We start from the raw sequence: 1,149,456 nt of genomic DNA on the forward strand, positions 1-1,149,456 counted from the left end.
CGTTATGGAAACTGCATTTACTCGTGTAACGAATATTAATATTCGATATATCATTTAGTAATTAGTAATTAATGTTTCGATCAAATTTTAAAAATCAATATTTAAGCTAAGAATTGCGATTATTACGTTTCGTTTGTTTCGATATTGTTGCGTTCCCTTCGTTAATATTTCAATGATTTTAATAAAACGAAACGGCTTAGCTACGCGAAATATCGACTGATAAATCGAAGAGAGCCTCTCCTCGCTTCCTTCTATAAATTCAAGATCACCTGAACTTCCATTTCCGGACTTCGCGCGAGTGAGAACGTCGGATTTTACGAGCGCAGGCATCCGACTGCTATACCATCGATGTACAAACCCATATCATAGCGTTGTATTTGTCAGCGCCATGGTTTAGCGTCGGTGGCAGCTGCATTGTACACGAAACAGATACATATTTACAAGCATTATGTACTCGATGTAGAACGACAGCCTTGTTTCTTTCCCTGTACAATTTCTCATGCTCTGTGCTCTGTCCGACATGTTATACGTTCTCCGATAGTTTCGAATCTCTGGAAAATAGGTCCGCGAAAAGAACTGCTGGAATTGGTGAATGGATTTACCAGTGTAATATCTAGGAAATTTTGCGACTGAAATGTTCGTTAGTTTCAAACGAATATACATCGTGCTTCTAAATTCGCAGCACAATTGAAATCAGGGAGATTCTATGGCAACAATAACAAAATTGCGCTGGAAGCTTCATTCTTGAGAAAATCGAGCTTGAGGACTGTTGAAGTAATTACTTCAAGAAAAACTCTACATCTTTTCCTTTGTATACTCGTGACCTGGACACCGTTGTTACGAAGAAAATAGAATTTAGTGAAGCGAAAAATTAAAAGGAAAGAGAGGTCCATAGTATTGTGCCCTTGAATATGAATGTTGTTTTGCGTTACAAGGACTAGAAACAAAAGAGTTATAAGTAGATTTTTTGCTGTTTCTTGTAGCTTTTAGCTAAAGTTGCACACCAAGATAACTATTTTGGTAATGTCCTTTGCTATATAATGTATGAACGTACTCCATATCCTATTCTATTGTATTGTAACACTGAGAGAGTGAGGATCTGGATCAACATACGCTATATCTGTACTTATACCTATACTTGCTTCAATACATTTCTCTATTACAAATTCATCCACGCGTTCCTCTAGTAGTCAACCTCAAAAAAGACTTATTATGAATTTGTCTAATTCTAATTAGGAAAATTATTCGTCGAAAATGTAGAATACAGCTTTCTCGTTTTAAGACCTCGTTTTAGTGCAAACAGTTTGAAAATACGTACTTGACAAATTTTCAAACCCGATTTTTTCAGAAACGAGGCCTTAAACGAAAAAGCTTTATTCTACATTTTTCATTTATCTCTGCATGCGGAATAATCTCTTGTCACTTGTCTACTCTTGGCTAACATAGATTGGACAAATTCACATATATTTGATAAGTTTGCTTCAGTATATTAGAAAGTAATGTAGATTAGAAAGTAATCGTCGAATTCTATTAAAAGTCGCAAGAAAATAGTACGTAGAAAATAGGTTTCAATATTGCGGCTAACTTTCTAGGAAAATAGATTAAGGAACGTGGAACTAGGTACATTGAAAAGAAAAAGAATTGCTCTTGAGATATTTCTTTCTGAAGTGTTGTCGTGAATTTGGTCCTTTATTAAAAAGTTTTTGAGTACTTGAGAAGTCAGCTGGAAAACGGTGGGAAGCTAACAGCTGCATTGTTGTAACCAGAATCTTCGCCACATGTCACTAGCAATCTGAAAAATTTTAGCGAAAATATTTTTGCCGTGCCACTACCGATACGTTCGCGTGATTGATTGTGCGACTTCGTTGTTTTGCGACAGTAAGTCCATAAATTGAGAGCAATGTAATGGCATCTCATCGATCAACTTTTATAGTGAAGTATTTGCAAAGTCGATTTTCATCAAACACGACTGAAAATGCTTGCAAGCATTAGAAACAATCTGTATGATAGTTAATCTATATTCTATGGGGATAACGTATCTACACTTCGTTAATTCTACCAGGAGCAAAAAGAGAAAAAGGATGAGAACTTTCATGAATCTAATTAAAGTACTAACTAGTAGATTTTGTCCTTATGAATATTCAAATCAATCGAGCAGACGCTCAACTCGATTCAATCCCATTCAATCTTCAAATTAGAATAACTTTTCTAATTTATCCAACGTAATTTATATAAAAGCGTTGTTGTAATCTCATCGCTGAATATCTGTCTTGCAATTAGCTGTAGTAGTATACTATTCATATTTTCGTTTCATAACAAACAACGAGATGTACACAGGAAAATCGAACAGTAATTAACAGCTTGTGATTTAAACGTTAAAATACGATAGTCTCGATTGTTATTAAAATGCTGATTAATGGGACGATTGATTATCGGAATGTGGATTAATACAAAATTACCTGATATGTATAATATCCGTAGAAGAAGAAATCATAAGAGAAAAAAATACTGAGAAAATTCATGCAATTCCTTATTACGACCACAATATGAATGTAATAGAATGCAACAGAAATGACTAATAACACGTCGCGTTATCGTAATCTTGATCTTTAATAGGTTAATAGTCTCAATTTTTTCACCACTTTCTGATCAAATATAGACAAAGAGGTAAGGATTTATTTGGAAGATTCTACTAAAGCACGACTGATGGTACAAACGTTATTTCGATATTCGAGATCGTTATCCCCATGTGCAGCTGCAAGATTTACAGACGCTTCTATCTGTTCTGTGCCATTTTTTCCACTTACTCCTTAATGATCGCCTGGCGCGTGCTAAAGCTGAAAGCAACATAAAACACGAATTTCCCGTTTCCTCCCTTCCTGGTTCTCGCTTTTTTTCCTCCTCTTGAAAATGTTGAAGGGAAAGAGAGCGAGACGGATAGGGAAGAACGCGCGAAAGAGTCGAAATTATGATCAACGGACATGACGCATCTATTTATGATTCATATAAATCGCATTGTACATAGCCACCGGCATAGGTTATACGCGTTCCGGTCCATTATCTCGCGTGTAACACGAACATGGGGTCCCGTAGTGCATTATAACCGTTGCGGCTGTGAGAATAAACCGTGCTGTGAATATTTATCTACGGCTATCGCAAAATAAACGCGCTCCTCGTAACGCAGCTCCCGCTCGGCCGAAAAGCTCGTGGGGTATACGTAACACGCGCCGTATCGTAATTTCTGCTCTTTTCGAAGCTTCCACGTGACATTTACACACGCCGATCCCGAGCAATTTTCGGCGGCCATTATCGGTTTGACGTAGAGGACGGTCATATTTTTCTAACCCGGTGAAAAACGTTTGCTGCCCCCTCCTTCGAAATATCACTCTCCACATTTTTTATTTTTATAAATTCTCCCTCCGCGTCGTTCTATCGCGTCGGTGATATATCAAAAGAATGATGAAAAAATATCGTTATAATACAATACCTATAATACTAATAATACCTAAAGTATATACTATAATAGCTAACGATAGTAGTAGAGCATCATTAACCTTTAATCTGATATCAAACCGATGAAATTTCATCATCCCGTGCGGCAGCAACGCGCGCTAGAAACGCGCACACCTCTTTTAGTGAAGGAAGGATTATATCCATAGCCTGAATTTCAAAATTCATTACTACGCCGAAACATTAGGTATCCACGACAGAGTAAGGCAATGTAGAAACTACTGGTATCTATTGGATTCCGTTTGCATGGGAATACGACAGCAGTTTGCAGCGTTTGATGCCTGCGAAATTATAATTCACTTCTCGGAATAGTGTCGTGAGTTTCGTGGATTATAACCAGAAACCCCTAATCGTTGCCATGCCGTGAAAGCAAAATCCGTTACAGGAAACGAGGGGGCAGTGTAGAAGTGTGAGCGAGAAAGGCTGGTCGAATCTAATATCCCAAACTCATAAAGCTCTGTTTTAAAAACAAGAAAAAGAAAAGTTATGAGAAAGGGGATGAAAAGCTTTGCAACCAAGAATGATATATGATCACTACGAGTTAAGCTTTCAACAGGCAAGGTCTCATTGTAACGCATATATACTGTTTTCGGCTCGCCACGACCCTAAAATAAATCAGTCCAACAAAAAAGTAAAATTATGCAATTTCCATTGATATTATCTAAAATTGAGGAAATCTCCACTTGCGCTCCGAGTATAAACTACAATTTTATATTAATTATTTTACCACGTGGTACTGTAATTTTTTAAATAAATAAATAACATGGATACGTAATACTATGGACCACTGAGTGAAAGAAGTAGAATCGGTGCATCCAAGCATTCCGAAAAGCATTGATATTGAGAGAGAAATGATTTGCGATTCTAATCGAAGATAAATCACATTGGAGACAATGTCGAGTAATGTTTTAATCATTAACATGTGCGTGACAACTACTGAACTCGAAGTTTCTGGAGTAAACTTCTCCAGTAAACACGAGACGAGGAATGGTGAAGGTATTGTCCGTGCAGACGGTGTTGGAATTTGGCAAACAACCACCGTGGAACGTACGAAATTTGAGGTTGACAGATGGCTCATCGGTGAGGTCGCATTAATAGCGAAAGCATGCACTAGGTACTTGAATAGATTCAGTCGCTTTGTCTGGACCGATAAACAGGGTCTCACCTTAGAAACGGACAGAACTGCCCAAATTTCCGTTGGACATGACCGATCACCATTGTATTCACAATCAGAGTCGATGACAAAGATCAATGTTATTGACGACAATGATTTATAATACGAAATTCGCATTTGGTAATTCATAATTATTTCGTATCGTAAACAGTTAACAATATCTGTTTACTATAGACCTTTCTAAAGTTCAAAATATTTGTTACTTGTGGGGGTTTAAATATTTATCTCGTATATAATATTAACCTTATTATCAAAGCAAATGTAAAAAAAAAAGTGAGCGATATAATACACGCTTCCCTGAACAGCAGATAGAAAAATACACCCTCCAAAATTCAGAAATTTTTAGATTCGACTGGACTTCCTCCTCACTAGAACGAAAATTTTTCTCGATAAATAAAAGTTCTAATTAGACGTTCGTTATTCTAAGGATCTTTATATTCTAAGGATTTACCGGCAGGCAGACAAATCTTAATTTAGAAACATTTAGACTTTCAAAACTTTAAAGATTATCAGAATTAATAGGAGTTTGTAGAATTTTTAAAATTTCAGAAACTTTGCAAACTTCTATAGCTTTTGTATCAAATCATTACCATTATTGCTATTAAATGTAGATACAGTGGTATGCGAAAGTCTTGAACCTGGTATATTCTTAACTTCGTATTGCAAAAGCGATATTTTAAGGGATTTTAACTAATCTTATGTAAATGAAGTGTTTCCCTTTATTTATACCGAACATTAATTAAACTTCTTTTACATATGAAAAATATTTACTTTTGAAAAATAAAACGAAGAACCTATCTATCTGAAGACCTGTATATCCCAATGTATACCTAGTGTTTGGAAATAAATGTTAAATTATTTGCTAAATAGTCAACTTCGCAATATGTGAGAAATCATGATTAATAATATCCGACAGATAAGACATTCTACACCGAATCTAAAAAATGAATCGAAATCGGTCACAATGTTGAAAAGTCGTTCTGCTCGATGAAGCAATTCGCCGAGAAAATGGAACCGTAGGGTTGCTGCCAAGAACGAAATGCACCGGATATCGCGAGGACGAATAAAGCTGTATACAGGTTTTGAAAGGTACATACAAGTATATACGAATGGAACCGTGGATGGCTAGCGGAATGATGATGTGCTTCGCAAAAAAAAGCTCGACGTATTTGTCGCCGTCGACGATGGCGTAGGATACGAATAGAGTTGAATGTTAGTTGGCGCTAGAACTCTCCTGTACTCGTACAATCCACTCGGAAAATACAACTGTCCCTATATAGCGACTTACACTGTTTGTTTCAAAAGGCATCTACACATACAACTTTCATTTGCGACAAAACTCTGCAATTTTGCTTCGCGTAACGATAGTATGTAATATCCAGGTCATTTTTCCGTAACACTTTTTACTTTACATTCTTTGTGTAATTAAAAAAGTAGGATAATAATAAAATATGTTGAAAAGCTAATTTTCCTTCGCGATATTATAAAAGATATTTTATCCAAATGTCCTGCTATATTTTCTTACGTTAATAATTTCTGTTGTGAACATGTTATTTTGAAGTAAGTAATGGTAGAGAAAAAAGGCTCAACGATGAGAAATCAGACACGCCAAGCTGAAGAAGCTTTTGAACGTACTTGTACTCGTTTCCACGTTTCTTCCATTTGTACATAAGCGTACAGCGCAAGATGTAGGTGGAAAAAGGATGTCCGCGAAGCATGACAATGACGTTCCGCCCGGAATTTTTCGACAGAGATGAAACAACGCGAGGCGAAAAAGAGTTGATTTAAGAAAGGCGAAAAGGAAAAAAAAAGTGGCGGAGATGAAAAGACTGGACGACGATCGCATCGCATCTGGGATACGCCTCAGCTTCCTAATTTCATCACGTTCGTAGGATGAGCGACATCGAGCGCTGTTTCACGACATACTTTCACTTCAAGTCGCGGACTTGGAGTTAGAAAAATGTTAAAGAAGTGTTTCTTACGACGTCGCCTCGGTCCAATGTAAGAACCTTCTTTTTACTTGGAACAACATTAAAGAATTAATGGTGCCGAGGAACCATTTGCTTCCGTGATAGCTAAGAGAAACGTTAGTGCGCTAATTAGGAAACGCGATGTAAACGTTGCGAAATTATTTACAATTTATTATTTGTAACGTACAATTAGACTATATTTCTCGCTTAAAAGAAGAAAAGGAGAAATCCATATTTTTAATGTAGCGAATTTTAAGTCAGATTTGATAAATGACTTTCGGAAGATATTACCTGTCGCAAAAATATCATAGTCATTTTGTAGACGATCGTTAACCGTCGTTCTTCACACATTCTTGACAAACCTATTTAACTTCTTAAACCCATCTTTATAAGTACTTTTTAATAGATATTAGCATAAAACTACATCAGAGTTATTAATACTATGGCTAAGTATTCCACGCGGTTGCATTGAACCAAGATCGATATGCAAATATCGAGCTACGTTGATCCCACTTGTGCATCCATTGTTCATGATGGCCCTTATCCGAATAAAAACTTTCGACTATCTGGAATTAAGGCGGATAATGGCTATCGATCGAGTCATCGATCAGCCGCCTATCAGTTGCAAAACTTCGAGGACGCGCTCGCCCTATGCAAGAATAGATCTATGGCCGATATGTGCCGTGTCAAAATCCAATAGTATTATTCCCACATCCATTCGGTACATGAAATGATACTATCAGACATCTCCATTCGTTGTGCTCAATCGTGAGGTTGACAGTGACGGATGATAGTTATTAGCATTAGTTATTCGTAATAGTTGTGAATAAAAACTGATGGCAAGATAATTGCAGAGTGTTAAATATAAAAATGGCAATGTTGTTTAGCAATAGTGGTAACTCATATGCGTAAAATGTTATATGTGTTAATGAATTTTGAAAGCAGGAAAGAAGATGGATGATTTGTTGAATTGACAGACACGATATTACAGATGATTAAACAGAACAATGCAAATACTACGAATTGTTCAGTAATTTACTTGATGCAAATTAATTAGCCCCGTTATGTTGAACTATTTCATGCTACGCGTTTGAATGTATCAAATGGTTATTATCATAAATATCCAAGTGATATAAATTGTTGATATAGGAATTGTAAAATCGCCGAAACTGAACGCCGAAAATCGCATGAAATTTATTAGCAAATATGTGAATTACAGCGTTAATGATAATATAATATTGCTTATTTAAATATACGTGTGTATATATCTGTATCCTGTTTGGAAAAATTTTAATAAAACCTTACATCGACAAAATGCTACTATACATTTAATGTACATTTATTCATATATGTATTACAGTATGTCGTTTTCCAACTAAAAAATATGCAAACGCAGAGCAACAAAACAGTTTACATTTAAAACGCTCGAACAATCTCTGGATCAATACTTTTTAATATTTTCACTTTAGGAATTTTACTAACTCTAATACACGCAAACTCTATTTAAACATATGAATAAACAAAATTATCTACAATATCTAGGATACGAGACAAAAGATCGTACAGACTGGTTTGGGATAATTAAGCCACTGAGAAAGAGATGCAAAGCAGAATTCCTCACCAGCTATAGCAATAATCTATTTTCCTAAACCAACAATATTCGGTCTTCAGCCATTCATTCCCACATAATCCCACGCAGAAACCATAAACTAGCGTCCTCCGATGTATTTCGAACTATTTGGTATTATTTCGCATACGATATATCGATGATCTTCAACGACCCCATACGCAAACATCGTCCCAGAAATAATGTAATTCGATATATGTATTCCCTTCACCTATTAGATCTGTTGCGATTCGAATAGATCCACCCTATGTGCATACATGCACATTCGCATATGTAACCACTATTGTTTGACAGTTTCCAATCAAATTATATACGTACGTTTCAAGCGTAGCGGATTGAGTGCATAAAATAGTGCAAAAACTAGACGCACTAATAATAACTAAAAATCAAGCAGCCGTGTTGTTTGCAAAAATACCCAGAAATAATCATTGTCTGTAAAAAAAAAAAAAAAAAAAAAACTACACAAACGTAACAGCGAAACTAATTTTACGAATAAATCGTATAGAGCCAGGTATACTTAAATGTTCCGCAACATACAAGGTATACATACAACCGATAAAGCTACATCGAAAATCGACGCACTGTAAAAATATTGTCACATGAAATACTTCTCGTTTAATATTCTTTAATATTTCACTCATCCATAACATATGCAATATCCGTTTATTAATAGTAGAATTGCCGGAGCAAAATGACCAACTCGGAATTTTTTATCTTTATACATAATTTACGCCGGTACAGTTTTTGGGAATTTAAACGATTTCTATTTTGACAACATATGAGCAGAAGTTTGTTTTCCTTCTTGCATTATATATTTATTCGTGTTTTTTTTTCATTTTAATCGTTTTTTGGTACATGTTTTACGCTTTTATCGTCAATCATTTCCAGTATTAAAATTGAATACTATCTACAGTTCCGGGTTATTGAATTAGAATCATTCAAAACTTTCAATATTTTCCACCTTTTCGAATCACAAAATGATTCACTTCTGTCAAAACATTTATTAATATTGTTTGAAATAACAAGTTTCTATTTTATAAAGGATTTGAAGAGTTTCAATTCTTCCAATATGATGTTTATATATTCTTTTTGGGGAAAAAATATCATAGACGAGCGATATCAAACAATTTTTCGTCGAATTTGAAGAACACGGTAAAGAGAAATAACAGTTTGATTGGTGGATTGAAAGATTATAGAACTGTTTGTTAGCGAAGATTTCAAACGTTCGAAGTTCTCTCGTGGAACAAACAATGTGAAGGTCATCAATCATAGGAAACGAGTGTGTAAATTTTTCAACACCATTGGTGACACAGAAACTTTTCTCACGAAGAATTTACTAAGTGGTTGAAAACGGACACTAAATCAAGGAAAGATAAGCCGCTTAATTTCGAACGAGATTAGTCTGGACGTTCAATCTCCTGTATCACCTTCTCTTTGGCACGTAACGGTACCAGTATCTCCAGATGAAGTTAATCTCGGGATTAATCCAGAAACGAACTTTCATAGTACTACCATTTTTCCATGTTCATATTTCCAATTTACACATATCGCCGATTACATGGATTCTTCTTTACATTCAAAATTCTTGTTACCTTTCTATCTCATACTAGGAACGAAAAGGATATAAAAGAAAAAAAAATACGTGCATAAGAAGCAAAACATGAATATGTAATTCCAGAGCGGAGCATCTTGATAATTAGACTAAATTAAATTTCGTACGCCACGTTGGATTCTTGTTATTTTCGTATATCTTAGCAACAGTGTTACGCCTCGAAGCTCACTATAGGCCGTGTTGCTAAACGTCTCCCTTGGTACTACAGATCGTCTTACATGACCGGCGAAATATACACAATGTAGCGATAAGCGTACAGTTGTCGTCAAGCAGCGAGTTCTAAAAAACATCGATTCGCCTTTGGTCGGTTATTTTACCTAAACAAAAACGGTGGCATACGTGATCATAGGCGCGAACGGTCGCGAGACCCGGGCGCGGTGGGGGTCGTCTCCAAGAAAAGACAAAGGAAAAAATCAAAGGGCAATCAGTATCATGCGAGGAGTCAAACCGAATGCATCGAGAGGTTTAGAGAAATAAAATCATGGTCGCTTAGTCAAACGAATACGTCAAGAAATACTATAAAGTCGAGTCGAATTATAATAATAAACAAGTTGTATCATCGTTAAATCATTTGTAACGTGCTAAGTATAATTTTAAATATTGTTAAGAATAGAAGCTTATATTAATTAATTAATTATATTAATTAATTCAGTGTTACAATCATTTGAACCACCTCTGTTATCCTAATCGAAACAGGGGAACGACTGATCCGCAGCGTCGACTATCAAAATCATAGCGAGAATTCACGCCTCTCGCTGACACGCTTCCTCGCGATCGCGTCTCTCCGGACAGCCCTAACAAACAGAAAGGATTAGATTTGTGTAGAAACATCAAACAACAATGAATTGTCAATATGCCGTAATGAGGAAACCGATTTTGCGTTTACACGATACAATTGGATCTTTCGTAGTCGAATAATTTCCTATGCAATTCTATGCTGCTTTCGGTAAGCTGATATCAGCATGGTTCGCTGAGTCCATAAATTAGGCAACGAATTCGATTTGTGCTCTTTAGTAATCCCTTCATTGCCATACGACAGACTTGGTCATTATAACTTTACCGTGCATTTGCGTATCGCACCAAACACATTATACCATATTGCGATGCAGAGATACGTTGTTATTTCTTTAAATGTAGCAAGCTTATGGTTAATGGAAACGTTCACCCATATATTCCCATTTCTGCATATATTGGACAATTTAATCACAGGTAAAATGCTTAATTAGCATCTAATAATTACAAAATGTGCAATGTAATACTTGTTAAACATCTAATTCAACATCGAAACTAAGTGTAACATATGCAAACAATACACTAAACGGTCGTTAAAGCGCATATTTATTTACGAATTGCTGTATATAACGTATCCAATCAACAGGATGATTGAAAGCATTCGTCGATAGGAAATAATTTTCTGTTCAAAGAGAGAGAGAGATCAATTCATTCGAAACTCTGCTGTTTCCCTTGGGTTTTTCTCGAGAAAGATGTTACAGAATAACAAATGTTCCCACGAGCTGAATCAACCCACCTAGCCGCGTTTCTTTGTCATCTCAGGTAAGCACAATTCAACCACAGAAAAGTGAGAACAGCTGACAAGTGTCGCGAGTTTACAAACGCATTCTTCACACTTTTTCATTCTGGAAAAACAACCAAAACGACTGAGAACGACTCTCTCATTGCTCTTTTACGAGCAAATAAATTTCTCACTTTATATCGAACTTGTCCCTTCGTCCCTATTGAATACCTTCGATCCTAACCGACAGGAAACTGCAGGAGAAACACCTACTACTGGAAATATGACGTTCAATGCCTGATCTCGGATTAAACAAAAATTCAAATAGTATCTATTATCATGAAAAAAGTGTTAAAAGAAATTTAATTCTTCGCGTTTTTCCCTTTTGTAACTCTTAGAAAAGATCTTTTGAGATGAATTTTTTTATAGAAATAAATTAGTAGAATTACGTAAAAACATACACATAGTAGCTACAAAACGTATTTGCAGATTTCTTTATTTTCAAATAAAATGTCCTTCTGGTAGATTCTGTAAATTTCATTTTCATAGTATCAAATTTTCGCAATCGTATGAAAGCACTATTAAATGATACGAAATTCAATGTACTTGGACCTAATTAAGCAGTATGTAAAATAATAAATACATAATAAATACAATGTGTGCAAGTAGACATATACATCGGAAATAAGCGTATAAAATATTGTCTCAACTGAATAGTGTGTTCTACACACAGCGTTGCTTTACACACTGCGTTGCTTTTCAAAATTATATTCGCTCTTCTCTCATGCAAGCATTTTCCTCGGTAAATATAAAACGTATTAACTAACAAAAATTATAACAGTTCATATTTTGTTCGTGAGCCCAGAAAAAGCAATTTCAACGAAACGGTTTGAAAATTTCGTGCGTTTCGTTTACGAGATTTTCAACGATTATTTCCAGCTTCCCTTTTTTAATGTCTAGTGTCTTCATTGAAATATATGATTCAAAAGAGCATAAACAACGAGCCTTTTCACAGTTCTCGCCCCTTTCTTATACTCGCGTTACGTGTTATTTAACGTATGTTCTTTAGACCTTTTTCTCGGCTCTCGCCCTTTAGAATTCATGAAACCGCCGGACAGCGAAGCCGCATTTTCATGCACATGCATATTTTCCGTATTTCGCTTCGGTGCGACGATCTTTCGCGTTATCGCGACTATAACACATCATCACGATCGCGAAAAACTGGATTTACACCTGAAGGGAAGGAATCATCCATGGTCGACAAGGGTTTCAAGGGTCGACGATAATAAAAGCAGGAGAAAAAGCTCTAAACATGAGAAGGTGTTTCGAGCTGAAAGCTATTTCGATAAATTCACGATAAACTATCTGCCACGAGGCGTTCACATTCCCGCACCCTTCTCACTCCGCAATTTCCCGAAACTGCCGGCAGTATTTTTCTGTATATCCATATTCTTTTTTTACAGGAATTGCAAAGCAGACGTAAAACCGTCGCCGACGGGTTATGGCTTAATAGGGCCGCTTTGTACTTGTCGCGAGGGGAAGTAAAAAAAGGAGAAAACAGCTATTCTACTTCCAGAGTGACAAGCAAAAACGAGAACGAACAGTTGGGCGGTGTGGGGGGGGGGGGGGAGATCGATAGCTGGTTATCGCATCGCGAACAAGTGTTAGTAAAAAAGGATCTGGCATAAGAAGAATCAAAGTCTAAGAGTAAAATATAATTGTCTATGATATGTATAACATATGCATACAATGGTAGGTAATTCCATAAGTAATATTGTGATTATATATATGATTTTAAGATGTCAAAGGTAGTAAAAAATTTGACATTGGATCTACAAAACATTTAATATAGATAACATAGTAATTTTTCCAATTATTGCAATATATTATTCTACTTCCAGCTAGAAATTGCAGTACTTTCTCGTTTGATCTTACTATGCAAATTGAACATGTAAAATAAAAGCCAACATCACTTATGGAATGGCTTTTGGTAAAATACTCTGTATATATTTAGTAAAATATCATGTTGTAAAATAAAAGTAAGATAAAGTAGATAATGAGTTATGAACATGATAAAAGGATATTCTTCTGACTTATGCCGTTAAGATGGATGGCATAATCGAGTAAAGTGGTTTTAGCTCGATAATCGGATTAGCACATTCTTTTTTCGCTTATATAAGTAATAGAACATGGCGTGCATGTTTAAGGGAATAAAACAAACGCCAAGAAGCTTTAGATTACCTACAAGTACATAAGAAAATAAATTTAACGAGACTTAACGGACTATATCTATATTTTAGGATGGAGTGTGTAAACACAGAACGTGTTTTCTGAATAAACAAAGTACTAAGCATCTCGCTTCTAGTCCATTTCGATAGCTTTTGCTTTCGTACACAGCCGAAAGTTGCTTTGAAGCATATATTTTTCCCCCTCAATTTCAGATTCCATTTAAAACGCACAAAGTGATTTTGAAATAACTTTAGGAGTATGAGGAAACGTTTCCCTCTACCAATGTTAAATTCTAAGAAACAGTATGTGAGAAAATATTATTTTTCCCGTATATTATAACTACGATTATTATCGCATAACGAATCAAAAAGTTAAATCAACCTTTAACTACAGACGTTTGTATTTTTATTATTGCCATGAATATTTGAACCATCTAAAATTCAAGCTCTCCCTCTCTCTCTCTCTCCCTTTCACTCTCTTACATTAACTCAATCGGGAGTAATCGCTTCATTTCTGAAGTATTCAAATACTTATGGTCATCATGCAGCTTAATATTAAAATTAAGAAACTTTAAATTAGATGCAATTGATCAATTCGACTTCTGAGTAGATCATTTACTAGTTATTTATAGTCATCATAAATATCATACATATTTTGTAACTTTATTAATTAATTCTGCGCCATAAAAGTTCATTTTGATATAACTATTTTGTTCAAGAAAGAAAGGTAATAATATTTCATACATATAATTCAAATAATTTTATATCTTTATCAATATAATTAAAGAAATGTAAATAAATTCTTAATTTAACTAAATACTGACTTCGAAAATTCATCACTAGATTGTGATAATGAAATAAAAATTGATACCCTTCTGAGAGTCAAGTAGTTTCTAGTTAAAGATTAAGTATATTATAACATTTTAAACATAACTTTTATGAAAAGAATAACTTACTCATTGGAGGATATTGTCGATTATTTTCGTCGGGTATTTGCTCTCAATTACTTTTGCCGCCTTCTCATCCAATGTGAAAACTTTCCTGTCAGGGATCGTAATCCTAACGGAAGTAGATCCCCGTGCAAAGTAAGAAGCAGGGAGAGATGGAATGGAATTTCAAATAGCCACATCCACCTACACACGCGAACTATGCTATGTTCGCGATAGTGTTAGTGCAGAGAGAGCCAATCGATGCCGAGACTCGTCACCAATCAGCTATCAGTGTATAAGAGTCCGGGTTACTGGGGCATGGCGTAACGTTACGAGCAGGGTGAAGCCAAAAAACTAGCGTTTACGATCACGAAGCTCGCGAACAATGACGCTCTAACGTTCCGTGCACCGATGCGACGTCTAGTTATCCCCGTTTCTAGTTACGAAACGACCAGTCACGAGGCAGGTTAAAACAATTACTTTCTCTGGGCGAAACGGGCGAAACGGGCGAAACGGTTTCTTTAATCCACTTACACTGTCGTCAACTTTCCAAATTTGCCATCGTGCTACTCTCTTTAGGGATTACGAGTGACCCGAAACATCCTCCATAACGTTCTACGCACTAATTTTTTAAATGGGTTAATGGTCGTCGTAAAACAAAACCGAGAATACTTTTTACAATAAACACAGTAATATCCTTATTGTTTGTCGTCGGAGAATTCGCGGGAAACTAAACTGCTACAGCAACGCCACCTTCGTTGTCTGCGAATTCCATTTAAAATATCTTCGTGACTGGCACCGCCAGCAAACAACACTATTATACACAAGACACGAGAAAATGATAAAGTTATACAGAAACACAGTGTACTGGAATGTCATCGTACGTTGCACGTTGCGATTCATACGAAGTATACGAAACTCCATAATATATTACGGTCAACGAGACGTGTGAAGATACATATATACATATATATTATACGCAACAGATACACAATCGTAGACCGATAAAGCAAAATACGACTGAGTTTGTTTTGATGAACTTGAACACTTCACTAGGGAACGTTTAAGTCGACTGAGCGGTAAATTAAACGTGTGTATGTTGATCGCAGCAACGAAAATCGACGAATTTGCACGAGCGCTGTGATTCCTTCGAAATTCGTAACGATACCTGCGACAGTGGCACCTAGTGGCCGCTTGCGGAAAGTGATTGTTTCGATTGTCGAAGGGTATCGATAGCTCTAACGCCAGTCACAAGGCTTAATAACATGTGATTTGTTGAAAGATCCTTTCATGGCGTTTTTGTGATATTTTGTGGTATTTTCGTGGATAATTGTGTGTGTTTTGTTATGAAGGAGTGCTGTAGAAAAAAGGAGGATGTTCTTCAATCAATTTCTTCAGTCTTTTTATCAAGTAAGTAATATTTTTGTGAATTACCTTAATCTCTTGCAATTAGTACATCACTTGTGCATGCACAATATTTGTAGTGTCATGTAAGTCCTATCTTGCAATGTATCCAGTTTACAGAATTATTAGGCACGAACTTTGTATTTAAAAATATTCTAACATCATCAGTTCATATATGTATCGTGAGTATTATATTTGGGTAGGAGTAAAACATCAAATACATATGTATACATATGTATGTATATAAAAATGATATAATGACAAGGACTCGTCTTGATATTTTCAATGAACATTTTGTTGTCGAAAGAATTTTTTCTCATGATTACTCTTTAAAATGTAATTCAGACAATTGTTTATAAATAATATAATGTTTTAAAATGTGATAAATAATATGATATAGTAATACATATATAAATGATAAAAGTTAATACTTCTTACCATAACAAATATTACTAAAGCAAATTTGTTTCGTAAGTACTTCTGATTATCAAGTTGATGGAAAGAGATATTTCAATGTTTTCTGAGTGCAAAAGATTAAGATCATTTTTTACAAAAATGAGACACAATCAATTATAAAACTCAGTGTAACGTAATAATTTCAGTTTATTAATAAGATACAAAAATTAGAAAAAGAAAATGCTTTTTAATCCAAACAATGTAATCAGAATTCATTTTCAACAATTAGAATGTACGAAGAACAATCTTTATTCTATTTTTTGTTAGAATTTCTTTATTTGAAACGTTATGTCTGTTCAAAACGTTAAGTCTATGATATGTATATCTATCTAAGTTCGATGTAATACAACCGATTAAAAATTCGAGGGATCCGGTGCTAACAGACTTGGTTGCATAGGACTCAATATTGGCGATCCTACTCTAGAACCTAATACAGATCATCTTAAACACTTGCAATCTGATACAGGCTCACACAATCGACTATATAGAACTCGATGCACTAAACCCTGTACTTAATACGATACAGACTAGCTCCTCAGTGATCAAATACCAACGTTAAACTCGATGCATTCAAATCTACACTCATGGAACTCGAATAGGACATGAAATTCACCCGATTTGATACTTGTGAAATATGATACACCTAACTCGTTCTTAGAACTTTTAGAATTTTCTAGAAATAATCGCGATTGTTATAATCCTGTGAATTTCGCAAAATTAAGTATTAAGAATATGACCATGAATATGTAAAATTAAAAAGATATTCCTAAAACATTCGCAATTTTTCAGATATTTAGCTTCTCATAATTTAAAGAAATTGGAAAATTTTTCAAATTTTCAAATGAAAGATCATAAAGATACCTTTGAAACACTCGCAACTTTCTAAATATTAGTTTCTTGTAATTCTCAAGAATTATAGAATTTTTCAAATTCTCGAGATTCGTATAATCTTTAGGCTATCTAGATTTCAAAATTAAATTTTGCTACCGATAATTTCTACAAATTAGGATGATAAAAGGAAATCATCACGTTTCATTGAACTAGATTCTACTATTCATGATTTGAATAATGTAACAGTTATTATCAAATCACATTTTGTTTTTTTATATTTTATTAAATTATCTGTTATTGATTCCTAATTCAACTTACACGGCTTTTGTTTTTGATTAAATAATACACTTTAATGATATCGATGAAATGAGATTATTTCGCACATTTAAATTGGAGAGTGCTCAGTCAATTTTCCAGATTGTTTTACTTTTAAATACATACGCCGTTCGTACACTTTTATTTGTTCATTACATTATTCCATGCAATAATTACAGAGAATGAAAGTATAATTTCCATATAAATTAAATTTATTCACATTGATATACATTTGCACGTCACTTCCAAAAGCTTTATGTTTTTATCAGAGTAAATACTGAATTTTACTTTATAAGAAAAATAGAAAACTATTAAACTCGATGCTCAAATGGCAGTTATATCTCTGTGTATGTCTCAATTAAGCGCCCGTAATCACGCCTAAATCAATTTTTTAAATCAGAAAAAACAGTTATGTTTCGAAATGCTAGGAGATCTGGCAAAATATACATACAGATTAAACAATTATTAAGCTCAAGAAATACGTCGAACCCTTGAGTATACGCATAAATATGCATGTGTGTACATATGTTTGCGCATGTCTGAATCTGTATACTCTCGAAGGTATAGTGATAGATCTGTGCATAACCATAAATACGTATACCTATATAGACACTTTACATAGCTTATTCATTTCCATGATTGCAAAATATTCTATTAATTCGCAGAATTACCAAAATATTATAGCAAATGTGCATTATGCATAATAAATGTAATAGTATCTTTCTTTACCTTAGTCTGTACCTCTCTACCTAATTAATCTATCGATCCTTGTCACCTGCTACGTCAGAGGATTTGTAACGTGGTGAGGATTCTGGTCTCTCGAGGAATCGATGCTATATCCACGCTGACTAACACACATCCCTCGACAAATGTATACACACGACTTGTGTGTACACCGCATATCGAAACGAATGAAACACCGTCAACACGTCGGAAATAGGGAGCATATTCCGTATTGGTAGCAATATTGCCAATCGATATCCACGTAGATGCAGTTCATTGAAAAAATCCGAAGTATGATAGACATGTATATATGTATTGAAAATTGAGTCACGTTCAAAGTCGATCACCTTTAGGGTGGGCATAGAAAAGTTGGAAAATTGTAAAGGGATTAATGGATGGTTGGTACGTGGATAAAAGACAGCTTACGTATTTCCAGCTAAATTTGTCCGTTTGATTAGAAAAATTTGATTGATAATTGCAAAGTAAATCTTTATTCAAAGATTAGAATCTTTTTGAATAGAACGAATTTGGTGTTAGGTATACTTTATACAAGATGTCCCATCTAACTCTACCATCCTTAATTACTCTCATATTTGTCACGATACAAAAAGATGTTTCGAGAGAAAGGCAGTGTAACTAAAAATCCTGGCTGTAGGATTCGTCAATTATCTTTTTCCGTTATCGATAAAAATATTCCATATCGTATCTGACAATCCACTCGAAATATAAAACAAAATTTTACGTGATTGTATGTTTCCGTTTACATGTATTTTTTCAGTCTACAACTGGGTACTGGCAAATTCTTCGCTAACGAACATGAACAAAATAAACGATGCCCTCGTGTTTACAAGTTGAGTGGCGTTGTCAGAATTTCATATAATAACAATGTACTAATGAATCAAAGCTATCTTCTGTTTCTGAAAAAAGCCAGTAGTCAACTAGTAAAATTTCGTAATTCTGACTGCGTAAAAATATTACATTTTCTTATTTGCAATAACGTTTCTATGAAAAACAACAGAATTTTATCACGCGACTCCTTATATTTACTGTATATTCATGCATTCGAAAGCAAAAAGGGAAACGAAACAGAAATGGGAAGTTGTTCCACGATACAGATATGCAACGAACTATGCATAAAATACGAATAACTCGTGAACTTCTTAAAAATACTAAAATACGATAACGAACTTTATTCGTATTCTTCGAAAGAGGTATATTATAAGAAAAATGAAAGATCAAGTACAATCAACTTATTCGCTGCCTCTTCTGTTTATACCATCTTTAAGTCGTTCAAACAGCCCTTATACATCGACACAGGGGAGATGGTACATAGGACGACCTAGATGCACCGTGCGAGATGCACTTTGCCGTGTGTCAAGCTCTCCTTCCTGATCGACAACGGCAACGATAGCTAGTAACTACTTGGAGCCACTCGATGAAACGTATACAAGGACGCGCTTGCGGATACATCTGCGGATACAGGGTAAACCGAGTGAATACACTGCACAGGTGGCGAACAGTAAGAGCATACGCTACGCTGCACGCCTATAAACATGGAAGCCCGATCTGCCGATCCGTTTTGGTTACGCATGGAACACCAGTGGAATTGTGCAGGAGACGATACCGCACCGATCCTGAATCCTCGTGGGAACGCTTAAACGCTCTTAACGATCATCCTGTCCTCCCTATTTTGAGATCGATAGAAATCGCGGGTGCAGTCGGAAAAGTAAGCCATTGTCAGCTCATTCATCGTCGATTATTCTTACTGATTATCCTTCTGATTTATAAACACCATCAAAAAACGGTACAAATAATTTTTAATTTGTTTTTTAACAAGCGTTTATATCGAACGCTTCAATTATTGCCCTAGTATATTTTCGTATCTGGAGTTTCTATCGTTTCTATTAATACCACATAGGTGAGGTGCGTTTGGAACAATTATCTTGTTCAAACTGTATTTTTTAAATTAATCAGAATATTCATATGAAGATTTGATGATGTGTTAACTATTTCCGATCCTATACTATGCGGACTTGATATTCTGCTTTATTCGATTCCTTTGAGTTTTACATACATGAAGCACAGTCTTTTACATTATAAGTTAATTTAATAGCAATATACCAACGTACATATGTTATTAATTCCAAAATTATGTAAAAGCAATTGGGTCAAGGGTTTTTGGTTATTACTTTTACATGAATTTCTTATTGCAATATGATCGTTTCACATAGTATGTCAATTGCTCATTGAAATATTAATTAAAGCCGTTGAATGTAAATTGCGCAAAAAGTTTCGAAGAATATAAACTTCGAAAGGGTTAACGATAACTTTATGCGAATACATTAAAAGTATCGGTGCATATTGACATTCCGCCTTGAAATGCATGCATCTTTAAGTAAATTGCAGAAGTGACAATCGAATCGTCGGAAGTCAACGAAGACTGAAATAGACAGACATGTAGAAAGAAAGTACGAATCATGAATTTAATCGGGTGGAAATTCATCAGAAGTGCGACGATCGATGAATATTTAAAGCATCAACGGTTAAACTAAGCCACCATCGATGCAGCCGAACAAGAGCTCGGTCGTTGGCTATGGATAGGTGCAACAAAACGATGAACACCTCTGTGAAAATCCTCTTTCTATGCCTAGCACGTTCGTCCACTTGTTTGCAGCTTTACCGCTCTCTTGGAACGAAGAATCGACAGCGGTACGGTTTTGGTGTTTTCTTCTTCTGTGTTTCTATTCAGGGACAACCAAACTAAGAAACCAGGAAGTCGAGCCGAAACAGAGGAAGGATTTGAATAAATTATTTGTCGTCGTAAATCTAAATCCTCTGTGACCAGTTTCTTCTTCTTCGCGCCGTTGAACTCGAAACGTCTGTACGTTCGGTAGGTACAAAGTCTGGCGATTCCGTACAATGTCGTGCTTTTTGATAGGAAACGATTCGTTTTACTCAACGGATACATCATTCCCTGTTGACGAGAAAGCCAAATCGTTGAAACAGCATATGTTTGACGGATCGACGTAAGCCGTGATATATCGCGATGGAACATGCGTCAAAAATGGATAGGTGGAATAAATGTGAACTTTCCTTGACAGTTTAAAAACAACAAGAAAGTTTCATCCTATTTTGTTCGGGTATAGCGTAATCGATGAAAAATACCGGCGCTACCGAGTAGTTACTATACGCAACATGGGAAAAGTTTACAGAGAAATCTATGCAAACGCTTCAAAGTGTTCCCTGGTAAATATTACACGCGACTTGGGGAACGGTTCTTCAACTTCTGCAAGCGAAAATAAGAAAATCTTCGAGAACAACTTCTTCCAAAAATAAACGTCCGTTCTTGAGTAAATCGTACCAGCCAAACTTGAAGAGATGGTTCGAGCAATCGAAATGTATAGTACACTCGTACATACGTGTGTGTACGTATACGTATGTAGTAGCTAGCAAACCCGTCGACTCATCGATTTCTTGGTCGTCCAAAAGCATCGACAGCTTCTTCCTCCAGAACATACAGGAAGGGTTCGAACATAGAGACGAAGATCAAATAGAGCTCCTTCCTTCTTAGGATCGCTCCGCTCTTGGCTCATCTTAAACCATTTCGACCGACCACTTTCATCGCTATAAACAACGTAACCTCTAGCCTTGCGCTGCAGAAGAGCCTTCCGCCGTCCCACAGTTAATTGTCCGATAATATACTCTTGTGCAAGCGATTTAATCGAGCTGGTGAAATGTCTTAGGCATTAAATTTCATTCCACACTCGTTGATAAAGAATTAACCAATGTACGTGGTATGCATAAAACGTACACGTAAGAAACTGATAATAAAAGGACGCGTAGAGGAGGAAAGCAAGCAAAGAGAAGACGTAATTCTGGTCCTATCGGTGAAACGATCGTGGACGGCAGAGAGAGATATCGGTAGCAGACCAATTTCATGGCGACGCCAGCCGTGAATCACTGACCGTTTGGGGACACTTAAACAGCTATATCGAGACGCACAGGAAGGTATGTAGGCCGCGATCAGGTGCGAATATCGTACACAGGCTGCCTAGACGATTGTATATACATCGCGAAATCTAGCAATCCGCTGAATAATTGCTCAATTCAATACGTAATCATGCTACTTCCTGTTCGCTACCCTCCGTTCATACTGTCTGCCTTGCACGATCGCTTGCCTACCTCCCAATAGGGATATAATCCCGTTTAAGCCGGTTATAAGCATACCCTAGTACGAGGTGGAAGTACATTATGTTCATAGACCTGCTACACGTACGAAGACTGTACGCCCTTTAAGCTAGTGGTACTACGTCTTCCGGAATTTCTCACTAACAGAGAGTTTCATTAATCAAGCTTTCTGGTATCGATACATCCTCTGGTAAATTAATTTTCACCGTTGAGTATTCTGTGATTTTGAGCGTTTAGATGCAGCGAATATTTTACGTGGAACTAGTTTCGTATTTGGTTCATTGACTAATATTTACCTAGAATCTACCTACAAAGTCAAATTGAACCATGGTTGTGTATAAGTCTTGCTCATTAATAGAAATTCTCATTAAAGTCGTTATTCAAATATTCCTGAATATTTCCTAATTGCATCCTTAATTACACAATTAATTCTAGATACGTCGAATTGTTTTACAATATAGCGTAATCGTTGTTGTTCTTGCTGCATCTACACCACATCTTTCTTTTTCTTTTATTGGTAAAATTTCTTTTTTCTGAAACGTTATTCCCCTGCGTTATTTTCTTCCCTTCTAGAATTTCTTTCCTTGTGCATTTGCATTGTTTTCTCTATCTTTGAAATTCCTCCTTTCTTTAAACGCTCGAGGTTGGTTCTCTCGTTTCAGAATTTTTGTTAAATATTCCAATATCATATAATATCTTTCTTCAAATGAAAAAGTTTTTTAAGTCTCAATCTTATCATAGTAAAGTGTACTTCAAAAAAATAGTGCTAAGAAAAAGTCTTTATTACAATTGACTGAAGAACTTCATAGAATGAATATTGCTCATATGTTAGATAGTTGGCAACATAGGCTAGTATCTAATATCCTGGTACTTGTAAAAATCGAAAACACAGAAATAGATTGAGACTTCTACGAAGAGTAATATTGGCTACCCACGTCCTTTCCTTCAACGAATCCCAAAGAAGGATGGTTAACCTGGGAATAGCACTATTTATTGGCAATTCTAATTTATACAGATGATATACGCTAATCACTGAAAATGATGTATCATATAATTTCCTTAATATTAAAGAAATATATAATAAATTAATTATTAAATAGTAATAATTATTAAAAAAAGAACAGATATAATTCAACAAAGAAGTCAAAAGAAATTTTGTATCAAAAACCTACAAAGATAAGAATCCTAAGCCCTAGAACTACATAAATTTAAACTATATCTTAACACTGATCGAGTTCCGAGTAAAAGATGTAGAATACTATATGTAACCTGAATGTCGCTACATAAATTAGTGTCCGTATTTGACGCTTTAATTTAGAACCTTATAATAAGCTAACTCTCATATTTTATTATAAGTTTAACTGAATAGTTAACGAAATTTCGTGGAGATTTTTAATAGAATGTACCGATGATACGTGACAATACATATGTAGAATCGACGATTGGCCTAATTTTCGTTATCCTTTCATGGTACATATTACGGTACAGTTGCTGATCAAAGAAGCGGTATTATACAGTTACTTGCTCAGTTCGATTATCGATTACGCTTTTTTGTCACTTTCACGTACTCCGAATAGTATGAACGCTTGAGCAAGCTAACCGTGACTCACAGCATTGTTTCCAAAGCACTTTATCACCTACTTATCAGAACTTCAAATAAATCACATTAACGACAAATTGAATCGCTCTCTACGCATGAGAGATGATTAATCGGATGATTAATCCGCCGAAGAAGCAAGGTAGGTTTAATCTTTTCAGATAATTCTTCGAAACTTTTTATCATAAAAATAAAGGAGATCGAAAAAGAAATATAAAATCGCGCTCGAATTCATACAAGATATTTCTTGTTGTAACCCGAAAGGTAGAAGCGTTTCTATTTTCAACAAGATGATCCAAAATGCGGTTGTTTACAACATTGAGAAACGATATTACAAGCGAGTTTAATATTTGCAGTTTCAGCTGGGAAATATGTAATTCGCGTTGAATACGATGCAACATCGTTTGAACGCAACGTTATCGTTTTATTACCGAGAAGGAAAGCGTTGTCGGCAGTCTCGGGCCTTTTCGATTTATCGACGCCGCACCACGGATGGTCATACCGATTCAATCGTAAGTCGAGGCAAAATTATACAATGGACCGTACACGTCGAACAAGAGAGGTCAACGGGACGATATTGGAAGTTGGAAGTTCGCGCACTGTTGAAACCGTAACTCGATTCACGACGACGTTTCCCTGTTCGTTTCGGTTTCACGATGTTACCGCGAACTTTCCTGGCAAATTTCCGATATTTACATGCAAACGGAGATTTAATAAAACATCGAGCGCGACGAATTTCGAGGAATCGACATCTTGAAAACATACGTAGTCACACGTGTCGCGTGAATCGATAATATACGACCAGGTCGGAAACATGTAAATGCGGTGAACAGCCAAAACTCCAACTAGTTTCGACCAACTGAAAATTCTATTACTAGGATATTTCGTAATGTCTGCTTCAGCAAAACTTCTGTTGGAAATGGAACATATTCCGCTATTGAATGATTAGTATTTCTTGCATTGCTACACTCTGACACAGCATATTGTTAATACAGCCGAGGGGAAAAACGATAGATGAAACTGTTGAAGCATGCACGATGCATGATGAACTTTTTAACTGCAGAATATAGACAAACAGTTCGGATAATTTTCTAAACACAAAGCTTTCACTCAAACTGTTTGGTCCAGAGTTTTCACAACTGGAGCAGTTTATCTATGTTTGCAACTTTTATTTATGATTTCATTATTTACAAAATGTAACAATTTAAAATTACTGATAGTTAACAAAACGCTATGTCTCCGACTGTCAGATGACTATGCACGCAGACAAGTTAACCAATTGTTACAATAAGCTCATGGAAATCTTCGCTTAACCTATTCGTCTTTCGGCGAATATTATCCTCTTTCGGAATTCTATGGAGTTTCATACACGTTGGCTGCCAGAATTGACAGAAAACAATATACAGACAAAGACATGTGTAAGCATCATACGAGCAGAAGTTACGAGATTTGGTTTTACGGTCTTACTCAGATAACTTAGCACAGTATCAACGCTTGATGGTCCGTTCGAACATCCCTTACAGTGGTTACGGCTAACAACCGATGCATTCGATTTACAAACAGGCACAACGTACCGTGTTATTGGACACGTTCCTATCTGTACCCATTATTCGTCACGTGCGCACGCGGTGTCCAAGCTGTAAATTATGCCGGCCGTATAATGTCAGCTTGAATCCCTAAATCGAATCAAAATCTCACGTACCGACGATTGGTGGGTTCCATCTACAAATATTTGTCTATGCTAGTAACGAGAATGCTATCTGACGTAGAACAATGCTTATCTCACTGGTTTGACATGGCCGTACATGGAAAAGTTAGCGACAAGCTATTAATACATTTCCAAAGGTTTTTAATTTTCCTGTCTATTATATTGGGTGGTCCGAAAAGTTTTTTTCCTTTTATAAGGAAATAATAGACGCACAATGTTTTTTGTTTTATATTAGTTTATTGAATTATGCACGAACGTAATAATAGAAATAGAACGAAATGGATACCTAATTCATACCTAATTCAATAAAATAATATAAAAGAGAAATTGTTGTTCATCTATTATCACCTTATGAAACGAAAGAAACTTTTCAGACAACCTAATATATTATTATATCTGTAAATATCTATGTATTATATATTCTATTTGGGAGACACATTATATATATATATATATGTATTTATTTATTTATTTATTTATTAACATAAGATATGTATAATTAATTTTATGTTAGTAATATGTATAATTATGTATAATATGTATAATTAATTTTATGTTATAAAATATAAATTTTCTTTGTAAAATTATGGTTTTCTTCCGTGCCGCTTATTTCCTCAATTTTCTAATCCGCTACTATAATTTGTAACTTAATAAAGTCAGATTATCTTCCTTTATTAAATTTCCTATCCATATTTTCAATATAAAAATTCATATCTGAGGACCTTGAATTCTGCAGATTCACACACAAAGTCCAAAGTCTTATTCATCACGAATGTCCTTCTCCATTTCATAAAGAAATAGAACAGACGTTATATTAAACTAATTCTTATAATATTTAAAGAATGAAACCGATTCCTATTCAGTTTCCATTCTTTTAGTTGTATTTGTACAAATATCAATTTCTATAGACATTCGCGGTGTATTAATGAGTTGTCATATTTTAATTTCGTTATCGTTATTCGAATTGGGAGAATTTTTTCTCAAAGAGGCCAAGAGAATAAACGAGAGCAGGGCACGATCGCTAAGGGACCGACAGGAAATCGGGCGACCTTTTCTTACCGAGCACTCCCAGTCCATTAGCCAATAGTTGACTTAATGCCCGATCATTCGATTACAGGGCGTCGAGACTTTTCCGTCGTTTTCATCGTGGAAGTTTCAAGTTCCGCTCTGCGATTAAGTTAAAATGCAATTTTCTTTTCTGACCCTCGCTCTGCCTCTTCTTTTCTCCTGCATGGGTGTTTCTGCCTTTTATTTCTACGTTGGTTCTTTATTTTATCCCGGTGCTCTGATTCAAAGAGAGAAAAAGAAAAAAGATGGAAAAAGAAAAGAAGACGGAGAAGACGTGAAAGAAAGAAAAGGAAGGATTAAGCCAGGAACTTTGGTTACGACCGGTAATCCGCGCCGATGTGACGCTTATTATTCTTTTATTTGACGGAACCAGAGCACGAGGGGACTTCGTGGTTGCAAGTAGATGAGGGTAATCAGGCCTCGTGGTCGCGTCGAATGAAAAAGTTGCGTCAGTACCGGAGGAAGGGACAAACGAGATGAAAATTGCGTTGTTGGCCATGAATATCTATACAAATTCAATTCTTTGCTCGGATTCGTCAGCGGTTTCTTTAATGCTAACCAAGAATTTATGTATCTCAAACACGTTCTACATTAAAAAATCAACGATATATCGTCAAAAGATAAAGATAAATATTATTTCGTCATCACTGGATAACAACACTATCACATTTTAAAAGATATCACCTGCGCTACAGATCCCTGACACAACATTTACTAAGACGAATAAAATGAGTCTGAGAAGTAAATATGACGTGAAAAGACGACGAAACAGAATTCAAAGGGAAGATTCTATTCTCGCAAGGTGGCGAGATGAAATAGTCTCGAAAGACCAAGGACAAGCGACAGGATAAGGATTTATGAGCGAGATATTAATATGGACAGCTGGTGTTGTCTCTCGGGCCGAAAATGTAATAGAGAACTAAGAAACTCGCTCGACGAAGGAAAGAAATGAAGGGAAAGAAACGACAGACACGAAGAATACCCCTGATGCAGGAAGAAGAGTGGTGGTGAGTTGCGAGACTTTTTTACTTGATGCACTCACGTGAAATAAAATAATGAGGATGTGAAAGAGGAGGGGAAAAAATGAAAGCTATTTGGAAGAATGATGCAGTTCGCGTTGAGATGCACGCATTGGGATACATTATATTCTTATTACCCGTGGTGATAGCCAGGTGGCTAGGTAGATGAACATTGTTGTTATTTTCTGACCAACGTCAATGCCGGGGTCACGGCTAAATACCTACTAAAGATTTCCCTGGAAGTTAGTCAGACGTGAAACCGGTAAATAATGCAATATGCCGAGAGTGTATCCTCTCGGTAGTTATTTACACTCGTTCCAATCGCAAACAATGAATATTCAACGTAGCGCGAGCGAATTAGCGAAGATTCCGATACGTAACGTTAATGAGAGCACGTAGACACGCGCCGGTGGTCGAGGAAAAAAGAGGACAAGGCAGTGAGACGAAGCCGAATTGGAAGTACACGGTTCGGCTGACAAATAGCTTCCATGCCGCTCGTGGAAACAACGTTCGACAAAATTCGGCAAGTAACGGTGGAAGGTCGAGAAACTACTGCAACTACTCGACGCGACGCGACGTTTCAATTGCTTCCGCGCGTTCGATAACCTTCCGGTTCTGTTGCATTTAGCTTCCACGTTTAATCGAACTCTCTGCTCTATCTCTATGGATTCGAAAAGGGAGCAGTTTAAAATATGGCAACTTACGAAAGTAGATACAAATCCATAATGCGCTACGTTGGCAAAAGTCCATGTTCGGTGCTGTACACTGTGCGTTTACGAAGTTTTAGAGGGAAAAATTGATACAAAATTATATTCTCGAGGAAATAATTTCGTTCTTTTGTTTTTAACATAATTTTTAATTCGTGCATCAAGTAGCTGAAAATTGAAGTTTCTTAGGTGAAAACTATTTGTAGACTTATTGTTTAGTTCATGTTACACCAGTTTACGTGTCAAGAGCTAAACCTCTAAAGTGCAATTTCCTAATGCAGATTCTAATTCTGAATAAGAAGATAGTTCAAATTATTGCAAGATATGAAAAGAAAAATTTAGTTGACAATCCAAAGCAATAGTATTGAAATATTACTTCAACAAAGATTATATAGACACTGCCAAACACATCTAATCACACAGATAAAACTTTGCACAGCACGAATTCATATATTTCAATGACTAATTTTTATGAACTTGCTGAAATATTTCGATGACCAATCATTAACAAGTATTATCAGAAGGCTTAAGTGGCGCTATCTGAAATAGATCAAACTATAAAATTTCATAGACACATTGTGTACATTGTGTGTCTTTTCATTGGTGGTATACGTGGAAATTAATCAACTTCCACACACCGTTATAACTCACTGCGTCAAAATCACTAACCAATCATTCCATCCGACCTAGCAGCGTGCTTATTTAATCGTGAAAGCAGTAACATGCGTATCAATAGAACCAGCGTGATCGTTCGTTTGTCCAACGTTTCAATGCTCTCAAAGTTCAATAACATCGGTTCTGTCGTTGTATATTAGCCACGCTCGACTAACATCTGTAAAAGTTGCGTTCAATTTTTTTCTCCCGCTAATCAGCCGTTGCGTTTTCCATCGAAACAAGCGGTCGTGCATCGATAGTGGAAAGACCCAGTGGCAGTGGTCGTGGGCCAAGTGGAAATTCAATATATCGAGTGCACCGCTTCTGTTCAATCCCTCTACCTTTCTCTCTCAATCCACATCCCCTGCACACCTTTTCATTCTTTTGCCCTCGTCCACTTCTATTGGGATGAGTGCCCTATGGTACGATGTGTACAGTATCTACGCACCGGCATTGTGCAGAAGTCACGCTTCGCTTTATTGAAAAGCCGCCTTCTCTCTCGCGAATGGGCCGTGCCACAACGGAAATTGCAGGTGAATTCTTTGTGAACAGTTGCCTCGATCCACGGTTCGGTATTCGGGCGAGAACTTTTTGAAGGGCATGTGAAAGGATAAATGAATGGACTTGGTAGGCGTGCACGTTGATTGAAACAAGTGTGCGCTGTTGTAACGAAATGTTTTGTATAGGGGAATTCGTGTAGAGGTAATAAGAGAAGAAGGGAAAAAATGGGCGAATAAGAAAATATTGATGGGGAATACCAAACGGGTCGTAATTCAATGATGAAACGGAAAAATTACATGGTAACCTGTAGTTTAATTAAATTGTGATATACAGTATATCATAGAAGTATGTGAACATTCAATTGTCCATTATTTTAACGAGCCTCGATATTCAATGAGATCATCTTTAACACTTACATGCTCAAGATGGCTATTAACGCTGTATAGTAATTTTTTAAGCATCTTGTAACATTTACATACATTTTCAGATGTTTCAAATTTTGTTAATGTAACGATAGTCGTGTCTCGTTAGAATGCTGATAAAATTTCAGAATGTTTCGTATAACACACATAATATATTTATTAAAGGTTTGTACAAATGTTCAGATATTTTCGTGGGCTGCTACATATTGTATATGTGTTGATTTTACGCTAGAAAAATGGATACTTTTTAATTCGAAGAAAGAAAAATGATATTTCGATAAAATGAAAATGGAAACAATCTCGTTAGAAAGAAAAAGAAAAATGATATTTAATAGAGGAACGGTGAGTAGAAAAATGAGTCGATAGCGAAAAAATCTAATAAAAGCCACGGAACACGATGCTGATAATAAAACGAAACGCATGAAGTTTAAATAAAATGCTGGTGTTTCTTTTAAAACCGGTTGTTCCGGTTTTCTAGCGACCCTAGGTAAAAAATACAACGTAGTTACTTGAATTCGATTCATCCTACATGCAAAACGCTTTAATTAATCCGTGAAATATGCAGTTCGGAAAGTGAATGTCGGTCCTGGCCTGCGTAGCGACCATTTATCGAGGACGCCTAATGAAAATGGAATTTCAATTGCATTTTTTATACGTGACTGTGGAAATGAATGCGACGGTGTATCCATGCCGACTGTCAAAGGAAAGCGCAACGATATTTAATTAAATTTTCTTTCCGTAAAAATCGGTAGGAAAAAACTTATTGACCCATACAACTACCAGTTATCTCTGTAAGGAAAATGAAATTATAATCTCGAGGAAAATTGGGCCGTGTTTATTTTCAAGTTTGTCCACTTAAAATTGGATATTTCAATTCGAATAAAATCCTCGCGATATGAGAATGAATTTTCATTAAGGGATCTTTTTAAATCCCGTAGAGTTTAAATAGAAAAGATGCGTTGCGGGAATATGATTAATGAATAGAAGCGAGCTGTATTTTTTGGAATTTTGAAAAATGAAGTTTCATTCCTATGTTTGCTTCATAACTTCGGTGAAGTTTTAGTTATAAAAATTTATGAAGATACGTTTCGTATTTGTGTTAGCGGTAGTTTATGTATGCAAAAAGATTATGTCGTCATTAAATTTTAAACAAATTATCTGTTGCAAAAAATTTCTTGTAAAAAATTATGCTGAAGTGAAATTCCAGTATTTGATACTTCTGCATACACGTTTCCGTTAATTAATTTGATAAATATAAAACATTTGATACTGCTTTCAAAAGTAAAATTATAGTGTTATCCGCTTTGATTTAATATATAAATAAGTATGTGTAACATATATTTGCATGTATAAAGCCGAATCAATGTTATAATATCGGATGTATTTTGATATCGGGAACAATTTTTCCATCAAGTACCTATACATAAAACAAACTTTTATCCATGTTAAACCACTAACATAAACCACCAAAATCACTAACAACTCAACAAATTCAAAGTGCTGGATCTCTTTCCAAAAATACCAATAACTTTTAACAGGAGAAATGGATAATAAAAAAATCCTCCTTATCAATTTTTAAATAAACAACAGTGTAAAACATGCATGAAATATTTCTATAAAGAGCTATTAGCAAATAATTAACAATTATTTTGGAAAGAAATTCTTTCTGCATTGAAACGGAATAAATTTAGAATTTTATAAATATACGATATATTTTCATTCTTTTTATCGACAAACGCAGACTAAATTAAGGATAATACGAAACGTATACATATATAATCTAGCATATGAAATTTGTGAAACACAGGAATCAATAAAATCTATATCGAAACGGACTCATTAAAACACTCCCGCTCAAATCATTACTTTAATAACGTTGAAACAATGGTGCATTTACTGGTGATAAAAGTTCTTCGATCGTTGAAACGCAAATGCCCGTCAGAAATATTGAACTGTAGCAAACTTATCGATAATAATGATCGAAGATATATGTATATGGTATTTGTATATGTTTTATCGTGTGAAATTCAAACGACCGATTGTTAAGTACGACCGGCATCAAAATTTCGTCAAATTTCAATAATCGGCCGCTAATTCGTCATCGATATCAATGCTTCTAGTTACTCGATTAATTATCATTGATTGTGCATATAAATTACATTGGATAGGATTTAATAATTATGTATCTACGTGTACATATCATCAAGTAGCTCTTCAAGGATTAGTATACCAATAATTATAACATTGAGGAGTAAAACAATTATGAAATCTTGTTTAAATTCTGTATTAATTAAAAGTATAGAGATTCGTTCAGTTCCAACATGCTTTTAATTAAATGTAAAAGAAACGTTTTGTCATATGGAATTAAATTATACGTTCTCTGTTTATTTCGACGTCTGAAATACGATTTTTCGTTTTCTGTAAAAACATGCTTTACCCGGTTTTGATATACGGTATTACAAAGGAAAGTGATACATTCTCACAATTTTTCTAAAACTTTTGATGGATTACATTATGATAAATATTTAGCAAGAAAACGCTGTATCGTTGGCAAAAATATGATAACGAACGTAGCATATTCGGTAGATTGGCTTATGAAAAATTTAGTCGCCGCGACGATGGGAAGGTATTGATGACAGTGAATGACAAATTGAAATTGTAGCCTGAAGGTTCACGTTTTCGAGATACCGACGTTTATTCTCTCCCGGTAGGTTGCTTACGTATTCCATATCCATCCACTTTGAATATATGTACTTTTTAATGTATCCAAACCGCGTTTCCGCGAACACATTTTTTCATGTTAAACGTGGCAACATTTTTAACGAAATATTAAGCGCATTACAATTCTCGGTGCCGTTCGCGATACGGCGACTCATTTGTGCATTTCTCTACCATTATTTCGAAACAAGCAGCTTGATGACGCTGATCAACGGAAGTTTCAACGGGTCGAATAAAAATATCAGAGAACATGAAACGGTTTGTGACGTAGAAAAATCACGTTCCACAGAACTATTTTACAATGAAGCAATACGAGAAACGGCACACGGCTACCTGAAACTTTGCCTTTCTGCACAATCATGCGAATGCTTTGTTAAAAAAAAGAGAGAGAAAGAGAGAGAGAGACCGCTCTTCGATCCGACGAAAACATTTGAAACGAACAATCAAAATAAATTCAGCTTAAAAAACGGAAGGAAAAGAAGGAAAAAGAGGAAAATAGAGGACAGTCGGGGTGCGAGTAATCGTTTAATCGTTTCGCCTCCGCTCAATTAAAAGGATTGCCTGATTTATTTCACGCCCTCGGTACTTCGAATTCAGAAAAATACAGTTCAAAGGCTGCATGGGATGACTTGGATCTTAATTAGCAGACGCGCGCCGCGTGCACCGGTCAGACAGAGTTTACGGGTCTTTATCCAGTTTAGACATTCAAACGAACCCATTTGTTTCCTACTGATTATTTTCGAGACGATATACGAAGTACAGTTAACAACGCTTTTATGGGCGAGCGACGCGACGCGTTGATTACCTACCAGTTTATATCACTGCCGCTCACACTTGGTCCGAACGCGTTCCATACGCGTTCCACCGACATTTCCCGTTGATATCGACTACTAGCGTCAGTTTTACCATCTAACGACACTAATTTCCCAATGGAAATGTAACCCAGACCGGCTGTCGCGTAATTATAGATGGAACAGTAAAAGTACGCGAGCGTGCAATCGTTTCGGCTGGGTCGTAGGATTATTCGTGCGCTCGTACAAGCGGATACTTGAAAAATTGTTAGCGACGCGTTTTAATGGCAATTTCGACGAACTCCATCGACGTTTAAATGAAAAGAGAATGAATGGGGAAACACGAACTTGTGGGCCCAGTTAAATTCATGTTCCATCCCAATCGACCATTGCTGATGACTCTCCGCATCGATTAATCTACGTTATCAACGTCTTTTCTACGCCGTGGTCGAAGTCTTTCAAGTTTCTTCAACCGATCATCTACATCACCGTGTGAAAAAGCTTTGGATAACTAAGAAAAATGACAGCAATGGGAAAATCTGGCGTACACTGGGTGTCATGACTATGTAAAATTATCACAAAATTGTCAATTCTTATATGAATATGGCAGTGACTCGTGGAAGTAGGCGAACACTTACTGCAAAAAGTTTGTATGCATCATATTAATATTTCTTCGCAGTAACAAAGAGGAAATTCTATACCACGTTTTAACAAATTTTCTTATTGCTCCGTTGCGCGCCATAACTCTGCAACCCGCTGAAGTCGGACCCTATTATTATTAAATAATTGCAAATTGCAGCTTCCACAAATTTTACAAAAAAAGAAATAAACAGCGCTGAAAGACACCTTCTTTCAGTTAGAGTCGACCACTTCCCGGTCCAGAATTTCTTTATGTGTATATCCTACTTGCGTCTTTCAGGATTAGGTTTGGATTTTTCACATCCGCAGGCTGAAAAATCTGAATCTAACATAGGAAAATGCATTTTCAAGCCGAAAACTCTGAACATTACTCATAATAACACGTTTGGAGTGATTTGGTTTGGATTTTTCCTTTCCCAAGTACATGTTGAAGAATTAGAATTGGAGTTTTCGCATCTGAAGTCCAAAAAATTGAAACATAATCCAGACAAGTGCATCTACCACCCAAAATCTTTAAATTTTATTTAGTTTTTCCATTCTATTCATAATTTTAAAAATATTGTATTGTAAATATTAAACTATCAAAGGTATTCAAATATTAATTCTTAATAGTCTTCTTTTTTTAATTTTATCAATCAGTTGTTTTTAAGAAGAATCATCTTTATTCATCTTCAGTCGACTATATCATATTATCAATATTATCTTTTATCCATGGAGTGATATTAATATAAATAAATAAGAATATCGACAAAAATATACTTATTCGGTTTTCTTCGTTTGATCTTCATACTAAAGTTTTCTAGTGGTTTAATAATTATGAGACGCGTAGTATACAGAATCCTCGTTTTCTCTTCGTTATTCAATGATAAAAGTAATTAATCAGAATTTTATTAAGTTTCACTGAAATTATTTTCTTATAGTAGCATCCTTTTTTGTAAAACTAGTACGCATAGTAGTACGCATAGTATAAAATACGTTTTTACACTATGCGTTCTACTGTCTTTATGCTATTGTCTTCCGTGAATATCCAAACATACGACGACTTTCTTTGCTTTGTCGCGCAACTAGTTATGCAATGCAATCCTCCCGAAACTCGAAGCAGCATTTAGCAGACAACGGACGAACGCGGTGCATACAACCATCCTGTCAGAGTTTCTAGAAATAGGCAAAGTCACCGAGCGAGAATAGTTTCGCATTTTTTCGTTCCAGTTACGTACCGCACAATTCCTGCGGTCCCATAAATCTCTCGTTCCATGTCGACTATACAGCACTCGGTGTAATCGTCCATTTCGTACTAGACTCTCGTCGAATGCGATGGTTCCTTTATTCGTTCTCTCGTGAAAGTATATCGAGTATAACGTGCAGCCTTTCGTTTCTTCCCCTCGAGTTTCATTCGACTCCCCGCAAAATATATGATCGGACTTTTTCCTTGGCGTCAGGAAACTAGTCACCGTGTACCGGTGATAAAGCTGTTTACACGTCCTAGTATATCTCATCATTTCGCTCATTCTATTTACCCACTAACAGCACAAACTATTAATTTAGCCATATTTACCTATTTATTCACCTCCTGAATCCTTAAATGGTGGTTTTGAATGCTCCTGGCTAAATTGGATGAATAAACTGTTAATTTTTATTCATTTATGAGAAATTTGAAGACACAAACATACACAGAATACATGTAATATTCAAAGGTATAAAAAGTATTCAAACTATAGTGCTCTGTATAACATTTAGTAGACAAAACAAATTTCTATCTAGTTTTCATCTGTTTAATTATACATGTAAATAAATGATGTTATCATGGGAATTTTTAAGAAATATAAGTACAACTATTTGAATTTCTTCCTCATCATCCTTATTTTTTAGACAACTCGACTATCATTATTTCCTTTTAAATTAAAAATTATTTGAATAGAATACTAATAGAACACTATAAATCTTTTAGAATGTTTCGCGTAATGCTTAAATTATGATTTGATCATCGCAAAGTCGTAAAATATCTATGAAATCGACGCAAAGTGATTTAAGAAGCTTACGATAAACCGGAGACAATCCTTGAACGTTTCGTCAAAAATTTAATCTGCTTGCCTGCCGAGGGTCTAGAACGCCAGGACTACATTAATTAGACCCACAATTACGGTAATGGGAGAGTTCGTGCATTGCAATTATCGTAGCGCCGCGAAAGCAGTTAATTAAGAGAAATTCAATTAAGCTCTTTCGGCGTGCGCCACGCTCTACAATAGTAAAGGGCAGGTAAAGTCGGCCTGCACGCACCAGACCGATTTCGTAATCGATAAAATTCATTTTGTTTTCCCTTTTCACGATAATATTAATTTTTATCATTTCCTTATTCCCCTCGAATAATTAAGAACCGACAACGGTTCGTGATTAAGAACTCTAATTTATAGTTCTTTTCAAGAGTTCTTCTCGAAATACTTTTCTAGTAATTCTAGAGATCCTCCATAGCTTAACGTAATTGAAACTGTCTACCTTGCGGAGCACGTAACAACGCATTACAAAATAATTTCTAAAAATGAGAAAACGAGCTGAAGGATCGTGTAAATTGCTGGAATTCGGACGGAAAATCGATATGATACACAGAATTATGGCAATCGACCACTGCTTTAGCTGCTTATTTCTCAAATGAACGTTCCATTATCAAAGGATTTAGTCCTAAGATGTCTCGATCAGCGCATGAACATGTACCAACGAAATTAGTTTTGAAAAAAAATCCTAAATCTAAAATCAGTGAGTTCATTATCGACTAGATGTAACAAACGATGCATCGAAATATTCTTTGTACACTTTTCATAGTACGCTTTTTATAAGTATAAGGTAGTCCGTACAACTAGGATGAGCCATTTCCTTTTTAATTGCAATTCGAATAAAATATTAGAAGAAAAAGATAATTTCCTTTAATTTTATTATATAATAATATTCTTTTTAGAGAAATATCATTCTCACTTATTCTTTAATTATTTACAAAGCTTTAAAATTGCACAAACATTAATAGTAGGATATTAAATAGTAGGATATTTTTCATGTGTTCCGTACAATATTTTTATGACTCGATCAAAGTAAAAGAAAATATTGAATTGTATTAAAAAAAATATTACGCAATTCCATAATGCATGTACGCTATTATTCCCACAAAAGAAATACATTTTCCGCTATCATGTTTTTCTAATTGCAACGAAAGAAGGAACAGATCCCAATTGCACGGACCACTCTATATATCCATTATCGACGATAGAAATCGGTATGACATCGATGGAAAAACAAGCGCGATGCCTCCCGGTGGAAAAACAAGCCTCCAAATTGAGCCGCGACAAGCAACTGTAGAACGATGCTATTCGCTCGACGCTTTTGCTACAAAAACAATTTCCGTGGCTGCGTATCAACGAGACAGGAGCGGTGGAAACGTCAGCACGGTCAGAAATTGCCAGAAAAGGCCGATGAAATCGAGGAGAGCCACAAATGGCTTGTTAATATCACGACTGACACGAAATAAACAGCGTAGTAGTGAGATAGGGTGTCTCTTTCGCAATCAGGCAATTCACGGGGATGGCGCAAGCCATGGGGAATTTTGGAATTAAATATCTCGCTGGAATACTAATTTCGCCGACGTACACTCGTAATTTCCGGGGTCTGGACCGAATATTCCTTTTCTCACGATACACATCGCCGTTTACTTATCATTCCACGCGTGTCAGAACCGTCAATGAAACCTTTTTCCTCGATAAATGGCGGCGAAACGCGGCAATTTCCATTCCAGCCTCGAAATTACTCCGATTATCGAGGTCAGGAAGGTATGAACTCTCGCCCTAAAACGAGACCGGGCGAAACTATCAAGCACAATAGCGCGTGAAATTCATTAAAGCTCGGCCAGGACCGCGTTTGATTCGCACTCCTCTGTGCCATTGAAATCGTTGCGGTTCCCTTCGCGTGGACGGCGGCGAGATTGAAAGTTGAACATCGCTTGTTTCGACTGGTGTTCTCTTCAATTTGTACAGGAATCACAGATCCTCCAAACAGTGACTTATCGTTTACTCGACAAAAAGGTTTCTCGTAGTTAATGTTGAAGAACAACACTGTTTCTTCTAACTCTTTTCAACGCCATGATCATGCGCATAATTTGCGGCACGATTCCGTTTAATCGACCAGTATTTTCTTGATTTTTAGTTAAATATCACATACACGTTTGTAATTGAATAATATCAACTCCGGTTTACTGATATCCGTGTATCCGTGATATCGAATGATTAATCTGATTGGCCAGTTAATGCGCCAGCTGCGATGATAAGCCCATTGAAATCCAGGTAAATTATGTATTGAAATTGTGAGTTGATGGCTTTAAACTGTCGTTCAGATAGGAGCCGACAGGTGTGGCTAATCGACCGACACTCTTTAGGTATTAAGCAAAACTGAAAGTAGAAAGTGACGTTCGATAAAGTAAAAATGGATCGTTGATACCTCCAAGTAATTTCTTACAATTCGTTCTCACATTATCGACAGCAGGGTTCGAGTAATTATAGCCAGCTTGTATAGGTGAGACATTTTCGTATTAAATTACGAAATTTCTTATAATATAACCACCAGCAAAGCGAATTTATCAAGTTATTCCTTCGATCCACGTTACGTACATTATCGTCCCGCAAAACGACTTCCAAATTATTTCGTCGAACGTTAAAACATTAATCTTGGAAATAAACGCACGAAATTGTCGTTCATAAACCCGTCGATTGATACTTGTTGATTGGAAAATACAATCGTGACAAATACATCCGACGAACGAACATTAATCGATCTTCGAATACAACCGCCATTCGTCCAGCTAAATTTTCGATGAACAACGCCGATGCAGTGTTTCACAGAGGAAAGGGGGAACAATTAGGAGAACCGTAAAGAAGTAAGGATTTCCTCATTCGGGACACGTAGGCACGGAAGTTCAGCTGTAAAGAACAGCTTGAGAGTGTATTCCCTACGAGGTAACTTCGTCACCGATCTAGAAAATCCTATCGAGACTCACGAAGTTAGTCTGGAAGTAGTTGGTAAAGCGTACAAACGGATTTGCAAAGCGAATTTATATGCGGAAATGAATATGTAGGAATGAGCGGAGTATTGGCGGCTCGAAAATTCTGCAAAAGTTACGAACAGGGCGTTAAAACAGCAGTTGTTTCAGTTCCAATTTACGTTCAATAATTGCATCCTGTTAATATTCATTGAAATGCATAATGGTCCTGTAAAACCATAAGTCCAGCATTGGTGACTGACCTGTGTATATATGTGCCGGCTTATACGCGGGAAGAAAGTAGAAATTTTTTATCCCACTTCCATCTAAAGCCGCGCTTTTTACCGGCCAACTGGAATCGTTCGTCGAGAATGCATAATATCCTGATAATGGATATCCTGATTCTTCCTACTTGCGTTTAGTTTTTGCAAAGTCTAATGGATTTCAACCATCCATTTGGATACTCCATGTGATTTATTCATAGCGATATATCGAGAATATAACAGAATGACAATTTTTAGTTCAAGGATGTCTCATTGAATGAATAGAGTTTCTTTCAGGAACAATTAAAAGTGTCCCAATATATCGTATATCGCGTAGACAGCTAGAATTGTCAGTCGACGTCAGATCAGTGTATCAACGTTCGATTAGTAGGATCGTACACCATCCATCATATTCCCCGCGTTGGATTTACTCAGTGGGATATAAATGTTTGCCCCTGACAGCTTTCTTCGGTACACACAGAACACGGGAAGCTTTTAGTAAAATACGTCGGAAGGTTGTGTCAACTTTGATGTTTTCGTTCGACTTTTCAAACGGATAACGAAACGAAAAAAGAAGCACACGATAAGAAACTCGTGGACTGGCGTATTTCGACTTGCGCTATTTCGTACTACTCTCTATTAGAGTCTTTTCATTTGCAAAACAAATATTTTACAATGTTCAGAACAATTGCGGTGGAACGAAACACCTGAAAGCAGATACCGCGACAGCACGGAAACTTGGAACATAAACTTCCACCGCATCAGTTTTGCGAAAATCAAGGTAAGCCATTCTGTGTGGGACAGAAAGCAATTGAGAAATACTGAATCAGCCGGTGAATTCTATAGATTCGCAACTGCGATGCACGCGAGAAAGAAAACCTCTTATCCGTCAATACGTTACTGCGACGATTGTTCTTCAGTTCGCGAGCCCTTCGTATAGATATTTTTTGCAACGATGACGTTGAAACAATAAAAGAAGAAACATCATTTTTCCTTTATCGAAGAAAGACTAAAACCTAAAAAAAAAAAAAAAAAAAAAAAAAAAAAAAAAAAAAAAAAAATAGACGTCGCAACACAGAGAAACAGATAATTTATGACAAAATAAATCACGTCGCAACGAAAGTAGACCGCGATCACGACAGTAAAAAATCTTATTATAATGAAGTCCTGTACCTGTATGAATCACGTTGACCAGGAACTACTGACGTGTATGAACCTCAAAGATTCCGCAGCTCACGCGGACCACGCTGATTCTTTCAACGAACAACTAGGTATGAGAGAAGGAACAAGTTCGAACAAAATCACCCTTGTCGAAGAAACGACAACTTTCTTTCACACGATTATCCACCAGCGCGAGATTGTTTCCGAATCGTATTAGTTCTACGCGAGCTATCCATTTGACCGGCTCCGATTAGGTGGAATAGAAAACGGAAACGAGAACGATATGACGCGGTACGACACGATACGATACGAGGTTACGATATCTAGTCGCTGACGGACAGCATGAAACGCGACGACCTCGCTGACGGTACTATGCCAAACGAGAGCGGAAGGCAAACTGGACCGAGCGGCGGAGTCTGCCTTTGGCAGCTGCGTGTTCGGTCTGGTGCCGCTTTCGCCGGCAACGAGGACGGCCACGACTACGACGCCGACGCCGACGCCGACGCCGCTCGTAGCAACGATGGCGCGACGTAGAAACCGCCGGCTAAAGCGCCCTCATCTCGCCCGATCCTGCACCAATATTCCCTCCCAACCTGTTCTCCTATATTCCTCTAGTTTCACCCCTCTCGTTTTCCCTCTCCCTCTTGATCGTTCTTTCCCACTTTCAGCTCTCTTCCAGCATCGTTCCCGTTCTCCCTATATCGTTCTCTGTCCAATCTATCGCGTTGATCCCACGCTTTTCCTCTCTCCCTCTCCTGTAGTTTCTGGCTCTCCCCACTACTCTATCGATCCTACAGGAAAGGCCCTGTGCCGCGTTCCATTTGCTTCGGCCGAGCGGAGGCTACGAATCGCTCTCGTAGTCGCTCGACTATCTGTTGGTGAAAAGAGTCGACCTGTCGGTATCCGATGCCCGTTTCAATGGCTTCTCATTCCCCAGTGACCAACGGGATGTTTCCCGTGGTTCGGTGGCTGAATTTTAATCGTTGCACGATTCAGTTCCCTCTCTTTCGCGACGAGACCACAAGACTTCTTTATAGGTGACGATGAAGAACTGCCTTATGTAGGTTTTGTTCTATTGGAACGATTTTATAGGAAGAAAAGTGGAAGACGATGATTTGGAATGATGGAACGGTCAAACGATCGAAGTAGTATTCACCAGAGAAGGAGTCCTGCGAAGAACAACAATTCCACCACCAAAGGAACACTCGGGGGTTTCTTTAGGGCCGTTCCACGAGTACGTGACGGTCAAAGATTGCGAGGGATCCTGATCTTTGCTTGAAAATGTATTGAAATAAGACGACGAGAAAGCAGAGCGCAGCTATTTCTTAGGAGATTGTCATCAATGGAAGAGGAAAGGATAGGATTACATTAATTCCGAGGATGATCCAGTTTCAGCAGTTCTCAGCTCCCCGTTGGCCACGGAACTACTCCATTGGATCGACATCTGAATCTTAATCGAAGTTTGCCTCGAAACGCATCTCCGTGACAACTCGCCGAGTCGTTTTCTTCCGCGAGCGTCTCTGGAATATTGTCTCTCGAGTAGAAGGTGTCGAAAGTTCGTCGAAGAAGTGGTACAAACGACTCAAGAATCCGGAAGTAAACTTTGATCATCCTCGATACACGTATTTGCTTTTACGTTGGTGTACAAACGCGGCGGGGATACGCGCTTTTCATTTTAAACCTTGCGAACGCCAGAACCAGAAAGGGCGAAGTAAAGAAGAAAACGTAGCAGAAAATGACTGGAGCGGGGGTTAGCTTCCCGACAAACTATCGCGAGGAATTAGGAGGAATTAAACGAAAAGTTATCTTTAATGGAACACGAGCTCGTTTTACAACGTTCTTCTTCTGATAATGCTATTATCGTGGATCGTTCTGGTTACACTGCCGAAGATTACGAGCTCGTAACGCAATTAGAGGGCGATATTTTTTTTCTAGCCGGTGAAGCATTCCGTTTCACCGTGATGCCTCTACTAGGGTGGATGGAAGCGTTTCAAGCAGAAATTCGAGTGTGCCGAATGAATCTGTTCTTTCGAGTGCCGGCGTTTCGTCAACGAGCGAAAATAGACGAAAGATTTGAAGCATTCCACTTCCTGGCACGGAAATGAGAAAAATAATCCGTGCGGATGAACAGAGCTTACGAATTGCTCTGGCGGCGTTGCACAAAGTCGAAAGGAATAGTCCAGGCCGAAACGCAATGCACTTTACGCTCTCCTATTCTTGCTAGTGCTACGCATCATTGTACAATGGGCAAGGAAAGGTTATTTACGCGTTTGTAACGCTGTCTTACGATGGACGTGGTTATTGTCGGCATTAATCTTTCGGGAAATAGGAAAAGTGATTAACTATTGAGTTTGGTATGTGGAATGAAGAAGTTAGGAAGAAGCAACAATCGTAGTAAAGTATTTTGTTAATTATTTAGACGTTTATTGTTCTTTGAATCATATGAGATACACGATAGCTGAATCATCCTCATATTTTTATTTTTTGCATCACATGTGATGCATGGGATTTATCGCGTTATATCTAAAACTGATTAAAATTCATGCCAACAAATATAATGCAAACATGGCAATACATAGAATAGACAATAGGGGAAGATAGATAGTTTGATCAACATTAGAACTTCACATAAGTGTAAAGAATACTCTGAAAAAAAAAAGAAAAAACAGATAAAATTCGAGATGTGACAACGTGAATATATAAAAGTAGACATGAATGAACCAAGAGACTGATTCGTTAAACTGGAAAAGCCTTTAAAGGGATAAAATCGTCGTGAGCTCTTGAAACAGGTAGCTGTCTTAAAATAAATCTTCGCAAAAATTGCGACGAAGTCAGTATAGAATTGTTCAAAGCTTCTGGAGATCGCGCATCGTAAAGTAAAAGGGGAAAGAACGATTGGAAGGGAAAAGATCCTCGGGCAAAGTCGAGGATCTGTTTCCTCTGAAAAAGAATCGGATGCTTCGGTAGGCAACGACCAATGAAATTCAGCTGCTTCGTGAAATTTGGGGGAAAAGATCGGACGAAAGCGTCGAAGAAAATCGAGAAACTTTAGCAACGTTGGCGACGCGATGTTTAGAAAGTTCTATAGTTTTATTTTTCAGAAACAGTTCGTTTCTTTTGTAAATCTAAAAAAAATGTCATGAAACATCTTTATTTTTAGCTGTCTACAGTTACGAAAACTGTTTACAATAAGCATGTTTAACGCTGAAATAGGACTTTTTCTTGCTCTGTCTACACGTACAAAACATTCAGAATGTGTTACGTCACGTACAACCTATTAATCAACGCGAATGCACGCTCTAATTATTGCCCTTATATTAACCAGCTTCTTCTATCAATCGCTTTTTCCGAAGCCTGGTGACGTACGAGAAAAACCCATAGTTCGAACAACAAAAGGTGAATAATCGCCGAAGGGAAAAAGGACATCATATTGAGACCACTCAACCATTGTTCTCGAAACAAGCCAGAATTCATCACGCGTACTTATCTTCCTATCAGTCTGTATCCCGGTCGCAAAAAAGTGACAGTCAAGAGGAAGATTACATTTTACAGCCATTGTTATCGATAATAGTCAGATCGATATACTATATTAAATCAAAACGTAAAATACATTATTTAAAACAATCACAGGATCGTTTTCCGCGTTACTGTAATTTTCATATTGAATATTATGTTTTAATATTTTGTATTTGTTATATTTTTGATGCTTATTTTAAAGACAATTTTCATTAGAGTGCCATGTAAGTAATATCTCAATTTATCACCGTATATTTTATTAACGATTGTCTCAATTTTTATTTGTATTATTAGCATTATGTGAATAACATCAATCTGACTTCAACTGCATTAGGAATTTAGAAACGATATATTATTTAAACACTCACGAAAGTAAATAGTAATTTCAAAATAGATATTTCACGTATCTTTTTATTTTTCGTCCAAATTTTGAAAATTTTCAACATTTTCTCCTCTTACGAACACGCATATATTGCTGAAAGTTGTTTATTCGGGAAATGATCCTCATGGTCCGAAATTCGATTCCGTGGCATCCGCCATCTTCGAGGGCCTTGGTTTGGTGCGATGGATAAACCAAAAGTTGGATGCACCAGATCCAGAAATTTCTGATGCTTCGCCCGCAATGTTTCCGGGCCAAACCGATTCGGTGGCGATTCAATTCTGCGGAAAGAAAGTTCGAATGGCACGGTCGCCGCATCGCCTGTGTCGTTGGTTAGATGGCATCGTGGGGAGAGAGAAAGAGAGTGAGATAGAGCGAGAAAGACAGATGAGCAGGAAGAGAGGGTTGACGACAGGAGAACTCCGTGGAGGGGTCGAAGTTTCGCGAGAGTAGAAAGTTCGATGATCGTGGCTCGAGAACTACCGTAAGATCGTCGAGAGCTTGGGCCTATTCCCGACAATTTGATTCCGGAAGAGACACTTCTCTCCGTTGAGTACTCTGGTGTCGGGGTGATTGCACCGCAACGCCCCGAGAATCTGACGTCGATGCCTGGCGACTATTTAATGTCGAAAATTGATCGGATATGCTAGAGTAGAGATCTCTGAAGGAGCAAATCGCTCTCTCCTTGCGCCCAGTCTGATAATATTCGGCCTCCACCTCAGGATATCGCGTGAAAAATCTACAGTAATTCGATTTCATCGTAGCCAGCGATTTTATTGTAAGATTTAATTAAATTTGCTTTAACTCTAACGACCTTGTGTCCTTGATGGATGCTGCTAACGATCGCTCGATCTTAATTAGAATCTTGGGCAAACGCGTTACGCTCTTCGTCTTTACATGATTTATCCATATCGCGTATATTTTATAGTAATTCCGACACACTCAAACATTCGTTCGAATGCCTTCAGTACTTAACAGTAATTAATCTGTACGAGTAACCTGATAACATTTTACCCTTGATGGGATTTCATCATGCTCGAAAATTGAAAGAACCAGAAATGATGGAGGAAAGGGATAAACACGAAGGCGGAATTAATCAGGATCCTTATTTGAAGGGGAGCTTGAAAGTATTCCTTGATAGTTTCCAAAGTCACGATAAACAGCGATGTCGCCATGCGCGCGGAAAATTTCAGAGGAAAATTGTGTTGCGACAAAGTCCACGATCTGGTAACAGGCTGACCCGGAGAACACTCCAGTAACTCCTGTAGAGTTTCGGCGGATCGAAGAAGTTCGGAGGTTCTTTGGAAGTTGCCCCCAGTCCTGAGAATACGACCACTTGCTGCTCCAGTCTGGCTTTTCTGGCTGAGAACTTTTGCTTTCCTGCCAACGGCATTACCTTATCTTCTGTCCACTGTCCTCCATTTATCTCTCTTTCTTTGGTCGCTAACTCGCTGGACCCCAATCTTAATGAGGCAATTAACACGCCGGAAACAGCAGACTCGTGCATATCGTTCGAAAAAATTTGATAAGGAGACAAGATAAAAAATAATTAATCGCAATGGGTATAACTGATCGAAAACTCAATTTTGAAAGCGATTTGTATTTTTATATATATATGTATAGTTTATTCCTTCCGGAAGAAATGAAACAGGACGATAGTATCGAGATCGGTGTTACGTTACGTTAATGGTCAATTTCCTCCGATTTGCCTGCGGTGTTGTGTTTGATTAGAAAATTCCTGTAGTCGATTAACTGGCTCGTCTGTAGCAGCCTCATTAATAGTTAAAGCGATTGGACCTCAGGCGCAGACATCAAACGGAGCTTGAATTCTGCTTCCTTGTAACAGATTCGTTGAGCGGTTCGTGTACTTGCTGATGAACTTCGACCGAAATCCTTGATTTTGAAGTATATGTATACATATATACATACACCTTAAATCAACTAGTCGAACTAACTGTCTACCGCAGAGTATCTTTGATCTCGAAAAGGTGAACGTAAGATTTGATATCTTCGTCGATATATATATGGAAACTGTAGATAAACAAAAAAAAAAAAAAAAAGAAAATCTTAGATCTACAGTAAAATTCTATATCAAAGGAGGAAAATAACGTCGAATTTATTACAATTAGAATTTTTTGTCGCAGTAGTATTTCTGGTCTCAGCATCGTTCATTTAATCACGAGCTACTCGTTTTCTCTTGATATTTATGTTGAACTTTCAGCAATATTTTCAGAAAACGATATGCGTTAACGAACACGAAATACGATATTTTGGGATATTCTGGGATCTTTTAACGCATTTCATAAAAATTTGATTAATACATACTTCTTCTATTAATTAGAGATTGTACGTGTCTCAAATTTAAATTATTTAAGCTCTCTATTTCATTCACTCTCTATTCTTCAATAGAAAAGAAATGTAAGAATAGAAAATTTGAATAAAGGGAACAATAATTTGCGAAATCGTGAACAACACTCAAAAGAATATATCGTTAGAATGGCCGAGACAAGAATCTCCGTGAGTCATTGAGAAATCGATCGTTGGTTCATTACCACACAGAACGAGAACGTCTCGCATCTTCAGCGGCCTTTCGTAATTTCACTGGAAACTTTTCGACGGTATCCGCACTAAATACATTTAGAGAAAGCTCAATCACGCTAATTGAGGACTTCTTTCTCTTCTTTGGATGTCCTGCACTCTCAAGACCGGCCAAAGATCCTCTGCCTGTTAAGTGTCAAATTGTTAGCGTTGATTGGCGAGGATGAGATGCGGAAAAGCTGTCAAAGCGACAGGAGCGAGTGAAAATTAAAACTTCGTTAGAGAATGTCGATTAAGTACAGGATACCGGCAGAGCTGACATTACGAAACAGAACAGAGTACCTTTATGTTAACGAGGGATAATTAAAGCTGCGATCGAATAAACGACCCGACATGATTAATCGTTCTAATTAAGACAATGATAAATCGATCTTAATGGCATTTTCTTAGCGTACGACCCTTCTCTTTTCGTGTTTATAGACGTTGTGCGTTTATTGTTAAAACCGTTACCCGATAAAAACGTCTCCTGATGCCACAAAGCGATGTTTAATATCGTAATAATCTATTTTTACATTTCTCGTTATCATCTTCTTAAATCCACTTTAATCGTGGATTTTGTATAAATTACTATCTTTTTCGATTTTCCTCATCTTTGCTAATATTCATACTTTTCTACAATAATCTCGTTTATCGTGGGAATTTCAACTTAACTCTACCATTCTTATAGGTTTCGAAAGTTGGAGAACTTCCGGGGCCATCGAAAGTTCCAAGGCTGAAAGAACTCGCAGACTTTCAAGGTTTCAAAGGGTGCTCGTCTCGTCTGAAATTTCTCGTCGAGTAAGTACGAAATACTTATATGTACGGTGCTTTAAAAATATTTAATATCTTATGAACTTCACGTCACAGTTTTCTAGTTCTACGTCAAATGAGATTTTAATACTAGCCTTGTCATAATTACGCAAGAATATTTATTAATACTAATAGTCCGTAACTTCTGACTTGTGCAATCTTATCAGTAATGTTAGTTCAATTTTGTTGACGGGACCATAAATGTATGCAGTTACATAAATGTTGTAGTTTACCGATCGATTTTCATAATTCAAATTTGATCTTATATATCAATCTATATATATAAATTTTAAATATTTCAAATATATAAATATAGATAAAATATTCGAACGTGCCAGCATATATATATATATATAAAGTATTCGAACATGTGATTATATATGAATATATATTCAAGTTCGCACGTTCGAATATTTTTTCTGCCTGATTAACTTTCCAAAAATAACGATACGAAGGAGAAAGAAAAAGGAAATCGTTGTCGGATATCCCATAAATCTATCTCATTGATTTTTCCGAATTGAAACAAATGATCCCGTAATTACGTTTCGTGTTCAACCTTCCAAGCGTGATGTAGCAACGGTCACCTTGGCCACTGCAATACTGCACAAAGTCATTTCATCATATTTGGTATAAAATCTGAAACAATCTTTCAAAAACTTCATTTCATTCATAAAACAAAACATGCAGTCTATAATATTTAAATTGAACGTCGGAATAAATGGAATTTCAGGGAGGAAAATAGAACTTTACGAATCTGCTTTACACGCACATTGTGTTTAATAATCGTTTCGTGAAAAAAAGAATTATCTCTTACAATCGAACGAAACTTCCTATCGCAGGAGAATTGTGTGTGACGTAATCGACGTAATAGGATTTCTGAAACTATTTTGAAACTGTAAAATACGCGGTCCATGGAAAATCGGCTTTTACACGCGAATTAAACCGCAGATGCTATTAGGGCACGCAGAATTTTGCTGTGGATTTGTCGAAGTTCCTCCACCAGCCCGTTTTACTACGAAGCTGGCGCTCGCCCGGGAGCGACGTACAGACTTGCTTGCTTTATCTGCTCTTTCACTTCGGCGACGACTATCAAGAAAAAGCAAAAAGGTTTTAACAGTCTGAAGACACTCGACTTTCTGTCGATACGAGTCGTTTAACCGACGAAGAGTGGTCACAGTGAAATGTCAATTTTGCATAGCCGCCAAGTGTGTGCTTTGCGAAGTGATAAATCGTGTATAAAAGTTACCAAAATTAAGGAGCACATTCAAGCAATGAAACGAACAACAGAACTTAGTATAGTGGCTCACGGAAGTATTTGAACATTTGCAGAAACTTTTTAGTGCAACATATTGTACAAAATATATATTATGAAATTTCATAAAAATTAATTTTCATAATTTGAACAGATATGAAGCCCCTGTCGTGAAATGGAATTTGTTCAGAAAGGTTAATGGGTAAATTACTTTATTACCTGTGTTAATCGGATCTTTTTTTTTTTTTTTTTTTTTTTTTATCGTGGGGAAATCCTCATGGACACTCGGCGCTGCGTAGCAACGACCGTGTAGTGTCGGACTCCTACCGACTAAAACCCCACGGTGGTCATCCCGACGTTCGGAGGTGCACCCGGGGTCTCTTGCGAATCACTACCGAGTGCAGCCTCGTCGTCTATCTCCCTGCCGTTGTAGTTGTCTAGGGAGGCATCCCGGCTTGAGTTGGGAAGCTAGGGGGAACCACTCCTCCTAGCGCCACGTCCCCTAATCTGGCGCACCCGGGGCAGCGACGGCGGCGCCGCGCCCCTGCGTCGTACGGAGCCCCTGCGACGTTGATGCGATGATCTACTGGGATCGGCTCTTCTCTTCCGGTCCCTCTCTGCCCGCTCCTTTCTCTGCATAACCTCCTCGCAGTAGGCGCGGACAGCGTTAAACTCCCGGGGCCCTCGGAGCATGGCCTCAACGACCGCTTCCGGAGCCAACCTCTCGCCGATGTCGAGCTGCAGGACGCGCCGCGGTTCCGCCCACGCTGGACAGAACTCCAGCGTGTGCTGTGCCGTGTCCTCCTCTTCCCCGCAGTGGTGACAGGTGGACGTCACCTCCCGCCCGATCTTCAGCAGGTACTCACCGAAGACCCCGTGTCCGGCGAGCATCTGTGTCGTCCTGAAGGTGAGCGGAACCCCGCCTTGATCTCCCCAAGCCTCCCAATTGGGAAGCACGGCGCGGACGGCTCGGTGTGGCCGTCTGGCGTCCTCCTCCATCAGCTGGGAGCGCCACCGCTCCCAGATCTCCAGCTTTGCCTCTTCCCGGACGTTCGAGGCCGAGAGGCCGCCCAGCGACAGCGCCACCGTCGAAGGCGGTGCCCTCAGGTGTTCATGCACCCGACAGAGCTCGAGGGCCCGCAGCTCGAACGGGGGGGACGCCGCCAGCACTGTCGCCGACTCGTAGGATATTGTTCGATATCCTCTGGCTATTCGGATAGCGATCGTCCTTTGCAGTCTCCTCACCAGGGTACGACTGCGGCGGTTGGCCATCAGGTCTTGGGCCCACACCGGTGCCCCATAGAGGACCCGGGACCGGATCACTCCCTCGTAGAGTCGGCGGACTCGCGACCCTGCTCCGCCTATATTCGGAAGAAGGCCGCACAAGGCGTTGGCTGCAGCCGTCACCCTCGGGACCAGGAGCTCGAAATGTGGTCCGAACGTCCACCGACTGTCGATGGTGAGGCCCAGGTACCTCATACGACACTTCACCGGCACCGCTTCGCCATTTATGGCCACGGACAAACCATCGGGAGGGGATCCCCTGCGGCGGCGGTCGAAGAACCATAGGGCCTCCGACTTGGCCGGCGACACGTTCAATCCCAGTCGCTGAATAGCGTGCACCGCGCATGCCACAGCGTCTTCCGCGAGAATCACGGTCTCACTCCACCACCGTCCCCCGGCTAGTACCAAGGTATCGTCGGCGTAACAGACCAAGCCCGTGCCCGGGGGCATCGGGCATCGAAGGACGGAGTCGTAGGCCGTGATCCACAAGATTGGTCCCAACACCGAACCCTGCGGGACGCCGCGCTCCACGCGCCTTCTCTCTTCCCCGTTCTTCCCAGTGAAGGTGATCCACCTATCGTTTAGGTAGGCTCCGATGACCTCAACCAGGTACGCCGGCACCTCGAAATGTCGCAGAGCCTCCATTATCCTCGCCCAGGGGATAGAGTTGAAGGCATTGCTGACGTCCAGGGAGACCGCTACCGCCGTTCCGTAGCGGGAAACCATGTCCTCCGCCATGCTCCTAACCCGCTTCACAGCATCCACCGTGGAGCGACCCCGGCGAAAGCCGTACTGACTGTCGTGCCATCCGGGAACCCGCCCCGAGATATGGGCCTCCAGACGGGCGGCGATCACCCTCTCGAGGAGCTTCCCGATCTCGTCCAGCAGGCATATCGGCCTGTACGCTGACGGCGACTCCGGCGGACGACCCTCCTTTCGCAGCAGGACCAATCTCGCCATCCGCCATATCCGCGGGTAGATGCCCTCCCTCAGGCATCGGGTAAACAGGTGCCGCACGCGAGGGGCCACCACCTCCATCGTCTCCGCCCAGACTCGGCCCGGAACTCCGTCCGGACCCGGTGCCACATCCCGGGACGCCATCTTCTTAGTCGCCGCGAGAAGCTCCTCCTGAGTGACCTGCAGCTCCTCGCTCCGCTCCGTCGACGTCGTCGCCACCGCTGCTGTTGACGACGTCTCGCCCCCGCCGGAGGAGAGGGACGATCCCGACCGCCCCGCGTCGCTGTCCTGCCGCGGAAACAGCGTCCCGATGACCCTGGCCAGCAGTACCGGATCCATGTTGGCGGTCAGCGAGGGGGCCGCGGGTCGCAACTTCTTCGTTACCACCTTGTACGGCCGCCCCCACGGGTCTGACTCAACCGCCTCGATCAGCTCCTTCCAAGACCGAGCCTTCGCGATCTTGATCTCCCGCTGCAGAGTTCGTCTCGCCTCTCTGTAGACCCCGTAGCAGCGGGAGATCTCCTCCTCGTCGCGCGTCCTTCTACGGCGACGGGCCCTCAGGAATCTTCTGCGTGCCCGTACGCAGCTCGCCCGCAATTCCGCTATCTCCGGCGTCCACCAGTGAACGCTGCGGTTGCGTCCACCGCCCGGGACGGAGCGCGGCATCGAGGCGTCGCACGCCGCGTTCATGTATTCTTGGAGGATCTCCGCCTCTTCGTCGACGCTTCCCAGACTGGTCGTCCCTTGGGCGTCCCAGCTCCACGCCGAGACGATGGCTGCCGCCCGCAGCATCTCCCTGTCCCGCTCCTTCAGGCGCCATCTGGGTGGTTGCGGGCCGGAGCGGCTCGCACCACCTCGGGCGACTTGGTTGTTATTTTCGTCCACGTCCTCCGAGACCACCTCCATAAGTATGTAGAGGTGATCGGACAAGGTCTCGACTCCCTCGGCCACTCTCCAGTCACGGATCCTCGGGTACAGCTTCGAGGTGGCCCACGTGATGTCGACCACGGAGGACCCCCTCCACGCCACGCAGGTGCTCGCCGTACCCTTGTTTACCAGCAGGAGTCCGAGTCCCGCAGCCCAGTCTGTCAGCCATCTTCCTCTGGCGTTCGTCGCGGAGTTCCCCCACTGCGTCGAGTGAGCGTTGAAGTCCCCGAGGACCAGCACCTGACGGGGAAAGCACCTTTTGACGCATTCCCCGACATCGTCCAGAAAATCCCCGAACGCGGCCAGGCCGCTGTTGGGGGAGACGTAGACCGCCACCACCGCTATTCCTGCCCATTCGACCGCGACGTAGCCGCTGCCACGGTCAAGCAGGGCGCCAAAGGCGCCCAGGGTCGGCGTCCAAGTTATGGCCGTCAGTCCGTCCAAATCCCCGATCCAGTTGGGAGCGTCAGGGACGCGATACGGCTCGGCCACTGTCGCGAGGGCGACCTCTCCCTCCCGGATAGTCTGGAGGAGCAGGTCATGCGCCCTTCTCGATCTGCCCAGGTTGCATTGGAGGAGACGGTTAAAATCCCTCAATCACCTCCATGGCCTCCTCCCGGCCATCTGCCGCTGAATGTTCGACGGTGCTCCCCTCTTGCGTTACCTCCGCGGTCGGTTCACGGATCGGTGGCTTCCTCTTAGTTCTCGGCGGAGCACATGCCGCCCCGCACATCCTGTGGTTGGCTGGCGCCCCCAGCGACTCGCATAACGGGCACTTGGGCGCGGAGGCGGGACACCCCCTGGCACGATGCCCGCTACCGCCACACCTGTAGCACAGATGCCCGCGATCCACGTTGGACGTGCAGGTTGCCCGCATGTGCCCCAGCTCCAGGCATTTAAAGCACTGCAAGGGTCTCTTCGGGATAGCCGTGACCTTCGCCGTGGACCATCCCAGAGCTACTTTCCCGTCCCGGGCTAATTTCCGGGCTCCAGCCACTGGGCACCTTACCCATGCAGTCCCAAGGCCGTATCTGGTGGTGCGGATCTCTCCGACCCGCACTTCCGCACTGCCGCATCCCGCCGCTGAGGCCAGCGCCTGCCGCAGCTCCTCCTTAGCGATCGAGATGTCTATCCCGGCTACCCTCAGCTCCGCCGTCCTGTTCGGGGCCGCTACTCTCACCGCGGCCGGATCCAGCACCTCGGCCAGACGCGTCGCCAATCGCGACGCCTTTCCTCTGTCTCTGTCGCCTAGGAGCCGGATAATTATACCCCCGGTCATCGACTTCCTCATTCCGAGGGATTCGACGCCGATCTCCGCAAGCGGGACCTTCTGTCGCGCCGTCGCGAGAACATCGGCGTATGAAGTCTTAACCCCCTCGTTGATAGTCAACGTCACCGCGGACGTACGCGGTGCGCGGGGGAGCCCGGCCGTTTTTGTCGCCTGCGCCGTTCCTTTTTTAGCCACCAGTGCGTCGCCCGTCTTCCGTACGCCCGTTACTCGCGACGAAGGAGCAGCGGGCATTCTCTCTTTTTCCTCCTCCTTCCTTGCGGCCCTTTTCTTCCGCTGCCGTCTTTCCACCACCCTCCATTCGCCACCCTCCTGCTCCCTCGGGAGCATTGTGGCTTGGGTGACGCGTGGGACAGCGGGTTGGTCCGCCTTGCGCCGAGGTTCGGGGCTGCGCGGTCTTCGGCCCCCGAACCGTTCCTCGATGGCCCTCATGATGGAGGGACCGAGTTCGCCCATCTTTTTCTCTAGGGCGTCCAGACGCGCGCCTTCTTGCTTCCCCTCCCGCGGAGGGTGGCCGGGCTCAATAGCCCGACCGTTGCACCGCGGGCACTCGTGGGTGCGAGCGGCCAGCCTCGTTTTCTCTTTACGCAAGGCCGCGTTTTCCTCCTCCAACGCGGTCAGCCTTGCTTCCGCGAGCTTGGCGGCCGTGGAGCTACCGCTGTGGACCACCTCAGCCCTCTGTAGGTTAAGCTCCCTCCATGCGGCGGCGACGTAGGCCGCCGCATTTTTTAGGTCCTTGACACTTGTTCCCTTCAGGTTCGGCGCTGTCGTCGCCACCCGCAAGATCTTAGACACCTGCCTGGTGAACTCGGCGCTCATGTCGGCCGCCGAGCTCATCCGTATGTCCAGCGCCAAATCCACAGAAATCTCCGGGGTCAGCGTCGTCATGCGCCTTCTCTTCCCCCCGGAGACGATCGATCCCAGGGATGACCGAGACGCGGAAGAGGCGACCGAATCCCCGTCATCGGACCTCGTCCGCGCTCTTAGCTCCCTTACCGGCGCGAGGCCCGTTACCGCGGCCGGTGCGAGGAAGACGCCGTCCGCCCCGCCCGTGGTTCTCCGCGATGCTCTTGTTATTCTTCTCGGAGGTTCCTTATGAATCTCCGTACTATTGCCTCCCGCCTCACCAGACGTGAAAACACATCCGGGGGCCTGGCGGTCCACCCCCGAACAGCCGTGGTCGTGAGATGACGACGCAGGTGAGCCCACTTGACTACCCACCGCTGCGCCGGTACTGGGGTATCCCTCCCCTGCACCGTAAACCATTTTCGCTTTTTGGTCGCAATCCATGTTTGTCATTGTTGTCGCCGCGGTCATCAACAAAGTCCGTCCTGGTGCCACTCACTCTTTCGCACCCTGTCCCGGTCAAAGCCGGTGCAGGGTGTCGGGGGGCCCCACAAGAAGGTGAGGTGAGTGGTCTTGACAGGCATGGGCCCACCAACTTCTCCGAAACTCTCCGCATCGGATCGGCAAAATTGACGGGCGCCAGAGGCACCGACCAGCTGCCACCCGACTGTAAGAGAGCATCAGATCTATCGGGGTTTCCCGGGACGTGGTCCTACGGCCCGAAAACCCATGCCCGCCTCATGCTCCCCAAAAAAAAAAACATGGTAAGTGCCGCCCCGAAAGGCGACTGTGCCTTACCATTTATGTGTGTTCCATCCTTGTCTAGGGGAGTGCTAAACGTCTCTCCTTTCATACAACACGTGTTAATCGGATCTAACGGAGACGTCGAATCGAACTTGTTGTTGCAGGTAAAAAATGAAGTAAGGTAATGGAAGGTCATTAGAAATGAGATGAATGTGTTCGAAACTCATGAGAAATTGAGTGTTATTGTTGAAAGACATGAAAAGACAAAGATGCGAAAGAAAGGTTATAGAAAGAAATATACTGAGTTTACAGAACAAAATTTCAACTGATTGTGCTTTAATAAAAATTATAAAATTCTGGCATGAGAAGGACGTAGATAGATCTGCGGAGTCTGAAATTAAAAATACACCTTAAAACTGCTGACGCCTACATTATCTCAGCAATAGTTTTTTAAATTAACGTAGAACGATGATTTTTTGTTAAATTAAAGGTATCGTAATCGATTGTATAAAAAATTACATTCAAGCCCAAAATTTTCAATTTTTTAATTTCATATTATGTATATTATCGTGATCCGAGTTTCTAAATTGTAGCAAATTGCTCTTCGTTTTCTATTTTGAAACGACATGCTGAGGTTAAAGATTCTAGAAAATTATAGGGATACGGATCGATATGTTAAAAAAAGCATCTAATAATTGTATATTTATTTTAACGAGAAGCAACAATTGATATCTGACACTGGCGTATCAAGAACAAAGACTATATATTCTGTCTGTATACTGTTATAAAATGTTGCGAGGACAAGAAGTGTGGAGCAAGACAAATGAAAAAGATCATTTAGTTCAAACGGTGAGCGAATGAGAGTAGTCTCACTATAACTCAATATATAAGATGACATCCACTCTCTATATAAGGGCGATCCGAGTTCCGGCAAATCCAGAGTGTCGTCTCACCTCGAGAAGTGACTAGGCGAATCAGCATAGCAAAACACTGATATTCGAAATTTTTGACGAGACTTTCGGAAGATGGAGATCTTGCAACGTACGAATGATCGGTTCCGAGAAAGGATTCGTGTCGGGATGGTGCGAGTCGAGATACTTACTACCATCTGGGTGTGCATAGCAGGATGGTCCAAAATAACCGAAACGCTCAATTGGGAGATACTCGTGCAACCCGCGGCGTACTGGCCGAAGACCAAAAGTTTGAGACCAGGCATGCTCATCGCCGTGCTAGCAAATTTTGATGATGCTAGCTTTTGGGACACAGCTATTCTTTTGCAACAAAAGTTCGGTTCGATTCGGTTGTTGCCACGAAAATTTGCGAGGATGGCATCATGGGCCAGGAAAATCCGCCTGCCAGGCGTGCGCGAGCAAGCGAACCAAGCGCTGAGACACCGTGTGGCCCAACTTACTATGTTGAGACGGTCAGGATGTCTGGTGAACATTGACCCTTTCCTAGAAGAAGCAATGACCGCAAGGTTGCTGTTGGACCGGGAGCCGGGAGAATCCCCGAGAGACATGGGAGCACACTAGTTGGAGCTGGGTTACCTCGATCCTGAATAATCGCTACTCTTGCGAGACTCTTTTTTTGTTATATGTATTATTTTATGTATATATTTGTATTTTTGTATATATATTAGTAGTATTATTGAATAAAAACTAATACAAATTTCTTTCCCATTCATACAAGTCTCATAATATTAAATTTCAGATATCTTTTAAACTAATCATTTTTCGAATTACGTACCTGTATACTCTTCTGTAGGGAATAAAAAACTGCATCGACTGACGTCGAAAAAATGTATTGTACTATTTAGAAAAACAAAGACCACTCTGAAGTCTCGGAGGTACATCCACCTAGATAAGATCTGCGACCATCGCCAAATGTCTCTCTCAAAATAGGACAAGTTCTATTTAAAACAATTTTCGAAAATGTATAGTTTGTGTTACGACCGTTACAAGATCATCATTACATTAATTAATTAATTTACGAATTAAATAATGAGTACTAAGTTATAAATTTGAAAGTCTATATAAAAATTACAAGATATTTATTGCATATACTTTGCAAAATCACTGAGGTATTTCAATATTCAATTGTTTAATATATCAGCAAGCCATAATATTTAGTGAGATCGTTTTTAACTTTAATTAGTATATGTTCATGATCATTATTCTATAATAATCTTTTACTACGTGTATATTTGCAAGGAATGTTTTATATCTTCTATATAAATTCTCAGATTGCTTTACAATTTCAATAATGTAATTGAACATAATCGCAGGCGTACCTCATCACAGTACCAATGAAACTGTGGAATGTTTCGTATAACGCACATAATATAATCATAAAAATTTTCTGTGATGAGTATTCGAATATTTCTGTGAATTACTGTCGTAGTTCTTCCTATAGGAGGGACGATATTCGATGCGGAATTAAACGTGGGAGATAAAAAGGTTCGTTTTTCTACAACTGGGAGTTCGTTATTATGTAATTTATTGCAAACGACTGCCTCATGAATTTGCAGCTTTACTAAATTACAACGAGATAATTGCTTCTTTTTGTCGAGGAAACTTTCGAAAAATATTTTGCAATTAGAGTTGAAAACGAAGCAATTATGCAAAAGGTTACAGACTGAAATGAATGACATTTAATAACACTAGTTGGAAACTTGTTTGATGAACATTTCCGTTTGCTTGACGGAACACGAAAATAAGGTGCAGCAATGTACGTGATTTTCACGGTATTGTACACGGGTGTATTCAACGGATACAATCGAGTGTTTTGATCGAGAATATGATCTACGCCGTTGGAAAATATTCCGAATATCTTTCATTTCAAGAATTTATGGTCGATACGTGGCCAATAAGTAAATTCACTTTATTGCCTTATTTGCACCTATCAAAAGGGAAACATATTTCAACATGACTTTCACAAGCAAGATAATAACCATGTTAATGATTATGATATTAGATTGATCGGAATATTGCTTGTATGCTTAGAACCTCATTTGAAAATTTTTACATATCACAGGAAGTTGAAATGTACTCTATCTGCTCAAAATTTTTTACAATCTGCTCGTTTCATACAAAATTAATAAATTCTACTTCTAATTAATAATTCATCACCAATTTGTACAAATTTTGGTCAAATTTAAATAACGTTATTACAAATGCACTAAAGCGTACAGATTATTATGAACATTAAAACGTATATGTATATATATATCTTAATTGTCAAAATATGAATTATTGAAAGGAGATTGTGAAAAGAAGAAAATATTGCTGGAGAAATTTTCTCATTGAAAATTAGATCAATAAATTGTTCTATAATAAATGATATCTTAGCTCATTGTATTATGTGCTACAGATGATTTAAGAAGAGCTTCATTCGGATAGATTGGTACCTTATTTATATCTTTGTAGAACTTTTTGATAGAAACAATGTTCGGTATTCTGGATTTAGTTGTTTGAATATTTTATCAATGAAAAGAAAGAATTCTGCAGTGACGAAATAAATTAATTGCTATATAGAAAGTTGCCACATAGCGATGTTATATTGAAGTTTAATTGATTTCTTTCAAAAAAAAAAAAAAAAAAAAAAAAAAAGAACTCGATGAAATAACAGAACCTTCTATTAATCCAATTATCATTACATTCTATACAAATTTCTTCTATTTCTAAATTATCCTATAGATATTCAGTATATCAATATGTCTTTAGAATGCCGTTTATTTTAAAAACAATTTCTTAATGCACATCATGATCGTTATTAAGTTTATAAAATTTGTTCGTATAATCCCTAAATGGAAACCATAATGGGTTAATACGTTCATACAAAATACATAAGCTTTTGACCAAACGTGAAAAAAAATAACAAAATTTTTCTGTATAATCCCCAAATGAAAACTGTAATGGGTTAATACGATCACACAGACTGCGTAAACGTTTGACCAATCGGAAAAAAAATATTTTCGTTCAACGTCTCCGACAGGGAAAAGACAAATATGTATTTTCCGCAAAAAACTTCAAGAACTACCGAAGAAAAAGCTCTCTCTTTTAGTGCCACGTTTGCAAGAAATCCCTATAGGCGTGTGTCATCGTTACAAGCAGAAGTAACACGTCGACACATCGGGAATCACCCCAGTTGAAAGAAACGCCGCAGTGTGTACAACTTTGGCAGTTGACGGAAAGGTTTGTCGCATCTCCGGACAGAAGAGACACGCTGCGAGCGTTCTATTGCGCGAATCCAGTGTCCCAGGCTCTGCTCTCTCCGGTGGATACCGTCTAGGTTATCGCGCTTCATAAATCTTGGCGAGGCGTGGAACCGATGCGAGGCCGGAGTGCCAGAGACTGCATCGCGCAAACTGCGACGCGCGGAATGGCCTGCAAGTTCAGCTGACTCTCCCGACGAACTATCGCCTGGTGACGCGAATAACTTCCTGGATAGGAGAACGCCCCCGCGCGCGCGGTCGACGACTTATCTCCGACTGTAAATCCGTTTCGTTACGGCCATATCGGGTGGTGCGCGGTCGAAGAGATTGCATAAATATCAAGAGGAAAATAGGAAGCCTAGAAGAAGGATGTGTTCGCTGTCAACTGTATAGGTAGGCTCCACGTAATTTGCAGGTACCGGATATATGCGGCTGAGATGTATTATCGGTAACGAGGAGAACGAATCTTTCGTTCACATATATCCATCACGCGACACGGTTCGATCGCGAAATACACGGTGGAAAAAGCTAAGCAGAATTCATACTGTTAAAAGTTATTTAAAAACAAAAGCATGTTCCTTTCTTATAATATATGGAGATTGTAGGGATATCTAGTACATTATGGATAGTATGCTATGAAATTGTTTACAAGCGTGAAAAAAGCATTTTTCGCGCACATTAATATTTTATTAAATATAAAATCATTTTAAAATTAACAGTAAAATATTTTCTCTTTTTTTTTTTTTAGTATGAAAATTACATATTAGAAAAAATACGAATAATATATATGGTAATAAATAATAAATTATTTCTTCACTTTTGAAATTTTCTGAACGTTCTTGTGCAAAATTGTATTATGTTTTATATTTATGTTTCTTTTATATTTACATTTTACGTGTATATCTAATTATGTTGGAAACCAAGTAAAAAATTTTACTCCGCATTTTGGGCTTAATACTCCACGGTGCGACGATCCTCCGCGTTAAAATTCCATCCGGATGCAGATGGCGAATATAATCGTACGAGAGAAGAAATAAGGCTAGGCTTTTTTTTATTTCTCTATACGGGGGATGCGTATGTATTCGGTGAAGGCTGCGAGCTGTGAGTTGTAAAAAAACTCGGATGTCGAGTATCATCGATAACGAGATCCACGATGCGCGTGGTTTTCAACATACGCGCTTGTTGCCCCGCAAATATTATGACGATCTCACGTTTGATTCTTCGAAGGTATTTGATGATACAGCGAATCGAATGGTTAAGCGTGGTAAAATCATAAGATAGGAAAATAAGATAAGGTAATTTTAAACGAAAGGTCATAACAAATAATATAGGTCTAGTTTCAGGGTTTAAAAAAGAATGATCCAATATGTGGTTAACGTAGGATTTTTATAAGCCATGTCGTTGCTACCCGACTTTAAATCTGTTCCATTCTCAGTTCCAATTAACTTCTATCCCGCACACATAGTTTCTACAGGATATAAACTTTTACTCACACATTCTTCCTTTCTTTCTATTTTACAATCTCTTTTACTCAATCCAGATAAACTTCCACATTGTCAAGATATATCTGTTCGCCCAGAAACCTTTGGTATCTATAAATTCTTCTTTCACATTTCGATTTATAATCTCAACTAGTCGATGCTTCCTCACATCTCTAAATCTCGGAATTCAGTTTCTAGAGACAAACATTGCACCAAATTTTTATTTCCATAGCGCCGTAAATAACATCTGCGGAAAATGAAATTCGCCAATCGATGTTCAAAATTTTTTGTAATGTACAAAGCCGATTTGCGTATAAATATATTTTTAGTTATCACGATGAAACATAAAATGCAAACTGCATTAAACCAATGCGCTTTACGATTGCTATAGCGTTCAGTTAAAAACGTAAATTCTCGCTTAGAAGCATATAGGCTTTTCATGTTTTCGTGGCGGCACAACATTTATAACTTCCATAAATTGCAGCGTGGGTAATCGTGCGAAGCGGAAGTTGACCAGCTGTTTCACACAGCGATAAAAATTGTACCCTGGTTAAGATCGGTGCCGGCCACGAGAACGGTTTCTACAATGAAATCTCAAAGCGAACGTTTAATTCCGTCTCGTGGAAAATCAATCCGCCCTCTGATCTTTGACGTGGTGTTTGATTTTATATTTTTAAGTCCAGAACTTAACCTTCACATTTAGTACATTTTTTACTTCTTAGTACATTTTAGTTTCTATTAAATATTCTAGAAATTTATATATCACGTTCTATTAGCAACTCTGATCGGTTTATCGGTGAAAACGAGTAGAGAAAGGATCATTTAAAACGTTCAATATCTTTTACTTTTTTAATCAAATTAGGAGACGTGAGCACGCTGTATTATTGAAATTTATTAATTCCTAAGATACTAAATATATAAACGATATTAATAATTGATGGTGTTTCTCATTTTGGCTCGATTGTAACTCGTGTCCTTCTGATATGATCTCTATGTACCATACTTTATATTCTTATTCTTTTAGACTTTTTCGTCTTCTCGGTGTAATAAAAAATAGGTACTTTGAGCAAGTACTACACATTCTTAATGGCATTATATAAATATATAATATATAAATGGTATTATTGGGTTGGCAACTAAGTGGTAATTAGGTGGTAATGACAGAATCCACAATTACTTAGTTACCAACCCAATATATAATTGTTGAGAATTGTGGATCTTAGTCGCCAAAATAAATGTACAGAAACACTTAGATTACAGTTAGAATTGATATCAAAATAGTTTCAGATTTATTTGATATGTGATTTACAAGATATTCGTCGATACATTTGCACGCGTCTCAGCACTCTCTTTGTCTCACTATCTTCTTTATAACACTACCAACGGAACAGTTGCATTCTTCTGTTTTGTGAGACGCTGTGCACGCACATACTCCCACATACTCATACTCATATATGTGTGTCACTATTACGCGACTAATCTAGTGTAACAAGATTACACATATCTCAATAATAATTATATGTTATATAAATATATAATATTGTTATGTTAAGAAAGTGACGTTCTGAATGTGGTTCTGATTCGATAGACTGCGGCTATTTCATCTTACCTTCCTTGTGACTCAAAGGTAGAAATATCAAGCTCTAAACATTTACGATAAATCGTAACGATTAAAACGGAAATTTTATTGCTCACATATGTTACAGTACTAAACGTATCAACCTCGACAGTTTGACGCTGCGCTAGCGAGCTTTCGATCAATAGGTCCATCATAAGTCCTTGCCTGATAGATCCAACTGTATAGATTAGTTTAGCGTTATCTAAAGCCGTTTCTATGGCACACAACATAAACAATCCATAACCGATCGTCATAGAAACACATCTAATTCAATTCCTACATGTCACGTAGATCAGAATAAACCTGTATATATAGAAACATAGGTAAATAGTTCACCTACAATGCAAATGCTTTATCCTAACATCGAGTACACGTACATTTATCTGAACTACAATCTCCAAATAGACTTATTAAGATAATTACTAACTAGCTTAAGAACAAAGGTACCTACCGTTCTTCTTTCTTTCAAACCGTCCATTGCTCAAACGCTTCCGTAGCCAATAAATTGGCAATCTCGAAGAGCAAGGAACAAGAAGCGGACTAGATTTCTTTGTAGCTAGACGTGCTTTCCTTTGCAATGCAATGGGGATCTTCACTCGGGCGTATCTTTTATCTCGGAGAAATTTTCCGTCTTAAGGAACTTAAGTAAAAAATACTGAATCTTATAAAAAGAGAAGATTCGCAGGTTCAAAGGGCCAGTGGATTTACAAAGGAATTCTTGACCTCGAACAATAAGTTCTTTCATGTCCTGTGACGTTTCTTATACTAGTTTTTCTTCGATTTCTATTGTAAAGTGAAGTCGGGTTATTTGAGTCAAGCTAATTGTAAGTAATTTGCCTTGATTCCCAACAATTGTTAAGCCATCTACGTTTGAGCCTCTCAACTGACCAGTGGCGTAAATTTAGTGAAGTAGGACTTAATTGACTTGTCAAATAATATAAAGGGCTTATTTGAAAACAGACTACATGTTCAGCTTCGTATTAGTGGCGTTGTAAGCAGTGAAATACGTTGTATTAATTGACAACTCGTCGGTCACAGTTTTCTACGAGAATGCAACTTTTACCCATTAAAAAAAAGGAATATGTTCGGCTAATATTAGCGTGTAATGTTAATGTTTTCAGCTGTAATTGTCATAACTTAGTACTCTATATACTTTTTTTTTTCTTTTTTCCTTTTACGTGGAGAAATCTTCATGGACACCCCGCCGCTCTTCTGGGGGAAACAGCGGGGTAGCGTCGGGCTCTTACCGATTAAAACACCAGGGTGGCCGTACCTAGCGCGTCGCGGGGAGACCGTGGAACCGCTATAGCATACTCACGAGCTCCTCCACACTACCTTATATACCTACCGTACGATTATCCAAATCGAAATCATCCGTTTTTGACTTTTTCTCTTGCTGCACAACTAAAGTATACGATATTTCTTCATTCTTCCGTTAATACATTAAAAGTCAATAAGTGTAATTAAAAGTGTGTAATAGTGTAAATGTAATTAATACCACACAACAAGTTTGATTATTATGAGCAAAGCTCAATACTGAAGTTAAGATGTTGAAGTTTAGGTGACGCAAAGAACCTTACCTTACAACCTTATTAGAAATATTACAATGTAGCGCAGTTCGTGTATCAGGGCGATTTCAATACGATTTAGTGCTGAGAAATGCTAATGAAACGCTTCGCGTATGAAGCTGTTAACGGAGCGATAATTTCGCGACCAGAACGCAGAATTTCCACGCGCAAGATCCAACATTGTTCGTGGATCAGAGGCACGCTGAACGTAAATATACGGCCAGGCCACGAAGATTAACCGCGTTCGGACGATTTCCGCACACGTGCCACTCCCCGCTTGACTGAGTTTAACGCGCGCTTTAGCTTATTCACTGCGACTATATCACTTGCGCTGCTAAAGCCAAGCCTGGACATACGTGACATTTCGGTGTAATGAAAACAAACATGCGCATCCATTTTGGCGCGTTTCCATCGCGCGAGGTCTTGTCACGCTTCTCTTTTTAAGGAAATAAACAACGTTGAACCACCGTATTAAATAATTGTAAGATCGAATGTTCATACTAAACTTGTCTGTTTTATTTATGTGATCTATTTTCGTTTAAGGAAATTCGTTGTTAGTTGAACGGCTGAGAACTGATGTACGAGATGAGGCATATGCATCTTAGGACGTTTCGATTCGAAAATGCCTCCGACGTGCAACCAACAACCGGCGACAAGTTCAAACCTTCCGGTAACCCCCCCCCCCCCCCCGACCAGTATAAATAGACGACCATGTTCTCCAGACATTGTCAGTCAGTCGTGCGAATCAATATCAGTATCGAGTTATCGAGATCATCAGTCGAACGAATAAGTATAACAAATCAGTCTAGTGAATCAGCATAACAATTAGTATCACTACCGCAGTATCGCACAATCTTATAACGAATATCATCGAGTGAACAACGCTTGCGATTAACTTTGTATTCTACATTTTAGAATATCTGTAAATATAGTTAACTAAATCAACTCGTTTCGTTATTAATTTAACCAACAACGCGTTCCATTGTCCACCACACAACCATTTTGGGATAGTTCAGAAAGCCATGGTTTTTGTTTATTCAAATGAATGTTGCATAAGGTTTGAAGAAGATCACTTAGTGCACTATCTGACATTTTTCTATTGATTTCTCGAATTTCGAGATTAGTTGCAATTTTTTAAATGAGTGCTAAATTCTTCTTTTATCATCTTTATCTTTAATGTTTACCTTTTTTATTAAATAGTTACTTTTGATTTAATAACTCGAAGTAAATAAAAATAAAACCAACCTAATCATTCTTTGAGAAGTTATTCTGTTTGGAATATAAGCACAAAAATTTGGTGGAAGATGTGTTCAATTCACCACTGTAGAACTCCGCAAACAAGCCGAAAAGCCGGTATAATGTTCTTATTTGAGAAGGACACCGAAAGACACTTCCGCATTAAATACAGGAGGAAATTCTTTAAATCATGTTCCGATGATAGCGCTTATATCCGAGTTGGTAAGTATTAAGAACTGCATGAGTCACCGACATGGTAACTGACAATGAGTAATAGGAAGGGCGTGCTGAATGAAACGTTGAAAGCTTGAAACAGTAAGAAAGAGTGGCTGTTTCGTGAACAAAATGGAAACGTAATCGTATGGTATGATAAATCTTGTCAAGATGGCAGAAACTGGAACAAGCTTTTAACAAAATTCTTGGTAAATTATCAAACGTAGCTTGAAAATTATGAATGTAATTATTACAAAATTTAATCAGTTAGAAGTTATCGTTACTTAAATAATTAGATGTTAATATTAATCGTAATTTGATTTGACGTTTTATTGTAAGGACGAATTAACTTATCGGACGTAATTAGATTCGTAGCTAATTAACTGCACCCTTTATTGGTAATATTAGATAATTTGTCCGTCATTAATGCACAGGTGTACAAATTTAATTAACCCGGTAATTTCGAGTTTTCGCTTCGAACATCGCTAATTCCACGACAAATTATTCAGACTCGCTAATGCGACGTTCTTGCAAAACAATGAGATTGAAATCGTCGAGGAACCCCCGAATATAGTTTGTTGCTTTCGACATCGTACTTTATTACATTCCGTACCTCTCGGGCGGGAAACAACCCCTGAGACGGTTGTCCGTCAGTATAACGCTACTGAAATTCCTTCGCACCCGTGTTTCCTCGCGAAAAATCAGATTTCATTTTACGCAGGGAGCAAGTTTGATATTTCAATCCACTGCGAATACTATGTCATAGGCGATAATGTTATTTGAAGAAATGAGATATTTTGATTACATTATATGTACAAAAGTAATTTATTATATAATTCGCCGAACTTAATTATGAACAACTTCGCGCGACCTATATTTGAAAGCAGACTGTTTAACTCATTGTTAATGAGTTTTTATGGTTGATGCGAGTAATTTTGACAGACAATAAAGTGTATTGTGTACACTCGACAGCACGTTATAGTTTTTTTTCAGAATATAATTTTTATTTATCAAGTAGTAAAAAGTTTCCTCGACTAATGTTAATATTTTAAATTGTAATTATTTTAATTTAAGAATGTGTGTATATTACTTTATCCCTAAGCCTCTTTGTACAATAAATTTTACCAATAATCCTCTATTAATAATCTCTACACTTCAATTTTGTATTCTGGGATGTAACAAAATTTTTAATAAGAGAAGGATGTTTCTCATTTTTTGATTTTTGCACCTTGTGATCTGTAAAAAGGGTTTTATCTCGTGACGTAATGAAATCACTCATGCTATCTTCGTAGCCGGTTCGTGGCGTTTCCTAGTACGTGTTTCATGGTTGGCGAAAGGGATGTAGCAGAACGGAAGTCGTATTTTTGATCGCTTTCGTGCTCCACTTTCGGAAAACTTATTGCACCTTCAGTTGTTATCGCAGTCTTGTAATTCTGTCAAGATTCTACAAAACTATCCGTTCGTTCCTTTCAACGACGATACAAATGTATCATCGATGATATCTGATATTACACGAATTCAATTTTTACTGGACCTCATAGTAAATCATTCGAATATTGTTCGCCAATAAGCATGATGCATGTAGAAATAAACAAGGTAAAAGATTTTGAAGGAGCATCAAATCAACTTTCTATGTTTATCAGAAGCTTGAAAATCGAGGTTACAATCGACAACTAATTTTTATTCAAAAAGCTATGAAATAATTTGGAATTACAATGAATAAATTCCATTCCACGTAGGAATGAACCTACTCTTCATCACCCATCAATAGAATTAATTTCTTGCATCTATGAAAAGTTTGGAATTTCACTTTGTACCGATGACATAAGGAAATAAATAAAACGACAAACTAGAAAATCGGTGTTAAAGTTGCCACCCATTTCTTATTCAATCTGCGAAATAAGTGAGAATGACGATGAATAATTTCTACACGTAGGGATGAATCATATTCTCCATCAGTTGGCCCATGTATCTCATGATCTTGCGGAACTCATGTCGGGAGCACGTGTCAAGAAATATGTAAGTTACGTCACGCGTTGCTCGTCGTCGACTCCCTTGCACTAGGAATTCGTCGACGTGTAGCGCGAAAACCAGACGCAGGGGTTTAATATTCGGGTGCTCGCCTCATGGTAGTTGCAGTGAATTCGACGGTAGTTTGGCCGGTGGACGGAGAAATTTATCGTTCGCAAGTAAAACCGTTGTGGCGTGACTAACGAAAACGACGATGATGTATTCGTTCCTGGATGGGATCGTCGATTATTACATTTCATATCCCGGCCAGAAGCACTTGAAGATATTGGCTTTCAATTTGCCGGGGCGAGCTTGTTCGTTTTCGCGGCCGCGGCTATCCCTGCAGAAGTGCATTCCTCGACTTCCTGGCAAGTCAAATAGGCCGGAATCCGCGCTGGAATGCGACCAGGTATTTTAAAGATGGGCACCCCTCCTTTCAACCCCGAATAGACGCCAACTAGATACTCAGCTTGCCGAGATTAATTGAAGCGCCGAACCCTGTTACAGGTATTTTAAGTCTCCTCCCCTCGTTAACACCATGAATTCCTTCGTGATACTCGTCTTCTTATTACACGTCACCTTGATTGGAGATTTTTACGCGAAAATTGGGTTTCTTGGTTAGCTCGTACCGCTGCATAGGTTGATTAGAGTAATATTAATGCGGCGAAATCGTTATGTGTAGCAAGTAATCAATAATTTATTTGATATTCTATTAATTATACGTTATAATATTATATAATATTATATAATAAATTTCATTATTTAATGCAATTCATTATCTTCTCCATATAATTTACTTCTGTTCGATGCAGCTACTTTTCCTTCGCAGTTGTCTTTCGACACCCTTTTACTTTTCTTCTTCTCTGGTTCAGGGTCAATATCAAATTCTTCATAAATTGAAAAATAAATCTGGGACGATATCTTCGTACATGAACTTTTTCCCTATTACCTTGATGTCTAGAGCCACATCTTATAAATATCGCCCACTTGTTTTTTTAACTCCATGGTGTATAACGTTATTTGTAGCAGAAAAATTGAGGTCCATCGATCATTTCCAAGATATATGACACCACCTCGGGGAAACCGGTACACCGGAGGTAGTAGCGGGACGTGATTTCACAGCGATTCAGTAAAATCTTGGGAAGAACCATGCTATTTGTGTAACGATACCCAACAGCTTTGTTGGAATACTCAGTGTTGTATCAGCGTCAGTTGACAACGGTCTCAAGGGGTAACGGAAGGCGAGTCTGAGTGCAACATTAATATTCCCGCTCAAAAGAAACTTTGTTCGAGTTTTTCGACGATTTTGTTGGAAACTGTACGGACACGAGGACTTTTATTCGGGATCGCCGTTACGACCGAACAATAACTCAGTACATGGGCCACTCAATGGTTAAAAACGTTGAGAAATAATAGTCTCATCCGAGGCATCGAGAGTAGAAAATCGCGAACAAAACGGTCAGGGAACAGAAAGAGAGTGATGAACGTTACGAGCGACAACTACTTAGACTTTGAAAGCCGACGTTACTCACGCTTTTCTATTCGATCCCCAGCTAGTCCCTGGGTCGTTCGATATTGGGCGTATTCGCAATTTTCATTTGTTCATCGAGCGAACTCCGCGCAAACATCGAACTTGTCGAAAATGCGTACTAATGTAACGATATGGCCGGATAAGAGGATTGTGGAACAAGAGAATTCGATGCAGTTGGAATTTTTAACTTACGTTGAAATGGGATTACCTGCGACGTACAATTTAATCTGCGTATAAAACTTTGCGCGAACTTGCGATTCCGACTGCGAGTTCCCCTTCGTTCGTTGCCTTCGTCGCGGATTGCGCGATAAAGAATATGCTACGTGTCGTTTCTATAGAAGTTCGAAACGTTCACAAGGATTTGTGTTTTTTCTTTTTCTGATTCTTGAACGAAATTTTTAAGGAATCTAATTTAATCTAAATCGAATTGAGACTTAAGATCGAAGGTTTCGACGATAATCGAATGAATATCGGAAGTCAGAGGAAGGGTAAATCGAATTCAATGAAATTTTAAACGACCAGTGCTCTTTAATCTCGTTAGACAATGACCGGTTGGATCGCGATTTGTTCCTACAGAAGCGTAGACAAAATTGAATTGGATGCATTTTCATTGAATAATTTACGTTTAAATATAGCCTGACATTGTGATAAAATATATGAATATTGCGTTTGCTTGTTGAAAAAAGGTGAAGGGGTACGGAACAGCGTATGACCATCGATCTTAAATTCGACACTTATATAAAGACAAACCGTAAAAAGGTAGAAGGTCTAAAGATAAATCGTCGAAGCTTGTCCGCGAGAAACACGTATATCAAAAGGCGCAATTTACTTCCACCTGTAATCTTTCAACTCGCAACACTTTATTCGGGTAACAGGAACCGGGTGAACTCGTGGCAATTTATTTCGAAAAAACAAAATAACAGTTTAAGTCGTCTGTACCTAAAGAATTATTAGACGTCTTGAAATTTTCCATAACACTTTTTTATGTCTTCTACGCGATTACCGAATAATAAGCCACGGAAAGCGTTCTCAACTTATTATTAATCGAGTCGTTTAATTAGAATCGTGTGAAATTAAAAGTTAATGGAAAAGAATCGACTTCAATTCTAGCAAATATAAATATGATATAATTTCATTTTTTTAAAAATGTACACGTAAAAAAATAGAAAAAAATGGAAATATTAATAAATAAAAATGTTATTATACAGTAAATTACCGCAAAAGATAGCATTGATTGAAATATCAGTTACAAATATATTATAGTTACATTATTTTCAATAAATTGCCTTCCAACATTACAAACTACGAAACTTTTAAAACATCTCTAACTTTTATCCTTAATAGGTACCTCGCAAAATATTTCATTTTACATATCCGTCAGGTGAATTTAAAAGACACGTGCGAATGTTTAAATTGGCCACGAAATATTGGAATGCGTTTTTACGAGTTTCAGCAAGTCCGTAACGAGAAAGAATAACGCGGTTTTAATTTGAAAACGGGTCGAGCGTCGGTTTTACGTGTTGCTAACTTTTCTCAGCCAGCGAGACTTCTATAATCCAGCAGCGACATATGTATACACACAGAATCGTTTCGACTATTATGAGCTGGCGGCACACAATTCTCGTCATGATTTGTCGCCCCTCGATTTTTAGCTTTCGTAATTTAAAAACTTCTCTCGAAACTTACCATGTAAAGGGATATTTGCCAGAAAATACTTTCAAACGAATTTCGTTTCGAATTTCTTTAGGCGCCACCTTCTACCACTTGGTGATAAGGTTAACCAGGGCTACGGTTAACGTTATTCCCAGGAATAAAGGAAACCTTTTGGAACGAATCATTGAACAGAAAAATAAACTGAATCGTCTTTTGATGAACCGCTGCCATGCCGTCCTGACACAATCGACGCTTATAAATCCGACGTATTCGTTTGGGGCGCAAAGTCGAAAATAGAACAATTTTCCATTCCGCCTTCGAATCCGTAGTAAATTCGTTTCGTTCCACTCAGATATAACGATGGAAACGTCTCTGATCGATACATGCTGCGTGAAATGATATTTATTGGATCATCCTGAAAGCTCCTGAATTTCTATAATTCTTTATGTTGAATAAATAAATCTCTATTGAAAATCAATATCGTTCTCTCCTTAAATAATACAAAAAAATTGAATATACAACGCCTACCATTTATATAAATATGAGGGTTATTTTCACTGTTATTTGGAAATAGGAAAACATAGATAAAATGAGATTACGTTATTTGAGGACCTTTAATTGATGGTAAGAAAGGAAGAACTTTCCTTTTTTTCTTCCTTCATAGTAATCCTAAAAGTCACTTGAAAATCATCAACTTTTTTGAACTGAATATATCATTTATTTTTTCAATATTGAAACTAGTTCAACGACTTATAGCATCGTAATCTTGAAATGACCTTGAAATGAATGCCATTGAAATGACATTCCCGATGGATTTCTTTACAATTAAATGCAAATTAATTATAGAATTTTTCTCAGTTGTTTTTCTTTATTTTTAAGCTTCTACCTTCAACAAAAATAGAAATAATATAGATGACTATAGTTAGCAAAAGACTTGTTGAGAATTGTGGATCTTAATTGCCGAAATAAAAGTAAAGGAACACTAAAGTTACACTTAGAATTCATATTAAAATAGTTTTAGATTTATTTAATAAACGATTTCCAGGATCTTCGTCGATATACATTTGCACGCGTCTCAGCACTCCCTTTGTCTCACTATCTTCTACACCTCACTAGTAATGGAACAGTTACATTCATCTGTTTTTCGAGAGCCCACGCATAGACATACTTCCACACACTTATATTTACATACGTGTGTCACTATTACGCGGCTAATCTAGTCTAGTGTCGCGTCGGTTTGAGATTATTTCACGTTCCGCACGTTCCGTAAGGTGAGAGATTCGTACTCCAATTAATAACAATTGATAGTTATTTTAAAATTTATTATAAAACTGAGAGTAACGGTACGGAATGTCACAATAACACAACAGGAATAGGAATGGAATGTCGAGTGCTGACTTGGGAGGATTTTTATATTAAGCTTTTGGCTTCTGTGGAGGGGTTATCGCTGGATGCCGACACACGAGTGTGCCGTTACTACTTAATTGTAAGTTTGATGGCCATGATATGCGAACTGGTATGTAAAATATGATTATTCTACATTCCAAGATCACCGTGACACTAGCAAACAAAACTATACATATCTCAATAAGACTCACACTACACATTTCTATATATTCTGTAATGTCTAACATCGAGAGCACATATTTACTGTATCATGAACTAGTTGCACGATGTCGATGGAGCGGTTAGGTTCCCCCCGATGACCCAACCAAATCGAGTCTCTTGTAGATACAAGTCGGTATCGTTTGATTGATTGATGATTTTTCCGCTGCATAGTGATCCTAGGGTTGCTCCCACGCCCAACAAGATGTCGATCGGGCCAGGTATATAGAATCTTGGATCAGTTAATTGAAGATTTGTAGGCATTTGGATAGGTGAAGGATCTATGCGTTGATACGGGGCCAATTTCGATATTGTCGGTATTACCAAAAACGTCATTGTACGTTTGTATGTGCCTTCCATGGAGGTTATCGTTGCCGTGATACAGTGCTCTGCAACCGTCTTTACGGTATCAAGGGCTCCGATTGATATCAAACATCTCTCCTGCTTTAAGCCGAGTGATTCGGCCAACTTTTCGGTCACGAGGTTCACGGAAGAGCCGGTGTCTAGCAGAGCTCTACATTGAATTGGATGTGCCTCGTGATTAAGAATGTTAATTTGAGCTGTGAGTGCTAGGTCGTGACACCATGGGTCAGATGGAGACGTAACCGTTGAGTTGATCTCTTTCGAAGTCGTAGGCTTTCGTTGCCATTGTTTCCTCTGTCCTTGAGTGTTAGATGTGGGACTTGGTGTAAATTTCCGACCTCTCTGCGGAGACGAGGGTGGTGTTTAATTATATGGTGGTGTTGATATCGGTCCGGAACCAGTGCCTGATTTGCATTTTGGCGGTATCAACGACGATGCTTGTTCTAATTTTAGTATTTTGTGTTGGTTGACTTCTGTCCAAACTTCTTTCAGCCGTTTCTCAATGGCTATTAAATCAGACTCTCCGTATTCGTCCAGTTGTTTCGATAAACTTGTGAATATATCGATATAATAGCCTCGGATTCGACGCAAGGCGGTGAGTCTGTCTACGCTTGCCATTGTTGCCACGGATTTCACTGATTATATAAATATTCGGAAATGCTCGTGGGTTAGGCTACGATGTCGAATTATGTCTTTGACAATCGGGTTCAAAGTGTTCGACTCGTATAGATATTGTCGAGTGGTGACTAAGTTTTGTCTCTTTTCGAGTTGGTGCTTGACTCTTCTCTCACTGAGATTTGACTGACTGTTCGCTCTCATGAATTTACAGAGGAAAGATGTGATTTCTGAACGAAGAGAGCGGATTCGTTGTTCACACTTTTCGTTGGGAAAAGTGATGGTAATGATACGTGATGCCCATTGGTTCTGGCCAATGTTAATGAACGAAGATAGGAGGAGCTTCCTACCAACATGGCTCGTGGGTGACTTGTTCATGGGAGAAGTCCGCTTTTCCCGTTAAGTTTGTAAAAGCACACAATAAACCTAAGTATTACTCTAAGGACCATCCATAAACCGGAAATGCTTAGAGGATTAAGTTAAAATATTCAGTTTCTGGTGGGGCCTTAGGTTTATTGAGGGTCTGAATGACGGTACGCTGACCCTTGGCGGCCAGACCACGAGGGACGTCGCACGGACCTTGTTACATGACGTAACACCCATATTGTTTTTCATATTTCCCTTGCTTTATTTATCGCGCAAGCGCTTCGTGGTTGAATTGCAAAATATACAATAAAACATGGCCAATTACTTACCAGTTTTATTCGCGGAAACTACGTAAACTAAATCATCGTGAAAAAATATATTTGCAAATTAGGACGAAGACTCAGAAATGGATTCATAGGTTGAATTTAAAAAATTTCTTTTTTAAATTATGTTATGTTTCACGAAAAAAAGTTAATATGTATTGTTTACGTTAGAGCTCGCTCTTTACTTATATACTTATGACTTTTTAATTAAACGCTTATGAATCACACAAATAGTAAACGAAATGTAATTTGATAAACATAGTGCCACTGTAATTAACTAATAGATTTACGTTCGAACAAACATAGACACGCGGGCATGTAACGTACAAGAGACATTTGTTGCAACTGCAGCGTGTACATTAATTGCTTCACGGTTTAGTTCGCTTTACATAATTATTCCTGCAATAAAATATCAGAGTAATTGTTACCAGCACAATAATACGGTTCCCATTGCGCGATCGTTAACGAACTGCAAAGCGTTCACGGCTGTAAGTACTGTCTTCCATAAATTCTGAATGACAAAGATACTGGATACATTTCGATACAAACTGATCGTATTGTAATTTGTAGAATTGTTACGATAGCAACGATTTAAACAAACCGTTCTATAAATTACATTCAACGATCGTTTTATATTCAACCATTTTTCATGATTCGTTTTGCACATACAGTTTTATCAACGATTATTATCAGAGTTTATCTAACGTTTATTATTTTCGAACGGGATGAAGGGAAATTTTTTCTCAGGGTGAAACTAATCGAAGAATTCCATGAATTCTATGAGTCTTGATATGACGACGTGGTGCTAAAAATACGGCTGAAAATTTTATTTTACAAATTTCATATATAACTCTATATAGAGCCAGTGACGAAAGTTTATATACGCTTCTTAAATTTGCTTTGTTTGGATCATCTTCGAGTTGTATCTTTTTATCATTATATCATTTCTTAACTTTGAAGAGAACAAAGAATTGTTATTGATACGCATGATTTTTCGGTGAGCGTGAGATGTTTGTAACTGGCTGTAAATATTACGTTATCGTGCAAGAAGGAAAATTATCATAAATGAAAGAAGGAAGAAGGCAAAGCTTCAAAGTAAAGAAAGTTCAATCAAATAGAAGAACATTTTCGTTTGTTCGCCGGTGATTTGAGAATTGTTCACCTTACGATCCGAATAAACACTTGTATTGCATTCCCTCCTTCCTTCCTTTCTTACTATGCACAAAACTTCTGATTTTTCCCTGCTTTATGCGCTTAGCTTTCGCTTCACAATCCAAACATCTTCCAATGAGATGTTTTCCGATTATGAATAACACGGAGCGATCGTTATAGCCATCCGATTTATCGTCGGGAAATAACACAATATTCAAAATATGAATGTAGCATTCAGGCAATTGATTATTCTGTCGACCAGTCGATTTGTACACAGGAATATTTAATTTGGTTATAAATGCTTAAATAACGCGAATCCCACGGCAACGTGTATATTTCGTTTGCGTTAATAATTATCCCCCGATGTTGTTCGTGAAACGAACGTAATAGGTATTGGGTTGGCAACTAAGTGATTGCGTATTTTATCATCAGGTGGTAATGACAATATCCGCAATCACTTAGTTGCCAACTCAATACAATGGCTCACGGAAGTATTCGAATGCCTACAGAAATATTTGATGCTACCTTTGATGTATTATACGTATACGTATACACACGTACTAAATACGTAAAAGTAATTTATGATAAATGAGATACTTTCGTGAGCCAGTTCAATGTTCCCACCTAAACTTTCCACATTGAGAACAGAAAAAAATTCACGTAAACAACTTTCACTGCCTGCAGCGCAAAAATGATAGAAATTCTTTACATTATTCGACAAATGCCCTATAATTTCGCGTCCAATTTCTCGTTAATTCATCGGATCGTTCAGTCCCGTTTCATACTGTTCTTCATGTATACGAATAATTGAGATCCGTGGAACGCGCCGATCTTCACCTACCCCCTCGAGAAATTATGCCATTATCGTGCAATTTTTTACTTCGCAAGATATTTCACAAAACGTTTAAGATGACGCGTTGCGTCGAATTTGTCGGTTTGACAATTCGACGAGCGAACCCCGTCGGGGAAACGATTTTAAAGAAGCCGCGCGTCGGATAAGATTAAAAGACACAGGATAAAGAAGAAAAGAAAGAAGCGATGGACAGAATGGGCGAAAAGAGCGCGAGACATCGCAGGAAGAGAAGGAAGGGAAAATGATTGTTATTAAAAGCCACGAAAGCGCAAGCTACGAGTCAATCTCTCCCTGGCCGGACTTTTGCCCAGCGACACGGAAAAATTTTGCTGCTCTTTCGGTCTCGCGCTTAAGTCGTGCTCCGGGCACGTACATCAAGAGCTACGACTATTAAGGAACAAAAGGCGGAAAAGGAACGAGAGCAGAGGCGTACTCAGAGATATGGAGACGAGGAGACTGGATAGAGAGAGAGAGAGAGAGAGAGAGAGAGAGAGAGAGAAAGAGGGAGAAAGACGGACGAAAATTAAAGAAACGGCGAAAGAAACTCATTGTTAGAGCGAAGAAAATGAGAAAAACACGGAGAATCGAGAAGGGGGCGGCTGTAAGGATAAATATTAAATGGAACTGTAAAGGGGGAGAGTGCACGGTGAAAAGTTGATAGAGATGGAGATTCAGAACGATAAAGTAAAATGTTCCCCGAAAAAAAGGGGAAGAATGAAGAAAGAAAGACATGGTCGTGTACCGGAAAATAAAGAAAGAAGAGGATGGATAAAAACTCCGAGATGGTTAGTATGAAGAAACAGATATACACGCGGGGGAAAAAATGAAATGGGTAACATTGGTGTTAGCGGGAGAAACGAAGACATTCGATGAAATAATAGTATAAGCGAGACAGGAGAAACGAAAAGGGCGAGAAGAGAGTGTAGAAGCCATAAAGTCTGGCTACGAGAATTTCATATTCTCCTTCTTTAACGCGTTTCCTCCAGCAAGGGGGAAACTTGGGAGCCAGAGCGAGGATCTTAAACTCGAAAGTTTACCCGCTGAAGTGGCTAGCTCGCTACGACCTATGCCCTTGCTCAGAATTTACAAGTCCTTAAATCCTGCCACCACCGAGAGGGTTGTTCGAAGGTGTTAAATTCTTCGCGAATACAAGTTTTATTTCTCGTATCGTCGATGACAGCGGTAACTTCTCTTGAGATCGCTCAAAACGTTCCTTCTCTAAATAAAATTGCAGTCGATAAAAGAACTCGTTACAGAAACTGATCTATTGCAAACGACACGCGAATATGTATGCGTTTATGGAAAATTTAAGCGTGCATAAAAATTCGTAGAGCTCACGTAATATAGAAAATGTACGAAAAGAATATCTAAAAAGATCTTGTTTACTTACGTTGGTAAAAATATTCAAAAATTTGCAGAAACATCAGCAGTCTAATAGTCATGAAAGTGATAAACGTTTCAAGTTTGAGCCTAGCGCACTATTTATGAACTTCAATCTGCGAAGCAAAATTAGACGTATAGCAACAGACAACGTAAGGTCTAGCATTTCTGATAGATGACGACGTTGGGCGATGCAGAACTGGGAAGAAGAGCATTGGCCGATGATTGATAGTGAAAAATACGAACGTGTTTGCACGTGGCAAAGCCATTAAGGCGGCCAGTTAAACGAGCGTGTCTGTTTTACGAAACAAAAAAAAATTCGCCAGCTTCGGCCATCAATAAGACGTTACATCCAATATGCGCGCGTTTTTCAATAGACGTTTAAGATTATTTTGTCATTTTGTCCCGTGGTGTGAAACAGGATAAAAGTCGACAGAAAAATGAACGGTGGTTCACACGAATCTGGCATTTAAAAATGCTTCTACTGTTCGATGTATGGAGTTTCAATTAAGATAAACAAACCGACGATGACGCGAAAAAGCCGTCGACTAAATGTTTTCTGTTTCAAAGTTCACTTTTCGCTCGTTGCGAATTCATTAATCGCGAATTATTAGTGGATAAACGATGCTTTCGGGTTCTGAAACGCGTAGATTTGGTAGCATGATCGATCGATGAATTATCGCTTTCGCGGGCGCAGTCAGATAATCGAATAAATTTGTAACTCGTCGAGGCTTTGAAACGTTTACCATTAATAGTATATAACGGAACGATTCATAGAATGATTACTAGACTTCAAATGCACATGCAAATTGTAATTTTTATAGATGAAAGCGAATAAATAAGATCATTTCGCCTACTAAATATTATAATGAATATCATACTTTGGACTTATGTATTTCTGTATATTATTGTATCGTAATCTTTTTTGTCCTGGCTTCATGCGTATTAGAAGATGTTCACAATTTTGTACGATGTCTTTGCCTTTCGAAAATGCTCTTTATTTTCTGGTACGCTTAAAATTTCGTAGTTTTTCAAGCTTAGAAAAAGGGACAAACATTACAATTTGATATATGCATTCTGTGTTTTGGATTTTTCAACTTTTCATAAATTTATAACAATTTGAATTTTACTTATTTGTACATCCTCACAGAATATTTTCAGGTAGCCTAAGGACCCGCTATAAATCTAAGGATTTAATTAGCTAAGGTTGTCCAATGGAACAAATAGTCTTTGTCCTAACAGTCCCTATATTACCTACTACGGGAAGATACGGGAAATCTGCTTTTCTCACATACAATGCTTCCCGCTAGCAACTTTCTCTCAAGGACGGTTTCCGAATGAAGGCTTTCCCCAACGAATCCAATGATCTCGTATCCTTAGACACACCCCATCATAGTTTTCCTCTGGAGCATCACGTGACGGAAAGTCAGTCGTTAGACGCCTGTCCGAGTCGATAGTTGGTAGTTAGCAGTAATAGTTGATCCGAGTTTCTAGACATCTTAAGCCATCATCATCCGAACTTGTATCGTGCATCGAAACGCATCGATCAGAAGTCGAACTTGTAATCGCGAATCGCGAACCACTAATTGTAATTGCGAGTTCTACGCAAGGTGTACATGTAGAGTATATGTTAATAAATATATATTGTTAAATATACTCAAGTGCTTCTTCCACACATATCACGACCTATCCACCTCGGATTATATACGAATCTCGTACTTTTTTCCTAATTCGACTATATTTCTCATTGTAGCACATTTTCTATTAACTGTTGTTGACGAAGTGAAGTTGTTATTAATTATTCTGGTTGATTAAAACGGAAGAAAGCAAGATGCCGTTTTGATTTCGGTGCGACGTAAATCGTTCTCACACTGAAGTTCCAGAAACAGATAAGGAAAATTTAGTTAGCTCTCATCTGGTATCAGATCGAAGAAATAGTATATATAGTTCGTATAACTAAATACGTGACTGCACATTATAATAAATTCAACTTACTGTCGTTGGGAATTCAACTGTTTTCCACTTCTCACGAAGTTCAACGGAAGATAAAGGATAGAGTACATAAAGTTTCAGACAAACGACGCTACTACCAACCAGATACATTTTGAAACAACCACGCGTGTTATCTTGACACTGGTCCAAATGTAAAATATGTATAATAAGAAATATTTAAAACCGCATAAAAAGAAAGATACATCTACGTGCTATAACAAATATAGTACAAAATTTCAATAAATTATATTTATTGTAGAATTCGTATAATTTTCAAGTAATTGTTTCATATTCATTGAAAAGCTGAAGTATTTTAGCTTTCAGTCATGCCTCCACATAAATAATTACACTCTATACATATTGTTACGTCGGCCGACTCTCTACCTGGACGGGGCCTTGCATCGCATATGGCAACCATATGTCTGCACCTCCTTATTGCGTACTCTAAAGAATCTCAAGGACCTTTTCTACGAAAGCATTTTCTAAGATCTCTGGTTTGTGTCCGGAAAACACTTTAAATTAGTTCTTTTTCACACGTGCGATGCTTCCCACCACCAACTTTCTATCGAGGGCGGTAAGCCCCCTCCTAGTCCACCAACAATCGTAATAGCCAATAGAAACAATATCTATTGCCCTCACTTTCCTGGCCAAAAACTGTCATCAACAAATCGGATGATCCCGTGTGCTACACACACCCTTTCCTAGCTCTCCTCTGACTTAGCATCGTCACACTCAACACAGTTCATCTTCGTCATCCGAACAGTCAATAAGTCTACCACGGTTCTACCTTCAAATCAATTCGTTTGCAAGTCTAACTATCGCATCGAGACATATCGTCAAATCGGGTCATATTTCTGTAACGCATAAGCTGTACTCATCGTCAAATACTTGTGACGCTCATAATATTGTGTAATCCATTGTTGAATATATATCACATTAACCTGTTAACACACAGTTAATTTCAATTAACCACCCCTGTTATCCTAACCGAAACACGGGGAACGACTATTTCGCGGCGTCGATTAGCCGAATCGTAGCGAGAATTTACGCCTCTCGCTGACGCGTTTTCCTCGCGACCGCGTCTCTCCGCGAACGGTCGTAACACATATCGTTGATTCGCTACAAGATCGCCTATTTTAAAATATCTGTAAGTATCAACTCTAAAAGTGAACAATTTCATTATTTTATCTAAAACAAAATTATATTATTTAATAAACAGAATTTCACAATTCAAAAATTATTTCAGCCCTGTTTTTAATAGTAAGATTATTAGATACTTTCAAAACTCGAAGATTATTAACTAAATCGTAATAAAAAGATTAATTTTTACCATTAAATGGTCGTATCCGTAATTTCCTGAAAAATGTATTCTTTCTAACTACATCACTCTTCTATCAAACCAACAACGAATAATAGGTCGTTTATCCTGATTTACTAATGTTACACATAACAAGTAATGTTTAATTCCACAAGATTTCCAACCTTAAATAAATGACAAAAGAAACTTCAAAATTATTTGGCAGACGGTAACAGGTTTTTATCGTGCTCGTTGCGCGCCCATTGAACTCCAAATGATTAATTGACGATTGATTAACGCGACGTGGAATACAATATTCACACGGGAGTGTGACTTCATTTATTTTGTCGTTCTCGGTTATTAAGCAATTAGTTCTTTTGCTGCACTACTTCTCGTGTTTAATTTCCTTCTCCTACTATTGGCTGTACTTAATCGAATATTTCTATGTATACATTTATCTTTTTTCTGCTTTCTTTCGCCGTTTTCTTCCTCATATGGCCCTTGGCGCACGAAATTACACAACACACAGAGGAAAACTTCTCGTTGGTTCCCGCAAACTTCCGCGGCCACGGAATACGCCACAAAAACTTTCGCACAAGAATTCTGAGCCAGTCGGTGATATAGTACAACGGACTTTAATTTTCCTAGGGCGCGGCGGTACTCAAAATTTCTATCCAAGTTTTACAATTCAACGGGGCCGCCCCTTCGGCCAGTAACCAATGTGAATCACGGTGAAACAATCGGAAAGTTAGCGCTGGTAACTACCCCAACCGAGAAAATTACGTTCGTAGCGAAACTTCTCTCGGAACGGCAGTATGGAAAAACGTCGTTGTTGCTGCAAATTGAACCATACTGCTGTGCGACAACGTGCCGCGGATTACGTGTCACTTTGATAAGGTTTTAAAACTACGCATAAGTATTTGGACATTTGGTGCAATTCGATTAAAATGTTGATATTTTTATTACGTTTCCAACTTTGTTATGACAAAATAATCTCGCCCTACAGTTAATTCTTTATTTTTCGCTATCACTGGGATCAAATGTTCTACTAAATTTAAACTGAAACAATTACATCTCCGTCATTTAAATTAGACGTTTATCTCCAATATTTCTTTATTTGTAGTAATTAATGTTAATTATCTTTTTTATCAATATCTCCTAACTGTACATAGTCCTTTATGATAACATCAGAGATGAAAATTAAATTTGAATATTTTATATATTTAGATACTCGGCATATTAAAAACAGCATCTAATAATCGTATATTTATTTTAACGAAAAACAACAATTGATATCTGACACTGGCGTATTAAAAACAAAGACTATATATTCTGTCTGTATATTATTAACACTGTTATAAAATATTGCGAGGACAAGAAAAGTGTGAAGCAAGACAAACGAAAAAGATCATTTAGTTCAAACGGTGAGCGAATACTCATTCGCTCATATTTATAGTAGAGTAAGCCACTGTTTTATGTATATATTTGTATTTTTGTATACATATATTAGTATTATTACTGAATAAAAACTAATACAAATTTCCTTGCCATTCATACGACAAATCTTATAATATTAAATTTTAGATATCTTTTAAACTAATCAATTTTCGAATCAAGTACCTGGATACTCTTCTGTAGGGAATAAAAAACTGCATCGATTGGCGTCTAAAAAATGTATCGTACTATTTAGAAAAACAAAAACCACCCTGAAGTCTCGGAGGTGCATCTACCTAAATAAGAACTGCGACCATCGTCAGATATCCCTCTTGAAATAGGACAAGTTCTATCTGAAACTCTTTTTTCGAATAATGTACAGTTTAGATTTTATGACCGATTAAAATGAGACATCCAATGTATGTATGACTTATGTATATATGGAGATCTGCGACCATCGCCAGATGTCTCTCTCAAAATAGGACAAGTTCTATTTAAAACAATTTTCGAAAATGTATAGTTTAGATTTTGTGTTACGACCGTTACAAGATCATCATTACATTATTCAATTAATTTATGAATTAAATAATGAATACTATGTTATGAATCTGAAAATGTATATAGAAGTTACAAGATATTTATTGCATATACTTTGCAAAATCACTAACCCTTTTTTTTATTTTTTTCTTTTCTTTTTCTGTGGAGGAAATCCGCACGGACACGCGCCGCTTCTAGGGGGAAGAGCGGCGTGGTAGTGTCGGACTCTAACCGACCAAAACCTCCACAGTGACCATCCCTCTTGCGATCGAGGAACCGCTGAGGCGAAACACCAGGCTTCCCCTGCGGACAACAATCTGTCCGCAAATAGCGTGGTGTATTGCCATGTCACGTCGCGTCCCCTCCCCGGGAGCCATCCGGATCCCCAATCGGACTGCTTGGTGGCCCCCGGGTGCTGGAGAATCCAGCACCTAATTTCAATCCCCATCGGAGGTAGCGGTGGCCCTCGCGCGTCCCGTGTAAGCGCATCCACGGGCACCGCTGCGCCCTCGTCGGCCGACCCTCTCAGGATGGGAATCCCGCTCCCTCACCTGCTCCGCTGCCTCCTTCCGCAGTATAACTAGCTCGCAGAAGGAGTCTACGGCCTTCCTGCCCCTCTCGCTCGTCAGCAATGCCTCAAGAATCGCCGGCGGCGAAAGGTCGTATCCTATTTCCACGGTGAGAGAATAGCGCGGCGCCGCCCACTCCGGGCAATATTCCAGCGTGTGCTGCGCCGAGTCTACACCTGCATCGCAGTGGTGGCAACGCGCGGTCGCCTCTTTCCCGATTCGGTACAGATACTCACCGAAGCACTCGTGTCCCGTGAGCACCTGCGTCACACTGTAGGTCAGGGGAGATGCGCTTCCGTCCAACCAAACGTCCCAGTTTGGAAAGACGGCCTCGAGGACCCTTAGCCTCGGCGCGCTATCTGTCGAGCAGCTCTTGCCGAGCCCGCACTCCAGTATCAGCGTCCACCGCGCCGACCCCGCCCGGCAGACCCTGAGTGCGGAGATAAATCTCGCGACACCTCAGGGCCTGCAGCTCGAACGGGGGAAGCCCGGCGAGCACCGCCGCTGCCGCCGCCGAAATGGTGCGAAAAACCCTCGTTATTCTGATGGCCACCGCCCTGTGCAACCTCCTGATCGCCCGGAGATTGCGACTGTTGGTCACCAGGTCCTCTGCCCAGATCGGAGCTCCGTAGAGGAACTTTGCCAGTGTACAGCCGACGCACTCCGACACCGGGCCCACTCAGCCGAAGCAGCAGACGTCCTAAGGCGTTCGCCGTCGCCTCGACCGACGGTGTTAGACGCTCGAAGTGAGCGCTGAAGGTCCAGTGACTGTCGAGAGTCAGGCCCAAATACTTCATACTGGCCCCGACCCCGATCTCCGCCCCCCACCAAAAAATCACTAACCCTAATCATAACAAAAAATCACCGTTAACTTGGCTACGTTCCGGTAAGTCTGTCAGTTATTGCTGTACAGGCACGTCTTTGCAAGCCTTCCTGGTGTCCGTAGAACAACCACACACTATGGCAAACCTGTCAGTTTAGTTGACAGCGGGACATCTTAGCGTTACTAGACTTATTATTAGCTACAAAAAGGCGTGTTAAACGTAAAATAAAACGAGATACAGTGAGTGTAGAAAGTATTCATACCCGCTTTAAAACAGAATAAATTTTCCAAAATTGGTTCAAACGACTTGATTCTTTTTTTTTTTTTTTTTTTTTAGCGAAGTTGGAAGAAGTAGTTTACAGCATGACGCGCAACGAAAATTTTGAAAAAGTTGCAATTGGTCAGAGTCGAGAAGAAAAAAGTAAAAGTCGTGTTTTACAACTTTTTTATCTGCGCCTGTAGAAAACTTGAGAAAATAACCCGAAGAAAACTTAAACAAGAAATTTTGAAGATTTATGTCAGTTATATGTATAATGAAAATTTTATGTATCACCGTATATGGTGTAAAGAATGACTGAAGAAGAGAAAACCTTATTCACATCTTGTTAAATGAATTACGGTTTCCACCTAAAGATTGGCATAGTTATTTACGCACGAATGAAAGAACCTATGTAATATTCCCCTCTTTAGTTATTCCATTAATTAAAAAAATAGGTACCGTTATGAGAACGTCATTTCATCGCACGACAGATTAACTACGACTCTAGGATTTCTTGTTACTGGAAGAAGTTAGCTCAAAATTTTCAAGAGTAGTTGTTACGTCGGCCGACTCTCTACCTGGACGGGGCCTTGCATCGCACATGGCAGCCATGTGTCTGCACCTCCTTACGGCATACTCTAAAGAATCTGATGTTACGTCGGCCGACTCTCTACCTGGACCAGGCGTCGCATCGCGAGCGGGATGGCAACCATATGTCTGCACATCCTTATTGCGTACTCTAAAGAACCTCAAGGACCGACCATAAATCTTAGAAAATTTGAACTAAAGACTCTCAGGTCGAACAAGGATCTTTTCTATGAAAGTATTTTCTAAGATCTCTGGTTTGTGTCCGGAAAACACTTAAAAATTAGTTATTTTCACACGTGCGATGCTTCCCACCACAAACCTTCTATCGAGGGCGGCTAAGACCCCTCCTAGTCCACCAACAATCGTAATGGCCAATAGAAACAATGTCTAGTACCCTCACTTTCCTGGCCAAAAAACTGTCATCTACGAATCCGATGATCCCGTGCGTTAGACACACCCTTTCCTAGCTCTCCTCTGACACAGCATCGTCACTCTCAGGGTAGTCTATTTTTCGTCGTCCGAACAGTCAGTAAGTCTACCACGGTTCTACCTAACCCCAATCAATTCGTTTGCAAAGTCCAACTATCTCATCGAGAGATATCGTCAAATCGGGTCATATTTCTGTAACGCATAAGCTGTACTCATCGTCAAATACTTGTGACGCTCATAAGATTGTATAATCCATTGTTGAATATATCTATCATATTAACCTGTTAACACAGTGTTAATTTCAATTAACCACCCCTGTTATCCTAACCGAAACACGGGGAACGACTACTTCGCGGCGTCGATTAGCCGAATCGTAGCGAGAATTTACGCCTCTCGCTGACGCGTTTTCCTCGCGACCGCGTCTCTCCGCGAACGGTCGTAACAGTAGTATCACCTGAGACTTTCAGCTATATTATACCTGAAACATACGATGCTTTATATAAGATGCTGAATAAAGATTATTTAAAGATATGAAAAAAAATAATTTTCTTTTTACTAAGATTTATTGCTTTACATATCAGTATTAAAATTAGATACAAACGAGCTTGCGGAATTTTCCGAAGTGGAAGGATGTACTGACATGGCAGTTGCAAAGTACACTTGTTGTTGGTAATATTGCATTGGTCTGAGTGTGGGAGTTACTGTTGGTCCTGACAAATTAATTGGTGGGACATATTTAAATTGCTCATTTCAGCTTGAAACAAATGTTCTCTGATATAAGTCTTTGTTGTTTAGACAGACCGTGTAATTTCACGACAAGGTTTTCCCCACAGATATCAAAATGAACTTCTTCATTTGGTGGACGCTTAAAATGACTTTTAACAGCTAGTAGTACTTTATTTGCTAGTCGTTACGTTGATATCTATAAACTCCTGTTTGGTGGAGTTGGATGATTGTATTCAGGTGTAGATGCAGAAGTTAATGGAACTGATTCTGATAAATTATACGGATAAAGTAATTGGCCGACATCCGCGATGCTGCATCAGAAATACTCGTGCTATATTTTTACAGTATGTATATTTCGTCCTTTTTAGTTTCTACGCACAGAAGGAGAATGGCAGAATGAAGCCAAATTTGTTTAAGGAAGGTGGAACTTTTTGCTTTGTTTTGGAGTAATCGATGGGAAACATGTTGAGATCATTCCTCCAAATAGTAACGGGTTGGAATCTTATAATTATAAAGTTCGACAAAATTAATATATAATTGTAGATCTAAAAAACATCGATATTGTTGTAATGGTAAATTTGTATTATACAATTTTTTAATTAAATCGGTGCAGAATTCACCTTCAGAATGGTTTAACCGAGAAAATAAGAAAGATGGATTTACTGCATCAGAGTTTCACACAAGAGACTAATATGGAAACGAAGAAATCTATGAAATACAGCTAATACTGCTGAAAAAGAGAATATTTTGTTAGTGATTATTGTAAATTACTTCGTAAATAAAGGGAACATTCCTTGTTTCGACCGTTCGCGAAGAGACGTGATCTCGAAGAAGCGCGTCAAAAGGAGCCGTAAATTTTCATTACGATTCGAATAATCAACGCCACGAATAGATCGATCCCCTATTTCGATTAGGATAATAGGCATGGTTTAGTGAGTATAATGCTGATTTTAACAGGTTATAATATATATATTTCCAACAATTAATGTTGGTTTCCAACTTCAATATTGGATACCGTTGTATGTATGTTGAATGCCAAACTACGAGTGAGTACTGCCTGAAACTCCTTTCGTGATGGCGACTGTGATGACTGTTACTTCTGTGAATTGACTGTTTGTTACTCTGTCGATTGACTGTCTTCGACTTGGCGACTGTGATGACTTGACTCCTTATTGTTACTCGATCTGTTACTCGATCTGTTACTACTCTTCCCTCTCGTGTCATTATGGAGGAAAGCTCGGAGTGGGTGTGTTTTAGGTACGAAGAAAGCGGATTCATTGCTCACACTTTTCGTTAGGAAAGTGAGGGTAATAATCCGCGATACCCATTGCTTATGACCAACGTTAATGAATGAAGATAGGAGAAGGAAGCCTCCTGTCAACGTGGCTCGTGAATGACTTGTTCATGGAAAAAACCCGCTTTTGCTGTTAGGTAATACTCGCTTTTCCCGTTAGATTTGTAAGAGCGTACAATAAACCTAAAGATTGCTCTAAGGACCATTATATCTAATTCAATTCCTCCTCCAATTTCTTTAAATATAGTTAGAGAAATTTTTTTACTAATAAGATTAATTTATTGATGTAAACATTTATTTATATTTTTAATTATTTATTGTTTATTTAGATTTATTTATTCAATTTATTTATTTAGATTTATTCAATATGGAAAAATTTATAATTCAATAATTAATATTAATAATTGTTTATTATTAAATTATTTAACTTTAATTTTACATTTATTACCTTTAAATTTTTTTATTTTTAATTTATTTTTTTATTTAAATAGTTTAATAAAAAATATTGAATTGTGATTTCAATGATATAATAATTTATTTTAAATTATTATAAAAATATTAATTTCAAGAATTATATTATTTATTATAAGATTATTTTTTATTTATATAAGAATATTTATATTATTAATAAATAAAATATATATTTTTGAATGATTAATTTTTAGGTTTAATTCAATAAAATTAAATTTTATTTTAATAATTAATTTTAAATTATTATTATTTTCATTTTTAGTTATATTAATTAGATCATTAATTTTAATATATAGAACAAGATATATAGATTTAAGAGATAATTTTTTTATTAATCGTTTTTATTATTTAATATTATTATTTTTAATATCAATAATTTTTTTAATTATAAGACCTAATATATTAACATTATTATTAGGATGAGATGGTTTAGGATTAATTTCTTATTGTTTAATTATTTATTATCAAAAAATTTTATCATTTAATTCAGGAATAATAACTGTAATTTTAAATCGATTAGGGGATTCTAGATTATTAATAATTATTTCTTTTATAATAATATTTGGTAGATGAAACTTATTTTTTTATAAAATAAATTTATATGTATTATTAATATTTTTAATAATAGTTTTTACTAAAAGAGCTCAATTAATATTTATAATTTGATTGCCTGCAGCAATAATAGCTCCTACACCTGTTTCTTCTTTAGTTCATTCATCAACTTTAGTCACAGCTGGAATTTATTTATTCATTAATTATGAAATAATAATTGAAATCAAATATAAAAGATTAGTTTTATTAATTTCAAGTTTAACTATATTAATTTCTGGAATTATGGCTAATTTTGAAATAGATTTTAAAAAAATTATTGCTTTATCAACTTTAAGACAATTAGGGTTTATAATAAGAATTTATTCTTTAGGAATAACAGATTTAACATTTTTATATTTATTTATTCATGCTTTTTTTAAATCTATAATATTTATATGTGCTGGAAGATTTATTCATTATATAATTGGTATTCAAAATTTTCGTTTTTATTATGGAATATTTTATTTATGTCCAATAAATGGTATACAATTACATCCATAAACCGAAAATGCTTACAGGATTAAGCTGAAGGATTCAGTTTATGGTGGGGCCTTAGGTTTATCGAGGGTCTGAATAACGGTACGCGGATCCTTGGCGCCCAGACAACGAAGGACATCGCATGGACCATCTTACGCGACGTAACATCCTCCCCCCGTTGAGAGGACACCGATCAAAACTCTGTAAAAGTATAATTAATTAAATCTACCATCCAACTCCTTGTGGATTGTTGGTTGCCCGTGTTCCTCTGGATGGGGTTGGATCGGTAGTGGGAAAATCCTCTTGGCACCTCGGTCCAAGATGCTCGTTGCCGCGTGAGCTGTAGTCTGGATGGTGCCGTCGGCACCAGGGTAAAATTGATGGCAGGGCCTAAGGACCCACAACAACAAAGGGAGAGGACGACGAAGGAGTGTTGCGGTAGCAAATCTAAAGAAAGGAACCGGGACACTCCTGACAAGCGTCATGAAGACCACCGTGGGGTTTTAGTCGGTAAGAGTCCGACACTACCCAGGCGTCCATGAGGATTTCCCTACGACAAAAAAAAAAAAAAAAAAGGCCTAAGGACCGTTGCGTTGAGGGCACGTTGTCTACTTCGAAGTCTGGATCGCCGTCGTTCTCGTTGTTTTCAAGACATTTCCAGTTGAAATTCACGATCCAAGAACTGTCGTGGAACGCCTCGATCCAGAAAGTGTCGTTGAACATGTCATGTAAAATTAATGATAAAAAAAATGGAGTAGCTGAGCAGTTACTTAACTTGACTGTGCTTTTATAATTTTGTAGGTTTTTATTCGCAAAAATGATTAAGTATGATATTATTGAGGTGAATAGGCCGTGATAGTTGTAGTCGTTGGATGTAGATGTCGCTGCTGGGTTACTGCTGTATTTTCTTCTAATTTAGAAACGTAGAAGAAAAATCGGACTCCGGTCGCCGGGATTCGAAAACCCGGGTTCGTAACCTAAGGCGCTAACCATTGCGCCGCTATCGTCCAACACTAGTTAGTGTCGAGTGGTGGTATTTTGCTGTCGAGTGCCGCCACATTACAATGAAGTAGCGAAGTTAAAATAGTTGTTCAAATCAGGGTCAAAACTGTACACAAGACTAGTCTCGTGATCGAATGCTTGCAGTTTTTATATGTTGCGTTTGTGTTTTTTGTGTGTTGTGCAGTTTTTATGTGTTGAGGGGCGAGGAAAGGATCCTGATTGCCCTACCTAATGGTGAAAATGTAATGTTGGGCCATGTCCAAAGGTCAGGTCAAAGCCTAACAGTTCACTGTCAGGCAGCATGGAATAATGTGGATTTGTGTATGGTCATTGTCGCAAACACTTCGTCTGTTTCACCAATGCAAGTGAGGTCCCTATGTAGATCCGTTGTGATTGCGTGATGCCGATGAGGCGGTTAGGCTCCTTCCGATGATCCAACCGAATCGAGTCTTTTGCAGACACAAGTCGGTATTGTTTAATTGATTGATAATTTGTTCGTCGCGTAATGATGCTAGTGTTGGTGCCGCGCTCAATAAGATGTCGATCGGGCCAGGTATATGGAATCTTGGATCGGCTAATTGGAGATTTGTAGGTATTTGGATAAGTGAGCGATCTATGGGTTGATCCGGGACCGATGCCGCTATTGTCGGTATTACCAAAAACGTCATTGTACGTTTGTATGTGCCTTCCATGGAGGTTATCGTTGCCGTGATATAGCGCTTTGCAGTCGTCTTTATGGTATCAAGGGCTTTGATTGGTATCGAACAGCTCCCCTGCTTTAAGCCGAGTGATTCGGCCAACTTTTCGGTCATGAAGTTCATGCTGGAGCCGGTGTCTAGCAGAGCTCTACATCGAATTGGATGTGCCTTGTGATTAAAAATGTTGATTTGAGCTGTGACTAACAGATCGTGATGCCCTGGGTCAGATGGAGACGTAACCGTTGAGTCGATCTCTTTCGAAGTCGTAGGCTTTCGTTGCCATTGTTTGCTCTGTCCTTGAGTGTTAGATGTGGGACTTGGTGTAAATTTTCGACCTCTCTGTGGAGACGAGGGTGGTGTTTGATTATATGGTGGTGTTGATATCGGTCCGGAACCAGTGCCTAATTTGCATTTTGGCGGTATCGACGACGATGCTTGTTGTACGCTACTTAGATGACGGCTTACCCGCATTACTAAATTGTCATACTGATCCGCTATATCGAGATTGTGCGTATGTTCCCCTTCGTCTAATTCTAGTATTTCGTTTTTGGTGGCTTCTGTCCAAACTTCTTTCAGCCGTTTCTCAATGACTATTAAATCAGACTCTCCGTGATGACTGGATGCTTCGTATTCGTCCAGCTGTTTCGATAAACTTGTGAATATATCGATATAATAGCCTCGGGTTCGACGCAAGGCGGTGAGTTTGTCTACGCTTGCCATTGTTGCCACGGATTTCACTGATTATATAAATATTCGGAAATGCTTGTGGGTTAGGTTACAATGTCGAATTATGTCTTTGACAATTAGGTTCAAAGTATTCGACTCGTATAGATATTAGCAACTTGTCGAGTGGTGACTAAGTTTTGTCTCTTTTCGAGTTGGTGCTTGACTCTTCTCTCACTGAGATTTAACTGACTGTTCGCTCTTATGAATCTACGAAGGAAAGCTCGGTGTAGGTGTGAGTTCTGAACGAAGAAAGCGGATTCGTTGTTCACACTTTTCGTTAGGAAAATGTCCATTGGTTAGAGCCAACGTTAATGAATGAAGATAAGAAGAGGAACAATAAACCAATAAACCTAAGGATTGCTCTAAGGGCCATCCATAAATCGAATATTCTTGCAGGATTAGAGATTCCTGCAAATGAATAAGATTAAGTTATAAGCATTACGTTGAAAAGATTCCGTTTATTGTGGTTCCTTAGGTTTATTAAAGATCTCACGCGACGTAATATTCCTCATTCAGCAAAATAATTTCATTAATTAAACTCGATATATTTGCTATAATATTTTATTGAACTTACCTAAATTATGTTTTTATCGTCATCGCTTTCAATATTTCATCGAGAGTTTCGAAGAATGACTTGATCATTCGAGAAATTCAGCAGTTTAAAATAGTATGATCTTGGTTCGTACATGTAATCTGTATCCCCACTTCGATAATGCTTTCACATTTTGTAATCCTTTTCGACAGCAGCTTCAAATGTTATTTATTTTCTTTACTGCGCTTCTTCTAATCACAGAAACGTCAAGCTCTTTTAATTTGATTATGAATTTCAAGTACGCTTTTTTTCACACGATTTTAGCAATCTTTGCGCTTCATATTCCATAAGTACGATTCGCTTTTGTAAATTTCGTCGAATTCTTCCACCCATTCTTGATGGGTGGGGAACATAATTTCGTACATTTATTATTATTTCGTATCTTGTTGCATATTTTGATTACGCGTAAATTGTGAACTTTAATTTACAGCGTCCCAACAATTAACAAACGTTGATACACACGCTCCGGTGTATCTATACAGGCTATTTTGGCACAGTCATATCGAATGATTTTTCATATTTGCTCCGGTTGCCTTCACAGGCCAAAATAACTGCACAGTTTTATCATACACACGTACTTGCGCAACCGTGTCTGTGCAGTCATAACTGACAGACTTACCAGGATGTTTGTAGCTGGCTTTATAGAATGAATGGCGTATCCACGAAATTTCGCGACATCTTCCGGCTTCGTTTCCTCATCGCAACGATTCAACGTGCAACGGAGAAATTATATTCACCGAATAATTTTAACGTCGTTTTCCACGTAGCAAATAAAGCCACCGCACTAGTCTAGAAAAATAATTTACATTGTAGCGACAAATAGGCACCTTTGAGAATACTTCTTTTCCTTTCCGGCCGTTATGAAAGTTTTCGCTCTTAAAATCGACGCGCGAACCTCTGTCACGTGTAATTCCAGCAGGCTCTTTTCCGCAGACTTGGACGAGTTTGAATTTTCTACTCGAAGGTGTGACGCCTTTTTAAAAAAATCGTAATCCTCGTTAAATTACTTCCTACATATGCGGACCTATTAAAGGGCCATAGTTACTTTAACTTTGACACTGCATGACTGCGGAGTCCGCAACTCACTCTGGAGCAATTAACTTGAGACTGCATCGATAGAAACGCGTCGTACCGCGTACGAACGTGTTTGTTTTTGCAGTTAACCAATTAACGCGTATCGAACATCCCAGCCGAGGGGACAATGAAATTGCAATTAACCGTCGCGTGGTATAAGTAGATAATACCCAGGTGCAACTCCAGAGGCTCGCGAGAGGAATAGATGAAACATATTATCGGCAATCCTTCGTAATCGCCACTTAATTGCTCTCCGTAGGTGCTTCCAACAACGCGAAAACACTTCGGTGCTTGCTGTATTCCTCATGTTTCCAGGTTCGCTGAATTTCCCTGGACTAGTCGTATAAATTCTTGCGTACGGTTTTGTAAAATATCGTTGATAAATTAAGTTACGATTTCGATTGTGAATTGTCCTGAATTGATTGAATTCGTCCTGTTTTTATAAACATATCGTGTTACGTCGGCCGACTCTCTACCTAGACCAGGACACACGTCGTAGGCAAAATGGCAATCAGATATCTTCACATCCTTACTGCGTACCCTCAATAGTCTTAAGTACCCATAAATCTCAGGAATTTTCTAGCTAAGGTCCTTTAGACCAAACAAATATTTTTTCTAAAGTTTATTATGTACTACGGGAAGATACGGGAAAGTTGGTTTTCACCTTCATTATCTTCTTTTAGCGACTTTCTCTCGAGGCTAAGATCCTTCCTAGTCCACCAACCGTCTTATTATCCAATCGTCACCGAACTTCACTCACTTTCCATCTTTCGAACGGTCAACACCTTTGATCGGGTATCCATAATAAAATTAATTACCTACTTAACTTATATATACGCACCAGCGTAACTATCTTCATTACAAGTTGTTGGAATAAACTGTAACTTATAACTTGTTATATCAGTGTCATCTACAATTTAACTACCTCTATTATCCTAACCGAAATAGGGGATCGATCATTTCGCGGCGTCGATTGTCTAATCGTAACGGGAATTTACGACTCCCGTTGACGTGCTTCCTCGCGATCGCGTCTCTCCGCGAGTGAACGAAACATATCGCATATATTATTGTTAAGGTTATACGATGGATGTGGAATTAAAGAAACGCGTGGGTAAATTGTAAGGTATTGTAAATATATAATTTATTGTGAATGTAAAGTACAAAGTGTGGAATATATGTAAGCTGGTCCAGATCCGCACGCTAGCAATGTTACCCTGAGACTAAAAGAACGCCGAAGCCAACGTCGCACGTGTGCCGCTTATGGTCTGTCGTCGACGCATTCTTTTGTCTATGCGCTATCGATGACATCGGCGCTTGTGAAAGCTGAAGACCAGATGTAGAGTTTTCTTAGAAGTATCGATCACTTCAACAATTATACTGGACGAATTTATGTCACAACCCGATATTATTATTAAGTCATTTCATTTATACGATGTTACATTATAAGTCATATTTCTTTTTTATATGAAAAGAATTTAAAATTCCAATTCATTTTTATGCCTTCCTCGCGTGATCTTCATTTTGAGATCGATACTGCCCGAACGACTGCTTTTTGACCTGATTAGCGATAAAAATTTTATTTTCACACACCGGTGAAGTGTCAGGATTTTGAGTTGAAAGCTCGGTTTATCGAGCGTCGGGAGGTTTGAACGTAAGAATAGATGGTAAAATGTAAAATCCTTTTTAGGTTATGCACTCTTGAGAAGCACATACGTTTAGATGCATTGCTTGATATACGGGGTGTTCATAATGAAATTCTCGGCCACATTTCATTCTTATGTTTATTACGGTATTACTATATGCCATTTTTCAAACATTTTATAGATTCGTTGGAAAGGCCTCCATTTTTCCTACAGTTTTTCATTTTCCTCGTTCTGCCCTCCCCGCGTTTGTGACACATTCGAGCTACATTTTATGAGTCCGGCTTTCTACTTTCAATTTCATATTCTTTCTACGCCCGATGAATGTAGTGCACAACATTCAAGGATGAAATACTACCATTTTTCTTTCACAGTATAACATTTCAACACCTTAAATCGATTGAGCAAAATACACACCTATTCATTCTCGAGCCTCATTATCAAGATTCAGTTCACACGTCTTATTATTCCTATCATTTTCCAAAATTTATCTGCATTCGTTCGTCACGTTTCTCTCGTCTTACTTAGCCGACCCAATGAATGCGCTCTTAGTCTCACTCTACGAAACCGGTGAATTTGACGAAAATAAATATGTGTCGTAACACATCCACGTGGCGTCCAATTAATTTCCCGCTTCTCGCGGTTTCTTGCGTATCTGTAGTTTCGCAGCTGCGCAAAAAGCCCCGGCGCAGTTTATAATTCAATGACTCGGTAATTTTACGTTCAACAACTAAAAGCATTTCGACCGCATAATAGTTTCATAATTGGAGTGCCTCCGGCAAGGGAATTTTTAATCGAATTTTGCAATTCCCCTCTGTAATTCGGTGCCTTGTTAATTCGATCGAGACGCCCGCGAACCCGAACGTTAATCGAACAACGAAAAGAAAATCGAACGAATGAATAAACTCGGATGCGCACGAGGAGAATCGCAACGCGTGTTGAGGTATTTCTCGGGGCGAGTCGAAACGGTCGACGTCGGTCGCTGTGTATTTAGGCTGGTCCATGCTAAATTTAAATCAGTTCGTAGCGAGGCCACCGAACGCGATACTCCACCATCCCATTGATTTCCCGTAGCTGTCCGAGGTGTCTCGCTGTTCGAGAATCTTCTGGGGCTGAAATCGAGACGCAGTGAATATTCTTGGTTCGTTCATATTCGAATTGAACATACGGTCAGAAATGGAAAGATGAAAGGAGCCGCGTGTTCCGCGGTGTATGAATGACTGCAAGTAATTAGGTAAGTGTCTCTTTTGCTTTCTGGTTTCGTGTTTGGAATTCGTGTTTGGAATTCGTATTTGGATATATTCGTGGGGTAATTGAAGTGAGCTTCGAGTTCTATGTAACGGAAAATACATATTTCTTGTTATTTTATTAGTTTTATCGAATGAAATAAAAAATTGTTCGTTTCAATCTACTCGAAGTTCATTTGATGTGTAAAATTTGATACTGTGATATGTAGCTACGCATTTGTGGTATAGCTAGAATATTAAGCAATTATATAATAATATAATGATATTAAGAATAAAGAAATAATATTTCTTATTGTTTTATTAGTTATATTGAGTGTAACAGAATAATGTTCGTTGGGTGGAATATGTGAATACAGTTTCATTCGGGTAGAAACGAAATTTCATTGGACCGCGATTATATTGTTTGCGATTTATCATGCAGAAAATCTGGTCTCGATGTTGGCGCAGATTAAAAGAACAGATCGGACAAAACGATTTCACTTGATCGCTGATACAGTTGGTGAAATTTCGCTTGAAAAGAATAACGTTTTGTGCAAAAAGTTTCATTCGATGTAAAAGCGAGATACACCAACGCTTTGTTAACAAAAAAATGCTCGTGGCAGATTCATGACACGCGATATTTAACGAAAAATTTTTCAATACAAATTTCATCTAACAACGAATAAACGATTCACCCTCAGATTACTTTTATTTGGCACAATCATTAACAAGCATTTGAAATATTTCTTCCTTTCATTCTTCGGAATAAAATTTAGGATGAGGAGTATTTAACACTTTCGAAATAAACAAACTAGAAATGATAAAATAGAATAGCATTGAAGAAACAGGAAAAATCGTGGCAGATACTCGTGAAGATTCATCGAAAGGCGCCAGATCACCAGTCTGTCGATAACTGCGAGTTTTCACTCGATCGCGCCGATCGTATCGAAACGAGGCCGTCAGTACGTCTTTAACAACACCGACACTCGACATCTGCCTTTTTAACGATCGTGATCCACGTAATTCTGGGGAAATATCCGAGCCCCGTTCTCCGTACTCGTTCAGCCGAGCTTCTCCTCGCTCGTTCCTTCGACTCGGCAATTATGTTGGGTTCAGCTGCAATTAAGCTCTAGTTCGGCCCGTAAGTGGCGCATCTAGAGCTACTATTACCGATAAATTTATAGCCTATCGATATCTTATAAGCACGGGGAAGCTAGTTACGGATCGGGTAAATGTAAATTGTCGACGAAAGGACTCGTAATAACGTATCTATTGATCAAAAAACGAATGGGAAAGAGCGATCGAATCGATCGGACTTGGTGAGAATTTGTTGTGAAATTTATGAAACCAACAGTTTTCTTTGTTAATGGAAATTATTGGAGGTCTGTACAAATTTCTGGTGTTAGCAGTGTGGAATGCAGAGGCATGAGCGTGATTAAAACGACAGATTTCGAAGCTACGATGAATCGGTATTTATCAAAGTTTTTTTGAAAAATAATGCTTTATAGAATTGACAGATTCAATGAAAAGAGCACATCTGCGTCAATTTTAGGTTTCTTGTATCATCGATTAATTCTTGCAATTGATTCTCCGTCTTTTAGTATTTGTGGTATCATATACGTTTTATTGAACACGATTATATAAAATCGATTGTATAAGATCTTCATGAAAACGCAAAACAAATTTTACGTTGCCCAGTTATGAATCATTAAAGCGATGAAAGAAGAGAGAAACAAGAACTTGAACAAACCGAAAATATTTGTTAATTATTTAGAAGAAGAATAAGATCCCTCGAAGTGTATCATGCTGATTTTAGATTTTTCTAATTGGAAAGGAACTTGGAACAGTTAATACCAACGAAACAATGAACTTATAAAAGATCAGTTTCAGAAAACTTACAGAAGAGATCAAGCTTTAGACTTAAAATTACTTTTCAAAAATTAGCTTGATCTTTGAATTTACAGGCCATATACATAACTTGCGCGGTATCTAGCTGCTCAGCAGAATCCGAATTACGTATTTCTAACACAAATAAGAAAAAATTTTCCGCGAATTGCTCATTCTTCCGTAGGAACTGAAAATTCATATAAGCGGAGAACTCTTCCCCTATTCCAATTATTTTCGACTTTATCCGCGTTAGAAACCAGTTTCCGTGCGTTGCGCCCCGGCTAATTGGAACATTCTAATTTCTCGCGTTCTGTTGTTTTCATGTTCGCTGACATCGCTAATTCCAATTTCCCTCGTTGCATTGTAACAATTCACTCGGCGTAGCTGGCGGTAACCGTAAAGATCGAAAGCTTCTAGAAATTCTCTGTGAACTCATGCCCCCTTGCCATTTCACTCTTTCGAATCGGCAGCATTCGAGACGCTCTCGTACGTTCTCTCGTCGTACGACCGGTGTTTTTCCTCTGATTTTGCGGCCACGAGAAATCGTGATATTCATAATCCAGGCAATGCGAAAGGGGAGGACTTGAAATTCCGGTGAAGGTTGCTCGACGAACCTAAAGTCCGATATTCGATTCAATTTCTGCGAAGGGTTGCAGTGGTCAGAAGGGCTCGAATCGAGACCAATGGCTTGCTGTACTGTGTTGGCCGTTTCTAGTCCAGTGCTCGAATCGAGCCTCGATCGAACGCGAGTATCTCACGCTAGCTGAACTCTCTGCTGTGTAAAAAGAAGAGTCGACTTTATGGTCGTGAGCGTATCGGCCACCTGTTTTTAACCGGCAGTTCCCATGGCTGGGATATTTTCTTGTTCCACCCTTTTTTCCTTTTCCTTTTTGTAATCTTCTCTGCAGTTTAATTTTTATAGGTGAAAAGTAAATTAGGCAGTGTATTGTTTACTGGGACTACTATTCTTTTTACACCCTCACGAATATATTGGAAGAAGATAATCAAGAAAGTTTAAGAGGTGCTAGATATATCTACTATCATACACTGGCTCGCGAAAGTAAATTTATTATTTAGCGTAGACAATTTTTATGTTCACGTTGTATGTGTCATATAAAACATTTTGAAATTTCGATAGCACCGTAATGGGGGACGATTACCATGATTATACTGGTTACAAGGTTTACTTCAAACATATACTTAGAATTAGTAATTTATAAAAATTCACAGTATGAACAGTTGCCTTAAACTTTTTATTATAAAATAGATAATTGGCTGTTTAAATAATTTTGTGAATTTAATTTAAGCGTACGTTTGCAATAAATGCTTTTGTTGCGACCTTTCAACTAGTAGTTGGCTATCAGTTAAATTGTAACTGTTTGGTTGGTATCGCGAACCTTGAACGATATTATCGCCCAAGGTGGAAGGTTCATTAAGACTTCTGATATGATTATGATTTTTTTGGATCTTTATTTTGAAGTATTAGTATCATTGTGACTTTGAAGTCTTCTAGAATGATTGCGATTTTGAAGTCTCCTAGTATGATTGTGATTTCAAAGCAGTGTCTATTTCGAAGTCTCTTTTGAAGTGTCTCTTGAAGTGCGTCTTTTGAAGTATTGTTTGATCTAGGGATGTGTTTTCGTCAACGTGTCCTGACTGTCGAAATGTCGTGGGTGTCTCGCAAGTGGTGCGTCTTGTGTGTACCTGGTCGAGGGTGCATAGCGCAAAGCCCCGTTAATGACATCGTCTGATTAATTTATTGTCGAATTCTCATCTGGTATTGTGAATAAGTTTACGACACGTCGTTTGCTACTGAGCGGAGCCGTCAAGCGCTTAAAATGCTAATTAAATCGTCGACGTGGTCCAAATCGTAAACTTTATACTGTGCAATGTGGAAAAATTCTAACTTCTCAAAAATAGCAGATGTGCTGTCCGTATCGTAAACTTGGATTTGTTTCAAACTTCGATCATAATAATCGTATCATGCGAAATCATATCATATCATGCAAATTTTCTCAAGTAATCGTATACTTTCGTGAACTTACGTATATCTAATCGCAACCATGCATGAATATAAAATTCTTATTAGTCGATTAGTTGTTGCAGATCTATACTTGATCATCATATCAGATTGATACTTTACGTTAATTATCACGTTTCGTATAAATGTTCTAGCACTTATGAACAGTATCGAGTATTCGTACAGAAAGATCCATCAATGTAATACTTGTATCTCTCGATTATGTAGTAGTATGCAATGTACTTAATTTGTCAATTGCGAATCGAAAGATAGTATATCTTGGTCGGTAAAGCGAATAAAAAAAATGTAATTATGGCAATATGGCTAGACTAGATTAATCACGTTGCTCCCATGTTTTGGAGTAAACAAGTAAATATTGAAAGAAAACGTTCGTTCCGTAAGAACGAAACACATTACGCGATTGTTGGCCAAAATTGCAGACATTGCTCTGACATCTTGCGAAATCTCATTTCCAAACATTGAACGTGACAAAGGACCGGCATGCGAGAACAGCAGAGAAAAGAGATTTGCCGCAATGCAACAATGCTCGTTGTAACAATGTTGCATCGCAGCCCCTATTATCGTAAATTTCGACTTGTATGAGCAAACGGTATTGTTGTAATGGCACAGCCAGTTTTCGGAACAATGCGTAAGATTTAATATCGATCGCGTGAGAAAATAGCTGGAAAGCGTAGGCAAACGTGCCGAGTAACACTCTTTGGGGCCTGACTTGACAAGAAAAATATTGCGAATGGCACTGCCAAAGGTTTGAAAACGATAGAAATTTCACGGCAATTTTAGACCTTTCACTGGCATTTTTAGGAAGTCTCTATGAAACGCAAAAATGGATCTGTGTTTGTCGTGCGCCGCCTTGTCGACGACAATAAAAGTACGATTGTTAGTTCGGTCTCGAAACGATAAAAATATCTGTAATATTCGACGAGTCGGTTGGATATCGATCTCTCTACAAGCCGTTGTATCGTTGCGCCTTTCCTGCGAAAACATTCCGATAACAATACTGTCCAGCGATTTGATTAGATTTCAAACGTAATTTCACGCTGATTCGACGTATCTCAGGTAATAAACAATATTATTTTTTAATTACTACAAAGATAGTCGGCTTACCGTTACCTTTGATTCGATGTAATGTATAAATAATTATACGTTACCAATAAACTCAGCGTCCTTTTAAATGATATTGTTTCAATACCCATGGGAGATTTTCATCATAAATTAAACTTATGAATTGGAAAATCATATCGTCATTTATTTCATTGTTTAATTAAATATCGATGTAACATTAAATCAACATTGCATTGAAACTTAATTTTTTCTTCTTGTTACTATTAATTTTGATCGAGATTATTATACGCAAAATCCGTTTTCGATAAAATTGGCCATGAATAAAACGATAATTAATTAAACGATTTTTCGAAGAATCGCATATTATTGGTTATAATTTCTTTGGAACGAGCAGTGAAGGATAGAGGATTAGTGAAAAACGAAAGAGTGGATGATATAAAGCAATTTTAACAAGTTTCTAGTCAGTCGCGCGCCGTTTCTCTACGACTGTCCTGCGACAAAGTACACAGAGCGCGAAAAGAGCGTGAAAGTAGTCCTTTGATGTCAAGCACAGTGAATATGGCAGCGTTTGCAACGCTTTATGCTCTTGGAAAGGAAAACGCTTAGTACAGATTTGTGGTTTTGTTTACAATCGAAATTCACCGAATATCCTTTTCTTTCGACACCCCCGTTTCGTTGAATCGCTCTTGAAAGAGAAAATTTTCTTCTGCGAAATATGAACTCACTTAGTGTATAATAATTAGTAGAAGTTAATAGAATTATTAATGCTAGTTTATTAAATTTCTGAATTTAATATCAGTCAAGTACGTATAATAATAAATTGCCTTTTCTCTATAGAAGTAATGCACACAATACAGAGTCATTATCTCGATGAAACTTATCGCAACTCTGTTGGCTATGCCAGGAACAATCGCGTTGTTAAACTAACATCGAATCAAAATTACCGAAAGTTTCGATCAGAAATTGAATTTTAAGTCATAATTCATAACGAATGTTTCACCGAGAACTTTCTTCACTTTCTTTTGCCATTTGTCCTTGTTTGTAGTAATACAGCTATGTTGTCTTTCCGTTAGTTTTCTCGTGTTATATCGCGTGATATATGACTGAAATCGTTATTTAAACGATAGGGGTAAGAAGTACATAATTTATGTGACGCAGCCAGTTTCAATTTCTACTTTAACATGACGATAATTACGATCAAATTTTTGAAACTTATTTGACTTTAATATGCTCAGTATAACACTAAAATCCAAAGAAAAATTCTAATAATCGAAATAGATTTCTTTATACAATGTATTTATTTATGATACGTTTGATATTTTACGATATTTCAAAGGAAACACATTATTTTTTTTATAGTCGAAATTTATGTCATCGACGTTCACGTCATCAAACACGCGATGTGGGTTTAGTTAAATAAAACCGTATTTCTTTCTTCCCCATTCCATAACTAAACCTACAACATGGAACGATAGTCATTATACCAGAATTCAAGTTTTATCAAAGGAAAGGAAGCGCACAGACATTTCGCGAATAATACTGCAATTAACTTCAGCCACTCGAACATGTCGGTGAAGCACGAAGAATGCGTTAGAAGCACAATGCTCGTTCAACCATCGACTGGCAATTTCAAGTTCCAAAACGGGAACACGTAATTGAGGAACAAGAAAAATTTCCTCTCTATAAATGCGGAAAACTTCAATTTCGTCGAGACTCTAAAATTGGAAATAAAAGGAAACGAGCAATTAAGAGAGCACAAGAGAACGAAAAAATCAACGCAATCGTAGCAATAACTGACTACATCCAGAGGGTAACATCGAATCTGTTTCTTGATATGGTTCAATTCACTTTCATTCCCATGTGTATCTTACACATCGATTTCAGTTACGTTTTCATCAAGATACATTGCTTGGTACAATGGTATTCGGTTAAAAGTATCCCTACACTCACATGTTTTGAATAAAATGTAATTTAATTACAAAATCACAAATAAAAACTATGTGTTGATAAATAATGATTACATTCCGTACATCGTTAACTGTTTGGTATCGATGCCACTGCTGGTTGCATGCAGCGGTGACCAAGTGTTATTATTCTGCTATATTATTATATTTTTATATGATTACATTTATTTTAAAAGATTAGTAGATGTAGAATGAAATACTGGCATCTGCAAGTGTGAAACACGTTATGGTGTAAAAAAAAATAATTGTTTAACAAAATTTCTATCAAAATAGCCTGACAGAATTCTTTATGAATCGCATATGCAATGTTAACATACCGTTGATCAATTTTTAAATTACAAATATTGCTTTTAACCATTAGCTAGTTATTAATTTGTATATTTTATCAACACTCATCTACTTTTGTCACCAATCGGCTAAAATATCCGGATATTTTCGAACGGTAGTATAAGTAGCGAAAGACGAATCAACGAGAATATGAGATGCAAGCATTAATTTTATCAGACTACCCCTTCACACTGTATACGTATAATGTAATAAATCAAGGGATAAAAGGCATTGAAAAATTTCAGGAATTAATCATCGATAACGAACGATGGAATTATGATTATACGCTTGCTAGATCGTTGGGTATGCATTGAAATGAATACCGTTAATTTATTTCACGTGAAAAGAATTTTTCTTGTTATTTCGATAGTGCGACGGAATAATTACGTTGTTCCTTTTAGAGAGATACATGGCTAAATTAATAAAACTCTGCCCTACTTTAATCCACGACTTGAAATATGTTGGAAAAACGTATATGTACATATACGAATAATGTGAGCGAAATTACAGAGAACAAACGTTTTTTCTCGTAATTTAGGCAAGAATTTCAATCACAATTAATTAAATGGAGTGCAGCTCGTTTTATAATACATATCATATAAGAAAAAAGAAGCAATTATTAAAAATCTTTTAATTGAATAGATGTTTAGGATTAAATTAAAGAATTACATGAAATATTCCAATAACTGCGATGTATCTTGCATCTATTGTCAACAGTTAATGCTATCCTTTCTCTATTGATCTATTCTGCCCTTTTAAATTAAGATTTTCATTAAGTTTAAGTAAGTGTTTGTTTCTCCTCGTTCAATTTTGAAATATGTGATCGCTACTCTGTAACAACCTGTATAACGTAATTTTATGTCAAAGTTAAAACGAAGAATTTGAAATATTTGAACAAATTATATTTGTTCTTCAAAAATGAATAAAGGACATTTTAGACAGGACATTTTAACTAAGGAGAACAACAATCGTAATTTTCTGAACCTATATTTTAACTAAAAAGGATAGTGTTCCTACTAGTAGATTGTGAATGTTTAGGCAATTTTATATTTTATGAACATAACTAAAGAAATAGGTTCTAAATAGAAATTTGTTTCGTCTATTACATATTACAATAAGTGTTCCTTGTATTTTGGTTATTTTATATATTCATACAATAGCATTTTGTAGATTTTTGGAACCTTCCCTAAAAATCTATAAATATCCACAGTCTAGTTATTAACAATAATTTATCAAAATTGTCTTAATTTTCGAGCTTCGTCACAAATTCTCCAATGTGTGGATTCTAGATTTGACATTTCAATTCTCCAAGCCTGCAAATCACAACTCTAGCTTCCTAATACTCCATATCCAACCTATATACATTATACATGTATCTAATCTACATGTACATAACGGATTCTCCACAATTTCACATAGAATCATTGATTCACGTTATCCGTCTCGTTCACTCGTGAATACTCGCGGATACCGAATTCGGTCGTGTCGGCAACGCAGGATTCCCATACTTGAAAACAACTATTGAAGAACAAATGTAGCCGATGATAATTACGATAAGATACGAATGGTCGATCGACGACATACTAGATGTGGCCGGCGGCATTGCAATGACCCAAAAGGAAGCAAAAGACTCGAGGAGGTTGAAAAGTGTCAATTGAATGAATTTCACCGTTCGCAGATCATTACAGTGCCCAACAACTCCCTACCGACGGAACAGCGACTTTAATGAAGGTTGACACAGATTTTCAACGAGCCAAAGGGTGACCGAGGGTGTTTCTGTATCCGATAAAAATCGCACCCAGTTCAGATCGCCTGTCGGGCTTTCTTCATCTTGACCTTCTTTCGCTCGAGCTCGAATCAATTCGCCGGTATTTTTCGCCAGAGTACAGAAAACTCGTGAATGGCCAACTTTTCTGTTAAATAAATGGCCCCTTCCGTTTCCATCGGTGAGGACAGGAAAGTTCGTTTTGAAGCATCCAATCAAAATCAAACAAATGGTTTCGAACTCCGGCATTAACTTTCACTTTGAATTTTCTTTGTAGTTTACAGTGGCTCACGAATGTATTCGAACACCTTCTGTGCAATATATTATATGCGTTATGCGAAACACTTTGAAGTTTCATTTAGATCGTAATGAGGCACGATTACCATAATTATATCGACAAAATTTGGAATGAAGACTATAAGTAGGTATAAAAATTATATGATGTTTGATGCAAGTATAGGTTTCGCAGATATCGTAAAAGTATCGAGACAGTTAATTACTCATTATATTAATAAGTCTCAATATTCTGCATTTAGTGCATATTTTTGGGAATATTGTGCAAGTACAGGTGGTATCGAATATTAATATCATATCGACATGAAATAAAATTTAGGAAAAATTGCGAAACAATTTTGCGAAACGGTTTATACGTTTTCAATTAAAGTGATGATTTTTTGTTAAATTTCCGAACACATTGTTCTGAGGGAAAACCGACCTGAATCGTATTATCGAAATGTAACTCTCATCGAAACGTAAAATGCACGATTTGTTCGGAGAAAATAAAATTTTGACTGAGTTTAACTTTCGACGAGAACACGGAAGTTGTTTTCGGCCGGCTTTCAATAATCGACAATGCAAACTCTGACGCGTTTCCCGCACATCCTTAATCTATTTCACGCACTCGGACGTTTTCTTCTTGTACGATTACAACTCGTTAATGTCAACATGATAGAAATTAAAAATATTTTTAGGAAACTTCTACACAAAATACGTAATAGCATATAACTTTAAAGTAATAATATCCTTTTCCAATTTCTTTACAAATAATCACTAAATAATCTGAAGAATGTAAAAATATGCATTATATTTTTTGATAAGTGGACGAAGACTTTGAAAGAACAGGATAAATAAGTTACTTGATCTACCTACAAAATAGTACACATATCGTTATATATTATATATATTGCGTAAATCAATGTTATAGATATGCTTTTTTAAAGAAATACGAACGAATCTATTACACAATCTAATGCATTGCAAATAAAACAAAGGAATACAGATTAAATACGAAAAGAGAAGAAAATGCTAGAAAATATGAAAGGGCGAGGTTCAACAAGCACGCAGTTCGCATTCGACCGTTTGCAATCGTTTTGATAAATTTTAAATCGATTAAAAGATTCTCTATGTTCCACGTGATTGCAGTTCCTATAATGCTTTCATTCAATAGATGCAGTTCGCTTTCAAATATCAACTCCCCTAGGAATAGCCTGGATCTGCTCTTCCGCGAACCTTTTAATCGTGGATTTCATTACTTAATTAAAAATCGCGTGAAATGTTTGGATCGGCCCGGTTCGCGCGCACTACGGATATGAATTACCTCAATTTGTTCCATTCAGACTTGTCGGACGGGACGGGTTTCCGGCTACCTGTATACGTTTCACGAACACAAACTCTAAGCGAACGGGTTTAACCAACGAGCGCACTGGTGCCATTCGTTATTTTTAAGAGGGTCAGAACGTCAGCCGCGGAGGAAACTTGTCACGCGATCTCGTCGTTAAATAACCGACATTAAAACCATTGGCCGTTTTCCACCGTGAAATGTTCGCAGTTGAAACATTCAAATTTACACTGTGCTGCAATTCCGGCAGGTTCCCCTTCAGATTACGCGTCGTTGCAGCGCACGGATCGCAAACCAAGCTTCCAGTTTGCTCGTCTTACGATTTCTGACTCTAAACTATAGATATAAAATTCGGAAGTTCCAACAATTCACAAAGTCTTAAAGTCCGAAGTTCAGAAAGTTCAACTTGTAAAGTTCTTGCTTAATTCAAAGTTCTGATTTGTACGTAGTTCAAACTTTTCGAGAGTTGTGCACAAAAATGCTAATTCTAAAGATCCGAAAGTTCGATTCCTAAGTTAGAAGTAATTTTAAAGGTTCTGTATGTGTCAAATCCTTATACTGGGGGTGTCGCATATTCTGTAAGTTAAGACGAGAGAAAAAAGTCATATGAACATATATCACTGGGAGCATTGTTAAAGAACTATAGCAAAAAGCAATATATGAAAAGAGCGGTAACGACCGTGCGTTGCTACGGTACAAAATATGAATAAGTCAGAAATATTTACATTCAGTAGTAGTCAGAAAGTATCGTAATACTTTTATGATTCCAGCTTCACGAGTAATAAATGAGAACTTCAAAGAGTAATAAATTCAATTTTTTGCTGTATGCCAATCTTGTATTGACAGTAATGCTGAACATTTTGAAATGGAATTTTAGCTGGAGTTGTAGGTGTATTATGATACCTTTTCACTGCTACTAGATGTAAATGTTTCTGGTCTATTCATACTTTGTACCGTAGTAACGCACGTTCTTATTATAACGTCACATTTCATACATAATTTTTTTGTTACAATTCTTTAACAATCCTTCCAATAATATATGTTTATATGACATTTTTTCCTTGTTTAAACTTATAAAATATACTGACAACGTTTGACGGAAAAAATTGGAGCACCCTATATAAAGGCCTTGTTTTATTTTCAAGACTTGTACCAGTGTTGAGAAAGGTTTATGCAATCTGTAAATTTCTGAATTTTCAGAGACATACCTTTCTATTGTCAAGGTCTTCGATTGTATCGGCTAACAGCGGTTTGCAAGCAATTACATCGCATGAGGTGGTCCATGCGACGTCCCTCGCTGTCTGACCGCCAAGGTTCCATGTGCCATTATTCAGACACTCAATAAACCTAAGGTCCCACCATAAACTGAATCTTTTAACTTAATCCTCTAAGCACTTTCAGTTTACGGATGGCCCTTAGAGCAGTCCTTAGGTTTATTGTGCGCCCTTACAAACCTAACGGGAAAAGCGGACTTTTACCATCAACAAATCACTCACGAGCTACGTTGACAGGAGGCTTCCTCTTCCTATCTTCATTCGTTAACGTTGGCTATAACCAATGGGCATTGCGGATCGTTATCCTCACTTTTCCTAACGAAAAGTATGAACAACGAATCCGCTTTTTTCGTTCAAAAATCACACCTACACCGAGCTTTCCTCCGTAATTTCATGAGAGCGAACAGTCAGTCAAATCTCAGCGAGAGAAGAGTCAAACATCAACTCGGAAGAAGTCAACATTCAAACACCAACTCGAAAAGAGTCAAAACTTAGTCACCACTCGACAAGTTGCTAATACCTATACGAGTGGAACACTTTGAACTTGATTGTGAAAGATATTATAATTCGACATTGTAGCCTAATCCACATGTATCTCCGAATATTTATATAATCAGTGAAATCAATGGTTGGAAATAAAATATATATTGTAACCTGTTAACCGCAGTATTATACCAACTTAATTACCCCTATTATCCCAACAGAAATAAGGCGATCGATCTGTTCATCGCGTCGATTATTATAATCGTAACGGGAATTTACGACTCCCGTTGACGCGCTTCCTCGCGATCGTGTCTCTCCGCGACTGGTCGACTTTACACAATCTTTATGCTGCTATGCCTCCCCAAAAAAGAAATTTTACTCCGCACCTCCCTACCTTTTATTCTTTTAATAGATATAATAATATAGACACGTTTTAAATAATGAAAATTTTATTACAAAAAAAAAAACTGAAAACTACTATTAAGAGAATAATAACAAGGTTTTGGTATAAATATACGCGTGTTGCGATAGGAAGTTTTATTTATTTGTACATATTATGGTATGAAAATTAATATTTCATTAAAAAATTTTGGCGCCTCTCCTGCCAATAGTCCACGTCTCCCGGGTTGGAAACCGCTCGTCTAACAAGAAAATAATGATACGTATCATAGTGAATGAGACCGTACCTCATTCTAGACTTTACATATTACAATTTGTTTCGTTGTTTTATCATGTGAATGTTTGCTCAATTGTATTGTATATATATTGTATATATTGCAAATGTGTTGCATATACGACACATTTCGTGTATTGCATACATTACAAATATTGTGTGTATGTGTGCGCGTGTGTGTGTACACATGCAATTATGCATGATTATGTATGAACCTAATAAGTAGACGTTCAAATAGAAGTGTCAGTGTAAATGCATACTACGAGTGCATAATAGAAGTAGTAAATAGTGCAAGTGCAGCTACGCAATGTATATGCTAGTCCAAATGCAAGTACAAGTTCGGGAGCAAGTGCTTCACGCATGTGCAAACATGAGTGTAAGTACAAGTGTACGATATAGGTGTAAGTGTTAGAGTAAGTTTATAGCGCCAATGCAAATGTATTCTGCAAGCACAGGTGCATAGTGCAAGTACAAGTGCAAGTACAAGTGCAAGTACAAGTGCAAGTGCAAGTGCATATTCATATTGCGAATGCAAGTGCAAATGATAATAATACAATCCAATATTGGATAAAGTTTCCTACAGTAAATTAGATAAGTTTATAGCAAATAAAGATAATTAATTTACACGGTCTATTGTTAAGAAATGAATCATAAAATTAACACAAACATAAGAAATGTAATGCGAGAGAACCGAAAGAATGATGAAAGAAATTTGGAATGTGAGATCAAGGGTTTATCCTGGAAAAGGAAGTAAACCACCGGACAAGAAGCAAACGACCGAGGGCAATGTGCGGTCACGTATTTACCCGAAATACTTCGCAATCATTCTGAGCGATCAAACAGGTTTTCACACAGAACGATTGATGCCAGGGAAATCGCGCATTCCATCGACACAAGAGTGCACCGATTTCACTCGAGTTCGAACGCAAACCGTACGTGACAAGTACTCAATGCCTCTTAAATTCGGAAATCAGAAAAATCCTCGAATCGTGAAATCGCGTGCTGTCGTCCACCAAGTCGTACCTTCTTCCGCTTTTGCCTTCGTGTGTGAAATTTTATAGACCGATTTAGAACACGAAGAAAAACTGAGATTTATTTCTGAGATTTATCAGAAACGAATTTATTAACACCAGGAGATAATTATTATTTTCTATTTCTCTTGCAGAAAGTGTAGCTATCGAATGTTAAAATTAATTATTCATGGCTTAGTAATTGTACTGAGAAATATTAATCATAATAATATTCGTTGTACCTTTACAAATCTTGCTCGAATTGAAGAAAAATTAAAATATTGAAATTAGTTCTTAAGATCTAGGAATCGTTAGTTGTATTGTATAAATTTAGATTTTTCACATATTCAAGTATTTGGACGTAGATTGTTAGAAAAATTAACAAAAAATGTTAGAAAGAAGTAGAAGTAATGGTTATATTAATAAAATAGGTATTTGCCTGACATATCAAAGATTATACTACTTAATCGCATAAATACCTTCATTTAATAAAGGTTAAGATTTAAAACTATATTTTTGAAAGTGAGTAAATAATAACTGAAATTCATTCGCATCCGTAATTAGTTCACATTGAATGACATAATTATCCACACAAAAATACAACACATAATTATCTGAAAATATAGTATTCATAACTTTATTAAAGTTTCAATAAATGGGTCAGGTACTTCTTTAATACTTTTACCACCTACCAAAAAAATTACAATTTTCAGTTCTATCTCTAAAAACTTTTGCTCAAATAGTTCGAGCAAAAAGATCGAACAAACAAGTGAGAAAACAGGATGAGAATACGTAAATCATTACAAGAATCATTATAAGATTTAAATAGCGGATATCAACTTTTACTGCAAAATCGCAATTGTACCTGACGCTATGTTTTTCTGCGGGTCCTTTCTCGCTAAAAACTCTGTTGTGACGTCGCAATGAAAAACGATTTTACGTTGAATGAAATGTAACTCTCATGACTAGTTGCAATAACTGTCTACGAAACACACATTCGTTGCATCAGACGAATCTAACCTGTCGAGAAATAGCATAGTTTTGGAAAATATTTAGTTTAACATTATATTGCACTACTAGAAAAAAAATAATACTATCTCTAATTAATTTTTCCGCTAATTATTTAATATGTTTTCTTTAGATCACAAAATGGCTGTTAGCGTGGATTCAAAATGTGCTGCTGTCATCGTCATCGCTTTGTTGACAGTAGTTCCAGGAACTCACGGTGTACCGCGTACAATTAAAATTGGTGAGTAACAAAAACAAAAATCTAAATATTAACGAACTTAATCCAATCTAATTTCTCGTCAACGTATTTTTCCATTGAAGTAATTTACCCGTATCTCGATGAGAACTATTACTGAATCTACCGAGTTCCGAGAATTCCAGTAACGGCAGCAATTTGCAAAACAGAATCTCTCAAAAGAAAGAATACGCGAAAAATCTACAACAAAATGTCACTTTCGACAAAAACACCGTGTGCTACAAATTTCGTGTCGAGCAAAAGGTAAACGAAGAAGAAAAATAGAACATGCGCGGGTGCAAATTAAATTTCTACCAGTGTCGAGACAAAGCATCCTCCCTCCGTCCTGTATGTGCTCCTAAAAAAGATGAACGAACACACTAGAAAAAACTCTCGTTTTTTCCAAAAGAACGAGGCGGTGTAAAAATATTTCTGCAATAATCGTAACCACGCGTCTACGTACTTGTATTCCGAACAAAAGACGCGACACCTTTCAATTCCAGTATAAGATCAAACAGTAAAACAGGGAAAGAGAGTTTTTTCAGTCAGTTCATTTCCATCCAATGCAAATAACTCGTCGAACGAAATGTACGTCCGATAGCGGGCGGATCGGGGAGGGGCAAAACGTAAATTGCACGTGTCCCAACGTGACCGCACACTAGAACCGCAAGCACACCGACGGTGTTTGCACTTTATAGGCGTATTACACGACTGCTCTCACGGAAGTCACGTACGTGGCCGCAGGTTACCGAAGAAGTGCGCGTTTGTCATGGCGCCGGCTTAGTAGAAACTCCCCTTATGAAAATGCCCAAATATTTAGAGAAGAACGGATGGGTTTCATAAGAGGTCTGTTCTAGCGTATGCAGTAGCTGCATTTACCATGATATGTACACACCGAGCCGCGCACACATTCGTATACACAACCACCATGGTGAATGCGATGCGGACTGGATATTTCGTTGAGTAGCCTCGCTGAAAATCCCTCGACATACGTGTAACGCTTATGTACCAGCTGATTCATACGGCTACCGTAACCAAAGAATTCTCTTCTGACAAGGAATTATTTAAAGTTTCTGGTTGAACGATCGAGCAGAATTCTCATTGCCGTCTGCTCTCGCCGGCCCGTTTCTAGAACGAAAGGATGTATGTTTAATTAAAATTGAATAGGCTCTCTAAGGTAGTATAAGGCTGTGTAATTACAGGAGTGGAAATTTGAACTAACTTTGAATTGGAGTATTTGAAAGTATTACGATAGTGTGAATATGTTAATGGAAATTGAGGAGACGTTTGTTCATTTTTAGTATTAATCATGTAATATGGAAAAGCATGAAATGTAAGACTGAATAAATTTTTTGAATTTTGAATGATTTTTTTTTTTTTGCTACGTCGACGAAACGTATTGCTGCGATCGAACATGAACTTCCGATATTTGATACGCTTCCCTTTTTCTTGTATCAGGCATTTCCGATATCCGTATGCGTAGCCTAAAAAGCTGCCTCCGAGGAAATCAATTTCGGATCGCCAACTCCCTTTTCTTATCTCGAGTTTGTATTACCCGTCTCATATTCTTTACTTGAAAAGTATTTCTCTTTCGATATAAAAATGATAAAAGGATACAGTCTCAATTTTTGTGATACCCGCTAGAGTTTCGCTTTAGCGCAGGATTATGGCAGGTTTTTAATGTTACATCTACAATGTATATAATGGAAAATAACCTCTTCGCAGAGATTAAAATTGCCTCGATAGAAGAAAAGTAAAGTCACATAGAGCACAGTTTGAATAATCTAATAAGTGAGCTTTATTAAAAAAAGTAAACATCATTGTACAATATTTAGACAGAGTACACTGACAACGCCTAATCTTTTCATTCGGTGCAACTGAGGATTTGTAGGCTTTGATTTTCAAAATTTCGTATGCAATATTCATAATCGATACAATGAAAATGTCGATGGTAATTACTTGTTAGAAGATACTTAAAAAAAATACAAGCCAATAAAAAGCTATACAGTCATTAATCATCGTCTTCTTAAAATTACGACAGCGTTTCAAACCCGCAATGACTTGACTATCTCTTTACCTGAGATTGTTCTTTGCACCGTGAACCCATCCAATAATTAATTTCAACATTTTTGAGATATTTTAACCGCAATCCGTGATCAAGATAAATAGACGGTAACCACGGACCGCAAATTCGAATAACCGTTTCAACTCCTTGCGTTAAGCGAGGCTGCATTCCGTATGGCTGACTATGAATGGGCCATTCTAGTGCCTCAAGTCGAATCCCATTCATCAATGCAACGTTATCGAGCGACTCGAGTACAAATAATGAAATATCCTTCGATGATGCACAACCGGCCGAAATGCGCCACAATAACAATTTATTTTACAACCCTAATAAGCGACACTCGAATTTACAACCAGTGGGATGCAGAAAATTAAAACAGCGATCATTTTTGTTATTATTATTGTTTTAAATTATACATTTTGTTATCTAAAATTAGACAATTCCCAGAATACATGACACATATGCATAAATAATATCGCTATTGCTCCAGATATGATTCAGTTGATTATCTGTTTCGTTAATACCAGTCATTATAATCGTCCATCATTGAATGCTCGTAGTATACTTGCTGTAGATGGCTATAGTCGCTCGTTAAAAATCATAGCAATTTATTGTATGTGCAAGCTTAATGTAAATGATAATCCTTAAAGACTAGTATTATTGTTAATAGGATTATTAGTAATACTTTATTGATTTTTTTAGTAATTATAGTCACTCATCGTTGAATCAGGACTGCGTATAGACGATTATTATTCACCTTCTAAAATTCGTAATATTTTGCTACATTTTTGTACATATTGAGATGAAATGTTAACATTTGAAAACTAATGTCGTTATTATTATCGATTATTAATAGAATAATAAAGATGTATTATCAGGAAAATGATACATTTTTCTAATTAAAAAGATTTAAGCAATTTCGATCAATAACTTGGCAAAATTCCTTAACAAAAGGGCGATATAAATACTTAAAGCAGAAGACTGGACGAAAATATAATTACATATTACATAATTCATGAAATAGATATTCGTCGGAAGATGAATAATTCTTGAATGAACTACGTGACTGGAAACATGTATGTGGCGAGTATTTATCAATATTTCTTTCGCCCTTTTGTTTTGCCTTCGAAATAATCTACAAATTGAAGCGACACGTGGCGTACGAACGAGATTGAATTATTAGCGAACAAGACACGTAAGCGTGTCCATGCGAGACTAGTTTTCATTGGTTTACGAGCCCCAAGCCAGGCAGCACACGTCTCGCCTTTTCCACTAAAGCCACCGTTGTTCACGAGAATTACTGGTCATTCGAAGGGTGTAAGAAACCCTCGTGGGCGAACCGTGAAAAGTTTCAGCGTGCCAGCGCGATGTGACTATAAATAAGGATTATATTCGCGTACGACGTGTCGCGTGTATAAAATTATACGTCCTCGCCTGCCGTTCGAACAGGCAGCTTTACGGTCTGCCGTGTGTAATTCCATTCGAAAGTAACAAACAAGCGAATCCAGGAACCCATCCACACCGTTCCAAAAGTTTAACCAGTCCTTTCTGACAACGATTTCACGATTTCGTTGTCACATTCACGATACTAGGTTAACGTAATGGGTAGAATTTATCGAATTTAGTTATAAATCTATACATAATAAATGCATGCATAATAAATTATGCCATTGATTTTGTGTAACACTTCGTGGGTATATCACTTACCCATTTAAATATAATTACATATCTTTTACCGCATAAATACATAGCTTAAAAGTACAACGAAGGAACCGTAACACACGACACAACGTTCAAAAAATTTGTGAATTTTAGAATCGATAATTCTTATAAATATGGAATAATGAAAGTAGTTAATCATCAAGAAGGTATATCGAATCATCGAATGTGGGAATTGCTTAGACTAAATGTATTATGATATTTTATAGACAGCGATTTAGTACGTTTATTAGTTATTAATAATGTCTCATAATATATAACAAATTTGAGTTTCCTATGCAAAGTTCAAGGTTGAATTTTAAAATATTGAAAGTTGACTGACTCGAATAACCCAATCTATACGACGAAAGAATTCAAAAATTCGTGGCAAAAGAAAAATTTTGCGCGTAGTGCATTTTGAAGCTCACGCTCTTCGATTTCAGTGCGATACATTTTTTATGGTTGCAACGATATTCGAATTCTATTTCGTACGCCGCTAAACAGAACTGTAAAAATACTGCACGGAGATACATACATTTGTAACGCTTTTTAACATCGAATGGATAAAGTTTTTTCAATCTCCACATACATAAATTTTGATTTATTTATTCGAAGTGGGGAATATCAAACATAGCTAATATTCGTAACTCAGATTTCTAGCGGAACCTAACCATTTCAGCTTATTCGTTGATTCAGTTGTGTTATTGTTTCACGATGTTATCGCGTGTTGCGTTCACATTTTATTGGAAAATTTAGGTCAACGTATACTTTATCGTCGTTAATATTTCAACGAGGTGAGTCTCTCGATCGATGAGCCGTCCGAAATTCGATTGAAAATAACGCTTTTTCATGTCAGTGATGATCAAATTGCGGATCTTATTCAGTATTTATATAATCAATTCTTATTAATTAGGTACATGTTGTACATATATCTTGGTATTGGTTTCAAATTTCATCCATATGATCACGATAGTCGTGTCTTGTTACAGCTAATGACACTTTTAAAAGCTGATGCATAACACATACCAGGTGTATCGAAAAAGTAATGGGATTGGTCCTATAGAAATGTTTATATGTCATTTAATGAAAAATGTACATTGTCCTCTTCAAAATAGTTCCCTTGAGAAGTTATACATCGCCGGAAGCGGTTCTCCCACTCCAGGGAACAGCGAAGGAATTCTTTTAGCGAAACTGCTTTCAGTTGGTCGGTTACAACCTTTTGGATGTTGTCCACATTTTCAAAGTGATGTCGTGTGATTAAGATTTTTGATTTTCGAAGAAGCTCAAGCGAAAAAAATAATAGTGATGTGGATTGAACTCTGAGGAGCGTGAAAGCTGTGCAACCATAAGAATACGTTTGTTGACCAAAGATTCATTTACAGAGAGTGCAGCGTCTTACACTGCACTAGACGACGCAGTTCCATTTCCGCAACGTGTTACTGAAACATACTTTTATAAAATTCGCTACGAAATCGCTCGTGTTAACTGAATCGAGTTCAGATTAACACTGAAAGCTAAAGTAGAGATACTGCGTCACAAATAGCATCGCAGTATTGATATAATCGGATTCCCGAGAGTCGAAATCTGATTACGTTTTAGATATATCTCGTATTATATGTTTGTGAAAATTTTCTATGATAAGCATTGAAACACTTTCATAAATATATGCACACGTAAATACTTAACAACAAAAGGATACAACTCTCAACAATTCCCGACAGACGATACATACGTGATCTCTATCACGACAAGGTTTGACCATCACTGCACTTTGTCACACCAAAGTTTGCTGCATCGTAAACTTTTTCACTAATACTCTATAAAATGCCACAATTCACCTTATACAGTAAGCAGTTAAAGTATATCTTGAAAACATCATTGAGCTCGTTCATGTTATCAAGCCGTCAGATGTTTATTGATATCGGTATAAAGCAAACAGAGATAGCACAAAGAAAGCACGAGGAAGGGAATCAAGTGAAAAGGAATCAGGAGAAACGATTGGAGGAGCGCGTGCGGCATGAGCCAGTCAGCCTTGTATCGTAGAGATCGTCGATTTCCTGTACTGTCGGAGGCTGTGGCTTCGGGGCTTCCACCATCCGGAAGAGACGAGCATCGCGCCAGGTAGCGACTTCCTTTGCCTTTCCACGAAGGCAGACCACTCTTTTCAAGCGCATGCCATCGCGAAAATACCCTTCCTCCCTCAGTAAGTGATTACTTCCCTTTCAAACGTGTAACCGGATCGGGTATGCGTGTGCCACTATTCAATGGAAATAGAGGGACGCCTTTTCATTGGCGTTTCCCGTAGAAAACTGCCCCACTTCCGCTCTCGTTCCTCATCCCGTTCTAACCGTGAACTTTTGATAACGTTATTAGAAGTTGTTTGCCGGTCGTGCCAACGATTCCAGCTTAGCGAAATGGTTCCTCGTGGTTCACTTGGGAGAAATAAAGTTGTCCACTGGGGACAAATAAAGAGAAGAAATCGAAGAAACGACGAGACAGAGGCAGGATGGCTTGATCGATATTCAACACTAGATAAAGGTGTGATATATCGTCGCGGTGAATGTGGAAACGGCCTGGATGCTGCTGACACCGGTGACGGACGTCGGTGTTGCTGGAATGACCTGTGAATCCCGGATGAAGAATACGTTTAGAAAAATCCGTCGACGAAGCTAATCGTTGATTTCGTCCATTGACTCTTTTGACTCGTTCTTTTTCTATCCGTTTCCTGTTCTTTCTGTAAGAGATTAATGACTTTGTACTACGAACCGAAGAACAGAATGATTTACAGATCTTGCATCTTAAAGGTTCTTCAAAATCATACAGAACCTTCGATAATGTGTGTAAAACGAGCAAAATCTCTGTTGTAGCTCTACAAACGCAATCGCTGTCTAAGCAAAAACTGTTTAACACGTCACAAAGGCAGTGTGAGACATACTGAAAACGTAGAAAATAACACACTCGCGAGACTTATATGTACAATCCCACGGGGGGTCAAAAACGTTCACCGAAACACACATATTCTAAGGTCCGAAATGTTTAAGGGAATTTCTGTTCCATTTAACTTTCCACGGTAGACTTGTTTCAAATTTTCACAACATCGATGTTCAATTTGAAATTTCAAATATCATTATGTCGTGTTAAAGGATTTTAAACATTTTCCATGTACTTATCAAAATTTTCTGAAGACTTCTTTGTACTCGAAAAAGTTGAAAATTCTTAACCGGAATACCTTCCATACTGATTACATGGCCCCCCTAAAAATTTTCCTAGCTCCAAGTCGAAACTTTCACCGCGTACAACTTGCCCCAAAGTTTCGCAAAGTTTTTGTTGCATCGTTGCAAGGAGAAAGATAGAGAATACAATTGTTTGGGAACGATACAGGCAGAATAGGAGAAGCTGCTGGGAAATATCAAATCGCGAAGCTGCCTAACCTTTGGAGACTGAAGTTCCTAATAACAGTTTGGTTCACGCCTGTACTACAATTTCTCCTCGGGAATTGTAATTGCTCCGTGGAATAATTCACAGGCATTATAGATATCCCGAGGACAAGAGTTGATCATAGCACGCCTAATGAAGGATAATGATTAGTCCAATCACCGGCTATTCATACCGATCCCCGTTACAAAGGGCCTACCTTCACGTAAATCTAACTGTGACTCTGTCTACCTATCAAAGCAGTATTTCGCGCTGCATAGCTGAAATTGTTTAACGAGAAAAGTTTCATTCAATTTCGAACCGAAACCATGTCTGTATTTACGCTGTCAGAGACTTTTTCCCTGCGCGATGGAAGCACGAAATTTGTTTCATGGAACACCGTTTCCCCGGAATGATGAAAGAGGGTGGAATGATTTATTTTTATAACCGGCTAGTTATGCGTATGCAAATGTTTAAAGCGTTTCACTTGTCTGTAACGACGAGAGATGTCGTTAAAGGCGTCCAGAAAATTCTAATAATGAGAACTGGAATTTAATTGTATTTGTTCTCCTCTGCTTCTCTTTTTCTCTCCCTCTTTTCTTCCTCCTTTTCTTTTTTTTTTTTTTTTTTTTTTTTTACAATTAAATATAACGGTTTGAGAAAAGAAGCAGGGAAGGTGGCAGGAATATGGAGTAACGTCGAAAAATAATATCGTCGCCAGCTTTCATTCTTTTTCATTATAATTCTTTCGCCGATATTATCGTCGAAGGAGATACGGAAGTTCCTCGTTTCGTCTTATATTCTTGCCGCTCTTTACTCCCTTTGCGTCACTCTATTGCGGGCCCGATAATAGCACGGCTAAGCTCGACTTTGTGGATAATAGTTATAAGTTTAATTAAACCAGTCCTTCGTAGCGCAGCCCTCCATTCTTCCTCTGGGATATCGTACCGCGCGAAGCGCAGATGATTCCCGTATCAAAGAAGAAAAATTGCAGGACGCTGGGCGTGTATTCCCTTTCTCTTCCTCTCTCTCTGCATGCTTTCCTTCCCGAGCATTTTCTTTGAAAATTCCGGCAACCATGGCGAATCTACAAAGAAATTTTAATCGCTCCCGAAGCAAAAGATACGCCCTCGATGCTTTATAAATCTTGGTAATCTATACAAAAATAAAGACCACATTGTAGAAAAAACTGTCTATAAGTACAACGAGAAGGAATTAAAGAGACGCGCTTATACCGAGATACACTAAGCTCGATCATTTTCTGTAGAAACACGCTTCCTCCATTTTAATTTCCGGCAAGCTCTTTGTTATAATCATTTTTATGTTGCTATGTGGAAAAACTACACGTTGTATATGTTGTACGTGTGAAAGTATGATTGAAAACCGAGAAAGTTCTACACGAAACGTCCAAAGATTTCAGAGACTCGTATTATCATTATTCTGTTCCTGTAGCAGCACATGCGTCACAGGACGTTTCGTTTCGAAGATGCCTCACGTAGTTGTTTTGCCACAGAGGATTAACACTGTAAGACGCATATAATGTAATAAACAAACTCTGGACAAAGCAATATCGCGGCTACGTGCAACCGTCAACCGGAGCTAAGTTCAAATCTTCCGGTACCCCCCCCCCCCTTCTCCGCTCCGACCAATATAAGTAGACAACCATGTTCTCCAGGCATAGTCAATCGCGCGAATCAATATCAGTATCGAGTCATCGAGATCATCAGTCGAGCGAATAAGTATAACGAATCGGTCTAACGAATCAGCATAACGAATATCATCGAGCGAGCAACGCTTACGATTAACTTTGTATTTTACATTTCAGAATATCTGTAAATATAGTTAACGAAATCAACTCGTCTCGTTATTAATTTAACCAGCAACACGTCTCACCGTCCACCACATTCCAATTGGCAGTTTTTCGTCCCTTCAACCACTGTCAAGTTTCATAATTTCAAGTTTCATAATAATCTAACCCCAAACGAAACTGAACTAACTGAACTGATTGGTCTGCGTCAATTTTTCACTTCACGGTCATAAAAGTCTTGGATTTGTTTAACACGTTTATTAGTCCCGTAAACGTACGTATCAAAATTAAATTCAGAACGAAAAATCCCTGTTTCTCGCCGTTAAACTCTTCTCGCAAAACCGTTTCCTCTGGTTGATCCGATAGCAAAATATCGAAAGCCTAATGAGTTGCAGAGCGCGTTACAACTGGTTCTAGAACCAGCCGTGAAACGCTACAACTTTCCAGCAAGGATGTTTCCAACAACAACAGCCTGGTAATTGTTCATCGGTGAAATTTTGCCTGTCGAAAAGAGAAAAATATTACGCTTCGCTGACACTCGTTAGATATTCATGGGAGTCAGAGTGCGATTCGCGCTTTTTGTTCGTGACAAGCACGTAAGTCGGGACCAGGACCTGTGGCTAGGAAATCGGGATAAGGGTAGAGAGAGAGGGGAGAGGGTGAGAGAAACAGATAGATAGGCAGACAGACAAACAGACAGACGGAGTGGGAGAGAAAGATAAAGAGAGAAGGAAAAAGAAAAAGGAAAATAATTCCGTGAGAAAACATTAATGAGGCTTGAACATTCGCGGACAACGTCGAACGGGCTGAACTGAATCCCTGGTCCGATTTTTCAACGGTTGGGCGTCGAAGTTTGAACGAGTGGCCGTTAAAAGGAAATATTTTTCCTCATCTGAGCTTTCCCAACCACGTCAAAGGAACCTTCAGGAAAAGTGGTAAGGGAAGAAGCGGGGAACAGCGGAAGAATCCGCGAGGGGAAGTAGAGTTTTTCCAACGAATGAAATTAAACGACTCCCGGAGAAAGAGCTCGTTTAAAAGCGTATTCGCCGTGGTATTTTCGAGCGGATGAAAAAGGGGCGGGAGTGGCGGCGAGGATTTTTTCGAGGACACGGTAAAAGGCACCACAGACAGCCGGAATGACAACCCTTCTGGTCAGGTTCAAGTTTTCTCCTTAAAATAACATCAAACCAGTGTTAAACTGCGAGAACGTGATTCGCTTGAAAAATTGTTCTTTACACAGTATAAGCGTTCGTTTTGATTAATTTTGTAAGAAAAATAATTCCACGTTTTGATCTGTTTAATTCAAGAGCTAAAAAATGCTTAGCTTGCAAACTTGAGCTTGTTCTTCATTATGAAGTTTGTATCTTAATCCTTCATCTGCATACTGATCGCTTTCGAATAAGTAATCTTAAGTAACTTTTCCATTTTTTCTATGTTTTTCCTTAAATTTTGCTCTGCTTAAATAAATTGAGGTAACGCGTGACAATAAAAAAAATTCGTTGATACTCTGGAAACTTGAAAGAGTACACAAGAATTTCGGAGGATTTTTTAGGACACAAAAACCTAAAAAGGAGACAGGACTTAAACAACCCAGTATACAGACGACGTCAGTAAAAATAAGGTTGCAGAAGGAAGGTTAAGGATCTTATTAAAAGTAAAATGGTATTCAAAAATAAAGGTGTTTTAAAGAAATTAGTTGAACGGCCTGTTTAATTGAAAATTCCAAATAAAATTCCAAAAGCCAGAATTGATCAGACTAGATTTTGAAACATTAAACATCGATGGCATATTTTGACACTGAACTTAAAACGTTTCCGAAGAAAAGAATTAGTCAGTTTGATTTCAGAATATCTCAATTGCCTTGTGAAATCAAAATTCATACCATAAAAATAATATTAGAGCCGTAAGGAATATTAAAATTTCAGACAGCTCTTCAATCAAATTATTACGTTTAATTCCTCGACAGGATATGTCATTTTGATCTTTCTTCACATTACATCATACAACGATCTGCTTCATACAGGTATATCGTTAACGAAATACTTTCATTTCTTTAACTGAATGAACATCACCGCGTTGAATTATAACGTCTTATTCTTTGCCAAGGCGAACATCGTCCGTTAAAGAGCAGCCCCTAGCGAATGCTAGTTTGTTTACCGCACTTAATTTCTCTCAGGCGATAGAAAACGAGCAATTATCCAAAACGTCCTTTTCGATCAGCGCTAGATGACGCAAACCTCACGCAGTAAATCAGCGAAAATAATTGGACGATCGACAAAAACCGAGCAACATTGCCTCTTTAAATCTATGTTACTGAATGTACTGGTCCAGCAAATGAAAGAGACCCACCTGGTATCGAATAACAGATGTTCGTTGAACACGTTGATAGGCAAGCAATAAAAATTCGAGTTACAAAAGCTGTCGAAGTTTCGCCGAGGGTATTTAATTGCTAGAGGTAAAACAAAGCTCATTTTTTTTTGCTTCGTGATTCTTCCTTTTATTCGTGCGATTCTTTCATTTATCGCTGAATGTTTTAAGCATGAAGCGAACCAATGAATAGAGCTAAGCGGAGAAAACGATCCGTCATAGAATAATGAGGATACTCTCTCGTTATTTATTCCAACACTTTGAAGCAGATCTACATTTTGCTGTCTTTTCTCTCGACTCAATGCTTTTTTGACTTTCGATACAGACAAAAATCTAGTGCATAGCTGTTAATTTTTATGCAAGCAACCAACATGGGGCTACCGTTATATGATGACAATAAATAACAAACGAATAAATTAGTTTGAAATTTTGATATTTCAAAGGTTTGCATAAATTTCGATGTAAATATGTCCGAATAATGTGAATTCAAAGTGATTTTACGCTATTTTTATTAAAAAATAACAAATTGAGATTCAGAAACAATGTAAGAATCTGTACTCGAGTACCTAGTTGTAGATATTAATATTAATACTGGGTTATTTCATAAGTGCATAATACTGTTTGCGTACGCGTAAAATGGATGTAAATTTAAATGAAAATTGTTATTATCAGAATTTTATAGAATTGGAATAGAAAACTTCAAGATAAAGAGTTACAAATAATACGGAAAGATCCTCACTTATCAATTGCCAACAGGTAATTCTTTATTTTCATTTAGTATACGTTTCATTTAGTATCAACGATAATATTATTTATGAAATGACCTGCTATGAATGATACCATCGAAAACAACGATGTCATTTGAAAATTCTTTAATCAAGTATTTCGACATCTTTTTATAAAATTTTCTTGGTAAAGGTTTCTTTCGAATGGTATAACGATCAAAGATAAAATTCTTCGAAATAGTCAACGCCGTTTTATTCGATCGTTTAAGGGGGTACGATGCTGTCCAAGATTATTTCACAAATGATAATCGAGATTATGACTGCTTTAAAAGTTTATGTTTAAAGTAACATGGCTTTTCTCGCTGATACTGCGACTTTCGTGACTTTAACGTCTCTCTCTATTTGCAACATTTCGCTAATGAGATACCGACTGGGATTACGAGATTGCGTTGATTCTTCTTCATTTCAGTAAGAAAAATATCTAAATACTTATTTTACATTCGTTTGAGCATGTTTCAAAGTTCTAAAAGTTATCTAACGATGAAATTCAGTCGAATATATGTATACTTATAAATTATATAAATTATACTAGTTATTACCAATACACTAGTTTCTTTTCTATATTTACAAAGCTTTTAACTTGCAGCATAAGTATCATAGAATTTGAATAAGTAAGTCTTCGATATTTAGAATAATTGAATCTCAGAAAATTAGTATTTCAACTTCGAAAGACAAAAGGCTATTGATTCACAGATTTTACATTTCATTAACATTTGTATACAATTGCCAAAATCGAATAAAGTGTCTTGATACTTATAAGAGGTAACGTAAAAGTACATATAGTTTGTTTTTCTTGCAGCATACATAATGCGCTCTTAGCTTTAGCTCTAAAGATCTATCACGATGTTTCTATTGCTATCACACGACAGTAAATTTTCTTCCAGAAGGAAAAGTCTCTTTAAGAGGACGCTCGTAAAAAGTCACGAGGAATTTTCACAAGCGGTCGCACACAGGACTTGCGGCTCTCTCTGTCGATGCTTGCTTATTTTTCTATTAAAAGATTCAAGGTGGACACGGGTAGTAACATTGGGTTACGAGACCACGCTCTATACCAGTCGAATACTGTTGAATTTTAATGTAGTTATAAATAAAGCAGGCACAGGGGATGATTATCATAGGCAACTGCACCCACTACCACAGCAACCGGTGCGACTATCCCACATAATAACCATCCATGTTTTACAATTTGCGCCATTGTAATGTTGTTTTAATTGATGAAACATTAAATGGATCGGTGTACTAATACGAGATTATATTATCTCGAGCTGCTAGCCACGGTTGCCAGCAACCATATCAATAACGTGCTATTTCATGGTTTTTCGTTGACGATCCGAAATGATCCCATAAAGAGGCTGTTTGAAATGTTGATGCGTCGTTAAAACGCTTTATGCAATTTTCGTCGTGGACAAATTGTAGGATTAATTAGCAATTCGAAACGGCTAAGTGGTAACGGCGAGGTCTCCAAATGTTGTGCATTAGGAGAAAAACATCGGACCAAAGTGTGCTGTTTGAATATTCGTTAAATCTTGTTAATAGTTCGTCTATATGTTTATTATTTGCTCAAAAATTTCTGTAGCGAGAGTGGGAAAACGTAAGAGAACCAAGAAAAGAAAATCGGAGTAAAGATATTTCCAGGCTGTTCCATTAATTTATCACAGAATAACTAACTCGTTATATTGTTAAAGATTTTAAGCTTAACTATTAGGTTGAAATACGTAACCAAACATTATCACTGCAAATTTATATGGATTTGTGTGAAATTAAAAAATCCCAAATTTCTTTAAGTGCATTTATGAAAGTATGATTTTACATAAATATCCGCAGTGCGATTTTCGTAGACAATAACAAACGGAACAATAGAATTAGAGTACAAGAAATCTTGAAAGCCAACGAATAAAGACGTTTCTATGTACATTTAATCTGTCTGCGTAGCCAGGCGAGATTCAATCTACGAAATGTCTGTATAAGATTTATCAAATTATACAAGCGGCCACTCTCAGCTACCCCTTTTGAATAGCACGCGAAAGGTTCCGGTCGATTGGGTACTATCGATTCGACGATCTGGGCTGAGACTAGCGGGATACGCCGCGTCGGCTTTATTTTATTTTTCATATACAAGCTCTAGAAATCCTGTGAAAGGCAACGAGAACGCCGTTAAGACCTCAAAGTAGCCCTTTTACAGACGCAACTCCCGCTTAATGCGCCGCGACACTTCGGGCTAGTTTCACTTCGTTGGCCACGGCGATGCTTTCAGCCGTCCTGGACCATTATCCGGTACTATTAACAGCTTTATGCAAATTTTGTTTGCCACCGACCGACAATATAGACGAGAGCAAGCGGGATGGGTTCGTCGTTGGTAGTTGAATGTCATCAATGCTTGTCGGAATTTCGCGGAGAATTCGAAGATTCCGTGTTTTATAGAATACTAACCAGACTACTAACCATAATACTAATAATAAAAACGTAATGTGCTTTCGTTAACAAGTTGAGATTATATTTCACGGAATAAATTGCTCTCATACCCATCTTGCACTGATAACTTTTATTTCATGGGAAAATAAAATACACCAAATTAAGCTATTATACTAGCAATTCAATAATAATTAGTTTACTGACTTCAAGTTTACCAGTGTTTATAACCAGTGTATTTGTAGATAACTGTCGGCCGATCACGTCACGTGGCATACGTAGAAAATTGTCAAACCGAACATAACAGTTAATCTGCTAATTTGTATCGTGGTGGGAGGAAATTTAATATATCGAAGGAGCGTGTGTCTCGATGCAGTAGTTTTCAGAAAAGTTTATAGTAAATTTTTAAAAGTCGCCGTCTAACCATTCTGTCCATGTAAATACATTGGTCTGGCCTGATCTTCTGTCGTAGCGCACAAGGCATGGATTTACTCCAAAGTCTTATTGATAAGACCATTAGCAAAGTATCAAATGAAATGTACTTCCCTTTCTTTTCTTACTTATCCTTATCTTATACTTCCTTTCTTTACCTCTGTTTTCTAAATCCAAGCTTCTGCATTCAACGCCACTTCTGGAAGAGAAGAACCGCAATTTTAATAAAAAGGTATCGAAGTATTGTTTTAATTAAAAAGTTTAGATAAAAGAATAGCACATGGAAGATTAAACTTGTAGTCTTTTTTTAATATCGATATTTTTCTGAAGTCACGTTTCGATGTAAAATGGGAGAATACAAGCAAAATAAGATACAAGCTTCGTGAGGGGCGGAATTGAAATGCGTATGAAAACGCTTCGACTTTTCACCGCTGTTAGATAAAATATGAAATATAAAAATTGGCAATGTATAAGTTAATACGTAGTGGAATAATTAGAAAGTTTAATGGAAGGAAATTTGCTTCCAGGAGGCAGGATGCGACAATGTTTGATAAACTTTTATTAAATGCCTTTTAAAAGCAACAAGTGCTGCCTCGTTTATTACCGGCGATTTATTTGGCCCCCTCTCCCGGTATGCGCGAAACAATTCACTTTTTGTTTGAATGAATTTCAATAAAATTTATACGCGACGTTGCTGCCAATGTTTATTGACTCATTCGCGCAACTGTTGAAAAAATTGCAATTAAAACGGGCCGAGATAACAACTTCACATATTGACATCCTCTTCCTACCCAGATTTCTTCACCGGAATAATTCTTTCGTTCTATTAACAGCTCTTTTATTAAATGAACCATATTTATTTTAATTCTTGTGAAAAACGAACAATAACTCTTGACGTTTTGTTTTATTATAATTGAACACCGTTGAGTGAGTTCGTGAATAAACAGAATTACTGTGAACAAACTTCATTAAATACGGCTATGAACTCAACTTGATTCCCTACGGCGAACGAAAGGTGCTGTAGAACTTAAGCAACTCAGCTTTACAGGGATTCAAAGACGACCGCACGGAGATGATATCAGGAAACCTGAAATGGTGAATTCCATTACAAACGATTCACTGCGTTTATAGTATCGACACATACAGATTACAACTCATAGAATTCAGCGTAGAAAATTCGTAACCGATACAGTTGCGTAGTGTAAAATAAATGATTCAAGATTTCTGAAATACGGCGTGTCTACAAAACGTGGATCTTGATATAAATGATCTGATTCCAGCGGATTTGATATAGAATATCGTAGTTCTACAGAACTCGATTTTCTCAATATCGAACTTCTAAAACTCAATATCTATGATGGCAAGAGTCAGTGTGTTACGATAGGTTTTGAATAGTACGTAGAATGCCGTAAGATAGAAGCTGAGTTATCATCCCATGTTTCCAAATGTTTACAGATTTTTAACAAATTATTATGATTTTAAGATTTGTTTGATGTACTTTAAGATTGAACAACTAATCATATAATATCGTGAATATAATAGTACATATAATAGTACTTATTTTTTTCATTGAAGTATAGCATTTTTCACTGCTCTTAACTATCCTTGAATCCCTTGCAAGACAAAGTGAAGCTTCATATTGCTTAATTTTCTTATTTATTATTCGTTCATCAACGCACTGATCGGCACTATAATCGACAATTAATCACCAGTTAGCAAATAAATAAACTCTCAAACTATAGTTCTGATCCAAATCATTATCTTCTCCATCCCTCGTTATCCGATTCGCCCTTTGTTTCTCGTCTCGCGGCGAGACAGGCGTCAGCTCGATGTTCGTCAAACCGGCGCGATTGAACCTCTCGTCTAGCGTTAACTTGCCTTGGTTCTCGATTAAATTCTGCCGTACGCGGTGGGTACGTCGACTTGGAAACTCAGTAATCTACGCCCGGATAAGGGCTTAGCGAAACAGAGGACGAGAGCTCAAAGGGGATGGAAGAAGGAGCGGTCGGCACGTCGCTTATCCGGACGTGTAATGAACTGGCCACACCGCTAGTCCGCGCTATAGTGACAAAGCAACAATTACATGCCATGGATCTAATTACTCGACCTATTATTCCAGCTGTTTCTGAAATAAGCACGATCGCGGCTTTGATCATCCTCGTCGCGACCATTCTCCTCACCGAAAAATACACCAGTGATATATTTTAAAGGTCACAATACTTTAATATTTAGGATGTATGTTACCGACGATATGTAAAATGCAGGCATTTTATATAACGTCTAGAAAATCTATAGAATACCATAAGTGAAACGACAAAGTATGAAACACTTAATATTTCACACGTTTCCTGGACATTCTACGAACTGCCAAAAGGCAAACCGGTAGAAAAATTCTCGTCTCAAAGATGTTTTTATAATTAATGAAGATTTTGAACTATTTTTCCTTATAAATGTAACCGACGCTCAGTCTTAGTTTCCGAGATATTTGCAAAAGACTGTCCGTACTATTAAAGTGAATTTTGTCTATAATTGTACTACTGTAGCAAGGTATTTGTGAGAGTTGGTAGCTGGCCGCGTTAAGGCGACCGGCAACCAATACTAACTTATAACGCATAACTGTCACGAACGTACAATTATAAGTAGAATTCACTGTAACATCGACAGTGTTTGCCGAATATCTGAGAAACTAATACCAAGCGGAGTTATATGTATAGGATGTTAGGATACAATGTTAAGTTTTACAAGATGTTTCAATTTTATCAAAATGAGTCAAGTGTATTCTTTTATGTGCACTTCTCGTCCTTTTCTGTTATTTTTTCAGTAAGAAAATCCTGTACTTTGTATTTTAATTCTTTGTACTTTACTTCTTTCATTGCCATATACTTTGTTTTTGCTACATATCTTTTCAATGAAAATTTTTCCATATCTCTCTTCCCATTTGCCTAAACATTTCTCGTCGTTCTGTATAATGCCTAGGTACATAGCGGCACATGAGCTAGAGGACAATTCAAATCATGTTGTTTTGCCTCGGAATATCAATATCGTTAGGATACACATAACGTAATAATAAATAAACTCCGGGCTAAACAATGTCGCCGATACGTGCAACCGTCAAGCAAAAACGAATTTGAATTTTCCAGTTCTCCCCCGACCAGTATAAGTAAACGGACGTAATCGTAAGCAGTTCAGTTACAACCAGTTATCTATCAGTTATCATTTAGTCGCGCGAATCAGTATCTATCGAGTATCAGTTATCAACGAGTTATTAGCGATCTTATTTTGCGACTTACACACTGTCTTAGAGAATTCGTTAGTACGAGCATCTTTACGAACAGTAACTGTATTTATTTATTTAACATTTTAAATATACTTGACGGTTTCAACAACGAGCAATCTCGTCTAATAAATCTCACAATCAACCATCCTCTACACATAAGCTTCCACAGGTATTATATACAATGCCTAAGGAAAGTATAAAATATATTAAAATAACACAGGCATTTCATGCTTTGCCTGAAAACGACATGCATTCTATGCACTTCCTAGACATTATATGTACAAAATACCAGTATTTTACACATTGCTGCTAACACGTATACTACTGACTTACGAAAGTTATACTATACTTACTATAAAAAAATTTCTATGGATATATCATACGTGTTACGTACAATATTTTACAATTCCATTAGCGCATCAAACGTCTTGAAACGTTACGAATTCATTTTATTTGTTAACACGAAATCAAGATTATAGAAATTCTAGGATCACCGCGGGGTTAGAAGACAACAGAGATCACATTTGATTTGTTTAATTCAGAGTAACCGCTATGTTTGAAAGAAACAAATAAAATTTAGCCCATTTTGTTAAGCTGAAACAAGATTTATGAGTCTATTGTTTAATAAATGAGTTTCTTTCGGGGTGATTATCATTGTTAGTGGAAATTGACGGTGACATTAATCTTTTCCTGTGACAGTTTTTCCGAGAAGTAATTAAAGTTTTTTACATATTCCCCATAAAAAATCATTGCGATATAAAATGAATTTTCACGGGTTGATGAATAAAGATGATCAAATAACGTTGTCTTATCGGATTCTAATGGTCGAAGTAGTTTCACGCGAGTCGAAAGTTCTCTCGGTTAAATTTGCTGCGACCCGTTCAGATAGCGGCACGAATTTTCATAATTTCCGTTCCCAAACAATTACACAGCAGTTATGAAGTGTGCGCGAAGCTAGAAGCACGAAAGCTTCGTGCAGAGCAATAACGTCCGCGTTCGGGGCTTTGTGTGCTTGATTTTCCATCTAACAGAAGATACCATTGGCTAGCATATGAACGAGTGCGCGGTTCAACTAGTGTCCTGCGGAAATTAACTTCCCCGCGATTTGACCGAGTTGAACTAAGCAAATCCCGCAACTATACTCCATTAGAATTACATCATACAGCTTCCTGCTTTTTGTACAGCAAGTAGTTTCTTCTCTTTCTTTTTTCAATGCAACGCATAACGAATTTCTACGAGGGAATTTTTAAGATTTAAAGTAAACATTTCTTCTTTGTTAATTCAAATTCGTTAATACTTTAGTTGCTTTAATCAATAAAAAAGAATTGTAACAAGAAAAAGCAGTAGTTGAACAGCGATATGAATAATTCTGATCTTTGGCTTTCTCCCTCGAGATCACTTTTTTCGAATTTTCTATATTGTTGATATTTGTTGAAGCAGAATTACATTTTTTTTTTTATTCACAAATCAGTGAATTTTTTTATTCGTATAAAAAGTAGTATAGAAAATGACGTAGTTGTGTCCGAGAACGATTAATTTAACAGATATTTTCTCTTTGATTCTGTAAAAATTATGATATCACAAGATTATATGTAGTAAAATTTGTTGCTATTATTATTTTAAAGTAACAGAATTTTCAACTGAGTCTGAAATGTTAACGATTTATAGAGCAATATGTAGAGGAGCATGTTCGTAAGAATAATTCTCAAGATACCAGACGTTATGATCTGAAGTACTCTCCGAAGTACGTATAGTTAAGCTTAGCAATTATTAAGCAGTTCGTACAAGTGCGAACAATTCTCCAGCGTAGAATGGAGATGACAAGCATGTTGGGCAAAATCGAGTTCGTAGTTGAAGTTTAGTTTCGAGTAAAACACGCGTGTATATAAGTTCTCATAAAATTTTACGAAGAAGTTCTAATATTAATTCTTAACGTTATTGCCTTGTTATTTACCTATGATACAAATTTTTTAATTCGTATGTTATTAACTAGTCTACTCAAATTTGACAAACAATTAAGTGCAAGTTACCGGTGCTAATAAATTTAGTTAACAGTAATATGTCAGGGGATTAAAACGAGTAAAGTTTTAACAAGAGAATTTTATGAGTTGCAAGTCGGATAATTCTTTTACTCGATGCCACGTCGTAAAATTGTAAAAAATTGTTTATCAATAAAAATGTACAATTTACGACTTGTCACTTGTCGATTGACTAATATTGTTAGTACACTGCAGATATTAATAGATTTATGGAAAACTGAAAAATATACAGAAACTGGAAAAGTACACAGAAATATGCACAACAATATGTAAAAGCATAAAAAATATTAAAAGAATAATGACAAATTTGAATTTGTATAAGCATTAAATAACAAGAAACAGATGATGCAATTCAAAATTTAAGGTGTTTGCGAACATATGTAAACCTTAAATTACCATTTTCATCAAAACGACGTCGCTCGTGAAGGCAATGGCATTTCATCAAGAAGTTTAAAGTAGTGTAAGTCGACGCCAGCAGCGACAGCTAAAAGGCGTCTCGCTTATTTTCAATTTCTTCGACCACCTCCGGCTGGAACGAAAAACGGCCAACCGTGTGAGGACGTGAGACAATTTTCTTAGAAAACTTCCGTATAGTTCTCACTATCACCAGAGGGCTGTACGTACAACTGAAACGAAGAACTATGCCATAAAGGTTGCCGTTAACTCTCTGCTCGTTCAGGAAGCGATGTAGTTGCAATTTAATGCAGTCGTAAACCCACCGGCTCCGCAAATTATTAACTTGCATCGTAGATTATGTATCAGAGGTAACAAAAGATCCGTATCCTTTGGTTGCTTTCCGCCTTTGTGACTCTGGAACTGACCTGTCTTCTATAATCTTCAGAATATATCTTCGATACTTGCGTAAAACACTTTAAAATCTTTTACAAAATAACCACTTGTAAACTGTCCTACGATACAGCAAGATTAAAACGTCTTAAATCATTTTACACTCCTTTCATCAGGCAAAATAAACTATATTAAAATAGAAATTGGAGATCAAAAAAGAAAATCTAGTATCACTTATACACGAAGTTTCTTCTTTTCATTAACACGTTTATAAAATACGGTGACACGTGTGAAGCAGTATCGTCGTTTCCACGAAACTTTATCTCCACGTGCGAACTCTTGAGCCAAGGTTGACAGCAGTTCACTTTCTTCTGTTGAAGTTTTTCTTGCACTTGAACGAAGCCAGATCCTCTTAATGACTCGTTACTTTCTCCCCTGTATACGCAACGTGACACTAGAAAAGGTATAACTTCCGCTTCTCCTGAAAGCCATTTGTCTTGTACGAAGCGCCTAAAGTAATCAAACATCGTCATCGTCTTCTTTTTTAAGCTACTATATGTACATGTTTAACACATATATTTAGACACACGAAGGAATGCAATCAGTCGATCAGAGAGTTTTGTCACTTTTGCGGAGATACCCTTCTAATAATTAAATTTTGGTCGATTTTTGCAACGAATTAAAATGAAATAATCGACAAGAGGGCGCGTTTCGAACCGCAAACGCGGACCGGATACTGACCGCAAATATTTTCATCGTAGGTTCAATCGATATAACGAGGGTCGCGCATTCACCGGAAGCTGATGACCCGCATAGAAATACATACAGATATACGTATAGACGATATATCGGATGTGGTCGATTTCCATAACAGAGATGGCGAATCACGTTGTAGATATTGATTATTCGATTTTTCGAGACGCTCCTCCGGATGGAATAATATTGTTCCATGGATGAAAAAACAGCCAGGACCTGTGTCAACCGTGACACCAAGATCCATCCGCGTTTACGCAACGTATCAACCAGGACACGGGCGAAACTAGGATGGAGAAAAAGCGCGTGATTTCGTTTCGTAGTTGGCGGTTCGTACGATGTTTGCTATCCTGTATTTATTACATACACTTCCTGAACGCGCGTCTTTCCTTTTTTGTTATTCCGTACGAATATTCCGCTTAATTAACGCGGTGAATGAAAACAATGAAAGAAGAAAAATGAAACTCATGTTTGGAATGTTTAATTACTGAATAACATTTTAATGAAGGCTGCGACTTCGTACGGACGCCTTGGCATAATAAAATTTTAATTTCTTCGTCTTATAAAGTAAGTTAGAAATTTTTATTTTCTTTCGTTTTGGTTGCTCGTGTGTGCGACGAATTATTGTCGTAAAAAGGAGAGGAAGAACAGAACTTCTTGTTCGAAAGAGAACAATAATTTAACAAAATTTACTATTTAAGGCGGTATAACCAAGTTTTTCCTCGTGTATTTTGTAGTTTCGTGGTTTGTTTTCGAAACACGATGGCGAGATGCGATTGTACATTTTCTTTAAACGAGATTGCTCTATTTTTCCTGTCCGAATGTTCGCCATATAAAAATACTCTACGAGTATAATACAAAATAATCGCAGGGAGTATTAATATATTTTACAAGAATTAAATTTTGCAAGTGCATTCATCTTAAATAACAAAGACTATTCTAACTTGTTTTAACGTATTTCCAATTAAAAGTTAATAAAATAAAATAAGAAATTTATTGTTATTTAATGTAAGCGTGATAGAAAAATTACTACTTGCAGTGATTACAAATAATAACATTATGACAATATCATTACGTAATATTAAAACAAAAATCGTATGGGTTAATTTAGACTATCGCTTTTCATATGAAATCAGTAGTTATCCTAATACAATATTTATGGACGATTTCCCGATCTCTTTCTTTGACACTCCCTCGTCAAATATCGAACTTAATTCATCTGAATTGCACTATAACCAAGGAAATATCAAGGAGATATGGAGCAACGTTCATAATTGCAAAAAAGTTTGACTGACACGGAGGATAATTTTCGCAAGACCTGTTGAACGGCGTCAGTCCTCGACAGGTGCATCGGTTGGGGTTCCTAGTCGATTTTTCCTAACCGAATACACGTCACGTTCGCAACATCGATTTTCCATATCGCCCGTCGCTGGACCGAACTTTTATCACGCGATAGGAGATGAAAGTTTCGCCCGGCAAAAGTATAGGGAAGACAAAGGGTGCAGATCGATCAGCCGCCGCTCCGTTTTCGATTACGGTGGCGGCGCTTGCAAACGCCTCGCCTTCGAATGGAAAAGTTTCGAGGTGCCACGGCTCGTTTTGCGAGCAGACGGGTCAAACGGAACAGTGAATGAAATTCACGTTTGCCTGGGGATATTGTGGTTCCAAAGACCACCATTGTTCTCCCTTTATTCTGTAAAAATCAATTTTCTGCCGATTTTTCTTTGTTATTAATGTTCAAAATAAAGATAAAAGTCGTTAATACGTTCGACGGGGGAGTTGCCCTTATTCATAAGAGGTGATGTTTTATTTTCTATATTTGCGAAGTATTCAGATTATATTGTATAAGCGGATTTCAAACTCCAGAACAAAGTACTTGCGCATTGATATTTGAAACAATCGAATCTCGAGAAGGTACTATTTCTATTTTGAAAGACAAACGACTATACGTGTAAAGACTATGTATAGTGAAAGAACACGCTGAGTCACACTTTTCAGAATAATTTCGGAATTCAATTAATTCCGCATTATCGGAATTGTCATCTTATTTTCCTTGTGAAAATACTTCCTTTTGTCCTCTTGTAAAGTTTGATATGCCGTGTAAATTAACAATTTGTTATTTAATTAACACACGGCTAAGAATCCCGGTATTTAACAATAGAATGGGAATTGTATGAATTATAATTCCGGTTCATCAAATATTTACAACAGTCTCCGGTTCGTTCGAAAATACATTAAAGAAGCTAAAATGTTAAAGCCATCAGGTTCTGGCAGTGTTTTAACGAATTAATTTAGTAAAAACATTCCGTTTTAATAAATTAAAAGCGCTCGACGGCCAACCAATCGAATTTTCTATCGCGTTTCATAAATTCGTTCATAACCGATCATTACATATTGATACTAAGAGGAGAGCAAAAAAATAACAACGTTTTAATTAAATTCACATGCTTCGTTGGCGAAATTTCACACATATTATTAACTTTCATTATTTATTGTTCTGTCTGTTTCGACGAACGATGTTTCTCCATCAGTCGATTGTATTTAATTTATCCAAGTTATCGTTTCAATTATCCATAGCGAAATTTTACACGAATTCGGCGAAATTTTATCGAGTTTCTCATTACGAAAATATCTGTACGCCCAGACAGGATATATCGCCGATTGATCCAAGGTCGAAATTAATCGATTCCAGGTCGATTCACGATTCCGGATCAATCGTAATGGAATTAAGGCGAGTGGAGCAGGTTCAGTGAAATAAAAGAGTGAGAGAAGGAAAAGCGAATGATCGATCACTAAACGATACGTTCGTTCGACTGATATCCACCCAAAGCATCGAGCACGTGTAGAATTTAACGCGAATCCATAAAAAATGATTCCATTTGATGCGCTATTCTTCTATTCGGATAGTCTTCAGGAAAATTCAATTTACTATCAAACGGAAGATATTTCGTTATCGTAAATTATTCGTAATGATTTCCCGAAGCAGTTTTTACATTTTCATTAAGGGAACCACGATAGAAATAATAGATACGAATACTTTTTGTCTATGAAACTTTAGAAATCTCAAGTTACAAGATATGAGTATTAAAGAATCTCCTTGCATTACACGGTAACAAATTGAATGATATAACAAACTGTAATTTCATAGTAAATTTTGCGAACAAAAAGTTATCTAATTATCTTATTCGAATAGAATTGTAAAATACTGACAACAAAGTCTATTACCTATGACTTGTAATTTATTAATCCACTAGTGTTCCTAGTTGAAAAATTACTGTTCAATGATGCATAATAAGAAGATGAAGAACATTTACAACTTTTTAATAGTCTTGTATCAACGCATCTTTTATTAACAACAAATGAAGCTTCCCACATAAAAAATTTGTCACTTGTCACTTGTGTTCATTGGACACCTATTGACTTTGTCCCGTCTACTTACGTTATCTTATTTACACGATACGACTACAATTACAATTCGCCTGTAGCGCTGCTCGTTCCTTGGCTGACCACAGCTGCTGGAGAACAATTTCCGAAACGTTAAGACGTTCCACTAAGTTCATATTTATCGTGGAACCAGTATGTAGCTTGGTCGTTGCGTCCCATTCCGGTCGTCGACTGTTTCTAATCGTCGAAAATCTGGATTTATCTGCAACCACGCAACCATCCTTTCTTCCGTGTAATGCCGACAGCATTTAGGTTCTAGTCGTGCGAAACAACCGACACATCGGCTCGAAATACGAGCAGTTGAATTTGCGAGAGCCTCTTCCTATGCTTTGGTCGGTCCGCGGTGTGTTTCCAACGCGCCACGCCGCACCGGTGTAAATAAATGCTAATTAACTCATTCTGACAATTAATTGGATTGCATAATAATTTCGACCGTGTTTAGATTGTAGATTTAGGGGTTGTTACTTTCATTAATCGCTCTCGCAATAAGTTTATAATATTTAACGTATTTATAAGGATGATAAAAATGTACTGTGTAATATATTTTTATCAAAAAATGGTAATACGTGCTTTGAAACGGTTAATGAATTCTCAAAAAATAGTTTCCATTAAAAATCAGTTAAAAATCGACGATTAAAAAACGAGTTAAAAATCAGACGAAGGTCCAGTATTTATTGTGAATTCAAAATAAATTGTAATAATTTGTAACACTTCGTGAAAAAAGTGTACATGGTATCTAGAAGTCATATGTACCCTTCCGCGATTATAAGCTATGTTTATCTTTACTATCTATCAATTTATTTATTTAAATGTGCACCAGAAACTATATCTAATTGAGAATAATAAACAATTACGTATATTCGTAGCTATAGCACCTAAAGGAGCGCATGAAGATTATTGTCTACATTTAAACATTTAAAAATAATCTTTATTTCGCCCATCATAATTAATTGTATTGAAAATGGATGTTGCAAAATTCAACAAATTTTTTTATAATTTCTTGAAATGAATTTTAGAAGCTACTCGAGTTATTTCTCATTGTCGATCAATCTCTGGGTTTCATTTAATTTATAATAAATTAGTCTTAAGTGATTGTGTGTCGAGGCTTCAAGTAAGGCATTGATAACGGAGAACTTCAAGAAGACATGATGCATTTAACCAGTTTGGTATGACATGTTAGTATCGCAGCTAATTGAAGTGTATGCGATCAAACAATGAGTGTAACATGCAGAAAGTCAATATCGTGTACGTAGCATCGTATACGTAAAATGACAGATTAACGTTGGAGTAGAATAATAAATTTCTCGTAATATGTAAAGACCGAAGTTGTTGAGGAAATAAGAGATTAATAATAATTTATTAGAAATGATTACGCTATTGTAATACATACAATAATTCGTGTCTATTTTCACAGCAATAGGTATTGTTGTCGGGAATTTGATGCAATTATTTATTGTAAATAATATTTTTATTGAATCTATTATTTTATTGCTTGTTCTACTGTGTTATTATACTTTTACACCTACAAATTATCGTAATGAACGATACTGATTTGGGTTGTTTAATAAATAAAATCCCTACATCATTTACTGTGAAATTTAATAAACGTTAATTAATTTTTCTCCATCTTTTTCTCTCTAACGATCGTACGGTAAATGTCTAGTTCGTTAAACGAAGAAGCATCACGTTCCATTGATTCGCAATATAGCAGGCCATTCACCATCCTCGTGTCACAGGCTCGAATTTACGGCGCCATATGACTCAGGAACGCAATGTTAACCCAGCAAATTGAGACAGATTGTATCCAGGTTTTCGATTCGTCATGCTCCTTGCAACACCTTTAATCTCATGGAAATCAGATTACATCGAACCCACGTGCCGTGGCATCACCAAAAGGAAAGAACAAACACGGCACCCTGTTTTGAATATCAACATTCATCGTTGAAATTTCTATGCATGTTAAGTACAAGATAAGAAAAAAGAAACATGGTGGTCAAAGCGGATAAGCCGGTAAAGGAAAATGCACAAAATTGTTTCAAGATGCTTGTTCTATCGCTATATATAACTACGTTCTATTGCCGCAATTTTTATTTGCGCACGTAACACAAGGTAAAGATCGAGTTATCGTAAAAATAATCGTACCAACTCTCCCTCACTTTTATCTCACATTTTTATGTAACGATCTAGCGATAACCGAAAATCATTTTCCTTTCAATTTATCTCCGTACTGTTCATCGTTCTCTCTATCGCGATCATTACAATTTTTACGAATTTCTACCGCATGATTTGCCGCATATAAATGGCCATATATTACATCGGAGAATTCTCAATCGACTGACATTCGATTCGCCTTCTATTTCGAAACCCAATAGAAAATCCAATCTTAACGATTCTTCTTGTAGAAACAATATTGCTGGAAACACTAAACGCGGCAATCCACCAGCACTTATTGATTTCACGACAATCAGGAGCCATTATTGTCGGCGTAATCCCATCATGGGCGTCGAATCACCACAGTTGGCTGGAGATTATGGAGTCTGTGTCTAAGTATCGATATGAAACTGGACATGTAGTGGGCTGCCAGTCAGTCAGGTTTGACCACTGGCTGATGGGTTCGCCGCGTAATCCTGTGTTAGCTAAATGATTGAAATTATCTTCATGACTGATGTCGAGATCCCGTTTACCAAACCTATTCTATATACTCGTGAGATCGCGCGGGCGTGCATAACAATCGAGTAACATGTCAAATATATAATTAGCATGACAAAATATGCATTAAACGTCGCGTTTATTATTAACGTCGATAGATTTCGAACGTTCCTATGGAACACAGTTTCGACCATGAAACCGACGTACACTGCTTGTTATCGATATTCTTCGTCGATGGATTTGCATAAAATTACGCGTGAAAAGTAGAAAAAATTATGCAAACGATCACATGACGTATCGTACCGATAGGTTCATGAAAATTGAACTAAATCTAGAAATTCATTAGAGGAAATATTGAAGGATTTAAGAATTTGTATCATTTCCGAAACGTTAAATTGTACAAAACCTGTATTCAATATTACAATAATAATTAATTTCATCGATTTCCGATATGATAAAATTAATCCTTTACCTATACTTGTTATCTGTTGATCATCGCTTTTAATTAATTTTAATATTCGTATTATTATGATATTTGTTGCTATTCGACTCCACACACGTTTTAAACTATTTTACACACACATTTAGATTTATTGAACAAATTCAGTTGAAACTTTCACAATGCAAATTGGGTCACAGTACTATCAGAATCGACATATAAAAATTAATCGTCGTATAAAACCAGTAAATGTTTTAATATCTGTAGACAAGACTGTGTATCAAAAATTGATCGCCTGTAAAAAATGTATCAGCGTTAAAGTATTTTCGAAATTCGTGAAACACGAATGAGCGCGTTTCGAAGACCGATATCGACGCAGTGGCGCCGTTTTTCTTTTATACAGAATTTTTCATCAAGCCTGTAGGTGCTTCGATTAAAGTTGGTATCGGTTGCGCGAAAATTTCAATCGAAACACCGTGACAATCGTAGCGAAACAACAAATAACGAAACAAAAAACGGGCTTAATAAATTCGTTTTAATCGAAAATATTTAATGAAACAAGATTTATCTGACTGTTATGCATTCAGAAGTTTGTCTGGTTCGATGTTGAAACATTAAATGATTCGAATTAACGACTGATATCTCGCCGAAAATATTTGGTCGCTACCTTTCTTTTTGACATTCCACTGTTTTTTCGTATCTCTTCAGTCTCGAATGCTTTCTACGAATTTATTTGGCGCCACTATGAAACAAAAGATACACACAGGCAATTGATCTGGTCTTTTGTGAACGTTGTTTTGTTACGAAAATTTTATACGTTTCAAACTGATCAGTCGTCGAATGTGAATGAGAGGACGATGAAAATATATCGAACTACAATACGTAATTCAGAATTCAATATCGCAATCTCGTTTTGAAACAGAAGGCATGTAACTGAGCATCTGTTTGGATTATTTCGTGAAAACTACGCGTTCTGATTTTTTACCGCGAAAATCCGCGTTGACGCGTGCTTCCACTTGTACTTGCTGATGCGTAATATTTTTAATGCGATTTACTCGCTAACGTAATAGGAGTCGCACGCTACTGGAATCTTGCTGAAATATTACAGCGTTCGAATTATCACATTTATACAATTTTTCGTAAGTTATTCCAATGTAGATATTAGAATAATCCTAGCGATGTTTAATATTCGTTGTTCTTGTCGTTCGTACACATATTCTTAAATATCGTTCAACATTTTTAGTTTCTTTTTTTCTTTATTTCTTTATGACTGAAGAAAGAGTTGAATCGTATCGATTGAGATATTACATTGTCCTGGAAGTTTATGTTTTTGTTACCTGATGTACCTGATTATCTGACAGATTATCTATTATGCTCGTTATACATTTTCATTTGACCAAATTCATAAATAGTCGTTCATCTTTAAGAATTATTCTCTCATCTGAAATTTTAAATATACTATTTTAATCCTTTCACAATTTGTACGTTTCAACTCTCGCAGCCCGAGAAAAGGATTATGGGAAGGTTAGACAAGACTGTAGCCCGGGCAAGTAGTCAGATATAGTCGTACAAATTTCACATCTTAAACATCATCATACGCGACACAATTATTCCTATAAAAAGTTAACAATACTTATTTATTTTGTATCCGATGCTAGAAACATATGAATCATCAACGTAAAGAAATGTTTTCTAAATCACTCGTTCGAAATTCTTCGTCATTTTAATACCCTGTCAAGAGACTACAATCATTCTCCTGTATTTTCACAGAAAATTTCCCAAATCCTTTTGTATCGATTACCTTTCAGTTGAAAAGAGGAAATCTCGAGACACGAGGTAATAGCAAACAACGTGATCGAAACCACGAGGAACGATTTAACACGAATTAGCCGTAGATCTCGAGCAGCCGGGCGGGATAAATTCAAACTTCTGTTTCTTTTATTGGCGTTCGCTCGCACGTCGTTGAATTTCTACCGGAAGAAAGCGATTTCACCGGCGAGAAATTGTCCAATCTCGTCGAAGCTTCTGCCTTCCATCGCGATCTCGACCAATCTTTCGCCGGCACGCTTGAGCGAGTTCGAAAGTCGTCGTCGTCGTCGTCGTCGTCGTCGTCGTCTTCCTCGGCTGAAACGATGTCGAAACGCTTGCGAGAGAAAGCGATCGTTCCCCGGTGTTTCGTCGAATGAAAATTCGTTCGCGTCGCCACGAAACGATCCCGTGTTCCACGCTGCCGGAATTTAATTAGAAACGTCGACGTCGGCTTTGTCTGACGAGGGTTGGGGACCTTTTCCTGCCTGCAACTTTCGATCAAATGTAAATGCAGGCACCTTGATTTTTCGTCGCTCTAGTTTGCTGAATTTGAACGAAGTAAAAGGACACGTTTATATGACGCGTAAAATTGTATTTACGCTACGTGACAATATTAAAGGGTTGCTAACTGTAAATTTTGTTAAGAGAATAGCCGATCTTTCAACTACCTATAACTTTGCTGCATTCTATGATTTATTGAATTCCCATAACTCACAATCAATATAGGTAATCGAAACACTTTTGATAATTGAAGAGAAATCGATCTTCCTATTCATGGAATATTAATATACCATTCACGAAACAATCAATTCGATTGTCCTTCGATTCGTATTGATCATTCTGACGTGAGTCGATTGCTCTGCCTTTGATTGAATTGTTTTCGACGTTCATCGCGTCTACTTCAAAAGTTCGTAATTGTCAGATGGCTGATATACGGATGCAAAACTGGGAATCGAATTGCAAACTGCAGAATTACGATATCGTAAAATTTGATGTTCTAGTTAACCTACTTTACGGCTACTCTACTTTTCATTTTGTTCCTCACAATTGTAAGGATATATGTTCACTGAAGAATTTCGTTCTCAGCCAGTTCTCTCACAGCGAAAATTTAATTTCTAAGAAACTCATAATTGAAATGAAACCACAATCTACCCAGTTTCCTTTATGCTATTTATAAACAACGTCCGAATAACAGTCCCTAAGACGCAACAAGATTCGCACTTCATATTCACTAAGATACCAACAGGCTGACAAACTAGAGCGGTAATCTCACAGCGATCTTAAGAAATATTAAACAGCAAACATCATTGTGAAATTATGTTATTTCTTTAAAATTTTATACTTGTCCAATCTCTCCGAAATTAAAAAAAAAAAAAAAAAGACTATAATCTGCCAGTAATGACTCCAGTAAAATGGTCGGATGGTACGTCACGTTTTCTGTTGTTGTCAGGTGCAATCTTTCATGCAGGCGATGAGGAGCACATAGCTGCGTTTCAATCGGCGATATACAAGACGAAATTCGAGCACGTCGCACCCGCATTCGAGCTGGAGTTCATCATAAAGCAGGTAGAGGTTAATACCGACAGCTTCAGGACCGCCGCTGCTGGTTTGTATGAATACTCAATACATATATATATATGTACATATATGTATATATATGCACATACTACTCATACTGCTTATAGGTATTTCCTAATCTCTGTTCACCTACGCTGTTTAAAGGGGTAGGAAATTGACGAAAAAATTAAATTAAATCAAATTAGATTAAGAATTTTCTAATAATTATGCACACGAACTGATAAGTTTTTAGCTGTTTCTTTAATAGAGTATTTGGTTTATATTGATTTATTTCAATATTAAATGTACGCTCTACGATTAAAACACGATTGAAACATAAAAATTCAAAGACTGCAGCAGGACTAATGAAACTTTGTATTTCTTGTAAGGTACAAATTTTTAATTACACTATTTAGCATCAAATATTTTCTTTATTGTCAAATAAAGTAATTAAATTTGGTACAAATACATTCGACTTATTTTTGTATATAGAACTACTTGCTATCAAATAGCCACTCCTACTCAATTGGAAATTAGTTAAATTCGCATATGCTAGAATTTGAAATTTCAAACTCGATTTTCTCACAAACTGAGTCTCCAAACGAATTTCATTACCCTCGATTTTTGTCTTAATCCAAGTCATATAGGATCTCCCTGATTTCAACCACAAATTATGAGTCACGTTTTATAGTAACTGCACCAATAGGAAGAATTTTAAATGGAAGTACATTTACTACGAATCGTTTTTAGTTTACATTCGAGATGGCTGCGTGGCAAAATCAGCTGACTAGAAAGATTCAAAGCTACTAATGAACCAATTAACAAGCGAACATATACGACCGATCGATCGCGAGAAATTTAAACGTTTAATTCTAGTTAATTGCAAAGGAAACGCGACGAGCATCGTCGATGCTAAACGAACAGAATCTAACGAGTAAGATAGTCTACGATTTTCTTGCGATCGAACTCCTCGAATCCGATCGACGCGATAAATTTCACGTTAAATCCTGTCGCGAAGAGAACTGATCGAGAGGTGGAGCGATAATAAAGCGTAATTGGACGTCTGTGCCTCGCGATGCAACTCGATATTTAAATAGTTTCTCTCTTTTTTTTTGTTGTCTCCTTGAAATTGAAGCGCGTAATAAGATTATTTTTAATACGATCGTATCTATCGAGCACCGCTCTTTCTATATCGAAGAACTTGAAGAATAAGATATTAATTAACTTTTGTTTGAAATTATACACATTTTCAAAGTCATTGAATTAGGACCAAAAGTTTCAGTGTATTTCATGTTTCTTAACAAAATTGAGTAGATTCTAATACAAAAATTCATTAATTATTAATGTATTGTATACAAAACGTCATTTATAAATGTTACGATATTAAGATAGAAAATGAATCGAGTATTAAAGATAATTAGGAACTTATTAAAATTCATATGTTCAGTATAATAATATTACCCTTATTTTGTTTTCTACCATTATTTTATTTTTTCCTTATTTTTGTGCCATGCTTACAAAACGTAACATTTCTACGCATACTCTTGAAACGACCAGGATTTAACCTGATCAAAATTTATCAAATCTCGAGCATCATGGTTATCGCGTTCCCTCGAATAGCAACTTACGTAGTGGTCTTCGTCCCGCAGCCAATTCCAAGATAGCCTCGTTCGTGCACTTTACAAGATGCAATTTGGTGAACCGGACAAGCCGAGGTAACACGCTTTAACATTGCAGCCTGTGAGCTTTTGGAGGAGGGTGTGGCAGCAATCTTCGGTCCTTCGAGTTCGTACACTTACGGAATTGTCGCAAGCATCGCGGCACGGTTCGACGTGCCGCACATGGACTATTTCTGGCGACAGAACGAGGAGCTGCAGGAAGGCCAAGAACCGAAGAACCCGACACCGATGACGATCAACGTGTTCCCTGACAGCAACATGGTTAGCAAGGTAAGCGAAAATCGAAGTGTTGGCGTCGGAAGGGCTGAAGTTAATTGCTGTCTCATGACGTGGAACATATTTTCGTCGAAGAATTAATTAAAATGAATTTGACGTCGATTATTATTTTTCATCTGAATTTGCAAGTTAAACTTCGTTCAGTTTAGTCAAATCATCTGAATTCAAGCAACTCGAACATAAATCTGTTAGTTAGTTGTCCTCAAATATCCTTCCAATTTTCTATTCTTTTTCACATTTGACATGTCACTCGATATCAAGTCATTTGGATTCAAGTAACCTGACTAATTAGACAAGGTTTTCACGACTTCAGACACGAATCTATATTCAAAGAGCGCCCTTTCTAATACATGTAACAAATATTTGTACGATGCCTGTTACACAGTGTAATTACAACATAATATGTGAGATGTTAACATAATTTGAAAAAAAAATATAAAATGTGAGTAGAATAGGAATAAAGATTCGTTAGCTGATTCATTGATTCGCACTGCTACGAGAGTGTTTCTAGTACAGAATTAACTTGTAAACTGTATCTTAAACGTATTTTGTAAAATAGGCTTCTATCGACAATCTTGTGCTCAATCTTACCTCGTCTTTTAGAACCACACGTTCTAAATTCTAACTATCACCCACATCTTTTAATACACTGTATACATATATGGAAACTTTCACCGTGTCACTTTTACCTGGCGACGCGACGCGACAGGAACGCTTTGGAAAGGAAAACCAATGAAAGAAAAACTGATGGGGTGAAGAGAAGGCAGCGAAATGGGCGAGCACCAGGGTGGAGGTGGCGTTTCGATGCATTTTAAATTACTCGTTTAATGAGGCAAATCGAGCGGGATTGAAGTAGCTGGTGCATTAAACCGGCTAGTCGAAGCTAATGAGCGCGATCAAAGACCAAACTTCGGCTAACGACGCCGGATGAGTTTTTATTCCGCCGGTCTTTTCATGGACATAGCGTCGGAAAAACAAACGAACGCGGGTTGATACGAATCGAACGGGGTTCGCCGATTAAGTCTAATTAAAATTGTCGACGAACGTGCGTGACAAGCGTAAAGGATTATTTAACGTTTCTTTATCTTTATGGAGCAATTAAAATTTTTTTAAGCGCAGTTCCTGCCCCTGTATGTATGCAAGGTTAGTTAAATTTAAATCTCATGGTAATTGATACAGTACGTTGGTGCTCATGCTTGATGCAAAAATATGCATCGATATGTCGGAAAGAAAAAACGGGAGAAAGAATTATAAAGGAAATGTTAAACGCATGAAACGTATAAAAAGTCTTGTGCCAGAGAAAAAGGCAGCAATTAATATTATACATATATCGATGAACAATAAACGGCTTACGACCATTCGTGGCTAAGAATATTACAGGCGATTAATCTTTAGGAAATAAGGGAATCGTTTAATGAATTGTACGATATGATGATATTTATGGAAGCAATAAATTTATTGCCTGCTTCTTAAATGTTTTTCCGCTTTTGAAGATACAGAAGTGTTTCAGCAGTTAGGTATAGAAACTTTTTATGAATGTTTTATATCTGCAGTATAAAACATTTTGAAATCTCGTTAGTTCTGTAATGTCTCATCGACGTCACTATCACGACCATACTCGAAAAGTTTGAAACAAATGCGAATAGAAGGTATAAAATACGTATTTATTTCAAATATATATTTTTATATTGGTTTCATATTTTACCGATATATTAACCGATATATAATTATATCTCATTACAGTTGCATAAAATGCATCGATAAAAGTTTTCTGCGGTAATTACTCAAATATTTCTATGAGTCACTGTATATAGTCATAGCAAATCGTAAATTAAAATGTTTTATAAATATAAAATATAAATATATATTTTCATATTAAATATACATTTTCATAAATTCATGTCACATTTGAACTCCATAATTACGAACTTTTAAACCATTACAAAATGCATCGGCGCTCCCTTTTTGATTCTTCTCCGAACCATATGTTGCTGATCGCAAAATATCACGGTTTTAACAGAAAATTCTTCCCTCCAGAGGCGTAAAAATATTTCAATATTCTCTCTGGCCCTTGCAACCTTTGAAGGCTTTTATTTTGTTTGATATATATTTTTTCCCTTTTTTGTTTCGTTATCGTGATGCCCCTTTTGCGGCATTTTTACACAGTTGCCACAGGAAAGAACGCCCGAATTTTCACTCGCTGGATTTTCGCTTGTTCAAACAAACTCGACGGTAGTTTCGTTAATTTATCGCAGACATTGCGACGTTCGACGTTCCCTCGACTGACAACGATCCGCATGTAACTAATACCTGACAAATTACTAGGTTTAAGCACAAATTCGAACATTTACGTTCATTTTTCACGGAAAACTAATGTTTCTGACAATTTCATTTGGAGATCACGCAGGAAAACGTGTTAAATCTATATTTGTCGATTTCCTGGTTTCTATGCGTCTGGTAGCTAAGAAATGTATTTTAATATGAAATTGTTGAAAGTGTGAATAGATAAATTCGAAGATACGAGCTTCTTGAAAATAGGCAACAAATTTGCAATATTTTATAAAAAGCTAGTAATATTAAATTAATCTAGCTTAATTAATACTAGTTCGCATAATTAGGGTTGTAAATATCATTGAAATGACCAAGAAGATGGCAGAAATATTTTATTCAAAAGTCGAACAAAAGCATAGTATCATTGATATGAGATTAATTAACAGTATACTGAAGTCTAATATTACCTCCTATATCATAAAACGTGAAACCATTTGAAGATAATTGGTCATTTCACGTGTAACAGCTTCACGATGTATTTGTTAATTATTAATGATGATATTGCCATTGAAAATATAAATAAATAATAAAAATATATATTATATGTGTACAAGCGTTTAATGATAACAATAATAATATAAATTTTCATTTTCCACAATTGGATACTTGAAACGAATCGAAATTAATTAATTACTTAAATTTATAACAATTTAGCAGCTTTGATTGCTATTTAAATAGCAAATTATAAACATCAAGCATGTTCGTACGTAATATATTCGAATCATCTGTCGTAAGATAGAAAACAAAATTATACTAAGTGAATGTAGAACAATTAACGAAGTTAAATCCAGTTTTCAAGCTTTTTCGCTATTTTAAGCCATCCAAAAAGACAATTACGGTATAATAGAAATGTGGCTTTATTTCATTTTTCTTCCGTATAATACACGAACATATTGCAACAATTTTTTTTTAACGTAGAGGTAATTAAAACGCGAGAGTTTAGCAGGTAATTAGAATAGAATGCTAAGTGACGTCAAACTCTCGTAACACTTGAATATTCAGGGTACGGAACGCAATTGCATGTTTGCTTTTCTATTTTTCTTTTTTTCTACTCGCGTATAGAATCGTATGTGTAATGAAAAAAATAGCATAGTGTTTCTTTTTACATCTGTTGCGCAAAAAGCGCACAGTTTCATTGAAAAAACAAAATGAAAAAGAGAAACAAGAATACATACTCTATCGCGATTTTACTGTATATTTTTTGCAGCTGAATCGTTATCTCTTAAATACTTATATCGTTGCATTTTCACTATTACAATTACGATATTGCATTTACTTCGTTGTTACATCACTGCACCTTCACCATTACATTTTAATCATCGCTAGGCTGCAAATATGTTTTCGGAAGATTTTTAAACGCACCAATACATTCGTTACGAAATTTAGCGAGTGAAACAAATCTCTACGCAGATTTCATCTCTTCGGTTGTGCTTCCAAAAATATAAATTTCTATAAATATCCGCACATTTGCACTGCTGTATTTGAAGCGTTATATTTCTACAATAATATCGCACTTGCACTTATAGTATTGCATTTCTACTGCTGTAATTACATCATTGCTTATATCTCGTTAAATTTGTATGATTTCACTTACACAATTGCACGTGTACTATTAAAAGTACACTATTGTGCATGCACTAGAGGATTACTATAACCGTTTAACAGCAGCATATGTGCGAAATTAACTGTTCTATCGGAAATAACACTGGCCCGAACGAAATCAAATATCATTCCCACTAAAGGATACGTAATATTGTCCCCAGGCGATCGCTGATGTGGTCGAGTCGATGAAATGGAACTCTTTTGCGGCTGTGTACGAAGACAACGACGGTTTATCGCGGATTCAAAAGGCTCTGTCACTCAAGCGAACGAAAGACAGCGCTATCACGATAAAAAAACTCTACGAAGGGATGGATAATCGACCAGTTTTGAAGGAGATTCGTGCAATGTCCATCTGCAACGTGATTATCGACGTCAAGCCGAGTAATATCATCGAGGTGCTCTATCAGGCGATGGAGGTCAAGCTAATGGCGGACTACTGTAATTTCTTAATTACTTACCTGGTATTACACCACATTCTACATTATATGCGTAGATCTTGTCGAGAAACTTGTAACTATTCTCCCTAATGATCGACCCAATCTACCTACAATTAGTCGTAGAATAACGTGGGGTTGCTGATTAGTCTTTCGTAGATCAAGTTCCGAGAGCATTTTGATTTAGAAATTTACTCATAAGCTTTTATTTATCATAAAGAAAATTAAGATTTTTCAGGATTAACAGTAAGTTTACCAAATTTATTATTTATTTATTAAATTTCTTTATAAGGTAAGTAGATTTTCTATAGTTAGTCGTAAAATAAAATAACAAGTGGAAGAAAATTTGTCCCTTGTTACATCGTCTGTTCGCTGTAACAGAGTTTAAAAACGGTCTTTAGAAGATCGATAAAAAACCATTTTTATGGTGAAAGTAATTAAAACTTCGGATTAAATGTAGAAGTTTCCAAATTGTTCTGAAATCTATGATAATATCGGTAATGATTGGTAACTATCACCAATCTTATGATCATGCTTAACATGCTTTCCTGAACATGCTTAATTACAAGTTTATTTTTAGAATAAGTTATAAAGTGTGTGCGAACGACTAAACGGAACAAACGCAAATCCATTTTGCTCTCTTCTGTTTATCCGTACAAGAAACTGTAAATACGTTTCCTACGTTTCGTGGTCTCGTTTTTTAACAACGGATATGTTTCGGAAAATTCATTTGTCCGCATTTAGAGGTAACGAAGTTTAGACGATGGAGAGAGATTTACGACTTTGAACAATGAGCGTTTTGCGAGCTTATTTTAGATTCTACAACGCCCGCGTCGGTTCCATTTGTTCAAATAATTCAACAAAATCTACAGCGTGTTAAATCAGAAACTAGGTAGACAGTGCAAAAATTGGGAACTCCGCGTTTTATGAAATTTAAAAAAATTTTAAAATTAACTTATTCAATAATTAGAAATATTTCTATTCTATTGTTACAACTCTTGTAAGATTGTATTTAATCGTTAAAACATTACACGGATCTCAGGTTCATTTCACGCGCGCGAAAATGGCTTCGTTTTACAGTCAAATTACAATCCTCAAGTTTACAATCCTTGACATATGGAATGAAAAAGAACACGCTAGACGTGCGTCCGTAGAAAGTTCGTATGACAATACTTTCGCTTCACGGACAAGATTTATCGACTAGGAATTAATCGTAGCGGACAATAAATGTGTTAACTCACTCCAACCAAGCCAATAATGCCAATAATCTCGTCTATTCATCCAAAATCGACACGTATCCAGTCAATGGTGTCCTAAAGATTTTCTGGACACCGAACCGCGGACAATTAGCAGAGATAATCGTGAATCGAACGCGGATTTTTGATGGCGGCCTTTACCAGGGAATTTCATTAATAAATCCATGAAACGCGTTGCGGTCGCGTTCACCGCCTGGCGTAGTGACTGCATTAGCTGGTTACAATCGCCAGGCTTTTTATTAAACGTAGCCATAAATCGCCGCGAGTAATTGTTTTCAGAGATACGCCGGTAATAGCGTGCCGTCTGAACATTCCATCGTTCGCCATCATTCCCGCGGAATACGCTTTTTATGAGGCATTACCATCGAGCACGTAACAATACCTCCACAAATAACGACGTTCACGTCGCGTCGAGGGTTTTCGCGCGAGGCATATCGTTTCTCCATTTTATTCTTTTTCTTCTTCTTCTTCTTTCACCCTCCTTACTTTCTTTATTCCGCGCTTTTTTTTTTTTTTTTTTTGTTCCAAAGCGGAACAACGTATCGACGTCCTCCGGGAGACGCGTAGAAACGTCCCTTTTGTCGAATTGTGCATGTATCTAAAGACAATGCGAACTTTCAGGGAAAGTTGCGAACTTCTGCGATTTACGGGGGAGTTCGACTGGAAAAGCAAACTAGCGCTGTGTCTTTTTAGAGATACGTTTGATGAAGGTGGATGGTGGGAGGTGATGTATGGGGGTTGGTTAGGCTTTCAGAGTGCGTGTTTTAGATGATTGTTTAGGTCAAAAAATGAAAGGTAATTTAGATAAAAGAATCGTTCGATACATATCACTGACACGATATATATAAGTGTCAATTTTTTAGATAATAGGAGTTCATATTTTTATTGTCTTTAAATATTCTCAAATCATTTTTCTCGTTCCCTAAAATCAATCGGTGAATCTGTACAAAATGATATAAATAATCGTAAACTGTGAAATAAACTTAAAAAGATCATCGCTATTCTCTACCTTTAAATTTATGCAGTTGGTCAATGTGACCTTTGAACAACTTGAACGTGAAAGGCATTTTATGTGATTCGCCCTATAAAATTTTTTGAGGTAAATTTTCATCCCTGAACAATAACAAATTTTTTTTCCACTCCCAATACTTCTACTCAAAACTACTCTTCTTCTACTTCAAATAAGCAAAAATTCGCCTTCCTTTTCACTTTCATTCAAACGCGTCCACCAGTTATTTTTCTCTAGTTCCTCTTTAAAATTGCCGTGTTCTAGCTTTAAGCTATAGATGAAGCACTTTGATCAGGGCGACAGTTCGACAGAAGTTGTAGGGACGCTCCTCTCTGGCGTTCGCAAATATTCGAAATTTGTCTGTGTATACAGAGGGCGAAGCACTAGGAGGAAAAAGGCGTGTCGTGTCGTATGAATTCGTGAGGAATTTCACGATGCATCTATATTTGTCCGGGCTGTCGAGAAATTCGTGGAAGACACCTCGTTGAACGGCGCTAAAGCCAAACCCGAGACACCAAGTGGACCCACATCAACGTCACTGTATCTGCCGGCCCGATGCGATGCTACGATTTCGATAACCCTGAATACCTTCTCCTCCTTCTCCGTAGGGTCGACCTTTACGAGTCAGCAAATATGTTCTAATTATAGTTTCAATGGAATGGGAAGGGTTGTACACAGCACAGAGAATGTAGTTAAACAACAACGTGTTTGTCTTCTGACCGCTTTAGATTAATGGTTTCAGAGAGAATTTATTGAAATACACGGTGCTTCATGGATGATGGTTCGTTTTATTGGATAATTATTTATTTCAGTTTAATCCTAGTTATGAATTTTAATTGAAATTATTGTTTCAGATAGAATTTGTTTAAATGGTAGCTTTTGAAAACGAGTGTTTTTTATTAGTCAGGTATTTAATTTAATTTAAATTTAATAATCTAGTTTATTTAAATTGTTTTTACGAAATGAGAGGATTGACTTGATTACTTCGGAGAAGATTACAACTTTGTAATTGTAGATAGCTTGGCGTCAGTATCAGGGAAGCTTATTACATTTCGTAACAAGAAGGTTGGTAACAACAAGATTGTAACAGTGTCAGTGCGAAGCTGACCCAAGTCGCGCTATTTCATATCGTATTTTGCCATTTCTCAATAGAACAGAAACATAACAGAATCATCTCCTGTCTAAAAATGTATTAATTTTATTACCAAAAAGTTGTAATTCGGTGAAATACGATCGTAGAGGGGTACAACTGGATTTATTTGTACATACGATATGAAAACTAATTTTCTTTATCGATGAAAGACAGTGTAAAATGGAAGGAAGGGAAGGAATGACAAGAAAGGAAACGAAAGATAAATCGAAGGCAAGAAGAAAGAAAGAAGGAAAGAAATTGCAAAAAAGAAGAGAATCGACCAATATTAAGAGAAAGGAGAGAAAGAAAAAGGAGTAGATAGGGCAGGAAAGAAAAGGAAAGCACAGAAAAGTAAAGGAGGGAAGAAGGAAATGAGGAAGGAAAGAACGAAAGAGAAGCAAAGAAATGAAAAAGGAAGAAAATGTATTTCTTTATAAATATCTTTTATTTAATAACTATAAATTGTAACTATATGTAGAATTTATTTTATTCTCTTCATCTTTTATCATAATCACCTTCTCATAATTTCTTATCTCCACCCACAGTATTGAACCCTCGATCAACATCCTTGATTACTTCGCTATACGAGAACCAGGCATCGCCTAAAGGCGTTTATCTACAGTTTCTCGACTTTCCGAACAAAAATTACTAAAAAGAAACCAGTTAGTCAACAAACCATCAGAGCACTTCCGCGATACGTCTGGCCTCCGTTTACAGACACACTTCTTATAGTTAGCACAGAGTTCCCAAGTTATTTCTCGCTTGTTGCACCGAGATAACAAGGAAGCAAGGCGAACGACCGTTCAAACGTTGGTCCGCTTAAGATTCCAGATTTCACGGTTGCTGGTGTATAGTGATCGCTCCTCGTCGAATCAGGTCGAGCCCATTGAGACGCGTGTACACTATAATGGATCGCGTTTTCAGAGGTCAGCGTGAATTGGCCGAAACGTCCGAGATAGATGACGCACAATTTGGAGGTTTGGCTCCGCCGCCAAGTAAAAATGGGGCGCGGCTGGCAATTGACACTTTTTAAAATTATGTCGCGACTAAAGCTAGGAATTATACACAATTTGCGTACAACATAGTATATAGGGTGAACCACAGGTTTTAATCACCTCCATTATTTTCGCTGTTAGTGGACTGACCGAGATTCTTTTTGTCATAAATAGACCGTGAACGTTTATGCATTTATTGGAAATTTTAATGTACTCATTACATTTAGAGAATGAAACAAATTTCTGGTTAGATTGTATTTTTTTAGTTGCGTTATAAATATATAATTAAAACGACAAACAAAATTCTTACTTTGGTATAAATTAATTTTCAATGTCATTTAATAAATGCAAATTTAGTATTAGAAATTATTGTGATTTTTGTGGTGTTCTCTGGCCCATATAAAAACGTTAATTATAATCAAATAATTGTTATATCGCATAATTGCAAAGGAAGAGTGTAACTTAAACTAAATCGTTAGACTAATTTTCGTTCTATGTCATAGTTGTTCTATGTTATAGCATATATAACTCTATATTTTCAACGCTATTGTCATATTATGTTCAATATTTCTATAAATTGTAGGACTCGACGAAATTACCCATCTGGGAAGTGCGGAATAAAACAATGACCAACATTACAGGACTCAGCTTGCAGGAGAATGACGTAGAAGGAATTAATTGGGTAAATATAAAAAGTTTGCTTTTTAAAATTTAAATATTCTTTATTTCACATAATTTAAATTTTATTTCAGAACAAATTCATTTGGTTACTTTTTATTTGAAAAATGGTTTCTTTCTTTTATTTAGTAATAGAAACCTTTAACAAAATTATTAATTTAGTGGTGTTAATATTCTTAAAACTTATTCTTAGAAATTCTTAAAAATGTATTTAGTAATCGTCGACATTTCTGATGGCGATGTTCGTATATACCAAATGAATATTTTAGGTGTTGATATTTTTGGTATTGAATGAACGTAGAGTACAAGATGGTTTTTTTACGAATTGGCAGTGTCGGGACTAAAATAACTTCATTTAAGCTCTCAAGAATGTTTCTTGAGATCGTAGAATTTTATAGCTCAGACATTTCATATAACATTTTCTTAATCAAATTAATATATGTTAAGAACTGCTTTTAAGAATTTAAGATTTGCTAAGAATGTCATCTTCAAAAATTGATAATAATATGGCGTACGTATAATCCAATATATTTTACATTAAATGAAAATTGATTTTGTCGTTCCTTAAATTTTTCTCCATTATCCTGCACTCTGTAATATTAAATTCCACGTAAAGAACTATAAAGAACAACCATGGACATAGCAGTCGATACGACAAAAAAGCAGAAGATAAATGAACGTTCGATAAAGCCTTAAATTGCGTCTCATTTTTCTTGAATGAGGGGAAGACTTTTCTTGTAATCAGCAAATTAAAAATTTCTTTATTCAAACATATTCTCTAGTCATACATCAACTTACAACAAGCTCATAAGATTTCAGTCATTAGAAGTCCCGTTCTAGTTAAAATCCATTACATTTATTTTCTGCCTTGACAAAACCATATGTATCTTACTTTGTTTATACCTATTTTTCAACAATACTGCGTTTATGCAGAAACTCCACGAGCGACATTTTGCCGTGTGATATTGTTGCGATCAAGTGTCTGTCTTTATCTTTAACAGAGTAAACAGAGAAAGGCACATGGTGAAATTATTTGACTGGTCCTTTCTAGTCTGAAAAATAAAGATATCTTCGAGAGTTTCTTCAAACAAACAATACAAATAAATCAATGTATTACTCATAATTAATGCATACGTACATATTGCAAAATATGACAAAAAACGTTGAACTAATTTTGCCCATCCTTTCCTACGATATTCTTCTTCAAAGTATTCGCTGCAATAAAACACTGCAGTAATTCTAACGTACAGTTAATATGAAATCAATAGAAAAAAAAATTAAAAAACTAGAAATAAGTCTCTACTACACCACATGGGAAAAAGTGAGTTAGAAGAAAGTTAAAAACAGCTCTTCAGTATCTTTCCCCAATTGATTGAAGAACTCAATTTTTATGTAAGTTTTTCCAAACTTTCAACCACAATGTTTTTCATACGAAAAGGGTCGCTTAAACGCTGGTCCATCGGACCTCGAGGTTTGAAGTAATTTCTTCATTAACTCCATGGTACCCTGGAGTATCGCGTGTTCCGCTTCGAGGATACAACAACGTGAGGCCTTCCGTTTTCCGGAAAATCTACCCGCGACACGGTACTTCCGAGCAGCTGACGGCCTGCCTTAATTTTCGTTTCATTAGCTCCCGCCAATTCACTTTGTATCGCGGCCCCTCGCTGAATAGAGAGGCGTTACTACACGCTCGCAATATCGTTTCCCTTTCTCCCATATGCTAACACGGGCCCCCATGAAACGATTAAGCGCGTTGTTTTATAATTTTGGGAAATTGGACGGCTTAATGTTTCATTTCTCATTACAAAGGACCGTCGTAACAGTAGAACGAAACTCGCTGAATTACAAATATTACGGTGCATGTCTGATGACTGAGATTCTTTCTTCAAGTTGTGTAAGATCGAGGTTGTTGGAATTTTCTCACAGTTCAGAGAAATTATTGTGACTGTTGGCTGCAGGTCTTCTTGGAGATATGAAGGTAATTTTAACGTTCTTGCGTTTTAGGTCAAGGAATTCCTTTATGGTGCAGATAGTTTCACAGTCATGAAGTCTTTCGTTTGAGATTTTATTGAGGTGTTTGAAAGATGGTTGTATCGTTCGTTTGTACAGTCTAAAGTTATAGAAAGGGAACGAAGAACAATTTATGAGCCTGTAATACGTTCAATGGTGTGGAGTTACTATTTTTTGAATATTTTATTTGAAAATATTAATATTTCGAAAATTCGCTAAATAATAATATTATGTCCATACAGTGAAGTAACAGCTGAAAATTTCGTATGCCAGCAATTAAATTTTATTAGAATGTACAATTAGCTTATTATAAAAGTTTATGAAACAATTGAATTAATCTAGAGGAACCTCCTTCGTTTCACTTGTCATTTAAAAATTCAATAGCCTGAAGATAAAGTGTTCTTCAAACAACAAAGCAATGCTACGATATTTTACAATTACTTATTAAAACTGGTAGTTACTAAGTGCCAATTTTATTCCGTCACGATATTCCGCAATATCATACATAATTGTAATAACCAGGAAGAATTGAATCATCGCAAACTTTATATTTTGTTAACGATAGTCAAGTGTCCTCTGATTCTACTAAACGGTATCGTGAATTTTCTCTTGGCAAAGGTGGAATCCGCTGTTCTATACGATGCCGTCTTCATGTTCTACAACACGCTGGAAACCTTAAACGCAAGGAACATGTCTGTAGATATTGACCCGCTACCGCTCTCTTGTGAAGAGGAAAAGAAATACAGCGCAGGTCTCGACATTATCAACCTGATGCGCGAGGTAAAGCCTTTCTTCCAGTACATACGAACATATTAAATTGATGCATATGAAGAGTATAGGGGAAGAGCACAATAAGTTACATCTTTTATTTTTTACAGAGAAACCTTTTTAGGACGTTTTCATTTAATACGTTTTCAATTAATTCCATGTTAACAAAATTTCCTTTTCACTTGATCTTAGATTTAAATATGCGTTCTTTTGTTACCTTCAAAATTTCCAAAATATTGCTCGAACAAAATATTACTGGCAATAATTGTACCTTTGATAACCATGAAACTTTATCAACTTATCGATTAGTTATAAAAGACCGGCATCTTTGAAAATTCTCCTGCTCAAAGTCCTTTTGATAAGATAAAGAAATCAAGAAAAACGTAATCATCATGTTTTTCTCCTGAGACATTCGTATGAAACGTCGTTCGTTTGAAATTGGAATTTAGCGCGCGTCAATGCCACTCATTAAACTTTGTTCTATCGTCGATTATCAGCCGTATTAAGGAAGAAGAAATTCACTATAAATTAGGTATGTTTAATGTTAAGAAGATTTATTAACATTGATATGTACTAATATATTAATAAAAACGAAAAATGTTCATAGTAAATGTTAATGAATTATGTCAATGTCAATAAATTTTCAAAAATTAATTTGATGGAACACACTTCCTACAGCCACTCAAGCCATATCTAATATCTAATTTTTAAAGAAAAACCGTTGTTACAAGTCATCCGAACGCTTGCTGACACTTTATGTTAATAAGAAAATAAATCATAGATTTAATGGCCACGGTTCCTACAGCTATCCGACGAAGGAAAGGTCGAAGGGAAGCTCACAGGGCCAATAACGATCGACGAAAATGGTCAACGTCAATCCTTCCAAATACAAATTATAGACGTGAGACCGGGTGAAAATGTACAAACAGGATATTGGCGGCCAGATGGTCTTCACTCGATCAAAAGCGAAAAGGAACGTGAACGTTACTTGTACAAATCCATTGAACTGAAGAAGTTCAAGATTACTACTAAATTAGTGAGTATTCTCTGACGTTCTTAGATATTTGTAATTATTAGAATATTCTTGTTGGTAGAATACCGAGACTTGAATTTGTTTGAGAAGCAATATGGTCGTTCGGCGACAAAACCACTAATTAGGAAGCTTTGTGAGAAAGAGCTCGTAGATTTCTAATATTGATATTTTTCCAACGTGCTAATTAACTGTAATTCATCAGGGACCACCGTATATCATGGAAGTGCCGGAAGGTTCAAATCGAGGTATACTGATCGACCAAAAACGGTACGAGGGCTTCTGCATTGATCTCATCGACGAGATTGCCAAGCTGTTGAAATTTAAATATGAGTTCGAATTAGTACCGGACGGAAGTTACGGCAAGTACGATAAAGAAACGAAGCAATGGAACGGTCTAATCAGACGTCTGCTGGATCATGTACGTAATTACTTGCAAGCACGTTCTATGTAATTAAAGATGATTAATGCAAAGATTTCAGAGATTTCGATTTCTTATTTCACTTTTAATTCTAGGCGTATGGTGACTAACAAATTTTCATGTATCACTAAATAAACTAAATTTTACTTTTTATTATATTTTATTATGTCTTTCAGACAATATTAAAAGACTGAAAAACAACTACTATTAATCAGATTGTTTCATATGATTGTTTCACATCCGACTCTACTGTACCAATTTTCTAAATATTACAATAAATTTGTAAATAAATATTTCTATCTTCATAGACCTATCTATCATTGCGTATAATTTTGAAGCTTCGCATCTATACATATATATTTTATATGTATGCAAGAAATTATTTTCTCTTCTTTAATAATTTAAAAGAAAGTTCAAAAATTCAAGACTTAAACTAAAAGCGCATGAAATCCTTTCAGGACGCGGATTTAGCTATTTGCGACCTGACAATCACGTACGAGCGAGAAAATGCGGTCGATTTCACGATGCCCTTCATGAATCTAGGTATGGTATCTTTAATTTCTTATCGCGTTCTATTTTCGCAATAAATCTCGTGACATTGCTATTTTATCCGATATGTCCGAGTCAGGTATCAGCATTTTGTACAGAACACCGGAGGAAAAAGAACCGGACCTGTTCTCGTTCCTGTCACCGCTGTCACTCGACGTCTGGATTTACATGGCGACTGCTTTCTTAGCTGTTTCGATAATGCTATTTGTGCAAGCTAGGTGAGATTTTAAAGAAAGATAACAAGAACTTTATACAAGAACGGTGCTCCAGGGTTTAACAGCTAAACTTTGTTACTGTATTCTATAGATAGGTGTAAACAAACAAAAAATGTTCTACATATAAATATATATCTTATCAGTTATAAATGTTTATTCATATACAACATACAAAGAGAACAGTAACAAACTTGTACTTACTATCTTATACGACAAGAATACATTTAATCAACGTAATCATTAGCTGTTAATTAGAGGTATGTGAGAACCCGAAAATATCTCGTAATTCCAGATTCCCGAGAATTTTGAAATTATACAGACTGAAATATGGGGCAGAAATAATAACAAAATATGCGAGAGATATAATATTTTATAATAAATTCTTTTATTATAAAGTACTAAAATGAAATAATAAAAATGTTTTATTATAAAATATTGTATCTATCATGCATATTTCGTTATTATCTTTGCTCCATACTCTATTTTATATAATTTTATAATTCTCGAAAATCCCGAAATTCTAGCAAATCCCGACAATCTCGCATTACGAAATACTTTCGAAACCCGACCTGACCCGTACCGACCCGATGTCTTACCGACCCATCCCGAGCATCGGGTTCCTGTTATTTTCGGATTCTCGCACATTTCTACAGTTTTAATATTCCATTTCAAAATATCCACCGTTTATATCAATGAAAAGCTGATCGCGATAAAAAGTTACATTTATTGTTTAATGAAGGTTATTTTAATTTTGCTTTGTCTGAATGAATCAACCTGTTCTTTTTGATAATTGTTTAATATATATTTCTTTTTTAAAGTTATTCACACATAAAAGTTTATGCTATTTATGTCGGAGGTCAAAATCTCTTTGTATCTCGTACTTTTATTGTAACTTTTCAGTAAAGATTTAAATAACCAATATTCGTGTAATATGTCTTGCTTGATTATATCCGTAGTATATACCGACAAAGTTTGGCTATTAAATACTGCGATATCCTACATAAACCAAGTTTTCTTTTTCTAAAAAGAAAATTTTCTCTAAAGTACGTTTTTTATGTTTCTGAAAAGTGTAACAAAATTAACTTCTAAGAGAACGATATTAAAGAAGTAGAATAGCGTGCGCTTACAGAAATCCGTGCTTAAAAAGAAGGTTTATTTACAGAATAGCGCCAGGCGAATGGGACAATCCGCATCCCTGCAATCCAGACCCGGAAGAATTGGAAAATAGTTTCGACCTAAAAAACTCTATGTGGCTCACTGTCGGCTCTATGCTGCAACAAGGCTCTGATATACTCCCCAAGTAAGTTCAAAACCGGCAAACTTAACAAAGCACCTATGCTACCGCAGCCTGTCTTACATGCATGCAAAGCCGTGCGATAATCGTGAAACACAAGCCGCAACACCACCGCAAAGAGATGCTACTGTATCTGTTTTGCCTTGTGTAACTACAACTCTGAAATTACTCGCGAGAGTTCCAGCAAACTGGACGTTTGTGGGTGTATTAATAACTATTCAACACAAAATAAATTTTTCGCAAACGGAATTTTAATATATTTCAGAAAGTATGTCGTATGTTTCTCAAAATATTCATTGTCAAACACACCACGAATGGTATTCCATGAATACTGTCATAAACTTGCTTGTTGTAATATCAATACACTGTTAAGTTTACATAAGATTTAGATTTGGTAGTCAAATTTAATAAAAACCTATTTAAAAGAATTTCTAGCTTAAGTAGCAAGAGACCGCGTTAAACGGACGAAACGAGACGAATTCCTCTGAACACAAAGACTAAAATATTCTGATAACTAAAAGAAGCTAGAAGGAAAATAAGGAAATAAAATATTGCGGATCGTTTGTAGAAAAGTGTACAGAGACGGTGCCAAAAGCAGACGCGGCCCTTTTTTTCTCTCCCCCGCAGCCGTTCCCGTGTCTCCCAGCTATCCTCTTTTTTTCACGACAATTAAGCTTAACGAGCCGCTGTTTGCCGGACATATTTGAGGCGGCTTCCCACTTATTAACGCCGGCACGGCGCTAACTCTCCGCTCGTAACGTCGCGCGTGTTTGCTCGCTACATACTGACGACGTTCCGACTAAAGACGACGACCACGACGGCGATGCTGACGGCTAACAACGGTGAATCCTCCTAACTGCCTCCTAGCCGCTTGTTTATGCTACGCGAAGGTAGCATGAATCGTCGTGATTTGCATAGAAGTAATATTTAAATGTCTTTTACAACCGACTTGGATCTAAAGGAGAAATGGTCTAAGGGTAAGATTTTTATTATTTTTGAGAAAAATCCATGACATCGATGTCAGCAAATGATTTTGTGTAGAATAATTTATGTATTATCGTCGCTATCGTTGCTAGACTACGAATGTTTATACACATATAACTGAATGCACTAAAGAAATGGAATTTAACTACAGATTTATTATACAAATATCGTAACTAACAAGGCACTATACCTTGAATATTTTATATATACATCTGCGCATTATGTGTATTCTGCAGATTTTCGTACGCTTAAATTTCGCATAAATGCTTACATAATGCATCTATAGTCTAGTCATTACATTTCAGCGGGTCGATGAGTCGCTCTCATTTATTCTACTGTACGTAACATGATTTAAAAACTGTTGCAAACTACTTTACAAATCCATTACTAACTTGTGTGTTAGATATTAAGAAAAAAGCAGCTTGAGTTTAAGAAAATTCCTTTTCATTATTGTGTGAAATAATCGCAGTAGAAACTGTTCCTTAAATTTGTAGATATACTGTTGTACGCACATTTGTTAACATTACGTATTGGAATTATAGTTATATGTAGTTAAATGCAATTACTATTCACCATAAAATTTACTTTACATTATTAAAGAGTCACGGATCAAAAGAAAAAATTCGTTTCGTGGAATATTTCTATAGAATAAATGGGAGTATCGCTTATCGATTTCGCGCGGCGGCAATTTAATCGCGATCCATTTGTCGGCGAAGGCAAGCTAGCCTCGCGAGGAAACAATGTCCTTTGTTTCTGTTTACTCGGCGTCCTGTGCACGCTCGCGTGACACAGAATATCCGCACGCGCGCCATGCTCGGCAAACAGGAGTCATTTGCATACGCGGCTCTTTAGCTCGCGCTTAATTAGGAAAACGCGATGCACGCTGTCTCTGTCGCCGCTTCTGCGCTTCTAGCGTATCGTCGAGATGCTTCATCCACTCATCTCGTAAGCACCGGACGATTTATCTAGACGACGTAGACCGCGATTGGCTGAACTGTAGACAGATTTCATGTAAAACGAAAATTCAAAGCGTGATCTTTGTAAAAGCATAAATCATGAAGCATTTTGTATTAAAGTTTATCAGGCTCAAATGTAACAGTTGGATTTTGAAATTCGATTCTATTACAGTTATAAGAAGACTATATTCTAAGCTCGTATATCTATTGTGTTTGACATTATTGAAACTATTAAAGTTTATCTTCGTGATAATATGAACTGATATTAAAAATATATACGAAAAATAGAATAACGCAACTGTAATTTTAGGAAATTAAGATATTTAGTCGACTAAACTGTAATAAATGAAAGAAGGCTAAAATATTTGTGTTTATAAATAAAAAAGAACTAAATGAAACTAACTTTACGTTTAGCTGTAATGATCTCCAATGAGCATAGATTCGATGCAACTAAGTCCAACTCGCGTCAATCCACCTCGACCCATTCTTACTCGCTTCAACCTGTTTAATTTACATCGATCAGCTTCGATCAGTTGTACTTCACGTCCATCCGCTTTGATCAGCTCCAATTCTCATCTGTTCGTTTCGACCAGCTCCAATTTCCATTGGTCAGCTTTGACCAGGCCCAATTTACGTTGATCTGCTTCAAACTGTCCCAAATCAAATCAACCAACTTGAACCAACTGCAATTTTCATCGACCTTCTTCGACCAATTCCGATTCCAGTTAGCTTCAACTAGCATAAACTCATTTTGATCAACTCCAACTCACATCGACCTATCCTATCAGTTTCAATTGGAACATCTGTAACTTCTGTCAGCCTATTTGGATCAAACACGTTCAAATTCTAATCACTCTTGTATTTCTGTTGTCTCACTTAGAACACCTTCGATTCGAATGGTGGCTGGTATGTGGTGGTTCTTCATTATGATTATGGTTTCTTCTTACACTGCCAATTTGGCCGCCTTCTTGACGTACGACAAGAAAGAAAATCCAATCCAAAGTGTCGAGGATCTTGCTAAACAGACGAAAGTTAGATACGGAGCCGTGGATGGTGGATCCACGTCCACTTTTTTCAGGGTAAATTTCTACCTTCCGACATTTCAGAATATTATAATATCTAGAATATCTGTACATTTATGGAAAATTTACTTATTTAAATGCGCAGAAATATACAGTATGCACGTGCAATATGCAAAGATATATAAAACATATAAAGAAGTGGAACGTAATTAAGAATTCATTTCTTGCAGGAAATATAATAGCGAATACTACACTTGAGATGTTTTATATATCTTTGCAAATTACGTGCATTCTATACATTTTTAAGCTTGTAAATTTAAAAAATCTACAAACATGCGCAATCTATTAAATATTTATCTCCGTTTAACAATAGTGTTATTTCGATTACAGGACTCCAATTATACGACATATCAACGCATGTGGGCGACAATGCAGGAAGCAAGACCAAGTGTGTTCACGAAAACGAACGACGAAGGCGTTGAACGAGTGTTGAAGAAACGCGACTATGCTTTTCTTATGGAGTCTACCACGATCGAGTACAGGATGGAAAGAAACTGTGAACTCGACAAGATTGGAGGTCTTATCGATAACAAAGGATATGGTATCGCCCTGCCACGGAGTATGTTCCACAATCCTTCAATGTTATTTCGAATCATATCGGCGCGAATCTTTTGAAATATGATCCTTTTTCGTTAGATTCTGAGTATAGAACGCCCATAAACGGCGCGATATTGACGCTGCAAGAGAAAGGGGTGCTCCAAGACCTGAAGAAGAAATGGTGGGTAGATCGGGGCGGTGGGATGTGCACGAAAACCGAACAAGAACCATCATCGTCAGGTGAATTAGGAATAGCCAACGTCGGTGGTGTTTTCTTAGTCCTTCTGATCGGAACTTGCGGCTCGTTCATCATCGCTGTCTTTGAATTCCTGTGGAATGTACGAAAGGTCGCCGTGAGGGAGAAGGTGAGTCTCCTCAGCCGCGTCTCCTCCTCACAAGACCGTTATCTCACCCTTGGATCTCTTTTACCCCGAAACCAGTGATAAATTTTCCTCTGCGTCGCGTGTATAAGGAAGCGAAGGAATCATTCTTTCTCATAAAAATTGTCTTTAAATTATTCTTGAAGAAGGAAATGACAAATAATAATTATTAGATTATCTTGACCGTTTTTGCACGTTTAAGTGCATTTTAAAGTATGTTGCTTCACCTAAATTGAATACTTTTATTTAACAGAATTTTGCAATAGTGTTCGATTACCATCGATTTGGAGTACTTCGTAGAAAGAGTAATTTTTAAGGAATAAAACAAAATTTGTTAATGACAATTTTAAATGAGATAAGTTATAACCAATGTATTGTATAATCATATTTGGATGACTCGCTATCTTACTTATATTATTGTAATTTCTTTCTTATCTTGGTAAATATTAATTAAAGTAGCAGCAACACTTTTAATCGGGCTTTTATTCAAATTAGATTCGAGAGTATGGAATTAAGCAATGGACCGACTCGTGACAGTTTCTCGTGTATGTTTTTGCAGGTTACACCATGGGAGGCGCTGGTAGCAGAATTGAAATTCGCCGTGAACATTTGGGCGGAGACGAAACCCGTTAAAATCTCGAAAAGCAGCGGCACGAGTTCGATGGAAGGCGGCATCGGTCGGGCGGCCTCCACGGCTCGTTCAATCGTCGGCTCGTTTCTTCGTCTCGACATCCTCGACAAATTCGATAAAGATAACAATACCAATAATCACAACGACGATCGCAAGATCAACTAAAATTCCAGCAAACTGTCGATCATTCTACCATTATACATTAAGCTGGTTATGTTGCAAATTGAGGGTGAACAATTTAAGTGCTAATTTTTGCAACATGATATTTTATTCTTCATGAAGATTATGCACACTGTAACAGATTTTAATCTTAAGATTTTTATCTTTTGTGAAATCTTTTCTAATCTCTAATTCTTCAAAATTTGTTTTCTACTTATTACTACTATTATTACTATAATTCATAGTATTAATTACTAATTTCTGTGGTTATTCATTAACAAATAAACTGTATAATTAAGTTCTATAACAATTGCTTCATTTACAACAAAATGATATAATATAGTCATTGATAATCTACAATAATAGGGACAACAGAAAGAAAACAAATTCGTCGGTAATATTTAAAGAAGCATAGAACAAAGGAGAAGATAAAAGGACACCGTCAGACCATCCTGTGCCGTCGCGCATAAAGTCGTCATTCTCTCGACTAGTCGCAGAATAGCGACGTCATGGAAGGCAGAAATCTTCGCTGTAGGTCCAGTAAGAAAGAAATTCAACAATATTTGGACTCGGCTACAATGGCATTGACAAACCGTGCTCTTGGTTTAGATTTTCATCCCTAGAAATCACCTGCAGGTTTCCTGATACCAGCACCCCCCGGGAGCAAAGCGGCATCTTTGTGTCATTATCACCAAGGGACGTAAACGTCGGTCTTTGGCAAGGGGACACTTTTAACTTTACTGACCTGACGTCGCTCGCGTCAAAGAAAAGTCGATGGACACTTGACCCCTGAAGCGTCGCCAATAATTCTTTAAAAGACTGAATTATCCTTCCAGTGTTGTATTTTCACTTATTTTGGGAAATAATGGAAACTATTTAAACTACGTTAGCACGTTGAATGAGAGTAAAAGCTTTGACGTGACTTCTTTATTTATCGAAGATTATTTGTCAAAGATTGTACTTCTTTCTCCTTTTAGTCATTTCATGAGTTAGACATTTTAATCGCTGGTTTCAAACAGCATCAATTTGGAATATGAAAAATCGTATAATTTTAAAATTATTGGCAGGAAGGAACGGGGGGAGTTTTTTTCTTTCTAGAAATACGGTCGTATTAATTTTAAGCATGTCCAATAGACACGGTACTAAAAGCTGAATAGATGAGAGATATGGGAACGACCTGAATTTAATCTGAAAATGTATCTCGAATAATTGTATTAATCCATTTCATGATTTACGTCTGGGAATCTTTAAAATCGTTAATTAGAATTATTTCAATCTTTAAATTACTAATTGAAAGAAAACTAGGATTCAGAGGTGCGTTTAAATCTTTTCTATATCCCATTCAGTACGTTGTCTACTAAGGCTCTTGAACGCGAAGCTTTTTTGCTCGAAAAATATGCCGAGGTCGATTCGATTCACTATGCCGTCAAGATGACCAGAATGCGGAAAAGCATTACGACTAATTCGTGGCGTCAGGAAGGAATGGATTCCGAAGTATGAAGTCGTATAAGCAGCAGCTACCGGCAGTTTAGTGATAAAGGTGTAAGGACATCGATTAATACTCGTTTTCATAGCTGTAGTAAAAGCGGGTAACACGATTACAGGCAACATTTACGGAAGCCGAACGAGCTGTTAACTGTACGGTATTTTTGCAACGGGACGTTCATAATCGCGAGCGTTTCATGAAACGAAACTTTCTTCTTTTTACGGTTGCACTGACGCGTCTTTTATGAGCCGCGCGTGTTTAGAGCCTGATATGGAAGTGGGTGTATTATTAACTGAACAGTTGCGTGTCACGTTTTTAGCTGAACATCGTGAATATTTCACCGAGTTTACCGACTATGAGATAAACGAGAAATCTGCGGACTGAAACATATATATATATTTATAAAGGTTGTTGCATACTTTAACATATTGCGTCAAAGGTGTATTAAATTAAGAACGTATGGTGTCTGATTTATTTAGAATAAAATCGTAATTATATTTGCTATGATCTCTTTCAAAAAAATATTTGGAAATTTTGAAAGAAAGGGTTTGTAATATTATAGAGATACGCATAAAGAAGAAGAAAATAATACAAATAATTACAACATACCACATACGTACAACGTACCACACACGTATAAATAATAAAGTTGCTTCTTTTCAATTTAGTGTAGTACAGTTGTAAAATACGCCACAACTTAATTTAGCGATGTTTAATTTCTTTTTTTTTTTTTTTTCATACCTTACATAACAATTGTTACTGCAATTCCACATTTTTCACAATTTCGCTTAGCTTACTACGACGATATTCGCATACGATTTTACATATTCCTCCATCCATTTACGAATCGTTCTCCATACGGAATCTTTCGTTTTAATAACACCATGTTGAGCTTTTCCTTAACGATGCTTTTCAGCAATAAAACACATCTCTCTCGTGGAGTATCGAGGTAAATCCAAGGATACGAACGGCTAGCGAAACCGCAGTCGGATGCGATTCAAACGACCGGGGATTTAAGCGGCTAGCGGATTCAGATTATCGAAGGAATCCCCTTAATCGACGCCAGAATAAATCGTTGCGAGGGTTTAATTAAGTTTTATAGTACGGGCATCCGAACCGCCGTTATGCATGCGTACCCGGCGTGTTATCTACGATACATCTTCATCTTGGCGACGCTAACTTGGCCGATCGAAGTATCTTGCCGATGCTACGCGCTCGCGCGCTCCTTCGCGATCTTATCGCGTCACGGCGAAAAACAACAGGTGTACGAAATCACGGCACCCTCTTCGAGATCTACCGACGACTCTTGTTCTTCTTTACGACCGCGCCGAATTTTAAATAGAATCGTACGACCGTGTCTTTGTCCGACGATGTTGCATCTGCTTGTTTTTCGTATCTCGACGAGATAATTTAACTTTGATCTCGTTAGATGCTTGTGCACTTAGAGAGATAATATCTTGTCGATCAGTAAATGATAGTTAAAATTGGGAAATTGAAATGGTAAACGATGTAGAGAGTCAGTAAATTCTATATCAAAGAAGATCATTTGAGAGCTACTTTAAGATATAGTAGTCTATGTTGTATATACGCAAAATTTTCTGGTGTGTTCAACACTTTCCTTGGTAATCCAATAATCCATTATCATGTTTCGAATGAAACTAACGGACCTTAATATCATATTTATGAACGTAATAAATGCAATTGTATTCGTGAGTGCAAGTGCTGGAAGTGGAGATTCCTGATATAAGAAGAAAAATTGATTTCTGTTAATTTTGTAATAGATGAGAAGAAATGGTGGACGTTAACATGAACTCCACTGATTTCCCAAATATGTACGTATGTATTAGTAATATAAAATCTAATCTAGTATATGTTGAAGTAATTACTTCAAGAAAAACTCTACAACTTTTCTTCTCTATGTCCGTGACCTGGAGACTGCTGTTAAGAAGAGAATAGAATTTAGTGAAAGAAATTCGAAATAAGGACAAGACCATATTCTTGTGCCCTTGAATATAAATTTTGTTTTGGATTACAAAGTCTAGAAACAAAAGAGCTATAAGTAGATTTCTATTGCTGTTACTTGTAGCCTTCAGCTAGAATTACACACCAAAGTTAACTTTTTGGTAATGTCCTTTGCTATAAATACATGAACGTGCTCCTTATCATAGCTTCCTATTATATTGTATCACTGTAATAGTGAGGATCTGGATCAACATACACTATATCTGTACTTATACTTATACCCATAATTATTTCAATATATTTTTCTATTACAAATTCATCCATTCGTTATCTATCAGTCAACCTCAACAATATATAATTATTTCTTAAATTACAATATCTACTTGCTAAGGTTCTTTTCCCCATTGAAGATACCCAAACAGTAAATCTTCCAAACTTCTGCACTGTGTCTAAGTAACCAAATTAGACAGCGTATTTAACGAGTAATGAAGTGAGGATTCAAATTCCCCTGAAAAGCCAATAGTCCGTGAAACGAATTAAAAGCGAATCTCCACTAAAAGAATCCAAGAAACATAACTGATCATACAGTTGAACCTAACGGATTCTCTTAAATCTACCCCGCTTCCTTGCCAACGAAAGCCCCATTAACCCTCTTCCCAGCACCAACGTCTCAACCCTCTCTGAGCGATAGATATCGGTAGATAAACGTTCGAAGACTCGGTATCAGTCGACTCTGTACCAAGAAGAGTTGGATTCGCGAGATTGTCGGCATACCAATCGTCCACGTACCCTACGCCCGATCGGCGAGCGAAGAGACCATCCACATAAAATCCAAAGGTGTTAAGCAAGGGGAGGCGCGCATGGAAGCTGAAACGGTGCCTCTCTCAAAGAAGGAACCGCGCACGGCGAGCGAGCGCCGGCTCGTAGGAATTGAAATTGATTTCGGTCGACTTCCATTACTCAAAGAGGACCGGGGAACGCGCACCGACAAAAGTCACAGACCGATCCTGCGTGGATAAGAGGCTTGCCCCCGTAGCCAGGACCCGGACTCCGCCAGTCGGACCAAGAGGTTTCGAGTCGGCCGTGGCCCAGGAATTCCTGGCGAGTTTTACCAGCGGGAGAGAGGGAATCCAGACTTTTCAGCTTCTTCTTCTTCTTCTTCTTCTTCTTCTCCTTCATCTTCTTCTTCTCCTCTCGTTCATACGTCGCCCCTCCATCGTGTCCCTGCGGTGGTGTGGAATCAATTTCGTAGCTGAACCGAGCTTGCCGACGATACGAGTGCTCGCTAGGGGATGAATGAAGAGACCTCGAGGGGGTGATTGTAGGATGATGGTACTGGTTTTTGAAGGGTTGGCGAGGTGATGAAGTGGGTGGAATTAGTGGACGAGGACCGTAGCGATGAATTGTTTATCTTGTTAATGGGGCTAATGGTACTGAGGTTTGATTAGGGCTTGCGCGGAAAACTGACGTTTGGTTTCTGCTTGATTGTTAATCTTTGGTGTATCGTGTTTATGTTTGGAATTGGAGGTATGGGATGAAGTTAATAGCGTAGCTAGTAGCGATTGTTAACTCAGCAGTTAGATGATTTGATGATTGGAGTTCCTTTTCTTATAGATGAGAATTTATAACGGACAGAATTATTGATTTATTTTCTTCAAAATAAAAAGAAATTGTAAGAAATAGAAAGTAACGTTTACGCCTTTTTAAATTTCAATGAAATTTTTTTTAGGGAAAATTTTTTACATATCCTAGAGCTTCTTTATATCCTAGAACTTCTAACGAATAAATCCTCGGTAAATCCTTAGCCCTCTGTGTTACGAAAAATTCCCACTTCTCGAAACTGTCCAAAAATCACTTTCATGCTGTCCTGGTAACAGCATCTTCGTAGTCGTTCACTAACCATGGAATACCCGGCGGACTCGTCAGATTTTTCCATTGTGTCACCGGCCCCGCGCCCTTTATGACAGACGGCAATCGCTAGAGAAGCAAGACCACCCGGTAGGCACCACTCCAGAACTTCCGGAATCTTTCTATACTTGGGCTTCCTGGTAAGGGAGTTGGACTTCGCTTCGAGGAAGCCTACCTGCTGGAATCGTTCAGGGATTCAAGAAACTTTCGCTCGAATTCGTGAGTACACCGCTGTTATATCGGTACACGATCTTTTCAGCGAAACGAACAACAAACGCCTGGACTATGCTGCAGGTTCACTTATTGTTTAGTTTCTTCATTAGATAGACAATGGTGCATTGCGTTCTATAACCATTATCTTGCGAAACGATTGAATACTCGAGAATTTTCGAAGAATCGTATCTTGCACGGAAATTTCTGGAATATTAATAAATAATAATAATCAATTTACTACTACTATTAATATAAACCCCCCTTATACTTTTCCTTTTTGTTGTTAAACTATTTATATGAAGGAAATTCTATTTAGTGTCTAATTATTTGAGCTACAGTTGGGCTCCTATTATTTCAACAATTTTCAACAACATTTTTATTGTTCACAATTGAATTTGATAAAATTCTAGCTTCTATAGTAACACTTTAATTTTCAATTTTCCTTGATGTTCGCTACGAACTTTTCATACTATCAGAACGCAGTGTGAAATTGACGTAAATGTAGAAATAACACGTGTCGCTCGTGTGCAACGGGTCAACAGTTCATTCTTAAGCATGCATTTATAGTCAACATACTTATGTATATGTATGTTTAAACATATTCACGTAGTTAAGTTTAACTTGAACGCTGACTAATCAGAAATTCTAAAGGCAAAGACTAATTTCCATTTACTCTCGGCAGGTTCTTCGTCGACCGTCCAAATGTCTGGGTTTAATAGCTGTCGCTCTAAATTATAAAGTAATAGTTTCAACATATTTCGTGTTCCCACTTCGCTCTGCATACTAATAGACCACCTCCCACGCTGAAATTCCTGTGATCTAAGCAAACTATGCGCGGCGTCTTTTGTTGCGAATACACACTGCGGAATAATACGTATTCGAAGGCGTCCCAGGCATCCCCCAACACCTCGACATATTCCGATTCTACGCAGAACTAAATTCTACAAGATGAATGTAACCACCTTGTCGTTGTAGCGGACAGATTATTTAAATAGAAAATTGTTTGTCATTAGACTTTGTGGGAAGTTTAACGATACAAAATCGTTGTGAATGAACATATAATGATAATACACGTGATAAGTCATATTTTCTAATTTTTATAGGAAAGCAATTTCAAAATTCAATACATTGTTCATTCAATTCTCATACTCAAATATTCTCATATTCGAATTCAATACTCATGTCCACTGCTATTGTATTATCTAAATTGTCTATTTGCGTTATTCAGTAGGTTCAATAGATAGTTCACTTAATCGAGAACTAACTAAAATTTCGTTCGGATAAATAAACCATTCAGAAACCATGAATTAAACTTTATAAATAAAAAGACAGAGAAAATTGATGTTATAAGCATCACTTTGATTTATCTAAAAATGCACCATTACTTATACCATCTTCTTGCGACAGAGGAATTTATAAAAATAAGTAGTTTGTTTTTTCAGAAATTAATATTAACATATCTCTGAACGATGAAACTGAAAAGTGTATACAGAAAATGAAGTTAATCAATGTAGAACCCAAGAAGCAAACACACTAAACTTTCTTCGTCAATTTACAAAAATCAGCGGTTCATTTTCTGAGAAGCTGAAAAATAAATAAAAAATAAAAAAGAAAATGGGAAAAATGAAGTTAGTTGATGTGGCTCCTGAAAGATTCAACTGAAGTTCAACTGTTTTTTTTCTTTCTTTTTTGCAACTATCCCAGTTCCAAAAAAGTTTCTAAAAAAAAGCGTTAAATTTTCTTCGTCAACTCCATTAATTCGCGTGTCAAGTTGAAGGGAACCAGCTTAAGAACGTAAGACGCGTAACGCAGGAAGCCATGGAAATTTCTGGGCGGCGGAAGAATGGACACGCTCATTCATAGCTGACGGTGTGCCGTCGGAATCCAAGCGTAGGAGGCGTCCCGACGCGGCGCGGCACCGCGCAGCGGTATGTAAAGCCGAGTCCCGGGGAACCAGGCTCACGATGGTATCGCCGCTTGTTAAGGGGACTCCAGACTATCGCAGCGGGGTGCTTCCCTCGGCGGCGAACCTCCAAGAGAGCGCGAGCTCCTCTTCCGAAGCACCGCGCGTCCAGACGGATCGTTAAAAAGTAAGAGAAGTAATGGCCCTGTACCGAAAGTGGCGTCACGGATTCGACCGCGCGGCGAATCGGCTCTCGTACACCGATTTCGAGACGGTGCCAGCTCCGTCGAACTTCCTCATCATCTACGGAGAATGATTAGTCGGTCTTTTTTGTAGCTATGTATACGGTAGCTCGCAAAAAATATTTGAACACTTGTAGGAAGTTTCTATAAATATACAGAAGTGTTCGTACTCTTACAAGTATTAAACAATTAATATTTTTTCATTATATTTATACTACAATATTTATCAATAATAATACATGATGTTATAATTAAGATTTTGTTCCATATATATCGTTTATTGAAAGGCGGCAGTGCGTTATAATATAGATGGAAATTCGAACAAATTATCGAATTCAATGATTTCAAGGACATGGATACTATCGCGACTCACTGTATTACAGTGAAATTTTATTAGCATTGTAATAAGACTTGGCTATCGTGATTATGTTGATGAATTTTGAAAGTGATATGGAGAGGCAATTGTTTGATTTGAAATATTATTTTCCACTGTTTTTTCTCGCAAGCCTCTATATACATAATCTAAAAGAATATTTGGCTTAAAAAAATATTCAAATACTTATGAATATATTTCATGAACATATTATGTGTGCTACACGAAGTATTTTGAAATTTCATTAGTACTGTAATAAGACTCGACTATCGTGATTATATTGGTAAAGTTTGAAACCAATCTGTAAATGTACGTAGAAGTTACAAAATATTTAGTTCAGATACGTGGTTACAGAGTACAACTGTCAAACTAAATCCATTCTGTTATAATATAAAATTGAAAATATATAGTATTCAATGTGCTCAGCATAAATATCATGCTGCATATTAATTCTTTATTAAACACACGTAAGTATATTGTAACTTGTACATGACAGGCTTTCATCCTGGAACACAAGAACAAAAATGGCGCGTACTGAATAATTTTTCAAAATTCGTATGCGGTTTCGAAATCACACTCTTATTAATATTTTCCTTAAATCTGGAAATTATATTATTGTTATTATTAACTACGTGGAAATTTTTCGTAAAATTTCTAATTCGTCGTCGGTCAAAATTGTGAAATCTAATAACAAACTACAACAAAAATAAAACAGAGATTAATATCTGTGGAATTTTGTACTCCCTTAATAAGCGCCAGAAACGTTATTAAAAATTTTCCAGTAATCTCCACTGTTAACAAGTGTCAAACCTGTCACTATTTTACAATAACTTCGTCCGAGTTCAAACAAAATCCAAGTAAAAAGTGTGAACGAAAACAAGACAAAACTTCTCAGAGAGCTCGGTTTCTTCTATTACCTCCCGTTCTCTAACAAACTCTTATTAACTTCTGGAAGAAACTTGTCTCCATAATTGAAAAGCTAAGTTGACCCAAATAGTTTTCCTGGTCGCTCGAACGAAACAAAATTATCCAATTCTTACGGCTGTTAAGAGCGAACCGATAAGCAATCCTCAATTAGCCAACCCTTCCTTTCTCCTTTCTTTCTCTCTATTCAGATTGGGTTCCTATCGGCCTCGATTATTATTTTCGTTTCTCTGCTCGTTTTAATATCGCCTCGCTATGGCGGCCAGTTAGAAGGCGGCGTATCCCCTAAAAAAGTGAAATATCGTTTTATGGTAATCCACGATGCATCGTATATCAGCCCCGTGTTCCTTTTCCCTGTGTCTTTTCTTCTTTTTTTTTTTTTTCTTCCTCCTCTCGGACATCCGCTTTTGGATACAACCGGCCCACTAGGCATATATTATATATCAGTTGTGTTTATTAGGGAGCGAAAAACGTGTCTACTGTGCTCCACCGGCCTAGAGGCGGCCAGCCACAAAGGAAGAAGCCAAGACAAGGTAGTTTGTTGGGGAGCAGCTTACAGGGAACCAACACGAGCTACTTGTTTGCACGAACGGGCCGGTCACCCACATAACGTTTACACAAGAGAACGGGAGCCTCGCGCTTATCGGCCACCATGCTGTTTATCGTTATTAAAATACGCTTAAACGTAACCTGTAAAGCCATCACGTTTTAAGGTTTCAAAGGCTTGAAACGGTTACACGACACTTGTTGGTTGACAGCATTTTTTCATGCTTTCTTTTAAGTCCCGAGGAAACAAAGTCTCTTTAATGCTGTTTGCATGATCGTTAACGAGATTAAGCGTCGAGCTGTGATACTAGAACATGAGCTGTCGTTGTGTGCTTTGTAAGTATCTCGTTCGCGGTATTATTTGCTAATCTTGCGGTGAGAAGCTGTATGAAAGTCAATTTACATCTATGTACTTTAAATATTAGTAGGTTTTAACAGGAAATGTACGATTTTCAATGGTTGATGTTTTATTGAATACTGAAAGATATTACAGAATTGAAATCACATATGGAAGAGAAAATTCTCAACTTTAAAACGATACACTAGAACATATGTATAAACATAAAAGTATTTGTTGGAAAAGAAAAATGTTTTAAATAAATGCAAGAAAAGTAAGGTTTTATATATTTCAGACTAATAATTTGTTTAATTATTAATGTAAAATATCTTTTTTATTATCGTATCAAACGTATTTAAACTATTATTTACTATCTACTGTATTACTTAAATTCTTTAAAAGACCAATTTAAAAAATAGAAGAAAGAATACACGCGTATATATGGCAAAATAAAAAGATAAACTAAAGAGGAAGAAACAATTTAAGATCGTTGGACCGGTTATACCGAACGAGACGGTGAACAATGCGAGAGGATAGGAAACGCGGAGGCTTAATTACAAAGTCGTAGAGGCATTCGACCGTCCGGTAGAGGCCGGTGGACATGCAATGCGTCGTTGGTGGATAAAAAGCGGCAGACGTGTGCAAAGCATCGAGAGATAATCACTGCCACGTGACTGCTGCCACGTTGACCCGTTTTTGCGAGCATTACGTATCCCTAATCCGGCCCAACAGGCGCCATAATTGTTTCGCTTCTGTCCAAACTTCGCCACCGGGCGTAATCCAGTGAACGTGCTTCAGGAATTTTTAAGGTAGATTTAAGCCGATCGCCGCTTCCCCTTTTTATCGTTCCCACCTGAATTCCGTCGTTCTTTCAACGATCCACGTGTTTTACTTTCGCCGCCATGCTGTAGGTTTCACTCTCGATAACGAGGGTTCCGTAAAAACGATACATATAACCCAGGACGTAAATATCGTAAACTGATAATTAATGAACTGAGACTGAATCACTTTTCTTTGTCTTTTAGTACTTATATGGATATTTATTATGACGCAATTAATGCATGGTTAATAATTATCAATCGAGAGAATAATTGTTTTCATAATCCTACATAAATGTATTACAAACTAAGTGTATCTTTAAATGTATCAGATTGATGGATTTAGATTTCTTTATATTTTTATTTAATTAATTTTCGTGTTCTAATTTCTAGCACTATAGATGATTTCACTGCAAAAATTACGAAATCGATGAATTTTATTTTCCTCATATTTGCATCCAATTAATTTTTGCAATTCGTACTTCGTGAAATTTGCAGATTACAGGATATGATCACGTCATACATAAATTATAAACGAGTCAAAATATTCATCAGCACGAGCAGCATACAAAAAACATGTATATAACCAAAGAATATTTATTTACAGAAGTTCTTCCAAGACTATTAATTTCGAATGACACCAGCCAACAGCCTACAACGAGATAAAAAGCGAAAATTAATTAAATTCTCTTCTATGCAAAAGTCCAATTCTTCTCCGATCCTATTAATAAATTTAAATAATTCACGTCGCGTAACCTTTCGCGTATTCTAAGGGAGGCTTTTGTAATCGGCCTCGCTTTTGTTTTGGAGCGGCGAGCGCCAAGCGACCTGGCCCCGGCTATCGTCTGATCTCGGTCTTTAAATCTCCTTCATTTATAAGCGCCTCTTAACGATTTCTTCTCCGCAGGATCCGCCGATTTAGTGCACGCGAATGGAAATGCCTTTCGAACGAATTTGTCGGCTCGGATCTGACGAGCCGACAAATGCCGATCACGGCGACGTGGACATTTCCTTATCGTGATGGCTTCTTAGAACCAGGTTCTTATCAATTTTACAAACCGGTCCGGTAATCTTTATTAATTGGATGTTGCTCGCGAATCATTCCATCCTTTCTTTGTTATTGCGCCGATATACGCGTCTGTATGATTATTTGCCGCGAAAACCTGGCTACTTCGAATTTAGCCTGATCTCTCGAGGCAATAAAATAGGATCCATACGATGGCGTGTAATTGAATGACGTAGAATGTTCAGTAACTAATTTTAATTTCTTATTTTTTATAATATACATTTATGTCATTTTTAATCACCTTATTTATGTTACTGCTTCTTCTCGTACAACAAAGTAGGATATAATAATATATTTATTAATAGGACGGCATCATCGATAATAAACCTTCTTTATTTCCTTATGTATACTGCAATATTTTTTAAATTACGACTTCGAATATTAAAAAAGCTATAAGAGACCGCTGAAACCGCTGGATGGATAAAATGCTGGATGCTCGTCAAAAGACGAGTTTTCGATTTATTATATGTAGAATCAGCTATTTTCGCGCAGTAAAAAATTCACAGGTAGAAAAAAGAGGAGAAACGTCGAATGCAAATAAAAAGGAAGATCCACCGATGGAATAATCCAGTCGGTGATCAAAGCACGGTTTCGAGCAGCCGACGAAGCCGTCGGCTAATTAAGCGCCGGCGGATTTCTCGATGCGGCTGTGGGACTCGCGAAAACATTACATGATCGGTCGTCGTATACGATTACGGGGTTTTTATCCGTGAAAAAAGGCGCGCACTGCCGCGTGGAAGCCCGTATTCGTGGCCGTTTCCATAGCACGTTCATGGCCATGCCGGGACATCACAGGCAGCTTCCGATCTTTTGAATATTCCCACTCGCGGACCCGCGCACACGCCGTGCCGGAAGACTCTTCTCCTTATAAGCTCCGCTCTTTTTAGCGCTTGCTCCTCCGCTTGGCAGTCAGGATTTTTAATTAGATTTTTGCTACCACTCGCGAACAAACTAGGCAGTGGATACTTAGGATCGAAAGGGAAGGGATTCTTTGATGCCCGTCCTGTTTTTTCGGACCTTAGAATATGAAGACAAAGCGTTATCCAATTTAATTTTTAACGTCAATATTAGTTATAGGAGTAGTTCATCTATCAAGGTGCAGAAATGCTTCTCTAAAAAAAACCTTTCATTTCTCACTCAAGTCTCATTCGGTAACATAACTTCTATATTGTTAAATTATTAGTATTACATAAATAGTCGTTGATACAACTACAAGATCGATACGACATTCAAATAAATAAATAAGTAATACTCATAAAAATTTATTGGAGTAATCCTCCAATAAAAATTCATACACGTTCGAAAACAAACCCAAATCCCTGGAAAAAATCCAAACTCTCTTCTGTCCAACGTCCTCCATACCAAATTCTTCATCGACTCTTCACAACTTAAACCTTAAACATTTGCCCTGCCAATTCGTCAATTTTCAATTCAAAGATTCGTTCAGTTCTAACCGCAACGCGATGGAGCTGGAAGGTCGTGCTCTTCGAAGCACGGACACAATCTGCCCTCTCTCCGAGCTCGCTTACCTCTCTCGCATTGAGCAGGCATAACCGATCGGGACCGAAATCGAGCATACGAGGTGCTCATTGGTCGTGACAGCGAACAGGGTGAGCAGTGGGGATGTGTAGTGGCGAGAGACTAGAAGAAAGAGGCCGTCGGCATAGTTCAAAGAGGATGGTGACATGTGACCGGCATTGTGAGCCACGGAGCCTCTCTATGCCGTGCGGTTATGCGCTTTTCTATTGCGATGAAACGGTCTCTCCCGCTTTGACGGCCGCCTCTGCCGACGTCTCCTCCTCGGGGCAAGGCCTGAAAACCGATTCGCATCCCTTAAGCCCTGGCGGAGTTCTCGCGCGCGTACGCCACCACGCGTTCCCTTAACACCGCGGCCACAAACGTGGTTACTTTTGCGGTGCTTCAAAGTGCACCGCGACGAACCACTTTGTAACGGTGCTACCCTTTCTCTCCAGGCTCTCTGTGCGTTTCTATGCGAGAATTGGTAGAGACTTCGTAGCTTCGCTCGGTTAGTGACACGCCTTATACGCGGTAGCGAATGTGCGCCTTTCGAACATCTTTGAAAGATCTTAGTTGTGTTTGGATAGGCGAGGATAATTGGCCAGGTGAAGTAATAAATGACGTATACTTAGATATGGAGGTTTTAGGATGTACATACTATGAAATGACTATTTTTATTCAATAGAATGCTACGAAGTTTTGGGATTTCTAGCGAGGTCTATGTGAATGTGACTAGGGGATGTTTTATTGTTATATAGTTTATTGTTGAGATATAAATATAATAAAAGATTAAAGTACATATTCGTATAGTTGGTTGAATGTAGAAATGTAAATTATATATTATACACGCTTACCGCAACGAATGATTGAAAGAAGAGTTTTATAAATTGTTGTACTTTTTAATTTTAGTTTTAAAATCTGGTTTGAGAAACTAAAGGTTTACAGCAACTATGAGCTAGAATATTAACAACATTAGTATAAATATATTATACAATTTCACAAACTGAACCACAATTCGAAAGATTTTATTGTCATGTGTATAATAATAATAAGAATGAATAAGAAAGACATTATTAGAAATAGGAAATAATCAAATCGTTTTTATTACATAAAAATCAACAATTAATATGAAATATCCTATCATAAACAAACAACAATTTTAGAAGAATCTTCTTCTGCGTGATTTGTACCATAGTAATTTCTATAACGAATCTAAAGTTTCCATATTTTTGCAAACGTCTACGTTATGTTAATGGTATACGACAGTGACTTTACTTGTTGATTGGTGATTTCGTTTTACATAAACAGTCTTAACTCGCGAGTATAAGAAGGACTTGGCAAGTGGCGTGGCTTGTTGCCTTGTTGTACGGTATCCGGGGATTGTGCGGTATTGAAATGGGTTTGCATTTCAAATTAACACGGTTCGCAGATCAAAATGAAGCATAATGACGCACTTTATACTACGACGTGTACTGTGCTGCGCATTTCGTGCTTCAGCATAAACCGTGGTAACGCGTTTGGACATCAAAGCGAGCCGCGAAATCTCGCGCCGTGTTTTCAAAGGATTCGCGTGTTTTGTGCCTATTCTGAATTCGACTTTTATTCATTTGCAGAAACAAAACCGTGTGTCGTTCGCAGCGCTTTCTTTGGAGCGCGCCACGTGCAAACAATGTACCGCCGACGTCGTTTCGAAATTATGCAACTCGCTGGCCTTCTCTTTCTACCGAAGTGCTTTTTAAAGGCACGATTCTCTGATTTCTTCAATATCGTTAGCATAAAGAAAAGCAAAATAATTGCCAGAGTTTGGATGTTTGAAAAAAAGCACATATTTTTATAGAAAGTTAGTAGCAAAGGGAATGAATTCTTTTGTTTCTACAAGGTTTCAACTATCCATGTACTGTATGTATTTTGTATATTTTAAATATTTCAAAGCTTTCGTATCCTTGTTAAAAACATCGAAATTCAAAATTGAAGCGAGTAATTGTATCATGTAAAATTTTAAATCTATTATATTTTCCTAGTACATTATAATATAAAAATATCCGTGAATTTTAAAACACTATAAATATAGAATATAATCATAAATTAAAATTAAGTTAAACTTGGTATAATTATTCAGATCACTATATCAAGTTACATATTAATTTTAACAGGTAAAAATCATATTTAATAAATCTAATCTTAATTAGACTAATATTTACAAAATCTGATTAATTGCTGCCTACATTAACCAGATGATTAACTATCATTAAATTTCAATATTATCGTATTAGAACATCGAAATATGGGTCGAAGTATGTTATTTTGGTTGGGGATCGACAAAACAACGGTACGATTTCTGCTGGTACCTAGAACAATCCCACAACCGGTCACCGGAGCAAAGGATGTTCGATCGTGGCCGCGCGGTCCAATTCGTGGAACACAGAAGACACGTATCGCGGCGATCTAAAGACGAGGCAACGATATTACGGTGGAGCCACGAAAAGGACACGTGTTCCGGACACGTGTGTCCTCCTCTTGTACTTATCTAGTGGCCTATCTAACCGCATTGTATCCTGGCCCATTGTAGGTACGTGGGCCGGCTTCCTATGCACTGTCGGCCATCACCAAAGCTCCTCCTATAAATTCAAGGAGGTTAATGAAGCGGGCTGGATTCAGTTTCAGATTTTCCAAGACTCCGCTTGCCTCCGATATCGTAAGATTTCGATGAAACTCATGATGATTTTCATATGAATTGCTAATTAACCCTGCTGCATTTTTGGGATCACTTTCATCCCAACTATGTTTTTGTTGGAGAGTCTGGGAAAGAATAGTAAAAAGGCATGTTAATATGCATGATTTCTTGTTTGAATTTCTTGCGAAGTTCTAAACGTTGAAGGTGTTTAGCAGTTAGTGATCTCTTCGGTTGTTAAAACAGAGGTAAAATTGACATATAAAAATTTCAGCAGGATTAATGTTTAAATGTTTTGGAAATTACTTTCGATTATAAATTTATTTGTAAATTGTAATTATGATCGTATACAGGCTGTTAGATCTAAGTTAATTGCAAATTCAAAATTATAATTTGTCCGTAAAAAATGTATTTCAGCTTCCCTGTTGATTAACTAGATTTTATTCCTCTTAATGAATATGTAAGCACATTAAAATGTATACTCTAATTCTTCAACATCCTGTATATATTAATATTTTAAACATCCATAAACCAGGCGGTAGAAACATATTTTCGTGATAAGACGTATTTTCATGTAATGCTTAATAGTAGGACCTTGTAATTATATCCTTTTAAATTCATACGTTCCTCTGATTCAGAAAATTAACGTAATTTAAACCGCAAATTCGTTAAAACCGGTTGCAAAATTTCCACAAGTGTAACTTCGTTCTACGAACAGACAGAATGATGTTCGAATCTTCCCAACGAAGTCCCTTAAAGTTCCACTAATAACAATCTCGCAAGAGTAGTACGGTTTGCAATCGGGGAATTACAAGTTCCTGAACTTGCAGGATTATCGCGTTATTTAGTGAATCCACTAGACCGCTGCAACCCTAGCGAATTGCAAGTTACTTACCCCGACGATTGCTTAGTAGTTTCACTAGGTGGTAATTGAAAAACCATACATGAAAATAGAATTTCACAGGTCGAGTAGAACTTGTAATTTGAAATTCAACAAACTTGCTAGGAATATCGAATTCTGTCGATACTAATTTTTATTTACACCATACCCTTCTGGATTATGTAAAATCAATTTCCTTTCGTTCCGAGATCTATATTACGATCTCTTTAAAGTACGATAGAGTTCTTCAAATCAGTGAAATATTTGTGTCGAGCTATAATATGTCGAATTATTACAATATATATAATAACCTTCTCTTACAAAATATTTGAACCATCAAATTCCTATGAATTTACTTTTGATGGATTTACCTGCAAACCTTTTCTATCGTACAAAATCAGTTCCTCGTTGAGATTACAATCTCTGTATTGAATATTCGTGTATCCCGGTCAGATTTGGAAACAGTTAAGGGAAAAGAATAAAACAGTCTACGGATTACATGATCGTGCAACAGCTCGTGGACATCGACATGCATTACGTTAACTTATCGAGTGCTTGGCAACCGCATCGGCACCGGAGTACATAGCAATAACAATAAAATAAAGGCTTATGGGGCCGCAGTCAGGATCGTTTTCGCGAAAAGGCACCGAAACGACATTATCGATATTTATTTAACCGCGTCCCCTGTAATATTCGGAACGATTGCCGGCATTTAAAAGCGTTCGACGTGACTGTAGGTGTTCGCTCCCTGTGCAACGTAATATTGTGTGCAGGCGTGCGCGAGCGACCGTCGAATAATAATTAGAGGACCCATCGGCGCTGGTGGTCGCGCTTTTACCATAACTCTTGGTCCCCTCTTGTCGTCTTAAAAATGCTTTATTCTCGATCCTGGAATCGTACCTGTGACGCAAACGACCGAAGAACGGGATAACAAGGCCAACAAGGCTACTCTTTCCTCGCGCGTTATTGCCGTGAACGGCGAGTTTAAGCTTTAAACGAGACTTGCTCGTCTGCATCGAAGCTAAATCGTCGAGGTTCGTCGTCGTAACTCGGGGACGGAGTAGTGATGCGATCGACATCGAAGCAAGATATACGATAAACAGCAATTTCGCGGTGAATGTAAAACAGAAAAAGGGAAACTATGGTGTTAATTCAATTTGGAATTTCGGCGTCGAAATTACCGCGTGCCCGCGATTATGGTAATACGGACCAGTCGGGATGGCTGGCAGCGCGCTGTCAGAGGAACGATAAATTTTCATAAATCATGTTGCATGCGAGCGTCCGCTGCGCGATATTTCATGCTAATTTCGCAAATTGCCAGCTTCGACGGCTTTTTGATTCTAGAATCGAATCAGTTTAGCTACGGAAAGCGGCGAGATGAAAGCCACCCCGATGTTTACATAATGTTGGTTCACCACGAACCTCGGCACCCATCCCTCGCTAATTCTAACTTCCCTCCTCTTACGATTTTCCTACGTACATCCACCTCGGGCTATTCTCCTCCCGCCACCGATTCCCATTTCTATTTCCATCGAAGTTTTCTTCCATGATTTTTCTTACTTGGTCCATTTTATCTGTCGTCCTACTTCTTGGAACATCCCCCTCACGATCATTGTACCATTATCCCAGCCTTATCGTCGCCTCCTTATCTGCAAACCAGATCAGATCCTCTCGTTTATTTTTCTTTCACTGATTGCAGATCTCTTGTACGTCCCCTTAAGATCCTTGTCCTTTCAGACAACTCCTTTTTTCCTTTGTTCTCGGTTTTCTCGAGCTAATCAACGACTACTTCTCCTTTCATCGCTTTCAGCTTACTATCTTTGGGTTTTCCTCTTTCTTTCTATCCTTCGTCGTTTGTTCTTTCGTATTTGCTACATTTCGTGCCTTTCTTTAGTCTAATTCTTACTTCTGTCTGATACCAACCCCTCATCCCCTCTCCACATTCATTCAATCCTCTTCTTAGACCAGAGGCGTCCCGCTTTATTCTTAGTTCTTGGTTCGAACGCGACACACGCATCCACCTTTCCTGCGTGGCGAGCTGCGTGGCGAACATCAAACGTGCCGACAGCCACGATGTGCACCTGCCTCCGTCACGCGTCCAGGTAAACGGTTCGTTCTGTCCTTTTCCCGCCCCTTATACGAGCATTCTCATTACTCCCACTCTACGGCGCCGTACTCTCGCCAGGGCCGTATATGTTGCCTGCTTGTGTACTATCCCGGATAAACAGTGTCTTTGATCTACTACGCATATAGCTACCCTTTTCAGTTGAATAAATTCTGAAAACCCAAGTCGTCTCGTTTAAAATGTACATTCTTGTTTAGTTTTATTCGATTCTTATTTTTTATTTGCGATTTATATTTGTTGAGATTCTGACATTTGTTTTGTTTGATGTTTACATCGTGTATACATATGCGTATACATTCTGTGGCAGCGTAGCAGTCCTGATAAGATTTATAGTCACGAAAACTATTATTGTATTAGAACAACGGTGCCCTTTGATCTACCGATACAGTTAAATGAGATTTCAAGAAGGAAAGTAGGAAGAGGAAGAATTTTATATAATGAAAATTCAGTCGTTGAGTAATATCGTCGGATTATAAATGATGATAAGAGTTAATTAATATTGAGTTTAATTAAATTAATTGCTAGGATAATTATGTGTTATATATAACTAAAATTAATTAAATAACTTCACTCAACTCTTGTAAGTTATTTACTATGATACAAAGGAAGATTGAGTGTGACATTTTTAATTACACGTAAGCGTCTTATCGTAGTTAAATATTTTAAAGTAACTCTCGAGTGAAAGTCGATGCGGAAGACCGCCGTGTGTTTAGGGAGAAAGATCGATGAGGTAGCAGTTCCACGAATAAACAGTTAGGTGTTAAGGAACCTGACCAGGCTCTCGTCAACCAGGTAGCACAACGAGCCCCCTAGTCCCCTTTTTTAATTAGTAAGAACATCAAACACGAGCAACGAGCAATCATTAACGACCACTCTTTTGTTATTCCCATTCTACGGGTATTTCAGAGCATTCAAAAACATTCCAAAGATTATACAACACAACGTATCGCAAGGTAATACACCTGGATAGGAAATGATTCTACTAACAAAGATAAGTCGAAAATAAAGAATAAAGCTTCTTCGTTTGCTGTCTCGTTTTTTAGAAAATAAATTTAAAAATTCCGTATGTATATGTCAATTTACAATTAATTATATAAAGTATGTACTTTGATAAGTTGTTTAAGTGGTTTAGGACGAGTGAACATTACTGGAGCAATGAATAAATACTGGTCATTTTAAAAATTAAATAAGGTTTATTATAACTAAAAACACAATCTAGGTACTTCAACAATTTGCTTTAAACTATACTAGTTGTGAAGAATTTGTTTGCACTTTGTATGTCACGAATAACAACTACTGGACGATCAAGATTCATCAGTTCGACTCTTTTTTGCTCGAATTTGGGATGTATTTATGATATTGAGCGAGGTACGCGTGACTTTACGTCTGGGCACGGTATGGCATCATTTTCGTTTAGAATAGATACATGTGCAGACTTCCACGTGCAACTTGCTCGTGGAATCCGTTTGGCCACTACACGCGTGGAGTCCGCACAAGCAGAAACATCCGTCTCGATGCAATACGTTCTGGGAAGTCACGGCACCTCTGCTTGCCAGGCTATTAATTAACTGAACGATAAATATATTTGTGCTAATTAAAACTGATTTCAAATATTAGTACATTATATCTTTTTTGTAAAATAGTAATAAAATGTAGTACATTATACCATTCAAAAAAATGAGAAATATGGCCATGGAAGGGAATTCTAATCGGTGAATATTTTTTTTTTCATCGTTACTTCTTCCATTTAAATTGTACGATTTTATGAAACTTAAAAAGAAAGCTAAGATATTGATATCGAAATACATATTTATAAGAAACCAAAGCTAAGTAAAATAGATTAATTTATTTTTGCATACAAAATAATCTTCTGCAAGGGTGTGATACACGGCAAGGCTGTTTTGAGACACCCTGTATACACGTTCGCTATCTCCATGCGGAGTTTAAGTCTCGCGAGCAGCATTCACAATGGGATTGTAAAAACGTTATTATCATTAATTTTCACCGGTATGGCGGAATGGCCGTGGCACAACAGCGAGAATTAATGGTAATAATACACGAAGCTCCGGCTGTTTGTAAAGAATCGCGGCAGACTAAGAGAACGCCCGTTGCATCCCTTTTTTTCCGACGACGAATTTTCCTTTTCCCCGAACTCCCTTTCAGTGGGGACGAGAGACACACCGATATCAGTTTCTACGAAACGACGATTCAGGCAACTCGGTGAGCAGCATCGAGAAAGAGAGCATTACCGAACAGGCCAAAGGGGGAGGATAAGCGAGAAAAAAAGAGATAAACGAGAGAAGCGACGAAGGAGAAGGGATGAAAGGTGCCGACTGCCCTCCATGAGATGCTCCCCTCCTGTGGCTCCCCTTTTCTCGATTACACCTGGTCACGACGCCATTCCCGTATCCCACTCCTGTTAGTGTCAAATCACCGTGTTACGTGTCCTACTGTGAAGTCAACGTTCCTGTCCTCGACGGAGGGACCATGATGCTCCATGGACTAAGACGTGCCCCGCTTTTGCGACGCAAACCTGACATACTTTTTAGCTTCGTTCCTTTTGATGGTTCGGTGGATGGTTGGCCAATTGTCTGTGAAGAATTGTAGAGAAAAGTTTGCAGTTTGGATCGCTCTAAGATCGTTTTATGAAGGTTTCCTACGAAGATAAAGATTCTTAAGAACATTTTTATCTCGTGCAATCGAACTATATTCGCTATGGACATAATGAAAGTATTTGCAAGAGTACATTTTATACGTATTGTAATGTATCTTTTGTTAAAAAAATATCGATATTTCGAGGAGACACTTGTCGCATAATGTAAGTATGTATATTGAGCGAGAGATACGAGTGTCGGATATCGACTGTATATTCTACTTAGATTTCTTCTATTCTATGTCTTCGCTTTTATTTCTTTCTCTTTTACATTTTCTTTCACGCGAATTTACACGGGAATTTTCTCATTTCCCCGAATTTGTTTCTCCCTACTTCCAAAACACGTTTTCATTCGCGCGTTTCGATTTCAAATCTTTCAATCTCATCTAGACCCGATCATCGATTGTAATCGAGCAATCTCATATTTGTTTCTCGATTTCTCGATTGCGTATACATGCGAAGAAGGTGATCAAATTTTAATCGAATCATTTCGTTTTCTCTCGTCGATTATCGTTTTAAAAGTCCGCCAAAGACGGAGCGGCCACAGCCACGAACGATCGTTTCGACTCCCGATCGGCCTCAATTGGTATCGACCGGTTCAGCGATGACTCACGCCATAAGATTCCTGATACGGTGGACCCGATCTTTTGCTTATCGTTTAGTCGACCACGATAACATCCTGGCGTCACGTTCTTCGTTAATAACGTCATTTCGATCGCCTCGAGCCGGTGTCTCCGTAAAGAAATCTGCTAGAGATCGGCAAAAAGTTATGCTTGTCCACTCTCTCTACGGTATATCACGTCTACGTATACGTGTCGTGTGGAAGTTTACTACATTTAGTGGTTTCCATTATAGTTTCCTTCGTCGTTTGCTGCTTTCAACCCTCATGGGGTAGTTTCAGATAAATCAATATTGAATTAACAGGTTGTTTTAATCAATTTATGACGGAGCAATATATATTGCTTTAATTAATATTAACTTAAGCTAAAGATGTTTAAAAGGGACGATTTCACTGTTTTAAAGTAAGATAAATGGAAAAGATTTGCTTAATTAAATTGAGCGAGCTGAAAAATTAAATTAATTTCTTTGCGAAGCAAATTACAAAGAAAGTAAAAAGAACTCAATGCATATTTAACTACGTACGCTAAAAGATCTAATCTACAAGTAAAATTTTATTAAGAAAGTGGTAGTATGTTCTGTTTGAAAGCATTGAATCAAACTTGACACAAATTACATCAAACTGGCGATAACATTTTACTGAAGATTAAGCGAACGATGCTTTAGAATAACACGAGAAACTTACACTTTGAAAATCAAAACTTTTCTTATACCTAAACCACCTCGATTCACTCTCGATCATAGAATAATCAGTCTTTTCAATAATCAGTGATCATTGAATAATCCGACGATCGATAATCCATTATAGTAACAGAAAATTTTTCTCAATTTCGTTGCTCCAATTACCATATTATAAAATATAAATAGAAAAACAGCATCTGCTTATATAACAAAAATGACACAAATGACATTTCTTCCCTCCTAAATTGCTACGCGACGTTTGGTTCATAGGTTCCTCGAATCGGTGCGATCACCTCGGTGGAACAAGCGGATATCTAAGCGAGTATCGTGCAGCCTTCCCGGCAGGCAGGCGGCTTCTAGCTGCTAATGATCGCGGTGTACCGTAACGTGCTACACGATTTCAACGATAAACTACAGCGCACCCGGTAGCACCCGCGGCATCGCAAACCCGTTTTTCGAGCAATAGGCTTTTTCTACCCAATACGTCTCCCCCTTCGTTCACCGGCACAACCCCCGCTGCAGCTTCGATAAGGAGATTTAACGATATATGGATCGCGTGAAAACGGCTTAGAAAGTAGGGATGATCGAGCAAAATTTATGTTAAAATAATGTGAACGAGTTTTATCACAATGTAACGATCTATTGATTGAATGAGAAGTTTCACATTGCTCTAATAGAGATAATCTGCTAAAACAAATAACAAAATAAACCACTGTTGATATTTTCGCAACTTGTTCATTTAATCAAAGGTCCACAGCACATGGCCTCTCATAATGCAACAATAAATATATCGGAATCCTTCCGAAGGGTGGACCTAATTTCTCTTACAGGATGTTTATGCGGTTTTATATTTCTGTAGTCATAACTAAAGAGAAAGAGAAAGAGAGAGAGAGAGAGAGAGAGAGAGAGAGAGAGAGAGAGAGAGATTTCGCCTAATAAATACTATATATTCTTATCCTTATTCGGGTATTTGGTTTATTTTTGTGTGCTACGGATGTCGTGTATGTTCTTTATCTTTTTTATCACTTTGCATTTATAAATTTCTATAATCTACCCATCATAAGATAATGATTGATTGTTTTATTGTATAATTAGAGTGATAAGTTTGGAAAATATAGTCTCTTCATGCCGTTATTAGATTCAATAAATTAACCCTTTACACTGGTATGTCGAGTGTGACTCGACGTCAGTTTTTATCCCAGGGACTCCTCTGTCGAATCCCACTCGACATTCTTTCCACCCTTTTTTGTAAAACGTGCGAAAGAAAACCAGGAATGCATGCTGGAAATTATTTCAAGATATATCATGCACTTAAAATTTACAAAACACAACAATAGTGTGAATAAAACTGGTATTTAAGTGAATTTGTTTCTTCCATTATTTATTTAAATTGTCTTATTTTTTAGTTAAAGTAAATTCCAAATAAAACACTTAAAAGCGTTGGGAGCTGCAGGTAACGAAATTGAAATAAAATTTGGAGTGCAAAGTGTTAATATCACGTAATCCGGTGACGCGGTTGCAGCGATATTGATAATGTGAAAATTGTTTCTTGTGTTAATTTCACCGATAAAAAGAGGAAAAAGAAAGAAGAACAAATTTTAGAAGAACTTATAAACTATCTCTTTTGAAAAGTTTCACTGTATAAAGATGTGCAGGACTGTAACAGAAAAATTTTCGCGGTACAAAGTGTCGAATAAGTGAAGATCTATCGAACTTTTCAGAAGATATTTAGAAGTACTTAAAATGCTAATGGTTAGCGGGATATTCTTTATAACGCAGATAGTTTCCTCTTCTTATAGTCTGTAATTCTGAAATATTGGATACAAGAGAGTATTCGTTAGGGAGTTTCGAAAACTTACAAGTGAAGTGATGAAAGTTTACGTAACATTACGAAGAAAGGAGGACACTCCGAGGTAAATGAAGCAATCTAAATATGTACATGTATCGAACAACTTTACACTTAAACTTTTTTATCGAAGTATAAACATATTACTCTTCAGTGAGTGACACGTTTGCTTTATAATGCTACTACGTATTACTAAATATGGTTGCAAAATGTAAATGGTCGAAAGATCAGTATAAAATCAGTATAAAATAAACTAATGTAATTCAACAAAATTTCACAAAACGCTTTGTCTAAATAATTATACATGCATACTGTAACTTTATACCAAGTCAAGACGCAAAATGTTTACGAGCATTCAAAGCTACTGTTTGTCTGCATAGTTAAATTCTAACGACGAATCTATACTATTCAAAGGGCAACAATTACCATAGCGAAATTTCCTAATCAAAACAACCCTCCACGTGAAATCGTCTCCATCGCCCCTCCCTTATCCCTCTCCAGCCGATTCTCTGTGACTCGATGCCTTCCCCTGCCCTTCCGCACCGACACTGTTGTCTGGTTACTTCGCGCGGTTTAACCTGGCCCGATTGTCAGTCAGTGCCAAGCTCCGATGGTGCAAGGAACCTCCAACCATTCGGAGTAGTATACCCGTACCTGAGAGTCACGTGAAGTCCTTGAAACTTACAATTAGATACCGCGTGGATCTTTCGATCTTCCAGTTCACGAGAGCCACCTTCGTATGTGTTATCCGAACAACGGTAAACCGAAGTAGACTTAAATTTATCTGTCAAAGAGTAAATAGTGTCATAGCAGGTATATTTAGAAAAAAAAAAAAAAAAAAAAATTGGCAACTCTTGGAAAGAAAGTATCCAGGAAGATTGAGAGTATCGAAGGTTGCGGAAGAACAGAATTTTTTACGAAAAGAATTTTGAAACTTTAAAGGGAGCAAATTATGTACACTGTGGTATGGAAGAATAAAAATTATTAACTGGTAGTAGACAACATTATATAGAATATTCATTAAGAAGTTACATGAAACAAAATTTCCCAGAATAATTCATAGTACGTATCTACAAATGAACGAACCACCCTCTGGAAATATTGTAAAATATAGAAAAAGAATCTCCAAAAATCTACTTACCAAATAATATCTCCCGCCAATAGAAATTAACAAAAATATACTAAAAGTTATCTCAAGGTAACCGTAAATTGTCATCAAAATCCTATGACATTGCGAGGAATGATAGTGTCATCATACATCTCCCATGTGTGCTGTCAATCAAATTCCCGTTTGGTGGAAAGCACGGAGGTAAAATCTGAGGAATAAAGAGTACAATAGAGGTGGCGACGCGAAGGATCAGGGGATAAAAAGAGACGTAAGGATAGATGAAAAGGGACAGAAGGTTCCTCCCCTAAAAATCCCCCGTCAATTAATCTTCCCCCGGGCTGTGGTCTTCCGGGTCTGAAAAAGAGCGGCGCGGACGCAGCCGTCAAAGAAAACACCCACAACAAACAAGCGGCAAAAGAGCAAGAAGAGGCCGGCAGCAACAAAGCGGCCGACGAACAAGAAGAGAGGCAAACGGCGAACGAGAGAAAGGGTGAAGCGCGAAGAAGAGGAGGTGTCGGTCGCTGTTCCTCGGCCGTGGCCGGCACGTGCGCGCACCGACTCTCCTCGTGACTCGGAAGAAGGGCTCGGCCCGCAGGAAGGAACGAAGAAGGAGAAGAGAAGAGGAAGCGTGTGAAGCGAAAAGTGGCGGCAGTTCGCCGCGAACCGTCAACGAGGACGTGTATCGAGCAGACCGGTTCGAGCCGGACCGAGCATTTTCACGCGTTCTGCCACCACGTGGTCTTTGCACTCCGCTTCGACAGAAAACGAGCAAGTTTTTTCTTTCATCTTTTCCAACAGTATTCTTTCGCATGGAACATATCATCGAGCGGATATACATTGACTCGTGTCGAATGTCACGTCGGACATCGATTATTATAGAGAGGAATCGAGGTTTTTGTCACGTTGATGACAGTATGACGAATTATCGTGGTGTTTTTGGCTTGTGAAGCATTGTCACGAAGAGAGATGCAGAGGGTGAAGATGATCGAAGGGTGATCAGGAAGTTGAAGTTGGTTTACTCTGGGAAGCTTCCTGAGTGGCATTGGAGTACTGACGATCGACGAACACCCGGAACTGAGCAACGAGAAGATGAGAATGGAGCTGCAGGTGAGTTTAAAGCTTTCTCTTGATGCTTTTAACGCTTGTTTGAGAAGCGTAAGACGTTTTCTTTTGACAGTTCGTTGTGTTTTTGGAGTAATACGTTTTTCTAAATCGTATAAAGATATTGTATTGTAGGATCGAGAGTTAACTGTTATTTCTTACTGTAAGTATTTGATGAAACGTTCGTGGAACTTCTTTAAAGTTAACGAGAAAGAAAAGTAAAACTCTTTGCAAAGATTTTCATTGTAACAGAAACGAGGAACAATTTGAAAATATTAACGATAATTTTAATACTAAAATATCTTCAAAAAATTCATTGGTACAGAATAATAGTATGGCAAGCAACAATTTAAAAACGTGTATTTTTCTTGTCATCTAGATTAGATACATTCGTGATAATAAATACAACACAAAAAACGTTACGTTTATATATAGATTTTCTCGTACATGCAATAAAAGAGTTGAAAAAGATAATCTTATTTATAATTAAACTATGATTATTTATACACTTATGTGAGATTGAAAGAAAACAAATTTCTATAAAATGCGCATAATATGCAAAAACATATTATATATTCAAAGTAAAGCAAAAACCATATAAATGACATGTAATCAACGAATGTTATAAAGTCCATGAATACATAAACAAATCGAAAAACGGGAGAGAGTGATGAAGAGCAATGCGCGTTGTTAAGAACCAGTAGATTCCCATGCTGTTTCTATTTTATGCCAACGAAAAGGTTGATGTGTATGTGTAAGCGTAAAACAGGTAGCGGCAAGACAACCCGATTTTCTTCTAACGCTCTTTGATCATCTCCAACTTTCACGGTCCCCTGTTATACTTCTCCCTTCATTGTACACCCCCAACCTGCTCCAACGTCTGGTCAGGTCCTTTGCCTACGCTTCCGAGTTTTAACTTTTAAGTACGATTTAACAAAAGCTTTTGAACCTCTGGCTTTCACGAAATTTCCGGTCATCCAGGGTTTATTTGACTTTTGCCAGCGTGCCCCTAACCCTCCAGATACTTCTTCTTTGTTTCGACCGCCCCCGCAATCCCTATTTTTTTTCCTTTTTTTTTTTTTTTGTTTTCTTTTCGGTTGCAATCTGTTTGAAGTTGCCACTGTTACTTGGTATCACTTAATCGGATCGAGTTCCATGTTCTCACACAATTTCTTGTGAATGATATTTAAAATAACAAAGTACTGCTGTGTTGGGAACTTAAGAGGACTGTGGTTTTAATTTTATTGTAGTTTTAATTATTGAATAAATGTTCCTTTAATTATAAATTTTTAATGATACTGTCCTTTTTAGAGGATACAATATATTATTTCAAAGGATTAATATAATTGATGAACATCATGTAGTAATATGGAAAAATATGTAAAATGTGCGAATTAAAGTGTTTGTCATGATACAATCATTTAGTAGATGAAACAGGTTTCTTAAATTATGTAATACATTAAAACATAAATTTGTATAAATATCCGTAGTGTTGTGATAAAAAAGATAAAACAGTAAAATGTATAGCAGTAGTATTGGTTAACTTGATCTCTGACACCAATGGAAAGATTGTTCCATTTTTTAAAATCCACTTCATTCACTTCTAAATCTTTCCTGCGCTCAAAATTAAAAATTTATCGACCAAACTAGAAATGTTATAAATTGACAACAATGTACTTTTTCCCGAATAAAACAATGGATAAAAGCTTGAATTTCTCTGTCCATTATATGTCTTTTCATATATCTTCCACTTCGATATGTTTGGTATACACTTTACTGGTTTAAAATTTATAGCTGATCAGTTTGGTTTCTGGCAGACTCAATTGTCAAACAGAATAAGAGCAGAATGTTGAGACCACGGTAGCCAGAGATATAAGATATCTTCGCAGCAGGCTAATTAAATTCAGAACACGCTGAAATTTCTTCCGCTAGATTTAAGAGCAAAGAGCCGTCGAGATTGTTGGACTTCCTCGAGTCCGACGTCGAAGTTCCAACCGGGGGCGGCACATGCGTCTGGAACGAGACCGCACGCGATCCTCGAACACATAATAAATCACGCTCGCGAATCGAGACGTATGCGACAAACCGCGAGAACGAACGACTCGCCTAAATTTATGGCTGTTCTTTGCCCATGCCCATGGGATGCACGCTGGTGTCTTTGGTTGCGCCATTGGATACGTGGCGCCAAAACTCTACCGTCCTCTCCACTTTCTTTCTTTTTTATCCCTCGATTAATTACGTTCAGATTCCACGAGCCGTCCGATGCTCGTGACATTTCGTTGCGCCTCAAAGGGGCAAGACATTGTAATTTATTGCGAACGTGGCTGTTGACTTGAGGAGAGAACTTTGCTACTTCCGTGAAATCTTCTCGGGAGGATTAAGTGGATAGAGGTCGCAACTTGAGGAATGGTTCGTCCCTGGTTGTTTAGAGAACTGAGTTCTCGCGCACACGTAATTTATGGGACAATAATATTAGGGGATTGAGCTGGTACATGTTGGAGTTTGTATTGTTGTAATTATGTGTCAAATATGGTAATCAGGAGACTTGCAAATTAGAAAATTCAGTGGTGAAGATTTCACCACTGATATTAGTTAAATTGTGCGCAAGAGGACCGCTGGTTTGATTTAAAATTCCCTATCTATGTATTTTGAACTTTCTACTTGTATTCGGAAAAGTAATCTTGATAATGGAATTTTATAATTATTTATATTTAAATTGTCATTGAGTCGTCCTTCTCTGTTACCAATGGCTCCAAAAGCACGTCGGGTTATTTGATCTCAAGGGAAATCGTCTGCTCAGTATCAAGTTTCGAACACTCGTTCAATGAACAGAAAAATCTGCTTTGAACGAGAAAACATGCGTCATCCGGTAAAAGAATTTCTTACCGAGCTTTGAAGTCTAATCTTCAGATCTTTGAACCGTCTTTAAAAGAAGATCGTTCGTTTAAAGCGAAAAATCCGAAACATCGTTCGTCGATAATCGTTTAAAAATTACCCGAAAGACATTAAACTTCAAAAACTCACCCCTAAATTTTATCCGATCCTCGCTGTATCGACTACTATATCTTATTTTATATGCTTTTGTATATCATACGCATCCCTGTGTATCATTACCAGACTGAGAATATTTATACTAATATTTTTATAAACATTCTCAAGGAAATAGAATCCAAGAAATCATTTTATCTGTTAAATATTATAACGAGTTCTCTATTTTCTACATTTTCTGTATTCTTGCATTTTATGTGTATTCTGTGCATTTTTGCGCCCTTAGATTTTTCATAAATTCATAAAAATCTGCACTCTAATAATTACACTTTTCAATTCTCCACATGTGCATAAAAATCCGCGCTCTAGCCATGATCTTTCCAATCGATCTCAAATCGACGAAATTCCCGCTGCATCGTATCCAAGATACCTGAAAAAGAGAATCTGTAGTCTGGTTGGTGTGCAACGCGTGTCTCCCAAAATAGGGGATCGAAAACGCTCGCGAAAAACAAAAGGAAGTCGAGAAGGAGGACTCCGCGGCACCTGCTAAAGGAGGCAAGGTTAATGGCACGCGATGTTTGCTCGGATATCCTTTGGCACTGTGTTCAAGCCCCGTTAATGAGTCTAAATTGATTTCGAGCAGTGCATGACCGACATCAAAGAGTAGACGTGCAACAAGTACAACTCCGACGAGAGAAAGAGCCGAAAGGCAGAGATTACAGTTTAAGCATGTTTACATCGAGATTCCGTTTGTGATCTCGCGCGCCATGCATAGTCTTTGCATCGATTCTCCCCTTTCTCCGACTCGCCCATTGCGACTGCTTTCTCGTTTCCTCCGCTCGTTAAGCTCTTCTATCTCTTATCTATTCGCCTTTCCACTGCATTTGCGTCGAAACGTTTTGTTTCGATTCACCAAAGCTGGATTTTCGGTTAGATTTGCGGTTGAATCTCTGTGTGTCTTTTCGGTTAGCTCGCAGAAAGATGCTCCATCGTTGTTGTAGCGTTTTGTACGTTTCGGTGAATTGTCGAGAAGTGTTTCTACTTTGAACTGATTTTCTAACAATAAGAGTCTGATTTGAAAATTTTAGTCGATCAAAGAAATTCCGGTGGCTATTTTGTTAACCCTTGACTGATATAGATTGCTTTATCAGCCGTTACAGTGAAATGGGAATGGGTTAAGTTAAATGAAACTCTAAGGTATCTCAATAAGACATTTAAACTTACAATATAACTTATGGTGTTAAGATTTGACTTAATAGAGGATTATAAGGATTATTTAATACCGCGTATTATCGAATAACATAGTTATAACAATATTTGTACTGTTAGGAGTATTCCAAAATCCTACAGTAGCAACTAAAAATAAACTTTCAATTTTTTTTAATGTAATGGGTCGAATAATCGAAAAGATCTGTCATTTTCGTCGTTTGCATAGAAATAATTATATTGTTTAACCGAAGTTTCTAGTAATTAGTCTTCAGTGTAATATTAACCGTTACCTATGATTATTTTCTATTTATCGGATAGTTCGTTTATTTCATTGCGGTTGAATTTTATAACTTTTTTATTTTTGTTAGGATATTCTTGCAACACACAGTATGGAATATTTTTTCTGTCAGGAAGTTCCATAAAGATGAAAACAAACCATCAATCTACCTAAAAAAAGGCCGTAAAAGCTGTCGTTTCGGATTTTTCTATCTGACATTTATAGAAAAATACAACGTCCAAGATACTTTGTTATTGAATGATTTATCGATCAAATTTTTGATAGTTCAAATATATTTGGTTAAGACACATAGTATACTTAATATGATTTTATTGCCAGTAATGGAAGAAAAGTGGAAAATATTAAAAGAAGCGTACGTTATAAATTACGTAGGCTTATTACATTTCATAGCAATAATTACCGATCTTAATTACGTAAAGGTACGTTTTTAACTCATTACATCAGCGTATACCTCCGTTATCTAGATCTGCTTCCATTACTATGTTTCAAATTAAAGAACACCGACGAAACAAATTACAGTCTCGCGATTGTAATCGTATGAATCACTGATTAATTCATTCGATTATATTCTCGACAGAAAACGTTCTCTCTCCTCGAGCTTTACTCCTACCGAAGAATTAACTTGTGGTCTGCGAAACTCGTAATACTCTCATTCTTAGTAGATATATTCATATTGTTCGATTGCTTGTCATAATTTATTGGGTTTAAAACATCTCCGGTTTTCGCAACAAACTCTCAGTGGTTCCGCGTGTCTTTCCACGTTCAACCGAATGTCCGGAATGTCCTGAATACCGAGTCATTGTCTAGTTGTAAGACGGTGAATTAGCGGTCGCACGTTTTTCCAAGCCGGCAGATTGCTGCAGCCGGAATGTGAACGTCAAAAATGGGAGCAGTGGTGTTAGATAGGCTCGCAAAGAATTCTAACTGTATGTTTAACGAAAATTGCGCAGGTTGTTTCCAAACAAGAGGATTTTGTATTTAATACTGGAAAAAAGGTAGAAGAAGAAACGAGTAAAAATAGTAAGGAAATAAATGGAAAGAAGAAACTTAAAAGAGATTTTTAAAAAATTGAGTAATTTGTATTAGAACTTTGTTTATGTGAGCTCTATCTATGTGAAGGAAATTTAAGTTAGTGTCTGACTAAATGAATTTCTGGTTCCTACTTGTTGATTGAAACGATTTACTCGAACAAGAATTCTTACGACGAGTTCTTATCAGGTACATAAATTACTTGACTCCTAGCAGATTCGCATAAACGGATCCATTGTAAAAATGTTACGAAACTAAAATAACCGAACTAAGAAAAAAGCAAATATTGAATTAAACTCAATTACCAATAAAATGTCGATTATGAAAATTAAGGCTTCCGGGGTACAAATCCATAAAACCTTGAAAAGGTATAGCATGTGTTTCGACGTTATTCAGTACCAACGTATATCGTTCAACCCCTAATGAAGCTACAGTTACGTCAGCGAAAAGCGGAAGTCTCCTAAGAAAACTACAAAAGTAAACAAAGAACAAAGTATACAAGAGTTTAAGACATCGCACTAAAAACTTCATTAAAATTGAAAACTCAATGCCAGAAAGCAAACCTTCAATACCACTTCTCAAATACAACTTCCAAACTTTCCAAAATCCTTAACACGATTCTATATAGCACCCCCATCCTATAGAGGCATATAGAACGTGGTCCTGGGGCAACGAGAAACCTTCTGGATCGCATCGTTTATGCTTGGCTACCGAAGCTCGTCCAACTCGAGATCTACCTGGTGTGTAGCCCCTGGCTAGGAATTAGCACACGTCCACGTTGATGTTTAGTTTAGACGGGGCAGGTTGTCTAGTTCGTTACACTTTAAGAGGACTCGACAAACCCAAATCAACAACGACCCCATGACGACTCTTCCTCAACTACGACGGCGACGGCGACGGCGACGGCGGCGGCAATGACGACAACGACAACGACGTTGGTACCTGACGTAGAATTGGACGAGGATAACGATGACGACAACGACGACGCTTCTGCCGTGGGGCGGTGAGCAATTAGCGACACAGCGCGGCGAGATCAGAGGCTGAGGGCGGGGTGGGGAGCGGCGGCCTAATTACACACGGTACCGACCGACTTCAAAGGAGCCGACAGTCTCTCTCCTCCGAGCCATCCCCTCCGAACGGCGGGCCCAAGAACAACGCTCCTCTTCCTCGTATACCCCACAGCCCAGCCAGCCGTCGGCGACGCTGACCTGACTAGCCCCCGATGCTCCCTTTCTCTTTTTTCCTTTCCGCCTTTCTCTTTCTTCCTTTCTGTCGTCTCTTCCTTGTTAGTTGCTCGCCCGTGCTTCGTTTTCCAATGATCACGTGCACTGAGATCATACACTACAGGTACTCTGTCTGCTAGATACCATTACTACCCTATCAACTATCAATTTTTGACTGGTTGATCGAGTTTATGAAGAAAACGGTGGTAAAAGGTTCTGGGTTACGTTTAGAGGGAAATTTGGAAAATATTTGCACAGTAGAATTTCATTCATACGAACCAGGTGTTAGTTAATATCCGGTTAACTGAGCTTTTGCCGATTGAATCTGCTTATTTGAACATGAGTACTTATTATGTAAACTTAATGTAATAGTTAATGAGAAAAACGAGTGGACATCGTATGAATAGTAATTATATGGACGTTTGTGAGTTCTATTTACAGTTTATCAGTTCTATTTACATACAGACTACCGCAGTATATCTGTGACTAATTAAAAAATAATCTAGTAGATCAACGAATTAAAATGAAGCAGTAAATATGAGGAATTAAAGATGAATTTTTCAGTGAAAAGAATTCGAATTTTTTAAAATTTCATATCTTTTTTTTGAACTACTGAACAGATTGTTCTATTGTATTTTCCATATCACCATTATGCTTTACAAATCTTAATTAACTTACATAGCATATTTTACAAACAACGTTTAATACGTCTCGTTTACTATTCATATAAAATCTAGATCATCACGTATTATCATATTATAGTAAACAAAAATATACACTGTGGCTACTTATTCCTTTTGGTATTGTTACTGACCTATTGACAGTCAATGTAAAATTTTCGACTAATCATTCTGTGGATCGAGTGAAACACAGAGGGTTCCGGTTTCCGGTTGGACGATGAAAAGTGTGACACGGACGGATTTTTCTGGGCCAATAGACGATTTATTCGCGTCACCGGACTCGGAGCAGAGTGCTGTTGCGTGGCGAGCGCCGCTTTATGCAAGACGTAATTGATGGTTCTCGGTTCGTTATGTAAGCACCATGGTAGCCGGGACAATGACGCCAGGATGAAATCGCGGGTCTTGCTTCCTGGTAGGATACGTCGATCCTGCGGTTGATATATATTTGCTTGGTGCTATATAGCTATACCTATACCTATATATATATATATTATATATACACATATATAGGTTGTTTTGATGATGTATATTTGTTTTATGGATGACTTGGTGATTTTTGGGGATGGTTTTGACTAAGATTGATTTGTATTCATATGAAAAATGTTGCTCCTAAATTTAATTCTTAATTCTTGTTCAGAAATGTACCGTAGCAACTATGATTGAAGAAGGGTGTTTATCTAGTAAACTCCTGATTTTTTTTTTTTTTTTTTTAATATTCCCGTCTTTGTAAAATTTCACTCCATTTCTCAAATCCTCCTAATACGATAAATATTTTTATATTTTCACGAACCTAACCCAAAGCATCTCTAAAAGAAAGTACTACTTTTTCTCGACAAATTCGTCTCACCAATAACCTTCAAAAATTCAATCTCACCGAACGAACTTCATTACAACCACCTGAAACGTAAACCGTGAAACCAACGAAGCACGATTCGAGCATGGTTGAATCGATGCGAGGGTAACCCAGTCTTGGAGTCGGAGCATCGGAGTTCCGTGTCCAGCGAGGGAATCCCAAATCTTCGTTGGACACGCGAGTAGGCACGCGTCGTTCGCAGGAAATCGGCGTTCGTCGCTAGAACAGCAAGCCGTACGTGGACCATCCTCCTCTACTTATTTGCTGCATTCGTTCGTCTTTCTCGACATGTTCCTCTCCTCTTCTCCCTTGAACTGTCGGTTTGTCCCAGCGCTGGTTCGCGGGACCAGAGCCATGCGCGCGGAGTCGTCGTGGCCGCAAGTCATCAGTCAAGTCTTTGAGGTCGGCTTGAAGCTCTCTCAGGGCCCGCAGAAAAAGGCCTTTTGCCGATCTGCCTTGGCGGTGAGATCAAACGCTCCTTCTCTGTCCTTCTTGTTCGCCTCTGTTCCTCTTTGTTCCGCGTACTCGGTGAACCGACTGTGCGCCACAGACCGATATACACGGGTGTACGAACAACGAGCGAGCCACGAATGGACGAAGAAAGAGAGTTAAGATAGGGCGGGGGTGGTAGACGGTGGTGCACAGTGACGGGCCCATCGAAGGACAAAGAGATTTGATACACTTGGAAGCAAGGGGATGGTAAATATTAGGACATCCCATAAACAGTACGGTTTTCTTGAGGATCATTGGATTGGTGCACATATGTAGATATTGCTGCTCGAATAAAGCTTTGCTGAGGATGATAAAGATTTCTCGAGGATGGAACTAAATGGGTTTTAAGGAGAAAGGAAAATTAGGAAAGGAAAGAGTGAAAGATAGGATGTGTATGTGGATATGGAAAAGGTGAATTCAGAAAGTGAAAGTTTGATGAGGCAGGAATGGATGAGAGACGAAGGTGAGATTCAGAATTGGTGAATTTAATGAGAGAGAAAGGGAGGCTGATAGAGGGCAAAGGATTGAAGGTTTGACAGAAGATGCTGAGGATTGGGAGATACAGAAAAGAAAAAGGATTAGGTGGAGGATTCGTGGATTTGATAAGGGTCGAAGGAGATACAGGATGTAACAGGTTGAAGGTTTGACAGAATAAAGAAGAGGGATAGTGGATAGATGATAGAAGGCAAAGATAAAAGTCATAAAAAGATAAAAATCAAGGAGTACTAAATCAGAAGGATTAACTTGAAACTAGAAAAAGAGCAACAGTAGGTATATTTCAGTCGATCGAATCGTTAACCAAAAAAGTAGACACAAAGGGATAACGTAGAGAACGAAGTCTTTTACTTTTTATTGTAATGGAAAAGCAGTGATATATATAATAAATGTTTTAAAGGAATGACAAAAAATTTATATCATCTTTAGAGAAGTATATATATGTACAATAACGTTAGAAAAAATTTGCGTGAAGAATTACATGTTCTATAGGTATGTACAGTATTTTATGGGAAACTTTGGTCTGTACCGATACTTTTATTCGTCACTACATATAAAGAAGGTTACAGATATACGACAAACGATAAAAAAAGGTTAAATAAAAAAAAAGAACAAAAAATGATCGAAATAGAAAGAAAATGACCCTAAGGAGGAAGTAAGAGGGAAGCGGCAAGAAGGAGACGAGTAGCGAACAAAGAAGGAAAAGGGAACCGATAGAAAGAATCAAAGGAAGCGACTGGTCAGAAAAGCGGTAGTGACGCTGTCTTTGAGGAAGTAAAAAGAGACGAACGGCTGAATAAATACGCGTGCCCTCGCTAACCGTTTGCAAATTTGTTGAGGCGCCCCCTCAAAAGCCCTTTGACTCGATGGAGCTCTGGAGAATTGCTTCTGCTTCTTTGTGACGATGAACCTGCTAAATCGAGGCGAAGATTCACTTCGAAATTCGACAAATTGTTTATCACTCTTTGAGTAAGGGCAAACGAAAAATTTTGGAAATAATTGGAACATCGCAGGACACCTGTAACTAATTATACAGAAATACAGTAATATAGAAATATTGAAAATTTAATCACAAACTTATTAAAACCACAAAGTGCTTAACATTCTATGCTAACATCTTTTAAAGAAATCATCATGCGAAGCGAAATGAATTCTATAATTTTGGATAACCATTCTCTCAAAAATTTAGCCACGAATCAATAAAAACGAAAAATCCTATAAATAAATCGGCATTCAAACTAAAATATATAATTTCACAACGCTCGTATTTACGTATATATGTAGTTGGGTGATATAGGTCGATCTACGCGAATCAAATAAGAATTTCGTTTTTGGAGAGCGGTAAAGTTGAACAGGCAGGACTATCAGGTCCCCGGAGGCTCTGTGTCCACGTTACAAAAGGCTACAGCGAAACTTCGTCACGGAGCAACTATGAATCGCATTATCGATTTGTACGGCGGAGCGCTGATCAACGCCAAGAGAACCTTTGAAGTGCGCCGAAGTTTGTAGGGGCTTCCGGAAAGCGTAAGGATGCAGCAAAAGGATCCGCGTGCGGACCGAGCACGCGTGAAGAATGTCCGTGAGCGGGGGAACGGAGAGAGAACACAAAACAAGGAGAGAGATAGATCATCGAAATAAGCCCCCGTAAAATGATTGGCCTACGCAACTGCTACTACGTTGGGTTCGATTTCATCTAACTCGCCTCATGGCCACGTTCGATGCCTCTTTGTTCCACGTCGTTTTCGTAACACGACGTTGGAAAACTGACGTGCTGTCCATTTTTCAGTAGGATATAAATTACGGCACGGTAAGTCAGGAAAGTCTTCGTATATTTTATAACAGGGCTATTTTTATTATCCTTCCTAAGGATAGCAATTCAAGTAGGATGTCGGGTCTGTATAACTTGAGACGGTAGAATTTAATAGACACTATTAAAATACGGATGGAGTTTAAATATTTGATTTAGTATAATTTTATTACCTTCTGTATATTTTGTGCTCCGTACGAATAAAGTATTCAAAGAAAAAAAGGTATTTGAAGAGATACAAACAAGAAAAAGAAGCGAGAAGAACAGCAGGGATAAAATACATTTAAACAAATTTCACTGCGAAGATATACAATGTACAAGATGTACAATGTAGAATTTTGTACTAATTTTATCGCGAAAATTTTTATTTTTTTTTTTTTTTTTTTGCTCTTCAGATGTACGAAGATATTTATGAATGACTATATATTAGTACGTATCTCGTTTATTAATAGGAATAAAACGATTGAAGAAACATGTAGAAGTCAACATCGAACAATTTCTTAACAATTGGTACTCTTCTTAGTAACAATTGATCGTACCAAACAACTTTGTTATACGTAACGAATCTTACTTATCAAGAACAGTAATAAAATTCCTATCTAAAATCTAAATTTAAATTAATATCCAAATTGAAATTGAATTTCTTCGTAGAATAAACTTCAAACGCAACTCTTCTTAGGGAAGTTTTGATTTCAAATCCGCCTGGTATTCGCACGCAAACGCGAAGAGAAGCCTATGTGTGTACTACTCGAGGAAAGAGAAGGTCCCGCGTTCGCAAAAACGTCATTTCCGCTGCGGTCGATTCCTCAAACGACCGGCGATAATCGATCCTCCGTTTCGCCTCCGAATCAAGGCCATCGTCGTCGGACGGTTCTCCTTCTGTTCGCGATTTTTCCGACTCTCGTTTATTACCGGCTACGAGCAACCGGCCGGAGGAATAACGACAGAAAAAGCAAGAAGACCGAGCTGGAGGAAGGGGTAGAGACGAGCAAAAGGATGTAAGAGTGCGAACGTGTATATACGCTAGGCTTGCCGCCAACTGGTATAAAGAGGAAGGAAGAAGGAATTGTGGAAAGTGGATGAGAAACGAAGAGGAAGACGGTGGAATATTTTTGCCAGGGAAGAAAAACAGAATCCGGCGCGGTTGGCGGCGCGAGAGTTAGCAAGAACGCGGTGTAGGCGGCACATCAAAGGCGCACCTCGGGCGTGAACGAGCGAGCGGGCACGCGGCTCAAGTAGAGAGCGGAAGACACCGCCACCAATCCTACCACCATCCAATATATTTACTCCGATGGACCACCGCTACCATTGCCATCACGGCCACTAGCACCGCTAGCAGTGGCCGAGCCAGCGCCACCAATGCCACCACCATCCTCTACCACCGTAACCGACAGTCACGACCACCGTGCAATCACCACACGCTCCCGATTACTTTGCACACTATTAGTACCCGATAGGATTCTTCTGTGCACCATAGTTTTTATATTTTTATGAACCTTATCTTGATTTTTGGCAAGCGGATGGAACACTAGTGTGGGATGTGAAGGCATTATGTTGGGGAAGTAAGAATTGTCTCGATGATGTAAAGGGGAATTCATATTATATCGACAATTATGTACAATATTGACGGTTGTATCGACGATACGTATTGATCCTTTTAGTTGAAAACTTTGAAATATTAGCGATATATTTTGATAGTTTGAGGGCACCCTAACGGTGTAATGTACTTTTCCATAATCAGCAACGTAGAAGAATTGTGTCAGAAAAGACGACACATGTATCAGTGAAATAATTAGAATACAATCGGGAATTCTATAATACGGAAGTAACAAGTGCATAGAGATAGAAGGGGAGACATTAAAAAAATCTCCATGTAGAATCAGATATGTATTATTGTAGAAAAGAAGAGATAAGATAATTCATTGTTTTCCTGCAACACAATAACATTCACAGTGAAACCTTCCAATTACTAAGGTTCAAATAAGAGTTTCCTAAAAGTATTTTATTATTCTTGTCGAAGACATATAATTCCTATTTCTGTATTTCCTAAATTAAAGATGCAATCTTATAGACTAGTATCACTCCGGTTTATGTATCGGAGACTTAATTATCGATGTTGCTCAAAGGATCGAGAAGCTGAGTATACATCTCCAAAAAGGAGAAGACAATCGATCGAATCACGAGCTAAGCCAATTAGCGCATTTAGGTCGATGGCACAATAGCACAGAGAAATCTTCGTAGAATATAAATGTCCTCGCGATTACGCGGCATAATGAACCATGAAGCGCGTTAGAGAAACGCATCGAGAATCGTGAGCGACTCAAAGACTGTCTACTTAACATACAGATCTCATCTGGAATGAGAGAGAGAAAGAGAAAAAAGGAGGACAATTCTGTGAACGCTTTATATTTCGTCCTTCTCGGGACGTTGTTGAGATTTTGGTAATTTCGGCAATTTCCTGCGGCCGGAAATCGCGACAGCCGCTGCGGTTTCGCAGCATGAAACACCCTTTGAGCTGCGGCTCGTGCAAATTGCGGCTTTAAAGCGCACCGAGTGGTCATTGCGTACAAAGTAATCATCGTCATTGCGTCCCGTAGAAAAATACTGCGATCGCAGCTTGTAATTTCGCGCGATTTCTTTGGCACATTTTTCAACTGCCACGAAATCGCGGATGGCGCTGGCTACTTTGGAGGAATCGTTTCGTCTTCATCCATTCAGAAGAACTTAATACGATCGAGAATGTAGAATTGTTCTTTACGAATCTATTTTTCTTCAGATTATATATCCACACAAATATTACACACAAATATACTACGTACTTATTGTGGTAACAACAATTTGTGTGATCGAAGACCAAGCGAATATTTACGCCACAATATCGATAGCGAATAAAGAGCGATTCGGAGAATACACGAATAAATTAATTATACAATGCACGGTGGTGCCATGAAGAAACTTGGCTGCATGTAGCAAGAATGTGTATTATGCATGTGACATCTACAATAGCATAGTATAATTAAGAAATAACAGTTTGGTGCGAATTACTGAGAGTCACACGAAACTTTTTGAAAACTGTTATTGTTACTTTATTATTAAGTACAATTTCGATTACTTCATTTTACATTCAACGAGCAAAGATCTCTCTATAACCCACTGTTTCTACAGAATTGTAAACATTTTCACAACAAAAACAAATTCCGTAACGAACACGCAGCTCTCTAATATGCCCGAACAAAAAGCCTCTTTCTCCTTAAACTTTAACTTATAAGCGTACATTTACGAAGCACCACCTGCTCTGTTGACTATCTCGTATCATTAAACCGCTGTACGCTGTATTCTTTCTTGAACACCCTCCATTTACTCCATCAGCTTCAAACGGCCGCGCCATTAAACGAACCTAAATGTCTTGCACAATCCCTTAATTGCACTGATATCCTTGCATCTTTCGAATCTGCGCTGTTCGCGATTGCGATCACAACCGGAATAGTACCGAGTTATTCCGGAAAGGGATAAAAAGAAGAGCGACATATTTTCGCGATAAATCCGAAGATTTCTTCGTTTGATATCGTTTTCAAAATATAATTAATCGTTACAATCGAATTTCGCGGAGCTCGATAATTAGCGTGTAGCTCCGATCGCGAATAGATAAAAATGCAATCGCGAATGAGCAGTTGAGTGGAACAGTGGTATTGTATCGTATTGTATTTTCGAACCATCATATTATTATTATTTATGGTAAATAGATAAACATTATTCATAATATGGTAGATATCTTTCTGACAGTCACTTGACTGGCGTGTAGGCGTAAATTATTACGAATAACCGCGTATATTCAGATCATTTATTAATACCAAGAAGTCGATCGAAGAAATATGGCACAATTAATATCCAATTTTTCTTTCATCACTAAGAGACGTCTAAAAGGTTGGTGTGCAAAGTAGGCCAAAGGGTATCACGCAAATCGAGAAAGTTCAAGGGAAGTGCGTTGATCCCAGTCTCGCTGAGAAGCAAAAGGGAAGAGCGACCGATAAATTAGTCGGCAACGGATATCTCATTCGCTTTTCCATGGTTCGTTCGAAAGGCGCACGGCGGCCAAAGACGTGGCAGGCTAAGGCGAGGCGAGGTAGGGCTGCGGCAGTCATATTTCAGCCCTTGTTAGGCCGAGGGGCCCCCGCCGAGACGGGATGGGGAGAAAATCTCTTTGACTCGCCGCTCCGCGCCTTAATCCACTGGTGTATACCCTATCTTGCCACCTGCTCCCTCTTCCTTCCTCTCTAACCCCCTCTTCGCTTCCTCTTCCTCTTCTTCGTCTTTCTCCTCGTCTCTTCTTCGAGTGCCTACAAACTGTGTGTGTTCTGTTCATGGTCTATCTGCCTCTATCCTTCCACTTTCTCTATGTGTCGTGCGTTGTGCGTCGACTTCTCTCTCGTTCAAACGTGTAGCGCAGTTGATATTGTCTTTCTTTCTTTCTATCTTCTTCTCGTCCTCGAGTCCTTCACCATAAATTACTGAGGATATCACAGCGTGCCTCATCTACCCCTTCCTACACGAGCGCACGCTTGCTCTTTCTTTCTCTGCCTTTCGATCTATGGGCATTCTGCCTTGTTCCGGATATGTATACGCGGCGACGCGTATTTACCCTCGTTTTCGAGCGACTTTTGGAACGTACTACCATAAGTGGTGTATGTTTGTGACGTCGTTCGATTAATCATAAAAAATGTCTATAAATTGGACATAAAGGTGGGCACGTAAAACATCCATAAAATTAGTCCAGTTAGAAGGTGTCAATATTTCTGAGTGTGAAAGTTAATGGTTAATGGTAAGTGGTATACAGATTTTCAGAAAATGAAGTTATGCACGTAAAATACATTAACCCTTGTGTGTTTTATTGCATACTTCCTAAGTTGTTGATTAAGTAAACAATGAATATACTTGTTTTCAGTGAAATTGACCTCAAATTTTAGTGTCTTATATCTTTACAAAACCACCGAAGAGGATTTCAAGAGGATTTAAAAAGTTACATTAAAAGATGTTTGTTCCTCAAACGGTTAACAACCAAGGTTGAAATTAAATTTTCACCCGTTTTACTTTCTCTCGAAAAATCTCGTCAAGCAATTACATAGAGCATAATAAAAACAATTCGGCAAACCTTCTCGCGGAGAGTTGAAAGATGGAGGAGGCGTTTGGCGAAAGCACCTGCCTGGTATCTCGTAGCGAGATCTCGATGCAGCGTACCGGTGCAGTGTACGCGGCTGCCGGTCGTTTCGCGTGAAAATCATCGTCGTCGTGTGCTTTCCGAGTTCTGGCGAACGTTACGAGGCAGCCGTTCTCGAAGAAGGACCGAGCGTCGTCTCGTAACCTCGGCTTAACGAGGCCATCGACATCCCTGTGAGGGCTCGAAACTCATCGTCCGGTCGAGAAGAACGCACGATCGACGCTTGAAAACGTATCTTTGGTACAGGCACGGATGACGGCGCGTTTGAGATGTTCCGCGCACATGCTTCTCTTCTTCTTCTTCTTCTTCACCGTGAGGTTGTCGGTCTCTTTAAGCGGCGCGCCGCTCTTCCGCCAGAAGATACGCGACCGACTCCATCGATTGAGCTGTCGACGAGGATAGATGTTGAACGAACTAGAGACGGACTGGATGCCTGGCCTAAACTCTCTTTGCTTAGCTACCTGTCTTCTGCTTTGCTGCTGTTGCCGTGAAAAATGTGATTCGTGCCGTGTTGCGTGTTAATAATCGAAGTTTGGATCTTGTTATTCGATCGTTGTTGAAGTAACAATTCTAGAAGAGTGAGGAGGATGATGTGAAGTCTTTTCATTATTTAAAGAAACTACAGGGAAAACTTTTTAAAAAATCATGTAGTCGATGGAAGTGTAGGAATATTTTAAGTAGTAGCATGTTTCTTAAGACATATACTAAAACATTTGTGTAAAATTCATTCCACTGTAGCACCCTTGAGAAGCATTAAATTAGAATGATAATAGTGTTAAAGATATTAAAGAGTCAGCGACAATTTAACGACTTTGAAGCTGTCAAAACAAGGTATAACGACATTTAGTGCTTTTGAATATTTATCGTTGAAGTGCATGAGACTGTAAATTCAATATAGGAGTTATATATATATACATAGACACCATAAATTCAAAAGGGAGAAAGTTTCCTAAGATGGTGCAAGAAAGCGTGAGTTAGGGGTGCGACAGCTAGTCAAGTAAGAGATACAAGATATTCCACTCTTATTTGTGGTAAGAGAATTTTGATGAAAGATATATAAAATTCTTTTTAAAATCTTTTAAATCGTATTAATAGAACGAGATAATTTGCGACAGGTATTTATGGTGTGACCCTTGGTCTAAGATAATTTTTCAGTTAATAATCTTCAAGTTATGCTCGTTTGTACATTTGGAATGAGAATTAGATGATCGGGAATCCCTATAAATTATCTTCGGTTTAGGTTGCAAATTTTCGATCCGCTGCTGCTGCAATTATCGCATCCATTCATTAATTGTAGACCGAACAGCTAAGCATGGCATGAATCATTCCACCGATACGGCTTATCTACTGCCGTGAATCAACATAGGAAATGCAACATTGTACTATACGATTATTCTTTTTCTCATTAATTCGTTCAACATTGCGACACATATATTCCCCGTAACGCTTCAAATGATTTGTGTGCCAATTTATAATCTTAAAACACGTAACAGTAGTGTACAAAATTATTCTAATACGTAAAGACCTTTCATCTTACTTGATCTTTCATAAATTCAATTAAATACGAATGAAATTTATCCAAAAAATTTACAAATTAAATATATAATTTCAATCTGCTTGCAGCCCGTCAGTTTACGGCAATTTCTGATATTTCATAATTCAACACAACAGTAGTAAAGCCAAGTTTCTAGTTAAATATTTTAATAAGCCGGAATACATAGGATGTAGAAATTGCGAGACGGCTTAATAGAAACGCGAGCAAACGACGTTAAACCTCCCCCTGGGGGAGCTGAAGTTGCGCGCCCGGCGAAAGGGGATGCTAAAGGCGGCTGACAATTGCAGTCAATCTTAGTAGAGCAGCTAACAGGTCTCCGAGCAGTAAAAGCGTTCACCAAGAGTCGCGCTGTAAGATCGTTAAACCCGCGGTAAGCTCGAAAGCACGCCACGGTGATTCGCCTCTCCCTTTCACTCTCTTTCTCTTCCTACCTTTCGCTTCTTTTCCTTCTCCTACGTTTGGTGGAAGCCCCGAAGAAGCGGCGGACGGTTCTGTGTGCACGCGGTTATGGTAATGCGAGGTTTGCGGTGCGTGTTAGCCGGCTGCGTGAGCGGCCCTCGTAATGGTAACGAGACGGTCTCTCACCATCATCATCAACATCCGGACGACGAAACACGATGCGAACGATCAACGACTGTTGCGGGTTCCGAGCCGCGGTCTCAAAGGTGCCGACCGCGATCCGCTCGCTGGCTATTTTTAACTTGTTTTCGCGTCCACCGAGTGGAGTACCGAGAGGAGAGAGGAAAGAGAAAGAGAGGCGCACCGGTGGCTCGTAAGCGTGCATTCGATGGAATGCCACGCACCACCGGCCACCGCAGCACCCGCGAAACGAATCGACCTTCTGGAAAAAATCGAGCCGCTAGGAAACGCGGACATCGTGACATATAACAAAGGGAATTGGGATTTCGAGTGTCTGAGTCCAAGTGGCTCGGTGTAGAATCTTAAGGGTTGATTTTGAGACAGAAATTTGATGATCGTTTGGATGGTAGTTTGGCCGATTTGAGGAAGAAGATTCGATTGGAAGAACGAAATTGTAAAGTTCGACATAGGGATGTTTACGTAGGCGCAGCGACTGCCAACGAAAGGAGGTGGGTAAAGAGAGGACTTTGAGAATTCGAATGTTTCTTCTTTCTTGAGACCAAGAGATTCGCTTTAAGGTTCTGAGGGAAAAAATCGTTTGGATGGTATTTGAACTGATTGGAAGAAAGTTCGATTCTGAAAAAAAAGTTGGATAGTTGAATCATTTTGAAAATAGGAAACTATAAGAATAACGAAGAGAATCGACTAAAGAGAAGATATTGGGTCTCGGAGTGTCCTTTTGAGTCAAAATGGTTCAGTGTAGACTCGTAAAAGTTGATTTTGAGAACGAAATTCGATGATTCTACGTCCCATCGGTAATTTGAATCGATTCAAGAGAAAAAACTCCATTCTGAAAATAAAAATTGAAAAGTCGAAATGGCCTCTTGAACTTGAAGAATTGAGCATGTATGGTAGAAAGTATGGAGAAATTAGATAGAAAAACTTCATGATATGAAGCGCGTTCTGAAGTGAAAGTTGGAAATCGAACAGGGGACAGTACTAAGAGTGAAATGATTATAAGATTAGAAACAAAGACTTCGATGATTTTTGTTAACACAAATGGCTTAATTATTATGAAATTTTTATTTATTTCGTATATATTAAAAATCAAAGTATTTTAAGAGCAATTGCGATTATTAGTTCGAACGTAAATAATATTAAAAAATTAGAACTAAAGTCTTATGAGCTCCTTTTCTAAACAACTTCCCAACTAGCAGGTCAATTTTTTATCTGACAAATGAAGATAATCTATTTAAAATAGTGCGATTGATTAATTTTAACGAAACGTTTATGCTAAACTTCTATGTAACTTAGTATCTATAAAATAACGCTTTCCTATATGATAAGAGAATTTTCTCAGTTTTACGATGCTCCCTTCAGAACATACAAAAATTCAATTTTGTAAATGAATTCTTTGCATACATTTATGTACGGCGTCAAAGATTCTTTATGGATAAGAAGTTGAAAGAAGAGCCACGAAAGGATAGTGAAATTGGCACGAAGGATGCAGAAGACGATAAGCGGATTGCGCGCGGCTTGTGCGTTGTGAAATTCGATGGCGATATGGATAGATGGAATCGAGGGACGAAGTAACGAAAGGGTTTCCCAGAATATCGACAGCTGTCGGTTGGCGAAGCGTACGTCTGATACGGCGCGATTATTAAATTCTTTCTATTCAAAGGAGACGTTCTGAACGCTAACCCATAGAGAAATCTTAGTTTTATAACATTTGCAGGAATAACTCTTTACTCTGCAAGCATTACGTATTAGTTCAGATTAGCTTAGACTTAGTTTTAAGCTACGAAAAAAATGAATATATAACTTATACGTTTCGTTAGAAAATAAAGAAATATCAGACAATTATTATTTATAATAAAGGTATATTTTGATATTCAAATACACGAGATAAAAATATTGGTATTTTATTTTTGACAAGAGGTTGTTTCGTTAGAAATATCCAAAATCGAGTACTCTTTATAGTATTTAATGGCTGGCATAAATATTTTTTTAGATTCCATTTCTTTGATTGCATTCGTAACGATATGCACAAACATTCGCAGTCTACTAATGTATATACTCGTAACATCTACGAAACACTTAAAAGAAATGACAAGAACATCAGCAAAAGATCTCAACTTCGAGCCGTGATTCATCTATCCGAGTTTCGGATGGCCGAAATCTTTAAACGCTTTACCTGCTACCGGAATCTTAGCAGTCTGAAGAAAGGGTGGCGGCCAGTAACAACCGTCACTTTGTCGGCCTTTGTCACGGGGATTATGCGCCGGCTGGCAAATTATGACGGACACCTTCACGCCCAGAACACCCTCTAATGCGCTGGTTGCGCAAGAGAGAAAAGGAGCAACCAGAGTAGAGTCAGAGAGAGGCAGAGAGAGTGGCGAACTAGAGGAAAAAGGGAAGGACGAGAGAGGGTTTCCATAAGCACCGGGACAAGTTCTTTGAGATGCAGGCCCGAATTATACGTAGATCCAGGGGGATTATAAATTTAAAGGGGATGGAAGTGGATTATAGGGCGACCAGTATTTCAACCCTGCAGAAATTGATCGCCGGACGACGCCTCGTTCATCTCTTCCAAAATCTGATTAATCGAAGTAATTAGAGAACAAAAAGTTTTAAGCTCCTTTAAGTAATTTTTTATTGAGAAAATATAATATTGGAGTTGGGAATTTTGCACAAAATATTTCAATCTTGGACATCAAGTTAGGATTATGTGTAAAAATTTCATTTATCTTATACAGATACTACAACAGTACCTACGTTATAAATGATAAATGGTTCTTGGTCATTCAAATTATTATGTAGTATATACGTCATAGTTGATAAATTGTTCACTCACACTTTTCAATTTTAATAAGATGTTTAAAAAACGTTTGAAACTTTAAACGGTCGTAATTCGATGGTAGTGAATTCTAGTTACTTAGATCGCAACGCGTGCATATTTGAGACTTACGAGCATTAATCTCTATTTACACGCGTTGCTATTGTAAGTCTTGTTAGATTGATAGTTACTGTATTGCATCGAGGCTCTTCATTCTGTTCCCATTAATAGACATATGTACCGACATATATTTAGAGAGCAGTATAACTATCCATAAATTCAAATAAGAAATTGATCGTATATTCATATTATTCACATTATTCATATCGAATACGTCGTATAATAAACTCTTATACACGCAACGAAAAACAGCACAAAAAGGTCTAAAAATCATAAACTGAAACCTATGTTACTGCAACATTACAACCCCTTGCGCCACCCTTTTATAAGCGTACGCTCGTAACGTTTACGGGCGGCCACGCTAAACCGTCCAAAACTAATAGTGTAGACACAGGATCAGCAAACTAAAGTGACACGACCGGAAATTTACGTGTCACTATCGTTTTTAGCGAAAAGAATGCACCATAACGGTGAAGATTTTCTCTCTTGCTCCCCTTTTTTGTTCACAAAATTTTTCAGAGACACGAGGCAAAGAGCCGTCGGTAAAAGGCGTTCGTGCGCACGGACAGCTTGATTTACAGCATAATAAAGTGGTTACGCAAAGCGTGGGAGGGTCCGGGCTCGTGAATTTTATTTACGATCTGCCCGAAAGTTCAGATTCGTCGCGGTTTCTCAGCGGCGCTTCGGGCAGAACCTGCTCGTAAAATCATCTGAAAGCGAACGGCGATCGCGTTCCAGCCTTGCAGGGATCGATTCTCCTCGCTAGAAGGGAAATTTTCCCTACAGTGAGACTGGCGAGAGTGTTTCCGCGATTTCCAGCGTCATCGAACTGTGAAACGTTGCTCAGGTCGAAGATGAACGAACCTTCCGGCTTTCCTAGTCCCGTGTAAATGATATTTACGACTTGGTTCATCCGCTTCCACGACGACACGGCACGGATTAGTCTTGGTTAACGGAACTTTGATATATTCTCCCTCGGCGAGTGGAGGCCACTTGGAGCGTAATTAACGACGCGAGGTTTGTGAACGACTAGGGTGTCCATTCGGGTTTAGCTTCGATAACGAATTTTATGAGAGAAAGATGCGATTTTGTTTGATAAGTCTTTTTCATCAATTTATCTTGTCTTTTCGAAAAAAATTCTGATTACTATAAAAATAACAATAATGGTAGTAATGAAAGAAACAAAAGTACAATTTACAACTTCATTTCCTCGGATAAGGCCGAAAGTATCTTCGAAATGTACTTCGCTTCACGGTCGTACTGAAAGGAGTTCTTTCTCGACAACGGTGTGTTTCGATACGTGCTCCAAAGCCGATCTGGTGTTCGCGGCCCATTATGCCCGATCATAATTGCGTCGCAACAACGTTTCTCCTTTCCAGCGTCCATAGCTGGGCGGCTCCCTTTCATCTGGCTCTGGCCGCCAGAACGAGCTTCTGTTTCCGAGGTGTTTCCGCCGTCGGCTACCGTTCTGCAACCTGGAACTTGATCCTAAGTAGCCGACATCGCGATAGAGTTGCTGGGCTGGGACGCTGGGACCAACAGAGAGAAAGAGCCAGACAAAGCAACTGTATACACGTGCGTGTTATACAGGGTATCCCGGTAATTATGAAACAATCAGCAAGGAGGCTATTTTACACGAGAAAATAAGTTGAAAATGTAAAATAAATCTGATACTTCGTTCTGAAGAAAATTGGGTTTGAAAAGTTGTCAAGTATACTTTAACTTTTCTCATTGCAGACAGGGCAGGAGTGAATAATTGGCAGAAGTTTATTCTACATGAGAAAATAAGTCGAAAATGTGGAATACAATATTTTCCTAGCTCGGTCTGTTCTCAAACAGATAAAATTTGAAAATTTATCAAGTAAGCACGGCTGTGCTGGGCGAATTGTAATTAAACACGCTCGAACCCTTGACTTCAAACGGACAAATTTTACCTTACATTTTTAGCTTATTTTCGCACGAAGAATAACCTCTTGCTGGTAGTTTTCTCGTACGCAGGTAGCAATTAGCCAAGTTCACGTACAGTAAACAAATCTTCATATTCAATTTCGCTGAAAACAAAGTACCGTATGAAAAAAATGTTATTCTGTACTTTCGATTTATTTCTTCCTGTAAAATCGTTACCTTGCCGAGCGTCCCATGATTACTGGGACACCCCGTATGTAAAAGAGAAAGAGAAAGAAAGATAGAGATTGAAGGAGGGGTTGTGGTGAAACGCACGAGTTATATTCTCTATAGTAATGGAGAGCAAGAGAAAGAAGGAGAAAGAGCGAGTGGCGCCGTGAAGAAACGACGTTTCCTCCTTTTAAATTATTCCTGGGGCCTGCTGCTCGTTTGTTACCGCGCCGTTCCGACGTTGTTATTGCTTTCTATGCCCTCACGGTGAAAATCCCTGTCGACGGAGAAATTACAGGCTTGTGTAAAGGAGGGGATCAAGAAAGGGGAGGGAAATTGGCCGATTTGAAATTGTTGCGCTTGGTCTCTCAGGAATGTTACGAACGAGGTAAAGATTAGTGTATAGGTGAAATTCAAGAGATGGTTGGAAATAGTCGTTATAGTTAACAGCCCGATGCAGACGACTAGACGAGCGATGGCGACGAGTCGCGACGTTACACTGCGATTTTCTACTCGTGATAGTCGTGACGCTGCGTGATTTTTATCCTTGACAGGTGCAAATTTATATTTCTAACGATCCACGAGCATAAGATTCCAGTATTTTACGCTCGTGTGCGTTCTGTCGTTAAGAATATAAACCCGTGCCGAATTGCATAGTTGCTATAGATACTAAATTGCAAGGATGTTGCATCACCGGTTTGCTTGAATCTTTAGTTTGGCTACAATCTTTGGGTTATTTCCACTTCAACCATATTTTTCCATCTATATTTTTCACTCGTATTTTTCTTCCTATAAAAAGTTTGTAAATTTGAAAAAAACGTGAAAGATTTTTTATCAATCCTTACCCAACGAAGACTGGATCATTGTCATGAGTGTCGAATTTGTTAATAACGAAGAGAAGAGCCGATTGATATGGAGTTTACATTCATGTATGATGATTAAATTTACAATGACAGTATGTAAAGACGATAGTATGTAAATGTAACTCAAAAAACACAGAATCGAAATGTTAAGAATTTTTTCATATCTTGTTCAAACTTGAGATAGTTTTTATTTAAGAAATATGGTTGAGTCAAAAGTGAGCAAAAAATGTAGCAGGGTAAAGTATCTACATGATGCTTTCTATATATGCAAGGGAGCCATGGAAGCAAAAAATATTAATGCATTACTATCAACATCATAATGAGAATCTAGTTAAGATTCATCAAGCTAACGTATTAAAGTCACTGGCATGAATTCTTCGACATGACGGCACGTCCTTCGTTCGCCAAGGGGATCAAAGTGATTGGAACAGGTAGCCTGTTTACCCCATCGTAAGATGTATTTGCCTAACAGGTTGAATAATGGTCATTTTCGAACTACGTGGGAGACCGACGATGAAGAGCTTATCTCCTTCGCTTGCAGTTTCTGCTCACTCAGCCACAGTATCTCCGTCGGCTCATTATCATAGACTATACGGTGCGGTGATTAACGTACTCAGCCGGAGTTTCCAGTTTATAACGCGGTCCCGCGAAACGGGATTCTCGTCCTTTATCTTGTTAATTTGATTTCCGACCACGTGCTCGAGATTGGAATTTTTTCAGCATAAACGTGTTAGGAATAAAATTCAAAATTGTTCAGTCCAGAAAAGAGCTTTTTATAAATTACGTGACTCTATTTTATCTTTGATAATGAAAATTTTGTACGACTGTGTTTTAACTAATTAATTCTCTTAATAACCTTCTCGTTTTAAAATCCTGCAGGATAATTCAGTGAAATTAATCAATTCCATTGAAATCAATAACTTGGGGAATTAGATGCTTTAAAAAATTTTTAAATGTTAAGTTCAAAAATTGAATGCTTGTTGTACTAAAATTAAGAAAATTTTGGGATACAGAGTTGCTCAAGCTGGCTTCTAAACGGATCAAACATGATGTAGGATTTTCCAAATGGAAATTGCAGAAAAGGATAAAGCCATCGATACATAGAAATATTTTCCAAAAAATTTCCAAAGCTCGTTTGTAGAAAACCACCATATGCTTGAACTTGTGATTGGTTACGTATACTCTAAAAAAGTATCGTGTTAACACCAAAGCAGCAAACCCACCAACTGCACAAACTTACGCCCTCATAACTCACAAATTCTTTCGCAAACTTCAACTTCACTGAAAGCATTGTAAAAAATCGCATCAGATAGTAAGATTTGTTTAAATCATAGCTACGGGTATTGAAAGTATTATACCACGAATCATTCGCATCGATTTCAGATCTCAGTGTGCCTGACGGCTCTTATGCTGACGATAGCCGCCGAAGAGAAACCGACGAACACCGTTTCCGTGTCTTCTAGTACGGCAACGATCCAGAGCAACACGATCCAGAAATTAATCAAGATTCTGGAGAAATACGGTTTAGAAGAGCAGAGAGGCTTGAAGAGGGTCTACCTGAGCAACAGGTCGATCACATGCAACGACGGATCCCAGTCAGGGTTCTACCTGAGAAAGTCGCATGGTTCCAAAAGGTGGATCATCTTTTTAGAAGGTGGCTGGTACTGCTACGACCATAAGAGCTGCAGAAACAGGTGGCTCAGGCTGAGGCATCTGATGACGTCGACTCAGTGGCCTGAGACACGCGACGGTGAGTAGCTTCCGTTGGAAAGTCGTATGTTCACCTAACTCGACACTTTCTAACGTTTGCAATGGAACGCTGCACCGTTCCGCAATCTTCTCCCTGCTGTCTGTCGGCTGTTTAACGAGTTTCGCGACACGTGATAACATGTCGTATTGCTCGAGGGGTTCGATTTCTCCCGAGCAACACACAATAAGGTTTAGTGGATGTAGTTAAAATGGGAGAGAAGTTCGAATAAGTAAGAGGGCGTCTTTTTTCAGATCGTTCGTGTACTTATAGATAGAAGAAACATTAAAATCAAAGTTATAGGATTTTAGAAACGATAACAAATTTCTCTAATTTGTTGCAGTTGGTGGCCTGTTATCAGCTAATCCGGAAGAGAATCCGTACTGGTGGAATGCGAATCACGTGTAGGTATTGTCCATCTTGACCATATTTTTGTTCTCAAATGGATTAAAATTTTCTTACGATATTGAACGATTCTTGAAGATACGTAATCATCAAATTTTCATAACTAAATTTCCTTGTATCTCTAGATTCGTCCCGTATTGCACGAGTGACAGTTGGAGCGGTACTAGAGCTTTACCGAATGACATGTTCTCCTTCATGGGTGCAGAGATTGTACTGCAAGTGGTGCGGGATCTGATTCCTCTTGGACTTGAGAATGCAAGCTCCCTTCTCTTGGCTGGTAGTAGCGCTGGTGGAACCGGTGTCATGTTGAATTTGAATCACGTGCACAGCTTAGTTCATCACAATCTGGGTGAGTTACATTTTCTCTTCTCTGTATTTTAGAATTTACTTAATGCAATATTATGATAAATACGGATCCATGTTGATTTGAAAGATCTATTAGATCATTAAATTTGCGAATAAAAATATTAAATATTATTTATATACGTTAATTAAAATTTTTTATTCAAATTTTTACTACGACGAATCGCAGGATTGAAACATATCGCGATAAGAGGTGTATCGGATTCGGGCTGGTTTCTCGACAGGGCTCCCTATTCACCAAACGGTTTGTCACCAGTTGACGTTGTCCACAAGGGGATGGAACTTTGGAAGGCTCGAATGCCGCACAATTGTGTCAACAAGTATCCAAACGAACCGTGGAGGTGCTACTTTGGCTACAGACTATATCCGACGTTGACTGGTAAAGGAACTTCCATTTTACCTGTTTATTCTATTTATTATATTTTATCATTTCGCCGCCTCAGAGGACCATTTCACATCGAACTGTATTTTGCTTTAAATTTGCTGAATCGACGATTCTAAGACGAAGACGCGATGCTTGTTTCGAGTACAATATAAAATATTTGACAAAAAGGCTAATCATTAAACAAACTTCATTGTAAACTAATTGAATGAGAAAAATATTTTTTCTCAAAAATTCAAAGGCCTCTTTTCTTCCAAATTTCTCATGTTGAAACCTTCAAAGGGAAGAAGCTGCTCGTCAAACTTAGAATGGTCAAACAAAAAGAATGATTGCTGAACAAATTTCGATGTAAAATAATTAATTGAGGAAAATGTTTGTTTTTCATTTTCAAATTCATAGCGCCGCTGTTCGTTTTCCAATGGCTATTTGATGAAGCGCAGATGTCGGCGGATAACGTGGGTGCACCGGTGACTAAGCAACAATGGGATTATATACACAAGATGGGTGACAGTCTGCGACAAACATTTGAAAACGTTAGCGCGGTCTTCGCTCCGAGCTGTATTAGTCATAGCGTTCTGACGAAGAGAGATTGGCAGTTGGTCAAGATAGATGAGATTTCCTTGGCACAGGCGTTGCACTGTTGGGAGCAAATACCGATTGGAAACCGTCGAAACGAGTGAGTATCAAGTCTTTTCCAAAAATAATTTTTCCAAGAATACAAAATACAAAAGGTAACGAAGTATTCTGTATGAATCAAATTGTACTATATTATTCGATTGTATATGTTTACGTAAGTTATTTTTATGAATATTTTTATGAATACACACATTCAAGATTTGCTTCATCTTTTAACATTATTTAGAATAATTAAGGGATCGCTATCATGAATGAACTTAGTGTATTAATTAAGCAAACAAAAGTAAAGGAGTCCTATAAGCTTGAGAGAGAAAATGATTAGCATGTTATTTAAATGAGATGAAATAGTAATAAAAATTATCTTTAAAACAATTATCAAAAATAGAATATATAGACACTAAGAATTAAAGTGATATAGAGAACGACCCTGTAGTAATTCTGAATAGTGTATTATAACGAGTATTTTAATTTGTATATTTTTTATCTTGTATCTAACTTATGTATACCCTGCATATTTTTTCATCTTTTTCTACTTATTCATAAATCCTATTTCATATAATAATTTTAAATTAATAAACAAAAGCCAAGTTGTGTAATACATGTTGTAATTTACATCATCATGTTACAAAATACTGAACAACAAAAGCCAGGTTATTGTATATTGTACTTTCTAGCAAAAGTTACACAAAGCGCTTCTTTCATTTTCCGCCGTTTCGCTTGCTTCAACGTGAAACTGGCAGCGAACTGACTTCGTCCGTGTTAATTTCAGCACTCGTTCGCCAATTGAGACGAACCAGCCGTGCGCGAAGTCATTGCGGAAGTTACTACGATCCGGTCTGACGAAGGGAAACGGAACTTCGTTTGAACCGGGAAGAAGCGGAAAGAACGACTTCATAGCAGAGTTACAAAAAGTCAGATCGTCGATGATCGGTAAATCGATCGAGAGGAAGATTTCGTCGAACGCCCTGATGCAGGACAGGGAGAACAAGAAGAGGAAGAGACGGAAGCACAAAGGCAAACGCAGGGACAGAAATAAGATATCGAAGATGAAGAAGGAGAAACACGAGCGCAGAAAATCTACAGGTAAATTATTATATAATATATACATATACATCAACTATGAATACAATCATGATTCTGTGTCTAGATGAATATATAAGAATTAATTATGGATGCAAAATATTAGATTATATCTTCGATATTTCTTTTGGTTTTATAACTTTTTATAACTTCTGCATAATTTTTTTAATAATTATTTTGAAGTAACCTCGTCTTGTAGTTCTCTACAATTGTTGAGATATTTATTTTTGTAATCCATGCTACTTTAATTAAAAGAGGTAAAATTTTTCAGTCTACAAAAGCACTTTGCCACTACTTTATTAACAAAACCCTGCTAACAAATTAATTTTTTATGGGGCAAAAATTTTACGTTTGAACAAAATTATTAACATATCTCCCCCAACAAATTAGCTCCTTACGTGGAAATTTTTTCAGATTATTTAATCCGAAGACGATTTACATTTTCTTCGTTGTCTATTTCTTTTATCGTATTCGTCGAAGAATGTACATATTTGAGAATGAAATGGACCATCTGAAATTCGTTGAAATTCTAGGTCGTCGGAAGGGTAACAAGCAGAACAACGACAGCAACCATACAGGCATGTTCAACGGTACCAGACCGCAGCGCTCGGTGATACCATCTGGCAAACGGAAGTGTGTCCAGGGCTGCCACTTCCGGTTAATCGAACGTTGCACTTGGCCGCAGTGTAATCACAGCTGCCCAAAGCTGCACAACCCGTTCACCGGCGAGGAAATGGACTTCATCGAGCTGTTGAAGAGCTTCGGCCTCGATATGAAGAGCGTGGCGAACGCGTTGGGTATCGATATACAAACGTTGAACAGTATGGATCACGACGAACTGTTAAATCTTCTTACGCAACGAGCGAACTGACTCGTCGCATTAAGAAGATACATTCCATAAGATGAACAATAGAAAATGACGATGTTGATGGAAAAGAAAATAAGACTTTAATTTGCACTTTTATCGACCGTCATTTTCTTTTATTGTTCGATGAAGATGAACATTTCCTTGGGAATCTTCTTTAGAAAAGAAGAGACTGAAAGGAAACAAGGCGTTTAATGCGTCTCTAGAAGAGAACATAGTTTTTTGTTTGAATTTTTTCAGACTTTTGAAACAATTTTAACATCATTAAATTTGAATTAAATTGTACATAAGTATTCGTTAGAGTTTCTATGAAATACTTAGAATTTTCGTTAGAGGAATCGAATCGATTATGTTTGATGGTCGAATTCATCTTCTAGCAAGTTACTTAATTCAACGACAATTTCTTTAAACAATTTTCGTCGTTCGTTCTAGCGTGTGAAGCGTGTAATTCACACCAACCTCGCGAGTAGCCGAGTAATTTAATTTATTTGATAGGTTGTAGGTAAAGTAAACGGGCATATAATCATGTTACGAATTAATTCACTCGCCTTCGCGGTGACGCGATCGCTGATCAGCCATGAGGCTTGACGTTCAATTTACCAAAACATCCTTCCCTCTTCAACGTTTGTACCTGGTCAGATAGAAAGCAGCATATTCGCAGAACGATCTTCTGAATTATAGTTTCTGGTATGATAAATTAAATAAAGTTGTTTGTATACTATTGATAGACTGATCAAGATCGAGAAACTTTTGTGAAAGCTCGAACGAACTAAGTAACGCAATTTCCGAGGAATATCGAAACAGTTACACGTATACCGAAGAAGTTCGAACTGGAGACGCTCAGTATTAATACTGCCGGCTTATGGTCGTACCGCATTCAATGTCCAGCTAGGGCTCAACTGAAAGTTAACGTTCAGCTCGATTCAATAGAATGCGCCGGAACCGAGTTTTGCGAATTGATGCCAATAACGAGCAAACCGACCGACAAAGCAGCTTCATAGACTGATTAAATTATCTACCTCAACGAATCAAATCGTATTAACGTCCTTCTCTGTACTGTAAACGCCGATTAGAAGAGTTTAACGCGACAAGAGTAATTAAGGAGTTGGGTTAACGCGTACGCGCGCGCGCGCATAAAAAGAAGCCGCGGGTTATTGTATCTAATTGTACCCAGGCACTGTAATATACATACTTCTCTGTAGGATTAACTAATTATTTATTTAGCGCGAGAGAAAGAAATGCGACGATCAAGACGAGAAGAATTCTTCTAAGCGTTTAATTTATTTTTCGCGCGTTGCAATCGATATCAATCCTCTTCGACGCTGTGTCCTCACCTTTGCGTCCGTCATACAAATCATTGTTATTTTGTACCCGCGTGAGACTGTAAATAAATTGTATATCTGTTATACTAAACGAGTTATAGAGTTTTTTTATTTTATTGCGTGTACCATTTAATCAATCGCTTCGTTTCTTTGTATGTAGAACATCGACATGGCTGAATGGTAGAAATAGAATTTTCACATGGAATCGCATTCGCGTTTTTGTTCTTTGACAAGAGTTTAAAATAGAGGCACATATATATTTTTTAGGTAACATTTCAAGCCATTTGTTGAAGATATTTTAATAAACTCTAGTATGAAAAAAGACAATAATGCATAATTGAATTATAATCAGAGTTTACGTAAAAAGTAGCAAAATACATGTACTACCTCCTAATTATTAAGGAAGAAAGAATTTCGATAAAAACGTGTCAGAGAATCTAATTCATTGACTACAATTTTAAAACACGTTTAATTTTCTAAAATTCACGGTATCGAACAAATGAATAAACTATTTAACCATTCATGTGTATATTTCTGCGAAATACTAAACCATTTACCTATAATCAGAACAGTGCAGGCAAAACATGATATTCTATCATATAACAATCTTTGTAATTCTATGTCAACCATTCTACACCAATGAATACAATCCAAAAAAAGAAATTAATTTCCACTAAATCGAATCTTCCCGTTCGTCCAAAATTATTCGAAAAACACATACCGCGAATGATAAACAGTTTCGAGAGAAGCCTATGGCTTGAATATACACACCAAGGATACATAGTCGGTGCTCGGTAAACATCATCGAACGTGGAGTAACGATAAATCGAGTCGCCTCGTTGGCTGCACCTGTACCTAATCATCATCCTGTTAGCTCTCACGACTACCGTCCCTTCCTCCCCGCTTGTTCAGCCACGAGCGAGGGTGATAATTCAATGTAGAATCAGAATCCGTCCCCAAACCCCGGTGAACCGGGATCCGTCGATGTTTGGTGCCCGGCGCGTACTCCGATCCGTTCGCCCTCCCTCCGTAGTCGTTGTCTCGAAACTATATATTCCACGGCATACGCAGGAAATGGTGTTTAATGCCGGCGGGTCAGACCGGGTCTGACCCCCGATGGTTGGATGGCAGTCGATAGGATGATCGAACGGTGGACAGAGAAAAACGGAACACGTTCCATCGGACGGGCGACGAGGACGGCCTAGTGGTCCCCACCGAGCAATTGACGTGTCCGAGGAAGTGATGGAAGGATGGCACAATGTACTTGAATGTCCCATAAGCGAGCGGGTTCTATATTAAACTGGTCCGGTTACGGGTCGTTCGGTTGTCTATCGTTCAGTCACTGGACTGTCTCCAGACGACGGGATCGGTTGGACCAGCAGGATAACGAGCGATCGATTCCTATTCTTCTCCTTCATTGTGTCGCTTCTGTACGGCGTACGGTACTCCGTGAATCGATCGTTGTTCGCTTGCCGCGCCGGACGATGAGCCGATCGAGCGGTTTGCGATCGCCTTGAAAAGCTGCAGGCCAAGAAAGCGACGCGGGAAAGCGGCGACGCTTCCGTGGGCGGGCAACGAAGCGCGACTGAATGCTCGATCGGCCATCGAGAAGCAAGGAGAACCAGGACTCGAGGGACTCCTGGCGATCGACTCGCTGCGTCGTTAGTGGCTCGCGGAGTGTGCGCGCTACGTGTAAGTGCTTTTGTTGTTGCTCTGCTGTTCGGATTCGGCTTTTTCGTATTTTCATCTCGCTTTTTATTGTCTTCTTTTTTTGTTTCGATTTTGATTATTCGAGTGATATTAGACTTCGTGGGAATCATAATTTGAAATCGATATGGTATAGTTATACTAAAAAGTAAAAAAAATTGATGAACTAGTAACAAAAATAACCCTTGTCAAACTTTTGATTCTTTTAAGTAATAAGACATTCTAGTAGTCGGTAGCTAGACTCAGAACACTGTAAAAGTTGATATTATAAAAAGAGTTTCATATTTTAAATAAAAAATCTACATGTTCGCTTATTGTTGAATTAAATTATCTAGTTCTATAGGAACCTTCGTCGAGAGGTTCATAACTTCGATCATTTTTATAATTGAATTTTCATCCTTATTTATAAATATAGGTAAATCTTTGACGCTGAACGTTGGAGTACGGTTTATACGGGAAGCTTGGATAAAATATCACTCGATGATGCTGAAGGGTGTAATATTGCTGCTTCTTCATTTATTTTGCGATATCGGTGAGCGTAAATCTAAATTTTCTGACTCCTGTGCTTCTTGAATTACACTTGCAATATTCTTAATAGCTTGGATCGTATAATTCGATCGATAAAGATTGCTGACGATAACACTCGTGATTTTAGCATTGGCAGCACAATGCGGAAAAGTATGGCTGACAGTCTCCTCATTGTGGAGACCAATCGCTGCCAGCGACAAGGTGGTCGACGCTGAGCTCGAAGTAAATTGGGATCTCGATTGTCCATCGGGCACAGGATACCCAGATACCATCAAGGTGTTCACTGCTGACCCAGCACATAGTAATAAGTTTTGTTTGCTTCTCTTGAACGTCGTAACTCGTGATTCAAGGATTAAATCCTGTCTTATCGATGCTTATTAATCTATAGTTTCGTTATGCTCCTTTCTTCATCTTCGATAACTTTTATTTTCCATTTCTATGGCAATTACTTTTTTATATACGTCATATGTCATGAATTTATTCAAAAGAAGCTACACGAACCATTCAAGCGAACAAAAGCGTGTATTTTCTTCAATTTCATCGAAGTTTAAAATTCAAAAGTAACCATTTCGATATCAGTCGACGCAACCATCGACATCGCGCTTCCAGATAAAACGGTGAAGCCTAAGCTGACTTTGACTTCGCTGCAATATCCACGCGGTTACTATCGAACGAATATCACTGTGGGTCGTCCACCACTTCCGGGTGGATGGGATACCAAGGATGGCGCGACGCTTCCTGGTCCACATTGCCTGAAACATCATGCCGCCCTTTACAAGGATGGAGTTATCCTTACCAGTTCCTGCTTACAAATCTGGCCAACATGGATGTACGACTTGAGGTAATATACTTATGTTCCATAAGTTTCCAACCATTATTCAAATTAGTTTCTTCATTTGCCAATAAACATTATTCGGAAAGAATATTTCTTCATTAAGAAAATTTATATGAAATTAAAATTAAGAATCTATTTTTTCAAATTGTACTAAAATCATTTTCTTTAATTTCAAACAAATATCATTGCGAAATTTTTTCTAATAAACATTACTGGAAGATTTTCTTCTCAATAAACCTTATTAAGAAAGAATATCTTCCTTTACGAAAATTTGTATAAAAAATATTTGCTATGTTTTTTAGGAGGCAATTAGGAAGGCTTCCGATAGGAAGTTTAATGATACCCGGGACGCATAATTCCGGATGTTACAAGCACGGTGATCTGACGAGGCGGGACGCGTTTCAAAGATACCTCTTGACACAGGATCGCGATATATGGACACAATTAGTGCATGGTATAAGGTATCTAGACATTAGAGTTGGTTATTATCCGTCAATTCCGAACGGCACTGCCATCGAAGAGGGCAATCACATAAGCAGATTCTGGATCAATCATGATGTCATCCGGATCACCCCCCTCTCGGCCATCATCAAAGACGTGAGAAACTTTCTGAACGTCGCTAGGGGAGAAGTGGTCATCATGGATTTTCATAGGTAAATTGGCGATATAATACAACATTGACGACTTACGGATCAATAATACCGAGAGAACAATTCGGTGCTCGTGATGAAAATTGATTTCAAATGGCTATGAAATTGTGTGCAGTAGGTCAATATATTTATATCTTGTATTTAACAATTGAAAGGAAATTTTTGTTCCAAAGTCATGTATGTGACCTTATTGTAGGATAAGAATTGAGAGAAAAATTGGAATAATATTTGGCGATATTTATATAGTAGAATAACTGCATATTTTATAGTTGGAGGGAAACGATGTTCAACATGGAATTGTGTTACTTTTAGATTTCCCGTGGGATTTGAGGATAGACCGAGTAGGCATCGTCGATTGGCCATGATCCTCTTGCGAGAATTCGAAGGCTTGATTCTAAAACCCGATAGAGGGGTCGAAGGTCTGGGTCCGACCTTGAATGATATTTGGACCGGAGGGAAACGCTTGATAATTTGCTACGGCGACAAGCACACCGTTAATGGTAAATTTACTATCAACCTCCGTTCAATAAAATTACCTAGGTCAATATGCAGATTCATCCAGATATAAAAATTAACTTAATGAAAGTTCTAATTTTACTTCAATTTTATACAGTTGGTCATAAAAGCACTTGACCATTTTAGATATTTAGAACATTTTATCAAAAATTATAAAATACTAAAGAAGAGAGACTACAGGAAATCTATTCTTTACGAATATTTATTACTCTTTTCAACATTAGTTGTTCAATATTTTCAAAATAAAATAGATTATATTGCGAAAAATTATACTTTAGTATAAAATATTCAGGTAATACCTTTTCAGTCATCTGTACTTAGTTTATCAGGTATTTTATTTTAACGTACACTGTATATATATTATACATATACTTTATATTATTTAAATATCCAAGAAGAGGATTTTAGAAATATAATGTGCACAGTACTCATTCTTATTTTCAATATCATTTCAATTTTATTTCGGAAATCGTATTTGTAAATCAATTTTATTCTAGAATACGACTGGCTGTGGCCAACGATGTCTCAAGCCTGGGGCAATCAACAAACAGTGGAAGGGCTGTTCAAATATCTGGAGAAAGTTATCATTGGTCCAAAGAAGTCCCGGAACAGTCAAAATCCATTGTGGGCGGTGATGGCGGAATTAACACCGTATCCGCTAGACATAATCTTCAATTTATCCGGCGGACTGCGGCAGATGGCCGACTCGGTGAACAGAAATCTCACGTACAAGTTTCAAGAGGAATGGTGGAAAGAAACGAACATCGTCGCGACGGATTTCTTCCTCGGAAATAATCTGATCGACGTGTCGATACAGGCGAACATTAAGAAGAGCAACATCGCCCAGTGGCGTTTGTAACGTGACAGTAAATTCGCATACTCTACGAAGATTTCACTTTAATTAGATGCTATTTTCTTGGTGGGAGGAAAAGTGCGGATTATGTGAAGTTTTTCGAACTTTCTTTAGAAATGATTCTAATTCTATTAGGTTGTCCGAAAAGTTTCTTTCGTTTTATAAGAAAATAATAGATGCACAATATTTTTTGTTTTATATTAATTTATTCAATTATGCACGAACATAATAATAGAAATAGAACGAAATGGATCATACCTAATTCAATAAAATAATATAAAACAGAAATTGTTGTTCATCTGTTATCACCTTATGAAACGAAAGAAACTTTTCAAACAACCGAATAATTAAAAATACGATAACTAATCGAATTATTTTTTGCAATAAGTTTCCTAAGCCATTTCTAGCGAAAAGATTTTGAAATTTATTATTCGATAGAACATTCTATGAAAATATTCAGAAAAAATATAGGTGTTTATTAAATTTATTTGAATTAATTAAACTGATAATTATCTTTGAAATGCGAAAGATCGAGAAGGATGAAGTATAAGGAAGAATAGAAATGCTTAGGGATTAAAGGGATAAAACTGGCAGTAATTTCTTTTTAAGGAATTATAAATTACTGATTAATGATTTCTTAGTAGATCGGATTCATCGATTGACCGTGATAAAGAATCTTAGGATAACTGTTGTAAGAGACATGTACATTAAAAGCTCTTAAATGGAAGTATCAATACATGTACTAACGAGAAGACATGCTTTTATCTCTCTTATAGTGGCGGTCAAAATGTTCTGGTTGAGCTAACAAACAAAATTTTATTTTCCAAAATTCAACTCAACGATATAACAAACGTACATAACAACCGGATACTTTTGATAGTTACTATCACTATATTTAATATTCTTAAGATTTCAAACAAAAAGAAAATGTAGAGTTCGCTATACGTTTGCTCAATCAACGTTTCACACTTCCAAAAATCATCAAGCCAATCTCACATAACACGAAAACTTTACAAACTCGCATTTCTCAGCATCGTGTCAGCACGAAGCTATTCAATTCAACGGCGGAAACTTGCTGCACGAACCACGTGTCCTACAATTCCCGAACTTTTTAACGCGGCCGTGTTTCCACCGAGGAAAATAAACGAGTTCGTTCGAAACAAATGCCGCGACGTTTCCGAAACGTGCTCCAACGAAGAATCAGCGTGGCGCGCATCGATTTGACTTCCAAATGGGACTGTAGAAAGCGAGATCACGTTCGGGACACCGGTTTTCGAGGTAGTCAGTCGTCTGGTAGCAGCGAACGACAACGAATCCATGCGAAGTGAATTTTAACACGGCTCCATCCGTCGATTCCTCTCGTTTAACCGACTTTCCACTCGCGTACTCGCGTTCATACTAACTTTGAAATACGCCTCGTGTTTCGATACTTTGGTACATTCTTACTCTTTCTTTTTTCTTCTTTCCTTTTTGTGTTTATTTATCTCCGTCGTTCGTTGACCGCTATTATCGTAGCTTTATCACGACACTGATAAATAGTCCCCTTCTTGCTCGTCGAGATACGGAATGGTGCACGCAATGAGATGAATGAAACGTTAAGGAAACAACGAGCTACGTCGACCATTCTTCGCGTTTTCTTTCTCGGTACGAAGCCAGCTGGACGGCTAACGTGAAACAATGGAGAACAATCTTACGAACGAGGTGAAAGAGCTGTGGGTCGTTTACGTTTGGTGGTCATGCGTTCTCATTCTGAAGATGAACGTCCTGACGTGGCTAACTGGGCGAATGCGAGCCACCAGACGGGTAAAATATCCTTATTTTCCTTATATAATCCTTATTTTGATCTAGCATTAGGTATCAATAAAAAGTCTGTCTGGTGGTTTATAATCTCTTAACCGGGAGATACGTATGTATGTGATAATTTATCATTCGACTATCAATCCCTTCGACGTAATAATTTTTTTATTCCTAATCTTCTATATGTGTGTCAAAATTAAATTATATTATGTTTACATGGATGGCTGGCTGACAATCATGGAAATAATTTTCAAGATTTTTAAAAATCAAAAAGATAATTTAATTTAGTGTTATTTTTCCTAAACCAGTATTCTACATTTATTACTGTAGGAAATTCATTATATATATTTTTCCTACATCATGAAAATATATCATGATAGAGATTAATGTTATTATAGCAATTTATGATTAAATTTAATCTCTCAAAATCATCACTTGTATACCAATACGATTTCTATTCTGCCATATGCTAAGTGTCAACTGATTAATGGATTTAAGAAATCAATAACGTTTGATCTTGAATATCGTAGCTATAACGATAAGAATTGTAGTGTAAATATTGCCCCACCTAATATCTTTTCTGCGTCTGTATGTGTATGACGAAGTATATTCAAGATACACTGCTATCTCTTGAGATTTTTCATTATCGAATGTTATAAAATACATATTTCCTGGCTTATCAAAATTACCTAACAGACAAATCAGAGTTAACATACATTCAAACATTTCAATGTTCTTAATTGACATCAATAAAAACACGAAATACTTTTGATCATACCATTATTTATATTACGCTACGTCGCTTATCGTGACGGAAGTAGTTCCGAACATAAGCACTTGTTTACATACGTATTTATGTTCTTGGCGAAAAGTGTAGTCTGATTATCGAAGGAGAGATTATTGATAATAGATTTTTTTTAACGTAATAATATTTATAAGTCCATAATTGGAACGCATCGTTTTAATCGATTTTTCACAGGTGATTCATAGCAAGGAGGACAAAATGTGGTTCGCAGGTACCGACATAATTTTATGTCCGACCGGAGGCGGTCACGAGGACGTGGTTCGCGTCAGAAATGCACATCAACACGATCTTGGAATTGTAATCCCTTATCTGCTAATTACACCGATATGGCTGACTACGTCACCGCTGTTTCCTATGGCTAGATTGATTTTACCCGCTTTTGCAGTAGTTAGCATATTACGTACGTTGCTCTACATTAAATTCGTGGGCCTGCATCGTTATTGCATAACAATTCTATCCACCTTGGAACTTTGCATTCTAACTTACATGTCCGTCGTATCTGCGTTTTACTACGCATATTGATCTCGGTATAGTAATATACGTATTTCCTGCAGTTCTAGAAACGTGATCGTTGCATTTTGATACGATAAGTAGTCTTAGCGTTCAACGTCTCTCGTGTCGCGTAAATCAATAAATGTAGACGTTATCATTAGTACGGTTTATAAAGGTCTCTTTAATAAAATTAAAATATGAAAGAAAGTTTTTGTGTCATATTTTATTTCGTATTTATTGAAGATTTTTTTTGTAAAATATTCGGGAAAGAATTTCGGGATATTTGTACCATCTATATGTGACATAATGAACAGTTTTTAATAGGCGTTTTACATACAGGCAAATAAATGAACGAAAATATTGATACAATAGGTCAAAGAGAATATTTAATTTATATAATTTAATTTATTTAACACAACAAAGATGCAGTTCAAATAATTTACAATTATTTAATCGATGTAGAAGTACAGCGCGTATTTGACCCCGTGTTCAATACGTGTCTATTAGTGTCCAATAACTCTCATTATTAACACAAGCTAGTAGCAAAAATGCAAATCTGGTCTATAAAACGTCACGAATGATAAGTAAACTTCTTAACCAATTCTTTTCACAGTCACAATTTAAGATGTTTTCTTTAGTTTCTACACAAAGAATAACGTGATTCTAGCACATTATAAAATCTCTTGAAGTATCCGGATAAGGTGCATGTTACACAATACTCGTTACAAAAACAAATCTTCAGTTCTTCTAATGATCTATCAACTTCCTGTTTTAGTCCAATTACAATGCTCTTCGTCATGCTACTTTTTCAATGCGTGAATTAACAACCGATAAACCAGAATATATATTGTCATTTATGGAACTAAAATGGTAACTTTATTTTAATTTATTTGCCAGAGAAATTAAGACAATGCATTGCGCTTCATCAGTCATATGTCGTGCACCCTTCTGATTACTAATTCGTAATTAGACATGAAAGAAACCGCAGAAGAAATTAATTATAGTTATTGTTTCACAGACAGCATGTGCACATGCAACTCCACATAAGAGCTGCGATTATCGTGCTTATTCGAGTTTCGACTGCTAACGTACTGAAAGCGAACACTGCCTCGGTGTGCAATATCTTCGTTATCATTGGATTTAATTGATAAGTATTTAGCTTGTCTAGATTATGACGTGTTCGTTATGTTACGTCTTTGAGATCAATAGTCAGTTATTAAGTTAATTTTGAGTGCAACCTGTTCAGATTCGTAGAGCAAAGCGTCATAGTCGTGACTCAACTGGCAAGAAGTACGAGTGATACTTTAAAGAATCGATCTCAGTGGAAATCGTGTAGTGCTCCTGGTAAGTTCTCTTCCTTTGTAATTTTCCATATTACACGGAAATTGTGAAGGTTGGGGTTAGTCGTCTATACTGAAATAAAATGCAAATTATAATGCAAAGCAACAATGCAAATATTTGTGTTAGACATTTTAATATTTTCATTTTTTATATACTTAAATTGTAATATATTTTTATTAATAATATATTCTTATAAATGTTCTCTTAACAGTAAATCTAGAAATTATTTGCATCTTGAATTTAATATCTTCTTAATTGGTTACATCACTACAATTTCTTGGAAAATTTAAATCTTGCTATGTTTATTCATTCAAAACCGGTATACACGTCAATCCTAGTTCTAAAAACTTGGCAAAAAAATAAATATGTATATGTATATACGGTAATTTCTAGACCTCGTTGGGACTAAAACACAAAATCAGTGTATAGAAACGGTAACATACAAATTTTTTATTTAATTTTTCTTTTAAATAGATACTTTTTATTAACCATCGATGCATGTAATTCCGTTGTCCACTCATATGATAACATTAGACGATAGTTACGCGCGCTGATAGCATAACGTCTATCAGATGTAACCTGATGTAGCGAAACGAGGGATAAGTTGAGAAGGGTCACTATGGATAGTGACAGTCGATTGTTCGCGGAGCTAGACAAAAGTTCCGTGCACAAATTGCTTCAAATGGAAGTGTTCGTCTTTGATTATATACTTTTCTTTACATTTCTATATCTATTCGTGTACTTAATCGGTCGTCAAATTTAGAGGTTAGGTATACATTGTCCTTCACCCGTTGCAAAGGACTGACTATAAAGTCGTAATTTCGGATTACGAACGGATTTGAGGTGATTCGATAAGTTTTACGCTTATTGCGCGTAAAATTCAATCATGATTCGAAGAAAAATCACGGTGCTGTGATTCGATTTCAGCGTAAAGAAATGGAGATAGAAGAGAGAATAGTTCGCAAACGGTCTTTTCGAAGCTTTCTGCAACGCATACCACAGCGTTTGTCAGAAGTGGTGGAACATTTTTTCTATAGGTAGGTCTGATAATATGCCCTCTGAATATTATAAGAATTCTTTGTTGTCACGTACTTAGTTTGTATCTTTTTTCAGACTCGGGTTGCGAATTGCTCGACGACCGTTGAAATGGATAATTGGAAGTACTGTGATAGTATTAATTTCTCTTTCTGGTTTATATTTTTTTCATCAAGAAAAAAATCCTGTGAAATTATGGGTTCCACAGGACTCTGATTTTGTTCGTGACACAGAATGGATGTTCGAACAATTTGAACAGGGTTTGAGAATGGAGAATATAATATTAACTGCTGATGATGTATTAGAACCAGAAGTTCTTGCAAGAGTACCTACTTTTACTTATATATTTTATTGTAATAAGGTTTCACTATGTGTGTAATGTACATTTTAGTTTATTTAAATTCTTTCAGCTAAATGGAATAACAAAGGAGGTCATTTCTGTACAAACTTCTGATCAAATTGCATGGACAGATGTATGTTTCAAGTAAGCATTCTTCTGTGCATGTTATTGAACAAGCTTTATTTTATGGATACTATAAGATTTACTAAAAATCAAAACTAATTTCTCTTTGTTTAATGAATAGAGTACCTGTCATATCAGGTATTGTACATAGAAAAAAGCGCAGCGATCAACTGCTAACTGATGATTTCTTTGAAATTGAACCAGACAAACAAATTAATAACACTGTATTCGAACCTGCAGTTCATGTTAATCCTGAGCTCTATTGTAATGTAGTAAACAATTTGCCAAAAGCTTGCCTTTTAAGCAGTATCTTGGATATCTGGGAATATGACACTAATGTGATTCTCCATAAAACTAAGGAGGATATTATTAAAGATATAAACACCATAAAAATTAGTCCTACATTGGGTCATCCACTAAATTTTACAGAATTATTGGGTGGTATAACGAGAGATGAAGAGGGTAAAATTATCTCAGCCACAGCAGTAAGAACACAATTGGCAGTTAATGTAAACTTTTCAAAAGTGGATATGAATAATTTTGGCAACGATGTTGGAACAGCTGATTGGGTAAGGTAAGTTTATAAAAAGGCCTAAATCATGATTTCTAAATGTTTTAAATAGTTTCGAATTTACAAAAGTCTTATAGAAATATTATTACTAAACAGTTTATAATGTGTATATTATATACCATATACTTTAAATGTTTTATATGATTTAGGCCTTGCTTTATTCTTGAAATGATTTTGTCAAGATCAACATTAAAATGTCGCTTTTTTTTGATAAAAATAGTAGATTATTTATAATATATATTTTATAACATCTTAGATCTTTGACAAAATCAATATAAATTCTATATATTTTGCTTTGTATATATTATAACAATATTTGGAATAAAAATAACATTTTATTTCTAGGCAACAGATGATGTATTACAGTGGGAGCTATCCTATTTGAATATATTGCACGAAAATGCAAAGATTTTAAATAATGAAAAAAATGTAAATAATACATTAGCTATCTGGTATGATGCTGGCAGAAGCTTTGGTGATGTTACATTTGTAACAATGTTCGGAAATATTGGTATATTATCAATAGGATTCATTTTAATGTTTTTCTACGTTCTAGTCATATTCTCGGATTACAATTGGGTGGAATGGAGAGTGAGTACTATATTAAACCTTCCTTGATATAAGAAGTTAGAATATGAATGTAGATCTTCATAAAAAGATTTTATGAGAAGCACAAATTTTAAATTTTACAAAATACAATTTTCTGCAGGTCTATCTTACAGTTGGCGGTCTTTTGTGTGTGGGTGGTGCCTTTATAGCTTCAATCAGTGTATGCTCTGCTCTTGGGATTTCGTATGGACCTGTGCATACTTCTTTACCTTTTATGTTGTTGGCTCTCGGAATAGACGATAATTTTTTAATAATGGCATCTTGGAAAGAAATACATACACACAAGTTGAATCAAAATAAGCCATTAGAAGAAAGAATAGCTTTAATGTTAGGACATGCAGGCTCGGCTATTATTATTACTTCTCTTACTGACGTTGTTGCCTTTATTATCGGTGCATCCACAGTAAGATTGAATTGACATTTAACTTATTACATAAATGAAAGGTATGTGTGTGTGTGTATATATTAAATTTTATATATAATTCTAGATATTGCCATCCCTTCAATCATTCTGTATTTACGCGGCGGTTGGAGTGCTACTGACGTTTTTATTTCAAGTCACGTTTTACGTTGCCTTTTTTACCGTCGATGCCCGACGAATCGAGAATAAAAGAAATTCGATACTACCTTGCATCGTTCATGAAAACTTTGTACAGAAATTCACTAGTCCGCAAGAAGAACTTCCCGCCAAGTTGATAAATAAATTATATTCAAATATAATTCTGACAAAACCCGGAAAGATAATGATAGTATTAATAACAATAGTTACAGTATCGGCTGGAATTATGGGTACATTAAAATTGGAACAATGGTTTGACCCAGGCTGGTTTATACCAAGCCATTCGTATCTAAGTAAATATATTGACGTACGACGCACTCAATATCCCGCACATGGTTACGAAGCAATGATTCTTATGGGAGACTTTAATTATACCGCCGAGTTTCCAAAGATAATAAATTTGGCTGAGAGATTTGGAAATTTATCAACGATACAAAGTATAAATTCTTGGCCCAGTGATTTTGCCAAATTTGTCTTGGAATATTTTCAAAAAGGTTGACAATATTTTTTATCATTGCAACAATAGTAATTCAAAAAAAAAGTATAAGAAACAAATCAATAATATATTTTATAAATATATATATACATAAAATATTTTAATTAACAGATTTAAGATATGAAATACTAGAAGACGTGGAATTCCGAAAATATCTATCCAAGTTCCTATTTAGTCGAAATGGAGGAAAATATCAACGAAATTTCCGTTTTGAAAAAAGTTTAACTTGCGGTGAAAGTACTGCACCGATTTTAGTAGCTACCATAGATCTTACCTTGAAGCGATTCTATGGTCCTCATCAATGGATCCCGGCGATGGATGAAAGTAAGCAGGTGGCACATGATGCTGGAGTCAATGGTTTCGTCACAGTCTGGAGCGAAGTATTCAGCTTGTGGGTCACTGATAAACTAATCGCTCAAGAAGTTCAGCGTAATGTTTTCTTGGCTTTGATTTGTGTCATGGGAATGACAGGGTTACTGATCGCTGAGCTGCAGACATGTTTTTGGATCTTTTTATGTGTACTTCTTACACTTTTGGATGTTTGCGGATTCATGTACTTTTGGGGTTTGACAATAGATATTGCATCTTGCATTGGTGCGTAATCAATTTCTTTGATAATTTCAACATAGCACAATTTTGTCAACACTATTATATTAATTCTTGTTTGTCAGGTTTGGAATTGGGCATTGGATTATGTGTGGATTACGCTGCTCACGTTGCACACGCATTTATAAATGCTGCGAGTGTAAGCGGAAATGAAGATCGTACAAAAAGAGCACATATCGCGGTGAGGTACATTGGTGCAGCGGTTGCATACGGTGCTGGCTCGACGTTACTTGCACTTTCCATGATGGTATTTTCGGACAGTTATGTGTTCCATGCGTTTTTAAAGATTTTTGTTTTAGTAATATTGTTTGGTCTCTGGCACGGATTATTTCTTCTGCCTGTTATATTAAGCACTATTGGACCAGGAAGTCTACGATCACACAAAGAACCAGAATCTCCAGGGAAGGTGGAGGATACAGGCGACACCGTCACTAGTCCCCTAAATAAAGAGACGGAGAGTTAAACAGAACGCCTAAGATGATTCTTTATCAATAATATTTATTTTTGGTTCAATAAACATACAAAATTATTACACTATCCGTACTATTAATCACACATTTATACAAAAATAATAATAATAAAGATCGGATAACTTAAAAACGGCATTATTTATATATATATATATTTATCTAATATATTAAGATTAAAAAAACAAGTACAAAATAATGTAGCAAGGTTGATATAGATTTATTAATAATAATTATTGATCGGAAAGGAACATGACTATTATAAACGTAACGTAATCGTGTTGCTGGATGCATTATCTTTTTTTTGTTTTGTATGTATAATCATAATTAATGTTTATGACGTAAAAATGAGCGGCGAGGGAGCGACCCCGGATTGATTGGCAAGCTCCCTCCGCTGCCTCTCTCAGTCTTACACAGTCCACAAACATTCATGCAAATCTTTCATTCGAATGATCTGTCATTCTCAGTCTTTCTTATCTGTCATCTCACTCTGTACCAATGGTCTCGCTCCTTCCTTTTATGGAGACCATTTTTTTGACGTAAGATTAATCTTACCTCCTCGAGCAGAGACAAAGCAAACAAGAAGACTTAAATATATGCTCATACGTACACGGTCATCCTTCGACAAAGACATTCGATTCGAGGCGTACGTTCTCTCTCCAAATATGATTCAGCATACACGGTAGTAGACTGCCGGGGCAGCAAGCCACGCACGAACGATACGGCGATACACATCTCCTTACTTAGTTCGAATTTTACAAATTGGGATCGTACATTCCATAATTAATGAGGAACCATCGATACAATAATAATATTTACTTAGCAAAACGTGCCGATCGGTAGTGTGGCGAAGGACGCGTGATGTGTGAGCACAGTTAAACGCGTTACGAAGGGAGGGGAATTTGATGATAATAACGATGATATTGGTGGTGGAAGGGGTGATAAAGTTGGCGCAGGAGGACGTTGGTAGAAGGGAGAGGCGGGTTCTCCTTCGTTTCAAAGGCTGATGATGACTGAGCAAAGAGGGAGGTTGATTGAACGTTTCAAGGAAATTGCACGTCTGCTTACCAGGAGTTCAAGGTACACGCACTTTATAGGGATACACCATGGGAAAGACACTCAGGGCAGACACTGATATAGAGACTAGGCTACCGACTATATGTATACCTATCTAAACGTGTAATTAGCGTACGCACCGCGTACACCCGGTACGCCCGCACCCCGCCCTTTCGGGTTGTTTTTATTTTTTGTTATTATTTCTTTTGTATTTCAATAAGTAAGCACGTGTACTTACATGTTCGTTACACGCGCTCCTGTCCCTCACTTTCTATTTGTCTTTCTTGCTCTCTCTTCTCTCGCTGTCTCCTTCCTACTCGTTTGTCTCACTTTCCCTTTTTTTTCTTTTCGATCTCCTCCCCTTTTCCTTTTGTTTAAATTATTATTATCATCGTTTTATTACAATCAGCGATCGCGTCGTAGTCGTGCTTTTATAGTAAACGCTATGTAGTCTTTATTACTCAAGCTTATGCCCAAAAATCTACCAGAGGCACTTTGGGTTTATTAGTACCATTTGAAGTCGGCGTGCGCGGGGGAGGGCGCTGCGAGTCTGTCTTTTTTTGTTAATTTTTTCATTTATTTATTTATTTTTGTCATTTGTAAGTGATACAGCGACTGAACAACGTGAGTATCTTCTCGGTTTTCTTCTCGTGTTCCTCGACTTGGCGGAGTACCCTGTCTGTGATCCATTTTTTTCTTCTTTATGTCTCACGTACGTTCGCCGCTTTTTAATTTACGCACCCATCCATTCCCCCTCCCCCGTTCCTTTCCCGTAGCCTACCAACTCCGCATTTTTTCCTGCTGCCTTTCCTTCCCACACACGGTCTTCCGATGTTTTTTGAGCAATAAATACTTTCTCCACTGACAACTGCACATTGAATTGACGCACGGGACACTCTCACACATACACAAACAACACTCATTCGCTACCAGCCGCTCGCGTTGACAGAACTCACGAAGGTTGCTCCGATTCGAACACCTTCGGCGATATGAATTCTTTTACGATAGTCTCGATATTTTATCGAAACTAACCTACGCGGAATCGAGAAGTCTTATCACGTGACGAAACACCTCATTGGGTTTCGATGTGCGTTTGTAAAAGTGGTTCGTTAATAGTACGATTAACTTGGAAGAAATGATATAGCGAAGATTATGAAGATTCCTAGCGAAGGGTTTTCGAAAACGATGATACCAGGTTTGATCCCTCTCTCTCTCTCTCTATACATATGTATATAGATTAAAACGAACGATTTATACGATTCGACTCGTTTGAAAATGGCGTACAGGTAAAATACTCCTAGAACAAAGAGGCTTTTCGAGCGCTGTCTATCGCGAACGGCTCCCGACCACTCTCATCTGCATCAATTGTTTTAAACTTTCACCCATACCAATATGGCTACATCCACAAAGTTTAATGTTACGCTTTAATTAATGATTATCAATTCATATCAATTCAATATCAATGTATTACAATCAGACAATACTCAACAGTGATCGTTATTCATTATATATTACAATAATTAAGAGTGACAACAACATGACGACGGAGGCGTTGAAGCATTACAAGGGAGAAGAGAGAGTGGCACAATGTGATTTCTTAGGAATGATGAGAAAGAGTAGAAGAGGCGCCGATAGTGGACATCTTTACTACATGTAATACAAAGAGAGGTAATTGATGACACGAGGACAATGAGGGATTTTTTTTCTGATGAACATGAATTGCGCGACAATGATCAGGTGAACATCAGGTGATGGATGCACGACGATGAGAACGAACGATTAATGATAAAATGGAACAATGAGCTGGAGACCAAGGAGGGGAAGCACGCACACTCAACACAACCGTCACATCGAGCTGGCCTCGCGCGCGGCCATAGTCCATAGATTAATACCTATCAACTAATACACAGTCTGTCTCCGATTTCGCGGATGACTCTTTCCTTTTTTTTTTCGTTTTGGATGCATGTAAGTATAAATAATACGCGTAATGCATGGCGTACGTACAGTATGGCATCCTGCTCAATCAATGACGGTCGAAGCTCACGTTTACAAATTTTGGACGAAAATTGCTATCGCGACGCCTCTGTTTCTTCATGTTCCTTTTCTTCTTGCTCATTCTTTCTCTTCTCGTGCAACGAGTAATCGCCGCGAGAGAAATATCTCGGTATCGGCGCCTATACTGTACGCGCGCTCGTTCTTCGGATACTGCATATACATACACACATACTTTTGCGCCGGTATAAAGTGTATATATGTACACATATACATACGACATATCATCCATGTATATATAATATACCCATATTGTTTAATTAATCATCGTTAATCGTTAATTATCTTATTTATTAAAATTCGTCAGTTCGTAATTCAAAAAAATTTCAGCTAGTAGCGGTGGATGGAAATGTTTCTTCGTTAAAAATCGCCGATCTCCGATAGCGGCGGCAAATATCGACCGTTCTAAACACATTTACAAGTTATCGGTTTGATCGGCTGATTCGTTCACTCACTTATAACACTAATGTTCTATTATTTTTTTCGTTCGTTTTAAAACCCTATCCGCCGGCGGTCGCGGCGTGTGAATCGTCGTCACGACGATTTCATAGCACGCGAAAAATTTTTCAGTTTTCATTTCGTATGTGGTTGCGTGGCCGCCGGGTGGTGTGGTTGCACATCGATAATTCTATTACAATTAATCGTGATTTTGGTATTTTATGTACAATTATGCGTGACAATGCGCCGTTGTGATTATTGCCACACCTGCCAACCAGCGACCAAATTCAGAAGACTTTGTCACAAAAACACTTCAGTCCTCGTAGACATTTTATATTTCTCCCGTTCGAACAGTTTAGCGGTCCGTTGTGCAATTTCTTCTTGTATTAATAATTCGCGTACTAAGCTGAGATAACTGGCTTGCACGGAAACCTGAGACGATCGATTACAACATAGGCCAGTCCTCTTGGTGCTTCATTAAGAGTAGCTAACTGCGGTAGAGTATTCAGCAGGGTAGCTCTTGGCGGGCGGGCTTTGTCATATGCTTCATAGAGTTCATGGTACATCAGGGGTTATCCGCCGCCATTATATTGTGTACTTGTTCGAGTTTGTATGCCAATCTCTGCTTCTGTGAAAACTCGTCCTCCTCCAAAGTAACTATCAGTTGTTCGTTGTATTTACCCGCGTACGTGTATAATTCGTACAGGGCACAATTCGTGTTGAACTCCGTCGTATGCAACTATAACAAGGGAACGAGAAAATGAGAAAATAAGAATTGGCAATAACTATAATTCTATTAGAATCGCAAAAAAAAAAAAGGATATATACCCTAGACTCTTCGGCAAGCATGGCGTTCATGTCTTGATCGGATATGGCTGGCATCACTTTGATATCTGCATAATAACGTTCTACCCACTCTTTGTACACTGGAATGTCCTTTGCGTAAAGTAGTTTAGAACTCGGCGAGTCCTTGCCTATAAATAAAATTAAAAAATGAAGATAGTCACATTAACATGTTCAAAATTCAAGAAAAAAATCCATAGAAGTTAAACTGTCAAACAGGTAATACATACCTAATCTATGATCTGAAGTGGAACAACTGTCCATGAACGTTTGCGCAACGACGGACAGACACGAATCCACGATGTTCGATTTGTGTATATCGAAGATGAAATTTGGATTCTTAATCAGATTCACCCAAAACCTGAGTGGGAGCGAATTGCTCTTCCATGTGTGAACGACTTCAGGATCGGATATGCCGTGTTGCAGTGCTTGGTCGTCCATAAAGTCAAACATGTATTTGATCGCGAGGGGAAGAGCTGATCCTCGATGGGCAGTGCTAAAGATTGTTTCAAACAGGTCATCAACGAATTTTTGAAGTGTACCCTTCGTGGCTAGTAGCCTCGTTAGGTAGATTTCTGACACCATTTTGTTTCCACGGTCTCCCTCCTTTCGTGCATCGGAGTCATGGTGCTTGACAAGATGCCAACATTTCAAACCACCGTCGTGATTCTGATTTAACGGCGATGTGGCACGGGAGAGCGGTGGACTGGCTGAACTGAATTTACTAAGATTCAGGGTTTCGTATTTGTGCGATTTGTCCGTCTTCTCAGAGAGGATCGATAGATTATAGATTGACGATTGTTTGGAGACTAAGTTGAGCGATGCTCCGTCTGGTACCCTGTAATGATTCAGCGTATTTCGTTTTTTCCACTCGCCTTCCGTTTTTGTTGTAGAATCTTCATCATAGAGGATCAATCTACCGGATGCTCCAGTTCGCCATTCTGTTGCAGAAATGATGTATTACATTGTCTGTTAGTAAGTGTTAGGTCACCTATTGATTATATTTATTCCAAAATTCTAACTTAAGTTACGTTAACATCTTAATACTTATGACAACGTACAATATACAACGTATAATGTTAAATTTAAAAGTTTCGAATCTTACCAAGATCAAGATCATCCTTCCTTGGTCTTTGGCTGTAAGGCGTGGCTCTGTAGATTGTATCCAACGCCTTCTCTTTCACTTGAGATATCGTATCACAGTCGAGAACTTTGACTGGAACATTTTCTGTGTTTGGATCCATACCGCCGACGAAGACCGTTTGTTGAGATATAGACACGTAGACCGTCTAAAAAATCAATTTAAAAATTATATTAAAGAGAAAGTCGTGATAGGAAAAAGAAATTATGAAGATTTATTGAAATCAACAATTTTACCATTGGTTTGAAGTCAATGGACTGTCTGATCAGCTTCTCTTCCGATAACGAATATCGTGCTTCAGATGTAATTGCATCGACGGGACCCTTATCGACTTGTTGTTTTACTGCACGAAATAGTACATACAATGGTTCTCCAGCACATTCTCGCATAAACTTGTACAGGAGGAAAGTGAACCAAGCTGACAACATCTTTTCAGCGACGCTTTCCGTTCTGAAACATAAACGAAGTAGCATTATCACTCTATAATTATTCTATAATCGTGACAAATATTAAACAATGATAAAGTATCAAAATATCTTTCCAAGCGGATACTAAACTTACCGTCTAAGGAACAGTTTCGGATGACTCTTTCCTTCCGTACACTTCTCAATCAGTTCCGCTAGGAGGGTCTTCAGAATATCTGTACAATATTCCATCTTACTCTGAAGCGTAACCATAATAAGACTAGCCACGTTCACTCTATCCCTCATCGAGAAGTATCGATTGCTCTCGAGAGTCCTTACGAAGAGGAGCAAGAACGTTTTATTCATTATCAATTGTCCAAATAGGCGTAGTCCTTTCTCTTTGCGTGCCAATTCCGGTCGATCCCATTGCAGTACCGGGCTATTGTCATCGCTTGGGAATAGTATCATCATAGCGTATGTTCTATAATCCAGGAAAGGTATACCTCCACTGGTCAAATCGCCTGTGAGATCTGTCATCTCTGTTTGCAACTCAGCGAAAGCTTCTTTGCATTCAGCCGCGACACGAAGTTCTAGAATATCCATTTGTTCTTGCATATTTTTCAGTACCCGATTGCTCTCCGTAGATTTGCGCCGATATGCAATAAGGAAGGCTATAAACACGAATACTAAGATCACAATGGCGGCGATCACTCCGATCAGAGCTGGTTTCGATAGTGGTCCATTAAGACCAGCTGGCAGTGCGTAGCTCAGTTTTCCTATATTGTAACGGAGTGTGCCTCCTACGATCACAATCACCTCAGGCAGTTCTTGCTTATTTGGAAAACCATCGGAATCGATGGCTGGTGGTTGTGTCAGAGGTGGTCTGCAAGTGAGCTGTTGCCTAGAGAGCGAAGTAACGTTACAGAACGCGTTTCCTATTTGTACTGTCACGTCCGACTCCTGGCAAGCGCGGTCTAGATGTTGGCCATTGATGGTCAAATAGTCGCTTTTGTAATACTTAATCTCCTCGTCGAACACCTCGTATATAGGATTCGGATAGAGGAGAAAATGGTTGAATCCGTGTTGCGACAAGTTCTGCACGCCTGTCACGTTGTCCATGCGAAAGCCGTATTCCAACATTAATGGTTTTTCTGCGTCTAGAACAACGTTGTCTGGTACTTCAATGGTGGGTGATTTACAGATCATGCTTTCTTGACTGTGCACTTCGCATTGCGATACGAACATCTTCTCGTCGTAGTACACGTACATCTGCGGACTCTGAATGTAGCCTAGGTTCTTGCCTGTTACAGAGATCTTTATTCCTCCTGCTGGAATACCTTTCGGAATCTTCATCTGACTAGCAACGCCACTCTCTACACTCTCGATCGTTGGATCATCAGCATATTCGAAAGTTCCGCTATAGATCCGAAATGCACCATCGAATGTCATCTTCACCGTTCCATTCCTCTTATGATCACTAGCGCTAGTCATGCATAGCGCTTCATTCATCTCTGCACTGATTATAGAGCACGGTAACTCATCGATAAAGGCTTTGATAGTACTGCCAGCGTTCATATATTTCCCGGTGATCCTTACGGTGGTGCCACCGCTCATAGGTCCGTATTTTGGTGATATGGAGAGAATCTGAGGATCCACGAACTCGAAGTTGTATTCGGATTGGCCCCTGAAATCTTCGATCCTCACGATTACTGGTCCACGTTTGCCTTCTTCTGTACCTGGGCCATCCACTCGACAGACTATTTGCTTTGTGCGTATATAGAGTTCTTTATATGGCTCGCATGGTAATCCACCAACCATCACGCCTCGGTAGATGTCCTGAAATAAATCGATTGTTATACTTTTTATACTAAAATTAAGCAAAAGATACTTTTATTGCAAAACAGATCCTTATACCTTAATTATATTCGAAACTGATCAAACCTATCAAATCTATAGGAGCTTTTCGTTTCTGTTCGCTTGGTATTCTTATAACATTAATGTATAAGTACTAAGACTTTTAAGCGAGGTTGTATATTCCATGCTATATCCTATGTATTATACTTAGTGTTTTTTGAGTATCACGAAATTATTATAGATACAAAATTTGGTTCTTATTTACTCTCGAAAAAGTCACATATGACGATATTATACAGAAATCTCCCATATGTATCAAGATATTTCCCCTTACCATGAATGTCTGGCCCAAGTTGATGCCACGTATCGTCACGTTCGTATTACCTTCCCAAGGTCCCATAACCGGCTCGAACGAATGTATTTCGGGATTCGGGCAGGTTTGGTTACTGTTCAGCCACATGCCGGTGTTGCGTTCGCAGTTGTCCTTCACTTCGCATCTGTCTGTGCTCTGACACCATCCGCAGTCGTATTTGGGCGCCAGGGTCAGGCACATTCCGCAGTTGTCGGCCATGTCGCGGCACCGGTATATTACCAGATGGATGTTGTGTGGATTATCCAAAGGTTTCGAGCCACCCCAGATCACCGCGAATGGCACGGTGATGTTGGGCGCCCGAGATGTGTACGAAAACTCGGTCTCCTCGCAATAAATCGTGTCCGCGAGCAGCCGAGCGTTCACGATCGTCACACGGCCCTCTATGTTGAACTGACAGACGAACCGGGTCTGCACGATGAATTGCTGGAAAAGATGTTTCGCATAGGTTAGCGCGTCAATCATCCTAGACGGAAACCAGTCCCGACACACAGCGATTCCCTCTTTCTCTCTGTCTGTTATGAAAGGTTCGCTAACGACACGTGAAAACGTCCGGGGAATTAATGTAACAGCATTAGACGGGATTCTACATTCGAGAAAGATGAACCATGGCATTACTTACCCCGATGATGTGCACTTTTACTCGTATCACCTTCTTCACGCCGGAAGACACCAGGATCTCTTGGGAATCGGTCGCGTTCAACGTCGGACAGAACGCTGGACCGCTTCTATAACTGGGACCCGTTCTCTGTAGATATAGAATTCGTTGATTTTAATGATTATCTAACGAAACGAATTAATACAATTGTGTGATTCAATTTTGAAGAAAACTTGATTCTTTGAATATAAGCGAACTCTATTATAAAGACTCTAACAAGTTTCTGAATTTATTCGTTTAAATCGTTTGATCCCAGATAACCCATAACCATCATTCAACGATTAGACAGAATCTCCACTTACACTAACTCCGGTGACCAATATATCGTTCCGACAGTTCTCAGCTGTGTCATGGGTGCACCTGTGTCCGTCGACGCACCAGTCACAGGGGAAGCTCGATGATACGCATTTGGTGCACGAGCTGTACGTGTTGCAATCGAAGAACGTGAAATTGGTATCCACGAGGTCAGGCCCATTCGTCATTCTGACTGAAAGCTTCGCCGTGAAATGATGTTGCCCTTGCGGAATAGATGGCAATAGATCGGTTCTGGGTGTGGTGCAGTTCACTCCAAACGACTTTCTCGAGGCATTCGTGATCAGGGTTTTGTCCAAAGTAGAGAACGCGCAAAGGAATTGGCCAGAGAGGGTTGGCAGATTTTCAATAACCAACTCCAGGGTTCTAGCGGTTGTGCGTTGCAATTGGTCCGGTGTGACGGTTGTGATGGTCGTGCATCTGCCGCTTTTATACGAGATCCAGTAGAGTGGATCTTTGGCAGCATCCTGACAGTCGCTGCGCAGATTGCATTTGTTCTCCAGTGAGCACCAGCCGCAGTACGGGTCCTTGGCACCGAGACAGTCCAGGCAGGTCTTGTACACCGAGCATTCTTGCACTTTGACCTTGGACACCGTTTTGTTCGTCATCACGTACAGGTGCATCAGCTGCGAGTCGAACAACAAGTCTGGGTTCACCGGGCAATCTGGATCGATCTCCAGGTCGCCGTACTCCAGGGCCAGGGTCGAGCTCTCCACTACCACCTGTAACAAGAAACACGTAATATCACGATTAGTCCATGTTTTCGATTGCGTAACGCTTGTGCTCGAGATCGACCTCGCAGCGAGTATGCTCGAAACTCAACAAGCTCCCCAACCTTGCGCTTTTTATCCCTTCCCAGGGAATATCGAACTGATCGATAACGGTGATTGTAAAAGTTTAAAGACCGCATTTCGCTCCAGATTCCTAATCGCGATGTAAAATCAATTACTGCGTTAAGGCTTCCTGTTCCTTTTCACTTATCGACAAGCACCATAATATATCATTTGTATCTCGCTACATATATAACCTTAGGCTAATGTTCAAGAAAAAAGTAGATAAGGGAGGATCTTCGAGCTATAAATTCGGACTACAGCCTGCGGGTAACTCGTTAAATCGATCCTGTGCGATTTAATTGCTGGGCAACGAATTCGATAAACTAAATGAAGGATAGAGGGATCGTGGCTGGCTAATTCAACCCCTTCTCTTCAACCGTTTCTTTCAGACTACTAATTCAATATGGTTTATTCATCGAAACGATGATACAGACTGACTGATGCACCCGACGCGATTAATGAAATATTTACGCTTCCACATTTACAGTTTCATGAAAACAAACGCATCTCATTTCCATTTTTGTTAAATATTAATCGCTTATCAACGCGTGTCGTTCAAATGCGTGTTTCCATTTTCCCAGTCCCTTCTTTTAGTCCACCTTTATTCCGCAGTTGAACGTTTCAATCCGTTATTTCGTCAGGAACAAACGATTAATTTGAAAACGTATAACACCAGGATGATAAAATTTTACTTTGTGAAATTTACGTTTTATCATTCGTCGGGAAATTTTCTCGTGAATTTCGTCTCTGCGCAGGTTGTAGAGGCGAGGCTCGTTCAGAGTCGCGACTAAGAGGTCGCAAATTAAATCTCGGGGACGACTAGATTTCGCTCGTCGTTGAGGCGACCACGAGGATGACGGAACGTCTCCCTGCTAGAATTACACCCGCTTGTCTAATAAAAAAGCAAGACCGTCCCGGGATCGAGCTATGAATAACAGTAATCGTCTGATGATGATAAACTGGTCTGAGTACCGTTTTTAAAGAGATTCTACGGATATCGTCGTTAAACATTATAATTTGTTACATAATCAAATTTTTCTGCAAGAAAATCTTGAAAAATAGAATTTATGTTTTTCATATAATATGTATTTAGATGATTTTTGGAATATGAATATATTAAATTACTGACTATTAGAATTTGATGCTTTCGTTAACAGTTAATTGTTTTTAAAAATCCATAAGCTTTTATCACTTTCTAATTTCATTGCTTTCTATTTTGTTCCCTACTTCTGAATTTTATTAAAACTATAAAAACAAAATGTAGGGCATTGTAGCAATAATTATTACCGGGAGCCAACTCATTTGAGCTTCAGATAATAATTAAGAGACAACGCAATACGCGTCAGTAATAACGAACATATTAAAGCCACTTTTTCTTCTGAGATCTATTTAATCCACTAAATGTTTCAATCATACACACTTTCTAATCTTTACTTATAATTTAACAGGATCAATTTTAATAAAAAGACTTGGTTGCATCGCTCCGTTTCATCAATTGCATAAAATGTGTCAATGTTTTATGAAAATAAAGGAACGCTTTAAGCGTTTTCCTCTTCCTCTAATTATTGACGGATTAATACGTGCTTGTTTATAATTATACGGATTCTGCATCCAACGGAACTCTATTTGAAATTATTAGACGACAGGTAGAAATCAAAAATTCCTTCACGTTCGTCGAATCTCTTCCATGGAGATTCGATTACATAATCGAAACGATTAAAGAGGCAAACTCTCTCACGATCGGTTCTTTTTTAACGCATAGAAAATAGCCGATCTTTCGCGACCGTCCCACGGCTCTTTCTCTTTCACGGCGATGCTTGAAATATGTTATCTCTAGTTACGTCTTTACGCTTTGAATGCTTTCTCCCTCAAGTATGCTCTCTTACTTGATTTTCTATGCACGCGTTTTCTTCTTTCTTCTCGGCTGTGCTTCATTCTATTTTAAACGCACACACCGCTTAGGCTAATGTCGCTTCAAAGCGACGGTTCAACAAATTTGGAACTGCAAGCAGCTTCATTGAACGTAGTAAACTTGTACTGTGTTTATTACTTTCGCTTATTAATTAGTATACAGCGATTTATGAAAATATTCGAACAATTGTCATAGCAAAAATTTTTATGAATATATTCGTAACAGAAATTTACCTTGCTTTTATATTTATTATAAGAAAAGGAGAATACGCGGTAGGCTTTGAATCAGCAAATATCATAAAAATTACAAGACGTTTATTGTAAATATACTTGGTAAAAGATTAGTATATGTACAGTATGGATAGTTGCTTAAAATTTTAAATAGATAGTTGAATTGAAATAGCTCTTATCTGTACGTTCGTCTTTCCCCAAGATAGCAAAAGAGTACTCCAATCTTCTGTAATTTTTGAAGAACAAATTTCTCTCGTTCCCTTGTATTCTTTTTATCTTTATATGTTTTAATATAAATTTAAAATTATACTTTTAATATAAATGCTAAAGAGTTGAGTAACAGAGGTAACTTTATTATACCAGGTAAGCACGTTAAGACAAATATTCTGCTTGTTAATTATACCGTGTAGACGACTTTTTGCCGACCACTTTTTATCGCGTTATACAATCCTGAGACACGTTGCCGTCAGCGTTGAAAAGGAGGACAAATCCGGAAGGTGAAATTAACGGGTATCACGTCAAGCGCGGCCCTTTGGAACAACGTTTTTCCAACTAACTCGGCTTTAATTCCGCTCTTTTTTAATCTTCCGAAATTTGATTCGCAACTATCTAATTACATCGCAATATTTAATTACAGCAATCTGACAGCCTATATCAACGATGTTATTTAACTTGGAAATTTTAGATTTTGTCTACTTTAGTAATTTAATAAAACCACGAAGAAGGTTTTCGTAAAATTAGTGGTGATAAAAAGCGAATCATATTATATACATAATCTATCTACTAACTAATTATAGTCGTTAGGGTATGGACGTTTATGTACTTGTGGAGAACTGAAAGATGCAAAAGTACACAGAATGCTAATATATAGAAATGCATAAAATAAGGAGCTAATCAATGTATACGTAAATGTTATAATAAATATAATACTTTTGTAACCACTGTAGACCTAATGTTAAAAGTCAAATATGCTTGATACATTAAAACCTTTAAACTTTTGATTTCCAGATTCTAAGCATGAAAAAACTCGCTCGATCATCGATATCACTGAGGAAAGCATGAAGGAAAAAGAAGCGTGGATGTTAAGAGGTTAACGAACGACGTCGACTACCCGTTGAACGTCGCGATACCGTGGAAACCAGCGTAAAAACGTCGACCTCTGGATAAAACGAAAAAAGATACAAGATTCGCTTGATCTTCGATCCATGGCCAGTCAGGACTACCAGGCAAGTGCATTATACGTTTCATATCCTTCAATCACTGTCCTCGACGTCTCTTCCCACCCACGATAGGCCACGGCGCGCCTAGTTATCGCCGCGAGCATGGAAGCCTAACGGGCAAGCCTTAACCCTTTATTTTCCAACCGTTTAATTGCACGATTCACATGCATCGGCCGCGATGAACCGCACGATAGAAAGGAGACAAAGTTCAAGACCGCGGCCACAAGCTAGGAGGAAGCAAAGAGAGGCGGAGGTAAAAGAGAAGGTAAAGAGGGAAAGGGGAACGTTCGTAGAAGGAAGTTCTCGTCCTCGGGGAACGGCCGGCACGTGACCTCTGCCCCGAATAAACGAATCGACCCGGCCAGGACAACCGTTTCTGTGCGACTATGTTGCAATCTCTGCCCGCTGTAAGCGTGCAGAAATAATAACAATAATTATCGAGCTACCGCACAGCTCCATGATGTTAATTGCATGTCTGGTTGCCAGCTAAAACGCCGGCCACATGATTTTTATGCTCCACTAGTGAAATCATCTCAGCGATGCGGCGATTCCAATCTCGGATGATGTGCGTGCACGCCTTTTTATTGTTGAGAATCTTCTTTATTCTAAAATGTTTGTGTATAGCGATGTTTTTAAATGGAGGAATTAAATGGAGATTGATGGAATTTCGTGGAATAGTTTGCGTACTACAGTTTTGTAGAGTTTCAGTGGTCTTATTCGGTTTCTTGTAAAATTAGTATAAATATTTGGAGATCACGGCCAGTCAAAATGACGAGTCGTATTCTTTGTTTTACATAGAGGAGGAATTCTCAAATTTAATTTTTTTCATTGTTAAACCTGCTTATTACAGCATATCGTCGATTAATCGATAGTTACCGTTAATACGTTATCGACTGGTCGTATATTATCAGAACTGGCCTTTTTATTTCATATCTGAATTCGACATGTGCACTTCTTCAAAAATATCGTATGTCATAATCATCAAGGAGATCTACTTTGAAAAGAATTTTATCTCTAGATCTAACAATCTTCAACTATATTATATTAAAATATTCCATTCTAATTATTAAACGTTATAAAGAGCAACAATTCAGCAAGAATTTCACTTACGTTTTTGCAGTGTGGTCCATTTGGAGTCTAGCTTAAAGCTTGTACATGTAAATTCTTGTCGCTCTAGCGTTTAATAGAATGCATGAGATATATTAGAAGGACTAAGGCTATGGAATTACACATATCCCAACTTTGACGGTGATGTTACGTCTATCAAGTGTGTCACAAGAGTGTCAGGCATCAGCACCAAGGATTTGCATCAGCTTTGTCTACACACAGTCATCCCTACAAGATAAATCACGCCTCACGTAATAACTCAGTATGTAACATCGCCGAGGTGTGTATATCTAGTGCGATTATTTCGAGGAAAATTGGTTGACTTTGAAATTTGCGTGAAATCTGTTCAGCCGTAAAAAGAAATCGATACTTGGACAAGAGCCCGTGGGAATAAGGATTGATGAAAGGCTTTCTGATAGGAAGTGCAAGCTGCACTTTCACAATGAAGATATTTTAGATGAAAGTATGAGAAAGTTAGCGAAGAAAAGAATAGACGACGAATCCCTTCTTTCAAAGATTCGTAATAAATTTGAATATGGGTGCTCTTCTAAAGCTTCCTTAGGGTTTTTGCTACTTCTTATTACTCATTTTTGTTATTCCAGTCTATTATTCCTTTGTTGAGAAAATTCTTCTTTGGCAACTGCCATATAACAAACTAATACATAGTTCACCGTAAGGATTACTTCGTCACGAGTCCTTCCAAACTTCGAATGCACATTCTTTGCATTTACCTTTGTTCCATCCATTTCTCCCTCTTATTGTTTGCGAAGATTGCTCATCAAGCCATACCTCTTGAAGTCTCTACCTTGAAGGTAAGATGTAGACTTCGACTTCATGGAGGCGGGCAGCAACTTCTGAAGTTCACGGGTCACCAAAAGCTAACAGGGTCAAGTCACATAGAAACGGGAGGCGGACGTTCGAAGAAGGCGTAAGAATATAATCAACGCGGAGGCGTTTTCGATGTTCGCGGCTGTTCGAGCGTCTCTTTTGTTCGCATAAAAATCGTTCCAATTATCAGACTACCGTGAAAACAGCCGGACATTTTAATTGCCGTTGTTCGTTGCCCCCGTGAACCCGCTAAGCTCCTCTTTCCCTTTCATCCTTTCGTTGAGAACGATCTGAGAACCGCCGACAAAGAGGCAAATGGAGCGTTGGAAAAGCTTCGGTTATCCGGGTTATCCCACTTTCCCATGATTACTCCATCGTGCGGAGAATAAAAGATTAATCTCCGCGGCTTGTTAAATATAATAAATATAATTATCACCGCGCACGAAGTCCACGGAATCTGTCGGATCGGCAGCCCTCAATTACCCGCGTATCTTCCATCTTTCGCGAATGGTAATGAAATAAGAAACCTCGTGAGTTTTCTACAGCGATTTGCCAACGCGATTACACCGAACAACTACTACACGCCGCTCTCGCTTCTTCTTTGCTGGTCAATTAACGAGCTCGTCTTTTTCTTTTAAAACACGAAAACACGTTTTTCTACCTAGTTTAACGCAAACTTGTTCATGGTAAATGATCCGATAAAACGGTATAGAAGGCAATGGATCTAAGCACTTTTTGGGTATCGTATATGAACAGAGTTTCCAAACATTGATTAAGACTAAATTAGTTTCTTATACGCAATTTGCTTAAATATAATTATTATTCTTTATTCCCATGCGCGTTCTTTCAAAGAACAACACCTGTATTATAGTTTGAGTGGTTATGACAGTTATTTACAAAGTATAATAACGCCTTAAAAATATACCGCTAAACACTCATGATAAAAAAAATCGCGTGATCGTAGTTATCGACAGAATACAGATATTAGAATGAAACTGACAAGACCAGTCGATTACAAAGGAACAATTGCCATCAGTCGCAGACAAAATAAACAAGAGAACGAACGGTGAAAAGAACAAAGAACCAGGTTAGGTTAAAGGTTATTGCAAATTTATCAATCTGTCCAATAGATTGTATCAGGCCTTTCTTTCGACCATTACTTCTCTGTCCCCTTTTTTTCGTAACCTTCGACATCGCGATTAAACAGCGTCCAATCTCCTATCGAGCGTGCGGAACCGTGAAACGCAGCTCAACTTAATAATCACGCGACTACAAAGAACAAACCGGAGGAATCAATAAAAGGAATCGGGTTGAAGGAAACAAAAAGAAATTGAAAAAAAAAGGAGAAGAAAAATGAAGGATCAAGGAAAGAAATAAAGGAACACCATCCGCCTTTTTATTCTCACGAGATCCTTCCGATCACCAGACACAAAGAAACTAATAACGCGTTCGATACAAAGCTACCAAGAACTCGGTGGACGTCTTAATTACTCGGCTCCGTCGTTCTCTCTCCTTTTTTCGTTTTCCTTCACCTTCTTCTCCCACTCTCTCTCTCTCTCTCTCTCTCTCTCTCTCTCTTCTCGGGTTCTCGTCTCTTTGTTCGCAAGTATTTTCAACCCTGTACGCTGAAAGCGTGAGCACCACGACAATATCGGTGTTCAACACGGACGAAAAAACGAATCGAGCCTCGGCATTCCTGAATCGATTTCGAGCCCGACCGTGTTCCTGCGTCCTATATAAGGCTGCATTTTCATTGGTATTTCTGCTAGGTAAATTTTGTAGGTAAATTTCGTGGATATATTCGAGGTTCGAATATTTCAGTTGAAATTGGATAGATTTCGAATGTATTTGAACTGAATTCGCAAATCATTGGAGGCTACTTCATTAAGTTTAAAAATTGTTGAGTATTATGTAGTTGTCAATCCTGTATTAGATACTTACATGATCCAAATTTATATTTCTTTGTTATAAACTTGACTTTGTCAAAAAATAATTACCTCAGGAAATTTTATTCGGAGTTCATGAAAATGTTATTAAAACTGTTGAATATTTTAATGAACATTATACATCGATAATCGCATAAGAATATTTATCTTCTAAATGAATATTAAACATACCCTGAATGAATGTTAAATGAAGCAGGATCATACTAGATTTGTAAAATAATTACGTAATATCAAGTTCGCAGCAGGAATTTATTATAATAATGATTTTGTGTAATATCTACTTAAATTATCCCGAATTTAATTACTGTATCAAAATTTCATTTCTCATTCATATTCATAAATATATATTTTATCATACAACGTGGTTACGGTAGGAACGCACCTTAACTTACTCGCACGATCAGGCGCATTAATGGCCGTTCGAAATCCGGCTTAAGCGCGTTGTACGCTCGATGTTCCGGCAATTAGTTCACCCTTGCTTCGCGGCAAGAAGGATCGAAGTACCAACTTGTTAGAAACTTCCACGATCCAACAACTTCTTTTCGAAACGTCTTAAGTTCATTGTTTCTTTCCACCCTAGCGATTCTTTTTTAGAGAAGCGAAAGTACAAAAGGCAATGAACAATTCAAAATAGTTTTTTGCGAATTTTGTTATTACGAAAAAAAAAAATTCTCTAAAATTCAATATTTTTTTATTGCTCCTAGAAAATTGATTTCAAAAGTAAATATGAGATTAACAATGGAAATGAACATTTTTAATTATGAATTTCTTTTCATAATGAAAATTCATAATTAGAAAGGCTCATAAATCTTCGTTGATAATTATTGGAACTTTCTTTAACTGAAAAATACGCGATGCAATTATAGATTGCAGTACAATATATTTCAATTAGTTACTCAATTCAGTTATTGGAACAGAAACCTCACGCAAGCGAATAGAAATTAGATTCGACCAATTTGATTTACATGTTACAATCCAAGTACAGACTAATTTTCAAGCGTGAAACAAAGACAATCACAACTAGTAGAGGAACTGAAGGAAACTGGTCAATTTCGAATATAATGCAACGTTTCAACCACGGCTGTATACATTTTTAAGCCCGTATTTTCCATGGAATATTAACAGCCGCCGCTCTTCAATCTTCGCTCGGGGCTCCGCGTCAATTTTATGCAAAAATTACATTCTGCCGGGAGCATGCGACGAAATACGACGTTTTCGTGAAAAATTTATAGAAACTGACCGGTACTCGATTCACGCCACCGGACAGAATTACGACGAAATGAAGCTCGTGCTGCGTATATTTGAATAAAATGGGGGCAGCTGCAGTGAATTTCGAAGGGGTTTGCTTAATTCGAGAAGTGTGATTAAAGCGCATATCCTAAATGCGAACGTTGGTATATTCGTGATATATATGTATAATGGACAGACGTAGAATATTCGAGTTATCGACCCGTTTCAAAATTTAATGCTTCATTCTATGAATCAGAAATTTAAACCGTCGCATCTCGAATTTACGATGTTCCGCGTAGTTGCAACATCGAACGATATTTTAATCACAATTTCAGCATTATATGACAACGTAATTCCATAGAAAAATATCCAAATTTATTAGTCCGATGTTTCATACTTTCCAATATCCATTTTTTAAATTATATTACTTTCCAACTTTCTATTATTTATAGGATCTTACGATTAACGAGCCTGTTATTTAAGGTACTATTAGTTTAATTAACAGCACGGTTCAAAATACATGTTACAACCCAATACTCTTTAGAATATCCTAACGTAAAGAACTTTCTCACACTTCGACCATAAATTTAAATCACCCACCGAGGAACAATACCGAAAACGAAGTTTCTCTGCCTTGCCCATACTCGGTTTGTTAGGTGAAAGTTCGTTTATAGCGTCGATAATTTCCAAAACTCTCAAGAAATTTATCACGAGGAATTTCGTGGCGGTAATTTTTTTTCGATTGGAAACAAATCGATTAGCATGAAAAGAACACGTAGTCTCTACACAGTTGCTAGCGTTAGGGCAGGAAGTCGTAGTATTTGACTTGTAGCCTTCTGCTCTTTGATTATGTAATTGATGTCGTGAATGAAAATTGTTCGGGTCTCAAATATCGTAAATTGTATTTGTTAGGGCCTTACAACGATTGAACCATGTACATGTTTCTGGCTATATTCTAAAATTTTTTTTACAGAAACTATGTTATGAAATTTGGTAGAATTGATTGAACTCAACGAGGCAACATGATATTTTTCAAGTTATGGGTATCGACAAGGAATAATTCATCAAGCTTTCTTACGCAAGACCAGACTAACAAATTTACCCTTACGAGTCAATAGAGATTAATATGTCAATAAAGATTATTATTGACAAAAATAGTAACGTAATATCTCGTGTCTCGCGCGTATCGTATCAAAATTGACACGTTTCAATTAGCCTGCGTTCAGTTTCGACATTGATCGATCGATATTAGCGCATAAAATAACAACGTCGTTTATGAACAGTTGATTGTAACATATTAGAATTCTTGCACTCGCAGTTCCACATGAAATTGAACGAAACATTTTCAATATTCAAGCCGTAACAGTTCATCATATACCGTGGGTAATCGTAAAATCGAGAATTCACCTATTCTATGGTTTACGAAACCACAATAACTTTCCTGACGGACATTTTCATTTATGGTTGAGAACGAACCCGCCGCTTTACGATTTCAATAGTTAAGAAGCGATATTAAACCCGAAGATACACGCGCAAATGCCGTAACGATGAAAGATTAATCGTTTTTCCTTTCTCCTTTTCATCTAAACACGATACTCACATGCATACAAACGATCCTCGCAAACGTACACTATCATTCATAAGTATCCAGACGACATTTTGCTTGATTTATTGTAGGTAACAGTATATGTGAATTTTATCAAAATGTACAAATTAATTGCTAATTAATAAATAAGCGGAACTTAGTATATATCCTATGCTATCACTGCTCTATAAATCTAATTTATATTATTTGTAACTTATGTAGAATATCTTACTATTTATCATATATATTATAATTTACTATATCGTACTATTTAAAGAATTACACGAGAAAAACATGACAACTACTTCTTTGTCTATTTTCTGATGCTATAGCATCACTTCATATAAAATATCCTAAATCTGAACGAAATTGTAACAATTTCTACTATGTCTACTGCAACTATATGTAACTTTCTTGTAATATTCCATAAGATGCAACCGTCAAAAGAGCTTGCATGTCACATAATCTAATAACTCAGAAATTAGAGAATCTGTATATGTATAAAGAATGCATCAAATAACAAAATAGTTCTGCAAGTTTGATAATTATAAATACCAGTCTTATTATTACACTTTGGCTTGGAAAAATCGATTTAATTGCGTCAGAATATCCTACTGTATAGAATCTCTGCAAAGAATAAAATCGTTATAGTTTGATTTATTCGTAATTTCGTAATTAAAACACATGTTGTCAAAGATAAGCAAGTGTTTGAATACTTTTGCGCGTTAGTGTACGCAGTGTAACGCGAGAGTGAAACGAGCGGTTGGTATTCCCGTGGAATTTTCAAACGCATTCTCGGACACGGTCGCCATGGAATTCTCGTTCATCGTGATTTTTCTGCTCGAATGCGCCCGGAGAAAACCGAAAAACTGGCTCCCAACTATTGCAGGCCAACAGCTCGCGGTATTAATATGTCTCTAGAAATCTTCGAAGAATTTTATCTCCAATTCGATGCGCGTTTCGCGCGAGTAATTCGCGAGCCTGCGAGCATAAATAACGCGAACAACCCCTCGGAACGAGCGGAGGAAGGCTTAATCTCGGTCGAATCGAGGAAACTCTTGCGAAAGGAGTTGGAGTTTCTTGATGAGGTTGGAAGTTTCTTCGTTGATTCATTGCTTGGTTTCACCTTTGAAAAATGGGCCTATATAATGGAAATAAATAGACGTGATAATTGTTACGAGGAGAAACTCGAAAGGGGTTGTGGAAGATCTAAAACTGAAAGGAAGTTTGGATTACTAATGATATCTCATTGTTCATAGTATGATTGATGTAGTCGATTTCTCGTTTTTCCTTATCTTATATTCTATATCTTTTTTATTTTTTTCTAAACGACTGAAATCTAAGTAGTGGTTTATCTCAATTCTATGTCAGAGCATACGTCCATAAGTATATACCAATGTATATATAATAATTTGATAACTTTCACGTACGTAAATATTTTGTTATGCACTATAATTACACGATTAGCTGCATAGATTACGATCTTTTAAGAAAAAGTATAAGGATATATCACAATTTTTGGTTTTGCGATTATTAATTCTATGTTCAGGAATAATTGAAATTTTACTGTACATCTCCTTTTTTATCATTATTATTTTTTTTTACTTTAACAGAAAAGGAGTTTGTTATGAGAAAATAACTACTTCGATGTTTGATTGTCTATATAAATTTTCTGTCTCACACTGATCAGCATCAAGGGATCAAATATTCAAAGTTTATATTTGATATAACAAAATTCTCCTTCCTGAATGTTAAACTACAAACATCTGTACGCATCTTATCTTAAAGAAAAATTATTATTTTCTTTTTATTTCTCCCGAAACTTCATGCAGCGGAACAATAAAAATTACTCGGCTATCGCGAAAAGGGGGGCGGTAAAAAATTGCCACGAGAGTAAACTTGGAAAGTTTCACATCCTCTTTCTCGACGAATCTTTCATCTTTCCTTTCTGCGAAGGGTGAGAAAGAGAGAGAGAGAGAGAGAGAGAGAGAGAGAGAGAGAGAGAGAGAGAGAGAGAGAGAGAGAGAGAGAGAAAGAGAGGAAAAGCTAGCTATCCAAGCGATGGTTCGCTCTTTCCTCGGCTTAAGAAACTTCTCAAAAATCGAACTCCAACGGCATTATCGGTGGAGGAAGGATGCCACGATAATACTCTCTTGCTTTTCTTGCGCAGTTTCGCGAAAGCTTTGCCACCGGCGTGATAACAACCCCGCGAATTCGCAACTGGGTCTTCCTCGAATAAAAGTTCTCGCTTCTCCTTTATCGCAGCCTAGCCGTCCAATCGAGATTAATTGCCGTCGAATGGAATCGCCATTGAAGAAAATCGTGAAAGAACGCGGGAAAATGGGGAAATTCGCGGAACAGCCTTTCTCCCTTCCGTGAAAACTAATTAAACGTTGCAACCGAGATGTAATGATTTGTAAGATCGTACGACGTTAGATTTCTCTTTCCGCTTAAATTCACTTTTTTCCCCCTATCCCTTTTTACAATTATGCATATTGCATGATTGCGTGGTGAAAGTAAAGAAGGTGCATCGAATTTTAAATTAAAATTGAAGTATAAAATGTTTCTTTTATAGATATTTATGCAGACTTGTGTGGAATCCTAAGTTAGAAATACAATAAATCATGATAAATGTAGTAATCTTCTACAGAGATAGATCTTCTGAAGGTGGTGGTGAAAGATAAAAACTGTTCCAAGTGTTAGATATTGATTTTGCACCAAGTATTGTTTGATATAGATATCAAATATACGCTAGGAAAGTCGGCGCCATCTGGGTTGTGTTACGTTTATATTGCGAATTTGTCGCATTGGTAGATTGCTCGAGTTTCGCTAGAACGTGTACAAATGTGTGCTATTGTTCTACTGTTTTCTTTAAATTGAATTTAAAGTACTTATTGTCGATATTTTAATCCTGTTTGTTTTTTTCCGGCCTATACGACTCGAAATGGATATTATTTGAATAGATACCATTACTATACAGATAGTTTTTAAGTATTTGATTTTAGTATCTAATACAATTTTACTACGTTTTGTATATTCCATACATTTTATGAATAAAGAATTTTCAAAAAAAGATAGATATCGGAAGAGATGCAAACGTGAAAAAGCGAAGAAAACAGGATATAAATATTTAGCAAATTATTTCGCGGATATAAAACTATAAAATACTTTGAAATTCTGTATAGTTTTCCGCTAAATAATTTACTGAAACTATTTCTATCGTCGCTTCAAATATATTATTATTTACAAAATTCATTTTTCCAAGCCATATTGATCTCCAGCAAATGCGAAAGCACATATGTATGAATGCGAGTTTCTGTGCGCGACGATAGAAAGATGAATCAAAACTACTGGGAAAATTTGCCAGACGAGGAGTTAATACGACGAATCATTTTTCTACGCGAATTAATTCGTCCGAGGAGAACTCTAGGATCCGTGGAATCATAAGGAAAGGGATCAAACGGTGGAACGAACTCGAAAGGCAGAGGGTTAATCGGATTTTTCCCATAAAATCGTACCTTCTCACGGGGCTTCCCTGTGCTTTCTTCGATTTTCTTCGTCTCTAACGATCTTACAATTGCTCCGGGTAAAGGAATCACAAATACGTTGCCGACAGACTGCGGATGAATCGCGAATTCGATAGAAACTTTTGGAAGATAACGATTTTCCTTGAACACTTGCAGCGCGCAACGAGCTAACTCGCCGTTTATAATAAACACGGGCCGGAGGAAAGTTCGCGGTTATTCTGGCGCAATAATGTTTCGTCGAGGGGTTCGTTAACGACTTTCTCGTCGAGTTTTCTCGTTTTTCAGTCGTGTTCGGTTGTCTCCAACGAGTACACCCATTTCGATAATGTTTCCATCTAGAGCGCCATATTTCCCAATTGTTTCGAATCATGCTGGAAATTTATCATTTATTTGTTATTATAATTTATTATATTCTTTATTTACTTTGTAAAAACTTTGCATCGTTCCCGCATTCTTTCTTGCTTGAAAACATGGTTCTTCATCTTTTTTTATACAATTCGACTTTGAACTTTATTTTCATTACTAGACTGTGGATTTCTATGCGTTTATAAGAAATTTAGAGTTACAACAATGCTCAGAATACATATAGTATCCAAGCATGTTCAAAATATGCTACACATGGTAACATTTAGTACGTGAAATAAATCTCTACTTTCATTTCTTTAATTGTACAACATTGTTCACAAAAATATAAATTTGCATAACACTTTACAATCTAACACGTTACGATTCACGAACCAGTTCTACCTCACAATGAAAGAAATTGCTTTTTAAAACGTCTGCTGATTGCGATAAATATAATAAAAGCGCGTTTTAAGCGATGGAAAATTGTAAGAATAATTACTACGTTAAACGACTAACAGCGTAAAACGTTTCTATCGTGAGGAAGTGATTTTGTAAAAACGTTCCACGTTGTAGTAAATTTTCCTCTGACGAAGTGAAGCACGAGATACCGTGAAGTAGCAAGAGGATCGCCGAGTTAACGAACTCCGAAAGGAAAGGCAAATCGCTCAGCCTCGTATTTCCGGTGTAATATCGCCATGTAATGTATTGCTGTTCACGGGTGGCGCGCATGAAGTCAGCAATTACCTATCGAACAACGTAATAGCGTAACCTTATTTATATTCCGGATTTCCAATAATGCAATTTATTAGTCTTAAGGTAAATTCAGTCGGGAGAAACAATGCCTCAAGCTCCCATGAATTATACGAACTCTTTGTTCTTGTCTTCTTTTTCACTTATTACTTGATATTTGCTTTAATTTCTTTCCAAACAATATTAATGATAAAAACCGTAAATTAGTATGCGAAACGTATTACATAGAAGACCTCTAACGAATTCATTAAAAATGTTAATGTAATTTTGTAGTAGAGATTGATAGATAATATTGGACGCGTTGGGTGAAGAACGTGTCTAACTACACACTGTTCCTTTTCACTTGGTAGCTATATTCTTTCTATTCTTTTTCGTATTTTAGTCTTCGACTATATTTTAGTAGATATTTTGGCAGTACATTAGAGTGTTATTTTTAAAGTAACGTAAGTACATAAATATTAATATCGATCCAGAAAATGGTAGATAAGTATACCAATAACTTAAGATTTCCAGGTCATACTCACGATAATACAAAGTAGCAAGATTCGAAGGGTAAATCGAAAATCGATAACTCAACGATATTTAAAGCAAAGAATCTACATCATATTTCACATTCTACACAGGCCGTCGGAACAGAGTTAGCGAAGCGCCCTGTACATACTTCGCCCATATTCCCTGCTACTTATTCTAATCCTCCTACCCCTGTTCGCGCTTCTTATCTCCGCGATTTCTTACTTATTTCCACCCGTCTTCTTTGCAATCCTCTCCATTTCGCGCAACCTACAAACACCCTACTGAGTTCAAAGAAAAAAAAAAAAAAAAAAAAAGAAAAAGAAAAAAAAGAAAAAGAAAAAAGTAGAAATAGGGAAGAATACAGAAAACAGAAAGGAGAAGAGGAAAAGGAAAACCATCCGGGCTACGTGCAGCGACACACTAATTCTCATCTGTCTCTTCGCTTCCTTTCGCGTCTCTTGCTTCTGCCTATTTTTCTCCTTTATCGTTATTATCTCCGGCCGTAGCATAGCCCGTGATTTTTCCTGTCCTGTTCATTTTTCTTTCCAGCGAGCTTATTTTCTTATAGCTGGCTCGGTTCCTTCTTTACAATGCGGCATCTATCTCCATCTTTGTGGCCGCTTTTCTCATTGAAAGCCCCGACGATGCACTGGCCCAAGACTTCTTCATTCGCTGCAGGAAATTCTCTCCACTTCTTACCCCCCTTTTCTCTTTTTATCTTTCTCTTTTTTTTAACTTGTCCGACCTTTTCCCTTTACGCCCGCTCGTCTCCTTGCCTAACCTTTTATTTATATTACTTTCTCTGCCCGTTTCACTCGTCCTGTTTTTCCTTTTTACGCCCCGTTTCCATCTTTATCCCTCCCACCTCGCTCGAAATCTTCACGTGCCCGTATTCATATGCGAGCAGATTATTTGCTGCCAGATTTTCACCAGTTGGCATCGTACACGCGCGTTCAATGGCGGATTAAACGTCGGGATCTTTGCTCCGAACGGGCAAAAGGCGAGGGTAAATGACTTCGGCCATTGTTTTACCCGGCTTAATCGCACTTCTGCGGTCTTTTATATTCAAATCAACCCCTTGTTACCGATGACAGCGCTGACACTTCGCGATAAAGAGGACGTGCATCACGACGATGAGATATGTTCCTTATACAATGGTTCGTGAAAATGTTTGAACGTTTACATGGAATATTTTTATGTGCGCATCATGTATGTTTTATTTTGAAATACCATTAGTATCATAATGAGACACGACTGCCGTGACTATACTGATTTTTTAAACCAACTTGAAGAAGTTACAAGATATTTACTGCAAACGTATATTTAATTAAAAATTAGTACGAATAGCCATCTCGCTAATGGCTAAGAGAAGTTTGCTTAAAAAAATGTTTGATATAACGCTCATAATAAAATTTCCTCTTTTTATCCAATTAAAGTACAAAATTTTTGTCGTAATTATTTCATGCTTTTATATGACACTGATTCGTTTTGAATGCATCTGTTGGTCTCACATTAAGCATATTTACGTTTTTATCAAATGCTCTCTCATTAACATGAAATTAATTATTCTCGCTCTGATTATTACCGCAAAACCTACATACACAATAATTCGACAAAAAGTTGTTGATGACCAAAATCGCTGAATAAATTGTTCCATAATTGCAGCGTACTTTAACACGTTAGTTGCTATTAAAATATGACAACTTTTTCCTCGCAGTTGCATATCTTCTTCACGGAAATGTTCAAGATCCACTAATTACAAATTCCAAAAACGTCGTCCGATTCTCTCTCAATTCACGTCGATCCAATATCTCTCGTCGACTGTCGTCTTCACGAATCGAACGTCTATCTCGTCTCACGGCGTGAGCTCGACGAACTTCACCCTCGGAGGCATTCCCTCGCGAGAACATTCACGGTTTATTCTTTCCTCGTCGACGAGCGATTCCGCGTCATTCCGGCCAGATTATTCTTAAATCTGTCGCTCAGCCATCCGTTCCTCCGCTTCTTCTCGTCCCATACCCTCGTATATTCTCTCTCGCGCCAGTTTTTTGCCCACCATGCCACCCTACCTTTTGCCCTTATTGCCCATTCTACCCTTCCACGTTTTCACGGGCTATGCAGCGTCGCGAAATGCAGAGGGTGAAACGCGCTGATGGCCCAGTGACGCAGCCCTCCATTGTTTACGAGGCAGCGAAATAATTTTATGGAACTTCGTGCTCGTTTTATTACGTTTTTATATATTTGCTAGAACGTGTTGCATCGTGAACCCTTAATCAGACCGGATGAAAATGGACGCGAATTTGGAAGATGGAATCTCTCCCATCTGCACACTTTTATGTTTTCATTAAAGGAGTTTGAGGCGTGCTCTTTGAAGATTGCTGTTTCGTTTCTTTTTAGTACTAAGTCAATCCGTTTTAAATCGTTCATTTGGCAGGAACACTAAATTCTTTTAAATATAAATGTTTTTCTTTTCTTTTTTTTTTAATAATTCTCATAGTATGGTTTTTTGAAAATTGATATATGTACGCTTTTGATATACGTGTTTAGAATGCACATATTATAAGAGCGTTAATTTCATCCAAGAGAAAATAGCTACGGAAAGGTGTTTCTCATATGCCACCGTTATTCCCCTATTATTCATATCACAATTATGTCAATGTCTGCGACGAAGCAAATTTTCTCACGCTCTAGCGATAATCCTAATTATCAATTAATTCCTTATTCTGAAAGCTATGCAGGAACAACACTTCCAAATGGAAATGCTGTTAAAAATAAGCCACGTCTGGAAATTTCAACGTTACTCGACTCGTACAGTTTACATACGCTTTACATATTCCCTGCATACGATCCTGGAAATTCCTATGCAACACGTAATCATCGACTTATTCAAAATTTAAAGTAGACATTGCCCAAACAGGGGGCGCAAATACGTTTCCGTGGCAAACGTTTCTCCCAGAAAATTGCAATGCACGCTCATTCCCTTGTAACCGCGCAACACCTAACGCCACGTCGTTCCCGTTTCTCTTACACCACAGCAACACCATTCCCCTCGAAGCACTCCCTTCGGATTCAGCACACGGCCAGCAATAATGCAGCCTCTGGGACAGAGTGCCTTGTCACCTTCGGACCTCGACCACGTATCGAAGGAAACCACCGCTGCCATTCGCTGTTTACAGTTTCGAAGCACGCGTGTCCTCTCTAGACGTTAGGCTATAGTCTTACCAAAGCAACAACAAGCAACTTTTTATTGCCTGTTATAGGAATATATCAGAACGATCAAATATATGGACTTTTGTCAGCACGTAGGGTGTTTCAGAAGGTAGGTGTCTTTTGGCACCAAAAGCAAAGAACAAACTGTGATAAACGTGGATCCAAATATTATTAGCAGACGGTGGATCTTCACGCGTTTATGGGAAATTTAAGAATACAAAAATGCACAGAATGCGTATGATATACAGAAAGATATGAAACGTCCAAAGTAGAGTGTTCGTTGTAGTTTTGAATAGATGAAAGAAATTTATATTTAAATTCTTTCTTTTGATGTAAAAATATTAATTTACATAAAAATTCCGCAATCTAATTTTTAGTTTCCACTTATGGGACATATTTCATTGTGAATCTGCAAGAGACTCTCTCGCATGAAAAAATTTTTCTAACCGCGAATATATTCAGTGCTGGTGATACTGGAGTATTAAAACATAATTTTCGAGATTATGGAAGATCGGAATTAATTCGTACTTTTAACTCTGAAGAAAAAGTACGAATAACTGTTAAACAATGGCATTCCAGGAAGCGATTAGACAGCCGTGTCATCGTGTGGAGAATCACGCATGACCAGTTGTTGCTTCCTGATCATGCAATAGTTTTAAGCGATGAGCAAAGCAATAATAACTATAATAATAACTGTACTAAACTATACTAATAATTGTAATAACCCCGAAAGCAATGATATTTAAATTCATGTTTATTACGACAATTTCGATTACGTCAACGAATGCCACATACTCTCGAAGTTTGCCATTAATTTTTTGCAACACTCTGCATCATTCCAGTCTTCAGACGTTTTATTTGTCAGAACGTGAATCTGCTTAACCATAGTCTAACACGGAACATAAAAGACATAAAGAATCCACGTCGTCAGAGAACAATGATGACTATGACAACGATGATGATGATCATCGGCGTTTTCACCTATGCAACAGTAAGTGGATAATACGTCACGTTAACGCGATAACGATAATTAAATGCCAATTCCGCGCACCGATGAATGGACACCAATCCCGTTCGGTCAGCGTAGAATGAATAATCGCTAATCGACTTGGACAATGCTAAATCACAGCATCCATTTCCTGCTGTCTAATTCGGTCCTGACGCGGACAGAACAACGAAAAGAAAACGGAACAATCGTTGCGCTTGCTCGATCCAGCTACGATTTCCCTCCATTAAAGCATCGCTTGTATTGTGTACCGAGTCAGGTCCAGGAATGTACATGGTGTTAAATAGAATGCAAGCCTCGTGTTTCAGAATTTTTTTTTTTCAAGTAGATTTGCGATACAAGGGTTTAGAACATTAGCGCTTTCATTATATTAGAGGTTGTGCTAATGGATCTATCAGAAAGTGAGAGGTTAAATGTTAGAAATTAGTTTGCCGAAGTGGAATAGTTTTCTTCCGTCGATCCCTATCGTAAGTTGTGTTAAGAATGAAATACATTTTTCATAGGAACGAGCTCTAACTGAGTTTCAGTTCCTTTTTACCCGCGTGTTTCATGAAACAATCTTTGAAACGAGGATCTTTAATCTCCAAGAAGTAGAATAAAAAGACCTACTCCATCACCCGAATCTAGACTTATCTTAAATTACGTTTCTTATCAAATTCAACATCTCTGTAGGTAGAGCATTTACTTAGAAGGACAGGGTGAATCTTTCTTAATACGTTCGCTACTTTCGCCAATATACCCTTCGCACTGTATACATGTTAGAATCATAATGGATAATAAATATTTATACAAAATATTCATTTTAATATTTCACGCACTCGTGTGGCTTTACGTGTCCAACACAATGTCATACTTGACTTCATCGCTATTAAATAATAATGATATAAACCTTACTATCTCCGCAAAAAATAATTTCGCTATTTCCCATTCCAGAAAATCATATAAACGTCTCGAATGGACAATCGGTTAAACTAGCCATAGCCGTCGACGTGTTAATCGTCAGCATCCATTTTTCCAAACTATCCATTACCGGCCATTACACACGCTTGTCTGCTCGCAGCGGGAGACAACAGTCTCTCCATTGTTTCTGCTGGTCGATTAGCGTCTCGGCGAATCGCAGATCTCGCGAACACCTGGTTCTAAATTGTACGAGGCGTATGTTAGAAGTTGTACGAGCGCGGCGGCGCGTAACCGTGCGAGAAGCGGTCAAGACCGTTCGAGTGAAAGTGAAAATCGTTGAAAAATACGAGTACGCGTGATTGCGACATGGTAAAGAGGAAGCGGAAAACGACGATGGGAGCGTGAGCTAGCAGCGCGTGTACAGTGTACGTACACGCGCGCTATCGATTCGCTTCTCTTCCCGCGAAGATTTACGATTAAAAGCGCGCTTCACGCATGCCTCGCGCGTCAATTACGCCTCGCGCGTTCCCCGGTTCACCGACGTGAGAGATTGTTGCGCAAAGAAACAGCGTAATAATTATGTAGCTCGTAAATCCCGAACGAGCCCTACGAACGCGTCTGCGCGACCCTGTCGCTTGACCCTTGGCGACGAGCATCGATTTCCGTGATTTATTTAACGAGCGCTGCCCTTCTTTTATCGGTTCTCCATAAATTAACCCCTACCCCTACTTGGCCCACGGCTATTATTTAGGGAATTTTCTCGTCCGCCTCGTGCCTCTTGACGATTTTTGGGACGTTGACGTAGCGATGTTTTAGGGAGGAACGAAATGGGGGTTAGGGTTCGAGACGATGATCGTGAGAGTGATTTAACATGTTGACTGCTGGACGAATTTTATGTCTTGTTTACGGAGCTGGAGTGCTGTTGTTTTTTCTTTTCAGTAAAATATACAGGGTGTAGCAAGGTTTAGCAGTTATTAAATCTTGCTGATATATTCTATGGGTACAGTGAAAGGGGTATAGCGTGTTTTATATAAATTGAACATTTCAATTATTTCCATTATTATCGAAGATCATGTTGGAAGTCATTTCGGAAGGTATCCGGAAATTATCATTTAAATTTGACATTAACAATTCATTACATTGTCTGTATATCGATGTCTGTACTTCATAACGCGATAATACGTATCTTGAATTATGTATATTTCCTATAATATAATAACTTTGTTTAAACACATTTACATATAGAATATGCTGTCTGAAATGTTATTGTTTAAACTAGAGAACCGATTTAATCACGTAGAGTAATCAGATTGTATTGTAACTACAATCAACTGTACGAGTCAGTACGAGTATCAAGTCTCTGCAAGATGAAGTTATTATACAATATAAAGTGACAGTTTCTGATATTAACACAAGCTACGTTGATTATGTTTGATGGTTTCAAAGGCTAAGGAAATATCATCCTACGCTAACTTTCTAATAAGCTATTATTAAACGACGTTGTTTATAATAAAACAAACACATGAAAATATGAATAAAAAGTAGCACATGAAAAGAATGTTAATAAAAGAGAGTCTAATACCACCGGTGAATTGCGTTCTTCCATACGACAACAAAGACCTACAGATTTTAATCTCGCCAAGCTTGTGAAGATACTTACGAAAGTTTCTTTCTATTTATTCAGCGACAAACGAATCAGTAGACTAATAGAACTTAATAGAAACACGCTGTTATATCGAGCGATATAAATTAATCTGGGAATTTTTTGAAATGAAAAAGAGCATAATTTATACACGAAAATAGATATTAATATTTAATGGAACAATAAAATTCCATATCGTTAATAACAATTTTGTGTTTTACACACAACATATAGTTAAGTTAGTGGAATGATTGAATAAAATATATTACTTAGGTTTCCTATTCTTTAAAACTGAACTGAATGATCCTCTTGTAAGAAACAAATGCCTCGAATTGGATGGTTTTTTGTCAACGTATTCTGCGTAACATCGCATAACGAAGTCCGTGGAAGAGTATAGTTTTATATACACAGTTGCTCCGAAAGCGTGAAGCGTCGCAACGTTAATAAATCACGCTCCCTTGCAATTTAAATGGCTTTTTTATTTACTCCCGGATCCTATTATAATTCGCCAGTTTGCGCGCCCTTAAATATGTATAACGTGCTAATCAGGGTTGCATTTACCGGATTAATTTTTCATCGGGTACACACGAATTGGCTGTTGCACGCCACGCAATGTAGTATACTTATTTAAAAATTTTCATTTATACATGAAACTCGAGGAACGAATCTTTACTAAAAGATCGAACACGCTGCTGATGAATCCGATTTTTTTCAGGAATAAATAAATAGGTTAAAGTCCTTTTGCTTTTCGTATTTTATTCCGTGAGAAACGAATTTCTATATAAATTGAACGTGCAAGCTGATGAACTAGCTTTTCCGTTGAATGAAATTAATGGTATAAATGAAGCAAATAAAGAAGGAATATTTTTTATTTTTAGATTTTGCACTCTACTCTGCGATAAAACAATTTCTATCAAAATTGAACGCACACTTGATGAATTCAGTTTTTCGTCGAACGAAATTAATGACCAAAATGAAGTAAACGAACAATGAATATTTCTTCCTCCTAGATTTTGCACGCTTTCTCTCTGAGAAACGAATTTCTATGGGGAATGTACGTGCAGCTGATGAATTCAGTTTTTCGTTGAACGAAATTAATAGCCAAAATGTAGTAAATTTTTTCGGGCTTCGAACTTTATTCTAGGAAGTAGGGTTGCTTTTAAATAAAAACGCAGAATTATCGATTTCTTTTTTAGCGTCTACGCTTTCTAAGAAGCGTGTCAAACGATAATTAAGTGGTTCGCGTGTCTAGCACTCCCGCGAGAAAAACCGAGGAATCACAAATGAACTTTGAAGGCCTCCTTCGAGGCTTACGGCCGAGTTCCAGCTCGTCCAGAAATGTGGCAGATCACGAAATTTTAATAGCAATTTGATCAATGCGACCTGATTGTTCCTATTCCATAAGGGAAATTGAATGGATGTCCGATGGAACGATGTTCGTTATGCTAAACGTATTTGACTCGATCACGAATGCTCTAACATATTAAACACTATAAATAATTCTGGGCGGTATAACTTCTGTCGTTATATCTCGTAAATTATAAATATCGAGAGATAAATATTTCAGATCGATACATTAGAATTGCAAATTACACCGGATAAACGTGATAAAACCATTTTTGTTGATTTTATGATACATTTGAGAGAGATAACCTGTTCATTCTATAGAATGAATATTTAATTAATAATCCATATTTTAGAAATACATAGATGGATAATTAATACTTTTAGATTGTAGAAGGTAATAAAGACACGAAAAAATTTCTATTACTGCTTTTATATAAAACAAGAGAAACACGTAACACGTGATATTTTTCCCTTACAACCCTCAACTACTTCCGACATTTATAATATATTAAAATTGTATTTATATTCTAGCTCGACAATTTGTGGCGTATTAGAATTTGAGACGAAATATTGACTTTTTTAGGTAAATAAATATCTTATTCGTAACATTATTCTCCTGCAGTTTTTATTGAAACTTTAATTAACTATATTTTAAAATGCAAGCTACGATAGTCTTATTTCTCAGAAAAGCACACGGAAAAGTTTCTTTTATCCAAAAAGCAAAGACTTAGTTACATAGCCACCCCAATTCTCCATCGTTTACATTGAAACTAGTTACGCTCGCAAAAGATACACACGCAATTTCCTCGAGAATTGAGGTGTGTTCTCGATATCGTAGATCAGCGAGATTCCTTAAGGGCGGTGCACGAAGCCTAAGGCAAAGAGAAAAACGTTTGGTGTAAACGCAGCAAGTCACATTGACGTCGTCGACGACGACGATCCCGGAGGGTTGCACAACTCTCCAGTGCCGGAAAGTTTGGCAGGCCTAGCTTTTTATCCCTAGACCAGACGTAAAGGGGCGTACTTACACACTCCATAGCCCCTTTTCCAAGTCTACTTCGGCCTGGCCTCTCCTTCTCAACCCTCTTCCCGTTTTCCATCTCACTCTGCCACGCTTACCACCCCCCGAAACCGATATAGATATATCCGGCCAGAGTTTCCTTTCGTCTCGTCGAGACATTAAAAATCCCTTGCGTTCGAAGCCCTCGAAAAGGGTGCGGTACCCATACACTTTCCCTCCATTCTGTTTCCCCTTCTTCTTTCGTTCGTTGATACACCCCCTTCCTTAAGTATTAGGACAATTATAGGAAATAAGATAAACTTAAAAAATCTTTAAGAAGTTACTCAAATAACTGGGATTATTGTTTGCTTTGGAACCTTGTAATATAGGATCCGTATATGAAGATTCCGTGGGAGAAATATAATAGTACAATATAACAATATGATAAGATCACTTTTGAGGACTTTTTAATTTTCATACTGGTACTCGTTTGGTAGATCGAACAGAATTGTTTAATATAAGAGGGTTGTAAGTGGCTACATAAAGAATTTTTCAAACTTAATTTTCTCGAAAATAGAAGTTATTTTATATCGTCGATTTACTTTTTCATAGGGAATCCACCTATGCTCGCTGGTACTATTCATCCTGCAACACGCTGTATTAATTATTATTTTATTATTTTCTTATAATTTTTGCAAATAACTTTCACAAATCTCTTCTATCTATTCCGAGTGGCTTTTCTTTCACCTCGTACGAATATATAATTTCTATCGTTTTCTTGGCAAGCATTCTCGGATCAGTTATAACATTTTCTATGTAATCGCTAAGTATCTTAATATTTATGAACCAAAGTGTACGTCCCGAAGAACGTTGCTACTTATCGAATAACTTCGACAAAAGTCGCGGCGAAATAGGCTGTCTTCCGCTCTTCTTGTCGCGGCGAATGTCGTTCCTTTAACGAAGAGTTTTCCTAACAGGCGAAAGCTTTTCTCGCGTCAAGATGCCAGTACCAAGAGTAGTTCCTTTTCGTTCTACTGATGCGTGATTTACCGCCGCTCCAGGGGTTTACTGTTAGGGGAATCTCGACAATGAGCGTACCTGTCCTACGGGGTGGCGTTTGTACTTTCGAATCTTCGTGTGTCTCAAAGGTTTTTTCTTTTGGGGTTGCTCGTCTCTTTTGGGAGTCTTGTGATAATTGGGAGGTGCATTGTCGAGAGGTGTTTTTTGGAGGGTAGAGAGATTGTAAGATGATAGGATTGTAAAAGATCCTTCAAAAGTATATGCATACTTGGTTATTTTTCATAAAATATGTAATTTGACTATAAAAGTACGAGTGGAAAAATCTAAGACAATTTTATTCTTTACTTGAGTTATCGTAGAATATTATAACATGATATTGATAAAACTTATTTTTAGAAATTAACTTGTTTGATTGTCAACATGATAAAATAGAGATAAAACAGAGAAAGTTTTCTCAAATTAATAGAGGGACTCTATCGTCGTTAATTCTAGCAATAACATTTAAAATTGGTTAATACTGCATAACTAAGCAAACTACGCAAATGATGTAAATATTTAAGTTTCATATATATGAGGTGGATGATAGGTACTGAAGAAGTACTAAAGTATAATTAACAGTATATTTATTTATAACACTCCCATATACACTTCATATGGGATTAGCGATTGCGCTAACGATTCCCAGTTCGCGATTACAAGTTCGGTTTCCAAATAGTGCGATACAGTGTCGGTTGAGTGTGGACGATGATTTCTCACGATCCGTCACGGAACTCTGGCCAATTTTTAACTGAACTTTCCGTCACGATGATGCTACAGAGGAAAACTATGACGAGGTGTGTCTAAGAATACAAGATCATCGGATTCGTCGAGGAGAGCCTTGGTTCGGAAGGTGAGGGAAATGGATGTTGCTGATAACTGGTTAATTTTTGTTTGGTGGTTAGAGAAGGATGCTAACCGCCCTTGAGAGAAAGTTGCTAGCGGGAAGCATCGTACGTGAGAAAAACGGACTTCCCGTATCTTCCATAGTAGGTGATAGATTTAGAGACTGTTAGGACAAAAGCTATTTCTTTCTTTGAAGAATCTTAGCTAATAAATCCTAAGATCTATAGCGGGTCCTTAGGCTAGCTGAAAATATTCTGTGAGGATGTATCGACACCTGGCAATCATCTTGTCCGAAGGATAGGGTCTTTGTGTAGCGAGCCACGGGACAGAAACCGTTGGAAAGTTTACTGTCGAGTGCCGCTACATATACAATTGACAAAGTTGTAAAATAAAGATAGTAAAAACAGCTTCTGATCATTAATTTACTGTTAATCCATATATTGTAATAAAATCCATGTATCGTTAACACAAATTGATATTTGCATGACCGGTATCCTGAATACGAAACACGGGATGTATAAAAAGCGTAGACAAATTACACCGTATTAAATGAAGTGTTTCTTATCTCTATATTTTCTTTCTCCTTTTCAATCTTTCTTGAAGGAAATTCAACGTTCTACTTCGAACGCTAACGCACTATTCCCTCTGGTAGTACAAAAGTAGAGGATTAAAGTATTAAGAGATTCATTAAAGCAACAAGAAAGATTCATGCACTCGACACTAAGCATCTCCTTTCAAAAGCAATTTACTGTCTCTTAGTACGCGACGGGAAATTTAAGTCGGACAAGGATTTAGTGATAATTCCGGGAAACGGCTTGACACCGAAAAAAAATTCACGCGCGTTAATTTAAATTTGCCAAATTACGACGCCCCGGGCGCAGATAGCAATTACACGAGTTTTTTAAAAATGTAACGTCCGTAATGATCGCGTGCATTTATAATTGTCATAAATAAGAGATGCACAATCGTCGCATTGTTGCTGCACTAATACGTTAATTATAACGAGAAATAACACAGTTTCTTCTTTCTTCTTATATCTTATAATATAATATACTTTAAAAATAATCCTTGAAGAGCATAATGCGCTATTAAATAGTTTAAACAAAACGCAGAAACACGCTTATCTTTATTTGAAAATCAAAAGCTTGTAATTATCAGTGAAAATAATAGCTTTTGTTGAGTTGTTAATTCGTTCTTCTGCCGTTAATTTGAAAATATATTCTCACAAAATTAATATTTGGTAAAATGTTTCTAGGGAATTAAAATTTATTTTTCAAACAATTTCCGTATTCGTTCTCCGCAATTCTACACATGTTACATTTTCCACGCAAGGAAACACACTTTTGAGCAGAGTATTTCCTGTTATCCTTACAACTGACACTCACGTATCACATTATATAATAAAAACTCTAGAACAGAAGAAAAGCAAGCGCGGAAGAGTTAGACATCCCAACATTGAACTTCATAATTCCATACTGCAAACCATCTAACTTGCCGATCCGAAAGCAACTCGATTCCGAGCATTCCATCATACAAAAACACGATCGTATTTCAACACAATTTCGGTTCACCACCTCGCAAGCAATTCCACGAAATTCTCTCTCTCTCTCTCTCTCTCTCTCTCTCTCTCTCTCTCTCTCTCTCTCGACCAACGTTTTCTTCAAACGATCACAAGACAGTCTGAACTTACGTGCACGGGAATTACAGGAAGTTTCAACGGTATTTCGTTTCCTGGCACGTCGAGGCGGCTTCGTGATCATAAGACTTCGTCACCAAAAGAGAGGGGAGAAAAAAAAAATTGGAAAAATATGAAAGAGAACAAAAAGTGAGCGAAAAACAAGGACAAAAAAGAAAAGAACGAGCGTAAGCGAGGAACGAGACCTGGTTCCCGGAAAACAACGGGTACCGTTACAGGTTCCCATGGCTGGAGCGCCTTAGTCGAACGTTGAACACGACGTATAAGCGAAACACAGCTTGTAATCGGTATATCGTGGTCGATCGTTATAGCCCGATAACGCAAAGCGCGGATCATCTTGCGAGCAACGCCTCGCATTCCTACGCTAATCGCGACACTGTTCCTTGGACGTTGTTCGTGCACCTCGTGCAGACGGTATTGTGTTTTTGAGGACGAGCAGAAGTCGAGTATCGATGTTGAATAGCTCTCGAGATGGATCGTTGCGCCGGGTAACGATTTAACCCCCGCGGAAAATGACAAGCACCGAGCAGATGATCCTGAGAGATTCTGGTGTCTCTTCTTCTGTGAGGTTCTGCGAAGTTCGTGGTTTCCAAGTCATTCTTCATTGTTCGGTCGACCACGTGGGAACGCCGGGAATAATATCGTCCGGTGATGTACCCCGGGAATCTCGAACATTGGTGATTGTTGTTCGCCTCTTTTTTTCTGGATGGCTTTCAGACACAGCGTTCGTTGGGAAAGATCGACAAAGGATCGATCGAGAAAGTTGTGGGAAGATTTAGATGGCTTCACGCGGTTCTTTTTGCGAGGAAATTATGTGAAGCATGTTTTTATATCGTTGAATAGCTCTTACGATATTTGTTAAAATGATTAAATTATACAATTGAACCAATATTGTTTTCATCATTATTGTTGTCAAAAAATTTCATGTCATACATTAGAAGTATTGAGAGATTCTTTTGAATAAATTTGATAACGAGATAAACGAAACTTTGCGAGTAAATTCTACGAGTTACGAGTTACCAAATTATCCTGCTCGTGGTAAAATTGTAAAATTACAAAGAGTTCTATAATTCACAGCAACTTGTTAATATTCGTATCATTAACTGGTAAGTTATTATGCAAAGGAGTTTTAAATATTCACTTTGGATTTGCATTTTTTATAATACTCTGCAAGTTTATTAAAGATTAAATTGATGAAAGCTTCAGCTAAGAAAATCCAGTTTTAGATTTCTTGTGGACAAAGTTCCTCCTATTTTTATCAGCGTCTAATTATTTTGTAGCGCTAATGAATTACGAATGTTGAACGAAATTTATAAGGATACATGTTTCTACCTACAAAGAGTAGAAAATTAAAAAGAGAAGATCGAAGCCAAGAGATAAAAATGTTAATCTGTAACGTAGAAAATAGTTACAATTTGTTTACGTTATTCACGAAATATGTAGCGTTAGCAAAACTCGCGTCAGCGCTAAATGTAACGATTTAACTGGAGCGGAAGTTAAAGTTGCCGTTCCTCTGAAACAGCGTACTGCCGCTTGCGCGCCAAAGTTATAATTATCGCACCTAGTATAATGTGCGTTAAGTGAAAGGTTCCCCAGGTTCCTAATGTTACCGAGCTTGACACTTCTGACGCGAAGAGTAAGAAGTTATCTTTGTGAAACAGCAGCGATTCGAACGCAGTTGAAGCTAATGTCCCCGGTTAAATCTAACAAATACGAGAGAAGAAAGCACTCGGTTCACTTTTAAAATACCAGTGACAAATAATCGCCGGTAAACTTATGTACGGTGAAACGTTTTGTCACTCTTCCACGAATGGCTTTGCAAAAGCACCACTTCGATTCTTCTTTCCCTTTCCAACGAGCCTTTCCAACGACCATTGCAAACTCTAGCTCTTCCTTATTGTAATCGATTTCTCAGCTCAGCGCAAGAAACTCGCACCTAACAAACAGCAATCCCTGAAGAGGTTGGGGGCGTGTCGAGAATTTAGTATTTCGATTCTGGGGATTCTAGTTACATGTTTAGTTTACGAGTGGCCATTGATATTTATAATATTCGTGGCTGTTGATAAAAGAACCTTGAAGAATTTTAGATTCTATTTATATTTATAGTATACGTATAATAGAATAGTTTTAAATATCCTAGAATTTTAATTCCACTGAATTTGCAACTAAAGATAAAGCAAGATCGTACACGAAACTTTCCTGTCTATCAATTTGTAAGTATTCGTTACAACTATGTTTTCCTCTGACAATTTCTCACTTCAGAAAATTAATGCAAGATCTCTATGTTTCCTTACCTATAAAAAAATCCTATACTAATCCTAAAATCTCTACGAAGCTTACGAAATAGTAGGCCCTAGTCATGATCGAACAATTCCCACGTAGGCAACAAATTACTCGATAATTTATGATTCACTCCGCTCGAAGTCAACGTGGTCCAACGGATATCGATCAATCAGCCCATCGTATTTATAGATACCGATCCATGGTCAACGATTTATCTTGCACCGTGTCATAATCTACCTTTCTAACACTCTTCCACAGAGTTCACGCGGACGATTTCACTGGCTATAGTCTCTCTTTCTCTATATCTCGTCCTATCCGTTTCTCTCTTTAGAGATACGCTCGTGAGAAATCCGTGGGGAGATAAGGAAGCGTAGACAGACTCCTTCGAGCTGTTACCCGGTATTGTTCGCCGCTGACAAAGCTTCTTCTATCAAGAGGTATTAACGCAATTAACTGATGTATCCTATACAGGACTGCTCTTCGGAAGCGGCCGTAAAACGTTCAGGCAAATGACGGTCGAGAGGGACAGCAGGCCGAGGATACGCTCTCTGAACGGTATCGTAATTAGTATACAAAAGCGACCTGTCGCGTAATTAACTGCCCGACCAGCCAGCGTGAATCTTTGGGCTCGATCTATTTGTCCCTTTGGATAGCTCGAATTTTGTTGCCACTTTATGGCGGTTCATTTCATCGAGGGGCAAATTGTGGAGGACCTTTGACACCGCGTCTATATGTGATGCTAAAGAGCTTCTCTATGGCGTTAAAGGCTCAACTCGCCTCGTTGGCTGATCCTGTAAATGGTCTTACTATGTAGTAACGTGCTGGATAGGTTTTGTACGTGGTATGTTTTGAGAGGATCGTTGTTTTAATAAGGGAAATATGGATGACCAGTTAATTCGAACAATGATTTAAAGTGTGAGACTTGTTATTGGATCAATCCTCTTTCCTCAGATAATGCTTCTTTCTATCATATTTATATTAATGTCGTATATTTCCATGAATTGACTAGTACATTTAATTATTTCCTACTGGACCTTGGTCGAAGTGACCAATTATCATAATGAAAAGTGATTAGACTGCGCATACTGAGTAAAATTAGTTGTGTACTCGTCCTTAATTCGATTACATTAACCGCCACATTAACCTGATTTAGAAAATTCAGAATGTTTATCGACATAACGAGGACATAAAGCATATGATGCATACAGATTGAGGTTTACAACACTAAAGAGACAACTCTAATATTTAGAACAGAAAGAAAGATGTAGGTTTCATATCCAAACATGCAAAAGTTTATCGCTATGAATATTAGCCGAATTTATGTCACGTTTTAAAAAGTGATTTAATTTGGAATTAGTTTCCGTTGGTTTACTCAAATTACTTAAACTGCCTTTTTTTCTTCATGATTTATTGCAACAATTATCCTCCAACTATCAACGCGTATATATATATATATAACGCTTTAGGAATTAATAAACTTTGCTATTAGGATTCACTTTGGATACTCACTTTTGCTAAAATTATCAATGATATTAAAAAAAGTTTTGATGCTAATTCGATAATTGGGGACTGTGGAGCTTCTCTATCGCGAGGCTGGTGGATTCTCGAAAATCTAGACAATCTCAACAATCTCGCGTATCGAAATCATGCGTCGAACGATAAATTAAATAGTAATGCCTGGGAAACGTCATTATTGCGTTGCCACGGGAATCTCGTTAATGTCGACAGTAAACACAATGACAAATTAAATAGAGATTTCGCGACCGCGATCGTTGCGTTAGAGGCACAGACCCGCGATGTTATTTAAATCCCGGAACGATAACTCGTTTCTGGACGGTGAAAAACAGAGCGTCAGGAGAAAATGGTAACGCGAGGATGATTTTTGCCTGAGCTGGTCTGTCATCCAAATTGCGTTTGATTTTTTTCAACGGGGATTTTTTCAATATCGGCTAATAGCCGATTTCTGGCGCGCTGATAGGTAAACGAGCGCACGAGTTTCTGGCTGTTATTGATTCAAATTTGCTCAGTCGGTAAAAAATACTGCACTGAACATAGTTAAATGCAAATAAATTATTTATAGTACGGAGATGTGAACGATTGCATTAAGAAATCAACGTTACTTTGAATAAAATCGTTCGATTCACGTTCGAAAGCGGCGTTGAATTTCCAAAAGTCGGGTAACACGGTGAGTCGATGACGTACTTTCTGTCCGCGAGTCGACAGGAAAATTTCTTCGTGCGCAAGAAACTTGACAGGAATTAGATTAGAAATTCTGAAGAAAAGTGTCCGGGTGATTCTTGTCGACTCGTGTCCGCCTTTCAACAAGAATCACCGTGAGAAATTGCGAGGTCTGCGATGACTCTGGACGAACGTGAGGTGTGTCGCGAAGAACGAAACGAAAGTAAAGTAAAAGAAAGAAGAAAAACGAGGTGAAGTAGTCGTGAAAGGACAGAGGAGAAGAATCGTCCGCCGCACCTTTGGAAATTGTTTTACAGTTCCTGACTAGCGAATTATGACCACGTCTTGGTAGCACTTTTCCGATATGGCAGACTGGAACTCATAGTAACGTAAGTCGAGATTTCAAGAATTTGAATCTGGTTGTGTTTCAACTTTAAAAGTATCATCTCTTTAATTTCATAATTAATTAAGTTAGAAATGTATTCGCCATCGCGATAAGTCCTCATGATAAGTCTTCATTTTTCAAATGAAAAATTATGATAAATTTTTTATGACAATAAAGGTAGAATATTATTTTATGGACATTAATAATCGACTAATTTATACCATGATTCTTGAGGTTGTGCAAATTCTTATTAGAAACGTATACAGTCATGTATAATATATAGCAATTATTTAATTTACTATATGTTAAGTAGAAAAATTGTCTTTTCTTTTTTTAAATACAGTAGTTTCGTGTTTTTGAATTAAAGCAGATTATTTGTCGTTTTCCTCTCAAAAAAGGCTTTTCAAAGAGGATATGATATTATCGTTAATTACCGAAACCGATTACCATATTACCGGACGAATTGGTTCGACGGTTTTTACGCTCGTTAGGTTCAAATTTATGGCGAAACGTACCAGACGTCGGCTAATTTATCAACGTAATCGAAGCTGAAAATAATAACATCGATGATCATCAGGTCTTATTAAACATTGACGAGCGTGGACGCTGCGATACTTTCATCTCATATTCCGCATAATTCGTTGTCGCTCGAAATCCATGGATTCGTCGATGCATGCCATTTTATATTTATGAAACATACTGTAATATTCCGAATGAATTTCGATGAAACGAAAGTCAGAAAAATACAAATTTCATTATTCAAAGGTACAAGGTCCATTATTTAAAAATGTAAGATTCTTATGAATAAAATTTTACAATAATAATATTGAACTTCCTGCGAGCAAATTTGATTGTTTATTTATTTTAAAATCGATTAGAATTGATTAACAGGTTAATTCACGTAAAAAAATATTGTAATTTAAAGCACTAAATTTTAACAATTACGAATCTGATTAATACAAATATACTCTCTGTCATCGATTTTTTACTCCATCATTGTTTATCCAATTGTTTTATTATGTTCGATGTAGTTTAAACTGTACAGCACCTATGTTCTTTTCATAGTGAATATATATTGCAGTCTGTCACAGAACTTTGTTCATATTTATTTTCATCTAATATACGTACCAATAAAAATCGTATTACGTATGAGATGACCTATTAAAAAATAATTGCCGCACTAAATAGAACATGTTCAACCATCCATCTACGATTCTTAAAATACAGCTAGACCCAGCCACAAGACCAAATAAACAATCGTACACAAACGATGCCATACACCATTGCTCCTGACAATTCATACATTTCCTCCTGATGCCATTCCATTCCCACAACACGAACAAACGACAACGAGCAGAGAATTTTTGCGAGCACCGACCGTCCCTTGACCGGTCGATTTTCCTATTTACTCCAATCGCGGGACCTCTCTTTCAACTCGGTGATTTATTCCCGAGACCCTTTTAAATCGTTCAACAGATTAACTTAAAAGCTTCTTTATAGCACGACTGTTGTATCGTACTAGCTTTTGTACTCACGATTTCCGTGACTGTACCATGACGCTGCCAGCGAAAACGAGATTTCGTCCCTGACACTCTAAGCTCTGGCTTCCCAACTCGAGGATCGCGGGCGCCTTAAAGAGGTCAGCGGTATCATTCGGGATGTTGCTACGGTTAGTTTTAGTTACGGATTTTTAGTATTTGTTTAGCTTAATATATCTACATTGACGTGTTACGTATAATAAAAATACGTTGCTATATTTTATTAAAAATGCTTCTTACTTGTCGGGCTGACAGATCATTTGACCATTATAAGAATTGCCTAGTATTATATTTGGTGCAGATGGTCATTGCCTCAGTTTTATGTAATTAAACATTACATAAGAATTATATTTCGACATTTCCATTTTTAATGTGCTTGCTTTACCTTTTTAAAAATCTCTTTCATATAGGGGCGAAGCATAGATTATTTATTTATTATGAAAGGGGCTTGTAACTCAAAAAAAAGTTGCGAAACAGCTGCTCTAAACTCACGAAACTTTTCAATATGTTTCTCGATAGTTCTTCGGTAAAGGACACAACACGAAGGAAAAAGAGCAAGAAATTTAACCACATATTAAGGACGCGAGGGGTTCTCGGGGAGTTCTCATACAAATTGGCGCGTGCTAGTTCCCAAGGACCATTTGAGTGGGACCGTTGAAAGAGCCCACCACCGCTTCTGTTGCGTGAGTTTCACGGCAGGCAAACTACTGAATTATGACGCGCTACCCCGAGGGACTCTTCCCTTCGTTCAAGAAGTCTAGACATTTTGATTTTATAACGGGACCGCCTGTGTTTCGGATATTTAACCCGTTCGAGTGCCGGTCCACCCTCTCGATGAAGAGTTTACCTTGCGAGGCCAGCCTCGTACGAGAGATTTGCTTTTTACTCGAAACGTCGTCGCTCGAGCTGCTTCTTGCGTGTTCCACGCAATTTCTACCCCTTACACGATCTTCAAACGAGGTTCTCACCACGGATTTCTGATATCTAGTGACTCTGAAGTGGGTATCGTTGTTTGTTAATGAGGTACTACGAGGATTTAGGATATGTAATCCTTATTGTGTTACAGATAACCCTCTTTAACACGAATATCCGTATTGTGTTATATCGAGGGTGCGTTATTTTAGAGCGAAATATTATTGGTTGATGAAATATACAGATACGAATACATAAATTGATATTTTGTTCCAAAAATGAGAGAAACAACTGGTGTTGTATAGATTTTTAACAACTTTAAAGGCAACCCAAGAAATAAAAATGCTATTTTAGCATTTTCTTAACGATTCAATTAAAAATAATAATAAAAATAAAATGATATAAGACGATACTAAAAATTCATGAAAATTTCCGAATTCACTAATTTTCATTTTTACTATCATACAAGAATGTTCTAACTTTCTGTCGTATTAATTATTCTTCGTTACTATACAAAGTGTAGCCCCTACATTATAATATTGGAAATATTTCTGGTTTGTTTATTTGTATTCCCAGTTTGTTTTAATCTGTTTGGTCTGCTCATTTCGTTTTCATTCTTCCTACATTTATTCACATTCACAGTTTATTTATTTCAGTTTTCAGTTTATTTATTTGTATTTTCAATCTAAACAACAAGATTGTCGTAACATACAACTCGATAATAAACTTGTTAAACGGTACATGTTGATGATTTTCATCCTATATAAATAAAATTTCGATAATATCCGATAAATCTGACACTATTATTCCGCTTAAACATATTATACATAATACATTACATGACGTTATATTAAAAAGTTTGAAAAATGAATGGAATGTAATATTTGTCGCGGGTTGACAGCCTCATCCGGTGATAAATAAGAGAACAGACATACAGGGTGGGAGGTTCCATTGTCGAAAAGAAAATTCTTCTAGCTTTCATGAATAATGGCTTAATGTCAGGTCCAGGAAGAACCGTGATTCGTATGAGAAAGAAATTGCACGGACAAGTGTTTCTAAATCGACTGTTAACATAATGCGCCATCATTTCGCGTATTTGTCGGCAACTACAGCGTCTGAGTTTTACAATTGAGGATGTAGCTCGTGCTCGTGATGGTACGACTCTTCTTTCATGGCAATCGTGCCGTTAGCTTTTATTCTAGATACGAGACTAGACTAAAGTACCAAGCAAAATGCCGTTATTTCCCTCTAAAATCTCTAATCTGTACATCCTGTGATGCTTTCTTCACCGACACTATCAAAATACTAAATTCGATGGTTTTCCAATACATAAATATAAGAGTAAACGTAATTCTAGAATATTTATCATTTTTGCATAGATGCCGGAATAAATTGATCACTTATTCACTTACTTTGACTTTGTCAAAAATGTTAGGATAACATAAAGAATTATTAAGAAATTGTTAGAATTTTTAAAATTTATTCCAAGTATTCAAAAATATAAAAAAGAGAAAAAATTTTTCATCAGGCGGAAAAACAGAGAAGCGGCGATCTATTCCGCAAAATGACAAGATTTGATTCGATGGAAATTGTCTTAATAAATATCGGAAATAAACTCTCAAACGACGCGAAAAATATCGAATGTCCAATTCACTTTGATACGCGTAAATATACCACGTCCACGTTTTAATACCAATTCTAAATCAAGATAAAACGTATCGGAAACGAGTGGACACAGTTCGTTATAAAGCTATAAACAGACAATATTCGAATTGAAGTACATAATCCCGAGCGTGTTAACGTCCATCGACGACGCGTTTATGGAACCTGTCTGCCGTTTTATTATCCGCGCGAGGACATCGAATTACATTAAGACAGACGAGAAAAAAGAAACAGCGTTTGTGACGTTTAGTAAAATTTCGCGGTGCAGCCGGATTTGCAACGGGTCTGTGCGTTCTACGCGCCGAAAGGGTGCCTCTACTTTTTCTTTTCATTTTCTTCTTCATCCACCGTCCTACCCCCGTCTGCCAATTTTTTTTCTTTTTCTCCTTTTTCCTCTTTTTTTCTTTTGTAAGTACCATTCATCGAGCGAGCTCTAATTGAAGCGAATTCGCCCTGCGAGAGAGAGAATATCGGGAAAAATTTTTTTCGTTTCGCCGGCCGACAGTGATCTCCACGTGCCGTATGATCGATATCCTGTGGAAGTGTCTGATGCTGTGATTGGACGTAAAAAAAAGGATGAAAAAAACAAGAACAAAGGAAGTTTGGTGGCAAAGAGAGAGAGAGAGACAGAGAGACAGAGACAGAGAGAAAGAAAGGGAGAGAGAGAGAGAGAGAGAGAGACGAAGACAGAGAGAAAGAAAGGGACAGAGAGAGAGAGAGAGATTCAAAGAGGGATGAGATGAAAACGGAAGAGAGACAGACTGGAGGCAGGGAGAGACTATCGCAGAACGACGAATTAAATGACGTTTTCGTATTCAGTCGCGGGGACAGCCAGCACCCCGGAGATGAAAGGGATTCCACCCTGTTTCTCGCACCCTGTCTCTACTTCCTCTTTCTTCGTTCGCGTTCGACTACATCCCCGTTACGTCGAGTTCCTCTCTTTGTTCATCGTTTCGCTTCTGTCTGCTCGTTTATCCTTCAACTGGCTGATCTATGTTACAGTTTACAGGGGATTTTGTCATTTAACCGTGGCTTCGAGAAGAGACACGCGTTTTGGAACCAAGCCACCAGCGATATACCTATGAAATATTACATACACCCGTCTTTTGCCAGTTTTCAAACTTCCACGATCGTTTCGAACCGCTTACAACCAAGTTGCCGTGTTTTCTTCGTCGTCGTTTATCTCCACGTTTTTCCTTTATTGTTTCGTTCGACGCTTAGTTCGGCGAAAATTTGATTTTATTCCTCTACGATGGTAAAAGGCCTGAGAACAGGAATGGGTGATACGAATTCGATTTTCGTTCCGCCGAAACGCTCTCGCGTAACGTCCAGGCCGTAAAGTATATTTTTGAACAGGCTGCAACGTGAAAGCCGATTTTTTAACGCCACCAAATTTCAACGCCCCGCGCACGAAACTCCTCGATATCTCATGAATGGAACGCCGAGGACAGCTTACGCTCGATATTCGCCCCGTTTTTCCGGTTCTTTATGACGTCTTATCGATCGTTTACGGCTACCAATGCAACTCGATTTGCCGGTTTGATCGCTCTCCGATCAAGCTCGCTTTCAGGGTTTTCCACGGTCGAACTACGACGTTGTGGTTGTTTATAGAACGTAGGCTTCACCTGTTAAGAGCCAAACGTAAAAGTTGCTTGAACGCAATATTACTGGAAAATCTAAAATAATTTGTTGTTTTGTCAAGTAAGTTTTATGAAATCAGAAAGACGAATAACATTATTGTGTTATAAATATTTTCGTATATTCACAACTTCGTAAAATTATAATTATCGTCTAAAGTGTGAAACAAAATTAAGCAAATCCTTGCAATTTTCTTCTACAATTATAACGTTAAGAAACAAAATTCCATAATGTAAATTATGAAAAAAAAAACATGCAAAATGCAAATAAAATGCGTTCATGCAACGTTGGTTCTCAATAGGTTGTACGTATTACGTAACGAAACATTCACGAACTTCTGCTTTTGGAAAAAGCTACTGAAACAATACTGAACCATAAGAAAGAAACATTCTATACATTGCCTCGCCAAAGTAGCATCATCCTGAACGATGCCAATGTTGAGTAAATCGGATCGAAGTTCTTAATCCTATGGATTATCGGAGTCTTAATTCCCCTCGGGCTAACCCTATTAGCAACTCTTTTATGGGATTCTGTTGCGGAAACTTAGTTATAATAATGTAGTAAAACGCTAAGTAGGTATAATAATGCAAAGACCGTTATTAACATTACGTTAATTAATATTTACAAAAATATTCTATCCAAAATATCATTGTGTCAGTTCCCATGCATATTTACAAGCATATACAGTTTTGCTGAAGCATATTCAGTTTCTTGCCATAAAAAAGATCGCGGTAACTATGTTTCACTACTGTGTTAATGAAACTTCAAAGAGTTCTATGTAATAAACACGATATAGACAAAAATATTTTCTACAAGAAGTATTTAAACACCTTCGTGACAATATACGGAACATAATAGAATAAATAAATTGTCGAAAATGCTACGTATAATCCAGTATAATAACTGTAACTAACAATAAGACTTTTGAATGTGGTTTTATATTCATACAACTGCTCACCGAATAACGAATATTGCAGGATATATGAAACCGGCTTGGTACGTATTGAAACGGGTCTGGCGGGCCGTTTAATACCAGCACGAAATTAAAATACAAAATTCGACCGCGATGGAACACAATTTCCCCGGGTACGTATACGTATCGTATTATGAATCAGCCGTGGCTGTGCGGATGTGTCCCGATATTCATCTGTTTGTCTATCCGTGCAAATTTTGCGCCTGGTCGCTCTTCCCATTTTCTCTGAACAAGCTCAGCGCGGGACTCGCCGCGCAAATAAACTACGGTCTGATAAATTAGAACCGCCCTTTATCTCTCTGTCTCTGTCTATCTGTCTGTCTGTCTCTCTCGCTCTTTTTCGCGTATTGGGACAAGTACACGCGCGTGTATATACAGTCTCTTTCGGCGTTTCACGCGTGTGTCACAGCGACCGAATTGATTCGGGAACGGCGCGTGCGGCCGCCACGAATTAACGTAATGGACGGTAGCGGGGCAGACTTTCAAAGCGGCCCTCGAAAATCCTGCCTGTCACTCGATTTCTCTGTAAACAACGATTAAAAACGTCCACAGACGAGCTACGGCCGGTTTTCAAGCTTGTCTGGAAATCAGCTCTGATTCTCTACGACTAATTTCGAATGCATGTGGTGATGAGAATGGATATTTTTATTTGTCGCTGTATACGCTATTAGGCAAAATTTCGCTTTGCTTATATAAGAGTTTAAATAATTTGAAGTCTTTCTTTTGTCAAAAGGAAATGGGATTTCTTTTGGAATTATTAATTTATTTAGCGTTTATAATTCATGTTACGAACTGATCTGAAAAATACTTGTACCTTACAGTTTTATAATCATTTAGCATTTTTTACCGTGAGATACTCTTCTGAACAAGTTTTATATATATAAATATCGTCTATATGTGTAATATCGTTTAATGTCGTCTTTCTTCTAATCTTGAAGAAACAATATAGCACGAGCGAAAGGGAATGAATCTCCAATAAAAGCGTTTTATTTTATAAATGTGTAATAATGAGTATTTTAGTTCTGCTGATTTACGTATTCTTTGAAATTTACTTCTTTGCTTGATATAAATGTGTAAGTATCTACCGTGCAGACGTCAAGATATTTATGGACACTGATTGCCGATAATAATTTAATACAAATGGTATCGAGCAATAGCCTGAAATCTAATAGCAAAGTGATTTCTATGTTTAAAAGATTATTACCCGACTTCGTGATTAATAAAAATTGTAATCTTCAAATAGGACTTGCAAAATGTTTTATGCATTTTAGACACATACTCGCATTGACGTAAGTCACACATTCGACACATACTTGTAAAAAGACTGTATCTTAATAGCGTAAAATGGGAATAAAAAGTAGATTCAGCATTTTTTATCGTAAAAATTATAACGGAAACCGATGGATGAATTATATTTTCGGAATTTATGCCAACGACTCTTATAACATGGATTTTCACGAAGATTTGTAGAAATCCTTTCGCAAGCATTAATAGAAGCTTAATTCGTATGTCGTATGTTGAGAATGTGTTGGAAGCTTGGTTTGTTACTTGGGGAGGAAAAGGGTTGAATAATTGAGTTGTTGAACTGGAGTCTGGATATTTTTATACGCTGCAATTGGCGTAGTAATTAAGTTAGCCGAGAGCTCAACGAATTTACCTTCTTCCAAGCCTTTTAATTGGAACGACTGTCAATTATAAATCATCGATAAAATAATAAAAAATAGAGAAGTACCTCTTCTATATGAAGGATTTTCAATTTCAGATAAATTATAGAATTAATTGTGCCAAATATTAATCACAAGTATATGTTAAAAATTAATTACAAACAGGCAGTCTTTTCTTTTATAACATTATTTTCCACTTTTTTCCCTCATAAAACATTATAGAAGTAATTAAAGAAAGCTACAGGGACTTGCAACAATTTTGTATAAACATATTACAAATATATTATTCGAAAATGTAATATATATAATTTGTGATTTCTACATATAATTTTCAAATTTCATATTTTTAATATAACGAAATTTCAAACAGTTTTGTATAACGCACATAAGATATTCATAAAAGTTTTCTATGATAACACTTAAAATACATTCGTGAGTTACGTGTTACATATAAAGAAAGATATATCAAACCAATTAATTATTGTTTTGCCCAATATGTTTTGAAAACGAAATTTTGTTGGAACCGGGCATACAAAGAAAACAACGGGCTGTATTCTCAGACTCGGTCGCGATATTAAATCTGCATGTACATAATGAAAGCAATAGGGAACAGCAATCTCGTTGCTAAAAGCACACGTGATATTTGATCATTCGTTGGTTGACCGTGTAAAGTGTTTGAACGATATTAATCTCGGCGTTGCATTTAATTGGAAATTGTTTATTCCATAATTTCCAGGTTCCCTCTTTTAAAAAAAGATCCTGAAATTGATTTCCTACGTATACACGATCCTTTCATTTGTAAATATAAATTTCCATGATTTTGAACAATTTTAATTTTCTGTTTGTTGCTCTTTGTATTCGTGGTTTTAATATCACGATAAATAAAACTTGTGGAAACGTTCTATTTATCGTGGTAAATAAAAATCCGAGCATAGCCAGAGAAAAACGGTAACCGTGAAAGAAAAATCCACTGAAGAAGCCTGAAACGCAAGATCCAAAGTAAAATATATACCGCGACCGTCGAGTAGACTTCCGCGGAAATCATTTCCGGAATGTTGACGGATTTCACGACGATACGACGAGTCAACGTTTAAACATACTGCAACTCTTCGACGATCGTTCGACTGTACCGCAAACATCAGTTAAAACGTTTCACTGTAAGCGAGTTTTGTTTTTCTCGGTATGGACGAACCGCTTCTTTCGGTACGATAACAGGTTCTATCCACGAAGAGAGCTTCCTTTTGGAATCGAAGGCGCGACACAACCAGGAAAACCGAATGCAGTGCCATCATCAAAGAAATGACGCAGTAACGTTCCATGCCATCTTCGTATTCTTCGAAAATTTCCCGTGATGGGTGTGAAAGTTCTATCTAGTATTTGCAGAAGTGATAAAATTTATCTTTGATCGATTTTATGTTGCTTGATAGCTCGTCTCCAGCTTTGATTTTGTTTTATATTTTTTAATTTTATCTTTAACATTCATGCTAACGTTAAATCTTAGTACGAATGTACCGTTAGTCATAAGTATTTTTTCACTTGTTATTTATTATCTTATTATCTATTTATCTTCGATTATTTCCATCTTTCTACTTTTCAAATATTCCAATTATCGTAGTTTTTATTTAACTGTCGTACAAACGTAAGAAAATCCTATTTCGTTAATCCTTGACGCGAGAGTTATGTTCCAAGCTATCCAATCACCGTAACGCTAAAATTCCCTGCGAATACTATTACACAAATTATTATTTTTCATCAAGAGAGCCAAAAATAAAGAAAAAACCAAAACCAGTAAACATCTCGTCACTTTGACAACGAAACCACTACAGGCAAACAGACTCGTGAACCAGGTCGCTCTCCTCAATTCAAAAAAGCCATTCTCCAAAAAAAGTCTGAAATGAAAATCTGTACCGATCCAATAACGTAAAGAAACAACGAATCGAAGTAAACCAAAAACCAACTAATCGGAAAGACCACCATCTGAATGGAAGAAAGGAAAAAGAACTAAGAAAGAGAGAGGATTCAATCTTCCCTCGGCTCCGAAAAATTGCATTCCAATCAACCGCAATAGACGGATCTATTTTTCCGCGGATGTCTCACGAACATACGAGCGCCTCTAGGCGCTGGATATCGAAAAGCCACGGGGATTACCTTTCGTTCGCGGCGGTGTAGACGGCGAGCTAAATAGTTCCCCGGTAAGTGCTTTTCGAGACTCTGTAATACGACTCGTTAATCGTGTCAGACGCCGATTTGTCGTTCCTCCGCGCCGCCGCGTACACGGCACGTACAAAACGGACGCGATTACGCGTGCACGGAGACCCTGGTCAGATTTATCGGTCGGACGCAGCTCGCACGAGAAACGATCCGACGAAGCGACGCCTCTGGCGTGTTTACTTCCACAGACCTCTGCCTCCTAGCCGAGAAGAGCCGGCTACCTTGCACACCTTTGGAAAAATGCACCGTTTCAACCGGCCGATTTATATCGCTGTCGCGATGTCGAGAGGGTAGTTTGCCTCCAATCGAGACGGCAAGTTGCCTCCCTCCGAACTTTACCACTGCCGAGAAGTTTTTGCTTTTTTAAGTTGCTAATACTAAGGTTAGAATTATCAAATCGGTAGAACGAGGAACCGGACATTCCTTGCTTTCATTCATTGTTTATAGGCGCGTCAACTGCTTAATGCATACGGAAAAATAAAAAGTTACGGTTACACGTTACTATAGTAATTGAGATCGTTTTAGGTAACTTTGCGTTTTAGCAATAATTTTGGGGATTCTTTTTATTGATTTATGATCTTTCAAAATGTCTTTCGTAGTAAGTTTTAACGTGGCTATAAAAGATATTGGTATTTAAGTATATTGGTATTAGGTCTTCTCGTAAACTTCTGTACATATTTATAGAAAATACAATTCTTTATTTAATTTCTTCGTAAAATGTAACTTTCGAAGGCTGAAAATAAAATTAGTGTGATCGAGATGGTACATGTTTAATATATTTTGAATTATTGTTATAAAAAGTCGAAATTTCTGTTTTGGTTACAACACACACATATATTTATATTTTGTATTGATTTCTAGTCTTTTAAAATGTTCTTTGTAGTAAACTTTACCGTGGCTACAAAAAGTATTGGTATTTTATAAATCCTCTTGTAAAATTCTGTGCAAATTTGTAGAAAATACAATTCTTTATTTAATTTCTTAGTAAAATGTAACTTTCGAAGACTAAAAATACAATAAAATTAGTATGATCGAGTTGATACATACCTAATATATTCTGAATAACTGTTACAAGGAATCGTAATTTCTGTTTTGGTCATAATTCCCATATGAGGTGTATATTATATGTTTGATTTTATATCTGCTCCGAAACAATTGTAAATTTGATATTCATACTAATTTTGCGATAATTGAAATCCTATATTTAGCTAGAAGTCTTATTAGAAAGTATTATCTTTTCCTTTATTACATAGCTGCTCAACGATAATGAATTATGATACATTGAAACATTAAAAACTCGAGCGCTATTATATATTATATTATCATACTATATTATTATATATTGTACAAAAAATCATACTATATTATTATATATTGTACAAAAAATCATGTATTCTGTAGATCTGTCTTATGCCAATGCTTTCGTTCATCATTGTGTATACATCACTTTATTTTCATCACATTAAATATAATCACATAGATAATACTCGATGGTTAAAATAGTAATTCGTTCAAAAAAGCGATTTTGGATTAAAATAGTAATAGTGTTCAGCATACTCTGATCTAAAAATTTGCTCGTTACATTTCTAACTACCCCATTGTGTCTTCGTAAAACACACAAGCAAGACCTATGACCGATCTCTTCATAAAAAATCACGGGCTTGTTTAATTCCATCGAACCTCAAGGGTAATTCAGTGGGAAAAAGATGATTCTAATCGGGAACCGGTGACCCGAACGTAGCGGATCCCACGGGAGCGGAAGAGCCGGGGAATCAATACGCCGCCACGGATCCCGGGGTTAATTAAATTTCATTTAGATTTTTCGAATTATCCAGTCGCAGCGCGGCACCGGCTGACACGATTTCCACGGTGGCCTGGCCAGGCCGTGCCATTACCGAAACACAACATGCGTCACCGTGGAATTCGTTATACTGTGCACGTTCTCGGTCGCGATATCCGTGCGCCGCAGTCCGTTTTTAATTGCGTTACGGCCACAAAGTGTTTTTCACGCGGTACTCGCTCCGCGAGAAATTCAATGACCCGGGCAAGTTTTGCGAACACGTGCCTCTTTCCCCGTTTTCATCCGTTTTTTCTTCGTCTACGTTACCCTTTTTGAACGAACGGGTTGGAACTAAAGTCGGTGAAAATTTTGTTTGGATAGCAGATAATGAATAGGAATAAAAAACAGAGTTTCATTCGCTACTAATGAATAAACATTCAATTGAATAAGAAGTTACTCGAGCACGAAATTTATTTGGATAAAAATTTATTTCTGTTACATTGTATGGTAAATGAAAGACGAAGTAAAGGCATATAGACTATATTGAATGCGAAGTATGTTATGTATAAGTAACTCATAGATTTCTTCGAATTTTAAATCAAACAGTTCGTTGGTCTCTTCTAAATTAATAGTAGGAATTGTAACCATAAAGACATTCGTATAAAATTAAATAAAACCAGAAAAAATCATCCAAAATTCCCCTTAATATTCGCTCGATCAAACATCAATCTCCCCCGCAAAATATCCATTTTCTTTTTATGGAGACCTAAAAATTGGCAGAAAAAATTCTCTAAAACGAAGAAGGAGGTAACCAACAAAGACGTCAAATGGAAAATGGGTCGGTGGCGACACACGAATTCCAAGAGCGGGTCGTAGCAAGGACGCGATATATAGTCACGTACGGATTGGTAGGAGGATTTACTTCGGAAGGAAAGCCTGGAATTCCATGCGGCGAAAACCGGTTCCTTGTGCTGCCAGGCAGGACGATCGAAATGAAAAAGGAAAGTCAATGTGGAGGTGGAGGTGGATCGAGAGACGAGGCCGTCGCTCGTTTCTTCGGCGATCGGGATTCCACCGATAAATCTGCATCTCTCGCGGCGAGCGTAATCGCGATCGTGCCGACGAAAGGACAAATCGCCTCGATTAAAACCTTCCTTCCACCGTGTGTGTGTATATATATATGTGTTCCCACGTACATGTGTTAAGCTGATCGACTGCGTTTCCACGTTTTCATCGATTATTTCAACGATTTACGTAGATCGTTTTTCTTTTTCGCCACGGGGTTCTTGCCTTTTCTCATTTTTCTCTGTCCTTTAATCCGAACGAGACACGTGCTGCCTATGGAGCAGATGAAACTGGTTTTCTTAATGGAACTTTGATTTACCGTTTAATTTTTATTCGCCAGCTGTTTGGCGTTCTAATTGACGATGAGACGATAAGTTTATTCGTCTTTTGGGCACGCCTTCTCTTTCTTCGGTAACTTCATTGTTTATTCGCCAATTGGCTTTTGCAGCCAGTAAGTTAATTCACAATTCGCTTCTACGTACGAATACGATTGCGAAACATATAATTACATTTTCCTGTAATTTATTTACATCCACTGTAAAGTGTAAATGGATTTCGACGCATAAACGCAGTGGCATTTTTCTTACGTGGCGTGCATTTTCATTACATTCGATAGTCCCTTTCGTAGCCGATTTCATCAGTGATCATAATAAATTTTAATGAACAGCCTCGTAAAAGCAACTTTTATCGAAACTATTTATATCAATGCCGATGACTTTGCGTTTTCTAAGAGTCAACAATTTAAATCTACATGAAAATTGGATCTGTACACTGAAAGGTGTAAATTAGAATCAGATCGTAGTACATACTTCGTTTAAGCAGCTCATTTTCCTTCGTTACGCGTAATAATCTCGCTGACAAACGTCGTTATTCGACATACATTGAACGACTTCTCTTGTACTATACTTACTTTCCCTGACAAATGGACACGCGTATTATCTCGCCTCGTGAACAAATCATACTTCACGGTAGAAAAATGGCAGGTACGGTAGTGTTTGATACGATTCGATCCCCGTCGATACGAACGAAGGTTACGTGCTCGCTATAAATCGCGCCATGAATCAAAGGAAACGGTCGCTGTGAGAAACTGCATCGAAGACTGCCGCGTTTGCATAATATGCTTTACCACTCCCCGGCTTCGGCTCGGTTTAATATTCCTAACGGCGAGGATTAACGAATGCTAAAAGACGGCCGCGCTGTTCGATCGCGCATTATCCCACAGATTTTCCATTGTCGCTTGGAATTCGCCGTCTTCGCTTTGTGGGAATGGGAATTTTCGGCATTTTTAACGAGCGATAGAGTTTCAACTCATGAAAGTTCAACGTTTCATGTGGAATTAGTATTAGGTGGTAAAAAAAGTGATGATGTCAAAGCCACTATTTTTTAAATTTACTGTAGAATTTACTATTTTTTATATCCTCCTTTTCTAATAAATAAATTCATAGAAAGGAATAACTTGTTTGCTAAGAATCGAACATTCTTGAATTGACTTCTAAGACGCTTACATCACTCGTACCAAATATTTTATAATTTCCATATATATTTTCAAACTTGTTTCAAACTTTATCACAAGATCATAATAATCGAGTCTCGTAACAGCGCTAATGAAATTTCAAAATGATTCTTGTAACGTATAACACGTATAATATGTTCGTGAAAGGTTCCTACAACGGTTTGGATATTATCGCGAGCCTGTGTATCTTCCTACCCTTTTAGAAGTACAAACAACATTCCTACAGCGTCGATCAAATATCCGATTACACCCTTGTGGATTTCCTTCGAACCGGTCGACGAACGTTCTTTTTATCTTTACATAAGTAGCTCGAGCCGCGAGAGAAAATGATTTCCTGCACTCCGTGACGAGACACGTGTCACGCTTTGACGAACACACGCGTACGTGGCCCGTGGCGTAACACGCCGCGCGATCACGAGCAGAGTTTCTCAGATCTTATCCGAGCTGTTCAGCGTCGAGATTTGTCACGGGACGTCGAGTTTCGCGACCGAATCGGGGATCGTTCGATCGTACCTCTTTTTTACCTTGCCTCGCGAACCCTTTCTGTTCTGAAATTGCGCACGATTCGGTTCAGTTGTGAGCAAGGTAGGCGGCCAGATAAGATTTCCACGACAAAACGGGCGCCGTTTTCTGATTTGCTCTCTTGAATACCACTGACTCACGAGCATACAAACGCGACACAGTTCATAAATGTGAGCAATGGTAAATGTTTGTCACGCGGATGGGAATTAAACGCGAGTAAGGTAACGCTATGTAACGACGTGTGAAACGGCATATATTAAGGCGAGCTTAAAGTGTCGATCTACGGGCGAGCATGCATCGCTCGCGACACTTGTCTGTCACGGATAATAATCTTTAACAACCTGTGTATACTGCTCTTGATCGTTGTATTTTCGTGCAAAATGCTTCCGTGCATGTTAGAATAAGATTACAGCAAGTGTATGTATATTAGAAGATAACGTCGTCTTTACGTTCTCTAGAAAGTAATGTCGATCTTTAGGAAACACAATCGGATGAGAATGGTCCATTAATAGGTTCACGACGTTTAATGATTTTAACGCTACAGCTATGAAATTAGTTAAAATGACAAGGCTAAGTTTCCTTCTTTTACGTAATTATTTAAAGTACGTAGCAGTTTTTGGCGGAATTAATGCAGTCTTTTATTCAGATCGTGATATAACTACATATGCTTCTTTCATTTTCAGTATATCATTTTAATTATAATAATTTAAATGTAGTATATTTCAGTACAAATGAAAGGTTGGTTACTCTAATGTTAAATAAACGCGACATGGGAGAAAGCAGACAAATTGTGAAAGTATGCAGAGGATACGTTTCAGTAATTAAAAAATGTTTTTTGATCAGCATATACGAAAAATTCCATATGCATCGTAAAGGGAAGAGATGGAATAAAGTAATTAATGTGACCAGTGAAATAATTAGTGATCAAATAAACGAATTACGAAATACTGTAAGAAAATGTGAAAATGTAGATACATAAAGAAAACGCATAAAAATGCAACTGGCATACTTGTTACAATAGCAGTACAATTGCAAACGGTAATAAACGTTGTTAAAAAACGGATGTAATTGCCTTGCCTACGAAAGCAGCCAACACAAACCGCGAAACGATCTGAAAAGTAGATTCAAGAAGAGAATAAGGACAGTTCGTATAAATGCGTTTTCAAATCGCATTGTTCTCGATTTATAATCTTTTGTGAGTCTTAACAATCGTACCCGGGAGCGGAGATAACGCGGCATATTATTCAATTGTTTATCATGCAATATTCGTCTGGTACATTGAAACGCTTCGTTTAGTTTATTCGTGTTTTATTCTACCTCTAACAATACCACGAACCGTTCCAACTCATTAGACAACTTCTGACGAGGCTGTTCAAACATTTTGAGCAGTTGCTTCATAAAAAGGGCCGTGGAATTTTAACGAAGGCTCTCAATTCACTGACGATATAAATCTTTTTCGCTTTCGTTGTGATACTTCTCGCATGATAAATATGGAGATGCACGAAAGTAGCATGCAGATAGTAAGCATACGAGAGAAGTAACTGTGAAATTGAAACTTTAAATTTTTAAATAATTCGATGTATGTATTTCACATGTCTGTTATCCAGGAAGGAAAAGAAGCTCAATCCTGATCTTGGAAGCCGTCAAATGTAAATTTTTTAATTTTCGTAGTTTAGATTTTGATAGAAATATGCATGCTTTGATCAAAGTTTCATTATATCCAAAAGAGATCCTTTTCCGAAGAAAAGCAAGTTTAATATCGCAGTGAATTGATTAGATTACTAAAATTTAAAGTATTTAATTTTACTTTATATTGTAGATTCTCCGTGATCAAAATTAATAATAAAATTGAATTGAATTAAAAAGTCCAGAATTAATTTAACCCTAAATTGATATGGTTTCCAAGGCTCAACGTGCCAGTTAGGAGTTAAGAACTGTTAGAGCCTCGAAACGAAGATCATCTCATCATTTTTAACCATTAAAACACATCGAACATAGACCATTAATCAATCTTTAAACCCTTCTCAGAAAAGCATCCAGGGGAACCTGATTACACAGCGATCTCTTGGTCGTGACTATATCCTCGGGCAACTTTCACTGGGCAAAAAATATCGATGCAACGCGAAACCTCGCGATGATCGCATAAACTACGAGCGGCTGGAAGAAAAGACAAAAAGTCTCGGCATAAAATACGGTCGTCCGGTCGGTGTTAAAAAAGCAATTTGTATGTCAACGGCGTAATGGCGGTAATTGTTTGTCGCGCCGTGAAGAATTCTGCTCGCGTGAAAGTTCGTCCTCGCCAAGTATGAGCAAAATGCGACACGATCGCACTCCGTGTGTCTCTGTCTGTCCTCTACCGCGTCCTTCCCACCTTTCCTCGTCCCTCACGCGCTTTCGGCGCACCGCGAATCGGTACTTATATGTCCATGAACGCGTGACACGGCCGATCGAAGCTGGCGAACTGGCGAACGTTTCACCGGCGTCGCCGCGCCATCGAGAATTTCTGCTATTCTTACGTCGCTCCGTTTGCCAGACCTCGTATTTTGAAAACGCGTATGTGAAACCTACTAATTATTTAGAAAGTTACAGCTATCTTGGATTTCGATGATTTTTTAACACGTTTTAGAAATCAACGTTTTCATTTGCATGTAATCGTCGCTCGGTCTTAATTTCTGAGATATTTGGGAAAATTATCGGTACCGCTACAGTGAATTCTGCCTACAATTACGCGTCCGTGACAATGTATGCGTCGGTATTGGTTGGATAAAACAGCACTTAAGCCAAACTTATATAAGCTATAAACAAAAAATAAGTTTGGGTTAGACGTCATTTTATCCAGTCGCCGAAGTTTTTTGCAAATATCTCGGGAAAGTTAGGGGACGTTATTGCTAACTAAGTCTGAGCAGCGGTTACATGTATAGGAAAAAGTTGTTCGGGATTATGTCACCGACAACGCGTTAAAAAGACATCGAAATCCGAGATGACGATGGTTTTCTAAATAATTACCAAACTATTTTCTATGTTTTCTCTTAGCATTTAGATGACTGGAAACGATCGAAAGATGAAGATTTGATTGAAATACTTGAACAAGTACCTAAGTTACAGCATTCAAATGAACAAATGGAAAGATAGAAGTTTATGACTTCAATTATCTCTCACTTCTGAAGCCAACCAATCGCTGTAAAATGATTTACGTAAAAATCTAAACAGCTGTTTATTCAGCGTAAAGACGAAAGTATATGTAACTTGTTCTCTTAGCTAGATTGAGGCTTGCGTCACTCGTAGCTCCAGGAAAATCATGAATACAAAATATAGTCACACGCCTTATAAACAAGAACAACCGTCCTGCATACCTCTTACGAACGAGACGGATAAATTCAAAGAACGCGACAATCCGGCGCTTAAATCAGTGAAATTGATTCGAGAGAATGACCGGACGTGGCAAACGCGATTCGGAAGAATCGTCGAAAACACAATCAAGCGTTGAAGGCTCGATTGGACGCGACGATATGTTTCATACCGCGGCTACTTTTAATCAAATCGATGCAACGCCGCCGCCTGTGAAACGATAAACGGAACCAGCAGTCATCGAGCCTGTTCGATCGCGACCGATCGATTCAGGTGAGATCGTATGGGTGATATGGTCCATCGTCGCATTGCTTATCCCTGGACGTCGAAAAAGCTTCGCTTAGAGACCTTGGCGATCGCATACTAGGAACGAAAGTACGTCGGAGGTAAAAACGATCGTTGGCGCCGATGTGGAAAATCGGTCGGAAAGTGTCTCAAGGAGAGTCCGTGCATCGCCTGAGGTCGTAAAACAACGACATTCAATGGAAAGAGAACGCGGTTGCTCAATATTCTCGGCGCCGTTATGTTTGTTATTTCCTCGTCCATTCTTTTCTTTTTTTTTTTTTTTTTTGCTCCCGAGTTTTATTATTGCGCTTTGTCTTCATGAAAATCTATGTGAGGAGTGGAGGAAAATCTATCTACCTTATCGAGTTTCGATATGTTGTATCGTTTGGCAGAATATCGTAAATTAATGGGAGTTTCTCTGTTATAGTTTTGTTGATACCAATTTACGTTGCAACCCATATACTTTAACGAATCACATATTTGTTTCTGATAAAAGTACGTTATTTCTTGCCTATAAAAACATCAGAAGATATGTGTTTCTGTTGTCTATTGTTGGACTACTGCAGTTCGTTCAACGAGTTCGAGTTACCAGCTGTAAACATATGCGCGTGGTGATTTAGAGGGGCATAGTCGTATCTCTCAGATATCGTATTAGGTTGTCCGAAAAGTTTCTTTCGTTTTACGAGGAAATAAATAGATGCACAGCGTTTTTTGGTTTATATTATTTTGTCGAATTACGTACGATCCATTTTGTTCTGTTGAGATAAACATCGTGACATTTCACAGATTTGGTTTCATGTTTGTATGAAGGTGCATTATTGTAAAAACACGTTTGCGAAAGAAAGACATTTTTCGGACAACCTAATATTTACCACTTTCCGTGCCAACTGTTTACGGATCTTGGAGACTGACAAACCGTCCCTGATATAAACAAGCGACTAGAGTTTGGCGATAATAGTCAACTAATAGTTGGGTCTGCTTCTTCCATCGTGTGCTTCAACACGTGAAATCAGCACGTTTTGTTTATAACTGGTATTCATTGATGGAATATTAGAAAAATATCGTATGTAAATTTTCTGTATATTTGATCAACGATTCGATATTTGATGAATCGATTTTTGCGAAAAATAAATAATATATACATTTGATATAAAAACCTCGAATTAGCTCTGAAAATTGTTGATATGCTAGGTTCCCACGTGACAATTCCCTTTCATTGCTTACCTGAAAATAAAGCGAAAAGAAAAGATTAGTTAAATGTTTCTTAAAAATTATAATTAAATTATAAATTAAATTATTAATTAAATTATAATTGTGTGTGTGTGTGTGTGTAAATTCTATAGAAGTCAAACTACCCGCCAACCAACATTTTCACTTTTGTTTTGTTTTAGCAGCAGTCATTTGCTGAATAGAATAGATCACGAGAGAAAAACGGTAATTTAAGACTTAGAAAATGGATTCTCAATTTTCCAGGTAAAATTTGTAGTAGATTTGTTATTAACTGTTATTATATTTAATTTAATTATTCCCAAAATAGACTCGATTTTCCAGAATCGATCTTCTGATTTACCCTAAGGATTTACGTTATTACATATATATATATATATATATATATATCTTAATACATATATACTAAATATAATTTATATAATAAAGTAATTTTTTAATGTCACTGTATGCATTTTTCAACTTATAGAATTGTGACCTCTAAACGAATCATATACATTTACTACCTAAATATCCGCGATGGCATAAACGTCCGAAGGCTTCCTATCATTTTCGTATATCAATCGCAATTTCAATATCGTACAAAGCGACCCGCATCTTTCACATTAAACACTCTACATGTCACGTTCGCATCCTCGATTCGAAATCGAGAAATCTCAGTTTCGACACGGTGATCCTCCAGGAGGCAGGAATAAATGTAAGCGGTTTCCCGGGGATCACCGCAAGATCCACCGAGTGGCAGCCGCCAAAAAACTAGAACAAATCCAAGGCAAGAAGCGACACGCAATTTACCTCGCCGCGATCGTCTGGCAATCTCCTCCACCCCCGTCGCGCGCACCACAAGCACGCGCGTTTCGCAAGAAGAAGAAGAAGAAGAAGAAGAAGAAGAAGAAGAAGAAGAAGCGACATTACTATTCTACGTGGCCGCGGTTCCGCCGCGAGCGACCGAGCCATTAAAAAATTCCTCCGTTGGAAACGAAAGAAGACAGAAAGCGAGAGAGATAGATAGATAAAGAGAGAGAGAGAGAGAGAGAGAAAGAGAAAGAGATACAACGTCGTCGCCGTTGCGTTCATCGCGAGAGTTGATTTCGCCTCGATAAACGACACACTCTCTAACTCGAAGACCAGCCGTGGCGAAGGAGTGATGGAGAACTCGAGGGGCGATCGCGAGTTACGCGTAAAACCTACGCGTAAAACCATCGCGCTGGTATAAATAATCGAGCTGGGCCAGGAATGTCTGGAACCGCGCAGGAGTCGCGCGGCTGTTTTTCCTCATGCATTATTCACGATCGGTATGAGTGACGCGCGATCTCCGGGGGAATCGCGCGACCGAGCACCCGCAGGCCCATTATTTCCACCCCCGTACGCCGTCCACTAGAAGTCTCTGTCGACCTGCACGCGTGCTGGACACGAATGTTGGTTCTTTTTTCAATCCCTTTTCCGCTCTCTGTCGATGTCTCGTGATCGCACGTAAACATGGAATGAACGTTGAGAAATGGAAGAACACCGGCCTAGTCAAAATGTCCTACTAAGTATCTACCATTTGGAACCTGAAGAAAACAGTGGGATTTTGTCATCTTCTTTGTGTTATCTTCGTTTTTCAATTCAATGTATTTGGCAATTAATTCAAAACAGATTGCATAACGTGATAATATTTTTTTAAATACGGTTTTCATATAGTTCTCATTTCAGTATCTCATCAAAAGACTGATCCTTTTCACACGAATATATTATATTAATTGTCAGCAATAAGTAGCAGGATATAGGTAGTAGGATCATATTTGACACTTATTATTCATACGTTTAAAATAGCTATTAATGTTACTAAATACATTCCAGTAATTAGTTTGTACCTTCTACGTACATTTTCAACCAATATATTCATGGCTGTAGCGTTTCATTATTACATTGTTGATGAAGTACGCATAATACCTACGTAAAAGTTTCCTACGACAAATATTCAACTATTTCCGTGATTCACTTGCACATGCTTTCTTACAATTAAACTCGAACGATCAACCTTCTTAAGAAAAGGAAGCAAACGATTGGAACGAAAGGTTGAAAAAGAAAGAGACACGACACAGGGTAGATAGATAAGAGCAAACAGAGAACAGGAAAATAGCTGTGCACGCGAATACTCGAACACGATCTGCGAGCAATTACGCGGATAGTTCGGTCTGCAATTATCAGTATTGCCTTCGGTATTCGTGGATACGGTCGGATCGACTTTTCATCGTCGCGCATCGTTGTTTCGATTCAGCGTGTGGACTCTGGAAACTGGTGGCTTCCCATTCCCTTTCTCTCTTTCTTTCTACAGTCGACTAGCGGTCTCTCTTTCTTCTGGTTTTTGTACGTGCCATTCAACCGCAGCAACAGCAAATTGGACTCTGTCTGCTGGCGTTGCATTCGCGATCTCTGGGGATACGCCGCGCCTACCGCCTCCTCTTTATTTCCACCGGCTCTTCCTTATTTTTCCCCTTTTTCCTTGCACCCCGTTGCTCGTATTATTTAAATTTCCACCCGCGTCCAGCACCCTGCTCTCTCAAATCTAACGCGATATCGCGGTTCCGTGGTTATCCGACCCCTCCTCATTCTGATTTCTTGAAACATCGTGATTCTTCGCTGCTTTCGTCTACTGTTGCGGTAATAGCCAAGAAATGCAAATGGAAGCTTCCGCTTTATGGTTTTTGACAGTCTCGTGGTTCCACAGTGAGCGTAAAACGGATACGCGTTACGTAAGGTATGAATTGTTCGGGAGAAGAGTGTTTAAATTTGAAAATTAGGAATAGGAGCAGGATATCGATGAATTTGACAGACGTTGTATACTTACAAGTATACAACGGTCAGACGATCAACTGAGCCTCACAGAAGACAAAGTCATATTCTACTTGTTATTTTGTTATATCGGTATGCTTGATAGAAAATTGTTTTTCGTAATTATTCTTCCTGTTTTTTTATATATTTTTCTTGAATATTTATATTCATTTTTCAAATTGTTTTGTAATAGTACAATGTGGTGCGTCTCGCAAGATACTAATTAACTATACAATTCACATTTCGGTACATATATCCTGTATATGTTTAATAAATGCATAAATACATAATATGGATCGATAAACGCAGTTTAATTTAGATGAAAAATAGAATGTATGTAGAAAAAGTAGATAAATGTATCATGTAATTGATTGGTATCTGATATTATACACTGTAACCATAGAAATGAATGTCGTACTAAATATATATTTTCATGAACACAACCTAAGAAATAGTGTCTAAATAAAAGTCAGTAAGCTGCCAATTCATTCACTAGATACTACAACAATTATCTTACTTTGAATATTTTGGATATTACTAAAATTCCTACAAATATACAAACATACCCCGCTAACGACATTTATCCAAAACAACTGCATTCTATAACTATCTCGAAAACCAAAAATTGTCGTAACAGCCTTCGATCACCGCAAAAAGTTTACAAGCCGCGCCATAAATCGGAGTTCACCGATAGAACGAGCCACAGCGAGACAACGTCCGGATGATAATTCGTAATCGTAACTCAGTCCCGGATACGATCTCGGCTCTCCGCAAAAGAGCAAACCATCGCGGAAATCGATCGAAGATGAAGATCGGCCATCCTGCACGGATCGCCACGCAAGATCGCCTGGAAGCCCCGTCGTATTTCTCTGGACGTTCAGCGGCCGTTCCTTGCGTTTCCGGCAGCGTTATTCGGCGCGATAGCAAATTGGAGTCGGCTCGTATTCACGGGCGGCGCACGGTTGACGTACGATCTCTCTCGGGGAAACCGCGTGGGTGGAGTTCAGCCGGTTGTGTTCCTTATTTTTACCACAGACAACCACCACGTTTCCACCGCGCCGCGTATCCGCCTCGCCAGGACACGCTTTCCTCTTCCGAGCGTGTCGCTGCAGAATGGCAAAGAGGAAGAAACCGAAAGAGAAAGAGAGAAAGAGAGAGAGAGAGAGAGAGAGAGAGAGTTAAAACGTCTCTGAAACACGTCAGACCCTGGTCTCAAGACCAGAGGAATTTCAAACACGCGAATTTAAAGTTTCTCTCTTCTTGCGGTAGTTGTGACGTTATTGTTAACGATGTTAAATTGGTTTTTAGGTTGGTTGATGGGATGATGAGCTTTTGCTTGGATTTTGGGAACGTTGCATGTCATTTACGAATGGAAAGGAACGTTGAAAATTGAGATTCTTAGATGACTGTAAATCATTCACATGCACTATCTTCGATTGTTCTTTATATTTCTGCACATCATGTACATTATGTATTTTATGAATTTTTACGTTTTCAAGTTTTCCATAAATGCATAAACATTCGCATTTTAGTTATATTTCTTTAACGACTATACTTGGAATTTTGTTTGTATTTTCATTATTTTGAAGAATTCGTGTGATTTGGTCTTTTATCAATTTTACTGTTACTATTAGGCAAGATGTATAGTGCAAATTCATATCTTTATATTTATTAATGTAAGTAAAGAAGTAGAATTCAAATGGTAGTTTATTTTATACATACACTTGAAATATTGTAATCCCTACTTCATTACTTCGAAAATTTTGTACATTTTCTTATGTTACGTACATTCTGTACATTTTCTTATGTTACGTACATTCTGTACATTTTTGCATATTTATATTTCTCATAAATGGATAAAAATAAAAATTCCACCTATGATTGCCCCGACAAAAACAGCGTAATGAGATTGTTAAAAGCGATCTGATAGAATGCTGGAGAGTGTCTTGCGAATTAACATTTTATGTGCTGTTAAGAGATTGCACGATCTTAAATTGCGTTTTCTAACGATCTTCTTATACACGTATTTACAAACGTGGTAGTTAAGTAGGTTTCATAATAAATGTTTTCATTGGCCGTTTAGCACATTCGTTTTATCACCAGAATTTTTGCTGTTTTTTCTTTCACCAATGCTCTACCGTCACTATCACTTTAACAAAAATACGAAAGAATGTAACAAAATATTAAATATCATCTAAATATTATTACCATAAAATTTTTTGCGGTCTCCTAAGATGCTAGACTTGTATAATCCTCTTATGAGTGTTTGAACATATAGTACCTAATCGACAATGCTCTTTAATCTTTACGTTGCGTAATTAATTTCATCAACTAATTCAGACAAGCTTGAATCTTAAAACCAGAACGAATTCTGTAATTTTAAATGTTACTACGTGTAGAAGTTCTGAATGGATACAGTGAAAGAGAATAAATCGTAATCAGAATGAATGAATGTGGACTGTAAAAGTTAATAGCTTGTCAAGCATATTCAAAATCCGAAGTAAATTTCCGTCTCTACAATTCTCTTCACGAAGCAAGTAAAGGCTCTATCCACTCCCACACCCCATACATATCCACGCGGTTTTGCAATCACCTAATCCATTTTCACGCGATGCATTTTCTCTACAACCGTTCACGTGAGTCATCCTTCTCTTAAAATTAACTATTCACCAGCCTCATAACCATTTCTACAAACAAATCTACTTTATCGCTCCACGAAACACATTCCCTATTGCAACGTCTGCAATTCATATCTACTATTCATACTATTCGCGCATCGCAACGAGCCTCGAGATCCAACACTCGCGCAATTTACAATCCTCGCCATCAAACTAGGATCGCTCGAACCTTCTGATACTTCTTATTCGTTCGATATTTATATTCGCTGCTTTTCATTTTTTTTCTTTTTTTTTTTTTTTGGATTATTTCGCGCAATTATTTCTGAACGAAGCGTTTTTTGACCAACTTTTACATTTCATTTGCACAGCATGTATCAGGCTTTCGAATTTTGAAATACTCGCACCTGGTCGCAACTACTATGCAAATGCCATAACAAATTCGATGGTGTGCCTATATTTGTTATAGCCACTGTAATACGCGTGGATGTGAGACGTACGGTAGTTGGAAAAGTTAAGTTTCTGCGTGTTTTCTCCATTCAATGGTCAGGGATTTTATGTCGTCGTATCGCTTATTCGCTTTTGACGTTCGCTTTCAGGGTCGCCGTATACGTATACGGCCGATCGAAACGAAGTGTCGTAAATTGGGAAGTAGGTCTCCGGAGAAAAAGGGGAAAGAAGCGAAGGAGAGAGAAAGAGGAAAAGAGAAAGAAAGAGTAGGTCTTCACGATATTCCCGGGCGACGAGCGCGAGGTTAAGTCAGGTCAGGCCGAGGCGTTCGACTCGCCAACAGAGTCCAGTGCCCTGAGAACCGTTCCAGCCGATAAACCACCTCCTCCCTGCGACCGGTGCGCGAGGACTCGACGCGGATACACGTCGCGGAGGTTACGTCGGGTCAACCGAAACGCCGGACACGAATCAACCGACGCACGCGAGAACCGCCATTGCTCGTTTGTTCCTTTGGCTCTTCCTCTTTGTTTACCGAATTTTTCATCTTCCACGAGTTAAAGGACGACGAAAACGAGCTTCTCGAATTTGTCCTTATTTGTTAAGATTTCTATTTGGAAAGAGATATAGCAACGTTCGTTGAAGTTTCGATAGAGCTTGTTTCATCTAAATTGGAATGATTCAGCCTCGTCAGCACTCTCCAAGCAGCGGCTGTTACAGTTGACAAAGACGTGAAATATTATGTAATTGTCGCTGGTTCTCGAGTTAGATTTATCCTCTTTCCTTATCGAGGCACTTTCCGTGGTATCTTTGAAATAAAATCTTTAACTGTTTTCTAGGTATGTACGTATTATAATGGTAATTGTAATACTTAGAAAATAAATAGCAATTTATTGGAATTTAAGCTGATGTAGTTGATTCGAGAAAGGAGATGGAAAATGATAGATATTTCGTGGGTTGGAGAAATGGAAAACTAAAAAGGAAGACGAAGGTTAGGTTGATTGACAGTTATTGGGGATATAATCGATTTCTGATGTACAATAGAATTTTATTGTTGGCGTATGGTGGGACGAAGATTAATGCAAATGTAATTGTTCGCGGAAGTAGAACGTAAATAACGAAATGTACGAAATGATGAATTAATTCTGGAGCACTGAGAGCTAAGTACATAAATCGAGTATTAAAGTACAGAATCGTATAAATTGAATAACAAACTGCGTATTCAACAACGCGATAAATTGCCTATTGAAATTATCTATACGTCATAACCGAATTAAAATATATTTCCTTTCCATAAACTACGTGTCAGCCGCTACATGTAAACTCAGTAAAAGTCAGATCAGTTTCAACATTTCACCCCTTAACAAAATTTCCTTCTCCGCCCATTTTTTCACTCGGAACTTCTTCAACATGTCATCAACGGAAGAAGCATCCGAAAATTCAGCACTTCAGCCCACAAGAGTATGTGTATACCGTTAACGTATTCACGAAGATGGTATCAGAAACACATCGAGGCACCCCGCCTCCCTATTCGAGGGAATACTTTCTCGTATCCGGCGTCTCCTCGAAAAGCTTCGCCTCGAAAATGCAGGCGGCTGTTGTCGCGCGGTTTCTCCCCCGTTTCCTATCCGAGAGAAACCGGTCGTATTATTTAATGGCGACGGGCCGACGTTGCCTACGGAGATGAATATTGCGCATTGTAGTGGCCGCGATAAAATCGAAGGAGAATGCGGAAAAACTGCGCGTTTCCATCTAGCGCGTTCCGCAAATTCCGAACCGCAATACGGCCGGCTGCGATATGCGAGCAAGAAATAAAATTGAATTTCGCGTGGGGGCGGGTCCGGGGAACACGTCAAGGAAACGATGTTACCGCTGCACGTCTCCTGCTCCTCTCTTCTCTCTTTCTCTCCCCTTTTTCTCTCCTGTTCTTTCATGAACGTTGAACACGAAGCGAATATTCGTTCGAATGAAATTCGGTTTCGAGGTAAATCCGCTTGTCCGAAATCAATCGCGACCACATCGCATTACAGGGGTCGCCGCGGAAAATGGCTTTCTAGATTTTAAGAGACTGCCGGAATTGCGTTTCACAGAGAGAGATGAAAGGGGGCGAGGAAGCAGCAGTTGCGGAGGGGAAAGGAATTTGGAAAATGCGCGACACGCCACGTTATCGAACGCTAGTATCGTGAAATTTTCTGTTCCCAGACAAAGGCGAATTTCATCGGCGAACGCCAATGGCAAGTGCGGCCTCGCGAAAATCTCCCTCTTCGGTGAAATTTGATTTTTCATGAAATCGACGTTGTAGGTTATCTTTTTTCTTTTGTTCGAGTTTCTAATGGGGAGAAATCTTGTTTTGGGGTTTAAGGAGTTTGAGTTGATGGAAATTGAAAATTTATTGCCAAATCATTTTGCACCGATTTACTTGTGAAATCTGTTTGAAAATTTGTTCCAAGAGTACGTGCACATAATTTTTATAGCCACTGTATTACTGTATGTGTAAACATATACAGTGTTCTTCGTATAATTCGTATGTTTACACTAAAGGTATTGTCAGAAACTATAAGAATCCCGAGTATACCATAAATTAAATGTATACAGTGACGGATAAAAGAAAGTTTCTAAAGTTAGAAGCATAACGAGATATCACGATTATACGAAATGGATTTGTACTTGATAAGAGCAACGAATAAATGTAACATATGCCACAGAACAGATGATTGTTATCGATATGGTAAAAAGTTTTTAGCACGAAAGTTACTAAGATTCATTGTTTTTAAGAATATCAATTTTAAACTTTCTTTTACCCGTCATTGTATTTTTAACAAATTTTGCGTATAAACGATTATTATCTGAAAATTGCTTTAACTCAAGAAAGACCTTTTAAAATGTCCACGTAATTCTTTATTATCGAAGCAATCCAGTTATTAAAATGCATTAAATGGAAGAAGAATTGTGAAGAGAAATCTGCGGAAACGATAGCCAACACTTGCCAGCTCGTAAGAAACACGAAGGGTAATGACGAGGCTTTATGTTTCCGCAAGGAATTCGCGTCGACGACGTAGAATTTTCCACGGGTTGCAGCGACCAACAGCAACGAAAACAAGAACTTTCGTGGCATTTAGCTTGCACAGAAATTGCACGCGGAATATTGCCGGAAGCTTAACCATTTAACGACACCTCCACGCTGGATGGACAATGAACAGCTTTCAGAAAGATACCTTCAACCCGCGAAAACGCTTGGGACCAACCTATGCAAATTGTTTCTCTTATTTTAATATTAAAGTTATAATCGCGCGGAAAATCGTCATGCGTTTCGTGTACCGTATGTATGAATAATACTTTTGAATTATACGTGCGGATGTTAAGAATTTAAGTTATGGTTTTTTTAAAAAGACGAATTGAGTAGTATTATATATATTGCAAAAGATAAGGAACAAGCTCAGTTGAAACATTTAAAAATCAAAATATCCATGTTTTTCGTACGATCTTTAATAAATAAATAGCTTGAAATTTATGCTGATTAACTCCGTGAATTAAAATGTAAAAATAATATCTTTTAAAAACCTTAGAATTTGTGATTATTTATGCTGTCCTGTTGTAGCGAATAAATTTGCGAAAATGAATGAGATTTTGAATACTAATATTGTTTCTGAGTTTCGTAAAAGATGACTCTGATTTATTCGATTTTTAAGAGCGACGCTTATATATTATTATAAAAATACACAAGAACAAAAATGAATAGAAATATAGAACTGAAAAGCCTATAAAAACGCGAAAGATTTGTTTTCTTCATGTTTTGAAATAATTATTTTTTAAGCTAAGAAGTGAATCAATTCAACGAAATTAACATTTTATGTTAAAAAAAAAAAAAAATGACGGTTACGTAACTGTGAATATTTCTTTTTGCGAAAATCCTTCGTTGATCTTCCAACGTATATTGAAGAATCGTCGTTTCCGTGTCGCATATGGTTCCGGAAACAGACGATCGACACGCGAAAGTGTCATACTTGAACGCATCTGACGCATTCTTAAATTCTTCACTTCCCAGGAAACTTCCACTCGGAAAAAAACATCTTGTAGCATGTGGCGCATAAATCTTCTTCTTATCGCGAATCTGTGCCTATGCTACGAAATCCTTCAGGCGAGTCGTTTGCGTGTTAAATAAATTACATATTCATAGTGTATCATAAAGCTGCTGTTCGGTAACATTTTTCAAACTCGCCGAAACGTTTCAAAGTAACATGCAATTAAAGTCACATTTTATGACAGCTATTAACATCGAACCACCATTTAAATTGTTATTTAAAAATAAAAGTCTACTTTTATATAGTTTTATATAATACATGTACGTAGAGTGTCTAATGTAGCTAGTGATTAAACGAGCGATTGGATCTACATCGAAAAAGTAAATAAAAAATTTATAATGAAAATTTTCCATTGCAGTCTTTGTTTTCGAAAAAATTTTATAAGAAAATTCAATAGCGTATATTTAACTATGTTTCGTTATGTTATAATTATCCCTATATTATGTTCAAGTAATTATATATATAATATTTTATACCTATTATGTAAATATATTTTTTAATCGTATGCAATTTTCTTCGTACAATTAATTTACACAATTTGCAAATATATTAGTTGCATTTTGAACTCTTCATTAGTACGGTGAGATAGAAATACCATATCTGTCTCATAAAATTCAAAGATTAATTAGAAATTCCGAATTCTTAACGCGATGCATTACTTAACAGCGAAACTGTATTTTAATATTCGCGCCATTTATACCATAGAATCTCATAAGGCTATTTAAATATCAAAAATTACGAGTTTGCATAAAAATTCGCAGTCTAATTATCACGGGAGCAATGAAATTCATAAACGAGGTCGATCTTCATCGCATCGATCGCGACTTCCACGAGAAATAAAGGCGTATGATCTCCCTCGGTCGACGATTCCGGTAAATGCCTTTTCCCCGGTTTCTTTTTCGACGAGCGACACCAGAGAGAAAGGGAAAGGGGAAAGGATGGAAGAAGCTTTATCTTTCCGAGTCGAGAGATTCGTTTCTCTTTCCCCGGAATGATCGTATTCGCTGTCGGAAAATTTTGCGCGATGACAGAAAATTTCTCGGCAAGAGGGAGACTCGCCTCTTCGCAAATTACGTTATTCGCTTTTGAGGCGAAGTGCTCCGCGTTGTAAGAGCTTCAACAAATATTCCAGTAGCAATATCAGTTTATTCTATCTCTCTTCTTCTGACACACCCGCTACTTCCCCGTTAATCCTGCTTGGACTCCTGAATTCCTGTATGCCGTACTCCCACTGGATCTCCCGTAGAAATTATGAACGAGACGAGAATGTTCCTCGAGCCCTCGAATGCGAGCGTGTGTGTCTTCTCCACTGTTTCTCGTTTGATTCATCCGAGTTTCTCGCGCTTATTTTTTCCCTATTTGTCAATAATTTCTACGTCTTGCTCTGTCAACAATTTTCTGATTTAATTCAATTTCGCCGATCATCTTATTTGAAAATGTTGGTAGACATTATGAATACGGCGAATTATGGCATTTATTTTGAGAGAAAATACGGGCAGAAGAGGTGGGAAATGTGATAAGCCACGTTTTCTGTTTTACAGAAGAAAGTTTATAGGAGAGGAATTTTTAAACTCAATATGCTGTCGATCAGTTCTACATCGAAATAATAATATTTTAGTATAAATAACGTGTTTGCACTTGATTTTGGAAATGCAAATTCGTGTTTTTTCATTCTTTTGAATATTTATAAAATACGCAAGATATTAATTATGCAGTAATATTAATTAAAATAAACTAATACAGTTGAACTAGTGTTACTCGTTTTTATAAACCATTGTGGATTCATCAACTATTTTGCACTTACGTGTACGAAATTATTAGATTGTTTCTAATTCTGTAAAAACAGACATATATTTTCTCACGTGATCTCCACTATTCTGTTATTTTATTTAGGTGATAATATAATTCAGTGAATAAAAATAAATATAAGTATAGCTAAATATAGGTTTCTAATTATACATATTCAATAATTCTAATTATACGAATTAGATAAAATTAAATTAAGATTTTTTAGTATAACAGAAGATTTCATACATATTTATATTAGAATTTTATTAATCAGTAACGGTGACATGAAAGCACAGAATTGTATTTTTATTAGAGGATATACCTGTCATCTTGCGAAGCTTCTGGTCACGGATATTGAAATATTGATTTTGACAAAATTGAATTCGCTGATTTTTCATCTAGGGTGATAAATGTAGGAATTGCATTTAATTTAATCTGTGTAATCCTCAAGTAGAAAAATATGTTGTGTGCTGTAAAACGATGCTTTCTTAATGAAAAGTCAAATCTTCATATTTTTTAAAGAAAATTAGTCAATATCGCTTTAAAGAGAATCAAAATTTATTAGTTCTATTAGATATACAAATTTATTGAATTATTATGAAACAGGAGTATATGTTTAGTAATTAAATAAATACCTATAAATTTCATAAAATACTACGATAGGTGTAATAAAGTTGTCCGATATACAAATCCTCTACCTGTACGCTATTAATTTTACAGGAACTCTTAATTAACGACCACGGATTAAAATTAATTATTCACTGCGCAAACTAAATTATCATACAACCGGTATGACCAACTAATTTACATTTGTAAACATCTAAAATAATATTTCATTAATAAAAGGAACATCAAATCTCGTTAAAACATGATCACACTTTAAACGAATTAAAATTACGCTTCGATCCTTTAACATCGAGGAAAAGAAGAAAATGTCTTGGCAAGAAACATCAAATCACCGGTTCGCGCAAGACACAAAGCGCGTCTTCGACTCATAGCAGCAACGTTGAGCTTCTGAAGGGAAATCGCGGCCGATTTCCGATCGGCGATGCTTCTCGTTTGCTCGTTCCGCGTCGAACATGTCGAACCTATGCACAAAAGTGTCTAACGACGGCGAGACAATGCGACGCCGAGGGGAAAGGGATCGAGCCGATGCGGAGAGCAAACCGCAACAAAAGACAGAAAAGAAGACAATGCGTCGCGGAATGGCTGGAAGAAAGCCCATAGGAGAGAGCTTTCCCCCCCTGAGAGCAAACAACTCGACCGGCCGTACGGCGAAAGAAAGAAAGAAGAGGAGCAAAACGATCGTTCTTCCCTTTCTCGCGTGTTTTCAATCATCCACCGAAATCCCGCCACTTCCGGCCGCCACGGGTTCCGTGGTCCACGAGTACCGCACGGGTCAATTCCCCTCCTCCCTTTCATTTTTCCTTCAACACGATCGTTCTACCGTACGAATAAATCGAACGGAGCCTCTGTGTATATCGAGGGAGCATCATCGTGATCGACAGAGATTCGAGGATGCTTTCTCGTTCGAATGCATCGAAGCCTATCGAGAAAGGACGAAAAAGAACGAAAAATGCCACGGGGTAGAGGGGCAGCACCGGAAACCGGAAAAAGAACCGGAAGAGCGAAAATAAGAAGGGAACGGAGAGAAGCAAAGAAAGAGAGAGGAGGTTTTCGAGCACAGAAATGGAGGCGTCTGGTTCGACACGCTGAGTGCACGGGTATTTCGAAAATCCGATAAATCTCGTCCTCTCTCCCCCGCCCCACTTTACCCTCTCTTCTCTCCTCTCCTCTCCTCTCCGCTCCTCTCTCTCTCTCTCTCTCTCTCTTCACAGCCACAGCGATGAAATTTCCTCGTCGTCCCAATCTCTCGTTATTCCCAGGACATTCTGAGTATATCCGATATCCTCGAGCTTTCCTCCTCGAATCTCTCCCTCCTCTTCTCTTCACCCTTCGCAGTCTGTCCGAATCTAAGCCTTCTCTCTATCTCCCTTCTTCCTTTTCTATACTACGGTTCTATCGCTTATTCTACCGCGATCCTCTTCGTCGTTTATTTCGTCGTTGGTCGGTGGAGGCAGACTGCTGGTTGTATGGAATGGAGAACAGGCTAATAGATATCAGGAATACCGTGAGTTCGAAGGATTCTAAGAGCCGGAAGCGGTAGGTCTCGCTCTCGAATGATGGCCGACGATCCATTTTCAAGTTGTGAAACCATTTTTCGCTTGGTTTATGGTGATCGTCGATGCTCCAATCGATTGATTCGAGTGGACTAAAGAGAGATTGAATGTTTGGAGAAAGCGTTGGCTGTTGGACAATTGACGGACGTTTTTTAATCCATTAAGGGGCAATCCTGTGGTAATGCAACATTTCCTTTGCAATCTTCTTTAGTCGATTTATATCATTAGATTCTGTTTTCTAATGTTACTTGTTTCTTGTTTCCCTTGTTATCTTGCTCAATGCTGAACATTTCATTCGTTACTTTCTTCCTTCTTCTACCTAGATTCCATGGTCTATTATGACGAACCATTCCATAAACTCAAAGTACACAAAATAAGTTTCTAATAAAAGGACCTGCTAAAAGTGAAAATGATTTTTAGCAGAATCTTTAGAAGTTATTCACAGTATGGTAATTACGTTCAAATGCAATGCTAAATCATTTAGATTTTCAATTTTGAGGTTTCCTTGCATTTATGTGAAAATTATAGGAATATGTCACCTATTATTAAGAAAGGTTATTGAAAAGATTACCGAAGAGAAAGATTCGAGGTTCAGAGTTTGTCTTTGATTGTACCAATTGAAAAAAACAAAAATATTTCGTATAATTATTAATAAGCCTTTTTGCAAAAAATGATATGACGTTGACATAACGAGATAGAAAGCAACAAAAATAACACGAAGATCCATATTACGTATTGTTTGCAGCAATGAACGACCACGTTATTGCGTCATCGATATATAGACCCTGGTGAAGCGACATCGATAACGACTACTGACGGCACGGAAGAGTATTTGTCCAAGTTTCTACGGGAAATTATTGTTTAACGAGTGCATACTTTTTCTTATTTGCAGCCATCGTTCCTAGAAAAAAACCTCTTGCCTCTGTAAAACATCTCGATAAATTACGAGTATCGTGAGATAAAGAAGAAACGACAGTTACTTGCTACGGTAAACAACTGTGCTGGTGCATCGACAATAAACAGGATCCGAGTCAATATGGATAGAAATCTCTGGAAACACATATGGGAAAAAGTAGTTCGCGTATTTCTCGCTAAAAACTCTTGCTCATCGAGTAACGTTCATTATAAAATAGAAAAAGATGAAGGAATACAAAATGTTTTTCTACGTAAATCGATAAATAATTAAAATCAAACGGACAGAATATATTTCGATCTATAATTGATTATTTACAAAACCTTCTAAAAACTCTAAATATGTAACTCTTGCCACCTTCCTTGGATCATTTCCCAGTTGTACCTTATATCGTTAAGAAATTTCTTCAAGAGTTGTTATTAATACGCGCAAATTTGTGTTTCAACGTTACGTCAGAATTTTTCTTAAAACATAAAAGAACTTTTTATTTGTTCTGACAAGATTGACACTGGGATATCGAAGATAAAAAGTACACACGGTTAAACGTAATTTATAGAATCATTGGAACCGTCATTGCAATCGGTAAAAGATTTTCAAACACGTAGAGAATAAAACACAAATCAATGCACGTCGAGAAACATGCGAAATATGAAAAGCAAATTTCCTCGAAAATTCCTAGAAATAGTCCTTTTCGAGATCATATCGTCGATCTATCTTTGCAAAACTTTGGAAGCTGCCAAAGAAGACGAAGGCTCGATTGGATCAAAGGGATCTCGTACGTTGCACGTAGAAAATATCCGTCAAAGTTTCTTCCGTAGGAAATAGCCACTTTAATCGGTTATCTCCCTGGCTGGTTCGCGAAGCTGGCGCATCCCTCTCTAAGAAAAATCGTTCATCGATAAACGTACGGCTATCGTGTCGATAAAGAACGGCCGACAGTCGTTGCAAAATGGTATAACGCGAGGATCTGCTACGTGTCCGGGGTAACAAACAATTGCGCTGTTGCATCAACGATAATAGAATCCGGGCGAAGCGACAACGATAACGATCGCGACACCGATACACCGATTTACAACGAGACACGACACGATCCTCGTTCATCGACGTGGAAGAACAGAAAAAGAGAGAAAGAGAGTGAAAGAGAGAGAGGCGGTTAATAGACGTTCGAGAATCGGACCACCGCGAGATGAAGCGGCTGCCACTGCAAGGGAAGCTACTAGAAGATCGATAACGAACGATTCGCGATCTACCAGATCACCGAGGTCACCGGTGGTCTTTGTTACCTTTCAAGATGATCGGGTCGTGATCGTTTTTCTTCGTTTTTGTTGCTTCCGTGGTCAGCCTGTTGCAATTCAATGGGCCGAAAATTTGAAAACTAATGGGCAATCTAGGCTTTCAAAATTGTTTCTCTTCGTTGTCCTTTCTGTTCGATATACTAGGGGAAGTGGTTGGATGTAGTGAAAAATGAAAAGAGAATTAAAGAAAGAGAAGAGATAAAGTGTGTCTGATTTTGTTGAGAGAAAAATTGCGAAACGTATAATTAAATCTTTAAATATAATTGTACTTAGTGACAATGCTACAAAAAATGTCATTTCTATTGAGATATAATGTTACAAAATTTTACTGTGAAGTATAATGCGTATATGCTTTACTTAAATTAAAAAATGGATCTTTTATAACATGGACGAAGATACGCGTATATGTGTGTATGTGTGAGAGAGAGAGAGAGAGAGAGAGAGAGAGAGAGAATATACATATATAAATTTATATTCTTTTGAAATGAGCAAATTGCAAGCAATTTCGTTCGTGGAGATAATAATTTTTGTCAAAGTTTTAATTAATAGGTTATTCTGACACGACTAGATCTTCTACAGTGAATTTCTTCTACAGATAAATCATATATGAAGCTTTTATTACGCGGTATATCAAATAATTACAGCGGACCAACGATATAACGATTTAAAAAGCCCAAGAGACAGAGAATAATGTTTCGAAAGTAAAAAGATAACTACAAATAATTTCACAAAGACATCTATCCAGCGAGCCAAATCACGGTTATTCAACAAAAATATCCCCTAAAACAGCCATAGAAATACGAAATAGCACACAATTATATTTTAAAAAAGAGAGAGATTGAGAGAGAGAGAATAATCTAGAAAGCAACATTCTATAAGAAAAAAATTTATACGTCGTAAATACATTTTACAAGACAGGGAACCATAAACGTTCTTATAAAGAGAGATTGCAAACCAGACTACAATTGCTTGGAAAAAATATGTCCAAAAAACGAGCAATCATAAAAACACAAAACGATAATAGTGGATCCATTAATCGTATTTCTGAATCCATTAAAATTTTATTCTACCTATCGATTCCAAATAGGGAAATAAACTCCTCTCCCTCGAAATATCCGATAAAACACGGAAGAAAAAAGCGAGCGGAGAAACTCGAGCAAACCAATGCAACCGATTCGAGCAGTCGCTTTCGATTCCACGTAATTGCGAGCGTGCATCATTTCTCGATTCGCGATTCCCTGCGAACAATGTTCAACAGCGAAACTGCTCACCGCCTCGATGTTAATCGTTTGAAATCGTTTTTCTGGATACGGTGAATAAGGAGGTAGAGCAAATGTCGGATGATTAGGTTTGGAATAATCTTGGTTACTGTATCGCAAAATAATCACAAGTGAGATGGTTCTTCAGATTTTTTGAATATTTGAGTTTTATAGTCTTAGATTACAAATATTTGTAGAATTTTGTGCGTGTTCAAAATGTGCGAAAATCACGACAAACTCTGAGTATATATTCAAAAGAGATTTTTACAAATACTTTCCTAAGCTATTGTATGTTATATGAATGTAAAAGTGTAAATGTAACTACTTGAAATTATATCTCGTCGTTTGTATTCTTTAGACGTGGCACTATCATCCGTTTTGACTATTGTGAAGTTATTTAAGTGGAATAAAGTGACAGTATAGTTCACTTTTCTCTAATCAAACTAGTTCCTACTTTCTTTTTACGAAGGTTCCGTGGAGAGGCTTTCAAAGCGGGGCGGTAATCATAAAACAAATTGAACATGGAACATAAAATAATTGATTAAACAAAATAACACGGTAGTGTAAGTTGATTCATTTCTACGTGAACGAAACTGATATTACTTTCCCGCCAACTAACTCGATAGAACGAAAGGCGAGCGAAGAAGAGAAAAAGGAAGAGAAAGCAGAGAAGAAAGATTGATAAAAGAAAAGAAAAAATAAAATGACCGTCTGTGAAGCTGAGTCGAGGAGCGAGGTAAATTAATAAGCGGCCACGGATCGGGGTAAAATTAGCTGAGAGGATTCGATCGTTCGAAAGACCAGCGTACTATGGAATTCCATTCAAGATAACGTCGACCGCTTTTTTCCAAGCATAGGTCGATTAATTAATTCGACCGCGTTATAGCGTTTCGAACGGTCCAAGGATTATCGCGTTGCTTCGACCTTTCGTTTAATACACGAAACAGACAAAAGGGACGAGAGAGAAAGAAATGTGAGATGACAAAAGAGAAAGAGGATCGTCCGTCTATCGTCGTTGAGCCACAAAACGATAAGATCATTATCGTTAATTGGAATTTTCAGATGATCGAAACACAGGATAATCCAATTGTGCCGCGGTGGGACGCGTAGCCAACGTCACGGCCGAATTATTGCGTCCCGTTATTGCGCATTAACGAAATAACAACGCGGAATCTCGTTTATGACGCTCGAATTCCTCTCCCCGGTCGTGGAATGCGGTTCCCTTTCTGTCTCGAATTTTTTCGCCCCTTTAAGCGGTTCTTTTTCGCCCGTCTCTTGATCTCTCTCTCTCTCTTTCTCACTCTCTGTCTCTTCTATTTTGGCTTCTTCGTCCATTTGTAACCGTGGAAACACGGGTTAATGGAGTTTTGTATAAAAAGAAAAAGAAAAAAAAAAAAAAGAAGGAAATGGTTAATGAACGCCGATTTCAAGAGTAGAGTGTATACTGGTTAAATTCTCGAGTTCTGCCAAACATGAGTTAACGAAACGCGGATTATGCTACTTATGGGAAACTGCGTGTTTCACAGAGGATTTTTTGAAAATCTATGTAGTATGAGATTTAAAGGTGGAGTTTGGGTTTGTTTGATATTATTATTGGACAATTAGTATTAATGCATAGAATTACTGTATTGTATAGTATTATTGAACGTTCATGTAATTTCATGTTGTTGGTAGTTTGACACATTCTGTGAATATTGTAATGAGCACTTTGCAGATGTTTTATATATTTGCATATTATACATATTTCGTATGTTTTTACTTATTTAGATTTTACATAAATGCATAGAGATCCACAGTATAGTTATCATGGAGCGAAATGTTTTAGAATGAAATATAATTCGCTGTAAATGCCAGAGTAAAATATAGAAGCACAGGAATGCTTGATAATACATTAATACATGTATAGGGCGACCTACACATATTTCGGTATACATCTTTTACTGCGTTTTTTCTATGGTTAATTTTTTTATTAAATTATTCTATGGTTAAAAATGATACAAAACTGCCACGCAGGTAAAATTCCCTGCAGTTAAAATGTTGCAAGTAAGCTATAAATGTTTATGCATTTATGGGAATTTAAATCTACAAAAATGTATAGAATGCAAATGATGTACAGGTATGTACAAGATATTTAAAGCAAAATCTCTTATATAATATTTAATGGATAAAACGAAGGTCTACATATGTTACATATTTTTAATTGTGTTCATAAAAATCTGAATTTACATAAATATAACAAAAATGTGGAACGTGAAGTAGATGAAAATAATACAGCTAAAAATAAACAAATGATATCGGTGTTGTGTGCTATTACAACATTTATAGAATTAAAATTGTCAGACAAATGCAATATATACTACAATAATCTTCTGTTTCTATCGATGAAGGTAAATAATATTTTAGCTAATACTTCAAAGCCCAGAAATATGCGCTTAAGTACAACGAAACAGTGACATATTTTTTTTTATTTAATTATTTTGTTTAATTACCTTTGATCGCTTAGGTATACTGGAAATAATTTTATTTACCACTGTATGCACACTATACAGTGGTGGACAAGAGAAAGTTTATAAAATAACAAGCTAAACAAGACAGCATAATTTTACAAAGTGAATTTATATTTAACAAGAACAATGTATAAATATAATATACATACACCACAAAACCGATGACTGTTATCAATATGGTAAACAATTTTTAACAGGAAAGTTACTAAAATCCGCAGCGTATCAATTTCAAATTTTCTCTCATCCATTACATTTATATACTCTATCTAAATATAACGTTTGGAAAAATGTGAAAAAATATACGTTCCCGACGTAACGCCGGCACATTATCGTAGAGTTTTACAAAATGAAACGAAAACGCGACTTCCTAGGAAGCAAAGCCTTCCATAAATCTTCGTGCCTCCGTTTCGCGATTCCCGATGCTCGAGCGGGCGTACACGTCGAAGGGTAAACGGTCGTTAGAGGCACGCGTCGCGATAACGGTGAAACATTAAAAAAGAACGCAATTAAAGGGAAGGTATAGGAAGAAATCGCTGGCGAAGATAAGTAAAACTCATTTATCCGGGGCTAAGTCCTGCCCACACCCCTCAAGGGATGTCCGCGAGCTAAACTGGCTGGCATTACGCTCGTTACGTTAAGAAGCTAACAATAGCGTTCATGGAGCTATGCTCGGAGAAAAGATAAATAGACAAATAGATAGATGGAACGATACGGTGAGCACGGTTAGTAGATACGAAACCCGATAGAAACCTGGCTACGAGAGGGAACAAAGAGGAACGAAGAAGTTCCTGACGCCCACCGGATTACAGATTATAGGTCGGAGGCAATCGAAAGAGGATCTCGGCGGACGAAACCGAATAAAGCATTATATATTTTCTGGGTCGATAAAAGGGGCGAGAGCCCCGGGCTTTGTCGAAGTGGCAGTTTCCGCGTAAAACGGTTTCGCGAACCTCCCCTACAGATCGCTTTGAGGTCGAAATGTTATTTCGAGCGAATTTTTTCGTAAATAAAAGTGGCCGAGGTTAGCCGTGCGCTACGAGGAATAACTTCTTTTTCGATTCACGTGTCAGAGTGGAAGAGGGAGATTTGATAGCGTTTTTGGAGAGGAAAAGCAAGTCGTTCTTCAAAGGATGTGCCAGTTCTATAAGGTTGATGGGTATTTTAAAGGGGACGACGAAGTGCGGTATTTATCGTAAGATGATTATTTGTTGCAGTTTTCAAAGCTTGAGAGAAAAGATGAAAGTAAATGATCAACATGTATAATATTTATAGTCAACAGGTATAACCATCTATACGTGCTAAACTATACTTATCTAAATTCTAGAATATTCTGGACCATATTACAGGCCGATGGCTGTAATTTTAATCCGTGCAAAAGTTAAGAAGATTTGTTAATTCCAATATCGTAATATGTAAAGAATATTTATAACTGTTTGAAATTTTCAATCCTTTTGACTATTTCAAATAGATTAAAAACGAACGTCCGACGCTTCTATTCCACCGTTTCATCATCAACTGGAAATGTAAAAATAAAAACCAACCCTCAAATAAATTCCTATTAAAAGTAATTTACGTTCAACGGGAAAACTGTATTTCATAAAAACGTCGAAGCTTCATGCAATACCATATTTTCACATACGATATGAGCAGAGACAGTCAGGCGCATTCAGCAGGCCGATTATGTATATGTTAGAAAGATGATACAGTTACACTGTACATGTGAATGTGTGTGTAAGCGTAGAGGGCGTCCAGGCCTTAGTTAGGACAATGGACGATTGGCAGTCGGTTAAGAGTCGGGTATGGAAGAAAGTGCTGAGACGCGTACAAGTATGTATCGATGAATATATGAAGAATCGTCCATGAAATAAATATGTTATTGTTTTAATATTAATCCTCAATATTAATTAAGTGTTCCTATAACATTATTTCGGCTTCAAAGATCCACAATTTTCAACAGTATACACTAAGGGTTGCGTGCAATTCGCATACATCGTTTCGCATGTTTTCACATGAGTAACTTTGTAGTTCAACTTAACTCTGTCCAAAACTGTCGTTCTCAGATTTCTAAAAGCTGCTCCGAAATTGTAGGATGTTCCAGAAAACTGAAGACATCTAAATCGAGAAATTTGAATCGACAATATTTTATGATCTATTCCATAGATTTCTATTTGTAGAAACTTCACTTTTCTTCGTGTTTTTTTACATCATTTGTTCTTCTTTTATGGTTATTTTATTTCTTCTTGCCTTTTTGTACTGTTTCTTTATTGCTGGATTTTTTCCAGTGTCCGTATTTTTTTTTTTTTTTATAGGCGGTATTTCTGTTCTGGAATTCCTACGCCCTATCTTTTATTGCGACAATTTTATTTTTTGATGTCTTTATGCTGCTCTTTTACTGTCACAATTTTTTCCTAGTGTCTTTATGTTGCATTTACGCTGCTAGAACTTTCCCTTGGTGTCCTTTTGTTTACCTTCTTATTGTTGAAATTTCTCTCTTGACGTCTTTACACTAGCTACGTATCTGTATTTTTGTAATCTTTTCTTGGCTACTTCTTTCACTATCAGAATTTTTATCTCTCATGCAGAAGTGAATCCTTGGAATTTTATTATTAGAATCTCTTTCTTGATGTCTGATTATTTGCATACTTGAAATCTTCTTCTTCGCGTTGCTTCCTTTTTAACACTGGGGCCCCTTTTTGGTGTCGCTACGACCCTCTTTTTATTCCCGGAATCTCTTTCTTTTTAGTGTCCTTTTGTTGCTTTTTTATTGATGAAATTCCGCCCTTCCCTCCCATCCTTCGCTGTTCCAGCTTTCTTAAGAATTCCCCGGGGTATGATTGCGTCCCCGAATGTGGAAATTTTTCTAAGTCTCAATTCCATCACGGTAAAATGTACCCAAGGAAGGCATTGTCGAAGGGAAGCTTGTGGAATCGCACATAATTTCCCATAACTGTGCAGAAAGCATACTACATATCTGTGGAAGTCGTTGAACTTCAAGAAATGTTTATAATAGTTATCTAATCACCGACAATGGTTTCAAAGACAACAATCGCTAATAATCATTGACTAATCACAATACGAACACTCTCCACGTTAAATAATTTGTTAATATGTAGTTGGTAGTACAAAAGCTTAAGACTCGTAAAAATCGGGCACATACGAACAATAAATAGGAAATGACGTCGTTGACGAGCAATGGATAATACTAGAAAAATCTAACAATAATCAAACTTACCGATTTGTAATTTCTCATAAAAATTGTATAGGCATCGAATAGCGCATTTATTATTACCGCCGTTATTTATTATACTTGTTAAATAAATTATGCTCCGTAATGATTAAAAAGTTGCGGAAATTATTGCTGTAAAGGAAAAACCATACTATACAAAATATTACTGTAATATCATGAACGAAAGGCCTAAGAGATATCGGGTGAACCATAAACAATGTCGCAAGAAGGCCTAAGTGCCGACAAGCCCCTCAATGTATCGTCGGTACTTCAATCGAATAGTTACGCGGAAAAAGGTCTATATGACCCTGGCCACGAACGGTTGCGGAACATGTGCGTGGTAGGGCTATGAGAAAAGGCAAAGGGATGTTAAAGGAGAAAGACGAATTAACAGTTAGTGTGAGTTATTGTTAGCGTTGTCAGAGAGTGTGGTCCGCGTGAGAGAGCGTTAGAACCGTGGTGACGAGGGTTGTAAATTAACTATTTAGTTGCCTTGGTTATAGCACATTATTGTATTTAATTCGTGTTAAATAACCATCCTTTCCTGTTTAATGCATAATAAATAAATAATAAATAAAATCTCATATTACGATATATATCACAATTATACATCGATAGACGATATTAAGAGATATTTCACGATTGTGTCTCTGTTCTAAGTAAAATATCAAATAGCTTGAGTGGAATGTCCAGCACGGTGAGGCATTCCACCGGTACCTTGGCAGCCGACTCTATTACTCCTTAATAAGCCCATAACTACATACAGCAGTACCATCCTCACATACCGTACTACCATCCGTATCGATTTCAGATCTCGGATACACGCGTGACAGGCTACCATAGCCGTTAGTACGCGCCAAAAAACCAGTCGTCGCTTAACCAACCGAATAAATTCATTTCCTGTTCTTTCATGAATTCCAAAATCACTGATTTAATTAATTCTATCCGATGCTCGTGTGCTTCGCTGTATCCATAATTTCATATTTAACCTGCTTGGCTGCGTTCCCTCTCCTAGGAAGGGTGATTATACGCGACGATTCGATCGCCAATCCATCTCCCCATAAATCCATCTTCATTTAACTGCCTCATCCTCACTCGTTGTCTCGTTAACATGCAAATTCGTGTCGGTTCTTTTTTCCCTCATGAAATCGATCGAGCTTCGCCCGAAATTCCGGATAAACTGGCCACCGAGCACTTCTAGCCCATTCCACCCCTTGTTTCCATCGCGTCACCACGTTAATACCAATTAATTAACTGGGTATCTCGGTAGCTTAAGCCATTAGGGTGCAAGCAGCGTGTTCGCGTGCGTGTTCTCTCTATCCTCAAGGTCCTTACGCACGTGCCCTTAGAACGCGTCATAATCAGCCCTTCAACGTACGCTGATCCCTCTTCATGGGTCGTTTCTCTCACCGGGACACCGGGGAAATTGAAAATCTCCTCGCGCGATCCGATTAACGTCTACGATTAACGTCTAGTTTCCTTCAGAGTTGTGAGTTCGACGATGGTTTTAGGACTCTCAGAGTTTGACGTTGCTTACATGTTGTGGATATAGGAAATTATAGCTACCGAGTATGAGAGCTTTTGGTTATAAAGGTTATTTATTAATTATTTAACGGGTAGTATTTAATCCAGTAAAAAAGGTAGTATTCTTTTTACAGCTACAAGGTGATGTACTTTGGCAAAATGCAAAATTTGTCCAAAGATTCTTTCGGTACTTTATAGAAAGAATCAAAATTCTTTGGAATAATCGTATCTTAGTCTTTTAATTTACAAGATGTACCCACTATTAAAGTAACATAAAAATCAGGCCAACTCAGACTAAAATGAAACTTTAATATTCCCTTTAAAGGATCGGAATTCTTTGGAATAATCGTATCTCAATTTCTACTCTTCTCGACAATTTGTGCTGCTAAAATACATATTAATTTGATTTCCAAGAACTCTTTCCAGTAATCCATTTAATATTCCATGCAAACGATCAAAATTCTTTCGCATAATTATCTTTCAATGTCAATTACTTCCTATAAATTTACAAAATGTACGCCTATTGAATTAAAATGACTACCAAAGAGATTTTGCAGTAATCCTAACCCAATATTCCATGTAAAAAGAGTTCAAACCGTTTAGAATAATTATATCAGAATTTCTACTATCCTCTTTAAACCTACGCGTCTATTAAAGCAAATTAAAAGTCAACTTTGAAAAGAATCCTCGCGGTAATCCCTTTAATATTTCATGCAAAGGAATCGAAATTCTTTGGAATAATATGCTTTACAAACGAGGCTATTCCAATGTACCAAAGCCACGAATAATTTAGAACAGCGACGATGATACTCTGGCGTACACACAGATACCGTTTTTCTTTGCGGCAGCATCCTGGAGCTCGCGGCGCAAGTTAACTTCGAAGGCATAGTATGCCGGGCTTCTATGGACTTTCCCACGGCACGTAGCCTCGGCCTTTAGAGAGAGAGTATGCTCGCTTACTATTCAACGGTTCCGCATTGACAGTGATGATACCGTGTTGACGGGTTAACTGTTACCCCGCTGGCGATGGTATTTCGCTCTAATGAAATTAATCGAGTGCTTTCGCTGAGGTGACAAGTACGATTCACTCAGAGGTATTTCCACTTATCGGTTCGTTTACCAAGATACTCTTGCATAGTTCCTACTGGTATAGTATTTAATGAACACTGATGGTTAGAATTACGGTGATAATACTCGTGGAATTTTATAGGAGTACTTATGTTTATGACACTCGTTTTACTGATATTGTTTGGAATACGCAGACGTGGATTTAGAACGTTAGAACATAGTTTTGTAATCGATTTAAATGTATTCCGATCTATTCCACGCTCGAGTTCGTACGATAACTGTCTTTTTCCTTTGTCCGTAAGATATGCAGAGATGAGGAAATGTGAGCTTGAAGAGAAAAGAAGTTGCGTGTATCGCATATTTCTGTAATAACGCAATTAGAAATTAATAAAAATACGCCAACGTGAGTTACGGTGCAGGTCCTTGCAAATGTAAATGCGATACAAGTATCATACTTGTGCGATACAAAGTCCTAAACAAAAATGGAACGACGGGTAAAAGAAGTAGAAGATTTCTACGTGAAGAAATTATTATGTGCAAAAAATTGGCAATTTAGTAATTTTATAACCTACTAATCTTTATCCTCTTCTTTTTTGCAATCAAAATTTTCTTATAAATACCACTGGTAAATATTACAGTTCCTATTGCACGATTAGACATATTTTGTTAAATGAATAGTCAATAAATTGGTGTTTCACCTTCCATGATTATTCGAATATGTGGTAACCCGTTTCAAAAATAGAAATATATTTTCACGCTATGCGTACACGTGACTTTAATCGAATGATAATAAAACATAAAGTTTAATGAAAGATCATTTCTACTGTTTATGAAAGGATTAAGTAAAATTCAATATTGAATTTCGACCATAAAATGGAATTAAATCTATCTATTAAATTCGATTCAAGCTAAACTCACGGTTGTGATTCTATCGCGATAATCGTTCGTCGAAACGTTTACCAGCTGTGCTCGCAATTAATTAACGAGGATTAGAATGTTCTTAGCGTACGATTACGCGACGCTGATGGAATTGGTATCGATCGAGGCGGTGACCACGCGGCTAAGTATGAATGAAAGAGGTTACTCGAAGGAACAATGAAGCTTTTCAGCTGAAAGCGAAACGGTGAAGACCTAGAAACTCACGACAAGAAGAAGTAAGAAAATCGGTGCGCCCAATGGAAACCAAAGAGGACATTGTGGGGTAGCGAAATCCAGGGATTGGACAGTGACGTTGCATTCAATTCTTCATTCTTCGATTCTACTTTGCTTCGTTTTAATATAAAGCGTCGCCCTGTAATCTTTTTTAATCCTTCCTATGGGTTCAGAGAGAGAAAGAGAGAGGGGGGGATGGAATCGATGACTAGGCATATTCGATCGGGATAGTTTCCCCTCGGTCGTATTCCGTTTCTGTTGAACATTTAAATACACCGAGCTGGACTCAACGTACTTCAAATATTAGCCTGAAACTAGGTCGGAAGATTGCATAGTAAATATCCCTCTACGAAAAAATTACGATTCTAGGAAATCCGCTACCATCTTTCGTTAGTTGCGTCCTTTACTGAGACGCAAAGAAGAAAATTAATTAAACAATGACGTGAATTCGAACAGTAAGGAATAACGTTTATGAAAAATAAATTCTCAGATTTATCTCCTCGGAATATAGTTTTGTCAATGGAAAGTCTGGTGATTGGAAATTTGATTTAAGCAAAAGTAGTTTAACGGATAAAACTATAGATATCTAACTAAGAACCAATAATTCATCCAATAGGCAATAAGTATCTACCATCTTAATCTCTCAACAAATCATTCTTCGATTTTTTAACGAGTTCATATGCATCAATGCCACGACATCCACTTTTCATAGAATATACTCAATATTAATGTACAGAAACGCTAATACTACAATATTACAATTTTAAATTTTATTAATACGAAAGTAAATTTTTTTCTGAAACAATGTTGGAACCAGAACTGTAACATAAAGCAATACCGAAAGAGAAAAGAGAGAGAGAGAGGAACTTTAGAGATTACTCTGAAAGGTTTCCGAGGTGTACAGTAATCGACTTATTACCTTGACATAAACAGCCAGACAGTTCTATTACTTCTTTTATATTACTAGAAACTGAAGCAAAAAGACTATTCCGTTAGAAAGCCTATTAAATCCGGCAAACCAATAATCCCTGGGAATCCTAATATCGAAACGAACCATCGACCGCAAATTAATCATCAATTTTCTATAATCATTTTAACCGGTAACTATAATAACCCGTTAATACATACATATTCTCTCTATGCCAGTTTAGCGAAAGCCTTGCATTAATAGCAACAAAGCGCTCACAGTAATGCTCTCTCTTCCTCTTTCTCTCTCTCTCTCTCTCTCTCTTACACACGCACACACACATACATTCAGTCGGACATCGGTATTCGATAATCAATTTCATTGGATTATTACTGTTACCATTGGGATTAGTCCCACTATCGATGCGTTGCTAATAGCGCGACGCGATCTTCTCTCATTTTTGCGACGCCGATAATACGATGACCGTTATATAACGCGCTCGTTATTATTATCGTCGTTGGGCATGATGTATCAAGCCCCAAAACGTTTATCAGTATTCGATGTATCGTCCTAATTGAAGAGCAATCGGATTGATCGAACATCGTTCCCTCGAAACGCGCTCCTTCTTTTCCGTGGATCGATCATCGGCCAAACAATTATTAATAGCGATCGACACGAGATCAGCTCCGTCGTGATTATTAATCGTAATCCCTGTGCATCGCCCCTCGTATGATGGACGTATGAATTAATCCACGATGTGCACACGCGCCATTCCTGTCGATTTTCGGCCTAACGCTGGACGGATTAATTCACCGTTACCGCCCTGCATCATTTCTATCTCGTGGATATTTTAACGAAACACGAATTTTACTTTATTCTCACGTCGTGAAGCATGTCACGAAAATATCAAATACAAATGTAGGGGAAAGAAAAGGGCGCGTGTTTCGGATACTTTGGTGTAATTAGTGACGGTTTTGGTAAATGTGGAAGAAATATATACAACATTTTGCGGATATAAAAATGTATAAGATTCTAGAACTTCATTTAGTCGAATAGAATTCTTCTGTGATATCATTATAAATACGCTTATAGCGCTTGTGTTATATGATGAATATTTTGTTTGAAAAAGATTGAAGTATCCTGGACAGAGATTAAAGATATTGGAATATTATTTCGTTTTTACAAACAGATAAGAATGGACGATAGTCCCTTTTGTTATGAGCTCTTCAAATAACCGATTAGAATTTTAAATTTATAGAAGATAATGATTTAAAATGTACAATAACATCTTTAAACAAACATATATATATAAATATTTCCAATTTGAAGTAAATATAACAATTGTCTTAACATTTTCATTTAGCTGTACATGTGAATAAGGCATTACAAATTGATCATTTTTAAGTCTATATAAATATATCCTACGCACGAAAAGAATTAATAAAATCAACTCTGAAATAAAGAATTAATAAAATTGATTTTAGAATAAAAAACCAGTAAAATTAATTTATAAATATAACTGATAACCTATTCATGAGCGACGTTCGTTCCGCTTGAATATATTGACAGACGTGAAATCTAGACAACCTATAAGGTATCGCTGAAGTTAACAAGCGTAAATCAGTATGATGGGTATACCAAAGGTAAAACACGAAGGGTTAAAGTTTACAGTTTGACTCGGCATTTTCTTTGTTTCATACGCAATAGAGAGATTCCTCTACCGTTTTATTTGTTCAGCTTGCTTCAATCTTTGGGAGTAGGTACATTCCATCTCGTGAACTTTTATACAGTCACGCGGAACGATGAAATATTCAGTCGCGCACGCTCGACTTCCAGCGGACCTCGTTAAGAATAGAATCTTTATTTCCATAAAATTCATAAGGGTCGGCGTTCAACTTTGCCGCGACGCCAGTTTCTCCCTTTGCCATTCCTCCTACGCCGACAGGAAAAAGTTCGAGCACGAACCAACCGCGAAAACAAACACTTTTCCGCCGCACGGAAGTCGAGAGACTCCGCGGGATTTTCAAGTGAACTTTCAGCTTTGATTCTATATAAGTTTATGGTAATAAGAGAAACAAAGAGAAACGTGCCGAATATTTCATCTCGCTTGACTTCGTGCCCCTTCACCGAAATATCTGTGAATTTACCGATCGGAATATTAATCTTCCTTGATCCTTTCGATTACTATTCGATCACTATTACTCACAAAGATAATTATAGTTTCTTATTTTATTAGAAATAAGCAGATGCATAAACGAAGTGTTTTACCATCACCTAATCTTTATTCTTAGATTCATCAGGATATCTTTTTTCATCCTTTCCATAATTTAACGTTTTATTCTTAAATTTTTATCATAACATCTCTTCTCGTTATAAAGTTGCAACATCCTATCACAATTGTACCTCTTTTATATAAATTGTTTTCTCAGCAAAATATGGCTATTAATTAATCATTGTTTGAACGATTCTCTGTTTAATCCGCTTAATGCGCGTCATTTTAAACGAATACAAGACATTCTCGAAGCTAATTCTCGAAACGCTGCTGCACACGAAAACATACGATACAATCCCCATCGAGTAATTTAATTTTTTATTCGAATTATTTCCATTTCAGCGTGGTTTTGTCAGGCGGCAGAAATTTCCACCTAATTAATCATCCCCTATAATAATAATTTCCCCAACAAATTTCCATATTCACCTTTCTTCTTGCCACTTTCATCCCCAAAACGAATATATCAACACAAGACACCGTGAACCATCACATTCACCGTTAGTTTCCGTCTCTTTTTCGTCCAAATTTATCAGTCCCTTCTCAAACAGGGTGAAAGGGGAGGCAGGAGTTACAGGCGTCCCCCTGTTTCCATTTCCGGAAACACGAAGCCCATTCCCGGCTGCCTTTGTGCCGCGTATCAACCACGGCTCGTCGAATTTCTCTCTCTCTATCTCTCTCTCTCTTCGTACGTTTGTTCCTATATCTTTCCTCTTTCTCGCGTGAATCCCGTCTGCAGAGGGCGGTTCAATCCGGTCGCGGAATCTCGCATTGTTCGATATCGAAACGCACGTGCGTACACACAGCGTGCCGCTTAATTATCCCCGTTAACGAAGGTCCGCGGTTTGCCGCCCGGAGAATCGATAGATCGATCGACCGATTTGCTCTTTGTTGAGCGCCGCAAACCGCCCGGGGATCGACTATAAGACGCGCATTAATTAAGAGATCGACGGAAGACGCGCCGGCAATTAGGTGATCGCGATAGACGTACGACGGAAACTGCCTTGTGCATCCTTAATTCAATAGGATTATAGCAACTAACTAAACTCTCTGCCGCCCTCTCAATGTTTCTCCCCGATACTGTATCTCTTCCTGCTTTGTTTCTTTAGATGTTATTACTTGAATTTTTCGTTTCATTCTGCATGCATAGATTTGCCAATGTTTGGGCTTCTATGAATTGGTATTTTTGTATTTAGAACTAGAAATTTTAACTTATATGTCAGATTAAATGGACTATCACGTATTATATGAAACATGATAAACTTATGATACAGGACGTTGTTTAGATATTAAGATTTTTAGAAGAAGAGTAGGAGAGTAGAAGACTTTCTATCGCGATGAAAAAATGTTAACTCGTTGATTTGTCAATTTGTTCGAATTCTCCATTTCTTACATACTACGATCTTTATCTACGAATTCTTAACGCGTCGTTTAAGCGAATATCATTATAATAAGCTTACACTTGCAACGATTAAAATCAACCCAATTTGGATCTATCTCCGTTAACTATTAGTTTCCTGATTATAGTAATATCCAATTAAAAGACGACTCACTCGAAATACTAAATTCCCACGCTCTTCGAGGATCAAATACTTTGACGAAAAATTCGTTCGTTTCTTTATTAATAAATCACACGAGCAGAATTCCCCTTCTTCAAGCGAATAAATAAAAGCAAAGAAGTATTGCAAATGCAAAAAGTCAGAATCCTAATCAACGAACAGTGCCTTACATCTCTGTCCATTCATATCTGACATTGACTTCTCAAGAAAATTATCTCCGTCACCTCGCTCTTCACCCTTAATTTCAAGGTCGTCCATTCTTCGACTCAATCCAGCGCATTAACTGACCAGGATAACGCCTCCGGCTGATTGATAAGCGTACCGCGATGGATTGTTTATCATCGCCGATCGAAAAGTAGAGAAAAGTCGAGAAACAGCCAAAGAGAAGACGCCGCCGAATGGTTCGCCATGCCGTCTGAACCGCGTTGATTCATGACTCGCCTCGTCCCGGAAGGTATTAATTAATGATCGAGCCCGTTGCACGCGTACGCGGCCGTAGCTTAGACCCGAGGTCGCGGCGAAAGGTTATCCTGGAGGTATTTAAACGTCCGTGGGCAACGTTCGGCCGCAAAGCCCCTTCCGTTTATTTCTTTGATTGTCGTGCGATCCGGCCGCGAGAACCGGTCGCTACTCGAGCGTCGTTTTGGTCCATGGCGCTCCGCGAGTAAATCAACTGGTAGTTAAAGCCTGCTGAAAGGTAGCCGGGAAATATTGAATTAAGTTAACTCCGATCGGACGAACGTATCTTCGTGGACATGTTGCGTGGTTTAGACGATACTTTGGTAAATGGCTGGAAGAATTTTAAATGACTCGTAGAGAATGGAGAGCTTGATTAGACTTGAAAGTCGGACAAGATGGATTTCATTCTAGTGAATGGTTTAATTTTGCTGCATTATTTCGATCATTTTCAACTCTATCGTGTTTCTTTTTTTTTTTTTTTTTTTTTGTCTATTGTCACAAATTGCTTAAGTTCGAAGAAAATAGAGAAGCTTCCCCAGGCTTTAGAGATTTACTAGCTTTCAAGGTATGGAGTTATCTCACAAATAACGTGGCTTTTGTGAGAGTTAAGTCGAGAACAATGGAAACTGTTACTGTTGAAATTTTATGAAGTTGGAGCAGGAAACTTGATATAGAAAGATAAAGAATTATAAAAGAAGAATGTGCTGAAGAATTCATCAATTGCCAACAAATAATTCTTATTTCTATCTAGTCATACGAAAATCTACTTGGATTTGGATCGCATTATTTATGGAATGATCTAATGTTTCAAAAAATAGATCTGTTCGATTCCAAATTTTCGCAACTAAAAGTAGTCTAAAGATGGATGATAAAAAGAAATATTAATATTTTATTAATATTTTTGATTATATTTGAATCCGTGAAGTTTTATCAAAATTCATATATTACGCTTGAATATGCATTGTAATTAAAATTTTCAAATTTATAAGGATCACGCAGAGTTCATTGTAGCAAGAGAAGATGTAAGAAAAATCTTTAGATAAGAAAATCAGCAATTCCCATTCTATAGATACTGAAACAAGGGACTGGGTATATTTAAATTAAGGCGGATACTGACAACGCTATCAGCTGTGTTTGTCATGTAAATTAACTGTACAGTGCGCGTTCAATGTTTCTCGAAGGACGAACTGGGAAATCTATATTCGTCGAAGTGTCCACGACTGGGTTGCATCGAAGGCGACGATACAATCAGGAAGAGCAATATCGATATGGGTTACGATATCGATGCGCTAGTTCGCGACGAGGCTTCAACGGGTTAGGAAACTATAACGAGATAGACGATACCGCGTCGAAAGATAATGTAACTTCGTCACGTGTTTGTCCCGTAACACGATCAAGAAGACAGTGAACCTATGTTTATAGCCGACCAGAATTTCGTTCATGTAATTTCGCAATAAAGTATTCTACCATTGGAAGCTCTGTTTCTACAATTCCGGCTCTTAAATACGTGTTTTTTCCTAAATGTAATAATACACTTAAAAAGTGCCAATTTACATACCTCGGACTATCTAATAATTTTAAAAAATTTATCTTCTCTCTGCTATTAATATAATGTATCGTATATTTAGAAAAGTTACTAATCCTTCATGCGTAACAATATAATTTCCTATTTTTATTAGCGATAGATTACGTAAATAAAAAGGAAGAAATTACAGATCTTCACAGTATAATTTTCTAGTAATCTGAAGCACAAGCACGATTGATTCATTTTCTATCAAAACTACAAAATTATTCAACCCAACGTGTGTTTCATCCTAATAACTGTACTGCAGACTTTCATGCATTTATGCAAAATTTCAAGATACAAAAAAGATACAAAATACATATAGTACACAAAAATATACAAAGTAGATGTAACTTTTACATAATTCTATATAGTTTTATATTTTTATTTATTTTATTTCCAATGGATTAAATAAATTTCTATCTAAACTCTATCTCTTCACTTACGCTCATAAAGGCATAAATTTCCATAAACAGTCACAATCTACTAATGGATAAGCAAAGTAACATATAATAAACGCGCGTCATCAGACGTCTCAGCGCTGAAAGGGTTAACCATTATACTCAGCAAGTATGCTCAAAACGCTCTTATCCAAGCGTCTCCTTTTAAGGAAACGTTACACGGTAACAGGAGAACTATCAGGATCATGCTGGTAATCGAAACTCGGCCGAGAACCGAATTACGCCTGATCATTTACGTTGTAAATATCGTTGAAATATTCATCGAGGAGCAGTTCGCCACTCTCGCCGCCGTCGATAAGCGGCTACCAGTTGTGCCATAATACTAACGGGCATCCGTTACAATAAACATCCGTTTTAAACGGTCGCTATCACGGAGCGTACTCGAATAGAATCAACCGAGAGCAACGTTAAAATCACACCTCGCGGGAATCCACCTCTAAATTTACAAAAGAACAATCGATCTCTCTAAGATTACTTAAAAATCGAGCTCGTAAATCCAACGATAAACTCGACACGTTGAAACTGAGAATCGCTGCTCACCATGGAAAACACGAATTTCGCGAGTTGAAAGAGACGCGTTTAAACGAAATATACATTCGCGATGAAACAGAACGGATTCGCGTTAATTGAACGCGGTTTGGCAACGTTAGAGCTGAATTACTCGCCACATCGACGAATTTTTGCGCACACTCTGATTGGTTAGGTAGTTTGGTGGTTGTGATAGGCTCAATGTAGATATACAATTTATGTACTAATGAATCGAGGATTGCAACCTTTTTTTTGCAATCACCAATGGTGATAGGAGAATAGTTATGATCGAATGAGTCTTTTTTTATGCGAGCCTCTAAATTCTAGAACAATTACTTTTTCAAATCTCGTGAAACCTTTACTGCTATTTAATTACCTGAGTAATGTCTTTGACGCAGACGTTGCGCTTTTATTTTTCATCTTATACTCTTTATGAACGTCACAAAGCAATAAAAATATTTTACATAAATATATGTGTTGGATGATTAACCATTTTTATCACTTTCTACATTCATGTTAACGTGTACACTAAATCAGCCTGTTTTCAAGTAACTTGTAGTATCTTTAACGATCCCCTTTCCCTTAGAGATTAGAAAGCTTAACGTCGTCATAAATTCATTTTACTAGCCTTCATATTCACGTGCACCAATTTCAACAGGGAATTTTGTTTCTTAATTTGTTTCTTTGTTGCTTACTTCCTTCTTCTTTCAGCAATTTGTTCTTAGCCCGCATTTCCTTCCTGTTTCTTATTCGCTTTGTTCCGTGCATTATTTTCTTCGTCGTTCCGCACCATTTTTTTTTTTTTTTTATTCTTTCAACCGTCTTTACCTCCCGCTCTTTCTTTTCTCGTTTACTTTACTTCTTTGTTCTCGGTATTTTATCACGGCCACGCGTACAAAATATCCGTCATCCTTTTCTCGTCTTTCTTCATTCGTAGGGCCTTTATCGTCGTCTTTCAACTTGTACCATTTTCTTCGTGCTCGAATTAATTAGAGGATCTGCTTGTTCGAATGGTCTTATCAATTACAAAGTTACAGGAGATGTTATTTATATTAACGACGGTGAAACGTTCGAGTAAAATGCTGTCGTTGCGCGATAAAGTAATAAGTAGGAAAGTTTCCGTGGAGAATGAAAATCTAATTAAAAAAGTTCCCTTCGGTCCCCGTGGAATTTATATTAAGAAGCAGCAACCACTGTTGAGATACACACACACACAAAAAAAAAAAAAAAAAGAAAAAAGGACGGAAAGGAAGAAGAAGAAGAAAATTACGCGACATCTTGATATCGAGTTTCCCTTTAATACACGCTGAATTAGTCTAATTAGGCCAAACTTATTTCTTTCGATAATAGCATGGTATAATATAGTATTCGCTAATCGCGGGTATAAGAGCGTTCTAATTAGAATGTTTATTGCAATTTTACTTGGCATCGGAGGAGAACGGGTCTTCACGCTCCGACGATCGAATTGCAACATAATTGCCCGCTTAAACGATACGAAAATCATTTCTTGTCGACGCGTTCTGTGTATTTAATAACTGACACCAATTTGCGTTTGATATTTCATGAAAATGCAGTGAGAAAACCCGAGCTTTATTATGATCGGCGTAGTAACAATTAATTACAGGAGAAAGCAAAATCAACAGACTATCAACGATTCCATGATTGGGAGCCAAATTACGCGAAAATATGTTTTTCACATTGTAATATCGTTATTTCATATAGAACGCGAATTAGCTTCTCGTAGATAATTAAAATATTAACCACCTACGTGCAAAAAAGAAGAAAAAGGGAAATGAAGAAATCAAGAAAATAAGTCCTCAGCTATTCAAACAGCAAAGGAATAATTCCAGAATATCCTTGCTATCATAAAGGGGAGGCAAATCCGCTAGCAGTTAATTGCGCGAGGCGGAGCAACGGCCAGGGATCAAAAGCGAGACGCCGAAAAGCGTTTCCACCCTCGAATCGCTTGCGTTTCCTTAGCCTCTCTCTCGCTTTCTCTCGTGGCCTTCTCTCGAAATTTAATACTCGCCTCAGACATCGGTTAACCCTGGCATCAGACATTTCACCGTGGCCGTGGATAAATTTTTAATAGCCTCGAATCACCGGGACGGTCGACCAGAAGAGGCTACCCCCGTCTAACGTGGCGCATTCTCAACGGAGCCGCGAGTGTTCCTTTCAACGAATTTACACGACGGTATTTGCGCTCATTCGCGAGGCTATTTGACTTTCACGTTTGCACACAGATAATTATAATCGAAGACCGACGATCCGCGGCCACCACCCAGAGGCGACTTTAATTAATCACGATGAATAACGACGGAGGCCACACGAAACTTCGTTAACTTGCAAATTTTCCCCGGGACCTGAAGCCTCCTCTGCAGGATAAATTCTCTTGCTCTTTCTTCTTTGCGCGCCGTCTTTGATTTTCCAGCCGTGGTTTTGCATTTTCTTTGGACGCGTTAATGAACGTAACCGCCAAAAGTCGTGAAGCGATAGCGACACCGGTTTATGATTGATTCAATGATCGTGATCTAGTCGAGCGTAGATATACAGGGTGAGTCATATTCTACAGACATTCTGGATAAAATCTGGATCGAACTTCTGCGTTGTACTGTGTGCGTAATTATTAAATAATAATATAACGCATTATATACATACAATCTGTATCGGTTCTTCGCTCAAACTTCAGTATATACTAATAGGAAATTTTGTAGCCCCTTATACATTCAGTAGAATGTTCTGCAAGTTGAAGCTGAGTTATTCGAGGTTACGAAACTTCTGTGCAAACATGACCTAATCAAAATTGATAATCGTAGTGTTAATTAATGAGAAACTAACGCTAAATTCTTAAATCCTCTGGCATATATTCGGTTGAGTGTTTGCTAACCTACCATATGAAAATGAAACAGTCAAAGTTACTGAACTTGTCAGCAAATATAATCTAATCAAAATTAACCATCACAGCGTTAATTGATTAGAAAGAAACACTAAATTTCAACATGCCCTTACACATTAAGCGAAACATTTCGCAAGTTGCCATACGAAAATTAAAACATCCAATGTTACTGAAATTCTCTGCAAATATAATTTAACCGAAACCAGCCAGTCGTCACAGTTTTAATTAATCAGAAACAGGCGAGGATTTTATTCGAAGCTAAATCGCCGACGAAACAAGCGGACAAACACGCGTAATCCAACGTGGTTATCATCGAATCTTCCAACAGAAACTCATAGAGCTCGATCATCAACCGTTCAACGCGAGGAGATTGCAGAACAAATTGAAGAAGGCTTCGGCCGGTAATTGTGATTAATTGGAAGGAATCCGCAGCGCGATTTTCCTAGAAATACAACGTGCTGGAACGATACCAAGAGAGGTAACGCCACTAGGCAGATCCATAATCTTGTGATCATTGCAAGCGTGTTTCCTTTTCCATCCCACCGTTTCGAATCATCTAACGCCGGGACAGCGTACGTTCTGACGCGAGATTGCGGAACAAATCGGCGCGAATTTAGCCCCGGCGATCGTGATTAACCTTTACGCCGCTAAGGGTGACCATAGTCGCTCGTCATTAAGCGACTGGCCTGTAACTCTCGGTGCAATCGCCTATTGCAATCGTCCAACGAGATGTTGTTGCGCGATGCGCCTCTCTTGTTTGCACACACAGTTGAAACAATTAAATTCCTCTTCGTTCGTCATGTCGAATCGGAAAGAAATATTGAAAGCTCGTATATTGCCGATGTAATCGATCGTAGGAGTTTTTGCGCGTCGTTTTGTAAATCACTTTGAAACAGATTCCTATTAAATTGTCTATCTGCCTACCGGGCATATACAACTTTATTTATTTTTCCAGTAAAAATTGTAATTTAATGGTATAGAGTATAAGGAATTAATGGTTACAATTAGGATTTGTTTGACGATGTGTAAATAATGTCTTTGTAAGGATTGAACTTTTTCTTTAGTAAGAGACAAGTCTATGATTACGAAACGATTGATAAAGATAAGAATTTCCTTAGGCGTACCGAGACAGGAATTGTTCAGTGACTCCAAGACACTGTATTTGATATGTACAGTATATAATAAATAAGCGAAGAAATTTATTTTTAAACAAATACATGCATGAAACAGGAATTTTAATGAAGATTTCTGAGAATCGCTAAAAGTGGAAAAATGTAACTTCTGCCAAAGATGTCTTGATTGTTTGAGCTTTTTTCGAACAACCGTATTTCTCTCTTGCGAAGAAATTCTTTAAATTTAAGGAAAGTATGGAATAATCATTGGAATAATCCTTGTTGTAGTTTGTAGTTTCGATCGTATACTAAACTTAAATTTAATACAGAAACTAATTAAATTTTCTCTGCTATCTTTCAACGACTAAAACAAACAGGTTTATTATCTTTCCTATAAACATACACATTTACAAGATGTACAATTTTTGTGTAAATATGTAATAACTGTGAAATATAAATGATAAAAAACTACACCACTGCCAAAGGAACAAACGCATTAAAACTCCTCTTGCGAGTTAAAACGAGTCCAAGAACGAGACATACAAATTCGAGGAACGTGCGCAACTTAAAGATCCCTCTTGGAAAAGAACGTTGATTATCCCAGCTTGATACGCTAAGGGTAAAACCTACTAAAGCTCTCATACTTTATGCCCAAAAAGCTTTTGACTGTGGCTACACATTTCTGCTGCAACGTTTTCCAGCCAGATCGTGTAACATAATTCTGAAAATAAAGCATCGGCGAGCAACGTAACGAGTTAGAGAAACCGGAAGAAATCGGAGAGGATTTAGCCAGGATAATCGTGATTAATCACGACAGATTCGAGAGGGCCAACGCGAGATATCGCGTTCCTGGAACTGCATCCACCGCGATAACGATCCAAACTACACTCCAGAATCATTTTTCCAGCTATCGTCTCGCGTAATTTCCTCTTTCCAACGTACTTTTTTCTTTTTCGGGTGTATCACCCAAGAGCCAATTACACGGCTCGCGTTACACGCGTTTGATTCACGATCTCTTGGTCGAATAATCGTGCGAATAATCACGAATAGACTGTGGAAAATTTAAAGATTTTCAGACAAAAAATATGTAAAATGTCCACAGTACAATATTTATTTATTAGAGTATATATATTTATTGGATGAAATTTCGATTTAGATCCCATTACTTATATTCATAGAGATAGAAAAATGCATAAGAATCCGCGGTTTAATCGTATTTAATTCTACGATTAAAAAGAATGTACACGATGACATACAAAAATGTATAAAATATCCAAAATAGGATAGTTCTTTTAATTAGACTGCGGATTTCATCTATAATAAATTTGAAAGTGCAAAATTGCACGGGATGCGTATCATGTGAAAAAATATATAAAATATCCAACGTATAATGTTTTCTACGATACTTGACAGGTAAACCAATTTTCTACCGAGGTAGGAATTCCACACTTTTAACTGTACCCTCAAAAATATGAATTTACGTAGAAATCCGCGGTCTAATTACAATTTTTAGTAAATGAAACGAATTTCCATCTGGCTTGCGTTACGTTCATAAAAATAGGAAAACGCAACGAGGAAAGCGCAACAATCAGGTAAGTTAGGTCGGGATATGCTAGTGTAGTTTCTATTCTGAAGTTTCGGAGCTGTTGAAGTTCGCGAGCCGGTCCACGGGACTCCATTAGGTTCGTTAAGCGTTAACGCTTCGCGTGCAACGATATTCCGTAATGGCTAACCTGCAGGCTAATGGAACGCGGGTAGAAAGCGGATTTCACTGTAACCTCAATTCTGTCGTTCGCATTAATATCTATTGTGATTACTTTTGCTGGCGCCACTGCCGTCAGTTCGATTCGGGATTAATTATTACGCCGAAAGAGAGCAAGAGGCGGCATGGAAATCCAATGAGTTCGACCACTCGTAACTCGGGACAACGCTGATTTTATTGCTTCGCTGCTTCCATTCTGACTCTGATTAGTTTTTGTGAGAGAAATGGTAGGTCGGGGTATGTGAAAATTTTGAGTGAGGAACGTATTATTCTTTTTTACTACGAAGGGCATATATTGCGGGATGAAATGAAATTTTTTGAACGTCACCAGATTTTGCGACTGTTTGTGATGTTTCTGTTTTAACGCACAGTTTCTATCTAATTTTACTGAAGGTTGATTAAATCGTTCTCAATATTGAGCAATATAGTTAAATACAAGACAGAAATATTCTCGTGTAATTATTTGTTAGGAAAATGTATAAAATAAACGTATACGTTTTCCGTAATATAGAATTACTTTTATGTATTGTGCCATAAATCGTACGATAATTAATCTTGTATGTACTATTTTTTAGTTTTTACATATTACTCCGAAGATACGAGTAGACTTAAAGAAAAATGAAAAGAAAAAAAAAAAGACAAGGATGTACACAAATTGAGAAATTAATATAAACTTATTTCCCATTAAATTATGGAACAAGAAATAGAACTTTCAATATAAAAATATTGCTTGCCATTTAAAAATTCTTAATCACTCACTACCTTTTTTTTCATCGTATTTCACGTTTCTATATTCGTATCATTATAACGATTCTCTGTATTAAAAAGGGCTTATAAAACGAGCCACTCGCGGTAGAAACATCAAGCGTACAAGGGGAAAAAATAGAACACGACGCGGAGAGCAGTGGCTTCAATATAAAGAATCGACGCATTGTCCAGGGTGAAAGGTCAAAGAGCGTTAAAAATACTGAGCCGGTCGAGGGTCATTATGGAAGAATTAGATTGTGGAAAATATGCAGCGAGCAGATAACGAACGTACAAGGTTGGCCTAATGAAACAGCTCCGGTACCGTTCGAGCGCCTCTTGCTCTTCTTCGATCGACGAGATAAAGAGTATCGTGCACTGACCTTCTTCAGGTGACCCTCGCTAGTGCCCACGAAGACGACCGTGTAGTCGCCGGTCGAGGTAGCAGCGACCGCCGTCAGATGTGTATCGAAAGTGAGCACAGGGGTTCCCTCCATCGGATCTTCGCCTCCCAGAGGTGTGTTCACGTCCAGACCGCAGAAATCCTCGCCAATCGTTTGCAGTTTCTGTAATCAGAGATAAAACGAAATCGTCGTCAGTTCGGAGTTTGTTGATTCCATGAACAGAAATTTGGAACGAGCCATATATATGTTTTTTATTATATATTGATTTCTGAAGATTTTAGTTTTGAGAGTTTCAGAGGTGTGAGTGTGAAAATATAGAAATTAAGACGTTTGGGACGTTAGAAATTGAATGTAGAATTAGAAGATTTGAGAATTTTCAAATTAGGAAATTTGAACGATAAAATTCGAAAATATGAAATAGCTTAAAAATTTGACAATTTAGTATATCGACAAATAAGAAATTTCAAAGTTTGATGATTTTTAAAATTAAAAAATTTGGGAACCGAGAAAGATCGAAGAACGCGAATATGAAAATTAAGAGATCTTCAAAGATGTTTAAATATAAGCACATGAAAATAGCAATTAATAATGATTTGAGATTTCAAAAGATATTTAACAGGAACAAAACGCTATGTTACATTAATCAGCGTATCTCTCTGTGAATCTTTTCAGCGTGAAACAAGTATATTAATAACAATTACAGCTTATTATTATACGCTGAAGATTGTAACAGGTGAAGCAATTAGCTGTAATGTACACTGTTTACATGACAAACAACGTAACTAATAGCGCTTGTTATGAGGTGCGTTCCTTATTTTATATTTACAGACTAAATGCACCGTCATTTGTGAATATTTAAAATTTATTTTATCTATATTCGCGCGGATTAACAAACTCGTGCAGTCAAAAATATCATCTTCTTCCTTCGTTAAAGTTTTCAGTAGAGGACGATAAAAATAAGCTTCTAGAGACATCGGTTATCGATTTTGCAAAGTTTTGTTTGAGTATCGACAGTCTTCTAAGTTTCTGACATGTCAACGGCTATTAAAAAGCAGCAAGAAGCTCCGGGTTTACCAAGTTTTAATTAAGATCCAAACTTTTCCTACTCATGAATGTCTAAATCAAGAAGTATCAAGGTAAATGAATATGCGAACGGAAAATCGCGAAACTGGGAAAAAAGTCACGCTTCTATCAAGAACTTTTTTATACGTTACGTTAATCTTAAGCTATTCTTAAAAAACGTTGATCTTACAGCTTAAGGATCTTCTAAGTTATATCAGATAGTAATATATGAAATACATTATTATTCGTCTGAATTCTAATATAATTATCTTCAGAGTTCATAGCAATAATAATATACTATAAGATTGAATATACAGAAGTTGTAATCATTTCATTCAAATCTAACAAAATTTACCAAAATGTTTAAAAAATGAACACTATTAAAAATACTTGTAATACCATCATTAATTATACTATTATTAAAAATAATATTATTTGAGAATTAAAGCTAAGTTTCAGTTATTAGTATAAGTGAAATTACTTAGGACATTGACTTCAGAAACATAGGTGAAGATCATTGAAATCGATATGGTATGTCCTCTTCTGTATTATTACTAAATACTCATCTCAAAGAATCCAATCTATCATAATATCCCTATAAACTAAATAATTATAATAAAATCTATATTAAAAAATAAATATAATAAATTAAAATTAAACATAAAAATTGAAAAATAAATATAATAAAATCTTTTGAGAATTAAAGCCAAGCGTCAGCTATTAGTATAAGTGAAATTACTTAGGACATTGACTTGGGAAAGATAGATGAAGATCATTGAAATCGATATGCTATGTCCTCTTCTATATTATTACTAAATATTCATCTCAAAGAATCCAATCTATCATAATATCCCTATAAACCTACTCTTACAATCTTTCAAACTTCAATTATCTGATTTTACCTCATAAGGTTATCAATTCTCCTAATCAACTCTCTCATATTAACCAAGGCCAAACCGCAAATCAAATCACGGAAATCGCGTATTAGATTCCGCGTTCCTAAGCAATAGAGACATCGTACGCATAAATAGCTTCTTCCTATCATACCTTGCACCCTCTTATCTCTAAACGTAGAGACCTTGCGGCGGCATGATTAAATCGCCAGATGATAAGTTCACAGCGACGACCGTGTGAATCCCGCGTGTACTGTTTCATAGCTGGGAAGGTATGCACATCTTGTTGATTTACGATGGCCATAAGTATTGGTACGCAATTGTACTGACAATAAAATACATCATTGTATTGACGAGGCAATGTCTTATTGAGAATTAATTTATAAATACGATACAATTCCTAATAAAAAAATGTCTGCTTGGTTATTTCTGATAGATCTAATTATATAACAATTATTAAAGCAGACACTCGTATTAGCCTAAACTGTTACCTAAACTTTATGGCATACTAATATATATGGAACAATCTATGAGCAGATGAATTTTTATGAATGAAATACCTGCGTATCTTTTGTATTAACAGTTTGGTTATTCCTCGTAGTAAAAGATAACGAACAATAAATAATAATAAAATATCAAATTATAAAAACATTCGATTTCAGAGAAAATACGACGTGAACGGTAGCCATCGTTGTTTGTCTTTTACCAAACATGAGAGCGCATGCAATTCAGATGGTATTTATCAGCTTCTGCAAAACGGATCGAGATGAAACATAACCTGTTTTCTTTCCCGGACACTAAGCTTCATAACAGAGAAAACCGTTCAAACCCGTTCAGTAGTTTTTACGTGATGTGAGTACAAACATAGAAACAAACAAGCGCAGATAAAAATATTCCAAAAATTAGTTTTTTCAACTTCATAACTTACGAGCTGTTCCTGGATGACTGTTTTATTTACTTTTTACTCGATGTACAGACATATTATTGTTTTATCGTATGTATAGATACATTGTCGTGAATAAATATGAACTCAACTCCATTTTTAGATTCTCCATAATATTAAAGCAAAAATTGATAAAACCGTTTATATAATATCATATTATAATATAATACAATAATCAAAATTTTCTTCTTATTAAGTCTAGACAAAATGAAATCTTCCTTCAAATTGTGTTTTCGGCTGTGAAAAAATATTAACTCAACGTTAGTTTTGTTACCTTTGTATTCAGTATATACTAGGTTTTTCATCCATGCAGATTTTATTCTTTTTTTAAGTTCAACAATATTTTCCAAAGGTGGCTTCTTCTGATCGTAAACATTTTTAGCTAGAATTCCCTACAGGTTTTTGATCAGGTGAGGGTCAATGCTGGCTATAGTAATAATTGTATTCCGAAATACTGGAACCACTTTTTTGTAGTGACGGTTGTATGAATGGAAGCATTGTCTTGTCGGAAAATTGTTCTTTTGTCTTCTATTTCGGTTGTAAAAGACAATAGTTCGCCATGTAACATTTCCTCATATTCTATAACGTTCTATCTGTGCTTTACAAAAACAATTTCACTTAACATATCCAGGCATGGTCAGTCATGTCTCTTGCGGATATTGAAGAAATAATACCGAAAATGTATTTGAGTCTATAATTATTCACAAGAATTGTACGTATAGATTATATTATGGTCATTTCATAGCATAAAATTATGTATACTTTAATTCGATCGAGTAACTCGTAAACAGTAAAATATCAATTCAGAAAGTCGTATCTACGTCCTAGTAATTATTTTTCCTAAAATAAGGAAATGTTTGGTGATTACGGGCGCGAGTGTACAAATAAAACCATACGAGGTGACGACGAGCGACAGAAAGGAGCATCTTCCCTTGATCACGTGCCGTTCCTCTACTCGCTTTTCCGACTCAAAGATGCTTGAAAGACAGAAGGACGTTGATTCGTTTGTGATTTCCTCTGGACGTGATTTTCACTACGGGAAAACAAGGTTATCGTGGGTTATCATTCGCGAGCGGAAACCATGAAAAGTATTCAGCTGGTGAAATATCGCCGCGAACCAAGCCACGATAAATTATCGTAGTGTCGGCAATTAATTCTTGGCGGCGTAGTGACGATTAATCGTGTCGCGCGACCAGATGCGATACTTTATTGCCCTTGGTGCCGAACCTTCCTCTCGTTGCGTTGCTTGCAGACGAGCGCAAGAAGTCTCTCGCCACCCGCGGACTTGCAGTTCCTTCCTTCCAACTCCCAACGTACCTACGCTCGGTGAAATCGTCTCCAGTTTCGCGGTGATATTCGCCGTGACAGTCTGGTTGAATGCCACGCGGCTTTTTGTTGCGGGAGGAGCACCGAGTTTTGGTCTCTTCCGGACCATGGCCGGGGACGTTGATTTAATTGCGTTGAAGTTACGATTAATTTCGCAGGTCGCGAGTTGAGCAGCTTAGGATAAAGTTGGGATGCTGACAATGTTTGTCTCTTTTTTTATGAAACAGAAAGAGAAGACGGTAAAGTGGATTGTACGGTGATTTTCTTGCTGAAGTTAATACGTCTGGAAAACTGTTGTTGTATCTTTGTTCGTAAGTGTCGTTAAATTTATATAGTTCTTCGATACTGGCGTAATACAATACAATATGTCAATTAACTAAACGATAAATGGATATATTTGTTTCTGGGATAACTGGCGTTGAACGTCTATACACTATGTCTTTTTATAAAAATATCAGAAGATATAAATTTTCATTGATAAAAGAAGATTTCTTCATCGCAGCTTCAAGAAATCATCACGTGACGAAGTAGACGCATTGACAAGTATCTCCAAAATTTTGTCAGACGTTTCGTAAATCTAAGACAGTACGAAGATGATGAAATAACTTTCAATTTTTATAAAAACAAGAAAAAGAACTAAACCGATTGCGCTAAAAAAGATCAGTACACTATTTTCGACTGCAGAAAAACCAGAAACATTTAATATGATCCTAAAGCGATTCATCAATCACCTATCTAAGTTCAATATCCTATCCAATTAAATAGAAAAGAAGAAAAACTGTCTTGAAAATCGTCGCAAATTAGCCGGCGGCTTAATGAAAGTCAAACCATCGCCGGGATTCAGTTGATTCAGCAGAAACTCTTCCATGAGTCGTTCTACGAATGCCGAGCAAACTGACAGGGGATGCTACCCTCGCCCATACCTCGCTGCACACATACATCCATATTTACACATATTTTCTCACAGACGAGCTAAAACGTTGAAATCTTCGCACACACATACACATAACCAGGAGAGGTCAATACATCGACGAGCAGAGGTGGAAAGCCCCGGTTTCGGTGAGGCCACTCTCAAGTCAGCTCTATTTACATTCCAGGGTTGCTTTCGCCACCCTGTATACACTGCACCGAACAATTATTTGCATTCCTGGTGCTAATACGCCGCCAACGTTAACGGAAGGGGCGTTGCAGTACACTTTCGCTTCGCAACACCACATTCCACTTTTCTTTCTCTTTCTTCCATCGAATTCTCCATCTTCGGCCAACTTCCTTCTTCCTTCCGTTAGAAAGAGCCAGGCTCGAACAAACAATGGTTATGGTAAAACAACGAGGCTCTCTATTGAAAATGCGCCTAATGCAGCCATCAACACAAAATGGAGGCTCGTTACTGCGCGTTCTTTGCCCTTTTTTTTTTTTTTGCTTCTGCCCTCTCCCTTTTGCCTTAACTCAGAAAATTGGAGTAACGACGCGTTAGCTGACTCGCTTCTCGCGAACTGCTGGGAAAACGAGTCGACCGAATGGTCTGGAATATATCCTTCTTTATCTTCTCCTTCTTTTTTCTTTTTATATTTTATTTCTTATTTCTTTGAGCAAACGGGTGAAAATGGCGAGTAAAGGATGCGCAGCTGTGTGCACGTGCGCGCGATACGATGATTAATTTACACGTGTCCTGTTTCAATGGGAATCGTTTGATTACGAGCACTCGCAGGATCGTTTGTCCGTGGCTTTTCATTAAATACGATGATCCGTCAGAGAACTCTCGATAGTTAACGGAGTTATCGATGTTAGGATATCCTGGCTCGTATGAATCGTTTGTGAAGCGTTTTCTATTCGTTAATGATCCACACATATGCACATGGCAAAAGTGTTCGCGATTCTAATTGGATCAATTAAAAGAGCATCGAGGTACATCGAGTTTTTGGGATTACTTTTGTGCGATGAGTTTGTTGAGGTTTCTTATTAATTAATTTGGTAATTGCTTGGTAAAGATTCATGTTTTTATGCACATATCAGAATTAATGAAATTTAAATAGAGATTTGTAGTGGAATAAGTTCATCTTATATTCTATGCATATGTATGCGCGTAATAATAAATATAAGCTTGTGAATTATTAACATTTCGGTAGTACGGCGTTTTCAAGCGAGAAATCTACTTTACGGTAACGCTTAAAAGTATATCTAAATGCGACGATATTAAATAGCATTAAATGTTGTAATGTCAATATTAACGTCGAATATTAAAGCTTGCATGCACAAAGTGTGGAAATGAAATAAATTACGTATATTTCTCTACAGTCGATGCAACGCTACAGCTTTATATTTTCTGTTAGCTTAATATTCATTAACGTAATGAATTCGTGTTTCGTGTTGCAATTAAACCCACAAGTAGCAGGGACTGATTTGCTAAATACATTAATTAGAATAATTAGAAAACTCCTGTTTTGGTCTTTCGATCTTTCTGGAAACTACATCGAACGTGACTTGGTTTCATAAAAAATCAATTTAATCTCGTTATAACGTTCTTAATCGATTGAATTTTTCAATTAGTGTTTCCTCAATCGATATTTATTAATTTTAGTAATTTACGATCTACAAAGTTTCTATGTAGTAACGCTGCCCGAATCGTGTAAAATGATCTAGTTTGTAAATATGTCGAGTTCATTTACAATTTCGTACAGTATCTCTACATTTTTCCGCCTTTTAATAAAATTGCGTAGTTTCGCTATGAACATCATTATGAGATGAGACATCAGCTGCTTATGAAAAGACGTAATTTCACGTGAACGGCCGCGTCAACGATGGAATCTCTCGTATACCACTTCTTAACTCTGTTCCAGCACAGTGAAAGAAGGAAAAACTAAAAAAAAGTTATATACAATCCCGGGATCCTCTAATTATTTTCAGCGGCGCGCTATGCCGCCGTCGAACTCCAGCGAAATCTGATTTACCTGTAACCGGCAAACAATTCAGCTTCGGCGTGCAGGGACTTCATTAAAATTTAACGAACGCCGCTCATTTGCCGGTCTCTTGGCATGCGCATGCCGCGTGAAACTGTGTCGAAATAAAAGCGGACGCGACGAATGAATCGAGCGTATGCTATGTTCCCTTGGTCCACCTCTTTCCAGCGACGACACACTTCCTACACCTTTATATCGCATCATATATTCTGTAAGCAATGGTGTGATAAAGAAAAAAAGAGCGAAAGACGATATAATCGAGAGGATATCATGAATTCTGCTAATAGTGCCGAGAAGATCACATTTCTATAATATTTTACGAACTCTATCGTTAATCCAGAGAAAGAGAAGCATAAGGAAGAAGAAATAAAAAGAAAGGAGAGAAGTAAATGAAAGAAAAGTAATCGTCACTATAACGCGTCATAAACTATGTCAGTAACCTCAGAAGAAAAAAAAGAGGAAAAAAAAGATAGAAGGAAAGGAAAAGAAATAATCGACACTTCTATAGGACAGTAAAATCTCAAGATCATCCTCCAATCAGGAACATTGAAAACGATATGACTGTAAACAATGAAGTTAAAAAACAAAGAGATATTTTTATACCGCATCGTGAACTTTGCTAGCAACGTTCAAAACAGAACGGAAAAGAAAAAAGAAATAATCGACACTCGTACAACCACATCGTGAACTCTGTCAGTAATCCCGGAAAAAAGAAGAAACTGGAACTTGGACGAGGAAGTAGTCGACATCATCGTCGTGGACTCTGCTAACAATCCCAGAAAAAAGAAAAAAGAAAGCAAAACGATACCCTGATACCACATCATGAATTCTGTCAGCATTTACGAAAAAAAAGCGAAAGGTAAGAAGAAATAATCGGCATCATTCTATCATATCGTAAACTCCGTCATCTCTGTCTGTAATCTCGAAAGAAAGAAGAAAAGGAAGTAATCGACATCTCTATACCACCATCATGAATTCTGTTAACAATCCTGAAAAAAAAAAGAAAAAAAGAGGGGGCAGAGACATCCTTATACTACGTCGTGAACCCTGCGCCAGCAATTCCGTAAAAAGAGCGAAAGGAAAGAAGAAATAATCGACGCCCCTGCATACTATGCCACGAATTCTGTTAGCAACGTCGAAAAAAAAAGAAAGGAAAAGGATTAATTGACACCCCTATGCCACGCAACGAATTTTATCAGCGACGTCGAAAAAAAGGGAAAAAAAAGAAAAAGAAAAAAAGGACGAGAACGACGAAAGGAAATACAATCGACAGGACGATAACTGAAACGAAACGTCAAAGGCATGTCGAATCGTAGAACGCGCAATTAATACTCGCATGGTAGGATGTTGTTCGATGGTCGCCTTGTGACATTTTACCCTGTCGTGTGTCTGTAGGTACGCGCGTCGGCGACTAATCAGCACGGCTAATTATCATGCGTCAACTCTGTGACATCCTATAAGCGGCGTCAATATACGGAAAACTTTCGACGCGTACTCCGATCACGGTGCTACGTCTGCTTTTTTGCGCTCGCCGCGGTAAATTCGACGAGAAACATCCAGTAAGAAGTTTCGCGGATGAAAGTTCTGTAATTGGAGGGAAGACGGGGTAGTTCGAAGTATAACGAAGTAAGTAACCAGCGTACAGGAGAAATCATCTTTTTGTGCGACTATTAGGAAGTTTAGCAAGGGAAATTTTTAAGTGTTTTTATTTCCTCGCGAGTTTAAAAAAGGGGTAATTGGGGGTAAGTTATTTATGACATAGTGTAAGGGAGCTTCGAAGCAATTTACTTTTTATGTCAGTGGTACCGATATCATGTATAGTAATTTGATAAATATGTAATATTAATTACAGCATGTTTTAGTCGGAGTTTGATAGAATTTCGTTTAAATAAATGAGATGTCGGTAGTTAAGACCGAAAGAAACCGGTTGACCGTAATTAAGGTTTAAGAAAAGTGAAAGCAATAAGTGACGGCTTAATAATTGGTTGTTAATAATTATGGGTAATACAGGTGATTTATTGTATCGTCACTTTATAACTTACACTTTTTTAGCTCTTAATTACTGACGTCCAATTCAAGACCGACAAAGTTTGTGGAACCTCAATTAAAACACGCTGGTCTTACATATTTACAAAATTAACAGCACATTCATTTTTATATGAAAATGGAACACAAGTAATAAAATACAATTTTTTTCTGGAAGGTATTTCAAACAAAAAGAGACATTCCAATTTTTTAAAATTTTAGCTTTTAGAATTTGCTGTTAGAAAAAACCTCTTGATAATTACTTAAAAAATTATATAGATAAATAGGAATATCAGCAAGTAAGTCTGAATATGTTTTGAATTTTCGGAAGTATAAATCACAAAAATGTCATTGAAAGAAGAGGATAGCATGGAGTGTTGAAAACCTACAAAGAGAAGAACACTCGACTTTTTGACTAACAATAAGCAAACACTGTCAGAAGGATTAAAATTAACCACATGTTCGCTAATTTTATCGAGAATATTCGCCATAAAGAAATGCTTACAGGGAATTATCGAGCAAGCCAGTTAAAATAATTGAACAATATCTCATGAAATTCATATCTTTCATACATGTTACGAAACTTTGATAGGTACAGATATTACTATATTAATCGGAATATTTCGTTCCTGGTAATTAATCACGAACGTGCTCCAATTATTTTGATATCCTCTTCACCGTTCTGCTAACTTATTTTTTATTCAGTCAAAAGAAGATGAACCTCTCTGATAGCAACAGCACACGAACGGTTTGGATAATGTTGTGGCGTGTAACGGAGAAGCGGCGAAAGAAAACAGAGCTCGCTATAATACATAATCTTCGTATCGAAACAATCGAAAGGGGCCGGTTCATTAATTTTCCCGCCTTCATTTCCCGTTCGCGTTCTCCGACGCAACGAGACCGCTTTTACAAATTCCCAGCAAGCGGGTAAGGGAGGGGGCAGTTTCGAGCTGTCGTTATTTCGTTTACGTCAAAAGCACGTTCAAGTGCAAATTGTGCAAAATCGACGGACGGGAGGGGCAAGTCTGGAGGGTAGAGGGAAGAGGTGAATGAAGGGGAAAACTCGTTACAAAACGCTACGAATCGTAATCAAACGGGGGATTGGAGAGAGCGGCAGCGGCGAAAATCTAAAACAGGTTCCCGGATTTTAATTCGCCGCAATTGCGTTAATTGAATTCCCGTGATACCGTAAACCGAGAAACGCGAAAAATGAAATGAAATAAAGAAATAAAAAGAGAAAAGGAAGGGAAAAGCGGAAAGTAGGGGGGAAAAATAAAAAGGAGGGAAAAGCGAAGGACAAAAAGTGGAGAAAAATTGATACCGGTACGTAGCAGCGGACCGAATGAAAACGTTGGAAATTCTGGCGAATTTATCGCCGCGTTTTTCTCTTCATTTTCTTTGCCGACTATCTTCGCCTCCACCCACGCGTGGACAGAATTTCTGCTCGTCGGAAAACGCTTCAGATTTGTTTCCATGGTGGCGGGGGTTTGTAATCGAGGATTGCGGTTTCGAGAAAAGCGTCTGTCACGCGCAACCGATCGATACGCTTTTCCTGCAATCTTCTTCTCAGCTTTTACGCTCGTTCTATCTTCCCGAGAGTTTCTCGGATCCCTCTTTTCCCGTCGTCTCGTCGTTCTTCGCTGTCATACATCGCGGCTCGTCCATCCGCATATTTCCAGCCGGATATCCCGACAAGGGGACAAATTTTATCACCACAAACATCCGGCGAATCCAATGACAATACAAAAGTCACGATAAGGAGGAAATAGAGGGGGTTGCTGGATAGCTGTATCTTGTTCAAGACGCGTCTGTTCCCTAGTCGACGTGAAATTACTTATCACTTCGTCATTCGAATATCAATGTGCTTCGTTACAATAGTCGTATAAATAGCCTGTTGAGATTTATCGAATTTGTTGTTGTAACGTGAAGTTTGAGATTAAATTGTCTGCTTGTCAGGCTACTGTGTTATCAGTTGTTGATTATTCGACTGTGGGGAAATTGGATATAGCGAGAGAGAAGAATGTAACTGACGATACCGATAACTAAAGAAAGGAGTGTTCTACGATATGTGTTGGTAACTATTGTATGGTTAAAGAAATGTCAAATAGTATACTTTGTTAAACAATTAATCATTCAGTGGATAATTTTGTGATGCAAGTATGTACATATATGACTGTACTTCGTTTACAATTTTCTGAATTCAATTATAATATGGTGTTTGTTTTATAGCTTATTTCATTAATTTACACAGATTTAGTATTATAGCGAGAAATATGTGTTATTGAGAATATACATTGCAAGATATATATGTGTTAAAAATTTATGACTCTCTAATGCCGTCTTTTGTATCGAATGGACAATGATAATTTCTAGAATTTCTGTATTACTTAAATTCTTCGTCTGTTCCTTCAACCTTTATTTTAAACGAATAGCACTGATGTATTAATATTTGTATATATGCCATTTTATTCTTTGTATCGATCAAAGTACAGAACACGTGATATAATATCATCAAAAAATTGATCATTCTCAAGGAGATAATTTAGCACATTCCTAAGCTCTTACAAAACGTCGCGTCGTGATCTCATTTAAATAAATCCGATAACGCCTAACGCAAAGGATAACGATATCGAAATCCAACTTCTGCAAACTGAACTCACCGAGAAAATCCTAATATAAAAATACTCTTACATGTGTCTGCACGACGAGATTTTTCATCCGGAAGAGAAAAAAGCCATTCGCCATTTTTCTTAGCAAATAGTTGGGAAAGAGGCTTCCAGCTTCTTCTTTTTTTTTCTTCCGTTAAATAGCATTCCTGTTTCACGTCGAAACGTTGAAATTTTGCGAGGAGAAGAAAGAGACAAATTGCGAATCGTACGTGAAATCAGCTTTACATTTTCGAAATATTTGCACTCTGTCGATCTGACAACTGAAAACTGATACAAACTCGATTCAACCCCTTAAAAAAGGTGATTCACTGTTCGTGGTTTGTTTGGCAACGAATAAATAGCTTTCACAAGAATATTTCGCGATCTCTCGAAAATTATTTTCTATCGATGAACTCTTTTCAACGAACATAAATAAAACGAAATAAACAATATTTAAATGTACAAATGCATCCAAGCGTACAAGCGCATATAAAATACGTATTTGTATGTACACATACATTTCGCTTATATACAAGTGTGTAAATGTTAATGTAAACTGAAACGCAACGCCAGACGCATACAATGTTCACTATCGTTTTCAAATTGGATCTCGTTGGGGATTAACCGAACTCGTGCAAGTTGAACATTTTTGTTGGAAATTAAGCGGCGCACAGTGCGGCATTTGAATGAGGATTCGGCACAAAAATCAAAATTCGCTGACCACGTTCGCACGTTCACAGTTCACGTTCGCACGTTCTACAGGATAGCATTTGGACGAGGATTCGGGACAAAGATCAGCAAATGCATATAATATGCAGTTTTCCTGAAATTTGATATCAGGGGATTCGGCGTGAGTCAAAGATTGTTTATCAAATGTTTGTTAATATTTTTCTTACCTCTTGCCTTAGTTTAAATATCTTGAATATTTATTTTGTTTTGTCTAACCACACACGATGACGTTTAAGTGAATAGTGTCGATCCTGGGAAAAATCTTTCCATCTTTTCGTAAATATCATGAAGAAAGGAAAGAAAAATTTTGTTTCACTTTTAAAATTTTCTTAGAATAAATGTGGTCAGAAATTCACTCTTCAACCAGATTACGAATGGACTGCACTAAAAAGATTAAGAACGTGCAGTGCAGTAGATTGCAAGCAAGGAAATTACGTGGCAATGCAATACGATATCTTCTTCACATAGAAAAATTAAAAACAGGATGGTTTGAACCGTTTTTTTTTTTATTGCTCCTTAAAGAAAGAAAGAAATTTTTAAATCTGAAATTAAAATGATACATATCTTTGCTCAAATTCTCCATATTTAACGTGAAAGAACAATATTTAACGAGAATTAACGAACAAGAATATATAATGAATGAGTGACCTGATTTTCAAATGATTAGGTTTGGATGTACAAACGATTTTTATTAATCCTTTTACAAAATCATACAGACTGATGATATCATCGAATAATAATTTAGATTTTTGTCCATTGCATGGTGCACTGGCGCGGCGTCGCGACGTGAAGTGATTATGAATTTGAGAAAAAGTAAACAGGAGAAAACGATTTCTTTCGAATTCCGTCTGATTTATTCCCTAGAAATATTCATTTCAAATTAGCCTGGCCTATTTCAATTAACATTTTCGACAATTTTATGTGCGTATGTATAATTTTTTAAGGTAATATCAAATTTTCTTGTATTTGTATTTAATTCGAATGTGAAAGTGTTCTCCATTGTGAAATATTGTGAAAAGATACAAATATTGTAATTTTTACATGGAATTTCATTTATCGTTAGAATCGTACGATATTTTATTAAATTTAAATTTAATAACTGCGAAAGTGTTACAATATTTGTACGACTGATAAAGAATATGGAAAATTTAAATTTCGTTATAGCATTGTTATATAGGTTTAATTAAATCTAAATACTCGTTTCATTATTATGTGCCGATATATCGCTTATCGATTGAATGCTTCACTTATTTCCTTTACGTACATAAAGATGGCGAAACAGAAACACTATTGTTTATGCAATTAATGTTCGTGAAAGCGTGGCCAATTTAATTTTTCTAGTTTCACCCAGAATATTTGCTCATGCGTTCTATAAATTATACAATTTTCAGTCGCTGCTATATAAATTTATCAGTCAGCTATGTACATTCGCGTCAACGCGCACAGTTTCGAAGTAGCGGATCAACAAAGCGATCGAGTTGCAAGAATGTATACTTCCGCTCGGTTTCTGCTTTCAGGATGAATATTCGTGTCTTGACCTGTCAGACCGATACAAGGCTTTGTATTTTCCTCGATACAAAGGCGGAAATAACAGGACTCGAAACGTCGAGCACTTTTCCCCAATATCTATCTTTGTCTTTCGAATAAACTTGTAGAGAACAGATATTTGATGGAAAGGAAATGGGTTATGGAAATATGATTAATCGTTTCACGATAGTACTGCTTTATTCCCCATTCTGATTTCTTTATTCGAATAATTCGCTAGCTAAACAGATATAAATTTCTCTATCGTATCAACATTCACGGAATAAAAGTTATATAAAAGTTAACCATATTAAAGTGATATAAAAGTCATCGATATTCAAATTATAAATTTTCTGTTCTAACTAACATCCAACAGTTTGATTCTATTTCCTTCTTTTTTCTCTCTCTCTCTCTCTCTCTCTCTCTCTCTCTCTCTCTCCTTTTTTTATATATGGAAATGCTTTGGACAGACTTCATGATCAAATAAAAAGCAATTTTTTTATTCAACGGATATTAAACACGATACGTTTCGATACAATTTATTTCTATAAATTTTCAGAGAAGAATAAAGTAAAATACATGGATACTTTGATGCAATTTCACGAGAATTTTCAGTACTGCTCGTGTATTTGTTTTTTGTTGAAACATGAAACGATACGAGGGTACTTGGACGCGAATCGCACAGATATTAAATCTGGTGGCTAGATGTTCGGGTGCCGATGACCCTCGGATACGGGGTTGCACGTTATTTCTTTCGTCGGCCTCGAAATTGGAATCCTCGACTTCGCAACAAACACCGACGGCAGAGTTGGTAAATATGGTTTATGAGCTTGGCCACTATTTCCTATTAACGCTTTCAAGACTGAATTATGAAACATACGTAAAGTACGGTAGATAATTGGAAATATATTACGGTAAACGTTGCCACGATCGCGCAAAAGTAACACGAGGAAATTATTTATCGCGTTATAAAATTGCACAGTCGCGCCTAGTTATACACTCGTCCCGTTATTTTTTTGCTTCTGTTATGAATAAAGTGTTTCCTTAAGTCTGGTCCGGTAGGAAATTTTTAATGCTTCGTACGATTGATATACGAATGAAATATCTGCTTAAAATATTATTTTATATTTTACTCCTCTTACGAAAATAAATAATTATCATATCTACTACATGGTAAAACGAATCAATATTAATATGCAATACGTAAATCATCTAATCAAATAGATTATCTTACTAAATAAAACCTGGGTTCTTCAGTGACGATTTTCAAGAAACGTTTAGCTTCGAGAAATATTAAAGTTAAAAGTAGAGATCATTTGCTATTTTATTTACGTCTGTGCAAAAATTTTACTTTGACTTGTGAAACTTACAGAATAATAAAAGCAAAAGAAATTGTTACTGCGAATAAAGACGTCACCCACCAAAAAGAAATATTTATGAAGTCTTAAAGACATTCTTCAATAATATTTTATACTTTCTAAAAATCTTGGACAAAGAATGAAGAAAGATTTAGCTGTTGTATTGTTAGATGACACGAACAGAGAGGCTGTGGTAATTGTCTGACGGGCGAGGATCCAGCGTAATTAACACGCGGAGACGATCGCTCAGATGCCAATAGCGATTTTGCTAGTAGAACACGAGCGACCAGTTATTAACGTCCCTCTCGATCGAGTGACAGAGTTTGGCTAAACTATGAGCAGCGAGAATAGCGAACGGTTCGCGGTTAGTCCGGTGAATGCTTGCATCAAACTTTAACCGGGAACAGTGCCGCCACTGAAGTTGCCGCAGTTTCGCATAATGTTCATGTCGGCGAACAGTAGCGTTGAAAGGTAGAAAATTGTTTCCACGTTGAGAAACCGACTATTAAAAAGAAACCGACGTTAGAATCCACTTTAAAATCAAACTCAATTCCTCTTACAAAACCCGCTACATATTTTCTTTAAATCTATTGACTTATGACGTCGAGTCACATCTGTGACGTGAATTGCAGTTTCGATTCGACAAAGACAAGTTGTACTTTTAACACAATTTCCATTGAATTCTAATTTCAGTTTCCTGAATATTAGATACAAACTACCTACGTAAGATATTGCAATATCGTCAATGAACATGATATTCAGGCATTTAGAATCTTCTCATTTGATTTCATATTTCATAAAAATAAACTCAACATACCTGTCCAATTTTTTACAATTGATTCAACTTTTCAACAACACTTACGTAGGATAGGGGAAAGTTTCAAATCCATACACTGTGAATTCTAGTAGCACTTGTACTAAAAATTGTTTACCGTGCTGGCAACAGTTATCTATTCTGTGCTATATATTATATTTATCTATTGTTCTTATCAAACATAAATCCATACACTTTTTATTCTATAAATTTTCTTTCCTTCCATTTTGTATATTATTCCATCTATCCAAAAATTAATATATTTATCTACCAGCTAAAAAATTCTATCTTCACTTTATCGGTAACTACACCGATCCAACATAACAATACACAGTAGCAACGAAGAAACGAGACAATCGTATATCGTCACGAAATGCGCTCGAGCGTGTTTCCATAACAATTACCATTTTCCCAGCTTATCAACGCTCGAACGACTTATTGTCAATCGTTTCCCGATTATTTCGCCGTAGGATTCTCCTTACCTAGTTCGATCGGCCATAAACGCTAGCTCAACTGTATTGTACAGTATAAAAGCTAGCCTGGATCGTTCGAACGACTAGCGATTCGAGCTTGTTAAATATTAATAAACGACGGAGCCGAAGGAAGAACGAAACGTTTTCGATAAGAAATTTCGCCGGGCGATCGCGGCAAGATCGCAATAAGTCGCGGCTAGTAGCGAGTCAGAAATATCGCCGGAGACAATGAAAGCGACATGATCCAACGGGAATACACCGTGGACGCGCGGTGCCGAATTACCATAACACTCTCTATAACGCAGTATCGCGTGATCTCGTGTCGCAACAAACGCGATTGTCATTACGATCGGGACCACCCCCGCCGCTCGTTGTCATTTGTATTCCGTCGCTACGGTGATTCAGCCAACGGGGGTGTTGAAAATTCCACGACACGCGCGTCGATTCGAGTTTCTTCTTTCCTTTCTGTCTCCGATCCCGATAAATGAGTTCGGCCATTTGCAGACAATGAGCTGCACGAAGCTTCATCCGAATGGATTTCTACTCGCCACGCTGTAAACGCTCCAATTCTTTGTTTGGTGCTACTTTTGGTCTGGACGTTTCTAAATTTGGTAGAGGACGAGTGGACTTGAAGTTTCCTTCTCTTTTTTTTTCTTCTTCTTCTCTCTTTTTCGGTTATATATAGCTGTGGAATGATGATGGAAAGATGTTGGGAAATGGAGGATTTGCGGAGGATCTTTAGGAGACAGGAGAGACGTGTAATTGGATTGTATAGAAGATGAAATGGGTAGGACGGTGTGTGAGTGAACGATCGCGTGGGAAAATTTGAGAGAGGATGGTTAAATTAGGTTGTAAGTGAAAAAAAGATTGGCGGAATTTAAAACGTGAAAAGTCCTTCTAAATTGCGAAAGCTTTGGGGAAATTCAGAGTTTTTGTGAATGGGGAATAATCGGAAAGCGGAACGACCAGCGAATTCCATTAGAGAATAGCTACGCTGGGAAAACACGCTTTTATACCGTTTCTCGGTTGAATAAAACAAATTTCTTTTTGATTAAAAGTTGTTCTATGCGGTTAAGTAATAATACGGGTTGCAGAATTTTATTTACAGGCATAAACGCCATTTACTGCATTCGTTGCTACTAAATATCGTTCTTTAGAAGCGATATAATATTTCATTCATTAGAAATTTCTTTGCCTAAGTAACAATTTGTATTAATTCATCGGCTTAAAGCACATGTTAGGAACAGAAAGAAAATTTCATAATTTCAAAGAAGGTGCTTCATAGCTTCATACAAATTGGACTTTATAAACTTTATAACTTTATAAAATCATAGGGTCTAAATGGAATAAAATACAGCAACGAGAAAGACGCGAAACAGATATTTGGAATTCACTCTCGCGACATGATATTAACATACACAAAACTGTTAATTTTACCAAACTTTAAACAGATAGTAACATACGTCTATGCTTCTTCAAATATTAATAAATGAGTTCGAATAGGAATTTAATACCAATTAATTAAAAGAGAATTCCAAGCGATGCACTGTGTTAATACATCATAACTTGTCTTACAACGAGTAAGCACATTACTATTATATTTTGCACTATTTTATTTTCCCATACAAAAATTACTTACAAAATTGACCGAACGCAAGATTTTTAACGCGTTAAAATTGTTCTGCTCTCATTTCAATGTACCCAACATTTTTATACGAAACCAACTAAAAGCCGATTGAACATATCGAGGAGCAAAAAGAATAGTAGAAGAAATACGAAGAAGAAGCGGCTGAGATTACGGAGTGGTTAACTTTCAAGAAAATTGCCGATATTGAGCGACCCATTAAATTCAGAACACTGGTATCCCGGTTACGAAATACCGGTCTAGTGTTCATGCGTCGTCGAAAACCACTTCAATCCACCGTCATCGCCTCTATTCGTTACCACAGCTCGCAGAAAGAAAACGAAAGAAAGAACAAAAATCAAATAGCAAAAGGAGAAAAAAAAAGAAAGAAAAAAGGATAGGAACGAGAGGAAACAAAAGGAAAACGAAACAATTAATCAACTGGCAGCTACTCGCACTGTTTGCACTTGATTTCGTTGCTCTCTTCCGGCAAAGGGCTCGTCGTCGACGACTCCGAACAAAAAACTAAAAAAAAGAAAAAAAAGAAATTCCGAACTACGATCGGCAGGAGGGGAGAGGGGGCGGCGTTCGTTGACTGTTCGCGAGTGCTTGCAAAACCCCCGTGCTTGCAAAACCCCCGTGCTTGCAAACAGCCCGTATTATTCGTCGATACGACAGCCTCGTGGCTCTCGTAACCTCGAGAGTTTTTCACCGGTAACGTTAATTTCGCGATCCATCCCCCAGTTCTCCGGATTTCCTAATTAAAGTCGAAGCTTCTGGAGTGGCGATCCCATCCTGCCGCCCCATCCTCTGTGATTAGCGAACCCTTTGAATCCTGTCGGACACAATTTCATACCCTGCTTCACGCGTAATGTCGAAACGAGCCACGAAATACGCGTCATTGTGGGCCCACGTGGCCATCGCGAACTGCAACACCCTTGCATGATGAAAGAATAGGGGAATCAGTTTACGTGATGTTTGATTATCATCGTCGATAGGCGGTGAGTTATGGTAGGCTCGTTTCGGGGTTCATACGAATGGAGTTGTATTGAAAGTTTTCTCTTTTATTTCGTGGAATTGCTAGGGCGAGGTTTAGAGATTCTAATGCTAGATAGTTGTTTTAATATGTGGAGCTTTTGAAAGGTTTCTATCTTGATCGAAGATTAGTTTAGAAAGCTATGGATGGAAATATTGAATGTGATTGATATTCATCGCGAAACGATCTCGTTTACTGACAAAGGAGACAAAGTGATTTTATTGCGTGATAATAGTATATAATAGTCCTATATTGTATCCGCAATTCGATGGATGTTAATGGAGCTGAAATAGTTGTATAACACCTGGCGTTTTTTTCCCTACATTTCATCTTTGATTTCTTTGATTTGTTTCGTGTAATATAATTTTTCTGATAAATGATTTCAGAAGAAGATGAATTATTCTGGTTTTCGTTGTTGCAAGAGTAAATTCTTCGTTCATCCAAACGACGACAAAAATGACAAAATGAGATATACAATTAAGTATAGTTCGACCAAAAAGCAGCACGGAATTTATCATAAAGCTGGTTCATACTTTTATCTTTTATCAAATACATTGTGTTTAACTCAAACATATTATACGTTTCCCAAATGAATAAAGATATGAAGAAAGTATTCTTATAAAATGTTATTAATACACAAGAGGACATTTTATACAATCTATATAGTTTTTCTACATAATTTTCTAAGTTCAGCAATTGCAGAAAATTGAAGATTATTTTCATTTTTTTACCGTACTTATCCATTTTGAATTAATTAGCGTTAAGACACCATATGAGGATTAAACAACTATGTAATAATATATAGAAGAGAAACGAATAAAACATTCTAATTGCCAAGAACAAAAACTGTAAGATTCTCAAAAGATCACCACTCGGTACAATCCTAATTTCAGAAAAGAACCTGGTATGATCCTCCCCAGCAGACTTCCGTTCGAATAATTAAACCAACCAAAACCTACTATCTCTGTTCCTGCCATTTCAAACCAAACGCTACAAGAGCCATCCGCGTTCGGTCTCTTGAATGGAGCAATGCGAGTGGCGTCGATTAAACGCGTGCAGTAGCAAGAAGAGAAGAACCTGGGCGAAAACAAAGATAAAAGGGGAAAGAAGAGTATAGGGCGGAAGGGGGAAAAATGTTTCGCGTTCGCCGGGGCGTTTTCTTGCACGGGGCTGTTTCATTTTTATTGGCCCCAGGAGAATTTACCTCGTAGATTACCTTGAAATACTCCGGGGAATTTTCAATTTATACACGGACATGGTTGGGCAAAAGAGAGAGAGAAAGAGAGAGAGAAAGAGAGAGAGAGAGACGCAAGAGGAGGTATGGCGCGGCGCGAACGCAAGCGGATATTTAACCTGGGACTTTAACGCCGGGAAATATACGTGACGATAACAATAATTCCGGAAGAAAATTCTTGTTGTGCACGGCCCGGTTGCCTGCCGGCCGGATTTTAATCGAACGCTCAGGCGCCGGAGGATTATATAGTTATTTACGACGCAAGAAGCCTGCAGTTCTACGGCCTCCAGTGGCCCCAGTGCAGGTAACACGCGAATCAATGACCGCCGATACCAATATTCCCGCGAAAACCTTCAATCTGCATGACACGTTTGGCGAAGGGACAATGGAAGTGGGTAAAATTGAAGGATGAATAATACAAAATAATACAATGTTTGTCTTTTAGGAGAAGAAGGAATATGTCAAATGTTTTTAATTCAGCTCCTTACAAATCAAACAGATCGACTTTACTTTTGTACATTTTTCGATGTCGTTACCCAGTTCTACGATTAATATCCAATAGTTGAGAAACGAATGGATTAACGTTATAATTGTATTTATCGTAAAGATGGTGGATAAACGATGCGTAGTATGTATAGTATGTGTAGTATTTACGTGTAGTAAATTTCAGAGTGGATATTTGTAAAGTCATCGCTTTTGTTACCTCTTATTTATGGAGTTTATTAATGTGGCTTCTTGACAGTTTAATTTTTGTTCCATGTACATCCTATTGGATATAAATTCAGAAAAGTGAATGGTAACAACTATGAATTTATGGAACAAATATCAAACATAACTTGGCGTACAAGACAACACGACGATAATATACTGTAGATTAATAAAATGAATTTCTTTTACAAATCGTATCCACTCGACTTGCTGAGATAAAAATTTAACAAGTTGCAAAGCCAGAATCTGTAATCCCTCTCCTGCATTCGTAACTATTTTTACCGTCATAACGAAATCAAACTCTTTGTTCTATTTTCACAGTACTTCAACCTCCACAATCTCGATACTTCAAACTGCACATCAAAAAATAATAGCAATCGATGAGCCGACCGTATAACCATTCCCATTTCCACGAACCGTGGATGAATCTCGAAAGAACGTCAAACAATCGAACAAAAAATAAAACGATACGGCGATTCCTTCAAAAAACTAGGGGATGCAGAGGCAGGCGAATTACACGGGAACGGGCAATGGAGAAAAATATTTGCCTGCAGCGGAGGATTATATGTACTCTTTCACCTCTGCTCCGGCATCAATGAACACTGACACCGAGCGCGATGGTCCACTCATTTCGAGGCTTTTAGCTGTGCATCGACGTTAACGATTAAAGCTTCTGCCCCCCTCTGCTCCACCAGAGAACATCTACATATATCTGTACACGTGTGTGCGTTCATATACATTCGCGCGTGTCAGCGAGACCAGCTTTTTCTTTCGTTTCGCGGTGTCCTTATGCCCAGTTCACACGAAACGATACCGTCGTTTCTCAAAGCAGCGTCGATAATGAGGGTAAAGGGAGAGAAAAAAAAGAGAACGTGTCATCCCACCCCCGGAAACTCTGCAGGCGATACGCCTTCCACACGTTCCTCTGTACACCTTTCCAACCCTCGTACACGTTCACAGCCACACGTAAACTCGTTCAACCCCTTTCTCTAGATGTGTTTTTCGTACGCTTGGCTCTTTAAGCGAGTCTACCCCTTTCTGTTCTTTCTCCACCCTCTGGACCTTGTGTGCCGGTCACCCGTGTGTCTGGACGTCCCACCCCTTTCACATTGCTCCTTTTCACCCTTTCTTTGCCACCAACAACGTCCAGGGAGGTATGTGGAAAAAGAAGGTTCGTGAACCTTTTTGCTCCTGATTTTTGTTATTGTGGGAGGATTTCGTGATTTGTTCGAGGCCCGTGGATTTTCTAGAATCTGGGCTGTCTAAGATACAGTAAAACATCTTTTTCTTTTTACAATTTAAGCTTCTGTTTATTACCGGTTTTTCACATATACATCATCAAGGGTTGAAAATATCGGCATGATACATTTTTTTGACATCGCTCATGCCATCGACAGGTGTGATCCATAGTCTCCTTAAAACCAGAGAAGCATTATATTATAATTGACAGTGAGGAGTACCTACTAAGCTTTCCATCGTCATGGCGTCCTCCATCCATTTACAAGCCACCGTACTCGAGGAAAATCACAAAAGCATCGCTACTTGACTGCAAAATACTCGCCAAAGTCTGCTTGTTGACAACAAGTCAAAGTTACTTCTACATGACATAATGAACGATGTGACGTTTGGTTCATTTTAGATTTTTTAACATATAAATTACTTTTATCGATACAAACATTTCTGTCAGAGCAAAATTACTGGACTAGCAAATTTTGAATGACGCACATTGTGATTCGAATGTCGTCATCGATCTTTAAATGGTTCTGCATATTTTACACCTATACACACGTTTGTTCATTCTCCATGAAAATGATGACTCGAAATATACAATAAAAGTTGACAGAAGCTATTTGCAAAAATTCTACGAAAATAATCGAGAAGTTTACCGAACATAGATGAAAAAAAAATTTAATTGAACTGTACCTCATTGATCATGCTGCTATAATACTACAATAAATACACGAATTCTTTGTGTCGTAAGATTTCAAACTCGATAACAATAATATTTGAAGGTTTCAATAATTTCTCCATGATCATATCACATCAACCTAACTCTTCGTACATCACTCCTGATGTCGTAATATACGAAACTGACCATGAGAAAATATATTTTCCATTCACCTACCATTCAACCCCTTTCATCGGCCGCTCTGCATCGAATTACGCGGGCTGTTCCGTCAATTTCAATCCCATTAATGCCACCCTAACGCTGGGTTCCTCTTCAATTTTCGGTTTACGCGCGCGTGATCCCTTTAAGTAGCTGACCAATCGGCCCATCGTGCGTTCATGGTTCGCGCGAGCGGACGATCAACAGTCGGAACGGAACGGCGGCAGTACGCGACACGCTTTTGTGGGAAAGGGGGATGGGAAAGGGCCAGAATTTAATTACAGCCCCGAGCAAAAGCTGGCAGGTATCAGAATTTAGTCGGATAGATCGTTCCTCGTTATTGCTACAGGGAGACACTGGGCTGGTTACGCGACGTCGTTTGTAATTACTCCATCGCGGTAATTAAATTACAGATACCGACTACGGAACAGTTTCTGCATTACGTCGCGACCGGCCCTATTCACAGCCTCTGTATCTAGAGGGGATGGGAGAACCTAGACACGTTTTACACGCATCGATGATGCTGCTAACGAATTCAGATACCGTCAAGCAATGTCGAACCCTTTATATTCCAGGCCCTTTGTGTTCTCTTTCTATCTGCTGTCGCAGTTAAACGTCATCGTGCAGCAGCCATTTACTTGGCTTCTGTGTTCGCGTGAAGGCCGGTGCTTCTTTGGAAACAGTTATGCTTTGGTAATCGACCGGTCTTTAGATATTATTGATCCATCTAGTGAGATCGCTGCTTTTATTCCGAATATCTTCGATATTTCAGAAATTTCTCGACGAAGGAATCAAAGGATAGAAGAGTAAATCAATTACATATTTAGTATCATCGTTGTTGATTTTCACCGTAAACGTTGTAGTTTAAATAAATATGATAATTGTTCAAATTAGTTGAATATCGTTGTTTCACAATATTCAGATGTATACGTAACACAAGAGTTAAGAAGATTCCAAGGATATCTTAAGTCGAAGAATTACAATAGGGAAACACTGGGGAAGAATTGTTTCTATAAAAGAGTAGTAGAAAAGTTTTCCTGTAATCTCCCAACTACTTATCCCTAAAAGATTTAACAAACATTCTTTCAATGCCAGATTAAAAGCCCGATTAAGAGCCCGATTAAGAGCTTAAAAAAACCCTCTCAACTGCACGAAATACCTCCCCTACCTTCCAAACTCCGAGAAAAATAGCAATTAAAGGGGGGGAAAAAAACATCGGTGCGCCTTTCACCCCGTGGCGTCGATTTACGATCGGATCCGCCCAGAAAATGCAAAAACGAGCAATGGATCCCCGGCAGCGAGAGAGCCAGCGTGTAGAGTTCCTGGGTGGAACAATAAGAAGGAGATTGGGGCAGGTAAACAGAGTGGAAAAGCGAGCTACCGAGGTAGTAGCCAGGGCACACACCGGGCGCTTGTGTAAGCGTTATGCGATTTCAGACAAATGGCGCGACCGTGAGCGGAATCGTGACGAGGAGAAGCGTCGTCCACTTGCGAGAGCCATCGCCGGAGTTTACCTTCTACTCCGCTAACTTACCATCGAGATTCGCACGAACGAAGGATGGCAGCTGTCCTCGGAAACGTTTCCGCCCCCTTCCCGCTATCGCATCCTGTGACTCGCAAGTCGCGTTGGAACGACGGGTGGTGAAGGGGAAGAGAAGGAAATACGACGTGGACGGGTACGAAAATCCGAAGGAAATCGCCATTTTCTACGTGAGGCTTCTACTTCGTCCGGGATGACTAGAAGGGGAGTAAGAGGACGCGAACGCGTGTATCACTTTGCGGACTGCTCTTTTCTGGTGTAAAAGGTGACCGGTGAAACGAACGGCCCGGGAAAATATTGCTCGCACGAGGAAATATCGTGGCGCAACGAGGGTCGCTAGTAAATCCCACCCCTTCCGGCTCTGCGAATGTGCGGTTCGGGCTTTTATTTGCTAACTGGCTGGTAAGCAGGTGTATTGCTTCGTCTTTTGTGTTGTTTGATGGAGTACCGATGGGAGACGAGGAAAGTTCGGGCTCTTTTTTTTTACGATCGTAGAGAGTGTGGTATGTGGATTGAACGAAGCTTTCTTGGCTCTTTCAAGGGTTACGTTGTGCGTAATAGATTTTGAGGTGTGGGATATTGGGCTATAAAATAGGTTTTCTCTATTATACGATAATTGCATGAATGGCGAGATTGCTGTTATTTAACGTAATCCCGAAGGGAGATAAATTTTCTTGTTTGACAATCTCCTTGGAGACCTAGAGATAGGGGTTATATATAATAAATTTAAAAAATGTGGTATAATATATCGGTGTAAAATTTCTCTATCATGACAAAATAATACGAATTTTATAAACGGCGAGGTTTTAAACATCTGAAATTTCATTCGTTATAATAACAAATACCGTGTTATCAGAAATATTACGCGTGCATATTTGATAAACATTTTTTGTTTGCTTATTAATGTTTGTGTTTAATCAAACGTAATTGCGTAAATAGAAAATTTGTATCCCTAGCTCGTATACCAGCGGTGGAATCCAATTTTATTATTGCTGTTTACAATATCGAGTTAATTAACGAAATCGAATCGACCAAATGAGAAAATTGAGGGAAACTGTGATATAGCGTTAAAAAGCAGAAGGATACTTCGTAGTTAGGTATGTATTTAAAAAGTTTCAACATCGAGAATAATGTTCGAACAAGAAAAGGAATAAAGGAGAAAAATATGAAGAACTCTTCACGTCGATTATACCAGACACTAGGTTTCCTTCTAAATCGCCCGGATACCAGTAATTCCGCATGAAATATGCTTCTCACTTTGTTCACCAATTACCTCGATGACTAGTTACGTGTTAAAAGCGTTACGAAAACGTCGGAATCGCGTGCAAACTCTTCCGAGGTGTCTTACCGACACGAAGTCAGACGATAAAATCCGTTTCTCCATGAATTTTCACGCAATCGTGCGATGTTGCACAGCATAAATACAGCAAAATCGAAGAATAGAAATTTATGTATTTCACCTATTTCTTCAAAGTCGAAAGTACGATTAAGGAAAAATTAATTAATTCGTACGAGTTGTCCAGTTTTAATGCACACGCGTTTTCTTTCAGTTAAAACTAGCTAACCGCCCGCGTTTTTGCCCACGTAGTATTTGCAAGCATATGTTTGTTTATTTTTAAACGAGGAGTTCATATGCAGAATTTAACATCTCTAACTTTAGTAGATACAAATATACGGTTATCCTGTAAAAGAAATGTTACCATGTTTCCAAAAATCCTTAGTAGTATATTCTTTATTAGTATAATTAGTATATTACTTAGTAGTATAGTAGTATAATCCTTAGAAGTATATTGTCAAAACTTTTAGGCATAGTATAATTGAGTTAGACGTTGATAAGTAGATCAGTTATTTCTACATTATAATATATACATATATATGTGATATAATGTACCAAAATCTTAAGTAAATTTATTTATCATAAGGAGGTGGCATAAATAATTTTAAATTTTAGGATATAATATAATAAATAAAATAGGACGACACGTTATAACATATTATATAATATAAATTTTGCTAATTAAATAAAATTTCCTCTTGAGACGTTGAATATCAATTTACGTGCATATGTGAAATTGATAACATTATAAAGCAAGAATTTGATCGAGACTTCTGACATGCTGAAATATAAATCCTATCAATCACAGGTTCTCTATAAAACCCACAGGTGTCTTCCTACTTGCGAAGAGTGGTATACATCGTAGTCGTTGCTCTCTACATGGATGAGTACAGAGAAAATGAAAAAGAGACGAGGAAAGTTGAAAGCAGCGAGGGACAGAAGAGAAAGGAAACGAGGGAACGATCCATGATCGGTGTCTCATTCCGAGCTGTGTCGGGCAAAGTAATTAATTAGCGTAATGATTCGTTCGCGTAAGCTCTCGTTTCGCTCGACTGTAACGAGTAGAGTTCCGCAAAGTTTCGCAGACTCCTGTGCTGTCGCTGATGTTACCTCTGCCAAAGCTGTCTCTCTCCTCCTTCTTCTCTTGCGCACCATCGTTGTCGCGCTTCCTCTTTTTCCCCTCTGAAACCCACCCTTCGTCCCTTTCCGTTCTCGTCCTTCCGAATATTCGTATCGAGTGATTTTAATGAGCGACACAAGTTGGGCAAACACGAGAAAGCAACGAGAAAAAAAGAAAGGAGACGTGGAATGGAACACGGGAAGAATACGGTTTCGCGATAATAGGGATATCGTCTCCGCCAATTACGCCACGTCTCGAGAACAATCAATTATCGACCTGAATAATTAAAATCGACACGACGATGGTACTAAAGAGATCGTGTTAAACGGCAAAGGCGTTCATGATCGTTTCCCATGCATTTCTTTTTCGCGTTTCTCCTTTTACGTTACCTCTTCCTCGACATCGAGAAGTGATGTAATATAATGGAATAGCTTCTTATAAACGATTCAGTATTACGTATTTTTAGAATATTAGATTCGAAAACTTTCATTTTGCCTAGTGAATTATTTCTCTTTTTAAACGTGTAATTATTATGATATAACAAGGTATCTGTAAATACTTGTAAAGATAAATAGAATTTAAATTATGAACCTCTGTTTTGGAATTATAGACAAGACGAATCATTCAAATAGAGAAAGTTAATGTCAAAGTTAATGTTTGTAACATCATCATTCTTTTCTACTTCTGTATTTATAGAGTTGATCATTATGCGGTGTTTGTGGTGGGTCACTTATTTTTCGCAATTGTTTACGCAACTACTGGCCGGCAAGAAAGTTAGACGCGAAGAAACTTTCTAATAAAAAGTTATAAAAATCATACAGATTTAATATAAAATTCAAATTAAATGAATTTTCTCAGTGTTCCAATCTCTTTTTCCCTTCGTTGCATAAAATCTAAACTGTTCCCCAAACATCAATAGGAGACACTAGAATAATGTGTAGACGAATTTATCGTCCGTCTGGGGTCACGAGACAAACTAAATTGCCGATCATAATACGTCGAGAGCAGGGCCCTCTATAATTCATCGTCTCAACGGTTCGCGTCGTATTAATAACCTTGTCGTCTGTATAAACTCCGCTAACTAACTTATAAGTCATTCGACTCGTTTGAGCGACAAATTCGTAACATAAATTACGACCGACCCCTGACCATCTGTCAAGTCAACGTTCCCCGAGCTCAGGCAAACGCGATTCGAAAGATATATATTTATCCTTCTACTAGCAACTCTCAGTTGCGACCTTCACGCCCGTTACTATGATTTAGAGCAACAATCTTCAACCTTTTCCATCTTATGGCACACATAAACTAATTGCTAATATTCTACAGCACGCTGAAGAATATATCGTACTTGTCTGTAGATAAGACATTCCAACAGTCAGTCCAAACATTCCAAACATTGCACGTTTTAAAGCTGTCGAGACGTCGTAATGTAAATCTTTTAAAAAAGCTGCTGAGTTGTTATAATATTTATTATATTACTGACAATCGAGACATATTCAATTCCATGATAAGCGAGATGATGTATTCTATCTAAAAAATTACGATTAACCAATCTTCTTCCAAATTTCGATGAATTACGATCCATGTTATTATATATTAGGTTGTCTGAAAAGTTTCTTTCGTTTTAGAAGCAAACATAGATGCGAAACATTTTTATATTATATTTTATTACACGTATTAATGTACTGCACGTAATGCAAAATGGATCATACGATGTAAATTGTAGGATAAAAAAAATAATGAATCAAAAGAATATAAAACAAAAAATGTTGTGCGTCTATTATTTCCTTGTGAAACGAAAGGAACTTTTCGGATAACCTAATACTACATGAATATATAACGATATATATTACGTACTATTTTACATACCATGCTGTGGCTATCGAAATAATTCGTCTTCGAAGAGTGTAAAAATTCTCGTACCGTAACACATCGGTTGAAAATGGACTTGGAGAGCAAAAGCATTCGCTCTATTTCGACACCGATCACGGAGATACGACGTAACGAATTTCTGCGACGTATCGTTATCTCGAAAATAGAGATAAAGCGATAGCGAGATAACGAGGGAACCGGACTTGAATAGTTCTGCTTCAGTCCCCGTGGGGAGTTTAATAGTATCGGTAATGGTCGATTAACCGACGTTGACTGTTGTAATAACGGCGAAATAGCTGGAATTCAGACCTTAGGACGCGATATTTTAGAAGCTGTTTGGAATTATACGATTCTTTTCCCTCATTTCGTAGAATGAGACGTGGTTCAGGCGAAAGGGCCACTAATTGTGAGTCTTGGGTTTAACACGTCCCGGTTTACTGTGGGAAAGGTAACCAAGATGGCGTGAATGAGGGAATACAGTCGGTGAAGAACGCGCATTCCATTCTTGTTGATGTTTGTGCATATATTAATCCTTCTCCTTTTCCCACGCGTGTTTATCATTTACATTAGCTGGTCTTTTAGATTCTTTAGCGCTACGTGTTTCGTGTGCTGCTTCCTGTTTACTAGAATTTCATTCATTTAATTCTTAACCGAGTCGCTCTCGATTTATATTATGTTAAGTTATGATAGAAAGAATTTCGTTTATATTAAATATGTACATTATATGTAATTATATTATACTTAGGTACCTTCAATTATTCAAATAGAAGATTAATAAATAGGAATTATATTTATACATAGAATTACAAGTTACGATATTTAATTGTGTAAGCGATACTGGAAGGAAAAATGAACAAAATAGTGTACAATGTTGAACCAACCACTGTTGTACTAAAATAAAGATCTTTCTAGACACAAAAAATATGCAGCTCCCAAACGAGCCTATTTTCCCGGCAATGCGAATGCATTAAACCAACATAGCAGAAACAGTTTTAAGTAACCAAACAACAGAACGCAAAATGCAAATTCGCAACAGTGGCCAACGAGCCAAGCTAAATATGGCAAAGAAAGAAAGAAAGAAAAAAAGAGGGAAATGAAATCAAGCTGAAATTAGGGAAAGGGCGTACGAACAATTCTTTCACGCTGATTTCATCTCCGCTCGATTCGCGTACCATCTCTTACGGACAAGTAATCATATAACATTGGGAATAAGAAAAAGGAAATCACATGAAATCGGGAAACGAATAGAAGAAACGGAGACGTTCGACGTTCATCCATCCGCAAACGATGAAATGTTAATATTTAGTCCATCAATTACGAGACATTCGTTCGTCGAGATTTTCCGCGGCAGAACATCCCTTGTATAACGTCTCGCCGGAGTATTTTTCCTTTTCTTCCCCCTTTTTTCTCCTCTTCTTTTTTTCCTTTTTTTCTCTCACATCTCATGTCCTTGTCGCCGGGAAAAAAATCACTTTTAATGGAGTCAGGAGCGAGATGGATCCGTCTCCGAGCATAAAGGGAGATCGTTTCTTCGCATTAATATCACTCCACGCGGGACTTCCCACTCTTACTCGCCACTTCCACTATTTTTCGCATTACGGGGCTTTCCATTTGCGAAGATGGACAGCGAGGAAACCGGGGAACGCAAACGCCGTCCATTAAGTTCGAATACGGAAATATTGGAATCCCTCGTTTGTATCGTTTAAACGTTTCACTTCTTCCGCCATTTGAGCCGAAGCGGCCGCTTTAATTCGCGATCGATTCGAGTTCTGCTCCACTCCTTGCTGAACGTCGCCGAAAATCTCTGTTTCGTCGATTTTATCCTTTTCTCTTTCCATGAATTACGATGTTGATTGCTATATAGTCGATCGTGAGACGACGGCTCAGTAAATTGGTGTTTTAGAGAGACGTAAAATTGATCGCAGTAGAAGATCGTTCATTTTTAAAATCACCTGAAAGCGCCGAAACTCTTCGCTCGTTCCACTAACAAAGAAGAGGAGAAAGGAGAAAAAGACCGTGAATTTTTTCTAAAAATTTCACCATCTCGTTCCCATTATACTTCTGCATTCGCAGTGATCAATCCGTTGAATAGTTGAAACGAACACACGCTCGTCATCAAAAAGAATTCTCTATTGGCAACGATGACGGTGGAACGGCGGTAACGATCTCCGCGCCGATTCGACTTTGAAAAAACATCGACTAAAACCACTGGGACACGAGAGTTCACAAAGAGGCGTACTTCTTGGAAAGCGGGACCGTTTGTACATACAAACGGCAGTGGCCGAAGTGCAGCGCTCTCGTTTCAAGATTTTCAGCTGCAGTAAACTTTTTCCAAGCGGTCGGTTCAGACCCGATACGAGCGCAACGCGCACAAATATCGCTGGACCTTTCCACTCTTTTCGTATTTCTCTCGAAATCTCTCTCTTCGAGCGTTCAAAAGACCGGGGGAGGGCACACGCGCGGCAGATGAAACGTCGCCCACACACGACCGTTTATCCCGATTTATTCGACGCAGAGAAATAGAGAGGTAGTACAGAGAAGGGTGTAACAGGGAACTACCCCCTGTGATCGAAAGAAAACCACGAGAAACGATAGAGATGCAAAGGAACGCGTACACCGGCGTTCAGAAATATTAAGATGTTTGGACATTCATTATTTACGATCTTTATTTCGTTTATTATAACGACGGTTTACAAGCTACGAATTACAAGTTACTGGTATTAACAAATGTCGTTAAGTAAACTCATTTTTTCAAGTAGCAAGTTTTCTGATCAATTTCAAAGTTTATCACTTTTGTACTATTCAATGGAAAATGATAAAACTCTAAAAAAGAAGTCTAGAATCTGTAACGTGAAGCTGTTCGCCAAAGTTATAGAGAAATGATAGAGTAATTATTACGTGTAAATTCTAATTGGAATCTGAATCTGAGAAGATTACATAAAATCTGATTTTCATTACTGATTTATAGAATCATTCATAGCATTCACAGGAACCGAATAACAATAATAGCATATATAATCGACCAAGTTACTGTACTATTGAATATACGAACCCTATTTAGTCTGAGATTTTCAACGAGATAATAATTCTAAATCATTTGGATAATTTCCTTACGATTATTCAACATTTACTTAAACTCTCGCAACTGTCCCAATGCTTGCGAACGGAGAATGTACGATCACTCATGGGCACAAGAAGAGACAGGCAGACACACACATAGCTAGAAAGAGAAATTAAGCAAGGACACGTTTAGGAAGGAATTAATGAACAGCGCAGCAAGGCGAGAGCTCATTTCGTCCTTAACCAAGAGAAAGAGAGAAAGAGAGAGAGAGAGAGAGAGAGAGAGAGAGAGAGAGAGATTCGATCGATCGCCGTACAGCAGACTATACACGCGATTTAATTAGTCGAAAGCAAATGCTACCGGATAGAGAAGCGACGAACACCGGTGACTGACGATAGAAGAGCCAGGATAAGAGAGAGAGAGAGAGAGAGAGGAATGTAGAATACAGGCAAGTGCAAGAGAGACGAGACGATGGTACAGCAAGAGAGGATCGTCTCTAGGACTGCCGGAACATAATAAAGCACCGTCTCATTGTCTCGTTCCTCTATCGTTCTCTCTGTTCTCCATTCTTCTCCCTGTGTGCCTCCGTTTCGTTCGTCCTACCGGCTTCTTTCTCTGTATCTGGGACAATACCGTGTGCCGATTCATCGGAAACTTTCCGCCAACCTACCCCTCTCTACTATTTCTCTTGCTCGTACAAAGGGGCGGAAACTTGGCTGAAGCGAATTCGCGTTTTCGAATCCACTCTCCGCAATAGTAGAGCGGATCGTGGTTATGTCTTTCCCACTTGCTCCTTAGCAACGACTATCTCATTGTCTGTTTTCCTCTTTGCCGTCGATTCTGGCCGACAGTGGCGAACGACGAATTGCGTGCGTGCACACGCCACTTTCGCCGTTTCTCTGCAGTCGTATTCTGGCTCTCATGAGCTCGGAATTCAAGCACGGAAACGAGGGAAATTGGGAAGGGGACGCAAAGAAGGTACTTCCAGTGAGATACTTGAAGAAGATTCTTAGGTGATCGAGGAGCTGAATGGTGTCTTTGAGGTTTGCGACCGGCAAGGGGGAATTTGAGATTCGTGGTTTGGCAAGTTTTGAGTTATTTTAGATTTACGTACTTCCAACGAGAAGGTATTTGGAGAAGACTCTTAGGCGATCGAGGACCTGGATCGTGTCTTTAAGATTTGTGGTTGGCAAGAGAGAATTTGGGATTTGTGGTTAAGAAAGTTTTGGGTATTTCAGATTGTATTTCGTATTATTAAGAAACGAAGAACATAGGAAAATTGGATAACAAGTTGTTCTTTTCCATTTTTATAACCAAGTGATTCAAGCTTATATTACGTTAAAAATTGTTTGAAATTCAACACGTGTTTTGTTGCTACGAAATTAGTTACGCCATTAGTATTTATAGAAAACTTCAAATGAAAATATTTTTAAGTATTGAAAGTAAAAAATTACTCCGATGAGAATGAAGAAGTAAATTGTTACACGAGATATCAGTCACTTTAAATAAATTGAAATTAATTCCATTAAATCAGGATTAAAATAGTCAATTATTTCGTTATATAAAAGTACCGAATATTACATTATAATGAATTATATTCTTCTCAGAAAGTTCAATTAAAGTATACCTACGTCAGTCATTTAATTCTCAAATCCAGGATTTTCACAACGCATCCGTATTTCTCTTCAAATACAAACTAAAACACCATTCTCCTCTCACATCCGAATGCATCCGACAAAAGCTCCGCTAAACCGAAACAAAAAGGGACAAACACATTTTCCACGAAGAATTAACAACGAAAGAATCCACAATAAAGGACAAGCATTCGAGGCAAACAAAGGGAAACGACGACTAAACTGCAAAGCGATAATCTCACGGATAAAGGGAGAACAAAAGGAAACCAGACACACGAGTGTTGGCAAAAATGATACAAAGATACCGTCGCCGAATATTTTCACTGAGAATACTAATTATGTGCTACGAATACATTATGTTAAAACAGAGTTGAAAGTATTAACCTATTATGTAAGAGTATATCTTCATAAATCGCAAAATACCTTCAAATGCAAAAAAAGCTAACAAAGTTAAGTATTCTGATCAACAGTTGGTTAACATTAGTTAACCACCGATAGTTAACACGAAGCAATTTCTACCCAAACTAGTCAAAATGACTTTAATGACAAAATGACGGTCTTTAAAAAATATGTAATAATAGAATATTTTTATATTTATTGATTTATTACTTTCTTACAGAAGGAATTCCATGTTATGCAGTAGATTTTTGGTATTATTAATCCATCTGGGATCCCTAAATGAGGGTTGACACATTTATAAAAGCCATTTTGACTGCTGTGGTATTTCTAGTGTTAGCATCTAGCAATCTAGCGATCGATCCGGAATTCTCCTGATAATTAATATGATCATATTGAGTGACACGCAATAAAAATTTTAAAAACGTGTGGAAAGTTGTACAAAACGAGGAAACTGATTAATTGTGGTTCGATAAACAGATTGCAGGATCCGTTTACACTTTGATAAGTATCGATCATTTTGGCTGGTATTGGTATAAGTAGCCTTAATACAAAATTATTTTGAGTTTGAATACATAAAAAATTCTAATTATATTATTCCTTTGGTTATCGTTGCGAAAGTCATTACATCATTGTGGAAAAAAATATAACGAAGTAGGAATTTAAAAATAAAATTGTAGAACCTGTCGATTTGACTGGTGTGGTAGTTCTAGTGTTAGATTGTTTTTCAAAAATATATATTATATTAATTAGTATACAATAAGAATCAAAATGAATATACACCTCGAAGGTGCGAAATTTATTTAATAGCTCGTGCACATAAAAGATATAAATTGTATAAGAACACAAATTACTGGTAAAAGATATACGTAAATCGATGTCAAACGAAGCTCATATTCGTAAAGCGTATATGTTCGTTTCTGACTCTCACTGTACAGCGCGAACATAAATTGCTCTATATCTTGAAAAGATAAACTAAACGACAATTATACGTACGTAAAGAAGTTACTCATAATCTTGACTATCCTAAATCCCGACAATCCATTCTGAATAACTATATTTAGTAACCAAATTTTCGTTTCGTTGTCCATTGACAACAACCATATTTAAAAGGCTGAGCGTTTCTTCAAACACATGTCAAGCGTTTTCTACGAACACGTACAATGTTGCACGAGCGAACGTTGACTTGCACTGTATAACACCGTTGCTTATTACTTTCTTCCCCCTATCCCCCTATTCCCTCGAACGTAGCCAAACACGCAATTCTACACGCGAGCGGGTGTCACTTTGTTAGAGCGTAGGCGCGTGTTCAGCATTCCTAAAGGAATTGCCAAGGACGCGTGATCCCTGCGACGATGGGATTAACAACGTCTTCCACGGCCAGCGGCTGGTTTTTCAGTTGATAGGAAGATAAAGCGAAAGCGGGATTCTTCGCGAGGCGAGCGACTGTCTCCATGCGTAGTCGCGAGGGTAAAACAGGTCCTGGATGTTGTACAGTGAAGATAAAGTACGTAATCGAGGAAAAAAGAGATAGGGTCATTAAAGATCGTTGGTAAACATTAGATGATACCGGTGAGAGTTCAGAAAGGAATTAGAAGCGAGATGTATTAGGCCGTTCGAAAAGTTTATAAGAAAATAATGGATGCATGACATTTTCCGTTTTATATTATTTTATCGAATTACGTATGACCCATTTTGTTCTATCAAGATAAAGATTATAACGTTCGACAGATTAGGTTTCATGTCTGTATAAAGATGCGTTGTTGTAAAAGACGTGTTTGTAAAAGAAAGACACTTTTTGGACAAACTAATAGATATAGTGTAAGTGAAGTAGTATAGTCTCGGAAGCCAAACTGATATCCTTCGTTTCTACGTGTATTTTACATGAATTTTCTAAAAATATATAAAATGGAATGATATAGAAGACTGCAAGTTCCAAAGTAAATATTACACAATAATATTTGCAGTATAATCAATTGTTTTAAGTTTAGGAATCATTTACATCATATATGAAGATCTTATATCATGGTGAAAATTATATCATTCTCATCTCCTATCTTTTATAGAAGAGCAATTTTTAAATGTAATTCGGTGAAAATCATGTTTGCATTTAATTTTAGAATTAAATATGCGTTTTCGTCATCTTCTTGAACATTTGAAAAATATAAATAACGTTCGAGTTAGTGCAGACTGTTATTGATTCAGTCGAACGATTATAATATATTAGCTAAACCAATGTCATTTGTTTGTTATAATACACATCGTAGCTCTATGAACAGAAGGGAATTTAAAAACGAGAATTAAAAACTCAACAACGAGCAAAACACTTTTAGAAGAAGTAAGAAAATTAGACCCACTATGTAAAATCTAGAATCACCCAAACGAGGCTTAAACGCGTTAAATTAAACTAATCCACAAAAACCTAGAAGATAGGATTAAAAAGCAACATTCAGAGCACATTCCGAACAAAATAAGACAAACCACAGACCGATACTATTATAGGACTAACACGAAGAATGCAAAAATCGCGCATGGAAGTATCACCGTAGGAACAAGGTAGAATTCTCAGAGCGGAAGAGAAGAAACAAAAAAAGTAAAGAAAAAAAAGGAAAATGTGGCAGGAAAAGCGACCAGAGAGATGTCGAGGATATAACGTGGAAAAAGGTAGACGCGAAGAAAGAGAAAGGAAATTTGGGAAACGCCAGGTTCAGTCCATTTTCGTCTATTCCAATATCCGTTCGCTAGACTCTCTTCAGAGTCTGCTAGCCGCCACCCGAAAGTAGAATAGAATCGGATCGATGTACACGCGCGACCTGCAACTTGCCTGGTAGTTATTCGTAATTATGAACGAATATCGTTGGAAAAGTTGGCCGACGCGATAAAGTCTGGAGAAACTTGAGGCCAGGCGAGATGCATGCGATTTCGCTGGGCTTTCGTCTGCTACGTTTCGAAGCATCGAGAGAAGTCGAAAGGTGTTCGAAAGCGGATAAAAAAGCTGCAGGAACACGGCCTGTTGCCGAAGCCACAATTATCCGAAGGCGATATTGCCTTCGAGAAAATATTTAAATGATCGATCGAACGATTGAGAGCGTGCGCGATTGGCTAGATAGATTGAAACACGGCGAAATTGTTCGAGGATGAGGTTCGTGGCTCGGCTTGGAAAGTATCGAACCACGGACCGTTTTGTCGTCTTGGATCGATAAGAGAGGCTGGAGTGGCTGGATAGAGACGCACGGGAACGGCCTTGATAGAAAGTACCAGGATGGCGAAGTTACTTTGAATATCAAACTTGGTGAAAGAAGAACGGTAGGTGGTGAAGTTGATGGATTATTTGATGATTATTTGACTAACAAACGAGAGGAGCGAGTATGGAACTGGCGACCTAGTAATGGTTTGATATACGAGGAAAGTCATGGAAATATATCTGGTCTGGAGTATGATAAAACGAGGTCGCGAGGTTAATCAGAACTGAAACTACATGGTATGGTAAATTAACACGATAGAATTCGTGGAAATACGAGATAATAAAGAGCTGAAATTGTGATCAGATCCATAGGAAGAAATTTTTCATGCAAAAATATCAAATGATTCATTTCTCACTCCGTTTATCTTGATCTGTACAAGTATGGTTATTTAAAAAATTTAAGTTCTACACAGGTCAAGGATTTTCTCTTTAAACAAATGCACGATAAGAACACACGCGCGCGCGCGTGTGTGTGTGTGAATTGTTTCATTACACTTTAAATTTATTATCGTATATCGTTTAAGGATGACTAAATGCGTATATCCGTAGAATAGTGTGGAAATCAACAGGAAAAGGATATGCGATTCTACTTATCGGTTGATGCTGAAGAGAATCTCTGTGAGGAACTGAAACATCCGGCGTAGATGTAATATCTATAGCATATCGTACATTCAAAAAATAACCGCGCTAACTGTTTTTAATTTGTGTAACTTTGAACGATTTCAAACCTCTGCACGATCGTAAGCTTCCATTTTATTTCCTTTTGAAAACACTATCAAAATGACGTTTGCCGTTTAGAATTTTTCAATTTTGCCTTCACGTTGAATAACCAAACGATTGGTGATTTGTCAAATTTCATTTCTTTTACTGTTAGAAAACAGGGCTTTATTAGTGTTAAATAGATAGTACATTTATATTGCACGTATGCATCTCCTCCCTAAAGTGTATGTGAGCGTCACAAGACGGCCCGGGTCTCAATTGAGACAAAAGAGCGACTAGAAGAAAAAAGAGCAAGCGAGTGAGTGTCTTCTAGCCCTTCAGAGGGTAACCCACGTGTTACAACCGTTCGCGGAAAGACGCGGTCGCGAGGAAAACGCGTCAGCGAGAGGCGTAAATTCTCGCTACGATTCGGTTAATCGACGCCGCGAAGGAGTCGTTCCCCTTGTTTCGATTAGGATAACAGAGGTGGTTAATTGAAATCAACGCTGTGTTAACAGGTTAATATGACGTAATGTTCAACAATAGATTACACGATATTATGAGCGTCACAAGTATTTAACGATGAGTACAGTTAATGCGTTACAGAAAATATGACCCGACTTGACGATATCTCTCGATGAGATAGTTAGACTGAATTAAGGGCAGAACCGTGGTAGACTTGTTGACTGTTCTGAGGACGAAAATGGACTACTTTGAGAGTGACGATGCTGTGTCAGAGGAGAGCTAGGAAAGGGTGTGTCTAGCGCACAGGATCATCGGATTCGTTGATGACAGTTTTTGGCCAGGAAAGTGAGGGTAATAGACATTGTTTCTATTGGCTATTACGATTGTTGGTGGACTAGGAGGGGCCTTACCGCCCTCGATAGAAAGTTGGTGGTGGGAAGCATCGCACGTGTGAAAAAGACTAATTTTAAAGTGTTTTCCGGACACAAACCAGAGATCTTAGAAAACGCCTTCGTAGAAAAGATCTTTGTTCGATTTGAATGACTCTAGTTGGAATTTTCTAAGATTTATGGTCGGTCCTTGAGATTCTTAAGGGTACGCAATAAGGATGTGCAGACATATAGTTGCCATCCCGCTCGCGATGCGAGGCCCGGTCCAGGTAGAGAGTCGGCCGACGTAACACCACGTGTAGAGCTAAACTTAGTCAATATGTAAATAAAGTTTAAATTTTTATTCTCTCCAAATTCTCTCCATACCTTAACAATTAGTATCTGTAACTTTTAACATTTTATAATATTAATTCAATCGCGCGCGTCAATTGTTTCACCGTATCTTCTATTTCGTTATTTCAAGCATATCAATCGAACCAGTCGATACAGTTCAACGAGGGAAGAAACTCCGACTTTTTGCCATTTATCCACGTCCGTTTTCTGTCCCTTCATCTGTCCCCAGCCAACAATACTCCCCATCGATGAACTCGTTCCGTTTAAAATACCCTTCCTCCGTAGACGAAAATAATACCTCATTACCGGCGTATCCAGCGTTCGATACGTAATTGGCAAAATGCTATCAAGCCGCGTTTAACCATTTTTATGAATACATCGTGCACATTTCCCTTCGGTCGGTGCCTTATTAAAACCTCAAGGACGGCCGTGGACGGGAAGGAAACTCGAGGAAAGAAGAAAGAGGAAGAAAAGTAGAAGAAGAAGACGTGCTGCTTCCCAAACTAAGGGACGAGAAGGATAGATGATCGCAGCGTGGCACGAAAGGGGGGAAACATCGAGCTAACGACGAGACCAACAACACAACATGGCCAGTAAACGAATAAAGGGCCTTTCTTCCATGTACACTATCGCTCAAAAGTATGTGCACACTTTTTATCAACAACAGAAGATCTAAAGGAATACTTCAAGAATAGAAGTATAAGATAGAAATTTGAAATATCTAGAAAGATTCTGCATTGAATTGTGGTACGCGTAATGTGATTACGAAATTACAAAGGAACATCACAAGAGGAAGATATAATAAGTATACTCCTACTGACTTTTTTACTTCGATGTCTCTTTATGATTAAAATGGAATAAATATAAAACAGCTAAAAAGAAGGAAAATTTCTTAAGTTTAAAAATATAGTTGATAATGTTTTATAAAAGTCAGAGGTATAATCGTTACAGTATACCATTTGTTAATATCTTTTTAGTATTTTAAATATTGATTTTGATCATAAAGATACAAAAATTGCAGTTTCTGGATGATTTTATAATCGTAAGACACAGATACACTATGTATCGATTCTATAAAAAGATAGCACACGTTGGTTTTCATTACTTTCTCACTAATTAACATCTGAGTAACATTCACGTATTGCTAACACAAATACTAAAGTATTCACATAATTATGAGCATCGGTGTACACAATGATGTCGTAGCGAAATGGCCTTGACCGTGAAACTGTCCCTTTGTTCCTCGACGAGGCAGCGGCACACATATTCCGCGAGCACGCCAGATGCGAGGAGAACCTTGAAGCGGCGTGACAAGACATCACAATGCATCGTTTCCATCCAAATAATAGGCTCGGCGTGGGTGGTTGGTGCGCTGTTCGCGTGAAACGAGTCGAAGACACCGCGATGTCGACGACGACGACAAAGAGAAAAGAAGACTCGGAGGAACAGCAAGAAAGAACAGCGAGGAGCAAAAGCAGAGGACAAAACTCGGCGAAACGGTCCTCTAATTAACGAACCAGATTACGCCGGCGTGCGCTGCGATTTATTTAATGTCACCGGTTCGATTCAATTTCCCGTCGAATTAATTCGCGTCGTTTTAAACGAACTTCAATTAAAGCTTTCGCTTGGCTATCCCGTTCCTACTCACAACTGTCTCTCGTCTAGCTCTTCTCTGGCGTGTTTTTTCTCAGATTTCGAAACGAGCGGCACAAAACTTCCAACGACAGTTCTATATAGTATCCTGTTTGTCGGATAAATTCTTAAACCTTTCCGAGGTCGCGTTCCAGCTCGGAACAGCAGAAACTCTACACGAATGGAATAACAACACCAATGGATTGCAGAGGATTATTCAACAGATATCGCCGGATATTTGGTTGAATTGTATCATTGCAAGGTGCTGGAATAAAGTTTGTAATTCATACTAGAAAAAGTTGAAGACTTATACGACGAGCCCTCGGAAGATTTTCTCACGCAACACCGGTCGAGAAGTTTCCCATTGACATTGATAAATAAATCGTTGGAAGGAGATGATCGATGGAAGCAGTTGAAATCTCAGTGAAACGTTTTGTACGCTCGACAACGGTAATCCAGAAACGTAACGATAGTTATCGATTCGCCTCTCAAAGAAACAATCATCCCCTTTCGGGTTAACTCGCACTCTAGTACAGGTGAGGAGGAAAAAGTTGTTCGTGAAAGTTCGCGAAAACGGAAGCGGAGTTTCTTTCAATCGAGTCGGCCGTCATGGTCGAGAGAAAATAAGAAGAAAAGAAGAGAGGGGGAAAAAAAGAAGAGAAAGGTAGAGAAAGATGACGAAAAAGACTCAACTCGGGATTGGAAAGCGACGAAGAGTCGGAGGAAAACAAACGAGGAGCCTTTCCCTCCTGATTCTGGTGACAGTCGGGCGAAATTGCGAATATCGAATTTCGCTCGGAAGTCCCCGCGCTGCGAATTCCTCCCGAGGGAATAGGATCCTCTCGGGCAAGTCGGATGGAAAGACGGGGAAAGCAGAGGCTGGGTTTCGTTTCGAGGGGTCGGCGAACGCGATTCGAGCACTGATTAAAAATACATATTAGGTCTCGTGTGTTTAGGGAATAAGATGCCGTCTCGGCGATAAGGTCGAACGAGAAATGGCCACCGGGGTACACTGGCGTAACATCTTTATACGCGGAAACGCGCAACCTCCCCTTTCGTTAATCTTTCATCAGGCTCTGAGTGGTAACGCGTGTTTTTCCGCCGAATCGAACGGTGAAACTTTCATGGCTGTTTCTTGGGATGGGCCGTGTTTCCCGTGTCTCGATCAAAGCGATGTGTAAGCGTGGGAATCTGGGCGAAAGTTGACGAGATCGTGGAGATAATGAGAATTTGGCGAAGCAATACCGTGTTGCAGAAGTTGTAAGTATTAGTTTGTCCGAAAAGTTTCTTTCATTTTATGAAGAAATAATAGACGCACAACGTTTTCTGTTTTATATTATTTTGCCGAATTACGTGCGATCCATTTTGTTTTGTTGAGATAAACACGGCGACATTTTACAGATTTGGTTTTACATTTGTATGAAGGTACACTGTTGTAAAAAACACGTTTGCGAAAGAAAGACACTTTTCGGACAACAATAGATTGTGTACAAATTCATATTTTTGTAGCGCAAACTTGTAGGTATATTTTTAAATAGAAATGTAGCTTGACGTACCGATAAATTGTTATGGCGAGCAATATACAATCTATTTTACGAAGTCATATTCTATGTTATTTTGTTTTGTTTAATGAATTTTGTTTAATGAATTGTTTAATGAAAAGATAAAGCTTTCAGGAAATTTATTTCGATGAGAATAATATCTGAAAAGAGAAAAGGAATGAATAAATATTGGAAAAAAGTGCAATGATAACAGCAGATGTTTTTTTATTAAGAAGGGGACGAAAAATAAAATATAGCCGAACAGTCGAAAGATCTTTGCAAGCATCAATCGGCTATTTATTTCCTGTGGACCTGATAAAACAAAACTGATAAATCTGGGAAAATTTACGCCTGACCGAAGTAAACAATACCAGTGTTTAGTTTAAATAACGTAGAGTCAAAAAACGTTGTTTGAGTTGTAAGATATTTCTAGAATAAATAAAAATAATCTAACTCCTTCGCGGGCCAATAAAATGGTGAATAACGGAAAAGGGACGATTAAAAACTATTTATTTTTCCTATCATTAAAATTTTGCATTTTCTCTGGTGAATTCATAATTTCAACTATTCATGTGGAATATATTTTAATAGTACTGTACGTTATCCGTAATCTCATATAGGAAAATCATATAACATATAATAATTATTGAACAAATATTTATATAACATATTCGTTGATCTTTTTACTTTTGCATCATTTGGAAGCTAACGTGAATATTTTAGCTTTATAAAAATACGTGATACGTTCATAAAATTTCGTAAAAGTTCAACGATAAAGCTAATATTATGATGAATCGATGATCAACAACATTTTTGAAATGTTCGAGGGAGGAGCGGAAATAATAGCACATTTTCTTCCATATCTCCTAGAAATAAAATAAAAATTCCATTTGGTGATGTAAATATAAAAGATGTAAAATATAACTTATACAGTATTGTACAATACTTTCCTTCTATAAGTTTCACCCATATTAATTGTAAAGCATTATAACGTTCAATTTTCTCGATACCCTTTCCCTGTAAACTGTACCATTTATGGGGAAGTTATATTTTTATTCTTTATAGCAATACGTTTTTTCTGATTTAAACAATATAATGAATTTTTTATAATGATGATATTTTTATAATAATTATTTATAATAATAAGCACGCTGTTTTATCAAATTCAACTGTATATTGATCGATATCAGTATGATTCCTTGCCCTCTATTTAATAGATGAGACAATTCTCTGTTTAGGTCCAGTTTAAGGATGACTTATGAGTGTTACGAAAAAACATTAGAGGTTGTTAAACCTCCTCTACATGTTTAATTAATAATTCTATCCAATAAGAACAAAAATCAAAGAAGATCAGCTGAATTGAATATTTTTATAAAATTAATAATATCTATAGATATTTGATATAAAAACCTTCAGTTAGGCCCGTTAGTTGTTGATACGATACGTTCCCTCATAATAGTATTCTTTTATTGCTTACCTGAAAATAAAATAAGAAAAAGGAATTAGTTAAATATTTGCAGAAATACCTGTGTTCTACTTATTAATATAAAGAGTTTAATATTGAAACTATCAAGCTCTAACATGTACTTAAATATGTTATAGATAGTCTGTTATTATTTAAAATAATATAAATAATTAATTTATTAAGAGTAGATAAATCTATATAATCATATTTCTATCTCACTAAAGTGATTCGTTATTAAAAGAAAAATTCAATTTAGATTACCATAGCCCCAAAAAGAAGCTAAATAACTACGAAAATAATGACCCATCGATATTCTCTGATTTTAGCAACTACCGAAGATGATTGATAAAACGAGCGCGGATGGCGTTTATTCGACGAAAGTCTCAAAAGTCGCCAGTGGAGTTTTTAGCTCCGCTTTTCTTAATCTCTCGCGGAACTCGTGCCGCGGCAGGAATAATCGATAAAGCTTCTCGAGATTGTTCGGACGTGTCTTTCATCCAGCGAGAAGTTAAGCCCCGATAGAAGAGCCGGTGAAATAATTTCATTATCCTGATAACGGATCTTTGAATATTGGCGAACTCTCTTGATTACTTCCACCGTTCAATTCTCATTTCGCTGAGTTGATAAATTTAACGATGACGGGCAAACTGGGTCGTCGTACGATCATCCCATCCCCCTGTCGCTTTTTTTCTCTCCTCTCAACAGCCGTTGTCTCTTTGCGCGCTAGCTGCCAATGAAATCGTCGCGATAGCGACCGGGAGAAACAGAGAGATAAATCTGTTTCTACGTACATGGAGATTCTACCATTGTGTCCCATTTTGCGCAAAAATCGTTCGACTTCGCCGGGACAATTGATCCTATGCCTTTTGTTCTAAACAATTCACGTTGATTACGGAACAACGATGATTACACCTGCTTCAGCCATTGTTCGCTATAAAGATATGGCGTATATCTTTCGAATGATATCAAAAAGTTTAATCTCTCTCTGTTTTCTCGTTCGAGAGAAACTCGTAGCTATGTACATTATCGTTTGTAAGTGTTCGAAAAACTTGTTAGATTTGCAGCGACGAAATTTGAGTTTGACGAAAGTGTACAAATTAGTAACGAATTAATTGTTATTGCAGTTATGCAGCAATTAGCTTATTCTTTTATGGAATCAGTAGACTATAAAATCTATATCGTGTATTGAAAAATATACCAATAATACATTTTACTACTTGCTATATGCACCACAATATACATATTTATTATCTAAATATCTAACAATATTGAAGTTTTTCTATCAGTTCAATGTAACCTGTGACTCAGAAACGGAAGAATCTGAAGATAATAAATAATAAAGATCAACAATAATAAACACCAGTTTCATTATTACATGCAGGCTTCCAAAAATCAATGTATCCAGGTTATAATAAACTACTGCACGTAGCTATGACGATTATGAGGAATAAAATCTTTGCTTTTTAATTTATCCATAATATTGTGAGTAAGAACAAATCATCTTCCTATTTTATTATCATCCTTCGTCATCGTTCACTAACACACCTATTCTTTGTCAACCTAAATATTTTTCCGTAGCTTCGTCCGCGAATTCACGACTGAAAGAACGAAAAACCTTAAAAAAAGAGGGGGAATGCGAGAAAAGAACAAACGTGAAAAAAATGCTGAATATATCACGGAGGGGCGAGGCGAGAATATTTAAACGAAGTCATCGCCGCGACGCAACGGCGAAGATTAGTCCGGCGACGCGTTACGGGGTATTTCGTTCTCGTTAAAATAATGAAACGACGCGGTCAAAGCGCGGACCGGGTCTATCTGCATAGCCGGGATTTTTCACACGGACGACGTGCCGTCGCGGCTCGAAACAGCCAGAAAACAAAATATTTTCAGAGAAAAGAGGCCCCGTCTAGAGAATTTATCCAGACCACGGGAAAAATAAAGCGACTAAATTACTGGCTGGCCCACCATTCTCTCTCTTTCCCTCTAATGCTGATTTTTCTTCCTCTATTCTATATATCCTAAAGAATAATGATGTTTCATAATGTATGCACAAGTTCGATTATTCCATATAAAGTTCGAGATTGAATTTGAAGTTGAGGTGACTCATATGGCAGTAAATCGAGTCACAAGCTCGTTCACATTTTCCTAAATAAATGTGATAAAATTTATTTAATCAAGGAGTAAATTACATTAGAATTCTACATATGTATCTGAACTCGAAGGGGCACGAACAATTTATATTTTTGTAGTTTAACAGTTTATATAATTAGAGTTCATATGATCGAAGTTCCATTATTTTCCCCGCTACTCGTTATTTTTCGTTCACATAATAAGAGCTCGCTCAAAGCCTCAGTTACTCGGACATTAACTAAAATTCCCTTTCAATAAATGGTGTTCGGATAAATGGAGTTTCACCGTAACAATTTATTTCTCCGTAAATACATATATTTGCCATCAAAACATTTAGACACGCACATACGTATCTTTACATTCTTCCAAATAATTTCCACGATATTTTTCAAAATCCATACATTAGTGAAAAACGAATTTATCGCTCAGCTCTATCTTGCTTACTTGATTTCCTTACTGGTGAAAAACTGTACTACCATCTTTCAAACGAACGAACGTGTCGTTTCGGCCCTTCTTCCGGCACGCGTAATTGATATCATTATCGTCGTTGCTAAAACGCGACTAGCCGCAGTTACCTCGGAAGAAAGAGAAGAAAGGAGTAGCTTTTCTTTCTCCGCGCCATTATGTTCGGGGATAAGGGACGCGAAACATAAAGGCGGCCTACCGACGAGCCACCCGTGGCTTATAAACCCGGCTTAACCTACCCTCCAACTCTACCCCATCTTCTTCTGTACCCTCCATCTCTGGTTCTGTGTAGAATCGGCTAGAGAATCAACGTTACCCAGGTGGCTGATCGAAAATTTCCTGCTGCCAGGAAACGCCAGCTACGATAATTCGAGGGGTAGTCTACTCTCTCGATACTGGCCAGGATTTCCAGCAATTGTTTCTTTGATGTATTTTTTCTTTTTTTAACAACCACCGTGTTTGTGTATGGTGATCGCGTTGAAAGGAATTTTCGGCTTAAGGATTACTAGTACCGAGTTGAGCTTGAAACGTATGCCGGTGATTTTGGGGGAAATTGCAAGAGATTATTTAGAAGAGACGACTCTATTGATAGTAAATTATACGAGTTGATAGATTAGATTAGATCAAGATAAAGGTACGAAAATTATTTTTTAAAATATATTTCGGAATTGTTGTATAAGCCGGAAACTTCGTCTTTTTCCTCCGAGTAGCACAGGAACTTTTAGAGAATATTAATCATCACGGTCTTGATAATTTTCTTAAACTTTCAACGGAAATATTCAGCAAGCCTTCAAGCAACGTAGTGTCCCGGGAACGATCAATGATTCAAGCATCAATATCATAGAACTTTAAAGAAACACGGAGTTCGCGGTACGGCTGAATGGTTAGCCAGCGTGAATTTGAACATGTTCAATGTAAAAAATAGAATGGAACGATTCATTCATTCTATAAGCATGGACTTACAATATGAAAGCATTAAAAATAAACGTTTGCTCGTTCAGGAATCTATCGGAGCGTACTTCCACACACAAAAGAATTCCCTTCTATTCAAAGGCGATTAATTATTCATCTAGTTCAAATTCAACTTCCTCGGCTTGACTTCCTTTACTATGTGTGCACTTCGTGAAGAAAAGAGAAGGTAAATTAGAAAATATCTTCTTATCGCTAAAAAAAAAAAAAAAAATAGAGGAAAAATTCCAAGAGAGGCCACAAGAGAGGTAATTTGCAAAGAAGAAAGTTAATTCTTTCATTAAATTTAATCTCGTTCGCTAAACTGTTAAACTTGTTACAAGTTAACTTAACCTCCACGTTGTATAACTAATTTCTAAAATTGTTCCTTAAAAAATTTTGAAAAAACAAAGTATATTGTTCAATTTTTAACAGCTCTTGCTATACTTGTACCCGTACAGTAAAGACGTTTAACGACGTCAGAAAGTTTAACGGTATGTGAACTAAAGTCCGAAATAGAACGAAGATACTTGATGTTATTCAAAATAACTGTTGCTAATTCTTAAAAAGCCTTTACTTCTAAAATTGCTGGTAATTTATTCGAGAATCTCAATTCAAAGCAGCTAATATTTAATATAATTTGTTGTCTCGATAAAAGGAATTATTTGCAGTTGCTTCGCTAATTAATTTCGCAATCTATTTGTATCTACCGTTTTAATATTTCAAGCAATCTATTTACGTTTCCGATTTCCTTTATTCTCGTAACTCGTTCTAAATCTACACGTGTTTCTCGTCACAATTATAAGACTTGCGTACAGTACTGCAGTGTACAAAATTAAAAATACCTTCGTTCTATCTCGCGGAAACAAGAAGAAGAGAAATGAAGAATATGACCGCCATTAACCAGCGAAACAAAAAAGATTGCCCGGTGGTCTGAGAACGTTCTACCAATCCCATCGTCTGTCGGGAAAGTCCAGTCGGTCTCGTCGATCAGACGAAATTTTTCGCGGGATCGATAGCAGCTTATCTTTCCTGGAGGAGGGTTGGCCGCGCATCCACCGATGTAGATGCACGCGTTTCAGATCTAGAGTCAAGTATATCGAAGGTTTCGGCTTTCAGGGGAAATTACAAGCAGAACCGACACGTTTGTCAGACGCGTAGGATACACGCCAGCAACAGCGAAGGCTAACAGCGAAATGGACGCTGGAATAACCGTCAGTTTGGTTCCATCAATTTGTCGAATAAATTCGTTCCACCGGCAATTTCATCTCTTCCATCTCTTCTCTCTCTGCTGGCTCTATACCGCCTCCCGACTCGCCCCCGTAGCCGCTGTTTCCATTACTTCACCGCGTTATCGACGCGGGGGTAAATACTGGCGGACGTAGAATTACAAAACTTGCCACGGACACTGGCGAGTCGCTGATAAAACCGTAATAAAGACGTAGTTTGACGGCGCAAATTTGACAGCGGACGCACCGCGACCGTGCCGCTTCCGCGGCTTAACGCGATTAATCAAACGCGATTCAACTTAGCAAAAGCCAAATCGCATGGTTGTCCGGACGATAACTTGCCCCGGGGATCATTATACCTCGCGTTCCGGTTGAAGACCTCTCTAATGCCGATGTTTCGCACGGTTTCGCATCGATTTTATTACTCGATAAGTGTTTCTCTCCTGACGTTTCGAATAATTCTCTTGATATTCGTCAATCTCATGAGCATTCAAAGTTGCAGTTGTCGGAGAAGTCAATTGATAAATTGAATGAGCAAATCATAATTTCTCGTAGAAATATTATATAGACTTTATTTATTTAACTTAACGTAAAACGTATGGATAAATTTAACAGATTGCGTTTTTCCCTGAACTATTCTTCGCATAGCTTATAGATTTTATAGATTTTTCGTACATTGATGTATTTACTTTTCTCTATATTTTTCGTTTTGTTTTGTTTGATACGAGTTTTATAATTTAGTCGCCCATAGCTATATTATACGGTTTTTGTAAATAAATAGTTCTACATGATTACTTTTCATTCAGTTTCGCGTAAAGTTTGTCGCTCAATGAAAGTTCCCTAATATTCTATAAAATTCTCTCGAAACGCAGTGCTTTGTTTTTAAATATTTGCATTACGATTTTCTACGAAATAAATGCAAACTAAACTAAATAAATGTTTCAATGCTATTATTTCTCACTGTTATGTTGGTGTTTCTATAACCACTTTGAAAAACTTCCTTAAAATTCCCCTGCTTTCTATAAATTCTCTACGACATTTTTTTAAACAAATACCTTCACTGCGATCATTTTACATGTTCCCGCGTAAATTTTCTCGCTTGATAGATGTTTGGTGCATTGTATACGTGAAACTCCCACAAAATCCGCATGCAATGAATTTTAAACACTCGTATCATGTTTTTTTTCCTTTCAACACGATAAATGTCGCTTTGAATGCGGTATGATATTTCGTTAGGTTAAATCGCGAGGTAACGAGCCGACGATGATGCAAATTTGATGCGCTCCCAAAAGAGGGACGATGATACTGTCTCATGCATGGAACTGGTAACATTTGTCCCCTTTCGCTGAAGCGGATGCATGAATTGAGCAAACGACAGGCAGAAGTTTTAAATTACGTATGGTAATTCAGCGCGATTTCGAGAATTCCGCGGGTCAAGCATGCAAAATTCATTCGCGTTAAATTTGATTCGGTTGACTGGTGATTCGAACGCGACATGCTCCCACTTGATTAAATGTTGTCTAATACTATTCGCGATGGGTGGATCCGCCAGACATTTTATTTCTGTCAATCTCAATTGCATTTATTGACGTTATCTAAATAAGATGGATTTAACGAGACTATCATAAAATTTACGATTTCTTTCCATACGAAATAATTTATTTATTGCAATTATCAATCATAACTGCATTGCAGTAATATAACGTATATATCTATATGATTATATTTATATATATTTATATCACACACATAACAAATATATTTATTCAAATTCCTATTTCTCTAAATATAATTTTCAAAATGGAACCTAGACGGAAAAATGTTTTATTTATTAAATACTGCAAAGGATGCCATATTTTAAATATTTTATATTTCTGTATATTACGTGGATTTTTGTGTCATTAAATTTCACCTAAATACATAAAAATCCGTAATCTAGTTATAACATCTCGAATCAATATGAGAAAATATAATCAACTTTGTAAAACTCCTACCACGGAATAAAGAGATTCCAAACTCGTAAATAACAACGTGGTTATATAGCTTGAAACAAATTGCACAATACGACCTGGTTTTTCAACAACGAAATCCTCCAACAAGAATTCATTTCTCTGTTTCCCTTTCAATTTCCAAGCACACGCTCCCATGAAATAACCGATTGGCAACAGTTCTAAAAACCGTGCTTAGCAACAGTTCTATGAATTCTCGTAAACTTCAATTAACGTGGCTAACTTCTTGCTCCATAAATTCCACCGACTTCAGACAATCGTCAGCTGAATCGATAAACCAGCATCGAACCTCGTTTCCCCTCCCGTCATCCTATTATTATACGTTCGCAGTGAATCGTGCTCGATTAAAAAAGGGAAACCACTCGAACGTGGAAAATTCAGATCAAAGCATTAGCGGAATGAAAATATCGACGCGTGCACAAACCTCTTTCTCCTGTTTCTCTCTCTCTCTCTCTCTCTCTCTCTCTCTCTCTCTCTCTTTTTCTTTCTCTTTCTAGATAGCTTCGATTGACCGATGATCGGCTCGATCCAACCGAGTATCTTTTGATAGATCCATAGATCCGATTTCTCTCTTGACGAGGGAGAATCTCCAACAACCTTTTCCTTTTCACATTTCCCTGGCGTATTGCTGCGATACGTTTTCACGTATCGATGGCCACCGTCGACGGTGTATAATTTGACTGGAAAGCACGGCGAACGATATTCGGTTTATGGTTGCGCGAGCGGCGAATGAAAGTTCGTTGAAAATGTTTTCGATGCATTGCGACTCGATCAGCCAGCGAATAATTCTGACGAACGGGGAAACGCGGAATTGTGACGCGGAAAAAAGCCCGGTTTTCTGTCTGCCACCCCTCTATTTCAGCTTAATATTTCCTGTTTTATTTACTTGTATCGCCAATGAAATACACAGAGTAAAATAAGCGAAGTGGAAAAATGGTAATACACGTGTTGGATCGATCAGCTTTTTCGGCTCGGATTATCTGACTTTGGAACAGTGTGGGAATTGAACCGATTGGCGAGATGATTATGAAAATGATCTGAACAAAGAATTTAGAAATATTACACCTATCGACTTTGTATAATTTTTTTTCTATTATTTTACTTCTTCAAGATATAAACTCGTCATTTCTTTAACAACAGTGAATTATTCAATTTTTTCCAAGGTAAAATATTTATATAATATAGGCACAGTATACTAAACATATATAAAATAATACTAACACGTATAACCTAAATAATAACAAAAATAATTACATAAAAATTATATAATATACATATAAATACATATAAAAAATTCGAAATCCTTTAGTCGACGATTATCCACCAATTTTTCATCCTGAAATCGCCTAAAAATGACATTTAAATAGGAATACTCCACCAAATAAATTTAAATAAAGCAGCAGACTTCGATACATAATCCTTAACGAAAATTCCGAACGTTCTACCAAAAAAGAATTGGAAAAATATCGCGCAATATCTGGAAGACTAATACGACAATTAGAGCACGTCAATACTCTACAAAGCACAGCTAGCTCTAAACACCACAATGTAAAAAAACTGCGCAAGACTAAGTACATCCGTCGAAGAAATCTCCCAAGAGCAGCCAAGTTACTGGCGGCATATAGCATGACGTCTCGCGTGTCAACTTTAGTCTGAATGGCCCGGAAACCGTCTCGACGAGCGTCTTCTCGTGGATCGAGTCAGAGTACGATATAGCAATTTCCTGTGCTCGTTGACGATAATTTCGCCGAGATTCTCCGCGACGTATTAATTTTCCTTAAGATAGCGGCGAACGTGGGTGGATCTACGCGAGTCTTGGTGTTCGTCCATTGTCCGGGCGCAGTGTCTCGTCTCGTTGTAACGGGCCGATTCGAGTGATAATAATCGATCGACTGGAGGCATCCCGCCAGCTGACAATGGATCCCGTCGTACGCTTCGATCGCTGCCCTCCCGCGCTTATACACGCGCGTAGACAAACGCTCGCGTACCATTCTATCTATCGTATTCTCCATTCTCCCAAAGTCTCGTGTCTCTCCCTCTGTCTCTCTCTTTCTTTCTGTGTAAGGCCGAGAGCCACGCGGGCTCTCCTATCTGCCGCACGTCGGCATAAGTAATTACGCTTCCGGCCATTAAATCACTGAGAAGAGACAGACGTGGCGCGCGTAGATACGAAAATGAAAATGAAAGAAAGAGAGGATAGGAGGAGATAGGAGGAGAACAGGCGCAAAAAAAGAAAAAACGGGAGGAGCAACGGCGGTGGTTTGAGAAAAGCAATGGGGAAAGATGTACGTACACTACCGTACACAAGTATTTGGACTGTTTTAAATTATAGAAAATGTAGTGTGAGTTGTTAACATTCGGATATCGTGGCGTTCGTGAGATTATTAGCCTGTATACTTCTTTATAAGTTCTTCTTCTTTTTCTTCTCCTTCTTCTTCTTCCATTCATTAACATGGACAATATGGTCGTTAGCGATGGTATTTTTATAATACTGTCGGTATAAAGATATTACCGATTTGTTTTATTTAACATTAAGCTATAATGTAGTTCATAGGAACATAAATTTTATTTGTTTAATGCACGTACTTTCCTATATAATAGATTTTTAATGCTGTTAGTAGAACTCATTCTGGTTAGTAGAAACATCAACTTTATTCATTTAATGTTCAATAGTTTTTTTATATAATAAGGGATAAGCTAAGTAACAGTGGTAGGTTACAGCCATCTCTTTCATGATTTCATAATTCTTCATGAAATAAAGAATAATCAGATAACTTCTCTTTTACAATTTCGTAATCTTTCGTGGAACGGAGTGCGATCAGATAATTTCTCTTTCGCAATTTCAGAATTTTTCGTGAAACAGATAATAATCAGATAACGCGTAATTTATAAAATGTACTATTTCATTTTTCTTTATTAGCAAACTTGTTAGATACTGTTGTTCGAGGGCTAGTAGCTTCCTAGTAGTTCGTGACTTGTAAAATATTACTAACAACGTCACTAACATCAATCGTGGAAGGAAGAGCAGGTGTCAACTACTTACGTATGACAATGTACATGGAGAAGGGGAAGTTGCATGAGAAAGGCAACGATATATTAAAGAAAAAAAGAAATGTTGGGAAGAACGAGAGAGAAGACAAAAAGAGGAGAAGGAACGTGACTCGAAATTAACCGCAACGTGACTATTTTCCAACAGACTCCGTACGATTGCTGTCCCTTTCCATCCACTTTTCCCTCTCTTTGCTCGGCTCTCGCCGACCAGAGCGTTCATTCAGCGGCGGAACACCGAGAAAACGGAAGAGGAGACCGAATGGCAAAGCCACGAGGGGATTTTGCTGCTGGTTATGTGTGCACACTTACACACCGTTGGAAAACGAAGCGGTGCACGCGTCTATCCAGCGAGCGGGCCAGGGTACGCCTGGCCTCGATGAAAAAAGCGTGTGGGCAAAGGGACAGAGCGGGCGTGCGCTTGACGAAAGGGAGAAAAACGAGGAACCAGGAGAACGAGGGGAGAAAAGGAGGGTGAAATAGGGTGAAACAGGGAGTAGGACGATGGAAGGAGAGAGTAAGTTGCGGGCAGGGGGCACACGTTAGCCTTGAAATTGCTCGATTCGGTTATCGAGTATCTTCGCTCGAATTGATTCGAGCGTGGAAAACCGAAACGAGACGGTCAATATATCACGTATCGCACATTGTCAGCCCTAAAAAATGTTCTAACCGCGTTTCCTTGCGTTTGCGTTCTCTTGCTTCTGCCTTCCGATCATTCTATCGTCCGCGCTAACACTTGATTACGATAGGATTTTTTCATTTATTGGCTTATTGCGTATGAAGTGCGTGATTCTACAAATGTGTAGAATCTCTTGGAATTTAATAGTGATTGGATATATTAAATAGTATTTAGTAATTTTATAGTTTGAAATAAAGATTGAATAAGCTGTTAGTGGTATTTTACCGAGTATAAAACAGTCAATTTATATTAAAATCATAAATCAGTATGACATTCGAATGCATTTCTTACGACAATGTAAAAAGATCCCGATCTTTTAACATTTTTTCGAAAATATTATACGATCTTCGAGACAGTTGTATTAAAAAAACAGACAGATTGGTGATAATATAAAAAATCAAGTAATACAGATATAAGGAATAAACCATATCGTCAACAATCATCAACTAAAGATTTTGTTTTGTAATAATTATAGCTTTGCAATATTACATATATTTTTTCATATAAATTAATAAGCAGCTGAAACGCATGTGCAACGTTGTATAACAAAATCTCTGTCTGTACTTATCGAAATTCAAGCGTCCAATACTAATAGGAAACTCCTATCAGTGTATGTATCTACTGAGTAGCAGCATGTGTCCGCGCGCGTACGTCTGACTCTTACAGGAAATTCTACTTTAACACGGTCGATCGTTGCTACATGTCGCAATAGACACGTAACGTAATGTACACGCCTGTTAATTACGTGTTAATCGAGTTATGCTTTAACCAACAATTTGAATAACCACAAAATTAAAAGTTAATAACAAATTTATTGCAATTAAATTAACTTTAATTTCTTCAAGTATAAGTATAATACACTATACTTTGAGTAAAAATGAATTTGATATTATCATATTATCATATTGAAACAACTTCGTATTATCATATTATCATGTTGAAAAACAGGGGAACAATAGATAAAACAATTATTAAATCCAAAAGATTGAAAGTTTAATGAACGAATTCATTAGCCTTTCCTGATCAAGAAGTTTGTACGTTCCAACGATTTTTATGTTCGCTTATTCTCACAGCACGATCTTACGAGCTTTAAATGATTTAATTCATGTCACAGTTCATAGCATAGTAAATCTAACATCTTCATCTTCATTTACCATTGTTCTATTCCATTGCCGATCGTGTCTTTGTATTCATTTCTGGTTTTACCGCGTTGTTCTTCTCAAAAAGATCGGTGAACTGGAGTAGAACGTTTTTTTCTCGAACGCGCGCGTACAGTCGATCGTAGTGTTTGAACAGTTCGCTTGGAAAACCCGATAACGCCGGGGAAAAATGTTTTCCCTGTGGATTAATGCTCGTTGATCCCCGCTGCCTCGCAGCTGGATGGTTGGTTCCACCTCGAAGAACGAGATTTAGAGATACCATTTAGAGGTATCGCGGTACATTGGCAATCGGTCGACCGAGTAAATTCAGGTGTTTTAAAGGTATAAGGAAACTTATGGTACACATTTTAATAATACTCATAGGGATTAACCTATTAAGTATGCTATCCATTTGGGCATCGTAAAAAGAAATTTGTGGAAATTTTATAGCATCGACCGTAATTCCCCAATGGGAAATTCTAACTTTAAATCAAAATATATACAGCGTATTCCAGCCTCTTTTTTCGTAGAACGATGTTAGTATAAAAATAAGAAGAAGAGACAACATATAAATATTGCCTAATAAATACTTTCTTCAAAAGTTATAATAAAAATACATAATAACAATAAACTTGTTTCATATCAATTTCTTGAACTTTCTCTTTTTCAATGAATATTTTCATGTTTTCATATGTCATTTCATACGTCGTTTCAAAACTTAGAATTTTCTCGAGTATTCACGTACTAATTCCACGTCCAAGTATATTCAATTTCGTACCATTTATCAGTACTTTCATACGATTAGGAAAATTTGACACTTTGAAAATGAAATACGTAGAATACAATAAAAAGAAACTGCACTAAAAATATGTGCGAATATTTCTTCTAACTAGTCTATAATATAACGGATTTAACGCTAATAAAAGATAATTACACACTGAAAATCTGAAAACGTTAATATATGAGTAATCCATGCAACGAGTTAATTCTTCATTCCAACAGTTTAAACACGTTCTTCGAACACCGAACGTTTCCAAATTCCCCTAAATCGTTTGTAGAATCAACAAGCTCTAGCCGCAAACGTTCGAAGGACGAGAAAAAGCAGCTACAATCTCGACAAACCAGCAGCCTCCAGCGGATATCCTGAGCTAATCGGCGAAAAGTTTCGCTAAACAAATTCGCCCTCTCTGAAAGCCCTCTCGTTTGTTCTCCCGCTAGCCCCAATTACCGTTTCGCCGATTCGACGTCGAGGAAAGCAAACGGCTCGAGCTACGTGCATCTGCATTTCCCCACTAGGAATTCGCCCACATACTCCATGAAGTACGGAAATCACGGTTAACCAGCGCGAAGAGAAAAAGAAATACGCACGCAAGAAGGTGACATCGTGCTACGAATAAATCTATAGAACTTCGCGATTTGTATTTAAAAGTTTCAAGCTTCAAGTTTCAATCAAGCTTCGGTCATGATTTCATGATGACAAAATTTGCGGGATATGAAAATCTATTAACACTATAGCGAATAAAATGGGCACAGCACTAATGTTTCATTACATATAGAATAACATTTGAGAGAATTTTTTCTCTTTGTTAATACACAGAGTAAGTTGTACTATGAATAAGTAGTTGGAAATAAATTCAAAGCCCATAGAAAGATGAATATTTAATTAAAAAACAAAAGTAATTCATCCAGTACACGTATGTCAAATAGATATTTAATGCAATTTATAAATTTGTATTGTACATAATTTAGTATAAAATTAATCAACAGTATAAACTTATTTTTATCAAAGATAATGAAGAAAATTCTTGATTTAAATTATTTTAAGCAGTATAATATTCATATATTGCCAGAATTTAATGTAAAGAAGAATTTAGTATAAAAGAACCATCTCTTTTATTTTAATTTATGTTCCAAATCCGGACAAATCTAACTCGGAACGATCTTTCTCGCGACTATTGCCTTCAACGCGTGTTCCTTCCATCCTACTTTTCTCTCACAGTCGATGGTGGTTTAAGTGTTCGAAACGGCTTCTCGATGCGTTCCGCGTACGAGGTACTTGTATCGTAGGTAGTATTCGGCCAAAAACTTCGCCGTAAGCACGGCCATGCGGAAAATCGAACTGGAATCCCGCGGACTCGCACAATCTACGACTCAAATGGCCCGGAACGATGGAAATTTTCGCGGTTATTGATTTCCCCGGATACAGGTGCGCGCGGGTGCTCGTATTCTGCTTTGCCAAGGGGGTCACAATGTAGACTGGTGGTGAACGAAAACAAAATGGAGAGAGAAATTTGAAAGACAAACGAAAAAAAGAAAAAAAAAGAAAAAAGAAAAAAGGAAGATTGAAGAGTTCTTAGCGAGAACAATAATTACCAAACCTCTGTTTTTGTTTTTTTTTTTTTTTTCTTAAACTGGGTGTTTTATGCATTTTTGAAAATTTTATGGACCTTACGATTAAGATTAATTTTGCAGTAAAATATCATGGAGTGAAAATCAAGTTGCTAAATAGATATAACATATCCTTGAATGAATTAAATATTTTTCATTGGCTAAGAACCACAAGCAATGGAATATTTAAAGATGTCAGTGTCCTTCGTTGCCATTGTTGTTATTAGACTGAATCATCAACGCGATGTCTAAAAGCAATGATCGATGATGGAAGGACGAAATCAACCCTACTTACGACGTTTGTTAGTTATTAGCTAATAGGAACTATTCTTGTGAGAAACAGCTTTGATGAAAACTTCTTTTGCTACAAATACCTCAATTATAATTTGTTACATTTATTACGATCTTTTATATAAGCTAATAGATTTCATACATTTTTTACGTTCAGTAGATTTCATTTATATGTTATATTATTATATAGACAGTGGAAACTTTTCATCTTTTTTCTGTTTGACTTTTTATTACTGATTATTTTCAGTAGAGAATGTCGAATCTATTGGTTGAACGATAGAATAGTTGGTTTTATTTGAGTTTTTCGTTCGATAGAGTTTAATGTGGATTTAGTGTTAGAACAGAGGGATGAATGTTGGGAATATTCCTGGAATTCGGCACGTCATAGTGGTATTCACCAATTTGCTAAAAATTCCTGTGTTTCACGTCAATTCAGTTTGACTGTCGCTGGAAACCTGAATTTTTTCTTCTTTCTGCCTCTCTCTCCCCCTCGCTCGCTCGATTTTTTTTTTTTTTTTTAAATCATTGCTGGAAATTCGCAATATTCCGCGGGATTGTTTGATCAGGGGATCAGAGGATCTCCGGTGAATTGCTGTGAATTAATTTTCATCGCGATAGCTCGTGCTCGTTGCTAGCAGATTACGCGGCCCCGATCGTGTAATTCGAATCCCCACGGAACACCCCAGTGCCCGTATTAAAATTGAAAAACCGAGAGGAAACGAAACTCGTTGCCTTAATTCCATCAATAGATCATCGTCAAATTATATCGCGTGTACTGCCAAATGTTCAAAACAAAATTTTGTAATTACTAACATTTTGTCGTTATTATTAAATTCGCGAATTAAATATTTTCAACTATTTGGGAAATTTTGGACGACAATTAACTAGATTCAGTTACGGTTAAATCAACAACATGGAAGATTTATGAAGAAAGAACATCGTGTTAAATATGTATCTTTGGAAAAAAACATTTACTCTCATTTTTCCATTTACTTATGCAGTTCTTTCTTGTCCATACAAGTATATTCAAATTAGATATTGAAATACTTAATACCTGCAATCTTTTAATTGCGTATCAACGATACGAAAGATATAAATTTTCCAAAAATAATTACTCTCTTAGTAGCCATACATGCGAAGACTAAAAACACAGAATTTTTAATCCACATATTCGCTGCTTCAGAAATAATCTTTCACTTAATTATCAGTAACTAGAACACCTTCTAACTTTCTGAAAATATCCATTCTCCTATTAATATTAAACGTAAACAAATTAAGATTCCAATTTTTTGTCCCCACAATACCATCAAATATATCATCAAACAATACTTGAAACAAAAATGTCTATCGCTTTTTCCTATTAAATGTCCTACTAAAATCGCAAACACAGAAAGAAAAACAGAAGTTAAAACCCTCATAAAACAGATCTTAAAGTCCTCTAAAAGTTCCGTCAACGGCAATCCAAGCAAGCATCCTCCAAAAAACCTCATCGAGTCGGGATTCAGGATGCCGGCGCGTCTAAACCGATCTTCCCGGAAGAGGGAAGAAAGTCGCTAGCTCGGCTGGAATTTATCCGGCCATAATCATTTAATTACCGGCATAACGGCGATGCTCCGCGGAAACGCGGACCCGTGGCAAAAACCGGCATATTGCACGACGACTTTCGTATCGGTTTAAAGCGCGGCAAAAACGCGCAAAACGATCGCGGCTCTCAAGTAGTATCGGTCGATAATTGGCACGGCGTGTAAAAGGGCATCGGGCAAAGAAAAAGCGTGTCGTGGACGCGCAGTTTCTTCTAGACGGTTCGTTGCTGAGCAAGTCGGCAGGATCGCTCGATGTGCCAATTAAACTGTCCCACGGACGTGAAAACAAAGCTCGGTCGCGCTTTATAAATTGCTTTCGTTCAAAAAGCTCGATGTGTCTATTCCGTACCATCTCGTTCCACTGTTAAGGTATTTTTCTAGCGTGACGGGTGGAAAAAATCAATCTTTCTTGTATTTTCTTCTAATCTAACACATCGAAGATACGTCCATGAAATTTTCAAGTCTAATTGGCAGAGATATTACGCCTTTAAAGGGAGCACAGATACAGGTGTTTACGAAATCGTGTTACAACCGGAAAGAAGGTTAATTCCTTACGTAAAGGTAAGTTGAAAATATAGAATAAGGTAGTTTCGTATAGCGCTCCGTTTTCGTAGAAATCGAGTTTTACAATTGTTGAAGTAATTACTTGAAGAAAAACTCTACACTTTTTCTATTGTATATTCGTGACCTGGAGACCGCTGTTACGAAGAGAATAGAATTTAGTGAAACAAAAAGAAAAAGAAAAAAAGAAAAAAGAAAAATAAGGGGAGCTCCACATAAATTTTACATATATAAATTTTCTTTTGGATTACAAGGGCTAGAAGCAAAAGAGCTACAAGGTTCACTTTTTGGTAATGTCCTTTGCTATAAATATATGGACGTGCTGCTTATCATACCTTCCTCTTATTGTATTGTAACATTGTAAGAGTGAAGATCTGGGTCAGCATACACTAATACTTATACTTATACCTGTACTTATTTTAATATATTTTTCTATTACAAATTCATCCATTAATTCCTCTATCAGTCAACCTCAACAACAATAATTCTAACCAGTAGATGGAAGCAGTACTTACTTATAACCGACGATGTACAGAGAGTCCAAAATAGTTGGAGAAATAGTTGGTTTGTGTTATGCAGTTTGGAATGTTTGTTGGTACGTTTAATTGATGAATATTGTAATGTAGAAGTTCATGTGGTAACGGGTTCGCGAATGCTTGCGAGATATGAAATATGCGATGGAATATTCGATTGCGTGAGAAGTTTGCAGAGAAATTTCGGAAAATCTGAAGCAATTCGTCTTCATAGAATTTGTTGAAAAATGTATGCGTATACGTCAGTTATTTTGTAAACTTCTTTACTATTTTTGTGGTGTATTTAATTGCTCACCATTGATGAATTTTTTAAAGGTTACAATAAATAAAGTTCCATTTATTAATTTTTTAACCAAATCATAAGCCTAAGAAAAAGATTGACTTACTTTCATACATTCATTCATTGCAAAAAGATGTTGGTGATAAATTCTAAGCAAATTTAAAAGACAATGTAACGTCATCATTTTTCTGTACTTTTCAATTTATCGAGTTATAAATAGTGATCGAACGATGTTATAATTTCTAACTGAAACAGATTGTCTTATTGAAATATGACACCTCTTTTATTCAACAATCCTGAACGCCCGTTTTTTTCAATTACTCCATTTAAAATCAACTATGAAATTTAGTATTTCATTATTTGACAGATACTCGCAATAAATAATCATCTTCCAATCCCATCAAATACGCAATAAAATGTATTGACCATCAAAAACTCTACAGGCTTTTCAGACAATCCAATAACATGCGTTATAAATTTTATAGCAATGCTGATTTTTATCTCTGATAATGAATACTCCTGAAATAAATCGGAATATTGGTATACTTGTATAAAGAAGACAAAAGAAAATGAACAGTGTCTGATGGTTTGGAAATGTGTGTTTTATATGATATAGGCTAAAGGATTTTAGGTAATATCGATAAATCGGATTGAACGGTGCAAATAAATGAACGCAGCGTATTAAACAGAGCTTAACCGGAATTAACGGGAATCGAATTTTATTTGCCGTTGTCCTTTGCGTTTCAATCGGATCTCTGTGATAATACGCTCTCAGATTCCGCGAAAAACACCGAGAAAAATGGAAACTGAATAGAGAATAAGAATGAAAAGAATCGTGTTGATCGTTATCTTTATTTATACTTACCATCAAACAACTAATTTATAAAAGAATTAATCGGAAGAAAAGGATAACGTAAAATCAACGAAAAACAAAATCACTTGCAAATTGATATTTAAAATTCCTGTATAACATGTAGAGGTATACACTGTGCAAATACCAAACACTATTTTACAGAATGTATGTTCCAAATTATATGCTATTACAAAATTTCTTTTTCGCTCGCAAATTGGTATTTAAAATTCCTGTGTAATGTATATTTTGCAAAATATTAAACTTTGGAACCTGTTCCTCCAATTATACGTTACACGAAATTTGCTCTTCATCTGCAAACTGATATTTAAAATTTCTGCATAATGTGTCCACATTATGTAAGATGACAAAGCCCATTTTCCAAATTGTATGCTATACTAATTTTCTTCAAAAATATCAATTCTAACGTGACACGATACGACCTTACATGAATCTCTTTACCTACCCTTATATGTCTCAGGATACTGTATTTCCACTCAATACATGTAAACTATAACGCTTGACCGATTTTACGACCTCACAGTATAGGCTGCACAGATTATACCCATAATCTCATCTCGCTATCTCTACAATTTCCTCCAAATACATCAACTATACGATCTCAATCATCATTCGCAACCTTAATCACCATACCGCTGCTTCGTTTTAATCGCCAATTCAAACGAGACGATCGTAAAATCATATAATCGTTGAACACGAACAAAGCGTTCCTTCTTGCAACGCTTTCAGAGAACAGAAGTTTAATATTTCCAAATCGAATTCAGAAGGATTGATTGTACTCGACGCAGGAGCGAGGCAGCTTGCCAGAATTCGTTAAAATCAAACGATCATCGTGGAGCTTCCATGAAATTGTTCAACACTTATTGTAGAAAGAAGCACAAAACAGCCATAGACACTGAGTCTCATAAAAATGAAGTCATCCAAAATCATACAATTTTTTATATGTTGCATTATGTTAATGGTAGAGGTTTGTGAGGTCCCGAAAATATGGGATTAGGTCGGGTCGGGTCGAAAATCTTTTTCAGGATCGGACCGGATTCCCGGAAGTATTTCGTAATTTGGGTTTATCGAAGAAGTTGGGATTCTCGAGAAAATCGGGACTTTTTAGACTTCCAGGATTCTCGAGAATCTTAAAATTATATGAACTAAAATATGGAGCAACAATAATAACGATATATTTTATTATAAAACATTATAATTTATTATATAATCTTATAATTCGAGAATGCAGAAATTCTTGGGAAACCCGAAAATCTCAAATTACAAAATTCTTCTGAGACCCGACAAGACCCGACCGAATTTCTTCCCGACATTTTCGAGTTCTCGCGCTCCTCTATAAATCAGATTTTCCATCTTCTATCAGAGAGCAATTTTAAAATTCAGTTCAAAATGTTAATTAATCCCATGTTACTAAAATTTTCCTTTCTCTGAGCATATATTTTCCCATTCGCTTCATACTCTTAAATATATGGCTTGTTATAATATTAAAATATCGAAGATACTATAATGTCGTTTATCAACACTTATGCCCTTAGCTTCTACAAATTAAATTTAACAGATTTTCCTCGTCTTTAGCTACTTTATATTGACGCGTTTGAAATCACATGGAGCAACAGTTTGAGAAGAAACTATTCTGCGGAAAGAAAATGATAAGAAACCTGCACAGTCTAGTTATAAGACGCAGCGTAGATGAAAACGTGGTAGGAAAAGGAATATCTCGACGTTCTTCGACTGAAGATTGGAAATCAAATTTCCAGGAAGTATAAAAGAGAATAAAAAGGGACAAGAGAGAAGAAATAGACAAGGGGAGGAACAATGAGTCGCGAGGCATCTTGCCAGGCGAGTCATTAAAATAATAAAACTATTATAGCTGGGCGGAACCGGAGGAATCTCGATGATGGAGGCGTTTCTCCTCAAGAGGAAACCGGGAATCGTTCTTGGCGATACGAATTCCGTTCTCTCTTTGTATGAATACGATATTCCACGCAGCTTCCGAGATATAGCCCGGGGCCATCCTGGATTCTGGATAATGAAAGTAGGACATTCTCGGGGCCGCGCTCCTTGAATCGACAATGTTAATTTTGTTACGTCGTCTTCGACCATCTCCCTCTGCCTGTGAACTCTGGTCCATTGTTCCGGATACTGGTGCAGCTGAAGGAACGTCTAAATTGATAAATTTCATCTTGGAAGCAACCGCTGAATCGGAATTGCAACGTTCGCTTCGTTCAAGGAACTCGAGTGAATGTGGCTCATCTGGGTCACGAGGGGTTACTTCGTCTTGTGTTTGGTATTTTACAGGAATGCTGTTTTAAATTCTCGGGTTAGTATCGCTAGCTACAGAGTGGAATTCTAGTTTTGAAGGCAGAGAATTGACTGTAGTAATTCGCGATGTAATTAGAGCTCGAAATTGCGTTGTTTAATTCATTAAGGTGGTGTAATAGCGTGTAAAAGTCAGGAACATGGTATTATTGGAAAACGTAAATAAATGTCAAATATGCTATACCTATATCGTTTCGTTGATACGAGAAATTTAGCGAAATAACTTTTTATAGTGGTATAAATACCCAAGTTTTTTTGAATTTCATGAAGCGGTAGAATTTAGCTAAACGAAGCAATAATAAAGGAAATAAAATATTAAGCAAAGTCTCAGACGCACTTTTTATAACCACAATACTAGGAAATATAATTCAATAATGTAGATTAAGTAAATTAAATTGAATTAATTTCAAATAATTAGAAGGAAAGTAGCCATTATATTGACGTAATATTGATTTTTAATGGGTTAATACGAGTTTGAAATTTTCCAAGAACTTATTCTAGATGTAAGTTATGAAATTAAAAACAGGGGAGAAGAAAAGTTCTTTACTTTTCTGGTGTATAGAAAAGATAGACGAATAACAGGAGGGCCGATGCTATGTAAAAATAATTAATCCGTTAAAGAGGCTATAGCCGGTGAACGTTAACCTGAAATTTATGGTTCATTAGAAAAGGGTTGCTGATGAGGTTGAAAGGTATAAACCGTACCGGAAAAGGGATGCTTCGACAGGCAACGAACCGATGGATTTTAAATTAAAAATATCGCTCACAGAACAACGAAGGCAAAGAATTTACAAAATAATGTAAAACATTATAACTTGAAAACTTGAGTTTCAAAACGTAATAAAATGTAATTAGAAACAAGAGAAGAAAGTAGAAAATATATACAGACGGTAGATGAGAACTTTAATATTTTCACTGACCTAATTCGGCTGATGCTTTCAGAAAATAATATGAAAGCTGGATTCTTTCGTTTTATGTAAATACTGTGTGCATTGTATTAAGAGGAGGATTACTTCTTCTCTCCGATTAGAAAAAGTCTTAATTTAACACCATTGACCTTTTTTCTGTAAAAAAAGAATCTTTTGAAATTTTGTAGACAGCTTCCACTAACCGAAGAGAATTCTCTCGGTAGGTTGGTAACTCGACAGTAAGCCGGTGATGCTGTCCTGAAATTCACGGTTCGCTTAATGGGGGTTCTTTCACCCTGTTGCCTACATAATTTATTAATTGACGTTTTCCCAAAATAACTTTGCTTGTGTCAATATTTGAGTCGCGACTTAATTAACAGCGTCGGCTACATAAAATCGTCGAAAACGTAAACATTGACCTACCAGTATCATTAGCAATAAATTCTATCTATACTTCTGTCCACAGTACAACTTTACAAAGGAAACAAAAAATTAAATTATTGATGGAAATTCAAACAGAAACATGTATATATATTTTCTAATCACGAATTTTATCTTCGTCTCAAATTTTTCTTCGGGTAGATGAAGTATAAAGTAAATTAAAAATTCAAATGACAATGTGTATCTCTTTTAATGACGAATTTTATTCTCGCCTGAAATTTCCCTTGAAGTGAACAGAGTATAAAACAAATTAAGTTTTCGAATGATTCAGTAACAACGGAAGAGGTAATCTTTTGAAGTACACAAATTTCTTTATTAAAGTTACCACCAGTCTATCCAAATTGAAAATATCACTCGTATTTCTTTTCATCTAAACCTCTATCTTGGCCTATATTCTTCCTCAAATTTCAATTTTTCAATCATGACTAATGTAGACACAGTATCAATTCTTCAAAACATATGACTCTCATCCATAATTATCCTGTTAAAAATTAAATTCCTCCAGTTTTCTAATTTGTTTTTTTTTAATTTCTAATAAAATTCAATTCACCAAAATTCATCGAAGGCCTTACGTTTATTCCTGTCTCTATTCTCCGTAGTAGTATCGCACAAGAAGAATAACGTTTTCTATCTTTGACCTTTGAAAGTTAAGGAGGATCGCGAATATCCACTCACAAGATTCAGGAAGTAAAGTTGCAAACGCTTCGAGAGATAGAACACGAGGATTTCAATTCCCCGGTCGACTATGCCGAAAAGCATCTTTAAACAAACCCTAAAACCAAGGGTGGCCGAGTTACAGACGTGGTTCTAGGAAGACTAGCGGTAATTTTGTGAAGCGAAGACTACGGGAAGTTCGGTAGGAAAAAGGGATCTCCGGAGACAAAGAAATCCTCGGGCGGTTGGAGTCCCGCATAGCCCGGCTTCCGACGATTCCTTTAAACTTTTTCTCGTTTTCGCGACGCGTGGGACCTTCTGTATCCTCGGCACGTCGCGACCTATGGAATCACGAGCGTGGCAATTGCGCTACGAGATTTGCATCGGCGCGCCGATAATACGGAACGGCTTTGTTATCTTCCTTTCCTCATTTTTTCCACCAGCGAAATGAAATAATGGAGGATCTGCCGGCAACGAAAGACATTTCATAAACGCAGAAATTTTGTTGATCAAACTGTGACAGCAGCGTGTAATGAAAGACGTGTTCAAAGTTCTTACTTTTGACTCCGAAACGTGTACCGTTTCGCTCAAAAATTTGCAGCATTTCAGATATTTATTTAATTTCGTTTATTTAAACGTGCAAAAATCTAGAAAAAATATATAAAATATCTAAAATACACTACTACGGAATATTTTTTCAAGTAATTTCTTCTAGAATATTCGACAAAATGATCATACGTTATATTTGCAGTTAAACTTTGTGTTATAATTTAACAGGTCATAAAATCAAAGAAGAGGGAAATTATTACGTTCCGTGTGAACAAATTTTTAATATAGAGTCACTATATTTTATACAGTACATTGAAATAAAAATTTATATTTCTGCTGCAATTTTTCTTTTTCGTTCTCCAATTTATCAAAATAGTAATTGATATTTGCATCTTGTATACCTTTAAATGAAATACTGTCAAGCAATACTGCGTACAATTTGTTGCTAAATGCTTCGTATATTCTATAAATAGGCCATCTTTTAATCTTAAATTTAAATTATTCAAGAAATAGTCCACCAATTATTGTTAAGTCAACTGGCATCACTGTTCAAAACTGTAATTTTTCAATTTCACTACATCTTCATCCATAATGTATAACACAATCGTAACTCGTATACACATATAATCACATTCTTTCCTATTAGTAATTTATCTTTTCAAATTTACTGATTTTCCATTACCTAAAAATTTTCAAACTACAAAATTATTCTTCGAAAGTCGGCTAGATCAATGAACGACAAGTTACTTGAACGATAACAGCGTCAGTAAACCGTGTTCCTAAACTGCTTGGCGATCAAAGCCAGCGTGAATGACGATCTCAATCGATTAGTTATCGAAATTCCCTTGTCCGGGTGCATCGAACCAACGCGTCTCAGACAACGACGAGATCTCGTCGATCAAGCCCTGTCTGTGCCGTGCGGGAATATTCCACTGGTACGCCATGTATCCGCGGCAATCCGTCTACGTAGCTAAGGACACGTCAGACGGCGAGCGCGTTTAGGATGTAACATCGAATTAAACTGATATACAGCCGGGGTAATGGGGAATTTTACGCGAGTATAAACTGGAGGATCGCGATCGCGCTTAAAGCGCGCTTTACGCGACGCGTGTCGTAAAAGCCGACGCCCGCGAGCAGGAAAGAAACGGTGATCATAAATCCGTGACTGAACGTGCTCGAATTTTTTCGAGATCGAACATCATGCGTTACTCGCCAACTCGCGACCAATTCGCGATGCTTTCGAGTGTATCGAAAGCATATGAAAGGTGTGTTCGTAAATTGGTTTAAAATACTGTAGAATCAGATACAGTGAATTCTATGGATGGCTTCATACAGGGTGTCATTGATATAATGATACAATGATATGATAAAGAAACTGGTGTACCATGTCTCACTAAATGATTTTCGTAGGATTATTAAACGAACCTCTCAAGAAGCAAATTATGTTCGTTTTTTATAAAACATCAAAAAAGAAATCCAATTCTCATAAAATTATTTATCGTAAAGAGACAGCGTGAATAATTGTAGATTGCAAGGAAAATTAAAAACAAATAGTGCTTGTAATTTTCATTCTTTCGTGCATTTTAATTAATGGAATTAATCAATATGGCTTATAAATCACATTTTTCATTCTTTACGAGAGAACAATTTTAAAATTCAATATATTAATTAATTCCGTGTTACCAAACTTTTTAATTTTCATATCTCCCTTTCATAATATAAAATGTATATGATATTATTAACAATATTAATAATTCTAATTAAGACAAGAGTAGCTATAGATGATAGAATAAAAAACATTTCTCCTCTATTTAAAAAAAAAATAACTCCAAACAAAAACCAATAGTTTTATAGTAGAAAAAGACTCGCACATATTTTTTACGCATACCTTTCATCCGAAATATTCTCTTATACCTATCCTACCACCGATACAACAAATCCTGCGCAAGCTTCTCAAATCGTATTTTACAACTCCATTCAAAATCATGGAACCCCTGTACCACTCACTCCACTGGCAACATTGTCATCTCTCAAACATCCCATAAAACGCATTCATCCGCCATTCACAATACTATCCGACCACGTGTACCCATTTACGGGTCCAAGGGAGAAAGAGTGTGAGAGCTAGCGGTACATAGCAGGCCAGTCGAAAACGAAACAAAAGGCGTCGCCGCCCCGTAGCGAAGGTTTCACCGAGGGTGATAGGGCCCCGAGACGCCGGCGTTCGTTCAGCGGGGCACTGTGCCAGCGACATTATTAAAATAGAACGCCGTACCAGCTACCGAAGACAGAGAACGAAAGAGAAAGGGTAGAGGAGAATGTTCGAAGGGCGCGCGAGACACCAACGATGATGAAGGACACGAAGATACGAGAGGAGAGGTCGAGCAGCAGCTATCAATGGGTCGACGCCTGAAGGGTTCTCGCCCTTCCGTCGTTTCCCTTCACGAGTTTCTTAGCCGGAGCACGCGCCACCCCCAGCACGCTGCCTCCGCGAGCGCAGCCGACCCTGCGCGGACCAAACGAATTTTAGCCAGGCTTAGCCCGGGGGTTGGCTGCCGCTTTGGGGATTGGTCGAGTCCTCTTTGCTCGTCTCTCTCCATCCTTCTGCTTCTTTTTCCCGACCCGCTTATTCTCTCTCTGCTCGGCCTGCCCCTGTTGCCAAGTTTCGGCTCTCACCTGTTCCCTTTTCAGCCGGAAACCACCCTTGTACTGTCTGTACAGAGTGTGGACGTAATATCTCTATGGGAAAATTAATTCTTTTTGGAGGAAGATTTATTATGGCTGGCGGAGGATGGCGGAGTTGTGAAATTGGTTAGAAGGTAAAGTTCATATTTTTGGCGGGTGGAAATAGGAATTCGAGATGTACTCGAGCTCGTATTTAGCCACTCTGAAGTCGTTGCAGGTGTATGAAATATATTTCCAATGGAAATCTTAAATCTCTTGATATATGTGTGTTCCATTTACTTTATCAAATTATTATTACATCGAAAGATATGTGTCTTCTCCTTTTTCAAACATATTTTCATGTACATCTTTTTGGACGTTTATTTACAACAAAATAAATTATCAAATATGAAAGTGAGAATGATTTACTCGTATCATCTGTCATAATTTTCTCGATAAGAAATTTAGAAGAATGTTCTACTTTAGGAAAAGATTTATCAATTTTAATGAGTTTATAGTGGAATTTAAAGGGTGAATTTCTTTTCCCAAAGCAACGTCACGTCCTCGATTCTTGTGTTGCAGATTGTGTTCATGCTCGAGGGATATCTGCCGATCCGTGATCTTGCATGAGGTTTCAATGCGGACTTTCTTTGTTCTGAGGAATTATACCGGAAATTCGAGGCAACGTGTCTGTGTTTTGCGGCAGAGAGAGAAATTCAGTACGGAATCTTGAAAAGGGATCGTTTTTGGTCGACGACGATATCAAGTCCCTGGGGTAACCACAATTTTAGAGCACGATAAATATAGTTGAAGAAGTTTTGTTCGAGGATATTGTTTCTGGTACTTTGGGGATTGTGACACCGCGACAGATCGACCTCTCCCGTTAAGGAAAACTCGAAATTGAATACACGATCGAATAAGAAAATTCGTGCAAGTATATACGTTAGTATGAAAATTATGCATATGAAATGATTCATCAAAATTTATATTTTACAGTCTAATGTACTATCCATTAAATTTTGTCTGATTGTTAATCATTAATCGGACCAAAGAAGTTCTAAAATGTAGTAAGAACTTTAATAAACATTTCAGAATTTTTCCAGATATTTTGCAAACTTGGAACAGATATAAATTGTTCGCGAAAGAGATAAAAATATGCCTGTCCACTGGTAGATAATAAAACATATTACTACAAATATTATAGCAGCAAAACCATCTTTAACGTCTGAAAATGTCTATAGAACAGATTCAATATCCCATCGATGCCCAGAGATCAATTAAAAAGACATTAAACTCTTGGCAAGCAGACAGCGTGTACTTTCATGCACGCGATATTTCACGCTTTTTCGAGACAACTGCAGTATATTTATACATGCTGGCATCGGCGACGTCTCCCTCGAGACGCAAAGAGAGAAAGTTCAGGATGTACGCGCTCAACACGCGGAAAATTCTACGACACCGGATCTGGAGCCACGCGCAAAAGCCGAAGAGAACACTCGAGCGAGCTTCAGCCCGAGCATAATGCACTCCTCGAGGATATGATGCGGCTGTTCCTTGTTCCGCCACGTTACGTGTTTTGAACCTCGTGTATGCTACTCGTGGACTCGATTAAACGGATATTATATCTAGATATCGCGACCATGTCTTCGAAGCAGGATCGTTCGATGGTTGTTACAACTTGGCAGAAACTTTCGTTGGTTAAAGCGTGAAGTGGAAGGGAAGATTTTGCGAAATTTCTTTGAATCGCTTTTTTTTTAATAACATTTTCATGAAATCCATTACGGATAAACGTTGTGTTAATGAAAGAATTGAATATTAAACTGCAGTTTATTTTCAGTCTATTTACATTATCGAATTCTATTTCGAAACATTAAAAAGTGCCTGTCTTATTTGATGTTTCTTCGAGTTATACAATTTTAAAATCCTGATGATACGCACAGAAAGTACTTTGGCCTGAATGCAAATACGCAGCTGTCATGTTGTGGAATTCCTTTTGAAAAATTCTAAGCACCTCAGAATTGATTATATTATTTTTGTCCTCAAGGATTATTTAAATACAAAAATTACTTAGACACGAAATTACGTTTCTTTCGCTATGTTTATATTTTTATAGCTTCTTCTGTTTCGCATCTATCACGGAAGTAGGTCCCTCACATGTTACGAAACATCCTATACATGCAGAATATCCTATTATTATGGAAACAGGTAAGGCACGCGATTTCTTTATCACGATAAAAGAAATTTTAAAACTCTCTTTGCTATCTTACAATATAAAGGTCCGTGTCTGAAATATAGCTTTTAAGAAACGTGGAAAATTCTCCACTATAAATTATTAAAATTTCTTATAGTTTCTCCACTATAAATTATTAAAATTTCTTATAGTTTCTCCACTATAAATTATTAAAATTTCTTATAGTTAGAAATAGAAATATAGGTTTCATGTTTCAATTTTGATTTCGAATATTATGTTAGCTTTGTTCAGTTATTAACTGTAAGACGATGTTATTGGGTTTAATTAAATTCCATATTCAATTCAATTTATTGGAGCATAGGTATGATGGGATAGTTGAACTTGGTACAAGGATTGGTACTTAACTGTTCAGAATGTAATTACATATAACCTTGTCTGGCGAGTTACTGTTGGTCTTTATGTAAATGTACTTAACACGTATACACGTACTCCAGTTCGAGGAACGAATTGATTGTGACCAAATAACGCTCGATGTAACAAATCCAACAGAACTCGTTTCCATAGGTTGTAACGCATCGAATATCTGTTTTCTTTGTATCAATTGTCTGAATCTTTTTCTTTTGAAGAAATATTGTATTTTCTTCTTTGTGCAGATAAATTTATATTATATACTATAGTATATATAAACAATATATTGCATCAATATTGGAAATTCTCTCTTTTATATTATGATTTTAACTTTTTAACAATAAAAATGTAATAATAAGAACTAGTTCAAAATTTTTAGGATATGATCTCCACTACAAGTGTTGCTGTAACGTTACTGTATCTAAGAAAAAATATCCAGGAATTATTAAATAATGCCACATCGCAGTGTAATAAATATTACTTTCTATATTTTAATTATCTTAAAATCAAAAGGCATTCGGCGATTGCTTTTACGTATGTATTATCTTGCACAGAATGTTCCAATATATTATTCTTTTCATTGGTACGATCAAGACAAGAGAAAAATAAAATTTCAGGAAACTTTATACAAGCCGAATATGAATACCACGATCTACTTTTAGTTAGTGCAACGGTACCACTTGTTAAATTACTCTTGTCACTCCATAACCTACAATTTCACAGACCATAGAATTGTCAACACTTCTAAAAAAAAAAAAAAAAAAGAAAAAAAAGAAAGAAAAAAAGCGATATATTTCCGTGCAATAACACTTCGCGATGTTTTTAGTTTTTGAGCATCATACGTTTCTACCTTTCCTCTAGTCCAGTAAACTGCAGTCTTTTTCCCTTTTTCACGACGATTTTTCACCGATCAGTCGTTCGTGTTTTCCCTTCCCTTTAATTTATCGTCCACAGCCGACTAGCCGCGCCTTTTTGCACAGTTCGACCGGGTTAGGTCACCGGATCGTGGGTTAAGAGGTTCCCCCCTAGGTCACGGGACGACAGTTTTCCCAATAGCTGAGTATCTGTCAGGGGGCTGCGAAAGTGCATTGTCGAGCACGTCGAGAGCATCGTCTTACAACGTCCACGATGAATGGCCGGAGTAATGAACCGTTGGGACGTTGTATATTCGGTTACATGTTACCCTTGGTAGATGTGAATTAATGCTAACTATCATTGAGAATTAAGACATTTCGTTCATTGAGTCATTAAGTAATTCAAAATACATTTTTAGCTACTATTACAATTTTCTTTTACTTGTTGCTGTGATGAAGCCAACATGTCCACATATACCTCAATATAAAAATATCTTTTACGCTAACCTCGGTAATTTCAACCTCAAACCTTTCCAAACCAGCTACACAGAATCACCAAAAATAACCTGCCTATTTATATCACATCAATCCGTTTCCAAAAATTGTTCTACGGTATTAATAATACCAATGTCGTTTTACAGTTATTCTGATAAAACCTATAATCTAATAATTCCTGCTATATGAATTTATCAAAAGGACATACTTCAGTAAAGAAAAAAGAATCTTCAATCCTAACCACAACAGTTTCGACCTGAAAACCCTTACAAGTGCTGCTTCTGATAAAACCAACAGCTCCATATTTTTCGTCGCACAAATTCGTCAACAGGATATGCGTCCGCAAAAAAAAACCTTTCCCCAACTCTAATCCATCAATGTGAACCTCGAACTTTCGCAAACCCAACTCCCACAATCACCAAGAACGACCACATCACACCCACCCAGCTCCGCCTCAAATCTCCAAAAACGCACTCATCTCGAAACACCACTCAGAAATCAGAAGAAAAACCTGCCACCCTTCACCTTCACCTACCCTCTATCCACCTACAACAATCGAGTCTGTGAAACTCTGTCGCGCCACAATCTTCGGAAATCTCGCTTTTGCAAAGGTGGAACAACATCGTCCGAAACGGGGGATGGTCGCTGTAAGAAACGCTGGCGGAAAGAATCGAGGATTAGAAAAAGAAGGCGAGAAAGGGGGGTATAGGAGGCAAAGGCGTGCACCCTCGTGGAGGTTCGTCGGTCGGCGAATCCCCACGTCGTCGTTCCTCAGGATCGGCGAGCTCCGTCGTGGCTCGGTCGTCCTCGGCTGGTGGCCCAGTCCGTCCCCTGTGTTCCGACCCCGTTCCACCAGGTTTCTCTCTACCCTCGGCTGCGCCCCCGAGCAGCCGTCGCGCGCGCGGACGTCCCGACCACCCACTAAACCGAGCCACGGCGCCGAGCCGCGACTACGCACTATTGATTCGCATGGGAACGAACCAAGGAGCCGGAGTCGAGTCGAGGGGCGGAGGAGGAGGGCGAGTGAAGGGTGGCGGGCGAGTTGTCGGCTGGTCCAGGGACGGCGCTTACAGCCGGGTCACCCTGCAAGAGCTCGGGGAAAAACATCGAACGGCCACGGCCCTGATCAACCTTCCTGCATCCCTTGCAGAACCAACCCCCATTCGCTCGCTTTATGTCATCCAAAATCAGGTTTCTGGCTGAATCTAGTTTACAGGGGTGGGACTTTTTTGTGTCGGTTGGTCTTTCGTGGTAAATGGTTGTTCGAAGGTTGCAGATGTTTATGCATTTATGGAGGATTTAGGTCTTCGATAATGGCTTCTATAATATTAGGTCGTCCGAAAAGTTTCTTTCGTTTTATAAGGAAATAATGGATACACAACAGTTTTCGTTTTATATTATTTTATCGAATTACGTATGAGCCATTTTGTTCTATCAAAATAAAGATCACAACGTTCGACAGATTAGGTTTCATGTTTGTATAAAGATGCCTCATTGCAAAAGACGTGTCTGTAAAAGAAAGACACTTTTCGGACAACCTAATATGATGTATTATATTATGTTGTATATTGTATTATATAATACAATATGGGTGTCGGAAAAATCGCGGTATGAGCGACAAGCTGGTGGTGATTCCACATGCAAAGATAAGCCGAAAGAAAAAGGCAATAACATCTCTTCGTCTAAGGTTCCGTTTTGTAAATAAATGAGTTTAAAAAGCCATCAGGTAGCCGTGTGTTACTTGGAAGTTTCGAGTTATGAAACTTCTGTTTCTGTTCGTGTCTGTATTATTAAACATGGACAATGTCACGATAATAAAGTGATTCTGAAAAAGTACTGATCTTATCCTTCTTTACAAAACCATACAAATTAAATATAGGATAAAGGAAAGTAATAATTGATTCGCAGAGATAAGATAACAATAATAAAAGGAAGCGAATCATCATTGTCCACGCTTAATAATACAAACACGAACAGGAACAGAAGTTTCATAATTCGAAACTTCCAGTTAATACACTGGTACTGTAAATAAAAAATGTTTTTTTTCAACTTATTTTTCACCTTGTATATGCTATACGAATTAATTTCTTTATATGTTGTTTCTTATGGTGTCTTTTTAAGTCTACATTGGCTTAGTTTTTGCGGAAGATTATTGTATTACGTTTATGTCTTTTAAAGAAATCTAATTCTCCAATGGCTTCTACAAGTTGTATGAATTATCATTTCCTTATACATGCCAAAAAGCTGCATATGACGTACGGTCTACCATTTTCAGATTTATATTCATTTAGAGATTTTTAACAAAAATTTGTTACCGTTTTGTAAGCTGTTAATAGAAGAAAAACGAAAGATCGCTAAAATCGAATGTTGTAAAAAGAATTAATAATATGAATATTTAATATAAAAACCTTCAATTAACCCTGCCAGTCAATGATACGCTACGTCTCCGTACGATAGTTTCCATTTATTGCTTACCTGAAAGTAAAAAGAAAAGAAGCGGTTAGTTAAATATTTCTTAGATTACTAACGTCCTCTTCCTTATGTCTAATGTGTCATAATTAAAGAAGAATTTTTTAAAAGCTTAATAACTGAAGTGTTTAACGATTAACTTAATTTGATGTTTAAATGCAAGATATTAAACGCAACCCCAGTTTAATTTCACACCAGTTTCTCGTGTTTTTCATTTATACATTATCCTACGTGCATCAGGAAGTCTTGGTAAATTTATAACAAGCCACAGGATGTGAAGGCCGTTTCGAGTCAGCGTTTACACGCGGATCGGTGAAGCCACTTGTCAGAATTTTCGCTAACTACGCCTCCATGAAAATTAATACGGATTAAGTCCTATTACAACGTGAAAATCATTATTCCGAAAATTCCACAATTACCGGTGCTAATCGTGGCAAGGCCTGGTTGCTATAACTAGCTGAACCAGTCGTGATAACGCTGTAAAACGCTGTTAATACGCGTGTTGTGTTCCTTGTGGCCCATTTTCTGGCGCTGTCAAGCTTAATTTTCCCGCGACGGCTACCGGGATCACCCTGACCCAAGCTAAAAAATATATACATTTATTCCGAACAGGTTTCTGGTTACTGTTATTTCTTTCATATTCGGAAGCCATACCGATCAACCTCATAAATTGAAAAAATGAAGGAACGTAATAACGATACAAATAATTTTCTTAATGTATCTTGAAATTTATGAATTATTATTATTACTAGTCTCTGGAGAAATTGGATACAAATTATTTCCATGCAATGAAATTGTCAAATTTACGCTGTAAATGAATTTCACGAAATGTTCTCGTAAATGTATAAATATTCGTAATCTATTCATTGACTGAAACGATCGTCAATAAACAATTCCATCGTAACATATTCATATTGGCAGCTTAAATTCAAATCTCAAGGAATCCAGCCAACAGTTAATCGTCTCGCTAAAAATAATTAAGCATCGTATCCTGACACGCTCGATAAATTGCCGTACCGAAAGTAAAACTTTGCACGGCGAAGATGCAAATTCGAAAGAGGGAAAACGAGACACTTGTTCGTCCACTTGTTGGATCTTCCGAATCCGGTGCGACGTCTAGACGATGAACATGACGTTGTAACGTCTATAGAACTCTATACGTATCGTCTTTCTACCCTACGAAGGCCTGAAACGCGTTCCCTGCCGAAAGATATCGTTGGGACGAGCAATCGATCGGAGCCGCTATAAATGGGCTAGCCGGCGCAAAAACGCGTCGAGTGCCCTCCAATGCCTTCCTTCTTCTTCCTCTCGATTCACTGACCGCCACACATGTCGAGCAATACGAGTTACGACCACGAACACCGCTCGAGTTACGAAAAACATTCAACACACACCGTTCGTGTGTGTCGCTTCTTATTATTCGAGCTCAATGTACTCCACTTCCGTCTACGCTCGTACCTCGATACAAGATAGACTGGTAAAACTATGCAACCTCGTAAACCGTCGCTTTCCTTCACGGTCAGCGCGTTAAAAATACAAAATACGCTACCTCAAATGAAACTCCACGAGTTTATTTCGTAAACGATTTTCTTTGAGACGATGGGAAGAAGCTTGAGCCTGGGCTTTTCAGCGAGGACGATCCTTCGGAGATGGTGGGCTTTAAAGTTCCTTGAAATTAGGGTCCATCGGAGAATAGACCGGAGAAAAGCATGGCCAACACGGTTTATTGGAAATTCACCATAGTCTTGTGTATCTTCTTTGATGTAGCAGACGAAGTCTGACTTGTTCGGGTTAAGTTCGACGATAAAAGCCGAGAATTAAGAGAATCGTTTTGCGCGTATGAATTTCTCGTCGTCTATTTTATACGTGAAAACGTTAAAAAAAAACTTTTTTATAAACGATTAAAAATTTTGTTTGCTACATATAAGAGTAATTATCCTTAATATATGGCTTGTTTGCTTGAAATTGTATTCCTATTCCTATTACATTTGACTAGTCGACAAATACCTAAAATTAAAAGAAGGTAAAAATAAATTCTCATTTCTCGTTTCTATATGTCTAAGAGTCTTAAATAAATAAATATAACAAAATAAATTGAAGTATACATTTTTCAGAATAGCCGAAGGGTCGTTACACTAAATATTTCTCATGTTTTCTTGAAATCTTAATCCTTATTAAGACCAGCAGGAAGAAAAAAGTGTAGAAACCGCAATAGAGCAAAGAATAATAATAAAGACGAGAAACCGGGCGAAAGCAAAGCAACATAAAGCGCTTGTGGTGTGGAATTAACGAGTGGCTCCTGCCGTCACAGCGGAAGTGTCGTTCCGAGGAGGACACGCAGCGAATACGTCGTTACGCTTCTGACCGCAGCTTGGCCGAGTATTCAGACGGGCTGCTGTTACGCTCGTTGCCTCGTTAAATCACACAAACAACGTCAAATATTTCAAATTTACCTGAACTTATGCTTGGCGCGCGTAGCACGTGACACCGATAGGCGATTCGTATAATTTTGAAAAAATAGCAACGATATTGCGATCGTAAAGTATAGAAAGCGATGAAAGAGTTTGGAAAACGAAAAATTTGAGGGGAAAGCTCTTTGTATTATATTCATTTCCATAACGATAAAAAATAGAACGTTCTATAAAGGAATAAAGATGTTGAATGAAAAGATGCAGGTTCGATAAAATGAAATTAAATATTTCATGCATTACGTTGTAGTATTTTTGCGTATTAAGTGTAATCTGTGCATTGTAATAAATGCATGCTGGAAGTTTAACAATCATAAATCTACGGTGAAACGAGCCAGATAGCGATACGGTTAGTATGAATATTGTATTCGTTGTATTATAGTATAACCTATTAATCTATTAATCTGTACCCTGTAATAACATTATATTATACTATATTCTGTTATACTCTGCATTGTCCGCTTATATATCTGTTACGATTATTCCATTAATATTTACTATTTTATACACAATAGCTGTAATAGTGCTGATTACACAAAGGAAATTATAATCTGAAAAATGCACATAAAACAGTATTTAAAATTCACGTATATAAGTATAAGAGTATATTCTATGGAAAATAAAAAAAAAATAAAAAAGAAAAGGAAGAAAGATATTAAGTAAACTTTAACAACTCAGGAAGAATTTTTTACGGTAAAAAGATAAAAAAGATATAAATGATGTTAAAAATAGACAGTCGATAGGTACTTGGTCGTTTTATGGTTGAATAAAGATACTTTTTATCGTCAGACTCTTCGTTTATCTACAAATCCTCTAGGATCCTGTCCAATGATTCATAAAATCTCTGTTGAAAATGTTTCTAAAACACTCCGGCTATCCAAGGCATTTCTCTAACAAAAACCGGTACACATTCCACGCACAAACTTTTCCGACCACTTTCATAACCGCGAGAGTCGTTTCACCACGCTCAGGACACATCTTTTCAGCGGAACTTGTATCTAGCAGCAGGCAGCACACCGAATTCAATTAGTCCGCCTCTCGCTCGAAAGCGCCACTGCTGTCTATTAACTTCGACCAGGGACGGTCTGAAATTTTAACGAGCCATTGTACCATGTTTCAATACGTTCCACTCTTTTTCCACGCGTTTCTTTTTTTTTTTTTTTTTTTTTCATCAAACAACGAGTTAGCTCGCTTCAAGGTGCTACATTTACAGTATCAACAAGTTCGTCGATTCTGAATTGACAATAGGAAAAAAAAACAAAAAAGGAAAAAAAGAAACGAGAAGCAAGAAGAAACGAATACATAGAATGAGAACACAAATAGAGGTGAAGGTTCTGAAATTTCAGAACGATGTCCAACGTTCAAGCCTATTAAGGGCCAACGTGGCCTTAACGCAATATTTCATTTGTAATATTTTTTTGTTATTTTTTCCTGCTCACTTTACGCTATTACGTTATATTAAATTCACATTGTGATTATGAAATATAATTATTTTCTATTAGTGGAAAGATGTTCGCCTCTTCTCTTAAGCATGCGAACATTAATTTCTGGTCAAATGAATGTTTCGAATGCCGTGAAAGTATTCTTTCAAAACAAACGAACAGTTTAAAATGTTTCATAAAAAATTGATAAAAGCTACAAAAATAATGTTTGAATAGCTGGCGGTGCCTGGACGAATTTTGGATCAAACTTGGATTTCAACAGTTTAAATATCACTACAGAAGTAAATTTTTGTTCCCGATCAGAAGTTACGAATAGCGGAAAAAATTTTACTTATATATATGTATATAGTAAAAAAATATAGTGTAGTAATAAATATAGTAAATAAATAAGTAAATATATATAAAATTAGGTTTCAATAATAGAGTAGAATATATATAGGGTAGAATAGAGTAGGTGTATATATATATATACACATCGTTCTACCCTATTATTGAAACCTAATTTTTCATAAATGTTGCAACACATACTTACGAGCAGGGACGTATCTTGACAAAACAACAATCTACACTTATCTAATAACATTGCATTTACGAACTTCTTACAAGCTATTTCATCGCTTGGTAATTAATGGATTAATTAACGAGACAAAATCAACTTTTGAAGCGTACCATTAATACCTCGTTTCCATTTTCGAGACCCAACCTTTTTCACTATTTGATGTGCACCTTCTAAGCGCAGCCACGCGATCATAATTTCCGCGCGACTCGAGTTCAGCGTACTGTCGCGATGAAACGTCAAATTTCGCAGGGAAAAACTATCCGCCGGTTAAAAAATCAGTTGAAAAAGGGGGACGCGACGACGTAAGTTCGCGTAACGATTTAGCAGAATAATTTTAGGCGAGACTTTCAGCGTACCAGAGGCGAATCAGCAACCACCAACAAGCTTCTCTCGCAATCGTGCACATTAACCTTTGATACGAGCGGTAATTACGCGCGCGCAACGTATTTAGCGAGAAAAATATTAAAAAACGAACATGTCCCGGACGTTGGTTGCACGGATGAATCGTTTGCACGTGGGATGTGATAGATACATGGTTGGCACAAATTTCGCGAATCTTTCTAACTAACGCCCACGAGATACATTTCGCTCGTTTCTCTGTGAGTTTATAATGCATCGATTAGTCAGGCTTTCTATGTTTAGCAAATGTTATTCTACTAATAGCCGCGCTTCTTTGAGCAGATAGTTTATTGACTAATAATGTTAGTAGAGTTATAGTTATCAGGTGTATGTGGAAGGTTGTAAATTTCTCTTTTAGAATATTACAATTTTTAAATTCGACTGAACAAACTTTCTCTGTTCGGTAAATGCTATTCGATTATTATCTGTGTCCGCCTGCACAATAGCTTTTGAAATGAATATCAATAAATTGAAAAGAAATTCTGTTTCGTTATGACTAGAACGCGGATTTTTACGCATTTACAGGAAATGTAAAATTGAAAGAATGCACATAATATACAAAAATATACGTAAATATATGTTTAAAGTATAGTAAGTATTTATTTATTATAATATTCAGCGGATGAAATAAATTTCTACTAGATTCTATTTGATTAGTTAGATGCATAAATATACCAATTTGCATAACAAGTAGACGACACTCGGTAGACAGAACATTTAAAAGGGAATAATTTATTATACCATCTACCCTCATTTCATTTATTTTAAACAAAATGCTCTCTAAAGAGTAAAAAAAAATATTGTCACAGGAGAGCCTCGAAATAATGACCGAATATTTTACATCAAAATCTTAACAAGCTTCCAAAAGAACTAAAAAATTAAGAAAATGTCAGGACATGCTTTTAAAAAGTAACATCGTTCACCAACAGACTCGATAAAAATTTCGTGTCGTCCAATTTCTCAACGTCGCAAAGTTACATAGGTAAACACGTATCGCTCGTAGAATGACCCACTACACCTAATTAATGTCAGGCGCAATTAATCGGTTAAGCTCCAAATTTATCAATTTCGAGCGGTCTCCGGACTCCAGAGAGGTAAAACGTATAGACACGAGTTTGCTAGAGCGCAGGGATAGGTGAAATTACTTAAAACGACTCCCCATTAAATTAATTGCAGATACGAAAATAAATTTCCAAAATTAAACAGCCGCTAAATTACTCTTTCGGGCAATACGATCGCGGGACAGACAGCTCTGTTCGAGTTAATTAATACCGGAAGCCATTAATACTGTTATGATATACATACACGGGTGTAGCCACGGGGAAAGAAAAATTAATAATGCAAACGGTCCCGTTCATCGATATTATAGCAGCGACTACAGTGTGTCCGACAGTGTTTCCGGCATGATTTGCACACGGGGTCGGAAGAATAGCAGGATTATTGCGCGTTCACGCGGTCGCGAATACGTGCACGCCGCTGACAACCGGCAGAATTCTCTGTTTCAGTACTACAGGGGTGACTCTGACAGAAGTTCAGGGGTTGAAGCGACAGACTGTGTAAGTCGCTTTGAATTTACGTTTAATGGTATTGGTTTAGGGTGACGTAGGGCTACAGTCACGGCATTCTTGTAAGCGAATGTGGTTACATTAACATTGATGAGCGTGACGTTAATTTTAACACTACACAACGTGCCTATCAAATCGTTGAATCGTGTTCCAACTTTGTATTGATATGGCGTTTCGAGGAGTTTTAGTCAGAAATTTTAGCTAGAAAATTTTCAAAATTCTGTACTGAGCTTATTGTTAGCAACGATTAAGTATGATCCAGTTAATGATCCTTTGGATAGTCAGTTGTCGATTAGTTATCAACCAGTTATCAACGAATTATCAGCGATCTAATTAACGAGTCATTAGTGATCCTACTTTATGATTTATACACTATCTTAGCGAATCGGTTAGTACGAGCATTTTTGCGAACATTACGTGTATACTAATTTATCATTTTAAATATATTCGACGGTTTCAACAACGAGCAATCTCGTCCATTAAACCTCACCGACCAACCATCCTCTACACATAAATCTCTACAAATTGGTAAAAATTCCAAAATAATCATGAAGCATATAAAGCATTATTAAAATAATATGAAAAATTCGATTAATAAACTGTGTAATATTATAACAGCTTTTTCAGATAAATCGACAGTTTATTTTAATCCTATAACAGGAAAAAAGTTCAATACTTGGAATCAGGTTACAGAGGTAATGGAAATTTTAAAAATGCAAATATGAAAGATTTAACATCGAATAGAATAAATGAATCGTAAGTAATAACGAATATTATACTGAATATTAATGGAAAATCACACTAAAAATATCAGATCTGAAAGCTGTTGAAATATGAGTTTCGTACTACTACTAACACCTAAATATCTAAATACATATAAAGAAGACGTATACGTTCATCACTCATATCGTCAACCTTTCGAAAGTAACTCTTTATCTAAGAATTTCATATGGTTTTGCATACCATCAGATTTCTATCAAGAATAAATTATCCCACGATTACACTTGCAATAACTATCTAACATCGATTTCCCCTTATTAGGTTTCTCTTCTTATTTAATGCCGTAATTATAGAACGTGCAGTTTAAAAGGCGGTTTGACTAACAGGTTGAATGATATTTACCACTCGCCCCGTGAACATTCTCAATGCTATATCTGACAAAAAGGTAACCAGTCCGTAGCCTCTACCAACATATTCTCCATCGATTCCATCTTATTAATTCAACGACAAGCGGAAACCACAAACGTGCCCCGAGATAAGTCTACTATATCGTTGCAACGTGTTGCGTACGCGAATCGATGTCCAACTCGCGAGAACGATAATGAACGAAATTCTACATGAAACGATTCGCGTCTCATTAAATCTCGCCGGTTAATGCGTTTGGGTGGGGCCGGCCAGGCTCGTTAAACCACGCCAGGCATAAATCTTATTCCGAAAACGGCGAGTTCCCGTTACGCCGGAAAACTGCATCCAACCGCGGCAAGATACTCTCGGGAGAGGGAGCCGCGTTTATCTTGATATATGCGAATAATATGGCATACATCAGCTGTATTCTTTCCTATTTTTATGGAGATGCGCGTTTATCGGTATGGCTAGGGATGCACGGGAGGGGTGGAAGGGAGAATATTAAAACACGAACGTCTCTCTTTATCATCGTGGCTTGTACCCACGCCATGAATTCCCCCGTTACATAGTACGCCCCCATCGAAAACTTGTATTTAACTTTCCTAAGCGTGTAACTATCGTACTATCGCCCCTACCGATGGAATATTCGACGAAAGCGAACCGTTCTTCATTCTTCCTTTTTTCCTTATCTCGTTACGCTTTACGACTCTCTCAGTTTTCTTCTCTTTCCTTTACATGTATAGCGCATTGTAAAATCAGTGAAAATGATCTATCGAATGGATCATTCGTAAGATTTTATGCATGGAGTTGTAATATAGCTTAGGTTAAGTTTATTCAACGCTCTAAAAATATGAACTTACATAAACATTCACCAACAAACGTTTAATCTAAAATTCAATCAGCGATAAACACATCAATTACCCGATTATAAGAAAAGTAAAAAAATTCCAACAAAAAAAGGAAGTATCCATCACCTATAAACATCGAAAACGACACCTTTCTGTTTAAGATTTCGAATCTCGTAATTAACAATCTTTTTTCTTCATTTCCGTCTTCTCGTCTTGTTTGTCTTATTTAATTTCAAACTGAACCGGCGTGGTAAACACGGTAATTACCTATCGCAAAAACGATAAAAATTGAAGAACTTAAAGTATAAAGCAGCTATAAACGACGAAAAGAACACCTCGCTCAATCTAGAGCAACGGAAAAAGGTCACCCAACTCGATTGAACGCGCAAGTCACCAGTCAGCTTTTGCCACAGAAACACTCGGCTACGTTTAACGTTTTCAGAGCGTTGAAACCTCTTCAACGTCAAACATGAGTACGAAGATCGAATGATCAGACAGGCACGAACGACGTGACGCACAGTGCGGCATTTGAATGAGGATGCGGGACAAAGATCAAAAACTGCATATAATGTGCGATTTTCCCGAAACTTAACATCAGAGCTTCCGACGTGCGAAAAAGGCTGTTTACTAAATCTTTGTTAGTATTTTCCCTACTCCTTGGCTCATTTGAGATGTCTTGAATATTTATTTCTTTGTCTAACCACACGTGATGACGTTTAAATAAATAATGTCCATATTGGGAACAATATTTCCATTTTTTCATAATTCATTTATTCTCCCTTCAGTTTCGTCAGATGTTGCGCTGACATTTATCGAAGAACGGAGTTTTCGTACAAAATTTTATGAAAATGAATATGGCCAGAATTGCACTCTTTGATCGAATCGCGATTACGAATGAATATCGTAAAAAAATGATGAAGGATGTCCTCTTGACACAGAACAATTAAAGTTACACAGCGGCTTGAACCGTCCTTTTAAACTGCTCTTTAAAGAAAGAAAGAGAAAGAAAGAAACGTTTAAATTAGAAATTACAATGATACATATCTTCGCTCAAATTCTCCATATTTAAGGTGTAACAAACGCGATTTGACGAGAATTAACAAATAATAATGTACATCGAACAAATGAGCTAATTTTCGAGAGATTAGATCTTGATATTACAAGTAATTTTTCCTGATTCCCTATCGATTTTTCGCGGAATTATCCTTTAAATTTATATTACTTACTTACAGACAGATTACATATCATCGAATGATAAAATCAAAATCGAACAGGATTGTATATTTCGATTTTTGTCCACTGCGTGCCGTACGGTACGACGCGACGTGTCGCTGACACGAAGGATCGATCGGTACGTAATCGAATTCCATCTTTGGCCAGGGACGAACGCCTCTATTCATTCAGGATCACGGTCATCAATGGAGGCACGGATTCTTGGAATCCATGTCAAATTCCTGGCAACCGGCCGAAATATCATGATCGTTATTCAAGATCATCGACGAGGATGATCGTGATCCGATCGAGGGAATTCGCGTGAACCGTGGATGGGATCTACCAAAATGATGCGACGCATGATCGGCAGGTTGAGACTCGCGACGAGAATTCTCTTGGACAAGCGACCAACGTCAACGAATTCCTCCGGATCCCCCATTTGGCCGACTAATCCAGAGGGAGAGAGAGAGAGAGAGAGAGAGAGAGAGAGAGGGAGAGAGAGAGAGAGAGAGAGAGAGGACAGAAGGGAGGAAACGTCCCGCTCGACTGACTGGAAATTAGGTCGGGGGTCGGTGTACTACCGGCCGGATCCTCAGGGACAAGCGCGAAGAGACCGAGTGACTCTTTTTCCTTTTTTTTTTTCTTTTTTTCTTTTTATATGTACATCTCCTTTTTCGTGTCTCTTGATTTAACACGTTGACTACTACACGAATTCCATATACGATATGAAGATATATATATTATAGTGGACAAAAACTGTGGTACAAAATATACCAAAAGCTTACTGAACAGATTGTATTTGACAAGAGCAATGGATAAAGAAAGTATATGCTCTAGAGTAGTTGACTGTCAGCAACGTGGTGAAAGATATCAAATATAAAGTTATTAATATGTTCATATACGAAAATAAATATATAACGTATATAGAATACAAGTTAAAACTTTTCTTTCGTTTTCGCCACTGGATCTTGTTGTCGGAATCGAAATAGATTGAAATATACTACACCGAAACGTATAATTTTTTCAAATATTATATCGTGTTCGCTGATTTTTTTCTAATAATATTATCTAAGTCATTTGCATTGCGGAATATTCTTTAGTCCATGAGATTCATCTTACTTTAATCATTTTAAAAAATTTAGTAAACTGTGTCAACGTGTTAAAGGTACGTAAGTGATATTTGTGAACAATTTGAGAATTGTTTGTTAGCAACGATGTATTTATAAGAATCGCTGCAACAATTGAAGACTTCTTATAGACTATGCTATAGGTACCAAACATCAAATATTTTAAGAGCGAGAAAAAGTTTCTCTGATTTAAAATTATTTTTAAAATTTAATTTGCTTTCATTATTATAAGATCTTAATACATTGATGACAGTATGCTTTGATAAGCATATAGTCTGAATTCCCACGTATTTTTTGAATTATTTAATAAATAATTGAAGATTCAAATAATATTTAATAATAATATAAATCTATATTATCTATATATATATCATAAATAATAAGATACAGAAAGGTGTTCACTATCTTTTTAGAGTGCTTCTATTCATAGTAAAATCAACTTCACTACCACTATCACGGATATTATTTTTACGTTCGGCATCACTTGATACATCTTACAACACATCTGCACAAATTTCTGCCTTACATTAAACAGACTGATCTTTCATTCCCAAAAAATTGTTTAAATATTGATAACGGTTTCTTATTATTCAAGCATGCAGTATAAAAACACATTGATAACATTTTCTTTATAGCATCCATTGCTTTTTTTTACTGTTTTATTTAACAGTAATTGACGCTTTTTATAGGATACTGCATGAAGTTCGTAAGACACGAATTAGCGTTTCCCATCGTCAATATGTTAAGTGTAAATAATTCAAACATTTGCACATTACAAAATTTTCTATTGTTTGTACTAATATAGTCAAAATTCATCAGAAAAACGATTGTATCCATAGAAAATTCTATATGTTCTACATCTTAGTTGTAGAGAAAACTGATTTGCTTTCATTCGTTTAAATTTGCAAGCACTGTAAATTCCAATCCTGTTTGTTCCTAGGTAACTCGTATAAAAAACAGAAAATATATGTTTTCATTTTAGTTTTATTACAAAAGTATATTTCATAACGTTCCAAGTAAGAATTATTACAAAGTTGGTGATATTTACATCGTTTTGTGCAATGTTTGTACCGGTGGATTATCACTTTTTCATACTATTTGTAATTATTTACAAATGAAAATTACTCTTAAATTCTATACTACAATATTTCCATTAGCATGTAGAACATTATACAGAAGAAAAAGGACACTTTTTAATTTTTCCATTTACACTGTCTTCTACAAGAAATTTTCAACGCATGATATATCCAGGTCCGTAAGTTTCGGAAGACGATCTGATCCTCTACAAAATGTTATCATCGATCCAGATTGTTAGAGATGTAATTAATTAATTAGAACGTTGCATTTGTACAATATAAAGATCCAAAGTACATGGCAGAAAATTGTGAAAATTATTTGCACGAATTTTAGGACAAAATAGTAAGCTAACCCTTACACGAAGACTCGTTTGAACGAAGCTTAGGTTCCAGATTGGCGCACACTTGAGAACGTCGAAGCTCTGGCTATTTGGCGTGGCTTATCTCACGTGAAGTTTGAGGGTAAATGTGGAAACATCTCGCGGGATACAGCTGGAGTATCTTGTAATAACTCGAGGCTTCGTGTGGCGGGATTGGTTGTTACGTAACCGAATGGGTTGGTAGAGGGAAGCTTGAAAAATAGGTGAAGTGTACGCGTTACGTGGGTAAATGGATGGGTGTACTTTGATTAATCGGGGATCGGCTCGTGCAGTGTGTGAGCGCGTTTCGTGTTTTAGACTTATTAGAAGATTTCGTGCAAACGACAAGGGAAAATAGCGGTTTGATAAAGAAAGAAATATCGCTAAAATCAATGTACGTGTTGCTGCGGTGCAAATAAATATGCATAAACGTATTTAAGAATTTTAAAGGAGAAGATAAAAAGATATTAATATTAATAGCAAAGGAAGTAAAATTGGACAAACGATCCATCGAATAACTTCTACCTTGCATCAGGAATATCAACGTTATACGTTGTGGATAAGACGAATAACAGTGGATGGCCACGTTATTCGATAGACATCAAGGGATATTCATTTGTCAATGCTCGAATGAACAAGCAATGGACAAGCACGACATGATGCTAGGATATTCAGATAACAGGATATCCGGATGCTCGCACGCCGGTGTCTCTGTGCGTCTCTTGAACGCTGCGAAGTCTACTACTCTGCGAGCGTTGTTCGACCATTCACTGATCAGATAGGGTGGCCATTGTACGCAATAATTCCTTCGAGAGCGAAAAACGTCCCTTGTTCTTCCAGAGCTTTCTCTGCCTGTTTCAGCTATTCTAGAATTCTCCTAAATGTCACTTCTTCATTTAGGACTAACAAGAGTATCAGTTAATATTAGGCAAACGAGCAAAACTTTCAGGTGTCTTTAGGAATGACAGTATGGGATATGAACTCACAGTTCTCACAGATATGAACTCACAAGTTCAGTAGTCGCATTGTCCAATTGCAAAAAAATTAAGACGTTAAAGAAAAACGATGATAAATATTCCTTCAACTTTTCTTCCTTTACAAGATTTTACCTCTGATTCTCAGCCATGTTTCTCAATACCAACGCGCAAGCACATCGAAAAAATCCAAACGGTACATACGGTAATCAATCTGTAAAAGAGAAGAAACGACTAAAATTGTCAAACACGACAAAATAGTCTTCTAGACTAGAGAATCTAAAATCTAAAGATCGGCGAAGTGCGAAGTTAAGTGGAATAAAAACTCCAAAATCCAAAGTTATCAAACTGATCGGCTAGAAAGATCTTCCTAACTACCCTTTAACTCTAATAGTCGCAAGAAGATGAACTCCCGTACCATTTCACGTTACGAGCCGTTGCACCGATCCACCGTAATAATCCTAAATCAATGGGAATCCAATCAAACTACCCCTGATGCGTCCACCGATCGTTCGTGCAACACCCCCGCCCGAGAACCTAATCGGCAGACGCGTCATTTTCTCCCAACCCCATCTCAGTTTCTTTCAACTCTACGACTAAACCAGCGCGGCTCTTTGGTTACGCTGATCCTGGCGGATTTGCGCGCCCCCTCCTGAATCCAATAAATTTCCAAGCACGGCTACACGTTACCCTGCCACCTCTGGCCCTCTCGCTTTCGTATCAGCGACACAGCCGGACACCCCTCTTCGAGCGTGTCCCTGGACGCGTACGCGCGCGTGCAATGCTCTCTCTCCATCGCGTTTCGCTCTCTTGGGTCGTGTTCGCATGTCAAGCCCAACCGCTCTGACACGCTTTACGCTCGAGAGGCTCCTTTGTCGCGGCTCGTCGGCGCGGCGTATAACTGGCGCGCGCGCACGCCTATGCAACACGCTTATCATCTCCGTTATCGGTACGGTAGCAACACACGCGTTCGTTCACGCTTCTGGCACCGTGTCACCGGGTCACGTCTGCCGACTTTCACCAAGAGAAGTTGCAATTTTTCGAAGAGAACCACCGATCGAGGTAGCCTCGAGCGTGTTCCGGTAATGGCACCAAGAGAGACGATAGTAATGGCTTTGGAATTGTTTCGATGGAGGAAGGGACGCTCCTGCGGAGGACCGATATCGACGTGAAATCTCCGAGGATTTTGCGGAAGTGGTAAGTCGAGCTGGAGCGGAGGGTTGGTATACTTTGCGTTGAAGAAGTGGAAACAGATTATGCGAATTGTCTGTCTGTCGGTCTAAAGTCGCTGATACGGGGAACACAGAATGTTTATTCCATTCGGGAGATAGGAAGAGGTGACTTACGTGATGGAAAAAGCAATTCGCTTTTGTGGGATCCGTTTCTTTTTCAAGTTGTGCAACAAAGGCTATATAATAATTGGTAGTCTGCTGATGTCTTTCTATCTTTACGGATATAATTAACAAAGTCTATTAAATAACAACGATCGGTATTATATTGGGTTATCCGGAAAGTGTCTTTCTTTCACAAATGTGTTTTTTACAACAGTGCGTCTTCATACATACGTGTAACCAAGTCTGTGAAATGTCGCGGTGTTTATCTCAACAGAACAAAATAGGTCGTACGTAATTCGACAAAATAATATAAAACAAAAAACATTGTGCGTCCATTATTTTCTCATAAAACGAAAGAAATTTTTCGGACAACTTAATACTTTGAGTGTTACGTATATTTTTGCGTGTTATGTGCATTTTGAAAAATTGACCATGAAATATTTGATCTTAAGAGTAAAGTATCGATCGTGTTGATTCTCAACATGCTATTTTTTTATGTTAAAGAATATTTCTGCTAGCCTAGTAAAAATTTTATTTCAAATAACCACTATGTTTAAAGGAGTTACAGAGAAAGGATGCGAAATAAAAGCAATTGGAATTGAAAGAAAAATCTGTGAATGGACAGGAAGGAACAACCACCGGTCCATCGTCATAAATCTACAACCGCGGATGGTATTGTAAAACAACTCAAGAATGCTTATTATTGTCTCGAACTGAAAGGAAGGTCTTCGACTCGAAATGCAACGAGCTGGTTGATGATAGGGTCGCCCCGTGTGGGTCCGTAAATTATGGTGCTACACGTATGGAAGTTGCCGCATAACTACGTGGAAAGCCCATCTTGGCGGATGATAGACCACACGCGCGTTTGTATTTTTGATAGAAACATCGGCTGAAGTCGAAACGCGGCGGAATAGGATTAGAGGATTTGTCGATGCAATTGCTTAGCTGAAGCTGCCTGCAAATTATTATAGGCAGGCGTGTAAGAGGCTTACGAAGCTACGAAAAGCATTTACCCTTTTTGCTAAACCATCAAATCCTTATGAAATTTCAATAACAACATTCGAAATACAATAAAAGAAATAAGCGAATAAACAACATTTTGTCATTGGTCGAAGTAACGAAAAGTATTAATTTTTCTTATCGCCGAACTACAGAAAAAAAAGCTATGAAACAAGTGATAAAAACTTTTGCCACTTAACTCTTTAAGAGGGTAATAAAACATAGGGACTTTGTTGTTATCATATCTTTCGTATTAAATTACAATTTTATTGCTGTTTCTGAAACTTCGTTCAAACTGGTCAACTATAACTTTAAAAAAAGGAACGAGACATATCTACGAATGAAAAATTTTGTTCCCCTGACTAAACAGGACCTAACAAATTTAAAATTTCTCTACGTTCGTTCCTCGCGGGAATTCAATATCCAATCTGGCAAAATCGGAACCGATGGCACCGCTGGAAATCTCCATTTTAGCGTTTCGTACAATTTAAGAGAAAAAAGGACGGGACACACGAATGGTCGAGCTATCGACGAAAGTCGCTGTCTGCTGAATCGCGTTCGACGAGAAGTTCCACTTCGTACGCGTGTCGCAGAATCGAAAGTATCGAAAGATTTTCAATCGAGGAACTGAGTTTCTCATTTCGAAACTAGTCGTTTCCTTTTTCATAGTCTAGTGTTATAGAATTTTTAGACAAAGTTATTGAGTTTCGCAAGATTACTCGTGGAACTCTTGTTTTTAAGAAAATTCGTACGGTTGTAGTTGAAACTGAAAATGTTGTAAAAAGATCATCACGTTTCTTTTATCGTAATTGATATTCTTATCGATTCTTACGATTCACTGTGTTTTGTGACGAATTTAAAAGAGAACGAGATTCGTCAAGAATATAAAATAAGATTTATAACAAGCGATCAAAAGTAAAATAATAAAAAGCTGACAAACTCCCAGAATTAAATTTTTATATTTCAACTTTACTTTCACTTTAGCAAGCAAAAAGAATTCGTGATATTTTAAAATATTTATTAATATTCTTAGAATATGAAAAAACATAAAATTAATATCAAAAATCATGCGTCATTTATCAGGAACATACATATTTTGTTCCAGCGTGTGATACACTTTTTAACATTGAGAGAACACAATTGTACCGGAATGGAGCGAACGAATGCGACGAAGTTAATATAATTTGTAACAAGGACCGGTGGCCTTGAAAGACTATGACTTTTTAGTACCGCCTATAGCAACGTTAACATTTAACAACGTGGACATAGTATTGAAACGAAGTGCCACGCGTACGTATTTAAGATGTCATGCTGTTTTATTCCGCAAATTTATAGTTAAATGAACTCGTAGAAGGAACATAAAGTCTCATTGCATTGGATGTTGGAAGAAGCCATTAATCGCCAATCTTTTTTCCCCTAGCATTCTGTACTTCGAATGGCGGTGACGTTCAAGGTAAGAATTTTACTGAAAAAGTAATTTAACGTTTACGCACGTTAGAATATCACCAAGGTCCTCGTGTTCCCCGGATGGAAACACTATTACCAAGAACCTTATACTCCTTGGGAAATTAATTAGCCTCTCCTTTATGGACGATCCGCTCACGCATTGCGTACCTTGAACTTTCTTTTTCACTGTTTCCAACAAACCGCAATGGAACCGTGCATTCAATTCTCTCCTAGTTAAACGAAGTATCGTATATCTTTCTCAATGAAAAATCACGAAGTCCTAATAGGAATTCGAATAGAAATTTGTTTTCATTCAAAGAGAAGAATGGAAGTGCTCGTAGTAAAAATAAGTTTTATTATTCTTTTTTACATTTTAGATAATAGGATATTCCAACAATCAAGAGCGAGGATCATCGTATACCAAGGGTTAATTTTTGTGAATTTAAGTGAGTAAAGTAAAGATATTGATATTGTCAGAATTATTTAAAATTATCATTCAAACGTTTCGTAACGCTAACTTAACTTTGATAAAGATTTAAATAAAATAGTATTTATTCATAAACTTGATATTGATTGTTGTAATATAATAGTGTTCAACCATTGAGTTGCTAAGCATCAATTCGAAATTATTTACAAACTTTTGTATTTTTCTTATTGCATTTCTATCACTTACTAAAACTGTAAATATGTAGAAAAAGAATAATATAAAAAATCAATAGGAAAGTTGCTTAGTAAATCTACCAGTTCCTAATTTCGTAACTTGAATAACATTGTAAATAGAACACAACGATAAACATCTCATTAAGAAAGTTGCAATACATTAAATAAGAACTAAACATATTCTCATATGATTCTCCTAAAGCAGTACAAAAGCGCTAGAAATTGACAAGGGTAGTTCTTACTATAAATCATTCAATTTTATCATATAATTTCAAATTACATACTGATAACAACTAAACATCTACATAATATTATTTTCCTATGACGTACGATCATATGCGAATTATAAAAACAGAGAACATCCACGAACCTCGTCCCAGTAAAGCCCTTCAAAACTCATACGAACGATCGTGTGCGGGCGTTCGTCATACGGCCGCCTACCATAAAGCAGAATTTTCGAAAAGGGAGCGCAAAACGATCCATTCACCGTTCCCCGACTAATAATTCCAAAACGATCCGTTTTATATTTACGACGTGTACACGTTTATAAACGATACGAGCCTGGCCCGTTTGATGTTCGCTTTATTTTATAGTTTCCCGACTAACGCCGTTCGACCTCGTCCGCCCTACGTTCCTGCTACAACCCCATTTTAGTTCCATCTCCGTCTTCTGTGTACCTGGCCCGCCTTCGAAATATGCATGTACTTTCGTGAACGTCGTAGTCTCAACAGCAGTCGTAATTTTTATCGGTTCAGATGCAAAATGAATTTTTGGTTATCGAGTGGCAGGTTTTCGAATCGATCGCGATAGTTCGTGGAACTCGACTGTAGTTCAAACATGTGCCAGCTTTACGATGTTAGGTCGACGTGGTAAAGTAGTTACAGGTTCTTCCAGTAGTTGAACAACAGGCTCCGGAAACGTTGGTTTATGGCGTTAAAAGGTAATAGATCATCGACCGAGGGAAAGGATTTTCTGATCATTTGCCATTGCAACTTTCCAATTCGCTCTTAACCCTCTAGAACCGGAGTTTCCTCCGGATTGAGATAAGTTAATTTGTAATTTCAGTGGTTTCTTGGAGGAAAAGTGGCTGTTTGGAAGTGAAAAATTGGAATTTATGACTGCTGTAAATAAATTCTACAACATCTAAATACATTTTATGGTTGCAAGTCATTAGGCACATACGCTATGTGTTATGTATGGACGATCGAATGTGTATAATTTATTCGGATAGGAGCAAGAAAACCATCGAAAAATTAATCGGAGAAATATGTTAACGTACAGATCCTTGATACTTCAACGCTGTTTTTTATACATTTTATTGGAGACTTTGGAGGTTCCATTTTTTTATTTATTATTATTACTATCAGATACTCACGTATATAAGGACGATCGTGAGTAGAGAAGTTTTAAAATCTTCTAATACAAACTTAGAACTTGTTTTAAATTGGAAAAAGGAAATAATTGCACTACGAAGAAAAGCTTTTAGCGGCGATTTGAACGCAATAAAATGTAATAGAACTTGCTGGCTTGTGAATGACGTTTGTAAGGCAAGAGATTTCAAGTTCTAGACTAACAAATAGCGTGATTTCCGGTAAGAGACAGGAAGGGAAGGGCGCAATTTCCAAGATTTCGACGTCTCGATAGGAAACGCTTAATAGAAATCCCGACAAGATAGAATCTCGATTGGTAACATTATTATTATGTGCCCGTGAAATTTCCAAGCGACGACAAGGGCCCCGATCTGCGGTTTCCAAGTGTCTAACTCGCAAACCAGCAGTAGTTAGCAGAAGCTGTTAAGGACACCATGAACATTGAGTATCGCCGCATCGATTGTCCTCGAATTCGCCACGCAAGGAGTTCGAATTACCAGTTCTACTAGCTAAACACGAGACAGCAACGAGGAACGTCGAAATTGACCACCGAAAGCAGACCTGTTTCCGTTTCAATTCCTCGTTTTGAAATTTCGAAGTACCATGTACATTACAAAATATTCGAAAATATTGCAAATATTCTTGATACTCAAAAATATTATAGATACATGTTCTTAACACTAGAACTACCGATAGTTAACACGAAGCTATTTCTACCAAAACCAGTCAAACTGATCGGTCTTTAAAAAATACGTAATAATAGCATATTTTTATATTTATGGATTTATTACTTTCTTACAGAAGGAATTCCATGTTTTGTAGTAGATTTTTGGTATTATTAATTCATCTGGGATCCCTAAATAAGGGTTGACACATTTATAAAATTGTGTAACCAGTCATTTTGACTGCTATGGTATTTCTAGTGTTAGCATCTAGCGATCTAGCGATCGATCCGGAATTTTCCTGATATCTGATATCATCATATCGAATGATACGCAGTAAAAATTTTAAAAACGTGTGGAAAGTTGTACAAAACGAGGAAACTAGTTAGTTGAGGTTCGATAAACAGATTGCAGGACCCTTTTACACTTTGACAAGTACCAAACATTTTGGCTGGTGTTGGTATAAGTAGCCTTGATACAAAATTATTTTGAGTTTGTATACATAAAAAACAAAATAAAATTCATTATATTATCCTTTTAGTTATCGTTGCGAAACTCGTTACATCATTGTGGAAAAAAATATAACATGAAGTAGGAATTTTAAAATTGTAAAAATTATAAACTAGCCAATTTGACTGGCGTCGTAGTTCTAGAGTTAAAAATCCGAAAGTATGCTACATAGGATTAGAAAATACTACGAGTATTCTCGAAACTCGAAAACGTTATATTCGAGAATATTAGGTCGTTTCGTAGCTTTGATCACTTTTCAACGAAGTGCTGTTTCTTATTTATTAAAGCTGATTAAAACTAGCCTGCTTTCATAACTGGTATTTAATCTTCAATAAATGAAAATTTCAAAAAGATTGGGAGAATAGCGAAAGAACGATAATTGAAACAGAAGAGCATTTGCGACACTGCGTACTTTATGAATAAAATAACACAACTGAAAATATTAATTCGGTTTATCCTCAAGCGGTAGATATAACACAAATCAAGAATAACTTCTACGATTGCAGGAGAGAAATTTTTCTGAAAACTATTTGTCACAGAGACAATTAGAGACCGGACACCTTGATAATTGAACTCGTATAACGTTTTCCTATAATTTTTTAAGCTTCTAACGTGAAAAATGAGATCCAACAAATTCACGCTAGACCAAAGTAAATATCGAAACAAATAAAATAAAACTTGGTAAAACAAAAACGAGCAACAACAGGTCGATCATCTCAGGGGAGATAAATCACTCGTCACACCATTCGAAGAAAGTAACCTCGAACAACCATCTAATTTTAGCTTCGTCTATTCGCGTTAAACCGTCTTCGACTTCGCCCCTCCGGCACCAAGTTTCTTTTAATCGAGAAACTTGTTCTTGGCTACTAGTTCAGGCACAACCACCGACAAAATCGCCCAGCACAGTTTCATCGATGTCCTCGTTTACCCTAATCCACGCGCGATCGATACGAGGAAAGAACGAGAGGTCGATCGGCTCGTGAGTTTCTCTCAGTTTGGCCGAGCAATTACTCGAAATCGTTCCACCGTCGAATCGGCCAATTCCACGGCGGCCCTGGTGCGAGAAAAACGACCAACATCGAGCGTTATTCCAAAGGGGTTGGGCCACGGGAATCGCGAGAAATCTTGCTGGAAACTACCGGCCAGAGCCCTGGGCCGGTCTTCGAGTTTCATTAACTTCTGAAAACGCGACGCGTCGATCGATAGCGTGGCCGCGGGAAGCTTGCTTGTAACCCGGGCAAAAAGCTGCGATGAAGCACGATAATCCGGTGCGCAGAGACGGCCGATATACAAGTATAGGAGGCTCAATGTGGTCGTTCGATGTGTGTTGTGTTCAGCAAAGAGAACCAAGAGAGAATGACAGGAGAAGGGACGATGAGGAAATGCGCGAACGCATCTAGGATGGCGATCGTGGGTTTATTGCACGTTTTACGGGTCCCTGACGCTTGTATAATTGTCGAGGGCGGAGGGTTGGCCCATTTTCGAGGGGGAAATATGGCTGCGACTCGAGCGACTCTCGCCGGTAAAAGTCGATACTTCGGCTGGAGAGTTCGTTTGCTCGTCGTCGTCGTCGTCGTCGTCTGTGTAGAGGCGGCTAAAAAGCGGCACCAGCCTCTGCTAGCTTCCACGAGCTTCTAATCAGCCTACATCTGTCTGTTGTGCATCCATCCAACGAATAAGGGGGGAGTGGAAGCAAGAGCAAGAGGGAGAGAATGGGTGCACAAGCGCTCGCGCACGCGGCCGTACGCACCCCTTTGTACGCGCACACCTGACGACGGGCCGAGGGTGTGCGGGTGGTTGGTTTCTAGCGGAGAGGGGTAGTAAGAGTGGGAGAGAAAGAGAGAGAGAGAGAGAGAGAAGCGCAGGCAGGCGAGACCGAGAGAGGGAACAGGGGAATCGAGATATCGATTCCACGCGCGATACCGCCGGGTGTTTCCGGGCCTGGTCGCTCGCTTCGAGCACCTTCGACAACTTCGACAACGCTAATTACAGGATGACGAACTAACCGTGGTCACACCGGACTTCCGTTCTCTACTTCGTGAAAATCGAGCTAGCTATCATCGAAGAGAGAAAGAGAAAGAGGAGAGATGGTTGGATTTTTCCTCTCTTCGTTCTTTCAACGATCATGACAGTCGTTTTTCCACCATCCCCCTATCACCCCGCCCACTGAAGTTGCTCGTTTATCATCGTTCGGGATAATAGTTTCCAGATCCCGCGAATGACCTATCGATAGAAACCGGTTACACAAGCCGCGTGTATCGGTAAGCACGCGAGCGTGCCTGCAGCTTTTTGAATGGCTGAAAGGAAATCCGGTTGATTAGTTTTGGATAGAAACGATCCCAACTGGTGGAAAGTTCCTTTAATTTCGCGTGGCCCGTTATTTAGAGCGGTTTGCATGTTGTTGACGGTAAAAAGCAATACACAGAAGGAGTATAAGGGGTAGAGAGAGAGGGAGAGAAATGGAAGGATAAAATGCTTGCCAATAGAGGATACGTGTACACGAAGGACAAAGAACGTTTTTTTCAATTATGCATTGAAAATAAGTCGTGATTAATCGGATTAACTTTTGCTGTTTCTCTTTTGTTGCTTTTCTTCCTTTTGCCTTTTCTGTTTCTGCGTTCCGTAAAAATAATTGTCCTCGTTTCTGACTTTCAATATCTTTTTCCAAGCTTTAGACTGACAAAGAATTGACCGTGCTGAAGAATAATTTGTCTTTACGAAATTAGATTTTTGCAAAATGTGAGTGACATCGATAATCGTCAGTGTCCCTCGTTTAGCAATGAGACAGATTCGATGAACTTCAGTGGTCTTTTGAATTATCACATCTCGACGTCTATCATCATTACATCTTCTAATTTCTTCACTAAAGATAGAAGGTGTCCTACAACTTTCAATGAATTGGAGTTTTGATCGACAAAATTGTTCCAATAATACAAAAAGGACCGTGCATAATTCAATAAAATAATATAAAACAAAGAATATTGTGCATCTATTATTTTCTTATGAAACGAAAGAAACGTCTACTGGTATTTAACATAAATTAAATACTTTCTACACTTTCTCTTTCCTGTTCTACCATTTATTTTATCGCAAATCTATTAGTAGATTAGATTCGTATCATACGTATCCCATGACACGAAGAGTAAAGTAGATTAAAATTCATTGAACTCTGCGAACGGATCTAAAGCGAGCAGGTGTCCTAACCATCGTCGTAACTCGTCTCGCGAAATAACAACGAAATCTATATTTCTATAAAACAATCTCCGTACCCATAATCCAGCTCTATCTTCCCCATCCCCACAAATCAAAACCTTGTCCACTTCGCCAAGCCCTCTAAAGCACATCGCAAGCTATGACCATCGATATCGAGATAAATCATTACGCCGACAGAGACCCTTAAGCCCAGGACCATAGCATCGTACGGTGCGACGTAAGCCGGAAAAATCGAGGCCACTTGCTAGACAAAAGCCAACAGAGGCGCGTGAGCCCCCTAACAATCGGCAGATCCAGCAGGGTACCTTGAGTCGAGTCCGCGCGAAACGTGGGAGAATCCAACTCACAGGATAACAGCCAGCCCCCTGTGTAGTAGCGGTCAACGTGACACATTCCCATCGCGTGATGGTGCAACCTCCAGTCGAGCAAACTTATACCCAACCCCCTTTTCCGCCTCTTCCTCACGATACGAGGAATTAGGAGACAGTGACTTGCTGCGAAGACGACAGCAGATACGTCTCTGTTGCGATGCTAGGCAGTGGACACGGTCACGCTTTGGTCGTTGTCGCCCAGCTCGAGAAAGACTACGTGGCTTCCTGACAGATGGAACAGAGAAAACTCGCGTCCTTGCTTCTTACGTGGTCGTGAAAAGTGGACGCTCGATGAAGCAAGGATGTGAGATATGGGAACGCTCGGTCCAAAGGGAATTTTGAAGGAGCAGGGATGAATTACGTAGGTTGGTTTTGACGAATGACGAGGTACAATTGTGGAGTTGAAATCGTGGAGAATATATCGTGTAAGTGTTAAAAGAATAAAAAATGATTTCGTTAGAGATAGGGAGAGTGAATAGGGTAAGTTTTGATGAGTGGCGGAGAGGAATAAAAAAGTTGAAATGGCGGTGTTAGTGGGGAAAAAGTAAGAAACGACTTTCTTAGTGGAAATGAATGGGGTAGGTTTTAACGAATTACGAAGCACAGTTAAGCAGTTTGAATTGGTAAATAACACGCGTTAAAACAATGAAAAATGCTCTTTTGACAAGGTGGAATGTAAAACGAATCTCTGTTGCATGGATTATTTGCTGGAATTCATCAAAAACGAAAATGATAATTGGTTTGCCTCGAGCACTGAAAATTCCCAATTTCCATATTTCTCGTGATAATACAATCATAAACCTGATTTCGATCAATTCTAGTAGATTTAACAATAATTTCTTTCGGTATTTTAATAGCTTTAATAATAATTTCTATCGCGTAATGGATTTTGAGCAGCTTGCTTCTCGCGATAATCCCATTACGTATAAATCTGGTTTTGATCAATTTTAATAGTTTCGATAATTTCTTCCTGCCTTTAAAAATGTTTTTTTTTTTTTATCATATGCCGGATTTTGAAGGTTAAGAGATTCGCGTATTTTGTCGCATTTAATCGCAAAATTAGCCGAGCAATAATTTCTCTAGAGTGAATAAAATTATTTTCTCCGTTTCGCTTAAACATTTTTACCGTGTGGGTGAAATATATGGACGAGAACAACGGACCCGCGAAATATATGCAAACGAGGATAGTAAAATGTGTTTCGTCATGCGGCCGCTGAAAAAAATTCCGCAAATATTGCATACCACTCTGTTCAGAAACACGATTACGGCCATAACGAATTCGTTATTTCCGCTTCAAAAGCGCGAACGCAATCAGGATTTGTATTCCGCGATTCATTAAAGAGAAAATCGATTTTTTACCCTCTAAAAAACTCGTCTCATGATACGCGTGTCCATTCAATATGAATTATACTAAACCCTCCTCTTTCTTCTTCCTTTTTCTTTTTTTAGTTTATTTAACAACTGTTACTGTTTGTGGGAGATCCATTGACAAACATTTCGCTGAAATTGCACTTTTGTTTACGAGATTCAACGAGAAACGACTCATAATCCGCGCATAAACTCATATCGTATAAAAAGTAGGTAATAAAGTGGCGCGATAAATTTCATAAGCCACAGTCTCTATGTACATCGTATTACGATAGACGTGTCAGCTCTTCTTTTTTTCTCATGCATTTTAAAACTTAACATTTCGCGTGATTTAACATTTATTTATCGCCGCTACACGCTTATTCGAAGTGATACGTGCCCGCTTAATTTTTCAAACGGGAACGAACGAAATTTACCGAACACGCGAATGTACGTTTCGTTTAATCATTTTCGTTGGTAGAAAAGTTTATTTTGTTAAAAGCGAACCGCGTTCCTCATTTAAAATATATACGTAACATCGGTCAGTTTGTGAGTTTAATTGCAAAAGTCGCGAACAATGTAATATTCTGAACGAAATACAATGGTGAAACAGGTACTTGCACGTTAATGAGAGTTTCGGAAATTCCGAAATGTTAAAAGGGCGAAGGCTTGCGCGATTCTACTGTGTAAAACGATAACTACTCTGCGAAAACGTACAGATAGAAAGAGTGGTTTAACATATCGGGACACTCGAACGAGTAAAAATTCCATTGTGGCTTTTGACGTATCATATTTATTACGTTTGGGATCACGATACGTTTGTATTTAAGGGATAAAACGAACAAATTATCTATTAGTATAATCAGAACTAAAAGATGATACTTTAACGATTTGAAAAGCGAAACGATAATGTTCACTTTTACCATGAGTTATCACGTTCACAAATATTTTGTGCATTGCGATATTCTAGGAAACAAAGCTAATCCAAAATTGGAATAATAATATTGACTTGTGCAATGAATTACAATGTTCAAAAATATTCTACGGGTTTATTAATAAAATTCAGCGTAGTTAATGTGTGCACTTATACATATAATCTTTTAGTAAAAGTGTCGATAAAAATGTTTCTTACTCTTGACAAGTGCATTTACTAGTGTTACAGTATAAATTAGTATAATCAGCAATTAGTATGTACATACATTGACTAGTAAGTATATTTAATTAATTATCTCAATGAATTAATGAATTTAATCAATAAACAAAGATTCAATGAATTAACTGAATAAGTACAACGTATTAATATAAAATATTTGATATATGTACAATAAATTAATATGAACAATGTCCAATAATCTACATCTAGTAATATTAGATTGTACAATAAGTTCATTCAAAGATTGTTACTTTTATTATAAAATTTATTTATAGTTAACGAGGCTTGTATTATTTTGTATTATTTCCTAACATACTTTGCAAATGAATTAAGCAATTTATCGCTGTATCGCTTCAAAAAACTTCCATCTTTTTATTAAAATATTCAAATATTAGTATTTCTACAATCTTTAAATTGCTTAATTACTATTGATAAAATAATTCCAGATATCGAAACAATTAATATTAATCATAACGTGTCTGCAGTAGAAACACCCTTCCACGTTTCACAATATTCACATCCAAAGTTACCATTCTCGTCACCCTTTTTCCCACCGTTTCTTCCTCGCAAGAAATATCTCTCACGCACACCCATGTAATAAACTATAACGAACGCCATTCCAGTTTCAAGAGACAAAAAGCGTTACAAGTCGACACACGAAAGAGCATAAACGGAACATCGGCTATGTATCCCTTTTATTAAGCGATACAGACGGAAAAATAATTAATTAAATCAATTAGGAACCAGGGTGAGTAAACGTAATGATCGAACGAATACGTGGAACAGGCCCTTACCATCTTGTTAATTTAACCAGGAAACATTCATCGACCGTCGTCCGAGGTATGCCATCGTCGAATTTAATTACAGAATCAGAGGCTCAAGGTATACGATCGCTCGTAATTATGCGCATCCATGATTAACAGGTTATCGAGCTTTGACGTGGAATATTTATTTGTGTCATCGAGAGCGCCAACCAGACGCCGCGAGATCGTGTTCGTGAATCGCGACAAAAATCAAGCTTCCCTTGGTCGTAAGGCGATCCCTAACAATCCGCCCACGTGTTACAATCCGCAGTTAACGAACCACGAAGTCGAACGATTAGAAAAGACCAGGGAAAGCACCTATTCCCGTAATTGTCCAGTGAAATTTTTCGACGGAAGTCTGGAGTTATAGCAGAGGTTCGATAATAAGCAATTGGCGAGACAGGATTATTTGTGGGGACTCGAGAATTATATTGATGCGGATTGTTAAAGTTTAGGTGCCGACGGTGATGGAAAGGTACTATTAATGTCGAGATTAGTATCGTTAATAACGATGTAACGGTGGTTTAATTATTAAGAAATTATAAAATAGAGCAAGATATCAATGATTAACGCAAGTCGCGTTCAAGCTTTCGTTTCTTAGCTACAAAATACTTTCTGATATCTAACGATATGTAATTATCAAACTGCGGATATACATGCGAGTTTATATTTTCAAAATAATTGGAAATTATTGGAGAAAGTTAGGAAATAATTAAAAGAGTATGCGCTTTTAATACTTGGGTCAGACAAAACCATTTATTGTAAGTTAAAAAAAATTTAGGAAACTGCTGTAACAGAATCATATGTTATGATCTAACAATTGGAATAAAGTAGAAAACACTATAATATTTTACAAATGTTTATCAATGATTACCAGTTGTTTACCAGTTTTACCAATGAGAACACCATAATATAAAATTTAATTGCAAATTCCCTTCCCAGATATTTATTAGTAATGCTAGAAGATGATACCAATAAACATTAATTAACTGTTTCTTAATTTTTGTCTAATCTATCTATCTAAATGAATGGAACATTGAGTTGCCTGTACAACTTTAGAAATGGCATATACACATGGTTTTCCACAGATACACTTTCCTTTTTCATGAATTTGGTCTACATTAATGCATAAATTTTCTCTTCCTTCTAAAAACAACTAGTTTCTTGCCACTTGAAGAGTTCTTTATAATCGCTTTCCGAACAACAATTAACATATAATAAATACAATTGATAAACAGCATCTTGTTCACTACGGAATGATCTGCTTGCAATTGTTATCTTGAATACGCGGAGTCCCTTTTACGGCCAAGTTTCGATTAATGGTAAAACCAAAGGGGCGAGGCTTCAGCGAAAAGGATGAATGCCACGAACGTAATTGTGCAATTGTCGATCGCGACTTTTCCCCAAGAGCATAATCGATCTACTTGAAAGGCAATTGAGTGTTCCTGCGATTGCTCTCAAGCCCCATGAATGCAGCCCTCCGCTTTCGTCCGGAATCGAATGCAACGCGATAGCGTTCCGTGCCTCTGCACAAGCGTAATGCCGCGCCAACGAGAAGAAAACGAGCGCGTGCACGCGGCCAGTCGAACGTGGAAGATTAGTTTGTGCCAGGAAAAATATGATACGATTAGTAGCCACGTGCACCCTCACTGCGAATTATTGCGAATTATGATCTCGATAGCGTAATACCAACTATACAATCTCACGAAAGTAGTCGAATACTTCTAGACATATAATAATTATGATGTACTATAATGTGTTGTATGAAACTCATTTTGAAATTTCATTAAGACCGTTATGAGGCTCGGCTATCATCATTATATCGGTAAAGTCTGAAACAAGTCTGAATATATACACTGTATTTCTAGCTACTTTGTTACAAATAGTTACAATCTTCAAATATTTCTATTCTAATAACTGGAAAATCAAATTTCATCAAGATCAAAGAAAATACTCATTGCAATAGGGATAAAAAGTATTCTTTGTTGAAATTTATATCTTTGCTATTATTTGCTTTATTTCTGCCATTGAATCTCATTTGATAAACACTTCGATACGGTCACACGAAAAATATAAAAACACCGAAACGCCAGATAGTAATTTCATCAGCCACGGAAAACGTATTCATCGAGAAGATTACTTAAAATGGAATGGACGGTAAAAGTTTGGCTTTGGACCAGCGCGAAACGCGGAAAAAAATTTCTGAACGCGGCAAGGAACTATTGATTTACCGGAGCTCCGTATTTTATTTTATTCCAGAGGTTCAGCGTTTTCAGCACGCGATTTTCCAGCGTTCGTTCGTTGTCCACGCTGTAGGACAGATGTCATTCGCGACTCGCGATAGCGTTTTAAAAAACACGCATTTTAAAGGCTTACAATACGGCCAGGGTGGACGGCTAGGAATACCGAAAAACAAGGAACAAAAAACGCAAGCGCAAAAAAAGAGAGAGAGTGGAAGGGAAAGAGAAAAAGGAAATAGGAGAAATTCGACAGAGAAAGAAAGAGAGAGAGAAAAAAATATATTCGAGCTCGCGTTACAGACGCGTGTAATACGTTCCCGTGGGGCTGATACACTCGACGAAAGCAATTTTCGAGCAATGAACGCCCGATGCTTTTACAAAGGCAAATGATGTTTGAAAAAGTTAGACCCGGTCCGGCGGCGCGAAACTTCCGGCCAGAGGAGAGGGCGAAATGAGAACGCGATAAAGCCCGCCGGTGACTTTAGAGGGAAACGTTCGGGAATAAAAATTCATGAACTATGGATTTCAATATGGAACCGCCTAGGCTTCCGATTGCTCCAGCTACGTCAACGAAAGTGAGAACCACGGGGCAAATAATCCGCTCCATGCTGCCCTGTGATTTTCCAAATCGTCGGTGGAAATCATTTCGATAGCAACACGTCGCCAATCGCTCCAACATTTATCGTCTATCGTTGCATTATTCGGAAGAAATTATGTTTTTCACTGTTGCCATTTATCCTGACAATAAGAAATTCGAAAAGAATTCTTTGAATATTTTCATCGAAGTATTGTTTCACAATATGGTTATCTTGGAAGGATACGTACATTTTTAAGTAAACGTTGAATTTGCTTATTTCGTTTCATCGGTGCAATGCGTGTTGCAATACGCGCATTTTTATATCATGTGGCCAAAGCAGATGAAAATCAACGAAGCAAAATATCATTTAGAATTATTCCAGTCAACATCAGTATTTTTAATCAGTAATTGATTAAACTTGTACTACACAATTTATCTATCACAGCGTTCGAGTTTTCCTGCCATCAAACTTTTTCGACACACCTTAGAATGTCTTATATTACTATTACTATAAAATTCTTGTAAAGTATTTTTGAAAATTGTTAAATAATGATTGGTTTAGAACGAAATGCTTATTGTGATAAAATTTTGACCAGACTATAGAAGAATAATGTCCGCAGTCTATAAAATAAATTTAGTTAAAAAAAAGAAATCTATAAAGTGAGTAAATAGCGAATATTATGTTCCATTTTATAATCCGAATTTTATACTAAAAGTCTTGCTGGAACTCGAATGGAAATACAGAAGTAAGTCGCAAAATGATGATTAATTTCAAACGAAATTCTTCCTGTGAATTTCTCCATAGAAGAATAGTGTCCGAGATCTAAAAAATAAATTTAAAAAACAAATCTGTAAAGTAAATAAGTAACGAATATTACGTTGCATTTTATAAATTAAATTTCATAGCAGAAGGGCATTTCTGTAATACCGCTGGAAGCTCATAAGCTTATATGCCGCGCAAATTGCATTAAACTTGAAATCAGTATTTTTATCGGTGCCATATCACTTATACAAGTTCCTGGTTGCAGAACAAATAGCCCTAATCCCCAGTGTCGCAAGAAAAACAGCTTTTATACTCGAACATAACGCGAGCAGAATGGAGAGAGTGGCACAATCGTAAGAACGGTTTACACGCACTACTTATACACGAACAAGTCGAATGATCCTCCTTATTGCTCTAACTACCCCATAATTACCCTGGCTGCTTCTAGCAACACGCATAAGCCTCGAGTACCAACCAAATAACAAAAAAAGAAAGAAAAAGGATCAGCAGACGGTAAAAGCGGGAGGTGGCCAATTTAAAAACGGACTTATTCCCCTTTAATGAAACCATTTCCTGCGCGTTATCAGGCAAGAAACGGCAACATATCGAGTAGCAAATTGCCGCGAATTCCCTGCGTGTGCCGTTTTTCAAGCGAGCAGGCTCGCGAGCGGGCAAAGGCTTTCCCACGAGAGGACAGGCGGGCTCGCGCTTCATTCATAGTCGATGGACCGTATCGCGGCGAGATAATCGAGCGAGAACGCTAAGTCGCTACTCGTTTGCCGATCGCGAAGCGCTAATTGCGTCGGGACGCGGCGTCGTAACGCGGCTACCGGAGAAAACGCCTCTCGCCCGATTTTCCTTCTCTTTTTCATCCATCCACTATGTTTCCTTTTTTCGTCCTTTTTACTTTACACCGCACGCTGGAAAAGTCGCTAACACGACGACTTAACGCGTGACTCCAAGGATTAACGAGCGTTCCACGAGCTGCTTTCGAATACGCCGGTACGTCGACCTGCCGCCTTCCTTCATCGTCCACTTCACTATATAACGCCGGGACTCGTCACTTATCCTCCCATTTGCCCGAAATTATACTTGATGCGCGTTCCTCCCGCTCCCGGTTTCAACCGAATGAAATTCTCACCAGCACCGAGAAGAGGCTTTAAGGTTCATTCCGGGATGTTTCTTGGATTTCGAGGGGTTGCTTCTGGGCCGAGCTTTCCTCAATTTCGGGTTGCGTTTAAGGAGGGGGTAATGGAGTATTCATGAATGAAATTTTTTGGAGAATCGGGTTCTTTGATGCGGTATTTGTTAAGTTTGGATTCGTTCTGAATCGAGTTTCTCTTTTTCGGTTTAATTTCAATGGAGACTCTACGAACGAAACTTTTTGCAAAATTTTTCGACCGATGCATAGGTAGCATTTATAATTGTCGATTCATTGAGCTTCATTGGTAAAAAGATCGTATCGCTAGATATTTATTTTGTTACTTAATTAAGTAGATTGATCGAGTATTTGCTGATCGTTTTACATTTCATATTACGTATGAGCGCAAAAATGTTCTATTAATTAAGCGATAAATGTAGTTGGTTTTATAAAAGTAGCATGGATATACGTATTAGGTTGTCCGGAAAGTGTCTTTCTTTCGCAAACGCGTTTTTTACAACAGTGCATCTTCGTATAAACGTGTAACCAAGTCTGTGAAATGTCGCTGTGTTTATCTCAACAGAACAAAATGCATCGTACGTAATTCAACAAAATAATATAATACAGAAAACACTGTGCATCTATTATTTACTCATAAAACGAAAGAAACTTTTTGGACAACCTAATACTAATTTTAATGCATTGTATCTTCCCTGTAAGATCAGGAAATGATATATTTCTATTACTTAAAAAATAATAATAATAATAATATACAATGTTACAAAAATAACACACAACTGTTATATCCACATGAAATCATAAAACTAGTAGACTTAGTATCATATTAATATTTTGCATGTTCCTGTACAACGTCCTATTTGGCGTTAAAAACATTAATCTGAAATTTCGTAATTTCCTATGCGATTTCAACCCAATACCTTTTAGAAATACCTCTTTAAAAGGCACCAGCAATAATCTTGTGATAAACAGCATCTTCAGTTTCTTTGATAAATCACATACATACAAAATTCGACACGAGCAAGTAGACTTTCGTGACTGGCTATGTATCCATAGCATAAACTCGTGTTACACCCTCTCAGCGAATGTTTCTCGAGTTTTCGGTACATACACGGGCGCTGTTAAAACGTTAAAAGCAGGAGAACTACGGTTTTATTCGCAACAAGTGAAGTTGCATCGAAGGCAAAGTTTCATGGCGAACCGTTGAACGTTCTCGGGCACGCCGCGAGCGATAAGTAACGCGACCAGAGGGGTGGCTGCCACCCGAGAAGCGGAAGGGGTCGGAAATATACGCGAGGTTCGCGGACGTCTACCGGGTCTGAGAGAAATTCGCGCACTTTGCCACGTTTCACTGAGCGCGATTACCATCTTCTCCATCTTTCCTCGCTATAAATTCCCATAGTGTCGCGCGTTAATCCACGGATTAGCCGGTGACCGGGGATTCCAGGGCGGACACGCGCGTGGAAGAACACTGCAAGAGGAGCGGAACGGAGCACGGGAACGTGGACTGAACGAACTCGTTTCACGGGATTATGGATTAGTCGTTATGTTTAAGGAAAAAACCTGCTTCTGACCGGCAAATGCTGCTCTTCTGGCGTTGTTGGCTTTTCCAAATTGGATCGTGATTGTTCCAATCTAAGGTTATTCGCTCAGTTTCCTTATTTTTTACTTAGTCTGATTATTGATTGGTTGGATCACTTGAAAGTTATACCGTTTAATTTCGCACATTAAATGCAAATGAAGATGATGCTGTTGCTGAAAATTTATGTCAAAGCTTGGGATTATTTAAACTGTCTCCTTCGTGATAATTAGATTCTTTGTCTTTTTGAGAAGAATATTAATTTCATATATCTAGTTTTCGTTGTTGAATATAATTTTGATTATTTCCTTATTTTATATAAAATGAACAGAACCCTATCGACAACATCTCTGCAATCGATTTATAACAAATACGATATAACAGGCATTTAAATGCTTGTAGACAACGGAGAATAGTACAATAGCACAATAGTACAATAGCAGGCGATCAATTAGGATTATAAATCTCTTCATTCAAAGCAAATATTTGGTAGATATTCATATATGTAATATTATGTTAACGGATTAAATCTATACCATTTCTTCCATTAACAAATTCGAGAATTAATTTCGATCAACGAATCGTAGAACAAATTTATTTATAATTTTACGATTATTTCGCTTAATGAGTATATCTTCGAAACAATTGAAAATTAAATATCTTCAGCGTGAACGATGTTAATTATTGTAAAGTTAGACATAAGAGCAAATGAACTAAATATGCATATATGTAGTCTAATCAAGTGCAAACACAGTGCGGAAAATGAAAACTTCGCGTGTACTCTCGAGTACATTGTTTAAATAGTCCTGACCCATTAACACGTGGGATTTGCTAATCTTTTAAATGAAGATTTTACTTAGCGTTGTTTCATATTTCTCTCTACCCCGAAATATCCGAAATCTTATTAAACGACTACGATTTACTTCGGCCTCAAATTTTACATTATGAATTTTCATAAAGCACACTTTCTATTGTTAATTCTATTTTACAAAAATCCCTTTAGAAGCAGTTTTTAATAGGTAACATATTCCTGCAGGCAACGTGTTAATTAACACATTCTCCGCTTATGTCTTGCCTCTGAGTTAGCATTTACTTTTACAAAATGAAACCGACTGTAATATAAAAAGCATATTAAATACCATGAAATTTTGAGGAACATTTTTACAACAATATATAGATAAAATATAAAATGCCATACAGAGAATCTCGTATTAAAAAATTTATCAAACTCTCGTATCAAAAATTTTGGCAAATTCTCGTACTAAAAATTTTACAATACAGCATGCGATTGAAAAAATCATACGAATCGGCAGAAGATGATTCGTTACGTAAAAATAAAAAAGTCCTGTAATAAAATTTTTATATATAATATTTAATTCTTGAAAAATTCATTTTATATATGGAATTTGATAGCTGTGTAATAAGTAATACTACAATAGTATACTAGTATAGTATAAATACTATAATAGTATAATAAGTATACTATATTTGCTCTAACGTCTATGCGATTAACAATTTTTTAAATCTAAATTCATTAAAGCACTACAGGCTTTTCTGTCTATTAAAAATAAATTGATCTTAAAAGAACCAACACATCATATTCCTTTCACTTAAACAAAAAGACTTTGGAATTTTTCGTACATCGCGAATCTTAAATTGCGAGTATACTTTAATAAAATTATCGACAAACACTACATATTTATCATACATATTCGTAAATTCCTATATATAGCCAATCTTTCGATTCTGAATCTAATAAGCCAAAATAACCACAGATCCTCTGATAAAGCCATGCACCCATCAAGCCCATAAACCACCCCTAAAACAACCCCCATTACCATCCACTCTCTATCCGATAAACACATCGCATCACACGCACGAGCTCTCAAACCGCAATTACAACGCTTTAACCCGGATCGTTTAAGCAATTCCGCAGTAAGCATCTGTGAAAGAAGCGCGTGTCGCGCGCAAAAGTTCACGCGGATCGATCGCTTGGTCGCGTGAATGGCGGCCGCGTAACGAGTCAGATTGTTCGGTCGTCTCGCACGATCGAGCAACAAACCGGAACAATGGAGAGGCAAACAACGGAAGGAGCGTTCTCCAACGAGTGGGACAGGGACGCCGCGCGTTACGTGCGTGTCCGTTCGATTAAGTAATACGAACGACCTTCTACGAGCGCGTGGCGTGGCCGTAAAACCCCGTGGAACGAGAGAATGCCACGAAATTGACGATAAATCTTCGCGGCGGTGGCGGCGTCGCTGTTCGCCGCTGTTTATTTCCAGGCTCGCTACTTCGCTACCCGGTCCACCGAGAGAAATAATTCCGGTGCCCGCTTCCTAAAGTCACGTCTTGTATACAGCTTGCATTAGTTGGAGAAAATCGCGCCGCGAAATATTGCGACGCGTTCCTTGAGCTACGACGTGAGCCGCGAGACAAGCGACGACCCGCTGGAAACGCCGCTACCGCGCACGGTAAAAGTAACGCTATCTACCTGTTAACGAAGTTTACACGCAGTTCACAGTGGAACGGCTGGCTTTTGACTCTGGCTTTTGCCAAAGTTACGCCGGGACTTGGAAATTTCTGCGACCGGGCGATGCTGTGCATTGGTTGACGTTGAAGCACACGAACTATCGAGAGCCAATGCACATTTCGTTCGTCGTGAATGTCTATGTATTTCGATGGAAGATGGACTGGCTTATTCCTTGAAGAATTTTGTGATACGTAAAATTCTACACATCTTTCACTGTTGGGAAATTTTCTTGAGAAACTTCTTGGGAAATTTTATGGCCCATGCGATTGCTGTACATTATATACTATAATCGGCTACCGTTCCGTAAAAGGGAAACGTTTGTTATGTTGTAGATGAGGTGTACATTTGGATGCTCAAAGCCGCTCTTGATTGGATTTAGGTGACGATGAAAGTCGTTAAGAAACATATTATCTCAATCTGTATCTTGATACTAATTAAACAGGACCCTTGGTTGTCGTGAAGTGCTTTCTGAAGAGAGGGCGCGATTATATTATCTAAAATATTCGGTACATATATTGAAATAATTGAAAGTGGAATTAAAATCATATTCTAAAGTGTCTTTTTCAAGCGTATTTTCTTTATCTTACTGAATGTGATATTTTATATACACGTAACAAATTGCAAGTTACGACAGAGAGAAAGAAACATTTTATGCATCACCCTAATACAACAACCCTCCATTCTCACAGTACGGAGTACAAAATCCACTCGCAAACCTAATCGAATCATGAAATTGCTAAGTAGCCCATAAACAACGCGACTCTATAAATCCTTTAGTCAGCTCTATATTACCGCTCCTTCTCCAACAGTATCATCCCTGTACTTCCTGTCTCACAAACGCCAAAGTAGATCAAAATTACAGAGGGACACGGAGTCGAGTCCATCCCCTTGTTAGTTTAACATTGACCATCGTCCTTTCGCGGTCGTAAACGTCGACGGGTACAAGGGTCATCGGTTACAGGAAGTGGTGGTAGACCCTAGTTTCGAAAGGTATCCCCAGGTGAATGGAAAAGCGGAGAACGACGAGCCCTTTGGGGATCTGGTGACTCTCCCTGACTTTGGTAAATGTTCGGTGAAATTACGCCTGCCAAAATTACACCTTGCAAGGTTATAATGGTGTGCATTAAAACGTTGACTGTCACATGGTGGTAATCGATAATCCACCATATGTTTAATATTTTCGATTGAATAAAATAAGATAACTTTCATGGATTACAAAATATTCAACGATGTGAGTGATCCAGATAAGATTGTGAGGAGAACGTGCAGTTTATTTCAATTTATCGCGGATTTCGAGACAAAATATATGCAGTTCGCGTGGCAATCAAAACGTTAGCGGCCGAGACCGTGCTTCACGCGCATGGACGCCTTTTTCTCCGCTTCACGACAGATTTAATCGAGCTGACCTCTCCAGGATGTTGGATTTCTTGCGTTTCCGACTCGAACGCTCGTTTAAATACCTGAATTTATACGATGCCCACGCGCCACAGCGATAACAACGTGACTTTCAGAACCGAGCAATGCAGGTTTCTTCTACGTATTAGGTTTGTTTCGATTAGACGCGTGAAAGCCGGTTTTTGTCCCACTGATTCTGAATATTTATTCGTCAAGTCGCGTGGGAGGATATCAGAGATTATTCGTGGCAGATTTTATATGGTACATATAGCCATAGTTACATATACATATAATGTTAGGCTTTTCTTGTACAGTTATTCTTAAACACTGATCCACGTCATGTGAATAACTTAGATTTTAGATACGGATGACAAAATCCATACTCCGCGAATAATTACGAACAATACTAAATGTATAGGATATTGTACAGACGTGTGTTATGTTCATTTTAATTCACTGTATTCTGAGGATCTTGGTACTAGAAACAAATTTTAGCAAGATAGTTTAACAATAAACAACTATTTTATTTCCCAACTCGACCATCCTGTATTCTTCCTCACCGCACTATGAAGAAATCGACATCAATAAAGGAAGAGTATTGTTCTCATTTTTCCTACAGATTGTAGCCTTTCTAATGGCTTTCTCTCTCTCTCTCTCTCTCTCTCTCTCTCCCTCTCTCCCTCTGCTCAAACCACTTCTCCTAACCTCACCCACGTTGCAGGTCACCACAGGCAAGTTAATCCAAACAAACGGCAGCTCGTCCAACCACCAATTAATTACACAAACACGAACTAGCATTCGCCATCAACAACGTACGTCCAAGTGCAGTGGTCTTGACGCGAACTGCGTGCACCTCTCCAGCTCTTCTTTCAACTTGCAACGCGCAACTTGCCACACTTCTGACCAAACAACAGTTTCCAATTACTCTACGTTAGTCAGCGACCGGAAGACATTCAGGTGCAACGTGTAACCGAGCACGCCTTGACAAAACAGTTATTCCATCCGATCGTCGCAGTTGCGCAATTCATGGACACAAGTATCTGCCATCTCCGATAATTTTCCTCGAGTTTCCTATCGTCAGCGAACAGATAGGATCGGGAAGGATGACCGCAATCGCGATACACGTTCTCGACCAGCATGATATCCTTTGCGCAATATTTTCATTGCTACCTTACAGGTTTCCATCTGTGCAATCCTTCCAATATGAAAGACGTTCGTGATAGGCTAAGCGCGATCAACGTGAAAACACGAAGATTGCGCCCGATCTTGAACCTTACCCTTTCCTTCGTTTCCCATTGTTTGATGTTTGGTTTGATCGTTGAGTCGAGAGAAGGATGTAAGATTTGAGAGGTCGATGGAATCTTGGAAATTCGCGGTGATATCGAATTTGATCTTGTTATAGTTGTTTGATGGAACAATAATTTAGTAAACAAATCGTAGCAACTTCAAATTTAATTTTATAATATCAAGATGTTTAGTAGACCAGTAAGGTAGCAAATTCTAAAGAATTGAAAATTTCAAAGAATTACAGTGATCTTGAATTTAATTTTATAATTATAATTTGAAAGAATAACATGTAATGGTAGTTAGGGTTAAACTTGAAGACTGGTTTTCTCATCACATGTTAACGTTGAAAAAGGGCAAGTGAGTATAAAAATTACTTAATTCTCTGAAGAGAAACTGCGGTGGAAGAAAATTTCATCCTTAAATTCGAATTTTCATCTTTACTGAAAAAAGATTCACGTACTTCTGTAAAGCAAAAATTGTATAAAAACGTTAGCCTCTGAAATCTTTTAAAAGCCAAAAATAATACAAAAGGGACGAAAAATAGGAATCTTTGTTGGTCGCGTGATAAACCTGACCTAACGCCAAGCTTTAAAAATATCTACCGGTAAAATCTCGCGAAACGAACGAAACGCGGAACGAAAGCGCGTACAGAGAGATTTTTCCGACATTTTCAGTAGAAAGCGAATGACGCAGAAGGCGTGACCCGAGGCGCAACGATCGAAGATCGAGCCATAAACGCGGTGTTACGACGATTAACGCGCTAAATGGATCGCGATCGACGAACGCCCGTGCTGTACCAAGCCCAAGGCGTTTTTTCCACGATGGAAAAGGGAAATCGACGTAGACAAGAGGCTCGAAGGCGCAATTACACTGCCCCCATCGGTGTTGGCATATCACGAAAGATGATCCAGCCGCTTCGACGGATAGATAGCTATCGAATCGTTACGAAAACGGCCAGTCGTACACAACTCTCGCGCGTTGCTTCCCTCGTTTCGGTGAAACGGTGCCTAATTGCCGATGAATCATCGCACGAAGGTATTGTGTCATCACGAAAGTTCCTGTGATTTGTAGTGATTGGATTTCCTGTCCGTTTCGAAAGAAAATTATTTGACTTTTTATTCGTGGTAAAGTAATCGGAGCTCGGTGTTTTCATTTAAAACAACCATCTGTATATGTTGGCGTGGGCGTACCTTTCTGATTTTTCCGTCTGATGTACCCTTGTTAACGTAATATGAGATTGTCATATGTCGAGAAAAATGTATACGTTTGTAGAATGTAGAGGAATTGTTGAATTTACAGAGTTTTATTTTCACACGATTCTTCAAAGGAATAAGGGATTTTTAGACTGCATTAACGTGAAATATTTAGGAAGAATAGGCCATCGTTACGTATAGTGCTGCTGGTTATAAGCGTTGGAACATCAATTCGTTACAATCATTGCAAAACTTTAATAAATATTTTGCTTTATTTAATATTTTCTTTAGTATTATTAAAATTAGTATTATACGTTAAAGGGATTTATGATAAAATAATTAAAAAAAAAAAAAAATAAAAGCAGTGAAAAGCATCAGATTTAAGTCAACAGCACGAAATCTTCAAACATAATACCTGGTCGGCAATGTAGGTATATCAATGTCGACCATGTTGATTCTCGCGAACGATGGCTCTTTTCGTTAATGACACGGTAGATCGCAAAGTTGCGCGAAATTCCGTGCGAGCAAGATTAATTTTATGTGTTGCCGGGGTAAAATTAATTTTGCAACCGGGTCGTGGAACCGGAGAAGTTTTCGTAACGGCGCGTACGTTTAGAGACGTGCGGAATTTGGTTGAAGCGTCAGTCGCAATTACCGTTGTAGGATGTAAAGGAATTATCTTGGATACGTCGGTCCTTTGTAACAGCCAGGATAACTATGCTTTGTGCACTTTTTCAGGAGAACACGCTTTTGAACCACCAAAAGGAACAATTTCCTTCTTTTTTATTTTTTTATCTCTGTTACTGTGAAACTTTTTCTGTAATTTATTTGACTCAAAAACACGTCAAGGAAAAAGCAAAAAACGTGAATCGAAGCTCAGATGAAAAACATGACAAGTCACGGTTTCTGTCTCTTACAGAGCAGCAATTTTAGAATGCAGTATGTTGTCAATCAGTTCCATATTAAGATCTTTCATTTGATTTTAGGATTTACGCGTTTCTATCTTCTTGAACATTTAAAAGGTACTATCACACTGGTTACTAGACATTAGATATTAATCAAATCAAATTACCATATCAATTGAATTAATTCATCTCCTATCAAAAGGCTTATACCTACATTTCAATCCATCTATGTTATTTTCCTTCGACTATTTCATATAAAAAGTAGAAGGGGTAAAATATAATAAGTCACATACACAGTAGAACCCTATGTGAACCCTCGGATAATCGAAAACTCGATCATAAATCGTATAACAAAATGATAAAAAACCTTTTGATAATGTAACATTGTACACATATTTAGGTTTAATTAATTATTGAATCGGTTGATAGTTTGATTAACTGCTTTCACAATATCCGTCTATTTACACTTTCGTACTTTTCGTGTTAAAATTCCGATAAAATTTGGAATCATCTTCCAAGCATCTCGGACAATACGAAACTTCGGTTAAACGGAAGTCAGATAACCGAACTTTCAAACTCCACTGTATTCTATCTTTTACAGGGAAGCAATTCTCAAATTAAATACATTCATAATGGACCAAAATCTCACGTTGTCAATTGTCTTCTTATTTCATTTTCAAGCTAAACGTGTCTTTCGGTCTCTTGAAAATTTCCAAAATAATATTTCACGCATACATATATGTATTAGGTTGTCCGTAAAGTGTCTTTCTTTTACAGATGCATCTATCAAACGATGTGATTTTTATCTTAATAGCACAAAATGTATCACACATAATTTAATAAAATAATATAAAAAGGAAAATGTTGTGCATCTATTACTTTCTTATAAAACGAAAGAAACTTTTCGGACGACCTAATACATAATGATATATTATAATGCATTATTCCAACTTCAAAATTACAAAATAAAATTGATACACACATATTGCATCTCCGTATCCAAAACACTTAATCAATCAATGATTATAATATTCTCAAATGACAACCGATCTCCAGAAAAAGGAAAGGGAACGTATTACGTTGGAGAGGGAAAGAGAGGGTCCTCGTTTCGCGAAGGTTGAATGGAAACGTCGTTGAAAGCGAAGAGAGGAGTTTCGCTGTGGAACAATCGAGGCAAACAATAAATCTCGAGCCGGTGTTTCTTTCAACGAGATTTTCATCCGTTGGAAAGCACTCCCGTTAAAACGGCCGCTAATTTGATTATTCTGGCGCCATACTTCGACGCGATTCAAAGGCTCCGGTCGCTCGTGGCGGCTCGAAGTCTTTTAATTATTATACATACTCTTGTTCCGCGAACCCGGGGAATTCTCCGGTTGCTGGCACGTTTCTTGGTTGCTCGGCTCGCTAAGACTGTTAAAAATTCATCCGGTGCCGGGGTCGACGTAATAATACAACACCTTTTCCGCTTGCCTGCTACGTTCTGGCATCGCTTTTAAGCTGCCTAGTCTTTTCCGCCCCTTTACGCTTCATCGATATTGCACATCGATCGATCTGTATAGCTGCACCCTAACCTTCTGCCTGTTTCCAGAATCGGACACACGTATCACGATTTTTACGTTAGTAACCGAAGATTATAGGGGATAAACGTGACAAATTCATTTTTCTGGATTTTTCTAGATTTTTCTGATTTTAATGGTATTCGATACGAGCCTCTCAGAAGCCGAATTAATGAACGTCGTTTCTGTGAATTTTACAATTTTAGTTATCAGAAATATATTTACTGTTTGCAGAAACCTTAGAAGATAAAAATTTTTCAGCATTTACAGCATTTAACATTGTGTTTTGTTACGCAATTTCCGTATTTATTCTTTATGCTTCGGATTACTTCATATTTTCGCTAGAAGCTTTTAATAAATTTTTTAACAAGTCTATGTTTATAACAATTTATTCTTACTTTTACTTGTACGTTACTTATATCATCATTCTGCAATGAATAAGAAATAAAAGACTTTGTGTATCAATTGTCGATTTTCACAGTAAAGAAAACTAAATTTTAACAATACGTGCATTAAATTTAAATTTCGCAGTATATAGTTAGTTACAGCGTTAGGCAACGTTAATTTCCTCGATAATCTGATGATTCGTTAAAAGCTACGACTTATCACACGTTCTATATTTAACCGATGCAGCGTGCACTAAACACACAGTTATATTAATTGCATCCCTGACACATGGTCCATTTTCTCGGATTACCCAGGAACGCGATCTCAAAACTGTTTGCCAAGGGGCGTAGAATGAATTCGCCACGAATATTGTGTTTGCGACCAGTCAGCGAAATTGCACGGGAGGTAGGAAGCGTTAATTGCAACGTCTGAATGAAATCAGTTACGCTAGCTCAACCGGTAGCGAGAGAATTATCGAAACACAAAGCCCGTTGTAACGCGATGAACGTTTCATTTTTCTCTTCTTTCTCTTTCTTTTTTCTTTTTTTCATCTGTGCACGTCAAATCCGATTTGGATAACTCTAAAAACCGAAACGCGAACTGCAGTTTCTTTTATGCGATAAATACTTTATTAACTGCTTTCAGAACTCGTTTTACCACCCGCAGCGTTTAACCGATAACCGATAACTCTGCATTTATGATGATTCGAAAAAGCAGATTCTTCGTTAGTAAGCATTTTCTCGAAAAGAATGGACGGCCATTCATTGTAACACGTTTTAAAGAAATTTGTTGTTTCAAGCTGAGTTTCAATATTAAATTAATCTGACACTCACCGATTTTAAATTAATCGAGATATTCATGTAACGACAGAATTACTTTTAATTCCTCAAACTTCTTTATTCGAATTTCATTTTACATTAATCAACATATTCGTGCAGGGACACAATTATTTTTAATTCCTTAAACTTCTTTATTCAAATCTCATTTTAAATTCATCAAGATATTCACGTAAAAATGCAATTACTTTTAATTCCTCAAACTTCTTTACTTGAATCTCAAATCCAGGTTTAAAGTCCAGATTTAAAATGCTCGAGCTTTGTGTATCACTAAGACCACTGTATTTATACAAATTTATTATTTATTATTATCTTGCTTCGAGTATTTGACAGCTACTTGAAACGTTGAAGTTATTTGATAACCTCATCGTGAAACGTTAAAACCAACGTGTATCGTGACAGACAAAATAAAAAATGCTTGACGTTAAATCGGAAAAACAATTAATAATTCATATAATACACAACTACGCAATGATATACCGCAAATAAGAAAAATATGAGTAAAGACGAAGCCCAATTTCCTAATAACGTTTATTACTGAACTAATTTTTTATTCTATTTTATTATCTGAACTGCTAAATCATAGATCTTGAAGCATCGTGCGCCTGCGGATTTCTCCAAACTCTGCTAACGATTCCAAAAGAAATAAATTCATTCAAATCAAATACACACACGACAGACCAATACCAACGTTCAAAGCATCGTACAATAAAGTAAGCAGCAAATTCGCGGGAAAATCGTGGGGAGGATACAACCGCGCAAAATTACACGCTTGACCCGAGCCTAGGCTGTCGACTGGTCACGAGCGTGTTAACTAATCGCCACTGACGTTAAACTTAACGACCCGATGACGCTTACCCCGACATGGATAGACAAAGGGAGAATCGCGGACCAGCAACGTACCAAACAGGGGGAAAGAGAGGGTGGCGAGAATCCACGCGAGCCTTTCGGAGACCCCCAGCAACAAGCAACGGCAGCAACAACAACCGGTGAGAAGCGACGCGTAGGCTGGTGCAGTGGTCAGCCGGAACGAGACGCGAGTTTAGCCGCAAATTATCGCGACGCTAGGACGATAATGGAAATCCGATTGAAGCCGTCCATTTGCGACGCGTTATGGGACTGTTTGGCATTTTAATTGGGAAATTGCAATTAACCGGCTCGCCTGTATTATCGTTCGATCGTGGAGGTACATCATGGCGCGAATTAGACCTATGCGAATAGTTTCTTTATGTTTCTTTCATCTTGGAATTCTCATCGTGATATTACTCTCTCTCTCTCTTTACTGTTTCATTTGGTTCTAGTCTTTCTTTATTCAACCGTAGAATCGTATATTGTTCTTTGTTGTTTGATAGAGAGCTGCAAGAGTATGTGAAGGGAATTTAACCTTCGCTTAGGGTGTGGTACTAATCGAATCGTTGATAAATATCCAATAAATAAACGCACGCATTCCTCGATTTCTATGTGGATTTTTTAAAGAAATATAATTCTCTCTTTAGATGATTTAATTTGATCTAACACGGTTCGAACAGTGGCCTTTTTAATTCTTGATGTCTCTTCTTCTTAATGTAAAAATTTAAACATATCTTTCTCGTTCCTCGAGAAACTGGCGAGAGATCCGCCTCGAAGGTACTACTTACCAGGATCAAATTGATTCGAACACCGAGCACGGAGGAAATATTTGAGGGGGAAATTTATCGACGACGAACGATCGTCGATGAAACGAAGCGGAATCCTAGTCGCGTCCAACCTACCATTCGTTTGATTTATTTATCACGCAGGCACGCCGTGGTTGTCGTTAAACCTGCCCAACGTTCTTCGATTTCTATTTAAGTATCTTCAAAATACCTTTAGTTAACATTTACGTTGTTCTTTCTAATTTTCATTCGATATTCCTATTAAACTGTCTTTCCAGTAAATATATTCGTATAGCATCCTAAATCCTACACCACCTATAACTTTAAACCTAACAGTATTTGGTATTTTTAACCATTTTATATTAAAATATTCCTGCTTAATCATAAAACTGATAAAATAAAAATAAAAATATCGACATAAATATACTTGTTATAATTTCTTCCTGTCACATCAAAAGCTTCTAGCTAATTTCATACATATGAAACGCTGTGTATATTTGGAAATATTAAACGAGCGCAATTCTACCGTATCACGATCATACTTTGATCACGTTAAACTTCTACCGGTTCGATCTTCCTCGTTCAATAAAGAAGCATCCCTTCGACGGACCTTTTAATTGGAAAATTGTAATTGGCGCTGTCTACTCGTCGTAGACTGCTCCTTCAAAGATATTCCCCACGACATTTTGCCTCCTCGGGGACCATCGGTTCTTGCACGTTTCCCCTCTTCCTACTCTCGAAACCCTGATTCCCTTTTTTTTTTCCTCCCTTTCTCTCTTTCTTTCAAAGTCTCTCTAAAACTCTAAACGGTCTACAGCGCACTTTTCCTATAATCGAGTTCCGTCCAGCGCGAGGCGCAGGCCTTTTCGAGGGGCCGTCCGATACACGGCTCCAACTTTTAATTGGCAAATGGTAATTGGACACGCGGATACGCGCAACTGGAGGATCCTGTGCCCGCCGGCCTTCTGCCCGAACATGGCCGCAGATTTTAATAAAAAGAAATAAAAGAACGTTCTCTAGTACCATGTTAGAGACTGATTCAAGTCGAGATATGATCCCAGTGAGTGAGTAATCGAGGGTGAAGAGATTTAACGACGATTAGCATAGCATATAGGATATACCGATATGTGCTTAAAGATACGAGCTAAAGATAAACTTCAGCCTTCAGGCTCGAGGTTGAATTTCAGCCTTTTTTTACTTTCAATCTTTTACTTGTTATGTGAAGACGAATATAATTTCTAACGAGGTTTAAAATCTCTTGGGTTTTGGTGCTTTCTAGTAACAGAACCTACTCACAGATTTCGAATTAATATTATTTACAACTATCGCTCATTAACATGTACTTCAGTATATTATAACATATATATTGGGTTGGCAACTAAATGATTGCGGGTTTTGTCAATACCACCTGACAAAATCCGCAATCATTTAGATTCCAACCCGATATATAGAATAACTTGTGAGGAAAATAGATGAGCCTATATGTATTAGGTCGTTCGAAATGTCTGTTTCGTTTTATAAGGAAATAATAGACGCGTAATGTTTTTCGTTTTATATTAGTTTATTGAATTATGCACGAACATAATAATAGAAATAGAACGAAATGGATCATACCTAATTCAATAAAATAATATAAAACAGAAATTGTTGTTCATCTGTTATCACCTTATGAAACGAAAGAAACTTTTCGGACAATCTAACATAACTATAATTATAATTCAATCTCAATAAAACTCTACATTAATGTTACGAGAAGCATATAAATATTCAAATTCTGTAACGATGAAAATAGACAAATATCTACACGAAAATAACTGTAATACCACTACAACAAAACTGCAAGAAAATCGACTGTAAATTCCCAAATCTTTAAATCAACCCAACCTCCGCCTCCATTAAGCTCATCGTGCTGTATCTCAAGATCGAAGACGAAGAAGCAGAGCAACCAACAGCGCTAACGATTCGGCCGCAAAGGGGTGAAAATTTCGTAACTCGTGTTTCACCAATACGAAACTCGCAACGTAGAAACACGAGATTCTCGTCGAAGAGACGCGCGCATGGAACGTGTATCGCGTTTCCTCGGCATTCACGAGACGAATCGTAGAGAGAACGCGGAGTCGCGAAAGTCAGGAATTACGGATGTAACACGATTTCTTGATGTCGACGCGGAGGATAATTCGCACGGAACGATTCTCTGTCTCCTGGAGGAGAGACACGACGCTGCCTGGGATCCTGCGCCGCCTTTGCCGCCTTAATTGGAAAATGCTAATTAGCATCCAGCCCCGGCGCGATATTCCCTGTCGAGCGAGACACACCGGTTCTCTCCTTCCTCATCCCCCCACCCTTTTCGCCCCTCTCCCATTGGAACGCCCTTTCGCCCTTCCGTCGATTCTCCACGACGAAATTAAAGCTCGCGAAGGGAAATTTTACTTTGCTCCCGGTGTCTCTTTCCCCATTGGGAGGAGAAAGGATAGGATCAGGGAGTTGATTTCGAACGCGCGATTGATCAGAAGTTTGGCTTGGAAAAAAAAAGAACGGCTCTGTCGGCGAGGAGAATCTTCAGGAAGAGGGAATGAGAAAGAGTGTCTATTGTTTGAGAGAATCGTCGGGACTGTTTGTCTATGAAGATATTAAAGTTCGATTGGACGCGTAGCTGCTCATTCTACTTACTTACGCCTCGAGTTATCGCTTTATTATCTTTCTCGATTCTAGTTTGGCAAGGTTTGTTTCCTCTTTCAATTATATCGTCGCCTTTGTGAATTTAGAAATGTTAATAAGCGCGGTACTTTACAAGTTATAATTAATCGCTAACGATCCGAATGTGATATTTGGTAAGTTCAGTTCAAAGACTTATGTGATTATAATTTGACTACATTTGACATACATTTTCGTAATTAGTAACGTATCTACGTTAACGTAGTTTGTGTCGAACCAAGTTTTGACGGAGGAGAAACATATGCTGCTAGAAGTAGATGCGATGAAATTCAATACGAAACGGTGAAAGACGAACAATTTGCGACAACTGCTTATCGCATTCTATATATTTATTTCAAAATCAAGGAAAAAGAATTTACTATTAATTACATGACAAAATTTTCGAAAGACGTTAACAAATTGTCAACGAGATATCAAATCAACATTACCATCGCAACCATACACAAGATCAAAACGCAGATTACCGAAAACGGAATCTCTCACATCAACCAAGTTTCTCGTTCCTGACATCTAATTTACACTTGCAGATTTGATAGAATCACAGCTCCCTTTCGTGTCAACATTTGAAATCAAACAGATCGCGGGATAGCAGAAGGCGAGAGGTGAAAGTGAAATGGTTGGATAACTTCTTAAGAGGCGCGGATCGTTCTTCGAGTAAGATAGGCGACGTACACCCTCGATCCCTCGATTCGACAGCAAGATTCGACGAGGTCGTCTTCTCGGCGTCGTCGGTTCCCTCTCGGTGACGAGCCTCGATAAAGATAACAAACGGCGTAACGATGGGACGTAACGAACGATAATAAATCAAACGATCGTTTTCCCCGTGAGTTCGCTTCTCTATCTCCGATTATCCGCCATAAAATCGAATCGATTCTGGCCGGGCACGTTCGATTCGTCCGCGTACCGTTTGCTCCAAACCCGGCACCCGGTCTCCTGAAAAATTCAACGGCGGCTGCACGTACGCGCGTATTTCAAGCGGAAATTCGAGCGTGTTCGAGAACACACCGGATCGAGTCGATCGATCGATCCGTGTAATTCAATCCTGTAGCTTGGCCGACGAACGGAAACAAGCGGAAGTGCGAAACCAGCCGTTAGACGCGTCGTTTACCCCTTTTCGTTTCTAATACCTCGATCTTAGTGGTCATCCGGGAAACAGATAGGTGTCGAAGCTGATGTTTTTTGTTATTCGAAAATGACTTGTATCGTAGATGTAGCCGATGAAAGAAATTTGAAAAAGCGTGTAAGAGAATTGAATTGAAATGAAATGTTGGTTACTCAATCTTCGGTTATATGGGAATGTAGGAAGTGGAAACAACGAATACTTCAGTGTCCTTCAATTAGATTCGCATTATCGCGTTGTGAGTCGAAGAAGAACGTTCTTCGTAGCATCAACGATGTTGATGGATGTTAAAGAAATATATCTTACTTTAGAAATATTCGAATTTTTAGTATAGCAGCGATTTGATAATTCGCTTTGCTAACTGGTCAAAGTGACGATCTTATTTAACCAGATATTGAGATACGTTGCTACCGAATCCCGAGCACATATCTGTCATCATCGATTAAGGACGAATAAAATATGAATATCTGACACATTTCCATTCATATATCCATATTATCAATATACGAACTTTATCAAGTCACTTTGAATGATTAATTAACAACCTAAATTTTAGTCTCAACGTAATATCATTATTGTATTATTTTACGTAGCTTTGCGACAGAGTTAATAATATAAATATTTAGTATAAAAACCTCCAATTAGCCCTGCGTGGTCACGTTATGTCCCCATAAATCAGTTTCATTGCTTACCTGAAAACAAAAATAGAAGAAGAAATTAGTTAAACATTTCTCGTAAATTGCAGCTATATGTATATGTCTTAATTATTGCAGATTTTTAGGTACATACATTAAATAAATATTTACAGCAAGTAGAACTCACAGTCCGCAGTCTAATGATAAGGTAAGACTGAAAGTAGTTTAGGACATGCTACTGTAGATCATAAAACAAGAATAGAAAAATATCGACCCAAATACAACGTGTTAAGACCGTTCGTTTCAACCGTGCCATTTAACAGAACAGTAGAACTGAGGTAAATGCTCCATAAAAATGGATTTAACGAGATGCAGAGTCTTTGACTTTCCATAAATTTGTCAAATTTTTTATCGCAAAGATAACAATGTAATTACACCTATTAATACTGACTACGATTATGATCTAAATTAGGTCGCTATACTTTCAACAAAAATAAGTACGTACATTTGATCACTACTTTATCAACACACGTTATCGTACTACTCGTTTTTTATGCGCCATAGTATTCATTCTATTGTTCGAATATGTAACGTTAATAATGTACACAATCGTACTATATAATTGCTACATACCATATTTAACGTATGTTACCGATGTTATCGTAGCGAAGGAATTAACTCTTTGCACTCTGACATTTCTGACACCAAGTTATTAACTAATATATACGCCGAAGATAAAGTATGAAAATTTTCAAATGATCTGGATACATTTATAGTCTGCCGGTCCGTAAAATCAGACATCGTATAACTTGATTTAAAAGATAGTTTAGGGTAAAATTAATATCTAGTTCAACAGAATTAATTACATAATTACTATTGGCTCTTGTAACAAATATTTTTAATATTTGGGAGTAATCAAAAACTTGCACATGTAAGTACATACTAATGAAGTAGTTATTTCATGATATTTACATAAACAACACTAATGTTTTCCACGTGTATATTTATCAGCTTTTCGATAAGCTGTAGAGAATATTTATTTATATACGTTTTTTTGCAAATATTGTTTAATATACATAATTATAGAATGCTTTAGTTGACGAGACACGTTATATTACTCTCTTCAACATTTATTCGCCTGGAATATTAATATAAAATCGATGATACCTATATTTACTAAAGCAAGTTATATAACAATCGATATATCATATGACATCGAAAGATGAAAATACCTACGAGAAATATTCGAAGCATAAATAGTTAAAAATAGATCTACTGAACCAAGTCGATCAATAGAAATTAGTATAACATCGTAAAATCAAAATGAAATTAAAAGCGATATTTGAAATCTAAATGCTCTGAAACAGACATCATTCACATTTATTACATCAAGTTATATAGCAATCACTGTGCTACTAAAGAATTATCAATTCATCCAAGAGGAATATTTCAAGCGAAAGAGAATTAATAAGAGATCTTTGAATTTCCTAAATCAAGTTACATAGAAATCGGTATGACAACGAAAAATGATCAAAACGCTCAAGAGAGATACTCAAAGTGCAACGGGTTAAAGCAAATCCTCTCCATCTTCACAGCGAGTAATTGCTTCCCATGTCACGAAGGAGTCGCCTGTTAATCAACAGGGCGATTGTCAGTCGATGCAAAACACGAATGAGTCGCCCATAAAGAAACGCGTTGGTTACAGCGAAGACTATACGTACGTCTGGCTAGCGACTTCCTTTTCCTCTTTGCGAAAGCGGAGAATAGTTAGACCTCGGCGATAATGCACCGTGGATCGTGCTGATGCGTACGATAATCGATCGTCGATAACTGGCGTCGAGTGCACGTACGTGTCTTGGTGCGATCGAATTAGAAGCCCTGCACTTAACCGTGGGCTTTCTAACGACCCCGGTACCTGCCGATTTATGACTTCCGTTTCAATGAATTGATGAGTATGGAGAAACGAAAAGAAGAAAAAAAAACAGAGCAAGAAGTGTGTCAGTACTTAGACCTAATAGATTTCCTCTTGCAATGGTGATTTGATGGCAAGGATGTATCGATCGGTGGCTAACTTGGGTCGAGCGCTGGTTACGCTAAGAGACGCGCGGAATAAGTTTATCGATTAGGTTGTTTCAGCGTAACGGTCATTCCTTGAGATTCTTCTAAACGGATGATAAAAACTCTTCGACGAATTGAACTACCTTATTTCCGTTAAGCAGGATGGAACTTTCGAAAGGCGGCAGAATTATAGTCCTTACTCGTATGTTCAGAAACGTAATAAGAATTTCATATATCTTGTGTCACTTTTATTATTCCTCTGCGAGAGATTCTTTACGCTTCTAATTTAATACTCGTGCAAAATTTAGAATAAACTTTCTTGCACTCAAGTATTCCACGATAAATGCGTGATCAGGAGTGAGCTATTTTGAATACGTTAACTCAACAAACCACAAGCTAGCAATTTATTATTGAAATTAATCGCCGCTGACAATGAAATCGCAATAAAAAACATTAGTCCAGTGTCATCTACCAGCTATACTTCTTCTTCTTTTAAGTATCTTTGTTCGTGCTACGGAAAATTCTTCGTTGCTACTGTACCGAAGCTGACATACTTCGTCAGAAAAAGCTTCATTCTTTCGTTACCAAACATAAACGTCACTCGAGTGCGACGTTCTTCACGCGCCAGCAAACGGGAATTAAGCCATAACGTCGCTGCGTTGGCGCAATAATCGATCGTGAGCGGTCATCGTCGCTTTATCATCCGCTTTCTTCGTCGACGAACGCAATAGGGAGATGGTAGCCTGCGCGAGCAACGTGTTTATCGTCGGGAGAGGACGCGAGCAAAGGTGGAAGCCGCGTGGTGAGAGAATAAAGAAATTAAATCACAGCTTAATCTCGTCGGACACGCGAAGCTCATCCACGCGAAAGAATAGAGGGACGAGCGAGGAAGAAAACCGCGAGAAACGCGCGCGCTTCTGTTTACGCTCGATGCATTTATGCATGCACGCTCCCACACCGCGTGTATACGAATATTTGTGTCGGAGCCGATGCGTGTCAAGGAAATTTCAGCGCCGCGTAGGAAGTACTTACCTCATATAGGTATAGTAACCAGGCGAGCGATCATGGGAGCGATCTACGCATACCTCCACGCGATGATGACTCGACTTTCATCGACGAACGTATGCTTTGATAACGTCTCGAGAGCATGCTATTCGTTAAGTACGCTAACTTTAAAATTGTATGTATACAATGTACAACACTTCCGTTCATGAATATTAAAATACATTCTTATAAATACGTATTTTGTTTAATTATTTTATTTGAATAAACCGATGAAATCAATGGAAGATTATCAAAGATTGTTTCACCGTTTGAAATGTTACGCTGTAAAGATAATCGTATACTCGATAATATAATAATAATCTCATCAATTTGACATAGGAAGTTTAATCTCTTTCTGGTCTTGTCCCAGTTTTTTCTGGTCAATCGTCGTCGGTACATTGTATAGGTAAAGATAAGAAAAAATGTTAAAAAGTGGCATAAAACACATGTGGTTGGTAGTATCGTTTAAGAGTTGTAACAACAAAATGATGTACGAAATGAGCGATAACGAACGTGTGTTACTATGGTACAATATGTGAATAGATCAGAAATATGTATATTTACATCTATGTAATAGTTGGAAGGTATCCTGGTACTTCTACAGTTCAACTTCAAAGAGTAATAAACGAGAACTTCAAAGAGTGATAAATAAGAACTTCAAAGAGTAATAAACTCAAATTTTTTGCCTCTTCCAATCTCGCATTGACAGGAATGGTGAACATTTTGAAATGGAGTTGTAGAAGGATTATGCTACCTTCTGATTATTATTGTAGATGTAAATATTCATGATTTATTCGCTCTTTGTACCATAGTAACCCATGTTCGTTATCGCTCGTTCCATATATCGTTTTTTCTTTTCTTTTTTTTTTTTCTTATAACTCTTTAACGATACTATAAATGACAGGTGCTTAGATGGCGTTTTTTTATTTTGGCTTATGGAATGCGCTGACAGCGTTTACCTGGAAAGAAAACTGGGAGGGTCTGTATAATATCTCGCGCATTTTTTAAATCATTATTTTGATTAATTTTGACACTCGTACGATTTTTATATTTGATACTATCTCCACGTATAATATAAACGATTTTACAACACAGATTCAAATTTTGAGCAGAAACTTCTTAGAGTTTCCTATCTAATTCGCCTTGAACTTTTTAAATGAGATATAAACTGTAGACACTGCACTATATAAAACTATTATAATTTCCTATATTGCCACAATTTTTTCAAAAAGTGTTAACAAATTTATAGTACTTAAATTATAACTTAGCATAAATAAGACATAAACTTCTATCAATAATTAATCGTTTCTTAAATACTTTAGATTAAATGTCGCATATCGTATGAAGTCAACAGATATACTACTACTTTTCAACAAGAATTTACATAGACGAGAAATAAAGAAAAATTTCTTTCTTCAAAAACAATTTCCTTTTGAAGAAGGCATGAAAAGGTCGAGGCACGAAAGGCAACGTGAAGCATCGTAGGAAAGACGAGCGATCGACGTTTTATTGGTTGGTCCGTGCTGATCGTGCGAAAGGCCAAATAAAATAGCGGAGTTACAAGCAGCGCGTGCGTATAACGCCGAGCGGATCGAGTATCGTCGTCGAACGTTAGAACGTTTAACGCGAGAATCGGTTTTATTCCGCTCGCCGGCTGCTCTGAATAATTCATGCCGTCCGAACTGCGCGCATTTCCAGCCGATCTCGCCGTTGCAATTCTTCACAGACAGGGGAAAAGTTGCACCCCGATCGGTTACGTTGCGAAAGATTAAACTTTATCCCTCCCCGTGATGCACTTACAAAACGATCCGACGTCTTCCACCGAGCTGATTCAAACCTCCAAGGCGCTTATATTTCCCTCTCGTTCTTCCAGAGAGAACTGTCGCTTCCCTAAGTGCTGCTTAATTCTTTTCGATAAGAAGCTGCAACTTGTTTCGAGAAGATTTCATTGGAAGTTAGTTCGTTCAAGACCAAGTAATAGCACGTCGAGATCTTATACGTTTCATAAAATTGTAAAAGAAGAAACTAATAACGAAAGGAAGAATTCTTACACTTCACTTTCACAGTCACAGTGCCAAAAAAAGAAAAAAGAAATAGATTTTGATGACTGGTCAAAAAAGATGGTAAAAATGGTTCCGTAATAAATCAAATCACTCTTAATCCCATAATTTCTCTCTGCAAACAGTTAAACAGAAAACAACTAAAAACCCTAAAAAGAGAAAGAAAAGTAAAGAAAGAACGAGAGACAATATACACACGTTGGAAACTGCTCACAAACCAGCCCTTAACGGAATCACCTATAAAAAAAAGCTGTAACTTCAGCAAACAAACAGCGGAAAATTCGAACATAGAAAGAAAAAAAAACGGACGATCTCGTTGACACGGTTAAGAGGAGAGAGTTCCCGAGATAAAGCTCGCGATTTTCAACGAGCCCCTCTATATAAAGCGGAGGCTCGCTAGGCTATCGACTTTTCGGCAACCGCCTAAGCCTTGTTTATTTCGGCTCCGGCCAGGAAAAATAAATTCAGCCTGGCTGGCGGGACGCGCCGAATCCGTTCCGCGGATGTACGCGATTTCCACGCCATGCTCGCGCGAAATTAAAGCGCAACTTCGACGCCGTTTACGAGGCCATCCATCAAGTGGCGCGAGCCACGATACGACCATTCCAAAGTTACGGCCCCTGCCGCGTGCCGCGCAATCGCTATGTCTTTATTTTTGTTTTCCTTTCTCTCTGTTTTTCTTTTTTTTCTTTTTTTTTTGCGAGGACGGGGGTGTTTTAACCCACCAACGACCCCCCTGTCTCTCGTTGACCCCGCTAGCCGTTGGTCATATCCGGCCCGGACGAAAACACCAGCTCGTTCGAACGATCGATTTCGCCCGTTCTTCTTCTCCTTTTTTTCCCCTAATTTTTTATCTATTTTCCTTTTTGCTCCCGTTTTGTCCACCCCTGAACGACTGTTAGTTTCTGGGTAAGACACGAACAGATCCGAACGAAGTGGATGCAAAGCTGATTGGCTGGTAGAGGTGAAAAAGAGGAACAGAACCGGGAAGAGTATTTGCAGGAATGGGAGGTTGGTTTTGGGTTGATTGGATTGGCTAGCAAGAGTGATTGGCCTGTTTTTTGCAACGAAAGAAAGGTTTCTTTTTCTGTTTGGCTTTTTGTGGAGGGAAGATTGGAAGAAGATGGTTGAGATAAATTTTGGATAACGTACGTGGTGGTATTGTGTGTGTGTAGAAGATTTAACAGGCGCTATTCTTATGAAGGTACGTTTTACTTGTTAAGACGCTCTTTTTTAAATCAACACTTATTCATTATTTAAATAAATAATTATCTACTTAACAGTTTGAAATTCAGCTGAAATGAGCTTAGAATCAACAGAGTAACCAATATCCTAAACCACTAAAACCTATTCAATTTCATTCTTGAATAATACACCAATTTATCAAACCACTTTATTAAATTCATAGCATAGAAGAAGCACAATATATACGACATTATAAAATAAACAGAAACTTCTACAGAATTTCTAAAGTCTACGAGAATCTAAAGCTTCTGCAACTATGTACGTCGAAAAATCCTCAGAATCACTTCGCTCTCCATCCAATCCTACCCTGATCTCTTGCCAAAAATATTACACGATTCCCAAGGAGCTCGAGCAGGAATTGCTCCCAGCTAAAAGCTCAGCTTACGATCGTACAACTATACGAGCCATGGTTCGCGAACGCAGCGGAAGGGAAAAAAAGAGAAATCGATAGGTTGAAGAGTCCTTTAGACTCTCGTACACCTAATATCCGGCGTTCGCTTCACCCTCAGACGAGGAACCCGCTTACGATTCGGTTCAAGACCTGCCAGTGCTACCAACACGAATACGCGTTTGCCAGGTGAGACACGAAGCCAACCCTCTCGCTCTTCCTCCCCCTTGTACCCCTCATTGATTACGTCCGAGTATTTCAGGGTGTAACAGATGAGACAAGAGAAGATTTGTGAGACGACGATACGAGGGAGGTGGACACACCGCGAGAGAAAGACGGGTAACACGTACACACGTACGTAAACTCGTAGACAGCCAGACGGAAGGATAGAGGAAGGGAAGAGAGTTTACAGTGTATCTATATGCAGAACGTAGCACAATCCTGGCGGTTCACGTACAGGGTGTTCGTGATTATCCGACAACCCGAACAAGCAATTTCTCATGGTCACTCGAGAACCGCTAGGTAATCTCGAGCCACTCTATGGTAACGTACGGCACCGCGACAAAGGGATTCCCGAAATTTCTCATCTTAAGGGGGTTGAATCTCGGCGATCCGCGGGTCCCACCAGACATTGACAAACAACGAAATTCGATCTCATGAGAAATTAACCGGTGGTGGAGGAAAGGCTCTATCGTCTTTAGTCTTCGGTTTGGTCGGTAACGCTAGGTTCACACGTACACCAGGTAACTACCTGTGTATCATGGTATGCATGGAATGGATACCAATGGTATAGTAGGTGCAAGCGATGAAGCTAGGTCGTGGAATCGGTCAGTGGTTAGGGTTTACAACCCTCAATAATTGTAACAATTCATTCGCAACGTATTCGTCTACATGTTTTATATAACTCGTTTATAGTCATATTCTGATTTTCTGATTCTTCTTGAACTATTAGTAGCAACTGCTTCGAAACTGATTTAAAAAGTCATCACGTACATGGGATATCGACTTCTGCAAAAGTGAAAATACGGATCGAGTAAGAGTATTTCTAAAGTATATTATATAATATATTAACGCAAGCAAGGATACTTGAAACCGCTAGATACATCGGTGAAACGTGTTTCTAATTTTGATATACCGTCGGTCAATTTTCCAACAAGTAATACGAATTTATTATTTGTTGATTCAATAGGATGACGTTATCATAAGCATGTGCATCATCTTATTAGCATTCATGCGACGTTACTGAGAATTCATCAAAGTATCCACGTACTTATGAAGCACCGTATCCCCATCTCGAACTTAACTTAATGATGATGGAAAAAGAACAAGTAGAAAAACCACGATCGTACGGTCACCAAGACGCGTCTCAGATAATTGAACGGCCAAATGAAATCTGTTTGCGCAGGCTGAGGTACATCGGCACTGCCGGTTCTAATATCGAAGCTGGATTGGCCAGCACGCGATCGATATTGGATCGAGTGAAATCTCGTCGCATCCTGGGAAACCGGTGGCGCTAGACGAGAAATCGTGGCTAGACGACACGCGTGTCTGTAACCTCCGCGCATACATGTGTGGACAACCTTCGTAAAAATGCAGATTGCGTGAGTGTAAGCGTTCGCTCGTCTGTGGAATGAACGAGACACGTCGAGGAGGCCTCGAGCGCCACTATACGATGGAATAATGTTAAACGATCGGCATAAAACATCGGCCGTGTTCGCGTCGATCGCGTAGGCATACCAGCGCGGTACTACACCATCGGCAGCCTTCGAATTATATAACAAGCTCGCGGTTTGCTCTATCGACCACCGAGGTAAGCGTACTTACTTTCCACGCGATCGGCGTTCCAGCCGATGGCTCGAGTCGTGCGGCAAATAATTCACGCGACCTAGCGCCTTCCACTCCGATTAGCTGCAACCGATGACTCGACGATCCGAGAGGATCGTTGCGGAATTTTGTGTACGTACCCGATGAAGTATCGACCACTAGAGATCGTTTGATCGTGGATAAATCGAGTTTAGAGTAGATGCGATGAAAGTTACAGTCGAGAGTAGATAGGGTGTAGCGTAATTGGGTTATAGAAGTGTTTGGTTTTGTAACGTGGATTAGTGAGAAGCGAACAGATTTACAGCGTTTCTATCCTATGTTTATGTACAGTGGCTACAAAATATACTTTGTGCACATCCTTATTTTCCAATGAAAGTTTTTTTTTTAGCAAGTCTTACATTTCGTTTTCACAGTATCGAAATACAATCGAATCTCAAACGATGCGTGTTTCAACAATGCGATTTTTTTCTCGGTCAATATTGCAGGAGTTTCCGCGAAAAGTAGCATACTATGTTATCCTTCGTGTAGTAAACCATAATAAACTAAGACGGCTAACAAAAAGCATTTGAGAAAAATTCGAATCGCTGCTGCTAAAAGACGATCGGACAGACAATGTCCATATTATCCTTGTTATCACACAGTTATGTGTCGATTATCACATTATCACAATCTAAATGTAATATATGTATAAATAATATAAGAATATATTTTGTATGTGTATACGTGCGTATATTCTGCTTTTTATATGCGGGTAATTCGCTATGTATTTTAATGACATTCTCTTTTCTCTAATTTATTTTATTATAAGAATACCGTAATAAAACATATATTTACATATATTTTCATACGTAGTATGCATAATGAATGCATAATGAACTTGAACCTGATCGATTAGTATGAAGTGCTATAATAAATACAATGATGTAAAAATAGTTTCAGTCACTATATGTTAAGCACATATATACATCTTCTGTATAAAAAAAAATAAAATAAAAATTAAAAAATAAGCAATTTAGTACCTCAATTTTTAATTACTTTATAAAATTAATTCCATTGCTGCAATTAGAATATTACTCAATATAAAAGCAAAGCCATTTACACGCTTTCGCCTTACAATTATTAATCACACCTTAGTGTGACAACGTACGTCATACCAAGGTATAAAGTAAACTACCTACAAATAAATACCACTTGATATACGAGAAAAATAATCGACCTCTGACATCCGTTCTGTCTACCATGACACGCGATATAACATCATTACGTAATATTGTAGACATAAATACAACCACCATTAAATCGATATAATAACCACAAAATGACCGCATCAAACGCGAGCTCTTTTGAAACTACATCCGATGACACACGAAAAATCTAGGATTAATTTCATCAAATAACACCTCTCTCCTCGTCTGAACCATCATTCCCAGCCTCACCTTCGTGCCACCAACGAACACTCCCAAGCAAAGGTAAACCCACCCATCGGCCAAACAAATTTCGAACAACGATCGACCAACGCGATAACAATCTCGTTATTTCCCCCGTGGTCACCCGATAGAAAGAGAGGGGAGGGGGAGAGAGAGAGAGAGAGCCGGGACTAGTGTTGGGACTGATACAAACATACGAATTTTACTTCTATGTCACATAATATCGAAGATGTACATACGAGAAAGAATCGATACTTCTTCAATACTTACGCGACAATATCGGTAATTGAGCAAAAATATCGGTAAAAATCCGAAACTTCCGTTACAAATTTACAAAATATTGATATATACCTATACTATATTAATCAAATAAGAGTCAATTAACTGGTATATATTAATTGTAAATTAAATTTATCTCACGTACATTCCTTCAAAGTATTTCTTGACATGTTACCAGTAGATGTAGCTTTATAAATTCTTAAAAATTCACAAATTTTAACTTTAAAAATTGAAGAAATTCAACGCGAGAAAATTATAGCGTAATTATGTAAAAATTGGACATACGAGCATATCTTATGGAACTTTTCTTACGTGTAATGACACATACTTTGGACTGTTCAATAAATAAAGATTGTTACATTCTTGGTATAATGTCGTCGCGAAGTATACATGTAGCTGTTCAGATTTGTTTCAAACTTTACAAATACAATCAGAACAATCGAGTTTCGTTATAGTATCCATACAAAACGTCTCGTAAGACAGACATAATTATGTTTACAAACAATTTCCACGAGTGCTCGAATATTCCCATAAACCACCATAGGTCTTGAATTGTTCGAGCATCCAATCTATGCATGGTATCAATCCCATCACTAGCGGGGGCCTCACGGATTCATAAGAGGGAAAGAGTCGACGAAGGGGGCATCACGGGACTTTGTCGTGGTCGGGCCTTTAGGATCGAGTCCCACGCGTTCCCAGACATTCCAGCTAGTAATTGCTGGCTGCCGCCTCCTATCTTGCCGACGTTCGCTCGCTTCTGAGCCAGTCTCTTCTCTTCTCTGCCGCTTTCTCGTCTCTTTATACGCCTTTCTCTATCCTCTTCTTCCTTTCGTTCTTCGTAGTTCTCTGTTCCAACTCCGGTCTTTTTCTCCTCGTAACACGGCTGCCCTCTGCTCTCCGGCAATGCCCTTTCCCTCGCGCGATTCTTTGCATCGTGATGCTGCCGTTGCTCCTCCTCGACGCTCGTTAGCGTCCCGGCAAACGTTAGCGGAGCTCGCTAAACCCGGCGCTAACTGCATCGGCAGAAATCGCTCGTCGAAGATTTCCACGACGTTGTTTCAAAGAATGCGTATTGGAATACGCCGATATATAGTGAAAGCTGAAAGAGCTGCTGATTAAGTATAGAGACATCTTTTTATCCCAGAGGATACCAGAGGGTACCAGATGATGTGGAAAAAAGAACTGTTCAATCACCGAAGCACAAGCTAAGAAGTCCAGAGGCTCGAAAAATTATGGAACTTTGTGTGCAAGTGACGTAGATTATTATGGCACAGACGTATCTTTCGTCGGTGTCATACAGAGATTTTAAGCGGCAAGATTATACTAATTGGTTATCTTTGTAGAAAATACAGAATTTTTTTTCTCGTGGGTTATTTCAAGAATAATAAGAATGATTCTCTATCTACAAAAGTGCGTCAATTTTTCTCAAAGTATCAATACTTTTGAAATAGCAATGATTTTAATCTTACTTCCACTATCAATCATTACAAAAATTTTGTACTATGTAAATTTTTGGTAAAAATATTTCTCGATAACGTCATCCACGTGTTCAAGTAATTTATGTTACATACTTCTCTAAATAAACCTTCAAGCGTGAAACCAGAATAAAGTATTAAATGTCTTGTACAGTTCTGTTGCGTACAGTTTCATATTATAGACAATTGAGAAAATCCAAGGAGATTGACGTGCAATCTTCGCCTTGTTCGTTGGCTAACGTCGTTTCTAACCAGCGACGAGTTGATATTGTCGTTGCATGGCCTTTTCTTCTGTCTTCCGCCCGCATGTAAACGATTTGCCCTGTGCCACCGTTAACACGCGCCTTTCATTCTCGTAGCATCGTATTTCTGGACCCAGCGATCCGGACCTCTGATATCTTCGTTAACGCTACACCAGTATGTATTTGCGAGTGCAGCGGCTCCGAGCCGATTCGCTGCTCGTAAAGTTCTCTAATTAGGGGAACGTGCGAGGGTGCAGAGGATGATTTGAATTTTCGTGGCTAGTTGCTGTTTTCCCTGCTTTGTCAGGAGGTTTTATACCATTACATTATACTGATGTAAATACGAGGCTTGGATGGTTTGTTGCCCTGTCTTTCCTTGGATCTTTTTATTTGATATTCATGCTGTGTAATTTGTTTTTCCCATTGATACCGAGAAGCGTTCATTTTAGAAGAGAGAAAATAAATTCTTGAAATATAGCATATGAACGTACGTGTTAAATGGATACCGAATAAAATATATGTTCTAAGATTAATTTTCAACTTTTGTATTTCTTATCGATCATCAAAATTAAAAAATGTAAATTAGATAAATTTTGGTTCGATTTTAGCTGTTAATTGAACGTAGCAGTCTAACAATGAAACATTTTTCTAAATCTTTACGTATTTCATTGATATGTAGATCAAATTTTATTTCAATTTAAAGTCCAATAAAATACCGCAGTATAAAAGTCAAAATGAAAGGTTTTTCTTTGCATTTTTATTAGATTTCATTCGTGTAGATTAAATTTTCATTCAATTACAGCAATAACGTAGAATTGAAAATGAAACAATTTTTTGAGGTATTTTTACAGATTTCATTTGACCCGAATAACTATAGCCCGTGAACGTTCAATTTTTTTTGTCTCTTATTATTCGAGATAGTTTATAAATGACGATAAATCTTAGATGTTATGACGTTACATTCCAACAAGCAAGAGATTCAACAATGTAATAGCAGGTGTAATACGCTAATTCTCGAGGCGTACGGGCTTTCGTGACCTCGTGCGTCTAATTTGCATCGCAACAAGGATATACATTCTCATTATCACCTATTTAGTGAAGATCCTGTTATGGAAACGATCCGCGTTCCACCGCGTTTCTTTCGTTCCTTTTCCTCCTATTTTTTCCCCCTCCCGACGTCGTTAATTGGTTTCCCCACCCTTTATCCCGAAAAGAAATAAACGTTTCTCATATTGGCGCTTACCTCGTGCTCTCGCGTAATTATAGTTATCCCCTATAATTTTATACCTCTATTATTACAGTAATTACTACCAGTATTATCGATATTACAGCGCCCATTATTATTACTATCGGCAACGTTACCTCTTCGCCCCGATGGCACTGCGGTTCCTAACAGTATATATCACATGTATTTTCTTCCATCTCTCCTCTTTCTGTTTCTCTTTTTCTCTTTTCTTTTTCACTTCACCGTATTTTTCAATCGTCATAAGAGAGACAGAGAAAGAGAATACGAATGAGATATTCGTACAAAATTACACTGGTTATTATACATCGATGGAAAAATAACTCAAAAACCGAACCAGTGTTTAAATCTCGATTACACCACCATAAAAGACCCGAAACGAAGAATTAAGGGACGTGTAGAAGATACGTGTATGATATTCTACGAAATAATATCACTTTGATCGTTCGCGTTTCGGAGAACGGATGCGAGAGTCTTTCTTAATGCTTCGCGATCTTTTCATGGTTTAAAATAAAACAAGAAAATTTATATTCACGTCCAGGAGTTTATTCACCACGGACAAAATTCCTCCTCAAGTTCATCTCGGGCAGAAACAAGAACCGAATCTGTCGTCTAAAATAACACTGGCTGCCTAAAATAAAGATAAATTTCGCTCGCGTAAAAGCCAGGATTAAACTCGCGGGCACCAACAACATAGTCAAAACAACGCTATCTTGAAGTCATCTTATTTTTTTTTAAAACCTCTACAATTATTCAGCGAATAATTGCCAGTTTCTAAATATCCACTTTTCATCGAAAATCTAAAAATATAAAAAATGTAATATGTAGTATGCAAATATGATTCTCGATATGATATTTAATTAGACAAATCTCCAATTCAAGTTTTATCTCTTTACTCGTATTCATAAAAATATAAATTTACATGAAAATACAGAATCTGCTTGTAACAGAATTCGTTTCTACAGTACCGTAAAACGTTAGGTAAATTATACATAATAATATCAAATCATGCTGACCAAGTATGTGTATACACTTAGTTCCACTATAGCGAAACGTATGTGATCGCACGTTTGTCCCGAGCAGAGAACGCAATGACGTTACACAGCGAGGAATGTCGCTTGGATCAGTTCCAGACGTGCTTATCGTTTGATTAACCGTCTTAGTTTCCGGTCCGTGTACTCACGTGCGTGATGGAAGGAACGCGGGATTGCTCGGACAATAATGCCCGCTCCGGACTAAATCCTTGTCAATTGCCCATCTAAATTCGGGAATTATCCTCGCGTTATTGTTATCCCGTCCCTCGTTATTGTTATCTAGTGGCTGTTACAGGAAAAGATACCTCCTGGAGGATTCGCCAGTCTGGATTCACGATCGATGTTTGCTATGTGTACACGAATGTTCCATTGAATTTTGGCTTTGAGACGATGCGAGATAGAATTAGTCGAGTGGAACGTTAAACAGTAATATAGTTTCTGTTTCATTTGTGAAATTCAAAGAATTGTACATAGTTTAGGGTTTTTAACGTATGGTATAATTCTGTGTCTGATTATGTTAGTTTAGTAATTTTTCTCAGAAAATTAAGAATTTTAGGATTTAATAAAATACTAAGAAAATACATTGGTTTCTCGAGCTTTATTGATCGGAAGATTTCTCCTTTGGAGGTAAAGCTTTGGAAAAGAAAGACTGGAATCAAGTAGCGAATATTGGAAAAAATCATTTAACCACATAATTACCAATTTCGTCAACATTAGGTTTTATGAAAGTTTTAATAAAACTGATATTCTAAAGTTGTCAGTTGAATACTTTATAAGATTCTATAAAACTATTAATACTTTGGTAGGAAATTGAATATACGTTGCGGACGATTTAGGAATATTCTAAAATAGAAAATATGTATTCATCTATAGATTCGATTAACGGTAATTACTTATTCAAATCATATTTTAGTTACAGGATATAGAATGAAATATTAAATAGACTTTGTTCAAGCGAATCCCAACTTTTCGATCAATTTCTGATATTAAATGTAATGATTAATTTAAGAAATGAGAAAAATATCCACGAATAGACAGGTGTCCGCTATTAATTTTTTATACATTTAGTACCTCTTGTCTCTTTCGTTAAACGTTAGACTAGAGCTACAAATTTCATATTTCATATATTATTAATAATATTTATATAATAACATTTTCATACTCTCATTCTTATATTCATCCACATATATCAAAATCATTCCTTCCAAATTCCTCATCAATTTATCACACTATTACACGCAACAGACAACACTCCGATATCTTCCATCATCCCCTACCAAATCCACCCCCACAAATAACTCAACATATCGCAGAAACCACACGCCTCTACCATCGGAAAGGTAACAAATTACAATAAACCCTCTATCATTCACTTCCTCGTGTCTCATACATTAAGACACCATGTCGAATCAGTCTCCAAATAGGCCGTCACGCTGGAACGAGATCATCTGATCGAATTTCCGCGGCTCGTCTCGCGATTTCTCTCACTAAGTGCTCTCCGCCCGCCTTACGAATATATGGCGTCTTGTATTGACTGTGTCTCCAGTGGACCGTTAAATTGCGTTCACCAATGGCGAAGTCAATTACTTGACACCTACGGTCGTGCGCCGTCGATCGATGCTCGGCCGATTTGTCACGCGTTTCCAATCCTCCTATAACCCCGTCCACCCTCTGCACGTACGTTTCCGCCGATTGGCGAAAAATCGTCTCGCGAATCGATCGTCGAAAATATCGAGGGGAGGGGGTAGGATTCCCACAAGCGAGATTCACAATGATTCACGAAAAAGACTGGTCGAACAAAGTTGCTCGATCCAGATAACAAATTGCTCGATGAGCCTCGCTATCGAAGAGGAAAAACTGGTCCTCCGGCGATTTCCTTGATTTTTCTTCGACGTGTCTCGTTTCTCTAATACCGCGGTTCCCAACCTATGGATCGCGACCTTTAAAGGACGAAATGGCTATGTCTTGAGGATTCACGTGATTATATTACTAGTTGAAGATTTTCCATTTTCATTTATTCAAACCTTTCGAATGCTCACTGCGATAGATAAATACTCTCGAGGAATATATTCTGCTATTTTAGGACTTGAATATATGCTAGTGGACAAAAATTCAGGAACGCTATGTGTATCGTCAAACTGAAGAACTTAGAGGAAATGTCAAGAGTTTCTTTGTAGAACTTTTTAAGGAAGAATCCATTACAGTAGAGAAAGTCAGTGTTGATATCTGTGACGTTAATTTGAAATTGGTAAAATTCCATTGGTGAAATGGTAGAAGTGATTCCAATATTTTCACCGGTTTCATGTGTGTTTTAACGTCTCTTATTTTTCGTTTCACGCATAGTTAACAATTTTTCTTAAATGTCTCATTCTCAAAGATGATGAATCTCTAAAAGGGATTGGGAAACACTGCTGTAACGCGTTTCCATGGTATTTTCCTTTCGTTATTCTTCGTTTCTCTTTCTTATTTCTTAGCGAGAGTTCAGAAGCTGGAACGTATCGTGGCCGGTGTTCCTGCGAGCATCGACCGGCTCTTTTTCCCCCTTTGGACGCGATACTCGCCCCGTGGCCTGCCTTCAACGCCTTCGGGCTAGACGTTGCCTTAAAAAGAGCGCGACGGGTCGCGAGAGAGTCGCGACTGGTTTCAACCAACAGATTCTAACGTCGCGCAGAGGATGCCTTTCGTGTGGGAGCGCCTCGGGAACGATAGATTTCCTTTCTTTTCCGTCACCTGTTTTTCGTTCTGTTTTTCCTGTTCATACTATCGCGTTGAAAGCGCGTAGAATGTAAGCAGAGAGGATGAGAATTGATATGGTTTGGAAATTGCTTGGAAATTTACCGAACAGCTCTGCATAGTACATTCGTTCGTGAAATATATTCGAATGCTTGTAGACACCTTTTATGAATGTATTATGCGTTTTACATGGAACATTCTCAAATTTCACCGGCAAATGTAGCGATTATCACGCTTATGTTGGTGAAGCTAGAAAGAAACCTGAGAACATACTTAAAATTAGGAGAAATTTAGAAAGTTACAAAAAATCAAATCGTTCATTACATTAACGAACGTTCACTTTTAATGGTTCGCTTAAACTTGGAATGTAGCATTTCACAGTCGATAATCGTTTGGAAATAATCGTTTGGAAATAACCTACTGCTGAGTCTTTCTTCTCTTAGTTTTAATAATAAAAACGAGAGAAGGTGGAAGACGAATTTCTTTACTCTTAGAGATTAAAATTCCCAAAGTGCAAGTTTCAAAGCTAATAATTCGTTCAGAAGACGATACTAAAAGGTTTCGCATATTTTCAATCGACATCGAGGAAAATGTGAAGCAATAAAGAAGGAAGAAAAATTATACGAAACCCTTCCGGTGTCTGAGCGAAGGATCGAAAGAGGCAAAGTTTGTGGCCTAATAAATTTTCGTGGATTCTCCGACGAAACGCCAAAGTGATCTCGCTTGTCAGGCTGGATTTCGCAGATGTTCCGAAGGAAGATATGAAAATTTTAATTCGAATCCCCCTGAAAGTTCTTGTACCGCGGCATACGTGAAACGCGATAGAACGCGCGTCTCGCATTTGCATACCGGCGAACTTCGCAACGGTTGGTAGAGCAAAAGAGGGGCATAGAGGTTTCTAGACTAAAAAATTAATAAAACTGGTCCGTGACACGGGCTGCACTCTCCACAGGGAGTGGATTTCTTTTCTTCTACCATTCGCTATCGGACTTTTACGCTGGCTGCTCGGCTGCTTTCCATATCTGCTTACCGTAGGCGTGTCACTAAACGTCAGCTTTTCGCGCTGGATACCAAGAAATTCGATCCACGATCGCTCGCTACCCCGTGTAACGAATACGGAACTAGTGTATTGTGAAAATTTCAAGACACGAGGGTGAAACGATGTTCCTCGTTCTGGTGGTAAAGCCTGTTCCTCTAACGTTTTTCCGTAGCATCCTTTCTACTCTGTCAGAGTTCGCAGCTCGAATATTTTTCATGCGTCCTATATTATTCGTATGATAATGTTGAACACTGTGAATAAAGATCACGTTGGAAATACGTGATAGGTCTTCTTTTATCGATTTTCTACTTTTTTTTCTTTTCTTGTTTTAATGATATTTAAAGTATCTTTAGAAACATTTCGTCAATATTTACTAGAGTTGCAAAAATATTTGTGAAACAAGTTTATGTCCATAATGGATGCTTGAACCGATGAAAAAATTTCTGAAATAGTCCTATAATATGTTTATACCGAAATGAGCTACTGTATAGAAAATTCGTTAGACGATCTCCAATCTTATAAGTCGAAACCTAATTTAAAGTTCTTTTTCCTTAAACAGCAACTGCCGCCTAATACTTTTTTCAAATGAGTCAGTTCTTCTTTCGTGCATATAATCGGCACGAGTAAGGGTGTTTTCCATAAAATGTTCCTCATCGACATTTCCAACGTGTCATTTGAAGTGAATTCTTGAATACATGATTTTCTCCTTTCTAGTCTACACAGATGTCCGCTGATTTGTAACGGCTAAAACATAATGCTTCAATATCGAGATCGTGCTATATTTTAAAACACATGTTTCATTGTATATTCTTCATTGCTTTCGTTTCTAATTTCGTTTATTTTGAGATTTGAATGTATACGATAAATTCATTAATATTATGATGCTCCAGTAACTGTGTTTTGTTCTCAAATCTTCGTAGCGCATTAAATTTATTTATAAAAGCAATATTAAACTGAAAGTTACACTTAAGTTTTATCTCGAACGTGATACACTGGTCACGTTCGGTCTACGATTCGTGGAATGGACTCGGTGTTACAAGGCGAGAGGTTAAAGAACCTCGATACGAAGAAAAATCGATACGTTAGAAGCCGCCTGATCTGTTATAAAGTGACGGGAATGGAAAGGGTACGAAATTTTTTTATGAAAAAATTGCTTCGGCGACTTTTAAGCCGTGGAAAACTGGTGGGCTTCGCTAACGAGATTCCTCGAAACGCTCGTTAGACTCGCACACATCGACAATTTGCACAAACGGTCCCGAGCAGAGCGAAATATTAATCCGCTTTGCAGATCGTAGACAGTGAACTGGTGCGCGAAACGCAACATTCCTCGGACCGAGGGTAGGCGATTAAAATACTACTTGCCAACTGTTATTACGGGCATTAGCGTCTAATCGGGACTAACGTGGAACGGTTAATTGCCGACCGTGATACCTCCGGTCATCGTCAGCGAATTTCACCGCTGGTTATCTTTAGTATTTCTTGAAACGCGATAAAATTATGTTTACGGGTATTGGTCATGCGGATATCCCTCTCAAAACGCGAGAATTTGTACTGCGTTTAGCTATATCGTAAGCGAAGTATTTTTATCCGTGAACAACAGGATTAAAATTGCATAAATATAGATGAAAGTGTTAGACCACCGTGAATTACGTGTCTTTGTGTAGGAAATATTTTGAAATTTTATTAGTACTGTAACGAGACACGACTATCATTATCATATTAGCAAAATTTGAAACCGATCTGCAAACGTATACAAAAGTATAAGATATGGTATGAAGTTTAATAGACACCTTAACACTTTGACTGCCACGTTGGTCATATACGACCTTGTTACAATTGTAAAAGTGAAAATTGACAGTTAGGGCATTTTGAATATAACCCATAAATAGAAATTTAAAATAAAAAGGGCCCTATTGAACAATTAAACATTTTTATTAGAACATCAATAAAAAAAAAAAAATGAGAACAAATCTTGCATCTAACGGTGCACTGTGTTTGCATCCATATCTTTGAGGGGTAATTTACGAATATTATTATAAAAACACCTTAGAAAATAATCGTAAATACTGCTTTATAATCATATAATTAAAGTTAGAAGTGTGCACATACCTTACTATTATATATAAAATGAGCAAATACTGTTTACTAATATCTTCTACACGTTTCAACAATATATTCTGAATGTGTTGCTTATATATAACCGATAAATAGAAGATACTTTGAAATAAAAGGTGCTCCATTGAACAATTAAACATTTTTATTAGAACATCCATTAAAAAAAATGAGAACAGATCTTGCATCTAACGGTGCACTGTGTTAAAACACTTTAAACATACATGTGGCTCATCAATACAATCTGAACAATAGGTGGTCACCTTTTTGGTTCGATTCTTAGCATTTTTGATCCTGACTGATTAACATTTTGTTTATAGCATTCTCTGCAAAATTTTCGTGTCAGGTACGCTTGCCCTTCTTTCTTCTGTATTTCGTGTCGCAATCTTTGTCGAATAAATATATTTGAGATTGGAGATTCTTCTATGTGGTGTAAAATATGCTATCATTTTATCTGATAAATCTACAGCACACTTTCCTCTGTTGTAATCTATCACTTACAACACACACAAACATAATTCTTTTTGCGGACTTCGACCATTTCAGCCGAATATTTCGTCGAAATCATAAAAATGTCGCGCTTGTCTCTTCACCTTACTATTATATATGGAATGAGCAAATACTGTTTGCTAATATCTTCTACACGTTTCAACAATATATTCTAGACGTTTTGCTTATGACGAAATAACGAATGCGAATGGTGTGTTGAAATAAACGAAGCCTTGTTATAATATGTCGCTATCAACTGTTAGCAAGGTGCCACGGTGGTTACCCGTGACCACCAATAAGATAAACGGCCCATTAGGGAAGAATGTTGTCTTACATCATCAATTTATTATTATTTTGCCATTATATGCTTTGAATAATAAAAATACTCCCTCAGCGAAATATAAATATAATAATACTCCCTGTGATTTCGATGTTGCAGTCAAAGTGTTAACTATATAATAAACGTTAAAGATGGTTTTACCGAATTAATATAATGGACGATCATTTAAATTAAAACCGCGTGACACAATTAATTATTTATTTTGAAACTAACGAGATAACGTTTAGATCGAAATTCACTAAACCTCCGCTTGTACAACAACAATTTTTGGCCCGCCAAGTGACAAAAAGCTTTACCATGTGTTCTAGAAATGAAAGTCAGAGTGAATGCGATATAAATCATTCTGATATCCAGATTAATCTGAATCATTTCAAGACAACAAGAAACACCAAGAAAAGGAATTATATCTCGCTGTCTTTGTCTCGTATCCTTTCACCCGAGGCCGAAGGAAATTCCAGTAGTTTCGTTGCGAAAATATTTATCAGTCCCTTTAAATATGCAATTACCGTTTGAAAATTCCCAATTCACTGGAAGCCGAGCGCCGTCTAAAAAGCGACACGGCAGAGACGACCAACAGAGGCAGACAAAGACCTTTCCTGTTCCGCGTGAAAAGAGGAACGCGTCCAGGGGATTAGAAATTCATGACCAGCCGACAAAGAAGCGGCTTTCCAAAAATCCTCTGGCAAAAAGCGTCCGTGTATTTCGAAGGAGAGTTCCGAGCGAGAATCCTGTCCTCTGGAGATCAACGCGGTATCTCCGCGTCAGAATGTCCATACCTTAACATAAACTCGATAAATCTCGACTGAGCCTAGTCTCTTTCGTGACCTTGCCATATTTTTCGTATTATAGGAATTACTATCAAGTAATCCGGTCTATAGTGTACAATTTTTAACTTATTAATTCGTTAATATCATCGATTGATAAATTATTGGCAAGAAGGGAATAGAACCCTGGTCCGTGTTGGTGCGTTCGTTCGCTATAATACGTTTAATATAATAAACGCAACGTAACATCGCAAACAACAGTTATTTATTAGTCTAGCAACCAGGGCTTCATAAACTATGGGTCGCGACCTCATACGGGTCATAGAATTACGGGGTCGTGGGGTTTGCAACTGCCACACACAAGTAAAATGAAAAGTGCTAATCATCCGTCATTGAAGGATCATAAAAAATTCACCGAGTTTAAATGGGTTTTGTCTGGAATCAAGACAAAATTTCCAGCAATTTCTAGAATGGCTTCGAACACACTTATACCATTTTATATTCCATATCTGTTGCAAAACGACGTATTATATCGAATATTCCGCCAAGATTTGATTCTTTGTGCGAAAGATAAAGGAAGCGTGTATCTCATCAATATGCTTGGAGTTTGTCCTAACAAGTCGCAATATGAGATAACATTATAAATATAACAGAGAATTGTTTGAAATTAAACTTCTTTGATTTATTGCCGATTAACGTTTTCTTCGTATATGTTTATTTTACGTGGTTTTTTATGTATAGAAATGGGGTCGTGAATAGAAAAAGTTTAACAAGAGCTGTACTAAATGAATCACAGTGAACTCCGAACCGATAAATCCCGACGTTTAACACAGACCCAGCAAACGTCTGGGATAATCCCGCCACGTAACGCCATCAATGTGGCGAGTTTCGCGGCAATTGGTCGCCGTAATCTTCTGCGTTGACATTTATTACGAGAGGGTCTTGCTGGATCTAATATAGCCTCTAAGAAGTCCACGAAACGACGCTAACGTTAAATCACACTGATACCATGAGCCACGCACGCTATTTAACGCACTGCTCGACACACTATCGCAAATCAGGCTAAGATTCACGCAATCGACAAGCAAATCGTTCGACGTATTCTCTCGATTTTCAGCGTAATTTTCAGGTTTTTCTACACGGAAAGTAATCGTAATGGCCTGCAGAGTGGTCAAGCATTCGCTAAGTTTCGTAATAAAGAAGAAACGGAGAAACATGGTCGGGCGGGGCACAAATTCTGGCTAAATGAAGAGAAACGATCTCCGTTAGAACGAGGCAAGTTCCTGAAAACGTTGAAATATGAATCACCATCAGGGACCGCGCAATGGCCACTTACATCGGTTTACACAGCCTCGGAACGAGTGAACGCAGTTACTGACTGTTACTTCTACGCTGCTCTTTTTATGGCTGCATATTTCTGAAGAACAAAGTTCTTTGTGTTTTCTTCGATGTTAGTCGACGTCTATAAGGTATATCTATAAGACAAAGACTTTAGAAGTGAGGAAAGAAAGTATGAAAATAATGGTCTTGAGGTGTATTTTTTTTTAGTGATTTTTCATCAACTCGCACGTTTCTATCGTTGACAAATTTTTTACATGTGAAAAATATAAAAAAGTGACTGATAGGTACCATTTTTTGCCTGAATTTTATATGGAAGATATGAAAGATATTGTGTTCATTGAAACGAAAGTCAGGTTGAGACTAATTATAAAAAAGCACACAATCTCTTGCAAGTACTTTCACAATCCTCTAACTCCGTTAAAAGATATTCAAGGAATTTAATGCAGAATTCAGAGAAATTTCGTGAAAATTTGGTTCAACATCTGGAGCTAAGTAACAATAAGCGTCATAGAAAAATTGTAACACTAAATATACGAATCCTTCCTTACTTGAGATTCTCGAATCTCTCTTTTTCTTCGTCTAATATTTCAAACGAAATAATAAATATACAACGTTTTAATAACATTCTAACAATTTCTCAGATGTAAATCATCGATCTCCATCTCCAAGGTATATTAATAACCACGGATGAAGAATACATATAAGACACGTTCAACCAACACCGAACATTATACGATCGTATGTATCATGGATTTTATCTGAAAAAGCTTCCGATAGAACCATCTTTTTCTACGATCTTGTTAACAAAAACCGACTATTGCTCAATTATCCCGTAAACCGTGCGATGGATAGCTAGCCGTTGAAAAATCAGATAGATACATGGGAAAAAACTAGTTCGATCAGCGCAGGCTGCCGGATAAACCATAAATAACGGATCGAAAGTGGAGTTTGAAAGTGGTGCTTTCGTTGCGGCCGCGTAGCACAGACTCGAGGTGTATAGAGCTCGTCGAAGCAGTAGCCGATGTTTCGCGATCCGCGTAGGAGGGTGCTTAAATCGGTTCGACTCCTCTCGTGCGTTCGCTCTGTCTACCAAGCGATATGTCGCTAATCCAGCCCAGTTCCCCTGCCCCGATCGAAATGAAAAATATCGAAAACGGATAGCTACTCGTCGAGAGACTCGAAAAATTCCGATAACCGGCTATTCTCGCGAGAAAAGAGAGGAAATTCTTCTTGATCGTCGATACTTCTGTTTCACGACTAGCCAAGTACATAGTAGTTTCCTTTTTCAGAATGGATGTATATAATAATGGACGAATCACGTGGATTTGCTTAGTAGAAAATAAACTTTAATCGTACGGTAATAAAGATAACAACAAAAACGCAAAGGGAAGAATAAATTCGGAAGATACGATAGACATAGATAAAAAGAAATTTCAACTTTCATTATATTGTGTATCATCCGTGAGATTTTCATTGCAGTATCGAACATGTAAGTTATTCGAGCTCTGGATAATTTATCAGGTTTATCTTGTTCTTCTCCAAGTTTACGAATGGAGATATGCATTTTAAGTATCGATAAAATTCGAACAATTTTCCCGTGCCCTTTCCCTCGTTCACCCAACAAACTGTAAGAAACTGTGACATTAAAAAATGTAGGAACAGTGTTTCGAGAAAAAGAAGAAAATTCGTCCCTTGAAATTTTAATAGCCACGAATATGTGTATCAAGATATATATGAATTTTACTATCCTTGAGAAGAATTTACTATACTACGATCAGTTAGGATTGTGGAGACTTATGTAGAGAATATGGTTGCTAATGGCCTTTATAAGACGAGATTGCTCGTTGTTGAAAACCGTCAAGTATATTCTAAAATAATAAATAAATACAGATAATGTCGTTAAGACGCTCGTACTAACAAATTCGCTAAGACAGTGTATAATCGCTAAAATACACACTGATAACTTGTTGGTAATTGATAGATACTGACTCGCACCGACTGACTGTTACCTGATAGATAACTGAAATCCTTACGATCGCGTCCGTTTATTTATACTAGTTGAGGGAGTACCGGAAAATTCAAATTCGTCTTCGGTTGCACGTAGCGGCGACATTGTTTTGCCCAGAGTTTATTTATTATTACATTATGTGTATCCTAACGATATTGCTACTCCGAGGCAAAACAACAACATGATTTGAATTGTCCTCTAGCTGATGTGCCGCTACAGGACAAATGCACGCAGATTTTGTTTCCTCAAGTTGAAACGACATCGAATGGAATCGGAGTATCGTCATTGCTAAAACAACGACGTGGAAAACAGGCAGGGTGGGACGCACCCTGTGCAATGGTACACCGTCCCTTTTCACCCTGGCTACACCACATGCACCCCTCGGGCAGCTGCTTGCCGCTTGTCGTGCCTTCGGGCCAGCCCTGGAGCCTAGGCTCCGAATATCGATTTGTCGGACATTACCGCGAGCTGCCGATGGAAAATGTTATCGACAGAGTGTGTCTGTTCGCTCGAAACGACAGCGAAATACGTTGGAATCTGGATACAGGTTCGTCCAAAAAACCGATGAATTGGAAATGGCAAACGTAGATTTATTCGAAATACACTTTTGGGAAATAGACGGTAATCGTAACATCGATCATATATTTTATATGTACCAACGGTTCTCAACGTTTCTACAAATGCAATATTAAAAGGTAAAAAATTCATATTTGAAAGTTTCAATAAAAATGTACAAAATATGTAAAATGTCGAAAGGAAAATATACATTGTGTTTTTAATAGACGCAACAAATCTCTATTTAGGTTATGCATATTTATTTGCTCATGCAAATTTCATTTAAAATATAACATAATTGAATTTTAGTTGTAAATAAAATTTTATAAAAATATAAATCCGTATAAACATTCGGAATCCGCAAATAGAATTCAATATCGCAGATTGGCTAAGTATGTTATACAAACTATCCATACGCGTTATTCGCGAATCGCTGTGCTCTACAATTTCATATTACACGAATCAATAATGAAACATTGCAATTTAATAAAAGAAAAGAAAAAACTAAACATGATCCGCTGATGAAAGTTGATCTGCACTAAATAAAAAACACGTTATACAAAATGTAATAAAAAGCGAGCCATAAATTAAACTCTCGCATCCTGTTATACAACGATAATAAAATAATGCTCAGTTTCATTTCGGAATATTTTATCACGTCCAATTGGAAGCTGCAATTTGTTATAAATGAAAAATAAATAAATAGATAGATGAACAATCGTGTACGAATCGTGAACGTTCCAAACCTCTTCTGAAACAGCTTGTACGTGGAATAAAACACGGGTTTGGAATGCACGGGGGTTGGTTATTCGAGCGCATCGCTGCTAATACAGTCGCAAAATTGACAAGCACGAAGCACGATGAAACGGCGAGAACGTAATACCATTCGTTTATCGAGCGCGACGCGCTATGTTCCTCCGCTCGACTGTAACTGAAAACGAGGAATAATTTCTATTGCATTAGTCGGCTCGTTCCGCCGACAGGACACAGACCACCGCCGACGCCACACCCCCGATGGGAGTTACTTTTTATTTAATTTTGATTCATCTGCCGACCCTATCCGTGCTCCGTTTTCACGCAAATTAACCTTCCCGACGCGTTAAATATTTAACCTGCGATGCTACATATATACCGCGCTTATGAATTATATGCGGAAATGCGCGAAGCGAATTTTCCTCGAAAAAGATGCTGTTATTGGATGTAGAAATGAATTCCATCTTCTATAGGAAAGAAATTGTTCGTTTAATCGACGTTGCTTTACGATCAGTCATAACGAATTAAAATTATTTTTAAGTTTCTATTCGAGATCCTTGCTTCCAAATTTGCTCGGTTGCTCGAGATGTTCCTGACCGGAAAAGTTAAAATTACCACTTGCCTGATATTTCGTTCAAAGTAAAACAAATTATTTTCATAGATTTGACAGTATTCTTTTTTATTCCTAGTTAGAGAAAGAAACATTAGTTGCATTATTTATTCTAACTGGTGGCATTTTATTAACACTGAAATTGGTACCTGAAAATGTCCAAACGCTGGGGGAACGTTCAGATCGAAAATATATTTGTAATTGTTTCTTTTGTGATTGATTAAAGACGTCGAATTAATTTCATTTCTACAGATACAGTTTTCGGTAAGCACAGATATTTTGAATATCTGTCGCATCGCATTGAGCCACGCTGTACAGATGAAAAATTAGTTTGGCCATCTTTGTAGACGAAAATTATTTTTCGACGACGGAATAACCATTTCCAGGAATTTAATTAATGATCGTTGGGTCGTTGAGCGCAGCTGGTATTATTCCAAAGCCGTTGCCACAGGAAACGGGGGATAATTTCTACTGTATTGGCTGGCTTGCTGTGCCAGCAGAATATGCCACTTACGAGATGCAATTGTTTTACATTTATCGCTCGATTGATTAATCTCAGCCAACCGAATCGAAAGACTTTATTCTTCGTTGCCTCTTCATTTCCTTCTTCTGCGATGTGGTAACACGAATGGCAATTTGCCAATATTCTACGCATGTTGTACCATCATTTACGAGGTTTAATTACCAAACGCATCCAATCGTTCGTTTAATCAACCGTTCGAACATTTTTCCGATAAAAGTAAGAATTACTTTCAAAGGAATTCATGAGCGTAATTTCAGTTGAATCGACGAATTTATCGAATGGAACATTAGTACATTTTTATTGTATCTAAATTCGTCTACTTATATCGAAGCTTTAATAGCAACAGAAACGTCATAGAAACAAAGATCGATCTAACGATAGTCATACTTTATTTATCAAGGGCACACGCACAACCAAATATATCCCATAATCTCGATACTGTCATAATTCTTTCTATCAGCTATATGTTCTACCAATATGTTCATTCGCGTTTATCTTCAAATCAAGTATTTCTACTCTAATATTAGGTTGTCCGAAAAGTTTCTTTCGTTTTATCAGGAAATAATAAACGCACAACGTATTTCGTTTTATATTATTTTGTTTGTGTTGAGATAAACACCGCAACATTTCACAGACTTGGTTTCACGTTTGTATGAAGGTGCATTGTTGTAAAAAACATGTTTGCAAAAGAAACGCTTTTCAGACAACTTAATACATATAAAATCAAGTAGCAACTTATTTATCTCATTTCTCTGTGAATGTATATCTTTTATCAAAACAGCTTAGATAGGTACGTGTATTTTTCTTTTTTGTATAAATATTCTTTCTTTATAAATATTCCTGTATTCAATATTCTTCGAAATGCACATACTAAAAGTGTATACTTACAAAATGAAAAGTGACCGAACGTGCTACTCAACCCAGTACTGACTTATGCGAGACAATTTTTATTTATTTAATTAGTCAACTACAACAACGACCGTTTATCGACTGCCTCATCGTCAAATGAGGAATTTAATCACTGAAATCGTTGAAAAGAGACAAAAGAGGAATAATTGAACGAAATAACTTGCTAAAGAAATAAAAGCTTCCACCAAATACGAAGAGACGTTTAAAGCAATATTTTTGATAAGGGTTGCACAGGACTCTCATCATTTCAGTATCTTTCATTGTCATCGTGCAGATCGAACAAGAGGGAGTCAACGCGGCGAATTCCAAGTTATCAGGGTTGCATTTATCAGTGTACATACTAGGAGGTATAATTGTTTGGCTGGCTGAGTGTCATTCCGATAGCGGACGGTCAACGAAGTTCGTGATTGCAATGCCGCGGCACTCTCCGCAGATCGAAGGGAAGATTAATTCGCTTTATTGTCAGCGTGCAAATGCGAGCGCGAACAAAAGGGACGATGAGCAAAGCAAATTGCTATGTATTGAATTACCCGGTTCCTTATTATACGGTTGAATTCGTGCGAATCTTTCGGGCGGGCCGACGCACGGGTACATCTTCAATTTACATAGCAATGACTAATTGAAAAATTTATAAACGCCATTTAAATGACAATACAAAGCGACCGGTCGTCATTTTCCTTCGTGACCGACCTATCGTCGAATGGCAACGGGCCATGGGGAGCGCGGTGAATTTTACGGGGTGTGAAATTAAGAATCGAAACTGACAACTATAATTTTATCGTAGCTTCACGCGTGAAATGATTGAGAAGTTGAAACGCTAGACGATATAATTGGAATATCTGTCGCTGGGAAATGTAACATTTCTGGCACAAATTCAATGCTTCCCAATGTTTTTATTTCCCATGCTTGTCCGTAAAGTTTTGCAAGAAGAATGTCACAAATTGCTAATAATATTAGATTATCTGAGAAAGTGATGCACAAGTATATTATTTGGCACTGCCAATGGTGAAAATGACCAATTCACGTTTCATAGAAATTTCATAGATTCTATAGATCCTCCTTGTATTGTGTATTCCTTTTCGACAAATTATCAACGATTCTAATATGAATAAAATACTAATTGTATAAAACATAGCATAAATGTTTCTACCGTGTCTGAACAGTTTTGGTCTCTATGAAATATATTGACACCAACATCATGAAATTTTCTTCGAATTTCGCTACAAACCTTTCGAACAAAACATTCTTATTTCTTTTTCTCGTACGTCGAAGCGGCAATAAACTCGACAAATCCTTTTCAAACCCTAGCCATTATAAAAACCGAAACCCGTCACCCATCGAAACGACTACACATATTCTCGACAGTACATGCAACGCGAGTCTCTCTGAACGCATCTCGAGTTCCCACGACGAAAGCTCGATAATCGAAAACCAATGCAATGGCAAGAGGCATCCGCGCTTTCCCTCAGATTATCACCGGGTTGATCCGAAGGGAGTGATCCCGCGAACAACGAATCTCAATCCGAGCATGTCCCTCCCCCTCTCAAGAATTTTTAAACCCTATTTATCCGGTGCCGCGGATTCGCGACATTTCCCAGCGGATACCTGCCGCTCTTCCTTTCGCGAACCTTCCTCGTAAACCTTCGACCACAATGGCTCGTGTCTCGGTGTGTCTTTTGCTGTTCCGTGGAACGACCCGCGAACGCACGCTGTCTGCCTCGTTCTCTCGCGAGGCTAATGGAGACACCGAAGAAGTCGAGAAGTGTCGGTTGTTGCAGGGTTAGTCGATGCTTCGAGAAATAGGAGAATAGAAGGCACAAAGAGAAGGAAGAATCGTTATTACGTCTCGTTCCGACGAGAACACCTATACACTTCGTTGCTTTTCCGGAAGATGGTTAACGTCTTGCAGCTGCCAATGTTTGTGAAGCTTCCTCCTGCTCGTTTTTTCATCCTTCTGCGAGAGTCTTCGGCTCTGAAGGTAGATTGAAGATCGAATGCCGAGATTTTTTGGGATAGAGGATTTTCCAATAGCAGTTTGCGTTGTTGTAATTGGATTTTGGAATATCGATCCGTAATCCCTCTTTCTTATTTTAAATGGTGTTAAAGCTGTTGCAATCTGATCTTTAAACATCGATTCAACGTTCTTCTCTGAAAAGGACTTAACAAATGTGGAATCTGCTGTTCGTGGCTCTTCATTTTTTATTTGAAAAGCCTTAAAATTGCTGTCATTAGACTTCTGGATGAGGATTCATGATTCTTCCTTCTCATCTTTGAGGGATATTGAAGTCAAGGCGTGATATTGAAACACAAATGTTTTACATTGCTACTTTTTATATTACATTACATACTATTATATATTGTATTAGATTGTCCGGAAAGTGTCTTTCTTTTACAAACACGTCATTTATAACAACGCATCTTTATACAAACATGAAACTTAATCTGTCGAATGTTGTGATCTTTAGTTTGATAGGACAAAATGGATCATACGTAATTCGATAAGATAATGTAAAACGAAAAATATTATGCATCCATTATTTCCTTATAACACGAAAGAAACTTTTCGGACGACCTAATATATAGTTCATCTGTTTCTTATTATTAAGAGACGAATTTTTTAAAAGAATCATGCGATGCAACTCAAGGGGAGTCAAAAAACAAATATAATAAAGTCACATATAGAAGAAAGAGATCGATGTGCAAACGAAACCTAACGTTACTCAACCGTCAATTGTGCACGAATATTAGAGAACTTTCCATTATAATTGACGTAGTCTCTGCCATTTCATCGACCCATAAATGTACTTCTGTGAATTTAACGACGCCGATCGCAGCATGTGTTTATCAGACGATGCGATCGGGACGTGTCCATCAAGTCGAACCGTTGCTAAATGCGATATAAATAACTGAATAACTAACGAATGAAAGAGCCAGAAGATCGCGCAGTTGAAAATTCTCTTATGTACTCTTACGTACATAAAAACACGGTATTATACAACTGTTTCGCGTTCTTTTCATTCGTGCTTCCGAAAGCTCGATCATTAGGCAGATAGGTTAGCACCGGTACCGTCACGAAACCTGGCGTTTCTGGTTCGCGACCGACCACTATAATTGCGCTCTACACTTTCTCGTTACGTCTCCCCGTCCTGTTATCCTATTTTCCAACGCAGACGTTATCTTTTTGGTACCGTTATCCACGTCGGCGTATCGCGCTGTATCGCCAGTCGCTGGAATCCAGGCTACCGGGTGGCTATCCCTCCAGAAGCAGATCTCGTTTCGTTAATAAATCGAAACGAGAACGAGCGAAATACGCTCTGCAGGAAGATAACGCGTTTCACGGTGTGGACAAGTATGGGAAAACCGCACGGAGCTGTATACTTAAGCATCTGCATTTATTTATGCTTTCTAATTTATGAAACAAGTTGTGCGATAAAAATTGTATCTATTAGATGAATGCAAAGCGTAAAGTCACAAGTATAGAATTCGCAAGTTTAAATATGATACTCAGATTGACGAAACAGAATTTCTTCTTTTAACGATTTTGTCCCATGGCTGCGATTATATATATGTGCCGTATGGTATAATAGTATTTATCATAGATTTGTGCTATTACTCCCTTCATTTATCGATCATCATCCAACTCGTCATCTCATATTGGATTTATATTATAATGATCAGTTTTTGTGAAATAATTTCTGCTGCATTTGAAACAAGTTAACCGCTTTCTGACTAAAGAGTAACTTGAGTAGAAAAGCAATAGTGTTATATTATTTATTGAAAATGTATAAAACGATAAAATAAAACTTAATTAGACGCGTATAAACGTTCACCTGAATTAACGTAATATTGTTCAATAATGTTAAGAATGCAGGAGAATTATAAGATCCATCTATAGCGAACATCTGAAAATGTAACTTTTACGCTTGTATTGTACTCCGATTTATCGATTGAACTAAGGATGGCGGTATACGAATGCCATTAATCCGCGAATGGTAATAAAAGTAACGACGACTGACGACTCCACGTGATAGATACTCATCGACCACGTTAGAAGCTAATAAACTTTAAATTAGAAAATACGAGAACAACGTTAACCGTCGTGTATTTGCCAAGGAACTTGCTCGCTTTCCGCGCTAACGAGCCTAATAATTATACACACTTTCTCCGAAGAGGACGGCTGTGTGTTTCTGTCATCCTACGTTCGATTGCATCGTTATCTAGCCCCGGTGTTATCTAATCGTAGCTGCCATTAATACCAACTGAAAACGCCACCGATCGCTATTACTGTCGATCCTCGAAAGAATAAATTATGAAAACCAAGTTCGACCAGATGTTCCACGCTGTCGTCTGTAATTCCTCCCTGGTATAATAACGCGCTACGATGCAATACCTAACAGTACCGTGTGTAGTACACACTCGTGTGAATCGTGCAGGATCGTGACGAAATTTTCATTACGTATACGGTTACTATACTGTCGATCTATAGTTCTTCATCCTTAAACTATCCAACCGAAAATAAGATTAATAGGTTTGATATAGATATATATTGTGTTGGCAACTAAACGGTATTGACAATTAGGTGGTATTGAGAAAATCCGTAATCACTTAGTTGCCAACTCAATAGATAGCACTACGTATAATCTAGTAGGTTGTCCAAAAAGTTTCTTTCGTTTCATAAGGAAATAATAGAGGCATAATGTTTTTTGTTTTATATTAGTTTATCGAATTATGCACGAACATAATAATAGAAATAGAACGAAATAGATCACACCTAATTCAATAAAATTATATAAAACAGAAATTGTTGTTCATTTATTATCACCTTATGAAATGAAAGAAACTTTTCGGACAACCTAATAGTAGTCCAATTTAAAATACCAATGTGTATGTGTGTGTGTTTGTATGTGTATGTTATTCAGTAACTATGAAAAGATAAAGAACACATCAATGTTAAATAACTTCTGCAAATAGGTCGTTACAGACTACGATGAACCAACCGAAATAAAATGCATTACAGAATGCTGTTTGAGCCACGAGCTGCTAAAATTGGAACCAATCTGAATATATATAGGTATATCCGATCTAAAAAAGTTCTTACATAAGTACTTCTACACGTGTACTCGTGACTTTCCAATTAACTTTCAATCCATTTCTATGTTACCATTACAAAGTGTCAAATTGGAAAGGAGGCTTAAAAGGGTAGTATCCCGTTTTCGATTATAGGGTTATCTCTGCAGGGCGTTATCTACGCACCGATATCCTGACGCATTATACTCATTGCTGTACTGCCGTACGCTTCGCTACCACTACTACGTGCCGACGCAGTTGATCTTGAGAGGGGACCGGATTCCCAGGGTGCATTAAACTATCTATCAATCTATCTCGGTACAAGAGACGCGGAGAACACGCGTGTAGCTGCGGCAGCACGTGCATCTGTGCGATCTCTCCCGTAGCTAGCGAGAATAGAGAATGCGCCACGCACGGAAACACATACATACATATATACAGGGTGTTCCAATAATCATGGTACAATCGAAGGGCAGAAACCGGGCAAGTCTAGATTTTCAAAGTTGTGGGAAATCGAATAAAAGTGAATTTTAAGCGCGACTTGTTCGACCAGTCACGCTAATATTTCGGACTCATAAAGGCATTAGCGTGACAACTTATATAAAAAATGATATTTGTTACATTTTTGTAATATTTTGTACACTTCTAGAAACATTTATCTAGGAAATTTCTTTTTCTAAATTTCTTTAAAAAAAAACTTTTTCTAAATTTCAACTTGCTTGGTTGTTGTACCCGAATGCTGGGAATTTTAAACGAAATATTTTGTTTCTTCACATCTTTATTTTTACTTGATCTTCTTTCACGTTAACCAAACAGTTTCGTGGATAAACCATTGATATCCGGCTGGTCATCTCTTGTTGGCACATATATATACTTCCCGAAGGGTATACGATTCTTGTTCGTCAGAAGACGATGTCGAGTCGAAAAGAAGAAAGACACGCGACGAGCAAAATAGGTTTACGAAACACTCGAAACACGTTGGCTGACAGATTAGAGCTACATTATCGCCATCATTAACGCTGTATTTTGGAACAACAGCCGAATAGGTCCTAGACATAGTCGATTCTCATTCCCAAAGATCACGTTGGATAAGTCGAAAAATTGTTACAATCGCATTGGACTTGTCTGAATTAAGCACCAATCAATCGACGATATATAAAAATATATAAAACGTCAACAGATACAATTTTTCTAAATGAGCTTGCCCGAATTTTGCGCCGAGGTCTTCTAATTATTGACGAGATAATTCCATATGAAAAAATAAGTGAAGATTATAAAATAATTCATTTTCCACTTATTTTTATTGATTATTCTCTCCTGTTTGGTTCAGAATCAGTCAAATTCAAGTATACTTGATAAACTTTCATTTCACATGATTTTCTCAAAAACGAAACGCCACATAGAAAATGTTATTTTATATTTCCTGTTTGTTTTTTCACATAGAATTACTACATCAACGATTGTACCATGATTATTGAAACGCTCTGTACAAAGCATGTATACGAGGAAAATCATCGCGGTATAGTTTATACGCCTTCCCGCTGCAGATGCAACCAGACACGCACTAATACACTCGGCTGCACCCGTGTTACTAATACACCCGTACGTGTGCATTCGTACGTGTCATAACGTGTGGGCGATATGCAAAGACCGTACTCTCTCGCGTAAAAGTGAAATCAGCGTTGAACATAACAATTTGATCGGGTCTTGTGAGAATATCGTGGCAACTTCGAACACAATCGAAAGGGTGAAGGTTGTACAGGAGGAAATATCGGAGGATGGTGATTAAGGGGAATTATACCACGCGTTAGATTGCTTAATCGCGATTGTGTCTGGACTAATGCGTCGTCGATAAATTTGTTTAATGGTCGGAGCAAATACAGTTCATTTGAATATCTGTGATCCGATAAGTAAAGACCGTTAATTTTGCATTCCTTCGGTCATTTGTGATCCGATTACATTTTAATTATATTTGACTTAATTTCAGTAAACTATCACGTATGATTTCTTGCTCCGCTATAAATACTTCAGTTTCGCCAGACTTGGTAAAATTGTAAAACCAAAGTGAAACGAAAGCTATTGAGCAAAATCAATAAAAAGGGTATCGAGCAAATCCTCGAAATTCCTTTCAATTACGACAGTACTTACGTTATAACCAAAAATTTAATAACAAAAATCGACGAAGAAATGAAATATTTCGTAGCCATTGTCTGCGTCAAAAATATTTAGAAAATCTTCAGAATCCCCTTCAACGATCACGATATCAAAGAAATCTAAAACCTAATAATACATAGTCATCGCCTAAGCTCGAGTCAGACCCCAATGGAAAACCTTACCCATCCCTTCCTCGTAAGCAGAGTACAAACATTTTTCCGATGGTTTGAATTAAACTCGAGGAGAAAGATCACGTGTTCTCTTATGTAGGATCGCGAGTCTTTGATCATGACACGCACCGTCAATATTGACCACGCGATTATTGGCAATCCTACAAAATATATAACTCGATCCCGTCTCCCTTCTAAGTTGATCAACGCGAACGATGCTTGGTTCATCGTTGATTCCATTACAGACAAGGCTCGAGAGGCTAGGAAAACACAAAGGCACGCTCTAAACTATACACCGATACTTTTGTCAAGGAATGTATGTACGCGAAGCTACCACCCCACCAAACAAGAAAATAGTACTCCAACAAAGGGAGGTCTCCACTCCACCATGGCACAATGCTATCTGTTCGATGTACTTCCGCCCTGTTGCGTTTTCCCGATTCTACCCGAGACTTTTTTTTCCACCCCTCGCCTATCATTCGTTCGTTTCGACTAACCCCTCGCTATGTCTCTTTCCATCGCTCTATCGTAATGTTGGCAACAGTCGCGGCAGGAAGTTTCAGCTACCCCGTTTCGCCACTCGAATCTTCGACAGACCCCTGCGAAGCCTCTGGGCAACATATGTTTTCGCGTACACTGCTGCTCCTCGAGTTTATTGAAAGGACGCGTGTAGCGTGGATGCTAACTAGCTGCCACGGAAAAAGAGGGTTTCAAGAATATTTTCGTACGATAATAGTATCGTGCTTATATAGGTTTCAGGCTAGAAGAGGTTCTATCTAATCTAATCTTTTCACTGCCACATTTCCGACAGTGAAAATATTTTCGGTGTATACCTGGATCGAGGAAGTTTCTGTTATTATGAATACGAATATCGAAGTGCTTTAATATAATTTAGTATAATAGTTAACTATAAGATTGTATATGTACAGTTTTGTGATCAACGATTTGCTCGATATCAAAGGATATATATGCACGTACAAAAAGATTCGCAGAGGAAGGATTGAATGTTTGTAACACGTTAAAAATCACTAGGTTGTACGCTGAATATATATTGAGTATTTTAATATAAAATTATTAATAAATTGTGTACGTTTATGTACAAGAACGTACAGAATGTACAAGATATATGATAAAAGCATATAAAAAGCGCCAAAGAGAAGTTGTTTTTGCCATATTCATGGAACAGGACAAACATTTATTTAGGTCCTATTACTTGAATTGCGTTCATAAAAATACAAACTTCAATACACATGTACAATCTAATTATTACCACGAAGTAGAGTAACTGCAGCTTTGCTATAAAAAGATGATAAAATTGAACGAAAGAAAATCTTTATAATTTAAAAACAAATATCCTTTGAACCCAATATTTGTCACTTTTTATTCGCTTCAACGATATAGTTAGCTATCTCTAAAGCTCTCATAAACTTCCCCAAACACCACGTACCAGTATAATATAGACAGCGAACTGGTTATTTAAGTTGTTGGAAAGAATCTCAACACTTTGTATGAACTTTGCGTACTTCGCATATCTATGTTAAATAGATGCCAGCAAGTAGATAAGCGTAGAAGACGAATTTCAAAGAGACTTCCGCGGCCAATATTTCCTCTTGCGACGAGTTGCCCACGTAACCTCGACTCAAATACCGATTTCCGTGTATCTCTTTCACGAACTTCGTGTCCTTCGCATATCCATGCTAAGTACTCGTAGCTACCTATTGTACAGGTTGCCACAGTACGAACAAGACAAATTTTGAGAAATTTCTCGCGACTAACATTCCGTGGTATAATGTAATACGCTGTTAAGACGAATCAGTTCTTTACATCTCTCTCTCGCTCTCGCTCTCTCTCTCTCTCTCTCTCTCTCTCTCTCTCTCTCTCTCTCTCTCTCTCTCTCTCTCTCTCTCTCTCTCTCTCTCTCTCTCTCTCTCTCTCTCTCTCTCTCTCTCTCTCTCTCTCTCTTTGCATTTATTTCATGTACTCAAGTTGATGTACACAGTTTATTCCGAGTGAGAAATGCCGCAAGATTTTCTGTATCTTCTTTCCACTTGGTAGAACTACTGCTTGAGGTTTCACACTCCATTAGTAACAGGAAACGATGCATTAGCAAGTCGTTGTCATTATTTTAAATACATAACTATATTAATGCATCTTCTACATTTATCTACATAGAATAGTATAAAAGAAAAGAAATAAGCAGTTCGTTCGAGCGTTCGGCAATCACAATCAGTAACGAAGGAAATTAGTCAAAGAAACCGCAATGAGTGTTCACGTGGAAACGATCGAACGTCGTTACACGAGTGTTCGAGCACGATACATGATTGCAATAGATACAGTCAACGATGATTGAAGGAGAGCTGCTGGAAACCTAACACGTTGACTGCCACGGAGATCGTCGATGACTCATGTTTTATTAAATCTTCTACAACGATTAGGTAAAATTAGATAAATTTCATGACCCAAAATATTTTCAACAATGACTTAGATAACATCGACAAAAATTGTGCAAATACAATACGATATCCTGCAAAAGTTAAATGCTATACTATGGTGTAGTATATTTTAATATCCATAGCAGTGTCCTGGGAGCAAAATATACAAAACGCAAAACATGAAATATATAAAATGCAAAAGGTAAAATATATAAAGCTCGCGTGCTAGTGATCGCGTTAACTGCCTTTTCCTTTCACGAACGTCTTGCACATTGACGGTCTGTTTCTTGATTTCTCGAACTGTGAGAGCACGTTCCATGGAACGCTTGTTTCGTAGTAACCGCGGCGAGCAAATAGGTTAATGCAACGACCTCATGCACGCCAATTTTTGCCCCGTGTCTGGTCTACGATCCACCTCCTACGTGTCCCGAGCGAGTCATTAACCCCGTGCTAATTAATTAACCGACCGAGTCTCTTTCTCTTCGTCGTGAAACGTCGTCGCTCTTCTCCTACGACTATCCTTTCCAACCTTTTCCATCTCGTCCATGTCTTTCAGGTTTACCTATCCTCCGCGCGTCTCACGGCTGAACGATATTTTTCCACCGGAGACAAGACAGTGACACGGTGCGGCAGATCCACTGAGTCGCCAGTCACTTCTTTCACAGTTTCTGCATTGTACAGCGAAGTAAAATACAGCGAGGTTGTGTAGTAAATCCTTAGAATCGACATCTACTGACCTGAACGCATTCAGAGATGTATATTGCATTTTAATGTAGAGTCCAACGTAATTTATGTAAATGGACTGTGGCTTATGGTTAGGAAAGATTTGTGAGTACACATGAGAGGAAGATTTCTAAGTCCTAATTTGGAATAGTTTGAATCTCCTCCTGTATCTAATTTTGCTTAAACGAGGAAGTTCAATTCGTTGGAAAAATTCTTGAAGATGGAGAATGTAGTCGATAGAAGAAAGAAATAAATGATAATTAAATAACTGAATATGAAATAACGAAAATTAAAGAGTACATTGAAGGTTTCATTTATTGAATATTTATGGGAGACATAAAGTACACCGCCGCCGGACTCAATATTTCAGTTAGGTTTGATTAAAGTATAAGAATTTCAGATCCTCATTTCGTATGTACTAGACATTGTGATTTCTGTCGTCGTGAAAACTTGATCGCGTAGTCATAGCATCGTAACTGGTGCTGCGATATTAATATCACGAAACCAAGCAAGATTTAGGATACAATGTAATTAAGGCTTGGAGTTAGAAATATAAATAAGACATAAAAATGAACACGAATGGCTGTCAAAACTATTTCAATAGACCTCGTGTATAAAAGTAACGTGGCAAGGTTAAAAGATTTTTCTACGACAAAAGAACGCGATTGAATGACGATTGGCCAAAGAACGTTGGCTAGCCTCGAGCAACTTTTGAAAAACAGGAAAACACGATCGTATCAAGAAAGAACCATCTAACGCAGTAAGGTCAAGAAGCTTTTTTTAACAACAACAAAAAACTCAATCAAAAATGACGCAGAGGCCAGCAAGATTGATTTCATCGCGTAATCTAAATACACCGCAAGGTTATCGGTGGTGGACCAACGTGGAAGCAAAGTTGGAGCCGTTGAAACGCTATTGATTTCGCGCGAGTAAATTCAGCATCCGTGGGATCCTCCGGTGAAACGAGTCGACTCAAACGAGTTCCCCGGCCGCAGAGTTGGACAAAGTGCTAGTTAACTCGAAATTACGGGACCACGCTCGTTTTTCGTAAGCGTAGTTCTCCCGATCAAGCTGCAGGGAGGCAGAGAGGAGAGGCCATGGTGCAGAGAACGTTCCAACTTGCCTGATTGATTATCCCGATTATTTCGACGGTAGAAGCTGATGGTGGGATCAATCGAACCGTTTCCTCGAGCTACGTTTACGGCGAGAGAGTAAATAGGATTATTCGATTCCCTATTTGCGAATCGGTCGACGCCTAGTTCCGTTTCGCGAATTAGTCTATCGGAAGGTTTATGGAGAACGCTACGACACGACGAAGTCGCGAATTATCCGAGCGGATTTATCCTTCGAGACGAGGCCCAAACACCGCAGGATTTGCTCCGTGAATCTTAAGCCTGTTCTCATTAAAATTAAACAGACCATCGTCGTTGAGACCATTGTCTCTCGTCATATAAATCAGACCAAAATATACATAAGCGTAAACTGAACCGTGAACTGAAATAATCGTGTCATGGCTTTGGATGATGCTCAGAATAATGGGAATAACTGAAATACGAATCTCATAAGAAATCATAGTATAACACCATGTTCTTTTACGTCTATTTTGACAAGATTTAGCAGCGACTGGCACAAAATAATAATACGAATGTCAAAGTTGATTAAAATAATAATCCAAATACGTGAAAGAGACGTACGCAAGGAAAGATTGAATTTGAGATTATTATGGTAAAAGGAGGTTGACGAGATTATTATTATAACGTTGAATGTATGGATTCTATATATAGCTTACTGTTTCAAATAAAGTAATAGTTCTTCAAGATTTTGACAATTTTCTAATACTTACGGACGGTGGTGTACAATGTAAAAATTCAAGGACTGCAAGCAGAGTTGATTGAGCAATTTAGAATACGTGGAAATCTTGGATGAAGGGTGGCTGAATGAAGCATGATGCATCATTCGAGCGAATTTAAAATTGATATAGGGAGGAAGAGAATTAATGTGAATGAGGGAGATGACTCGTTGTGTCACGTTGCTAGACACCTAACGCGCGCGGATTCGAGGTGACCTTACGTTCGTAATCCAACAGTCCGTGCGTTGTTACCCACTTGTGCTGCAATTGTGCAAGCGAATCCGACGGATGACATGATTATCCTACGTGAGCCGTGCATATTACGTCAACATAGAAAATGTCGATGAGTAGGTAACAGTGAAACGGAGGAATGCTCGGTGTGAAAATACCGAAACCAGAGGTTACATCTTGTACACGGTGTCTTAGAATCTTCGGAACAATTTTTGCGAAAATGTTGTGTTTTAGGAGCACGAATTGCAGACACCTGTCATTTCGACCTTTGACTTTTTTTAGACATGTTGTTTTTGCAATTGTTAAAAATATGTAGATGTGTCTGATAAACTTGCTGTCGACTTTTACTCAGATAGAAAATTAATCGAGTATGTATATCATTAAGATTAGGAATGTCAGAGTTCCTTCTTTCTGATATCTCTATTAATTATACGTTACACTAAAAATAATTAATATAGTATAATAAGAATTTGGTATTTTAAACAGAACACAGAAAAACACTTATGCTCTGTTGAAAGTAAAGAACTTGCGAACGATTAATACGGATTTCGATGAAAATAATTTCTACTAATGCATTAATGAGCCAACTGGTTTTCTCTGTTAATTTGTTCGATGACCAGCTTGTAACTGCATAGACTGACACGAAGCATGCGCATTAATTAACCCGTGACACAGGCTGATGTAACCCCTTCACGTTCCGAGAAAGATGAACATCTCCTGTCCAATAAAAAATTACCATTTCTTTCTCGTGATCTTTTTTATTATAAATGAAACTGTGCAATTAATTCGCTAAACAAATAGACAGTTTTCAAATAATAACAAGTCAGCTGAAGACTCTTAATACTTCTGATATACATATAGTCTAAAAACTAGAACATCTTCGTCGAAAAAATTTCGCGAATTCTCGAAAAGAGAACATCCTATTCCAGACTGTTTGGCCGTCATTAACGTATCCCAGAGTTAGCCTCTAATTACAGCAACGCGTAGAAACGGTAATGGAGAATGTCAAAGATAATTGCCTCTAGAAACGCAGATAGAGAGCCAAAATTCAGGTTTGCTAAAAACGCTCTGAAAACGCCACGAGGAATAACTGAAACCGTCAGGTGAGTACTTAATAAGCACCCGGCTGCTCGTCGGCTGGGAAACTGCGAAATTAAAAGCGCGACAATTATCAGTCACCGTCGACATTTATGCACACACCGCGCTAGAATATAAAACGTTTTACACGAGTATCGTGACGCGTCTCAGTAATAACGCAATTACGCATCGTTCATAAGTGTCAGGATATTTTTTGATCGAATTGTACTAACAATACATGTGTAAACGATACAACGTTGCACACGTACGTCTTATCGTTAATGGCCTGAAAGCCCAGGCACAGATTGGCAATTTTTTAGCTGGACTCGCATTGATGATTCAGATGCAGATGATGCAGTTCAACGATGTTTTAAGTAATCTCTCTTCACAATTCTGAAAAGTGAGATTATCGAGCATTTTGGTGCAGCACATGATTTACATTTTACATTTTACAGCACACAAGTGCTGCTTACGTGCTTTCAACAGCTTTGACAAACGTTTTCTTCTTACGTTGACGAATATCGTGTCAACATTTTGTGTACACGATCCGCGACACATTTATTGCGCAAGTTTTGTATCGAATCTTCGTGGAATATTTAGTCTTGGAGCCGAGAGTGCATCGTTTCGTTAGAATGGCATCCGGGCAAGAGGGAAACACGCAGCAATTTACGATGTAGTAATTGAAAGAGCTATTGCGCGAACGCGATCTCGTGGTGACGGGCAGCAAGGTCGAATCGATCGCTCGTTTGTTGCAAGCAGATCCGCATTTTACGAAATCTCTCGCAACTGGTACAGGTGGCAACAATACAGCACCTTTGGAAGAATCAATTGAACATTGTTAAAGTAACTGGGGACACGCAAATGTTGCGACAAATGATGGAGATGATGCGCGCGATGCATAGCGAACAAGAGCTTGCAGCGAGTTTGCTGCGTGATCGGAAATTGCGGTACACACCACCTTCCAAGAATACAACCAGACACGCATTTGTTGAGTTTGGTAGAAAATATTCGCCAATGGCCTGGTTAGTTTAATTTTCAAAGCGACCGCGGAAAATGAGCCGAATATTTTTCTCCCTACGTGATAATACGTGAATTTCATTGAAGTGTACGAATTAATGACGAGTTAATTATCGAAGGCAACACTTACTATTCCCTTCTCATGAAATTAAATTACACGTATACACTGCAATTCGAGTCATCTATTAAAAAACTTAACACTAATATAGCTTATTATTTTTTACGTATACTATAATGTATATTGGTTGTCCGAAAAGTGTCTTCTTTTTACAGACACGCCTTTTACAACGACGCATGTTTATACAAATAAGAAACCTAATCTGTCAAACGCTGTGATCTTTATCTTGATAGAAGAAAATGCATCATACGTAATTCGATAAAATAATATAAAACGGAAAATGTTGTGCATCCATTACTTCCTTATAAAACGAAAGAAACTTTTTGGACGACCTAATATTTATAGTTTTTAATACTGAAAGATGATTTTCTATAAATTTTCGTAAAATAACGGAATTGTAGCCGTCTTATGCTTCAAGCGCTTCGAAGATAAAACGCTTGCAGCCATTCTAGTTATATATTATCGAATTACGATACGATCTCGCTTAATGAACTACTGTTTCCTCTTCAGTGTGCCAGCAAATAAATAATAAATTTGAAGTATCACGAAGGTATCGTTAAGGCCTGGAGTACTGGGCAAAGCAGGATAGACGACGGCTATGGTCGTTTCCTTTTCGTCTTTTTCTTTTTTCTTCTTTTTTTACGACAACACAATATAGCAATTGACTGATATAAAATAACGTGACAAACTTCGAAACGTTGTCCAGTTTCGTCACACACATATGTGTGTTTCTACACAAAACCACAATTCAACGAGGTGTCCACGAATGTATTGAAAAATCATTGTAGTTTTTTAATTTATTCGTAGTTCTGTATGTAAAATCCTATCAAAAAGAAGCAAATAAGTCTGGATATTTCTGCGTAGCTGGCGAGAATTGAAACGTAATCGCTGCGAGCTCCACCAAATATAATCAACATATTTCGACGAGGTAGGGTGGAAAAAAAATAATTCCCCCATGCGGGTGGTGGGATAGAGCACGTTGTACGGTAGCATCCCTCTCGCGATTCGTATTATTCTCGCACAACCCCAATTTTCTTGCCGATGCACCCTCGCGTAGGGTGGCCACAGATTTTCAATCTGCATTTCTCTTCCGCTGATCGTGCTGCCTCTCTCCTTGGCTTCTATCTACCCTCTGTTCTTTCTGCACCCGCGAATTCTGGCATACGGTGATACGAAGAGAGCACAAATGCGTTACGAAGTGGAGAGAAAAAGAAAGTCGGTCGAAAAATACAAAGACGTTCATCACAGAGGCTCGTGCAGTTCGAAAGGGTTGCGTTTTGCTGATTGTAGATTCGAAAGAGAAGAGAGACGGTGATGTAAAATCGGTCTGGAGATTTTCAATGACAAAAGTATCACAAACTGTGAATTGTTTATGTATATGTGAACATTCATGAAAGTTTGGAAATTCAGATTTTTGTGAATACGATTAAAGAAATGGAATCTACACGAAGATTTGCTTCATCCTCTATGTATTATAGTGAATATTTTAGTTTGTATATTTTGTGTATTGTTGTACGTTACGTATACTCTACACATTTTTGCATATTACCGTTACTGTTTCGTAACTGTTTCTCTCTACCTTCCACAAAAGTACGCGTCTTAATGAAAGACTTTCGTAATTTTAAATTCAAAAGACTCCTATACAATGGGTACAATTCCGGGTAACGGTGGCAACGATAAGTGCGTCCATTTAACCCTCGAATTTACAACTTCGCCATGTTGCTTCCGCTAACTGTAACAAAATCGTGTTCCCGGTATTTTATCCCGTTTTTTTGCTCGATTTCAACGCGCAGGATATGAACAGCGGATAAAAGGTTGCAGGGACAGCAAATAAATTTCTGAGCGCAGACACGAGGAACAGGTTTAAAAGTGTATTACCGAATCTAATTCCGTTCCAAATTAAATTAGCTGGCGCGTACCGCGAGAAAATCAGCCGTGAACGCTTCTCTCCTCGTTCGACCGGATGTTTCGTGGCCCTACGTTCTCCGTCCCGGTTTCTCTAAATAAATTTAATACGCATATTCAACGACACTGCTGCACGAAACTATTCCCAAGCCAATTGTTGTTCCCTTGGTTCGTACTAGCCGCCTTCCACACGGAAACAAGACGGCACGATTAGCTTCGAATTCCTAGAAATAAAGCGAGAGATACCTACTCTACCGTTTACCTAAAACGATATCATTTAAGCTTTATTCCTCTGGGCTTCCTCCTGCGTTCGAACCGATAGAAACAAAGTCAATTTACCTGGCAGATTCGGCCTGAAACATCGCTTTTATCGAGAATCTCGATTTATATGCAATTAAACCATCCGGAAGAGATAAAAGAGGGAAAGGTTGGAAATAAAGCAACACACATAGTCAAAATGCATACACAACCAACATGCATACGTACACATAAGGATAAATGGAAATGCTACGAAATCTAGGTCTCGACCGCGAAATCATCGCGAGAGTCGATTCGTTCGATTGTGCGGCATCCGCGCGGAACGTTTCAATTTCGCGTGCATCGGCTGTATCGTGGTGTTGATTTTATGCTCGATATCTCGTTCAGCCTGCTCGAAGATAACCTTTATCCGAGCAATTAGATCTCTCCGATGGGTCCATTAACTGGCCATGTTTCTCTGGCTGGTAACAGTTCGAACCGACCGACATTAATTCGCCAAGAGTCTCTGATCCGACCCGCTGACGTAATAGCTGAACCTCGCAGCGTATCTACGCGTAGCGCCTCTGTCTTATCGCGCATTTGCATATTTACTCCGACGCGACAGACGATCGTTCACCATGGCGGACATTAAGTGCCACATCACAGGCTGCCCAACAATTTTCTCACTACCGATCTCGATAGTTTGGATCTCCGAGACGTTCGTAAACGGTCGAGACGACGTTTGAGTTTGCGTTCGTTCAACGCTGCACCACCCAGCTCGTATATCCGTAGATAATCCCGCGATTCACAGTGGCTCGCCGAAATATTACAACTATCATAGAAAATGTTTATGAATACGTTGCGTGTGTAATACAAAATTTTTTTAATTTTATTCTTACTGAAATGAGATGGGACTATCGTGATGGTATTGGTAAAGAAAATCAATCGGACAACATCGACCGCTCTAAGGTTTTCTGTTATATCTTGGACTGGAATAGGTCAAAATGCAAATTTAAAAAATAAGCTTGCAATATAAATGGAAGTTAATAAAAGGAGGGCAATTGATAATTCCCAAGATTAGAGATGTTGTGATTTTTGTTGAGATTTGTTAAAAACGAAAAATTGTCGGCCCTGTACTGACCAATTATTTAATTAGTTGATTTTAAGTAGACACAAAGTGTCTGAAATTATGTGAGGGATATTTGTCTCTAGACATCAAATTAACAAAATTGACAAGATTATTTCTAATGCGAAATTTAAGAAATGTCGACAAAAATATTTGAAGTTTATTTTTCAAGTTATCATCATCCTTTGTACAGATGTTGCGAAACGTTGCAAAAATGTCTCAGACATACACTTATTATTAACAAATTAATATACGGTATGGATATGATTATAAACATATAATTAATGTTAAATATAGTCTCAATAAATATTATGACTTAATAATGCAATCAAATAACCAACCGTTAGAATAATTTATTGATCCCTGGAAAATGTACATTTCCAATAACTATCTCGTAATTTCTACACACATTTTCAATTTCGTTTCAAATCTAACCGATTTAGTCGCGACAATCGCGTCTCGTTATAATGCCACGAAAATTTCAAAATGTTTTACACAACACACGCAATAAATTCGTTAGAAGTTCCTGCAAGTATTCGAATACTTTCATAAATCATTGCAGTTCACAGATCCAACGGTGAATTTTCTAAAATCCAGCAACGAAACACGAACGAACAGCTACCCTAGAAAATGGTAACCAGGGGATAATAAAATTTGAACGAGCAACGCGGGGCGAAAACTGACTGGCGCCCGCACGTTGTTGCATCGGCCACCGTATTTTATACTCGTGCACAAGCACGGGACTTTCGCACAGGAATAAATATTTCAAGAAAGTACAAAGCGTATAAAGCATGAAATACGGCTAGTCTCGTCCGCGGCTATCTCTCTTCTCCCCCCGTGGCATTTTTCTACGACGATACTCCGTAATATTTCAATCTGGCGGCGCTAAGAGTCGCGAGGTCGCGATTCGCGCCATTTCCATGCCGGCCAAGCCTTCGTTTTATGCGCCCGGTGAAGTTCGATTAAAGTTTGTCCGATAGATTTCGCGCGACGACTGCGATCCGCGCCGATAAGAACCTTGAGAAGGCGAAAGATCGACCACAGTCGCCTTCAACTTTGTTTCTCTCGCACCATATTGTCCACCGAACTAAACCAAAGCGTTTCTTTCGTTCCAACTCTTCTCGACACATGCGGCGCGATAAAATTTCGCCACCTGACACACGCTGATTAAACGATTTAAAGATTACGAGGAAATCCTCACGGAGGAGAAGGAGGACTATCTTACTTTGGTTACTTTCTACGTTGGAATCTAACTTTTTCCGATGGTAAATTTTTAACAGGAATTTCCCAGCCAAGAATATCGGATAAGCTTCTGAATAATTCGTTCGATAAGAAGACGTTTTAAAACGCGCTGTTTCTTTTCTTTTTGGCGATTGATAATTCGCGGTTTAAGGGAAGCAATATTCTCCGAGCTTATCGGAGACACATAAATTCCTAGACGAAGGTGGGAAGGACGTTTAAAGGTTTAGGAACCAGCCGCGAATTTCAGCCATCCGGAAAGCGCGGAGACTTTAAGGCGGAAAGAGATAGGCGGAAACTGAAGACGAGATTCCGACGGTGGCGTCTGGAGGACGATCGAGGGGACGAAGATGAGAATAAATCAACTTTCTAAAATAGAAATTCCACTCTCCTGGTACTGTTTTCCCTCGACGTATCTACGGCCGATCGAACCTGTCCTTTTTTTAGCGATCGTTTATGCTTTTCTGATCCATCGATTTCAGGATTTCGTTAGATCGTTTTACTAGATTGATGCGAATGTACCATCGATTTTTCATCGTATAAAAAGAAACAGCTTCAAGCGGATCATATTTTGCAATTTACAATAAAATTATTTTATCAGAATAATATCCTGCGTTTATGAAACACTCGGCTCTATCCAATCGATCAATTACGTTCAATTTCAAACAAATGTGAATAATGTAAACGCAACTACTTGAAGTTTTTTCTTGAAATGAAATAGAAGAATTGACAACATACTAAATTTCAAAACTGTTTTCCTATAGAAATAGAAAATTTTACTTGTGTTCCCACACTTACATAACCCACGTATCAAATACTATTAATCTTCTCTTAAATACGCAACAAATTGAACTATTCAAACGCAGATACAAATCCCGGAGATCGAATTTAAAAGTATCGAAGCTTAGGCGACCCAAGCAACCCTAACTCTACTATATCACGGAAATCGCGTGATGCACTTGCACAACGATAGCTCGCAGTTAGAATCGAGCAAAGTATCAAGCGAAATTCCTCGTTACAGTAACTCTTTTCCCGCGGTGCACCTCTTCAGGGAGACTCGTTAATTCCACGTTCTTGCTCCACCACTAAATATCCTGTTGGCGCGTAATAACAGTCCGCGTAAGGTCTGGTGCATGACTTAGCGAGCGGGTGGAACGAGTCTGGGGGCTAATCTCGGTCGATTAGAGGAAGAGAGAATCTGCCGGAACGGATGTGAAAATTCCGTACGATCCGGTGGACGTTCGTAAATCAATCGACCGTTTACTTTTTGCTCGCGAACCCTTAAGCCTCTGGTCCATAGACCACCCTGCTGCAACTCTCCCCCGAATCGCCACGTGAAAGCCTGGCCGACTTCTATAAATAAGGATTTAGCGAAAATTCTCCCACTCCACACATACAGTCGCGCCTGCAAATACACACACAGAATATGTATAAGGAAGCTTGGAGAGCACAAGGCCAATTAGAGCCGCGCTCGTAGGAAAATATGGGCTTATTATGAGGGTCGATCGATCGATCTCTATCGGAGAGAGAAGCACGTTATCACGGAGGGATGAGCCTGGTCCACTCGACTCACACGTTTTCAGCGCGGACGAGCGAATTCGATAATAGCAGGGTATTATTTACTTGGTCTTCTGTCCGTGTTGCTCTAACGAACAAGCTTAATCGTTTTAAAATATGTAACATGTGGGTTTGTAATTGGAGAAGAAGTTGGTTTCGTATTTGTAGCTGTGAAGATTTTAGGATATCTACAAGCTAGTAATCTTCTACTGGTAATTAATCGCTTAACGTAAAATTTTTTTTCGACTTGACCGCTTCAAACTGTTTTATTTTTAGTGAAATTTTTTCTTCAGAAATTCACAGAAAATGATATATTTTTAAGAGCTTTATATTTTCCAAGACTGACAGATCGTTTCCAACTATAGCGTATCAAAATACTGTTCTTTAGGAATAAAATAACGTCAACGTCGGAAAATGGCCAAACACCTACCTTAGTATTGAAACAAATTTGTTTAAGAAGAAGGAGTATTTCGAGCAACGAAGAATTCACCGATAGGATGAAATCTCCGATCTCAACTATCGCATCCATCGAGGTAAGCGCCTCGATCGACAGGTGAATTTCCTGACCGAAGAAAGCGAAAACGGACGAGGAAATCAGTCGTCGTTCGATTTGCGATAAGAGAAATTCGCGAGAACTTGGTCAGACAATCGCCTTTTGTGCGTTCTTCGGCTATGGACAACGATTGCATCGTTACATCGAGGAGCGTGGAAAAGACGAGAGATGAAAGATAGACGCTCGTCTATGAAAACAGAACGAGGAGTATGAAGAAGGCGATGCCAACAGGCAGCGTTTTCCCAAGGGCAAGAGAAAGCTGTTCCCCTGCTAACAGTAACCCAGTTAGAGCGTGCGGTTGTCCGTGCGTATCTCGACCGTGTATCTCTTGTGAAGCGAGCACTCGACCGGAAGTCGCTGCTGCCACCCAGCCCCCCACCCCCCTCTACGACGCGTTGTCCTTCGCAAAGGAACTCAAAGTCGCTGCAAGAGGACGCAAGACAAGAGAGAAGAGGAGCGCAAGGGCATCGTGCCAACGTGAAGAAGATTATTGGTTGGCAAGAAGATGAGAGCCTCGTTATTCCGGTGCATACTGCGTGCTGGGAAAATGACAAAACACCTTTTATTTTTATCATTATAGATTTTGAGCAAATTGAATATTCGGGACAGATGGAGGGTGACTTGAATTTATTTTGGAACATGTAGTCAATGAAACTACATACATAATATAGTTTCGTTAAATTTGATTAGGTTTTCGTTCATACTTCAAGATCACCTCATCGATCAGCTTCTATTTTTCCTTTCTTTTTTTTTTTTTTTTTTTTTTCTAGTATCTGCATAGTCGAATACACGTATCTGAATTTGAACATTCGATTTCGAAACTGGAAATTTGAACCTGGAAATTTGCACATTTAAAGTTGAGTTTGTACATTTGAAGTTGATCCTAGGAATCTGAATTTGAATTTGTATATTTATATCCGAATCTGAATGCGAGAATTTATATTCGAAACTGTACATATACATATGAATTTGAATTTAAATATCAGAATTTGAGTCGGAGGATTCGAATTTGAATTTGTAGATCTAAATTCGAATGTGAATTTAAAAGCTCGAAAAACGCAAAGTTCCGATATAAATTTAACAATTTAAAGTTGAATTTGAATTTGAATTGAGAATTGAAGTTTGAACGTGAACCTGCAGCGCAAAAAACAGCGAAACTCACCGAAGAAAAATATCGTCCTCTCTCATCCATAAATTTACTTCAACATGGACAAAGCGTTGTTTTCCGGCAACAGCAAAAGAGAGGAAAGAAAAACAGGAATTAAATAATCTATTCAGACGAAGATATCAGGTGTTCTAGCTCTAGCTTGCATTTGCATATATTATTCGAACGAGAGCCGGTGGATTCAAAACTTCGAGAGGAACGGATTAAAAACACTGAAACACAGGGACCGTTAATTCTCGGAGCCTCGGTCGTGATTCGACGCGAAACGAAATAGAACCGCGATGGTTGTCCTTCGAGGGGCGCAGCTTTTTCGATAAAAGCCTAAGCTTAGTCGCGAGCTTAATGGATTTGCATTTGTATAAGCCCGGACGTGGTGGTTTGATCGTCGAGGCGCGAGGTGTCGAACGAAAAACTGGACGTCCAGGATTCCGACGAACCGAACCGTGAATTTTACCCCCACGCTGCCATAATCCGACGACAGGGGTGAAAGGAACGATTGCCACTGAATTATTATTTTTGGCCAACGAAAGGTACCGGGAAAAGTATAAAATCCATAGGGGACAGAATGCGTCGTCGCGTGACTAAAATAAAATTGGGGCTTCATAGACAATCTCTGGATTTGAAGTTTTCGAAAAGTATTATCAAAAATTGAAATACAACAAACGTATAAATTGCTAGTGGAGGCTATACATTTAACTTTTTATATTAACTTTCATATATTTAACACTAGAACCACCGATAGTTAACACGAAGCTTTCTATTTCTACCAAAACCAGTCAAAGTGATTGATCTTTAACAAATACGTAATAATAGAATATTTTTATATTTATTAATTTATTACTTTCTTACGAAAGGAATTCCATGTTATGTAGTACATTTTTGGTATTATTAATCCATCTGGAGTCCCTAAATGAGGGTTGACATATTTATAAAATTGTAGAACCAGTCGTTTTCACTAGTGTGGTGTTTCTAGTGTTAGCATCTAGCGATCTAGTGATCGACCCGGAATTTTCCTGATAACTGATATCATCATATCGAATGATACGTAGTAAAAATTTTGAAAACGTGTAGGAAATTGTACAAAACGAGGAAACTGGTTAATCGGGGTTCGATAAACAGATTGCAGGATCCTTTTACACTTTGACAAATACCATTCATTTTGACTGGTATTGGTATAAGTAGAATGATACAAAATAATTTGGAGTTTGAATACATAAAAAACAAAATAAAATCCATTATATTATTCTTTTAGTTATCGTTGCGAAGGTCATTACATCATTGTGGGAAAAAATATAACATGAAGTAGGAATTTAAAAATAAAATTGTAGAACCTGTCGATTTTACTGGTGTGGTGGTTCTAATGTTAACTTGTTATTACGTTCTATATTAGGCTACTAATATATCGCATATTATTTGTTAGAATCCCCGAAGGTTCAATTAAAAGAGATAGCAATTGACAGAAAAAGATTGTCATTGTGCGCATCTTGTATATTAAGCATCATTGTGTATCAGTTGCGTCAACGTTTAGATGTTCGTTCTGACGTTCTCAATATAATTAAAGCGTGTACTAGTCAATTTGAATCTATTAATATTATCTGTTATAAGGACAATCCTAGACATTGCCCTCTGGGCGACCAAACATGATTATTAAATCAAAAACTAATTACTGGGTAACGGGTGTTCGTGCATTTATAGAAAATTTGCAAAGCGTGCAAAATACAGATGAATGTACAAAATATTCAAAATATAGTATTCTATTAGAATTTAATGAATGAAACAAATCTTTGTATAGATTCCACTTCATATTATTTCGTTTTTATAAGAATAGAAATTTGCCTAAACATCCGCAGACCACGGATAATTTCTAAACGTTACTAGACTGAATTTTGCCAAAAATAAAAAAAGATAATAATAGAAATATTTCATATATAAAAACCTCCAGTTATAACCCTGTTAGTTGCTGTATATCAGTTTCCTCTTATCGCTTACCTGAAAGCAAAATAAAAAGAACGTATTAATTAAGTATTCTTAGGAATCATAATTATCGTATGTATATCGTATATATAGAGTGTCTCCGAAATCATCGTACAAATGGTCAACTTCTGCTCGTCTTAATAATAATTTAATTAGGCGAGCAGAGCTACGACATGCAGCAACACGGTCAACATCTTACGTGAATGAAATAATTTTTTTGTTAAAGTTTTTGAAACTATGGAATCTATGGAAATAGTATAACAGTAATGATAATAAACGCGAGCAGAAAAATCGAATACCTCGAAACTTCCAAATGGTACACCTTACAATCGGCCAGCAATCGGATCCTCCAACAGATTTTTCTCAAAAACGAAGCCTTAAAAGAGAAAATGTTATTCTTTCTTTCCGACATATTTTTCCGCATACAATCCACCGTCCGATCACGTGTACCCGGATTTCAGAGACACCCTGTCTATCTTACTTACAACAACGAACACGACCCACAATAAACGAACAAATAAAGCCTCATACATATCAAATATCCACAAACCTGTCTCCATACTTCATACTACCATTAAATCACCGTTAACCATGACTCGTAACCGAAAACGTAACCAAAGGGCAAGAAGATGGACAAGATAAGACTTAAGACAAACGGCCTAACGGATCGATCGGTATACTTGCACTGGAACCGATAGGACACGGAGGCGGCAAACTTTATGACAGATGATTGGCTGGAAGCAACGCGCAGGGAGCCAGTATTCTTTCGGTACAGCAATAAATAATGGCCATCGGATAATACCTCTTTGGTCCGATGGAAGACAGGCAGAAGGTAGGTTGGAAGGTGGAGAGGAACAGTGAAATCGGCAGAGATGCCGGATATTGGTTCCGTTCGCTGCTCAGAGGCGACACTGAATAATTTCGCTGTTTATCCATGGCACCGATATGCCAATTTATCGCAGGAACGTGGTTTATCGATTTCACGAGGCGCTCTCGACGTTACACAACGCTTTTCTCATTTTATTTCGCGCACGAATAACAAAGTGCCTGCGAATAAAATACACGGAGCGCATAAACAATCGTGGATTCGACGTCGGCGGCCTAGGGAATTCAATTACTTTAAAACCGCGAAACCGAGCCGCGGCGAAAGTCGACAACGTGTTAGTTAGTTGCCGTTCACCACAGCACCCCGACCCCCCGCGAGTGTTTTAATCGAGAATCTTGGTAACGTTTGATTTTATAACGCAATTTTTCATATTCATTCGAAATCTGAAATTTTAATTTTATGTAATAATTTGTAACATATATTTGGTCGCTCAAACTTGGCCAACTGAATTTTCTCACGTTGCTCATGCGATTAAATTTAACGGCGAAACAGCGCGTTTCCTTGTATCCTATGGTGATATGGTAAATCAGATTTTTGGTACTTTATTGGGAATTTTCAACTTCTGTGTACTGTCAATCAATGCTATATTGCTGAACCTGTTTGTTTATTTAGGATTGAAATTACGGCTACGTCTGCTATCGAATGTTTTGCGAATGTCCAGTATTATATTATTTATTATAGTAGTATATATTATGTGTATATATACCGGTATTATATAAATTCATATTTTTATGAACACAAGTGAATAAATAGCACATATATATATAAAAATTGATAAGCTGATAAGCAATGTAATATGAACTTTAATTTAGATGTTTTATATATTTATCTAAATATCTCATTCATCGTTTTTTATAACATTTGACAGCTGTATTTTAAAAGGTTTATATCATTCACATCAATTGTTGTCGTATGAAACAACCACACGTAATTTCCTAACAATCTCCAGACGATTACCACTATCCAAAAGAATTAACTTCATAAGGGAAAGACATGTCCCTGGACAAATTGTGAAGTACAAATTAAATAAATGAAAAAAAAAAGAACAAGCGAAAGAACCGGATAGATGCAGCACGCAATCAGAGTTAACCACCATAGGCTCGTACGTACGAGCGGTAAACCGCGCGCGCTACTTCCGTTCGTCTTCGTTCATCGGTTCGTGCCACGATAAAGTTTTTTAATAATGTGATTCTGTGAAACGAGACCGGCGAACGTAATCACGCCTCAAAGCATTCATCGAGATTCGCGAGAAACCAGCTGATCCACCTTTACTCGCGTATTCGCCGCCCCCTACCTCGTGTTATCGCGGTTTTCAACGCTTGTTTTACAGTTTGCCAGCCACGCAAAACGAGCTACAATCTCACAAAGCGGCGGTCCAGCCTGGCACGCTCCACACCCGGCTCTATGAAGTTCCGAAAACGAATTTCGTGGCTGAACGGTCCCCCACGTAATTACAGTTTTTGACATTTAGGTTTGACGGTCAAATTAAACACCGCCATACTATAGAGACGCTTCGTGCTACGCGCTTTCGTCGCTAGAAAACATCGATTTTATCGCGCTGTTATTACTGCTGGGATCTGCACAGTTTTCCACTAATGTTAATAGTACAATTTTTCAACTCGCAACCTACGACTGGAGTATCGGTATTGTTAAATATCTCTCTATCGTATCAACAAATTTGATAAATCGATTCGTTCTATAAAAATACATATATTTAGGAATCATTGGTACCAAGTTTACCAAACAGTAAATTATTCATATGTTTGAGTAAGCCACAAAGTTTAAGCGAGGTTATTTTTACCATTAATCGTTAGCTAATGTTTAAAACCACAACCTATGTTATACACTAATTTTGTTCCTAAGTGTTTGCAACAAATATATCTTTTAACTTCTACATATCTTTAAAACAGTCGCAAATTCTACCGACCACGACAATCGTGTTTCATTACACTGCTAATAAAATTTCAAAATGTCGCGTATGACCTATACAATATACGTTTACCTAAAACTTTCTTTGTATCAACCCCATCGACGCATCCGATTCAAACGTCCCTCTGATCCAAGCAGAACAGTCATTCAGCATCTATTAATAAACACATGACACGCGCACAATACTGAAAACTGATTTCTACATTTGCCACCCACTGCAGCTCTCGATAATGAAATAAATCGTAACTAATCCGAATCGAACAATCGCATTTTATCTGGCAGTCTGGTCAGAAAGTTCTTTTCGATAACAATTTCCTCCATTTCCGTGGTTCGGCTCGCTCCCCTTTTCAACCCCTCAACGCCATCCACCGGCTCGAAACGATGCAATTACAAGCAATCTTCGTTTCGCGTGACGATTCCATCGATACCGGTTACTATATTGATTCCACGACGATACACGCAGCCGTCTACCCCGACTTTGCGTTTCCATTTTCAAGCACGGGCTCGTCGTCTACCATACGTTTCTCGTTCCTCTCCCTTTCCGGCGTTTCTCTCGCCGGATTCGACCGCGAATCGGGCGCACAGATTCCAAGAGAGGGTTGCAGAACGCTCGTTCGAGCGTAAGGGAAGCAGAAGCGATGCAGGCAACGGTTCAACCCCCCACCCCTACCGATAGCGGTAGCATTTTTCGTTGCGCGCGGAAAATTGAACTTTCATGTATCCACTTTTGCACGGCGTGCTCCGCTACTCGAGTTAATGGTAACGAGGACACGCGAGTCGAACCGCTGCGATCGTTATTTTATAATTCGCTAGTATCGTTTGCCACGATATTTTGAGAAAATATTTTTTCAAGCGGAAAGAGGGCGACGGGTGAGATGGAAAATCGCAGATTTCAACGGCCACTCGTTAACCGTCTCGCGTGTCCATTTCTTTCCATTTCAACTTCTTTCCTCATTTGAGCCTCTCAGAAATCGAACTAATCTACGTCTTTCATAATATTCTCATCTTCATTACCTCGTTACTTGATTACTTTCAATCTAACAATATTACACAAACTTTAATCTTGTCGACAAATTGATTTCCTAGAATCACAGAAGTTTGCTTGTCGAATCTTGCGATCTCGGAGAGCAGGAGAGAAGTGTAGCGGCACAGGAACAAGAGGACAATTCAAATCATGTGGTTATTTTGCCTCGGAGTATGAATATCGTTAGGACATACATAATAATAAATAAACTCCGGGCAAAACAATGTCGCCGCTACGTGCAACCATCAAACGAAGACGAATTTGAATTTTCCGGTACTCCTCGACCAATATAAATAGACGGCCATGTTCTCCAGCAATCAGTGGTGCGAATCAGTACAAGTCATCAGCAATTTTATTAGCGATTTACACACTGTGTTTAGCGAATCCGTTAGTACGAGCGTCTTAGCGAATATTGTCTGTACTTATTTATTTATTATTTTAAAATACACTTGACGGTTTCAACAGCGAGTTATCTCGTCATTTAAACAAAACGACCAAGCATCCTCTACAGAAGTATTTGACGTTTGATTGATATATAAATCACTTGCTCCGACTATTGAGAATTCTCAGCTAAATAGCGATCGGTCAGGTTCAACCGATCGGTTGATATCGCGGATCTTGAATGAGATTAACGCTCAAGGTGGAGTAAATTAAATATATCGAGCATTAGTATGGTTTGGTAATTTATTTGCACTTTTAGTATACACGTAGAGTTTGACGTTCTGATCACGATGATCTTGTTGAGACTGAATACGAACAGTATGACGCTCTGATGAAGACTGTCCTAGGATGTTGTTATTATTCCCATCAGAAGCTTCGTCTCGTCCTTACATCCTGACTTTCCACGTTTTCCCTGATTTAATTGTACTCTCGTGAGTGCATACTTTCTGGTAATGCCATTTGTTTACCTATGACCCTTCGGCACTTAAGGTGTTTTTTAGCCCCTTAATGATGTCCGCATCATAAGGTTATCATAAGTCATCATAGCTTGAGGAGGTAGGCAATTCGGACTTTCCCAAAAAAGGGAGATGTGTTGTCCGAGTCATGAACTGACGGCCACTCTAAATCCTCAACACTGACATTATAGAGAAGTTAAAATTTAATCCTTTGCACTCCTACGTCGAGTGTGACTCGACATCAGTTTTTACCTCAGGAACTCCTTTGTCGAGTCCCACTCGACATTCTTTCAGTCCCACCTTTTTTCGTGAAACGTGCGAAAGAAAACCAGGATTGCGTCTTGGAAATTGTTTCAAGATATATCATACACTTCAAAATTACAAAATACAACAATAATGTGAATAAAACTGGTATTTAAGTAAATTTTCTTCTTCCTTTATTTATTTAAATTGTCTTATTTTCTAGTTAAAGTAAATTTCAAATGAAACACTTAAAAGCGTTGAGAGCTACTGGTAACTTAAATTGAAATAAAATTCGAAGTGCAAAGGTTTAATGTTACGTTCCAAAACGTCGTTCTGAATTATTGCGAACTGAATATCATCGTAGTTTGTATGATTATTTTAACCGTTTTAATCAAATTATAAAGTATGTTAATGATGTCTCATTAATCCTTTTTATCAGTGGCCTCGCTTAAACATTTACTAAACTGTTACTAAACTAAGCTGTTTAGATCTTCTCGCTATAATTATTTACAGCTTATTCTGTATCTCAGACATAATATATTTTACCAATATGCTTCTCTTCTAAACGAGTATAAATAAATAAATAAATAAGTTATATTACAAAGAGACAATACGAAACATTTTAACTTCCTTCAAAAATGTTAAATTCAAAAATAAAAGAAAGGAAAATAATGGTCAAAACGTCATCAGCTTTTTCCACTTCGCGACGCATGGAGTTGATTTGTACGGCTTCTGAACAATTCATTTCGTGATCTTCTTTCTTTCCCTCCTCCTTTCTTAATATTGTCTTTGTTTCTCTATTCTACTTTTTCTTTTTTCGTTAAATTCCTTTACCAATGAAAGAAACTCTACGAGCTTTCAGAAGTGGAAACGCTCGCCCCCCAGCAAGTACAGAACTTTTGAAATTGAGCATAACGGGGCCAGCAACCTTCCTTCCTCTTTCCTTTTGATTCCACCTCGTGGACGACACCGGTATAAAACGGCTTTTGGCTCGCTTTCAAGCAAACTCGGTTGCACGCCTCTTCCTTCTGTGTTTCTTCCTACTTCCGTCTTTTATTACGCTTTGTCACCATCTGCCACGCCGCGTACACTCGCGCGAGTTCGTCATTATCGCGTCTTCGTCACACCTTTCCATACAGTCGAATCCAATAGTAATGCGAGTAACAAACACCCTTAGTCATGCTACTGTTCTACGAATACTTTTAGCTCCTCGAGTAGACATTTGCTGTTCCTACTTCGTATTTGCAGGATTTGATTCGAGTTATGTGTAGTTTAGAGAACTGGAATATATTTAAATTCATTATGCATTCATATCGACAATACCGAGATGCTCTGATGAAAAATTGAGCAAGAATTTCAACAAATTCCAGGAATATTGACACTTAGCCAACCGAATAGGGAGATGTTCCCTCTGTGAAGAATATCGCTGCGTGACTGAACGGGGAGATCTCCCTTTTTGACTTTTGCAACGCGTTTTCTACTTTTTTTTTTTTTATTAGTTATTGTTTACCTGGAATTGTTCCCAATTAATTACGGCACTCTTTTTGCTTTTATAAAGTACAGTATATGATAAAATATAGCAACTTAGTGGTGTTAAAATTAATCAAAAAGTTACACTATCAGTTATATGATTTAATAAAGTTATAATCGAACGATACCACACTGTAAAAAAATATTAAAACGCATTATGAATTTTTAATTTCACCTTCAAGTCGTGTTATTTATTTTTAGTCATCTTTAATGTTTTTAACTTTACCTATATTTCTTTATACTTTTAATTTGATGTTTTGTATAAACAATATGTGAAATCGTTAGATAAAATCATTACCGCAAAATATAATTAACCATTTAAATAATTTTTAGAATTCTTTGTTTTTTAATTAGTGAATATTAGTCCTTGATATTTGGAAAAATGCGCGGTGGAAACGTATAGCTCGCTGCGGCGCGAGCGGTTGGCTGAGTGTTAAAGGACTACTATCTTATCTAATGTTGGATAATATTTAACGACAGTGTTTCCAGGCATGCGTTCAAATTTGAGCTACATTCAAATTTTGAAAGCGTCATGAAGTTAATTAGATACGAAATAACGAAACACGAAGCCACTGTATCTGATAAACGTGATCAAATAAAGCGTACGTTTATATAAACTTCCTTCAGTGTTTTGAAATATCGAATCAGTCGCTTAAATATTGCCCATATTTAACTGGATATTCTATACGTCAGAAACACCAGTTTGCAGTGTAACCATTGAAATTTACTTTAAAAAAAAAAATAAAATAAAATAAAATAAAAATAAAAAAAAAAAACCGGAAAATTTCCAGCGTTCCACATCACAGCTGAGGCGTGCTCTTTTCTTTGAGGAGCCCGTAGAAAGTCGAGATCTTTTTAATTAGTGTACCTCATTAGTACGACTGTATTTCGTGGAATATAATTCCACGCTTCATCCATCTTCTCCTCCCTTCTTTCTCGGCTTCTTCCGCTTCCTTTCGCAGATTTCGCTTTCTTTCAGATTTGCGTGATATCATCGCTAACGAAGAGTTCGCCAGCGGAATCGATGAAACCGGATGTGTCATCCGTCAAATCACCGCGCCACCTCATTTTTAGATGAAACTCGACGAGAACGATGAAACGTGAAGTCATAAGGCCGGTATTAACGCGACGAACATTAGCACGGAAGACGGTTTCGTCAGATATTGCTTCGATGCAAAAATTACCTCGCTCGTCAGCGTATAACTTTTCAAAGGTTATCTTCGAAACTGCTGACAAGGAGCAACTTTTTGGAAGCGAAGCTACGAGTAACCTCGAGACCTCGCAGCAATTAGTTAAATCTTTAGCCACATCCTTTGCGCTCTTCTTCGTTTGAAGTGAATTAACTTTCAAAGATTAAGGCCTTTACATTTTCAGATGAGATGTTTCGTAAACTGATTTTTACTTGAATTTACATGACATTTATGACATATGACATATGACAAGTATACTACTACACCTTTAAAATTATCGAATAACTAGGTTTAATATTTTAGGTAGATCTGCTCCTGCTATATGCCACCACCTCGCGAATGCATATATTACAGCTCAAGCCGATAAACAAACCCTACACCCACATATTTTGCAGCTAAAGATCGATAACTCTTCGTTTAAAGTGAATTAACTTTCACATTGGATTGGCAACTAAGTGATTGCGGATTTTGTCAATACCACCTAATGACAAAATCCGCAATCACTTAGTTGCCAATCCAATAGATTAAGACCTTTACATTTTCAGATGAGATGTCTCGTAAACTGATTCTTACTTGATTTTACATACGAATAAAATAATTTGCGTCCTAACATTTCTCATAGCGAAGAAAATTCTTGTCAAACAGCTATGAGGACATATGATGAACTCACAAGATAGATGAAGTTCTACTATACCTTTAGAATTACCGAATAACTAGGTTTAATATTTTAGGTAGACCTGCTCCTGATATATGCCACCATCTCGCGAATGCATATATTACAGTTCAAGCCGATAAACATATCCTACACTCACATATTTTACAGCTAAAAACCGATAACTCGAGGAAGCAAAATTTCACAAATCGCCTTAATTCAAACTGCAACAGCTCCAACGCTCGCCGCTTTTTCCAATACGTGCAACATTCACCATTCTTTTCGACGCAGTCACGATTACAAGACAAAACCCAACCGGTACGTCGAAGCAACTTAAACGAAATAAAACGAGAAAAACCAAGACAGGGAGAAGAAAAGAGAGAGAGAGAGAGAGAGCAAAAGGGAAAAAAGAAATAGCTGAAGGTACGCAGATGTGGAACCGCCGTGTCGCCCTTTTCACCGATGCAATTTCTCGACGTGCATTCTCCCTTGACACCGTGAGACAATAACCCGGCACGGGGCCCGCATGGAATGCGACCAACGTGAAATAACGCGAACCACAAGCCGTCGATGCTCGCGTTTCCAAAGGTTCACCTCGGCTAATGCGCCGATGCACTTGCATAATTCCAGCCTCTATCGGCCGATCTACCAACGCGACCTTATTCTGTCGTCTCTCGAAAACTCGCTCTTGAAGAAGCCTTTTTTTATCGGAATACGTGGCCTGACACGTTGCCACTGACGTCAGAGGAGAACGGGAAACCGCCGTCTAAGGCACGATCCAGTGATTTCGTGAAGAGAAACAGAAAGGAATAGGAAAGGTAGACGCACTGACCAGGTGATACCGGTTTTCATGCTTTCGTCGTACATCGACTCTGATTTGCTAGATAACGAAGGTTGTGATGTTGGAGATAACGAGACGATGCAAAGTGATGCAGTTGACAAAAATCAAAATAATCGTTGCTTTCATTGCTGGATCTTATCGTCCGATGATGTCAGTCCATAAGCGAGTAATATAAATGTAAACGATTAGTAAAAATTGACTATGCATTTAAATATAATTTCAATCTGAAAATCTCAAGACAAAAAATCTGAAAACGTCGAAACTTGAAAATTAGCTCGTTCATTATATATTTCTGTTTGTTCAGTCTTGTTACATAGCGTTTGTTGCGCCTTAAATATAAAGAACATAGATATGTATCATTTAAATTTCCAAGTTTATTTCTTTCTTTAAAGAGCTATCTTTTGCAGATTTTTAGTCACGCTAGATCAACTGATATCAAGAGTCGGGAAATCTGCTCATTAAATGCATTTTTTATCTTTGTCCCGAATCCTTATTCAAATGATATACTGTGCGATATGTTATCTAAACGTACGAGACGGTATTTAATTAACGAGAATATTGCATAGCTTTTTTGTTATGTGATAAAGATCGTATTAATGAGACGTTTACTTGGCAAATTGGTTGGCTTCACAAAACAAAAAGTAGAGAAAATTAATGAAATTATACCAAATGCTTTGGCGCCAAAACTTAAAAAAATGAGAAGTAGAGTTAACTGTGAATAATCCAAATATTAATAAATAAATTAATAAACAAATTAATTAAATTGTTATGTATACGTAACAGTAATATCCAAAGTAAAAAAAAAAATATGAAGAAATTTATTGATATTTAGTGAACCAACTGCACTTCTACGGACTTTTATGGAGAATTTGAAAGTAATAAAAGTATGTAAAATGATAATTAAAATGACAAAAAGTGGAACTACATAGTATACAAAATATGCGAAGTGTAATAAGAATTCAAAAATCTTCTTCCACAAACGTTTCAAATAATCCGTAGGAGAATTGAACGACATACGACAACGCGATCCGCGTGAAAATAAAATTCATCCTGTTCATCGAACGTAGGTCAGAACCAGATCGAACTATCTAAGAATAAAGCGAAACTTCGTGGAACGGAAGACCAAAATGACTTTACCAATTGATAGCACGAAGCTAGTCACGGTGATTCAGGATCGATGCTGGTGAAACAATAACAGGTAACTTTTCTGGTTATCCAAAGTTTTAAATAAATTCCACGAAATCTGGCTATCTTTTATTGGCTGTCGTCGCGGTTCAAAGAATTTTAATCTTCTCAGAATCTTTGTCGCGGGGCAATAGATCGATCTCTCTGACGTGCAATTAATCGGCCTTGCTTCCATCTAAAAAGCAAGATTACAAGCATTTTTAACGACGCGACCGTGTCTAACGAGCGAATTGCCTCAGCCCGTCGGCACGATATTGAAGCAATGTAACAACAAAAAAAAAAAAAAAAAAAAAGAAAGGAAAGAAAAAGAAGAAAGAAAGGGAAAATAGCGACGTTTTATAATGTTTCTGCCGTAAACGAGCAAGTTTATTTAATTCTACGCTCCGGTTCTGCGATTCTTTTCGTCATTGTCGCCTACGGCGAATACGCAACACACGTTGCAATTACATCGGTCTCTTGTCGTTATCTTTTTTCTCATCAGGATTGCCGCTCGCACACTGTCCTATCGTACAGTTATTGTGCTAGGAATCGACTGGATCATCGTTATTTATAACGGGCTGGTCGCGTGAGATCGGATACAGGGACGATGATTGACGAGGAAAAACACGAGGTTTGCTAAACGAGGAAATTCACCGAGGCGTTCGTTCGTGTACGTAGTACGAGTGAAAAATAACAGGATACGGTTGTTTCTAACGCTGTTAAGTGGAACGTTTGTTGACCAGGCACTTCTGACCGCGATCATGCAATTAGAAGTTCATAAGGAAATATTGAGTTGGTTTGCTTGGTTTTCGTACTTGAGACATTTACTTAGCAAAGTTCATTTATTTTTAATAGAAATGAAACGACGCGCAAAGGATATAGGACTTTTAAGTAAAGAAATTATTACATACACAAGGCTGGAAATTTATGCCACGAGGTAATTTGTCTTTTCCGATTAATAGGCTTGGTTTCTTGTCTAAACGTTATCTACCAATATTTACCGCCTTTCTGAAAATTATGTTTAGATACATATAAACATGAATATTTCACGAACACATACATTGCTTAACTAGTGTTCTATATTACTGAAGAAAATCGTTATATTCAATCTTTATCACAATATCACCAAATAAATGAGATAGAACCATTCATACTGGTAATCCTCTAATTGTTTTCAACAGCGTGTAGGGATTTTTTATTCAGCAGTGCATAAAATGAACATACTTTACAAACTGCTATGTATTTTTTTAACCAAGACGCGCATACATTGAGTTTGATAGAATTTGGAAGTGAAATTGAGAAATACTAGGATCAATAGTTCACAAATTGTGGATTCATGAAAATATTCAACTATTGAAGATTTTATACATTTTCCCATACTTCTATTCACGATATTTTTATATTTCTCTTCAAAATGAATATTTTCCATCGACTCGTGCCAACTAAAACGTTCCTTCGATTTTCAGGATGATAGCTCACAAGGATGGCGAAATGGATAATGAACAGATCGACGAAGGTAGAAAAAATCGAGAAGGAAGGAAGCGAATCAAGAGTGGGAATTCCACCCTTCACGATTCCGAAAAATCATTTTCCACGCCGCGTGACTCGGCCCCGTTCCCTGGCTGATGATTACGCGGTCGCCCCGCTATCGCGGGCTTAATCTCCATAAATTACAAAGGAACAAGAAAAACTCGGATATCGAATTTCAATCGGGCCTTAATCACGTTTCACGCCCGACCTCGTAATGCGATTTTTCCTTCTTGTAAATCCTGTCGCTGATTAAACTCGATCATCGACAGCGGTTCGCTCGATTCTACTGTACGGCAGGGAAACGAGGCAAGCAAAAAGGGAAACGAAAGACAGAAGCCGGGCAAACGAGAAACAGAAGCGGCGGTGTTCTAAATTTTCAACGATTAGAGGAAACTTGACAGTCGAGACAGGGGGAAAAAGGATAGTTTCAAAAATCGTTATAAGCGATACCGGAAAAGCGTGATTAATGTTGCGCTCGGTCGAGTGAATTTTATAGGACCGAAGGTGACTTACACTGGAGCGAGTACACGGATGATAAATTTAATTTTCGATCAGAGTGGATCTGAACTTGAATACTGATAAACACTTTTGCATATTGGATTTCGCTCTGTGTATGTAAAAATAGAGATACGGTTTTAGGTCAGCGACCTAGTTAGAAAATTGTAAGATATTTATCGTGCCCTGAGAAAACATGGAACACAAGCAACTTCGCTATTTTTGATGATAGTAACGTTTGAGATATGATTTGTATGCTTCCGAAATAAAAACGCGATAGGAAAAGAACAAGATTACTTAACACATTGTTGACCGGCAATTTTACTGAGAATTTATCTCATGTCACCGGCTATTATTTTGTAATTTGATGTGGAAGTAAAACAATATAAATAAATTCTAATAACTTTTATTTATTATTCAACTTTTAATATTTCTTTTTCGTATGATAAACAATGCAACAATCACAAAAATGTGTAATGGTACACAACAGCTTTTGCAAATACATTTAGTTTCGTTGCGTTTTCCTTTTGAAGAACATAGTTTGTGCACTATGCTGACCAACAATTGCACTGTATTATCTCCAACAGTGCACTGAGAAAACGACGCTGATGCGAAAAAAAGGCGCATCACGAGTTTACTCGTGGCCGGTTAGCAACGTTTGGCCATGAAGTTAACTCGTCAACAATGTGTTAACATAGTAAACTTCGGAAGAAAATAATCGCGGAAGGAATTTTTTCATCGTATTTCTCTTTTTATAATCATTCTGTCCATATCTAAAACATCTTCCACTAAGCCACTAAAACCAAAGTAGGTAGACACTTAGACGTACGTATGTAAATAGAAAATTTACATACGTGCACATTTACACGTACGTATGTAAATTTTCCATTTACATACGCACGTATAAATACGCGTACAAAGTTGCATCTCAGGTGCATGTATTACTTCGTCGAACCTGCCCTAACAAACAACGCAGCAGCCAGAAAACAACTAAATACGCAACGCACAGAAATAGAAGGGACAGCAGAAATATTTCGCGCAATCTCCGTCACGTGGGAGGAGGTCGCGAGCTTCTTTCCCTGCAGTTCGAAACTTTTTAATTGCAAGGCTCTCTCCAGTCGAAGCAGTGACCATCCAATTTGCACGAATGGGATTTTCCTTGAACGTGACGCACCGATCCCCTCACCGTCGCGAAACTCCGCTCCACCCACCACCACCTCCTTCCTTCCGCAGTGTACAACCCCGTTCTAGTCGCTTCCGCGATTCTTTTGCCACGAAAAAAATTGAATTTCAGCTACAGAGACGCGTACCCATCTACACGCGCGTGGAGCCGACCCTCTTGGCTTGCGAACCTTCACGCCGTTTTCCAGCCCTTTCTCCAACGGCGCTAGTCGTTCAGTTTTTCGGGTTAGCTACAGCTCCATTGTCCTGCACTTTTTGCACATGCCAACGGCACAGGTTACAGAGCCACGATCTCCAGCAACTCCCATATCGCCTGCTCCGGGCTATTGTCACGTAGGAGACACAAGAAATTATGAAAATGATGGATCGCCGGTGATCTCCTCGCGTCGCACTTCGAACGTTTCACAAATAAGGTGAAGAAATTGAAGTTAGTATATGGTAATAGAATTTAATAATTTATTTATTTAGAATTAAATATTTATTTAAGAATTTAATAATGTATATGGTAATAAAACTTATTATGCAAATCCAACAGAATGACGGTTCAAAGTGTTACAACAGAATGATCGTGAGCGCTAATTTAGGAGGGTTTTTAGACTGAGCTTTTAATCCCTCTGGAGGGGTTATCATCGGGTGTATATCTGAGGCGACTATTCCGTTACTATTTGATTATTGTTTAGATAGCTGTAACATGCAGGATGTTTAGCCTATCCTATTACTCCTTCTGAGCGTGTGACCTTCTTGAGTGTGCGACATTAGTATAGCTTTTTCGAGGCGGTGCGAGTCGCGTAAAGACTGATAGTCCGGCTCAAAAAACGAAACTGCAAATCTGTCGATAGAAAGAATAGCTGTGGGACTCGTAATCGGTGCACGGTCCGATGCATTCCACGCAGACTTGTATAAAAATGCAATCTCGTCTCCTCCTTCTCTCTCTCTTTCTCTCTCTCTCTATATATATAGTATGTATATATATATAGTATGGGCGACGTGCTTCAACTATCCTCGCTATACTATCTAGAAAGCTCGGGCCCACGTACAAGCACGTCTCTCCTTTACGATAGGTATTTGCGGAGTAATGTTTTCATTATAGTTACGTTCTGGACAAGTGCTCGCGGATACTAGGGGTTGCTTGGCGTCCTTATGTTTCCCCTGCCAGAGTTTCACCAGAATATCGATAGGATAAGAAGGTACGTAAAATGTTTGAATGCTTGCAATAGGAGGGTATATACTTGAAGTGGGGAATGTATGGTGCTTGGTAACTGATTGTTTACGATGGACCAGGTAATCTGGTGCGTATTAAAATGGGGGAATGAGAAGGTTAAAAGGCGACGATTTACTAGCGCTAATTAAAGACTGATTACAGTTCACGTGTTTTTGCTACGTGTCTTTATCCAGCTGTTTCTATCTATTAACGATGCTGATATTCTTTTTCTACGAGAAATTTATTCCTTCGCATAATCCTGTTTTCTACTTCCCTCTCGCCTCTGCAGTCGGTTACTCGCGGGTACAATTTTATACCAGTAACGGTAATAACGTGCAAGCTGCGAGGAATTAGATTCTATTTGCAAGTAGCGAGTACACACGCAATCGAATGGGGATTTATTTCTATAAGAATTCATTGAAATAGGAACTCGTTCAGACGAAGATCTTTGCCTATGTACGATGATTATCACCAATTAATTCAAACTTCCGGATATTTACGAATGCATATACTATCATATTTCTATAGTACTTGAAATACGTACGTTCCATTTGGATGGTATTGGAGACGCGGTAAAAACCGCGGAAATTTTCAGAGTGACCTAATAAAGCTTGAAACGCAATCCACTGCTGATACTTGTACTTTATTAGAATATTTCTAACCTTCCGGTGTAATCTCTTAGTAGTATTCTGTTGGAATGTCAGTCACGCGTGTTAACGAACTAGCTTCTTTCAACTACAAGCCGAACATCCCCTATGAAGTGGACGAGAGGAAGTCTGAAGAAACGCAGCGTAACGATAATTAATGAAAGAAAAACCCCGGTGCAAGATGCGTTCGTTAACGAACGAAGAAGATCGTTTCCCGTGTTTTTCAGAATTCTACGAATCGAACATGACGGATCGTTCGAATACGAAAAGAGCCTACGGCGAACACGTCTCCTTCTATTTAGCAAGTGAACGAGCACGGCTAAAACGTGGCGATTCTAAACTTGGGAAAAACAACTTTCGATCCATTTGATTCACCTTCTTCGAATCCAGGTGCTTTTAGTGGGAAAAAGGAGAAGAAAGAAGTTGAGAAGCTTTCCAAAAGGAGTAGTATAATACACAGCGACCAAGTATTGGAGCAAAATGGATTCTTCTGTAAAATACGACGTGAATTTGTAAAATAAATGATTCTTTATATAATAATTAATAACGAATAATAAAGTTCGAGAATTGGAAGTAACAGACATATTATAATTTGTTATCATTAAACAGCTGTATAATACGAGGTACATTGGGTTGGCAACTAAGTGATTGTGGATTTTGTCAATTGGTAGTCTTGACAAAATCCGCAAACACTTAGTTGCCAATCCAATATAATAGATTGTTCTTTGCGAAACATAAAACTTTAATTATTACAAAATTGGTGCATCGATATCGCACGATTAATGAAATTATAGAATCGTTCCGCAATTATGTTTCATAATTTATAATTATACAGAGATGTATAGTGATATAGGAGTCGTAATGAGAACAGAAGTTTCAGTTTCTTGTAACAATTGTTGAAACACGACAAATATTAGCCGCGTCACAACTGTTTTCAATTCTTAAAAATTATATTTTACAAAACGATTAAGTGAAGAATCTTTTAAGAATTCGCGCAACATTTATGCGAGCTTCTCAATTACACGAAATAAAGATCGCCTTCTTGCCAAGTAGAGCGACGATCGATCGATCTTCGACTTTTCAATCTCCGATCAATCTTCCTTCCGCTGAATTACGTTCGGAGTATTTCAAACACCAAACTGTGGTTTATAAACGTACAAAGTCAAAGACGCTTTGTCGTGTAGACGGATAAAAATGTAATTCATTTAATGGCACCTTGGCCGAAGCGTTAAAAAACAAAGTTTAAGCTGGTTTGGCTCGGTATGCTTGGCGATACAGCTTTCTTTTTTGTAAGCCGATCAAGCGGGATCACGAAACTCGTCGACACGGACGGTCTTAATTGGAGCTAATCGACAGACCACCTTTTTCACGCCGCTTGATAGCCTTTTTTATGGTTCACCAAAGATCAATGAGGTGCGGCGGACGAAAAAATCATCTACCCTCTGTTAAATCTTATCTAATCCATCAGACGTGAACAATGGTTACACGAACGCGTGAAACATATCATTAATTCGTCATATTAACACGTTTAACACGGAAATTGCAGCGTAATATTCACCACAGATTATGTTCCATATATATCGTACCTTTGTACAGGAAGAAATTTTTTATTAATATTAATAAATTCTAATTCTCTAATCTCTTAATAAAATCATTGCAATAGCTGTTCCATCGATATAAATTGGTACATATATGAACGTTAAATTGATATAAAAATTCTCATATCATAATGACATAAGATGGTTGAGAAAGATATTCGGTCTACATAAAAGTTAAATTCAGCTAAATGAAATTCAACGAAAAGATCGCAACAGAATATATACGTAATGATTAAAACCGGCTTCGAAAAGCAACCACGAAGAGAGAAACCTAAGAATCCTGCCGCTTTTATCAGCAAGAATAACCTTTTTGGATGATTTGAGAAATAGATTTGACAGCGAAAGAAATCGTAAATACGAGTTTAAGCTGCTATTAAGTCAGAACCTGATACCATAATGAGGCAAAATTTCTTATCTTTTATTACCACAAAGGCTAGCGCTGTATAGGAGATAATTTCTTATCGAGTTGACTAGATAACGTAGCGTATCGTTAATTTCCTTTCTAACAGGAACACGTGCTTTTACTTGTCTATGGAATTCTCTTACAGAATAGTTCAAAGTGACTCAACTCGATATGCTCCCGATCACGTACAATCGTTTGCGTATTAAATTCCCATATTATTGTAACAAAATTAGTAGCTATCTATTTATGGCTGTTTCCACTGATGATAGACACGTCTTTCAAATTCCTCCGATTATTTCTTTTATTATTACAATCTTTATTTTATTTCATTTCACTTTATTTTATTATTCTTTTCAGCGTGCTTATCCCATTTTCTTTTCTTTCCTTTCCTTTTACTCTTGAAATTCTTCCGCAATAACACTGTATCGTTCATTTTCAATGCCATTGTGGTCTCTTTGCGTCGCCTTTTTTCTGCTAGAATACCCTCTTTGATAACCTCGTATTCTTTTTATTCTTCCAATTACTTCTTTGATATTATTTTTAAATTACTGCGTTAAAATTCCTTCCTTTTGCATTCCACTTCTCCCTGCATCTCTTACCGAACATAGTAAATGCACAAGAGAATGATTGAACTATTATAAAAAGTTTCGTAATTCTAAACATACGAAACGCTAAAAAACCTTCTCAACAAAACCTGAAACAAGATTCTACGAGAAATCGTTGGGAAAATACGAAATGATTAATCCCAGTCTCAAAGAACAAAGAATCGTTTTCTGGGGAGAAAACAGAAACTACGTACAGAAAACGGAGCGATCCATGGGTTGACCAGAAGGAACGTAGCCGAAGAAAAAGGTGAAGAAAAAGACGGTACTGTCCCACGGCAGCCCAGTTGTCGACCAGGCCAAACAAACAATCTTTATCTCCTTTATGGTCGTCCTTATCTCCGGCAGCTGACTCTTCTCTACAACTTTCCCGTAGCAGGTTCTGCCTTTTTCTCGCTCTACGTACGTGAACAGATCCTTTGTGTTCCACGCCGTATACTTTCTTACCGTGTTTCGTAAGAGGGGAACGAACAAAAAAAAAAAAGAAACAGGAAAAATAAAAAAAAGGGGGAAAGGAAAAGAAGATTAAAAAAACAAGAGACTTTAGGAAGCAACGAATGAAACAAAAGAGAAGAAAGAAGGAAAAGGACGTCTGAAAGGAAAGAAGGAGAAAAGGGATGGATCGTGCAACGTAACGTGTAGCCACGAAAATTTGAATAAATCTCTTCTCCCTCCATCATCGCAGTTCTGAATATCGTTCCGACGCTTTTCCACAAACTATACGACCAGCTTTGCCGAGTGGTTGGGGGTAACTGAAAATTCAGTAGCAAACCCGTAGTTAATTTCACTGAAGAGAACCACTTCCTCTCGTCATCCACCCCCCTTTTAGTTTTCGAAGTAATAAACCATGCAAACGTTTTATTATGACTCATTCGTGGGAACCTTTGACATTACGCCTTATGACGCGAGACCACTTGCGTGTCTGTCGCACTTCGTGCTGGAAAAACTCATCGATCCATATTCATGCGATTCTATTTTTGAAATGAAACCCTTTTTTCTCACCGTGGTGACGGAGTTAAGGAAGATAAAGGCACGAGAAGCGTGTAATAGTTTGTAGAATAGTTTTAGATGTACAGAGGCTGTATAGGGAGAAGTTTGTGTCAAATTTTAGCATGGCCACCGAATTATTGGGTTGGCATTACCACCTAATGACAAAATCCACAATCACTTAGTTGTCAACCCAATATTATATTAATTCGTTGCAATGTAATATCGAGTGATACTAACGGTGTAGATTATGGTTTGAATTCCACGACGACACAGTGTTGTGGTAGCAAAGTATACAATTTATTTATTCAGAAATATTAGAAATTAAGCTGTCATTAGGTGGTAATGACAAAATCCGCAATCACTTAGTTGCCAACCCAATATTATGTTAATTCGTTGCAATGTAATATCGAGAGATACTGGCGGTGTAGATTATGGTTCGAATTCCACGACGACACAGTGTTGTGGTAGCAAAGTATACAATGTATTTATTCAGAAATATTAGAAATTAGGCTGTCATTAAGTGATAACGACAAAATCCGCAATCACTTAGTTGTCAACCCAATAATTCGGAGGCCACGCATTAGGTGGTAATGACAAAATCCGCAATCACTTAGTTGCCAACCCAATATTACGTTAATTCGTTGTACTATAATATCGAGTGATACTGGCGATGTAGATTATGGTTCGAATTCCACGACGACACAGTGTTGTGGTAGCAAAGTGTACAATTTATTTATTCAGAAATATTAGAAATTAGGCTTTCCAATGATTTCTATCCTATATGATAAGTTTATTGATAGATGGATTTATTTACAATGGATTAAACAGGAAACGATAGTTATTTAACTTGAACTAAATACAGTAAAGTGCTATAACTAAGACAACTAAATGGATAATTTACAACTCGCAACTAATAGCTTACAACTCGTAACAGCTCGGCAACTCAACTCTCTACTCCTCACAACTCGACTCTTAGTTAACGACTGCCAATTAATTCGTCTTTCTCCCTTCAGCATCCCTTTGTCTTTTCTCATACCCTCACCATGTACATGTTCCGTAACCATCCGGGATCATGATCACGTACGCCTTCTTCCGCGTAACTATTCGACTGAAGGACCGACGACACATTGATGGACTGCTTTGGCCTATTCAAGTTTCCCGACCCTTTTGGCCTGTCGACACTTAGGCTTTCTCGCAATATTGTTTATGGTTCATCCGATATTTCCTAGGCAATCTGTTCAAGTTATTACAAAAGTTTAATATAACAGTGTTAAAAATTTGAACAGTTAGTTAGGATATCATGCCAGCCAGCTTGTGACGCTTTAGCTAGTCTCATGTTAGTCAATGCTGCGTGACACAGTGCGGTATGTAATTTTCACATTGCATACGACAATTTCCGTATTAACAAGAAAGTCATAATCATCGAGATGTTCAGGGTTTCTTCTATTGGGTTGGCAACTAAGTGATTGCGGATTTTGTCATTAGGTGTTATTGACAAAATGCACTAAACGTTTGTTTCTTAGCTATGAAAAACGCGGAATCTTGTGTTCCTCTGATGAAGCTAAGAAACCCAGTTTATCTCCTGAGAGTTGTTATATACGTTCAAACTAGAAAAAAAAAATAACACAAAATTATACACATATAAAACTGTAATTTTTCGAAGAATTGAAATTTGTGAAAATAAAACGACATGAAAAGAAGTTCAGAACACACGTAACCATAGAAAATCACAAGAGATCGTTTTCAAACGTTTGTCGAAATTTCTATCCGAAATCTAATTCGCCAAATCACTAGACTTCGATATTACCACTAGAAAAGTTTCTACACGTAGGAAAGGCGAGAGAAAAGCTGCTAGAAATCTGGAATTCGTGTCGAGAATTCACCTCAAAGACAGTGAACGAACGACGCGATTTCCGGAAGGCGTTGCGGAAGATCGTTTCGATTGTCCGTAGCTAAAGCGTGCGAAAGAAGCACATGACGCTTTAGTGCATCATTTCTTTGCCTTGCTCTTCACAGTATCATCCTCGAGGTTTCCGATATCACCACCTGTTACGTAAACACGAGAGCGCGGAACTCGGGAAGACGCGGCCAATTGATTTACGTCGTCCGATGACGAATCGCGGCCTTCTGCGAGACTCTTTCTACCTGGCAACCATTTAACAAATCATCGACTTCCGTCTTCCCACGTGAGAAATTAGATCATCTTTCGATCGCCAGATTATAATCGAGTAATTCGATTCGATCGTCTTTCGTTAGATTTTCTTGAAGCTTTTCATACCTTTTAAATCTCGTTCGTTTATTCCTCTTTTTAATCGGATTTTCTTTTATTTTTCCAAAGAGAGGCTGTGTTAGATAAGAAAATTATTGGCTATTAAAGCTATTACATAATACCTTTTAGCCGGTTCTGATAATTTCTTAATAATACTTGAAAAACTTGTTCTTCTATATAGAAGAATATTATTATCCATTAAAACAAGGATGTTGGAATAGAAGTTTTAAGATCCTTTATAGTTCCATACTGTTTTCTTTATATTTTCCTGCTGTCTCATAAAATGACGTGATCTTACAAACCGTAATTGGTTACAGTTTATGAAAATACGTGATTTCACGCCGGCGGATGTTGACGTGTTAACTGGAAGCTTCGTATAATCACAAAATTATAATGTCCTTCTGTGTTACGCCACGAGGCTCTGCAGAGATCGTATTTCCAACCGTCGCTCGCGGTCCTCCAGCGTCGCAGATACATCCTCTTATCTGCCCGACGAAAAGTATACATTGTATCGTCGAGCGCATACTTGTCACCAAGTACCGAGTTCTGGAACCGTCGATCTCGGACCGTTATTTTTTAACGAAGAAGTCGGCCTGCGTGATCATCGGCGCGTGCGATGGCGTGACCCGAGCATAGGGGGGATCGTCTCCCCGAAAGACAAAGAATCGAAATCTGTAACCGATCAGTCTCATTCGACAACTGTAACCGCACAGTCGTATCTGAACAGTCTCATTATAGAATTCACACCGCATATATAAAAAATCGAGTCGAATCTCTGTAAAACATTAACTGTACCTATCACGAAACAATTTATGACGCTTCTATTATAATTTAATTTATTGTTAAAAATACATGCTATATTAACCTGTTAACACAGTGTTAATTTCATTCAACCACCCCTGTTATCTTAATCGAAACAAGGGGAACGACTATTTCGCGGCGTCGATTATACGAATTGTAGCGAGAATTTACGCCTCTCGCTGACGCGTTTTCCTCGCGACCGCGTCTCTCCGCAAACGGTCGTAACATTCTGTAATTTTCGATACTCTGTTTCTGCGATTAGTAAAAATACGTAGACATTTTATAACGAATATCACTGTTCACTTTCATTGGGTTAGAAACATAAAAACATTTCTGTTTCATTTAACATTTCGACTGCCACGTTGGTCATTGATGATCGGAGCGCTTGATTCTTTCTTACAATTGTAAAAATTGAATGAAAATTAACAGTTAGGGCATTTTGAATATAATCGATAAATAGAAGGAATACTTTGAAATAAAAAGTGTCCCATTGAATAATTAAACATTTTTATTAAAGCATCAATGAAAAAAAATGAGAACAAATCTTGCATCTAACGGTACACTGTGTTAAAACACTGGTATCCTGAGAGAAACATATGATTGCGGCGTGGCAGTCAAAGTATTAAACTGTAATCGCCATTCTTATTTCTCTCTTCTTGCACTGTTTGTAATACTTTATTATCCCATCTCGTATATCATATACTTGCTTATCTCCGTTATACCACCTGAATTAAACTCATCGTTACGTTCTGTACAAATTAAATTTTTACGTAAAATTGCGCTAAGGAAACACTGCTTGGAACAAATGCCGCAAACTTCGCTGATGTACTGACTCCGGCAAATATATAAAAAGCTAATATCCTACCGCTTAATTATTCAAACCTAAATCCAGTGCACAAAATCGCGCAACTAGAACCAATGAACCCGTGTAAACCTCGTTTCCAAAATATCTGCTTGACGTAACATATTTACTGCAGCAACCATTCCACGTTTACCAGCCAACAACGTTATGGAATCACCAAAAACAACGAAAGCGAGAGAAAAAAGAACGGGAAATAGCATCTGGTGTTAAAAATCGCCAAGAAAATCCAGTCTATCGGTCTACGATCGCCTGGCAATCGATTTAAATCTATGCTGTAGTAGCGCTGTGAATACGTTAAGCTGGTCGTCGGTGTTGCAACAAGATACGTACGAATTGAACAACAAGGCGCGACGTGTACGGTATGTAGCCAGGGCGCTGTGCAAAACTTTACTTTATATCCGACCCTATGTAAATGAGAAACGATCATTCAGGTCGGGTTGTAACGTGGCCGCACGAACCGATCGTGGGTGCACGTGTAAAATCGAGCAAGAAAGCACGCGCCCTGTTCTCGTGTTTCTTTCCTTAGGGGTTCTTTAAGCCCCCATGCGGCGCTGTCACGCGATAACAGGCCCGATCCCGGTTTACCGATTACCCGACTGCTAGTAAAGCAAACGAACGTTGCTTGAATGCAAATCGACACCGATGGACGAAACGACCGGGACCGTTATCGTACGACCATGAAGCCCCAGCTAAGACCGCCAGGGCCCCGCAAAGAGGAAAATCCATTTACCACTGATGCTCGCGATTCGTGTAATACCACTAGCGGGCGAAAAGATAGCCAAGCGACTGATAGCGTTAAGTTCTTAATGATGGCTTCGTAATTCTATAATTTTATCGAACAGCGTGTAAATACTAGTTTCTGACAACGTGACGTGTAGTAGAATCGGTATGTGGACGATTTGCTGCTTGTAGGAAACATGTGGATGACAGTAATTGATACTGAAATTGTCGACGACTAGAGTTGCAAAGTTATACGAAAGAAATTGATATGAAAAAACATGTAACACACAAAGAAGATTGTAGTTTGCTACGTATATTTCACAAAAGTAAAGAAAAGGTAAATCACCAAATTGATATTCAGAGTACCAAACAATGTACCGTTATATATTTAGAAAATTATCTGTATTACGTTTATTCGTTGTAGGTTCGTTTTTGTAGTTTCTTAAATAAATTAGATCCATAATATTTCTATGACGATTAAACCGAGGGTTCTACCGTTACAAGAAGCTGTTTCTCTGCAAAAAAATTGAGTAGTTTCATGTAATTTTCTTGAAATGTTCGCTACCAGAGCTGCACCGATCTCTCATTTCAAGGACTGAAGAACTTCATTAACGAATAAATGAATTCTTAACAAGTTCTTATCCCACTTTCCATCCATTTTGCAGATATACTTCCAAACTTAATACAATAGACTTCTGCACAAAAACCCTTGGAAAATATGTTTTCGCTATTAATAACTAATAAAAGAACAACTTTTCTAACGAGTTAAGAGAAAGTAGCTTTTGAAAGAACTAAATAATTTGAATCATTTTCGTTATTCCAATCTCCACGCGCAGAGAATGATAAAATAAGAAAAATGTATTGTTCGATAAATAGAGCTTGCATTGTGATTCGAGCGGCAAACCAACCATGTTTATAAAAGGTAGGAAACACGCAAAGAATATTTTTTTAAGCCCGAATATTCCGCTTTTTTAACCGGTAATTTTGTTGGGCAGATTTGAATATGACACGAAACTGTTGAGGATAGACTTTATAAGCCGTTAATTAATTATTGATCTTTGTTTTAATTTTGTAGATGCGCTATCATTCAGCCGGCCCAATTTTACCAGTTATTTTAATAAATTAAAAGGCAGGCCACAGAAGCCGATTTCACGACTGCACGTTATACGTCGAATTATTAATATAGGCTTTCGAAGTAAAGCCGCGTCCAATTATCTTTATACTCCAACGTTTCACGCAGTAGTATACTACCAGTAGCGAATATCAGTACGTTTTTTATATCTCTGGTCAAGCTAGCGGTATTAATACAACTTTCGAAAATAAAAATAATCGATCACAGATTTAAATCGAAAAGATTCCGTAGATAATTCGAAGAATCCAAGCTGTAGAAATTGCAACATGATTTAGTGATAATGATGTTCATCAAAAGATTCAAGTGAAGGCCATGTACCTAAACGTTCTTTTAATTAGTAAATAATTTATTATACTCGGAAACATTTATAATAAGTAATGTCTAATACGATATTGATAATAAATGAATAAATAATTGTAGGATCTTACTATAATTAGTTTATTTACAATGGATTAAACAGATGTTGGTTAAATAGGAAACGATGGTTGTTTAACGTGAACTAAATACAATAACGTACTATAATTAAGACAACTAAATAGTAAATTTGCAACTCTCATCATTATTATACATTATTATATATATAAAACATTAACTAACATTATTATATTATTACTACATCATTAATCACTATGATACTGTATTAATGTATCATCGGATTGCTGCTAATTGTAAGCATTCTGCTGGCAACAGTTTTTCTTACACGTAAATAAAAGTTCGTCGTCATAAAGAATTATTTGATATTTTTATATTTCGAGGATGAATTTGAAGATTTTAATTGACATACGAATTGCCAGAGAAAAATACAAATTGGTATCGTTATAGGGTTTCGTGTGAAATAATTGGAAATCTCTGAATAGTGGAGCTAAAATGTAATAATAATTCAATGATATCGATGATCGGTAAAACCCTGGAAACTTTATGCGTAACTTCATTGCAAAGCAATGCGTATGTGATATTCGCTGAATTTAGAGAATCATGAGCGTATCATTAAGAACTGAATGATAGCACGTGAGCGCTACATTTTTGTCGCAGAGTATACTTCAACTCGGCTGCCTTGACTTTGATCCTGCATCTACAACGACGCGCCATGATTTCGCTTTTATCATTGAATTCGCTTTCTCTCCCTCTTTGGATCGTCTGTTCTTGACTCGGGATTTATACCGACCAACTCGAAGCTACGAGTAAAATATGCCACTCGAACATTGTGATTTATGCGGGATTTTGCTAAAAATGAAAGGAAAAGAAAGAGCGAAACGTCAATGGAACGTAACGTAGATAAGCGGCTGGAAAGTTGCCTAGAAAATGATACAAAGGCAAGTGTTCTATTTGGTCCTTCTTTGATTTGTAGATGTACAGAAACGATTTATAGACGTAGTCATTTTTCCTAATAAGAAAAATGCTGGTAGGTAGATACAATTTTTAATGTCTCAACCGGAAAAGGCAAGTTAGTTCGTCACTCATACGTCACAACGCGTGCTCCACGTGTTATATAATTTATTATACTCGGGAATATTTCTCATAACGTTGACTTCTGAATAATTTCATATACGTACATTCCGCACCGAAAGAGGAAAATTATACGACTTATCAGATATCTTAGCGCTGGAAAGATCAGCAACGTGCGAAGTTCTATTGCTTGAAATCAACGCAGCTTACGTTCTTTTCGCTACCAAACTGGCCAGTCGTAAGCAGTTAAACATTTTTCTAAACGAAAGAAACACGTCCACTCGAAAAGTCATATTCGCGCCTTATCCGACATTTCGTTCGCGGCATTTGCTATCGTAACGTTTGGCGAGCACGTGTGTTCCGCTATTACATTTTTACGATTCGTCGGAAACCTCGTTCGTAGAAAATCACTTAAGCCCACGTTTCGCCTATATATATACGATTTGAAAAGTCGACGGATGAGAGTAACGTCGATCGTAAAAGAGATCGGTGAAAGAAAAGTACAGAGAGAATCGCTCACCGTTAAGATGCACTTGTGACTCGGGGAGATGTATTCCAGCCCCCGATGACCCTCGCCGCTGAAGCACTTCTGTATATTGGTCATGAACTTCCTTCTTATGGCCTTCAACGAGTAGACACAGAGCGCGGAATGTTCCTTCGGTACGTCGCTGTGCGTGCTGTTGCTCTCCGAAAAAACCGCGAACAACACGTCGTCCTGAGCGGTGATGCCTAAATCTCCGGCTAGAACCGAGCCAGCCTTACCGACGTACGCGGCCTGCACCAGATTATAATACGTGCCATCGTTGGTGCAGTTGATCGGTATCTCTGTGTACGAGTAGTAATGCTCGTCGTCGTGACAGACTCGAACCAGCTTCGATATGAATACCGCGGTATCGGTGTTCTTCATCTGCGTGGTCATAAAATAGCTGAAGCCACCGCTGCTGAACCCGTACACATAGTTGATAGGATATCTCTCGCGCGACAACGAGTTCACGTACATCCTGGTACCAGTGGTAACGGCAGCTTCCGCGATGTTCAGCATTCTATCCTTGTCCAATGATCTGGAGCTGACCGCGGGAACCTCCGATCGGTACGGCGAGTTGCCGGTGAACGTTACACCCACGTACATCACTTGCGAAACGGGTGGATTCGGTGGTCCGGGCGCGATAAACGCCACCGTGGACGCGGTAGCGTTGTTGGCTACCACGGCCTCTTTCACTTCTTGCACCACGTCCGAGATATTGTGAAGGTTTCGTACCCTGCAGGTGCCCTGGGACAAACTTCCGCACGAGATCAACCTGGTGGTCGTGTAGTCGATCACCAACGCCTTGTTCACGTTGTCCACTAGCCTCGTTGGCGTTTCACGGGGACAGTCGATCATCGAACAAGCGGTCGAGTCGCCTTTTGGGCCGGTAACTTCCTTCACGACGAGGCTCAAGTCCGGTGAGAGCTGATACAACCGATTCACCGCGCCCACGTAAACTCGACCGGTGTTCTTGTCCACGACCAGATGGTTCATGCGTTTCACTTCTGGATCGTGGAACCTTTGTACTATGTCGGCTGGCGTCGAACGGACCGGCAGCCGGGGAGACAACAGCACCAGGATCGACAGGAGCAGGCGAAGATGGTGTTGATGCGACAGCATCGATCCCATCCTAGTCGATGACTCGCTGCTGCACCGGAAGACTAGCATCTTACTACTCTATTTTCTACTGCTACGCGGGACACGATCTGTCACTACTTCCTTCTTCGCTGCGCCCGGGAATCCTCGCAAAGGCGTCTTCCTCGAGCCTCTCCCAGACCTGTCAACAAAACCAGAGAGAAGGTTTAGTTTATGTTCATACCTTTTATTCGTCAATCAAGTAGCACACATTTTTATTGAGAAAAATCATGGTCAAACTATCACAGTATCAATTACCATTATCTATCTTAAGAATTTGTCTTTCATAAAATTTCACCAACTTATCAGCTATTTTTAGAGGATTTACATCTTCTGACTTGACAGATCTCATCTTCATTTTCAACTACGATGTATTAATATTTTGCAGTTTAGTCAAAACCAGAACACAAAAAGCAACGCATCCTTTGCTGCGATCTTTATATGATTTTACTGAAACTTTTAATCAGTAAGCCTGCTTATTTTCATCGTTCTATGAAAAATAAGTCAGCAGATCCGTGTCTCTTTGCTTAGACATATTCTGATAGGAACACGCTAAAACTCCATTTTACGTTCTGCTGCATTTAAGACTTAGCATACGAGAACCGAACTACCGATCGGTAGTTTTAGTGCCCCTGTACCCATTTGCATTTTATGGAGTAACAAGGAAACGGAGCGTGAAACGCTCGTTCCTGAAGTTTACACTGTAGTCGCGAGAAAGAAATAGGTAACGTTAAAGAAACGTGTGGTATTAATTTCAGATAGAACGTAAAGTCTAGGAATTTCTCCCTCGTTATCGCGTTTAGTACGCAAACGCGTGTAACCAAACGGGATAACAAGGCTCGTGTACTTTCTCGAATGTTAAAAAGAGTTAGTTAGGGAACTTAAACGACGCGTTGTAAAGTGAATATATCGTTTACGCGAACAGGCGGAATCGCTGAAAGCGTATAAAGACGTCTTTAACGAAGACCGGTCTTAAATCAAAGGCACCTAGCATTTTCGCGGACGCAGACGCCACGTTTAGCGTGACTATACGGCTGTTTTACATTAATTGCGAGTTAACACCGGACCAACGACACCTTGGACACGACACACCTTACAACACGGAATAATTGCTTCGATTATCTCTTCACACTCTTGACGAATCAAGCGTGTACTTGCACGCGAGTGCGTTACGAGACGATTGATATTGATAATAACGTTATTCCACCGATAAGAATGTAAACTGGAATGAGAAGTGCGTTACGACTTTTATTGCTCGTACTGCAATTCCGCATCAGATCGTTCATTAAGTTCCCGGTTAAGTGTAAGGGATATTCAATATATCTGCGTGGAAATAGCATCTTAAATGGTAGATTTTTTCAAAAATGATATTTTACCATCTATTGCTATACCAGCCTCACAACGTTATCGTAATTTACAAGCCTACGTGATTAACACTTTGACTGTCACGTTGGTCATATACGACCGGCTATGGTTTCTCCTGTGACACCACGGTGATCATTGGTGACCGCAGCGATTGAACTTCTTACAATTGTAAAAATTGAATGAAAATTGACAGTTACGGCATTTTGAATATAACCGACAAATAGAAGATACTTTGAAACAAAAAGTGCCCATTAAACAATTAAACATTTTTATTAGAATATCCATAAAAAAAAATGAGAAGAAATCTTGCATCTAACGGTGCACTGTGTTTGCATCCATATCTTTGGGGGGAAATCTACGAACATTATTATAAACACACCTTAGCAAATAATAGTAAATGCTGCTTTAGAATCATATAATTGAAGTTAGAAGTGTGAACATACCTTACTATTATATATAGAACGAGCAAATACTGATTACTAACATCTTCTACATGTTTCAACAATATATTCTGGACGTTTTGCTTATATATAACCGATAAATAGAAGATACTTTGAAAAAAAAGTGCCCCATTGAACAATTAAACATTTTTATTAGAACATCAATAAAAAAAAATGAGAAGAAATCTTGCATCTAACGGTGCACTGTATTAAAACACTTTAAACATAAATGTGGCTCATCGATACAATTTGGACAATAGGTGGTCACCTTTTTGGTTCGATTCTTAGCAATTTTTGATCCTGACTGTTTAACATTTTTTTTATAGCATTCTCTGCAAAATTTTCGTGCCAGATGCGCTTGCCCTTCTTTCTTCTGTATTTCGTATCGTAATTTTTGTCGAATAAGTATATTTGACGGCTCTGGTGAATGGCACTGTGTAAGGTGCATTGCGAGTGCCATCCTAAAAGCTGATATCTTGATTTTTGTTTTTGTTGCTTGTTTATAGAGTATCATCGCGTTTGAAATTGGTGTATTTAACAATAACTCTAAGGCTGATTTTACATACCATTCGAGGGTTCTTCTATGTGGTTTGGAATATGCTATCATTTGATCTGGTAAATCTACAGCACACTTTCCTCTGTTGTAATCTACCACTACCATTGGTTTATCACAAACATAATTCTTTTTGCGGAATTCTACCATTTCATCCGAATGTTTCGTCGAAATCATAAAAATGTTACGCTTGTCTCTCCACCTTACTATTATATATAGAATGAGCAAATACCGTTTACTAATATCTTCTACACGTTTCAACGATATATTCTGGACGTTTTGCTTACGACGAAATAACCAATGCGAATGGTTTGTTGAAATAAACGAAGCCTTGTTATAATACGTCGCTATTAACTGTTATCAAGGCGCCACGGTGATCACCCGTGACCACCACTAAGATAAACGATCCATTGGGGAAGAATGTTGTCTTACATCATCAATTTATTATTATTTTGCCATTATATGCTTCGAATAATAAAAATACTCCGGTCGCGTCCTGAGCGAAACATGTGATTTCGGCGTGGCAGTCAAAGTGTTAAGGAGGTTCAATGCGAACAAGATGGACCTAAAAGTAACAATGCTATCGACAGATAGAATACAACGGAAGATTAACAATGTCAAAATAAACGTAAAAATAAAGACCAATCTAAAACCTGAAAAATGTTTGACCAGCAGGAGGAGCTCCAACGCAAAAATTAAAATCAGACGTAAAAAAAAAAAGACAACAACTTAATCGCAGAAACGTGTAGAGATGAAAACAGGTAGAAAATTCCTTTCCCTTCGAGAAGGCCTGTGTTATCCACGATAATTACTCGAGCACGCGATCGGAACGGCTTCGTCGTTCGAAAGTTCACGTAGGACTTCCTAAAAGTCACTGCACGGAAAAGAAAAGGTGAGAACACGGAGCACAAAACCATGTAAAGAGAGAAAGAGAGATAAAGAGAGAGGGAGAGATAATAGAAAAAACGGAAAGGAAGGTATCTAACAATTTATCGACTAGGGAAACCAGGTGCCTTTGAATCGGAACCCCAATGCATATTCCTCTTAACGAAATGAAACGCCTGACTTTGTGCAGGACGCGTCGAAGTACGTGAGAAAGAAAAAAGAAAATGAAAGAAAAAATGTTGTATAGCAGGGGAGAAGGAAGAGAGTGGATGGAGAACCAGCCGGAGGAAGGGAAAGCTGTTTCTTCTGCTCGTTCCTTCTTATCGCAACGTAACGGTAACGTTCAATCGCAACAAAAACTTTCCTTATTTTCCGAACACCCATCTCAGGGCCTGTCGAGGCTCCCTTCTGCAACACGTCAATTCCAGTTTATGGGTAGAGGCGACGAAGGAAGTGGAAGTCTACCGTGTGCTCCGTGTGTCCTGCCTTCCTTACTTTACACGTACGTCTTCTCGTAATTGTAATTGACGACGTTGTAACAATGATTTGTGCTTTGATTGAAAAGTAGGTTTTACGAGTTGTTTTCAGCAACGCACCGCTAAAGTATGGAAATGGGAATTTGGCGCGGACGTTTATTACAAGCGACCAAGCTACAGAGATACGAACAGGCAATGAATATTTGAGGTTAGGGTGAGAAAGAAAGTTTCAGAGAATATGAGACTGAAGAATCTGTTCCGCGTAGTTTGGCTGAAATGGGTGGAAGAGATTGTAAAATGGAAGAAAGGAACATGCGTACGCGAAGGTGTACAGTTGCGTGAAAGACGCAAAAGAAACGGAGAGTACGTTGTTTCGCGTTGTCCAGTCATTTTCTGCTTTAAGCTTATTTTATATGATATTTTCCATTGCAATATATTTAACATCCTCGGCACGAATATCGAATGAAGTCAACGATACTTTATTCTGACTTTCGCGTTTTCTAATTTGTTATTCTATCGAATTATACGAAATTTTATTTTGTAATAAATACTATTATAATTTTTAATTAAAATATATTTCTGTAATAAATGCTATGAAAGGTCTTTTCGTTCGATTCTTCGCATTATCACCATAAGATAAGCATTCTGAGAAATACCGGCCTCTATCGAACATGATTTAATATATTGTATGTATATTTAACATTTCAATATACAGGTCTGTATTCTTGTTTGATGTCGAGCTATCTTCCCACGATATAGGGGACAGGTAACAAATGAAATTCTTACAGTTGAATTTTACCTTATATGCCAACTGTACGAGTGCGAATAATAGTGCTTATCGGATAAAAATGAGTCATTGATTGGCGAGTGACGACTAGTGATTAGCCGAGTTCGAAAATTGAAAAATCCATCGCTTCTGGGGAACCGATAAGCAGTATTCAAACGCATTCCATGAATATGACGTTAATGTGAAACAAGGTTTCCGTTATCAAGCTATATATCTAGAAAGACACGATTGCTCATTTTTGTGTTCAGATATCACGTTTCCGTTCGAAAATTAATCTGCCAATCAATACAGCAATCGACATTCTGACAAAAAGCAATGAGACAGATATCACGAGCGAAGCTTCATTTTCAATCCGTTTTTAATATGAAATCCGGATACAGACCGAAGAAGGTCAGCAATTAGAAGTTAATTTCTTAGCAACGACGTGTAAAGCATCGTTCTTTATAAAATTAAACGAACAATTGTGAAGAACTACACGTAAAACAAAGGAATTTAATTTTCCAAGGCAAGCAGCAGATGAACGTTTACAGAAAGACGAAACGGAAAATGAAAAATTTCGGTTTGGTACTTCAGCATCGATATTTTCAGAATCTAGACGTTTAATATCAAAATTTAATCCACAATTAGCAGAAATTACGAGTAATTTTGGCAAAAATTCAAACTATATTTCCGTATAATTAGTCATAATGAAGTTGTTCAAGTACGAATGACAGATGCAATTAGAAACGTCGATACCAATAATCACGAAAAACAGCTATTGTTTGATGGAAGTAACGCTGGACATTAGCGAAATTTCAGAAGCCACAAACTCTCGTGTATAACAAATCTAATTATTCTATTCGATGTAATATTATAAAAGGGAAGTCTATAGCATGTAATTTGTAACTTGTCAATTTCATGAAATTACATAACACAGAATTTTATACGAAAATCCGATGAGTGAACTATTCAGGACAAGAAACATGGTTAATTACATTAAATTATATTATAATAAGCTGAACCACTTCAAATTCCAACAACCAAATACCCATTTCTATACTTTCACTGAAAGTTATTTATTATTGTAGCAAAAATATCACAAAACTGCTCCGGATCTGCATTCCTCTTCGTCGAAATTTATAGAAAAGTTTCGAGTATTCGTGCGTTTAAGCGTTTGATTGGTAAAGAAGCGCAACAAATTTTTCCCAGGCGAACAAAATGGCAGAACGGTTCTCTTTCGCCGAAGGGTTGAACATCGTATCGAAACGCGGTAAACGATGGAACACAAACCGCGCACGCAGTTCCAATCTCGCTCACGGAACATCCTATACGGCGTCCCGTTTCGTCCTTTTCGTACGAAGAGATGAAGGTAAACGCGGTGTTTCGAGCCTCGTACGAAGAAACACGCAACGATCGAGCAACGTGGAAAGAGGATCGCGGCGGGTTATCCGACAAGCAGATAAGCATCGCGAGATATCCAGGAACGCGCGGTTCCACATAGAAGGGGAGCCAAGTAGCGGCAAGTATGCGTGCAAGAGCACTATGTTTGTTCCAGGTGCGCTCGTGCGAGCGCGAGAAAGATCGTAAGGAAAGATGGTTACGGTATAGTTGTTGGAACCGATATACCGAGATCGTAAATTAAAGCGTAAAGTGGCGATTGATGTATTTACTTGTTGAGAATTATTCATCAAGCTTTCGGTTAAACACTACCCCGATAACGTAACTTATAAGCAATGAAAATGAAAAATGGTGCAGTGTATTTATGTTTGTACTTGATTAAAGAAACACAATCTAGATAAACATCCTTCTTATCCTCTAACTATTATAAATAGTCCTTTGCTTCCGATATTTCATATATATTCTTGCACATCATACGTGTTCTACACAGTTTTGAACATTTTGATTCTTCATAAATGTATCAACATGCACAGTCTAGTAACAAATTGTTTCCCTTGGAGACGATGCTATAAGCGAGAGTTAGGTTCGTAGGAAGAGATGTACAAAATATAAAGCGAATACGAAATGACAAGGAAAGATTTTGCTGTCTGAAGATTTACGCATTTGAAAATAACACAAGAAAAGATTTGAATAAAAAAAGATTCTTGGAGAAAAATTAGCTCATTTCTTCGTCACCGGGTGAATCAGCAACCGACAATTTGGGGAAGCTACGGTACATCTTTTTCTACAAAAAAAAAAAAAAAAAGAAAAAGAAGAGAAAAAAGACAGCCCTAATCGTCTTCGACGTGCACAATTTAAAATAAAAATTCCACTCCAAAGAAATTCGTAACGCAGGGATTCGTAAAATGGGAGCTACCCATGTTTCTTCCGCCGATTGTACGCACGAGACAAGGTGCTTTTGTTCTTCTCGCGCTATCTGATAAAAGCACACGTGCCTTTCCCCCGTGTAGTCCCATTCTGTCCGGTGTGCGACACACACATATATCGTATGTAGGTTAAAACCGTAATTAACGATCGTTTCGATCGTCGACAGTTTTCACCGAGGTATTATCCGATCTAACCCCCGAGACATCGCGACACGAATGGAAAGGACGTCGTTTAGCTACCGCAGGGACTACGTATCTTCGGTTGGGAAACACAAACAACCATGAAACGACACCTTAATTAGCGTGTTTACCGGAGAACCAACCGGTTGCGAGTAGAAAAGTTTCACGGATTAATCCGGAAATGAGAAATAGCGGCATCCCCAGCTCTTGATTCCGGCAAGAATCTCTAACGTAGATTTTCATATTTGCAGAAGAGGCAGAGATTGAAGAAAAGATTAATACGATTAATCTCTTAAGGTACAAATTTCTTCGATCTGACCGGTCAAAAATTAAAAATCTTTATTTTTTAGTGGAATTTTTCCTTGGCTATATAACAATATATATATATTTATTTATGTTTCATTAAGTCATTATTTCAATTTCATTAAGCCATTATTTTTATTTTATTACGTCATCATTTTTATTTTATTAACTCGTTAACTTGATACCAGACGGTGAGCATGCAGCGAAAGCATCGTTTCTAACTACCACGGACAATTAACTCGCCCATAAAAATAGATGGAACGTCTATAAAATATCTTCCAATGTTGTGACTGTTGATTATTCACTCGTAAAATTAGCTATCCAACGATATTTTCCATTCCGCGTTTATAAAATAAATAATTTAAAATGTAGAACATCTAATATAAGATCCAATAAGAATCTAATATATCTAAAGAGAATCTATATTATCGAAGAAAAATGCCAAGTACTTGTAATAGACAGTAAACAGTGTCGTTAAACGCGCCATTAATACTTGAGATTTTCAAAACGACTCGCTGGAAAACGCTAAAAATCTCCTTTCATTTCTCCTATTCCTCGTTAAGCCATAAAATCAGCGTCGACCACGGATGGCAATTATTTTGACGAATACTTCAAACTATCAGCGGAGATTAATCGTATCCTTCCGGAAACGTAAGGAATAGAAAGCAATGGAACGAGAAACGTAATTGATTCGAGGTTCCCAGATACGATACGGTTGATTCGAACGCGAGCTACGTATAATTTCTGCGTGACGTACGCCGAAAGCGTCCAGCAGAAATAGCCGAGCGTTAATTTTAATTACAAAGTACGCGCTTTAATATGCACATTTATTTTAATGGAAAACCGACGGGTGCTTCCGTGCGATGCACCCGATAACCTTCCTACGTACCTGCTTATATTTCATCATTTTCCGTGGAAACACGCGAGGAAGGCTGGGCGCTTTACTTTCATTTACTTCGCCTTTAAACGTACAAATCTCGTTCATAAATATTAGAACACTTGCAGGTCTCATAAGAAACGCGAATATTTGCCTAAATTATCCAGTAGCATTTGCAACACGTTGAAAAACTTATTTCAAGATATTTGCAACAGTTGCTGAACTATAATAAATTCTAATTCGTTCCACATTTAATAGATTTAGCTGGATTTTTAAATTTTGTCATTACAATGCCGCACGATTAATATCGTCGAATTTCTTTTTTTAATTCTATACTAACAATAAGGTGTTTTATCGTATCCTTACACAAAGATATTAAGATATAACGATATTTATATTGAACATGTTAAGAAAACAATATTTTATTACACAACAATATACAAGCTTCGCTTAAATAGAAATGATCCTTTTACAAGACATACAAAAACTTGTACAATTATACAAACCCACAGACCGATCCTTTTTCAATTCTTAATCGAAACACGTTTCCCGAAACTACGCTAAATATTCTTAACTCGCAGCAAAGAATTCAAACGCCACGGAATTAAAGAGGCCGATGCACGGCAACGCTGATCTCGATTAAGGCCACTCGAATGAGAAACATCGGAGAGCGAAGGAAACTGTCGGGGTTCGTCGAACCGTCTGTGAAATCAAGGTCGTTCCTCGGCGAGATTCGATCCTGAAACCGGGCCAGAAACGTTCGCTTTGATCCTTCGATTGCTCGTTAGAGAATCCGCACAGATGCCAGGTGAAATGCGATCGCGTAACTAACGCCTTTGGAATTTTAAGGAGACCGCGGTAGAATGCGGTTCGGTTTTCAAGAAACGTCGGATTCTCAGGTACGAGAGAGGTTGGAGGGTGGAATTTAAATAGTCGGACGAGAAGCTACGGGTAAATTACGAGGTTGAAGTCACGTATGGTTAAAGAAGAGGCCCGTTACCAGAGAGCGAGAAACGTACCTTAAGGGGTAAACTGCTTTTCCAAGCCGCAATTCTCCGTAACAAATGCGATCATTTGGTAAACCGTAGAGTGGAGACTTTGCAGTGGGAAGGAGAAAAAGAATGAGACAAGGAAGAAGCGTGGGTGGATAACGGGAAGAGACCAAAAGGGGAGCAGCACCAATTCTTTACAGTTTCTTACTGTTCCGCTCAAGGTAACCTTCCTTTCCTGGTAAATTAAGAAATTTAAAGAAATTTGTATCCATTGTGCGTGGAGTAACGCGGTAGAGCTCCGTTTATATGAAACCATTACAGAACGAATAGCTCGTACACTATGAAAAATTTTACCGATTTTCCCCATTAGCTACGATTTTTCGCTATTCATAATAAGAATTAATTTTCGCATATGGAGCATTAAGAATCATGGTGGATTTCTATAAAATTTTTCTGAATGCATCGTTATAAAAAAATTCAATGTATTTTTCCAAGTCACGAAAACGTATCACCGCAGAAGATATAGTTATAACTTAATTAATTATGAAAGTAAGGGATATGCAGTTGACCCTCCAACAACATTCGTATAGTCGAAAATCCACGTATAATTATGAGTCTCCAAAAGCTTGGCTATGCATGTACATGTACATGTATGTACGTAGTAATCTGTTGTTGACCGAAAGCTTTATTCTGCATATTACATATGTACATGCATGTGTTATTACTGTTTTGTTATAATAAAATAAATTGGAGAAAAGAAGGTTACCTACATATAAGGAAGAGAAAATACGTACACATATACATAAACATATTCAATATTATATTCATACTGTGACGATACATGACTGATTTCACAACGCCGATAATATAAACATAGTCCGCTCGATCGTCTTTTAACAACGGCGATTTGCGTTTTTTCTTTTTCTTTTTCAAACGTCCTTCGCTAGTCGTTTAGTTTGTTGCGAAGTCACGACTTAGTATACGGACTACATACCTACATAGTATACATGTTTTCGTGGAAACTCCTACAATATTGATGGAGAAAGAAATCCGTGTGTAACCAAATCCACGTTGCTTGAAAGTCAACTGTACTTTTAAGGATTGGTATATGTACGTGATCAAATCTATGTTCTCAAAATTTTTACTTACGCTACATCTCATTGCGATAAAAAATGTGTTACGACACAGAAAAAATTAGCTCATCTTTTTCAAAAATTTCTCTATGATACCTTATACATATTTAGTATTTTTAGTATTCTGAGTGCCTAATCGGTCCACAATTTTTTACAATTCAAAAAACACAATTTTACTGTAAAAAAAATGTGTATATAGCAATTATATCATCGGTTCTATTTAGTATTTTTAGTATTCTAAGTGCCTACTCGATCTACAATCTTTTACAATTCAAAAAACGCACTTTTATTGTAAAAAAATGTATGTAGTAATTATATCATCGGTTCTATTTTGTATTTTTAGTATTCTGAAAACGTGTCTACTCGGTCCATAATTTTTTACAATTCAAGAAACGCAATTTACTATTAAAAAAAAAAAGTGAATATAGCAATTATATGATCGATTCTATCGACAATACAAATTTCCAGGAGGGTTTCCAATTTTCTCAACTCACTAATTCCCTACACTTGTACAATTTTAAGAAGCTTACAGTTTTGCTGTAAGATATTGTAATATTTAATTATATTAGCAACTCAATCTGTATTACAGGCTGCAAGTTTCTTCGGCTCTTTAATTTCCTCAACTTCTCCCATTAATCGCGCCAAACTAATTAAGTCCCTTTTAATTTCTCAGGTGCGCGCCGACAATTGAAAACGAGGAAAAATTGCAATTACTTGGTGAACCAAGTGTTCGTCCTCGATATCTCCGGAGAATGAAGGAAACGCGGGAAGCACAATGAAAAAAACCTTTCCGAAAAAGGCTCGGAAACAGATGTGCGACGTAGCGTTATGACCATGTGGCAGTTAGTCAGAACGAATTTAAAACGTTCAGATATCCAAGCGGGGAAACTACCTTGCTCCAACGTGGGAAATACCTTGAGATAAACTGCCTTCTTAAGAAAACTTCCACGTAACGAATGCGATCGCTCGGCCAACTTGAATCGACCTTTTAGTTTGCGACGAAAAAAAAAAAAGAGCAAGGAGAAAAGAAAAGTAAAGCAGAAGTAAAGAAACACGGCAAAGGAAGCAACAAAGAATGTAACGGGAGTCAGCCGAAAAAAACGATACGCGATTCCTTTAAATCTGCACAGGGTTGCTCCGCCGTGCTCTCTTCCTACGAAACTCTTCTGATTCGTCATTAAGTAAATGGCGAAAGACGAAAAAAGAAATCGCCCGGAAGAAGTTGCCGAGTAATTTAGAAAGATATACAGGGTCTTCGCTTTTCCTTCGACCCCTGCACCATGCACGATAAGACGATTAGAAGACGTACAAGTTCTATTGTCTAAAAGCTTTCTGTTGAACCCTTTGTTACCCGGGCGGATTTGGATTAGCAAAAATCTCGAACTGCCAGAAGACGGGAGCGATTTTTCATGAAAATTTAACTCGAACACGGATGAGGGAGCTAAGTGATATCTGAAGTATATCAATTATTCAAGAAGGAAGAGCTATTTCTTAATTGATACCGTTAGATTAGCGGAGGATACGATAATTGTGGATTGGTTTAAGCTTAATTTTTAACTGCTCGCTTTTATTTTTCAATGAATTGATCGACTATCTTCATTTTTACTTACCCCGTATGGCGGAATATCAAACAGTAGTACCGTTTGTCAAAAAACCTGTTTTCTTTTTTCTTCTAGTAGTCACATTGAAAGAAATCTTAAAGACACGTTACGTTAGCGAAAAACAAATATTCTTGATGTAGCGTGCAATCATTAAGACAACTTGTAGTATCAGATACTAAAAAGTACAATATAAAGTAAGGCATATCGACCTGTAACATGGCAGCTAACGTGCTAAGAAGCCTAATTTGCCGTTTCCTGACTCGAAGATCCTAAGAAAATCACACGAGTATTATTCATTTTTTAAACAGAACTATATGTTACTTTAATGGACTCGGCTGTATCGTAATTCACGTTCAAGGAAGTGATACCGAATGACCGGGAATATTAAAGGAAAATCAAGGTCGTAGGTTAAAAACCCCTCACACACGCTATCGTTAAAATAATCGCACGATATCGCGTTGAAACGCGAATTAAAGAGACATTAAGGGAAAACTTATGACTCCAGAAACCTGGAAATTCTGCGACTTCTAAACAACACGGCAAAACGTATACTTTCCCCGAGAAAAGGTCGAGAAAAGGATAAATCAACCGGTCAGACGGAAGCTGGCGAGCATTGAACACGATTGTCTGGGAAAAGTTGAATTAATTTACTGGCGATGTAGAAAAGAAAACAAAGGAAAACGAAGGAGAGGCCAGTCCGACTACGAATACAACATTTTTCTCGAGTACAGTCGGCTGGCTTGCGGACCTTAATGGCTCTTTAACGAGTTAAACAATCGTTAAGAGTTTAAACAATCTCACCGGTTCGACTAGATTTCTCTCTCTCTCTTTTTTTCTTTTTAACGACAGATTTCCACGGAGTCGCATCTCGCAATTCTAGCAAGTACAAAGAGCTGAGTTTTGGTTTGCAAACACTACGAAACTTTTCTCCGTTTCCAGCCTCTGATCCAAACCTCTGCCATCCCTTTGGTCGGTTTACTCACCGTTTCGGACAACGTACTTCTACGAACTTAAGTCGAAACTAAGTATCCAGAGGATCCAGCGCAAAGACACGCGCCCTATGGAAACGGGCTTCCTCGTTAGCCGCCATTGTTCTGATAAATTTCTCCACCGCGCTGTTATTCCAGCGTATAGCTTGTATGAAAGGGTGGAATTTCGTTCTGGTGTGCTTAGTATCGCGCGTACGCATTAACACCTTAATGTGCGCATAAATCTTATCGGCTAAAATCACATTTTTCATTCACATTACATCAGAATCGAAATAGGGATCAAATTGCTCCAGATTAATCCGATCGAAGTAAGATAAGACCAGTTTCTACATGTCCTTCCTCTTCTTCTTTTTCTATTCTATTTTCTCTGTATACAATACGATGCACAAAAATTTCCAATCGGATAGACTTCTCATTTCGTATTCCAAATCCCATTTGTATTAACAAATTTTAACGTAAGAGCAAGTCAAAGAAAATAGAAAATATATAGCTGTACGTTGGTTAATATTTTTGGGAACATCTGCGTCCGAAAATAAAGCGCAAGATCTATTTGGAAGACTTTCGTACACCGCTGCAAATATCAGAATGGGAACAGCAGCAGCACGGAAACCTAACACGAAACCACCACGAAATTGTCACAAGAGAAACATCTTTACGAAGTCACAGACATCGAACCGACAGCGGTGCTCGCAGACCGCCGATCGATTTCCTCTTTCGTCGACACTTCGATCCCATTTCTAAACGTGGCCTCCTAGACAATCGTCAAATACTATAAATCCTTTCTCTGATCCCCGATTCTGTATCTGCGAAGATGCTTACGTACGTATCTATCCGATCTACCAGAAAATCACGTTATCCGATCTGGTTCTCTATCTGGTAGCCGTCGATCAGCGTCGCGGAATGGACGCGAGAGTAGCGGAAGAAAGAAGAAAGAGCGTAAACGAGGCAGCATCGATACCAATGAGAAATAGCGGACAACGAATCGTCCTAGTGGCGTGGTTCGTAGCGATGTTTGCCGATTTTTCCGACCATGATGAGGCCTCTCTTTCTCTCTTTATAAAGGCGTTCACTCGAAGGTGTACGCAGTTGGACTACTATACGCGAAGACGAGAGAGCGATCGAAGGTGAAACGAAGAAAGAGAAAGGTGGAAGGAGAGTAGGAGAAAGACTACGAGGAGCGTCGTGCCGCTCGGCAAAGGCCATTTACCGGTGACAGAGACAAATAGAACCGGGTACGTTCTAGGGGGGTCCGTGAGAGAGAAGCCGCGTGTCGTCTAACTAACAGAAGCAGAGAGGACAAGAATAAGAGAAGTCCCTCGGTCGACGAAGATCGAGAATATGGCCATAGTAGGAGGAACGAACGACCCTCTGTACGAGCAGCGCAAGACGATGAATTCCGTCACGGCCTGGCCCTCGTGCCAGGTCCGTGACTCGATTCTTCAGCGCCCTTTTCCTTGTGTTCTCTTTTTTTTTCTCCTTCCTCCCTACCGTTGTTAAGTTCTAACAGACGAGAAACGTACGATGGAAAAGCTCGTGATTATTTTTCCATCGTGTTTCTTTGCGTTTGAGGATGGACGTTGCGACATTGAATAGACTGAGGATTGAAAGTACAGCCAATGAGACGCGACTATTGTGATAATAAATTAAAATTAAATTTACTAAATAATATATGATAATAAAATTTGAAACCAAACCGAAAGATTGTAGAGATAAGAGATGGTCTCGTTACAATTATTAATATATAGAACGAATAATTAATTATTATTCGCAAAGCGTATTACGTTTGCGATAAATATCTTGTAACTTCTTACGTACACATTTTCAAGTTCGTTTCAAATTGTACGAATATAATCGGGGCAAATTTATCTCGTTACAAGTGTTAATGAGATTTCAAAATGCTTTGTACAATGTATATGTAAAAGATTTCTAGCAGCGTTCGACTACTTGCACGAGCCATGCCATCAATTCCCCGTAAGTACACGAAGACGCACCATCTACATATCAATTATTACTCTATTATTATCAAGCCTGGCGCATATGCACGTGTTCCAACAACACCTAACACGCGTCTTCCTTTCCACTCTATCCGCCTCGCTCTTTCCTCCTTTGTCTTATTCTCGCTATCAAGAGGTTCAATAATTTCGTTGCAATTAACGCATTCATCGTACCCTTGGGCCTTGAACGGAACGCAGCATCGAGAGCAAAAACTGGAAGGTATACCTGAGCAATGGACGAGTATCGAGTAGAGGGAAGAAGAAGAGGAAGGAAGGAGAAACGAGGAAACGAGAAGGATACGAAGGGATCCGTCGAGGCACGTACACGTTCGTCGGCCTTCTCTTCCTTAACCTGAATATGGAAGAGAGGTTGTGGATGCCGTACACGGCTCGCCGGGAATGCGGCGTGTCGTTGCCCCGGCGCAAGTTTTAGGCGCAAACTGCCAGTTCTTTTATTAAAAATCGCCAGCTGCCCGAAAGTTTCTACCAAAGAACGATTTTTCTTCGCTACGTTCGTGTTTCGATGTGGCAAAACAGCAACACATGGTTAATTCGAATTAACCAGTTAATATACTTTCACCATTCGACTTCGTGAATTGAAAATATAATAAGATCGTATAAACGGTGTACATGATTAGTGCACACTAATATACATAATTAATATATATTAGTACCATAATAACTATATAACATAAACGCATATTATGTAGGTATAATTTTATGTGTATCACGAATACTTTTATTCCTATAACCTATAACAAACCTATAACAAGAAACCTATAACAAATTAGTCATAACACGTTTAGAAAATTTTGTACGTTAATCGTTAGCATGGTGCAACTGTAAGTCGTGTTTGGAAGCAGGTTTCCGCTTTGTTTAGTGAAATGGGAATTTTTTATTACGCGTATGATAGAAATTGGGAGCTCTGATGTAATTATGACTGGATTAATGCAAAATACAAAGTGGTACGTTGAAATAAATTTATGGTCCGAAATTTCGAAATTTAATCCCTCGAAATACCGATAAGCAAGTAACAAAGGTGTTCATACGAATACACTTCATAAACATTCCCAAAGTACGATCTGAAAAGAGTTTGCTGCAATATAGAACGATACGGTCCATAGTAACTTCTATTTTAATATGAAACACAGAATAACTATCAATATCGATAAATAGAAAAGTACAGAAATTGAACATCTTTAAAAAAACAACGATAATAAACAAGTACATTGCCTCTGTTTAACCTACGCATATTCTGTCGTATATATCCGTCTGTAGCCGCATCAACGAAAGGATTAAAGGTCGAAAACAAACAGAGGCGTATATACAAGCGATCGTTGAAAAATTAATTTCCCACGTAAACGGTGGAAAATGCAAACGCGGCTTGGTGAAGGTAAGAAGTTGTTGCGAAAACGATTTGTTGTCCTGTAGGAAACTGCATTAGATAAAACACACCAACGCAGGGCAAAAGGGACGTTTACTGTCCGAGCTGGCATGGACCGACGTTTCATGAAACATAAATGCCGGTGTATCCATTCGCTCGAAATCCCGGGCGGGTCGTTTTCGCCGTCTCATTTTCTATACTCCATTACTACTGTCATTAAACCCCTCGGCTGGCCATCGAAAATCCCAAACCTACCGACCGCCCCTCTGGTACGCGTTACTCCGCGACGCTTTATTACGATTAAGAGTCCCGTTAAAACACACCGTCCAAACAGATAGATAAACGAGGAGACAAGGAAAATAGAGGGTGTGGATCCTAGAGAAACGTGGCGTGGCTCGATCACCGCGCTAGCAGATGTTCCCGGGGTTGAAATGGGGCTCGAACATCGAAATTCGAAAGCAGAAACGCGCAATGCGCCGCCAGGGGATCCTGGCGCCCCGCTCTAGCCAACTTATAGTTTAAGGGTAGAAACGAACCAAGGAGAATGTGAACTCGCCGGATAGAGCGAGAAGAACGAACATGTGCGGGATACATGTATATACAGGGTGTCTTGTAATACGTGTGTTCTATGAAATTCAATGAAAGTCGAAATTACTGTGGATCGTTCATTTAATTTAATGTAATATATTTTCTGCAGCAAGATAGTATTTTATTAATATTAATTCTTCTCCTGTAAAGGATCTTAATGAAACGTTGCTAACATCATTTGAAACCACTTATTTCAGATCATACTCTGTTTCAAATCATACTTTGATATTGATTTCACTACTATAACGGGTTCTGGCGAAACACTGCTGGAATTAAAATTCTTCTGGAATTTAATCAACGATTAATTTGACGAAGATAATCAAACATCAACTAACGCGACACAAAATTCACCAATAAACAAGCTGAGATTGATAAAACGATACACCAGCAGTGGCGAAATCACATTCCTGTTTATACCGCGTATTAAATTTTCTACTAATTGTATTATTAATTGAAAATCAGTACTACCAGTGTTATCAAATACCAGACGACATAACGCAAAATTCGTTATGCCTCATAAACGAACTGAAACAAAGCATACGCCATCGACCAAAATTCTGAAATCACTTTCCTGCTTGTATCGTGTATTGGATTAATATTCTATTAATTCTATTATCAATTGAAAAATCAATATTATTAACGATTTCCTTGATTTTCGTACAAATAACAAGTTCTCTCTGAAATAACCTTACTCTAACAAATTCGGAAGCCTCTCTTTCACGTTGAATGCAATCTCAGGCATTTCTTTTCATTTCTTAAAATCCACGAGACGCATACACATGCCAAACTTTCGATCGATATTTCTACAAACTTTCTAATTGTTTCCAAATAACGGGTCGACTCTTCACGGAAATTACTGCCATACGTTACAGGACACCCTGTATGTAACACCAAAAGGGAATCTAAGTGGTACGTTGGGGCTCGTGGCGACTAGGAGAGAAGAGGCAGGGGTGTGTTGCTGTACAAGACTCTCGGTAAGCTCGATGCCTGTTAAGTTTCTCGTGTATTATATCGTGTGCCGAAGCCCCGAGGGACGTCCAAGCTTTGGGGTTCGCCAAGAGGATCGACCCGACCCGTACTGTTCAGCGACGTCCTGCTTAAACTCTGCGGAGGAAAGGGGGAGCGAAACACCCTTCCTAGTTTTCGAGGGTGTTGCAGGGGGGTTTTGGGTTGGTAGGAGACCGGGACAGGCGACGAAACCCAATGGATCGCCGAAAATGCACGACCCACAAACATGTCGCGCGAACAAAGAACATTGTCAGGCCGAAATAATTGCGCTACTGTCGGTAATAATGCGGCCAGATGCCTGCGTACGGATCTACCCCTACGTTTTCCACGGAGGCAAAAGGGGACACTAAATTCGATGAACTCCACCATTTCTACGTTTTACGCTTATTTCTCGTTACGCGTTGTACCAATTTATTATTTTATCTTGCAAAGTTAACAAAAATCGCAATGTAAATTCTGTTTCAAGGTTACCGGGCTGGAATAAAACCAATCTATCTGTTGCTTTATTTACCGTAGCGATAACTCGGTACGTGATGAGGTTGAACGAGATTTCTGTATAAAACGTGGATGACGACTAGGCAGGTTTCTTTCAGATTCTAAAACGTCAATTGCGAGCAAAGAAGGATCTTTGGTAGAATTATGCGAAGGTCACAAGAGGGAAACGAGCACATTTTCGTCGATTTTTCGATTTTAACGTCGATACGTGTTAGGAAATTCGATGAAGCGAACAAAAAATTGAATCTCACGCGTGGTATCGTTTATAGAACGCCTGAACTAAAGAATAGCAAACAAGATGACAAAATTGAATGATACAAACGTCGAAAATAATTACAGCAATCGTAAAGAAGAGTTTGAATTCCTAGTTTCTATTAATTTAATTCTCATTCTTACTGTAACACAGAACATATAGGTAGATTCATCTTAGACCACGGTTCCAAGTAAAACGACGATCATGAAGATTTCAGTAAGTCCGTAATAATCTTCCAGTCTTATCTCGCTGTCTGAAAGTGTACAGTCTGATGGACGAGCGTACTCGCGCACTCGCCTGCATGAAATTTGGAAAGTGTAAGCCCTGGTGGATAGCTGGTGGAGTTAAACAGAACGCTGGCTGTACAGGCAGAAACGAATTCATAATCTGCCGTTGCAATAACCGAAACAGAAAATTGCCCTAACAACGCTGGAACGCGAGTGATAACGGACAACGATACGTTTCAATCTGACGCGATAAGGATCGAAAAGTGGAACGCGTGTAAACTGTTCATAATATTCGATGAGACGAGACCCGTTAAAAATGCATCAATCACCGTTAACGGGCCATCGGGAAACAGTAAGCAAAAGGAGCAATAAAGTGTCCGGTCGCATTTAGGATGCACCGGTTTCAGCGACAGCTTGACAGTTTGTGATGAATCGGCGGTACGCTCGGGATGATACCCGAGGAACGCGAGCACCAGCTAGGAAAATGGGCCATTTCGTCGGCTATTTACAAAACGCTCGAGAAGAGGTAAAAAATGACGGGTTACCCTGTGCAGACGGTCAACAACGACGAAGACGAAAACGACGACGACGGCGACGATGTTGAGAAACGTCGAGATTGAGGATATGCGAAGCATCGTTATCAAGCGGATGTCACGCGAGTGGCACGCGACCTCGCGACTTTCCGTCTCGCTACGCAAACTCCGTACAACGCTTTTCCATCAGAATGAAACAGGGTTGTGTCACCAGAGCTAGACGACACCGAGGGTAACAAATCACCGCGGATATGATGCCTCGTGACGATTCTCGGCGAAGGTTTTCGTTCGAAAATTTATCACCACTCGTGTACGTTCACTCTTTCATTTTTTTTTTTCTTTTTTTTTCCTTTTTTGCTTTCGTTTGGAAACACCGTTGTTGGATGAGAGAAGGCAAAGTACAGGTAGCTTGATTATGGTACGTACGAAGTGGATACGAGAAATGTTTGCACGGATCCTTATTTTCCGATAAAGCGTTTTTTATGAAGTTTTACATTTCGTTGTTACAGCATCAAATTCTTGTAATATATGAACGTGAAAACACTATTTTGAAAATGTTACGAATATTCCTAGCAATCCGATAACATTAAAATATCCAAAGTAAAGTAATAAAATCATTGTATGGTAATATTTTGTCAAATTTCTCTGTTTAGACGTTACTTCCTCAATTCACTGTGTCCATAAAAATACGAATTCGCATAAATAATCTGTACGGTCTAAGATAATAACGTGAATATTTCATATAAAAACCTGTTGTATGCCTGGTACGTGTCGATGTCTTATACGTGTAAATTCCCTTTTACTGTGCTTACCTAAAACAAAATGAAAAGAGAAGAATTAGTTGGATATTTCTTCGAATTTATATTATATGTTAAATATGAATTTTCATAAATGTGTCCATAGTCTAGTAATCTGATTCCTACATGAAAATAAAATATAATATTGTTAAATCTTCTTCAATTTTTACATGCCAGTAGTACAAATCTGATGCGTTATAAGAACAAATCTCATTATTTAAGTTAAACTAGTTAAACACGGCAAGTAGACAGAAAATGTATCTAATAAGAAAAAAGATACAGAAACGAAAGAATCGGACTCGGTACAACTGTCGTTTACTTCGATTTTCCATGAAACTATAGAACGTTAATCATTGCGTTTATTAAAAAGATTTATACGTGACAATAAACCGATAATAAAAACATTATGGAAGAATACATCGATGAAGTAAGTACGTACTATGTAGAGATTATTCAAGGAGCAAGCAGAATGATTTCATTCGCGCGAATCCTTCGCTTCGAAATGATAAATAGCTGCCTACGGATAAATAGACATTATTCCCACGAACAACGTTCGCGTTTTTCAAGCGACCATTTATTTAATACGTTTTAAGAGACTTTTAAATCACTGGCAGGCTTCATGTTCAACGGGCCTCGGCTTGCCTCGAGTGCTCGAGCAAGTTAAGGCTTTTCCATCCACCTAATCCAGTTTTGATTATAAATCACTTAAAGCCGTCGTTCTGACAGCGAAACGAAGTTTTCGAAGGCTGTTCCGACATTGCAGCAGCTATATTTACTGACTCGCCAGCCCGTAATTGAAGGATTTATCTAAGGGAAAAAACGCTCGCCTCTCGCCGCTCAGACAGCCTTTTTTCCCTTCGGCTGCATTTTCTTCCACATCCAGGCAGCGACAAACTAGAATTAAAGCAAGCGAAGTTGCGTGTCATCGCGTTGTGTCGCGTTTACGCGGCTCTTCGAGATAAATCTACTAGTTGCCACGCAACCTATTTGCGTCGTGAAATCACGCGATATCGTCTAATTCAATGTCGTTTATTCCATCGCGAGACGACCTTCTACGATGGCTTCTCATATAAACTTTGCATTTATCTGGCCATGAATTTTAAATAGAAATGTAACATCTATAATTGAGTTTCTCTGCAAACAAGCTGATTAGCTTCAACTTTTCATCTCAATTTCATTATGTAGATACATGGGACATGCTAGAACCAATGCAACTAATTCTCCTATACCTGTTCTTATAGCATCTGTTCTTTCTATGTATTGGAATACGCGTACGTATACGTATTTTAGAAGATTCAAAGTTCGGAATAAACTCGCCGTATAATACAAATAATATAAAGATAAGATATCATCGGATATATTGATTTAACTTCTATATACACGTCAAACCACGGATGAAACTTCTTCGTAAGAAACATAACTTATCAAAGATTGGTGAGAAGAACAAACCTTGATCGTTTTAATTAGTCGTATCATATGTATTTTACGATCGTGTTAATTAATTGTATTTTACGAAAGGAAAGAAAAGAAAAAGTAATTGCTTCAGGAATATTATCAAATTAAGAAGGAGCGCAATATTAAGAGAATGATACAAACGAGAATAATAATCAAACTGACCTCGATAGAATGGACCTCGTGGAATATCGATAATAACAAACCCAAACCGTTTGCAAATTAAAGCGAAAACCTATAACCGATATAAATCTTGCAAAAAAAATCCACAAGGCGAAATGCTGAATTAAGTAAATTGCTTCAGACATTTTTTAATATTAAAATAACAAAAACCGGATCGAGCGATAGAAATCCCAGCCACGGAGGATCATAAATTTGAACAAAGATTTACTGCGCTGAAAAAGTATTTCTACGATTTAACCAAGGTCGGTTAAATCCTCTAACAAGCAGCTTACAAAGTCAAGAGAGGCGACTCGTCTTATCTGCGAATTAGAGTCAATTCGCGCGTCTGGAACGATGCATCCATGGAGAGGGCTCCTGAATGCATGGCAACGTCAAATAACAACAAGTACATTACGTCAGGTTAGCATGATTCATACGAGATAACGTCGTGGCAAGATAATTATGGTTGTTACGGGCAAACAAAGCGAAGGTACGCGCAGAGCCACGGAACCGGCGTCTATCGACCGGCCGAGTATACACCACGGTTCGACAATCGACGCGCCGCCACAATCAACGCTCGATTCACCTGCGAACGCGTCCCATCCACCGGCGCGAACTTCATTCGACGTTTAATGCCGACGAACCATTCGTGTCGAACCGATCGTTCTTATAAAAATGTCCGGAAATCGTGTTTGACGTATCGTTACTGGACACGTATATCGGATAATCGTCGTCCTCTCTGTCTCTTTCATGTGTGCGCTTCGCTCTCCCCTTGTTGATTCCCATCGACAACCCTTCCGACCATCTTTTAAATAAATTTCAACGCGGCGAACAGCTACCGGTTATCTCGACGCGTGTCACCGTCTATTTAAATCCGAATTCGAATGAAATTACACGGGCCATGGGTGCACCGGTCGGCCTAAAAATCTGATCGAAATTTAGATTTCCTAACTTTTCCGAAAACGAGATAAGTGATCCTTTTTTATAGTATTTTTTTTTTTTTTTAAGGTGAGGTATGTTGTTACGTACGATCCTAAAACGACAGCTATAACAGTTTCTATGAATAAAATAAAAATCAAATAAGGTCGAAATGATCCAACGAACGCAGAAAAGCTATTGGTGGCTTCTAGATACTGTGAATTTTTTTATATCATCTTCTTCACCATTGTAAAAGGTAAGAAAGAAGAAGCTGTTTACTTTTCGCCAATCATAATACTTTATCAACTAATGATATTCACACTTCGACTGCCACAGTGGTCATTGATGATCGGAGCGCTTGAACTTCTTACAATTGTAAAAATTGAATGAAAATTGACAGTTAGGGCATTTTCAATATAACCGATAAATAGAAGATACTTTGAAACAAAAAGTGCCCATTGAACAATTAAACATTTTTATTAGAGCATCAATAAAAAGAAAATGAGAAGAAATCTTGCATCTAACGGTGCACTGTGTTTGCATCCATATCTTTGGGGGGAAATCTACGAATATTATTATAAACACACCTTAGAAAATAATAGTAAATGCTGCTTTAGAATCATATAATTGAAGTTATAAGTGTGCACATACCTTACTATTATATACAAAATGAGCAAATACTGTTTACTAATATCTTCCACACGTTTTAACAATATATTCTGGACGTTTTGCTTATATATAACCGATAAATAGAAGATACATTGAAATAAAAGTGCCCCATTGAACAATGAAACATTTTTATTAGAACATCAATAAAAAAAAAAAAAATGAGCAAATTTTGCATCTAACGGTGTACTGTGTTAAAACACTTTAAACATAAATGTGACTCATCATACAATTTGGACAATAGGTGGTCACCTTTTTGGTTCGATTCTTAGCAATTTTTGATCCTGACTGTTTAACATTTTTTTTATAGCATTCTCTGCAAAATTTTCGTGCCAGATACGCTTGCCCTTCTTTCTTCTGCATTTCGTGTCGTAATTTTTGTCGAATAAGTATATTTGACGGCTCTGGTGAATGGCACTGTGTAAGGTGCATTGCGAGTGCCATCCTAAAAGCTGATATCTTGTTTTTTGTTTTTGTTGCTTGTTTATAGAGTATCATCGCGTTTGAAATTGGTGTATTTAACAATAACTCTAAGGCTGATTTTACATACCATTCGAGGGTTCTTCTATGTGGTTTGGAATATGCTATCATTTGATCTGGTAAATCTACAGCACACTTTTCTCTGTTGTAATCTACCACAAACATTGGTTTATCACAAACATAATTCTTTTTGCGGAATTCTATCATTTGATCCGAATGTTTCGTCGAAATCAGAAAAATGTTACGCTTGTCTCTCCACCTTACTATTATATATAGAATGAGCAAATACCGTTTACTAATATCTTCTACACGTTTCAACGATATATTCTGGACGTTTTGCTTACGACGAAATAACGAATGCGAATGGTTTGTAGAAATAAACGGAGCCTTGTTATAATATGTCGCTATCAATTGTTACTAAGGCGTCACGGTGGTCACCCCGTGACCACCAATAAAATAAATGGTCCATTGGGGAAGAATGCTGTCTTACATCATCAATGTATTTTTATTTTGCCATTATATGCTTTGAATAATAAAGATACTCCCGTGGCATCCTGAACGAAACATGTGATTTCGGCGTGGCAGTCAAAGTGTTGACGAGTTGACAAACTACGATTTTTCCTTTACGAATTTTGTAATTTCGAATACTCGAACGGCTGCAGCTCATTCAAAGTTCATTCGTAAAATTCAATTTCTCTTAATATCAGATTTTTTGCCGCAGTGGAAAAGCTTTCATTAACATTGGCGATTTGTATCTCGTGGCTTGTAAAATTTCGCTAATAATATTAGTCCGATCGCACGTGGCAGCGAAGAGGATGTTTCTGGTATGTCTTGCGATAACGTGGCAATAGAACGGCAAATATTTCTAGGCTAAACCAGAGTTGACGAGGTTAAGGGTCAGCCAAAGTCCACTGACGACCGATGTGTAATTCCGACCGGTTTTTATTACGACTTTAAGGCTTTAAGCCACTTAGGTTTAATGGCGCAACCGGCGTTATACGCTCGTACGTTCCGGCTAGCTGGAGTAGAGAAAAAAAAGGGGGGAAGAACGGAGGAAGGCGAAAAAAGAGACGTCAGAACGGAAGCATTATGCGGATTAACTTGAGAGAGAACGAAAAAACAAATGTCTTAAGTCGCCAATAAAAAAAAGGAGAGCGGATACTTACATATTCTGCAACATACGTTAGATATCGTGATATCGTTATATAAAATACTTTATTTTATTACAGAGACACAACGACGTCGCGTACAGCATACGAAACAGCGTCCCCAGTCAATAGCAAGTTGCTCTGCTACGATCATCACAACACCAAGAATTACACGTGGTATTTCAACTATGCGACTAGCCGACCGAGACCTTTGCGTTGTTCGAGAATCCGTCATATGCCTAGCAGTCAGTGAACGAAAGGATGGAAAGAAGCAAGAGAACGAAAAGGTCCAAGGTGATGGAAAAGAAAGAGCCAGACCAAAGTGAAAGAAAGATACGGATCGGCAAGGTGGAAGAACGAAGAAAGACAAACGAAGGGCACGAACGCGTAGAACGGAACGAAATTCCTGACCAACCAGCGTACCGTGGTATTAACCCAGTTCAACCTGGGCATTATTGATTTCGACGCCAACCAGACGGTGTGAACGAAGTTTCATTCTTAATACTTTTCAAGCGTTCAACGTAAGCGCGCACACGGTATTCTCGTTGCCAACGTACGACCGAATGGAGAGGATCGATTATCGGGTTGAAACCAGCAGCAAGCGAACCAACCAACCACTCGACTTGTGTATAGCGGGGCAAAGAGCGAACCTGGCCCGGATTCTGCTCCCGCCAAATCCCTCTCCTTCTCTCTCACTCCCTATCGTTATTCTCGCGACCTCGCAAGCGCGTTACTTTATTATTATTTCGTCGTTATCTCGATTGCCTGGCTTCCGGCGAACGACGCTTTTCCCGGCAACGACTGAAATCCCGGTTGCTGTTCCCGTCGTTTCCCGCCGCTTTCATTCCGCCCGTATCACCCCAGCGAAAATTACTTTTCGCCAAAGAGGCATACACACACAGCTCCAAGCGGATATCGATGTACGCGCGCCACCCTAGTGTTTCCGCGACACACCGCGAACGCTTCGAAACGATTTAATTCTGCGAATACCTGGACAATTGGCCAGGCACAACCGTCCGACGGATACATTCTTACGAAATCGTTTCGCGGGAATGTGATCCGGATCCACGGCACGCCGATATTTCAGACCGAGCCATCAGCGGTGCAGATCGCAAGGTCGTTCGGAGGAGCGGCTACGAAAAAGAAGACTTTCTTCGTGGAGGAGGATGAACAGAGGCGCTGGAGCCGAGGCGAGACAGAGAGCCAGTTATATTAGGCTTGAAAGAAATCGCCGATCGCCGGTCTCTGCCTTTCTAATTAATTATCATACTCGACTGCCACGGTCCATTTGCGTTAGTCACACGCTTCTGGAAAGCACAAAGTGGCGGCGATATAGGTGCCGAAAGAATCTTTAGCTCGAAAAATTCCTCATGTAGGATGGAATTTCACCAGAGAAAGCGTTATATATTCGCATGTTTTATTCATTCGCAATTGAGTCGTTTTAGTAGGAGATTTTGGGACTTTGTCATCGTCGATTATCGTACGCGACTACTGAGGTGTATTTCTGTTAGACACGCACTTTTGGAAAGCACAGAACGCCGATGTAAATGCCGAAAGAACGTTTCGCTTAAAAAGTTGCTTCTTTCAAAAAAGGAGCTGGAATTCTTTCAGAGAAAGCGTTCTGTTGGGTCGCTTCGTTCATTTATTAAGACGATGAAGTTGTTTTAACTCAAATGTGAAATTTTATTACGTTTCGATGAAGAATGATAACAAGAAATAGGGAGAAATATATGGATATCCTTTTGTAAGAACGAGGTATAGTGACAAATATAGAATTTAGATAGATCGAACGTTTTGATTTAGTGCCTGGTATTCTTAATGTAATTGATGTCTTTATTTCCTACGGTAAATGACAAATGAAAGTAACTTCAGTCTCGGATAAAATCCGCAACATCGGCTTATCGAACCAACCAATATTTTACTAGTGGAATTTGTATCACAGCTCTTCGTTTAATCATACTATTCGTACTCATGAGCAGCCCTCGACAAAGAAAACCTCGGAAGAAATCGAGAATTAATTCTTAAACGACGCAGAAGCAACGTATAAATTGACAAGTGACGCATACACTCGAGCTGCATCAATCTTTTAAAACTCTTGATAAACATTCAGCACCGATGACTTCCGAGACATTCCTCCACCAATGATACATCACGTTCAATCGAACGTGTCACGTTTCTTATTCATCGTTCGTTTCATTTTTCTCTTTTTTCTTTTTCCGTTTCCGTGACGTCGTTTTCCCGACGAGACAAAAATCCTTGTCCCAGAACGAACGGAAGATCGATTAATCACGAGAGAGGCGTAGTCGTATCGCGTTTCGACAAGTGCACGGCAAAAATACGCGGCTATATTCCACGTTATTAGAGAGAAAGCGCAGATCTCTCGTTCATTAAAGATTATATGCAAATCGTATGCAAATGCCATGCAAATACTGTTGCACACTTTTTCCACGGCATAATGCACACCATAACGGCTAAGCATGACTTCGATGGAGTAATCGGCCGGCTTCGTATTCGCCGGTCTCGTTGGAAGTCGCTAACGAAATTACGAGCTAACAAAGACAGTATCTCGGCGAAAAGTTCCCTAATCTGCGAAGCTTTAATCTGTAAGACTTTATTATATCGTATCGTTCGTCTTTGTTATAATTTCATTGATTATATTTTATGTCAGTTATGTTATACGTATGTAGATTTTTGTTATGGCTATTATTGACGTGTATTTCATATGACATAACAGGGGAAAAATGAGTCGTATATTTCTGGTTTTATAGAGAAATTTTAAAATTCTTCACCAAAATGCATAGCATTGCTATTTGACAATATATCCACACTTTTTTTCGATTATAGCAGATGATTATAGATTTTATATTATATTATTTATATTATAGATGATTATAAATATACAAAACCACAAATAAATTAAAATAAATTAAATAAATTAGTTCCTTTTACATTTAGAGTCATTATCGTGTTGATACACTTTAGAAATTGTTATACAATTAACGAGATAAAGTAGTTTATTGTATTGCAACAATTAATTACCTTTAAACAAAGAAAGTGCGAAAAAGTATAATTGTTCTTCTACAATTTTGTGGCATGTAATTTATTTATTTCACTGTATTCAGAGTAATATACTTCTATGGCTTTTTGATATGTAATTTTTAACACTTCACACAATCTTCACACACGGGATCGAATGTAAGGTGACTAGGATTTTTCAGAAAATTAAGATTTTTCTTTATATATCTCCGTTGTTTTATTCTTACGACGACAAGTCTACGTAACAAAACACGTAAGCGAAGGTTTGACTAACCACAAGATAGAAATCCGCCACTCGTCGTAACACAACTCTCAAGGTGAACCAACCCATGTGGCATCGCCTATGTAATCGTCTTCATGTAAAACGTCTTTCCAGTACATAACAACGCAACCGTAAGATTCCACACGGTCCGAAGATGCAATCTGTTAACCAGTCTCCAAGAATGTAATCGACAACGATTACACATTTCTAGAATCGGTTCCTTGTTGCCCTTGTTTAATATTCAACGATAATTCTACACTAAGACTATGCTGGATTTTTTATCACGAGCTTCGTTTCATCGTAGCTGGTTGGGAGGAAACGAAGCTACAAAAAATTTTCGGTGAGATATTCAAACGTCAACATATTTCCAATAATTGCGTCAGGACTTCTATCATTTAATTAATTAATTTTCATCTTCTTTTTTATTTCTTATGTTACGCACGGTTTTATCGATCCTCGGAATTCATTTTAACAGCAAATTTGCGACGATAAGGAAATAATAATTTCTATCGCCTACATGACAATGCATTATTGTACGCTTATGCTTTACGATATCTTAAAATGTGGCATCGTCTGAAGCAATTGACTGCTTGAGAGAGTAGAAAAAGAATCGCACGATAAACTGTAATTAAAAAATGATAAACTTCCTTCTAAATCGATACGATCCACGAATTTGTTATTCAAAAAATCAAGATATCTCCTAATAGTTTCCTCTCCTTGTTATCATAGCAATTTCGTATTGAATATTTTATTTCTTCGTAAATATAACATCGTAACATTCATATAAAACAAGCAGTAGTTAGCGCCTTAGGTTACGAACGTTCCGGACCCGGGTTCAAATCCCGGCGACCGGAGTCCGATTTTTCTTCCGCGACATCAAAAATGTGAAGAAAAATACAGCAGTACCCCAGCCGCGACACTGGCGACCCGCAGCAGAACCTGTCTCACCCTACACACGAACAGTAGCGCACAATCACCACAAATATACCGGCCAGACATAAAACAATATCTTCGAAACCAAAGAAAATACTTTTTAACACAAAATTCCTGCCTAATAATTTTCTTGTTACGCTGAATACATCTGTTACACTCGTATGAAAAAATTCGTTAAGATCCAATAATCTCCAATGATTCTTCCTCATTCTTAGACCGTCAAACGTGAACCTCGCTCAAACACCTAGCGTCTTAAGACCATCATCCACGTGGAAAGCAAACGTGACAACAAAGAATTGCTATGTTTTCCGCGGTCCAATGAGAACAACGAGCCGATCTTATCGATACTGGCAATACCTTGCAGTTGCGTTCACGCTAATTACACAACAAACGAAATTTTTTCTCCCACGATTGTCGGTACTGTTTCGATCATGGCCACGATAACTCGAGCATCGGCACGGAAAACGTCGATCACAGGTCTCTGTATTCCAGAGAATAAGTCGTTAGTTTCTTCTCTCGTCCAGGGAATCTTCTTCTTTCTTTGGTAATCCACGGCTTGCAGAAACGACGGCAAGAAATCACGTGGAAAACGCGTGTAAAAACCGAGCGCGATACTCGGTGCACGAGAAGGAAGGAGACACGCGGTTAGAAGGGTACAAGAAGGCCGGACAAAATTGAAAATTACACCGACAGACAGCATTTATGGTAATACGCCGTGTTATTGGCGAACGCACGGATAATTTTCAGCCGATTCGAGCGGCGAGGGACACGTGATGCGTTCGTATCACGCGCACGGCATCATTAAAATCAAAGAGCCGCGTTTAATTCAAACATCGCCTGAATGGATCGGCCTGATCTCAGAAAAATCTCCTCGTCCACATTTTTTGCCGCTACCAAACCACTACAGACGTACATGATGTTTTCAAATAAAGGGCTCGTAACAAAAATGATTCTTGTTCGCGTTCGTCTTTCTTCAGAAAAGTAAAAGTATGCTGTAATGTCTTCAATCTTTTTGTCCAATATAATACGTTGATTCTTCTCTTTTCTTTCTTTTTTCTTTTAAACAAAATATTCATCGTGTTGTACGAGGATATCTGCAATTACATTACAGGAGCGACATGGAATCAAATTATGGAGTTGTATGATCATGGAATGCATTCTTACAGAGCAGATGTATTTTCAATCGGTACATAAATCACGATTTTGACCACGTTTTTACAATTCTTTTAGTGGCTACTACAATAAAATGCGTTATATCTATACGAGTTTCCCAATGTGTCTGAACAAACTGTAAAAACAGGTAAACCTGAATTTGAAGAAAAATCTAATAGTCGAAGTTTCCCGCGAATAAAAGTGATTTTGATGACGGCATATTTATACAATTTCGGAAACCATGAAACAATTGTCAAGGATATTTCTAAGAATTCCAGCATCGTTCCTTTCGCATACGAACTTCTCCATATCGATTCAAAATTAATTCTTCGCACGTGCAAGTACCAACACGGCACATCGCCTTTTTCATTTCGACACAGAACGTCTACCCACAGTTTCATTTTTACTTCTCCATCGCGATCATCTCGTCTCGTAATTCGATCCACCTAAACGCGCAACACATCATTATTCCTCATCATGCGATATTTAAACGTAAATTGCGTATAGCTTGTAACGAATACAGCTCGATTATAAAACGGAGTAGAGATTGTTCAATGAAACGAGGTCTTGTGAACGAAACTCGTAACTACCCTTCGCTCTCAAACATCCAATTCATATCCACGGATATATCATTCACCGCCTAACGTTGATATTTCTCTACGTTGGTATGGCTGGGTCCGAGAACAGGATAGTCAAAGAATCGAGTGGATTGCGTTATCGTTGATAAATATACCGTATAAATCCCCCGGCTAATCACAGGCATACAGGCATCGATTGCACGCACGGCATCGACTTTCGCAATCGGTGTTAATTCGCGTAGCGCGTTCTTAAGCGAGGCACCAAGCAACGCCGGTGATTAATCGACGAGTACGTATGGAAGTCATAATCGCCGTTTATGTCACGCCGCTAATAAATCTCTTTTTAAAACGGAGACACCGGCGCACTTGCTCCAACGAAACCGATTAATCATCCCCCGGGAACAATCGGCCAACAATGAACGGTGGCATCGTTTATAAACATAAATTGTCCAACCGTTTCGTGAATGGCCACGGATATCTGAACGAATTCTAATAACGAGCTAATGTATTAATCAAACAAAGTTTCGCAATATCTTTCCGGTATTCTAATTTGAAAATAGTTTCGTTTGTGTAGGAAATTTGTGTGTAACTCGCAGCGAGATAAGAGTTTCAGCATGGTGAGAATGAAACTTTGAAGATTGTGTTTCATCAATGGATATGTGAATGGGGTCTAATAATTTGATAATATATAATAATTTGATTAAAACAGAAGAATTTTGCGCGTGAAATCGTAGGCGAAAAGACAAGGTTATCACCTGAATGGAAGCGACTATTCAAGGGATTTGTTCCTGAATGGAGCGAGTTTCCATGAATGCGTTTCATCAATGGCTATAGATATGAATGAATTTTAACAACGAGCCGACGATGTGATTTTTGCGAAAATTCGCTAACTGTATCTTCGAGTCTAGTAGCTTCACCTGACTTTTAGTCATTTTCTATCGAAATACACGTTCGTTTTTAATCGTAATTAAAATATTCCTTGGAATAAAATTGTCAACGAAAATTATATTTCTCGTGATTTTCCCTGTAAATTTCATTTATTCGCAATTCTTTTATCTCTGCAAACCACGTCGTTACAAAGTGGAAAACCAAAAACGTGATAACGGCATTAATATGATAATGCGACGCAACGGGTGCGTCGATAGCCTTGTATGTGTAAAGTCCTAGCACGTTAATTAAAAAAAAGAAACTAAAGAAGGCGATGGATGAAAAAGTGGAGAGAAAAGTAAAAGGAAACGGTAGTATCCCGTTGGAAATCGGAATGTGCGTCGTCAGACATTTCTATTCACTTCCTGCGTCCCAGTGCCCTTATGCTGCGTTCACAACGACTTCCGCTTGTTCGTCCCCGCGTGACGAGACACAACGACGCGCGATTCTTTCCCTAAAACGACTCCAATCAGTGTACTAAAGCTGTGTAACGCTTGTACCAAACGTCAGGATGAACAATGCGAATGGCTAGCGGATAATCGTTACACGGCGCCGATCGTAATTAAATCGGATTCCGCGTATCCAGGCGCGAGATATTATCTCTCGAGGTTTAATTGAGTGGGAATCGATTAACGGACGTCTTCGATACGACCAGAGAGAAACTTCACGCGTTGCGCTATTGGGTCACCAGGTATTCCGAACAAGTCGAGCGCGTTCTGTTCGGGTAACCAGATATCTGGGTCTTCGATTTCCTGAAAATTCCACGTTATCTAGTAATGGTATACTGTCATCGTGACGTGCGATAGTCGACAACGAAAAAATCAAATTGCAGAATTTCTTCTACGCGTTTATGGATTCTTGGTTAAACGTCGTAATCTATATTTTTTTAGAAAACAAGATTCTTCTTAGACCTGAAGATTTTATCGCGTATCTTATCTAACAGAAAAAGCAGAGGCCAGTTTTTTGATGGTGTGTTACTGTGTAGTTAAATTAACGTGATTGGCTCCTCGCAACGATGACGAATCCTATTCGTCGTATAATTATACGTAAAAAGAAACGTACGATTCTAGATTTTTTGTCCCTGTACAACGAGAAATGCACAAAAACAGTCCGAAAGAGTGCCAGAATTCTGGTGGCTAACGAAGCTCACGTATATTGTAGAAAAAAAGTTGCGAGTAATAAGGACCGGCAAAAAGTCCTTCGCTCTTTTGCTGCTATTGGTGCCATTGAAAGTTTCTTCGCTATACTGTTTGCGCCTCTGGGATTCTAACGCTTTTAGAATAAAAATTTCAAGTGGAATAAAAATCCCACGCTAGAATGACTTCTATATGTACCATCATACTTATATATGGCTCTTTGGATTTCCATCGTATTTTCATTAATATTACGATACGCTTTTTTCCGATGTTTCGCGAATATTCCAGTTTACTTCTTCAGGCTACACCTGAAGATATATTATCTACAGAAGACACGTGTAAATCGATCGAAAATATCGACCTGTAATCGATCATCGTCTGTTATTTGATATCGCCGACGCGAAAGAGATAATCGCCGATCTTTCGTTATTTACCGCGAATTTGAAAAAGAACATGCGAAACGCTGACTAAACGTGAGGCACGTTTCGTGTACAAGAACTTGCGCATACTAATTCCACGGTATTAACGTTGCCGATCTGTTCAACGGCGGGAAAACAACGTACGTAACGTTTAAACGCAAGAAAAACAGGCGCGTTGCACGAACGAACGTATCGATCGGTTAAAGATCTAATGCCAGCTTTCAGTAATCAGTGAGATTAATATGGTGATGACATCAAGGGAGCAACAATTACATCGAGTTTCTGCCCACAGTTCATTCTAATTATGCGTTCGCTGATTATAGAAAGGGAGAGAAGGTGAGAGGGAGAGAGAGGGAGATTTCACAAATAACTCCGCGCAGCCTCTGCTCGTCCTCGCTTCGGAATACATATTTTGTTACGTATGGTAAACCGGTGGAAGCGTAACGTGAGCATCAAGGCAATCTGCACGATCTCGTTCCTGTTTTCTAACCCTTTCGCTTAAGCAGAGTATGAAGAAAATATAGTAACACATTGGTGGATGTTTGATAGCTTTGGAATATTTTTTCAATCTTTAAAATTAGGGTATGTTAGAACTAAATATACCTCAACCGTGAAAAGGTTTATAAAACTTTATAAAGCTTTATAAAAATGATGGAAGATATAATTTTCTCGAATGATAGACAACGAAGAGCTGACATTTTTTTAACGAGTAGACAATATGTAGATGGAAATACCTACTCTATTAGAGTACTATGATACACAAAAGGTATTTACTGTACATTTATACAAATGTACGTAATACGCAGACATACGGACATGGAATAATGTGTTTGTTATAATATCGTTGATACTAGTACAACCAGATTACATTTCTTTAGTTATGTTCGTAAAAAGTACGTATCATATTTAAACGCGTCATTCTATTCCTGTACATTCTGCACGTTCTTCCAATTTAGACAAACAAAAATCCGCGGTCTAATAATTGCTCCTCGACTTAACCAACGCAGTTGCTGGTAAAACGGTAAAACGACCGCGATCATCCTTTGTAATTGCAAAAAAAAAAAAAAAAAAAAAAAAAAAAAAAGAAAAACAATAGTCAGAAGCTATTCGATCGACTGAAATTCCTCGGGAGATGTTATCAACAATCGTGCGAAGAATTTTTCTGGCTATATAACCAGCGAAGAGATAGTTGTAGGGGGAAAGGAAACATTTTCACGTCGTTTCTTTGGACAGAAATTAAATCCCGAGGAACAATGCTGCGCGTGCAGTTGCGCGGCAGCCGCGCGGAAAATTATTTTTTGCAGACGTCCCTCGGATTATTTTCTTCGAAGCAGAAGCACACGCTCAAAGGCACACCACCAGGGTAGGATGGAAAGAGAGAAATAAAATGAAAGTCGCGAGAACGGCTCAGAAATATAGAGAACGTTTCTTTTCGTGTGTTACAAGGGCCCTGCAGAGGCTGGAAAAAAGAAGCGAAAAATATATTTTTGCCCTTTTATCGTGGCAGCCGAGCGTAACCCGTTTTCGTTCCAAAATAATTGTAATTCATTTTACTCTCTCTCGCCCGCTGAGAGCTTTCGTTCTCTTTCGTTCTCTCTGTCCCTCTCAAAGGATCCTAAACTCGGAGAAAAAAGACAAAGCACGAAAGAGAAAATATCACGGCACGGGGAAACGGAAAAATCCTAGCGGAGTACGGTGGTTCGGAACGAAATTACAACAGCCAAGACACGAGAGAATCATTCTCTTTCCCTCGCTCTTCTGTTCTCCGAAATCGGTCAGAGAAAATAAGAAAAAATTAGAAGAAAGAATTAGTTGGAAATAAATCTTCAACCGTATGTAGTTTCCTTAAAACGACATATATTTACACAAAATAATTTCAGTCGAATTCGGTTGCGATTTTATTTCCTTACAATATTTCGTTTTTTCGACGAGATAGCGATCGATCTTGCGTATCGACAAAGAGTACGCCAAAAATATCCGATTGTAATTCGAATATTCACGTAATCGCATGATTTTTCTAAAAATTCCTCGGGCAGAATTAAACCTACTTCAACTCGAAAGAATTCCTCCTCGAAACGGACGACAAATTTCTGGGAAAAAATATACTCGTCTGTCCGATACTTGGAACAAAGTCATTGAAAGAAGCAATGAATGTATAATTTAACAAAATATTAAGTTTATCTTCAAGCAACCTTTACAACCGTGCGATGTAAAATATTAAATATAATCGAATTTGATAGAATTTTCCAAAAAAATGTATCGAAAAAATGTCCTAATTTTATAGCCGGGAAAATGCAAAAGACAACCTGTTAACGATTTCGCCGACAACTTAATATCTCGCAGCGCAAAATATTAAATCAAGTTGGATTTGTTACAATTTCCCCAAAAATGTGCAACAAGAAAACCTTCAAATTCTAATGGCCAGCAACGTAAAAAAGGAAATCCAGCGACGATTTCCACAGTTAATCAATCCACGGCACGTGGTATCACTTGCGGCATTCTTTGCCGCTAGGGATTGACTTTGGGAAGCATGGTTTTCCATTGGCGACACCGGGCGTGCTTCGTCCCTTAGTCTGACAAGTTTACCCGGGCGATAAAACGGCCTGGCCGTGGCTACACCGAGCAAATTGCAGGACGGAATGTCGTCCTCTTCTGTCGTGGAAATTCTGTCGTGCAATGGCTCCCGTATCCTCCATCCATCCACGTGGATCCTCGAATAAAGGAGTCGACCAGCTGTAAAACGGCGAACCGTTATTACGAGGGGACTCGCCGCTATACGAGCCGTCATTCTGGCCAGCGTTATGCTCTGTAACTCACTCTCAGCGACCTGCCTTTCCTTCCCTTTTCACCTATTTTTCCTCTCGTCTGTTTCTCCTTTTGCTTTTCCCACCCTTCCCATTTTCTTTTTTGTTCCGTTTCTTCCGATAGCTGGATGAAAGGGGAAAGGCAGAGACGGAGTAATTGCCGCCGAAAGATCAAACGTCGAAGAATCATTACACCTTTCGACGGAATAATGGCTTTCTGTGATCGATCCAGTTGTTGGTTTTTCCGTTTTCCTTTTTTTTTTTCTTTTTTTGCTGGAGAATTTGGTGTGAGATTACGAGCTCCGTGAATGGAGTAGAAGGTAGACGAATTTTTATGATTTGTTGGTATTTGTGTTGATTATTTAGCATGTATATTTGTAAAGATTCTTTCGTCATCGAAGGTTTACACAATTTTTCTCAACCCTTTTAGAATAGATCTCTCTTCTTAACGCTTTAACTGCCACGTCGGTCATATATGACCGCCATAGGTTTCTCCTATGACGCCACGATGATCATTGGTGACCGAAGCAGCAAAATTGACAGTTAGGATATTTTGAATATAACCGATGAATAGAAGATACTTTGAAATAAAAATTGCCCCATTAAACAATTAAACTTTTTTATTAGAACATCCATAAAAAGAAAATGAGAAGAAATCTTGCATCTAACGGTGCACTGTGTTTGCATCCATATCTTTGGAGGGTAATCTACGAATATTATTATAAACACACCTTAGAAAATAATAGTAAATACTGCTTTATAATCATATAATTGAAGTTATAAGTGTGCACATACCTTACTATTATATATAAAATGAGCAAATACTGTTTACTAATATCTTCTACACGTTTTAACAATATATTCTGGACGTTTTGCTTATATATAACCGATAAATAGAAGATACATTGAAATAAAAGTGCCCCATTGAACAATTAAACATTTTTATTAGAACATCCATAAAAAGAATGAGAACAAATCTTGCATCTAACGGTGCACTGTGTTAAAACACTTTAAACATAAATGTGGCTCATCAATACAATTTGAACAATAGGTTGTCACCTTTTTGGTTCGATTCTTAGCATTTTTGATCCTGACTGATTAACATTTTGTTTATAGCATTCTCTGCAAAATTTTCGTGTCAGGTACGCTTGCCCTTCTTTCTTCTGCATTTCGTGTTGTAATCTTTGTCGAATAAGTATATTTGATAGCTCTGATAAATGGCACTGTGTAAGGTGCATTGCGAGTGCCATTCTAAAAGCTGACACCTTGAGTTTTGTTTTTGTTGCTTGTTTATGGAGTATCATCGCGTTTGAAATTGATGTATTTAACAATAACTCTAAGGATAATTTCATATATCACTTGAAGGTTCTTCTATGTGGTGTGGAACATGCTATCATTTGATCTGGTAAATCTACAGCACACTTTTCTCTGTTGTAATCTACCACAAACATTGGTTTATCACAAACGTAATTTTTTTTGCGGACTTCTATCATTTCAGCCGAATGTTTCGTCGAAATCATAAAAATGTCACGCTTGTCTCTCCACCTTACTATTATACATAGAATGAGCAAATACCGTTTACTAATATCTTCTACACGTTTCAACGATATATTCTGGACGTTCTGCTTATGACGAAATAACGAATATGAATGATTTGTTGAAATAAACGAAACCTTGTTATAATATGTCGCTATCAACTGTTACCAGGGCGCCACGGTTGTCACCAATGACCACCAATAAAATAAACGGTCCATTGGGGAAGAATGTTATCGTACATCATCAATGTATTATTATTTTGCCATTATATGCTTTGAATAATAAAAATACTCTTGTGGTGTCCTGAGCGAAACATGTGATTTCGACGTAGCAGTCAAAGTGTTGACACTTTACCGACCGATAGCCTATTAATCGGCTTTTTGTCGCCGACAATCTTTCTCATTATTTGAGCAGTAATTTATTATTTAATACTAAGGTACCTTGCTCAGTTGCGTCAGTTGCATTGCTTTGTAAGCTCTTACAATTTTATACCAATTTGAAAAACTCACCGTTCGCGATGAACGAAAAGAATGGTATTAAAGAGTCTAAACCGAAACAGAGCCGGTGCCAGAGAGAATCTGCGCCCGAGCTGCCGGTCGGACGTGCGTATGGTGTTGAACCGCTAGCGGTCGGTAGTGTTAACTGTTTGAATCGCAGGGGCCTTTGAAAAAAAGGGTCGAAAAATCTCGAACAGCGCGATGGCGCTCGTCATATTTGTTATTTTTATGACATACATCTATATTACTATATATGCGTACTATTAGTTTATAAATATTTTAAGCTTTGTTCAATAAACATTATCGAGAAGATAAGAATGAAATACAAAATACTGTCAGTTGTCGGTAGCGTTCAAATGTACTGGGTGTCTTTTCGACACAAAATCTAAACAGCGCGATCGCGCTGCTTGCGACTCAAACGGTTAACTTCGAAAAGAAGTTATTCCTGTGAATCGTTAGCACCGGAATGACGCACCTTTTTCAGGATTAATACATTCCAACGTACATATGTTCATCATTGGTGTGCATAACGGTACGCTATTGAGAATATTACGTAATTACGCTGGTCGATCCATACGATAATGCATCGCATTTGTAGTCGATCTTTTTGTTCGATCTCTACGGTTGATCCGTATCGACGATCAGAAGACAGTAAAGCGAAAAGCGAACGTAAAAAGTTGCAAGTGTTTGTCAAGACCTCGAGACCAAAGTATACCATGTGAAGGTACACGAGTGCAACGCTATTTATGCTCGATGCAGATGAGCGATGCAAAGTTATTAAGAATTTGCATTTTTTAATATGTGATATCTGATACTTGTATTTTAATTAGTGGAATTATGTGCGTTGCGTCATTAAGCTTGACGTAGATAACGACGATAAAATATTAGTATCAAGATTTTAGCTTTTAATTAGAAAATAGAAATTGCGTGCTATTGTTGTTATTTCGTATAATTATAAAATTATCTTTTATCTTCCTATATTTAGTTTTACGAAATTACATACAAATATACGAAATTACTCGGAATTATATTTTTAATTAAATATTGAACGATCGTTACGATTATATAAGCGCGATTGATGATTCTGTAAATGTACATTTTCAATAACGAAATTATTCGCTCGTGCGCTCTATATTATTGAAAATACAAAGCTACCAAAATTACATTTTTTTTTTTAGTTAGAAATATAATACACTACATCATAAATTAATATATAAATTAATTAATAAATTAATATATCCTATAAATCTTTTAATCTTAACACAACTCGTTCACAGAATACTAATAATTCACTAGTACCAAGCTCTGTTCAATATATTGAATTGTAACATTATTGTAACATAATTTGAATTTTCCATAAATTAATATCGATAATAAAAGCATGATATAGAATATGCCAATGGTATCGACTTTTCATATTGCATTGACGATAACCGATTGACACACTATCAAAAATATCATATTTCAACCATATACTACTTCAACGAAGCTCAAGTTTTTTTACTTCTTTCAAATATCTTAGGTTTCCGTTGCAGTAATTGCGATATATATATATATATATATATATATATATATATATATATATAGTTTCCCGCTTCTTTGATTTTACGACTTATATGATACATAAAATTATAAATATGACATTTGTCTGTGATCCACGTTACATCGTACTTTAAAGGCGCTGCTGTATCAAAAACGAAAACTGTGACTTCTCACGCGATATTCGTATTACAACAAATCCAGAGCATTTCTTCCAATAATTATTAATAATCTTTCCTATTAGAATTCGCTCGGGTCTTCTAATTTCCCTTAGAAAATTATTTTTATTAAATAAATTATTATTATTAAATAATAAAAAAGAAGAAAAATATCGAGATAAAAAATAGCCACAACGTGCCAAGATCACTCGACTTGACGAACAGACGCTTCGAGATCTCTCTCTTCCAACTTTATGCGCGTGTTATCCGATCAAAATTTTCATTGTAAGTTGCATCGAAACGGGAGGAAAACAGGAGGCGCTGTGTTTCGCACGAAAGTGGAACTCCGAAGGCGAACTTGGGCGCAAGCATCGGCGGAGAAGGTGGAGAACAAAACGTCATGAACCACGATCGTTTGGAGCAGGTCTCGTCCCGATGAATCGTGCCGGCGTTGAAAGCCAATGGGGCCCCGAAACGAGTTCCAAGAAGAAAGACAAAGAGCCTCGTAATGACAGGAAAGAGATCCAAAACAGATGGCAGGGGCGACCGGAGGGATGGTGCAAAGACGTTCGCCCTCGGCGAAAGCTAATTTGACTTCGCACTTCCATTCGACGTGTTCCTGGCAAGCTGCGCGCCTCGATTACAAAGAAGACAAAGGGGGGAAACGTGTCTCTGTGTGACCGGTGAAAACGATCCTCGAAAAAGTTTGTGGAACTCGAGCCGGTGAGACCCAAGCCAACAACTACGCACCGCTTAGCTTCTATCCGCGAGATTTTTCCAGGTACTAGAACTCAGCAGCGAGGAACAGCGGAGAAGGCGAATGACGAGACGAATCTTTAGAAGTAGAAATTGGATTTCGGTAATTTGACTAGTCCGAATTGTATACTGCAGAGAACAAAAGGCCCAACTGTCGGAGAATTTAGAGAAAGAATTTCGATAACACTTTCGATAAATATTATTTATTTGTCGTTTATGACGTAGTATTTTGCGTTGTATTATATTATTAGGTTGTTCGAAGTTTCTTTCGTTTCATAAGGTGATAATAGATGAACAACAATTTCTGTTTCATATTATTTTATTGAATTAGGTATGATCCATGTTGTTATTTCTGTATTTAGAGGTAGGACCATAATAGCTATTATTTTATTCTTTGGATAAATCTATCACACCGTTCTGAGCCGAAAAGCCTATATTACACTTTCTTACATAGACTAGGGATAAAAACAAAAGAACATCTTAAACCTATCGATTATATCTAGAATTATCTTCTAGTTATTTATTGTAACTAGCGCACCTGCATATGGATAGCGAGCACGAACTCACGTTGTTATTTTCAACAATCCATTTCGTTCTATTTCTATTATTATATTCGTGCATAATTCAATAAGTTAATATAAAACAAAAAACATTGTGCGTCTATTATTTCCTTATAAAACGAAAGAAACTTTTCGGACAACCTAATACATCAGATGAATGCGCATCGTAGTGTATATATATTATATATGAATATTTATTAATTTTAAAAAAGTTTCATATCAAGAGATTTGTATTAATTTCCTAATTTATATTTATTTGAAATTTAGCTTGGTCATGTTTGGCGTTTGCTTATTGTCCTTTGAGATTTAATATTTACAATCCGTGAATATATTTTTTTCAATTCCAACTTATTGATATTGTAAGAATTGATTCCAAGTTGCAAAATTATCGCGCTTCAACCACTTGTGGCGTGTACCCTTTGGTCGAAGATTAATGGCTTCTGGCACTCCATTTTCAACCTGAGAGAAAAAAAGAACTCGAGCGACGCTACTAATTGCCGGGAAATATAGGGACAACCAATGATCTTGAAATATTATTAATTCGTTGTTCGCGCTTCGTCACGGCGGTTAAATAGCGGAGAAGTTAATGAATGGAGTTAAGGATGCCTCATTATCCGGCTCGGTGAAAAGATGAATTATTCATCGTGTCATAGGCGCGGCTGAGGAACCGTAAAAAAGGTTGGAAACAACTCTGCCAAGTATCGAAGATTTCCTCTCGCAGTCTTTCGTTCAGTACGGACGACGATGGTTTCGTAAGCATCAGGTTAATAACTAAAAAAACTAATCTAAAAAATAATTAATAAAAAGCAAAAAAGTTGCGATATATATGAAAAAAAAGAAAAAAAAATACATTGGTTTTAGAGATTCGAACAGTACACGATCCGACTCGGAACTTTCTCGAATTTGTAATAAACGTTTCACGAGAGAAACAACGCGATATTGTCACCATTGTGAATATTCATCGAGAGGAAACGAATGCGATGAGAATTCAGTGACTAAGCGGAAGAACTCGTGCTGTTATTACCTCGAGGACAAATAGGTCAGGATGAAAACGCTAATTATGGAAGCAGGTTAATTGTTAGACCACGTTGCATTATATTTTTCCAATGATGGAAACATAGAATTTCTAAAGCTTATTGATTTCAAAATAAAAGAAAAAATATACCACGGTGCAATTTCAATCGTAACCTCGATTTTCTTCGATCATGGAGCTTTTAAGAATTAATAAAAAAAAAAAAAAAAACATGCACAACAGTATACATAGAAACAATGAATCGTAATCGTTGCGGCATCTTGATTTTATTAATAAAAATTACTCGCTGTAGAAAACACAGAATTTCTAAAACTTATTGATTTCAAAATAAAAGAGAAAATATACCACGGTGCAATTTCAAACGCAAACTCGATTTTCTTCGATCATAGAGCTTTTAAGAATTAATAAAAAAAAAACATGCACAACAGTATATATAGAAGCAATGAATCGTAATCGTTGCGGCATCTTGATTTTATTAATAAAAATTACTCTCTGTAGAAAACACAGAATTTCTAAAACTTATTGATTTCAAAATAAAAGAAAAAATATACCACGGTGCAATTTCAACCGTAAACTCGATTTTCTTCGATCATGGAGCTTTTAAGAATTAATAAAAAAAAAACAACATGCACAACAGTATACGTAGAAGCAATGAATCGTAATCGTTGCGGCATCTTGATTTTATTAATAAAAATTATTCGCTGTAACATTTATATATGCCAGCATATTCCTCCGTAATTACAACGCACAATACGCATTATTTCTTGAATAGATTCTGAAACAGACAATTGCCTGCGATTTGTAAAAGACATTTCTGTAATAGACATTCCACGGATTCCTGGCCAAATTCATTTCACCGCGTCACCTGACAAATATTTGTCTAACTACCACACGCTTCAGGGTCCATTCTAGTTGCTTTGTGTCCCAGATAAAACCCAGTCGCGGAACTCCGTTTCTTTCCTCCCGTGTCGAATAGAGACCATTGCGAAACCAGTCTGTGTCGAACGCGAAGGAAAGCGAACGTCGCGTTAAGTCATCCACTGCGGGGGACTTGGACGTAACTGAAAGTTTGTCGTGATTTCGCGTTTGTCGTCATCGGCCAGCTATTATTAGAGAAGAGTCGCGCGTCAACCTGTCGCGTGAAACATCGAAAAATAGCCGCGTATTGTCCGTTTCACGTTCCCATCCTTTTGGAATGCCGTCCTCGTCCAATAGGCAAACGTGCGTATCATTGGAAATATGAAGCGATACCCAGTGACACGAACCTATAAATTTATCGCTATTCCTTTGTTACTGGGTTGTAACATACATACGTTTGTATATGAGACTTACAGGAGCCAGACAGATAAAATTTTTGTTCAACTGAATAAAATTTCATTACACGACTACACGATCAATGTTCAACGAATGTACCAATATTACATAAATAATAGTAAATTCTATGATTAATTATCTATATAGAAATATCTGAAATTGAAATATCTCCACCTCGGTTTTATTCCAAGAAACGAAGACTCGTGATATTTTAAGAAAATCTCCCTGCATAATTCAAACGATAAATTAAAATATAATAAAATTCCTTGAAACGAAGAAATGTTATAACACCAGAAAAATACGATTATATAAAAAACAACGGTTTGATATAATTGCATCCACGCGATACATACAACAGCGACAATAAATTTATTAAAATTGAAGGCTGTGATGCGATTAATCCCAATTTCTTCTTTTTCTTTTCTTTTTTTAAATTTTCATTATATATTATATTAACCATCATATTAGATAATTTCGATAGAAGCATTAAAACTGGTAATTAAAGACTAAAAATAATTAAATCCTAGATAGATGGTTAATTGCCGAAATTCGATGGAGAAATACGGCCGGATAGAAAAAAGAAACGATAGTAATTTATTGCATGGTACAGGTTTGCAAACGGTTGAAATAACGGCGGTCAGTTTATTCGATTTCCTCGCGTCCAGTCGGCTGATTCAACTAAAATAGTGGAACAATTAACGCAACTATTAAAATCCCTAGCGGCTATTAAGGGCACACTCCATTAAAAATGGATTAACGTTTTGTATTCAAATTACTGTAAATTATGTGGAATAGAGGGCACGGCTTATCGGAAAACCGATTGCAATGAGGAAACGGGCAAATAAATAGCATCGATGTTCACTGTCTTCTTCCACGTTGCTGCTGGTGATCGAGACGATCCTAACGCATTCCGTATTTATCACTTTAAGGCAAATTGTTCCTGCCGATTGCAAAGTAGCCTTGTCGCGTGACTCGAATTAATTCGATCGCTCTTTCTAATTGTGTATAAACGATCTTTTAGCGAAGAAATAGGGACTACCTAAAGCTTGAAGAATTTCGAAATAAAACTACGGATTTGTGTGCGTTTGTAGAAAATTTGAAAATACAAAATTCTACCGAATGCACGTAATATGACAAAAATACATAAATAGCCAAAATACAGAGCTTTCTATAATATTTGATAAGTAAAACTATTTCCAAGCGAGATTCCAATTTCTTAATTATATTCTTAAGGATATGAATTAGCATAAATATCCACAGTCTAATTATAATACTAAAGCATAGCTGCGATTCTTGGATTTTACTTTCTCAATCTCGCTTTCGTTTCGATCGAGAAACGACTTTTAATGTTTCGAATAAATCTTCAGCATAAAATCGAAAGGGGAAATTACATGTGTCGTTTTACGATTATGTTTCCTCTTATTAAGTTTCCTTTGGATTTTGAGAAATTTCAGTAACCATAGAAATACGTGTGTCAGTCGAAAATGACAACATTCGCAACAAAAATCAAGTCAGCAGTCACGCATACCAGTGCACATGGTTATACACATGCAACGGACTATGCAAACGCAGCCTGTGGAAGAAATGAACTGAGACCTTGCACGAGTGACTAGTCACTGAATCATTCGCACAATAATCATCCACGCGGCAGTTTACGCGAAATTCATTCGACTGCGTACATCGTGTTCGTCTTCGTTCTACATACACCTACCGTTCCTAAGTATCAGCATACTTTAGTCATCATTAATCACAACGATGAAATAACAATGAATCGATCGTTCATATTTTCTACCTTTTTGTGAAATGACAAGACTAAAAACCTAATATTATACGATCTAATATTACAAACAATATTTGATTATTACAGAGAAGAAAACCATAGCGCTTTAATTTACCCGTAACGTTCCAATTAAAAATACATCTCGTGAAGAATAAACAAGTGTCTAGGTACTTTTAAACGATAGCGTAGTTATACGTGAAAACGTTTAACATGAAAACGTCAAAGAACAAAGAACGGTATTTACGTTTTTAAATTAATCCGTGTCACGGTTTCATCTCTCTTTGTTTGAAGAAAATCTGCGACGATGCTGAAAAGAATAGAAATTCGTTGTAACTTTACGTCGTGACAATGAATCCGATAGCTTTCACGACAAAGTTTCGATTATCGAGGCAAACAGGCCGATATTTCTCCATTTACAAACGCTGCCGGCGCTGGTCGACATCATATCGTTCAACGTTCTGTATTGTTGGCGATCGCTTACTCGTCACTTGCAATTGAAAATTTATATACACCTACACGTACGCAGTATCGGCGGACATGGTTACTAGGGACACGCGTTATGCCACGATTGTGCCTGGAAATTGATTAGCCCATTCATACTTTCGGCTCACCCTGCCAACCATTCATAGTTGCTACGTGCCTCTTCGTTTAGTACCAACCGTCACGATGAATTTTCTCTCGACATGTACTCGCGTACACTACGAACTATAAGTTTACGGTTGCTAAGTATTAAGTTCGTGTAAAAAGAATATTGTACGAGGTTAATGGTGAATTAATAGGGAAAATTTGAAGTGTAAAAGGAAACTTCTAATGAAAGAAAAATAACTAACGAAGTGTACTATGCGTGTGGTTTTATTGAAAAGATTAAGCGATGGTACATATCGAAAATGTATGATCAACGACGCAAATAATACTGTACTTTGCTCCAGCTGACTCATGCAGTTTATTTTAAGAAACATTTTATCACCTGACGTATTAGCAACGATTCAGTCAACAGTTATTCATGAGTCTCTCAACTACCAATGGCAATGTGTCAAATATAACAAAGCGACAATTCTTTTGTTGCTTAGAGACACATCGAGAAACATTTTTTCCTACGTTTGACCTTGTAAGTAAGAAAAATTTTGCCCGATGTAACTATGATACGATATCGCAAAACAGATAACAACACCACGTATGCCAATGACAAATCATATTTTGATATCTTTGAAAACAGTTTCGGAAATTTGAAATTGAAAATGGAATTTTTCTATCAAGATCTTTCGATTCAAATTCATCGTTTCGTATTCAGATTCAGACGTTCAAATTCAAATTCGTATTTCCATATTTAGATTCAGACGTTTAAATTCAAATTCAAACTTCCCTAACGAAAATTCAGTTCTTTATAATCAAATTTGAAGTTTCAAACGTGACATCACATTTTTAATATCTGGTCGAAATTTAATATCTGGTCAAATTTTCAAACGCAATCTCGAATCTTCAACTTTACGTACAAATTTAATAATCGAGATTCGAACTTGCGAATCTAAATTCAAACTTCCAACTAAAATTCTCGTATTTTCCATTATTAACCGCTGTTTCGCGTGACCAAAGCTATCTTCTTACACGCACTTCTTAAAGGTTGCGAGTTCTTTAATTCGACGATGTGGAACAGGCCAGCCAGTGTTAACCCGGTGACACCGTTTTCGAATTAGTCTTATATCAATTCCGATATCTATGGGATTATATCACAGCTATTATCTCAAGTTAATCTCCTCTCTTTCAGTATCATAAGATCTGTTAGTTTTCAATTTGCACGCGCCTGGAATACACCAGCGTAAGTATGATAGATGCATGGAGGCAACTACGAATATTTATGCTAATTTCTTAAGCTCCTTGATAGACGGGTTCACGAGAGAACACGGATAAACCGTCTGAAACCGTGACAGAAGAGAAACAGCGAACACATCGATCGTTGTCCACGGATTATCGTCGTAATTCTCGCATACAAACGATTCCGTCTCGTAGTTTCACCCGCAATCACAAACTCGAAAACTGCTCTTTTGTAACACCGAATATTCAATTTATATCTGCGCTAATTACAGGTTTACTTCTCCAAACGCGAGTATTATTATCTTTATGCTAAATTTTTTATCGATGATATTAAAAACCTTCCGTATATTTTTTAACACAATTTTTGCTTCCAATTAGAAGATACTTTGTAAAGTTAACTTATAATTATTTTCTAGAAGCACCTACCTAAGTGAAAAATAAACCCATAAGCGTTTTATTGAAAAATAACGAAATAAAAAATTTCGGAATAAATGAAAAAATTGTTCATTAATAATACGCACTAGTAATCTTTTGCAAATTGGTTAATATACAAGTGTTAAAAACGTTTCGAGTAATGTAATTGGCATTCGGTATAATTCATGGATAAGACATAAATCATGACAGATAACGAAATTCGTAGAACGCAGCTAGACATACGCTTATCATTTTCTCAGAATTATCTCTCACTGAATTCTGGATCAAATAAAAAAATAAATTAAATAAGAAACTTACGCCGCACATTTGCTAGAAACTAAAAAATGACGAACAAAAAATATCATCAGATATTTCACCAAAGTTTAAAATATAATAATAAATAATTGTGTGTTTCGTGATTACTCAAAGTAAATAATCTCTGCAATCGACGTTTGAAATCAAGAAAAAAAAAAAACGTGATACACCTTTAAATCTGAAGATACAATGAAAGTCACTCACACTTGAAAAAATAGACTAGCACGGAATTATGGAGTGTCGCGCACAGTGATAATTTTCGATTATCCGCGCGAAATCAAAGGGCGAAAATTTCAAGGCGTGGTGAACGAACGAGAAACACACTCATGCACAATGATAAACGCTCAAACATTCCTGCCAAGGCAAACGGAAGCGCCACATCGCGACAAGGATAAACGCGCAATAAGAAGGTCACGTGAGGCCTCGGCCATTCAAAAACCGAATGAAAAAAAAATCAACCTTTCAATGACTATCGGCGATATTACTGCGATCCATCGCAGCAACTTTCCAACGTTTCTCCCCTCGCAAGCTATAAAATAGCTCACGCGTGCAATCGAAAGTATGTAATTTCGTATAGCACCGTTTTTAAATCGTTGAGGGTAACGTATCGTTGCATGGCTCGTTTACGCCACCCGACGTTCTAAAGAACGAGCCTATCAGACGCTCGAATAATCAGCACGAACGAAAACGAGCCACCACAAGAAAGAAGATTTCGACGAAAAATCCTAGCAAATATACAAAGAATAGGGAATTACGTATATTTGCGAGGTATACAAAAAAAGCCCACCCTCCCACTCAGTTTTTATCCCCAACAAAATTGAGGTTATGTTTTACCTGTCACGCGTTCTTGTTCTCGGTGGGTTTCGTCTTACTCCGTGCAACCTCGACGGCCTTTTCGGCGACACACTTAAACATTATCTTTTTCACCACTATCCGGTTTGTATCTCTCCGTTGGTCGACACACTAGCACTAATTTGACACACTGATTCCCTAAGTCACAAAATCGTATCGAACAGCTCTCCACTCATGTGATCACAGAAGGGCACACGCGCACGCGTCCTCCCTCATGGAGCGACGATCATTCGGCGAACTGACCCAGACTGTGATTCAGCGCGCTGGAGAGAGTCGTTCGGTCGTTCCCCGGCAGCGTAAAAGCGCGAACTCGGACGGAGAAGGACGAATGAAGTCGAATCAACACGGACGTGCACGAACGCGTCCGATCAAGCATGCGCCGCCGGCCTAATGCTTATCCGACACCACGCTGCTTTCGTGGTTCGAGGGGTGTCGCGTGACCACGAAGTCGCGAAACACTATACTGTCTGGCACGAAGGCTATTGCCGTTATCTTTTTTCTTTCGTTCTTGATCGTGAGATTTACCATAGGCCATAAGCTGTAGAGCACTGGAAAAACGAGAGCGCGAATTGTCGTCTCCCATCATTCTCGATCTTTCACGGAACTCTGATTCTTTTTTCTATCGTGAATAGCAATGAACCTGATAAACGCGAAAAATATTTCTGTAGGTCACCAATACGGCCCAAGTACTGTTATCTTGGTACTTATATGTATTGCATTCTGTTTACTTGATGTACACCATTGGTATTGATTAATCTATCTATGAAACTGCTTCCAAAATGTTTTCTTAAATCTAAACATTTTTATTTTTTGGGAAATGACGACATATTATCGTAGTCATAAATTTTCAGTTCGTCTTGTATTTATACTGTTTCTTATAATGTTTCGACCAAGCAGTATTTGTAACAATATCCTTGAGAAGTTTCACGAAAACAATTCGAATTAAAAAACAAGCCGAGCAAAAGAAACTCATATATAAGCAAAAACAGCAATGTAAAAATATATTAGCGTACTTTATCCTATTTCATCTTACCCGCCCACCAAAGGTATACCTACATATGTCATACAACGTATTGTCCTTTTTTCACGTTTGGACAACAAACGCAACTTAAAAAAAGTAAAGAAACTAAATATTTCCGTAACAATGCCGTGTAACAGGACGATAGCTACGTAGCGTAACGGAGTTTCACCGAAAGCGAGAACGTATAACCTTACATACGTGTTCTTCCTAATAGACACACCGATGCCCGTTCTCACGTATTTTTCTGTCCCCGTGCCGAGAGAGAAAGCTCTCGCGACCAGATTCCGATGGAATGCATACCGTAGGCAGTAATCCGCCCGCGCTCACCTCGTTCACGAGTCTCGTTTCAACTCGCGACGAGGAGGATACGCGTAAACGCGCGTGCCAGAGAATCGCGAACCGATACATCCTGATCCAGCAAGCCTGATCGAACGCAACTGACGTATACTATAAGTACATATGCAGGGTACACCCGGTTTATGCCCGTCGTTGTCGAGTTCGTCGTTCCAGGCCGCAAGAACTGCTCTCCTTTGTAGATCGAGGTGTTACGCGATACGAATGTGTAACATGATACATCCTTCAACACGAAGAAGCGTATACCGGAGTGCACAGGCCCAGCCTGGACATCGAGGAACTTTGTCGAGTCGCTCGCGCGTGAAGCGAAGGAATATCGCTTTTCGTCGAGCTTTCCTTCCTTCGGTTGTCTCTCTTCTCCTCCTTCGTCTTTCGTCGATGTCAAGCTTTTACTGCTAACCTGCCACACTCGATTTACTTTTGGAAAGATCCCTTCGATATGCAACACCACGACTCGATACTGCCTACTTTACATATCAGTACCATTAATTATAGATTATAGGAATACCGTCGAATTATCTCGGTAATTGACCGAGTAAAATTAATTGCGTTTATTGGCCACGCGAACGAACCATTCTCGGAAATTACGAGATGCATACACGGTCGGTTAGTAATTTTGTTTATCTTTCGCTGGTTATTTATGATACAACAATTTGGAATTACTTTCTCTTAACTTTCTTATGGATTCAAAATTAATAGGTCTCCTAGGTATCCTATTTTACTTCCAACTTTTTATTCTTATTATTAAAATATGCCACAAGTGTCTCTATAGTTTGATTCAAAGTGTCGAATATTCTACCTTCCTAGAAAGTTTCATAAAGATGCAGATAGATAAAAAAGGTAACATTTTTTTATTTAAATTATTTAATAGGTAGTAATTGTGTCCTAAATTGCAACTTTGCAATTAATTATTCCTAAACATATGTATTTTTATGTATGCTAAAACAAACTGGTACTGTTTTAAGATTTCAGAACCAATCGTAGTTCGTTCTAACATTACTCGCTGTATAATTGTTATTATATACCGACGGAATTGCAACATCGATCAGAACATCGCGGTATATGTATCCTGCAAGTTTCCCTTTCGTTTATCGGTCACGCATTTCCTTTTTAATGACACGCAGACTGATAGCGCAGACGCGATCGCGTCGCTGCCATACAGTGACGAACATATTCCAAGAGTACCATTATCGTAATATCCGTTTCGGTCGTCGCATCTGATAAGATAGGACAGGAGTGTATAACGCCGCCTACATCAACCGGATGAATGAAACCTGGACCACTCATCCTATCCTCGCCCTCTCTCTCACTCTCTCTCTTTCTACGTTTCTCTCGCATTTGATTTATTTTTGCCACTGTAAAACTTTCATCCGATAATTTATCAAGGAAAACTATGGAAGTTCAAAGTACAATATTCGCATCGTGAAAGCACGCATTACTCAAAACAATTAGGGATTTACAACGAACCGAGACACGAGGCAAACATTAAGAAGTTTTGTAATGGAGTAATATATTACCAACTTTCATATCGATACAAAAATTTCTGGACTATTTTCTAAAATAACTTCTCGAGCTTCATCGTTTTGACAAAGTATAACGATGATTAACAGTTTCGATACAGATAATCGATAAAACGATAGTGAAGACTAATATCCAATTATTCTCGAATAATATTGTATTGTATTTTAACGAGTTGACAATGACAAATATAATTTATTCTCCGTAAAACCGACGTCAAATCTTAGCACGATATCGCGCATTATTCGCAAGCGAAAAAAAAATCGAATAATCTCGAGAGGAGCGTGATTAGTTTTTTTGAAGGTCACACGAAGATCAAATACCGCGGCATAATTTTTACCACACACACCAGTGGATACAGCTCGTTATTTTCCGTAAGAAACTACGGAGTTATCTGTATAGGGGAAGCATTAATTTTACCAATTAAAGCGACTGGAAACCAAATGGCTCGATTAATGAAAACGAAGGTAGAAACGCGAAAGGGTATTTCAAGTCAACTAAATAATAGCTTCTCCCTGATAAACAGATTTCACGTTACCTGAACGAGCTCGCCTGAATTCCAGTAACTTGATGAATCCAAACATGGTTCAACACATTCTTCTCTATACTTTCCTATATAAATTCGTTGGAATAAAGCAAACGCGGAAGAAGATCAAAGTGTCAGAAAAATTCATTACACACAACCATATATATTTCCCGTGATTAAATACTCCAATGTAACTTTGTCGTTCGAATTTCACATTCCACAAAACGTTCGCCTTTGCATCCTTTACCGTGGACAACTTGTCTAATTTACCTATCCCCCTGGTAATGAGACACTGTGCGAAATCCATTTGGAAATTGGAATGGGAGGTCGCGTGTAATTGCATAAGAGAGATGAAAAAGCTGGTCGAAGAATGAATCGGCAAGGCACCACGACCAAACGTGCAAAAATTTCACTCCCCCAGTCAACAGTGGCGCGCCAAAAAGGCTCGTTTAAAGTGTCCAAGGAGCTTTATGCACGTTTCGCGTGAGTTTACCTGTACAACGGATCAAAGAGAGCTGGCTGGAAGAGCGGAGGTTGCCCGGCGAAAGAGAAAGGAGCGTGAAAGAGAGAAAGATAGAGGAGAGAGAGAAAGAGAGAGAGAAAAAGAGAGAGAGATGCAAGCGACTACAGGATAGGTAAGAGAGATACGGTCGTTGGCCGGTTCAGGCAAGGCTGCTGGCAAGGAGAACCAGGGCTGTAGTTGCAAATAAAACAGACGGGTGCATTCTCCATCGACACCGGTGTGTAATAACGGAGTAGCTTCGATAAAATATACGCGAGTACTTTCGTTGTTTTCCGAAGTAGCCGGGTGAACCGGTTCCAGAATAAAAAGGCTCGTTTGGTTACCGTTAAAAATCCTCTTACTCGAGAGCACCACAGAGAGCAACAAGAACGTGATAACAATAGGGACACGTTGCATTAGGTTTCGTTTAATTCTGGCGTGTATTATTAAATGGTATTAGGACACTTAGTTCGCGAGTCACGCAGGAGATAAACTCAGCAACCTCGTCGTGTTTAATGAACGTGATTGGTGAACTGGTCGTTTGATTGGTGAAAAATTAAATCGTTCATGCATTTCCATGCTAAAAAAAAAAAAAAAAAATTAAAACGCGTAATGGTAGAAGGACAGATTGCATTAGGTTTCGTTTAATTCTTATGCGTGTACCGCTAATTGTACGTATTAGAACAATTATTACTTTGTGAATCGCACAGAAATTTTAAACTGACCAGTTCCATCAACGAAAAATTGTACAATCACGCACATTGCCATAAAAATGAATAAATCTTGATTCGTGATCTATGATTTGTTTATTGGACTACTTTAACAAATTATATTTTATTTAGTATTTTACGTTGTACATCAACTCCACGTAGAAACAGTTCACTAGGGTAGCGGAATTTCAATCTGATTTCTGCCAGGAATTCTTATTCTACGGAACACGTAGTAGTTACAAACTCTTAGCGTTCATTTCTCAATGATGCGATTATTGGAATAAAATAACGAGAAAATGAAAACAGTGGGAAGCATCCAATTTGTACGAAACGGCGTATTTTGTCCAGACACGGTAAACGTTCTAATACGTACGCGACGTATAGTTAGGCGAGATAAAAAAGGTTTCGCACGGTGGTAATAACGTTGCATTTATTAAGAGACGGATCATAGAAGCGCGATGGTAATACTCGTCGTTTAGCCATCTAAATTATCACCATGGGCAACGAATAAGATGAAACGCATGATCGAGGCAAGTCGACGATATACATAGGTTCGAGAGGTTCGTTCGTAGATGAGGATACGAAATTAGAGCGCGTTCAGGTAAAAATAAGAAAGAAAAAATATAGTAGCGCGTATAACGATGATGCAAACTATTCCACGCTTTCACAGCAAGCGCTCCTTAACATTAATCATAGCCGCCGTTCTTAACTAGATCGAATCGATTTATTATCGATGTCTCAAGGTATTCTTCGAGATCTATTCATTACATGTAAGTTCAATGGTATTTGTAACTTTCCATTCTGCCAAATGATATAAATTTCGTATTTTGCCTCGAATATTTCGTATTTTGCCTCGAATCAAACAAGAACGGAAATTTCCATAAAAGATTGTGTAATTATTTAACCTGTCGATTGAATTATAGCTTAACCAGAGAATTTTATAATCTAGAGATTAAAAAGCGATTTAAACAAATAAATTTCAGTCTTAACCTTTGCAAATATTCATTAATACGAGAAAATATCCAAATGCTCGTGGAGACGTTTTACGAGTACTATATTGTATATTCTATGTGTTATATGACACACTTTGAAATTTCATTAGCACTTTAATGAGTCTCGACTATCATGATTATATCGGTGAAGTTTGAAGCAAATTTAATAACATACATGGAAGCTGCAAGATATTTAGTGCGAGTATATATTCTACAGAGAGCATAGAGAAGATATTTAAACAGTCAATTATCCGCTATATTAATTCACGTTCAGTGGGATCCTCTTTAAAACATTTATTCCATTCGTGCTTTATACCAATTTTATACTAAATATATATTTGCAATGACATCTATATAAATTTTCAAACTGACTTCAAATTTTATCTCCATCTTCAGTCTTATGTTTTATACGTATAATTAAGGCAGCCGCGTCTCGTGACAGCGCTAATGACATTTCAAAATGTTTATGTAGCATGGCAAACATATACAAAAATCTTTTCTATGATCAATGTTCAAACGTGTCGAAAGAAAAATAAAACGCTGGCATCGACTAGACGATCAAGGCTTCCAAACTCTCGAAACTTTTAAGACGTATCGAAATTTTAAAGACTCAAGACTGAAGATATTCTTAGGAAAACTTTGGATCGCTTCGAAGTTGACATTGAAACGCACGTCGCTAGCGATAAGTTCAACCAGTTACCAGGCCAAGAATTCGAGCTTGGCAATTCCGTTTGGGATTTGAGAAGAGACATCTCCGCTCCGTACACCTCGTGTCAAGGTACAACGACACTATCCTTTTGTCCTTGAAGTTTCTTTGTACCGATACTCTCTCCAATACTCCCGGATACTTGCGTACCAAGAATCGATCAGAAAATTCCGCGTTTCAGAATTATATGGCGAAATGGTAATAGCGAGTTGTTCTCGAGGCTGTGATACGCTTCGTTATGCGACTATCGGGACGAAATTGTTCCTTACGCTGACAAGTTATTGTCTCGCGTAGCTTATAGCGTCTTCCTTTTACGTAAGATCGAACTTATTATGGGAAATACAGGGGCTACAAAAAATATTCGCACGCCGTTGTGCTTACTTTAATATTTACGTAATACACTAGAGAGGATATTAGGTTCAAGGATATTAAATTTCTTATCAACAAATAGTACTTTTATGCGACTACGAAAAATTGTTTCTATGAAAATTGTACAAAAATTGAGTCACTGTATATCGTGCTCTTGCAACGAATCAACTTACGGAAGTGCGTCGTTTTCGAACACTTTCTCGAAAACTCGACGTCAACTGTCTATTTATATAGCGAAAAGAAGAAATTAATAAAACGTGGAGTTGATCGGTTCAGTTCTTAAGGGGCTCGCATATAACAAACTTGATTGTTCTGTACAAGGTGGAACGTTGAATCGTAAGATATTCGAAGTTCATGTGTGCCCGGAATACCTTGCTATTACACAGGTTCGAAGCGATTCCAAGTGTTAAGATTGTATCGCTAAGCGCGGTGGAAATGAAACGCGTCGCGTACAAAGTGGCACGATGTGGAGAGGAAAAACGAAGAGGGGGTTGAAACGACGTCGATGAGCAAGGAACGAAAGCCGAGTGGTGGGAGGAAAATAAATCGATAAACGCCTCCTATGCGCGCCCGCAGCACGGCGGCTCAATTAATGGAATAATAATGTAGACTAGGCGAGCCGGAGAGAAGGAGTTCCGTTACAAGATATCGGCTGGAATTTAGCAAACAACAATTATCTCCGTTCACTCGTCCGTAACTTTCTCGTTGTCGCGGCGTTGTCTCCTACCTCCGGTAACTAATTCTCATATCACAGATGGTACACCGGTTAAAACTTGGTCCGGAGGCCCGCTGCTACCGGACGAAGTTCATTCGGGCTTGACTTTCGACGATAGCACCAACAGCAACAGCAGAGAGAGGCATTCTGAAACTTAGACAAACGGTGACCGACCCAGAAGCGAACTAGTTGAGTCAACTGACCTAGAAACATCGAGAAACACAGGGGCCGTCGAAATAACTCGAACAGCGGCGGCTAGCCCAGGCTTCGCAATCGCTCGTACCAGGGCTTTTGTCCATCAAGAGATGGAATTCAGTTAGCAAGATTGCTCCATGCTGACCGTTCGATTTCCTCTGCCGGAAATTGAGAAGAATTTCGAGCTGATAACGAGGTCGAGCGCGATGTTCTCCAGCTCGACCAGTTCTCCACCTACTCTCCCGCTACGAAGTACACGTACAGCCATCCTAAGAATTGATATCTTTCGTTCAGAGATTACCAAGGACACGGGTTCCTACTTATTAAGAAGGCATCGAGCTCGAGATCGCGCTTAATTATGCGGCCAGCTATGAAACGCGGTTTAGAGAAAAACGAATCATTGGATAATGAAAGAAGTTCGTGAAACGCGGAGAAGAAAAAAAATAAAAGAAGCTTGAGGAGATTCCTCGGTTTGAAAAGGTATCGTCTGGAAAGTTCAATAACTAATCCGATAATTTCGATCAACGACATGCCTATCTAACCTAACCCCAATCACGGCCAGGAGAAAGGAGAAAATAAAAACATGGCTATCCTCATGGTCATCGAACAACAACGAGCAACGATTTTTAAAAAACGAATTCATCCATGCATGGCGAAAGATGCTAGAACGTCAAGGGGCGCGCATCTGTTCGGTATTGGTCAGAGGCTAAATTAAAAATAATTACTGTACGCCGTTTCAACCAAGCGATAACAACTCGATTACGATCCCAGAAACGATGCCGGGATTCAACCGGCGGACCTTTGCATCACGAATTTCCATTATCGAAATCTTTAATCTGGATCCGTGCTCGCTCGCACTTTCTCGCCCTTTTACGTCCCTTCTCTCCCTCTCTCTCTGTTTCTATCCAACGTGGTTGATTTCATCTTTACACCCTTCGAGCATTCCGCTCCTCCGATTTAACCCCTGATAAATTTGCCTTGTTATAAACTCGCTCGCCTCGTCAGGGGAAAATAAAAATTTCGATGTAAAAGAAGCGGAAGAGCAGAAAGTAATCCCCCCGATTTCAACGCTCGGAACAATGACGCGGGCGCGTGCACGCGCGTTTCTCTCGTCGTCGAACGCGATTTATAAAATATCCGCGTCAATTCCGTTTGCGTAAGGGATGAAAAAAGAAAAGGAAATCCTTTGTGCAAATTTAACTCTTCATCGAACGTTACGTTACCTCATAAAATCCGGTAAATATTCACCTGGCCGACTTTACAATTATCGTGTCGGTTAAAGCTGCCGCGCTACCAGATCACCTCCATTTCGATAACAAATATTTAAAGATGGAATGTAGGATAGGAGATCCTATTCTCGTAGCGATACTTTACGCGCAGATTAACTAAAGCTTCGTTCGCTGAATCTCAAACCTAGTGAAAGTCGGGGGCGTAAATATTTGAGAAAAGAAACGGCAAAAGGAATCGTTGCTTTCAAAGATTCATGCAAATCGACGTTGTTTGCAAACACCAGCAAACCAGAATGTTTTAATCGTAAAGTTAATCGTTAGCCTGGATGCTTACAAAAATTTGCAACAATTTCTACAATAATCTTGCAACATTTCGAATAAAGATTGTCGTAGAAGTTCTGACAAATTACCATTTAAATATATCGCATGATAAAATATTGGGTCGGCAACTAAGTGATTGCGGATTTTGTCATTAGGTGGTAATGGTAACGCTACGTTCCGTGTGTTTTATTGCATTGGTAACTAAGTGATTGCGGATTTTGTCATTACCACCTAATGACAAAATCCGCAATCACTTAGTTGCCAACCCAATATTTTATTATGCGATATATTTAAATGATAATTTGTCAAAACTTCTACGACAATCTGTATTCGAAATGTTGCAAGATTATCATAGAAATTGTTGCAAATTGTTTCATTTCCACCTAATGATAAAATCGGTAACCACTTAGTTACCAATCCAATAAAACACACGAAACGTAGAGATATATTCGAACTCCCTTGAACGCAAAACGCCTGTGTTTACACAATAATACTAATCTACATTTTTAAACAAGAAACATTGTTGCCTTTCCGTTCTACAAACAGATAAGAAAAAACACTCGAATCGTTTTAACTTTCAGATAGAGATTTGAATCGATTAAATAGGGGAATAGAACTAAACGAGAACTCGGAGAAATCGGATGCTGCGTTACATTCTGATCGACGATACCGTGAAACTTGGCCTGTAGAAACACCGATGCGACACGCTTGACAAAAACTTCCCTGGCGAAAGAGAAACAAGGACGTGTACCTTCACGGTGTATACAATGGTCCGTTGGAATCGTGGCAATTCCGCCTCTGCCTTCGTTTCGACGACGTCCTTTTTGCGTGTTTATACTCGAAACCCCTCTCATCCGAAGCAAACTGTTACGATTTCGAAATTCGTAATTTTCCGCGCACCAGCCTGCAGGCCCACATTTTCTTAACGACGGTAATGAAGCCACGGTGTTCTGTCGCCGCCTTCGACCACCGTTTCTCTGTTGCAATTTCCCCTTCGGCCGCGCTAAAATCGTAGCGAACAGCCTCTTCCCTGTAACGAGCCTCGACCTTACGAAAACTTCCGCCAGCGTATCATTTTCCAGCCTCGATCAATTACGATTTCTTCTTTTTAGGACGGGTAGTTTTGAGAAACTAATTCGAAATTTTCTAATTGAGTCGAGAGTTTATGCTGGATGGAAATCAGTGAGAGAATATATTTCGTAAAAGTTTGTGTAATAATTATAACCGTGTTTCCTTTAGCTCGGAGAACTTAACGTGAACATACGCATGTATGTAAAATGGACTGTGATATATATCTGTAATAGTCTATATAACTTATATAAATCTATTCTCATTAAATATGTCGTTATTATATTTCAGAATCACCATATATATTTTATTTCTAGTACACCTTCGAATTATCTTTACAGATATTTTATTATCATTATTAAACTTGGTATAATTCATGATTAATGGACTTCGACACGTGTAATTAAGTCTGTTCTTACTAAATACCTTCTTACTACATTCCAGGATCACCGTATATATTTCATTCCCTGTTTATATAATCTTTCTATCTTTATTATTATAACTGATATAATTCATATTAAATAATGCATATATCGTGCATGTATTAAAGTCATTAATAATTATAAGTCAAATCTGAATTTAAAGAAATAAATAATACATATGATTATACTCTTAATAAAAACAATATATATATATATATATATATATATATATATTAGTATATGTAAAACAGAATAAATCTTACAGTCTAATTTTAACAAAATTCGATGCAAAATGTATCCTACGTCGGACTATTATTGGGTCACAGAGATCTAACCACAGTTCAAGTATTAATGGAATAAATATAATTGCTTTTAGATTATATACTTAATAAAAATAACATGTATATATATGTAAAAAAGCATAAATCTTGCAGTCTAATTCTAACAAAATTCCATGCAAAATGTATCTTACGTCGGACTATTATTGGGTCACAGAGATCTAACAGTTCAAGTATTAATGGAATAAATATAATTGTTTTTAGATCATGCTTTTAATAAAAATAATATGTATATATGTAAAAAAGAATCGATCTTGCAGTCTAATTCTAACAAAATTCGATGCAAAATGTATCCTACGTCGGACTATTATTGGATTACAGAGATCTAACCACAGTTCAAATATTAATGGAGTAAATATAAATATTTTTAGATATAATATTTCGAAAAACGAGAAGTGACAACCACGTTTGACTCGAACAGAAAAATATCCGGAAAGTAGATGCTTCTTTTCTGGCTTGCTACAAACATGTAGCATATTCCTTTCTTTAAAGGTGTAAATATTCGTGTTAGAATAGAAGTTCTCACGACACGTGACACTCTAACCGAACGGGTCACTTTGACGTATCTATTCGTGATTTTATGATACTATTTAAGGTGCGGAGAATTTCCTGTCGCACGTTTTAATGTAGTCGCTCACGTAAATGTAATATGGTGGTTAGAACATGCAGAAAGTATTATGTTCTCTACGCTGCATTTTACGTTGTATTCGTTCGTGTAAATCGTCTCTATAATAATGTCAATATATGCTGCAATAAAATTGATTTACTTTTTAGGTCGACTGAAATATCCAGCCATTATTATTTGCTACCACATCTTTATAAGTAGCTGCATTATGGTCGTTGTCTCTGTATCATTACTTCGCTATTACGACGCTTTAATGTATATTACAAAATCGTTTGTCACAGGTAACAGATATATTACATTTTTTCAAGCGATTTAGCTTCGAATATTAAAATGAAAACTTTCACTTTGCATAATCAACGCAACGTCTAAATTTATTAATTTTTTATATGCAAACAAAGCTGACAATACGAGCGAGGTTTTACAAGTGAATTTATTCGAAATGAAATTTCATTTCTATTTAAGTACGTTTCTTTCTCTTTTTCTTTTCCTTTCTTTTTTATTTGTAGAAGTAGTGATTACAACGGTGATTTATGAAATTGATTATGTGATTAACTACAGTTATATTGATTAATATTCAATATAATCATGGTTTCTAATTAATTATAGCTTCTCGGTTTGATTCGAAAACTGGGACGCGATAATTGCCACGAGTCAATCGTTTGACAGTACCATAATGATTCAGAAATAAAATACAGTGGCTCGGTAATAGAAAAACAAGATTGAAAGTACAGTCACAAAAAAAGTAACGAACAACCGTAATCGAATCTCCTGTCTATATATTTCAGAATTGTTCGAATTCTACAAAATATTTTTAAACCAGTAAAAGTACTCTCTCGTACTGCCCAATCCGCCTACGAAATATTAAAGAATATGTTTATGTTTATTTCAACAGAGAATCGAAGAAAAAAGAAAATCTTCCCGAAATTAAAATATTTCTCAACGAAGTTATCAATTTAAAGTCGTAAATTTCAAACAGGAAACTGGATTCTTATTACGTTAGAATTTACAGAATTTTAAGTAAAACGATTGCAGCGCGTGTCTATCGATACCCAGAGGTTTATGCGAAATGAACGATAGCCGCCTGCCTGTACGATGCGTGTGACGATTACAAAGCGATCGCATTATATGCGCGGCACGTTCCCCGCGAGAAATTGTCCCAGCGAGAAAAGAAACGCGACGTTGTAACGCGGATCGCGGAAATAGTTAATAGACCACGCCTGGAACGTGAAACGATATTTTTCGTCGTTCCTTCATGGAACGAACCTGTAAACGGCAACGATTTTCAAACTGGTTGCCGACCAACTTTCAAACACCGATGCGTTCCGATTAAATAGATACCTTAGGGTGCTAGAAATTAATCCTTTTCGTCGAGGGGATGTACAGTCACTCACAAAACTCCGCGATCCATAAAATTCAAATATTACAAGTAACTCTAGCGATGTTCTTCGTTGTTTGAAATTTTTTATTAATTGAACGTAGACATTAGCGTGTTGGAAAGAACGATACAATTTATTACACGTTTTACAAAGAACAGATAAGGTGATACAAATTACAATTTCACAAAAGTATGTATATACAGACTCGTTACTCGTGCATGAAACGATAATAAAACAGGTAGATTTAATGTTACATTAATATCTCGCTTCTATCTTTTCGTCATTGATCAAATGAATAGAATCGAAGGTTGTCCGAAAAGTGTCCTTCTTTCGTGTTTTTTACAATAGTTTGCCTTTATACAAACGTGAAACCAAGTCTGTGAAAAATCGCGATGTTTACCTCAACAGAACAAAATGGTAATTCGACAAAATAATATAAAACAAAATACATTGTGCGTCTATTATTTCCTGATAAAACGAAAGAAACTTTTCAGACAACCTAATAACCTCATCTCGAGACATTTAAATGCTTCATACTTCTTAGTCGATTAAGGAGCAACCAGTGAAATGGCGTGTAAAAGTTACGTAAAAGTAACATTCTCAAGAAATGTAACTTGTATGATTGACTGTACGCCTAAGCTTCCTGTGTTATAATATGACATTAAACTGGACATAAGCGGAGAAGCGAATATATATTTATTTCGTAAATATATCGTAAGTATCGGTTTGAATTTTCCCGCGTTGCTGCAAGCAAAATTCTGCCAATCGTCCTACTATAATCATTAGAATACCAGCATCGAGTCATTCAAGGCCTATCGATAGCTATTACAATCAACTCGATTATTACGTCCTCCAATTCAAAAGAAAAAAGGATCAACGATATGAATATGAAAAATGTATAAAAACCTTCGGTTAGCTGCACTAGTTGTCGATATGTTATGTTCTCATATGTCAGTCTTCTGTTTCTTACCTGAAAATAAAACCAGAACAAATCATTAACAGGCTAATTGTTTTTCTAGTAATTGGTATCGTTTGTCGCGTTCTTCGTCGGATCGGCAGATGTTCTGATACACGTGAGCGAAACATGGTGTATGACGAGATCTATAGTACAGCAACGTAGAGTAGGAAACGGGTAGTGTTTTGAGAATCAGCAAAAACTGTTACTTTCACCGTATGAATCAGACTTTTAGCGGAAACTTTTGGCCCGCCGCCAACACAACTGGCCCGGTCTTCCCCTTGCTGGTGCAAGTAGTACAGATATTACCGTCTCAACGGTTCCACGACCTTTCTGTGTGCTCGATACACGAAAACAAGCGACTCTTTGGCAGCTAGCATTACGCTAATGTCGCTGCTTTTTCCGTGGCATAGCATGTGTCCCTCGGTGTAATCGACGATGAAAGGAATCGGTGAAAGAGCGGAGAGGAGTTGTGGGATTCGCGACTCTGCCCGCTAGGAAGAATGTGGAACGTATTACCGACCAGAACCGAGTATCCGAATTTCCGCAAGCTCGTTAGCTTCCGAATAATTGCTTTCGCGAATTTCTTCCTCGGAATATTTTCTCTGGCATTTGTTTGCTCTCTATGCTTCTTATTTCTCTTTTCGTGATTAAAGTTGGTTTAAAATTTTCAGAGACCTCGGTAGGTTCAATATTATCAGCTTTTAAAATTCAATAATAATAATAATAATAATAATAATAATTCAATAAATTAGATTTTTATTAAATTAGATATCCTCATTGTCGGTTTATAAAACGGCGAATTAGAAGGCTTTCAGTTACGTTAGGTTAAATGAAATTAACCTTGCTGCGTTCTTGTGGATATTTCTGTTGTTTTCTTTTCTTTTTTCTTTTTCATCGTTAAAGAATTTCTGAAATTCGTGGAAAATATTACAGAATTTTTATATCCATCACGTGCTGCCTCGATTTCATACCTACTTTTAACTAAAGTTTCTCTTGAAAAAGAAAAGGTAGCGGTGTATGATTTACGAAAGTGTAAGGGCCAGGAACGTTTCTCGAAATCGGTCCTAGTCGGCCAACCGTAATCGTTTCCGTAGAGGAATGTCAGACACGCTGTGATTTATTTCCAAGAGAACTGGCGAAGAGAAGTGACGAGGGAAGCGTACACACTGCGACCTGTAATTATCTGTTGGAGTCAGCAATGAATTACGCTCGTGCGTAAAAAGACATAATTACGGTGGTCGAGTTTCGGCGCTATTTCGTCTATACAGAAGACCACGAGATTGTAATGAGACACGACTATCAAAATTACATCGGCAAATTTCAAACTAATCTGAAGATTTATACAAAGAAGTACATTAGATTTAGTATATTAGATAGAGTATGTTACATTTTCCGCAAATATATCTGCGAATATAATCGAAAGAAATGAAATCCAGTTAGGAAATCGTATTATTTACAAAATTTTACAGAGACTAGCATAATTGCGATATTTTTGTATATCATTGCACGTTATATGTATTTTATGTAGGATAAACCGAATGTAACACGTTAAATGTCTCAAAATACATGTTAGATACTATTAGATACTAATTTCGAACATGTGACGAAAAATGATATTTGAGATGCACATACATATATCAGCCAATATAGGCACGCGATAATCACGTGTATGGCGCAAAGAATAATTTTTCGATATCCTGAAGTAACTTTTTCTTATTCGCTTAAAATTGTAATATAAATATCTCCTCCGCAAGTAGTTGATTTTTCTACTTTTTCATCTTTAATCTGGTCTTCGATTTAAGCAATACGGATCGTTACTTAACCCTTTGCGGACGAGTGTCGGCAAATAGTAGCCCAAGTCTTTTTACCATTGCGGATGTCACACGCTCAAGAAGGCCACCCGCTCAGAAACAGTAATAGGATAGGCTAGACATCCTGCATACCACAGGCATCGAAATAATAACCAAATAGTAACGGAATAGGCGCCTCTGAAATACAGACACTCTGAAATTAGACAACCCCCCCCCCGGGGGGGACTAAAACCTCAGTATAAAAACCCTCTAAAATAAGCGCTCGTCCCAGTCTCTTGTAACACTTAGAATTATTCTATTTTAACACTTTGAACCGTCACTCTGTTGGATTTGCGTAATATATTCTATTATTATATACAAAGTTCAATTTTTTTACTTTATTCGTGAAACGTTCGAATTGCGACGTGAGGAGATCACCGGCGATCTATCGGTTTCGTGATTTCTTCTGTCTCCTACGTGACACGAACGCGTGTCGGCATATAGCCGCCAGAATCTGTTCACAGTTCCGGATACTTATTTTGAGGTAGCTGACGTACGTCTATTTTTTTGAGCGATAATCTAATGTGTATTTACATATAGGTATAGTATAAACTAAACAGTATTATGTTTTTGATAAAAGAAAATTATAGATTTTTAGAAAGTTTATCTTCTGTTTAACGTAAACTCGCGATATAGGATAGTCAACGCGATAGGATAATAGTCAACAACCACCAAAACCCACTAGTTACTCAATTACTTGACACGTCGGATCAGATCCACAGGCTGAAAAGACATTATCCTCTAGATTTAAACATTACATTCAGCTAGAATCAAACATACGATAATCACTTATTATTCATATGGAATCCAACTATAGGGTACAGCAAGTAATTCCAATATAGAAATTCTTCAACGATTCCAATCGAAAACTCTAGGATCCTTAATAGATGCATCTTGGTATGTTACCAACGAAACATTACATCGCGACCTCAAGACACCCACAGTTAAAGAAGAAATATCCAAATTTAGTAATAGATATAACATAAGAATTAACAACCACCGAAACTCACTAGTTACTCAATTACTTGACACGTTGGATCAGATTCGCAGGCTGAAAATACACTACCCTCTAGATTTAAACATTACATTCAGCTAGAATCAAACACATGATAAACACTCATTAAACACGACACAGTACGACGCCAGAAAAGTTTACTTATAATTCTCAATGAGAATTGATTGTAAAATTCATCTAAATAAAAAAGAAACTTGTTATTCACGTTATAGTACCACGCCAGAATAATTTGCTTATAATTCTCAATGAGAATTGATTGTAAAATTCATCTAAATAAAAAAAAAACTTATTATTCACGTTATAGTACCACGCCAGAATAATTTACTTATAATTCTCAATGATAATTGATTGTAAACTACTTCCAAATAAAAAAAAAGTCCTTCATTGGCATTACCAAACGAATCAGCAAGCTTTTTTTATATGCTTTATATATTTTTTATAATACCTTATACACGATGCCTAAAATATCCAGAAAGGACATGATCGATAGTGATAGTAGTGATGACGAGCATTATTTTGAACCTGATAAGATAGAAGACGACGATAGTACTTCAGGTAGTGGAAATGAACTGCGTTCAACAAGAAATCGACTCAGGCGTTTCAATATTTCTATTAATAATGAGAATGATGATGAACTAAATATTGATGAAAGTAATACAAGCCTCGACAATGAATAACGCAAACGTTCAACGTGTATATTTTCTCAACTGTACGCGCCAGTATCTCTCGTCCACAGCGATCCCGTCCGCAAAGGTTTAACAGTATCGTGCACATCGTTAGACAAAATTTATAATTTGAACTCAGAAGCATGATCGGCGACGATAGTAACTTTCTTGTAATGCCTATACGAGAAAGAATAATACACCTAGCGACGAAGAAGATAAAGAATACTATTGTCTGATCCGCACGAAATCCTACGGCACTGGGGAACCAAACGAAAAATAGATGCAATGTATCGAGTGTAAGAATGTGACACGTGAAAAATACACCGTTCGTATGATTTTCCAAGCATAAGAATCCGCAGTTTACCTACGACACACATAATACGTTCGTAAGAAACTTCTTTATGAGTATTCACTAGAATTTCCGATTTTGAACGTGTATTGAAAATATACGTGTATACGTGTACGTGTAGTTAATACATGCGTGTTTTAATCCGTGTACTTGTTAATACACGGGTACATTGAAATACAATAGGGCTATTGAAATACACGGATAGTAACGTCTGTACGTGTTCACTGATACACATGTATAGAAATTATATAATTTCACGTGTATCAATTCGTGTACCATATTTCATTTTTACTTACATATCAGAACGTTTGCTTACGCAAATAAGTAAATAATTTCTGATAATCCGCTAGCATTTTTATTATTGCATGAATTTTCTGGCGATATTCGTTTGAAGTGCTAGGAAATTAAAAAAAAAAAAACTATAATTTCGGAAATTTCGAGACGTTTCAAACTCGAATAGAGCGATGATCACTCTTTCATTAAATTTTCATTAAAATATATCCCGTTTTTTTAGTCCAAGATACAAAAATCTGGAGCACGAAACATCTGACGTGAAAGAAACAATTCGTACAGAAGTAAAACGTTCGCTTCAAGACTCGAATATAGTAAATGCAGCAAAAGCAAATGAAAAATCTGCTCTCGAACTTTGATATAACGAGATCACCGATAACATTGATGTTTACATTCCAATTGAAACATATATGACCGAGCCACAATTACGCTTCGATTTAAACCCATTTGAATGGTGGAAGGCTGGCGCAAACAAATATCCAGCAATTTCCGAACTTGCCAAAAAACATTTAACAATACCAGCAATCTCGGCGGAACAGTGTTTTTCACGTACTGGAAATATTGTAACAGAAAAAGAAAAAAAAAGAAGAAACCATTTATTTCCACAAAATGTTAAAACTTTAGTTTTCCTATTTGAAAACAAAAAATTAATAAATTAAACTTTATTAACCAAAACCATAATGTTTCTTATTTTCACCCGCGACTCAGTAAATTAACTCTCACAAACAATTTACATATCTAAATATTCTGATATTTAATTAGAAAATAAAACATAGGCTACGGGTTAATACACGTGAAATTACACATTTCGATACGCGTATCCGTGAACCTTGGTACATGTATAGATATTATGATCCGTGTAATCATGTATTTTAATAGCCGTGTACCTATGTATTGAGAAGTACATGGACTAAAACATGAAAATATTAACTACACGTGTACACGTATGTTCCAGATACACGTAAAATCGAGATCTCCAGTGCTTACCATTACTACAACCCTCGAATCCCTGTGTTTCAATTTTACTCGTTTTAGCAAACAAAACAGCTTGCTAGTATTTTAAGAGAATATTTAGCATAAAGTTGGAACGAGGAATCGCGCATGCCAGTAACAATTTTTTCATAACTTGCTCGAACGTGAGATACTTTTGAACGTTGAAAAAGTAGCACCGGATGGAAAACTGAGTTAAATACTTTCGTGAATCCACTGTGTCGTCGAATCTTGGCATCGTTTCGTATATACAGAACGTAATAAGGAAATTCTATAGTTTCTCCGTCGGTTTATTTTAAGGCGATCGGCATACGGTTTGAAAATTTTCCAGATGTCGAGAGAGAAGCCGGTCGCCTCTTCTTCCTTTCTTTTCGTCGGCACGCGTTTCGCAGAAGGCGAAACGGCCCGGTCACGTTTCGACACCGAAATAGAAGTTCGCGTGTCCCTTAAAAACTCATATCGATCTTCCTTAGAACGCTCCAACTGGGATTTAAAGTTCGCCGACGGTGTTCGCGGCCGGGACATTCGTTTCGTTCGATAAATTATTCCGCCCACCCCGAGGCCAGCAGCCACGGGGAAATTCGAGACCGGCCACTTAAGTGGAAAACCATTCGCTCGGCGGAACAATAAATCGCGATACGCCGAAACGCGCAATCAATACGACTTCCGTATTCGACTCGTTCCACGCGTACGGATTGCGAGCAGACTATTCGTTTCCAACGAACAGATGTACATTGTCATAGAACACTTGCTAATTGAAAAAGTATTATACTCGCGTTGTCGCTTATAAACAGACTGCGAACTTTTCCATAATTTTCTATTTTCGTTAACTTCACGAAGCAAATGGAATCTATATATATACAAAGATTGATTTCACGCTTCGAATATTTTTAATGCGTTTGAATATTCTTTGTACCGTTGCATGTTATAATAGATAAGATCCTTTCCTCCTTTAAGAGATAAGATTCCTTTCTTGCAACGTTGAATATTAATTATGCACCTCGATAACGTGAAATCGATAGCTTTATAAAAAACGAAGTTGACCGATTTGGATTCTAAATTTGACTCGTGTACCTTATAGAATGGAAATTGTTCATCTGCGTTGCTTATTTAAAACCTTCTCAATAGCATGTTACAATTAAATATACTAAAACTCGTGCAAGTTCTAGCTGGTTTTAAATATTGTTGCTAGAATTACTCGCGATAGTCTCTCTATCAATCTCTTGTAAATACAATACTTGTACGAGTTACATGTACGAGGTCGAGATAAATCTTTTAAAAAACAAGAGAACTGATACTAGAAAGAGAGACATGGGTCTGTTCTATCAAAAAAAAAAAAAAAAAAAAAATAGTCATATCTACGAGACAATGTGTACTAAACAAGATAACGTTTTCCTATCGTCATAAGCCAAATGTCTTTGCTTAATCTACGTACCTACGACATTATCGTTATCCCTTGGGACAGCGTTTCACCAGGTACAGAAAATTCACTAAGGTGACAAATTGAAAAAGTCGAGAAAAGCCAGCTGTTTGGAAAACGCCTTTCGTAGGGGAATAGAGGAAGGGGAAGAGGTAGTTTCACCTTTTTGTCCACGCAGAGTGGTAGTTCGCTTCGCGTGTCCCTCGCACCGCATACGACAATGAGGAATCAATAGTCGCGACGGATACGCCCTGTACGTACGTTCGTTTCCCCTGTTTACCGGTAATTCGTTACGTCCACTGAGACAGCTTCGACAGATTCGTATCTGACTTCCGGGATGATAATTTCGTGGCAAAGGAAGAAAGCGAATTTCCAACGATGCAATTTCCTACTCTCCTCCTCCTCCTCCTCTTACTTATTCTCCACCCTTTTCTCGTTTCATCAAACGAGGAAGAAGCAACGAAGAAGCAGAGAAACCAAGGAGGAAGAAACGTGAAATGAGTCGAAAGAGAACACCGATAGAAAGGTGAAACGCGTGGAAAGAGGTAAAGTCCTTGGTTATCGAATTAGGTTCACGCGTAGAAATTTCACATTTTATAACGCGTCGTTATTATATTGTATTATACATGTACTTTCGTTCATAAATGTCAGGAATATTATCTATACAATAACAGGTTTTTTGCTGCGAGTATGCAACCGCAATTTTATTTTAGGTTCTGACTGACTAATTGTTTCTTCGTCGACGTACATTAATTTACGTTATAACGCGGATTTTTATCCGTTCATAGAAAATTTGAAGGTGTAATATGAACAAATATATATATAACATATTTGAATTATAGTGCTTTTCGTAATATTTGCTAGGTAAAACAATTTTCTACCATGATTTTATTTCTTTAATTATATTCTGAAAAATATGATACTGGGTAAATATCTGCAGTTTAATCATCACTTTCTTATCACACTATCACTGATGTCCTAATACTTGTGAACGTTAACACACACTATATATATATTTAAATACTACTAGTTATTACTATTATTATATATAGTTATTATTACTAAGTAATTGCTAAAATATATTATTATATAAATTTTACTATAATAATTAATACTATACTAAATATACACTAATTAATTATATATATATATATTTAAATACTACTAGTTATTACTATTATTATATATAGTAGCTATTATATATAGTTATTACTGCTAAGTAATTGCTAAAATATATTATTATATAAATTTTACTATAATAATTAATACTATACTAAATATACACTAATTAATTATATATATACTATACTAAATATATACTAATTAATTATACTAAATATATTATTATATAAAGTTTTAGTAATTACTTAGTAGTAATTACATATGAAAATGTAATAAAAACATTTTGTTTTTGTAATTCCCTCATGTCCATTAACATTGCTAAAAAAAAAAAACTGAAAAATATTGAAAGTTTTGAGTGGTTCTCTCGTTGAGCGTTTAAATGTAAATTTTTACATATTTCGCAGCAGAACGTTAATGGAAAACGGGGGTTAGATCGAATAACCAATCTTTTGTTAGACGAACGCGGAATAAAATGCAGTTACGCATTCGATACAGGAAGAATTGCGAGGAAAGGTCTTTACATCCCATAAAAGAGGATCATTCGACCAACTATCGTGCACAGTACGATTACTTGCTACTAAAATCTATTCGATCCTTTTTATCCGTGCCTTGAATGTGATCTCGATGAAAGATTCGCTCGACGTTCCGCGCCACGATTTCATCCATCCACCTCATACGTTTCCAACGGAATAAGCCGACGAACAAATCTTGCTGCTGGTTCGAATACGAGACAATCAATCCACCCCGCGTAACACTGAGCCGTCATTTTTTCAATTAAAGCTTCGGCCTTCGAACGATTGAAAAGCTGCAAGTTGCAGGTTTCTTATCATTTAATTTCACAATTTCGACTAAGTTTGTAACTTCGTAATTTTTTATTTTGCGTTTTCAGATTTCGTAATTTTATAATCTTTTATTTCGTAATTTTGTAATTTTGCAGTTACACAATTTTTAATTTTTATCCTTCGATTGCCACGGAACAATCCATTCATCCCGCGTAATACTGAGCCGCCATTTTTTCAATTAAAACTTTTATATCGTAATTTCGTAATCTTGTAATTTTGCAATTACGCAATTTTTAATTTTTATCCTTTGATTTCCACGAGATAATCGATCCATCCTCCGAGCCGTCATTTTTGCAATTAAAGCTTCGGCCTACGAACGATTGAAAAGCTGCAAGTTGCACGCTTCTTATCATTTAATTTCGCAATTTTGAGTAAGTTTGTAATTTTGTAATTTTTTATTTTGCATTTTCAGATTTCGTAATTTTATAATCTTTTATTTCGTAATTTCATAATCTTCTATTTCGTAATTTTGCATTCACGCAATTTTGAACTTTTATCCTTCGATCTCCACGACATCCGACACGTTTCGTAATAGATCGATCGATCGTCAAACGTGCCGACAAACAATAACCGGTCAAACGTCTTGGGAAGAAAATAGAAGGAAGGTGGCGAAACGAGAGGCCATTCGATAGATTGTAATCATTGGATAACAGTTACCGGTGTCGATACAAGCAAATAAGATGAAGATTATGTCTACGACGCTTGGGACAACAGAAACTTAATAAAAACGACCATAAAACTTGAACGATCCGCTCGCAACGATGAAACCCGTAACAGCGTAATTAAAAATGTAGGGTCGACACAAATGTAAGAATTAAACATGATTTACGATAGTTTTTACCGTTACACCGTTCATTTCGACGTTTTACGACGTCGAATTGAAATACATGCATTGCCCCGATGTTAGTTCCGTCGATTTATGACGGTTCTTAATTACTCCGCTATCTCCAATTTCATGGAATTGCATGTTTAATTAACGAATATAAGTTGATGAATAATTAAAAAATTAAAAAAGCCAGTTAATTGTAATTAGTTGGGAAGAAGAAACGAGATTCCAACGAATTACCAGCGTAGGAGGATACAATAAGCTGGTTAACTTGAAATAGACGCGTGAAATATGACAATCGAGGAAATTTTATTTGTAATGTTATTTTCCTCCTTTTGATGTTTCGTTACATATAACTGTCGTTGTAATCGCAGACTAACAAACGATGAAAAATCGCTCTGCTTAAGGGGAGTTTCTCAAGTTGCGACAATATTACCAAATGATTTTTATGAATTTCTTTAATCTAATTATTGGTTCTACGAGACTAGATCTTTTTGCGATATAAACAAATAGTCTCGAGGCACAGATGTAATTTTTAAATTTCAGCTTTTATCGTTTATTGTACATTATGCAAGTCTTGTGATCATCTTTGACTCTGTAATCATTGTTGGCGTGCAATATAGCGTTTGTCACAGTCTTCAGAATGCGATAGTTCAGAAACTTTCTTAAAGTTAAATTACGCTGCGATTGAACCTCTTTTTTTTTTTTTTTTTTTTACGAAAAGCATGAAAAATTGGTAGATTCTAACGCTTAGAAGAATATTAGAAATAAATGATCAAATAAAAATTTCAGGTTCGGTCACCGCAGAAATTTGCAACAAATGAGTCTTTTTCCGAGATCGTTCAACCGACTAGTTTTCCAGTTACCACGTACATCAGTTTAAAAAGTTGATAAACGTGACACTTTAAAAACTCAATAAACGATAAGCGGTAATTAAATTAAGAAAAATTATATTTATTCTTCGATACTACACTTACATTTCAAGAAATTCTACTACCATATAACTACTAATCAGATTAAACAGATTTCGTAAAAATCACGTACCTTTATTGTTATTACACAAGAATTCTCCCTTGGGTCGCATTTACATTGGGCAATTACCTTTTCCTGTCGACTGGAAGATTTATATTACACCGTGGTCTTACGTTTTCATCGTTCGAGATAAAATATATTGCGTAAAGCAATAATACACATTTTATTATCAGTTATTAATTATTCGCCAATATTTATCATTATTTGCAGCTATAAATAATCTGTAATAATAATCATAATTAATTATAATTATTCGATAATTGTTCGTCTCAGTCGCTCGTTAATTACAATTTCATAGTGTTTACACGATCAACTACAATTAACGCTATCAGTATACTTACACTCAATAATTTATTATATCGCCAATATTAATGAATTGAAAGGTACAAGGTAAAAGAAGAAAAATTCAAAGCTGTTCAATGTAAACGCAGCCTTATATCGCTTTTCTTCCTTTCTTTGTCATTCGTATGCCATCGTCGTATTGGCCGTTTATCACGAGTCAATAATTGTTCGCGTCGCAAACTCAAGCAACGATAAATGCATCTTGCTATTACGCTTCTTATAGTCAAGCACGATTTGGTATCAACGCTTAGCGTATTGCCAAGCGTATTTACAGAAGTAAAGATTCTTGTGCAAAGTAACGGGAAGTTAGAGACCGCATGGATAAAATATCGTGCAATCGGGAAATGTTGAAGACATAGAGACCAGGCTATAGTCAATATTGCACGTGGACAGAGAAGCGCGGCAAACGTCACGACAACTTTGCTTCCGATTCATGCGCCGCTCTGTCAATGGAACGTTGCTCGTCGACTCTCTTTCTCTTTCTCTCTCTCTTTCTTTTCCAGATTCGTTTGAAATTTTATAATTGAAATTTTGGGTTGGCAACTAAGTGATTACGGATTTTGTTATTAAGTGGTATTGATAAAATCCGCAATCACTTAGTTGCCAACTCAATAGTATCATCATCATCGTCGTGTGTCGTTGCAGTGCCAACCAAACAAGATGTTTCGTATAACGCGCATAATATATTCACGAAAGGTTTGCATAAGTGTTGGAACACTTCCTCGCGAGCCACTATATATATAAATTCTATAGAATTCAAACTACTCGCCGACCGACATTTTTTACTTTTGTTTTGTTTTACCGGCAGTCATTTTCTGAATAGAAAAGATCACGAGAGAAGAACGGTAATTTAGGTAAAATTTGTAGTACATTTGTTATTAACTGTTATCGTATTTAATTTAATTATTCCCGAAATAAACTCGATTTTCCAGAATCGATCGTCTGATTTATTCTAAGGATTTACGTTATTCCATATACAAGTGAAATATTGAGCCAAACGAACATGCGAAACAGCAGTTCGTAAAAATTGGAATTTGCGTAGATCACGAAGAACCTAAATTTTCATAAATGTCTACCTATGGGAAAATTAGATACTTCCCTGCGTCCCTTACAATCGGCCGATCATCGTTCGTCAATCGTGAAAATAGAATTTCGAAAGGAAGAGTAACGCGTGCGCGAGCAAAAATTCTATTTTGCTTTTAACCGATAATTGGCCGGATAATTGATTTAATAACCGCTTTCAGGTAGCGACGCGAATGTTATAAAATGCCAGGCTTAAAAGCGAAATGGAGCGTTAAAACCTTTCATCGAATTCGACATTTTCGCATACTAATGGCGCGCATCAAAGACGAGATTTTATACATCATTTCCGTGCACGTCACTGGCACGCCGGCCCTGTGTTGCGCAGAGTAACCGGCGGCAATGAAAACGTCAATCAAACATCGATAATCTTTCTATTCTTCCGTTTCTGGCCTCTTTCGTCGTCGCTTCGGGCTTCCTGCATTTCCCATCGATCGAAACCCGTCATTATGATTAAAACAGCCAGCTTATTATACGACTTCATTTTCTCCGTATTTTGTATATACCTGCTTCCATATAATTTTCTATCATCTGTTCTAATATCTCTTGCCATATGCCAACGGTGAAGACGTTAACACTAGAACTATCACGCCAGTCGAATTGACAGGTTTTACAATTTTATTTTCAAATTCCTACTTTGTGTTATATCTTTTTCCGCAATGATGTAACGAGTTTCGCAACGATAACTGAAAGAATAATATAATGAATTTTATTTTGTTCTTTATGTATTCAAACTGAAAATAATTTTGTATCAAAGCTACTTATATCAATATCAGTAAAAATGACTGGTACTTGTCAAAGAGTAAAAGAATCCTGCAATCAGTTTATCAAACCCCGATTAACCAGTTTCCTCGTTTTGTACAACTTCGCACATGTTTTTAAAATTTTTACTGCGTATCATTCGATATGATGATATCAGTTATCAGGAAAATTCCGGATCGATCGCTAGAATGCTAGATGCTAACACTAGAAATACCACAGCAGTTGAAACGACTGGTTCTACAATTTTATAAATGTGTCGATCCTCATTTAGGGATCCCAGATGGATTAATAATACCAAAAATGTACTACATAACATGGAATTCCTTTCGTAAGAAAGTAATAAATCAATAAATATAAAAATATTCTATTATTACGTATTTGTTAAACATCAGTCATTTTGACTGGTTTTGGTAGAAATAGCTTCGTGTTAACTATCGGTGGTTCTAGTGTTAAATATATGAAAGTTAATATAAAAAGTTAAATATATACCTTCCATTAGCAATTTATACGTTTATTGTATTTCAATTTTTGATAATACTTTTCGAGAACTTCAAATCCAGAGATTGTCTACGAAGCCCCAAGTTTATTTTACTCACGCAACGACGCGTTCTGACCCCTATGGATTTTATACTTTCCCTGGTACCTTTCGTTGGCCAAAAATAATAATTCAATGGCAATCGTTCCTTTCATCCCTGTCGTCAGATTATATATTAACTATCAGTAGTTTTAGTGTTAAACAAGTCAGAATGATCCGGCGTCGTATCTTTCGTTTTTGCAACTACTAAGAATCGTGTACGAAAGTTTTTGATAATACAGGGTGGACAATATAAAGTGTTGAAGTGGTCACCACTTCTAAGAAAACTCTACATCTGGTCTTTTTGGTTTTCTCAAGCACTGAAGCCATCGACAGCGTATAGACAAAAGACTGGGACGAAAGCAGACCATAAACAGTAGACAGGCGACGATGGCTTCAGGGCTTTCAGTCATAGAGTAACACTGCTAGCGTGTGGATCTGGATCAGCTCAAATTATATTCCTATTTGTGTTTACACTTCTATATTAAAATATATTTTCTACCTTACAATTTATCCACGCGTTCCTTTGTTCACACATCTAATAACCTCAACATAAAGCAGTTAGGGGAAAGATACCAAGCAATCAGAAATCAGAGTCTATCCAGTAAACATTATCACAATCGTATTTACGAATACTTTTGTTACTTCAATTTGTAGAAAAATCTTAGCATTTGTTTTAACATACAACGTCAGTATGTTGATGAATGTTATGTTGCGAAATTCGTAAAAATTTTCCCAATCTCTTAATGTACATACATAATCGCCAAATGTATATTGTATATATATATAAATGACTAGTATTAAAAACATCGTTGTTTTTCATTTTGTTTAAAAGTTATTGATAGTGAAGATCAGACGGTTACATAGTGTCCAGCCTGTATTTGTATTTGCCTTTATTGGGTAGGAGATTCTGCATGTTCATTCATTTTTGTCATATCGCTTTGATCGATTAACATTGTGTAATATATTAAGCGATATATTATATTAACCCTTTGCACTCCTATGTCGAGTGTGTCATTAGTTTTTATCTCAGGAGCTCCTTTGTCCAGTCTCACTCGACATTCTTTCATGTCCACCTTCTTTGTGAAACGTGCGAAAGAAAAGCAGAATTGCATCCTGGAAATTGTTCCAAGATATATCATACGCTTAAAAATCACAAAATACAACAATAGTGTGAATAAAACTGGTATTTAAGTGAATTTAATTCTTCCTTTATTTATTTAAATTGTCTTATTTTTTAGTTAAAGTAAATTTTAAATAAAACACTTAAAAGCGTTGGGGGTTGCTGGTAACGAAATTGAAATAAAATTCCGAGTGCAAAGCTTTAAAGATTTCATAATTGTCCATTCTGTAGACAGCTAATAATTTGAAGTTTTGTTATAATGACACTAAATTGTTAACGGAAGAATATTTAACGGAATTTAGGAGAATTTCTAGAAAAATGATACGTTTGAAAAATCGTCGACTTTGATAATATCGACAAAAAGTGAGTCTAAAAGTAAACTATTTATTAGGACAGAAGTGTCATAATTGTTTAATAACATTATTACTACTACACGCAAAAGCTGTTTCACTCTATTTCTTCGTAGAAAGTAAAACACACAAACCATATTTCATCGCAGACCTTTACAAGCGTATTTCGGTAAATGAGATTTTCCATATGTCTACGGTGTTCGAGCTTGCGGCTACTTTAGTTGACACGCAAGATAACCGACAACTTGAAAAAAATATTTCAGAGATATTTGAACTGTAAGAAAATTAGGATTTATACGCATCGACGACCGCAGGATTCAAAGATGCAGAAATGATGGAAGGGAAGAAAGTATGGCGGAGTTCTTTGGTAATTTCGACCCGATTTCAGCCAGCTGCCTCGTGTTCCAAGTTAAAGATCGATGAGGACGAAGAAACAGAGGGGACAAAGACAGAAGCAGGACAAGGTAGGACGAAGAAAAATGAGCGAAAGAAGGGCGGTGAAAAAAGATTCGAAAAACCGTAGGAATGATGTCATCCTTGGCAATGCAAGCCCCGGGCCAGGATTACAAGCAGGAAACATTAAAAAAAAAAGGAAAAAGAAAGAACGAGAGAGAGAGAGAAGGAAAGGAATAAAAAAAAGGACGAAAAGAATCTCGTTGATGTAACGTGTCAAGTAGCCTGAGTAATAGATTAAAACTATTTAACCCGTGGCGACGTGTCTGATATAATGATACAATTAACCGAATGACGATTGGACCAGGTCAAATACGAGGCTCCCCTGCGGATAATTAATCGACGTCGAGGATCATGTCAAGTACGCTTAACGATCCCCTATGATTGAAATATCTAACGTACCACTGTTAATTAACGATGTTCCAGTTTTTTAATCGTTAGATCTCGCTTACAAAACTCGCGTTTCCGTCTGATTTTAATCGGCCGCGACGAGGGAAGTTTCTCTTGCTAATTAAAATTCGCTTTCTCGCCGGAGTCGCTGACCGTTTCATCGAATATTCGATTGAAAGCAGCAGGGTAGATGCCCGCTGGGGCAAGAGACGAACGAAAGGAACGAAACAGAACAGCGTGAGAAAGGAAGAACAATCGTGGAAAAAATAAGAAACCAACGAGACGAAATTGCTATTCGAACGTTGGAACGTAATAAGAATACGCGTAACGATATACTGGATGGTCTAGTTTAACCGGGAAATGATTCGGGCAGAGGTTCGTTCGTATCGAACGAGAAACGAATATTTGAGTGCGTATAAACCGCTGACCGTAAGTTTCGCGACGCTTGCTCGTTACATCCGTCGAGAAACTTGAACGAATTTTACTTCGTTCGGTATTTTATATTATAAGGCGTGTATAACGCGAACAAGATAACGGGTGTGTAATGAAAGAAGTAGAAAATAAAAGCAGCGAAAAGCATCGAATCTATACCGAATATGTATCAGTTGTCCTAATTTTTATGAACGGTGGATAGAGCGTGCGTAACTAACAAGCTCTCTCTATCTTCAGATTCTTTAATTTCTAAATTACACGTCAGATCGACGAACATCCGTTGAAGTAAGAAAAACGCGTTCAACATTAATGCAAACAGTGATATTGAAATACTAATTGCATGCGTATACGTACACAGTAAATAACAAAATGTACTATTGCAATATCTTTTAAGAAATAATTTAATTTGTAGTCCGTCAAAATCGCTACTTCTGGTTACTGCTTTCCTCGTCTATTTTACGTTACTTTGATCGAACGCGGATATCGATGTTAAATGTTAGCCAGCGAAGATCTATGAACAACACGTATGCGTCCCTGTACATAGCTAAAATATAGCGAGGCGAGATAGAACGCCGTGCAAATTAAAAATTAATCGTATTCCTACGCGCGGCAATCCCGTGCTCATTTAATTTGGAATAAATAAAGGAACCGAAGCTCCGAAGCTGCAGAGCAATTAAATAAAATGTCGATTATCCGGGCCGAGGAGCGCGCGCGCACGCACGTGTGGAGCACGCTTTAACCGTGAAACCTACGAAATGCCTAAACATCAGTGGTACGGTTCATAATTTTTCCCTTCTATCCTGACTGAACTGCGTTCGCTTCAACATTATGAATTACGAATATTGCGTGCGTGAATCCACTATAGCCGCGTATAACGTGATCGTCCAACAACCGTATTTTATTTCGTTACAGAGGAAAAACACGGAGGTAGAGAGGAAGAACGGAAGAGAAAGAGCGAGAATAAAAGAGCGTGCTAGAAATTTGCTTTCCACGCGCGGGCACGCACGCTTTAGCAAACGAGGAAGCGTCGAGAAGGATTTATCGAGGCGTCGGGGCACGCGGTCTCTGTATCGTTTCCCAACGAGAAACATCGTACGCTACCACGTGCGTGCCCCGGCAAACTTTCCTCTTTTCCTGGGACAGATTTTGTTGCATTTTAATCGTCTATAAATTTACGATACCATAACGCAACAGCGGAAGGCGCGCTAGTGAACCGGAAAATAACGCAACGCATAACTTTAAAGGACGCTTTGTGAAACTTTGTAAAAGGAATATTTCTCGGGATGTTTCTCGGAAACTACGAGACTCTTCCAAAATTAAGTAAAGCTGTAACAAAGTTAATTAGTCTGCAATTTCGATGATTTTTGGTTTCGTATGTTGTAAAACTCAACATTTTAAACATGTTTTCTCTATATGTATGAGGGGTGAACTCGTTTAGCTTCCGAGATATTCACGGAAAACTGCCTGTCAGTATTCTCTCAATATTCTGCCAGCGAATTCAATTCTGCCTGTTTGTGTGTTTGTGGCAACGTATTTTGAGGATTGGTTGTCGATTATGGCTCATCTTCTGTTTCTAGATGAGCGTTGGACGAGCTTGCAGGCCACATGCATATGTCACGTCAAATTCGTGATAAAAAAGGAAGAGCTGAGCAATAACTTAACTTGACTGTCCTTTAATATTTTTATATGCTTTTATTCACCAAAGTGATTAAGTACAATACTACAATGAAGTAGCGAAGTTATAAAGTATTAAAATAGTTGTTCAAAGCACGGCCAAAACTGTACCAAGACTAGTCTCGTGGTCGAATGCTCGCAGTTTTTATATGTTAAGTTTGTAGGAGTTGAGGGGCAAGGAGAGGATCCTGAGTGCCTTACGTAATGGGGAAAATTTGGTGTTGGACCATGTGCAAAGGTAAAGTCAAAGTCTAAAGATTTATTGTCAGGTAGTGAGGAATGGCGTGGATTTGGAAATGGTCGCTGTCACACATACAACGTCATACATATGCGAGGCTGTAAGGAACGTTTGTTACAGCTTGTAATTCAATTAAAAGAGAATATTAATCGACATAAAGAGTTTGGTTTAGTTTATCCAATGCGACTGCCGCGAGACGACAGGCTATGTTTATGTAAAATAATAACAAATTGGCTATAAAAATAGTAGGCGCGATTGAAATTACTTTATGAAGAGAATAATAATAGTTATTATTATTTGACGGAAACATCGTCGACAATTTTTCGAGAATATTCAGGAAACCAAGCGAATTATATCTTAGTGCACCGCTTATATTTATAGGAGAAAAGTGATGGAAATATTGAGTTTCACACATATTGAAAAATCATCGGGATCGTAGTTAGCTTCACTGTAGTTTCACCTAAAGTTCGATTATATTCGTCATCACGAAATAATATCTTAAATTGAACGAAGAAAAACAAAGAAGGCCCAAATGAAATAATAAAAGGTGTTCAAGGTTTAAACAATTAATGAAATTAAGATTTTCATCAAATAAAAAGTCATTTGACTGTTAAAAATAAATCATATGATTGTAATTCTCATCTTATTAGTTTTGTTTAATTCAAGATCAAACTACAATTTAAATTCAAGCTTTAAAATTTAGATTCTAGTCTTGATAACAAAGAAGGCCCAAGAGAAATAATAAAACGTCTTCAGGGTTCAAACAATTAATGAAATTAAGATTTTCATTAAAAAAAAAATCATTTGACTGTTAAAAAATAAATCATGTGGTTGTAATTCTTCATCCTATTAGTTTAATTCAATTTAAGATCAAGCTAAAATTTAAATTCAAGCTTTAAAATTTAGATTCTAGTCTTGATAACAAAGAAGGCCCAAATGAAATAATAAAAGGTGTTCAAGGTTTAAACAATTAATGAAATTAAGATTTTCATCAAACAAAAAATCATTTGACTGTTAAAAATAAATCATATGATTGTAATTCTCATCTTATTAGTTTTGTTCAATTCAAGATCAAACTACAATTTAAATTCAAGCTTTAAAATTTAGATTCTAGTCTTGATAACAAAGAAGGCCCAAGAGAAATAATAAAACGTCTTCAGGGTTCAAACAATTAATGAAATTAAGATTTTCATTAAAAAAAAAATCATTTGACTGTTAAAAAATAAATCATGTGGTTGTAATTCTTCATCCTATTAGTTTAATTCAATTTAAGATCAAGCTAAAATTTAAATTCAAGCTTTAAAATTTAGATTCTAGTCTTGATAACAAAGAAGGCCCAAAAGAAGTAATAAAACGTCTTCAAGGTTTAAACAATTAATGAAATTAAGATTTTCATCAAACAAAAAATCATTTGACTGTTAAAAATAAATCATATGATTGTAATTCTCATCTTATTAGTTTTGTTCAATTCAAGATCAAACTACAATTTAAATTCAAGCTTTAAAATTTAGATTCTAGTCTTGATAACAAAGAAGGCCCAAGAGAAATAATAAAACATGTTCAAGGTTCAAACAAAAGTTTTCTTTGGTTTCGAAATATGTAGCAGATAAAAGAAGAATATATTCCTCTCTTTAATCGACTGCGTTCCGACTTTTATGATATATCGGTATGTTCCAACAGATTTTAATTAAACCTTTTTTTATGGTGAAGTCTCCAAAGTTCGATCAACCGATAATTATTCGCTATTATCGCGATACTCGAGCCCACATATCGAGACCTTAGAGAAATTAATTAAATGCTCCGTGGCTGAGTCGTGATTCAGGGAACAATTCTTCAATGCGGACTCACATTAAACGGAAACATTGGCGTGCAATCGATTCACCATCGGTTGCCTTCGATTTAATTAATTTTAATAGCTGCGCATCGTCTTTTAATTATAACGAAACGTGTCGTACAATTACGATGTGCTACGTGTCCTTCTATTATCATATTGTTTATAACTTTCTGCGATTATTATCGCCAGAGGAAACGAGAATTTGGTATGAACGTTTTGTTCATGGCGCGTGATATCTTAATCGATGTGTCAAACATGGCCAGATAAATTTGTTGTATTATTAGAAATTTGTTGGGTCAGGGCCGGCGCAAGGCAGGTTCAGCGCGTTCGCCAAAACTCGGCCCCGCGTTTTGAGAGGCCTCGCGGTCTACGAAAATTAACCAATTAAAAAACACCGATTTTGATTAACTTTTTACAGAATGATGATACCATTAACAGATGCAAGACATTTTTTTTAGTAGCGATGATTCAGTTTAAAGGAGTGACAAAAATCATCAAAGTTCAGTGTATCTTCGTAAAGTCCTTATATCCTGGAAACTACTTTAGATAAAAATCCAGGCGCTTTCGGAGAAATGTACTCTTTAAAGAAATGAAACTATATCAATAGTTTTTTGCAAAAGTCATACATGATTACAGATTTTGTACTTTCATTGAATTTTTTGAAAATCGCTTGGAAGCGAATTATGGATGCAAAACATATTACTTGAATCTGTTTAAAAAAACTGCTATTTATTTGTAAATAAATAACTCATCGTTATAAAATTTAAGTGTAGGATTTGAATGTGTATTCAACCCAGTGTATTTTGCCCCGCAAAATTTTTCAACCCGGACCCGCAAAAGGTCGCGCTGCGCTGGCCCTGTGTTGGGTGGATAAAAGCTTGAGAGAAAAGAATATTATTATAACAAAGAAGGTCACAAAGAAATAATAAAAGGTGTTCAAGGTTCAAACAATAAATGAAATTAAGATTTTCATCAAATAAAAAGTCATTTGACTGTTAAAAATAAATCATGCGATTGCAATTACAAATAATCACATAATCACAAAATAATAATAATTAAATAATAAAAGAATATAAAAGAATATTAGTTATATTGTGGATTTTTACGCAAATTCATATTTTTATGCATACAATTAAGAAGACAGCGAATTGAAATTTACCTCGTTCTTTTAAACGTTCTTACGTTTATTGCGAGTGACTGCGTCTTGAATCTTAAAAATACAAAGAGGACCTAGGATTATAGCTACAAAGGAATACAGAAGTCCTGGGAATATCTGCGTAATTTATGTGTATCAAGTGAAAGTGATTGTAAAATAGAGTATCAAGTAGACAATGTGCGCAAGGCACGTACGTAAGTAACTATATCTCATATAGATTAGTATAGAAGTTGCATTTGCATGGCAGTTATTGTGTGAATGGGATTAAAAGCAAACTTATCATACTTCGTGAAGTAGAAGAGCCTCGTTTAAGAAACCTGCTACTATATATATCTCTACTGACGCAAATAAACCTCCTCTGCCAATAAGCAATTTTTCCAACTAACACCAAACTTCTTTTATTTTATGACTTCTTACTTTCAAAAAATAATTTCTAGAAATACCCTGAAATAATTTGATAACGCAAGATCAATCGACGATGTAGCGAATACGAATCTCCGTGTAAAAAGTAAGCCCCGTAAATGTTGAAGTGGGTCTCACTTCTAGGAAAACTCTACATCTTCGCTAGTGTTTAGTTTTTGGCACAACGATTCTCTTTACAGCGGCTTCTTTCGTCTTTATTATATTAGGTTGTCTGAAAAGTTCCTTTCGTTTTAGAAGGTGTTAAGTCCGGTGACTCTTTACGTTCGAGGCGGCCACCAGCTGTGCACATAGAATTAAGTGGATAGCAATAATCCTAAGGAACTGTCATAAAACCATTACAGTCAATTGGCATAAAACATCTTCGAGTCAAGAGGTTCCTTATGGTTATTGTTCCATCAGGTCAAAATTCGGGACACGTGGATTTTCCTATGTTTCCCGGGATTCCACCTGCAAGCGACCAGTGGTGGGACGATCACCACCAAGTAAGAGTTTTCCTTTGCTACTACATCGTCACCGGACTTCACTGGTTCATCGACTTTAGAACAGTCAACATCTCTTTACCGGGTTTTCACCCTTCAACCATTCACCTACTTAACTTATACCTTGCGCAACAGCGTAACTATCTTCTCTACAAAGTTGTTGGAAATATATACCATCTTTGAACTGTTAATCAAGCATTATACTAATTAAACCATCTATATTATCTTAATCGAAATAGGATCGATCAGTTCGTACGACTCCCGTTGACGCGCTTCCTCGCGAACGCGTCTCTTCGCGACTGATCGAAAATACAGAAGGAAACAACAACATTTTTATATTATATTTTATTACACATATTGATATACTGCACGTAATGCAAAATGGATCATACTATGTAAATTGTAAGATAAAAAAAGTAATGGATCAAAAGAATATAAAACAAAAAATATTGTTTCCTTGTGAAACGAAAGAAACTTTTAGGACGACCTTAGTACCACGGAAAGATCGCCAACATACAGACAATGTCGACGATAAAGCGCAAATGCCGACAAGCCGAAAAGGTCAGAAAACTTCAATAGGCCTAACAGCCATCAAAATGTTTCGGCACCGCAATCGTTGATCATCAGTTAGCCACCGGAGAGTGAAGAGTCAAGAATCGTTAATCGAGAGTCGTCATATCACGCTACTGCATTAAGTTCGCGTTAAATAATCATCATTTTCTGTTTAATGCACTGTAATAAATCCATCTATCAATAAATTACTATATAGAATAGAAAGCATTGGAAATCCTAATTTCTAACATTTCTGAATAAAGAAATTCTACAATACATTCATGCACGTGTTTGCTCTCTCTCTATTCGAGATAAAAACCGAGATAAATACGACTTATCTCTATTTTGAACCGAACGCTATTTGCCAAAAATCGTAGAACGAGTAGGTACATAAACGATCACCGGTTAAATAAACGACAACACTGATAACTGACATGGAGAGATTGGAAAATGAGTCAGTCAGCCTGCTATTCCGAGTGCCTCTAAATTACATGCGAATATAAATGCGTCATGGATTTATCCGACGGTGATTCTACGCGTCGATTCCGCTTATTAACTAAACAGACTTATTAGGATAGCAGAACGTGGCACGGTGTCAACGGCAGACGTAACGCGAGAGACTTCTCGTTAAGCAAAGCCCGTCGCTGCCCTGGCGTTGATTGAATTCGTTAATTTTGCAAGGCGACACCAGCAGCGCCCGCTGCGAATTTTCGACCCGCGCAACGCCGTTTATTGTCAAACCACGACAACGACGACGAGTCGTTTCCTCTCTCGGTGTAACTCTGAAAACGAGGCTTAACATGCGCCGGGGGATCGAACCCCTGCCAACACACAGCCTGAAGGGTTTCCAACCCCTTTTCATGCGAGCAGATAGCGGTGACCCCTCCCCACTCTCTACATATACACATACACACGGCCGAGTATGTACTCCCAGCAAACTTCACCTGAATCATTCAATTCGAGCAGGGGCTCTTCAAGGAGAGATTAACGCGCCAGCTCGCGGCATCAGGACAAAGAAAAAGGAGCACATCGAGGCAAAGAAGCCGGCAAATCCAGATCTACCTTCGTAATTGCCCCATTCACAGGATCCAGGACGTTTGAAAGAGAACCAGCTAACGTAGAACCTGGTCGCAAAAATTCTAAATGTTCCATGAAATTTCTCTGAGACGAAGATCGTGAAGACAGGGGGCGAGTTTTCCATCTTTGAGATTTTTCCAGCAAAAGGTTAGAGAATATACGGTTTCGTATTCGTATACGTTCATTTTGCGTGAATTGCGTACGAGGCCAGATTGGCATCTATGTTTCTAAAAATATGTACTAGTTGTTCAAATTAACTGCTATGTTCTTACTCTGCTGTCCGTAAGTATTCAGACCACGCGAAAAGTATTGACGCATATCGTTGTTTTTCAGTGAAGCATTTTTCCTCTTTTATGCGACTTTAAATTTCATCTGATCGAGTTTGTGTAACCATAGGAAAGTACATAGAATGAAAACATGTAGCATATATCTACGCGTTCGCAACCTTTTTGACGACAGTGTACGTGTTTTTATTGGGAAACGAATGAATCGCAATGAGTCGGGAAAACTGAACTCGCTATGAGTCGAATGGGAAAAAATCAACAACGGAAACGATCGGAGATATTTGAAGGTCGGGTCGATGTCTTTAACGCTTCGTACCCTTTGATACGGCAGCTACTTTTAACGGCCTGAATAGTCTCGTTGTAGCAGGTCTTTCAACATCACAAGTACATAATGAAATCATGTCGAGAGTACATGTTGACTGGTTAGAGGTCGAAACTTTGAGTCTCTGCGACGAAGAACGATCACCAGAGCTGTGCTTAAAAGATCGTACGCTAGATTTCTAATTTTTGAAACATCCTTGACGTCATCGTCGACTTCCATACTCGACCTTCTTTTATCCTCGCGAGCCTCGTTCTTCTTCAAACCAACCTACTTTTTCCGAGAACACGTGTACCCGTTTATAAATTTAAACAATACAATCTGCACGTAAGAACGCTAGATACTTGCTGGCGAATAATCCGCATTGTGACAAATCGAAATTAACCTGTTTTATTACCATAGCTAGCATGGCAGCGATTCAAGTAGCTTTTCAGAGAAGTAACGGTCGTAGGAATTAAATACAATAGATCTTGTAGCATCTTTCTAATCGCTGGTTAAAACACCGTTACTCGTGATAATTTTCCACAGCGTAATATCCTCTTTTCTAATCTCAATGTAAAGAGAAACAAAGATTAAGAAATAAATTCACTGCTAATGCTGGATCTTTTCTTTCTACGAGTGAATTTTACAAGACAGTTTCCTTCAGATTCGATCTACATTTACTCGCACTTTGTTTTACTCGAAAAATTTACTTGTACACACGTAGCAATTAATTTAACGCACTAACCTTGAAATATTTACGATGATTCCCACTGATAATCTCTTTTCCATACATTTCGAATGAATTTTACAATTCCAATTACGTAGCTTGATCCGATCTATACCGAGAAATATATTCGTTTGCAAGTTAAAATACACGTATTATCGATCAATTTGAAATGTTAAACATAACTGTATAACTCACCGATTTACAACGAACCATAGATTTTCCAATTTTAAACCCAATTTGCATAGAATCGACATTTTCTTTGCTTTTTAAATTAAAGATAAAGGAGGACGACGATTTATACAACGCGTATTAATACGTCACACGTTAAATCGATATTGACTCGTCAAAGACGAACCAACGCAATTATAATATCTATATAATAAATGTATCAAACGATCTTGCGATTTAATAGCAAAAAATTACTTCACGAGATTAATCATCCCATATTAGCCAGCCACGGTGAAAAAGGAACAAGATTTAATGTAATATCGTCGTTCGAAACGACCCATCGCCCCATCCTCGACCAGATAGACTTATCCTCTCGCAACTTGTCGACTTTCCGAGTCATCAAGATGCGACAGTCCTCTTTTCCCGTAATCTTTTTCCATTGCAACCGATGTAATTTAACGGCGAGTCGTAGGCCCCGTTCCACGGATAAAGAGGTAAATATCTTGGCATTGGATGCCTGTTAACCGATTTTATGACATTCACCATTCATTATGCTAATGGTCCCGGACTTAGATAATGAAGAGCCACTACAAATATAGTAGCCTGCAGAGGGACAACGTAGCGGGCTTAAAAACAGTCTTACGACTTTCGCGTGCGAACTATCGCGATATTTATGTGTCATTGTCTACTGTTTACGACACTCGACCATCCTGTTGGCCAACGTACGATAAAATCGTACGAACATTGGGAAATGATCCTCCGACTGATCACGACGAGCACGCGTTTAACGAACCGAACGTTTCGTTCCAACTAATCGGCCAACAGTTTTTATTGAATTATTTGCTTATAGTTTAGACGGCTAATTCTTAGCTTTCGTCAATCTTATTGTTTAAAGGGAGGAAGAAGAGGGAAGGAATGTTCAAGCGGCAGAGATCTGGTATTAGTCGATGAATCTGTTTTTATATTCATGAGTCACCTTAATGTGTCCTCCCTGTTATTATTTTCGCGAGTAACGCGCTACGAACGATCGATTTCCTTTGTCTTATGTTTAATTCACGACTATGGTTATTCCTACAAGCTGGTTCTGTCATGCACGTTTTGCCTTATTTTTAACCCTTTGATACCTACCCCAGTGACGACCGCGTGTTACTCATAGAACAATATAGTTCTATGATTCTTACGAATAAACATAATTTTGTCTTGTATATATATGTATAATAATATTATATTTATATAATATATATAAAATATATAAGTACACAGGAGAATTATTATGTACAAACGGTGAACGTTTATGAAAATTTATATCTTTATGAACGCTGGTAGCACAGCGAAACCAATATGGAGGTTCGTTTCATCTATTATGTATCGTAACAAGTATATTATACTTTAAATATTCTATAAATTTTTAGCAATTATGCTTGAAAAGCTGCCTCAAATCCAATGACCTTGACCTTGAGATATGTCGCAGAGGGAAAAATCCTGAGTAACATGCACTTTATCTGTGGTATGGGACGACCGTGGTTGAAAAGTTAGGTTAGGTTAGATCTTTTGGGCTCTGTTTCCAGCTACCCAACCTAATCTAACCATACTTTGCTAGTATTAGAATCGCAGTCCCACGCAAACGCGTATGCAGTTTCATTTTTACTCTAAGTAGCATTTTCGTTTTGCCGTAACTTTCGAATTACGTTCGTCCCACGTCTCGGACGAAGTTAAAGTTGTGGCGCCCTCTTGCGCATAATTACCAAATGTTTTTATATTAAAATTTCCCATGAACGCACTAACATCGGCAACTTAATTACGCGTTTCATGAAATTCAGGGTTTTAAAAGAGTCTCCATCGTGTAGCAGTCCGAAAAAAAGACAAGGTACCCTTCCAGATCTAATTTACAAAAAGAAAAAAAGGAAAAAAAAATAGAAGAAGCTTCAGTCACCGAGAAGTTTTAAACGTAACAATACTCGACCCTCGTTAGATCCACGGATCTCTGGTAACGATCGCCTGGTAAATCCATCGCAAGCTGTCCCAACAAGGTTGCCGTAGTTGTTTTCACGCGGATCGAACTGGTATTGTCGCAGAATCCGGGCCTTTTTTGCGGGGATGGAAGCGGTTGTCCCGCACGATCGGTCCGCATGAATGAGGTGCACGTAACCAGCGTGTACGTCGGAGGGGAACGAAGAGAGGAGAGAGATACACGGGGAGTGGCGTGTGTACATGTGTCATTTGCAAGCTGCCGCCACGTGCTGCGCGCCGCTTTCCTCGAAAAATAAACAAAACGAGGCGACGCGACGTCCGGCTCGGCTCGGCTTGGCGCGGCGCAGCATCACGGATTGACGCGCGTTTACATCGCTCGAGTTGCCTCACGTTAGGCCGGGGAACGCGAGTTCCCGGACCCGCACAGTCGAGAAAAAGCTAGAAACACGCGTCCAACCCCTGCCATCGTCCACGTGCGCGCACGTGAAAACGAGATTTGCTCGCGTCGCACGGCGACAACGTGTAAAACGAGCTCGACACGACGACGCGTATGCCCGGATTAAGAAGCTTCCATGCGAGCTTGCGTTGCAATAAATTAGAAAAAAAAGGGGGGAAACAAGGATGAGAGGAACTTCAGAATGCTGAAGCTCTGCTGTGGTGAAGAATCGGCGCAATTTTAATATTTAATATCATTTAATATTAAAGAAAAAACATTTTGATTTAAGTACAGCAGAACTTCTCTTAACCGAACTAACAAGAAGACAAATCTGGTCGGATAATGGACTTTTCGAATAATAGAACAATCACTTTTTTGACATGATATTTCATTTATTTGAATATAGATTAAAATTAATTAATAGATTCTTTAAATATTTGCGGATCGCGTATCTTTCTAGCTGTTAAATCACATCATTTTTTCAACATAACTGTATATAATTACGTTCTTTTTGTGCTTCCAATTATTGAAGCTCTTTTTCGAGTGCCACGTACGCTTCGTCATGAGGAGACACCTCTGTTTTTTATTCGTATAAATTGTCATTAATATCATTTTTATTGCTACGAAACCATTTCGTTGCATCAGGTTTACTTAAAATTTTTCTACTGTAGCCAGAATCTGAAGAATCTATGTGATTTCCATAATTTTCGTTTTTGGTTTTGCGATTGCGGATCCTCTAACATCATGTACTTCGCTTCTTCTGTTACGCTTACACCACTTCCGAGTTTTATTAATTATGTATTTTATTAATTTTAATATTAATTATGTCGTGTTTTATTTCAATAGTTAGAAAGTTATTAGTTTCATACTAAATCATTCTAATTAGAATTCACTCGACCGAATAAAGGAAAGAATACATTATTATTATAATACATTATTATTAAGGAAATATTATTATGTTATAATATCTTGTTCGGATGAAAATATAAAATGTTAAGATATTATGTTACTCGGGTAAGAGCGGCTCTATTGTACTTAATTCTTTATTAAAATCATAAAAAAAACTTTCGTTTGTTCTATTGGTTCAAAATGATACTTAAAGTGATAAACTAAAGAAGGTACCCGGTCAAAGTCATCCAAAACCATCAGAAATAATAAGAGGGTCTTTCAGGCAATAATATAGAAGATATGGAAGAACTGGAGAAGGCAATGAGCTCATAATTCGCTAAAAAAAGAAAAGTGGAATTGAGGTGGTGAGAAAATTGCGAGGGCGTTCATGGAGAATTTACGGGGTTGGATTGCCATTTAATTGGCCAGTTTGAGTGGAGAACGCTTTAAATTCGATTTCTTCTTGAATCAGGTGTAAGATAAATTTTGGCTCGTACCGAAAAGCGATTTTTTGTGACATTCGATTTTATAACAAGTTCCGTTTGACGTAGCAATTTTCGTACGTGGCATAAAGAACAAAAGACAGCATTTAAGTGGCGAATATCAAATTTTCTAGGAACGAAAAAACAAATCTTAAAATTATTCTCGAAATTTGATTTCTTTTGATTATTGTAAGATCTTGAGCGTACGAAAAATAATCCAAATGCATCTGAAAAGTTTCTATAATAGCTGATACAGTGAAAATTCGTAGAAAAAAGAATTGTATTTATAGAAAAGCTGCATGTGCTACCTCTTATTCGTAGAGGAAACTGAATGTGCCATTCATTGAAATTTGCAAACACTGCAAGTGTCGATCCTGTTTGTCGCTAGATAATTTGTATAGAAGGCAAAAAATATATTTTTCAAGACGATGAATCTTTTAATTTTTATTACAAAAATATATTTGATAATGACCCGAGTGAGAATCGTTATACAATTGATGACGTTTGATGTCTATGTGTTCGAGCACTTAATGACATTTATATTGCTTTATAGAGAGGCAATTTTACATGTATTACAATATTACACGTAATTATTTACAAACAGAAACTGCTCTTAAATTCTACGCTACAGTACATTCCCACTAGTATGTAGAACACTGTACGATAAAAAAACAACACTTTTTTATATTTTTACACTTACAGTGTCGTCTACGAGTAATCTTCAATTATATAAAATTAACGATTTTCCATATTCTTTTAGGGAAATATGGACAAATTTCTTACGCAACCCAATGGAATAAATAAACCGGAAATAAATGTCTTAGACGGTATTACATCAACGTAAAAGATCTAGCTATCATGTAATCCAATTTGTTCCTGCGATCATCTAACGTTATATCTTTCCTTTAGCATAACATTTTTTACACATAATAGTTCCCGCGGTCCGCTTTTTAATCGGGTTAATATATTTAATCAAAACATACGCCCCGAATAATCACCGGTTTTCTCACCTTTATATTCACGGGTCTCATCGTTGCTTTAATTAACCGCCGTAAACAGTTACGTAAATTACTGTAATCCCGCTTTAATTCGAAGGAATGTCACGGCCACTTTGTATCCTGATTTTTCGACTTGAATCTCGCCCGACCAGTTCTCAGGCAGTCGATTAAATTTTACAAACGAAGCCGGGTCAATTTAATTGTAAACCCTGCCGTGTGGCAATAAAGAAAGACAAACGGTCGGATATATTATCGCGTGGATGAAGACGATAAAGGTAACATATGTCGACAAACGTGAATTGGGATTAAGAAACGAAGTAAGACAGGCTTACTGTTCGCTACGTGGTGAAATGGAAAAAAGAAAGAGTAGAAAGGTCGCGGGACCCGAAATCTCGTTGACAAAAGCGACGAGTCGTAAAAAGCAACCGAGAGGATTTTACGACAATATAACACGTCTAACGATCCGATTCGTGACGCTCACTGCTTGCAACTTTTCTGCAACTAATCGCGATTTTAATATAGTTAATCGCTTGATCTGCTTGGACACGCTTCTAAATCTGACGTTGACGACCGAAAAAGGCAGCTGACGCATACTTTTTAACTTTTTCTCTTAACGCGTTGTGTTAACACGAAAACATACTAAAAATATCACATTATTTCTATTGATATTACTGTTAATATCGTGAACATCGAAAAAGCTACACACGAGTAACGTCACGCGAGTGTTAACTACCATATTCTGCATTTATATTATCTTCATATTGGATTTTTCTACAAATACAAATCATATTGTTACTTACATATAAAATAAAAATTAATTTTATCGTATTGTAATATCTTACGATACATTATATGTAGTACTAGTATCAAAAAATAAAATCGTATATTGTAATTTTTTGTATATTGTATATCGTATATTGTTGTATTTTGTACATTGTAACTTGTAATTTTTTAATTGCATTAGTGGTAATACATGTAAATATTTTTTAATCTTTGTGACAGACTGATATGTATACGTATCTTCGGATGCAGAAATTTCTGTGATTCTTACGAATAAATATAATTTTATCTTGTATATATATGTATAATAATAACATATTTATATAATATATATAAAATATATAAGTACACAGGAGACTTATTATGTATAAACGGTGAACGTTTATGAAAATTTATATCTTTATGAACGCTGGTAGTACAGCGAAACCAATATGGAGGTTCGTTTCATCTATTACGTACTGTAACAAGTATATTATACTTTAAATATTCTATACATTTTTAGCAATTATGCTCAAAAAGCTGCCTCAAATCCAATGACCTTGACCTTGAGATATGTCGCAGGGGGAAAAATCCTGAGTAACATACACTTTATCCGCGGTATGGGACGATCGTGGTTGAAAAGTTAGGTTAGGTTAGATCTTTTGGGCTCTGTTTTCAGCTACCCAATCTAACTTAACCATATCTTGGCAGTATTAGAATCGCAGTCCCACGCAAACGCGTATGCAATTTCATTTTTACTCTAACAAATAGCATTTTCGTTTTGCCGTAACTTTCGAATTACGGTCGTCCCACGTCTCGGACAAAGTTAAAGTTGAGGCGCCCTCAGCGCATTTGTAAGATTTCAAATTTCAAAATTTCAAAAAATAAAATCGTATATTGTAATTTTTTATATATTGTATATCGTATATTGTTGTATTTTGTACATAGTATATTATATTTTGTACATTATAACTAGTAATTTTTTTATTGTATTAGTAGTAATACATGTAAATATTTTTTAATCTTTGTGACAAACTAATATATATATACGTATCTTCGAATGCAGAAATTTCCATTACGAGGATTTCTACACCGTTAAATACATAGAAATATATGTATCCACGCCATATGTATATGTCTATATTATCAGCCCCAAGCGACAAACATACGCAAATTCAGCGTATCATATAACAGCTACTCTACGGTCGGCAAGCTTTAGGATATGTTTGTTTAAAGATATTTCTAAAAAAAAATGTTCGACGCGTATCTCGCAATATCAAAAGTATCTTAAATCATCTCAATAATACTCAGCTATACGTAACACAAAATACAAAGAATTAAAAAAAAGTGGACCAATCTTACTTCCCTCATCTAATCGTTAAATACAATTACCGTTTAATTAATTAATCACTCATCCAAACACCATATTACGTACGTGCAAAATCGAACGTAAAAGGGTTCACTGTTTCTCTCGTAACACCCTGTATATCCCATTAGCTGGCAAGACGAATTGCGAGTCGAAAAATAAACGCGAACGCACTACTTCCGTACAGAGCATTGCAAAGAGAGAAAATATGAGAAAGAAGCGAAGATATTTAACAAAGCTGCATATAATTACTGCCCCGGTAGAGGTTTGCTGGTCGGTGATCGAAATCGGCCATTACAGGTGGAAGGTTATTACCGGGGGCGAGTTACCCGCGGCATAGGCGTTTCCCAAGAAACTGGCCGCGATAAATGTAGTGCGTTAATCTTTTGCTCAAAGAAACGAAGGACGGAACGAGGTCGAGTGCGCGTTTCGAGCTTGGTCGGAAGTGCGCTCATGAGAGACGACGTGGTTGCCTCTTTAGCGTCGAGGAGGAGACTCGCACGAGGGATGCGAAGAACAAGAAGAAGGCCGTAACACGAAGATCGTGGAAACGGAGCACGATGTCATCAGGAGACAGCCTAAGGGTAGCGAATTTTTCAGAAAACAGTCAAGAAAGCGTATGACGGGTGGGAGTAAAAAGAGAGAACGAGAGAGGCGAGTCGTTTTAGACGAGAGAATTCCGGGTTCTCTCCCTCGCGACCACAAATGAAATCCAAACAGATCAAAAGGTCTGCAGCACGGGCAAATGATACGAACAACTTGGAAATTACAGTGGAACATTGTAACTGGAAACTCGGTAAAAGCGCAATTTTGTTCATTCTCATTCGTCACACTGTAAAGATCCCTAAGAAATTAAAACGTATGTATAGTGGCTCACGAAGGTTTTCAAACACTTGTAGAAACCTTTGTAAATGTATTATGTGAAATTTTGAAAATTCACCGACGCTACAACGAGACTTGACTCGATTCGATCGTGATCGCGATCTATTCGTGAAAAATTGAGGATCGTTTTTTTTACGAGAAGACAATTTCAAAGTTTAATCCAATATTATCAAAATTTGTTTGGAATTAAACTATTGGATAAACGGACATTGCAATAAATTCGAAGATAAAGAAGAACGATGCCTTTAACCATCTTGATGTGCTAAATTCCACAAACTTTCAATTTCACGTTGATTATTTATAATAACCACTAACGAGGCTCGTATAGTTTTATTGCAAATCTTTCTGACGTTGGGCATATCTGATTTACAGGAAATTTTTCTTCTGTAATATCACTGACAATCGATGATACGGTAGAATTATTTTTTAATTAAGTAATACCGATCGATCAAATTGAAACTTCGAAAAGAAGATATTTCATATGTGCTAATACTATAAATAATACTATAAGTAATACTATATAACTATAACAATAATCCTAGTACAAAGTCCCTGTAAGTCTTTCTCGTTTGTTGATTCTCTGTTACCCGAAAAATTCGATAAGACAGAACCTCCGTAACTCGAAGATTTTAGCTGTTCCCTTGAGGTTCGTAGTTCGACTGTATAAGTAACTCGGCCGTGGAAGTTCGAAGTAAAATCTATGACGAAATATACACGAGATTCAGCTCGGCTACGTCGCCTCCATTTTAGAGGGCAACATTTCAACGCGAACTCGTATCTCATCTCAGTTCTCGCGGTAGATCACCGTTCCGCAAGATTTCCTATCCGTTGTAAAAGCGTAGGCAAACTCGAATAAATGTCTCTTTTTCGCTGCTACTTTCTTCTTCTCTCTTTACTTACTTTTTCCAATTTCTACGAAGATAAATATCGTTGTTAAAAGCGAGTCACTCGAGAGGAAATACGCGTGTACAGAATGAATTTTTCTTTCTTACTGTGAATTATGCTATGTGGGCACCTGTGGTACAGTCAGACCGCAAGGACGTTTCGTTTCAGCGAATCAAATGCAACGCAGTTAATTATAGAAACGTGCTTGAGCGTAGATTGTAAGCGCGCGTGAAATTAATCACGATCATTTTCTTCTTCTCTGCTATCGTGTGTTTTGATCGATATCAAGGATAACGTAAGCTTGACCTTCGCATAATTTTCTTTTCTTCTTCTCTTCTTTTCTTTTTTTTTTTTTTTTCGTTTGGAACAAAGATACGGTAGAATTCGCGAACAGAGAGATGTTTCACATCTCCTGTCGTTGCTCGCCTGAATTTTCCAAGTGGCAAGTTATGTAATTTCTTTTTACACGATTTTACTTTGCATGAGACAAGCAGTTGTAATTCGTAAAGTCCATTTGTACAACTTTACTTGTTAGCATGTATGTATAATATATCGTATATAGTACATAGTAAGACTTTAACTAGCTGACCTAATTAGAAGATAACCGAACAATCGTATTATGGAATGATATAATCGTGCAATATAATATAATTGAAGAATTTTAACAAGGTCAGGGTAATAGAAGAAAAGAGACAAACACGCGAACTATCACGTCCACGTTGCGATGAATTACACGAATCGATCTAAACGGTTCGTGATCTCGTGCACCGTTAACTTTCAACTTTCCGTTCCGAAAAACCTTGCGGTGAAACGAGGAAGAAAGTGGAAACGGGAAATAGCTGGATCATAAAAAATTAGATCTGGATAGTTTATCAGAACGAATAAAATTCTCTGTCCTTGTTCGTTAAATGTAACAAATATCTCTTTAAATTTATTATACAAGGTGAGGCGGTGATCGTAGCATCAACCGCGCAGGATTCTACGTGAAAAAAATAAGAAATAAATTTAAACAAAATTTAAACAAAAATAAAAAACAAAGAAAAAATACGGAAATTTTTCATTTGATATTTCGTTTTCGAGAAAATCGATTTTAAAGATTTGGCAAGTATGTTTAGCTAATTTCAAATGGAATAAAAGTAAATAGAGAAAATGTAGAGTAACATTATCTCATACGATGTTCCATTTTAGAGAAAAACGAATTTGAAAATCATGTACGTGTAATTAAACGCGTTTAAACTTCATTTTCTTGAAGACGTAAACGGTGAAATTTTATTTTACGCGTTTTACCTATTTTCACGTATAAGAGCCTCCTCTGGATCATTTACTCACACTTATCCGGTATTCGAGGTATACTTGACAAATTTTCAAACTCCACTTTCTCAGTAACGTGGTGTCGCGTGAAAACATGTCCTTCTATGTCTTCCACTTATTTTTACACGTAAAATCACCCACTGCCCAGTTGTACTATCTTATTACCTCACCCTGTATGTACCAAATTCCTCTCCAATAAGTATCCACTCGAAAGGAACACCTTGTGTATACCTAACCGCGCAAAAAGACACCTCAAATAAAAGAAACCAATGACTCGGGTTACACCCCTCAATTTCTCACACGCGTTACCCACGAAACAAGACTGTACGCTAATTTCAGCAGGTAAACGTGCCAATCTTAGCTTAGTTCCTCGCCATAGTGCATGGCTACAAGTCGTTACAGAGCAAAGGTGAGTTGTTGGTTCGCGAGATAAAGCCAGAGTGCAAAGGGGTTAAATGCCGCGCGCCTCATAGATGTAATTTCGTTAAAAGAACAATGATTTCCTTGGCCGTGTGCAGTCGACATTATCGAGAAGGCCCGATCGGTGATGAACGTCGACCAGACGGGCCAGGATCGGCCGTCTTAAGGTCAATTCCCGAGATAATAAATCAGTACGCGCGTTAAGACGATAAATCACAAGGTACCGAGAGACCGCTCATTCTTCGCCCGCTCCGTCCTCGGATCCTTCGCCTCATTCCTACAATCTAACCGCGATTAGGTTGAAACTTTCCACGGAAGATGTATACGACGACCGCCGGATACATAATCCACTTGAACAGCCTGCTCCGGATAGAAGCAAGACGGCGAAGGGAAACTTTTTCAACCGTTTCTAGGTATAGTTTCCTTTCGGAGCTCGATACACGCTTTTCCGTTTTGCGGCCGGAAACCAGAACACCCGAACGAGTCTTGCTAAGGAAATACTCGCGGAGAATACGACGAAACTTGCGCCGAGCGAAGGCAAGAGGAAGTTAGAAGCTAGGATTCGCGAGTTGTCGTGTCTGTACGTTTGTGCTTTCTTGCGTGGGCTAAGGCTTGTAATTTCGAATTGATATTGCGACTATTAGGTTGTGGGTGTTTATGGATGATTACGTGGGTGTGGTAATAACACAAGAAAATATCCAAAATAGTTCAGAGTTCTTTAGATTCGAAAGCTACGTTGTACAAAGAGATTTGGGAGAGAATATATTTGCGTCTACGATGTATCTAAAGATACGACTATTTTAATAGAATATTCTATGTCTTCCTACGATTTTATTCTAATTTCAAACGAAATATTCACATCTATTCTTATCGAAACAAAACATCGCGACCTCAAGATACCCACAGTGAAAGAAGAAATATTCAAATTCAGTAATAGATATAACATAAGAATCAACAACCACCGAAACTCACTAGTTACTCACGTCGGATCAGATTCGCAGGCTGAAAAGACATTAACCTCAAGATTTAAACATTACATTCAGCTAGAATCAAACACACGATAAACACTTATTAAACACGACATAGTACGACGCCAGAAAAGTTTACTTATAATTCTCAATGAGAATTGATTGTAAAATTCATCTAAATAAAAAAAAAACTTATTATTCACGTTATAGTACCACGCCAGAATAATTTACTTATAATTCTCAATGAGAATTGATCGTAAAATTCATCCAAATATAAAGAAAAATCTTATTATTCACGTTATAGTAGCACGCCAGAATAATTTACTTATAATTCTCAATGAGAATTGATCGTAAAATTCATCCAAATATAAAGAAAAATCTTATTATTCACGTTATAGTAGCACGCCAGAATAATTTACTTATAATTCTCAATGAGAATTGATTGTAAAATTCAAAATAAAAAAAAAACTATTTTTATAATGAAATTCGTTTTGCACATTTTTGCTGTTACTATCTTTCTCTGTACTTTGGCAAGACTCTCAATTATTCGTACGTTAACATTGCTCTGACCATAAATTATATTGCACTATTATATTTTGATACAAGATTGTAAAGTATCGACGTATATGTGAATTTTAATTCTTTGATACAAAATTTGTTGAAAGTCTAAGTTAGAAAGTTAACCATGTTGAACCAATACGCCGTCACTTACGTAAAGCATTAGACTAATAATTTACGCTAGGCGTTATACGAAATGCACAAGGTCGTAAATTCGCTCATATCCAATTTTGCATCAGTTACGAGTTTCAGTAATATAATCAATCAGTATGTAATAATAAACTGTGCTGGCGCCTAGATACGCACGACCTTATCTCTCCTATCGTATATCAGACACTCACAATTAGCTCGATTGAAAGCATTCCACGTGACTATGCTGCATTTTTATTTGACAATCTAAGAAAAAAACAGGTCAGTGCTTCCGACCAAACGGCCAGCTATCGCGAATATTAAAAATTCTTGCGTCACACAGATTGGAAAAATTGTGGATTCTTTGGAAAATGATTTCGTTTCCTGCGCGAGAGTGAAAGACAATTTTTTTTTTTTATAAAGAAAAACAGTTTTATTAAATCATTTAAATTCGCAGCAATGTTTCGTGTTGTTATGCAACGATTTGCTTCCACCTTTATTATTTGATCTTCATCAGCCTCGACTGACCTTCCAAAACGCCGTGCATCTTTGAGATTTCTATCCACACATCGCACACAATTTTCCTTTTTCTTCCTTGCACTGCGTTTTTATTAGGTTGTCCGAAAAATGTCGTTCTTTCACGGACACGTCTTTTACAATGATGCATCTTTATACAAACATGAAACCTAATTTATCAAACGTTGTGATCTTTATCTTGATAGAACAAAATGGATCATATGTAATTCGATAAAATAATATAAAACGAAAAATATTGTACATCCATTTCCTTATAAAACGAAAGAAACTTTTCGGACGACCTAATACCTTACAAGAACAATACTTTACGATCAAAGTATGACAAAAATGCACGCTTTGCTTTTCCACTTACAACAATTTTTTTTTCTAAATGAAGCTTAAAACGTTAACCGTTAAAATGTACGATATAACAATCTTATAAATTAGGATAAAGTTAGCTCTTAAAATACGACATCTAAATGAAAAAAAGAAAAAAAGAAATTTACTTTAAGAACGACCCAATGGAATAATCTACCTGGCTGTAGTCGCTCTGGAATATCCTGTATATAGTATATTACGAATATCGGAAGATTCTAAGTTCGAGCAAGTTAGTTACATCGGATCAAGCAGAAGAGCGTGGCAAGCAAAGCGTGCTCGAGTATTTCACAATCGAACGAGCACGGGGCCAAACGGGCTCGACTCTCGGTGTATCGGCATCTCGACGCAGGAAAAGAATGCTCATTAAATCCAATTACCACAAGTTTCGTCGTTAGACGGCTCGAAAGATGCGCGCCGATAGGAAAGGAAGGGAAGCTGGAAGCCGACGATTTCCACGCTTCGATGGATCCGTTGTATTTTGTCTTAATCGCGGTGCAACCGCGTTCCCCTCTCGTGAGGAGGAAAATTAAGGGGTGGAAGCGAAATGGAACGATCCACGGAAAAAGACAGATCCGTGGAATCGATGAGACGCGATCGCTATAGATAAGACCGTTTTCCATCGGAATTACGATGGAATGGTTACGATGAATTTGCAAGACGACGAGCGCCAATCGATGTTCCTTAAGAACAACAAGCGCTCGAATCGTACGTATTAGAACGCTTAGGAAAGGTTAAGAAAATCGGGGATCAGGGTGTTGAGAAATTGTTTAAAACGTTTAAAATTATTATCTTAAAAATTATTATAATATTATAAATATTATTATTAAAAATTATTATCTTATTCGGAATGTTGTACTAGAAAGAATCTGTATAATCGATATTAGAATAATAATCTCATCGATTTGGTATGATAAAGCTCATCGGTTTTTTCTCCACATTTGTTCGATTTTGATACTGATATTATCACTGTATTTGTTGTTATTCGATTCTTCGGTTGAAAAGCTCGTCCTGCGGAGGACAACACATTTGTACAATTTATCGTAACTGTGATATTACTGTAATTCTTACAAATATATGTAGCGACATATGCGTTTTGGGACGTTTCGATACGAAGATGCCTCACATAGATGTTTTTCCACAGAGGATTAACACAGTACGCACATAATGTAATAAATAAACTCTGAATAAAGCAATTTCGCTACTACGTACAACCTACAACCGGCGACGAGTTCAAACCTTTAGGTACCCCCTCGACCAGTATAGATAAACAACCAAGTTCTCCAGTCAGTCAGTCGCACGAATTAATATCAGTATCGAGTCAGTCAGTCAGTTCTGCGAATGAATATTAATATCAGTACCGCAGTATCGCGCTATCTTATAACGAGTATTATCAAGCGAGCAACGCTTGCGATTAACTTTGTATTCTACATTTTAAAATATCTGTAAATATAATTAATTAAATTAACTCGTCTCGTTATTGAATTAACCAACAACACGTTACACCGTCCACCACATATACAGATTAGATAATAACCTTGCACGAGTAGAAAATTCCAATATATCGTTCCCTTGGTAATTTGGATTAATTTTCTACGAATACGGCAGCTGTTCCGATACTTGTGTACAAGAACGTAGTACATTCTTTGATTCTGTTAAAGATATGATACAGTAACTGCTGTTAGAAAAGTTATCGTCAACATCATCGATCGTATCGAGCCTCTTAGTGAACAAAGCGAGGAACAGATCGAACAAACGAGAGTTCTCGCGATGCCTGGACGAAAAGCAGACGATCCGAGGAGTCAAGAAATCAAGGCGGAATAAGGAGAGGAAAACGAAACGAGAAAGAGTAAAAAAAAAAAGAGAAAGAAGTACAACAGGGGAGGAGATCCCTTTCCTTGCCTCCTCCTTTCAGACACGAAAGAAGATGGTGAAGTTTGGAAAGCCCGAGGCAACCTGGAAGACCGTAGAAAAGGAGAATTCCTATGGAAGGGGCAACGAGAAGTTTCAGGAGAGCTACAGGCGGCCAGAGAAGGCCCCGGGAGGACGACGAGGCGGCGAAAAAGCGAGAGAGACAGGGAGACAGACGCTGACAATGAGAAAACGAGCCACGGCGACTGGACCGAAGAAAGCAAGCTGTTGAAAAAGAAGAGAAAACGTAAGAAGGGAAAGCATCGAAAAGAGACAGGTAGATGGGAAGAGTGGGCGTAGAAGAATACCGACGGCCATCGAAGAGAACATAAGAAGACCCAAACTCTCTGTTATTCGACGAGCATTGGTGAATTTAAAGTATACTACTGGGAATAGTACTATTCTGTATCGTTAGTTTTCTTCTCCTCTTAAAAAAAACGCTCTAATAACTGTTATTAGATATTAAGGATCGATGTTAGGGATGAGATTTTTATTTTACAATAGAATTCATTTAAAAATGCGTTTGAAGTTCTTAAGGAGAACATAATAAAGCTAATGCTATGTTATTCGGCGAATATTGAAAAAAAGATATGCTGCTGGAAAATTATTATTTCGTAGCGTTTATTTCTTTCTTCTCTAAGGTAACAAATTTTGTAATCAAAATTTGTAATCAAAGAAATCAACGTTCAGTAGCCGATTTTTAATAGAACGTTCGTATAAGCCCTCGGTATAATATTTAATAGATGAAACAAATTGCTATTTAGATTGCTTTCGTCGGGTTATATTCGTAAAAAATATGAAACTGCATAAACTTTCGCAGTCCAGTTATGACTGTCATTCTATTAACCTTTACACTGCGACATTCGACTGTAATACAACTTTACTGCATATCCATTCGCTGTGGGATTTTTATTTAATTTAGGTATATCGTTAAAATCTATTTTCTTTCGCTGTAAGCTCCAGATATGATACTGCGCGTCTTGTACGAGGAAGATCGAATACTAAAGGATTTTCCTCTTCTTATAAAATTGACGCTTCTCAAAAATAATTGAAGAAGGTAATTGCACAGCGTAATTTACAAAAATCGGACTTTTTATATGTTGCAACATAATTAAACCTTCAACTGTGTTATTCTATTGTAAAAAAAATAAATTTAGAAATTAATAAAAAAAAAAAAATAGCGGAAGATTTCTGAAAACTTTAAAACACAAAATCGCGGAAATACGATAACTAGCCTGTGTGTGTCCGCTAATGCAAACGGATTAGCGTGTTACCTAATGGCGTGCGACTCGTTTCTCAACCTTTTCGGTACGGTATGCTCCGAGACACGCCTTTCTTGTCTCTCGTGCTGGCGTTTGCATGAAATTCCGTCACATGTTAAACGATTCACCTCTTGCATTATAGAGCCACGGTAAGCAAAGCAAAAGAGCTCGTGATTCGCAGATTTTATGCGCATTACACTACCATGCTGTGCTTGAAGATTGAATATGTTTCTCTTCTCCATTCACAACGAGCTAACTGCCACGACGTCGTTCAAACTAAGAAAGCAAAATTCTAATTTTAAAACCAGATATCTCGGAGTACACTTACACAGGAGACTTTAATAGGAAAACGCAGGTCCGCAAGAAAAAAAAAAAAAAATAGAGCAATTAAACGAAAGACATAGAAAACTTTCGTGGCTGATTAACTAAACTAAAGCTAACAATCTTAGAACAAACTTCTCATACATAAAACTATTCTGAAACCGATGTAGACGTACATCTGCCAATTATGAGGTAGAGCCTCAAACTCCAACGTAATGTCAGTAGAGAGATGACAAAACAAAATGTCGAGAGTCATTTTGAAAGTAGACTGGTACTTGCGGAACGAAAAAATAAACAAAGGAACCGATATATCCACGGTGAAAGAAGAAATCATCAGAAAGAGCCGGGTTATATCAATAACGTCTGAAGAATCGCCTCAACAACCTGGCCAGAAAATCGCTGAACATCTCAGAAGAACGCGGAAGATTGAAAGAACTCTTTACTTTTACAGTACAAATTTAACGGCATAAGCTAAATACGATATCATAATAATACACCAGTGGATCTACTCCCATTCGTGTCAATTTAATTCATCACGGTCTATGCTGAGTATCGCTGTGTGATAGATCGCACATAGGCGGATTACAATAAAAAAAAGAAAGAAAGCGAGAAGATTTCGAGAAACTATTCGAAAAGTCTGAAGAGAGCTTGGAGGAATATTTCGCACGTAATCGAACGGAGCGGACTTTGGTTGTTTTACGAGCATAAATCATGCCGGAGTATCAAGACCTTTAACGTGTGCAGAAACAACGAATGTCGAGCTATTGCATATTCAAGGAGCGGGCGTTGAGTGAAATCTGGCCGAACCAGCCACGATTACGTATATCCGATGCACGATCAAGACGTGCCATTGTTTCGTCATTACGTAGCCACGGAACAGCCTAGATAAGCTTCAACCTCCGTCATAGTTGACGATTCTGCGGCTGGTCGAGCCGGAATGTATCCCAACCATGCCCGCCACTCTATCCTCCACGCATCGAACCACCATTTCTGACGTTTCAACGTTCTACGTTCTACATTCGCTGGATTTTTCTTCTCTAAGCACGCGATGACGAACAAAAGTGCTAGCACGCGCCGGCTTATTTTACAAATTTCTATATAGATTCGTAATGCTATTTTTGTTTTGTCATCACTCTATTGACTTTACATTGGAGTTTGAGCCTCTACCTCCTAATTGGCAGATGTACGTCTACATCGGTTTCAGAGTAGTTTTATGTATGAGAAGTTTGTTCTAAGATTGTTAGCTGCAATTTTTTATCAATCAGCCACCAAAGTTTTCTATGTCTTTAGTTTATTCAGTCTATGCAAAAATATAAGAGGAGCTAGAAGAAGCTAGTTACGGAGGAACGATCGATTTTAACGTAAACGCGTAAACTGAAGCTAAACATGAGGAAACGGATGAACTCTCCGCTATTATGCTAGGCTTTAGACAAATTAGGATAAAATTTGAAACACTTACAATGAGAACAAAGATTCTTTTCGACGAAATTCAAGACTGAGATTTTTCTTGGATCGTCGATGATCGAGTTTAACATCTATAGAACTGTTAGGTTGTCCGAAAAGTGTCTTCCTTTTACAGACACGTCTTTTACAACGACTTTATACAAACATGGAACCTAATCTGTCGAACGTTGTAATCTTTATCTTGATAGAAGAAAATGAATTATACGTAATTCGATAAAATAATATACAACGAAAAATGTTGTGCATCCATTATTTCTTTGTGAAACAAAAGAAACTTTTCGGACGACCTAATACTTTCTCTGAAAATGCGAAATACGTTTTAAGGTAAGATATATGTATAGTAGTATATGTAGTAATATATATACTATATAATATATATTACTATATATGTAATACCATATAGATATTATCCATACAAATATTAGAATTTCCCCAGAAAATGAATAACACTGTTAATATTTCAAGTTACCCAACATCATTGCACAAAATCGACAATATTGTATTGACAAGACATATTGATCCTTTTAGTTGAGAACTTTTTGTCGAAATATGGACAATATATATAAATAGACTGAGAGTACTCTTACGCTACGTAAAAATTCAGTACACGTATGCATAGGCTTAAATAGTAAACTAAATTATTGCGAATCGCTTATGAACCAACAATAACCTACGGAATAAGTAAATAAATAGTGACGGTAAAAACGATACAGCATAGAGAGAAAATTATGGCTCCACTACTTTCCATATCAATACGAGTGCCACAGTAGTCGAAATATAACAAAAGAAAGCTGAAACTTCGCATTAAGATCGTCTCATACGCTTCGTGTGTGGACGAAAATAAAGCAGGCAAAACAGCAGTCAATGGAACGTGAAATAGTTGTCGGTACAATGATGTTTTGGAAAGATGGTGCAAAACGAAGGTAGCTGGAAAAAGAGAGGGGCCGAGGTAGCCGAAAAGGACACGGACGAAAGAGAACGAGACGTATAGTTGAAAGATGAATTCCGATGCAGAAAAGAAGAGAAAAAGAAAGATTCGAGGAAGAGGAATCGAGGGACTGACGGGGGATCTGGTGTTGGTCCACCGGCGAAGAAAGAAAAAAAACCGGTAGAAACAGGAGTACCGAATAGTCGAGCAGGTTGAGGTCAGGTCGCGAGGTATACCTTAGGTCCGGTCTCCTTTGGAATTCACCGAACACGCAGAGGATATTAAAACCAGTCGAGTAATTTCCTCTGGAACTCGTCCGCTGTCTAATTAAACTTTTCCATTTCGATCAATAAGGAACAGAAAGGCAAAAAAATGTGGCTGGCATATTGATATCGATATACAGTTCCTGGACGTTGAATTCGGAATATACGAAGGCTAGGAGAACACTTGACAAGTGACAATTAAGTGACAATTTTCATCTTTTGTAAGAGAGCAATTCTAAAATTCAGTACGTTCTTGTATGGAGGAAAGAGTATGGTGTTGGAATTGAACAGATATAGTTCCATTTTATTCGTAATTCCAGACGTATTGCTTGGCATAATACTAAAATACTTCGTAAAAATCTAAAAACATTCCAATTCGTTTGTCCTAAATGCTTTTTAGGTGGTTTTATGATGTCTTATATGTATCATCAAGTCTGATGATCCTAAGTTTAGATAAAATTCGATATTTTATTGTAGAATGCATATCACTGTGACAGCAAGTCGTTGTTCTATCCGAAGTATTTAAATAATTGCTACATGGATATATTATTATGTATTATCTATGTATATACTTGAATCTATATATTTTAAATGGGACGAATAACGACAAAGATAGCTGGAAGAAAGCGATAAAATTCCAGATTTCTCCTATCTCTCCCAATATAAAATGTCCTATTAGCATCGAAACTTGGGACCACCTAACTCGACGATACATAGGATATTGTAAGACTAATCTGTAAGAGGCGTTCCTTGCATGGTTATCGGTAGAAATGAAAATCCTTTCTCACGTTGATAACACGAACCGCCTGAGAAGAGAAAGAATCCCCAGGAAACGACGAACGCTCGTCTCATTATCGACGAAACTCGGATATACATATACATTAAAACGAGCTTCAAAGTCGTGACGAGAAGAAAGATACGCTGACAGAGGCGGAATTAAACGCGAGATTCGTAGAAAGCGATAGAAAGAGAGGGGAAAACAAGGGGGAGGAGTGGATTAGTTTTGTAATAAGGAGGAAACGATGTTCGTTGAAATGCGAAAAGGACGGGCACACGTTGTTACGGGGTAAAAAACGAACGACGTGAACGAGAAGGAAGAGGTGGGTATAACGAGATGGATGCATTCGAAAGGACTGGCCCGGAGAGAAAGGGACCGCCAGGAGAAGAGGATCGTAGAGGTGAGGCCCCCTTCTGGCCGAGATAACTGAGGACACTCCGAGAAGGCTCCGTGGGACTGGCGGAGCTGCGAGTTTCTTCCTTCTCTTCTCTCTCACGGATACGAAACCGAGAATCTAGGACTCGTCGTGTATACGCGGTATGTATATATGTATATTATATATGTATGTACGTATAACTGGCTATAGCGAAGAGGCACGTCGTGCACGAGGCATACTCTTCTCGATTCTTCCTCGTGCCCCACGTTTTCTATAAGGGCGCCGTGCCCAGTTGCATCATCGTGGTACAAGCTAGGCGGTACAGGTCGTTTCATCTGTACTTTAAACGAGACGCCTTGTTCTCCCTAACGATTTGTGTACTTTCATCGGTCCACGTTATGTTTATGTTCTACACGCTCTCTGTAATAGCTCATTGTTCGTACGTGCAATGATACCGAGGATGGATATCGCCCAAACGTGGGAAGAAGAGGATGATGGTAAACCTCTCCGTAGAAATGTACTGGTTTAACGTTTAGATATAGAATTTAGAAAAATATCTTCTTTCTGGATGGCATTGATCTATCAAATTTAAACTTCTGGAAACGTTGGATACAGTGTCTCGTGAAAATATTTGAACATTTATGTTTCTGGAATTTTATTAACACCGTAATGAGACGCGACAATCGTAATGAAATTGATAAAATTTCGAACCTAACAGAAGATGTAGAGTGAAACTGTAACTTATGTATTTAGTGTATCAGGTAAACAACGATCGAATGAACTGAGGACTTTCAAATGAATTCAAATTAATCGGAATGAGGTTTTAGTGAAGACGAGTATAGAGATACGAAAGGATATTTCAAATCAAGTGGATAAATAACATGCGATAAAGAGGTTTCAAGTTGCTTGAATCGAAATCACTTGAAATCAGGTAACATGAGTAATCTGAACGAGTTGCAATACGAATGCATGTCGAGCATGAGAGAGAATGATGTTTACAAATATTTGAAGAATTCCGTTTTTCCGATAGTTATTACGTAAGGCCACGTTGTTCGGAGAGGATCTTCTCGTCAAACAAAACTATGAGGATGGTAACAGACCCCCGCGAGCTCCAGAGAAACAATTTACGAGTGGAACCCTCTGAACAAATACATCGAGTAATCCGACGAGCCCTCCTGTTATTTCAGGTACCCTCTGACCCCAAATGACCCTGTCCATATTTTTTTTTTCTCCGATCGATCCGATTAACACGGACGGTATTTGAAAAGGATTTTCGCGAGTAACGTTTAACACGCGAGAACCAACAAATCCTTTCTTCTTGCTCGATCAAAGTATCGTAACATACATTTTTATATTAATTCGATACGAACGATCCGATTAATTAAAAGAATAAAATCAAAGAAAAGATCCGTTTCATTCTTCAAATATTGTTTACTCTCTATTAAAATTTCTTCTCTTTTCAATTACAAAGTAAACTAGAAAGAAACGATTAAAAAGCGAGCTAAATTCCTAAAAATATTTCTTCCTTCGTTTTTATTTAAATTTCTTCTCTCTTTAATGCCAAAGTAAAATACTCGTAGAAAGAAACGACGCGACGGTCAGGCGATTAAGAAGCCAAGCCTCATCCACGGCGAAACGTGGCCTGCTTTCGTTAACGACGCGCGCAACACCGTTCCTTTTCGATGCAACTGCGAAAAGAAAGAAAGTAAAAAAGGACGAGGATGCCTACGCGCGCGCCGACCTCGTTCCTCCGCTATCCTTCCTCATATTCTCCAGTGAAATTGCCCAGGGTTGCCGACGGAAGGCCCAACTATAGACTTTTTGAGGTTAACCGCATCGCCAGTACAGCTTTTAATGGTCAAAGCCACGAAAGCTGCTCGTATTTTAAGCCCGCTCATCGTGATCTCGAGCGAAATTCTTTCATCGTCGATTAACTTCAAAACGGAATACCGGGTAACCGCTAACGAACCCGTATAATTATGAATTTCTTTTGGATTCTGCACGAAAAAAGGAAAAGGAACAAAGAAAAAAAAATATGCCACCACCGACTAGCATTTCCTGAAACGATTGTAACAAAACCATCCGCCACCCCCAAGGGATTAATGGTGTGGTCCAACGACCCAGGTTACGTTTCGACGAAACGACATCCGTCACTGCGTCTGTGCCTGTTTTACTTTTTTTTTTTTTTTAACCAATGTCTGTCTCTATTCGCGAGAAACACGGCCGGAAAAACGGTCCTATTCGAATATTGATCAGAAGTCGACTGGTACTCGAGCGTTGTATCAACGGTAATTGAATTTCAGCGTTGCACGCTGTCAATCAATTATATTTGAAAGGGAAAAAAATCGAAGGCAGAGTGGGAGGGAATGTAAAATAAAAAAGAGAGAGACTGCAGGCAATCGCTAAATATGTATATAATCTGGCGAACGTGGTCGCGCAAATAGCGCGTACTATTTGACGTCAATCATTTTGAAAGTAATTGCACCGTTAACAAAAATGAATTCGCCTGGCTGCCATATTCGTTTCACCAGTGAATTTTGTTTCCTCCTATTGAAAAAAAAAAAAAAAAAAGAAAGAAAAGAACGCGGGGAAAAGGAGACTATAATGGGAGGAGGCGGTGAAAAGCGATTGGATTTTTATTCAATCGGCTCTAAAGAGCTTCCGCGTAAAAAACGTCTTCCCCGTTCGACAGAATAATCGAATCGAATCAACGTTAAACGTATGTATCACGTATAAATACAGCGGCCCTCGTACCTATAAAACAAGCCAGAAACTTCCGATTCTTATAGCGCGTCGTGGTTAACGCGAGAAGGAACGAAGTATAGCGGCTCACAAAAGTATCTGATAGTCTATAGAAACTTTTTATCCATATACTATGTGTGTTATCTAGAAAACACTTCGAAATTTCATTACAATTAGAACGAGACGACACTATCACGATTGATATTAGTGAAATTTAAACCGAATTTGTAAGCGTAAATAAAAGTTACAAAATCATGCGATGAATGAGCTTATGGAATTATTTGTTTCCTGAGAATGAAGTATTAATCTTACGTAAGTGCACTTATGTAATAAAGTTAAGAAATTAATGAGAAGCGGAGTTTGGCTTTTTGAGAAGCTCGTATAACAACCGCACATAAACGTACTACACACGTAAAGATTTTCCACGATAAGTATTTAGATAGCTTCTCCAGCCACTGTATGTAAGAAATGGAAAATTTTAGAATGGTTTTATTGCTGTGAGACGCAGCGTATTTCCGAGAAGCGAGAATTGCTCGGAATCAGGTAACCGAAATCAAGTAACTAGCTTCGTGGGCGCGAGCTAATTCAAGATTCCCCCAAAGACGCGCCGAACGCATTAAATTAACCGCGTAATTCTCGCAAAGCATACGAACGTTGAAAATGATCACCTTAAGTAATGATACGTGTTCAGACGCTATAAAATCGTTGTACTCGTGTTAAACCATGTATGACTAAGCGTAACGTAGAATTCCCTGTAACGAAGATACGTTACTACGCGCAGGATATTAGGTGCTCGTAATTACAAGAAAATATTAGGCGAGTGCAAAGGTCTGCCGGTTCTTGCATTATCTATTAATAACATTGTTTTTTCAACCCGGTGGATATTTAGTCTTACATCATTCTTACTTCGTTACATTCTACGTTTAATGGAAAAATACTTTACGGAGATGTTACCACTAAGCCAAAAAAAGGAAATCGATGAAGGCGCAATGATTTATTTATTTCGTTTTCATCGAAAAATTAAATGAACAATATGTAAACACACAAAATAGACGATGATACTGAAAACAATTTTATTTTGATTACATAAAAATGGCAAATACCTAGTATTTTTATAATTCGGAATTATAAAATTCATAATATTTAATGGACAAAACAAATATTTTTCTCTATTTCTCTTCTCCATTTCTTTGCTTATACTGATAAAAACGTAACGCAAATATCCATAATGCAGTTACTATCCATCTACAATTCTGTTATTATCGATTCCAATATTGAAACAGAAAATAAAGCCAGAGACTAGAACAAACGAAGGATCAAGAGGATAAAGACGTGTTTTCGACGAGTTCAGAAACGATCCAGGGTGTAATTAGCAAGGTCAACAACCTTACAACTCCTTGTTCGCGACTTGGAGACAGAGAGATCGAGGGTAAGTCACGGATACGTGCAACGTGGTATGCAACACGATGAAATTGGAGCCAGTGGTGTTTCGGTGGCGAATCAATGTCGTATTTTTCTCTTTTCCGGGCAGGAACAAAATCCGCCAGCCAGAGGACCGTCGACCAGAACACGACGTGGAGTGCGGATGAACGAAAACAAAGAGAACAGGGGAGGTATAGACAAAACACTTAAAGAAGAACTATTCTCTGCTCGAGCCTGTTTGTTTCTTACTCCACGCGGACAAGAGAGCAGGCCAGGAAGTGAACGCGGCCTGTTACTAAGCGTACAATGAATCCCGACGCGACATTGTACGTTATCATAATGTTCGGCCGACCTCACAGGACAAAAACCCTATCCTCCCGCCCCCTACCAATCCCAGAATTCATTTCTTTCGCAGACTCTCAATGCCACGTTTCGTTTCGTTTCGTTTCGTTTCGTTTTGCAAATATAAATGATTTGCATTCGAAGAATGAGAGATAAAGGCTGGTGAAACGCAGAGAAAAAGGATACAACGACGAAGGTCGTGGTATACAGTATACAGTATCGTTCAAAAGTATCTGAACACTTGTATATTTCTGACAATATGTATTTTAATTAGGAAATTAAATATCGCATAAATGGAGTTGCGATGATCTTATTATTTATAACCATCATAAGTATATACGTTAAATTGATTTTTGGAAATTTATATGCAATAATAAAAAAAGAAATGGCGTTCTTAATTGTCAAACTTTATATATTTTATATTCAGATTCTTTAATTTCTGTATTATAAATCATACGACTATACTTTCGAAGTTGTATTCTCTTTCGTATTAAAAATGTGCTTATTTTTAATAATAACGTTTGTTCCGGCTATACTGTCCACTGTTTTCTTTGCCTGTCTTATGTTATTTTATTGGAAGACACAGAATTTGAAATGTAACAGTTGTATCAGTAATATTACCTAAATAATTGTGTTGATGCAACATGTGCGTATATATATATGAAATAAAATACGTACATAGCAATCGTTCTTTAATAGCTAACTTGAATTTATATTCTATTGATTCAGAAAAAAAAGTTGGAAAGTGTTACTTCTACTAAATTATTAATGTTTAAATAACTCAAGTTTAAAAAATAAATAATTTGTACAAATCGATAAAAGTGTCCGGATATGTAGTTATGAACGGTAGTGTACGCAGAATTTGCGCGAAGGAAAAAGAATTCATGGAATGTGACTCACCTAAACGGCAACGTTGTAACGCCAACGAGAAATTGACTTAACGACGATGAAGTCACAGTTTCGGACGACAGACAGGGGGTAGGGGGGGCAAAATCAGTCTCACACGCCCCCCCAATGTCACTCTGGACCCCCCGTCCTCGATGCTACTCCTTTGCAACGTGCTCCGTTTAGAGCACACACTCTCTCTTGCCACGCACTACCCGACCACTCACAGTCGTCACCAATTTTCTATCCTCTTCCTTTTTAATCCTTTATCCTCTCCGTGATCTTCTTCTCTTTTATTCGCTCTCCTATTCTCCTTCTTCTCACTCGTTCTTTTTCTTCCACACCCTTCTTCCTTTCTTTCGCAAAGGCTTTACCACTTCCTCCTTCGCTGTTCTCCCGACGGTTTAATCGATAGACACTCGCGGGAGTCTGTTAATCGGTTACACCGAGAGCGAGCACTGGTCATCAGGGGTCGAAGAAACGCGCGACAAAGAACGATAACATCGTTCGTGTTCCTCCCGCTATTGAAATACGTTTCCCCCACTCTCGATCGTAGATCACCGGTTGTCACTCTATTTTTTTTTCTTTATCCACCACCGAACGCGACGAACGTAAATATATGTACGCGAGCCCTCGAACGACGTCGTGTATTCCTCTTTCCACACGTTCTATCAGTCCTATCTATCCCTATCTACGTATCTAACTATCTATCCATCTAGCTATCTTGTTCCCTCTCTCTTGCGTACACGGTACTTTCAGACGCGCAGAATCATCGTGCGCGCCTGTTCGATTCCTCCTATATACTTCCGATATGCGTCTTCCACGGGTTTAGGGTTTACGTACGCGGCCAGCAAAGTGATTCGGACGTTGTCTGTTGTGACACCACCATCGATTTCTTCCTCTTTCGGCCGGTACGAAGTGGAAAACTGGTCCGTGTCGATCGGAGAGGTGTCTGTCTGCTCGGTTCCAGCAACGAAGACGTGGCCTATCGTTGTACGTACCTAAAAACCATTTGCGATCGATCAGAAGCTTCCATGCGATATGACGGACGATCGACGAGTCATAAACCGAATCGAAGGAAGCAAGTGCGAGAGAGAAAGATCGCCTAATGTGCCACGAAAACTATGTACCGGGGAGCCAGTATGGCGCCGTCCTTCGTTTATCTCTTTCTCTAACCCCTTTCACTCTTTCACGCACACACGCATACATTCGTCCCTTCTCTTTCATCGCTTTCCATCTCACTTTTCTGTTACGTTCGTAAGTACCCGTCCGACCCTCTCTCTATACCCCGATCTTCTTCATTCGCCTCTTTTCACTATACACGTATATTCCTTCCCTGCCTCTCTTGTGTTCGTTATGTTCACATGTATGCGCCTCGCCGGTCTCACTCTCACCACCACCTTCTTCCTCACTATTTCGTGTTAACCACGCGCATACACGTTCGACACTTGACTGTCACCGGCGCGCACGAGATCGTTGAATTAGTTGAGGACTAGATTATGTTAAGATTACGACACGATTCCAAATTCCACTGACTATAAAATAATTATCAAGTCACCGACGAAAAACAACGAATACACTATTAGAGCAAGGTAATTTCACTGATTCATGCGACATGACGTCTCCTCTTTTTACGGATAACCTCAAACGACGAAATAAGAGAAACTATATATATCCAAACTAGATGAAACACCACGAAAGTGACACAAGTCGACTGAAGCGTTGGGGCCAGAGACAGAGGCGGACAAACAGCAAATGTACAATATATGTGTGTGTGTGTGTGTATGTGTGTGTGTAGCTCTCACGACACAAGATACACTGAACACATTCTGATCGACGCGCGCTTACCACTTTTCTCTTCCCCCGTTTCTATCATGTATCGCGTAGCGGTCCCTTCAATAGCCAAAACACGAGACACACTCGAGGGGAAGTCACCGAAAGAGCCACAGCCCACAAACAGCACCACCGTTCATCGTGTCAGGGCGCTCCGTTTCGTCGCCACTACCGGCGTGCATACCCGGTGGTTCTTCACCGCCTCGGCGCTAAAATGGCGATCGAAGTGACAGCTCTCGCCTCCTCCTCGCCGGGTTCGGTCGAGCAGCCGCTCTTTCCACGCATACTACCACGCATCGACTATATTCTACTTATCTTTCTCTCTCTTCTTCGATTCCCACTCGCTAATCTCTTTACATTTACTCTCTTTCTAACCTTTCTTTTTATCAGACACACGCACACTCACCTACACACTCTTACAGCACGCGGCACAACAGAATAAGGCTCTCTTTCAATGTTATCAAGGTAGAATGGAAATCAGCCACGAATCGAGCCGGTTTTTCGATGCGTACCACGCGGAACCGACGACTACACATAAACGCACCAGACACACCGTGTGGAGATGCTTCTCGATGGCGGCCTCGAATTCTCAGTCCCGGACGACGCCTACACCACCACCACGTACCACCTTAATAGCTGTGCTTTCCCGGACTCACGGGACTCGACTGGGCTCCGCCAGGCCACGATATCCCCGCCGCACTTGCGCCAACCGGCTATTGCTCCTACCCTTCGCGAAGATATACTAACCGTTCCTCGTTCTTACGCCCACCCCCAGCGCAGTTCTATTACCCGTGCAGACTAACTGAACCCCTGCGGAGCTCCCACGCCCGCGAAACAGCCAATGCTGGAGCCTCTCCGCAGGACCGTCTAACCTCGGCCAAGGGCGCCAACCTACCGAATACGTTTTCTGTTTCTTAACCAACATTATGATACACATGTATAGAAGCAATGTTTCATGGTTATTAATTATTGTTAGAAGTATCGGTAGTAGTAGAATTAAAATTCAATCTTAAGTAATAAAAACTGATCGTCGACAAAGGGTTTTTAACAGCGCAAATAAATGTAAAGTAAGTTTTGTTGAATGGAATGAAATTAAAGTAGATAAATATGTATAGATTTTCTACTTAAATGCTTTGCGTAGGATTATTGTAGGTTAAGAAATAAGTAGAATTTATTATGTAGGGAATACGTTTGTAAAACGAGGGTCCCAATTCCTCAATATACGGGTGTAGCACTCGCCCCGTTGAATCGTGTTGTGACTGGGTAAACGAACGAAATACTCTAATGGTCTACGTTCGTCTGTTTCCATTTGTTTCTTCGAACCCACGAAACAAAAGACAATCGCGTGATAATATTTTAATCATTGTTTCATCTCGATTTTATAGAATCGCGTCAAACAAAGAGTTACATATGTATAATATTACACAACTTTAATGACAAGTATAGAGGGAGAAAATAGAAGAGGAACGAGTGTATATGTAAATACGCATCCCTTCACCCAGACCCTTATGAAGAAACGCGCAACAGAGAGAAAGATGAGAAGGGTAAAAACGAGAAGTGTCCATTTTTCGTAATTTTCTATTTAACACATTTTCACAATCATAACACAAATCACAATGATTGTGATGTTCAAAATTTCTCTATATAATAACGTTAAAATTTGGTATACTTAAAAATCGTTTATTTAACCTAATCATACCTACATAAAAATACGGTTACTTCGAGATATGCCATTCTCGATAAATTCTTGTGCACGATTCCGTAACAAGATATAAGCAAATTTTTTGATATTTGTATATTATTAGTGTTTTAAGAAAATACGTCAAATGTTATTACTTTCATGTAAAATCTATCTATAGTTTTAAGAGATTTTCATTTATCCCATTTCTTTATAAATATATCTTATGTTATTTCATCAAATTTTTCTCCGTCTCTTTGAAGTTACCGGCTCCGCTGTTCGGCTTAGCTGATATCCATTCCGCGAACATCGGTCACGGCACGTAAAGGGGCCCACTTGAGCGTTGATTTCTCATTGCGGGACATTGTTCGACGACTTTAACGATGCAATTAATCCTGGAAGCTTGATCGCTAGAATACTCTGTCGACAGACGAAATGTATGCCTCGTCGAACCGGTGTCGTGCCAGCAGCTTAATTAATCATCATACGATAGAACTTAACGACTTAATCTTAAGGTAAGGTTACGAACTATTTAACACACGAGTGTCGCGTCGTCTGTGTCATGCCATCGAACAGTTGTTAAATATGAGATGACGGGTGTTAAGTTAATATTAACATATATCAATCCCGCGAATCGACCTCTCTATGTACTATGTACATACTGGCTACCGGGCATCTTCTGTTTAAGACGTATAGTAACATTCTTATTTATATACCATATAGAAAAAAAACATATTTATATTATTATATAGACAAAAATACATATTCACTTCCATGATCGAATAAAAAGATGTAGCGCTGATGAAACGAAAAATGTTACTCGTCATGTCTTTCTCCTGTTATCCCAAAATTTTAATATCTATAATAATATACATATGTACAATAAGCTTAATTATTCTGTGCAAAGTTCAACATTGAATTTCAAAACGATGAAACTTAGATGACTCATACAACTCTACCCTACAACATATCTAATTAAAAATGTAGCAGATAGAGTCGTGAGAGTGGCGACAAACGACAGACACCATTTTTGTTATTTATGCGTATAGCCAGGTTTGATTCGATTTCTCGACCACCGACGGTCGGAGATCAAAGTTCTGTCCGGCCGATTTCGGGCCGTTCAATCGGCGTCGCAAAATATCAAGCCGTGGGAGCTGTAATTGAATCTGTAACAGCAACCGAATCAGCGCGATGTCCAATCATTGCATTATACGAGTCACTCGCCGATCGACATTCGTTAGTCAATCGTTCGTATAATTGTTGGGTTACAGTTGCCCGGTTAAGCTACAGCTTTGTAGTTGAGGTACCAGATAAACGAGCAACGCTAACAGCACGAGGCGGAGTGACACGTTGAGTGAAAGAAATACGATCATTGGCTCGTTAGATAGCGCGGAACAAGACAGAATTGTCCGACAAAATGTATAAAAGGCCTTCCATTTCACTTTATAAATAAACGTGCCTGGAACAATATGCTGAGAAAGACATTGTTATATATAACATGAGAATAAAATTGGTGTCAGTTACAAAATCGGAATTGTCCGTGATATATCATCGACACTTTCGCCTGTCACTTTTCCTGTTTAATCTATTCAGAATCAACATTGCGCTGTGTAACATTTCATTTGTAATTTCTCTCTAGTCAATTTATATTATGGAATTCTGTTCTTAACGTTGCAATTGTGAAAGGAAATTCTAACAATTTACTTGGCTCAGTCACTGTTTCAAATGTATCGTAATATTTAACTTCTATAAAATATTATAAATAGTAAAATAAAAAATTTACCAAACGTCGATAACCATCAAAGCCCTGTTGCATAATAATTTAAATAGTGATATTAATGAATTGACAAGTTCAGAGTCACATATAGATAATTGATCTCTCTTTTACAGTTTGAAACAGAATAATCAAATAAGTTGTAACTTGTAAAATTTATTTGTAAAATTTCTATAAAATATTAAGTTATTTTATCACCAGACTTGTTACTGTTATACAGAGTTACTAATATCTAATTAATTCCAATAATTTGCTACTTGTCGCTTCTACAATTTCTCTAACATCGATTGAACTATGCTATACAACTGAGAGATCCAGTATAAAGAGAAACATCGTAGCAATGAATATCCTACGCCAAATTTATAATGCATCGATTTAGAAACGAAAATGAGCTCCTCGAGACCAAGGATTTACATATGTTACGTATTCGTTTGAAACAACAGCATAAAATTCTCACTAGCCCCATTCTGTTCCATGATCCAGTTAAGATGCGACGGTCTATGCGAATAAGATAGGAATACCAAAGAGACGTTGTTCTCGAAGAATGTAAGAAACGAAGAGTGCAAAACAACGACAGGTAATGATACATGTAACGCGTAGACACGCAAAGATTACGGAGATTAGAGTCGTCCCACAGGTTGGGAGCGGCGAGAATGTAAAGTTGTTGCTTTGTTACCTCGGTAAACAGTAGGAAAGCGGTGGAAATTAGTCGTTCGGCTAAAGCCAGTGGCAGGAGTGGCACCGCGATAATTAGGTTTCACTTGGTTCGCTTTAATAATCCAGACAACATGTAAAGTGCATTGCTGGGATCCTTGCATCCGTGAAAGCATAGCTACTCTGTATGAAAGTGTTTGGTGTGCGTGACCAACGTTAACGTTACCGCGGCCTGGCCACGGTAGGTGACAAATTTTGCAAGGACAGCCGGAATTATTAATGCCTTTTCCGCGGAGAGGTTGAGACGAGGCGCGAAATTAGCAAGCCCGAAAGCGGTACACGGTGCGCTACAAGCGAATTCCAATCGAGATAATGAAAATTAACGACGTTAAAGCGACGTCACGCTCGTAATTAATTATCGCGGCCCGTTTGCCCGGTTGTCGATCGGCCTCTCTTGGCACACCGGACCCTTTCCGCAAGGGAAGGGCCATAATCGCGATATCAATCCTTCATTAATTCCCTTGGCGAAGAACGAACGACTTGCATCGAAACTCTTCCACACGACGCCACGATTAATTCCTTAAGACGCTCTCTATATCTATATATGCATGAAACACCGGCTCTATGAATTATACATCACGTCGCCGGCACCCTCGCCGCGAACTTTCTTGCGGCGGATGATCGTTCTTGCACTCGCCAACAAAGATAAGACAAATAAACCCACCTCTTAATAAACGCCACTTCCAAAACTGTTACCCACCGATAATTTCATCGAAAAAAGAATACTTGAAGCACGCACGAATATTTGACGTTGATTGCTCGATAAATTTTTAAGGATTTATTTTTTGATTGACGTATACTGACGTACGTAAGTATTTGAACATCTGGTAGAATTCGATAAAAAGAGAAAGACTGGTCTATTTGTTACGTAATAGGTTCTCGCTTAACCGGCCCTTATGCGATTAAAACGTATACTTATTACTATTTATCAGTTGTAAAAAAAGATGCAAATACATGTATAAATGGTTAAAATTCCACATGTATGTATGATTTAAAAAATGCATTTATTTAGTTGGATAAGAAAGCATGATTAAAGAATGTGTCAATGAATTTTCTGTTGGTCAATTGTTCTCATCAAAAGTTAAAAAATTATCAAAAGCAAATTAAAAAGTTTCATTTGAGAAATATATTTTATATTACGTAAAATAGTTTGAAAATATTCAAATACTTATACATTATGATAGCGTAAGTAATTGCATCCCGTTTAGCTACCGTCTTTGTTAGCTATCAAGAGTCGTACATCAAACTGCAGTTAGCTAGAGTGAGCTGTACGAGTACGTATAACGAACCTCCTTATCTCGTTTACTCTTCGCCGGATTTTCGTATCTCTTTTTTTCTACGAGCCATCCTCCACGCTTGAATTCTACTCTTCGATAACACGAAATTGCATCCTCTGCAACCCACGCGTCGCGTCTGAGACCAATTTATATTAGAATGCTATGCATGATTTTAATGTGTGAACATTTGCATACGAAACCCTTGGAAACATTTCATCCAAGAATCCTATTTTTAAACATTTATTTTAAATCTGTAAAATTAGAATTTCTATTCATTTCCATTCCAAAATGTTTCTATGTTCTGTATACTATAATACTAGACAATTCAGTGTACATATACTAATCTTAATTTTCTACCTTTTTTGAAGTCGTAAAAATAAAGTAGATATCTAAGCTTGTTTTTACGTCTGGAGTTGACAGTCGTAAAGATATACGAGTACACACAATAAAGCTTTAATTCAGTTAACGAGCGCAACGAATGCTTTGGTTAAAATTTCGAGTTATGTATCATACATCTGGTATTCAGAAGCACCAACTGTAGAGAAACACGTGTGAAACACGTGTGTGGAATGGCTATCGTAAAAGGGAAAATCGACTTGAAAAAGATGACTTAATCTGGAGAGCTTTGAGGTTGGTAAGTTTCATTTAATTTTTCTAGGAAAAACGAAATATTAGTTTGAATTGTTGGATTATAGTTTCTTGCAATAGAAAATAAGACCCTAATAGTATTTTCTACTATTAAATGAAGATGGTGAATAGAATGGAACAAACTGATGAAATAAAACGAATTATATAAGCATTAGTCAATATAAATCAATTATATTACAACAAACACATGGTAGAGGAACAGATTTAAACAAATTTATTTAGATCGAGTGAGATTGAAAACTCGTTTAAATTTATAAAATATAGATACTGTCATGAATACATCCATTATTAAATATTGTGGATTATTAGGATCAGGCTCAGCGCTCAGAACTGTCGCTTCTTTGTACAACCACGATGCTTCCGTACTTCCATTTCCTACTCTAATACGCCTCTTTATTAAATTAGGTGTATTTGTAATTTCTTTTTCTATTTTCGATCGTAATAGATCGATACCTGTCAATTTAGTAGCAGAAATGGCAAACGTATCCTCTGGTATAACGCTTTCTATAACATCTTTTTCTACTATATCACATTTATTAGCAACGTTAATTATTACTTTATTTTCATCTATCATAGGCTCTATTGTTTTTTGAACATGTTGAATTTGAGCTCTAACATCAGGATGACTCGCATCAAATATATGAATTAATATATCCTACAGAAGATTAAATAAAGTTACTTTAAGTTACTAGATTTCAATATAATAAAAAAAATGAGATTGTACATACTGCACTTGTAGCATCTTCTAAAGTTACTATAAATGGCTCTATTAAAATTTCTGGTACATCTTGGATAAAGCCAATGGTATCGATATATAATACTTTTAACATATTTGGAAGTAATCCTCCATGTACTGTTGTATCTAAAGTAGCAAATAATTTGTCCTCAGGTTGCAACGAAGCATCATTTGTTAATGCTTTTATCAAAGATGTCTTGCCAGCGTTTGTGTAGCCAATAATAGCAATGCTTGGAAAACCATAATTAACTCTGTGCTGTTTTATCCTTTGTCTATGTTCTTTTAATCTTTGTAGTGCATTTTTTAACTTTTTTTCCCTAGTTTGTAGCATATTCTTCATTTTTTCCGTATAGTTTATTCGTCCAATACGATAATTGGTTAAATCCATCATTTTCTGCTTTATATATGGAAGTTCAGCCAAAGCTACCTGCAATTTTGCCTCTGGCGTCTTTGCATGTTCTCGGAAGATATGAATGACTATAGAATAACGATCATAAATTGGTAAGTGAAGAGCCTTTTGCAACTCAGCAATTTGTACAAATTTCAGTGAATTTGTACTAATAAAGATACATGTAACATGTGGACATTTTTGAATATCTTGTTTCAACATTTCAAGAGCTCCTGAACCAACTAACTTATTTTTATTCAAAGTAAGTAGCGGAACTAGTTTCTCACCAACAACGCTCCAATCATTTAAAGTATTAATGAGTGCTTTTGCCTCGGCTAATTGCAACTGAGGTGTAGTATTTCTTTTCTTATTAATACCCCATTTTATATATGGTTGTATTACAAATACTCTATTTCCACCAACAGCTGTCCCCAAGCAGTCTTGGGATACCTGTGCATAAGTGTTCTTTTCTTCTTCGTTCTCCTCACATTTAAATGTTATATCAGACACATGCTTACACTGATGAATAACATTTAGTATATTAAATTTTCTTGTTATATTTATTATATATTGTGATTTATTTAAAACCATAACAAGCTTTTTTGAACACTGCATCATTTAATAATTATGTAATATTTGCTCCTTAAATATACACTTAAAAATAAATACTCCAAAAAGCAGTTATACACATACTTTCATAACCTCAAATTTAGCATGTATGTCGATAAAATATTCAATTTAATTTTAAAGAAAAATAACATTACAGTTAAATAAGGACTTTTGTTCTTTTACATTCAATAAGTACGGGAGAAAACATATAAAAATAAAGAATAAAAACTTTTATATTTTAAAATAAAATATTTAACCTTATTTAAAATGTAACTCTTGTATCAAACTGTTCGAAAATTAAATATAATGCCGGAGTATATATCATTTTATATTAATTAATATTCACAAATAAATATAGATTTTGGTTTTAATTATACTCGTATTTGTATAAATTTGTTCTAAATAAAAGAAATTATTGCATACACTTTTCAATTAAAATTAACATTCTACTTCATTTAATACATAGTATATGTTACAAAATTATTAAATTAGCTTTTCAACGTGTGTTTGAAATATTTATCAACCTTATAATATCTTGAAATACTTAATTCCTATGTTTTCTTGTGATATATTCAGTCGCACGAGTTAAATTTGAGGATCGACGTAAATGAACAGATGTTATTACCACGTGACTAAAAATCTTATCACGACACACTACACTGACAAGGTGTCAATCTCTCCAGAATTGTGAATTGTGACTTTCCAAAATTAAAAGTAGGATTAAATTAAGTTTTATATAAAAATGGAACCAGGAATACTCACGAAAGTTTTATCCGACTTTTTAACGATTGTCGATGGAGAGTTAAGTTTACATAAAGGAGAACATTTCTTGGTATTTTTAAAAATATATGTGTACATAAACATTTATTTATAACCTTATTGTATATAGTTACATTCTTCTTTTTGTAAAATTGGAATAGGTATATAGTGTCATAGATAAGCACTGGTGTTATGGAGAATCTCGCGGCAGAACTGGAAAATTTCCTTCAAGTCACTTACATAAAGTAGAAATTCCGTCATTCCAAGATTCTGAATGTTTGTTTGTATCAATTGCTAGCTTCCCAGGACAACAAGATGGAGATCTATGTTTTTCCGAAGGTAATTTGTGTTTGTACATATATATTTTTTTAAATAACAGAACTATTCCAATGCATATGTTTCATGAATATAGGAGAAATTATTATTGGAGTACAAGATGTTGGATCTGGATGGTACTTAGGTCAAATAAACTCTAAAAAGGGTATTTTTCCACTAACACATGTATGGCAAATTGACACTAAGTTATTGAAGGTATATTATTTGTATAAATTAATTTTTTAATCTAATAATTAAATTGCACGTATTATATAAATAAGAAAACCATTAAAAAACACTAATTTCTATCATTTTCAGAAAGCTTTGGAGAAGAAGATTACAAGAAAAAAAGCTAGAATAAAAACTAATTTAAAAGCGCAGCTTGAGGAAGAACTTGATTTGGTGGAAGGTGAAATAGTCACTGTCACAGAAATTCTAGGTGATGGTTGGTGCTATGGAACAACAAATGATGGCAAAATGGGTATGTTTCCAGAAGGGTTTATATCTTATATAAATGACAGTACAGATCAATTAGATATAGCATCTGTTACGGACAATAATTCTTCTGTATCTATAAATTGCAATGAAAGTATATATAGAAACGTTGAAGAAACACCTTCTACAAGTTCCTGTGTGGAAGAACCTGCACCAAATTATTATGATTTATTTCCTGAATTCAAACCAACTTCTTCAAGTGTAACAGAAGATATAAAAAATACCAATAATCTGAATAAGTTAGATGTAAATCCATATGCTATAACTCTATACCCTTTTAGTGCTCAATTTCCAAATGAGCTTAATTTTGGAGCAGGAGAAGTGGTACATCTCATTAAACATGTAGATTCAGAATGGTTAGAAGGTACAATAGATAATCAAAAAGGCATTTTTCCTATGTCTTACGTTAACATCATAGTTGATTGTAGCGAAACAAACAATGAACAAAATTTCTGTAATCAAGAAACAAACACTATACAATATGATGAATTAGTGCCTGGAACTGAAGCAAAAGTGGATTACACTTTTAAAGCTCAAATGGATGGAGATTTGACTATTTTTGAAGCTGATACAGTTAAAGTAATTAATATGGTAAATTCAGATTGGGTTAATGTTGAAGATCACTTTGGTAAAGTTGGTTTATGTCCAAGAGGTTACTTGAGTCCATTGCCTATAGAATCATCAGATGTTAGTATTTTGGAAGATTTTGTAATAATACGACACGATGACGCAGTTTCTGAAAGAACAAAGGAAGAAAAATCAAAAAGACTTTCAGAACCTCATAGACCAGCACCACCTGTACCTGCACCGGGTAGTACTCCGCTACAGAAGGATGTAACAGAGAATAATCCAATTCTAGATAATATGAATCACCAAATCACCATTACTGATAATGATAATTTAGAAATTAAACAGAAAAGGGCAGACCAAAGACAGAATGTTATATCAGAATTAGTTCTCACCGAAAAGGAATATGTTCGCGACTTAAGGATGACATATGAAACATTTAACTTACATAATCCAAGTCAACTTGAATCTTTGGGAATAGATGTGACCACTTTATTCGGAAATCTTTTTGACGTAATTCAAGTTGCGGAAGAATTATTAGAACTGATACTAAGAGCAATGAAAGGGTGTGATGAAGAATTACAAACTATTGGTCCTTGTTTTACAAGAATGGCTGAAAAACTGAAAGGCGTCTATGTAAAGTATTGCGGAAATCATGAAGCTGCATTATTTTTATTAAAGAAGGTTATTATATTAAAATCACTTTCTTTTACCTTTTATATATTAAGTATTTTATAGATTATTATATGATTTCAGTATGAGAATAATGAGGAAATAATGAAAGTATTCAACAAGGGAATTGAAACATTACGCTATCAAGTAGCTTGCTTTGATATGAGTTCTATTCTTATAAAACCAGTACAACGAATATTGAAGTATCCCCTTATATTATATGAGTTAGTAAAGGTAAGTCATGCTAATACTTATATATGTATTGCCAGTGTATTATACGCTTCCTTAAAATTAGGCAACTATTTTATAGTGTACTGATGACAACCATCCAGATAAATCTACAGTTGAGGAAGCATGGAAGACTATGACTGCTGTTGCCAGTCATATTAACGAATATAAACGTAGAAAAGACTTAGTATCAAAATATTTGGGTAATGGCAACACATTAATAAGAAAAATGGCTAAACTTAATATGCATTCTGTGGCAAAAATGTCTACCCGATTAAGCACACGATTTTCTGCTAGTTTAGGATTAACAAATGTTGCTATTGACCCAGAATTTGAAGAACTTGTGAAACAATTTAGATCTGTCGAAAAATGTGTCTTACATTTAGCTAAAGATGCTGAACAGTGCCTTACATATTTAAGCGAAGAAGCTATTTCTGGAGAAATGATATCAGATTTCTTAATTCAATACTATCAAGGAACACCTAATATTGAAGCAATGAGACTTAGAGACATAAGGTCCACAATTTGGTCACAATTCGTACAAGAATTGAAGATATGTTTGAAAAATAGAGTTAGTGCACCAGTTAATTGTTTAGCAACCTTATTAGAGGGACCTGCTGTGTTAATAACAAAGACACATGACAAATTACTTGATTATGACGCTGCTATTTCTAAGAGTGAAAAGTATAAAGAATCAAGAATTGTGAGCTTCTATTGTATTTAGTTATTTCTTTAAATAACGCGATTAAACTGTATAGACACATCACGACATTTTATTTTTTATATAGGCACAAGATGAATTATCAACAGCAAAAAGTAATTATGAAGCTTTAACTCATCAACTAGTGGAAGAATTGCCAATTGTGATTGATGCTGGAACAAAAGTATTAGTTGACTGTGTTAGTGCTTTTGCACAAGCTAGAAAACTTTTATGTGGAAAAATTACCAAAAGATATTTGTCTCTTTGCGAGGTATTTCAAATAAAACAATCGATATGTACGATTATGTAAAGATTAAAAATTTAATCATATTTATTTATATGTGTAGACCTCAACTCAATTATCACGTCCGGACATTTTGGAGTCATTTTTAGTTAATCATAATTTATTATGGAATCAAATAACTCGTTTTGCATTTGCTGGATTAAACTCACGGATAGAAGAAACTCAATCCACATGGTGCCCACAAGGGGAAAGACAAAGAATTGCATTAAGAAAGAAATACTCTAGTGATAAATTATATGTTGTTACAGAAAATATAATAAGCACTTCTTCTTTGGATATGGGTGCAGCACATGGAACATTAGTCGCAGTGATTAAGAAGCAAGATCCTATGGGTGATGCCACTAGATGGTTTGTAGATAACGGTGTTGCTCAAGGATTTTTACCTTCAAAAAGTTTGCAACTTCAACCAGTACCACAAGCTGAATTACCGAATGAAGTTACTACTTCAGATAGATACAGTAATACATCTGTATCTTCTAATCTAATTTGCATGGATTCTCCTGAAAAAGAAATCAAAACTACATCCCAATCACATTTGAAAGAATTATTAGACCTTAATATTAATGAAGACATGAAGAAAGAGAATCACTATTATGGCAATATTGAACAAATTCCTAGAGTTCAACAATATCAGAATTTAAGCTATGAGGTAAGTAATATTAACACATTTAAGTTTTTTCATACGTGCCTTTCCCAATAACATATTATTCCAGTTTCCGTTAAATTACATTTTTATAAATTAAAATTACAAACATAAATGGCGTAAATCACCGGTGGGTCACGTCGCCTGATGGTAAAAAAGATATGATTCAGCGGTGACCTACGCCGCCAGATAGAAGTGCCGATTGTGACCCAACGGTGGGTCACGCCGATTTGAACGCGTTAAATATATTAAGGAAATTTTTTTTGTTAAACTAAATTACACTATTTTCCAGTTTTATTATGCAGAATATGATTTTTCTACAAAGATACCTGGAACATTACCTGTCGTTAAAGGACAAGCATTGAGACTCGTTAGACCTCATGATGAAAAAGGAAATGATGAATGGTGGCTTATGGAGGATCGTTACGGTAACAAAGGTTACGTACCTAAGAACTATTTACGGGATCCACCCGCGGAAAAATAATAAACTCGCAAATAAAATATCAGTTCAGTATGTTCATGTATTAAATTGTTGATATTATTGTTCCAATGCACATATATAGTTTCATTTATTATAGAATTTTAATTAGGTCATTGAATAAGGATTATATTAAATATTAGGTTTTGCTCGAGATATTATTTTTAATTTAATATTAATACATATCATTCACGTATATTTTAATTTTATAGAGAAGTATTATAACATTACTTGCTTCTAATAATAGTACTTATGCTTACATGTTTTACGCTTAAACGTACTTCCTCAGTATTTATTAATACATACATATGTGTGTGAAATATAATTAAAAGATGTATATTATAACTTTACTTATAATAATACATTACTTCTGTGATACTATAAATCTGTGTCACTTTAAATAATCTTAAAATTTTATTGTTTTATTTACAAATATATATAACTTGTCTATATATTATATACATTTGAAATATCTATATATTATATGTATGTTATACACATTTTTAATCAACTTTATAAAACATCAATACTGTTTTGCATTTTATATAAAAATATGTACATATATATTTAATATTATATATTATCTTTATTGTTCCATATTTATCAAATTATAAATATATTAATAAAATTCTTGTGTCAGTATTAGTCCATCTAAATAATTTATTAAACACAAATCAATAATACACATCAGATAATACACAAATGAATAAGAAAGGTAGATTTCTCTGCTTAAGTCTCACCATCCAAATTGAGAATACTTGCAGTATGTATTTTATGTTACCAAAGAAACCATTAATATGACCCATATTTTCATCAATAGTTAATAATTTGCACTTTGAAGTAGGATCGGCTGAAATTACTTTATAATATTTTCTCATAATCAAAATGAAGAGTATGGCAAATAAGGCATATAGAAACGATCCGTTTTATAAATAATTACCGATAAATCAATGGTATCGATAGGAGGCACAGGAGGAAGAAGCGCAACAAAGTAAAAGAAACTGAAGATATAAAATAAATTGCATACTCGAGTACAAACTAAATATTAATATTATTATATTACAGGCTGGACATATAAACGAAGAATGTGATCTCAGAAATTATTGATATTAATTATCTCATTAGCTGCATGAATTAATAATAATCTTGAGCAAAGAAAAAGATAATCTGGCACATATGACGACCCGCGACAATTTATTATAATCAAGGACAATGAATTCATTGGTAGAGAAGGTAATGGAGAGTAGTTTAAAAAGCAAATTGCAGTTTAATTAGTTAATAGTAAGTCCTTGAGCATACTCGATCTTTTCGTTATAAATTGGAACCTCTGTCTAATCGATTAACCTACTTTCGACGAATCAACGATTTTTATCGATTTCAATGTCAGTCATTCGATACACACGGATAGAAACACAAGAATTCATGTAGAGGAAGACGACAAGGATCTAAATGAAGGTGCAGTATGAAATACAAACAAGTACAATTATTTTAATAAATCTGTTGTATTATCACCATAATATAATACAATTACTGCCACAACGAACAGTCAGTAGAATAACGCGTGGTAACACGTATCCACGCCGTTAAATTATCGCCTAGGTTTACAATGAAAAATTAAAAAGAGAGAACGGAAATAAAAAGGACAAAAGTTAATTATACTTAAATAAAGAAAACAGTCTTTCAAGGTAGAAATGTAATAACTGCGATATGAGATACGATTAGTTATTTCCTTATATGCGCACAAAATGATCAACTTATCCTAAATTGCGCTATATGATAAAGGAATACTGATACCTAAGCATAATTTGCGAAAATGCCCCGAAACGTGATAACACGTTCGAAAGTAATTCTGGTGTCTCGATTACGAGACAATCGTATTTTATAAATGTTATATTATTCGTTAAATGCAAACGTTTACCAAATCTACATGTAATGGTAAAGCAACGTTTCTTTTCACGCAATGACAGTTTCGTTCGTAAAACCGCCGACCGATATGATTCATTATTTGTACCTAACGAATTAGGAGGTGTTTTCCTTCCACATTTTAATTGCTCGATTATATTCCGAGTACGTGTGCGAAATGCGTTCTGAGTATGATTTATGTCATTTAAACGATGATATTTGATGACCTGATTACAAAATCTTCCTGCATAACTTTGTCTTTCCTAATCGAATTCCTCAACGAACGATTACAGGCCGGTATTACATATTAAAAACTTGAAATCATGACGACCATTACGATTCAATTGACATTAAATATTTAACAGTACCATTAATCATCTGTTGATACATCGGACTTATACGTGTATCCGATATATATATATACCACGTAAGGTTAAAATCTACCCGAGACTTAACTTAGTTATTAGTCGATAACTCTGTTATCTCTTAAACTCTCAATGGTTGGCAAGGTATTCAGAAACGTTTCTTTAAAATTTTATCGCAGATTGTGCTTTGTTATAGTCGCAGATCATTAAAGTTCAACAAACTCGAGCGTTAAATATATTTCATATTAAAATCTTATCTTAACACATTGTTGATCGGTCACAGCTAAACTCGTGTTTTTATGTATAAAGTAGAATTGTTCGATTTTGCATAAAATAGGCGGTGGCACACGTTAATTTTTACATAAAATAATCGGTCAACAATGTGTTAACAGCTCGTTAGGTAATATTGGTAAAGTCTTTCGACGTTCGAAATGAAATATATAATTACATTCTTAAGTTAACAACTCTTAAGTGAAAGCAATACCACGATATTAGCGAAAGAGCCATAGAAAATCTCGCATGCATAACGGTGTATCCAATTCAGCGATAAAACTTTCTCTGTGGTATTCCCTACATTTACATGACATCATCGTTTCTCGAATACCTCTTTACTCTCTACTCTATGACAATACAATTTCACGATGATTTTCAACAAATTCCTGGGAAGCGTGATTAAACGCCTTCGAAACGAAAGATGCGAGTAAGTGTGCCCTTATTGGTACTGCACATAGCAACGATACAATATATGTAAGTATGTGAATCGATCCAAAGATAGTCGTTATCGTATAATACATCATTGATAGATACGCAGTGATATACGGAGGATCGTCCAACTTTTCTCGTTTCGCTTCATCCAAGGATCAACCGTATTACTTCGTATATAAATTAATCGCCCAGTGATCTAACGTTTTCCATAGGACAACTATATCATTATTCTCCTTGCTCCCTGCATTTCGTGCAGAGGAGAAACATTATTCAACGACCCATACTCTCGATTACTCTTTGAAGCTTCAGTGTCCCAAGTATCCACACTGTTCAGCCACGTTGGCCTCAATACCTAATTAACCGAAGTTGATCCGGCTACCGTCTATTCTTCAAATCTCCTCGGTCGTTTTCCGATTCGCGTTTCGTGCCGATCCGCGCGGCACAAGATGTTCAGTCCCAGAGAATCCTTTAATCCGCTGGATAGAAACGTAAAATCGCGCGACCTTGAATCTCAGAGTGACACAACTTGCGGACCACGTCGAGAACCTCTTCTGCAGGATAAACGGTATGTGGCGGGGGCTCGATTTCACCGGAAGCCACCAGCTCGACCAACTCGCGAAGTTGCTCTAGAGTACCAGCCTCCACTGATTTGATACTCTGTTGCCATTCCTCCGCGCGTCTGCTGAATTTTGGTAGCAATCGATCGGCCACTTCTTTGATCACGAACACCACGCCTCCTTTGCTCAGGCATTGCATACTGCGATGAAGACTGCGCGAGGTTGTACCGAAATCGATCACCACATCCACGTGACCTTGACAGGCATCCATAGTGCGCTCGATCAGCTGTTTCTCGTACAGATCCTCGCTCCATTGTACCACGTTCACGCTGTAGTGAGAAAGGAAACTGTTGGTGAATAAATCGAATGGACTTCGGGTAGGATGCAGATGGACTCGGTTATTTAGCTATCTACTCTAATTTCTTGCATCATATGTATAGGGGATCGAATGGAAATTAAAGCGATGTTTCGATAAAAGGGTAGAAGGATTTAAGCGATCAAGATATTGTCTGAACCAAATCGGATTTATTTGGATTTAATGAAAATATGTTTTATTGAAATATCTTTCGATAAGGGAAGTTATTTAGTTGTAAGATCGAGGTGTTGGGATAGAGTTTGAATTTTTAAATCGTTACAGGGGACTGGTTTGTCAATTCATTAACAACCAATGTTCAGTGCAGTGAATTTTGGTTTGTAATATTTCGTTACGAAAATTATTAAGGGAATTCTTTTCATCGCTGTTTCTAATTCCACAGATCTAGGTTCTATAATTTTACAACATTTTATAAATAGTATAAGCTATCTCCTTTTTAATGGAAGTTATTTTTGTATCTCTGATTTATATATATCTAGCGAATAGACTGTGGATGTTCATGTAAATTGATGTTTTTCTGAGTACGATTAGAAGAATGGAACCTGAACAGAAACTTGTTTCATCCTTTGAATGTTACAATTGTACTTCGGATATCTTGAACATTTTTTCACATATTAGGCTCACTAGTAGTATGCTACTGAGATTTCGTGAAGTATCCATTATTGTAGTATATCTCTCTTTTTCTATCTACAATATATAAATTACTTTATTCAAGTTTTCCAACAATCTTGCGTTTATGCACTATTTCACTGGTTGGTCCTCAATAAATTAATTTCTATACTTAAGTCATGGTCCTTATTCCTAAACGTGATACTGGATAACAAACAATACTACATATCAAACAATACTACTTCTACTAATCTAAACCAACTACTTACTGACAAGTGCTCAAACAGTTACCTTTAAATCACCGACAATAATTTCATCGAAAATGTCCTTATCGACATGATTTCACTGATACCTAGTTTGCCGACAATTTTTATTTACCCACACATCAATGCGCTAATACCTTTATAGATTAATATCACCGATATAAATTAAAATAATAACTTTAATCTATTTCCGTGTATGTCTATTTATATATAAATAAGATATCATTTTTCTGTTTTTCTCAATTGCAATTATTATTTGGGAATATTCACGTGGACATGTAACTTATGCTGATAACTAACTAAGTAGATAACTGTAAGTTATAGTGAGTTTCATCATTTTTCTTTTTTTCTTTATCTTTTTATGTATGGAAATGAACGTGTAGATGAAAATGAGGATGAATAGTCAACGATGACACATCACGATAGGTATAATACAATAATTGCCGGCAACGAAGAACAAGGGAGATATCGATCGTCAGTAATTTAAAAGTAATCGACTGCTCAAAGCTGTACATGCAAATGAAAGACGACAGAGTGCAGTAATTATCAGAAATAGGAATACATTATACGTGCATATAGACAACGACATGTTTTGATCTCTTTTTCAATCCTCTTTATCGGTTTATATAATATTCAAATTGGATGACGCATTGCATATATAAAAGTATGCGGAAGAGATCCAAGATACGAATTTATGTAATAGCAATCACGGAAAAGATAGATGGAATCGAGCAGAACGTCGATCTATCTAAATGACTTTATCATTGGTGTCGACACGATCAATTAGCTCGAATAACAAAAACAAAACAGCTTTGCTAATCGACCAAACATTGCCAGCTGTCTAGTTCAAAGATCAACGACGAATAATGCTCCGTTTAATACGCGTCGTTCATCTAGCAACCAATTAAAGGCGAGCCTAGCTTCAAGAGAAGGTCAATTCCCATGGTGAATTTCTAAAAAATTAATATGTGATATCACATGATTATTTGTGTTTGTGATATAAGTTTCTCAATAGATACACTAATGCTCAAGTGCATCCAGATATGTATTTGTTTATATTTGATAAGATGCAATTTAATTATGGAACTCTAGATAAAAAAGAAGAACTACTTGAGTCTTCGATGACGCACACGAATTGGATTTTTAACTGTTAGTCAACAAATACGAAACGATAGAAAATCTTTGTTCCAACTTAATGAAAATACTTGATTTTCTCGAGAATTTTTTAGCTCTAATTTATTTGAATTAAAATTCATTACTTTATCGAAAGTACTTTATCTTCAGCTTCTCCAGGCTATGAATCTAACGAAACATTACTATTGTCACTGAGTTTCTAGAGAAACGTAATGTCCGAGATCAAATGACAGGTCAAAATGTCGAGAATTCATTGTTTGAGAGCTAACAACACCAAGAATATCATTTCCCTCGAAGGATCTCGCTTCTTCGTCGCAAAGAAAACATATTGCCAATAAGAGACGTATTTGCAGTAAAAGACGTATTTGCAGTAAAAGACGTATTTGCAATAAGAGACGTATTTACAACAAGAAACATATTTACAGTTCCTATCGTCTACCATCTAACATCAACAAGATCGTACCATCCGACGCTCAAAACAACTCACCGTTGGAATTCCTGAGCCATAGTCAGTCCATCGTCTTTCAGCGAAGCGATCGTAATGGTAACTCTATCCTTCATGTTGCTGAAGTGATACGCCGCGATTCTCAGAGCCCAAAGTGCCAGACCGCCAGTGCCAACAATTAGAATCTTGCAAACGCTCTTCTCGCCTCTCTGTTTCAGCACCGCTTGAACGTGTTCATGAGCAGCAAAAACGGTATTCATGGCTAATAGAGCACCAGCTGGTAACATGGCCGCTACGCTGAGGCTGACGTTGTCTGGGATCTTTATAAGATACTTCAGATCGTGAACGACCAGGTATTCGACGTATCCATTTGGAATTCCCTCGTAAGGATAAAGAATCACTCGATCGCCAACCGTGTAGCCGCAGTCCTCGGGAACATTCGCTCCAAGGGACTCGATCACACCTGCTACCTCGTATCCAGGGAACAGAGCTGCGTCACGGACTCCGTGATGAGGCAACGATGCTGGGAAGTCACCCTCTAAAGAAACATCTGTCGCTAAACTGCTTCCACTGGAGACAGAGGTCAGGCTGGATAGGCTTGGCGAACGACGAGGATGGTAGCAAGCACCTGCACACATCACCCGGATCCGGGCTCCTTGCGCTGGAACATCGGGAACAGGAACGTCGAAACTGAACACCCATTCGCGACCCGTCACGCTCGGGCTGTCGATGGACACCTGTCTGCATAGTTTGTTCATCTTCTTCTCCCTGCAAAGAGACACCAATGAATAGGGTGAAGGGTACTTTGAATATGAGTAAATTACGTATATTTTGTGCTACGCTTTTTATTTTACCTACTAAATGTTATTACGTGGATATTATATTTTTTCATTTCTAATTTTCGTACAACGAATATTACGCGCATTGTATGCATTTTTGCAGAATTAAAATTTTATGTATGAACATCCGCAGTCTGGATACGAAGTATCGGGAGTAAAAACGGAGTAAATTATTTTTGGGATGTTCTTCAGTGTCAAACTTATATATACATATATATATATAACGCAAGCTATGTCAACCTTGATACTTTCTTTGAATTATTTTCGATTCAATCGAAAACGAAAGAATTCTCGCTTATATACGCGATTCCTCGTTTCAAGTTTATACTAAGATCTTTTCTAAAACGTCGAAGATCTCGTCCATTTCACAAAAACAAAGTTGAAGCACAACGATGTGAAGAGCGAAATTGTATCTGCCATAGGAAAAAATATGATATTGTTACATTTTATAAAAGTCTACGAGCGAGAAAATAAATTTATTACATTAATATCAATTATATTAAACGGCGTAAATTTTCCAGACAAGGCCAACAAATTAAAAGCGACGTATCGGAAATTTTGGAACAGCCGCAACCGCAAGCGGAAACACGCCGTTAGCCCCAGTTTCTACACGTCAGCTGTTGCCTCTTATACAAGACTCCACCAAGGTACGTATACGACTATATCATATATCAAGATAATCGAGGCAATTTCACACTTGCGCTGGCCTCAACTCTCTTTCAATAGACGTAATTCACTAAACCAGATTAAAACACATGCATACCCGTTGCAAGGTGAGAAGGGCTTGTGTGTGATCGGTGCCACTGACTCCAATTCGATAGGCATTCTGTATCAGGCTCTTCTTACTTCTATTTCACAGTGTTCGATTATTAGCAACAACTCCCCTCTAAATCTATTCTCGAAAAATTTCAGTCTCCTTCAAGAGGATGGAATCTCGTCAATGAATCTCACGACTCGATTCTTCGAATTCACAATAAGATCAAACGCTCGTGGAATTATCTCACTTTCGAATATATTAAGTCGAAACTTGGTTGAAGGAAAACGAATGATCGTAGCGAAAGAACGATTGGAAGGGAACGACTTAAAGTTACGAAGAAAATAAGAACTTTGGTAAAAACAGAGTACGTTGCTCTGTGAACGCGTAAAACGTACTAGTGGAGCGCGCTCACGCTCCTTCACTTTTATACCCGGACGGGCTTTCTCGTTCAAGCTGCGTTAGTCATGGTAGGCAGAAAAGGAGTCATGGTAGGGATCCGAAGAAACGGAACGTAAGCAGGTACGAGCATTCGCGTACCACGTGCAACCTCTGTTTTTCTCCTATATCGACGCCCTCACGTTCGTCCAGTGCTTCGTGATAGACGCATGAATGAGGCGGAGATAGCTCGTGTTTTTATTTCGATGACGACTGCCATCGATTTAACTCTTCGAACACGTATTTCGAGACTCCGTGCTGCAAACTCTATGATCTTCGTTGGGGTGCCCCGCGTGTTGTTCGTGGAATATGTTTCCGAACAATAGAAGTACATAAAAGCAATAGAAGAGGTGTAATTATACGTTTCTTGATAATAGTTCACGTATTATCGACATTACGTTTTACCCTGAATCGATCGCGACGTATTCGAAAATTATTTGGGAAAAACGCGATGAGATCATTCTTTTTCGTCGATTCACTGATCGTTATTTTATTTGCGAGTAAAGAGAAATATTTCAACTTCTTGTACTTATTCTACTGGATCATTCCAGTGCAACTAAAATGACGATGATCTTGATGATGTGAAAATCGTTTCTTGTATCTTCTTCGTGATGACAAATAAGAAAGAAAAAAAGGCTATCGCATAAATAAATATATAGCATTTTGACGATGTAACAAAATAAGAACCCAGAATGAATATTTTCTTATAATAAAAAAATTATTGCTCTATCAGTAATATTTCTTGCGTTTTTGGTATCGGATATAAGAGATATTCGCTTTTCGTATTTTATAAGCAAGAAGTATTAATAATTGCGTTGGAATGTTACCTAGTGGTACAGCAACAGATATCTTTGAATAATATGAGAATTTGCATGATTACATCTAATCGTAGTCTATGGAAAAAAAACATGAAATTAAAACTCAGAGGGGAAACAGTAGTCTTTGTATCTAAAGGTGTGCAGGTGGGAATTTGCTTGACTATAATTATATCTCGTTAGAGAATTTGCAAAAATATTCCCTTATTCTCGACGTATTAACAACGATGGAAATCTTCATCTGATATTGGAAATTTCTCGAAATCATATAGAAGTAATTCGGAAAATGTAAAGTATATATCGCGCGTTATTCATCGCTAAGATAAGGTAATCTTTCTATAACCGTCTTTCACGAAAAACCGTCTGACATCTCGTATTTTCGTATAACGAATAGATATTGAATACATAGACAACACGATATCAATGAATATGGGAACGCAACATGTTCTGAGACAATAAAAATACTGATATAAGTTATTAATTATTCAGATGTATGAAAGTTATATATAGTCGATATTTAATAAACATTATCTTATCGGCAAAATGTTCTATTCCTAAAGCGCAACTTTGTTGAACGAGTAATCAATATTCTTCGAAATGTGGTTATTTCTATGTCTTTACTTGTTTCAAACTCGATAAGCAAATTTAACGAATATCACGCTGCACGAAGCGATCAAAGAATTACCTTTAGTAACGTAATTAATATTTTTGAAGTCTTTTTATTAAAAAAAAAAAAAGGGGGGGAGAAATTTTTTTCATATTTAACGTTTAGTTTAAGTATTTAGAGATACTTTCTATATAAATATCCAGATTCTATATTCAATATAGAAACTTTCAATATCGAATTGGCTAATCGTTTCAAGTAGCGTAAAGGAATGATGAAAATGCAATAAGTTATATATAAAAGACTATAATTAATATAATACGATAATAAATTGATATTAAAGTGGTACGTTAAAAAGAGATAAATTAGTGAAAATAAATCGTGGCTTTGTCTTAGTAAAATTCAACGTTGATTTAAAAACGAAAAATTAAAAACTCGTGATTTTTACAAAATGGTTTAAAAAAAAAAGCTAAAGATTAATTTGGACTTTGAATATCTTGGAATAGACTCTGGACAGGCTAATTGGCTATGAACTTCGAAATTTTCTCTAATCTTTTAGTAGATTTAACTACTGAGATTCTCTTTAATGTTTGATTTAACTTTCCTGATCACTAGTGCTCTCCAACGCGATAAAATAAAATAACGATGATCGATTATTAATTTGATGTATGATATGACACGTGCACACGATTAGATATAGTTGTGCTTATAAGGAATGACATTGTTTTGTTTTGACTCAAATAATACGCATATGTATGTAGCCATGTGTTTATTATTGATCAAGTGATGACATGGATCTTATCAATTTCGCGATGACCCTTCGATGCTGTCCAATTTTCATCGTACGTCATACGAATCCGCGGGCAAATAGCTGCTGAATAATTTCAGACAAGATTCGCCTTCAGACGAAATTAATTTTTCCCCTAAGAAATTGTCGCCAATTGTTCCAAATACTTCACAATGTGCTGTATCGTGTTTTAAATTGCACGAATTTATTTTCGACAGCAACGATACTGATAACAACCGATTTACAATATTTGAATAAAAGTATCATGTGTTGTACACGTGAACGTAAATGAAAATGAAAAAGAAGAGTCTTTCAGCGGAAAAGCACACTCGATTGTGAAATATAATAAAAATACAGATAAAATAGAAAACGATAGAAATTGTGAGTTACGTGTAGGAGGAATCGTGTTGGCCCTCATACTAGTTTCAGACGAAATATCATAACGGCCAGTGTTCAGTTATCGTCAAGAAATTATCAAAATCTGAGTTAAACATTCGTTTACGAAAATAATTGCCCGAGTTTTTCAGTAGGAGATAAAATAGGCGTTGCCTCTGAAATTCGTTTCCTCTGTTTATCAGTTTCTATAACCTATTATCAAAGAAGCGACTTATTCGATAAACAACTAGCATCTTCTTGTAATATTTGCATCGTGGTACGTTTACAATTGCTTGACTCATAACCGATCGTCAGCAACGAACAAGAACTTGGGGCAAATAGAATAAATCCGGAAAGAACAGCCCTAACGTTAGATCTAGTATTACTAGATCCTTAACTCATTAAGAACCAAGCAGTGAAATAACATTTGCAAAATATGTAAATGCAATATTATTGCATAGTAACAAACTTGGAAGTCTGGAAATCTGAAGATTTAAAAGGCTGAAACTTGAAAAATTTGAAGGTGAAACATCACGTTCTAAACAATTATTTGGCCTTGTTAGAAAATACTTACATTGTAGTAAACATGATAGCAAAGATATTAAAAGGTACAAGAAAAAAATTAATTACGATGTTGTCAACAATCGTGATTGAAGAAGGTCATAGGAAATAAAAAAAAAAAAGGAGGAAACTGTGATCTTCTTTATCACGATTGTTGACAACAACGTAATTATGAGAAGGTTAATTAACGAGGTCAATTAAAAGGAGTTCACTATTTTAATAGAGAGAATAACGCAACGCAGCTGCAATCTTTTTCAACGCATTGTTTGACTCAGTCAATTCGATGATTATGACGTACGATAACGTCAACGCCTACATTTCCTCCGTTACCTAATTAATTCCGTCTATTAGCATTAATACATTGTGTTTTTGCCATTATATCTGACTGGCATCGTTATTATCGTAGGTGCGAAATTTGCAGTCACATCAAACACGCGGAAACAAACCGAGACAGACAGTTTGTCTAGATCCCGGAAATGCTTACTTCATGCTGTACTGAAATAGCATGAAACATGATAAGAAGACCATGTAGGTACTTAAGAATTATTTTAAGTTTATTCTAGAACCGTCTTTGATTGTTTCGCATAACGAACAAAGTTCTCATAGCGAATAGAAGCAGGACTCATGATAACAATACTAATGAGAGTACCATTTATTTATTCCTTACTTTACGATTCTCCAAATATTTTAAAAATAATTTTTTAAATGGTACTTTAAATTATTTTTTAGCAATCCCTTAATCGTTAACAGACTATAACAGAAAAAATTCCAGTCCACGCAAATTTTATTTTAACAGTATCATCCTATAATAATATCGTTGCAATGTTACGTAATAACCAGTGCAAATAATAATTTTGCCACTTTTCATCCACCATCGAATAATAACGAGAATAATTGAGAAATAATTGAACTGCATTTGTTTGACTTTATTCTGTAAAATAAATCTTTTTCTCTTTTAAATATTTTCAAATGATTTTTCTAAACTCATCACCTTGTAAGTAATTATTTCACTAATATTTCTAAGACGGATTTCTAAAGTAAGGAAACCTAGACGAAACTGAATTGTTTTCACATAGAGCTAAGAAACAGCAGCAAAATACAATTAGCTGCAATTACGATACTAACCTTGGCTTCGAGGAGGAGCATAGTGCCTCATGCAGCTTGCATTGTGTAAGAACGTGTTTGTCATTCGCAATAAGTAAAAAGATACTGTTATTCGTGCTTTATACCATATTTTGATCGAACATCAATCGTTTATCTTTTTGTTATCAAAAATATGATTTATTATTTTATTTTTAAGAAAACTACTTTGTCAATGCCTCCGTTATACCGAAGTTGATTATTATTGTTGACCAATGCGTTTTATTTCGTACAAACAGTAGCTGTTTGAAACTTTTTCATTACACAATATGTACTTTACAAACTGTTTATCTAATAATCTTATACAATAAAACAGCTCAACGATTTGAATAAATGATATTAGAGAATATCTGGCTAATACGTTCGCTTGGTATAGAACAGAATCGATCAATTTTCGCACGAAGTCATCCAAGCCAACTTTTACCAAACTTCTGTATGTGTTTCAATAATTTTCAGATTAGGCCACTCTCTATCTGATATTTTCAATTATTAAGTTGCTACAGTATTGAGTCAACGTGCATCCAAATCTTAATCACGTTAATTCCGACAAGTAAACGAATGTCTAACAACACTTTCATGTATTTTTTTTTTTTTTTCTTCAAATGACCAAATAATATTAATGATATTACTGATATACTAGTAAATTAAACGCTTGAAATCAAAAGCCATCATAATTAAGAAAGAATTAAGCTTCAAAATAGATACATTTTTAATTCGTTTTATGACTACAATATTCTATCACATAGATACTTTGTTGATACTCAGGATAGATTCGACCGATGATACATAATATCAAATTATTATCGTTTCTTTACGACGAAAGAACATACCAGAAATAAAATATGTCACACGAGCAACTACGATCTAATAGTATCACAATAACAGTCGTTCAAAGTACATAAAATCATGCTCGTCTATGGTTCATTATCACGATTAACGATACTTGAATTATTCCTGGAAATGGTACTGCAGAGTATCCTCTACAACAATTAGACGTAAATACTGTGTGTTATCTCATTTAACCAGGTGTCATACCATTACTCGATCAGCTCAATAGAAGACATTGATCATCATTATTCCAAGGATTTATGTATCAGAGAAATCTAGATTGAATTGAAAAGATTGTTTTGCAAGTCATTGTGATACAGATGAGTTCTTTACATCGAAAAATGGAAACTCGAACGGAAAAATGATAAATTCTCAATAATATATTCTCAATAAAATTCTCAGTAATATTCTCAAATATTTTTTTCATGGTTTCGTTTTCATTTGAACCGAGAAAAGAACGTTTAATTCTCGAGAAAAGCTATTATTAAAGGAATTAGCGTTAATGCTATCACGGATAAAATTTCAAGCCAGAGTATATTTTTATTATTTGAAAAATCAATAAAGCTAAACGAACGCGATTTTTATTATCGTTATATTTAATATTCTCTAAAAATAAAATAAAAAAGAAAGTAAAATATTGTTTATAATGGTTAAAAATAACATTGCGGTGGTATTATTATGAGTGGATAATATTACAACAAAAATAGAGAGAAATTTCACCTTCCTTAAGAATATTTTCAGCATAAAATTGAAACAAGAAATTACATATAGCAATAACAATTGTTTCATATTTTCCTCAGACGTAAATAATTTTCTAGCGATAGGAAGATACGATTTAATGGAGAATCACTCTAGGAATGCAGAAGGATTAAATAACAATACAAACTTTTTGGAAAATTATTATCTTGTACTAAAATGACTATTAGTTATACAAATATGTATACAGTCGCAATGTATGCGCTGTGAATGAACCAACAAACAGATGATCTCATCCTGTATTTCCAAAAGACAAAGAGACTCTCGCTATGCGTTCAGTGCTACTTGAAGACAAAGAAACTTCACAGTGCGATTTAGCGTTACGCAATAATAACAATAATATTTCAAAAATACCTATACTCCACAATTATCTAAAAATATTTCTACTTGTTTCTATGTTCACCGCCATATCTTAGACCACTTTACTTGTCTATTTCATAGTTCTCCTTTTCCTTTACCTATCCTTATCGTTTGAAAACATGTTTACGATGTGAGTATTTAGAGATTTTATGATTTGACAAAAATCTTTTATTTTCAAGCGCAATCTAAAGATTTCTCACATATATCTATCAATTAGACAGTTTCTTGTTAAAAATCGAGTGTAAGTCATTCTATCACGCAATCATCTTTATTATTGAAAACTTTATCACATGATACTGAGTGCTATGAAGAAAACAGTGAATCATAAACTTAAAAAATCAGTATTTCACGATAAATTCCACTATTTCCAGATGAATGCATCACGCGTATTTTCTCCGGAACAACAATTTCTAGGTATTCTTTATTAGAGTAGTGTTTACTTTTTCGTAAAATTATTTTTATTTATGCATAATTTCTCATCGCAGTTAATGTATGTTTTGTGCTCTGGAACATTGTAAATATTTTTAAATGGACACAAAACAACACGCAGTTGGCTTTCTAAATTTGCACACGATATTCTTATGCCTTCGTGATACACATACATAAATCAATCGCGCGAAAAAAAAAAAAGAAAAGAAATCGTTACACCTAACGCCTACTACTATCAAGAGATACTTTCCTACTAAAAATCGATCGTACATTTTACCAAAGGAACAAACAAAATACTTTTTTTCAACAAAATTTCGTCACCACATTACGATATGAAAAGGTTTTTATTTCCAAGCACGAATTTAGTCGCAAAATGTACGCATGTAATCCAAACCCTTTAAATTTTGTACCAGACGACCGTTTAGAAAATTTCCAGACTACACAACCGTGCACCTTCTCAAGCTTTCATTTTCGCGTGAATCCCACTGATGAAAAAATTAGTTCATCGAATGTTTCTCACTAGTTCTGCACGTGTAAGCAACGAGTTACGAGAATGTTTACAAAAATCGATCTTTAGAATGATTACAGAAATCGCATGCCATCACGATTCTATTACCACGTGAAAATCTTCCACTGAGGAGAAGGAGGGCAGTACTTTTACTCGTAAGAGCGACACGAATCGACAACATATATGGTACCTAAATCTTGAATTTAACCTTTATTTTCAAGCAGCATCTTTGTCTTTCCAAAATTTGTAACTTCTTTGTAGAAGATATCGCATTTAAGTTAAAAGGAAAGGCTTAAATCTCGTGTCATGAAACAAACAAATAAGAGGAAATAAATAGAGAAGAATCTGTGTAAATATTTACACACATATGGATTTATATTTCTTAATCGTCAATACAAAAATTCTACGTTCCGAGTGCACAATAGCTTACCGATTACAACAGACCTCCGTTTATATTGACTCCATTTATTTGAACCAAACTTTAGTTATTACCTGATTAAATGAATTCCGTGATGGTTAGATACATTTATCTGAACATGAATTTCTATTCCATAAATCAAAAAATCATTGGTGATGAGAAAAATCATACTGTATGTATTGTATGTACACCAATTATATAAATTATTTGTTTCTCGACAAGTTCGTATAAACAGAAATCTATCGTAATAATATTACTGAATTGACAAATAACAAGTTCACGAGTTTACAATTTTATATTAAATAATCGGATAACTTGTAATTTACAAACTTTACTTCAATAATTTCATTTGCTTTATCATCAAACTCAATATTTTATTATTATTTCACTTTTCCAAGCCCTTTGAAAGACAAAAATGAAAACGAGGATTTTACCATGAACCGATGTACATAAATAGCGTAGTGCGCGTGGTGTGAGACTGCATCAGTGGGATATGGGGAAGGGGAACTCGGTCGATGCCGTGGAACCGTGGCACGTTGGAATCACGTGCACATCAGCAAGCATCCGCGTGCTCAGCCGAGCCACTCCGCTCGACACGCTCTCACCTTCCCGAGTACAATGCCCGTGGTGTTTCGGATCATGTTTACTCCCCCAAATAAGCGACTGCGTCCGTTAGAAAATTTTATCGATTGCGTTGCGAATATCCGAACTTTTACGAGCATTACGAGAATTTTTGGAAAAAATACTATGTATGTATAAACCGCTTATTTGTCAAATTGGTTCACGCCATAAAACAAAGAATAGAGAATATTGATGAAATTATGTAAGATACTAAATTTTATTAATTTTATAAGGCACTTAACTTTAAAAATTGTTAAAATGTTCCGGAAAGAAAGTTGACCACTTTGACCAATGGATGGCTTATATCAATATTTATGTACAATACGTACTTTGGGCTTTCTTATCTTGTCAATAAACAAACAAATTCGTTCAAACAAAAATATGGACACGTCAAAGGAAGATTGAAAAATTGTACATCATGGGTGTGAGGCAAGCCATCGGAAACGCTGGTACATGTATACGTATAAGTAATATAAGATAGATATTTTTGGACGTTTTAAAAGCATTTATGACTGATGAGGTTCAAGCATGGATGGAAGGGAGAGTGTTTTGATGATAGGGCTCCGGTAATACTACTGGAGTGACGCAAAAGCCTTGTTTTTATCCTTGTTCTTTAAAGGGGTTTGAATAATATGATCGATGAGAACGTGGAATTTTTAGATTAATAATTGAAGGGTATGAGTTCGTATGTAAATACTTCTATTAAGATGGATGACTTTTAATTACACTATCTAATAACCTATTATCAATTTGAATCTTTATTGCAGTTAATAGCCATTTAAGCCAGCTGCGTTGTTTTGGTCTTAGATTTTGTTGAAGAGTTTCTTAAAAAATTATTACGTGAAAAATTCATGGGCCGTAGCAGGGTTAATAAAAGTACCTATTATATAATATAAAACATTCAATCATGAGAGAGTACAGCTGCTAGGGCTTATTTTGTATACATATACATGATATAATTATAGCGGAGCTCAGTTTGTTGAATATTCTTTGAGGGTCACGTTATTATAACTCGTTTCATCAAGGGTTACCTCGTTGCGTAACGCTACGCATCTGGATAATATGCGGCTCTAACTTTATAGCAGAATATCTCGAAATATTATGGAGCAATACAAACTTTATTAAACGGAAATTAATTCATATACGGTATTATATACAGTGACGAATAAAACCACATTTTTCTGCAAAATCTTGTATAAATATGTAAAATATAGTCTTCGAACCTATAGCTTATATATGCATGCTTAAATCATAATTCATTATTAGTAAGCAGTTCAATAATAAAGTTTAATAATAAATTATAAATAGTACATAATGGCTTATTTTACTAAAACGTAAAATTTCAATCACTGTAAAATTGATACATGAACTGATTGTAGGACTCTTTGATTCCTTTACAAACCTAACCTAAATTGATGTAAAACTAACAATGTATACTAAAAGCGACATAAAAACCGTTATAGGAATCGAAATAGAAACTTTGATTATAATAGTTATTCAAAATAAACATTCTGCATAAACGTTTTAAGAAATAAGATCAATATCATAATAATTCTCAACTTTTCTTATATTTTACAAGAAAATCAAAGTATCATGGTCATCATGCTGTTTCTAGTTCTCACAAAATTTTATAAAACAAGCTATAGCTTGTACCGATACTTTTATTCATCACCGTACATATACATATAAAAATATTGATATGCAAGATTTAACAAATCCATGGCTGTCAATTAAGATAGGATTAAAATTATGTGTAATTGTGTGTCTGTTTAAAAGTGAGATATCAACGCAGAGGAATAATAATTCTTGAGAAAAGACGTTTAAGAGGATTACATATTATATGCAATTAATTTGATGCATAGGCGATGCAGCATTAGTTGATGCAGCATTAGTGACATCCAAAACGTTAGCTCAATGCAAGGAGAAATAAATTATGCGTTTATCCTTGCATGCGTCCTCGAAACGTGATATTTTATCTCGTATGACGTCGATTCGCTGACAATTTCAAAATATCGTTCAAAAATCTTTATGAAAGGATGTTAACTGACAAAAGAGGCAAATATTTCTCATATTAAAACAAATTGGGAATAATGAAAATTTAATTATTTATACAAATCTATTTGGAATATTTTAATTTAGAATAGGCAAACATTTTTATGGATTACCTTCGATTTGCTTAAGTAGTAGCTTCCGTTAAATTTTTTTTGCGAAATATGATAAATATAATAGTACTGTTCTCGCATTTTAAAGGTGATATAATCTTAAATTTTTGTTATCGATTCTTGTCCTTGAAACGATGACCGTGAAACAAATTATCAGAAACATTTCAGAGATAAAAATAGTATATACTGATGTACAAACCGAAAAAGTTATCAAATAAAGGCTCAAGTCCTTTGCATTCACTAACATTTATAAGTCGACGACGTACCTTTTTAGTACGTGTTAGGAAGTTACAACCAGACCTCGAACCTCTCTGCTCATCAAAAACAAAATTAGTGATCGTTAATGAATCGATTAAAGTAAAGGTATATGAATGTACGTCCTAAGAAATGATTCATATAGTTTTCCTATTCATAGGCTTCATTTATGACAATACATCGTAAATATACATAACCTCTTTCTTAACTCTTGAGATTCTACTGTATATTTAAAAAAAGAAAATGAAAATTTCAATAAAATTCAGTTGCGTAGGTTATGAAAGATGTTTCTGCATTTAATGAGCGATAATACTTTTAGCACGCCAGTGCATCTTTTATACGCGCTGAAACAAGCAGCCGATCTCCAAATTGATTACAGCGCAAGTTCTGCTTTTGTTTACACTGTCATAGGTCGATGAATGCGCCTGATTTTAAAATATCGCTATTTTGCGAATATAGCGTAGTTATTCGTGATATCGCGCATTTCGCCTGGTATCTGTGCGAAGTGGTAACATAAATACGTATCGTGAACGATCAGTTGATAACGTGACACGTTTCTATGTTCCAATCAGCTGTTCAGGAAGCGTCATTCAGGGGCACGGAGTTGGCACGTTGTTGTCGATATCGGTTACGTGAAAACACCTACAATATCTGACGTAGAAGTCACTGGTCGATATTAACTTCTTTTTCTGATAGTTTAGTTTTACTTCTCCATTGGTAAATTAATGAATTGTGTAAGCATAAAATTTAAAATTACATGTAAATTAGCGTAACTGAATAAGATATAGTAGTATAATAATAGTAATTTATGATTACTATATTACAGCATATTGTATCCTATCATATATAAATCATTGTATCATATATTCTGATTATTAACCGCAAAAAAATTTGCAGGATGACTGATATTTTAAATTTTGCGAAATGTCAGCATATTCGAAGAACGCACTTACTATACGACCAGGTCTAAAATACAGGATATATATTTCGTCAACAGAAATTCACATACGACAGTTTTTTATCACCAACATTCATCTTTTCATTAACATTACAAGACAAATCAACTTTTTCAATATGTAAGCACTTGTGCTCCGTATAAGTGATACACATACACTAATTATAAATACAGAAACACTCGATCAGGGAATTGAAGAACTTTATATAATATCCGATGTCCTACCTAACACTTACGATCGTTCACAGGGACATTAATTTTTCCATGAACTTAGCTACAAATCCATAAACAATTATTATGAAAGACAAATCAAGGTTGATTCCTCACCTTACAAATTAACCGTTTGATAATGTCGTTGATATCAACTGCTTTCACGAAAACACGTAAAACGAACACGTAATGCTGACAGTCACACGCCAAGCCTTCGTTTTATTCTGATAGATTTACTGTGGAGGGCAGAATCGTATCCAGCGAGGGCGCTTCACGGGGAACCACCATCGCGCCGACTCCGAAAAGTCTGCAAATCCAACGTCGAACTACGACCTATGGAAGGGATGTCATCGATCGCACGTACACAAGGTCTATGGTCTGTAAGTATAGCAATCCCTTATTTTCTATTCTTTAGAACAGGACGAGTGGTACTCTTATGAGTGGAAAACTCCGAACAAGCTTCGAATCAATGAATTCATGAACCACGATTTTTATTTTTCAGAGTACATATATTGTTAGTTATTGGATATATTTTATTAAATACATCCGACTCAACGTGTCTCCTGATCCTTTTAGTTTAAGTATCATTTTATGAAACACATCTTTTCCAATAAGGTAATTATTGATAGATATGATTGAATTGGAAATTTTTAAATATTTAATCATAGATGAGATATAATATGGGCCAACCAATGTATTTTTATATTACGTAATGGTGTTAGCTATTATATATAAAAGAATATCTTTTCGAAACATCAAATAATATTGGCAAAATTTTGAATTATTTGGTACATACATTACAATGTATAACACATGTATATAAGATTTTTTAAGATACACAAAAAATTTAAAGATTAGAATGAATTCCAGATTGCATAAATGGAGTACGCAGACCTTAGGTCGATACTGTTTTCTAAAGAATAATTTTGAATAAAAAACCAACTATCAATTTTTGCCACGAATAGGTGATTACCATAAAAATACATATAAGGGATAGAGTACGCGAGGCATATGTAACCGTGTAAATGGATGTGATATGGCAATAGAAAAAGAATGCTGCATAAAAGTTCCTTGTGTCTTCGTCTAATCAGACATGTACACTGACATCGTTCGTTAATCGATATTACATATTCTTCTATATTTACTGTATGAATGTGCATGTTATACATAAATATTAGACAAAGATACAAAGGGCTTCTATACAGCGTTCTCTTTCTATTTTTATATCACTTTCCTAGCTCGATCACGCACTCTATCTTTATATCTCTATAATGATTACACAAGAGATCCCACTGTACACTAATTTCAGCCGCCTTCTAGTATACAAGTCTTATCTGTTGCTGTTAATTATTATATCTCTTGTAATAATATTCAATATTTATTAACAATTAAAATTATACGTATAAATCGTTAGAAATTCTATTTTATTTCGTTAAATTTAAGAATGTAGATATTGTGGACATTCATCTATCTATATCATTTATAGTTCAAAATACGCTGGCTATGTTTAGGATCCGCTTCGTACGAAGACAGAACGTTGAATGAACGCGAATTACGATTTCATGACTCTTATATAAATAGCAACCACTATCTCCGATAGGTCGCGGAAATCCACGGTGACTGCCGATATGATAAAATTTCTTTATAACGATAACTTTTATGTGACTCATCAATTTTTCCAATTTTATGTTAAATAATAATTAAAAATTAAATTGATTTATCGAAATACATAAATGGTTGTTCTGGTAAAAGTATAGACACCGAGAAGGAGCAAAATTTATATAAAAATTTGGAGAAGTATGGGAATTACATCTATGATTATTTTGAGTTGATGGTACGAAATAAGGAGCGTTATAGGGAAATAAAAGAATATACATATACATGAAATAAAAGGAATATGATAGTTTGATTTCTGTTCAAATATTTTCAATTATCATTAAAAAGAAATAAAATTGTATTTATTAAACATTAAACATGCAAATATTACAATAATTCGGACAATCCAAATAGATTTCCTTTTTGCAATATATTATTTTATAATGGAATTTAATTATTTACTTTCCACTTATAAACATTTTGTTCAATACTGTTTAGTGCCTATGAGAAATTCTGTTATCAACATGAATCTCATATAGACGTTAGCAAAAATCTGAAATCAATCGTTGAAAATATATTACTTGAAGGTAACATTATGATTTATAACAGTATTAATAATTTGTTGTAATTATACATACTGATTATTCTTTCTCGCCTTCAAGTTGATAATGATAGCGACGTAAAGCAGCTAAGCGTAATCTTTCAGTCTCCAGAGCTTGCTCTAATTCCAGTACATGTACTTGTGCTTCCATTTCTAATCGTTTGGCTTGATGTAAAGTTAGTCCAGAAATATCTAAGTCATCTGTAAAATATTAATAATTATTAATTTCTTATTACAATTGGAAAATATTAAAACAAATCCCAAAAAGCGTCATTACCATTTTCTTCAACAAGTTGACTACAATTTTTAGCAGTTGCAACAACACTTCCTGTTGCTTGTGTTACATCCCTTGATGCTTCAGAAAGTGCAGCTAGGTTAGAGCTATTTCTATTGGCTTTTACTCTACTTGCAACTACCAATTGCGCTGTAGACGCAGCTATTCCCTGGGATGCAACCACTAGTTGTTCAAATTTACCATTGCCAGCAACAACCTTATCTGCAGCTTCTCTGTAAACATTAAAAAATTTTGTAAACAAGCAAACATTGCAATAAACTATTTGTACTTACAGCAGGAGATTAGCACCCATTGCTACTGCTTTAGCTGCAGATATAAGTCCTTCGGACCATTGATGATTACGTTTATAAAATTCTGTTGCAGAGGCAGTGCCCTAAAATTCAAAATAGATGTTTAGACATATGTATGACAAGAGTTGGAATCCCATCCTCATCGATATACATATTGTGCCATATCAAATTAAATATTATATACATTTACCTTCCCTTGTTCTACAATTTCTGCTTGCAACAGTCGTGATTTTTTAACTAGCATTCTTATACATTTCATTAACTCTGTACAAGAGTCTAGAATTTTTCCATTCACTTCTAATTTTAATCCCGAATCTGCTGCACGAGATTTCTCTATCATATCCTGATTTAACATTATAAAATATTTCATATAAAAATAATACATTAATTATGACATAATAGAATGTAAAAGATAATTACTTGTATTCTATTTGCAGCTTCTTCTATTGCTTTATCCATACTTAATAATTCCATTTCTACTAAATTCCCAATAACTTCAACAGTGCCTTGTCCATTAGACAATGTAGCGGCAAGATCACACACTTTCTTAAATTGCTGTTTTACTTCGTTGATTTGACCCACAGTCACGGGTGATTTTTCTCTTATGTGATTAAACATAGTCAATGATTGTAATCCTAACTGTTTACACTCGTCAGTCAATTCTATGATAGAATAAAAAATCAGTATATGGTTTTTAATTTTCTATTAATTTTTTCAATTTATAACTTACTGTCGCCCAATGCAATATTAGATGTAGTATTGGACGTAGATTTGGCGTGAATAATATAAAGCCCCAAAATATATGCAACATGTATTGCACTTTTAATGAGTACTTTTCCATTCGTTGTATCACATACGTAACCGGTATATGCTGCATCTAAAGTATCTAACGATTTTAGAATAGGGTCTTCTAATTTTTCAAGATATTGAGAAGTGCAAGTTAAATCCGACATTGCTGGATTATCAATAGCACTTAATGAGTATTGCATAATATCTTCTGCTTCAGAAATACAATTTACTGAAATAAAAGTTCATAATTCCAAATAGATGAACGTAAATAATTTCTCACTCTCAAACGAATGAAACACTTACGCAATAATTCATGCAACATAGTATGTGTATACGTATTCATTTCATTGCGGCATCGTTCGGCTTCAACTTCCAACTTTTCGATTTTTAGGTCTAATTCTTCTTTCTGTGCTAATAGATCATGTAGATCCCCTTCTAAAGCCGTTTTTTCAGAAGTTATAAAATCATTTTTGGCAATCAAAGCCTAAAATATTACATCTTTACCGGAACGAAATAAAAACAAACGTAAACATAAACTGAAGAAAAGAAAGAGAAATATTAACCAAGTTTTCAGTTTTCGCGTCATTTAGTTGTTGTTTTACATCATCCAAATCATGCTGAGCTTCAACGGCTTTTCGTGCTTCTTGCTCTGTTATTGCTTGGCCTTGTATTAATTCTTCAAGACGACGTTCTGCTTCAAACGTTCGTCGTTCAGCTTGTTGTTGCGACATTTTTAACATTCCTAACTGTTTATCCACTTCAGCTTTCTATTGCATAGAAACATACCCAAATTCAACATCTAATATTCTTTATCCCTTTTTTTAAATATTTAAAAGAATCCTACCTTTCTAATTAAATTGATATGTTCGTCTCTGAACTTTGAATATGCATCTTTCAATTTTTGAAATTTCTCTTGTAAGACTTTGTACTTTTCTAGAAAGAAAACAAAGATTGTATTATGAACGTTTTTCACAATATTTTATATAATGCAAGTGAAAACAGTTCTAACCTTCGCTTTCATGAACTTTCACCATCATATCTGCTTTCTGCTTGACAAAGTCTTGATTAACTTGCTTTTCCTGTTCAATTTCATTACCCTAAAGAAATATGCGGATTAAAATATCATGTTTACAATAAGTATGCTGACAAATAATCAAGATATCCATACTTTAAGGAGCAAATCAGATTCCAACTGAGTAACACGAATTTGAAGATCCCCCACAATACGCTGATGATCAGTCAATACACGATGTAATTCTTGCCTTTGTCGATTAATTTCCTGTTGCAAATGATCGATGAGACTTTCTCTAAAACAACAAACGATTGCCTCGTGTAACTTTCAAATTTCAATTAGATTTCATATGCAACTAACTTTTAAACATACCTTTCTGCTATAGCATCGGGTGAAATCGAACCATTTCGCGTGGAATCTAGTTGATCACCTGGTAACGAACTTGTATCGGAAGTATCAATGAGATCAACTACGGTGTCAGAATCCAAAGATTCTTCTGGTGGTAATACTACTATCGGTGTAACATAAGCTCGAAACTCAGATTGTATTAAAAAGTTTGGTGGATTCTAGAACAAATATACCGTATTACAAATGTAATTTATGTTACAAATAATATTATAAATATTAAAAATATTATATGTAGATATTATTATATAAAAATTACATTAAAAATAATATTACAAGATAATAGTTCAAGATTACCTCAGGTAACGCAGGTATCGTTATAAGATGCTTAAAATACTGTCTTTGTTTAACAGTACTGTAAAATTTCTTTAGTTCTTGAAATTGTTTAGAAAATCTATCGCGATGGCCGGCTAAAGTGTCCGCAGGCAGAGCACCATGAAGTTTAAATAATATTTTTACACAATAATCGTAAAGCTGCGATGCATCTAAAACGCAGGGGATTAGTGGAGCCAGCCGACACTGTCCACTTACAGTCATCGAGTTGGAGGGTGTGTTCTTCAAAGAAGTGGTAACTGAAACGTTTCATTTATATAAATTAATATCAACACAAATCTGTAATATAATCGACATAACGAAATTTTGAGGCAGATTTTGATCCAGAAGTTACTAAAAGCGATACACTCAGCTTCCATAATACACGAGACGATAGGATAAATGTATCTGGTACGATCGGCTTAATTGTACCTATTTGCTCGTTCAAATACTGCAAAGTATCGGGTTCTCTTTTTACAATTTGTATATTCGACGTTGGATCTAATCGGAAATACGGATCTCCTTTGGTAGCTAGATTTTTCGTCGGTAATTCACGAAATAAAAAGATATTACCGTTATGTAAATTGTTCTGTTCATCCGTCAATGACGCCTCCGTTCATTTATTCAGCATGCAGATCTCGATTTAACCGGTCTGCCTTGGTTCAGTTCGATCTGGATAATCGAGATTCCAGTAGATTAATTACGTCAACGTAGCGAAACCTAAGTTGATACCGCGTTGCTTTCATTTTACAAGCACAATCGACATTTTCACGCCAAAACTACTCTAGTATAATCGGCCAAAATGATTCATCTAAGAAGGAAGAGAATGCATCGGAGGTTGAGGTACTCGTGCAAAGCGTTTGTCAGCAGAAAGTATGAGAAAGATGATCTGTTTCTCATCGATCGAAAGGAAGCCAGAAACTCGAACAATACAAAAAGCATCGTGATAGACGAGAATCTAATTCGTACCTACCTGCACGTTGTAAATTCAAAATGTCATCCATGTAATCGAACATTTCAACCGACATTTGGAAACTAAGCAGAAAAGATTAGAAGAGATTATAAAAGATCATAAAACGAGGATAAAGGGCTAAAAATACAAATACAGTAAAATTCCAATTATCTGAACTCATTGAAGGATAAACAGATAATATTAATAGGAGTTCACCAATTTCCTCTGTTACTTATTACTGTTTCTCGGTCATATAATACGTAGGATCAAATAATTATACGAACTATACGATTAGATAATTGAGAGATTAACAAAAATGATACTTGTCAAATTTTCACCTTGCCAACTTCTGTTTTAACAAATGGAATTCAAATAACTGGAGTTCCACTGTGAACTGATTAAGTTAAAAACTTACTAGACATTAATATCGTTCTCCCCTATAGATTCAAGTTCTTCCGGTGTTACTTGAAGATTTCCGGGTATGCGTGGGTTTCGTTTGTGAAAATCTAACTTGGTAATCAGCAATCTTATGTACAATTGAATTAATGGGCCATATCCTTCCCGCAAGTGTTGCCATAATTTCCCGAGATCTTCCAATCTTTTGCGATACCGTTGGGAATCTGGAATCACTTTCTCGTGACCCTCTCGTAGTATCTTGTGCAACACATGACAAAATTTCCAAGCGACGATCTGATTCTCTTGCAGTGGCTGCCGTAACATATACGTCCAAAATATCGCTCCACCCTTCTCTTGATGTGTACCTATAATCGCGCCTATATTTCTGTAAGGAACATATAACGTACTTTGAAACACAATTTTACTAACTGCAATACCTAATACGCGCTATTAATCTTTTGCTCGTTGCTTAACGTATTAAAAGGGCGATTTTACGAAGAAAGATATAGGATTATCTATTTGCTACAATTAAGAAACATTAATTTGTATCATCTATCAATTTGTTAATGTACATTTATATCTTCTGAGATAATTATTCAAACAGTAAATTCATCCTTTAAATTCCACTACAGACTTGCGAAAATTATTCAATTTTTTACTACAATGAAAGCTTCATTTGGAACTGGAACAGAAAGTTGCACGAGATCTTCATTGAAAAAATTAAGACAGTAACTGGTCGATTGAATCCTTATGGTCATCTTCATATTTGACAGTTAATTTTTATGTAAATGTAATGCACTAAAAATTTACATGTATCTTTAATACATAGAGTATTTTTTAATTCAAAGTTCGAAGTTCGTATAGAATAATTCGGGAAACATTTATAGGTGCAGAGGGTCAATAGTCTTCTCATTTTTGAAGAATCTTTTGTTAAAAAGGATACTTCGCACATGTTTCTCTTTTACGGGTGTTTCTGTAGGGTTTACAGCTTTCCCTATAGAGATACTCTAAAAGTTAGAAATCATTTATTACAATTTATTTATGATATACTGTCTTGAATTTCGTTAAACATTAAAATCATAATAGTCATAATTAGTTATACATAAATAGTTATAATTAAAGTGATATGATTAGAATAAATATTTATATATGAAGGTTACAGGGGAAAGGGGGAAACAACTTATTCAGTTTAAAGATATACGCTTATACAGCAATAAATGACAAATGAAGTCAATGTCTAATGTCTAAAATATATACATATATATTTAATCAGATAATCAATGCTTTTTACGTAAATATCTTTCAAGAAAACCCCGTAGCTATATTTAATACAAAGACAGTTTTGGTAATATGTGATTGTTTGATAAAGTATTAGAGTTCAAAATTGAATTTTTAAAAATTAAAAAAGAAATGTGACTTAACATGTCTTTCCTCTGTGATCTTCATATATAATCATGTTTTCATTTCGATAAAAGTCAGCATTAATCTTGCATCTTTATAATAATTGTAAAAGCAAAAAATCTAAAATAGTTTCAATGTTAAAGATATTCATAACATTTAAAAAGACGAAACAGGATCTTTCCATGAGATTCATTTACCAGCTGGTGGAGTTGTTTATCGGTGAGCGGAACGACACCCGTCATGATAATAGCGTACAACAGCTGCGATAGAAATTAAAGCACGTGTAAACAGGAATCCTAATGGTCAGTCCGTATGAAAAGTCATCGTTTCATCAATTCGTCAATCGTGTCGAAATGCGTTAAACAAGCACGTTCGACAACGTTACGTTGCTCCACATCGCCTGAAAAAAATATAGAAATTGCGATACTTTTTACGAAAAGTAATGATGTATCACAATATTAACTTTACAAAATTCTTATTTTTTTTTTTATTATTCTAATTATCTTTCTGCCGTTAAAAGATTTCTTAAATTTAAGGAAAATATGTGACAATTATTATTGGTACGCGTGACTTTTTATTCATAGAACGTTAAATGTCCTTCTTTCGGTTCGAACTAAAGAGAAAGATTGAAACTTCAAAAAGTCGAGAATTGCAACAGAGTTGAACTATTGCACAATGATTATCACGGTTGAATATGGTCTTATAATTTTATAAATATATTTACATTTAAAACACTTTATAAAAAAGAGATAAATGAAATTTATATGTCACTAAAGGTTCACTATTATCCATTACTTTAGAAATATCAGCAATGAAAGGTTCAAAGCCCTCGTAATTTGTATCGTCAGTTAAAGTTAAAACTGAAACACATTATATCAGTATGTTATCATTATCAGATACATGATTGAAGCTAACTTCAATGCTGATAAAACGCTGTAACAGACATTAGAAGAATGACACAATTAAGAAATGTAAATTTTTTAGGAAATTCGTTTAAAATAGACTATTTGAAGTGGAAAATTATTAATTACCATTTGACAATAACGAAATCTTCTTCTTTTAGAGTTTAGTTAATAGACCTTGAGTTTTAAGTTAAACTTTCAATAAAATATTGTTTATATGTATTGTTTACCAGTGTCAAAGGGATTAAAAGAACTTTTGAATTGTGACATTTTTCTTATTAAGTAATATAATTTACATATATGAGTTTTGCAAAAATTTGTTTCATCTACTGAATATTATAATGAGTTTGGATATTTTATATATTTTTGCATATTATGTGCAACCCATGTATTTTTCGCTCCTCTAAGTTTGCCATAAATGCATGGAAATTGACAAACTAATAATGATATGAACTATTGAAAAAAAGAAGCAGAACTATAAAATACTGCAAAATATGCTACAATAGAATTTTCTTTGAATTTTTGACTATTCTAACTTTTGCTGCGAAAATCGTTCAATATTCATAAAATACGTATTCGAAGTGTCCAATCTCGGAAGTCTAAATGATGGGTCTTTTATGTTCATTAACCCTCTGACTGGTGTCACTGCAGCGGTACGGTTAACGATGCCTTGTGCCAGAAAAAGTGCCGCTATACGGTTACGTTCATTCAGAAAGTACTGCACTGGTTGCACTTGTGTATTTAGATGAACCAAGCGAGATGTATGTATATATGTATGTAGTTCATTATAGCATAAGTCAAAGACCCTGTGTATCGTAACAGCAAAACAAAGATAACAACTGAAATAAATTTTCAATTCTGACATGCAATTACGATTCAATTACAAGTTGTAGCTAACATAAATATAAACAAGAAATTGCTAAAGTATTCTTTAAAAATATACATTGACAGAAAAGAAACATTCGTGTTTCGAGAAGATAATGATAATATGAATGATTACTTTGTGTAATGGGATAAAATATCAATTATTGTATGTATAACTATGAAGTTTGTACTAAACAAAGATGTTTGTAAATGTAGCGACGAGGTAAATAATATTGAATTCCAATTTGTGCCAGTTATTGTAACTATTTGTATCGGTATGCGATAATTGGTGCGAACATTTCCTTCGGTCGCATACATTTATTTTTTTTAGAAAATATGACATATTTTGATTAACTTGATGTTTTTTGATCCTCTGCTAAAAAAAATGATATGTAAACTATGGTCGCAACTGAACTCATTCAATTAATAATTATTATATATATGTACACATATTTTCTTTTGAAATTTTGTATAAATAATAATAATATATGTTAATATAAACAAATAAAAATAATTAGTAACTTCTACAATTCCTGTGTAAAGTATGAATATATTATCTTAAAAAATCAAGTAAGTACAATAATATATATTGTAATGTGCTTATGTATAATTCGTATAATTTTATAATATGTATCCTTTTTAAATTTGTTTACACGCCTGTCATATGATAGCATAAATATTTATAAATACCATCATAATTCAAGTATGTTTACCTAAATAAAATAATATTCATGTAAAAATTACTCCAATTTTGTTCACCGGTAAAAGAAACGGTGCATACGATAGAATGTGTGTCTGTATATACGTGAAAGAACATCAAAGAGGCGGTTTCCTGTTTGCTGATGTCAGATTTTTCTTAGAACGATGTATACAATATTATGTTATCAATATTAATGCCAAAAATGACGGATATAAATATTCCTCGTGAATACAAATTTTCGAAATTTGAAAACTGTACACAGAAATAGTACTGTCAATGACTTAAGCCTTCAAATACATACAATATCATAATAAACACATTTCCTAACCTATAAAAGGCATTGAAACGATATACGAATTGGAACGAGGTCAAGGACCGCATTTTCATCGTATACGTCTAGTTATAATAGTTTGAAACATCTGTACACTTTAGAAAGAAAATATCGCTTTTAGTATAGTTTTACTGATTTAGCAAAAATATAACCTTACGTTCGTTTTAAAAGGCATCGATACATTTAAATACTTATTTTGCAAATATATCATGCAGTTAAAAATTGAAACTCGTATTACGTACCTAAAACTAATCCAACAGTCTATGTCATTAAATCCAGATCTCCGCTTTGTTAGAAAACACAATTATATGTCAAACTCATTACACCATCAATACACGAATTGTTTCAAAAGATTACGTAGCATAGATCCGGCTATCATAAACGGAAACTTCATAAATGCGCACTAGCACTTCTTTTAAAATATTAACGCGTCTGGCTTTGAAAAGTGCGGCAAACGTCAGATCAATTTATCTAACTGATTTCTTTTAATTGAAGACCATATTAAAAATGCATCGATACGTAGTAGTACGGATTCACCGATACGATATCAGATATGATGGATAAATATTAAAGATAACAATGAGAAAGTTAAATAATATCCAGATAGCGTTATTATTATATAAATCGAAATTCGTATTAAATACGAAATAAATACGTGCTTCCCCTTCGCGAGTAAGATGGAATACAGTGAATCGCTTGGAATATAGCAATAGATGTAGCGTGCATTCAGTGTCAAACCGCTATTTCGAGCGCTCTTCCAATGGCGTAGCTGACTTGTGAAACCTGCTGGCGCGTAAACTCGCTTTTAAAGTAACATTTACTTTTACGTTTTTCGTTCACATTTCAACGAATCGTTCAATGTTACCGCTCTTATTATCTCATCCTCTTTCTTCTTTCGCTAGTATCATTATCACCTCGTTATTTGTGCATTATTTATCTCTTTCCGGTATAACGCTTGTATATAATCTTCCCTGTTTTAAGTTCTTTCAAAATACATATAGCCATAATACTTTCACCAAAATTTATTTTGAATAACATTAAAATCTCTAGTCAATAAAAAATGTAATATTTAATACAATTATCTATTTCTTTCATTTTTGTTGCTGAATATAATACAATTTCAAAAATACCATTATACATTAATTATTTGATCAACCATTTATTATTGCTTTTCATGCGCTTAAATTTTTATATGATTTTCATATCTTTTTATTATAATTGCATATTTATTTTATTATTTTTTTAAGTTAATATAATACGTAAAAATTGACATAAAATAGTTTAGAAATTATGTTAGATTATTAAATGAGGTCATACTTTGCTTTTGAAATAATTCTAATCTTAATTGTCATCATTTAATTAAAACAAAAAAAAAGCGATTGAAATGGACCTAATTAACATACATTAATAAAGTGAGGGATCTTCACAAATGATTTGCCAGGTCTTCTATCACTACGATGAATATTAATATCATAATTTATAATAGATTCGATTTGAAACATGTAGTGCTGTAAAAAGTACAAATAAAATCGTTGAACATGTATTCAGAATAAAATAAGATATATATGATATGCTCATGTATATTTCAATAAAAAAAGTAAATTAAGTTTATTATAAATAGACAATATATCATGCATTTCCTATGTTTAATAATATCATTTGATAAATAATTGTGATTCTTCAAGCTGATATACATATTTTAATTTTAAGGATACAACAGTACAATATTTTAAACGGGTGTAAAAATTGAATACTTATTGTGGTAATAAGTTTCGATTATTACATCCATTTGACATTAGATTACATACATCTATTTTTAGTATATTTTAAAACATCATAGAATATTTCGAAAAATGTATGTTGCATATTGCAGTAGGTACAAAAACCATTTATAATAAATAAATTCCTTTTTTTTTTTATAGAATATTATCTGTATTAACATTTTCTACCTAAAATTTTTCTAAATATTTAAGATATTAAAGTATATTAAACTTATAATCAAAACAAAAGTGCATGTGTACTATGTTTATTTTTACATTTAATTGGACAAAATACAGGTAGCATTAGTATTTCTCTATTTTCTTGATTGGTATTACTACTAATGGTTATAAGTAGAGAATTTATCTTTAGTAAATATTTAAATTTATTGGACATATTTACTTAAATATAAAAATTATAAAAATGTCTTAGATTATATGTTGTAATTAGAATACTATATTTCCAAGGCATACCAAAAATAACAATACCAATCACAATTAATAAAATAATATGACTTTTGGTTAGATAGGCCTCACAATAAAATTGATTTATATGTTTTTATATATTCGTCATTTCATACATTGATACATACATATACATGGTGTCGCGTTAGGTAGTCAAATGTAAATCATATTTTTGACAAATCACTTTGATTTATATATGTATATCAATTATGATTCATTATTAAATTAAATCAGATTCTAAGATCAGTGCACAATACATACAATATACAATGTGAACAAATACAAAACATTAAATATAAGTGCCTATCCTCTCCCGCTTTATCAATGTCCAATAGTAATTAATTTTTTTCTCGGTTTTTTCGTATATTACAATTAAAATTAAGTAATTTTAAATATAAATGAATAAAAATCTAATGTAGCACTGCATTAATAAAATAACGTTAACTTCTTTCTAGCACATTAAAAATAAAATTATCTGTATATGTATATGAAAAGCATCTAATATTTTATAGATGTAATTTAAGAACTAATATTACTATACTGTTACAAAGGAATTAAGTACAGAAAGCATGTAACGAACATATTTGAAACTAATAAATTTACATCAGCCAGAATCTGTAAATTAAAAGTTTATTAGGTTTCATGATGTAAGCAATATATAACATTTTCCCTTATAATATTCCTATTTAGTACGTATGTATATGTTATTTTTTTTTAAATAATAAATACACCAATAGAGTCACTTGTTACCTCATGATGCGACACGCGCAAAAAAATATACAATGTAATTGGTTGAGAATAAAATGTGGAGCAGGAGTGAAAAGATCAATTTAAATTGGAGAAGGATTAAGCGGTGGACAGGCAACCCCCAGCCCCTAGCAGCACCCACCACCTTGCGTGTTTCCTTGACCACCAGTACCCGCTAATCCACTAGGACTTGTCGGTGAATGTTGTGGTCCAATCTTGATACCATTTGCCTAAGTACATTTAAATTTTGTTTATGAAATGATAATGTCAAAAATACAGTATTATAATAAAGTTTTTGTTATTCTAACTCTTTGACTTTACCTCATTATTTATATCAAATACACCTTCTTGAATTTTTTCATAAATTACTTTTGCTGTATTGATAAATGCATCTTCTACATTGATTGCTGTCTTTGCACTGGTTTCCATAAAAACAAGTCCATGTTCTCTTGCAAAAGCTTCACCTTCTTCTCTCCTCACTTCTCTTCTATTATCCAGATCACTCTTATTACCAATTAACATGATCACCATATTAGAATTTGAATGTTGTCTTGCATCCTCTAACCAAGTGGTCAAATGATTAAATGTTTCTCTACGTGTAATATCATATACTAATAAAGCTCCTGCTGCTCCACGATAATATGATCGTGTAATAGAACGAAATGCTTCTTGACCTGCCTATAAGTTCAATTTAATTGTATAAGCAATTATTATTCCTTAAAATTCACTATTGTAAGCATTTGTGAAATTCAACGCAAAAAAACTAAATAATTACAGTATCCCAAATTTGAAGTTTAATTGGCTTCCCATCAATTGTAATCATACGGGCTCCAAACTCAACACCTATTGTTAAATCATGAACAGGCTGGAATCTCTTATCCGTAAACTGCAGAAGTAGACAAGATTTCCCAACCCCTGTTTAAAAATAAGATGTCCTTACATTAAACAATTAATGCAGATTGAAGATATTTCCATAAAATTAAAAATCAATGAATCCAACCAAAAAATTAAAAACAAGAACATATAATATTAAAATATATTTATTTATTTATCTTATTCACATTACAAAGCAAAAAGTTCAAAGATATGTTACATTTATATAATAAACAATATATATGAAAGTAAACAAGCCAATTACAATATTATAAAATATTTATAGCAAATTCATAATTACAACATCTAATATCATTTCCTAATAACACTACGTATATACATATATAGTACAAAAAATTTCATATGAAATCTGTTCTGAACATAAATAAATGAATTGGACACCTTTTAAGTTGACGAAATTATTATAAAAAAAGAAGCTATGTACAGATGTTACATTGAAAGAAATATTTAATTCGTAACATTAAATGTCGTTGTGAAATACGCGCATTATAATTCCTAGAACTGTTATAAGGTTTACGAATCAAAAATATTATCTTCGAAAGAAACGAAAACAATGGGTCCTGTCACGGTCGACATAGTGTAGGACGTAGAAATCATTCGAAATTTGTTTTAGTAGACGCATCAGATAATTACCTGTATCTCCAATAATGATGTACTTGAAAAGGTATGCGTACGACATTTTTCGAAATCACGTAGCAAACAAAGATATCTATACGAAATGCGGATATATTAGAAAACAGAACTTCACTTTTTTTGCTGTCTTATCTCTTCTGCTTCAGCATGACGTCACTGAATCAGTTCGGCAATTCTCGGGATTTTTCGTATTATTCGTAATAAGCTCGGGTTTCCGATATCGCGCTGTCGTCGCTTCAGTCATTGACGTATCTTAGAAGCGTTGGCCGTGTTCCAAAATCACGACACTTGATACCTTGCTGACCATAGATATATTAAAATATATATTATATGATTATAATATTATACAATGTAATCGTTAATCTGATATAATTCATATTCCATATAAATTCGTATCACACTATCACGCCTATTTTTTTGTATATTACGCTCCACCGTTCTTCGTATTCTCTTAACTACGCATATTATCAGAAAAGAAATTCCTTCCTTATCATCATAATATCTCTGATATTATTAACAGATGTAATCAAATTTTATAAATGATCCCTTTTTATAACATTTCTTTTACTAATAGAAAGAAAAGTAACAATGTACACGAACAAATCGAGAATAGATCTGGAATCTAAATATAGTAATTTTATAAAAGAATAATTTATATCGAGAATGATAAATAATTAAACATTTTTAAGTATATTATTATATATTGACTGTTTGTTCCAACGAATAGAAATATTTGCAAGGGAAAATAGAATAAGAAATAAATAACAAAGAACTTTGTTAGACTTCGGATGATGTTATCGGTGAACAAAGCTGTTAGCCAATGAAATCTTTGTCCGAGAAATTGATTGTCCAATGAGAATAGAGAAACGACTCCGGTGGTAAGTAAAAGTAGTAAACAGTACGATGCGAATCGAGCTATCGTCGATGTCGAAGCTGTCAAACATGGCGAGAATGTCGATCTTGAATGGTGGTCAAAAATGTGAATAGGAGGTTCGCGTTCGGTGGTGAGATTGGTGAGTCTCGGGTGTTCTCGTCGTCGGCAGAGGCCGACGAGAGATGCGATCGGGAGTTAGACTGTCAGGCCGAAAGTGAATGTGCCGAGTGAACGGCCCCGGCAGTTTTGCGGCCGGGATTAATCTAAGGGCATGCCAATTCGGGAACTATGGGTGCTCAACAAACTAAGGAGAGAATTGTTCCTGTCGGCTCTGCTGCGCGACAGACGCGCAAACAGCCTAGGAACCTCAAGGAATCCCGTCTTGTCGGCTCTAATATATTTACAGAGCACAGCGGTAATTCCTTCTCTTATTTTCCTACTCTCTCGCTTTTTATCTTCTATTCCTTTCTTACTTCCGTCCTTTTCCCACTTCTCTCCCTCACGCTTTCTTCCCCTCTACTTAGTTTTCTCTCTTGCGTTCATGCACTTTGTCTGCTTTATAACAGATTATGATTATAGAAGATCAGAAAAATATTAAATAAAGTTGTAAATAACGACAAGTACAAAAATAGGCTGTAATTTAGTTATATAATTAATATATGCACATACGTATATATATATTTTTTATGTATTTCTTTTATTAAATTTATTATTAATTGTTTTATTATAATTTTGTTATAAAGATAAAACAATTGTTAAATGACTTAATATTTTAAATTAGTTCTTAGTCATTAACACAGATGTATGATAACAGAATCTATTTGCATTGTAAGTTTTGTTTCCGTTACTCTGAATAGCATGATTTCTAATTTTGTAAATTATCTTAAACAATTTAATATCTAATTAATCATAATTGTTAATTTAATGCATCATATATGATTGTGTTCAATAAAAAGGAAAACAAGTATTTTCAGTAGATATAATGTTTTTTTAAATAAGATATTAACATTTGTATATTTTATTAGTGAAAAGAGATGCATCATAACTTTTTCGAAAAGATAAAATGCAGATGAAAATACTGATATTAAATTGTATTAATTAAGTTTCTTACATTAATTTGTAGTCATATGCATACAACAGTATTATGATGTTGTGCAGAAGCTCTTTTACAAAGCAGACCGCTACCTCACATTCCGGCATTACCAGATGGTGATCCACCAAATGGGTCCAGTATTCAGTCAATTTCACAACAAGTGAATATTCAACAACATACTGTGGTTTCTTCAGCTGGACTTCTGGAGGCTGCAAACAGGTTACTTTATAATATTTATATAATTTTATTACTTTATGAATGTTTTTCATCATACAACACATAAAAATAAATATTTCATGTTCCAATTTTCAAAAATAAAATATATTTTATATATACAAATTAATTTAATATGAATCTGAATAATATTAAAATATGTATATCACAGGTGGACAAGTAAGGAAAACCTATTGGCACAAGAAGAGGATGATCCTCAACTATTTGTGGCTTTATATGATTTTCAAGCAGGTGGAGAAAATCAACTCAGTCTTAAGAAAGGTAATTATTTTTGAAAACATACTTGGTGTTCCAGACTTTTTTACACTTTATAAGTAAAGGTAAGATTAAAATATATTATAAAAAGCCCATAGATGTCTTATTACAAATCTGGAGAAAATACCTGCGACACCTTGTATAAATATAAAGATATAAATTTATGTTGTACATTATAAATTTGAATTTAGGAGAACAAGTTCGTATTCTAAGTTATAATAAGAGTGGAGAATGGTGTGAAGCTCATTCAAGTACTGGTCAAGTAGGATGGGTTCCTTCAAATTATGTTACACCAGTAAATTCCTTGGAGAAACACTCCTGGTATCATGGAAGGATATCCAGGAACGCTGCAGAGTATCTCCTAAGCTCTGGTATAAATGGTAGCTTTCTGGTTCGTGAATCAGAAAGCAGTCCAGGTCAACGCAGTATTTCTCTGCGATATGAGGGTAGGGTATACCATTATAGGATTAACGAAGACAGTGAGGGAAAGGTATAAGTTTCATATATCTTACTAGTAATTAAATGATATACTATAAGATATAAACACAGTATTATGAAATATTAATATTTTAGATGTTTGTTACAACTGAAAGCAAATTTAATACTCTGGCAGAATTAGTACATCACCATTCAATGCTTGCTGATGGTTTAATTACACAATTACTTTATCCTGCACCAAAGCACAATAAACCTACTGTTTTCCCACTTAGCCCAGGTATGTGGAAAAAAATAACACGTATCATATCTGTGATACTCATGTAAAATTATATAATCATTGTAAAGATGAAATGTATTGAAATTATTTATTTCAGAACCTGATGAATGGGAAATTAATAGGACAGACATAGTCATGAGGCATAAATTAGGTGGGGGGCAATATGGGGATGTCTATGAAGCTGTATGGAAGAGGTATAATATGACTGTGGCTGTAAAAACCTTAAAGGTTAGTCTTTTAATATACTAGTTATAGTTACTATTTATATCATTTTTTATTTTACTTATTTTTGGTTTACTCTTATATACCTTTATTTTATAGGAGGATACAATGGCTCTAAAAGACTTTCTGGAGGAAGCTGCAATAATGAAGGAAATGAAGCATAGAAATCTAGTTCAGTTATTAGGTGTATGTACTCGGGAACCGCCTTTCTACATCATTACAGAGTTCATGAGCAAAGGAAATTTGCTAGACTATTTGCGGAATGAGAGTAAACATCAAATAAATGCCGTCGTTTTGATGCATATGGCTACGCAGATCGCGAGTGGAATGAGTTACTTGGAAAGCAGAAATTTCATTCACAGGTATTGTTTCATACTTTAGAATAAATACATGTTTCTATATGATGGTATACATGTTACTACATATTTCTAAAGAATGGAATGAAAGTATATTTATCAGTATTTTTCTATTTTATGAACAAACTAATTCTCAAATAATTTTGGTATGTATTTTAATTGTTCTTTCTTTTTATAAATGATTTAATCTTATTTATATTTATTGAAAAAACATATTTTTATATTTTTATCTTGATCTTATGCACTGTCACTATGATTCGCGCATAAAAATATTTGCATACTCATTTCAGAATTTTGACCAAATAAAAAATTTTACTGGGGATTACTTAAATTTTTGCAAAAAAGGCACTAAAAAGACCTAACAAGTAAAGTACATAAAATGTAATGTTCACTTTTTTACATATTGCATATCAAAAAGTAATTAATTTTTTCTATCTCGCAAACTATAACTACATGTCTTAAAATAGTATAGTTTCGTGATCTGTAAAAAATTAGCTTTAAGGTGGTATGTATTATGCAGAAAAGTAATCGTTGCACTTAAAGTATTTTTCTTGTAAGTAGCTGTTTTTAGGGAGCGATTTGTAGCGTCACAAGGATCACTGAAGAAAAGTAATGGCAGATTACAGTGATGATTATGATATGCATATTCTGCACAAAAAAGTACATTCAGTTAGTTAGGAGAAATTTTTTAAATTTCATCGTCCTCTCCTCTTAAGAAACGAGCTCGCGTTAACATCGCGACTTTCGAAACAGAGATCTAGCGGCTCGAAACTGCCTAGTGGGTGAAAATCATCTGGTGAAGGTCGCAGACTTCGGCTTGGCCCGGTTGATGAGAGATGATACGTACACGGCTCACGCTGGAGCGAAATTCCCTATAAAATGGACTGCTCCAGAAGGACTAGCATATAATAAATTTTCTACGAAGGTAAAACAAGTTTTCTCATAATACTGAGTTTTAGGAATTTTTACTCAAATTTGTTTTATTCATATTACATTTGTACTTTATTTGTATTATATACTTGTAGTCTGATGTGTGGGCATTTGGCATCTTACTTTGGGAAATAGCAACCTATGGAATGTCTCCCTACCCTGGTGTTGATTTGACCGATGTCTATCATATGCTGGAAAAAGGCTACAGAATGGAATGTCCACCTGGATGTCCACCGAAAGTATATGAATTGATGCGGCAATGTTGGCAGTGGTCTGCTGCTGATAGGCCCACTTTCAAAGAAATTCACCATTCTCTTGAAAATATGTTTCAAGAATCTAGTATTACAGAAGGTAAAATAATCTATCAATTCCATGCAAACCTTTATCACAGATAAAGATATGTTTTTAAATGTAAGTAATTCGTATAAACATGTATAAAAATTGTGCTTACAGAAGTTGAAAAGCAATTGCAAGGAGGAGGAGAAATTCCTTTACTTTCATACAAAAAATCTCAGACTGGTAGCACTGGAAACATCCATGGGCTTGTTCTAGTTTCTGAACCATTATCTTCTTCAGGTATACATGTATGGACTTCATAGAATATTGTTTTGTGATAATGCTATTATTGTGGGTTATACATAATGCATTAATATGTTTAGGATTAAGTCAATCCTTAATATTATTTAAAATGAGTTAACTTTTTAATATTACAGCAGTTTACGAACTTCCATTTATTTGTTGTAGATACTACCAGTTCAGTAACGAAACTGAGTACATTCACAGGTGGTATGTCGAGTAAGAACAATAGTAGTATCGTACAAATGAGACGTTCTACAAATAAAAAGGGGAAACAGGCTCCAGCTCCTCCAAAAAGAACGAGGTATGAAACTTTTTTGTTTTCGGTGTAACGAAACCTCGATTATTACATGTTTATTATAATTTTTTTAGATCTGGTTACAATAATAAGTAAATAATAAAATATTATATACACACATATGGAATATACTTTATCTACCACATTACTCGCATAAATCTGCTTTTATTAAATTTCTTTCACATAATCGAGATTTCGAACACCGACAGATATTGATTATATGGTGATACGATAACATAACGATTGGGTAACAGCTTGCTGTCGTCGTGCAGTTCGTTCCGCGACTCTGCCTATCAAGAGCAAGACTCTCAAAACACTGAAACGAACACCATGACTCTCGACGATGCCACGGATCTAAATGGTATTGATAAGATTCTCGAAGGTATTTTCATTCTACTTTAATCGAGCGTACTGATACGTGCACGTACTGCTTCAGTTTCCTACCGTAAGCTCTGTATCCAGCTTTTTATGTTCAATTCTCTCTGCGTTTATATTCTTTTTCGAATTAGATAAAAAATTAACTTTTTATAGTAAAACTGATGGTTAAAAAAGAACGAGTTCATTTTGATATTTTCATCTTTATTATGTTATAACTAATTTGTTTTTATAAATTCATTAAATAACTTATAAGAAGTACTGATATGAAGAAAATTTAATATGTACAAAGGAGACTACTTTTGATTTTTGAATATACTGTTTGTATTTCGTTATGTGAGCTTACGGAACTTGTTCGCTCCCAGCGAAAGGACTCTAAGCAGAAAGAGAATATGTACCGGTACGGTTTGTTGTTAAATGGGAACTCAGGTATTGCGCGAGATCTCGCGACGATGGCTCAAGGAACGATTGCTACAGGAGGCTGTGAAATCGAGGAGGATGGAGAGGGTTCTCAGGGTACGGCGGAACCAAACTTTATCACTCAACCTTCAACGTCTCCGGAACCTATACCTGGCTTGACCTGTTCACAAAAACAAATTAAGCCAAGACCTTATCCATCGAAAGAGCCATTACCACAAAAGGTAGTTCTCTAATGCAAAGAAATATTAAAGTAGCCTCCAAACAATTTTGAAACTTAAGTCACATCAATAAAAATTTTTTATTTAATTTTTAGTTGGTACAAGTTGGTGCATTAGAAGTACAGAACGTAAAAAGAGCCATTAATCGTTATGGTACATTGCCAAAAGGTGCTAGAATTGGCGCGTATTTGGAGTCTTTACGTCAGAGTGGCATGCCATCGAATCAGGAATCGACGACAGTGGCTTCTTCCATGACACCTGGCACAGTGGAACAACATGAAGCATCTATGGACAATTCGCAACACAGATCTCTTTCTCCTCGTCAAAGTAATTTACGAAGTCAGCCTCAAATGACTCGTAGTAATTCTTCAAGCGGTGTTGTTAATACTTATCAACCTCCAAATTCTCCCCGTACTCGAGTAGTAGCTGTAAGAAAGAATAATCAGTCTGATGCTGTCGGTTTAAGAACTTTTCGGGTTTCAAGTAACTCTAATTTTCGTACTGCGAGCCCATCGAGATCTGTTCAACCGTCGTTAGCTGACTTGGAGTTTCCTCCTCCACCCGCAGATTTGCCTCCTCCACCAGATGAAATTTTTTCTGGACAAGAACAAGCTGAACTACCACCTCCTATTTCTTGCAGCGAAATTTCTCAAATAAGAAATTCTCCTTTATCCATAAGAAAAGCAAAGAGTACAGATTGGCGTTCAAAGGAGGATGAAAATGAGCATCAAGAAGACAGGAATGATGTTAGTAACGCAGAACCCTCTGTAAAAGAAGCGTGTTCGAGGTTTGGAGTTAATTTGAGACGCAGAGAAACTCAAGATAACTCGTGTAGAACTACCGATAATAAAAGAACCGGTTTTAAGTCCAAGATAGAAACAATCGAGCCTGCTGCACCACCAGAAGAAGCACCACCACCTCCTCCACCACCTCCACCACCAGTTTCCACAAATTCACCTCCTGATAGTTTTGAACGGAAGCCTGGAATGAAAGAGATGTTGGAATTGAAGCTAATAAATGAAATTAAACAAAGTGCAGAAACTAAACATGGTACAACTACGAAAAAACCTGGAGTAATAAGCAGTACTCCATCTGCTCTTTTGGATCCAGCATCACAGTTACTTTCGGAACTCTGTGCTAGTTTTAACATGGATTCTGGACAAAGGTAAATCCCAATATATATACATACATCGTGTGTAATAGGTATTTATATATCAGTGTGTTATATGTTCGTTTCTGCTTTCCTGCATCTTAACTGTTGTTTAAAGCATGTATATATATGTTATATTTTTCTTATCATATTAGACACGCTCAAAATGAGTATGCTGTATCAACTTTAAAAACCAACGAAACAACTCAAGAACAACAACAACTTCAAATACATAATACTCATAAAGATTCATGCATATCTTCTCCAGTAACTGAGTCGATACTCTCTAGCGGAAGTGTCGGTTTTAAGTTGAAGAGAGTAGATAAGCGAAATAATCCGCAGAAGGAGGAGACATCTGATGGACAAATAATCGATTTCAAGGCCAGACTTCGAAAAGTTGAGAATGCAGAAAGGGAAAAATCGCTAGAGGAGAAAAGTACTATCACTGAACAATCTTCAGAATCAGAAGAACAACAAGATGATAAGCGCAGAAGCACTGGTAGTATCAGCAGTTTAAAGAAGCTTTGGGAAAATAAAGAATCCTGTGATAGTCAGCCTCACAGCCCAAAACTCAGTGTCAGAGGAAGTAGCGGTAAACAAGAAACTCTTGACCAGACAGAAGATTCACCTGAAGATCATAGTGGAGCCTCAACCCGTAGTCAGAGGTATATCAACGTTTATTATATTTTTTATAATACTTATATATTGCTTACTAAACGATAATTTTTTAAATCTTCAATTTATTCAATATTATATATAAATAGTCATAAAACATAAATCAATATTTTTAGTTCTGGTAGCAAAAGTGATACTAGACTATGGCCACCACCTGAACCAGAAAAACCAGTTGTTCCTGCAAAACCACTAAAACCATTGTGTTCTTCAACTAAACATTTTGGTTCTTCGATTTACGCAACACCAAACTGTACGAAATCTCAACATGCAGAAGATGATCTAAGTAAACAGAATACAGACTCAAAAACCGCAAAACAGATCGTACTGGAGCTTTCAACATTAATTGAGAACAGCGTATTAAATTTGAAAAGTAGCTCAACGATAGTAATGACTAGCTGGCTTCAACTTTCAGACAAGGTAGGGCTGTTACATGGAATGTGCGCTAATCTCGCAGACAGTGGTATCGCACCACATGCGCGGTTTCAGTTTCGCGAACTTCTTGGAAGGTTAGAGCTTCAGGCACGACAACTTCGTGCAGCTGGTACTCGAAATGTCGCAGAGAATACAAGACTTCTCACTGACCTCCAAAACACGATAAAGGATGTTGTCAATACCGTACAAAGATAAACTAGAGAAATTAACATCATTCTCTCTATCTCCACCCCTATTCTCGTCCTCATTTTCATCCGATACTATTTGCAATGTCCCTGTCTGTTACTCAATCATGAAATGTTTTGGACATCTTTGGAAATCTTTCTGAAGTCTTGTATCAGACTTATATGTTTTAACTCCTATGTTGAATGTCAAGCAACTTTATGGTTCTTATCTAATCTCAGTTGAGATCTATTTAAAATACTTCTTTTGCAATGGACATTTTATAAAGTTTCTATTGCAATGATTTTCCTAGTAATACTTTTATAATTTTGCTCCTGGAGAGAGTACGCAAACCCAAGGATATTTTAGAGTAAGGCCTCAAGTCGATCTCGGCCTCAATCAAGTACTGATTTGATGGAAAAGTAAGAAAAATCTAAAATTAAAGTACTAAATTAAAAAATATATATATATATATTTCTCTCTCAATTTTTTCATCAATACATTTCTTAATATAGACTGCGATTAGCCATTTTCCTTCGGATTTTGAGATATTATTATAATAAAAGTATTATTCTTTTGATATCAAGAAAAAAAGACCATATAGTACGTAAATGTAATTCACTTATATTTTTTATGTATTGAGTTTTGCAAAAAAAGAAAAAATGAAGAAAAGAAATATGTATTCTCAAGAGCAAAGTGAATTTAGAAGTATGATAAGTATATAAATAAGGATCAAATATACTCTGGTTCCTTAAATTTTTTTAATAATAGTTTTAAATTGATAGAAAAAGGACGAGTAATCGCAGTTTATCGAGACAAAAGAACGCATATTAATCTTATGAATACAGAAAAAAATACTTTTTGTACACTGAACACTTGGTTCTTCTTTTTGTAAATTAATTATGGTTACTTCTACGTCGATCCAACATGTATCCTGTATAAGTGAAAACTCTACGTGAATCATACTCGTCCGCTATACGATAAATGTAGTGATTATAGTTGTCGAGTAAAACATCTCGGTGTTCTTTCATCGAACTTTCTTGCGCCGTGCTTCGTAATATCGTACGCAAAGTCTTAGGCTAGATTATACATCGTAAGTGCGAAAACTTTTAAGCGAGTAAGCCATTTTAATGCGTGAGAGGATGTAACAACTTTTGTATTTGTATAGAGTAAGTCGAATAACAGGTATGCTTAATAATACAGTAAAACTTTGATTAGAGAAATTAATCAGAAAAAATATTCTTAAATTGATGGACTTTTCGATTAATCAACCCTCATTCATTTTATTTGCATATGTAATAGTATCATTTATTCCGTTTTTAACTCATTTATGATATATTGTTTTAGTGTTTTAAAAATATTGTTTGTAATATTTATAAAAATTTTATTGTTTGATGTGTTGATATCTATCGTAAATTTGTTTTCATGCAATAACTATGCTAAGCATACATTATTAAAATATGCGAATCTTAGATATATAAAAATTTATCAGCCAAAAATATAATACTTGTCAATTTAAATTGATAGTTATATTAATATTACTAATTAATATTGAATAATGGAAAGTTCGATCAAGTATTATAATAATCAAAAATCAGATTTGTATATGATCAAATAGTGTCAAGGTTTTACTGTATATATTTATGTAAATCAGCGGGTGTAATTAATCAAATTTCGAAATATTTTATTTTGTCTACGCATTGCGTAGATTTTCTTCCACAGAGCGCTAGTAAAAAATAAGGACTCCGGATACTTTTTAAAGAAATCGAGGAAAAGAAAGCAAAAACAAACTATCAACTTTAAATAAAAATTAGTATTCATTTTATTTTATTTATCATTCTCTTAGTGTAATATAATTCTACTTAATCGTGAATGAATTCATTAATCAACTTAAATGACTGCGTTTAGTATGCTGCTTGAATTCAAATTGCATTTACCATTTTGAAAGTTCTTTACACTTAAATATATCAATTTAGTAATTTTCTAACGTTTATTTCTAACTTTCATTTGATAGTCTTCCAATAACAGTTTCCGGAGTCTGAACTCATGTTTTACTTGATCATTTAAAAATAAGAAACATGCAACGAGAATGAAAATGCCACTCGATTTGCCAATCAAGACGTTTTTCCTTGTAACACTGCCTACATATGGCTACTAGAATACATCGATCGACAACGCTAGTTACGCGAACCGGAATTTCTCTTCTTTCGGTCCGATCACCCAATCATTTCTCTATATTTTTTTTTTCTTTTTTTTTTTACATCATTTGTACCTGTGATACACCGATCGACTTATCTTTTATCTTCAAATAAAAAAAGCGAGAAAGAGAGGGAGAGAGAGGGTGGGAGGGAAAGAAAGACGAGCGATAGTACGAACGAATCTTCTTGAGAAGTCCTAGATGTATAGATTTTTAATTGGAATTTAAATCAATTCTTAGTTTATTAAGGCAAAGTATTCAATAAAATGTTATCTGTAAATACATAATTATTTTCAAAGGATCACACATAACATTTTAAGTGATCTTTTAGCCTAAATATGTTTAATAATTTTAAAACAATTTTCAATTCTTTTTATAAGAATGATGCTTTACAAACAGTCTTGTCTATTATATGTTAGATAGTTGTATTATAATCTTATTGCATGTTACATTTAATTATGAAATTTCGTTTTATCAATTACTTTTAATCTCATTAATGTTAACTGATAGGAAATATAACACAATTAATATAAATAGGGAATGTTATGTGTGATTTTTTCAAAATTTTAGTAATTATAGGCAATATTTATAGACCTTAAGAAGTATTACGAACTATATATTGATAGGTATTTCATTTAAAAGGATGTACATTTAGAACTTCTCGGAATCTTATTAATCATTGGATATTTAAGTTGATGAACCGTCAAAGGATATAAAATCGATGTTTTATACGATATGTATCATAGTAATGTTTATGTCTAAGTATTTATATCTATATTTATTTTTAGTTTTTTCTCGTGTAAAGTTATTCCTAAATGATCGACCAACGTACTGATTCATTAATACGAAAATTTTAATATCGCTTTATACATTGATATAAGACCGACGATAGAAATAAAAAGGAATATTGAATCAAGAAGGTCTTTGAAAATTTTGAAAACACATATAAATTAACTTATTTTATATTTCAATTTATATTTTCTATTACTTCTTGTAATCGGAAACAATCGCATACAATTTTCCACTTATCTCCCATAGCTGCAATTAAGAAGCTTTGGTTAAATGATTTCGATGATTCACCATCATATTGTACTTGCCCTCCAACTTTTACAAGAAATGTTAATTGATCTGCCATGTCAGGACCTAATACCATAATTAAATATATTTATATATATTTAATATCCAACAGTAATTTTTGTTCAAAATATAATGAAAGAAAAACAATATTATGAAAGCATATAAATTTATAACTAAGGATAACAAAAATTTAAGATATTTAAAACATATATTGTCCAACATATAGATCTATTTACCTAATATTGGTTGAGCATCTAAAGAAAGTGCAGTATGATCTGCAGGTGGCAAATCTGTCCAAAATTTCTGTATGTTATCTTTGCCTTCAACACCATTCCCATTCCATATTAAAGTCGCAGTATCCAAATATAACCTTGATATAAGCTAAAATAAATATGATATATATTCTGTAAATTTATTTGTTTTATTTCTCTTAACTTTTTGAATTTCGTTGTTTAATTTGTATAAAATAACAATTTCAAACAGTATTAAAATTACTTACATGTCTGCGTTTATTTACACTTTCATAATAAAGTTTTGTAAATTCTTCGGCTGTTCGACAAGCCTGATCGATTTTCTCCTTCAAATCCTAAAAATAATAAATTATTATATTGTAAAATTTTCAACAATATTAGAAAAAAAATATTCCATAAAATACCTGTTCCATCCTTTATACTAATGTCAATATAACCTTATAACATAAACATGGCAAATTGATTTACGATTTAATGGTCTGTTTATTTCAAATTGCTGTAAACCAACTACAGAACATTTTTTCTTTTTGCGTTTCTAAAAGTAAAACAATAAAAACAGTATTTTTTCTCTGAAAAGACTCCTATTACTGTTTTGTAGGTATCTATCACTGGAATATGGAGCAAATAAGAAATATTCCTTGTAGAACTTATAGAATTTTATATATTATTAACTGCCAATAAATAATTTTATAAATGTTATTGTACATCAATAATGTATAAATGGTTCCTGAAAAATATTGTTATTTTAGTTTGTTTTTGGATCTTGTAACAACATATTAAAAATAAATAAAATTATACTCAAACCGCTTACTATAACCTTAGCACAATAAAAAAGCTGCTATTAAATGCTCTTTGAATTTTAAGAAAATCCCATGTTATAAAACATGCATAATATGTTTAAAAAAGTTTAAAAAAGAGATTAAATATTTTACATATGTGTCTATTTATTATAGCAATTATCTACTATCAAATGAACATAAGTCAAGCATCAAAATTAGTTCTTAAGATTTGTAGCAACTAGTTACAATCACTTAAACAAATCTCGATACTCAAATACTGAAGTATAGGGAAAACCGTCCGTAAATTGAGTCGTGAAAAATCAACTTGGAAGACAAGAAGGTTCGTGTTCTGCGCATGTGTGATATGCCACGAATGTCTCAATCAGAGGCAGAGATACTTTATTCTTCCCTGCTATCTTGCAAAAACGAGAACTCTGTTGCTTTCCATGTTGAGTTTTCATGATTCAATTTTCGGACGGCGAGACCTGTTTATATGATCATGATACTAGTTACTTTACGGGCACATCGTAAAATAGTTAGATAACAAAAATCCTAGATGATATAGTGGCTTATTGTGTAAAACATTTCTAGGAATAAAAACATTTCTAGGAATAAATTGTTTAAATAATATAGCTTTTTTTTCCTCTCTATTTAAATTCTTTTTGAATTTTAATTTAACTGACGAAAAAAGAATTCATTCGCAAAACACATTAGTAAACGTTATACATAAATGTTAAATGAAGAAAATATTTAAAAATTGCACTTATAACATAAGTTTTTATTAAATAAAGAACCGATGTTTCTTTATTTAATTCTTAATGGATTTTAACTAAAATAAAGCAATGTTTATTAGAAACATTCGTGATAACTTATTCCACAAATTCTTATTCTGCTCAGTTTCCAGAGCTTATAGTGGCTTATGGATGAAAGCAATCGTGGGATCTCACCGTGTCGCGGGGTCACGTGACTTCGCGCACAGACAGTTATTTTTTTAGGCATGATGGCGCCAAACAGCAGTATCCACATTAATGTAAATACAATATCGATTTGGTGCACCGCGCGAGGAAGAAAGCCATCGGGTGTCCTTACGGAGGCTTTTTGAGGGCGTCGAGTGAGCTCGACAGGAGCCCTCGGGCCACGAAGTGAGTAAAACCGAGCTGGTCGCGGCTGCGACTCGAATTGCTAATGAGGACATCTTGGTTAGGCTGCCGTGACAGAGGCGTACTCGGACTACTGCCATCTCGGAGCTACCGATCGAAGAATAATTCGATCATTCACGATCAGACATACCGGCTATTATTTGTCACGTGCATCATCGCGCGCGAAATCACCCTCTCTGTCGATAGATCAATAATAAGGCATTTATTGCCTTCCGACCATTTCTATCTTTTTCTGTCTCTTTCGTTCTTGCTCTCTCTTGCGCGCGCGTGCGTGTTCATGTTTACGTGTGCGTGCCGAACTTGTGCTCGCGTGTTCGTATCAACATCGTGTGCGTATATATTCACGTTCGTGCATACCTGTGTTCTTACGTCGCGTGTGCGTATTTACTTACATTTCTGTGCATGTGTATTGAAATTCGGCTGCGTGTGCGTTCAGATGTGTATACGTGTGTATCGAGATTCGTGTGCGAGTCGAGCCTGTCGCCATCTGTATTGTCAATGTTGTCGGCCAGCAGGAGCACCACCAGCCCAATGGACCCGTGAGCATTTTCGATTCTCCGCCCGATCTTCTTCTAGACGTCTATTCTCGACCGCGAACCTCGACTTCCTCGTGTCGACTCATCAAAAGTCATACAGCGATCGTTCACGGTCGAGCCTCGACGCCGCTCGAGCGTCGCCGCGGAGTAACTTCGTCGCAATGTTTACATGCCACCCGCCACGGCGATCAGTTTCACCAAGATTATTGTGTTTTTCCAACTACTCGACGCCTTGTTACGTTACGGGAAAACTATTTCATTCGAATAATAACTTTTCCTGCTGGACTGCCCCATTTATAACCTCTCCGCGGCGGCCATCGAGGATCAACGGCCGCAGACCCCCTGCAATACAATCAGTCTATACCATCAGTCCTTTTGTCCGAGTGTTATGCTCTCAAACGTGTTTGCATTATTAGAATTCTGATATAAACATCTTAATGTGCGCTAATTAGTAGAATTGTCAATTTGTGTTATCGAATAGTTCTAATCTCAAATGTTATCTTTGGAAATCCAGTTTGCGAAGGAATGCTTTGTGTCTTACAGTTATGATCTCTGTGTAATACCAATTCTTTATCTATAGTCACTTTTATATTTTCATTATATGTAATAATACATTTCTACTTAATTGATGAACATTATTGCAATATGTATCGTATAAAATATGTTTCAATGATCGTATTCTATGTATTTTTTTCTACGCAGTTACTGTTGTGTATTATAATTGTATTTATGTACTACTTTTATTGGATTTGATTCTTTTCTTCTCTTATTTCTTTGCAAACAGTTATTAATTTAAATTTATACAATGCAATGCATAATTGGTGATTTTATATATTGCTTTGTTTTCATTTTAGTGTGATATACTCCATTTGTTGCATCTAAGCATGGAAGTTTTATTTTACGTAATATTTTTATTAAAATCATGTAATATTGTTATTCCTGTATAAATATTCCCTTATTTATGAAGAACAATTAATTTTGCACAGAGAATCATATTTGGTGTTAAAACATAGTTGATAATTATTTGAAGAAGTTTTGATTAAGTTTTTTTAACTGTTCTTTTAACTAGATTAAAGCCACAATTATATTTTTGGTGTTGCAGCTCCAAGAGGAATCCGCTTTCTAGATAATAAATACATGGACGACTATGTAGTGAGTAATTAAATAAATACTTTTGTTTCAAATTTTATTTATCATTCATTTAATTTACAATAATGAAACGTTTCAGGGTGTGCGCGGCTCATCTGCACGTGCCACGTACCGCTAGCTCACTTGGTATAGTAGAATGGCACAGCGAGGCAAACGAATAAATAGAAACGACAATGATTTGGCGTCTTACCCAGGCGCAATCAAAAGGCGCAAATGTAGGCTGGTTCCAGCGTCGGGTTCGTCGTCGCTGGCAGCTACCATGGGGCCCTCAGAAGAGGAGGAGACGATGGCGTCGTCCAGTCAAGGAGGGGCATCCTGGACCCCCAGACCACTCTGTGACATTAAAATCTCTAGTATATATAATCGCTCCTCTGCTGAGGCTCCTGCAGAATTATTTCGTAAGGATTTGATTAGCGCAATGAAATTACCTGACAGTGAGCCACTAAGTCCCAATGAATATTGGGTTATTACTGATCAATGGAAGCAAGAATGGGAGAGAGGTGTTCAAGTACCTGTCAACCCAGACTCCCTTCCAGAACCAACAGTCACTATCACACAAGCTACACCTATAAAGCAGCACAGTGAATTTAAATTGTAAGTCTTATTTACGGTTTATTTTATCTTGTTTAAATATGTCTGAAAATAACTAAGTTTTGAATATGATAGATATACAATAGTTATATTGAACTTAATAAATAATTTTGATGGAAACAACAATTATTATAATGTTACTTATAATTTACAACACTATTGTTATTATCTACATGGTAATTGCTGTACTATAGCAAATACTACTGCAAGAGAAAAATCCTTTCTGCATATTAAAATATAATCTTTGAGGTTTCATAGAGTTAATAGAACGCTTTAAGAAACCAGTGATCTTATTTTTCTAAAAAGAAATGTTAATATTTTAAAAATTATTTGAAACCTAATGTCTATTCTATATTTGGTTAGAAAATGATTTATATTTAATGGAAATGTGATTTTTATTCCTGATTTTTAGTTTAATTTTAGACATGTATCACTTTACATATTAATAACTATGATTAAAATAATATAAATGAATAGAGTCTTTTAGTAATTTTCATCAATGATAAAATTTTGACAGACCTAAGAAGTTCGTAAGGATATCTCGTGATGATTATTTCAACCCTGAAGATCATCATTTAAGCACAACTCCAGCACGAGCAGAAAAAGCTTGTGCCTATGACCTTGATGATACTGATATTGCTTGGTTAGATGTATTAAATGGTGAACGTGCACAGGTAAACTTGAAATTTACTAGTTTTCATCACATAATATTTCGTTAAATAAGTCTATTTATTCAATCAAATAAGAAATTTTTATTGACTTATTATTATCTATATTTGTCATTTACTGTTTTATTTTAGTAAATTTAGTGGATATGAATAATAAAACTCTATATATGTACAATAATTTTATTTTCTACACCCAAAATATGAAAGTGAATGTTTATTCAAAATTGCATAGTTCTATTATATAATTTTATAATTTATAATTGCATTATAATTTTAGGCTGGACAATTGCCTATTACGGAATCGCAATTGGAACGTGTGATAGAAGAACTGGAAGTTCGTTGTTGGGAAAGAATACAAACTATAGTCAAGAATGAGGAAGGTCTTGGTATTGAGTATGATGAAAATGTGATCTGCGATGTTTGCAGATCTGTAAGTATCTTCTGATACAGGATTAATAATCATAAAACAGGATTAATAATACTGAATAACAATAAAAATTATTTTGTTAGCCTGATTCCGAGGAAGGAAATGAAATGGTATTTTGCGACTGCTGCAATATATGTGTACATCAAGCGTGTTATGGAATTACTTCAATACCAGATGGTTCATGGCTATGCAGAACTTGTTCTCTAAGTCAACGACCAGATTGTGTTCTTTGTCCTAACAAAGGTGGTGCTATGAAGTGTACTCGTAGTGGCCAAAAATGGGCTCATGTTTCTTGTGCTTTATGGATCCCAGAAGTCAGCATTGGTTGTGTCGAAAGAATGGAGCCTATTACTAAAATATCCAGCATTCCGGTATATGAAATATATATATACATATATGTTCAATATAAATTTTATAGAAAGAAAAGTAAAAATTTGAAGTTCATATAATAAATTTTTGTTTATAGCAAAGTCGATGGGCCTTAATATGTGTATTGTGTCGAGAGAGGGTCGGTGCTTGCATCCAGTGCAGTATAAAGACGTGTAAGACAGCGTATCACGTAACGTGTGCCTTCAAATATGGCTTAGAGATGAAGGCAATCATTGAAGATGAAATGGCAGACGATGGAGTAAAATTAAGGGTATCATTCAATAAACAATTATTTCAAACATTATGGCAAAAATAAAATGCTTTTTTGCAATATAAATGTAGAAGAAAATAGAATTTATCAAATAATCGAAAATATTAATTTAAAAAGTACTAAATTATTAATTATTATTATAATTTTTTGGTATTAAAGAATAATAATGTGAATATTAATGTAAATTTTATTTACAGTCTTACTGCCAGAAACATAGTAGAACAAATACAAAAGATAAAGTTCAAGGTACTGGAAGCACTATAGGAAGTGGAGCTGACAAAGCAGGATCAGATTCCGAAGATGCGGAGTCTAGAAGACGTAAGAGAAAAGACATGACTTCTGAAGAAAAAAATCAAGCACGTGCTGCAAAGTATGTGTTTAATCACTATTTCGTTAATTTTTCTTTATCAACTTCCTATATTTATTATAAATTTTCGTCTATTTTTCATTAGACTGCAAGAAATTGAAGCAGAATTTGACAAACATGTGAGTTTAAAGGATATCGCTTCGCAGCAATTAGATGTCGATCCTGATGGCATTGTTTATATTTATAATTATTGGAAGCTCAAAAGAAGGGTAAGTAAGATTTGAAAACATCACATATTAGTTGAAAATAATAATAATTTTTTGTTGTTTACTATGTGCTTGTTATTAATCTACGATTTTTCTATTTAAGATTATAATTATAAAAGTAATTTGACTTATTGATTTAATATATTTGAATTACTTGTTTAAATTTATTTTTTCCTACATCCTATTTAAACATTCTATTTCGTTTCACTAATTTTAGCGTTGTTTCTTTATAAAGTCAATATTTATATCGAGAATGAGCAGAAAATCATAAATGAAATAAGTGAACAGCTTTCTTATGTTAAATTTATTTTTTCTTAATTTTTTCATTTAATTTTATAGGCCGGTCATAACAAACCGCTTTTGGCACCGCGTTGTGGAGAACTTTCGGGTAGTGGATCGCGTAATCAAGGACAAGCAGCAGATCTTGAAAAGATGAGGACATTCGTGCAATTGCGCCAAGATCTGGAAAGAGTTCGAAACCTATGTTACATGGTTGGCAGAAGAGAAAAACTCTGTCGAACCTTCCTCAGATTACGAGAGCAGACTTTCCACAAACAAGCTTTAGTAATGTCTGGTCCACCTTTACCACCGTCAGCAGTTGCTGCTGTAATGGAGGCAAATCATGGACCTTCGATATACGACCGATTATATTCCCACCCTGACTCGGAGGATCACACTCACGACTTTGACACGATTATTGCCAGAATTGCTGGTATAGACTCTCCGACTAGTGAAGAGAAGAAGACTCAGCAGCAGCAACAACAGCAGCAGCAACAACAAGATTTTAATGGTGCCTCTAGTAAAAAGTTATACTTCAACGGCTCCGTCCGAAGAAAGACTCTTTATGGCAGTGATCTATCATCTGTCAGTAGTAGTGAAACGGACGCAGCTAAGGTGAAGACAACCGAAAAATCGAAAACTGAGTCGAGTACGGAAGAAGAAACTAACGTTTCGACGAAAACTAAACTATCGCGAAGAAAAACGAAAAAGACTGTTCAATCGGCTGATAAATTGCATTCGGCGCTTAGGGATAGCAGTGAAAATGAAAAGCTTGTGAATAGTAGATCGCATACGCTCGAACATATGGAGAAAGAATTAGGAAGTGCTTCTGGTAGTGAAAGCGACGAACTGTTAATGTTAAGCGGTGGCGCAACGAAGCATTTTACCGCTTCCACTATTTATTCAGATACTGACTCTGACTCCCAAGAACATGCATCTCATTCTGCGGTTTTAATCACGAAAGCAGCGGTGAAAGAGTTTTCCGCGGCAAATTTGTCAAAAAATTCACAAAAAAGTTTTGGCAAAGATCCCAGACATGTCGAATCAACGTATCATAATACAGGATCGAAGAATAAAGAGAATCAAAATAAAGCTGGCTCTAAAAAGAAAGAATATATACCTTCCGCATTAATCGTCCCACAGAGACAAGCTGCGAAGAAAGCTTCGGAAATCATGCAACGCACACAGCAAGGAAAAAAAGACAATTCGGTGCCTGAATCTACCCCAGAAATAATTAAGTCTCCTGTCGAAGAACTACCGAAATGTTCCTCGTCGAAGCAATCAAAAGACAAAACCCCTAATAAAAAACAGAGAGAAAACAAACAGTCGAAGGAAACTAAAAATAACGATGTATATGATTTCGATAAAGAAGATGGAACGGAGATTTTGGCGTATGTGCCGCAAAGACAAGCTGCCAAGAAGGCCGCCGAACACATCAAAAGTGGCATGGGTACTAAGGCTACGCAGCAAATCGAACAAGAGACGCTTGACGGAAGATCGAAAAAGGAATCTCCAGAAGCAGGAAAAAGGAAGGAAATTAAAAAGGACGATTCTTCCAGAAAAGAAGAAACATCCTCGTCATCTTCATCGTCGTCATCTTCTTCATCCTCCTCATCATCTTCATCCTCTTCTTCATCTTCTTCTTCCTTATCCTCTAGAAAAGAGGAAGTTTCATCCAGAAAGGACGAATTGATTTCTAAGAAAGAAGAATCATCCTCCAGGAAAGAGGAAATTATCTCGAAGGAGAGTCGCCCGAGAAGACCTAGAAAACCGAGCGACCAAAAATCGTCGGTGCTTTCAAGCAACAGCGATAGCAGCAGTAGTAGTAATAGTTGTAGTAGTTCCTCAGAAAGTAGCAGTGATTCCGAAAATCCAGAACGTAGGAAATTCTCAGATGAATTGATGGACGGTTCTTCTTGTTCTACTTCCTCTGAAAGTGATACTGGTAACAGAACGAAAAGTAAACCGGTTACAATTTCAAGCACAGCGAATAGAAGGCAACAGTCTAATAAAACGTCACCAGAACGACAGGATGCTGAAAGAAAACAAATTTCAGGGCGGAAACTCAAGAAGCTGCCCGAGAAGAAGCTTAAAACTTCCGACGGGCGGCGGGGACCTGAGTTTCAGCCGCCTACTGAGAGAGAGGAATCTCGTAGAACCCCTAAAGAACAACAACAGTCACAGACACAACAACAAGAAGCAACTGTCAAGAAGCAGGATCAAAGAGACAACAAACAAAAGCAACCAGCAACAGCGGGAGCCGCAACAGCAGGAACAGAGACTAATGAGGATTTGCTCACTGGGTCTGGAGATCATGATGGGCCAAGAAGTGTTTCTGGGTCCAGACCTCCCAAAAAGTCGTGTCAAGCTAGTAAGCAGCAGTCCTTGCCAAGGAAAGAAGATAAGAAGACTAAGTCCGAAAGCAGAAAGCGAAAACCGAACGAGTCTGTCACAAAGGATGAAAAGAGTGGGAAAGAAACGATCAAGAAACCGGAGAAACGGTTAACCGATAAACAATCTATCAAGATAGTAGAAAAGAAAAACGAAGAGGAGAGTAGAAAAGACGAACCAAAGATTGTTGATCAAGGAAAAACTAACGAATGCACGGACAATTCTTCGAAGAACGAAGAGAAGAAAGTTAAAAAGATTGGAGGCAAGGACGCGGTCAATATTTTGGAAGAAGAGATGAAACAGCGTAGAGCGGAAAGGGACAGTCCGAAGAAATCATTGAGGGGATTAGATAAATTGTTGGAGAAACGTGAACATCACGATAAAATGTCTAAGAATAAAAATTCGGAGGTGAAAGTTGAGAAAGTTGCTTGTGATGAGGAAAAGGAAGAGAAGGGATCCGTGGAAGAAAGTCAGCAAATGAAAGAAGCTGTGAAAAACGAAGATCGTAAAAACCATATTAACGAGAGCGATATTATTATTGAGAAACCAAAATCGGAAGAACAAGTGGAGGAAGAGATAATAAAGAAGGATATTTCCGAGGTACCAGAAGTTGACAAAGTTATAGCTGGAAAGAAGAAAACGGATCGGAATCAAACAAAGAACCTGGAGGGAATTGTCGAGCAACGAAGTGTCGAACCACCGCAGAATATCGAACCTCAGCCCGTTCCCGTGGAAGACAATGTGCAGAAAGAAAGTAACAAATATGACAACGTCAAATCTGTTTTGGAAAGAGTTGAAAATTCTGAAAAAGAACATCAAAAACGACGAAAATCTGCAAATAGATCAATTTTCTCGCCACAACATGGTAAAGATGTTTCGGAGTTGTTTGATTTTGACCAGGATATGTTAACAGAAGAAATAGTGAACGAAGATGGATTTGGTATATCAAGAGATGCAGAAGAACGGGGTGTACCGTTAAGTTTCTCGTTCAATAATGAATTGTGGTTCAAGGAAGATTCGAAAGAAGATAGCGCGAGGGAAACATTGCATCTTGTTGAGAAATTGCGTATGGAACTCTCGAAAAAATCAAATTCTAGTCAGTTCGAATTAGAGGCAGTACCTGTGGATGGCGAAATCAAAAAAGAGGAACCACCAATAGAAAAAACGTACGAACAACAGCAACAACCACCGCAACAACTCCAACCCCAACAACCACAACAATCCCCGCAACTTCAGCAGCAGCATCAGCAACTTGCTCAAACTCAAGCAGAAAAAGAGACAAAGATTCTCGAGCCTATTGCAGAACCAGTCCTGAACGTGAAAAATGTTGAAATTTCCGAAGAAGAGGTAGCTATTAATGAAACCCGTCCTAGCACTTATAATAAGAGTACGGTAGAAGAAAAGAGGAAAACATGCTACTCGAGCGGTAACGATAGGTATGCGGCCTATGAAGAGGATCGTGAGGCGAACAAAGTAAGCTTAGTGGAACGATCGAAGCTCGATCGAGCGGAGACTGACGAGAGATGGGTTCCACCAAGCATCAATAGTTTTGAACTGAGTGATGTGCAACATTTGAATGCTTTGATGGAGACGCAGAATCGCCGATACGGCAATCATCAATTTCCTAATGAAACTATTCCAGAGAATGATTCTATCGCGCGTACTCATTTGACCGCACCGAGTATACAGGAACAATATCTTTTGCAGCAATCACATTCGATTTTACATAGTCAGCAAGAGCCACACGAAAGGACGATACTCGATCAACAGATACCGGAAGAAAATCCTATGGAAATGATGAACAGACATTTGATCAATTTGCCAGCATCAGAAGAGGATCAAGCTGCTGAAATGATGGACAGGGTGCTCGATAAAGAGGACGACGTTGTCAGACAGCAGGAGTATGATCAAAATTCACCGTACAATGATATAAACGGTCGTCCAGACACCAGGTGGGCGGAAAGTCAAGTTTTGCCTTCCCGAAGATCTACATCTTCTTCGATTACTTCCGCCTCTTCTGCGGAGGATCATTCCATTCCACCTTACAAGAACGTACCGAGCATTCCGTTTCCACCATGTTCCATGGAAACAACATACTACGCGGATTCGAGTTACGGTACCGGTCCGGTCAGCCTATTTCCGCCACAATCCTGTGCAGCACCTTTACCTTACCCTTCTCCTGGACCAGCTCTCTTTCCGCCAGCATTTGGAGCTGCGTTTCCAGGAGCTCAGTCGTTATTGCCACACGTGAAACCGCTAGAAGATTCGCTTAATCTACAAGCTTCACCATGTACCGCAGCATTCACGTCTTCCTCGCACAACATGGCGCTTACCGCAGCCATGGTCTCGCCTACTAAGATAGTCACACCACCTCCACCACCACCGCCACCACCTCCACAAGTCACCGTTTCACCTGCAGAACCTATAGAGAGGACGCAACAACAATTGCAAACGCAAGTAACCGCTTCACCTTCGTTGCCAATAAATTTCTTAAATACCGTAGCACCAGAGAGTCATGCCAGCGATACCGTTGTCGAGAATCTTCAAGAAGCTCTGACGGACAGCAAGAGCCAACATTCTGGGAAAAAGTCACCTTCCAAACCTACCAGGACCTCTGCTCGTGTAACATCTTTACAAGGGAAGTCTCCGGGAAAATCTCCGAGACAGGAAACCCAGAAAAACGTTCCTGGAGCGCGAGGTCGTGGCAGAGGTGCCAAAAATTCGGCGCAACACTCCGGTTACAGGGGGCGTGGACGCGGAAGAGGCAGAGGTCGAGGTAGAAGCGGACAAAATTCAGGACTCTCTCTGGTCTCCGGCGCGGGTATCAGCCAACACGACGACTCCATTCAGAACAAACTAGTCGGCACGGTTTACGACTTCGATTCCGACGAAGATTCAGCTAGTGAGGCGAACATTGCCGATTTACGCACTATGAGAGAGCGAAAGAAGTCGACTGATGCCGCGATGGCCGGAGTCGAAAAGAGAGATTCCACGGTCATGGCTTCTGGAGAAAGCGTTCAGTCAAGACTCTCCAGTCCTGGAGGCAGTAGGAAGTATCTGGAAGACAGACGACTTTCTTGCTCTCCAAGTCATGATAATTCTGTTGTCGTGGAAAGTCAGTCAAACGCTGGACAGAGCTTCGATACCGTCCTACCACTTATTCCAGGCCCTGTCGATATGAGAACATACAATTCCACTCTTGATGCTTCAAGTTCTTCTACCTTGCATGGTCAAACGTACGAGAATCATTTCCTGGGTACGTTCACGAGCGTCTCAGCTAATGATCCTGCTCTCCCAGATATCGAAGAAGACCTCGAGAAAGAATTCGGACCCGCGCTGATCAAGCAAAGTCAAGAAGACTGTTCAAAGCCGAGTTTTGATGCGAGTATCGATGCCTCATCTTCTGGTTTTGTTGACGCCAATAAAGTCTCCTTGACGGATTCGAGAAACCAGCTGAAGGTTAAGATCAAAGGTCCTTTCCTGGATGCCAATTACGTTGCTACCTCGTCGGTACCACCGCTTGCACAGCAGGCACCCGTGATAATCACACCAGCCGCTACCAGTGCTTCCATCGCTTCCGGAACCTCAAACCTTAGACGAATGCGAAAGAAGGAATTGCTCCGGCAGTATTGCTCTCAGGATATGAATATGGACGAACCAGGTTGTGGAAACCTGGCTACGTCAGCACCAATCATCATGCCACAGATTAATCGCACAGTGATAACAATACCGAAAGCGGTTGCCTCGATGACCAGTATACCCACGAGAGAAGACTACAAGGCTGTCGTCGATGCAAACATGGAAAAGAAACGAAGAAAAGAAAGATCTGCCGGGTTCTTGGATACTAACGAGGAAGAGGGAAGCGTCGAGAGAAGGCGGGGCAGCGCTACTAACGGTGCTAGTTCCAGTGGTAACGCTTCGGTCGGAAACACGGATCGTAGAAGAGGCAGACAGAGTAGTGGCGCTAGATCGACGACTACGACCACCACAACTACTACTACGAACAGTGGTCCGCCGAAGTTGAAGATCAAGATCGGTAACAGCATAATTGGTGGCCAAGAAAGTGGCCAGGATGACAGAACGAGGATCAGACCGCCGAAAAAGCGGTTGTGCAGTATTCCTAGTAGTACACCGAGCATCGAGGAGTTAAAGAGAGAGAGTATGAAATTCAGGCGTATGATTATGGCCGGTTTCGATAACGATGAGAAATTAAGAGGGAAAAGTAAAAAGGATAGAAATGGTAAACGAAAGAAACGACAGTCGAGTAAAAAGGAAGCTAGGGTACGTATCCTCGAGGGTGGAACCGCTCCTCCGAAATTAATAATAAGACTCGGCAAAGGTAATGATTCTCCAGACGAATTACCGCTTTTACTCACGGATGAGGAAGAAGAGGAGGAAGAGGAACGACATCCGACTGATAGTAGAGTAGGTCCTCCACCTCCGGAACCGGCCAAAGACGAGCCTGTTTACCCATCGGTAGCTGCTAACATCGAAGAGAAACAACCTACCGACCCAAATACTGGTGGTAGTGCACCTAGAAACGTTCGTTCGGCGAAAGTCACTCCGATTAGGTTAAAATTGACGCGCTGTCAGGAGGGGTACGAGTTGAAGGGCCCGCCAGTCCACGGTGAAGAGTCCAGTTTAACGAGGGAGAAACCGGGAAGTCCAGAAGTTTCGAACGAGATGAGAAATCCACCGACCAAGGGCCAAGACGAGGAGGAATCTTCCAGAGAGGAAGAAGAAGAAGAAGAGGAGGAGAATAATAGTTCCGTGCAGAGGGACTCCTCCACGTGTCCTGCCGCGACAAGTATACCGCAGGGATGCCAAGTTAGGTGATAATTAATGATACTCGTGGAGTAATGAAGCAGAGGACAAGAACACATACATACGGTGCTTGTATGATTTTTACGATCGATAAAGAAAACGGACTCGATACACGCTTGCGGTGAAAGCACGTTGCCGTAATAAGGTGAAAAACTGTTTCTCCAAGTGATACGGTCCAAGAAGATCGAGGTACTGCATATTCTTACAAGACAATTTTTTACCATATTTGTTGCAGCGTATCGTTGGCTTAGTGGAAAGATCTAAGAAAGAGACAGACAACACTGATGTCGTCGTAGGCTTCAAAACTTCAAGTTTTTGGTATTTGCTTTAAATCAGGTCAAATATTTTATTAATATTATTAAACTGAATAATACTACTTCGATAAATAGATCAATATTAATAATCAAATCGTTAGTGATCAAACATTTTTTGTTTTGCAGATAGATCCGTTTAGGTTCAAGATTTTCAATAGGAGTTGTACATATAATTGATAAAGTACGGAGTATGAATTTTATCAACTGTTTTCACTAAGCCTATGATACGATAGTTCTTGATACAACATTTTTTACAAAATTGTATGTAAGAATTACTTGCATTAGTCTGTTGATGATATTTATAGACCATGTTTTTTATTTTATTATTATTATATTTTATTATTATTAATATTAATATTATTATTATTAATCATTATCATTATCTTATGTATATACGATGATTATTCTTTGTTCATATTAATGAATTTCTTTTATAAATTTCACCTTCTTACGGCAACAGAATCACGAAACAAAAACGCTCATTTTGGCGAGAGGAACAAGGTGGTCGCGCGACTTCTAAGATATACTCGTTCTGGACTCGCTTCAACGGACGTTCTCCTACGTTAAATGAGAAGAATTTATACTCCTCGAGAAAAAACAAAAATAATCCGGTTTTATTCTTAAACAATACTCGAGAGATGAAAACGGGCGTGCCATTTCGCGGCGGCGACCAGATGTCTGTTTTTCCTTGATGAAAGAGAAAGCAGATTGAAGAAACAGTCGAGGTTGTTGACGAAGATCTCCATGGAATCTACTGTGAATTCAACGGACTGATGTTGTAAAGAAGAAAAACATTTTTTGTCTTGTCTACACGAATTTTTCAAAATGAAACTGTGTATGCGTGTATGTCTGAATTATGTGTGTGTATTGTATGTGTACAGAGAACTTGAAAAAAAAAATAGGAAGAAACGATTAAAAGAACGTTGGATTAAAACGGGGATGATTCTTGAGATTACTTCGTACGCGGCCTCGTCGGAACTTTCACAGTAAGAAATAGTTAATTGTACATAACTGTAATCTACGATTGTATTTAGTCTAAGTCGAATAAGAGGAATACGTGCGATAAGAGAATGAGAGCTGTGAGTACACGAGGGAGAGAATGGAAGACCGGTGAGTTGTGCAAATGAGAAGCTGCATGAGAGATTTTGTAATCAGTGCGAAGCTTACGTGATGGCTGTGTTTTACCACGCGGTCCGATCTTCCAGGCAAATTAATCCTGGGCCGCGCAGAAACGTTCAGTATCCCCCCATAATTACTGGATCGCTCGAGTGTTCCTCCCTCTCCCCAAACAAAATGGTCGATTGACATTATAGTAGAAATAGTATATATTTAAAAAATGCAGAAAAGAACATTACAAGTAAAAGAAGTAATAAACTTTCGGGCGGAGAAAAAATTGTAATTTAGCCGAGTTATAGACGAGGACAATCTTACTGCGCAGTAGCAGTTTCTTCGATGAATTAGATCAATTAATCGTATAGTCTACCGCAATAATATGCATCGACTATAATTACGTAGTTATCTTTAGTATATGAGTCACCCAATGTCCATTGTTAGATATATCTATTCGTATCTAGCATTATAAGCGTATAATAATATACTTTTTACCAAAGTAAATTCGTAAGAACTATCAACGCGCATTTCTCATCGTTTTTATAATTCATTTGGTATTATATATAATATATATATTATATATATTATATATATAAAATATATAATATAATATAATATAATATATAATATATAATATATACAATATATATATATAAATTATACCGAGTACAATGTTAATAATTTATTGTATTTGTTATTGTAAGTAAGTTCTACATAGAATGGAAATATGTTTTTTACGCAATAGTATCGTTTATAATGCGATAGTCAATTCGTTTTCGCTCTTTCTGGTTTTTACGTTTTTACTTTGACACCGAACAATCTCATTTTTTAACTCATTTTCAGGGAACATGAATTTCCCTTTTAAGGATAACTGCGTAATTTTACGATGATAAATAAGCATCCACTCTTATGGATGTTCATTAAAAAAAAGAGGACTATATGAGAAATAGTAATCAAAAATAATCGTCCATATCCATATTGGTATTCGTTATACATTAAAAAATGTTTGTCCTCGTTGGACTTTCGCCGTGTGTGCCAGCGATAGAGGGACAATTTTCTTTTTTATGCGGAAATAGATATAAATTTTGTTTCCTTCTTTATTCTGTGACGAAGATAAAACGTAACTTCTTCGCTCGGAATCCGGGGTACGGAATTTCTCTGCGCGGACCGATGTATTTGACCCTAGATCCAGTCAATCAAATTCCCATATATCCGCTTTTCTGTACTTATTACTTTTTTTAATTGCAACAATTATTTTTATTCAACTACAATGTGAAATCGTACTAAAATCGAGTGTCGTATGCTATTTTTCGGAATACATAACGATTTCCACAGAAAAAAATTCGTATTGTCAAACGATAGTTTTGTCTATATTTTCTACTTTTTAATATTGTTTTACACGCGTACAGAGTGTCCCTTTAGAAGTACCGTATCCATGTATAAGAGATTCCTGAGCTAACAGTACTATAATTACATGTTTCTTAAATATTTTTCTTTTGTTCTTTTTAAATTATTGACGATCAATGTTGAAAAATATAAGAGCTCTAATGTATCGTACTTTCACGATATTGTACCTCTGTACGAATATTTTGTACGATTTTTGATACAATTTTGTACGACTGAATGAAGTGTCTGTAAACAAAAAAAGAAAAAGGATAAAACAAAACGTTTAAATAACGTTTTTAAATAATTCGTGACTCATGTGTCACTTTTAAATATTGTTGCTTACTATTTATCAATTTTAAGAACGATTTCATTTAATGAAATCATATCATCGTAATGATGGAATTGTGATCTATGAAAACGTGCAAATGAAATGTTTTATAAATGTCTTCTTTTTTTTCTTACTGTAACAATATTCATTTTGAACGACAACTTTTTATGACTCATAAAAAGAGTGGTCTAATCAGCATTTTTTATAAGTCGAAATAAACTATATGTAAAATGACGGTGCAATATGCTAAAAATACCTATACTTTATTATATTCGACTATCTCTTTTTCTTGCTCTTGTATGATTCTCAAAGCTGTAGAAACATTTAAAATTATGTTACCTTAGCTCAAGAATCTCCTCATTTAGAAAATGTTGTATAATATTTTATTCTGTATATTTATACAAACAATATGGGGTACAAAAGAATCATTGTAGATCGTTCTAATAAATCAAAGCTATCACGAAGATTATCTCGCTCAAAGATGACAATTTTTTGTTTTCAAGTTTTGATATGTATATTTTTTGTTATCTGTATGATTGATTTTACATAGAATATAGAGAGTTACAGTTAAATGCAATTGAATATGCGGACTCAACGAAAGAGAAGTTTAACTTCAATCAACTTGTAAATAAAATATAATCCCAACTAAAATCAGAACAATTCCAATCGTGATTTTAATCGTGATTTTAGTAAAATATAATAATCGAGTCGGCTGGTTCTAGGGTCGAACGAGATGTTAATATTAAATTATACAGTCTCCTGAATTCTGAGACGAAGAATAACGTTATACGCCGTTGGACGCCAGAGAAAAAATTCGTCGGCGATAAGCGGAGCCTTAGCGGAGCCTATTACGTTGTAGAGAGAAGAAGCAAGTCAAGCAGAATTGTTTAATTTCGAATCGTTTCTTGCTTATGCTAAGCATAGAAAGAAAATTAAAGAAGCTGATGAATTTTGTTATAATTTGTTGCACGTGTCTGCATGTAAAAATAGAAAGTGTAGACACTTACAACGATTCAAAAACACATACGTGCATATATAAATATATAAATAGTTTTATTATATTGCAAAATGAAATAATACAATATTTAGCTACTGTATATAGTGTAAAAGAAAAGCTGGTCTTGTAAGATACGGATTAAGGTGTTTTAATGTGCACATAGCCGCGTCATTGTCAATGATGAGTATATTATTACGATTAATAATAATTGCAGTTTTTTAAAAAAAAAGAGATAGATATCGTTGAATACCATCTTGTTTAATCCTTATTTTCTTGTGAAAATATCCACTAGAATTTTAAAAAGTAATTTAAAATACATACCTACCTGCTTGTGTAACTTTGTCAATTTTCTCGAGAGGGCGCTGATATAAGATTTCAAATTCTTTGGATAACATATTGTTACATGGTAGCTTGTTGTTATTAATTGTACATATATCTAGCCATAATAGCTTTGCAAAAAATTTACATAGTCCTTGTTTAATTCACATTTGTAACAAAATGAAACCTACTCTTGTAGCAGATGAGATGTTTCCAGAAGGTGCTGGATCTTACATCGAATTAGAAGAGGTACGTATCGGTTTAATAAGGTTATGTTTACGTTGAAACATTAATTTTCTATTAGTAAATGATGAGCCAAACATCGTTTTTTTTCTCCAAATTATATATATTTATAATTTTCGAAAAATTTGTAAATGATTGCTCTGAAGGGAAAAATAAACCAATACGAATATTGATAATCATGAATTTATTAAAATTATTTTAGGTTGGAGGTAGTCGTTTATTGGTTGACTTAACTGCAAGTGAAAAAGCAGTACACGCAGATTTTTTCAATGGTAATAAAGATAATATTTTCATTCAAAATTAATTAATGCTGATAGCATAACAAATACTATTGATATCTTATGAGTAATAATGCTTTTTTTCAGATTTTGATGATCTATATGACGATGATGATCTTGAATAAAAATTTATAATTTTGGTAATAACAATAGTGAGAGTAATGATAATGAAAAAGAAAAACAACTTATAAAGCATTCTGTAAATATTTGAAATGTTTTGTAATATATAGTAGAAATTGATGTAAAAAAAATGGAACAGATTTACTTTTATGATTACTTGTAGTAAATCTATTTTCATCTTTTATTTGAACTGATTCAGATAACAGTAACAAATTTTGAATTTATATAATACATATATATGATCGTTATAAATAACTATAAAAACTGAAATTAAAATAATTATTATTAATATTATATATTTATAAATTATGTTCTATTATATCAATTTATAATCAAAGTTTTAAACAAACAAATATATGTCTATTAGATGGAAAAGCAATTAAACACATACAGGTAGAGAAAATTGATATACACAGTGCAATAACATTATTACAATTTATTATTTTTAGTTCGAAATTGAATCAGATGTGCGCCCTTGTTCAGAATACCATTTATCTCGGCATATTAGCTTGGGCGATATTAATTATAAACGTGCCATAAGAAAATGAGTACTGGTCATAATGTCTCGTACACATTAATATCGATATCATTGTAAAGATTATAATTTATAATACATAGATGCTAGTCATATAAACCTGTTAAGATGATGCACAATTAAAATAGCACCCCGGGTTTCAGTCGCGCCACATAATCATGGATCCTGTCGATCGTCATGCATCGAGAGTCTCCTTTTTTCAGACGAGACGTTCTGAAGCTTTTGTGTTTTATGCCTACACGATTTGTTTCTTGTTTTTTTTTTTTTTTTGTGTGTGTTTCTCCTTGGCCCCAATCGACATTTAATTCACTTTTTGACCATCCTCATTTTTCATTAACAGACTTTTATTAACGGTGACAAGGAGGTTCCATATTTAAGAGACCCCCGACTACCGTCACTCGTTTGCATCTTGAATGCGCACAAGAATGACATTTTTAAGAGCGATATCGATGACGACCATGTCGAGTACGCTGCTAACAGTGACGAGTATCCTGTAAAATACAATTTTTACTCTATTTGTACATTAAAAAGATTTCTTTAATTCTATATATTATGAATTACTCACCCTGAGTCCAGCCCCGAGAAAATCGTTCGGAGTGCTAGTTAACTTCGAGATCACTATCGGCTTGGTCATCTTGATCACTTTCCTCTTCTTCATCTTCCTCCTCGGAATAATACTGCGAGGGTGGCGATAGAACATCCTCTGAAAGTGAAGTATGAGAAGATGAAGGAGGTCGAGAGCCTTCCAATTTTGTGTCCAGATCTTCCATTGAAGTACTTGGTCCAGGAATGGTCACTGGGATGAATTTTTCCAAATCACCAGATGCTAGTTCTAAATTAAAGCATTGAAGTATAGAATTCATATAACGATCTGAACAATTGTTTAATTATGAATCATACGTACGTTCCACGTATTTCTCCAGAGATTTTGGAACCATTAATTTGGCCTTCCGTAAATTTTCCTCTGTGCATTCACCTTTCTCTAAACCTGATCAAATATTATTTCTCTTTAATTAATCTGACTAATAGATTCAAAAAGAAATATAAAACAAATTGCTTACCGAAAGCTAAACCCATTTGCTTTAGAACTTCAATATCGTCGTGAATTTCGAACTTATCGTTAAAATTGAACAGGTACTCGGTTCTGTAACCAACATGATTTAATATTGTCAATTAAAATATAATATTGGCAGTAATAAAAAAATCACTTGTTTCTATTATCATACTTGTCATTTGAAATGCTGCAATCTATGACAGTCTTTTTGCTAGTATTCACAATCAGGAATGGCAGCTGTATGGCAGAATTTGGTTTTGGTGGGCCACGCAGACTCTCATTGGCACGATTACGTTCCACCAAATTTTTAAAAGAGATATGCGAGAGGATCAATTGATGCAATTGTTGTGTTTTTGCTTTAATCCTCTCGATTTTCTTCTTTTTATCTTTTTCAAGTGCCAAACATTCCTGAAGAGAATTAGTTGGCAAACCTAACCACCTGATTTCTTTCTTCTCTTTTGAAATAATATTCATTGCCATTAAAACGTTCAAAGCATCATAAACGCGTCTTCTAATATTTTTCTGATCATATTGCTATAAGACAAAAAATAATACGCTATTCTTTATTTGTATTACTTTAAAAATGAAAAGAAATGGCAAAAATCATACCTGATCTGTTAAAGAGTTTATATGAGCAGGATTAGTAAATTCTCCAACAAGTTCATCCGCAACCTCATTGTACGACGTCGTTCCCTTCTTTTTAACTTTCTCACAAACTTTCATTGAAAAATGACGTAATCCTTTACCTACTTTTTCCGTTTTTCTCCGTTTGCTATCAAGAAGAAAATAAAACATTAATGATAAATATATGTTACTAAAAATTTATCTTAAATATTTAAGTTCTTAATCATTGAGATTTGTTTACAAGTAATCTATAGAACGAAGACAATAGTAAATACACGTATAAAAAAATATTCCATTAAATAGATAAATCCTTACTCTGGTACAAAATCACCACCCTCAACATCTTGTCTTTTTCTAGAACCACTATGATCCAATATTGGACTAATATATGTTTTTCCACTTGCATCTTTCACAATTTGTTGATTACCAGATTGTTGTTGCTGTTGTTGTTGCTGTTGAGATACTATTGCCTGTTTTATATCACTCTGTAAAACAAAATAAACAAAACAATCAGTTCATATATTCCTACAACTTTTAATGAGTTTAGTATTAAAATTTTACCAACAGAGGTAACTATTTTGAATAAAGCATACCATTTGTGCAGATGTTAATTGTATAGTTTTGGTCAGTACAGGTTCACCAGCCTTGGTTGTTGCTAATTTTGTATTCTGTAATGGTATTGTAACCAACCCTAGAATAATTGCACACAAAAAATATTGTTTTAATATCCTTTATTTCAAAATTAAATGACAAGAAATTATATTACTGTATATGCAGGGCGTCTCATATAAACGTTTTCACATAATTATATCTTGAAATATTAGGTATTCAAACAGATATTTCAAATTAATTTGTTTCAAAGAAGGCATCTAATGATGGACATAAATTTTATCTAATTACACCTCTGAGATTGCAAGGTGGCTTTTATTTTTTAATATGAAATTATATATTTTCGTTCAATTAAGCATGTAGTTCATTACAAGAAAAAATATAAAATAGAAAATAAATTTTAAATTCCCATAAACATCTTTGAATGACATTGAAAGATCAACATGTTATAGGTAAATGAATTCATTTTATAATGAATTACATGCCTACCTAAATAAAAATATATGGACCTATCTAAAAAAACAAAGGTCACCTTGAAATCTTGGAGGTATGTTCAACTAAACAAAACTTATATTCCCCATAAGATATTTTGCTGGAAGTAGAGTAACTTATGTTTATAATATTTTTTTCAAATAACCGATAATGTGAGAAATAATTATGCAAAAAGGTTCAAATGTATAAAAAACTAATTTTTTAAATTTGTTAAGTAAAAATACATAAAGAGATAGGTGACTAGATAAAAATAATTGTTGAAAGTTACTCACTTTGGCCAGGAGTTGAGGGACTCTGCAGACTGATAGTTCTAAGAACTTGTGCGTTAGATGACAAAACCTAAACATCAGAAACAAATCACTGAATTCAATATTAAAATGAAAAACTGAATTATCCCTATATAAATATTATAATAAAAAAAGGTTCAAATGGCAAATAAAATTATTATACATATATCGTTTATTATACCTGAGATTCTTGGCTCGGAGTCTTAAAGACTTTAAGGCCACCTGCATTTGTTGTACTGACGATACCACCCAATGCCTTATTAGCAGTACTCTGCACTACTTTTATTACTTGTGGATGACCTAAAATGATATTAAATTTTCTATTACTATTTTGATAGTTAAACAAGTACAACATCAATATATGAATTTTTTTTTTAATTTAACAGAAAATACATTTTTCATCGTATGACCAACTTTATAAGTGTATTACGATAATATCAAACGATATAAAGTCAATAGTAATTAATGAAAAATTTAAATATTAGATAAACATAAACATGAAAAATTATTGAACTAAACAAAGGCTTTCCAAACTAATATACCTTAACCATGTTAGAAACACACTGAACAGGATCTTCAAACCTGAATATAAGCATTGTGAAGTAAAAGTGACCTTTTTCGATTGAACAATCAAGACAAGCAAGCAAGTACATTCCTAAACAATCTGAAGTCAAACAACTTAAAAGTAAATTGATTTTATCTGTTTAGTAATAGAAAAGAAAATAAAAACATCTTTCCATAAATTCAGTGCAGATAGTTTAGAAAGAAACAGAATATAAGACTAACATGTATGTGGAAAAAGAAGAGTCAACATGAAATTGCAATTAACAAGAATCAAACGAAAAATAACAGAAACACGAGCATGAAACCGGGAACAAGGCAACGATAGTGAAACTACGTGATTTTAAGGAAAATGAGAGAAAATCAAGGCATTATCATCGAAGCAAGGCATGCTGATAATTGGCGCGCACTCGGCATACTCACCGTTCGCGTCATGTATGAGAAAGTTCATCGTTTTGTTTTGTTGCGTCATCCTCGAGGTTAGAATTTCGTCCCGGCGTCACCGACGATCACGACGATCGACCGAATGCCGAGTGAAAATAAAAAGATCATAGGTACACTCGCTAATCTTGGCTCGGTCTATCACCAAAATGGCGACTATGATATAGAACCATTTGAGAACAGAATTCAACGATATACCGATCAAAGAACGTCTTATTGCACGCACAAAATTGAAAGCTAGCTGTTTCTTTATCGTACTATTGCAACCATTTTATAAAAACGCTCATTGGAAAAATATCACACACAACACAAATCTAGCTTCCGCGTGCACAGTACAGAATAGAGACGAGCTTGGCGGCATGACAAAGTTAAACAGCTGATTGGTTGCTTTCCCAGTCACGTGGCTCCTTCTGTTCCACGTTTATGGGCACTGTAATATCTGCAAGAAAAACCTGTTTCTAGTGTTACAAAATGCCAAACACTATTATTGGGATTTTACTTTTCAGATTGGTAATACACATTTGTCGGCTTTTGCCCAATAAATAACTTATGTTGAACACAAACGCGTAGTAAATTAAAAAGGACGCGTAGTACATTGCAATTGACTTTACTATACATAGTAAATAGTGGAAAGATTAATCCCATTCAAATATTTAATTCCATCAAATATGCTATTTTTTAAAAGAATTAAATATTTAAAAGTAATTACTACTTCCAAAGAAAAGTTTCGTAATTTATTTACTTTATTATCGATTCTAAACACACATGAATTTTAAATTAAGATAGGTATTTAAAAGTACTTCTTATTTAAGATATATTTCAAATGAAATGTAGTATTAAAATTTATGCACTATTTCACTATAGTCTTATTTGTATAAAAAATAAGTGATAAAGTATATGAAATTTTCGCGCCATGATTCAATATATAATATATTATGTACAAAGTAATCCTAAGAATATTCCTAATAATTTTAATTAATTAAAACATAATTAATTAATTAAAAAACGTTCAGAATAGTTACGTAGTTCAAAATAACATCAAATGAGACATTTTTTATGATTTCTTAGGTTAAATAATTTTCCAATACATCTCCTAAGAAAAGCTATGTAATTATACCTATAAGAAAATAGAATAAAAAATAGTTCATTTAAATAACATGATTACGTATTAATTAAGTGAATTGATGCGTGATTTTAATTTTAAAGCTTTCCAATTGGTTGAAACAAAAGTTTCTAGATAGTCAAGACCAATAATGTTTTTGCAGATTCGGCATTAGTCGCGAAAGAATTTTGATAAGAGACGTCACAGAATCGTGCAATTAGTCAAAAGTTTTCAAAGACAAATAATTCATTTGTAGCGTTCTTTAAAAGAAACTATATCACATTGCGTAGGTTCAGGATCTGTTATCAATAAAGTTGTCATAATAAAATAAATTGTGTTTTTAACACGAAATATTGAACTGAAAAGTAGTTGCCTTATATGTGTGCTTTTAAAAGAATCGTATAGAATACTTCGAACCGAGGCTGAGGGTTCGTTCAGGGTCTGACTGAATGGTAAGATTATTTTAAGGCTCGTGAGACGATTGAAACGCTCAGGTTAAATATTTATTATCTTCTTCAACAAACTCGCACCCTAACAAGTCGCAATTCGATTTCTTCTAGTTTCTTTAAATTGTTAAATTTTTATTTTATATCATTCATGTTTTTTATAAACATGTATAAATTTTATGTTGCTTTGTTGATTTCTTTCTTTTTTTTTTTTACCTGAACCTTTCTGTCGTCATTGTATCGTTGATCGACTTAATACACGACCTCCATTTTTGTTGCAACTATTTCATTCGGCATATTTCTTGCAGTGTTTGTCGGTTCAATTATTTTTTTTAAATCACTTTACGAATTTTTAAACTTGACTTCGGCGAAAGTCAAAATTTTTAGGTTAATTCGAATGTGTACTTTCGAAATAAGAAAACAGACACGATTAATATTTATAAAATCATGTTTGATGATAATAGGTCGTAGCCTGTAACAAATTTGACATTTACATCTATAGATATAACCTGAAGAAATATGTTTGGCGTAATTTATTGCAAATCTTGTAATATATGAACAAAATATTTAAGAAGAGTATATCCTACAAAAAACTCTTCGCATAAACATATATGAGGATATTATAAGTCTGGAATATGAAAAATACCATACATAGCCTCTTTTAATTCACAATTTGGAGCACGTACTATTACAGCAATTAAATCACGTAATTTTTTAACCTAAATTTGATATATTATTTTTACTTTCTTTTAATTTTATTTCATTATGTTTTTGTGCACAAAATATTAGAATGAATTTTCCAAATGCATTTTCTATGTTTGGGATTTACATAATGATTATGTACTATAGTAGTGCACATTATTTAATTGTATTAATTACAGTTTATATAAACTATTTACTAGAACAAGAGACCTAACAGTTGTTTATTGTTTCCATATATTCCGCAAGGTCTGTACATTGTGAAAAACATGCCTCTGTTCGGAAAGTCTCAAAAGAGTCCGGCGGAGGTGGTAAAAGCTCTTAAGGAAGCAGTAAATGCATTGGAGCGTGGTGATAAGAAGGTAGAAAAGGTATGTTGTGAAACTACATTTCGGTTTCTATGACGCAATACATTAATTTTTAGGCTCAAGAGGATGTCAGTAAAAATTTGGTACATATAAAAAATATGCTTTATGGAACAGCTGAAACAGAGCCTCAAGCAGATATTGTTGTTGCCCAATTGGCCCAAGAATTGTATAATAGTAATTTGTTGCTTCTACTTGTGCAAAATCTTAGTCGCATAGATTTTGAGGTATGTTTAGATGTATTTACAAAATAATATCAAATTATAAATTGTGCAACAATTTTTCAAACTTTTAATATTTCATTTATGATATACTATTTGTTTTTTTATTAATATACTCATATACTCATATATTTAATATGTTTTATAATATTTCATTAGGGAAAGAAGGATGTTGCTCAAGTATTTAATAATATATTACGGAGACAAATTGGAACTAGATCTCCAACAGTAGAGTATATATGTACTAAACCAGAAATATTGTTTACTCTCATGTCTGGGTAAATTCTCTTTCTTCCTAAAGTACAATATTCATCTTCTACTTGTTAAATATAAATATGAAATATTTTAATTTATAAATGTAATAATTACAGATATGAGCACCAAGACATTGCTTTAAACTGTGGCACTATGTTAAGAGAATGTGCAAGATACGAGGCCTTGGCAAAAATCATGATCTATTCGGACGACTTTTACAATTTTTTCAGATATGTTGAAGTGTCAACATTCGACATAGCTTCCGACGCGTTTTCTACGTTCAAAGTAAGCGATGATAAGCGCATGATATATCGTACTTAAAGTAAAGAATACTCTTGGTGCATCCGGTACGTTGGTTTTTAGGAATTACTTACCAGGCATAAAATACTGAGCGCTGAGTTTTTAGAAATTAATTACGATAAAGTTTTCTCTCATTATCAAAGGTTATTGAATTCAGAAAACTATGTTACGCGACGACAAAGTTTGAAACTGCTAGGGGAACTCTTACTCGATAGACACAATTTTACCGTATGTATAATTATTAGTAGTGAAAGAAAGTATATATATGTATACATGCATAGTGTGCGTGTGTGTGTGCGTACCTATATATATATATATATATATATATACATCTTCTTAAGAGCACGTTAATTCGACAGTTCTTAAATTTCAGGTAATGACACGATATATTTCGAATCCTGATAATTTGAAATTGATGATGAATATGCTCAAAGAAAAATCACGTAATATTCAGTTTGAAGCGTTTCATGTTTTTAAGGTATATTTACATAGTTTAGAATCATCATTATTATTTAGATTTAGAAAATAATAAGAAAAATTTGTTCGTAATTTTTTAGGTATTCGTGGCGAATCCAAATAAACCGAAACCAATCTTAGATATATTACTGCGTAATCAGGAAAAATTAATCGAATTTTTGACGCGCTTCCACACTGACCGTTCCGAAGACGAACAGTTCAATGATGAGAAGGCGTATCTTATTAAGCAGATTAAAGAACTTAAGTCTGTACATGAGAATTAAGTCCAAAATACAAGTTATTGCTACAGCTACCGTTAACTACTACTATTGAAGTCTATTCAACTGCTGTTGCTACTGTTACACCATCACAGTCACCGATGTAGCAATCTACCATTATTTTCTTCCTATCTTTCTGTCTTTTGCTGTCCCTTTCTTTCACTTGTTATAGTTATCGTTAATCGATTCATAATGATTCGATTACTATTAATTATTATTATTAATTATTACTATTATTATTATTAATTATTATTATTATTATCGCTATTACTTTTATTTGCGAGTAGTTCTGTAAATAAAGTTTTCGTTTAATTATGCATTATTGTATATTTACACAAAGCGATTCTATGCCACGTTCATATATTTCCATTTAAATATCCACTTAAAGCAAATAACATTTGAAAAGAAAATATTCCTTCTTGAAGTTAATATCAATTTCTCAATGCAATTGCATTATTTGATGCTATCATAATTATGCTGCCTAATATTTATTAAATTACGAAATTTATGTTATAAAATATTGTTCAAAAGCTAATATATGTTTAATTTTTTTATTTAAAATTTATAGGAATAAAGAAATTATGTATTTATTATTGAAACTTAATAATTGTTAGGTTATGTCCATCATGTTAAACAGCATTTCATTATTGAACATTACAATGTTAAAAAAACAAAAATATATTTTCAGTCAAGGGAAAAGATTACATTGGAGTAGTGGGGGATGTCACGTGGTATTTTATGACAGCAATATCATGGCGGTCAGTTTAGGCTAGTCAATAGTGAACAGTATTCGTCAGAAAATTTAATTGTGCTAACATTTTAACATTATTTAGTGAAATAAATCAACTGTTTGCTTATAAATACGTTCCGACTTGATATTCTAGTGCAATTATAGAATAAAAGACTTGAATTTAAATGGAATTAAGGAAGATTGAATTGAATTCGTATAATGTAAATTCAATGAAGAACGAAATTACATAAACTCGTTCTAAGTCTGTGACGATAACTGATATATTTGCTAGCAAAGAGTATGGAATAAATAAAAATGTTTGTAAAAGACCCCTGTGGGATTGTGTGTATCATAATTACATATGTTGCTGTCTTCTATGCAGATTACGTCGTCGTATGTTGGGTTATCCTGCAAAATTTGCAAAACAGGTGCATTTAATAATATTCGATGTTTGTAAACCTATTTATTTGTAGTTTTATATTTATTTGTACGAAGTTGATTTTGCATAAATTTTATATCAATATGGATATGTGTATTTTAATCTTTTAATATACTTTTAATTTAATTTAATAAAATATTGCTCATGGAATGTTTCTTTTTCTATTTTATTACATTATTGCACTTTTCTTGTAATTAGAGATGCATCTTCAGGAAATGCACTTACATTAATTATTTACTGATTTACAATTAATCTCATTTTGTATATTATTATGTACAGTTTTTGGGGTCCCTTTCATATTGTGGCTTTCAACGCTATTATATTATTATTGTTAGCATCACATTCGAAAGCAGTCTGCAGTGATCCTGGTGTTGTGCCACTACTTCAAAGTCGTATGGACTTTTCTGACATTCATACAGATAATCCAGAAACAAAAATTGAATGTGATGAGAGAGACAGTTGGACTGTTTGTACTAGATGCGAAACATATAGACCTCCCAAAGCATGTCATTGTAGAATTTGTAAACGATGTGTTAGGCGAATGGATCATCATTGTCCATGGTATGCTATAACTTATAGGAATATAAAACATGTTTACAGTTGTAGAGTAGTAAAAAATATTAAATTCAATTAAAAATTATGCAATTTATAGTAATTAATAATTGATCTTTGTTATTATTTATTTTCAATTGTAATTTTTATTTTTTAACTTTCAAATTTATGATATTTTCGTAGTATTATTTTTTAGTATTTTTACCAAACATTCATTATAATAAAAATAATAATACAGTAATAGCAGATTTATGATTTATATATTCTAATGATATTTTTTAACATTGAACTTAATTTATAACATTGCTCAAAGGATAAACAACTGTGTTGGAGAACAAAATCAAAAGTACTTTATTCAATTTCTGGTCTATGTTGGAATATTGGCCTTCTATGCACTAGGCTTGGTGATAACCTCATGGATTTTAGAATGTTCTCTGTGCAATAATGACATAGCCATCAAACAGGGTCGCATGTATGTGTGTTTCAAATATTTCACTATTGTTTGAAATTATAACTATATAATTACATTCTAACTTAAATTCAACTTCTAATAATAGAATAAGAGTACTTTGAGAGAAGATTAAATAATTAGTAATTTTTTCTGATACAATATTCAAATTTACATGTAAAGTTTATTCAAATCTAAAAATTATTTGAAGTACACACAGAAATATGTCAGAAAAAAATAAAATTAATCAAGAAGTTTTTTCTCCAGCTTACACTCTCTTATATTGGTATTGGAATCAGTACTGTTTGGCATGTTTGTCATCGCAATGCTGGTAGACCAATTTCAAGGTATCCTCGGAGAAGAAAACATAATGGAACATATGCAGAATAATCATCATTATAAAAGAAACAGTTCACGTACTCTGGTTTTACTTTCTCAGGTTTGTGGCAAGAGTCATCCAATTCTATGGATGTTTCCTTGCCAAAACCCACCACGTTATACTTTTCGAAAAGATGCGTACCTGATAGATCATGAAGTTTAGATGAATACTTAATCACATATTGAGATGTAAATGCTCTTTTATGGCTTTGCTTGCCATAAATACTTTTCTATATGTTTAAGAAAGTCTCCATTATTTAAATGCAATTTGCGAAAAAATAAGATATTATGCATTACAAAATTTAGGAGAAGGAAAAGGAAGACTTTCACATATTATACTTGTCTACTTCAAACACTTAAATATTATTAAAAACGTTTAATTATTTAAAATTAGAAAATTTACAGCATTTTAATATTTTTTAATAATTTTTAGTCTTTTAATAAAGTTTTTTTTTAAATAATCTCATATTTAGTTATAAATGTAGAAAAAGTAACACATAGGAAAGAAGATGTTTGAAGATTTAATTTTATACAAATTTTGTATCATTGCTATTGAATTATTATTTAATCCCGCATTAAATTATATCCGCTTATAGTTCAAGATAAACTCTTAAATTAATATATATTTTAGTATTTGTGAGTCATTCCATAAGATTAAATATGTCTAAATATACTTGCAAATTTAATACTCACATAATTGAATCAAGTGTTAGTAACTGTATTGAATGTAATGTCAATGAATGAATTTCAACAAAATCTTGTAATACATGTAATCAAACATTTTAGTATATCTTTCATAAAATTTCATGAATTCATATGCTTTACGAAATATTCCAGTTTATGCAAAATTCAGTACTAATTTTCAATTTTTTAAAAATATTAATGAAATTCATTTGTATTTAAATTGTGCAGAATGTATATTTTTTATATTTATATGTGTTATGAAATTATTATACATAAAAAAGTATTATACTATAAAATAAGTAAGAAATTTATTTTCTTCAAAAAATTTATTGAACATATAACTTTTAAAGACAAGCAGCCATTAAACCAGCGACATTTTCGAAGTCTATTTTTTCTGTAATATTTTTTGTTTTAATATTTTCATCCTGATTAGCTATAAAAATAATGGACTTGCTTTCTTCTTTCCATCCATATTTTTTTACCCAATGTTTTAATGTGGTATCTGAAATAAATTATTTTATTACTAAATTTGTATTCATACATATTTTAACATAGTATACTAATTTGTACTTAAAAAACAGATTTCTAAATTTGTATAAAACATTAATAAGTAAAACATATTAACAATATTAATTCAAGGAATTTAGTTTATAAATTCGCGCTTTAACGAATTTATGTTGTTTAGAATAATTATTTTTTTTTTTATATAATATTTTTTAACAAAATATTCTTTTGTGAATATTTTCATAAATCTCTTTCAAAATATTTAAAAAATGTGAAAAAAACATTACCATCAACTCCTCCAAGAAGTTGTGCTAAGAGATTTTTATCTATTGTTTGGAATGTAATTCCTACTACATGGCAAACAAATTTTCTTATAGAATCTTGAAATCCTACAATCCTATCACAAAGATCAGACATAGACAGAACTCTATCCCAAAAATGTTGGAAATTACATTGTTCTAAAATGTCTCCCAAATACATGATTTGATTAATAGGACTTTCTTGCATCTGTAAAAATAATTTTAAACTTATTGGTCAATTTATGCATTAATTATAAAAAGTAGATTAGCAACATATTTATGTAAAAAATATAAATGAGAAATTATATATATTTTGTATGAAAAAATGTTTTATTATATATATTATAAATGTGTTCTTGAATTAAGATCATGCTTAATTAATATATAAGTTATAAATCAAAATATTTTCGATGAAGATATAAGAATCAAGATGATAAATGAATAACTTACAATTCGTTCACTGAGAAGACATTTACAAAGTACAAAATCAGTATGAGGAAGATTTGTTAGAGCCTTCAACAGTATTTGACAAGTAATATCCATGTTAAACCTATGTGGATTTAATTGATACAGTTTCAAAACTGCTAAATTAGCTTCCAAGTCATATGCATTCTCTCTTGATTGTATTTCAACATATTTTTCTAGGGTTGCTAAATGATCTGGATTATATCTGAAATTTGTATAAAATATGAAAAATATACTTACAGTTATTTTATTTGCCATGCATGCTTAATGTATATGATTGTAATATGTTCTTCATGATAACAATATAAATAAAATTTTAATGAGATCAAATAAATTAATAATTAAATGTTGAAAGAAATATATTAAATTTCCATGTATTTTTTGTGTTATTAAAATAAATCATGTATAAAATATGAAGTAGATTATACTTTTGAATAATGAATAATGCACCTTTCAATGCCTTTCAACATTCCAGCCACAGTCTGACGCATTGCTTCAGCCATTATAGTAAAAAGGATTATTTCCTTAATTGCTTATTATAAGTTAAATAGTATATTGCTATTTAATTTAGAAAAAAGATATTTTGTTAGGTTAGGAAACGTAATTCCAACTACACGATGAGAGTCTTCACAAGGTTGCCAAATTTGACAACATAAACTAATAATACCAACCTACATAAATGCTTTTAGAAAAGAAAATTTAAGTATCACCAGGTATTATCTGCTATCAGCTATTTTATTTTAATTTTGAACGCAAAATAGTATATATTAGTAATAACATACAATATATAATAGTAAAGTAATTTTGTTTGCAGGTAATAATAAAAATGTAAATACGTTTGTCTTATGCACATTAAATTAAAAACAAAATAACTATTCCCGAATTGTTAATACATGATTCATAATTTATACGAAACTATCCATTTTATGTACAGTTGAAAGAAGAATTTAATGGAATTATACGAGCTATATATGCATGTTTATCATGTTGTAGTTAATGTTTTACAAAAAGTGTGAATTTAAGAAATGTTATTTAACCAATATTTTAAATGTTATAATTTATTCCGAATTTTATATATATGTTATATTTGGTATTTTTACTTGTCTCTTATCAATTTTTGTATTCTTTGTGTAATATATATTTTATCTCTGTTGCGTATTAGAAGTTTTGACGTGCTCCGTGAAATCAAAGGTAGTTCAATTCGTAAAAAAAAGATATGACCCGCAAAGTAATTCTTAACGCGGTTCCCGCGCCACTTCCCGCACATCCTCTAGTCATTGGGGATGCTCCCCTCTGCCGTGTTGACCGTTAACGAGCAATCAAACCGCATGCACGCGCGCGCTTGTAAGGTACAAAAATTAGTTACGTTAACAATTTCTTGTTTCATGCAAAAGTTTCGAACACATGGGCACCATACATCAAATTCGTTGTTTTTATAACGAAGGGTCACTTTTTTCAATTTGATCAGAGAAACTTTTACGAATACTACTTCTTTTTTTCTAAGATTAAGAATTAATCGTAAAATTTTCTAAGGAATTCAAAAAATTTTTTCAGATAGTTGCTTAATTTCATAGATCGAAGAGTGATTTCTATCTATAACAGATGCTTCGGGATTTGTGTGAGTTAATGTCGATCATCCTGATGATCTATATTACGGAGTGTACCCAGAACGGATGTAGCGATAGATCGGTGTCACGTGAACCCTCCGGATATACTAGCTTCCTAGTCTTGCTCACCTACTTTATCGCACTCTTTCATTTCGTCGGAAAGCACAAAAACTTGCTTATTTCATATACAAAAAAAGACAGTTTCGATAATAAGGATAATAACGCGAAAAATGAGATATTGTGAAGTGTTCAAAGTTGTACACTTGGAAACATGATTGACAATATTGTTTGTATAGATCAGATGATCAATTGATGTTATTTCATGAATAACAAAAATCGTCATAAATAATGTTTCTCTATTTTAAGGCTCTTTTCTTCAATTGACCAAAAAGGAACCTCCGTGGTCAATATCTATGATAGAACTTTCTAATTACATTCTTAGGAAACATTTTTTCTGTCATCCGTGTTGCAATTCCAAATACTTGAGATTGGCGCGATCGAATAATAGCGATAGAAGGTTGCAACGGTATTGCGAGCTAGAATTGGAAAGTTATCGATACATAGAAGAAAATGGATGGATATGTAGATGTACATATCTAAACATTGACAATAAAGAGCACAGCATCGTCGGGATAGCCGTCAACTTGATGATGATATACTGTTGCGATCTTGGTGACCCTCTTTCTCCTTGTTTTCCTCGTCCCCTCTTGCTTCGTGCGCGCGAGCAGGCACGAGTGAGCGCGCGCGGATTAAACGCGTGACACCGATGTAAACGGCAAGGGTGGACCGGGGGAAAAAAAGGAAAAGGGGGATCCCCCGATTTTGTACCCCTGATATTTCAGCTAGTTCGCCGTCGAAAGTGAACTCCTGATTCCAGTTCTGAGCGGGCCGGCTAACCATTCGCATCGTCCCTCAGATATAAATTGTCTTTTAGACATCGACATCGAGACGAGACGAGCGAAAGTTGAGAGAAAAAAGGGAGATCAAGGGAGGAAAAAACGAACAGTTGCAACAGTTCTCGTCGTTCATGTACATCATACGTAGTAATCGATGATCGTAACGTCGCTAGAACCGCCAGGATCAAGAGAACCCGTTAGCTCTTGATCGCCGAATATCACTTTACCGAATCGAAGTTCCGTCGAATCAAAGTGTTACATCACTCTTTTTTTGCATCGAGGATTTTGCTTGAAACACTGAGAATGCCGTCCGTTCGACCCGATCGAGCTGTTGCGTGAAAGATTAAGAGTGTGCAGTGCAGTGCATACGATCTAATTCAATTCTTGAGAAAGTTCCGTTAAATCGGCGTTTCTCTTTCGCGCGGTCCTTCCCTCATTTCCGTTCTTCTCACGAACCACCGGAAATTCACGAGGAGGAAGCACGGTGACCACGGAAGCGCAATAAACGGCTGATACAGTGTCGTGAGATCGATAACTGGCTAAAGTTAGGTTTGTATGAAACTATGTCTTGTATAAAATTTTATTTCGCAAATTATCTTATTGAAAAAGAACGAAGTAAAATATGGGGAACATGTAACACGTGCGAGCAACTTGACATTCCTAGGCGCGTCATTGACCGAGAAACGGAGATCTGATCGACGGAAGGAAAAGCCGCAAGTGGAGATTGAATTGGAAAAGCGAGAAACCAATTAATAGTAAGCGAGAAATTCAAGATCATAGCAATGTCGGTTATGCGGAACAACGCATTCTCGGCTAATTAGAATATAGCTGTTTTTTATGAGCGTGGAAGAGGAAGAGGGAGCCAGGCAATGGATCGGCCGCGAAGGGGCCGGGGAAGGATGAGCTTTGGGGGAACGCGCACGGACTCGGATATTCATTACAGGGTTCCCCAGCCGGACATTCGTATTTAACCGGATCGCATCGATATTACTTTTACGCCTTAATTTTTCCTTATTGATCTTGACGTCAGAAACCATGTTACTTTTCGTTTCACTTTTGACTCTCGCACGATTCCGCGATAGAAAGAGCGACGAGTCCTTCAAGAATCGTCGAAACATTATCTCTTTATAATACTGTTTCTGTAACTAAACTGCTCGTTTACTTCTGATTTTCAGTCATTTTGAAATACTTGTTAGTTTAATTAAATTTTCAATAACTTTCTTCAGCTTTTCTTATAAGAGAAATCTTAGAATCGGAGAAAAAATGAGTGAAATGTTAGATTCCAGTCATGTGACTCGGTATAGTCAGTGACTATAGTTTTAAACTATAGCTGGTATCCTTGAATTTCGACGCGTAATAGTTTTCCGTAGATTTTCCACACCGCAAAACACAAATCGCATCCGGTCCCGGAAACAGAACTCGGTCAAACTCGTTTTTCGCAAACTACATCCTTTCAGCGAACCTTGAAAGTCGCTTATAATCCATATAAGAGGGCTCATAATCCACTCTCGTGTGAACTTAATAAATATATTCTATAGAAAATCAATACATAGAATAGTCGAAAAATATATAATAGACGAAGAAATAAAAATTATGACACGTTTGATTGCCAACAGAAACACTGTTATGTCTTCGCGGTAGTTCCGCGGCCAATAAAGGAATACGCGAGAGAGGTCATCGAAAACGAGGGAACTCTTTTACGGTGAGCGGAATAAATCGTTCAAAATGACGGAAGCATCGAGAGAACCGGAACTCGCGGATCCTGAAAATCCTGACAAAACTGCATTGAACCTAGCATCCGCATCTAATAAAACGAAGCCACTGCCAGAACGTGGTACATGGAGTACCAAGCTAGATTTCATTTTGAGCGTGGTAACTTTATCAATTATAATATTTCTTATTTCTTATTTGCTCTTCAACGTTTATATTGTATTGATTTTATACTAATTCACTTCGATTCGAAGGTTGGTCTAGCAATCGGTCTGGGAAATGTCTGGAGATTTCCATATCTCTGTTACAAGAACGGTGGCGGTGCATTTTTAATTCCATATTTTTTAACACTGGTTCTTGCTGGGATACCAATGTTCTTTATGGAACTAGCTCTCGGCCAGATGCTTACCGTTGGTGGTCTCGGTGTCTTCAAAATAGCGCCATTGTTTAAGGGTATTGGATATGCCGCCGCTGTCATGTCTTGTTGGATGAATGTTTATTACATTGTAATTCTTGCTTGGGCTATCTTCTACTTTTTTATGTCCATGCGCAGTGGTTAGTTTAATCTAGGATATTGTATTTTATATATGGAGTAAAAATAAATTTGATAAACATATAGAAAGTTCAACGAGTTATATGGACTTTTATTTTTAATCAGAATTACCATGGGGAAGCTGTAATAACTATTGGAACACGAAGAATTGCGTAAATCCCTACGACAGAGATTCGCTAATATGTTGGAATCAAGTTACTAGACATCATAATTACGTTAAAGTATGTTCCGTCAACGACGTCAACATGACAATCACAGAGCTTACTGATCCGGTCAAAGAATTTTGGGAGTAAGCTCGACTAAGCAATTATAGTAACAATATAAAAGGTTTCTTTGAGCGTATAAAATACTATTTTGTAGACGTCGAGCACTTCAGATCAGTGAGGGCGTGGAACACGTCGGGAATATTCGTTGGGAACTAGCTGGTACTCTCCTTTTGGTTTGGATTCTCTGTTATTTTTGTATTTGGAAAGGTGTTAAATGGACTGGAAAGGTGGTATACTTTACCTCCTTGTTTCCTTATGTTTTATTGACGATCCTTCTGATTCGTGGCATTACTTTACCCGGAGCCATGGAAGGCATTCGATTTTATATCAGTCCAAATCTTTCCAAACTAAAAGAATCCGAGGTAAACAATATATAGTTATACCGCAATAATCATTTTCTTTTAATGATTGAATGAAAATAATTGTAACAATTGTTCGGTTTTAGTAATAGCTTATTAAACTTTGCAGGTATGGATAGATGCTGTTACTCAAATTTTCTTTTCGTACGGACTAGGTTTGGGTACATTAGTGGCTCTTGGTAGTTACAATAAATTTACAAATAACGTTTACAAAGACGCATTGATCGTTTGCTCGGTGAATTCTTCGACGAGCATGTTCGCCGGTTTCGTCATATTTTCCGTGGTAGGCTTCATGGCCCACGAACAACAAAAACCTGTCGCAGAAGTCGCCGCTTCTGGTCCAGGATTGGCTTTCTTAGCTTACCCTTCTGCGGTTCTTCAACTTCCTGGAGCGCCCCTTTGGTCTTGTCTCTTCTTCTTTATGCTTCTTCTCATAGGTTTAGATTCTCAGTTTTGTACTATGGAAGGGTTTATTACTGCCATGGTGAGTAAAATTCTTTAGTATATATTTAATAAACAATTTTCAATCCTTTGTAAAATATTTAACATTCAAGGTGGACGAATGGCCGCAGTTGCTTCGCCGGCGTAAGGAACTATTCATTGCAATAGTTTGCGTGCTTTCTTACATTATTGGATTATCTTGTATTTCACAAGGTGGCATGTACGTCTTTCAAATCTTGGATTCATACGCAGTGTCTGGGTTCTGTCTTCTCTTCCTAATTTTTTTCGAGTGTATCTCGATAAGTTGGGCTTTTGGTGTAAATCGGTTTTACGACGCTATAAGAGACATGATAGGATATTACCCTCTAATGTGGTGGAAGCTATGTTGGACTATTACCACCCCCATGATTTGTGTCGTAAGTAGAGTTCATCCTTTATTTTATAAGTCAAAGATTACTGAGACTACTTTCTAATTTTTTCGTCTAGCTTTAATTTATGTTTTAATTTAGATAGAATTATTACTATCCTCCATCTTTAAAAATTTTAATAGGGCGTCTTCATTTTCAATCTCGTACAATGGACACCTGTAAAATATTTAGACTATGAATATCCATGGTGGTCGCATGTGCTTGGCTGGATGACGGCTTTATCTTCGATGCTTTGTATACCTGGTTACATGATTTATGCCTGGAAGACAACACCAGGAGATACGTCTACAGTAAATAAAACTTATTTATTGTTTCGCTTAAGATTTCATAAGTTTTTTGAGTATCTAATAAAACATTAATCATTCTTTTGTATTTTTATGTTTAGAAATACAAGTTGTTAGTACGGATAGAGGATGACGTAACAGGTCTACGAATGAAAATGGGTCAGCCATCGGTCGAACTGACACCACTTTAACTGCCACGGATTCATTTTGATCCTAAAAGGGATTCATTATTTTAATCTTTAATACCTTCTGACTACCATTAATTTAACGAATTAACTATTTAATGACAACATTTGACATCATTATCTTCGTGTAATTTTTTTATAAAATTACTTTCTTCGTTCGTTCGAAAAAAAAAAACTTTTGCTGTGTTCCTGTTTACCAAAGAAATTCATGTTATTTAAATGAACATTTTTTATCGTCTAGATAATAATTTATTAGATTCTTATCAGAAGGAAGCTCGTATAAAATACAAGGCAACTAAAGTGTTCAGAATTGTATCTAGTTTTAGCTTAAGTATATTATAGAGTAATTTAAAGCACATGAAATTTTTGGCATACACGAATAGTTCGCAAGAGAAATGCATTTAGAAAATAATCTCTCGATGTTGTTTATAAGATGGATTCTAAAATAAAAAATTTCAAGTACTTGATAAGTGTTTTAAATTCCGAAACTATTCGTGTAAGTCTGATTACAAATTTAGCAGTTATAACTTATTTTAGCAATATCGGACATGTACCATAAATCAAAAATTATTGCACATTTTGAACGTAACTATATAGTACACATATCTACGCTGCCATAATTATTATATTTTGCTGCTCAATTGACCGCTAAGCCGAAATGTTTTTTGTTTATATAAAAGATATATCGATTTACGCGTGATTTTGCAGAAAATGTATGTGCAAATTTTATTCTTAATAAAAATTGTAGATTTGCATAGAAAATATGGTAGTAGATATCCATTACATTATTAATAGGAAAAAAATAATTATTAATATATATATAATTAAGTCGAAAATTATTTAAAAATTGTTTTGGCAAAATTCACGGTATATTTAGTTGAAAATTATTATAACTAGTTATTTTAATAATATCTATTGTAGTTATATATGTTACGCATGTTTCTCTCTTAGAAAATGCAACATGCTAAATAAGAACTTTATTCATATGAAGAAAGAAAAATCAAGAAAAAGAATCTGTATGGTAACATTTTTAGTAAATAAAGTTAATTATTAAAATGTTATTTAATTTTTGTTAGTATAATATATATATATATCTATAACTTTTATGTTGTTATTTTTAGCAATATATATATTATACTATATATATATTTTATGAAATATATAATTATATATGTACGCTTCCATGCAAATGAAAAAACCATGAAATATATAAAATATAGTAAGGATATATGTATAGTAATATACGAAGTTTCCTTAAGTTTCATTGCTATATACCTTCTTTTATTAATTTTCAGTGGTGTATTTTTAAAAATATTTATGTTTTATATAATAATTGTCACTTTTAACACTTTACTTCCGTTAAGGAAAAATAAGATCCTTTCAAATATCAAGATGGCAGCGCAGTTAATCTAACGAGTGCAAAATAATTAGAAGTGGAATTCCTTGTAAGTAGTTTTTAGAAATGTATTGAAGTGATGTTTTTATTAAAAAATTAACTAACTGTTCAATAACATCAATCCTTTGTGGTGTTGCTAATAAAGTTACGTTGTAAAATTATTTTAGTAAATACAATACATAAATAAATATCATGATAGAAAAAAATGAAGAAAATACTGACAATGACAATCATCTTGTCAGAATAAGATTAATAGCTAACAAAAGAACATTTTTGGAGAAACAATTTCTTCAGGTAATTTTTTCTGTATATATTTCATTTGATAATTATATTTATATAATTACTATTTTGAGGTTATGACCTCTCAACTGTTGCTATTTAAAGTAATGCATATAATTTGATAGTGTATTTTATTAATTCCTTCGTAATTTTATTTCTTTTCTTCTTATTTTTAGCTTTATTCATCATTTATGTATATACAAATATTTTTATCTTTTTAAAAACATTAATGATATTTATATAGAGTTACATCTTATTTTGTAAATATTTTACATTTTGTTAGTTAGTTGGTGTTACATGATAGGTGTCGTAATTAAAATAATGTAATTAATTTTGAGGTCCAAGAGGAAGTAAAAATATGTTTTGCTCAATTGGCACAAACACTGTATGCTAGAGAAAAGCAACTTCTACGACAATCAGAAGCAATTTATAGGCAACAAATATCTTTGGCATTATCCAGTCAGGAAATTCTTCCTCCATCTATAGCAATATTAAATGACAGACATGCTTTGGAAGAACAAATTAAACAATTTGGAAGAATAGAGCTCATAGGATCTAATAAAACAGCTGTAACTGATTTAGAACCATATAAAATAGAAGAATATCAAGATATAAATAAAGATTATGTCTGCTTTGATAAATCTATCAAAAATACAGGAGTTATTCCTTCTAATACAAAAACTGAATTTTCTTGTATGACAGAAGATGAAAATATAGATGATGGTTCTACTGAATTGAAATCGTCTAACATAATAAATTTATCAGGAAATTCCAGTCATATTTCTGATTTTCAAGAAAAGGATTCTGAAAAAAGTGTTAACCATTCTTCAGAGATAGATACAGAATCAAATAAAAATGATTTCAATCTTCAGACTACTGAAGATACTAATGACCAGGAAATTGCAAAAAATTATAGGAATTCAAGGAGTAATATCATAGAAGAACAACATAATTCTCATAGACACACAGAGCAAGTTCAACAGTGGTTGGATGAAATACTTCTAGAGACAGAGATAGAACCAACTATTCATGAAGTGGAAAAGTTACCTGAAATATCAGATGCTTATGTCTGTGCAAAGTTCCATTTAGAAACATGAAAATTGTATTTAGCTAAGCAACTTGCTCAGCGTATCGTTTTCACAATATATTTATCTTTAATTTTTCATAAGGTAGAAAATCTCAAATTGGGAACAATTTTTTACTGTACTTGATTACTTTGTATTTCACCTTATTTATTTATATGTATTAATAATAATTAATTACAGGATGTTCTCTTTAGTAGCTAAAGATCAGTAATACTATTAGTAAATAAGTTCGTACTTTCATTAATATTAAGGGGCTACTAGTTATAAATATTTTTAATTGTTAATCATAATTTTATCATTAATAAAGGAAGGAAAGGAATATTTTAATATTATTTTACATACATAAAATACATAAACAGTGATATTAAAATAATGTTAAATACGTGGGTATATTATTAATGTAACATTAATAAGAAAATAATTTTTTAGATTGATTAGTATTATTTATCAACTTATAATCAATATTTATAGTTATAATTTATATCTCTCTATCCACCAATGATTAAATATTTTATTAATTTATTATATATATAATTATATTTTTATTAAAAAATTTTCAAAACATAACGATATTTTTAGTTTAAAAATAATTAATATAAAATAAAATCATTTTTTTAGCTAGATGGTAGTTCTATGTATATTCCTTAACTTTTTATTACTGATGCATATTATACCTCATGCAGTATTTCGTGCTTTTATGTACATCTACAAAATATTATTTATTTAGTACATATCAATAAATACAAATTTAAAATTTTAAAAACATTCAAGACGTGTTAATAAAAAGTATGTTTATATATGTGTCATTAAAATTTCATGTAATTTCATCTCTGTTTTATTAAAGTTATTTGTACAGTAATGTGTTTATATTGCTTTTGAATTTATTTGTAATAAACTATTGGGTAACTTAGTTTGATTATTGACAGTTAGTAGAAAAAATAATTGAGCACCGTTGTATAGTTTATTAATTACTAAACAAACAAATAAATACAGATAACCACCACCTTTTGTATGTACAGACGCCAGCGTAGTAGTGTCAATTGGGATTTCATGTCCAGCATCAGAATCATTTCTTTCAGGAACCGATTTGTTAACAAAAGATTTGCGACTAGGGTCGAATTTGGGTCATAAGAGAGAAAATGGATTGTAAAAATACCTCACTTGAAACCTCAATACAATAGGTTTAATCCATCATTTTAACGATACTTGATAAAAGACCCAATCTTCGAAGAAAGAGGGTACAAAAGCACTATCTTTGGTAAAAGCTATGGGTACACAAAGCTGTGAAAGAACTTGTTCATACATTTCTAGTGATTCTGGACAAGATGCACCATTTCCCTGAAGAATAAAATAGATTACTTATACAAACAAGTGTTGATTTTTATTGCAGAAATGTAAATTATTTAATATGTTTATACGTACATGAGTCATAAATTTCCCTGTAGACTTTAGAACTTTCATTGAAGAGTTTAAAATCAGTCTAATAAAATCCCATGCATCCCCATGTGGGGTTGGGCTAATTGGTATGTCTGTGAGATCACCGAAAACGTAATCAAATTGTCTGCCTTCTTCAATCATGTGTGCTAAAGTTTTTACACAATCTCCAACAATAATCTACAAGTTTTCAATCTTCCATAAAAAATTCTAGTGATTTTACTTGTAGCTGAAGGAATGAATCTAGCCTGTATAAAATTTACCTCATAATTTTCTCCCTTTCTTTTATCCAAACAGTTTCCACATATGCTTCTCATGTGTTGACTGCAGGCTTTTATTACAACATCATCAATCTAATAAAAGAAAATAAATACTCTTTGGTAAAGTAATTTACTAATACATGTAATAATACAACTTCTGCAATTTTAGTCTGCCATACTTCTAGCATGGTTACGAATTTTGGTTTCTCCTTAAGCAATTCCCAAAGTAAACCACCATCTCCTCCTCCTAAAATAACTATTTCTTTCCCTGTGTAATTTTCTTTACCACGTTGCATCAAAGTTTCTGTATATATCAGATCTGCTTCAGATATATCTAAAGATTGTGAGATTTAATTTTAAGGATGTTCTGACTTTAAATATATTTTCAAATTGCTTTGAAAGTATATGATTTGTTCTTCTTACTTTGTAATTCATCAAGAACCAATAGATTTCCCAGTGATTTTGAATGAACAATTTGCACTTTTTGATAGGGAGAACGTGCTTCAAAAACCAGCTTGTCAATGTCATATTCAAGTAGTCTGTCATCTTAAAAAAGGAGATAATTTTATTACCATACTGAAAGTTTACACAATATAAGTAATTGCATGAGAAAGCATTTAATAGATGCATGCAATGCAAAGCATAAATCTTGTAGAACAAAGATTCTTATATTAAAACAAAAATTAAAAAAAAATGAAAATATTGAAGATTTAGGAGTGTCACATGTGGATTACTAAATCTATCATATTATTTATGTTTATTAGTCTCATGTATATTTGATATAGCATGTAAATCGAAGAAATAAAGAATACTATTCACTTAACATATTTATAAAAATATAAAGTCCCACAGAATTATAGCTGTTAAAATCATTTAAGATCACAAAATTGATTTTTGATATTTGCTGCCTTTTTTTAAACAACTCGTTATGTTTAGATATAAACTGTAACAAAGAAACTGATCAAGCAAAAATAAAATAGTTTAAATGTGTCTTTTTATTGAAGAAAGGAAATAAAAGATGATGTATATAGAAATGAAAATACTTGTTGGTAATAAATGAATAACAATTAAGTAATCGTTATTACTTCCGCACGATGAATAATGAAAAGAATGATTAGTATAGGAAAGTAAATTACATAGAACCGAGGAAATGAATCGAAAGCATTTTTCGTTAACGACGCATGATGAAATGAAAAATTTTGCGGACAAAATGCTCCGCTTATACCGTAAACAGAATAATAAATAAAAAACTCACCGGCGGTAGGAAAGTATCTCTCAAAAGGTCCGCCGCGTTTAATCGGTGTAAGCGAGTGCGAACGCGTAGAGGCTACTGCCGCCTGCAACGCCGTCTCCAATTCTCTGGCCAACTAAAGGTGGCCGCGACAAGCGAACCGACGAATAAAAAAAAACAGAAACTATCTTGTTACACCAATCGTAACAACTCTCTTTTTTTACGTATGAATCAAGTCATTTTCCCTTTGCAGAAAAACTAAAAAGTAATACCGAGGGGGTGGGGTGGGAGGAAAATACACGTTGACCGGAAAAAAAGTAATCGACCGAAGCTGTTGTCTTTAGAGTGCAACGGAAACGATTCGCACATTTTTAAAGTGCTATAGATAAACTAATAGGAACTAATTGGGGAGTGGTTTCTACCTGATAGTGTCAGATAGAGGTCATATATGGTTCCTCGCCTTACTGGTGGCAGGCGCTTACTGCGTTGGCTGTTCAGAGCCATCGCAACGTCCGCTTCCAGGTATCGCCACTGCTACAAGGTCTTCTTTGTTATGCGTGTTTCTTCCGCATATAGTAAAATTTTTACTTATTTCTATAATACTATTCGTCAAACGAGATGATTTTACAATACGTTTATCTTGCAATTTTAGCGTTCAGCGGCAAAAATCGGCAAACGAAAAATCACGGTTTAACGAATGCAAAAACCTTCACGTTTCTCATATTGAACAAATCTTTTTGAGGACATCTTTAGCACAATCATTTTTATAATATATCATATGTAACAAGATGTACCTTGTAATGACCCCATATTTGAGAGATACAAAAGCTGATTTTGTACTTGATATTCATGAGAGGCAATTAAATATTATGAAATTTGCAACTATGTATTGCAAAACAATTACTGTAATTAATATAAAGGACTGTACCTCAAAATCCAAAAGTGCTTCTTCTTCATCTCTCTTATAATATTCAATGTTAACAGTGATTAAGCCTTCAGTATATCCTCGAACTGTAATTAGACTACCTTTGGGACCTGTATATAAAACTAAAAAGCTTCCATCAATGCTTGATTCAGTTAATGGCTTTAGACTATCAAAGTGTTCTTGAAGGACATTAGCAATTGCTATTTTTAGATTGGATCGTTTCTCCACATCTACTATTACATTTGATGGTACTGTAAAGTCAAGAAGCACAGTGTGGGCAACCATCGTATAAAAACCTAAAATCATTTTTATTGCTTATTATTTATTTATTAATAGTTATTAATTGAATATTACACATAATTTAATATAAAATTTATTCAAGAAAGCTACGTAAATAAAATATTAAATTAAAATGAAATATTCTGTAACTTAGTATTTATTATAGAATATACTTTTATCTCCTTTAATACACAACAAATTTAATTAATACTGAATATTAGAAAAAGATTTTTTAATACCTGTATATTAATATAAAATGACTGTAAAATGAAGAAAATCACAATTCCTGTACAAATCCTTAAATTGAATAAACATAAAAGAACTTGTAGAAAATATTTTAAATCCCTCCTGGAAAATAGAGAAATTTTAAGGTTATACATCACGCGTAGTAGAAAATAGGTTAAATCGCCTTAAACCAATAGTTCAATTATAAGTAATGAAATAATTAACTTCGTTAACAATATATAAGTAGGCCAATTTTTTTTTAATAAGTTACTATTGTTATAATATTAAAATCATTAAAATTATATTTCAAATCATTTTTTGTTGAAATAAAAATTTTGTAATTACATCTAAAACTTCCTTACAACAACAAAGAGTTATATTAATAAGCAAACATTATATAAATTAATTTTTACATTTTATATTCATATTAATAATTAAATGAATGTAAGCTGCAAAAATTATGTGAAAATACTTAATATATATGAAATCACATGGTCAAGTAACCTAAGGGTAAAATTATATATGTGACACAGAAATATAATTAATAGAACTCATGCCATTACTCTATAATTTATTTGTAAAAAAATAATACTTCTTAAATGAGACTCATTAGTTTTTATATATTTATATATAGGTATTTAGAAGTGTACATTACATGATTAGATAATACCATTAATCAAAACAGGAATTATACTCACAAATTACACTCACAATAATAACTCTCAATCACAAGAGCAGTAATTCATACGATAAAAATGCTTTTGCAATACAGGTCGCTGTATTGCACTGGTTCCAATCAGTGCTACCAATTGTTTATGTAGATAAACTTTTACACCGTTTCAAATTTGCACATTGAAATTTATAATATAATTTAACGAAAAACTAAGAAGGTATTAAAACGTTTGCAATATTTTTAGTATAAATCTAATATTTTATAAAATTACGTGTTACAGTTGTAGAAATACAGATCCTAAAATAAATCAATGGTTTACTCTCACTCTGCAAATTAGAGAATTTTTAGAATTCCTCAAAATTCACCAATTGAAATTCAAATTGGCAGAATTAAAAACATTGTTTATCTTTCTATCCAATACCTGTCGATATTTTTGCATCTTTAATTTTGTAAAACCGGAATATTTATGTGGCGGATGGTGTGAGGATCGGTATTGCGAAATAACGAAAAAGATTACTGCTGCAACCGTCAAGTATATTTAGAATAAATAAAATAAATATAATTATATAAATACCGTCGATAGACGTTTGTACGACGTATTCGCAAAGATAGAGTAGCTCGTATAATAACTCGTATAACTCGGATAATAACTCGATAATCAATCGCTCGCGATCGTGTCCGTTTATTTATACTGGTCGGGGGGGAGTCGGCAGATACAAATTCGTCTTAGAACGACGGTTGCCCTCAACGGCGACATTGTTTTTGCCTAGAGATAATCTAGCGCTAATTTCGTGTGTCGAGGCGGTGTCCGTGATCCGAGGCACAACAACATGAGTCGCTTTCGCTTCGCCTCGTCCTACGACTCATGTGTCGCTACATTTACATGTTGTACTATTCTACATTGACAATCACTACCTCAGAATACTATATCTTCGTGTTATTTGGTCTTGCGTAAATTAATAAAAGGTAGATATGAAGTTAAGATAAAATATACGACACGAAGTTAAAGCTGCATGAATTATTATATATATATATGTCATTACAATAACTCGATAGTTAAATAACTTTTAACATGTTTGATTTTATTTTCAATGATTACTATTACATACTTATGATCTTATTATCTATATATTCATCATATAATATCCACTCTCTCATTGATGTTTCTTTAGTTTAATCACTTCAAATTATGAATAATAGTATCATCTCTTCATACTTAAATCAAAAAGTGAAACTTTTAAACAACAAAAAACATAAACTTATATATTTTATATATGATATGCAAAATAATAGAAGATTCGTGAGTTTTTAGATTACATGATATAAAAATATCTTGGATATTACATTTATTTATTAATTTATCTGTCGATTTATGTTATTGTACGTTAGTAGGGAAAGGTAATTGATTCTAATTCTACTATATCAAAAAAAAAAAAAATTAATTTATTCATGTATATTACAAAGTATTACATTTATATTACAAAGTATTACATTTATATTATAAAGTATATATGTATACTCTAGTAAAATAACAATACTTTAATCACTGGCATTATCAGCCTGATTATCATCTTCTCTTTCACTTTCTGAAGCACTCCTAGAATTTGATTCATCTGAATCTTTGAGAACCTTTCCTTTGATATTTTTTTTTGGTCTCAGTGTTTCAAAGTCTGAACCTTCTTCGTCTGATGAATATATATTTGATGCTGAAAATATAAAAATATACAAATACTTTTTAATCAATGTCTTTTAAGTAATTTATTTTATTTAAATAAGTCAAGTATAACTTACCTTTAACAGGAATATTCATTCCTTTCTTATATTTATTCTTAATTGCTGCAAGAGAAATAGCACCCTCATCGTCTGAACCATCATCATGATAAGCATCAGCTCCATATCCACCAACAGATCTTCCAGTAGTTCCTCTACCTGCAGTACTTTTCTTTGTTTTGCTTTGAACTCGCATTGCCATGCGCAATTTCTCTTCCTCTTTCTGTATAATAATAGACCTAAGTACTGTGTTATACACAAATTTCATGATAAAATGAAATTAAACAAACATAATTTACCTTAATCATTTCATATCTATTTTGATCTGGATTGGTTCCTACTTGAGATAATACTTTTATACCAGAAGTTTTTTGTGATCTATCTGCTAAAGACATTGTCATTTTTCTATGAGTGAAGGATTCTGTAGAATGTGGACGGAATGTCAATTTTGTTCTAAACACTGCTTGTCCTTGAAGACCAGTTCCTTGCCGAATATAGAGGTGATTATGATCACCCTGAAGTGGTTGTTTATATACATCAAAAATCTCAGAGCCAAGGTGTAGAGACATGCTACCATCAGACCACTTTACAAACCTGGCATTACTTTCTTTGATAACTTTACCCTGTTCATCAAAAGTTTCTTTCCAACGAAGAGTATTTTCTACTTTTAATTTCAACCTGGCTCGACCTTCCTCATCTAAAGTTTCTTCTTCATCAATTTCATCTTCATATGTTTCTGTATCAAATGGTCGTGTTTCCACTGAAAGGAAATTTGGAAGTTTTACAAAATGTATTTCACGACCTAAATCTGTACTGATTTTAGGGATTTCTACATCAATTCTTGTCTCTGGTGGAGGTTCTGGTTCTTCTTCTTTTTCTTTATCTATATCCTAAAAATAATAAATTGTAAATATCTTTTGCTTGTGAAGAATCTTTTAATTATAAATAACTTATTTTATACATACATCTTCAATAACAGCTTGACTAGGGCCTTCACCACCACTATCAGATCTCTCTGGGCTTCTACTTCTGCTCCTACTTTTACTTCTGCTTCTGCTTCTGCTTCTGCTTCTACTTCTACTTCTACTTCTACTTCTGCTTCTGCTTCTGCTTGTACTTCTACTTCTACTTTTGCTTTTTTCTTTCTTCTCATCTTCTTTGTCCTTTTCATCATCTGTACTAATATCACTAGCATCTCCAAAAAGGGCATCTGCTGTTGGAGCTAAAGTTTGTTTATCTCCTACCTCACTTTCTGAATCAGAATCTATTAGCGGTTTTGACTTTTTTGTTTCATTGTCTGCTTCTGAAGCAGAACCACTGTTATTTTCTTTAGGAGCTGGACTTGCTTCTCCATCACTATCACTTGATTTCACACTGTCTGCAATGTAATAATGTATATAAATTGTATATAGTTGTAAAAAAGTATATAATTTAATTTATTTATTAAATCTTGATTTTAAATACATTGATTATTTATCTTTTTGTAATTGACAAACCTCTTGTTTTCAACGATTTTTCAGATTCATTGTCATCTTTATTTTCTTCAGAACTTTCTTCGGAACTTTGCTCAGAATCTATCGGCTTATTTTTTTCAAACTCAGGAGAATTTATCATTTTAAAAATGTTAATATCACTAGCAAAGAAGGTTAGAACTATAAGTACTTCTTTACTGTTCGTTAGTCAGAAGATTCATAATGCTAATAGTATCGCATCATAGTAGGCTGTATATAGATATGTCACGAGTTTAGTAACTCTCATGATGGGGATGAGGCGCTCTAATGTCACAGATGTGCTTTACAAGTCGGCCGCTTACTATAGAACGCTGCAATCGCAATTTATGTCAAAAAATTATAAACAGTAAAGTGTTTTTATTAACATCATTTTAATAATGTAAATAATTAAAAAATGAAAAGTTCTATAATATTTTTATAAAAAAACGTAAAAAATAAATTTGTATATTTGAATAAATAAAAAAAATGTATATTTTTATATGTATTAAATATTTTTAACACAGAGATGAAACTCTACAAATGTTTGGAACTACAATTGAAATGGAAAATTGCGTTTTCCAAAAAGTAAAATGTTATTATTCTTTTTATTTTTGTTTATTACTCTTAATTATCTATGTAAAAAGTAAATAATATATTAAATATTTCAAATGATAAATTATTAATTATTGTAATTAATAACAAGTTCGTCTTTTTCCAGGAAGAATGTCTACGTTTTATGGTCAGACTAATTCTACATGTCACGGACTTAAGTAATATATATCCATACATATATTTATTTTAATTTATATAAATTGGAGTTATATAATTAAATCTTCTAATATATTAAGTATAGTATATTATATTTCTTCCAGATTCTAAAATATTGATACGTGGTCGCCCTGCATGATATAAATGCAACTTGTGGAATTGATTAATTGTACATTCATTTTTTAAAAAAAGTATCTCAATTTAGTGTAACAATATTTATTTATATATATTATTTTTATATTTCTTTATATAATATTTCTTTAGACATACTATTATTTTTCGGACCTGTCCATTTTCTGATAACTGAAATATAATATATAGAGTAAGACAGTAATCGTAGAACAACCAGGCAGAGGATGATTCTACGTGAAAAAATATGTCGAAGATATGGAGTAAAATTTTTTCATATGTCGCTTTTTTCGAAACATTTGAGTTCAAAAATCCGTCAAATATACTTTAACTTGGCTAAGTATTTACTAGGTATGAATAAACATTCAGCACGAGGTTATTAGTCAATATACATATGAAAATAAGTCAAAAATATTCAACAATATTTTCCTGTTTCTTGTAAAATCTCATTCTCAAGAAACTAAAGTTTAAACATGTTTAATTACGAAATAGTTTAATATACGCGCATGATATCTCAATCTCAATAATCATTTTCAAATCTATTTTCCTCGAAAAAACGAAAGTATCTTATGAAAAAATGTTATTTTATTTTTTTCAATTTATTTTCACATGTAGTTTAAACTTCTGTCGATTATTTATTCTTGTCCAGTCTGGAATTAGGCAAATTTATATATCCTTGTTAAATTCTTAAATTCGATTTTTTCGGAAACAAAGTCTCGGATGAAAAAATATTATACTACATCTTTTTCTTACTTCTTCATATAGACTCACGATTTTCTGATTTCACTGGGTGTAGGTTGATACTATTAGAGTGGAAATTGTAGTACTATGAAGAAGCAAAATTTTTAAGTAATGAGGCGCCACCATGCATTCATATATTCATATATACTATATATATATTTTATGACAGTACTATAACTGTTTACATTATAATATTATTTATAGTGTAAGTGTTCAATTATTGATGGTACTTGTAAGTGGTTTCTGAACTTACATATATTGTTTTTCATTGTTTATTAAAATGTTAGACGAAAATAAATTTTAAACAAATAAACTGCAAGCGTGTAAGTACAAGATAAATGTTGCCAGGTATACATTTTTTAAAACATTTCTTATTACTTTATGAAAATAAGTAAAGAAATTAAATAAATTCTATCTTTATTTTAACAAATTTATTTTGGATCTATAATTTACAGATGTTTGTAGTGATTGTACAAAGTAGAAGATTTTATTGTTCAATGTAATAGAAGTATATAAAATAAATAAATAAAATCATATATATACTATCAATTAAATTTATTCATTATTGTCATTTAAAAATGTTGGGTTATCATATACATGCCTTTTTGAATTTTTATTTTTTGGATACATTTCTTTCAAATTAGCTGCATTATTTTGAGACTGCAATTCATGTTCTGCTAAAATATTTGAACGATGTTGTTCAAATGCTTCTAGTACACCTTTTGGTATGCTTAAAGATATTGTTTTTCTAAATCCTGAAATAATACATTTAATATAAGATTATTTTAAAGCATAATTATTATTTTTGTTATATTTTATCATTACAATAATATTATATATCATAAAATATTACTATTAAATATTATTATTAAAATATAATTTTTTAAGTATATTATACTAAAATTAATTACCAGATATATCAGGGTTCCTTAATTTCGTATTGAAAAGTACTTCAAAGTTGGAAGGTCGTTTTGAAGGATTTTGAGAATCTTCTGCCAATTCTCTAACAGTTTTATGTTTTCTTGAAGAGATTTCAAACCTATTATTATGTATTGTTTGATATTCTACTGTACTTTGGAGACCATCAGCTATATTTTTTGCATGTGTACTAGTAACTAATTCATTTGGCAAATTTTCTTTCTGGAAAGAAATATGAAGATTAAATCAATTAAATTAAATTATATTTGACAATAATTCTTTTTTATAATATTACCTTGTTAAAACATGCTAAACTCAATTTCACATTAGCAAGAACATGGATAAACGTAGTGAATCTATGACTTAACATAGCTAAGAATTGGATGAACAAAATGAAAACAAATGCAATAATAAAGAGACATCCAATTGGTTCCAAATGCATATAGTTTCTGAGTATATGTATCTGAAAAAATTTTTTCATTTACAATGAGATTAAAATCAGTCAGAAATGATATTCATAGCACATTGAGAACATAAGACTTACTTCATGTGTGTCATTAATAAAAGTAATGTTATATTTAATAGCAAATGGCCATTGGACATGCAAAACATCTTTGTTTATTTGCAACAAGAATATTGCTACTATAAATAATATATTTATCATAAAAAATTTGAAAATACATTTATTACGTATATCTATTAACCCCTCTGAAATTTTTTGCTAAAACAAAATTTAATTTTCCATAAAAGTTTTTATTAATTTTTCAATTTTAATTATTTATTTTTTTGCAGAAATCATATTTACCTGCTTTTCCACATCAATTTCAATAGGATGTAAATATTTTTTAATTAATTGCCTCCAAAATTCTTCTTCTGCATATGATAGAAAATCTATTTTTCCATTTTTCAAATGTTCATCTTGTATCCAATGAGGATTTATTACATAGTTTGGATCTTCTTGATTGTTATTAGTAAAGGTGCAGTCTGAAGTTTCTGATTCTGTTTCTGTATCTGTATTTGTGTTTAAATGTTCAGACATTTCTAATTTTACTTCATCGTATATTTTACTTTGATCGTTACTTTTTTCTTCTATATTGTCTTTTAATATGTTATTGAGCTCTAAGGCACTAAAAATTTTAGTGAATTTAAATATAATATATTTATTATTTTTGAGTTTTCACTAGTTTAATACCTTTCTATGTGCTTTAAACGAATATTAATTTCATTTATAGAATTATAGATAAATTCTAAGTATTCTTCTGATTTCTTTGAATTTTTATGAGTATAAAATCTACATTTATACAAATTGTGTAAAAAAGATTTCGTGCATTTGTTAGCAACAGTTCCCTCTTGTTCAGATTTCTTTAGCTTCCTATTTTGTTGTTCTAATGCCTATAAAAATTATAATTCATAATGTATGAGAAACAATACTAAAACAATAAGATAATTTTTTTATAAAGTTATACTTGTCTGTGCAATTTGGATTCTCTGGTCCCCCATGTAATATTATGTAGATTGAAGATAGAGAAAATGATGAGTAACATGTACATAGATGGCACAGTAATATAATAAATGATTGCGTAAGGTAAACATGATAGTTCCTGAGGATGCAAAAAACCTGTTGCTATGAACTGACCGATTACAATAAGAAATAAAAGAGCATTGGGTGCAAGGAATCCATCTGCTGCTATTTGTAATACTATGCCAACTAATACAACCATCATTATTACACCATATAAGATAGAGATAGTTTCTGCTGCTATAAGCTGTAATAACATTAATAAAAACTTGTAAATTAATTCTATTAATAATTATCAGTTTTAAATTGGTTATGTTTACATTGTATATGGATAATTTAGATTATTACCTGTTTGTGTACATCACCAAAAAAACTGATTAAGACAAAAATGACAATTGGAATTGAATTACACCAGAAACTTGTCCAATTATTTAATTCAAAGGAAGTTACAAATGCCCCAACCATCATTAAGTAAATGAAAGATGGTCCTATAATTGTGCTACCTACAGGAAGTAATATAATAAATAAATAAATAATAAATATACATATATATTTCTAATACATAATATATGAATTTCTGCATTTATTAATTATACATATTTATAGAACCAAATTACCTGTTAAAATCCATTGGTAAGTTACATAAGGCCATGAAATATTGTTATTTAGTTTCCTGGTTTCCCTTGATGTACTTAGTAAATCAAAAATGTTAGCCATGGTTGATGGAATCCATCGCCGACGTTGAATATAAAACTCTTCAAATGATTCTGGAGCATGTGTATAAGCGTCACTAGCTGCACAATATTCCACCTAATTGAATGAAACAAATGAAGAAAGGTATTTATAATAAATTAATAAAGCATTTTTTAAATCTAATTCCTTATTTTTTAGAAAAATAATTAATTTTTTAAAAATTATGAGTATAATGTAGGTATAAATATACATTTTCTTACTTTACAACCAGCTTGTAAAATTAGTGTACAAAGCCATCGATCTTCTCCTTGATCATACTGAATATAATGTTTTGGTTCAGTTGACCTTATTGCATATTTAGCTATAACATTATGTTGCATTAAAGCTTTTGCTCTGAACAGAGAAAAGCAACCTGGACTGCAAAGAACAGAGCCTATTGTGTGTTCCGTTGACTTCTGAAGCCAATGCCCAATAGCATATTCAAATTTCTGCAACCAAATCATGGGACCTACATATGAAAATATATTTTTAAAACTATATTACAAAATACTTTAATTTATTAACTTTTTAATAAATTTTAAAATAAATTTATGAGAAATAAGAATATATTTCATATGTTAAATTTTTATGTCAAGCTTAGATATCTATGGAGGTACCTTTTCCTATGGGATGTATTCTTCCACAAGCTGCACCTAATTCCTTATTTTTCTTCATCAAATCTAGCAATGCTTTAACAGCTGTTGGTCGAAAATCAACATCTCCATCTAGTGTTAGAATGTAAGTATTTTCTGCTATTAATTCTTTAGTATCAAAATCTGCTGATGAGTTCATGAAACAATAACCAAGAAGATAATACATATACATGACCTAAAATATATCAGTAATTAGTACAAAATAAAAAGATATAATTTATGTATAAAAAAGAACCTATTTGAATTAAATTTATAGAAATATAATTTTGTCTCATATTAAGAATAATATGATTAAGTACACCTGACTCCATCGTTTTCTGTGTCTGATTTTATTTTTATCTTTAAGATGTACTGTTAGACGTGTTTTTCCTGGTAAATTCCAAACTAGTTGACCACCATAAGGAGTTGGATATTTAGTTGGTGGTAAATCAAGTATACCAAGATTTTTTATGTTTTCCTGCATTGATTCCACAAATGCTGCTACATATTCATTTATGCGTGCTTCACTTTGTTTATGATCACAAGATCCAATACAACCATGCATACAACAAAATGCATCATCAAACATTATATGTGCTGAAACAGTTCATATGTAATTTTTATTTAATACTTTAAAGATTTTAATTGAAATATCCTACATGTCTTGCATAATTAATTATAAGTATATTACTTACTTTCAAGTTCATAATAATCATTAATAGAAATCTTATAATACTTCTGTGTAACTTTCATGGCACAGTGATCTTTATCTAATCTTAAAATACTTCCAATCAATTCGTTCATTTCTTTTTTATTTTCGTGCCACATAGTTGCACAAACATAAATTACAGGAACATAAGCATTTCTTTTGTTACTTATAGTGTTTTGAGGAAGTGTTGAATTAGGATTACTAAAATCGTATATTTCGTTTGAATTGCTACTCTGAAATGAAAGTTTCAGCTAGAAAGCAGCAGTTAAACAAACTTTTATTTTGAAATACTAGACAAAGTAAAACCTCAAATTCTGTAATAGAGTCTGAAGATTCTTCTACTTCTTCAACAACATGATAATTTTCATGTCTCCTCTTATTTAATCCTAAGAATTGATCAATTAGGAATGCATCATAACTAGAATGATAGAAAATTTTCTCTATAGGTGCAAGTCTTCCCTTTTCACCTAACCAGATTTGTACTGTAATCCAAATCTGTGATAACCACCATATTATCCAGCACCAGATACGCCAATTTAAAAGAAACTCTGTCATACTATTATATTTAGGTGTATTTAAGAATAAATAATCTGGTATTAAATTATGAAATGCACACGAATCTTCTTCTCTTGATACACAAAATATCATTATTAATAAGATCGTCCCTGGAGTAATTAAACTTATTGGTAGGGCAAAACCAAATTTATGCATTTGAGTTTTATATGCAAATATTGCTGTAAAAGTATTAAACAATTTTTAGAATTATACAAGTTAAAATAAAAAGAATTATTACTATATATATAATTTATTATTATCATATTTATAATAAAAATGTATACCTTACCTACTTGATACATGACAAAAGCACAAAATATTTGTAATAAAAAGGTATACAGGGGTGCAGAAGTAGTATCTATAGTAGTATCTATAATATTATCTTTATTTGATAGTTTGATTAATTCTATGTTATATTCATTTTGTCCAAAAAATTCAAAAAATTCTTGTATATGGATTTCTTTAAAAGTTGAAATCACTATAGTACTTGAAATAAAAATTAAACATCTCCATAATGCTATATATCCTTGTAATACATTGCAATTATTTGATAAATCTATCTTATTTTTTGCTAATAAATTTATGAAACCTAAATAAAAAATTATATTTTTTTAAAAAGTTGTAGATTAGAAAAAACATGTCAGAAGATATAATAGATTTAAATTATGCACAAATTTTACCGCAATAACTATTGTGTGTCACATAATTATACCACCAACGAGAAGAAGATAACAGAAGTGACATAGGAAGAATCCATGTTAGAGGATCTTGTATATAATTCAGAAAGGAATATAAAACTGTTCCTGAACCTTGAGCAATTACTGCTAAAACATTGGATGCTAGAACTACTATAAATATTTTAGTTGTTCTTATGTATTTGTGATATTGTATAAATAAATCTGTAATAATAGTATAAATTTGTTAACTATATTTTTCATAACTAATTTACAAATAGATTTACTTACTTAGAATGGTAGGAATAAAACAAATACAACTACAGATTGCAGCAACATCCACAGAATTAAGCTGTGGAAGACTATAGAAAATTAATGATGTAACACCAATTGACTGAATTGTTTCCAAAACAAAAAGAATTATAATAGCTTCTTTTGCAGGGAATTTTTCTTTCTTTTTAAAAAGAAAATACCATATTGCATAAAATATTGTGAAACACTCTGGTATGAGGAACATAGAAATAATATACCATGTCCAAATTATTTTGCCTTTTTTGGAAATCCTTGCTTCCAGTTCTTCTTGATATTCTACAACATTAAATGTTACTGAAATAGTACTCTTATTTGTATAAAATGTAAAATTTATATTAAAAAAGAGTTACATGTAAATATATTATGAACATAATTGTAATGAGATTTATAATTTTAAGTAACTATAAACACAATTATAAACTTATAATGATATAAATTAATGAAGATAAATATTAAATAAATTACCTGAATAATAGTCACAGAACTGTATAGACTTTTCATCTTTGAGCTGTGATAGAGCAAAGATGACTACAAATTTAGAGATTAAACCAATACAAAGGACAATACAGAAAAATATAACATATACAAATACTTTAATAATTTGCATAGAAATATCCAACCATCTTTTATTTTGCATAGATGCACTTTCCTTTTTTATTGGAAAATATTTAAATATATCCCAAAATATATTTGATGCATTTGGAAGCCTACAATTAAGTGAGTAAATTCAGTAAGGTAACTATTAATAAATTAGACATTTTTTAAAGACATATTAAATTATGATATTATAACGTAGATTACTCGAAATTTTTTTAAACTTTTACATAACTTTTAAGCTTTTGAAAAGTTTAAGTTACATAACTTAACTTTTGAAACTTTTAAATTATGTATATAAATAAAATGATTTTAAACACCCTTACGAATTTTGCGATGTATTTTCATCTTCATATTCCGAAAAATCATCGTTAGAATATTGAAATTTATATGAAGGTTCTAAACTATTGTCTTTCGACGATGACATACTGAAAGAATAAAACTTACTAATAAGTTTAGTCATTGATGTGTCACTAATAGCCCAAATTTTCATTGGCATATCAATCAATATACCGATAAAATTGATAAGATTTCAAATTTGTCGAAGGTTTTCTACATTATCTGTGATCTAGGAGATCAAGGAGATAGAGAAACAAGTAAGTTACAGTAATGATCCACTTTTTCTAAGACGATATTTAGGTTTATTAAGAAATGAATTTTGGTCAACAGAATTCATTGTTATTTATTATTAGCCTAGTGTGTTATATGAAATGAAGTAGAATCATTTAATGATATATTTCACGCCTAAAAATAGATGAATGTAAAAATATTATTTTACTAGAAGAAACATCAGTTGATATTTTTATTTATCATTTTTTATTTAGTAGTATGTATTAAAAATATTTCAGATATGAACATAAGAATGAATAAATTAAGATCTTTACGCAACAATGAACTGTTTCAAAACTTTAGATAAAAGTATTCCAAATCTTAATAATAATTATTGTTAGACTGCGCATATTTATGCAAATTCGCGTTTTTATGAATATAAATAAAAACATAGAACATATATAGAAAAAATTGTTTTATCCATCAGATATCGTAAGAAGTAATATATATTTGATATTTTATATATTTTTTTATATTACATAAGTGTTGAGCATTTTTGCATCTTAAAATTTCCTATAAATGCATCAAAATCCGCAGTCTAGTAATTATATTCTCATATCAGTGCTATTCATTTAATAACAAATTGTAAAAATTTATAAAAATGATAGCGAAGATTGAAAGCAAGTATATGAGCAATACATTCAAACAAGATTTTAATTTTACCGCTGCCATAAAGTTGAAATCATATCGAATTCTGAGTCGTAACATTCGATAAGAAATAATCGATAATGAATGGATTTCGTAGCACTTTTCACGAGATAGGTTCCTATCTGTGAATTACGCTTTGTGCTCCATTTGTCAATAATCGGGGATAAAGTTAAATGCCGGATTAATTCCTTCGGCATAGTCTAAGCGAGTTCGAAAAGGAAAAGAGAAATCCTGAAGCGATGTGGCGTGCCCCGAAGTTGGCTCTCCGGGCCGAAGTCTTCTTTGTTCAAATGAAAGTATTAATACCGAAGGTTGAATCGGTTTAACCGCGGAATACCTTCCTCGAGTACTTTTTAAGTACTTTTCCCTGAAATTATACGTCTTCTTCAGGGGTGAATCCCCCCCCTCCCCGATATTTCGTTTTTTTTTTTTTTTAAAATGGCATCACAGAGTCAAAATGCTATGAATGTAAGTTCGAGTGTTTCACCGGCGAATGGATCATCCGGATCGTCGACAACCATCTCGGTCTGCACTACGAAGATGCAGTCTCTTACTTCTACACCATCCTCACAATCCTATCAACAACACTCGTCTCCATCGTCGTCACCATCGCCGTCGCCGTCACCGATGCAGCAACAGCATCAACAGACTCTACAACAACCTAACAATATAGAGGCAATTGATAAGAATTCCTCCAATACATTAAAAGTATGTGTACATATAGTTATATATATTTGGAAATACTTCTGTTTGAAGAAAATAATCTATCATGCAGATTATATGTTCATTGATAATAATTTTTTATATTTCTTTTATAGCGTAATCCAAAAATGGAATTAAACAAAACTGATTTATTAAAACTATTAGGGCATCTTGAAGGAGAATTACAGGCAAGAGATATTGTAATAGCAGTATTAAAGGTAATTTATTTTTCATTAATGGAAGTATTTTTATAATTAACATTAACCATTATAGTAATGATATGATATTGAATATTTGAGACATAAATAGGTTTTTTGTGTATTTTATAGTCAGAAAAATTGAAACATCTATTAAGTACTCGATATCTGAGTGGGACATCAGATCCACATGCTGCACTTGCACGTGATATTGTATTAGTAGGTAGTGTCAGTGAACATGAACCAAATCAAATAAATAAACAAGTTGCTACTTTAGAAGCACTTGTGACACAACAAAGATGCATGCAGTTTAAAATGGCCAAAGTTCTTAAAGAAGCAGAGCTTAGGCACAGAGCAGTATGTATATCATATTTGGTTACTTAAATAGTAATGAATATTGTAATTGTATATTCATACTTAGTTTATTTCAGGTTATCAAGGAATTAGAAGAAGAAAAACGAAAACACGAACATGATACTGCCCAGGGTGATGATATTACATATGGATTGGAAAAGGAAAGGACACGATTGAAAAAAGAATTAGAATTAGAGAAACAAGAAAAAAAAAGACTGGAATTAGAATTAAAAAAAGCAAATGAAACTTTAGAGGAAGAAAAAACTCGACAGAAGCAAATTGTACTTCTTCTACTTGCTGAACGCAAAAAGATAATTATGAAGTATATAGAAGAAAGGAAAAGATCAGAAGATTTGGCACAGATATTAAGCGAAGAAAAAGTTCGGATAGATTCTATGGCTGAAGGACTCGAAGAAGAAAGTAAAAAGTCATTACAAATGGAAGCAGAATTGGAGAAACAACTTGCGCAATTTGACATGGAAAGACAGCAATATAAACAAGCCTTAGCAAAAGAAGAAAAGAGGGCTAAAGATCTCGAATTAGAATTAGATAAACTTAGAACTGAAATGGATGTATGGAAAGAGTCTCAAACACGAGGTTCCCCAAGAGGTGTGGGTGCAACTCCACCACCTCCCCCAGCCAAACCAGTTAATTTAGTTGCTATGCCTACAGTTAAGCCTGCTAGTGCACCACAAACAAGTATGTTGTGCATAATAATTAAAATATTACAGTTACATACATAAATAGAACTTATTTTAGTAAACACTAATAGCAAGCAAATATTCTCAATATCTATTATGATGTTGAATACTGATATAAGATAATTGCTAAAAGAAATTGAATATTTTTATAATTATATCTTATGTGCAGTTAAAGGTACAGTACTGGGTACTGGGACTCCAATGGTTAGTAGTAAAGTTGTTCAGCCCACTGCCACGGTATCTAGTGTTCCTGTCAGCGGTCCAAGTAAGAACAGCAGTTATCCTAAAGTTGAAATAGGATATAAACAATTAAAATATTTTGGATATATTTTCTCTAAGAGAATTTTTATATTGCATGACAGTGGATGAATTAATAAATTACATTTTGACTGTTAATTGAAAAAGGAATGGTAATTATAGCTTTTGCTCATAAGTGTAATGCACCTGATATTGATACGAATTTGTTATTTCTACTTATTTGATGTTGATGCGATAATTTATAATTTAATGCTGGTTCAGACTAATACAGGGTTAATACAATAAATAATTTATATTTAAGATTTTATTCTAGAGATTATATAAAATTAAACAATTCGTGCTGATACTTTGGGAATAATATTATACATTATATTTTTAATTGTATTTCAATATTCTGAATATAGGTATTTAAAAGTAGTGAAATAACACTTATACTAATTTCTTTGTAGCTACTGGGATTGCTAGGTCAGTAACTCCTGGGCAGGCATTACGCGGCGTCACGTACACGTCCAATATTACATCTTCTAGTGGAGAAAATGCGGCGTCTTCTGAAAATCAGGTAAATTACCCCCATTTTCCTTCACATTCTACTTTAATTTGAAAATATTTACAGTACATATTTATGCATATACTTGTAAAAAATCATTTTTCATAATATAGCTTTCATAATATTAAAATCTTTCATATGTTTCATTTTAATCAATTATGTTGATTTTTAAAACATCACTATGTTTTATGCATCTAATCTGTATGAAAATTTACAGAATATACAAAAGCAACATAATAATATGTTATTAGAATAGAAACATTTGAACAGTATATTGCTTGTATGTAATTTCAAAAGAAATTATTTTAAAAGTAGAATTTATTAATAAAAATAAATTATTGATCTTTGTATGAAATTTAAAAAGAAATAATTAATTTAATACAATGCTTCATAATATAAGCATACAAGTATGATAATTTTGTATCCATAATTTATGTCAAATTTTATTTTGCTAAGAAATGAACAGAACACCAAAATACATAAATTAATTTATGAATATATAAATTATACTTATAAAAGTGACCGTACAAGCAAAAATTTAAGTGTTAAATATTGTTATTATTATTATCGTTATAATTATTAATGATCAAAAAAGTGCTTCTAAAAATAATCAAAATATGATTGAATTAATCTATTAGGTTTAATAATATTATATGATATTATTTTATATGTGTATCATAATCAAATAGGATTTTCTAGTCTTATATTTTGTTCAGGTTGAATGTTATATAGAATAATTTTATTGTATGATTCTTGCATGATAATGATAAATATAAATATGTCTTATCATCTTGTTATAGAACGCACAGTTATTGCGTATTTTTTGACTTTTTGTATTATTTCTAATGAATCAGTGTAACAAACAGAAACTGCTTTGGGGTAAAATTGGTTTATTTCTTCTTCTAACACGTACGTACGTTACTGATCGTACTTACTATAATGACATGAAAAACAATCAATATAATTGCTAAGCTAGTAAAACGAATGTATATATTTAGAATAACAATATGAACAATAGATATTTTCTATATTTTTATACAAAAAACAAATGTAAGATGTAAAATACACAAAATATTATTGCAAAGCAGAAAATAAAGATGTTCATACACGCACAGTAAGTTATAAGTATACATATGAATATTAATGTTGCATGCACACATCTTGCAGATGCGTTGCATGTTTTTTCAATTCAATAGGTATCTCTTAATTATTACAACGAAACTTCATAAACATTTTATCATTACAATTTTTTAAATTATTATGATAAATTTATATCATGTTATAGTTACACTGTTATAGTTGTAATTGAATATTCTTTTATCATATAGATGACAAAAAATTCATCTTTTTATTTTTGATTACACACACATACACATACACATGTTTGTAAACTTTAATTCACATTGAATTATATCACATTGTATTATTTTATATAAGTTACTACACCATCAAATTTTAAGTCTAACTTATGTATTATGCTATTCTTATTTTGTACATAAAATTACTACTTAGTATGTACATTGATTATTTCCTTAATTAAAACTTGTATGCAACTCACTTTTGAGCCTTATTTACAAATTTTCCCTGCTTGCCCTCCTAATTGCAACCCTGTATTTGCTATTGCTAACTTTACATGGTTTGGTTATTCACCTGTTATTTTTTCAAGTTGTGTAATGTAACTATTCTAACAAAGAAAAGTAGATCTACATACAGTTTCTATAGTAGAACGTTACAATTCTTTTTAGTTATGTTCGCAAGCAAATAAAATTCGTACTATCTTATAATAATCTCTTTTATCACTCTACCAAATGATATATTAAGTTACTAGGAATCAACTCAGTTCTGGTTGTAGTTAAAAATTAATAAACATATCTATCATGAAATTGCTTAGGTAACAAGCTGATCTCTTCTTCAAACATCTTCAATTACTATTTCTCTGGCAATTGATTTATTTCTTTGCTTTAGACTGGTGACTTGGTATAATTTCGACTGCCCCATTTTTTTTCTTTCTGTTCTTAATCATTATCTTAAATGCAGCGATCGTCTATATGTGCCCTTCTAGTGGGGGTGCTTCAAAGGGATAACCGGAACGTTAAATCGGATCTCCTGTGTATTCATTCCTCAGGCTGTAGACAAACGTGTGGTTGTACCTGCTCCTGTAAATCCTGGAGGCACGGTAAAACTTATACCGTCGACACAAGCTACAGGAAAGCTTGGTTTTCATGTTGGCTCTGGTTCGGCGATTCAAGCATCCGGTATGCTGCCCTCGAAAAAGCCACCAGTATCTCGCGGTGTTCCTCCTCCAGTGCCGCCAAATAAGCCGGTAGTACCACCTAAAAAGGAGGCTGCTTATATTAGAAGGACTGAGTCTCAAGCAACACAGGACGCCGTAAAACTTGGTAAACAAGGTGCGGCGCATCCTACTAGTGGACCTACCGCTCCGCAAGTCCAACAGGCAATAGGAGCTTTTACTCAAGCCTCCGATGAAGAGGTTAGTAATAAAGCTCCTCTGCCTTTCTCATCCGATTAATACGGATGAACAACTTCAACTTCATTTCAAGTGCCAGCATCTTAAGTGTTTCTATGTTCTTGTCTCCTGATATATTCTTTCCTCTTTGTCAATGACTTTAGAAGTCTCATCGGGTGCTCAAGAAAGCTACTTATTTGCACAGGTTGCAAACACGTTGTTATATTTTCTATTTAGGAGGAACTTTATAAATAATTAGAATTGAATGACGCTACTGAATAAAAGGTCATTATTTCTTTTATTATACTTTTACTTTTTTTTTATTATAATTTTATATCATTACGATATTTACGATATTTTACATTTTATCAAAATTTTATATATCTTGTAGAAGTTCAATTATTCTATAACATCCTATAGCATCTCATGTTAATTAAATACTTCTAAAATTATTAAATTATTTTTCCCTTATTTCGAATCATTTTCATTGCATAATTTTTTAATGAACACGTCCTATTCTTCCTGTTTTCTTATGTTACATTAATTGGTTCTTAAATAAAAGTTATTAATGTTGCCTGTAAATTATGGGAGGTTTTTGGTAACGAGAATGATCTTTTGAAACTTGCTGCACGATTAACTTCCTTGAGTATCCGATGAATCGATATTGTTCTTCTATATGATCCTTTTTATACGTGAACGCAATTCAGAACTCGTGAATATGATTTCAGACAAAGCCACGTTGATTTAACGGCGGGTACAAAAAAAAGTAAGCATTATTAACGTTTAAGAAAGTCTGAAAGCCGTGTTACACGAATAAAACTTGGGGTAGTGTGTTTGGAACTACGCAACGCGGGATTCCATTAAGCAACGTTTCTGAATCAACGAAAAGAAACGTTAGTGCTCGAACTACTTGTTCATCGATTGATTATACATCGCGTACCATAAGATATCATTACCTATATTGTTAGATCTCGCCATCGGACGGATCTATGGATCCATAGCGATACATCACCACAACCAACCACGAATCATGCTTGTAACATTGTACTATAGTCGAAATGAATCAATCGAAGAAAAGAACGGGATTATTTGAACTATTTAAGGTAGACTCTGTAGATTCTGTAGTTTATTATCCGCGATCTTTCCGAATTACACTAAAAGTCATTAGATAAAATTAGTATCGTTGTAACGTGCTATTCGTAAGAAAGAACGATACTGTTATTAACAGTGGACGTGAATAATAAATGTTTATGCAACAGGGAGCTAGACCATGTAATATGTTAATAAAAGAAATACTTTTAGGTAGGGAAAGATATGGAAGGGTTATTTCACGTTAAATCATCCAATTGCCAAATTTCCATCGAAGATATCCTTTATTTTTTTTTTTAAACATGATTACTTCATTGGATAAAAATGATTATACACTGAGAATATGAACTCATCTTTTACAGGAACAAGGAAGATTTTAACGATATTTTATTGATATTTACCACAATTTTCATAATTTTTAAAATACAAGTTAAGCAACTTTTAATAAATATATACAAGAATATTGTTAAAAATTTCTTGAAACAATTGATCGACTTGACGTGAGATGACTCAACAGTATATGCTATAATCACTGCCTTGCCTGACGTAATTGCGTGCATCGTCAATATATCGATGATGTTACGCCTTGGACGAAAGCATTTTGAACGAATTTATTCGAGACAAACAGCTAAAACAGGAATAAGTCTGGAAGTGGTTCTTATCGTGAACTTGTTGATTTGCTCCGGGACAGGTATTTGAGGAGTTACGAAGGAAAATCAACTGAACCGTTATCGTTTCGACAATACCTATATGCAAAGTAGTATTATTCGAAGTCCACGCGACCATCATATCCACGTTGAGATTTCTTCAGATATCACGACTGTCGATAATTGATCGCAAATCAAAGAAACACAGGAGGCAATTTATTTTCTATGTGTTTCTATGAACGTGATCGTTTGATTTGAGAGAAAATTTCCAATGATTCAGGCCAGTCGCGCAATCATGAATGTTGAATAATAGTAATATCAATGATCTTATTGATCCACAGTGTTCCGTAAGATGTATCTTATCAGGTGGAACGAGTGATTTCCGAATCAAAAATAAAAGCAGAAATATTTTCAGTATCCTCGTATGACGCTTGTTTATTAATTTTTCTATTTATTAAACGCGTAAATGAAATAAATTCGAATGTCTCTATTACGCGTATATACGCGTCGTTCGTCGTAAATCTTTTAAAAAGATTGCAAGCGTACGTACGAGGCTATTAAGAATAATTTTCGGCTGTAAAAATCCTTTACCTGCCGAGCTCGGTACATCTTACGAAATCTCTGTACAAATTTCGTTCCCACAATACAGAGTTTATAACAAGGACATGAATAAAATTATTCGTTTGTACACAGTTTCTCTTGTATAAATTATAAATGGATGGAATTACGTTCTCATAAATGTATGAAAGATGTACACGTATACACACGCATACACTGTTACATATTCACTTACACACTCGTTCACTCACACATCCCTGTCGATAGATACAGGCGTACACATACACACATAGAAGGAAAAAAACGATGTATCGGAGTTATTTAAAGATGTATCTCACTTTCCTTTCGTATACTTTACATGCGACCGTGATTTCATGAAACGTGTGAAAATATTCAGTGCGCGCGCGCGTCGATTGTCTTTAGTATGCGAGTTCTTTTTTTTTTTTTTTAAAGAACAGATATTTGTCCGGTGCTAACTACAATATTTCATTTTTTCTCTTTCTCCTTTCTTTTTTTCTTTTTGAGAATGTTCCAGTCAAATGCATAAATATTATGCTGCATTTCGTAAGGAACACGCGCAATCTCCCTAGTTTCTTCATACTTTGGGAATACCTAACAACGATTTATTCAAGATGAAAGATTCGTGCAAAGAGAAAGACAAAAAAAAAAGATGTTCGTCGAACAAAATGAATATTAAAGAAGCGAAAGAAACCTCTTTTAACTTCGCCCGCTCGAGTTCTGTTTAATTCGCTAAGGGAAGGATGCGAGAAATGTAAAATATTTATTCGTTTATACATTCAGAAATTCATTGCCTGTAGTTGTTGTTTCTTTCCGATGTCACTTGAGAAGTTTCCATCTGTTGCATAACCGTACCGTCGTGCATCCTATTCACTTTCTTCGGAGTTAACGAAAAGTCTGTTTAACGAGAGATGTAATCTCGATCGAAGTTTCTCGATTTCACGGGAAAAATTTCTAGAGGATCTCGATAAAAACACAGCGATATAAGCAGCTATACGGGTAACAAAAGGGGGAGAAAGAAGAAAACTTGGGTAATCTGCGATACGTTGAAATCTCGCGGGATGACGCGATTAAAAAAAACACAGAAAATGAGAAACCGGAGAGTAATTAGAACGGGTTACATTAAAACAGGTATAAATCCTTGGGGATGAAGTAGAGGATTTTTTCAGGATAAGAGAAGGTCGAGACGCGAAGGAAAACGCTTTAGAGCGGCGCGTTGCGACACGAGTCGTAATAAAGAGCGAAGCGAAAGAAGAGCGAGAGTGAAGCGTAAAAAAGAGGAGAGCGAATTAAAAAGGGGGAAGACGATGATTACACGAAGATGTAGGAGCAACTCAACAGAAGCTACACAGCCATACACGTTATACGTATACGCTTGATGTGATACCATACATCTACAAGTACTACATATCTACTTACACGCAAACGTGAGAGTTAGAATCTGTGCAAGGTGTAAATGTATCTGAGGAACGAAGAAAAGAGAAAGCATTACAGATAACATCGGGTCACATAGGAAGAAGATGACCAAGGAGCGCGCGAGGGTTACAGGAAATGCGAGCAGAAGGAGATAGAAAGAGGAAGCCGGAGGGGGACCTAGAGAGAAGGTGAGAGTGGGTGTGAGGTTGTTCTCTTCTGGTAAGGATGGTAAAAGGTAAGCAGCGCGTATAGCGCGTGCGCTCGCCGGGTAGGTTGTCCGATACAGCTAGTACACGCACACGTACACATACTGACACATATATACGTATGGGGTCGTCTATGCAAGGAAGCTAGGAGACGAAGAGAGCGCGAGAGGTTAACATCAGAGGGAGGATCGCAAACTCGAACGAGGAAGCGAGGAAGCGAGAAAGCGAGGAAGTGAGCGGGGCGAGCGTAAGCGAGATGGTATAACAGCTGGAAACGTGAATGGAAAGAGTGGAATAGAGATAGCGAGCCGTGACAGTCGATGGACAAAGAAGCGAGGATTCGCGAGATCCTTGCGCGGTATGAGGTTTGCATGCCTAGCGGACGGCTCCTCAGTATCGTCCTACGTTTCGTCCGCGACGCGCACCCTTCAACTTGGTCCTGGTCCGCGCGTCATCCAACTTGTTTGATGTACACCGATTGCTCTGGAGTACCGGTGGTACTATTGTTGCTCGTACGACTTTGTTCTTCGTTGTTGGCAGGACATCGCCGTATTTTTTATTTTCTATTTTTCATATTTCGATCAGTGATACGATTCTAAAAGCGGGAGCGAAAATATCAAACGTTTCGTCCCGTGTCACCGGGTGATGTGTGCCGTTTATCGTATCCTCGAGCCGTTTCCGTAGGAATACGAGCAAAGTGATTCGCAAGGGTGACAGAAGAGAAATATTGGATGTTACACACGTACGTACGTATGTATAATCTTGATTGACGATAAATCGTTCGGCATTGATTCTATTTGTTGTGATTCGCCGCGCGTTGCAATAAACGTGGGAGATTGTGCTTTCACACTATTTCTTGAGAAACCGTAGAAAACGTGCGATGTTGATGAATGAGACTAGCGGTATCTTTTTCTGTTTCGTCATTTCTTAGAAATGTTCTTTAGCTATATATACGTAGGATAAGGTAACTCGTTAATGTTTTACGTGTTGTTTACGTTTACGCTTCTGAATTAGGAGGTAAGAAGTGATATGATTTAGATGGTGATAATAAATGATAAGTACAATCGTAGCAAACTATTACTGATCATACCTGATACAAATAGATTGTTCTGTAATTTATGTATGTACAGCAGATGTATTTGTATAGACAATATCGAGATTGTTTTATTGAAGTATAGCGTCTACTCTGTATCGAGTTTTTATTCGTCGCATCTATGACTGGTTTTATCACCTCGTAGAATATTTTAACATTGGTTACTGTTCTCATCGATCATATCTTTTAATCGATTCGCTCCATAGACCCTTGTCCAATTTAACTTTCATTTTGCGAGAGCAGTAAATGAATATTATGTGTGTATATATATATATCATGGAGATGTTATATATATTATAAGAATCGTAAAATTGACAAAAATACGTAGCGGTGGGAAAATTAGTGCGGTATGTTCCTCGATTGTGAAACGCACAAAAAAAGAACCCTTATTTTTTGGAGTCCGAGAACGTATATCGACACGAAGGAGGTTGAATGCGTGAAAGACGATTAACAAAAAGATGTACCGCTAAAATTATAAGAATATACGATATTGATAGCATAAAAAAAGAGAAACCGAGTAAAAAAGTTTTGAAACCACCCCTTGTTCCTCTTTTATCGTTGATCCAATTCACCGGGACCTCTTTTGTTTCCCGCTTTCATTGATATTCTTCTACGGCATGGCGGGAATGAAAACTTCGTTGTTCCGCACAGGAAGATCGAAAGAAACTTTGTTAAAACTACTGAAGGATGGCAAAGGTATCTTGTGCTCCCAATGCATAGTATGCGAATATCGAGCTTGACGTTATGGTCTTGTATGCGCCATAATCTCCTCTGATTATACCAAACTTTATTCTCTCTCATAAATTTCCACGTTTAAATTTAAAGTAGTTTACTAAACATGTAATCACTGGAATAATGACTGCTTTTTATCTTTATAGAGATCTAAATATTTTAATCTTGATTTTTTCTACAGGTAAGTTAGTATTCTACGCGATAGAAAATTACATAATTCTTCGTTGATAAGCATTTATTTCCTAAGTCGAATGCAACGATATAAAATTATATATTATATACTTTTAAAATATAATGTTTTTCTCAATAATTAATTTTCGTGACACTGCGGCCTACTTTACAAATAGAATATAATAATGTGTAATTATACGTATGTTATATATTTCGAAAATTTATTATTTGCCATTAACATTGATTCATTTTATTTTTGGATATTTTCTTTTTTTTTAAATGGAATATATATATGTTTTTTTCAAATTCAACAGTTTTTTCTCAATATTGACCCATTTTCGTGACACTACAAGTATGACGTAAACAGCGGCTTAAATACTAAGCGGCTTAAAACAATATAGCTGCGTCGAACAGCATAATTATGACTGTGATTAATTAAACATAAAGAAAAGGGGTTCCCATGGTCGACATTGCGTTGTATCTCACGATGGAAGGAACACACTTCTACCAAGCTGTTTCTCGGCAACGTCATGCACGTCAGAACCTATAAATCCGCCGAATAGATTCGCTTCCGAGTTCCGGTTTCCACGGGCAAAACTAAATCCATTTTCCTCTCTTCTATTTTTTTCCTCCTCCTGTTCTATTATTACATAGCAACAATTTCGCGGAGAAAGCCGTGGTTACAGATTAATAACGTAAGACGCATTACTATACTCAGGCGCAGATAGAGATGAATTAGCATTCGAAGACGTAACATTTTACGTTCCTGAGAAATTAACTGGATTGTTACCGTATATTACATAGAAAGCATCACGTTCGTTGGGAAAATAGGATATCTAGTTTTTATAGACGAGATAGAAACCATCGAGAGTACCTGCATCCCCTTTTTACATCCCTTTCCTCTTAACAATCTTTAGATCAATACGGAAATGTACGTATTACCTTTCTTCCGTATTAAACTCAAAATGATGCACTACGCATTTCAAAAACAATGAATAATCATTGTATATTTTTAACACCTGTAACTAGAACAATGTCATAATTTGCTTAAAAGAAGAAGAAAGGACGTAAATCACGAGATAAGAGCTGTTCGTTCTTCTCCTATTTCCCTGTGGATATACCAGTTTCTTTTTTACTGAATATAATATTTCATAAGTATCCTAGAAAATCATCCTCATTATTTTATGATTACGTCCGTAATGGATAATCGCGGTAGCGCGCGCGATAGGATCACGACAGAGCCGGCGCAGAAAGTGTCTGCGTGTGTATACCGGTAGCACGTGTGTTCGTAATTTCACTTATGTCATAGTTCCACTACTAGCGCGGCCACCCTCCTTCGTCACGTTCGTATCACGCGAGAAAACGCGGAGGACAATCACTGTTTCTTAGGTGTCTGAAAGAGAGGCCGTGAGGAATCGCAATCGCATGTGTGAAGCGGGCCTAGTGTCCTGTGAGGTCGTAGGTAGCCTAACGTGTACACCGTGCACGCTACTCTGCTGGCGAAAGTGGGCTCGTCTTCCGGATCAACGTCTGCTCAATAAATCGTATAAGTCATTCGTCGCGCTTCCGTCTCTGCTAGTGATACGCAATGCTCTCGGTAACTCAGCGCATTTACACTAGAACTGCTGATCTTTAACGCGTATCTAAATGTACTATACGTATCAGGTAATTATAATTAGACGGTGGATATTTATACAAACTCATACTTTTATGAATACTATCTGCACGGAAATTCTGTTTCACTCTGTAAATGTTATAACGAGTTTCGAACTTTTGATATTTTATATGTTTCTGCATATTACCCGCATTCTGTACATTTTTGCATCTTTAAATTTCTCATAAATGCATAAAGTTTATAATTGACTTTGCTATGTTCTTCTGTTTTGCTTCCGACTTAATGGTATTTCTTTATCGTTTGCAGATTTGTGTTTGAAGAGAATATGAAGAAATTGTTAAAGTTCTTATTAAAATGTTGAAACTGTTGAAAGTTTTTTCGTCCGAACGACAGCGTTGGGATATAAAAGTTGGGAACGACGTTTTTGTACATGAACTTTCTTCATTGTCTTGATGTCTAGAACTTTGTAAATATCATCCACTTCTCTTCACAGTCTCCATAATTATGTTTCCATTCCAATAAAAATCAACGTCAATTTTATGGAAAGTACTTTCATACGTTTAATAATAAAAAAGAGGAAGGATCTGTAGCTCGTAATTTCGACAGGTTTGGCAATTCTATTATTAAACCAATTCAGAGAAGCGCTTAAGCTCCATTTCCCTTCTTTCATCGTTGGACTTTATCAATTTACGCACGATTCGATTTATATTTCCCCATTTAGTCGACGTATTTTCGATATTTAATAGGCTATTAACGCTTATTATTAACGCTTTTAAAAAAGCGATAGTTTGAAAAAAGCCTCTCCATTGTAACGATAGACATCCGCGAAGAAGCAATCTGAAACCGAGAGATCTTCTAGTTACTTCCACCTATTTATTATTGACGAAATAAGTATCGTTTCTCCAGCTGATAATCATAGCGTTTATTATTTCGACATTCTCCGTTTCGAGCGACAATTTCGTTGAAAATTATAAAGCGCCACGATTCCTCTAGTGAATATTGCCGACTGACTGAAACGACAATTGTTACTTAAACGCCGCGTTGGATTGCAATGAAAACGCATTACTAACTCAAGGAGGATCGTGCCGATTCGGTGCGGAAGATTCGCAGCTCGTCTCAACGTGACTCAATATTGGTTGCCGTGGTCGGTTCGCCGCTTTCTAAGATCTTTTGCCACGGGGACGGTAATCAGATTCGTTCTGAAGGTATCTGACGATCTTCCTCGCCGGCAAAGGCGTCGGTGAGTGGCCTGAAATGACCTTTCTTCTGCAGTTGGGATCTTAAACGCGGGCGGATTTTCCGTGGCTTAGGGTCAACAGCGACACGATAAACGCCGTTGCCAACGACGGTAGGAGGCTTGCACTTCCGCTTCTCTCCGACACGACGAGCTTGTCTCCCCGTCACCGAGAGTACAACCGAAAGTCCCGTGCCTTCTCGTATGTGTCGGACATATATTCGTGAACAGGATGTTTCATAAGGCGCCGCTCTATAACGATCTCGAGCGTTCAGCATTTCCTGAACCGAAAACACGCGCGTCCTCTCGTTCTCATGATGCTTGTGTATCACACGACTGGGATGAATCGAACAGTAGATGTCTTTTTTTGTATCTTTCCTTTCGTTTTTATCCGACAGAATTTTGTTCCATATGTTTATCGTTATGTTTCTTTTTAGTAAAAGGACGTAACGGTAGAAACGAGAAAGTTGTAAAATGTACATCGCCGGTCACAGGTATTGGAACACTTGGATTTTCTTGTACAATAATTATTAATCGATAACGTTAGTAAATTGATAAATTACAAGTTATAGATTATAGATTTCCTTTTTATAATTTTTAATTTTTTGTTAAACAGGCTGTTTAGATAATTTATAGTTTGTAAAATTTACTTGTAAATATCGATTGATACGAACAATTTGATACTCGTAAAATTTTGCTGTTAATGTTAGTTGAATTGTACAACACGATTCTGCTGATGTTTAAATAGAACGCTTTTTGCTGCTTTTATTTTCCAATCTTTTTGTTATAAATCCGTTATTTCACTCGCATTGTACGTACACATATGCTTTATTTATAATATACGATGTAGTACTACATAAAGTCAATTCTATCCGAATTTTTCGTTATGTAACTGATAGATGTCTTAGTATTTACGACAGTATAACAATTACTTTTACAATTTCTGAAATTTATTACTGCTGTACCTTAAGAAGATTATTTTCTATATATAAATCTTCGATTTCTGTTCTCCACGGAATCTTCCATGAATCTGTCATGGAAACTGAATGAAGATTGACGTAGAGTGAAATATTAATTTGGAGAAAATGAAGCCAAGATTTAAGGCTGAAAATTTCGCTGATTATCTCACTTCTGCTTCTGCAATTCAGATCTTTCACGAATATTCTCCTTCTATTTATATTCGCGAAATCTCACGTAATCGGAGGAAATACGTATTATCGGGATGAAACAAAAGAAGAAAAAGACACGAAGTCAAATACCTCGGTACGAAGGGATTATAGCACCAAAACTCAGTCACGAAAGAAACAAGCAGTTACAAGAACTCTCCCATAATGAATACAATGCTTTACGTAAGGTGGCACGCACACATGGGAAAAATTTCAAAAAACACGTCGGTTTCTTTGTTAGTGTCCAATAATAAGACATCAAATTCTTTAAAAAAGAAAAAAAGGGAACAAAAAGATGAAATCTTCATTCTTAAAAATTTGGAATGGTTTCATCAGAGAAAAAAGTTTACGAGCTAAACGACTGAATCAACACAAAGAAATACATGATTAGAGGAACAAAGTTAACGATTACTTTTACCTTCTAAATGGAAGGGAAAATTTCTTCTTTTACACTGTAACAAAATACTTCGAAAAATGTTACGGCTGATTCATGTAATTAACTTCGCTATTATTCGCCTCAACGAAGCTGAACGAATAGCAAAAGAGAAAGATCTCGTTGCCTGTTTCAATTTTACAAGTTGTTTGAACAATGAACGTGGAAGATATTTTTCTGATACTGAGAAAATCAAACAATACATACTTTTCCAACATTACTATATACGTAATTTATTAAAGGTAATAACGAAATAACTAAAACAAGCAACAGTAAATCTCTGAACGTGATATATATTTCTATGATACCGACAAAATCAATAATAACACATATTTGCTTACCGCTGTATATACGTGCAATTTAATGTAAAAATAATAAAGAAACAACTAAAACAAACATCTCATCCTATTTACCGCGACAAATTTTCTGTTGTTAGATCATACTTTAATATTGGTTTCTCCTTTGTAAAAGATAAATTGTACAATTTTAACAAACATTTCAGCCGTTGAAATTTTTAAAACGAACCAACTTTTTCAAATTTGACCTATGATCTCAACTGAGTCTCTAATGACATATTATAACGTTTGACTTGACTATAAGCAATCATATAAAGATAAAAGAAAGGAAAGAGATTTCTTCTCCAAAAATTCTCCAGTTTCAATAGTATATCCGAGAGCTATCACGAATCGTTTTAACTTAATCATTAAGCTAACGATCGAAAAGTCAATTGAATCCTGTAATCGTCTGTCCAAGTTTCTCGCAAGACAGCCATTAAATGATTTCAACATCTTGATAAGATAATAGAGTAGAACTATCCAGCCGACATGCCGAAAGACTATTAGTTATAACGTAACAGTTTAGCGTAAGATTAATGATTGTAAAGCAAACTTTGTGCCGGAGATAGGAAACAAGTAAAGGACATGAAGAAAACGTAAGAAGATCAATGTCTTCTTTCAGGTTTTGCGTAATTTAGGTTTTTCTATTATCGACTTCGTACCTTGCTCTACATAAAAGTCGACGAATAAAGATTTTCGTTTAATCAACCGGTCTTGTCTTCTAAAGCAGCCTTACGATCTTTACTTTCCCGATTCAACTTCATTGGGAAAAGTAATCTATTTCTCGTAACACGCAGCCAGTGTTTGTGATAATATCTGACAACTTGATTCGTTCATTCGATTGTTACCTTAACGCGATACTCTCCTGTATCGCCTTGTTAGATTTTGAGTGTGCAAAGGTGAACAAAATAACCGGAAACGAACGTGTGACTTAATGAAAAGAACCGCAGCTCCCCTCTGCGATTGTTTAATCACGATTATAATTCCGATAATAATACTTATTACCGTACACGTATTACCAATGTTATCTTGTCTCTTTAATTGGCAAAAACCATTCCCGCTCCGCTTATCTTGACGTATTTAAAGCAATGTTTTAATATATTTAACATCAAAAAGGAGTGGTAAAAATGGTAAATTATTGAAAATTAATATCCCGTTTAAAGAGGGATTTTATGAAAGTATCCATATTTATATTCTTGCGTATATTTAATAAGAGACATCGATTCACGATTATTATTAGATTGCAGATTTTTATACATTTACGAGACATTTACATTTGAAAAGATCCGCAGAATGCAATATAACATGCAAAGATATATAAAACATCGAAAGTGAAATGTTTGTTGTAATATTTAGTGAATGAAACAAATTTAGCTTCCATATGTCTCATTTAATTTAATTTAGTGTTATTTAATGTTATTTACGTTCCATTTCTTTATTTACCTTATTATCTTCATAGGAACTTGAATCTCCATGAACACCCCCAGTTTAATTATTAGAAATGTTTAATTAAACTTGAAAATTACATCCAGTAATATTAAAAATATAGAATATTTGATAAATATTAGAAATTGTTGAAAGTGAAGTTATATCATTTTTAAAGACAATTTCTAAATAGAGTATATATATATATATATATATATATATATATATATTCATTTATTCCTCGAATTTTCTCATTTTTCATTAAATGTTGCACATAATAACACGGTCATTTTCGCACCTATTCTTCGGTTACTAAAGATGATACTTACTGTCGTTCGAGAAACTAGAAGGTTACCAGTTACTCCTGAAATAATTGCCTCCTTTGAATTAGCATTACAAAAGAGGAAGGCGGTACGTATGCGAGTACGCGCTCGTTAAGACGCCAAGTTTTATTTCGCTATCTGCCGGCTATTGTTTCAACATCACTATCCGCCCGTGCCCTGCACTAGGCTTCCCTTCTGCTATGGCGATGCTATAGGGATCGATCGCTGAAAATTCGAAATACTCCTTTATTAGACGAAGTCAAGTCAATCAAGTCGAAGTTTCGACGAGAATTATAATAATTAGGAATTATCTAGGACGGGGGATAATAGTTGCGAGACCGTGGACTCGTCCCATAATGCAGGGAACTTTTTAATAGAGTTATGTTTGCAATAGCCATCCTTCTCCTTTCGTTAGAACACGTACAATTTTAATAATACACCGATGAGCGATGATCGTGCTCAACAGAGTTAGTCAAAAGTTTCTATCGATACTTTGTTAATTCTGCTGCGGTCCTAAAATTTCTATGTTTCAATTTTACTTTTGTTTCAACGATATTTAATATTTTAATCTACTAATCGGGGAAGTAAGTTAACTTGACACGCGAAACGCTTAATTTTTTGGAAACGATAATATTTTTATTTAATGATTCCCTATCTCTTTACGTGCCGTTCCATTTTTGGTAGAAATTAATTACACCGTACTTATACCTGCAGCGATTAAAATTAATTCAGTTGAACTTGATTTAATAACAAATAGCTTGAGTAAAGCTTTGACATAAAATTGAAACGAAAAATCGTACCAACGACGATTCCTTCGTATCTCAATTTCAAATATTTTTGTTCTAATGATAGAAAAACGTAATTGGATCGGAAATGATTGAAGGAACGCAACGGTGTTAGTGCACGTACATTACGAAGTACAAATTGATTTTTCAACTTCCGACTTCCAACGAGAAGAAAGAGAAGCAAAAATAAATTCGAGTTACTATTTGTTAACGCGATATCGTATTCGTTATTGAATATCGTGGTAATTGAAATCAAAACCATACACAACTCCTAACGCGTTACGAATGATCGTTATATATAGCTCGTTATATCGTTATATAAGTAGACTGCGGATGTTTAAGTACTTATGCGTAATTTAAATATGCAAAAATGCACAGACTGCACGTCTAAAATAAAGTAATATCTAATCTTCTGTTTAGATTCCACTTCCTTAATCTATGATCACAAAAATCTGAATTTGCATAATCATCCGCAATCTACGGTGTCTCTTATTAGTCACTGTAGTCTTGAAAAGTGAAGGAATTAAGAAATGACAGATAAAAACGTTTTAACAAAAGAAGATAACTTATCGTACGCTATAATGGAAGAGGAACGAAATTCCGTTAAAATGATCGTTCGACACGGTCGTAGGAATTCGTGGCGATCGTTAAACAGTCAATATCAATTAATGGAAAGGAAGCAATAAGCTACGAATCCGGTTATCGACGGGGTGAAACGGCAACGAGCCGGATTCATATCGAATGAGAGAGGAGTCCGCGCGTCGCAAACCGAGAGAGAGTGAAAGTACTTCGTTATAATACTCATCGCGGTTTGCCCAAAGGATTAACCATAAATTGCGCGTCGCATCAAATGCCAACCAGCAACTTAATGACTACCGTAATCATTTTGAAAGTCCGGTGAATCGGTGAACCGTGAGAATGAACAAGATATTCTCTACCGTCTTCGGGGTTGCGTCACCCGCCACGACGACAAAGACGAAGAGGAAGATGAAGAGAGGAATAAGACGAGCACGTTGGGGCTATCTGTTTCTTCCGACAACGAGGCTCGCATGTTTCATGTTCGATTGAATGTCACTGAGCCACGGCCGAAATCGTGACGTGGTGTTTCTACTCGTCGCGGATTGCGGCGTAATGGAAACCCCATTACCACGGCCAGGGATTTGATTAGGATAATCGCTTTCACGGGTAATCACGAGCTACGTTCGCGCACGAGTCCTTCGCCGATCGTATCATCGCGATCGAACGGGCCGTTTTCTTCCAGTAAATTCGAATTGGCCGTTTATCATTGATTTACGTGTAAGTGAGATGAGCGTAGAAGGATCGTGAAACGTTATCGAGGAGTTATGATAATTTATTTGCTGCTTATTTTCTGTTTTTTATTTTTGTTTCTTTTTTTTAGTTGGAGGAAAATATTTGATTGATCTTATCGGGTAGGAATTTATCGAGGAAACGATAACTGCTTTTTTAGTGTTCTGAAAAATACATAGGATGTACGTAATATATGCGGTCTGTAGGAAGTAGTTTATGCATAACAAACAGATCGTGGATATTCATGCAAATTCATGCTTTTATGAGTATAGATAAGGAAATGGAATATTATAAAGAACACTATACTTAATATCATGATGAATTGCGTATCATTGTAGTATTAATCGAAAAGCTTTGTATATCAGATAAATTTTCTATGGCGAGTATTCGAATATTTTATTCCCGGCGAGATAATAATAAATAAGAAAATTGTATCTGATATAAATAGATTATTATGTCACGTACTATGTTCATAGTTTTAGCGACTACTTAATAGAATTTTGATATTCTTATTTTATTCTTCGTTTTTAGCTGCTTTCTTCTCATACATTTTATTATTACCTTTTATTGTTATGTATATATTATTATCTGTTTCAATCGTGTTTTTTCGTAAATTTGTTTGCAAAGTAAAAGTACTTAAATCTTCTGTTAATTATAGACCTAATAAATGAATAATAATAAAATAGTAACAAAAATTATTACCATCGAAGATTTTATTAAGATAATAATAACTCCATGAGTAATTATAAAATATGTTTCTACATAAATCTTACGAGATTATTATCACGATTAAGCAAGGTTCTTGGTATTTTATTTATTCTCGTTAATAGTTCACGAGAATGTATAAGGCTTATGTATAGTATGAAATCTAAGCGATTAAATGTCATCTCTTTACTTAAAGCTTCATTTCATGAAAACCTTTGTTGTTAGAACCATATCTTATGAAATTTAATTATAATCTAAATTATTAGTTTAGATTCTAAAATAATTTTTACTTAAACATTTTTAATAGAAGGTATTGATCAAATTGCTTGTTATTAACTATAGAGAGACGTTCTTTCAGCGCCGAAATAGCTCAGTTGGGAGAGCGTTAGACTGAAGATCTAAATGTCCCTGGTTCGATCCCGGGTTTCGGCAGTTGGCTTCTTTTTTTCTTTTGAAAATTTGAGCTTTTATTATATTTTCATTTTTCTACATCATTTTTGAATATATCTAGAAATAACAGAATATTTTTAATATAATCTGTTCATTTATTTTGATTTTATAAATAACAACATTATTATTTCTTATATGTGTATATGGTGTATATTGTATATGTATTGAATTGAGTAATAAGTTCGCTTTAGCAAAAAATAGCTTTTCACCACTGTACACATTGCAAAGAATGATATAATAAATTAAGAATGTAGAAATATCTACGTGTGGATTTTTCGATGAATGACAAAATAAGATAAATTTATAAAGAAATGGGATAAACAAAATCTCTTTAACTATATAGATAGATTTCATATGAAATTAATAACACTTGACGTGTTCTCTCAAGAAATTGTGACTGAACTTATTACTCATTCTAATACTTGATATTTTTCTTACGAAGAAATTCGATTGATCTGAGATAACAAAAAGAGACATACAAGTATCAAAGAATTTGCTTATATCTTGTTACAGAATCATGCACAAGAATTTATCGAGAATGGCATATCTCGAAGTAATCATATTTTTATGTAAGTATGATTAGAGTATCTCTCGATTTCTCTCGATATGTTTTAATTTACATACGTATATATATGTATGTATAATTTTTATTACGAGGATGTTACGTTAGCGTTATTGAATGTTAAAACACGGAAAATGAAATATCATTTTTCGAGGAATTGATAATAAATTTCGTTTCTGAATATTTGAGGTTTACGTTTCACTCGGTTTTTCAGGTTCAATGGTCACTTTCATGGTCAACAATTGCGAAGCAGAGGTGACTATGATCGCTCATTAACGTTTCTAGCTTTTATCGTGTAAAATGACAATACATATTTACATTCAATGTCTTTTATTCACACTGCTATTACTGCGAAAGAAGTCATAAAAATGTGTTAAGAAAAATAGCAAAGTATTTTCAAATATTCTAAGACTACTTGTCATACAAGAATTATTATTAGACTACGGATATTTATGCGAATGCATATTTTTAAAATAATAGTTGGAGATGCTATACTTTCAAGTCTTTGAAATTCAAGATTTTTAGTTAATCAACTTTTGTTTAATTCTAAGATGGTTTAAGAGATCTGTTTCATCTATTAAGTATTATATCGAGTACTTTACTTTGGATATTCCACGTATATTATACATTTTACGAATTTTTATAAATATTGTGTTGTTTTAATTAATATAGATAATTAACTGATTCATATGCAAGTATACTAACGTAATTATAATATTTATATTGTTACAATCTTATGCAGCGTATTATTATGTACATTCAAATTTCCCATAAACAATAAATGCATAAAAATCCTCAGTCTAATTATTATACACTTAACACGCGTTAATATTTTATATAATTTCATTACGAATTGCTTTCACTTCTAGTCAGAAATTAGTAACAAAAAAGCAAATCTGCCAGAACTTTCGTCAGAGTTGGATTTATCCAGTATAGAAGCATCCATAGAGAACGAGGAATCGTTGAAAAAAATAGTGAAAAGGCTGGCATCTGAGAAGAATGGCGAGTACCAAATTTATCAAGGTTTCTAAGCCATACTCTTATTAACACCGAAAGTAACACTTCTTAACCCTCTTTCGTTCTGTCTCTAAAATACTTTTTTCGCCTTTCTTTCCCAGTCTTCTTCGGCAATGTGGATCTTCTCAAGGAATGGCTTAAAGGAGCGGGTATTATTAATAATACTGCATAAGTACACCAGCCACTTTCTCTTTCAGCTTCCTCTATCCCAATAGAATAAAGCGCATGCATCTAGTTAATATCCTTTGTAACTGACCGATGTGACAACTAATACCGTGGATCACCAAGAAATCGACCTCGATCGATGGAAGAAGAAAAGAAGATCAGATTATTAATTAATACTGACTTTCATGTCTTGTAATAGAGTCTTGTACTAATATGTATGTATATTAGGTTGTTTGAAAAATTTGTAGCAAAATTAAAGGAAAAGTTTCAAGATTATGAATTCATTAAGAAGGAAAATGTTTTATAAGAACAAGAATAAGCGATTGTGGTAGTATGCTATAGGCGGTAGAATCGTTTTGAACGACACGAAATAAAACATTTTTTGAGCAACTACAAGAAGCTTTAAATGCATGTGAAAGAATTAACTTGCATGACTTAATGGAATTCCTGCACACTTTTTTACATTTTTCATCCTATTCACGAATTATGAAGGAAAAAGAAAAAATAAATAAAGTAGAAATTTCGCTGTTGGAAATTAAAACGTCAGTGGATTTTTAAAAGGGAACGATCAACTCATACAATGAAACATGATCTTGTAATTTAGGCGTGACAGGACAACCAGGAGTGGATTTTCCAGCTCTCACGACAATTCCAGCCACTTCGTTCAGCTGTCGCGGTCTGAAAGGTGGTTACTACGCTGACTTGGAAACGAATTGTCAAGTAAGTAACAAATGGTTTAATATATATCTTGCCGCAATATAATTACTTTAATCAAACGCGGGATTCACCGTTACGACATCGCGATATCTCGTCTCGCGATAGCGTAATCGAGCAAACTGATGAATAGACCATTTAACTCGCAAAACTTGTGAAACTTTCTCCTAAAAATTGTTTTTGCCAACAACGTCAAACTGTTCGAAGTTAAAAAAAAGAAAAGATTATGAAATAGACAACCAAGTAAAAAAACATTTAGGAAGTTTAATTAAAAGTATCGACGACCTTAAACACGTTTAAAATGGAATAAAAATTCAAAACGAAAGATAATAATGACGTATGATTATGTTTGGTAATCAAATGAGTCAGGCAGTCGATGCGATTATGAGATACAAGATATTGTACATTGCGAATATATATAATTATGTATTGTGTGTCGATGTATGCTCTTTTTGAGGAATAGACAATTGAAGAAACTGGGTTTTTCACTTCCATTATCGTAGACTGCTTATTTTTTGGAAAACCTAACAATTTAAAAAAATAACGTGGTATAATTGTCATCGTAGTTCATTTGATATGGCCTTCATACTAAATTTTATTTCTTAAAAGAGAGATTAAGAAAATTGTTAGTTCTTATATTCTCATTCATATTCTCATATTTTTTGGCTGCCGAACTACACAGACTCCGTTGATATAAATGATTCCGTAATGGTACATGTTAGAATTTAATCTTGAAGTTAAGATTAATAATCTGTGGAAGGCACAATGTTTATGTTGAAATAATATTCAGTGATGTTTATTAAACAGAACTACAGAACCTGATGTATATAAGCGAGTGATATAATTAACAATATATACAAGAATTGTTGATTGTTAGCCAGTTACTCTCAGACTAGACGTAGGTAGTGACCCATGACCCCTTAAATACTTTGAACCCCACTCTCTATACAGTAATGAGTATGACCTGTGTAAGTGACCTGTTCAAATGCTTGTGTGATGTTTATTAAACAGAACTACAGAACCTGATGTATATAAGTGAGTGATATAATTAACAACATATACAAGAATTGTTGATTGTTGGCCAGTTACTCTCAGACTAGACGTAGGTAGTGACCCATGATCCCTTAAATACTTTGAACCCCACTCTCTATACAGTAATGAGTATGACCTGTGTAAGTGTCCTATTCAAATGCTTGTGTGGGTGTCTGTGTAAGGGTACTTATGCCTATGCGTGAAATGTCTTTGTATTCCAACAGTACACGATGAACAAAAATTAAGCAATAAATTATCACGATGAACATTTCTCTGTTCAGGTATTCCATATCTGCGACAACGGGCGAAAAATCTCATTTCTTTGTCCGAATGGCACCATCTTTCAACAATCGCAGCTAATTTGCGATTGGTGGTTCAAGGTGGACTGTAGCAAATCCGCGGAACTGTACGAGCAAAGTAGCGAGCAGTTATTCGAAGAAGAACGAAGACGGGCCGAGTCCCGAAAATCGAAATTAGACTATCCACAGTCTATCGAATCAGGCGCGCAACAGGATTATTACGACGTTCAGAATCTCAGTTACGATGGTAAACAAAACGGAAGGATTAAACCGTACGAAGAGCCTCCGCAAGAAAATCAGGTCCAACCAAACAGAGAAAGAATCAAGTCCTCTCGGCACTTTGACTCGGGCAACAATTTCAGTCAAGAATCAAACTCACAAAGAGACGGTAATCAGCTATTTGGTGGCAATGGATTTCACTCGAACAATCAACCTTCCAATTTGAAACAGCAATTCAATCAATTTACAAGAAACACCGATGAAGGGAACGTGAATAGATATTCGACGACCAGTCAAGATTATTATAGCACCCCGAAAAAGGCTCAAAATTACTACGTTACGAACAGAAACTCGAATAGTCAACGTGATGATAAAGGAGCTCTGAAAAGATTGAAGTTTAAAGGTCTGAATAGGAGTAACTCTACTTCTTCGCAAAGGGTCACGCCAGCTTATACGGAGTCAACTACATTCAGAGGAAGTAATACAAGCCCCGTGAAAGAGTCTCAGCAATTTGCAGAAAGCGCAGCGTTCGTTGGCAATCGTGGGAATCGGTTCAACGAAAACACTGGAAATACGCACCAGTATTACTATCAATTGTACATTAATCGTGATTCTACTACGAGAAATTCTATTTATGATTCGACCACGTGGAGACGGGATAATGAAAACGACGTATCCACGCAGAGGAACGATTACCCGTCGTTTACAGATACGACGTCTACTTATTATGAGACGACGACGCAATATTCGACGGTTACTGCTACTCCTCCGTGTAACGATGAGATTACCACCGAAAGTAGTCTTCTAACGAATCCATCTACTTATTCTGATACTCAACCGATCACCGAATCGCTTCTGTTTGCTAATAGCAACTACGAGTATCGTGGAAACGCGAAAACTATAGGGACTAACGTTCGAAGCAGCTTCGTTGACAAGAATTATTACGATGGTAACGATAATAGGGATAATAATAGACCAACTATCGGGAACACAGGAACAGTTCCTCCTACGACTCGTTCCTACGTGACAGATGTCTATCGTCAAAACACTATAACACCGAGTTCTTCGCAGCAGAGATATACTACAAGCTACTTTTCTCCCACACCAACTGCATCTTTCCGTAGCAGCAATTTTGGACGCAGCACAGAGAGACCAGCGGCTCGAACCACGATCGATAGCCAGTCTAATAGGTTAAACAACGATTCTATACCGACCAGCAAGAACCCCTCCACGGTATCTCCAGGCTATCGACAAAATTTGATCAGCACAACCACAGAGAAACCTTTTAGAAGCACTCTGGCTTATCAACAGAACACCGTGACCGAGAAGGATCTGAGTCCTTACGATAGAAGTTTCACGTACAAACAAGGTAAAGTGATGTCTACACTAGGTCCTTATATTCCGTTTACAAGAAACTACGCGTACAGTTCTAGCAGTACCACTTCAAAACCAACTCCATATACTCCCACGGTGCCCACTTATACGACGACTTATACCTCTCCGAGAACTCTGATACCAAAACTAAAATATCCTACTCCGACGTCGTCGAGTAAGATTAGGTCGAATGCAGCGCGATTTTCCGAAAGAGAGCACGCGTTGAGTATGCTACACTCTTTGAAGAATCTCGAGCACAGTGTACCTAGTTTGTCAGAAACGTTGAAAGAAAATGAGAGGGCGTCGAACGTTTCTGTCCCTCCAGCTCCTTCGACGTTACACTCTCTGGCTCTCTATTTCTCTACAGCCACAGAGAACTTTGATTCGAACGAAACTACGGATTCCTCTATAAATATAGAGTCTGCAGAGGATGTAGAGGAATCGGCACTTTCGAAGAAGAGTAATGGAACTGTCCAAGTGCCGACCAGTCTTCTAACCAGGCACACTATCGATTCGTACACGGAATTATTTAAATTGAACGAAGAGGTGGAGACGAATAATGTGACTACGGAAGATCGTCTGGACAATTCTAGCGGTTACAGAGAGGATTATAACGATGATTTAGAGCTCCAACAAAGCGGGGGGTCCTTGGATGATCTTCGAAAGACTAACAGTACTAGACTTCGAGAGCTGGCTCAAGTGTTCACACATGCTCTGTCCGCCTATTTATTGGATCCAGAATCGTTTAAGAAAGTGTTAACGGAGATCAGACCGACCGAGCCATCCAAAACTACGGAAGAAAATGATTTATGGAGCACTACTACTCCCTATCTGATTGAAGATGAAGATAACACTTCCCCGACCAGAGAAAGAGACGAAGTTCTGGATTTCTCCGATGATGGTAACGATATAAGACAGAAATTAACTACCATTTATCCTACCACCTTTGAACCACCAACCACTACAACTCAAGAGAGCGTTTACGATACATTTAGCACATCAGCAAGCACTTACTACACTACTCCCAAAGTATTTTCTCAAGACGGGTTTGAGTATAGTACTAACTTGATATCGTTGAGTCCTGTGACTAGCACGTATTTCGAGACTTCCGTTCCTTCAACAGAGAGCACGTACACTTTAGAGCCAAACAGTACACCGTATGATTCGAGCGGATTCTACAATCAGAATAACGAGGTGGACAAAGGAAACGTCGAGTCAGCGGTGACAAGTAGCTACATTTCGTCCGATGATACTGGGAATCAAAATCGCGTCGGGGGTTTCCAGAATAACAGCGTCACGACTGTCACGGAATCACTCGACAAATTATTCGCCAGCACTCCCATAAGCGACAATTACGTCGTTTCACCGACACCTCCCTCTCCATCCGTGTTCGTGCACATGGTTACTTACAATTGGAACAAAAAGTCAACGAGTAACAAACCTGAGCAACAATTGAATCCTCCGTTTTTCGACGATCATCCAGAGACGATTCGAAAGGATAATGATAAAATTCTCGAATCGTTGAGGCATGAAAGTTATTCTAGTACACCTATGTCCACGCATAGCGTTCGATCGACTACTTTTGATTCAACCACGAGTTACGAAACCTCTACAAATCAGCCTCATAAAATTCCCCGTCACAAGTCGTTATTAGCCGAACCGAAACCAATTGAAATTTCCCTGCCTACGTTACGAAGCAGTTACATGAAGTTTAGAAATCTTTACAATCACGTGGACGAGCATAATATCGAGACAACAGAGAAACCTATAACAACCACAGCTGCTGTTACTGAACTAACAACCTCCACTACAAATAGCATAGACACTACACCTTGCGCAAATGACGATTCTAACGATTCCTTCGAGTCCGTAGATCAGAAGGAAGATTCAAAGATATTAGACAGTGACCACTGGACTTCGTCTCCAGCTGTTACTCATTTATGGGAGACTTCGGTGTTCGTCGATCCTCAGAGAATTAATCACGATTTAGAGTCAGACCTTGGCTCCACTGTTACAACAGGAACGTTTAGCGTCACTGATAGTCGAGAAAGAGTAGATTATGAAAACACTCCTTCTCTGGGTGAAGATGTATCGAGTAGCTCAGACGAGTCATTCATTAGCGAAGAAGATGTCCTGTTTTCATCGCAGAGATTGTCCAGGGATAAAGATTCGCCTACGACATTTTCTCTACTTCCAACATCGTTTACTTTGTCAACAGCTGAAAACACCGCGACACCGAAACCAATGATAACCACACGCAGCAGTATCACGACGACCATAACGTCTTCTATCACGTCGACGAAGTCTTTGCCTCATGACACCCTGGTGACTTCTTTATTGCCTTATACAGTAGCTACGACTAAGTTAAATGGAACAGAGAACGAAATTGCTGAGAAACTGTTCGGTAAATTAAACGATTCGAGTACTAACACGTTGATGAGGGTGATGAAACAGGCGGATAACAACGAAACTGTTCGACAACTCGTTCTACTTTTAATACGACACTGCAGCGATCCAGCGAATAAAACGTTGCAACGTGAAAGGGAAGAATTGCTAAACGCGTTGCTTAGATTGCCCGTGAACGAATTTTCGTCGGAGGAATCGAAGAACGCGGTGGCCGGAATTAATCAGCTTAGTCTGCCTGCTGTTAGGTCGATTAATTACGCAAAAAGTGCCTCGACCGCTCCATTAGTCACGGATCCACCGGTGACCACATTTAGGAGTAGAAAGAACCGTAAGTTTCGAACAACTACGGAAAATTCGGCGAACATCGTGAGACGATCGGAGAAGACCGCAACGTTGGATGAAAATAATTCTTTGCAAGAGGACGAGACTGTTGCGTCGGATAACAGGGCGCTGGAACTTCTCAGATCGTTGTACACGATAGCTACCAAATGGGGGTGAAAATTCAAGAGCTGAGATTTAAGTAGCAAGGATTGTTTAGCGTCGACAGGCTCTGAAGATTAGAAATCCCTTCCGAAACGTGTCTTTTTGAGAAAACAGAAACTACTTTTTCGTATTACTATAGTTTGTATTGGATGAATCGATGAAGTTCAAGATGAAGAACGATATGATAGAGAATTGTTGATTGATTTTATAGACATACTATCATAATTCGATCAATTAACTTGTATTACCTAATCGTATAACAAATCAATTTTCTTTCTTTGCTAGTGAAATGTTATATGTCGAATAACTTTTGTTCAGAGGATTTTTCAAATTGATTAGAAAATTAAATTGCATTGATATGAGAGTGGAAGATGTCTATGGGTGATGGGAACGCAACACATACGTAGTTAATACGACGGAAATATCTTTCCTTTCAATTTTCTATACGCACGAAACTCTTTACTGTTAAGAAGTTAAGCTTTGTTCAGATTGGTCAAATTACATGAATTCGAGCAATTTAAATTCGTGTAACTTGTTTCCTCTTTACTAGCGTGTAATTTACTCGAGTTGAAATATCCTTATAATTTTCTATGTTTATCCTCATCAGCTGACTCGATTTGAAATAATCTGAAGCATCTTTATGCTACACGAATATAAAATTCTGATTAATCGTTTCCACGGTACTTTAAATAAAATCGACTTTAGATTATACCTTGGATTAAATGTTTCGTACGAAACCAGCAAGTATCTTAATATTTATGAACAAGAGTGTAATTACTTCCTTTTTATTCTTATTTTCTAATAAAAATATTCTACCTAGTTTAGGTGTTCCCTTGAAACTAGGTTACTCGAGCTTAAGCGGCTTGAATTCACGTAACTTGACTAATGTGAACGAAGTTTTACGGTGTTAGTGATCGACGAAACGACTCCCGATTAATTTCATTTGAATCACGCGTCGCGGACGAACGAGTCCGCGGGAATAATGAAATTCTTTGGAACTCGTTCGTTAGGCTGTAAATTAAAATACATATATACAATTGCACCTGATCGTTAACAGTATTACATCGCGTACAAGTACACTGTATTATAATCGTTGTACACCCTACGTTGAATAAATAAGAATTTCGATGTTCTATAATAGATTTAACAATTTACCTTTATGAGAAATACGAACTGTACATCTATATCTGTGCTGAAATTATTTCAATAGTTTGCGAAATTTTAAATCATTAAGGACCAACGTTGCGTCAACGTACTTTCAATTATTCTAAGGAATTTATATCACAGAATTCTATTTTTTAACACAGCAATTACGAAAGAAAATTCCACAGACTTGCAAAGTATTTTCTTTATATAGTATTTTTTCTTCTATCTAGATCCTACATTTTGATAAAGTTTGAAGAAGTTGAAATATTACACGATAATACTAGGAATTATCTCCTTTCTAAGTCATGAAGATTGATTTCATCTCTCTAATTTACACAATGGAGTTTTGTCAAGTACTTACACACCTGACTCATAGAAAATTTTTGTGAATATATTATATGTTATAACAAACTTTATCTTTTATTAGCATTATAATGAGACATTACAATAGCATACAGTATGACTAGTTGTCTAAAACATATAATTAGTACTAAAAATATTTGCTATAAATATCTTGTAACTTGTACGTAACTTTTCAGACTCGTTTCAAACTTCACCAATGTGATCACGATAGCTGTATCACATCGCCTATATTTCGTACACGAGTTTTCACATAACGCACATGATACATTCAGAAAAAGTTTTTATAAATATTCAAACATCTTCACACGCCATTGTACCTTGATAAAACAATCTTTATTTATGCTTTGTAATAATCCTACATTTCGCTTGGTCCTTAATGTATTAATCACTTGGAGGAAAATGTGGAAACTTATATCGTAAACTTAGATTACATGGAATCGCTTTGAATCTTGGTGCTGGTGTATTTCTTTGCATCTGGATATCTTAAAGAGTAACGACTTTAAAGATACGAGGCCCTTGTTAGACGTATTTAACCATTCACAGTATTTGTCTAAAATATTTTTATTTCGTTTAGAAAGCATTTTTTCTTTCTTTGCATTTCTTACAAAAAGCATACAATCAATACATCTTACGTTTATCCGCCAACAACGGTTTCTACTTTATTGCAAGATCGCCTATGCTCGGTTTTAATAACTGTACTTCGCTTCGAAGGGTATTCAAATCGACGCTTATCACATAATTGCCGGCCAATAATTCGAGCTGGTCCGGTAGATATTATCGACATTATGTAAAATAACATTTGTACAGAATGAGAATAAATAAAAGAGGGTTTTGTTAATGTTTACCCCCTATCGTTCTTTCCTTCTCGATGACACACATTGGATATACTAGAAATTTAGCGATTCAGACACTTGATTAAAGTTCATCTTTGAGGTTTGGAAATATAATTAATAAATTTCTCTAGCAGACAGAGGTATGACAAGGTAAGCAATATTTGAATTACTTTCAATAATTTAATATTACGACATTGATTTAAGTTATCCGTAAAATTAGCTTCAAAATCAAGTTTAAAGACAATTTTGATAACATGAGATTAATTTACGACTTTAAAACTGTTTGCTTAAGAAATGGGAATCGTAACTTAGCTCGTGTTCTTGCCCTGCGGTCTTCAATTACCAACTTTTCTACTAAACGGTTTCGATATTTTGTAGACTATTCAGTTACTAAATTTCGTGTACGAATTACTATACAATTTATTAACTCTATTGCGGCCCTTTAATTTTTCACCTATAAATCTCGCTGTACTTTCAATCCGAAAAGAGGAATTTTAACGTTTTGAGAAAATCTTTAACGTGAGTGCAAATATTACAAAAAAATCGCACATAACAATAAGAAATTTTCTAACGATAAAAAATACGATTGTATCGGATATGACGCAGCAGATGCAGCAGATCATCTAAGGTATCACGCACGATTAAATTGGATGGAAAATCGGAAAAATGGAACTGATGATATACACCGTTGACTCCATAACATAATCCAATTCTACTACGCGAATATCCTCCAGGTATGTGTAACACGTATAAGGCATGTCTCAGTGGGACGTGTACGAAATGTTAAAGATAGGATTAATAAATGACAGGTTTATGACAGGTTCACTCTTGTTACTCGGAGCTTTCACGACAGCTTTGTTGTTCTCGTTGCTTCTTATCCACACCTGCTCCTCGATCCAATCTAAATAAGGATATATCGCCGTATAGACACCGGGTTTAGAGCCACCACAAGCTTGTCCGAAAGCTGTAATTCCCACTACTTTAACGCCTTGCTGACTGAATAGTAACAGTGGACCTCCGCTATCTCCTAGACAGGCATCTGCTCCCCTCGTGAGATTCGTGTCTACGGCACAAATCATGCTGTCGTCGATGCCATTGGGTAATTTTGGAAATCCTACGTAGTCTTTAGTACATTCTTCTCTATCCACGAGTCTGTAATTTCGAACGAGTTAAGACATTTTGGTGCTTCTCTCGGGCTGAAGATTTTTTTAGCACCCTAGAGAATTATAATCTGAATTTTAGAAATTATATGATTGATGATGTAATAATAATAATAATAATAGTAATAAAATAATTAATAATATATATAATTTATAATAAAATATAAGTTTAAAATAATTTAGCAACAGAATTTAAATTACCGCGACGAACGGGAGAAGGCGTTTTAAATTTAGCTGCGTCACATTTCTTACAGGTTTCATCAACGATTCAAAATGCGAATATATAAAAATGTCATTTAAAAAAAAAATAACATCGAAGCGGAAAACTTTAGAAACAACATTAAATTTTATAGCCTGATAAAATTTCGAAATTTTAGAAATTGTGCTTTAGCGGTTACGGCTAAAATAATAAATTTATGATACCTGAGAGCGGGTGTCCTCCTCAAATTGATGGAGTTTGGCTCCACACTGCTAAAGTCTGTAGCACCCCAACCAATCACTATTAAAGACATTTTCGGTGTCATGCTCAATGTATTTAAGAATTGGGTTTGAAGGCAGACAGGATAAACCGCACTGGAAAGTAGTACCTTTGTTTTCAACTTCAGAATGGCAACATCGTTATAATTCACACTGCGTTTATACTTCGGATGAGATATTATGTCGCTTATCGGGATTCGCTGCACGTTTGCCGCGATATTTACTATGCTTTCGTTTCCTACTCGTACCTGGGACAGTGGGTAAAAGTTCATTAAAGAAACCCGTTAACGTTATCTAAGGTTAATTCATAAGATAATAATCTTATCTTTCTTTCTTTCAAGAAGAATTTTTACATACGTCGAAGGGAAGTTACTTGTTACAGAACATATACAGAAACATTGCACAAATTACATTAAATTTTGCTGCTTGAGAAACAAAATAAACGTAATCGATGGTAATATACGTACAACTTCAAATTTTCTTTAACCATATATCGTCGAATTTTTCTCTGATCATGAAGGGAAAAAGCACGGTTGATTTCAATTTCTCGTTCTGATGGACACGCATTAACTTATTTCACAACAATGCAATGACATAAAACGTTAAAGTAGTAAACGAAATAATGTTTAAAAAAGATAGACAGATACATGATATGTAAATTTTAAATCACACGATATCGCATATTAACAAACAGTAACAAAGTCGTACAACAAGAACGAAGATACATAGATAAAGGAGTACAGATTTTTATTATTTTTCAAAGAATCGTACAAAGATACTCACTTCGACAGGAACTTTTTCGTTTATATTATTCACACAGTGTGCTGCTGTTAATACGTGTTCAATAGAGATCAAGCTACCTCCGCATTCGTAAGTGATAGGTGCTGGATTTTCGGAAAGGTCCTGATTTACATATCCTAAAGCGACTGCGTATGGGAATTCTCCAGGTTTAGCCTCAACTCCGCCGTATATGTGAAAAGATAGGTCGTACAATTGCGAGCTCTGCTCATTGTATTCTTGGCAAGCTAAAAATTAAATGCATTACCATAATAAATGATACAAAGCGATCGAATTTTCGATAAAAGATTTGTAAATCTGCTATTTTTTAATTCTCTTGCGCAATAATTTACCAAATAAGCGACAAGTCAAATTACAGATCAATACAGAATTATAAATTCTCTAATTTACTTATAAAATTTCATTCGTTTTATTGTCAAACATATTAATCTATTTGTAACTAGATACTACTGGCAACTTGTAACTTATGACACGGTATTATTATTGATCTTGTTATTTCTGTATTTAAAGGTAGGATCACAATAGTTTTTATTTTATTCTTTGGATAAACCTATCACAACGTTCTGAGCCGAAAAACCTTTATTGCGCTTCCTTACATGGACTAGGGATAAAAACAAAAGACTATCTTTAATCTATCGATTAAATCTATCGATTATATCTAGAACTATTTTCTAGTTACTATTTATTGTAACTAGCGCATCTGCATATGGATGGCAAGCGCGAACTCACGTTGTCATTTTCAACAGATCTCAATATCATTATTGAAATTTTAACTGGGCTAAGAATGTTAGCTGCATTATGCAAGAGAGCCCTGGTAATAAATTCGGCAAAATATGTTTCGAGAAGATTAATATGCCTTTAACAACGGTTGTAAGAAAAAGAAAATTTCCAAAATGAAGGTACGTATTCTTTTTGGTAGTACGTGTACTTAATTTTACGCACTGCGCATAAATCCTGGACCAAAAGGAAGGTTAACCATTTAAATTTTAAATAGAGTATGCAAATCAACTTCGTAGTAGGTGATTTATACGCATATGATCGCGATATTTTATCAAGGAATTTCTTTCTGACGTATCTTTATGCATTTCGTGTTTCATTTCATATTCAGATAAAATACATGCAATTTGATATGTTAAGATAGTAAGTTTGTATTATAATCTATTCCTCGCTTCTCGTTCTACGTAATTAAAAATTTATGCTATTATTTTATAAAATCCACAACAATAAATTATGTACACCGCATTTTGTAAATATAAAACTACTGTGAAATTTTCAATTCTTATACAGATACGAGGTACAAGAATTCAACGTGACAAAAGACTAGAAGTATACGAAATTGAATAGTTAAACTTAGAAAAGTTATTGTTATTGTTTCATTATACAGTATGCTGAGTTAAATATTTACGTAGTAAGATGAAAATTTCAAACAGAATTTTTACGCTGGTTTTATAATTACGAGACAAAGGTAAACTGCTTTTTTTTACTATATTTCTTTCTTACAATGAATATTATAATCTAATCTTTTGGAATAAGAAAAATTGTTTCTCAATACGCTTTAAAACAGCATGTTTTGTTTCTTATCACGTTAACGTACAAAGATTATACAGGAAAAATATAATCAATCAAGTTCTTTGTTTTTCGTAGAGGGGCGATTTTTTTAAAAGTTCAATATGCTTCGAACCAAACAAATATTACCAAGTCCTATCTTATTATTTTGTTTCGTGATTATACGTGCGTTTTCGCTACTCTTATGAACATTCCAAAATATTAAAAAGGTACATGAGACTAAATTGTGCCATTACTTTTTTACAACAGTTCTTTTTATCGTTACTTTTCAGACAGCTCATACCTTTTCAACTACTATAATTATGTTATATTCCAGCTATTAGTACAACTGTTTCTGACATTTCCATATGCTCTATCATTGATGATGTTCTACAGACTCCGATCTGCTATATACGCGTACTTTTCACACATGCAAGCGATTGTATTTAACAGGCGCATAAATTTTTTTATACTATTCGACTAACATAATTGTGTTATAAATTACTTTCAGATTGTGAATCTTCCGATCTTCCTAGATCTCTAAAAATATCTGCGAAGTGTAAACTTCCTACGCAGATTTTTAATGAAAAGAAATTGTCGGAAACAAATTTTGATAAGATCAATTTGCTACGTCGAAATAGGTTTTATAGTTCGATTATAATATAAATACGTGGAAGTTTCAAAGACGGACTCGTTATTTACGATACAAATTAACAGATTTAAAGGAGCAATGGTGTGACAGAACCTTTAATTACGAGCGATAGAATCTTTAATTTGTGGAAACTATGGAGAAAGTTAACTTTTAATACAAAAATCTGTGTAGTCCCGAAGAAAACACATACTTTGTAGAAAGAATGATTACGCGCAAAGTATTTTAATCATAGAAAATTACATAGTCCAAAGAGCCATACCAATATCAGCTGGACGAGGCGATATCTTCCTCGTGATATTTACGGGACAACAAACGATCTCGATGTCCTTAACGAATCCACATCTTCCCGAAGAAGTCGTATGTCTTCTACCTTCTATTACTTCCTGTATCCTGAAGGGACAGTCGGGCAATTTCCTACATACACCTGGATTGCCTTGTTCCATCGTGCACTGGCTCCCTTCTGCGAAGAACAAAGAGAAACCAGAGGTAATGTTGCTTTTACTCATCGCGTAACATCCTGTTAGTCTTGTTAACGAGGCAGAATTTCAAGTTTGTATTTAACTCGGCCTCTTCACGCAAACAATTTAATACAAACGTTTCTCCACATGATCGGTGCGAAATAGCTCGCTAAAAAAGGCTTAACTTTACAACACATAAGAGTGACGTCATAAAAGTACACAAAACGTCTCTGCAATAAGCAAGTGCAATTGCTCGCGAAATTATTTGAACGCGTGTCATAGAACATTTATCTGTATATATTACCTACGTTATGCAAAAGGTTTTGTATAATGCGCGACACGATATGACTATCGCGACTATCGCGATAACGCTGGTAAAGTTTGAGGCAAGCCTGAAAATTTATATAAAAACTACGATATATTTATTGCAAACATACATTTCAAAAAGACCCGAAATTGTTTAAACAGTAAATTGTCCATTTTACCGATAGGCATAATGGTATCGCTTATAACGCTAATTATACGTTTGCGATAAACGTCTTGTATGTTATAATTTCTTTTATGTACATTTTCGAATTGCTTTCAAAATTTGCCATAATAATCATGATATCTAGTCGATTTACAAAAATGTGATATAATAAGGGTCCAAACACTTTCGTAAGTTATAAATACGTATTTCGTTCGCGTCGTGCAATACAAAATTCGCGTAGATCACTATGTTCGTGTTCGTAATACGACGATATACGTTTTATTGGGACGAAAATGTTCAACCACGGTACATCATAATTCCGGTCGTGACAAAGACAAAGTTGAAGAATTCAAAACGTAGAGATATTCCTTTTTTCTTTCTTTTTCTCTCTCTAGAAAATCCGAATTGAGTGGGCGGAGACATAACAACTCTACCGTCTTTCGTGATCGCAGTTTTAAACACTTTTTCAAGCGAAATGATCATGAATTTTTAAATCGTCCGACGTGTAAACGATTACGACGAGAAGAGAAAAAACACAGACACAGACATAATCTACACACGAACACGGGATAGATATTTTATTTACCATAGAGTTCTTCTCTGGTCACGGACACTAAGACGAGGAGTAGGAAGGACAAGGAAGTCGATCGAACGATGCTGCACATTTCTGTAATAACGTACACAAAACTAACACGGCGATGAGAAGTGAAACAAACGATGCCGATAAACCAATCCGCGTGGCGTACAGTTCAAGACTAAACTGATGATCAAGCAAGCACGAGTGATGCCATGAATCAGATAGAAGGGAAAGACTCGAAGAAAGATTCACGCCCATATGTTTTGGTCTTTCTGGTGGGAAGAACAGGAATAGAGGAAATGACAAAATTAAAAAATCAATGATGAATAGGCGGCAGTGTTGCGATGAGATGTACAGCGATTAACGTATTACGTATTGAATGTTAGATGCCTCTTTATGGATGTCGCGAACCGGATTTGAACAATGTAATTAATGTTGCACGCGGTGATTTACGATTCTTGTGAATTTGCTTTTCCTTCAAAATTCAATGATTCCTCAATGATTCCGTAATAACAAATTGCCAATTACCACGGGACGATGTTATTTGGTACAAAGATAAAGCGATCTTGCAAGCAGAGACCAATTTGGAATTATGTCATGATGAAAGTATATTAAGATCGAGATTGATGGTTATTTGAGAAGACACGTCGATAATACGTAGTTGACATCAATTTAACGATGATCCTTAACGTACTGTTAATTACGATAATTGAGGTACAGTTAACGATCACGCAACAATTGATTGCAGTTAAGATAAAAATTCTTACATAATATTAAGTCAGTGAAAACTAATGGACGCTCACAATAGGTCTTGACGCAGCCATCAAACAAAATATTATTTTTTTACGTTTGAAAAACATAGTTATTGTATAAACATGACAATAACGCGACACTTCTCTTCGTCGTTGGTTCAAGGACCTCTGTCACAAAGCTACCTGAATAATACCTTATCGTTCGCTTCCACTTCGTTCAATATTTTAGATAGCGTTCAACGTTTCGGATGCTACATGATAATACTTATTATTATTAGATAATACTTATTGTATTAGATAATACAAACTGTATTGATTTATAATGAAAATTAAATTGACCTACAGCTGAATGATTTTGTTCCAGTCAAAACGAAATATATTCTGTGAAGTACATTTTATCAAAAAAATAATAGTTTCCGTATGAAGAAATTAATAATAATAATAATATATTTATTGCATCGAGACTTAACGTTTACAGTGGTTTGTGAAAGTTCCCGGTGTAAATTTTGCACTTTATATTCCAAAAGCGATATCTGAGAAATGTTTACTTACCAAAGGGTATAAGGACAAGTTAAACAAAACGATAAAACAAATAAACCGTTGTACGGTTATATAATATTAGTTAAAATTCTTTAAAATATCATTTTTGAAATATAAACGGGAAACTTTTATATATTCTGAATTCGAAATAATTTCTTAATGATTCACTTATATATATATACCTAAGATTATATTTATTTATAATCGACTCTAAATAAACCAAAGGCTAAAGAATTTTGTTCGTGTCAGATTAAAATATACTCGGTAAAATATGTTTTATCGAGAAAATAAAACGAACGAAAAAATGAGAAACCCGCGTGCAGAATGCAAAGTTGGGTCATCGTTGGATGACCGTGAATGATAAGCATTTATTTCTGTAACAAAAGCTCGCATACGTAAATGAAGAATTTCAGACAAGTTTTCCTGCTTCTTATCCGAATTTTCTTTTTTCCTCGATGTTAAACTCATGAGACTAATTAGATCTGTGATATATTAGTCATCAACGATACATAGAAATGGCTTGCATGGCTAGTTTGTTTCTTATTCAGTCACCTAGATTTTATTTCCTGGTAAACTTATTCACGTTCATTTACATTAAACAGAAAACCGCGAAATCACACGGGTATTTACTCGCAGGGTTTCCCATAAAAATAGAACTTGGGGGTTCACACATGTACGACATTGGCCTGAATACCTTCTCCGAAATGCACTCGCATAAAAATAACCGTGTTTCCTTGAGATCGTATTAAAAATCATAATCGTACGTGTATCACGATGAAGTTGCAACTTAGGTTCTCCACTTTGTGTCCTTATAAGAAATTCACGTTAATGCTACAATTATTCTGATCCTTATGGTCTCATGTTGATTTTTCAAGAAAATTTCTGATTAAGTTTTCCACGTACGTCATAGAACCCATAAATATCAGCCATTGCATTTATAACGATAGGCAAGACGAACGATTTTCTCGTATTAACAAATGAGCGTCGTCTCTTTATAAATTATTAGCATATAGCGCGCAACGATGATAAAACGTATACGCAGCTAAATGAATGAAAGGGCTCCATAGACGAGATAATCAAGAACGAAATTAATGAATAATTGAAAACTGATATCCAGTACAAAAGGAAGATCTTTTTCGCGTTAAAAAATTGTTAACATTTCGATGGAAAATATCCAATTACCAGCTTTGATATTCTCTGCCGTATGAAATTTTGTACTTTTTATAACATACTGTAGTATGTAATCGAAATGAATGGAAATCTGTCTATATTTAGAAACATACAGTAATTCCCAATTATACTACTTTACATAAGTTATCTAATATTGCGTTAATGCATGCAACTATCGCAATTATAAAACAAAACAAAAATAAAATAGAATTGCCTTCTGATTCATTAGTGTTCACCATTTCTATCCTAATTACTCTATTGGCAGTGTTCCCAATTATTATCGATCGTAAATTTCACTGATCACTGTCTGATTCTATGTTACAGTAAAATAAAGTAAATTCAAAATACAAAATAATAAACGCCTGTACTTATGGAACGAGATGATGGCATTAATACTTCCTACGTCTTCAATGAGCAATAAAAAAACTAACATTACTACTGTAATCGTTTCAGTGGCGATTTATGCTTCATACAAATTACCAGAATACTTGAACAGATATCGTTTGTGATTCCCCGGCTGCGTCTAGACGCGTGTTATAATGTACGCATGTACAATAATGCACATATACCTATCGAATACGTTTCGAAAGCATTTGAATCCGGATGAAAAGAGTATGAAAACGCGAAAGAGATACGAAGGAGGAAAAACGGCAGTGGAAGAGGTGAGAAAAAGAGACAAAAACCGGTATAAAGGGGGAAAAAGAGGGAAGAAGTTCGAAAGGCGAGGATAGAGCCTGTCGGAGAGAGGATAGTAGAGCGAGAAAGAGAGCAGTTTTACACGCGTTCGCATTCAGTGTGGCTGCGGCGTTCGTGCCAGTCGTATTCCGTTGCTTGTTTTCAGCTTTTATTACTCTATTTCACATCTATGACTCTGTTGTTGCTGATTTAAACGAGAATGAACGACACGAAGCACGCAAAACCTGACTTCCATCACCATTTTTCTCTATGAGGGACACGGCGAACGAACGATGCGCTCAGACCCAGGAACACGTGAATCTCCAAGTCGTTTAAAATCGCAACATTAGGTAAGAGAAGCTTTATTTTATAACGATGCATTTTATTAACCGCTGTTCCGCGTAATCTGCCATTACGCCAACCTGTTTGGTAAAAATGTCCCATCTAATTGAAACTAAATTTTGAAATTAAAAGAATCCGAAGTTTATTATTTCATGTGTGCCATCTTCGTTTCGCGTTATTCGATTAAAAATAATTAGTCGTTATTTCGCAACAGCCTGTATAACGCGGCTTTACTTAAGAGATAAGAAAACAAAGTCTTCAAAGTCTGTAGACATTTCCTGTTACGAATGGTATTTTGATATTTGCTTGTAAATCTTGAATCGCATGCGCGTTTCGATAAAATCTTCGGCGTATTAATAGCGTACAAAATATAAAATTGTAGATGAATTTTTACGATATGAATTATGCGTAAGCAAACGTAACATCCGTCTTATGATTTTTAAGCGAACGGTGCATCTTGAAAAATGAGAAAGTAAACCAGCTACAAAGCTGCTAAGGAACTAACTTCAATATTCACCAAGCCGAGTAATCCGCTGTCTAAAATAGATACGAGCGCAAAATACTCGATGCAATAAATAATTTCGTAATGTTATCTCAGTTAGAATTACTAAATTTAATTTTTCCGCTTTGCTTTCATTAATACAGCTTATCGGGGTAAGTTAAGGCTGTAAGCTCGCATTCAAAAGAAATGTAGTTTAATATACTTTTACTCTTAATATCTTGTGAACGCGATTCTCGTCGAAGGCAAGTGGAAAGAATACGGAGTTTCCCGCGCCCCTCGGATCAGATAAATCGGTACTGGTGAAAGTTACGCAAAATCTCGTTCAATTAAATAGCCCGGATGGAATGATATACATTTTCCAGTATCCTTTTGACTATTTAAAAATCATTTGTCCTAGCTACTGTCTGCTATCCAAATTCTCGCGACGATGTACACAACGCACGACTAATTTCCGTGCGCGTGAAATCGTAGAAATATTTAATGTTATTATATATAATTGGATCTTTTCTCCATCTCAGTATCACGGTCAAGCTAGAGCGAACTTGTACCTTGTACTTAGGTAATACTACAGTGATAAATATGAAAAGTGACGTAATCTGATTAACTTAAATCAACCATAAACGATGGACAGTCTAACCAGTAATATTAAAAGAATTAGGTTTTTGATAAAAAATATCGTTGACACTACCAGCAGTATGTATTAAGATATTTACATTTAATATAAATTAAACGTTTTATTTTCTAGCTATTTTATTACGAATCTATAATTTCACTTATCGTTATGATCTCATTCGTATCCCTCTCTAATTTATTTATATCATAATATAATTACGATATAATAATCACGAATCTTTTCTATGATACTGAATGAGATAATAAAAATATTTGTCAGAGTTGTCCAACCAATGTAACGAATAGGTGTTTTGATACTTATATCTGGCAGTTTACATCTACGATGTTCTAGGAAGATCGAACGCAACTTATATACAACTCATCCGTTAAAGTTTTCGACAAATATATCGATGTCAAACTGAGTGATTTCTAAGCAAATAGTAGCTGATGGAGAATATTGTGTCGCACGCGTGCAGTTACGATGGACATTTGCGATTGCAATTAAGACTTGTTGAACTATATAGATTACTGCTCGCGAATACCCAGATATTTTAGTTGATTCGAAGCAGGGTACATAAATAAATAGCTTGTAGAGTTAACAAACAATAAATTGTAATTATACGTTTAAAAATTGGCCAACAGTATATTAATATCCAATATATTTATTGAGTTTCATCCAATTCTTTAAGTATCGCTGCTTGCATATTAACGGTAATGGTCCTTTTATAAGTTTAGAAGAATTTTTTTATTTTAATTGTATCTTGCAACTAATAGACAGTCTGGGGATAAAGAAATTTCTCAAATTTGGTTTGTTATAAATCTTGTTCAAAAATCCGTAACTTGTTTGATTCTTATCGTTATAGGTGCCAGTATTTCATTGCATATTCACTAGTCTCTTTAAAATCATTTTTCCAATGTCGCAATGATGAAATATCAATAACGGAAATGAAATCCTCATTTACCAACATACAATTCTTTCATTCGCATCGTTGATTGTATCAATATCAACGGTATGTCTATCAGTTGCGATTCCTAATTCAAAAATTAAAGAATCGGAACTTCGTCAAGTACCAAGATAATTCTGTAAGATCTGACAAACTTTGTTATTGCACATAAACTTTAGAAGACAATGTAATCGCGTTACAATATTCTATCATACGTAGCTTGTGATAGTCATAAAGAATAAACTCATCGCAGTCCCATCTATCCTTAATTTTGTAATTAAGGTACTCGATCCTTCTTTGGAATTAAAACGTATCCCGTCAGAAATGAACAACTACGCGAAATACTTTTGAACAGCGATGTAAATCAGCGAGCTACATACACACGTACGTACGTATGTCTTAATGAGCTGACGCGTAGAAGTTGCGAGCACATGTGGATGTTTAACGCGCTGGTTTAACATTAGTCCATCCAGTGGCAAGGACAAGCCAATTTATTGCTTCAATGGTATGATCGCCGCGCTAAATTGGATAAATCGGTGACGGTTCTAATTAACGTACAGGCCTAATGTATGCAAACTGTTTATATCGGCAGGAGGATAAGGCAACTGTAAAACGGACCGCGCGTTCCCATCTCCGTTGATTAAAATGTTCTGGTTCATTTGACGCGCGGGTCGCTACACTCTTTACTCGTTGGCATTGATACGCCGCTCGGTATTACGCAATAATCTCCTTAGCACCGTGCTGTTAACTATGTTACAACTTTCCGTGGGTGTTTCGCGAACTTGCCCGCACTGGGAATTGAATATCATACCATAACCACGACTCTTGCGTATGCTGATTTCTCATGGTTCTACAATGCAGAAAGATTATTCTAATTGTAAGATAATTAAAAAATATTCCAATGTGTGTGTATGCGTGTGAGTGTTCATATCTTTCTTTATAATTTAAATAATAATAATAATAATAACGATATATCTGTGCTTGATCGAGGTTTAATGGCTAGTACGATCTTTAGACTTAACTCATTAAGAACCCAACATTGCGGCAACGCATCTGATTGTGCAATTTCTTTTCAGTAAATTCACATTATCGAATTCCACTAAATTCATCGTAATCGTGAAAAATAATCGCAACAATTTGCTGAATATCTTGTTCGTGAAACAAATCTTCATAAAGATATTCGCATAAGAATCCATTAATCTAATTGCAATATACAAATATGATACTAGAGAATTGTGATTTAAATAGGTAAGAAAAAAGTGAAACGTCCAAAAGGAATAGCGATATCACAGTGAAGAGCCGTTAAAACGACCCGTGGAAATTAAAAACCGTCAAATGGACGAATCCACGAGTGATAATGAAAAACAGCCTCGATCACAAGAAGTGGACGCAGATCAGAAGCAACAAACCCCTATAAAGGCGACAAATTATATGACATCGAACGACACTGACTTATCGAAAATTCCAAAACGAAAATTGTCTGTATTTTATCGATCGTTCGACGTGATCGCGCAGGTCGATCAAGAGAAGGAGAAACAGACGTTGGATTTTCGAAGAACGTCCAGCAGCCCGTCCGTACAAATCGAAAGAACTCGAGAGGACGCCGATTCGAAGAATGGTCAGATCGATCAACAAACGAGTTTGCAGGAAAGACACTTCGTCGATGATTATCGTTCGTTGAACGAGAACGGGAAGTTTTTGAGCTGCTCTTCACCGGGTCGGCTCAGCGAAAAGCCCTCGTCGAATAACGGGCAAGTTTCGAAAGCTGGATCATTATCTCCGATAGGGTTCAAGCTGCCCCAAGTTCTAGAGGACACGATCGTCGATAATTACGCCACGATTACCGAGACGTCAATCGGGAAACACTATAAGTTGAATAACAATGGGAATTACGAGTGCAAAGTAAGCTGTAACAAAAACTCGTAACAAAAACGATCCTTGGCTATGTTTATCTTTCTTTATAAAAATAAAAGAATATCTCAACGTCTTCGACTTATTAATTGGGGCAGACGAGACTAGTTCGTCGTTCAGATCCTAATCTCTCAGTCTTAATAATATCTTTATCTAGGGACCAGTACTTCTTTATATATGTTTGATTTTATGTTTAAGATAAAACGTATAAAACGCGTCGCATTCGTATTTGCAAGAATTGAAATCGATGTGACTGAAATCGACCCTGCTACGGACCTCGAATTTATTCGATAAAAAAGATTTTTAACATTTTTGAAGAAAACATTTAACATAGAGCAATGTTAGATATATGTCCGGTTAAAAGACAATCCATTTGACGAGTTAATTTTTATTCGATATATTACAATAGATAAATAGAATATAGAAGAAAACGTTATTATCTAAAAGATTGGAAAACTTAATAAGGACCGTGATTGTTATGAGTCTCCCGATTTAACTCTTAATGGTTCCTGTTGGTATTTTCCCTTCGAGGATATTTCAGTCGGACTGTTTTCATGGCAAACTGATTCTCTGATACGATTTACGAGTCGAATTAATTTCGTAGAACTTCGCTGAATCTACTGCATCGAAAATATTTTTCTTAGGATTATTCCGGTCGCGATGAAAACCGAACTCATTCGGAAATGGATCCTCTTTTAAATACTTCTGCGCGGTGGTTTCCTGATATAACTCTTTTATTTGATCATACATGTTTGTTTGTTGATTTTATACAATTGAAAATGCTCGAACGTTAAATCTTCTAAGACTCTTACATATTATCATATTATAGTAATGGAATAAAAATTCCTTGCGAGTGATCTATAGTTAAGGGTTATAACGCAACGTGTACAGAATTCCAAAATTGTATCGCTTTCACATATCATCTAGAAACCAAGAAAAAGAAGGAAAAAGAACAAAACCTTGGCCCAATTTCCAGCATCATCGTGTATTCCACAGAACTATGTTATATATATTACATGATTTATCAGACAGTTAAACCGAGTCTAGTCTAAAGTTAGAACCCACCAGTGGACCGTTAAGAGTTAAAAATAATCTTTTTACTCTTAATGATTGTTGTCTTTCGATCACAGGTCGCCGACGAAAGTGCCGTGATCAATTCGCGCCAAACCAATTCGTCACCCGACCTAACCAATACTATTCGATCATTCGCCAAAGAAAAAGTTGGAAACACTGAAACGAACAGCTCTGCCAATGGAACGGCCGAGCCGCAACATGGAAATTCACCGCAAACGCGTTCAGCATGTTCGCGAGCCATCACGTGCACCGGTAAATCGCAGAAAGTCTATACACAGCTCGATCAAGTTAAAAAACCTAAAAATACAATAAGATGTATATTGTTGGAGATCTATTTCTCTCTGATTCGCAGATCTGGTTAAGATCAAAGATTCGGAGTATCCCCGCTCGTTTGTGAACGCGTCGGGTGCCCGTCGTCTTGGGAAATATACATCAGTCGATGCCGAAATGTCGAGTCACGAGGATAGCTCGATGGGTTCCGATAGCGAGGACGATTCGATCGAACGGACCGTGCACGCCACGATATGTACGCGAAACGAGACGAAGAATGAGAGGTCACGATCGAAAAGTAGCAGCCCGTTGTCACAAACCTTGTCGTCTATCTCGATGGGTGAACCCTCCAGGAAACTCAACTTAAGGGAAGTCCATGATCAAAAAGTGGCGGAGGATATTGAGGAATTTTGTCCGGAACGAGTGGAGCGACAAGTTGGTAATCCTTTTAAAATATCACTTGTTTTTTTTATTCCTATAGAAAATATACTTGTTTTCCGCAAAAATATCGAAACGTATATTACTGGTGACAAGTATTAAGACACCTGCTGATGAATTGAACGCTATCACCACTTTTATTTTCTGGTTACTTTATCATAGATCTGTCGTATTATCCATATCGTTTTAATTTTATTCCCATCGTGTTATACATTTGTATAATTTATTTATTTTATGCTATAATTGTAATGTAGTAATTAATTGATTTTATGGCGTAAAATACTAGATGAAGTAAAGTTAAGTTTTCAATAAATATAACGAATAGGTGTCCTAATGCGTACGGTGGTTACACGAAATATGTATAATCACAGAATATGTATTTAGATCCTGTTATGTAATTATAAAGGTTCGATACTATGAAAATAAGATGCAGAAACTGATACAAAGTCGTTTTGTAGGAAAACAAAGGTATTTACTTCACATGCAAATACTTACAATGTATATACGTGCAATATAGGTAGATTGAACATTATTCTTAATTATCTCTCGAAACGTATTAAACATGTTCGTAGTTATTTCTGAGAAATGAATGATTTACCGCTAGACGGTTCCGATCTTAGAATATAATCTAATCTACGAGAAAAAAGGAAGAAAAATTGATAAACTGCGCTGGCATTTGCGATGGAGACCTTCGGCATTGCCAGACGTTTGAAATATTGTGTATGTATGTACCTTGAGTCGTAGCTGTACCACATGGTCGCATTACATCTGGCGATCTATTCCGTTCGATAGGAAAAATAATATTTGTTCTAGAAGCAAAACGTGAAGCACATATAACAGTTCGAGAAATTCGAAATAAAGCGTGCGGACGCTTTTACTGAAATTCCCTTTCGATTTCGCGCATTGAGATATTTATAGAGAAGCCGAAAAACGCTGAAAACTTGGTATCTGTTTAAGAAACGAAATGATATTCTTCGCGAATATATGTGTGTGTATCGTTTGATATCGTTTGCCACTAGAAACTTTTTGCCGCAAGGAGATCTCTGTCGGAAAGCGACTGCGAACGATACCATCGTACGAAACGTCGTTGCAGATGCGTCAAAGAAGAGGAATCGCTCGATGAAGAACAAGAGAAATTTCCACCTTTTCCTAGCTTCAATGACGCTAGGTTACAAATCATGGGATTATCGTGCTCCAGTGATATAGACAGTGTATACAGGTACACACGAGTCAAAGTACTATCTTTTTAATTTATTCCAGTGTATATCTCTATCGGAAAACCACAGGGGAAACATACGTACGTCACATTTCATCTTTTTTACGTGGATGCAATTTTAAAATCCACTATCTCGTCAACTAATTACATGCTACTAAAATAATTCATTCATTGAATATGAAATTATTAAATATTGAATATTGTATTTACTTAAGTATGGGACTCGTCTTGGCAAAAAGGTTAAATCATTAGAAATCCTTTCATCAATGATTTTCTGACTCGATTGCATTCGGCCCAAGATAAACGCGAGTGCCCGACTCTTTTTGTTGAACGATAACGTATATGCATTTTCAGATCTGAATTAATTCTATCTCTTTTTCCTCTTTGTTTGTTACAGGGAAAATATACCAGAGAACGAGCTCGAGGTTAATAAGTTATCAGATATACGTAACATTACGAAATTAACGAATGTACATTTAGTTTTATTCTGTGTAAATATCGACCCGCTTTCTTAATTTCAGCGCAAATATATTGCATTTTCGATAGGACTTGGTACGGATAGGATCACTCTGCATCGGAGGATGGCATTGTCGCTTCGTCAACGAGATCAATCGGAACGAAACTTTATGAATGAAATTCAAAAGATGCAAGAAGATATAAACGTAGGTATAATTTATTATCTTCTTCCATCTTTAACTTATCGCTGTTGTTCATGAATCGATCTCTTGTCAATTTCTCCAAATATCAATTATACCAATTATAAAAATATATAAATATATATTTTTGAAAAAAACTAACTTGTCATTGCAATAAATTAATACAATAAAAACTCAGAAAGCGTTAATATTGAAACCGTTTTACAATTTTTGAAAGAATTTTATATGTTCAGAAACTATTAATCATTATTATTATTATTTACCTGTTATTTTCCGTTAAAGGGTCTGTGTCCACTTTGCACGGATCAAGAGTCGATAGAGAAAATAGAAAACGTTCGTCATCAGTTAGACATGATAGCACGCTCGGCCCATAGAGTTTCTTGCGCCGCTGAAACACTCGGAGCAGTGTACCAGGAGCATAGACTCTCTCGAGCAATCTTCATAGGTGACAAGTATTTGCAGTTATTGCGATCCAGATGCGAAAATCTGGCAGCAGATATCGCAGAAGTCAAGTAAGCATATTTCTCAAAACTTCCTTTCGTGTATTTATCTCATTGTGTTTCTCGCAATATTCGTAAATTAAATTGGTATTCTTCTCATGCTGAAAAATAAAATATAATTAATTGTTAGAAATTATCTACCATAAAAAATAATTTTCTTTCTTTTCAAGGCGATTTAATAATATTCAAAAATTATAATTTTTCAGACAAATATTGTTGAAGAACAATATCATGATAGAAGAAACTACTGGAGAGGTGGGAGATGATTTACCTAAACTTAGATACAGAAATGGATTACCCTGCAATAATCGAACAATGGTTTGAAAATTAGTAATGTATTAGAAAAGATACAGTATGTTGCGCTGTATATGTGCGAAATTGTAGATTTATCAACAGAATATGTTCGCTATTAATTAATTCTTTTTAACTAATTTTATTTACAGATGACTAGGAGAAGAGCGAGCATCGCTACAATTTCGCGACCCTTGAGTGCACAGGACATAAAGGCAATACTTTTCGTCATACTATTATATCTTCTGTGTAAAAATTACAAGAGAAAGCTACAGTTAAATAAAGAAATTTTTTCTTTTTTTAAATTCAGGAAACTCCTAGGCAACGTAACTCTGTTTCCGGAAGAGTTAACTTAAGACGGCCATCATTATGCTTCGAAACGCAGAGGTGGGAAAACGAAAAATTAAACCGAACGGAGTTTGTACTATTTTCTTATTCCGCTGTCTAACAATAATATAATATATTTAAAACGATAAGAAAAACAAATGAAATGTTTTCATATTTTAGCAGCACAAATAGTGTCGTGGAATTACGTGACATTTTTGAGCACACTGAGCCGCGGAGAAATTCCATTGAAGAAAATAACAATCTCTTAAGAAACGACCAAAGTAATAACATTAGTAGTATGAATTGTAACATAGCCAGTAATACAAGGGATAGAGATCGATCAATTATCAAACAAAATTCTTTCTTGGAATCAAGTGTAACTAAAACTGTTGAAAACCAGATAAAATCATGGTAATTACTCATTTAGTAAAAAATGGTATATTATTAAATAAAAAGTAAATACAGGAACGTATTAGTTCATATTAAATATCTAAAATTATAATGAAATATAAGAAAGCGAACCTTTCAAAAAATATTTAACGTTTGTTAAACGTTTTGTTTTCAGTATACGAACAACTGAGCCTTTACGAATAACCAGAAATATCGAAACATGGCGGTCGATATTATGGTTTACATTTATCTTCTTTCTCGGATTTTATGCCAAACAAATTACTTCAACATTTGTTACATAATATATTAAATGGTTTCAATAGTAAAATTTAGCGTTTTTGTGTTATGGTGTTGCAGTATTAAATATATATTTCCCCGTGTAATAACACTTACAAGGAATAATAAAAGACGGGATTTACAAATATATCGTATTTAATATTCTTTTCTTTCCGTATATTACAAATTGTCCATTGTTCCAATGCACACGAGCGAATTATTTTTATTGTAATAACGTAAAGAAAGGATGCTCGAGCAATAAGTTGAGAATATTTGTGGTGATTCTGTTTCAGGTACTAGACTTGATGAATTGCTGTAAAACAGTACAATTGAAATATAGTTTCAATATTAAAAACAAAAATATCTTTTCAATTTGTAGTATTGAAAATTACCTATTAACAATTTTAATATGATCATGTGTAGGCCATATACGAATAGTGCCATCCAAACTTCCACTAGCAATGTATTGACCATCACAACTCCAGTCTAAATTCATAATCGTGTCTTCGTGACCTTTAAGTTCAGTTAACAATGCGTTAGTTGCTAAATCCCAAATAGAAATAGATTTGTCATCGCCTAGAGTAGAGTCTCAATTAATAAATTACAAAATACATATTATTTTAGGAAATATTATTATAAACTGTCTTACCTGCAGCTGCCAAATATTTCCCATCTGGACTAAAAGCTAAACTATAAATCGTTGACTGCGCGCCTATATATACCCTTAATAAATTTCCGTCGTCCTTATCCCATAATCTCACAGTCTTATCAGCAGACCCAGTCGCTAAATATCGAGCGTTTGGGTGAAATTTGACACACTACAAAATAATATAATATATAACAAAATTAATGCAAACTTTAAATTTATATTTTACATATTTTTTTAAGTATATTAATCTCTGAATATGTAAAAGGGAATATTGTTTTTATATATTTGAAATACATACATTTATATCTAAAAAGTGACCGGCAAATATACGTAATGGAAATATCCTATCTAAAGACCATAATTTGGCAGTTCTGTCATGAGAACCAGTTGCTACATATAGATTAAATACACTAAGATCCATACACCATATAGGATAATTATGACCACTGTAACAAATTACATTTTAGTTATAGTGTATCATAATCAATTTAAATACGTACCTATAAATTGCGGCACATGTGTAATCATTAAGTCTCCATGCCCTCATATCTTTATCACTAGATACAGAAAGTAATATATCCGATTCTGGAATAAACCTTAAATCATGTACAATATCTGTATGTCCTCTAAGTATCACTGCCCCTCCTTCAGTCCTTAAGATGAAATACAAAATTGTATAATGTTATATTATTCTATGTACTTAGTGTACTGAAATTTAAAAAGATTTTGAAATTATAGAAACTTACATTCTATCTGACGTATCGTAAAATTTATGTAAAAATGGAATATCAGACGCAAATGTGAAGGAAGGTTCTTCATACTTTGGCTTAATTAATACTGTTTCATTTATACCCCACAGCCTAATCTCTGTAGTACTAAATCCTACTGCTAATTTGTCCATATTGGGTGGAATGACACCACTACTTGCACTATAAGAATAAATATTTTATATGACTTCTGCAATTTTCTAATTATTACTACATTGACCTTCAATGAAATTAATTTCTTAGATAAATTAATTTCTATATATATAATTACTTTTCAACAGCATTATTTACTGCAAATATTCGTAGAGGTTGATGAGCATTATTTCGAATTAATCTTATAGCCTCTTGTAATTCTCTCATTTCACGGTCAGCTCCAGTACCTGATGGTTGTTCTACATATCCATTGATCCCTACCTCAGAACGTATATTTACATCTTCACATCCTTCTGTGTCTGTTTCAGGCACATCCATTTTCTTAATTATTGTTACATGAGTGTTTATTATCTAAAAATAAAATAATTATTAAATTACTATATTTTATATTATATACATAATAAAAAATAAAATAAATAAATAATTATTTTGTAATCAATGTATAACATTTTTTATAATATTACCTGCATTAATATTATATGACCATGTTTTGAAAGAAATTGTTGAAGACATAAGTGAGCAACATCTGACATATCCACTTTATATTTTCTAGTTCTAAATGAATTAACTAAAGGTCTTAATTCAATATCTTGTACTGAAAACACACTGGATAGTTCTTCTAAAAAATCTTTCTCTGTTTCACTGTTGAATTCATTTTGATGTGATTTTAGAAATTGAATTGCTGCTTGCCTGTTACCAGTATGTAGCATCTCTAAATACAAGTGACAAAATACAGGGTATAGAAGCCCTTTTAATTCCATTTTTAATTTATCATCGAGTACAATATTTACCCACATCTTCAACCTAGAGAAAAAATATATTTTAAAAATGAAATCTCTCAGTAAAGATTATATATAATTAATTTAATATACTGAAACAGATATAACAAAAATTTAAAGAGACATACCGTTGATACGCTTGATCTGCAGCAGTAACATCAATGCTAATGGCACTAAAAATAATTGAATTATCTTGGGAAGTGGCAGAAGCAGCAGTTGCATTCAGAGTCATTTCATCACTTGTTCGGCAATGTATTTGATTGCCTTTACAAAAAATGTCGCTAGTCTATAATAGATATTTGAAAATAACAAGAGGTTATGTCAATTTAATAGTTGTAATTCAACTTCAAATAACATTTTTTTTAGTAAATATAAGAACGTAACCTGCCTGATAATGACGTCGTTTTAAATATGATTCAATTGTAGCATTAATCAATTCACTCTTCAAACGTTTCATCTTTTTGAGATTATACGTTGGTTATGTTCAAATGAAAATATCTAACCATAAGAAAGATGTCAAATAATAAAAATCATTGAAAGTACGTAGTTTTAACAATTACTTAAAATATCAATTGAATGAATTGAATTGAATATTCATATTTTGTTAACAATTAACAGAACAGACATCGAGTTTGAATAACTGCTATTATTATGTATGTTTCCATTAATGAAGTGAATTGAAACTTGAATAAACATTCAATTAGTAATGTTCGGCATATTGTTTTCATTACTAATTCCTTTTAAACTTTCATACTTTATTCAACCTTATTTATAACATATAGATCTATAAACAAATAGTTGCCGCCCGTCAGTCATTCTGAAAGTCAAAAACATATCTTTCCCCTAGAAATGTATTTCTCATGCTTGAATTATTTGGGCACGTGTTTCTAATTTATGCATAAATATAAAACAATTAAATTTTCCATTAGCATTTAGCATCAAATTGGATTACTATATCTCTTATTCATAAATTCAAATATTTTGTCAACAAATTTAAACATGAGACTTTTGAAATGTTGAATAATCATTAATACTGTATAGGGACATATCGGACTTTAGTAATTTTAAGTAGGGGTAGTTTACTTATAACTAAAAATACTAATTGATATAAACAGTTATAAATAATTGAAATATTTATTTATAAAAATCTAATTTTACATAATGTAAATGTTGTTTTATAAAATCTTCTTGGTTTGTGAATGGCACAATAATATTTAAGTCCACTGTTGACCTAAAATACATATATACATTGTAAAAGCTGATAATATAATAATGTCAGTACCGGTACGAAAAAGGTACAATATTCATATTTATACTGCTTTCATTAACAATATTAATGTATTTCTTTTAAATATATGTAATATCTATATTATATTACTTATTGAACATAATAACATTATATTATCTTCTATAATAAAATTATTACATAAACGTATTTCTGGTAATGAAAACTTACAAATCAGAACACAGCAAGTTTAAATCCTGAGGTATAAAGTATCTCATATGCGGAGACAAATCAACAAAAGGATCATTATCGTTTTCAAAATTGTCAAATTCTTTTAATCTGCAAAATATAAAAAGGTAATATAAATACTACTTTTATTTAAATAAAATTAGTAACTATAAAATTTGTACTAACCGTATAATAAAATGTTTAGGCTCATTTAATGTCGATTGTCCGATATTACGTTTAGATAAATTAAATACTGTAGGAAATACTGCGTCACGGAAATCGCCAATATTTACAAAACTATACTGTTCTAAATTTTTAAGAGATAAATTATTGTTAAATCTTTGTGTGATTAATGCACGCATTATTGGAGTATCTACCCAAACAACGCGGCATTCTTTATGGAGCATTTCTGCAAACCAATCAAAAGCACCAACCTCAGCCACATAATTCCATTCCATGCCATCATACCAATCGTGTACCTGTAAGGTATATAGATATTACAATTAATCAATGTTATATTGTAATAGAAAATCACATCTTCAGTTGTAGTAAATTATATCTTTCTAATCTTTCTTAAACTGTAAATAACTTACAACACACCGGCAAACATGGCTAAGTAGTCCGCGAAAATCTGCCATCAATGCCATAAACGATTCAGAACCCTTAGGATATAGCAATATAATATCTGTATTTCTAACATTGGCGTCTTCAAATTTTTTTTTTTTATATTTAGTTTCATTAGTTTTAAGAACATTTCCATTGAAAATATTTCTATGAAAGCTTTTTCCTTGCATACTATAAATATGTATGATATAGATGAGATACATAACAATTCCAATAATTATAAATATAGTTAATGTAGTAATAGTAATTGGCAGGTACAAATAAGAAGTTGTATCAGAATTAATTTTAGTTGGTACACCAAAAGTTGAAATAGTAATATCTTGACAACCTGTAAATAAAACATCCATTATATCTTACTACACAGCAATGAAAAATTATTATACATCTAAATTCAAACTGGAAAATATTGACTATCTTAAGCAACAAATTAAGAAAAATATATGAACATAATAATATCAATTTACTTACTTTGGTACCAAGAACATATGTCAGGTGGTTCCCATAAAGTATATTCTTGACATCTTATATCACGATATAAAAATATTGAAACACAATAATTTGCCTTTTGTGAAATTTCAGTTTGAAATGTCAAATTTGTATTATATATTTCATTTGTTAACTAATAATCAAATAACAAATTTTAATTAACAGTATATTATAGTATATTATAGTAACAGTATATTAGAGTATAACTGAGAAATATCAAACTTAAGACTTACCAAAGTTGTATTAAAGTTATAATTTTTATCTCCTAAATAGCTGTCCTAAAAATAGTATATAAATTTTATAAAAATTTAGTTTACTTACATTATCAAATTATAACTTAATATATACGTAAGAGCTTAAATATTTCACAATAATATGAAACATCATCAATCTATATATTATGTATTATTAAAATTTTACCAAAACATCGAAGCTCCAAACAGCATTAGGAAATTCTTTTTTATTAAAAGGACAGCTTTCATTTCCAGATGAATCATACCAAAGTTTTCCCAACCTTATTGCTCCAGCTGTAACCATAGGTTTATAAAGGAGTACCTCAAGATGTCCCATTTTTCTAAATTTAACAAATTTTCAAAATTTAAATAAAATTCTGATATTTAAAAAAATATGGTATAAAAATATTATATAACTATTTTCTTAATAGATATTGTACAAATTGATCAATCTATAACTCATAATATAAACTTACTTATCAATATTATAGTCATATGTACATTCAAATATTGGTGTCGTGATTTCTGTTCGTTTATATTTAGTTTTTATGAATTTATTATGTTTTAACATCTTTACATCCTTATCAAAGGAAAATTGAACAGAATAACATGCGGTAAATATATATGGAACAAAAATTCCAATAGTGTTCTAAAAAACAAAGAATAGATGTTAAATCTTCAAACAAATTATTCATTTTATACAATGTCAAAATTAAAAGTTATTACCTGATACTGTTTATCTGAAACAAACCATATGGTACTCCTAGTATGAGTTTCACTTCCATAAGAATTGTGAAATTTATAATTCACACACTTTTCTTCACTAATTGATGCATTAGTTAACAAAGTTAATACATATTTACATATACTTTTTGGTGGTCTCAGATTAATCTGTATAATGGCTGTGAAACATTAAATTATTGATTTAAAAATTTTATATTGTAATATAAATAGATTTAATTTATACTTAAAATATTATTATTATTATATATATACTTTAGTCTAATTATTTTTTCTGAAAATCTGGATATAAATATATATTATTATTTACCAGGAGATTCAGAAGCTTCATTTTTATTTTCTATTATTGAAAAATTAACATCAGTAGAAATATCTTTGCTTGTACAATATTTTATAGATGAGATATTATTATTCAAATTATTTGTTAATATTTTACAACCATCAGCATCACAGATATACTGTAAGCAAAAATTTTTTTAATAAAATGAAGTAAATATGGAGCTCTATTTTTACAAGCTATATTGATAAATGAGTGATGAATATACAGGCATAAAAATAAATATCAAATATTACATTTAATTACTTATTGTACTACCTATACTTACTTTACGTTCATTTGTGTATGGAAAAGATGAATATGTAACTGCAATCAAGAATGCAGTTATCATATAACCTTTAAGCATAACTGAACTATGCTTTTACAGAAGCTATATCGTATTCAAAATTTATATACTTTATAATCAAATTTTTAAATTTCCCATGAACTTTTTATGTTTATTTAGAAAAAAGGATTCTCACAATCTTTCCAATTTAAAAAATTGACACACATCTCCGACTGTTGATACTATTTTAATGCGTATTTTTAAATGGAACATACTTATTCAATGTCACATCCATGTTTGTAACAGAAAAATGTTGTAACGAAGTAGCGATAACAATCTTTAAAAATAAAGCGAATTTGCTTGTTGTGTATGCGCATGTATGTATACACATGCGCGTTGCTCAAACAGCGCCTTTTAAATTCGGTATCTATACATACATATAGTGATTAAGATATTGGCTACAAAAAGTAATATCTAAACTGTTAATATTTGGAAAAATATAAGAAATTTACAAAGAAAAAAATATAAGAAAGTTACAAAAGAATTGTAGACAAACTTACCTATTCTTAAAAGTTACAATGCATATAATCAAGAAAGGAGAAAATACAGAAGAGAAACAAAAAGAAAAGTATTTAAAGTATTTGTAGAACTCGTAATCGTTATTTTAATTTTTCAGCCATTTTACTGATCTTTATAAAAGATTATTACATATATTTTGATTTTTTCGCAATGCAAATTAATTTTATATAAGTAAAGTGTATATAAAAGACAAATTATAATGTGAAGTAAATGAATTAGAAGCACATTAAATTCCGATATACAGTCGTATCTCAGTTCACCATACCATGTATCTATATGTACGTAAGCGTGCGTATCTGACAACGCAGTTGTCTTGAAATTATATACATTTACTAATACTCGTGGTCATAATTCTTAATAAATATTATATAATTGTATTTTTATATGTAATAAACACTTGTTATACGAAATAGTAATATTATCCAAAAAGTTACAACTTGAAGAATTTAAAAAGCATGCTTCAGTTGTATGCTTTATAATCATTTGTTTTTTTTTTTTTTTTTTCTTTTAGGATGAAAAATAACGCGATAAACTTATAAAACTTATAGAATGTACGAAGTGATCAAAAAACAAATTATTGCAAACAGAATTATCTGTATATACCTTTCACAGCCTATCTTACTGCAAATTAATTTTTAGTTCTTTTTAAAAAACGACATGTCGATACTGCTGAGCAAACAAACCTGTTATTACTCATTTATGTATGAAGTACAGCATTAATATCCTGTTAGTAAAACTTACATACTACAATAAAAATGATAGAAAACGAGAGGTTTTAATACTAACAAGAAGGATATTTACCGAACATAACTACTTTTTAAAAGCGAGCTAAACCCTCATTCGCATTATTAGAATCGTTCGACGAACGATTCCAGACATATTCTTTTAAAACAGGTTCACAGAAAACCTGCATTGCGTAAGGAAGACTTTTGTCAGATTTAAAAACTTCTTCTTACAAGGAAATAAATCCTATTTGATCTGTACTACATACGAAGAATTATTAAAAATTCTTAAGCTAGCAATATAAACCGTTTCCTTGATTTTCGATTACATATTTCTGTAAATACTGCGCAGCTTTCTCACTTAAACCAAGATTAGGTAAGTCTTTTTCAAATTGTTCGACCGTTCCAGCACCAGCAATGTAACCATTCAATTTAGCAGCCAAAGGTGAATTTCGAAGAACCTCGTCGCTGGTGAGACCAGTAGTTTCGATTAACCATGGATGATTTCGAAGTCGATACTTTTGATGATAACTGGAAAAAATAAAAACGAATCAATCATTTAAAAATATTGAAAATCACTTATTTAAATATTTTAATTCGTTGCGAATCTAAAATTTTTAAGTAAATATGAACGATATATTTAGCCTAATAAAGATCAACGTAAAAGATCGCATTAAATAATATTACATCATTAATTGATGGAACTTTCTCTCTTTTTCTATCATATAACAATGTTAATTAAAGTAATGTATCGATCTAAAATCATTTCCTTTTGTACTTTTCTACGAAAAAGATTGTTATAGTTATAACGCATAATTCTTACTCCTCAGCCGGGTAGAACTTTTCGAATTTTCTTATCTCGGTGAGAATTAGATCTGTACGCTTCCGCTGTTCTTGTTCACGTGATTTTTCAGCTAGCAACTTTTGTTCTTCATCATGATACAAGACCAGTGACATATACTGGAACCAATAGCAAAAAATAATCATCTTTTAATAATTAATAAGATTCAAAATTAAATACTTATAATAAAAATCATTATACACATTTACCTGTCTCTTAATCTTTGTAGTGAGACCATATTCATGATTCTGCCAAAATAAAGCGAGTAATTGTGTATATGATATTACATCTGGATTATATTCGATATCGACGACTTCCGTATGATCTTCACTGTAAACGAGAATAGAATAGATTGCGGTATTACAGGTCATAAATACTTTACAGAGGTATTATCTGATATATAGCGATTAATAAATTTGCTATAAAAAAGAAACATGTAGAAGGTATTAATATTTGAACTAGGAAAATTAATAAAAATATATGTATGTAAGTGTTATTTTGTAGATAATTATCTTTATTGTATATTTTTTAAAAATAATATTAGATAAATTATTGTTCAAGAACAAATTTTGCACATACCTAAAAAAAAAGTTTTAGACATACTTAGTTATTCTTAGAGAAAGAAAATGAAAACGGTATAAGAACATACATATTTCTATAAGTTGGTGATTCCTTTTGTCCTCCGGCATAGCCAACGCAAGTCCTAATTACACCGGGTAAAACGCCAAAAAGACAATCACCAGCCCAAAAGCATCCCATTCCGAATGTTGCACGTTTTGCTTGGATTTCTTCGAATTGTCCTGGCATCTTGTTCGACTATCGTCAACAACACGTGCCAAATCACGCAGAAGGTCATGAAAGAGAGTACTTGATACAATTACAAAAATATTAACTGAAATTCAGTATGCTAGATTATGATATCAACGTAAGGGATATAAGCGAAAATCATTCATCATGATACAAGATCAGTGACATATACTCAATTCACCAATTCACGTGCTGTAATGATATTTTGATTTGATCCGATAAAGAAACCTGAAACCTGCTAAGTAACGGTTAAGCTGAGGATGACTAGTGACAGAATAGTATTAGTTTTCTAGCGAGAATTTTATCAAACAAAATCATTTTTCTTTTATCTAAAGCACAAAAATTCTTAATTCTTTCTCGATATTAGTAGAATTTTAGAATTTTAAACATTGGAAATGTTTTTAACGGGTATTAGTGTTAGACCTAATAAAATGCTTATGAATACGAATAAAATTAATTGTAAGTATTTTAGTATCGACACCTGTTTGGAGATTTCGTTTGTTTAAAAAATTATTTTGCCATATATTGACCTTGTATCTTTATGCTTAGAAACAGTCTTTTTTTACGACACCCGTTGTGTATAAATTACAGATCTGATGCTTGTGTCAGATGCGTGTACAAAAAAAGCGTGAAGAAATTATACAGGGTGAACCACATAACTTGATCACCTTCATCGTTTCCATTAATGAAATTATTTTAAAATGTATTATTCTGTAATAACATGCTTTAAAATACAAAATTCTTTTCAATATTTAAACATGCAATACTAATATTTTTTCTTACAATAAAAATTACATTAATTAATTTGTTTAATTTTATTTTCGAATGTATGCAAAAATGAATATATTTTCGTATCCTGTAACTATTTCAATATATCAGAATTAGAAGTATAAAAATAGAGTACATACTTGAAAATATATTGATGTATCTTACAAGATGCTTAAAATGCTATTCATTGACTTCAATATACTTGAATCTATTGTAGTTTAATCTCATGAACACGGTAACATGTAATCAAAGATGGATCTATTGTGTGATTATGTACCACCATTAAATATTATTCATCACCAAACAGTTTTTTTAAATTTTACTATTTCATAAAAATAGAAAATTATGTAAATTGTAAATTAGAACTTCCTACTTTTCCAATTATTTAAGGAAATATTTTTGGAATTGTTTTACTTCTCGTCAATATATAATTAAACAAAAATACCTACAGAAACAAAGTTCTGAAAATTAGCCAAGTTATGTGACTTTTCGAAATAAAAAGTCAAGCATAAACTAATATATAACAGCTTGTCTATAAGTGACAAGCAGTTCAGATGGTTTAGTTACATGATTTGATTAACAAATTGAAATTTATGACATAACAACTTTTATTGATGACAACTTAAAAAGATTAATAAAAATAATTAAAGTTTGTCAAAATAATAAAATATTGTTAATCATTAAAAAGTAATTGAATTTGCTGACTTATTTGCTTTCTTAATTACTGAAGTTTTTGTTTTAATTAGTATTTTATATTCTAATATTTATTAATAAAATCTACTTTTTGAAAAATTCATGTGATATTTTAAGCAGTATCAATATGTAACATCTTTTCTGTTTAGTAGAAGTGTTATAAAAATACGTTAAAATTAAAATAAGCTAATTTTAAATGATATTAAAAAAATTATTTACCTTATTTTGCGATAAAATAGAAAAAATTTCAAATATAAACGAAAAGATAAGAAAGTAAAGATTCACTCCAAATTCAACGGACGATACTCCGTTGATGACTGAAAAGAACAAGAAACTACCGCGTGCTTCAGCAGCTCTACTTTTTATCACGATATCCCTCCTCTTTCTCTTTTCCCTACTCTTCAATACGAACAACCACCACTCTTTTCTCAGAATACATATTTTGTTAGTAAGTAGCTCTTTAAGTCTCAATTCAATTTTCAATTTTAATAATCCGATATTGCTGCCTTAGCATTTCTGCTTACATTTTCTACTATTGTGTTGGTTATTTGGTAACAAAAATTGCATTTGTGACGCCACAGAGTATGTACATATATACTTCCTAACGGTAAAGACTGGTAAAGGTTACTTTTATATTTCATTATAATTTTAATGTTTAAATGGCGCTGTGCATTTCATTCATACATAAAATTTACAAATCGTGTAGTAAAATATCTATAAGTATTTCTTTACAAATGGGATACATATAATCATTAGCCTAAAACTAAAAGGTGCGTGTTTTAAAATACCGGATCAAAGAACGTGGCTAAAAATATCGATATTAACCTCACTCGCGAGAGATACTGTGCCATTAATCGATGTCAAATCTCATTGTATATAGGGTATGTGTTAATTGTCAATTTAACTGGAGTTCAGTAAGTTATTCGCCTGAGTTGCATCAGAAAATTGAAGCCACATGTGTTCGTTACATTAGATAACAATTGCTGGACCGACTGATGTAATTATTGTACCCTGCACACTAAGCTCAGTAGCTCGTCATCCACGGCTTCGATCATGCAGAGAGGTTATTATCGCGTCTTTTATTTCCTGTGTATTTGATGTTTGCAGTGATACATAATATCTGATGTAATTTATTCATTTACAAATATTTACTGGAACATGGCAGTATTTGGAAGTTTGGCATTTTCATAATGCCAAATATAGTACAGGCGCATAGGTTGGGCATGCATCATTCCACAATCGTCGAAACGCCGGATTTAACAATATAATAAATCTAATCAAAGATAACTTGATTGACAAATATAGTAAAATAGTGCAAATTAATGATGACATACCAAGTAGCGATAGTTGATTGCGATGAAACTCCTGCGTAGTAAGAGGGTTAAATTTGGTGTCACCATCTTTGATAGAAATGTCTATTGATAAGTGGTCCAAAAGAAGAATCATTCATTCATTAATATTGTTAAAGACAATAGTAGAAGTTAAATTGTTTTGCAACGATTGAATTGGAATCTTTGCAACTTTGTTCGAATATTTGTTCACTCCGATAAAATGTAAATGTTTCATGCGATTAGAAATATTGATTTGAAAAATGTTTAAAGTAATGAGAATGCAATGGATTTTATGCATTTATACTTATACCTTTCTTCGTAGCTTTCGTTAGGCTAGGTCTTTGAAAATTTAATCAGCTTCGATTTCGTGAGCACGTGATTATCACGTTCAACGATGGAGGATGTCAGGGACATTTCCAAATACATTTAAAATGGAAAATGATATTTTACCGTGCATAGAATTAGTTTATTAAGATGGTGTAATATAGAAACATTATGTAATTATAGTAAAAGTATCTGTTTCATTCTTTACTGATTCACACATGAGTATATTTATTACATATGAAAATAATAAAAATATGAAATATGAATATAATCAAAATTCAATTTCCACTTCGTAAATCTGATGATTAAAGAAATGCATATATAAAATTTATATAAATGGAAAAAGTACGGAAATTAATATAAATAATGTTAAAATGTACATTCTCATTGAAATGTAAAAATATGCAATGTATATTTATAGGATGTGAAATTAATGTTGATTGAATATCATATAATTCAAGATATATTTCTAAGAAAAAATACAGGATATATACTATTGCGGAATAACGGCACACATCAAAATTTACAAATAAAAGTATTCGTAGAAATATGTATATCTAAATGAATATAAAAAATATTATTTATAATTAACATTTTTATAAAAAACACGAGAAATATCTACGATATACGATATCATACATAGTAGTCGCAAAAATGAGTTCTTGCGCAATATACAATTCAATAATTATTGTTTGAAATATACATTATTTTTACGCTGTAATAAATAAAATTCTGTACATATTCGAAACTTAACTATAAATTCAGTTAATTGTATCGCAATTACTTAAATATTCGTTTAAGTACAATACAGATTAGAAATCTATACGATCCCGTTATCTCGAATTTGTAAGCGCATCATCTGTTCAAGACCCCACGCGATTTCCTTTCAAAATCGTACGCGAACAGCTTATAAAATTAATCAAGGTCTAAAAATCTATTAGACGGTACTTAAAAGACAAGATCGAAACAGATGTTAGTTTGCACCATATCTAAATAAAAGAATCTCGTTTGGTACAATTATCTACGGTTTTCTATGGAAGAGATACATAGATTTATAAGTACATGTTGACGAAGGTACTAAAGTTGCGGGGAACAAGAATAAAATGGAATTAAATGATTTTTAAAGAAGGTGATGAGTAGACTGCGGATTTTTATATTTGTATAAATATACTTAAAGAAATGGAATTTAAATAGAAATTTGTTTCATTTATCACATTTATAATAAATACTCTACTTTGGATATTTTATGTTTACGCATATTATATGCATTGTGTGCATTTTTGTACTTTTAGATTTTACAAAAATGCATAAAAATTCGCAATCTAGGTAGTGGTAAGGAAGAAAGTAATTAAAAATAATTACATGACAGTACAGCAACTTTTTTCAGAATGATTATCACCGACAATGTCGCTGGTATTTCCGGTGAATCGCTGAAAATCCCTGCCAGTGTTGAGTTCAGAATTGGAGATAGGCGATCCGGGAATACCATTTCCATTAGCATCTATCGATCCAGCGGATATATGCCGATTTTGTGCCCTTTGTTTCTTCAAATCCGATAATGATTTGACAAAAACTACCGAGACGTGTATGTTGATCTTGCCGTTGGTGTCGCTGTCTGACGTGTAGATCGGCTGCTGATTACTGATCGGCGAGTCGGGCCCTGTCACTATCGAGGCAAACATGTAAATCCAATGCTATTTCTTGTTCCTTCTGGTTCACGTGAAATTTGCTTTCCTTCCCTCTCATTCCATTCCACCTTGTATTACCCTCCACCTAATTCCCCTTTTCATACACTGAAATAGCACTTCAAAAGAAACTCGACTAGTATGAAAACTAGCAGCCATGCGCTAAGCGGTACATGCTTTAGCAATAAGCATTAGAAACATGACGGAGCACCAGAAACATGTTTTCTTTATTCTACATAAAAACACCTTTATTCTTCGTCTTCTACCTTCTATCGCATTTATTATCATGTTCTCAGACTTCTTTTTTAGGAGAAAGAAGAAAATTTTTAACAACATATCGGTTTCTTCTTTACCCCGATAAAAAGTGGATAATAAGTTACTTTTGTTTATTAGTTTATCACGTTGTAAACTAAATCTTTAGGTTTTAAAATATGAATGCATTTATACAAATTTTTGTATTATAAAACACAAAAGATTTAGTTTACAATTTGATATTCGTATGCATTAAACATAATATTTGTATACAGAAATATGTATGTACATACAAAGCAAATAATAGTTGAATTCTCTGGAACACTAAAATGACTTAATATTTTTCTAGACATATGAATTAATGTTAGTTTTAGCTGTGTCAATGTCCAAACATATTTTTTATTATAATAAAGTAATAGGATTTGTCAAATCAATCATTTCTTAAACTAATGCCTTTGATTTATGCAACAAAATTTATTAAAATATAATAGTACGTAATATAAATATTACAATAACATCATCATAAATTTTATTATTTTTAAAAGATAACAAGTGTGCTATATGATATTAAATATCAACATTTTATATCAACATTTTTATATTAATAATCAACGATTTAAATATGTATCAAAATATTTAAACAAATTTTTAATTGTATAACTTTTTACTTTTAAATTAAAACCAATTTTATGCTTGTTATATTTTATCAGTATGATTGATTTGATATGGAATCTATTATAGACTCCTATTAGCAATAATACAAAACATAATGTCGTGACACAATTGACCTCGTAACGACTTTATCATTTAGCGATAAAACTAAAAGACGGGAAGACACATCGCGCGAGTACGTAACTAACATTGAATGAATACAGTTAATCATTAGCAGAACCAACATGTTAGGTGTGTGAGAAAGTTCTATTTCTATTTTTCTTAACATTGTTTTTTATTGTTGGCATATAAGTTTTTTATGTCATTAGGCAAACATTAAATTATAGAACATGTAAACGTAAAATCGCAAATATTAAAATGCTTTGTTATCAAATCAGAATCAATAAGAAGCAAATGAAACAAGAGCTCTCTCTCTATATATATAATATATATATAATATATATATATATATTTTTATATATAAATAGTAGTAGCTGTCGTTTATTTGCTAAACATGACAATTTACTGTTATAATGTGAGTAAATAAAGAATATGTCAGAACTTTTCACAAATCTAATATATATGTATGTATATTACAGCAAATCGATATGTTTAATGTTTTAATTCACGAACTTTCTATGATATGTAAGTATTACGTGAAAGTGCTCATTGAATATTGATTACTGATGCATTACAATATAGATTCAAGTTTAGTTAATCTGTTTGGTAAAATATGAAATACTAGTAATATTACCAAATGAAACTACATTTGCAATACTTTATTTACTTCACAAAGTAATTTTTTGGGAAACTGTTACAGTAAAAGTCTTCATCCTACTTGTATATATATAGGGAGAGTATTAAGTTATTTGTGTACTATGAATGTGCGTTTAAGCTTAGAACATTATAAGTAGTAAGTATAAAAACAACATTACAGGAGCTTGGTTTTTGACTGTTGAACTTATTATAATGTCTCTTCACACATAACGACCAATAAGCTTTGCCAAATGCTAACACATTATTTGCAAAAAAGTACTGAAAATTAAGCCAATGCAATTTAGCCCTTGCCACAAAAAGTTTAATTTAGAGAAATATTTTTACGCTATAAAGATATTTTAAAAAGAGAAGAACATATTATATATACACAGCACATAAAAATAATTCAACTGTTACAAGAGAAAATTTCGAACGTACAATCACGTAAGAAGTTAAAAAATAATTCATCGCTGTGTTGAAAAATACGTTTAAAGAAATAAGAAAGTGATATAGAAAACTGACCTCGCAATTATTCAGGAGCACGACGCAGTAGTAACAGAAAACAGAAAGGGCTGATAAATGATCAATGCTTAATACTTTTGTTAAACAATTTATAGTAAAAATTACTGTTCCAATCTTTATACTAACATAATAGTGATCATTTATAATTTTTAACTATCAGTCTTTAATTCATTTCTTTGGATTATCAAAAATTCGTTAAGGAATATTTTGCTTTGTTTTAAACATAATAAGCGCATGATAAATATAAAATTACAATAACTATACAACGTTAACAAGGTCGAGTTATGCGACCAAACGCACAGTTTAAATGGACATGACACGTTACGTATTTCTTTTTTTTGCACAAATCTTATGCATAAAACTACCATTTACCAGAGGATTCTACTTAACCATAACCAGTGCGAGTTTAACATGATTTGGAATATACCTGATTCTTTATCGACGTCCTCGTGAAGGAAAGATTCATTATCCTTCCCCTCAGGAGCTTTACGTGCAGCTGTTGGTGGTACATTAGAATCTGTTTCGCTACTTGTATTTTCTCGTACGTTGGCTTCGTTTTCCGATTGTGGAACATTCGTAGTCGAACCGCCAACGTATGTCTGAAACATAATTTCTCTGTTGTTTGATTTTAATTGTTTCTAACATTACATAATCAATAATAAATATTATTTTCTTTGTTACCTGTTGCGCTTGTAATCTAAGACGAGCTTCTTCTTGAGCATCTTTTTTTGTAGTTAAAACTTTATCCCTTATTGAAGTTCTTCTTACGCTTTGAGTACGTGTATTTATACTTTGAGATCTGCGTACCCGTCTTCCCTGTGCTTCTCGCAATCGTTTACTTTCTTGTTCTGTTTTAAGTTCTACTATCCTTTCCCTAATTTCCGGATCTTCGCAGATATCTATAAAATTAAATTTAACAATTGATTACTATTTCATACAAAAATATAATCTTCAAAATTTTATTAGCAAAAATATTTTTACCAGCTGGTGTTTCATCGTGTTTATTCTTTGCATTTAGATCAGCTCCATTTTGTACTAGTAACTCAAGAACTTCCAACTAAAAAGATAAAATGAATGTAGAAAATGGGTTTAATTTAAATAAGTTAGTTAATACAAGAAACGTAATTCAGATCATACATGGCCCCAGCAAGCAGCTGCATGAACTGGTTGCCATTTGTCATTATCTTCGACATCAGTTGAAACATGTTGGTCTAAAAGAAATTCAACTACCCTTAAATAACCATTTGCAGCTGCAATGTGAAGCTAAAATTGAAAAAGGAAAAAGATTATTGACAATTACTTCTTAAAATTAATAGATTTAATAAATTGGTATACATACAGGTGTAGCACCTTGATGATCTTTATATTCTAGATCACCACCTATAGAAGCTATATTTTGTAAATCTCGTAACATTTGAACTTCTATCGAAGCCCTAGTTTCATCTATTAGTTCTTGAGTAACACCTCGTCTTGCCATTTCTCCTACAATTATATAAACAAATTAAAATCAAAAGATCATTCCTGTGTATTTTTTGTAATCTTGCATTTTTTAAGTAATTTTTAATTACAGATATGTATTTTAAGGATTTTTACCTTCAATGCAATCTAATGTCTTTTCATCTTCACAAATATCATAAGGCATATTACCATCAGCATTCACAGCTAATAAATTGGCACCTCTAGCAATGAGATTTTTAACTAAGTGTAAATGGCCACAGGTAGCAGCAGCATGTAATGGTGTCCATTTTTCACTATCTTCTGCATTAACATTTGCTCCAAACTCGATTAGTAATTTCATCATTTCTTCATTGTCATCTATACAACACTGATGTAAAGCTGTCAGTCCATCTTCATTAGTTGAATCTGGATTTACTCCTTTTTTCAAGAGTCGCCTCACTAAAGCATATGCTACTTCTTAATATGCCGACTGATATACCCAGTTATATTAAAAGAAATTGCAATAGTATTATAAAAATTATGTCAGATTACCTTCATCAATGTCATTTCTTGCTGCAGCTTCTAATAGCATTACACTGTCACTAAAATATATGTGACGTTTGTTACTTGTATGTCTGGTTTGATGTCGTAGCCATTCTTTTTCACGTTGACGCCATACTTTCAATTGTTGGAGTCTTCTGTGACGAGCCAAATGCAATCTCTCTTGTGTTGTTAACCTTTCTACATGTACCATTTCTGCTACTAAATCTGAATGTTCCATGGCTATATTTTTGTAATTTTCACAGCTGTATTTACCTACTCAAAAGAAACAGATTATATTTTGTTTTGTATGTATTATTTAGTATTATAATGTGCTAGTGTCTTCAATGCATATGAAACAGAACTCTTATCAGGAATAATATGATAAAACGGGATTTGAAAGCCAACGAGATTACCTTTACACTTATAAAACCATGAATACATTTCAAGGTATTTTAAAATTTTGTGACATACATTAGACATCATTCTGTTATAATATCAAGTTTTGCTCTTTCAAAATCTGTGTGAAATTAACTGCTTTTTCATTCGGTATTTCATTGTGAATGATATCATACTTTTATCCAAAACTTTGTCATATTTATCAACTACTTAGGTAAGTAAATGTACATTATTTACACAAATGTTCCAAAATACTTATTTGACTCATCATATAATCAGTAATAATAAGTTAACGTTGCTTTGTAGTTTTTTCTTAAAACAAAATATGCTTCCATTACAGTCTTTTTTAAATTTATGAAAAAAATGCATTTGTACTTAATAATTCTGAAAGAGTTACTTTATGAAAATCTTTTTTACACAAACCTTATAATTTTTAAACATGATATGATGTAATCAAAGCATTAACGCAATAAAAAATTCACATAAAATTATGTTTTCTATATAAAACTAAAAACTACATGTAAAAATCAATAAAACAACTAACAACAAAATTAATGAAAAATTATAAAATTATCCGTAATTAAATTATCACAAAATAAAAATGTGCAATTTAATCTTATCTTACTCTATACATGATATAGTGTAATTTTTCTATGATAAATTATATAATTAGAAGATTTCAACAGGTAACGAAAATAACATATGCAAAGGTGTTATATTGGGTGGCATTGTTTTCTTATTCTTTATTACTTGTTTCTTATTTCAACGTATGGAAAAAACAATATATTCCTCGTATAAAAGACAAAATAGGTGAAATAGAAGAATACAGGTGACGAGTGGGAGAAAAAAATAGAATCAGTGATGAATAAAATATCGATGGAACTGACTTAGAAACGGAAATGCGAGTGTGTATGCCATTTCATGATTGTAACTCGAGAGTTAATGCAGGTGAAAGAAATCTGTTCTAAGGCTGGGGGGTGTCAAATCGCGGTATCTACTCACATCGGCAAGTGATCGCTTGCTCGTTCACTTATTCGTTCGCGATCCAGTGGAATGCGGAAGTTTACTCGTTCGTTCGTTCATTCGTTCGTCTTTTGTTTCTTTTTTCGTTCGGTTCGGAAAACGGGCGAGATGAAGGTAGGAAATTTTAGTATCTTGCCAAGTTGAACTGAAAAGTGGAGCTGAATCTCGCGAGTACACGACGTAGCGGAGAGAGAGAGAGAAAGTCACCGTGTTGATTGATCAAAACGTAACATAATTTTTACGGTCTCTCCGATGTGACGATTCCACTAAATGAAATTGAACCGAAGAGGGTGGACGAACCTCTTGCTTTTAATTTCACGAAAATCACGTCGCGTTTGATCTCGTCGCGGCGCCGTGCACGCGAGGAAACGCGTACCTGTCAGTCGCCATTTTTAAACTACCTGTAGAAAACCATTCGCGCGTTCCCTTCACCGCGCGCTAACTTTGTCTTTTTTCAAATTATGTATCTCTTACGTACGACCAGTCTCTATGCGTACACGCGCTATATGCTGTGTATTCATTTTATTTTCTACAGATTATGGTATATTTGTAACACATATCGAATCAGAAGATCGTGGAACTTAGTGCTTAACACCTTCTTGGAAATTCAAATATCGCTATTAATTTATGACATACACAATGTATGTATGTACATTGTTATCTTACCGTTCTTTCTTGGGTATAATCAAATTAATTTATTGAGTCATTGAATCTCGGGATTTAATTTATCTTAACGATTCATTAGTACATGTTTATTTATTTAATTATGTAAGAATATTTACTAGTCGATAATTTTTGAGAAAGATTCTATTATAATTGATGTGAATTGTGTACTTATCTAACCTTTTCTTCTATCTCTCATTTTTTGTGTAAGTAAATAAGAATATTACAAATTGAATTATTAAATAAAGTAACAAAGGACAGTGTCCTTATATACATAATTATTCATATTTTATTAGCATGAAGATTTTTAACAAAATGAGTAATTAGTGTTGATTTGTTTTTCATTCATTTTAATACTCCCGCCATGAAAACAAGATCCGTAGTCATCGCGCATAAAGTATAGGATGTTATACTTTGTTTACGGTACTAGTAGAAATCTCAGTTTCACATCAGTAAAATTAGAAGTGATATGGATTGAAAATAATTCTATGTCATTATTTTATAAGCGAATTAATATATTAACAGGAGTGCTTAGTAATGAAACGTAAACTTTCTTCTTCGTTAACATTGAAAGAAAGTCAACCTTCCTCGACATCATATATGAAAGAAACAAAGCAAGAACCAAATATTCGTTTAGCTGTCGTCAGTGGATTCTTTGCAACTATCGGAAGTCTACTTGGTAAACTTGCTGGTGGTGCCGATGTGGATTCCATTGTAAGTGATGTTCTTTGCAACTATTATTTGCATAAAGAATATTTAATAATATTTACAATCTTGTGTATAAATTAAATTCCAGTATTTTTATTCAAAACTAATTATTTATTTCTTAATAAGTTCGGATTGCTGCTTAAAGGAGTACTTTTAATACTAATGATAATAAGCAACACCGTGGGCTACGCATTTTTCGTAAAAGCACTCAATGCTAGCGGATCTTCTTTACCATGTACAATAACTAGCGCCGCCACCAGTTATATCTGCTCGGTATTTTACTTATTCTTCTATCGATATATATATATATATATACTAAAACGAGAACACAAAGGAAAGTGAATGCATATTTAGATCTGATTTATTTTTTCTTAAAGGCTCTTGCGGGTTCCTTGATTTTTAATGAATCAACGTCGCTTACTTGGTGGTGCGGTATATCTTTCGTTATTCTGGGTTTATTGGTCATCTCTTGTACGCAATCCAAAGACGATCATGTACCTTTCCTGAAGAGATCGAAGAGCGAATAACTTCCGAAAATGATTTGGAAATCTTTTTATGCTACTTTCTTAATATTATACTGTGTCTACATGTTATATACATTGTAATAATATTATTATCTATTTTCGTATGTATTAAATTGAATAAATAAATAAACAATTATACTGAGACTTTTTTTAAGGGAATTGCAAGACCTCTTTCCTTTTCGCTTTTTTTTTACCAGTTAATTCTTTTTCTTGTTAAACTGTTATTCGTTTTTATATCTTCGAAAGCTTATTTCAGCTTTGCAAAATTTATTTCATTATTTGTCATGTGATATTTGTGATTGCCCATGATTTGCGCTACTTAACCGAGCGTATAAAGATTAATACAGGCTTATCGTCTTTGGTTTTCATTTCTCTTTTAAAAAAAAGATAATGGAAAATACGAAAAGAACGACCGAGAAACCGGCAAGGGAAAAGACCTGAAGTGTACTTGTTTAGAGACTAAAGTGGATCTCCGTGCTTGTAATAGTACTGGATAAGAAACGCGAGGGAAAAAAGAATAGAAGATTCTTCCGCCCTATTTCCTACTACACGTAGACTATACAAATTCCTTTTTGATTGTATTAAATCAGAAGTTCTTTTTAATCTTACAATAACGTTTTGCCTCTTTCATTTCTTTATTCTTTTTTGTTAAAGTATTAACATTAAACAACTAAAATTAATATTAAAATTAAGAGAAAGATTTCAAAGTTGATCGTGTTTACGAAACTAATTGTAAGTACAAAAAAATACTAGATTTGAAATTCTAAGTAAAAAAATCTTTAAAATTTCGATCTAAGAAGAATTAATCAACCCATTAAATTGATTAAATAACGAGCCTTTATTTATACTGTCTGGGAAGTTGACGTAGGTTAGTAACGAAGCATCCTACTAGTCCAGGGTTACTAGCACTTCGTTACATAGGTAGTGTACCCTAATTAAACGTATATGTGTACCGAACTGTCCAAGAAGTTTCAGTCGACCAGGTTTTTACTTTGTGGGGCAGGGTCGTGGTTCATAGGTATATCATGCAGTTGAAAAGGAGGGTATTAGAAGGAGAACGTAAAAGAGGAGCAAGAGGATGGCTTTATCGAGCGGCGGCTGCGCTACAGTGTTGTTCTCTACACTGCCGCCTACCGGTTGTCAGTCATTCCCAACAGTCCAAAATATGATAGTTTCCCTCTTTTTATCTTTTTTAATAAATATTTTCCTACTACTGCTCTGCTACACATTTGCGTAACAATAAACACTTGTCCATAATCTTCCATACCATTAAGCGTACAACTTTGAACGGTAAATCTTGAAAATTTGTATGATTTATTAACCGCTCGAGCTGCTTTAAACACTCGATTCGTGTAATTGCACTTCTCAATAGATTAAATCATTATTTGAATCATCAACATCGACACCTTTCTTATTTTCATTGAATTTACAAGAGTACATTGTAACAATCGTCTATCACTGTAAGTTACGATCATTATTCACTTAACGCTCTTGTAATAATCAAACATTAATCAAATAATTAGCATTTAATCGTCTCAGATTTTCGAGATTATCCGTTTCAAGTGTTTTTATACATGTTTTAACTCATCACCCTTACCGTGGTAGGCCTTCCGTTATTCAACGAGTTCTACTGTCCCGTGCACGCGCCTTACTTTCCCCTCCACAACACTTTTATCCCCACCACCGATAATTCTCCCTCTCGGTGGCGGGTGCCCCTAGATTCTAGCAACGCTTCTCGCAACTGAGACAACGGGACAGTTTCGATACGGCGCACCCTCCTGCCAATCGAGTCGGATACCGAATAGTACGCATAGCGAGCCTGTGCGTTACGCGGTTCGCGTATCTATCCATTAGATCGGCTGCTTCACTGCTTGTCTACGTGCGCGTACACAACCGTGTTAATTAGCAAAGGTGCCTTTACGTGAAAGTGTCGACAGGTAGAGTGAATTACGGTTCTCGTACGATCAATCGGTCCACCTATTGTAAAATTTTTCACACTCGTTATACTCTGTAATCTTTCACGGTTATCTTTCCTGTTTTCCCTTGTTTTTTCTTTCGCTTTTCACTCGTTCATAATGAATAGCTTTCGATTCAGCCAAGAGTTACAATAACCAGGAGATCAATTAACGCGGAAGCCACAATTTGCAAGGCGAACAAAGTAAATACGACGAGGATCTTAATTGATTCGATTGCTGTGGGTCTCATGCGGTAATTTCGAGACGTGCTACAAGAATCGAATGTGCAAAAATAAAATTGCAGTTGCCAGTTATACCCCCTACGTGATTCCTTAATGCACGAAAGAACGATGCTTATGTTTCTGCTTGTTCTCATTATGCATGACATTTTGAAGTATGACAACTGAAACAAACAACATTATGTTTGTGGATTAAGTCGATACTATGCACGAAAATTGTTCAATTTCATTGAAATGATACAATTGAGCTTGCATTGAAAAATACGAGTTCATTCATTTTAGTTCATTAAGTTTTATATGTAAAAGAATTGTTCAATATATTTCATTTGAATTACAATATATAACAAACGGAAGCCTTGAATATTCAGTAATTTACGTGTATTATAATAGTTGATTTTCCATAATGTTAATTGCAAGCGTAAAAAAAATTACATGCATTTGATATAATGCAAAATTCAATTCTATTTTGTGTAAGTGTTACTATCGTTATGTAATATTTATGAAAGGATAAAAATCACAGTAGAAACGACATTTTATTATCGCGAAAAACATTTAGTCCTATCCGTGGCCATTTAGGTCATCGCGATGAAAAAGTCGCGCGATTTTATTTCATCCATCCTTTTTTAGTCCGTCAGTCCGGTTGCTCTTAATTCTTCACTTGAATTTATTGTCCCGTCGAATTTGACTTTTGGCAGGATCAGCACACGCAAGACCAGCTTCGATTTTGTATTTGGCAAGATTCCAACTAATACGGCAAAACCAAAGACGCGAAAACTTTTTAATTTATCGCCGTGGGGCAAATAACGATTGTGTCCGTTAGTCGCGTTTCATTCTTCTTGTTCTACAAATGCATCGTGCATTTAAACTGTCAGAGAAAATCGGCCAAAAAATATAGATTTCATCTGGCACTAAATGAAACAAAAGCTCGCCTTTAAATTGCACAGTTTTCCTAGCAAATGATAACTTGATCGCTTGCAACGAGCTCCCTTTCATTCTGCTATGTTTATTATGCTTCTGCTACCATTGAATCAGAGCAAATAAGATATCAACATACAAACGATTGTTCGATCGAAGATAAATAATATTATTTTCATTATCTTTCCGCATTATAATTCGCTTATAAATTTTTATCGCTTTTATCGATAATAATCCATTTTTCACGAGCGTAACACGTGAAAGTTTGTCGTCGATCGTTGTTAGAAATTTCCACGAAGTCACGATCGTCGGAAATTGCACGCTCGAGTCGTTCTTTGACGCGGTGTAGTGGAATAAATACGTTGTAAATGCTTGCATAGATAGGTCCCGGTGGAAAAAACAGAAAAGTACAGAGGAACGCACATGCTATGATATACACACTTCAAAAGGGGTTTCGTGACAATCTGCTTGATCTTCGGTTACGAGCAAGATTTATGGCACCAAAGTGTTCCATTTTTTTTTTCGTTTTTATCTTTTTCCTGCATTTTTTCGTATGAATAATGAACGAATGTAGGTGGAAGATAATGAACGTGAAATAACGCGATTCTCGTTATGTGACAGTGTTCTACTGTAATTCGCGCGAAAGACTGCGAGCTTATATTTTAGTAGCTTTTTATGATCCGTACAAAGTCCAATGAAACATTATCGAATAAAAGCAAAAGTAGAGGAGAAAAAGAAGGAAACAGGACTATTAAAATAATAAAATAATAAAAGAAATATAGAATTGTTTGAAATACGAATTAGATTACGATTTTTTAGTGAAAAGAATATCGCAAGAATGCTGGTGCGAACATACCGCATTATGAACATCATCCCCGACGACTTCGAAGGTTTCAATTAGGCGACGTAATCAAGTCAATCAGAACTTGTAACCAGCTTCGAGAACCTTCAACGATGATGCTGAAGGAGGGACGCGACGGCGGCCACGAACGATATTGTTGTCCAACAATAAGATCATTGGGGAGTGAGCTCGAGAGACGGAAGATAAGAGAAGATCGTCATCGAATCGTCCCAAGCGTGTCGACCGATTAAACTGAAAGCTTTTTACCGTGAATTTATAATTCCGGCTGTGACCCGAGGGAATTTCGCGCGGAATAATATAAATTTACACCATGGGGAATGGCATGAATAAGGTGAGCAACACACACACTCACACAGATAATTTGCGTTTCAATTGGTATTTTCTGTCACCATTTCTGTCATCTATGTGAATCATAAATGCTATTAAGATACGAATAAAACGAGAGCAATGTGGTTAAAGTCATACAAACATCATATATATTTGTGACATGCATTAATAATTTAACAAGGGCATAGTTATGTTAATATTTTAATGATGAAATAGTATTTGACAGTTTGGTTATTGCGTGCCTTAACCTGTATTGAAAAATATGCTGATGATACACGTGCTCCTACATCTTATCTTGCGATTATTATGTATGTGCATATTGTAAAATCATTATATCGTCGCCTCTAATTTTATCTGTCCTAGATACCGAAAATTCAAGATATCTTTTCCCTTCTGTACGTATATCTTGTTCGTTATATTTAACAAATTTCTATTTTTATTTTATATGTCGCGTTGATAATATGTAGAACCAGTAAACCAGGTAAAATGACTTTTACCGAGGCAAGAACATGATTACTTACGAAAATCACGGGATTCATATTTTTCATATTCTACAGAGGGACAGTTTTTAAATTTAATATATTGTCAATTAATTTTATATTATCTTCCCTTATCTTACCAATTTCTCTCCTGTACCCTTTTACCTTTGTATCTTCTTAACATAAATACTCCCTTCTCATCATCAAGTAGCATAAAAAATAATAGACTTATCATGTTTCTAATTAGCTATATATAACTGTAACATATTTAGATGACAGGTCTAATATTATGTCCTGATGCAATACATATATATATATATAATTGTCGCGTTAGCTAATTATACAGTTTAATTAGCTCATTGAACAGTTTTTTCGATATTAATCATTGAATCCGATGGTTTAACGCTTACTGTCGGTAGGTATCGTACGATGCATAATATCGGTCGACGATGCATGCCGAGATTTTGATCGATGATCCCGATGAAAAGTTAAGAGCTGGTACTATTGTTCTCGCGATTGTCTAGAGACACCTCACTTAAGAATGCGGTATCGATTAGACGATTACCGCGAGTCTCACCTGACTAAACACGTTCGAGTGATCATCCACAAAGATGAATGATTAACAGTGGAGCACCTGCATCAAAAAGCTGCTCTATCGACTCTCTTCTCATTTTTTTTTTTTTTTTCAACGCTATCTCAACGTTCACGTATCTCGAGTAGCGCTCGACTTTTTTTCTCTCTCCTCACGCTAATTGCGATAGAAGAAGAAGCAGCGCCAATTGAATCTGAAACGTACGTGTACTCGCGCGTGAGTTCAAAACGCCGCTCGTTAAGAATCTAATGATTTCAATAACGAACGATCCGTAAACAGATATTTCAAACGCTACAAGTCAAGAAGAAGAATTGCACTTATACGTTTACGGATTTATAGGAAATTTAAATGTTCAGAAATATATAGGATATACATAATGTGTAAAATCATAGTTGAAAAATATTCAAGTAAAACGCTCGGCACACTCATTATCTAAATTCTATTCTCTTTATCGCGTTCATAAAAATGTGAATTTGTATAAGAATTCGCAGTTTAACTATGATTATATGTATATTGTGAACTGTTTTATTTGTTTGTCCAAATAGGTTCTTCCCGGTCTTTACATCGGGAATTATCATGATAGTAAAGACGCAGACCAATTGGAACGGTTTAAAATTACACATATTCTGGCGATTCACGACACGGCTCGTCGATTGCATTCTGTGAGTATATCCGGAGATAAAGTGTTTAACTTGGCTCGAAGAATTCTACGAAGTTAGCTCGATATATTGTTTGTAGGACAAACATTATCTATGCATATTGGCGGCGGATAGTCCAGATCAGAATCTATCTCAGTATTTCTCTTTGTGTAACGATTTTATTCACGCTGCTCGCTTACGCGGTGGAAACGTCCTAATACATTGGTGCGTAATTATTTTTAATATATTTATTAGTATATCGGACTGTTCAGAAAATTTTAATCGATGGCAAAATGTAAGGAATAATCGGAGGTATTCCTATCTTTCTGGAATTTTATCGAATATTATTATTATCATTGACGGGCAGAGCAAAATAGCATTAGTGCATTTTAATTTAAAAAAAGACTTTTTTTTTATCAACAATTATTGGATCCTCGGTTAGTACTTATCATTGTTGGGTCATAGGTGACTACTGCAGTTTACTTAACTTGAAATTATATCTTTCACTTCATTCGACAAATATTGTTATCAACATACAAATATGATATCGTTATCACGTGCAGCTAAAATACATATACATGAAATATCCTATAATTAAGCAACATAATTTAAGTTATTGCTGAGGATTAAGAGCCAATTAAAAACAGTATTTATTTCAATTTTATTTAACAGATATGCAAGATAAATAAACGCCTTCCAATAGAAATATAGAGCAAAATGACTAATTACCAGAAATACTATGAATTTTCTGAACAATCCATGCTTAGCCTTTATCAAATCTTGAAAAAAAAAACAAAAAAGAAAAAAGAAAAAAATATGAAGCGATTAATCTTTGATTTTAAACGGTATTTAACAACCGATCTGAAAATCGTTCACAAAACGATATTCGGTTTCAGCTTAGCCGGTATGTCGAGAAGCGTTACAGTAGCAGTGGCCTATATTATGACTATCACCAATCTTTCATGGAAAGAGGCACTTAAAGTTGTCAGAGTAGGTCGTTCCATTGCCAATCCAAACGTCGGTTTTCAGCAACAGTTGAAAGATTTCGAATCCAGTCGATTGCACGAGGTATTCAAATTAACGATCAAAAAGAATAGCCCGAGGCCGATCCTTCTTATGCTACATTTTTTTCTCTTTTTTTCTGCAAGAGATTCGATGTCATAAAAATGCGAACGATTCTCTCTAATTAGAGAGAAGAAAATCGTTCGAGATTATTCATCGAATCTTTAACGATGACAAAGATGCTACATTATAAACACGACGAACCTTCAACGTTTGTTCGATGATGTAGTAAGAGTATAGTAGAGTTATTTGAGACGTGTAAGCTTCAATAACTTGAAATTCAATCTTGAAATGTACATATAACTTGTGTATTATGAGACACCATTAGTCTGTAATATGACAACGAAAGAACGAGAAAATATCGTATACTTCAAGTGTAATAGGAAAAGATGACTCAAATAATTGTATAGTCGGATTGTTTGAGTCAAGCAGAAGGTATTATATAACCAGTAATAAAATAAACAACAAGATAATTTCCAGAAATAAAGTAATACACACGCGCTACTGAATCATAACAACTACGACTTTCCTCTTGATAAGTGAAAGCCATATGCTTGTAGAAAACTACATATAATATTTAGCTGCATATAATAGAACTACTACTAATATTTCACTGTACATCACGCCATTAACAACGAGTTAAATAGTCTGTCTTTAAACACAGATTCTTTAAAAGTCGCCCATGACCGAATTTGTCGAATTTACAAGGCAAATTACTTGGTCTTGCCCAAATATACTTCTGAATCAAATAACTCTACCTTACCCTAAGTTTTTTCTTTTGCATGAGAAAATGGGTTGTTAATCTAAAAAATTAGCATGGAAATTTTCTCAACTGACACAGGAACGACGTAGGTTGAAACAACGATTCCCAAGCCTGGCGCTCGCGGAATCCGATGCAGAAGTGTGTCGCACTACTTTAGGAAATTACGAAACCATGGCACTGGCACGAGAAGTGTGCGAAGGAAAATGTGCCATGGGCCGTCCTTGTCCGACTGGACTATGCAGGCAATCTTCCAAAAGGTTTGTTAGTTCTTTGTGTCATTCTATGCAACTTGAGTCCGTTTGTCAGCGTCAGATAACACGCCTATTATATGTATATAATCTTTCATCCTCGTTTCTCTTTGATGTTCATGAAAATTTGTGAAAAGGAGGAATGGAACTGATCATTTGATACGTTTCATGTTTCTTTGTGCACATAGAAGTCCAAGAAGAAAGTCATCCACAGGCAGTACTAGCAGCTTAAATACAGGCAGAACTCCGCCGCAAACACCAAGAATGCTACCATCCGCACCACCTTCACCGGCTATGCATCGATCAGCCAGCGTGCTCTCAACAGCGAGACCACGAAGTGGTCCTGCTGGTTTGCATTATTATACCGGGGGATCTGCACCTCCTTCCAGGTAATTTTATTTATTATTATACATAAACTTACTATTACAAGCAGAGTAATATTATTATAGAATATCAACAACTTCATAGATAAGTAATAGAGTATATATTTAAGTAATAGAGTTATTTCAGAGCATTTGCAAAAGTAGTTAATGTATAGATATATAGTGATATGCATAGATATTCGGATACCATGATATGCTAGACATTGTTGTTGTGTATACGTTTATTTATAATAATTGATAGTGTTTTGATATGTTAAGAAAGAAATGTAGATATGTTTCATTTATTTAATGCACATACCTTTTTTGAGATAATGAAATGTCAAAATATTAATGCGAGTCACCGTTGTATATGCATTTTGAGATGTAAAAAAGTACAAAATACGTACATATGTGATGTTATAATATTTAATAGATGAAGTGAATCATTTCATCATTTATAAGATGATTTCTAAAATACGATAGCCTTTACGGTTAACATGATACTTTTTCTTAGAGCGGTGTCGAGGGTTGACCTATCAGCTGCAGTGGCTTGCAGCAGTAGTAGCACGAGCCTAACATCGGTAGGCAGATCAGGGATGTCCAGTAGTAATTGGCGATTAGCGGCTAGGTCCGCACCAACCACACCGAGGCCGACACCACCGGTTTCTCCGCAACGTTGGCCCAGACGAGCATCTACTCGACAAACACCCCCTTTACCAATATCGCCGGAAACTCCTTCGACAACGACGTAGTACTTGCGGAAAATTGCTTCGTTCTCGACTTTACCCGAGTAATCTGAACATCGATTTATTTAGCGACATCAGTTATTGCCTGACAGCACCCTACAATCATCGTTAGTGATGTCTGACAATGTATTATGCTAGCGTATTGGCAGAAACCTAGTATTTCGTTGCGATTGTGTTGCACAATAGAAAGAGAAAAATGTTGAGAAAAACATTGACAAATTTTCGATAACGGAGCAAGCACATAAGTAACTTAAATTTTTGCAAAACGATGCCTGATCGTGCGAGTTCTTCTAAAAACAGTCTTTCAGCGAACCGCTTTCAGCGTAACTGCACCGTCACGAGGATGCAAAGATGCTTTAAAAATGTACGAATTCGGAAATTATGTCATTTTTAAGTACTTTACCAGCTGGCTGACAGCGAAGAGACTAAACGAAAAGCTTTATTATATATATTTCATCGGTCGAAAGTTAGAGGATACTTGTTTATTGATTGTATGAATGATTAAAGCATGGGAAAAAAGTTATGCCAGCTAATACAGCAAAACGCTCGTAACGTCGCGTTTGTAACTGAATCGAACGACAGGCGCGAGAAACCGCACAAAAATACGTATTATCTTTTCGTCGAAAGCGAACGTACGAAATCGAAATTCGACAATTATCATGAGCCGACGTTCGAGCGGCGGCGATTATATTTTGAAAACACGTTTGTTCGCGTGAGAAGGAATCGCGTACCGAATGTTCGAACATTTACACAAATATTAACCGACGCGATATAATGATTTGAAACGCGCGTGATAGCGATCATCGACAATCTTGCGTACGATTCTAGAACTCTTGTTAATTAACGTTTTTTTAAGGCGTCCAATGAAAGTTTATAATTTACGATGAAGCTACGAAGAGTAATCGATCAACCGAACAAAACAATTTACTCGTAGAGATATCTCGATTACTTTCCAAACAGTAACGTTACTATCCGAGAAAAAAAAAAAAAAGATGGTAGAACTCGCTGTTAGAGATACAGAAAATCATCGCATCCGAAAGGAACGCATTTAATTCTCGTATTCGTTGCACGAGTAATTCAATCCCATCAATAAATTCACGTCGATCGGTTGTTGCGATATATAATAAAATTGGGCATCCGTGTTTTCTTCAATTCGTTCAACTGTAAATCAATGATTTAATAATTGCGTACAGAATTTTGTTACGACGCGTTCTTCGATCGTTGAACGCGACGAATCGCTTTGAATCATTAAAACAGATATTATTTCGCTTCATCGATTCAGAGCTTAATCGCGATGTTTGATATTTGCCTTCAGGATTTCTAGAGATGCCGTTTACAAGAAAGTAAAAAGAAATGGAAATGGTAACCATTCTCAGAGTTTATGTCGTTTTAACAAAGCACGATGAACGGAGTTATTGTTAACATCGAGACTAACGTTTAAAAAATTCTCTACTATTCGAATGAAACAGCGAGAAGAGCAAGAAGAGCGCGAGCCGTTGTTCCTCGAATCGTTGCATTGAGTTTGTTCGCAACCGTCCATTGCAGTTGTTGGATTTGTAGCGAAAACCACGCTGTTTAGCGCAAATTGTTAATCTAAAGGGAAGCATATTACATATACATATACGCGCATACACATGTATTTAAAACGGTGCGTCGATGAAAGTATTTTATGCACACTCTAGCCACCAACGGATTGAAAAATAATTACCTTCTAAATGCTGATCGTATAGAAAAAAAAAGAAGAAAAACAAGAATACTTTCTTTAATTTTTCATAGTTTTGTCGCACAATATTATTCGAGGCAATTAATTCGACTCGATCCCAAGCGCACTATACAACAATCTTTTTTAAAGTGCAAATAAAAGACAGAAAAAATAATAGAAACGGCGTGTATATTAAGTTGTAACATAAATTTATCTTGTTTTTATTATATTACCAAGCGGAAAATGCTACAAAGCGAAAAAAAATGTTACAACTTAATACATGATATGTTAAGAGCGTCTCGTTTTCAGACGAACAGGACATATATGTGCATAAAATTCGACTTATCATCGTACACCTTGTATGCATATACACTTTGTAGGCATACGTTGTTGCAAAAGGATTTCAGAAAATTTTATAACTTGTTGGCAAATGGTGATTATTATGCGACTATGTCGTAGATTAGATAGACAAGTTGTTATTCTTTCGTGCACCGATGCGACGTACGATTCACATGACGAGTGAGAGAATAGCAAAGAGTTCGCAAGCGGATCTCCGATATCATCCCTCCTATCATCGAAGCGTATTTTTCTTCGCATAATAGAAACATTTATTTTTCTAACATCATTCGACTTATCATAGATTTACGAGAATAAAGTAAATAAATAAATTTTAGAGGATAGACATAATGTGCGCAGTTAAAAAGTAAAAAAATGCGCTCGTTTCATTCGATTTTTTAGCGTTGTTCAATCCAGGAAGTGTTTTTAACAGTTTCGTCGGAGATCTATCGACTGAAATTGTTAAAATCATTTTCTTAATGTAAGCTGTGCTCTTTTGAATAATCTGATCATTAGAGCTTGTCCGAACTGATAGAAGTTAAACCGATTGCTCATTTCGCCTCGTAGTTGCATAGTTATTATTTATTATTGTTGATTGTTACGTTAAATAGAGTTTGCATGTTATTAAAGCAATAACGTAAAATATATTCTAGCGACGGAGATTTATTCAGTCAGCTTCAGTGAGACTAGCCATCATTTCGATCAATTCAAAGGAGTACAGATACGATAATGTTAACAATTCAAAAAGTATTTTTTATAAACTTATTGTTTTCAAGGTTTTGCTCGATAATAACACATATCGCTGTTATATTAATTAAATATATATACATGTATACACCGGTACACACAACGCTTGACCATTTAAATACGAAAAAAATTAATAATATATATTTGTAGAGAACAAATTCTTCATGAATCGTATGTTATTTCAAGCTCCATTATTTCATCTAAAAGCTATTCATTTAAACGTACAATTATATTTTAAAATGATTTTGACAAACACAGAACAAAAATCCGATATATGTTTATATTCTCTATTCGATGCCTATGCTATATAGTTTTAGGTTGTGACTGCAAAAGTGAAGTGTATTAAAATAAAAAAAAAAGAAGAAAAGAAAGCAAGAGAGAAACTAAAAACAGATGGAGAGCATATTTAAAATTTGAAGATAATTCAATTTTTACACTTAATCAGGTAACTTTTGAAAACAGTTTAAGTCGCAATTATTTTCTTAAAATATTTAAGAAATATTATAGGACATCATATCGTCCTTTTTTTATTTATAAAATACTTAATACGGGATCAAACGAGAAATATTATATATTATTATTTTTCAAATTGTACGCAAAAAAACAAGCATGATAACGTAATATATAAAGATAATTTTTATTGGAACTTTTGAACATTATTATACGCTTGCCCCCCTTTTATTTTTTTAAGAAGATTCATTGTAATTCGAAATTGGTTCATAGCGACTTAGGCTTTCAAAGTTATCTATCTGAGTTTTTATTATATTTATACAATGACATGTTTCGGTATTAAAAAATATACAAGGCTTCTTCGAAATCCATGGTGTCTAATATTTTATATTTTTTACAGGCTTGTATAAAATTTTTCTACTCACGAAATTAATTTAATATTCTTAGCGCAATTATATAATTCTGTTCGGCAATTTTTTTTAATATGCGCTCAAAAATTGTAGAGCTACTACTAAAAAGAAAAACGTAAAGCCTATTTATATTATGTTGTATATTTAATGAATATATAATATTGTCCCTAATAATGATTATAAAGAATAATTTAGAAAATTTTGGTAAAACTTTAATAAAACTTTTGGCGCTTCTTAAAACAATGTTGTATCATGTTTATTTTTTCCACACTGAATAATGATATGTAATTATTAATTAGTACTGGCTTTATAAGATTCATAATTCATAATAATAAAAAAGGTATTTTCTCTAATAATAACAATGCACATCAGGTGGCGCGATACTGGCTACTTTTTAAAGGTGGGAGTTACCCATTTGAAAGAATATATTGTATTTGATTGGTGAATGATAAGCGAAAAGAGAAAAGAACTACACAACAAATTGTGACTTTCCATGATTCATCGTATTCATAAGTTTGCACAATCAGAATGTAATCCGTCTACAATAATTTTTGTGACAATTAAATATAAGAGCAATGAGTGAAAGATAAATTTAACCTATTAATCGAGAACGGCGTAACACCTTGTAAGGTCATTGTTAGTTAATCATGGGGGTTGCTTAAAGGGTTAACAAAGTACTTAAGAATAGTGACCACAATGATAAATTTGTTTGTAATAATGCGCGATAAGTATTATTTTATGGGATGAATTCTTCTCCTATTTCGGTGTCTCTCTGCGTTATTCGCGTCGAGATTATTGACGAGGATTCTGAAGAATCGAATGGTAAATATTTATGTGTATCGTATAAGTAGAGTAGTAACATTCAATTGTTATTACTTATTTATACACTACTTGTTTTATAATGAATCGCTTCGGTTAATCTTTTTGTTTACAAATCCTTTTAAGGTTATGTCGTTTGTCATAACAATGTCGTGTTTATATTATTACCTTTTTCTATAAAATTCATGTAACTTCGAAGATAAGATATTTATCCGAAAGAGAATACACGAATAAATAACATTTTTTTAGAAAGAACGTTTATATCTTTTTGATTATATACGATCAAATAGACGTAAGACTTGTAAGATATCATTTTCAAATTTACATAATTCTTTACCTTGTACGTTTTGTTCTTTATAAATGGAATATATTATTAATATTTTAAAAACCTTTTTCTGAGACCTTAAAAGATGCTTTCAAATATTTAATATATGAAGATTGTTAAAAAATAATTATTAAAAGTACAAAGATCATACCTTGTTTGTATCATGATTAATTCACAGTGGATTTCGTAATCCAGGCGCAATGGCTACTAAGATGAGGGGTCGCAGAGAACCATCCAAAATAAACATGGAAAATTGCACAAATCTTACAGAGAATCAAGACTCTGCACTTCCTTCTCAAGGAACTAGCAAATCTAGCTCTACCTCTAGAGCTAATTCAGAGGAAAATACCTATGATGATTCAGAGATAGCTGGTGCAAGTGCCTGTGCCTGTGATCAAATCAATTTTATCTCTGGGAACCCATTTGTCGAAGTGACCAAAGGAATTATACACTTGTATAAGGAAAAGTGAGCACTCTTTAATTTTAAGCATCATTTAATTATGTAAATAATAAATTGCAATCATTTATGTCTTGTACTACAATATGTAATAATATTAATAAATTCTAGCAAATTAACGGATATACACCATGCAGCAGAACGTACCCAAACTATCTGCATTCTCTCAGTTCCAGCTACAATGACCTGTCATGATCTTCTAAGGTTTACAGCACCTTGCCATCAAGATGTTCGGCATTTTAGGATACTTAGAGATGGTAGTCCCAATCAATATATGGCATTAATTACCTTCAAATCTGCTGTAATTATCTTTAATGAATTAAATCTTCTTTATATACTGATTTTACTGTATTATAACATTACATTTTACATGACATTTCAGAATGCAGCAACAGAATTTTATGGTTCCTTTAATGGCACTCCATATAATTCTTTTGAACCAGATGTTATTTGTCACATGGTATTTGTGTACAGTGTAGAAGTGACATATAACGCTATGCCTTTATCTGGACACACAGAATTACCACTTTGTCCAGTTTGTTTAGAGAGAATGGACGAAAGTGTTGATGGAATTTTAACAATATTATGCAACCATACATTTCATGCAAGTTGTTTAGCTAAATGGGGAGATACCTCCTGTCCAGTTTGTAGATATGCTCAAACACCAGAATCATTTGCAGACAGTTACTGCATGGAATGTAGTATGTAAACAATAATTTTTTTAGATAAAAATAAGTGAATTAAGAGAAGTTAGTGAAAATATCACAAATAAAATAAAAATTATATAAATATTTTCTAGATACTGGAGAAAGCAATGATGCTTTATGGATTTGTCTAATATGTGGACATATAGGATGTTCGCGATATCACCAGGGACATGCTTTTCAGCACTATCGTGAGACACATCACTGTTATGCTATGCAATTAGGAAATAACAGAGTCTGGGATTATGTCGGAGATAATTTTGTTCATCGATTACTGCAAAATAAAGATGGAAAAATGGTTGAAGGTGGACCTACAGCAACTAAAGCTGAAGGAGCAGCAATGGAAGAAAAAGTAGATTCCGTACAGTTAGAATTCACGTATCTTTTGACATCGCAGTTGGAAACTCAACGACAGTATTTCGAGGATAGGTTAGCGCGATTAGAACAGCATTCTGTATTACAAACTACAGAACTTAGAGAAAAAGTGGGTCAAGTATCAGAAGAAAATGCCAAAACTAAGGTAATTTTTATTACCATTGTCTCTTGAAAATTAAAAGAGGAAGTTATTATTTTTATATATTATTTTTATTATGTATTTTAGGAACAATTAGCAACATTGACTCGGGAGAAGCAAAATGTGGATAAACGACTACAGCAAGTTAGTAATAAATTGGTACAAGTACAAGCAGAATTAACTGAAGAAAAGGAACTAAGGAAAGCATTGGAATTAAATCAAGCCTCTTGGCAAGATAAATATAAAATGCTACAAAATGAGATGACCGAGTATCAAAAGACAAAGCAGACGGAAATAACGAATTTAAAAGAGCAAGTACAGGATTTAATGTTTTATCTTGACGCTCAAAACAAAGTCGAAAATTCAGAATTACGAGAAGAAATAGCATCAGGTCGTATAGTAATTCCAGAAACTTCTAATTCTGCTAAGAAGAACATTCGACCTTCTAAATCTCGTAAAAAACGTTGATGTTTTCGCTGATATTTTCTGTAAAAAGATCGAGTTTCAAATCAGATCTAAAAATTAAAATCTGATTTCATACATTTTTATGTCAAAATAAACAGCTGAATTTTTTTACTGATTTTAAGCAACAGCAACCTGGAAGTATAGTAATATAAAAATTATGATCAATGCTATAAACTACTGATGTTTGTAATTTCTGAATGCATTTTAATATTTAATTCTTCCGAATTAAAATTAATATATGAAATTTTAAATATAAATTGATGCTATATATGTATAAACGAAATCTGTTATATGGAGAGTTTCAAATGTAGTCTATCCCAAAAATAAAAGATGTTGTTTCATATTTATTTTTGTCAACATAATGTTTGATATTAAGTAGAGAACTATTTGCTTTATTTTGTTAATTTGTAATTATACTTGTACTAATATTCAATAGATTATAGTATTTTAAGTAAAAGTAGCGAATATTTTAATTCTTTTAAAATTTCTTATTTTCTCGAAAAAATGCTTTAAATGAATATGATTTTATAAATGTAAAATATATTGAATCTCAGAATAAACACATCTACTCAAAAACGATTTTGTTTATACCGCACCTTCTGAACTTTAAAATTAGTAAAGTTCTATGAGTAACTGAGAATTATATTTGGAGGTATACACACATGGTATTCAAATTATTACACTTGTCCTTTAATTTATCAATAAATATTCTAATAAATAGTAATCATTTCTGTTAACTCTTGGAGTATTCATCAAATAATTGCATGATACATACATATATGTATGTACATTTAAATAAATTTCACTTATATTTTAATAAATAACACTTACTTAAAATTAATCTTTCATTCACCTACTTTTTCAAATGAAAAATATATCACATTTTTTTAAATCTATAAAACATTTGTCCTAAATATTTTTGTCGAATTCGCAATTTGCAATATTTTTACATATTTTTTCTTATTTTATCATTTGTTTTTACATTACATTTCATACATTTACAAACAAGAAACAAACATGGTATTGGTACTTGTAATAAAAATACAAAGAAAAACTTATTTAAAAAAGTACCTCAATACATAATTTTTATTAAGGTATACAGGTGTTGCTGATTTATAGTTTCTTTTTATGATAATAATTAGCCTATTTTTATTTTCATAAGAGTACGATTTGTTTTTAGACAATTATTAGTTCCCAACAGAATTTGTTGGTTCAGTTATAAAATAAAACTGATATACATATTTACATTATCTACAATTGGATTCAAGTAGAATACGTTATGTTTAACTAAACGATTGCACATTTGGACGTCGATGTTGGTCATGTAAGTTACAAATAAGTTTCGCTTAATAATCGACGATATTAGAAAACTGCTATATTTAACTATTAACGAAACTAAAATGTAATTTGTTAAATAACTATCAACAAGATGAAACTCAAAGTATGTTATGGAAACAATATAACCACTTTAAAAATGTTTCATGCAGTTTTGTTGAAATTTACGGTAACAGCTTGTGGGAACCCAGTTTCGTAACAAAACGTCCATCGAACGCAATATAATTATAGTAACACAATTTTGATATTCATATTGCTCTCTAGAAATTAAATGATACATGATCTGCCAAATATTTTAATATAAAACAATTAACTATTAAGATATTTGTCACAGTATCACTATACCAAATATTTCAAACCGTACACACGATTGTTCTTGCTTGTCATTTAAGCATAGATATATTAAATATATGTATGTCGGAGAGCAATATGAGGAACCAACATCGATCAGTCTTGGAATTACATTTAGCGATAAAAATTATTATATATTTTGCAAAATATATAAATATAACTAAGATCCGTAACTACCTTGTGATAATTAATAATGCTAATTATTGATACAAGCTTATGCGTTGTAAATTCAACGCAAATAAATACGAGTCTCCCAGTTCCTTCTCACATTCGATGCCAATACATAAAATCGTAATATATATACTTTGTGTAAAATAGTTGTTGTAAAAAAATTTCGTACAACGATCAACACATAAAAGTGCTTAATGATTCCATAATATTGATCAGTTAGTTATTATTATCTAATAGTTAATTAGTATAAGTTGGCAAAAAGCATTTCATCGTATAGTCTCCCTTTATGGAAGTTATTCAAATCTTCAGACATGTACCAGTTAATATTTGTTAAAAATTTCTTATTATCTTAAGTAGTTACAGTCTCGAGTCATTGTATTTAGTAGACTATATGACGAAAATTTACGAAGTGCAACATACAATGCACAATGCACAATACAACGTAAAATCGTCTTCTTGTTTTTTATGATTAAAGCAAATTAAATCCTTTTAGCTAATCAAATACTGCTAGTAATAATACTAGCAGGTCATTCAAGTTTAAAATCTCGGTATTAAAATATTTAAGAAATAATAACAGAAACGAACGAGATTTGTAAAAGATTAAGAGATGTAATATATCTATATATATTACATTTATTTCATCACTTTTTTGTACTGAATTGTTTCCTTCAGTTTTCAAAAAAAAAAAAAAAAGAAATTTCAACACGTAGAAGAATAAGAAGTAAAACATTAAGATAAAGTACGTGAGATGTTTAAAAATATTGACTAAATAAACTGAATCAAAAATCTCGTTCGCTTTTTAATTTTCGGTATTTACAGGTTCTCGAGCATGATGAATTCTGACATGTTTGTTATGATTGGATTTCGTACCGCTAGACTTTCCACAAATATGACATGTATATGGTCTGGCACCTGAATGTACTCGCAAGTGTTCTTTCAGATAATATGATCTATGAAAAGTTTTGTTGCAAACATCACATGTATATGATTTGTTCTCTTCATGTTCCTTTACATGCCTTAAACAATTATATTTTCGTATGAACTGCGCTCCGCAATAGTTACAGGTATAAGGACGCACATTTCTATGAGAATTCATATGAGCAGTATAATCACTGTGCCTGTAAAACGCGCCACTACACTGATTACACTTGAAAGGTTTGGTGCTACGGGCAGCGTGAGTCCATTTGTGCAATTGTAAGTTCCACTTAGTACTAAATGCTTTAGAGCAAACTTGACATTCATATGGTCTTTCACCATTATGTACTCGCATATGCACTGCTAAGGAAGATCGTAAATAAATACACTTACATACAGGACATTCAACATTTTCGCTCTCTCTTTGAGCATCTGGAACGAATCTTTTATTATGAGCTCGGCGCATATGTCTAGTCAGGCTGGCCATGTGAATGAATCTTTCGTTACAATATGTACATGCTTTGGGTTTTTCATCATGTGTTTCTTTATGCCAAGCTAGCTTTTTCTTTGTATGAAAAACCTCACCACAATGACATATGTAATCTTTTAATTTCTTTTTTATATTCAAATGATGTCTATTTTTGTGCTGTGTTAGATTTGAATATCTGCGAAATGTTTCATTGCAAAGATTACACTTAACAGGTGCATTCCCAGTATGACCATTGGTATGTTCATCTAACTTCTGTTTTGTTAAAAATGCTTTGTCACAAACAGTACATGGAAATGGTTTAATTCCTAAATGTCGTTTCATGTGTAATTTGAAATTTTGTTTTCTATAAAAATACTTTCCACATTGACTACATTCTAATGGATGTATTTTTAAATGGGCATTGTACAATAGAACCGAAGGAAATTCTTCGTGACATATCTGACACTTGGTGCTCTCACGAATTCGTTTTGTTGTTTCTGTAATATGTACTCTTCTATGATGTAGCTGTAATGATTTTTCACTACTAAATCTCTGATTGCAAAGGGTGCAGATCACTTCAATATTTGATGGTATTACTAGTGTTTCAATTTTTTGATCAGATTCTACTTTTGTAGTTACATCTGTACATGATTGTGGTGGTTGAAGTTGATGTAACAGTGGTTGCTGGTGATAAACTTGTTGAACATGTAAACCTGGTACAAAAATATCTTCAAATACATTCATACGGCCATCCAATAACTTAATATCCTTTACTTCAGGTTGTTCTGTAGATTCTCTACTGCTACTCGGACCAGCTTCTTTGTGCGCGGTGGTACTATGTACTCTGCGTTCTTTCGGACAATCAAATACTTCAGGGCAATGATAACATTTGAACATTCTTTTTGTAGGAGTTTTTCTATCTCGATCTAAAAATAAACTTGATGTAAAATGTGTTGCTAAAGATCTGCTATCTAATAATGGGCCTGTAATTTCATTGTCTGATCCATCAGATTCTTCCCAACTTTCACGTGCCATTAGATCATAAGATGTTGACATTCTTGATGATTCTTGACCAGCATATAACTGAATATATAGAATAAATTTGTTAATATAAACATAACTTTTAATATCAGTTTTTATAGAAAATTTGTTTACAAAATATATTCAGTATTAACTAAATTAAATTAATTGTATATATTTAAATTACTTGTTTAAACATTTGTTATTTTATAAATCTATTAAACTCTTATGTTAAATATTTATAATAAATTTTAACAATTTATTTATATTCAAAGAGCAGCTTACATACCTGCCAAGCTGATTGTTCTGTACATCCATTGCTTTCTTGTTCTGATAGTTCACCTCTGGGTGGCATAGTTTCATCAGCTCTCATATTAATGCTTTTAACTTCTTCATCTATACCTATTCCACCTTCACTACTTGCCATAGATTGTTGGCTGGTTCCACTAACTGCTTTTTGTGAAGAATCACTTATGAATGTACTAGGAACTAAGATTTGAAGCCCATCAAATTCAAACACATTCATTGGACCTGCATGGGCATCTTCATTTAAACTAAGGAGTTCCACAGATTGTTTTTGTATAATTGATTTAGATGAATGAAAACTCTTTGAGTCAGAACTACTTGCAACATCACTAGATTCTGTTAAATTTACATGATTATTACTTTTACTTGGCATGTTATATGATTCATCCATTAACGTTGATTGCTGAGAATATTGTGAATGAATTGTAGAAAACGAACTCATATGGTCACTAATTCCAGATTGATATGCAGAATCTCCTTCCATTTTTTTCTCACTTTTGCATAACGAAAGTTCTGGCTGATCAGCTTTCACATCTTGTTCAACTAAAGAACAATCAATAGGATCTTTTTCTGGTGATTCATCCATTGCTACATTACTTTCTTCATCGTGGCTTATACCATTAGCATCCATATGACAAAATGAATGGACAGAAGCAGGTGAACATGGTTTACTAAGATCCTTTCTAACTCTTAATACAGAAATACCACTACTTGCAGATAATGGAGTATGAGATCTAACGTTGTCTGCATTTTCATCATATTTAATGAAAGGAGTATGTGGGCTAGGTATCTCCTCTATTTCCATATCTGCCTCATCAAAATTATCTTCTGTTTCATTTTTTTCATCTTCATCATCTTCTTCATCATGCAATGTGCTTGCATCAAAACCAATTGGATAAAAATTAAGGTGTTCATTTGAACTAAAATCTGAATGAACAGAATAGGTTCTATGGGGTCTTCTTTGTACAATAGGTGATGGAGGTGCAGACAAACTGTTTTTATAATTGTATAAAAGACAAGAACTTTTATTTTCATCATTACCTATATTAATTTCCGAGCTTTGATTAACTTTTACTTTTACATCAGATTTACAACTGTTTTCATATTCAATGGGATTATTACTAGTTATTTCATGTATTACACTTTCAGCCCTTTCAGGAGAAGTATTTTTCTTTGTATCTTTACTCTTCTTTTTATCATTTTCAAAATTGGATTCTTTCTGTGGAGTATTATTAAATTCATTTTCCATAATAGTGATTAAAAGACGTTCTAATTGTTCTACTTCAGGCTGAGCTGGTGCTTTTACTGTATCTTCTACAGGCATTTCTGCTGAGGTACCTTCATTTTTTCTTATTTCTTCTCTGTGAGGAACTTTTTCATTAGTTGCATTTTCTGTCTCGTTTTCTGTTACCATTGGTGATACTTCAGGCATAATAACTTTATTATTATCATCATCATCTTCATATCTGTGTACATACTCCTGCATTTCTGACGATTCATAATGAATAGACTTACTCTGTACGTTTGTAGTAACAATGCACGACGATTCCCCATTATCAATATCCGGCAATACACTCTCAACTTTATCATTTGTAGTGACATTGACATTACAAGTAATTGCCAATGGTCTTGGAATGCTATCATATTCATCTTGCACAGTATGATGATCTGTACTTGAACCAAAGGACTCCTCTCCTTCTTGCTCTATTTGAATTGTACTAGTTTCACTTTCATTTTGCTGCATAGAATTATCTTCATTTAATGATGAAGGAGAAACTGGAAGGTTGATATCTGATAACATTTGTTCAGACTCTTGCTCTGATTCAGGTAAAATCTCAGGTAAAATTTGTTTTGGCTCGGAATTATTTACAGGTACAGCAATGGCAGTCCTACCAGTTGTTTCACCAGCCATAGTTATCACTGGCCTGATTCTAGTGGTGTTTGGTATGGCTGTGACTGGCGAAATCATTTGAACAGTTGGTATTTGTTGCTGCTGATACATACCATATGGATTATACAGCATCTGCATCATTTGATTAGCTTGTGGAGCCATTGCATATTGTGGTATCATCATAGTGCCATTATTTACAAACTGTTGATAACTAAATGAAGCAAACTGAGGTGGCATCACAGTACCGATAGGTGGACATTCGAAAATAGGTCCTATAGGATATGGAGATTGAGCCGATAGATGAGTATTCTGTGCAACTTGAGGTGTATTTTGGGATGATTGTATAGCTGGAGATGCTGGAGATGCTGATGATGATAACTGTGTCTGTTGCACATTTGAGGAATTGGTACTAGCTTTGATAAGAGCTTCGATGACTTGTTCTTTTGGATGAGTATCCAAATGTCTTTGTAAGCTGATACCCTCGCGTAGATAGAGGGTACAGACTGGACAAGCCACTGCACTTCCTGAAGCTCCATTGCTTACTGCATCCATTATGTCTGAGGTATTTTCTTTATACATTTAACTTCTCCACTATTGCATTGAACACAACCAATGCAAAATTCTCTGTAAAATTTCCACGAAGGAGTAATAACACCACTTTCTTCTTTTCGTAATTGACGCCTTTGCTGTTACTGCCGTTACTGTCGAATTTGTCGTATCTGTCGTAATTATCGTTCTGTTCGTCTCAGCTGCCTGTTTAGTCGCAGTCGTGGTTGTCACCGTCGACGCCGACGCCGTCACCGTCGTCGTCGTCGGTGTCGTCGTCGGTGTCGTTGTCGCCGTCGTCGTCGTCGTCGTTGTTGCCGTCGTCGTCGCCGCCGTCGCCGTCGTCGTCGTCGTCGTCGCCGTCGTCGCCGTCGTCGCCGCCGCCGTCGCCGTCGTCGTCGTCGTCGTCGTCGTCGTCGTCGTCGTCGTCGTCGTCGCCGCCGTCGTCGTCGTCGTCGTCGTCGTCGTCGTCGTCGTCGCCGCCGTCGTCGTCGTCGCCGTCGCCGTCGTCGTCGTCGTCGTCGTCGTCGTCGTCGCCGTCGCCGCCGCCGCCGCCGTCGCCGTTATCGTTGTAGTCGTTGCCGTTTTGGTCGCCGTTTTGATAGTCGTAATAGATGTACCTAGTCGTTGTAACCCGTAATTTTGTCTAATATCGTTAACACATATCGCCAATGGCTGGCTGCATTTTGGGCTTTATCAGGCCTGCAAACACATTAGAGCACGGCATATGTACGGCCGACACGTTGCACCAGGCAGTGCCCCAAAAATATCGACGTTCATGGCTACCTGGTTTGTGTGTGCGATGGAGCCAGCAAGGCAGTCGCGGACAAATCAATATCCTATTAAATCGCCAGCCTCCCCTGCTCTTATTAAATTACACCTGCACTATTCACACACGTTTTCAATACACCACCCTCCTCAAACCTAGTTACAACAACTCTTTTTAAGAGCCTTTTGTTTCTCACTCGATTATCGAAACGGCATGTTTTTCACCCGATTCCAGCCTAAAAACACAACAGAAAACAGTGACGAGTAGTATTCCACCTTAGAATGAGAACAACAAGAAATTTTACTACGAATATAGCGCCCCCTCGTACACTGTTCTATTAGCTACGATGTTGTAGATCTACCGATTAAGAAATTATAGTTTTCTCTTTTATCGACTATTTTAAATATATAATGTTTCTATACATTATATGTATATATGTATTTCCAGAGATATTTTTACTGTATTATTATGCTTATAATTTAATTAATATACATATATATATATGATTTATGCTATTTCTTGCATTTAAATATTATGTACATCTTTTTTCTTGCAACTTCTCTGCTTTTCCTATTTTTCTTTCATATTTATGTTGTTGAAATTTATATTTCTCCTTCTAATATTTTACAAAATTTGTATCTTCATATAATATTTCATGACACTTTTTGATTATTAAACAATTATTAGTAAATCATATCATCAAAATAATTGTAATTAATACTTCTCTATTACCACATATTATGATTTAAATATTTCCTCGTATGGTATTATATTTAATGCTATTAATATATTATAGAAGATTAATATATCGTAAAATTGAGCAACTTTACTCTTTAATAAGAGAGCTTTTTCACTGTTTTGTATAGTGAAAAATAATAATAATGATATTATACCGCCATAATATTCAATAATAATCGACTCACTATATTTTATTTATCTATGGTTTCGATTAAGCATGCGCGTATAATGTGTGCAATATCTTTTTGTGTTGATCACGTTGGTTAATGTCTAGATCATAGATCTTATATTACTTGATGCTAAATAATGCTTATAGTTACATATAATTACAATTTAATCAATATGTAATAATTTATATTAAAGTTAGAAACTTAATTTTTTAGTTGAAAAATCTAAATGATGTAGTAAAGTAAAAAGTCTGTATTATAAACACAAATGGTTTACTTCAACTTAAATTTTTGAATTGCATTAGTTTATGCAAAATTATTTTAAAGCTGTATTTCAGTATTAAAGTATATGTGCTATACTTTTAATATAATTAATACTATAATTCAAATAGGGTAATTTGAATTGAATATGGATAAATATGTATAAAGCAATAACAATGAATAACCAGTGGAAAAAATATCTGTTTTGGTTTGCCCAAGAACATATTGATTTTCGTACAGCTGTAAGTAATTTGTTATTTAACTTAATTTTTACCTGTTTGTTCTATAAAATTTTTACATTTCATCTTTTTAGGAAATGCAATCTATTCTTGGCATGTTTGGTGTAAATATTTATACTCATCCTGAATTAAATACACATGTAAGAAAATACATTTATTTTGTTAATATAATATAATATAATATTTAAAACATTTGTCTATGCAATAAATGATTTTTTTATAGCCTTATTGGATAGTTAATTTACCTTCAGAAACTCTGGCACATAAAATTGCAAGCAGAGCAGTCTGTGTGCGATTTTGTTTAGAGTTGTGGGCTAATAGTAAGCAAGTTGAAAATTTGCATAACAAGTTAAAAACTTATCCAATTTCAGAAATTAATAAATATGCTGGTCCACACAAATCTTTTAAAGTAATAGTTGAAACATTTTGTAAACATTTTTCTCAAGGTGAAAAAGTAAATAAAATTGAAGTAAGTACATAACTTATAAATTTTTAAACTGAAATTATGTAAAATTTTGATATTAATTTAACTTTGTAATAAAGTCTTTCAGTTATTTACCATTGCAAGGACCAGTAAGACTAAATAATCCAGACACAACATTGTGTTATATAGAATTTTATGGATTAGATCCTAATAATATCCCTAAAGAACCATATGAATTATTTTTTGGTAGATGGGTATGCATAATTATATTATACTGTTACATCAATCTATTATATATATGTTACATTTTATAATGAAATTTTAGATTACAAGTGGACAAAGGGATTTAATTCGAAAGTTATCACTGAAAACCAGAAAATTTATTGGTAATACGTCTATGGATCCTCAACTGTCATTAATAATGGCTAACCAAGCTCAAGTTCAAAAGGGAGACATTGTGCTTGATCCATTTGTTGGTACTGGATCTTTATTAGTTGCTGCTTCTCATTTTGGAGGATATACATTGGGAACAGATATAGATTTTTTAATGCTGCATGGACGTACAAGGCCTAGTAGGATATCACAAAAGGTAAAGAATTTATTTGCTTACACTGAATGATGTTATTAAATTATTATTAAAATAATGGCCAGATTAGGGAAAAAGATGAAAATATTGCTACAAATATGAGTCAATATGGAAAAAGATCATACTATATTGATGTAGTTGTATCAGACTTTTCTTATCCTTTATGGCGTTCTGACATGTGTATAGATGCTATAATAACAGACCGTAAGTATCAGCTCTTTTCATTAACTTATTAGTCGTACTGTAACAGCCTTCATCTCTTTATTAATTATAGCCCCTTATGGTATCAGAGAAGCAACAGAAAGGATAGGTACAACTAAATTAAATCCAGTGATAGAAGAACATCAAGCTTCATCTCATATACCATCTAAAATTGGTTATGATTTACCTCAAATATACAAGGATTTATTAACTTTTGCAGCTCAACATCTTAAATTAAATGGTAGATTAGTATGTTGGTTTCCTTTATTTAGGTAAGTCGCAGGTTATAAAAAGTTGTTTATCGATATTACAATATTTATTTTTATAGAATGAAGTATAAAATACTACTTTTCTAGAGATCAATATTCAGAGAATCAGTTACCAACACATCCATGTTTGGAATTAATAGCTAATTCAGAACAAGTACTTAGTAATTATACTAGTCGGAGGTTATTGACTTATAAAAAGGTAAAAGATCCAAAGGTATGTTTTAAAATATATATTATACAACTATTAGTTAAAAAAATGTTAAATGTAATTTGATCAAAATTCTCAATTTTTTCTTTCAGGAATCAGATGAAATAATTTCTACCAATTTAATCGACTTCCGCGAACAATATTTTGCATTACGAAATGAAAGTAGAAGGGAAAAACGAATGAAGAAAGCTGTAGAAAAAGCAAAGAAAAGAGAACTTTGGGAACAGAATAATAAAGAAAATCCAAAAAGATGACTGTAATTATTTTACGTGTAACAAACATTTATTTTCCTTCAAATTCGTGTTTGAGAATATAAATTTTGTTAAATTGTTACTTTTTATGGCCATATATGCATTTTAAAGAATAAAGCAGAACATGTGCGGGAAAGTATAATATTCATAACAAGAAAAATTCTGAACCATCAATAAAATGTCATTTTCTAACATTTTATAGAAATTATGAAAAGAATAAGGAACTGTCTTCATTTAGTTCTATAATCTTTTTACTAAATGATCTTAAAAATTATTTGAATAAGGTAAATAATACTTTACTGTATTTTGGATAGTAAATATCTTAATATACATTCGCAAATTTACTTGACATACTAAAAAGCTATTTATGTCAAAAGATTTGTATTAAATAATAAATTATATATGCGTGTAAATTGTAAGGAATGATCAGTACATTTACATATATTACAGTAACATACATACATATAAATTTGTATACTTAAACTTCCAGTTGCAATTGACCTAATAATCCTTCAAGTGTTTTAATATTTTCATCTGATACTTTTGATTCATATTGCTTTTCAATTTGATTAGTTGCCCATTCACTTAATTTTATTGCATCTTTCTTTTTAGAAGAGGGACATTTAGGTGATGTGGCAATATTATTGGTTGCCTAGAAATTTAAGCTTATAGTAAAAGTTTAACACTACATGTCTTTTTTCTAATTTTGATTCTTACCAACAGTAAACCATACAAAGCTCTGATATTATTTGGATTTAATCTTGCAGCTTGACAAAAGTATGCTTTTGCTAATTCCATGTTTTCAAATCCACCCTAATAATAAGTAAAATATTTATTATTTCAGTGAAAGTTCTGAGGCCTCAGGTATTGTTACATAAAAAATATTTATTACCTGAGAATACTTTATTTCTGCATATCTCTGATAAATTAAATGACTATGTGGATTATGCAATATAAGTTCTTCCATACAAAATGCAGCCTTGGAATATTCTTGTTCTTGTAAATATAGATCACATAATTCTTGCCATGCCTCTTGATCACTCATAAATCTGTAATAGATGAAGGATATAAAATCTATGATTAATACAATACGTTAAAAACTTAAAACATCAAAAAAATTTCAACTAAACACTAACTTTTTTAAATATTCTGTAAGCTCTTTAATAGCTTCTGATATCCGACCTTTCGCTTTTAATATAGCTATACGTCTTTTTCTTGGTGCTGCCATTGTTTCATCTCTTTTTATAATAGAATCCAAAACTTCCAATGCTTCATCATACCTACAAAAATTTAACTTCTTTTATATGGTATAGAAATATGCAACAAATAATCATTGTTTCATAAATAATTGTTACATTTCCAAAGCTTCCAGATGCATAGCATGATATTTATGGACTCTTAAACTGCTAGGAAATTCTCTTTTCAATATTTTAATGCAATATTCTGCTAAAGAATGACGATCACAATCCAATGCGGCTATGCAGACTTGTTCCAAAACCAGATATTCTATTTAAAAGTTACAAATTATTGTAGAGAGTCAACACCATTTTAAAAATATCTTATAAAAAATTACTTCATCTTACTCTCATTGCCAAGTTGGTCAATTTTTGCCATTAATTTAGACTCCCACAGATCAACTACATCTTTACTTCGCCGTTCACTATCTTCTCTCCATGTCCTGAACATGTCTCGTACTTCTACATATATAAAAAACATATATAGAAGTTTAATAATTACATTGAAATATTAATAAATTAAAGTTCAAAAGTTATAGATGATTGAACTATGTTCTTTATTAACTTACCTTTCCATGATAATTTATCATACTGATCAGCCATAGTTGAAGCCTTAAAAAAAATAATGTCATAAATAATATATAATAGATTTGTACATAGAGTGTATTAAATAATATTCTATACATGAAACAACTATAATTATGTACAAACATAAAAGAAGATATAAAGTTAATTAATCAAATATTTAAAAAATTACAACTTTACATAATTTTGAATGTTTTTATGATAACAACCATTCCTTAATATTATAAATTTCATACAAGTATACATAATATTATAATATATAAATATATCTATGAATTTGTAAATACATTGCTTATTATAACCTATTTATTATAACCTAAATAAGTAAAAGACTAGATACCAAAGAATATATGTTAAATATATATAAATAACACAAAAAGAAATAATAACACAAGTTAAAAAAGATATTAAAACAAATATGTACATATATGTTAACAGTTATTAATTGCAATACACTTGGAACAAATTTATTATTACAGTGTAATAATTTGTGCAGTAGAATCTCAGAATATAAAGTATTATAGGTATTTCAAACTTACGTAGAAGTAATTGCAATAATAAAAACAAGTTTATAATAAAGTATTGACTGAAATCAATGTACACGTAGCCTTAAATTAAATCGATCATGTACATATATTACACAGGTCGATCAGGAATCAAAAAGTAAATCAAGGCTATATGTAAAATTATTCAGTAAGATATTTGAAGTACGTCATTTTCTTAAATTATAAAATAAGTGAAAAGTATGAAAAATAATATATAGTTTACAGCATATTACAAAAATACATACATTTTTATTATCATCATTGTTTCTAATTTTTACTATTATATTATCATATTAAAGTATTGACATTAAATTGATATAGCAAATAACTGGAAATATTGTTTTTTAAACAAATACAAATAATATTAAAGAAAACACAAAATTCTGTGTTTAATGTATTAATTATGTTTATTCTTTATGAAATGTAAAATTATCAACAAATTAACAAATCATTTGTTTTTCAATAGAAATTTAATGATTAATGTTATGTACATGTTTGATAAATGCGACAAGAAAATAATTTTAAATCTGTCAAAACTATATTTCATTTAGTTTTTAAGTATTCTGATTACATTTCATTACTTTTTTCTCACAGCTGATTTGATAACATGTACTTCAAGAATACCACATTTTGACATTCATGTGTCGATTAAGTCCATTTTATTAGCGGAAAATTTTCTACTAATGGTCATTCTAAAAAGCATATATATATGAATAAGAAGAAAATAATTTCATTCGAATGTATAAGATCAATTTTTTAACTCTGCAATTAAGATCGGTATCAGTTTAATTCGTATAGTTCTATACGATAAAATAGGGAACGTGTCAGAGACGCTTGGACGCCATGATGGTAGGTGGAACCTGTTATCATTTATCCACCGATCTGCTTTCCTAGCGAATCCTAATACTGTGCAGTTTAAGCTTTACTTTATTGTAAATATTTAGTACACAGTTCTTAATTTAAAAAAATGTTTCAGGACGGTATATGCGATACTGCTGACATTTTAAATAATGTTCCTCCTAAAAAGGTATTTACGTTAGTTTTCTGCTATTTCTTTTTTTATTATGTTAAATAACATTGATTAGAAAGTTAATGTTTTTTCATGCTTGAAACTACCGTTTATATTTGATAATTTAATTGTTCTAATTTTGGCAATTTTTATTTACAGACAATTCATACTGACAATGTAGATCTTTCTGATAAGTCATTACAGGTGGATATTTCAGATGCTCTTAGTGAAAAGGATAAAGTAAAATTCACTGTACATACAACAACTACATTACCAGAATTTCAAAAGCCAGATAACTTAGTTGTAAGGCAACATGAAGAATTTGTATGGTTACATGACCGATTCGAGGAGAATGAAGAATATGCTGGTTATATTGTATGTTTATTTACTTTTTGGCCTATATTAAATATATAACTACAATTTTAAATAATGAACAGAAAAAATATGTATCTTTAGATTCCTCCTTGTCCACCACGACCAGATTTTGATGCATCTCGTGAAAAGTTACAAAAACTTGGGGAGGGTGAGGGTAACATGACACGTGAGGAATTTAATAAAATGAAACAAGAATTGGAGGCGTAAGTTATATATACAAATATTAAAATATATTTCAATCATAATGACCCAAAACTATAAATTTATATACTGATATTTTTACAGTGAATACTTGGCAACGTTTAAGAAAACTGTTGCTATGCATGAAATGTTTTTGACTAGATTAGCACATCATCCAGTTTTTCGTAATGATCATAATTTAAGAGTGTTTTTGGAATATGATCAAGATCTTTGTGTGAGAGGTAAAATTTATATTCATTTCTTAAGGAAGATTCTGCATTTTCTTATTGTCTGTAATATGAATAAAAGGTATAAATCTTTTATTTTTCCAGGAAAAAATAAAATGGAAATGTTTGGTGGATTGGTAAAATCATTTTCCACTACTACAGATGAATACTACTTGTCTGCAACAGTAAAAGATGTAAACGATTTCTTTGATCAAGAGATGTCATTTTTACAAACCTATCATCATAATTTAAAAGAAGCAACAGCTCGTGCAGATCGGCAAACTGCCAAACATAAAGATGTAGCAGATTCATATATTAAAATTTCTACAAATCTTTTGCAATTAGCTACAACTGATAATGGTAAATTGGAAAGATTTTTAACAAAAATAGCAGAGATGTTTGAGAAATTGAGGGTAAGATTTTTCAATTTAACTAATTTAATTTATTTCTTCATATTATTTATATTTGTAATGTTATAATGTGATAGAAAGTAGAGGGACGGGTAGCATCTGATGAAGATTTAAAATTATCAGACACTCTACGTTACTACATGAGGGATACAGCTGCAGCTAAGCGGCTTTTGTTTAGGAGATTGAAAGCTTTACATGCGTACGAATCTGCAAACCGTGCTCTAGAGAAAGCTCGTGCCAAGAACAAAGATGTTCATGCTGTAAGTATATTACTTGAGACGTTTATATTATTGTAGTATTTATAACAAACGGGTTACTTCAATTACTAAATATAGTATATATATGTATATGTATGTGTATATATTGTATATATTGTATATCTAACTAAAGATTTCATCTTTTTGCTCATCAAGGCAGTGGAGGTTGCTGAGGTGTGTTTTTCTCCATTTGTATGTTTGCCGCCTTGTTGTAGTGTATAATCCAAATATCATTTTTTGTTTTAAAGGATATATACTTTTTACCTTATAAATCGTATTACTTTTATAAACAATATATACGAACATTTTCGCAGAAGTAATATAGTTACTATGTGTTGGAGAAAAAGGAAGAGATTGAAATTAGTGTGGATATATTTTAGATTATTATTTAATTAAACATGCATGAAATAAATTTGCATGAACATTTCTTTCTTGCATTAATATTATCTAGTCTCGAATAAAAAGTAAAAATATTATGAAATATTACAATAAAACAAATAATAAAAAAATTAATTTTGGAAGGTCATATTTTATTAATTAATAAAATTGTGAAAAATATACGTTATTTTAAAATAATCTAATTATTCGAAATATCGCATGTGTTTTTTGCCAAGCATAATTGTTAGAAAAGAATTACGAAAGTTCTTAAAATTGATAGTATTTTGTACTTTTGTGGAATTTATAATTATCTTTGGATATTGTTGATTTAGGCAGAACAAGCTCAAACAGAAGCCTGTGAAAAATTTGAGCAAATGTCAGAAAAGGGAAAAGAAGGTAAAGAATGACGCTTATATTATGACGCTTTATTTTATGTAATAAACAATCAAAATGATTTAAATAATTTTCGTTATAGAATTAGTGGATTTCAAAACGAGGAGGGTAACTGCTTTTAGAAAGAATCTTATTGAATTAACTGAACTTGAAATAAAACATGCAAAAGTAAGAATGCTTTTATTCTGTCCTAATATATAGTTGCTTATTGTTTTAAAAATATTTCTATTTTTGTTTATAGGCACATGCGGAATTGCTCAAAAAATGTTTAACTGTTTTACGAGAAGAGTGATCCAATTTTATAATTCTTATTGCGAATATTACTGCGTAATAAACGAAGATAATCTATTTAAAATAATAGCAATGTAATGGTATTGTAAAATATATATTTTTTGTTACCTAGATTTATATTATCTAAAACAAAGAATCCAAAAACAAAAGAGCTCCATATGACATTAATTTGTATTGTGTGTTGTTTAATATTTCTAAATTATAAAAAATTATGTATACGTTATAATCGTAACTTTAAAAGGAATTATTTTTTCTTATATCGTTTTTTTCAGTTTCATACAGAATAATGTAATCAAGATATTGGTTCTTGTTAAGTTCTTTTACAGATTTATATTGATCTAATATAAGCTATATAAAATTTCTTTCTATTCTATATAGTAGTGTATTTTAATGGAACAGGAAGTAAGTGATGATAAGGAAGTGGTCATAAGGAAATAAGAGATTCGTGATATGAAAATAAAATAACTTAGCACTACGTGTGTATTTAGAACAAAATATTTGCAAGCAATTGAACATTTTATAAAACTCAAAATATATTTAATATAAAACAAATATTAAATAAATACTGGAATATGTATATACAAAATGTTGAAAAACTAAATACTGTAGAAAACACTATAATGCAACTTATTGCAATTATATTGATGTTATATATATTTTGGTTTTATTATTAATTATTGAGAATATTAATTAAGATATACAAATACTAAAAAAAGTCATGTTTTTATTTAAAGAATCTTTTATTTCCAAAATTTATTACATTTTATGATACCTCCTGTATACAACGATTCTATGTATGCAAGCATGTGCATATAATTAACAACTCGTTTGAAAAGAAATTCGGAACTTAAAAAAAAGTAGCGATTGTTCATTTATTTAAATGCTATAAAGTGAAATTTCTAGCGGTAATACAAATGTTATTTTAAGTGATCTTATTTTTCGATATTTAAGTTAATCAAAAGATGAATATAAATTAGCATATGCAGTGAATATTTAAGATTTTCATATGTAGATTAACATGTTGCATACTGTTAAATCAATTTACAATATTTTGTTTATTCAATAAAATTATATAAATATATTCATGAGTAATGAGATAAGAGTAAAGGGACCTTAAAATTAGATAATCATATGTGATTTGATTATGCGTTTAATAATAGAATTATTGAAGTTTGCCAAAGATAAAAATTGAAAGAAAATAAAAATATTTTAAAAAACTAAAGCAAATATGTAGGCAATGATTTATGTTTTTATTGATTTGAAATATTTTCGTTGCTCTTATATACGATTGCAAACATTTACTGAGAGAATCATTAAATGGAATTTATTATTTAAGTTCTTAAGAATTAATTTGAAGTATCGCCATAGTGATCTACATATCATTCTAATTTAGTGTTAAAATAAATCATATATCCTAAAATTTGTAGAACAATTAGATTATTGACCACTTTTAAATTTGTTTATCATGCAATAATGATTTTCATCTCGGGTTACCATACATACATCATAAGACAGATTTTGCAAACACTTTGTTAAAATAATCACGTATTTTAATATATCCACTTTTTATATTTCATTAAAAAAAAAAAAAAAAAAAACTGATAACGATCCATGTCTAATAAATATTTTACAGAATGTATTTATTGTTATACATCAAATGTTTATGAGATAGTAATATTGAATTTTACTGAAAAGATTTGCATCAACGAATGATAGATGAATCTACGCTTTTTATTAGATTTTTTACTTTTTTATGATACGATGTTCGTTAATTTTAAAGGGTACAGAAAAATTTATTTGTTAGCGATGGTCACTAAATAAATGAAAGTCGAACTTAAAAATAGTTAAAAATTATTGATTTAATACTGCTCTGCCTTTGATTTCATATTTCTAATGGAATTCTAAAAACTCAAATTTCTAGTTCATATCATGTGATGTATGAAAATTAAGAATTATGTATACTGTATATATAAGTATACTGAAATGTTCAATTTTGTAATAAATCTAAAAATACTTTTTGAAATGTTCGGTTTTTATTCAATATATCTGTTTCCATCACAATTTTTTAATCTTTTTTGTGTACTCTTAAGATTTTCTTTAATTTAAAAAATTTTTTAACAGCCATATATCTTAACTTTTTCCATCCAACATCATTATTAGATTTCTATTTGCGGTGTTTTGATGTACTATCTTTTTTTTTTTTTAATTTTATTGACAGATTGTATTCTTTATCACTTTGTTAATATTGTTAGAGTTAATGAAAGAAACTTTCATCTTGTCATTGCTGTTCAATTTAACTGAATACTTTTGATTCGTAGTATATTGCCGATATAATTATACTTCTTGCTTTCAATACTGCCTAAAACGTTAAGTTGCTCGAATATTTCGATGACAGATTTGTTCTACTATTATTATTTGTTTAAAAAGATGTTTTATATTTTATTACAATTGTGCCACTTCGACATAAATAATATAAAAAGGTATTTCATTCATTCTCTCGTAAAAAAAGGACATTTAATATTACCATCGGAAGTAACTTATTCATCTTTCGTTGTACTACACGGTTTTTTCGCCGAAAAGTTGAAAAGTATTATGACGAAGAGCTTTCTTAATTATTGTTGCTATTTTTAAATTGTCGAACATTCACGTGCTGCAACGTGAGATATTTTTTATTTTATGATATTTCAATAATAAAAAAAAATATAATAAGAGAGGTAAAGACATTAGTAAAAAAAAAAAAAAAAAACAAAGGATACTATTGCATGATATAATATGAAATACTTATTCGAATACAAATCCTTATACGATTGAACTTTCCTTCGAGTATTCTCTTCATTTCTTTACAACGCAAGTTTAATTAATTTCTTCGAATACTGAACTCAAGTAATAGTACCACGAATAATGAGAAAATACTATCGTACCAGTGTGTCTTTGGATAAAGAAGAAATCATGAGCTCACCTTTTTTTCTCCAGAAAGATAATACAAATGTTCTTAACCAGAAATGTCCTGGTGTTCCCTTGAAGTGGAAGAAATAGGGTTCCAAATGGGATGCAAGTGTTCTTAACCAGTAATGTCCTGGCGTTCCCCTGAGGTAGAAGAAATAGGGTTCCAAATGGGATGCAGGAATATTGGTACAATTTAAACACAGAATCTCTACCCGTTATATTTTATCAATCCATTCCCGACAACCTAGAAAGGACAATTAAAGATCGATCAATGTCGTCGTTGAATCGTTCTCTTTCATTTTTCTTTTTCTGCGAGTGTCTTGAATCAAGACAGAGGCGATCGTCGTGAATCGAATTGGTTGAAGGGATCCGGGATCTTAAGAGAAAGTTAAGAACTCCTGCGCCAATGAACGCCACAGAATACATCGACTAAGGATTCTGCAACTTTATTCAGGTTCGTTGATATCTCTCTTGAACGAACTCGTCTTCGGTGTTTCGCCAGATCACAAGGAAAGTCATTGAATATCGACGGATCGTTCTTTTTCTTTGGTATTTTTCGTTTGGCGATGAACGTCAAAGGGAAGTAAAACCGCCAGGAAAACATGCAACGTCTTCCGTATTGATTTACGAATGAACTGAACGGCTCCTTCGTGAAAGAGAAACGCTTTCCTATAAGTTTATTGATCGGCTTTACTTTGGTTTGACACGATTGAATGAAACCGTTCCGTACGCTTTTCCTTATGGTTTTAGCGTCGTCGCGAGAAAATTTCTTCTTTCTGAATGATTCTGATAGTTTGGAGACGGCTTACCACAGTTGCTTATTGCCATATATTCGTTTTCGATAATTAATTATAAGAAAATTAGTAGGTGTTGGCCTATATATTCGATACGTATCATCTCTCATGCGTACGTTGTACCCTTGAGATGCAGATAAATTTTGATGATAAAGTTATTAATCGATGATCAATTTCTTCTTTTATCTAATTATTCTTCTCACATTCGATGATCTTCTTACGTTTCATAATATATTTATATATTTATATTTATATATTTATATTTATATATATATATTTATATATTATATATACGTATATGTTCCGCTTGTACACGTAAACCTTTCTTTGATCGTGAACCATCTACAAACGAGCTGTATTTGTTTTATAATTAGGACGACGTAGTTGGTCTTTTATAATAATCAGACTTATATTACACGCATGCAACCACGCACGCACGAACACGCACGTGTAGACTTCGGTAATTTATTACGGAACTAAAAGATATTGTCATCGAGACCTTAACGAAGACAATTGCTACGGTGGTTCAGAGATATACTTCTATATTTCTTTCATTTTCTTCTCATATTCTATTTCTTTCGTCTCTCTTTCCCTTCTCCCTCCTCCAAGATTTCTATCGTTCCGGTTTATGAAAATTCGACAGAGCATAATACAGAGACACTAAAGAGGCGATATTTTATATTGTGGATTTTATTAAAATTCAGTTTCAACGGATTTACGGATAAATGTTCGAAATAAAAGGACACAAATATTCGTAAGAAGGCGGGCGAACGTTAAGCAACGTACGAAATTTCCTTTCCTTTTTTTGTCTTTTCATTCACCATGTGTTTGTATATGTGTGTGTATACGTGTGTCGGTGTTTCGAGTTACGCAAACGCCTATCTTAATTTAAAAAAAAAAAAGAAAAAGGAACGAATCGAACGACACTCAATTACCGATAACATGTCGATTTCCTTCCATTTTCACATAACAAACTTAATTTATAAAAACATTATATGAAGTTGTATACAGTGTGACGCTGAAGTACACAGAGATTTTCTATGGCAGATACACTATCGATGTCTTGAGATGTACACGCAGAACGCGTAAAATTGCGATCGAATTGTTTTCGAGTATTAAAGTCTTATCGTTTATTATCCTACTGATCTTATGTCTCTATTAAATTTGTTGCTTATTTCGAAAGAGATCAAGATAATATTTTTTTCGCTCTCTCTTTCTCTCGCACTTGTATTGTATTTCGTTTATCCTCTAGAAGATTCAGACAAAACTGTATCGAAGAATGTTCTCAAAGACTTATCGTTCCTTCGATTATTCATTTTCTTCGTTTTTTTTTTAACGCATACAATATCGTTTCTCTTGTTTAGTTTAGCCTAGCTTCATAAATCGTGATCCGAGTTATTAAATAGTTACGATCGACTAGCTTCTGAGGTCTCCCTTATACTTCAATATTGCGTGAACGATGTGTTCGAAGTTGAATGGGATCTTTTTAAATCATAAAAGATGAAATGGAAAAATTTCTCGGGGAAAGGCATCGTTCTGTAAATAATTTTTACGACGATGGATACACAATGTGAAAGCAAGGAAGCGAATGAATGAATCGATCGAATCGAGAATTCGTGTGTCCTGGCTTCTTTTATTATGCTTTCTTCCCTTAGTCCTCGTTCATCCTCTACGTTTCTTTATTCAATCGATAGCGGTGTCACGCGATACGCACGCGATCCTGCTCACGTGAATCGTTTACTTGGAATAAGAAAACTTCGTTATATATATATATATATGTATTATATATTCAGAGTTTCTAACTAGTACGCAGATTTGTTTCGAACAGTTGTAAAATCGAAATTTATGAAACGTTTCAGCCCGAAGGTCTTGCTACGTCAAACAATATGGCAGTTTCTCGCTTGCCCTGGATTTTATCAAACATCTCCTGTTACATTTCTAGATATAATACTTGTCGTTTGATCCCTGTTTTTAACCTTTCGTCCGCATTTAAGCTTTTCCACTTACGCGACTTTCTATTTCTTTCCTTCGTCTTTCCTTTTTTTCTCTTTCTTAATTGGGTTTTTATCTTTTCAGAACAATGACAAGGATTTAGTTTTTCACGATATGTAACGCCGTTCTGTGCTGCTTAAAAATCATTGTCAAATGCAGACGAAATGTTGGTAAGTGTACAACAGTTTCTACTAGGAAGTCGAAAGTTAGTGATAAATCGTGTAAAAAAATCTGTCGAGGTCTTTTTTTCTTTTTATCCTTCGCAATACTTTACTTTTTATCCAAGGCTTATTTTAGAACGAAGAATAATTAAAAGTATATAGTATTTTGTACAATTATTCGTGTAGCAGCACCTTAGGATGAGTTGGCATGGAATACTGAATTTTGGCAGTTGCGTTTCAAAATGAAAACGGAAATAGAAACGACGTCGATATGTTGAAAATACCGTATTGATACATTTTATATTCACTGTTTTAGACTCTATATTATTTACCTCGGCTGTTACACTTAGGAATATAACATTATATTCGATCTCGATCGTTCATAAAAATCTCGAGTAAATTTTTGAAAAATAACACAAATTATTCGCAAACGATGAAATTTCTTCAATATTTGTCGTGGTAATAACATGTATATGTAGCAACGATATTAATCAGAAAGAAGAACGCAAGAAGTACACACATGGAGTATCGATTTCGCGATTACAGGTTGCATGTACGAAACTACAAAAGGTAGGCTAGATTCGCGTCGGATAAAGTGGAATTGAAATGTCCTGAGTGGTGATTAATTACAAGAACGTAGAACGAGAATCGAACCGGAAGGGCCGGAGGTTGTTAAAAGGTATGTAAAGCCCCGCAAATTCGTTGCGACACTCGGTAACACCGTCAATCTCAAACTTTAATTCACCGACCGCCTTTTGATTAATTCGTGTCTGTTGCCGTAATATCTCATCATCGTTAGTTCAACGAAAGCGGCGCAAAACTTTGTAGAAAACTGCCACGACGTAGAACTGTTGCTCACGACCATTAAACGGATCTATTGTAATTTTTTTAAGAGGATAAACCCGGTACGTAAACCTAATTTGACGCGATCCATGGATCCATATTGCTTTCGAGGAATATCATGACTAATTGATTTTCGTTCCTTTCTTCTTTCTTTTTTTACCGAGAAACGATGTGTGCCGCCGGTTTCGAAAAGACTTCGATGGTAAAGTACGCCGTACAAACAATGAAATCTGTAAAACAGTTTATCGCTATATAAAAACTGACACGATCACAGATTTTTGTCTTTTTTTTTTGTTTTCAAATGTAGTTTAATAACGAATATCTCACGCTGTAAACAAGATTATGATAAACAAGGATAGAGCGTGTTACGAACGTCAACGATAAGATTCTATATTTTATAATACGTACTTAAATTTATTGCACTTGATTCGTTCCTTGGAGGATTAACTAAGACAGTGCTTCTGTTCGATACGTATCTCACGTGACTTTGCATCACGCTTTTCGTTCATTCGTCACGGAGAATTCGACTTTCCGGAACGTTGTCCTCTCGCGGTGGGAGGAAGAATTTGCGTTATATAAAATTATTTTATACTTCTGCAGAAGGTGACAGACGCAACCAGAAGTTAGGGAATGGACAGGAAGAGAGATAAAAGAGAAAGAGAAAGAGAGAGAAATCACGATTATTCGCGAGTATTTTTATAATTTCGGCCATGTGTTGGTGAACACGTGGACACTTAGAACGATCTACCATGAAAATCTCGTATGTTGAAATGATTCAGCCGGCGGCAACCTCGGCGTTGAAACGGAAAAGAAAAAAATTACCATGAAGGAAAACATGATAAGACTTAACGATTGTTCGATCGCGGCTAATTGAACGTAATAAAGAAGAAGAAGAAAAGAAAGAACAAAAGGAAGAAGAAGAAGAAGAAGAAGAAGAAGAGAAACAAAGATGACAATGATGATATATGGAAATAGAGATAACGAGATAAAGGACTAGGAAGGATGAACAAAGAGAGAAATAAAAGATCGCGTGGTACGACGATGTCTTCAGCTTTTAAAAGGGAAAGAAGGAAAGTGTGAATAGAGGGTTAAAATCGCAGAATAGTAGCCTATCTATCACAAACGGAAGTAACGTTATAATAATTATGGACATATCGAAGAGAAACGCTTATCGCGTTAAAACGACCCCTATCGCAATGGTGACAATTAGTACTAGCAATTCACAGAAATTTTTCTCGGCGGCCGACGTCTTGCGGCGCTGTATCGCAGCCATTTTGTCACCTGAAACGTTTAAAGTAACGCAATTAGTGAGGGCATTTGTTTAGAGAGTCGTATTACAATACATCTTCTCTTTAAGAATGAATCGAAATGAAATTTCATTGAAAAAGAAAATTAATTTTACTGCAGATAGCTTGCGCAAGAAAACTTTCCTAACGTAAAGGGAAATTAATTATTTTGTTCTTACAGAGAAAAAATATTTCTATTGCTTTAAAAATTATACCTTCTGTGACAAAGACATAGATGGATGCCGGCTTGGTATTCGAGGCGCTGCACGTATAATTGCCTGTGTCCGATTCCACCGCATGGTGAATCGTCAGTCGACTTTGAGTCGAGCTGGAATCGGTTTGTACGGTTACGCTGCTGCCTCGCGTAGTATCGTAATTTATCATTCGATTATTGTGATACCAGAAAACATATTGCGGCGGTGTTGGACTCTGAAATGGTGAAAATAAATCTTTACTATAGAACGTTCATCAAAGCATTATTTCCCCTTGTACGCATTTCTTGAATTTTTTGACGTTCAACGATATACGGTCAAAGTACGAACATTTCCTGTCAAATATATTTTATGAACATTCTGATTTAACAATCTTTCGAATAAATGTGCGCATACGCAATTATAAATAGCATCATTTGTTGTGTTATTACTAGAATTTCCTTAATTTATCGCTTTTATAACGAAACGTGTGAACCTCTGTATAGCCAGATATTTTTCTATATCGTTTTATAAGTTCAAATAATTCGTAGTAATATTTACCTATGAAAATTATTTTTTCTTGAGGGCTCAGCCGCACTCGATTGAGCTGTGTAATACCGTTAGCGAAACTTTATGTCATAAACGATTAGATAGCAGCATTAATAAGTACCATTGTACGATATTAAGTTTAGTAATAAAATAAATGAAATTTTACAAGTCGATTTTGCAAATTATAAGTTCCCTGACCGATCTGAAAAAATTGTCAGATTATAATATTGTAAAGAAGAAACCTGTAATTTACAACTTGCGATTTACTTTACAACTTTAGCTCTTTCATTATAAAGATTGTTAGTCAAACGGTCGTTAAATACTAAGAGCAATGTAATTACGTTGTTTAATAATAGTAGTTGTTGCATACTGACAATGTGCTATACGAGATAGCGTCGTGAAACGAATAAAATAGTTTCTATGAATATTTCTGAACTTCACAAAAAAATCTTACTAAAAAAGAAGATGATGACAAATTTCCAGCGAACTGTATTTTATATTCCTTCAGTTTTGCGACAATCGAAATGTCATTTTAATGCGTTCTGGAGCGTTTCGTATCGATTCCCGATACCGAGGACCAACAAAAATCTGGTCGTCACCTAGCGTAATTAAGTCTAGCCGAGATAATTGCCAAAACGATCGATGGATGCCGATGCAGCGACATGCAGTTTAGTATTACCTTTTTCCTGGACGCGAATGGGACACGTTTTTCGGTTTTCGTTCTTTGCTCGAAAAGAACAAAAAAAGAGAAACATCGCGTCGGTGTTGCGCGAAACATTTCCGATGCGCGTCTGGTGTCTGAATCGTGCGACATTTACCTCTGTGAAGTGCACGAAGTGAAATAGGACGTCGAAGCCAGCCACTTGTAGCGAATTTCGTGGAACGTGAGTAGACGTCCTTTCCAGTGACTCGATCCCTGCCGCAGCTCGCACGAGGAACGCAAATGGTTTCCCGATTCGACGATTTTGTCGAGACGTTTCAAATCGTTTCGAATTGTTTCGAACGTTCGTCGACCGTGTTGACGATGTCTCGACATTATTTCTGCCGAGTTCACATGCACGAGATTATCTTAAGACGATATATAATGTACTTATGAATACCGTATCTTCTTATAGGGTGCTTCCCTCGGAAGCCATATTGCTCTCTAGTTAATACCATCAATTTCGCACGGAAGAATTTCTTAGATGCATTTGCTCGGTATCGCCATAGACACAGGGAAGCGAGCTAAGCTGTGGTTACATATAGTAGATGCTTATTCCGACAAATGAAACAAAAAACGAACGAAGAACCATGTAACTGCTTCTATGAGAATCTATAGGATGTTTCAGTAATCGTAATACAATCGGCTGGAAAGTGACTATATGCAAAAAAATAAGTCCAAGACATAGAACAAGAATTTTTTATATGGCGCCTCGTTTCGAGATCGAGCTTGGAAATTTGTTGAAGATTAATATACGCGTGTTATTGGATTACGATAATTGCAACGGAGATTAATATTATTTGAACAAACTTCGTTCCCCTTGATGAGTAGAAGTTACATAATTATGTATATCCAATTTACATGACTAGTGTCACTGTCTATCACGCCACCGAGTTAAATAGCCTATTTTGAAATGTAGGTCGCTTATAAATTGTTTACAACCAAATTTGGTGAATTACAAGGCAAATTACTTAACTTAAGTCGAATATCCTTCCAACTATCATCCAAATACCTTTCAATAGTTCTGTTTTATTCTATCTGACTGCGCTGAAGTATTTATCATAACAATTTGTCTACACGTATCTATTGTAGTATCGACTCTGCCCTGTTTCCTTTTAGATTCACGATTTTAAGATTTAAGACGCACGATTTTCTGTCTTTCTGGGGCTCGTTATACACACGCATGCATGCAGATGCGAGGGGGGTAAAAAACGGCGCACTTTATTTTCGTTTCCCGATAGTGTCGAGTTTGCAGCGGCTGCCAGCAATGCCGCTTTAATGCACTTCCACTCTTGTATTCGTGACTAAGCTGTGCCTATTTCACTAGAGGTTTTTCCGCTCTACGCTGGTATGAAGGTACATTCAATGTTCCCACGAACTGCAAGCTGTACGTTTCTATGTACCTTCGTTAAGCGGATGGACTGCACACGGCGTGGCTTTATTCATGGTCGTTCCCTATATCAGCGACACGATTATTTTCACGTATCAATGGTACCTGATATAACATTTTCCCGACAGACGTGTATTTTATTACATACGATAAAATTCGTGTTTCCATTACAGTGACGTTGGGAGGCCGGTACGATGAAAGAAATGCGCAGATGGCTGGTACCAGGTATTTGTACGAAAAGTTGAATAAAACCGCATTAATCATTTCAAGACGTTGAAAAATGGAAATATTTATTGCGATGGAATGAATAAAACGCGATTAAAACGGGTTCTCACCTTTTCTATTATGCATACGAGGTTTATAATGGACCCTACGTCCACATGATGTTCACCGCTTCCTAATATAAATGCTTCTGGTATAACTATGTTTAGATTGACAAAGTGTGATAGTATCCCTGTACTCCTCGCGACCTGTAAAGAGAAATAAACAACGCTATATTACAATCAATGCGACACAAAAGATATACGTATACATAAAGAATATTTTCGGGTATGTATACCAATATTCGTTTTTATTTAAGATTCTCGAATCTATAGTAGCATAGGTTGCATTAAGTGTTTCGCACTTTACGTTTATAAAAGGTACATTCATTTCAGTCTAGTAATTTGTTCTTAACGATCAGGCTGACCTAAGTTATTTTGTATCATTTTTTAACAATTTTCGTTAAGCATAATGAAGGAGGAAAGGATAGAAAAGGAAAAGAAGAGAAAAAGGAAGAGAAGCGTTTAAAATTTGAAATGACCTGTTTAAAACAAAATTGTTCTCGAGAAACTAATCGACCTAAACTCTTGTCTAGCTCTAGTACCATTCTACTTAAAATAGTTCATATCTTGCATATTTATTGTCTATAAATATTTGAACACTTGACAAAATTCAATCAAATATCAGTTACATTTGAAAGAGCGTTTCTCTACTGTTGATTATTTAGCTCTTGTCATAGCTCCTTGTCTTGTTTTGGAATAGAGTACTGTTTTACTAAAGTTACAGTGAAATAAAGAACTAAAATTTAATGTTTATTTGCGATGACTAACTGACACTTCATAAAATCTATATAAACTTGGAGAATGTGGCTGGAGACACGTATTTCGATCGCTCTAACATCCAGATTTAAAGTCATTCAACTTAGGTGTCTTGACGGGATTAATTTTATATTAGACTTAAATTATATTGCACTTTTATCTATACTAATTAATATGATATCTACTAACTTATATGAGTGTCTGAGATACGATCAGAGAACAAAACTACATTAAAGAGTTTCACTTCAAGTAGGTACATTTTATGTATTTGCAAGTACATCATGCACGAACTTCTGCATAAATTTAGTAGACACTCCGTGTACTTCCTGAACTCAACTAATTTGATTGAACGAATTTTTACTTCAGAAAGAGCATTTTACGAAAGTATTGGAACACCAATCATGGAAAACTTATGAATACATTGTGTTCTATACAAAAAACTTTTTGAAATTTTATTAGTACTGCAACGAGATGCGATTATCAATATAAAATTTAAAATAAAAATTTATACAGAAGTTACAAGATATATACTTTATAAAAGATTAGTATATAAGACGAATAGTTTCTTGAATGTGTTGTTAATGCTAAATATGGTCCCACTAAATAGTCTATTAACATACTGAATAATTGATTGACTTCAAATGTTTTTGTCATCTCTGTGAAATACATATGTACGTATTTTTTTTAAATATATTATAGGTTTTATATACATCTTTAGGTTCGTTTCAAATTTTATCAATAAAACCATGGCAGCTTCGTGATACAATGAAATTTCAAATCGTTCCCTGTAACATACATAATATATTCATATAGAGCAACGTAAATAGATCCCTCTTATTTGAACAAAATAACCAATGAATGGTAAAATTGTGGATATAATTCAATTTCGCAAAGAATAGAATCGAGTTAGTCTGGCTATCATAAAGTAAAAAAATAACAGGTTCATTTAAACATCTCATTTATCTGCTCTTGCGAATTTGCTTTCTCGAGGCCTCATTAAAATCGATTCGTTTCAAGGGGCACGATTACGTTGCAACAGCAACAAGAGAAGCTGCAACGTTGATGAATCTGTTATAGAGTCTTTCAGTGAGGTATATAATTCGCCAGGTACCAGATAATGCGTATCGCGTTAATAATTGAATGGAAATCTCGAATAAAGATCTAAAGCACATTTTGAGAAGAAATGTTGTTTAAGTTGCACTGCATTGTCTAACCACCTAATGTACTTTTTGTGTTCAACATTGTCTTCTATCGAAATATCTACAAGCTGAGTGCATTAAAACGATCGATTGTAGAACCATACTCTACAGTAAAACTTTGTTTATACGAACTTCCATCTACAGGAGCCACATTTACGTACTAGTTAATTAGGCGCAAATACATTACATGTCCTACTATCTAATAGTGTTTTCATATGATTACAAAAACTCGATACTATGAAAATTATATGTAGAATCTAATAAAAAGACACTACATTGCAAATTAAGGATATACGTAAGTGGAAATTTACTTTTCGTAACCATTGTATTCGAATGAAATTTTAGTCATAGCTCGATTGAATGAATTTTTACTGGTTGAATCTACTTATCTGAACGTGAACTTTTATTATATGAAAAATTATAGATGATACATACAATGAATGAACTCTTATTACATGAACTGTTTGTCTCTTGACAAGCTTCTATAAATCTGAGTAATTTTATCGTACTGTTAATTCAACTTTTAGCAAAACGTGCTATACATTCATACTCGAAGTTTTCATACAATTCAAGATAGCCGATTAAATCAATTTCACCCCCAAATTATAGGATGATTAGTCTAATACCTACCTGACACTCGTAGGTCCCATTGTCTCTGTCCTGAACATACTTGATCTGAAGAGTCCAGTCGTCCGAGCCCTCGGGATGCAAAACTTGAAACCGCTCGTCGTTCGTATACGTGAACGTGGAGCTGGTCAGAACGTGGAAGTCACGTCGTCGTATCCAGGATATCTGTGGAACAGGTGCGCGATCGTCGGTCAATTTTCTTGCTCTATGGCGTACCAATGACAAAGTACAGTTCATGTTCTTCAGGGTTAAAGACGACGATAACAGCTGCAGAGTCACTCACCTCAGCATCGGATACCGTTCTATCTGCCAAATTTCGAACTTTGCAATGCAAAAACGCGGTCCCACCCAACTGCACCGTGACGTTCGAGACGGTGTTGTTATCGTTCGCATCGTTTACTCTTTGCAGATCGTCCAGGTTACTGAACCACAACGCCTTCCAGTCTGCCGGTATGCTGTAAGGAACGCGTCGATCTGAAACGTTTTGCAAAAATTTTGTCAGTGCTTTGCAGTTCTTCGGAACGATTTCTTGAAGAAAAAAAATGTGCTTTTAGTTGCTCGATGATCGAATTTTATCGGAGCATACAGCGAAAAGTTTTGAAATCTCATTATTAGTATTGTATGAAGTATACTAATTATTATACCGGGGATTTTTATGTAAATTTTTATCTTTTGCGGATAGAATTAAGAAATAGAACTACATAAGAATAAGAATCAAGAAATGAGAATAATAAGAATCTTTAATAAGAATGAAGAAATGGAAATATTAGGTTGTCCGAAATGTTTCTTTCGTTTTATAAGGAAATAATAGACGCACAATGTTTTTTGTTTTATATTAGTTTATTGAATTATGCACGAATATAATAATGAAAATAGAACGAAATGGATCACACATAATTCAATAAAATAATATAAAACAGAAATTGTTGTTTATCTATTACCACCTCATGAAACTTTTCGGACAACCTAATATAATAGAACTTAAATAGAAGCTCGCTTTATTATTAAAAATTATAACGACGAGACTCTATATTCTCTAGTTTGCATATTTTATATATTTTGTATATTAAAAAATTAATATGCTTGAACAGTAGTCTTAAGCATATAATTAATGCTGAAGGTAGTAAAAAATATTGTAGTTTATTAATGAACGTCTACGTAATATAATAATTGTACAATAAAACGTAACAATATAAAATAATAGCGTAACATAATAATTGACTGTTTAAATGTTTTGATGATCACTATGAAGTATTGTATATGCATCCGGACTTTACGTTTATCTTGATAACGCTTGATAGTATGAGGAGAATTGTTCGAGAGTTTACGTAGTGCGAGGAGGAACGTGTTGTGTTTAGAAAAGCGAACGCCAAAGGAAAAAGCTTTCGGGGATCGTAGAGCGGAAATGAATAGATGGATCAGATTGCCAACGTGAGATTTCAAGCCAAATATCTCGTGTGTTGTTCTATAACGCTTTGTACCTAGGGATGCTAGGTGCTTTAGTTAAGACTAAACTAAATAGTTTCCTTTCTAAATAATTAGAAAGCATCTAACTCTTGGTAAATAAACTACGAAATTCCAGTCTTGAATTTGTTTGCTTCGAATTTTGATTTGTATTAAAAAAGTGTCTAATATTTGACTTGATCCCAGGATAGCAAAAGTTTGATTATTTCCGATATATTTTCTAAACTATATTGACGTATTATTATTCTGTAAAATTATGTAATCAACGTTATTTAAAAAAAATTTAACTAAATTAGACTAATATCCTATCACATTTAATATAATAAAATTATATCACAATTTTAAAAATTCCTTTCTTTTTACTTTATGAAATGAAACGATTTCAATCCTTTGCCAGACGAGGATTAACAAATGAATGTATAACGCAGTAGAGACGTTGATGAGTAGCCAGAAAAAGGAAAAGGAAATTCAGATATTTTGGAAGGCTGGAATAGTAAAAAGCACTTTCAACTTAATCATAAATCACCAAATTTGCCCATAGAAAGTGCAAAAAGACATCTATCCACAGAAGTTGGTCATTGATTCATCGAATACTATAAATATTTAACTCAAAATGCTAAAGACACAACCGCTAAGAAATACAAACTCGATACCATGATTCGAAACATAATTTTGCTTCAGTGATACAGCATCATTTCTCCGCGAAGTTAATATTAATTAATTAATTAATTACGTTTGTCTGAGTTAAATATAAGTAAGTTCGCGGAAAGAAGCGCATTCGAGGAAGAAGTTTAACAGTTAAAGAGGCGGCGTAGAGATATGGATAGGCGACGGAGACAAGCATCGGGTAATTCGAAAGTAACTGTGGTGCTTTGGCAAAGGGAATAGCGGAGAATAAGGAAACCCGATGAAGCAAAGTTGGTGTTGGTGAATATAGAAATCCGTAAATGGAAAGGGAGAAAATTGAGGAACGGAAGAGGAAAGCAGAGAGGAGGAGAGGACGAGGATGGAAGAAGAAGGTGATGGAAGGGTCTAGGCAAAAGACAAGCACTTGAGACTGAACTTTGTGAGCTTTTGAATGCAGGGCATAAGCTACCTGCCTTTTGTTTCCACGAGACAATGCGAAACCTTATACAACGAGACAAGAAGCCGAGTCTACGAGGGAAAGGTGCTCCTACTTTGCTCCGACCAGTTAGTTGGGCAGGATTGTATTCTTTTCTTTCTTCTTTAAGAATTCCCAATTCATAGCCACTTTTGAGTAGGGAGCAAGTGCACGCTAGAGAGGATTTTTCGTGGGGTTAGCGTGTTTTCCGCTATATTTCCTCTCTTTTCTCCCTTATTTTCGCGTTATATTCTCCTTCTTTCTCTTTCTCTTTTCCCAGAAGATCTGATGTCTCCTTTTGTCGCGCGAGGACATTTATTTATTGCACACCGGGGATATAAGCTTTATCTAATGCATACTTAATAGTATTAAAGTCCGCTCGACGTACTTGGCTCCTTGCGCGAACGGATTTTGAATGCAGACTCGTACAGATTAGGATGTATAGAGGTGCTCGAGGAATCGAGGAGGAACTTCGCTTCTGGGATTTGATGGGAAGCATAATTCCTAGCAATGAAGTTTCGATAAATGTTTTATCCAACAGTCGGACAATTATACGGGTTAATACGTTTTCCACCTAGTTAATACCTCTTCCACTCCTTGTTTCCTGCCTCCGCATTTCCGTAAAATACATTTTCTGTCGTTCAGGATAAATGTTTTCTTCAGAATAATTATGACCGAGATAAATCGTGCAGTGCAGGCAAAGACATAGCAATGTCGTAAATTAAATTATCGAGTGGAGATAGTAGTTATTGTTTTAGGAGGCGCCTAATTGCATTCTGTTTTAGGATTTCGCGCGATAAAAAAAATAATTTATAGCTAACGGTATTTCATTTACAAATTGAAATCCATAACCGTTAATTATTGCTTTAACAAACTGCACTCGATTTACAATTGTTTGTAGAAATGATAAAGTAGTTAGAGAAACTGTATCAAGCTTATTTAGAGTTTGAAAGAATATTTTAAATCACGTAAAGTGAAATGTTCATATTGATAAAAAGTTTTGGAACTATGTACGCGAATTGAACTTAAGACTCGTTCAGATTAGTTAAATCTCTTGGATTCAAGTCGCTTGAGTCAAATGGATATTTAATGGAAAATGATATCCAAGAAAGTGGTTGTGCACGTGTACCAAATGTTAATTCTGATATTAATTACAATTACGACCAATATAGCCAAACACAAAGTTCAGGAAAAGATTGTTTCGAGCCAATATCAGTAAACATGTGGCAAACAAAAATACAGAGATAAAAGGTTTACAAGTTATCCGAATCAATCTGAATGAAACTCAATTAGAACAAAGAAGCCTGAAACGATATTTCAAGTCAAGTAAACGACAGTCACACTGGTAAATAGGTTCCTTGAATACAGGTAGCTCCACTAATCTGAACGATGCGATGCTCCCCCATATTTCTGTCAATTCCTTTGTCTCGACGGCCGAAACACGATGGCTTTCACTACTGACAGACTTTACGATCTCGCTATATCATGGCCCGTGCCGTATCTCACGAATCAACCGATCATTAATTAAATCGCCTAACTAGATTGTACTCGAACCTCGGAGCATTTGCTGGAATTAAACTAGGAAAGCCAGAATTGCATCGGGGTAAAACGGATGCCAAGAAGTACAAAAGATCCTTATATCCAGGCTGGGAAATACAAGAGAAAGGAGGGAAGAAACGAGAGAACCAGGGAAGGTTAAATGCTCCGAGAAAATTATTTACCTTTATCGAGCGACCTGGCCAGAAGAATTGTCGGCAGGATCAAAAAGACCATGTACCACGATAGCCGGTCCCGCATCCTTGCGAGGTTTCGAATCCTCCTGGAAAAAGGCAAAAAAGAAGACGAATAAGCTTGGTTTCTCAGTTATAAAACAGGAATTCGTATGCGTCCGTCCCATCTTCAATGGCCTCTTTGTTTTTCTGATTTTTCCGGGACAGTGCGCGTTCGTACCTAAATCGTCTTTTAAAGGAAAGCACCAAAGTTGTAGATCCGCGCATTCTCCTTCCCCTCGTCCCACCCTACCACCCCCTTTTTATGCTCTGTTTTCACGTGTTTCGTATGCATTTGAAACGCGAAACAACTTATGTCTGATTTATAACAAATTGCCTTCGTTTCGTATGGCATCCTTGAAAAGGTCGTGGAGAAGCGATCCAAAGCCCGGCGCCGCGCGCCGCTTTTCAACGATTTGCATATTAAAAGACCGCGGACCCTTTTGATATGGCGAATTTTAATTCTCCTCGGCATCCTTACTCTTGTTTTCCCTTTCCAACTTTTCCTACCGTTTCCATAACGTTTTTTTTTTTTTTTTAATTTGCGTTCGAATAAAATCAAACGGAGAAGAAGAAAAGGAAAGGGAAGTATGCAATTTCAAAGATGATTAAAGAATACTTTTTTAAATTCAACATTTGTCTGCGAGTGATTTGGTTATTGTCGTTGCGACGGTCGAATATTTTATTTTAGTGATAAAGAGAACAGATATACGGAGAGAAATTTTTTAATTAGTATATAATTTTATTGCATTAAATGTAATTTTATATATGTATATATATATATATGTAAAGTGTACACGAGAAAAGCAGGATAAGTTTATTTTATATATTATTTAATTTATACATATACACAATAATTTATTTATGTTTTATAATGGTTAGACTGCAAATTTATAGTTGTATAAACACTACACTATTAAAGACATAGAACCTTGGCAAATTTGTTTCACTCATTAAATATGTATTATAACAATTACTCTACTCTGAATATTTTATATATTTTTACAAATTATACACACTCTGTGCCTCGTTGCATTTTTAAACTCTTCATTTACGCAACATTTACACGTTATTACATATTATTACATATTAATTTACTGTTTCACACGGTCCTTGATGGTTAAAACAAAACATATTCTTATGACAATGTTGTAAATAATTTACAATAATTGTTTATAAACAGAATATTTCTTTGTAAAATATCTTGATCTCGGTTTGTTTACATTTTGCATGTTCGTCGATGTATATCCGGCAAATTAAACGCTTCGTGGAGATATACAAGCAATTCCAATTCTCGCGTACTGCACATTTTCAATTATTCCGTCATAACGTTTATCAAGTTCGCGATACACTCGGAATTCCACGAATCTCGATTGACCCGTATGTTCCATCGTTTTTCCCTTAATTTTGCTCCCATTAGGAACGTATCAAAGTCATTTCCTATTCAAACGTTAACGAAGAGATTAATTCTTCGATGGTTACGCTGCTCTGTTGGATAACACGTCATTATTTGTCAATGCACGTGCTGATTAAACTGTCCACGTGGCGGAAATAGAAACATACACTTATTTCTTGCGGTCGATCGCCGGCAGTCGCGTTAATTGGCCTGTTAAAGCTCCGTTCGTCTGGCTGCACAGAACAAGAATCGTTTTACGGCTAATAAAACGGGACGAATGCAGATAGTTGTGATAAATCGGGCAAACGGGGTGCCTTTATCGCGAGAGGATCGTTCGCGTTAATGTCTAACCGCGCGTTTTCCATCCTTCTTGCACATCCTGCCCTCTCTTCCCTGTCCTCTCTGCTTTTCATCCCATCTAAGCGCCGCGTTCCACAATCCGGATTACACCATAAAAATCTATTGTTCGAATTTTTGCGTAGTGCCATCGTAATTTCGTATGATACGGGATGTAAAGTTCAGCTACGGCGAAGAGTGTATCGGAAAAACCAAAAAAAAAAAAAAAAAAAAAAAAAAAAAAAAAAATAAAAATAAAAAAAAGGAGAGAAAGGAAAGGGAAAGGAGTTAGAGTTGAAATAAAGGTAAAACGTTTTAAAAGCGCTAAAATTGTTCGACGTTTATTTTTATTTGCCATGCACGTACACGGTATAAAACGGCGAAATATTTTCACAAGGAAATGTTTATTACACGCATATCCGCGAATATTGATTTTGCCGCAGTAAAAACGGCAGAATTCGGGTTCTCGGCAAAGCGGAATTAAAAATGGGACAGGAGGTAGAGGAATTAGCTGCGATCGTTTCTGCAAATATTGGTCGAAAGGAAATGCTCTTCACGCGGTTAAACGTGCGATACCCTGTGATTTACCGTTCAACGATGGTAAAATTGTTATTAGAGGAGGTATCGCCTATAGTAGGGACCAAAAATAAAGAACGCGGAGAGTAGCCATTACAGATAAACCAAATTTGCATTTATCCGGCATCGCCGTCGTTTCATTTAACGCGGTTATCTAATAATTTCCGCGCACGCGTCCGCCACCATCGCCATTTAATATGCATCAAGACACATACTCGCGTCCCGTAATTACATAAAAAATGCAATCGGCTACGGTTCCACGCTGCGGAAGTTACTCAGGGTAATTCGTTACAGCCGGACATCGACGAAAAACGAAAAGGTAAATGCGAATCCGCGAAAAAAGTAAAACTGATATCGAACATTAATACCGTAACGTTATACTCAATTTTCATTACGTACATACGTATAAGTACACATATACATGTATAAGAACGTTTGAGTAATTTCGTGGAAACCAAAGGTAGCTGAAAATTCAGTGGTATCATTCGTAATCGTACGCGATGTTTTCGAAACGACTGTTGCTTGAAAACGTAGTAAACAATGGTAACACGGACGAGTTAACATGAAACGTAAGCTGTATTAAGTAGACATGGACCATTAAAAAGGCGGAAAGTCGATAGGTTATAAACGCGTCCCTCCGTTTTACAATTCTGCCGCGCGTTTAGAGCCGCAGGGTTGATTTCCTATATCTACGTTCGAAGAGGGCACGGGATACTCCGAGCTGGATTCTCTTCTCCGTTGGCAATCGTTATCCGAGATTTATTGTTTCCCGACGATGGCTGGGTCACGGAATCGGGTTCATTCTCCGCTTTGCCCTTCTCCGAGGGTTTCCATTCAAGCGGCGCTGCTTTGCATAAATTTCCGTGCAGATGCGACGCGATATCAGATCGACGTTGTGATAGAAATAGCATATATACATATACATATACATATATATATATTTATACACATATGTATATACATATACATATAGATAGAGATAGAATATAGACACATGCATATACACACGTGACAAGCTACATACGTAACGCGTATGCGTAGGTATTATTGATTCGTTGCCAATATAATGTGCTCTGATACAGGTCAAGCTAACCAATACATATACACCGGTGCTATAAGCTAAGTAGCTGGTCCACCTTTGCCACGACGATCGTTTTAGATGGCAATTGGCTAGTTACAATAGCTTAGGACCCGGCACACGGCCCGTATAAGCGGTAAATGCAACGCTGATGAAACAGTTGTATGGCACGTACGTACACGCCTTGGTACGCCCGGTTAATGGAAACCTTTCCTTTGCCACATCGATCGATAAATGGGTCTGCAGAGTGCAGTTGTAAAGAGTTAGCATGCCGCTCGCATGTGGCGTCTGCCAATGCTTCTTACGTATGCATGGAATCGGGCTAAGATTAGGGGGTCGAGTAAGACCAGGCGAAAACCCCTGGCAGAATTAAAGTGCGACCAGTGTTTATTGCAACAGACTTCGCTGCCGCCTGATATGCAGCAAGAATACGGAACCGGCCGGAATTAGCCGCCGTTCTGATCCTTCCTGCCCGGAAATGTTGCATTAACTCCCCAGCCAGCGTGAAACCGATCGTTTTCGTGTTCTCCGGTTCCACTGTGAAGAACGGAAAGTTATATACCGAAATTAGCTGCGTGCGAGGGTATCAAGGGAGAACACGAACAGGCAATTGCTCTTTGTAGGGTAATTAGGTCGAGAAGAACCGTCAGCAGAGATGGACCACGTCTCTTTCGTGCCGTAATTTAGTAGCTGATGATATTCGACGACTGGCAGGTTGTGTGTTGTGTAACGAGTAGATTGAGGAGTTTTGTGCATTTATGCGAATTTTGAAGATACGAAAGTGCACCGAATAGATATAACATATGAATATAACGAATACATGTGTTAAAAGAAATAGATCAACTATCATAAACTATCAAGTACGATATTCAGTTTGAGTATAAGTTTCAGACGTTTTTAAAAACAAGGGCCATTTCTCCTCAATTATCCTACATTTTCGATCATCATAAATATCTATGTCTCCTTGTTAGAATTCAAAGTTTTCACATTAATTTATTTGTCTTCAAACATCATCTTTCTAACTTATTTATTTTATTAAATTTTATTAAACGTTAGAAATCCTCTCAAATATAATGGATAATACAATACCATAACTTAAACGACGGATATCAGTATCGATACTTTTTAAATCGAATTTTCGATCGTCACGTAACAAGCGTGGTTCGTAATAAAACTGAAAAATGCTAGCGTTTTATTACCGTCGTGTTTCAGGGTGAAGTGCAACGACTTTAGAATGGAACCGAAATTGTAACTAACTGCTCCTTCAGGATACACTTTACAGTGTAAATGCATTCGTCTAAATCTTTGCGTCTTAAAGCATCCCCAGCTCGCGTACGCGAGAAAGATAGAACGGAGAGTTGAACACAGGTAAAGCCGTGATATCGGTGGAACAGCGGTTGTATCGCGCGTGACTTTGCATGTTAAGTGCCATTGCAGATGTATGTGCACGTATTCCACGTTCACGTGTACGCCTCGTTGTTCGAATGCACGCGTACGAAACGAAAGCAGGTCGCCAGAATACATCCTTTAGTTGTGAGATCAGAAACAGGTTGTCAATCTATTCGTAGAAAAGATTCAAGTTAAATAGAGATGGTTCGTTATTTTTACTATCATTACTTTTTATTCATTCCTCAACATTTTATTCTTTCTTGTTCCACGTGTTTCGCAGTTGTTCATTCGGACAAGACAGGGTTTTAGAGCACGTACGAATGCTCGCCCAAGGGCAATTGTCCACTTTGTTTGCCGGGACGAGTAGCTGCGCAAACTTATACAACAATTTCGTTCTTAGTACCCTCAATTAACTTGAGAGCAATTAGCATTCGCTTCAACTCGAACCACTGCGAAATGCCTCGTCCACGGTACTCTTCGCGTGTCGTTCTGTTTTGAACTTCAATTACACGTTCGACTAGTTGCAATCGGTTGTCTCATTTAAGGCACCCGTGTACGGTCCATGATATTGCCAATATTGCGAAGTATCGACGATATTACTGATCGTATGTGGTCGATATCGAAGGATTGAAATTATTGACGATTTGGATATTTTTCGATCGAAACGTCGATACTGATAAGTGGTGAAGATATGATTAATTTTTAATCAATATCCACAGTGTTGACTCAAAGAAAATTCCGGTTTCGTGTCACGATGAACGCTCATCGTTCTAATTCATCGGAGGAATATGAGCACGAGTAAAACGAATCGAGATGGAGCATCACGCTTCAACTCTGAAATTTTTATCAATATACCACATGATTACCGATAATTTTTCTCCAATCGATAGAAAGGCACGTACATTCGTAACTCAGTTTCTTTTTAAAGAAAGAATTTTAGAAGCTGTCGAAACGTGTTCCGATTTATTCTAAAGTGATTGGAATAAATAATTCCATCATTCGAAGCAATTTCTATCAATAAATTCGTATATGCGAATATTGCTCTCGACTTCTAGACCATTGTTTTATCCATTGTTTGTGTTTTATATAATATTTTGTAGGAAAAGGATTATTATGACTAAGCACGGTTTTTTTCTAGCTTGCAAATTGCTCAAAATACCGCACAAGATACGCAATAAATAAAACGTATTTCCAAATGCAGTATAGTGCAGTATATACCGCGCAGCGTCTTGGCAGTAATAATTGTCAATAATATAGACCATGTGCAGGTCGCTTTACGAAAATTTCCACAAGCTTGTTCGACAACGACAAACTTCCTTCGACCGCGTACTTTTCTTCGTTTCTCAAATTTATGTTATTTTTACACCTAAGCCAACTTTATTCTCGAAGAGTTTACGACTACTTAAGACTTCTAAAAGTAGCAATTCATCCCAAGTTCCACTTAAATTCTTTGAAAATCTACTCGAACGCAGAACAGATCTTACGTGTGCAACATAGTATCTCGAGGGAGAAAGATCGAGTAGATTCTTTCTAGGATTAAACATAGACGCGTGATATCAGGGTAGAACGTTTTAGTACGAGGTTTTGCATGACCTAACCGTTGTAGAACGTTCTATATGGGCCACCGAGATCGAAATGATCAGGGTCTGGCTGGATGGTAGTCATTAACGAGGACTGGTGCTACGATGTCGGTGGTTCGCGTCACGATTATCCAGCGCATGATAATATCTCTATTTCATCGAGAACGTGACTCGTCGTACGTGATCCCGCAGACGTACGGTACGAATATCGATAACCCTTCCGTGGTTTCGATTCGTCAAAGTCTATTTTTCTCCTTTTCCAAGGGAGCAGAAAATTTTACGAGTTGACGCGCGCTATCCTCCTCTCGCGCGGTCTCGCAATGCTTGTTTCTGCGTTTTCGCGGCAGATCTTCTTTGTCTAGCTCGTCATAAACGAACTGGGAGAACGTTTCGTCGAAAACGGTAGTCCGGTAGCCGTGAGTCTCATTATTTTTAATTGAGGCGAAACTAACAATTTTCAGGAGAGGGAGGACGGATATGCGCGAACGACTTTATTCCAGCACAATGACTCGCCGTGGAATGTCGCCGCCACGTTAATTATCTGCTTCGACGCGATGCAACATTTCCTGTTTTGCGGTTACGAGAAAGGAGCGGGTTGTGCTACCGCTAATAATTTCGTGGCGAACGATATTGGATGATTGTCGTGGCTACAACCTGTCACGAAGATATAAGTCGGCAACACGTAGTGGCGTATGTGATTTATTGGCTCTCGTGGAAAGTTTTTACTTACCTTCCTACTTATACTTGTTATACTTGAATATATTCTCAATTATAATGAGATACGTCGTATACAAGAACCTATTACATTTGGAATATTAGCTTGATACGAACAACAAACGCACTCAGTTTACAAAATGTTTATATATATGAATTTTCTATCATCTATGGCTGTATGTAAGTTAACTGAAATGTATTTCAAAAATGGTAATAAAAGAAAAAAAAAAGATTTTAAATTTGTATTTCATATATTAAATAAGAGAAAGTTAGATTAAGGACACGATACAAGAGGGAAGATAAACTTCTGATTCGCGATATTCACACACACACACACACACACACACACACACACACACACACACACACACACACACACACACACACACACACACACACACACACACACACACACACACACACACACACACACACACACACACACACACACACACACACACACACACACACACACACACACAAATATATATATATATATATATCTACAAATTAGTCGATTCCAATGATATGATTGATTACATAACATCTGAAAAGCCATATTCAGCCAGAGTTAGCTTTATTGTTCAAGTTATATGTCTATCAGGATGATGGCTATTCAGACATTGTTCACTGTACAAACGAGCTGCAGCGAGTGCGTTGCGATCGCATACTCCAGCTACAAGGAATATGTTCGTGTATTCTCAATTGGTACATTGTTCACGATAATTAGGGAATTACGTTCGTAGATAATTTTGGAGAGTGGAACAGATGCCAGGAACAAAGTCTTAATGAAAGATCTTTATAGAAAATAAATATGCGAATGTTATGCAAATTTATACGATCATGAACTAAAGGAATAAAATCTAAATAGAAAAAAAAATTGTTTCACTCAGTAAATATTATAACAAATGCTTTATATATTTTCGCATATTATACGCATTAAAATATATATCCTTTATAATTTCCCTTTTTCTTTCTTCCAATTAAATGAAACAATAATTTCCATGTTCAACTGATTGACAGGATATTGAATTTTAAGATCGACTTACGTAACTTATCAGCCATCTTCATCTGTAGCTTTCGCATTGAAAATAATAAATATAAAAAGAAGAAGATAACTTGTAAAATGTTAAACGATCTATTAACATTTAATTTTGCACGGGCACGAATCCAATTCTTCTTCCACTGCCGCGTTTTCTCGAAACCTTCAATTCGAAACGGTTAACTATCTTGCGCGCCGGATGGTAATTATTAACGAATACACGACCAGTAACAGGATAATTTGTTGCCTTCACTGAAAGCTCGATGGAATCGAGCGGATGATTGAGCGCGCTCCGCACGAACCTCCGTATCGCGAGATCTTCCGCTTTGGAAACGCTTTGTTACACGAACGTTGTTACGCGATATCTTGACCAACATCCTACGCGTTGCTGGCGTTAGAATGAACCAAACAACGCGATATCGTGCGGGCTTTTACGTGAAACGACTCGTTTCCTGATCGATTCTCGATCCTGGCTGGTGCTCTTGATTCCTGCCAGTTTCGATTCGAAATCTGTACAACCACTCTGTTTACGGACGAGTAGCAGTTCGCTGATGTGTAGATTCCGATGTTGTGTAATCAATGCACGGGAATGATATCGTTTTTCGGTATCAACCTCGACGATAACGTGCCGTTTGCTTACATATGATCGTCGACCGTTTGTAAAACACGAAATTATAAAACACAATTGCCAGGATGGCGATAAAATAGTTTTTAATTTTACGAGTTCCTTAGGGATTGTTAAGTTTCGAATTGTGTTTTTACTCTCTTTCCTACGTGCACTTTGATCTTGGACCAGTCGATTCGGCAACGAGAGAAATAGGAGCTATAAAAACGTAAGAAAAACGGTTTTCATATTTCAACGTTACGTGTGTACAGGGTGGTTCACTAAGACTGTCCATGTGAAATATCTGTGTTATCTAGAAGAATGAGAGAAACAGGTAACTACGAAGGTCTATGGTTTACAGAGACAAGTGACATAGTGGCAATAGTTTCGTTGCAAGTGCGGACGTTTGGGATATAAGAAGGTTATATTCGTTTGTTTTTAAGTGGAATAACTGTCTTTTGGAAGAGGGATTTATATAGTAATAAATTTTGGGAGAGAAAGTATTAACTTTCACGCTGCGCTGTGACGTTCAACTATGGTCGTTGCAACGTATTCGATCACTGCGGGATACGGCTTTGGTCCACGTTTTGTTAATATTTATTCGTTCTCACTGTGAGGATCGATAACAATGTATACACTAGCAACGTGAAAAATGCAGAAAGAAAACTGAAGATTAAAGATTTTTAGAACTTGTTTCTCTGATATCTGTACCCTTTAAAATTGAAGGATTTTCTGAATCTAACAGTCAGAGAAATTAAATACGCAGCATAAGATTAAAGTATTTACAGCGATATGTTGTTGATAGATTTCTCATTTCATATTTTAAAAACCATACCTAAAAATATCATTCTTAATACGTTATGTTCCTCTTATAATTAATAGAAATAGATATTATAAATTCTCGCCCCGTTATCTTGCATTAATGCAATAATTAATTTGTGATTAATCGATCATTTCCTTCATAATTTTAATCAATTATATAAGTGTTTTAATACTTATGAACCAAGTTGCATATAATTATAAATATTTAGTAACATTTGGTATATAAGATATTTAATACATAATCTTAAACAATTAGTAACTTTTTTAAAACAATATTACGTAGAACACAAACTTGATCAATCCTATTTTCATTTTCATAAAACGATATTGTAACCGTTGTTCTTCTGACCCTCATTTACGTCTTATCATTTCTGAATTTATTTTATTATATTTTATCAGAATATGTTGCTCCGTAATATTATTTGATGTGGTTGGTCTTTCTCGATATACGTTTTCAAATGTTCCCCAGAGAATAAAATCAAGCAGAGTTAGAGAGATCGGACTGGTTAGGGAATTGCTTCTCACTGACTCACTCATTGATTTAGATAAGTTTCATTAAGGGCATTTCTTACTCTTCGAGAAGAATGAGCCAGACATCTGTCGTACTGGAATCGCATTGCGTGACAAATGGATGCTGGTACATTTTCTAATTAATTACAAGTACTGTCATTGGCCACACGCGGACTAAGTCTCTGCCATGAATAAGGTCGGGCTAATTGCCTTCGTCGACCCTTAAAAATACATTGTCGCTAACCTACTAAATGACTACACAGTTGTCTAGATACATTGTAATAGAGTGTACACATGGTAAAACGCTTTCATTTACAGAGTCAGTTAATCTACATCTTTAGTTACTTAAAACTTAGATTTTTTATTCTCAGATCTTTCGTTATTTAATCTACTAAATGACTATTTGTCTATATACAGTGGTAGTATTTGAACACTCGTAGAAATTTTTTATAGATATTATCATCTGTGTAATACAGAACATTTTGAAAGTTCATTAGTATCGTAATGAGACACGACTATCATGATTATACCGATAAAATTTAAAACGAAGTTTGAAGTTTGAACTCTATATTTAAATATAGAGTGTCAGAGCATAAGAGAAATATATTTTTAAATTCTATATTATATAAGAAAAAAAAAAATAGAAATAAAACTTTCTACAATATAATTAGTGAAATTTACGAGTGAGCATTTCTCTATTTATAAACTCCCTATAAGCATTTCCCTATTTATAAACTGTACACATACCTTAACTTTTCCTTTCACTATAATACTATTTATACTACTAGTTTCAGTAAATTTATCATCTTTTTTTTTCTACAAATCACTTATTATTCCGCATATTTTTATCACAAAATATTGCGGTATTTGAATAGTAACATTTCAAAAATATTAGAAATATTTCAGGTAGACTACGCGACGTTGATGGATATAACACTGTATATTTCGATTGAGCAAAATTGCTTTATAATTAGGGTTTTGAAATATCGCGGTTTGGCGATTGCTATCTAGAATCGACAAAACATTCGGGACGATGCTATTTCGATGTATTTATTTTAGAAACTACGGGAACGAATCCCGGATAGATACATCTGCAGATAAAACGGTTATTTTTTAGCAAAGCTTTATTTTTTTTATCGTTCGATGAAATCGAGATCCATTCGTGAACATTGTATATCGTCCGGCTGATCGGATATGGCGGTGATCAAATAAAAAAAATTTCAGTTTCTTATGAATCATTTAAATTTGCCTATCGATTATAAAATCATTCGATCGTCATTTCGATTCCTCCAAGTTCGATGAATGTTTCTATTCTCCTTGGTTCTTTGTCAAACGTTTCTTAGGCGATGTAGCGAAAACGTGAGATCTCTATGATCACGTATGCTAAAGGATTATTCTTTGGCGAGTTATCGATTTGCTAGCGTTCCCTGTCTTCGAGCTTTCACATAAATTCCTACTTTTTCTCCTTCTCTCTTCTTTTATATAGCACATGGTATATAGCATAGGGTATCTCACAAAGTAAAGCTTTACCAAACAAGGTGTAACTTTTCATAAAAAAAATTTGTTTAAATAACGCTTTGCTTTCTGCCCATAGTACGTTTACAATATACATAGCTGACGTTGTGTCAATATGCTTTCGTTCAGAATTCGCGAAACGTTTGCTAATTTTAAACATAACTTTCAGCAAAATAGGTCCGTAATGAAATTTTCTAAACATAGCATAATCTAATTTTCATTTTTTAATTGCAACATCTATCTATGGTTACTTTAATTAACGATAAGTGTCCTGTGAGCACACAAGATATTATAATGGCGATGTAAATCCTTATACAGAATTTAAAGATTGATTCAAGTTGCTTGAATTCGCGTAATTTGATTTCAATCGTGATTTCATTTGCGATTACACAAAACAGATCGTTCGAATTAAAGTAATCTAATGAATTACGAATACGTAGATATTTGTTAAGAGAATTAGCCGTAAAGATGAAAGGAGGACATAAAAGTCACTCCAGAATGTCCGTAGAAAGGTTTGATTATCTGTCGATCAAACGCGAAATTCAAGAAGAGATGCAGAGAATGTCAGTAAGCACGAAATTAGAGATAACGTTATGTTACTTTTTAAGCGAAGGAATAGTTGAAAGGAAGGAATTTAAGATCGCTTGAAACTTGAAAGGATATATCAAGTCAAGTAAAACATTACATTAGTCAGTGGTTATAAGCAACTAAGTTAAGTGACTTGATTAATGAAGATTGACGGTGAAGAGATATTTCAAGTCAAGTAATTAACAGGGCCACACTAGTGAAACGGTTTCGAGTTGCTTGAACTTAGGTAACTTGACTAATTTGAACGAAGCTTAAATGATCCTCGTCTGCTCGAATCGTTTATATTCATTCTAGTTAACGATATATGTTACAAGCAGGCGGAGGATTCTAACGAATTTATGAAGGATTAAAAGATGGAGAGATATACATAGTACGTATGATATGGCAAAATATATAATATGTCTGAAATAAAATATTCATTATAATATTTAGCGAGTGGAACAAATCTATATTTAGATTCCATTTCTTTAGTTATGTTTATAAAAAGATGAATTTTACAGAAACATCTGTACTCTACTAGCAACGGAAATATTTGAGGCGGATAGAGTTGTTGTTGGGACACCTTGTAGGTGCCGAAGAGGAGGTCGAAAGATTGAACGATTTTGGCGGTATCGATCCTTTGGCTTACTTCTAAAACTCTTGCAACACCGTATATCGAATGTGCATGTAAGACCCTTCGCCATGGCTAAGCATTCGCGGCCAACGCCTAGTCTATTTCCCAGACATTGCGATACGAGAAAATTGAAATTTTACGGCAACATCACCAACGATTGTACATACCGCTTATTTTTCGGTCGGCAAGGGCCGAAATACTTTCTATTGATCGAATTCAGTTTCTAGATCGAACCTTTCAGTCTATGTATTTCTTTGAAGGGGAACAGGCGACGGGTTTCTTTTTAGCCGAGGTCCATAATAACTAAGCAAGCTGAAAGTATTATAATTAGACGTGCAGAAGGTGATGAAGTATTTGTGAATTTACTTAAATCGAGAACTGGATCATTTTCTGATTAGGGACGTTCTTAGCACCGAATTAAAAATTAATATAGGTGAATGAATTTTAATCAAATTCGTTTCGATTCTTACACGATTCACTTAAATTATATGATGATGAATAAATTATTATATATGAGAAATTAGAAAATTGAATTATATACTAATCCATCTTTCTTAGTTAACCGGTTAATTATAAATCTGACTGAACCATTCCTGTGGATTCACTTCCTTTTCTATTTCTGTAGTCTGTTTTAGTTGTTATTGTTATCATTATTATTCTCACACGTTTTTTATATGTATTTACACAAATATCCGCACTCTAATCGTTACAGCATCGACAAAAATTGCAAAATGTTTGATACCAACACCCGTAATATAAATTCGTAAATGGTTTCTCTGCGTCTTCAAATTCTTTCAATCGTCGTATATAAAAAAAACAGCAGTCAATCCACGATCGTTTGATCGTTACATAGGTACAAATTTCAGGATTCGAATGTGCCATAACAGCCGACGATAAACGTAAATACCGCAGTGTTGAAACCAGGATTCTCGTAATGTCGAGGACTGACGTGCTCAATTTTTCACCAGCTACGACAGCAGGGGTTACCCTGCTGGTGTGAAACGATCGTTTTGCGCGAAAGACTACTCGCTGCGGTATTTGCGACACTCGACACTCGAGAGAAGCCTGTGGAGATAACGGAAGAGTTGGCTAGCTGGTAATACGGCGACGCGAGTGTTGAAACTGTTGAACGACGGTTAAGGTAGATCTTTGGTAAAGTGATAGCAGAAGTGGCTTTCGTTTCTCATTTCTCGGCCTCGAGTATATCTCTATAGCGCGGTGGGAGTCTCGTGCCATGCTGGACCAGCTCGTTCAACAGCGATCTCGAGCTCGAACGTTGAGCAAAGGTTTGTCTCTGGTTTAATGAGCAAGGGTAGCGCAGTCTGTACAGTCGTGTGAGATAAAAAAAAAAAAAAAAAAAAAAAAGGAAGGAGGAAATATAGTCAATGAGAGTTTATTTTTCGTGGGTTCCATATATTCTTCGCTCAATTTCGTAAATGTCAGCGAGAGAGTTAGGTTCGAACAATTAACGAGGAGAGGCTACTTAACGCCCTTTCTGTGTACGGTTGTACCTACGAGTGTAATTATCGAATTGGTCCGCAGCGGATAATTAGGATCTGCTGGAAAGTACCGGCGAGTATTCCAGCAAATGTGGGTTAAATTTAGTTTTCTGGCTTGAACATCGATTACTTTACCAACTTCGCGAATACCTCCCTCCTCTCTGTGATATTTAGACGGCTGTTTAATATCGTGCGTACTTTTCTAATTAGAAAAAATGGACACTATACGAGGATTCCTCTTTGAAGTGTGAGCTACATTTTTGTTCCCTAAATTGTGTACATCCGGGGATTGTTTCGGATTTTTTGCATATAAAATTCTACCAACGAAGGATATCATTGTAGAATAAAAAATCGCACTTCTTTTCATCGAGAAATTGCGGTAGCTTTGCTTAATCACCTCATATAATTTCTTATAATAACGAACGCGGAATATTGGACTGATCTATACCATTATGATTCATAGCCAGTGAAATGTGTGTCAAAGACGATAAAGATCATTTCCATGGCCTACAAGGTGGTAAAACAAAATGTAAAAAACAAAAATAAATTTCAAGTACCTATCACTATCGTCGGATCTATCCCATTAACAAGACACAAATATCATCTTTCAAGGTCGTCCGAAGATCAGCGCATCTTTACAATCATCCCTGAATGGGCTGGTGGAGGAAAAAAAGAGTCACCTTGAAAACTCGATACCTACTTCACCTAAAAATATTTCATACCTCGCAAAACACAGAACACCTCTTTTGTAATCGTGAAAAAATTCTAGCCAACAGTTTTCCGATACCTCATTTCATTTAGGGATGGTATTCATTTAGCGACACACAGTCGAACGACGCGACTCGACCGCTTGTACACGTACACGCGGCAGTAAATATGGATTACGAAAGCAAAACGAACGAGAGAGCTGAGCCTACTGTTTTGTAAGCCAAATGGGATTAACTGGTCGTACATAAGGGATGCGGTTTTTTCGTCGAGGAAATTCCCGGCGCATTGTCGCAACGGTATCTGGCCAAGGCAGCTCGAAGAGAATAGCGTAGCAGGAAGTAGAATGAGGATTACGAGCAGGTGAATACTTCATTATGAAGCCTGCATGGAAACTTGCGGAATGATAATACTTTAACAGGTCGAGGGAGTGTGGCCGTGGTCGTCCCAGTGGACTATCACCGCACCCCTTTTCTCGTGTCTCCCGGCCTTTCCTTCCCCTTTGACGAGAACGGATTATTCTTAACTAGAAAAGGGAATATTTTTCTATCCTCCATTTTGTCGTCGCTGCCTTCTTTTTACAGCTGCCATAAATGTTGCTGTCGGAAGAAGAAGCTGCTTCATTGTTTCAGCATTTTTATCTACGAACGAATGGATGAGCGATATATATATATAGGTATATACATATTCTTCGTTTTGCCGCTAATTACAGCGGTTACTCCTCCACTTGCTCTCAATTATTCTGCACCACTGTATTTCCATAACTACGTAAAAGTAAAACCGTACTTTTTCCCTTTCTTTCGCTGTCCATCGTCCTCTTAGAAATCGCTCGACGAAATTTCTTCAAATAAAAAAGTCCTACATTTCCTGGTGGATGATTACGGTAGCGAACAATTAACTTGTTTCTTATCGGTATAACATGCGAAAGAAAGGTTCGTAGGCGGAAATACGGCGACAGTATCGGGAAGAAACTGAACGTCGAATTAGTCAGTGTTCTGAAAGGAACGATACGGCGACACATCCGGCTTGTACTCTCTCTCTCTCTCTCTCTCTCTCTCTCTCTCTCTCTTCTTTCGTTTCAGTTTTCTGCGAGCATAGAACCTTCTTCGAATAAAAAGGGACAGGAGAGGAGACGTACAAGAGACACCAAGCATCGTAGGTGAATTGCTCCTCGGGATGGAATTGCTCGATAGAGAGCATTCGCAATAACCGGTCCATCCCTCTCTTTTTATCCCTTTTTCTTCTACGTTTAGACCGTCTCCTCTTGTTTCTCTCCGTTTCATTCTACTTTCGAACCTGTGCTCGTTGCTTTTGATAACTTGCTCCGACAGCCGGCTGACCGTGCCCGTCCTACGATCTTGTATCGAAGGCACGTATCGTTCTGTCACGATTTATCATTGAGATAGCTGTACACAGCCAACGTTGTTGCCCGGCGCTACTGCCGATAAAGATCACGTACACGTTCGCCGAGGATCTACGACGAAAAGTCCTCTTGAGAGTTGCCGCGTAAGCGCATCGATCGATAGATTCGATCGCCGATGCCACTTTCATTCTCGAAAACGATTCGCGGCAATCAGCTACACGACAACGTAAAAATGGCTACGTGTGTTCAGGCTGAGAATGCAAATCGTGTGGAACTGATATGGCGCGGTCGTAAATTAAAGAGTTAAGGCCTGATATGGAAGAGCAGAGCGATGTCACATTGTGATTTAAAACAGCTGTCTGACCGTGTAAAATTTATGTAATATTTCCCACCATTTAGTAAGATCAGTTAGTTTTCAGATTTTATAATTCTCTAAAAGGACCTCTGAAACGATTCTCTTATCCTAATTTCTTAGTTACGGTTGAATTTTGTTTCTCTGTACGGTAGAGTTTGACGCGAATTACGCGTAAACGATACAGCACCGCAATGTGTGACGAATAATGTTGTTCTCTATGCAAGCACATTGGAATGAAGTTATTGATAATTAAATTATAATTTTTCTTAAAGATATGACGCGTATACTTTAACTTTAATAATTTACTTTAATAATTAATAATACAATTGAATGTGATATATTTTAATGATATAGGTCCACGTCACAATTTCCAATCATGGCGCGATAGTGTTTTTCACATTGTTCTTCGTTTTCTATTTTGAAGCGACATTTTGAGGTTGAAGATTCTAAAAAATTATAATACGAATCGGCATGTTAAAAAGAGCATCTAATAATGGTATATTTATTTTAATGGAAAGCAGCAATTGATATGTGACACTGGCGTATCGAAAACAAAGACATATATTCTGTTTGTATATTGTTAACACTGTTATAAAACATTGCGAGAACAAGAAAAGTGCCAAGACAAATGAAAAAGATCATTTAGTTCAAACGGCAAGCGAATGAGTCAGTAGCATGAGCCATTATAGTGGCGCGTCATAATATAAGACATCTGCGAAAGCCACTATAGTGGCGCATCGTATCTAAGAGATTAAGGATAATTTGAAAGTTATTTACGATGACTTATAAACATATTTACTACGTAATCATCGTATATGTATCATATGTATGTATCATTAATATAAATTCGTTGTTAATTTATCGTGCGCGTTACAGGAGACATTTTAATGTTTCATTAGCGGTATAATGAGATTTCATTACATTTTGATTACGTTGGTAATATTTGAAACAAATCTGAAAATGGACATAGAAGTTACAAGCTATTTATTACGAGTATAAATCCCGCAAAAATCATCGAAGTATTTTTGCAGTTAATTATTCCTTATATTAGAAATCGTTATTAGCACTAAATAAACATATATACCTTTAAAATTGATCATGCTGTATGTAACTAAATATCGAAGCTTATTAATAGAATTTTATGAGCTTTACGAAATACAATAAGTAACTTGTAACGTAACTTTTATAGCAATTACCAAAAGTAACAGTATTTCTATATGACTATAAACATTTGATGCTATGGAAAAGAAATGTAGAATATGACGAAGAAGCATTTCATTGGAAAATAAGGATATCTGCCAATACTCTCTGTCACCACTGTATATGCATTTTTACGTTGGCTTCATATTTGTTCTATCAATATAATCATAACAGTATCGTGCCTTGTTGCGACTATAATGAAATTTTAAAATATTTTATATAACATACAACATATATTTCTAAAAAAGACAGGAAGGGTCAGTTTCAGGTTGACGTTGTACGTTTGTCATGTAAGGCCCACGGGGCTCGTTCAGAGGGTGTTCGTATAATTTCCCGGGAATTGGGTTTTATTAACATCACCACTTGGTGACATGTCGTCCCTCGACTGAGACAATGAAACTCCTGACACACCGGGTGAGATATGAGGGGAGAATACAGCGAGGGTTTTAGGGTTGGATTAAAGAGATTGCACCATGGTGCATGGTGTTGGTTGGGTTTGTCGACGAATCGATGACGTTTGCAAAGAGAAATGAATCGCATGGAGGTCAGTCGTGAATGGTGTATCTTGGCAACCGTTCCATTGCGATTTTCATTGGCTACTAGTACAGGACATAGATCACTTGCTTTTTCTAATCGTTTTCGTAAACATCGCCGGATACAGAGTGTCTCCATTTGACAAAGAATAATTAATTTCTCTCTATTTGTACGTGGAAAATCAGGTTTAGCTAATTGCAGATATTTATTCAAATTCATATTTTTATAAACATGAAGTACTGTAATTTTTTTCACGCACTTAATGCATCGTAATGAGTACTACATTTTGCACGTTTTGTATATTTTTGCTGCAATTAAATAACAATAGATTTTAGTTCTATGAATATTGCAAATGATTCTATAAATCGGAAATTTTAGTCACATTCGAGTCAAACTTTTCAGATTTGGATCCTAACCAGAGATCTTCGTTTCATTCGATTTTTTCAAAGGAAATTTAAGTTACGATATAATTGTGTTAATTCGTTACTTTTTTATAATTCTATATAAATAATTTCTGCCGACTTTTATTGTATATTTTAGACCATTACCTCGCAAAAATTAAGAATTCTAATCAGCCAATCGTTTATCACCTTGCACATGAAATCAATGCTTAAGAACGAGAGTGCATACTACTACATATAAGTATCAGGCCATCTGCTGATATTTAGTAGAAATTGAATGCTTTCCACTTCTCTCATTTTCCAAGTATTCCATTACAAATCTATCCTTTTATTCGTATCACACGTTACACTTGTGACGTAACATGACTAATAAATTAAAATTTGCTACAGTTTCTCAACAAATTTTACAAGTAGGTATCTCCACCTTGTAGATATCCCAATACTTAGCAATTTCTACTGATATGATTTTTATTAAGATTTATGTTGGCTCAAGTAGGGAAGGTGATGATTTAAATTTTCGTGGAGAGGAGACAGCATTTATCGTTTGCTCGAGATAAACAGGGAAGTATCGGTATTGCTGGGGAAGAAATTTCTTTCTGAACAGGGAAATTGCTCCCCTTCTGGGAATGTCGCAAGGATAGTAAAGAGGCCGGCAACTGGCAAGTATGAAACGAAACCGACGAGACCGTGCTCGTTGAATATGCAACGTCCGGAAGTAAACGAATACTTTCAATAAATTTACAGTTTCTTGCTCAAAGGAATACGTAATCGCGTATAGTTTTGAGGCGACTACTTGGCGAAACAGGGGCCACCCCATGGTGTACGCAATTCTAGCTGGTCTCACACGCCATCAAGTGGCTGAGGAATATTACGTCCACAAAATCTGCATAAACATCCGCGACGAAAGTACGTAAAGGAATGAAACGTGGAAGGAGAAGAAGAGGAAAAGGGTCGTGGCGGTGTAAGTTAGCTCATCGTAGATACACTTCTCCGGCCTACACTTTCCATTTCACTTCTTTGCACGGCTGTTGATTACTTCCGACGGGGTTAAGCAAAGCTTCGAGCAGAGCTTCTTTCGCCAGGGACAAGTGAAAGAGGAGAAAGGGAGACCGGCTGTAATGCCTCTGGCACCCTATTGTATCAACTTTCAAGTTCAGACCATAGAAACGCCGCGCTCCGTTTTTCGCCCGGGATTCTATCAGCCGCTTTCGTGGTACGAGCCTGTCGCGCCTAATTCTTCCGTTCTCCGTTTCACTGAACGTGATTCGCCTTCCCTTTTGTTCGCAAGGTAATTCTACGTATATTTTTGTAATGAAAGAAGAAAGGAGAACGAATAAAAATATAGTTATTTGAATAATTCGTTTTAACCGATAAATATTATGATAAATATTATGTTTCGAGAATTTTCAGTACTTTGCATATTTCGCGCATCCTATTCATTTTTATGCGCTAAAATTTTCCATAAATAAATATGTGCAGTGTGCAGTATAGGTATGAATTTCCAAGCTTTTATGAATATGTATGGCGATGTGTCTTAAAATATATGGTATATTTGTTTTGTATAAATCATCCTTAATTCGTAAAAAAACGTGGATTTGTTTGCGAATTTTGACACAATTATTATTTATACTTATGGCCGCAAAAAATATTTGCACATACCTTTATTCCCTAATAAAGTGTTTTTTATTAACTGCAACATTATTTCATTTGCACAGCGTCAAATGTTTGTAATTATATGAAAGTACTACTAAATTTAGTTTAGTATTCTTTACTAAATAAAGAATATTTATTTAATATTCTTTGTTCTAATTAATTGTTAAATGTAAGAAATATAATAATGTGCCTGTAGTTTTTGCATCCAGTGTGTTTTTTATACAAAATGATTACATATGATTCACCGCATGGAATCGGAGGATTAACTGCTTCCCTAATTGCTCTCTTAACTCTTCGAAGAAAAAGATTCTATTGTTCTCCAAGCTCGCACTACCCTACGTTTGAAAGCAATTTTTATTTATCTTCTAACAACGAATTATCCGTCCTCTACATCGCATTATTCAGCCATTTTATAGTAAGAAAGGTTGGAAAAATTTCCAAAGGCGAGCGAAATGAAAAGCGTGGTCGTCCGTTGGCTTGGAAATATGACGTTTTTCAATGTAACGTCCTATCGTTTTCGCAGCCTGGCCGAATCCTTTCTGTTGGCCGAGGACTCGTTTCTTACTATGATGAACGGTACGGCACATAAGAAACCAATTTTAAGATCAGCTGCGTCCGGGACGAATGATTACCGAGTCCGGCTACGGTTCCGCCAAGAAAGATTGCGGAAAAACTGAATGGACCGTGCCATAGCGATCTATCGGTGTTCTATTATTCTCGAGGGTACCTTGACCACGTAGACATCTGTCTTTTCTCCTCTTTTTTTCTCACCCTTTGCCTTGGATATCTCATTTTTTCTTCCGCGATACTGATAGACGTGTATGTAATGAGGAAGTGAGCAATATCTTCAGGATTATCACAGGGATTACACAAACATGAACTAATTTTGCGGGGAGACGGTAAGATTGTCTAGTGGCCTTCACGGTATAACGAGATCCTAGATTGAAGGATTCAGTAGCGGTACCGATTGATGGAGCAACACCCAAGGGTGCATGCAGTATTCTAAGTACGCTACTCATCAAAATTAATTAACAACTTGCAATGGATCGAATTTCAACTATAACTTGATGTAATAAGGATTGATAATCGAGCTGAAGCTAAATATTAATGACACTTGCCCTTTTATTTTCTTCTTTTTAAAAGACTAACTTTCCAGCATCGAGGTAAGAGTAAAAAGATTATTTATGTACATATATTTCCGTGCAATTATGGATACACTAACAAGTTTCAGAACTTCGATAATAAAATAAAAGTATACAAACTAACTGAATTTATGGGCATCGATTTCTTGCTGACATGCCCAAACATATTAACTTTGACTCTCAATTTATCAATTATTCTATGTAATTTTTTATACCAGACAAATGTACCATTTACAGTTAGTATTCGTTGTACGTGCATGTTCTGAATCCAAGTTTTAACCGTTAGAATTATTATTCAAAATGTCAAAGAATTTGACACGGGTCTTAATTAACTCTTGACCAGCTATCCGGTGCGAACAAGCTCGAGCCATGTGGCCAATTAGCGATCAATTTCTCCAAAATCTAGCGACTATCTGGTTACTGTAAACGTACCCAGTTGTGGCTTTCTTCTGGCTCCAACAACCTTCATGAACACTGTTCAATGTCCAATTCCAGGCCAGTAACGAGGAATAATTTATCATCCCCAAAAGGCTTCCTTATGGCAATACTTTGGCGTCATTTTATCACGTCTCCATACTATCACGCAACCCTTGGTAGGTTACCTGCCGTAGAGGATGTTCATCCTGTGGTCAGTTAATGGTCACTAGTAGGGTCACCTTCTCCCCAAAATTGTTCCTAGAGGCTATTTGACTACAATGTGTGTTTCTGGGGGTTCTCTATCCGAGTATAGCCACTTCCGTAAGCAGTATCTATCCTGGATCAACGTTGGGAAATAATAATCTTTCACCCCATGGGCTACCCTTCGGCCAAACTTTCGTCGGATACAACATTCTGCCGTGATGAAATTGAGATTTAGAAAAGTTACCACATTTAGGGAAGCAGTTCTATCATGCTGGAAATTCTAGAGACGATTCTGACGACAGAACGCTGTTTTACGAGGAATAAGAAATTTTGATAATAAAGATAGTAATAAAGACACTGAAAAAAGAGATTCGAAACTAAAAAGTAGCGCCGAGAAGTTAAGGGAGAAATTATGATAATAAAAGAGAAGAACAAAAGGGAAACAGCGGAGCAAGGATACTGAAAAGCGAATTACGAAAATAAAAAGTAACGAAAGGATACTAAAAGGCAAGTAAAGTTGAACTACGAAGTTGTCGATATAAAACTGCGATGCGATATACGACAACTATATGCAACTGATAGACAGAGTATATTACATACTTTAGCTTCGTTAGTTGATCACGCGACGTCGATGTTACCCATTCGTTCAATCATTTATTTCAGCCAGAATATTTTCAATGCAATTGACAATATTAATTACTACGATGCTTTGGATGGTAATGGTATTTGACAATGAAATGAAAGCGGAATGATTTTTAACACTCTCTTTATATTTTCGAATCGATCTTCTTTCTATTGAGAGCGGGCTCGATGGCTGTTGTGAAGCTATTCGCTCGAATTAATAACTCTCGATATTTTTTTTGTCTGTTTTTTTTACAAATATCCACCGACTAATACCGTATTTAATACGAAGTTGTTAAACAGAAAGATAAAAAAGCGATTTTTCTCGGTGAAAATCGGTGTCCCACTGTTTACCATTCTCCCGAATGCCCGTTGCTTAAGGGTCATCCCAATTTGCGCTGCACACGGACAAAATACACGGCCGGTCTTTTCGTTCAAATATACTTTCCGTTAATTGAATGTACATCCATTAAGTGGGCCTCAAACAGTGTCTTTCCGTACATATATATATATATATATACATATATATTTTGTTGGAAATGAAACAGAATGATTTTATAATAATGCGCCTGCTCCAACGTATCAAATTGATGATTGTAATTAAATCAACGTTATTCCAATATTAATATCAATTCTAATTTACAATTAATTTAATGAACGGAAATCATCACTCCACTCGTAGGATTGCCGAAATACGAATTCGTTCGGCAAATATACTCACTGTCTGTCTGTTGTTTCTATACATATTAAGCTAACCGAATTTTGTTCAGTGAAGTCTGTGTTAACGTTTCCTCAAATATAGACAGGATGTTCCGGAATTGAAGATTAATCAAATTGCCGGATTGTAATGTACGATGAAGGGAATATTTTTCGTGGATTGTTTCTTAATGGCAGGTGTTAAAGATACAGATTTTAGGTATCAATAAGCAAACCTCTTCTTTTAAGTTCCATTAAAGTTTCAAGCGATTGATCAAATTTAAAAGAAGAGGGAAAATATTTTTTATGTATAATATAATATAACATAAATATTTTTGTTTTAAATTCTTCATTCAATATTTTATACGATTTCATAGAAGGAGCCAGTGTTTGTTTTTTATCGACAGTTATTAAACATGTATTCTTAAAACTTCGCCACAAAAGAATAAAGATATTTTAAACGACAATTTATTAGATAAGAGATATTTATTTTACGCTATTTCACTTGAAATTTTTTTCTTTATTCTTTATATTCTTTAAAATTCATTCTTTAGTCGGTTTTCAAAAATATAAAGAAAACAAGATCGAACAACTGTTTCGTACAAACTTTTACGAAAACTTGAAAAGCCAATATTTTAAGTGTTTCTCAACAGCCAAAAAATACCTTGTTAAAGTTCTGTTCCAAAAATTATAAAGCAATAACAGACGTCTGTTTATTAGACAAACAATCCGTTTGAAATGTTCTATTTTATTCTTTTCACGATATAAAGTTGTTATACGACATAAGTTACTTAAAATTTTATATAAACTTCGCAGAAAAAATCAATGGTTGCTCATTTCTTCTAACGTCAAAAAATGCATTCTTAAAGCTTCGCTTCAAAAGTACACATATTTTTTATTATAAAGTAAAATCAGACTGTTTACTAAAAAAAAAAAAAAAAAACGTGTTCTTTATCATTCTTTATCATCTGTGATTGATTGACCTATACTACTGAAACATCTTTCTGTGTCTGTTTGTGAAGCCGGTGTACCGATGTCATCATCGATAGAGGGAACGAAGGAACAGAAGAAACAAACGTCTGTGATATCGTCCCACTGTGTTCTAGCATTCCTACCTATTGAATCGCGTGTAATACAACGTGAAATGTTTGCATTTCACATAGCTGTCGACGTATCAAGGATTGTTGGAAGATAAGTATCTCATTCTGTCTACATCGATTAGATGACGATGAGCGATTCTTGTCACGAAAAACATAATGAAGCTTTAAGAACAGCTTTAACAAGGGTTACTATCTCTTACGTATCTCTTACGCGATATTGTTGAAACTCATTGAGTTCATTATTAATTAATATACGGAAGGAAAACAGGAAGTAACAAGTATATTTTTATTCGTTGTCATTCATAATGCCTTTGTTTTAATTATAATACTTAACGCACACGCTCGTGACGTATACGCCCACTGTTCAATCGTTTGCTCGTCACAGCCATTGATTTTTATGGATTCAAGGTAGGATATTAATCTATTAAGGTCAAGATTGTATTCTTGCAACGCTTCATTTGCAATTCTTTGTTCAATGAATTTACATCATTGAACCACATTTCTCCGCTCCTTCTTCGATTCAGATCCGCTGATGAAGTTTAAAGGAATTGAGATATTTGTATGATCGACTATTCTTCCTTCATATCATGCAATTCTGTTGTTCTCAATTTATATAACGGATCTTAATAAATGTTTGTTGCTATATTACATTCCTTGTTTTTTGACAAAACAATATGGAGATTATTTTATTTACATTTCTCGGTGATGTTTGCTTCGTACAACCTTCACTCGTTATTTTCGCTTTTAACTGAGTAAAATAAATGTTACATAATACCTGCTTTTATTATCAGCTAGCTTTAATTATTTAGAAAGTTTAATAATTTCTCAGCGAAGATAAGCCAAAGATAAATTTACTTATTAAGAGGTTAATCAGAATATGTGATAGCTCTGTGTGGAAATTTAGAACAGATTGTCTGCCGCGATAGTTGGAGAAAGTTGGACTATACGGCAAGTATTATAACGAGCTAGACAGGTAGCAATTGCCATGTCTAAACGCCTTAACGTCGTCAGGTTTCACGAGCCTATGTATATCATCTTGTCATCAGACGTGTAACGTGCAGATTATTCCACTATGCGTAACACAGTAAACACGAGACACAAGTTTAGATAATTATTTAAGTAAACAAATGAAGAGGAGATAATTCATATAAAGGTATAAAAGTTACATTTACAACATAAATTATGAAGAATATGTTTTTTTAACAGTCTTAGAGGACTGTTTACTATCAAGCTTTGCTGTCTCCAATCTAAGGGTTGACGAAAATGCATATTCGGTTCAAATCAGGTAAATACGAGAAATAGATGAAGAAAATAGTAAACAACCCTTAAATTCAACAATCGATTTCATGTCACTATATTATAAAGTTGTTTTTGTATTTGGTTGTGGGATTAAATATTCCAAAAATTACTTTTTATTTAATTGTTTAGAAAGTTTCAAAATCTAAAAAATCTATCAGTATCATTCTCATATACATATTTGTGAACCTAACATGTAATTAACTGAAATGGAAATTTTCTCGTGCGCTCTCTGTATCAAATATGTAATATCTATATTTATTTAGAAGATTTTGTTATACATTTCTTGAAATTAAAGGCCACTTGTACCTACTACTTTTCCTTTCAACCTTTCAATTAGTCCCCTTTCTAAATAGACCTCTTGAATCACCTAGTGGTTCTAGCCATACAATCGTTTCAAATTACCGTCTTGTCCCTAACGTACTCTTTTCTTTCCAAATCAGTTGTATCCTCTAGCAGATTACTACAGACTCGGTAATATAAAATCAAATGGAATAAACCATTAGATAGTTTTACACAATATCCTTCGTAGTGCCACAAATTATTCTTTCACCATCAAGCGATTTGCACACGAACGAAAGATTTTCTCTTGAAAAATAAAATCCAAATTTTAGCTGTTATTCGGACTTCTCCTTCCTAAAGTACACTCGTTTTCCCGCTCAAATTCGTTTCAGTTCTATACGCTGCCACACAGTAATAGCCTACTATAGATTGAGAAACATGGAACGTCGTTTTCGAACGGTTAAACCATTTCATTCTATTTATAGAATGGCGGCTATCCGATATTCGTTAGCTAGCAGGTTCTTATTCTTCGCGGCTGAGAAGGCTGCTGGTTGTCAGGGAACGGATGTTCACCAACTTTCTACTTAAAGCAATATCCCGAGGACCGCAAAAATCTCGGCCATTAGAGAGTTCCGTGACGAGTTCCTCTTTTCTAAGACGTCAACCTCTGCGGGGGGGAATTCTTTTGTTCGAACGGGGCCGTATGTATGGACGCGCTGTCGTATAAAGGGGATATTTTTAAGCCCGAGAGTAGAAAAGCAGCTTGCCCATTGAAGGACGCATTATACGGGCAGAAAATAGTCCGTCATAGACTCGGAGTGTTTCCTCCTTAATTTGAAACGTCTCCGTCGTATTCTTCCGACGTTAGCGCGTTTATTTTTCAATTCAGGTTAATTTGCGGATATCGTTCGTGGCTCGCGGTTTTGCCCTTTTCATTCCTTGAGAATCGCCAATGAATCACCTCGAGCCGTTCAATCGCGCCTTTCTTCTAAAAAACAAGCGTATTTTCTCTCTTTTCTATCTTCCTTTTTTCTATCCCATTAAACACGGTCTTAGCCTTTAATTGTTAGCATAAGATATTTATTATCCGCAAGATAATACTGGTTTTCATTATATTTTGCTCAACCAAGTGTATTCACTGTGTTTGTATCAAAAGTAGCAGAGACAGGTTAAATTTATGGCACGACAGTCGCTTCTTTGTCTCTTTGGGACTCGAGGATTTTCGTGTCTCCTTGCTTTAAGTTTTAATGTTCACTGGTTACCATTTCGAATCACAAAGAATTTCTGCAATCTGAATTACGATTTTCGACAATTTGCCGAATTCTTTTGAATAGTAGGAAATATGTATATACGACGAAATACGAATATATGAAATACAATGGCTACAAAGTAGGGATCTTTTATGAATATATTACGTGCGTTGTACGAATCATTTTGAAATTTCATTAGCGTTACCACGAGACCTGATTATCACGATTCTATCGATAAAATTCCAAACGAGTCTGAAAATGTACGTATATATTTCACAAAGATAATGAAAGTACCTGAACGGTCAATTATCTATTATATCTATAAATTTCAATATTTGATAATATTTTAACACTTGAAAACAACAAGGGAGAAACAGGATAAGTAACATTTCCCATTATTTTAGACCTGTAGTTGTAACATTTATTACAGTATGGTGTCGATCAGTTTCAATTTACTAAAACGTATCACGACGATCGTGTCCCATTACGGTAATAATAAAATTTCCAAAATGTTCATACAAGGCACATAATATATTCATAACAAAAATTTTCTACAATCAGTGTTTCAGTGTTATCAGTGTTAAGAAACATATAAAGTATATATTTTCAATGGAAATGCGATCGTTTCTTTATTTTCATTAAAGTACCGAATCGGAAGTTTTGAAAGTTTGGTGGGAACGGGTTCGATCGATGAAAGAGAAGTGTCGTTCGATTACTTTCGCCCGATGACTCCGTTTACCATGAGAGTGATTAATTCGACGACAGGGTCGCACGGCCAAAGGCACTCGCGCGACCGAAAAAGAGTCCTCGACAAAAGATTTTAACTACATCATTATTTCGATTATACGATGGACTTTGAATTTCAATGGGACGTCCTTGGTAGCGGAGTGGTGTATAGCCTTGTCCCTTTTTCATCTTTTCCTCTTCTCTCCTCTATCCCTCTCTCTCTCTCTCTCTCATACACACACACACACACACACACTTTCTTATTCTCTCTCGCCTTTATACTCGCGGATAAACGTTTATTCGCGGGAAATAACTTTTTTAATAGATTTAGATTTCACCCGGTTGACCAAGCTCTCTCTTGACGCGCGAGCTTCGTTACGCCGCGCTCGAAAATGTTCTAATTGACTTGAAAAGTTGGCAGCGCCGACACAAAGAAACTTTTTAACGTTCTAATTAATGTTAAGCGACACGGATATTTAATTATAATTGCTCGTTCACCGATATTAACAACCGGTGTCCTGTGATCACGTGAAATAATTTAGTTTCCGGTGTTGTTCCTCGCCATCCGTTTCCATTGTTGTTCGTGTCCACAGAGAAACAACCGTTGCGTTGGTTGAGGGATTCACCATCCGTTTCCATGCCGCTAATAACGCGACGAAAAATTAATCATGCCGTGTTAACGTAAAGTTTAACGCCTAATTAAATTCTGTGAAAGTCAGAGAGAAAGAAAGAGAGAGAGAGAGAGAGGAGAGTGGAGATTCTGGAACGAGGAATCAGAACGGATTCCGCCTGTGTGTCGTGTAAGCAGCTAACTTTATGGAACTGTGGCCCGCAAGAACATTTTTGAATTATGCCCGGATATTTCCCACAGGTAATGCGTCAAGACTTTTTCATTCACGTCGGACACACAGACCGAGTGGAGTACAGAGTAGACTCGAATTGCACCGTGAAATATTTCCACACGTGTACACGCGGGCGTAAATGCAACGCGCTTGCCCTCGCGAGTATTATACCGTTGTGTGTGTACGTAATAGTGTGTATGTGTCTTGCGCGAAACTTTCATACGGAATATAAACGGGGACAGCCAGGAAACGCCAGTGAAACTGTCCTTTGCTACCAATGGAAGCTTAAAGTATCACCGATGTTCTTTAGACTTTACGAAACATAGTATTCAGGTCTTGATTCGTTACGAAGAATCGGTCGATTTACCGCACAGAACCTGCTCTTATACAGCTTTTTATTCGATTTGTAACTACGATCGTTTACGAACTGTTTATCGAGTATCGTCGAGATGTGTTTGCTCGATATTCATAAACGCGTTTCGTTTTTTGTTTGTGTTTTCAAGTAGAAAAAGGGCGGAAATGGAAATTTCGCAATTTTGATATTCGTTTATATTTATAAAAACGAGTATTCACGACTTTACCAAACATTTAGCAATTCGGAATTTCGCGACGATTTCAAGCGGGCGGCGTAAAAACAGCAGGGTAACGAATAGCATTACCCCGAATTTTACCGTATTTTTGAATCATTGTGGAACACGGCCGGATTTTTGAGCATCGCAGGCTTAAATAGAACAAAACTGTTTACCATGTCGAGGATTAATGATGCAGCAACATAATCCACTCGCTTTTTCGTACATCTAGCGTATAGCCCGGACAAGAAGAATTAAAGGGATTACACATAACTTAAAAGTAAAATCTCCATGCATAAAAGTTTACAGAGACTTGTTTCATTGTTTCAGCAGATTTTTTTCTCAACATTATATAGTATAGCTTTTTGTGTATTTTGTAACTCGGAAAAGCAAGAAAGAAAATACCGAAGTTTCGCTATCTCTTTTTTTTCTTTTTCATTATTCATCGTGGCATAGCTGTTCAAGGGACAATTTTTTATAAAATACAACTTTGACACACGGTAAAAAAGGATAAAAAGGTAGTAAAAGTATAAAAAGGATAAAATTCGTATCGAAAGATAACAAGTACACGAGCTACTTAGCCGATGCGGTTGAATCCAAAAGAGAGTGGCTCTCGCAAAGGACAATTTTTTTTTCAGAAGAAAGAAAGTGTCCTGTACGGGTTATTTTGTTATGCAAAGAACGAACACCGAGGATGAGAAGGTACACGCGTATTTACATAGATATGACGGAATACGTGAACGTTACCGTTCGTAATGAAGATTCACGTTACGCTTGTGAAACTGAATTACAAACGGCGCCGAAGTTAGAATTAGAATTTCACCGCCGGCTGTCCCTTTCGAGTTCTCACTCGTTTCGAAGTTTTTGACGCGACGGCACGGAAAAAGAACTCGTCGTATTTACATCGAAAAAAGTTCCAGTTTTCACCAAAGACACGATAACATAAATATTTATGATTCCAACAAGTGGAAAGATCAATTGTCTTGTGTGTTTCGTTTCTTATCGATATTTACCACTGCGATTTCATAGTTTAATAGTGTAGAATCCCTTGTATTCAAATTAATCGAGAGATATACTGGGTGTTTGCGAAATTATGGCAAAAGTGGTCGGATGGTGATTGTACATGTAAAAGTTCGACAAAAAAGAATAAGGCTTTTTTTATTTAAGGTTTCGGTTTCGAGAAAAATGAGTTTGAAGATCCATTAGGTGTACGTGATCGTTTAGTTATATTTATTTTATTTATTATTAATTCTAAATTTCGAGTTCTCTTTTTGCTTGTACTGATAACAAATCGATTAGACGAGTAGAGCTATGTATGGAGCAACGCGGTCAATATTTTGTTACGTTAACAAGAAGATTTTTGAAAAATAATACTTTTATCCTTATTTATCAAACCATTCCAAATGTGACCACTGTGGGAATAAAATAACAATAATGAGAGAAAGCAAACCGTAACATCGTCCATGTTTACAAATATCAACACGAGCAAAAAAGATAATCGGTTACCTCGAAATTCAGAATTAGTACACGTAAATCTGACCGATCTTCAAACTCATTTTTCCCGAAAACAAAACTTTAAACGGAAAAATGTTGTTCCTTTTTTGGTTTATTTTTACACGTAGAATTACCTCGTGATCGCTTGTACCACAATTTTGGAAACTTCTTCTATGTGCCCATATCCATTCATAAGTATTAGGACACCAGTTAGTTTTATACGAAATGTGTGACAATTAATCTAAATTATTAAGGAAATTTAGATCAGAATTTATTTCATACAAGATCTTTTAAATAGGAATGTAATGCCATATATGTATATTGTACATATCTATATACATGTCGGATTATCATTAGGGTTAGGGGTGTGTAACGAATCTTTCTTCGGATTAGACATTGTTGTTATGCAAGAGCGAAGATACAATTATGATTATAACAGAATTTGACAAGTAACCGTGGTAATTAGATACTCAGGATGACAAATGCGATTTCTTCCACAGTCTAAGTCGAACTCAACTTACTGATCTACAATTCGGGTGTGATTCAACGCACTTGTCCACAGTACAAGTAGAACTTTCTGACTGAATCTCAGTCCAAGTGGAACTGCCCTTATATACTCCTCTCCGTACCTCTCTGTAACCCTCGGGTCAATCTTTGTTTTTAAGGAGAGCTATTTGAATACTCCATATCTCTGTTAGGTACACGTCCCTCCCGTGACGTTCAGTGATCCGTTATGTCACTGAGCCCAGGCCCACTGTTATAAATCTCGGGCACCCATACTCAGATTAAATCATAAAAAACTATTTCTCACTTTTATTATTTAAATACAGCTATAATAAAAAGTCCGGACTAAAGTATTGGGGACCTTCCCAAACATTCAAAAAGAAAGGCCCTGGTGTCCTTTCATCTCCGACATATATATAGCAAAAATTTGTTAAAGTATGTTAGCGCTCTCGCAGTTTTCAAACGTAAATCGTATTCAAAGTATTTGAAGAGAATTAAATATTGGGTTGGCAACTAAGTGATTGCAGATTTTGTCATTACTATCAAATGACAAAATCCGCAATCACTTAGTTGCCAAATCAATAGAAAAGTCTAATAATCTGCTCAAAGTCTAAGCCTGTATTGTGAGTCTATCACCTACAATTGGTAAGTTGTCAATTGACCAATAGTCAGTCGATTGATTATCAGTCAAATTATTATTATTGTGCAAGAGGGTTCTGGTAGCAGATATCCAAGTATAAGAAGCTTTACCGTATCAAATACCATCGAATTTTTAACGAGATTTAAAGATATGAAAACCGTGTTTCGTACATGAATCGTCAGATTTGCGATTCAAGATTCGCAACCCGTTCGTCCCTTCGTTCGCTTCAATCGTGTTTGCCAATTAAGTCGGAAACTGGTAATTGACAGGTCATCGATTGATTACAGACTGACCAAATTTAACAAAGGACTCGTATCCTTTGCGCGTGTATGCGTGCGTACGCGAAGATCATGTGCAAACGGGAGCGTTTCGTAAGGCGATTTCCGTTTAGAATATCGATCTTCAAGTAAATTACATGTTGATGTAACAGCAGGTTACATGATGTTAATTAGGAAGGGAACTAGCGCGATAAAGTTAGCTATTTTCGAGTAATTTGGAAACAAATTAAAGCCACGTCGCGTCGTGAACGACAATACGCCATGAAATAAACTGTAGAATACGTGGAAATTCTCGTACTGGTAAAAGTTTAGTACTTTCGAAGCGAGAGGACAAAAGCGTTGAAAGCGAAAAAAATAAAGAATTTAAACATCGAAGGACCTTCGTACCTTTTCTTCTTTACGTTTAACAAAGTATACTCATTTGTACAGAAGTTGAACCCGAATAGTCGTTTGAAAATTATTACAATCTCTGAGAATTATTATCTCATTTCAAAATTTAATCCCAGGTATACTCTATATTATGTATAATTTTATTTCTGTCGTTGAGTGCAATCTCGTAACTGTACCCTTACGATTAATATGGAATTTGATCGATTGCTTTCTATGAATCTTCGAGATCAAATTTTTAAAATTATCTTCGCGCTATGTGAATAAATTTCAACGACAAATAATTTTTTTCAGCGATATATTGGACGTTTTATAGGTTTGTAAAAATCCCTGCATTTGAGTATACTACAAATAGTTCAAGCAATATTTTGCAATAGAACTTTCCATTCAAATTAATAAAATTTGGATTACGAATTTTATTGTTTTCTATTTTTTACGATGTTTGTCATTTTCGAAAAAAACGGTAACGCATTGGGAAATAATTGATAAGAGGACAATGAGAAATATCACGTACGTTCCGGAGAATTACGTGGGACAAAAGAGGGATACAACAATCTCGGTGAAATATACCGTGCACCGAGACGATCAATCTCCATAAGAAGAACGGAATTGCAGAACCTTCGATCCGTGATAGGGTATTCATTTTTTCCATTTTCACAGCACGTTATCGGCTTACACGATAACATAACATCGGTAATACGAATATCCCCTTCATATAACGTACGTTTAAGCAGCAACACCAATATACGATACTGGCTTACACGAATCGTCATCTATTGATCTGCACTACTAGAACCGACAGAATTTCAATTGTACTCCAGAGAAGGATATGTTTGCCAGGCAACGCTTTATAAACGTACCGATTGGTGACGTACGACATGCTTTTCCATTCCGATGAAAACGCATCAAATTGCAAACTTCATTCTTCGTTAAAGACGTGGATGAAATCTTGCGGAATCGTACGAATACAAAATGTTCAAGATCGAACAAATATCTTTCGAAATCTTCTATTTACAATTCGGATAAGCTCTAACGTGTAACGATTCATTTCGAAGAATATGTTTGGAAAATATGTTCATCTTTTTTATTTGATTTAGAGTCTAAAAATTGAACAGGTCGAAAATAAAATATTTCCAAATAAAAATATGTATCACATAATAGGATGTTTCATCTGAATATATAATTAATAACTTAATAATACGAATATCAAAGGTAATTAATACAATAATCGAGAGATAGAATGATTACTATATAATTGGTGAGACTTTTATGCGAAACGTCCAACATACATATACGGCCGAGTAATACAATTTTCTCGTTTAATGTTTCATTTTCAGGAAAATAGGGCATGGACATGTTAAGAATCGGCCTAATATACGCGTATGATAAATTCTGAAGTTATTTTTTCTCGGAAACAAAGTGTCTTGTAAAAATATTCTTTTTAGTCTACATTTTCGATATATTTTCACACGTAAAACGACCTCGCCATCGATTATTTATTTCTGTACAGTTCGGAATTAGCTACGTTCAAATATACCTGATAAATTTTCAAACTCGATTTTCTCGAAAACTAAACCGAGGATGGCAAAATTTTATTCCATATTTTTTTCTTACGTTTTCACAAGCAATCGTATCGTAACCCCTGCTACGTATTATTCGGTCTCATCCTATATAAAAGTCTAAGACCTAAGCTATTCAAAGAATATCATCTATGTTCTGTGGGAAAAGCAATTTTTTAATTCCCAAATAGCCATACAATAATTTTCTATTTCCGACGTATTTTCCAAAAAAAGGAGAAAAAAAAATGTATTTTCCTAGTCGCGTCACCGTCTCGGTAAATCCATTCGTACATGTAGAAATCTGGAACCATTCTTTCCCGAAATAGATGGTGTATCAAGTATCAAGTAGCAATCGTACTCGTTTCAGTCACCTCGACTCGAATTTCGACACGAACGAAAGAAAGAAAAAGCAAGCTTTTTGTCTGACAGTTTGAGGATGCAGCACCTTTTGTACGCAGTGCGATGCCAGTCTCGGGGCCATCGTAGTCAGGACAAATTGTAGCAGGGTGTCCAGCGTGGAAGTGATAAAACGCATCGAATCGAAAACCACGGCTCGACCGGCCATAACGCAATTTCATTCTTATCTCACCCCCCGTATCGCGTTTCATTGTTCCCCACCTCATCCCTCGCGTGCACACGCTCCGGAGGACTTATTGCGGTTCGTGCTACCTTTATCTGCTTAATCCAATATTTCGCTCGTACCTCCGGCCGCTTCCTGTACGATTTCGTGGAACACGAAACAAAAAGACCGAGGACGAGCGACGAGGGGATAAAGACAAAGGGGATAAGGGTTTACAGAGGCGCGCGGTAGAGGGACGAAGTTCGAATCTTTCGTTCCGTATGGTCGAGAGGGCAACAGCCGAGGAACGCTACGAGGACGAACGCTACACGTTCTCGACGCCAATGAAACGAATCGCGGTTCACTTGGCACCGCGGGAGCTGATTGGATTTAACAAATGCGTACTGCAAACTAGTTACACACCCCGGGGGTTCTCGGTTGTAGCGGTACGATTTTCCCTCTAGATTAAAATGCGATCGACGTTTCGCTCGCAACGACGACCGTTTCTCGCTCGCTTGGCGACGCATCGCACGATGGATGTATGTTCAGCATCCCTTGCCCCCGTCCCTCCCCGTCTTTCTCTTTACCGTTTCTCTCGATTCGTTGGAATATTTCGCCCTGTTATCGGTGGAAAACGATGAAACTGGCAAGTGGAAAATTTCGTCTCGAAATTGCTTCGTGCAGTTTGTATTAATCTCGACGATGAAACGGTTGAATTCGGTCGTTAAAACGCGTGTCATCGTAGAGCTGGCCGGCTGTTTCGACGGGGCGATAGAGGGTGAGTCCGCGAGCTTTTGCCCGATTATAGTTCATTTGCGGCGTGCTCGATGTAACGGAGTCGTTTCCATTGATCGTTGTGTTTTTCGTTTGGCTGGAATCGTTATTCGATCGTTGTAATTATCCAGTCTGTAATTATTAGCGTTCACCGCGTTCATAAAAAATGCAACTCCTGTCATTGGTCGATGGCGGGGAAACGCGTTACGTTCAGTCGCCCTTTAAATATTTAACGAATTAAACGATTCTCTCTTCCGATCCACCGATCGTTCCAGGCTATTGTGAATTGTATTAACGTTGGACGCGGTGTTTCCTACACTCGACTCGAATCTCCACCCCCTAATACGGTTTCCGAACGCTTCCGCGGCCTACGGTTTGATAAACGATTGAACGATCATTGCTCGATATGATGTATCTCGCAGCAGGGTATTCATGTACCAACGGTCGTTAATAAAATCCACTTTCCCAATTTTGTTTCGTGCCCCCATTCGAGAATAAATCACCAGAAAGGAAGTATTCGTCCCTCGACTTTCGTGTACGTCGTGTGCAAACAATCGGATCATTTGCTGTTTCGATGATACAGAAGTCGATGTCGTTACGATACATATCTCGTGAGTTTATGTTTTTATTCGTTTTAATAACTTGGAAGATTGAATTGATCCCTTTTAACACTTTGCGCATCTACACTACCAATTTTGAGTATTTACACGCTATTGTCGATTTATAGTAGCGATGCATGAGCGTTGGTAAAACGTATAAAGCAACGATAGACTAATGGATACCAAAAGGAATATCATGTTATCATTTTTTTATGAATCAACAAATAATCAAATTTATCTATACCATAATAAAATTACGTATCCTGTCAGAAATATGCTTGCATTTTTTTGTACCAACATATAGAGCGAATGCACATGTGCGTTTAATGAAGTCTGTAACTAGTTCCTTTGAGCAGAAACGTATGTCGTAATTAAATCTTCTTCACAGTCGAAAAATTAAATACTTTTTTACAATCTAGTGAATTTATGTATGTAACATACTTCGTTTAAAATAACCGAATTTTGTACTATTCATAAGGAACGGTTTGCAGTCGATTACAATTTTTGGTTTTGACAAGCGAATTGGAAAGCAATAACTGTTATAAATGAATTTCTTGATTCGTGTTATTAAAATTATTCTTTATTTCATTTTCAGGCCACACGTATATTCTTCCGGCTTCTTCGTAATTTCAAAAATATTCCTCGTTATAAGATTAAAATACCGCTTCACTCAACAGTTATAGCTTTCATCTTCTATGAAACTTCATTAACTATATCTTTGAACCTAACAGGTCTTTCTATCTTTAGCCATTTTATATTAAAATGCTCCATTTTAGCCGCGAAGTATCGTTTAAATAGAAAAAAAGAGTTTAAACTCTGAATTCAGAACACAAATGTGTCTCAGTAACTCATTAAAGGATTAAAAGTCGAATAGATGAAATTTTCGTTAAATCAGAAGATCAAGATAGGGAATAAATTTTGTTGTATATACTGATCGAAATAGTAATTGTAAATATTATTTTATGGAATGTATTCGTGCGGCTTATAATTTGCATCGTCGGTATACGAAAGGCATCCGGTTTCGTATCGCATTCCGAACGGTCCGACGTGATTAAAAAGTCGGAGACTGCAACCAACCACTTGCTTTCCAGTAGGATTCCAGGCGTCGAAGTGGGCTACTGAATAATTCAATGAACGCGTGTTAATTCCCATATACACGTCGAACCATCAGAGACATGCGAATGCTTCCGAAATTTTGTTAATCTGATCGCGCTGCTCAGTTTTGAATCATCCTTGTGGCCCACGTCATTAATTCTCTACATCAATCCTGGAAATTTCCTGGCTGAATGAAGATAAACAAGTCGTTCGGTAGCTCCTCTATCCATCAAATCAATGTTCAATTCTCGAGTTCGATTTTTACGCGTTTTTTCAATTTTCAAAATACGATGTTTAAGAATAATTACTAGTGAACTTTTATAAATCGTGAGCTACGACTATTAACGAATAAGATCTTTTACACAGATTTAACGGGTTTGAAATAATTGAAATGTTACGTGTCAGTTTTACGTAAATGGATTATCAGGTCACTGGTATTTGACGCAAATTTCGAGAATTCCGAAGAAGAAATTCGTACTTAATAATGTGTAATTTATTACAATATTATTTATTTTATTTCTATTATAAATCGCGATCACGTTGTTACAGAAGAAGGGAAAGAAATAACCATAAAAATAAGGAGTAATTTGTAGAAAAGAATTGTAAAAAGAAATGTAAAATTTTGAAATATAATAATGGCTTTATGAAACTTTATTAGATAAATGTATTATGCGGATCAAAAAATTATTGGATAAAAAAATCTTGTATTATTCTTTATATCTTCGTTACGTTATTATTACCGTTATAAATGTCGTTAGGAAGAAGGTTTCTTTTTATGTTTTTATATCGCAACATTTTGTAGTTTTATTACTACAAATAAAATATTACTAAACGTGTTAGTGTTATTTTTGAACGGAAAAAGCAATGGTAAAAAAAAAAAAAAAAAAAAGGACGGTTGCAGGTAAAAACTGTGTGAATCGTAGTTTTTATTTCGCATGGTATCACAGTATCATGATTTTGTTACGTGTATTTTACATGAAACTAAATATCAAAACGCGTGTACTCTGTTATTCATAAAAATTGCACAAACAGTGATTCTCAAACATTTAGACGATATCATTTTCTATGGTTTCATTCTGCTTTCTTATATGTAATTAGTTTCTTCCATTCGTCTTTCTATTTCTCCCATCTATCAAATTCAATTTATGTTCAAAGCATGGTATTTCAGCTTCCTCAATATTGTTCTCTTTCGTTAAAATCCATCTATTATTTTTCCATCTTTCGTAACATGTTGAGATATTTGAAGATCTCCGTGTTTTTAACTGTTGAAGTAAATTTATATTTAAGCTGCGGATGTTTATGCATTTATGGGAAATTTGAAAGTACACAACCATTCAGAATGTATAAAATGCCAATTCAACGCAAATGCTGACTCTAATAATTAATAAACAAAATAAATCTCCATTTAAATTTAATTTCATTACGGATTTCGGTAAAAGCACGAACTCGCACAACAGCCGCGAATAATATTTCAAATCGAACAAAGAAGAACGAAAATGGCAGAAAGAAAATGACAAAACTTCAGCTTTCTACAGCTTCAAAATAGCAAATAGAACGTTTTAATTAAGTATTCTTTCGACCCTGTTTCCTCGTAATTAGTTTCTTCCCAGCGCGCTCTTTTTCCACCTATCGTCTAACTACTCGTTCAAAGAACGATATTCTGCACCAGTTTCTTCAACCTGCTAAGCTAACTGAACCTGTTCAAAGAAGATCTTCGCTCGAGACCATCGGCGAAAAGTGTATCCCGAAAAACCGCTCACGCCGATCCACCGTCCCATCTAAATTCACTTGCTCGATCTCGTTATCCCTCTCCTTTAACCGCAGTCCACTAACCTATTTCTAAAAACCGTTCCAGTAAGAAGAAATTTAATATCTTAGTTCGCGAAAACGATTATCTCTTCGTCTGATACCGAGGAATCCGCCGGGCAAGCGGCGCGCGATTGCTGCAAACCGCGAAGTTTGCTGCGTTCTCGGCCAGGATAAATTTAGTGGCCGTTAAGTTGACAAAAGTGGAAGCGAGCGTGGCGTCGCAAATAATGGGCACCAGCCAGGTCCATGGGAATGGATCCGCCAAGATGCGACAAACGCTCGAAACACAGCAAAACAAACAAGTCTCGGGCGCGGAACGCCGCGCGCAGGGCTTGAAATTGCGCTCGGCTCGCGGAAATGACGGTCTACGCGGGGATGGAAGGTTGAATCGTGGAAGGTTGGATCGTAGAAAGAACGGAAGCAAAAGCGGTACACGGATTTTCTTCGCTAGGATTGGTATTCTCGTATTTCGATGTAATTTCCTGGATAAGGATACCACGAACCGTGTCGAAACACCCTGCGTTCTCATATTAAACGCGATTCAGCGAAAACAAGGGGATAGAGAACGGAGCTTAGGATAACGAAACCGTACGGCTGATTGGTTATAACAAGTGATTGATGCCATTACCAAATCTGCCTGCGCTCGCCGTATCCCGTTCCACGAATTATCCTATGCACATCGTACACATTGTTCGGACATTAGTGAATTGCTGTTTGCTAGGCGACGTATCGGTGTCTGATAGAAGGGAACTCGTTGGCTGTACCAACGATTCCGCACTTTGAGGTTATCGTCTCATTAGCATATCGAGCATTCCCGTAATCTCGCTCTGATTACGAGGCAAAGATACAGCGCCGATCTCTCGCCATGCGTAATTAAGCATTCGTCATATTAATTTCATCCAATTAAATGGAAAATACGGAAGAAAATTACTCATCTCGCGCCTTTGTTTCGTTTCTAGCTGCGTATACGAGCGGATGTTTCTCTTTTTGTTTGGTAGCTGAGTATTTTTTGTGGGGGAAAATACGTTGCCTCATTTTCAGTCCGACCGAGTGAGAATGATTTTCATTTATTCGGTATTATGCATACAGAAACGTTGAATATTCAGCGCAGCTTTTGAGAATAAAAATGAAGATCCAATAATAGGGCGGAGGCGTAAAAGACCGGCCTGGAAATTCTATGATAAATTTTCTATATAAACTTCCGGTGTAAGTAAACGAAGATCATTTTGGATTATGCTGCAACCTCTCGTGCTTCCTCTCTCTCTCTCTCTCTCTCTCTTTCTCTCTTTCTCTCTCTAGGGAGGACAGCTGGATTAATCGAGCATGCTAATGTACCGAAGTTGAGCCAACCGAGTGTTTGAAAAGCGCAATATGCAGGAATATATTAGCGAACTTAGTATGTCGTAAACCAGCTTTATAACCTGAATCATATCCGAAAAAGGTTAGCTATGTGTACGATAGGATAAGATGATCGTATCATATTGCGAGGTTTTTCAATTCCTCGGATGCATTTTAAGAATGAAGGCGGTAAAGTATTACTTTCGATCCTTTTGGTTTTCAATGGATTGCTTTTGGGGCCGCGCATCAAGTAGCAGTACCTTATGTTCGTAGTCTGAATACTTACATTTCTCTTTCTTTACAGACACTGTGAAGAAATAAGAAATTAACAAAAGCTTATTACGAACGATGGAGGTACAATTTATGACATACATAAATCTAGTAAACTGAAAGCGAACATTCAATTTTCTAATTTCACGAAAGATACAGCTCATTTACATTTTCCTTCCTCTATCAGCGATAAATTTTAATATTCGTGTTATCTTCCTTATTTCATATGTCATTTTTTAACTTCGTACGTTTTTTTCAATGTTCCTATGAGTTAGGTTGAAATTTTTAGCAGACTCTCTTGAATTCGTTTAGAATTTTCACAGCCAGTGATTTAAACCGAGGATTTCCGAATACCAACGTACAATAGTCAACTACTGCGAATAACTTTCACAAATCTCTGTACTCGATTTATCGATTCGTTACGTCATTCGTTACTGATTTCGTTACGTTGTTTGAATCGTTATCCCCGTACTTTGAATCGTTATCTTGCACGAATATAAAATTTTGATCGATTCATCTTTTGCTTGATGTTCCGAGCCAATTATCAGGTTTTATGTTGGATAATACCGATGAATGTGGTTGTACGGTCGCGTGTATTCACCGGCGAAGAACGAGATTTACTTCTAACGCATATCGACGATCGTATCATCAAAAGGACGAAATAGAAATTAGATTTTCCATTGTCCGAGAGAAAAAGGGAAGAAAGATTTTTATTCACGAGACCATCAGTTTATCAGTAAGCGAAATGTCAGTTCAATAACAGTTAGCATTCGCGAAAAACCTCAAAATTGGATTACTCGAGGATTCGAAAGGTGCAACACGCGCTAGTATTTGATAACGTTGAAATATGGACGGCTTCGGTTTCGCAGTGACACGCATTAAAAAAAGCTAAAGCAGAATTATTTGACAAGTTGAAAAATGCAACGCGTAACGCGCGATACCGTTTTTCCAGTTGAGTGCATTCAAAACCGGAAACTATACCATTTCCCTATTTCCACGTAACGTTGCCTGCTCTCTAGCGTATAAATTTTCCCGTTTATCAACTAAACGCCTAACGATATCGAATTTGTGCGTTATTGAATAGCGCTCCGGTTGCCAGGAGTAACGTCAGACAAATTCTCTCTTTGGAATCGAAGAAGCTTGTTAAGTGCACGAGAAGAAGTACCTTTATCCGTACAGTCGTCATATTTTATCACTCGCTTCGCATCAACCCAACAATGCTATCTGTTTCTATTAATATATTTTTTATTCCGACGTTTTATAATTTAATCACAGATGTGCAAGAAAATGCAAGTTTAATTGAAATTAAAAACAAAAGAAGTAGAGTTCTTCTAATTGTCTTTGGTAATCGACTGCAAGATGTTAGAATACTTTCTGAAATTAATAATGTTTTCTATTGCAAGATCGCGTCGATTGTACAAAAAGGAATTCAAAGTAAATTACTCTATCCATTTTCATCGAGAGATTAGAAGATGACAAAATACTTTTTGAAGTTAATAATGTTCCCTATTTCGAATTCGAGACTGAAAAAAAAGTTTCTTCGGTAAAAGATTAAAAAATGATAAAAATTCTTTCTAAAGCCGATGAAGTTCTCTACTTCAAATTTGCATGCGTTGTAGAAAAGATTTACAGAAAACATGTACTATTCTTGTGCTCATTTTCAGCGAACAATTACAGAATGGTAAAATATTTTTCCAAATTAATGCTAAAACTACTTATATTTCAAGTTCCCATAAACTATATAAAAGACGATAAAATGTAGAATTCACCTAGTCGTTTTCAATGAGTGATCAAAGGATGGAAAAATAATTTTCTGCTTGGAGTTTGCGTGAAACGTATCAAAAATTCACTCGATCAACTAAAACTTTCCCGGGCTATGTACTTCCAATCTGTATTTTTCCCAGCACTTAGCTTTCCTACGGAGGCAAGCATACGAACATCCATCTCCAGACTTAGAATTAACCTTTTCGACTTTTAACTTCTACAGAATATTGACACTGAACTTGAAGTCCTCGAATTACTCGATTCTCCTACGCTTCAACTTCCAATTGGCGAATGCGCCAGGTCCAACTGGCTTCCAGCTTTTACCGATCAACCCACAATGGAATCTACTGTATTCTTACTTTCCTAGCTCAAACGATCGTCTTCCGGAACATAGTCTGTACGTCTGAATTGTTTCCTAGTTATTCTTGTTACCCGTTAGATCGTCTGACGGTTGTGACCGGTTTCCCGATTAAACATCCGGAACGTCGACGGTTCGATAGTCTGCGATAATAGCGGCGGTTCCTTGGAAGACCACGTTAGATTCTTGTTACGCGTTTATTTCGCGTTAACGCTAGAACTAGCGATTTCCATAGCGTGTGTGTAAATGTATCATTTATATATTTAATTAGAATTGTTGAAATATAATGAAAATAAATAAATATATGAAATGGTATTTCTGCCTCAATAAGAGAAAACATTAATATTACCAATAACGTTTGCATGTTTTCAATATTTAATTATAAAAACAACAAATTTGCTACTAGTCATTCTGACTGGTTTTGTTAGTTTCAATGCTAAGTCTATAATGTAATAGCTATTTACCTACAGTCTACAGCTGAATATATAGTTGATATATTCGGTCGATTGTAATTGTAATTACATTGCGGATGTTTATGCATTTAAATAAATTCAAATATGCAAAACCACGGCGAATGTATTACACGACACGTAAAAATATATATGTAAAATACGCAGATTATAGCATTTGTTCTGATACTTATTGCTTTATTCTCTTTATTAACACCATTCCATTTTTCTATATCGATGATACACATCTTCGTGTATCTTCTATTTCTCTAATTATCTTGATGAAAATATAAATTTGCATAAACACCCGCAGTCTAACGACAATTAAAATGCAACGACGAAAATAAACATACAGGAAAAATATAACGCTATTTTTACAATGCCTTCCTCTATCGACTGAACATCCTTATTTTCTCATCCTAAATGACCGTCTTTCAGAAATCGAAATATTTGTTCCTTGGTTATTTTAGTCGGATCGTCGGACGATCGTAGCCAGTTTCCCGATTAAACATCCGGAGCATACAGGCTCAACAGTCGCGTTAATATCGGGTGGTTCGTCGGTCGGTCGCAACGTCACGCCAGACGCTTGATGTCACGCGACTCTTTCGTTTTCAATGGTCAGGATCGATCAAACATCGCGATCGCGGCGCAACGTCGAGGTGTATTGCCTGGCGGCGAAGGCTCGGACACACCTGCGTTTGCCACGTAGACAATATTTCCTTTGTGGCACGCCAAACACACACGTCCCCAAAGTCACACGCGACCAGCTCGCCGACAGTGTCACCAACGCTCGCGAACACAAGAGAACCTGTGTGCATCGAGGATGTATTGTTGCGGTGCCAAGCGCAGGTGTGCAACTTTTTCGACTGGTATCGTCCAGCCGGTAAAAGTGCAGGTGAATTATGACATCGAGAAAGCTAGGTTCCGGGGTCACCGTTCGTTCTACGATACTTTCGGTCTGCGTGTACATCGTGCTTCTAAATTCATAGCAGAGTTATTTTAGTTACAAGGATATTGAAATTTGACAAAATTCGATTACGAATACGTATAAAGCGATCTATATTCCAATACGAGAATTAATATTTTCATATTTAATATTTTCATAATAATTCATATTTTCGAGGATATAATTACTTTGGGTATTCTACATATTTTTTTATATTTTAATATGCATTCTGTTCAGATTGGATAAAAATCCATGATGGATAAATAATGAAACGCAGTGGTTTAAGAAAGTACTTGTACACTTGTGGTCAGACCTTTACGAATATGTCATGTATGTTGTACGAAACAGTTCGAAATTTCATTAGCACCGTAATGAGATCCGACTATCGCGATTATTGATTACGTTGGCAAAGTTCGAAACAACGCTGAAGTTACAAGATATTCAGTGCAAGTATACATTTCGCGGAAGTCATCAAAATATCTAAGCTTAAGGTTTAATCGTTCGTTATATTAATATATCTCAACATTCTGTGGGAATACCTTTAACTATTCGTGTTGTGTACTACATTTTTTTTACTAAACATACGTTCAATGTAATAATCGTATAACTTGCGTATACATTTTAAGTTTCAGTGTTAATGAAAGTTGAAAATGTTGTATAATGTAAAGGTTCTATATGGTAAATGTAAAAATACTTTCGTGAGTTAACATATACGTATTTGACTAATTCTCAGCTGAACAGGAATGGATAACTGGCGGTTATTCTAGCGGCGGAAACACACAACGTCGGAAATGTGGAACAAAATTTGTGTCGCTTGAAGTCTCGCTTTCGAGAAAATTGAATTTGAAAATTTGTCGAGTACGCGCGTACCGGACTAATTCTTGACTAAACACGTGCAAATTTTATTTCCCTAAAACCAGGCTTTAAACGAACAAATTTCGTTCTACGTTCTCCACTTATTTTCGCACGCAGGATAAATTTCTCTCAATTGTTTACTTTCTGTCTTGACGCAAATTATACACACGTATACTTGACAGCCTTCGAAACTTGATTTCCTCGAAAACGAAGCCTCCAACGTAACTCTGTTATCCACGATTTTCGTCTTGTTTCGAGTCATAGAATCATTCTGACTTTGCTTCTGCCGTGAGTTTGCTTCCGCGATGTAGATTTGGACCACCGACGTACAGGGAGAAAGAGCGAAAATAAAAGAGAAGGGCGGGTCGATTTTGAGCGTAACATATATCGGATTGTAAAAATTCAGGCGAAAAAAAAGGGACGATATCTGCCACGCAGATATAGATCGTTCGGCTGCGTTTTTCAGCGGGTCCATTGAAACGAAAGTTTCGCGATTATACGAAGACACAAAGGAGTTTGCTTTACAGTTTGATATGCTCTGGCCGTTGGATAAATCCGAGTATTTTCGCAGCTAGTCCACTGCAAGTTTCCCTTGTTCTCTGTCGCCTTCTATATCTATCTATCTATCCCACTTCCTCCCGGTTCTGTGTGTTCTGGTCTGTTTACAGACACCGTGACCGATGTTTCTCCGTGAAAATCCCAGGGCAAGTTTCGTCCGCAATTGCCGATGGCCCCGGATTTCGAATCCTTCCACGGTGAAACCTAATGAATTAGTTAAACTCGCTTGCATACGGTATATTCGGGTTGTTATACTGTTCCTTGTCTTCTTCGTAAATTGTAAACGTGCGATAGGGTGGTTGAGAAAATAGTTTCGGTGGTTTCTGTGGCGAATACTCTGGATATAGTGAAATTCCATTTAATTCGAAGAAATAATCGAAGTTCGCTCGTTGCTTTAAATTAACGATATCGTACGTTATTTGTTGGTTTAATAAAGCAACAGAGACAATTTATAAGGAATTTTGTACGAGGAATTCACGGAGGAAAAGTGGCGCAACCGATAAAATCTTTAATTTCGGAGAACCGTTGATAAAGTCAAACGATAGTAATCTGATAGAGAAATCTTAAATATTAAAACACATTGTTTTAATTATTAAAAGTGCGTCGCTCGTAAATCTCGCATTTATCTCACATGCAGTTGTAAAAATTTAATTTCCCATAAATACGAGAATACCGCAATCTACTAATTAGAGATTACATAGCCCCATCGAGATAGTCTGGTCTTTGTATTAAAATCAGTAAAGTAGTCACGATCGAGAAACTATCATACAAAGTGTAGGCAAGTGTTGAAAATTCTAATCGGGAAACGAAAGAGCTAATAAAAATTTATTCTAAATTATCAAACAAGCTGTCATCAACCGTCAGCAATTTTCGACACGGTTACTCGTTTCGTGTTGCTACAATAATATACACGAACATTAGAAATTATACCGGTTATAAATAGAAGATTATATCGATATTACTTATTGTACGAGCCTACGTAAAAGTCGGGCGCGAGTTATTATATTATCAAGGAAACATCAAACGCGAATTCTGAAGAGTAAAATCGATCCAGCATACTTAAAATGCACAATAATAACTACATCGGCGTTTGGAATCATTTTGAAAAGCGTAAGGTAAATTCAATTACGCAAATTGATCCGCCGAATTGTAGTCATTTGACGCGGAGTCAAAAGGAAGGGCACAATACCCCCTTTATCCTCTTTCCATTTATTGTGATTCTCGGCGATCAATCGAACCGGCAGTAATGACCGTGCCACCACTGAACTCCCGTGTATTTAATTTAATGGTATTCGTGGGTTATACGGACGGCGTAACTGGAAGCAAAGTGGTTGAAAATCGCGGAGAATCCAAGGCAAGGGTAGGGAAAAAGAGAAAAAAGAGAAGAGGCAAACACTTGCGTGCGCCTGCGGTATTGATTTCACGCAACGGGCCACGCGAACTCTGCGCTGTTTCAGGTCAACGATACAAGTGCTCTTTTGAGTGAACGGAAAGCTGCAAGGAAATCTCTAAGGAATATAATATCGATGTTATTGCAGATATGCAGATAGACATTTTATTATTTGCGTTATACCGTTTAGTCGAGATCCTAGTTCATCCACTAGGAACTTTCTAATAACCCAACGTTTTATTGGCAATTCCGTTTTTCTCAGTCAATTTATGGTACTTGGTGCTTAACGCTGCGGTTATGAAAGTCAGTACAATGTATTTTCCTAACATCTTTCTCTCCTCTGTTTTTAAATAGATTTCTACGTAGCTTTCATGTAGTACTTTATTGCATCGTTCTTAATAGGTTAGTTAAGCTTTGCTAAAGCTCGCTAAGGATTTTTGTCGGGGAAGCATATTGAATGATATAGAAATTATTTTTACTAAGTATACGATGTTTTAAAGAAACAATGTGCTAAAACTTATTAATTAGGTCAGCCTTAATCAAAAGCTTCTATAATCATGGATTTTTAAATTAACGAAGAAAAATCAATTTCCATTAAAATTGTTTTAGTCTTTGCACATTTTAAAATGATATAATTTATTACCGAGAGAAATAAAATGACAGGTAAAAAGGTAACCCTTAAATCAAAAATCTATCAAGTTCGGAAGATTGCCAACCTAAATAACGTAATGGCTTAAAATTTTCTTAAAAAGAAAAAAAAAAAACAAAATTTCATCTGCAGCGATTTAACAATAATAATACAGTTACGCTACAGGATATGTTTGAAATGCTTCGAACGAATAAAAGTACATTTATTAAAGTACCTATGTGGATCTGGGAGTTTGTTTTTTGCTCTGTAAGGGTGTTGCAAGCAACTCGCGGCACTGTGTGAATCCAAGCTAAAACACAAAGTATGCGCAATGGTAGCCGGAGAAATGTACGGGCGTCAGGGTTGAACTATTGCAAAGTGGCTGCTTTGTACTCAGGTGTTCGAAGCACGCTCTGGAAAGGAATACCAATATGGCTATCGTCTGAACGCCAAGCAACGGAATACTGGCTAAGACCTTTCAAGGATAGATGAAATGTGTTTATGTTGTGTAGCAAGGGCCAAAGAGTTTGGTCGTTTCTTGTGAATCACGTTAGGAACGAAACTCGCCTATATTTTTACGTTTCTCGTCCTTACATTATTTTCTCCCTTTTTTTTTCAATTTATATTCGATACGACAGGGAAATATAAATTTTCATATAAAAATCTTTAAAAATTACAGTTCACACACTTTTAGATTTATTACTTTTTCAGATATTTGCCTTCTATACTGTATGGTGTTTCAGGATGGATGAATTCTATATGCAAAAACAAATATAAATAAAAGGAACAAAACTCTTTCGCTTGAGGCCTTGTTTTCAATAAAATTGAGTTTGAAGAGCCGAGTATACGTTCACTTGGTCAACTCCTGACTGAATAAGACTTATTATTGTAACAGCAGGTTATTCTAAAAGTAAAAACAAGTCGAGAATGTAGAATAAAATTTTTTTCCTTTGAGGTTTCATTTTCGAGAAAATCCAGATATTGACAGCCACGCTGAACGCGTTCGACCGAAAGTTATTCGAGTGTGTGTGTGCTCGACGAATTTTCAGACTCGATTCTCTCGGAAACAAAGCTCTGAACGAGAAAATTTTGTTCTTTCTTTTCATTTTTGTTTACACGATATCAACTCAACCATTTTGAAACCCTATACAGACATTCACAAAGTTACATCGAACAATTGGAACGTAATTACCGCAATCGTTACTTCCAATCTTTATCCTTCTCTTTCTTTTACAATCTATCTTTTGCAACGGCCAGCAAAGAACAAGAGCGTAATCACAGAGGAGATTCAAGAAAATCCCAGCCTAGATTAAACGCAAATAATCCGCTCTCTAACCAAGAATTCTCCTCATATTCTTCGACGTTTGAGTAAGTAAACCTAAGTTTTTCTTACGTTGTGACATTTTTTCAACGCTTGATAACACGCCATCTTCTAAAGCGATTATTTCGAGTAATTAACGCCAAGTCTTAGCTCGCGCTGCTTCTAACAAATATACGTCGGGAAGGCATTAGAGAAATCGATGTTCTCACGTTAGACGAAATGAATCACCGTTGACAGGAATCTCGAGCATCGCTGGCAGTTTGTGCATCGTACACGGTCTATCGATGCTCTTATCTTCGCACTGGTATCGCTTAGACGGCGAGCACAGAGAAGCGCAGGTTTAGTTCGAGGACTATCGCTATCATCCTTTCGAAACGACACGGCCACGGCCATTAGGCTAATTACAGATAAACAGTTGCACGTATTGTCTTTCGTATCAGCAGGTGGGAACAGGATTGTACATGTAACCCGTACAAAATTCTATATTTCATCTTCTATAACTTTTTATGTTATAATAAGAATTGTACGTACTAAATTCTTTCGTAACGATCATAAAATAACAAAAATAGAATGCGAACGTTCTGACATTTACTCATTATATATATAGCTAGACTTGTTACAAATTTAACCGATATAATCAAGACAGTGGAAACTATAATGAGACATCGTTATAATGCGATTGAAATTTCTAAATGTCTTATATATAACATACAGTATAAACATGTAAATTTTCTAGGATAAGTGGTCAAATATTTTCGTGAACCAGTAAATAACTGCCACACGGCAGTCGTTCTTTTGAATTAATTATAGAGACAAGAGTGATATACCAACTATATCTCTTTACCCTGGCACACAGCTTTTTACATGTTTGCCCCGATCATCGTGAGCGTGTTCAAACATCGGCTAGAGTATCCATTGGCCATCGATCGACGAGCGAAAGATTGTTAAAATGGAATTAAGAGAAATTATAATGATAAAGGGAACGCTTGATCGCACCGTTTCCATGCTTTTAATTACGCTCGTAACGATGGATTGCTGGACGAACGGAAACGAATCTATATTATTTGGAGAAACTCGATTACGTGCGGAGCGAAATCATCGTTAATTATTAATCAACGCAATTTTGTAATGCACCCGTGATTAGCGGCGATTCAATGGAACAATGGAACGACGTCCAACAAAGGAATCAACGTTTACTGTTTGCAAATCGTAGTTTCGTGCGTTAGGCGATTTTCTCGTTGAAAAGGGATACATAGATACGGTGGAAGAGAAGCAACGAAAAAACAGGACAACAAAGAAGTTTAATTTATATTGTCTGGAAGAATGGAAACGAGAAAGGGATTAATGCAAATTTAAATGAGCGGCGATAAGACCAACTATTAGATTAGCCACGTATACAAGTAAACAAGCATTGTTCTCTGATGATACGAGAACGCGACTGTACCATTACGTGTTCTGGCGTCAACGAGGTGCTTATTGCTGGCGACACGTTCGCCACAACAGGCGCGTTAGCGGGAAATTACAGAAATTATTAAAGTGCGATATGTTACTTGTGTACGTTTCTCTTAAAAAAAAGACTCGACAAAAGAGGTTCGATAGAACACGCGTAATCGACGTGTATTAAATTAAAGAGATTTCAAGAAAAGGTTCAGTGAAAAGGACTGTTTGGTTAAACAACTTACCGACTTATTCATTATAAAGTTCTTTTGAATTTTTTGATATAGAATGTTTTACAGTTATACATCAAGTAAGTACACGATTATAAAGGACAGTAAAAGGAATACTTTTTATCTGATAAATGTATAGTGATTCAACACTTCTGTGTACACGACAAACTGTTTTCGGAGAAAAAGTTTGTACGACATACGACATAATGCTACTACTATCATGATCACATCGGTAAACTATGAAATAAATTTCAAAATATACAGTGGTTATAAAAAGTATTTGTACATAATTGTATTTATTACAGCGTATAAGATTTCGATTCATCAAACATTGCCCGGTTACACTGTGTCTCCGTAAAATTCTGTGTCACAAACTGCATTGTGCTTGATATAGAGACTATGCTACTTCATCCTCACATTTAAATTCGAGGAGTTTCTCACTCGAAACTCTACTGAAACTTGATGGAAAAGGGTCGACGTCTGCCGGGTTGTTCGTTAACGAGCGCTCGAGACCTGTCTTTTTAAATCTTTCTAACTAAAAAAAAAAAAGTTACAGCGAAATTAGTCTCGTGTTTTATAAACAGAAAATATTCCTTTCACAATTCTATGCCACCTTTCGTTGTATTAATCAATAATTCTGTGATACTGTATATATTTGGAAATATAACGGACATCGTATAAAATTGTTAACGATATTTTAAATTTTTGAAAACGATATGTTTAAAAATAGATAAAAATTGAATTTGTAAGCATACAAATTTTTTACACGTTTCAATTTCACGTTCCAGTGTTCACGTTTGAAGCTTAAGGGAGCAACCATTATTATTGTTGTATTAGTATTGTCTTTGAATCGTATACGATCGAATTTGGATAAATTGCGGCGTATCAATATTTTTGATGTGCTTGTCTGATCGGCGAATGTCAAGAGACACAGAATAGCACGAGTTCAAAGCGATATTCATCCAAGTGAAAATCGGCTGAAAGCTTGAATGACGGTTGTGCGTACCGCACCTCGATTCGTGCTGTGATTAATAGTCAACGGCGTAACGTGTAGGTACATGCAAGCAATGGTTTTCACAAAACGCGAAACCAGCGTGAAACGTCCTTGTACGGGTTTCTCCTCTGTAAAATATCACTTGAAACGTTTGCCTCGCTTTACAATGATTCGTCTTTCGTTCGACTGTTCAAACGTTGCTCGTCGAGTTTTGGCATTGTCGTTTGTCACATTCGAAAATGTTCCAACTACGTACAATGTACCTTTAGCCAAGTTTAATATCGAGAAATAGTCCATTTACTTCTTAAATTCTAAATCATAATTCCGAGTTTGCACATTGAAAGCAGTGCAGATTATAACATTAATATCCTCTGTAGACAGAATTTATTCTTCTTTTTGTGATAAGTAAAGGATTGTAATTAATTATAATTCGAACAAGAATAAAGGAAAATAAAATGTAAGATGAATATAGATATAATGGCGTGTAACTACTGTATCTGATAATAGTGTTTAAGTGCTATGTATTTGACTTACAAACCTTCATAAATAATAAATTTGAGTTTCGCGTATAAAGCTTGCACGTTGTGCCTATTAATCACAGAGTATTTACTATGTTTAACATGGCTGTAGCTAGATTCATGAGAGCAAGAAAATTATAATTAATCACAGTTCTACAAGAATGGAGTAGAATAAAATTTTTTAAATATAATACTGTGTAAGTTCTTATAGCGTGTAACTATTACATATGTAATAGGATGTAAGTTCACTGACGCTTAACTTCCAAGCCAAGTAATAAATCCGACTTCGTCATCTAGATCTCGCATGTTAAAACTGTTCGTTGAATATTTCCTTCGGTCTCACTATAGTTAGAATTTAGTCTCGTCATAAAAGAAAGAAGGTTATAAAGAACTAAAGAATAAAGTAAAATAGAATTTTAGAACTATATAATAGTGTATAATTTTAGTGGCGTTTATCTTCCAAACTTCTCTAACTAATAAATTTGAATTCGTGGATGTATAACTTGTACGCCATAATTATTCACTCATTACGTTTTTAACTTTTCTAAAGCCAGACTTTGGATTTTTGTGAAAGGAAGAAATATTAAAACAAGATAAAATTACGGAAATATGAATAGAATATTGTATAAGTTACTGTGGTGGAATGTAACCGCCATATAATAGTATAGAACTCCAACGATGTTTAACTTCCAAACTTCTTCGTATAATAAATCTCAGTCTCTGGATCTAAATTTTGCGCGTTATAACTACTAATCGTCGAGTATTTCCTTCAACCTTGATTTCTTTAAGAGATAGAGAGATAGAGATAGAGAGAGAGAGAGAGAGAGAGAGAGAGAGAGAGAGAGAGAGAGAGAGAGAGAGAGAGAGAGAGAGAGAGAGAGGGGAGAGAGAGAGAGAGAGAGAGGATGTAATTAATAGCAATCTTCCAAGAACAAAGTAAAACGAAATTTAAAAAATAATCTAACACGAATAAAAGAAAAATGAACAAGTACGAATACTATGCAACTTCCAAGTCACGTAGCGTTATGATGGCTTTAACCACGTCTTTATCGTGTCTTTTAAAGTTAACGACCGGTGATCTCTGTTGGAATTTCACCGTAAGTTAACGTGGACGAGAAAAGAAGGGGGAAAAAGATGAAGAAGAACCCCGAGTGTTTTATGCTCAGGCCTCAATATTGAGACATACGATAAGTGGAGAGTAAAATTATAGGGAGCCGGTGATCGTGATGTAACGTCGGTGATTTATTTCCGTCAACCGACCGATTTCAGCTACATGCCTTCCGGTGGGGTAGGATTAATAGCGGGAGATTAGAAACTCAATTATACGTGACGTCCCGAGTTTCGTGTACATGAGCCGTGTAATAATATTTCAGCCTGAACACCGGATAGATTTTTCCTGGGGAAAACACCTTCTCACGCTGAGTGATTTCCCGGGCAAATTCGATCGTCCCGCCATCGTTTCTGTATCGCCAATACACGTGAATAAACACGAAATACACGGCTTATCGGGAAAGCAACAAGGTTACTTATGTATTAATTGGAACAGTGATCATATTTATCAAAATATGGATCAGAGGAATAATGTAGAAAAATTAAATATCAATATTTATATAATTAAACACATAACGTTGGAAATGAAATCAACAATTATTACATACCGTTTGCACACCAATTTCATGCTAGACGAATACGATGGCAAAATTTCAAAACACGTGTCAATGAAATCAAAATAAAACGTAATGCGTAGTGCAAAGGTAGTTAAAAAAGGAATCAATATTTTTATTTTTTAAATAGACTATGTACAGCATCGTTTGTAATTATTAGGACGTCTGTTCATCTCGATCATATTGCATTATGTTATATTCGTAATCGATGATAGCTAGACATCAACGATCTTTCGATTTTAAGACTTGAAATGTCGCAAGTAATTAATTAGGATATGATAGACGACAAATTTTAATGACATTCATTTACCTTAAATTACTTTTTTTGTTTCCAAAGAAACCTAGGGCACCTTAGAAATTCGTTTGACAGCAACTAGCTTTTGCATCTTTGATCTCCAGATTACTCCTCCAAGAGTAGAGGCAAGTTTTTGTCAAATATTAGAAAATAGTCGCACAATTTTGATCTTTTCGTTCCATTCTGATATACGTAATCCTGTTCGATTATCAGCCGGAGAACGCGATCGATATCCCAAAAACTATTTTTGCGATAGAATAAACTTGCAGAACGCAACGGTGGGACCGGAAACGGTTAACGTGTACGCGGTATGGAAACACAAGTTACCTGTGGTCGCTGTTTCGAGCGGAGAGGACACAAACGGACGTGTATGCGTGCGGGCGAGCGAGTGTGGGCGGTTAGCGACAGCATCGTACGCGGATTCCGTTTAAAATGCCGGTAGTATTTAATTGATGGGCGGGGTAGTAATCGACGATCACCGATTGGTCGTGCAACGGGTTTAATATTAATTACTGGAGTTTGTTTCATGGCGTTACGAGAGTTCAGCGCGCGCACGGAATCAAATTAAATCTGTATTTCCGTATGTCGAGCACCGGAACTGGACGTTCAGTTTTTGTTTCCGACTTGTCGTTCATAGTTGCTCAAGTGTTATTTAATTACGCGAACGATTACGTGTTATGTCAAAAGATATTTTCATTTCTGTTAATATTCGTGGCTGATAACTTGATCGAAATCTCAAGATAAAAGATCGTAATTTTCTGCGATTAAGATAAGAATTTGGAGAATTCATTCTCAAATATCGTATCCTCTGCGTCATTTATTGTCTCTTGAACCGCGAATCATTATGTATTTATAGGAAACTCTGTATAAAGTGTAATAACATACAAAATATTTAAAATATTCGTTGCAATTTGTAAGCTAGAAGATGGATATTTCTATTTGGGTTCTATTTATTCATTTAGTCCTATTTATGATTGAATGTGGCCTGTCTGCTCTAACTTTTTAACTCTATAATTACAGAAATTTTTATTTAGCTGTGGAGCGACCCGGTTTGTAGATACAAATAAATATAAGATATTGATTTTTTTTTATACTCAATAGACAATTGGTCCACCAATTCCCTATCGTACATAATTTAACTAATATTGTTAATAAAATGTCACGACTTACAGGATGCCAGCATTAATAAATACCGTTGTTTAATATCAACAAATTTGGTAATAAAGCAAAGGAAATTATACAAATAAATTTTACAAGTTATAAATTCTTTAATTATCCTATTTGATGAAATGTTGTAAAATAGCGAGATATTAGTAATCCATAATCTGTATTTCAACCTACTAATTGCTATTATTATTAATTGGCAAATTATTATGCATGAGAAATGCTGTTCATACTGTGGCCACGAAAAAACATAATATTGTGTCATCGGCTATTAATGTATTACATGTTATCACGTTTCGTTTCTTTCTCCTGCTCTGTTAAATTAAAAGATCGGCTCGATACGTCGTGCATTATTCGAACAGATATCTTTGAGACAACTATTCTTTTTTCCTTTTTATAAAAAGAAAAGAAAAGTTCGCGGATCGTGGCGAATAGAAAAAGTGGTATCGAGAACTGGTGCGTGCGTGTCCATTTCGCGCGAGGACATTGTTTCGAACACGTCACGCGTGCATTATCTTCGGCACACGATGCCCACGAACATATGCACGCTTGAAAGAGTAGACGTTTGTACGCATTCATAATACAGACATTTGCAGAATGGACGTCCGCCGAACGGACAGCAGCACGTGAATGCCTATAGGACTTCTGACACAGAGCACACTTTTAAAATGGTACGATGAGAATAAAATAAATTATACAACCATGTTCCGATTACGATAAAAGTGTTAATTTTACCGAAACTTGGTTACGTGTCTTTGCTAATTGTAAAGAAAGAAAGTTGAAAATCATCGTTTCCATTTGGTAGTTATAGCGTAAAACAAAATTATTTCGAGCAGTATTTGTGATTTTTGTTAGAACGTGAGATGCATGGCTGTCCAAGAATGTACTTTAGTTAAAGGTGTATTACTCTTCAGTATATTGTACAAAAATATATATATAAAAAAAAAAACACGGTTCATAATAAATATTTTACTTTAACCAACTATGCTAACGAACGCGTCAAATTATCAAAATTTTCAAATCTCTCAAATTCTACCTAAATTTCAGAATTTATATAAAATCCCTGGAGAAACTTCACGATTATATTATATAATTTTTCCCAAATGCAACCCCGCGGAAAAACCTGATTTCGAGGTAGTTTCGCAAAATTTCCATTTACCAGGCTCCCTTTGCCAGCTCGGATATTCCCAGGCCCGTTAAGATACGAATTTACAATCGGTCACGAATTGTGCTTATTTATGCAGGATTCAAATGTTTGCAGACACATTTGCGCTCGCCGTATCCGAGAGCTATAGATTCACCCCATGTGCACCTCCGTATATATCGCCGAGCCGATGGATATTAATCGTTTTCCATCGATATATCTCGTTCCCTTCGCACCCTGTTCGTATCGCACCCTTTTCGTCGTCGCATTGCCTGCACCCTTCCCCGTTCTAAAATATGATTTCGCGTCGACGGTTTCCCTTCGTTCGTGATGCTGTTTCATTCATAATAGGCGAGTAATTAACGCATCGATGAAACTCGTCGTCACCGTCTTGTTGCCGTCGCGTGTTCCGCAGGCCGAAAAGAGTGACGTGCTTTCAAAAACGATCGAGTGATAGAGGAACGGAAGAGAAGTAGGAGAATCAGAGTGCGACGAACTGAGGGTGGTGTAGAGGATTAATCGAGTCTGGCTGGGAAGAGGAAGGGGTGGAAGAGAAAGAGAGAAGAAGAGAGAGAGAGAGAGAGAGAGAGAAAAAGGAAGACCGGGACAGAAAAGGGAGCCGGATAAGCAGCAGAGGGAGGTGAAAAGCGAACCGTGAATCAAGAGTGAAGAGAACCGTTTCTGAAAAGCTCGTGGCCGATCCACTTTCATCCACTTTCTCATCCAGCGCCATCGAGTGCATCAATATATTCGGAAGGACATGATTTACGACGGGCATTGTTCGCGGGACGTTTATCTGACTCCGCAAATCGTTTCGTGCACGGAACGAGTATCGGCGATTGAAGTTTACCTCGTCGAAAAACAAGAAGTTTCTTAGGCCGTAGAAACTCTAAGGAGGGGGAAAAAAAGTGACGGTAACCAGTAGGAATCGGGATCGACAGAGAATGGGGGAAACCGTTGTCATATTTCGGCTATCCAAGAGAAAACGATATATATCAGCGGCAATAAGAGTGTATATACGTACAAGTAGACGATGAAATGAAATACAAGCTTTCGGTTAGTATATCGCTCGCAAGAAATCGCATACTCCACAGATTCATAAAAGGAAGCAACGTAGCAGTATCATAGATATAGCGGTGAAACGGAGAGGGGGAAACAAAGATAAGCGTGGAAATTGATAGATGGACAAAGGAAACGTGGAATATTATTAAAACAGGAAAGAGGAAAAGAACTAATGAATAACGGTGTTTTTCCTTCCCGTAAAAGAAATAAGGAGTAACTGGCTTCCAACGGAGGAAAAGAAAAGAAGGCGAGGGGAGAGGTCGATGAAAGAGGGTGAAAGAGCAAAATCCTGGGTGAATAAACGCGGTCGTATATAAGCCCGTGATTTTCGCATTAACGATATGAAAGGAATATCGACTCGCTGTTTCTCGGTTATAATATACAGTATAATGGAGATTTATAGATGCTACGTTTAAACATACTTGTCATGTGAAACGAGCATTGCCTGTACTATGCATCCTTTACTACTAATTTCTCGCGCTTCGTGTCTGACGTAACCCGTCTGCTTCTACTTGTACTATATCCATGTTACTCTCTCGCGAGTTCGTACAACGACCGATCAATCACACTTTTTATAAAATCGTATATTCTATTCCGTTATAGTTAAACTATTCGATGAGTTTAGATGTTAATCTGTTAGGGGAAAACAACATAAACTGAGATTCTTGGACATCTGAATCGAACGTGTACTTGAGCTTGATTAAGGGTTCCTCAGCTGATAATCAATAGCAGGATAATTTTCGAGAATTCCAAGCAGATTCAGGGTAACGCATCTGTTATCTAACTGCAATATCTACAGTTTACGTGATATCTGCAAACGAAGGTTAATCCTTAATAGGGTCATCTGTATTTTTCCTACTACATAGACGTGTAATCTCTTAGACTCTAATTGGTATGAAATTCTTATATTATATAAAAGTTAACCTAGTACAGTTATTTATTACGATTTACCAAAGTCCTTCATTAGATTGTATATAGCAATGAAATAAAAAATCAAGCTTTCCTCACGGATGAGTTATTTATGGATTTAATACGTTTTTAACCTATTAATTTTTACGATTGTGTTTCGTTTATGTAAGCTGACTTCAATATTTCTTCTGCAATATTGTTATTTTTATAAATATCTACAGTTTCGATAGAGAAAATATATATTTATTAGTAGTTATATAACGATGAGTAAATACAGAATATTACTTGTAACTCCAAGTAATTGAATTATGAGAAGTTTCATTGTTCCTTTTTTTATATAATATAATACAAGATTTAAAGATACATTTATTGTACTTTGAAACACTACGAATGTAAACTGGCTTTCAATTTTGTATTTTAAGTAACGATTACAAATTATTATAAATTAAATTGAATTTAATATAAAAAACTCTCTCTTTCTTCTTTCATCTCTAAACCAATACAGAAATAGCTTTTTAATCCTACTGTTCTGTTTGAGTTTATACGATCCGAAATCGATATTACATTTCAATAGATATTATTAAAATATAAAGATGAAGTGAGGAGATTAGCATGGTTAAATACTTTCGATATTAATTTTTTTTTCAACAAAGTATCACGAAAAATTTCAAAAAGAAATTACAAAAATACTTTACTCAATAAAAAGATTAATATAAACATTTAGATTTATCGTTTTTAAAAATTGTCAATTTTTAAACTTCTCCGGTTATATATATACCTTTTAACACTTGCTAAATTGGTTGGAAATTAACTAAACCGTGAACGTATAAAAAATTGACGTAAAAATTAATGATTCAGCATGCATGTACGCGAGTTACCTCGATCAGACCGAGTCCATCTCGCTAATCGAGTCTATCTTCTTGCCTGACCGGGTACAACGTTAGTTTAACGGGGAATATCGGGTAGCTTCGAAATAGGATACTAATACGTATTCCATGGTGGTTCATTATTCATACAATTTCTAAATATTAGCCAGGGAACAAGCGTACCGTGAATGTTCTTTATTTCAACGTCTGTTTAATCAGCCTACGTTTGAACAACGAAACAATACATTGAAAATATCAAGAACAGTTATTGACACGACAAACTTAAGCATAATAAATAATCGTCAAACAGACTTCTTACATTTAACGAGTGCACATGACGATTCATACCAGTATTATTCGTTTCGATATAATTAATTAATTAATTAAATTCATCTAATTAACGAGTCACTTAACTCTTTATAACTGGAGACTGTGAAATATTTTCGCGTTAAATTATACGCGTATGAGGGAAAGTGACGAAACTTTTAATTTAATAAAATTGTGCGTAAAGATGAATTTTCATAAAAAGATCTGCATGATTCGAGACTTTGAAATATATTATTGTGTGTATATATGTACTCATAAAGGCTTTGAGATTCATTAAGAGTGGTATATTTAGTAAATACTATGCATATGAATTTTATGTAGGATGGGTTATGAAAGTATTTAAACATTCATAGAAACTTTTTTTATGAATATATCATATAAAACATTCTGAAATTCCATTAGCATTTTAATGAGATACGACTATCACCATTATATTGTGACTTTATTGGTAAAATTTAGAACGAATCTCAAAACATGTAACATAGAAATTACGAGATATTTACCATAAATATGTATACAGTGCAAAAGGGTTGTCAAAGTATACGAATAGAGCTAATTACTCACTGCCTAAATCCTGTACTGGATTGCACTATAGTCCTTATACATATATGCATTATCGAATTAGTTTCAAATTTCAAGAAGTTGCGTATAACTCACATTCATATAAAATTTCCGTAGTAAGTGTTTGAATATTTTCGCAAACCTTTGTATACTTACATTTATCCCTTTTCATAAAAATGGTACCAACATATAGTTTTCAGACAGTTCAAATTGAGATAATCTTAATCAGACAACTACCAATTTTCGTATTAAACGAATATTATTTTCATGATTGTGCACAAGTCACTCATTAATAATGCAATTTAATTCATCGATCGTTTCTGATACTTTGAAAAATCGGGAAGTGGAATATTTTATGATCTGCGAAATAAATCATTCAACGTCTATTCCTCCATATTTTATTATTGTTTGAGAAAATATTAGTTTTCTATTAGTTGGCGAAGAAAATAGAATAGCGGTCAATTTTAGTTTAAACTTGGATATCAACGGCCAACAGCCGCCTGTGGCACTGCTACCGCACTTGGCAACGTACTGTCGTTTCTAAACGACACAACGTGCTAGTGGTCACCAACTAGTGCCTGTCTCTGTGTGCAACCACGAGATAAACCTGATTACTTCGTGGCATCAGAGAGTTCACCGGATACAGCCGCCCCATTGGCACGTGGTGATATTCTCTCGTTCCTACCGTGCGTGTTACACGCGTCGACAACGTGAACTGATTTATACCCGGCTAAAACGCGTTCAACGTCGCGCGTGCAAAGCTTATAATCATATTGTCAGCTTCCTCCTGCATTGTGCGTCTGTTTAATAAATCATGCTAGCCGTCTCGATTAAAATCACGCAAAAATTCTGCTAACCAAAAGCTATATTCGTTCATAAATAAATTTTGCCTTGTAAACGTTACATCTTATCTGGTGACTCATAGTTGGAACAAAATTCGAACGAAGATGTAAAGTGATTCATGAAAGTATTCGAACACTTATCGTAGAAGATTTTTGTGAATGTATTATGTTTTGGATTTATTTCAAACTTTGCTAGTGAGGCGATGGTATTCGTATCATGTCGTATGTCATACAGAAAGCTTCTATGTAATATGATATACAATATATATTGAGGTAAAAGCTGCTATAAGTGTCCAAATACCTCCGTGAGCCATTGTGTCGTGTCAAATTATGTAACGTTTGAAAATGCAGCAGGTATTTAGGTACGAAGTGAAACGAAATTGGATTTTATGAGATTTTTTGAAAATTTCCACGTGAAAAGAGATTTTGCATTCATCGACGTATTTAGTGATTATGAAGCATCACCGGAGATTTTTCGCAGCCACCGAATTAAAAGCTTTCACGGTAACAGACAGGTGTCAGATGTAGCGTGAAATTTTCTAAAGAATATTTCATACAACTTCCCGTTTTTACTATGGCTTACGTCGACACTCTCTGAATTTATAATACATATTTTAACCTTATCAGCTTTTCGTTTATTCGCCCATGGCAACGTGTAATGCGAACCCACTTCCGGAATTCCTTTAACTATGACGTTTTAAGTCAAACTTATATGTTGATCGAGCGAAGAATAATTAGCGTTACTAAACAGACTCTTCTGGAAGAAACCCTCCGACAAGTAGATCATATTTCGTTCATTATAGGATTAGTTAGTTCCAGTTTCCTATTAAATTTTAATCCACATCAGACGGTAATACATAATACTGATTCGCCAGATACGCGAGTTTCGAGTCGTCGACGATAGCTCGGCACGTCTCCAACGTATTAATACATTTTCATTGCCGGAATATGCAAAGAGCAGAGGCAAAAGACAGAAACTGAAACCAGAGACACAGCAGGAAGCAGAGAAAGAATTTCGTACGACTAGTTTCGTAGAGTAATTAATATAGAATTTTTCTCCAAATCATTGACAGATGAGAAATAATTGAAGAAGCCAGTACCGTTTACTTGGAAGCGAAGAGCTTCGTTGTCCAATGAACAAATGGTTAACGACACGTCGTGTACCGATCTGCTCTTAACGGTGGTTCCTTTCGTCGTGATCGAACGATCGACCCAGAATCGAAATAATAACAGAACGGCTAACGAGGGTCCGCTTTCCCTCGTTTTCCTTTCCTTTACAGGGATGCTTTTCACGCTGGGCAGAACGTGACGAGCTTCCCTAACGTCTTTTCGGCCAGCTTCGATGCTCCCTGGCAAACTGCTTTTCCTTTTCCTGTCCATAGGAAGCTGCTTTCGTCCCACCTTTCTTCTTTCCAACCACCTCTTATCCTCGTCCTTCTTTCTCCCCCCTCCCTTTCCCATTCTCTCTCTTCCTTCGTCGTTCCTGAATTGGGTCGACTGCATTTTGTACGATCTCAGAAAGCCGTGCGATAAGTCGTAAGACGTCGAGCGAGTTACCTCCTCTCTTTCGCGTGTTTCGCCTCCATTTCGTTACGTTTTGCATCGACGACGGTGCAGCTGGCGAAAGAGGGTGCGCGAGGGATGAACAGAGATCTATGTTTCTCGTTGGACGTGCGATTATTTTGAATACTATATTCCGTGACACATGGTTTTTATCCATTTACATCCTTACCAGATCCGCCATCCTCCTGCTCTTTCGAGCGGCTCCGTTTTGTCGGCGACTCGTAAAATTGCGATCGAACCCGAGCCACGGTAAAACGGTGCAAAACTTGTTTAATATCACCTTGCTCCGTACGATTCTCGCGCATCTAACCCGATTATCGGCCTTCCTAATAGGATGCGATTATATTCTTTTTAAATTGCACGTGTATAAAGCGAACGCAAGTCTAGTCAGTAGCTACTGTGTTTCGTTTTTCTTTTCCCCTACATCGGACGTACGGCAGCGGTATTTTATTTTTACACACGACTGCACACTGGAAACAGCCCGAAGGGGGATTCACCCTTTTGTTGGCTTTCTGTTAACCGACGACTACCGACGACAGTACGTCGGATCGGATTTTACCGATTGTCTCCAACGGTAAAAGCTGCTTCTATCATGTGAACTCGACTTTACCTTTGACATAGGACATTATTAGTTGTCTTCTATGTCGTAACGGCACCAGGAGAAGGAAACAACGTTCATGCAATTGTCCATGGGAAGATTGTATGGATAACGTTATGCGGGTAGGGAATTCTTAACCATATGAAACTGAATAATTATCCGATCGGATATTACTGGTATTAGATTACGTGGCGATAAGTCAGTCGGCGTATCTTGATACTTTTACAATACTTCTTTCAGTAAGAGTAAAGAATCGATACGTGAAGCTATATTGGAATTTTCTCGCAGAATGATTTACCAGTTAATAATATTGGCGAAATAAGCTAGAGGTTGTAGATAGTAAATTTCTCTATTATAATTTGTCGATTTTAAAAATCAGAATTTGTAAAACCTGAATGCAAAATTTTATTTAATTTATTATCGAACTTGTTATCCAATCGTTATATACTGGAGAGGTCAGGAGACAGAGCGATAAACTTCGTTTTTTTATAAATGTTTTATAAACGTGATAGTTTTAATACTGGGTTATAATGATTAGTATTTAAGTCCTTAGAAACAGTATTAACCTCGATGAAGTTTGATCGAGAAGTTTGGCTTTCGTGTGACTCATATATTATGTACCTGGGGGAAACTTGGTCGACTTCGCGACATGAAGAATTACTTTTATCGTAAGACTCTTAAATATTAAGAAAGGAAAAAGAAATGACTACATTTTTCATTATGGAAATCATACAATCTTCATCTCACGAACGATTAATTCTATCTTTGAAGTTTTTTTAATTTCTTGCAATTTCGAATCAGCTTCTCTAAGATTGTGAAAGTCGTGTAATTGTGCGATAACTTGATTTAGTTCCTGATATTTCTAACACTATGATGATGTTATTTAGTTTATGAATTTATTTGATCAAGTTTATCCTGTTGCCAACGCACTGATAGACGAATATCTAAGGAGACTATTCTTAAATTTGGGATTCTTAGCTAATCGAGAGAATATATTGAAAGAATTTGCACATATCACGACAGTCTTTTATAGTTCAAAGTCTTTTAAAATTTACTTTTCTCATCTGCAATTCGCGCCACTTAAATTGAGACATTAAGTATTAATCTTTAAGTAACAAAAGTATGAGAAAATATCGTATAACATAGGTACAGCAGGATAAATAAATCAAAAACAGAAAAATAGCACGAATGTAGTTGTGTCATCTGAATCAGTGAATAGGTGTTATGCAGGAACCAATAAAATAAATAACGAATCCACATTCTTCAAGAAAAACTACTCCAGTGACACTAGAATGCATAAGGAAAAGATGGTCGCACTTGGATATTCTTAGAAATTGTTTATTAAACGATAAGCAATGTCAGATATTAATCGACCAGTTCAAAAGTTGAGATAAAATTAGAAACCACGAAGACGAGGCGAGCTAGCATCCAGTTTAGGATATAGTTTAGATTAGCAATCAGGCTAACTAAGAAGCACTCAGGCTCCAACTTTAATTTAGTTGTGAGCGTTAATCAGCGTATTAAATAACTTTAGTGAAGCAGAATTTAGTGCAAGATTAGTTTCCTCCATAAGAATATTGTGTCGCCTTTCGGAGAGATATTTTCAAAGATACCATACAAACAAACATTCGTAAATATTCCAAACATCTGTTAAAAGACTTAGAACAAGAAATAAAATAAAATTCGAGCATAAAGAAGTTTGCTTCCGAAGTGTAAAAAAATGTATTTACCTATAGAAAGTTAATATGTCTTTTGTTTACCACCATGTATATACCACAAGAAAGAAACGTGAAAGCTCTTGGACAACTTTATCCAAACTTTCTATCGATAGTGTAACTTCTATCAAATTTATCCAAACAATACCGCATCGAATCTCTTCCATTTTCATCGTATCGGTTATCGAATCGAGAATCTCAAATGTTATCGTTCGCGCGACGTGAAAATCTCCCACGCGATAAACATCTTCGGAAGCTGTAAAACATGTTCGTTTATGACGATCTTCGCGACAACGTTTATCCTCGAAGCAATTTCAAACGGTACGCTTCCGAAAACGTTTTCGTTTAATCTCGTAAATCGCGGTGTTCATTGTCTCTTGTTCGTTAACGAACACAATATCTCACAGCGTGCGACGCGTTTCGCCCACGACTCGCGGACCAATATTTCCCACTGACAGCTCGAAAGTATCGCGTTTACGAGGCAGCTCATGGAATTCTATAAGGTGTGTGTTCTTGTGTGGCTGGTAGTTTCGCGACTCGTTCTATTTCTCAACGTTCTTCTTGCCTCAAAGTGTCTGAGTCACCGCTTGCGCGCAACACTCTCCCTCTCTTTCTCTCTCTCTCTTTCTTTACCACTCGACGGTTATCGTTCTACAGTTTTATTCTTCCCTTGGTTTCAAGTTGCACGCTATCTTGCAGGGGTGTGTAATGATTCGGCATTATGTCATTCTGGTCGAGCCCGCGCAGCCATGTTGCCATCTAAGGGTGGTTTCCCTCTAACGTTTCGTAATATCCGAGACGTAAATGTTTTCATGGAAGTCGCCGTTGCGACTCAGTATTCGACGATAAGTGTGTAAGAATGTTTGGAACGTTTTAATAGTAAATATACATACTGCAGAAGTTTTTGATACGTTATCCTTGAGAAAGGGACATAGGATAAGGGAAAACACTTAATTTCTATAACGTGGATCAATTGTTTGCACACTTTGCATAACTTTCTGACATAATTTTTTTTTTACACATTATTTTATTTCATCTAACAAAGTAAAACGATTAGTTGGTATTGAAACTGTCACTAAAGCTTCTGACACAATTTACCCAACTCACTATTTTGTTTTATGGGCCTTTCGCCGTAAAACTCTTAAAGTATATAATCATTCTTAACGAAAAATAATATATAAACGTCGACGGGCGTGGAGTGTACGGTTGGTCACGTTCTACCCTCTTTTTTTCACACCCTAATCTCAAAATATCCTGTACTCCTACGCACGTTTGACGTTAAAACTAAGTCATTCGCGAGCAGTAATGAAAGTTTTCACTCCCACAAAACGTTGAATTGTGGGATTAATTGGAGCATCTAATGCCAATAGAACTACGAAGAAATTCCTATTAATGATAATTAATAGCGAAATATTCACCTTTGACGAGGTACTTATAATTAAATTATTGGTATATCTGGTCGATCAGATTATAACCGTATAAATTGGAATTATATGATGGATATGTGTACATGGTTTGACACAGAGTTCTATTGGATTTTATTCGCTTAATTGTGATACGGACGTCGGGAAAATATCACCTTAAACGGTGCTGTTTTGCGGCGCTAGACTCTTAAGTTTGGAGCATGTGTACGCTTCCGAGAGGAACTAGGCTCGGTAATATCTATTTGAGAAGAAGGTCAGTCGAGAGTAAACCTTGAGACAGGGCAACTCGAGAAAATTGGCCTGCAACATGTGAATTGCAAAGCGAAAAGAGGTGTCATAACAACACTGTGTTAAAGAGTTGGTCGCAAGATTGTTTGTAACTAAGTAAGCCTGAGTGGCACATACAAATTTGCTAAACGAAGAATGCAATCACGTCGTTTCTTTTTGTTAACAACAACTTCTTTCGAACAAGGAATTTATAATAACCCAAAATTCCTTGAAAAGAAACAATTTTATTGAATTGATACAAGGACGAAGCTGTACGAAACTTGAAAGGGCTCTGTGAGCTTTGGAACGACTCTACGAACTTTGAAAGGGGAGAGAAAATGCACAGAAAATCGTACAAGTACGCTACTACGTTTGAAACTTCTTACATTATGAAACAAATTGTGTAACGAAAAGAATTAATTCGACAATTTTCTACATAAAATATCGAGATCCAACCGACCAACGCATTAAAAATCTTTTCATTTAGAAGAACGTAATTAATTAACTCTCATACCTGAAGAAGAACCAGTGACATCGAGCCACGTCCCTTTATACGCCATGTTTCGAGATTCACAATTTTGCGTAAAATTATAATCAAGCGACTCGTAACTAGTAAAACTTATTCGTAAAGTTTAATTTGTTTTATTATCAAACTCGTTACTATTATGCAAAAGAATTCGATGCTGATAACCCGTAACTTATAACTTGCACAATTCCACTAACAACATTAGTTCCATTGTGTAAGGGGGCCCTGGTACACAGTTTTGTACAGATTTCCTCTGCAAGTACAGGCTTCTACGGCTCACTTAACTGCGGTATCAGATCGAATTAACAAATTAAGTAATGATCATAGCAGAAAACGTGCTCATAGTCTTGGTCCCTAACGTTCCAGAAGTTGGTCGATCGTCTTATCATAGTAGTGGCGCGTTACGGAGCAGCTTGTACACACAGATAGATACAGGAAAGGGGATCGTGGACGAACGTCACTAACTCCAGAAGTAGTCCTCCTATCGCGGAACAGGAATCCGGAGATAGAGGGTGCCGGCGGGCAACCTTTTCTGAAAGTGGCACCTAAAACTTTAAATCTCGTATCTTACGCCTAAGACGCCGTACACCCCTAAATATTTTATCCCCTTGCTCTTTCGTCTCTCCCGTGGAGAAATGGCCGCTCTTTAAGTTATCTTTCCCTCTGAATTCATAACCGGACCGGTATTTCGGTATCCGTCGATGAAACTTTTCTTCGTAAAAAGGAAAACTCTTAACGGCTGGAACGGTTTTAAACTAAAGAACCATCCCACGAAATAACACGCCTCCCAACTGCTCGGCCTGTACCGTATATATCCCGCCATTTCTTACAGCACGAAACTCCAATTGCATGTAGCTTTAAATTCATAAGCGCCTGCGTATTCCTTCTGCCGAAGCTGTAGCTTCCCTACACAAGGACAAAGAAACGCTTATTAATTCCAGACGTCTCTCGTTGTAATTTTGATACAACCATATAACAGGCGTCTTCATCAGTTTCAGAGATTTTGTAATTTTCCGTGTGATTTTCTCTTGTACCTTCCTCGCCTCGTTTCGTTCCCGAAACCGGTCTTGTTCTGTTCGAAAAACGAGCTGTTTCTTATAGATTCCTCTTCGTATTTTCTTTCATTTATCGTAACTATAATTTTGAGTAATATCATACCATTACATTGTATTACAACATTGTCCATTGATAAGGATTTACTAAGAAGATATTCATTTTAGCAATTTGCTTTGGTCGTGTTGATATTTTATTTATCTGAGTAAATATCTTGTAATTTTAACTTTCCAGTCTTTGTAACGATTTATTATCGTACAATTTATATTTGTAGATGTGAATGTTTAACCCCTTGTCACGTAAATTTGTCCACGTTTTATATTTACACATTTGTATTATTATATTTAAATTTATACTTATGAGCGAAAATGATTAATCCATTTTACAAGAAGAAACAATTAATAATAAATAATAATAAAATAGAATAGGAGTAAGATATATCCTTCATAAGATACTATAGCTAGAATTCATAGATCAATAGTTACAATAGGGTCACGTGCGTTAAACAGGAGTTGCTAAAGTTGTAATCCTGATTTCTAGAATTCTAACAATAATAATAATAATATAGCAACACAGAGCAACCTAACGAAAGAAAACTTCATCGATGATCGTTCATAGTCACGTAATTTGCCATTAACGATATACACATAGACAGAACTGAAACCTACGACATTCGTTTCTCGAATACATCAAATCAATCTTCAACTATCGAAACTAAGTGTCAACTTATAGCAATATAAGTAACTCATATCACAGCAATCTGGAGTGATGCAATATCGTGTCACGGATATCACGGTAACGTCGATAAATTAGCAACACGGTACTCGATAAACAGTGCCTCTTAATTTCGCCCAATTAACCGGCGATACCACGGGAAATTGGTGTAACGAATGCCCCACGGTGGCGAGGGGTTACGAACTAGGGGAGGAAACGGCAGAGGGGGATGAAGTTGCGAGTCGTTGAAAACTACGCCAGGTCCACGTTGTTCCCGAAGTAGGTTATTCCGAAGTGTTTCGCGTTTTCGAGTCGCGTTAATGCCACTCGCGAAAGGTGGTCCTGGCCCGGAATTACGCCACGGACGACCAATAAGGGGGTGCTGTTGATTACGCCAGGTGGCGGAACAACCGACATCTATGAGAGCCGAAGCGGAACAGGGCGGAGGTAAACCGAGAAATCGAAGAAGCTGTGTCTGCCGTACTGTGTTCGGCGCCGCGGCCTTTTATCCTAAGCAAACAGAATTTGATATTCTGAAATCCTGATTGTGTCGATCGAGACGAAAATCAAGAAAGACGTATGTGCGCGGATCGAGGACGGTGATCGGCAAAAAGTACGACCGAGAACCAAGGGAATGAACGCGGATGATAGAAATAACAGAATAAAGAGGAGGAAAGAGAGACGAGGGACAAAGGAATGGGAAAGCAACGAAGGGAACACCGTTACCTTCAGCGATAAACTCCGCCAGAGCGATCCTCAGGGAAATAAAGTTCCGGAATGGCTACGGAGAAGAGACTAAGCTTCGGACCCCCGACGCGTCGCTGTCGTCTTCTTTTCGCTTGACCTCTGACGAATAATGTGAGAAGCATCAACTGTTTCTGGTATTTTTCGTGCTGCCTCGAATATACGAGCGATGGACGTGGCGCTTATTTCTTATCCTTTCTCTATTTTCTTCCTATCCCTCTGTCTCGACTTTGAGATCGTTATTTCCTTGCTTATGTAGTTTATCCGTCAACCTGCCCGTTTAATTGAGTCTTCTCAACGAGTGCAGTTCCTTTGTGTAACTTTTTGCTACCTTAGGCGTCATTGATTTAAGATGCAGGATATTTAGAAAGATTAATAGAGTCAGTTATGACTTTCTTTTTATCGTATACCTTTAATCTATTCGCATCTGAACGAGATACCTCGCAATGAGATGTTTATGCAGTGCTTTTGAGTGGGATATTTGCCTTTTAATTTTTCTCATTGAATACACTTTTATGGAAATGAAAAGAAGAAAAGATTCACACGCGTGCACATTTTGGATCCATCGATTTGCAGAGTCGCTTTTCTCCTTTAATTCTTGTTATCTTTCCAGTTATACGCTTTCGTTGCTTTCGTTTGTCATATCGTATTAGGTCGTTTTGCGAGTGCTATCGTTTTTTTTTTTTTTTTCGTTATTGATTTTCAATGAAGTATTGTTTCTCACCTATCCACGCCGTATTGTTTTTAGCTGTCTGTTCCCTTGAGCAATATTTCATTTTTAACAGATGAACATTCCAAGGAGATCGGCAGAGTGGTGGGAGAATGAATGACAAGTGAAAATTCATATCACATATATTGGAAACACTGTATGCTTCATGCATTTCATAAAAACAGACACAAAGCAACAATGGCAACTAAAAATATTAAATAATTAACAGATATAAATGATTTCAGCAGGAAAATTTCCATCGAATTCTAGATCACAGAAATGTTATTTTACGAGAGATTAAAAAATATAGGCTCTAAATGGGAAATGATGATAGAATGCTGATAGATGATGGAACTTATAAAACGATTTAATATTATATTTCATATCCTGAAATCATATATAGAAACCAATAAATTCCCAATTAAAAGCTAATATTAATAACTATAGCATACATATGCTCTATATTCCGTATCAACTAGATTTTCATCATTAACCCTTGTATTTTTTATCGCTGTTCGGTTTCAAATTTTTATCTCCATTTATTTCATCAAATCTGACTTTTGTCCCACATCTATAGACAAAATATCTCGCGTTTCGTTTAATCAGAATGTGAGATATCCCGTTGAAAACATAATATATGCGTTATAAAGTGGTGCGAAATATTTACGCTCATAAGAGATTAAAACAAAAGAAGAGTTTCAGGACATTATTAAATCGAACACCGATCTAAATGTTTCTCCCTCTTATTTCTACCTATTACCGATTCTAGCGATTACCGTTTCTAGAAATCCTGAATTTTATCCAATGTCGTTCACGAACGTCGTTACGTTCAGTGACACGAATAACGGGCCGGCTGGGTTCGTTTCACGTTCCTTCCTCGCGGTTCCCTAGCTCGGTACACGCGCCTGAAAATGGAAGTCGGATCCTAAAGTCGGAAAGCACAGCCGGTTGAAACGCGATTCGTCTGGTTGCGTTCATAGCCGGTTGATTCGAGACGGCTAGGCTGTGGAAATCGGTGACGACGAGCAATTTCGATCCTTGTCAAGTAGCACGGAAGGGAAACCCTTCTGGCTGATTCAACCCCTTCCGGTGATATACGGTACACGCCGTGGCGAGTATTTTCGGTTCATTTCGTATTAAAATTATAATACCATCAATCGTTACCGCATGAAATCGCGGCCTGGTCATTATTCGCGTTGGTTATCACATAACAGAAATTCAAAACCGATACCGCGTAATGCTTATTGCACAAAGGTGTGCGCGAGTGAGCTCTTCGATGGTCGCATCGAATGCACTTGCACACATATACGAGCGCTCCGGTAATTACTACTCATTAAATTAATACCGGGCATTATGCATCGAAGAGAAATCGACCATGCGCCTCTTTTTCGCCGATTTCGCGGCGCCCCCGAAACGTGACTTATTGCACGGTGGTTTCCTGCCAGCCAGCTCGTTTGTTTCACACAAAAACTCCGCTATAATACGAATTCGAGGTGCGATTCCAAATCTTCTTCTATTTGTTTTTCTTTTTAATTCGTCATTAGCGACTCGGATGAGATCATAGATCGTGTCTTATAATTTTTCAGAGAGATCGGCTCGTTTTATTGAATATTTTAGCTTAATTTAATTTCGATGTTTGATTCAAATTATTTAAGTTGATTTTTATAAAAGAAGAATTAATATTAGATTGTAATTCAGCAATAGAGAATTTGTTACATATAATAAAAATAAAATGGTTCGCAATAATTTTTGTATTATACAGGGTGTTCGAGGTTTGAACGGCCAAACAATGTCAATATATTGTAAGGGTCCAGATAAGAAAACAATGTTACATAAGTATAGGTCATTTAAAGCTCTATTAAAAGGTCATAACAAAATTATGAAATACTAAGGGAACAGTAGCAATACGCAAAGGTAATTTGTCCATTGTCCTTGGCAATACAAAATTGACAACAGCTGAAGATAGAATTTATCGCCCTGTAAATTTCATTTCTATTTTGCTTCATTTCGGTAAATGCATTATTTCGAGATGGAGATATTTCGAGATAAACATTTAGTTAGATGCCTTTGTAGAAACAGAGTGAACGTAAATATTGCTGATCAGTCTTTGCATTATATCACAGTAACTGTGATTCTGCAACCGTTCCCTTTACATTTTATACTTTTGTCCTAACTTTTTAACAAAATTTTAAAACGATCTATGTTTATATAATGCTTTTTTAGACTCACAAGATACACTGACAAACTGAATGTTTGTTCGTTAAAACCTAGGATACCCTATATAATGCATATCGCATAATGGAAAAACTTTACTCCAGGAGATAAAAAATGTGTAATTTTGTGTATGCTATCTTGATCCTTGATATTGTAATCTGACACTTTCTTGAAAGAAAAGAGAAAGTAAACTTGTTGTTGTAAAAGTTATCTGTAATAGCTAGTAATAATGTAAGAATTGCAAATTTCAATAATAATGCTGTATTTTCAATTCTGGTTTAAAGACGAAGGTGTCACGAAGTGGAGATTTTGAAATATTATAAAATTTCCTATTTCTTTGGTCATCGTTAACGTTGCAAAGGATTCAAATAATATTAATAGTATTGGCTTTTCTAAATACTCGGGGGAACAATTCTTCACACTTTAACAAAACATCGTCGCTATGTAAACTATAATATTGTCAATAGGTTGAACTCTACTCGCTGAATCACAGAAGATGATATAATTTTGATTGGATCCTCTTGAGACCATTTGAAAACTTTGTCGTATGGCATATAGTTCACTGTAGTAAACTGGTATTATTCTCCTATTTTATTTAATTCTTTTTTCTTTTACAGTCAAAGAAACAATGCTCCCGATTGTTGTCTTGGAATTTTAGTTTTCCAAATATTTACGTTGATCTAGAAACGATTGCATTTTCGACTATTTGGGGGAGTGAAATGTCTTTTCAACGTTTGCTTTTTTAATGTTTAAACGAAAATGTCATTTGGCTGGGACAAATGAGTTGACATTGCTTTTAAAATGTTTCGAAACGGGCATTGTTTATTCGACACGTGCCGGGCTAAAACGAAACATTTGAAAAATGCTGCAATTTTGTCAGCAAATAATATCAATTCACCGCAGTCGGATATCACTTTTTGTCTCGTTTCTCCAATGGTTATATGTCATTATATAATATCATCCCACTTTTTCTGCTTTCCAACCATTTTTCGTATCCCATCCATCAATTTCGTTCGAATCGGATCAATTACGTGCAGTTAGCCTGTTTGCAGTCTTTCTGGTTTTTAAATCTAATTTTATCTCTTTTCTTTTTGACTGACATTTTTTGTCCCATCGGTTCTTTTTACGTACACATGTGTTTTTATATTATATAACGCAACTCTTACGGTGTATTGGAATGAATTTGATACAGGTATAAGTTTTCCATTAATGTGTTTCCGAATCAGAAAGTTGATCCCCGCCTATGCGTAGTATCAATGAGTTCTCGGGTTCCTGATGAAGACAACATTCGCACCATTGCGCTCTCCGACCCTTCACGAAGTTGTTGAGTATACAGAGTATCGCATGATTCATGGTACAAATGGGGTGAGAGACAGATTCTATGGTATAAAATAAGCCGAAATAAAGTATAGAGAATCAATATTGGAGGCTTAATTTTCGAGAAAATTAAATTTGAAAATTTCACAAGTACACGTGAATTAATTTAATTTGCAAATAGACAGGAGTATAAAATTGATAGAAGGATATTCTAAATATAAAAATATGAAAAATGTAGGATAAGGTTTGTCGTTTAAGCTTCCGTTTTGCAAAAATAGTGTTTCAACGCGTTTAGTTAATAATTAGCCAAATGCACATTTACTCGAGCAATTTTTTAACTTGTCACTCTAAAAAATAAGACATCCCAATGTAATTTTCGTCTTATTTTGAGACATAAAATCTGCCTAATCCTATTTGTATCAGGAATTACGGGATATTCTACAATGGCAATCGTATCTTGCAAATGGAAGAAGTTCTTATATCGAGTTCGACTTAATTTAGTTTGTAATTTATTGCTGAAAATACAAATTTCAAAACCGTTCTATATTTATAGTGCTTTAAAGTGCAAGTAATTTATCATAGAAAACGGAAAATAGAAACAAAGTTTTCATAATACAGTTAGTCGAATTTATGAAAATTTAATAAGCCTCTCCCAATTTACAACCTCGCTACTGTATCTCCAAACCCTTTTAAAGAAGCAATGCCTCTATAACTGGAATTTTGTTTTATATGAAAACATGCTGTAATAGTTGATTGGAGTTTTTCTTTCTCATGCGGAAGCTAGAGACTAGTTTTTGGTGTAAACAGATCGATTGTTGTGTGGTATAACAATGGAAATAAAATACAATGGTGCCGTGAAAAATAAATATCTTTCCGTTGTCGTTCCATCTTAATTATTTTCATTGGTTCGTTTCTTTTTCATTATTCGCTATATAGAGGTATTAGTCATACGATTATAAATGAGCAACGCATAGGATAATAATGGCTGTCGAAAAGAATATTCTTGTCTATATATGTGTGCCCAATTACGCTATTTTTAACGATAAAACGTAAGCCAGGAGGATTCTATCGACGAACAATAATCTGCCTCGAAGAAACGGCTTACGCATGGCTAATTGCTTGTCTGTAGGCGTCTTAATCCTTCGTGCTTAAAGCTTTGTCACTAAGGATAAAGTAAATTCAAGCATATATTAATATATTCGCTGAAACTCGGATTTTCGTTAAATACGATGCTACATGTTAACAAGTCATTTTCACGTAACACCTGTTTCTATATGACCGTAAAGTATAAGAGCTACACGCGTGCAAAAAATCATCAATTTTTCGATATCTGCAAAAATTTACTCCAAAAGCAAACTAACAATTTTCTAAGATGAAAGTTCGCCGAATGATGTTCTTTCATCTAACAAACTTATACTATTTAACGACAAAGCATGATCTAATGGCAAATGACATATATAAACAATTTTCAAAATCGGAGAATTATTATTTCAATCGTAAAAGAAACTTTATGCTAGCAAACTTCATTTACTTCGTATCTCGCATTTAAGTCCATACTATATACGTCTCTTAAAGGAGCATATTAACTCGGATCTGCGATGAACACGTTACCAAAACAAGAAGTATTCCTTTTACCACTCTACACCCTTCATCCTTCTTTCATTTATTTGTACCTTCAAATCGGCCTGTGTACATTCCCCGCTTTTCTATAATCTCTGATCTCCACGTACACCCTGAGCGAGCTTGGCGAATCGTTGAAATCCAGGTGGAAAAGAGCAAAGATTCCAGCCGGATTACACAATCCTCGAGTGTACATTACATCGTGGAAGATATATGCGATAAGGAAGACAGACGATGAACGATAAAACGTCGGATGACTCTCAGCGAGCCGGGCAAGCTCCGTGGCCGTAGCGTCTGATCGTTATTAATGAGCAAAGTGTGTCGTTACAGGCTTATTATCCGAGCCGTTCTAATTAAATTGGATTAGTGCAATGAAGCGTATCATGAAATTCTCGGTTAATGGTCTCACGCAGACCACGCCGCGCCCTTCGTTACCCCGGCCGATGTCGCTGACATGCAACGTTTCTGGCCGCGATCGACCTGATAAATTTCATTATGCCGGCCCTGGGATCGTGACGAGTACGATCGATCACGTCCGGCAGCAGCCAGCCAGCCAGCCAGCCAGCCAGCCCAGAAAAGAGGGATCTCGACAATGGGAAATCGCATTGTTCCCCGGAAACAGTCGAGCTTCTTTGCCTTCGCCTTGGAATCAACCATTCTCCCCGACATTAGCCTGGGTTCGATGGTTTTAGTCGATTTCTTGGACCAAACCAATGACGATAATATATAGACAATTCCTGGATAGTTACTGTACTACCAATACTAAAAGCTTGGTTTAATGTGATTTAAGTTTTCGCGAGAGAGACACCGACGATTTCCCACGAATAGCTTGGAGAAATAAATTTCCAATTTTTCTTCTTTACTCTTTCGCTTTTCTATCTTTATACGTATTGTCTTCTTCGGTTCGGTGTAACGGGTCGTTGAGATCTTTTGAAAATTTCGAAAAGGGAAGATGTAGTTATCGCGAAACAAGTGCACCCAAGTTAAAACCACGGAATCTGACGTTGGAAGTTGTAGCACGGTTTATCGTGAAAATAAGCGAGAGGTTGTAACGTTATAGTGAACCGTTTCGAATGATACGTCGTAACAATACGTTCAAGTAACTCTCGCATTAATACGCGCAGGGCAATAGCATTTATTCAACTCTACGGTAACGAGGCTGCTCGGTTGAAAAGTTATTTAAAAGCGCATTTCGCTGGCTCAGCTTGTTTCTTCATCTTCAACAGATATTAAACGAGTCACGCAGATGATTCGCGTTTCCTCTTCATTCTTTTGTTTTTCTTTTTTTTTTTTTTTTCATTTCTCGTTGCCACTTGCCGTTCCCTGGTGGAAATCGCGACGGTGAAATTGACGTACGTACATACCCACCGATCAAGTGTCGATTAAACCGTGTGAAAGCGTGCAATTTTCGAGAATATCGTGTATTAGGGAATTTAAAACGGGTCGGTTAATTTGATTATTAGCGGTCTGATGTTGTATGTTCAGCGAGTTCCGGCGGCCCTAATGAAACCTTGTAAATTTCACGCTCGACTCTTGCAATGATTGCCTGTAATGGCCTGGGAATATCATTAAACGATTCATCGTCAGAGTAAAGTTCATTGGCACCCTGCTCCCACGGATCAATGGAGGCCTGTTTATCCCTGGTATATCTGTTTACCATTCGCATTAACATATCCTGCTACATTCAAAGCAGAACCTTCTCCATGTAATCTATCACTCTACCTGCATTCAGAGCAGCGTAAACTTAATAGAATTGAAAAAAGAAAAAAAAAAGGAAAAATAGAAAAGAAGGAAACAGGGATGCTCTTCGATGCTTTAAATTTTTTAATAACACTCAATTCGTTAGCTAAGAGCTCGTTGGCGAGATATTATGGAAGCTTTCTCGTGAAATGCGTGATATTATTAAAAAAAAAAAGAAAAAAGAATATATAAAGAGTGAAAGAGAGGATGTAGAGAAAATAGGAGGGGAAAATATAAAAAGGAAAAAAGAAGAATTGAAATCCCTGGCGGGTTATTAAAGAAATCATTAATTATAAAAGATGAGTTTGTGCGTATACGTGCGCACACATACAGAGATAATTCAGAATCCTACTCATTGTTATTTGCATAACTTCTGAGCGCGATATTCGACGGCGAACTAATAATACGTTTAAAGTTCACTTGCTGTAGAAATTTCCTCCCGGTACTTTTTTTAACAAGCCGATTTATCTTGTTGTTCGCCGCTTCGTTTTTTCATCGACCCGTCAAAATGCCAGGCGAGCTTCGCGTTTCTCACCCCTTGCCTTTATGAGAAAAAGAGATAGAGCGAAGGGAAGCTAGAGAAAAGAAGAAAAACTTTGCCGCTTCTATTCGTCCTGTGTCCATTATAATAATAGGTGGCCATCGTCAGTTTCAATTTTCTTCCGAGGTATTTCGACCTTTTTAATTCGAAATTTTTATCCATCAAATTATCGCGTCAATATACTAATTTCAAACGATAATTGCTTTAGATTCCAGTGACTCTTTATCCCCTCTGTTCCTTTCTCTTCCGAATTCATTTCTCGAATATTTCAAGAACATTTTACGAATATCCCTGTAATTTCCACGATTCTAATCACAATGGTCTAAAAGCGACATATCGACGTATAACATCATCGAACTATACCCATTATCATTACGTATGATAAACATGGACTGTAAGATATACTTTGCGATCGAGTCTTTTAACGATACTGTTTAAACGATTTCACTTAGATGCACGTAGTCAAAGGCTTTCCTATTCTGTCTTCTTATTTTATTCATTTTCATTCACCGTTATTCTACCCCTAGTTGTTAGCTAAGAATTGTACAGTCAATGAAACTTATAGTTCATTCAAAGCCGCACGCGGGAACGTCCTTAACCCTTCCTGATCTATGGTCGAGGTATAACACGATGCAATGTCATTCGTGTAACGTACTCACAACGTGAGCAACAAAAAGATTCTTTTTGATGTGATATTTTTTACAAAATAGCTGATTCTTCGTTGTTTATCCTTTTATAGTACATTCAACATTCGAATAAAAAATAGCCAACCGATCACAAAATATGCAGTTAAAAATATGCAGACGATCAAAAAGATTGTAGCAAGATATTGTATAGGTCAAGAAAATTGTACTAAAAAATTGTATCGGTTAAGCAAATTTTTTTTTTATTTGAGTGTATTTTAGAATCAATTCTCATTGAGAATTATTCTAAATATTATTAAAATAAAATCAAGTATTATTTAAATAAAATCAAGTCTGTTTGATAATACGTAGATTTATTTGAGATGTAGGCCTTTTGAAATCGGAAGGAACTGGCTAGTAAAGATTCTGATTTCTAACTGGTTCTGCCAGGGATTCTTGGATCCTTTTTGGGATTTATGTAATTGGGTTTATTCTACGTTTTAGGAATTTGGTCCTTTAGGTTGGTTCTATGGCATCATGGAGTACTTAGGTCGGCCCGGCTATTTTATCAGTAAAATAGACAAGCTTCTGACACTTTTGGGATAACTTTTACGTTCAGGGTGATAAAATAGGGGCAGATAAGACGACAAGTATCTTCTTAATAGGTTTCCTATCAGCATTATATCCACTACCGTTCACGAGAATCATAACAATTTGATCGATTTGTGGTAACAACATTTGAATTTGACCAAAGTGTACAAATTAATGACGAGCTATCAATTAGAAATAATATCATCTCTTCACGTCAAATATCACAAGGCTGATTTATCAGTCTGAATTATCTGTTAAAATACGTAGCAATAATATGTTTTATTATTCAATATATCTATATACTATACATATTCATTATTCAAGTATTCACATTCATATATTCACTGCTCGCATTAACGACAAACAATTTTTCCAACTTTCTTTGACACATTAAAACGTAAACACTACTATTTAAGTGTGAAATGAAAGACAAGCTTCTTTGTTATTAAATGAGCGATAACCTTAATAACGTTTTATTTTAAACCGATTTCCGGAAAAATTTGCTTCGCCTAGTCACTCTTCTAACTAAACGAACGCACTGAAAATCAAACACATTAAACGTGAGAGGTCGGTGAATACGAAGGAATTAATTTATTTTCTATTAAACGAAACCTATGTGCGATATGTATACACGGTGCAGAAGACAAACACAAAGACTCTAGTCCCGGATGAATTAAATTTAACTGGCGCCCGATTCGTTTCGATGATCCCGCGAGAAAATGTTTACCCTGGCGGAGGTCAGGCAAAAGCGCCGTTCTCGAGTGTCATAAGTTCTTAATCCCTTTCGTAGCTTCCAGCAGTAAACACCCCTCGACCGCACACACGCACAGCCAGTGGCGTTATCTGAGTCCCCTATGGCCCTATGGCATGACGTTCGAATTCAACACGCTTGGGATGGTCGGGACGATTAAGACTTCCGGGAGACGGGGGCATCTGTCGTCGCGGTCGTATTAATAAATATCCGATTCGCATTCAATCTGGACAGCTTGGCAATCGACTCGTTCAACAGCAGTCAGACAGAGGGGAAGGAGAAAGAAGGAGGAAAACATACAAAGAGGTGAAAAGAGATATAAAGTGAAAAGGGGAAAAGGAAGAGAGGAATAAAAGAAAGAAGATGGGTAAAACTAAGCGTGATACTCGACTACGAAGACTAATGACACGGGGACAGGCATGAAACGGGGTGCTGAGAGATCCACTAGCATATGGGGGGTGGTTGTGTAAAAAAAGGGTGGCGTAACAAAGAGAAGGATCGCTTGTCAACACAACACAAACGACGTCCCGTAATTTCCTGACAGCATTGGCTATAGCTGGAAGAGCAAAGTGAGAGAGAAAGAGAGAGAGAAAGAGAGAGAGAGAGAAAGAGAGAGAGAGTGGAGCCAACTCGTGGAAAACTGGGACGCCTCGTAGAAATTAACGTAACTAACGTCGAACGAAGCGTCGGAACCCTCGACCACGCAAGTTACCTATCTACCATGATCAATGGCACGTCGCATGCCGAGAAGAAGGCTTTACTCGATCGTAGGGTGTGAATTTATGGCAAGCTCGACGGCCTTGAGCGTCCGAGCTGTTTTATAATTACGCCTCGTAAACGAGCCTTCCGGGGGGGTATCAGCTCGATTTTAACGGAAAACGTCAATTTCCGGCGTTTCACCTTCCATCATTGTCCCGTATCGTCACGTATAAAACGAAACGATTAGACGTCGAATTATTGACTTGTTTTCAGGTGTCTCGCTAGAGTAAGACTTTTAGTTCACGCGAGTGGCGAATTAGTGGTGTTCACGCGACCCTTGAGTTTTATAATCTTTTCCATGAATTTGTATTATTGAATACTGTGTTTTCTGTTTTCCAGTTACGAGAGAAAATTTCCAAGTCACGTTTAATATTTGTTTCGTTTAATATTCGTTGAGAATAGAGAAATTTTTTTGCGTTTACATACGAGATTGTTCGCATATTTCACAACAAAACGATGTACGTGAGAGGAATATAGATATTGCAATTTTATAATTATCCCAACGTATCAAATTAACAAAAGAAACGGATAAGAATTAAAGAGAAATCCTTCACGCGTTCTCGATTCCCTTGAATCTTCTGCACCATCGTAATACGTAACTTTTAACCCGCTCGTTCCGATAAACGTTGTTACAGATTCATTTCCCGCAATGCGATTAATTGCGCTAAACAGGTTAAGTGCCCTATCGATCGGTCAAGATTTATTCTTTTTATCCCTTTCTCGATCCCTTTGCGCTTCTTGTGGTCGTTTCGAGGGATGCTTCGTGTAAATATAACGTTGCTTTCACGCGGTTATAACACGAGAAAAGTGTCTGAGTCAACTTCGTTCCCTAGAAACCTAGTGTCACATTCCATCTAACGCTTAAGTATTGTTTAACTGGAGGAAATTGTAGAAATGTAGTTTGAGTGACGCTAATAACGAAACCATTCTTTGTCTCGGTGAACAGATAACCCTAGGGATGGGAACACGTTTTCAAAGAAATTACGACGACAATATTCTCAAATCATCGTAAATATTTACGAAACGGTACAACATATCGAACAAAAGTTTAGCTGACAATCGTACAATTTTTCACGTGCTTTAAAATATAGCGATAATGAATTTTCAAATATTATTTTCAAAAAGAGTTAATTGCTTTTTGTAGTTTTACTTTTTATATTCAAATAAATAACCTTTTAAAAACTCTGTATAATTAGATACATGAATATGATTTGAATTATAAAATTATTTGAACGCACAAAATCGAGCTTTCATACCGAAAAGTACTTCAATAGATGTAAAAATATTCAATTCGGTATGTCCGCATAATTAAATTTTAATAATGCACGTTAAAAGACAGAAACAATAAAACGTAATTACTTACTCGTTAATTTTTATAAATCAATGTCACATAAATATTTTAAGACAATAGCTATTGAAAAATTTGTACTCGTAGACGTACAAAGGCAATTTATCCGTAGTAACGTTAAATGTACTTTACATTTATACGATCTCTTGAAAATATCGTGCTTTATTATCATAAATGTATGAAGGTCACTAAAAATTCAACTGTGAACTCGTTCAGATTGGTGATTTGCAAACTTCTACGTGCGAAGTTACGATCATACCTTTTGTAGTAGTAAAGCATGATATTTGCCGGATGATTGTGTCAAATACTATGGTTCACTTAAGTATGGCAATAGCGATGTTCTTCGGGAAAGCATTTAAAACAGAAATATTTGTCGTGTCACACACAATGTATAAAAGCGATACAAACGTGCTAAATAGTTCTCTCTTTTTTGAAATAACGCTAGATTATAGGATTAAACGTGAAACTAAATTAGTTGACGCGGATAAGTAACCACTTTTATATCGAACGCATTTAAATACGTTTTTGAATTTAAGAAACGAATATTGATTATGTGTCAGTGAATATACCTTTACTATATTATTGTATTATGTTCATAATGTATAAAGATGAGTATCGAAGTAATTATATTAATTGTAGTAATTATACGAAGTAATTATATTACCTGTATGACATACTAAGCATTAGTTAAATATGATTACAGGGACATATCAAAATTTTATGTCATTCGTGCTAAAATTGCCACCATTTGACGAACAAAATCAGACTGTTCGTCTGCGAAACGTTATTCTACTTACATCAGATTATAGTTAGCACAGAATAACGCGAACGAGATCAATTATGCACGGCATGATTCATCGATAATATCTTACAATGTGTTTCAATTTCCAAGAAATATTCTTGAACTTTTACGTTTCCGTCAAGCGTTCGCTAACTTTGGAAACATGATAATATTAAAAAATGTTAGTTAGACGTTTCGTTTTTTTATAGAGGTTCAATTTAAAAACTTAATACGTTTTCGACGAATCCGGTTTCAACGAAATTGCGTTTTTATTTCATTTTCGAATTAAGTGTGTCTTTTTATGCAAATGCAAAATTTTTTATGAACATCGCTAAAAAGATGGCATCTAAGCAGAGATTTCGCTCTTTATATTTTATGATAGTTGGTCCTTTATTTTGAATATTTGATATTTTCTTTTTTTTTTTTTTTTGCATATTATGTACATACCGTAGACATTTGCACACTTAACTTCTTCATAAATGCATAAATATTCACTGATGTCTCTCAATTTCCACGAAACTTCATGGATATGCATCACCTGTCTTTAAACTCTACTTTACGTCTTTGAACCTAATAATTTATTCTTTTTTTCGTCGACGTCGTATTAAAGTACTCTTTTTCAGTCGCCAAACGATTTCAACATCCAAAAATCAATTAAAGCGAACTTATCGTATCTCCTCTCCTATGATGTTCAAATTGGCGCTTTCAAAGCAGTGACCCTCGCGTTTGGTCGACATTTTCCGCTTATGAGGATGAACGCGTTCCCGGTTTCAGGATAACATCGAGAAACTTGATTTCCACGTAACAAAAGACGAAGAATATCGAATTAGAAAATGGAATACATGATTGTACTTTGCGAAGCAAAAGGATCTTCCGAGGCAGTACGTCAATTTTCTCGATCCCTTTGTGCCTTCGAGAAATTCTTTCTCCTTCCCCCTAGCCGAGTCTGCCGAAGGTCCACGGTGATTTGCATAAATAACGAATTGTTGAACAACTCCGAAGACGAAAGTCAAGGGACGACAAAATTGAATGAACGCGCGTTTGTCTCTGAGCGCAAGTTGAATCACGAATGCATATATTCGACGATTTTCGCGGGCATTTGCATTTAGAAAATTATGTGTAATTAGCGCGTGTGAAATGAATATGTTGCAGAGCAGGAGAAAGTTCATTAGCGGCGGAGGAATTTGCATGCGATTTCAACCAACGATCTTTTCGTTGAGTATTTCCCTTGAAAAATTTCCAACGATCCTCGCTGAATATTATCCTGGAAACACAGCGTCATAGGGTTCACCGTTGCTCGTATTAATTTTGCAGAATTATTAAACTACCCGCTCTCTTGCGATACTGTAATCAACTACGATCAACGTTTCTGTCTAGTGCGCGATTTTTGCGGGTCGGATATTAAAGCATAGCCGGTAGAACGTTCTAGCTTCGCAATACACTTTTCTGAATTTTTCACAATTTCCTACTAGCCTATCGGTGAAAAACAGTCGGTCAAAAAGAAAAGTAAGACATCTGTTCTATAGGATTTGGAACTCTATTTCGGGAAACAAAGTTACTCGATGAAATTTAACATTAATATAATATTAATATTTCGTACATGGTTAATAATACATGGTATTTTCCTATAGTAAGTCGTTAATAATCTTGTAGTTGATGCGACACTAAGCTCCAATTTTAGAAAGAAGTTTTTACAATTCCGACTTTTTATCTAAATCTTTCAAGAAAGGAAGAGGTAGTAGAAAACCCTTTCTTACTGGATGGTAATAACACGGCTATCGTACCTCTGTTACGAATAAAAGTTTCACAGCGTCGACGGATAAAACCTCGAAGTTTACGATCTCAATCGGAACGTTTCCGGATAATTAAGTAGAAGGAAAAAAGGCGGTGTGATTACAAAAGCCGTACGAGAACTATACACGCGTTAAAAGCGTGCAAGATAAACGCATTATCATCCGCCAACATACGAGGCTTGCACAAAATAAGGTTTCGCTTTGTTGATCGAATTCGTTGTAAACCAGTCGACACGGTTGAACTTCCTTCGGGATTTTAGTCGCGACAAAGTGACGGATAAATTGGATTTCCTTCGTCTTACTCTAAAATGCCATTAACTGCGTTCCGTTATCTCGTTGCTGACTCGAGGGAGAACTTATAAAAAAGAAAAGAAGAGGAAACAAGAAATAGGAAGAAAAAAAGGAAGAAGAAAAAAGGAACATCTATACGGTATCCCGATACGCGACGAGGTTCATTAAATTTTAATAAATCCACGGCCGCGGATTATCGAGTTTCGACGTCATTAAATGGTACGCTTTGTTAGACCGTAAGTAACGGACCCTCTTCTCGATCGGCTCATCATGCAGCGGAATTACAAAACGGAATGCATAAGATGGTCTAAAGAAATCCAGAGGTATTCGGTTTCGAACGGTGTACAAGGCGTCTTAAAGCTACGCGATGCAAACTCAGCTAGCAACTGGACGAGAGGGTGGAACACACGAAAGGTTAGCATCAAAGCGGTGAGACTCACTTTCAGCGCGGGGATGTGGTACACGGTTAGTCCTCAGTGGGACCAGCTCTTTGCGCCGAAATCGGGTAGTCCTTAAGAAGACGTAGTTCGGTCTAGTTCCAGAGTACACAATTACACGGTAGCGCAGGATTAAGTCGAGACGGCGAAGCCGAGACGTTGAAATCGGCGAGAATTTAACCCTCAAAGGAGGGCTGCAATCGGGGATACATGATACCCCCGTATTCGGGACTTACGATCCACACTGGTCTTTAATGGAAAATCCTGGCAAGTTCGCAAATGGCACAGCGTAACCACTCAACAATCACGATTTTTACTGGAGTCACTCGATCACGATCAGATGTTGCCTCTTCCCGTGACGTAATTTATCCGAAACGAGCAACGAGAATGAGAGAAAAACGAAAGAAGGAAACGACAACGGTTCCTTTCTCTCAGTCAAAAACACCAAGAAAAAACTTTTCCTTTCTTCCAAACGATCACTGATACACAGCTGCACATTCACGATACACAGAAGAAGCAAACTATCACTGAGAGGATTTTACGATGGATTTCTCGCACTTACTGACGGATATACGTCGACGAACAAGTCTCGACCTTAGTGTTCCCTGATTCGCGTTAAATCTGGCAAAGAAGAAGAGCTTCTCTTCTCTGACGACAAAAGTGTGTCACGCGAGGAAGAAACCACCACCACAGCGATCGAACGATTCCACCGCCGTAGTCGTCGTTGGGTTATCAGAGGTTTCGTGTAAATGTTCTCTCTTTATCTCTCTCTCTCTCTCTCTTTCTCCACTCGTTCGTCCTTCGGTTCGTTGTTCGTTGTTCAGCGTCGCGAGAAGAGCTTATCTCTCGCGCGACGACGTCCTCGGGTCAAGCACACACACACTATAGGGTCGCGAAAAACGGAGGAAGAACCGAACGAGCCACGGATGAGATATGTAAATCCCAATGTATCGTGATGTGTCACTGTGGTCACACACCGATTTGCCCACAACGAACGCGACTAAGCGCGTACCTGTGTGCGTGTTTACGCGTACTCGCGAATCAAGTAACGGGGCCAGAGACGCGGCAACGCGACGCGTTCGTACTTTGCTATTTTATGATCCGTCCCTCCTCGTCGATGACGAACGAACGCAGGTGTTTCTTTTAATCAGGCGAGTACACGTCGTTACTCAACGACGCACGTCGAAAAATTCTACCCAGAACCGAATACGCACCAGCCCTAGGAGAGACCCTTAGGCCGGATCCGCGGAGTTTCCTTTCACCTCGATTTTCGGTCCCCTGCCACCCCCGCGCGAGTTGCACAGGCGCGAACCGCTTTCAGAATTTCCGAGGCTCGGGTACCGCGCACGTCGAAAGAGAGGGGAGCGCCCTCTCGCCGTTGTAGGAGAGACCGCTCGAAGAGGGAGAAGAGGGTTGTTTGATAGTAGGGGTGAAACGTTGGAGAAGGTAGAAAGTTCTCTTGCCTCTACTCTGTCGTGCAATAGGGGGAAAGAGAGAGAGAGAGAGAGAAAGAATGTGTGTGTGTGAGAGAGAGAGAGAAAGAATGTGTGTGTGTGTGTGTGTGTGTGTGCGTGTGTGTGTGAGAGAGAGAGAGAGAGAATTTCCACTCTTCCCGCTTCGTGGAAATTCACATGACCAAGGGATGGAACACAGACGTGCGACACCAGGTCAGAGAGGAGAGTCCGTCTTATACACACCAGCAGTACTACGACAGACACCGTCAAAGTCCTGGGGTCTATGTACTTTTACGTATATTCGTATTCCACCAACGGTGGATGTTGTATTGGTACAAGTTATTCGTGCCGCCGCCACTACTGCCACCACCACCACGACCACCGCCGCCGACGCCGCCACCACTACCACTAGCAACCACCACCACTACTATCGCCGCCGCCGCCGCCGCCGCTGCCACCGCCGCCTCCACCGTCGTCGTCGCCACCGTTGTCGCTGCTGCGCTGCTGGTGCTGGTGCTGATGGTGGTGCTGCTGGTGCTGGTGCTTGCTGGTGCTGGTGCTGCTGCTGCTCGGCTAAGCGGTTGTGTGGGTGTGGTGGGGTTCAAGGGGGTGGCGCAGGCGTTTTGGTGCACCGACGCATTGATCCCTGGAATTCGTAGGGACGGTGACTAGGGCCAAGCATGTGTCCACTTTCGATGTGAGAAAGAGAGGAGAAGAGGGGGCCACTCGGTGAACAGAATGAGAAGTACACGACGACGAACCTACGGGAGTAGGGAGAAAAAGGGTGGCTGTACCAAGGGAGGGGGTGAGAGAATGGAACAATGAGGTTGGAGGAGAGGAGCAACCGTTTTACTCGTAGCCGGTGTCCACACCTGCAGACCGTTGGTCGTGATGCGTTTGAGGATGATGGAATGTCGGTTACGATTGAAAATCTTTTCGAGCCGGAATCTGGATCATGGTAGGGGAAACGGCCAGAAGTTTCGGCCTCGGTGTTTGACGTCCTAACTAGGAGAAAGCGAGATGATGGATAATGATGATGGATGAAACGAGATACCAGGCGGACCAAGGAATAGCGTGCAACGGTTTAAAGAATCCGCGTCTCGAGGGTAGTTTTAATCGCGTATAAAACCTCGAGCGTTCATTTTCCGATGGAAATCAGGGCTTCGCTTCGTGAAAATGTTAGTACTTTAGTTATTTCGTACGCGTCTCCAGGCAAAAGGAAAAGAAGCGAAGAAAAATCAGAAAAGCGTATGTAATTCAAGTATTATGAAATTTCGTGCCGGACTTCCAAGTTCAAATTTGTTCTTATTAAACCAGCTAGCGTAACGTTTTAATCGGTGCTCGTGAATGCGTTTGCCATGCACCGGAAGTTTTTCAAGTTAATTGCAAGTAAAACGAATTCGTCTGACCGTCGTGTTCCTTATTCAAAAGTAGAGAAAGGAGGGAGGGAGGGATGAGAAGGCGATGAATGGCCAAACTATAAAATTAACCAGGAGTCAGAAAAGCCTCGGTTTCTTTGACGAAGCGAATCCATCGATTTCGTATAATATAATGTCCGATTCCGAAGTCTCGACGGTATCCTATTCACTCGGTTGACCTCCGCAAAAATCGTTCGTTAATTAAGACGGCCGATCCCGACGGGTATAGACGAAGAAGAGAAAAGAAGAGAAGTGAAGAAAATAGCAGCGTAACAAACCACGCCATCGGTGCTTCCCTTTCTCGACTTGGCCAAGCCTGATCTGGTGGTTTCGCCAATCCGGTAAAAAAGGTCTTTCCTCGATACCTTCACGCTCGTTTCTCATCGATTTTACGATTCGTTCGATCGTCAACGCGCATCCAGCCTTCGTATCATACCACGAGAAGCGCCGACACGGCCAATGCTTTCTATAAAATATTCAAGTCCAAGCAGCGTACAGATATGTACCAATACTGAATAAATAATAGGGACGAGGAAGATCCACGATCAGTTCATAATTCCGTTCCATTTCGAAGCTCTGATCCATTCGTCGATCTCTCTAACGAGAGCTTCGTACTCGAGAAGCGTAAGTTCCGTACGTAGGTTGTATAGGATGAAAATTTCAAAACTGAAAAGAGCAGATGAAGGGACAGGGTTAAGTACTACTACATCGTTGAACGGAACGAACGATGGAAAGAAAAGGATGCCGGGTAAATGATTAGAACCATCGGAGGAGAATTATGTACCTGCTCTCTTTCTCTTAAAACGGTTTCTTCGTTACGTATACCGGAACTGTATCGATAATTCGTTCAATTGACTGACACAATTATTTCTTACAATTTTCTTTGAGGTTCTCGTACACCGAACAATCGTTTTCTGACGTTGACGGTGTTCCTGGTGTCGTTATGAGTCGCTTTTCTCCGAAATCAGAACCGCCAACGATCGATCGATTTAATACCGTTGTTGGATAAAAGTTATTAACGCGTATAGTAATTAGAATTACAGACACAGTATCACCGGTGATAAATTAGCGAAACATCTCGAAAATCCTCAATTTTGAAATATCTATAAATAAATATCAACTCTCAAAGCGAGCTATTTACGAGGATGGCAGTTAATTATTTATACTATATAAAATTATAGTATTTAAATCGTAGTGGCATTTTTTCTTGTTTAATAGTAAACAATATTCTATTTCAGAGAATTTCAAAGCAAAGACTATCAGTAAAATTGGAGAGGGAACAAAAACTTTTCATTACTAAATAACCGAGTAGTTAATAAGTTTCTACTTCGAACTGTCTATTTCAAATCGATTTTCCAATTACGTTCAAGAGTTACGTTCCTTCGTCGCGTCACTCCTCTAGTAAATTTATACGGATTTGGAAAATGTTATTATTACAATTGACATTTGATCCTCAAAGAACAAGTCGTACCTTAATTTAATTTCTACAAATATGTAGAATAATTGTAGCAAATGAATTATAACTATCTTAATCGAAATACGAAAAGGTCATCCTGCTTTGTAACTTCTTCTTCGCAGATACGCTGATACGGTTACAATGTGTAAGTATACTTTTGCAATGGAACCTTACGATTTTCTTCCGCATAAATTGATTTCCCGTGTTATTCTACGCGCGAAAGATGTAACATAAGATACCTACTTTTTACAACTCATTCAATTCGTTTCACTGCCACATCGTAAACAGTTTCGTATTCTTCTCTTAACCTTACACCGTTCTACGTTCCAATTTACTTCTAGCAAGTAAAATCGATTATTATGTATCAAAACTTGATCAAGGTGGAATGTTTCCATTAGCTTCGAAGATGCATATATCTAGTGACATTACGAAGGACCTTTAAACCTATTAAATAAGAAGTATTACGTTGTCCGAAATGTTTCTTTCGTTTTATAAGAAAATAATAGACGCATAATGTTTTTTGTTTTATATTAGTTCATTGAATTACGCACGAATATAATAATAGAAATAGAACAAAACTGATCACGTCTAATTCAATAAAATAATATAAAACAGAAATTGTTGTTCATCTATTATCACCTTATGAAATGAAAGAAACTTTTCGGACAACCTAATAGATACGATAAAACGTTTCATGAGGCTAGAAACACAGAGGTTTAATCTTTTTCATTTTCTTATTTAATTCCTCGGAACCGAGTATTTTCTGCGAAATATACGAAAACGTTTTCACAGTACGTACATTGCCATCGATCATAGATACAAGATACGTACCTCTACATTTATCAGCTCAAAAGATTTTACTTCGTCTAGCAGAAAGGAAAGTTGGTCATCCATGGCTGTCGCGGTTTCGACAACTAATTGTAAGTAGCAATTAAAGGAACGTCGAAAGACAAGATTGAAATGGAAAGGCGACATACCCGCGACGGTGTTTCAATTTACCTCGACGCGCGACGATCCTTTTGTTCGCATTATAATGGAATACATTGATCGAACGAATAACGCGTACACGTGCTCGCGACCTCCTTGAAAATTGAAATACACGCGAAAATTGGGGAATTTATTTCCTGGCAAATGAAATGCCATTTTTTGTATGTATTTTGTCGAGACGGAATAACGATTTAAAAAAATAAACTAGAAAAAAAAGGAGCACGAAGAAGAGAAGAGAATGGGAACGGAGGACGCCACTTTTATGTCCGAGGCCGAAATCAATTTTTGCATAGCTGTAGTCGAATTCGATGTTCCGTACGCGTGTTCATCAGTCCATTCCACATCAACGAATGGTGGAAAAATCGTGAAACCTCGAGTTCGTCGAGGCGCGAAATCTAACGAACAAGCAAGTCGCGATACGCGATTCCAGAAAACTTAAATGTCTTTTAAATTTCTTCACATTCAAACTATTTAAACCTCTTGTAACCGAGAAGGGGAGGAAAAGAGAGGAAGAGAAAAGCGTAGGGAGAAGGAAATTGGATGAACCGGGTGATATAGCTGTCTTCTTGCCGGGGGTTCGTTAGCACGGGCCAGATACGCGAACATCCCCCGAGCGTGGTACGCGCAGCCGAGAGATTTAAAGATAGATTCGAAAGTAGAATCAGGTCAGGGTACAATCCGCCACCACTGGCGGAATGTGTCAGTAAATCGGCGAAAACGCGTCTGCATTAACGAACCGACGCCGTCACTGGTCCGTGTTCGCTTTTGATTGCAAATGATTTCAAAACGTACGGTCAACCTGAACCGCGAACCAGCTAAACCACCGAATGTCCGAGTTATGGAAGAAAAAATGGGAAAGAGGAACGATAATTAGCTGTCGTTTCAACTTCGTTTCGGTATTTTTTCTGCGATGCCTGTGTTATCGAAATAGTTATGTAATAATTGCATGGGGAATGATTGTAGGCGAAAAATTAGACAGAGTAAATTCGTAAAGCGTAAAATAATAAAAACTACGTTTAAATTTCTCGACTTTTCAGATAACAACGCAACCTAATAATCGGAAATTAGGTTCACGACGTATGCGTTGATTTATTATCAAATGAGGAGTAACCGGTTTTATAAAACAACTTCCGTCGTGATGTCCATATAATTACGTGATTTAATTGGAAATAACCCTTGTGCGATATAATTACAGATACAATCGTAGCAATTCCGTAACACGATGAATATTTTGTTGAAAAAAAATTGGAATGCATCAAAGAAGAATTAAAAATGTTAGAAGGATTTTTGTAAAACTATTAACTAATTTATAAATAAAACTCTTTGTTGAAGTGGTCATCGCCTCTAAGAAAACTCTACATCTTTGGTTTTCTCAAGCACTGAAGCCATCGACAGCGTATAGACAAAAGACTGTGTCGAAGGCAAACCATAAACAGTAGATAGGCGACATCGGCTTCAGGGTTTTCAGTCATAGGGTAATACTACTAGCGTGCGGATCTGGATCAGCTCATATTATATTCCGAACTTTGTACTTACACTTTAATATTCAAAATATATATATTTTCTACCTTACAATTTATCCACACGTTCCTTTGTATTTACATACACCTAATAACCTCAACACTCTTCAATTCTAAAAAGATAATTTTCAAAGAAAAAAACCTTATCATTCAATGAATCATTGTTGGTTACCTAACATGCGAACATCGACAAAACTACTCTGCGACAATATCCGTTGGATCGAGAGATGGTGAGACTGCGTTCGACCGATCAGGATCACCCTCTTTCGAATTACCCTAATAGTTCCGTAACATGCTGCATAAACAGCCACATCGTCTGCCTATTTCAACTCCAAAGGAACGAATCTTCCTTACTCCCATTCAGAGTTTCTACTCTTATCCATGGATCTCGCTCATTCCAGTAAAATCTAACGATCGAGACGCATCTCGTCGTAAACACGCTCTAGGAAAGGGAGATGCTGTCTCGTGGAAAGGCACGTCGAACGCAGATAGAGCGAAACGATCGATCGATCGCTCTCAGACTTTTCGCATACATTAACATCGAGTAGTTGAACGCACGTAGTGGGAAGAAAACGAAGAGAGAGAGAGAGAGAGAGAGAGAGAGAGAGAGAGAGAGAGAGAGAGGAAAAAAAGAGGGGCATAGAGGTAGAAAACAGGAAGAAGAAGAGGCTACTGGTAAAAAATGAGCGAGTCTGACCCCACTGTTTACAGATGCATTTTCGATTTTGTCTCGCGTGAGGTGCGCGAGCATCGAGCCACATGCAGTCCACTCCACGCTCTAGCTGTAATTCAGTAATGGTCTTACGGTGAAGTTCATAATAACTGACGCAAATGAGAGGGTCTCGTAATTAATTCGCGCATACTTATGAATAGAATAAGAGAGGCAACGTGCGAGACAGGGAGAGCGAATGGTTAGAGAACGGGACAGAGTGAAAGAGAGAGACAGAGAGAGTGCGGCAGAGTGAAGACGGGAGGAGAGACACGTAACCCTATGCTGAGCTTGCGTAACCTACTATCTGCAAATCCCATGTTGGAAGCCTCCCACAAAGCAGTGAATCAACGCTGTTAATTTGTTAAGTGTAAAGTGAATCAAATCAGTTTCAGAACAGTACTTATGTATGCCAGACGTGACCGTAAGCACCGGAATTTCCGGCTGGCCGCAAGGATCGGCCGCAAATTATTTCGCGATTTCAACCGTTTCGGGAACAATTCGTGAATTCGCGTGTATTGCCTTGGCGAAGAGCGAGCATTTTTATGTAAGGAAGCGCAAGATGTTACTCCAGAACTAAAGCAGGATATTTGAATATATTGTCGTAGTTAGAAGGATGAATACTCGTTAAATACAAAGATACAGATAACTGATAAATCTTTGAAACAGATGCTATCTACGTAACAAATTTCACTTTTACGCTGCTTATTTGAGGACGATGGAAAAGTAACGTTCCGAATTTTTGACAATGCTGAAATAAACAGTTTCGAGTGACCGTTATCTCATATATACAGTAGCGGACAAAAGATTAAGACGAAATGGAGAAAATAAATAATTGATTTACTTTCCATAAAAAAATATAAATACAGTGTTCTACCTTTGGTATTAACTAATTAGACATTTGTTTATACACGTACAAAAAAAATTTCATTTTGATATTTTTTGATAAGAACGGTTTATCAGAATGGTATTCCACGATTATAGAACACCGGATTGCCGTTTCAACGTCGAAGTTCGCGTAGATCGAGTAGTTTTAATAGTTACATAGACCACGAGCAAGATAATAATTGCAAGAGCAATTATGTTAATGAATTTAAAAGGGACGTTGTACGAATTAAAATTGAATTCTTCTCATAAATACGATATAGAGAAATTTCCAAAACGATGAATATTAATTGGCCAAATATTGCAATATATAATTCATCTCTGTATCCACAAAATCAACACTGATTTCTCACTAATTCGATACGTACACCGATATAGTTAAATATATTCTGGCTTTCGTTTTAATAGTTTTAGCAAGTGATCCTGCTTTGCTTCCTATCGTTTGGGTTTTAGCTTTGCCAGATATTGCGCGTTATTTTCGAATTTTTCCGATAAAAATAGTCGATACCATTTTCATCGTTTAGTCGATCCCGTCTTTATGATATATAGAATAAATGGTGAATCGCGATACGATCGAAAGGGATGATTAATCGCGCGCGAAATACTCGAAAAGGCTGAATTAAGTTCTACTTTCTGTTCCTCTCGGATGAAAGATATTCGCCAGACTTTTGGGATGAAACTCGGAGAGAAGAATTTAATTGTAATATATATACTTCGCAATATCCCATGTTTCCATGAAGAATTAACGACGTTAACATAATTACGAGTCCGTTATCACTCAACGTTACACGATTTCTTTCATAATGATGTAGCTTTTCATTATCTTCTCCTTTACGCTGCGTTTCCCGCGTTTTGCCCACGGTATCTTAAAAACAACAGTTCTTCAAAAAGTAATAAACAAGCGGAACGTCATACCGACTAAAAACCAAAATCCTACAAAAGAGAAAATAACAAAATGTTGCTCTATCCAAACAAAGGCTACTACACGCGCGTATCTAGCGCCTGAAGCGGTTGCACGTTCAGAATATTCGCAAACTCGTCGCGATCGCGATATAAATAAACGTGTGTAAAATCGTGTTTGCGCGTAAAATGTCATCTTATCAATTTCACAATAGCCGTTTCTGCACTTTGACCACTGACCGTCGAGCTGACTGTTCCCGATGATACGAAACATGCAACGTAAGAAAAAAAAAAAAAAAAACCGTACACAACACAATGACAGAGACTAATACACGGACAGAGTACATCGATCACCATTCGTATCTCGAAATTTGATACAGCCACGCGATAAAACGTGACGAGAAAACGGTCTAGTTTAGGTCCTTCGGCGAATGTTCCAGTCGGTTTCGTCGGCGTTGCCATTTTGTCACATTTAGAAATTATCGGATAGATCGAAATTGAATCGCTCGATATGGTAAGAGATCACGAGGTTTCCAACGGATTTGTATTAGGTTGGGTGACGTGGGACGATCAATGTTTGTGGTCCATCGTTGAATTCTCGGATGGGTTTCACGGACTTGGCCATTTTCCTACATTGAAAATCAATCCGCAAAAAAGGGCAAATATTTGCTTCGCGTTAAATCGATGAGAACAAAAGACGGTATATATGTATAAACGAAACGATGCGAAGGAAATATCTTGGATAAAAGATTAAAAATGGACTCGTCAAGTAAATAAAAATAGAAAAGCATTCAAAAATTATCGGGCAGAAACTGAATCATTCGATACGATGATGGATCTCGGGGAACTTACGAAAGTGGTATATGAAAAATTCATCGGTTGACTGGAGCATTAACGTTGAGCAACATTGTTTCTGCGAAACTTTGTCGATATCGCCGGGCGACACCCCCAAAGTGAAGTACTATAATTGAACAGTGGATGATTTTTAGGTGAAAGCACGACTGCTGCATAGCACGTCGCATTAAATAAACAAAGTTTCGTTTGATCCACTTTCGGACCAGCACTTCGTCTCCGTAGTATATCGCACCGAAAAACAAAAGAAATAGCGTGTATCTATTTTCGCGTATGTTCATAATGCAGAAAGTATCGAAATTATGATTACTTAAATTCTATTCACAAAACACCGTTCAAAATGATGATCTACCAATGAAATTCCGCGACAACATGCATGTAGCCGCGTAGAAAGTATCGAAGTTACGAATACTCAATTCAGGCTATTCTAAATGGCAATTTTCAAATAAAATTCTGTAATAACTTGAGTATAATCTTGCAAGAAGATTAAAATTACGTCTATTAAAATTCACAGCATAATAGATGATCGCTTTGAAATGAAATTCCGTAATAACTTGTGTGTGATCTTGCACAGGAAGTATCGAAGATTCTTAAATGAGCCACAGGATTCGTTAAGGAAAGATGAAATTTAATGCCGGTTACTTATGCATACGACGCGTCGAGACTGTCGAGACTGTATTATTCGCGCGTTATTACGCGCATAGGATGCATGCGAGCCGGAAATGTCTCGTAAGGGAAACGCGATCGCGCGATCCGCGGGAACTTAATGACGGTTAATATGTAATTCTCGTGCATTGAAACCCGATATAATATTTCGAATTCCCCATCCATGATGTTAATAAAATAGAATCCGCAGCCTGCTACGTGTGGCTGTCGATGGGGTCAGAGGGGATGCATTAACGTATTCAGTATTGGAACGCGCAGAATGGATAGCGCGACGCACGCGATATACAATTTCAATAAATTCGACACGCAGGATGCTGTCATGATAGACGAATCCCGTGTTCGAACGAGAATAGCAACGATGTGGCAGAATAACGAGATGATTTTATTGCACTAGTATTCGAATCTGCGTCGCTTTATTATTCACTAAATTTCGTAACTAAAAAAAGCCCTAATTTCAGTAACGCGTGTCATTGATTTAGTTGCCAATAGTATAATATAATGGAGCTTTCTTTACCACTTAAGAATATTTTTTTTGGTTTTTATATATAAATACGTACTGCATTAGATAAATGGTAATTTCAACGCAATTAACAATGTATACATACCTTTTATACATTTGTATTTGTTATGATGGAATATAACCACTGATTAAATGCCTCGCCCGTAATATAATTATGTTTTGATCGATATTTAACAAATTGTACAATTTTGATGGTACTGTTAAATAATAATCGATTTTGTTAATATTCCGATAATATGTATATTCGTTTGATTTATTAAATGAATATATAATTTGCAACACTCGGTTAATAATTCTGTTTTTACTATCAGTTGATGTTATTATAGATATTTACTGAATTTGTCATCTGTTGTTGAACAATTTCTAATTCATATAGATACTTTACTAATATTTTCTATATTATCGATCGTTAGTAATACATATCTACAAACAAGGTCACGATACAAATGAGGCACTTGTCACGTAAAATAAAAAAGGAAATTTAAGAAAAAAAGAAACTTTATTTTTTTCTTGTTTGCAATACATTTCCGAACTCTAGGCGTGACTGTTCAAGACTAACTTGGATGATTTTAGGGGGAGTATTTAAATTCTTTTATTCGTGAGAGTGGGAAAAGGCTTCGATCATATATTTCTGAGAACGGATAGAGTGACCGGGTGTTATCCCGATGGTCACTCATGCTACGGCGTTTGCAATTTCGCTATCTTATCGCTTTGTTTAGTCGGATTTCGTCTGTGACACACTCGCCAACGGTAATGAGATGTTCATAATTCTACGCGATTTTATCTACAAACGGTAAATAATATTCTTTTATAAAATGAAAGATGAAATTAGAAATTATTTAAAGGATATATGTATTCGCGAATGTCAGAATCATGCACTCAAATGTATTTTCTAGTAAGAGACTACGTTGCGTTTTGTAAATATTCGAGAAATCGTTTGCCAGAAATCGAAGAAAAGAAGTAAATAAACATGCCTGAGGGTAGTCTGATAACAACATATAAAGGCAACGTTTAGCCTTGACTCGAGACGCATCTAAACATGTCTCGCGGTTTCAAAAACAATAAAGGTTATGCATAAAGGTGCAAACAGACAATGTTACTACAAAGAATACGTGTTTGAAATGCACTAAAATATACAAGTTTAAATATAAGAATATATTAAAAATTTACTTTGTTTAATTTAAAATTGTAGTTTACAATACACGTAGATTGAAACAAGGAAATGATTTGATGTATCCGAAAATAAAATCGTATCTACATATTTCCATTTTAGCAGTCTTAATAAATTATAGATTTATTTATAATTTATAACTTGTATATACCTTAATTGTACTTACGTACTGACTGTAATCGCGTATAACCACAAATAAAACATTTCAAACACATATATCACATATAATTCACTAAATGATTTTCACAATTTTCACAGCATAGTCATTGAAATGGTTTCAGCATTCAATCAACAACTTGAACACGAGAAAACCAAAGAGTTAAAATTAATATATATGTAAAATCAGAAGCAATGATATTAAAATGAAACAATAACTAAGTTTAAATTTTACATTCAATCAACAACTTGAACACGAGAAAACCAAAGAGTTAAAATTAATATATATGTAAAATCAGAAGCAATGATATTAAAATGAAACAATAACTAAGTTTAAATTTCGTCTCAAAAGCTTATAACACAAATTACTACGTGTATAGTAAGTGTAAATGTCAAATAAATTACCAAAAATAAACGAAAAAAACAAAGTTCGACAAATTATTTGGTATCGTTATGGCAATATCTAAGAAAGTATTAGATAAGAATATATTAATTGAACAAACCTAATAGAAGCCTGCAAAAGGTAACAGAATGGTAATGGAAATAGAACGGAGCAACAAGAAATCACGCACATCAAACGAAGTAACACATCCTGCCGCCACGATTTCCGATACCTGAATGATATTATTTCGCGCCAAGCATCGTCCTGCCGCTTTCCTATTGGCTGACACGGGACGTCTTCTCTTCTACTCAAAACGGCGCGCAAAATTGAAGTATTGTATATGCGCAATTCAAAATTCAATTAACGAGCTATGACACTTTCGGACCAGATAATCATAAATCGTAACTATATAATTATGATTTATAAGAAATTTTTAAAGTTCTGCTTTTTTTTTACAAATGTAGTCGAACATATACAATAATATGGAATTACAAGGTATTATTATCGGTGAAATAGAAGAATTTTATATTTCTGTGATACTTGTGTCTGTGTGTTTATTATTATACAAATTGAACAAATTCATTGAAATGATAATTCTGAGCTTTAATTCGAACAATTACTACAGACGAAATGTTTGTGTCATTACAATAATCAGCTATAATAATTCGATAATATCGCATGTGATATGAAATTGATAAGATTGTCACAGATCTCAGGTGTTCTCCAAAATAAAAATATTGAAATCCAAATAAAAATATTGAAATAAGGTCTAGTTCGTACCTCGTTTGTAATCATATAACCAAGATCTAGCACAAGTGTATGTCTGATATGTAATTTATAAATAATCAATTAGCTAACTTACATGAAGAATCACATATTTGTTTTGCAGTTGACATATATTATATATATTAATATATATAATAGTATATATTATTTTTACTCTCTATACAATTTACAATACTGTTAAAGTGAATACTTACAATAGGTATGTGAAAGCGGCAGCGTCCGCCGCTTTTTCAGGAACTATTACATATGGTAATATATAATTCGTTTTACTTGCCACCAGTCTTACCTACGCAAGAATTACCGAGTATTCATAGGAACATCGAAGTCAAGCTACACTGGGCATAGTTAGCCCATTCGGTTGACCGTGTGCTGTTGGCATAAAAAGGGAGAAAAAGAAGAGGAAATGAGATATAAAAAGAAAATTTGAAAAAAGAAAAATAATAAAAGAATAGGGACAAGATACCGAAAGAATGTTTTTGTTGGGTAACAAAGGGAGCAATTAGTTTCCTAAAAACGCCGCCTCTTGGGAAAAATGGATAAACTCTATGGTTAATCAGTTGATCATATACAGATACTCGATCTACTGTCAGCAGTTTAATTTTCTGTCGCTAGGTGGCGTATCGATATTTTCAGTTTCCTATAATTGTGTGTGAAAATCGTTTTGAGTTTATTGAAAAGAGCGTGTAAAATAAGAATAATTCATAATCTTTTAGTAATTAAGTACAAAAAAGGTAGTTATGGCGGACGCTGCAGCCAGGCAGTTGCAGTACGAATATAAAGCCGTTAGTATATTTATTAATTACCTGTCTAATTTTGGTTAGATGTGTTTGCATTCTTTGATTACATTACGAAGAGGTTAAGTTCTAAGTTTAATAAAAAATTAAACACATTTTTATCAATTAATGAATGTCCGTATGCTTGTTTCAGAATTCTAATCTTGTATTACAAGCTGATGTGCGATTAATAGAAAGACGTAGTAGAGATGAAGCTACTGGTGAGGTTATGTCCCTTGTTGGGAAATTGGATGGAACGCGAATGGGTGATAGAGCACAACGTACTAAACCGGGAAAGGCAGAGGAACGAAAAGTCAAGTAAATAATATGAGTTATTTAACATATTCATTATTATAATGAACTATTCTCTATATTAGATATTTATATTTAATAGGCGTCAGAAACGAGATGAAGCACAATATGATTTTGCACGGATGAAAGGTGCAACATTGCTTTCAGAAGGTGTAGATGAGATGGTTGGAATTGTTTATCGTCCTAAGACTCAAGATACACGTCAAACCTATGAAGTATTACTGAGTTTTATTCAAGAAGCCTTAGGAGATCAACCTAGAGATATTCTTTGTGGTGCTGCTGATGAAGTATTAGCAGTTTTAAAAAATGATCGACTTAAGGAAAAAGAAAAGAAGAAAGAAACAGAATTATTATTGGGTCCATTAGCTGAAGAAAGATTTGCATTATTAGTGAACCTTGGAAAAAAGATAACAGATTTTGGTAATGACGAGAAAACTACTACAAATGAAGAAAATATTGATGAAACATATGGAATTAATGTGCAATTTGAAGAAAGCAGCGAAGAAGATGATGAAGATGTTTATGGAGAAGTTAGAGAAAATGATGATGAAGGTGATGAAGGTGAAGAAGCTAATGATGATAGGGCTATTCATGCAGAAAATGTAAATATATTTAGCAAGACTGACTTCCATGAACCTAAAAAAATATTTGTTAATAAATAATTGTATTGTTTTTTAGCTGGGTGGTGCAGAAGAAATGAAGAAAGAGAAGCCATTACATCCTTTGGATATAGATGCATATTGGTTGCAAAGGAGATTAAGTAGGATATATGATGATGCTATGGTCTCACAAGCAAGAGCTGCAGAAGTATTAGCGGTTTTAAAAGATGCTGGAGATGATCGTGACTGTGAAAATCAACTAGTACTTTTGCTGGGTTATGATTGTTTTGACTTCATTAAACAACTCAAGAAATATAGGCATACAAGTAAGAAAAATTCACAGAGAAATATAATGATTCGTTAATACATATAACGCAATTAAATATTTTTGTTCATTGCAGTTGCTTATTGCACTATGTTGGCATCCTCACAGTCCGAATCAGAACGTCAAAAAATTCGAAATAAGATGAATGATGATCCTGTATTAGCAAAAATTTTGCGACAATTAGATACGGGTAAAGGTGATGATGACGCCGATGAAACGATGGAAGCAAGGGCACAACGTAAACGGAGGGAAGAAAACGAGGATACTGGAGGTCCTGGAGGGCAAGTTCAGGGTACAAGAAATCTAATAGATCTAGAAGACTTGATATTTGCACAAGGCAGTCATTTTATGGCAAATAAACGTTGTCAATTACCTGATGGAAGTTTCAGAAAGCAGCGCAAAGGGTATGATATTTATATTTATTTGAAATGATTTATTATTTAAAATTTTGTATTTTTAATCATTTACTTTTTTTATATCATCTATCTTTTATCTTTTCTAGATATGAAGAAGTTCATGTTCCTGCTTTAAAACCAAAACCATTTGCAGAAAACGAGAAACTTTACCCAATTGATCAATTGCCAAAATACGTGCAACCAGCTTTTGAAGGATTTAAGACATTAAACCGAATTCAGAGTCGTTTGTATCAAGCTGCATTAGAAAGCGATGAGAATTTACTACTGTGTGCACCAACAGGTGCTGGTAAAACTAATGTTGCTCTTTTATGTATGATGCGTGAAATTGGAAAACATATAAATGCAGATAGTACGATTAACGCGGATGAATTCAAAATAATTTATGTTGCACCAATGCGTTCTTTGGTACAAGAAATGGTTGGAACTTTTGGTAAAAGGTTATCCACGTATAATTTAACCGTTTCGGAATTAACCGGTGATCATCAGTTAACAAGGGAACAAATAGCTGCAACTCAAGTTATTGTCTGCACTCCCGAAAAATGGGATATTATAACGCGAAAAGGAGGAGAGAAAACCTTTACTTCATTGGTTAGATTAATTATTATTGATGAAATTCATTTGCTACACGATGAGAGAGGTCCTGTTTTGGAGGCATTAGTGGCTAGAACAATCAGGAATATTGAAACAACGCAGGAAGATGTAAGACTAATTGGTCTCTCTGCAACATTACCAAATTATCAGGACGTCGCGGCCTTTTTACGTATAAAACCGGAATCAGGATTATTTTATTTTGATAATAGTTTTAGACCTGTTGCATTAGAACAGCAATACATAGGTGTAACAGAAAAGAAAGCATTGAAACGTTTTCAAGTGATGAATGAAATTGTATATGAGAAAACAATGGAACATGCTGGCAGGAATCAAGTTCTAGTTTTTGTTCATTCACGAAAAGAAACTGGGAAAACAGCACGTGCTATTAGAGATATGTGTTTGGAAAAAGATACATTAGGACAATTTCTTAGAGAAGGATCTGCATCAATGGAAGTTTTAAGAACAGAAGCTGAACAAGTTAAAAATCAAGAACTCAAAGATTTATTACCTTATGGTTTTGCTATTCATCATGCTGGTATGACAAGAGTAGACAGAACATTAGTTGAAGATCTTTTTGCTGATAGACATATACAAGTACTAGTATCCACAGCAACTTTAGCTTGGGGTGTTAACTTACCAGCACATACAGTTATCATAAAGGGAACTCAAGTCTATAATCCAGAGAAAGGTAGATGGGTTGAATTAGGTGCTTTAGACGTGTTGCAAATGTTGGGTAGAGCTGGTCGTCCACAGTATGATACAAAAGGTGAAGGTATTCTTATTACAAATCATAGTGAACTTCAATATTATTTGTCCCTACTAAATCAGCAGTTACCTATTGAATCACAATTAATTAGTAAAATGTCAGATATGTTAAATGCAGAAATAGTATTAGGTACTATACAGAATATTAGAGATGCAGTTACTTGGTTAGGATACACATACTTATACATTAGAATGCTTCGTTGTCCAAGTTTATATAGTATAAGCCAGGATAAACTAAAAGAAGATCCACTACTTGAATTACATAGAGCAGATCTTATTCATTCTGCCGCAGTAGCATTAGATCGCAGTGGTCTGATTAAATATGATAGAAAATCTGGAAATTTCCAAGCTACTGAACTAGGTCGAATAGCGTCGCATTATTATTGTACTCATGATACAATGTCTATATACAATCAATTACTAAAACGTACTCTAAGTGAAATTGAATTGTTTAGAGTATTTTCATTATCTAGTGAATTTAAACATATAAACGTTAGAGAAGAAGAGAAGTTAGAATTACAGAAATTGATGGAAAGAGTACCAATACCAGTAAAAGAAAGTATAGAAGAAGCAAGTGCGAAAGTCAATGTACTTTTACAAGCATACATCTCTCAATTGAAACTTGAAGGATTTGCTCTTATGTCTGATATGGTATTTGTTACTCAATCCGCATCGCGATTAATGAGAGCTATCTTTGAAATCGTCTTATTTCGTGGCTGGGCACAACTAGGGGATAAATGTCTATCCCTATGTAAAATGATAGATCGTAGAATGTGGCAATCGATGTCACCTCTTAGGCAATTCAGAAAAATGCCAGAGGAAATTGTAAAAAAGATAGAAAAAAAGAATTTTCCCTGGGAAAGATTGTATGATTTAGGACCGAATGAAATCGGTGAATTGATTCGAGTACCAAAGCTAGGTAAAACTATTCATAAATATATTCATCAATTTCCAAAACTAGAACTATCGACGCACATTCAACCGATTACCCGTTCTACTTTAAGAGTAGAACTAACTATTACACCAGACTTTCAATGGGATGAAAAAATACATGGAGCATCTGAAGCATTTTGGATTTTAGTTGAAGATGTAGATTCTGAAGTGATACTTCACCATGAATATTTTTTGCTCAAGGCCAAATATGCAACAGACGAACACTTGATCAAATTTTTTGTTCCCGTATTTGAGCCTTTACCACCACAATACTTTTTACGTGTGGTATCAGATAGATGGATTGGGGCGGAAACTCAACTACCTGTCAGTTTTCGGCATTTAATTTTGCCAGAAAAGAATTTACCACCAACTGAATTACTTGATTTACAACCGCTTCCAATTACTGCGTTACGTAATTCAAAGTTTGAAAACATTTATGCAGATAAATTTCCACAATTTAATCCAATTCAAACACAAGTTTTTAATGCTATTTATAATTCAGATGATAATGTCTTTGTTGGAGCACCTACAGGTTCAGGTAAAACAACCATTGCAGAATTTGCTGTATTACGTTTACTTACCCAAAATCCAGAAGGAAGAGCTGTATATATGGTTAGTAAAGAAGCTTTAGCAGAGTTAGTTTATGTGGATTGGTCATCAAAGTTTAATCAACAACTAGGTAGGAAGGTAGTTCTTCTGACTGGTGAAACAGGAACAGATTTAAAATTGCTTGCAAAAGGGCAGATCATAATTACAACTGCAGATAAATGGGATGTATTATCACGAAGATGGAAACAAAGAAAAAATGTACAAAATATTCAACTTTTCATTGTTGATGAACTTCAATTAATTGGTGGAGAAGAAGGGCCTGTATTAGAGGTTGCATGTTCAAGAGCACGATATATTTCTTCACAGCTAGATAAACCAACCAGAATTATAGCATTGTCAGCTTCACTTGCTGATGCTAAAGATGCTGCTCAATGGTTAGGTGCACCTGCTGCTGCAACATTCAATTTCCATCCATCTGTTAGGCCTGTACCTCTAGAGTTGCATGTACAAGGAATAAATATTACTCACAATGCATCTAGATTAGCTGCTATGGCAAAACCAGTGTATAATGCAATACTTAGACACGCATCTCATAAACCAGTCATTGTTTTTGTACCTACACGTCGTCAAGCCAGATTAACAGCCATAGATTTATTAACATTCACTGCAGCTGAAGGACAACCTTCTCGATTCTTCCACGCAGAAGAAGCTGATATCAAACCGTTCTTAGATAGAATGACAGATAAAACATTGAAAGAAACACTCTCACAAGGTGTTGCTTATCTTCATGAAGGGCTATCTGTGGATGATCGACATTTGGTTGAACAACTTTTTGATAGCGGTGCTATTCAAATAGCAGTTGCTACGAGAGATCTTTGTTGGGGTTTATCTATTAGTTCTCATCTTGTTGTTGTTATGGATACCCAATGTTACAATGGAAAGACACATGCATATGAAGATTATCCAATTACAGATGTTTTACAAATGGTAGCACGTGCAAATCGTCCGTTAGAAGATGACGATGCCAAATGTGTCCTTCTTTGCCAAAGTTCAAAGAAAGACTTCTTTAAGAAATTCTTAAATGAACCTTTGCCTGTAGAAAGTCATTTAGATCATAGGTTACATGATCATTTCAATGCAGAAATTGTGACTAAAACAATTGAAAATAAACAAGACGCAGTTGATTATCTAACATGGACTTTCTTATATAGACGACTTACACAAAATCCAAATTATTATGGATTACAAGGTGTTACACATAGGCATTTATCAGATCATTTATCTGAATTGGTTGAAAGTACTTTGAGTGACCTAGAACAAGCAAAATGTGTCGCTGTAGAAGATGAAATGGACACCTTGCCTTTGAATCTTGGCATGATTGCAGCTTATTATTATATTAATTATGCGACAATTGAGTTATTCAGTCTTTCTTTAAATAATAAAACCAAAATCAGAGGTTTGCTGGAAATTATCTCAGCTGCTGCTGAATATGAAAATGTTCCAGTTAGGCAGCGTGAAGAAAATTTGTTAAGGAGTTTGGCAACAAGGCTTCCACATGCACCTCAAGCTACAAGGATGGCTGACCCTCATGTGAAAGCACAACTTCTATTGCAAGCACATTTATCCAGAATATTACTTGGTCCAGAACTACAAAAAGATACAGAATTAGTATTAAGCAAAGCTATAAGATTAATACAAGCTTGTGTTGATGTTCTTAGTTCATCTGGTTGGCTAGCTCCCGCTGTGGCTGCTATGGAACTAGCACAGATGGTTACACAAGCCATGTGGTCTAAGGATTCGTACCTCAAACAATTACCACATTTTACACCTGAAACTATCAAACGTTGTACAGATAAAGGAGTAGAAACGGTATTTGATGTAATGGAATTGGAAGATGATGATAGAAATCGTCTTTTACAATTATCTGAGACTCAAATGGCAGATGTTGCTAAATTTTGTAATCGTTATCCAAACATAGAAATGTCCTATGAAGTTCAAGATAAAGATAAATTACGCAGTGGTGGTACAGTAAATGTAATTGTACAGCTTGAAAGAGAAGATGAAGTGACAGGTCCAGTTGTAGCACCCTTCTTCCCGCAAAAACGCGAAGAAGGGTGGTGGGTTGTTATCGGCGATCCGAAGACTAATTCTTTGTTATCGATTAAGAGGTTGACACTACAACAAAAGGCGAAGGTCAAACTCGATTTTGTGGCACCTGCACCTGGTCAACATTCTTACACTTTGTATTTCATGAGTGATGCTTATTTAGGTTGTGACCAGGAATACAAATTTACTATCAGTGTAGAAGAGTACGAATCGGATGTTAGTTCAGGGTCAGAATCAGATTAAAAAAAGAAAGATTAAAAAGAAGTTTATTAAATATTACATGTATTATAATTAATAACTGGATTTTTATAAATATAATCTCAATGAAGTACCAGTTTTTCAGTGAATTAAAATTATCATATTCGAGGATAATAGTAACATGTAATCATTTTATGATACATATACTTCTATATTTGATCACAAATTTTCGTGTTTCCCCTGTTTATATACAAGATGTTCTACTTAAATCAATCACATTCAGATTGATATTAGAGATATTTTTCAATGTGAAATATAATTTAGTCCATGTGAAATTAAGTGGGAAGTGTCATTATTTTACTCACCTTTTTCATCTATTTTACTCTTCACTAATTTCACGAGGACTACAAGATATTTTTTTTTTTAAATCCCTGACAGAAAGTAATTTATTTGGCGTGGAGTAATCCATTGTAATTCACGTTACGATAACGAAGGAGTAAAATTTTAGCTTTTTGAGCATTATTAATATAGGTAGATTCTGGATGTTTATCTGAATTTATATTTCAACAGATACCACGAAAGATAAGATTATACCATTAAATATTATAACGATACCATACTTTTAATAATTTATATATGATTTCATTCTGTATATTTTTGAACCTTTACATTTTCTATAAATGCATAAAGATCCGCAGTCCAGTTATAAGAGTAAATATGGCGTGGATGATTAATGTTTGAGGATCAGAAAAAAGTAGTAAGAATGTGGTGTGCGTCTAGAATTTGACTGTATTTTCATATTTTTGTAATTAATAACGCATTTACATTGACTTTCTATTAAAATAAATTATAATGCAAAATATTGAAACTGAAAAGTACTACGTCTAGTACAACATTGTGGTGTAAACGATTATTACGAGAAAATTGTTCATGCGCTCGAAAATACACAGTGATTGAACCATGAAAGAATTCATCAGAAGTCGCGTGAGAGTTGTCAGAGAGTGTAGGTCCGTTAGATTTACTGTAATAATTGTAAGAAATACTGCAAATATATCTTTAGTCATCTTCTTAAGTCTAGCATAATTTCCCTCGTTTTAATTCACTGATCCTGTATGTAAAATCAATTACTTTATATAGTTTGAAACAAACAAATAGCATAAATACTTATTACAAGTTGCTTAAGAAACAATTCGAAATATATCTATATCAGACAATTGAGCAGTTTTATTTACTCTGAAAGTGTACATGGAAATAATAAACATATGTACACGTATATTTGATTTTGTATGATAAGAACAGAGAGTCGCGTGGGTAATAGTATTTCAACTAGTTGACCGTCTAATTGATTGATTGTCCAGACGCCAGTTGCTTTATTCTCGCAATATCCGCTTTCGGAAGTATCTCTTTGCAAGCGTTTAACATATAGCGTCTTTAAAAGTGTACTCAAATAGAAAAAGGTTTCTAAAGATTTTACATGTCAATCACCCCTTGTCTTTAAATATTTTTATTGTTTGTCGAAAGCAACTGTGATACATTTATTCAAACGTTGCTCATTGATTTCACAGTTATTGATATTTTTTAAACATATACTATAAATTCTTTCTAAGAGAATGTAACGTTACGTTCAAATATCTGTATATAACTTGAGTAATTCAAATGAATCGAGAACTAACATTATTCGTTAAAGTCATATGTTTTTCTTTTTAAAATTACACAGAAAGAAATTGAACATGTTCAAATGTTCTTCAATTGTTAATAAAATAGAGAAACATGAGGAAATGTAAAGCGGGGTATAAATAGGGATATGCTCTAAGATAGGAGTATAGTATAATAAAAATTTGATGTAGAAAATGTATATGGGAAACCTTAATAATTTTTAAGTTAAGGTATAATTTCTGTATTAATTTATTATATTGCATGATTGTTTCTTAATGTTATGTTATGTGAAACGCGGAGGATCTTTACTCCCCCTTAGGAAGAAATCAAGGAAAGGGACTCTCTCTTTGTCAGTACTCTCGCCTTGTTAGTCAGCGAGATGACGCGTAAAGGAGCACTTCCTGTGTTATCGTTGTCGTACTTGTTTATATTCTGTGTTGCAATATTCGAAAGAAACGTTTTTGCATCTATCGAAATTAACGAAGATACGGAGATCATAGAGAAGAAACGCATCGAAGGATGTATCGAATGTGGCGATTATAGGTAATTATTAGGATTAGAAATACGTTTATTTGGATGAATTATATTTTGTATCCTAATTTATATTTACTTTACGAACATGTTTAATTTTAATGCTGATTTTTTAATGGAAGGTAAAAATGTCGAAGTGACGTAACATACATGGAGAGGCAAGCTATAGCTATGATGCGAGGACATTGAACTTGATAGTTTAGCATTGATATAAAACTATTATTGTATTACGTTTAGATTAAATACAAAGATAATCATAGTCGATTTTTTACTGAATTACAAAATATATTAATATATTATTTGGATAAGACGAATAGGACATAAAATCATTAAAAATAAAAAGTGTGAAGTTTCGACATTTCTTCAACAGTTACTACTTTTCGAAAAATATGTTCTTGTGACATAAGTCGATTGCAAATCAAAATAGTAATTTCATTTATTCAATCTTGTAAATGTAAATTTTGAAAAGATTTGTTTATATATAGGTGTCCGGGGGATTTTGGAAAATGTTTATTAGGTTCTGTTCTCGACCCATGTAAATGTTGTGCAACTGGTATATGTGCTCGATTGGATGGCGAACCTTGTTGGAATTCTAGTATACCTGGATTGCCTTCGAAACGTCGTAACGATGGTCTATGTGCAAGAAATTACGAGTGCAAGTTAAGGTCGGACCTCCGCAAAGAGGTATATTTAAATGAAATATTATCTAACTGATTTCTAATAAAATATCGTATCTCACTTTTTGTTTTAAAGCAGAACCGCTTTTCTTGTATCATCGTTACACAAGAAAGACTTTCTGCCTTGTTCGTTAAGCAGATACAGAAATGGCGGATGTCGAGTTTATTCATAAGTAGGGCGTGGAAAGCAATGATACGTACTACTGAATTCGTAGAGAAACATTATTAAATTGTATCATTACTGGCTGTAAAAGCTATCAATGTATTTTGACACTTAGAATTTTGCAATTTCATAAAAAAACTTAATATTTTCTTACGCAGAATGACAAGAAGATTTTGATGCACGTAATTTTTTAAAATATATATACATACATTACAGACAATTGTAAAATGAGTATAATTGCGAATCAAAAAATAGATGTCGAATATTTCAGTTACGGAATCATTCTGTAGAAAAGAGTTAGAGAATAAATTTGTATCTTTAGAACATTCATTTAAATCAATGTGATTTCTAATTATATATAGGACGAACTAGAAGCTACTTGCGTTTGTATGGAACAAACTCCAGCGTGTGGTAATGATAATAAAACGTACACAACACCTTGTGCGCTGCATGAAGAGGCAATGAGACGGAAACGTTCATCTTCCTTGACGTTACAGCATCTTGGTCCGTGTCAAAGCCGTCCCTGGATTTTATCTCCTTTAGAAGATGTTTTATCAGTGTTTGGCCAACGATTAGCGCTAAATTGTGAAGCGAAAGGCTTCCCTGTTCCCGATATTTTTTGGGAATTTCATGCAGCAGATGGGAGGAAAGTCTTGAAACTGCCAGGTACGCTTTCAATAGCATAGTTATAATTTATAAATACATTGTTTAGTTCGATTAAATGTATCTATTAAGACAAATGATAATTTACAATTTCTATGTGGATAGGTGAAGCCCAAGGAGCGACAGTTCATAGCAGCGTCGGTCCGGAACCTCTTATGCGAACATCATGGATGCAATTACCTCGTGTCACCAAAGAGTATGTTGGAATGTATCACTGCATTGCTAAAAATTCGTGGGGTGAAGCTAGTAGTGCATCTTTTGTTTCTATGTCGGAACACTAAATGTGTTCTTTTTTTTATACGTATGTCAGAATTTGTAAAAGTTAAATAAATTACACGAATGCTTGTTAAAAACAAAATATTTTGTGAACATTAATTTAGTTATCTATATATGAAGAATTGCTGTGATTCATAGAACTGTTTGACCATTTACTGTAGAAAATTGTTATCCATACAGTTATACCTTATTATAGTGCTAATGAAATTTCAAAATGTTTTGCATAACAGACATAATATCATAAAAAGATTTCCATAAGTTAGTATTTTTATAAGTATTTATATTTACAAATTTTTCATTTCATATTTCTGTACGGTTTGTTGATCTAGATGGATTTGTTGGATTCTTTTTATATGAAACTCTCAATGTATCATAAAACAGCAAACTGTCCAGCTTTAGTTTCACAATTACCAAGAGGTGTTGAGCAGGATAAATTACGGTGTCAACTTCTCGTCGTGTCATTCACTAACAAGAATGAAGACTCAACTTTTTTGGCTGTGTGAAGACTTTTTTGGTTGTAAGGAGTTCTTTTGCAGGGATTTATCTACCGGACAAGCTACTGCTGCCTACTCAATACAACGGGTTCGTATTTTGTATAATACAATCCAAAATACATTAAACTACACATCTGACTATATTAAAATCTTAGAGTTGAAAAGTTGTTGTTATAATAACATCACATATGTATGCGCATAATGTATACACATATGGGCAAGTAAGTTAATTAATCAACGTATAAATAAAGAAGTAGTATATTTATTGAGATTAATAACAACAATTTAATCTTTCAAATATTTATACCGTTTAATCAATTAGAACTTTCATAAGCATTAATTATTGATTGCAAAAGGTGAAAATACATTATGCAGAAATGCAGGAATATGAATGAATTATCCGGTGAAATATTTTTAATCTTTATTGCCATCCTTCTTCGGGTTCGGGTGGTGGTGGTGGTGGTGGTCTGCAAATGAATTGTTTTATTATTATGATGGATATAATTTAGCTGAATATACTTTCCTTTATTAATTTGATATTTACGTAATGTTTACTTATACAAGCTTATATTTATAAATATTACGTATTATATTGGTTTCAATAAATTACTATATATGCTGAAAATACATAATTACATTTGTGATTTTTGAGTATGATTGCGCGGCGATAAAACTATTCCTATAAAGCTATTCTTCACTGAGTTATATGTAAAATATATTACTGTTTGGACGAATGATTGTGAATTGGATCTGCGTAATCACTCAACTGTATGGATGAGATAAAGCAAGTAGCAAGGTATGCTCAAACTTAGCGTAAACAGGTTGTTGAGACGACAATGAATACCTGATGAGTCATCTACGAAAGATTATTTAGCTATTTATATTTATCATTAGATTTTTATGACATTCTTGCTGATGAATTTTTAAAGCACGTCCATTTGAACTAGCTATACTAGCTTGCCAGAAGAGTGACTTGTTAGAAGTATTTAAAAAATTTTATGAAATGTGCAAAAATTGACTGCACAAATGAGCTATTTCCTAGGATGAAAGAACTACAATTTTATTGAATAATTATCTGAAATGTTCGGAAGAATATGACATATATAGTTAAAGGACAAAGTCTACCAATAAGAAGGCCATACTACAATAGTAAGATTGGAAAATAATTCAGACAGACAATGTACAATATATCTTTAATATAAATCTTTCATATTTGTCATTTACATATTTTTTTAAACAATACTAAACTTAAACAAATCCTTACTTATGGAGAATTTAAATAATTTTTTACATTTTGAAAGGGTATTAACTATATAATTAAGTATTTCATATCAATGGAAATATTGTTTTTAACTGAAATGTATGCTTACTCGGGTGTATTCCAATTTTCTTGTTCGCTGGTTTCGGTCGGTGGATCTGCTCTGAAATTAAAAATACATAATTATTGTGTAGTACATATTATATATTAGCATAATAAACGTACTTCATAAAATTTCTAAAATAATTAGTTATTTGGAATTTTTAATATCTTTGAATAATTTTTAATTAATCTATAAGTTTGCCTATAAATATGTATCCTAAAATAAGTTTTTATAAAACACTCTTTCTATCTATCTATTTAGTTATCTTTTAAAACTTTTTAAATCTTCCATACATAATGTTCATAATGTCATAAATTAACCAAAATATTTACCAAAAATATCAAACAAAATTTTGGTACTTACGATCTTGTGGATATAAGAGTAGCGTCTTTTGTAACAGATGGAAATTTTTTATATATCAAAGACAAAATATGAGCAGTTGGTGTGCTTGCTATCATAATAACTATGCATAAAAATGTAGCAAACCAGTATCCACTCTGAGAAGTTAAGAAAGAGTAAACTCTTATTCGAATAATATTTTGAAGTATATTTATAATATCTTCCAACATATACGTACCAAATTACCTAAAAAATGACTACATAATAAAAGTTGAATTCCTTCTACGACGTCCCAAAGCGGTCGGCACTTTGCTACTCCATTGCCCATTTCGGACAATACGTGGAATCTCCATTGATCCAAATAATTAGCTAGTCGATCTGTGTAAAGCTTTGTTTTCTGTAGAAAAAGTGTAATATTTGTAATACAGTGTTCAATCAAATAAACGAAAGTGTTTTCTCTCTTTCTAACTCAACTTAACATTTTTATCTAGAACAATATTTTAAGATTATTTTTACAATGTAAATAATTAGTAAAACTTCTGGCTAATTATTTTAAGACTACGTTGGTTATTACAAAATTTTATTTCGAGTCAGCAAATCAAATAATACGCACCATTTGAGCAATCTTATCCCCTTGATTATCAATATAATATTGAATGGTCTTCAAATTAGTAAGCGATTGATTAACCTGTTGTCGTAATGGTTGCACTTGCAATTCTAATGCAGCAAGTTTATATAATAACGCGTCCTGTAATTTCATTAAGGGTTTCACTCGCCTTAGGGTTAAATCTTGCATATTTATTACAATAGTTTCCAAGCTTCTGGCTGTCAATCTGTCGCTCATTTGTTCGGTAACTTTGTCCAGTTGATCTGACATTGCTTCCAAATCTTTATTTAATATTCTTCCTTGGATCTAATGGCAAATAATACTTCAAAAAATTTAAATTATCTATAGAAAGTGTTAATCAAGGATTTACTATACCATAATCCTATGTTCTGTTAAATTCAAGCCACAAGCATATAATAAATTATGTAGTTGCTGTCGCAAATACGGCGTAAATATTTTTAAAGTCTTCAATTCAACCTTAATTTTTAATATAATTCTGGTAAAGCTTGACCAAGTCCAATATGCAGTAAGTTGTTCTAACTTCATTGTACTTCCTAATCCAAAAGCTGGATACGCGGGTTCGTTTTCTCGACATTTTCTGTAATTGCAGATTATCAATTATTTTGTAAATCAATGCTTCAATTTATATATTGTTGAAAGTTTCTAGAACATTGTTTATATAATTTACTAGAATATTATTTTATAGGTAACTTCCCTTATTAGTTGTACCATACACAATAAAATGTGTATTATTGATACGATAAATTTTCATTTCTAATATACATCAAAAAAATCAATCGACTTACTCGAATAGATCTTTCAAAGATACGCTTAATCTTTTTCCTAAGAATATTCGAGTTTCCAAGATAGCTTGCATTGTACTATAATTCGGATCATGAAGTGGACGGCAGATTAACATTTCTGTATGACTCGATAACATCAAAGTCATTAGAAAAACTGCCCATAATATAATTGAGATGAAACAAGCCATAAACACACTACTGAAATGTAAAAAGTGCAATCGGTACTTTATAATTCATAATTTTGCTGTTTGACTGATGTAAGAAAGAAAGGAAAAATAAAAGATAATTAAGTACAGTTAGCTTTCAAAGTATTTTGTACTCCGATCGATGCACTTTTTTATTTTCTATGACAGAGTATTAACCTTAATAGTCTTTATGTTTCTCTAAGGTGTAATGACCAACAAAAAAGTACATCTTGCCGAGAAATGTGTGTGTATGTGTGTGTACAAATGGAAATTATTTTATAATCTAGTAATATTTATACAGTAATATTACTAAGAGGATAAATGCACCAAATTTAATTAAATGTAACATACTCACCATAAAAGTGTAAGTCGTACTTTATCTTCAGAAGAACCACAACGACAAGAAAGAGCTCCTAACAATAATAACCAGACAATTAAGATACACAGAACGGCACCTATAAAATATAAATAAAAGCCATAGTATTTTGTTCATTTACTACTATATTTATTTTATATTTCTTTTATTCTTTTTTCATTTGCTCTTCTCATAAACAATATCTTTTATATATAAATTCCTGTCTCTTTATATCGTTATATCTATACATATTCTTTAAAAAAAAATGTAATTTTAGAAGATATATACACATATACATATAATTTAATGAAATATATTACTTACCAATACCTATAAGCCATCTGACATGTTCGAAGACTATTATGTATGGTGTCGTATAATCCATTAGATGCCTTGCAAATTCTAATTGTTTAACGAGCTCGGAATTGCTTGCTTCCATATTTCGTGCTTCATCGAAGATTCTTGCACGCATTTTATTCACTTCACGTCGAATTTCTGAAAGACGTTCCTTCTTATTTGATTATACCTTTCGTTGTATTTCCAAATGCAATTAAAATAATAAAGATATTATTAATTCATAAATTAATATTAAAAATTCAACCATAGACGTACAATATGCATATCTATTAACAGTATTTATATTAATATTTGTGTTACCACAATCCTTCCACAAATTATTCCTACACCCACTGTTTGCATTGATGCTTAATATTATACACTATTAACGAACATTTTTACTTACGATTTCGAACTTCTAAACTATTCCTCGCAATATGTTGTGGAATGTACATATACTCTCCTCGAGCTTGACGAATAGTTTCTGTAAAATTTTCTCGTTTCAAATCACGTAAACGCAGCAAATGATCGTCTCTCAGAAACTATAAAAATACAAATACCACTGTTATACATTTTATATTGAGCGTACAATAGTATATACTAATTGTATAAGAGTAGATTCAATTTGCCTGATCTATTCGTAAAGTTAATCGTAATCCAAAAGAATCAATAATGGTACAAAGGGGACGATCGCGTCCGGTACAAGCTCTCAATGTGCTTTCCAAATTTCGACGTAAATCATCAATTTCACGACTTAATTGCTTCCCAAGACTACGAATATTTTCACCATCGCTTAATAAAGATTCAACATTGCTTGAAATTTTATAACTGGCTGAAATATAATAATATTATAATGATAAATAATGTGTACAATATGTTTGTCACAACCACGTCGTCATAAACATGCAATATCGGACGTGGTCATATCCATTTCACTAATTAAAATGCCAGTCAAAATAAGAGAACTGATTTTACTTTTACTTTACTTTTACTATTCTACTTTTATTAATTTCACTGTTTTGACGTTTAAAATAGGTACATTACGAGTACTCTAGTCATAGTTCTCTTACCATTTGCGAGATCTACAAGCATATTTAATGCGTTATCTAGTCCTGTTTCAGTGGATAATTCATTCTGTACTGGCTTTCCCAATAATTCTTCTATATCTACAACAAATAAACATATTTTATCTTATATAAATACGTAATATTTCCGCTTTTGTGGTAAATAATTTGCCTTGTACATGGTTAAAATTCCATAATAATTCCACATGACTGATAAACTGATAAAAATACGTAAGAAGATAATTAGAATTTGAACAATATCGTGTTTATAGAGATGTCAAAGCGCTTGACAATTCGTATTGCGATTAGTGACTATAATAGATTTCACGGATATCGGCTGGACCGAGCCATTTTTCGAGCAGTAGTTTAAAGGGAAATCGACGTCTACCTTTTGAACGCTTGTCGCGTGATTGAGCGCTTGGCGCATTGTACTAAGGAGAATGCAGCTCAATTCCGCTTGTGAGGTAGTCAAGCGACATACTAGAGATTACTCCTCAGTCACTATCAGCGTTCAATATTCGCGAATTCCAACACAGTTACATCGTGCGCCACGCGCAACGTACATTTGCTAATTACAAAGTTCTAGGTTAAATACAAAATTCTAATTTTTATAATGATATAAAAATTAGATAATATAATTATATTTTTATATTAATTATATTTTATATTAACATTTTAAGAGCGAGTCAATTTATAGCTGAATGTTCAAAACAATAATGTGCAGAGTTTTCCAAAGTTTCGTACATGTATTTCGTTTTTAATCTTATGATTCTTTTTTAAATATTCCAATTTTCGTTTTATAAAGTTTTAAGATGGCAGATTTAACTATTTAAAAGTACTAAAAAAATGTTCGTATACACGCACGAATATTGAAATCGCAACCGTCCTCTTTGCATGAAATACTTTTAGACATCACGTGAGATTATATGCATGTAATTTTCACAATTTTCAATAATCAATAAATAATTGCAATATTTTGAAATTTTCGAATTGTATATATATAAAATTTCATCACACAAAATCGACACATGTCACTCATAATCAGTTAGGTGACGTTCCCCATCCGTGTTACTCGGTTAGGGTAGCAGAATAATAGGAGAGGGAGAGAGCGTGCGATTATCCAAGGAAGCGTTATGCAACAACGGATCATCGCTTTATGTAAGTAGGTTGATTGTAACATTTATATTTTATCATCAGTTATAAAGATTAATCATTTCCCATTTGCACGTCCATATATTTTCAGACATTCCTAATTTGAAATATTGTATTGTGTACTAACATAATACTATAATAAATTGCAGAATGAGATTAAATCAAATAAATGTTGTAAATTTGTAAGGTTTTTAAACAATCTATCACTGTTATTACTTTCTTAATATTCAAATCATAGATGGTTTAAATAAATGGATTTGTTATAATATAAAACGATCTATCCTATTTAATCAATAGATTACTTTGTTGATAAGATATTCTTACTAATCAGTACGTAACACGATAGGATCAGGCTTTGTACAATGACAAACGCACATAATACGATCCCCTGTATTGTTCACACTAACGAGCTCAATTTGCAGGACTGGTTAGCCTATTAACGACGATAGACCCATTATAAGATATTTAGTATCTCTATAGCTTTCATTACACGTGCATGAATGTTCTAATTTCACCGTTCATAGATGTCATTGTATAATATTACAAAAATTTTTTTGCATTTTTTTATCTTCCTAAAATGTACCTAACGTCGTATTCGACCACATTTTTTAATTATATTTTTAAATTATACACGATAATTTCCAAGATCTTCCATTTTAATTTTTCCGTACAATTATCTCCCAAATTATTCTTTATCAGGAAAAATGTTTCAAATAAAATTCAATCTGTTTCTATGAGGACGATCAATCCCATTATTTTTCACGTTTATTGTATTATATAGAGAAACGATATTTGTAGGTACAACGCGGAAGAAAACAAAATTCTACTTACTGTCTAGATCTGCAAGAATTGCTTCGCTGGCCACATCTAGACTTCTTGAAAGACATTTGCGTAGTTGAATCGTTGTGCTACTATGATAATCGTTTAAGTCTTGTAAGGCAGTTTCAACTACAATTGGAAATTGTTCCACGCTTGCAGATACTGTCTCATTACATACGATCATTGTAATCATGCCCAGTCTAAAAGTAAGTTAGACAGATTTATGAATACGTGTACGCGAATTTGTAGTAATATTTTGAAGAAGGTATTAATTTAAAGAAAATGTATAAGTTAATTTTATTGTATTTTCTTATAGTGTATTTTCGAGTGTATACAAGAAATGCTGAAAAATGTTTAAATGATTAAATGTTCAATTCTTGTTAACATGGAAAATGCCTTTAATTTGTCGACATAAATGTCTCATCATGAGTTGATCTATTGTTTCGTTCAAGTTTTCGGATCTTTAACAATTCTGAATATTTTATGAATTTCTCCAAAAAGAAAACTGGAATTTCCTACAATTTATTTTGTTTTCGATTATCAGCAAATATCATTGAAGACAAAAAGCGGCGATTATGATTGGAATTTTTGTGCGATTTAAAATGAGATGAATCGTATTATAAAGTGATCTCTCGTAGTTTGTTATACCTGTCGCAGAACAACTTGTATCTAAAAATTTCACCATCAGTATTTGTAACAATGCTTACCCGAGTACACAAACGAAAAATGCCAGGAAAAATGTAAGCGCGCTAGGATGTTGACTCGGTTTGTAATCTTCCCTTATTGGACGACATGCAAGCCAAAGCTCAATTCCAGGTATTACACAGCACAAAATGCAGCACATACCAAGCACTGCCAGCAATGCTGTTTCCAGATGTATTGACTATTAACAATTAAACCAAATTAAAAAAAAGTTTCATTATATACTTTGATAAAATGCGTCATGTACAAAGCATAGAAAAATTTGTCTTACCTCCGAAATCAATCTTGACGTACTTAACCGGTTTTCTATCGCATCTGTCAATAAATCTGTAGGTAATATAAAATATTGTTTTAGAAAATGCTTCTGCCATTTAGAATTATTGAATAATGATTGTTTAATATCGTTTCTACAATGGAACATTGAACATAAAACATTGAAACGAATATCATAGTAAATTGTTATTATTTGTAATTTTTACTTTCATTATTTCCAGAACATAATGTCAAATATAACAAAATATATTATAATTGAAATTATAATATCAATACAAAGTGTTCATTAAATTTTAAACACAAATATAGATATAATATAATTAATAAGATTTCAAGATTGTATACTTTACCAACTGGTACGTCATAAGGTTGAATAAGTGACAGAAATTTTCGTAGAAAATCAAAAATAAATATTCCTCTGTCCAAGTGTAAATTTGCCATTTTGTATTGTTTTTCGGAGCTGGTCGTAGGAAATTTAAGTTTCGGATTCCAATTGTTCCAATCTGTAGAGATCACAGATGTCTTCAAATGTGAAATATTTGTGTCGTTTCTAGGTCCATGAACTAGAACATCGGCTACCATTTCTCTTTCATCACGTTGTGCTTCACTTGGTGTGTGAAAAATGATAAAGCTGTCCGTAGTAGTGTAATTGTCGCTACTTGAGAATGAATTTGCTTCAACTATACCTTTAAACTGACCCAGAGCTTCCGGGGCAAAAAATAGTACAAATATTCCTAAAATATTTAGAAAGATTTATTTATCGATAGTCAGAAAGTGTATATACAAAATCAAAGCACGTAAAATAGTATATTATGTTTATATCTGTTTTAAATTATTTTACAAAATTGTGCTTATTGATTACATTATGACTTATGAATTTTACTTTGAACATTTTATATCTTTTATCGTTTATTATTTTTTCAAAAGTTTAAAGTCACAACCTATTCTATGAAGTCAAGAATTTAAAAAACATGTCAGTTTAGAATTTTGTTATTTTAAAAAAATCTTTAGTCAAAGATCTATCGAAGCAGAAACTATAATTTTTTATATTTTTTAGTATTGATTAAAAATTACACAAGGTTCAGTATGTTTAGGAACAACTAGAAAAGTGATTCTAAATTTTATGAAATTAATTATCCAAGTTAAAGGTTCTTTTTACAATAAGTAATAACTTTTAACTTTTTCATTGTGTTAAGTATTCATTTCTCAAGTATGTTCGTAGGATTTTTAGTGTCTTTATTAATAAGTAAACAAAAAATGAAGATACAAAGTAATGCACACCTTTCAGAAGAATCATTTTCTTTCACTGTAACGTTACAGTTTTTCGATATATTCTTCGATAAGATAATACATATAACGCGGAAACGCGATAGAACAACCCTGTTGAATCGTGGTTATATGTGAACTGACACTCGAAAGATTTGTTAAGGCTTCTTTGAAACCCTGTAAGTGTGGATGTTGTTGAACTCTAATAGAAAAGATATAAAAACACGCACATATATTATATGTATAACATTGAAATGAGAAACATCGAAGTTAAAAATATCTAATATTTGAAAGTTTCAATAATTAACCTAGTAAAATAGTTGAAATTATCAACGTATTTTCTAAATAAAAACAACTGTTTTAATATTAATTTTATTATTTTTCTCAACCTGTAATTTTAACTACATCAATAATTTCTTTCTATAGCATTTTTCTATTTAATATTTAATATTAACTTATATATAATATAAAGTTTATTTAATACTTTAACGATAAAATTATTTTACTTCTGTGACATTCTTAAACATTTTTTAAATCTCATCATTCATCTGTAATAAAAAGATTTTCTTCCTTTGATATCCTTATGCGAATATCTACATATGCTTACATATTTAATATTAACATAATTTTTGTAAAGTTATGTAACATATAATCAGAACTTTCTCTTTTGTCTGTTTAAAATAAATTAGTGCGCACAAATATAGGTAGATTAGATTCAAATCCTGAATAAACCGCGCGTGAATTCTATCCTACCAAATTGTGCTATCCCTCCTCCATCCCTCGCTAAGCTTATAGACATACCTGTAGCGCGGGGAGTCATTTGACGGTCGAAAGTCATCACGCAGACATGTGTATACTCATTCGAAGCGCGTCGTTAACCTATTAACTGCGTAATACCCTTCGTTGTTATCTTGTAAGTATTTATACACTACTATTAAATCCATTTCTTTACTACGTATTCATTTAATCGTTTATTATAAATCTGTATAATAAAACTGAGTAGCTTTTTTAAGTATGTTTGCTTTTCTTTTGGTTGGTTAAATATATATTCGATTATTTGAATTTGAACTTATACAAATCTTGTATTAATAGTTTTCGAGGCAAAATTTCAGTTTGGCTATTACTTTAGGTTAATATAGTTGACTTTAATTATTTTAAATTGTGTTGGTTGTCTTTTATACAAATTATTCGATCGATTATTGGTTAATTACATGACTAAATTCGAACGAACAAAAGTCATGAATGAATTAGTAGACGGCTCGATGATTTGTAATTTATAATTTATCTAATTCCATAGTAATTAATACGTTGTATAATAATATGTAATTGATAATGCATAATTGTATTATTATCATGCATAGATATATGAACATAAAAATGAAAGTAAAAAAGATTAAACTAATCACTTTTTCATGTATGGATATATTAAATTATTTCTTTATTTCAAAATAATTAAACGAATCATAACCTTTATCACAATTTTTATTGTTGTTACGAAAGAATCTCAATGACAGATATCTTTCAATTTTAAGGTTATATGCAGCTTTTACGCAGTGTTCTGAAATTTAGTTGAACATTTTGATTTATTGCAAGCATAGTTGCATATTTATGAAACATTGTTTAGAAACACAATTTATTGTTAGAATGTTACTCTCGAACATTCACAATTTTTTTGATTTTTGCAAAGCGATTCATATCGATAATTCGATCGATTGATTCATAGATATTTGGCAATATTGGGAAGTATTTTATGATTTGTAAACAATATTTTATATATGTGTACACTTCTTTGTTATTTCCTTCTTGTTGAGGAGCAAATAACAATTAATAGGCAAATTTAGTAGTATTTTCTTAAATAAACACTTTACAAGAAGAAAAAGTAAATATGAAAATAAATTTTTGTTTTCCTTTCTGTTCCCCTTCTTTACTAATACAGCTTCATTTTCGGAGAATGTTTATGATCGCGCGCAATGCGGTCAATAGAGTCAATGTTTGTTGCGCAGTGTTATTTTCAATATTTTTTAGAGCACAATAATTCTTAATAATTGAAAATTCAGTTAGAAATCTCGCGCGAAGTTTTTGTTCGTAATGTTTTTTATTTTTCTTTTCTCATATTTTTTTTTTAATTCGATATCAGCTTTCGGTATTAGAATCAGTGCTTCTCTTAAAAGAATCTAACCTCTTCAAGAGTTAAAAATATGTTGTAGGCATTCTTGTCTATTGTATTTCCATTAATTTTATTTCTTCATATTTTGTTTGAATCATCGTTAATCAAAGAGATAATTTGGAGAGTTGTAACTATTAATTTTTTATTGAAATAAAATTTGAAAGTGTCAGTATTGAACTATAAAATAAAAACATCTAACATGCTTGGACGATCATTAGATTCTAAATTTCTAATTCTCAAGCTTGTAAATTGGAAGTGTACTTGTTTATCGTTATTACAGTTTATTAGAATTTCAATCTTCATCAGCACTAAAGATTTAAATTTAATAGTGTTCTATCTTTTTTTCTGAAGATTTTTCACAATCTCCAGTTGCACCATGGGATCCTATTCCTTCGTGATGGCATTTTCTGAACCGCAGTAACATTGATGGCACTACTCCTCGTATGTAATGGTGAGTCTCATGCATTTTCGTTCCTTTGGTTACCCAATCATGTCGTAGGATGAAAGGTCCGTATCGACACGGGTGACTGGTTGTATTACGCAGAATTTTTAGCGAGCATAACGACTACGGGTATTTGTTATACCCGTGAGTAGTAACGTTTCCTTTTTATGCGTTTTATTTATTAGTTCAGGATAGGTCTTCTTGCAGATGGCGAATTTTGATGATTAAAATTTCATATCAATAGAATCGATGAAAGCTCATTGAATATGCGTAAATAGATGATATGTGAATATTTCAATAGATAATGAATGTTGGAATTATTAAAACGGAATATAATGAAGAAATCGGATATCCTCCGATTTCATTACAGCTATTTTATGGTAATGTTTTTGATTTAATCATATTTTATCTTAAGATCTAATAACTTAGTTGTGTAATGTTTTATGTTATAAACTGGGATATAATTTCAAACATAAATAACAAGTTGAAGTTCAAATTTATCCGTATAATCGTGTAGCTACTGAATATCAAATGCAAGAAGGCACTTGGCGACAGGCAGATTTTGGGATCAAAGTAACAAGTTTGAAACACTGCTTTCATTTTGTCGAAAATGTATTTTGAGAAAGGAATCGCCCGAGGCTATTCCCATTAATATTCAACTTGGCGTCAATTATTACATTCTACTAAGTTTGAACTTCTTTTTTGATAGATACATAGAGTCCTTTTCTTAATTTTCAGTATTAGAATTTTAATGATTCCTTAAATTAGTAAAGTAAAGCATAAAATCATAATAATTTGTAATAACTTGTAATAAAAAGCCGTGGAAATGCGAAATGAAAGATCATTAGTCCGCTAGATAAAAATAAATACACTAATCATATTTTAGCTCAGGATTTTTAGGTTTAACTTTTTTCGTGTCCATTGCGAGAACTTAATTCACGTGCTCAGGTGCTACGTGGGTGAAACAAAGGCGACAAACACGATAACCATAGTTCATAAGCTTGTAATAATTTCTTAATGATTGACAATGCGCCATCGTATTGCGCACGATGTATTTTCCAAAATATGTATGTGTGTGTGGTTAAGCTGTGGAACTGCGTCCTTTCGATTATTATTACTACATTCGCTATAATTTCAAATATAAGAAAAATTCATAAGCAATAATTGCATTACAATTTACCATAAAACAGAGTCGTTATTAAATACAACAGATTCTAAAAAATATATTATTATTGATCCTAATCCTAATCAATAAAATTCTTATAATAATACCAAATTTTATATCTCATTTATCACAGTAATATCATTTTTTTAGTAGGCGCATATACTCATTCAATTATAAACATTTCTAATTAAAATTGAGATATGCACGTATTTATATCGTGTTTTACGCAATTCTCGCTAGCCGTGGTCAAACGATTTTAGGAAAATAGTATGTAAATTAGAGTGTGAAAGCAGTGTGCTAAACTCGAGTATCAGAGGCGTCTCGGGATGTCGTCTCTAAGAAGGCTTTTGCGTTTGACGTGTATACTCGTTATTGTTTGATTTTAATTACGCACCCCGTAGGAGATTTTTGAAACTAAATTCTGCAGTTAACAGGTTAATGGCTTCCCATTGTATGGATCATCAACAAGATCGGAAATCACTCCTGTTACTTTGTCACTGTACTCGTAATAGTGTTTCTAGTATTTAGTAATAGTAGTAGTAGTAGTAGTAGTAGTTTTGTTTCTTGGCCGATGTACAGTTCGGTTTACAACTAATTTGGGCAAATCGCGGTTGTTTTGTTAGTGTTGCGAGTGATTAATTACGAATTGGATTAGAGTTGCGAACGAGTGTTAATTACGGTTTGAATTAGAGCTACGAAAAACTACTAACATCGGTTTGTTCTATGTATTAGTGTCGCGAAAAAATGATCGTGTTTGCTATAACGTTGCGAATGATAAGATATCACGATTGCTCTTAGAATTTTTTCTTTATAAATTACTATAATTTCTTACAGAATAGTATTAAAATTTTTCTTATTTAAAATTTGAATTAATAGAAAGGAATTAATTAATTTTGTACAGTTGCAATTTATGGTCATATAAATGTGGTTAATATTAAAAGTAGCATTTTATCCATGCAACAATTTGAAAAAAAGAATTAAGAAATGCTGTGATATTCCTCCATCATGATTGTTTTAATTACCATTCTATTTAGTGTTACATCAATGAATGATCGCGCTTTTTTAGTATTGCTTTTATAAAATGCTCTAAATTATTTCACTGAGACTATGGACGTGTATATTTCAGTTCCTGTATCATGTACTGTAGCCAAAAAGGTTGCACGAAAGGTGATCATGTATCAATAGCTTGTAATATATTTGCTTTGAGACTTTTCACCATTACAGTTGCGTGTATTTAAATACGAGTGCATAGATTACTGTTTATTAGCATTGTGTAAACGATTAAAACACCTTGCTGTGGTGTGTTTTTAGGAATTTTCTGTTTCCTTTTTCTTGTTCTACCAGTAGTAAATTAATCGGTATAGCAGAATAATAAAGCACCCTTATTTACATCCGTGATCTATTTGACAAATTTTCTATTTTATAGCTGTTTTAAAGCTAATTTAGCAAATTAGTGTTGCGAGACAAATTTACGGTTTGTTGATCGGGTCTACACCGAGTAGATATTTTGATGGCCCTTTTGGCTACCAAATTGATTTCTTTTTTAGCACGCTTTGTTGCCTTTTGGAGTGTTTCTTGCTGAAAATACTGCTAAAAACTGCATATGTTTCATAGCTATGAGTATTTTCAATTTGATGTCAATTACTTGAAATTGTCATAAAGTGTTATAATAAAGAATGTTCTGATGATATATTTGAGTTATATATTGCTGCTTAAATATATCATCAGAACATTCTTTATTATAACACTTTACATTGCTGCTTCTTGCATTTAAAGTTATAGCAAAACGAGCTCATTTTATTTGGTTAGAAATGAATCATGTGATTTTAATGGAGTTCTTTTTTCGTTCTTTGTGTTCAAAACAAATTTTTAATGTCTAATTTAATTCAAATTTAAATTGCATTATATGTTCACAATTCTGGTTAAAATGTAATTATCGGAATATATTTTGATGTGTTATACGTTCTCCTTTCAGTTGTAATTTTGTGTAAATACTAACCCAATAAATAAGATTGTTATAGAATACGAATATTAATATATTAAGTACGTTAAATATATATGTATGTAATTAAAGGATCAAGAGTGAAATAACGTGTACAAAATAAAATGATTAAAACAAAATAGGATAATTGTTACGAAAGGACATTTGAGCTTTACTTACTGAGAATTAATTATTTTTTTGTTTCAGAAACTATTCTATATGCGATTTAATATTCCATACATATAATATTCCATTTCCTTTTCTTTATTAAAATTTAGTTTCAATTCTAACCACTACAAATGTTATAACCTTATTCTACGCTAGATCGGTAACGTTGGGAATGACACTAGTGTAATGATAAAAGAATGTTGCATACGAGATGTCGAATAAAGGAATGTATTAGATGGTAGGTGATATTCTGTAATATCCTTATAGACGATATACGTGATAGATTTGTCACTTCATGAGACATCGTGTTTCACATTCTGAAATACCGATCGTGTAAAAAATCACAGGTTCGTTATGCCCTCTATGGAAAGTTCAGAAATTTTATTGAATTCAATCAACGAAATCACTAACATTAACAGTAAAGAAATTCCTTTTTATTACATTCCTACATGAATCACACAAGCATATATATATATATATATAGGTATGTATGCATCACATTGCGATGATAGAATTTTTGTAGTGTGCAATGGATTAGCCATCTATTAAAAATTGCATTCGCAGTTTTTTAATACAGCAGAATGAAAATATCAGCTTTTAAGAGATTCATATTGCGAAAGTGATGGTATTGAAATGTTTGTCATAATACTGTTACGGGATCGGTTCTCTTCTTCGAATCGATCGGTTCGGTCTTCTTTGAATAAATTGTTATTCGCTACGGTCTATGAAGTATACGTACAATGTAAGGCACAATTGAAAATTTCTATCATTTCTTTCTACACAATAAATATGTCGGATATCGGTAAAGATCGATTGTCTTAATTTTCTGCCACGATCCACATTGATCTTGGCATGTGACTATTAAATAGCTTTGACGTTCTACATTCTGACTATTAAATAGCTTTAACGATTCATTCTGTTTGTCAAATGCTTGCAACAATATTAATTTGCGAGAGCTTTTTTCGGAAAACGAATGCAGATACGCGTTAAAATTACATAAATGAAATTAATACATTTCATATATAACACATACAAAATATTGGTGATTTTATAAAGTTCTGTATCAAAGGCGATATGGTATTTTTTTGTGCCATTAACGCTGTCATATCTATCGTTCTAATTTTGCTCTATGTCTAACTTATTTCTTCTTTTGCATACGGGGTGTCTCAGTATTGATGGTACAACCTGGTGCAGTGATTATACATGAGAAAATAAGTCGCAAATTGTGGAATAAATTTTTTTCATTTGATGCTTTGTTTTCGAGGAAATCGACTTTGAATTTCCTTTGAGTACGCGCGCATTTGACTATGTTGTGGTTAAACGAATCTCGATATAAACTATTATTTACTTTATCCATTTATGTGGAAACGTATATATAAAATCAAAAGTTTATTCCGAAGGCAATGCAAGTCTTCCACAATTAAACACGAGGGTCATTTTGGCGTTCGCAGAACTAAAAACGGAAAATATGTTGGGAAGCGTGCACGGAAAATATGTTGGAAAGCGTGCACGAAAATTTAATTCGGAGAGCACACCTGTGTATGCAGTACAGTGGTCAACATTTTCAACAATTTTTACATTAATAAAGTGAATCTTAAGAATTATATGTCTTATTATTACTCATAAACCTACAGCATATGGTGTGTATCGTGATTCGTTTAACCACGATATAGTCAAGTGCATGCGTACTCGGAGGAAATTCAAAGTCGACTTTCTCGAAAATAAAACTTCAAATGAAAAACATTTGTTCCATATTTTCGATATATTTTCTTATGTACAATCATTTCCTCCAGGTTGTACCATCAATACTGGGACACACTGTATATAACGGACTGTTCGTAATAAAGGAACTTGTGACAAAGGATCGGAGTTGTGTATTGTTTCATTCTTTCAGTCGAACCGATAGAGTAGTAGTGAGTGAATGGTTCCACCGTCTCAATTACCAGGTGTGAATTCTTGCTAGCGTGGAGTGACCAGTAGCGACGAATTCGCGTTACAAACTCAATCAGAGTTTTTATTATTCTCACAGACATTTCACAAATATGTACGTCTAATTAAGCCATTTTAGATATTCTTTATTTAATATTTTAGTTATTGGTTATTTACTTAGAGTCAGTCGACTTCTAGTTAAATAACTTGACTTGTGTAAACTGAAATTTGAAATCACGATGATTAAAAGCTTTTAGTTCTTTTTGTTTAAAGCGACTTTTGAGATATATGAATCATACAGAATTGATCAACTCCTGCAAGGTTGTTAGTTCTTTTGTTTTTAAAAAATTAATTCAAGAAAAATATTAACTATGTATTATAGTACTAAAATTAGATTCAGATTTATGTTTAGATTGTTATATAAATTTCTCTCGTTTTTCCTATCGTAAAATGTAAAAATTTATGTTAAGGGAAATTAAACTTACGTATATTGGGTAGTTTATTAGTAAATAATCCATATGAGAAGTCAATTAAAACAAAGTTAGAAAAAAGCAACACGAAGGAAAGAAACTTTGGAATTCACTTACCAAATACGCTAATGATCCGTGAATTTCGATACGGTGAAGATTTTAAAGACGGTATTAACGAATTCCTGGCAAGTTCTTACGCCTGCAATTCCCCGAGCTCGGCTCAGATCAGAGGATAAAAAGAGCGAATAACAGTGTACCAAAGAACAAAGCCAAGCCTCTCGGATCTGATGAACGATTTGATATCACTTCACTTGCTAAGAAATGAAATTTTTATCATTTCTATTTTTTCCCTAATAGAAAGAATTATGATAAAGTTTTGATATATTAAAACGAGTTTTACAGTATGGATTTAATAGAATTATTTCAAATTGAATAAGCTAATACTCGATTAATTTTAATTAAAGGTGACTAAAAAGGAAAAAAACGATAAAAGTTATCTTTCTTATTAATTTGTCTCTAACTTGGTGCACTGAATGCAGTTTTGTTCCACCGGTGATTTCTACTACTTTCTTTTCTATTTTACTGGTTTGAATTTAGCTTGGGAATAATTAAGTTACTTCTATCCGACTGTTTCTGAGAATTAGGTTGAGGACGGAAATTATGGAAACTAAATTAACGAGTTCTTTTAGTCGAGATTAACGAATTATTGCATTTAGATTTGCCACATTGCGAGGGATAAGAGATATATATATATATATAACATATAAGAAATAAGAGATACCTACATCAGAAAATACAGTTTCCGAAAATATTCAATAAACTATTCTTTCATATTAACAAATTCAACGTAAACTGCCAATGCAAAAAAGTATTAGAAAAATTAGGTTAATTTGATAAATTATTATTAGGAAATTTAAAATTAAAATTTTTAAGAAACTATCTTGTTTAGAATCTTATATTGTAAAGACTGTGTATATATATATGTATATATACACATATATACATTGAGTATAGCGATAGAAATTTCACCAATTATACAGTTAAATATTCTCTTCGTTTATATCCACCATATCTATCAATCACAGTTTTCCTCAATATTAATATTCATACCTGCTATTAAATATTCGATAATATTGAATATTACATTCTGTTTCTTCTGTTAGAATCTATTATATTTGTTAAGGTTATTGGATGTATGTGAATACAAAGGAACGTGTGAATAAATTGTAAGGTAGAAAAAATATATATTTTTGAATATTAAAGTGTAAGTACAAGGTTTGCAATACAATATAAGCTGGTCCAGATTCGCACGCTAGCAGCGTTACCCTATGACTGAAAAACCCTGAAGCCAACGTTGCATGTGTACCGTTTATGGTTTGCCTTCAACGCAGTCTTTTGTCTATACGCTATCGATGGCTTCAGTGCTTGAGAAAACTAAAGACCAGATGTAGAGTTTTCTTAGAAGTGGCGACCACTTCAACAATATTTTCATTTCAGATTTTCATTTTAGAGCATTTATTTTATATCAAAATTTTTCAATGGGATTTAGATATAATACTTTTAAATAATATACGTATAATTTCTCTAATTCTTGAAAACACTGGTTTTCGCACTACTTTTCCATGTATTTTGAATCTTTGTCTGGTATAAATACAAAATGTTAAGCGATTTATTTCTCTAACTACCTAGAATAGTTACCATATTTTGTACGAGATCAGCAAGTGTTCTAATATATACGGATGAGAGTATATAACTTCCACTGTCCTAGAGTTTAAAGCTTAGATTTCCTATAAGTGTCAAACGAGTACGAGTATGTATTCACCGCTTTTGGCTAAACATATCGTTCGCCAGTGGAAATATCCTGTTAGAGTCAGACACTTGTATGCCAGTTGAAGACTGCAGGGGAAGAACATCTTCCCATTCAAAGCAAAAAAGACATAAATATTCGATAACATAAGATTGGAGTTGATATCACTTGGAACGTCAAATTTTTATTATAACTTTTTAATAAAATTTTAAATGATCTATATACATTGCTTTTGTGTTTGGTTAGATCCATTGCAGTTAGAATAAGGTGAAAATGTTTGGCTGTTAAAATTTAAGACATTCTATGTACGCCTTCGTTTAAAATAATGCATAATCAGGTGTATTCTGACACGAGGGCATTTGTTACATTTAGTTTTTAGATATATGATTAATGTAACTTTCTGAGTAATTAATATGAGTAATTCTCCAGTGAGAATTGCATTCCTGTTATATGAACTCCAATTATATATGAGCTGGTTGTTCCCCGATGAGATCAGATAAATGAGATCCTACGTGTAACGTGTTTTATAACTTGCTTTATTTGTGTCTGGAAAGTCGTGATATAAATGAAATTAAGAAGATTCTATGACTCAAAATAAGACGAAAATCAGAAATAACAAAACTGCATTGAAAGTTTCATTTTTGAGAAAATCGAATTCAAACATGTCTAGCCAAGGATTAGCCTGATGCACGTATACTCGACAAATTCAAATTCGATTCCCTCGAAAACGAGATTTCAAATGAGAAAATTTTGTCGTACATTTTCAACCTATATTCGCATGTAGAATAGCTCACTCCTGCATAGTCAGGAATTAGTCAGCACTTAACAAGTTTTCAAACTAAATTTTCTGGAAAATGAAGCTCCCAATGCAATTTTGTTATTGTTGACTTTCGTCTTATTTTGAGTTATAGAATACCGGGTCGTCTCTCTTGCACTACAATTTTCAGAATACATTTTACACAAGCTACTTGATGATTTACCATAAAAATTTGAAATAACAATTTCACAACTCAAAATGAAACACAAATCGGTGATAACGAAGTTATATTTGAAACATCTTTTATAAACGTCTGAAAAATTTGCAAAATTATCCCTAAAACCTCGTTTACATTACTCAAGTTATCCAACTTCAAGTAACTTGAAACTAGTTTACTAGCCTGAACTTGTTATTTACTTGATCTGACATATATGTATATATCATGTCAACTTCAAGTCGCTTGATTAATCTGAACGAGGTTTAAAGCTTTGTAATTCTAAGTAAATCCAATATGTGATCAGACATATGGGATCAGACACATTACAAACTAACAACGAACCGTAGCTATCAGTTTATATCATAAAAGTTAAATTTTGTGCTATTCGTCGCTGCAATATAATTTCACGACACTCGATTAAAGTAATCATAAATGTAATATTAAATCTATTCACTCGGTGAAATTCAAAACGATCTACCGCAACTTGCCGTATGGGATTTTCGAGTGGGAAAGATTAATAGCTCCACCAGCGTACGAGGTTACCCGTTAAACTATAATTAACTAAAAAGGGCGTAACACCATCCGTATCTCCATATACAGTTGCCGTGACAAGTTCAGTGTACGATTTGCTTACAATTAGTATAGCACGTATTACTCGCGTAATTTTCGTAATCTCAGAACAGGATCGTAATGCTTGTAGTTTGTAATAATCTATTCAGAGAGATACATTTACATTTAAATACTAAAGAATAATGTTAAAAATATACGAATTTTTATATTGATCCGAAAGGAATTTTACATGATTTTACCTGATATAAGTCATCATGAGCTTACGACTAGTAGTCATTTATATGGGAAGTGATAGAAAATGCATAAAAAGACCTGGTTAATTAAAAATATTGTTGTGACTATAAAATATTTATTTATACTTTACTATTTTCTAGTTAGGTTTCATTCCTTTGGGCGACGATCTACTGATAAAATATCATTCAGAAAATCTGACAGAAAGCAATACCTATATTTTTATTTTAATCCCATAATGCCATAATCAGTGATTATATGTTTGCAAGATTCAATTCTACTTAGTTACATGAAATCGAGTAGGTTTATCTGCTTAAAAAACACCAACGCGTTATCGGTACTTTGAGAATCATTCAAGTTAGACTTCATATCGGTTTTCTACTTATCGATGTTTTAACTATTTTAGAAAGCAGTGCTTGATAGAAAATCGATGATGAAAAGAATCGATCTACACTGCAATGAGATAAAGATCTACTTACAGTGAACAGCGTTTAAGATTCCTTACAACCTAAAATGTATTTATTTGCAATAAGATACAGATCAATTTACAGGGAGCAGAATTGAAGATTTTTCGCAACTTAAAATTTATGCGATTGCGATGAGATACAAAGCAACTTACAGTGAGCAATATTTGATTGAAAATCGATAAAGAACTTATGCGAAACGACCTAATAATTTGCCAAGTAACATAGTAGTGTGTTAATAGCCACAAGTATGTCGTAGGGTGTTCGATGTTTGGCAAAGTGGATCACTCGGTTCCGATCAGTAAAGACTGAAGACGAGGGTGTGTAGAGGGTAGTAGTAGAGGAGAGGATCGCGTGGGAGGATGGGTTTTGGCATAGCAGAGCGTGTCGGTGCAGTAGGGGAGAATGGATTGGAATGGGAGAATGGGTGTTCTCTCCCAAGTGTTCGGCTGTCGGGAGCAGCCAGGCGGGTAGTCAGTGCGTCGTCAGCCTTCGCGTCGTCGTGATGCTCTTCTGTTCTTTCTTGTCTTTCTGGTTTCGTCCTTCCAGTTCATTCAGCGCCTACCTCGTCGGTACACCAGCTATATCGTGTTATTGTGACTTTTTCTATTCTTTCATCACAGAGAACGATCGTCAATACTATTCATTCAATTAGTTGAAAGTTGAAAATAGATTTGTGTTTTTATATTTGATTCATTGCTTTTTAAAACGTTCTTGTGATTTCATGTGTTGTTGCTGTCGCACGCGATTTATACTGACAATCATAAACTTCAGATTCCCCGGAGAACTTGAATGGAAAGAGTACCGAGATTCATCGTAAAGGAACAGTTTGACGCGCTTCAATACTACATTTCTCTCGTTTTACTTTAAATTGGTTGTTTGTTTTGTGGTGGATTTTCATCGTTCTTTTCAAGAGTTCTCAAAATCGAGAAAGGGAGAGAAAAAAATTATCCTTTTACGTGTGATTGTGTTTCCTCTAGTGCTATTAATAAACTTATCAATGGTTTCTGTGATGATCTTTTCATAGAAGAGGGTATGTGTTTATACTTGATTCGTTTACACGTTTGTGTTCATGATTATTCAATAGGTCACAATGAATGAAATTGTCGATATTTTAAAATATATTCTTATATATTAACAATTGCAAATTAAATAATATCAGTATATTATTCATGAAATTTAAAGTTTGTAATCTTTTATTGAATTTTATTCTCTTTCTGGTCGATTAATACTTAACGAAATAGTAATAATATCTTACAATCAAATATGTTAAACAATAGAAAGATTTATTTCAGAATAATGAAAAACTGTTTGTTTTTTCCTTTTAATTGATCTTGAAGCTTAAATTAAATGCCTTTACTTACTATTGAATAATCCTTTATGTTTGTAAGGATTTTTACTAAACTAAACTAAACTAGGAGCAAACGTTGGAATGTTCGAATTATGACATAAATATATAAGAATAATATTTATAAAACTTTCTCTACCGTTTCATGTCAACCCTGATTATTTAATATCAGATTTATTAAAGAAACACGCGAACATGTAAGAATCTTGTATATAAATTAAACAATATTGAAATTCCGAAACATTTGCTTATTAATTATGCTACGTTTAAATCGTACGCCACGAAAACGTATGTTCTCTCCAAATATTTTCTTTTGTGAAGTACATACGCATTTATATGCATGCAAAAGTGGCTCTCCAAGTAAAAGATGCAATGAAATTTGCACTTCAAGCGTCAGATCTTAACTAGTGTCTGAGTAATCTGCTTTGAACATATTGTTTGAAGATAGAAAGGATTGATTTTTTTGATCATACTTAATTTATTGTTTATTCTTTTGTTTTCCCTTTTTAGGATACTGTTTTAGTACCTTTATTATTTTAATATTTACCAATCCTTTTGGATCTTTTTGGACATTTTTTTTTTTGGTTATTTGTATCAAACAAAGAATATATTTATTTCTAGAATTCGGTGCAAAAATTCGTACATTTCCTTTATTATTATGTATAGAGTTAATTATATTATTTATGACTTAAAGAACAGAAATCATTTGATTTTGTATCAATGAATATTAAAAATTTTTTTTATATAAACACTTTTCATTGTTTTCACTTCTATTATAGGAACCCTTCATACATCTTTCCAATACCTTTTCTACTGTTACAATTTTTTTCTAAAGAGAAAAATGTATCATTTTTGCATTTTATAGACGAACAGCTATTTTTTATTTTACGAGTATTATTTTGTAATAGTATACAATTTGGGGAGTACTGCTGACTTTTTTGAAATTGCAGTATATTAAAAAGGGCTATTTGAAAAGGTAAAAAATCATTTGAAAAAATATCGCAAACAATTCTAAGTATTTTTAATTTTATTTTAGAACTAAACTGAAATCTAGTCTAAAACTAACTATATACATGCAAATTAAACGACAGGATATAAACGGAAAACAATTAAGAAAGAAGCTTGATTTAATATATATCGATAATAAATTCAAATAACTAAAAATAAAAAATGAAGAATGATTTTAATTCCTGTATCATATTTATGGATCTCATTTATGGCTTTAATTATGTCGTGGATTCTTATTTTGTGGAGTTTTTCTAGATTGAAGTTTGGCTTAGGTTTAGATTTGGATGTTGAATTTGAGTTGTAAAGTAAAATTAGAATTACTTCTAATCATCTGCAACGCTACTTTTCTGATATTTTGCTTATTCAAATAGTCTTTTTTAACATATTGAAGTTTGAAAAGCATCAAAGGTATTCACCAAATTATATAGTATTAGCTCATTTTGTAATAAAATATTATTTTTTACAAAGTCATAATGGAGCATTGATTTTGATCATGACTACTGTAATGTTTAAGATTGAATTGATTATAAATATTGTAACGTTGATAATTTATGTAATTTGTAAAGCTCTTGGCTATCATATTTTTAATAGTACGATTGAAATGCTAATATAATATTGAAACATAATAATATCAGTAGGTTCATACGTATATTAATACATTAAAGTACATAACTTTACGATTGCTTGAATTGATGACTATATCGTATCGTAGTAGGAGAAATGTGACAAAAAGTTTCGAGATTGACTTCCAGTGAAGGTTGCACCGTGCCATGAATTCTCTGATATCGAACGAACAGCACCGCTTGCTTTATTCTCATTGTTAGGCCGATACGCCAAGTAAAGTGCTTGCGAACTTTTTAGAAAGTTTCGAGTATTTTTTAATATTAAATTATACGATCTTTTTTTTTACTTTCTTTTGTATTATATTTATTTTTAATTTTGCTCTTCGATATATATTTTCCAATAAGAATATATATGTATATATTACATATATCTCACTAGAACTAGCCGCGTTTTTGTTCATTTTGCCATTTACATCATTTATCCCTTGCACGCTGTGGACTTTAAGAATTTCTCATCTTTATAAATTTACAGACAAAATCAATAAAGAAATAAATCAGATCAAGTATATTCATTTATTTATACATTATACTTTCATTCTTCCTCAACCACAATGTGGGTTTTGTGGATTGGGTCACTGTTTTGGCTAAAAACTAAAATTAATTATTCCAGCTTCCTAACTGCTTCCTTATATACCATATAAAATTACGTATTTATTTACATTACATTTACTACTTTATCTCTTCATTAATAATTATTATCGATGATATATGGTGATGAACAACTAGGTCCATCATGACATAGTAAAGTGACGAATAGCATCATTATAGAGGAACTGGTGGGGTCGTTGGACAAGTACAATGAAGAACAAAATTATTAATACGGTAGATGGCTCGATTATAACTGTATGAAGAAAAATACTGCCATCTACACACATCTACTACTTTTTTTCTACACAAATTGGTATTTTTGTTATTTGATCTTACATCTAATCAGTAAAAGTTTGATTACAGCCGAATATTTTTGCAAACGTTAAGATATGTATATATATATATATATTAATCTATATATTTTTAAGTTAAAGTAGTATCGAGTTTGTTAAAGCTGATTTTGACGAAGAAAACCTTACAAATCGAATGCAGCGCTCTTTTCGGGGAAAAGTGGAAATTATAAAAGTTCCATTTTAGTCAACCAAAGTGGCAACTTACCTCCTGTTAACTCTAAGCATCGTACGACGGTTGCTTTGTTCTCTTGTTCACATTCATTCGTTCTTTTTATTCTACCGGCTTGGATTCAGCTTAGAGAATTTCAGAAATCAAAATTTATCAAGGTTTCGTTAATCTCGACTTTGCGGAGATAGACGTTTTGATATTAACGCGACTACTCGATGCTATCGCTTTAACAATATTTTATTAAAGACTCTTAAAGCGCAAAAACGGTCGATGAAAATTATTGAAATATGAAGATGTTATTGTGTATTGGATTTTAAAGAAAATTTACAATTTCTAAATGACCAAGTTATTAGTAATTTTCCATTTAAAATCGATTTCCCGAAAAACTTCTTTTTAGATATGTCACTCTTTTAGTTAACTGCCGATATTGTAACAACACGATGCAAAAACACATACATTCCGGATTATACAAGAAATTTTTTCCAAAATTGATGAAAACCTGTTAGAAGGATATGCTGTAAAAGTGATCTCGACTTTCAGTTCAAGCATTGATCTGCAAAATCATTCTTTTTGAAGGGTAATGTTAAATTTTTATGAACGTTAATCAAATATTTTTCGCTACAGTTATGTTTCCGACAGTATATTCGTGATATTTTTTATTTAGTATCTTCGTCTTCCATTCCTTCTTCAAACCCATAAAATAGCACCATTCTCATTAATGCTTCTTAATATGCGTGTCCGTGCACGTACTTCTATATGGCCACCATTAGTAGTACGTGAACTTACTCGTAACTTGATTTTCAAGCTTTTAAAGATTTTTTCAACAAGATCTGATATCGGTCGGAGGCCACGTAAAGCATATTCAATTTCATGCTTCAATTGTTGCACTGACGCAAATCCTTCAGAAACGTAAATTCTGATTTGTATAATAGTACATTTTAGAGACTACTGGTTATACAAATTTGTAGTTTTACAAATTTTCGATTATTTGAATAATATTAATTCCCTCACGTTAAATTAACTCAACGCATCAATAGATATTTGTGTTAGAGATCATATTCATTTATGTGTCATTTAATTAATTAATTCAACTAGTTGTGTAGCTAATGTCTCGTTTTTTTTCTGGAACTTATTTGCGTAGCTTTTCATTTCCTTTTATTTCTATTGTTTCTACTATTATGTATTAATATTTATTCTAATATGATTATACATATTCTATTTGGTTAATTTGCTGCTGCTCAACTTACCAACTCCTAAGTCTAACATTATGGTTTAACATTCTACTCACCAATCAGAGTGTCCGAGGATCAATACTAGTACTATTCTATATCCTAGTGTAGTAATCTAATCTACAGAAATTCCAATCTTGCATTATTAAGTTATTACAACCTTAAGTTATTCTGGATGAATGAAATAAATATTTAAAAAATGTGGTTAACAATTTAAATATCTTTCACCTTCGGCACATTTTAATAATACATTGTAATCGTAAACTGGAAAATAGGCACTTTTCGTGATATAAATTGCACTAATGAAATTTAGTTTTACAAGAATAATTTTACATTATGACTTTTTCTTTCTACATCTTTCATTGAAGCTACTATGTGAGGAAGCAATCTTAAAATAATTATATTTTTTGTAATATGGAAATTTTTGCTTCTAATCTATTTCTAAGGTTATTCATGTCCACGATGAGAATGCTCAGTGTAATACAACGCATTTATAATAGGTAGTATAAATTAATATCCGTGAAGATTGTTATCAAATTTTGATACATTTAGAAAAAAGAAGACTGTGTTTGGGGTAAAATTAATTAACCGTCTATAAAACAATTATTATTTTCACTACTATTTATTGTACATAGTCCTTATATAACGGCATAGGACGACCTTCCGGCTTTATATCTTTCTCTTATCTCCGCTTACTTTTCATTCTCTTTGTTCATCCTTCTCCATCTATCCTATTACATTTAGTATTTTTCGTTTTTCTTCTGTAATAGTGGAAAACATAAATTCGTAACTTGATTGGATAGTTTTAGGGGGTCAATAAAAAATGTTGGATAAATGTGTCGTTTGTATAATTATGGGGTCATATTCAAATTCTCGGTGAGCCACATTCGAATGGCAAACAGAACGATTGAAGTCAATAGTCGATAAGTTGGAACATATTGAACTGGCCCATCGTTTATCCGATCAAACCATTTGTCCTGTATGGGCAATATTCACGATAGGATCATGCACTATCAAGGTTAATTCGGATCCTGCAACCTCGAGACGGAAATAGATGCACATAATTCTATTCGTAAATACAACATTATCTTTATACCAAACACTTCCCATTCATATCTTTTTACCGCTAATTGATCAATGTACACGTATGGGCAATGTTTGAGATTTGGAGATTAGCTTCTTGAACAAAAGAGATTATCCAAAATTTTCTGCACTGACAGCGTTCAGTATTTTGTAAGCATTCTATGTGACGAGAACATTTTGTATAAAGAAAATTTCATGTTATGATCTATGTATACTTTCAAATACATTTTAATACTTAAAAGGAATATTAGGAAGATTCAAAATTTAACAATTTTATTTTATGATTTATTAAATTGTTTAGTCCATTTATCAAGTTGCGTAGAATTTTACAAGATAAGCTATGTATATATATATATATATACATTTATATACATATATATACAATATATACAATATATATATATTATATATATATATATATACATTTACACACACACATATGTATATATATATGTATATTTTACTTCCAGTAATCAATACTGTGAATGAATCCGAGTGTTCCAATGCAGAGGGGTGACTCTTGCCATTATTCTTAACGATTCCATTAAGTTGTTACTTAAGGTAGGGCGCAACGTTCGAAGACTGTAATATAGAAGTTACCCCTTTCTTACAGGGATATCTTTCAAGCCATTATCCTGTCGTACGTTCTACTTGTTTGTTCCGTTAGGGTGAAGGCAGCAGTGGATGATTTGCAAGGAGAAAGTACGAATGCTCCATTCACGAAAAAGCTTAATTTTCTCATCTAAATGCATCCACTGCTTCTGAGACTGAATCTTCACTGTTGATAGGAAATTGCTTTGCATCGTTTTCTTCGTTTATTAATTTCTGACATTATAAAGCTAATTTGGATTGAATTCTCGTCCATATTTATCTTTCCTCCTCACTACACTCTCACTACAACTGTGATTTATTATCAAACTGGGTTTCGAAATTCATCATCGGTACTCAATCGATATTACTCAATTTCTTATAACAAGCAATATATATATAGTTACTCACCTTAATATTTGGACACCGTACTGCTTCTACATTTTTTATTCATTTTATCTTATTTACATATCATTTTGTTTATGATACGGAAATGTAAACGATATATTGCAGTTTGTAAATCTAAATAGAGTTTTTTCGTAACAATGATATTGTATACGTAACGTGCAAAAATATATGAGAGAACCTTCTATCTATGTGAATCTTAAATAATTTCAGTTACAAAAAATTTTGTTTATCATGAAAATACAATATTTATGAGACAGAATTTGCTGTATCTTCTTTAATTAAGTAGAGTACGTAGAGATAAAAACAATTAAAACAAATTAAAATCACTGCTTAAATGATGTATAATAAAATCGATTCAAAGGTACTACTCTTAAAAGCCTGTGTATTACTTATATCCTGCAGAGAAAGCAATTTTCCGATCACAGTTGCTCATTTTTCTCAATGTACTTCAATTTCATTAGAAAGTTCTATGAAGTTGGTAGTTCCACCAATACAAAGCCTAATATTTATTTCAAGCAGCACTTTATTGGACTTAAATAATTGTTTCTTATTTAATCATATGTTTTTAAAACATTTAATCTAATTTGGAGACAGTAATTATATTAGTAGAATAATTAATAATTACACATTTAAAAATTTTAATTTTTTATTTCAATTTTTAACTTACATTTATGATATCTATTTCAGTTTTTAAAATAGATGTACACTAATATTTTTATTTTACATAACTATTATTTATTGTGTTATTCTTCTAAGAAATCGATAATATACTCTATAATCTTCAACACTCCAATATGACATTGAATCTCTGTCGTTCAAACTGTTAGTATATGCTAATTTGAATGTTCAATTCATGTTCATAAAGTGTTTTAAATTTACAAGTACGTTTTGTCTCGAGTTGTGAATACATTCTTCTTCATTCATAAAGTTACAAAAGCTTTCATACTTAAAACTTACGCTATTCTAACTTAGCACTATATTACTTCAATCTGATACAACTTTCCTACGTTGTATATATTTTATATTTATATATACTTATATTTTCACGTCATTATTTCTTGTTAAAAAATTGATTATTCTTAACATATGGGCATAATATAACATCGTAGATTTCCAATTTCATTCACCGACAAAATCAAAGATTTTATAATTTGCAGTATAAGAGACTTTCGTGAGCTATGTGAGCTTTCCTATACATTGTTTTAATTCTGGAGATACATTGCTATATTAAAACTTAAAGTCATTCTAAGTTGATCTGTAAATGTGTACGTTTCTGTGATAATTTGCCTTTCTGGTTTGTCTCGGTAAGTCAAATACTTAAAGTTCGAGTTGTATGTAAACTTTTCTGACTAACTGTATATATCATAAATACCAATTTAGGATAGTTAGATTTAGAAAATGAATGTGTTGAAGCGAGTTTATAATATATCCTGGCAAATTACTTACAAGATTCTTGCATTGAAATGTTACAAATATTTCTAGTAGTTTAAAACGGAGATGGTGGCAAGAAGTAGTAGAAACGAACAATGCTAAGGAGAAGATGGAGAATGGTTTTAACGATGAATGAAAGTTTTAATGGTCGAAGAAAGTTAGGTCTCGGGTTTTTCCAGGCTTGAGAACGAAAATTTGTTCCATGTGACTGTTCGACACTTGGGTGTTATACATTGTATGAACGCATCTGTCGTCCGAATGTGTTAACCTTTCGACCTTCCCCATAATGTGTGTCGCAGAAATTAATTTCTACATTTTTTATTATCGAACTAATTGAAAATTTTGACGTCTTTCTTAGATCAGAAATCGCCGTCCTTATCATCGAAGTACAAGTTGAAGCGATAATCGTAGTAGTGAACATCAACTTTGAAGATTTGATAAGTATACATAAATTAGTCTAATTCTGGATTGAACACGAATAAGTAATTGAGAGGGGTTTAAACTACATGTGAAAATAAGTAAAAAATGTACAATAACGTGTTTTCATAAGATGCTTCACTTCTAAGAAAAAAATTTGAAAATATGTCACATGCACATGCGTTTAAACTGTTTTTTCTGAAAACGAGACCTTGAATGGAAAAATGTTATTTTATATTTTTGATTTAATTTCGCGTGTATAATAATCTACTGCTGATTATTTATTCATTATTATCTAGTCGGTACTTAGCTAAGTTAAAGTACATTTGACAAATTTTCAAGCTCGATTTTCTCTGGAACGAAGCGTTGTACGAAAAAATTTCTATAATAAAATATAATAATATATAAAAATTTCTATAATAATATATAATAATATATAATCTCTATATTTTCTGTACTGTGTGATGTACTGTGATTACCGCCCTACAGACTATACTATCTTATACTAACTATCTTCGTCGATAGTATTACTAGTGAAATTGGTGACGGTGAGAAAATCTAGTACCATAACTTTATGTGGTACGCCACCATGTGGTTGTTTTCGGCTCCTCGTGCTCGCCTTCCCGTTGCGAAATGTAGCGATCATTCCGCAGAACTTTCATTACGCGGTACGGCCCAAGGAACTTCGACTGGATCTTCAGTCCGAGACTGGCCTGCGTCATCTTGATCGGCACTAGATCTTCCGTCCTGTACGCTATCGCCATTTTACGTTACTAAAACCACCAATTATCGTTCCGAATCTCATTGAGACTTCTCCTTGCTTCTGCCTGCACCAGAGTACTTTCCTCCTGGAACATCCCAGCCCACTTATTCTCGATCTGCCGCCAGATCCGCCTATCGTCTGGCAACCTTATCCGTGTTCCGAACATCAGTTGAAATGGGGTAACGTTCGTACTTCTAGTGGGAGTCGCATTCAAATACTTCTGTATCGTATCTAGATGCTTATACCACTCGTCTTGCGTTACGGAACACAACTTCTTCAGCAGGGGAATAAGCATTCGTTTTACCCTTTCCACTTGATCGTTTGCCCCTGGCATTCCATTATCAGTCAAAACCTGTTCCATGTTTCCCTGAATGATATAGTCATTAAACTCCTGTGACGTGAATGTCGTTGTGTCATCGCTAACAACTAGTCTTGGATTTCCGAAATTCACAGACTGCTTCTTTAAACAACTAATGACCTCGGCGGAACTTTTCGACTTTGTGGAATACAGCCAGATGAATTTTGAGAAATCATCAATCACCACGAGGATATACCGATGATTTTTCGTCGTAATGGGCAATGGTCCGAGATAATCGATATGATACGTATCGTTTGGCAACTCGATGTTTTCGTTGGGGCTTAGCAACCCCAGTTGTTGGCGTCGTTCTCGTTCTTCCTCCGCAAGCCTGCACTCACTGCATCTATGCACTACTTTTTCTACTATCTGGCTTATTCCCTTAAACCAGTACTGCCTCCTTACTAGCGCCTCCGTTTTAGCAATGTTTAAGTGGCCACGTCCGTGAATTAATCGTACTACTTGAGCCTGCAGTGGTTTGGGCAGGATCACCGTCGGATTATCATTCAGTCCTCTGCATATAGTTTCGTCTTTGATTCGATGCAACAACTCTTTATGCACCTCGTACATGTCCACAGTTTCCTCAAATTGTATACTCAGTATTTCTTTCATTTTTGGCCAACTCGTACAACATCTTTCGCGTCCGACGAACGATTTCGCCGAACCACGTAAAAGACTCTTTGCGTATTTTACGCGCTGCGCATCAGAACAATTGTAAAGATCGCACACTCGCTCAAACTCCGACAACCACATTTGCACACCGACATCGTCGTCACCGCTGAACGTGATCATGGACTTTGCCACATCCTTAAACATTGTAGTATGCGCGTTCTTGTTGTCGGCTCTCTCGGGTATTTCGAACACGTCGTGCTCTGGTTCATCTTCTTGTTCTTCCTCATCTTCACCGTGCTCGATTTCTAAGGCAACGAAAGCTTTCAGACGATTTTGTAATACTTTCTTTTCACCGGTTATTTTTAATCTTCGCTTTTTAAGTTCAGTTTGCAATTCCACAATTTCCATTGTTTCGATTCTCGTTAGCTTATCGTTCACAACACAACTTTCTGCGATATCAACAGTGCTATTATCCGCGCTTGATTCTTCGCTCATCGTGAATGATGATTCCATTGATCTTAACACAGTTTCACAATCACCACACAAATAGTTCTGTAAAATGTTTTGTTTAATCCTGGCTCGGGCTCCCAATTGTAGAATAAGGGAGTATAAAAATCTCTTACACCTTCTCTCTGGTTACACTCTGTACAACTTTGTCTGCAATTCTGTCCGCAACTCTCTGCACTAGTCTCTGTAGTGTTCACAACGCTCTGCACACCTCTCTTTTATACCAAGATTTGGTATGCGCACGGATGTGAATGGCCCATGGTCAAGCATACCTTTCTTAATTACCCCTTTGTTGTAAACGACCTTGGGTATATGGCCCATCCGTCCGTATTTACATTGCCTTTTACCTGTGGTACAATGAGGTTTTCCCCAGAGCTTTTTCCTCCGATAATACGATAATAACTGTTTATATTTAATTACATTTATTCACAGTAAACTCCGCAGCTGCTTCGAGACTTTGAGCCTTGAGACACATTGATTTCACTATACTAATAGACACTTGATTTCACTATAACAAGAATGCGACGAAGAAGCTAGAACGGTAGTAGCACACCCCTGTCCTATTTGACCCATATCGTGTTTTCCCTGGGAGTTGGGATACGAATGTAATCAGGGGGACACTTTGGCAACTGTGCGAGATTTTCCTACGGGCTTGGTCAATTTAAGAGCGAACGAGTTACCGATAAGGTATATGACCCTTTGGGAACCTGGACTTGTAACGCGTCTGTTTCCTGTCGAGTATAGAGTTTTGAGGGGACAATGAACGTTAAATAAATTTCCTTGCAAAGTTCTGGAACTTCTCAAGACAAAGAATCATGTGTGCACCAGTAGTCCAGAAAACTCGTCTCTCACGGCTCCAACATTTTCTCTACTGCAGTTTTGTTTTTTCGAATAAGGAAAAATATAAAATTCCGCAGATATATCTTATTTTCTATTGTCTTAAATTAATCATAGAATTATTAAATCAGTTAATTAAAAATATTTGTCTACTTAGGGGGACAGTGGAGTATTAATCTGCAGAAAATACATATTAGTTGATATAACTTTTATACTATGAACAAATATAGTTGTTAGAAAAGTAATTTAGAAAAATCGGCACAAATATATCGTACGGCGCAATATTGAAGATCTTATCACGAGATCTACGCTATATGAGAAAAATTGAGTATCTTTCTGTGCCTTTGACGTACAGCTTAATCTTTTCGTACCAATTGGTGCATTATAAACTCACGTACATAGTAGTAGCACTAGCCGTTGCTCCCATAACGGTTTGCAATCTCTTAACTCGTCTATACCGAGGGTTTATGCTTACTACCGTTAGGAATGTCGGGTTGATACAAAGTACTCGTTGGGGATGATTTCAATTGGCAGTTTAACCTTCCCTTTGTTCTATGAATTAGTATACATATAATGGGCATTATATATAACATGATTTAGAAATTCGACAGAATTCTTAAAGGATATATATACTTATATGTAATTATTTGATTTAGTAATTATAAATCATAATTTCAATAATTCAATAATTATAAATAATTATAAATCGTAAAACACTCTAATAAATTATATAGTTTTGGTTCTCCAGATTTTAATCGTGATTGTAATAGTACGTTGTACTTTGTACCGATATTTCGTGAATGTTCCAGTTTACTTTTTCGCGTCTCCTTGCACAAAATACTTTTAAAAATATCGAAAAAAAGATGAAGCTCGAAGAACGACAAATAATGTCATCTAATCATCGTGGAAGTTTAAAATTTAACATCGTAATAAGTTATTAGTAAGATGCGAGTATTTATACATTTTGGTGAAATTCAAAGGCATTGTAGTACACAGAGTGCACCAAACATGCGAAAATATATAGGAAATATCCAAACTATCAAATTTGCTTAGGTTTTATTTTTTTAGTAAATCAGAAACTTAGCTGTTACGAAGCAGAGACGGAAGGGTTCGATCTGGAGGAAATTCTGCACCGTTGCTAAAATTTCATCCATATCGTGTTAGCCGAGGTACTATCTCTCCACCTTCGTGGTATTCATTAGACGCACTGATTGGTAATTAGAATTTTTAATAGAGACCAATCAATGTGCTCCTAGCTGGAAACGATATCGTATTAATGAAATAAGCTATTTATTATAAATTATTCAGTTATACAACGTATCTAATAATATTATTAATGAAAATTTATGTAATTACATTATGTATTATTATGTTTTGTATAATACATATAATATAATCATAAAAAGTTTCTATGAGTGTTCAAAACATTTTTGTTAGCCACTGTTGAAGGCTACAAGAAACAGCAATAACAATCTACTTATGGGTCTCTTCCGGTTTTGAATTGTTTTGTCTTTCTAAATTCTATTGTCCTGGTAATAACGGTATCCGGGTCGCAGGTATACGAAAAGGAAAGATGTAGTTTTTCTTCAAGTAATTACTTCAACAGTTATTATTTAAAATAGCTTGAGATTTTCGTACAGTAATATATGAAACGAAGCATAGTACGTAAATATTGAAAACCGTTGAAACTCCTATTCTTATAGTCTCCAATTCTATTATATGTACGTTGAAAGATTTTGATGAATGGAAGGCTGAGTGGTAAAATAAATTGGACGAGATATGTCCATGGTGTTAAATCGGTATGCAGAGAAGATGTGAAAGTTAAGAATTCGGAATCGGCGGAAATACTTAGAAAACGCAAATGAAGAAAAATCGATAGCAAGAGTTGAATAACGAGGACGTACGTAACTAACGAGCCGGAACGAGTCTCAGTAGCCGTAGGTTTCGCAATAATTAAAAGGGGGCCGTTATACCCTATGCCGTGATTTGCCTCCGGACATTTCTTCTTTCTGGTTTCAGTTTTCTTCCTTTTTGTTTTTCTCATAATGGTTTGAAAGGAAATTTTATTATGGCCGTATAAAAGTACCTTTGATGCTGTGTGATTTTATTTAATATATGGGCGATTTCCTTTTGTTCTCTACTGTTCCAGTGAATTATTACGTCTGTTTCAATATTGCTTATATCGTTTTTCTGTTAAATTATTAGTTCTGTGAAATATATTGAGTAAATCTACATTCACTCAGTCCAACGGTGCTATTAAAGAAAGTATGGTTATTATATTTTTGAAGTTGCACTTTTTTTATTAATTAAAAATGTCTTTAGTTTAGGTGATAGTAGTTGTTCAAGTGTCTTATTTTTTTTTATTTTTATCATGAATGATAGTAGTGATTGCAATAACATTAGAAATATGTAGTAACGGAAAATATTAATGAAAGTAGTTGCGGAAATGACGATGTAAGATGCCAAAATAGAAAATGAGAAGTTTTATTTGAAATATGAAAGCGAAGTTAATTACGGTCGTTAATATCGAGATGGTTAGATTTGTTGTATCTATATTAAAAATTAAATAATGAAAGGGGATAATTTTTTCTAATTCTTTCCATTGCTATACACATATTATTTCCTATAAAATTTGCCGAATTATATGTGGTATTCTGATTGCATTGAATGTATATTATGGTATAACCGTAACCTATTCCTAAATTGTGGTCACCCACGTATTCCAGTTGAATTTGTACAGTCAGGCTTTCACCAGACAGATTCAAAGAAATATTGAAATGTTAACATTCTCATGACAAATTATTAGAGAAATTTAGAAAATATTACTCTTCCCGAACAACTCACGAAATCCAACTTGTTCCTTATTTTTAATGATGTCAAAAAATATCCCGTGTAAACGGTAAATTTAATCGCATTACAGAAGACTATTATCCCATTAAATTATTCAAATCTTTAATGGCTCTACAGAAATCAATCCATACCCCGGGCAGGATGGTCGCTAGATGACTTTGAATAACTTTATTACATATTCTCAATAATCTTAGGATAAAGGACCCACCATAAACTTAAGATTCATAAACTTTAGACTTAGTGTCCATTCCGAGAATACACAGGAAAGCGACTTTTTATTGGGGACGGCTAGCACCCATCTTTACCCATTAGCCTTTTCCTTATCCGATTAGTAGATAGCAGAGATAACCGTTGCCCTCACTTTCCTAGCCAAAATTGCCATCAACGAATCCGACTGAATCCGAATCACTGAACTATCCATTATCTTAACTGATATTCCATTCATTGATCAGTCATCATCTTAATTTGTTAGTTACACTTGGCTGAGAACACGCACCACGCGTAAATACTTAAATTTTCAAAGTTGTTGGAATAAAGTGTATATTTTAATTTATTAACTCAGTGTTATCATCAGTTCAGCCATCTTTATTATCCTAATCGAAAATAGGGGATCAACTGATTCGTGACGTCGATCATCGTATCGTAAGGAGAATTTACGACTCCTGTTGGCGCGATCTACCGCGACCGCGTCTCTCCGCGAACGATCGAACAGACTCTTTTGATAAATTTTGATCATACTAATCACTCGAACGAATGTGAATTTAGTACATTTTCAAAATTGACTTTCTCAAAAACGAATCTTTAGAGCCAGAAGAAGAGTCATTGTATATTTTCAGTCGATTTTAAAATCGAAGCATATATATTAATCTTAAAGTTGTATCGCGATTACGATCAGAGATGCATTCGCATTACGATCGTCAGTAGAAAGAGATTAAACATTCCTACGTATTATAAGGTAGATAAGTTTGTACTGTATTGTCTTCGGTTCTATTATATGTATACATACTTTACCTGGGTTATTAAATATAATAGCTACATATCTGATGTGCGACGAGAGTGGAGCATAATAGAGCATACAAAATGTGGCTGGTCGATAAACATGGAAAAGCGAATTTGAATAAAGATTCTGAAACTTTTAGAACCATGAAGGAAATACGTAAGATACACAATGAGTAGGATTTAGAAAATCAGATAAGAAAATATCCTTTATAATTGTGTATACCTTCGTTCATAAATATTAGGCCACTTAACGGTAAATTCACGTAAAGCGTAACAATTAATTTGGATTACCAAGGAACAGTAAAAAATTAGAAATTAGAAATTAGAATGTGAAAAGCAGTGAAAACAGTGATTAAGAGCAAATATATATTTGTAGTAAGATCTAAGATTATCAAAATGTTAAAGTTTTTGAAGAAAAAAAGGAAGGAATAAACACATTTGGAATTGAATTTGGTTAATGTTTGGAATAGGGCTGGCTATGGTGAAAAAAAATCAGTAAAAATGTATGTGAATATTGGGGATTGTATGTGTAGAAAAATGTTATTCTCTGAGATTGGTTGTAGAGCGATACTAAAATCGATAAAACGCATGAAACGAAGAAGTGCTAGAAGACGAAATGATCCGAACAATTTTTGTTGCGTCATGAAAAATCGAAATTCCAATACATTCGTATCTCGTTATTTGTTTTCTTTAGTTCTAGTCGAAAATTAACAAAACCATGTTTTTATAATATTCTATGTAGTATAATTATGTTTTATATAATACATAAAGTTATCTACGTAACCCAATTCCTTGTTTAGAAACAATTTTCATTGTTAAATAATTCTGTTAAATGTAATATGTTCTGAAATGTTCCACATGTAGTTATATTTTCGATATTTTTCTTAATATCTTTTCTAAGAGTATTTTTTGAAGTATAAAATATTAATTTTCTTTCCTAAAAAAATGTACATATTTTCAGTCGCCTATTATATAATTTTATTTATACAAGTAAAAGTCAAAGCTTAAATAAATACTGAATAAACGTTCGTTGTTGTGCAATATGTACTTTTTAATGAAATAACTCTTTGATATTATGTGTATAACTATTCAAGTGTATATTTGTTTAATGTTACGGAACTAAATTCCCGAGAACAGAGAATATTCTTCATTTTGCACACGACAGTACAAGGATTGTGACAGATATTACATTTTCTGACAGAAGAGAAATAACTATATAGAGTGTTCTAGTTTAGTATTTCTTTCCTTAATCTTTCTGGGATTCCAGTGAAGCTAGACTGAATGAAATTGATTGACTTCGCCAGAACCGCATGTCAGAAACATGAATGCGTTTAAAACATCGTCTAAAACACTGTTTGAAATATCATTTGCAATATCATTTGAAACAAAAATTGAAAAATCTCTTAATAATTAAAATGATTTGTAGCAAACTGTACTAGTTCCAATTTAACAAAAAAGAAGAAAAAAAAAGATAACTAATCTCAATTTATCAGAAAAAAAGAAAAAGAATTGTTTATATCTTCCGTGATTGTGAAGAAAAATAGATCGCAATAATTTTTTTGGCTTGTTATAAACAAATATTCTACTAAATCCATTACTCGAGAAATGTAAGCAATGTTTAAATTGCATAGCAGCAATATAATAATAAAGCACGTTTTGATATTAACGCGACTACTCGATGCTATCGCTTTAACAATATTTTATTAAAGACTCTTAAAGCGCAAAAACGGTCGATGAAAATTATTGAAATATGAAGATGTTATTGTGTATTGGATTTTAAAGAAAATTTACAATTTCTAAATGACCAAGTTATTAGTAATTTTCCATTTAAAATCGATTTCCCGAAAAACTTCTTTTTAGATATGTCACTCTTTTAGCTAACTGCCGATATTGTAACAACACGATGCAAAAACATATACATTCCGGATTATACAAGAAATTTTTTCCAAAATTGATGAAAACCTGTTAGAAGGATATGCTGTAAAAGTGATCTCGACTTTCAGTTCAAGCATAAGATATTGATCTACAAAATCATTCTTTTTGAAGGGTAATGTTAAATTTTTATGAACGTTAATCAAATATTTTTCGCTACAGTTATGTTTCCGACAGTATATTCGTGATATTTTTTATTTAGTATCTTCGTCTTCCATTCCTTCTTCAAACCCATAAAATAGCACCATTCTCATTAATGCTTCTTAATATGCGTGTCCGTGCACGTACTTCTATATGGCCACCATTAGTAGTACGTGAACTTACTCGTAACTTGATTTTCAAGCTTTTAAAGATTTTTTCAACAAGATCTGATATCGGTCGGAGGCCACGTAAAGCATATTCAATTTCATGCTTCAATTGTTGCACTGACGCAAATCCTTCAGAAACGTAAATTCTGATTTGTATAATAGTACATTTTAGAGACTACTTTTTTTTTTTTTTTTTTTTTTATCGTGGGGAAATCCTCATGGACACTCGGCGCTGCGTAGCAACGACCGTGTAGTGTCGGACTCCTACCGACTAAAACCCCACGGTGGTCATCCCGACGTTCGGAGGTGCACCCGGGGTCTCTTGCGAATCACTACCGAGTGCAGCCTCGTCGTCTATCTCCCTGCCGTTGTAGTTGTCTAGGGAGGCATCCCGGCTTGAGTTGGGAAGCTAGGGGGAACCACTCCTCCTAGCGCCACGTCCCCTAATCTGGCGCACCCGGGGCAGCGACGGCGGCGCCGCGCCCCTGCGTCGTACGGAGCCCCTGCGACGTTGATGCGATGATCTACTGGGATCGGCTCTTCTCTTCCGGTCCCTCTCTGCCCGCTCCTTTCTCTGCACAACCTCCTCGCAGTAGGCGCGGACAGCGTTAAACTCCCGGGGCCCTCGGAGCATGGCCTCAACGACCGCTTCCGGAGCCAACCTCTCGCCGATGTCGAGCTGCAGGACGCGTCGCGGTTCCGCCCACGCTGGACAGAACTCCAGCGTGTGCTGTGCCGTGTCCTCCTCTTCCCCGCAGTGGTGACAGGTGGACGTCACCTCCCGCCCGATCTTCAGCAGGTACTCACCGAAGAACCCGTGTCCGGCGAGCATCTGTGTCGTCCTGAAGGTGAGCGGAACCCCGCCTTGATCTCTCCAAGCCTCCCAATTGGGAAGCACGGCGCGGACGGCTCGGTGTGGCCGCCTGGCGTCCTCCTCCATCAGCTGGGAGCGCCACCGCTCCCAGATCTCCAGCTTTGCCTCTTCCCGGACGTTCGAGGCCGAGAGGCCGCCCAGCGACAGCGCCACCGTCGAAGGCGGTGCCCTCAGGTGTTCATGCACCTGACAGAGCTCGAGGGTCCGCAGCTCGAACGGGGGGGGACGCCGCCAGCACTGTCGCCGACTCGTAGGATATTGTTCGATATCCTCTGGCTATTCGGATAGCGATCGTCCTTTGCAGTCTCCTCACCAGGGTACGACTGCGACGGTTGGCCATCAGGTCTTGGGCCCACACCGGTGCCCCATAGAGGACCCGGGACCGGATCACTCCCTCGTAGAGTCGGCGGACTCCCGACCCTGCTCCGCCTATATTCGGAAGAAGGCCGCACAAGGCGTTGGCTGCAGCCGTCACCCTCGGGACCAGGAGCTCGAAATGTGGTCCGAACGTCCACCGACTGTCGATGGTGAGGCCCAGGTACCTCATACGACACTTCACCGGCACCGCTTCGCCATTTATGGCCACGGACAAACCATCGGGAGGGGATCCCCTGCGGCGGCGGTCGAAGAACCATAGGGCCTCCGACTTGGCCGGCGACACGTTCAATCCCAGTCGCTGAATAGCGTGCACCGCGCATGCCACAGCGTCTTCCGCGAGAATCACGGTCTCGCTCCACCACCGTCCCCCGGCTAGCACCAAGGTATCGTCGGCGTAACAGACCAAGCCCGTGCCCGGGGGCATCGGGCATCGAAGGACGGAGTCGTAGGCCGTGATCCACAAGATTGGTCCCAACACCGAACCCTGTGGGACGCCGCGCTCCACGCGCCTTCTCTCTTCCCCGTTCTTCCCAGTGAAGGTGATCCACCTATCGTTTAGGTAGGCTCCGATGACCTCAACCAGGTACGCCGGCACCTCGAAATGTCGCAGAGCCTCCATTATCCTCGCCCAGGGGATAGAGTTGAAGGCATTGCTGACGTCCAGGGAGACCGCTACCGCCGTTCCGTAGCGGGAAACCATGTCCTCCGCCATGCTCCTCATCCGCTTCACAGCATCCACCGTGGAGCGACCCCGGCGAAAGCCGTACTGACTGTCGTGCCATCCGGGAACCCGCCCCGAGATATGGGCCTCCAGACGGGCGGCGATCACCCTCTCGAGGAGCTTCCCGATCTCGTCCAGCAGGCATATCGGCCTGTACGCTGACGGCGATTCCGGCGGACGACCCTCCTTTCGCAGCAGGACCAATCTCGCCATCCGCCATATCCGCGGGTAGATGCCCTCCCTCAGGCATCGGGTAAACAGATGCCGCACGCGAGGGGCCACCACCTCCATCGTCTCCGCCCAGACTCGGCCCGGAACTCCGTCCGGACCCGGTGCCACGTCCCGGGACGCCATCTTCTTAGTTGCCGCGAGAAGCTCCTCCTGAGTGACCTGCAGCTCCTCGCTCCGCTCCGTCGACGTTGTCGCCCCCGCCGGAGGAGAGGGACGATCCCGACCGCCCCGCGTCGCTGTCCTGCCGCGGAAACAGCGTCCCGATGACCCTGGCCAGCAGTACCGGATCCATGTTGGCGGTCAGCGAGGGGGCCGCGGGTCGCAACTTCTTCGTTACCACCTTGTACGGCCGCCCCCACGGGTCTGACTCAACCGCCTCGATCAGCTCCTTCCAAGACCGAGCCTTCGCGATCTTGATCTCCCGCTGCAGAGTTCGTCTCGCCTCTCTGTAGACCCCGTAGCAGCGGGAGATCTCCTCCTCGTCGCGCGTCCTTCTACGGCGACGGGCCCTCAGGAATCTTCTGCGTGCCCGTACGCAGCTCGCCCGCAATTCCGCTATCTCCGGCGTCCACCAGTGAACGCTGCGGTTGCGTCCACCGCCCGGGACGGAGCGCGGCATCGAGGCGTCGCACGCCGCGCTCATGTATTCTTGGAGGATCTCCGCCTCTTCGTCGACGCTTCCCAGACTGGTCGTCCCTTGGGCGTCCCAGCTCCACGCCGAGACGATGGCTGCCGCCCGCAACATCTCCCTGTCCCGCTCCTTCAGGCGCCATCTGGGTGGTTGCGGGCCGGAGCGGCTCGCACCACCTCGGGCGACTTGGTTGTTATTTTCGTCCACGTCCTCCGAGACCACCTCCATAAGTATGTAGAGGTGATCGGACAAGGTCTCGACTCCCTCGGCCACTCTCCAGTCACGGATCCTCGGGTACAGCTTCGAGGTGGCCCACGTGATGTCGACCACGGAGGACCCCCTCCACGTCACGCAGGTGCTCGCCGTACCCTTGTTTACCAGCAGGAGTCCGAGTCCCGCAGCCCAGTCTGTCAGCCATCTTCCTCTGGCGTTCGTCGCGGAGTTCCCCCACTGCGTCGAGTGAGCGTTGAAGTCCCCGAGGACCAGCACCTGACGGGGAAAGCACCTTTTGACGCATTCCCCGACATCGTCCAGAAAGTCCCCGAACGCGGCCAGGCCGCTGTTGGGGGAGACGTAGACCGCCACCACCGCTATTCCTGCCCATTCGACCGCGACGTAGCCGCTGCCACGGTCAAGCAGGGCGCCAAAGGCGCCCAGGGTCGGCGTCCAAGTTATGGCCGTCAGTCCGTCCAAATCCCCGATCCAGTTGGGAGCGTCAGGGACGCGATACGGCTCGGCCACTGTCGCGAGGGCGACCTCTCCCTCCCGGATAGTCTGGAGGAGCAGGTCATGCGCCCTTCTCGATCTGCCCAAGTTGCATTGGAGGAGACGGTTAAAATCACTCAATCACCTCCATGGCCTCCTCCCGGCCATCTGCCGCTGAATGTTCGACGGTGCTCCCCTCTTGCGTTACCTCCGCGGTCGGTTCACGGATCGGTGGCTTCCTCTTAGTTCTCGGCGGAGCACATGCCGCCCCGCACATCCTGTGGTTGGCTGGCGCCCCCAGCGACTCGCATAACGGGCACTTGGGCGCGGAGGCGGGACACCCCCTGGCACGATGCCCGCTACCGCCACACCTGTAGCACAGATGCCCGCGATCCACGTTGGACGTGCAGGTTGCCCGCATGTGCCCCAGCTCCAGGCATTTAAAGCACTGCAAGGGTCTCTTCGGGATAGCCGTGACCTTCGCCGTGGACCAGCCCAGAGCTACTTTCCCGTCCCGGGCTAATTTCCGGGCTCCAGCCACTGGGCACCTTACCCATGCAGTCCCAAGGCCGTATCTGGTGGTGCGGATCTCTCCGACCCGCACTTCCGCACTGCCGCATCCCGCCGCTGAGGCCAGCGCCTGCCGCAGCTCCTCCTTAGCGATCGAGATGTCTATCCCGGCCACCCTCAACTCCGCCGTCCTGTTCGGGGCCGCTACTCTCACCGCGGCCGGATCCAGCACCTCGGCCAGACGCGTCGCCAATCGCGACGCCTTTCCTCTGTCTCTGTCGCCGGGGAGCCGGATAATTATACCCCCGGTCATCGACTTCCTCATTCCGAGGGATTCGACGCCGATCTCCGCAAGCGGGACCTTCTGTCGCGCCGTCGCGAGAACATCGGCGTATGAAGTCTTAACCCCCTCGTTGATAGTCAACGTCACCGCGGACGTACGCGGTGCGCGGGGGAGCCCGGCCGTTTTTGTCGCCTGCGCCGTTCCTTTTTTAGCCACCAGTGCGACGCCCGTCTTCCGTACGCCCGTTACTCGCGACGAAGGAGCAGCGGGCATTCTCTCTTTTTTCTCCTCCTTCCTTGCGGCCCTTTTCTTCCGCTGCCGTCTTTCCACCACCCTCCATTCGCCACCCTCCTGCTCCCTCGGGAGCATTGTGGCTTGGGTGACGCGTGGGACAGCGGGTTGGCCCGCCTTGCGCCGAGGTTCGGGGCTGCGCGGTCTTCGGCCCCCGAACCGTTCCTCGATGGCCCTCATGATGGAGGGACCGAGTTCGCCCATCTTTTTCTCTAGGGCGTCCAGACGCGCGCCTTCTTGTTTCCCCTCCCGCGGAGGGTGGCCGGGCTCAATAGCCCGACCGTTGCACCGCGGACACTCGTGGGTGCGAGCGGCCAGCCTCGTTATCTCTTTACGCAAGGCCGCGTTTTCCTCCTCCAACGCGGTCAGCCTTGCTTCCGCGAGCCTGGCGGCCGTGGAGCTACCGCTGTGGACCACCTCAGCCCTCTGCAGGTTAAGCTCCCTCCATGCGGCGGCGACGTAGGTCGCCGCGTTTTTTAGGTCCTTGACACTTGCTCCCTTCAGGTTCGGCGCTGTCGTCGCCACCCGCAAGATCTTAGACACCTGCCTGGTGAACTCGGCGCTCACGTCGGCCGCCGAGCTCATCCGTATGTCCAGCGCCAAATCCACAGAAATCTCCGGGGTCAGCGTCATCATGCGCCTTCTCTTCCCCCCGGAGACGATCGATCCCAGGGATGACCGAGACGCGGAAGAGGCGACCGAATCCCCGTCATCGGACCTCGTCCGCGCTCTTAGCTCCCTTACCGGCGCGAGGCCCGTTACCGCGGCCGGTGCGAGGAAGACGCCGTCCGCCCCGCCCGTGGTTCTCCGCGATGCTCTTGTTATTCTTCTCGGAGGTTCCTTGTGAATCTCCGTACTATTGCCTCCCGCCTCACCAGACGTGAAAACACATCCGGGGGCCTGGCGGTCCACCCCCGAACAGCCGTGGTCGTGAGATGACGACGCAGGTGAGCCCACTTGACTACCCACCGCTGCGCCGGTACTGGGGTATCCCTCCCCTGCACCGTAAACCATTTTCGTTTTTTGGTCGCAATCCATGGTGTTTATAATTTTGTCGCCGCGGTCATCAACAAAGTCCGTCCTGGTGCCACTCACTCTTTCGCACCCTGCCCCGGTCAAAGCCGGTGCAGGGTGTCGGGGGGCCCCACAAGAAGGTGAGGTGAGTGGTCTTGACAGGCATGGGCCCACCAACTTCTCCGAAACTCTCCGCATCGGATCGGCAAAATTGACGGGCGCCAGAGGCACCGACCAGCTGCCACCCGACTGTAAGAGAGCATCAGATCTATCGGGGTTTCCCGGGACGTGGTCCTACGGCCCGAAAACCCATGCCCGCCTCATGCTCCCCATTTTAGAGACTACTGGTTATACAAATTTGTAGTTTTACAAATTTTCGATTATTTGAATAATATTAATTCCCTCACGTTAAATTAACTCAACGTATCAATAGATATTTGTGTTAGAGATCATATTCATTTATGTGTCATTTAATTAATTAATTCAACTAGTTGTGTAGCTAATGTCTCGTTTTTTTTCTGGAACTTATTTGCGTAGCTTTTCATTTCCTTTTATTTCTATTGTTTCTACTATTATGTATTAATATTTATTCTAATATGATTATACATATTCTATTTGGTTAATTTGCTGCTGCTCAACTTACCAACTCCTAAGTCTAACATTATGGTTTAACATTCTACTCACCAATCAGAGTGTCCGAGGATCAATACTAGTACTATTCTATATCCTAGTGTAGTAATCTAATCTACAGAAATTCCAATCTTGCATTATTAAGTTATTACAACCTTAAGTTATTCTGGATGAATGAAATAAATATTTAAAAAATGTGGTTAACAATTTAAATATCTTTCACCTTCGGCACATTTTAATAATACATTGTAATCGTAAACTGGAAAATAGGCACTTTTCGTGATATAAATTGCACTAATGAAATTTAGTTTTACAAGAATAATTTTACATTATGACTTTTTCTTTCTACATCTTTCATTGAAGCTACTATGTGAGGAAGCAATCTTAAAATAATTATATTTTTTGTAATATGGAAATTTTTGCTTCTAATCTATTTCTAAGGTTATTCATGTCCACGATGAGAATGCTCAGTGTAATACAACGCATTTATAATAGGTAGTATAAATTAATATCCGTGAAGATTGTTATCAAATTTTGATACATTTAGAAAAAAGAAGACTGTGTTTGGGGTAAAATTAATTAACCGTCTATAAAAGAATTATTATTTTCACTACTATTTATTGTACATAGTCCTTATATAACGGCATAGGACGACCTTCCGGCTTTATATCTTTCTCTTATCTCCGCTTATTTTTCATTCTCTTTGTTCATCCTTCTCCATCTATCCTATTACATTTAGTATTTTTCGTTTTTCTTCTGTAATAGTGGAAAACATAAATTCGTAACTTGATTGGATAGTTTTAGGGGGTCAATAAAAAATGTTGGATAAATGTGTCGTTTGTATAATTATGGGGTCATATTCAAATTCTCGGTGAGCCACATTCGAATGGCAAACAGAACGATTGAAGTCAATAGTCGATAAGTTGGAACATATTGAACTGGCCCATCGTTTATCCGATCAAACCATTTGTCCTGTATGGGCAATATTCACGATAGGATCATGCACTATCAAGGTTAATTCGGATCCTGCAACCTCGAGACGGAAATAGATGCACATAATTCTATTCGTAAATACAACATTATCTTTATACCAAACACTTCCCATTCATATCTTTTTACCGCTAATTGATCAATGTACACGTATGGGCAATGTTTGAGATTTGGAGATTAGCTTCTTGAACAAAAGAGATTATCCAAAATTTTCTGCACTGACAGCGTTCAGTATTTTGTAAGCATTCTATGTGACGAGAACATTTTGTATAAAGAAAATTTCATGTTATGATCTATGTATACTTTCAAATACATTTTAATACTTAAAAGGAATATTAGGAAGATTCAAAATTTAACAATTTTATTTTATGATTTATTAAATTGTTTAGTCCATTTATCAAGTTGCGTAGAATTTTACAAGATAAGCTATGTATATATATATATATATACATTTATATACATATATATACAATATATACAATATATATATATTATATATATATATACATTTACACACACACATATGTATATATATATGTATATTTTACTTCCAGTAATCAATACTGTGAATGAATCCGAGTGTTCCAATGCAGAGGGGTGACTCTTGCCATTATTCTTAACGATTCCATTAAGTTGTTACTTAAGGTAGGGCGCAACGTTCGAAGACTGTAATATAGAAGTTACCCCTTTCTTACAGGGATATCTTTCAAGCCATTATCCTGTCGTACGTTCTACTTGTTTGTTCCGTTAGGGTGAAGGCAGCAGTGGATGATTTGCAAGGAGAAAGTACGAATGCTCCATTCACGAAAAAGCTTAATTTTCTCATCTAAATGCATCCACTGCTTCTGAGACTGAATCTTCACTGTTGATAGGAAATTGCTTTGCATCGTTTTCTTCGTTTATTAATTTCTGACATTATAAAGCTAATTTGGATTGAATTCTCGTCCATATTTATCTTTCCTCCTCACTACACTCTCACTACAACTGTGATTTATTATCAAACTGGGTTTCGAAATTCATCATCGGTACTCAATCGATATTACTCAATTTCTTATAACAAGCAATATATATATAGTTACTCACCTTAATATTTGGACACCGTACTGCTTCTACATTTTTTATTCATTTTATCTTATTTACATATCATTTTGTTTATGATACGGAAATGTAAACGATATATTGCAGTTTGTAAATCTAAATAGAGTTTTTTCGTAACAATGATATTGTATACGTAACGTGCAAAAATATATGAGAGAACCTTCTATCTATGTGAATCTTAAATAATTTCAGTTACAAAAAATTTTGTTTATCATGAAAATACAATATTTATGAGACAGAATTTGCTGTATCTTCTTTAATTAAGTAGAGTACGTAGAGATAAAAACAATTAAAACAAATTAAAATCACTGCTTAAATGATGTATAATAAAATCGATTCAAAGGTACTACTCTTAAAAGCCTGTGTATTACTTATATCCTGCAGAGAAAGCAATTTTCCGATCACAGTTGCTCATTTTTCTCAATGTACTTCAATTTCATTAGAAAGTTCTATGAAGTTGGTAGTTCCACCAATACAAAGCCTAATATTTATTTCAAGCAGCACTTTATTGGACTTAAATAATTGTTTCTTATTTAATCATATGTTTTTAAAACATTTAATCTAATTTGGAGACAGTAATTATATTAGTAGAATAATTAATAATTACACATTTAAAAATTTTAATTTTTTATTTCAATTTTTAACTTACATTTATGATATCTATTTCAGTTTTTAAAATAGATGTACACTAATATTTTTATTTTACATAACTATTATTTATTGTGTTATTCTTCTAAGAAATCGATAATATACTCTATAATCTTCAACACTCCAATATGACATTGAATCTCTGTCGTTCAAACTGTTAGTATATGCTAATTTGAATGTTCAATTCATGTTCATAAAGTGTTTTAAATTTACAAGTACGTTTTGTCTCGAGTTGTGAATACATTCTTCTTCATTCATAAAGTTACAAAAGCTTTCATACTTAAAACTTACGCTATTCTAACTTAGCACTATATTACTTCAATCTGATACAACTTTCCTACGTTGTATATATTTTATATTTATATATACTTATATTTTCACGTCATTATTTCTTGTTAAAAAATTGATTATTCTTAACATATGGGCATAATATAACATCGTAGATTTCCAATTTCATTCACCGACAAAATCAAAGATTTTATAATTTGCAGTATAAGAGACTTTCGTGAGCTATGTGAGCTTTCCTATACATTGTTTTAATTCTGGAGATACATTGCTATATTAAAACTTAAAGTCATTCTAAGTTGATCTGTAAATGTGTACGTTTCTGTGATAATTTGCCTTTCTGGTTTATCTCGGTAAGTCAAATACTTAAAGTTCGAGTTGTATGTAAACTTTTCTGACTAACTGTATATATCATAAATACCAATTTAGGATAGTTAGATTTAGAAAATGAATGTGTTGAAGCGAGTTTATAATATATCCTGGCAAATTACTTACAAGATTCTTGCATTGAAATGTTACAAATATTTCTAGTAGTTTAAAACGGAGATGGTGGCAAGAAGTAGTAGAAACGAACAATGCTAAGGAGAAGATGGAGAATGGTTTTAACGATGAATGAAAGTTTTAATGGTCGAAGAAAGTTAGGTCTCGGGTTTTTCCAGGCTTGAGAACGAAAATTTGTTCCATGTGACTGTTCGACACTTGGGTGTTATACATTGTATGAACGCATCTGTCGTCCGAATGTGTTAACCTTTCGACCTTCCCCATAATGTGTGTCGCAGAAATTAATTTCTACATTTTTTATTATCGAACTAATTGAAAATTTTGACGTCTTTCTTAGATCAGAAATCGCCGTCCTTATCATCGAAGTACAAGTTGAAGCGATAATCGTAGTAGTGAACATCAACTTTGAAGATTTGATAAGTATACATAAATTAGTCTAATTCTGGATTGAACACGAATAAGTAATTGAGAGGGGTTTAAACTACATGTGAAAATAAGTAAAAAATGTACAATAACGTGTTTTCATAAGATGCTTCACTTCTAAGAAAAAAATTTGAAAATATGTCACATGCACATGCGTTTAAACTGTTTTTTCTGAAAACGAGACCTTGAATGGAAAAATGTTATTTTATATTTTTGATTTAATTTCGCGTGTATAATAATCTACTGCTGATTATTTATTCATTATTATCTAGTCGGTACTTAGCTAAGTTAAAGTACATTTGACAAATTTTCAAGCTCGATTTTCTCTGGAACGAAGCGTTGTACGAAAAAATTTCTATAATAAAATATAATAATATATAAAAATTTCTATAATAATATATAATAATATATAATCTCTATATTTTCTGTACTGTGTGATGTACTGTGATTACCGCCCTACAGACTATACTATCTTATACTAACTATCTTCGTCGATAGTATTACTAGTGAAATTGGTGACGGTGAGAAAATCTAGTACCATAACTTTATGTGGTACGCCACCATGTGGTTGTTTTCGGCTCCTCGTGCTCGCCTTCCCGTTGCAAAATGTAGCGATCATTCCGCAGAACTTTCATTACGCGGTACGGCCCAAGGAACCTCGACTGGATCTTCAGTCCGAGACTGGCCTGCGTCCTCTTGATCGGCACTAGATCTTCCGTCCTGTACGCTATCGCCATTTTACGTTACGAAAACCACCAATCATCGTGCGTAAGCTCATTGGAACTTCTCCTTGCTTCTGCCTGCACCGGATTACTTTCCTCCTGTAACATCCTAGCCCGCTTATTCTCAATCAGCTCCCAGATCGGCATATAGTCTGGCAACCTTATCCGTGTTCCGAACATTAGTTGAAATGGGGTAACGTTCGTACTTCTAGTGGGAGTCGCATTCAAATACTTCTGTATCGAATCTAGATGCTTATACCACTCGACTTGCGTTACTTCACACAAGTTCTGCAGCAGGGGAATAAGCATTTGTTTTACCCTTTCCACTTCATCGTTTGCCTCTGGAATTCTATTAGCAGTCAAAACATGATCTATGTTTTCCTGATTGATATAGGCAACAAACTCCTGTGACATGAATGTCGTTGTGCCATCGCTAACAACTGTTCTTGGATTTCCGAAATTCATAGACTGCTTCTTTAAACAACTAATGACCTCGGCGGAAGTTTTCGACTTTGTGGAATACAGCCACACGAATTTTGAGAAATCATCAATCACCACGAGGATATATCGATGATTTTTCCACGTACTGGGCAATGGTCCGAGATAATCGATATGATAGGTATCGAATGGCAACTCGATGTTTTCGATGGGGCTTATCAACCCCAGTTGTTGGCGTTGTTCTCGTTCTTCCTCCGCAAGCCTGCACTCTCTGCATCTATGCACTACATTTTCTACTATCTGGCTTATTCCCTTAAACCAGTACTGCCTCCTTACTAGCGCCTCCGTTTTAGCAATGTTTAAATGGCCACGTTCGTGAATTAATCGTACTACTTGAACCTGCAGTGGTTTGGGCAGGATCACCGCCGGATTATCATTCAGTCCTCTGCATATAGTTTTGTCTTTGATTCGATGCAACAACTTTTTATGCACCGCGTACGTGTCCACAGTTTCCTCAAATTGTATACTCAGTATTTCTTTCATTTTTGGCCAACTGGTACAACATCTTTCGCGTTCGACGAACGATTTCGCCGAACCACGTAAAAGACTCTTTGCGTATTTTACGCGCTGCGCATCAGAACAATTGTAAAGATCGCACACTCGCTCAAACTCCGACAACCACATTTGCACACCGACATCGTCGTCACCGCTGAACGTGATCATGGACTTTGCCACATCCTTAAACATTGTAGTATGCGCGTTCTTGTTGTCGGCTCTCTCGGGTATTTCGAACACGTCGTGCTCTGGTTCATCTTCTTGTTCTTCCTCATCTTCACCGTGCTCGATTTCTAAGGCAACGAAAGCTTTCAGACGATTTTGTAATACTTTCTTTTCACCGGTTATTTTTAATCTTCGCTTTTTAAGTTCAGTTTGCAATTCCACAATTTCCATTGTTTCGATTCTCGTTAGCTTATCGTTCACAACACAACTTTCTGCGATATCAACAGTGCTATTATCCGCGCTTGATTCTTCGCTCATCGTGAATGATGATTCCATTGATCTTAACACAGTTTCACAATCACCACACAAATAGTTCTATAAAATGTTTTGTTTAATCCTGGCTCGGGCTCCCAATTGTAGAATAAGGGAGTATAAAAATCTCTTACACCTTCTCTCTGGTTACACTCTGTACAACTTTGTCTGCAATTCTGTCCGCAACTCTCTGCACTAGTCTCTGTAGTGTTCACAACGCTCTGCACACCTCTCTTTTATACCAAGATGGTATGCGCATGGATGTGGATGGCCCATGGTCAAGCATACCTTTCTTAATTACCCCTTTGTTGTAAACGACCTTGGGTATATGGCCCATCCGTCCGTATTTACATTGCCTTTTACCTGGGGTACAATGAGGTTTTCCCCAGAGCTTTTTCCTCCGATAATACGATAATAACTGTTTATATTTAATTACATTTATTCACAGTAAACTCCGCAGCTGCTTCGAGACTTTGAGCCTTGAGACACATTGATTTCACTATACTAATAGACACTTGATTTCACTATAACAAGAATGCGACGAAGAAGCTAGAACGGTAGTAGCACACCCCTGTCCTATTTGACCCATATCGTGTTTTCCCTGGGAGTTGGGATACGAATGTAATCAGGGGGACACTATGGCAACTGTGCGAGATTTTCCTACGGGCTTGGTCAATTTAAGAGCGAACGAGTTACCGATAAGGTATATGACCCTTTGGGAACCTGGGCTTGTAACGCGTCTGTTTCCTGTCGAGTATAGAGTTTTGAGGGGACAATGAACGTTAAATAAATTTCCTTGCAAAGTTCTGGAACTTCTCAAGGCAAAGAATCATGTGTGCACCAATAGTCCAGAAAACTCGTCTCTCACGGCTCCAACATTTTCTCTACTGCAGTTTTGTTTTTTCGAATAAGGAAAAATATAAAATTCCGCAGATGTATCTTATTTTCTATTGTCTTAAATTAATCATAGAATTATTAAATCAGTTAATTAAAAATATTTGTCTACTTAGGGGGACAGTGGAGTATTAATCTGCAGAAAATACATATTAGTTGATATAACTTTTATACTATGAACAAATATAGTTGTTAGAAAAGTAATTTAGAAAAATCAGCACAAATATATCGTACGGCGCAATATTGAAGATCTTATCACGAGATCTACGCTATATGAGAAAAATTGAGTATCTTTCTGTGCCTTTGACGTACAGCTTAATCTTTTCGTACCAATTGGTGCATTATAAACTCACGTACATAGTAGTAGCACTAGCCGTTGCTCCCATAACGGTTTGCAATCTCTTAACTCGTCTATACCGAGGGTTTATGCTTACTACCGTTAGGAATGTCGGGTTGATACAAAGTACTCGTTGGGGATGATTTCAATTGGCAGTTTAACCTTCCCTTTGTTCTATGAATTAGTATACATATAATGGGCATTATATATAACATGATTTAGAAATTCGACAGAATTCTTAAAGGATATATATACTTATATGTAATTATTTGATTTAGTAATTATAAATCATAATTTCAATAATTCAATAATTATAAATAATTATAAATCGTAAAACACTTTAATAAATTATATAGTTTTGGTTCTCCAGATTTTAATCGTGATTGTAATAGTACGTTGTACTTTGTACCGATATTTCGTGAATGTTCCAGTTTACTTTTTCGCGTCTCCTTGCACAAAATACTTTTAAAAATATCGAAAAAAAGATGAAGCTCGAAGAACGACAAATAATGTCATCTAATCATCGTGGAAGTTTAAAATTTAACATCGTAATAAGTTATTAGTAAGATGCGAGTATTTATACATTTTGGTGAAATTCAAAGGCATTGTAGTACACAGAGTGCACCAAACATGCGAAAATATATAGGAAATATCCAAACTATCAAATTTGCTTAGGTTTTATTTTTTTAGTAAATCAGAAACTTAGCTGTTACGAAGCAGAGACGGAAGGGTTCGATCTGGAGGAAATTCTGCACCGTTGCTAAAATTTCATCCATATCGTGTTAGCCGAGGTACTATCTCTCCACCTTCGTGGTATTCATTAGACGCACTGATTGGTAATTAGAATTTTTAATAGAGACCAATCAATGTGCTCCTAGCTGGAAACGATATCGTATTAATGAAATAAGCTATTTATTATAAATTATTCAGTTATACAACGTATCTAATAATATTATTAATGAAAATTTATGTAATTACATTATGTATTATTATGTTTTGTATAATACATATAATATAATCATAAAAAGTTTCTATGAGTGTTCAAAACATTTTTGTTAGCCACTGTTGAAGGCTACAAGAAACAGCAATAACAATCTACTTATGGGTCTCTTCCGGTTTTGAATTGTTTTGTCTTTCTAAATTCTATTGTCCTGGTAATAACGGTATCCGGGTCGCAGGTATACGAAAAGGAAAGATGTAGTTTTTCTTCAAGTAATTACTTCAACAGTTATTATTTAAAATAGCTTGAGATTTTCGTACAGTAATATATGAAACGAAGCATAGTACGTAAATATTGAAAACCGTTGAAACTCCTATTCTTATAGTCTCCAATTCTATTATATGTACGTTGAAAGATTTTGATGAATGGAAGGCTGAGTGGTAAAATAAATTGGACGAGATATGTCCATGGTGTTAAATCGGTATGCAGAGAAGATGTGAAAGTTAAGAATTCGGAATCGGCGGAAATACTTAGAAAACGCAAATGAAGAAAAATCGATAGCAAGAGTTGAATAACGAGGACGTACGTAACTAACGAGCCGGAACGAGTCTCAGTAGCCGTAGGTTTCGCAATAATTAAAAGGGGGCCGTTATACCCTATGCCGTGATTTGCCTCCGGACATTTCTTCTTTCTGGTTTCAGTTTTCTTCCTTTTTGTTTTTCTCATAATGGTTTGAAAGGAAATTTTATTATGGCCGTATAAAAGTACCTTTGATGCTGTGTGATTTTATTTAATATATGGGCGATTTCCTTTTGTTCTCTACTGTTCCAGTGAATTATTACGTCTGTTTCAATATTGCTTATATCGTTTTTCTGTTAAATTATTAGTTCTGTGAAATATATTGAATAAATCTACATTCACTCAGTCCAACGGTGCTATTAAAGAAAGTATGGTTATTATATTTTTGAAGTTGCACTTTTTTTATTAATTAAAAATGTCTTTAGTTTAGGTGATAGTAGTTGTTCAAGTGTCTTATTTTTTTTTTATTTTTATCATGAATGATAGTAGTGATTGCAATAACATTAGAAATATGTAGTAACGGAAAATATTAATGAAAGTAGTTGCGGAAATGACGATGTAAGATGCCAAAATAGAAAATGAGAAGTTTTATTTGAAATATGAAAGCGAAGTTAATTACGGTCGTTAATATCGAGATGGTTAGATTTGTTGTATCTATATTAAAAATTAAATAATGAAAGGGGATAATTTTTTCTAATTCTTTCCATTGCTATACACATATTATTTCCTATAAAATTTGCCGAATTATATGTGGTATTCTGATTGCATTGAATGTATATTATGGTATAACCGTAACCTATTCCTAAATTGTGGTCACCCACGTATTCCAGTTGAATTTGTACAGTCAGGCTTTCACCAGACAGATTCAAAGAAATATTGAAATGTTAACATTCTCATGACAAATTATTAGAGAAATTTAGAAAATATTACTCTTCCCGAACAACTCACGAAATCCAACTTGTTCCTTATTTTTAATGATGTCAAAAAATATCCCGTGTAAACGGTAAATTTAATCGCATTACAGAAGACTATTATCCCATTAAATTATTCAAATCTTTAATGGCTCTACAGAAATCAATCCATACCCCGGGCAGGATGGTCGCTAGATGACTTTGAATAACTTTATTACATATTCTCAATAATCTTAGGATAAAGGACCCACCATAAACTTAAGATTCATAAACTTTAGACTTAGTGTCCATTCCGAGAATACACAGGAAAGCGACTTTTTATTGGGGACGGCTAGCACCCATCTTTACCCATTAGCCTTTTCCTTATCCGATTAGTAGATAGCAGAGATAACCGTTGCCCTCACTTTCCTAGCCAAAATTGCCATCAACGAATCCGACTGAATCCGAATCACTGAACTATCCATTATCTTAACTGATATTCCATTCATTGATCAGTCATCATCTTAATTTGTTAGTTACACTTGGCTGAGAACACGCACCACGCGTAAATACTTAAATTTTCAAAGTTGTTGGAATAAAGTGTATATTTTAATTTATTAACTCAGTGTTATCATCAGTTCAGCCATCTTTATTATCCTAATCGAAAATAGGGGATCAACTGATTCGTGACGTCGATCATCGTATCGTAAGGAGAATTTACGACTCCTGTTGGCGCGATCTACCGCGACCGCGTCTCTCCGCGAACGATCGAACAGACTCTTTTGATAAATTTTGATCATACTAATCACTCGAACGAATGTGAATTTAGTACATTTTCAAAATTGACTTTCTCAAAAACGAATCTTTAGAGCCAGAAGAAGAGTCATTGTATATTTTCAGTCGATTTTAAAATCGAAGCATATATATTAATCTTAAAGTTGTATCGCGATTACGATCAGAGATGCATTCGCATTACGATCGTCAGTAGAAAGAGATTAAACATTCCTACGTATTATAAGGTAGATAAGTTTGTACTGTATTGTCTTCGGTTCTATTATATGTATACATACTTTACCTGGGTTATTAAATATAATAGCTACATATCTGATGTGCGACGAGAGTGGAGCATAATAGAGCATACAAAATGTGGCTGGTCGATAAACATGGAAAAGCGAATTTGAATAAAGATTCTGAAACTTTTAGAACCATGAAGGAAATACGTAAGATACACAATGAGTAGGATTTAGAAAATCAGATAAGAAAATATCCTTTATAATTGTGTATACCTTCGTTTATAAATATTAGGCCACTTAACGGTAAATTCACGTAAAGCGTAACAATTAATTTGGATTACCAAGGAACAGTAAAAAATTAGAAATTAGAAATTAGAATGTGAAAAGCAGTGAAAACAGTGATTAAGAGCAAATATATATTTGTAGTAAGATCTAAGATTATCAAAATGTTAAAGTTTTTGAAGAAAAAAAGGAAGGAATAAACACATTTGGAATTGAATTTGGTTAATGTTTGGAATAGGGCTGGCTATGGTAGAAAACGTGAAAAAAAATCAGTAAAAATGTATGTGAATATTGGGGATTGTATGTGTAGAAAAATGTTATTCTCTGAGATTGGTTGTAGAGCGATACTAAAATCGATAAAACGCATGAAACGAAGAAGTGCTAGAAGACGAAATGATCCGAACAATTTTTGTTGCGTCATGAAAAATCGAAATTCCAATACATTCGTATCTCGTTATTTGTTTTCTTTAGTTCTAGTCGAAAATTAACAAAACCATGTTTTTATAATATTCTATGTAGTATAATTATGTTTTATATAATACATAAAGTTATCTACGTAACCCAATTCCTTGTTTAGAAACAATTTTCATTGTTAAATAATTCTGTTAAATGTAATATGTTCTGAAATGTTCCACATGTAGTTATATTTTCGATATTTTTCTTAATATCTTTTCTAAGAGTATTTTTTGAAGTATAAAATATTAATTTTCTTTCCTAAAAAAATGTACATATTTTCAGTCGCCTATTATATAATTTTATTTATACAAGTAAAAGTCAAAGCTTAAATAAATACTGAATAAACGTTCGTTGTTGTGCAATATGTACTTTTTAATGAAATAACTCTTTGATATTATGTGTATAACTATTCAAGTGTATATTTGTTTAATGTTACGGAACTAAATTCCCGAGAACAGAGAATATTCTTCATTTTGCACACGACAGTACAAGGATTGTGACAGATATTACATTTTCTGACAGAAGAGAAATAACTATATAGAGTGTTCTAGTTTAGTATTTCTTTCCTTAATCTTTCTGGGATTCCAGTGAAGCTAGACTGAATGAAATTGATTGACTTCGCCAGAACCGCATGTCAGAAACATGAATGCGTTTAAAACATCGTCTAAAACACTGTTTGAAATATCATTTGCAATATCATTTGAAACAAAAATTGAAAAATCTCTTAATAATTAAAATGATTTGTAGCAAACTGTACTAGTTCCAATTTAACAAAAAAGAAGAAAAAAAAAGATAACTAGTCTCAATTTATCAGAAAAAAAGAAAAAGAATTGTTTATATCTTCCGTGATTGTGAAGAAAAATAGATCGCAATAATTTTTTTGGCTTGTTATAAACAAATATTCTACTAAATCCATTACTCGAGAAATGTAAGCAATGTTTAAATTGCATAGCAGCAATGCAACTTATATAATAGGGAGTATTCCAGAATTTAACAGGCAAACTTTGTTTTTTAGTAAAAATATTATATATCAAGGTAGATTGTTCAAAGGTTTATTAAAAAGTTATAATAAAAATATGTAATACGAAGGGAATAATAACAGGTTTATATGTAACATAATAATTTATATAATATAATAATAGGTTTATAATCGATATAATTAATAGCTGCTAATATTATGTTTCAGCACTCTTAATAATGCGAAACTGACAGCGGTAAAAAATTGAATTAACTTTTCTATGAAGCTCATTTTAATTTTGCTTCATTTCAATGAATTAATCAAATCTTTATGCCACACGTATTAACGCGTGCTTGATGTATGTTTTTCCTATAGAGTTATTCATGTACAGAAGTTTAATGACGCGAAATTGGGACTGATATTGAAGGCTAAAGCATTATCTTTTTTGCCATATTATAAATATTTCATTAATATCAGGTCTGTAAGTATGAAACCGGAATTTGCCTATAGATGGCTCTAGCTGATAATGTAGTTATCACTAAACTGCGTCATTGATGCCAAAAGTCTTTGTTGACATCTCACAAACATTTTCGACTCAGAACAATACAACTTTCATACAACAGCATAGTTTGTAATAGCGTTGAACATGTCAAATTTTGTGCCTGGAAACTACGATTTGCGGACAGCATTGATTTTCTGTTACCATTTGAAGAAAACTGCTGCAAAATCGCTTCGAATGCTTGTCGAAGCTTACGGTGAGCATGCTCTTGGTAAATCACAGTGCTTTGAGTGGTTTAAAAAATTCAGAAGTGGCAATTTTGACGTGAGGAACGAAGAACGTGGAAGACCACCGAAAAAGTTTCAAGACAGAGAATTGCAAGCATCGTTGGATGAGGATGACGCTCAAACGCAACAACTCGCTGATCAATTAAACGTGACACGAGAAGCCTTCTCCATACGTTTGAAAGCCATGGGAAAGATCCAGAAGGTGGGAAAATGGGTTCCACATGAACCGAATGAAAGACAGCAGGAAAACCGAAAAACCACTTGCGAAATGCTGCTCGCTAGATACAAAAGAAAGTCATTTCTCCACCGAATTGTGACTGGCGATGAAAAGTAGATATATTTTGAGAATCCTAAGCGTAAAAGATCATGGGTAGCTCCAGGCGAACCACCGACATCGACTACAAGACCAAATCGCTATGGACGGAAGACAATGCTCTGTGTTTGGTGGGATCAGAAGGGTATGATCTATTATGAGCTGTTAAAACCTGGCGAAACCGTTAATACTGAGCGCTACCGACAACAAATGATCAATTTGAATCAAGCTTTGCGTGAAAAACGACCAGAATATCAAAAAAGGCAACACAAAGTAATTTTGTTTCTTGATAATGCACCATCGCATATAGCAAAACCGGTCAAGGAAACGATTGAAGCGTTCAGTTGGGAAATATTTTCGCACGCAGCTTACTCACCAGACTTGGCTCCGTCCGATTACTATTTATTTGCATCGATGGGACACGCACTTTCTGATCAGCACTTCACTTCTTACGAAAATGTACGAAAATGGCTCGATGATTGGTTTGCCTCAAAAGAGCGACAGTTTTTTTGGCATGGCATCCACCAATTGCCAGACAGGTGGGAAAAATGTATAGCTAGCGATGGGCAATACTTCGAATAAAATATTTTTAATCATTTTCATACAATAAACGTGTATTTTCTATACAAAGATTCCGGTTTCATATTTACATACCTTAATTCTAATTAAACCTTAATTCTATCTATGTTTGACTATTACTCCCCAGAATTATCCTGTATAATTACGCTTAATAAATAAACTATGGATTTTTATATATTTGCGCGAAATTTGGGAATGCAAGACACAAAGAATGCTGATATTAAAATATACAGAATATCCAAATTCGCTATAATTGTTAATGGATAAAACAAATCTTCTCTGCTTAAATTCTATTTCTTCAGTTAATCTAGTTAAATTTAATTTAGTATCTATGAGAAACATTAACCAATATAAAAACTTGAAGCTTCTTAATAATTATGTATGAAGGATAAATGACAAAATTGCTAACTAAACTTTATTTCTGTATGTTACAGATATCCTAATCGTAATCTAATCAATCGTGCCTTGGCATTATGTGCCACCTGAGAATACAGTTTTATAGCGAAAATCCGAGATAAGAATATGAATTGATTCGTGATTTTAAATTAATGGAAAGGTGGATGTCAAACACGTTTTTTATCTACCGAGATACACAAGTTATTTGATTCGTGACAATGAGGAAAGTTAATATAGTTATATTATTAAATAGTCGGGAAGCGAGCCTAGCCGGGGCAGCAGTGCGGCAGAGATGAAACATTGTCGGGAAACGTGTTTACCAGCCCAGCCTCGCACGAGACGCGAATGTCTCGTCTGGGCTAGGAGATTAAATAGAAATTTTCAAAGTAAAAACGTTAATGAAAAGAGACATGGAGCACAAGCAAACGATCTTGCTCGCACCTGCGTTGAGCAACAGCAGCTGTTGGCGGAGAGACACATCCGAAGCCACTTGGACTGGACCAGGCCCAGGAGAATTGTTACGCGCCGCTTTAATTCTTGCACTCAGTCTCGGTATCCTTTGTGCCAATCTGCTAGTAATATGCGTCATAAACAGCAGACGATACAGCAAATACATTCACGCACAGGTGAGTACATTTCTTTCGAATTTTTTATATCAGTAGTTTATCGTATGTATGAGCGTGTAACACAGAAATGTGTAAAGATCTTACTTCTTTTTTTATTATTTAATTTGTACTTTGCAATTTGTCCAGCTGGACATTTGGTAAATTTTTCTAGCTTAATTGCTAAATAACACGTGGATGACTACCCCCAGCGGGATACCATCATGATCTTAAATTTATGATAGTAGTTTTACAATGGAAATTAATCGTATTTGTAGCAGATATTTTCACATGGTGTTAAATAGAAGCGAATTTTCAAACGTTCCTTTCATAGCACTACTGATTTTTTTCTAATTTACCAATTTTTTAGGAATGCTCTATAAATAGAGTCCTAAGTTGGATGTATGTGAATAAAATGCCTGTAGAATGGATTTGGAATAAGTAATGAAAGGAAGCTAAAAGTGTATAATGAACATGTAAATTATTTGAAATGCTAGAAATGATAGTACGAAATAAGTTTATTGAAAAATTATATGACAACATGTCTCAGAAAAATCTCTTGCTGTTAGATATAATATTATTTATTTTAAATTAATCAATCTTTTCTCCAAATTATCAATAATTCTTGAAATAAATACTTTTTAAGAAATAACACGTATAAAATGACATCATGTATCTTTATAGCTGTTCATAAAAACAAAATATTTTCATTTGATATAGTATATATACTATACAACTATATTTATAGCATATAGTGTATATAGTAAACATAAAATAATTCAAAATTACTGTTCCATCTTCTCAAAGAATCTTCTTTTTTCATTTATGACAATACGATAGTTACCAAAGATACATGTGATTTAAGTAGAATTCATTTCGAAACTTACGAAGGATCTTCGATTATGATACAAATATTTATATTTGTCATAGGAATTTTAATAATATAGATCGAAATTAATTGATACATTTCCTTTCGATACTTTTCAGATTTAAAGATGTTTGCGTGTAGAAATTAGAATAGAACATCCTACGTAAATTTGTTCAAGCACTTGCTCGTCAAGTCTATGTTTTCTGATTCTTTTCTATTCATCCAGCTATTCACTATTACGTATGCCATCATAAATGCTATATGTGTATTCGTGCCGAGTGTTAAAAATGTCACACAAGCCAGGGGCCGTTTGTGACAGCATTATTTCGCTTCTGTCTGGTGTACTGGTCAACTGCAGGGCACGTTAGAATTTTCCATAATTTGAATGTGTCTGTTAGGCTGTGTTGAAAACCAGATCTTTTTTGTTTGTTTTATGGATGTCCATGCAGTTGTTCCGTTGGTACAGAACGAATGGTAGTCGATGATTAGTGACAAGCAGTAGTAGGGCATTCGCGCAATGAATCACTAACTGAGAAAAGTAGGATGGTAGGAAATGGTCATTTTCGGTCTCGCTTGAAAACGCATGCAGGACATTGAAGTATGCTCTTAACGAACAAAAAGTGTTACGATCATTTATCCGAAATGTGATGAGAGAGTAGTAAAAACGAATGAAACTATAGAAATGTGATCGAATTTTTAATACTGATCTAGTTCCAAAGTAATTGGAGTAAACATCAATAGCTTGTCGAATACTAACAATGTATAGAATGTAACATTAAATACAAGCAATTGATACGAGGTGATATTCAATGAAGTCCATTCAAAATTGATTTGCGTAATGAATAACACCCCAACAATGTAATCTAAACGATCAACAGGTTCTCTTCAACTTTATTGCAGCCAAAGTACTTACTTACAAGTTTGGCGAGCAACGACCTAGCTATTGGTCTTCTGGTTACACCATTCGGCTTCCTACCAGCCGTCTACGGATGTTGGCCATATGGTGAAGTCGTCTGTCAAATACAGGTAATATTCGTGCTTATAATAAACTGCATGTGTTGTTTGTTACTCGTGTTTCTTATATATATATATATATATATATAATATGTATTATATATATTATAATTGTAGAATTTGAACGGTAAAATTTGTTAAATACTTACTTTTTAAAGTCTCCCGCTCTTTTTTGATTTTTATAATTTGTTATACTTTGTTATGTATGGAATAAGGCAAAATGTTACGTAAAAATAATACACTATTGCTTTATAGGCATTTTGACCATTAAGCCGTTGACCATTAGCGGAGCAATAGTCTTATATAAAATAACATATTTGTCACTTCTGACAGTCTATTGAAATATGTATGAGCATAACCTTGTCTTATTTAAAATAACACATTTTACCTGAGGCATTTAGAGACATATCGATGCGAGTTACGTTTAATACTTTCGTGTTGAAAACAGAAATGATTAAACGAGAATAGTGTATAATTAAATATTAATGCAATAGATCTAAATAATCGATTTATATAAATCAGACGATTAAAATTGTTGTTACTCCATACGCAGTTAAATGTTTAATAATTATTTTTATCTGAAATATATTATTTCACGTTTCTTTGCGTCTTTTTTCATAAAATAAAAAATTGATTTCAGAAGAAAGTTAGTGCCAATGAAATACACATGTAATAAATTTGTTATGTTCAATAATTTTTAAACTGAAAAACAAATGTGAAATGTGCTTCAATTTTCGTAACGATATTACCTGCAATTTTTAAAACACATCTAAATTTTAAACTCAATTTCCTCTGTATCAGAAAAGTGTCACTCGCACTTCTTTGATTCTAGCTACCCTTTATACATAGTTTCAAAGCTGCATGTATGTGACATTCTATTTTATTCGTAAGCATATTGATGGTGCTGTTTTTCACGTTCTTCGCTTCATTTTTCTGTGACAGCGTAATTCACAAATGTCCCCCTTTACGTTCCGCTTTATCTGTTATTGCCGTAAGACGTAAGGTACGGATACTTCAAAACAATCGACAGATTTATTATAATACAATTTCCTGGTTTGTCTACCTCGTGTGTAAACACAAGACAACAAACTAGTAGTTCTGCATTAGCGTAGAGTATGTAATACATACTCTCATCAAGCGAAGTAGAAGAGGCTTTCCAAGTGAGTTCAGGTTGGACAGTACTCCAGAAGTTTCTGTTACGAATATGGAATATGATGCGCAATATTTACGCGTATTACTTCATTCATGCCTAAAAGCTACGAACAACACGAATATCACGAATTCTTTATTGTTCCAATATTATATATATGTTATTCTCTGTAATAAATAATTGCTAAACGAACATGTACATATCGAGTAATAATTTGTAGCCAAGAACAATTTGCCATTTATAATGTATTTTTATGTGTGGTCTTAATTTCGTTTTGTCCACATTTGCATATTCTTCGATTCCGAGTAATATTATTAATATTTGCTGCAAGTACAGTTTACGTTGTGGCTCGAGGGATCTGGTAATTGGTAAAAAAGATACTGGTACGTGTCTCGAAACTTTAAACTTTAAAGAAACCACTATTTTCGTTGCTGGGGCACATATACGTGCTGTAAATTAGAAGGTTTCGAAGGTTCTTCGCAGGCGCCTATGCACTGCTACTCGAGAGACTAATTGTCTAAAGAATTAAGAGCCAAATTGTTAAGAGCCAGAGGAAATTTCCCACAGCAGCTATTGGGACTAGCCCAAAAATTCTTGGAATTACTTCATTCTCCCTTATAGATTTTAAATTAAAAAGGCACATTCAGTTTTCGAATGTATTGATCCTTGGTCGACAAGGGAAATTAAAGAATACAAAAAATTAAAATTTTTTTTAATTTTGTGTAAATATAGTTCACCTAAAAAAATATATAATTCTTTGTCTCGTCGAATATCATAATTTTGTGAATTTTAAAATTTTTTCATGGTAAATAGAGACGGAAAAGATATATGATTATGAGAATAGAGATGAGATATATACTAGACATATATTAGACAAGAATGAAACCGAGCTAGAAAAATGTACCAGACAAGGACAAAAACAAGTAAAAAAAGAATATAGTATCTAAAGACGAAAGCAACATAGGAAGATAATGAGAAAAGTAGGAAACAAAATTTGTTACGTGGATTCCATTAGTAAGGAACACGGAATAAAGTTGTACTATTAGAAATAGTATGTCTAACAAAAGCCAGGAAATTAATAACAGAAAAAGGAACTGCTATATAAATTCTAGAGTAACAAAAAAGGGTAATTGCACTTTTGGAACATCGAATAAGTATAATTTTAGAGAATTTTAAAGAATAAATTTTAAACACTTGAAGAATAAATTTACTTTTAATGCTCATTTTACAACAAATCTGTTTTTGAAATTGTTAATTATTGTCGAATAAAAATTGTCCTAAATTGCCTTATATTTAACGGTATAATATGTATAATTCTTGTTGAATTGTTATATTTCGTTTACAACCGATGGTAATTAAACTGAAATTCAAGAAAGTCAAAGTTACGACTCTATTTGAACGGTGACTGAACTAGACAGAATTACAGCGAACAAAATCCAGTAACTTTAATTTACAGCTACTTTCATGCCCCGGAAATCTGCTAAAAATTGGTCTTGGAACAAAGTAGTACGCTTCGTGTGCGAGACATGATGCATCAGCTTAGCGTGAGTCAACTCTTTTTGGGGTTTGCCTTAAGCTGAAGATCAAACATTTTCATGGAGGACTCGTACTTAAAAAGATTACTGAAACATATCCTAAAGGAATTTCAATAAATGTAACAAACTGTTATTTTGCTTTAATTTTTAGAAAATACAAATACAGTATTTTTTGGACAAGTAATTAACATTTAAATGTATTAGCTATAAAAATATTATCCAACTAATAATTTTTCTATTATCTTTTTATATTTTTAAAATATGCAAATTCTCCAAAAAAGAAAAGGATCCAAAAGATAATCGCCCACGTAAACTATGTACGATAGAAAGAGAGGAAGAGAGGAAAAATTTCACTGGCAATAATTTTCTGAGGACCGAATCGAACATATAAAAATTCAAATTTACATTAGCGATTGATATATCGGCCGGCGAGAAAGCTCTTTCATATGTCACCGATCGATCGTGCAACGTTCGAATCGCACTCACCACAGTTCGCGCTGACTCAACAAAAAGAATGGCGGGGCTGACTTTACGAAACTTTAACGGGGGGTAAAATGAAATTTCTTATCCGTCTGCTGTTATATTTTTTGAAAGTGCGATGTTTTACGAGCTTATTAGTGAAAACTCTAATATCATTATTCATTGAGAAAAATGTGTAGAATGTAAATAAATTATCTTTTGTTATGGGAATTTAGGATTAAAAACATGTGTAACATGAGTTTATATAGTGTCAAATTATATGGTAATGTGGGAAAACATAACGCTAATAGGTTTGGTAACGGTATGATTTTATTTCAATATCGTTCACGCCAGCAAAAAATCAAGTATGATGCTTCGTCAGTTTCCATGCACGCAGTCATCATTCGTCATTCATTCCTTTCATCACAACGGCTCTTTTTTACGCCGACCATACTTTTTGACAACGCTGACAACACTCTCCCTCTCAACTGCCTCACGGCTACCTCTTACACCATGGCTCCGATATACCTGGCACCAAGTGGATGACTCATGGTTAAGTAGACCTTCTTAATCACCCAGGGTTTTCCTTCTATACTACAGTAATATTTTAGTTCTATTGATAATCGATATTCAATAGGTAGTGCGAATTATTGTGCATATATCTTTTTTATTTTATTACGTTACACCGCGGTACACCAACCTCTACGTCTTAGGGAATTTCCTAACGGAAATCGAAGAAAAATGGGTGGGAAATGTCAGCAGCCTGTTCATACCGTGCTAAGGAAATTATCACCGTCAGGAATTTGCAGCTGTGCTTCCTGCAGTCGGTGCCTTTTCCGGTATTTCTTCCACTAGTTGGTAGTTACACGTTATCGAAGTTCCTGATCATAATCTTGCTTTCGTTTCCCCTTTTTCTTCCTCCTCTACTTTAACTTTGCTTGACGTAATGTAACGGTGAAATTTATTGCATCGTATTTTCGATACTCGAGAAGTTTAAGATCCTGGTAAAATCAGACATTCGGTTATATTATTTTCCGGTTTAATATATAAGCTTCATATTACTGTCAACTATTTTACACATCTGCTATTTAGCAACGATTCTAAATTTGAAAATTATAAGCGTAACTTAGGTCGTTAATTATTATCAATATTAGTAGTAAATAATGATTTAAGGATGGACATCTGATTTAATATCTGCGATAATTTATCATGTAAATTATCGGAAAGTTTTAAATTCCATGCTAGAAAACATATTTTTTCTAAATTTTTTTTAAATATCTGTTTAAATGATACGGTTCAAAAGATATTACTGTATTTTTGCTCCTAAAATTTATACTTTAAAATACTGAAATGGTCTTGAAAAGCTAAAAATGTACAGTGATATATTTTGATATCCTATAAAATAAAAACTTTTCCAGATAAGCTTCTTCTATAAAAGGAATATTTTTCTATGAAATTCAGATAAAATTTTTTTTTACATGATAAAACTTTCTCAAATTGAGAAAATTCATGCGTTTAGCTATGTTATTATTTTATTATTATACTTTTATTAGTCTTTATTTCGCATGATTGAATTGCTAATTTTTACTATTACAGTTATTTACATATGCACAGTAGTGAATAGAATTAATTTTTAACTTTTTAAAACAGAATATACCAAAATTTGATTGGACCAAACGATTTGATTCTATTTGAGACTAAAAAGTGTCCACTTAATTCAATCCACTAGGATTAGTTTTTTTAATTAAAGTTGCAAAATTATTCAAATCGTATGATAACCATGTATATCATAAAACATTTCATTAATACAACCCACTGAAGAAATAGAGTGTTATAGACATGAATTTGCTTATAGATAATTAGTAATAAGATATAACGTTTAAAAATGATTCCGTAATTGATATGCAATATAATAATGCCATTCATCATATCAATCATGATATAACCCAATAACGATTACAAATTCAGTACAACGGATCAAATACATATTCATCACTGCGCTCAATAAAATTACTGAATCAAATGTTTAATATTATTGAATAAAAATTACGCAGAGGCTGCTGAAACTTCTCTTTCAACCTTGTTAATTCTGTGCGCGCGCGCGCGCGCGTGTGTGTGCGTGTGCGTGTGTGTGAGCAGAGGTACTACTAGGAACATTTTGATTTAAAAACAAGACATGTATCGATGGTTCTAAAAATTCATACTTCAAGAATGGAAAAGAAGTTCTTATGTAAAGAAAGATATAATATTTCACTTAGAAAGGAATGAACTTTGACAGATACCATGGTTTTGCAACGAATAGAAATTTATGTATTTATATAACATAATATGAATTACAAAATCATAAAGTTATATAAATTATGAAATTATAAATTCACCATAAGATCATACAAAATGACATATGAGTTTATAATGGAGTACAACCAGACTACTTGGCACCAGACGATGCAGACAATACATTAAATGTGTCCTTGTAATGCTGTATTTCATTATGATATTATCATATTTCTAAAACTATCGATTACGTTGTGATATTAATTACGTTTTGATATTTAATGATATTAATTACAGTATATTATTGTATGTAAATTTATATACAGATATTAATTTTATATCATTTTGTCTTAAATGTTGTATGTAAAAGTGCGAACATTCCTTTATCCAAATTATTCTACTTTTCTATTATTCTCATTTCTATCGAACAATCAACACTAGCAGCACCTATAATTCGATGAACAATGAAATTGACAACATTGTAAAAATAATAACTTATTAATTTGATTGAAATATAGAAAACCGTAGATATCATAATCATAAAAGTATTAAATTACATTCAATTTCATGTATTATAAATTAAGAGAAAATTCTATATCGTCAAGTGTATATCGTACAATACATATCTCGAAAATGCCACAATTGAGAGGGAAATACTTTATTGCCTCGCCTAGAACCAATAACGCAAGCGACAACATTTATTGCTGACATAAAATCATCGTGTGAATTATTCAGTTCACGCGATACAAAAGGTATGGTTTGCGAGGCTACCAATCTAAAAAGACTTTGTAAAATATCGAATGAATTCGGATACGAATGGAAAGCTTTAGATAGCAATTACTAGCAGACGTTTTTAAATCATGATATAAAAGTTTTAACAGTTTATGGGATAGAATATATTGTACATTGATATCTCTTACCATTATGGATTTTAATGAAATATTATAATATCTAGATGTCAATGATAGATGTAACAAAACAAGAATAAACTAAATAATAATTTTTAAAAAATATTATAATCCATATGCAAGTACTTTGTTATGTTACGTTGATTGGAAAGTTCTGTCGTTCTTCTCCTTTGAGCCTTGGTTGGAATGTTCAATGCTATTCCATACCACCCACTACTCAGAATATCGAATTTCACCTATCATATGTTCTACGCTTTATGAAATATTTTTAATATTGAATGCAGCAGAAACCCGCAAAAACTGTTTTAAAAAATTCATTCACAAAATTCATTGCTGTTTAACTTATGCTAATTTTCCTTTAAATTAATGAAACGACATAGACACGTATTATCTTCGTTAGCAGTAACAATAATGTTAAATATAAAGTTGCAGAGTGCAAGGAAGAAACATTTCAAATTTTGTACCCTCCTAGACTTTATCCTTGTCGGATAAAAACCAACCTATTTTTTCATATTAACTAATAAAAAGATCGAAGAGTTATGAATTACTTGGAGGGACGATATAAACACGTACTATCCTTGTCAACAATAACAGTAACGCATGAAGATAACAGGTATCAGTGTAAGAAAGATACATTTCCAATTCCGTGCCCTACTGTTTTCATCCCCATCGGATGAGAGTTAGCCTGACTTTTCGTTCGGGTAAAGCAACTAACCAAGAGATTGAAGAGCTGTGAATTGCTTAGAGGAACGATTGAGTAAATTCGTTTTGTGGTGAAAATATTCGGTTAAGGTCTCTCGGGAGTGTCTCGAGGATAGCCCGAAACGAGGCCAGGGCGATCCTAGCCCCTCCAGATTATCAGAGCTTTTTCCTGGCTGTACGCCAACGGTCACCATGGCAACCATCTTAAACGTATACTACCCTCTGACGTCTCTCGTTCCCTAACTCCTTTCTTCGTGGTCGCTACTTTATGGATACACCAGCGTCACTGATTCATCGAATCACGTTGTGTCGCCTTTGGCACATCACATTCGAAACTAGACATTTTGACTTCAAGCGGGAGATCTTCTTTAACCCGCTTAAGCTCTGTTGATACACAAAGAATGCTTCGCGCGTACATGAAGAACTTGCAAAATATAATTTTTATAATATTGCCCCTAACAGCGTGTTGGATACAGTTGCGTGAGATGTCTCGGCTAGTGCATAGGAGGATTTGGAAAGCGTAGCAAGAAACGGTATAAGTAGACTGGGGTTCTTTGTACAAATTCATATTTTTGAGAAATGTGCATTACGTGGAATTTTGTTTCTTCAGATTTCCTGTAAATGGATAAAAATCCGCAGTCCAGTTGTAAGATATGTTTTTTCGCAAGGTGCTGCTTATCTTTATTAGTGCGGTTGATCTCCGTATTCACGGAGTGTGACAGTTGCCCGCGGATACGTGCTGTCTTTGCTCGCCGATCTGTATTTGTTCAGACAGCTTGAAAAATGCACGTACGAGCAAAGACCCGTGACAAGCTTGGTTTAGATAAAAGGTTCCTTTGTCAGATTTTTCTACTAGCTCGAGCTTCAATGTGTGTATATATTCTCATCCGCATTTCTGTCATTCTCACTTTTTCGTAATTGTAAACGACCTGTTAACGTTAATCAAGCTCGTTAATCGTTATTACATTCGTTGAAAAGATTAATCACAAATATTATTTACCTTTAAGTATATTGGTGAAAATCGTGGACCTTTTGTAATAAATAATTATAATATATTCAATCCAGTATTGGTATAAATGATAAAAATATGATCAAGTGTAGAATGTAGACCAAGAGCGAAAAATCATGCTATAACCATGCTACATTGCTAGAATAGAAAAGTGAAACGTGAATAGAAAAGTGCGCGCGTGAAACAGAATCAGAAGATTGCTTTCGAAGCAGAATTCAATCGACAATTGTATCAGGGAATTGATTACATCGTCGAGTTGTAAATGGCTAACCAACGCAACGTTAAGTTGTACTACTTGAATTGTATTCCGTATTGATTTGTGATTTGAATACGGTTTCCAAACAAAAAAGAACGAGAAAGTATATTTGTTTTCGCATTTGCTAATACGTAACATTTTGCCTTTGTAATTGAAATGAATATCAATTGAAATTTGGAGAGATTTGTTTATAATTGTGAAAATTTTATTGTTTCAGGCACTTCTTAGAGGAGCTTTAACTCAACAGAGCGCTGTTATCCTCGTCTGTATGGCAATTGATCGTTACGTTTGTATGCTACACCCGCATCATTATCATAAACACACATCTAAAAAGGTAAAATTTTTTAAATCATCTTTTACGCTATTATCTTGAAAAGTACATATCTGGATGTTTTCTTATTTTCCAACTTTCATATTTCTTGACCTTTAGATAATGGTTTTAATCAATAGCAATTTAATCAATGAATAGTGTGTAAAATAAAATCGGATAATAGGAAAATGTACTTGAAGAATTCTGAAAATATGAAATCTGATAAGTGTCTTTCTTGCTGTTATCGTAAATCTTAAAAAAGGTTGTCTATTAATCTACGTTTTACTTCTTCTTATGTCATTTGGTATTTGTACAATTAGCGCTTTTTCTGGTACATTTTAACGATCATTCATGTATGTTACTCCTTATTCAAGAGAACTTATTTTTTACGATTTATTTTTTGATGGATTGAAACCACTATAAAAGATGAGGTCGAGAAAGTTATGAAACACATTTTTCTCCATCTATAATTCTAAAGACCATCCTGTATATATATTATAAGTTCACACAGTTCTTTATTTCAATCTTACATTTTATTAATTAATTTATAAATAACAATGGAAGTTAAATATACGAGTATAATTTTCAATTATACATAATTTGTGTAGATAAAATACTTCAAAATGGAAATATATAGTATTGAAGACAGTTGGGATTGTTTTTCATAATTTAATAGTAAACATTTCTACATTCGAGAGATGAATGTATATAAATAAACAAACGTGTCAATCCAATATACCAAAATTTTCAAGCACGGGACCACGCTAAAATTGATATATCGATGCTGTCAATTTATTTTGATATCCTACAAAATCTGCTACTGAGAGTTGTAGAAAGAAGGAGATTGACATACACGATATATCATACCAAGATCTTTTAGAATTTATTAAAATTTTGTCAGAAATCGTTTTAACTGAATTTGTTTTTTTCCATCCATATTTACTGAAATTAACGTAGAAAAATCGCTGGCAATGTATTTTCAAAAGTTATCGATAGATATTAAAAAAATATTTTGAGATTACCGAGAAACCTCACTTTCAGGAAAAGGATAACAACCATTCTATCATATCTATCATAACTTTGGAACACCTTGAAGTATAGCTGGGCGATAGTGACAGATTCAGAATTGATAGAATAAATTTTCCACGATTATAGTTATTCCGATTCATCATCTATTGACTTTCTACGTAAGCACCCAAGATACCTTGTGTGATAACCAGGATATCTTCTTCTTAACTTTTCTCGAATTGTTATATCTCATTATCATTCTTGTTTCAGCAAGCGTAAACGACATTTAATCTTTCATGAGAAGCTTTAGCACAAAGGTGAAACAACAGATGCTGCATAATAATAACAGTTTCATTATATATCTTTGAAATAGTTATCTAATAGTAATCCAAAAAAAGCAATAAAGTTAACTTCACAGTCCAATGACTGTAATATTATATTTTTCTATTAGAAAAATTAGATTTTTTCTATTAGAAATTCTATGTACAATGGTTTCACTCGGAAGATTTTAGGATTAGTATTGTACTATTCATCACAGTCCTTTAACTAAAGTTTATTATTGCCATCCATTTACCTCGTAGTCAGAGTCAGTGTCTCGTGCACAGATAGGGTCTCTGAAGCCACTTAATCCTCTATCGCTTGAAGTAAAGCTGATAGTTGTTCACCAGCGACGAGATGTACGAGACGATTTATAATTTCAAATAACGCTTCCCGCGTGCTAGCGTTTCTCTGTATAGACGTGCCGTTGATTTTTAACAACAAAATCATAATGCTGAACTTCTTCGGTGTTTGTGAATTTAGCGACCTACTTTACGGTAGTGAGGTATTTTATTTTCCATAATCTCGTAAGTTCCACACCATTTGCCTGCGTGGATATCGAGCAAATTGTGAATATTCACTTTGAAAAGATGTTTTATCATACGACTTATTTATTATATACGTAATTATTACACTGTGATCTTTTATACACCTACAAGAAATTTAAAACTGCAAAATCCACAAAATATGCATAGCATGCAAAAGTACATAGATTAGTACCTGTTATAACGTTTAGTAAGTAAAACAAATGTTTCTTCATTTGTTCTTGTAAAAACTCGAATTCGCATAAATATCCATAATCTAATAATTATGTTACCAGATTCTGTTTACGTTCTTTTTTTTTTTTCTAGTCTTCTGATAGTGCTGCTAGCGTTTTGTACCAAAAATTCTCCTGTTTTCTTTCATCAGTACATTTAATGACTTCTTAGAATTTAGCTGTAAATTCATCCACGATCTCCTGTCTTTTAGCATAGCAATTGCTCTTGCAGTTCAGCTGTAAGTTCGTCCACGACACGTAATCTTTTCAGTGGTTTCCTTCGGTTTAGCCGTATATTCGACCGCGCTATCCACTTTCCTGCGGTTACTAGTGGTTACCAGGCACTGGTTAAGAGAAGGGAAGTAATAACAGACGCCATTCCTTGCTTTCGTACTTACTTACAGTTCTGAATTGTTACACTTGATAGCTTTTTGAAATCGTCGGGGATTATTCATTTAAAACTTTTATTCATCTGGCGAACTGTAAACCATATGCATTTTATGTTAGACACTGTAGTTGAAGGAATGCAACGATGAAATATAAGAACGTGTAATATAATATCAAGTACTGTAATAAGATAGCAAAAGTGGTGGTGTATAAAGCTTAAGTGTTTGAAACTTTAAAGTTTAATTTTATGTTAAATACCAAGCCTTTGGACAGGACAACATTCAAAGCTTAAAGACTTATTCCTCAAAGTTATCGAAGTTTAAATAATTATCAGTTACATTGTATTTTAATAATATGTCTTGCATATTCTCTACAAACTTTGATCACGCGCGGAAGCGTAAATAATTGCTTGGTGTTACCCGTTCTTCTTTCTTTCTAATTAAATTACCAACTTTCGAAAATGATTAACTTGGAAATAATGTATTAGCTTATACCTGGTATTATGCATATTTATATATAAATAGTTCGATTCAATATTATTAAATATTCAACAGAATATTAAATATAGAACTTGAATAAAGATAGTACTTTAAAATTGGTTCATGCACTGCCAAGTTTCTTTAAATTATTTTTACGAAGTTGAGAGTTTCAATTGAATATATAAAAATTATATTCAACAAACATCACGAAACATGAATAAAGATCCTTGGCTAAAGATAATTTGAAAATTGTATTGTATCAAACAATTGAAACGTGCTGTGAAGTTTTACGCGCAAAGTTTGGCACGAATAAGTGGATTTGTTGAGAATACACGGATATGTACAAGAGGCGCACTCAGTCGAAGAATCTCATACACCGTGGTGTACACTATAGTTGATCCCTTGAGAATCTCAGTTTCAGAGTGTCGCTTGTATTCTCTTTTCTATTTCCTTCGCTTTTATTTATTTCTCAAAATAGGATTACTACGCTTTGTATTGGATTCTGTATTCATTCTAATGTCCTTCCTTGTCAAACACACATATACAATCTTTTATTTAGATACGTACAAATATAATAAAATGTACTTATTTATATTACCTTACTGTCTTAAATTTTAAAAATACATACGCATGTATTCGTTAGATTGGCCAAATTTTATTTAAAACAAAAATAAAAAATAACTATTTGAAGTAATGAATAATGTATTTCAAATATCATATTATTTTTATTTTCTAGATAACACGAGAAGTGTATTTACATTTTATCTTAAGATCAAATAATATTTTAACATAGTTACTTCTCTCAAATAAAGTAGCAAATAATTTGGATTTTAATATTTATTTGAATTTTAAATATCATATTTTGCATACATTTGAAAGCCACAAACAATAAAACCGAATTTGTACACAACAGTATTTGCTCTCGAAATTGCTTTCATTTCAATTATCTTCAAATAATATGTTGCCTGCGCGCGTGGGACGCCGTGAGAAAATCTGTATCATGACGTGGTTAATAATATGATTATTGAAAATGGAAGATTATTTCGTTTGATATTTGAGTAATGAAATAGCTCGAAGAAAATATGAATTTCACGGAAAGCTACAAAAAAGTAATATATCATGAAGAGAACGTCTAAAGAATCGTTTCTACATTCAGCGTGTGGATATTACATTCTAAAAATATGACTAATTGTCATTCCGAGATGTCTATTGTAAATGGAGACTTTTGCTCAGTGTCACGTACGAGTACACACCAATAATTAAGCATACATGTTATATAAGAATAACGATCTTTGACATTTTTCTAAAGAACGAATTTATTACATAGCCAAATACATAGATATAGACGTATGAAATGCACATCGCCGATTTCTTCGTTTTTTAGGCGAGAGAAAAAAAGCTAAGCCGACATAGTATCCATATACGAACAAATGTACAGCGAATCGATTTCACGACAGTTTCGTTCCCTTTTTTTATGCGAGGTAACCCGTTGAATGACTCCTCCCCGCAAGCGTTATCTCTCAGCTTTTTGTCGAGCAGCCAAATCGCCGGCTTTCCCACTTTTACTCGACTGTCGAACTCATTCGCAATGAAAAGCGTCGTATCCGAGGGATCCTTCAAGACAATCGAGTTCGCCTTTAAAACAACGCGACTTGCTCGTGCAAAAATTTCTCGTCTTCTCGAATTTTACGTCAGATCATAAAACTTGAAAATATTTTTCATTCTCCTATGTCGAAAATTATATTACGCTCACTATCCGATATTATATTCCGTTATCTGAATTATTGTGTACATAAAATAGATCTGGTCCTCTAAGACCCAACTTAACTCAAGAGCTGTGTGAAATATTTTCGCTTTAGGAAACCGTTATGGTTATTATTAATATCTGTTTGCTTCAGTATGACTACACTTCTCTATTTTATGATTATTATTATAGGGATATTTATATATGACTATATAGGACTTACATAGGATTTCCAATTAATCCAACGAGTTTGCAATGTATTTTCTAGGGAATCGTCATGGTTATTTTTAATTGAATATTTTTCCTATTTGTTTATTTTAATATGGTTACATCGACGCGTTAAATAATATTAACGGTAAGTTATTCAGGCATAAGAAAGTATCGAATATTTGTATCTAAAGGCAGTGTATGTATAAAGAAATGTACGAGTATTTACATTTCTACGCATACTGTGATTATTCATTGAAATTACTGCTGTAATGAATATGTAGCAAGGTGAGCTAAAAGGACAGAAAAGATACATGTTGCTTATTATATAGTACATATATTCGAGTGGAATTCATTCCCTAGGGTGTATTACAACCTGTGCATACACAACCTACATTATTAAGTTGGCGTATATGAAATATTTCTCCGAACTTTGAATTTGACCAGTCCATACCACCTATTAAATGCCACATATTAAGGTAGGAAAAATTTGCTACAAATTACACAGCTAATCATGACATCTAATAATATACAAATAATCAGAATATTAAGTAAGATTAAGAAAAAATGTAATTTTCTCATATTTATATTATTATTTTTTTTTCCATATAATCTTCAGAGATATATACATTAGTTGTAAGTTTATATAAATTGAGGCATAAAAATACAGTTCAACGAACTTCAAAAAATTCGGAATAATTTAACTTTATGTTTAATTGATCCAAAAAGATGTTTTAATATAAAAGATGAATCAGACGAAGAACGTAATCTGACAATTTGCTGACTCTCGTAGACTATTCAGTCCGTAATTTTCCGCCAATTGAATGTTCATCGATTTCTACTGTCCTCTTTTCTAGTTTGATCAAAATAATAGTCGATGTTGCTTCCTGATTCCACTTGCAAAATTTCAATAACATTGTGAAAAACTTCAATTTTCATGATTAATATAAACAATAGCGATAACATATTTATGCATTATTGGATCGGGAGAGAAATAACGTCGGTTTTACAAACGTAAAAGCAATTTCGTATATCGTGATATTGTTACTTTGTCCGGTTATGTTTTTAATTAATTAGGAATATTAAGTATATCCGCGTAATAAAATGAATAGTAGAGTATATTACATATTATTATACGCATATTCGAATTGACATCTTCAAAGTCTAGAAACAATTCAAAGTTTCTTTTAACAGAGTTTTGACCTGATCTGGTCAAATTTGATCTGATTTTAACTCTGTTAATTTTCTTTTAGTACACATTATACATTATTTTTGAATATTTGACGTAAGGTGCATGGGATTTTTTAATTAAAATTAAAAGGCTTTTCTTTTGTTGATATTACATTTACTTATGAAATATTTTCAAAGAACAATACGACATATAAAAGAAATAATACATGCAGGATATAATAATAATCGCTTAATTCGCGATAGTTTAATCTTAACTGAAGCAAGAAAATTTTGAATCTCTGCTATCATTTTGCCGTGTTTGAATTGAAAACTCAGTTTCCTATGTATCGCGTAAGTTGAAATGATGTTACAAATCCCTAAAATAAATATACTAAATTAAGATACTGATATAATATACTACTATACTCTAATTAATATAGCAAATAAAGAAAATTGTAATATTATTGTAAATGCTTACCGGTAACTTCGTCTATTGTATTATGACTAGTTTATTCCTATTTTTTGTTTAATAACTTTGTTGTTACAACATCAGAGAGCAGAAAAGTCAGGAGTCATTTTTAAATAAAACTGACTTCCTTAAGTAAATATGCGATTAAAAACTTTTTACAGCGAGAAATTAAACAAACAGTTCATTTGAATGATAATTTGAATAGAAGTTTATTTCGATGGCGGCTAATTTTAACTAATAGAAACTGTTTCATAGTTTCGGCGTAGTTGGAAGTACGTGTTAACATTTATTGGCAAAGTTCTTGGATCTGCAATCATAGCTAATTCGTAGAACTACATACATAGAAGTAAGTTTACTGCAAGATCAAGTTAGTAATAACATTGCGAACGAAGGAAGACGAAAATCTGTAGCAAACTACGAGTTTCTATAATTGCTTTGTATTTCTTATACAAGAATTTGTTCAAAATTTCATATTGTTTAGCGTGTAGTTTTCAACGTATCATTAAATAATTTGAAACGACAAACTTTCATAAATGATATGCATACAGAACTGATTTCGATCGTACCAAATATTGACCGTAAGCATATTAATGAATTTGTTCGATTAATGATATGTACATACCACACGAATTTTGGTATGCCATGAAATGTGTGTTCCACCTCCTTTCAAAACCGTGTATATTATTATTAATTCAAATTTAATACATTTCCTTAATACGAATCCTTTTTACACCCGATACGTACAAAACGATCTCTACATTTTGTAATTTGTGCAAATTGTTTCGAATTCGTCGATATTATAATAAACAATAAATAAATAACGATACATTGAAAGTATTCTTTTGAAATTATTTTCGGTTATCGTCTCTTTGACAACAAATGTAAACGTAAAATAGCTGCATAAAAAATACATGGATTATTATCTTGTAGATTCAATGCATTTGCAATTAGATTTATCGCAAGAAATAAATGTTTTGTCACCAGAATGATACCTAATTATTTCACTTTGTGACTCTGAATTGTAAGCTTAGGGAATGATGATCCATCGCTTGGATTACTTTCGAAAATTAGTTTAAATGGAGTGGATATTAATAGGGCATTGCTACGTACTGTGGTTAATTTCTCGAGCAGTCGGTTCGAGTGCTTTTCTATGTTAGTTATTAATTCTCGACCATCGCTACCGTTACGCGTTTACTGAAAATATCGGCTTGCTTTTAGAGGTCGGTTTGTGACTATTCTAATAAAGACACGAGTTGCTACGGTCGAAAATTTTATACGTATAGCGTGTAGAAAGGAGAGGTAAAAAAATAAGCTGAAAGTACATGGAACACCGCCTCTTTCCTAAAAAGTTTAATTTAGAGGAAAAAGGAAATTCATATTGAAAAATTTGTCGCGTATATATGCGTTATATTAATAAAATAAATAAAGACGGCGTAAATAAAATTAACAAAACTAAATATACTTTTACACATTAGACAAATTGATTTGGTTATATTCAATTTTTACTTCTTTCATCTTCCAGGTTTCATAAACCTTGGGAAATCAAAATTGAAAAAAATTGTGGAATAGTTATGAATGTCCCCACTATGTTTTAAAATCATTCATTACGTCAAATGTTTGGAAGTTTTATTAGATAAGTTGAAAATAAAATTTGAAAGTTTGTCAGGGACTCGGATTGCCTATGGTGGGCTAAATATTGATTATCACTACTTGCTCCCTGTAACGGATAGCGTTGGTTTAAGATAATTTCTCGGTATCAATTTGACGTACAATAAAGGCAGTTGCTCTTTTTCATTGTTTTAAGTATATATACATGTTTTTAAGTATACATGAAAATTATTTCACACTATCTGAAATAACAATTTACATTGTATTTCTTTTAAGAAAATTCGATTTTTGTAAACGCACGGTAGGGCGTTTGTAAAAATAAATTGAAAATATACAATAAAATTTTTTTATTCCAATCGTCGTTAAATCGAGTTTGGAAACTTGTCAAGTGCACACTTTTTATGAATAATTCCAAACTGAATAGGAGGGAATAATCAGCAAACCACTATCCTACATATGAAAATAAATAAATATATGTATAAAGTAAAATTTTTTCGTCAAAACTCTGTCAATTTAACAACTGTTTCGTTAATTTAAAATTATATCCCGTCCGATTCGTTTCAGTTTTAACTCTTTCGCGGACAAAGAAATTCAATGGAAATGTGCCAACACAAACACGAGATAATTACGAAACTTCATCCACGTTATGAACAAATCTTTTGAAAGTAATTTAATTTTCGGAAAAGTAAAAGGAATTACTTTGATACACGTGCATCTCACGAATTTTCAAGTTCTGTGTACATATTGTATTATTTATATACAGGGTGGTTAATACGAAGTGTTGCAACTACTCATACGTTACTGTATTATTATATACAGAAAAATGTAATATTTTCTTCTTCATATTTACAGATAAAAGTTAATGTAAATTACACATATTATATATTTTCCACCACTCTAATTTTTCTTTCCGTATTTCAGCTAGACGCGCGAAACAAATCTTTCGCTGCATAAATTTCTAATTGTTCAACCTATTAAACATAATAGCATGTATACTCACATATGCTCAAAAAGAAAAAAAAGAATGATTATTTTTTATGTATGTGACGCAGTATTACATGCGGCAGGGTTGCGTGGCAGTGATGTCGACTACTTGGATAGCAAGCGTGGCGATTTTTGGCGCTCTCGTACTACCAAGAGGTGGTTACTACTTTAACGGCTCTGGTCTCCTTGCCTGCGACCCTTTCTTCGCCAGGGCTTCCCTTCGGTATTTTTTAAATTCATAATAATAATCATTAAAAATATTAGCTAACTTGACAATTAATTTATTGAGTACAGTGTCGTGTACTAAATTGTAAATATCATCCTTTGTACCATAAATTAAACAAGCTAAGGTAAGATTTAATCTATCTATTATAGCTTTTTCTCTCCTTTGGTTTCAATTTTTTCGCATTTTATTCGCCTTATCCATGTTTACTCGTGTCTTTATACCTATCCCTCTTACTCTATTTATCATTTCTCATTTTTGAAAAATTGCTTTGTATAAAGGAACGAAAATTTATTGCGTTCTTCCTCATTTTCAGGATTCTCGCGTGCTGTTGTTTTTATTTCCCTACAACGATGGTGCTGATGTACTGCTACGGTTCAGCCTTCCACGTTAACAAACTGCGCCTGAAAAGGGTGGTTTGCGTTAACACCCCGGAGGTCGTTAGTGGAGGCCATATGGAGAGGGTAAGTCAAGTTTGGTACTACTCGAACCTCCAATCAATAGGCTCAATTTAAAAAGAGCTCGGCTGACAACAAAACCGCGATAGCTCGCTTAACGATTCATCAAATTGCTTGATGCTCAATCAGACATAATACTTAATGAAATGGCTCTACAGCACAGCCTAATCTCAATAATACTTACGAGTGAGAGAAAATAAAACTAGTTTCTCGGTAAATAACACTTGTCCCAAACGATTGCTGATCCAAATAGACAGGTAATTGAACATTCTTACCGTGTAATGCATACGTAGGTCTGTGATGTAATATTCTTTTTGTATGTTGCAATGTTTATTAGTTTCATTGATAAATAAAAACTACAAAAAAGTACGATAAATTATAAGCAAGCAATTTTAAAATTCAGTAAAATCAATAGTCCTTTGATGACCATTTCGCAATAACATGTAGAGATCTCATTAGGAATATTTCAAATTCTAAAAGTACAATATACTCGTAGTAAATTTTTTAATATATTCTAAAATGTTATTCTGTAATATATATGTCGGGTTGGCATTGGAATGCGGGGCGTATAATGAATCTTTCTATGAGTTGACCATCGTTGTTGTTACCAGATGATATTTATCGAATCGAATGTATTACAAAGGTTAACAAGTGATAGCGGTGATTGAATAATCGAGATGTCAATGACGATGAATTTAGGTTCGATAACGAATACACGGTCAACGGGATGACGATTGCGATTTGGGACTTGACGTATTTATTCCTTGGACTAGTCGGACTTATCGGATTGAGAATCAGTCCAAGTGGAACTGCCCTTATGTATTCCTCTCCGTACCTCTCTGTATTTCTCAGGTCAATCTTTGTTTTTAAGGAGAGTTATTCAATTACTTCATACCTCTGTTAGGTACACGTCCCTTCCGTGACCGTGGCTACGTTCAGTGTCCCGTTATGTCACTTCGAGCCCAAGCCCACTGTCACAAACCTCGGGCAAACATGATTGATTGAATCATAAACAGCTATTTCTCATTTTTTATTATTTAAGTACGGCTATAATAAAAGGTCTGGACTAAAGTATTGAGGACTTTCCCAAACATTCGAAAAAAAAGGCCCCGATGTCCTTTCATCTCCGACATATATAGTTACATTAACGTAGAAACATAAATATCAGTTTTATAATATTGTTTTATACAATAATGTTTCATTTTTATTTGTATGCGTATAAATATCTAGCATTTATTTATATTTGATTAGAACTACTAGGATAATTAGTACAAGGGATTTAGTTTAACTATGTGTGTACAGAAGAAATTCCAGTAAACCGGAACGTGCACCAGTATTTCCATAAGCACGTGTATAATCGTTATGGCATACTTAAGCGCATACTATTACATATTATTATTGTTATGCGAGCGATTCACACATCTATGCATAGAAGACGTAGCTTAATTTTAGCTGTTAACATTTTCTACGTTTTACATAATTTATTCTATTCTCTACATATTCTGAACTGTCAGAATGATCAACATAACATGCTCGTAATTTTTCATAAATTTTGTAAATTTGTAATGATGCGTTTTGAGAAATTCGAGTGTCTTCTTATAAAATATATGCATAAAGACTTATGTTTTACTTTCATTTGCACTTTTACACGTTTCGTGCATGTTTTATACAGCATTACAATTACAACCATAGCACTCAAACATTGATGCAATGCTCTCCGCGATATAGTGAGATCGTAAAATCCGTTGGGTGTCAAAGTTACGTGTTCCAGCGTCTGGATGAACGAGTTGACAGAAACTTGAGAAGATAAGTGTTGGAAACTTCGGTCAGGGCTACATGATCTATACCTTTAGTTTCTGTTCAATTCCTATCACAAGGTAGAGATCACTGCGAGCGGTTCTAAATGTCAGTGAATCAATCACTTCCGTTACTTCGTGCTTTAAACCTTAAAGCCTCGCTACGCCGTGGAAGCTACTGTACGGTAAACAACAGTCCTATTGTATAAATATCGAGTTTTCTCAAGTCGTGAGCAATCCCGACTATTCGATTGCTCTCAATTGAATCGTTCCCCTGTTAGAACAGTCTGTTAATAACTAACGCGTGGATCGTCGATTTTCACGAGGTTGATTGGCCCGAGTGTTTTATCCACGATTTGTGTGATTTTAGCCAATACGCACACTGTCAATTATATGCATTACGATATTAAATATAACGCACATAAAATATGTACAGAGTGTGGCCGAATAACATGTACGAGCTAACGTATGAGACGATTCTTTATGAAAAGATAAGAACAAAATATGTAATAAAATTGTTTCATTTTAGACTGAGTTTACGAGAAACTGAAGTTTGAAAATTTATCAACTATACTATTTTTAAACGTGAAATGACACCGTTTGGCGGGATGAAAATGAAACACCTTGAAACATCATTGAAATATTCCTGCGTGCACAAAGGGAAATTTTTTACTATAATTTGCTCATGATATTATAATGAAAAATATAAAAACTTGGAGATGTATAGGCGTATTAAGATATTCCTCATATTTCCAGATTCTAGTGTAATATATTATACTTTTAGTCAGAATTTTGTAGTTGCTTTATAAATTTTTCGTTCTCGAAATTTTCGTAGAAATTTATTGTGCAGATGTAATGAGAAGAATGATAAATGGTCGGATGTAGGCAATTATACGTATGTGTCAAATTTCTGTAACTATATAGCGAATATCATAAATGGTCATCAAGGGTAACAGTGAGAACATGTGATATTGTTCTTCCAGTAATGTGAAAAATAATTAGCATCGGTAGATGAGAGTTCGTAATCGACCGAAAATCCACGGGTCATTAGCTTCTTTCCTGCATACACTTTCAGAAACGTATTCACCAAGGCCCCGAGACATCGAAGTAAACTAGGCTAAGTGCGCGACACCGCTAGAGCTCGGAATTATTGGAAAACTAAAACGAATTCAGTTCAATGAGTCAGAATTTGTTCGTAATTTCAAACATTACCCTTATCTATATGATAATATATCATTTTATAATTTAAAATCTGTATGATAGATTCTAGATCTGTATTCTAATTGCTCTCATTTACTTAATTGTTACATACATAATTGAAGTTATATTAAATGGTTATGTTTAAGAATGTCATTATTTGGGTATCATTTAAATATTATAGAGTTAAACGAAGCGAATAATTTCTCTATTAATTGTATTATCCGCTTGCTGTTGTTTCTGTTTGCTGTTCATCTGCATTATTACTTTGTAAAACTAACTTTATGTAGCAAATGTTTGAAATGTCGATCAGGAAGCAGATAATGACAGTACCCAATCCGATAACGACAAATATTGACAATAATCGATTGCGTGTTAATCCCTTAAGTTATTAGTTTAAAACTAAATCGATCAATCATCAACTGTTGCTTCCTTTTTTCAAAAAATTATCACAGCCCATTGTAATTTCTTCTGCAGTTTTTTGATTAATTTAATCGAAATCACTTATTGTACGTTAAACTAATTTAATACTTTGATTTATGTTGTTTTATAGTCAAACGTGTTATTTTAGAAGTATATTCGAACACGTAAGAAAACAGAGTTTCTCTTTCAAACTCTAAATTATGTTAATATTTTAATCACAGAAGGCTTGTTTTACTTTCAAAGTAGTTCTTAATTGGTCTCTAAGCGCAGGATACACTAACTTTGCCATAAAATTTGACGGAATTTTATTTTAATAAAAATACCCTTGTTATAGAATGTACGAAGACTTCTGTGGCTGATTATATACACTCACTGCTTCTCAACCGTTGATATTCCGTTCTGGAGAATTCTGTTTTGTTTGTCTACGTTAATTCTTTGGTGACGACCAGAATTCGTAATTAATACTGGAAAAGAGTTACTCAGCTACGTTATATTGTATTTTAGAACCGCTAATGAATATCTCTTGGTTAAATAAAACAAACACCTTGTCTTTAATAAGTGGTTCGACGCGTACATTAATGTTAAAATGTATAAATGTGCTAGTTGAGGAGTGTGTCTTTGAATAATGTATCGTTTGAGCGTTAAAGACGCTAAAAGTATGTCTATACATTTTCTATTTTCTAGTTACATAGTTGAATTATTTTATGAATATATTTATTTTCTTTATTTTATAGATACAAAAAGACGAAGAGCTTTTTAACAACTATTATAATTATCAATTCAAACGTAGTTGATATTAACAAAATTAGGACTAAAACTTTCGAAGCAATTTCCTTCAATCGTCATTTTGTTTTTGACTGTCTCTATTCCTACGAAGCTTCTCAATTTTCATTTGAACGTTAGAATGTTTTTGACGACTGATAATCGGCATATCTGAGCTTCCACCTTTGTTTGTCAATGATATTGATTGATTGATATCGTGTCATATCTGCCTTCGATATTCCATTGACAGCGACACGAGCTTGTAAATGAATATTTTTTCGGTCGTTGTCCAGCCAAGATCATTTTTAGCTTAGGTTATTTGAAATGTACGTGGTTAAATATAACAAATTTCGACTTTAATTAAAGGATAATGATCGGATTGTTTCATGCTTCAACATAAAGAGGATTCCAAAGACATAAACTCTTTCGAATTAGTTACATTACAGTGAATAATTCGTCTCAGTGTGAATCACGCTTCAACATTACAATTTTCCATTGATTAGTCCCACGAACAAAATCTTTATTAAACGTAGACTTTCACTCTAATTTTATATATTTTGCTCGGAGAACCGCAATGAAGTGTAATATACTACGTCATAAATTTTTATTTAATCGTGTAATTTTTGCAAAGTATCGTATCCGCGTTGTTGAACAGTTTTTAAAAGATATAAAATTTATCTTACTTTAATCGTTCCAAAAAATTTCATTAAAGTGTAGATCATCGAAGACGAACGTGTAGCAACCAGTGCATTAAAATTGTGCATATTCTTCAAATAGAAGACACAGTATAGCTTTACACGAACTTTCTTTAAAATTTTTTTTTCAAAGGAAACTTCAACGATTACCCGTACGGTTGGTTAATGGAATACGTTTCGAACAGCTTATTTATAAGAAAGTCTACCTCGTACTCTTCTTCCATCGTTCTGTCTTCCTCCCTTTTATGGCCCATAGCTTCAATGTAGGTCAATGGATGCGGGAATGTCTTCTAAAGGCGTTCTCGAGACCACGGTCGTGCCGATGTGTAAGATTCTGCATGGAAAAGGGAGCAAGCTTGCTGTGCGCGTGGTTACCTAAGAGGGATAAAAGAGAACGTTCGTTGTCGTTTCAATAGAAACTATTAAGCCGTGACATGCATATACTGTCGATTATCGTATAATTCGTCAGTTTTACATATATACACATTCGAACTCTTTACCATTCTTTATCTGTTTGTAATTATTCAATCTTGCACGTCGTTAACGCAGTAGACTATAGATAATCGCCGATTAATATATTACAATTTTTTGGTACATTATACGAGCTTCTGAGAAGTCAAACTGAACAAATTTCACTTCTTAGCAGTTTCTCAGTTTCATTATATAAATTATATGTCCGATTCTTAAACACAAAATTATTTAAGATCATAAGTTTTGAAAAATGCTTGCCACATCATCGCTTGTCTCTGCTTTTCTATTTGTGTCTTCTGAATAATTTCGAACTGGCTCAACAAGATTCGACAAATCAGTTTTTATGTTTTACGTTGTTTCTGATAATTTATATTTATCGTTTTAACGCTATATTCTTTAACTGTTTTAATGAATTCTAAGGAATTGTTCAAGTGACAGACGATTAAAGTAACGTGTATACGTTAGCGATAACGTACTTTCAAGGGTCATCGAAGGCACTTAACCCGACGATATTTCCTAGAATTTATACGTAGCAGAAGCCTTATGTCGTGTGTGGCCGAGAATGCTTGCGAGAATGCGCAATCTGCATGCCCAAGAATGGTTACTGAATTGAAATTTTGTAGACACCTAACGCCACAGGCTAGGATTTTTAGAAGATATACGATAGAATTTAGTGATAGCAAATGGTTGGGCTATTGGCTTAAAGAATAGCAACATCCTTTTTAGAGGATTCGCGACTTACTTTAAGAAGAACTTACTGTAAGAAGACTGTGATAAACAACACAGCATTTATCTTAGAACTTTAGAACGAAATGTCTAAGTAAATTGGTCACCAGCTGTCATAGAAGAGTATCTAAAGAGAATATACTTACGAGTTAAATGATGAATTATGAGTAAATGCAATTTCTTACAATATATAAACCAGTGAAGTACAAACCCACTCTATTTTGTTAAAAAGTATTCGTATATTTCAAAATAAACCGATTAAAACATAAAAGCATATATCACACTTTGTATTTGCTCTTTTAATAAATTACTGAATGTGAATTTTCAATACTTTTAATGTTACAGAATTGGATATTTTCATTTATCGCTAACGCTTATAAAAACACCGGATAAATTATTATTCAAGCGTATTATTATTTCATATAGCTTGTTGAACAAATTGGAATATATAATGAAAATATTTGTATGTTCGCATTATTGTTACATCTATAAAAAATACATTGATATTCAAATCTCTGCGCGCAACATATAAAAGAAAGTCATACACTCTATTAAGTTTTCCATTAAATGAAATAACCAATATTTATGAAAACGTTGTATACATTTTCATTATTATCTGCTCAGATATACATTTTACACATATCATCGAACGAATCGAAATCCACGATGGAAATATATGTATACTTCCATCTGTAAAAAATACACGAGCGTTGAAATCTCTGCAAGCAGCTATTTAGAAAAGATCATGCACTTCATCAAGAGTTTTTGCATCAAATAAAATAACTTGCGTATGAAACTATTTTTCATATTTTTGATCATTATATATTTAAATCGCAACATATATATGTGTCTAAAAATAGATTTTGTATATTTTTTTACTTCGTTTCTACCGTAGAATCTAACGATGTAGCACTTAACTTTTTACTTTTATCTCATGCCTGGATGCCTGTTTGAAACGAGATCTAATCCGTCACCCGATTTAATCTTTCGATCTTTAAGAACCGAGAGATTGAGATATTCGTCGCGGTCAGTTAACGACTACTATCTCTCACGATCAGTTGCAACTTCTTTCTTATCACCTACACAATCTGAGTTTTCTTTTCGTTCTTGAGTTTCGCCCTTTTTTACTCTCGATGAATCGCCACTGGCGATCTGGATAGTTTCCAGAAGTTTTAAGACGTGCAAATTTTCACGACATTATAAAACAACAGTTAGAAATGCTTTATTACAATCGCTGAGATAAGCTAGGTATTATAGCTGGAACCTAAATCCGAGAAATACTGGTGCAGACCAGATTTTCTCGTCAAATCCTGAGGAGATGCATTTTTTGGATTTAATTCTTCGCAAAATATGATTTTCGAGTTTCAAGCTTAAATATACCGTATGCGATTCGTTATCGCGAAATAATTGCACAACGAAGTTAGATAATAGAAAATACATAACGCGTTGCTTTCATGGAAATATGCGATTTCAATTATCGTAAAATCGATACTAGAACCGATTCTAGGGCTGTTTTGTTTGCAGAAACGAAGATTTTCGCGTGTCATTGATTCCGCTTTGAATTTGGATTTGGCTTCGAGTCTAGAATTAGGTTAGCTTAGGTTAATGACGCATCTAATAATCGTCTGCCAGATGCACGTTTCCATGAGGAACAATGGGACAAAGGGACACTTGAAGTAATAAAAACTTTTTTTCGGCGCATCAAACGACTGTAGGCTCAGCGTGAAAGTCACTTACCTTTTCGTGCGGACAATTGCCAGATAATGCAGCGAGATAAAGGTAAAAACTGCTTCTGCGTGTTCATGGCCTTATCCGAGAGCCTCTGTAATCGGCAAAAGCAATATCGTAGAAATGTGGAGAATACAGTAAAACTTGCAATGAGAATTGTTTCATCTTTTCAAAAACCTTCGTAGCAAACATTAGGAAAATCCCCACATAGTCGTTGTTGTCTAGTGTTATTTTGTATATGTTTTGTAAATTACCACGCTTTTTTATTTATGAAAACAGCGACTGGTTACTCAGTGACTACCTTTTATTTAAAGTCTACCGTATCCTTTTTTCTGATCTTGATGCTGTCTATGGTTAATCAAACAGTAACATAGAAAATTAGAATTATCAGGTGGATAATTTCAGTTGAAATCTAAATCTGAGATGACCGAGCGAAATCTGATCTATAAAATCATTTACAGTATTTATCGAACCAAATAACGATTAATATAACAAGAAAACTGGACTATAAGTAGATAATAATGTAGCAGTTAATAACAAAACGAACCGTACGAAAAATGTTAAATATGAAAGTTATAAATGAAGTACTGTACTTTGTAGTTCAAAATTCATTTAAATATTCTACGGTTACAGAACAAGCGAAGAACACGGAACGTTCCGTTCAATTTCTTCCTCTTATTATTTCCGCTTTTCACCTCATCTTTCTCCCGCTTATTGTGAGATAACGAGCTGGAACGAGCCCGATGAGGAATCAAATGGAATCGAGTCCGTACATTCAATTCGTGGGCGTTCTGCAGGATAGATCGTCTTCTTCTCGTTTTTTTCTTCCTTTTGTAACCCACCGCATCGTTTCTTCTCATTAGCGTAGGGCTTCCCATTCTTCGGTTTTCATCTACCGCTATCTCGAGATGATAGAAATTTAAGAAACGCATCACTTTAGAAATGGTTTTCGATATAGCGGCTTTAACTCTCCGCTGTTATGGATTATCATCGGCGAGGTATCGTGGAAATACAAACTACGGATTTTTCACACTGCTAGTTCGTTCAATTTAAAAAGTATGACTAATTATATTTCGAGCTTTTAAGTTCAAAGCTGTGAAAGTTGTAAAACGATCCATGTTGAATGTTCGAATCGTAGTTTGATTCCCTCGGAGACGAAAGCGAAGAAACGGAAAATCGTTTTTATTTACGAGCAAATCTTGCGCAGGATAAAGTTGTACACGCGAAATAGTGTGCGTATTTTCTGAAGTATATCGCAATTTGTCACTTTCACTTTGCAGATTGAGCATTTCTTTTAAAGTGTTTCTCATAGGAACGCATGGAAAAGTGCGCTTGAAATTTTCAAATACCTCTACAATCTTTTCTTCTCACTGACATTTGTATATTTTATCTTATTTGAACTTTTATAACATTTTTATATCATTTACGTAGGAACATTTTAGTTTCGTAACACGCATGAACTTTTACTGTTTATTTCTAAATGAACGTCATTATGCGTGGAATGAAACATTTACGAAATTGTAATAGACATTCAATGATTACGTAACGTTTTTGGTAATATATATACAAATACGAATAAACAAAAAATAATTTCGTTTAACCAGCGAGACGTATTATATATCAATCTGTTAATTTGAATTTTATTGTATATAATCAGATTTTTATGCAAGCATGGAAAATTTAACGGTACAAAAATTCGCAGATCCTTAAATATTCAAAGTAGAGTTCTCGTTATGATATTCAATAGGTGAAGTAACGAAACGAGGTTCACAATATCCAATTTTGTATGAATCAGAAACGTGAGGAGAATAATAAGAAATTTGTATTCTTACAAAAATATGTTTATCGTTCGCTGGATGTATCCTTTTCTCTGAAAGCATCGAACTTTGCGTTGCCACTTCAGTTACAAACGACCCAGTTATTCGTTATGCAACGGTTAATCCTGGGCTCATTAAATGTTTGAGATTCGTTTCTTCATATTTACAGTATTTTTAAATTGATGCGGCGCAGTGTTTACAGTCGTAAAACTTCGATGACGTTTTCAAAGCTAACTGCTGTGTTTTCGTTGAAATCCTTCATCTCTGCCAGGCTGCTCTGTTCAATATTCTCTTTAAACCCTTTAACACACCAGCCTTTTCATACTCGTTTTCATCCTGAATTTTTCCTATACAGAAGTTTATTACATCCTTTCGTAAATCAAAGTTTTTGGTTTCCTATGGGATTAATCCTTTGTGCTCTTTATTATCTTTTAACAAAGACATTTTATGCTATTATGTTACCTAAGAAGTGTCCAGTTACACTTTAGGTAGGAATACTTGCAAAAGAGATTGTTTCGAACTTTCCAAGTTTATTCCACTATAAAGATATCAGTATAAAGGTATAATTATTTAGCTAAATTCGTATAAAGTATTATTCCAGCATAAAAGTTTGTAAACACAATAGCTTTCAGGTAATAGAAATTTAATAAAACTACGTGCCCTTAAGTATAAAGAAATAATTCTTAAATACACGATAAAAATGAATCTTTCACCTAAAGAACTCTTTGCAACGGAAGTGGTGGAGATAGTCGTCGCAGCCTTGTAGCCATAATGACTTTGAAGACGCCGTTAATGGCATAGGTAAACTTTATTTACCTCCTTATAGCGGAAAGCTTTTGTAAGACGCTGAAATCTCGCGTAACCTGCAAACGAAAATCACAGATATATTTTCATTATTAGAAGAAAGAATGAAAAGATCGAATTTCCTGTTAATGTCGGTTTCCTTCTATGTTAACAATTATGTCGTAGCGTTTTAATCATACAGAAGCTATCTGAAACATTTTAGTTCATAATTCCGACTCGAGTGAAGGAAATTATTCTAAATGAACTCATTACGCTTGACGTGTGTTGCATGTACAATGTACTTAAATCAATTTCTTTGTTAAATGTTATATATTAACATATAGATGGAGTAATATTGTACTTCCATATCCGAGCACAGAATATCTATGGATTGTTAACAATGTTTATCATACCTTTGGATATATTTCTAAAATAAAAAAATATTTTAGAGTTATAGAAACAGTAATAATGATATTTTTTAAATTAAGGAAGTAATAGAAAATATGTTTTCCTTAAACTTGTGATGTATCTATATATGACACGTGTGTATTATTTATTAATGCATTGTATAACAAAATCTATAGTCTCAGATTATAGATAAATAAAGCAATATGATTTGTATAGAAATTATTAAATTAGCGTTGTTCGTAAAATTATGTACGACGAACATGGTATAAAGCGTAAAGTTTTCAAGTTTAATATGTTAGCAAAGCGGAAGAAAATACTGAACTCGTATACAATTCGTATACAACTAGCATACAACTTTTAGGAATAGTTTTTAAAAAAGTTTCATTACAGTTCTCTTGTTCATATCTTTTTGTGCGCTGCATGCCCGAAGAATTTGATCCCGTTTTGTTTCATTCTCCTCTGCCTTTACTTATTGTGCATCTTTTCACAAGTTCAGCGCCATTGTTCGTAGCGTGCCTTTACGTACACTATCAACCAAAAACGTTTGAAAATAAAAACATTTTTACGTTCTTCTTTACAACGAAATTTCGTTTGAAGAATGTGGCAATATATATATATATATGTTGCTATTTGGAAAATACAAAATAATTCCGGTCTTTTTAAATGAAAAAAATGATACTTAAATTTTATTTTACATTAGTAAATTCTTTATTTGATTCAATTTCAGGTTACAGTTTTTTAAAACGTTAAAAATCGGTCAACCTGTCGAACAGCTACCTTCTCAATGATTTCGAAGTCCCCTGTATAGCTACCTCTATTCGTCAAGTTCATCTGAAACTGAAATATTTTTTTATGTATTGCAATAGGAGCAAAATTGAAATAAAAAATCGAAGCGTTGTAGTGGGTTTAAGAGCCATTTTTCAAATTGTTTTCATAAAAATATGAATTTGAACAAACATCCACAGTGTAGCTATAGACAGGAGTAGGAAGAGAGCAGAGGACTGACAAGTTCTCGCTTGAACAACATTGACATAAGAGTTGAAACGACACGGTCAGTTTTCCTAGGCGTGTGTTATGATCTCCGGCGTAAACGACAACGTTAAGCCTTTGCATCAGTATTGTTCAAGCTTTGAGTCCAAGGAAAACGAGCATTCACGTGTATCATCTCTTGTGTCTAAAGAGCGAGATAAAGGGAGCGAAGGGAGCGAAGGGAGTGAAGTCTTAAGCTTATTTTACGCTAGTAACAATTGATATATATTTCTCAGTGATTTATTTATTTTAGTTTTATTATATTAATAGCTATTTATTTATTTTATTCCTTAAATTATTATTCTTTAAATTATATGTACACGTGAGTCTAATTACTAGACTGTGGCTTTTACGTCATTATGGGATATTTGAAAATGCAAAGACACACAGAATGTACCTACATAATATTCAAAAATATATAGAATATCCTAAGTATAGTACTTATTATGATATTTAAGGTAATATGGTATGTGATGTAATGAAATAGTAGACTTATTATTATTAAACTCTTTATTGTAATGATATGGAGCGATTTTTAAATTTAAATAGAATAGTTATTTCACTTTTACTATTTATTTTCAAAAAATACTAAGTATATGGCATCTCAATTACGTAGTGGAACGCCAGCAGGTAGCATAATTAGAATGGCAGGAAACAGATTTATTAATAGCAAATCGTTTACAAAATGGCTGTAATTTCTATTAATTTTACGAAGCTAACTACATATGTATGTTGCGTAATGATTACGTTATATATAATTACGTATTTAATGATTACATTATAATATGTATATTCACATAAAAAGTTCAAATATATTATAATTAGTATGTGCCAATGAGTCTCTTCGGTTCAAATTCTCGCGGAATACACCTATAATTTGCAATCTTTGATGTTAAAGGTTTTAGCCCCGTGTAAGTGCATTGCAACCAATCATTAAGTTAATGGATATCGTGTACTATGTACTACGCTTGGTGTACCTCTTGTAATAGCAACAGCTTACCATAAAGTTACATCTGTTGGTAATACAACGTTGATTAACAAGCTGACGTTGATAAAGTGCAGAAGCATACTCAATCTAAAATATCCGAAGAAAGCGAACATTTCATACGTTACGACTGGATATACAAAGAGCATATCGGTAACTCAAACGATATTTTGCAAACTCTCAGCGCGATGGGCTTGAGAAATAGATTTTGCCGTAGTTTGATTAAACAATCTTCAGAATTTCAGGTGCGAAATATTCTCACAGCTTTCTCATGGTAGCTGCGCGCAGGGGTAGTTTGGCAAACAATGCGAAGTCTGCGTATAGAACTGAATAGGAGGATTGGATGCGCGTGTTGATTGAATGCTAGTTGTACGACGGAGCAAGAGATTTAAGTATACTCGGTCTTGAATGTGGAGGATGATATAGGTAGATGTTTATATTACGTTGGAGTACTACGTTTGTACTGTACTATCTTTGTACTTGTATTGTGCTATTTTTTATATTCAGAATGATTACGGTGCAAAAAACAAATTCCCATTTTGCTTATAGTTCGTACATTGATTCTTACACCACGTTAAATTATTTCTTTTTCTGATTTCAAATTTAATGAAAATTATTTTATACAGTTTAATTAAATTTTATTTATATCATTTCACATATGCTTCCCATAATCATTACATTTTTACTAATATTTCATTTTACAGTATAATAATATTAATTTACATTACAAATAAATGGTACACATTTCACGTGCTTAATGAAAACAAAATGTCCCTAGTTACATATTATTCGCCACTTTATTAGGATATACGAGAACCTATCTAAGACCAAGGAAAAATGTTACGACGAATATGGCCAGTATGAATTTAATACTATTATGGCAAGGGTTGACAAATGAGACAGCGGCAGAAGGCTTTTCCTTCCCATCGTCGAACACTTGGGCTGGATGATGATATAGAGGTCGACCTTAAAAACGGAATTTTTAAGACCAATATCGTATGAAATCCAAGCTTTCCGATTTTTAAGATTAAAACTTTATATGTTTTAGTTTTTAAAGCTTTTGTTTAAATTCTAGCAAGAAAATCAATTTATTCATTTTCAACAAAAGATAACTGCGACAACTAATTATGAACAGGCTTAGCCTCTTCCTTCTTTTCATAACAAAATTACCAATTTTTTGAATCTACAAAATTATCTTTGACATGTTCTCACATTTAAGGCTTGCAGATAATCTAAATTAGTATTTTTAATTATCACTATTACTTAATTTTCTTTTCTATGACTGTTCAGTATACATTTTTAAGTATCTTTTTTTTATTTCTCAAAAAATACTTCAATCTCTAGATTTATTTATAGTATTTTTTAGTAACTATTGTATACGCATCTAAATTTGTAAAATTTGATTCTCATCTGTGTGGAAACATCATTGAAAAGTGGGGGATATTAGACTTAAATTGGAAATTATAAATATTCTTGTGACATGCAAAAGTCATTACAGAAGCGTAGCTCTGCTCCATCAAGAATCAATTTTCGCTCGTCATAAACCTCGAAGGCAGCAGCGCATAAATTGCATTTCGTCGTATAATTCAATGAACTACTGAAACACGCGAGAAATCCGATCAAAAAAATTCACTGGTCTGTACCGAGATTATAAGTTTAGAACTTCTGTAGGAATTTTTTATCATTCTATCGCTGAGAGAGCGAAAAGACAGAGAGTATGGAACAGTTTTAACATCAACGTACTATTGTAATTAGATTTTGGCGTAAGAAATAGTAAAATATATCTGGAATATTACGAAACGATGTTACGAAACGCTGCTTTTACCATTTCTCATAATATACGTTAATATTGTATCTCTTATTTTGTAAATCTACTTTTAATTTTACATAAATTCAAATGCTATTTGTATCTTTGCAAGAAACCGCTTATTCAATAATTAAAAAATCCGTTGAAGTGATATCGCGTGTTTGTTTAAACTATGTCTGTTGAAATAACCTAATCAAATCCTACCTCTATCTCTGAAAAGAATTAATCTATTTAATTACGAATGAGCTAACGAGATGATTAAAAAGCTGTCATTTTATTTAACAGTCTAGTATTACGAAGCGATATCGTGACATTGGTTGTTTAATTATTAAATCTTGTTGATTGGGTTGTTCTCCCTAGAGTAGGTATAAGCTTCATTTTGCACGTGCAGTGATAGGATTTAAAAATAGTATCGGCATTGAAACATTTGCAAATTACATAATTAGCAATCTAATAGGAAGAAAAAAATGAATAAATTGATGTATAATCGTAAAGCTGTTCGATAACATTTATTGTAAGGATAATCGTTGAAACGTATAACGTAGAAATATTATAACGTTGATTTATGATATGATCGACCGTTGCTTGGCAAAATTTACGAATTGTGTTATTAAGCCCACCACTTTAATTACGCTATAGATATGAAATTTTTATGGAAGTTTCATGGTACATGAACTGATGAAAAGCGCTAGGAAATCGTACGATACAATATTCCGCAGGGAGAGATCTCACGAATTCTGATTCTCCACTTGAGGTTTGCCAGAATCTCGATGATTAATAAAATAATTCCATGAACATAGCTAGAATACCTTTACATTGGTGCTATAAAGGTTTACTTATGCAGTCTACGGAGTGGAATTTGCCTTTTCCTTGTAGACTTTTAGGGTGAATTCACGGGAGCAATGATATTATAACTTACAATATCATTAAAAAATTACTGGATACTTCTTTATTTTTGATAAGATGCATTATAATTCATATATGCTAAATATTTGATATAACATACATAATATACTCAGAAAAGACTTATTATAAATTTCAAAAAATTTCCACACAAATTTTCTGTGGCAATCGGTAAAATATTTTTGTGATTCACTGTATATAAAAGTAGTTTCTTTCTTTCTGAGATCAAGTTATAGCATCCGGTAATCGCACTACATATGTACTTACATTCAAAAGTATCTGAGCATTTGCACACTTTTTTAGAATATTATGCCACGATTAAATTCATTTCTAGAAGCCAACATGTGATAATGAAACTGTCGTTTATAATAGTAAAATATTGTAGAAATATTTTGTTGTTTGATAAGCTCTTTAGCCTCAGATTTCTTAATTTCTGAATTAGTTTCTTTGTAGGTATTTAGCCTCATTGAGCTTAATAATTAATTTCACTGCTAATATAACACCCTGTATTAACAAGCCAATTAATTAAGTGTATTCCATTTGTTCATCATTTATAATATTTAAATAATTGTCGGTCGGATGTTTTACATTTCAGTTACATCATATCGCATTTCGATTTGGCGAACGATTGAGTTAACAGATATATTTGAAACTTTAATTAAACTTTCCAGCGCCAAATCGAGTTGAAATACCTATACGTTATAAGCTCCTTTCTCATAGCACTCTAATTCAAACGAATGGATTTCACAATTACCGTACTTACATTTATGACTATAACAGAATAACACATTTTCAGTTATCAAAACTTTATATATAGGATGAGTCTCCCAACGTAACAATATCAAATAAATTAGTTTCAAAAGTTTAATAAAAAAAAATCATAAATTACATAAGTGAACAAATATTTCAAATAAAAATTTAATATCATCGAAGGGAATATAATTTGATGTTATTAAGTGTTAATACTAGTATTAGTCTTTTGCTGATAGACATAGAAAATACACATGACGGTCAACGTCGTCTTTTTTTTTTTTTTTTTTTTTTTTGTCTATACCAAAACCATTAGCTTCGAAGATATTTTAATATCGTCTGGCTATAGGATTAGGATCATATGTAAAAACTTCCCTCTCCTGGCTACATCGTGAATAGCAAATTATCCTTGGTTACACAAATTACACTGTAATTTGTAATAAATGGAAGATTACAGATACATGATAATATTATTAATACAAAATAAATACATGGAAGATTATATATACATAGCAATTAAATAATTTATTATGTACCATAGCACAAGCTGACAGAGTTGCTTCTTTTAAACAACCATACTTCAAATTTCTTAAAATAGCTAGAAAGTATTAAAAGTTTCGAGTAATCCGTATTCTATAGTCATTTGTTGTATACTAATATAAAAAATGATTATAAATAAAAGAGAGTCAATACTACATGCACATACTACAGAACTACATGAAATGATGAATGAGGAATACTGTGTGCCGATCTCGGATGAATCTCAATCTCTCGTCCTCTGTCCAATATCGCTGACGTGCGCACTCGTTACCCAGTTCATATAGAATCGACGGTTGTCCTTATCAGTCCTATAAATCGCGATGTGGACAGATCGGCTACTGACGAAATGCATGTGGTAATTTCTACATACCGTGAAAAAGTCCTCGTTTATCATTTTTTCTTTTTGCCATCTTCAGTGAGCACAACGAATTTTTTCACGTACGTAAATTAAATTGTAATGGTTCTGCTCATTGATCGTCACTGAAACTTTACGAATTTAACGTGGCTAAGCGATTAACAGATAAAAAGGTGTTTTTTTTTTCTACTAGAGCAATTTTAATTTTTATGAAGGGATTACTTTATACGATATTATAGTACACATTACACATTATCAGATAAATTATAAGACAATGTTTCGTTATACCGTTGCTTACGAAAACGAGTAAATAAGGTTACATATTGTTACAGTACCCTTGGAGAATAAAACACCAAATGAGAGATAATCAAAAGAAGAAATTCACCTTCTGCAGTATTTTAATTAATTCAATTCTTTATTTAAAAAATGCATTCATGGCTTCTGCATTTATGAATTTTTGCATACAATGGATCATTTCACTAACGTATTCACCGATGTATTGATAGGTTGGTACAGTGGCCACTATAGGTGTCCTTGCGAAGTGTCGATGCCCGGAAGTAGAAGCCGCGATCGCATTGAATCAATTTCGATGAATCGCTGGTGTGTTGCAAGTTGACGTTACAATTGTATAGATATGTACAATACACTCGCAACGCAGTTGTAGAAGGATTTTCTGATAAATTACTATCTTTGTCGTGTGGCAACAATATAGAGATGAGTATAATACCGTGTATGTTATAAATAATATTATACAGTTTCTTACAGAAGCTTGTCTTCAAAATACAAATACCAACTAACAGTTTACACAATCTCTATACAGAGATTTCATGTATCAAGCTTTATATGTATATATAACCTGAAGTTAATTTTTATGAAAACTAACAAATTAATTTATTTATGATTTATTGTACAAATCTTCTAGATGATATCATAATATATTAGTAAAATGTGTCTACTAGAAAAATTAGACAGTTGATTCATCTGCTAGTGTTTACTCGTAGATATCCTGGTGGAAAGCGTCACGTCGTTCGGATCGATAATTGAATTTTGAGATCTGATGACCACCAACGCAATTTTGAATTAGGAAACTTAGTCTAAAGTCCATAAGCTCAGTCATTGTAGGTACCATTCAAGAGAGATGACGCAAATTATCGATAGGATCAATTAGCAAGTTAGCTAATTTCGTCCATGTAGATCCTACAAAACGGCTAGTATAAAAGCTAGTGTTGATAGTTGAAAGATTTATTGAATAATGAAATATCATTTTGTATAGACTATATCATTGTGCGTCTGTTCATATTACGTACATTTTTGCATTTACCATAAATGCATAAAGATTCGCGGTCTAATTGTATCGTTTATTAAACGTGAATTAAACGTGAATTGAGCGTTAAGATATGTTATAACAAGTTGTAACAATTGAATACGTAATGCTGTAACAAGAGATGAATTAAACAGAATTGATGCAATATTGAAAGTAATAGTCAGATAGAAAATGCTGCGAGTTATGCATACAACGGTTGCTATGCATACTTATGAATAACGCAGATATGCATAGTTATTCATACAGCCTGCATATGCATATAACGAATTCATATTAAAAATTTCTTGGATACGTGTGAATGATTGTTTATAATACAACAAAAAATAGATAAAAGCATCTCCCTGTTTCAGACACAAAAAACATAGAAATTATTCATTTTAAGCAATACGTTTTAATAATTCACAAGTGTAACGATTCTTCCGTTAGGAGAAATAAAATAAATAAAACTGACAAATTAAATCTTGCTTTTTAAATTTCTTTAAAGTTATTGTTTCAGTTTTAACTAGTGATTATACAAACGTTCGAATTTTCATTTCGATCGGAAAACAAAGAATTGCATTTTATTTCTTCTATTTGTTATTAAATTATCGTTTCACCTCTCACTACCCGTTATATAAATATTTATCATTATACAGTGTAAGCTTGTACAGTGTTAAGCCTCCGAACTAATTAATCCTGACTTTTACCATTCGAAAGCTTTAATTATTCTAAATTTCTCAATAGTCATGTAATTCTAAGAATTGCATAAGAAAGGTTGCCTGGTTCAAAAGTAAAGCTCGCAATGCTTTAAAATACAAATGAAGCAAATGAGGAAAAAAGAAAGAAACGAGGAGATGCAAGGAAGAGGATAGGAAGGAGTACAAGATGAGGAGTTGGGGAGAGAAAGAGAGAGAGAGAGAGAGAGAGAGAGAGTGAGAGAGAAAAAAAAAGTGGAGAGAATCAGGAAGAAGCGAAAGAGGAAGGATTCATCTAAACGAGCAGATCCGTAATCCTTTTACTGCTGTGCGATGAGAGGCTTTGACGCTGACGAGCTTAACGCTTTGCGACTTTCGTAACGGTGTCAAGCTGGTCTAAAAGACGAGTCGACTAGACGTCCTACCTTTTAGACGTTAAGGTCGTCTTATTCGACGGACGCCCTGTATTACTGAATGTCCTCGTGGTTCTTCTTTAACCAAAAATTAGTCAATGAAATCTTATTGCGTTCATCACAAAACTTTTGATTTTGAAGTTCATCGCCGATATGTCGTACGTTGAAGATACACGAACTGCCACCCAATGACGTGTACCAGCATGCATGGAATGAACGATTCCTTATGAAAGAATAAGAAGAAGATACAGAATAAAATTTGTTCATTCTCGACTCATATTTCGAGAAAATTGAGTTTGAAAATTTATCGAGTATAGTTGAACATAGGTAACTCCGGGCTGTATAGGAATAAGTAATCGACAGGATGTTATTTTACGCGTGAAAATAAATTGAAAACGTAGAATGACATTTTCCCACCAGGTGCTTTGTTCCTGAGAAAAATAAATTTGAAAATTTATCATACGTGTATACTAGTTCAATTTTTGTGCAGCGAATTTCTTTCTTTTTTTATTTTTTTCGTGAAAAATATCGATTTTCGAATATTTGGATTTGAGCAGTTATTATTTCTCGAAAAATAATTTTTTGCATCGATCGTAAATCAGATGATAGCTGTGTATGTATAAAATATAACTGCGTTAGAATTTTTGACTTTGGATGAACTAAAGGGCTAATAAAATCATATCAATCGGATTTTGCGGAACGTTTTAGTTCACACGCAGTCCAAACTGCATTTTTCAGTAAATCGAATTGAAAAAATTTGTGTAACACAATAAAAGTATAATAAAAATGTATGAATAGTTCCAGATTAATTAGTTTCATATTATTTGTAATAAAAAATGCTAACAAATTGATATTTATTACATAAAAAGGAAGATATGCCTTGCTAACTAAACATGTTTAAACTCCACTTTTTTGAGAATTAAGTCTTTGACGAAAATTTTATTTGACATTTTTTACTTATTTTCGCCTTATTTTCGATTCTTCAAACAACCTTAGGTATACGTGACAAATTTTTAAATTCGATTTTCTCGAAAACGAAGCGTTATATGAAAAAACTGTCTTCTATATTTTCTTCCTATTTTTTCATAGTGAATCACTTCGTATTACAAATTGATTTTGAAGTTAATTGCTAATATATTATACGTTGAAGATATATAATAAAATATCATCACGTTTAGTACGTCTTACGAAGATTTATTATTAATTTTTATTAAAATTTGTTATTGAAATAACTGAATAATTGTTGTTAAAGTAACTGCTTGGTTGCGTAACGATGGAAATTCTATATAAGTAGATACAAGTTGATGAAACTAATCATCACTAACTATACTAAATACACACAAGTATGTCAATCTGTAACATACATTTATGTGAGGAAAATTACGAAGAAAGTTGCGGCTTGCAAGATAAATCACAGATTCTTTAGCGTGTTTTTTAATATTAAAAGTTTCTTACAGGCTCTGCATGTTTATAAACTACGATACAAAAGTTTTCAAAATATATCGGAAATTTTTTATCGTAAACTTTGCAAGTTTCATGCAGTATGAAATATTATTACTCAATATCTGTATGCGAACGGAAAGTATTTCTATTTGGAGAAAAATATCAAATGATAAAGTATATATACGCTTGGAGAATTTTGTTAAAGTTACATAAATGTACATTTTGAATATGCGGCTTGGAAGATTTAAATTTAATGATAACAGCTATATATGAGTACATACATAGATAGCCCGATTGAATAAATCATTTTGACATGACAGTTAAAAAGTTCGAATTTAATGACCCGGTTTGCAATTCGATTATTCAAATTTTTCCCTTTTTTGCAGGTATATAATTGAAGAAAATTTCCAGCAATTTAAACAGAAGCATGTAAATTTTCAATGAAAAACCAATGTGGTGAATATAACAACGTTATGTGATACCACAGCTTCTCTGTTATATTCGTCTTTTCTCTGCTTCTGTCATCTTTTCTTTCTTCACAGTTAGATCTCACGCCATCGCGTGCTCCTATCACAGTAACAACATCCAAAAATTCTATCATCAAATTGTATTACAATTGTATTATATTTATATACATCATATCAAAGATTTTATTGCGTGATGTTACAATAATCATAAAAACAATAGGAATACAAATGAAATGTACGAGGGTGGGAAGGCTAGTATTCAACAAGCTTGAAATTTACGCTTATTATGAACTCGTGATTATCATAAAATCATTAATATCTTTTAGAAAGAATTGATTCGTGAAGCATTTAAACGTTTAACGTAATATACATATATTACCGACAATGAGCAAGAGACGTTAAGTGAATTCATTTCATTTACATATTTCAGCTTGTAGCTCACGAGAGACGACTGTCAACTTCTGCCTCGCGAACAATGGCTGCAATGAGTTTAGGATTCATTGTTATGGTCACACCATGGACAATTCAGGAAGTCGTTGCAGCTTGTACCGGAAGCAAACCACCACCATTCCTCGACTTCCTTGCCACGTGGCTTGCGCTCTCCAACAGCTTCTGGAATCCGTTCCTCTATTGGCTGCTCAACAATCACTTTCGCCGTATTTCAAGGGAGCTACTCTACACTAAGGTGAGTACGATCAATTACGTTTCACGTACGTAAACCCTATGGTTTACGTTTTCCACTTAACAAGCAGTCGTGAATGTGGATGTGAGTTCTACTGCAAGGTTCTCTCGCACTTGTTATAAACTTATTATATATTTATTTAAAGATATCGTGTTTCTTTTTTTAACGATGTAAACTTACGTAATAATTAATGCAATAAGTACGGTGTTTCTTATGTTTCTGACGTAAAACTTATTTAATCATTGTTAACTATTTATCCTGGAGGGCGAGTATACTTGTTCATACATAAATACGTCGAGCTTATCCCGCTCTGTTGATTTTTATGCCGTTTGCCGTAACTTGTACGCATACGCATTAAGTATCGATTTAGCTGGACACAAACCGGGTGTCTAAAGATATCAGTTGCTTTCATAAAGAATGTGTAGTACATATTTTTGTTAGTTTTGTAATTTCTTAAAATCACGTGACACAATGTAGCAATCTTCTCTTTTATATATATATACCTTTAGCTGGTGATATTTTAATATACATATTGTGTTCATAATATTGCTTGGAAAATATTTTCATTCCATTACATTTTCAACTCTACACTGTATATTGCTATGTTATAGACATATTCTAATACCAAAACATGAACATGCACGTGGTCCGCATACCTACTAGTATGTATAGCATGAAGGGTTTAAGAGAAGCGTTTAGCTAGCAGTTTTGTGTAATATCCAACTAAATTCGTACACGTGTGAAGTTGTATTATGAAAATCGCCTGCAAAACCTAGAATATGTAAATTATGTGCTACAGTAAATTTGCGTATTGTGCAGGTATAATTAAAATAGATCTGACAGAAATACACGTATTAATAAATATTCTAGTAATTCTAATATAGATACGCATACATATATTAGATGCATAGTAATAATATGATTAATTTACGTTTAACTTGATAATAATTATTTAACATTACAAATCATTTAGATATTAATTAAATAATAATGAAATTAGTAATTTTAGTCTATTTGTTTTTAACTTTTATTATATGTTTTTTTTTTTAAATCATACTTATCTCTCAGTTTTTACAAACTGTAAAATACAAGTCACTATTTCTTCTTTCTCGTATTACTTACAAATCTCATGCTAGTATACTACACTTTTTTATCTACTTTTCTATTTTTTATCCCTTAAATGCAACATGCACGAGTTAAACAATAATATGTAAAAGAAGAAAAAAATACGCAAACATGCTTATACAAGGTACAACTTATAGGCGGAAATCGGAATTCTGAAACGTTTGTCATCGTTTATTATAATAGTATTATCACTATTAAGCTCTAAAGCTATACAAACATATGCTTCATTCAACGATACTTGCTGTCATATGCTGACATTTTGCTAGCATTGCATGTAAATCTGATAATTCAACCAGTATTGGTTTACTGATTGGTGGTTTAAATGACGTTTAGGCTTATATAAGTTCGGTTTCTTAAACGAGAAAAGGTTTATAAGAATTTTAAATAATATACCAGTAAAATGTAATGATTTAAAACAAATTTCTTTATATATATAGTTATAGAAAATGAGAAACTTAAAAAATCGTTAAAATAATAATAATAACAATTTTACGAATATCGCTGGTAAATGTCAAGTTCGAGTACTGTGAAAAGATAAGAAGTTGTGGCGACATTGAGGTTGCACGAAGAGAAGTAGTAGGTACTCCACTCGTTCCATCCGCTTCGTCTAACTTCACCGTTAATGCTCATCCTTGCACCATGATATCCAATAAATTATTGCTCACATATATACTTTATATATATATTGAATGTATAATTGATAGTAATAAAAACATATAGATTAATTTAAAACAATAATGATAAATAACAATTTAAGAAGAAATTGAAATATTTCAAATATTCCAGTAAGTTTATTCCATTGAATTATCAAACAATTATCTGATAGCAATAATTTTTTCGTATTTTTAATAATTAAATGAATAATAACATATATAAATGACATATATAGAATGTACACATACATTAAATCGTAATGAATGTATATAGGAATGATACTATATAAAGATAAAACATTTCCATTTGGTAGATGGCCTAAGAGTTTTAATCTGTGTATTATTTCAATTTATCATAAATTATTGCACGATTATTCAGAAGATTTATTCAGCGTATTTTCGCTGTAAATATCTCGAAGGTTTCGCATTTCGTACGATATGCGATAAAATTTGGTCTTTCACGCCCGAATGTGAGAAAATAACGGTAGAGTGGTTACGGTAAAAACGTTGTGGCACGATAAAACGTTACAGAAAACATAAGATTTATTTGATCCAATAGGCGTTAGGTAGAATGGCCCGTTTCCAATACTTTCTGCAATTTAACGATCCTTTCTTCTCCTCAGCGCTTTTCATCCTTTTCCCTTGCTGTTCACTGATTCAGCATGTCCCCGAGATACGTTATGTTGACCCTCACGGTAGCGGTCATACATCTCCGTGCTTCGACTTTACAGCCCATGAATTCCGAAAAGCTCGTTGGTGTCCCGTAAATTTTAATCTTCTGGAAACGCTTGTGTTCCTGTCCGCTACTAGCTTGCCTGTTATCGTTTAGTACAATAGTTAATTCATAGTTGATTGTTGATTTCTGTGCATCGAAATATGTGTCTCCATTTCGATTTAACTTGTTTGTTCAGCATGTTTGTTAGCGTAGTGGATTGGAAGAGAACGTGCACCACGGATCATGTTTTGTTTCTTGGAAATTTTATTACAACATTTTTGAAAATATTAATTTACAATATTTTTAATGCAAAGATTAGAATAATTACGTTTATATGAATAAATGTCGACATTTAGAAAGAATTAATTTAAAGAAGAAATTATACTAACTATATCGTTATATAAATTAAATCCAAATACATTTATATAACATTGTCGTTTTCTTGCTGTTAAGTTATAGCGTTTGAATACTGCAGCCAATATCGGCGCATATTTTACACCAGTTTCAATGTATTCGTGCAATTTGTCATTCTTAATTACAGATGAACGTGATCTGTCGCGTAGAGATTTATCACATCCGTTAAATCGTTTGAATTATTTTTGTTGTTGTTCTTTCATAGATAGAGCCTGTCCCAGAAAGAATAAGAATATTTCGATGTGTGGTGAAATTACATGACAATCGTGTAATATTTTCTGTATATTTAATCAGTTTCCCAAATCAATTCAAACGAAGAGAAATGCTAACTTTCATATAAAATATTTCAAACTAATTTTCTTACCGATTATAGATTATTATATATTATATATTATATATATTATAGATTATAGATTAGAATAATTTTCTCCCCGATTTTACTATGATTACAAAAATTCGTGCATATATAGAGCAGTTTTTTAATTCATTGAATTTATTACCACATCGTACCAAAAAATATCCACGTATTCTTATGGTCAGGCAATTCGCGTGATTTGAATAGCATTAAAACTTTTCTATTGAAATACGTTCACGCCCCCGATTTTATTAAACGAACAGAGAATGGCAAAAGTTTTGGCCGGTTCTATTCTATACTTATCACACGGATGAAGAATCTCGCCAATTTTCCAGTAATAATTTCGTACTAATTTATTAAAAGTATATAAATTCGAATTTTTTATCGTATAATATATTTAAAAATCTATCAAAGATATATGTCAAATGGTATTTCATATATTAAACACAATAACTAAAAGATACAAGTTCCAACTTTATAATATTTATCGAATGGCTGAAAATGTACTTTTGATCTATCGATGACGGGTCATCCTGTTCTTTTACACCATTCCTTATCAGGATAGTATAAGGTCGTTCAATTTGGTCCTGGCGTGCAAGGATGGATGCTTTTGGCCGCGGGCAAGCAACGTCGACAACCTTTAAGACAGAATGAGAAGGAACGATAGTGGTGAGAGTGTAAGTTCGTATGTAGGTTCATTCTATACAGAAGCTTATTGCCATACTCCTCTACATTCATAGAATATCCCGCTGCAAGTCCATCGTCCACAGAGCTGTGGCTTCCGTGTCCAGCAATTTTTCTCTGCTCAAGCACGTTGATATATGTCCGTATAGAGAACGAGCAGAGAGACTCTCGTGCTGGCCTCTTCATCGCGTAAAATCTGATTTAAAAAAATGGCATCTTATTACAGCCAGGTAATTATTAGCAGACACGTTTGGGATCACTTTTGTAGTAGCTACTGAATATGGTGATTTTACTCGAGAAAGGAGATCTGTACACAGTGAATTACAAAAGTATTTGAACAATTTTTGTAGAAAATCGTTACACATGTTTCATGTGTGCTATATTCATACGTTTCTAAAACGTTAATGTCTTGATCTTCGGATTGTTTAGTTTCTAAACTACGAGTCAGATGAAGAAGGTTCTTCGAAATTGATTTAAAGATTATTTTATTAAGGTGCCGATATCAAACGAAATGTATACTATTACTGAATCTTTTAATAGATAATTTCAATTTATAATCTTGTAAAAAATGAATACTGTTCGTGGATATTAATTAGTTTGTACATTTTGGAAAAAGTTATATACCGTTGCATTAAATTCAGCGAAACAGATTTGTACTTAGAAGATACTTAAAGTTTCAATGAAGCTAGTACATGTATGTGTTATCTGATGTGATATAGCACAGAAATTGCGGGGCCTTATTTCTCTGAAGTGGCTAGACAAATGATCACGGTCACTTCTACTCGATATAGAGAGATGTTAGGGAATTTCCGTGTTCTAGAATTGTATCGTCGTAAAATCGATCTCAAGGGAGACATAGTTCTAGCGAGATGGAACAACAGCTCATACTGTCACAGCACCCTTGATAGTAATTCGAGGAATCTGTTCAGCTCGTGCGATTATCAGCGGAGAAGACGTTTTTCTTACTTGTCAGTAAGATTTATTTGCATTGAAATTGTTATAAAATTCAAGCATACATTTAAAAAACCTGTAAGTAGAGTCGCAACATTTGAAATCCCAAAATCTCGGAATCCTTCGAAACTCAAACTTTGTTTGTATAATATATATATATTATATGTATGTTATGTATATATTATGTATATTCATGCAATTTAAAATATTCTAAAACATTAGTTAATTTATTAATGAATCATCCTAACGATTATGTCTCGTTAGTGTATATATTCACGCTCATTGCCAGTGAATGTGTTGTAAATAACGTCAATTTCCAATTAAATTATTCTATAATTAATAATAACTCTGAAAACTAAAGTTTAATGATCTTGATAAATTTCATATTATTATCTTCCTACGCGAATTTAAAATGTGATTTATTTACTTACTGCTAACCCAAATAATCCAAACAGCCTTTTCTTGCACAAATTGCAACTTTGAAGTTTCTCATCTTAAATGTTAATAAGCAATATGAAACTTTAGATTAATTAGTTTTATAGCGTAGCTATTTTTCTTTTAACGATGATACGAAGCAGAAGCTTTATACTATGTTTGTACAAATTTTTTGTACAATCATCCGATTATTTTATTTATTTATCTTAATACTATTAATCCGTGTTTCTACTGGGGATCACTTTTACTAAAGATGCCAATCATAATATTCCGACAAAAAAAAAAAAAAAAAAATAATTTCTGATATATAATCCTATGCCATTGTAATCTCGTCACATTTTATGCCGTATGATCTCTTTTTTGTACGCTCGAATAATTCAGTCTAGAAAGGGAATTAGTTATGATGTTCTTTATCCCTCTGTAGTTACAGAGCCAAACACTTTAATCTTGGTGCTTGTTTTCAGAATTGTCCACTTTGCATGGGAATTCGTATATATTTATAGTCACATTTATATAAGCAGTATAATCTGTTTCACGTGATAAATCATGTTTGCACTTTATCTTCCAGCACAGTAAATTCCAGCCCAATCTTTTCAACGATAATGCGTTTAAATGTTTTCACGTTATATTTCCGCGAATATCATCACCTGTAATTTATCACCGTTTTCTATAACGCTATGATAATAAATTACTAGATGAAAATTAGTGGGGCGCCAGACATTAATTTCTCACGAGCTTATTTATATCAATGAATTTTAAGCCATTAGTATTGGAAAATACGTTATTCTGCATTGAATCGAAGAAATATCAAGACACTTGACTAAGCCATCTTTTTGTTCAAATCACGTCAGAAACTTAGCTTCTGAAATTATCTTTTAACGTGATAAAGAGTAACATTGAACATTCTTCCTTCGCATTTTTAAACACTGTCGTTTGATGTCGTTTGATTGAAAGCAATATTTGTGCAGTAAAATTTTGCAAAGATATGTAATGATTTTCAAATTATGAATTTTCCATACTGACCGTATTCTGAACAACCTAATATAATAACGTGGTTGTTAGAAAGATATGGGAGCTTTAAATATTTATCTACAACCTCTGCTCAAATAAACGAAATTTAGTCTTTTTGAAGTACAAACAAAAAGGTATTAATTCTATTATTAAAAAATTCTATTTGTCAGTTATGTTTTCATATTAGTTCAAAGTCTTTACTGTAAATATTTCGTTTGTATATATTCAACAGCGATTGACGTGTAGTGTGATCACGGAGCTTAAAGTCTTGCTCACCCTTGCTTTGGACTAATTTGCCAACACTAGTAGCACTAGATCTCTGTTAGTCTCTGAGTTATTATAGTAGCATGTCCGCAGGATATTCGCAAATACAGGAGAACTAATGTCCAACTATATCACCGCATATCTTCGCTAAAATTGTATAAAAACAGCAAACTACGTGATTTTTTATATCACATAAATAAATTAGTCGAATTCGTTTAACAAAGAATCTCATTGGAAATTTGATTGGCAATTACAGAAATTATTAACATCCATATACAAAAATAATGGTTCGTAACTATTTCCCTTTCGTCACTCTGGGTATAATTAAAAATAATTTGGATGCTAAGATCAAAGTTGTCACTGTTATTGTAAGAATTTTTAATGATAGGTTCGAGAAATTTCATTTAAAGTTTGAAAAGTTACTAAAGCATTTCTCTTTTCTTATATTAATTCACCTGTTCATCTTTAATAGTGGAATACTGCATTTTCTAGGGCCCCTCTTAGTAGTATTTTGTACTCCTGAGGGTGAACAATGTACTCTCGAACAAAATGTTTCCCTGTAGGAACATTTGTCCATCAAGGGTTGGATATATCACGCGCTCGTGTTCCGGTCAATGGTAATTAGCAAATCCACTAATCCACAATGTTCATTTACGTGTGTGCACAATTCTCTATCTGAAGAATACAATTTGTACTACCATAATCGTTTCGAAATTCTAAACGAGATACTAAACATTTTTGCTAATATGATGATAAAATAAAGTTAATAAAATTAAAATTTTAATTTTACTTCTCGGAAGTAATATAGATGCCTTTTTATAAAAATACACAATTTAAAGTTTCGTTTTAAATATAATGTGATTTGGGAGAAATTGAAGTTTGAACTTCACGAGGCAAACTAAAGTTTCAAACAATTTTCTGCTTATATTTTCCAATACTCGGTTCAATGAACAATTAACTGCACCTATATTTGATATTGTTAAGTAAGTTTAAGTTAAATCCATTATTCAAAAGCGTGGTTCGATAATTCCCGTGTTGAGCGTTAATGAGTCCCTAAATGTGCTTGATGATTTGATCAAGGAAGACGAATATCACAGGTTATAACATTTTCTCTACTTTAAAGAAAAGAAATCGCGATAGTCGATACTTACATTGCCTGATCTTCAGCCATATTAACCTTTGTTGGCGAATTCACACAGGAAACTTCATGCATTATTGAAGAAGTTTCAGTATTTTACTTCGACCATTCAGAACGTATCTGAACTATGAGACTCGAATATAAAATATTATGGTTTTCAAACGTTCTGGAATTGATCGGGGCATCATGTTCCAATTATATAAATTGCATCGACGTTATCAATTATCTGTTATAATAAATCTGAATAAAAGACTCAAATGTTTCAACTTCATAAACTTATGTTACAAAACAGCGATACGATAGAAAACAGAATTTTAAAACCATAAATTTCAACAAAATTGCAATGAAATATTTTGATCATAAATCATTAAATGTTAATTTAATTCTTGTAATTATAGATACAATACAACACAATACATTGCAATATAGTTAATTTCTTTTCAATGTTTAACATTAATTTTCTTCTCTATTCTTCTCTAATTTAGCATTTTTAATGGAGCGTATCACTGATTTGAATTTTCCTTGTTTATACGCAGGTACTTTGTAGGCCAAAACCGTTGGGGCCGAAACAGCATTGTTGCGCTACTAGCACAGGTGGTCTTGATGTTTGCAGTATGGGAGGAGTTGACTTATCAGGTATGTGGGAGCTTCAATTTAATAGAGAATATAATTTGATAGTAGCAAAACTATATCTATATAATGTTATGTCGACACATTGCAAGTGAAAATAATTTTTTTGACAAAGAAGCGTTGGTTGTATTAATTTAAAAATACTTCGATAGATTAAGTAAATGCATATTTATTAAAGATCTCTGATGGCGTGAAACTTTATTGAAAGGGAAGTGGTTTAGTTTAAAAACTATTTTATTTCCTCCCTAATAGAATTTCAATTTTAAATGTCTTAAGATATTACCAAAACATTTTTCATATAACAAACATTCTCCGTAATTATACAGTTTATCTCGATCATAAATATCTATAGTAAGGTGGGTGTAAATGTACAATCGTAAAGGACGTTTATAGAATCTCGTATTGCCGTATGAATAGAGCCATTCACGGAGGAAGCTAGAAATTTTAGTCAGCGGAACTTCATTTATTGAAACAAAATTTTGGTACCCAATTAAACGAACTCCTATCAGCTGAATAAGCAAATATAAATTTCAGTTTCTATTATTTAATGAGAAATTATACTGAGAGAATTATGTGATTATAGGAATTCTCCAGTTACATGAAATGTTTAGCCCCAAAGGGTTCAAATAAATGGGCTTCTACTGTAACGTACATTTCAAAGACGAAATTACAAGCTACAACTACAGTAAAGATCTATTACATTCTTTCATTTATAATCATGTTACGCAATTTTCTTTTTATATCACTGTATCGCTTGTATAAGGTGATATTTGTAGCTTCTGTTTGTAGCGATATACTGTTTCCAGCTTTTTCTCATCCGACGTACTACTCTTTTTTACTTTCCTCTAGTCTAACGTAATAGAATTTACCCCTCAACGACCTTGAATAGACAATTACTATTCTATTTACAGTAGAGTTTACGGATATTGAGCAATTAAGGTCTTTTGTTGAATAGCGATCAAGGAGATAAAGTGCTCTTCCTGCTTTTCTCTATTCAACGTGTGCTTTAACATTTCTCATCTAACATTGAAGTAAACTCCTCCCAAAGAAGATAAAAATAAGCACGTTTTGGGATAAGAATTATTCTATTAAATATTCAAAATCGTGTTACTGTATTCTTAAGAATTTTTAAAGGAAGATTTCATAATCATCCTAGTTTACGTAAATGAAATAAATGGAAAATATTTACAAAACATACAATATTTCCAACAAAATACGCTATCCGTTCAGGGTCTTACACGATTATCTGTGTAAAGTGTCCAACTTTAAGCGGCTGCTTAAAACTGCTTTCTGTAAATTACGCCAGCATCCGTCATTTGCATATCTCATGCATCTACTGGACGTAAGTACAGAAATTTAGATGCGTCTCCTATGCCATTAAATTTATCAACACATAAGTCTACACATGGACAAACGAAGTATTTTGATAATACAGTGAATTTTATTCCTTACGTTACAATATGATTCCTGAAAGCTATCATTCAAATGAGTAATGTTGATCGTACCGTGAATGAAATTTCACACCAGTATATCTGTTTTATTTTGCGGTATAGCAAAATCGAATGAGTGAAATTAAATGCTTTACTGTTGTTCCGTATCGAACAAGAATCGTTTGCGTATTGAAATAAAATTCGCACGGGATAAAGTTTAAAAACTAATAAATGAAATTGTTTTGATTTTAGTGTTAACATTCGAAATATTAATATCAATTATTTCGCACTCTGTGAATTCCTGGCCAAAATGTTTCTGTAGATCTGTACGCCACGTGTTTATTCGGAAAACGGCATTTAAGTCACGTGTATGTAATTGCCCGCCGAGTGACAAATATTCAGCATCCGTTGAATGCAAAATATGTGAACCACGTCCTATATGAAATGCGGATGAACATTCGACGTCTTCGAGTTTTTAAATATTCTCTAATAATTTCCAAATAATTAATTGTATATCGAAGAGTTACTTGAAAGAATAGAGTATAGAATCGTAGTAAAAAAGAAAACTTGTGTAATAAATATATCTACCTATTTATACATTATACAGCATTATACTTTTAATTTTAATAAATCTAGCAAGTCAGATGTCAACGTAAAGCAGCAGGCGTCTTATATTTTCTATTATGAGAGTTTTTAATTTTGAACACGTCGTAACGCAAAGATTAAGGTAACATGGATATGCAGATTTCATAGTGTAGAGTGTAAGTAAACGATAACAATGGATACGATAATGAATATTGTACGCACGCACTTGGCCAAGCATGGAATCATACAGCGGAAGGCTGAGAATCAAGAAAAGTCAGATTCTTTTCACGACATTGAGTATGCCATGAATGATTAATGAATGGAATAAAAACTTTCTACCAAGATTATTCATTCATGGGATTGTCATTAAGGAAGGTTGTCACGATAAAAAATTGTCCAGTTGATTTTATGACAGAAATTATACATTACATTGTAATTAAGTACCTTTTTCTAGTGTAATTAAATATCTTTTCGTATTTCGTACAAAATCACGCGTAGGTTTAGTATTTTTACTTTAATTTATTTATTTAAAGTCGTATCCATCTCTGAGGGCTATTAGCGGCTATTTAGAATTTTGTTAATCCTTATTTTGAATTTAGTTTATTCGAAATTGTCTGAACCAGTCGTACATCTCCATTCTTGCAAGGACTAAACTTGGCTTCTTTCTAGTTAGCACGTGCGTCGTAATAACTTCTCCTATAAAGAAAACTTTTATGAGGATGATATTTACCGGATTCTTTAAAAGTTATAACTTTCACCCATTTACCTGTGTAAATTGACAAGCTTAATAGGAATGTTGAATAACTATTCACATTATAAGTTTCAACAGAAAAGTCAGTTATGAATACGGGTATCTGTATAGTACGTTATCTTCGCATGGATTACTACATTGTGATGAAAAAAGAATACACGTCAATATTTTTGATAAGCCGTATGAAGCTTTGGCGACAAACCATTCTCCTGACAATTTAGTTTGCAGATCGCGATCGTTTTTTGTTCCGTCACACAAACTTTCAAATCTTTTTAATCGGGAAGTTTATCTGAAACAATCGGGAAGTTTATCTGAAACAATCGGGAACGATCTTTGCGCGTAGATGTAACTCTCAATCTGCATGAAAACCAACGGTTCCGTCATTTCGGACGTTGAAGTTGAAATAGATGTAGCTTGGTAATCGATAGAAATAAAAGCAAGAAAAAACAGAAAATATCGGAACTCTTTTCATTCGTGAAAGGAGACTGTTTCAATCATTGGTTTATTATTATCCTTGGATAAGAAATTGAAGATACGTAAAATTAAAATGTCTGTTTCAGTATTCTAAAGAATAAGATTAATATTCCTTTAAAGAAAAAATTGTAGTACTGTATAAAACCTATTTAAACATACAAATTGATATATGTTTACTTTTTATGAAAGAAACTAAAATTTTTCTATAAAAAGGAACCTTTAATCCAACATTATAATCGTTAAAATTTTTGAAAGAAATAAACCTTTTTTTTTTAGCAATTCGTGCAAAAGTATGCCAAATAGACAAATATCGTTATAAAATAAAATGGGCAGAATAATTTTATCAACAGATTCCATTTTTTACTTGTATTGTATAAACATTTGCAGTTTACTAACAATAACCTTTAATAATAACTTAATTATAATTGATTCGATTGTGACCAATCAATGAAAGAAGATATTTAAAAAATGACTCTTTTTCTTATTTAATTTCTTGTTAAGCGTGAAAGATAAATACGATGCAACTATACGATGCTAAGAAATGGCAGCACATTCCATATATTTAATGTTTTCATAATTTTCACCTTAACAAATCTGCCCATATTTCATCTTTTAAGAACACTATTGTATACCACGATGTATTACCCCGGCATAAAATGTTAAGAGAAAAAATTTCGTTTAACTACGTACTTATACTACGTTCGTACTAACTAGAAATATAAGAGGAGCGTAAATTAATACGACAGAAAGATGAAACATAATTCAACGATCGTAATAGGTATACAGACTGTAACCATTTCCATAACATCGTAGGTAATAACTTTAATAAAAAATTGAAAATTAAAATGAAAATAAAATTCCCAAAATGTGGCGATAAAAAGACATACGTCGTTAATTAAATACATCTTATACATACAAAGCAACGATATTTGACGTTCTTACATTTCTACGAGCGAACTTATTGCACAATCTGATACATCTTTCGCATAATATTCGAAATCTTCTTGCAGATAATTCATTTGATATAGTCTTTGGTGCAGAAGTTGGTGCTGCAAATTTGTTTATTCATGCGGCAGCTAAATCAACATAATCTCCATCTTCCATTCAATCTCCGTTTTATAAATCCTATTTCAGTTTTTTGGCTTTTTCCATTTCTCCACTCGTCTGAATATCTGCATTTCCTTTCGCAAATCGCGGCAGTAATACGCAAAGCCATCTGCTCTGTCTAGAAAGAGAAAAAGATTAAACCTCTTTTCATCTGTAAAAATAACTTCTCGCCATTCCTCTCTCCAATGAATCCGTTATTGTGAGAACTGTTGCTAAACACCTGATGCTTCTGCTACTTGCCTCGCATACGAAGAAAGATTCGAGAGTTTTGTTGAAATAGCACCTTCGCCACGAGAAATTATTGCGACGGCCCGTGCTATTCCTTTTGCCGCGCGTTTCCAGGCTTTTTAATAAATCGCGAATTAGTTTACAGCTCCACGAGGGAAGTTTTTAATCGCAAAGGAAATATGTGTTAGCGACTACGAATTTCTGGGGATTTTTTTCAAAAGAAATTAGGCCACGGCTATTTTCCCTTCGTACAATTTATGATAATTTCTTTCATAACCGTGCACAATTTATTCGGAACCTGGCGTATTTGTGCTTCTTTGGCTTTCAATCGTGTTTTTATCAGCACGTTGTGCTCTGTTCCGGCGTTTCGTGAATATACTTCTGAAAATAAATTAATATTAAAAATAATGAAATTTCAAATGCAACTATTTGTGGACAGGCTTGAAGATTTTTAGTGATTTGGAAAGAAGCGAGTTGGAATGTTCACGGAAGCTGAATGTACTAATAAAAACATAGTTGAACCATGAAAAACCATATATATATGTTATCGAATCATCCTGAAAATTTAAAATATAATATTTTTCATTTGTTTGTGGCTTTAAAAAGTATGCTTGTGAATATGACCAAATTAAATGTTCGAGTGGTCCGTTCATAAAACACTTTCTTAAACAACGAAAATACTTTATGTTCTCAAAACTTCTGAATAACGCTCAATGATCTTCAAAAGTAGCGACAAAATCGTTACATTTTCGCATAAAACAATATCATTGACATTGTATTTAAAATTCATTCAACTCAATAATCGACGAATTCGTGCGTATGAAAGTGTTCATGGCACTGAATGGCATTTTAAATTTATAGACGTTTTGTATTTTACCACAGAGCGTTTTTACATATACGGCATAAATCTGTCTGTACCGTTAATCTCTTCATTTAGCGCATTCAAAATTGCTTTACATACACATTCATGCGATTTGGACTTATTTCTACAATATTTATGACGAATTCTTAGTTATTTTTAATTTTCCAAGTGAATTAATGTTTACGTAATTTCTAATGTTTAATTAATCAGCTGCGCATGTATAGATATTGTTCATAAATATTGTTTATTGTTAATAAATAATTGTCTGTTCTTATCTAAGGATATGTCGCATATTCAAAAGTAACGTAATTATTATTTTCGTGTTCGTAATTTATCGCCAAGTTAATTAATTCGAAATTACTAATTTCATTGTTTGCAATATCGTATTGCATTTAAATAGTAGAGATTCGTGTACTTAAACCCGCAATACGAAACATTCAATTATGATAGTTTTGATACTGTATCGATATTGAAATCCATACACAGCAATTCTACATACACGTATGCGAACACTATTAGAATTCATGTTTACACGTATGAAAATAAAAATTCATTTGGCGCGAAACAAACAGAATTTCTAAAATGAAGTTTGCCTCGCTAATAGACAATAATAAATATGACATAATAACGGTAATGATTAATTTAAGAAATATGTTATATTAAATATTTCAGAAAAGTAAATTGCTAACAGCGTTTCTACGTGTTTTACGGCCGTAAGCATTAAGTATAAAAGTTTAAATTAAAGGTTGCAAGAAGCATGAAATTTAATGGAATTTGAATTAAAAGTTAGAAAAATAAAAATTGATAAAGTTTTATATAGTTCACTTTTTCTTCTTCAATGAGATTTCAATTTATTTCTTGTTGTATTTAAACTGATATATTATCTGTATTTTATCTGTTTTAATAATTGCAACATATGCGGCAGCATATACATATTTTCAAAGCTTAATTTATTGTTAACGTTTAGTTAGTAATATAGATACTCCGTGACTTAGAATCAGTTTTAAATACGTAAACGTCTGCATTGAATAATGCATTTTATGGAAAAGACATCCATGTTCGGCGGTTAAATGGAACTGATTGTTATCAGACCGCTGTAAATCTTCGTTTATGGACGGTGCACGAGAGAACACAGTCAACTCCAGTAATGGATGCTATTAAAAGGCTGGCTCATGTTACTGTAATTAGCTCGAAACATTGATCACATTAAAGCGCTCTTGATTCTTTAAAAAAGATTAGAGTCTGTAACAGTCTAACATTCTTTCATCTATAATTTATTTAAACATCTAAAAGTTTGGACTCTTCCCTTTTGTTAAAAACTACGTAATTTATGTTATTGAATTAAGTAACGAGAAAATTATCTATATCTTTGAACATCACAAAATAATACTTTTTGTTTATTATAAATATTGTAATAATGAAATATACTATAAATTATATATATATATATATGCGTTTATTTAACGCTAAATGTAATATTGCTGTTTTAATTTTGTTAACATAATCAAAATTGTTTCGTTATTTTGTTTTACATATACCATATTATGAAATGTATCATATTTAGCATGAAATGAAACATAAATAATATAATTTTATTGATATAACATTTATAAAATATTCCAAATTTTATAATTTAATTTATTACAGTAAATATTAAATATTAATTTATACACAGCTATCGCGTCAAAATTATTTCTAGATCTCATTTTAGATGAACATTATGAAAATAATAATGTATTCCACTTGTAGTTTCATAAACATGAATATATAAATACATTCAATGTATGAATCATGTCACAAGAATAAACACAAATAAATGTTATCCGCATTAATTCCACGCGAATAATCATCTACACAGAAGATATCTACAAAATTTATTGCAGTTCTATAAAATGCCGTAAGATGCATAAATATAAATTTGTATAACCTTGATAGTTTTCCAATAAAACGTGATACTCACATTTTCAGATAATATTACATGTATTGAACAGTTCTCGATAAATCATGCGGGAAAGCAAATAATGTGTATAGAACAAGGCTATAACTTTATTCGTCTGACATATCTGCGAAACTTTCCTAAACAGAAAGCACATACATAGTTCTTATAAGTTATTTATTATCTCTTATGAATACTTTCTCAGAGAAATAATTTTTAATATATAGTTTCATTAATTCAGTAATAAAACATGAATCATTATAAAATAATAATAAATCTTTTAAATAAAGAGACTCTTCACAGGGAGAGATAATTAGGCTTTGTACGCTGGAATATGTTCTACATACGCACCAAGTTCCACTAAAATTCAAAATTTTTGGTTGTGTGACGTTGCTTGTTAGCCGCCTGAGTTCCATCATGGTATAGGAAAAAGTTTGAAACTGTTTTTTATTTTTAATTGTCCAACTTAACAATTGAATTCTACTCGTTAGCACTGGGACACAAATAATTCCTCGTTTTAATAGCAAATTACCACAACCCACAGACTATTATCAGTATGTCATTCTAATCCTGATGAAGCTGTCCGCAATGCCGACGAAACGTCAGAACATGTCTCCCAAAGAGAAGACGTGTCCTTACACCACTAATTCTCAATTTTAGTGATCGTGATAATCATCGAATAGGATCATAAGAATTATTTTGTGTTGAGGTTATTAGATGTGTGAACAAAGGAACGCGTGGATAAATTGCAAGGTAGAAAATATATTTTAATACAGAAGTGTAAATACAAAAAGGAATATAATTTGAGCTGGTCCAGATCCGCACCCTAACAGTATTACCCTATGACTTAGGTCATCGCCTGTCTATTGTTTATGGTCTGCTTTTCTTTTGTCTATACGCTGTCGATGGCTTCAGTGCTTGAGAAAACTAAAAGACCAAATGTAGAGTTTTCTTAGAAGTGGTGACCACTTCAACATTTTGTAACGAAATATGCTAATTTACAAAAATATCCAGACAGATAAGTAGACAAAAATCACAGTTATATCAAACTATTATGTAAATATGTCACGAGAATTTTATTTAGCTGCCGAAGTAACTTTTAACTACTTCGCATAGAATATTCTAACTTTATACGATATTCGGTGAAATTTTAATTTAGTAAGAAAAACCTTGTTATAGGACGTATGGAGACTTTCGTGACTGATCGTATGTCATTTACCATTTCAATTGCTCAATTACAACTATTATGCTACTCTCGCAAGATATTTTCGTCGTACGAATTCCTCTTAATATCATTGTCCACTTTTATTTCTCATATATGAAGGAAGTAAATCTTCGTATACGATTCTCGTTGAAAAAACCAGGGATTTGTGTATTTCGTAGCGCAAGTTCAAAAGATCGTTTAATCAAACCGAACTATTAACTCACCGCTGAAACGTTTGCTCTACGAGTCTGGTGAAATACGCCTGACTCGTGCGCGCAACGCTGGTCCCAGATATCGCACTTTCATCTTGCTTTTATTTTATTTCGGTTATCGTACACAGTCGTGTGTACGGACGGTTGAAAAATTTTATCCTTTTTAAGTACGGATAATGTATCGTGCGACAGATGCAATTCAATTCGAATTTTACGAGGTCGTAAATTCTACTTGTTCGTTGAACTCGGTATCGCTCGTCACATTTTTTATGTTTGAATGGTCTCACGTGTTTCCCAATGTTCTCGCGGCAATTTAATGCGCTCCGGAGCGTTTTGCTAATTTGTATTCCAGGTTGATGAATTAATTAAGATGTCCTATTTGAGACATTCGGAGAATACACAGGTTGATCCGTAACAAGTGACACGAATATGGTCAGTGTTATTTCGTCCAGTCGCGGGGAGACGGTCGCGTTATAGCGCGTCAACGGGAGTCGTAAATTCCCGCTACGATTGCACGAATCGACACCACGAACAGGGCGACCCCCTTATTTCTTGTGGGAGAATAAAGGGTGATTGGGTTGGAATATAACTGGACTTCACAGTTATATAATATATGTATATTTATTTGCACTGGATTACAATAGTTAACGTGAACCGAACGTGTTTGAATTCGTCGTGTCGGAAAGCGTTGTGATGGACCCGAAGGTTGTTCGATTTGATAGTTAGAGCAGCGAGAACTTGACTGAGTTATGTTAGAACTTGACGGCCCGATGAGTGTTTAGAACAGTGAACTTGACTGTCTGAGGGATATTAGAACAGTGATTGACCCGTCTCGTACTATTTGGGAAGAAAGCTCGATGTGAGTGTATCCTTGTTGAACTAAGAACGCGGATTCGTAGTTCACACTTTTCGGTAGAAAAGTGAGGGTAACGATCCGCGATGACCATTGGTTCTAGCCAATGTCAAGAAACAAAATACAAGGAGAAAGTCTCCTGCATTTGTTGCTCCTGGGTGCCTTTGTACCTGGGGAAAAACCCGCTATTTCGCTGGGCACATCTGCTTTCTCCGTAATGAGTGAGAGCGTGCAATAAACCTAAGGACCCGTTTAAGGGACCACTCATAAACCGAAAATGTTCAAAAGAATGCAACTTTATGGATAACAGATTTGGGCTATGGTGGTTCTTTGGGTTTATTGCGGGTCAGTGTGACGATGTGCAGGCCTCGGCGGCCTGACCATGAGGGACGTCGCAGGTACCGACTCACGCGACGTAACAGTCAGGAAGATTCCTCGACGATATATACGGGCTCGAAATAAGACGAAAATGAAGGATAAACGAAATTGTCTCGGAAACATGATTTTTGAAAAAACTGAATTGGAAAAATGATGCGAATTTACTTAGTTTCCAGCTAGACAGGAGTAGGTGATTCGCAGAAAGATTATTCTACGAAAATAAGTCGAAAATGTAGGATTAAATCTTTTCTATATCTTATAAGTATCGCCCATTTTTTAAACACCCTGTATATCTATCACGGATTGAAATTGTTCAGGAAGTGGTTGAGGTATCGTACATACACTGTAACTAGAGTTAGCGAAACCGCGTCGATATAAAACTTTTATTTCAATTGAATTGGATGATATCGAAATCGTATTATCACTGTGCGAGATGAAGAAATATTGCTCTTATATTTGACGTTGCCGGAACTGATATAAATATAATATATAAATATGAATATGAAACGTCTTGGTCCGAGCGGAAATGCGTTACCGTTCCATATCTGAAATAACAATCTAATATAATATAAATCTGTAATAATAATAATAATAACAATAACGTAAATCAACTTTTACAATGCTTCGGAAGAGAATACTATACGTATATTCATGTACAATAATCTGACGTACCGATCGATTGCGGAAAATTTCACTTAATTTAGAAAACAGAATTACATTGTTCTATTGGTGAAAAGATATATAAGTCGTGTAATAGTATTATAATTTATTACATGTTATTTCGATACGATGGTTTGCAGGTTTAGAGCGTTGCTCAATAGACCGATTTTCGATGGCTCGGTGTTCCTCTTCGTCATTAGCCAATACACCGCCACCACTTCCTTGGGAAACCGGACATGTCCTACATAATGACGCTACGCCTACGTGAGGTATGCACATGGTATTTAATATACACGTATTCTCTCATATAGTGCACATGACTACAATCTACAACAAGGACAATAAACTTGTTTTAATATAATAATAAAACACAGAAGATAGCAAGAAGACGAAGTTATCGAATGATGTAGTACGAAGTCAGACTAATTCAGAATACAAAGTTTCATTTAACTTCGAGTTTCTAGACGATTTCGAGATTCTGTTAACGAGCTTACTTACTACTGTAAAGTAGAATATCGAATTGACGTTAATGTGTTCGTACAAATGGTGGTACCAACTGGTTATAGTTTAAGGGTTCCGTTGAACTTCGATCCTCAAGTTGTGGAAATTCTATATTCATGTATACTTATTTCTGGGACAAACGTAGAATTAGGTACCTAGTGGAATAATCCCGCATTCGGTATGTAACAATAAAATTCGCTAAAAACACGAAGGACATCAATCTTAGTGGAAGGTAGTTTTTAAGTAAATGTTTCAATGAAATATTTACTTTAAAAAAAGGAAAAAAAAGTGAAAAATAAATAGCAAATTGTTAAGGTTATTAGATGTATGTGGATACAAAGGAATGCGTGGATAAATTGTAAGGTAGAAAATATATATATATTGAATATTAAAGTGAAAGTACAAAGTGTGGAATACAATGTGAGCTGGTCCAGATCCGCACGCTAGCAGTGTTACCCTATAACTGAAAAACCCTGAAGCCAACCTTGCATGTGTACCGTTTATGGTTTGTCTTCGACGCAGTCTTTTGCGCTGTCGATAGCTTCAGTGCTTGAAAAAAGTAAAGACCAGATGTAGAGTTTTCTTAGAAGTGGCGACCACTTCAACACAAATAAATATTAAAAAAGCATCGGTAATGATTTTTCTGCAACCTTGTGAACTTTTTTAGCGGAAGAAAAATAGGATTGAGGAAGAGAAACTGGATTAAAGGAACGCAACAGGGTTGAACTCAACATATGCAGCGTGGAAAAATGTTCTATTATATCAGTTTGCCTCTGAAACAATTCACTCTGTTACTCGCTATACGTCAAAAATTATTTCTATTAGAATATTGTATCTCACTAAAATGATACGATTAATTAGAATTTTATATTTGCAGTTAGGGATGCCGCCACGCAGACGGAGGACATAGGATCTCCAACGCATGCTAGTTAGTATAGCGTGGCGGCAGAATGGCACCCCGTGATTCACTACGCTGGAATTGAACAGTCATCGCATCGCCAGTATTTCCGAAATAACTCGTCTTCGTCGATAATGGAATATTCGTTGCAGGAAGAAAGGATGCGGCACGAATACTCTGCGCAAATCCAACGTAATCGCCGATATTATTTGGAAAATATGCGCTTCAAAAGCGTGCCGGATTTGATTCGAGACCTCGAATCCAGTTGACGTATTTATCTGAAATACTAAACACGTTATCGAAGATAGGCATAACGTGCGATAAATAACGATACAGAATTGATGTTCGTCGACGAACATAGTACGATTTCCTATTAATCAAAGATTTAAGACTTTTTATTATAGATTAACGATATTTAACCGAAAGATGCAAGGCGTACTGTCTTGGAAGTTAAGAATACGATTTTTCATAATTTGAATTAAAATGTAAGTACATGTCTGTAGTCTTAAAATATAAAACATAATAATAAACTTAAGCGAATTATATAAAATTATTATATAGTTTCAATGCTTCTCTATGATTTCAGAGTAAAAGCAAAAGATTCCTTGGTATCACTAACGATTAGTGTTCATTAATAATTAGTGCATCATTAATGATTGTCTGTTATACGGTATCGTTTCAGTTTAAAGGCATTTCGCTGAAATATATGCCTGTAATTTTTTGCCGAAATACCATATATTTATAATAACCGCACAAATTATAGATATAAAATAGTATTTAAGACGTTGCAATAATTACTATATTTAATTTACCTGTTATAATGTTTCTCTTCTTTTTTAAACTATACTGTTATAATAATTGAATAAAGCAATTGTTTTAGAAAAGTTTATCAAATATGGAGCAACTTAAATTGGATATTTATGTAGATAGGTATGTATAGCCTTATATTAATTTGATTGATATTTACCATATTTGTTATGTTTGTTTATTGTTATATAGGTCCAAGAATTGGATCACATGCAACATTTCTTTAGGAATATTAAAATTTAACTTTTCCTAGAGTACTAACAGTATTCTATTGTACTACACATTATATTATATATTTTAAATCTGGTACAATAATACAAATATATTTTCTCCACATATTGTCGTGGTTATTAAAATTATTATAGTTATTGTTGTCGTTACTGTTGTTACTATTACTATGCATCGTGCGGCAATAAATTGTAATCTTCTGACCATGTGAATAGAGTGTGTTTTCAACGCATAGAAGTAGCCATTCGTGAACAAAATTTGACTATATAAAAGACAAAAAAGTGATAAGAATTAAATGAAGAAAATGGCAGATATGAATACTTTACAATTGTTATATCATTTACAAAATAGACGATTCAGGGACTGTAATATAAGCTTGAGAAATTGTTATTAATAAACGTCTCTTCACAAAACAAAATTCCTAGATCATAAACATAACCGTATGATGTTGGATAGAAAGATAATAGTATCTCTGTGTATGTCAATATTATATCCAGCAACGCAACGCTGTATACTGTATAATATAAGTATTTTATAAGCAAATGAAGAGTGATGAGAAGAAATTATCATAAAATTGCAAAATTGCACATAGACACAGTTTAGTGTTTGGTTGACAGATACGCTATAACTAAATAAAGAAGATCGATGTAATGTAGTTTCGTTTTTAGTTTTAATTATTGTATAAATTTATATGAAACAAATCGGAAAATCTTATTAACTGGATATCTTGTACATTTTGTATTATTTTTAATTTCTAGTACAAAAGTTTATTTTTATCTGAATATTATATTGAACAATTAGCAGGTAAACTTACTGAAGATATTCACTTGGACTCCAAGATTAACTTGGAAATTTACTATAATATTTCCTGTAGGTATTTATAAAAGTAATTATAAATACTTGTTGTTGTAACACAAATTGTACACGTAGTAAAGTAGAAATCGTACCATGTTGTACAATATTATACTAATTATATACATTTTTAACAACCTTTTTTCAACTTCAAATTCATTTGCAACATGATATTTGTAGATTATAAATACATAAATGTCAATATATGTACATGTATACATGTACGCTATTTATGCAATGTATTCCGAATGCGTTATAATAATGCAAAATTTAATACATCGTACGATGGTCTACTTTTTCGTTAAGTTTCTAAGCTGTTTGTGAGTGTTAGTATTTTTATACTAAACGTAACACTTGTTTAGTGCTTATAATGTAACACTTTTATATAAACTTTGTTCACACAAACCAGATTGGTCGAGTTATTTGAGTTTATGTTCGAATTTATAAAAGTCAAGTTATAATTTGATGTTTGTTTTGGTTGTTTGCTCAAATTACTGAAATTGCAATTGGTACTCCTTTCAAAGAGAGCAACTTGCAACTTAAGATACTCAAGGAACTTGTTTTCAAAGCTTGAAGGGATATTTTAAAACACATTAATAAAATAACAAATTTGTAGTAACGTGTCTAAAATTACTAAGTTATAAATAAATTGAATTCGAGTAACTTGGCTAGTCTACACGAGGCTTTAGACCGACATTATGTCTCATTATTTATTTCTTCATTTCAGTATGTACCATACAACGCATTTGTTCATAAATTTTATTAGGTGCCGCGTGGATGCAACATTTTCTCTCTTTATTCGTTAAACAATTACCGATAACTGCTTGATTTTACGTACAATACAAATGGAGAACGTAACAGCTACCGCATTTAACTGGGAATATTTTACTGAACAAAATATTGCAAGAAAAATAACCGTACGATGTACATTAATCTTCCAATATGCTACGATACATCAACGTATGTAAGGTTGAATTGGTGTTGTTAATGTTGAGAGATGATAAGAGCGAAACACTGCCTGTTGGCTTGCCAACAACGTGAAAGCTCCTGTATACCGATGAAATGAAACATTTGACGTTGCCTCGAGCACAAATAGCTCCTTATCAAATAGGGCACAAATCATTTTTGTATCGAATAAGCGAACGCGTAACAATTTTAAGTACTCAGAACTTAGTGTAGGAACGACTAGTGAAACGCTAAAATGCCAGTTAGATAAAACATTTCTAATAGCGAGAATAATGATTTTTTAGTCATCAATTTACTAAAATGATTGCCTTAACTGAAGGAATTTTTTGTGTATTGGTAACAGAGACATATTACATTGTAACCGATCTATACCGGGGAAGAAATTTAATTACATTTCTTAGATTTTTTATTTTGACGTTAGAACTTTTTAAATTCGATGGAAACATAATTTGTGATACTCTTAATTTATCTTAATAAAACATACTGTAGTATTTTCAATTTAAAAGCAGATTTATTATTTTAGCTTTCATTAAATTATTGCATTTTGTACTCTCTTATTTTATTTATTATAGTACTATTTATTATTATCTAAATATTAATTATTTATTCATTCATATGTATACTTATAATAACATATTATTATTATTATTGTTATTATTATTATTATTATATTAAAAATATTGGCACTTATATAAATTGTTATGCAATTGGAATATAATAGCTATGACTTCCTCAATATAAATTGATGAGATTGTCAAGTGAACGCATGCGATTGTTGACTAACATGTATGAATACATGTGCGTAACTTGTACAAATATAATTATATATCCTATGATTTTTCTTATAGTAATAATAAGAACATTTCTAGCAGTTATATAATAACAAAGAAAAAGTGATTGCAAGCCGATAAATACTTTCATTGTCAGTAATATATGATATACACTGCACTATTGTTCACGAGTTTCACGACGTTGAATCATGTGAGAAGTGAAAAAAGTAATATTTCACACAAAAATAAATGAAAAATTACAAGAAACAGTAAAATAGATTGTTGATATATAATATAATTCTTGGAATATGTATAATGATGAATAAATTATCATTAACTGTACTCATTGTTCTCTATTTATTGATAGTATTTTATTTCATGTTTTATAAAATTTCATAAATCCATTTTCTTTTTATTAAGTACTTAAATAACATTGCCATATCCTGAAATCTTTCATAGCAATAATGTCTACCCGTTTGATAATTTCATTAAAAATTTTCTAAACGCGTATGTGATTAAACTTATGGATAATAGTGCAAGTATATAACAGATACATTATCGACTATTATAATAATATATTATATATATTATATATATTATTATATATATTGCCAGAATGACATTGATTAGAATTAATAAATTCAATGGAACTAGATTAATTTTAACGAAGGATAAAATGGTCGACCGACAAATATTAGCTACTAAATTATTTTCGCTTTAATATTACATAGAGATATTGTTCAAACGCCTATTAATACTTATTTCGTATTGTGTGATAAATATTAACGTCCCGTAATTATAATATTTCATTAGATACTCACGAAACATACTCATGTACTGAAGAGTAAAGGAATATTTTTTTCAACATTATATTAAATTATGTGTGATTTTCAACAAGTTTCAACGTATGGGTTGAAGGAGACTGTTTTCACTACGATTACAGATTGTACGAATTATACAATATATATAGAAAGTATTTCAACATCTACTTTTTATTGCAATGTCGTAACTTGAAGCGAATATTGGTACTTTCAAACATAGATGATAATTCTTTTTTTTAACTCGTATAACTAAATATCTCATTAATAGTAAATATGGAAGTATATTATTTAATTGTTTAAAATATACAAAATTCCACAATATATAAGTAGTAGAAAGACTTAAAACATTTATAAAATCCATACATTAAATTGATGTATATAAATGAATGAATGAATAGTAGGATACTTCGCTTCTGTTCATAAAGTTTCATAAAGTCTAAATGGATATTTCATATTTTCCCTGGGAAACAATTTTGTTACATGTGGATATAACAAATTTCTGGATTTTGACAATTATTATCCTGTTATTAATAGATACATTGTATCTGAATATTTAATATTGGGGGCAAAATGTTAAATATTTTTTGGTGATTGACTGCAATTAGTTTATTCGTAAGATCACAGATGAACAAATATTTGTTTAACTATCAAACTTTACTCTTCTTAATTATTTCACCAAAACATGTACTAATATTTGCATTGGACGCATAACTTATAATAAAAATCAATGATGTATAAATACTTTTTATATTCACTGTATATATATATTCATGAGAAATATGTATTTGTCAATAAACAATCAATTAGTATGTTATGTCGATGAGTTGAGTTGTACATACATTTATAATATCATAAAATATATACATATATATAAATATAAATATATATATATATATTTATATTTATATTTATAGGATAATAAGAAAATTA

The 1,149,456-nt window shown here is 36.0% G+C and overlaps 47 protein-coding genes, 4 long non-coding RNA genes and 2 other non-coding genes across 126 annotated transcripts; 29 read left to right on the forward strand and 24 right to left on the reverse strand.

The window, feature by feature from the left end:
* Window positions 1-55,331: 55,331 nt before the first annotated feature.
* LOC139988640 (U6atac minor spliceosomal RNA) lies at window positions 55,332-55,438 on the reverse strand. Its single transcript, XR_011800179.1, has one exon. It is a non-coding gene; the product is annotated as a U6atac minor spliceosomal RNA (small nuclear RNA).
* A 32,561-nt stretch (window positions 55,439-87,999) lies between these two features.
* On the forward strand, window positions 88,000-89,013 carry LOC139988610 (NADH-ubiquinone oxidoreductase chain 5-like; the record flags this gene model as incomplete). The annotated part of the gene is given in 1 exon segment (XM_072006257.1): window positions 88,000-89,013. A coding segment is annotated over 1 exon segment (1,014 nt), but the record flags the coding sequence as incomplete, so codon positions are not given.
* A 6,451-nt stretch (window positions 89,014-95,464) lies between these two features.
* LOC139987921 (glutamate receptor ionotropic, kainate 2) lies at window positions 95,465-165,733 on the forward strand. 2 transcript variants are annotated; one of them, XM_072004739.1, is made up of 16 exons: window positions 95,465-95,955; window positions 111,193-111,300; window positions 142,918-143,073; window positions 144,762-144,973; window positions 149,074-149,373; window positions 154,322-154,420; window positions 157,045-157,206; window positions 158,000-158,230; window positions 158,430-158,645; window positions 159,104-159,188; window positions 159,274-159,412; window positions 160,572-160,709; window positions 163,524-163,722; window positions 164,056-164,284; window positions 164,362-164,627; window positions 165,202-165,732. In XM_072004739.1, exons 2-16 carry the CDS (start codon window positions 111,201-111,203, stop codon window positions 165,436-165,438), a joined length of 2,769 nt encoding a protein of 922 aa, XP_071860840.1. In that variant the 5' UTR covers window positions 95,465-95,955; window positions 111,193-111,200; the 3' UTR covers window positions 165,439-165,732. The 2 variants fall into 2 exon arrangements, with proteins under 2 accessions (XP_071860840.1, XP_071860841.1); XM_072004740.1 differs by lacking the exon at window positions 149,074-149,373 and having other exon boundaries at window positions 165,202-165,733.
* Window positions 165,734-191,066: 25,333 nt separating this feature from the next.
* Notum (palmitoleoyl-protein carboxylesterase notum) lies at window positions 191,067-223,662 on the forward strand. Its single transcript, XM_072004856.1, has 8 exons — window positions 191,067-192,417; window positions 218,152-218,518; window positions 218,859-218,919; window positions 219,046-219,269; window positions 219,453-219,662; window positions 220,065-220,341; window positions 221,071-221,384; window positions 221,915-223,662. The coding sequence occupies exons 1-8, from the start codon at window positions 192,400-192,402 to the stop codon at window positions 222,250-222,252; spliced, it is 1,809 nt and encodes a 602-aa protein (XP_071860957.1). The 5' UTR covers window positions 191,067-192,399; the 3' UTR covers window positions 222,253-223,662.
* A 1,048-nt stretch (window positions 223,663-224,710) lies between these two features.
* On the forward strand, window positions 224,711-229,409 carry LOC139987983 (PI-PLC X domain-containing protein 1). The gene is made up of 7 exons (XM_072004857.1): window positions 224,711-225,260; window positions 225,691-225,807; window positions 225,931-226,104; window positions 226,413-226,644; window positions 226,941-227,291; window positions 227,601-227,788; window positions 228,302-229,409. Exons 1-7 carry the CDS (start codon window positions 225,158-225,160, stop codon window positions 228,661-228,663), a joined length of 1,527 nt encoding a protein of 508 aa, XP_071860958.1. The 5' UTR covers window positions 224,711-225,157; the 3' UTR covers window positions 228,664-229,409.
* Window positions 229,410-229,547: 138 nt separating this feature from the next.
* Window positions 229,548-231,958, forward strand: LOC139987989 (uncharacterized). The gene is made up of 3 exons (XM_072004866.1): window positions 229,548-230,091; window positions 230,173-230,460; window positions 231,434-231,958. Exons 2-3 carry the CDS (start codon window positions 230,335-230,337, stop codon window positions 231,779-231,781), a joined length of 474 nt encoding a protein of 157 aa, XP_071860967.1. The 5' UTR covers window positions 229,548-230,091; window positions 230,173-230,334; the 3' UTR covers window positions 231,782-231,958.
* Window positions 231,959-232,085: 127 nt separating this feature from the next.
* On the forward strand, window positions 232,086-238,031 carry LOC139987981 (patched domain-containing protein 3). Of its 2 annotated transcripts, none has more exons than XM_072004854.1 (10): window positions 232,086-233,095; window positions 234,020-234,129; window positions 234,206-234,452; window positions 234,538-234,611; window positions 234,712-235,159; window positions 235,507-235,752; window positions 235,871-236,173; window positions 236,259-236,823; window positions 236,937-237,419; window positions 237,497-238,031. In XM_072004854.1, exons 2-10 carry the CDS (start codon window positions 234,029-234,031, stop codon window positions 237,892-237,894), a joined length of 2,865 nt encoding a protein of 954 aa, XP_071860955.1. In that variant the 5' UTR covers window positions 232,086-233,095; window positions 234,020-234,028; the 3' UTR covers window positions 237,895-238,031. The 2 variants fall into 2 exon arrangements, with proteins under 2 accessions (XP_071860955.1, XP_071860956.1); XM_072004855.1 differs by lacking the exon at window positions 232,086-233,095 and adding an exon at window positions 233,389-233,526.
* Window positions 238,032-238,094: 63 nt separating this feature from the next.
* On the reverse strand, window positions 238,095-665,287 carry Plexa (plexin A). 6 transcript variants are annotated; one of them, XM_072004837.1, is made up of 13 exons: window positions 664,867-665,287; window positions 662,505-663,490; window positions 548,144-549,425; window positions 342,454-342,636; window positions 247,017-247,748; window positions 246,679-246,804; window positions 246,021-246,482; window positions 243,990-245,668; window positions 243,665-243,878; window positions 243,393-243,576; window positions 242,518-243,228; window positions 242,273-242,418; window positions 238,095-242,183 (listed from the first exon to the last, which is right to left on the reverse strand). In XM_072004837.1, exons 3-13 carry the CDS (start codon window positions 549,314-549,316, stop codon window positions 242,010-242,012), a joined length of 5,784 nt encoding a protein of 1,927 aa, XP_071860938.1. In that variant the 5' UTR covers window positions 549,317-549,425; window positions 662,505-663,490; window positions 664,867-665,287; the 3' UTR covers window positions 238,095-242,009. The 6 variants fall into 6 exon arrangements, with proteins under 6 accessions (XP_071860938.1, XP_071860936.1, XP_071860937.1 ...); XM_072004835.1 differs by having other exon boundaries at window positions 664,835-665,287; XM_072004836.1 differs by having other exon boundaries at window positions 664,729-665,287.
* Abl (tyrosine-protein kinase Abl) lies at window positions 501,764-724,918 on the forward strand. Of its 9 annotated transcripts, none has more exons than XM_072004841.1 (16): window positions 713,704-714,106; window positions 714,850-715,003; window positions 715,170-715,279; window positions 715,465-715,763; window positions 715,847-715,988; window positions 716,086-716,216; window positions 716,310-716,572; window positions 717,320-717,491; window positions 717,592-717,847; window positions 717,950-718,072; window positions 718,241-718,376; window positions 718,643-718,752; window positions 719,175-719,386; window positions 719,479-720,548; window positions 720,689-721,198; window positions 721,325-724,918. In XM_072004841.1, the coding sequence occupies exons 1-16, from the start codon at window positions 713,980-713,982 to the stop codon at window positions 721,833-721,835; spliced, it is 4,326 nt and encodes a 1,441-aa protein (XP_071860942.1). In that variant the 5' UTR covers window positions 713,704-713,979; the 3' UTR covers window positions 721,836-724,918. The 9 variants fall into 9 exon arrangements, with proteins under 9 accessions (XP_071860949.1, XP_071860942.1, XP_071860944.1 ...); XM_072004843.1 differs by having other exon boundaries at window positions 718,643-718,731; XM_072004840.1 differs by having other exon boundaries at window positions 713,705-714,106; window positions 718,625-718,752.
* Window positions 527,842-528,329, reverse strand: LOC139988099 (uncharacterized). Its single transcript, XR_011800031.1, has 2 exons — window positions 528,197-528,329; window positions 527,842-527,878 (listed from the first exon to the last, which is right to left on the reverse strand). It is a non-coding gene; the product is annotated as an uncharacterized lncRNA (long non-coding RNA).
* On the reverse strand, window positions 670,614-672,774 carry LOC139987984 (putative GTP-binding protein 6). Of its 2 annotated transcripts, XM_072004859.1 has the most exons (3): window positions 672,671-672,774; window positions 671,142-672,146; window positions 670,614-671,068 (listed from the first exon to the last, which is right to left on the reverse strand). In XM_072004859.1, exons 2-3 carry the CDS (start codon window positions 672,126-672,128, stop codon window positions 670,628-670,630), a joined length of 1,428 nt encoding a protein of 475 aa, XP_071860960.1. In that variant the 5' UTR covers window positions 672,129-672,146; window positions 672,671-672,774; the 3' UTR covers window positions 670,614-670,627. The 2 variants fall into 2 exon arrangements, with proteins under 2 accessions (XP_071860960.1, XP_071860959.1); XM_072004858.1 differs by lacking the exon at window positions 672,671-672,774 and having other exon boundaries at window positions 671,142-672,550.
* LOC139987979 (rho guanine nucleotide exchange factor 38) lies at window positions 672,840-677,793 on the forward strand. Its single transcript, XM_072004849.1, has 9 exons — window positions 672,840-672,978; window positions 673,067-673,244; window positions 673,318-673,436; window positions 673,539-674,966; window positions 675,039-675,188; window positions 675,265-675,885; window positions 675,971-676,153; window positions 676,230-676,835; window positions 677,122-677,793. Exons 1-9 carry the CDS (start codon window positions 672,889-672,891, stop codon window positions 677,311-677,313), a joined length of 3,567 nt encoding a protein of 1,188 aa, XP_071860950.1. The 5' UTR covers window positions 672,840-672,888; the 3' UTR covers window positions 677,314-677,793.
* On the reverse strand, window positions 678,791-685,664 carry Drat (Death resistor Adh domain containing target). 2 transcript variants are annotated; one of them, XM_072004860.1, is made up of 3 exons: window positions 685,263-685,664; window positions 683,703-684,428; window positions 678,791-681,183 (listed from the first exon to the last, which is right to left on the reverse strand). In XM_072004860.1, the coding sequence occupies exons 1-3, from the start codon at window positions 685,322-685,324 to the stop codon at window positions 680,748-680,750; spliced, it is 1,224 nt and encodes a 407-aa protein (XP_071860961.1). In that variant the 5' UTR covers window positions 685,325-685,664; the 3' UTR covers window positions 678,791-680,747. The 2 variants fall into 2 exon arrangements, with proteins under 2 accessions (XP_071860961.1, XP_071860962.1); XM_072004861.1 differs by having other exon boundaries at window positions 678,791-681,165; window positions 685,263-685,663.
* On the forward strand, window positions 684,428-698,820 carry LOC141445776 (uncharacterized). The gene is made up of 3 exons (XM_074111766.1): window positions 684,428-685,146; window positions 697,707-697,855; window positions 697,978-698,820. The coding sequence occupies exons 1-3, from the start codon at window positions 684,930-684,932 to the stop codon at window positions 698,068-698,070; spliced, it is 459 nt and encodes a 152-aa protein (XP_073967867.1). The 5' UTR covers window positions 684,428-684,929; the 3' UTR covers window positions 698,071-698,820.
* On the reverse strand, window positions 699,412-709,157 carry Hip1 (Huntingtin interacting protein 1). Of its 2 annotated transcripts, XM_072004851.1 has the most exons (19): window positions 708,564-709,157; window positions 705,722-705,924; window positions 705,067-705,130; window positions 704,143-704,500; window positions 703,749-703,810; window positions 702,761-703,035; window positions 702,431-702,624; window positions 702,215-702,353; window positions 702,056-702,143; window positions 701,891-701,979; window positions 701,610-701,813; window positions 701,350-701,530; window positions 700,988-701,275; window positions 700,678-700,919; window positions 700,448-700,600; window positions 700,240-700,340; window positions 699,950-700,179; window positions 699,710-699,873; window positions 699,412-699,624 (listed from the first exon to the last, which is right to left on the reverse strand). In XM_072004851.1, the coding sequence occupies exons 2-18, from the start codon at window positions 705,764-705,766 to the stop codon at window positions 699,713-699,715; spliced, it is 2,874 nt and encodes a 957-aa protein (XP_071860952.1). In that variant the 5' UTR covers window positions 705,767-705,924; window positions 708,564-709,157; the 3' UTR covers window positions 699,412-699,624; window positions 699,710-699,712. The 2 variants fall into 2 exon arrangements, with proteins under 2 accessions (XP_071860952.1, XP_071860953.1); XM_072004852.1 differs by lacking the exons at window positions 703,749-703,810; window positions 704,143-704,500; window positions 705,067-705,130; window positions 705,722-705,924; window positions 708,564-709,157 and adding an exon at window positions 703,349-703,440.
* Rab2 (RAS oncogene family member Rab2) lies at window positions 710,623-712,984 on the reverse strand. Its single transcript, XM_072004863.1, has 4 exons — window positions 712,818-712,984; window positions 712,066-712,205; window positions 711,612-711,968; window positions 710,623-711,520 (listed from the first exon to the last, which is right to left on the reverse strand). The coding sequence occupies exons 1-4, from the start codon at window positions 712,861-712,863 to the stop codon at window positions 711,419-711,421; spliced, it is 645 nt and encodes a 214-aa protein (XP_071860964.1). The 5' UTR covers window positions 712,864-712,984; the 3' UTR covers window positions 710,623-711,418.
* A 27-nt stretch (window positions 724,919-724,945) lies between the features above and the next one.
* Window positions 724,946-725,936, reverse strand: Nxt1 (NTF2-related export protein 1). The gene is made up of 4 exons (XM_072004864.1): window positions 725,732-725,936; window positions 725,576-725,662; window positions 725,313-725,457; window positions 724,946-725,142 (listed from the first exon to the last, which is right to left on the reverse strand). The coding sequence occupies exons 1-4, from the start codon at window positions 725,738-725,740 to the stop codon at window positions 724,967-724,969; spliced, it is 417 nt and encodes a 138-aa protein (XP_071860965.1). The 5' UTR covers window positions 725,741-725,936; the 3' UTR covers window positions 724,946-724,966.
* A 3,151-nt stretch (window positions 725,937-729,087) lies between these two features.
* On the forward strand, window positions 729,088-740,712 carry Rno (PHD finger protein rhinoceros). Of its 11 annotated transcripts, none has more exons than XR_011799996.1 (10): window positions 729,088-729,545; window positions 730,060-730,216; window positions 730,488-730,640; window positions 730,721-731,008; window positions 731,104-731,277; window positions 731,475-731,647; window positions 731,730-731,853; window positions 732,190-739,680; window positions 739,785-739,839; window positions 740,119-740,712. XR_011799996.1 is itself a non-coding variant. In XM_072004832.1 (8 exons), exons 1-8 carry the CDS (start codon window positions 729,088-729,090, stop codon window positions 739,354-739,356), a joined length of 8,694 nt encoding a protein of 2,897 aa, XP_071860933.1. In that variant the 3' UTR covers window positions 739,357-740,712. The 11 variants fall into 11 exon arrangements, 1 of the variants encoding a protein (XP_071860933.1); XR_011799998.1 differs by having other exon boundaries at window positions 732,190-739,662; XR_011799997.1 differs by having other exon boundaries at window positions 732,190-739,489; window positions 739,580-739,680; window positions 739,785-740,712.
* Window positions 729,158-740,915, reverse strand: LOC139987990 (uncharacterized). The gene is made up of 3 exons (XR_011800002.1): window positions 740,826-740,915; window positions 729,380-729,517; window positions 729,158-729,284 (listed from the first exon to the last, which is right to left on the reverse strand). It is a non-coding gene; the product is annotated as an uncharacterized lncRNA (long non-coding RNA).
* Window positions 740,916-743,844: 2,929 nt separating this feature from the next.
* LOC141445777 (COP9 signalosome complex subunit 9) lies at window positions 743,845-744,578 on the forward strand. The gene is made up of 3 exons (XM_074111769.1): window positions 743,845-744,046; window positions 744,243-744,312; window positions 744,406-744,578. Exons 1-3 carry the CDS (start codon window positions 743,978-743,980, stop codon window positions 744,441-744,443), a joined length of 177 nt encoding a protein of 58 aa, XP_073967870.1. The 5' UTR covers window positions 743,845-743,977; the 3' UTR covers window positions 744,444-744,578.
* Window positions 744,579-744,859: 281 nt separating this feature from the next.
* On the reverse strand, window positions 744,860-749,437 carry Dp (transcription factor Dp). The gene is made up of 11 exons (XM_072004894.1): window positions 749,024-749,437; window positions 748,221-748,339; window positions 748,025-748,091; window positions 747,245-747,342; window positions 746,967-747,136; window positions 746,637-746,799; window positions 746,200-746,561; window positions 746,035-746,117; window positions 745,878-745,961; window positions 745,539-745,805; window positions 744,860-745,464 (listed from the first exon to the last, which is right to left on the reverse strand). Exons 1-10 carry the CDS (start codon window positions 749,070-749,072, stop codon window positions 745,573-745,575), a joined length of 1,428 nt encoding a protein of 475 aa, XP_071860995.1. The 5' UTR covers window positions 749,073-749,437; the 3' UTR covers window positions 744,860-745,464; window positions 745,539-745,572.
* Window positions 749,438-750,308: 871 nt separating this feature from the next.
* Window positions 750,309-753,205, forward strand: Mo25 (calcium binding protein Mo25). Of its 5 annotated transcripts, none has more exons than XM_072004908.1 (9): window positions 750,309-750,595; window positions 751,092-751,295; window positions 751,538-751,650; window positions 751,713-751,880; window positions 752,034-752,152; window positions 752,246-752,414; window positions 752,493-752,657; window positions 752,803-752,907; window positions 752,987-753,205. In XM_072004908.1, exons 3-9 carry the CDS (start codon window positions 751,558-751,560, stop codon window positions 753,167-753,169), a joined length of 1,002 nt encoding a protein of 333 aa, XP_071861009.1. In that variant the 5' UTR covers window positions 750,309-750,595; window positions 751,092-751,295; window positions 751,538-751,557; the 3' UTR covers window positions 753,170-753,205. The 5 variants fall into 5 exon arrangements, with proteins under 5 accessions (XP_071861009.1, XP_071861008.1, XP_071861005.1 ...); XM_072004904.1 differs by having other exon boundaries at window positions 750,310-750,595; window positions 751,538-751,659; XM_072004907.1 differs by lacking the exon at window positions 751,092-751,295.
* Window positions 753,206-753,356: 151 nt separating this feature from the next.
* Window positions 753,357-756,063, forward strand: Dnz1 (DNZDHHC/NEW1 zinc finger protein 11). 2 transcript variants are annotated; one of them, XM_072004911.1, is made up of 4 exons: window positions 753,357-754,321; window positions 754,612-754,893; window positions 755,198-755,356; window positions 755,600-756,063. In XM_072004911.1, the coding sequence occupies exons 1-4, from the start codon at window positions 754,209-754,211 to the stop codon at window positions 755,871-755,873; spliced, it is 828 nt and encodes a 275-aa protein (XP_071861012.1). In that variant the 5' UTR covers window positions 753,357-754,208; the 3' UTR covers window positions 755,874-756,063. The 2 variants fall into 2 exon arrangements, with proteins under 2 accessions (XP_071861012.1, XP_071861013.1); XM_072004912.1 differs by having other exon boundaries at window positions 753,357-754,286.
* On the forward strand, window positions 754,302-764,996 carry Gat-a (GABA neurotransmitter transporter-1A). Of its 4 annotated transcripts, XM_072004878.1 has the most exons (10): window positions 760,103-760,714; window positions 760,830-760,920; window positions 761,782-762,037; window positions 762,130-762,430; window positions 762,534-762,717; window positions 762,789-763,056; window positions 763,163-763,537; window positions 763,608-763,910; window positions 764,045-764,212; window positions 764,308-764,996. In XM_072004878.1, the coding sequence occupies exons 3-10, from the start codon at window positions 761,891-761,893 to the stop codon at window positions 764,395-764,397; spliced, it is 1,836 nt and encodes a 611-aa protein (XP_071860979.1). In that variant the 5' UTR covers window positions 760,103-760,714; window positions 760,830-760,920; window positions 761,782-761,890; the 3' UTR covers window positions 764,398-764,996. The 4 variants fall into 4 exon arrangements, with proteins under 4 accessions (XP_071860980.1, XP_071860981.1, XP_071860979.1 ...); XM_072004879.1 differs by lacking the exons at window positions 760,103-760,714; window positions 760,830-760,920 and adding an exon at window positions 754,302-754,321; XM_072004877.1 differs by lacking the exon at window positions 760,830-760,920 and having other exon boundaries at window positions 760,104-760,714.
* Eif3k (eukaryotic translation initiation factor 3 subunit K) lies at window positions 756,702-758,313 on the reverse strand. Its single transcript, XM_072004923.1, has 4 exons — window positions 758,113-758,313; window positions 757,648-757,867; window positions 757,186-757,405; window positions 756,702-756,896 (listed from the first exon to the last, which is right to left on the reverse strand). Exons 1-4 carry the CDS (start codon window positions 758,163-758,165, stop codon window positions 756,739-756,741), a joined length of 651 nt encoding a protein of 216 aa, XP_071861024.1. The 5' UTR covers window positions 758,166-758,313; the 3' UTR covers window positions 756,702-756,738.
* A 661-nt stretch (window positions 764,997-765,657) lies between the features above and the next one.
* LOC139988008 (uncharacterized) lies at window positions 765,658-768,010 on the forward strand. Of its 2 annotated transcripts, XM_072004910.1 has the most exons (3): window positions 765,658-765,836; window positions 765,955-766,081; window positions 766,405-768,010. In XM_072004910.1, exons 2-3 carry the CDS (start codon window positions 765,980-765,982, stop codon window positions 767,161-767,163), a joined length of 861 nt encoding a protein of 286 aa, XP_071861011.1. In that variant the 5' UTR covers window positions 765,658-765,836; window positions 765,955-765,979; the 3' UTR covers window positions 767,164-768,010. The 2 variants fall into 2 exon arrangements, with proteins under 2 accessions (XP_071861011.1, XP_071861010.1); XM_072004909.1 differs by having other exon boundaries at window positions 765,658-766,081.
* An 88-nt stretch (window positions 768,011-768,098) lies between these two features.
* Window positions 768,099-772,477, reverse strand: Sms (spermine synthase). 4 transcript variants are annotated; one of them, XM_072004901.1, is made up of 9 exons: window positions 772,217-772,477; window positions 771,520-771,628; window positions 771,005-771,297; window positions 770,499-770,610; window positions 769,269-769,391; window positions 769,025-769,179; window positions 768,849-768,938; window positions 768,574-768,765; window positions 768,099-768,489 (listed from the first exon to the last, which is right to left on the reverse strand). In XM_072004901.1, exons 3-9 carry the CDS (start codon window positions 771,284-771,286, stop codon window positions 768,343-768,345), a joined length of 1,101 nt encoding a protein of 366 aa, XP_071861002.1. In that variant the 5' UTR covers window positions 771,287-771,297; window positions 771,520-771,628; window positions 772,217-772,477; the 3' UTR covers window positions 768,099-768,342. The 4 variants fall into 4 exon arrangements, with proteins under 4 accessions (XP_071861002.1, XP_071860999.1, XP_071861000.1 ...); XM_072004898.1 differs by lacking the exon at window positions 770,499-770,610 and adding an exon at window positions 770,101-770,212 and having other exon boundaries at window positions 772,217-772,448; XM_072004899.1 differs by lacking the exon at window positions 770,499-770,610 and adding an exon at window positions 770,101-770,212 and having other exon boundaries at window positions 772,204-772,448.
* A 127-nt stretch (window positions 772,478-772,604) lies between these two features.
* LOC139988014 (uncharacterized) lies at window positions 772,605-777,049 on the forward strand. The gene is made up of 2 exons (XR_011800004.1): window positions 772,605-773,144; window positions 776,157-777,049. It is a non-coding gene; the product is annotated as an uncharacterized lncRNA (long non-coding RNA).
* On the reverse strand, window positions 773,604-775,763 carry Atu (Another transcription unit). The gene is made up of 5 exons (XM_072004892.1): window positions 775,445-775,763; window positions 774,914-775,326; window positions 774,248-774,838; window positions 773,970-774,171; window positions 773,604-773,884 (listed from the first exon to the last, which is right to left on the reverse strand). Exons 1-5 carry the CDS (start codon window positions 775,560-775,562, stop codon window positions 773,718-773,720), a joined length of 1,491 nt encoding a protein of 496 aa, XP_071860993.1. The 5' UTR covers window positions 775,563-775,763; the 3' UTR covers window positions 773,604-773,717.
* Window positions 777,050-777,616: 567 nt separating the features above from the next.
* On the reverse strand, window positions 777,617-782,562 carry LOC139987993 (chitin synthase chs-2). The gene is made up of 15 exons (XM_072004870.1): window positions 782,431-782,562; window positions 781,893-782,320; window positions 781,573-781,819; window positions 781,200-781,474; window positions 780,863-781,073; window positions 780,467-780,714; window positions 780,131-780,323; window positions 779,862-780,016; window positions 779,461-779,760; window positions 779,187-779,386; window positions 778,800-779,121; window positions 778,539-778,715; window positions 778,290-778,457; window positions 777,988-778,216; window positions 777,617-777,831 (listed from the first exon to the last, which is right to left on the reverse strand). Exons 1-15 carry the CDS (start codon window positions 782,441-782,443, stop codon window positions 777,632-777,634), a joined length of 3,366 nt encoding a protein of 1,121 aa, XP_071860971.1. The 5' UTR covers window positions 782,444-782,562; the 3' UTR covers window positions 777,617-777,631.
* LOC139988611 (chitin synthase chs-2-like) lies at window positions 782,558-785,175 on the reverse strand (the record flags this gene model as incomplete). Its single annotated transcript, XM_072006258.1, has 6 exons — window positions 784,994-785,175; window positions 784,048-784,149; window positions 783,593-783,834; window positions 783,107-783,403; window positions 782,822-783,040; window positions 782,558-782,730 (listed from the first exon to the last, which is right to left on the reverse strand). Coding segments are annotated over exons 1-6 (1,215 nt in total), but the record flags the coding sequence as incomplete, so codon positions are not given.
* Naus (cortactin binding protein N-terminal like nausicaa) lies at window positions 785,113-807,465 on the forward strand. Of its 2 annotated transcripts, XM_072004875.1 has the most exons (10): window positions 785,113-785,686; window positions 785,797-785,898; window positions 786,010-786,234; window positions 786,309-786,930; window positions 787,102-787,197; window positions 787,640-787,749; window positions 789,863-790,228; window positions 806,427-806,482; window positions 806,690-806,730; window positions 807,345-807,465. In XM_072004875.1, the coding sequence occupies exons 1-10, from the start codon at window positions 785,417-785,419 to the stop codon at window positions 807,353-807,355; spliced, it is 1,899 nt and encodes a 632-aa protein (XP_071860976.1). In that variant the 5' UTR covers window positions 785,113-785,416; the 3' UTR covers window positions 807,356-807,465. The 2 variants fall into 2 exon arrangements, with proteins under 2 accessions (XP_071860976.1, XP_071860977.1); XM_072004876.1 differs by lacking the exons at window positions 806,427-806,482; window positions 806,690-806,730; window positions 807,345-807,465 and adding an exon at window positions 790,933-794,068 and having other exon boundaries at window positions 785,115-785,686.
* On the forward strand, window positions 805,823-805,895 carry Trnaf-gaa (transfer RNA phenylalanine (anticodon GAA)). The gene has a single exon. It is a non-coding gene; the product is annotated as a tRNA-Phe (tRNA).
* A 79-nt stretch (window positions 807,466-807,544) lies between the features above and the next one.
* Thw (chitin-binding domain protein thawb) lies at window positions 807,545-815,732 on the forward strand (the record flags this gene model as incomplete). Its single annotated transcript, XM_072006259.1, has 3 exons — window positions 807,545-807,641; window positions 808,262-808,377; window positions 809,685-815,732. Coding segments are annotated over 3 exons (4,728 nt in total), but the record flags the coding sequence as incomplete, so codon positions are not given.
* A 506-nt stretch (window positions 815,733-816,238) lies between these two features.
* Window positions 816,239-834,154, reverse strand: LOC139988003 (serine protease snk). 3 transcript variants are annotated; one of them, XM_072004897.1, is made up of 5 exons: window positions 834,028-834,154; window positions 821,418-821,618; window positions 818,947-819,188; window positions 818,110-818,411; window positions 816,239-817,678 (listed from the first exon to the last, which is right to left on the reverse strand). In XM_072004897.1, the coding sequence occupies exons 2-5, from the start codon at window positions 821,599-821,601 to the stop codon at window positions 817,288-817,290; spliced, it is 1,119 nt and encodes a 372-aa protein (XP_071860998.1). In that variant the 5' UTR covers window positions 821,602-821,618; window positions 834,028-834,154; the 3' UTR covers window positions 816,239-817,287. The 3 variants fall into 3 exon arrangements, with proteins under 3 accessions (XP_071860998.1, XP_071860997.1, XP_071860996.1); XM_072004896.1 differs by lacking the exon at window positions 834,028-834,154 and adding an exon at window positions 832,388-832,722; XM_072004895.1 differs by lacking the exon at window positions 834,028-834,154 and adding an exon at window positions 822,672-822,881.
* LOC139987994 (uncharacterized) lies at window positions 825,881-835,696 on the forward strand. Of its 3 annotated transcripts, none has more exons than XM_072004871.1 (13): window positions 825,888-826,149; window positions 829,276-830,101; window positions 831,241-831,436; window positions 831,537-831,889; window positions 832,912-833,111; window positions 833,506-833,533; window positions 833,630-833,770; window positions 834,047-834,276; window positions 834,471-834,582; window positions 834,708-834,770; window positions 834,866-834,972; window positions 835,063-835,293; window positions 835,448-835,696. In XM_072004871.1, exons 2-13 carry the CDS (start codon window positions 829,535-829,537, stop codon window positions 835,572-835,574), a joined length of 2,355 nt encoding a protein of 784 aa, XP_071860972.1. In that variant the 5' UTR covers window positions 825,888-826,149; window positions 829,276-829,534; the 3' UTR covers window positions 835,575-835,696. The 3 variants fall into 3 exon arrangements, with proteins under 3 accessions (XP_071860974.1, XP_071860972.1, XP_071860973.1); XM_072004872.1 differs by having other exon boundaries at window positions 829,448-830,101; XM_072004873.1 differs by lacking the exon at window positions 835,448-835,696 and having other exon boundaries at window positions 825,881-826,149; window positions 834,708-834,942; window positions 835,063-835,202.
* Wda (will decrease acetylation) lies at window positions 835,687-838,721 on the reverse strand. 2 transcript variants are annotated; one of them, XM_072004884.1, is made up of 10 exons: window positions 838,285-838,721; window positions 838,025-838,182; window positions 837,582-837,921; window positions 837,236-837,468; window positions 836,944-837,126; window positions 836,698-836,850; window positions 836,496-836,643; window positions 836,198-836,366; window positions 835,941-836,124; window positions 835,687-835,861 (listed from the first exon to the last, which is right to left on the reverse strand). In XM_072004884.1, exons 1-10 carry the CDS (start codon window positions 838,351-838,353, stop codon window positions 835,729-835,731), a joined length of 1,770 nt encoding a protein of 589 aa, XP_071860985.1. In that variant the 5' UTR covers window positions 838,354-838,721; the 3' UTR covers window positions 835,687-835,728. The 2 variants fall into 2 exon arrangements, with proteins under 2 accessions (XP_071860985.1, XP_071860986.1); XM_072004885.1 differs by having other exon boundaries at window positions 838,281-838,720.
* A 283-nt stretch (window positions 838,722-839,004) lies between these two features.
* On the reverse strand, window positions 839,005-842,469 carry LOC139987997 (uncharacterized). 2 transcript variants are annotated; one of them, XM_072004882.1, is made up of 12 exons: window positions 842,307-842,468; window positions 842,039-842,234; window positions 841,744-841,891; window positions 841,419-841,594; window positions 841,169-841,341; window positions 840,880-841,033; window positions 840,693-840,737; window positions 840,442-840,592; window positions 839,943-840,301; window positions 839,536-839,828; window positions 839,353-839,460; window positions 839,005-839,127 (listed from the first exon to the last, which is right to left on the reverse strand). In XM_072004882.1, exons 2-12 carry the CDS (start codon window positions 842,114-842,116, stop codon window positions 839,031-839,033), a joined length of 1,782 nt encoding a protein of 593 aa, XP_071860983.1. In that variant the 5' UTR covers window positions 842,117-842,234; window positions 842,307-842,468; the 3' UTR covers window positions 839,005-839,030. The 2 variants fall into 2 exon arrangements, with proteins under 2 accessions (XP_071860983.1, XP_071860982.1); XM_072004881.1 differs by having other exon boundaries at window positions 842,039-842,469.
* A 197-nt stretch (window positions 842,470-842,666) lies between these two features.
* On the reverse strand, window positions 842,667-848,134 carry Msra (methionine sulfoxide reductase A). Of its 3 annotated transcripts, none has more exons than XM_072004913.1 (5): window positions 847,780-848,134; window positions 844,827-844,993; window positions 844,387-844,507; window positions 844,160-844,296; window positions 842,667-843,867 (listed from the first exon to the last, which is right to left on the reverse strand). In XM_072004913.1, exons 1-5 carry the CDS (start codon window positions 847,843-847,845, stop codon window positions 843,630-843,632), a joined length of 729 nt encoding a protein of 242 aa, XP_071861014.1. In that variant the 5' UTR covers window positions 847,846-848,134; the 3' UTR covers window positions 842,667-843,629. The 3 variants fall into 3 exon arrangements, with proteins under 3 accessions (XP_071861014.1, XP_071861016.1, XP_071861015.1); XM_072004915.1 differs by lacking the exon at window positions 847,780-848,134 and adding an exon at window positions 846,665-846,822; XM_072004914.1 differs by lacking the exon at window positions 847,780-848,134 and adding an exon at window positions 845,515-845,741.
* LOC139988013 (uncharacterized) lies at window positions 846,909-847,870 on the forward strand. Its single transcript, XR_011800003.1, has 2 exons — window positions 846,909-847,508; window positions 847,611-847,870. It is a non-coding gene; the product is annotated as an uncharacterized lncRNA (long non-coding RNA).
* Window positions 848,135-848,545: 411 nt separating the features above from the next.
* Window positions 848,546-858,876, reverse strand: Mypt-75d (Myosin phosphatase targeting subunit 75D). Of its 4 annotated transcripts, none has more exons than XM_072004889.1 (9): window positions 858,858-858,876; window positions 853,956-854,219; window positions 853,560-853,874; window positions 853,306-853,448; window positions 853,104-853,229; window positions 852,948-853,023; window positions 852,648-852,865; window positions 852,394-852,565; window positions 848,546-849,766 (listed from the first exon to the last, which is right to left on the reverse strand). In XM_072004889.1, the coding sequence occupies exons 2-9, from the start codon at window positions 854,182-854,184 to the stop codon at window positions 849,459-849,461; spliced, it is 1,587 nt and encodes a 528-aa protein (XP_071860990.1). In that variant the 5' UTR covers window positions 854,185-854,219; window positions 858,858-858,876; the 3' UTR covers window positions 848,546-849,458. The 4 variants fall into 4 exon arrangements, with proteins under 4 accessions (XP_071860990.1, XP_071860991.1, XP_071860989.1 ...); XM_072004890.1 differs by lacking the exon at window positions 858,858-858,876 and adding an exon at window positions 855,345-855,484 and having other exon boundaries at window positions 853,560-853,862; XM_072004888.1 differs by lacking the exon at window positions 858,858-858,876 and adding an exon at window positions 855,345-855,484.
* On the forward strand, window positions 854,413-857,329 carry LOC139988011 (transmembrane protein 42). 8 transcript variants are annotated; one of them, XM_072004921.1, is made up of 4 exons: window positions 854,413-854,556; window positions 856,554-856,742; window positions 856,863-857,009; window positions 857,114-857,329. In XM_072004921.1, the coding sequence occupies exons 2-4, from the start codon at window positions 856,566-856,568 to the stop codon at window positions 857,261-857,263; spliced, it is 474 nt and encodes a 157-aa protein (XP_071861022.1). In that variant the 5' UTR covers window positions 854,413-854,556; window positions 856,554-856,565; the 3' UTR covers window positions 857,264-857,329. The 8 variants fall into 8 exon arrangements, with proteins under 8 accessions (XP_071861022.1, XP_071861023.1, XP_071861020.1 ...); XM_072004922.1 differs by having other exon boundaries at window positions 854,416-854,556; window positions 856,557-856,742; XM_072004919.1 differs by lacking the exon at window positions 854,413-854,556 and adding an exon at window positions 854,952-855,290.
* A 123-nt stretch (window positions 858,877-858,999) lies between the features above and the next one.
* Window positions 859,000-869,391, forward strand: LOC139988006 (uncharacterized). The gene is made up of 8 exons (XM_072004902.1): window positions 859,000-859,197; window positions 861,189-861,562; window positions 863,175-863,291; window positions 863,368-863,492; window positions 864,164-864,335; window positions 865,171-865,349; window positions 865,529-865,729; window positions 866,217-869,391. The coding sequence occupies exons 2-8, from the start codon at window positions 861,542-861,544 to the stop codon at window positions 866,452-866,454; spliced, it is 1,053 nt and encodes a 350-aa protein (XP_071861003.1). The 5' UTR covers window positions 859,000-859,197; window positions 861,189-861,541; the 3' UTR covers window positions 866,455-869,391.
* Window positions 869,392-870,479: 1,088 nt separating this feature from the next.
* On the forward strand, window positions 870,480-873,942 carry LOC139987999 (BRCA1-associated protein). Of its 2 annotated transcripts, none has more exons than XM_072004887.1 (6): window positions 870,480-870,915; window positions 871,416-871,703; window positions 871,806-871,995; window positions 872,077-872,395; window positions 872,494-872,918; window positions 873,000-873,942. In XM_072004887.1, exons 2-6 carry the CDS (start codon window positions 871,438-871,440, stop codon window positions 873,378-873,380), a joined length of 1,581 nt encoding a protein of 526 aa, XP_071860988.1. In that variant the 5' UTR covers window positions 870,480-870,915; window positions 871,416-871,437; the 3' UTR covers window positions 873,381-873,942. The 2 variants fall into 2 exon arrangements, with proteins under 2 accessions (XP_071860988.1, XP_071860987.1); XM_072004886.1 differs by having other exon boundaries at window positions 871,433-871,703.
* Window positions 873,943-875,945: 2,003 nt separating this feature from the next.
* LOC139987871 (uncharacterized) lies at window positions 875,946-881,443 on the reverse strand. The gene is made up of 2 exons (XM_072004618.1): window positions 877,928-881,443; window positions 875,946-877,701 (listed from the first exon to the last, which is right to left on the reverse strand). Exons 1-2 carry the CDS (start codon window positions 880,412-880,414, stop codon window positions 876,034-876,036), a joined length of 4,155 nt encoding a protein of 1,384 aa, XP_071860719.1. The 5' UTR covers window positions 880,415-881,443; the 3' UTR covers window positions 875,946-876,033.
* A 688-nt stretch (window positions 881,444-882,131) lies between these two features.
* Window positions 882,132-884,503, forward strand: LOC139988515 (tRNA (guanine(10)-N(2))-methyltransferase TRMT11). 2 transcript variants are annotated; one of them, XM_072006055.1, is made up of 9 exons: window positions 882,135-882,558; window positions 882,630-882,695; window positions 882,779-883,024; window positions 883,099-883,233; window positions 883,305-883,568; window positions 883,631-883,769; window positions 883,840-884,038; window positions 884,123-884,249; window positions 884,336-884,503. In XM_072006055.1, the coding sequence occupies exons 1-9, from the start codon at window positions 882,475-882,477 to the stop codon at window positions 884,495-884,497; spliced, it is 1,422 nt and encodes a 473-aa protein (XP_071862156.1). In that variant the 5' UTR covers window positions 882,135-882,474; the 3' UTR covers window positions 884,498-884,503. The 2 variants fall into 2 exon arrangements, with proteins under 2 accessions (XP_071862157.1, XP_071862156.1); XM_072006056.1 differs by lacking the exon at window positions 884,336-884,503 and having other exon boundaries at window positions 882,132-882,558; window positions 884,095-884,232.
* On the reverse strand, window positions 884,504-887,537 carry LOC139988518 (ER membrane protein complex subunit 2-B). Of its 3 annotated transcripts, none has more exons than XM_072006067.1 (8): window positions 887,441-887,537; window positions 886,299-886,341; window positions 886,078-886,191; window positions 885,850-886,000; window positions 885,631-885,774; window positions 885,387-885,543; window positions 885,212-885,307; window positions 884,504-885,146 (listed from the first exon to the last, which is right to left on the reverse strand). In XM_072006067.1, the coding sequence occupies exons 2-8, from the start codon at window positions 886,330-886,332 to the stop codon at window positions 884,973-884,975; spliced, it is 870 nt and encodes a 289-aa protein (XP_071862168.1). In that variant the 5' UTR covers window positions 886,333-886,341; window positions 887,441-887,537; the 3' UTR covers window positions 884,504-884,972. The 3 variants fall into 3 exon arrangements, with proteins under 3 accessions (XP_071862168.1, XP_071862166.1, XP_071862167.1); XM_072006065.1 differs by lacking the exon at window positions 887,441-887,537 and adding an exon at window positions 886,854-886,989; XM_072006066.1 differs by lacking the exon at window positions 887,441-887,537 and adding an exon at window positions 886,739-886,843.
* Window positions 887,538-887,572: 35 nt separating this feature from the next.
* On the forward strand, window positions 887,573-891,714 carry Snx6 (sorting nexin 6). Of its 3 annotated transcripts, XM_072006058.1 has the most exons (11): window positions 887,573-887,708; window positions 887,836-887,886; window positions 888,028-888,243; window positions 888,325-888,446; window positions 888,529-888,665; window positions 888,756-889,063; window positions 889,138-889,320; window positions 889,474-889,491; window positions 890,028-890,091; window positions 890,171-890,256; window positions 890,330-891,714. In XM_072006058.1, exons 1-11 carry the CDS (start codon window positions 887,703-887,705, stop codon window positions 890,378-890,380), a joined length of 1,242 nt encoding a protein of 413 aa, XP_071862159.1. In that variant the 5' UTR covers window positions 887,573-887,702; the 3' UTR covers window positions 890,381-891,714. The 3 variants fall into 3 exon arrangements, with proteins under 3 accessions (XP_071862159.1, XP_071862158.1, XP_071862160.1); XM_072006057.1 differs by lacking the exon at window positions 887,573-887,708 and having other exon boundaries at window positions 887,715-887,886; XM_072006059.1 differs by lacking the exons at window positions 887,573-887,708; window positions 889,474-889,491 and having other exon boundaries at window positions 887,715-887,886.
* A 3,720-nt stretch (window positions 891,715-895,434) lies between these two features.
* On the reverse strand, window positions 895,435-1,007,095 carry Dpr12 (defective proboscis extension response 12). Of its 5 annotated transcripts, XR_011800152.1 has the most exons (8): window positions 1,006,994-1,007,095; window positions 908,424-908,521; window positions 904,420-904,610; window positions 904,140-904,301; window positions 901,567-901,701; window positions 898,617-898,830; window positions 897,524-898,396; window positions 895,435-897,345 (listed from the first exon to the last, which is right to left on the reverse strand). XR_011800152.1 is itself a non-coding variant. In XM_072006060.1 (7 exons), the coding sequence occupies exons 1-7, from the start codon at window positions 1,007,062-1,007,064 to the stop codon at window positions 898,284-898,286; spliced, it is 984 nt and encodes a 327-aa protein (XP_071862161.1). In that variant the 5' UTR covers window positions 1,007,065-1,007,095; the 3' UTR covers window positions 895,435-898,283. The 5 variants fall into 5 exon arrangements, 4 of the variants coding, with proteins under 4 accessions (XP_071862161.1, XP_071862164.1, XP_071862162.1 ...); XM_072006060.1 differs by having other exon boundaries at window positions 895,435-898,396; XM_072006063.1 differs by lacking the exon at window positions 1,006,994-1,007,095 and adding an exon at window positions 995,011-995,127 and having other exon boundaries at window positions 895,435-898,396.
* Window positions 1,007,096-1,008,287: 1,192 nt separating this feature from the next.
* On the forward strand, window positions 1,008,288-1,016,297 carry L(3)72ab (U5 small nuclear ribonucleoprotein l(3)72Ab). The gene is made up of 6 exons (XM_072006120.1): window positions 1,008,288-1,008,440; window positions 1,008,586-1,008,749; window positions 1,008,826-1,009,345; window positions 1,009,422-1,009,668; window positions 1,009,744-1,010,071; window positions 1,010,170-1,016,297. The coding sequence occupies exons 1-6, from the start codon at window positions 1,008,396-1,008,398 to the stop codon at window positions 1,015,268-1,015,270; spliced, it is 6,405 nt and encodes a 2,134-aa protein (XP_071862221.1). The 5' UTR covers window positions 1,008,288-1,008,395; the 3' UTR covers window positions 1,015,271-1,016,297.
* A 133-nt stretch (window positions 1,016,298-1,016,430) lies between these two features.
* On the forward strand, window positions 1,016,431-1,019,273 carry LOC139988545 (insulin-like growth factor-binding protein-related protein 1). Its single transcript, XM_072006122.1, has 4 exons — window positions 1,016,431-1,017,424; window positions 1,017,898-1,018,096; window positions 1,018,615-1,018,918; window positions 1,019,021-1,019,273. Exons 1-4 carry the CDS (start codon window positions 1,017,261-1,017,263, stop codon window positions 1,019,194-1,019,196), a joined length of 843 nt encoding a protein of 280 aa, XP_071862223.1. The 5' UTR covers window positions 1,016,431-1,017,260; the 3' UTR covers window positions 1,019,197-1,019,273.
* Window positions 1,019,274-1,019,622: 349 nt separating this feature from the next.
* Prom (prominin) lies at window positions 1,019,623-1,051,206 on the reverse strand. The gene is made up of 17 exons (XM_072006260.1): window positions 1,051,071-1,051,206; window positions 1,028,032-1,028,415; window positions 1,027,680-1,027,735; window positions 1,027,414-1,027,589; window positions 1,026,719-1,026,906; window positions 1,024,742-1,024,837; window positions 1,024,301-1,024,503; window positions 1,024,078-1,024,213; window positions 1,023,660-1,023,830; window positions 1,023,336-1,023,435; window positions 1,022,799-1,022,993; window positions 1,022,368-1,022,590; window positions 1,021,999-1,022,298; window positions 1,021,624-1,021,782; window positions 1,021,410-1,021,543; window positions 1,021,056-1,021,106; window positions 1,019,623-1,020,152 (listed from the first exon to the last, which is right to left on the reverse strand). Exons 1-17 carry the CDS (start codon window positions 1,051,204-1,051,206, stop codon window positions 1,020,107-1,020,109), a joined length of 2,754 nt encoding a protein of 917 aa, XP_071862361.1. The 3' UTR covers window positions 1,019,623-1,020,106.
* On the forward strand, window positions 1,029,774-1,147,587 carry LOC139987931 (trace amine-associated receptor 9). Of its 5 annotated transcripts, none has more exons than XM_072004757.1 (12): window positions 1,029,774-1,029,860; window positions 1,031,085-1,031,150; window positions 1,031,466-1,031,565; window positions 1,080,590-1,081,177; window positions 1,082,922-1,083,047; window positions 1,091,546-1,091,662; window positions 1,100,838-1,100,992; window positions 1,101,309-1,101,456; window positions 1,123,377-1,123,631; window positions 1,131,910-1,132,009; window positions 1,142,824-1,142,952; window positions 1,144,062-1,147,587. In XM_072004757.1, the coding sequence occupies exons 4-11, from the start codon at window positions 1,080,950-1,080,952 to the stop codon at window positions 1,142,949-1,142,951; spliced, it is 1,257 nt and encodes a 418-aa protein (XP_071860858.1). In that variant the 5' UTR covers window positions 1,029,774-1,029,860; window positions 1,031,085-1,031,150; window positions 1,031,466-1,031,565; window positions 1,080,590-1,080,949; the 3' UTR covers window position 1,142,952; window positions 1,144,062-1,147,587. The 5 variants fall into 5 exon arrangements, with proteins under 5 accessions (XP_071860858.1, XP_071860859.1, XP_071860857.1 ...); XM_072004758.1 differs by lacking the exon at window positions 1,031,085-1,031,150 and having other exon boundaries at window positions 1,080,590-1,080,711; window positions 1,080,805-1,081,177; XM_072004756.1 differs by lacking the exon at window positions 1,031,085-1,031,150.
* The last annotated feature ends 1,869 nt before the right edge of the window (window positions 1,147,588-1,149,456 follow it).

The sequence above is a fragment of the Bombus fervidus genome, chromosome 6, assembly GCF_041682495.2.
Source record: "Bombus fervidus isolate BK054 chromosome 6, iyBomFerv1, whole genome shotgun sequence".
NCBI lineage: Eukaryota > Metazoa > Arthropoda > Insecta > Hymenoptera > Apidae > Bombus > Bombus fervidus.

Coding starts and splice junctions, on each gene's coding strand:
- LOC139987921 (XM_072004739.1), top strand. CDS start 111,201: ATGGCTGTTAGCGTGGATTCAAAATGTGCTGCTGTCATCGTCATCGCT. Junction 144,974..149,073: donor ACAGCAACATGGTTAGCAAG/GTAAGCGAAAAT, acceptor TATTGTCCCCAG/GCGATCGCTGATGTGGTCGA. Junction 159,413..160,571: donor ATGCTATTTGTGCAAGCTAG/GTGAGATTTTAA, acceptor GTTTATTTACAG/AATAGCGCCAGGCGAATGGG.
- Notum (XM_072004856.1), top strand. Junction 218,519..218,858: donor GTGGCCTGAGACACGCGACG/GTGAGTAGCTTC, acceptor AATTTGTTGCAG/TTGGTGGCCTGTTATCAGCT. Junction 221,385..221,914: donor CGAGCGCAGAAAATCTACAG/GTAAATTATTAT, acceptor TTGAAATTCTAG/GTCGTCGGAAGGGTAACAAG.
- LOC139987983 (XM_072004857.1), top strand. CDS start 225,158: ATGCTCGATCGGCCATCGAGAAGCAAGGAGAACCAGGACTCGAGGGAC. Junction 225,808..225,930: donor TCATTTATTTTGCGATATCG/GTGAGCGTAAAT, acceptor TCGTGATTTTAG/CATTGGCAGCACAATGCGGA. Junction 226,105..226,412: donor CACTGCTGACCCAGCACATA/GTAATAAGTTTT, acceptor TCGCGCTTCCAG/ATAAAACGGTGAAGCCTAAG.
- LOC139987989 (XM_072004866.1), top strand. CDS start 230,335: ATGGAGAACAATCTTACGAACGAGGTGAAAGAGCTGTGGGTCGTTTAC. Junction 230,461..231,433: donor GAATGCGAGCCACCAGACGG/GTAAAATATCCT, acceptor GATTTTTCACAG/GTGATTCATAGCAAGGAGGA.
- LOC139987981 (XM_072004854.1), top strand. CDS start 234,029: ATGGAGATAGAAGAGAGAATAGTTCGCAAACGGTCTTTTCGAAGCTTT. Junction 235,753..235,870: donor ACAATTGGGTGGAATGGAGA/GTGAGTACTATA, acceptor AATTTTCTGCAG/GTCTATCTTACAGTTGGCGG. Junction 236,824..236,936: donor CTTGGAATATTTTCAAAAAG/GTTGACAATATT, acceptor TTTAATTAACAG/ATTTAAGATATGAAATACTA.
- Plexa (XM_072004837.1), bottom strand. CDS start 549,316: ATGCTAGTCTTCCGGTGCAGCAGCGAGTCATCGACTAGGATGGGATCG. Junction 342,637..548,143: donor GTCACAAGTGCATCTTAACG/GTGAGCGATTCT, acceptor CTCTGATTACAG/AAACTGCAAACGATTGGCGA. Junction 242,419..242,517: donor CACTTCAGATCATAGATTAG/GTATGTATTACC, acceptor TTTTATTTATAG/GCAAGGACTCGCCGAGTTCT.
- LOC139987984 (XM_072004858.1), bottom strand. CDS start 672,155: ATGATGCAGTGTTCAAAAAAGCTTGTTATGGTTTTAAATAAATCACAA. Junction 671,069..671,141: donor TAGAAGATGCTACAAGTGCA/GTATGTACAATC, acceptor AATCTTCTGTAG/GATATATTAATTCATATATT.
- LOC139987979 (XM_072004849.1), top strand. CDS start 672,889: ATGGAACCAGGAATACTCACGAAAGTTTTATCCGACTTTTTAACGATT. Junction 675,189..675,264: donor TATTATATGAGTTAGTAAAG/GTAAGTCATGCT, acceptor ACTATTTTATAG/TGTACTGATGACAACCATCC. Junction 676,836..677,121: donor ATCAGAATTTAAGCTATGAG/GTAAGTAATATT, acceptor ACTATTTTCCAG/TTTTATTATGCAGAATATGA.
- LOC141445776 (XM_074111766.1), top strand. CDS start 684,930: ATGATATTGTTACATTTTATAAAAGTCTACGAGCGAGAAAATAAATTT. Junction 685,147..697,706: donor TTATACAAGACTCCACCAAG/GTACGTATACGA, acceptor TTATTCTGATAG/ATTTACTGTGGAGGGCAGAA. Junction 697,856..697,977: donor GTACACAAGGTCTATGGTCT/GTAAGTATAGCA, acceptor TTTATTTTTCAG/AGTACATATATTGTTAGTTA.
- Drat (XM_072004860.1), bottom strand. CDS start 685,324: ATGCCTATCGAATTGGAGTCAGTGGCACCGATCACACACAAGCCCTTC. Junction 684,429..685,262: donor CCCTTCTCACCTTGCAACGG/GTATGCATGTGT, acceptor GTCTCTTTGCAG/GGAGAAGAAGATGAACAAAC. Junction 681,184..683,702: donor ATGGCTCAGGAATTCCAACG/GTGAGTTGTTTT, acceptor ATTCACCAACAG/TTTCCTTTCTCACTACAGCG.
- Hip1 (XM_072004851.1), bottom strand. CDS start 705,766: ATGACGGGTGTCGTTCCGCTCACCGATAAACAACTCCACCAGCTG. Junction 700,341..700,447: donor AAATTGTAGAACAAGGGAAG/GTAAATGTATAT, acceptor TTTGAATTTTAG/GGCACTGCCTCTGCAACAGA. Junction 699,874..699,949: donor TCAACTTGTTGAAGAAAATG/GTAATGACGCTT, acceptor AATATTTTACAG/ATGACTTAGATATTTCTGGA.
- Rab2 (XM_072004863.1), bottom strand. CDS start 712,863: ATGTCGTACGCATACCTTTTCAAGTACATCATTATTGGAGATACAG. Junction 712,206..712,817: donor CATCATTATTGGAGATACAG/GTAATTATCTGA, acceptor ATTTTTAAACAG/GGGTTGGGAAATCTTGTCTA. Junction 711,969..712,065: donor AACTTCAAATTTGGGATACT/GTAATTATTTAG, acceptor TTGAACTTATAG/GCAGGTCAAGAAGCATTTCG.
- Abl (XM_072004840.1), top strand. CDS start 713,980: ATGGGTGCTCAACAAACTAAGGAGAGAATTGTTCCTGTCGGCTCTGCT. Junction 716,217..716,309: donor TGGCTGTAAAAACCTTAAAG/GTTAGTCTTTTA, acceptor TTTATTTTATAG/GAGGATACAATGGCTCTAAA. Junction 719,387..719,478: donor AAGAGCCATTACCACAAAAG/GTAGTTCTCTAA, acceptor TTTAATTTTTAG/TTGGTACAAGTTGGTGCATT.
- Nxt1 (XM_072004864.1), bottom strand. Junction 725,458..725,575: donor GTGTAAATAAACGCAGACAT/GTAAGTAATTTT, acceptor TATTTATTTTAG/CTTATATCAAGGTTATATTT. Junction 725,143..725,312: donor AGATGCTCAACCAATATTAG/GTAAATAGATCT, acceptor TTATGGTATTAG/GTCCTGACATGGCAGATCAA.
- Rno (XM_072004832.1), top strand. CDS start 729,088: ATGGCACAGCGAGGCAAACGAATAAATAGAAACGACAATGATTTGGCG. Junction 731,009..731,103: donor CTAAAATATCCAGCATTCCG/GTATATGAAATA, acceptor TTTTGTTTATAG/CAAAGTCGATGGGCCTTAAT. Junction 731,648..731,729: donor AATCAAGCACGTGCTGCAAA/GTATGTGTTTAA, acceptor ATTTTTCATTAG/ACTGCAAGAAATTGAAGCAG.
- LOC141445777 (XM_074111769.1), top strand. CDS start 743,978: ATGAAACCTACTCTTGTAGCAGATGAGATGTTTCCAGAAGGTGCTGGA. Junction 744,047..744,242: donor CTTACATCGAATTAGAAGAG/GTACGTATCGGT, acceptor AAATTATTTTAG/GTTGGAGGTAGTCGTTTATT. Junction 744,313..744,405: donor ACACGCAGATTTTTTCAATG/GTAATAAAGATA, acceptor GCTTTTTTTCAG/ATTTTGATGATCTATATGAC.
- Dp (XM_072004894.1), bottom strand. CDS start 749,072: ATGACGCAACAAAACAAAACGATGAACTTTCTCATACATGACGCGAAC. Junction 747,343..748,024: donor TCCCTCAACTCCTGGCCAAA/GTGAGTAACTTT, acceptor CAATTATTCTAG/GGTTGGTTACAATACCATTA. Junction 747,137..747,244: donor AATTAACATCTGCACAAATG/GTATGCTTTATT, acceptor TTTGTTTTACAG/AGTGATATAAAACAGGCAAT.
- Mo25 (XM_072004904.1), top strand. CDS start 751,558: ATGCCTCTGTTCGGAAAGTCTCAAAAGAGTCCGGCGGAGGTGGTAAAA. Junction 751,881..752,033: donor TTAGTCGCATAGATTTTGAG/GTATGTTTAGAT, acceptor ATATTTCATTAG/GGAAAGAAGGATGTTGCTCA. Junction 752,658..752,802: donor TCGATAGACACAATTTTACC/GTATGTATAATT, acceptor CTTAAATTTCAG/GTAATGACACGATATATTTC.
- Dnz1 (XM_072004911.1), top strand. CDS start 754,209: ATGTTTGTAAAAGACCCCTGTGGGATTGTGTGTATCATAATTACATAT. Junction 754,894..755,197: donor ATGGATCATCATTGTCCATG/GTATGCTATAAC, acceptor CATTGCTCAAAG/GATAAACAACTGTGTTGGAG. Junction 755,357..755,599: donor GCCATCAAACAGGGTCGCAT/GTATGTGTGTTT, acceptor TTTTTTCTCCAG/CTTACACTCTCTTATATTGG.
- Eif3k (XM_072004923.1), bottom strand. CDS start 758,165: ATGGCTGAAGCAATGCGTCAGACTGTGGCTGGAATGTTGAAAGGCATT. Junction 757,406..757,647: donor GTCTTCTCAGTGAACGAATT/GTAAGTTATTCA, acceptor TTATTTTTACAG/ATGCAAGAAAGTCCTATTAA. Junction 756,897..757,185: donor ACTTCTTGGAGGAGTTGATG/GTAATGTTTTTT, acceptor AATTTATTTCAG/ATACCACATTAAAACATTGG.
- Gat-a (XM_072004879.1), top strand. CDS start 761,891: ATGACGGAAGCATCGAGAGAACCGGAACTCGCGGATCCTGAAAATCCT. Junction 762,718..762,788: donor CCGGTCAAAGAATTTTGGGA/GTAAGCTCGACT, acceptor ACTATTTTGTAG/ACGTCGAGCACTTCAGATCA. Junction 763,538..763,607: donor AAGGGTTTATTACTGCCATG/GTGAGTAAAATT, acceptor TTAACATTCAAG/GTGGACGAATGGCCGCAGTT.
- LOC139988008 (XM_072004909.1), top strand. CDS start 765,980: ATGATAGAAAAAAATGAAGAAAATACTGACAATGACAATCATCTTGTC. Junction 766,082..766,404: donor TGGAGAAACAATTTCTTCAG/GTAATTTTTTCT, acceptor ATTAATTTTGAG/GTCCAAGAGGAAGTAAAAAT.
- Sms (XM_072004901.1), bottom strand. CDS start 771,286: ATGGTTGCCCACACTGTGCTTCTTGACTTTACAGTACCATCAAATGTA. Junction 768,939..769,024: donor AATTCGTAACCATGCTAGAA/GTATGGCAGACT, acceptor TTCTTTTATTAG/ATTGATGATGTTGTAATAAA. Junction 768,490..768,573: donor CAGGGAAATTTATGACTCAT/GTACGTATAAAC, acceptor TTTATTCTTCAG/GGAAATGGTGCATCTTGTCC.
- Atu (XM_072004892.1), bottom strand. CDS start 775,562: ATGATAAATTCTCCTGAGTTTGAAAAAAATAAGCCGATAGATTCTGAG. Junction 774,839..774,913: donor GTCAAGCTGTTATTGAAGAT/GTATGTATAAAA, acceptor TATTATTTTTAG/GATATAGATAAAGAAAAAGA. Junction 774,172..774,247: donor ATAGATATGAAATGATTAAG/GTAAATTATGTT, acceptor ATTATTATACAG/AAAGAGGAAGAGAAATTGCG.
- LOC139987993 (XM_072004870.1), bottom strand. Junction 779,761..779,861: donor TTGGTGATGTACACAAACAG/GTAATAATCTAA, acceptor ATGTTATTACAG/CTTATAGCAGCAGAAACTAT. Junction 778,217..778,289: donor GTTTAGCATGTTTTAACAAG/GTAATATTATAA, acceptor ATTTCTTTCCAG/AAAGAAAATTTGCCAAATGA.
- Naus (XM_072004875.1), top strand. CDS start 785,417: ATGGCATCACAGAGTCAAAATGCTATGAATGTAAGTTCGAGTGTTTCA. Junction 785,687..785,796: donor ATTCCTCCAATACATTAAAA/GTATGTGTACAT, acceptor TTTCTTTTATAG/CGTAATCCAAAAATGGAATT. Junction 786,931..787,101: donor TGCTAGTGCACCACAAACAA/GTATGTTGTGCA, acceptor TCTTATGTGCAG/TTAAAGGTACAGTACTGGGT.
- LOC139988003 (XM_072004895.1), bottom strand. CDS start 822,750: ATGTGCAGCATCGTTCGATCGACTTCCTTGTCCTTCCTACTCCTCGTC. Junction 821,619..822,671: donor GACCAGAGAAGAACTCTATG/GTAAATAAAATA, acceptor TGTTCTTCGCAG/AAGGGAGCCAGTGCACGATG. Junction 819,189..821,417: donor GCCTCGTCCAGCTGATATTG/GTATGGCTCTTT, acceptor TTTAATTTTTAG/CTTGCCAAGAATACAATGAG.
- LOC139987994 (XM_072004871.1), top strand. CDS start 829,535: ATGGACGAATCCACGAGTGATAATGAAAAACAGCCTCGATCACAAGAA. Junction 831,437..831,536: donor GCGAGCCATCACGTGCACCG/GTAAATCGCAGA, acceptor TCTGATTCGCAG/ATCTGGTTAAGATCAAAGAT. Junction 834,973..835,062: donor GAAAAATTAAACCGAACGGA/GTTTGTACTATT, acceptor TTCATATTTTAG/CAGCACAAATAGTGTCGTGG.
- Wda (XM_072004884.1), bottom strand. CDS start 838,353: ATGAAACGTTTGAAGAGTGAATTGATTAATGCTACAATTGAATCATAT. Junction 837,922..838,024: donor GCAGATCAAGCGTATCAACG/GTATGTCTCTTT, acceptor TTTTTTCTCTAG/GTTGAAGATGTGGGTAAATA. Junction 836,644..836,697: donor ACATGTGCCGCAATTTATAG/GTACGTATTTAA, acceptor AATTTGTTACAG/TGGTCATAATTATCCTATAT.
- LOC139987997 (XM_072004881.1), bottom strand. CDS start 842,116: ATGCTTAAAGGTTATATGATAACTGCATTCTTGATTGCAGTTACATAT. Junction 841,034..841,168: donor TATGACTATAATATTGATAA/GTAAGTTTATAT, acceptor TGTTAAATTTAG/AAAAATGGGACATCTTGAGG. Junction 840,302..840,441: donor CATATGTTCTTGGTACCAAA/GTAAGTAAATTG, acceptor TTTTATTTACAG/GTTGTCAAGATATTACTATT.
- Msra (XM_072004913.1), bottom strand. CDS start 847,845: ATGGTGACACCAAATTTAACCCTCTTACTACGCAGGAGTTTCATCGCA. Junction 844,508..844,826: donor TCACCAACTTATAGAAATAT/GTATGTTCTTAT, acceptor TCTCGTTTACAG/TGAAGATCATACGGAAGTCG. Junction 844,297..844,386: donor CTACAAAGATTAAGAGACAG/GTAAATGTGTAT, acceptor TATTGGTTCCAG/TATATGTCACTGGTCTTGTA.
- Mypt-75d (XM_072004889.1), bottom strand. CDS start 854,184: ATGGAACATTCAGATTTAGTAGCAGAAATGGTACATGTAGAAAGGTTA. Junction 853,230..853,305: donor ATCATCAAGGTGCTACACCT/GTATGTATACCA, acceptor TTTCAATTTTAG/CTTCACATTGCAGCTGCAAA. Junction 852,566..852,647: donor TTAGATTACAAGCGCAACAG/GTAACAAAGAAA, acceptor ATTATGTTTCAG/ACATACGTTGGCGGTTCGAC.
- LOC139988011 (XM_072004917.1), top strand. CDS start 855,827: ATGTATCTCTTACGTACGACCAGTCTCTATGCGTACACGCGCTATATG. Junction 856,007..856,553: donor TAATTTATGACATACACAAT/GTATGTATGTAC, acceptor ATATATTAACAG/GAGTGCTTAGTAATGAAACG. Junction 856,743..856,862: donor GTGCCGATGTGGATTCCATT/GTAAGTGATGTT, acceptor TTTCTTAATAAG/TTCGGATTGCTGCTTAAAGG.
- LOC139988006 (XM_072004902.1), top strand. CDS start 861,542: ATGGGGAATGGCATGAATAAG. Junction 864,336..865,170: donor AATCCAGTCGATTGCACGAG/GTATTCAAATTA, acceptor CAACTGACACAG/GAACGACGTAGGTTGAAACA. Junction 865,730..866,216: donor GGATCTGCACCTCCTTCCAG/GTAATTTTATTT, acceptor ACTTTTTCTTAG/AGCGGTGTCGAGGGTTGACC.
- LOC139987999 (XM_072004886.1), top strand. CDS start 870,837: ATGAATTCTTCTCCTATTTCGGTGTCTCTCTGCGTTATTCGCGTCGAG. Junction 872,396..872,493: donor CAGTTACTGCATGGAATGTA/GTATGTAAACAA, acceptor AATATTTTCTAG/ATACTGGAGAAAGCAATGAT. Junction 872,919..872,999: donor AAGAAAATGCCAAAACTAAG/GTAATTTTTATT, acceptor TATGTATTTTAG/GAACAATTAGCAACATTGAC.
- LOC139987871 (XM_072004618.1), bottom strand. CDS start 880,414: ATGTATAAAGAAAATACCTCAGACATAATGGATGCAGTAAGCAATGGA. Junction 877,702..877,927: donor CAGAACAATCAGCTTGGCAG/GTATGTAAGCTG, acceptor CTATATATTCAG/TTATATGCTGGTCAAGAATC.
- LOC139988515 (XM_072006055.1), top strand. CDS start 882,475: ATGTATAAAGCAATAACAATGAATAACCAGTGGAAAAAATATCTGTTT. Junction 883,025..883,098: donor AAAAAGTAAATAAAATTGAA/GTAAGTACATAA, acceptor TTTGTAATAAAG/TCTTTCAGTTATTTACCATT. Junction 884,250..884,335: donor AAAAGGTAAAAGATCCAAAG/GTATGTTTTAAA, acceptor TTTTTCTTTCAG/GAATCAGATGAAATAATTTC.
- LOC139988518 (XM_072006067.1), bottom strand. CDS start 886,332: ATGGCTGATCAGTATGATAAATTATCATGGAAAG. Junction 886,192..886,298: donor TGATAAATTATCATGGAAAG/GTAAGTTAATAA, acceptor TTATATATGTAG/AAGTACGAGACATGTTCAGG. Junction 885,544..885,630: donor CTTACAGAATATTTAAAAAA/GTTAGTGTTTAG, acceptor CATCTATTACAG/ATTTATGAGTGATCAAGAGG.
- Snx6 (XM_072006057.1), top strand. CDS start 887,827: ATGTTTCAGGACGGTATATGCGATACTGCTGACATTTTAAATAATGTT. Junction 888,244..888,324: donor AAGAATATGCTGGTTATATT/GTATGTTTATTT, acceptor ATGTATCTTTAG/ATTCCTCCTTGTCCACCACG. Junction 888,447..888,528: donor ATGAAACAAGAATTGGAGGC/GTAAGTTATATA, acceptor ATATTTTTACAG/TGAATACTTGGCAACGTTTA.
- Dpr12 (XM_072006060.1), bottom strand. CDS start 1,007,064: ATGTGCGTGATTTCTTGTTGCTCCGTTCTATTTCCATTACCATTCTGT. Junction 904,302..904,419: donor GAACGGTATCCGATGCTGAG/GTGAGTGACTCT, acceptor CCTGTTCCACAG/ATATCCTGGATACGACGACG. Junction 901,702..904,139: donor ATGGGACCTACGAGTGTCAG/GTAGGTATTAGA, acceptor TTCTCTTTACAG/GTCGCGAGGAGTACAGGGAT.
- LOC139988545 (XM_072006122.1), top strand. CDS start 1,017,261: ATGACGCGTAAAGGAGCACTTCCTGTGTTATCGTTGTCGTACTTGTTT. Junction 1,018,097..1,018,614: donor GGTCGGACCTCCGCAAAGAG/GTATATTTAAAT, acceptor AATTATATATAG/GACGAACTAGAAGCTACTTG. Junction 1,018,919..1,019,020: donor GAAAGTCTTGAAACTGCCAG/GTACGCTTTCAA, acceptor CTATGTGGATAG/GTGAAGCCCAAGGAGCGACA.
- Prom (XM_072006260.1), bottom strand. CDS start 1,051,206: ATGATCGCTACATTTCGCAACGGGAAGGCGAGCACGAGGAGCCGAAAA. Junction 1,028,416..1,051,070: donor TAATACTATCGACGAAGATA/GTTAGTATAAGA, acceptor TAAATATTTTAG/GAATATTTGTACTATTTTTT. Junction 1,024,504..1,024,741: donor GCTTGTAGATCTCGCAAATG/GTAAGAGAACTA, acceptor ATTATATTTCAG/CCAGTTATAAAATTTCAAGC.
- LOC139987931 (XM_072004757.1), top strand. CDS start 1,080,950: ATGAAAAGAGACATGGAGCACAAGCAAACGATCTTGCTCGCACCTGCG. Junction 1,083,048..1,091,545: donor AAGTCGTCTGTCAAATACAG/GTAATATTCGTG, acceptor TTATTGTTTCAG/GCACTTCTTAGAGGAGCTTT. Junction 1,101,457..1,123,376: donor GTGGAGGCCATATGGAGAGG/GTAAGTCAAGTT, acceptor TACATATTTCAG/CTTGTAGCTCACGAGAGACG.